The sequence below is a fragment of the Pongo pygmaeus genome, chromosome 1 (genome assembly GCF_028885625.2).
Source record: "Pongo pygmaeus isolate AG05252 chromosome 1, NHGRI_mPonPyg2-v2.0_pri, whole genome shotgun sequence".
NCBI lineage: Eukaryota > Metazoa > Chordata > Mammalia > Primates > Hominidae > Pongo > Pongo pygmaeus.
The window spans coordinates 132117382-133267160 of NC_072373.2; the positions used below are offsets into that span (position 1 = coordinate 132117382).

At 35.8% G+C, this 1149779-nt stretch overlaps 1 protein-coding gene, 1 long non-coding RNA gene and 1 pseudogene across 5 annotated transcripts in view; 2 read left to right on the top strand and 1 right to left on the bottom strand.

The window, feature by feature from the left end:
- Positions 1 to 4104, top strand: part of LOC134738290 (uncharacterized) — a 14313-nt gene extending 10209 nt beyond the window's left edge. Inside the window, exon 4 of the long non-coding RNA XR_010123970.1 lies at positions 246 to 4104. This is a non-coding gene — a long non-coding RNA (uncharacterized LOC134738290). The remainder of the gene's footprint in view (positions 1 to 245) is intronic.
- Positions 4105 to 12631: 8527 nt separating this feature from the next.
- DPYD (dihydropyrimidine dehydrogenase) lies at positions 12632 to 857105 on the top strand. Of its 4 annotated transcripts, none has more exons than XM_054437947.2 (23): positions 12632 to 13116; positions 56451 to 56561; positions 111028 to 111110; positions 199829 to 199916; positions 219225 to 219386; positions 241076 to 241272; positions 248807 to 248888; positions 261367 to 261454; positions 342702 to 342809; positions 344489 to 344658; positions 363782 to 363992; positions 387046 to 387230; positions 421190 to 421405; positions 486829 to 486993; positions 557920 to 557988; positions 566473 to 566556; positions 630430 to 630550; positions 631350 to 631469; positions 700176 to 700318; positions 744454 to 744633; positions 836203 to 836346; positions 852383 to 852523; positions 855702 to 857105. In XM_054437947.2, exons 1-23 carry the CDS (start codon positions 13078 to 13080, stop codon positions 855870 to 855872), a joined length of 3078 nt encoding a protein of 1025 aa, XP_054293922.1. In that variant the 5' UTR covers positions 12632 to 13077; the 3' UTR covers positions 855873 to 857105. The 4 variants fall into 4 exon arrangements, with proteins under 4 accessions (XP_054293922.1, XP_063508776.1, XP_063508774.1 ...); XM_063652706.1 differs by lacking the exon at positions 12632 to 13116 and adding an exon at positions 33801 to 33890; XM_063652704.1 differs by lacking the exons at positions 12632 to 13116; positions 56451 to 56561; positions 199829 to 199916 and having other exon boundaries at positions 111046 to 111110.
- LOC129012383 (translocation protein SEC63 homolog) lies at positions 389746 to 391196 on the bottom strand (annotated as a pseudogene).
- Positions 857106 to 1149779: the final 292674 nt, after the last annotated feature.

Genomic DNA, 1149779 nt, shown 5'->3' on the forward strand with positions numbered 1-1149779 from the left:
AGGAATGATAGAAATCTACCAGTAACAGGAATAACTGGGAGAAGTTTCATGGAGAGGGAAAAGGAATGCATTAGATAATTTAAAGGACTAGATTAAGTATAGAGAAAAAAAATGGAGAGAATCTAGGTGAGTGAGGGCAACAGCACGAGAAAATGAAGATTGGGGGAAAGGAGACTGGCCTGTGCTTGGGGTAACGAAGACACTACACTAACTTTGTTCTTATTAGTCCTTCTATTCTCCTCTAGGATTGTCAACACTCTGGCAATTGAAAAATAACAGGAATAACTGTTTTATGACAAATGGACCTGAACCCTATGAAATGAATTTGCAAGCACTGGCACAGTTCACATATGCTACAAACAACCATCTTCAGACAGTGTAGCCAACCAACTGTGCCAGACTTAAACTGATGACCCTGAGGTGAATCGTTCTATTGTCACAACATTTCTGGTCCTCAAGGCTCTCCATGCTCTTAAACTCTTTTCTTTAATATTCTACAGTGTGTTTATTTTCACGGCTATAAAGTCATACTCAGATTTGCAATGATATTTACTACCATATTTCAGAGTGTTTTAACTGATGTTAGTTCAAATCAATTCTGGAGAAACTTTCCAGCCAAGGGAATTGCAAGCTAGCTGGTTGACATTGGAGGTCAAATACTCCAGGGTATGGGTCTCAAATCACTTAATTCTTCACAGCAAATTAGAAACGGGACTCCAGCTGGTGCTAAAGAATAAGACAGACTTGCTGTATAAGGACAAGCTGCTGCTTGGATTTCGAGTCTTTATATTCCTAAAATAAAAAATGTGAGACCCAATTCCCACCCCCCAATCTCATTCTTTCAGAGTAAAAGATTTCTTAACAACAGCAAAAATCTGGCCACCTGATTTCAATACATAAATCTTGCCAAGGTATAAAAATAAAATATGATTTAAACAGCAACCTGTAATCTCCTGTTGACGACCAGCTGTGCCTCCTATTAGTATTAATGGAAGTTACACAGGCATAATAAGAAGGAGGGGAAAATGCCACCTTATGCTTTTTGCACACCTTAACATTTTTATAGCAAGTCTGATTACAAGGGTTTACTTGAGCGGCAATTAAACAATGATTGATTACTCAGTACAATTTGTATTCCAGGCGACATGCAAATGGCAATGAAATTCTCAGATAAGGAATGGAATAAATTCTTCTCACATCAGAGAATCACATCTTTTTAACAGAAAACGTTTTCTTATATGGAGATAAGAACTTCAGTATAAGTTTCTTAAATAATACATGTTTACCCAAAGACAATAAGCCTTGATTTGGATTTAGAAAGGAATGGTAATGATTTTTGCAAATTGTACTTCCCACTTCACCTTTAGACTACAGCTCTCTTTCCATGATGACAAACCATATGGATGGAAAGTATAATATTCACTCACAAATATATTGACTTTGACTATAGTCACAACTATAAACAATATTTTTCATCATATTTTGACATTGCAGAAATAATATCTACTTTTAAATTGAAAGTGAAGTGAAAGGTTTATTAAGTGTCTATCATGTGCCAGGCACCATTCTAGGTGTAGGCAACACAGCAAAGAACACACAATACTCATGTTAGAGAGGAAGAAGCTGACAATAAACAAGTATACAGATATAGATACAAAGTCAGTGTATATAAAATAAAGAAAATTATCAGAGAAACTGATGGGCATTGATGTGTATGTGTACCTATTCATATTCAGGGGAAAATGATGGAAAGGGAAGTCAATGACTTTACGCTTGCTTTTTCCTACTTAAGGAATATCTTGATCCAACATCATTGAATAGTTGTCTGCTCTGTACCATTTTGATATTCATCCAAGTACAAAGAATAGAAAGAGCTTAGAATTAATATGCTGGATAAATGGTAAAGCCACAGTGGCTGATGTGGTATAAGCTGGAGTAAAATGGAGATGACATGAGATCACAGATACACAGAGGTATAGTCATTGTACGCCAATCTAAGTAATGTGTGCTTTACTTTAATTTTAATGAGAATCCATTGATAGGTTAACAGGGGAGTGTTATGATGTAAATATGTTTTTCAACCATCAATCTAATTGCTGTATGTATGTTATGGGATATAATAGAAATGTGACCTACCTTGAAATCTGCATTTTTCTTGAAGAACTGGCTAATATATTACCATTTTCACTTATTGAAAATTTAATGTAAAAGAGAAATTGCAGTTAATATCTTATAGTCAGGTATGTTTAAAAATAAAAATCAGAAATCGCTCCTGCTTTAAGGTACTATTATCATAAAAGGCAGGGATATGTAAAAGGAAAGAGAAGAAAAAGTTATGATGTCTATAAAAACAAAATATTAGAAAAGACTATTAAGGATCACATTGTCCATCAGCTTGCTTTTTGCAGCTGGGGTAAATGGCGGTTTATGTTCTTTGTTCAGATTTCCAGGATAAAGACTTCATATCATCCCTGGTAGTCCATGCTAATATTTTATCTTTGACATAAAGAAGTTATTTTTTATATCCAATTACATTGTCTCAATTTATTAAACCTATTTCATGACCTGATGTCAAAATAGAAAACAACTGCTCACTATTCTGATAAAAACTATTTCAATACAATAATTTATTCAAGCTTAGCCAGCTTTGTCTTCTCTAAGCTAAAGAATCTGAAACTCTTTAATCATTCCCTATTTTATCACTTTAGTCAAATTTTTCTTATGCCCAGAACAATCTACTTTAAAGTATGAATTGCTTCTTGTATCAAAGCACATACAAGTTGATTAGAAATTTATGTTCTATGTTTAGCAATTTTGCTTAGTTAAAATGATGAGAGGAAGATGACAAAGTATTTAACACATTATATTTCTGTCAAAATCTGTGATACAACTCATCACCTAGGCATGGATTTACTATGCGTAACAACTACAACTGTACATATTTAGGATGTGGATGATATATGTAACATATTTAGTCATATATAATAGGTATATACATATGTTTGTTTCTTACTGTAACAAGGAAAAACCATGAAATAGATATTATCATTCTTTAATCAGGATTCTCATAGGTCACAGATTAGACTAGAATAGAATAGCAAAATAGAAAAATTCTGTAAGGGAACATATTACTCTATTTCAAGGCAAACATGTAAAATAGAAGGTATTGAGTGAAGGAGTCCTGGGCAAGAATCCAAGATCTACCACCCATTAGTCTTGTGAAGATACAGCATTAACATTGTGAGGCCTCAATTTTCTTAACTATATGATAATTAATATACAAAGTCTAATAAATTGCTTAGCAAAATAGGAACTCTAAATGTTAGTTCCATGAATAAAACCAAAATAAAATCCATTTGGACGTTTATAAAACCCAAAAATGCTCTTTGTAAGTATACTGCATTCAAAATAAATAAATAAAATTCACGATATTGTGGTGGTGTTTCAATAACTCCTACCTACCACCCCCAAGAAAGAAATTAGGTATCAGAAACTCCAATAAAATACATAAGTGTCAGTTTCTATATTTTTAAATTCAGATTATTGTGGTAATTAAATCAAAGATTATGTGTAATGTCCTGGGCATACAGTAGATGATCAATAAAGTCAGCTATTTTTATTAGCTCTAAGTAAAATTAATGATTAAGCATGCGTGGTTCAACAGAGGATGCAACACAGCAATCAATGGTAGTTAAAGCTAATACAGATGGGAAGGTGGCTCTGTCCATATACTCTAGTCATTCATTATCCAGGAACAACAAGTGTGGGCCAGGAAAATCTTTCCCTAGAACAATAGTGGATGCCAAGATCCTAACCACTCAATACAATCTCTCAGAAAGAAACATTTGGTGGCCTTTAAATAGAAAGTATCATGCCAAAAGAATGTTTTTGGTTCTACACTTTTTAATCTCCAAATTGAAAATAGTTAAGTTGAAAAATGTTTCTCAATGGAAAGATGTATTATATTCTTCAGGGGGTCAAAGTCAATCTTGAAATATGTTAATGCTGTTATATCCTAATGTGCTGCTGGTTTGGAAGATGGGCAAAAAAAAATAAAAAAATTTATAAAGCCTTTAAGAAACAAACGTGTGTGTGTGACACAGATGGCTGGAATAAATTATGGGACTCAAAAAGCGGTTCAATTTGCTTAGTTTTAAAATCCATTTGGACATTTATCAAAGTTCACATTGTGAAATGTATTTGTGCTGCTACTTGGAAGAGTGATAGTAACCAGCACCCCGCAACACCAACCCCCAGAAAAGAAAAATAAATAAAAAAAGGAAAAATCTATAAGCTCTTTTCATTGAAGCCTAAAACAAGATAGTTGAATTAATGAATCTAGTGATGACTCATTTTAAGCAACAATTGGAAAAAGTACGATGGATGATTTAAAATATACATACACACATACATGTATATATCTATACATACACAACACATACAATGGCATAAACACATAATATATCTGTTCTTCCAAAAGACTGTCAAAATACTTTCAGAATGGTTATTCTGTTTAAGATACAAAGTACCAAATAATCTTTCCCTTAAATTCTGCAAATAAGATGTGAATATTCTTTAAAATTTAATAAAATTTTTAATAAATGGAGAAGAAACTGCTCAGAATATTTGAAACAACAAAACAAATTAAACTATTTGAATGTGTTGAAGGAAAGATACAAGGAAATGGGAAGTATTTTCAAATTTATTGGAAATACCAAGGTCCTTTGCACGAATGACTGTATTTATCAAATACTGTCAAGTGAGTTGTTAAGACAAGAAGAATGAGAAATGTGTTTCAGAGCAAGCTCTTAACTTAGAGTTTCTCTGATTGACATACATGATAAATTTCAATTTTTGAAGACCTAAGATGCACTGAGGTGGGTGCTTTTGGGAAAGTACACAAACATGTTGATTTTTATTCCATTTGCTTGTTCAATCAACATATATTTAGAGCACATCTACTTAAATCCAGACACTGTCTAAACTGAGTGATTCAAAGATTAATAAGATGTAGTCCTTGCCCTTGAACAGTTCTGTCTGGTGGATGAGACAAACACATAAATGTAGAATATTAAATGCTAATACATAAGTATGAAAAGAGACTATAACCTACAATCTGTTTCATGAGTTTTTTCAAAAACATTTATTGAGCATCTACAATATGCTAGGCACTGGTTCAGACACTGATGATATAGCAGTGAACAAAACAGCCTCGGGGAACTTACATTCTATTAGGAGAAGGCAGGCAATGAGCGCACACATCATTAAAACAAATAGAATGTCATTTGTATTCTATTGCTAGGGAGAAAAATAAAATAGGAAAAGGGGGATAGTGAATGTGAGAAACGTGAGCTGCAATTTTAAATATGGTATTCGAGAAGACCTTACTGAGAAGGTGGTCATTATGCAAGTGCTTGAAGCTGATGAAGGGCTATCTGTTGAAATACCTAGTATGTAATATCAGTGCAGACAGAGGGAAGAGCAAGTGGAAAAATCTCTGTGGGTGGAGTGGGAGTAAACAAGAATAGCAGGAATGAGAAGGAGAGAAGAAACAAAAAGCTAGATATATACATACATGCCTTGCAGGTCATTGTACAATTTTCCTACTGAGTGAAATGGGAAGACATGATGGGTTTGGAGTGAGAGACTGACAGGATTGCTGTTTCATAGATTAAATAAATCAAAACATTCAAACAACTATCTCATAATAGGACATTCTCCACCTATTTAGATTATTTTGCCTAGTTAGATAAAGCTTAAGGAGTTTGTGCTACTTGCCTCTCGCTCTGTTGCCAGGCTGGAGTGTAGTGGTGCAATCTTGGCTCACTGTAACCTCCGCCTCCAGGGTTCAATCAATTCTCCTGCCTCAGCCTCCCGAGTAGCTGAGACTACAGGCACGCAGCACCACGCTCAGCTAATTTTTGTATTTTTAGTAGAGACAGGGTTTTACCATGTTGGCCAGGATGGTCTTGATCTCTTGACCTCATGATCTGCCTGCCTTGGCCTCCCAAAGTGCGGGAATTACAGGTATGAGCCACCTTGCCCAGCCAATGTCAGTTATTAATAATCAGTTATCAATCAGTCACCTGTTATAGGGCATATATGTTGTTTTATTTTTGTATGAACAACTTCAGAATGAACATATTTTTGGATACATCTTGCAAAAAGAATATTGTTTTCTTAAAAAAATCAGAAATAAAGTTGATGACTCAGAGAATGCACATATTTACTGTTTGGCTATTGCTGTGGTTTGAATGTTTGTGTCCTCCCAAAATTTACATGTTAAAACCTAATCACCAATGTGAGGATATTATGAGGTGGGCCCTTTGAGGGGTGATTAGATCATGAGGGCAGAACTTTCATAAATGGGATTAGTGCCCTTATTAAAGCAACCTGGAGAGCTGCATTGTCCCTTCTGCCATCTGAGGACACAGCGAGAAAGCATCATCCATGAACCGGAGGGTGGGTGCTCACCAGACACCAAATTTGCCAATGTTTTAATCTTGGACTTCCCAACCTCCAGAATTGGGAGCAGTAAATGTCTGTTGTTTATAAGCTAACCACTTCATGGTATTTTGTTATAGCAGCCAAATAGACTAAGAAAGCTATGTATTGCTCAACTGCCCTGCCTATATACTATACTAAGTTTTTACTCATTATGGAATCTTATGAACCTGTTAATTTTATTACACCCTCATTTCCTTAAAAAATCTTTGCCAGTTTGATGTGTGAAAAACTCTATGTCATTATAATTTTTTGACATTGCTTTGATTACTGATTGGGTTGACTCAATTTTCACATTTTCATTAACTGCTTGTATTCCCTTTTTTGTGAGTTGGCCATTGATTCCCTTTATCTATTTGTATAGCCACTAGAAATCTTTTCCTCTTAGGCTTTCTATACTCTCTGCCACGTTGAAAAAGAGTAATGCTAAATAATGATCTGCAATGAAGTTTTAAGATAAAAATATGATAGTTATTCATAATATTTATTTACCGGCTATGTACTAGGTACCATGTTAGGCATGGAGGATAAAAAGATAAGACCCACTAAAAATTATCAAGGATCTTACAGTGTAGGGGTAGTGTAGGGGTAGGGGTAGCAAAAATCATGAAAACAAACTGCAGAACAAGAACAGCACATCGTTCATTATTCAGATGATTAAAAATTGATGATTATAATTTTATGTTGGAAAACAGAACGAGAGCCATTGACTGAGAGACGGAAATCCTTCCGGAGTGTAGGTTTTTCTTTCTGGCCTCTGATTAAAAATAGAGATCTGCCTTTTAAGTGCCACAACATGCTAAATAGCAATGGTGTTAATATATGGTAGAAATGCACTATTTTGGTTTCTAATGGCACTTATGATTACCACCCAGGCTAGCATGCACAGGAAATGACTGAGCCCATCTCCAGAAATCACTTGCCTTGGTTGATTTTCACACATTCAACCAAGTGAGTACATGAATATGCAATTACACATACATTGCAATCAGAGTAATACTTCAAAATACACATTTGATCATACCATTCTTCTGCTTTAAAAAACTTTCATGGCTTCCCATTTCTTATAGAACAAAGTTCAAAACCCTAAACAAAGACTAAATAAAACATGGCATGCTTATCTTGCAGCTTCACCCTGGGTCGCTCTCCCACTAGTTGCTTAAACTCCAGCCATCAGGGCCTTCTTTCCCTGTTGAATATCTCTGACCCTGGAGCTTTTACACTTTGCTCTCCTTTCCCGCAAGTCTTTTAATAACCTCCTTTTGCCTTTTTAACTCTTACATTGTCTTTTAGGTCTCAGCAGTGAGGCCATTACCTCAAGGACTCCACCGATTTCTCAGGGTCCTCTACTATAACAGCCTTTTGTTTTTCATCGATGTTGCTATTTGCAGTAAATATATTTTTGTGTGATTATTTTGCAAATGTCCATCTCCCTAACTCATCTGCAAAGCACAGGAGAATAAGAGATCACTTTTATTTTGCTCATCACGGTACCTCTAGTGTTTTCCACTGAACCTAGCATGTGTTCGGCACATAATTATCAGTGATAAGAATGAATTAACAAATACAGAAATATCTCAGAACAATGAAATAAATGATGAGATTTAAAAATATGAGTTAATTTTTATGTCCAGGCATGATGATAATTAAGCATGTGCATTTTACATGCAGTATAGACTATTTGTTAATTAATATACAGACGTAACAATGCAGCTTAGGTTCACTAGGAAGCAGACTTTGCAATAGAAATGTGTGTGCAGGAAGTATATTCATTATTCAGTGCTGTCTGGATGACGCCCAGTGAGAGCAAGGAAATGAAGCAGGATGGGCAAAGGGAGAAGCTGAACTCTACAGACATCCCAACATATGTCCCAGCTAATCCCTTGAGGGACCTCTGAAGGTGGGATGGCCCCTAAAAGGTGTCTTGAATTGAGGCAAGGGCCCAGCCTTTAAATTCCCACATCTACTGTCATTGGATATCTTCTACCCCAGGAAAGGGCTTGAACTTTGAGTGAGATGGCTCTCTTAGCCAGAGGCAATTTCCAGAGAGGGACTCAGCAGACAGCTGTCAACCACTAACACTCCCAGGAGCTGAGAGAATGAGTGCCTCAGTTTTGAATGGGTTGGGGGATGGGTGGTGATCTGTGAAGCACATCATAACATCTGCTACAGATGATCAAAAGGGAAAATACATACTTTAAGCAAGGATATGAAGAACTTGCTCAAATGTAAATGAACTAGAAATTATAAAACAATAAAATTCCAGCAATAAAACAAGAAACCACTTTAAATGCCAGTTCTTGGAATTACGACAATATTTGATGGTGAGAGGAAACCAACAAGGCCAAGGAAAAGACCCCTAAGTAGTGAGGCAAATTATTTCAGGGGACATTCATTCTAAAGGATGTTTTCCCCCCACTTTAAGTCAGATAAGTCTATAAACTTTCCCCTTACACTGCATTTTACCCAAAATCTTTCATAGGCAGTCATGCATTAATGGCATTTTTCTAGAACGTGGGAACATGGGCATTGAAAGATTATATCTTTAAATTTGTAATATTTAGTTTATATGACACTGTTCAATTTACAAAAAAAAAACAAAAAAAAACCAAAATACTATTGCATGCATTTTGACATCTGACTCTCATAGTAATCCATTCAGTTAAACCACTCATTTAAAATCACTAAGCGGCAATTTTTGTTTTTCAGTTAGTGCCTGAAGGTTTGTGGTAACAGAGACAATGTCTCTATTGTCCACTGAGACGTCACTAATGCTTATCACAGCATCTGAAACAATTGCACCCAATAAATAATTGCTAAATAAATTTATGGGAGAGGTTTGTAGTTTCTCTGTGTTATCTGTGCTTTTTATGGCATTTACATAATACATGCTGATATACTGCATATCTATATATATACAATATGATAGACATGTAGTTGAGCACATTATACTGTTTGTTCCATGAAATATGAACCAACGTATTCCTTATGGTCTTTTTAACAGGAATGCTGGAAATATTTGGGCCTAACTGATCTTTAGTCATTATCCTACTGGTCAATATGGGTAGGAATTAATTTGGCCCTTGAAAATCAGAAAAAAATGCATCTCATGATCATTCAGCCTCTGACTTTTTGGGAGGAAATCATTTTCAAAGAAGTGTCCCCCACCAAAAAAAATTTCTTAATGCTAGACTGCAAAGGGAAAATAAAGGCATATGGAAATCTGAATTTTTATTGTGTTTCTAAATTTGTAATATTGAATAACTTTTTAGATGTGAAATTGAAGATGACTCATAAGCCCTACTTCTGACTTTGGTAGTAATAATATTCATTTATGTACTGTAAACTATTAGGTTCAAACATAAGCTGTCTCTCCAAAGCCTACAAAAAATTAATGTGGAACACCTGATATTTCACTGTGCTTCCAGATGGAGGGACAGCTTGACAAACGCCATCATAATTTACAACTTTTAAAAAGTGTGGTGCAAATGCGTTTGCAGTAAAAGCTTTAAACAGCTTGCATTATTTACAGGTACAACTGTGTTTAATGTGCAATTTCAATGAATTTAAAATATTATTAGATTCAATCACGGATTACAGAGCATAGGTGTGGCATGTCAGCAATGTGATTAGATGCCTTAATTAATATGTCAGAACAGGATACATCTGTTTGAGGAAGTTGGGGGGGATGGTAAATGCATTTAAATTTTATATTTGATTATTGACTATCACCGATGAAACACTTATCTTTGGAAAACCAGCATATTTTGGACTTATCCTCTATAGTTGTTTAGGAGAATTATAACAGAAAAGGAATATGAAAATACACTGTATAACTCTTAAAGATAACTTGGATTCTTGTACACATAAATTAACTATCAATTGCTAACTGATAAGATTTATGTTAAAGTGTAACCTGAAAGAGCAATAAGCCTGTATCCCTGTAGGTTAGGAAATTGAACATTGAACCTGACTGATTAAATTGGAGAAGAAATCATATGTATTATAATTATATATATTATATTTGTAAATTTATATATGCTTATGTGTGTATATCTTTTCTCAATATATACATGTGTGTATATGTATGTATGTATTTGGGTGTTTATATGTGTGTTTATATATATAGACTGATAGATAAATAGATATAGATAGATTTATCTATCTATCTGTATCTCCAAGAGGATCTAGAGTAAGTGGGTAAGGTGTGGTTGTAGGGAGATGCAGGAACATCTGACTTTGGAACATTACACCATGAAAAGATAAGTAGTTATTTTGACCCATTTTAACTACAAATTCATTGATAGATATTGTGAGCTATTTCTCAGCAGTAAGTAGGACAATGAGAATATGTGATGCAGAGAAACTAAAGTTTCTAAAATGAACTGCTCAGTGTATAAACGAATGTACTCTGTTCACTCAATCACCAAGTGTTCTTGGTCTCTTATGTTTCAGTCCTGAGCTAGGAACTGAGTATCCAGTAAACAACAAAGGTACACATGGACCCCCTCCTGGAGCTTCCTCTCTAAATAGAAGACATATATTAAATAAGTCACATTCAAATAAATATTTAAACAACATTTGAGAAGTCTATGAAGACGAAATAGAATGAAAAAGACGGAGTGGGTGTAATTTTGTTGGTGATGGGGATAGATCATAAAGGCTTCAGTGAGACCTAAATGATGAGTAGAAGGGGAAGAAGAGCTCCAAGTGGAGGGCAATGTGCAAAGGTAGAGACGTGGATGGAGGATGAGAAGATTACCTTTTGGTTGGAACATAATGAGTCAGGGCAAGAGTAGCGGACGAGCGGAGTAGAGCAGGTTATTCAGTGGTTACTAGGGAGTTTGTATTATATTCTGACTGCAATGGACCATTGAAGGATTTATACCATGGGTACCTGGGTGTGTGGATGTATCTTTGTATGGCATGAGCCAGTTAACACTTTTTAAAGCTCAATCTGGTGTGGAGATGAGGTAAGAATAGAAGCTAGAATACCAGTTAGCTTGGACCACGGTGGATGCAGCAAAATGGAGAAATGAATGATTCAAAATCTATTTAGGAGGTTGACTCCTGAGAGTTTGGGCATAGATTAAATGAGGCAATAAGGATAAAGGAGTCAAAGATGATTCTAAGATTTCCATTTAACTTTCTAGTGTCTCTTAATATTTGATTCAAGAAAAATGTATCTGTCTCTTAGTAAGTTCCAGGTTCTGGAAGGTAATCTGATGGTTTGTTCAGAGAAGCCTTCTCAACCACTCAAGGTACCCATACCCTAGTTATTCTGTCCTATTCTTCTTTTATCTTACAAGCAGGCATCACATTTTGCTTACTTGCTTATTTTGAGTATAATCTCCATGAGAGTGATGTGTATTCTTGAAGACCATATCCAGAGAACCTAGCACAGTGTCTGTGTCTGGCATATTGAAAACGCTCAATAAACATTTGTTGAATAAAACGATGAACGGACTAATGAAAAAATAATGATAAGGGAGAAATACTTAACTCCAAGGTGTCACTATCTAGCCAAGTGCATGAAGGAGTGCCGCAAATGTCCTAACGGAAGTAGAAAGTGTTATGGTAGAAGAGAGGTGGGATGCATCTAACAGGGGTGGGGGTGGGGGTGGGGGGTGAGGGGGGTGAGGGGGGTGAGGGGGGTGGAGCGGGGAGAAAAGGAGAGAGATCTGGAGTACACATATCCTCAAAAAACGAGGTGAATGTTTTCTGGATTGGGACCAACTCTACAGGAAATCTCTCCCTTCTCCTCAGCAAGCTCTAGAGCAAAAACGAAGAGCAACTTTTCAAAAGAGTTTCACATTTTAGAATAAAAAATATTTAAAAAATAACCATTAAAATGAGACTTTCCTGCAAAAAGACAACCTTGATTATGCACCACCTGCAGCACTTCCTGTATGCTGCTGCGGGCTGTGGATGATTTTGCTCGTCTCCCTCCCCTCCCCGCAGGGGCTGTGAACTCTCAGAAGACCGGTGCTCTGGTATCCTCCACTGCAGCTCAAACCCCGCCCACCTACTTGGTGGATGGATGGAGGAACATCTACTATTTCATCCTTGAGGAGTTCCTGAAAATGCAGTTGCCCCTCAAACAATGTATCTACATCTCGCGGGGTTTGTGTGGAAGAAAAGAAAAAGTGCAAGTTGTTGCTTGGAGCGCGGACTGCTTTTACCTTTGCCCGGGGATCCCTCCTATCTGGCCCCGCCTGCCTAACTCAGCTTTTAGCAGTTTAGAGAGTAAAGGTAGTCCCCAGAGCGGGTGCTCTACTCCTACCCTCCCTTCTGCTTGCAGAAGGAAAACAAGCTTGCAGGCTGGGGCGCGGAGAGGGCTGAACGGGGAAGGCCAAGCTGCTGCTGCGGTGCCTGGCGCGGGAGCCGCAGGACCGAGAGAGCAGCCCCGCCCCGGGGGCGTTGCCGCCCCGCGCCCGCTCCGCCCCCGCGCCGCCGGCCCTCGTCTGCCTGTTTTCCACTCGCGCTCCGGCTGCTGTCACTTGGCTCTCTGGCTGGAGCTTGAGGACGCAAGGAGGGTCTGTCACTGGCAGACTCGAAACTGTAGGCACTGCCATGGCCCCTGTGCTCAGTAAGGACTCGGCGGACATCGAGGTACGGACTTCGCGCCGGCTCGTCGGTGGTGGCGGGGTGGTAGGGAGTGCTCTGAGGGTAGGTGCCGGGGAGGCCCCCGCGGCCCCCGCGCCCCGGAGAGTGAGAGACGCGGGAAAGTTTCCCCCGTGGGAGATCTGCGGGGGAGGCGGAGGAGCGCGGAGCCAGAGGCCTGCGTGGGTAGGCGGGGAGCGGAGGGGAGGACTTTCCGCAACTGGAGGGGTTGCTCTTTGCGTCGGGACCTGTTTACTTCGGAAGAGATTTCAGGAAGCCTGTCTTGTCCTGCTCTGAATGTCAGTGACTGAAGAAGCACTGGAGTTCTAGAGAGGTGGACTCTAGGAGGTAGGAGCGCCCATTTTCCGTACGTTCTACCCCTTCACCTCTTGTATGTCGTTTCTGGACACCTCTCCACTGCCCCCATCTCCAATAGCTGAATCCTGCTATTTGCAAAGGTGAAGTATAGAAATAAAACATCTGTGTGTCAGCTGTAGCAGTAGCCTCTAGCCATAGTATTGTTTATGAAATAATTTAACATGGAGAGAATGGAACCAAGTATTCAGAACATGAAAAATGCAGTGCCCTCAGAAAAACAAACTGTATTTTTCTCTCCTCTCAACGGTTTTTGATTCCCTCTTGCACTCCGTTTCTGTTAAAAAAAATCATCTTTTTTTTTTTTCTGTAAATAAGGTCCTACCTGAAACGACATGGCATTTCCTTTCTCTCTAGTATCTTAATATATGCGATGAAAAGGATTTAATTATAAACAGTGATTTTACACATACTAAACCTAGGTCAGCACTTTTGAGCTAAGACAAACTGCTTTTTAGTTTTCTGTTTTGTTTGGGGCTTTTCTTTGAGCCTTCTACCCTGGTAGAAAATTATGTGTGTGTGTGTTTTCTTTAGAAATAACAAAATTTTCCTTTCGTCAGTCCTTTTGGCGGCTTAAGTAAAAGTTTTGCAAACCACCTGTTTGCAAAATAGCTGCTTTTGCCACATTTTGCCTCTGTAATTGAAGAAACTTTATATTCTGGGAGGAAATAGTCCTGTTTTCTCCAGGCTCCATAACTTGGTTTGAAAAATCATTTTAGTAACAAGAGCCAAAGTGTATTATGTGGACATCTCTGGTTAGTTTACTTTTGGTTTCTGTTATGGAGAGTTGACTTTTTGATATTGAGCAATATGATATATTTAACAAATATTTGTTCATCTGTGTGCAGGATAAGAGATACTTGTCTTTTTCTATATTTCATTTAGGGTAGTCTATTCCTTTTTGGTCCTTGTGACTTTGACTTAACTTTTTAAAAAATTTTATTTACTAAGTCAAAAAACAAGCTTCTGACAGTATTAAGGCAGTATTGATTTCAGATATCAGAGTTGTCTTAGGATGGGTGGCTTTTGGCTCTTTAATTTCAGAATGGTGTGTTATCTGCTTAACTGATTTCTTTCTCTGCAGTTGTCTTTGAAATCAGTTCTTACATTCTACTGAGGAGAAAGATGCCAGTGAAACATTGAATGCCAAGCTTGATTTCATATATTGTTTCAACTAAGAACATTTAAGAAGCCCATCCTTCCCACTCCCTCCACTCAATTCAACCTTAGTCTATATGGCCAGTTTGCCTAATATTACTTTTAATCTAGATTGCTGGTGTTCAAACACCTTCAGCTCTTATGTAGTTCATATGTGCAACACTTTAATCAGTAACATCTTTCATCACTCACAGCACCTTACTTTTCCCTCAAAATAATGCCCGTGATTCATGAGCTAAAATACCATGAAAGGGCATGAAATTAATCATTAAAATATAATGCAGTGAGGAAAAATACATTAAGCCTAGGGGAGCACATTCAAGCATAAATGCCTCAGTTGATCCTGTTGATTTACCAAAGTTCATTTTTGTGTTGAAGAATTAGAATGAATTATAAAGGCTCAGTTTTCCATCTAATTTGAATGCTTTTCTTGAACAAATTCATAACAACCATTGTCTAGAGATTGATCTGATTGTGATCATTGTTTTAGCTTCAAATACATGGATAAGCAAGTAATATTTTTAAAATATTGGTATGAAGCAGTTAATGAATGTGATAAGAACACATTGATAAATGTGAAAAGTATTTGACAATTGTTAAAAGAACAGAAGGTGATGATAACAACCTACTCTAATAGTAACTGACTTTTCCCTATGAGCTAACTACAGAACCTCAGGTTTCAGTGAAACAGCCAAGAAATATCTTTGTTTCTGGGGGAAAAGTTATTGAGGTATATATAAAGGTGCTTTGTGTGCCTGCTTCATAATTTCCAGTCTGAATCCAATATCACATCAGGATTTGAGGGTTGGGAACATGGAAAACAGTCAGATCACCAAACTCCATAGCTGGAATATCCCTGGGCTGGGAGATAGGCAAGGAAAGGATGTGTTACTTGGTAATAGGACCTAGCTCATCTACTCAGAATTGTTGTTGTTGTTGTTGTTGTAGTCATAGAAGTTGCATGAGAAATCAAGTTTTTTTTCAGATATATTAATGTGGTTCAGAGCCTGGCTTCTGAAACCAACTGCCTCTGATTGAGGTCTAACTTTAAGCTGTGTGTTTGGGCAAGTTAGCCTCTCTGAATTGCACATGGAAAATCTGCTAAGGATAATAAACAAATGTCACAAGTTGACAGCATCTTGTTGGGAAAAAGGACAAAAATGTTAAAAAATAAAGATAACAGAAAAATATATCTTATTCTCAGGAAAATCACTTCCAATGAAATGATTAGCATTTTAAAGTCCATTAATAGTAGTTATATGCTTTTAGAAGTTATTTTGCTTTGTGAGTGTACTGTTTGGATACAGTCTGAATTTTGTCAACGATGACTTTAATACAAACACTCCTGGGATGGTTTCAAAGAAAGTTAGTATTGGACATTGGTCACTTTCCCAGGCCTCAGCAGTAATTTAACAGCACTTCTTCATTTAGATTGAATTTACAGCCAGTTATATTGTGAATATCTGCATACTTGAAAGGAAATGAGAATTATTTTGAAACAGTACTCTTTTGTTCAAGACCTTGTTCCCCTCCACTGGCAAGGATAATGAGAATAGACTTTGAAAGTATATATATCTAAACGAAAATGTATGCAGCTGCAGCAGGCTTTTAACTATTTGAATACTAGTACTTTTGATAAATATTTGTAGCCAAACCAAGTTGCTATCTGTTACTGTACTGCTACCACAGTCACAATCACAAGGCCCATTCCTTGAATTATCAGTTAGCGAATGTTAAAGGGTTATAAACTCAATTCACATTTACCCTGAATGAAAAAGGGATTTTAGTCCATTGTCCACAAAATCAAATGCATTTTGAGTCAAACAGAAATGGTTTCTGAATTACTGATACTATGACTTCTATTCATTTGAAAAGGTAATCGGGAATTTTCTGTATGATTAACTAGGAAAATGAGATTAAAAATAGCGATTTTGGAAAATAGAAGCATAATCGGAAAGACTTGGAGAAAGTGGACTTTACAAATTTTGAAACAAGGAAAGTCATGGGTTATAAATTGGCAGAGATGGCAAAAAAATTTTCAGAACATCTTTTATCATAATTGCCTTTGCTGCTGGGGAGGAAGGAGAATCATGGATCCAAAAAAGATAATAAAGATTCCACTTTATAGAAAGCCATGAGTTGTTTATTTATTTAAATGGATATATTTTTACTGAATGTGTAAGTAACAGTCATTTCTTTTCTCCTTCCTTTTATTGATTGGGCACTGCAGATCTTTTGGACATGTATTCTTAAATAAATTAAGACTTTTAAAACTTTAACTTTTTAAACCTATTTTGTGAGTTAGAGTTGTTGAAAACATGCTTGTACTTCCTACTTTAAGCTGTTTTGTGGGCCATAGTTTTACTTTAAAGTGTTTCTCCTTTCTAAGGAGTTTACCTGAATAGTAGAAATGTGTCTGATTATCTGATTTGAGGAGTCACTGATTCTGATGGTAGCTTCCTGCAGTTTTAAGGTACTGCATATTTCTGTAGTTGAGTGTGATGATATGTGTTTCAGTGCAGTTTTTAAAAATAGAGATGGGGGTCTCAGTATATTGCCTGGGCTGGCCTTGTACTCTTGGGCTCAAGCGAACCTTTCAGCTTGGCCCACCAAAGTTCTGGGCAGTTTAAAGAAAAATTCTATCCTTTGCATATGAATTCAGATGAATAGTTTTGGTAGTTTAATTAAAATCTGGGAGATTAATGACTAATGATGGATCTTGATGGAGGGTGATTTTTAGATTGGATCTGCTTAATCTTAATGATAGCAAATGGTGTTGACTGATTGCTTAATTGTAAAGTGTGCTGGAATTTAGTAGCCTCCTTTGTTACATTCTAGAAGAAAAATTCACTTATAAAAAGATGATGAGTTCATATCCTTTGTAGGGACATGGATGAAGCTGGAAACCATCATTCTCAGCAAACTATCGCAAGGACAAAAAACCAAACACCGCATGTTCTCACTCATAGGTGGGAATTGAACAATAAGAACACATGGACGCAGGAAGGGGAACATCACACACCGAGGCCTGTTGTGGGGTGGGGGGGAGGGATAGCATTTGGAGTTATACCTAATGTTAAATGATGAGTTACTGGGTGCTGCACACCAATATGGCAAACGTATATATATGTAACTAACCTGCACGTTGTACACATGTACCCTAAAAGTTAAAGTATAATAATAAAAAAAGATGAATATTAACAGTAAGGAATTGATAAGGACACTAAGAAGATCTAGAATCAAAATACTGATTCAGTTATGGAAGATCTTGAAGCAATCATACCTTTCTTTAACTATTTGAATACAGCATCTTACCAAACTCTGTATAAACTGGCAACAACACAAGGGCTGAAAGCTGGAACCCCTAGTAAAATAAAGATGTCTGATCACTGTGGGAGAATTCTAATAAGTAGCATAAATGTAAGTAATAGTTTGGAACACTAAAACTAAAAGACAATGAGACTGAAAAAAGATTCTCGTAAAATATCATGACAAAGAAAATCTGATGAGGTTTGATATAATCCAGGCTTCAATACAGCTAAAGAGGTGATCAAAACGGAGGATTGGCCAATTTATTTTTCTGCCTCTCAGCTGTATGAATGATGACAAATACGTTGCAGAGCCCTTCAGTCCTTAAAACTGTGAAGAAAATTTTATTTTGTTTATATTCCACCTTCATTAAAAATATTTAGTAAGGCATTGTAAGATTACACCTTTATCTATAATTGGGACTTCGATTTTAAAATGTGACATATTTACCTTCTGGACTTCATTTGCTCATAATCCTCCATATCAAGACAGGAGGTGTTTTTGGCCTCAAATATCAATCATGTGGGTGTTCACTGATATCCTGGAGCCAATTGAACTACTGAGATAACTCTTAATAGGATTATGTCCTTCCTGTGATTTATAATTATTACTGCTTCCATTGCTTTTAATTAAAATGTTACACTAGTACATATGAAACATCTGCATTCAAACTCAACATATAGCTTTTAGCCAGTTCACCATGAATACATGTATATTTATATGTATTGAGGAATTAAGTACTTTTATATGAAGTTATTTATTTTGTATCTCCCCAAATCAAGCTTCCTTTCATGGTTAGTACAAAAAGAAAACATTGTATTTAAACAGACCTGGGTTAAAATCCTGGCACTATTTTATTTTATTTGTGTGACTGTGGTCAGCTTCTTTCTTGGACTGCCATTTCTTCTTCTGTGAACTGAATTTAATCCTATGTATTTCATGCAATAGCTATAAGGATTAATTGGAGTCACATACACAAAATGCTTCAGACAGCATTTGTCACATAAATATATGCTTTTTAAATTGGTTACACTTATTTTAAATGTTATTACTGCGTTTACCATGTATATTATATAAACATCAATTGGCAAGAATTTGTTTTTACTGTAGTAATCAACTAGTGGTATTGAAGTCTGTTAGAGTCTGTGAGAAAGGGAGGAGTTAATGAAGTTAAAAGAATTATGAAAGAGGTGCATTATAGATTCATAAATGTTGCATATATCTATTATGAAAAAGTTACTGAATTAACATTTGTCAATATTATGAGGGAGATTGGGGAGTTTCTGAAATTCAGATCAATTTACAGAGACCCATTTCATTTCATTTCTGTTTAAAAATATGTTTTTAGTACCTGTTGTACTGCCAGCCCACTGGTGTAAGTTTCAGATGATACAAAGGAAGTATATGGCCTAGGTTTTGTTTATACATGACTATTCACATCTATTACGTAGGTTAATAAGATTCAAATCCAGGCTAGCCCCATCCTTTTTTTACTGCAGCATACATATAGATTGATTCTTCTGTGTTTTTCTGAGTGTTTTTGAGACTAGATCAGGGCTAATGCGTAGGTGAAAATTATTTTTTGGCATTCTCATAGAAATGTAGAAGGCATTTGACATTAATTTTTTTCTGAAAAGAAATTCCTGCATAATTAAAACAAACCCTTGTATTTCCATGTGCTAACTGGAATAAACTTATCTTCTCTCTAAGCAAACATATTAGCTTCAAAAACAATTTTTTTCTAAACTTTTAAGCATCCCTAAACACACTGCTTTTGCTTATGAATAACTCTTTTAGCTCCTAGGAAACGGTTGGTTGGAGATAACCTATTTTGCACCAGGAAAAGGTAAAGTGTGATCTTACTGAAAGATGACTCATATATTACACTTTTTATACTAGCTATAATAATTTCATTTCTTTGGGAATTTTACCTTGGCTGTGTAACAGCATTTTTGCTAGACTTTACCTGAATCATCATAATTAAAGAGACAATCTGTGTCCCTACCTCCCAGGTGCTTGGAAATTGATATTATAAGCACTTATGAATGTCCCCTTGAGGCACTCTTGACTGGGCCACTTTGAAGAAAAATCTCTTCATCAATAATTAATCCCTGAGGGCCACTTCTCAGGGGACCCACACAAAATTACATGTCAACTCCAGGCCTGATTTATAGAGGAGGGATCATGGATGGAGCCCTGACTGCACTTCCTCCTCCCCCCATGTTTTATTCCTCACCTCTCTCTGCTGGTTCTCCTCCACCTCAACCCCTAAAAGCCCCCAGCACTTTTACTTCTCTCCCAAAACTTTATCCTCCAATTTAGAACTCAGTGTACCTACACAGAATTGACTCACCAGGTAGATCTTAATCTTTATGAAATTCTTTAAGACTGACATGAAAAATTGTAGCATGTTAAAATTTATGGAAACATTACCATGCCTAATGAAAAGGTCGTGTGAAAATTGCCCGCAAAATAGTAGAATGTATATTTACTATTTGTTAATTAAAATAAGTACATTTCCCAAGATACAGGATAAGCCTGGGGATAATTTTGCTCTATGCCATAGATCCCTTGCTCTCTGACCTTGTGGGAATCATTCAGCCACTGTGAAGAGTTTTCTGATCTTCAGTGAGTTTGCTATTGATTAGTCTTTTAAGGATGGTTTGAGATAAAATATGGCAACGGTGAAATTGTTTGGAAATGTGACCTGGTGTGTGATCGTATTAAGGAAATGCAGAGATCTTGGCTCCTCGATTTACATACTTGGTAGGATTGAGTGTACTATTTATACCAGCTATATGAATTTGATGTACTTATTCACCTGATTTTAAACTTTTCTAACATCTGCTTGCTGCCTTTTCTTTGTTAATCTGATGGACGAGCTAAATCTAAATTTCGCCTGAGAATACAAGAAAAGTTCAGTCCTACTATATATGGCTGGAGTTCTGTGTAAGGGTGATCTGGAATTAACACATTTACATTTTGTATGTTTTGGATTATGCTGTCTTTAACTAGAAATTAAGACCAGAGAGTCAAAAAAAGGAGACGGGACTCTTTATGCCAATTTCTTCAGTGTGTTTGTTGATTGATGATTGTAGGTGAAAACCATGGCATAAGCAATGGGGTCCCCAGAATTCAAGTTATACTAATCTGACTCCTTGTGTCACAGTGACCTGAGAGCTTTGCGGGACTTCTTTCAGATATTTCTCTATGCCAAATATTGAGGAGTGCTGGGGTAAAAATTTAAACTTCTCCACAGTTCAAAGAAGAAAGGCATTCAGTTGCGCTCACAGATCCCTAGGGGTAACGCGTGTTACTGTTCACCATAAAATGTTCATTCCTGTCAACTTTTAGTGTAACCTTAGTGTAATAAAAGTGTTAACTTTTATTACGCTTTATTTCCACGATTTGATTTTTAAATTATTTTTAATGATTATTACAGAAGATTTAAAACATACAAAAAACTAAAATCAAAAGGTGACCCCAAAGGTACATAGCCATCCCACTCAAGTCATCCATGTAATATTGATGTAGTACATTTCTTTCCTGTGCACGAGGCAATCTTTCCCTAAATACTTTTAGTCATATATAATTTGATATTTGTTTTCTTGTCCTATCAAAAGCATTTCTTCACATTCTTATTAACTTCAGTTTTAAGTCACGGCATAACATTCCTTGTGAGTGGAGATATCAAAATGTATTCAAGGCTGTCTCTTATTATCATACATTTACCTTGTTTTTTAGTAGTCAGTTATTAAGAACAATGTTTCAGCACAATTTTTTTTATTTGCTTAAAGCATTGTGCTGGAAATACACTTGAGAGTGTTGGCTCAATGATATATAGTGCATTTTGGTTCTGCCCTTCTCGCTTGCATGCTTCAACTGAATTGTCTTTAAAAATATGTTTTAAAAAAGGAAAATGGGACCATTTTGGGGTGCAAAGACAGAAGGGGCAAAATGGAAATGGAACCAGTTTAACCGTTTGCCGCATCTTCCTAACACTGATTCTAGGTAACAGAACAGGCAGGCATCTGGATGTAGTTCCATTTGATGTGGATGTGACTTCCTTTTAAGTCAGTGCTGATAATAGCATTTCTTTCTGGAGAATGGCTTGACAACCTGCATGGTTCCTTATTTTTTCTGCCCTGGGAGAAAAGGAAGAGTAAGGTTGGGCTTGAGGTTGTTATCTTGGATGGAACATTCATAAATTTCAGATTGTTGTCGTGAATGGATAAATCTCAGGTTGTTATCTAGAATGAATAAATGTAATACTAACTGCAGCTGTCTCATCATGTGATGGAAACTTTTATATTATCCCAGCCTTCCCACCCTCACCCCAAGAACAAACCACTCTGGCAGACCAGATTCTCAAAGAATTATTTTATCCTAGCCTGCCTTTACTTTGAAGTATGGATTGTCATGTGTGTGCATGTGCATATGCACTAGCACGTGTGTGTACATTTTCTTTTTTTTTCCTTCTTGGTACTCAGAGAAGAAAGGGTCCATGAGTGTAACTACTTTTGACTCAACACATTTTTCTCCTACATACAAATTAAATGAAGCAAAACATACTTCTTCCTTGGGTGTGCTAACCAAAATGACTCTTGATTTTTGCTGCATTTTAAAGCTAAAGTTTACTTGCAACCCAAACTCCAGACATTGGTATGCGTAAGGCTCTGTCTTTTCTGAAAGAGATAAAAACATTTGCAGAGAAAAATTTGTATGTAGCTCATGAAAATTACTGCCCATCACCCCTTTCATTCCAAGACTGGACAGTAAGAAACAAAACTTAAACATTCTTTATGCTTAAGATCACAATATTATAGGATCCTAGAAGGGAATCATCAATGGAAGGTATGACTAAGGATTTGAAATATTTTCAAGTTGATGTCTACATGGTGCTACTAATTCATATAGCTGCTAGCAGCTGTGTGAGTATGTGTAAAATGATACCTTTTCAAGTGTTAATAAAAATTATTTTTTAAATAAACAATTAGGTGAAACTTTTGTGTGATTGCTTTAATTTGTATTTGTTTGAATATTGGTAAATTTTAAACATTTTTCCACATTTTAAAATATTTTGGGTTTATTTTAAACATTATTTTAACAACATTTTAATGTAAGAGTAAAATAAAAAATGTAAATAAGAATACAAATAAGAAAAGTAGAAGTATAACAAATTTTAAGAAAACTAGATGCTTATGTATCATAAAATCACAACAAAATGAATGTTATTTTGGAAACATAAAATCTCCCCAAACCTCAGATAAATTCAGAAACAGCAGTAGACTGATAACCTCAGTCCTTTATAATATTTATTGATAATGAGTAACAGATAATTAATATTTATTCTGATTATAGTGAAAGAACCACATAGATTTGTGGTTAAGAGTATAGGCTCTGGAATTAGAGTGCTAATGTTCACATCCTAGCTCTGCCACTTACTAGTTTTGACCTTGGCAAATAACTTAAACATTTTATGTTTCAGTTTCCTCATTGTAAAAGTGGGGATAGAAATCATACTTACATTACAGGATTGTTGTGTGATTGAAGAAAATACTACAGATTCATCCTTTTTAATAGTTCTAGCATGTGGCAAGTATGCAATTAATATTAGGTATTAAATTATTAATAATGGCTACCACCTATTGTTTTGACTTCAGTGACTTATCTCTTTGACAATATGTTATTTTAGTCTTCTTTAAAACACAGGAATTTACTCTCTTTTTAAAAATCTAAAATATTAATTTTTTCCTAATGTGCTAAGCACTGGTCTAGATGTTGGAAACACATTTTCAAACAAGACAGAAAAGAATTCTGCAGTCATTAAAATTGCATTCTAATGGAGGAACAATAGTCAGTAAAAAAATTTTCTTTAATATACAGTAATTTCAGATAATATCATGAGCTTTTGTAAACATAAACCAAGAAAATGTGATGCAGAATGGCTAGTAGGGTCTTTTTTTACATGATAGTCAGAGAAGGCCTCCCTGTAGAGGTGGCATTTGAACTGAAATCTAGAAGATCATAAGAAGTCTGCGAGGGGCTGTTGAGGAAAAATGAAAGCAAATCAAAGAGGTGGGACTGACTTTAGTTTGGTAAACAAAAAGAAGTAACAGGTGTGGGGGACACAAATGTAGTATGTAATGGCATTCAGTTTGAAATCACTGTTAGATAGCACAGTAAAGATATCACATAGGCAGCTGAAAGTAAGCTTTTGGACGTCTGTAAAGAAGCTGTAGCTGGAGATAGAAATTGAGGAATTATTGACATAAAGATGTTATTTAAAGTCTTGGGACTGAGTAAGATTACTTAAAGACAGCGTAGCTCAACAAGGGACTGAAGACTTTAGGCATTGAGAAGAGGAGAAGATAGCCAGGAAACCAAGGAAGGAGGAAGGGTGTGTATGTAGTCAACTTTCTTGTCTGCTGTTGGGAGGGTAAGTTGAGGGCATAAAGATTTCTTTTAACTTGGTAACATTGAAAAAGTGTGAGCTTGACAATAGCCATTGGGGAAAGAAGCCTAACAAAAATGGTTTTAGAATAAAATAGAATGTGAGGAAGTAAGACAATGGCATTGGGAAATGCTGGAGAAAAGTTTTCCTGTAAAGGGGAACAGAAAATAGGGAAGTAGCTGGAGAGGGATAACAGAGCACGTACATATGTTAAGGGAAGAGTTGCAGTAGGGAAACTAGAGTTGAAAGACATAGAGGGGATAATTACTTGTATAAAGGGATTCTTTTGGTGAGAGGAAATAGGATTGATAATATAAGGTTTAGAATAGGTGGTGAGACAGGGAGGTAGCACATTGGGTGGCGGAACAAAAAATAAGTTCCCTCTTCTGATGGATGGTTTTAATTTTCTCAATAAGAGTATGAGGCAGGATTACCAACTGAGGGTGAGAGGAAAACAGACTGTAAAAGTTTGAAGAACAGGTGAAAGTATGAATAGATTTTCTGGAAAGTAGGATAATGAAAATAATAAGTATAGTAGGATTGTTAGGCAGTATTTGTTTTCTACTTGATACTTGCAGTCAAGAATTGAACATGAGAGCAGTGAACATAATTGTGGATTGTTCTCCATCCACTTTTAACTGCTTGGGTTCAGGCAAAGAAGATGTAAAGAGATAAGTTTAAGTGGATTAGTTTTGCTTGGGCAATAAAGTTGGAGTGAGAGAAGAGTAGGGAATTAAGGATGTTGTGAAGAAGTCATAATAGTGTATCATGGAAGCTGGTCTGAGGGACGTCAGCATAGGAGAATGAGATGACTACTGAAAACACCAGTGATACGCTCCATGGATTGATGGTTTCAGTAAGGTCAGATAATTCTTGGAAAGTGGAATGTTGTCAGAGGTAAAGATTGGAGTGGTATGTTTGAAATAAAGCTTTTAGAGATAGTGCGATAATCATGGTAAAGTCAAGACTATAACCAAGGGTGATGGTGGCTGCAATGGGGTGGAAGAACAAGAATTATTGGTGGTGAGATGGTGAGTAAAAAGAGACAGGTGCTAAATGAGCCAAGAGTCTGTTGAAGTCACTAAGACTGGTGTAAAAAATAGAGTGGAGTTGAAGGCATAGAGAATTAGATGTTAAATTCTCATTGAATCTGGGTAGAGGGTGTGGCGGCAACCCCCTGGGGTTGGTAGATGACAGAAGCACTGAGTTATAGAGAGTAGAACACAGAGGAAATATGATGGGAAGATACATAAGAAAGGACAGCCAGGCCAGCTACGATGACTTACGCCTGTAATCTCAGCACTTTGGGAGGCCAAGTGGTGTGGATTGTTTGAGCTCAGGAGTTCAAGACCAGCCCGGGCATAGGGCAAAACCCCATCTGTACAACACATACCAAAATTAGATTGGTGTGCTGGTGCGTGCCTGTAATCCTAGCTACTTGGGAGGCTGAGGTGGGAGGATTGCTTGAGCCTGAGAGATAGAAGCTGCAGTAAGCCATGACTGCACCACTGCACTCCAGCTTGGGCAACAGAGTGACGCCTTGTCTCCAAAAAGAAAGGGGGAAAAAATGAAAAGATAGCCATATGACTATGGAGACAGTGATTGGAGTGATGCATCAACCAGCCAGAGGAAAACAAGGATTGCCAGAACCTAGAAGAGGCAACAAAGAATTCTCCCATACAGATTTCAGAGGGAATATGACAAGGTTGACACCTTTACTTTAGACTTCTAGACTTGAGAATGGGTGAGGCAATAAATTTCTGCTTTAAGCCACTAAGTTTGTGTAATTTTTTTAATGGCAGCCCAAGAAAATGAATACAAATTTTGATGTGAACTGCAAAGGAGCTGGGATATTTGTGGAAGGAAGAGAGGAAGGAAGGAAAGAGGAAGGACAAAGAACGTAAGGAAGGGAGGGAGGAGGAAGCAGGGGAGGACCTCAGATACTTTGATAGTAGGAATAAATGAGACTGGGGATAACTAACATTTGTAAGAGACAGTATTTATTAAATTCAAATTCGTAGTTGAAGGAAGTAGTTGGGGTTGACTATTCCTAAGTATGAGGAGTCCTAAATATACTATTAAAGTCCTAGTTCTGGCACTTTTGAGGTTTGTGAACTTAAGCTAATTTCCCCATCTATAAAATCGAGATCGTGATCCTTGTTCTGTTTATCTTATAATGTTGTTGTTTGGAAGAAATAAATTAAGAACAAATGCAAATGTAAGCTGTTATTATCATGAAGTTACTTAATTTACAGATATGCACAGTCCTTATATGAAGGGAAAAGATGTTTGTTATCAAATATGGAAAAGAACCAGGTAGATAATTTTTAAAAACCCACACTAAAAATTAAACACAGCAGTTCCCCTTCATCCAATTTTTACTTTTTGTAGTTTTAGGTCTGAAAATATTAAATGTGAAATTCCAGAAATAAATAATTCATAAGTTTTAAATTGCACGATTTTGGGTAATGTGATGAAATCTTGCATTGTCCTTCTCCTTCCTGCGCAGCCCATGACTCATCGCTTTGTCCAGCCAGGGTCTCCACACTTTCTAAGCTCCCTGCCTGCTAGTCACTTAGTAACCATCCTAGTTCTCAGATGACTGTGGCAATATTGGAGTCCTTTGTATTCAAGAAACACACATTTTACTTAATAATGGCTCTAGAGTGCAACAGTAGTGATGGAGACAATTCATATATGCCAAAGAGAAGCAGTAAAGTGCTTCCTCAAGTGAAAAGGTGAAAATTCTTGACTTAAGGAAAGATTCTGAGATTGCCAAGATCTATGGTAAGAATGAATCTTCTGTCCCTGAAGTTGTGAAAAAGGAAAAAGAAATTCTTGCAAGTTTTGCAGTTGCACCACAGGCTGTAAAAGTTATAGCTACAGTTCATGAGAAGTGCTCAGTTACAACGGAAAAAGCATTGAAAACAAATATATATGTAGGGTTCAATACTATCTGCAGTTTCAGACATCCACTGGGGGAGTCTTGGAACATATCCCCGTGGATTAGGGTGGACTCATGTATATATTTTTCAAAAGCTTAAGTTACCAACAAAACATATTGTTCCATAGTTCAATTTTATAAGTAATTTTTAAGTACTTGCTGTATCTTGGGAACTATATTAAGTACCATTTAGTACATTATTAAGATAAATGCGTCTCCTCTAAATGTGCTTTTGATACAGAACAGAAGATGAGGCAAATTCACCAGTAATTATATATCAAGACAGAAAGTCATAAGTACTTGGGGATGGTGGTTCAGAATTATGGTGTAAGAGTTAAAATGTGCATGTTATAAATTCACATTCATGCAACTTAATAATTTAGTTTTACAGCATTATTTAGATTATATTTAATAAATGATAAAGAAATTCATATAAGTTTTGTTACAGTTTCCCTTCACCTTCACCTCAATATCCAGTAATTTAGGGACCAGAAAATGAATTAGTTGATCATTTTCCAAGGACAGGTGAAGGAAGGCTGTCCTGGCTGAAATGGGTCAGGTGTGAGGCAGGTGTAAGTATAGGAGCTGGCAGAGTTAGAGTTAATAGGGATCATTGTGGATCTATGCACTCAGAGCATTTTTTTTTCTTGTTCCCTATTTAAGAACATGTTTCCAGTCTTAAGAAGATGTATCCGTTTCAGAAATGGTGAAACCAAGGACATAGAAAGGTTAAATGGTTTGATTACAGTCAGTAGTGAACTGGAAACTAAAATCTATGAATATGAGCTCAGTTTTACATTGCTGTTTATTCAGACATTAAAATACATGACATGAAAATTAGGAATCATAGAAGTATAGAAGTGGGAAGTCCTTCAAAAGTTACCTCATTTTTCCTGACCGTATGTATTCACTGAGTTTCTCAATAAGATGTTTAATATTCGGTTCTTCAAGGAGTCCTTCACATGTGTAAATGAAGCAAGGTATGAATGGCATCTAATCCAGAGGCCAGATGGTTGCAGTGGAGGGAGCTGAAGAGATATCATCAATCACTTCTCTACATCATGTCAAATGACCAGTTTTGTCCTTTGCCGGCCACTTCGGCGGCTGACGGGACAGAATCTTTATTTGTTGGGGAAATTTGGAAAAAGAAATAGGCAAACCGGATTACCGGACTGGAATTGGTTTTGGGATTCTATATCGTGTTTTCTTTTCTTTATAGTCTGTATACATTTAGATGTGTTATAAAACTGATTCACTGGAGCCCTTGACTGAAGGACATTTTTCTTTTTAGTTCTACTTTATAATGATAATGATGTCACTGTCAAGAAAACCAGTTCATATTGAGGACTGAAAAAATATAATGACAAGGATATGATCTAAGGTTAATTTTATATTAGCCTAACCCTTGCTCCCTTTGCATCTTTAGTCCTGTATAATTTTGAATTAATTATGCTACAGGAGCAAATAGTTAGAGGTGCATATTGGGTAATTATAATTTGCACTACAGTGTTCAAAACAAAGCAATTCTAGTCTAGTTCTCAGTTAATCTGAAAGTAAAATAAATCCAGAATCTATGAAATTCTTTATTTTATCAATTCTAAAATAGTATACTTCCATAAAAACATATATTGGGCTTAAAAATAAATATAAATTTAGGTTTGGTAACTTTAATTGTGTAAGTCAACTTTCCTGGAGAAATTAGATTACATTGACTATGCAGGTGCCCTTGCTATTACTCAAGATCAGTAGTGCCTTTTAATACCCATGGCAACTGATTTAGATTGATATGGAATTTTGAGTACAAACTGTAAGAGAATAGTAACTTTCAATAGGTTCTTAGTTGGAACATACCCCTATTATGAAAGATGGATTAAGAAGAGAAAAGTAAACAAGTTGATTAACATATATATTTCACAAGTACATGGGAGATACCCAGAGAATGAGTAGTTTTCCCAGAAGTGGTTTTGAAATAGCCCCTTCAACAAAGAACAGTACATTTTTAGAGAACTGAAAAGACAAAGGATGGCAACTTGAGGAGAAGGCAAATGCATGGCAGACAAAAGCTAGTAAACTTGTTAATATAAATTCCTCTGGTACTGTTGCTAGGCTGATAAGGGTCTAAAGCTGTCTTTGGTGGTTAACCTTTTTTCTTTTTGGTAGAGAGGGGGGCAGGATACCATTTTCTTTGTAAATCTATCTACTGCTTTTAGGCAAATAAAGGGAGGGCAGAGAGCTCTCTTGTGTTTCTTAACTGCCTTCAGTGCAATAGCCCTTCATATTTTGGGAAGGTATATTCTGGTCTCCCACACTTCCATTATGATTAAGATATTGTCACTGAAATGTTATGATTACCTTGCCACCCAGTGGGATCCTGTGTAATCATTTCTGAATTAGTCCATTGTTTTAATAATGACGTCTTTAAATGTGTTTGATTTCCATCATGAGAGTACATGCATATCATAAACATTTAAAAATAAATAAACAACTTTATGGCATAGTAGTTCTATTCCTCCCAGTGATATGATGGTAAACTAGTAAATGGGAGTTGGGGGAGGGATGGTGCAGAGAAGGGACATCCTGATGTGTAGCCCTTCCTGATTACCCTGGGGTAAATGCAGCCTCTGTTGCTGATTTTAAGCCCTCCCTAAGAATATGGAGTTGGAAATAGATGTTAGCTATCCTCTCTCCAGTGCCCACTGGGTTTAGCTTTCGCCTCACCCCTCTCCATCTTCTCCCATTTCCCTTTCTAGAAGCAACACTTTAGCTATTTCTCTTTTAATTCATTTGCTAGTAAAATTCAAATTTTTATTCAGCCGTCAGATTTTTGGACAGTTAAAATGTTGTTGTTGGCCATTTGCCTAGCAGTCTTGGAAAGGCAGCTTTTTAAAAGGCTGCCTAAAGTTTGAATTAACATTTTAAAACTCTAGATATTTAGATTTCTTAGTTCCTCTAGTATAGTTTGAAGTAATTTAAAATTACCAAATAATGGGCCTGAACGTGAAAAAAGATGAATTGTAAGACAGTATCAAGAAAAATTTTCTAACGAATAGTTTTAAAAAGATACTGTTGATACTAAACATACTTATATGTTAATATATAATTAACTTAATAACCAAGGACATTTACTCAGCGTTGTCCATGTTAGATATTGATTTGCTAGACCAACATGTTTTGATCATTTCAAGATTCTGGTTATGGCAAAAACTCAGATTTGGAATTGATAGAACTGATCCATAAATTGTGAGAAACACAATTTACACAGATTTCTAAAAATTTTCACGTGCTTCATCCAGCTCTATAACCTGCATTTTAGGGGGTTATCATTCATTTGGATTAAAACTTTTAAAAATAAAAATGTATTATGTTCAGTAAAACAAATTTTAAAGCAAAATAAATTGGAGCTATTTCATTCTTTGTGATATTGTTAAATATAGATTGTTTCTAGTTTTCAAGTTTTAATTTTGCTTCGTAGTAAATACTATAAGAGATGTATTAATTATCAAGCCTTTTCTTACTTAAATCTAAAACAAGTGTGTGAATAGTATGAATGTTGCTCACAACCCACACTGTTTGTAATTAATTGGCAAACTTGTTAATTTCCATCACAGAAGTCTCCCATTAAGTCAAATTCTCTTCTGTGCCAGCCCAATAACCTTAATTACGGTGTAATATTGATCATCCTTTGGAATAATGTTTATATTTTTGAGTAAGTCTAAGTGTTAGGAAGGTTTAAAGAAAGCGTGGAACCATGTAGTGATGGGAGGTACCTCTTTCTAAACACCTGGAAGTTATTGCAGTTATTTAGATTGAAATGAAAAATAATAGCTGTTTGTTTCCTAGTGGTATGCTCCATTTAAGAAAAGTCTTAAAAGGTAGATTGTTTTGTTTAGTATGCTCCTTTAGCAAAATATTCTATGTATAAAATAATAAAGAAATCTCATTAGAATCTGAATGTTACTAATTTGATGAAATTACCACTTATTATGCCGCAACATACCCCTGCTTTTAATTTATTTTCAGTCTTAATCTTTAAAATGACAAAGTGTAGGAAGCATTGTATTAAAGTGATGGTGATAATTTACATATCTTTGAGATGAATAATATTTCAATGGAAACAGCACACTTAATGATTAAAGAATTACTTGACATATGGGGATCCTGTAATCTTTCCTATGGAAGTTAAAGAAATCCAGTTTTACCCAGTAAATCTGAAACACTGAACTTCTGACCTCTTATGCCTCTCACTGGTCTATATTATTTATACATCTTCTAATTCTTGCTCTTATGCTACTTTCAAATATGGTTTCTTATCAGAAGTAGGCTCATAGGCAATGTAAAGTCATGGATAATTCAAAATATTCGGGAGCCTCGTTGTAGTGATATTTTTGTATGAGTGTGGTGATGTGATAGAGTTAGGAGACTTGGTTCTAATCTTGACTCAGTCTTTAATATGGGTTGTTCTTTTACTTCACTAGGTGCATCTGTAAATAGAGGTCCCTTGTGGCTCTTACACTCTAAGGAGATACAATTCAATTTATTGCAAGTCTCTATATTTATGCCTTATATAAGTTCCTGGAGATACTGAGAAGGGTAATAGCCAGTCATCATACTCAGTAAGCTGAAAGGCTAGTGGGGCAGACAGGCATATAAGCAGAGAATTTTAGACTATGTGGATTTCAATTGGAATACAAGAATTTGAGGGTTTAATAATATATGTAAACTATTTTATAAATTGATAAATATTAAACCCAGAATTTCTATTTTAATGGAAGTAGCATTACCTGACATTTCTGAATGTTAAATGTATTTTTGATACCAGAGCATCTGTGATTTTTTTACAATTAAAGAAAAATCTTAGCTTTTTAGACAAGATGTCTGAACTTAATTCAAATCCAACAATTAATTGAAAGGCACTGGAGACATGCTGTATTTCATTGTCAGTTTTTTGTTATTGTTGCTGCTTATATGTCATTTGTAAGATGACACCATTATTCAAGTGATGAGCCAAACAGTACTGAATATTTTTTTCCTAAGCCAGTTTTCTATCCCAACTTTTATTTTCTGTGGATACTATTCCCCTTATAATCACAAATTGTTAATATGGGAGATGTATTTACTTTTCTGTCTCTTTACAACCTATACTCATTGTTATCAAGTCCTGCTAGAGCTTCCTTAACAATATTTCTGAGGTTTGTCTCTTTCTTTTCATTTGAAATAACACTATATAAGCAATGTGTACCAGGAAGTTTGGTATATATTGTGGCTTAATCAGCAGATAATAGACTTTTCTTTAAGTCTGACTTATTTCATATCTTGTTTCTGTAGCTGTACCAGCACAAAATTGATTTCAGTATTTACAGTGAATATGCAGCAATCCTTGAGTTACTACATTAAAAGTAAAATGAAACTAATATTAGCTGCCCATAGAAGAAGTACAGAGTAGTGAATAACAGTCCATAATCTGAAGCCAAAATATGTGGGTTAAGAATCTCTGTTACTTCCTGGGGAAGTTACTCAATCTCCTTGTGATTTTAGTTTTCTCATCTGTACTTGAAAAACACTTGAAGGGGTGCCTGGCATACTGTAAGCTCTCATTCAACATCAGGTATTACCAAACAGTCATCTGATAAAAGAACCTTAAAAAATGTTCTTATATCATTTTTTAATATAACTTTTTTTCACATAAAAGACATTATAAAATTTTGATAAAAAGTAGCTAAACTGTCTTATTGTTGAAGTGTATATTAGACTGAGAACACATCCAGAAATCAAGTTAGAATATTGATAGAGATAGGGTGTTTTGCATGGTGTATCTTGGGAGCACAGAAATGTGTTATTTACTACGGCTTGATAGGAGGGATTTAACAGACTGGTTGAAAGTGTGGATTTTGGGGAGGGAGTTGTGTGCATGGGAGATTTTCAAAAAACAGTTTGCAAATGAGCATTGGATATATTTTATTCACATCATTATGCTATATTGTAAAAAATTTATGTCAGTTAAAATGGAGAAACCTATTAGCAGTCAATGAATGGAGATGAAAATGAATTACTTTTTTTGTGCTGGCACAATAAAATTTCCATTGATCATTCTTTGAAATGAGTAAGTTTTGGTTTAGGATTTTTGACATTTGATGGATTTCAAGAAAAATACTTAAGCTGATGTGATTTCCCACTTGTCTTTTAAGTACATAAGCCAAATGCTTTCATTTTGAAGTTTCCATGCACCCTTGTTTTGAATATTTTGCCTTGTTGATTGGACTATCAGTGCTTCCCATACCTAGTTGGCCACCAGAATCACCTTGGGCACTGTAGAAACCAGGTGTTGGGGTATAACATGGGAAAAATTGCTAAAAGCGGCTTAAAGAAGACAGAACTTTATTTATTCCTCATGTAAAAGAAGTCCAGAGATACATACTAGAGTGCGTATAGCACCTTTTTGTTGTCAACAGGTTGCTGTCTTTCCATTCTGATATCCTCAAGTTCACCTCTTTGTTGAAGTTAAAAGCTAGAGCTCCAAAAGCAGAGAAGAACAGGAAAAACAAGGTATACCTCTCCCTTTAATGAGACTCCCTAAAAGATACACACTTCTAAATACATATTATTTCCTGGTACTTAGCTGAATGGCTTGTCAAAGCCTGGGAATTATAGTCTGTAGCTGAGAACTGTGGCTCCCAAAATGTAATACGGGTTTGCTACTAAGAAGGAAGGATGGAGTGCATACTGAGGCAGGAGAGCTGCAAAGTCTGCCACAGACATTTGTTAAACTGATTGATTCCCAAGGCCTATCCGTGTATAATTGATAGATGTGCAGGGAAATCGGAGATATTCTGATGCAGCTGATTTATTCAGGAGTATCTGTGATAAGTTAACTTTTTCTACTTTAAAGCCCATGGTCTCATGACCACGTATCAATCTCTAATATATTTACCTAAGATTCCTATATAAAAGTGAGTAAAGAAATTACTTATTGCCATTTTGAAAATTTTTCTGTATTGTTTGTCCAGGTGCTCTATAAAATTAAGCCATGTGAAGGAGTGGCCACTAAAGTATGATACTCTTACGGGAATTCTGCATACACTCAAGGTGGGACACTAGGGAATAGATGTACATTTTGTATTGGGGGTTCCAAGACCACCTCCAGGCACAATTGATTTACTGTAAATACCCTCAGGATATAGAAGTTGTTGTGTTCATGGTTATAGTTTATTATGGTGAAAGAATAAATTAAAAGAAACAAAGGGAAAAGGCACATTTGTCAAAGTTCAGAGGAAGTCACCCACAAGCTTTCAGCTGTCCTCTCCCAATGGAGTTACATGGCACACATTTAATTCTTACAGCAAATGATGTGTGACAACATGTGAAGTATTGCCAATCAGGGAAGCTCACCCAAACCTTAGTATCCAGGGTTTTTAATTGCGTGTTAGTCATGTATACATATAGTGCTGTGTGACTGACTTCAGTTATTCAAGGTTCAGACCACCAGAGAAAAAGCAGATACTCATCATTAATCACACTGTTAATGTAAACTAGCCAACTGTTACAACGTAGCCCAAGGCCTTTGGCATTAAAAAAAAAACACACACTCTTGTCTGACAGAATAGTCACAGCTTGGTTCCTAGGAGTGAGCTGAGGGTCACTTCTTCTGAAAACAAGCCTTTCTTGGGAATGCTTAGTGTATTAGTCTGTTCTCACGCTGCTGATTAAGACATACCTGAAACTGGATAATTTATAAAGGAAAGAGGTTTGATGGATTCAGAGTTCCACATGGCTGGGGTGGCTTCACAATCATGGTGGAAGGCAAAGGAGGAGCAAAGGCACGTCTTACATGGTGGCAGGCAAGAAAGCTTATGCAGAGGAACCACCATGTAGAAAACCATCAAATCTCATGAGACTCGTTCACTACCATGAAAACAGTATGGGGAAACCTCCCTGATGATTCGGTTATCTTCACCTAGCCCCACCCTTATGACATGGGGATTATTACAATTCAAGGTGGGTTTGGTTGGGGACACAGTCAAATCATGTCGCTCAGGATTTGAGCAACTCAGGCCTATCAGGTTCTTTCCTGTACACGTTTCCACCTGAAACAATAAAAAAGAAACAAAATATATGAAACAATTATTTTTAAGATACTGGCTATCGGTCAATGAAATACAGTGTTCTCTGAGAAACATAAATAAATGAAGGGAACCCTAATATTTTTCTAGTTTATCCTGTTGAGAGAGTTTATAGGCTGCAGCTCAGAAGGGGGAAATCACACAAAGCCTGGTGGAATCCCTCAATTGGAGAGACAGAGCTGAAAGTCTAGGGAGACCAAGGAAGCTAGAGTTTGTAGAACAGAACAACAGAGAGGCTGGAGCTGCTCAGAGAGAAACCTGCAGATCAGCAGAGAGTTCCCCTTGAGTACTCCACAGAGTAATGATTAGCATACGCATGTGGGAAAATGACCCATGGCTGTGTAAAGAACAATCTGACAGAACTAGCACTCACATGGGTCTGGGAATAATGCCTCCTCCCACCAGCCAGACTGGAAAACTTCATGATTCATAGGACATTGGGTATTCAGAAGTTTTTTGCCTCAGTAGTGGGAAATAATTAGCCCCAGAGCAAATGCTGCTTGATTCCCACTTCACAAAGCTTAAAACCAACACCTGAGAGGATCAAGTTGTTTTCAAATAATTCAACTATGTCCTAGAACAAAACTCAAAAACATTTATAGGAATGCAAAAATATTGTGTACCCAATATGGTAAAATTCACAATGTCTATCATCCAATTAAAAATAACTAGGCATGAAAGGATGCAGGAAAATACCACCCATAATGAGGATAAAAATTAATGTATCGAGACAAATCCAAAGCTGACACAGATGTTAAATTAGCAGAGAAGAACATTAAAACTGTCATTATAACTGTATTCTATATGTTCAAAAAATGAAGTAGAGGTGCGTAAGATAGATAGGAGACCCAAATTGAACTTCTAAAGATGGCAACTGTAAGGAGATGAAAAACACACTGGATAATATTGAAGACAGATTAGACATTGCAGAAGAAAAGATAGTTAACTTGAGGACATAGCAATAAAAACTCTGAAATGAAACACAGAGAGAGAAAAAAAATGAAAAGACTATCAGTGATCTGTGGAACAACTTCGAGTGGCCTCATATACATGTAAATGGAATTTCCCCAAAGAGATGAGAGTGAAGCAGTGGGAGGACAGAAGAAGAAAATATTTGTAAAAATGAATTTGTAAATCCAAGAAGCCCAGTGAAACCTAAGCAGAAGAAATATGATGAAAACAACACCGAGGCACATCATAATCAAATTGGTCAAAACTAGTGATAAAGAGTTTATCTTCAGAGCAGCCAGAGGAAAAAAACAGGTGTACTGGATACAGAAGAACAAAGATAAAGCAATAGCAGATTTATTGTTGGAAATAATGCAAGTGAGAAGACATTTAAAGTATCAGGGAACAAAAACTTTTAGTGTAGAATTCTATTACCCAGTGAAATTAGAGTTCAAAAACCAGGGCAAAGTAGAGACTTTTTCAGGCATACAAAAGTTGCAAATATTTATAAGCAGCAGACCCGCATTACAAGAAATGCTAAAGGAAATCATATCCTTCAGGCAAAAGGAAACGATAGTAGGTAAAAATAGGGGTTTGCACCAAGGATTACATAATTGCAAAAATTGTAACTACATAGGTAGATATATGATTTTTACTTACTATTTAAATCTCATTAAGAGAATTGGTCATTTAAATTAAACAAAGTATGGAGTTTATAACACATATACAAGTAAAATGCTATATGGATAATCTTTGAAGACATTATGCTAAGTGAAAGAAACCATTTACAAAAAAACCACATATTGTATGATTCCATTTATATGACATGTCCAAAATAGACAAATCCAAAGAGTTAGAAAGTAGATTAATGGTGCTTAAATCTGGGGGTGTGGGGAAAACTGGAAGTGACTGCTAATGGGTACATGTTTTTGGCAGGGATATGTTTGATGAAATGTTTTAAAATTTGACTGTGGTGATGGTTGCACAGCTCTGTAGATATACTAAAATTCATGAATTATATACTTAAAATAGGTGAATCATGTGTAAGTGAATTATATCTCAATAAAGCTATTGTAAAAAAGTAATACTTTCCCTATAATGAAAAAAATGAAGTCACTTAAATATGGGACGGAGAGAAGTAAAACATAACAATGCACAAAGAGTGTTGGGTAACATGCACATCATCAGTGAGACTTGACAAGAGCATTTGCAGTAGTGGTAGGAAAGTGAAGACTCAGTGGGTAGCTGAATGTTTCTCTTTTTCACTTTAAATTGGAGATATGTATGCATTCTTCTGTGATCTGTTCATGTCCTTTTCCTGCTTATCTGATAACATTTTCCTGTTTTCTTATCAATTTGTGTGAGCTTTATATAAGAGACTAACACTATGTCATTTTTGATGAATTTGATTGATATATAGTTCAATGAGTGTTTGGAACAGGATTTCTAAATAGGACGTGAAATCCAATGTTAATCTCTAAGAGTCCATTCCAACTCTAATATACTAATTCCTAGGGACCCAAAAAAGATGCCGAGTTAATTTTATTAATCCCTGGAAAGAAGCTAGATTAGGTCAAATAGTATGTAATTACAGTGTAAGATTGGGCATTATATTTTTATATCTTGCTTTAGGTATAAACTTAAATTATTTTAAGTGAGATATTTGTTCTCTTAAATTGAAATTCCTAGGTTGTTTTTGGCAAAAAATTGGGATATCTTGATGTGATTCCATACGGCATATACTAGCTAATACTACTGTTTAAATGGAAAGCATTCTCTCTAGGCATTGAAACAAAGTGTATTAATTAAGAATACAAAATATTACTTATTAAGAAAATAAAAGTAGCTTCAATAGTAATTGTATGCATGAATTTTAAATTATTTAAAAATTTATTTCTAGATCCCTGAGGAATCACCACACTGACTTCCACAAAGGTTGAACTAGTTTACAGTCCCACCAACAGTGTAAAAGTGTTCCTATTTCTCCACATCCTCTCCAGCACCTGTTGTTTCCTGACTTTTTAATGATTGCCATTCTAACTGGTGTGAGATGGTATCTCATTGTGGTTGTGATTTGCACCGAAATCATCATTCTCAGTAAACTATCATAAGAACAAAAAACCAAACACCGCATATTCTCACTCATAGGTGGGAATTGAACAATGAGAACACATGGACACAGGAAGGGGAACATCACACTTCGGGGACTGTTGTGGGGTGGGGGGAGAGGGGAGGGATAGCATTGGGAGATATACCTAATGCTAGATGACGAGTTAGTGGGTGCAGTGCACCAGCATGGCACATGTATACATATGTAACTTACCTGCACGTTGCGCACATGTACCATAAAACCTAAAGTATAATAATAATAAAAAAAATTTAATACATTAAATTATGTTTCTAATAGAACTGATCTTATTTTAGATATAAATTTGATTTCTCCTCGTTCTAAAGATTACAATAGAAGTCCTTGTAAAAATACACATCCTTTAAATCTGTCCTTTCCAAACTTCCCTTCTGGGCTCATGTAGCACCTGTGTATTACTCTATGAACATACTTAAGCCACTTTGTTTTTATTGTTATGACTGCCTCCTGCAGCTTCTTTTGTTGCAGGGACCATGTCTTTCATAAGTTGAAGGTATGTGTGTTGTACAATAAAGTCCAATTTTTTTTTTTTTTTTGAGACAGTCTCACTCTGACACCTAGGCTGGGGTGCAGTGGCGCGATCTAGGCTCACTGCAGCCTTTGCTGCCTCCTGGGTTGGAGTGATTCTCCCATCTCAGCCTCCCAAGTAGCTAGGATTACAGGCACGTGCCACCGCACCCGGCTGATTTTTGTATTTTTAGTAGAGACGGGGTTTTGCTCTGTTGGCCAGGCTGGTCTCGAACTCCTGGCATAATCTGCCCGCCTTACCCTCCCAAAATGCTGGGATTACAGGCGTGAGGTACCACGCCCGGCCTAAAGTTTGAAATTTTGATCCTGTAACACTTTAAGAGTGGATAATAAGTGACTTATTTGTGTTCTTGTCAGAACTTGTTGCTGATGTTATATTATCACAGATTACAAGGTTCAGTTTGAAGTGTTTCACTGCTGCTTCAGCAAGTCAGTTGCATGATTAAACCTCCAAATGAAAGTGAGGAGAAAACTGACCTCATATTTTTGAGTAGTTAATGGTTATATGGCTTGAAATCTTTGTAACTACTGACAAGTACTGCATGGTGTGCCCTTTGTCCTCTGATATAGAAAGAACACCAAGAAGAAAACAGAATTCTATTTGTACTGCTGTCATGACAGTCCTTTTACTCTCCAACAGAGGTTTCTTGCTGTTTTTTGAATGTTTTGCTAAGGAATTTTTCTCATTAACAACCTTAAAAAAATATGTATACATTTGTAACTTACTGCACATTGGGCACATGTACCATAAAACCTAAAGTATAATAATAATAATAATAATAATAATAATTACAATAAAAAAAAAAATTTTCTCTAGGAAAGTATTTTGCTTGGTTTTGAGGATAGGAGCATATATAAAATACATTCTTGCTTTTGAGAATTTTACTGACCAGTTTGGTGGGAAAGGACATATATATTAATAATTATTTGATATCATATCCTATATGTCAAATGAATGACAGTGGCAAGAACTTCCTGGGTACAATCTAACATAGAGGAAGTTCCTGGGTACAATCTAACATAGAGGAAGAGCCACTTCTTAACTTCTGGATGAAATCGTTTTTATTTACAGCTTAAGGAAAACTAGCATTTAGACTAACATAGAGTGATTGGATCCTGGACATAGGGCATGAGGCAAACAAAGGTATAGAAATAGAAGTGTACACAGATTTAACAAACAACAAATAGATTAGGGTAGAGGTAGGTTGGAGTGGCAAGTGGGTACCAGATTGCACTACAAGATGATGGTTTTTATTAGTATGATGTATTTAATGGGGAGCCATTTCAACTTTGTGTACGTGTGTGTGTGTGTATGCACATGTGTGCATTTATGAAGGATATCTGTCAAATAAGAAAGAGAAAGCACAGACTTGAAGTGAGTAGTCTAATTAGGAGAGTACTATTGTATTATGATCCTGGCATACTGCAAGAAGGATCTTCCGTAGGTTAGAGAAGTAGGGAATACAAAGGACCAGCCAGATGTGACTAACATGGACTATTATGTGGGTTTACGGAACAAAGGAGAAGTAATAGCTATAGATTGACCACAATATGAGACCCAGTTTGTCAGAGAAGTGGTGGTATCATTGACATAAATCAAGAAGAATTAAAAGTTTGGGGTGTGGGGAAGGGGAATATATTGTTTTTTGATGTGAACAAATTGAGATCGTGACGGAACACACTGAAGTAGGTTATGTATTTGGCCTTCAATGACGTGGATGACAATAGATCAAGGAAAGTATCTTGAGGTTTGGGATATAGGTATAAAAGTTAACTGCAGAAAGGTAATCATGAATGCCAAGCACTGACTGTTTCCAAGGAAGAAGAGCAGAGGGTCATGCAGTAAAGATTCAAGAACCCGGAAATGTGATTGAGAGGGTTAGTGGAAGTCACAACAGTAAAGCCAGTGAAGAGAAAGAGGAGTCTTAATGCCATGATGATAGGGAAACCAAAGCTGGTGAGTTTCTGGATAGAAGGAAAAATCAGCAGTATTGAATACTGCATAAAAATCATGGAGAGTTGTTAATTAAACTAAGATTTAATAGCATAATAATAGCACCTGTTTTAAAATATGGCATTTTCATGATTTTAAATAGTCCAACTCCTCAACTCACCCAATTCCCCAACTCCTCAGCTCCTTGCTCTACTCTGATCCTTCTCAAGAAATAGATATCTTATGATAATCCTTCAATTAATAAAATCCAGAAATGAACACTCATTTTTATCATATCAGTTCTTGTTTTTAACATAAGTCACTTGCCAGCCCATGTATATATATATTTCCTTTTAGCTGTTAACCATATAGATGAAGGGCAACTAGTCACACTATGATTTATTACAGTTTTTTGAACCTGAAAATCATGCTACTTCTTCTATTTACTTAATTTGTAAAACATTTAAATTCAATTAGCCCAGGTCCTGCTTTCATCTTTCCCTTGAAGTCCTGTTTTCCAGCATCTCTATTTGTTGACTGGTATTAAATACTTTTAGCATGCTGGTGAACACTTAGCCTCTTTTGAACTAAAATAACCCTTGGTCTTGTGAGCAGTGTCTTTTGTAAATGAGAGTATTTTATACACAAAAGGTATTAGATTAAAGGTAAATCATAATACTTTTCATACTACTTGAAAAGGCCCTCTAAGGCCAATTTTTCATAGGAGCCAGGCAATTTCTGTTAAGCAAGTTTTGAGGTAAATTGACTAATTTGTTTTGAATGAAAAAAAGTATAAATGCTAAAATATAGATTTTCTTACCCAATGAACTGGTGAATTTTTTTGGTAACGTAATAATCCCTATCAACTTTCTTTTCACAGAATTTTGTCTTGGGATTTTGTATATATTTATACATATGTTCAACTTTTGCAAACGCAAGATATTCCAACATGTATTTTCATAGTTACACATTTTCTACATATTGGTTTTAATTTAAATATGTAATACACGGATGCGTTGCCACATTATATTAAATTGAAAATAGTTTATAATTAAAGTAATGAAATTTTAAAATAAAATACAGTATAGGTTATCCCATTTTATATATATTTTTGGTATCTCTTTATAAGTTTTTGCATTTGACACTTTATTTCTCAATTCCTATAACAAAAATATACAGTGTATATAAAGTATATATGTTACTAATGTTTTGCTATTTAAATTGTTTAAAGAATAAAGATATATAATTAATAGCTAGTGTTAAATTATTTGGTAACATTGTTTTTCTTTTCTTAAATTAAGCAATACTTTAAAATATCTCCTTTGGTTATTCTGAAGTTTCTTCTTGATAAAATAAAATGGTACAGTCAACATGGTACCATTTGAACTCTTAGGCTAAAGGTGTCTTTAAGTTGATGCCCGATATTAATAGTATTTGCATACTTCCACAGGTGGTAGAATCCTTTCCTTGTCTGTTATGAACTGTTTATATCCCCTCAAAATTCATATGTTGAAGACTTAACTTCCAATGTGTGGTATTTGAAGATGGAGCCTTTAGAAGGTAACTAGGGGTAGATGAGGTCATAAGGGTGGGACCCTTATAATGGGATTAGTGCTTCTTATAAGAAGAGACTACAGAGAGCTTTCTCTCATTCTCATTCTCTCTCTCTGCAACATGATCACACTGCAAAAAGGTGGCTGTCAGTGAGTCAGAAGAGGGAAAAGGATTCTTACCTGGAACCAAATTGTCAGGCACCTTAATCTTAGACTTTCCAGCCTCTCTAACTGTGAGAAATAAAGATCTGTTGTTTAAGCCACCCAGCTTATGGTATTCTGTTATAAAAGCCTGAACAGACTAAATTGTCTACGTCAGAATTAGTCACTACATTTGGCATGCTCTGTTCTGTATTAAGAATTGTGAGGTTAATATCAGATGTTATTATTCTTGTGTTTGAATTGTCAATCTTTTCTGAAAGACAATAAAAATACTTTTTTTTTTCACTTAGAGATCATTTAGGCACCTTTTGTGTGGTGTGTATTTTAGAAGTGAAGGAGAGTCACACACTGGGCCTTGCAAAGACAGACAAAGAGCTTCCTCTGGCTGACCTTACCTTGTTGAGTGTGAGAGTGACATAATAGACATGATATTTTAAAATGTGTAAACTATTTGTATTAACTATATGCTCAGTAGAAATGAATCAAATATTCCAGGCGATATGATGAGCATTCTGAAGGGATTCATTTATTTTCAGTTGATAACATTTTTTGATGTTTTACAAATTCATCATTTTTCAACTGACATGCCCTTCCTGGGAAGGAAATGTAATGTAAATTTACCTAAACATGTTGGGACCAAAGACCCATGAGTTATATACGGTTCTATGGATTATAAAATGATATCTCCATTGCTATATATATATGCGATGGATATTAAAATCTGTTTTTGAATTTCATGACCCTTCCACACTGCCATATTAATTTGTAAAAAGCATATTGTATTTTCAGGCAGTCTGCCTTTGAAATTGCAGGGCTTAGGGCAATGATAAGTTCAGAGACCCATGACTCAGTCAGTGATTTGGTTTCCTCTGAGATACATCTCTATTTTTTGTACTACCTTATTTATAGATATTTTCTCACCTGTTGTCTTCATCCTTTTTCTATATTCCTGTACTTAAAAACATGATTCCCATGTATACATTCAGAATTGACAATATAGGAATATGAATATACATTGGGTTAATAGTGGCTAAAACCTAGTTCTATTGCATACATAGATAACATGTTGTAAGCACTTACTGCATGCACCACTCTAAACATCTTTTGCATTATCTTATTTAATCGTCAAAACAACCCTGTGGGGTAAGTACTATTACTAATCACCATTTTACAGTTGAAGGAGTGGAGAGCTTGAGAGTTTAAATAACCAACAAGAATAGTAGAGCTAAGATAGAAACCCAAATTTAATCTCGAACACTATGCATTTTGCTTAGTGAATACTTAACAGAATGGAAGTTGTAAGATTTAGGACTATCAGAGATTCTTTCCTTCATAAATTTTTAATCAACTGCAGTGAGTTACCCACTGTGCATAAAGGGAAAATTGGCCTTTTTACAGAGCTAGTAAAATGGGAAAAAAAGTAAAATAAGTTACTTGGAAAAGTAGAACAGCCTAGGGGCTTAGAAACCTGTGTCTGGGCAAAGAATGGAAGTACATTAAAAAAATTATTAGGTAAATGCAAGTATTTGACCAGGACTGATTACCATGGGTTTCTGAAATTTTCAGACTCTAAGCTTGATTGTATCTCAAGTGTGAACCTAGGATGCAAAATAAAGCTGCATTCTCTCCTCTTTGGTTCCCTACCTAGCAGGAGATGGGCCGTATCAGTTCTGAGCTTATTCAAGAACCAAAGGTACCTTTGTGAATTTCTAAGATATTAATTAAATCACTCTACACTATGACTAATGAGAGACATGGAGAAGGGTGGGATAACTGGCTGAGACTGGGGCTTTTAAACAAGAGACTGTTAAGCAAATAAACTGAAAAATTTAGTTCTCCACTGACCAGCCTTAGTTAGATTGTTACCTGGATAAGGCAACAAATACTCGTCAAAAGCATTAATCAATAGATATTTCTGTTTTTCTGTTAGCTGAGAATGTTTATTGATAAAAAATTGGCACCACAGTACAATGTTATATTGAAATCAAAGTATTTATGCCCAATTATGAAAGAAATGGGAAAAATTTGTTTATTATTATTATTTGTTTACTTGATGCATTGGAAAGTAGGAGATAACTTATAGAGAACTCAGAATAAGCCATTAAAGAAAAATGTAAGCATAATTTAAATAAGACAAAACTTAGTTTATCATCTTAAGCATGTAAGTACAAAATGTCAGCAACATGTGTATCATTTTAATGGCTCAGAATTATAGTAAGTAATTACCAGCATTGAATAGGAAAAATTTGTTTATAACTTCAAATGCAAAGGGTAAAGGAAGCTTAGTGGTACACTATGTTTGGATAATTGCTATTGTGATGTAAAACAATACCACATGTTAAGAAAGAGGACATGTTGGTCAAGTAGCTTCCTGCAATTGGAATTCAAGCTCTTGAATAATACTGAAGCTCCAATGTTTTAGGCCTAAGATTTAGTGATTTTATTTGTGACATGAGGGCCTGTGATTGTAATCAATACAGGCTTCTCTTTTTTGCCCTCAGTGGTAATATAGAAAAACTCTCTTTAGATGTATAATTCTAGTTTGTATGTTTCTGCATTCCACTGCTTCGCAGAATAGTGTTAACAGACCAAACAGTGACAATATATAACTCTTATTTGATTTCATTTATACTTGGCCCTGGATAATAGTCTATCATTTCTTAAACTAGGTAAAATTAATACAATTAAATTTTTTCTAATTTTGTTTTTCTGCGTCTGGAATAACCAGTATATCTTTATTGTGTTACTGAAAATGTTTGGTAAAGCCAAACAAGTCAAATTATTTGATGAGAGAAAATCTCCCTGTATAAGTAATGTACCCTGTATCTGAAAGGGTTAATGGGCTTCTTAAAGTGCTCAATTCATCCAGAGAGGGGACCCTGTGACCTGTTGGAATCTGGCTTTGGCCATTTCTTAGGAAAAATGCAATTTAGAACTCTCCTGTATTGTCTGCCAGCTGCTTAGTTATTGATGATATTGACTTTTAGTTTTTTAAAGTCTTGCTTTGGAAAATTATTTTTAACAGCTCTGAACCACTCATGTCTTGTATTTTTATTTTATATCACATTTCATTTGGGATATTATTAAGCCAAATCCTTGGTAACCATTTTCCACAATCCAATTTATTTTTACCCAAGATCCATTGAATTCAACTCACTGCCTTTTTGCAAAAGGTTAACCCAATATTTCATGTTATGTTATGCTTTCTACTATGCTATGTGAAAGAAAAGTAGCTGTGATAAGTAGCCAATAAATTACATTCAGAATGTTTATTCTCAAAAGTTATATTACTATGCTGACATAGATAAACATGATCATTTATCACAATATGGATTATGGAAATAAAAACTAAAATAAATGCAGCCATCTTTCTTGCATGTTACCTGGTTGGTTTGCCTTAAGTGTTAGAGTAACTACTTGTAAAAAATGTGTCTTTTTATTTCTCAATTTGAATTAATGGATGAGATTAGTAATGGTTGAAAGCTGAATAGATAAGCAAACATTATATTCTGGAATAAGAAAATGTTTTCACTTTTTTTCTATAAGCATGAGATTACTTGAATCTTCTAATGCTGGCTTTGTAAAATAGGTTGTGTTAGTATTATTTCATCATAAGGAATATACCACTTAAAATTAAAGCTTTATTGTATATTTTTCTTCAAAAAGACACAGATGTCTAACTTGAGAGACTGAAGAAATGTGATTTCTGTAATATTTAGGAGTTACTAAAAATAATCTTGTTACATTTATATTGAGCTAATAAAGGAAGTTTTAGTGGTACTTATTAGAGTGAATAAAGTATATGGCTAAATCAACTGAATGTAGAATTTAATAGGGTTTTATTTTTGGTAACAGCTTTATTGATATACAGTTCACAAATCAACAATTAAACAATGTAAATTATAGAATTCAAAGTATTTTTTAGTGTATTCAGAGTTATGCCAATATAACCATAATCAGGTTTCTTCACTCCAAAAAGAAATCACATATCCTTTTTATAGTAGCCATCTCATTTCTCCCTAATCCGCCAGCCTGAGCAACCACTAATATACTTTTTATCTCTATAGATTTGCTTATTCTGGACATTTTATATAAATGGTATCAACAATATGTCATATTTGTAGCTGACATCTTTCGCTTAGCATAATGTTTACAGTATGCATCATATTGTTTTTGAATTTTCCAAATTTCTTTCTGTTATTGATATCTAATTCCATTCCATTGAAGAGGGAGAACTGTTTTGTATGATTTAATATTTTTCAGTTAGTAGAGGCTTTTTTTCCATCTAGCATACAATATATCCTAGAGAAGATTCCATATAGAGTTGAGAAGAATGTGTATTTTGCTCTTTTAGAGTGTTATATGGATGTCTGGTAGGTCTTGTTGATTTATAGTTGTTGTTCAAGTCTTCTGTTTCCTTTTTGGTCTTCTGCCTAGTTGTTCTATCCACTGTTTAATGTGGAGTATTGAAGTCTTTAATTAGTATTGTTTAAAGGTTTGTTTCCTTTCAAATTTGTTTGTATTTTGGGCCTTGCTGTTAGGCACGTATATGTTTATAATTGTTATATTTTCCTGGTAGATTGAGCCTTTATGATGATAAAATGTTCCTCTTTATTTCTAGTAATTTTTTTTGTTTCTTTAAAAGTTTGTTGTTCTGATATTAGTATGGGCACTGCAGCTTTCATGCTGCTGCTATTTGCATGATATGTCATTTTCCATCTTTTACTTTCAACATATTTGTGTCATTGAATTTAAAGTGTGTCTCCTAAAGACAGCACATTGTTGCATCTTGCTTTTTATCTAGTCTGACAGTATACATTTATAATTACCTATGTGAATAGGAAATTATGGTTACTTACTTTCTGCCTGAAGAACTTCCTTTAATTTTATTTTTTTCACTTTTTATTTTTATTTTTATTTATCTATTTATTTTGAGACAGAGTTTCACTCTTGTTGCCTAGGCTGGAGTGCAGTGGTGCGATCTCGGCTCATTGTAACCTCCACCTCTGGAGTTCAAGTGATTCTCCTGCCTCAGCCTCCTGAGTAGCTGGGATTGCAGGCACCCACGACCATGCCTGGCTAATTTTTGTATTTTTAGTAGAGACAGGGTTTCACCATGTTGGCCAGGCTGGTCTTGAACTCCTGACCTTGGTGATCCACCTGCCCTGGACTCCCAAAGTGTTGGGATTACAGGCGTGAGCCATCATGTCTGGCCAAGAACTTCCTTTAGTAATTCTTATAAGTCACATCTGCTAATAACAAATTCTCTTGTTTGTTTTTCTGGGAATGTCTTTATTTTAGCTTTATTTTTTGAAAGATAGTTTTGTTGGGTATAGGAATCATGGTTCACATTTTTTTTTTTTCTATTAGTACTTTGTATGTCTTATCCCACTTCTTTCTGGTCTCTCTGGTTGTTAATGAGAAATTCACTGTTAAACTTATTGAAATTATTTGTACATGATGAATTATTTTTCTTTTGCTACATTCAAGATTTTCTTTTTGGTATTGACTTTCAGCCCTTTTACTGATGTTCTTTATATGGATCTCTTTACATTTAGCATACTTCACATTCATTGAGCTTCCTGAAGGTATAGTTTAATATACCTTGTTCTACTTTATAAAAAAAATTAAATTGGACAAATTTTAAGCCAGTGTAACTTCTATATTTTCTCCTGCCTTGTCTTTTATTTTTTTTTCTTTCTTTTTTTCATTATTATTATTATACTTTAAGTTTTAGGGTACATGTGTACAATGTGCAGATTAGTTACATGTGTATACATGTGCCATGCTGGTGTGCTGCACCCATTAACTCGCCATTTAGCATTAGGTATATCTCCTAATGCTATCCCTCCCCGCTCTCCCCACCCCACAACAGTCCCCAGAGTGTGATGTTCCCCTTCCTGTGTCCATGTGTTCTCATTGTTCAATTCCCATCTATGAGTGAGAACATGCAGTGTTTGGTTTTTTGTTCTTGCGATAGTTTACTGAGAATGATGATTTCCAATTTCATCCATGTCCCTACAAAGGACATGAACTCATCATTTTTTATGGCTGCATAGTATTCCATGGTGTACATGTGCCACATTTTCTTAATCCAGTCTATCATTGTTGGACATTTGGGTTGGTTCCAAGTCTTTGCTATTGTGAATAGTGCCACAATAAACATATGTGTGCATGTGTCTTTATAGCAGCATGATTTATAATCCTTTGGGTATATACCCAGTAATGGGATGGCTGGGTCAAATGGTATTTCTAGTTCTAGATCCCTGAGGAATCGCCACACTGACTTCCACAAGGGTTGAACTAGTTCACAGTCCCACCAACAGTGTAAAAGTGTTCCTATTTCTCCACATCCTCTTCAGCACCTGTTGTTTCCTGACTTTTTAATGATTGCCATTCTAACTGGTGTGAGATGGTATCTCATTGTGGTTTTGATTTGCATTTCTCTGATGGCCAGTGATGATGAGCATTTTTTCATGTGTTTTTTGGCTGCATAAATGTCTTCTTTTGAGAAGTGTCTGTTCGTATCCTTCGCCCAGTTTTTGATGGGGTTGTTTGTTTTTTTCTTGTAAATTTGTTGGAGTTCATTGTAGATTCTGGATATTAGCCCTTTGTCAGATGAGTAGGTTGTGAAAATTTTCTCCCATTTTGTAGGTTGCCTGTTCACTCTGATGGTAGTTTCTTTTGCTGTGCAGAAGCTCTTTAGTTTAATTAGATCCCATTTGTCAATTTTGGCTTTTGTTGCCATTGCTTTTGGTGTTTTAGACATGAAGTCCTTGCCCATGCCTATGTCCTGAATGGTAATGCCTAGCTTTTCTTCTAGGGTTTTTATGGTTTTAGGTCTAACGTTTAAGTCTTTAATCCATCTTGAATTAATTTTTGTATAAGGTATAAGGAAGGGATCCAGTTTCAGCTTTCTACATATGGCTAGCCAGTTTTCCCAGCACCATTTATTAAATAGGGAATCCTTTCCCCATTGCTTTTCTCAGGTTTGTCAAAGATCAGATAGTTGTAGATATGCGGCGTTATTTCTGAGGGCTCTGTTCTGTTCCATTGATCTATATCTCTGTTTTGGTACCAGTACCATGCTGTTTTGGTTACTGTAGCCTTGTAGTATAGTTTGAAGTCAGGTAGCATTATGCCTCCAGCTTTGTTCTTTTGGCTTAGGATTGACTTGGCAATGCAGGCTCTTTTTTGGTTCCATGTGAACTTTAAAGTAGTTTTTTCCAATTCTGTGAAGAAAGTCATTGGTAGCTTGATGGGGATGGCATTGAATCTATAAATTACCTTGGGCAGTATGGCCATTTTCATGATATTGATTCTTCCTACCCATGAGCATGGAATGTTCTTCCATTTGTTTGTATCCTCTTTTATTTCATTGAGCAGTGGTTTGTAGTTCTCCTTGAAGAGGTCCTTCACGTCCCTTGTAAGTTGGATTCCTAAGTATTTTATTCTCTTTGAAGCAATTGTGAATGGGAGTTCACTCATGATTTGGCTCTCTGTTTGTCTGTTATTGGTGTATAAGAATGCTTGTGATTTTTGTACATTGATTTTGTATCCTGAGACTTTGCTGAAGTTGCTTATCAGCTTAAGGAGATTTTGGGCTGAGACAATGGGGTTTTCTAGATATACAGTCATGTCGTCTGCAAACAGGGACAATTTGATTTCCTCTTTTCCTAATTGAATACCCTTTATTTCCTTCTCCTGCCTAATTGCCCTGGCCAGAACTTCCAACACTATGTTGAATAGAAGTGGTGAGAGAGGGCATCCCTGGCTTGTGCCAGTTTTCAAAGGGAATGCTTCCAGTTTTTGCCCATTCACTATGATATTGGCTGTGGGTTTGTCATAGATAGCTCTTATTATTTTGAGATACATCCCATCAATACCTAATTTATTGAGAGTTTTTAGCATGAAGCGTTGTTGAATTTTGTCAAAGGCCTTTTCTGCATCTATTGAGATAATCATGTGGTTTTTGTCTTTGGTTCTGTTTATATGCTGGATTACATTTATTGATTTGCGTATATTGAACCAGCCTTGCATCCCAGGGATGAAGCCCACTTGATCATGGTGGATAACCTTTTTGATGTGCTGCTGGATTTGGTTTGCCAGTATTTTATTGAGGATTTTTGCATCAGTGTTCATCAAGGATATTAGCTGGTTTTTTGAAAGGATCAACAAAATTAACAGACCGCTAGCAAGACTAATAAAGAAAAAAAGAGAGAAGAATCAAATAGATGCAATAAAAAATGATAAAGGGGATATCACCACCGATCCCACAGAAATACAAACTACCATCAGAGAATACTACAAACACCTCTACGCAAATAAACTAGAAAATCTAGAAGAAATGGATAAATTCCTCGATACATACACTTTCCCAAGACTAAACCAGGAAGAAGTTGAATGTCTGAATAGACCAATAACAGGAGCTGAAATTGTGGCAATAATCAATAGCTTACCAACCAAAAAGAGTCCAGGACCAGATGGATTCACAGCCGAATTCTACCAGAGGTACAAGGAGGAACTGGTACCATTCCTTCTGAAACTATTCCAATCAATAGAAAAAGAGGGAATCCTCCCTAACTCATTTTATGAGGCCAGCATCATCCTGATACCAAAGCTGGGCAGAGACATAACCAAAAAAGAATTTTAGACCAATATCCTTGTCTTTTCTTTTTCAGGTAATCCCATTACAGTATTTTGGTTTGCTCAGTGGTGTATCACATATCATTGAGATTCTGTTAATTTTTCTTTATTCTTTTTCTCTTTGGTCTTCTGATTGTGTAATCTCTCTTGATCTGTCTTTAAGTTTGCTGATTCTTTCTTCTGCTAGTTCAAATCTACTATTGAACTCTAGTGAATGTTTCATATCAGCTATTGTATTTTTCAAGACCAGAATGCCTTCTTGTTGTTTTTGTTAAAATAATTTAAATGGTTTATATCTGTATATGGATATTCTGTACTCTCTAAGACATTGTCATCATACTTTCCTTGTAATGGCTGCTTTGAGGTGTGTATTAGTCAGTTCTCATGCTGCTGTAAAGAAATGCCCGAGACTGGGTAATTTATAAAGGAAAGTGGTTTAACTGACTCACAGTTGTGCATGTCTGGGGAGGCCTGAGGAAACTTACAATCATGGCAGAAGGGGAAGCAAACACGTCCTTCTTCACATGACAGCAGGAAGAAGTGCTTAGCAAAGACAGAAAAGTCGCTTATAAAACCATCACATATCATGAGAACTCACTCACTATCAGGAGAACAGCAGCATGGGGGTAACTGGCCCCATGATTCAATTATCTCCCACCGGGTCCCTCCCATGACCACGTGGGGATTATGGGAACTACAATTCAAGATGAGATTTGGGTGAGGATGCAGCTAAACCATATCAAAGTGTTAAATTTGACACATGGGCCCTCTTAATGGGAGTTTCTGTTGTCTGCTTTTTTGTGTGTGTCTATATGGATCACACAATTCTGTTTCTTTGCATGGCTCATATTTTTTAAATTGAAGACTGAACATCTTACATAATGTAACTATTCTTGCCGGACACTAACCCCCCTCTAGAGGAGGGCGACTTGTTATTGGCGACTGGATATACTTTTTTTTTTTTTTTATGCAGAGTCTCACTTTGTCACCCAGGCTGGAGTAAAGTGGCATGGTCACAGCTCACTGCATCTTTGACCTCCCAGGCTCAAGCGATCCTCCTGCTTCAGCCTTCTGAGTAGCTGAGACCACGGGCATATGCCACCATGCCCGGCTAATTTTTGTATTTTTTGTGGAGATGGGGATTCACTGTGTTGCTCAGGCTGGTCTTGAATTCCTCAAGCAATACACTTGCCTCAGCCTCCCAAAGTGCTGGCATTACAGACATGACCCATTATGCCTGGCCTGGATATACTATTTAGGGAGTACATTTTCCTCCATGTGAACCGCTGATGTCATTCTCACAGGCTGCAGCCTTGGATATATGCAGTCATTCTTGGGTGTCCATGGTTTTATCAGGTGTCTCTTTGCCTTTTTCTCTGATCTCTCTCTTAAGTTGTCTGCCTGTAGTAATGTCATACCCAGATCTTAGTTCCAATGGCTTCTGGTTGATTTCTTTATTACTTTTGCTGTGGAATATGAATTGTTCCACAGTGTGATTCAGTTAAATTTGGGCCTTTTTTCAGTGGTAGTTTTTGAGGTGAGTCCTTGAGGTTTTTTGTAACTCCAGGAGAACTCATCTTATGTTTCCTTCCCTGGGTTTCCCTTATGAACTATCTGCCTTATGGTTTAGTTTTTTGTTTTCAGGAAGCTACCTCCCTCTTCTTAATTGTTTTACATGAACATTTTTATTGTTTATAAGAGTACTCTTAGATTTGAACTTTCCTGCATACAGGTTCAAATAAAGTCAGCTTCTTTGGGGGGACCTCTCTGTTCTTATGGCTTGTGTCTTCTGGGAAAAATCTCTGGGCCACCGCTCCAGAGCTGAGGGTAGTGACAATGGCCCACTTCTCTCAGAGTTAAATTTCTGCTTTATGAGCAAGGTACTAGGTATAGGCAATAGCCTCTAGTCCTCTCAGCTTCCTCTTCTTTGTGTGCAAACTCGACCCAGTAAGTGAGATGAGACAAGGATAATCAGGGCCCTGGTGTTATTGGCATGATATTCCTGAGGTAGAACCTTGGCTCTCTGAGTGGGGGCTGGATGGAGTAACAGAACTCCTGACCTGTCAGCTGCACTTTAGTCTCAGCTGCACTCAGTTGTAGTTTTGTCTCTGTGTAGCATGGGGGAGAGAGAAAATGAGAAATGCTGGCATCTTACCCCTCTCTGGGAGATACCATAGCCCTCAACTGGTGGCTGGGGTAGAGCGAGCTCTATGTTTTGAGCTATACCCATCTGAGGTGGAATGACTGTCACACTGGACTGAAGCGGTGTGGGTTATACTTCAAATGCCATAGACCTTCACTCCTCTTACCAGTTTTAGTAGATTTTCATGTATTATTGTTTCTTCATTTGCTGTTTGCCTTAAGGTAAATTTCCAGAGACTTCAAAGAGTTTTCATTTTTACTATTTTTGCAGTTATATGTTTATTTTTATGGGAGTCAGTCTGCAGAGGTCGTTACTCTACCATTCCAGAGGTGACCTCTTAATGGTCATGTTTACTGGCTTGCTCAAGACAGGGTTTGAAATTAATTTTTCTTTGAGCTACTCAGGTGCAAATTGATATTATTTAAACGTGGTTAAAAATGTTTCCTACCTTGTATCTCAAAAAGTGACTTTTAAATATAGCCCTCATCTTTGGATCAGGTTCAATATGAGTCCCATACTCAGAAAAACAGAGTTCCAATTCAATTCTTTTTGCATATTAACTGTGAGATCTTAAGAAGGTTACTTAACCACCCTCAATTTATTTGCTCATCCTAAGTATTGAGATAGTAGTAGCTGTTTGTAAGTTAAATTACATAATGGATGTGAAAGCTTTTGAACTTTTAAACTCTAAAAACTTAAAACACAAAGGATTGTTATTACCACTTTAAATCAAACGCAGAATGAAATGAAGTGACTTTTTCTGATTTTATTCTTGTCTAAGAATACTAAGTATAACATTTATTTTAGAAAGTCATTTATGATTTTTAAATTCTTCATATTAGCATGTGATACTCTTATAAAATCAGCTAAGATATCACCTAGAAAATGATTACTTTAGATATGTTGATTGTGGAATTACATTAGTAGAGGTGGAAAATAACATTTTTAGCTTGTGTCTGTTATTAATAGTATAATAATTCTTTTATCTGTTCATTTATTGTGGTCTTTTTGATAGTTCTCTGTGGATCCCAATAAGAGTTTATTTTTATATGTGAAAATGATGAACATGACCCAATAATTTTTAAAGAATCATGGAATCTAGATTTGGAAGGTGATCTTGGATTTGGTTAAATCTAGTAGGAATTGCATTCTCAGGTCCCCTGTCAAATTCTTACTTGGCCACTACATGAACAAATCATGGACAGAGGATTACTGTTGCACATAGCCTCTGGATTCCATTTTCACTACACTTCAATTTTTAGGGTGTTTGTAGTTTAGAAAACATGTTGTATCATGCATTTCATTTATTCTTTACTTCTGATTCAGGTGTTGCCCTATTTTGCGTGTGAGGAAATCAAAGATCAAAAAGATCAATGGTTTACTCAAAGTTATAAGAGTACTAGGAATTAAAAATTAGATTTATGATTTTTGAATCACTATTTTACAGGAATAAGCATATGCTACCGACCTGGTACTGTATATCATAAACTGAAAGATTTTTAAAAAGTCAGGAATCCCGCAATTCAAAACATTCACAGTTTAGAAGGGAAGAAAATTCTTAAAGCAGCAGTTACTGTTTAGAGTGGAATACTGTGGTAGAGATGTTTCAGTGATCTGGAACAGAAAAATGGATGTAGATTAGTTAGGGGTAACTTCATGGAAGAAGAAGACTTTTGAAATGAACATCATTTAAAATGACTGCAGTAATGTCAGCTGGAATGATTTCTAAGGCAATCTCAGCTGCCACTTTTTAATTTATATCTGAATCCAAATCTTCCTCCATTAATTTCCACAGCCTTGGTTCTATGTTAATACAAAACAAATTAAATCTCTCTTCCGTGTGAAAGTTCTTCACCTACTGAAATACACTGTGTCTCTCCCAGATCTTTTCTCCAGGCTTTTCTTCAGCTGTTGCATCTAACTTTTCAACGCATAATCATTGTTGAAAGATGGTAGGTAATAATGTTAATTTGGTTAAACAGAAGCATTTGCTGCTACCATGTTTCCTCCTCTCTGGTGAAATAATAGTATGTTGTTCATTATTGATTATATTTATTTGTTTTTCGTGAAGTTTTTTTTCTGGTCAAGAATTGCTTCTGGCTAATTAGTAGAAAATACAATAGCAATTACTCGATTCATATTTTGCCCAGTATTAGTCTATTAATGTAAGCTGTTTGAGAGCCATGCAACATTTTAAACATATATTTTAGCTTTTTGTCAATGTATAATGATATACATTGATATAATTATGTCATTATATCAATGATAACATTATTAGATTTTTTTCTAAGACAAGTATATCTTCTCACTTTTTCCATATAAATTTTCATTGTATTAGGATTTTCCCATACTGAACTTTTTTTTGGAAAACCAAATATAGGATTCCTCACTTGATTTTATTAAGCACAGTCTTGCAAATTTGGGGTCATTCTTCTGATTTACATGTAATCTTTTTTTTTTTTTTTTTGTGATTCCTAAGTTTTCTTTCCTAGCTAACCCTTTCTTTAGGGGCCTGTAAGAGCAAATCCTAGATAAAGTTTGATTCCTAAAAATGCCACCAGACGTAGTGGCTCACGCTTGTAACCCCAGCACTTTGGGAGGTTGAGCCAGGTGGATCGCTTGAGCCCAGGAGTTCAAGACCAGCCTGGGCAACATGGCGAAACCTCATCTCTACTAAAAATATAAAAATTAGCCAGGCGTGGTAGCGTACGCCTGTAGTCTGAGCTACTCAGGAGACTAAGGTGGGAGGATCGCCTGAGCCTGGAAGGCAGAGGTTGCAGTGAGCTGAGATTGTACCACTGCACTCCAGCCTGGGTGACAAAGTGAGAGAGACCCTGTCTCAAAATAAATAAAAATAAAATAAAAATAAGTTTAAACAAATGCCAACATATTTCCATATATTTACACATTGTTTATGCTGTCTTTAGAGTATCCTGGCTTTAAATCCTCGAACACAAACTCATGCAACTCTGCGTTCCTCTTCGGCCAAGAAATTAGACAAGAAACATTGGAAAAGAAATCCTGATAAGAACTGCTTTGTAAGTACCACTGATACACTATTTCATGCTGAAAATTATCTCACTCCACACATTGTAAGACAAGATTTTACATGCACTTAGAAATACAATTAGGTATTAAAGTACAGCTGTGATTTTTAAAATATTTTAAATATTTAATATTTGAATAAGTTTGAAAGTGTATTTTTAATTACACTGCTTTAAAAAATCTCCTGAAATACAAATTATATACAGGTTGAGTAACCCAAGTCTGAAAATTCAAAATACCCAAATTGGAAACAAATCTGGTGTCAAGCATTTTTGATAAGGGATATGCAACCTGTAAATTTAGTTTGGTGCCAAAATTTCTTTTTTCAGAATCTTTAAAATTTGTTTAAAATTGTTTTGCCTAATGACAGAATGATACAGAAGAGTTTTCATATTAAAGATATAGTCTAAATGAAGAAAGTTATAGATACACTGGTATCTGTGGACTTTAAAAGTACACCCTCACAGAATATATGAACATTAGATGTTCTATGAACACCTAATATTTCCAGGTGAGGTGTAGGAGCAAAATAGCATTTCTCTGAGATTATTGCTAGAACTTTGTTTAACTGTATATAGGAGGTGATTATAGAGCTGGAACTGTAAGACCATAGATGGGATATGAGTACAACCTTAAAGGCGATGTTAGAAATTCCATCTTAAGGTTATATACATTTTTAAATTTTGAAAGAAATGTCTTTTTACCTGATTTCCCCAAATTACCCCAAATTAATATTCCCAAATTAATGAGTGAGACAGTAGTATTAGCTTAACATTAGCTCTATTGGAACTTTGTATATACTTTCTTATAGAATGTATGATTTTAGTTTATGTACTTCTTTCCTCCTTCTTATATTATGAACTCTTTGAGGATGGCAATTGAGGGTGTGTGCTCATGTGTGCTTGTATTTATCTAATTTTTAGTTTTTTTATCACCAGCCACTGGGCAAATTTTTTTGAATGAAAAAAGAAATAGAAACAGAGAAACAATGTTACATGAAAAGATCCCATAGTCACTTAATTACAGACATGGATTTTGAATTCAGTTTTTCTTGTTCCAGTTTTGGGAGCTTTGTTTTCTATCATGATGCTTCTAGTAGAGGTCTCTAAAAGGAAACCAGTGTGATTCAGATTGTTCAAGGAATAGGCCATTTACAAGCCGTGACCCAGCTTAATGATAAGAACAATTGAATAACACTGAAAAAAGAATCATATAATTTTTAAACTTAGCCCTTAAAGACTATCGAGCCTAAATCTCTAATTTTTAAAGGTCTGAGAACTATGATCAAGAGACACTACGTGACTTTCCTAATGTCTCGCATTTATAAGTTTTCAAAGTATTTATGGTCAGGACTTTCTTTTGAAATGGACACTTTCTTTATTTCGATTTCTGTTGTTGTTATTTTATGGAAATTAGCATTTGTATCTCATAATGTGATCCTATAAATTGAGTTTATTTTATCATTTTAAAAATAATGACCAAGGTGCAGTGAGGTCCGCTTTCTCTGTCAAATATATATTGACCCAAATATTTATAAAAGCAGTTTGACAATATCTTTGACAATATTCATTTGGACCTGTGATGCTATACCTAGGGATGCTATTTATACCTACGGATGCTATAAGAAGATACCACAGACTAGGTGGCTTAAACAACAGAGACTTATTTTCTCACAGTTCTGGAGGTTAGGAGTCCCAGATCAAGGTGATTTCTTCCAAGACCTCTCTCCTTGGCTTGTAGATGGTGTCTTCTCCCTGAGTTTTTCACTTTGGGTGTGCTTGTGTCCAAATAAGGACATTGGCTATATTGGATTAGGACATACCGTAATAACCTCATTTTAACTTAATTTCCTCTTTAAAGACTCTCTCTCCAAATATAGCTACATTTTGAGGTAGTGGGGGTTAGGACTTCAACATAAGATTTTTGTGGAGATATAGTTCAGTTCATAACAATACTTTTAAATTATCAAACACTTGCACCAGTAATTTATTTTCTAATAACATATCTGAAGGAAAGAATTAGGAATATAGGTAAAGAATTAAGCACAAAGAGGATTATCTTAGGCATTATTTACTCAATGGAGACAAATGTAGGGGAAATCCCACTGAATTCCAACCAGTGGGTCATGGTTAAGCAAATTAGAGTAAATTAATTCAGTGGTATATTGTGCAGTCATTAAGATGTTTTTCAAATAATAATCTGGATAAATTTTATCTGCATTACATGGAAAAAGGATTTAACATCACTGTATTCAATAGTGATTGTGTACACTTACACATAACCATACCTTTATATATATATATGCACAAAAGAACAAAAAAATGAAATATTAATATTGATTATATTTTTTGGCACTTTTGTATATTTCAGGTCTTCTGTAATGAGTATTAGTAGAAAAATAAAATGAAAGCTTTAGATCTATGTTAAAATGGTAATCTCAATTTATAAGATCAGATTTATTGCATTGATGTCTATTAGTCTGAAGACTCTCTGTGACATTCATGAATTTCTCAGAGCAGTGAGGTTTATTCCCAAAAGTGAAATATGAAGCTAGGGTTGAAAGTTATTCTCAGTGTGGTTAAATAATGCTGCTCCTTACCTATTTGTTATTATCCTCTTCATGCTGGCATAAATAATTGAATGAACGTGTCACCAAAACATATGGTTTGTTTTTCAATTCATAAAGACCCAAGTAGGATGCTGGAACTTTTATCCCCAGTAGCTAGCCAGTAACCAGTAACTGATGAGATATGAAAAAGTTTTCTTCTTACCTCACTGACATTTCCTTCTTGTTTTTCTTCACTTCTTTGTTATTTCTCCTCTCATCCCTAGATATTTCAGTGCCCAGAGCTCAAACTCTCTTTCTTTCTTTTAAAATAGTCACTACATTGGTTATCTCGTTATCTCCTTACTTTTAATACTATCTTTAGATTGAAGATTCCTATATATTTCTAGCCTGCATTGTCTCTCAATCTATATATTGATATATATACGTATATCTCTCTCTATATATAGATATCTATCTATATATAGGCTATATGTTTCTTATGTTCACTTACCCAAAACAGAGTTATAATTGGACTCAACAATTAGAGAATTTTTTCTTGAGGCATTATATAGTCCTCTCTTACTATCTGCCTTCTTCTTCCTCTTTTCTATTTCTTTGGTGCTCGAAGCATCTTATTTCAGGCACTGTATTGAATGCTACTCAGAGGTGAATAAAATCTAGCAAAATAAGTAGTCTAAAATCGTTTATTAAAATAGATACAAATTTTGTTTAATAAGTAAATCATAGGCTTCTTAGAAAATAAGCATCTGTTTGACCTGTAAAAATGCCTTAAGAATGGAAGTTCTGAAATTATTGCCCAGGAATATCTTCACTTGGTAGTTTAATACTCTTCTAGTACTAATTGGAAATTCTGACTTCAGTAGGGGATTTAAACTGGAAAACATGTTTATACTGGTTAATGAAGCATGAAGCAGTTATTTCCAGTATATTTTAAGCAGGTGTTCCGTAACTGCTGTTTATTTTTGCCATTTTTGAAAATGTTGAACTATTCTAATTACATAAATATTTTGCACTCATTTTTCCTGAGCAATTTTTGAAGACCAAAAAAATATTACAAATCAGAAAACTTATGCTAGGTGAAAATTAAAAGGAAAGGCAGTTAAAGACAGCCAATTAGCCAATTATGAGACTTGTTTTTAAGAATTGTGGCAAATTTGTTCTAAATGCATTACACATACAAGGTGCTCACCATAAAAAAATACAATGAGAATAAACTATAATGTATATTAATAATTTGCAATGCTTTTTGTGAAGTAATTTATTTAAGCTTCAGAAGCACCCTGTCAGGTATATATTTTATTTTATCATTCATTCATAGATGAGGGAACTGAGGCACATGGAAGCATAAGAAACCTATTCACAGTTCCACAACTGAATGGTGGAACTAGAGACTGAACCTATGCAATTGCCAGAGAGCTCTTTTAGTAGAATTTTTTTTGAATAAGGAAATAAAAGAAAATCATTGACTTATTTTCGTTGTAGACAATGAAAATAACTAAATAATATATGGGTTTTGATAATTTTTTTTTCTTGCATGAGGTTCACAATCTCAGTCACTCATTTGTTTCACATTTATTATCTATGCCACTTGACACATTGAAATTTATGTGACATAGACCTTGCCAAGAAGTTCTCACATTGTTTTGAAGAAGACCGAAATACCAATAAATAATAATAATACTCTTTCGAAGGAAGAACAGTTAAGGAGTTTTAATGATCAGTGTGAGTTGATCATATTTACCTTTAGGTGAATCAGTCCAGCTTTCAGTGTGGATGATGGATTTAATGAAAAGATGGGAGGTAAGGTCTCTGGGACTGGGTTTAGAAAGTTGGAAGACAGATGATGAAGACTAGGAGGGAGGATGAGCTTGAATTGATTTAGGAGATAAAACACATATGATTGGGGAGTTGACTTTATGTGTATGTTTACTTTTATAGCATAAGTTGAGGGAAAATACTAAACTCACTTTTGGATTATTTTAGGTCTTGTGCCTGTGGATCACTGCAAAAGTTGAAGATTAGTAAAGGGTCCGGGATGGAGATAAAGAATTTTTGAATCATCAGTATATATGTAAATAACTAAAAGCCTAGGGGGAGAGTTACCCAGGAAGAGTGTGTAAAGTGGGAAGAGGGTGCAGGTTAGACCTTTGGGATTAGGGCAGAAATTAGAGTGAGGCAAGTGAGGCACTGGCCTGAGGTTCAAAATATAAGGGGCTAACAAAGACTCAGTAATCTAGAAAAACAATAATAATAATAAATATATATAGGCACACACCTTTTTCCTTTTGCCTCAGGCTCCAGTGTGGCTCAGCATGGCACTGAACATAGGACGGAAAAGGCAGGCAGAGATGAGAATTTAGCTATAAGCACTATGAGAGGTGAGATGAGAACCACAAGAGCATAGTGGGGGCTTCCATGGAGGAAGGATAAGTTAATATGTTTTTCTAATAATATATTATTTCTTATGTTCCAAATACGTTTAATTTTTATACTTTTGGAAATTATACTTAAGGTTTGTCTTGTCTGCTGGCACCATTTTTCCTTCTCAAGTTTACATGGCTATTAAGAGATGAAATCCACTTAGTTACTACAACTAGCAGTCAATCTCATTCACGCTTTCATGGATAGCCAGCTACTGGGATCTGTTAAATTTGGTGGAGAATATATGTCCCTCCACTGACATATCAAATTCACAATATGAATTTTTATTTTTAAGCTCCAAAGTAAATAAACTTTTCACCAGATACCAAGTAAGAAAGCGATACCTGTTCTACCCTTGCCTCTTGTTATATGATATTTGAAAATACTTTCTCAAACATGAGCTTGCTTTTTTGATTGTTGACAATTATTTTCTTCCAAAAATAGACAATAGTTGAGTTTCTGAAATAAAAAAATAAAAACAAATTATTTGCAACTAAATACCTCTTTCAGTATGTGAAAAATGCAGTGTTTGTGTAGAGCATACAGATATCTAACTAGAAACTCAGGCATGCAGGTCACGTGACCTCTTTTATTTTCTTGTAACTGAACTTAATTCTGTTGTAAGTATCTGTGAGAGTGGAAACCTGTGTGTCACTTGTAGTATTCATTTTTCCCTGCTTGTCCCCCTCACCCCTTAGTTCTGTGAGCTGATACCTAAGTTTTATGAGGGTTGGTGGCAAGTGTGGGCTGTGAGGTAAGCCCAGCTGATTTTTCATGCCATCTTCCCACTGGTCACCATCATGGGGACTTTGGAGTCATCTTTCATTTTCATTCATTAGAACCCTTTCTATCCCTCGCTTCTCTACTACTTTGAAGCCATTCTTGAAAAGATGACAGTCATTCTGATGTTCCAGTCAACACTGGGGCTCAGAGAAGTTCATGGTTCAATCTATTCTCCCAGGGCTTCATTTGTCGATGAGTCACAGATTCTCCATCTTTCATTTTCCCACACCTGGTATTTGTCAGCCCTCTGAGAATAGCCTAAGGAGCTGGGCATTGATCCTCTTTCTCCAAGATCTGCCAATATCTCTGGGCCCTTCACTTTGCTTTTGGTCCTCATTTTGTCTCTTTGTCCATTAAATATTTATATAGACTGGGTGGGAAGGATGGGAGTGGAGGAAAAAAGTTACTTTTAACGTATCACCCATTTCCTCCTAAATCCACTGTCAATCACTGAAGTCCTCTCAATTTTTCTGAAAACGTGACTTCTAAAATTCTAAGCTCAAAAGAAACATCCTTTGTCTCTCTGCTTTCTGTAGTTATATTATTTCCTTCAAGAAATGAAAACCCAGTGGCCTCTCTGCCAAATAGGTATAAATTTCTAGGTGGAATGGGAAGGGATGGTAGCAAAACTACAACCACCCCATAAAGACTGATTTTGAATTGGAATTTATCACGAATGATGATCATCTCCTGCCCTCTATCCAGCAAGTTCTCAAGTGAAGGCTGTTGGAGTGGGGAGAGATGGCAGAGTAAGTTCCTATTTGGGATGGGAAAGATTATAGAAAGGTAGGCGAGGGCAGGCAATGCCCGAGGAACCCCATGTTAGGAAGCTGGGACATTACTTGCGTGATCCTAAAACTGAGTGCCAACTTAAATGTAGTGCCACAGTGCCTCACTTACTTCACCCTGTTACTGGCCCAAAGGGCTTCCACTGTCCTGGAGGTACCAGCCAGCCTCAGAACCCAGTAGTGTCTTCACAGGTGTTTAAACTTCAGTAGCAACTGCATAACCTCAGTAGCGACCCAGATGGATTTGGATGTCCGGGTTGAGTCAGAAGTACTTGCTGGCTCACTCTGTGGGATTTCCTGGTCATTACATTAACTTTTGAATTGCACTACCAGTCATGATGCATTATTGAGTGTTCTGGAACACTTGATAATGGTATGATTTTACTGTTAATAATATATTACTAAATATATTATTATTTTCCTATCCCCAAATTAATTTAACTTAAAATTGGTAGACATTTTAATAAAGAGATCAGTTTGCCTATGACATCTTGATTTGAGAAAAACCCTGTATTCAACTAATTCTGCAAGTAAATTATGTAAACATAAATGGCATACATACATTTTAAAAACAATTTTCCTGTGGCATTTGTTGAGAACATTGCAATGAATTAGAAAAATAAAAGTTTACTTTGAAGTAAGTATATTTTAAGTGATCATTACTGGGCAATAGCTTTCTTCTTTCTAACAAATGTTAGATATTATTAATGTGTAAATTTAATAATTTTGCATGTGTGTGTTAGGAAAATTAAAGAAAATAACACTTTAAAGAAAATGTGAGCTTAAAGTTTCAGCAGAGGGAAAAAAATTAGAGAGGGAAAAATATACTGTGAAATGTGACTACCTAGAAATCCCTTCAGAGTATAAAGCTCCTTTACACATATTGTAGACCTTGTAATTTTGAAGTTGAGGTGGAGTCTTTCATTGTATGAATTCTGACATACAACAAGTATTTATTTTAAAATAATAACTGGCTGCTTATGCAAAGGCATTTTGGGTAGAAAGTTTAGAGTCCAGTTGTAGATTTCCAGATGGGAACAGTGGAAAATCTCATTTATGCCTCTCTTGATAGCTACATTCACTCCATAGTTTTAATGCCCATCTATGTGTTTATTAACAGCCAAATGAATATCTCCATCCAAAATCCTGTCTGTATCCAGATGCTTCTTAAGATAGTTCCACCTAGATACTGTATTGGTTTCTGATTATTACTATGTCAAAAACCGAATTGTTCATGCCTATTCCTGCCCGGCTTTTCTTTTGCTATGTTGGTAGCAAAAATAATCACTTTGTCATCTAGGCAAGAAAACTTGGGGCAGTTCTTGACACTAAAAATGCTATTATCAACAACACTGTATTATAACTAACATAGAATAAAAGAAGACTCAAATGTATAACATACATTCATTTAATATTTTTATGCCATTTGATTTTCATTTCTGCATGGAACAATGAATCAGTATGACATTGTGGAACTTGCCGTGTTTGCCATGTTTGATCAATTCTCTGATGCATATTTTATCACACTTTCACATCTCTGGAATTAAGATTCATTTTGTAGTTAATCTGATAAGAAAGTTTGTGTCAGTTTAATTAGCAGTTTTTTGTTGTTGTTAGTATATAAAAATAACATATCTTAAAAATCTCTGTTGTCTTTGGCACTATAAAATAAAGCATGTATGGAGAGAAGGCAGAAAATATTTTGACTGAAGCAAATGTTCTCCAGTTTTTATTAATGTTGTTGGTAGATGTGATAGCTTTCCATAGCACTGTAAATTCATGAAAAGGAAACCCTTTGAAAATAAAAACATAAGTACATGGACAATGGTCCTAGTAACTGCAAGATTGCAGTTCAACTTAGTTTAGGATAATTTTGTCTTGTATTTCCAGAATAAAAAGCAATTCCTCTGAGTGTATGAATCACATCATTTTTAAGGATTCTCAAATATATTATTTTCCTTTCCCAAATTAATTTAACTGAAAATTCGCAGACATTTGTATAGAGAGATCAATTTGCTTATGGCATCTTGATTTGAGAAAAACCCTGTATGCACCTAGTTCTGCAAGTAAATTATGTAAACATAAGTGGCATAAATGTTCATGATCTGTAAAATATTTGTAATTCTTCTTGCTTATGAATTTATGATATATTTAATGTACACAAAGAATTTTTGAGTATCTGATACAAATGCCTAATTTAGATTATATGATTCAGTTTCTCATATATTCTTTCCATCTCTGTGCTGAGAAGCAAATACATTTCACTTATTTTTCCTGAAGTTCTATGATTTAGGGAGTGCATCTAACAAAGGATTTAGCTGTGTGACACAGTGCCATACTCTGTAATAGTATCTCAAATAATAATGGTGATAATGGTGATGATGAAGACAATGAGGATGGTGGATAGTGAACCAGGCTGTTCATAATAACTAAATTAGTTGATGAAAAACTCTGTGAAACAAATATTACTTCATGCATTTACTTCTTATACTCCCTTTCCTGCTTTATTTTTCTTCATAGAGCATATTGCCATCTAACATACTATTTTTCATATTTTACTTGTTTGGTTGTTTAGTTATTTTCTCCCCATGAGAATGTAAGGTCTATGAAGACCTATTTTGTTCACAACTGTATCTTCAGCTCCTGAAATAGTGCCAGACATGTAGTAAGTATGCAATAAATAACAATTAATTGAATATTTACTGAAATCTCAGTGTGTGTTAAACACTGCTTTTGGTGCTGAGAATACAACTGTGTACTTTACTCTTCCAGAACTTATATTCTGGTGGATGAGAACTATTACTGTTATTTTGTTAATTATTATGATTATAATCCTCTTTTTATTAATGGGGAATATGAAGCTCGGTGAAGATAAGTGAATTGCTCAATCTACACGTATATAAAAATGTATTTTGATATTCTTTTGAAGAATTTTTATATAATAAGTTTTATCTACTAACATACACCTAGATTTCTATAAGAATACAAAGTATACCCTGAAACAGCAAGTAAAATATGAAGCTATTGATTGGTTTCCATTGTTTGTATACATATATGAAGTATGAACTCTGAGTATCATCTCCTGAATATTTTTGGGCATTAACTCAATTGCTGGAAATAAGTTACCTTCCGGAGTAATGAACCCACTTGAAGAATTAATTTATTGCATCACACTTTTCAGTATTTCTGTAACACCACTACATATAAATTATTTCACTTTGAGAGTCATATAGTATAAATATTTGAATCTAAATTGTACATATTTATTAATTACTAAATATTAATGGAGGATCTAACATGTTCCAGCCACTGTGATAAGTCACGGGAAAGGGACAAAACAGCTTTTGCCCAGACAGCTAAGTGGGCATTTGCACAGGTGTTAACCTCATTTCACAATCAAGTTTTGTCAGTACAGCCTTCCATGGGAGTTACAGCTGAAGTACTGTAGCCTGGTCTCAGAATTCAAGGTTGGCCTCCCTGAGGAACCAGAATTTAAACTGAAAATAAAGATGAAGGAGGGAAGCAAGGAAGGAAAAAGAGGAATTTCACGAGAGTAGAAAACTTGTATCTGAAAGTCCGAAGATGGGGGAGCATACTGATTGAAGTTAAGGGATTGAAACAGTTTCAGTACTGCATGGCTGAAGTCGTAGACTGGAGCATGAAGAAAAGTACCGAGATGATGCTGAGGACCTCTCCACAGAGTAGTGACAGTGATGATGATGATAAATATTTTTTTCTCGAAAAGTTCTATAGTCTGGTTATTTCATTGAGAAGTGCATGTTATATGTTAAAAAGGCACATTCTTTGTTTGTGATATGCTGTAATTTAGAGTTTTGATATATATTAGTATCCCTCTTTAAAAGTATGTTTTTTCCTAGTGCTTCATTCCACACATGGACTAGTATTGTCAGAGATTTATTCTCCAGGCAGAACTATGTAATAAGATGGTAATTGACTAAAAAGAAGAAAAGTGTTTAACTCTTAATTTCCTGAGGCTGTTACAAAAATGCTTTGCTTTAATTATTTATTTCAGACTGATTGCAACTTTCTCCACATCCATGTGACACACAAATTAAACTCGTTTGTAATTGTCAGCCATCAGCCTTGTTACTTTTATTTTGTTCTTCACTGGTTTGAAATTTTAATAATGGTTAGGCAGGTTGCTCTTTATTTTTTTTTTAACCAACTTTATGGTTAATGGAATATAGTTATCTACTCAGGGTTTAAACTGAACTGGAAAAAACTTTCCCCTAAGTAAGGTATGTTTCAATTAGCTTTATTTGCAAAAGAAGGAAATTTTTCCCTTCACAGCTTCCTCATCTTTGAGGTTGGGTTTTTATGAGAGAAGACAGTGGAACCTAAAGAGCTCAGTTGTCAGTAGAGAGTTTGGTTAAGAGAGTAAGCTCTAGAGATAATCTGCTTAGCTCCAATTATTGGTTTTGCCTTTTACTAGAGTATGACCTTGAGTAAATTTCTAATTCCATTACTGTCTCCATTTCCTCATCTCTAAATGAAGAGAATAATATCTACCTGATAGAGTAAATGAGTCAATGTGCATAGTATTCTTAAAATCGTGGTTGGCATATATATAACCTTAGGTAAGTATTATTGCTTATCATTATCAGCATTTATAAGGGGGATGCTCCGAGGTTTCTGTTACTACATATGGAAGCCCATCATGATAGTGGATAGAGAACAATGTATATGGAAAAACCATGGAGAAGTACTGAGCAGAAAGATACTGAGGATGGTAATGGAAGACAGACTATTTCCTCTATTGCCCAGAAATTTCCTAGTAGCATATTTCTACAGAAACAGAAAGAAGAGAGAGAGAAACAGCCACAAAATTTTTTTGAGCACTGTCTTATATGTGCATATGGATGGATTCTTTTTCTGTGATTTTTTTTTTTTTTTTTTTTTTTTTGCCTGTGTATCTCCCTTCTCCAAAAAGCCTCAACATGATGCCTTGGTCTTGGAGAGTTTTTATCATAGGATAGAGGTTTGTATTGTCGTGGGGAATTCCACTCTGGCCGAAGCTCTCTTGTGTGAGCTCCTGCAGGGCTACTAACTGCTAACCTGAAATGTGTTCCCTCTCTTAGAATGGCTCAAGAGTGAAATATTTATTCTCCATGTCTGACAAGGAAATTTCTCTTGGGAGAAGAAGTTGTTCTTATAGACTACGTATTAGTCCAAGAATATTGAGAAGGGATCCAAAAGATCTGGAACCAAATAGATTGAATTTGTTTACACAGAAATTCTTTGCATAATCATAAATATTAAACTGGAATTGTATGATGTATTATAGGTCAATAAGTAGTATATAATAAAGCAGATGTGTGTTAAGACTATTTCTATAAAAACAAAATATGTATATTTTAAAAGATATTAATGAAGCATATTACTGTATTTGCAAATAAGAAATATCTTTGCATATGGGAAAATACAGTGCTCTGAACAAAAGAAATCAGCAAAATTGTTTTTAGAGTCTAATGGTATATTTTACCTTTGCAAAACATTTATTTGGTGCTCATAGCAAATAAATATGTGAGTTTTGCTGTGTTCCCGAATGGGCATACAATGGCAGCTGTCTTTCTAATCGTTCCCCTATTCAAACACTAATCGGTGGAACCCACGTAGAATGCTAGACGCCTGAATAGGTAGACAATGGCAGCAGCGTTTTTAATCACAGTCCTATTCATGCACTAATCGGAGTGATGATTAAAGGACATTAGAGGGAGCACTTTGACATCTGATCCTTTGAACTGACGTCTGTGCAGGCTGCACTCCATAGAGCTCACTTGGCCAAACTGATTTCCTTAAATAAAGTGCTGTGATTTCTAATGTAGGAAATATTACATTAGAGCCTGTTGAAATGATTAGGAATTGAGGAGCTTTTCTTTAGGTGGGAATGTGGTGTATGCTGTATACTCACAAAAGTGAGATCATTAATATTGCATGTACTACTTTGAATATCAGGGACCACAGAGAAATAGCATGAGAAACGCCTTCCTGCAGTCATGCACTTAAAATGAATATGAACAAAAATGTGGAACTCTGCTGTCATAGCTCTCCATTATTGAAGTTTATGAATTTTGAAATATTTGTCTTTTTATATAACACGATAAAGATCCACACATCTTAACTGCATTTCATATTTTTGTTTTCATTAAGCCAGGATATTTTTAATGTTACCTATCTTGAAGTTGCTTTAATTACAAAAAAAAAAATGTGTTATACCCTATTTGCATGGTCATGCTTTGATTCAGTAGTCATTAGTGAGACAGAATGGAATATTTTATTTTCTCTTTTCTTTCAAATTTCTAATATCTATTTAGATTTTACTAACCTGTTCCCCAGAATATTTCATGTGATTTATCCTAAAAATGTTAATATCTATTCAGCATTTGCAAATTGAATCAGTAGTTAAAATTCCAACATCAATATTTGAATATGGAGCTCCAAATATCAATAACTGTATATACTACATTTATGTGTAATGTATGTAGGGGAAGAAAAACCTTTTCCTTTAACCTCTTATGTTCAGTGGCTGGGGTATGTGAATTAATCTGACAAAAGACAGATTAACAGGAAAACAAGCATACACATTTTATTTGATGTTCATATTTTAATTTATATGTGCACAAGACCTTCACATGAAAGAAATGAAGACAGAAAGAAGCAGTTAAACCCAGGGGCTTACATACCATTTTAATAAAGGGAGATAAATCGTGCAGAAGTGATAACACAAAAGGGGTTTGGGATTCTAGGGGTGATAAATTGTGGGAAGATAAATATATGAGGGATACTAATGGAAGATAAGGGCTATTTTAGCAAGGTTTGTTTGTGCAAATCCATCTTGGTGCCAACTTTCTGTATCCAGTGATAAGGATTGTTCTCCTCCTGGTATGGAAGAAGGGAGGGGAACACCTTCACAAAAGGAAATTTATGTCTGCTTTTAGGCAGATAGGGAGAGAGCAAAGAGCTCTTTCTGCATTTTGTTGTTTCTTAAGTGCTTTCAGCTCAAAATGGTCCTTATGCCAAGGTGGCATATTTTGGGGTGACATTCTGACCCCCTCACATACAGCCTCTTTGGATTGTTTCCTTTGTTTATTATATTTCTTATTTATAGGATTCTTTCCTAGAAGATAGGAATATTTATCACAAATCCTGGATAAATTTGACTGTGATGTATACTTCTGAAGGTACCTGCCACAGAAATCCACAAGTTTATTAGCATAGACCCTTGAAGCTTTCTTTGTACCACCTAACTCTGGCCCTCATTCTGGCCACTTGAATCTGATGGAGAGAACTGACTGAGGCTGGGGAAATCAGGTTCTCTCCTAGATACCTACGACAAGAGATTCTTTTTCATTCTGGGCTGTTTGAGCAGGAAGAAAATGAAAGCTTGGTGCTGCAGGGTGGCAATTTTCCACTTGCAACATGTACTGAAAATCAGAAAAGGCCAGGCTGAGGAGAGAGAAGATAGAGGCAGTCATAGAAAAAGAAGCTGCGCAGGCTTCTCATGGCTTTGTGTAGGGAGAGTTTTGCAACTTCGTGTTTTGTGAGATATTCTTGGATAGACTCTTTTTATTGGCTTAAACTATGTAAATCATGTTTGAGATATAGACAACCAAAAAATCCTAAGGAGCACAGTGCTATATGTCAAGTTTTAATGACCTAGATAGAGGTGTTTTATTTTTATGGAATACGTTAAAATTACAATTAAGTTGTGTGAGGCAGTAGAGTATAATATAATCAGCTCTGACTCAGAGACACATGCCCAAACTGAAATCGTCTCTACATTTACTAACTTGATCTTGGGTGTGATTCTTCACCTTAACTAGCTAGCTCTAGTTTCTTTGACTGTTAAATAGAAATCTTGATAATTATGGTAATCTAACTACATTATTTTGAGAGTTAAATGAACTGAGGAATTTTAAAAGGGTGTAATACAAAGTTTAGCACATGGTAAATGCTCACTAAGTAGTACTTTTTATTATTAATATTTTAGTTTTACCTAAATATTGGTAATGACTTCCAGTTCAGATGATTAATCATTTAGCTTGGATTTCTTCGAATAATATTTTATCTTTTAGTAATAAATTACAGATATTATTTGAAGTCTTTTGTGATAGTTCTTGTTATCAAGATAGTATGTGATCAAGAGTGTGTGTGAGAACCCTTCCTTTATGGCCTACTCTGGCCCCATTTGTCAAGATATTTAATGCCGTTGACTCCATTTAGATTCTGACAACTTTTACACTTTTTGTTTGTCTTCTTCAATTGTTTTCTTCGAAGATTTATAGTTTTCATGATATAAATAGTTTAACTCCTTGGATACATTTGTTCTTAATTATATATTTTTTAGCTACTTGTAAATGGGATTGTTTTCTTGATTTCTTTTTTTTGGATGGTTTATTGTTAATGTATATATATGTTACTGAATTTAGTATGCTGATTTTGTATTTTGTAAATTTACAGAATTTGTTTATTAGTTTGAACTGATTTTTGGTGTTGGCTTTTGGGTTTTCTATACATAAGACCATGTCACCTGCAAACACACAATTTAACCTTTTCCTTTACGTTTTGGATGCCTTTTATTTCTTCCTCTTGCCTAATTGCTCTGGCTAAGACTTTCAGTACTATGTAAAATAGAAATGGTAAAAGTGGGTTCCTGATCTTAGAGGAAAAGCTTTCAGCTCTTCACCATAGAATATGATGTTAGTTGTGAGCTTGTGATACATGGCTTTTATTGTGTTGACGTACATTTTTTCTACACCTAATGTTTACAGTATTTTTATAATGAAAGTATATTCAGTTTTGTCCAATGTTTTTTTCTGCATCAATTGAGATGATCCTATGGTTTTTGTCCTTTATTCTGTTAATGTGGTGTATCACACTTATTGATTTGTGTATGTTGAACCATCCTTGCATCCTGGGGGTAAATAATGCTTGATTATGGTGAATGATCCTTTTAATGTGCTGTTGAGTTTGGTTTGTTAGTGTTTTGTTGAGTAGTTAATTTTGCTTTTTCATTTACCTAAAGGCTTCTACAACTCAAATCTTTCCTTCATTTCAAAGCAGTTTTCTTCTCGTGTCAACAGTGGCATAACCCACAATTATTCATATGGTTCTTCCTTTTTTGAGTACATAAGACAGAAGATGTAGAGGAGTGTTCGCTGCAGACTGAACGGTTGGTTATGAGAACTGAGGTCCAGAGTTAGGACAGAGTTTAGAACTACGTGAGCTCTTAACACCAATATCAGACTGACAGAAGCAGGCACTTGTTTAATACATTTATTGTGTTTATGTTTGAGATACGGAGGTTCTCCAAAGTGACCCTCTGTTATCCATGTCTAATGACAGTATTGAACTCTAATATTCTCCTATCTGGTGTCTCTGCCTCTCCCCTTGTCCTCAGACATTAAAAAAATATGCAACTGTACTGTTATTTTGAAACCTAAAATAGATTATGTTTTCCATTGTCTTCCTATGTCACTCAGAATAAAACCTGGTCCTAATATAGCCTACAAGCCCCTATCCTCATCTCCTGCTGCTTGTTTTCCCAGGCTCCTAGTCACTGTCCTCTGGCTTCCTTAATTTTTCATGAACACTTCCTGCAGCCTTCTGCCTCAAGGCATTTGCACTACCTTTTCCTTATGCTTGTTTTATATACATACTGCACTTCCTTACTTTCATCATATGCTAGCTAATCAGTGTGAATTTTCCTAACACACAACATCATATGTAACATTCGTCATCCAGCATTCCTTATTACTCCTAACCACATTTTATTTATTACTCCTGACTACATTTTATTTTCTCTACAGAATTTATTATCATCTCTATCTTTACTGTTTTGCCTAATGCCTCTTTCCATCTCTAGGGTTCAAGTTTCCTGAGAGCAGTAGTAGCTTAGTCAGTTTTGTTCACAACTGTAACTTCAGGGTCTACAACAATACCTGGCACCTCACGGCTACTTAAATGAATGAAACAAAGATTCCAGAGACTAAACTATGCTACTATCTCAAATCTAATCAATGATATAAAAAATATAGTCACACAATTTAAAAATTGAAGTTCACATTTAAAGTTTGGTTTTTCAAATTGATTTGCTTCTTTAAACATATCCATCAGTATCTGTTGTCGTACCTCTACTCATTAACAGAAGGCCAGTAAAGAAGCTCTCTTGTGGAAGCCATGCTTAGTCACCACATAAGTAATTGCTTTGCACGAGCCCTCCTGTGGCATCTCTCAGCTGAACCGAAAGTCTTCCACTTCAAAGTCTATGGCAAGGTGGTTAGGAGAATGAATGGAAAATAAAGGTTTCTTTTAGATATACTTTTGGAATTAGTTTTTGAGGATTTATCCCAATGCTAAGTAAGGAAGTTATCTGTCTGTGGCCATGTAACTGCATGCATTTCCATCTCTTCTATTATCAAATTAGAGAAAACCCCACAATGTAGTAAACTCTTCTTAATTCAAAGATAATTTGAGTTACTAGAGGGTAGGGACTTGTGTCTTAGTCTTCTTTGTTTCACCTATGTGTATATAACCACTTATAGCTCAATAGTTCCATGAATAATGAAAAAATAGAAGTTGTATTGTATATATTAATTTCAAATATATGCCAGTGTTGATATTTTCAGTTCATTTAGGTACTTGTTTGTATTAGGCTTCTTTTAAAAACCTGGGGTTTTAGGCAGAGACATTTAGGGCATGGTTCAATCAGAATCGCTGTTGCTCAAAGTCTTCATGGTCTGCCCATACAGTTCTGCCAATTACATATTCATAGTATAATTGGCACATAATTGTTATTGATCTTTATGCTCATTTGAGATCTACCTCTTATACTGTTAAACACACACATTTACTGTTATTTTTAGAAAAAAATTTACTGCCTATATATTGTGAGAAGAATGGAACTATGTGGTTAATCAGAGGGTGAAGGAGGATGGCTTGAAGGAACAGAACAAGATGCAATAAGGAAATGTAGATGGAAAGTCTATGGTAACTTTTCCATCACATAAATGAATGAATACCCAGTATTGAATAAATCATGGATTTTAGGTCTTAACATTCCATATTCTTTGAAATAAATTATTTTCAAATATCCCCAGAGATATTTCCATATTTTCAGAAATATTATCTTAGAACAACCACAAGCAGAGTATATAGAAACACCTGTGGTGAGAAAAATTAAATGCATCTCATATGGTTCAGTCAACAAGCTTACTCTGCTTGTTAGAGTTGTTTATTTTAAATTTCGTATAAAATCCAAATAATAGGCAGACAAGTCTTTACCTGACCAACTTGTTGTGTAAGTTGTCTTATACTGTTTGATTCTCAAACCCCCTGGTGAAAATGTCCCAAAGCCTATGGAAGAAGCAGACACATACAAGGCAGTAGACATTTTTTCCCTCTACTTCTGCAGCAATATTTCCTCCTCCACAAACACATAGCCTAGGTTTGCTACTTCAAAAAAAAAATCAGTGAAAGCATGTTATTACAACTAGAGCATTCACAGATATAACCAGCTAAATAAATCTCTTGCCCTCACCTAGAATCAGGCTTCAGAAACACTATCCATTCTCTAGAAATGCCAGACTCTCATATCTTACTCTTAAAGCCACCATAATGTGGCTTTCACCTCTTCTACTCCGGTGAAACTGCTGTTGTGAAGGTTTCAAATGACCTCTTTGTTACTATTAATAAATCTGGTGAACATATTTCCAGGTATTTCCTTACCAGAACTTCGTATAATTTGGCACTGTGGATACCCTCCTTCTCGAAGTATTTTTCTTCTTAGGACAGGTTCTCGAGTCACCATCCTCACTATTCAGTATTCCTTCTGCCCATCTCTTCCTTGGCCTCAGTTTTTATCTAACATCTGTCTTAAGCTTTCTCTTATCAAGATTTATCTACAGAGGTGGGGTGGGAAAGTGGGGAGAGAGAGAAAAAAGAGAGAGATGCCTACTGGACTTCTTTCAGATGTAACTTCATTTCTTCCAAATCAATTCCACTCCTTAGTGGCCTAGAGTCATCTCTTTGACTCAGGCCTGAAAACAATCACCATTCAAAAATGTTTACTGAATCCAGTCTTGACCTTCAGGCTTCAACTAAGATTTCATACCTTCTGGAAAATGAACCTTTCCCAGGCCCCCAGCCCCCTGAGCCTCCCTCTAATATAGCCCACTCTGCCCCCTTCTGCTTTTCTTTCTCCTTTTTTCTTTCAATTAAGCAATCTCTGTTGAGGGCTTATTAAGTGCCTAGCACTGCCTTAACATTTGGAAAACAACAAAACAGACCAAAAGTTTTGCTTCATGGGACTCTCATTCTAGTCACGGAAAGACAGACAATAGACACTTATAAATAATTACATTATACAGTTTTAAAACTTACTTACATTGTATTAGTATTGCTCGTTTACTTGTCTTTCTTCCCAAGGATATAAGTTTCTTTACCTACTAAGTGCCTGGCATTTTATTGTATGCTTAAAAATATTTATTGACTCTGGAATCTCCCTTTCACACGAATCAGTGAGTGCTCTTGCCAAATTAGGCTGGTCTGTATTCCAGGGTTTTATATAAATTAGCTTTAGCCCAATGTCACCTTCATGCTTTATTAAGACTCTAGAGATAAGTTGCCTCTGGACAGATCTATATTACTGTGTTACATGCATTAATTATTTTATTTTTATTCTAGTTTTCAGGATTTTTTTAATTGGTTGCTCTCCAATATTATATATAATTATACGTCACATTGTAACTTAGTATTATAATGAGTTGTTCATCATATAAAGACTTCTAGAAAATTCTTCTGCTAGTTGTTACATACAACGCAGAATTCAACTGATTTCTGGGCAGTACATATTGATCTATTCCATTAATTTTAATGACTGCATAATATTCTATAATATACATATTTAATTATATATTTAATCATCTTTTTATAAGGACATTTAATACTTCCGAGTCTTTACCATTGCAAATCATGTGACCATAAACCTCTCTGTATGTATCTTCTTATGTATATATCTGCATGGTTCTGTAATATAGCTTCCTAGAAGTGGAATTGCTGGTTTAAACAGTGAATGCTGACAAATTATTCTCTAGAAAGGCATTACCAATTTATAATCTCCCAAATAGTAACTGCTGTTTCCCTTCCCTTTTTCAGACTTTTACTTTATACATATAAGTGCTGTTATGTGTGTGTAATTTTCTCATATTCTGATGATCATATGGCATTTCTTTATCAAAGAAAGGGGAGGGTAACCTCTGAATCTGTGGCCTAGGTCATGTTCCTCTGCTGGATGCCCTCAATGCATACCATATCACATTTTATCCTAATTATTAATATCATTATTATTATATTTCACTATGATCATTTCTTGCTTTAACAGTCATAACTTCTTGAGTAAAATATCAATAAGATTAAAAAATAATGATTACAGCTTGGATAGGTCTTGGGTATAAACATTTTCTCATTTTATTTTTTGAAAAGTATTTTTCTTATTGCAGTTTTGCCTAGTAGATATTCGAGAGTGATGCGATGATTTTGTCCAAATGGGCATATTTTTCCTGTTGCTATATTTGTTATCATTTTCTCATTCACTTACATGGTAGTGAGAAAGTATAGAATAATTGCCTTTTTTGAATTGACTATAAAATGTTTTTAATTTGATATAATATTAGGTCATTATTTTTTAATGTTCTAATGTTTATTGAGAGTAAAGTATATCCCCTAGCTGTGGGATATTATGTTTGACATATACCAATTAATTTGAATTTTTGAGTTATATTGTTTAAAAAATACTGTCAGGTCTCTGTTTGAACAAGTCATATCACACAGTGTGCACAGTCTAGATAAGGAAGATGAACAATAAAGAAATAAACAAATAGACAAAATTTTAGATACTGGTGAATATAAAGTAGGGAGAAGTAAGAGTTGTTGACTGGTCAGGGAATTTAGGTTGGATGGTCTCCAAAGAGGTATCTTTTGTCATACTTAGGTAGTATATTATTGTGGCTTTTGTTTTTGCTTATTTAATATATTTTTTCTCTATGCTTTTCTCTTTAATTCGATTTCTCAGCTTGTGTCTGGCTTGTTTCTCCTTAGTGTGTGTTTGAATTTAAATATAATTCCAGGTGAAAAATGTAGTCTATTATTGATAACTGGAAACCATTTAAACTCATAGTAATAAATGATAAATTTGTTTTCTATCAAGTGTTAAATGCTTTTATGAGTTTGTTTTTAAATCTTTTTACTGTTTTCTATTTTATCGTACATATACTCTGGTATATTTTATTGTCTTCTGTAGTGATTTAGGAGGAAAATTCCCCTTTAAAAAATAATAGTGGTTATCTTTAAGACCTTATTAACTATGTTTAAACTGAGATTGTTCTAATTTTCTATGTCAGTGATTAAACAATAGTAAGGATTTTAGTATCTACACTTCTGTTCGTGAATATTTTCATTGTTTTGCATTTCTTACTTTATGACATCTTTGTTTTATTTACGTTTATACATTTCTCCTGGTACATATGTGGAAATGAGTCTTTAGAGTGTAGGGGGTCATAGAGGCTGCAAATGTAGAACATTGTAGCAGAATGTCAAATTGTTTATGCTATTTATACTTCCACAGCAACATTTTAGAAATAATCTTAATCCCTTTCCGCCTTGTCTCCAACAATTAGTATTGTCAACCTCTAAATTTTGGTTCACATTGGGGTGTAAAATTATATCTCAATACATTCATAATTTGACTTTTCCCAAATTAGTAGTAAGGGATGAATCTAATGAGTTTGAACATCGTTTAATGCTTAGGGCTTTGCATGTTTCTCTTGTGTGCCATAACTCCATGTCTTATGTCCATTTTTTTGTTGTTATACTGTCTTTTTTATTATTGATATTGAAGAGCACTTTATATAACATAAATTATATAATTTTTACCTTTATGTGTTGCAAATATCTTCCCTCAGTTTGTGGCATATCTTTTCACTCTTTTTAAATTTTGATGAATAAATGTTCTTATTTTTAATTTGGTTGAATTTATCACCCTTTTATTTTACAGTTATTATTTTTTGTTTAAAATTCATTGAAGTTATATCTCAAAATGATATGTTCCCACTAATTTTGTGTAAAACTTGGTAAGTCTTTACAATGATACAAAGTCTTTTTTCCTCCTGAGTTAAGGAGCATCTTCTTTTGCTATACTCACCTTACTGTTTCTGCATCATTTGTTATGTTTTATTCTTTTAAGATATCCACTATCCATGTATTGAATTTATTTTAGTAGTATAAAATAGTTATCATTTTCTCTTAATTTATTTTGTGTCTATTTTTTCAGTGTATTTTGAGAAATGATCTCAAATTGATCTGTGATGCTAGTAAATTGTCTGTCTGTAACGTCAGTTCTATTTTCTAATGCTTACAAAGGATTTGTGTTTCTATTATTGCATTTTAGTTTTCTATAAGTGCCTTTCTCTCATCCCATCCCCATCTTCTTTAGCTAGATTTTATCTCAAAAGATATATAAACCTTAAAAAATGTTATCCTTATCTCTTTTTTAAGTCCCTCCTTTTTTTTTTACCCTGTAGCTTTTTATCATTTGAGAAGACAAAACATTTTCTTTGTGTATTAAATATCTTTAGAGTAATGCTTTCCAATGATTCATATAATGTGATTTTTTTAATTACTAGAGTTGTTTTTATATGGCTTTTGTTTTCAGTATTTTAGGTTAGAAATAGTTTTACCCATTTTTTGTTAACAGACTTTGTATCTATTATTTCAGTTGCAAATTTCAGTTTCTGGTTTGTCATTTGTGTGGAATGTCATTGTGCACTGAGAATGTCACTGGTTATATTTTATTTTTAACTTAAAGATTTGTCCAGTACTTAGGTGCCTCATATTTACTGGAATTTATGTATTTAATTTTTTACTTTGTGCATAATTCTCTGCTATGTGTTGATTTCCACTATAGATACGTTTTATTTCATTTGTTTTAGAAAATTTCGTAATACCTTAATACCTTATGTCCCACAGTAAGCTAATTTTATGTTTTTCTCTTTTATACTTTTTAGTACAAATATGGTTTACATCTCTTTGTAATTGTTTTCCCTTAGTAAGTAAGATATGTTTAAATGTGATCTCAAAAAATGTTTAGAATTTTATTTATTTGTGTAGAGACAGGGTCTTGTTCTTGGGCTCAAGTGATCCTCCCATCTCAGCCTCTGGAGTAGCTGGGATTATAGGAGTGCATCACCACACCCAGCTAATTTTTGTATTTTTAGTAGAGACAGGGTTTTGTTATGCTGCCCAGACCGTTCTCAAACTCTTGGACTCAAGTGATCGGCCTGCCTTGGTCTCCCAAAGTGCTGGGATTATAGCCATGAGCCACCGCACCCAGCCTAATATTTAGAACTTTTATCTCCCATACTTATGAAAATCTGAGGTATCTCGTTTGATCTATCAGAGAAAAATATGGAAAAATATCAAATGGTTACAAATATTTATATTCATAATGAGCCACCGCACCCAGCCTAATATTTAGAATTTCTATCTCCCATACTTATGAAAATATGAGGAAAAATTATTAAATTGTTGCAAATATTTATATTCATAGTGGAACATATCTTTGTCATTTATATCTTTGTTTACATTTATAATGAGTGAATACACAGTAAAAGAAAGGTTTTGCATACTAGTATACTGAAGAGACTTAGAGAAAGGAATCCTTCTTGCTGCTTGTCTTGCTGGAGCCTGTTGACTTCAGTAGTGATAGAACCATGTTCAAGAGACCAAAGAAGAGACCTGGAGCCAGTGAAGGACACATAGGGTTTACCAAGAGAACTTACATATCGGGTGGTCCAGTGGTGGCGGGCTGGACAGGAGAACTGCTACTGCTGGTAAAAAACATGCAGCTTATATAGCATTTTCACTTAGCATTCTCCCCTTAGCATCCTCCATCTGACAACCTTTAACTCGAAACAAAGGGCCTTGATCCCCTGTATAGCCCATGTTCCCCGTGAGGGGCCAGGTTCAGATGTTCTTTATAGATAAGGAATGAATCTCCGGGTTGATCATTCCTGGATTCCTTAGCTCGGAACTCCAAATAAACATTAGTTATTGCTTTCAGATGCATCTGCCATACGCTGCTCTTTATTGAAAAGGGTGGTGAATGGTGTTGCTAGACAACACAGTCCTACCATAGAGATTCTTTTTTTTAAGCTTACATATTTTATATTTAAAAAGAGTATTGCTTAGAGTTATTTGTGTAATAGGCAAATGGAAATCTTAAAGCTGAAGAATAAAACATAACACAAAAAAATCACTTATTTTTAAGAACAAAGAAGGAAATGGTTCAAAAAGGAGGGAAATTATCAAAAATTACCACTAGAAATAACAGAGGAGAAAAAGTTGAGTAAAAATTTGAAAACCAAGTGAAATTAAGTAGTAGATGTAAAACATTGTAAATTCATAGAACTGTAACATAACATGTTATGTTGAATCAAAATTAAGTACTACTGCTACATAATATTTGTCAAACACATTCTGCATTTGGGATTAAAGATTTCATGTATATATTCATTAAGCATATATTATGACTACTATTAAAATTGTTTTGACAGTAGCAAAGATTTGATAATACTTAATTGAATGAAGTACTAGATAGTAATGCCTATTTTTTCCCCAAAGGCTTGTATGTTTACGTAGTTTCATTTTTTTTAAACCAGTTTATTTTGGTAAATATATTAGTATCATAACTTGATTAAATTTAGTCTTTGGTATATAGAAATAAAGTTTGAGTTTCAAGCATCTTAACTGAAGATTTCCCTGACAAAATTCTTATTATAGCCAATGTTAATGGGACTAGTCAAACAGGAAAAACAGATGTACTATCTGTATAATATCTGGAAGTAGAAGAAAGGAAGCAATTTATTCTTGAAATTCACTTTTAAATAAGCTGCATTTATTAAAACACTATCCTGGAATTGTAATCCTATCAAGTTTTCATAATCACTTAAATAGCCATAACACACACACAAAAAATCATAATGAATTTTGAAGACACTTGTTGTGTTTCTGGATTATTTTAGCAGACTTAACAAAAACACTTGAATTTGTGGCCTACAAATCAAATAAGATTGAAGCAATTTAGTTATGCACTTCATATATAAATAATCATCTAAAGTTATAAAATATTATCTTACAGATTCCAGTCCTATCAAGCTTCCATTTGAGCCACTGTGTAATCACTTAATAGCAGAAGAAATAAAAGGGAAGAAGTTAAAATTCCTTAAGTAAAGAGAGGAGAAAAGCATTTTGCTATAATTCTGAATCTTTAGAAACAGACTTATTGGAAGAGGATCAACTTATGTTTCAGAAAAACTCCCAAACCAACATTTGTTTTTCCTCTGCTCTCATACAACACAGCAATCATCCACACAGAAGACTTGTTTGACCAAGAAGCCCCATACACCAAGCAGTAGACACCAGCTGAGTCTCTTCCTAGTCAGACTGACATTATTTACCTGGAGACAGTGTTAGAGTCCACAAGCTGAAGGCTCAGGCCTGGAGACTGCACCCCTTTCAGACACTAGTATCAAGTTGGGTCTCCAGAACTTCAGACCAGCTAGCTTCAAATTGGGATTCCCATGACCACCTCTTTGGGTTTGACTAATTTGTTGAAGCAAATTAGTCACAGGACTCAGAGAAACACTTGTTTACATTTGCCTGTTTCTTGTAAATGATATTACAAAGGATACAGATGAAGAGATGCATAGGGTGAGCTACGGAAGAAGGGGTGTGGAGCTTCCATGCCCTCCCTGGGAACACCACCCTCCATGAAACTGCATGTGGTCAGCTATGTAGAAGCTCTCTGAATCCTCTCGTTTTGGGTTTTTGTGGAGGCTTCATTACATAGGTGTGACTGATTAAACCATGGCCATTGGTAATCATCTTGTCCTTCAGCTCCTTTTCCCATCCTTGGAAGTTGGGGGGTGGGGCTGAAAGTTCCAATCCTTTAATCATGGCTTGGTCTTTTTGGTAACCAGCCTTATCCTGATGCTATCAGTCAACATTAGTATACAAAAAGAAAGCACTTTGGAGATTCGAAGGATTTTAGGAGTTGTATGCAAGGAAACATGGAGGAAGATATATACTCCATGATAGCTAGGAAATTGACTGACTTCTATTTTCAGTGTATGTCTTTTAAGACATACTCCATGATAGCTAGGAAATTGACTCACTTCTATTTTTCAGGCTATGGGGTCTGAAGACAAAATCCAGTGCTGGTATTGAGACCCTTCTTGTTGTCAGGGGAAGATGTACTGGGCAAGGCAAGTTTCTGGGAAATAGAGTTCTTGGAGAGGTTCATCTTTATAGAATAGGAGGTTGGGGAGAGGATACTCTTCTCAGTACCTGCCACTGGGGATCCCTTTGTAATAGCTGCCGTTTAACAGAATGAACGATAGGATAGATTCAGAGCACCAGAACCTGAACCAGAAACTCCACATCAGTGGGAGAGTTGAGCCCAAAGGAGGTCTGCAGCATCTGCCAATGCCAGAGATACCAGGAGAAACTCAGTTTTGCGCTTATGGAGGACCTCCTATGTCAGGAGGGAGTGGTCTGTTGGAAGGACCTGAGCCTGGGCTGGGTAGTGGGTGGCATCCGGTCCATATCACGCATGAGGCCTTGCATTTGCACATCTTCACAACTTGATACTCCTCCTTTGTCAGAGATCTGGTTAGCCAGAGTGTGCCCTGGTGGTCCTCAGAAGTCTCTGCTAAATGTTTCACTTGGAATATCAAGAGTATTAGGTTATTTTTTGAAACATGTAAATTGTTAATAATTTGTCTTATGTGCAGGCATTTTGTTTTCTTACATGATTGAAGTTTCACTCAGACAACAGAACTGTCAACCTGTTATTTGAGTATTTTGCTCATTGAAAATAATCTGGCTTTGATAATAAGCCAATGACCTTTTTTTTTCTAAAAACTTTTAGGCTTATATTTTATAGGTGTCCATCTCTTCACATGCATGACTGATGTTTTCACCTCCCTTGGGAAGATTCTCCTCTATCTTTATGGGGTAAACACAGTCTAAATAGGATATTTTGTGAAAATACATTTCATTTCTTTGATTCAGTTCAAGAAGGACTTGAAATTTCCACCAGCAATTTTGCCTCTCCTTTCTGTGTGCGTTTTCCTGTTAGTTTGTTTCTGAGTGCGATGAAGCTTTCCCAGTTTGCAGACTTTTAATATGACCTTCCCTCTTTCAGTTAATTTAGTGAGAATTCATGTTTTTTGAATCAAGGTTTTCTAAATAACTCAGCTGCATTAGTAAGATTCTTCAAAATTTTGATTCATCTTCTAAGATGTCTCCGTTTTCTGTTGCATTTTTATATCCAAGTTCCTACCATCCATGTTGTCGTCTCCAAGAACAGTAGCCCAGTCTCTCACCTTTAACTAGTGTTCACACAGAAGCTTGATCAGACTTGTCATATTTTAGAACTTGTTTCCTACACTTTTTAGAATTTTCTAGCATTTTATTCTGCTTAATATGTTTGCTCCCTCTTCTCTTTTCCACTCTTCAGCTTCTTGTGAAAGCAGCTCTGTGTTTCCCTGAAGATTGGAATTTTTATCCGAAGTGTCTTTCAGTGCTGTCTGAAGTTGTTCTTCATTGTTCTGATGTATTTCGAAGGCTGTTTTGGTTGCAGCTACGTGAATTGTGTTTCGATGAATCTCCTAAGAACTGAAACATTCTATCTTTAAGCTACCAACCTAAGCTGTTCTAAACATTTAGATTTTTTTTTGGTCCTTTTCTGAGAGTCTTTAATATAAGCCCAAGTAAAGAGTTAGGGCTTTCTAGTGCTTTATTAAAGATTTCCAGTTTGTGAATTTCTAATAATTTGTTCTTATTGTCTTCTACCAAAGTTGATTTAAGGCCTTTTTTTTTTTTTTTTGAATGAGACAAATCTTCTCATAAATATGTTTTTTCTTCCCAAGTGACAAAAACTCCAGTAGTCTGTTCTTTGTCCCTACTTGCATCCAGCGATCTGCAGGGACCTGTGCCTGGGCTTAGGGCCCCTGGCCGCACTACCGTCACCTGTCATAGCAGTTCCAGGACCAGCTTGACACAGAGCACCATGGCCAACAACATGTTCTCTGTGACTCCTGAGGCCACTGCTGAGCTATCTCAGGTCACCAGAAGCCTGCCTACCACTGTGAACTTTCGAGAGCACATGTGTACAATTCTTCCCTGAACCAAACAAGTGCCTGGCAATGAGGACAGACCTCAGTGGAGGTGGGGAAGGGGAAGCAAACAGTAGAACACAGCTTTCCCACCTCCTTCACATCCTGACACTCAGAGACTATAATAGAATCACCTGGCCCCTGAGATATGCAGGAGGCTGAGGTGATGGGCTTAGCTGATGGGATCAAGGTCTTGTCATACCCATAAAGCATTCATGGGTTCTCTGTTGGGAAGCTTAAACTGCGCTGGATTTGCAGCTCCTGGGCTTGGCCAGTGCTCCTCCTTCTCTTAATAAACTTTTCATTCTGTGGCCATGGACATCTCACCCTGCTCATGATGGACACAAGAACCTCATGACCCTGTACCCTCTTTTGTCTGTATTTGGCTGGCCTTGAATGTACATAAGCAGGGGGTATGGGAGTGGTTTGGAAGACTGAACCAAGAGTTTCAACTTACTTCACTAATACCAGCTTTCAAAACTAAGGAAGAGAAGTATTCAGTAGAATTTTCAAACTTTTCACATATCAGCAATGTGCTATCTAAGTTGATTTTAAACTCTTCCTGAATGTGATAAAATGTTTTCTGACACAAAAGACTTTCTACATGCTAGTGTTCAGAATCTTAAACTGGGGGCATTTGGATACTGAATAGAACTCTCTCTGCTCCCATGGTAGGAGTGTTGGGGCACCTGAGCTTCTTCCCAGTGTAGTGGATGGCCCTTTGAACTATAACCACGTATTGCATAAATATATTATATGTTATTTTAGCTACTATTGAGTATCAGACAGATTGGAGAATATGCAAGAAGCTAAATAAACTTTTGAAAATTGATGTATGATATTAAAGATGCTGCTTATTAAAGTCTCAACATCTGTAAAAGAAATCTGCGAATACAGATATTTTCATGAATTCCTTTGTAGAAATCTCTTGTGTTTCTAAATTTATCAGAGAATCTTGTACATCTCTGTCTTTGCTCCAAAATTTATTTGCATAGAGGCTTGAAAAATCAAGAAAAAAAGGCAAACAATTAAATAACATGAATGTTTCCTTTTTATGTATATATTTTCTGGATAATAGAAATGGTGAATTGGTATTTCCTTTTTATTCTGAAGAGTTAACAATATAATTAGCAGTCAAATGTGTGAGCAACAGACAGGAAGATGAGACAAAGCAATATTTTAATTCTGTTCCTATAAGAAATGTCTTTTCATTTTTTTCTTATATGAGATTCTTTTTTGGCCATAAGTATTTTTTGCAAGGATGAGACAGATTTGCCTCCACATGGACTGGTTTATTATAACATTTTCTTTTAATTGTCTGAGTATAGTTTTGTAAAGCAAAACAATACTGGAAAGTGAGAGAACACTATTTATGTTAACTACGCAATCTTAGACAAGTCACTTGACTTCTGTGCATTATCTGATGATCTCTTGTTATCTGATCATGTCCTTCATGTCTACTTCCTAGTAAAAGTGTTAGTCTGAAGATAATTGAAGATGATGTGTAAAACATTTTGGAAAATACTAAATTTTAAATAAACCGTAGCTGTTAATTTATTCACATGGTTTAATAGATTTACTGAAAATCTTCATTTGGGTAATATTCTAGTTATAGACTCTAGGCCACATGTAGTGTAATATGTATCACACTTGGTTAGGAACAAAATCAGCCTTAAGGTTGTGCTCAGCAATATCATAAAGACTGATGCTTATCAAGTAAGCCCACATTTGGCAACACAAGCTTAATTGTTTTTATCAGAGCAGTTCACCTGCTTCAGAAACTTAGTATGACAATACCCAGAGAATTTATTGAAGATATGCTTAAGACTGTGCATAACTAAACTAACAGCATAGAAGTTTCTGAAGGATTGATTTAAATATAAATCAATCATTAATTCAGTACATTGATATTGAGCATTAATTCAGGAAACTGACATTACCATATAATAAACTATGATAGAACAAGCACTGGGTTATGCAACAGACATTTATACATAGAAGACCGTTCCTGCCCTCATAATGTTTAGTGCAGGAGGGAGACCTACAGAATGCTACAGTAAAACAAGAGAAACAACTTGACAGATGCCCAAGTGCTAGGGTGCCCTTCTGTGCAACTATTACTCAGAATGGGCTCCCTGGGTATAAGGGGAGACTTCTGCCTAGAAGTGATGTCATGATACAAAGGGGTTTGGATATTGACAGCCAACTGATTTTCAATAATAAATTGGTGAAGTATCCCTGAGAGAAATATATCTGAATAGGTCTTGCTAAAATAGCTTCCAGTGTGCCAGCTTACTAATTTATAATGAGGAAAATGTGTATGAGTATTTGAATTGCGACGAACATCATTTTTTGCCTGTGTTTCAGCTTCATGGGGTAACACATCATCATTATAAATATGTTGTTGATTTAACCTGAGAAATCATCATCCCTGAAGAAGAAAATCTATTGGGAGTCAAATTGTATTCAGAAAGTTGCTATACAAGCATCAGATCAGTTGAATTTGAGTAAGATGAAAAATAGTTGGCATTATACAAAGCAGTTTAACAATGGAAATCACTGATAAAAATGCAGTGTTCATTGCTCAGTGGCTACACTCCACTTGTACAATTTGGATAACATCATCATTAATACAATAAGAATTACTGTAATAGATTCCATGTTGTTATGTTTTATTCTTCAGTTTAAAGATGGGAAAACTGAATTTTGGAAAACTACCAGCTCTGTGATATTGGGGAGGTTACTTCAACTGTCTAGTCCTCAATTTCCTCATTTATAAAATGAGGATGAAAGTAATATATACTAATATTAGTAATAACAGTAAATAATAACTGTTATGTATGTGACTCCTTATGTCTGGCACATAGTAAGCACTATTAAGTTATAATAGCACTTATCAGGTATGATTATCCCACCTAAGAGAAAATAGAAAGTAAATTAAAACAGAGTTCAAATGATTAGTTTTTAATGTAAGGATTTCTGATTTTTTAAATCTAGGTAATAGCTACTTGAAATTTCCTAGTGCTGGTCCTTGAATGCTTGTGAAAACTGGCTTAATTTCCACATTCTTTCATTTGGTTTCCTTCAGGCATCATGTAGCTGCACTTTCTTTTTCTTTCTTTCTTTTTTTTTTGTAAATTGCCCAGTCTCTGGTATGTTTTTTTTTTTCCTATACTTTAAACTCTAGGGTACATGTGCACAGCATGCAGGTTTGATACATAGGTATACATGTGTCATGTTGGTTTGCTGCACCTTCTACCTGTTTCAAAGATGCAAGCTTTAAGCATTTTCTTTTTTACAGTCCTGGTTTTCCTGAATTAAACACAAACACAAACATGTAGACATAGGTAGACAGAAAATCCTCATGTATAGTGCATTATAATTGATAGAAAACTTTCACATATATTTGTTTAGAGCCTAGAGCCCAGTTTCTTTTTTTTTTTCTTTGCTACTGTCACCATTAGCCAAGGTAGAAATTTCAAAAGTTGTCCTGGTATTTGCTGATTTTGGAGGACTAGGGTTAAATATCATATTTGGACTTCGGGACAGAAACTTTCTGTAAAATGTTATGATTATGTAGAGATTTGAAAAGGCCACATAGGGGAGGTCCGAATGCCCCTGCATATTTAAATTATAACTATATTTTCTTGAATTTCCGTGATGTTGTATGCCATTCATGTGTTTTACCTTTATTTGACCTTGACCTTATATGCAGTATGTGCATCTAGGAGATTTGATACATATAGTTGGTTAAAGGAATAAAGAATGAAGTGACATATTACACTAACATAAAAATAAGAAGAATCCTAATCTGACCTCATCATAAGCAATACTTTCCACTTACTTATTTGAATAAGAGTATTAAATAAAGGGCAACAGAAGTGACATATATGGTAATTAGACAATGATAATTTATGTTTGAAAATTATAAATTGTTAGAGACTTATCATAGTGTCTAAAAGTCTAAATGAAAATGTCCTTCCATATATATTTTTGTATTAATAGAGATTATGGCTCTCTGTTCTTCAAATAGTATCTCCTTGAGCATCATTGCTTTGTGAAATGATGAAATATTATGACATATTTAACTTATGAAAGATGCTAAAGTTCTGTTTTACCCTCAGCTTTTCATAGTATATGTTACTATGTTTTATTACATAGACAATTTAAGAAACCAGAGGACAATTCATTTCTGTGAAGTAGCAAATTGGTAAGGAATCATGGGAGATAATATATCATATTCTTAAAAAGGACATGTGTTTTAAAAATCAGCATTGATTTGATTTTTAATATGTCATTTATAGAACAGATGGTGGAGTTATAGTTATAAGCAATGAAATACACAAATCACCTTGCTGGATGGTTTTTTGTAGGCAATTTGCTCGATCAAATTAAGTTGGAAAAAATAGGTGACCGAATTCTCTAGATGACACTATTGGTAGTTTTATTTTTACTGTGATCGCCTGTGTTTTTATCTGTCATTGCACAGCACCCTTTATATTCTTCTTCTTCTCATTTTTCCTCCTATTCAGTCACTCTGGTATTCTGAGGCTGATATTTTAGATATTTAAAACCAGATTCTGCTCCAGAAAATCCATTTGTTTTAAAGAATTCATATGAAATAAAAGGACTGTTGAATCAAAGGACCAAATAGTTCATTAAGAAGCATTGTAAAAGTGAATAATGTCCTAATAAAAAGTTTTATACTTCATTTTCATATCTAAGAATTTAGTTAAGCATATCTTAATTTACTTCTTTAATTAATACCTACTTTAGAAGTTGAGTAACAGAGAAAATTGGAGATTTAACCTACATTTTACCATTTGCAAGAAAGGTACAAAAATATTCTATACCAGCTGTAATCATGCATGACTTTAATCAGATATTTGGAGACCTATTTCAATTGCCTGCGGTGTTAGCTATTCAAACTCAAAATATTCTGTAAGATTCCCTTATAACTTGAGAAACAGATGACTCATTTCCCTTAGACAGTTCAGCTTGTGCAATTTTAGCTGTGGAGAATGAGCTGTCCATTACTTTTTATCACCATTCTCTGCTGAATGCATTTGCTCTTTCTTCCTTTCCATTGCTTGTGTTTGTTTATCTAATTTGGATTATTAGCATGCCATAATGGTCTATAATTTTTTCCCCTCAGTCATTTACTTCTCAGGCAGGAAATTTCTTAGTGCTCCTGAGGACAACAACAACATGTGATATTTTGTTTTTGTTAAAGTCACAAAATTAAAAGTTTAGAAGATACTCATGTCTTTAGGAAAAGCTCTATTCAAACACTGCTGAGGAATATTGGCCAGTATTGTTTCATGTAATTTTGTAGAAATAAAATTTGTAAACTTGTAGAAATAAAGATGGAACTGATCTTTGTGATGAATGGCAAGTGTGGCAAACTTAAAATTAATCAAATATCTTCCTTTATTTTTATCATTATTATTAAGGTTCTTTGAAAATTATGAAAGATAATACAGTTCTTATTTGTGGAGTGCTTGGAGTGTGCTGGTTCTGGTGCCAAACTTCTAAGATTCACATCTAGGCTCTGTCAGTTTCTACTCAGGAAACCTAGGCAAGTCATTTAAGCTCCGGGCTTCAGTTTTCTCAGCTGGTGAAAAAAAAAAATGAATGTAGAAATGGCTTTTTACAGGGTTGTTGAAGTGTTTACAAATTAAGACATATAAAGCACTTGCTTAGAACAATGCCATATATAAAGAACTCAGTAAGAGTTAACTACTAAAGGATTTTTAGTGTACAGAATTTAGGAAATACATATACATAGAACAAAAGCAAATAGAATCACTTGAAATCCTACCACCTAGAAATGAGTAAATAACATTTTGAAGTGTGTTCATTTAATCTTATTCTATATGTCTATATTTTAATTTAAAAATGAGATTGTAGTGTATATTCCTGGTTTGTAACTTTGTTCATTTAAAATAATATGCAAATGTTTTGCGTAATCTTGGATTATACTACACATTATTTAAGTGACTTCAGTATCACAATAATATGGTAGTTTGGTTATCTAATGCTCTAGAGCTGATCATTAAATTTTTATACAGGGTTTTTTTGTTTGTTTTGTTTTTTGCTATCATAACCAATGCCTCAATTGGTGTAATTGTAATCACTATCATTTCACGTATTTAAGAATATTTCCTTAAGATATATACAGATTTTCTGTCTAATATTTAGACTTCAGTTACTACTTACAACTCAGACAAGCTGAAATTGATCCAATTTCAAATGTTTGGAGACATATGACTCCTAATCTCCTTATAATACACAGAAAAAAATCCCTAAACCTTTATTCATTGTTTTCCTCTGAAAACCTTTGTTCTTTATTTGAGCTTCTCTAAAACAAGTGTAATACTGAAGATGCGGGTTAATGGTGCCATGCAGAGGGAGATTCTGCTTATACTTAATTATACAACATAGTCTTTCCTGTATAAGTGTGATGCAATAGCACTGATTCATATCAAATTAAGCATTATTGTATATAATAATTGTGCTTGATATTTACATGCTAGATACACATAAAAGAAAACTTCTAATACATCTGTTGCCCTAATAACATAAAATATAATTGCATTTCACAGTCCAACTTCCTGAATCCTCTAAAGTAACACTTTCACATCCTCTTAAAAGATGAACTGAATTTAATTTACTTCATTCAATATGACATTTTTGGAAAATAGTCACTAAAAGTCTCTTAAATGTTTTTAAATAGAAGTGGTATTTGTGCAGCCTGTAATCCCAGCACTTTTGGAGGCCAAGGTGGGTGGATCATGAGGTCAGGAGATTGAGACCATCCTGGCTAACGTGGTGAAACCCCATCTCTACTAAAAATACAAAAAGTTAGCCAGGCGTGGTGGCGGGCGCCTATAGTCGGAGGTACTAGGGAGGCTGAGGCAGGAGAATGGTGTGAACCCGGGAGGCAGAGCTTGCAGTGAGCCAAGATCACGCCACTGCACTCCAGCCTGCGTGATAGAGTGAGACTCCGTCTCAAAAAAAGAAGAAGTGATATTTTCTCTTGTTTGTTGGAGGAGTATAACAATTTGCATTGACATTGAATATTTTAATATTTTAAATGCTATATTTTCACCTCAGTTTCCTATTATTGTATGTTCTTTGTGGGTTTCACCATTTATGAATCGTGTGCTTTGCATTCACATGGCCCATCCTTTTATTTTTTAATTCTGGCATTTGATGTAGAGATATAGCTTGTATATGACAGAGTAAGCTTTATTTGGTTATTTTTTATTCTGAGAATCTTTTCCTTTAATAGAAAAGTTTAACCTTATTTTTAATTTACATATTTGGACTTGCATTCAAATGCTGTATTAGCTCCCAGCCCACCTCTACCATGTATATAGTATTTCTTTCTTTTGTTGTTTTTGCTGAAATTTTAGGTTTTTCTCCTGATTAATGTCATACACTATATTTTGATTCTGTAAGTACTTAATATTAAATTTTAAACATAATTGAATTGTTTTTTATAATTGTCAATAAGTATCAGAGTCAATAAATAGAGTCAGGCTCCATTGAGTCCGTTCATTTAAACAGATAAATTTAGCATGCCTTTATTCCCTGCCTGACAATACCTTCTGTTATTTTGTTAGAATATGCCTGTGTTTGAAATCTGTTCTACTTTTTATTTTTTGGCACTAGGAATCCTTTTTCAAAGAATGATTTTAAATATTTTTATTAAGCTTCATAGGTATGTTGAAGACATAATACCATTTGCTTAAGTTTGTAACACTTTTATTTTTCATTTATTTTCAGTTTGTATATTACATATTCCTTCTATTTAAGAAATTATGTAAATGGAGAGAGTTTTTGTTTGAGTAATTATTTGAAGTGTTTTTGTAGAGATTATACTCTTATTTTTTAGCAGTCACTATATTCAAAATGTATTGTGTGGTTCCTGGGAGGAAAGACAATTATTTTGAGGAAAAATATAAAACTCCATGTCCAGTTATAAATTCACATAGTCCAGTTCTAAATTCACATAGTCCAGTTCTAAGTTCATGGCAATCCGTTGGAAACAAATGACTGATTCTTAGGTAAGAGTTCCAAAGTGTAAGTGGGATTTGAAGGTGAATAGCTAAAAATGATACCTGGGGCAGCCATCCCTCCCTCCACTTCATGGTTTTGAATTTCACAACTGAAAAGGGCTGTATTTTTGAAAATCTGTACTTCTTACTGAATGTTTCTGTTATGAAAACATATGATGAACTAATGTTTTATTAGTTCTATATTTTGAGAAGTTAAAAATAGGTGAACAAATAATAGTCATTAAAAAATAGAAAGTATGATGTGACTGTTTTCCTGTGATTTTAAGACAATGATGCTACATAACTATTTCCCTGTAAAGACTTCATATTGTAATTTGAATAAATGCAAACATTATCATTGTTGAACAAAATAAACAAATATTGTTTCTTCTTTATATTCATACCAATCTCAGTACTTCACTTCTAACACCAGATGTGTGGGGTTTTCCCACCCCAAGTAATTCTCCAGTTCTCTGAGGACACCAACTAGGTGTTCTGCAACTTAATTCTGACACTATCTACCTGGATTTAGCATCACATCCTGCGGGTTATGGGCTCAGTCCCACAAGACTTCCCCCAAGTCAGATGCCAAACACAAGTCCAGGCTGTCCCTTGTGTCTCTGAACAACTATCTATAAATCAGATGTTGCAACAGCACCCTCCTTGGGTTCAATCATTTGCTAGAATGGCTCAGAGAACTCAGGAAAACAGTTTATTTATTAGATTCCCAGTTTTTTTTTTTAAATAAAGGAATGCAACATAGGAACAACCAATTGGAGGAGATGCATAGAGCAAGGTATGGGGAAAAAAGACATGGAGCTTCCATGTCCTGTCTTGGTTGTGCCACCATCCCAGTGTCACGTGATCCTTGAGGTGTCACTTCACCAGCCGGAAACCTCTCTGTTCAACAACGCCTTCTGCCTGAGTATTGCCCATGCCACCTGGGCTCATTCTGCCCACTCTGCCCGGCAGGCTGTTCTTGGCTCGCACCACCAGTCTGGATCCCATACCTGCCAAGGGCAAGCCAGTTGCAGAGTGGCAAGAGGTGTGTGAGTGAGTGAGTGCGGAGTCAACCCATTGCACACAGCCAGGGATGCTGGCTGCTGTGGCAGGGTGGGCAGCTCCAGGCACTGGTACAGGTCCCGGCTCCATGTGAGGCTGTAGCTGGATCAGATGTACCACATGTGGCTTCTGCTGTATGCACCCACATGTGGATGCGGGGAATGTGATGGTACCTGGAAGCTTGGAGATGTCAGGAGCCACAGAGCCCCAAAGAGGATGTGACAGCCCTGGCTCAGGTAACCCCTAGGTCTGGCCTCCCTGAAGGGCCACAGCTCTCCTCTCCTTCATGTCTCCCACAACCTGGTGAGCAGTAGGAGGGTTCTGTTTCAGCCCTGTTTTTGTTACTGCTCTTTCAGTCCCACCATTTGGTGGGTCCTGAGTTCTTGTCCCATGTCCAGGAAGAATGAGGTATGTGGGCTACTGGAGGGAGAGCAAGGTAGAAAGGAGCTTCACTGTGTGACAGAACAGCACTCAAGAGACCCATAGTGGTTAGCTGCTTTCCACAGGCAGGTCGTTCTAATGAGTGTCCAGCTCTCAGCAGAAAGGAGACCTAGAGTGGGTAGCTTCTTTCTGTAGGCAGGTCGTCCCAACTAGTGGTGAAGACCCAAATTGGGTAGCTCCTTTCCACAGCTGGTTGTCCTATGTCTCTGAGTCTGACTGAGTCCAGAGTTTGTATGGGCTTCAGAAGGGAGTAAGTGTTTGCTGATTGGTCCATAGGTGGCTGTGGGCAGGTCCGGATAAAGCACCGTAAGTTCTAACTCCAGGGACTCCACCTGGAACTGACAGTCCAGCCCCCATGCTTCAGGAAGTTCCTGGCTTGAAGGTGGGGCTTCACTGGGGACCCGCCCCTTTCTATGCTTGAGGCTGTGTACTGCTGCCATTAATCATGTAATCTACAGTGCCCAGGCTATTTGTGCCAAGAGTGCCTGCAGGCCCATGCTGAACAGCCCTCAGCACCCCCTGCTTTCCACTCTTGCTCATCGGTACCCAAAGTCCAGAGGGGCACAAGGTGAGACACAGCTGGCCAGTCAGCACTGCTGCAAATGTGTGCACACCCAGCCAGGTTGCAACAGCACCTGGGCTCAGCCACAACTTTGCTCCAAAATCAGAGCAGGTGCCTGAGTGGGGAGAGACCAGGTAGTGGGAGCAGGTACTTCTGAGCCTGCAGGGGCAGTGGGGGGTTTCCCAGGCCCCTGAGAAGGCGGGGTTGCCCAGGTCTGGAGCCACAGCTGGGTGGCTGCAGCTGCACCCAAGAGGGTAAGGCTCCCACTCTGCCAACTCAGAGGGGAGCGGAGCTCCCATCTGTACCAGGCTCCTGCTGGCCCTATGGAGGGTGGCCACGCTTCCTCCAGCCATACCTCCCCAGCTGCAGCTGGTGTCTTCACAGCAGCCACTCCAGATAGACCACCGCTGTTATCACCAGCACCTCCACATGTTCACTGACCCAAAGCTCTGTGAGCCCCTTTCTTTTGTTTTTATAAGGGTTACATTATGTAGGCATGATTGATCAAATTATTGGTCATTTTTAACTCAAACTTCAGCACCTCTCCCTTCTCCTAGGATAGGGGATGGGGCTAAACGTTCCAACTCTCTAATCACATAGTTGATTGACTGGCAACCAGCCCCCATTCTGAAGCTGTATAGGAGCCTCCAGGCATCAGTCATCTCATCAGCATACAAAAAGACACTTATGACTTCTGAGATTACAAAGCTTATAGGAGCTGTGTGTCAGAAAACAGGGATGAAAACCAAAATATGTATTTTTTATTATATTGCGGTATCACCATGGTTTGGCAAGATTCTCTGTGATCTGAAACCTGTCTCCTATTTTTCCTTCTACCATTATGTACCTTATCATCATATTTTAGGCATACTGACTCTCTTTTAGGGTCTTTGCAGTTCCTTTCCCTTTGTTAAGATCTTGAAAATGTCTTCCCTGACCATTCTGTTTGTAATAGATCTTTATTTCCCTATCGCTTTATTCTCCTTTCTTTCCCTGTAGTGTTTAACACTATCTGATAAACTGATAGCATCTGAGGTTATCACATAGTGTTAAATGTAAGCATTTGAAGTATGTATATTTTTCATATTTTAAAAAGATATTTTAAGTATATATTTGTTTCATCTCTCCCCTATTCATTAAAATATAAGCTTATGAGGGCAGATGCCTAGAATATTTAGAATAAATATTTAGAATAAACTCTAAAAGTATTGTAAATTTTTTTCTAGGAAATTCATACGGATCAAATTCATACAAATGCTGTATGTATGAAAATAATTATGGAGTGTTTAGAGTATTGCTTACTAAATTAATGAACATTTGACTTCTTATGGAAAGAAACATGACTATCCTTTAATCTAGATATTCCATCAAACAAGGTCAGTCTGATTGTATGCTATAAATAAGTGTTAAGGAAAACCAAGTTCACATTTCTAACTTGTCTAGGAAAATAAAAGTTCTCACACAGTCAATATTGTAATGTCCACTGGGGATTGTTCAGAAGGCTCCATAGATGATGGCTTTGGGCCAGACAATCAGATTATGCTAAGGGAAATTAAGATAAAATCCTGTTGACTATACTGAAGAGAAACATATTATTTGCTATGAGGTAAAATAGCCTCTTCTACTAAATCTGAATGTTCTAGTGAGTTGAAGTGTTATTTATATTCAAAAGAACATATAGATAGAGAGGTATAGGGAGGAGTTATTGCCATAGTGAGAAACTGTAAAGCAATATTTTGTCGATTATGGTAAAAATTGGTTAAATGCATTGGGTAACTTTTCCAATTTTAAGCTCAATTAATAAGGAGGGAAATTGAGACCCTGAATAGGTTTTCTGAGATAGGCGTCTGTATAAATTGAGACTTAAGAGAAGTCAGAATGATGAAGGAAGGCTAAAGGATTGGATTGTTCAGGCTTGAGACTAGAAGAGTGGGGAGTTAATAACAGTCTTTAAGGATGAAGGGTTCTTATAAGAGAAAGAAGACTAGCTGTTTTCCATCTGCAGTGAGTACAGAACAAGAAGATGGGATTTAACAAATATTTATTGAACATCTCCACCAAGTGCAGAACAAGAGGATGGGAAGTATAAGTGCTTTAGATGAGAACTAAAAAATGTACTAAGATGAAGATTTTAATTCCTTGAGAGGTTATGAATTTTGTTTTTTTAGAGATCTTTTAAACAATATAGATTTTCTCTTCATAACTTTATAAATAGGCACTAGTGTCAATTCACTTTAACAAACGTTTATTGCATTCTTAAAGCCCCTTCCAGTTTAATGATTTCAGCAATGTGTCAGTGAACAGAAGGCTGATAACTTTGTAGAACTAGTCAATATTTAAGCTGTTTAAAATAATAATCGTGATGTTAGTTATAATAATTAATGAAATCAGTAGAAGAGTAAAAGGTATTAATAGTTGCATTTAGTAGAATCATTATGCAACATAAGTTCCTGTATGAATTGTAGAAAGCATTAAAATATTTGGATTACTCAATTGTATTAAAATGTCTTCTGATAGAAATAAATATATATTAGTGAGAGAGGAAATCAACTTGAATGCCACCTAGTATGATCTTCCTTTGAAAGGCCATTTGAAAATTAAGCTCTAGAAGAATATTTTCCTCTTTGCAATTAACATATGCACTGACAATTTAATTTTATTATACTTGTTATTCTATTGATGATTGTAGCCAATATTTATTCTAACAAGGATAACAATATAGCTATTCAGTTCAAGTTGAAATATTTAATATGTTTAATAAAAATATTACTTTATATATCACCAAAGTTGATTAAAAATAAAGTTAAAATACACTTAACATCTTTCCCCGTGTAGCAAGTCAGTTTTTAAGAATTTTATCAACAAGGGACTACATATCAAATTTTCCAGTTAAATTCCACTAATGGTAAAAAAAGAAGCCTCTGACTACTAGAGAAGATCCAGGCCCTTAGCCCACAAAAGGCAATATCTATGAAGTCTTTGTTTAATTTTAATAATAATGCAAATTTTTATTCTACATATAATATATTTTTTATTTATTCTTTGAACCTTTAGAATGGGTCAGACTCTGTTTAAGCCCTTCAGATACAGTAGTGAACAAAATACAGGAAAATTTCTTGTCTCCTAGAGATTGCATTCTATTTTAATAAAATTAATAATAAAAACAAACAAAAAATAAGCATAATGTTCAGTATGTTAGATTCCTATAAGATTTGTTCATTTTGACATTAAAATGATATATGAATTGTCCATATCTGGGAACAAACATTTTTTTTTCCCCTGCTACTCCGTTTAGGTAAATTGGTGGGACACTGTTTCTATGATCCCGTCAGGTTCAGGAAACTGGTTTAAATTAAATACTTATGTCAGATATTCATTTCAGCAATGAGGCGATTATCATTCTTGAGCTGTCATAGCATTGAAGATTGCAGACAGTCGTGTGGGGAGAGATGCCATCAGTTTCCTTTTTCACTGCTCGTAAAATATATCAACATAATCACTAGTAAGAGATACTCAGAATTGAGTCAAAGAAGCAGTAGTGCAATATTTCCAGGCTGTGTTGATAGAAATTTTGATAAGTATATTTTTTGATGACAAGTTAAGCCACTTGTGGATTATGATGAGATGAAAGGGTCACTAATCTTTTGGTCAGTCTTCTCTTGTCTCTGTGATAATCTCATAAAAGGATCAGTTCAGGGAATAATGATGAGTGATAATGCCATTAATTTTAAAACTGATACTGTAATTTTCATCACATGTAAATTATCTGAGCCTTGCAATCTGCATAATCAACTCTCTTCATTCAATTTTCAAATTTCATTTTCATTGCAGCATTTTGGTCATGTACCATAAATATACTGTTTCTTTACATTTTTTAAAAAATGAATCATGCCCAAAGTTGTAAGAATACTTTAATGGGCCAAATGTGCAAATGTCTGTGTTAGGGTGAACAATGAACTTAAGCTGTTTTACTTGTAGTTTTTAACCTCTGATACAGCATCATTTTTTCTTCATGGAGAAAAATTCTTACACCTACACTTTCTTCCAGTGAAGATCAGAAGAGCAAACTATCCACATTCATGCCCATTTGATTAAAATGGACTAAAAGTTATCATTTTGGAAACTTCATATATATATATAATTCAACTGTTTTATCACTGAAATAAACCTATTGAGAAAAAATAAACTCTTGGAAACAAAGTATAATTTGAGAGTGAGGCTATTGCTCCTTGAATTTGGAAAGTGGCCAGGCCTAGATGCAATGAAATCCCCTTATACTTCTGCCTTTCATGGATTTCACATCATTTGTGCACATAACTCCATTCATTTTTCCAATTAATGTCGTATTTGTTTAATAATTAAAAAGAAATAAGACAAAAAACTTACCCTACTGACATTTTCTTCACATATTTTAACTTTAAATATTTGGGAAATGAAGACATCATAAAAAATAATGGGATGAAATGGTGAATGTGGCAAAGAATAAGGAAAATTGTTGATATTCATGCTTTAATCCCAGAAAAATACAGTATCGGGTTAACCTCCATTTTCAACCAGTTATTCAGAAATTATTTCTATGTATTAAATTTTATGGTTTAGACTTAGATGAATAACAACCCCATTTTCTGCTTGGATGCTTCACTTTGGCCCAAAGCAGATTCAACCAAAATATTACAGCACTGGGCTTAAAAAATTACTCCTATTTCATTGATCAAGGGAGAGGGTGTTCTGGGTTTTTTTTTTTTTTTTGTCGTGCATTTAAAAAAACACTTTATAATTTTCAATACTTTATTGTTGTCTCCCAATTTATATTTTGATGCTATACATTTTCCTCTAAAAATCCCCTATAGCTTTATCTCAAACATTATGTCATTTTTTGGTTATTCTTAATATCCTTTAAAGCGAAACAACAAACTATTGTGTGACCAAAGTTACTCTACACAAGTGAAGGGGAAATTATTGAGAATATATTTATAACATAAATGACAAAAATGGCAAAGGATATTAATAGGCAATATCTAAAAATAAAACGTAAATAGCCGATAAGCAGATGAAAAGATGCTCCACCTCATTAGTATCCAGGGAATTATAAAATGCTTTTCAGTCTCCAATTGGCATGTGTAGGAGATTAATAATATCTAGCACTGGCAAAGTTTCAGGCAACTAAGCACTTCCATACATTGCTAGTGGATTGTGAATTACTACAAACTTGTGGTGAATTGTCTAGTAATGTATATCAAAATGGTTAAAAAAAGATCCTGTCATTTTCACCATAAAGAATGTATCCCCTAGTAAGAGAAGTCACCATCACACATGTACAAGGATATATTATAGCATTATTCATAACAGCAAAATTCTAGAGAAAGAAAACTGTGTTTCTATCATTAAGAACATTGTTAAGTAAAATATGTAATATTGAGAAGTTTTTGGAATTTTATAGTCATCTTTATTGACCTGGTGGTAGATCCACCTATTTGTGGTACACACACACACACACACACACATAAAGAATTGCTGACTGATGTTTTTAAGTAAGTAGACCCCACTGAGAAACAACAAGTACACACACATACCCCACGCAAAAAACTGCAACATAAAACGTGTTGTGTGAGCATGGAAAACTATAGAAAGGTAGTAATCTAGCTCACTGGAGTAGGATTAGATGTTAGGTTGGAGACAGAAAATTATTGTTACATAACTTTGTATTCAGTTCTTATAAAAGGGCATATATTACTTTTGTAATTGAATATATTAAGATTTGAAGTTAAAAAATTAAACCATTTACAATATGCATAATTTTCAACATGCTTTATATATTGGGGAGTATACTGTGAAAGGAAGGAAGATTAATAGTATGTTTGTTACTAAAACATTTTTTAAAGGGAGTGGTTTTGGAAAGAACTGGATGTATTTTGTAGGAGAAAGTTTTGTTTGCTGGTTGGTTTAACCAAGGTGTAAGGAAGTCTGATTTAAGGCTATAAACTTATTTTTCAGAAAATTGATTCATGAGGATCTGCGGAAATCACTGATTCTAGTTCCTACAGTCCCTGTTGTTCTAGCATTGGCCCTGTTCATTTGATGTGATTGAAAAGTTTATAATATTAACTTTAGTAGTAATACTCAAGTTCTTTTATTTTCGAGTTACATAACTGTTTCTACTCCGAGGAAACACACAATTGGAAAGAACACAATATTGAGTAACTTGAAAAATCTGACTCTGTTGATTACAGTTGATGAGCAAAATTTTAAAACCTTTTCCAAAATAGTTTTCGTGAACCTAATGTTCTAGGAAAATATATTCTGTTTTTCATTTGTCTTTGAATACCCACAACTCTGATCCACATACCGTTACTATTATATCTGGATTTATATGGTTTATATAATAAACCTGAGTTTGATATGCTACAGCATTAAAGTATTTAGAGAACTGGATTTTTTTTATCTTTGCGAATTCTGAAATGCTTGATAGTATTAGAAACATACTAAACAAAATGCTTAGCTAATTCATTATAAAGACTGCTGTCTGAGACTTGTTTTTAACATGATTACTGAGCTTATATAAAAATTATATTTCTGGTCTAATCTGTTTAACCGGAGAAAATCAAAGCATACTTATAATTTTTGATATTTGGATGAAAGTCAACAAATTATTTTTTATTTTGTATCTTCTAAAATGAGGGTCAAAATTTTATATACTTAATAAGAAATATAGAAAATTGGATAGTATCAGATGATAAGCAACTTGATATGTATTTCAGACACCTGTGTTTCAAGTGTCTGTGCTGTTGAAATAAAAAATAATTGGTGCCTTAGAATTCTATTCAAATCTCTGCTTCTATTTGCCTACTATCTGCTATGTTGGATTTTTACCTAATTAATATTTTTAAAAAGTCATTATCACATTCAAGCATTTGGTTTTTTAGGATGGAGAGTTTATGAAAACAGAGTTTATCTTTTCCATATTGATCTATTTATTGCTAATACTTACAATTTTAGAATTGATAATCACTTATTATTCTGGGAAATATGAATTATTTATTCAGTTCCAAACTTTTGAAATAACTGTCTGGTGTTTTAGAAACCAGAAACAAAAATTATAATAGGAGTTTAGACTATAATATATTGCTGCAAGGATAATTATTAAGGGAAAACACAGCTGACATTTTCTGATTTATGCACACAATCAGAGATGGAGTCCAAGGACTGTGACATAATTATCTTCATGCTAACAATTTTTGTAAATCTCTTGACAGAATTTTAGCTAATTTTAAAATGCCTTCTGAAGATTAGCACTTAAAATTGTTGGGGAAAATAGCACAATTTATTAGCAAGGGTATAATTGTAAACCTTCTAAATACTCATTGTGAATATCATTTAGACAGTAACTCCTGCTTTAGCAGCTGGTACATAAGACACCCGTTTATGGAGTCTTGAAACAACAGAGAGTAGAATCTAATTAAAGAGGATTACATGCCAAAGAAAAATTATTAAAAACAGACTAATAGACAATTGTTATGAATTTAGAAGTCTCTGCCAAATTCTCTTTTTGATACAAATTCATGTAAGTAACTGTCAAGTAAAAGCCTTTATTCCTCCAAAACCAGAAGGATATTAGAAGGCTTTATCTTTTGTGACTTAAAAATGATTGCTTCTCTGAATTTTAACTTAACACAAAAACTTAAATGGTTCTATTAATCTTTCCTCATGTATTAAAATGCACACATGTGCTTTTAAAGATAAATGATCACAAATACTATTTTAGGTTTTTTATTTGATATCTATCTAGTACCAACCATTCCATAACTGTGTACAGTATACAGAAATCTTAGGCATATTTTTTCTTTGTAAACAAAAATCAGTTTATCAATTTAGGCACTATTTATTGAGACTTATGTTAAATTGGCTTGCATATTTTTCTGTGTAATGTGCATTTAAAATTCATGATACACCAAAGATTGTTAATTTTTAAAGCCCTAATCTAGTAAATTCCTTGTTTCTGTTTGAACTGACCCACTCCATTGTGCTCTCAAGGTTTTTTTTCCAAACAGAGAATTGAGTAGCTTAAGGTAATACATATTCAGATGTTAATTGTTTTTTAAACAACATATTTTTAAAATAAGTGATCCTTCTAAGTATGTTCTAGAGAAAAGACTGTTTACATCTGTGAGTCTAACTTTACATCTTACACACACTGGGTGGTGGTATTACAGTACGTCATGCATTGCATTATACAACCATACCATCTGAATAGACTTTTGTATATTTTAACTAAATTAAGCGGACATTAAAACTTGATTTCCAAAGACTAAGAATAACATGTTTTCTATGTTACTAATAAATGCATGAACAAACTCATTGGATTGAGTAAATGAGACATTTAACATTCTTAAGTGAGTGATAGTCCTATAAACATAGATGAAAAACTGAACCATCCAAAATTGAGACATAGAGGAACACCACTGATGCTCAAGTAGTAACAGTGGATTTATCTGACTTTGCCACCCCCGCCCCATCCCTGATACCAAAGTTTTCCTCATTTGCTTAGACGCCACTTAGTCTAGCAGGGATTGCCAGATGCTTCAGCAAAAAATCCATTAAGGACAAGGGATTGTTTTAAGTTTAAAGCCTCTAGATTACATCAAATTTTTTATCCTTATAGGGATAATATCCTAGAGAGCAGTTGTGTAGCTGTGGTTTCCCTGTGGTGGTAATTAATTTAGTGGAGATGGGTCAGATTGTTCAGAGCTTAAAGGTGAGCAGGCTTCCCTGGTTGAAATAGTAGATTTTCATTTTTAAATTGCTCTTGGAGAGCCTTCCCTCTTGTCAAGATAAAATGAGTAAGTAAATTATAGTGGCTTCCAAAATAGTAAATATCAATATTTGTATAATAGTTTGTGGTTGGCAGTACATGGGACATAGAACTCCACAATATATGTTGAAATAATGATACTGTGTTTTGTTTGATTATCATGTAAACCATGTGAGACTCAATCAAAATATAACCATACATTATGCAAACAAATGCATTGTAATTTTAAATATGAAATTATGATTAAAAAGCAAATACTTTATCCTGAATTTTGTTGACCTCTCATAGATATAGGAATGAATTATCAGCAGGTAGGATACTGTAGCTAAACTTTTTATTTTAATTTATCTCAAAAAAGTACTAAAATATTACTTAATTCTTACTGTGTATGAGAGATGAAATCTTAAAATATTTCAAATAAAATTAACATACTTTCAGACTATGAAGGCAGAAATGAGATTCATTCTATCTTTTAAAAAATATGTAATAATGTTTGAACAATGTGTATATTTTCACATACATATTTTTATTTACTTTAATCTTTACAATAACACTTTTAGTGGGTAATATTACTTTCATCATCTTCATTGATACCTTCATTTTATGAAGGACTATTTGAAGATTGAGATGTTAAGCATTTTTGTAAGAACACATAAGCTGTTTAGTTGTAGAGATGAAACTCAAAAACAAATTTTCTCTCTGCATAGCTCCTACCTCTCCTACTGCATTATATTGTATTTCACTGTGACTCATATAAGATTCTCCTAGACAGGGCCTGATTGTAAGCTGGCCACAATTAGTGAAATGACATTAGCTAAATATGATTACCTCTTAATGTTCCCTGAAAGGATTAGACTAGTTAAGACACACCAAAGGGAAAAGCAATTATCTATTGAAATATGAATCTTTTGATTAGAACTGGAAATTATATATTGATAGTAGAATGTTCATCTAGAATTAAAAAAATATGGATATAGTAATTATTTGTTACTTGTAAAGTACTTCAGCAGGGCTAGTTTTGAGACTTCTTGTTGAGTGCAAAAATTAAGATACAACATTTTCCAGGAAGAGTAAGTTCACCTAATTTACTCATTTTTTTTTTTAGAGGAACCTAGACCTTAGGAAATTCTAACTACAAGAGAAATGCATGTACTTGTATTACCTTTTCCCAATTTACTTTATGTCCTAAAGAAAAGCTTTGTATTAACCAACACTGAACTGCCTCAGAATTGTAGCAGTACATGTTGGAGTGTGCCATTTTACTTAAATATTCCTCATATTTTAAAATATGAAATTTATCATTGCCTTCATAAGAGTGGTGGTTTCCCTTGTGATAATTCTCTGAGGTTCCTTCAAAATTTAGTATCCTGCAGGTTTTCAACCAGCTGAGATTTGTAATTATTGCTGATATATCACTAATACATGGTAATGGATGTGAGGCATATTTACCTTATAGCAGTTACCCTATTGAATTGGCTTTTTTTTTTTTTTCAAAATAAGGAGTTAAAAAAAGGTTTTAAACCTTGGTGTCTCAATGATTAGCATACTATCTAGCACCCATTATGTTCTAAATAAATATTGAATGAATGAATGAGTGAATGACTGGTTTTCATTTCTAGCTTGGCGACAGGATTGACTTTTGTGTCTTTTTTTAAATTAGCAATTTGATGTTTGAACTTAAGATGCTTTATTGTCAAACAGCAATAGAAATTTGCCAACTTTCGGACCCCTTGTTTCACAAGGTTCTTGGACTACTGATTATATTTGTAACTTCCGTTTCTAAGCTGTCTAGGTCCATTGTGAAATCATCCTCCCTGATACTAAAATTTGGTGCACATAGATGTTGGGCCATAGATGGGCTTCAGGAGCTGTATTGGCCCACTGAAATTGTATATAGCATAGCATATTGTGTACTTGTGCAAATGTACTTTTGTGAAAATGTAATTTTTTAAGGAAAAGGATCATGGTTTTTGTTATACTCTCATAGGAGTCTTATGACCAAAAAGTTTAAAAAATTCCATAACGACTTTCTTTTACTTTATTATTCATAAAAATCACCTGGTAAACATGAAAAATGCATGTTTTTTTCTATTTCACCATATAAAATCTGATCCATTAGGATTGAGTTGGGGTTCATGGATACTCTTCTTCTGTTTATTCTTTCCTCTTTTTCCACCTTTATTGAAAACGTCGTTGCTGAATGTACTAATGGATTTACATATATTACCTCATTTAATCTTGTTGATTGCTCTAGAAAGTAAGTATATTTCACAATGAGGAAACTGAGTTAATTAACTTGCCTGAGGACTTAGCTTGTAGACAGTAATGGTAAGGTCTGAGGCTAGAGCCAATTTTATTACCTTAGCCCTCCCCCTTTTTTTCTTTTAATCTGGAAAATTGTAAATCATTTCAAAGACACATTTGGAAGTAACAAACTCATAGTCATCTCTTGTTGCAAGAGAATTATTTCCTTTCTCTCCTCTGTATTCTTACTACATGTGAGCAAGTTGAGGTCTTATTTACCTTCATATCCTTGTGCATAGTATTATCCCTGACATGTAATAGATTTTCAAGATTTTTTTTTCTGCACTGAAATTTAATTCATTAATTCAAGCCTTTGTTACTTAGTAATTCTGAGACTTAAACTCCAATAGCTATGCCATTAACTCTTTGTAACTTTTCATTTATTAAAATTGGTTTCCTAATTTATTCGATTTAGGTTTGTGCATAAATTTTAGATCTGATTTAGTTTTAGTTATCATAATTATAACATAAAAATTCAGTCCCATGGAAATAAAGTCCTGTGGAATTATCAGTGATTTGTTTTATTTAATAATGCAATTTGCTAGCTGTTCTTTTTTTTTGTTTTGTTTTGTCTTTTTTTGTTTTGTTTTGCCTCTTTCTACCTCCATCTAGAATCAGTAGATGTTTGGTTGAATTTTGTGATTTTTTTGGTATAATTTGAGCAAAGATAACTCAGTGAATTTTATTTAAAATTCTCAGTGTTCTGAAATCTCCTTGTATATTATTTTCTTTCATGTGACTGTTGGTGTTCTACTTGTTTCATTATACTTTTATAGAATCCTTAACACAGATGAGATATAAAACACTATGAAATCTATCACAGTTGAAACTCTAGACCTTCCCTCAACCCATGGGGATTCATTTGGCAGGAGGCCACCAAAACCAGTTCTTTTTGATGCTTAGTTTCCAGTTTCTACTTTAATTGCTGCCAAAATCTGAACACTTGGGAATTTAATTGCTCATTATATTTGTCACGGTGGTGTCACAGACCCAAATAAAGACTGTTGCATGCAAAATATTTATGGGTATTAATTTGGCCTAAGTGTATATTGGATTCCATATTTTTCTACATTATAAAGTATAGCACTTCCAGACAGATGTAAGACAGAATCCTGCAAGAGCTTCTGCTCCATTTGACTCTACTAGTAAACTATTTTCCATCCAGCTCAGTATTTAAATTTGATGACACCTAGAGGAAGGCCTATTCAGAACTTTATTTTATTCACTTATGCAGTTTACTCTTTAGAAGCGGACTCGTGAGGAGTTTGAGTCTGGCTCTGAGGCTAGACTGCTTGGGTTCAAATCCCTGCTTTATCCCTTGCTAACTATATAACCCTGGGCAAGCTTTATCTTAATCTCCCCTGTGGTTGTTTCCTCATTTGTAAAATAGGAATACATATGGTTGTCATGCAGATTAAATGGTTAGACTTCCTAGAAAAAGTACCTAACCCAGAGTCACTACTCAATGTTAACTGGTTTACTATAATTAATACACACACACACACACACACACACACACACAATACATTATATATTAAAGCTATAATGTGTACCATGGTTGCTGATACAAATGTTTCTGAATTTTCAGTTTTCTTCTAATTAATTAGAGCTAACCTGTGCCTGTTATATTACATGGCATGTCTGGTCAGCATTAAATTTAATACCTTTGTGACCTTCCATTTTTCCTTTGTATTCCCACTTTCTTGCTCCACGTTGTCTAGGCTAGCAGGCCTGCTTTTTGTTCCAGTATTTTATTACTAATAACTGATTATTTTTGTTCTTCTGCTTGCTGTTCTTAGGAGTTGTTTATTCATTCATTCTCTCTGTCCCCTTTTCTCTTTTTATCTGTTGCCTTTTCCTTTCTTCTGCTGTGATGGTTGTAGGTTTCTCATGGGATTATATTGGTCAAAGGAAATTAGGAGGCGCTTGGAGGGTGGAAATCAGAAGCCACTACCACAGATAATTTTTTTGAATTTCTGTGAACTTTCCTATTCTGTAAAGTAAGTCCCCTATGTCATACTTACCACTGAAATCGTATTCTGGGACAGTCCTATACTAACTTACAGAATCCCCAAGAATGAATAACTTGTTGATTACAAATAATTTACAGTTTTTCTCAGATCCATGCTCATATAAACTGGGCTGAGAACAGATTTTGATTGGAGGCCGCTGGCTCAATTTTACCTACAGTTGTCTCTAATGTTAGAGAAGTGTTATTGGTGGTAAACGTGACAGTGAATCTGTTTGCCCTTTACTTAGTGGATATTTGATGCTTACTTTTATTTATGGAGAAGTTTGAGCAGATAAAGATGTTAGTTGCTTGAAATACTTATTCTATATGGCAAGAGCCTAATATTGTCTGAAATATAATTCAAATCATGTGTCTGTTACTTAATGATTCTATATATGGTTCTTGAAACATAAAAAATAGATTTGATTTCAATTTCTGTATACAGAAGTATTTTTAGTCAAGATAATAGTTAACTGTTTAAATGCTACAGTGCTTACTTATTTCCTGTATTGTTCTGTTGGGCATAATAAACTTTATGCAGACACAAAGTGTAAAACATGGAGCATTCATTCTTCTGTTAGTTAGCCTAATACTCATTTTGGGTTTCCCATTCCACTTCAAGGCAGAATATGCCATTTTAACCACTTCCTGATAAAATTATTATTAAGGTTGCAGCTTCTACTCATTATAGTGAAGGTACTCTGAAACACGATATTTCAGCTAAATCAGAAATTTGGCTGTCTTCAATTCCTGGCATCACTGAGCACTCAGTGTGGCTACTCAGTGTGGCTACTACAGTCTCTCAGTGTCCACAGGTCCACTTTCTCTCTCTCTCTCTCTTTTTTTTTTTTTTTTTGAGTTGGGGTCTCACTCTGTCCCCAGCTGGAGTGCAGTGGCGCGACCTCAGCTCACTGCAGCCTCCACCTCCCAGGTTCAAGGAATTCTCCTGCCTCAGCCTCCTGAGTAGCTGGGACTACAGGTGCGCCCACCATGCCCAGCTGATTTTTGTATTTTTAGTAAAGACAGGGTTCACCATGTTGGCCAGGATGGTCTCCATCTCTTGACCTCATGATCCGCCCATCTTGGCCTCCCAAAGTGCTGGGATTACAGGCATGAGCCACTCTGCCCAGCCTTCTCTCTCTTATTTTAATCCAAGAATGTGTTTATCTCCTGTCTCTGTGGCTAGAAAAACTAGATAGTCAAGTAATCTTCCAACCCTGCTGTTTATGCTAGGAATGGACCTTAAAACATTTATGTCCAATAATTTTGTTATTTCTTTAATTCTTTTATGAACTTGTTCCTCTACAGTGGTGGAGGCCCAAGTAAAGTTAAAAATTGCAGTAGGATACACACATATGTTTATTGAGGCACTATTCACAATGGCAAAGACTTGGAACCAGCCCAAATGTCCATCAGTGATAAACTGGATTAAGACAATGTGGCCCATATACACCATGGAATGCTTTGCAGTCATAAAAAAGGATGAGTTCACATCCTTTGCAGGGACAGGGATGAAGCTGGAAACCATCATTCTCAGCAAACTATCACAAGGAGAGAAAACCAAACACCGCATGTTCTCACTCATAGGTGGGAATTGACCAATGAGAACACATGGACACAGGGTGGGGAACATCACACGCTGGAGCCTGTCTGGGGGTGGGGGGCTGAGGGAGGGATAGCATTAGGAGAAATAACTAATGTAAATGATGAGTTGATGGGTGCAGCAAGCCAACATGGCACATGTATACCTATATAACAAAACTGCACGTTCCTGTACCCTAGAACTTGAAGTATAATTTAAAAAAAATGAAATAAAAAAAAGATTACAGTAGGATTGGCAGAGGAGGAAGTTGATGAGGAATTTCAGGGCCAAAAAGAAACAAACAAAAAAGTATATATTTTTTTCTTAATGGTCTCAATCAACAACATTTATAACTTTGAGAAAGTTTTTAAATTTCTTAAACAGGACACAAAAACACTGTACTTAAATTAGAAAACTAACAAATTCGATCTCAGCTAAGCAATTCTCTTCATTGAAAGACACTTCTAAAAATGTGGGAAGACAAGACAGAAGAGGATATTTTTAATGTATATACCCAAAAAGGACTTTTTGAAAAATATGTAATTTTAATTATTTTAGATTCATTTTGGTAATTTCAAAGATTTTAATTATAACAGCATACAACTGTGTGTGTTTGTTAAAAGGATCTTTGCCTTAATTTGACTTAGTTTTAAAAAAGATCAAGGTTAAAAATAGTGGTTTATATACCAATATATTTCAAATCAATTAATTCTTATACATTGGAAATTATTGATATAATTTCTGTAATTTTGTAAAATTCAGGATACTTATTCAAGAATAGAAAGAACATATTAATACTAAAATTTTGTCATTTAGTTTTTCTTTCTGTAAAATTAACTAATACACTAAATCGAGTTATTTTATCACCTAAATACTAGTAAATTCCATAAGAAATCTAGGGTGCCAAAAGATTCATATATATATATATATATATATATATATATATATATATATATATAAATTTAAAATTTCTACAATTTATGCCCTCAAATCCTATTCGGGTTCTCTCAGATTAAGTGAGTTTTAAGTATACATAATTATATTTAGAATTGTAGTAAAATCTTTTTAAAGTACTTTTAGAAAATTCAGTCTAGTATTGCTATTTTACCAAAAAGTAGAAACACTTATGAAATTTAAACTGCTTATGTCATATTTACTCAATCTTAAAATTCTTCTAAGAACCTGATCTAATCTAATTTTCACCCAATTTTAAGATTTGAACTTTAGTTTCAAGTGTATAAATATATATGTACAGTTGTAAATATTACACGTAAAATTGTTATTTAAAGATCTGATTATAAAATTTTGATTCAAAAATTTTGAAACTTTTATTATTATATATGTGCTCTATCCCTTCATCTTAGTCAATGCTAACTTATTTAGAACTTGGTATTTTTTGTATACTGTTTATGGTGATTAAAAACTTAATGGTTTTCTCTTTTGAGTTTAAATTGGATTTTCTATACTTAAGATTATTTTAGAGAACTAATTTTTATTCCTCCAAACTTAAGAAGTTTTCCTACTTTTGTAAATGCATTTCTTCTGTTTATCCACTTTGAAAAATTGTTAACAAAACTCCACTTTGAAAAACTGATAATGAGACTTCTGTGACAGCTGTATCATAAAATGTTTTTATTTTGTTACTGTTGGATTTAACTGTCAATTTTAATGAATGCTACCCAATTAAAGTGGTATGCATATTTTTCATGAGTCCATGATCAATATAATCAATTACATTTTTGCATAACTGAATAGAAACAATTTTTCTCAGGATCTTAGAGAATTAATGCAATTTTTAAATATGTTGCAGAATTGTGAGAAGCTGGAGAATAATTTTGATGACATCAAGCACACGACTCTTGGTGAGCGAGGAGCTCTCCGAGAAGCAATGAGGTAAGTCTGGGTCACCATAGCAACAGTCACAGATGTGGTAAAGAAAAAGTCATTCTTCATTATTTGGGGAACAAATGAGTTCATTGCCACCATTCAGCTCTGTTCTCTAAGGTATTAATTTGTCAGTGGAGAGACTTCCCTTGAGGCTGTACTTTGGTTTTGAAGCTGCATAAATGTTAAGCCTCAGTGCACAGTAAAAAATGTAAATGTTTAATTTGTTACTTAAAATGCTTAAGGGGTGTCTTGTTTTATATTTATACTAAATGTGTGATTGAATGAAAATATTGTTCATCTAAATTCTGCCTGTATATAAAGAAATAATGTACAATGGTGCTTTAATTGAGTAGTATTTCCTCCTAATTAATATTTAATTTAAAGAGAGGTACTTACATTTTCATCTTCTATAACATTTTATACGATTATATTATATTATAGTATTTTTAGTGATTTACATTTTTACACTATTACAAAGCATATAATTAACTTCCTTTCAACTATAGTGGTCTATAATGAGCCTGACTTTTTTTCTTTTTTCATTTCTTAACATCAGTAATTCTGAATATTTATATGAAATTGCCCCAAATTTGATGCCTTTTAAATAACTTTTAGTGAAGAATTTTTCAAATCTATTTGATCAGAATCAAGAAAGTCTTTTTATTAGACATGGAAAATGTGTGAGAAGTAAAACTCATCATCCTTAGAGTGAGAAAACAGCAAATGATAGTAGGCTTAAAAGTTCTGAGCTTGAATATTTGAGTAGCATAATTTCCAATATCTTTGTAAAGAAACAGTGTATTTATATTTATTTAGCCTATAAAATTAAAATATGTTTTTAAAATATGACTTCTTCTATCTTAATGCTCATTTTTCAAGGATATTAAGGCTAAAGAGATTAAAATGAGAGAAAGGATAAACCTAAGAGCTTCCTAGAAAGGTAGTTTAGATACAATTTTGTTATTGCTAGCACACAGTTACCATATACTTTAGTTTAGAAGCTGCTTTCATTTAGTAACCTTCCTTTTACCATGCAAGCAGCAGGAGAAAGTAATTAAATTTAATAGAAGCTGCCCTCATTTTGAAGCCACTTCTATTTAAAACCACAGGGGGAGGTAATTAAATTTAATGGAAACAGTAGCTTCTACACAAAGATACATGGTACTTCTCTGTATAGTTGATTATGATGTCACAAAAAGAGGAATAATATATTACTAGTATGAGAAATTACCAGCTGGAGCAAGTGAGCCTATTTTATTGTTAATGTCTTTACTAATAAAAAAAGAGGGAAAAATAAAGCTGAGTACACAATAGAGAATTTGTATCTATATAAAATGCAATCAGTCTCAGAAAGTTTAAGTTATTGAAAATTTTAGCAAATTAAAAATAAGGTGTAAAATATTTATTTTGGAAAAGGCTAATGCAGAAATTATGAATGAATTTCTAATTCTTACCATACATAGTGGTTTATCCTAAAATTACCACTGCTATAAATTTAACATTTTTTGTAAATGCTTATTATGATAAGTTTAAATACAGTAAACATGCATGCCAATATTTACTTGGAAAACTGCAGTTATTCTCTATATTTTTATATCTATTTATTTTGAAGTAAATACATAGACAAACAGGAAGACAAAGAGGGTGCCAACTCTTATGCTTTGAATAAAAGAACTGAAGACCAAAAGAAAGAACTGAAAAGAGGCAATGTGAATGAAAAATGACGTGAATGAGGAAAATACAACGAACAAGGAAAGGATGTGTAATCAGTGTAGGAAATTTGTCCTCAAGAAAAAACCAAATTGAATTATAAGAATTAACTTCATATGAAGAGATTATTAAATTCTGCCAAATTTTGTTATACATAACATTTTAGAACATACCAGGATGTCCTGTTTTTTAAAAAACTAGAGATGAACTGATGATAAAAACAAGTATTACCTGACTGGAATAACTTGCCAACCACCCATTCTATGAGACAAAGCAGTAGTCTGGATAATTTAAATGAGAATTTAATTTTATGGCATGAAATGTGCTTGTTTGCTTAAGTTATACATTTTACTTACACACACACACACACACATTATTGGTAATGTCTGGATTCATTAAACAGTGGAATAATTTAGTAATTAATAGCATACAACAATTTAGTATGTGGTGGGTCAGGTGCTTTTTAAAATGTGTTTGGAATATGCTTGAGGTGAAGACCCAGAGACTGAGTATTTCAGTCTTTTCCCTGGCCCAGAACATTTCATGGTAGCTTCTCTGTTAGTCCATTGGCCTGGCATAGCTTGGCTATGGGACCATCCCTTTTTCTTTCTTTTTTTTTTTTTTAATTATACTTTTAAGTTCTAGGGTACATGTGCACAATGTGCAGGTTTGTTACATATGTATACATGTGCCATGTTGGTGTGCTGCACCCATCAACTCGTCATTTACATTAGGTATATCTCCTAATGCTATCCCTCCCCCCTCCCCCCACCCCACAACAGGCCCCGGTGTGTGATGTTCCCCTTCCTGTGTCCAAGTGTTCTCATTGTTCAATTCCCACCTATGGGTGAGAACATGGAGCATCCCTTTTTCTTATTAGCTTGATCTCTTTAGCAGCCCCTAAGTGGCTCCAGGTCCCCACAGTGGTGTTCTTGTCCTGAGTGTGTCTAGCCAGGAGTAACTGGAACAGAGCTGGACCCACATCTGAAGATTGTCCTATTGTGGCTGCAGTGTTGGGGGGCCTTTCACCATCTTGGGTACCTCCTTATTTATTTAGGTTTTACTATTTCTATGAGCTTATCACAGAAAAGAGAGGATTCTTAGCCACCTCATCCAGTCTCTCTTTCTGGACAGTCTTTGCTGTGCAGTCTTGAATCTGGTCTCTTGTCAGTATCTGAGTTTACAAATCACTTTAGATCCCTCCCATGCTTCCTCCTGATCCCAGTCTTAAGGATGCCCTGAGCCTGTAGCCCTGGTGTGTAAAAAGGACGAGGGGTTACAACCTTCTCTGGAATATGCTAGCTAAATGAAACGTTAAATAAATACATTAATTGACGTAGAGAGAGAGAGAGAAAAAAAGAGGATTAGTGAAGATTTGGGTTTTCAGGTGACTGTGAGATAGCTAAGGTTAACTCATGTGTAAATGTGCAATAGGCAGAGGGAAAATATAATGCAACAACTCAAGGAAAAGACTGAGAGTTGATGTGCACATTTGAGACTTGTTAGTATTTTGATACTTCTTGTAGCCAAGGGAAGGCATATGATTTCCAAGAATAGTGCATTGGGATAAGAAAGAAGGAGAGTCCAGCCAGATGTCTAAGAAAATACAGGGCTTAGGAAAATACGTGCCAGAAAAAACATATTTTGGGATTTAAAATTCTGAATAACCTTCTCTAACAGAGTAAGACTAGACTGAAATATAATGTGCCTAAGAAGAAAAGGACAGGGGAATGGAATTCCTGGCCGTTGTTCTATGGCTCTTAGAGACATCTAGACCAATGCTGCCCAGACCTTTCTGTGATGAGAGAAATGTTCTCCATCTGTGCCATTTAGTGTGAGAGCCATCAGCCATATATGGCCACAGAGTACCTGAAATGCGATGAGTGTAACCGAAGAACCGAATGTTTAATATACTTAATTTTTATTAATTTAAATTTAAATACTTATATGTGGTTAGTGGCTGTGGTTTGTTCTGTGCTGCCCTAAAGGGAAGTTTTTGTGTTGCTAATGTGACACTTGACTGCCTCTCACTTAACAGAGTTCTCAACAATGGAGAGGCCAGGGTGAAGCTAAACCATGTTCACACACATCACACATAGACACACTTAGTTTCTTAGAAAACTAATAGTAAAAGGTAGATCCATAACCTGGTAATAGATGTAAAACCAAAACTAAAAAGTATGATTTGATATAGAGGAGACAAGGTAGCTCTTATTTTATAAAGACATAATTTATACCTAGAAGGCCCAACAGAATTAACAACAAAACCTCCCTAAGAATTTGACATCTTTTAATGTGATCATATTCAAAATGAAGATGGAAATTCTTAAGTTCTTCTACGTGTTATTTAAAACAAATAGTGTCTGTAATTGATAATAGATACTATAAAGATCTTATGAAGTTATTATATGATGAAGTACCCCAAGTAGTCCAGGACATGTTCAATCACCCAGTAAATGGTATAAAAGATTTTTTGTTTTTTTGTTTACTTGTTTGTTTTTGCTGTTTGGACAAAAAAAAAAAAAAAAAGACTTTATAGTCTCACTTCACATGGCCCAAAGGAAATTTCATGCATTTTTAAAGAGCTAAGGGAAATAAATGAAACAGCCAAAGTCCAGTAGAATATAGAAGTGACTCTTTGAGATTGAGACGGGGAAGAGATGATACACTAACAAGTAGGTGAAGAAATCACTAAGCTTTGATTCCATTAAAAAAAAAAAAAAGCTTCTGTCATTTGCAACAAAATGGATCAACCTAGAAAATGTTAAGTGAAATAAGCTAATCACAGAAGGGCAAACACTGCATGATCTCATTTATATGTGGAATTTAAAGACGTTCATCTCATAGAAGTAGAGAGTAGAATAGTGGTTACCAGAGGCTTGGGAGAGTAGTGTGGAGTGGAAATGAGGAGAGGTTGGTGTTCTATAGCACAGTAAGGTGACTATAGTCAACAGTAATATATTGTATACTTTAAAATAACCTCAGAAAATTTGGAGTGTTGTCACAGGAGATGGAGACCATCCTGGCTAACACGGTGAAACCCCGTCTCTACTAAATATACAAAAAATCAGCTGAGTATGGTGGCGGGGGCCTGTAGTCCCAGCTATTTTGGAGGCTGAGGCAGGAGAATGGCATGAACCAGGGAGGTGGAGCTTGCAGTGAGCAGAGATCATGCCACTGCCCTTCAGCCTGGGTGACAGAGTGAGATTCTGTCTCAAAAAAAAAACCAAAAAACAAAATAAAAAAAGACAAGTGTTTGAGGTGATAGATATGCTAATTACCTTGATTTGATCATTACACAATCTAATATGTATTGAAACACTGTATCCAATAAATATGTGCAACTATTATGTGCCAATTAAAAACAAACTTATTTTAAAAAGATTATGCAAATGGGGACAATCACAAAATTAAAAGACATCAATGTACTATATTGCCATATGTATGACAGATTTTAAAAGTTGGGAACTCAGTAGATAATTGGCAAAGTATGATTAAGTAACCCTTGGAAATATTCAACTCTAATGGCAAACAAAAAGTGTAAATTTCATAAAAAAATACACCAATCTCTTGCTTATTGCTGCTAATGCAGTTTGGTGGGAAGTTTTTGAGTGCTAGAGATGGAATAGCGAGACAGCCATTCTCACAGATGGCTAGAGATGGAATGGTGAGACAGCCATTCTCACATTCTCAGAGGATTGAAAATTACTGCTGCATTTAAGGAAAGGATTGTGTCACTAAGTATTAAGAGACTTAAAACAAACATACTTTTCTTGTATTAATTTACCTTCTAGGAATATATTATGCAGAAGCCGTAGAAATTATGCATAATGTAAATGTGATACTCAAATTATGGAATATAACCATGAACAAATTTTACAGAAACTAATTGTCTACCATTAAGACAATAGACAAGGCAATTGTATGTATATAACATAAATATATATAAATGTATATATTACATATAAATATATATTATTTATATATTCATATTTATCATTTTAAAATATTTATAAATTTATAAAGTATATAAAATCTGTGTATATATACAGATATATAATATATTTATATTTACAGCTATATACACAGATTTACATATATTTATAATAAATCTGTGTGTGTGTATATATATATATATAGAGAGAGAGAGAGAAACAAAATTGCTTGTAGAATATTATCTCAACTGAATATAAAAAATGCAGAGAAAAAATAGGAATGAAATGTGGCTACTACATCTGGCTGGTTGGCGTAAAGATAATTTTTTGAGGCTTATGCTTTTCCATTCTATATTTTCTGTAATGGGAATATATTATGAATAATTAGAAAAACAGTGAAGGAAAAAATGGAGAAAACTAAAAATATGAAATAAATACTGGAATCAATAGTAAGAATCAAATTTGAGACTCCAACTGTAATTTTAGGTAAATTGATTATTTTACTCTTACTTTTTTGTGACATAGGATTTAAAATCTCCTAGGATTTATATGAGGAACTAGGATATAGAGGAGAGAATGCTTTGTAATTTATGAAAATTAATAAAAAGATATAAAATATAATGTTTGTATACATTTTTCCTTTTAATGATGTATGTGCTTACAAGAATTACATGTGTAATGTATAAATAAAGGAATTCAATGGAGAAGTTCACTGCAGTCTTAACATATAGAATACTAGAAGCAGTATATCTTGTCCAACTTCTACATAGTCTATTTTAGTGCCATGGGTGTAGAAATCTTATACAGAATTTATGAAAATGATAATCAAAGAAAAAGCATTTTAAGGACAGGAAAAAAGTGCGTCATCTCTAGGTCAAATCTCTGGTTTATAGTATGATAATGAATTTAGAGGTAAATTTCTCAACTTCTTTTCATCATATTTTTTCTTTATCTTGGTTGATTCAACTCTCTAATCATGCCACAGTGATTTGATTTCTTTACTATCATATTCTGTACCTGTTTTAGCCCCTGTGATAAATCCTGAACAGTAAGGGGAAGGATGGGGCCACTTTTAACTTTGTGTTGTATTTTTTTTTTTTTGAGATGGAGTTTCAGTCTTGTTGTCCAGGCTGGAGTGCATTGTTGCGGTCTTGGCTCACTGCAACTTCCGCCTCCCAGGTTGAAGCGATTCTCCTGCCTCAGCCTCCCAAGTAGCTGGGATTACAGGCATGTGCCACCATGCCTGGCTGATTTGTGTATTTTTATTAGAGATGGGGCTTCACCATGTTGGTAAGGCTGGTCTCGAACTCCTGACCTCAGGTGATCTGCCCTCCTCGGCCTCCCATGTGTTGTCTTTTTGTTCCTTTTCAGTCTCACAGGCAGTAGAGGGCTATGGGTAATAGATGTATGCAATTGGAAGGTATTTGAATTGAATAGCTTGAGAAAAGGCGACGTCAGATTCTGAAAAAGAAGAGGTACATATAGAATATACTCATTAATAAAAAAATAAAAATACTATTGGGAGTTTTTTACAGTGTCTTTCTTAATACACATAAAATATAGACTGTTAATAGATTTATGCGTATACCTCTATGGCAAGAATACAGATTGTTTTTGGAGTGCCAACATTGCCAATTAGGCGTTATTTTATTTGCAGAGCCAAGTCTATTCAGTGAGATCTGTTATATTTACATTAGTACTATAAAGATGAACTACCAGTACATAATGTCTCTGAAATGTATTCTTTTTCGCTTGGCTTCATCACGTGTTAAGAATTTTGTCACTAGATGGTGATGTTGAGTTGCACAGTTTATCTGTGCTGGCTTTTTTACTGGTGTGTGTATACTATTTGTAGGTGCATCATAAACAGCCATTTATACAGAGTTAAATATAAAAGTATAACCGTGTAAACTTGGAAAGTAGCTTTTAAGAGGTCTAATATTTCTAAATATTATTTGAGTCAAAAGGTTAGAATTGCTTTAATGTTGTTGTTTCTTTACCTTCAACTCAAGGACTTTTAGAGGTGGAAGCAATATAAATAGCAATCTAACTTTTTATTGAAAGGCTGAGGTCCGAAAAGAGATCCCAAGACATTTAAAAGAGGTAGTTTTTCAGCTTTTCAGGTATGTCCCATCTGTGTGTATTAGCCTAATGTATGTCTTTAATTTCACTCCTCTGTTAGTATTCAGTAGTACTGGTGTTGACTACCATCTGACCTAAGGGTTGTGTTACTACTGGAACCTAGGTATTATTTTAGCTGTTTATGATTTGGGTTATGTTAATATTGCATCTGTTGCTAAATATAATGGTTGAATTACACTGATACTTTAACTGATACTTCTACATGAACCGTGACTCCGAGTAAGCCGTGATTAGTAAACCATGAACCGAGTAATTTTGTTCATCTGAATAAGATTTAAAGATAATAATATGATCATTATTCTACTTTATCTTATTCTTAGAGATTTGTGTGTTTGCATGTGTATGCATATTTCTATATGTGGTATGTATTATATAGATTTTACATGTGTGTATATGTATGTATATGTTTCTCTATAAAATCTCCCCTTTGCAGTCAAGGAAAACTTGCACTGTGACAGCATTTGGAGTTTGGAGTTCCCTTGCCTTTCAGGTGTATTCATTAGGATTACAAAGATATAAGGAAGTTCTATGAAATTCTTTTAAAATAGTTAAAAATGGAAGAGGGGAAGGACAAGGCACGCTAAGTGTTTGAGATTAGCAAATTGATTAAGTAGTTTACAAAGTAAATATAAAGCTATGAGGGAAAAATCAAAGTGGTATTGAAGAAGAATATAAAATAAATAAAATGAGAAAGTATTAACAAAATACTTCCAGTGAAATTAGCAGGTTGTTTAATAGTATGGAAAGTAAATAATTTTTTAAACATTCTGAAAATGTTATGCAATGATGGAAGTAATAATAGATGATTTGACATTTGTAACTTTTTTTTAATTTTTAAAGTGTTGAAAAACAAATTCCTTTATAATCAGAAATGCCCGTGTATAAGGGTATATTTTAACTACTTGAAAAGTTTGAGCAGTGAGATTGGATTCAGAAGCAGTGTTTCAACTCTTTTCTATTTTAATCATTTCTAAAATTCTATCTTAATTATGTTTTTCCAAGTTTTCTATCACTAAATAGATCAGCAGGAACCTTCTGAAAGCCCTACTCCCCAAATCAGCAGAGAAGAGTATTCTCTTGTCTTCTATGCACAGAGAACATGTTATCTTTATCATTTCTATTACAGAAAAACACATATTTCACCATGTCCAGAGCAGGTTCCTTGATTTGGTTTATGCCACCTAACACATGAAGAAGTCAATCAGGATGAGTACTTTCAGATTTTTTTGAAATCAAAAGACAAAAGTGCATCATTACTTTAGATAATCATGCACCTGCCCTAATAAATATCATTGAAATACAGGTCAGAAAATATATGTAATTAATTTTATGTAATTTTTGTAATGCATGTAATTAATTTCATGTACCTTGAGTAATATGAATGTATGTATATGTCTTTATACACCTATATACACATGCACACACATGGATACACACATTTGGTAATTTATATAATTAGTTTCATGTACATTTTGTAATATGAATGTATATGTCTTTATACACATATATACACATGCACACACATGGATACACACATTTGGTATTATCTGTTTGCCATGTAAATTAGGAATATTACTTCCATTCATTCACTTCAGGAGTGAGTGAAAGCAAGATTTGACACTCAGTTTCAGATGGCCCAAATATAATTTAATTGGGGAAATAGAAGAAAACTATTATATTAGCTGTTACCAGTGTTTAGTAAAATCAACGATATGGTCGGCAACAATGCTTCTGGATTATTTATGGATTTGTTATTAACTGGCATTTATAAATACAGAATTCTGTCAATTTAGAATCTTTTCCTTCACTTTAAACTTGAATTAGAATTCGAAAGTGAGAAATATTGATTACATAATTATCAAGTACAAATCTAGTGAAACAGTAGAACAAATGAAATCAGTTAATAGGTTAACACGATTAATTAAGTTATTAATTATTTATTTATGAAATACATTATGATACTCATTAATCTAAGCATTGGTTTGTTCCACCTGGTGCCTAGTAGGTACTAGGTGACATTTGTTCAAACACAGTGTTTGCAGAAAATATCAAATTAATATTGCAAGTGATAGTTCGATATTTTTGGGAAGATAAAACCAGAAAAGAAATATGTACCATTGATATACAGAATGTATCTATTTGAAACAACAGCATTGGCAACAGCAACATGAGTAAGAAGCTCTGAGCCAAGCAAGGTCAGGAAAAAACTGCATTTTCCCCTTAGTATCAAAAGATTGTATATTAAAGACTAGGAAAGAAGGGATGCAGCTTTTGTTTTGCTACCAAAGAAAAGTGCAGAGCTAAGTCGTTACTCTAGAATGCTTATCATTTTAGATACAGACTTTGAATGAGCAGCTAATAGCTAAAATTATTTAGGAGATAAAAATTGGTACTGTGAGGATTAGCTTTAATTTTAAGTATCCATAATTGAAGTGCCACATTATGATTTTAATGTTATGATAATCTTGTTAACAAGCTGTTGTGTATATACTATCATATTTTAATGTAGTTGCAAAGCTTAAGTAAACCATAAAGTAAATTGCTTTTTGAATCAGGCTTTTACAAGTGGAAAATTAGTGGTTTACATGTTTTGAATAAGTATTTTGTAATTATATTTGTCATTTTCTACAACTAAAGAAGACTAATAAATTTACAGATAATAGATTATTGTTTAAAAGCACATTGGCATTTTTTTATTGCTCATTCTAATTATTTGGTATATATGTCACAATATACTATAATAAAATAGCTGGCCCTAGTTTTTTTGTAAGTCATCTCTTCTGGAAGATAGACATTGACATTTAGTTATAATATTTCTCATTTCTCATATATCAGCTTGTTACATTTAGAAGAAAATTAATACAATTTCTTATCCAGCATTTCTACAGGTTATTATGATGTGTACTAAATACCTTCCATTGAAGTTATTTGTGTTTATTTTATTTTGGGGAAAAAAGTCTCCCATTCTGACAAGTTATTTTTAAAAAATATGTTGCCTCTTTTGAAAATCAAGTAGAAGTAAGGAAACATTTTATTGTAAAAGGCCAGATAGCATATATTTTTAGCTTTCTGGGCTACATAATTTCTGTCACAACTATTCAATTGTGCTGATGTTGTACAAAGGCATCTGTAGACCATATGTGAATTCATGGGTGTGGCTGTGTTGATGTGGCTGTGTTCCAATAAAATTTTATTTGTAAAGACAGGCAGCCATCTGGATTTAGCCCTTGTGTTGTAGTTTGCAGACCCGTGGTTGAGAGCAAACATGACTTAAGTCCATTAGAATAAATTTCAAATAATGTTTGGAGAAATATATTAAGAATTTGTGATTTTCTCTGATAGGTTAATACAAATACTATGAAGTCCTTCCAGTTTTATCAATGAACATGACTATACAACATTACTGAGGTGCCCTTTCTACTGATTTCTAGGCTGTTCTTTGAAATTGAATAAGTTACATTTCCTGGATTACTCTTTCAAGTAATTAGTGTGATTAAGAATTAAACAGACGATCTAGCTTGTGAAATCACCAATATGCAACAAACATGAGACATCGGTACCAGTGCCACTGAATTAACTAGCATTGATTATTCATGTTTATGTTTTATAGTTAAAATGTGGAATAACCACCAATGAACCGTTTACATTATGAGACAGTATAATGTTGCTCTTAGTTGGACAATTAGCTTTCTATAGTATGGTACTTATAAAAGGACAACATTGTGTTATTTTAGTTTATTTATGATTCTTTTAAGCAGATGAATCATGGTATCTATACTAAGGCACATCTATGATATCTGCTACCGACTGAAAAAATGTTGATTGTGATCTATTATTTTAATGCCTTTGTAAGTTTTATACCCATGGAATTATCTAAAGAATTACTTTTATTAAAAATTTAGTCAATGCATATTTAATAAATTAGTGAATCTTGAATACTTTTCTGGTAGTCTACAAAGAGGGTTTTTTGTTTTTGTATTTTCTTTTTTTTTTTTTTTTGTCTTTTTTTGAGTGAAAGGAGATGGCATATAGGATATTCTAAGCTCCATTTAAAAAATGTGTTTGGCACCTGTAGTCCCAGCTACTCAGGAGGCTAAGGTGTGAGTACCACTTGAGTCACAAGGAGTATGAGGCTATAGTGTGCGCTGTCCACACCTGTGAATAGCCATTGCACTCTAGCCTAGGCTATGTAGTGAGAATCCATCTCCTAAAAAAAAAAAAATTAAAAATTAAAAATGTAAATGTTCTTGGTGTTTTCTTGATGTGCAAGATGTTATTTGGTGACAGCTGTTCTGATATGTTCAGATATGCAGTGAACTGGGAATAAACCCTAATTTCAATGGCTTCATATGATGGCTGGAAAGGCCTTGCTCCTGTCAAAGGCCAACACCTTCACTTGTGAGCTGGATCCCATTTCCTCTAGTCTTTTAAAAAGTTTCCCTTGTGTAATTACCCTCTCTCTCCTGAAACACTAATTTTTGCTTTTACATGATTATTTACATCTGCATACTTGCATATTGTGCATCTTAAAGACAAACAGATAAATGAAACCTGTCTACATTTTCCTCTCCAGGTGCCACTCCATTTTGCTCCTCACCCTCAAAGCCTAATGAAAGAGTTGTCAATAAAGGTTTTTCATTTTCTAATCTCCTGGTCTCACCTTAATCCACTCCACCTGGACATCTCTTGCTGTCAGTTCAGTGAGAATGCTCTGTGTTGCCAAATCTGTAATTTGTGCTTGACTGGTCTGCAGCATTTGCTTCAATTGACTATCCTTTCTTGAAACATTTTTCCTCCCAGGCTTAAGTTACTCTACATCATTTTATTCTTTCCCTGCTTCATTGACCACTCCTTTTAACTCTCCTAGGCAGCTATGTCCTCCTCTTTTCAATGTCTAAATATTGACATATTATAGGACATAATATTGGAATGCCTTGTTTCTACTATTTTCCCCTCTGTTTCTAGGTAGTTATCATTTCTTTCCTTAGATAACCATCTATTTGATGATAACTGCCATACTTCCATCTCTGCTTTTGATGTCTCCCCTAAAAAAACTTCAGCTTTACACTTCAGTCAGACACTTGACTTAGCCACTTCAGTATGTAAATAACAACTCAAATTTAACATATCCAAAGGTGATATCTGGATCTGGACTTCTTTTCTTTTCTTTTTTCTCTTCTCTTCTCTTCGCTTTTCTTTCTTCTCTTCTTCTTTCTTTCTTTCTCTTTCTTTCTTTCTTTCTTTCTTTCTTTCCTTTCTTTCTTTCTTTCTTTCTTTCTTTTTCTTTCTTTCTTTCTTTTTCTTTCTTTCTTTCTTTCTTTCTTTTTCTTTCTCTTTCTCTCTCTCTCCTTCCTTCCTCCTTTCCTTTTCCTTTTCCTTTCCTTTCCTTTCTTTCTTTCTTTCCTCTTTCTTTTTTTTTTTGAGATAGGGTCTCACTGTGTCGCGTAGGCTGTAGTGCAGTGGCACGATCTCAGCTCACTGCATCCTCCCCATCCCAGATTCAAGCGATTCTCATGCCTCAGCCTACTGAGTAGCTGAGACTACAGGCATGTACCACAACACCTGGCTAGTTTTTGAATTTTTAGTGGATACGGAGTTTCACCATGTTGGCCAGGCTGGAGATTCCTGGATTTCTCACCACAACCCTCCACTGAACCAATTCATCCATGGGTCTTTCTATCTGAGTAAATGGCAGTAGCATCATCTTTAGTTATTTGAACTACAAATCTGGAATTCATGGAAAAATTTTTCTCTCTCACATGTGCATCTAATCAGTAGGAAAGTTGTATAAAAATTCCTGTTACAGCTATATCCTTGGAATCTGTCCAATTTTGTTTCTCCCCTGCCACCCTCCTTACCTCTCATGTGAACTACTGATTTCCCTTTTTACACTCTTTCTTTAAAAATCAATTTTCCACAGATCACCAAGATAAACCAAATTGTGACCTCTCTCTCCAAAGGCTTGCTGTTTTACTTAGAATAAATGACAAATTCCTTACTCCTAGCTTGTCTTGCAAAAACCTTTGTGATCTTCCTCTGACTCGTTAACCGTATGTCTGACCTCTTTCAGCCTTGCTCACAAAGCTTCTGACCAACTGTCTTTCCATCCCTAAAACTTTCCAGGCTTGGACCTGATGCTTACCTGGGCTCCTTCTTAAATGGGCTCTTCCGTGCCTTGCTGCTTCTTGCTATTCAGCTCTCAGCTTCAGTTTCATCTTTTCCAAAAGGGATCAATAAAGGTTAGGTGAATAAAAATTGAATGAAAGAGGTAAAGTAATTTGGGCATATGGCACAAAATTGAAGGAGCCAGAATTTGAACCCAGACTCATTCCTCTTGCAGAACTCATTACCTCTCAGAAAATTTTAGGGGTGTGTGTGTGTGTGTGTGTGTGTGTGTGTGTGTGTTTCCTATCTAGGCCATGGGATATAAGTACTTTGTCAGTACACTTTATGCACATATTAGAGAAAGCTTCATTAAAGGAATACAGGAGTAAAATGATAGATGTCATGAAATTATATACAGATATTTAAAGATCAGTCTTCCTAATGTTTCCCAAGGGGTCTAGGAAATTTAGTTTAATTTAGTACATTTTCTAACTTCAGGCTTATAGCTCTGTCCCATTTTAAGGGCCATTATTTTGGCTGGGGAATAGAAGGAGTAATAGTAGTAATTTTATTTAGAGATCTTCCATAACATCAACTTTTAGTGGAAATGAGTGTTTGTCATTGGACCACAGAGGTAATACTTTTAGTCGATATCTGTGTTATGTTTACAAACCAATTATCTTGCTAGCATCTTTCTCTATCTTTCAGGAGAGTTTAGAGTAATTCTTTTTTTTCTTTTAGATGGGGAAAGAAAAATGATTTACAATAAGGTTAAATTACTTACTGGCATTATATTTGTCATTGTCATATTTTTTCTTCATATTTCATTTCTTCCTTCATCCTCTTAGATGATGTTTATAATTTCATATTCTGGGAGGGAATATTGCTTGAGACATTTCTCACCCAGAGGTAAGAATTGGGTTGAAATTTAAACAGCTTGGATGAAAAAGCTGTTTGGGGAATCAGATTTTTTTTCTTTTTAGTAGTGAAAAAATGATAAGAATTTTCTTCCTGTGAATTAAAATAATTACTAGTTTTGACACATAATTAAAGGTAAATGATTGCATATGAGGAAGCTATATTAAATAATTTAAATACATTGGGTAGCCAGTTTGAGCCAGTCACTACCATTAACTGCAGTCTGAAAGTTGTTCCTTGTATGGGGCATTCCACCAAAATGAAAGTCTATTGTTCTTTGGCATTAATACAAGACTTGTGCTGCATTTCATATTTACTCAGGATTATAATCTGTTCATCTGAAATTTTTTGAGAATTGATTGTTCTTTCAGTACTTCCACCAAAGTACCTGTCTGTTTTTAAAGAGCATGATAAATATTTTTGTCACACATAGTTCCATAGATGACATAGTTATTGCAGAAGGGTTTCTTGACTATATCAATACTAACGTATACTCTTTGAAACCTATAATTATATGAGCAAACTAATAATTTCTAGACATACCTGAATCATTGTATGCCTGTGATTATTTTTCTGCTTGTTTATAAAAACAAATACATTTTAAATATGATGATGCCTAGAAATAGAGTATTTTTTAAAATGCCAAATAATTTAGGACCATGAATACCTCTCCATAAGCCAAGTTTTATATTTTATATCCTCATAAATATATAGCATTGTAGATTAATTTGACTTGACTAAATCTAGATTATTGTGTTACTGTTAGGGTACTCAGTCTTAAAAATGCACTTTGGAAAAAAATCCTTAGTGTTTGAAGACATATATAAATATTATACACACACATTCCTTGTACCATGATTCAAATTGAGTATTTTTGAATGGCTTATCACATTTCAGGTTTATCTCTAATTATACAGAAAGTGATTGTAGTTACGATACATGTTTACTAAAAACAATATGAGGCAAATCTTTTTCTGTTCTTGATCGTTAAATTCAGTTCATTTATGAGGCCTGTCAAATACCAGGCACAAGGTTGGGTGCTAGAGTATAAGAGTGAACAGCCCTCAATTCCTGCTTTCAAAGCTTAGTGCCTAGGGGTAGATTTACTGTCAAAAGAGGTGGTTTTTTGAAAGTATTTAGATGGAAGCCAGTGATGTGCATAAAATGTTTTAAGTCATCAGCATGCATTTATTAATTCTAAAATCATGAGAGAAGATTAAAGCAAAACCAGTGGGGAAGAAGCAGTGGGTAAAGGAAAATCTGAAAATAGTCACAGCTATATAGTAACTGATAAGGAAAGAAAGAAGTTATCACCAGAAAGAGATGTCTGTTGTATTGTTTTCTAAAATTTTCACTTATAGTGATTTTCTATTCTTAATGATACCTTCAAATGTGTATGTATCACATTTTTATTTATAGTTTTAAATTAATTTCTTTAATGACCTCAGACTCTTTGTCTGTGATTGATAATTAAAGGGTATTAGGCTTTATAAGAACTATCTGTAGCTAAGAGTTACAGTGCACCATCATATACCCTTTGAATTTCAACCTACAATTTGGAGATTATAATAGAGGAAAAGTCATATATGTTTGCAACATGATTATGTATTTTAATATAATTTTAAATTTTAGTATGTGTATTAAGATGGAATAAAGAATACTGATTGATTGTAAAACTGAAGTTTAGAAACAAAGTAATTTTTTATATGCAAGGGGCTGAGATCTAATCTATGACATTTTAGAGGTTTTCTTTAAGAAAGAAGGGTTATTACATTGAAATATTTATTGTTTTGAGCAATGTTTGTATTTTTGAATACTACTAGCATTTATATCGAAGGGATGACTCTAGTTTAAGAATTATAGTGTAACGCCATTGAAGGCACAGTGGCATTGAAGATTTGTGGAGATCTTACACCTGGTTTAGTCTTTCAAATATTTATTGAGTTCTTACATATGCAAAGTACAAGTAGAAACTGGAGATGCAGTTATGAGCAAATTTTCATGAGCTTTATCCTCATGAAAATTGGATAATGGGCAGGCAGGTGGCACTGATCAAATAACCACACAAATGTATATAAAATTGTAACTAAGATAATTCTACAAAGAGCAAGAAGTGTTGCTAAGAGTGTAAATTATAGGAAGATTTGACAGGGGAGTCTTCAACAAAGAGTAAATCAAGCTGAAGTCTGAAAGAAGGGTAAGTGGATATAGGCTAAGAAAATAGGTCAGTGTATAAATGAGAGTTTTCTGATGTAAAGTATTTGTGGGCATGGGGTAGGTGAAAGTAACTGAAGACCAATATGACTAAAACGCAGAGGGCATGGATTACATTGTGGGAGATGAGGTTGAAGCTATAGGTAGGGGCCAACCTTGGGAAACCCCATTGAGAAATTTTGCCTTTGTACTAGGAGTATTTCGTATTACTAAATACTCTTTATACTAGGAGTATTTCGTATACTAGGTAAGTATGTAAAATAATTAAGCTTTTGAGATATATCACCATAATTGTAGAATTTTTAAAAATATCACTCTGGCTGAAATAAAAAGGTTCAGAAGGATCTGAAATGAATACAGAGAGTCTGCATGGGAAACTGTCATATTGGTTTTGGTAAGAGATGGATATGAGAGCTCTAATATGGATATTAGAGCTCAAGTAATATGCAGGGGTTGGAGGGTTTAGGATGTAAAATGTGAAGGATGGGAGAAGAGAATTAACAGTCAGGTCTCTGTTTGGTGTAACTGGATGGATAGGGAACTGTATTGGTAAGAATGTACATTAGTAGAATGTTTCTTTGCAGGTTTATTTGACAATATCAAATTTAAATATTCACTCCCTTTAATCTGTAATTAAAGGGAAAATAGGATGATATGCTATATAATTATTTAATACATGATGCTGTTTTCTCTTCACATCTGTTGTACTAAGTGAGGTGGGTAAGTGCCCTTTTTATTTCCCGTTGATGCTTTTTTTTTTTTTTTTGAGACGGAGTCTTGCTCTGTTGCCCAGGCTGGAGTGCAGTGGCACGATCTCAGCTCATTGCAAGCTCTGCCTCCCGGGTTCCCACCATTCTCCTGCCTCAGCCTCCCAAGTAGCTGGGACTACAGGTGCCCGCCACCACACCGGCTAATTTTTTTTGTATTTTTAGTAGAGACGGGGTTTCACCGTGTTAGCCAGGATGGTCTGGATCTCCTGACCTCGTGCTCCGCCTGCCTCGGCCTCCCAAAGTGCTGGGATTACAGGCATGAGCCACCGCGCCCGGCTGATGCTTCTTTATTTTACCTTTCTCTTCTGGAAATCTGTAAAATGTGATTCCCATTACATCGTACTGCCTGTTACCCATCCTTCCTGTAGACACCTATGGAACCTTTGGTCACACTCCTCATTCTTTATAAAGTTTGTCTCTGGGCTCGCTTTGTCCAACTTTTGTCCTGATTCTTTGTTAGTTCAATAACCTACATAGATGAGGTGTTCAGTACCTGGCCTCTATTCCTTGAATTCTTCTCCTCCAGTATTTTTGGTTCTCCACCTTAATCCAGTCACCTACTCTCACAGTTACCTCAGACACTTAATTCTGTGATATTGTGTATACTACACTGTACCTCAGCCATCCTACATCTCCTTGTGACCACTGGTTTGTCTTGTAGTTCAACAGAAGTTAGCTTACTCCCAAATTTTAGGTAGTCCTTGACTCTTCTAGTCTTTTTTAAATCATCCCTCATCTTTCACACTCAGCCAATCAGAAACTGTTGTTGACTCTCCTTTAAAAATATATCCAAAATATTAAAAGACTGACAGCCTCTAAGACTACCACTTCAGTCCAAGCCACCATAATTGCTGGCTATTGTAACAGCTGACATCTTGGGCTGGGGATGTGGTGAGGGTGGTTAACAGAATCCCAATACCTAACCCAAACTTTAGATCAAGTAAATGAGAATCACAGGCATGCATGAATCATGTGTCTGTGTGTGTATGTGTATGTGTTGGAGAGGCAGCAGTTAGCATCAGTGTTTTTGAAGCATCCCATTGCAGATAATTTCAGAATGCAGTCAAGGTTGAAGATTACTCTTGTAACTGGTATCCATAAAGACTGTTCTTCACACAGGAGCTTGAGTGATCTTTTAATTTGGTCAAATCATATTTCTCTTCTGTTCAAAACCCGCTAGTGATTTCAAACTGAACTTAAAGTCAAAATTCCGACAATGCCCTATGTGATCCTGATCCCCTCTACTGCCTCCATGACTATATTTTAGAACTCAATTTATCTCTCATATTTAGCCATACTGGTCTAAACATTGAGAAATTAACACTTTTCAAAATAACGATAGGTCAGAAAATAAATAACAGGAAATTAAAAAAAAATTTTGAACTGAACAATGAAATTAAACATGAAAACTTTTCAAATGCAGTGAAAGAGTCACTTAAAGTTTATGGCCTCTTTGGAAGACAGTTTGGCAGTATTTTTACAAAATAAAATTACTCCATATATTTATTATATTTTTAAAGATTATGGATATATAAATAAATATTTTAAATAATAGAAAGATATAAACCCCAATTTAAGACCTGGTAAGATTGGGAACAAGGCAAGGATGTTCATTCTGACCACTGCTTTTTGGCATCATACTGGCAGCACTAGCTAATGTGATGAGAAAGAAAAGAAAATAAAGGTGTACAGTTTGGGAAGAAATAAATGAAACTACATTTGTCCACAGATGACATGATTGTCCATGTATAAAATCCTAAAAATTGACCAAAAAATTTCCTAGAACTAATCAGCAATTATTAGTTTCTTACTAATAAGCAAGGTTGCCAGATACAAGATTAATATACGAAAGTTAATTGTTTTCATATATGTCAGCGATGCACAATAAGAATTTGAAATTTAAAAGATAATATCATTTAAATTAGTACCAAAAAAGGAAATAATAAATCTCATAACATAGGTACAAGATCTATATGAGGAAATCTATAAAAATATGGTGAAAGAAATTGAAGAGAAACAAAATAAATGGAAACATCTTTTGTGTTTCTGGACAGGATACTCACAATTCTCAAGATGTTGGTTCTTTCCAAATTGTTCCACAGATTCAATGTAATTACAATCAAAATATCAGGAGGTTATATCTTGCTTATGGACAAAATGATTCCAAACCTTATATAGAAAAGCAGAAGACTCAGAATAACTAACATAATATTGAAGGAGAACGAAGTCTGAGAATTGACAATACCCAAATTTAAGACTTACTGTAAAGCTGCAGTAGTCAAGGCAATGTGGTGTTATTGAAAGGATAGACACGGTCAATGAGCTAGAATACAGAGTCCAGAAATAGGCCTACATAATCAACTTGTCTTTGACAAAGATGCAAAGGCATTTTGATCGATAAATGATACTGGAACCACTGGACATACACATGCTAAAAAAAATCTAGACACACTAGACACAGATCTAACACCTTTCACAAACATTAACTCAAAATGAAGTATAGAACTAAATAGAAAACACATGCCTACTATATTCTGAGAAGATAACATAGAAAATACAGATGTTATTGGATTTGGTGATAACCTTTTAGATACAACTCCAAAGGCATGATCCGTGAAATAAACAATTGATAAGTTAGACTTTATTACAATTAAATACTTCTGCTCTGCAAAAGACACTGTCAAGGAAATGAAAAGATAAGCTACAGACTGGTTAAAAAATTTTATGAAAGAAACATACCAGATAAATAAATGACATAAAAATATAAAAAGAACCACTAATATACAACAATAAGAAAATAACCTGATTTTAAAATGGGCAAGAGATCTGAACATACACCTCATCAAGAAAGATATACAGATGGCAAATAACCATGTGAAAATATGTCATTAGGGAATTGCAAATTAAAACAACAGATACCACTACACAATTAGAATGGCCAAAATCCAGAACACTGACACCACCAAATGTTGATGAGAATGTGGAGCAAAAGGGACTGTCATTCATTTTTGCTGGGAATGCAAAAATAGTAAAGCCACTTTGGAAGGCAGTTTGGCACTTTCTTACACAATTAAACATACTCTTACTATCCAGTCCAGCAATTGCATTTTTGGCATTTACCCAAAGTAATTGAAAACTTATGTCCACACAAAAACCTGCACACGGATGTTTACTGCAGTTTTATTCATAATTGTTAGACTTTGAACTAACCAATATGTTCTTTAGAAGATGAAGGCCTAAATAAATTGTACATCCAGACAAAGGAATATTATTTAGAGTTAAAAATAAATGAGCTATCAGGTCACAGAAGACATGGAGTACGGTTAAATGCGTATTACTAAATGAAAGAAATCGATCTGAAATGATTACACACTGTATTATTCCAAATGTATGACATCCTGGAAAAGGTAAAACTAAAAGACAGTGAAAATATGAGGAGTTGCCAGGGTTTTAAGATGAAGAGATGAATAGGTGAGGCACAGAGGATTTTTAGGAGAATGAGAACACTTTGTATGATACTATCATGATAGATCCATATTATTATACATTTGTCAAAGGCCTTGGGATATACCACACTAAGATTGATTTCTAATGTAAACTATGAACTTTGTGTGATAATGATGTGTAAATGTTAGTTCATCATTGTAATAAGTGTAGTACTCTGATTCAGAATGTTGATGGTGAGGGAGTTTTTGCTTCTGTGGAGGTAGGAGAAATATGGGAACTCTGCATTCCTTTGAATTTTACTGTGAACCTAAAACTATTCTAAAAAAGGAAGTATATACAATTTTTAAAAATAGTCAAAATATTTGAGTAAAAAATGTCCCAAAAGATGATATACACACATCTAGTAGAAACATGAGAGTGTGCTCAACATCATTAGTCATCAGGAAAACACAAATTAAAACAACAGTAACATACTATTTTATACCCACTTGTATGATGAATATGAAGAACACTGGCAAAACCCAAATTTTGGTAAAGATGTGAAACAACTGCATTTTCTTCTAGATTTTACTGTTATTGACTTTAATTTTCTTCCATTATGGCAAGAAAATAAAATCTGTAAGATTATATTTTGAAACTTGATTTTTGTCCCTGCGTGTGGTCTATTCTTGGTGAATGTTTTGTGTGAACTTGACAAGAATGTTTATTCTGCAATTGTTGGATTTAATGTTCTATAAATATCAGTTAGATTGAGGCGAAAGATAGATTTATCTAACTCTTCAGTATCATTACTGTTATTTATTTATGATTCTGATAGAGGGTTGCTAAAATCTCCAACTATGATTTGAGTTTGGTCAGTTTTTTTCTTTCAGGTCTGACAGTTTACATTTTATGCTTCTCCTGAACCCTCATTCATTTTGTTTATTTCTGTATTTTGGAAGCTTCTAGCCTCTCTTTTTTAGCCTCCCACAAACCTCTTGAATTCAGTATGTGTCCAGTGGGGAAACAGATGTGTTTGTTCTCTTAATTTTCCAATTATAACACCCCTCCACCTGTGCCCGTGATCGTTAAACGTTTTGCTGATTTCTCCTTAGCCCATCTTAAGAAAGTTCTTGTCTCTTAGGAACTTTCGTTTGTCTACTTCTCCTTGCTTTCTCAGATTTCTTATGCCTCTAAAAAATATGGTGTTGTGGTTTATCCAGCTTTTTCTAGATTTTAGCAGAGAGAACATTGACTGGCCTCCTGCGACTTACTACATTATGCCTAGAAGGCGAAATTCCTTTCTGTGTCTACCTCAGCACATTGTTTTGGTAATCAAAGTCATGGACTGATGGAATATAAGCAACTACATATCATTATGTTTAAAGGAAGACAAAACTGTGCTTTTTTAAATAATTTACTTTCTGTTTTGTTTATTTCAAGCAAAATATTTAACCCACTGTCTTTTTCCCCTATATTTTCTTTAAAATCTGGACATGTAAGAAAGTTTCATGCCTGGTCCTATTCTCACTCTAAGTTCATGTTCTATTCTTTGGCTCTTATCCACTGTGTGTATCAGTGTCTCACAAGTCCGTATTCTCTGCCCTAGTCACCCTCTTGAATCTCAAACTTACAGTTTTAAATGTTTGTTTGACATTTGATTGTTCTTCAAAAACTTCAGACTCAACATTTCAATCCCCAAATTCATTTGCTTTGCCTTTCAGTTGGTCTCCTACATTCCCAGGGTTCTACATCTGGCTCTGTCAGTGGGACTGACTGTAATTTTTAGTAAGCCCCTTAATCTCTGTGATCCTTACTTTTCAATTTATATTTCATTTAAACGAATCAAAATGTAGCTAGATTGCTTGTTTTAACAAAATATTTTATCAAGTGCCAAATTAGTATTTATCTTTTTTATAAAACCATAATAGAATTGCAGCTACCTCATATGTAAATGAAATAATTTATTACTTTGGTAAGAATTAGTTATTAATTGGTCTAGTTAAATAAAGAATAATTAAGGATAACTTTGTCCTGTCAACTCAGTTCAATGCTCAAAAGAATAGGTTTACAGATCCTAAGAGATGAAGTTAAATTGGTTTTAATTGAGCTTTTTATATGACCACTTAAATACTTACCTATCCTAAAGTGTCTGTTTTTACAGCTGGAATATGCAACCTGTTATCTTCTAATTTCTTTAATTCCCTCTTTTCTCTGGAGAGAGTTCTGTATCATTGAGTATGCTATATCTGGATGAACACAATCAAATGACTTTGACTTTGGTGTAGGAAGATAAATATCAATGAAATACTGTAGGGATAGATAAACTCAAAATACATTGTAGAATTTGTCTAATTAATGTTTTATGAAATAAATGTTTTCATTTATTTTTCTTAATGAAATTGTATAGCATCTTAACATCTTGAGACCTCACAAATAGTTTTAGGACTTTATATTATAGGAAGTAATTTGCATGATTATGTTTAATTCCTTTCAATTTTTTTACTACTCACAAGCGTGTCTATTTCTGAGAAAATTCTATATGTGTCTTTATGTAAAATAAAATCTTTTAGTGTTCTTGTAGTTTGATCCTTAGTAAGTGCTGATAATACATAAATAACAGGCATTATTTATATAAAATTCTAAATTGAATATTCTATCCCACTACATAGGCTCTTGTTTTTCCCTCAGAGATATTCATAACAAATGAGAATAAGGGTCAAGAAAAATAACATTTAATATAACAACACATTTTGTTTTTTTAATGGACTGTGATGAGACTTTTCATTATTCACTAGAAATGAAATTTCATTGCTATTTAGCACAATTGTTCATAAAACTACTTCGATTTAAAATCATTTAAATGAATTGCACTGCTTCAGTGACAAAATATTTTCAAAGTTATTTTCACTTTAAAAATGGTCTTGATATTTTAAGTCCAGGTAGGTATGAGGTGGAGTTGCCTAGTATTTTCTGAATTAACACTTTAAATTCATCAATAAAGTTATCAGCACTTTTCATAAAAGTTATTTGCTTTGGCAAAACTAACCATGTAACGCATGGTAATATATAAGCATAATGAAATATAACCCTAAGTCATAGTTTATAGGAGTGAATTTCAAGACTCCTTTATATACAAGGAAATTTTGACTTTTCAGCCATATTTCATTTAATAATCAGAAGGGGAACTTTGTAGTTTTTTAATAATGAAATATATGCTGTTAATCTTTTTCTTAAAAAATTGGAGAAGTCACGTTTTTCAAAATATTTCTCATCTCTCTGTTTTTTGTATAGTCCCATTTCATAGATACTTGGATAGAAGTATGTGTGTCCATATTTTCATTCTCTGAATATACATTCAATCATGTAATTAAGAGCAATCACCATTATCAGTAGTTTTAAAACACCTTTTTGATTAATGTCTCGATTTTTTTCTGTCATACTATTTTTACCCATGACAAATGATAATTCAGAAATATATATAAAGGAAGAGCATGAAACAAGATTATTATAGTAACTTAGTGATATATTATAAAGAAGAGTATTTCCTGTAGGGTAGTCCAATTACAAAATAGTAAAACAGGAACAAAACACAATAAAGTGTTTTTTCTATTTGTTTCAGTAAGTTTAGCACAGCAGGAGTCATGGCATTCCTCCTGACTGGTGCGTCAAATCGGCAGTTTGAAATGTAACTGCAAATGGGAATTATTTTAAAGACACCATATATAAGCTAATAACCTTAGCCATATAAATGAGATAATTATACAGCATTTCATATATTTAGTTTGTTTTTATTGTAATAATTTCATACCTTCAGTTTGAGAGAATATGTTCATTTTGAAAGATTAATAAACTTTTATGTTGAAGGCATGTAAGAAGTAAACTTTGAATCATTTAAAGGCTGTTTGCCTGTATCAGTTTTTTTGCAGGTATCTGTTTCTTGCCAGTTCAGTTTAGTTTGAGGAAAAGATGTTGTGAATTAAACAAACAACAAACATCACAAAAAAATTGACATAGGATCCAATAGAACTTTTGAAAAATAATCTGAAATTACTTCAGGACAACATCTTGGACTATAGCATAGGAGAAAAATGATTGATTTTGTGGATTTGTGGAAATTTGACACTTTTTTTTTAACGGCAAGAGATCTAGGTTTTAGAAAGGTCAACCAAGGCAAGAAGGATAAGTCGGAGAACTGGGACTTCTATACTAAGGGAGGATAAGATCTCAAAAGTCAGGTGTCTCTTGACAGTGAATCTTGAAAAGATATATTTGGGAGTCTTGGTAAAAGAAATATCTGAGGGACAGATCTGAGGCCCCAAAAGGAAAATTGTGCTTTGAGTAGTACAAGCTGCTTCTGACTCTGTGGTTCCTTATGTATTTCTTATTGTGTAAGTCCAAAGTTCCTACTGCAGAAGAGGTGACCCTAAAACAGTGTGAGAATGTGCTGAGTGATTGCTGGTAGTGTGGAGCATTATACAGTCTGCAAATGTAGAGACTGTAAAATGAGTTCAGACAGGAACTTTTAGTCTTGCCCTCTGACATTTTGGCAGTTCTTATTCAGGCAGAAGAAAGATTTGTCTTAATTAAGGCTTATGTTCATATGTTCATAATTAAATAGTTTTAAAAACCTGAAAGAATTTGCTAGAGCCAACTGTCAGAATTGTGCTGTATCCAACTACAAATTTATCTGGAAGGCATTTCACTGCCAAGCTTTTTGAATATGTAGTCTGAACAGCGTGACTCCACGTCTTTACCTCCCAGTCATACCTCAACCCACTACAATCTGGCTTCTTTACATCATTTTTTCTGTTAGACATAGTGCCCTTTACAAAGTAAAAGCTCAGTTGACATACTGATGTATTTTAATTTTAATTTGTTATTTATATTTTATATCCTACTCCTAAAATATTAAAAGGAGATATATTAAGTTTGTATGAAAATTAGACACTACTAGTCAAATAATAAAATAAATAATCTTTATCACATATTTTCAATTAAACAATTGAGACAAGAACTACACAAATTGGGGAAAAAAAAGCATGCTAAGCAGTGAATAGTTACTGTGCATGGTTGAAATTTCAATAAGGGAGAGGAGGCAAACCATAAAACAGTTTCACAGAATACGGGAAAAAAGAAACATGAGAGAGAAAAATAATGGGCCTTTCCATTTGCTCTTCCCTCTGCCCCCAGATATTTGCATGCCCCCAGATACTTCCTCTCATCCTTCAGTTCTTTCCTCAAATGTTACCTTCTCAGGTTCGCCTTTTTTGGCTACCATATAAAATTGAAACTCAACTTATAGCATTAACACTTCTTATCCATTTTTCTAATTTATTTTTCTTCTGAGAACTTACAACTATCTAATATGCTATATATCTTACATTTTAAAAATCTTTAATGCATCTCTCTCAGTAAAATATAAGCTCGTGGCAGGGCCATAATTAGTGACATAAGCTGTATCCATTTGAGGAGTAGGAACAGAAGCTAAATTGGTGTTTTGGTCAGTTTTGGCTGCTATAGCAAAACGCCATCAATGGGTCGCTTAAACAACAAACATTTGCTTCTCACAGTTCTGGAGGTTAGGAGTTTCAGATCAAGGAGCCAGTAGAGGTTCTTGGTGAAGGCCCTCTTTCTGACTTTCAGAGTATTGTCTTCTTGCTGTGTCCTTATATGGTGGAACGAGACCTAACTAGCTTTCTGTCCTCTTTTTAGAAGGACACTAATCCTATTCATGTTGGCTCTACCATCATGACCTCATTACCCCCCAAAGGCTTCACACTGGGATTAGGGCTTCAACATGTGAATTTTGGTAGGCACAGACATTCAGTCCATAACAATTGGAAAAGGTTGTAGAATGAATGGATGGATGAAGGCAAAGAAAGGAAATGGAGATTGTCACTATAGATGACAAACTTTTTTCCTACTTTTTGGCTGTGCAGAGGAGGAAGGAGATGTGAGACTCAGGGAGAAATGTTATAAGATTGGAACAATCAAAAATAATTAAATGATATTAAGGAGGCTCCAAGAAACAACAGAAGAGATGAAAGTTAAAAGCATTTGACTCTACAGAAGGTGGAAGGAGATGGAATCTAGTTACACTTGTGGGGATTCCTGTTTACTGGGAGGAGGGTCAGAAACAGCATCATGATAACAGGCAGAAAAAAAGACAGTGGCAGTTACAAATAGGTCCACAGAGATGGTGGCAGCACTATTTGGGAGTGCCACTTGAAAGCTTTGTTTTGTCACAGAAGTAGAAAGAAAGCTTATCTGGTGAGGTTGAAGGAATGGAATAGGACTGGCTTGGAAATTGGAAGAGAAAGAAGAAAGTTTTAAAGAGTTATTCTGGGGAATGCGAGAGTGGGAGTTTGACCAAAGAAGTTAAGTTCCATTGCTGTGCAGTGTTGAGAGCTCAATCTATGACAGAGCTTAGACCATGAGGCTAGTTTTCTGCATGGGTTTTCACCGTGGGCATTGATATTTTCATCTAGAATTAGGATATTCTAAGAAAGGCACGATGGAAGAACTGCAAGGGGGCTCTTTATAAAAAGTTATTTGAAGTGATGAAAAATAGAATTTGAACAGTAAAAACTTGAAGTAAATAGATAAGAAAAAATAAGTCAATAATAATAATAGCTATAATTTGTTGCTCACCTACTATGTGCAAACAACTTTTCTAAATATTTTACATATATTTACTCAATTCTTGTGACACTCCTATGAAGTAGGTATTATTACTTAAATTTAAACTATTATTATTACTTTAATTTTACAGTTAATATCATGAAGACATCTACATTTATACAAAAAATAAATGGCAAATATGGGATTTGAATGTTTCTATAGTCTAGTTCTGGTGCCTTCACTAAATGACTTTGCTACACAGAGATCCTGAGGAGCATAAATATCACTACTAATGGGGGAATTGAACAAGCGAAATGGGAGGTTTGGAGATGTGCATTGGAAGAGAGGATGATTGAATTAGAAAATTCAGAAAGAACACGCTTTAAGGTAACAACAAGGTTCTGTTCTAGGCAACGTGAACTTTTTTCCCCCTGCTACCCTCCAGTGGAACAATTCAACGCTACAGGTATAAAATACTTCACCTGCACTTATTGAAGATTATCTTTTTCATGTATCATTTTTGAGACAAAAAAAAAGTTTTGATAAGACATTGAGATCCTAGTAATTTTGTTATGGATTTTTAAGAAAATGGATTAAAGTATTCTCAGTGAAAGCTCCATGGGAGAGCATCTTGAGGTAACAGTCTCAAGAAATGGGTCAGACTGGGATAAAGACCAAAATCACAGAGTAGCAACATATGTTTATTTCAGGTTATGATAGATCACATAATTTGTACTTCACCTTTGTTATTTCAGATAACTAGCATGGAGTTTCAGAAGGTGATTTTTTTTTTTCAGGATGAAAGCTTATTCATGAGGGTATAACTTTGGCTCTAGAAATTACTGTCATATACTCAGTAACCTTTTTGAAAATTTGCTGATTGATCATACAAATCAGGGTCATTATTTCTGTTTCTCAAGAAATACTGAAGACACTCCAATAAATAAACTTCATGGGAACTTGTTTTTACTTGATGTAATGTGACTGGCTAACCATTGTATAATGTCTCTGTGCTTCCATTTTGCATTCTATAGGGCTAGAGGAGGTGTACCACTGTGGAACAGTGTACAGGCTTCCAGACCCACCTTGATATAGGAGCAAGCTTGGCCTAAAGAAGGCAGTGTGGATGAAGTTTGGTGGAGGGAGATGAGTTACAAGACTATATAGGACTCGTTTCCTTGCCATAGAAAGGAATATGAATTTTAATTTAATGATAAGCAGCAAGTAGAGACATAATGTCTACCCCTTTTTATAGATAGAAAATGGAGATTCAGAAAGGTTCCATAATTTGAAGATGGGACTCTCATAAGTGGCAAGGCTGGACTTTATACTCCTGTCTGCCTGTTACAATGCCTATTCTTTTTTCAATACCACCTTTATTATCTGGTACATAGATACTTAACAAATGTTTCTGAACATATATGTGCTGTGTGATACGGCAGATGAAACTTTAAATAACTGAAGTGAATACATTTAAAAATACTTTAGATGCATTTATTAAATAAAGTATAACAATAACATCAAGCTTTATTTTGATCGTTTAATTTTTCGATAATGTGTTAAATACTTTGTATGGATTATCTTATTTATTCTTAATAACAATCCTGTGATGTAGGTACTATTATTATGCCCATTTTGTATGAACATGGACAAATATCATCACCTCAATACTGTGAGGTAAGTACTATTAGTATACTCATTTTATAATAACAAATATTGAATATTTAACAAATATTGCAAATCTATACTTAAAATGGCTATAGTAATAGTACCCGTCTCACAAGATTGAGGTGAAGATATTTGCCCATGGTCATACACTGAGTAAGTGATAAATTCATAATAGCAGAAACTATTTCACTATTTACTTGATTGTCACGGGGAATTCTTTGAAACCATGTTTATTAGCCCAGCTTGTGGTTATTCTGTGTATGATTAGATGGTTATAAAAATTTAAAAATTAATTTCATAATTCACATTCTTAATTTTCTATAACAATTCAGAGAGACTCTCCAGACATATGAATTAGGAGAATAATTCTGAAGAAATAGATGTCACAGCAAAGGACTCTAGATGTAGGTTAGGACCATGTTCTTGTTGGGAAGATGGCCAAAAAAAGAATTTTGAGGATATTTTTTCAATTATTTAACAAATATTGAAAATCTATTATGTTCCACTTGGAAAAGAAAGAATTGGTGGGTAGGAGCCAACTAAGATCCAATAAACTTTTGTCTGTGACTTAACTCTTCTGAAGTTGTCAGAATGTTGTGTTCCCCAGAGTTAGTTGTTTTGGTTGACAGAAATCTATGATATGCCAAATAAAGACTTTCTGGTTACTATTAACTTTGCCTTGCATGTAGAAAGAAAATATTACTCATCAGAACTTATCATAAATCTTAGGATGCAGTCATCTCCCTACATATATTTTGATTATTTCAAAATCAAATATATACTTTAAAAAAGGCTTACTATGTTTTGAAGGGTTCATATTTTCTTTCTGAAAAATGGCAAAATAGTGCTGGCCTCATGATGCTTGGTTTAGTACAGGAACATACAAACTAATATAAATAGCATGCCCAGCCAATTTATTATCATCCTGGAACTATTTTCAGCCTGGCTACTATCATGAAAGATGAGTAGAAGCAGTGAGCTGGCAAAGCTGGCCTCCGCCTCTGGTTGTTAAGCCTTTGGCAGCTCAGGATGCATGACCTTTCAAATATATGCTTCTAATTCAGAACTTCTTATGATGTCATGTAGTTATGTTCTTCCCTTTTAGTGTATTCTCTCTTCAAAATTCTGTGCTGAAAAAAAGGAAAAAAAAAAAAAAAGAAATGTAAGCTACTATCCTTTTGGCCAAATGTTGAACTTTTCCTTCTGTAACTTTATAGGTAGGAGACAGCAGAGTAACTGATCTTCCTACTGAAATGAATTTCCTTGAGCAAAATTATTTCAAAAAATATGTCTGGTATCTTTGTTTATACCTCAGGGTTGCCGAGCTGTCAGCTGCATGCCTGCTTTTCATTGAAGCATATGTATATTTGTGTATATATGTGTTTGTATGGCTTCTAATAGCATAGTAATAATTTCAGGGGAGGAAATAGAAAAGAAAGCAAGATAAATGTATTACATTTTTGTATTTCCTCTTTGCATTTTTTTTTAAAGATAAGACTGTTGTAAAATATAAACTGGTAATTTGATCACTACTTGTTATTCATTTGAACTAGTTCAGTCAACAGATAATGGACAGTGAACAGAGAGACCTCTTTTGGTAAGCTATGTAGTTTTTCCAGGGGTGATTCTTATGCTATGTGTATTTAGATAGAAGCTTTTCCCTGTGTAATCAGCTTGCTGCTGCCCATTTTACTGCCAAACATTCCTTCTCTATGGTAGCATAATGCTGTTACCAAGGGAACAGCTTATGGCCGACACATACAGTAGTGCCACAAATTAATTTCACAGTTATCAGGATATAAGGTGATAACAGTAACGTGAGCTACTGTGAAATTACCATTGTTCCCACAGAGTTACAGTGTAATTATTACTTTTGTGGTAACTAAGCAAATAATTCGCATCACTACTCCTGGATGTTTGTTCTTTCTTCTCTGTCTCACCCTCCTCTTTGTCTTTCCCTTTCCTTCCTATATTTTCCTCTTTTGTTGATTCAGACTCTCTCCCTGAGTCTCTTTTCACAATTACCAATTAATATAGAGCATTTTTTATATTGGCATTAAGAAAGAGTTTTATTGAAGTGGGGTGAAGGCATTTCATATATGTAACTCATGGGCATAATTAGGATGTTCACTTCTATCAAAGATATAAAGGACTAAAACAGTGTATTGAGAGGATACATTCAATTTGTGATCAATGTAGACTGAGAGATTCCAGTTTTATTTTCATAGAACGTTAACTTCATATGTTGAATAGAAGGATCAGTTTAATGTGATTAAAAGCAGTGGAGAAAAATTAACTTCCCTAATTAGCTGTGTTGCTTAGGACAAGGAAAACAACTTAAGCTTTAGTACTTACATCTATAAAATTGGGATAATAATAATGCCCACCTAACAGAATTAGTATGTGGATTAAAAGACATATGTGTGAAAGTGAATTTTAAAGTGTACAATAAAAGTTTTAAGCTATTATGATCATTGTCATATAAATGGGGATACATCTGTAAAATGGGGTAAAGTATATTCACCTAACAGAATTGGTATGTAGATGAAAAGAGATATGTGTAAAAGTGAATTTTGAACTGTACAATACAAGTTTTAAGCTATTACCATCATGGTCATATTGTAATGGAGGCATCTCTTGATGACAGCCTACCCTCATTATGAGAAAATTTATAAGGAGAATTCAAAATAACGGCAGTAACACAGGGAAGAACAGTGTTTATTGCATTTTATTCTAATAAAAATAGTGTTTCATTATACCTAGGGCACAACAAAATGAGATGTTATAATTATAAAATAACAGTAATTTTAATAATGAAATTTTCCAGAGAATGAAACTCATATTTTTTATTGTTTTTATTGAGTATATGTATATGTTAATTAAAATTTCAGCATTGAAATATAGAATAATATTATAGGAGTGTGTATAGTATGTCCACCAAAGCTACAATGGTGAGTACATGTGAAATATGAATTGTTCACTATGTCAAAAAGTGAAGTTGCTAAGACAAAGGTAAAATTATAGAAATGAGTTGAATTTGTGTAGGAATGTTTGTTTTTAATTGCGTCAATGTGCATTATGATCTTTAGTCTCCATTCTATGTTATTTTGCTTTTAAAAAGTATTTTATGAATTCTTTAGTAAGATCAGCATATAGCTAATAGTTAGTATCTGTTACTAAATGTTGAGTAGTTGATTATGTATTTATTTATCATTCTAACGCTATAAATTATACACTTTTAGCAGTTAGAAAATTGGTACATGATAGAATAAAATAATTTGATGAAATTTGTAGGTAGGCGTATTTGTTGAATGAATGAATTAAATATGGTGAATATGTAGTAAACTGTCTCCCATTGCTAAATGTCTTTTTAGAGAGGGTAGGAAATTAAAAATAATTATTTTCTCATGTAAATTTTTCTGCCACCCATTTTGAAGTTACCCAACACTGGTAACTTTACATAAAGAAGTATGACTTTAACTGGGCTCTCTGCTCATCCCATTAGTTAAGACTGCTTTCTCACATTATTATTATTATTTTGGAAATAAGTAAAATTATTTTTATTTGCTACTCTTATTTGTTCTCTACAAAGAAAATCTAATGTGATCTACAAAAAGATACTAGAACGAACAAGACTAGGTATATTGCAAGATTGATATACAAAAATCATATATATTCTAATCACTAACAACAAACAATTGAAAATTAAAACTTAAAGCAATACCATTTAAAATAGCATAAAAATTATACAATACTAGGGATAAATCTGACTTGTGAAAGATGTGAAAGATATGTGTACTAAAAATCTATGTACCCTGCCCTGAAGTAAGTGAAGCATGGCTTCCCACTTTTTAAGTGTGAAATAGGTGTAGTGACTTTTTTCCGAAAAGTATCATATGTAAAGAGTTGGAAAAGAGTAACTTTACAGAAGAGAAGCCTGAAAAATACTACCTAGCTAGGCAATCAAGATTGAGACATCAATTACATAATTATATATAGGTTATTATATATATTATACATATATAAAATATACATGAATAAATACAGTCAGTCGACCTCCTAAAAAAAAAAAAAAAAAGATTGACATCAATGGTAGTAAGTCATGTTGATAATATGTACCCTTAGGTGAATGAAATATAGGTCAAACAAGCTTTTTAAAATAGAGATTTAAAAACAAAAGTAATATATGTTAACTGTAAACGTGTATGATCAGTCTTTAACATTTTTAATTTGCTTTTCTATAATGGTGAATGATGTTGAGTATCTTTTCATGTGTTTTATGCCATCTGTATGTCTTATTTGGTAATGTGTCTATTTAGGACATTTGTTAATTTTTTTTTGGTCGGCTTGTTTCTGTTATTGATTTTTGAGAGTTTAAAAAATATTATGGATTCAAGTTCTTATCAGATATGTGCCTTGAAAATATTTCTTCCTAGTAGGTGGGTTGTCTTTTCATTCTCTTAAGAGTGTGTTTTGGCCTGGCCTGGTGACTTATGCCTGTAATCCCAAAATTTGGGGAGGCTAAGGTTGGTGGATTGCTTGAGCCCAGGAGTTTGATGCTAGCCTGGGTAACATGGTGAAAATCTATCCTTACTAAATATACAAAAATTAGCCAGGCACAGTGGCACATGCCTGTAGTCCCAGCTACTTGGGAGGCCGAAGTAGGAAAATCACCTGAGCCCAGGAAGTTGAGGCTGCAGTGAGCCATGACTGCACCACAGCACTCTAGCCTGGGCGACTGTAGTGACACCCTGTCTCATACAAACAAACAAACAAACAAACAAAATACAACAACCAGGTGTTTTAAAGAACGGAAATTATTTTTTATGAAGTTAAATTTATCAACTTCTTGTGTTATGATGTGTATTTTGGTGTCATATCTAAAAAAATCTTTGTCTACCCTAGGGTTGCAAAGATTTTCTGCCATGTTTTCCTCTAGAAGTTTTGTAGTTTTGTGTTTTACATTTGGCTCTAGGTTACATTTCACATTAAATTTTATATATGGTATGAGTTATGGATCAAAGTTTTTGTTTTGTTTTGTTTTTTTCATCTGGGCATCCAATTGTTTTAACACCATTGTAGAAAAGACTCATTTCTCCACAGAATTGCCTTTGCACTTTTTTTATTTTATATTTTTTATTATTTTATTTTATTATTATTATACTTTAAGTTTTAGGGTACATGTGCACAATGTGCAGGTTAGTTACATATGTATACATGTGCCGTGCTGGTGTGCTGCACCCATTAACTCATCATTTAGCATTAGGTATATCTCCTAAAGCTATCCCTCCCCCCTCCCCCCACCCCACAACAGTCCTCAGAGTGTGATGTTCCCCTTCCTGTGTCCATGTGTTCTCATGGTTCAATTCCCACCTATGAGTGAGAACATGTGGTGTTTGGTTTTTTGTCCTTGTGATAGTTTACTGAGAATGATGATTTCCAATTTCATCCATGTCCCTACAAAGGACATGAACTCATCAATTTTTATGGCTGCATAGTATTCCATGGTGTATATATGCCACATTTTCTTAATCCAGTCTATCATTGTTGGACATTTGGGTTGGTTCCAAGTCTTTGCTGTTGTGAATAATGCCGCAGTAAACATACGTGTGCATGTGTCTTTATAGCAGCATGATTTATAGTCCTTTGGGTATATACCCAGTAATGGGATGGCTGGGTCAAATGGTATTTCTAGTTCTAGATCCCTGAGGAATCGCCACACTGACTTCCACAATGGTTGAACTAGTTTACAGTCCCACCAACAGTGTAAAAGTGTTCCTATTTCTCCACATCTTCTTCAGCACCTGTTGTTTCCTGACTTTTTAATGATCACCATTCTAACTGGTGTGAGATGGTATCTCATTGTGGTTTTGATTTGCATTTCTCTGATGGCCAATGATGGTGAGCATTTTTTCATGTGTTTTTTGCCTTTGCACTTTTATGAAAACCAGTTGTCAGTATATTTGTGGGTCTCTTTCTGGACTTTGTATTCTGTGGCATTGATCTTTTTTTCTATATTAACACTGGTATCATATTGTCTTCACAGTTAGTCTTGAAAGGAGTTAGTTATAGTTCTCAAAGTTAGTTTTCCTTTTTATAAGTTGTTTGGCTATTCTAGGTCACCTGAAATTCCATATGAATTTTAGAATAAGTTTGTCTATTTTTACTAAAAGCATCTGCTAGGATTTTGATGGGGACTGTGTTGACTTGACACATCAATTTGAGGTGAATCACCATCTTAACAAAATTGAGTCTTCTGACCCATGAACATAGTATGTCTTTCCATTTTGTAAGGACTTTTAACTTTTTTTCTCAGCATGGTAGTTTTTAAAAATATATTTTAAAACTTAGGAATAGTTTTAGGGTTACAGAAAAATAGTAGAAACAGTACACTATATAGAGATTTCCCACCTACACCAAGTCAGTTTCCTTTATCTTTAACATCTTATATAAATGTGCTTTGTCACAATTAATGAACCAGTATTGATACATTATTATTAACTGAAGTTCATACTTTATTCATATTTCCTTAGTTTTTACATAATGTTATTTTTCTGATTTAGAGTTCCATCCAGGATACCAAATTAGATTTACGTATTATATCTCCTGAGGCTTCTCTTGGCTGTGGCAGTTTGTCCAACTTACCCTGTTTTTGATGACCTTGCCAGTTTTGAGGAGTATTGGTCAAGTATTTTGTAGAATGTGCCTCACTTAGGATTTGTCTGATGTTTTCCTCATGATTAGACTGAGATTACTGGTTTTGGGAGGACAAGAACTGTGATGAAGTGTCATTCTCTTATTTTCATGAAATCTTATGGGTGTTTTGATGTGATTGAGGCTTAGTTTCATCATCTGTAGAGTGGAGATAATGATAATGGCATGCAGTGAACACTAAGTGAGAAAACTATGTGTGTAAAGTATTTAGCATTAAGAAGACCTAATGCAGACTAAAGAGCTCAGTAGCGGCCAAGTGTGGTGGCTCACGCCTGTAATCCCAGCACTTTGGGAGGCCGAGGTGGACAGATCACCTGAGGTCGATAGTTCAAGATCAGCCTGGCCAACATGGTGAAACCCCATCTCTACTAAAAAATATAAAAATTAGCTGGGTGTGGTGGCTGCCTGGAAGCAGGGAGAATTGCTTGAACCTGGGGGGCGGAGTTTGCAGTGAGCCAAGCTTGCACCACTGCACTCCAGCCTGGGCAACAGAGCAAGACTCCGTCTCAAAAAAAAAAGAAAAAAAAAGAGCTTAGTAGCTGTATTTTTCTCTTTGGGAGATGGGCAAGGCCATATGACTAGTTTGGTATCAGAAGTATCTATGATTAAGGTCTTCTTACTGCTCTGTCCTTCCTTGTGTCTAATGGGCATACCAAAAATAGTTGTTAATGGAAATATCCTCACTCTGTACTGCATTATGACTATGCATAATATAAGTTAGCAGGTGAAAGGTTCTCTTAGACTTAGAACAATTAAGAAGCATGAATCCATTCCATCAGCTAAAGCGTTTAAAAATATAGTTTTTTTTTGTAATTGGTTTCTCAAACTCAAAATATTATGACTATTGTGCTTCATAGAGCAGTAGGATATTGACAATATTTGGGGTTTTTTCTTTTTTACCTATTACTAACTTCCTTTCTATATTTCTACTTCTTTGTCTTCTCCTACAACGTAACATAAAAAAGATCCATTACAATATTGGTGTAGCTAAATATTTGAGTGCACAAATTTTAGTGATCAGAATAGCTTTAGACAGGTGTATAAAATGCTTGTTTTTTCTCTGTCCTCAGTGTGGGAAACTGAATAGGATAAATTAGGTTAGTCAATACACTAGCATTTAATTATTCTTTTTCTCAAAAGAAAGAAGTTTTTAAAGTAGTAAAAAGAACTGTATCTGAGGCCAACTCATTCACAACCAGACCATCACATTTAGTTACTAGACTTAAGCATCGCTTCCCTGGAGACATTCTGTGTTATCAAAAATGCAAATTACTCCTTCAAAAAATTTACACATAGTACAAATTTAGCACACCTGTGGTATGAATCTACAGTAGACCACAAAACTTGTTCCAGTATTCTAATGCTACAGTTGCAAAAGCACAGCATTATGGTTTCCAAATTAAGCAGAGGTTTCAGTGGTTTTAATTTTGTGAAGATGTTTTCCTTCCTGAATCATATTGTGAGTCTAGTAGTTCTTAACTGGGGGACTGGGTGTTCCTGTCTTTTGGGAGACATTTGGAAATGTATGGAGACATTTTTGATTGTCACAATGATTGGTAGGTTCTCTGACATTTGATAGGAAGGGGTCGGAAATACAATACATCCCACAATGTTGTGGATAATAAAAGGGAAGCATTAAATATTCCTTAAAAATGTGAATCATGCCACTTAAGAACTGTGGGTAATCCTGATGTCTTATGAGAAAAATCTGTGTTTATGTACATTGTGCATTAAACTCTTATTTAGACATAACTTTGGATGAACCAACTGCCTTTTTTCTTACTGAATATGTAAAAATTAATAAAGAAGCTATAAGCTCAACAGAATAACTTATCTATTCATAAAATGTCTTTCAATAGTTTAATAGATAACTGGAAGTTTATTTTTGATAGCAGCTTATACTAAAGCAAATAAGGACATGTGAAAATTGTAGATAATCTTTAATTATGCCTACAAATTTGATTAAAATCACCTGTTGATTTTTTTCTAATTGAATCTTTTGAACTCAACAGAATATCTTTCTAGTAATTCTACTTTTTCCAATATGTGACCTAATATGAGCCTAGTCTTTTGAAGAATTCTAAAGATGAGTAAAAAAGAGATGTGAAGAGAGTAAGAAATAATATCCAAATGGTGAGAACACAGAAAATAACCACACTGTTTTTACTTTTTCAACATATGGTATTATCCACATTTTGCAGAAAAGTAGAATGTATTCAAGCACGTTTTCTGAAACAAATGTCAGAAAAGTAAGAGAACCATATAAATCACATTGTTGCAGACTATTCTGTGCCCTCCATGAAAACATTGTATTTTTGTTTGAAATGTGTAAATTCTGTAGAAAATCAGTTCTCTCTAGGGTCGTCTGGTGTAGAATCCTTCTGGGCTTTGTATCATCCTTTTCAATATGTTTAAGAAAGAACTATTAGAGACTAAAATATTAGTATCGTTGCTCTCTTTCTTATGCAAGAAAAGTGACCTCTTTCAGCGGCAACTTTTCTGTGTAAAAAGCATGTGATCTTGAAGTCAGCTGGGTCCATGAAGAGTATTCGTTTTGAACCTAGGTCAACTTTAAGACAGAAGTGATCATTTTTCTCCAATACCAGAAAGAGTTTGCTCTTAGAAAATGGTAAGCAGTGTGGGGATTCCAGATGATTTCTTGAGGGAGGTAGATGAAAAGTTTACAACGTAGGTCTCAGGCTTCTGTTAATGTGGCTCCTCATTAGACTTGTTCCTTCCCCATAGCTGCCCCACCTCCCACAAATACCTCAAGTGATGCTATTGCGGTTTTTCTCTGTTCTTTAACTTGATATTTCTCCCTTGCAATCTTGAAGGGCTTCCTTTTTTGTTTTTCAAAACCATCAATCTCTAAGTCTATGAAAGACTTAAAGCAGTATATAAATTAATCATATTGTGTTAAAGCTGCATGCTAATAACTAGCTGAGATCAGCTGTACTCAGAGGTTGAGCATTTTGATATGAGGAAGGGAGCTGAGTGATTTGTGGACACGGAGTCTTTCAGGAGGTATATCTAAGAAGACATATTTATTTTATTCCTAATTTTGTTATTCAAATACTGCTTTTGAGAAAATTATGAAATAGCAAAGGAACTTAGGCCAGCATGAGGTCATATGGGCTTGGAAGGAAGTGTGGGAGGTGAGAAAAAAACCACAGAAAAAACAAGGCTATTTAAAATTTTCCTTATCATCTACAATAAATAATGTGATTTATTTTCTGAGGGTGAAAGCCTAAAATTCATTTTTGTAAACTATTTCCCAGAATTTAAACTACTAGAATTTACCATGCAGGGTTTTGTATCTTACTGATCAATAGTAAGCATGCAAATAATAGCTTGTGATTCAATTTTGCAAAAGAAATGCTGTTAAATGATTGATGCTCCCAGTATAGTCAGAAGCCATATCGTTAAACTGTGTCTCATATAAAGCATTTCTGAGGGAGGGTCAGCTCATGTGATCAGTTATATTTGCTTTTGAAGTATGTAATATATGGATAGTGCTTTCAAATTTTAATACTGGGTAATTAGTAGATTAATTTTATACTCAAATTAGGGCTGTTATGTGGACATTAGCCAGATTCTGGGTCACTATGAATTTATTATTGAATGAAGGTACTAATGTGTACCCCAGTGCAGGTTATTTCTTGGGTTAAGGTTTTATTCAGCTACAGGTGTTTGCATTAAACAGCTTGTTCCCAGCACTTTGGGAAGCCTAGGTGGGCGGTAGATCGCATGAGCTCACCAGTTTGAGACCAGCCTGGGTAACATGGTGAAACCCCATCTCTACAAAAAATACAAAAATTAGCCAGGCATGGTGGTGCATGCCTGTAGTCCTAGCTACTCAGGAGGCTTAGGTAGGAGGATGACTTGAACCTGGGAGGCGGAGGTTGCAGTGAACCGAGATAGTACCTGGGCCATAGAGCCAGAGTTTGCCTGGAAACAAACAACAACAACAACAACAACAACAATAAGAAAAAGAATATAGCTTGTATTTTTGCCTTGCAATATTCAATCCTGGATGAGAATTCAGGGGAATTGCCTTTCTGTCCTTTATTAGCTGATTAGCCTTGGGAAAATCAGGTTAGATTGTATAGGCCTATGTACTCCTTGATCACTTTTTCCTCACTTCATGTTAGTTATCAATTGCTACATAGTCAACCATTCCAAACCTCAGTGGCCTAATGCAATAACAACTTATAATTTTTTGCAGTTGTGTCAACTGGCTGGACTCAGTGGGTAGTTAGTTGGTCTTGCTTGAGCTCATTCAAACTATTTCAGTGATGTGGGAGCACCGCTGATGCTGGCAGGACCAAGATGGTCTCTCATGTAGTTGACAGTTGGTACTGATTGTCAGCTAAGGTATCTTTCTTCTCTCTCATATGGCTTCTCCTCCTTTGGTAGGCTAAACTAATATCTTACAGCCTAGAGGTCTGGATTCTAAAGGAGCAAAAGTGGAAGTTACCAAGCTTCTTTAAAACCAGGTTCAAAACTGGTACAGCATCACTTCTGCCATCATTTTATAGGTCATTGGAACTCACAAAGTAGTCCAGATTCAAGGGAAGGGAATGCAGGTCCCAAGTCTCTGTTAATGTGGCTCCTCTGTAGCTTCGTTTCTTCCCCAAAGCTGCCCCACCTCCTGCACATACCTCATGGGTTGCTGTTGCAGCTCTCTGTATATCTTCATGGGATGAACATCACGGACATACAGGGATGGGAGGGTTTGTTAGCACCATCTTTGAAGTAAAGCTGCCACTTATTACAAATAAAGTAGTTTTCACATTGTGTTGCAATGATGATTTAACCTGTCTACCTCTCTACTACAGTGTGATTTTTCTAGAGGAAGCTTTATTACTAAATCTTGTCTCTTACATGTATGCAGCAGGTGACCAATAAAGGTCAATGGTAGAGTGATCTCTATGTTGAAGCTGTTGATTACGATAATATCAATGTTTATATATGCTTATATTTTAGCACTTACATGTAAATATCTTCACCTCTTTTCAGAAAAGAGGATTTTGAGATTAACTTGGTTTTTAAAAGTGCTCTATTATTGTTATAGCCTTGTTCAACAGAACTTCTGTTTGTTCAGAATTTCCCTTAAGATTTAGCTTTTTTTTTCTTTTTTATGAACAAATGGAGGACATCATAAAAATTGCAGAAGGATCATTATTTTAAATGGTGTGCCTTAGACTTGCAGTCTTTGCCAAGAATTGTTCTTTAAAGTGTTTGCTACTTCCCTGCCTAAGGGTAAGTTGAATCTTGTAAATAGACCTCTTTCTTCTTCTTCATGTATTACAGACTAGCAGGGGAACTTTGCCACGGATGACTGCCATTATTCTAAATGCAGGCTAGAAATGCACGTTGACAATTTAAGCCAGCAGTTGTGATATAGCATCTTGAAACTTCTTTATTTCCAAAGTGTTTTCATTATGATCTACTTCACTGTTTAGGATAAAAGTCTCACTTATTTCATTTTACTTTAGATGTTGATGCAATTATGGCTTATTAAGTTATGCTTTCAAATATTTTCACTGCCAATATCAAGTATCCTACTGGGAAATCTGTGAAACAAGATGAGAGGCTTTATTTTCTTTCTGAATTTAGGTATTATTTGTGTGCATATATAACTTGAAAATTGTAGTAGTATTTTCTGTAATTGACCAAATGTTCAATTTTTTTCATTACTATTGTATGGAAAATAGGAGAATGCATGAATATTTTAAGGACTGTTCTTAGTTCACAGTGACCTGTGTTTTTTTTTTTTCTCAAAGCCAGAGAAATAAAGCGTAAAATATGAAGCAATGGTTAACTAGTCTAGAAGTTAGGAACTTCCATGCAAAAGGAGAACAATTTACACAGTTTTCTCCCTCACTAGTTATGTAATAATTAGCTTTTTATTTCCACCCAGATTCTTTCAGGTGTATGCTATATTTTAACAAACTTTCCCTTTGCAAATTTTTGCTATTTTTAGGTCAAACAAAATAAGTAATAACTCCTTGTTGCCAAGATAACATAAGTTAACTGATTGGCTTCAGAATGTGTAATTTAATATTGGCCTTCAGAAATCACACTCTTCAGCCTAAAAATAGTGCTGCCCTTTAGGTGTAAACTTCAGGTGTTCATTCTGTTTTATTCAGAGACAAGCTAATAAAATGACTTATACAAATGTCTCCTCAGGTAGGGCCCTCATCTTGTGTGTGAGCACATTTCCAGGATGAGAAGGATAAATATTTAATGGATGGTCCTTTGGTATAAAATAAGATAATCTTTGATAGATGGTGGTTTTAAATGAGAACATTACAGTAATTCAGAGTGGACTAAGCACATTTTATCTTTGTGCTTTAAAAAAAATCATTTGTAAGGGTGAAGTCTTTTGCGTAAAAGTGAAGGCCAATTACATGTCACAAATGTCCACATTTTTACATATCACACTTTTTTCCATCTGTACATTAAAAGAATCCATGAATTTCATCAGAAATATAAATTTTCTAAGGCACCAATCATCAAGTTCGTTAGAATTGGTAAAGTGTTGGTTAATAATAAACACGTAAAAGAGAAAGGAATGCTTTTCTAAAATTTGCCCTTGTTCTTTTTAGAGTAATATGATTTAATTGCCATTCATCTCTGATTGTCTTAAATTGTGTATTTTGGGAGATAAATTGAATCCGTTTTCTTTTTTTTTTTAAATTTGGCTGAGGCATATCGTTGACCCAAGATTTAAAGGCCAAATTGGGAAGATACAATTGCAGTCAAGAGTCAGTGGCCCGGCCGGGCGTGGTGGCTCAATCCTGTAATCCCAGCACTTTGGGAGGCCGAGGCAGGCAGATCATGAGGTCCGGAGATCGAGACCGTCCTGGCTAACACGGTGAAACCCCATCTCTACTAAAAAATACAAAAAATTAGACGGGCGTGGTGGCCGGCGCCTCTAGTCCCAGCTACTAGGGAGGCTGAGGCAGGAGAATGGCATGAACCCGGGAGGCGGAGCTTGCAGTGAGCAGAGAACGCGCGGCGCACTCCAGCCTGGGCGACAGAGCGAGACTCCGTCTCCAAAAAAAAAAAAAAAAAAGAGTCAGTGGCCCAAAAGAAAAGATAATCTCTCTTGTGGCCAGCATAAAGATCTATTAATAAACACGGGGTGTGTGATGTGCTTGAAACTCACTGCATATTTAGGTTCTATTCATGTTTGGAGAACTGCTATAAAAACATATGGCATTGAAGACTGTTGATGGATGAGTGTCATTGCCTGTTGAAAGCTTCAAATCACAAATATGTGTGTAAGTAATTATTTTCTTCCATTTGTAAAATACCACTTTAAATATATAATCAAATTGAATAATATGCATAACATAAAACAGTGATCCAAACTGATTCGTATGACAGCATGAAGAACACACAGATAGAGGAAATCTGTGTGGTGCATGTTGTATCTCAGGGAGATAGATTTTTACCTTTCTCATATTCAGTAAGGTACTTTTATATGTTATACATTATCAAAATAACAAATGAAATATGCATAATTATTAAATTAAATGTTCAATGGACTTTGTAGTGTTTGAAGCTTATACAAAATGCAAGTATATTTTGCTATGCTGCTGTGTTTTTCTCTTTCTACAAATAAAAGTTTGTATTAGCTATATTCTCATTTAATGATTTTACTAAACAACAGGATGTGAATAATTTTCATTAGACAGCAAAAATTAATAAATGTATTTGTTTATTAAAATCAGAATACCATGAAATTATAAAAAATTATATTTTACAAATAGCTTATTGTCTTTCTTACTTTTAAGCACGTCACAAAAGTAACCAATGCAGGAATTGTTTTCCTAGCTTCTGTTTGTCATTAAAATTCTTCTGGACATACAATTTTGTGTATTGGCTACCTTTGTTAGTGTCTATTTAACTCTATAAAAAATGGAGGCCTTAAGAAGTTGATATAGATGACAGTCAAAATCACAGTCTCATAACAATGTCACATTGGATAACTCAGGTTAATCTGGTAATATGCATCCCTCACATGTTTTTCACAGTAGTTAGAAGAGACTGTCTGAAAAGGAAGTAGGAGAGAGGTAGGTAGATTAGAACACAGATCATTTATGAGAGAGAGTGCTTCCATAGTGCCTGTGTGAGTAATAGGAAATATAAACTGGATTTCCTTTCTCAGTAAAGTAATCGCCTATTTTGTTAAATGAGAACCACCCAGAACATTTTGTACTATACTTCTTTAGAAATATAGTTTAGTCTTATAAAACTACATATATTTACATTTGTTTAAAACACTTAGAGACTTAAGTGTGTTCTCTTGTTCTTTATGTCCTCTTCATCTAGAGATCTACTTCATATATCCCCTAGAGCTTCTTGCCAGGGAAGCTTGGTTACTAAGTAGATATCTACACTCTCAACTGTTGGTATAAAGCTAAAGCACTGAGAAACTGGTTTTATTTACACTGTCAAGAGTAATTTTTTTTTTTTGAAGGAAAAGCATGGCTTATATCTAAGGAAACGCTGTTGTTTGGAGAGGAAATGAATGGCAATTAGCAGGAATCGTTATGTCCCCCATTTTGCTTTTTAGTATTCCTCCTATGTTGAACGCTGATAGTCTCTTTGGAATAGAAAATCAAATGAAGTCGAGTATTGCATATTAGATGGCTGATAATGTGATTCATATCTCTTATAACCTATTACTTCTATTACTAACAGCAAAAAGAAAGTGAGAGGATAATACTGCCAGTGTAGTTTCCTCCCTGCTTATTAAGCCAAGATATGTTTACTGCCTCTACTCTGAACTTGCCTCTGCTGAGGTAGCATCTATTGTCATGGGAACCATTTTTTTAGATGAGGTAGCATCTATTGTCATGGGAACCATGTCATGGGAACCATTATTTTATTGGAAGCATGAGAGATTGCAGGGAAAAGCTGATGCTTTCTGTTGCCATGATATTGGGTTAGACTTGGGATTTAGAATAAATTACCGACCATAAGAAAGGTGCAGCCTTTCTCTGAATGAGTTGTCTTCTGAATCTGCAACTTATTTTGTCTTTTCCAGTTTTATGACCTCTAGTAAATGTTGCCTCCTTATCTTTGATTAAAAATAAAATAACAAGGCCAGGTGTGGTGGCTCACACCTTGTAATCTCAGCACTTTGGGAGGCCAAGGCAGGTGGATCACCTGAAGTCAGAAGTTCAAGACCAGCTTGGCCAACATGGTGAAACACCATCTCTAAAACACAATAATTAGCTGGGTGTGGTGGCGGGTGCCTGTAATCCCAGCTACTCAGAAGGCTGAGGCGAGAGAATCACTTGAATCCAGGAGGTGGAGGTTGCAGTAAGCCGAGATCACACCACTGCACTCCATCGTGAGTGACAGAGCAAGACTCCGTCTCAAAAAAATAAATAAGTAAATAAATAAATAAACAATAAGGTAAAATAACAAAGCTGTATTCTTTCCTTATTTGGAAACATCTCCCCTGGGATAGCAGTCCCTACTTGCCAAACTCGATAAAGCACATCTGATTTTCTGTGCTGTAAGTCATCTTGTATAAAAGTATTACTTTAAGTAGGATGATCAATACCTATTCCTGTACAACTAGGGCATGGAGTTCTTTTTCATTTTGGAAGAGGCCAGTTATTTATAGTCATGATCATTTGAATAATAGTTTTTTCAAAAATCCGTTTTTTATCTTTTTCTGTTCAACAGCGTTGGCTCTGTAAGAAATAGAAAGGGGACATTTGAGAGATGAGTAACACAGGGATTATAACAGCTAGCATTTGGTGCTTCTCTCCAACACACTCCTACCCCATGCTTTCAGAATTCTCCAGTGCCTACCACAGTATTGCACATTCCCCTAGGACTGTGCCTTCACTGTGTCGGCTCACATGGCTCACATTAGGGTGAACCATGGTATCACCCTGATGATACTGCCACCTGATATCCAGGGAATACTTTCTCAGTCCTGACTCCTGCAGACAAAAGTAACAAAGGACTTTGACCATTTATTCTGCCAAAGGTATCAAAGGAAAATAATTTACTCTTTATAAATGATTTAAGACGTTTGATGAATACTATTAAAGATAGAAGGGATTGTCATATAAAGTAGCACTGAATTTGTGGTCAATTTCTGGGTTGTTTTTCATTCACTGGTCTTGGCTTTATACTACTTTTACTTTCTGTGCTTTTACTGAACATTTTAAATCTAAACAGGGAAATGAATAAAATTAGAATACAGTTTGGTAAGATGGGAAGTAAAGTGAGTATGCATGGCAGTGCCCCCAGCAAATGTATAATTCTCAGTCCTCTACCTGCAGATAGGGAAGAGCTCACTGTGATGGGGTCACATGATCCAGGAAAGGCAGCTGCAAGGGATGTGGACTTCGTAGAACATGCTCCAAGCAAGGCTGCAGTGACTGCTGTCCATTGTGCTGCAAAGACAGCTGTCTGGGGCCACAGAAGAAAATGGGATAGTGGGTTTGAAAGAAAGGCAAATCTGTAGAGAAATGAAGATAACAGAGGTGGTATAGGCTGGTAGCTCTGCCCCGTGATTTATGTAATGCGCAGGGAACCAGGCAGTATGGGCAAAGCATCCTCCACAGACCTTTGTTTGCAGTGGTTTAATCATGTATCTATTAGTGTGAGAGGATGAGGAAGAGAGAGAGCAGAAAAAGGTGTTTGAGTTTACTTCCTTAACAACTTAACATTTATCTTTCTGTCCCTACATGGTTACCTTGTACTAATACCTTCCAGTGTTGCACTTTTTGGTCTAAGAGATTTACCAAAGAGTAAAGGATTGGAATGAGACACAGGCCTGATGCTAAAGTGAATCAGTCAGAACCACCATATCCTGTTTCTGTGTGATCTTAAGCAGCTTTCTCAACCTTTGCTAAGACTCAGTCTTCTCCTCTGTGGACATGCATGGTGTGGTTATTGAGCTAAGCTGTATCTAAATTTATAAGCATTTGAAATATTATTTAGTGCTGATTAACCATATTAAAATGCATTATTGGTATAGAAAAAATGTGAGTTGACTTGTTAAAATCATTTGTATAATTTTTAGGGTTTATTTAGAAGATAGGTAAATGTCTATCATTTAAAGCTGCTAAGAAATTATTTGTACCACAGTTTTGGGAGATGTGTTAATGGATACTCTCAGGAACTCAGTGATCTTTATCACATCATTAGGATCACATATACATTTAGGATGTGATTCAGGTTGATATAAATCATTTTGTTTCAGAACTTGCAGGGCATTTTTTCTACCCTAAACAAGACTCTAGTTGTTAAAGAAGGGTTTAATGATGTTGAAAGGATGTCTTTATGTAACTAAACATTCATGGAACATGTTATACAGTAGGTGCTCAATGGATGCTTATATGTAGACATACAAGAATGAATGAGCAAATCAAAACATTCCCTGGGGCATCTCAGAAATAGTAATGCTTACACTCTAGATATGAAATAACTACATATGTCTAATTTTATGAAACAAATGGTGGTCTTAAAACCATAGGTAATTTTTGTACCAAAAGTATAAAGCAAATTTATTAGTTTTTCCTTTTTATACATTTACAATGAATATTTCCTCAAAATGTTTAAACATTTATGGTAATCACATACAATGGATGGAAATAGAAGTCTATAATGGAGATACAGGTGGAGGTTTAGCCAACCATAGCAGTGTAGCTAAGACTGCTATATCGTGAGTAATACAGCTTGTTTTCTTGGTTTTCTGTGGCTGTGTGCTCCAAGCAGATTGCCCCATTAACTGTCGTGAGAGCTGCAGTTGTAGTCATTCTGGACATTATGAAGCTTCTAGAATAATGCCTGTTAGTTATTTGTTCTGCTGTTATGATAAAGATATGTTCATATTTTCATTGTCTTTACCTTGGTGTATTCTCTTAAAAGTATGATAGTGTCTTTATCTGAAATAGTATCAAGCATTTTAGTTTTCTTTAAATGTCAGTGAAATTACTCTGCAAATTGAGCGACCAAATTTTTAATGGTGAACACCCAGAGATCCATGCAATACAGTTTATAGTAATTCTTCATTTGCAATTTGACAAGTTGCATGTTTCCATCTGGCTTCTTTTCAGTTAAAAGAAGGGACAGAATGAGGTTTTGTGGAGTACTACTTGCTTGGTAGAACTTAGAATATACCTCCTTCTGAGTTGACAGCTGTTACAGTATGTTCAAGAAGTATCCATGATTTCTTCCCTGTGGCGTCACCAGGTGCTGTAGTGCCTGGAGGAGTTAAACGTGGCACTAGCTTTTACAGATGTCATCATTGTTATCCACATGTAAGAACTCTCTTGATTAAAACTTTGGGCAAACAGCAAATCAGTAATTAAACTAAGCATTATGTTATTGTGCATGACTTTTTAAAAAAATTTATTGTTCCTTTGTCCATGAAGTTTAAACAAGTTTTAGTGAATTTTCAGTGTTCATGACATATGGAAAAGTTTAGTGAATTGTCAACTTTTTTCTCAAAACAACGTCAGAGTCTTAATCATAGCCTTTATTTGTTCAGCAGTTTCTAATTTTTCCCCATTTGTGATTTAACTGCAACTGAGCATTTTATTGAAATGTTTTTGTTAGTAATTCTGCTTAGTTCGAAAAGAACACGAAGGTGATTACAAAAATACAGTACAATAAGTTAATACTCTTTTTCCTCAATTCCAAGGCATCATTGATTTAAAAATTGCTTTTGTGGGAGAACACAACTGCATTAAATGTAATTATAAAACATAACTTGATTTTAGAAGCTTCACTGAAATCAAACGATGTAGAAATTAAGTTATGTAAGTAGCCATTATATATTAGGCACCCAATAAATATTAGATATCTCTAAAGGTATTTTTTGTCACAACTTATGAATAGACAATCTATAGTTTATCCTAGAGACGAAGTAACTGATCATGACCCTACAGCTAGTAAAAGTTAGAGTTGGTTCCAGTTGTTCAACTTCTAAATTCTTATCTTTCCATAGAACCAAGTTGTTACATAAAAGTAAATGGTACTACCAGGCCAAAGTGAAAATAAGGCCGAAAAAAAAGATGCAACCAGGAGTAATAATACTGTACAAAATGCATGCCATGATTTCTTATATACTTGATAAAGATGAAAAATAAATTATTCTATAAGTACTTTAGCAACTAATGCAAAAAGGGAAACAGAGAACCCATTACAAACATGAATCACTGGATCCATAGAGAAAAATAAATCAGCTCCTGTATAAAAACTTCATGTTTCATGGCACAATGGAAATTTCTACTGTGGATACTCAAAAAGAGCGTTATATGTAGGCAGGTACTTTATTTTGTAGTAGTAGTAATTTTGTAGTACTGTTTTATTTTGTCTTCTTGTAAATTTCACGCACTAATGTATTTATTTATGTTTACAGTCTTTTTTCAATTTTAGTCTTTATTTTCCCTGTACTTTCTTCAAATCTAAGCTATTGCAGCTTCTAAGTCTTAGTGTGTGTGTGTGTGTGTGTTTGCAAAATTGTAGAGACAATAAGGGCAAATACTTGAATATAACTTCTTAAACTGTTATTGGAAAAATAGATTCTAAATTTTAGGTCAGTTGCCAGCATGTAATCAGTTATATGCCTGATTCTTGGATTTAAAAATTCTTGTGAAACCATGTCAAAATTATTATTTTGTTCAAAATCTAAAAATACTCTTTTAAATGTAATGTTTTTCTCTCAGGTTGGTTTCAGTAGAGCTAATAACTTAAAAATCTCAAATAAATTCCAGATAATTTCTAGACATTATGGCCATATTCCTGGTGAAGGTTTATTTTTATAACAGAATATTCTGAAAATTAAGATATAAAAAGAATTGTCATAAGGTGGCAGTATGTTTCAATGCTAACCATCAGTATAGAAAGAGAGCTTGTTGAACCAAAGTGGTTCCTTAGCTAGTTTGAGCTCTGTATGAAAATTCCCTGTAGATTTTTTTGAGGAAAATTGAGCAGCTATTTCTTAGGTAATATGTGTGAAATGATCAAAGATACTACTCTTTTGATTTTCACTATTACTTACTGCTGCATGAAATAAAACCTTTTCCTTCACCGTATCTATGCAATGATATAGCAATGAAAATAAATGTCTTTTGTTATGGTCATTGGTACATTTAAGTGGTAAGTGAGTTTACATGTTTTAAGATACAACATTTTAGGTTATAGTACTGTTGAATATTGTGTAATAGTTATAACTTTGACTTTGGTAGCATTGAATGCAGAAGTATTTTGGCAGGGTTTAATAAATAGCATTAGTCTATGGAGAAGTAATAGAATTTAAGCTTTTTAATGAAATAGAGTAAGTTTAATTTCTTGCCTTCTCACTCATTAGCTTTGCAAACTTGAGCTAGTTACTTGGGCTCTGGATTTTTTTTCTTGTTAATAATTTAGAGATAATATAATGTTTACCACGCAAGACTGTTGAAGAATTTAATGAGATGATGTTTATGGGTATGCTTTCTAAATTTTGAGATGTTTTCTAATTATTATTATAACCAAATAATATATTCACTCTTCCTTCCCTCCCTCCCTCCCTCCCTTTCTGCCTGCCTGCCTGCCTGCCTGCCTTCCTTCCTTCCTTTCTTTTTTTTTTTTTTTTTTTGACAGGGTCTTACTGTGTTGCCCAGACTAGAGTTCAGTGGCGGAGCCTTGGCTCACTGCAGTCTCTGTCTCCTGGGTTCAAGCTGTCCTGGTGCCTCAGCTTCCCTAGTAGCTGGGACTACAGATGTGTGCTGCCATGCCTGGTTAATTTTTGTATTTTTAGTAGAGATGGGGTTGCACCATTTGGCCAGGCTGGTCTCAAACTCCTGACCTCAGGTGATCTGCCTGCCTAGGCCTCCCAAAGTGCTTGGATTACAGGTGTGAGCCACTACACCTGGCTCCTATTTCTATTTTCTGATGTAATCTTAAGAGAAAAACTTGAGGGCTGTCCCATTTATTTGCCACATGACAGGTTAGTACATAATGGCTACTTCACCACACAGTCAAGCTAGAACAAAAAACCAAAAAGCATGTCTTGTTCATCATCCATCATATATCAACATTAAAGCATTTTTAAATTTCCTACCAATATTATGTGCGTGGAGGAGGTTACTAGGGCCCAGAGGACATGATATCTGTCCTTAAATACCTTTCTGTTTGGCTGAAAAAACAAAACTAGATAAGAAATGGGAAGACCTGTGTTCTAGGGTTAGCTGGCTTTGAAATCTTGAATAGATTTCAAGGTTCTGTGGTTCCAGTCTCTCATTTGTACATTGAACTTGATCATCTGTAAGGTCCCTTCTGGCACTTTTATCCACAGAATATTTTGTGTTATGAATTTGCTAATAAGTAAGAACCATACAGTAGATTTTCAAAGGGAAGAGAAATTAGTGTGGCCTTGAGTATTTGCAGTCTCTTTGGCTTTATTTGCAAGAAACAACTTTGCAGTTGCTCATAAGTGAATGGATAGTCATTTTCATGACTAAATAATCTTGTCTCTATGGTAAGTGAAAAAATATACATACGTAACATTTAAAAGCCTGGAGTATATTAATTTTTTAAAAGTTTTAATGTTATAAATGATCTGGGTGAAAAAGTGAAACATTTAAAATTTTTACAACTAGGTGTTAGGTAGTAAATAATGAATACTCAGAGAAGAAATGATATACAGATAAATAATTGTTGCAGTTATTAGTAGTTCCATCATGGTAAATGATATCCACACTTCCTGTAGTATTTTTAGATAATTTCACTTAGAGTATATAACTTTTGTCAAAAAGTTTGAATACTACTTTAATTAAAACTCACATTTGTAGCTTTGCACCTTTATGAATTCTCAAATACACTAGAAAATGTCTAAACTTGTAATAATAGTAACAACTAATATTGACAATTAATAAAGTCCTAAAGAAAAATATACTAAGTATACATCAAAAAGAATTTCCATAACCTTAAGCAGGTTTCCTATTTTTGTTGTGCTCCAAATTTTGTTGTGCTCCAGATTGTTGTGCTCCAAAACATAGACTGCCTAAGACCAAGGAAGGAAAATGCTTCAATACTCTGCCTCTGCCTGGAGAATTTACACTTGTGTTAATGAGGAAGCTGAGTATCAGTTTCTCTGTCTTTTTCTAGATTGTCTGTGCAAAACAGAGGACTTTTTCCTGGGTCTCCACTACTTCTTCTTCTACATGCAGGCAGATGTTGAAAAGCGTAGAAAAACTAGAGAGAACGTCTTGGGAAAATAATCCAATCATAAGACCTTTTTAAGAGGATCACCTCAAAAAATAAAGACTTGCAGCTTGTATGATACAGATGAACCCTGGTAGCAGTGCCTGCGACTACTACGCACTATGTAACATGCTGGAGCATACTGAAAAATATTAACCTTTGTGATAACTTCAGAGATATGGACACACCTTGGTGTAATTTTAGGACTTCAGCACAGTTCATGAAAGCATGACTTCTTTGGAAAAGGAGCAAAATATAGACTGAGATAAAACAAAGGAAAGAGATAAGACAGAATTAAGAATCTAAACACATTAAATAAACTCCACTTTGCAGGCATTCATGAGTAGAATTATAGCTAAAGAAAAATACAATCAGTGGTAAAAAGAAAAAGAAGAAATTTGATCAGCTCTTGACAAAGCAGATGAAAATGATAAAGCTTAAAATTATGCGAGACACTCTTGTGCTATCAAATGCTAGATCTTATTCATTCTGTGTTTTTGTAACCATTAACTGTCCCCACCTTTCCCCACCTGCTTTCCCTCCCAACCTTATCAAACATCACATGTAGCCTATAAATATGTACTCCTAATATGCACCCACCATAAGTAAAAATGAAAAAATTAAATTAACAGAAAATGAAACACATTATAGAAAATTATCTTTAAAATTCTAAATGTAAAGTAAGATACAATAATGTGAGACAAACCCAGTAATATTCAGGATAAATGATGACCCAATGTGGGATTTCTTGAATTCACTAAAAAACTATTTGCATTCTAGCTATGGTATCATTCAATTTTCTGGAAATACAGCAATAAACAAAGCAAACATTGCACCTGCTTTCACAAAGATGACATCCGGAGGAGGGAGACAGATTATAAACATTAGGACACAAGAGTATATATAATATGTTGGGAGATGATAACATGTTGAGTAAAAACAGAGCAGAATTAAGAATCGAGAGTAGGGAGGCAGAAATAGGTATACCCCAAACAGAAAGTTAAATAAGTATAACCAATAATCAGAGATGTCATAGAAGAGTTTTTTCTTTACCTGAATGTATAACTCCAAATGATTTATTTTCCTAGTTTACTATTATCTAGTCAAGTTATTATACTACAACAATTAAGAAAAGTCCTGCCAATAAATATGTAGGTGAAAGGGACAGATAGATTACCAAGAGCAGGGGGAGAAATTTAGGTGGCTTCACCTATTCACTTCCATATATCAGAAGATAATAGAAAAATTTTGTCTGCAGAATTTTAAAAGAAATTATGTTGTGGGCTAACAGTTTTATGTAGAGGCAAGATAGTTATATGTATGCTGGTGTATAAATATATTCTTAGACATTCAGGGGTTCAGAAAATATACAATTTATCTAACCTATTAGGAAAAAAACCTGGAAAATATGTTACACTTGAATGGAAAACAATTTAGAAATCGAGAGTACAAGTACAAGTGAATATAAAAGACAAATATTTTTTAAATAGTAGATAGTAATATGAGTTTGGCAATATAATGATGATAATCTACATATAAACCCCAGACACTGTCACAGACCTGGCATTCATAGAGCTTCTTTCTTTTTTTTGCCCCTACTGCAGTTTGGCATGCAGTGAGGTGACATTTGAGGATGCTATTTCTAGCAAATCATTGATGATGATTTGGACATTCAAAAGGTTTTTCACTTGTATGTTTTCAAAGATGTTCTTTAAAATGTTCAAAATCGTCAAACTGTTTCTCACAGTACTGACATACATGAACTTTTTTCCTAGTTCTTTCTCACTTACCAACTTCTTCAAGGTAGTACAATTTAGGTGCTGTTTCCATGTGCTCTCCAGAAGATACTTTTTATTGTGTATTTCACACTTGAAACTCTCAGTAGAATGTGATTTTGTGTGTTCCTTAAAATGGCAAAGCAATTTAAAGCTGGCTTTTGGGCATGGCCTTTGCATGCTGTGGACATGCCCAGGCACCCGAGATGGGAGGGGAAAGAGTAAGGGTAGATACCCGGAGCCATACTTGCCTGTGGTTTTTCAGGTAGAGGCTGAGTCAGTGTACCTCTACAGGTGGTCTGATTTGCACCTTTGGCAGCTGAGTGAAATGCTCATTTTACTTAGTAACATTGCCACAGCCTCTAGCAAAACTCTTAATATCATAAACGAAGAGATAAGAGCCTTTCAAACAGTGAGAGAGAGACAAGAGATGAAGTCTGGGGTGTTTAACCAGCCTGGTTAGGGTGGTTAAAACTCCATGAGGGCAAACAGAGCCTTTTACTCACAGGAAAGAGAGAGAGGTGGCAGTGTTTTGGAAGAGTGGCAGATCCTACAGTTTTGCACTCACACTCGCCTTCCAGATCCTGGACGAGCCCCCAGGTGAAACAGGAAACATTCTCTTATCCCCCTCACAGGGCGTGCAACGGTGGTGTAGCTTGCTTCTTCATTGTCCCAAAGCTCAAACCCCTAGGGGGACCATGCATATGGGCAGGTAGTGGGGAATGTGGACCCCATGGCAGCATCTAGGGTTGGGTGTTTACAGCTCCCAAAGCCCCAGTGAATGTGTGTTACAGTGTGCTTTCAGCTTAGGTGTCCACAGGCGGCTTGTGTTAATCAGCCCAATTAGACCTTCTGCCTTATCACAAGGACAGAGGGGCTTCTTTCTGTATCCTGGGTTCTTGCCTTAGTGTACTGAAAAAATCAGATCACATGTGGGCTTGGAAGATGGGTGCAAAGTTTTTTATTGAGTGGTGGAAGTAGCTGTCAGCAGATGGATGGGGAGCTGGAAGGGGATGGAGTAGGAAGGTGGTCTTCCCCTGGAATCGGGCAGCTCAGTGGCCGGGCTCTTCTCCGACCACCCTCAGCCAAATTCCATGTAATCTGCGTCATTCTGCCATCAATGGCTGTGTCATTCTGCCATCGATGGCAAACACAGTGTCTGTCAGTGTGTTTTTCTGCTGGTGTGTTCCTCTCAATGTCCAGCTGCCTGTGTCTGTGTGCCTCCCGTGTCTCGGGGTTTTTATAGGCACAGGATGTGGGGCATGGTGGGCCAGAGTGGTCTTGGAAAATGGAACATTCGGATGTGAAAATAGGAGTGCTATTCTCACTTAGGTCCGTGGGCCACAGGCCCGAGGGTGGAACCCTCACTGGGGACAATGCCCTTCTCTACCCAGCACTTCCCTGCCCTTCTTCTGTATCATTAGTAAATATGAATTAAGCTTATTTACTAATATCCTAATATGTCTTGTGGAAATAAGCTCAGAGGAAATATATATTCATGATTAAGAGTGTTGGAATTAAATTTCCTGGATTCAAATTTTACTTGAACCACTTTCTGGCTCAGTTGTCTCATTTGTGCAGTCAGTTGATAAATGGCATTAGCCTCCCAGGATTGATGTAAGAATATATTTACCCTATTGAAAATTAGCGGAGTATAGGCATTGTAAGAACTCAATGTTTATTTCAGAGCCATTGTTAGAGATAGAATAAAACTTCTCACATTTCTTCCATAGGGCTCTGAAAAAGTTAGTTCAAAACAAATTTTAAATTTCTTAGCTGGTTAATTATTTAGGTTCCAGATTTTCTACTCTCCAAGTGAATCTCCTGCAGAGGCCATGAAAAATCATAGAGACCATGGAAAATCATCTGCATAGAGCTCTATCAGAGACCATTCATCCTCTTCAGAAACCTGGCCTCTCAGCTTTTCAACTTTATTAGAAGAAATATTTCTATTCTTTGTAAGTTTACTTTTAAGTTATGCCTTCAATCAAACTAGTTTACCTCCTTCAGCACCTTGTTCCCTCTCATATATGTTTGTATGTTGTTGTTGTTATGCTAGATTCTCCATTCTCCTCTACTTACCAGTTTCCTCCGTTCGTAAGCATGTATGAGATTCTTCTATATTGAATATACTTTGGCTCAACTTTGCTGTTCCCCCTAGTTATCATTCTACTTAAATTCTTTCTTTCACAAGTCAGCCTATTTTGAGCAAATCTGCACATGAAAACAATGCATCTGTTTCCTCATCAAATGCTTACTTCCAACCTGTGAAATTACACTTCTGCCTTCAATGTGATCTATTGAAATTATACTTTTATAGATGACTGTGGAGTTCTCCAAATTCAAGTGGCTTCTCTACAGTTTTCTGTGGAGAGTAGATAGGATGAGACGTGGAATACTGCTGTTGTTAACTGAGCAGGCTGGATAGCTAACTTTTCCTTTAATAAAAGAAAGAAAGAAGTACAATTTCTGAGTTCTTTAAGGTCAAACATGGATTTGACTTGTCCCCTGCTGTATCCTCATGACCTTGTGCAGTGCCTAAGACTATGGAGGACACTCAAGAAGTAGTTATTGAATACAGAAGATGCTGAATGGCAAAATTGAGGAAGTCTTGTCTTATTTTCTCCATTTTCATTGTATTCTCTGATGAGAATGAGGAAGTAAGAGAGTAGTTTAAAGAGATAAAAAAAATTTAAGACAACATCATTGGGCAGAAAAAGTGAGAGGACTTTAATAAATATTTATCTTTTATTTTTGTATAATATGATAAAGAATACAAGAAAGAATATTAAAAATAATACCTTTCACTTATTTTTCTACTTACTAAATTTTATAGCCTTTTCCTTTTATTAAGAAATGGAAATAAGTTGAGCATAAGAAAAGACCATGTAGCAGATAATATTTTATAATATAAAATGTTTTGTAAGATAAAACAAAAGGTGCTTAAAATTATTAGATTATGTAATCAAGCACACAAGTTATTCATTTTGAAACAGCAGTGGCTTTTTTCCTTATCCATTAAATATGAATGTTTTCATAATTATTTAGAAAATCTGTGGAGCTAATGTACTGTCTATCATATTGACAGATGAAGTCAGAAACATTCCTAATCCCCAAATATGGGTTATATAATTAAAGAAGATTAATGCATTCATCTAACTGTTTTGAATCAGATGTAAGGGAATATGATGTCATATACTATTATTATTCAGAATCATACTATGATTTAATTTTCTTTCTTTAGAATGTGTGCTTTTAAATAAGATATACTGCTTTACAGTAAAAATATGCTTTTTTCTTAATTTCATCTCCTTCATTTATTTGAACTAAATCTGTATGCATGTCTTTTTGTGCACATATATGCATGTCTCTATAGGGTATATTACTAGAGATCAATTTCTGGTTAAAAAGGCAGAAGTGTTTTTTACTAGAAATGTGAAATAGCCCATTGAAGTTGATGCAGCCACTAACAGCATATTAAAGTACTTATTTCTCATTTACTTTCCAAAATTAATATTTTTCTTTTTTCTTTGTAATTGAGACAAAGTCTTGTTCTGTCTAGACTGGAGTGCGGCTCACTGCAACCTCTACCCCCTGGCTCATGCCACCACGCCTGGCTAATTTTTTTTTGTATTTTTAGTAGAGGCAGGGTTTCACCATGATGGCCAGGCTGACCGCGAACTCCTGAGCTCAGGTGATCCACCCGCCTCAGCTCCGCAAAGTACTGGGATTACAGGCATGAGCCACTGCGTCCAGCCTATTTTTCTTTTTAGTGTTAGCAAATTTCATGCGAGAAAACGTACATTTTGATTTAATTTCCTTAATAACTAGATTACACATTTTTTCATATGTTGGATAAACATTTGAATTTTTTCACAATGACTAGTTTATAATACTTATGATATTATTGTCTGTTTTAGCTACATATGCATAAATACATCCTGTGTATATGTGTGCACATATCATTTTAAGATTATAATAAGATATATTAAAGAACTAGTAAATGTTAAAAAATGAAATATTTGAAAGAGACTTGTGCAGCAAATAAATTGTTACAATGAAATTTTTTATTTGCAAGAGGATTCTGAAGTTTCCCAGTTTAATGAAATAAAAGTAATTGTTATATTATCTAGTCAGCCTGCATGGAATCTATATCAGAAAACACGCAAACTTAGTATGTTTTCTAGCTACTCAAAACAGTTTGAAAACAGTTTGTTCTCATGTACAGTGTTAGTCACTACAATTATTAGTATCTTTATACTCCAAACAGTTTTTCTCATTTACATGCAGAGCATTCACTATTCAAATTTTTTTCCCCTTTTCTTATTTGGAAAATCTTGATACTCATAGAAAAGAAAATATGGAAAGTTTTTTTAAAAGGCTTTGAGTTTTGTTATTGAATTAATTTATTGAAAAACATTGGGCATTTCTTTGTTTACATAACCTAAATCATAACATCTTATTTGTTTCTAACAGCTAAAATCAGTATGTGCTGTCATATATCATACCCCTATAAAGTGGCCAAATTTGTGCTTTAATTAAATAATAGACTTTTATGAATTAATTGTTGAGATGGTAAAGTCATACTGATAATAATCTTTACACCAAACAACTAGGACATGCGAGCTTCAAACTTAGGCAGGTTGCAGTTTAGTTGTGGACGCACGGCATGAACATATTAATGAGCACTGGCCCTTTGCATTTGCAGTTCCTTCTGCCAAAATGCTGTTCCTCTTAGATCTTTCATTGAATGGCTTTTTAATATCATTCAGGCTTAGTGTAAATACTGGCTTCCTATGCAAAAGCCTCACTACCTAATCTAAAGGATCTCTGCTTCTGTAAATCAATCACCAAGTTTTTTGTTCATTTCACAGCACAATCACAGGTGAAATCATCTTGATTATTCATTTGTTCACTGATTTGTTCCCATATCCTCACCACCTTGTATTCCCACCCTAAATAGTACTTCCGAAGTGGAAAGATAACTTATTTTAAATGTTTCGTATAATTTTCTATTTTATTTCTTTGGACAGTGATTTTTAAAATAATTTATGGAGATAATGTTTGCAAATTTTTAAGCTTTTTTCACAGGTAGAATAAACAGCTAATATGTTCAAGTTTGATAATACATGTATTTATATTTTAACAGAAATATTTCTAAATCAACTTCACATTTTACTTTGAAATATTTTCCACCAAATATTTTGAGGGCTAGTTCTGAGATCTTGTCCTACTCTTTGAAAATGTTTAGAGTGAAACAAAACTGTTTTTCTAATCTAAAAAATGGAGTGTTTTAACCACCACAAATCATCTTATAATTATTTAAAATGAAATCATCATTATATAATGGCAAATGTTTTCCAGCATGATATGTTAAATGGTGTTATACAACTCAAATACATGATAGAGATTATTCTCTGGTTGAAAAATGTTAAAAATAGTGTTTTTTCAAGGTAAAGAAGAAGCCTGTTACCACCTTGTTGACTATTACTTTTCCATTGCCTTAGAAAAAATTGTATAATTGTAACCAGCTCTTGTATTCTTTGGGAATGAAAATCATTATGCCAAAGGATACTTTATTCCTTCCAAAATGTCCTTTTCTTTCCTGCGGAATACTGCTACTTAATGGAAATCTAGGCAAAACCAGCAATTTCTAAATAGTTTGTAAAGAATCTGGGATATTCTGTCAATAGAAAGATGAATAGCTATAGAAAGGCCTCTTATAAGTTATATCTTAGTAAATGCCTTTCTTTTTGTAATCTCATATGAAAAACCAAATGAAATTTTTCACTTTTAACATTTAATACTCTTGAGTTTTTTTTTGTGTTTTTTCTTTATTTTGTGGAGATTTTGTGATTATATCGTGGTTAATATTGTAAATCTAATTTTATTTCCCACTTATTTTATTGCCAAAATATGACAAATATTTATTGTATCTTAAAGTTGTGTTTTGTGAAATTTGTTTTGCTATATTTAAGAGCTCTCTCATTTAGCCTTTTCATTTAACCTGGTAGACTAACGTGGGTTTTTTCTTATTTGGAAAAGATGCATTTTGAAATAATATTTTTGGGTTTAGAAGCCCTACATGCATGAAAATCAGTTTTTAGCCACAGCAAAAAATGTGGAGCATTTATGCATCTTGTAGCAGGAATTTAGCTTTTATAATTGAATTATTCCAATTTTCACATCACAATAACTGTTCACCTATCTAAATTACAAAGAAAATGACTAAGCTTGGAATGTGAAAGAATACTTAAAGTTCTTACATTATCATCACAGATCTTAATGTATCTTCTAAAATGACAATAAAAGAGATGAGTGAATTTCTTTTTCTGTCAATCAGTGATTTGTGTGAAATTCTTGCCTATATAATGATGTTGGGCAATGCTTGCAAAAAAGTGTATTTAGAATCAATTCACATTGAAATAAACTATGAACGTGCAAGGGCACATTCAGGACACGAGTTCGTTTTTCCTGGGTCCCAGGTCTATGGCCTCATTATAAGGAAAATTTTTAATTTTTTTATTTAATACACACAAAGATATACATACAGACATATAGCAACTTTCAGAAATCTGCATATTGTATGGCTCCAAGTATTTAAAAAAATCAAAAATTATTTGAATATTTGAGGCTGCTTGCTAAAGATATTTCATAATTAGGAAGAGATACATGTACATATTTGTGAGACTACTATTCAGATTCCCAAAACTTTTGAGGACCTGATTGCTGTCTCTCCGGGTTATGTCCTTCTTTACTTGAGCATTGTAAACTTATTCATGGAAACATTTAAATAAAAATCAGATACTCTTCTATTGCAGTAGTGGATTTTCTATTAACTTTGACAAATCTCATCATTTTCTTGGTATGTTGGCAGGAAGAACACAGTCAAGTTGAAAGAACCTAAAATGATTATCTAGTTTTGGCCCTATTTAAAGAGAGGATTGCCGAAATTAATTCTAGATATTTAAAAAATTTGGATGTTAGTTAATCTGCATTTGATATTTGCAGGGAATCATTGCACTGCTGGAAAAAAAAAAGCCAGCCCCAAACTCAGTGGCTTAAAATAATAAACATGTATTATTACTTGAATACACTTATGCATCCTGTCAGGGCTGAATTGTGTAGGTAGTTCTGCTTATCTTGACTGAACTGTTTCACACATTTGGGATTTGCTGCCTGTAGAGTAGTGGTAGATTTGGCTCCATCACATGGGCTCTTCTCCCTGTCGTCTCTCATCCTCCGTCAGACAAATTAGGAGCCACTCACATAGGAATGGCAGAGTTCCAGAGAGGAAACAGAACATGAAGAGTTTCTTGAGGCTGAGGTTCAGAATGAGCATACCATTATTTCTGCCACATTCTCTTGGTCAAAGCAGTTTGTCTCAGTTTAAATTCAGAGTAGAGAAAAAGCCTACCCTTTGATAAGAAGAGCTGCAAAGTCCCATTGCAAAGGTTATGAATACAGGGAAGGGTAAAAAAATGGACTCATTTTGTCTCAAGTCTATCAAAGATTACCATCCCTGGTCTCAGTTATACATGTCTCTCCTAAAGGAAAAAATAAGCCCAATCCAAACCCAGAAACTGAATCCAGTTCTGACATCATGTTAATTCCAGGGTCTCCTATACTACATGAAGTTCTGATGTGGCTTCTCAGATGTAACTCCAAAAAGGGGAAAAACAGGAGCTACCTAGCAACCACCGATCAGTAGTAATTCTGAAATCATGCTAGAAAAATGTTACCAAGTCCCTCATCTACAGAATAGGAAATGTTTCTTAAATCCTGCCTTGCTCCCCGGTAGTAACTTCCCTGTTTATTTTTTCACATGGTACCCTTTTGCTCTACCCATTATGATGAACTTCATAGTCTATCACTTTCCTGGGCTACTTCTGAAGAAATGGTCTATTTGGCACCTGATTAGTTTTCTTAGACTTATTCTTTCCTATAGAAAGTTGTAGACAATTTAGTTGATGGCTATTTTACCTATGAAACTTACTGTAAAACTTTGTGGGTTTTTTCTAAGTCTGGTTATACTCTACTCTCTGCTGCAAAATCCATACTACAATTATTTTCAAGAATGCTTCTTTGTACACACTTGACTACTGCTATTTAGGGATTTGACATTTGTGGGACCACTCTTTAAGACTTCTAGAAGCACCCTTCCCCTTTCCTTTCCCCTGTCGAGTACCACTTAATTCTTTCAGAGGTGTTAACAAAGGGTTTTATGGCCACAGCCTTAATTTGATCATAGTCTTTAAGCCTCATTTTACATGGATGATCTTTTGCCAACTGGGAAGACTATAAGGAAAAACAATTTTATTTTCCAACTCAGCAATGCTTGACCTCTCTATATTCCCTCTAAAATCTGCTTGCAAGTGGGTGAGTGCTGTTTTGATTCTCTGCTTATCAATATACCTTATCACATGCAATAAAACCGACTGACATTCTGAATATAATATCTAAAAAATTATCTTACCATACTTTATAAATCCATTAGGTATATTATCTTACTTTAAATTTACCACAGGCAACAGTTATTTATTTATTTTTTTTGAGACTGAGTTTGTCTCTTTTTGCCTAGGCTGGAGTGCAATGGCGCAATCTTGGCTCACCGTAACCTCCATCTCCTGGGTTCAAGCAATTGTCCTGCCTCAGTTTCCTGAGTAGCTGGGATTACAGGCATGTGTCACCATGCATGGCTAATTTTTTGTGTTTTTTTAGTAGAGTTTCTCCATGTTGGTCAGGCTGGTCTTGAACTCCCGACCTCAGGTGATCCGCCTGCCCTGGCCTCCTAAAGTGCTGGGATTATAGGCGTGAGCCACTGCTCCTGGCCCCAAAAGTTTTACTTTTGCTGCTGTATAACACAGGTCACCATTCTTCCAGCACACATAATCATTTCATTATTCAGCCTTTGATAATAGTTCACTTATCATCTTTTTAGCTTTTGCATCAATTATCAGCCTCTGCTTACTACTTGATCCTAGAGCCAGTGCCACATATTTTAGGTTTGTGTTACGTATTATTGTACTTGTAGGCACAGTCTTTCATCAACTAGCTATTGTTGTAGATCAAACCACTCCCAACCCAGTGTCCTAGAACAACGTGCATGTATTACTGCTCACAAGTCTAAGGGTGAGGTGGACAGTCCTGCAGGTCTACACTGGGCTCAACTGATCTCAGCCAATTTTCTGATGAGTTGCCAGTGCCTCCTAAGGAGTAAGGCTGTCAAACTATTCTGTTCGTTTCCTAAACCCACCTGGGAGGTGTGAGCTGTTAAGTAAAAACAGAATATGGAATTCCTGGGGTAGACTCTCTGTGTTGACTGTCCTAGCTGCTGTCTTACACAGCTGGTTCTGTGTCCTGTGAGCTTATACCTGAATAGCTCCAGTGATCTGCCTCAGAGTAATGGCTGATGGGCACAGTGCTCTAGTAGCCTCTGTATATAGCCTTAGACCAAAGAAATGTATTAAACACAAATTTCTGGAAACAGTTTGTTGATAAATAGATTAGATATCCAAGCAATGAAACATAAAATAGAAAAGCATTTCCTTCCCCAAAACTCTATAAACAACTCCCACAATGAGTTTATGACAATGCTTGAAACTAAAAGTAAAACTCAAGAGTGAAGGCGTTGTATAGAATGTTAAAATCTGTAACTGAAAAAGGTCAAGGCATTTATATTTTTAAGCTTTAGAAAGAGTTGGTCCTCTTAATGTTTAGGAAAGGGGCAATACCATTATGAAATAAATATTTAAAGAAGATTGGCCTGGTAGTGATAGGTAGATTTGAATGGAAGAAATACATACAAATATGTCAAACATATGAGAATATTAGTTCACATAGAACTTAATCAAAGTATACTTAAACTATAACATCTCATTGATTTATTCCTTAATTCATTCAACAAATATTCATTGAATGTGTAAATTGTTGGGCACTGTTCACAGGATGAGAGATATAATATAAATTAAAATTAATATCACTTTCAAATAATTTTCAGTCTACAAGGAGAAGTACATAATAAATCTCTAAAACAAATATGGTACGTAAAATATGGTGAAGCTATTTATAAATCAGCATTGCAGATCATAATAAAGTGTTGTTAAAGTTTATTCTTAGGAAAAAGATATTTTCCCTAGAGTTTAAAAATTCTTTAAAGTGTAAGTTAATTATAAATAGAACTAGTTTACTTCTTTTCACATAAAATATGGGAACTGAAAATTGGACAATTAACTTTGTGTGAAGTGATAAAGTTAAAAGTTTATTTTTTTGCTTAGAACTGAACGACAAATGCTAAAAAGTATTCATTATTATGAAGTTGAACATGTAGTGCAGATGTAATGTCACCTTTGTACTAAACCAAAATAGATAGTTATAATCTAAATACAGATCTCCTTTTAAGTGTTTTGGAATTATGCAAGAATTTCTGAGTAGGGAATGGGAAAATATTAAAAAGCTCTGTGTTGGGAAGACTGAGTCATTTTACCTTATACTGTATTTTAATTTCCTGGTGCTAGAATTTTATGGATCTAACTGTGCATTTAAAATTTGTTTCCTTCTTTATTCTCTAATTTTCTCTTTTCTTGTTTTTCTCTCTTTACTTTATGTAATCTTCCCTCCTTTTTTCACTTTTTGTTTTATGTTTACCTCTTCATCAGTTTCATTTCCTATTCAGTTTGCTTTGACCCTTGTTTCCTCTTCATCAACTTTGTCTTTCCTCCCCTGTCTCATGCCATCCTTCTTACCACAAAAGTTTCTGTCAGCAGTGTTGTTACTATTTTTTGAATACAGTGATGACATCCTACTTTATGTTCATTCTGAATTAATAAAATATGTAGTAACTATTAGTGCAAACAATTGTGACCTGACTGGAAGGAAACAAAAATCCTTGAGGATGTTTTCACACACAATAAATGCATACTAATTAAGCTAGTATGAAGCTTTACATTCAGAGAAAAATAAGATTCATAATAAATGTTTGGATGAATATTGAGAATTTTGATGCCTTTCTTATTTTAAAATATTCTTTTCAAATACCCTAACATAAATAAAAAATAATCAAATTAATAAACACAATAATTTAAAAGATGCATTACCTTTTTATATGATGCATTTTACTGCTATGCAAGAACTATTTTAATCAATAGGCAAGATTATTCAGATGAGTTCAACAAATTTGAATTCCTACTGTGTATGACAAACTAGACTAGGAAACAAGAGTATGTTGTTGGATATAATAGTTAAAATCCTTTCATTTTCCTTTCTTGATGGAGGAGTTCAGAGAAGGGATAGGTCAGCCTTGAGGGACACAATGAAGGTAGATTAGGTATGCTTTTGCCAGAAGAAGAAAACTGAAGGGAATGAGAGAAACAGAAAAAAGAGGAAGAGAAGGTAACAATAATTTAAGAAGTTTGTATTGTGCAATTAAAAAAAAAAAACATTGGTTGCATGTATAGGCACTGAGTGGAAGATAAATTAGACTTTACAATAATTTGTTAATCTAAAATTTATTAAGCCCCTCCTATTAACTGGACACTGTGCTAGAAATATAATGATACAGAAAGGAATACAATATGGGCACTGCTCTGAAATGATTTGACAATTTAGTAGGGGGAGATAGATGTGTACATAAATTAGTTTAATCAAATATATAAACAGAGAAAGGTAAGGCACAATGGAAGTGTTGGTCTTTTCTTTCTCAGTCAAGAATATTAGGAAATGCCTTTCCTGCTGGGTGTTAATGAGGATAGCAAAATATTTATTGGACATTTACTACTTTACAAACACTTTGCTAGACTCTGTAGAGACTTAATCTCCTTTGTTCCTCATAATAACTCTAGGAAGAAGGAGCTTTTTATGCCACTTAATACAGATTAAGAAAGTGAGGCTCACAGCAGTTGCGACGACGCATATTTAATATGTAGAATAATCAGGATTTGAATCTAAGTCCATTTTACTTTTAAGAGACTGCTATTTCTACTACCCTATTGCGGGAGTGTGAGCTTGATTTGACAGTTCTTTGAAAATGTTATGGCTGCTATGCTTAAAACAAATTGGAGGTGTACATCTTTTTGGGAAAAAAAAGACAATTCTAGTCAAGAAATACTGAAGTTCTCTGCTAAGTAGATTGGAAAGAAAGGATGAAGAGAGGAATAAATGTGGAGAGAGAATCTAAGGCTAAGAAGGAGAGGATTTAGAGAATGGCTGATCAAGTTTTAACAAAAGCTAAGCAGTTTTAAAATATAAAGGCTGACTTAATGAAGTTACACAGAAAAGCAGGGGGAAGTAATGGGTCTCTTTCCATTCCTTCTATCAGCTATTTGTTCATGACTTTATCATTCCTTGGCAGGACTATGACAGTAACCTGCTACTCATTCCTTATACTGACACCAGAATTGAGTTTCTACAGCGTCCTCTGAATAATAACCATAATGGCTCTCCTTTATCTGTACAATAATATCTAAAATTCTTATCCTCGGATATAAAGGTGTTAATCTTGTCACTCTGTGGTACATTTTATATGAGTTCTCCAGTAACATACTACAATTCACTAAATTTTTCTCTATGTCCTCTCTGGAATGTACATCATCTTTTACTTTTTCATTTCAATCACAGAATTTTCTTTTTTTTAACTTCTATTTTAGGTTCAGGAGTCCATGTGCAGGTTTGTTGTTTAGGTAAATTGTGTGAAACTGGGGTTTTGTGTACAGATTATTTTGTCACCCAAGTAGTAAGCATAGTACACGATAGGTAGTTTTTTGATCCTCACCCTCCTCTCACTGTCCATCCTCAAGTAGGCCCTAGTGTCCTTGTGTTCCTTCCTTGTGCTCATATGTACTCAGTGTTGAACTCACATGTATAAGTGATAGCATGTAGTATTGGGTTTTCTTTTCCTGTGTGTGTTTGCCTAGGATAATGGCCTTCAGCTCCATCCATGTTTTTGCAAAGGACATGATTTCATTCTTTTTCATGGCTGCATAGTATTCCATGGTGTGTATATATAACACTGTTTAAAAAATCCAGTGTACTGTTGATGGTTAGGCTGATTAAATGTCTCTGCTGTTGTGAATAGTGCTGCAGTGAACATATGCATGCTTGTGTCTTTATGGTAGAATGATTTATATACCCAGTAATAAGATTGCTTGATTGAACAGTAGTTTGGTTTTCAGTTAAGGAATTGCCACACTGCTTTCCACAATGATTGGAACAATTTACACTCTCACCAACAGTGTGTAAGAGTTCCCTTTTCTCAGTGACCTTGCCAGCATCTGTTACTTTTTGGCTTTTTAGTAATAGCTGTAATGTCAGAATTTTCTATCTTTAGAATTTCTGCTTGGCTTTTTTAGTACCCTCCATTTCTCTTTAATTTCTGCTCATTTTGTTTCATATTTTCTCGTTTTGTCATTAAGGGATAGTAGTACCTCCTTTATTTTCTTATGAGAATTTTAAACAGTAATTTTAAAGACGTTTTCAGATTGCTCCTTTTTCACTTTGTAATAAATTTGTTTCTTATAATTGGCAGTCTTTTTTTGGTGTTAGTTTTTCCTTGTATCATTTTAGAAATTTTGTGAATTTGTGCATCTATGGTGATTGTTGTGTTTATTTGTTTTTATCTTGATGAACTAACAACTCTGTGATTGCCTCAACATGGACTTTAAGCCACCTGATGTAGAATCATGTGTTAAACTGGTGGCTCTGGGAGTAGTCCCATTGATAATTGTGTTGATGTTTTATCTATGGAAACCACATGAGGGGTGGCTGGACCTACACCTTAGATTCAAGCTACATCTGTGTTGGATTCCTCCTTTCTCTTTGGCATACGGCTTTATATTATCCTAATTAGCACGACTTTCAGTGTTGTTCTAACCCCTTGCATGGGAAGATCAGTCCTATCCACCTGGCCCACAATTTGAAGCAAGGAGCTTAACTACAGTCCCCCACCTGAGGCAGGAGACGTTTGGTCTCAATTACACTAGCGCAGTTGATTCTAGGCTATCTCTGCTTGCTTCAGAACCTGGAGTACTTCAGACCTGTAGCTTCAGTTATGCTTGCTACCCTGTGTCTTTGTTTCTTCTCTGATCCCTGAAGTATCTCAGTTGTTCTTTAGGTGCCCTCTGTACTTTGACATTACAGTCATCCACCAAGGTTCTATGATCCCCAGTGATACTGAAATCAGTTGATGTTCAAGTCCCTGAGATAAAATGGTTTAATAGTTGTGTGTAACTTACACACATCCTTCCACATCCTCTTGTATACTTTAAATCATCTCTAGATTACTCATATACCTAAAAAAGTAAATACAAATATAAATAGCTATACTATATCTTAAAATTCACTTTATTTTTATTGTTGTATTGTTATTTTTTATTTTTTGAAATTTATTTTTGAATATTTTGCTTTACAGTTTGTTGGATCTGCAGATGTGAAACCCACTGATACGTGAGGATCAACTGTATATATGTGGGGTGTGTTTGTGTATGTGTGAGAAAGAGATTCAAATATGGCTGTATATTTGGAATGAAGATGGGCTTCCAATAAAAATTTTACAACAAAATTCTTAGAGGACTAGTAAAACTGAGTTCCAATACAGACTAGAATTTCATTCCAGCTACCCTCTCTCAGGTATGTTATCCTAACTCTTCTGAGGAACAGAGGTTTTCCCTGAGTGCTTTACGTACTTGTATATTCTATGCCTCTGCCCATTCTGCTGCTTCCACCAAAACACCGCCTTCCTTCTCTGTCGAAGACATCGTTCTTTAAGATTCATCCCAAAAGCCACTTTCCATGAGACATTTCTCTTGTTTCTTCCCATTCCTTTCTTTGTGTTTTTAGAGTCTTTTGCACATGCTTTTAGTTTATCACATCTCATATATCCATAATTGGATATTTAAGTATTTGCTGTCCAATAATATGGTTATTGTGTAAGTTATGGATCACATTCTGATCATCTTTGAAACTCTGGTGCCTAGTATAGTGTTTATCCCATTGTAAGTATCTAGGAAACGTTCGATAAATAAATATGTAATTATTAAGTGAATTAAATCAGAATTATGTCTTTAGTAACAGTATATCAATTTAGGACAACAAAAAATACATAAAAGATTGTAGAAGGTGGCAATACAATGTAATATTTATTTGTTTTACAAATATTCATCTAAAAGCACAGTTTAGAAAATACTGGTATTGAATGGTTTCTACACAATAATAAACAAAAATATGCTTGTCTTCTAAGAGAAGTATTTCAGTGTTACTTTGGATAAGTGCTGTTTTCCACTGTTATGTGTAACTTGATGGCTAGCGGGAAAAAGAAATATCAAAGATAGTTGTGAGGTCAGAAGCAGCCATATGGATAAATTTGTTGGATTGTCTAAGAGTCTTTGAGCATAATATTAAAAGCTAAATGGGCAGTAAAGACTCAAAAGCCAAGGTTTTAGCAATTTTAAGAAGCATTAACCAGAAACATGAAGGGAAGTAGGACAAGAGGAATAAGAAATCTGACCTAATGATTAGTCAACAAATGCCTTGGGCTTTTAGAACTTTAAGATATTTAGTGAAATATTTCTGAACACCAATGCAGCAAAGCTTTGTTTTGTTAGGATGCAGTAACACTGGTATACAGACTGGGCAGCAAGTAAGCAAAACACAAGCCAAAAAATTTAGTCCCACAGAAGTACACTGCAGGTAAGGTGTTGGTGGAATGGGCATGAACACCAGCAAACCATGTATAAGTGAATAAATAACTGTGTCTTGAATAGCTGCTTGCCCCAACACTTTGTGTACTTTATTGGATTCTCATGATTCTAAGGTAAATATTGTCTCATTTCCCAAATGGAGAATGTTAGAAAGATTAAGTGGCTTAGCCAAGCCCTGCAGCCTCCAAGTAGCAGGGACAGGATATAAACTCTTATTTTCTGGCTCCAGACCAGATCTTTTGGTTATTCTGTCTTATACTTTCTAGAAAGAAGCTTGATGTTTCCTGTGCAGGAGGCTAAAATGACATGATAGGGATAGAAATAAATGGGAAATTGCTGACTGTAGTGAAGGTCAGTGCCTGATTCTCAAAATTGAACTTAAATAACTCTCTTAAGGACTTATTCCAAAATTTTACTAGTCGGACTGCCAAGAAATACAGGGTGGAGAAACTGGAAACATTCTATATCCTAATCACTTAATGTAGCCAAATATTTTGGACCAGATTAGAGTTGTCAAATATATTACCATTTTTACTGCTGTGGATTGGATTTCATTCAAGTTATTCACATTCTTTTTAAAATAAGGGTTTCACTGCTAATGAAATTTTAGGAGAGGCCTAAACTATGTTCTTATTGAAAGATTAATGTCTCTCATGTAAAGAAACATTCAGAGTTTAAAATTTTGGAGATTATCAATTTCCCCCTAAAATGACACTGTGGTTTTTTTTTTTTTTTTTTTTTTGCTCTCATAATCTGATAACACTTTTGACATATGTGAAGAGGACATGGGGTCATGGCCCTTGTGTGTTGGAAGGCACTTTAAAGACCACCTAATCATACACCCATTGCTCTTAGCTAAAAATGAGGTTTCACTTAGTAGAGGTTAAGTAGTTTGTTCAGGGTTAAATAATTTGTTGATAACAGAATGGCAGCCAGATTGCATTATTTGTCCAGTGTTTTTTCAATGCAGAGGGACAATTATGGGTTAGATTTTCTTATTTGTCTTCCCTCAAGAGTTTATTTTTAGGTATCTTTGATTGCCCTATGACTGAAGTATTTTGTGATGGGAGATGTCTATAAATGAGATAATCAAAAAGGGGCAGGCGCTCCATTTCTCAGGCAATGCGTATTATGGGAATTCAGTAGTGCAGACAAAAGAAATGGTTAGCGCCAAGCTGCCTTATTGGGTATTCATTTGGTTACACTATGTGGAAAATGATGATCATTTTTTTCCTAAAGAGATTGTACCATTTACATCCCCTTGGATCCACAGTGAAACTTCCTACATATTATGAATACTTGTCCTGGGAGCTGATGTATGTAAGATGTGTTTTTCTAGTTACTTGCGTCATAAATGCTTTATATTCTGTATTTAATACTGAATTATAGCTGTCTACATTATTTTGAAGCATATGAAAAGGGGAAAGTCTTAACAAGGCAAAAATATTCCTATGTATAGTAATGGGAGGTAAATTACCTTCTAACAATTTCAGTTTTTTCAAGATAGGAATGCATATCCTCAAAAGCCAAACAAAGGCATAGTTATCTTTGTTAGTATTAGTATTTATTTATTCAAAAAGCATTTGTTGAACACCTGGTGTGGCTGCTGCTGAAAATGCAAGACTAACCTGGCATTTTCCTTGCCCTCATCAGCCTCCCTGGACTCACCTCCTGCTTCAGTCACCAGGGCCTTCTTTCAAAGCCTCCAAATGCTGGGCCTCCTGCCATCTGATGGTATTTGCACGTCTCTTCTGCCTCTTCCACTTTTCTCCTCACCCTGGCTAACTCCTGCTTCTTCTTGACTTAGCAGGAAGACTTTCCTGATCCCCTGATCTCACTGTGCTGTGCTATCATGATTTAAACTTAGTCTACAATGCAATGTTTGTTCATTCACTTGTTTAATTCTGAGTTACAGAAAGAATCTGTCTCTGTATTACTTGCCATCATTTTCCCTTGACCCTGGACCTAACAGGTACTCAACCAATATTTGTTAAATGAATGAATGTCCTCCTGAGACCTGTCAGGCTATTTGGGGATACAGTTAGCTTACAAATCAATTATATTATAGTTTGAAAAATATGGGGATATGAATAAGAAAAAAATAACATTTAGGAGGAGTTGGGGGTAGTTGAGGAAAGCTTCTCAACAGGAGATGACACCTAATGCTGTGTCTTGAAGGATGCCCAGGAACCTGCCAGATAGGGAGTGGGAATGAGCAGCACGCATTTCTATTGAGGGAAAAGCAAGAGTAAAGGCAGGAAAATTGAAAGAATATAGCATATTTAACTGAAAATACTGCTTTTGTACTAGCATTACCAAAATCAATACTGTACTGTCGTCTTATATATAGAACTTTAACAACACCTCTTCAATATGAAAGGATTTATGCACCCATGATGCTGGGAGAACAGATTAATATCTTTCTAGCTTGCAAAGCAATTTCCTCTCCGTGGGGTTGTTCTGAAAAGTTCACCTTAAAAAAATACCAAGTAGGGAGCAGGTGAGAAATTTCACAGCTTAATGAAAAGGTGGCACGTAGGAAAAATTTCTGTAATATTATTTTAAAATAAGTTTCTCTTCTTCTTCTTTCTGTTTAATTAAAACAGAAATTTTAGTGTTGTTTCATCATATGGAAGGCATTCATGTTTTGGAAAAATATCCATTTTAGATGTGAGGAATAAACGAGGCAAAAATCAAACTTCCATCAGAGATCTTCCCTTGACAAAGGGAGACTCATTGGCCTCCCTGCCTGCTCCCACCACCCTGGGCTATAAGATAATGATTGCCAAGTCATTGTGTAATGTAACTCATCGTGCAAATGGGATACCTATGGAGATCAATTTATGTTTGGCTTTGTGGTATGGCTGCTGCTTTCATTATAATCCTAATAGATGCACGTGGTATTTACGATTTTATTCTTATGATCTCTTTGGTTACACAGTTTATTTTTATTCAACATGATACTACTTCCCTTCTGTGTTCCCTCTTGGTTGGCTTGGGAGATTAAGACATTTTTCATCATGTTTTCTAGTTAACATTTATTGAGCAGCTACTATAAATACGACGTTGGTGTTTGTCATAATTACCTCATTTATTTTCACAGTAACTGATGTGGTAGTCACTGTTTTACAGTTTTCACCATAGCTCTATACTTCCCAGTAGCTATTAAAAAACAGTGCTCATTTCCCACATTGTGTTCTTCATTGTTCCTAGATTATAATACAAATGATTTACATTATTGAGCACTCATTAATGGCAGGAACTGTTCCAAATGTTCCGCATGTATTATTTATTTAATCCTCCCTATAATGATATGATGTCTAGACTATAATTAGCAATTTAGATGAGGAAACTGGGGCACAAAGGATTTAAATAACTTTCTCAAGATCACAAAGCTAATAATAGAGCTGGATTTAAATCCAGAATCCATTAAACCGTACTGCCTTTTATGATATTGTGTTGTGGTGGGTATCAAATGTATGGTGTGTGGATAAAAGAAGAGAGATCAGTTGAAAGAAGGGATGATTTGTTTACTGTGGGGGTGAATTAAATGTAGTTGGGCAGAGAGCTCTGTGAAGCAGATTCATTGTGCACTGTTACCAGCTTGTCTGAGTCTGGTGAGACAAAACATGCTTACATGCAATAAGTTGCATGAAGCAGGTTTATTACTTACAGATAGACAGTAGGGAAAACAGGAGCCTCAGACCCATTGTGGGCCAGTCTTCCAAGGCTTAGGAAAGTTGCCCAGGCATGGATGATATCACTAATGGGGGCATCCCACTGGCATCACAGCTGGGGGACTCAGGGAAGCAGCCTGCCCTGGATTTTATACCCCAGGGTCATAGGACATATTGGGCTAATGTGTTGAAGGACTCTCTGTTTCTAGGGTAGACTAGAGCAGAGCTTGATCTGTTCTACCTTGTCCTTTCTTAGCTCAGGATGCTGCATTTACAGCACATGCTATAGTTGTTCCTGAGACCTACAAGCAGGAAAGAGGGGAGAACCGGGTTGGTGCAAGGCCATCCATAGAATTGTCCTGCAGCCTCTATGCTACTTTCAGTAGGATAGTAACAAGTGCTTTCAATTCCTCACATTCCGTGTCTTCTTAAGGCCATGTGTTACTTGGCCTGTCCACAAGACTCTCTCTCTCTCTCATCCTTCCCCAAGAAACAAATAAATACCTCATTCATTTAGTCAACAAATGGACATTGAATGGTCATTGTGTCCTTAGCATGATGCTAGGCTTTGAAGATAGAGGAGTGAACAAATGAGTGTACCTCTGAAGTAGGGTTTTTATTGAAGAAAAAGATACACACCCTGTATCTCTTATCTTTCTATTACCCCTCCTCTACATAATCTGAGGATGGGCATTTATTTATCTGACTCCACCGCTGTGAAGATTCTTGAGGGCAGAACCTATAACTTATTCATCCTGTTATCTCCAGCACCTAGCAAAATCTCAGAAAATAGTTAAGTGCTCTATAGACATTTGTTGATTGAAGGAAAGAAGAAAACAAAGAATGAAGGAACAACGCAAATAACATGTTAAGATTCCGCAGAACACAAACACATTTAAGTACTATTACCTTGACTCAAATTTTTCATTCAGCTTTCTTAATGGAGCATGTCACGTACTGTGACAGCATTGTCAGTGCTCTTATGCATTTCATTAGGAGCATAGTGGAGGGAATTTTCCATTTTTACAAAACTATATATTATTTGCCCTTAGCTTTTTTATTTTCCTGTTTTTCGAGTTTAAATCATATTAAGCTGTAGACGGCTAATTTTATTGATATTATTTAAGATATTATTTCTGAACATTGTGTCCTTTAGCTTCTAGGCTAATTTTCTCAAAAAATCTTCTCTTAATGAATAGATCATCTTCATATTAGTTCACTTTCTAAGCAGTGCCATTGCCTGAAAACGTGGTCTACCTTATGATATGAATTAAATTGAGAAGATTAAACATTTATATTCTTATCTGTTTTTCACCCATATTCATTAATTTCCTGAAATTTCCACATATTCTTTATGTGCAACATCAGCATTGATTCTTAGGCATTAAATGCCTAAGAACAAAAGTCATGTCTTAAGCCATTTCATACAAAAGCTTGCATGAGGTTATAGTGGTCCCACACAATAGTTTTAATGGGGACAATTTTGTTCTGAGCTGCTTTTATGTCATTTTATATAATATTCCAGATGCTGGATAGGGACATAATTAATTTAGAGTCATGGTTATACAAGTTGGATATGTAATTTTATTTTATCTATTATATATGTATTTTTATTGTATGTATTATGCGTCATATTTCTGATAGTTATAAATGTTGTTTCTAATTGCTTTTATTTTGTCTAGTATTTCTACTGGAAAGATTGGTCTTACTGATTTCTATAGGTAATTTACATACGAGAAAATGCTTTGTAAATGATTACATGATCTGCAAGTATTATTGCTGGGTTCCTAGTAAATAAATGAGGAATTTTTGTTTGCTTGTTTCTAAATTCAGTCATATATAAAATATATAGTAATGACTATGTTATGCTTGGTTTTAATGTGTTATTTCAGGAAACTTTCTCAAGTTCTCTGGGATTACTGGCTATCATTATGAGAACTATTGCAGAAATGAAATGATGATCCCCACAGGCTGGTCTGTAGAGCAAGTCAAACCTGGATAAGAGTCCTGAATCTGCCTTTCACAAACTGTGAGACAAGCCTTGATGTCACCATACTCTGTTCTGAGGAAGTGGCAGAGATAACCAGAATTATAGATTTTTAGGAGATCTTTATTAACTTCTTGATGATTATCAGGATCATACAAATAAGCAGTAACATATTTCAAACCTAAATCAGAGGAGCAAATTTTGTGCCTTAATATCTTTTTCTTTAGAATGAGAATAACAACAGTATCTACCTCATCGGGTTTTTATAAACATAGGAGTTAATATTTATATCTACCTCATTGAGTGATTATGAAAATTAAATGAGTTAACATTTATAAAACACACAGAACAGTGCTAGTATATAGTAACCCCTTGCATAAATACCTACTAAATAAATATAATGTTTAAGTTATAAAGATTTGTTATTTACATAAATTTGAAGAACATTTATTAAAAATAATTTTTACCAAACATTAACTGTACAAAAACTGGATTATTGCCAAAATTCTGGCTTTTTCATCTGAATTCAAATTAATCTATTTCCAAGTAGACTAAACTCAAAGACAAAGGAACCCAACCATTTTCTCACTGGAGGAGGAAATAGAAGATAGACTAGAAAAGTGAATCAGCTGTTACAGTTCAATGTGATAATTGCTTTGATAAGGGAACCCGCCGGGTGCTATTAGAGATCAGAATGGCTCCAAGCATTATAGCCAGGGGGTTTCACAGGAGACATCTGAGCTGAGTTCTGATGAAAACTTGAAGTGTGGCTCTTCAGGAAAGGGAAGAGCATGTGGACTGCACAGTTTGAAAATGACCTACACATGGAACTATGAGCAGAGTTCTAGCATCGGGCGGGAGTTGCAGCTCTAGCTGTGGAAATGCAATAGAAGCCGAGGCTTAGAGATGATATAGTACCAAGATTCTCCCCTTTAAGGAGAATGTCATGATCAGACAGGGATTTTAAAAAGATCACCAGGATTGCATTAAAACTTTAGAAAAAAATTTGTGCTGAATAAATTATCCTTTCACTTGGCGTAATCAGCATAGATTTAGCTAAGTAAAATGAATGAATATTTAAATTTAAATTGAATTTAAATTTAATGTGTGTGTGTGTGTGTGTGTGTGTGTGTGTGTGTGTGTGTGAAGTAGGTTTACTTTTTATTTTTGTAAAAGGGAGAATGGCACCATTTTTATGGAATAAAACTACCAAATAAACTTGTATGGATGTCACACATGAAACTCAACAGTTCTAAGAGGAAGACAATTCATATATGGACATTGCTTTCCAAATGTGCTATTTCATCCTCTATAATAATGGCAATCACTGTTGCACTTTTAAAGAAAAAAAATACACACACACAAAAATATTTTTTTAGGCCAGGCGCAGTGGCTCACAGCTGTAATCCCAGCACTTTGGGAGGCCGAGGAGGGCTGACTGCCTGAGGTGAGGAGTTCGACACCAGCCCGGCCAACATGGTGAAAGTCTCCAATAAAAATACAAAAATTAGCTGGACGTGGTGGCGCAGGCCTGTGATCTCAGCTACTCGGGAGGCTGAGGCATGAGAATCGCTTGAACCCAGGAGGCAGAGGTTGCAGTGAGCTGAGATGGCACCACTGCACTCCAGTCAGGGCGACAGAAACTCCATCTCAAAAAAAAAAAAAAATCGTTTTTAGAGACAGCGTTCTGTCACTGAGGCTGGAATGCAGTGGTACGATCATAGCTCACTGCAGCCTTGACCTTCTGGGCTCAAGCAGTCTTCCTGCCTCAGCCTACAGCTGTGACTAAAGTAGAGACCACCATACTTGGCTAATTTCTTTCATTTTTGTTGTTTTTTGGTAGAGACAAGGTCTTCCTATGTTGCCCAGGCTGATATGGAACCCTGGCCTGAAGTAATTCTCCCAAAGCATTGAGGTTACAGGCGTGAGCCACTGTCCCCTGCCATATATATATGTATCTGTGTGTGTGTATATATATATATGTATATATGTGTGTATATATATGTGTGTGTATATATATATATATTTTGAAAGCCCTCTTTATGAAGTATGTGTCCAATATATTAAGTCATTATCTTCTAAGTAGGTTCCAGTAGCTCCTCCCTTTTGCCAGCACAGAACTTAGAACACAGAATCTTTTAATAATTTTGAGTTGAATTATTTCTGTTGTTCAATTATACCTACACAGCTAATATGTGGAGACATTTATTTACCTCAAGATTCTATTATTGATGAATGCTATCTTTTAATTTTAAGGCCAAACTTTTTTTCCACTATTGTTTCAGCTTAATTAATGAGGGCCTCCAGTGCTTGCATTGTCAGTCAGTATTCTTTTCATCCACCTCAGCCCTTTTTTATGGTAGCTTTATGAGCCACCAAATACTCAGAAATATAGTCATCCTTTGGTATATGCTAGAGAGTTGCCAGGACCCTTGCATATACCAAAATTTGCACATACTCAAGTCCCTCAGTTGGCCCTCCATATAGGCAAATTTTGTATCCCACAAATACTACATTTTCAGTCCTTGTTTGGTTGAAAACAAAAGCCCATGTATACTTGAGCCCAGCAGTTCAAACCTGTGTAAGTTGCATATCCATTATGGTCACTCTATTAAAACTCTTAAGTGAATTCTTTGTAAGGCTTTGGAGGGATTTTGAGAAAGGAATTTCATATATGGGAGTATCATTGGTTTGTTTTTGCCTGGTCAATTCATATGACCAGTGCAAAAAGTAAAAATTACTTATGATAATGTGATTTTAGTCAACATCTATGTCTTGTTTTTAATAATGTAAGTTATACTTACTTATTGCAAAAAATGCAAACAATATAGCATTGTGAAAAGTAAAATCTATCCCAAATCTTAGTCCACATGCCCTAAGGTGGGTTTACATATTTGTCTACATACTGTTTTTTTCATAACAAACATATTCCGTACATCTAGGAATTGTATAGGAACAAATAACCTATTTTATTTATGGATTTAACAATTTGACCTCCTTTTTCACATCTTTTTAAAAAATTTTTATTTTTATCTTAAGTTCTGGGGTACATGCACTCTAAATCTATATGTCAGATTAGTGTTACTAATATATTATTTCTGAAATTGCCCACAAATATGTCATAAAATATAGAGCTTTCTCAGTTTTGAAGTTTGCTGAGAAGCTTACTTCTAGGGCATCTATGAAAAATATATATGTTAGTTTTTTAAACTTTTCTAAAGGGGCTTCATTGAAATTAAGATAAACATACAACAGGTGTTTCAAAACTTAAGAAGATAATTTGCATAGCATGTGAATATGCAACACAAAATAATTTCTTTTTTTTCTATGAAGCCTGGAATAATTATTTGATATAAATCAAAGAGTTTATGATGCTAGTGGGGAAATGGTCCAGGTGAAATAAGATTACAGTGTAGTAGGAAAGCTGTAATAAAAACTGTTAGTACTGTCATCAAGGTCTGTGAAGGATCAAAAGTGTATTGAGCATCATGTAACAGCTGTCTAGAATATGAAGGAAACCATAGTTGTGGTGAGCATGGAACAATAACTTGGTTTGCAAAAAAAAAATTACATATGGCTTGTTATTGTTAAATTAAAAATGGTAACTATAAAGTGATTGGACTGTAAAAAATACTCTGAACCTTGGGCTTCAGAATATGGCTATGTGTTAACTAAATGCATAGCTATTCTCTATTATGGATATATGTGATTGCATTTATGTAAACTTATTCAAATTAATGTGGTATATAAGATATAGGTATTTCTCTATTAAAGCTGTTAACTGAACTCTTTAAAACTCTTCTCTATTAAAACTCTTAACTGAATTCTTTGTAAGGCTTTGGAAGGATTTTGAGAAAGGAAATTCATATATGGGAGTATCATTGGTTTGCTTTTGCCTGGTCAATTCATATGACCAGTGCAAAATGTAAAAATGGTTGGACTGAACACTTAAAGCATATGTATATGTTTGTCAGATGTCTACTATGCTTATTGTGCATAAATAATTGTAAAACATTACTCTTTGACTCTTCACTAATTCCTTCCACATTAAAAAAGAGAAAGCAATGTGTAAGTTTCAGAACTTACAGAAAGACAGACCATATTTGTACATGGATAGCCTATTTTGTCAGGGAAATTTGCTACCCTACCCTGGAACATGAGAAGTATTTTGTTGCCATCTCATTAGATGATAACAATTGAAAAAGGGAAGGGAGATAGGCTGTACAGAATAGCTAGAGATAATGTGTGGAGCAGGAATAAAGGAAAGCGTCTTTTGTCACATATATTCTCATACTTACCAGTTGCATCCTTCAGATACTTTTCAAACATATGCAACCATAATAAAGATCAGTCACATTTTTAGCTAGAAAGTAGCCATTTTCAAAAATACAAGCTTCACAGTACATTGTGTTGTCCAACCTGTCATTTTTAATTTAATTATTTTAGAAGAATATTTTTTACATCATACCATTACTATGGGGAAACAACCAAAAGCCTCAAGAAGAAAGGATTCCATATACAGTACACTGTAAATAATATTGGACCACTGATGAGATTGACATGTATTTTTGTTGTTTGATTTCCTGAAGTACAGTGACTGAGAAATGTTTCTTAAACACATATGAGCACTTACATATGTGCCAGCTAATAGGATACGCACTGAGAACCAAAGATGAATTATAGTCTTTCATTTTATTTATTTATTTGAGATGGAGTGTTGCTCTGTCGCCCAGGCTGGAGTGCAGTGGCGCAATCTCAGCTCATTGCCACCTCCGCCTCCTGGGTTCAAGTGATTCTCCTGCCTCAGCCTCCCAAGTAGCTGGTATTACAGGTGCGTGCCACCACGCCTGGCTAATTTTTTTGAATTTTTAGTGGAGATGGGGTTTCACCGTGTTAGCCAGGGTGGTCTCTATCTCCTGACCACGTGATCTGCCTGCCGTGGCCTCCCACAGTGCTAGGATTACAGGTGTGAGCCACCGTGCCCAGCCAAATTATACTGTTTGTCCTGGATGAACCCATAATCTGTCTTCATGGATTGCATTAGGCAATAGTTTCTTTTCACTGTATTTTTTTTCATTAATTAATTCATTCTTTTCACATTATTGAGTAGTTAAATGTACATGGTGCAGTGGCAGTGGCATATCTATTTTAATGGATTACATTAGGCAATAGTTTCTTTTCCCTGTATTTTTTTCATTCATTTGTTCATTCATTTCACATTATTAAGCAGTTAAAATGTACATGGTGTGGTGGCAGCTGCTGTGTAGAATAAAAAGAAGAATCATATAGCGTTGGTAACTTGCTCTCAGTATTAAGTTCTATTGTACTAATCTCTACATGGTCAAATCCTACCTGTTCCTCAACTTTCAGCATAAGTTTCTCTATCTAAGAAGGCTTCTCTGGTTCTCCTGAGAGGAAAATAACTTTTCCTTCTTCTGAAATCCAGTATGGAGAAAATGAACACTTAAAGCATATGTATATGTTTGTCAGATGTCTACTATGTTTAATGTACATAAATAATTATAAAACATTATACTTTGACTCTTTACTAATTCCTTCCACATTAAAGAAGAGAAAGCAATATATAACTTTCAGAATACATTGAAGATTGTAGAGAATACCTGTTAAGTTACTAAAGAAATGCATATAAGGGTATAATCTTTAAAAATTATCGCAACAATTTGATGTACAAGTTATCCCCATTTGCAAATGAGAAAAGTCATGTCAGAGAGTTTAAGTCCTTTGCCTACTGTCTTAAAACCAGTGAAGTGAAGTCAACAATTAAATATGGGCAATCAAGCACCAGCACTTGTACTCTTAACCCCAATGCTACGCTTTCTGAGTTAATACACTTAAAGGCTTTGGATGAGCAAGCACATTTGAGCACTTAATATTAGTATACATGAAAGTCTGTGTGCATGCACACACACACACTGTGTGTGTGTGTGCACTAAATACATATATGCTATGTATTATCTGACTGACTTATGCTAAATATGGACAGATTCTATAGAGCATCCTCTCCTAGGTACATGGCTTATCACTATTTTCCTCATTACTACAAGACAGAGGAAACTCTGATCTTCTTGAATCTTGCCATCTTCCTCAATCCCTTTAAGTACATAGTCTCAATCCCCGCCATCTTTAAGGTGAATAAAGAATGGCTTCCTAGGAGAGTGTTGCCAACAAGCCCGTCCCTCCAGGACATAAAGCAGAGCTTTTATCTATGGTATTCTCTGATTTTCTTGATTAAAGTGTACCTCACTTGTAGCTGCAGGTGACAGGGATCAAATTATATCAGCTGTTTTAGTGCCCAGATATCTACTGGGCAGGAAAACATTTAATGAATGCTTTTACGTATTTTTTCCTGGTATTCATTGAGTTTACTGTTACTGTTTCTGTATTATTGATATGTAAAAACTGGTGAATAGCTAATATTTAATTACTTCTAATAGTTGTAATTAATAACTTATTTTTTGTTCAGTTTTAACAATTCAGTTTATAAACCACGATCTTATGCTCCATAAATAAATTTCTAACAGAGAGTAGTCAGAATTGGGACACTTTTCCTTCATGCTGCAACCTACAGTAATTTCATTCAATCCCATAATTTTCAGCATAATTATCAGTACATTTGTTTAGCAACAAAAAAACAAACAAACACCACCACCAACAACAACAAAAAACCCAAAAAACAAAAAACATTTTCTTTTGGCCTTTTGGTCATTGTTGTTTAGTGTTACTATTTAAATCTTTTCATTTATATATCGTTTATATTTCCAATAAGTGAGAGCCCCAGTAGATTCAGAAATTGTTAAGTACTGACGCTACTTTCTTTATATGGGCTCTGTTCTCTTTTCATTCCTGGTTATAACTGTCTGTACCTGTATTCATGATGTGTGTATTTTCTTCCAATGACTCCTTTGCAGTTATTAATGTATACAATTTCCATCACATCTTTCGTGTTCCACCACTGTATACCAAAAGCCTATTTTTGAATCTTTTTCTTCTTTATCCAAATATCTTTCAGAGTAAGAAAGTGAAACAAATACGTTTAAGAGCAACAGTCTTTAATAATCATAAATATATTTTTTCCTGTATAGTAAAATAGAACAAGCTTTGTTTAAAATTTTATAAAAGGTGATATGTACTAAGTTTTTATGGAGACATTTTATTTGCTTGTAAGACAGCACAAAGTACTTGATTGAGGTTGTGGTTTCTTATGCTATTGAGGATTTTGTAGCATATTTAATTTTTAATAAGAATATGCTAATAAAAGTATATCTCCAGCACAAACGGCTAAATCACAGTTGCTTAAAATTGTAATAAAACTAGCTTCCTAATAATAGCATATGAATTAGAAGAAAATATATGTTACAGACTAGAACAGGCAATGGACTGAGTTAGAAAAGCTTGCCATAAACTCTGAGGAAGATTTAGGACAAGTCACTTTCCTTCTCTGAGTCATAGTGCCTCAGTGACTACTAAGGTTGGGTAAGCCTTCAAAACTGCATGATACTGTAAAACCCCAACCTTTTCATCTGGACTTGAGAAGCCTCTTGAGGAGACAGTCAAGACTACCTTTTACTTTTTTTTTCCTAAACTAAAATTGGACTCCAGGAGAGATAATACTGTAGTCTTTCTCTAGCTGTGACTTCTTAACTGCTTTTTTCTCAGTCTTCAAATTACTCTGGCAAGGAGGCACTGATGTCATCAAGAGATGGGGTCACTAGAACACCACCTTTTAAAATTCTAACCTGTTTTTGTACGTAGATGGGATAGTCCTGGGTGTAAGATACTAAATGTGTTTTAGTTATTTCCTCTACTGCCTTGGCCACTGGTCTTTTATGCTTATGGGAGATGACTGGAGCCTCATCTATGAGGTGGAGATAGAAGTAGTCATAAATTTTTAGGAATCTGTTATGGAGGAAGATAAATAATGAGTATAGAATTTAATGGAAGTCCCTTCATTTAAGTCAAAATATGCAAAAAGTATAAACTATACATTTTACAGCTGTTATATGGTAAAACCAATAATCCCCTGACATAGACTTCAGAAAATACTTACAGGAAAGTTCTCAACTGTGTTTTATTCCCAGCTTCCTGGTTATTATCATTCAACAAATAATTTTGAGCATCAGTTGTGTGAATTGTGTTCTGTTCTAAATTTGCTTCTCTTGAATTGTTTTGAAGCACCCATGTGCAAAAGGAAATTTCTAGTAGATAAATAGCTATTTAAAATTATGTTTGGTATTAACTTGTAAATACAAATAAATATCAAAAGCCTCAAAACATGAACATCACAGGTGTGGTTAAAAGGCGAATGGTGCACAGCATTAAAAATTCAGTTATTTTCATTGATGTTATCATAGCTTCCAGCTCAGTATAATAGAGGCTGAGCCAAGATGCATATTTAAGAATATTCAAAGTTAGTTCCAGATAGCCCTAAGCTATTAAGAACCTGTGGTGTAATCAGAGAAGCAGAGTCAGAAGTACATAGGAAGGGCTGTTAATGGATTATTAAGAGAAGCACAGAGGTATAAATAGGCAGATAATTATTGGAAGCTGAGGATGGCTTTTGGCTGTTTTGACTGCTTAATGGATCAGAACATGGAGTTAGTCCTATCATGTTTTAAAGATACCAGCCATCTTTCTTGTCTCCTTTTATTATGATAGGGTCTGGAAGCAAAGGATAAAAGTTGTGGAACTCATACATGTATGACACTTCCAACTTCCATTTCTTTATTCACATTTCTTTTCAACCTGATAGTTGATTCTGCCCAGTTTTCAGTAGACATATTGCACCATTGAGGAAGATATTAAATTATGTATTTTCCTACACTGGTGCTTGTAGGGTAGGGAAACAAGGTTTTGAATCCATCCGATACATCTAAATTAGGTAGACTTCCCAAATGATGATATAGAACATTAAATATCTAAGGAAATGCAATATTAATATTAGGAAAATATTTTAATTTTTAATGTAAATACTTTCTTGCTTAATGCCATTATATATAGATTAATGTAGATATACATAGCCTGATGAAACAATGCTGACTGAATTAAACCAAACTCTAGCAAAGCTAAGACAATGCAATGTGAGTTTTAAGGGTTTCAGATAGATTTGTGTGTATGTGTTTTATTATTATTATTTTTTATCTGAGAAAGAAATTAATTCAGCCATTTAAACTCATTGAGTAGAAAATTCTTTAACGAGCATAGGTTACAATTCCAAATGCCGTGGATGGTTACCAATAAAAGAAGCAGGCATCTGTTCTCAGATGTGTGAAGAATGAAATGCCGCTTGTTTCATTACTCACTATAATATTTTTGGTGTCATACTATGGAGTCAAACTGTCTAGCTTCACGGATATTTGGGAAGAGGAATCATGTTTCTCTTTCTCTAGAGAAATATCATGGATAAATATATCTTTAATAGTTTTTGGCCTCTAAGTAACAGTACTTAAGTTTTCATACATTTTTTATGGTCATGTCGAATCATAAAAAATTAACATTGATTAAGTATTCTATATTTTTCTCTTCGAGAAATTCATTGTTACGCTTTGTATTAAATATGAAAATTTAAAAAGTGTATGCCTGGTGAAAACTCTAAGTTGTTTCCTTGTAATTTAAAAACATCAAATACACTTCTTTAACTTTATGTATAACAACTATTTGGGGGAAAAAGTATGACATAATTGTTTCTCTGAATTAATTTTTGCTGCTTATGCATTTAAAAATAAACTGCATTATAACAGAGTAACTTTGAAAGGTAAAAGGGGAATTAAATGACTAAAGATGAAAACAAGTGTAATTTAAATGTTACTTTTAAGGAGAAATTTATGTGGAACTGTGGTTTACAATAATTGTTGACATATTCCCCTAAGTAATGTGTCTGTGATTTTTCATGGTATCAATCATTTAAAGCAATTTAAGTAATAACATTCTGACATGCATTTCTGCTATTTTATTTACACCATTTGCCTATATCATTGTAATGCAGTACCTTTCTGATTTGGTGCAGTAAATGCACTCTGTAATATCTATTATGGCATGGTCAAAGGATAATTTATTGTCAAATAGAAAAATAGGTCAACACTAATATCACTTGATGATCAACCCCCACCCCTCAAAGTTTAATAAAACGTCTCACCAGTATGCATTCCAGTGCAGTGGTTGATATTTTATTAGGACTACCTGGCTATAGCAGTAGTGTAATTACTGAGCTGTCAGAGTGATAAGTGGGATTAATGGCAGCCTGATGCACTTTAGTCTGCAGAGCGCTTAGAGAATTGCAAGATGGTATTATTATCAGAGTCTGCCCATTCTGGCATATTCATGACACCAAAGGAAAAAAGAATGCTACAATTCAGGTTTGCGTGGCCCTGCCTCATTAACATCTGACATTTTCAACAGCTGTTATTTGTGAACTAGCTCAATAATAAAAGGAGAATTATTTGGTAAAGAGGCTTAATAACCACAACTAAAAATCCTTACATTGTCAATGCTGTTAAGTGAATCTGTTTATATTGAATATAAGATTTCTCTGAAAGAACAGAAAAATACACTGCACATTAATTTGGTTCCCTTATATCTGCTGACATTATAACTTTATTTTTTAATTGTGTTATTATTCAAGTTGGGTGTTAGAAAAAAGAAAAGCAGGAAACTTGTGACTTCATAGAGATAACCAGAATCCATATGATGTGCCAGTATATGTGTGTGTGTGTATGCTTACTCTTGTGTAATGGATATTTTTACAACTGTTTAAAAGACTTTTTTTCAACAATAAGATGATATTTAAGTTGGCATATTATTTACTTTTTAGCTATTTTATATTGCGACATAAAAGAAGATCCTTTCAAACCACTATTAATGCTCAGTATATTTATCCACATGACAGTTACACATATAAATATCACCTCATTTTAACATCAAGGACCAAATAGGCCATACATTATGGAGTTTTTTGTATTGTTTGCAATGTATGCTGCAGATTATACTTTGAAGAAATTATTTTTGAACTCAGCAATAGTGTTTCGGGGAAAAAACGTTAAGTATGAGCAGACAGGAATTCAACTAAATGATAGATGTGAATCTAACAATGGTATTTAGAGAAATGATAGGGGAGAAGTTTAATGACTACATTTCAGAGAGGACAATTGATTATGAAAAGCCTTTGGTACTCATTGTGTAAAATTTAATTTAGAGAGAAGGCTAAGGGCACAAACCAGAGAAAAGAGATCAGATTTAAAAACAAGATATTAATTAGGTACTGAGAAATTGGTTCAGACAATGAAGAGGGCTCTCTTACTTACAAAAGAATGACAAGGAGACTGGTATTGTTTTCATGAAGGAAATGAACCAAGGTCTTTACACATGGAAGTGTATAGAAAATGAGCTAGCTAGTCACCTTTGTCACTGAGCAATGTAGGATTCATTCTCAGTGAAATTCTTGGAGAATGATGTTTTTCTGACACATGTGGCAGTAGTATATTTTCTTTAGTTGTCTGCCTCCACACTCATTTCTTTCTACTCCCACTCTCACTTTATGCTAGACCAAATTCATTAGTTCACCTACCCTGTCACGTTCTTTTCTTTCCAGGCACTGGTGCATACTCTTTCTATTCTTGGGTAATTATCCTGGGTGACCCTGCACTCAGAATCCCACTGTCATTTGCTTTCCTAATGTCCACTCATTCTTCAAGCTTCTATTTCAGTATTATTCCTCCCAAGAAGCCTGTCCTGACAACCTCCCTCCAGGACTACTGTCTTCAATCTGTGTTCCCTTAGCATGCTATATTTCACCCAGATTCTCACTGACCACATTGACCGGTGTGTGGCTTTTTCTGTGTCTGTACTTCATTCAAACTGCATGTTCTATGATGGCAGGACCATGGTGATCTTTTTCCAACACTTTTATATTCTCATATCCCAGGATCTGCTGTGTAATGGAGGCTTATTAAATATGTATTAAATGAATGAATAAATGAAGAAAAACACACATAAGTTAATGTGCAAATAAAGAATGAGTCTGGCCATTGGTTTTAGTTGTCCTGAATGAATAATTATAGAATGTTGTTCTAACAATGTGGTTCCAACTATGAACACTGGAATCACTTCAGAGGCCCTTTTCAAAATGCAGATTCTCAGGCCAGTAACTTGGACTCGGTAGGGGCTCCTCTGTGAAGTCTGTGCCATTTATCGAGCTTCCCAGGTGGTTCTTAGGTGCAACAAAGTTCGAATATATCTCTGGCCAGTCCCCCGGAGAGGAGAGAAGAGTCAGATGAGATTAATATGCAGGAAGTTTATATGCAGGTTAACATCTGTAGAAGAGTGAAGGAAGTGGGACTGAGCAAATAGTCACAATAAATGCTTCAATGGCTCCTTGCAGACTAGTTCCCCAAATATGGGAATGGGTAGAGAGGCTCTAACCCCACTCACAGACCTTGAATTGGGTGTGTGCTGCTACTGGAAAGGAGGCTTACCTTGTTGGAGCCCATTCTCTTCAGCAGCAGAGGGAAGGCAGCTGTGGGAATAAAGCTTTGGTCTTGAAGGGGGTGGATCTGGGCTATGCTTTGAAGCATCTATTACAGAACTCAGTTGTCCTGTGAATGGGATGGAGGCTGAAAGACTTCCGAAAATTGGAAAGAGAGAGAGAGGTAGAGAGGGAAGCTGGAAGGAAGGAAGAGTGGAAGAAAGGATATTTCAAGTGGTAAAATAAGACTTTACCTTTGATCTTTGCATTTGTATAATAATTTTGGTCTAAAAGAATTACAAACCTTATTAAAAAACTGCGTGCAAGTATTGTCAGCATAGTGAAGGATTAAACAAAACTGATAGAGTGAGGGAATGGTATGTCCTAAATAAGTATGATTCTCTTAAAATCAAGAAGGAACTCTGAGAGGAGGGGCAGTTACTAGCCAGCATGATTCTCATTTATGCATCCCAAGAGGAGTGCCAAAGATGAAACACAGAAACTTTGTATTTATTGCTTAAAAATGTTTTGTACCTAAAAATGATATAATTTTATTTATACTTACTAGACACGGACTCTGAATGAGTATAAGGTAGAAAATAGATTATCTCACTTATCTTGTAGTTTCTTAACATAGTTATTTTATTTCCTAGATGCTTGAAATGTGCAGATGCCCCGTGTCAGAAGAGCTGTCCAACTAATCTTGATATTAAATCATTCATCACAAGTATTGCAAACAAGGTAAATTCAGATTTAACTCTGCAAATGAAAATAATAACAGTATTTGATCTTGTTCTCTATTATCTGTGGGTACAACATACAGCTTGTCTTAGCAAATCCAGTTAAAGCATTAAATATGACTTCTGTAGGCATTTAAAAATGTGGCACATTTATTAACTAAGCACTTCCAAGTTGTGATTTATCATGAAAATCCAGGTTCATTGTTTTTTGTTTTGAAAATTAGTTTGTGTTAAAATGAATGATATTTAAAATTCAAGACACTGAAAAGATTGATTTTAGTTTACGCTTGCTAAATACTAATAGACAGGAACTGTCATTGATCACCAAAACACATTTGTGATTTGTGAAATATCGATGAAAGTGTGCTTTGATAGTAAGTCTAGCGCGTAGATATATCAAGGTAATAGACTTTTTTTTTAACTAAAATTCAGTTAATTTGTTTAAGACTTGAAATAATTCATAATGACTCATAGAGTTATAGCAAAAAAAATACACAACAAAAATTAGAATAAAAGGCTTATATGGGCATGAGTAGAACAAAAGGAATTTTGATCTTTAATTTTTTAAAAAATCAATGTAAGTCTAAGCCCAGTTTTCATTCACTAAGTGAATGGTTGATTGATTGAATAATTAATAGTACCTATTGTTTTTGTGAAGAGAGCATTGAGAGCTCTTGCCCAAGTGTCTAATCCTTTAAGGATGAGCAAAGGTTGAACAAAGTCTCCCATAAAGATACAGAGAATCATTTCACAATATTTAACACTAATTTTCTAAAATGCTGTAAAGATACCTTAACTCCTTGTTCTTCAACAACCAGGTATCTTTTTACATATAAAGATTATTTCTTAATATTTCAAGTACTTAAAATAGATAATTTAGGAGAAAAATGATAAATACTTTTATATCAATTTAGGGTTTTGAAAGAATTTAAAAATTATTCCTGTATGGTCAGATTTAAATCTGCATTGTCAGATTTATTAGGATTTGAAGTCTGGTTTGAATTTTTAGATAAACCACTTATTGTGAAACTGGGGATAATTACCTCCTTACTTTCACTTATGAAGGAAAGGTACAATCTATCTTACAGAGTTGTAGTATAAACTGAATAATATTTTTATATGAAAATGTCTAATATAGTGATTACTCAACAATTTTTATGTGGAATTATTAGTTTCCCTATTCATTCAATATGGTAAATACTATAGAAGTGATTGCTGTTTTTGAAATAAATTGCTATTTATAAAATCAAAATTTTTAATAAAGATCTCATCAGAAAAGGAGCATCCAAAGTTTGAAGTCTAAAGTATTTTCGCTAAAAATATATCTAAGTTAACACTCTTCATATCAAGCATGAGGAAATATGAGAATTATGATGGACTATCTTAGAAGATCCATGCTACCCCAATTTTTTTGTAGATATTTCAGAATCAGTAGTTATTTTATGAGTACACACTTCATTTATTCAAGGTCTACACAAGTGTATAGAAAAAAATACAAAAAGGATTCTTAGAGAAGTTTACAAAATGTCTAAGCAAGATCACAGTCATCTCTATTTTTGGAAATCCACTTTCTGTTTCATTAATTTGTTCATATTCTTTACCTGATGGAACATTGTGCTTAGCTACCTATTTAAAAGATTTTTATATGAATATGAGATATTTGAAGATGATTAATTGAGAAGATAATATGTTGTCAAACCTCAAAAAAAAAAACTCTCGTAATTTTTTGTTGAAGGATCACTGTAGCAATCATAAAAGGTCAAAGATTGTTGTTCTTTAAAGCCTGCAGCTTTTTAGATATTTACCAGCTACGTACAATGTAGGCTGTCCCACATTGCTTTGCCAGTGGACCTCAACGCAGGAGGGGGTTCTTTCCAGGTTGAGAGGGTAATTGAATCCCCAGACTCAATGAGCCTTGCGCCTCTTTGAGAAAAGGATGTCACTTGTTTTGTATTGTGTTAGGCTTCTGTGATTCAGTGGAGTTTAGGCCAATACTTCCATTCTTTATTTTCTTACAAACTGGATTACAGCTCTAGTTTTGAAAGGTACACTCAATTCTATTGTCCCCCCTCAGTCAGTTTTTCTCTGTTTGGTTTGTGCAGGCTGTTGTTTGCAATTGTATCTCTCAATTGGAAGTACACGTTTCAGATTCACCAAACTGTGAATACTGGGTTATATTTCTTAATAGGTTTTCTTTTAAAAAACACTACTTTATATGAGAATGCATGAGATCAGTCTATAAATATAGTGAAATAAATGGCTGTTTTAAACAGTGTTTCTTGATTTCATGATCCTGTATTTAAAACAATAGAGATATGTTCTCCTTAAAACTTTTACATTAAAGTGTAAGCCATCGATTTTTCCATGATTTTGCATGTGTTTATAAAATCTGTGTACTCAGATTAGTGTGGCTTTTGTGTATAGATAAATAAATGTATAATATATGTTACAGAAAAGCTGACTAAATTACACGATGTAAAAGAAGTTTTTTCTTTGTGATAGATCCTTATTAAAAATAACTGGAAGTTAAAGAAACAACAAAATCGAAGTAGCAGAAATTATTGATAATAATGTTTGCATTTATAAGAAAGTTACATTGATATGTGTGTGTGTTTGTATGTGTGTATGCATGTATGTGTGTGTGTATATATATATGGTTGAGAGGGATATATATTGTATATATATTGTACACACACACGCACACACACACATATTACAGCTGTTACAAAGCAGAAAAGCAGAAATGTAACCAATAGATTTGGTGCTTTCTGCTTTCCAGTTTGCCTTTCAGTTTCAATGGCTGAATGGTTTACACTCTTAACAAACAAAATATTGATCATTTCCAGAATAACTTTCTAAAGCTTTGCTCAAATTCTGACTTCCTTGCTCAGTAACTGTAGTTGCTCCCCAATGCCTAGAAACTAATGTCCAAATACATAATCTATTATGTAAGTTGATTGGGGTTTCTCCCACTATTATATTAAAGAAGTAAGTGGAAGAAAAAATGTTAGAAAGTCCATAATTTATAACCCAGTAATTTTTTAAAATGTGAAGATTTAGATATATGCAACAAAAAGTAGTGATAAGATTTCAGGTTTCTCTTGGTACACGAGGTCAGTTCCTTCATCTTTATTGTTGGATAACAAGTATTTACCCCTCTATCCATTTAAAGAGTATTGACTTGTCTATCTGCCATAAGATGGTGCTCAAGAGAACAAAGCTTTAAAACAAAACAAAACAAAACCAAACCTCTATCTCCTTTAACCAGCATGTCTCCAAAGTTATAGAATTACAGTTAGGAGAAATATTTTAGAAAATGTCCATAATAGACAAATATATAGAAACAGAAAGTAGATAAGTGATTTCCTGGGATTCGGTTTGGAGAGTTGGGCAAAAATATGTGAGGAGTATTTATAAAAGTGGGTAATGACTACTAGTGGTGATGGAGTATCTTTTTTGAGTGATTCAAAAATCCGTGTTCTAAATTAATTGGTGTATATATGCTATGTGGATTATATCTTAATAAAGCTCTACACACACACACACACACACACACACACACACGCACGCACACACCCACCTCTATCTCTGTTATATTCCTAGAGGGTACACAAGCCATAATCCTGCAGAGTTGCTGAGTTGGGTTGCCATGTGATTTAAATAAGTAATTCTGAACTCATGTGCCAGTTTTCATTACAGATGACCTGCCAGTTTTGGCGTATGTATTATGCGTTGGTTTGTGTCATGTAGAATATCAATGTGAGTGGGTTTTGTGTCATAGAATAAGGTTTAATTCTAATTACCTCTTTCCGTGTTACAAGATGTTCTGTGGATATTAATTCTCTCTTTTAAAATTTGATGAGAGTATTATAATTGCTTTATTTAGTCAATATTGGATTAGCTTTATTCATATTTTTGTCAGTTTTTTCAGTGTTGCAATTTCCATGTGGAAGCAGTTCTACTTGCAATAAATAAAATTTTATTCAGAAAGGGTTTTTTTTGTTGTTGTTGCCAGACTATCTTAATTTTTGTTTCTGAACTATTTTTATTTCCATTTTTTTTACTTTTGAAAAGTTTTTTCACTAATTGTAGAATTCAGGGTTGACAATGATTATTGTTATTATTTTTCCACCTCATAGAACTCACCATTTTGGGGCCTTTTATCATACAATGCTACTATTGAAAAATGAATGGAAGTCTAATTATTGTTCATTTGAGGTTAATATGCCTTTGGGGTGCTGTTTTAAAGATCTTTTAGTTTTTGATGTTCAACAATTTTACCATGATTTATCTAAGTCCATATTTCTTTTTATTTGTCCTACTTATTTTTCTTTGGAATTATTAAAAGTGGATTGATTTCTTTCATCATGTTGGGAAATATCTCACTGTCTCTCTTTCTTTATGAAGCTCTTATTAGATACATGTTAAATCTTTTTGCTTTGTTCTCAATGACTCTTACGTTTCATAAATTTGTCTTTATATTTACAGTGTGGGGGTTTCATTATAGATAATTTCCTTCAATTCTATTTTGAAGTTTACTAATAATTTCTACACCAGTTTCAAATATGCTGTTAAAATGGTCCATTTTTGAGCTACAATCACATCTTTCATTTCGAAGAGTTTTTTGTGCTTTTTTTCCTAATCTGCCAGCTTTTTATTAATCTTTTCAAGACTTTTATTATTATTTTTATTTATTTATTTGTTTATTTATTTATTTAAGACACAGTCTCGCTCTGTCGCCCAGGCTGAAGTACAGTGGCGCGATCTCCGCTCACTGCAAGCTCCGCCTCCCGGGTTCACGCCATTCTCCTGCCTCAGCCTGCAGAGTAGCTGGGACTACAAGCACGCGCCACCATGCCCGGCTAATTTTTTTTTTGTATTTTTATTAGAGACAGGGTTTCACCGTGTTAGCTAGGATGCTTTCCAACTCCTGACCTCGTGTTCTGCCCGTCTTGGCCTCCCAAAGTGCTGGGATTACCGGCATGAGCCACCGCACCTGGCCGCCTTTTATTTCTTAAAACTTAAAATATTCGTTTTCATATTCTGTCAATTTTACTATTAAAAGTCTCTGCTAGTCTGATGATACTGTCTGTGCTATCCGTTGCCTCCACTGAGTGCTTTGTGTTCCCTTGTACGTTCATTGAATTTTTATTATTTTTTTACTCTGCTCATTTGTGTTGATGCCTTATTGGAGGAAATTCTCTGAGAACCATGAAGCATGCATGTTTCTTTACAAGGGATTTATATTTGCTTCCCTCAGGCAGTGGCTTTACCGCCAGTCCTCTGGGACCACCTTAAACTAAATTCCTCACTTAAATTTTTTTTCGAGTCACCAAGATTGTGTGAATCAGACCAAAAATACAAATATAAATTTAATTTGCTAAGGACATTATTTTCCCTCTTTTTCTTGTGTACCAAGTTTAAGACTGAAAAGTTTCTGTGCAATTCCAGGTGCGACCTAGGTAGGATTAATTTTAATTTATCTTTCTGGCGATGTGGACTTACACAATCCTAGCTTTATGATTGAGTCTTATGTTAGACTCAGACTTTAGGTGGGCCTTGAACTTTTTTTTCTAAAACTTATATCCTCAGAGACCCTTAAAACAGAAGCCTTTGTTTACATGGTTTGGCAAATGCCTTTAAGATGATTCCCACTGATTTCTCTGGTCTACTTACTGCCTTGTTATTTTCAGTCCTTGGACATGCCTGTTCATGACTTAAAAGCTATTTTCCTATAATTTTATTTTCTAATTAGAAGAGTCATAGCAGATTAACTAGTTTTCAATATGCCCTGGAAAAGTGCAGTAGATATTTAAGAATGAGTAGATAGTCTAAACTGATAAAAAAAAACCCAGAGATTTTGTAGGAAAATATAGGAGTAGTAATTGGGGAGATATATGGAAGAAAGAAACTTTAAAAAATGAGAACAAAAAAGATTTATTATATCAGATACTGATACTATAAAGCTATGGTAATCAAAACGATGTAGTAGTGGTGCAGGAATATACATTTCTCAAACAGATGAGAGTCTATAAGTAGAACCAAGTAAATATGAGTATGTAATATATAAGAAGGAGGACATTTCAATTCAGTGGAAAATTAATTCTTCAATAAGTAGATCTGGAATAATTTTGACTTTACTTTTAGAATCTTTCATAGGTTATCTCCTAGAATACTTTTCAGGTGGACTAACCTTCTACGTATTAAAAGTACATATTTAAGGATAATTTTAATTACAAGCAGCTATAAAATATAAGAGAGGAAATTTTAATATCTGCATTTTAAAATATATTTTAAAATAAAAACTAACCACACTTGAAACCGAGTGAAAAATTATTTGCCATACATGTTTCAGTCCAAGTGTTAACATCTTTGTTAATCAAAGAGCTCCTGAAAATTTATATGAGAAGGATAACTCAGTGCAGGCATAGGCAAAAATTTTACTATTATAGAAGTCATATAAGTGACTATTAATCATATTAAAATTAGCCTACTTGCATATTAGTGAGTCAGATGTAAATGAAAAGATGAGATACCAGTTTTCTCTCATCAAATTGTTGAAGTTGAAAAGTAAACCCCTATGTTACTCAGCAGGAAGGAAAGAACTTTGATATGATGAGTATATATTTGAGAATTAAAAATATATGTACTCTTTCACCAGCATGCTTTATTAATTTGTTCTACCTAGAGAAATAAAGTAATTACAATGTAAAGGGACACATATACAAGTATATTATTTAAAGCAATTACAGCATTGTTTGAAGTAATAAAAAACTGGTGAAGACTTTAGTATCAGCTCAATCTATTAGGCTATATTTATATTATGGAAGGTTAAGAAGCAATTCTTAACATTGCATTTTATATTTATTGGTCTAAAAGGATATTTGTAGTAAGTGAAAGAGGACAACTTGCATAGTAATGTGAATAGTATGACACTACTTTTAGAAAAAAATTTAATCTGTATATAAACAAAAAAGGGGAGGATGTAATTTAACTTTAGTTTCTTCATTTGATTGAGGTTAGTGTAGGTGAAGTTAGGTTTCTAACATTTTCCTTATAAATCTCTTAATTACTTTGCTTCTTATAATGAACATATGTTTTATAATAAAAACAATATATTAAAATTCAGTAGTAAAATTAAATAAAATAAAGCTGAGAGGTTTCACAATAGCACATGACAGACCCTATTCTAAGTTTTCATTGTGGTATAAGGAGTGAGAGAAATATCAAGATTTTCCCCCCAAATTGCTAAAATAGTTCCAAATATGTTTTTTGAATAATTACTGTAGTATACTAATGCCACCTTTATTGCCTATTTGATTCCATATTTATTTAGATCTATTTTCAAGTCTTCTTTGTCCTCCCTATCTATATGTAACAGGACCAAGCTGTTTTAATTTCTATGCTGTGTAGTATATTTTGTTATTAACTAAAAGCATCTCCTTGACATTACAGTTATTTTCAAAGTATCCTAGCTTTTTTCTGCGTGTAAAACTAGCTTTGTAAACTGAAAGAGTTCTACAGAATAAATATTGAGCACCATGTTCAGACTATAATAAAATATTAATTTCTAATTATTAATGTAAATGTATGCCCACCTTGACTCATTCATTTATTACTAATGTTACTGTAGTTAATGTAACTATTAACTAAATTTTCCAGAATCCAGACTTTAATTTTAATAAATAACTTCCTAGTCTTGAATCTGGCAAATTGTGGAATACTGAATTTACTAGAGTTAAAGACAAAGGACTGGGGTATTATTGTTAAAATATCACATCTTAATTAATGTATGGTGTGAAAAGGATAGATGGATATAACATTATGTTTTGAGTCATTAATGCTTATATAAAATGTATCTTGCTTCTGTTTTGATATATATATAACTTCACAAGGTTACATTTTTACTTTTTTTTTTTTTTTTTTTTTTTTTTTTTTGAGATGGAGTCTCACTCTGTCACCAGACTGGAGTGCAGTGGCGCAATCTCGGCTCACTGCAACCTCCTCCTCCTGGGTTCAAGCCATTCTACTGCCTCAGCCTCCCGAGTAGCTGAGACTACAGGCGTGTGCCACCACGCCTGGCTAATTTTTTGTATTTTAGTAGAGACGAGGTTTCACCATGTTAGCTAGGATGGTCTCCATCTCCTGACCCCATGATCCACCTGCCTCAGCCTCCCAAAGTGCTGAGATTACAGCTCCCAGCTCATTTTTACTTTTAATCACAGCTGATACAATATGTAATGGTCACTGTTTTTATTCACTTTTGCTTTAATAGAGGAAGTTCAGATTTGAAAAGCCTGTAGCTCAAAGCAAATGTTAGTCAATTATAAGTTATAAAATGTAAACTACTGTAAGTCCAAGAGTCATGTTAGTATAAATGAGAAAGGATTTTTATTATACATCTTAAGCCAATTTTATGTGAAACAAGTAACATCATATTGTTTGTGGTTGTGTGCAGTATAGACAAATTTAAACATATGCTTTTGTAAATATTTGATAAAATTTAAATTATTTTTAAAAAACACTGATGATATAAAAACTAAATAAATATATATAAATTAAATTGGAATCACAACTATTTTCTTTTACAATATTAAGACAAGGAAAATCTGTATAAGAAACACATAGGATACTAGTTTGGGTATTTTTTAATATTAATAAGCAAAAGTCAATGTAACAGAATACAGACCAAAAGAAAATGTAATTGAACTAGGCATCTCATTGTATAGAAAAGAAATTTGAAACCCAGCAAAGCTAATGACACAGCTGCTTGATAGTATAATTGAATTTTCTAGATTTCTTGTTCAGTGTGCCTTTGTATTACACTATACTATCGATATTAACAAAGTATGCAGATTATGAAATATTATTAAAATATAAAAGGCTGGAACATTTGCTATCAGGACCAAATTTTATAAGTGCTATTAACGTCTTGAATGTTGAGTAAAATGTATAATGTAATAGACTTCATGTTAAAGAAATTTGGGTTTAGTTTTTTTGAAAGCTACTTTGAAAAATTAAAATTTTTAAAGTAAATTATTAGAATCGATACTAATTATATTTTGAAGCTATTAATGGCTTTAAATTATGTACTTAGAATGGAGGCTTTTTTGAAAAACCTTTTTATGTCCACTGTAGAATATAATAACACACTGTACTATGCATCACAACAGTCTGTCAATTAAGGAATTGCTCATATTCTTGTCAATAAAGAGCAAACTCTCGCAAAATAGTCTGACTTTTTTTGTATAGAACCAATGGTGTGATATTACAGTCTAGATTTAATGGCACAAATAATCATGTGTCTTTTGGCATGGCATAAATAATCATTAAAGAAAAAGTTTTCAGCATTTTATATGTAAGTTATATATGTTTGAATATATATATATTTCACATTAATATGAGAGTCTTTGATTAATAATCTTCACCTTTCAATAATTTCTCAAACTTAAAGATTCTCATTTGCTTGCAAGCTGTGTAATATTCATAAATGAAATTGTAGAATTCTTTCAATGCCCAATGCTTTTTTTTTCAACTCTGATGATGACTAGCTTTGACATCTTTGTTTTTGTATTTGTATTAGTGTTTCGATGTAGAAGAGTATCCTATCTCTTTGAAGCAAATTATACAAACTCTACTACACACTGAATAAAATAGTTTTTCATCTTTTTCTTTCTCTCTTCAAATTTAATAACTTACTGGAAATGAAAAACTTAAGCCTCTAAATTTCTTATAAAATTTATTGCATTTATAATTATTTTCCCTGGATAAAGTGGGGCTTTTATAATTTTAGAACATATATTCATGTTATTTAATTTTAATTGATAATTCAAAAACTATAAAGCAGTTTCTTATTTTTGCCTTTTATAGAGATGTTCATTTTCAATATTAAAAGATAAGTAGGCCAGGCGCAGAGACTAACATGCGTAATCCCCTCACTTTGGGAGGCCGAGGCAGCTGGATTACTTGTAGTCAGGAGTTCAAGACCAGCCTGGCCAACATGGAAAAATCCTGTCTCTACTAAAAAAATACAAAAATTAGCCGGGCGTGATGGTGCATGCCTATAGTCCCAGCTACTCGTGAGGCTGAGGCAGCAGAATTGCTTAAACCTGGGAGGTGGAGGTTGCAGTGAGCCAAGATCTTGCCACTGCACTCCAGCCTGGGTGACAGAGCCAGACTCTGTCTAAAAAGAAGACGATAAGTAGTAATCAGTAGTTCAGCTTCTAGTATTATACATGTAGTTGACTACATGCTTACAGCCAAAAGGGGTTGATTAGACATGATCTCTGACCTTAATAAAACAAAAAATAAGACACGTCATAAAAATATAAGACTACGGCAAATATATATTAACAAACACAATCATCAAAAGGCTATTGTACAAAATGCTTTCTGGCATTATGCTTCCAATTGGAAAAAAGCTGAAGTATTGATAAAAGTCTTTAAAAAAAATGTTATCTGAAAAGAATGGGTTTTGATACAGATGAAAGTTTTATTTCATTTAGCTAGAACAATATAGAGGCAACAATATTGATTCTTCATTCATATCTAGTGCTTACCAAAAGCACTCTCACATATTTGATGAATAATGAATTGAATACATGGGCACACATAGACTAAGTTATTTTGACTAACTCATGGGGAAGATTGTAAGTTCTCAAGTTCATTAAATAGAGCAGGGAGGATAGGATGCAGAAAATAGGAGTAGTAGAAGTGACTTAAAATTTATATAGGTTCTATATAAAAAATTATACCACCATTTATATGCCCCCATGTCATTGATTTTTTTATGGTTTGGTAGATTGGTGATTTTCTGTGCATACATTTTGCTTCTTTCTTTCTGTATTTCTTATTCTACTTCCTGACATGGAATATTTATTTAATATTTATTTAGTAAATATTAAAAACTTAAACTCACAGTATTAACATTTAACAAAATCTTTTTAGGGACAAAAAACCTAAAGGGGTAGAGTGGGAACCTAAGTTCTCTGAATCTGCTGTATAGTACATAATGGAATAGGCATCTTATCCATGCAAAGTTAAAAAATACATAATATAAATATGCCTGACGAAGAAAGAATTTTGATCTTCATGTCTCAAGTGATGAAACCAAGGCTGAGAGATATGACATTTCCCCAGTCATATTGCTTGCGCATAGTATAAGCAGAATTCAAATTCAGTTGATAACTTCAAAGCTCATGTACGTGTGTGTGTGTGTGTGCGCGTGCTTGTATGTGCCTGTGTTTTTGTTCCAGCTAAATGTCTCAGGATCAATAAAAACTTTATCTTCTATGAGAATGATTATTAATTTCCTTACATGTATAGGCTTAAATGAGGCTTACTGAACTAAATGTATAGTTCTAAAAACGAATCATATTGTATAAAACTAATCTAAAATGTGGTATATCTAAGATATGAAAAGAGAATTTTTCAGAATAAAACTAGTCAAACCTATTCTTCTATCTCCATTTTTTTTTTCTACGAGAGTATGAGTACGATGAGGGCAGGAATTTTCATATGTTCTGTTCACAATATATCTACATTCTTCTTTGCCAAATATCTGAGGACCCACAGGTTGTTCATTGAGGGATGGTGACAGCTTGACAGAAAGAGTGTTCTCTGTACATGTACTTTCTGTGTGTGGTGCTAGAGACATTTTCTATTCAATTAATGTACATCAGTACATTCACCATTACAGCTTGAGCCAGAAATAAAAGTAATGTTAATTCACCCTTCTCACACATGCAAACTTCTTGAAGTTTAGCCCAAGTATTTTTTTAAATGCAGCAGATTGGAGTTTATCTTGGAAGGGTGCTTCCATCTGTGAAAACTGTCATTGGAAGAAGGAAGAACACTTTAAAATAAATCCACCAGCTGTATTGATAATCTTGTAGTGATATGAAGACTTGAATATGATAGGACTATTTGTTAAATTAGTTATACCATATGACAGGGTAGCGGCTTGTGAGTTTTCCATTTCTTGATAATGACTTTGGAAATCATTAAATTGTGGAGGAATGACACTAATGCAGTTTCATGCTGTAATTTTAAAATAAAAAGCAAAGTATAGAAGTTAAATTATTTTAAAATTAACTCACCTAAATGGCACATGTTGTGCCTATGGACATGCTTTAAATACCCCAAGGACTAATAGAAAATTCAGCACCTGCAAATTGTGGGTAAATTAGTGGGCCAAAGAACATTCAATGCCTAATGTGTTGATTTGAGAACAACAAACATTTCAAATATTATTTTTGTCTTTGGATTTTTGTTAGAAGAAGGATTGAAAGTTCTAATGTTTTGTACTAAAATATCTGTATGCACAAAAAAATCAGATATGTATTTTGTATCCCTCCTGACATAGCCCTGTACATTTTTTCCACACATGATGGAACACTGAAATGCTTGTGACTGATTGAATAACATGAACCAGTTGAAGTAGTGTGTATTTTCTAGAAGGAGACTGCTGGGGTGTCTATAAAGTACCCTTCTAAATTTAAATTTTCTAGCCTTTACTTTTAAAAAGAATGAAGAGCTCACAGAATAGAAATCAAACCTCTTATGTAGATGGAGGACTCAAGAAATCTTCCCACTTGCTATGAGAGAAAAAATTGATACTGATCTTGACATTCTCTGTGGGAAGAATTGAGGAGGTGTTCCCCTCCTAATAGGTTTCTGAGTGTCTTTGGCTCTGAGTACTAAGATCCCTAAACAATGGAGTTATCTACCATTTCTTCAAAGTTATTTGTAATAGATAGATTGCAAAGGTGACTTCTGAATCATTGCTTAATATTGGTTCAACCCATTTTCAAAATCATGCTTCTTTATTCTATGAAACATGCCTCTTTCTAGGCATCATTGTGTAACCTCTCTCAGGCTCCCTACCTTTCCCCTTCCTTTCTGAGAATTTCCACATCATCTATTCAATATTTTTATTAGTTAGTTTCTTAATACTGGAACCCTTCTATTAAAAAGCTTTAATTAAATACTAATCCCTCAGCTTGCCAGTCAGAATCCTCCATAATTTGGTTCATGCATATTTTTCAAATGTATCTTCTAATAATCTTTCCCAAGTGAATGAATTACCTCAGCCAAATTGCCAAGTCATTACACCAAACCCTATTGTGAACTTTCTTGAATATTTACTCCTATCAATCAAGAATGATGTGGCTATGATTCTCTCTTATCTTAGACAAGTCACAACCAGAGTCATTTTGACTGTTACCCATTTAAAGCTATTGCTGGACACCTTAACCTGACATGACTTCTTACTCTGATGCTAAAGCATCTTGATATCAGGAAGCATATACTTGTTTTTTCAAAAAAATAAACATACACATAATGCTTTATATTTAGAAGACATTCAATAAATCCTTACTAACTTAAAACAATTTTTTAACCTCCTACAAATTTTATTTTGGTGAAAGGGTTACACTTACAGTCATGAGAGTGTTAAGAATTATTAGACAATTTCATGGCAGTAGTAGATCAGGCACTCGTAGTTTGACAGCTATAGAAAAATCATGAGCCAGAGGTATAACTTTAAATGTTTTATTTGTTGCAATTTTTCAAACATGTGTCTCTTTTTCTTCTTGTGATATCATTTTATGTGCAATCTTGAAGCCAATTTTGGGCCTATGAAACAATCAAAATTATTGTGGAAAGATACTTAAGTATTTAATTGGATTATGTTTTTTTTCTGTGCTTCTTTACCCCAAGTATCCTTAAAAGTGGTCTACCAATTGCAGATCACATTTTTTTGCATGATACTGTTTTTATATTACAAGGACACTTCTAATTATACAATGGGAATGTAGAGTCATGGAGTCAGTCAACAAATATTTGTTAATGAATCACGTCAAGTGTTTCTGTGATGTCATGTAAGAGGAGGAAAGAATACTGACAGTGACTTTGAGATTATTTCTTTTTTTTTTTTCAGGTACATTTGTTTATTTATTTACTTATATATAACTTTTATACAGTAACATGCAAAATATTAAGAGTGTAGCTCAATGAATTTTTAATAACAGCTTTATTGAGATCTAATTCACCAATCATAAAATTCACAGTTTTAAAGTTTCAGTAGTTTTTGGTATATTCACAGTTGTGCAATCTTTATCACAGACAACCCAAATGTTCATCAACTGAAGAATGGATAAACAAAAGTGGTATATCCATACAATGGAATATTACTGAGCAGTAAAAAGAAATGAAGTACTTATGCATGCCACAACATAGGTGAACCTTGAAAACATTATACTAAGTAAAAGAAGCCAGAAACGAAAGGTCATATATGATTCTACTTATATGAAATATCCAACATCCACAGAGGCAGAGGCAAATCCATAAGACAGTAAGTAGACTAATGGGTGCAGGGGTGAGGAGCAGGGAAGAACAGGAAGTGACTGTTAATGGGTACAGGATTTATTCTGGGGGTGATGAAGATATTCTGCATTAGACTTTGAGATTATTTCTAACAGTGATGACCTGCTCAGTTGCTTTTACTAAGTGAAGAGATCAGTGGGCTTCAGCAGGAACTAAGTATGTTTGCTTAGGAATAGACTGATTAATTCTGAGTTAGTAATTGCTCATTTTCATTATTATTAAGTAAAATTATCCAAAACCATAAAGTAAGGTCAAGGAGATGACTGTATCTTTTTATTATCATACTAAAGTATTGTTTAAATACAAGGGAACAACTAAGTACTATTTAGTTTTCTAGGAGAAAGAACCATTGGCTCACTTCTCTATTTATTCTTAAAAATTCAACCTATGAATGTACATGTTAACTAGTAGCTTTGTGTCAAGTAGAGATGCAATTTCTATTCAGAAGAAAAATGACTCCAAAAGTTATGTTTTATTGCCCTACAGGTCATTGCCCGGTTTTGTGTATAATCTAGCTATTTTATGCAATTATTCCTTTATTAAATTGAGTATATAATTCCCACTCCTTTAAATGCATGCTTTAAAACATAACAGCTTTTATGAGATATATTCACTTCCCATATATTTGTTCATGTAAGTGAAGTTGACAATTCCCTGATGTCTAGTACATTTGCAGTTTCAACCATCACCACAGTCAATTTGAGAACAATTTTATCACCCCTAAAAAAAACCTCCATACTTATTAGCAGTTATTGTCCATTCCCTCTCAGACCCCCCAGATCTATGATTTACTTTTAGTTCATTTTTTTGTTTGGTGTGAGATAGGGTCAAACTTCATTCTTTTGCATGTGGATATTCAGATATTCCAGCACCATTCATTGAAATGAATATTCTTTCCAATTGAATTGTCTTAGAAACCTTTTCAAAAATTAATTGAACATAAATGTGAAGGCTTTTGTCTGGACTCATATTTATATCACATTGATCTTCATGTTTATCCTCATGTCAGTACCATACTATCTTGGTTATGTTAGCTTTGCAGTAATTTTTGAAATCAGGAAGTGTTAGTCCTCTAGCTTCATTCTTATTTTTCATTTTAGCTATTCTGGATCCTTTGGATTTTCCTATGAATTTTAGGATCAGCTTGTCAATTTTTGCAAAATCAGCTGGGATTGTAGTAGAGATTGTATTGAAATTTTAGATGAATTTGGATAGTATCACCATCCCAATAATTAGTCTTTTGGCCCATGATCATGGGATGTATGTTCATTTATTTAGGTATTATTTAGTTCCTTTCAACAATTTTCTATAGATTTCAGAGTATAAATTTGAACTTTTTACAGTTTTTAATACATATAGTTCTGAATAATTTGTTTGTTGCTATTGTAAATGGAATTACTGTCTTGATTTTATTTTTCGTTTGTTCATTACTAACATATTGAAATACAATTAATTTGCATTTTAATCTTCTATCCTGTAAGTTTGCTGTACTTTTATTACTTCTCATAGTATTTTAGTGGATTAGTTAGGGTTTGTATATACAAGATCATTTTACATGGAAATAGAAATAATTTTTCCCTTTCCAATCTGGATAACTTTCTCTCTCTCTCTCTCAATCAATCTCTCTCTCTTTCCCTCCCTTCCTCCCTCTCTCCCTCTCTCTCTCTTCTTCTCTATCTCTATCCCTCCCTACTCTGTCACTTCCTCCTTCCTTTTATGCCTGATTATCTAGCAAAAATTTCAAGTGCTATGGTGAATAGAAGTTGTAAAAGTTAGTGTGATGGCTGATTTTATGTGTCCGATTGATTGAACCTTTGTGTGCCCAAGTATTTGGTTAAATTTTATCCTAGATGTTTCTGTGAGAGTGTTTTTGAATTAGATTGGCATTTAAATCAGTAAGGTTAGTAAAGCAGATAGCCCTCTCAAGTGTAGGTGAGCCTCATCTAATCAGTTAAAGGACTGAATAAAACAAAAGGCTAGCTCTACCCTGAAAAATACATAATTCTTCCTGTCTGACTACCTTTGAAATGAAACATTGGCTTTCTCCCCTACTCTTGGACCAGAACTAAAACTAAAACTTAACTGGTTCTCAGGCCTTCCAACTGAGACTTGAACTAAAACATTGGCTCTTCTGTGTCTCCAGCTGGCAGACTCAAATTGCAGATCTTGGAAATTTGCAGGTTCCTAATTGTGTACCAGTTTCCTATAATAAATCTCATATATATATATATATACACACACACACGCACATATACACACATATATATGTATACACACAGACACACAGACACACACACACCCACATACATCCTATTCGTTCTGTGTCTCTGGAGAACTTTTGACTCCTTGACGAATGCAGTGAACATTCTTTTCTTGATATTGGAGGAAAGCATTCAGTTTTCACCATAAAGTGTGATGTTAACTGTGGGTTTTTGTAAAGGTCTTTTATTAAGGTGTTGAAGTTTCTTTCTATTTGTAGTTTGTTGAGAGCTTTTGTCATGAGGGATGTTGAATTTGTCAAGTGCCTTTTCTGCATCTTTTAATATGATTGTGTGATTTTTTTGTCTTTTATTCTACTGATATGGTATATTTTGATATAAACCAACCTTGCATTCCTGAGATAAATCCCTCTTGTATGTTCTAGAAGTATTTGTCAGAAATTAGCATAAATTGTTATTATATGTTTTATACAATTCACCAATTGAGCCATGGCAGCCTCAAATGCCCTTGACTCAGATTTTACTATCTTTATTCTGTATTTGTTAATGAGGTAAATATAATCTTTCACACATTTTTCTTCTCTGTGTGTAAGATATTTCTGTGTTGACTTTTGGATATTATACTTTGACAGCTTAATGATTTATAATTAACCTCTTTTAGAGGCACTACCGAAGACTCTGACAAACACAGTGGTAAATCTGATGCAATTTGGGGGAAGAAACAGATCCTAATCTCTTGATTAAAAGAAATAGACTTTTAACTTATTAAGCTTTTCATTGAACTGATGGAAAGACCACAACTAAAAGAACGATGTAACAAAAACTACTTAATATAAAGTGTAATGAATCTAATGGACTAGCTGTATGTCCTCCAGGTTATATTGAAAAGAACTTTTGTGTGTGTGTGTGTATGCATGTGTGTGTGTGTGTTTACATCAAGATATGGACCATAGCTGAATAATATCACTGTAACTAGATTCTGTAATCTACTGAGCCGTGAACAGTATGCTTTAGTATGAATCCTGCCTCTGCCACTTATCTGCTTTATGATCCTTTGCTAATTATTTACTCTTAATATTTCAGTTTTATTGCTTGTTAATTTAATTTCATACCACATTCTTACTATATATTCAGAAAATATATGTAGAAGAACCATTCTTATATGGCAGACATAACTGTTCATTGCTGAAGGGACACTGAACAAGACAAATACTGTTAAACCACCATGAATGCTGTGAAAGCTGTGCATTAGCTTTTATTTTAAAATGTTCATTTACTTCTAAAATATCAGTTTGATTCTTTTTAAACAGATTCCAGTATTCTGGTGCTATTATTAATTGTTTCTTTTTTTTGTCTTTTCTTTTCCTGAATTTTCGTCAAGGTTATTTTTAAAAGTCTTTTTTTCTGACTTAAATTTCTGGATTACCTAGGAGTTTGCTTATTTTATTTATTGTTTTCTTATTATTATCAGGCATTTGGTCCTGTCTCTTCTTGCATCTAGGAATTTTTGATCGAGCAATGGACATCCTATATAGTGAGAGATGATAACAGTAAATAAAATAATTGGTGCTAAGAGTAAATAAAAGTCTTTTAAAGTGCTGGGGATATATTAAAGAGTCAATAAATAGTAAATGTCATTGTTACTTTTTGTTATCGTCAGTATTCTGTAATCACCAGGAATTTGTACTTATGTCTGAGGCTTTTCATGGAAGCAACGTCTGTGCTTTCAAAGACCTTCAAAATTATTATAAATAAAAGCCAAAGGAAAAATAAATGCAATATGTTTATATTGTTAAGTGCATTCTATCAGCTCTATTCTTAAAATGTATTTTAGAGCAGTTTTAGATTTATGGAAAAATTGTGACAGTAGTACAGTGAGTTTCCATATGCACTCATAATTACCCCTATTATTAACACCCTACATTAGTATGGTACATTTGTTGCAGTTAGTGAAATAATATTGATACAGATTATTAGCTAAAGTCCCTAGTTTATTCAGATTTTCTTAATTTTTACAATTTTTCTGTTTCAGGATATCATAAAAATCACCACAATATATTTATTTGTCATGTGTCCTTAGGCTTCTCTTGTCTGTTAAAATTTGCCAGACTTTTCTCGTTTTTGATGTACTTGATAGTTTTCAGGAGTACTGGTCAGATGCAATTCTGCCTTTTGATTAGAGGAAAACATTCTCCCAAATATTCAGCTTACTATTCATTCTTTTTAAGGAGATAATATGTTCCAAAAATAATGAAAGCTCTGGCTGCTTTTAATTTACTTAAATGGAGGATAACCTGAGTACAACCATTTTTTGTTGTTGTTTTAAAGTTTAGGTTTTGAGTTTGTTCAGACAATGCCATCTAATTTTCATTTGTTAAAAAGTGAAATGAATAATTTTTGACAAGATATAGTTTGATGACTTGTAAATGAAAACTATTTACAGAACATTTATTATATTTTAAAATTCAGTTTTCCAAAATTGATTATTCATTTATCAACATACTGTGCATTGAATATTCCTATGTGTCAAATACTCTGCTAAGTTTTAATTGGTGGTTCCTGATAGTAGTATTGAAACCTATGCATCTTATACACATCATTATCTTCAATCTGATTACCTAGTAGAAGAAATAATGTTTGTCATAATTTGGCTGTTTAAAGTATATTTTTAAGCAGTAAAATTTTATTTTGTATTAATTTTGCAGAACTATTATGGAGCTGCTAAGATGATATTTTCTGACAACCCACTTGGTCTGACTTGTGGAATGGTATGTCCAACCTCTGATCTTTGTGTAGGTGGATGCAATTTATATGCCACTGAAGAGGGACCCATTAATATTGGTGGATTGCAGCAATTTGCTACTGAGGTATGTATGATATACACATGACATCCCCCCACTACCATCACCATGCACAAATATCTTAAAATAACTTTAATCCTTGGTGCTCTGTTGATACCCAACATTTTTAGCGTGACACACAGCTCAAGTATGTTTTGTACAGCAAACTTTATTATTATTCAGCAGCTTAGCTACAAAAAGGAAGTGTGTAAAACCATATGTCAAATTAGTTGCAATCCCAACAGGCTATTAAAATACTTTGACTGAAATTATATAAATTAGATGATCCGAAAATAGAACTTATTCATTAACTTTATGTGGAAGTATGGCAAGGAGACCCTCTCATGAAAAGACTATCTTCCTTAACGGATTATTTTCCCTGAAACTCTCCTTAATCTTTAAAGCTTGAAATTCAGCATATTTCATTGTATTCTTTGAGTAATAAAGGGTAGAGAATTTTCAAAAACCCTGAAACTGAGTAATGTTATTTAACCACATTAATAATGTCATTAGATTTTGTGAACTTATAGATTGGAAGCAGGTCTTTTATTTGGGTAAAGAATGTATAATGAAATAAAATGAAAGCACTTTTTTTCTATTCACCCCATAGACTTTGATCCTGGCTTTCTCTTTAATGAATCATTTGTAAAGACTGATTCTCCGGACACTCTTGGGCTCTCTGACGTCTCCTATTTGGAGGCAACTAGCAGGTTAATTCCCATGTATCATTTAAATGATCAGCTTATATGAAGGGTAGAGTAAGACTTTATAATCTTTGGGGACTAGTTGGCTAGAAGGTCAAATTGAGTGCCTGTCAACACTAGATTTTTAGTTAATGACTTACTGATCTGGTTTTGTCAACGTAAACACAATGTGTTCTTTCATTTTAGGACCCTTCCCATAATATTCCTCAAGCTTAAGTCTCACTTTGCTTTTAGTAATAAATCAGGGTTATTCCCTTCCTGCTTTCTGACAGGTTAATTCTAAAGAAGAGCTCCTGGGAATAAGAAAATAGAAACAATTCGAGGTTGTGGATTGTTGCAATAAATTCTGGGATTTAATTTCTTTTCTTACCAAATTCAAAATTGCATTAGGCTTACCTGACCAGTACGAAGTATGATCTTTACTACCTGTGAAAATCCTTAGTTGATGGAGAAGATTCACTTGAATTCCTCCTCACCTTTCTTTGGGGACCCTTTGCCTCTTCATTAAACCAGGGCAAGCTTTCACAGATGCAGTAAGAGAAAGGTCACATACTATGTATATCAACTAACACAGCATTTTAAAACAAAATGAATTAAAATAATATCATTAGTAATTGATCTGGTCATGAGAGGTGTGTGTGTGTGTGGGTGTGTTTGTATGTGTGTGTGTGAGAGAGAGAGAGCATGAGAAAGAAAGAGAGAGAGAGATACATTATTCCTCTGGAAACTCTCACATGGTTTTAATTCTTTTTCTCTGGGAACACTATCCCTCTGGGAACTCTTACTTGGTTCTACCACTCATTCCCAGAGCAGAGTCTATGTAAGACAGAGACATGTGCCTTCAGAATAGAATTTATTAGAAACTCACTAAAATTTGAAAGTGGTCACACTTAGGTCTTGCCATAAGTATCACCTAATGAAAAGTTATGCATAGATTAGGACTGCAATAGATGCATTTTAAGTGAATCAAGGAATTTAGAATAGGAATGTATCTGCCTATTTCATTCCAATTATAGTTTGTATAACTGTGATTTCAATATCAAATTATAAATTAAAAATGTCCTCGTGGGAACTACTGAGAAAAGCTTTTTGTCATTTTTTTTTGGGTTGGCCGATTAGGGTGCCTGATTTTAGAAAGTCCTGTATTCCCTAGGTCAGTGTGTGGTTTACTTAAATTTACCCAACTGTCAAAGTTGTTAGGAAGTTAAAAAAACAACAAAACGAGTAACTCCTTTTTCACCGATATTCATGGAAAAAAGTACAAAGTGCAAAATGTTATTCTTTCAGACTACTGTTGACATGAGTATTAAGTTGAAGTGCAATATGATGCAAATAATTTTGTTTTGATTGTTTGATAAAACAATGATTGTTTTTTGACCTTTAAAGAAATACAAATCTATTTTTTCAACCAAATTAAGCAAAGGTTAGGAAAGCAGATTACAATAGTATGGTATTTTTCAAAATTGTTTTTCCTGTGACTTATAAGTGATTTTTAAAATACCAACTCAGTAGTCTGCCATTATTGGTTAGGTACATACCTTATTCTTCTCCAGTTTAACATGAGCATGTGATTTGGAGGGACCGTAGTGGAAAAGGAATAAATCACATGATGCATAGCCTTACATAGAATCAGGAGGCCACCTGCTTTTTTTTTTTTTTTTTTTTTCGGGGTTGGGGGTGGATCTTGTGTTGTCATTCCTATTCAACCTTTTGCTGTTTCCACATTTGCAGTGTGAAAAAGCGACCTTCCTTCACACACTGGTGTGTTCATGTAGTAAACAGGCTACTGGGGTGATTGTGACTCACTCTAGGAGGCACTTTTTTTCCCTAGTAATATTTTAATCCTATCATAACATTGTTTCAATAAAATAACTGGGAAGTAATAGTTTGGTATAGATTTTATCAGTCACATGATGGTTTTTTAATTTCTCTGCACAAATATAACCCTTGAAAATTTTATTTTGAAAATTATTTGTGTATTTATTGGAGTTTTGAAAGAATTATATATTATTTACATTTAATAGACCACCTAGACTCTCATTGCCTCTGAAAATTAATGAATTGTTGAAAAAGCAGAAGGAAATGAGAATGCATCTTTCTACCCATTGCCTAAAGTTTGAAAAAAAATGATTTTATATAGAAAATTAGCTGCATGCCAAATCAGTTCTCTTCTACTGATTAAAAAGTTATGGAGGCAATTTAGAAATATTAAAATTAAAAACTCCCAGTCTTCCAGGATTTGTGTGTCAAAATGAATGAGAGCTGGAAAATTTATACTTAAAATTACCACCTCAATTCTGAATTTTTAGGAATATACTGGATTATGGTATTGACATCTAAATATAAAATTTATTTCACGAAAACATTTTATAAGATTTTTCTAATATCTATGAAATATACCATTTTATGGTATATACCTCTTAGCACTTTACTTGTATTTAGATTTTATACTTTTGTTGTACTAATACCCAGAATCTACAAGAAACTCAAACAAATCTGCAAGAAAAAAAAAATCCCGTCAAAAAGTAGGCTAAGGACACAAATAGACAATTCTCAAAATAAGATATACAAACGGCCACCAAAAATGTGGAAAAATACTCAGCATCACCAGTCATCAGGGAAATGCAAATTAAAACCAGAATGCAATACCACCTTACTCCTGCAAGAACAATCATAATTTAAAAATCAAAAAATAATAGATGTTGGCATGGATATGTTGAAAAGGGAATACTTTCACACTGCTGGTGGGAATGTAAACTAGTACAACCACTATGGAAAACTGTGGAAATTTCTTAAAGCACTAAAAGTTGATCTAACATTGGATCCAGCAATCCTACTACTGTGTATCTACCCAGAGGAAAAGAAGTCATTATATGAAAAAGATACTTGATCACACATGTTTATAGCAACACAATTCACAATTGCAAAAATGTGAAACCAGCCCAAATACACATCAGTCAATCGTTGGATAATGAAAATGTGATACACACACACACACACACACACACACACACACCATGGAATACTACTTAGCCATAAAAAGGAACAAAATAATGGCGTTCGCTGCAACGTAGATGGAGTTGCAGACCATTTTTCTAAATGAAGTAACTCAGGAATGGAAGCCAAACATCATATGTTCTCACTCATAAGTGGGAGCTAACTTGTGAGGGCACAAAAGCATAAGAATGATACAATAGACTTTGTGGACTTAGGGGGAAGAGAAATGGTGGGTGGGAGGATGAGGGATGAGACAACCCATTGGGTACAGTGTACACTACTTGGGTGATGGGTGCACCAAAGTCTCAGAAATCACTACTAAAGAACTTATCAATGTAACAAAAAGTCACCTGTTACCCAAAAACTATTGAAATATTTAAAAATGTAAGAAATTTCTGTTGTTTTAAGCCAAAAAAGAGAATGGAACTGACATGCAATTGTAGATGAAATCAGGTGACTCGTTCAGAAAAGAGTTATCTTTAGATTTTCCTTTTTATGTTTTTTATATTTTTTTTATTTTACTTTTTGTCTCTCAGCAGGTTTCTAAACTATCACCTCTCATTTGACTTTACTCAATCCTTGTTGTATCAGCATATGCTATTTGCAGTAATGCAGTAAATACTTTGAAATATACAATAAATGATTAACTACAGATACACTATTGTGCTACTGAACAGTAGATCTTATTCCATGTAAGTGTATTTTTGTACCCATTAACTATCTGGAATTGAATTGGATTTTTCATTAACACAAATAAATGACAAATGCTTGAAATGTTGGATATCTCAAGTTACCCTGACTTGGTCATTACACATTGTATGCATCTATCAAAATATCACGTGTACACCATACACATTTGCCACCAATATGTGTTCATAATAATTAAAAATTAAAAATTGAATTTTTTTCATGTAATTGATAACATGTATTTTGTTTTATTTGCTTTAGATTGAACATATATTATAGATAAAATGCTAAAGGCCATGATATTCCCTTCCCAAGTCAAGCACTCTGATTAATTGATGAATCTGGTCTATGTTTTATGTTTCCTAAGAAATAATTGTACAAATAATGTGGAATTCTCAAATGAATGTTGAAGTTTAGAAACTTTCTCATCTGTTTATTGACCATTCATTTTCCTCATCTTTTTAAAAAAAGTTTATTCTTTGTACATTGTGTGGTATGTGTGGTGATGGAGGGATCTAGTGATATAACACACCCACCCTGGATTCTCTACAGAAAGCCAGTTAACTCAATTCCATTTATTGTGTAGTTTGTTGTTTCCACACTGATTTGTAATAACTCTAATTTTATATAGTAAGATCATATGTATGAATTTGTCTGCTTTTGTTTTTTTTGGCAGGGTTCGGAGCTCTTTATTTTTTTTACATTGGTCTATTTATGCATCCATTTACTGATACAAAATGTATTAATTGCTACAGTTTTATATTTTTATATATGATGGGGTGTTTTATTCTTGATTTACCATTTTCAGAATTTTGTTAACTATTCTTATGCCTTAATAACGTGAAGATGGGATATTTCTTAAGGGTTAAAGAAATAATATACTATATATTCCAAGGGACTGTAAACATTTATTTCTATATTTTATCAAGGGTAGACACAGTTCGAGTTAAATTAGTCCAGTAAATATACACTAATACAATTAAAAATGTCAAGTGTTATGAGACTACATTAAAGAACATTGAACAATTATTTAAATTACATCAACGTTTATGTTTTGCTTAAAAACGATAATAAATAGTTTTGAAGAATTGGGAATGGAGAAGGAACTTGTTCACTCGAATTAGTATATGATTGTTTTAATAGAGCAAATATTACTTTTACCATATCTTCATCTTGGATATGGCAGTCACTGAAATTCTTAAACTTTTGTATTCTACAACTCTATTTTAGGAGAATATAGAAATATGTATTCTAATGAACAATAGAGTATTGCAGGTGTGCTCTGAAATAATGTATTTCTGTGATAAATTTAATCTATCAAATAGAAGAGTGGAGACAGAAATATTAAGTGCAAGCCCTATATTAAAAACAGTCATCAAAAAGATGAGTTATTTGTGCATAAACTGAAAAGTGAGGTTGGAAATACTCTAGCTGTGTATTATGTTGATTGCTTTATAAGTAAGATGATCAAATGACCGAGATAGGTTAGAGAATGATCAGGACATTATTAATAATCAGTCCAGTACAGCAGGAGTAAACTAAGTTCACCCCAGGCAAACTGGCTTATGTGAATACCCAGTGTAATAAGAGCCCACTAGGTAAGGATTCAGTTAATCAGACTAACATTGATTGGGCATCGATCAGCACTATGTGTTGTTGTAGACTGTTTCTTTACTACAAGTCCTAGGAAACATTGTAGTTTCTCAGGAAACAATCAAAGCCAACAATTGAAATAATGTAGTAAATGTAATAAGACATACAGGTTTACATTCGCATCCTTGAACTTATTGTCCAATCTTCATTAATTTTTGTCACATGGTTTTGGAGGTGATTAGACCTTAGTGCAAAGGAAAGTATCAGGCAGGGAGAAAATGCAGTTATATTGTACTTGCGTAGTGCTTCAGTGCATTTTTGTAGTATCTCACTCTAAAATGCTGATAAACAACGCTTGAGGGCATGCAAACCCGGTAATGTTTTTTCCATTTTGGACATAAGGAAACTAAGAATCAAAGTGATTACAAAATCACAGCTAATGTTAAGTAAACTCCCAGTGTCCTGCACAATGTTGAGTACTTTATTTAGAGCTTGATTAATCCTCAAAATAACTCTCCAAGTAATGTTATTATTTCCATTTTACATATGAGTAACTGGAAGCTCCAGGAAATTAACTTCCACAACCTCACATCTAGTGAGAGGCAAATCTGGAATACAAAGCTAGTGGTTTAATTTTCATTATTTCACAAACTCTTACTTGCCCCAAATAATGTTACTAGTCAAAGACAGAGGCGCTCAATGTAAACCCTGGTTTTCTGGCTGTAAGGCCACAGCAGTATCTGTTGCATCTTCTAGGCTAGCCAAATATACTTAGTCACCATACCTCACAAGTCCTTGTTTTTCTGTTAGATATGAAGCTACTACATTGAAATAGATTGGGTAAGACCAACACATATGGCTTAGTTGTTTTTGTTTTTGTTTTTTTTTCTTTTTTAACTTCTGTAGCCAGGAGTGAATCTTAAGTTTTATGCAGCTTCAGATAACAAAATGTTGGGTTCCTTCTTTAGAAATTACATTACAGCACTACTGAAAAATTTAAATACAAGGCGTTAGAAGGGGTCTACGCGGGCCAGGCATGGTGAGTCATGCCTTTAATCCTAGCACTTTGGGAGGCCGAGGCAGGCGGATCACAAGGTCAAATCAAGACCATCTTGGCCAACATGGTAAAACCCTATCTCTACTAAAAATAAAAAAAATTACCCAGCCATGGTGGTGTGCATCTGTAGTCCCAGCTACTCATGAGGCTGAGGCAGGAGAATCACTTGAACCCGGAGGTAGAGGTTGCAATGAGCCGAGATCGCGCCACTACACACCAACCTGGCGACAGAGCGAGACTCCATCTCAAAAAAAATAAATAAATAAAAAGAGGGGGTCTATGTGACGAGGAACCTTGAAGCGTTAAGTGTTTATCTGCAGTTTTATTTTATTTTGGAATGCCTAAGTATGATTTTGTGAAAGCTGGTATACAAATAAATTTAGGAATAAACCTAGCACATTTATGATACAGTTTGACAAACTGATCAATAAAATCTATCGGTTCATTTTGTAATCTATAACTAAGATAAATTATCATGATAATGAAAAATTGCTAATATATATAGCTAATAACTTTTTGCAGTTCATTTATAAATAGGATATAGATTAAACTATATTTGTTAGATTAATGATATATCACACTTGCCCGATTATCCCAAAGTTCTAACACTTTAAATGAGATTTCTCTATACTACTTCTATTTAAAATAGTAGTATTCAATTATTTGTGAATGTCTTTTACCAATAGCCAACCCTCAAACACAAAGGTGAATTATTTCTGAGGGAAGTAAGATATAGATGAAAAATATGCATTAAGCACTAATAAAATAAATATTTTTTACCCTGGTAAAATGTGTCTGTCTGGAATGCAAATACAACTAACATCTTTGAAGATTTTATTTGTGTCTCTCCTTTTACTCGTAATGCAATGATTAATAGAAAAGAATGTCTTGATAGAATTCACTAAATATCTGACATTCTTCCCCAAAAATCTTTAGGAATCTATTAAAATATTCCTTACTGGCACAATGATTTATAATAGAACTGTGGGGCCAGATGAATTGCTAGATGATTTTTATCACAATATTTTAGTTTGTTTTAAAACTTATCTTAATATCTAGAACTTAAAAATAAGCTACCGTAATTTGGGGGAAATAACTTTGAAATTTACCAAAATTGCATGGTTAAAATTATTTGCGGTTACTTTTTTCTACATTAGTTTTTAAAAATAAATGTAAATTTATACAATTTCGTGGGCAATTTACAGTTTTAAAAGATTCATTGGTTTAAGCTTTAACAACTTAAAATATATATACTTTCGTAAAAATATTTGATGACTAATAATATAGAGTAGTACAAAGCAATATTATCGTATCAACATGAATCACTTGTAAAAGGCATGATGCTGTAAGTTAACATTTAAGCCACCCATTTATCTTCAAATAGTAATGATAAATAAAATTTAATGAAAGTAGAAAAAAAATTAAGAGGTGTACTGAAAAAGAAATATAAATACTTTTTGGGCCAGAAATAGTATAGAAACATGGGGACTAGGTTATTCTCTGCTAACTTCTGCTGGGGAGTGGTCTAGGGTAAACTTAAGCGCGAAAAACATCTTGCATGGTAGAGGACTGGACTCAGCTCCACCTCATAGAAAGTTTAATAAAAAAATAGGTGCAACTGCTGTACAGAGCTGAGGCTTATAGAAAGCTGCAGAAAGAAGCAGAGAAAGCTGTACAGCAGGTATTGTGGGCATGTGTCTATGGTACAGTGGTGTGGTTCTGTGATATCTCTAATCACCTTGGACTGGAGCCCTGGACTTTAAGAAACTTGGTTCTGCAGTGGGAGAGAGGGGTAGAAGTATTGTTGATTGAAGGCCACCACATACCTGATACGAAGCTGCAGGGGGAGTGCACTGAAAGAGAAAAAATTCACTCAACGTAAATGAGAAACAAAAAGGTAGAAACTACATTAGGAAAGATAATCTATTAGTGATAATTTAAAGACTTACCTGATGGTACCTGACTTTATCCTAATGAAACACAAATAATATTATAATCAGGCCTTTAAAATTAGTATGTATAAAATAATATCCTAAAATGAGATAAAATAAAAAAATCAACAGTGAGTTTAATATAAAAAATAGTTGACTATAAATTTACACTATAATGACAATCTCAATAGAAAAGGTTAGTTTTGGGCTGGATAGAGGCACCAATTGCAGAACTAAAGAAATAAAAAGTAAAAATATGATCTGAGTATTCAACCAGAGCACAATAAAGAGATACGAATAAATGAAAAGTTTAATAGAGAAGTTCAGAAGCTTCTAAGACTCCAATACACATGTAAGGGGGGGAGCTCCTAAAGTAGAGAGAGATTGGCACAGGAGGAGCCTTAAAGCAGTTATGGTGGAAAATTTTCCAGAAGAAAGGAAAGATGAAAGGTCTTCACCTAGACACAGGGTTGTGGTAATATTGTGCAATACTAAGGATAATGAGAATCAGAACTTCAAGATAAAGGGAAAACAAATTACTGGAAAACCAAATGACAATTACTCTGACCTTAGATTTCTCATCAGTATCTACTAAGAGTTATTCTTTAGAAGGAAGGAAACAAATGTGGAAAGAAAGATAAAAGAAACGATGTGTAAAAATATGGTTGTGAATATAATTAAATATTGATCCTAGAGTAATTATAACTTATTTCGAGGTTTTAAAAATAAAGACGTTAAAAAAATTTTTATAATATTGACAAGGAAGTGTTTTGGAAGATAATAAAAAGAAAAAATATCTTAAAAGATGTAATATTCATAAACATTTATACACATGACAACATTACTCAAAATTTGTAAGGTTTATTTGTATAAAGTTTATTAGATTGATTTAAGAAATCTGTACTTTTCTGAGCCTAACATAAAACGAGTGCATCATTTTCATGCACTTGCAGAACATTTATCAAAACTGACCATGTACTAAAAAACAGTGACTTATAGTCCCCGACTTACAGTGATTCAACTTAGGATTTTTTTGACTTTAAAGTGGTGTAAAAGTGATACACGTTTAGTAGAAAACTTACTTCAAATACTCATTCAGCTACTTTATTTTTAACTTTCAGTACTGTATTTGATAAATTACATGAAATAGTCAGTACTTTATAACAGGCTTTGTGGTAGATTATTTTGCCTATCTGTGGGCTAATGTAAGTGTCCTGAGCATATGATTTGGGATAAGTTTCTTATAACCAAACTATAATAAACACTTATGTTTTCATATATATTTGGTCAGTTTTAACCACTCTATTCAATTGGTTTATCAAATATCCAATATAACCTTTGTATAGTCATAATAACATGGACTATAATCTTATGAGTCAGTTCCTTTGTATAGAAAATGAACAATCATACCTAAAGTCGAAGATTTTTAGGATTGGAGATATAAATATTAGGTTACCCAGAGAGTGCCTTGTAAGGAAAAGGCATTCATCACAAGAAGTTATCACCATTGACTCTAATCTTCACAATAAGTTGCTGAAGTAATCATTACTCTTTTAATTTTCAGAGTTGGTATTTAAAAAGGTGAAGTACTCTCTAATATAACATATATATGTTTTTTATTGTTGTTTTTAAGGTTTGGCTTAGATGTCAATTTCTCTTCCAGGTGGGTTTACCTTCTCAAATACTCTGAGAGCACCATTTGTGAAAATTAACCCTGTACCAGACAGGCTGCATAGTCATATAGTTTATTAAAAATATTTAGGACATGTGGGTGCTCTATTATCCAGGGAGCTAGTTACTGGAGAGTTTATGTTTTTTTCATACTGGTGTCTAGGACATAGGAGGTACATAAACAATACTTACCAAATTGAAAAGGAAATTGAATGAAAGAATATTCTGATTTCAGCTAACACAGTATTTTTAACCTGCCAGGTGTATCTCTCAATGTCTATTTTAATAATATGAAAATTATGGAAAAAATCTTTGAGAATTACTAATACAGTAATAATTTTGATAAATAAAAATTTGACATTACATGAAGTTTTTATCATTTTTAATACATTTGAAACACAGTTCTCACTTTTGGTGTTCCTGGTCTAATTGTTGTGAAGAAAACTATTTGTCAAGAAGCCCAAGTATATTTCTTTTCAAAGAATGAATGCAGTGATTAGTATGTACTCAGTATTTCCTTTGACTTGTTTTACAAAAGGAAACAAATAACAAAGAAAATTACATAGAAGCATCTCCTAGAAGGTATGTAATTTCAGGTAACTTACTTTTGGATGCACAAATAGCAATTTCTTCATTCAGGCATTCAAAAGGTAACGAGACATTCATCCCACTAATTAAGTAACTCAAGAAACTGAAACGAGCAAAAGAAAAACTGATGTATTATTTTTATTAAGATTTATCTTAGACCTACACTTAGACCTACATTCCTTTAGAAATTACCAGAAATTATTTTTATTTTATAATGAAATCAAGCTAAACACTTGCAAGAGTATAGTCCTCTTGTGAGGTATGCAGAATACAATCATACTGTTACAATTCATCCTTCAACTAGTAGAGATGTTCTAAAATTTCCAAGAGTATTTTACTTCTCATGACTTCCTTATGGTGTATATTTGCTATTGTTTGGTTAATTAGAACAAACAGAGTAATTGAGGAATAATTGCAGCTATCAAACATTTATGTTTATTTTCATTATATACTCTTTTAGAAAGCAAGAAAGGTTAAAACAAGCAAGAGTTACCCTCAAATTTGAATTGGTAAATATACTTTTATTTACAATGCTTTGTCTTTTTTCATTTATAGAACACTATATAATGATTAGAAAATTATACTATTTCTGTCTTCAGAAGGTGAGGAGACTTGGGGGAAAATCCTGTGGCTCCTCTCTGCATTGCAATCTTTCCATTTTAAATATCAGTATAATCTCTCCCTTTCTTCAAAGTAATGTGAAAATTATGGAGAAAATGCTGGTAAAGTCAATTTGGAGTGGTGAAATACATGCACTTTCTAGATGAATGAAAGATGAGAAATCACAGGATGAATATACAAGAAAATTAATATGAAAAATGTTCCTCAAGAATGTACTGTGTACCCACAATATTAAAAAACTTAAAAAGTAAAATTAAAAAATATATACCATGTACTTACAAAGTAAAAAAATTAAAAAGTAAAATTTTAAAAATGATATTCACTTGTAGATAATTCTTCTTCATTATCACTAAGGTAGAACTGTTTTCCTTGGTGGCTTTTACTACTTTAAGCATATCACTGGAGTCCAGGAATTTTGAAATTCATCAAAATCTTGTTGAGTGCCTATTAAAATAATCTTAAAATAGTCCAAGTGATACAATATTTGTAGGGAAGGGAACACCTTAAAAAGAATACAAATGCAATGTTACAAGACAAGAAAAGGAAAGGAAATATATACAGAGAAGGAAGAAATAAAACTGTCTTTGTTAGCAGATGACAGAATTGTCTATGTAGAAAATTCCAAAGACTCAACAGAAAAACTCCTGGAACTAATACACAATTTTGGCAAAAAGGGATATAAGATTAATATACAAAAGTCAGCCACTTTCCTTTACAATAGCAATAAATGATTAGAATTTGAAATTAAAAGTATACCATTTACATTTGCATCCTTAAAAATGAAATACTTAGATATAAATCTAATGAAATAGGTATAAGATGTATATGAGAAAAACTATGAAACTGTGATGAAATAAATAAAAAAAGCTAAATAAATGGAGACATATTCCAGGTTTCCAAATAGAAGACTTAGTATTTTCAAGATGTCAGGTCTTCCCAATTTGATCTATAGATTCAGTACAATCCCCAATCAAAATCTCAGGAAACTATTTTATAGATATTGACAAACTGATTCTAAAGTTTATATAGAGAGGCAAAAGATTAACCAACATAATATAGAACAACAATTGAGTTGGAGGACTCAGACTACCTGATTTTAAGACTTACTGTAAAGCTGCAGTAATCAAGACAGTGTGGTATTGTTAAAATAATAGACAGTAGATCACTGAAACAGAATAGAGAGCCCAGAAATAGACACACATAAATATAGCCAACTTACCTTTGACAAAAGAGCAAAGGCAATATAATGGAGAAAGGATAGTCCTTTCAACAAATGATATTTGTACCACCCTACTTCCATATGTAAAAAAGTGAATCTAGAAACAGACCTTACACCCATTAAAAATTAATTAAAGATGGATCATAAACCTCAATGTAAAATGCAAAACTACAGAACTCTTTGAAGATAACATGGGAGAAAATGTAGATGACCTTGGGTTACACAATGACTTTTTAGGTACAAAATCAAAGGCAAGATTTATAAAATAAATTATTGATAAGATAGACTTCATCAAATATAAAAAATTCTGAGCTGGGTGTGGTGGCGTGTACCTGTAGTCCTGGCTACTCAGAAGGCTGAGGGAGGTTTGCTTGAGTGCAGGAGTTTGAGACCACCCTGGGGAGCATAGTGAGTCTCTCATCTCAAAACAAACACAGAAACAAAATTAAAACTTCTACTCTGCAGGAAACTGTCTTGAAAGAAAATGAAAAGACAAGCCACAGACTGGGAGAAAATATTTGCAAAAGACATACTTGATTAAGAACTGTTATGCAAAATGTCCAAAAGTCTCTTACAACCCAACAATATGAGAACAACCCATTTAAAAAATGGTACAAAGACCTTAGCAGATATCTCACCAAGAAAGATATACAGATGGAAAATAAGCATCTGAATAGATGCTTCATATATATCATCAGGGAAATGTAACATGAAACAACGAGATACCACTATACTATTAGAATGCTTAGTCTGCTCAGTTTGCTACAACAAAATACCATAAACTGGATAGCTTATAAACAACAAAAATTATTTCTCTTGTTTCTGGATGCTGAGAATTCCCAAAGTGTTTGTAGATTTATAATATGCTCATAAGCTGCTTTCTGGTCATAGGTAAAGGCTTTTTACTGTGCCTGTCTCACATGTGACAGGGGCAAGGTATTTCCCCTGGGGTTGTTTTTAAGGGAACTAATCTAATTGAGGAGGGCTCCTCATGACCTAATCACCTCCTAAGTCTCTCATGACCTAATTGCTTTTTTAAAACCCCACCTTTCTAACATTTGTGGTTAGTTTTCAACATATGAATTGAATGCAGTGGGGGCGTGGACACAAACATTCAGAGGAGACCAAACAGCCAAAATGCAGAGCACTGACATCACCAAATGCTGACAGGATGAGGAGAAATAGGAACTTTATTCTTTCCTGGTGGAAATGCAAAATGGTACAGCCAATTTGGAAGACAGTTTGACAGTATCTTGCAAAATTAAACATACTCTTATCATATGATCTGGCAATTTACCCCAAGGAGTTGAAAACTTACGTTAACATGGAAACCTGCACATGGATATTTATAGCAGCTTTATTCATCACCAAAAGTTTTGAGATATACTTCAGTAAGTGGATGCATAAATAAACTATGGTACATACAGATATTGCAATATTATTCAGGATTTAAAAGAGAGGAGCTATCAAGCCATGGAGAGACATAGAGAAAACTTAAATGTATGTTACTGAATGAAAGAAGCCAATCTGAAAAGGCTGTATATTGTATGATTTCAACTGTATGGCATTCTAGAAAAGGCAAAACTATGGAGACACTAAAAAGACCAGTGTTTGCTGGGGAGAAGGTGAGAAAGGAATGCGTATGGAGATTAAGAAGATTTTTAGGACAGTGAAAGAAACTGCTGTGTATGGTGCTGTAGTCCTATGATGCTATTTTCATAATAAATTTGTGCAAACCCATTGAAGGTTCACCGGTTGTAATGAATGTACTCAAATGTACCACTATGGAGAGGATGTTGATAATAGGGAGGCAGTTCTCTTAATGCACCAACTACCTTAGTTCTCGGGTGGCAGGATAGCATGGTAGGAAACCAGATGATGTAGTTCAGTGTTTTTTAAATGCTTCATGAACAATTCTTGGTTTGTAAAGTTAATTTATTAATTATAATAACCAGCTATTTTTGTTAGTAAATTGACTAGAATATATTATATCAAAATATATTTTATCAGAATGTATGAATTTAATATATTAAAATATAACATTCTAAGTGGGTTAGGAATGACAAATTCATATAATTTTTTTCAGTTATACATTTCTTATTGAAAAATTAGAGATACATAGTGAATTTTTTAACGATTACTGTGAAAATGTGATAATAACAGAGTTTTTTCTCAAACAAATTTACAAGAAAAAAACGACCCCATCAAAAAGTGGGTGAAGGATATGAACAGACATTTCTCAAAAGAAGACATTTATGCAGCCAAAAAGCACATGAAAAAATGCTCATCATCACTGGCCATCAGAGAAATGCAAATCAAAACCACAGTGAGATACTATCTCACACCGGTTAGAATGGTGATCATTAAAAAGTCAGGAAACAACAGGTGCTGGAGAGGATGTGGAGAAATAGGAACACTTTCACACTGTTGGTGGGACCGTAAACTAGTTCAACCATTGTGGAAGCCAGTGTGGCGATTCCTCAGGGATCTAGAACTAGAAATACCATTTGACCCAGCCATCCCATTACTGGGTATATACCCAAAGGATTTTAATCATGCTGCTATAAAGACGCATGCACACATATGTTTATTGCGGCACTGTTCACAATAGCAAAGACTTGGAACCAACCCAAATGTCCAACAATGATAGACTGGATTAAGAAAATGTGGCACATATACACCATGGAATACTATGCAGCCATAAAAAAGGATGAGTTCATGTCCTTTGTAGGGACATGGATGAAGCTGAAAACCATCATTCTCAGCAAACTATCACAAGGACGAAAAACCAAACACCACATGTTCTCACTCATAGGTGGGAACTGAGCAATGAGAACACATGGACACAGGAAGGGGAACATCACACTCTGGGGACTGTTGTGGGGTGGGGGGAGGGGGGAAGGATAGCATTAGAAGAAATACCTAATGCTAAATGATGAGTTAATGGATACAGCACACCAGCATGGCACGTGTATACATATGTAACAAACCTGCACGTTGTGCACATGTACCTTAAAACTTAAAGTATAATAATAATAATAAAAAAAAAAAAAGAGTTCAGGCTTTGGAGTCAAGTAGCCTTAAGATAAAATCTTTTGTATGTGAACCTGACCACAGTTTTCTTACCTAGGAAATGGATCTGATAATTGTACCTCCATAAAAGGAGGGTTGAAGACTAAATGATAGAGATTAAACATAAAGCCTGGCACATAGGATATATTTCAATAAATATTGGCCTTCTTATTATTGTGGGGAAATAGATATTAGGTATACTTTTCATTCATCTTTAAATACTTCAGTCACTCTCTTCTGATATTAACAAGTTTACTTCATTTATTACGTTGTTTCGGCAGTTGACCCTTCAACTTAAAAATTAAATCATAGAATATTAGTCAGTTGATGGACAGCTGACATTTGCTTTAACGAAAAAGAGAGGGGTCTTTCTCACGGAAAGAGCCAAATTATTTTATAATATTTTTGTTACATTATGAAACAATAGGGAACTATATTCTAAGAAAAATCTTTTAGGAATTTGATACTGTAAATAACTGGAACTAATATATCTTTTATGTATAATTTGTTTGTAATTTTATGTTACACTTCTCTGAAGACTGATGTAGTTTAATAAAAGGAATGAAAAATATTATTTTTGAAAAATATTCTTCATATTTATGGACATTTTGAATTGTATAATTTGTTTTAACTAACTTTTGTAAACTTTTATTTTTAAATTTAACAAAATTAAGTTAACCCTCTTTTTTTTTAACTTAGACAATCTATTCATTGGCAGTTTAAAGTGTTACATTATTAGTTATTTCAATTTACATTTTTCATATAATGTCAACTCTAGATTTATAATTGATTTCAATTTTCATAGTTTCATAATATACTTAAATACAAATCACTACCCCCCATTCACCCACAAAATATTTTTGGAGCTATTTATTTGGCTTTTTATCCATTTGCCCTCATTTTGTCATAATCAGGCTACATTCATGGAAGTATATTGTGTATATATGAAATAATCCATTATTTGTATTTCAGTTAAAAAAGAGTTAGTTGCTGAAGTTTTAAAGGGATAGAGGGCCACTTATGCCTTCAGGTCTCTATTAAGTTGGAAAATGTAACTTATGTATTTCAGAATTTAGGGTTGATGGTAGAATATTAGTGGCTAAAAAAACATTGAATGAGCCCTCATATATTGCCGAGGTGCAATGGTGTGCTGAAGCCAGCTAGGACAAGCTCTAGTGCTGATTAAATTTTTAGGAATTTTGTAAACAGGTTGTGAAACACAGTAATTTTGAAAAAGTATATGAACATGTAGTCATAAAAATCATTAAAAATAACTATAACAAATACTACAAACTCACTGCCTCTAAATTATTTATTTCCCATTAACTATGCTCATGAGATTATTTATATCTATTGCATTATATGTTTGAAATTTTAATTTTTGCAGTGATGGATGTGTTCGATGTATTATCCACTAGCCACATGTAGTTATTGGGCACTTAAAATACGATTAGTGCTACTGAGGTCTTTGCATTTTTAATTTTATTTAATTTTAATTTTAATTTGAACTTAATCAAATGTGGCTAGTGGATTCCATCTTGGACATCATGAGTTTAGATACATTCTGTCTCATGGAATTTGAACACTAGGTGAAATGAGCAGTAAATAACATTTGCTATATGGGCAGGCAGTTTCCTAAAGCACGTTCCACATATAATTAGCTCATTAAATCCTCAAAGCATCTCTATGAAATATATTTTATTAATCCCACCTTATTAAGGAGACTGAGGCATAGAAATGTTAAAGGACTTGTTCAATTCCATACATCATGAGAATGATGGAAGTCAAGACTCAACCCCAAGAGTCTAGTTTCAATGCCATACTTCTAAAAATATACCATCTGTTGTGCTGAAATTGACAAAAAGGTGGTTCAATTATTTATTTCCTTAAAAATTGCATCAAGATTAATCCAAACTCCTGTTAAACTCAGGGGGAAAACCAAGTACAATAAAAGGTTGTAAATAAAAAATCCCAGAACAGAGCAGGCAAAAGGATACCAATTGATAGATTAGTGTATTGAGCCAAGCAATGTAATGAGTATGTATTGAACAACTCTTAAGCTGCAGTGCGCGGGGTTGAGCAAATCGGGCTAACAATTTACATTCTAGTATGTGCACATATGCTATGTGTACTGAGGAGTGTGCTTGCTTTCATTTCTTCAAACACTTTAAGAGTCTTTAACTCTGTGTTGGGTACTTAGTAGGGATTCTGTAAACATTTTTTAAAATAATTCAATGTTTGCATTTGATAATTTTTTCAAAAGAAGGCTTAAATTTTTATTCAAAAATATTAAAATATTTTAGGTGAAAATACATACATATTGTGTATTATTTGCATGCCATTAGCTAGAATTTGTGTCAGATATGCTAGGCATTTCAGAACTTACCTATTTCTTGCTTATGAGTGAATGCTGAGCACTTGGTTATCACACTGTAACTTCATGTTATAATGAATGCTGTAGCCTTAGTACATTTAAATCTGCTTCCATTGTAAAATATGTCAGCAATAAAAGATACTTTTAAATACATCATAAATGTCTTCATTTAAGATTTGTTAAAACACAATGTTATTTGTAAATGTTAGCAGATTTTAACATGGGAAAGTTAAATATTTAATTATTTAGTTCACAAAGCTAAAATTTTTGACTAAATATGAAAGAAATTAGCATTTATTTAATCCCTAAATAAAATTAGCTGTATCTCTGTTCCCTGGTCAGAGATACTTGATCATGTTAAATGCATGTTTTAAATATCTCTTTATGAAAAGTATGTGAAATCTTTCTTTGGGGAAATATAAAAAACATTTTAACTATATTTTAATTAAGGATCTAATAAAATATATATTTATGAAAAGTATGTGAAACCTTTCTTTGGGGAAATATAAAATATATTTTAACTACATTTTAATTAATGATCATATAAAACTATTTATTAATTTGGAACTAGAATTTAGTTCCCTGTTCACATTGCTTAGAAAGGAATAAAAGATAGCAGTATGTGTTGATTCAAAAATAATATTTAAGAAAATCTGTACTGTTTGGAGAGCACAGGGAAGAGCAGGAACACATATTAATAATTTGTAAATTATACAAATTGTAGCTGGGAATAAGAAATTATTGTATTACCAATTTAAACTCATTAGTTAACATATATTCTCCCTTATATATAAAAACACTGAATATTAAAAGATGAATTCAAAGATGTTGTTTTCCCTTAAATATTTTATGGTCTAAGAGAGGAAACAAATAAGTAAACCAGTAAAAGTGACAAAGTATTAGAATGAAAATGACAAAATATTATGAGACCATTCATGAGAGCCTTTCATCTCATGCTGAGAAATTGACCCTATAATACTTGTTGATAATACCCTCTTCAATTTTTTAAAATAAGATTGTTTGTATGTTCCTTATGTGTTTTGACTTCATTTACAGTAGTTTGTGGTATATATGGGATGAGGTTAAGAAAATGTAAGGTCCTGTCACCTTTATTCCTCATTCTTAAGAAAACTTACGTTTATATCTATTGATCTCTGTCTGGGTTTCCAGGAGAGAAAGTTACTGCTTTGACCTATTAAATGCAAACAACTGTGTGAGCCAATCCATTGGATAGCATAAATAACTTACCTATAATATGGATTTATTCATTGGCCACTTCTATTGGTAGTCAAGTTTTCATGAGAGTAGAATAATGAGATTATAGTGATTTATTTCTTTTACTTTTAGTTCTATCAATTTTGCTTTATATATTTAAAATTGTACTTTAAAATCTTGTTGAAAGATTGACCATTTCCTTGCTATGAAATGTTCTTTAAGTTTAGTAATGCATCTTGCCTTAAAGTGTAATATTTCTAATATTGGTATATTTTATATATATATAATATTTCTAATATTGGTATATTTTTTATATATATATATATAAAATATATATATGTACCAGCTTTCTTTTGGTTAGTGTTTGCATTGTATAACTTTTTCTAGTCTTTAACTTTACACTTATCTATCTGTGCTCTTATATTTAAGGCATTTATCTTCCATAACTTTTGTCTTTTAATTGGAATTTTAGTCCATTTACATTTAATATAATTTCTCATGTTTACGTTTATATTTAACATCTTACCATTTGTTTTTTTGTTTCCTACCCTCTACCACCTATTTATAATATTTTAATTAATATACTTTAATAATGTATTTTTAAAATCCTACTCCCTCCTTCCACATTAGCTAGTTATTTTTTTTGCTAAATGTTTTACTAAATGTACTTAGTAAATTTAATTTTTTTATTTTTAACAAATTCCAGTTTTTAATGAAGTTTACGTTCTTCTTACATATTTTTGAACATATTAATCATAGTTATTCTAAAATTTATTTTTGATAACCACACTTACTAGATTATGTATGTATCTCTTTCAATTTTTTTAGGTTTATTTTTCTTGCAGGCTTGGACTTTTTAAAATAAAAACCCAGGAATTTTATAAAAAATTTGTAGAAACTGTGGTTGACTTATTATTCACAGAAAGTGCATTCTATCATTTGGTAGATAGATAAGAGTGAGGACTGATCACTGTCATTTAAATCCAGGGCTGAGTTGACTCAAGGCTGGGTTGGCTATTTACCCCTCATTTGCCCTACTTATAGAGTGTAGCCCTTCAGAAACTTCAGCTGTACACTGAAGTGTTTACTAGGGCTCTTTCTTATTTAGTCACTCCAGTTTTTGTTTTTCCTGGACCATAGGGTTTTCTGTTTAGATCCTTAGGTTTTTGTCATATGCACTTTAAGAATTAATCTCACTTTTCTGTACTTTATTTTGCTCCAGGTTAATGGCCTCCTACATTTCCAAAACTCTGTGTCTCTCTGGTTTCAAAAGACTGCCAACATCTCTTTTCTGAGCTGTGGTTCTCTTCAAGATGCTTAGTCTTCCTCTCTTTGGTAAGAAGTCACAAATCCCTCAGGGGAAAAGTGACTTCTGGTCACTTAACTTTGTTCTTACTTTCTCTCTGAGATGTTAGACCTTCCAAGATGCCTTCTCAGTAGTTCTTGAATGTTTCAACTATTTTTTTAAATCATTATTCTCCCAAAGTTAATCTATCATAATCAAAAGCAGAATTCAAGAAATTATTTATTAAATGTCTACTGTGTGCCATCGCAATGCTAACTCCTATAATGCAAGGGTAATGTGTTTACATGTGACATGTTTTCTGATTCAGGGAACTAACATTCTACTGACTGACATCATAACACATGCCACAGATAGGTTGGTTAAGTGGTTATGTTAGAGACATGCAGATTATGCTGTAGGAGTTTAGGGGAGAGGCACTTAACGTACCCTGTAGGTGGGAGTAGGGAATGTGCCCCAGGAGTGTTTCCTAGAGGAGGCATGAACTCTAGAAAGGAAAGGTTGAAAGTTAGCCATAATTCCTCTTCTACTTGACACAATAAAAGTTGTAAGTATACCATATTAATACTGAAAATGTACTGCTCATTGCTATTTAAAACAAGAATTCATTTGAAACATTAAAAATATGTTTGAGGATGTAAGCTAGTTTCAAAATTTTAACCATGGCAATTGATTTCTCCATAGGTATTCAAAGCAATGAGTATCCCACAGATCAGAAATCCTTTCCTGCCTCCCCCAGAAAAAATGTCTGAAGCCTATTCTGCAAAGATTGCTCTTTTTGGTGCTGGGCCTGCAAGTATAAGTTGTGCTTCCTTTTTGGCTCGATTGGGGTACTCTGACATCACTATATTTGAAAAACAAGAATATGTTGGTGGTTTAAGGTAATGCCTACATTTATTTCATGTTTATAGTGTCAGAAATGATGGTGCAAAACAATTATGAATATTGTTGGTTCATAATCATATAGAAACTTCAGGCTCACAGATGGTATTTTAAATGTTCTTTTTCCAAATGTTCAAATTTTGATTACATTATTCACTTTAAAATTTGCAGTTGGCTTGAAGCAATATTTATTTAAGAAATTTTCTCTCTAATTCTGTGAATTTAAGAGAAATCTCTGCAAATTATTTTTTGATTATAAGAACCAATCATATGAAAAATGGTTTTAGCCCTGTGAATATTTCCTTTAATGGAGATATAACTGAAAATCATGGATATTAGTGATGGGGAAAACCGAGATCCATGGAATATTGGACTATTCATTGTGTTGTCTACATAGATATGTTGTCTTACATATTTTCAATTTAAAATTTCTTAAGTCTTTTGATTAAAATTTTGTCAGCATGTACTAGAAATGTATTTAAATATACATTTTTAAAATCACATGATCATATTATTCCCATGAAAATTTATACATGGAAATGGGAATATATATTGAAAATAAAACTCTATACTGGACGCATATTTCATTATCATAAAGAAATAAAATTTATTATGATTAGGGAATAGATATTGCTTAAAACATTTTATACAAAATAAAGAATTTGGTTGGTAACTGAATAATATTACTCAATTGATTTTTATTTTCTCTATGTATATTATCAAAAAAATCATGGATTACAAAATGTATCCATTTGGAATATCTGTTTCTATGCTTAACATTTAAATTTGTTGTGGCTACTGCCCTATGTGTAACAAATAAATTAATCATACCCAGTAATCACAGAGGATAAATTTAATCAAAGTTGTCACTAAAATTTGTGAAGTTTCTTATGTTTTTTGGCACCTGTGAATATATGTTAATAAATGTATAAATTTCAATATTACTCAAACAACAATATGCTAAGCCCAAGATAATATAAAATTATCAATTATCAATTATTTGTAGCATTGCTATAAATATGTTGATATATTTATTAACATAAATATTGATGTATAAGCTATCATTAATATAATCTTACTTGACTGAATCGTCAAGCAAAAATATCACATTTTAGGAAGACCCTTTAGTGTGGATATGAAACATAAATAACCTGATTGTTAAGAAATAATTAATCTTCTGTACTGATGTTCCACTACTATGAATTCCAAGACATTACATATATTTTATGAATTTATTTTTCTGGAAAGTAAAATGTCCTATATATTGTTTCGCTGGAAAGATTTAGAATATCATTTTAATGGCATTTACCACAGCTTTATTAATTAGAAAAAACATGATCTATTGACAATATATCTATCTATAAGCATTGTATGTTGTTTTCAGTTATGCACATCAGTGAATATCTCAGTTAATTTTTAAAATATGAACTTAATTGTGTACCCTGGTAAACTAGGAAAAATCTGTTTGCCACTTGATTGCATTTTCACAAAAAGCCTAAAATGGAACCTACCCTGTTTATAACTTACTATGTATTGCCAATTTTGGTAGATTACTGTTGTTAGCCTATCTCTTTTTTAACTCAAATGCAGGATAGATGTTTGTAATTCATATGAATTAGTACTAAACTTGGTTTTTTAAATTTATTTGCTGAACATTTTTTAGTGAGACAGAGTTCTCTGGATCCAGACCAAACATGGTGGTTTTTCTTTTAAAGTTGTTAAATTCTTTCTTTTGCCTTTGAATCTTTTCAGTATGTAGAGACAATATGAAATATTTAATCAATCTCATTTGTACTGTCCCATGGTAGACGCATTCTGTGTCACTGTTACAGGATTATAAAAACCGATGCTGGAATTTAGCCGGAATTATAACCACAAAACTTTCCTGTTACTTTGTTTTCTACTTATGGCTGCCTCTCATTCTCTTGTATCTTGAAAGTGGCTAAAAAGGATTAAATTAGCTTTGTATTTGAAATCAATTGCTTAAAGAGGTAATGTCAAGTTTTATCTTTCCTTCTCCTTTGCATCCAAACAGATTCTTTTATCTCTGGTGAATTAGTATCACAACCACTTTTTAAGAAATCACTGGAGTCAGTGAAAAATATCTAGGATTTAATCTCTATTGCATTGAACACATCAATTATTTTTAACGTTGCAACAAATTTATAAAATAATCAGTAGTTTTGCTTTCCTCTAACAGTGGCTTCTTTTTTTAGGACACGAGTTTAACAGGGTTAAAAGGGCTTGATATTATAAGAAAGGTAAACAAAATAGTGTTAATAGATTTTCAAGAATGTTTGCACATATATACGTTCTGATTTTTCTCTTATAAATTAATATATAAGGATTATGATGTTATTGTTAGGATAGTGAGGCCAATGCTGCCCTTTGCTTTACCTCTTTCAAATTTTATATTGTTTTCATTAGGCCTATTGTTTTTCTTGTTGATTGACAATAAAGAGAAATGGGGTCTAGGTGAACTAGTTATAGCAATAGGAAATATTTTGAGAATGTGTGATGTATTACAAATTTAAGTCTATTATCTCTATAGTAATAAACTGCAGCATACCTCTGTCAGAGTATGAGAATTGTGCTTTAAAAAGAATGGAAAGTTGTTATAGATATATTTCATCACATGAAAGAAACATGAAAATAGAAGAAAGATTTTTTTCATGTTGTCTGACATTCCACTGACTGTACTAAAGGACTTAGGATTACAAGAAATTTTTTTTCAAAGCCTTAGATTGTTACAGGAGCACAGATAGAAGAAAAGTTTGTTTCCTAAGCACAGCAGACTTGGAAAACAATCATTCCTATTAAATTCTGTCTTCTGTCCTTTTATCTCCTTTCTCACCATGCAGTCTTCAGAGTAATCTCATTTACTCTCATGGTTTCAATTACCACCTACATGCAAATTACTTAAAAATCCATATCTTCCCTGACCTCTTTCTCCATTCTGAGCAACAGATTTATACATTCAAATCCTGGTCATCTCTGTATAAACTTCATATCAATGATCAATGTTGCTTCTCTTCCTGAGTTTGCCATCTCAGAGGATGGCATCACCAAAATGGGGATTATCTGGGCTACTCTTTAATATCCTGGCAATTCCACTTTATGAACACTCTAAAAAAATGTCCTCTGATATCCTTTATCTCTCGGTTTCCTTTTTTTTTCTTTCTTTCTTTATTTTTTTTTGAAAGAGTCTGGCTCTGTCACCCAGGCTGGAGTACAGTGGTGAGATCTCAGCTCACTGCAACCTCCACCTCCTGGATTCAAGTGATTCTCTGCCTCCGCCTCCCAAGTAGCTGGGACTACAGGCATGTACCACCACACCTGGCTAATTTTTGTATTTTTAATAAAGACAGGATTTCATCATGTTGGCCAGGCTGGTTTTGAACTCCTGACCTCAAGCGATCTACCCACCTTGGCCTCCCAAAGGGCTGGGATTACAGGCGTGAGCCACTGCGCCTGGCCACCTCTCACTTTCTTTACCACTGCAGTAGCCTCCAAGCAGTTATCTTGGCCTCCTGATTTGTCTTTTCAAATTCATTCTTCCTTTAGTTTCAAATGTGATTCTGTCACTCTTCCACTTGAAATCTTTCAACAACTCCTCCTAACCTCAGAGATAAAGGATCTGTCCTGGCATAAAAACCCTTCCACGACCTGATACCTACCTGTATTTTCCCCTTTCTCCTTCCCTCCCTTCCTTCCTTCAGTATATATATATCAGTCACTTGACTATGTGCTGGTCATTATTTCTGGCTCTATTTAGAGCATAAAAGTAAACAAGGCAAAGTGCCTTCTCATGGGGCCTATATTTTAGTCGTGGGGAGACAGACAATAAACGAACAATAAACCAAATATAGAATATGTTAAGTGATGATAAATGCAAGGAAGAAGTTTTAAAAAAATGATGGATTAGTGGTATACCTAGCATACTAGATACTCAGAATAGATTTTTTTAACATGCTATCCTCTGGTCTATACAATAAGATTCAATAAGAATCACACAATAACCAGTAATAATTATTTTTAAATTTATTCCTGTAAAACAAAAAATGATTAAAACAAATTATTTTAATATGAAGGATATAGCTATTTTCAATTTTAAACACAAAAATTTCATGTGATCATACAAAATGACAGAATTGAAGTAATTCATATTGCTTCATGTGCTATCATTTTGTCTATTCCAAATCAACTTTTCACATATTGGAATCTGTAGTATCACAAGAGTGGATGCATATGTCGCCTACGGGGAATTGGAATGAGGAATGCCTGTAGCTGAATCAGCAGTTGCTGATGGCCTCTATTTAACTGTAGTTCTGCAAGTTAACTTTCCTGTAGAACACAATGTTTATTAAAGAGTTGGTAATAAAAATGGGATCATTGAAAGCTTACATATATATTACTAAAACTCAATAGCAACTATGGCTATTGTTTAGAATTTAGACTCACCAGAGAATTTTTTTATTTTGGCAGAGGACATTGTTTAGGATATTAGTGATATTATTTAGAATTACTAGCTCATGAAAATAAGACAAAACAGGCTCATTTTAGTAAGTTTTATAATGGTTTTTAAATTGTCTAAAAAGAACACACCCTTTTACTTTACTGCCTGCATCTGGGCTTGGTGTGGGGCTGGAAAGGAAATAGTGTGTGATGATGGAGTTTAGGTCCTGAGCAACTCATAAAATGGGATTGTCTGAGGACCAGTGTTGGGATGCAAGAACCAAAGCTTACTGTTAGGCATGATAAATATGAGATACCTGTTAGACACCCAAGTGAACATAAAAGTCTGGAATTTAAGAAGAAAAATGTGGAAGCCATCATACACTGATGATATTTTAAAGTCCTAAGACATTTCCCCTACCCACTTATCTCATCCTGCAATAAGCCTTCCCTCTTTTGAAACACTTGTTCACATTTAGTGTTTTACATTTGTCATGTTGTTCTGCTTATGTGTGTGTGTATGTGTTTTGTCTATTTGCTGACTTCATGCATTAGTGAATATAAAAACGTCACATTTTTCACAATCAGTAATTTCCACCTACCCCCTACCTACTTGACTGTAACCAAATCTAACATTTCTCAGTATTTCACATTTCTCTGATTTGCTTGAGGAGATGCTGGGAAATGGATTCTCTCACACTTATTCATTTAACACTGTGCTAAGTGTTGGTGACAATGGTTCCAGAGCAGCATGGGGTTTTAAGCAGAGCTGCTGAACCCCAGCAGCCTGGCTTCCATTTTCTCTGGTGCCTACATCTGCATTCAAAGTTATACTGACAAGGGTGGTGGCTGCCCCTTCCTCCTTTCTCAGATTTCTTCCTGCTAGGTTAGGTGTTCCTTCCTTTATTTTTTTCTGACCAACAGAAAAGTTGTCCCTGCTTTTTATAACATGCTCTTTCAGAGTTTTTTTCTTAAGTCAGAACCACTGACTTGCACTCCCACCATTTTTTTTTTTCCTTTTATTCCATGTGCTTCTACTTACATCCCATAAAAATCCAAGAGTAGGCCTGACTCATTGGAAGGTTCTCGGCTTCACAATGTGGATGTATTTAAGATTCTCATCTTGTTGTAGTTGGTTTATTTGGCTGGAATTCTTTGTTCATAGTCCATTGCTTTTGCTTTCCTGTTCAACCTTTTGAGGATCTGCATCAGTGCCCAATTTTAGTCCATATTTAATCTCTCTCTCATGCAGCCCCAAGTCTATCAAGTCTGTGTGTCTGTTTGTGTCCACATACAGTCCATAGCTGTTAAGTTTCTTTCTACTTAGACTTTGAAGGGAAAACCTTCTTGGTGCCCAGAGCATTCTGGCATATTCTTGTTACCTTGAGGTAATGTGGCTGGAGTTCACAAGTCGGCTTAAGAGATTTTTATCCCTGCCCTATGCCTGAATTCATTCTTAAACATAATCTTGTGTTTCTAACTAGAGGGAAGCTCCTTTAGTGTACAGCTTTGATTTTATGGTGTTTGATACCTTGTATTTTCTTTTTTTTGTTTGGTTGTTTTTTTTTTTTTTTTTTTTGAGACGGAGTCTGGCTCTGTCGCCCAGGCTGGAGTGCAGTGGCGCAATCTCGGCTCACTGCAAGCTCCGCCTCCCGGGTTCACGCTATTCTCCTGCCTCAGCCTCCCGAGTAGCTGGGACTACAGGCGCCCGCCACTACACCCGGCTAATTTTTTTGTATTTTTAGTAGAGATGGGGTTTCACCGTGTTAGCCAGGATGGTCTTGATCTCCTGACCTCGTGATCTGCCGGCCTTGGCCTCCCAAAGTGCTGGAATTACAAGCGTGAGCCACCACGGGTACCTTGCATTTTCTATAGTATTGAGCATGATGTCTTGCTGATTGATATATAAAAATTAATTGCATAATCAAGTTCTTAAGTCATCAAAGAATGAAAAGGCTGCACTTTGGAAAATTTTTCAATTGATGGTCCAGAAGATTCATCTTCAACAATTATTTATTTTACAAATTAATCTCTATAATATATAAAATATAATTGCTATTTTATATATATACACACATTAAAGATATGATGGATATACTTCTCTTATTGTGCGTACCACATTCTAAATGTAATTATCTTTTGTGTTTCCTTCCCTGATCAGAAAAAGAACTTATTAACAGTGAGAATTTGGTAAAATTCACCATCAAATCACTGCAGCTTACACTTACCTGGCACTTTGTAAACACTGTGCCTGGCACTATTCACTTTTAATGAGTAGGTGAATGAATGATTCAGCAAATGAATGAATGAATGGATTGCTGTGTATTCATGGACATACATAGCTTTTTTAATTGTTAAAAAAACATTGGAAAGTGTTTTTAGCTTACTTTTAATACTCTATTATACTACTAAAATAATAGTGCTGTAGGCCTCATTTTTTTTTAAATGCAGGCAATAGGCATTAATATACAATATGATTGTTTTTTAAAGACTGAACTTTTGGGATACTCATTGCTTTCACAGAAGACTAATTTATTGTAAAAATGTTCTATAGATCACATGGAACTGATTTTGTAATATTCTAAACAGTATGGTAATACAGTTACACATTTGCATATCAACAAGCTAGAAGTACATTTATAGAATATGTATATGAATGTTAGTGTATATATATATGTGTACATCTATATTAAAATCTAGATCTCCATCTAGCTTTATTAATAGATTTTAAGATTTATCTTAGGAATTTATAGAATTATTATTAAATAAATCAACCAAATACTTTATTGAACTTAAAAGTATCGAAATTGCTTTTGGCCAGTTTTACATTTATCATTTTCTATTGCTGTAATTTAGTTATTTTTATATCAGTTTCTACTGTATCTTCACTCCACATAACATGTTTATATCAATAAGAATGTAGATGTCCTCATGCATATCTTATGTGATATATAAATATCCTTAGAAGAGATATTTATTTACTACTAATCCATAAAGACATGTTACATTTTTTTAAGATTGGTCAAAGATTGGTCATTTTTCTACTGATGCCTGTTTTTCTTTCTCCTTTTTTTTCAGTACTTCTGAAATTCCTCAGTTCCGGCTGCCATATGATGTAGTGAATTTTGAGATTGAGCTAATGAAGGACCTTGGTGTAAAGGTAAATGAAAAAAACACCTATCTGTGTACTGCTCAAAAAAAAGGGAGTAAGCGCTACACTAAAGATTAACAGCAAATGTCACGCATTTTAGGAAAGAACAATTAAAAGCTACACCAGGCGGAAGCAGAAAGATGCTTCCCCTTGCTTAGGGCATTTGTCTGTCTACTGTCTGAATGCCACTAGCCTGGAAAAGGGCAATCAATAGTTCTCATCTGGCATGCCTGCATGTGATTAATTGTCTGTAAGAAACAAATTCCTAAATTGCTTTAGGGGTTCAGTGCAGCTAATAGAAGGATTTGGTTTCTTTAATCACATTTTTTCATGCAAGTTGTGTGCACTCTGAAACATTAGTATTTCGCAATTTGGAACATTATTTCTTACGGAGATTTATTTTATTTACTATATTCATCATGTCAGTAGTGTGAATGTGATAATCCTTTCTCAACACAAGCAGTAAATCAGTGGGATAGAAAGCAACAGCTTCGTATTTTTTATTATTTTGTTAAATAAATATTGTGTTATTCTTTTCGAGATGGTTGAAAATTTGACACATCGTTATTTTCAGCATACAGCTTTAAATATTCCTCTTCTTTTCTGTTAAGAGCATTATACTCTAGTTCTTCACTTGAACATATTGCTATTTTTGTTTCAAAAATGTTAATTTTTCATAATAGATATAACACAATAGATTAGTAATGTACTGTGATTTACATAATACATGCTGAAAGTATATGCAGAAGATACTTTGAAAAGTGATTAACAAACTACTCATACCTTTTGCATTTACCAGTAAAACTTAAAATGAATCAATAAAAGAGAAAACACTCAAAACAATATTTTGTGGTTTATATTTATAATTACATTTTAATTGACAGTGGTCGGGTGATGAAACATTCACACGTAATGACTAAACAAAATGTCTGGGAATAAAAACACATAGTATAGATTTTGGCAACTTTATAAAAACTTAATGTTCAAAATTACAATGTTCAAAATAGATAATTTAGAGGTTATTATTTTACAAAAGTATATTCTGAAAAGTTTTAAAATGTCTTTCATTTTGAATACAAGTTCTTGTCTAAATCTCATTAAATATGGAAATGATTATTGAAATTTCCAACTATTAGATTTGGTATTCTGAATTGAAGATGAATGTTCCCAACACAAAGACATGGGAAATCTTGATGAATATCCTAATTATCCTGATTTGATCATTACACATTCTATGCATGTATCAAAATATCCCACATACCCCATAAATATGTAAAATTATTGTGTATTAATAAAAAATGAAAAAAGAAATTAGGCTTTATTTCTCCATTTATCTTACATAAAATTGCAAAATTGCATTCAATTTTCACAGGACCAGATATATTGCATAAATTAGAGCATACCCATTACTCTTATTTGAAAACTCATCAAGGTGCAGTAGTAGGCAATATACTGAGTGCCAAGAAATATATCTTAGCTATAGTCATGCCACTTTTTATTTTTTTGTCAGATATCTTTGGCAAAGTCTATTAATATCTAGAACATTGGTCAAAATCTGCTCAAATAAAAAGTATGCTACTAATATTTGAACAAAATATAAAAATATTTGTTTATGTATGCAAAGAATATCGCGGAAAGATATAAGAATCTGATAGAACAGATTGCTTTTGAGAAGGTGTGGGACAATTTTTTCAACATTTTGTACATTTAAATTTTAAACTGTGAATCTGTTACATTATTGAGGAAAAAAATTGAAACTAAATTAAAGAGAAAGCTAACAGTACTGTCTTGTCCATCTCTCAAGCTGTTTTAAAATGTGAAGGAAATGATGTTTTCAAATTTGCTTTGTAAACAATAAACTGTATATACAATTCTGAGGAAAGATAGCAGTGAGACTCTTTTTCACTTTGAGGATTTGTATCCTTTGATGAGATACTCTTGCAGCTTTTATGATTTACGAACTTTAGCCATAAGTGGGTACATTTTGACAGAGTGGTCTGTGCTTATTACCTCCTTTTGAAAAGTCATCACGGAGGTTCTTTTTATAATTTGCCTTCTGTTTGTCTCTCTCAACTAATATATATTTTAAAGTCAAAAATAATTTCCTGGCAATGAAATGAACTATTTTTATGGGTTCGTACTGTTTGACTCCCGTGTAGCATATGATGTAAAAGTTCTCTTATATATGTATGTATGTATTTTGACTTTCATGACCTAGCATTATCTTGTTTATTCTTCTACTTTTTCTTTTACTTCCCAAATAGGTTTGTTTCATTTACTCAACAAATAATTGTTCAGAACTTATTTTTGCCAAGTAGTATGCCAGGACTAGAACCATGTAGAACCATCCTTCTTTTGAACTCCAGTCCTGTATACTTAGTAGTTTAATAAGCATATTATCATCCAAATAACATGACCTGATTATATGCAGAACCCAGTTCAGTTTCTTTATCTTCACTCCCAACTATCTTTTTTTAGCTGCATTTCCTATTGAATATTTTAATTTCAATTTATCTTATACTTATTAGCCAATCAGTCCTTGTTAGTTCTAAGATTAATTTTTTCGAGTCAAATATCATGTTACAATAGAATAAAGATAATTTTGTTTGTTATTTGTACATTATTTATATTTTTCTTCCACAATTTCAATATCTAGTATGTTAAAAAATAAAGAGGTATAATACATGGAATTCTTTTTCTTGTCTCTGAAATGGGATTTTTAATCATATTGAATAAATATTTTTCTAGTCTTACGTGAATACATTTTATTAATTTAGAAAGTTAATAAAAAGTGTGTTAAATTTTTCAATTCCGCTTTGTAAATACTTACATTGAGTTTATATGTTGGATTATACTAATCATTGAATTTCTAAAATTTATCAATTTTGGCATCATGTTTATTTCTGTACATGTAATTCAGATTCAATTGGTTAGTATTTTTAAAATTTTTCTTGTGCATTCATTTATTTATGTAATGGATATTAAAACCAGAAATATAGCAGGGAACAGTCAAATAATATTGTTACCATTACAAGTTTTAAATGTACAAAGACTTTTTGTTTTGTTTTGCTTTGTTTTTATTTGTTGTTTTGTGAATTTTTTTCTTCTTATTATACTTTAAGTTTTAGGGTACATGTGCACAATGTGCAGGTTAGTTACATATGTATACATGTGCCATGCTGGTGTGCTGCACCCATTAACTCGTCATTTAGCATTAGGTATATCTCCTAATGCTATACTTCCCCCCTCCCCCCACCCCACAGCAGTCTCCAGAGTGTGATGTTCCCCTTCCTTTGTCCATGTGTTCTCATTGTTCAATTCCTTGATAATAGAGTTATGTTAGCCTTATAAAATTAAACTTCTAAGCATTTTATTATTTTCTCATTGGTAAGAATATTATCTTGAGACATCTTTTTTACTAAATTTGGAAGTTGTCATCTACTCCAAGCCCTCTTATGAAATAGAACTATGACCATTTTTCTTCTTATCTTCTATTAATTTTTTCCACTGATTTTATTCTCATGTCAATTTTGCCAATATATTTCTAGAAAAATTTCTGCTTCATTGAGGTTTTTGAATTTATTAGCAAAAATTTAAGTCTATTATTTCAGTATACAATAAAAATATCTCATCTGTGCCTGTGATTATATTTGCTCTTGCATCTCTAAATTTCCTTTGTGTTTTCCTATCTAGTTAATATTTTCTTTAAAATAAAGTTATCAAAGTTTTGTTTTCTTATTCATTAATTGCTGACTATGTATTAATGCTTTCCCCTGCTATTCTTATTTGTTAGTCTCTTTTTTAAATTTAGTTTTATTTTATTTTATTTTACGTTCCAGGATGCATGTGCAGGACGTGTAGGTTTGTTACATAGGTAAACGTGTGATATGGTGGTTTGCTGCACCTATCAGCCCGTCACCTAGGTATCAAGCCTCACATGCATTAGCTAATTATCCTGATTCTCTCCCTGTCCCTGCCCCACTCAACTGGCCCCAGTGTGTGTTGTTCCCCTCCCTGTGTCCATGTATTCTCATTGTTCAGCTTCCACTTGTGAGATCATGCAGTGTTTGGTTTTCCGTTTCTGTGTTAGTTTTCTGAGGATAATGACTTCCAGCTCTGTCCATGTCCCTGCAAAGGACATGATCTAATTTTTTTAATGGCTGCATAGTATTCCATGGTGTATATGTACCACATTTTCTTTATCCACTGTATTATTGATGGGCATTTTGGTTGATTCCATGTCTTTGCTATTGTGAATAGTGCTGCAGTGAACATACACATGCATGTATCTTTATAACAGAATGATTTATATTCCTTTGGGCATATACCCAAAAATGGGATTACTGGGTATTTCTGGTTCTGTGTCTTTGAGAAATCGCCACACTGTCTTCCACATGGTTGAACTAATTTACATTCCACTAACAGTGTAAAAGCATTTCTGTTTCTCCACAGCCTTGCCAGCATCTGTTGTTTCTTGACTTTTTAATAATCACCATTCTGACTGGTGTGAAATGGTGTCTCATTGTGGGTTTGATTTGCATTTCTCCAATGATTGAATGATTTTGAGCTTTTTTTCATAAGTTTGTTTGTTGGCTGCATAAATGTCTTATTTTGAGAAATGTCTGTTCATGTCCTTTACCTAAGTTTTTTGTTTGTTTGTTTGTTTGAGATGGAGGATGGAGTCTAGCTCTGTTACCCAGGCTGGAGTGCAATGGCACTATCTTGGCTCACTTCAACCTCTACCTCCTGGGTTCAAGCTGTTCTCCTGCCCGAGTGTCCCAAGTAGCTGGGATTACAGGTGGCCGCCACCACACATGGCTAATTTTTTTATTTGTATTACAGATGAGATTTTACCATGTTGGCCATGCTGGTTTTGAACTCCTGATCTCAAATGATCCGCTTGCCTTAGCCTCCCAAAGTGCTGGGATTACAGACATGAGCCACCGTGCCTGGCCTCCTTTGTTCACTTTTTAATGGGGTTGGTTTTTTTCTTGTAAATTTGTTTAAGTTCCTTGTAGATTCTGGATATTAGACTTTGTCAGATGGATAGATTGCAAACATTTTCTCCCATTCTGTAGGTTGCCTGTTCACTCTGATGATAGTTTCTTTTGCTGTGCAGAAGCTCTTTTGTTTAATTAAATCTCATCTGTCAATTTTTTCTTTTGTGCAGGTGCTTTTGATGTTTTCATGATGAAATCTTTGCCTGTGCCTATATCCTGAATGGTATTGCCTAGATTTTCTTCTCGAGTTTTATAGTTTTGGGTTTTATATGTAAGTCTTTAATCTATCTTGAGTTAATTTTTGTATAAGGTGTAAGGAAGGGGTCCAGTTTCAATTTTCTGCATATGGCTAGCCAGCTTTCCCAGCACCATTTATTAAATAGGGAATCCTTTCCCCATTGCTTGTTTTTGTCAGGTTTGTCAAAGACCAGATGGTTGTATTGTGTGGTCTTATTTCTGAGATCTCTGTTCTGTTCCATTGGTCTATGTGTTTATTTTTTTTCCAGTACCATGCTGTTTTGGTTACTGCAGCCTTATAGTATAGTTTGAAGTCAGATAGCATGATGCCTCCAGCTTTGTTCTTTTGGCTTAGGATTGTCTTGGCTATATGGGCTCTTTTTTGGTTCCATATGAATTTTAAAGTAGTTTTTTCTAACTCTGTGAAGAATGTCAATGGTAGTTTAATGGGAATAGCATTGAATCTATAAATTGCTTTGGGCAGGATGCCTATTGTCATATGAATTATTCTTATTCATGAGCATGGAGTATTTTTCCATTTGTTTGTGCCCTCTCTGTTTTCTTTGAGCAGTGGTTTGTAGTTCTTCTTGAAGAGGTTTTTCACTTTCCTTGTTAGCTGTATTCCTAGGTATTTTATTCTCTTTGTAGCAGTTGTGAATGGGAGTTCATTCATGATTTGGTTCTCTGCTTATTGTTGATGTATAGGAATGCTAGCAGTTTTTGCACACTGACTTTGTATCCTGAGACTTTGCCGAAGTTGCTTATCAACTTAATCTATTGGGCTGATCAATGGGGCTTTCTAGATGTGGGATCATGTCATCTGCAAACAGGCAGTTTGACTTCCTCTCTTCCTATTTGAATACTCTTTATTTCTGTCTTTTGCCTGACTGCCCTGGCCAGAACTTCCAATACTGTGTTGAAATGGAGTGGTGAGAGAGGATATCCTTGTCTTGTGCCAGTTTTCAAGGGGAATGCTTCCAGCTTTTGCCCATTTGGTATGATATTGGCTGTGGGTTTATTGTAAATGGCTTTTATTATTTTGAGGTATGTTCATCGAGACCTAATTTATTGAGAATTTTTTAACGGGAAAGGATATTGAATTTTATCAAAGGGCTTTTCTGCATCTATTGAGATAATCATGTGTTTTTTTCTTTATTTCTCTTTATGTGATGAGTTACATTTATTGATTTGCATATGTTGAACCAGCCTTGCACCTAGGGATGAAGCCAACTTGATTGTGATGGATAAGCTTTTTATATGCTGCTGAATTTCATTTGCCAGTATTTTATAGAGGATTTTTGCATCAATGTTCATCAGGGATATTGGCCTGAAGTTTTCTCTTTTTGTTGTATCTCTGCCAGGTTTTGGTATCAGGATGATGCTGGCCTGATAAAATGAGTTAGGGAGAAGTCCCTTGTTTTCAATTGTTTGAAATAGTTTCAGAAGAAATGGTACCAGCTTCTATTTGTAATTCTGGTAGAATTCAGCTGTAAATCCATCTGGCCCTGAGCTTTTTTTGGTTGGTAGGCTATTTATTACTGCTTCAATTTCAGAACTTGTTATTGGTCTATTCAGGGATTCAACTTCTTCCTTGTTCAGCCTTGGGAGGGTGTATGTGTCCAGGAATTTATCCATTTCTTCTATACTTTCTAGTTTATTTGCATAGAAATGTTTATAATATTCTCCAATGCTTGTTTGTATTTCCGTGGGTTCAGTGGTAATATCCCCGTTATCATTTTTTATTGTTTCTATTTGATTCTTCTCTCTTTTCTTCATTAGTCTACCTATTGGTGTGTGTGTATATATATATATATATTTTTTTTTTCTTTTTCTTTTTTTTTCAAAAAAAGAGCTCCCGGATTCATTCATTTTTTTTGAAGGGTTTTTCGTGTCTCTATCTCCTTCAGTTCCGCTCTTGAAGTTACATGGCACTTACTCTCAAGTTACATGGCACTTACTCTCAAATCAATCACATAATTGGAAGTAAAACACTCCTCAGCAAATGGAAAATAACTGAAATAATAACTAACAGTCTCTTAGGCCACAGCACAATCAAATTAGAACTCAAGATTAAGAAACTCACTCAGAACCACGCAATTGGAAATTGAACAACTTGCTCCTATATGACTCCTGGTTAAACAATGAAATTAAGGCAGAACTCAGGAAGTTCTTTGAAACCAGTGAGAACAAAGAGACAATGTACCAGAATCTCTGGGATGCTGCTAAAGCAGTGTTAAGAGGGAAATTTACAGCGCTAAATGCCACTTCAGAAAGCTAGAAAGGTCTCAAATTGACACCCTACCATAACAACTAAAAGAACTAGACAAGCAAGAGCAAAATAGCCACAAATCTAGCAGAAGGCAAGAAATAAGCAAGATCAGAGTGGGACTTATTTGTTATTTGCTTTAAAATCTTGAGTTGTAAACTTACTTCATTTTCATTTTATAGATTGAATAATGAAAACATTTAAAGTTATTAGTTTCAGAAAAATCTTTGTCAGCATCCGTGTGTTTTCATTATTTTGTTATTTTTATTTTTCTTCAGAAAGTAGGTTTTTTTTCCCCGTGTAGACAACAGTTATGTAGGATAGTATTTTCATTTGCTTCTGTATTCTTGTGATAGAATTCATTATTTTTTCACTTTATTAGCCATATTTGCATTTTTTTTATCAAGCATACTCTCAATTGATTTTACACCAAAGGATCATTTATAGTGTAATAACATTGTGTATTCCCTTTAGGAGAAATGGCTTCTTAGCTGATGTTTATTTATACTTTTTTTTGTAATGCAACTCAGAATTTAAATAGAAATACGTATTTTTGTTTCATGGTCTTTATATCCTAATTTTTCAAAGTTAAAAGTATAAAATATGAATGAAGATATTGCATTTTTGCATATTTAAAATATGTATATTTGTCATTTCCCAAAGTATTCTGATAGAATTCTAATTGATTACCTTAATTTGTAATTTTTATACATTTCTTCTGCTTCATAGTTTGAGATGAAATATCTAATAGAGGTATTATCTTTTTCTTAATAAACTCTTATAACATCTTCTTTTTCACTATGGTTATTTGAACCAAGAATATCTGTGATTATGAGGTAGTATTAGAAAATAAATATAAAATCGTATTATTTCTCTCCCACAAGGATAGAAACTTGTACACTAATAGCTAATAAATAATTTTCATTTCTAAAGATAGCTAAATACTTTCAAAATTTCTTCATTTTATTTTCTATCTTAGAGCATCTGGAAATATTTCGTCTATTTAACCAAATTTTCTATTAGAAAACTGTGAAGAGTATGTATGTTTTTATTTGATTTTTAAAAATAATGGGCATCACCTATTTTATTTGAAGATTTATACTCCACAAAAAAAGTTGTAAGCCTTTATCCTGCATAATAAATGTTACTATGTGTATGAATATGTATTATAGTATATAAAGAAAGTTTTCATCAAATCCCTAAGAGACTATTAGATGGAACTTTGGCTCAGGGTATATGACATTCAGAACTGCTGGAATAAAGTAGTGACTGTTACACTGAACTTGAAATAGATTGAATTTGTATTCCGAATTTAGGTAGGAAATATCTAATAATATGTTACTAAAGTCATTAGAGGAAGGTAGAATATATACTGTTAACCATATTTAAGAAAATCAAGATGGAAAATATTACATATGTAAAAATACAAGGAATAAAGAAACAAAAACACCAAACAAAATGCCCATAATGTGATTTTGCTAGCATCATATCTATTTAACAAATAACATTGAGATTTCGTAGCTTATCAGCCAACGTGATGTTCCTGATAGCTGTAGTTGTCTTGCAATTCTAGTTTTAATTAACACACATTTCATTTCAATTTCCCAAGGCATAATGTAAGCAAAGCTTTACCTTTGTTGTCAAGGAATCTTTCTTCTAATTCTTTCTAAGAATAGATTATTTCTTGCATGGCAAATATTTGGGGCCTCAGGCTTTTAGGAAAGGGAAATTTGAATAGGTTCCCATTCACAAAAAGGAAGGAAGCCTTGTGCCTGTCACTGCATGGAATGTTCTTGTTATGGCTTTGTCCTCATTTCTACCAGGGATCTGCTGCCCAGTGATGACCATCCTCCATCTTTCCCACAATGTCTGTCCATGGTAAAGTCAAGTCGTGCTGGTATCCATCCCAGTAGATTCACACCAAGATCAAGATACTCGTCTTTGCAGCTTTCCATACACGAAAGGAAAACTCAACTGTTTCCATCCCCATTTGCACACTATTGTGTATTAGAGTAGAATCAGACTGTATAAATACAGAATGAGCATCTTTCTTACATATTACAAAATCAAAGACATTTTCACTCTGCTGTGGTGGAAGAATTGGGATGTCTTTATTCCTCTTTGATAAATCACAAAAAGCCACTATTAAACTAAACTATTGTGCCTTCTCCCACAAATACCCACCTCAAAAAGGTTGGGAGGTCTTCTTGAATCTTCCTGCAGAGGCACTGAATAAAGTAAACCTAAGATTAAGTATTTTGAGAATCACCTCCGCCAATTAATTCATTGGCATGGCATTCCACTGCTCAACTTTGAAAATGGCATACTTACTCAGTTTGCTAATATTCTATTAGAATGTTTGGACCTGGTGTTTTCTTTTATGTCTAACCTTCATTATATATTGGTATGAAGGGTATTTGATTCATAAAACAAACAGTGAAATTATTTTTCTTTTTCAATTTAATATGTATTATTTAAAAGTTAGAATAAATTAAAGTTCTAAAGCCTCACTATTAGATAATTTTAATAGCATCGAATTCTACTAATTCTAATAGTAACACTATTACTTACTATAAAATGCTTTGAATAATACATATTTAATTAATGTTCCAGTTTAATGTTTTTGATACATTCCGGAGTTCTGAATATTCGTTATTAATCTCACCTTGGTTGTCCCCTTATTATAAATTTTCTGACAGTTACCATATCTGCCAATATAAAAACAGAATTACTATTTTAGGAAGACAAAACATGGCCCTCTATGATCCAGTTCCAGTCATCTTCTCCTCTCCAACTTCTTGCTCCATTGCTTGCTTTGCACTTTATATTCCTGAAACACAACCTTTTTAGTAGGTCTTCACATACAATATGCTGTTCTTTGCCCTTGAGGATGGTGCCAGCTCTGCCCTCTGACTTCAAGAGGCACAAGAGCACAGCAATTATGCATGTTGGCTCTGAAATTAGACTATGTATGTGACTGCAATAAAGGTTATGTAAGCTCTCTTGTCCTTTAGTATCATTATCTGTAAAATGAAAATACTGATAACACTTCATGGGGCTGCTGTGGGGATTAAATGAGTCAGTATATGCAGTACTTAGAAGAGAGCTTTACACTTAGGTGCACTATTCAGTGTAGCTGTAATGACCAGTTCATGGGTATACATTGCTCTTCTTCTATGACTCAGCTTAAGAGACTGCTTTTAGGAACATTTTGCCTTCAGAACACAAAGAAACCTACCAGGCATTGTGCTTCCTTCCATATGGCAGGAAATGTGAGATGCAGCTATTTGTCTTTTACTTTCAAGGAGACTTACTGGCACATACTTGATAACTGGATCTCTAAACTTCAATCAAGAGGCCAGTCCCTGATCATAGAGTTCATCTTCCACCCACTGGAGTGCAGATATTTTAACAGTTTCCATCATACTCACCACCTCTTGTTCATGCTGTCTGATCTGCCTGATGTCATCAATGTAATGAATCACTGTGACGTTCTGTGGGATGTCCAAATCGCTTCATATTACATATATTATTACTTAAAAGAGTTGACATATCCCTGAGGCAAAACTGTAAATGAATATTCTTATCTATACTCTGTAACTCTGAACTATTTCTGATCTCCTTCTCTAATTGGAGTGGAAGAAGTATGCATTTGCCAAATCAATGGCCCCATGCAGTCTATGTGTGGCCTTATAAAACTTCTCTAGCTATAATACCACATCTGTAACAGAAACTGCAATCAGGACTACTCTTTAGTTAAGCCTGCAGACATTTATAGTCATCCTCCAGAAATTCTCTGGTGTTGGCAGGGGACAGGCTGGTGGATTAAATGGGGATATGACAGGGACCACTACCATCTCTCCCCATCCCATTGCACCCAGGATAGGATATTATCTTTGATTTATTCTCTTGGCTGGATTTTCAGATATTTTCATGTGGCCTTCCCAACTATGATAGCTTTTATAGCTCTTACTTCACAGACCAAAGACCCAATGTAGGGATTACTTCAATTGACAAGTGTAACAATTTGAATTATGCTCTTAGAGACTAGGAGAACGATCACTGACTGAGTTGTGGTTTCAGTGGACCCACTGTGAACTAGACTTCAGTCAGGCTCCATTTTTTACCTCACCCTGTAAGTACCCACTCTTATGCTTCCAAGTATCAGTGTTACTGAAGAACCAGTGCTTAATAGTCCTTGAAATGTCTGATCATTCCCCTTTTTCCAGGGCTTAGTTGCTTGGATAAATGACCATAGTTTCTTTTGGGAAAGGACTAGGGGAATCACAGTATTTACTTGTAGGGATGTTTCAGGGTCTTTCTTCTTAGGGACACTGACACCTCCATGGTCAGCAGGTTCCAGAAGTGAAAATTGTCCCATGTCTGGTAACTGACCAAGTATTGTGACTTTTACTAGGGATGACTACCCTCTGCTTCCTGACTTTATTCATTTTCCCTTGACAATGTCCCTTATCAAAATCCTGTCTTTTCCTTTTAAAGGCCCTATTGAAATCCCACTTCTCTGTATTCTCAACCTTCTAAGTTTAGCTAAAATGACTTTCCCCAGCCTCTGAACTCTCATACACATGCAGTGATCATAGCCTGTTTTATGTTATATGTATTTGTGTATATCTTTTGCCCCTACTTGACTGTACGTTGATGTTGGAAATGTGTCTTATTTATCATCTTATTATTTAAATGCCCCACATCGTGCTTTGAACATATTATGCAAGCTATGGAAGTTTACTGATGGTTTTAATGACACTGGCTTTTCTTCTGCATTTAGCCCTTAATAGAAACATGTTCCTGTTCTATTTGTATACTATTTTGTGTATGTAAACCTATATACTAAAAGACAAAAATGTTGTCACATTTTTTATCTCATAGAATTTTTGGCTGACTTTTCATTCTTTTTGATGTTAAATATTAAGATTTTAATTAATCATATGCCAAATTTCCTTATGCAAAATATTGTTTCTTATAGATAATTTGTGGTAAAAGCCTTTCAGTGAATGAAATGACTCTTAGCACTTTGAAAGAAAAAGGCTACAAAGCTGCTTTCATTGGAATAGGTGAGTAGTTTACTCTTAAATATATTTATTTATAATGTATTTTTTATTTCCTAGCAATATCCAGAAGAATGACTGCCTTCAGACATTTTCATGATGAAAGTTATATTTGTTCAGGGAATAACAGATAGAAATGGTTGGCCAAGTAACTAAATTTCTATTTTATAAGTAGGAGTGCTGTTTCACCTTAATTATGGAGAGATTTTGGGAAGATGTTTATCTTCCCATTCTTTCACCACACCATCATCACCAGTGAGAATCTCTAGGAAGAAAATATTTTCAAGTCATACCACCAGAAACTCAGAATCTGTCTAGAGGCTGTAGCTTTCTTTTTATGATAAAAACAATTGATTAAAGTGATAATAAAGGATGGAGTTGGCTCGTTCCCTTTGCTGTTCATTTTTCAAAATTTTCTAAAGACTTTTCTTATTTGGTTGAATTTTTTAAATGTTCCATCAGTGTTCTGAAAGTCCCATAGACAGTGTATTACTCCTGAGGCACTCAATGTATACTGTTTTCTCATATTTTGCCTAAATATGTTACGGAGAATGAGTTTTCTAACATTTTTCTTCCACTTAGTATTTACTGAGAGAGCAGAGAGAACAAGTAAGTTGGCTTGACTTAGTCTTTGCCTCATGAATGTCATATTCATTATCTGATATGATTTGTACTATGGGCAATTACGGCATATAAACTGAGTATGTTAAATCGGGGTCCCCAAACTCGGGGCCACAAACTAGTACTGTACTGTTAGGAACCTGGCCACACAGCAGGAGGTGAATAGTGGGCAAGCAAGCATTACTGCCTGAGCTCTGCATCCTGTCAGATCAGCATTAGATTAGATTAGAATCTAATGGCATTAGATTCTCATAGGAGTGCAAACTCTATTGTGAAGTGGGCATGCGAAGGATCTAAGTTGCATGCTCCTTATGAGAATCTAAAACTAATGCCTGATGATCTGAGGTGGAACAGTTTCATCCTGATACCATCCTCTTTCTCCAGCCCGGTCCATGGAAAAATTTTCTTCCATGAAACTGGTCCTTGGTGCCAAAAAGGTTGGGGACCACTGCGTTAAATTCTTACTCATTTTTAATATAAACTCATCGTCTTGTATTTTACTTTCTCTGTCTCTTCGGCAGTTCACACTCAGAATATGAAGTTCTAAATAATATCATCTCTTTAAGTGATCACACACTGAGTAATGTTTGTTTTGCCGCTGTCCTTTTTCTTTGCCTTTCTGGAGTGCAGTCATCATTAATGCTTTGTCTACTAAACTTTTCTTATCAAAATGCCATTTCTAAGGCAATGCCTGTCAGCCCCTTTATTTAGGTGAAAAATTATGGAAAGCAATATAAATTTGCACTGTCTTCTAGCTCCTAAATGTCTCAACTGAACCTCCTTCCTTTCAGAAAATTTTGGGTGCCATTGTCGTTAGTATCTGTCTATATGATCTTAATTACAATGTTATATTTATTGTGTATATCAAAAGTAGGAAGGAGGCAAGATCTGATATTTTCCCTAGGTTCTATTTTTAGGCATACTATATTTGACTTCAGCTTTACTTTTCAACATTACATTTGTATTGAGAATTTAATGTAAAGAAATTGGGCAGGTGTCTGTAAGTTCCAATTACTGTCAGTATACACATGATCAAAAATGCTTGGTCAGTAGTAAGTGGAAAATCTCATCAGGCTTTAGGTCTGCAATACTGATAATGTTATCAAATAACTATTTGAGATTCACCAATATACTAAAAGATACATTTTCCATTATTTGAGTATATACTAACACAATTATTAATACATGTATCTGTAGGAACTTCGTCCACAAAGAATCTTTGTACTGAAGAAATATGGACCAATAACATAACCAATACATTGAAATATCCAAATTAATTACATAAGAAGCAAATTATTCCAAAAATTTGGAATAATTAAATTGTTCATCACTCTGAGTAGTTATAACCATGAAACACCTTCCAACTGAAATAATCAATAGTGTTTCAGCTTTTTAATTTAATTTTATTATATTAAGTCCCCTTAAGTATATTATTTGATAATGCTGTACTGGTTCACAATACAGTTGTCTCCATTTGACTCTGCACTGAGGTGTGAATACAGCATTTAGAATGTAGAGTCCTTTCATATTTATGTGCTGTGCATTTTCATGCTGAGAAATGAATCTTTGACATTTTGGTGTAGTGATGTGAGGAATGCAGTTATGCTCTATTTCAGTATTTTGTATGAAACATATACAAGAAAAATTTCATCATGTCAAAAAGAAAAGCTCCAGTCTGTGGAAGACAAGTAGCCGTATTCTCTAGGAAATGTTTATTTGACACTCATGAGTGTCGATTTGGGAATTTATGACCTTTGTATTACCATATAACTGTCAGTTACTTGGACAGCCACACAACATTACATGTTTTTGTTCATTAACCTTGCTTCCATATTGTAATTAAACTTTACTCACTTATTTTATCTACCGTTTCTCACTGATTTTGTAGGAGGAAATGTAGAATAGGAATTCCATATTATTTAGGATATATGTTTGGGCACTTTCAGAAAACAATAGAGGGTAAAACAATATAAATGTTTAGTTCTTTCTCATGTAACAATGTAAGCCATTTTCAAACCTGAATTCCGTCTTTGGTCTATGGGTAGTTACCACGTTCACATTCATGCTAATAGAAGTGGGAAAGAGGGAAGCAGCTCCTTCAGTCTTATATTTATGAGCCAGAAGTTACACAAATCAATTCTTCTTTCATCTCATTGTCTGTAACCTGAACATATAAGCATGGCAACAGCAGAGGGTGCTGGGAAGTATTGCCTTTTGCTGGGTGGACATAATCCCCATCAAACATCTAGAATCATAGGGAAAGGGAATGACAGATATTGAGAGAGGATAGAAATGAAAGTCTCTGTTACAGGTGTGCATCATCATTAGTATTTGACACAGGAGATCAGTAAAGTACTTAGTAGCAAAGAAAACACTCTTAGTACCTGGTGCATACATGTTGGTTACATAGGTAGTTTTTAAAAATGGAGATGCTAGGCCAGGTGTGGTAGCTCACACCTGTAATCCCAGTACTTTGGGAGGCCGAGGCGGGTGGATCACGAGGTCAAGAGATCAAGACCATCCTGGCCAACATGGTGAAACCCCGTCTCTACTAAAAATACAAAAATTAGCTGGGTGTGGTGGTGTGTGCATCTGTAATCCCAGCTACTTGGGAGGCTGAGGCAGGAGAATTGCTTGAACCTGGGAGGCGGAGGTTGCAGTGAGCCGAGATCTCACCACTGCACTCTAGCCTCCCGACAGAGCGAGACTCCATCTAAAAAAAAAAAAGAAAAAGAAAAAAGAGATACTTTATCTTTCTGTAGTTGGAAATGCCATAGTTATTAATCTTGTGTATTTATAACTACCATCTTATTCTATGTTAGATTATGTAAAATTAAAAATATTTTTAATTAACTATGACATAATGAAAATAGTTCATTAAGCCTGTTGTATTAAGATAAGTCTGTTCACATGTTTCCTGATTTTAACTATAGTGTGTGATATTGCTCGTGAAAAGTCTCTCACTTTTAGAGTTTTCTCTAACTAATACTACCAGAGTCCAAGGAAATTATCTCATTGAATGTACATCATTGTTACTTCTAAAGACTTATGTCTCTTGAACCATGAGAAGTTTAGCTTCTTCTAAGTACTGAGATAAAGCCCTATGTGTTATTCAAAATTAGTCTGTTATGGTCACAATAATTGAGTCTTTGTTAAAGACTCTAAAATTTTGGTAGTTTTACTGAAATCAAAGCACCTGGACAGCATGTTACTGAAAATATTGAGAAGTAGAATTGGAACATCTACTGTACAAGGCTTTTAAAAAATATTGGATGGCTCTCTTTGTTTGGTATTGAAATTGACATAATAGGTTACAACCATTGTTTCTTCCTTTTTATTTTATAAAAATAACCAGAAAATAATAGAATAAAACATATCAAAGTGTGTTGGCTATGGTTAGGGCAAGTGTTATTTTGCGAAAAATGTTTTTCAGCTGTGTGTTTGTGTGTTTGATGTGTGTGCTTGCACATTCACACTGCATTAAAATAAAATGTAGTTTTTAAATGTGGCTCTAGTTAAAGTTTGATAGCCAATGCTATACAATGTAAGGACTCTGATGGACTAAACACCTTTTTCCCATAGTATACTCAACACCTATCAATAAGTAGCTATTAGTGAGTTAAATAAGTATTGAATTACTACAATCACTGTCCCAAACACTGTGCTAAGAATTTAAAAAACAATAAAGAAATCTGAATTCATTGTTTAGGTTGGTATTAAATTGAGTCAGAAATATCGTAAGACATTCAAAAAGAACAACCATATTGCACAATTTCAGGAGTGGGACGTAGTGAGGTAGACGGGCTGGACATGGGTATAGTTCCTTTTTTTTTTTTTTTTTTTAAAGTTCTGTGGGTAATTTTATTCTAGAGCCAGGTTTAAGAATCACTGTTACAGATAACTGAAGAGACAGACCCTTGGTCTTTGTTTTAAAGAAGCCCATTTCTTTTTCTCTTTCTGATTGTCCAACTTCTGATAATTTTCATCTCATAGCCTCATAAAACATGATAGTGCCAAAAAGGTTAAACAAGCATGCAAAGGAAAGAACATCCAGTAAGACACATTTAGGTAACTGATCAAACTTTATATATTCTTCTGCCAAGTTTTTCTTTCTTTGAATTTTTGTTTTTAGAATGCATGAGAAAGAAGGGGTTAAAGGGAAAATGCAGTGAAATCCATTATAATAGTCACAGTAGACACTATGAAACAGGAACTACAGGAAGGTGTTGTAGAGATGAATAGTCACCTTTTCAACACCAAGTGCTTTACTTGTGTCCACCCAAAAGATTTTCCTTAGACTTACTTCTTGCTACCACCACTCCCCTCACTTAATGCCACTGGAATACTGCTGTGGCCTCGACCAGTCTCTTTGGCCACCACTGTTCACACAACAAAAGTAGTAATCATGCTGAAATCAGATCTGATCATTATTCCTCACTAAAACTCTTCCATAGCTCCATATTTCCTTCCGGATAAAGAAAAGTCCCCACAAAGGTTTTCAAGGCTCTTCTTGATTTGGTCACAGCTATGTCTGTAATCACTTCTCCTATTAAATTATGTGATTCAGCCATTCTGAACTGTTTTTAGTTTTACCTTATCTGAAGTTTTTTAACCTCAAGTTTTGGACATGGGCCTAGAGCTATCTTTATTTTCGTATTTGTGTTCTTGACTTCGATGCTTTTTTTCTATTTGATACAATTATTTTACTTGTGATGATCTACTCCCTACCTTCATACTTTAGCCTAGATTAATGAATCATCTTCCTCACCCCCTGCCCCACACAAACTGTATGTTCCTGCTCTCTTTCTACATGTTCAGATTGGACTTTTTACTGTAGTATAGCACTTCTTCACCTTCTTTATTATAATTGACTAGTTACATGTTTGTTTCCACCACTAGAAGTTAAGCTTCTTAAAGACTGTCTAGAAGTTAAGCTTCTTAAAGACTGTAGATTCTGTCTACCTTCTTCTTTGACAGATGTTTGGTGCCTAGCAAAGTGGCTGGTACATAGTAGGAACTTTATACATATTTTTAGTTATTGATTTTAAAATGCAACTCTTTTGACTGTTTTCCAAAATAAAGTAAATTTATAGGTTGCTTAACAAAGTTGGCAATTTTGGTGTATTATAACATTGCCCAAACCCAGGGGGAATACATTTTACATTATTATAATTTTGGTATTACATTATTAATGAAATAAACAAGTAGGAATTAGTGATATTAGCAGTGGTGATATTGGTAATAATAGCAGTAATAGTGAATAATATTCCAGGCTCAATTCTTAACATGATCTATCCTTTTAACTCTTAAAATGGTCCTTGAGGTCGATATTGTGAACACTCTTTAATGGATAAGAAAATTAAGACTATAAAAGGTAACAGAAAAGAAGTAAATGGCAACTGAAGCATGGAAAATGAGTTTTATAAAGAAAGTAAAAAAAAAAAAAAAAACAAAAAAAAAAACAAGTGCAAATATCCATACTTCAATTGTGACTCAAAGCCAACATGACTCTCTCTACATTTCAGCATCTCACTTAAGATTCTTGAAGAGGGTAAGCTCATACTCAAGAAGAATTAGTCTTTATATTTAGCCTCATTTTTCTTATTGTTATCACAAATTGGTTTTCTTTTAGTTACCATCAGAAATTAATATTTTTTTAAATGTGAAGATTCCCAAATATTATAACAGACAACAGATAATTATAATTTAAAAAATCCATTGAGAGATTGTGGTATTAAATTTGCTAGAGTGGCCTTTAGTTAAATCTCTCATGCCTTCACAAAGCCAGAATTCTTCTCTATAAAAGTTATTCTTAATTGGCTTCTTAATCAGGAATTTCTAAATTGTACATAGTTGTGTGTACTTTCTATTTATTCAGAGGAAAATGCAATAAAGTTTTTAGACCATTTGCTTTACTTCTGTCCCCAGATAAAAATGTAAATTGTTTAGTCACTATCCACAACTATGAATAGATTATTTTAAAAAATAAACCTGACTTAATTTTAAGCAAAAAGCAAGTCTTGAGTATTTTGCCAATCCACTTTTTTTATTTGTAATATTGTTTAATCTAGTGTCACTTGTAAGTACTTAGGTATAATTGTAAAATGGCTCCCAAGAATTTGGAAATGAGGGAAATAGAATTCCAGCTGAGAGTTCATTAAATCATTACTTAATGAGTTCATGCAAAGCCCCAGAAAGAGATAAAATAGATGTAGGGCAATTATTCTTTGATCATATTAATATATCTATAGAAAGCACGTATTAATCTGCAGAAGCAGGCAATGGGGGCTGGTCATCTTTAGAAGTATTGAGGAAGAAAAGGAACCTGCAGAAATATCAGCAATATTGACAGTGTCTCTTTTAAGGCACCTGAATCAATGAACGGGGAGTTCTTTGAGCCCAGGTCGTAAGATAGACAGAGAAGTCTATTTTAGAGACCTCTGAATCTTCTTGTTCTGATTCCAAGCTCACCAAACTGCCACTGATTCCTAAATAGTTTGATTATGGGAGATGAGCATGGGAAGGGGAGGTTGCAGTGAGGTGAGATGGTTCCACTGCACTCCAGCTTGGATGACAGAGTGAGGCACCATCTCAAAAAAAAAAAAAAAATACATACATAAAAATAAATAAATTAAATAAAAAGAAGAGAAGACAAAAAGGCAAAAGAAAAGAAAAGTTTATTCTGTGTTCATATATAATGAAATATATGTCATTTATAGTAAAGAATATAGTTTTCCTTTTGTCATTTTTGGTTGTGTGCATATATCCCTCCCCTGTCACCCACACAAACACAGTATATTAAACATTTATGAGAGTTGGTGTTGGTTTTTATCCTTGAATTGCATAATTTCAGCACATTTCTTAACTCATAATACATCAATAAAGTTTTTTGAAGTTAAGTAATTGGAAAAAGAAAAAAAGGAAACAATGGAAGAAATGAAAAGCAATGTAATAACTTGTTGAGAAATTTTGAGTTTATACTTGATTACTTCACTGCTTAAAATTCATGGATCTTTCCAAGCATCCTCTTTTATCTTTTTTTGTTTTTGACAAAATGCAAAGACATATTCGTTAGTTCTGATTAATGACTCAAAGGCACTCTTAAGTCATTCCTACTTTGATGCCTTATAATTATGTCAAGTATTACATTACTGTGCTGAATATCAGATATTTTCTTTAAGTATTTTTGGTTAATTTTTAATGGTAGTACTCGCTAGGGTATTTAATGAGCGTTTTGTGATGAAGATGATGATATAAGGAAGTATTTTTTAAAATCATGGCTTTTTCTACTGGTAGAAGTCTTTACATGTTGTAGATGATCAATAAATATCTGTTGAAATATTGATTAATTAATTATTAACTCTAATTAACCCTATTAACTCACTATGTCTTCCATATTATTGTAAAAAAGGAGATAATTTATTAATCACTAGGGTTATTTTAACATTATATAGCTTATATTCTTTTTATTTTAAAAAAACCTTTTATAAAACACATTATATTTTAAAATATTTTATCTTCTTTGCATTTACCTTCTTTGTGTTTATCTTCTTTGTATTTCTTTGGATGGAGACATGGAGGAATTTTTATTATATTTTTCTATATATGTTTCATGGAATAAAGACATATTTTACTTATGGTAGTTACCTAAATTAGAGAAGTAAAACAGTTCTTTTTGGTCTTTTCATTGTTTAAGCATTAATTTTCTTTTAGTAGAAAATTAATGGTTTAATTAACTCTTAAAGTGAAGTTCATAAGAGAATTGGAAAATTACTGAACTAAGCAAAATGTTGTCTTTCAACTGCTATTTATGGCTGCCAGTTACATTTTTTGCGGGAGATAATTATCATTTGAACCTGGAAGGGGTTATTATTGAACGTATACTATGGGTATTATCTTAGTCTTGTTGGGCTGCTATGCCAAAATAGCATAGACTGGGTGGCTTCAATAACAAACATTTATTTTCTCACAATTCTGGAAGCTAGAAGTCTGAGATAAGAATGCCAACATGGCTGGGTTCTGGTGAAGGCCCTCTTCCTGGCTTGAAGATGTCTGCCTTCTCCCTGTGTGTTTCTATGGCCTTTCCTTGGTTTATCCGCATGGAAAGAGAAAGACCTCGGATGTTTCTTCTTTCTATAAGGGCACTAATCCCATGATGGGGCCCCACCTTCATGAATTTAACTAAAACTAATTACATCCCAAAGGTGCCATCTCCAAATACCATCATGTTTGAGATTAGGGCTTCAGCATATGACATTTGTCCTTAGGATCATCATGATGTTTTGTTTTGTTTTCTTTTCTGTTTGGTAATCATACTATAGGTCTGCATTGTCCTCTAGAGGTAGAATATTGATGTTGAAGGATAAATTTTAGGATACCTAACAAAATTAGAAGTTACTGAGATAGTGGATATTGTCAAGAAGACTTTTGGAACATCACAGTACACAACCCTTCCCCTCTGCCCTCTGTAATTCAATGAAGCTGAATGTGGAGAATTCAAGACTACATTGGATTCATGTGCACAGTACACAGTGGCTTTCAAATAGAGCTAGGAGATGTACTATTGGATAGCTATTTTCATGCTACAAACCACACAGCTCTTATCTTACAGATCGCTGCTATGTAAAGTTTGGTGAATTGAAGAAGGCATACACAGAAGAAGAGAGGGGTTAGTAAGAGAAAAGGAAAATGGCGTGGAAATGGCAGGGATTGATGCAAGTTGGAGGAAACTAGGCATATTTCCATATATGATATATATTTCTTTCTAGAACAGTCTTACCAAAGTACAGAAATGTGAAATTTTGGAGGATAATTTTGGAGGATAATGTTTTATCCATTCCTTATTTCCTGTTTATTCCAGTTAAGCTATGCCATCTTTCGTTAGCAGGATTAAAGTGATCTAGTAATCTCTTTCTTTGTCATTTAAACAGCTTTTTTGACTTTAAATGCTTAACACCTGTATACTCTAAAGCAAGACCAAAGCTTTTAAGGGACTGCATTAAATATTTTAAGTAACAAATCTATTTTAGGAGCAATACAATTGAAATTTATATCAAATAAGTTTTTCTTCACATCTTGACTTTGAATGATTTAAGGGGTGTCCAAAACAGTCATATTGTTCCCAACTTCCCAAATACAATCTAGTTTGGTTATATTACTTTTTCTGTTTCTTAAACTCATATTACTTAGTACTATTATAAGTTATGTCAGGAATTAATGTATGGGAAAAACAATACTGCAAGAATGATTACGATATGAAGTCAGAAACATAAACTCTTAAAATGCATTATTAAGCATTAATACTGTGGACATCTAAGAAAGTTTTATTTTTAAAACAACGTTTTGATTTATTTACTTTCCTATCTCAAAATATGTAAGGAATCTTGATGTGTGTTGTCATCTTCTGATTAACCATGCAGTGCCACCTGGTGTGCAGATGGAAAGAACATTACACATCAGAGGCTCTGTTCACACCCACCCCCACCATACACAAGCTTACATGGCAGAAAGTTAACAGATGTTCATTTTGCTTGTGTTACTGAGATACATTGTGCATCCAACTCTTAATTCATAAGTTAAATTTGGAGATTAAGATATTGATATGTGGGTTAATCAGTCAAAGATTATATTAATACATCCATTATGAGAATAAAGTAATATTTAATTGGAAAATTGCTTCTTTGGATCTTTAAGGTCTTATTTTGTGTTTCTATTCTTTCTTTTTAAAAAAAAATTACTTGGTAGTTTTGTCTATTGAGCCTTATCATCTATATTTTACTGATAAATTTATCATTCCTAGAATACTGTAGTTTAAAACTGATTGCTATTTAATTTCTCCCTGGTTAAGTTTCCATCTTACAGGAAAAAATAGCCCTCTTTTGTCTTTTATGGAGATTGTATCATAGTCAGGTATTTTTCCACTTCTCTTACTCTTTTAATGCCACTGTTGGTTGATCACATTTTAAAGTGTATTTTTAAGCTTCTGCAATATACCTAGCAGTGTGCTAGCAATTATATGTTACAGAAAAATTAAAGAGGTTATTATATATTTAGAAAAGTAATTAATGCATTTTAAAAATAAGAACTTTGTGCATATAAATATAATAAATAAATAGAATAGCTACATTTATTGAAGTTCTGTGCAAAGTCATGTTTAATTCTCACGAAGTAATTTTGGATTAGTATTATTCATATCTCTATTTTACATTTATGTAAATGGTATCTAACAGATAGTAAGTAACCTTCTCAAGTACTAGAATCTAGATTTAACTGAGGTCCCTCTGAAACCAAAGCCCTACTCTTGGCTAATACATTAAGTTGGCAGAATTTAAATAATCATTTTTTAAAATTTATGTATGCATTCTTAAAAAATATTTTAAATTAATTCTTTTTAAAAAATTGTGGTAAAGTACACATAGCATAAAATATACCACCTTCATCATCTTTAAGTGAATAGTGGGATTAAGTACATTCACATTGTTGTGCAACCATCAGCACTATTCATCCACAGAACTCCTTTCCTCTTGCAAAACTGAAACTATACCTATTAAGCAACAAATCTATGAATTTGACTATTCTATGTACCTCGTATGGGTGGAATCATACATTATATATTTTGTGTGTGAATGGCTTATTTCACTTAGCATAATGTCTCAACCTTCATTCATGTGTAGCATGTGTCACAATTTTATTCCTTTTTAAGACTAAATAATTTTTTATGTATATATCACATTTTATTTAATATTAATCAATCAATGGACATTGTATGGTTTCTGACTTTTGGATATTGGGAATAATGCTCCCACAAACATAGGTTATACAAATATTTCTTTGAGTCCTTGATTTCATCTCTTTTGGCCACACATCCATATGTGGAATTGCCAGAAAATTTGGCAACTCTGTTTAATTTTTTGAGGAGCCAACATACTGTTTCCAAAGTAGCTACACCATTTTATATTTCATCAACAGTGAAAAAAAGTTCCAGTTTCTTCACATCATTGCCAACATTTGCTAGTTTGTTTTTGTGTGTTTTTTGATAGTAGCTATCCTAATGGATGTAAGTAGTATATAATGATTTTTCATTTACTTTTCATTTGCAGCCTGCTTGTTACCAACAGAAGCTTGCAGTGATAATATATAGATAAAAAAAATTTGTTAAGTATATAAACATATGATTAATCAACAAGATGAATTAGAAAATAAGAACCTCTCCTATAAAAATTAAATGGCATTCACTTTTTTTGATATTTTGAGGGCCTCAATTAGATTATATGCCAAAGGGATGAAGAGAGAGGGCCAAATTCAGCAGGAAGACCAGTTTTGAATTGGCAAATTATAGAGAGGACTATTAAAAGATAGCAAAATATCTTATATTTAAATTTCTAACTAATAAAAAAGTTAAGTGAGTTGTCTACAAAATTTGTCTATAAATGAACAGATATCAAATATTTTGTATGTTGTGGGATGTGTGGTCTCTTTTGTAGATATTCAGCTCTTTACCTTTGTAGTATGAAAGCAGTCTTAGGGTATATGTAAACAAATGAATATGGCTATGTGCCAATAAAACTTTATTTAAAAAATGAGTAGAGGGGCAGATTTGCTCAGCAGATGATGCACCAGAAAAATTACTTAAGAACATTAGTTGCTTATATTTTCTTCTTGTTTTAAGAAAAAACATTTTAAGTGGAAGTCTAGTTGAAATATAAATCAAGTGAACTTTTGTCTAGTAGAACCTAACTTGTTTTGCGTGCATGCATCTGTTTGTGGAATTTAAGAACGCCAACATAGGTAGCAGAAGAGATATCTATCACTGATTATTTTGTACTAGCACTTTAAAATAGCTGAATTTTTGTGAAACCCCCCATGGTGAGAAACCAACCTTGTTTCTCACTCCTTAATTACTATTTTAGCAAATAGCTTATTTGAAAGGTGTATCCAAAAATATATTTTCCTGATACCGTGCTTGTGTTATTTTTTTTAAATATTACTAACACAAGCTGCTGTTTTTATTTCTAAAGTGTAGTGTTTTATCCTTTTAAAGTACATCTTCGATAAATAAATTTATACTTGATTTTGTAATCAAAGAAAAAACACACACACACAACCAAGAATTAAAACACAGAAGGGACCAGGTAGGGTAGTTCATGCCTGTAATCCCAGCATTTTGGGAGGGTGAGGCAGGAGGATTGCCTGAGGTCAAGAGTTCCAGACCAGCCTGGGCAACATAGCAAGACCTTATCTCTACAAAAAGAAAAAATTCGCCATGCACTGTGGGATGTACCTATTCAATAGGCTGAAGTGGGAGAATCACTTGAGCCCAGGAGGTCAAGGCTGCAATGAGCCGTGATTGTGCCACTGAACTCCAGCCTGGGTGACAGAGCGAGATTCTGGTTCTGAAAATAAAATAAAATAAAATAAATCACAGAAGGAATAAATGAGAACTGAAATTAGTCAGTTTCTATGAAGTGACTGATGGTTCTGAAAGTATATCTTAGACACTATTAATGAATGGTTTTATTTTTCTTATCAATTTTTGATAACTTAAGAAAAGAGAAAATATACATATACAAAAAAAATTTGTCTTAGCCTCTAGGCTAGGACTTCTTCTATAAAACCTCTTTAATTTTTCCTTTTCACTTTATTGTTCTGTCTCTTCATGATGAATTCTAACAATCAGCACCTATTGACTTCAGCCAGGAAATAACAAAAAGCCATCCAGAGCATAGTTCCTTTTATTCAAGGTGCTCGGGGCAGTACACTGGAATTATTTTAGAAGATGTCCTTAACTTTTTATGCAAGCATATTCATCATCTTGCTATAAATGACAAGTAAATATGCATTTGTTATGTAGCAAAATTTGTTAAAAACCATAGGAAAAGTATTACTGATAAATTAATTAAAGATAGACTCATCTGAATACTGAATAAGAAAAATACCTGGATATTGAATAGAATTTGTGATTTTTCTTCATTTGGAAGATAATGTGATTAGGTAGAAATGCATTCTTTTGTGGTGGATCGAAACATGTTAGTTCAAAATCTGTTTGATCTATTGTAAAAATATATTAAATTCAAGCCTGACTAATTCAATTTTTTATTCCTTTTGCCTTAAACTGGATTCAGGTTGGCCTTTGTGATACTTAGAAAAATGCAAAAAGAAAAAGCAAAAATAAAAACAACAATGTGAAAAAAGATTGATAATGAAAAATACTATTGTTATTTTATGGGAGGCATGATCACTTATATTAATGTCTATTTGTAATTACTAAAATATAAACATTTTAAGTATATGGACTCAAATTATTTTCTAAAGCAAACCACTCTGGCGCAGTCAAGTAAATACATTATTGGGATTTTGTGTGTATGTTTGTTTTCCTCTCCTGTTGACTGTAGAAATATTTGGTTAGTGGAGTACTCTAGGGCAAGTTGAATCAATGTTATGTTTGTGCCTTTTTTCCCATTCTAATGTGGTTTTGGTAGCTATATTACTAGAATTTCTGACAGAAACATTCTGGGTGATAATAGGAGATCATATGGGGCTTCGAAAAGACAGAGTATTAATCTCTAGTGATTGATCTGTGAGGTTTTCTGTTACAGTGGTAGAGACTGAAATGTGTTAGACTTTTAGTGGTAAAGCAATCTTATGTTTTTCTGCAACTGCTTTCCACTATATTTAAGTATGCTCTTTTTTTCCCTGTGTATGTGTGTGTGTGTGCATGTGTTTTAGCTTCCAGTCTTTTACAACTTATAGTCATTTTTTCTGAAAACTGGAAGCTTGAGGTGGCAGAGTAAGGAAAATCTAAAATTCATAAAGGCAGCATTATCTTAAAGTTATTTTCACTCGAAGACCCTTGTTTTTGTAGGATCAGAAAGGAGCCTAAAATCAACAAGTTATATGAGAAGCAAAATTCCCTGAAGAGGTTAAAGGTTTTGGATTACTAAGACCTCTAATAAGAGGAAGCAAAATAAGGCAGTGATTAAGAAAACTTTTGACTTACAGTTTTTATACCCAAGGTATAAAACTAATGTATAGTTATATACATATTATGTAGATATACGATATATATGTATATTTGTGTGTGTGTTTTACTTAATTATGCCCTCACAACCTTAAAATACTATTTGAAATAATACTTTAAGCCATAGTTTAAAATACTAAACTCATAGCTATACATATATATATGTACACACACACATATATATGTTTTGAATAGTTTTGTACCTATAGCTATATATATATACACACACACATACACACATGTATATGCACATACACACACATATATATGCCCTCATGACCTTAAAATCCTATTTGAAAAATCTAATGTTTATAAGTTTCCCCAGAATCCAACTTTATCATTGATAAAATATCAACAGTCATGTGCTTAAAGTAGTAATAAAATAAATTATCTTCATTCCCATAATTTTAATAATGCTAAGGATTTCACCCACATTATTGCTTATATAACTTCATTTACTCAGTAAATACCAAGTTCCTGATCTGCGATTAATATGCCCTTGTTATCAAGAGGCTTACAGTTTTGGGGGGGGACAGACATGTAAATATTTTCTAATCTGTGACTTTGACTATTCCTTTTTTCCCACAATATATAACACAATATGAGAGCATCCAAAAAATTTTGTTCACTTACGTGTATATATTTCTATTCATTCATCCTAGACTATAAGCCTCTGTAAGAAAAGGATAATTCAGGAGACATGCTGGGGCAGGGATTAGGAGTGCACCCAGATACAGGGAATGTCATATGTAACAGCTCTATATTCTTGCTAGAGTTTTCACTTCTAGAGACGTGTGCTGACAAATAGGGACAAACAGATAAACCAGGGCCAGATTCAGGAGACTTCACATGGTAATGCAAATGTGTTTAGTTATCTGTAGTTATTGAGTGTTTACTTTGTGCTGTGGAAAATGAAGGATTTTGATGTGAGAGGTAAGAGATTAGAGAGAGAGGTTTGGTTGCACTGTGAAAATGGTTTGGAGAAGAGCAAGACCAGCACTGGGTGATTTTTACATTGTGGCTATTGGAATAATTCAAGCAAGAGAAAATCGAGGACCTAAGGTAGGGTTGCAAGAGCTGAGAGCAGGAAACAAACATAAGGAAATACAATGAATGAGTCTTGGTTACTGATTAGATACTGTTAGTGAAGGACAGGAGTCAGAATAGTCAGGGGATGTTTTCAACACTTCTTTTGACCAAATAAATGGATGGTGGTGACAATTACCCAATAAAATAAAATAAGGGGAGATTATGAGATCTTTCTGGCTTCTTATGTTTGAGATTCCTTGTGACAACCTGGTGGAGATATCCAGGAAGCTCTTAGGTGTACCTGATTGGTTCTGGGGAAATCATATGAGAAGTGTGGGCAGGAGAGGTAGATTTGGTATCCTCGGCTGTGGCAAATGATGCTAGTGGCAGTATCTCCTTGCTATGTGCTAGTATGAATCTTGAAGCTAGTTAAATTCAATCAGTATGTTATAGTTCATGGTTGTTGGGAGTAACAGAAATAATATAAACTACCTTTTCACTGAAATTGGCACACAGTAAGATGCCATGGCATTGACGAGATTACATATTTAGTTTTCATAACCACCCTATGCAGAATGAGAAAAAATTATAGCCCAGTGAAACTGTGTGACTACCAATTCCACAGAGTGTGATATTCACACACACTGAAATGAATAGGCTCTAATTCCGTATCTAAGAATATTATTTCAACATGATTTATTCATAGTGTGTTTTGGTGTTGCTATTGCCCCATCCTTATTTTCACCAAATTATATATTAGATAAGTCTGTGTGGCTAGAGGGATTTTCATGATACTAAGGCAAAAAAGGTTAGTCCACATGATGATTAACTTTTGTTGGCACGTTTTTTGTTTTTGTTTTTGTTTTGAGACAGAGTCTTGCTCTGTCGCCCAGGCTGGAGTGCAGTGGTGCGATCTCGGCTCATTGCAACCTCTGCCTCCTGGATTCAGGCCATTCTCCTGCCTCAGCTTCCCAAGTAGCTGGGATTACAGGCACATGCCACCATGCCTGGCTAATTTTTTTGTATTTTTAGTAGAGATGGAATTTCTCCATGTTGGCCAGGATGGTCTTGATCTCTGGACCTCGTCATTCACCCGCTTCAGCCTCCTAAAGTGAGCGCTGTGTTTTAATATCAGCTGTTTGATGTACACAGCTGGTATTCGTGAATACTGTTGAGCCTGCTGAAGAGTTGACTTGGGGCCGGGTGCGGTGGCTCACACCTGTAATGCCAGCATTTTGGGAGGCCGAGGCAGGTGGGTCACGAGGTCAGGAGATGGAGAGACCATCCTGGCTAACATGGTGAAACCCCATCTCTACTAAAAATACAAAAAATTAGCCGGATTGGTGGCTGGTGCCTATAGTCCCAGCTACTAGGGAGGTTGAGACAGGAGAATGGTGTGAACCTGGGAGGTGGAGGTTGCAGTGGGCTGGAGCCAGGATCACGCCACTGCACTCCAGCCTGGGTGACAGAGCGAGACTCCCGTCAAAAAAAAAAAAAAAAAAAAGAAAAATTGACTTGGAAATACTAAATATTTCCTATGTGTGAAAATATATACCTTCTAAAATCAAACTTGATATTGTATGTGTATATATATATATATATATATATATATATATACACATGTGTATGTATGTATATACATATTTAAAAGGAGATGAATGGGAGAAGAAAATCTTTTACTTAAAAATAGTAGATTGGGGTGTATTAAAAAGCAAATTTCCTTAACATTAATTAACATATAGCATGTTTTATAAAAGTTGATGAAGATTTATTTCATAGAGACATGTGTTCATCATAAAAGTGAGATGCAAATTCATTCCTTTTTTCTTACTAACCAATAAAGTTATTCTGCAAGAGAAATTTCAATATTTATTGTAATTTGATTGACTTTAAGTTTGCTTCTTCCATAGAGCTTTGTTCCTGGATTTCTATATATTTTTTTATTTTATCAAAGCATAGTATATGTCTTAACACATTTAAAAATTATCTTATTTTGGCAAGTATCAACTAGACGGGTCTCTAAAATTAACTTTTTCCCATAGTCACAGTTAAATATTGTATTCTCCTAAAGTAGGGGAGGAAAATATGCATTATGCATTATGGAAACATAACATCAGTCCTCCTCGATTCTATATGTTTCCATAATGCCGAATAATTGAACATATGGTCTCTACCATTGTAGGCTAATTGGTATACACACAAGAAAATGAGGGGGAAGGGGGTGGAGAGAACATTGTAGGCAAGTCTTTGATCTTGGGATTTATGTTTACCCTCTTCAAATGAATTTGTAATAATGAGTTCATTACAACTCTAATATGTATACCTACATATATGGTATATGCTAAATCAAATGAGCAGATATTTTTAAACATAACTGGCATTATGCTAAATTATTCCTCCTCTAATATGTAATAGGACAGAACCAGAAACCCAAACCTGTGGTTTTCTCAAACTTCCATGGTACCTCATACAATGATTTTATGGAGAGGTAAATCATGACACAGTGGCTTAAGGGAGAAGAAGAGGTGAGAGTTTGTCGGTTGGGTTTTGTTTTTCTAATAGAGAAATATGAACACATTTTATGGCGAGATAAAGAAGTGAGTAGAAAACAGATATTTGAGATGATAATTAAATTTAAGCGGGGAGTGAGCAAAACAGGAAGAGACCAGAAAAGAAGAAAATAGGCAGAAATGTTCGCTTTTGAAAGTTGAAAGGATATTTTTTTCCCATTGACACATAAATAGTGAAGACAGAAAAAGTTCTAAGGTGGAACATGTCAGCCAAGTGAGTTCACATTGCTTTAGCCTCTTCTTAGTGAAGTAGTAAGGTTTTATTTACTCCTTTGAGTAGGAAGGCTTTACTAGAAGCTAAAGGTTGGTGGGGAGGGATGAAGAGAGAGAGAAAAAGAACCTTGAGTCATCTCCAGGAACACACAGAACAGAAAGTGATAAGTAGTGTGAAGAAACTGTATGACATAGTAGAGAAGTATAGACAAGGGACATTACATTGTTACTTAATTAATTTTACATTTATGATGGGTCTTAATACTAGTTTACATTTATGGGGTGGAAGGAAGCAAAGAATAAATAAAGCATTTTATTATAACAGAGGGAACAACTAGGGATGATACCTTTATTGAACATTAGTTTTATTGTTTATAATTAAGGTAAAAGTAATATATTTTGTACTTTTTACAATGAAATTAGTGATTATTTATCAAATGGATATTCTAGGAAACCTACAAAATTATCACCCCTTCAAACATATAAAAATAAAATCAACAAACACACAAAGCTGGTTTGAGCCAGTTTTATCCAGCTATAAATAATACTCAGGTTGTAATTAATTGCTTTGAAAAGAAGTTAATCCTATCAGGTCATTAAATAACCCCATTAGTAAATTATTGTGACAAGCATATTAGTTGTTAAAATACAGGAACAGTAGCATTTTAGCAAATTGTTAGTCCTTAGCAGCTACTTTTATTTTGCTTAAATATAGTGATAGAACCAACCACCATGCCATTACAGAGTATTACTATTGGAAAGAATATAGGGCATTTTCTGAGTTGAAAGTTGAAGGTGAATTCACCTGTAAGCATATTATGCTGTATGCACTGGGTTTATTTCAAAATCAGATGACCATATGAATATACAATACTCATATATAGTGAGGTGGAAATTGAAGAAATGAAGGTGAATGTGAAGAAACAAAAGAAAGCAAGAAAATGTATATATGATTCAGTGAAGGGCAATGTAATTTAGCATTCATTCAAAAACTTTTGAGTTCTTATACTATGTGCACTTTTAAAAATTTCAAGTAAACTTCATAGCATTACATGAATAAAATAGCAATTTGAAAAATTTAACTTGCTGTTTTGAGGAATGAAGTAATTCATTTTAAGCTAAGCTTTCAAATTTAGTTGAAGGAAGAAGTGAGTACCGATTTCTGTCAAAGACTTAATTAGCCATATAGTAAAGAACAATAGTTCAATATACATGGCATGGAAAATACTCCCCATTATGGATTGATATTTTTAAACTATAACTGTTCAGAGCAATACAGATAACCAAATAATATCCATCACTGAATATGTTGAGCTGATACCACTTTTATACAAATGTGTAGACTGTATTTGTAATCTAAAAATTACCATTGAAAGCTTTCCCTTGAATTTCCAGACTGCCAATTTATAAGCAGCCTGGTTGGACATATGTAATTATATCAAGTTTATATATTCATTCTACCAGCATTTACCATGGTCTGTCCTAGGTACCTGTTATTAAGCATTCAATGAAGGGGAAAACATTTTCTTTGACTTCACAAAGATCAAAGATTCATTGGGTGTAAAGTAACATAATTACAACAAAATATGGTAATATCATAAGTAGTGATAGAGAGATTCCCAGAGATCTGTGGGTGCACAATGGGTAGGTCCCACATTCCTGGGATGACTTTTAAGTGTGAGGATGTGTATTGGGGTCAGGGAGGGAGCCGTAGAAAACTTCCTAGAAGAAGTGGTGTCTTTACTGAGTTGCAAAGATGATTAGGAGTTAGCAGGAAAAGAGAAGTTAGAGGGAGAAGGTTTTTCTCTGAAAGATGGTTCCAGAGAGCCAGGTGTTCAGTGAACTAGCATTATAAACCTCTAGTGTTTCTGGATCTGTGACACTCCAATTTTTGAGTCTTTAGGCTGAAGTGTAAGGCAAGAAGCAAGTCATACAGTCATAGAGGGCTTGTTAGTAGGTTAGAGAAGTTGGGCATTTATTCTACTGGATATGAAAAGTGATGAAAAGGTTTTATGCAGTGTAGGCTTTCTGGGTAAATGATGAATTTAAAAGTGATGAGACTAGACGTGGAGATGGGCTGGGCAGAGGTTATACAGTGCAGGAGAGAGATGATTAGAGATTGAACTTGGGCAAATGCTGAAGTAATTAATTAATATTTAAGTCTAAATTCTTAGGTCTTTTCTCCTTATAATTTAATATCAGGAACTTTAATGAGAACATTAAAAAATAAACCACAAATTAAGAAGCTGTTTGAATTACACGATGTTTTAAATTTATGTAGCTTAGTGTTTTCAATGTTGTATTTATCACTATGTACATATAATCAAATCTAACCATTATCATAAAAGTCAAAATAATTATTTTCAACCTAATAAAACTATATTTTCCCAGTATTGACATTGTAGAAATGATGTATTTTGATCAGCATTTGCAGATTATGTAAGATTATTCCTATAATTGGTTTCAAAGCATTTTCTCATATTTATCTCCTTGAATATTAAACCTCATTAGGAAATATATATTTAGATATGTAGAGAAGACTAATTTATAAAACTAAAACATAAAACTAATTGAAGTGTGTAATAGAGCATTAACAACCATTGAATTCTAGTATAACCGAACAAGATGTTTTCTTGTTGTTTTGGCTTATTTGCTGCAAACTGTAGGTACTATCTATAGAATAAAACTAGTACTCATGAATAAAAACAAGCAACTGAATACCTTTTAATTTCTGTAGTTGTGTTCCTATAGGTCTATTTCAACTATCTATTGGTCTCAAAAATGTTTGAATTTTCATGTGAAATTCAAAAGCAAAAGCCGCTGTTTGCTTTAATGATTATTCGGGAATAATTCTAATTAGCAAATCTGTGGTTCCATTGTTTCTAGGGCATGGTCTCTGAGAAGAATTTCAGAAACCACCAATCTTCAACATTTTCTGCTAGTTGTATAATAAATATATTTCTAATCGGAACACGTTATTGATGTTGAATTATCAGTTTTCAGATACCATTATTAAGATAAAAATTGCAGCATAAACTGTTATTTCTAGACGCCCATGGTTCCTTTGTTAGGGAATCATCTTTTATCAGATATATTTATGACTACAAGAAGATGGATGGTAGTTCATTTACACACAATGTATTAAAAATAAAACCAGTTGCTTAGTCAGTAATGGCAAAAGAATGTGTTCTCACTGATTGAGAGGAGATCATTCAACACTGTCAAAAAATAATTTGCTTTATATTACATTTGCCCATAAAAAATATTGACAACTTTATAAGTCATAAGAGTGAGGCAACTGATGGGCAAGACTGCATGTTTGAGAATTTGGAAATTTAATTTAAAAATACAAATTTTAATATTCTTTAGAATTTTTAGTGAATAAATATCTACAGAAAGTCATAACTCATTTTGTTTTCCCTAAGCCTTGCTTATTGGCAGGCTAATTGAACAGTGAAGGTCCTAAAGAATCCAGGCTGGGCACAGTGGCTCATGCCTGTAATCCTAGCACTTTAGGAGGCCGAGGTGGGTGGATTACCTGAGGTCGAGAGTTCAAGGCCAGCCTGCCAACATGGTGAAACCCCGTCTCTACTAAAAATACAAAAAATTAGCTGGGTGCAGTGGCTTGCACCTGTAATCCCAGCTACTGTGGAGGCTAAGGCAGGAGAATCGCATGAACCTGGTAGGTGGAGGTTGTGGTGAGCTGAGATCACGCTGCTGCATTCCAGCCTGGGCTACAGAGTGAAACTTTGTCCAAAAAAAAATACAATCGTGCAGCAGAGTTAAGAAATTTCAGTTGAGTTTTGAATCAAGCCCAAGTTCATTCTTGGAATATTGACCATTCATAGTAAGCAAAGTCACACCTGGAAATAAATCTCATCGATCCAGTCAGTCTTTTGAAAAAAGAAAATTAAAAAATTACTAAGTATTGAGACAAAGTATGATACAATTTATCGATGGAAATTCTTCTTTATAAAATTAGTTTAATGAGGATTTCATTTAAAAATGGCAGACCAAATGCAAGTGTATCTCTATATCCTGTCCTGGATTGTCACAAAAATGAAAGCAACAGGATTTGTCAAATCATAAGCCCAGAAGGAAAAAAAGAATAGAAAGGAGCAGAAATGACAACATTTTGGAAGTTGAAAAGCAGATGGCTACATGAGGTTGGACTTAACAGACCCAAGAAAGCTAAATCCTTAACCAGACTGGAGAAGTATCATAATGTGTGCTACTGAACCTACTTAAAGTTTCAAGATTGGTAGTACCAGGTAGCTGTGGAAATAAGAGTGAAGACAAGGCCAAAACATAGGGGATTTATGAAGAGTCTATTAAAAAAAGTAGCTAGACCCCTTGATTCCCTCATTCATCTTGAGTAGCTTGAGAATTCTGTTCAGTAAAGAAGATAAACCCAATGTCTAGACCAGAGGACACAAGACAGAAAGATCTTCCATGAAAAGGAGGGGATTAGTGAATTTCTGCATGCTACAAGTGGAGAACATTATTCTCCTTCTTCTTGCTGGGCTGCCAGAACAACTGCTCCGTAGGTAGAATATGACAGTTTGGCTTGGTTATTTGTTGCATAAGATGTGTTGTTGTGAATTATAAGATTGCTAGTTACTGGAAAATGGTACATTTAGATTTACAAATAAAAATGGAAATATGACAAAATTAGAGCTCAGGAAATGTAGGTATTTTGAAAAGTCTCTCTTGTCTTCTAAGCCTTTATTTTTACATAATAAATAATGATGTTTTTTAGCAGTTATATTATTAAAAAGTAAAAAGTAAAATGTGTCCTTCTTTTTAGTTTCCTAGGCATGCTAACCCCTTTTCATCCTGATTTCTCCCAAAACAGTGAAAGCTAAATGACTCAAAAAGAACCTTTAAAGTCAATATTTCTGTTAACTGGCTCACAACACAAGCTAACATGAGTTCATTCAAATTTATACCAAATGTGTACAGTTTTTAAAGTTTTTGTTTCCCTTGGTTGGGGCGGGGTGGAGGCAGAGTCTTCTGCACCAGTGCTTTGTGTATTCCTATGCTTGTTATTCTAATTTGATTGCTTCTGCTATAAAAAGACTGTTTTTAAGTATTTTAACTTTTATTGTTGTCATGAAAATTTTACTTTCCTTGTCCAAGCTGAATTTTAGAAATCAACTTGTTTAAGTAAAAGCAAAGCAAAACAAAACAAATTTAACTCCATAAGAAATTACTTCTATTACTTTGGATCTGGGAAGCTGGATGTATTTCAGCAGGCAACAGTGGAAGGAACTTGCAAAAAGCATCTTCTGAGAGCTGAAACAGCAGTCACAAATGTGTCTCGCTCTATTTGAGGCTTAACAGAGTAGGAGAGCTAAGCTTCAAGAGACCATGTCTTAGCCTCTAAGGAAAAAGATGTACATACTTTTGTGTGAGCTGTGCAGTAATTTTAAAAATCAGATCCATGACACTTCATTGTGGGATCACAGAGGATTTTGTTCATTTTCAGAATTCCTCTTCACTAAATTAATTGCCAAAGTTTTTTTCTTAGAAAATGCATGGGTCAAGTATGCTTGCGTATATTCAAGTAGGTCACAACAGTTAGAAAACTATTTCTGTTATGGTAGCTGATATGGTTTGGCTGTGTCCCCACCCAAACTTCATCTTGAATTGTAGTTCCCATAATTCCCACATGTGTGAGAGGGACAGGGTGGGAGATAATTGACTCATGGAGGCGGTTTCCCCATACTGTTCTTGTGGTTATGAATAAGTCTCACAAGATCTGATGGTTTTATAAGGGAAACCCTTTTCTCTTTGTTCTCATTCTCTCTTGCCACCACCATGTAAGACGTACATTTCATCTCTTGCTGATGGTGAGGCCTCCCCAGCCACATGGAACTGTGAGCTCAGTCCACATGGAACTGCGATTCCATTTTTCTTTATAAATTACCCAGTCTTGGGTATATGTTTATCAGCAGCATGAAAGCAGACTAATACCATAGCCCATATTTGATTTTTATTGACTATTTTCACGTTATTTTTTATTATTATTTACCATTTAATAGTATGTCTTTATTTTTATAAAGGACATTTCTGATAAATAGAACAATGTAGTGATCAAATTATTCTTTCTAATGGTATGCTTTTGCTGCTCATGTCAAATAATACATATTGGAGATTCTATACAGAAAGATTATATATAATAAAATACCTCACGTAATTGTGAAAATATATGGAAATATATATTACTTTATTATAACTCCCTGAACTTTTATGAATATTAAAGGGTCATATAATGAAATCTTGTATCTTTTGTGAAATCACTATAAAAATTATATTAGATTGGTCAGTAAATCTTTATATATTAGCTGATGTCATAGAATTCCTTAAAGAATTTTGTGATAGGAAAATAGTTTGGCTCCTAATGAGTCAGTAAGCTTTCTTTCATCAGATATTGATATCTATGTAATTTCTAACAATTTCATTTTACTTCAGTGCAAAAAATCTCAGGGTTAATTTCAGTGCTCAATCATTGTAATTATCTATCCATCATATTAGATTATTTTAAATGCGTTATGGAAGCAGGAAAGTGTATATTATAGCTACATGTTCTGTAATCTATTTGGCCCTGTGCAATTCTGTGAATGGCATCCTTACTTAACTCATTAATTTTTGAGATTGTTGGGTTAGCTAAGATAAGGTGGGGGTTGTAAACTGTAGAGACACCTTGATAAGTTATTGTGCACATGTATGGAGAGCACATGCACAATATTGATCACTGCTAGATACAAAGTTCAGACTTCAATAGAGATCTGATTCTGATTTTTCTCCATCACTCTTCAGTCTGTACTCACAGTTTCATAATTAAAGGCTTATTATTTAGTATAAGGACCATACCATATGTTTATCCTTTGTTAAATGTGTGTATGTGTGTGTGTGTGTGAGTGTCTGGAAGGATAGAATTTTAGCATTATTAATCTCATTTAACACTTAGTACAAAAATATCGCAGACCCTTTCCTGTAAAAAGGTGAGAGGAGAAGGTAGGGAGAATAGAAGAGAAGGAAAAGGGGGACACTGGTCTCATGAAAATATGAAAAGACAAGAAGAGTTATCATGAGAATACAAAGACAACAGAATATAAGACAACTAAGAAATTGAAATTTTGGCTGGGCGTGGTGTCTCACACCTGTAATCCCAGCACTTTGGGAGGCCGAGGCGGGCAGATCACGAGGTCGGGAGACAGAGACCATCCTGGCCAATATGGTGAAACCCCGTCTCTACTAAAAATACAAAAATTAGCTGGATGTGTTGGCACGTGCCTGTAATCCCAGCTACCCAGGAGGCTGAGGCAGGAGAATCGCTTGAACCCAGGAGTCGGAGGTTGCAGTGAGCCGTGATGGCACCACTGCACTCCAGCCTGGCAACAGAGGAAGACTGTTTCAAAAGAAAAAAGAAAAAAAGAAAGAAAGAAACAAACTGAAATTCTGACTGCGAAAAGCCACTTTTACCTGATTCCATTCTTTCATTTAATGATTTGTCATATTTTTGAAAGGTATTATTTGTCCATGCACTATACTTGTCCTTCAGTAAAAAATTTAGGCATACTCTCTTCCCAGAGATGCTCATCAGTGTTTAAGGGGAAAAATATTATTGTAGTGAAGTACAAAGGGAGGACAGAGAAGGTAGATAAATGACCATCTAGGGGGCTGAGTCTTTAATCTGGAGGGGTGGAAGTATGTTAGATAGAAAAATTGAAGCAGGAACATGACTGGCAGGTAAAGTGGTGTCCACCATAACATGGAGACTTGAAAGAAGAGGGCGATTTTGAAAACTGTGATACTTATGGGATGGCATATGCCTAGGAAGCATGCTGAGGGAGGCAGAGAGTAAATAACAGTAGATAGGACATGAGGGTAGGAGACAAATAAACAATTATGGGTCATATAACTGAGGTTAAGAAGTTTACAGAGTTTAGATTTATCCTAGAGACAGTGAAAAAGCATCTGAGTTTCTTGATTGATATCATAGGAAATTGCCTTAGGCCTACCATGCTCAGGATCTTCACCATATAAAATACTGCAATAGCAATGTCCCTCACCCTTCCGCCCTCAAATTAAAGTTATGTGGGTTTTGTTGAGACCTGAATGAAATCGTCATAATATGCTTTGCTTTTAGCTTTTCTTATTTACTCTGAATTCTTCAGATCTTTTTCTGGAAAATTCTCCTGCACAAATTCACATAATGTTTATTATAAATTTACTGGGAAGGGGGCCATATCCATGTGTAAAGTTATTAGCACTATACCTTAATGGGAGACAGTTTGTGAATAATCAGTAATGATACCAATTCATAATGATGAAACAAAATATTTATAAACTATTTCCTTTTTATTCAATTGCGTGGCCATTTCTAGTTTATGAATTCTTTATCAGGTCAGATTTTAAGTGAATGTTAGCTTTATGTTCTTATAGGTTAGGAGATGTTAGTCAAAGAGGATGAATAACATGAGAATTTTTTAAGAGAAAGTGAAAGTGATTTCTGAAATTCCCTTTTTCAGCATCTGTACGCTTGAGCTGTTTTTAAGGCAGTAAAGCAATCTAGATTAAATCAGTTGTCCTTTTTTTAGGTTATATGACTATTTATAGAATGAATATAGTGACTCGTGATCTGTAAGATCATCTTGATTTCTTGTATTATAAATTGATCATTCTCTATTATTTATTTACTTAGAGAATAAAAAAATTGAGAAAGATTTTACAGTTGTCTCTCACTTTGTTCCATTTTCTTCTTGTGGGCTTAAAAATTATAGTAGGTAGATAAATTGCCTTTCTTTGGCTTCTGAAATGATTTTAATAGCTTAAGCTAAATTAAAAAATGTATTTCTGAATCTTTGTTCTAGCAATTTGATGTGTTAGATATTAAATATAGTCATAGAAAAAGAGCTTATGTTATAAATTTATTATTATTGTGTACCTAATTTTAAATGCCTATTATGACTGCATTTATTTGGCATTTTTAAAATCTGGTTTGATTTAGCTCCTGATAAAGCATATTGAATTCAGAAAATATAATACCATTTAGGATTTTTTGCTGCAAAATCTATTAAGCTGTAGGAGGTTTCACATTTCCAGAATGCAAGCAGTAAGTATTGTGGGGTCAGGGTGTAACCAGTGAATGAAAGTCAGAACTCAAAATGAAGTGCCTTTTCTGTTTAACACTGGGCACTGATAGAAAATGATAATGTTTGATTAATGAACGGCAGCCTTGCAGCGGGTGAAAACATCTGCAAGAAGTGATTTATTATTTCCAAGGTATTGGAAGCTTGCGGTATCTTGCCGATTTAAGTATGTGTGCCTGAATAAAATAAATGAGATGCAACATGTGAAAAATGAAAACACATTACTTGTAAAGGATGTGTCACAAGCAGGGTATTTTTGTTCAAGTACACTTTGTCATGGGGATTTTTAATGCTGTTCTGAATACAAATCATTTAGCTGGTTCATAAAATCGCCTCAGTTGGAATTCTTGCATCTATCATCCAAGACATAAATGAGGGTTAAACTTAATGTGGTGTAACATTCCTTAAATGTTCAAATTTTGTATCATATACAACTATTAAAATTGTACATATTTTATGTATAAAGATGAATAAATTGTAGCTACTTAAAATAACGGTGCCCAAAGAGAAACAAGGTTTGAGGTCTTAATTGAACACTCATAAAATACTCAGAGCTAAGGCTTTTCACTGCAACTATTGTGGCTAGACATTTGAATAATCTATCATTTTATGACTGAACAATTTTTAGTTAGGTGACATGTTATATGACAAATAATAGAATATAATGAAGGGAATGGTACTATCTGAAGTACTGCTATTTAAGCTCTCGTGTGTGTGTGTGTGTGTGTGTGTATACACACCTTGAATTATTCACTGTGGAAACTGAGATAAGATTTAAATTTTTTTCAAGGAGCAAGTAAACTGATAATATTTATAATAGGAATGATAAAGAATGTGAAAATAAACTTGGAATAATCTATATTAGAGTTATGCCCCAGGGACTACTAATTCCTTCTTTTGTGGTTTATGAGATGTATCCATCTGTTTAACTTGCCTCTAAAATGCACTTTTGTGAAGTTAGGTGTTGTAATTATGAGCAAGCTCCTCTCCAGATCAACAGAATTTAGGAAAATATAATCACCATCATAAACTAAAATCTATGGGAAAAACATGTGTTTTTTAAAATTATGAAACTTTCAAATTGCGTGTGTAATTGTTAGTAACTTAGAAACTGAATTGGAGCAAGGTTTATGTATCTCTTTTGACCATTGTAGCCTTAGGTCTTAGCATAAAACTAAATCTTCGCTAAATGTTTTGTTGAATGATTGAATACATTACAAGATTAGAAGAGGAAACATTATTCTTAGCAGTTTTGCTCCTTTTTCCACTGGAGTAATGGAGAACCAGTTCTATGCCAGGCAATGAGCTGCACTTGAAATATAACAGTAAAGAGGATAGATAGAGTCCTTGTTCTAGAGGAGCTCCTAGCCTGTGGGAGACAGACATTCAGTACACCACATCACATAATGAAACATTTTGAAAAGCAGAAATGTAAGGGGCTATGAGGGCACATTCCAAGGGAACCTGCCCTAAGTGGAGGGACGAGGGATCCTGCAAGCTGAGTTTTGAGAGAACAAAGAAAGGAAGCAGTGGCAGGAGATGGTAGATAGCTAGGTTGGGAAGTGAAATGATCAGATTTGCATTTGGAAAAAGAATTACTCTGTCGGCCTCGGTGGATGGCAGAGTAGAGGTGGGAAACCTTTTAAGAGGCTATAGCAAGGGGGCTGTTAATAAGAACAGGAGGTAATGCATTGATTCTAATCTATCCAGGCATACAAATCTTTGCCAACTATGGAACCTCAGTGTTTCGCCTGTGTCCTAGTTTCTGTTTTCTTCCAGGAATGGTCATGGCTTAAAAATGAGTGTCTTTCATCATTACCTTTTGGAACTTCCTACTTCCCTTTCTTATATTAAACTTTCAAATATGTGAGTCTTAATTATCATTTAAGTTAAACACAGTGGTATTCTTCTGACAGTAACACAGTTCCAATAAGATTTTATGTTTTCCAAGTTTTGACTTCACTAAAATGTGAAAAAAATAATACTTTTTTATTATCAAAGAGAAATACATGATTAATTGTAGTATGAGCAGATTTAAGCACATTAATTGTTATTTCCAACCACAAAATCATTCAAAATAGAAAAAGAAACATATTTTAAGTAACTTATTCATGTGCAGATAGTATCATAAGTAGGATGATAAATATGAACAAGATTTAAAAATGCATTTATAAAAAGAATTTCTACAACCTTTCTATTTTCTAAAATTTGCTAACCCTCACTGTCAGGAATATTTCACTCATCTTTTGTGCTATCAGATAAATCCAGTTTTTAAATGGAAATAGTCATGATCACCTCGAGAGCTCCTTAGGTAGCTGAAAATCTTTATTAAATTGATTTTTAGTATTTACTTCTCTAGGCTGAATAATTACAGTTCCAATTAATTAAAGACTAAAAATTGCTTCCTCAATTACATTGCAATATGTAGGCAAACATAGGAAAACATAAACCTTCTTGATTTAGGAGTTTTTTAGAGCTCCTTGCTTAGATGTTAAATATTAATGTAGCCTAACATGCTTAACATCAAAGGACATATAGAGATTTGTTCTTCTTACTAATTATGTAGATATAACATATGTAAAACAAAATTAAGATCTGGGTGTACTTACTACAAATATAATACGAATTTAGATTCAATATAGGACACTGAGGGTCTATAGAGGATCTTCTAAGGGGAATCTTCTCTGACTGAAATGAGGTAACAGTAGCCATATGCTTATATATAGTTTCAAAGAGTCTTACATTCCAAGTGATTATGATTAAAAAGTTACTTAACAATTCTTTGTTCTATTTTTTTAAAGTTAATTATGAATAATCATATAATTTGCCTCACAGGATCATTGAGAGGATTAAATGATTTCACACAGCGAAAATGCTTAGAATAATGCCTGGCATAAAACAAATGCTTAACATGTGTTAGCTATTATTATAATGTATTCTCACCTTTCAATAGTGAATAAAACTGCGTGTCTTTATAGGAGAAATCAGTGTCTTTCCTAGTTCTGATTCCACTTTTACTTGATTTCTCTTATTTTTTTAATGAAGTGTTTTCTTTTAGTAACTATTTCTAAACCTCATTGTCAAAATACTAATTTTAACCATAATCATATAACAGGAAATCCAAGTTTATTCCCCGAGTATTTAGCTTCCTATGAAACACATGACATAGTATCTATTGAGATGATCCACAAACACCAAATTGCCTGTAAGTAACACGGTCTACCTGACTGGGTCCACTTTTACCTTAGTTTTAAGTCAGTTTGCTTATAATGCCTTAGACATTTACCCTAAGCCCCAGAGTGATTTCCATAGTCATACTTTCTAAGGTTAGATGTTCTAGATGATGACTGCTTGATTGAATCCATCTCACTATCTAGATTCCTTACCATGATTATAGTGAGGCTATCAGTATAGTTTTCTGATTGCCAGACCAAAACTATGACGATTGACTCAAACTATCACCTAATAATGCTTGCACTTAAATCCAGACTTGACATTCAGTAGGCTTATTATGACTACAAGGTTCCTTTCAATAATAACTTTCTGCATTTCTGTAAGGCTGTAGCCAAGGTGAAAGTTAATGAAAATCTGATTTGGTAGTAGCAGCAGGAATGAATTTAAGAAGATGGATGAGAGAGAAAGGGCAGAGTTGAGTCATCAGTAATTGGCAAAATATCAGATGTATGAGTTGGGAAAAACTAGAAGAGACTCTGCAGTTAGTAACTTTTTATTTTAGTAGCTCCTTTTTGGACATAATTTTGGTTATCATACAGCCTTGACAGCTTGGTGATCTTAATATTTTATTAGGAAAAACTTCAAATATGAAGTAATTTTATATATCTGTTTTCTCAGAAGAAGTTATACAATTATACTATGCGATATAATATGGTTTGATAACAAGTCAGTAGTTACTATTCTTAGCTCATTCAGAGAAATTATAAAGATAAATTATTTTTGAATGAAATTATGCTCAATATTATTTTATTATACATTGTATATATATTTCCCTTCAAAAACATACGTGATTTTGGATTTAAAGTTGTCTGCTTTTAGTAAAACACTCATGCTGGATAAATATTTATTACATTAGAATAAAAACTGTATATTATTCTGATTTTGTTATTGTTCTTAATATTGTTGTTTTCTTCATGATCTCCTACATGTTATTTCAACCCAAGAGAATTTATCTTTCATTTCTAATCAGATAGACATTTGGCTCTGTACTCATTTCCCCATCACTTTGGGCCACCAAATGTAAGATTACTTATAAGAAAATGTATAAATGTTAAAATTTAAGAATATATGTATATTTAAATTTTTATTTGTGGAAAGGACACCAAAATATTTAAACCTATATTTTCTAGTAAGCTAGTTCCCATTTCTCCTTAAAGTCAACAGCATATCAAAAAATGCATTTTTTAAGGAAATCGGAAAACAAATACAAGTAGTATATTCTGACGTAATTTAGGAGATTCCAGAGCTGATGAAATCAGGCAATAACTACAGGTGAGAAAGTGAAAATAAGTATTTTAGAGTCTTGGGAAAGTCAGGAATGGTATATCTCAGATAGAAGGGCACTTTGTTCTTCTTTAAATGGATGGGTATGGGAACTGAGATGAGCAATGCTGGTGGGCAGATCATGAGGTCAGGAGTTTGAGACCAGCCTGGCCAATGTGGTGAAACCCTGTTTCTACTAAAAATACAAAAACAACAACAACAACAACAACAACAACAACAAAACAAGCTAGCTGTGTGTGGTGGTGGTCGCCTGGAGTCCCAGCTACTTGGGAGACTGAGGCAGGAGAAACTCTGGAATCCAGGAGGCGGAGGTTGCAGTGAGCCAAGATTGTGACACTGCACTTCAGACTGGGCAATAGATGGAGACTCTGTCTCAAAACAAACAAACAAACAAACAAAAAAGGAAAATTGACTTTATAATGTATTACCATCTGATGTATATACTCAAATTATTTGCAACATATAGTTACCTGAAACCAAGGGTCAGAAAGCTATGGCAAGAATTTTTAACATGATCTTTTGGTAGATATATAAAATTACAGTTTTATTTTTATTGCTTATTGGAGATAGAAAAGCTTGAAATTTTCTATTCCAAGTTCCTCCATATACAGACATAGCATTCAATACAGATGTTTTCTGTGGTTCTCAGTAGAAGGCTTCTGTGCAGGAAACCGTTGCAGTTAGCTCAAATAAAGGATGATTCTTTTTTTTTCAGATTTTAAAAATACATTTTTCTTTTTCTTTTTATATTATACTTTAAGTTCTAGGTTACATGTGCAGAACGTGCAGGTTTGTTACATAGGTATACACGTGCCATGGTGGTTTGCTGAACCCATCAATCCCTCATCTACATTAGGTATTTCTTCTAATGCTATCCCTCCCCTAGCCCCCCAACCCCTGACAGGCCCTGGTGTGTGATATTCCCCTCCCTGCGTCCATGTATTCTCATTGTTCAGCTCCTACTTATGAGTGAGAACATGTGGTGTTTGGTTGTCTGTTACTGTGTTAGTTTGCTGAGAATGATCGTTTCCAGCTTCATCCATGTCTCTGCAAAGGACATGAACTCATCCTTTTTTATGGCTGCATAGTATTCCATGGTGTATATGTGCCACATTTTCTTTATCCAGTCTATCATTGATGGCCATTTGGGTTGGTTCCAAGTCTTTGCTATTGTAAACACTGCTGCAATAAATATACATGTGCATGTGTCTTTATAGTAGAACGATTTATCATCCTTTGGGTATATACCCAGTAATGGGATTGCTGGGTCAAATGGTATTTCCAGTTCTTGATACTTGAGGAATCGTCACACTGTCTTCCACAATGGTTGAACTAATTTACATTCCCACCAACAGTGTAAAAGTGTTCCTATTTCTCCACATCCTCTCCAGAATCTGTTGTTCCTTGACTTTCTAATGATCGCCATTCTAACTGGCATGAGATGGTATGTCATTGTGGTTTTGATTTATATTTCTGTAATGACCAGGGATGATGAACTTTTTTTCATATGTTTGTTGGCCACCTAAATGTCTTCTTTTGAGAAGTGTCTGTTCATATCCTTTGCCCACTTTTTGATGGGGTTGTTTGCTTATTTCTTATAAATTTGTTTAAGTTCCTTATAGATTCTGGATATTAGCCATTTGTCAGATGGATAGATTACAAAAAATTTCTATTCTGTAAGTCGCCTGTTCATTCTGGTGATAGTTTCTTTTGCTGTGCAGAAGTTCTTTAGTTTAATTAGATCCCATTTGTCAATTTTGGGTTTTGTTGCCATTGCTTTTGGTGTTTTAGTCATGAAGTCTTTGTCCATGCCTATGTCCTGAATGGTATTGCCTAGGTTTTCTTCTAGGGTTTTTATGGTTTTAGATCTTATATTTCAGTCTTTAATCCATCTTGATCTAATTTTTGTAAAAGGTGTAAGGAAGGAATCCAGTTTCAGTTTTCTGCATATGGCTAGACAGTTTTCCCAGCACCATTTATTAAATAGGGAATCCTTTCCCCATTTCTTGTTTTTGTCAGGTTTGTCAAAGATCAGATGGTTATAAATGTGTGGCATTATTTCTGAGGCCTCTGTTCTGTTCCATTGGTCTATATATCTGTGTTCGTACCAGTACCATGCTGTTTGGGTTACTGTAGCACTGTAGGATAGTTTGAAGTTAGGTAGCATGATGCCTCCAGCTTTGTTCTTCATGCTTAATGTTTTCTTAGCTATATGGACTCTTTTTTGGTTCCATATGAAATTTAACTAGTTTTTTCCATGAAGAAAGTCAATGGTAGCTTGATGAGGATCACACTGAATCTGTAAATTACTTTGGGCTGTATGGCCATTTTCACGATATTGATTCTTCCTCTCCATGAGCATGGAATGTTTTTCCATTTGATTGTGTCCTCTCTTATTTCCTTGAGCAGTGGTTTATAGTTCTCCTTGAGGAGGTCCTTCACACCCCTTGTAATTTATATTCCTAGGTATTTTATTCTCATTGTAGCAGTTGTGAATGGGAGTTCACTCATGATTTGTCTCTTGGTTTGTCTGTTATTGGTGTATAAGAATGCTTGTGATTTTTGCACATTGATTTTGTATTCTGAGACTTTGCTGAAGCTACTTATCAGCTTAAGGAGATTTTGGGCTGAGACGATGGGGTTTTCTAAATATACAGTCATGTCATCTGCAAACAGGGACAATTTGACTTCCTCTTTTCCTAATTGAATACTCTTTATTTCTTTCTCTTGCCTGATTGCCCTGGCCGGAACTTCTAATACTGTGTTGAATAGGAGTAGTGAGAGAGGGCATCCTTGTCTTCTGCTGGTTTTCAAAGGGAATGGTTCCAGCTTTTGCCCATTCCATGTGATATTGACTATAGGTTTATCATAAACTGCTCTTGTTATTTTGAGATATGTTCCATCAACACCTAGGTTATTGAGAGATTTTAGCATGAAGTGGTGTTGAATTTTATCGAAAGTCCTTTCTGCATCTATTGTGATAATCATGTGGCTTTTTGTCATTGGTTCTGTTTATGTGATGGATTACATGGGAAATGAAAGTGGAACTGGAAAATATCAGGAGTAGAAGTAAAATCCTTCTTTATTTGGTGGTCAGAAAGTCTTTTATATCTGATCTGTCACTTTTTGTTTCTTCTGTCTCCATCCCCTTCCTTTCCTCTGTACCTTTACATGTGCTCATTATATATGTCTCCAAAAGAAGTTCTCAGTCCTGTACTTTGCACCAGATTTCAACCAAATTCCCCACTACTCACTGTGTAGAGTATCTGGGTGGATTTGTCAGAAATCAGGAACTAGACTAGGCGTTCATCCCCCATCTAATCAGCTGTGTCTAAAGAAATGATCATTTGGTATGTTCCCCCATGCCAGCCTGAGGACAGTCTCAGCAGTGCCATATAGCTTTTACACTCCATCCATGTGCCAGACAGGTAGTCATATCCTTTATGTAAGAAAAACCGGGAGCCTATGGCTCCCTTTTCAAATTGAAGAGGAAAAGTTTATACTAGAAGCATTTTATGCTAGAAGGCCCACCCATTAAAGTCATAGCAGGCAAGAATAAACAAATTACTTATACTAAATGTCATATCTTGGTGCCTCAAGCAACAGGGCCAAGTATGAGTCATGCTTTTCTTCTATCACTGTTTTGGCCTCTGTGACTTTTCTATTGAAGTGACCATTTTTTTTCACCCAGGGGAAATTTTCATGATGGACCGCTTGTGTAAAGGGGCAGGAACTTCATGGCAGTAGCAGTTGTGGAAAACTCAGGCTCTGTCCTACCTTTTGCCCATCTTTCAGGGAAAGCCCTCAAGCTGGTTAATCCATGGTGTGGTTACGTAACTGTTACAATTACAGACTCTAATAATCTAACAGAAAGTAAATAAATTGCCGGGCACAGTGGCTCACACCTGTAATCCCAGTACTTTGGGAGGCTTAGGTGGGAGGATCACCTCAAGTCAGAAGTTTGAGAGCAGCCTGACCAACATGGTGAAACCCCACCTCTACTAAAAATACAAAAATTAGCTGGTCATGGTAGCAAGTGCCTCTAATCCCAGCTACTCAGAAGGCTGATGCAGGAGAACTGCTTGAACCTGGGAGGCGGAGTTTGCAGTGAGCCGAGATGGCGCCATTGCACTCCAGCCTGAGAGAAAGACTCCGTCAAAAATAAAAATAAATAAAAATAAAAGAAATCTCTGTAAGTAAAAATGCTTCTACAAGAAGCTGGAAGCAATACTAAAAAAAATCTTAAATGCAACAATTGGATTTGGAAAATGCCATTTTCTTAGAAGTTTTTTCTTAAAAACAAATCGAAGAATTTGTACCCTTTAAATCTGTAAGTCACTATGTAACTTGACTTCATTAGTATGTATTTAAACATTTTAATGAGTTGTCAGTTATATATGAAGACTAGATAGATTTTCTGATGTCTGATTAACTTTAGGTTGCTTTTGTTTTGAAAATTAACTTCATATTTGTGATGCGGCAAAAACACCATTTCTGCCCCATTGTTTCAGTTAAGTTGAGTAGAATAAAGGCCAGCTTTCACAAGACTGTTAATCAGTGTCACTCAGAAACCATGTTGTCTTGAATAGGAATGTGCTGCGTCATCTGTTGATACACATGTGTTTGAGGATCTAATTTGACCATGTATTTTAAAAAAATTGGTATTAAAGCCTCCGTAGTTTCTTGAATTAACAGTGAGATAATTGGAATCAATGTTTTATTTGAAAATCTTATTTCTTTGTTTACCTACCAATTATATGAAATTAAGTTCACATACACACACCCTTCTAACGCTGAAGGACCCAGCTTCATAGACTATTTATAAGACTGGGGTCTTGTTTTTAATGAGACTATTGATTATTTGATATAGCACATCACCTTAATGATCACTAGGAAGGAGATTTTTAAAAACCTCTAGTAAATTAAACTCTTATTTATACTTTTAAAAATGCATAGTGCTTACAATTTTTTTTCCAAAATTTATGTAAGTAAGAAAAATATAAGATGAGGGAAAGCAACTGAAAATACACACACAAAATAACAGTTAATAGTGAATAGAGTACAATAATTTTTTTCAGTGTCTGAGCCATGGAGCAGTAGAAAGCAAAAGATAATAGAATATTATTTTTAATTTAGTACACACAAATATTTTGTAATAATGGCATTATCAATGAGTAAGCAATAGAATTTATTAAATGTTTACATATATATACTAATCATCTATAATGTATTTTAAGTCATTATTGCAATCCTGAGAATAGTCTTATTTCTGTTTTGTATATGGAGACACCAAGATTATTTAAAACTGTGTGTCTTACAGTTAGTAAATGGGTAGAGCTGGTTCAATGCAACCCAATGTCTGTATATCTTCTGCCTCATCAACTGCCTACAAAGAAGATTTGCCTTACTACACTGGTGATGGATAACATAATGCAGGACTGTTCTGTGGCTAAAAATATGTGTTTAAAGCTTCAAAAGTATATATTGAAACCATTATGATACCATCTCCAAATGATATGGTTTGGATGTTTATCCCATCCAAATCTCATGTTGAAATGTGGTCCTCATTGTTGGAGGTGGGGCTTAGTGGGAGGTGTTTGAATCATGGGACTAGATCCCTCATGAATAGCTTGGCGTTGTCCTTGCATTAATGAGTGAGTTCTCACCCTGTAAGTTCACATGAGACCTGGTTTTTAAGAAGAGTCCGACACTTCCTCCTTTCTCTCTTGCTCCCTCTCTCACCACGTGACATACCAGCTCCCCCTCCCTTCTGCCATGATTGTAAGCTTACTGAGGCCTCACTAGAAGCCAAACAGATATGAGTGCCATGTTAGCACAGCCTGCGTGGGCAAATAAACTTCTTTTCTTTATAAATTACACAGTCTCAGGTACTCCTTTGTAGCAATGCAAAATGGAGTAAGTCATCCAATATGAAGATTTTCTCTCACTCAATACCAGGAGCTTTAAACTTAATTCTTGAATTTTCATAATGGCTTAGTCTATATGATCAAAAATAAAGAGTTGGTAAGCTTATTGATGGCCATTAATTTAGAAAGTAGCTTCTCCTAGGTGACATAATGATTTGCTGCAAGTACCCACGTGTGCAAAAACATCCCTGTCTTATTCTGTCAGTCATGGGCTTCCCAGGGCATAATTCTCTGTGGAAATAAATGAGAGCATAACTTCAGGGGATGTGCCAATGTACATATGTCTGTGTGCCTCTCTTGAGCAAATCCTGGTATGCTAAGCTGACAGTGAGGGTTTTTACCCTCACCGTACGTACATTTTGAAAATGTTATCCATGTGATTCTCATCTGTAAAACCCTCTGCCTTCCAGATGAAAACTTGTTCTCTTTGTTGGTCTCAACAAATTGGAAACAAGTTCTAGACTTGTTGAGGCCAAGGAAGAGAGCAAGCTTTCATGAGAACACCATTAATATTTAATGTTACATGAGATACAGTACATGTGCTTAGAGTGAACACCAAGGGCTCATCAGGCAAATTCAAAGAAACGATGCTGGGCGCAACGTATTGCATTTAGTGCACCCTTCAAACAAAAGAGACCTTGTCAACAAAAGTCTTGGTTTATCTTTTCTCTATTCCATCCTTTCAGAATGATCCTTAGTATAGATTTTCACAAAATCCATCAGTAAGGTTAGTATTTTCCTGAAATATTTTAAAAGAATTGGGAAAGAGATATATAGTAAAGTAATAAAAATATTAATTAGAAAGCATAATAGGCATCACTGTTCTTAAAATATTCGTTGGCCATCACACTTGTTCCCTTCGTGGAATTACATCTCACCTATTTCCTTTGTTGGCTTCTTTCTGCCCCTTCTCTTTTCTCACTTCTTTCTTGTTTGTCTTGGAACAAAAAAATATATATATGTCTCCTGGTCTCAGGCAAAGCTCTTTAGTCCTTTGCCTGGTTTTCTGGGCGCTTGCCAACCTTAGGGTATTTTGTGTTGTTGGGGAGGGAAAACTTTTCCTGTACTCTCTTATGTTCAGTGTCTGGGGTATCTATAAAATAAACCGCCAAAAAATATTATCAGGAGGAAAAAAGGTTTATTCATATGCATAAAGGAGCTAACAAAAGAATAAATGGTTAAAGTTAAAGCCTAATATACCCAACTTAGTAGGGGAGTGGGGCAAGGCTTCTGTGGGAATAACAAGTAGGTTTCTTTAGGAAAGACAAATTGGTTTTGAGGAGAACAAATGGGAGATAAAGTTTGTGATAATGTTCATTTATGAGGTGTGTGTAGTCTTGCCTTCTTCTTCACGGCCATGAAACTCTCCTGAAGAGAGGATTTATGGTAGTTTTACTCTTAGTCTTCTTCCTGGGAGTAGAAGCCACCCAGAAGACAGAATTTATGGCAGCCTCATTTCCCAGAAGTTTCTGCTTTTAGTCAAATTGGGAAAGCTCCAACAATGTTTTTTTCTGCATTGGTTGAATCTCAATTGCCTTCAATTTAATTTCTTATACCAACTCTGGGGACCTGAGTGGGTTCCCACACAGTGAATCAAGGTCCTTGGCATTTTGCAACATGATATGTCTGCCATCCATGCTCACAGGATTTCTTACTGACCCTGGGTAGGTTTGTCAAGGCATTTCATGGGAGAGACAATGCCCTCATTCACTGAGTGAACTTCTCATTTCTAGTGTTAAGATAATATGAATAAGAACTTTTCACTTGTTACAGAAATTAAAGAATTCAGACATTTCTGGGGAAGCATTCAAGACTCTTCAGTAGAAAATAACATTGTAAAGCTGTGTTGATCTCAGAGAAGTGGGGAAGCAAAAGTTTGTTATTAATGATGATTTTAAATAATAATTATAAAAATGATAATTCACATATTATATGTGTTCATTTGCCCATGTCCTCTTTCATATAAAAATGATGAATGCAAGTAATCCTAAAAGTGTTCTTGTCAGGCACTAAAAAACATAAATAAATCATACTTAATTTTACACAATTCTATTTGGTGGATTTTTATCCATATTTTATTTATAAAGATCATGAAATTAGAAAGGGCAGGTGACTTGTCCAGGGTAACACAGCTGTAAGCGGTAGGACCCAGATGTGATGACTCTAATCTAGGAGTAAGAAATAGAGACCTAGAGAAAGGTGGGGCCAGTTGAAATGGAAATGAAAATGGAAAAAAAGGGATGAAATGGGATCAATAGTATGATTTGATTAATTGGTATTATTACTTTGATATTATTACTTTGATGATTGACTTAGTAACTACTATATGCTTGGAGTGAGAGTTGGGAATGAAGCCAAAAATGATGCTAAGTGAGCCTGGCTTAGTGATTTTTTTTTAATAGAAATTATGAGGGACTATGGCTGGGTGCAGTGGCTCATGCCTGTAATCCCAGCACTTTGGGAGGCCAAGGTGGGTGGATAGCTTGAGACCAGGAGGTCGAGACCAGCCTGAGCAATATGGCGAAACCCCATCTCTACAAAAAAATACAAAACTTAGCTGGGCATGGTGGTGCCTGCCTATAGTCCCAGGTACTGGGCAGGCTGAGGTGGGAAGATTGCTTGGGCCTAGGAACTCAAGGCTGCAGTGAGCCGTGATCATACCACTGCACTCCAGCCAGGGCAACAGAGTAAGATCCTGTCTCAAAAACAAAGAAGCAAACAAATAAAAACAATTATGAGGGACAGAAGAATATCTAGTTTTGGGAAAGGATGACAATTTCTTCTACTTTAGACATGATGAGTTGAGTTAATGACAATGTCAGTATCTTTCCTTTTAAATTGTTTGACATTAATTTTTGAATACACTCTATGTGTACAATATAGACACTGAGGATAGTTGAATAATTTTAGCAGACGTATTCCCTGCCCTTAAAGAATTCCATGCTAGTTGATTAAGAAATGCATCCTTGTATTTAATAGCTAGAGAATAATTTCAGTGCAATTTGTAAGTAAATTCATTATTTAGGCAAGAACCACACTGGTGGTCTTAAACTGTGGGTGCCAATTACATCGTTAACACATAATCCCATGGTGGAGCCACTGAGGGAGAAGTAGGCAGTACATTCATCTCCCATCCCAAGAGCTGCACCCTGGCCACCCCTAGCTCTTGGTATGTAGACATGCCACTCTAGGGATGGAACACTAAGGAATAGGCTGTGCCTCACAAAGGCCCTGGAAACAGGTTCAGCCTTTTGGGAATGGAATTCCCATGATTAAATGGGAGGAAGGAAGGTGTGGGCTTGAGGTGGGCATATATATCGGTCCCTACAGAATTCCTTATCCTAAGGTACAGCCAAAGAAGAGCAGTGTCCTCTATGGTCAGTGCCTTTTAAACTCTGGAGCCAAGGATCAAGCTAGTCTGGGCCTGAGGCAGTGCCACTCCAGCCTTTCTCTTCAGAGGTATCACTCTCAATGGCACCTCTGTGTCTCCTCACTGTTTTCAACATGCCATTTAAGTAAACAGAACATGGACTGAACACATTTTTTCTCCCTGGTTATTTGCATTTTAAGCCCTTTATCTCTAGCTATAGATTGAAAGGCTTTGTCTCTAGTTAAAGGAATTTCAAGCAATTGCAACTAGATGGATAAGATTAGATTTGGTCCTGAGGGGCTTCTCTTTGTCCCTAAAACTGCTGGTATTGTCAGTTTTACTATATCCAGACAGTGAATAGGCTTTGTTCTGATGCTATTCTATATGCCTTGCAGAAACTTGTATGCCTACTGTGGCCACCAGTGTCAAATACTGCACAATGCTCACCTACAATTTTTTCAAATAGTGTTCCTCTTTCTATTTTATTCTTTGGTGCTGATAAGACATCTGTTGATATATTTTGTATCTTCCACCTACTTATTCATGGCTTTTGGCTTTTTCCTCTACCTTGTGGATGAATTTCTCGGTATCATCACTAGTTACTACTTTGATATCTTCAGAGTAAGAATTATCTTTTTAGTTATTTTTATTTTGATGATTATATATTTTTTCTATTGTTATGTATTAGTTATTTTCTTCAAATCTGTTGTTTTATATTTAATTATTTTTCTTTTTGTGTCATAAATTGATGCTTCATTTTGATAAAAGCCAGTGTGTCAGTTTCCATTTTAAGCATTGACATACTTATTTCAAAGTTTTTGTTGGTGTTCCTTAAAATTAATTTAAATTCTGTGAATTCATGATTCACTTATTGACTTACTTGGTTTTTGTTCTTAGCATTAGAATCTTTTACAGGATTTGAGTTTGACTTTTCAGGCTTATTTTTAATAGGAATTTGTAAATTCATGTTGGCTTTACTTTCTTCTCTCTCCTCATCTATAAACTGTCCTTCCTATCTAGTGGTTTAGCAGTTTCTTCACCTGTTCCTTCAGGACTCTAGTTCTTATCAGGTCTTCAACGAGAATCTACTGCAAAATATTCTACTTTGGCATAAGGATGATTTTTGAGCTGAAGCCCAGTTGAGAAGCAGAAGATGCAGGAAAAGTTATCTGCTTTCCCCTTATCTGTCTAAAAGCAGGGCATAAATTTTCCTTTGTGAAGGCTCTCCCTCCCTAGCCTGGCACCAAGAAGGGAAGAACAACTCTTACCACTGCGAATGGGGAGTCAACGCAGAAACGAGTTTGCACGAATAAACGTTACTAATATAACTTGTGTATTCCATTAATTCCCCCATATATTGTCTAGCCACTTCCCCATGAGTTATCATCCCTTGAAGCCTAATGCCCCCTTTTAAAAGGCATATAAACCCCTGAATCTAACCACTTGAATTTCACTTCTTTTCTGTGAATTCCTATCCATGTAAATATTAATAAAAATTTTAGACCTTTTCTTTTACCTAGCTTTTGTTAGTTTAATTTGCAGGCCCCCTTGACAGAACCTATGAGGATACAAGAAAAGTTTCTTTTTTTTTCCCCCGACATCTTAATAATGTGTTGGGGGGCTTCTTCCCACAGTGATGTCTAAAATGGTTAATGATTTGGTTTGATTAATAGTGAAGAGGCTGTGTCTATGCCCTCCCACTCTCTCTAGATTCCCATTTTAAAATAAAGTCAAAGTTCCAGTCAGTGTGTTGGCAACAGTTTTGGCCACTTATCTTTGGCAGCTTAATACTATCCTAGGCCCAGGCTTTCAGGGAAAACCTGGTTCCAGATCTCCCCATGACGCTTTTAGTCCCCTTTACATTATAGGGGCCTTAAGATTGCTTGCTACTTTACATTTTTATCTCATTTCATGGTCCAAAATAATCTTTACCTCATATTTGACCCTAAGTCTTTTTCTTTCTTATTGAATATAATTTATTGTTGTCATATCCTATCTTGACCCAAAATTCTCATAAACATGGTTTACTTCACATTTTAGGTTCACCTTTCAGGTCTCTCAAATATTATTTTTTGGAGGCTTTTAATCCATAGCATGTGATTAGCAGGAAAACTAAAGAAAGCCATGTGGCCTGGGCAAATTTGATACAGTTTGAAAAGTATGCCCCATTTTTCTGGGCTAAGATTACGTGTGTTTCTGAAACTTGGAGAGAAGCCAGGGACATTTTATTTAGTAATGTGAATGTTGGCCCTATCTTTAGACTCTGAAGACCAGTCTAAGATTGACCAGCAATTGTAAAAATGTTGAGTGATCTAAAACAATTTTGTCTAATTTTCATCTTTTATAAAACCCATCTTTTAGCCTTTTTATCTGAGGATACAGTTTATACAAATGAAGGTAGTGACACCTGTAAATATATTAAAAATCCTGAGACCATTGTTTTAACTGAGGTTCTTGTTGACCATTTCAATAAGGAAATGGTTGCTTATTTGCACAACAACATCTCAATCAGTTGAACTTGGGGAAATCAGAAGTAAGATTGGGGTCATTATTTGGCTTAAAACTTTTCCAGTGAGAGTCAAAATATCATTGATGAATAGCAATGTACATGTATGATTAATATTCCAAGACAGATTTTGTAAATGTATTGTGTGTCTTAAAATATTTGTTACTCTCATTCGTGTCCAGGTTTTAGCAAGTTTAGAAGTACATTTGTATATCAGTAGTAGTATGACTAATTATCTCTACATGTATTTATCATTAAATAAACCTCACAGGAGACAGAAAGATTGTTTACTTAAGCAGTAGAATACTGGGGATGGTAGATAGCTCTAGAACACAGGATTACATCGCTGGAATGGCACTATTTATTAAGCTATGATAACGCTAATGTTCCTCTTTGATGTATAGCATGTGCGACTTCAGCTGAACTTGTAGAGAGCCTTAAGGATGTTTCATTGAACATTTAGTATGGCAGCCAGCCAGAATACATTTAGCCTAAGCCCAGATGACGGGCTGGTAATGAGGTAGTGATTGATGACCACAGCTTCCTTATGAAAACCTGCTTGATATGCTGGGGGGGAAATGCATTGCCAGCTCTTTTCATTTCAGTCCCTGTTATATTAGTAATTTTTACTGTGAAGAAGTTACATGGGCTTCTGCTTATGCACTTTTGGCATCCCTTTTAGATTACAATCGAACGGTGGTATAGAATTTTAGAAGTCCAGCCCTGTGGCTATATTTATGTATAATTCAAATCTCAATTTCAAAGGGGTCTTTAAAAATCATTTTTAAAAACTATAACTGTGTCATCCATAAAATACTCTAATATTATTTTTATGCATCTGTTTAATGTTATGGTTTCTCTGACTCCTCTATCCCCCATATCCCCACACAGTGTCATAAAGCTCTACCCACTCCCGTAACTTTAAAGAACAGACATTTGTTCAAATTCCTAAATATGTTTCAAGAAGACTCTATTTTCGATTATTCTTACATTTTTGTGGTATGTATGTGTGTCTTTTCCTGAGTAAAGCATACAAAATTAATTCATATATATTTTTATATATGAAATTCCTCTGGCTTAGTTCCTTTGAAGCACTTTTTGTCTTTTGTCCATCTCTTTTTTGCTTTATGCATTTGCTCTCTTACTCTTTTGTCAACATAAATCATTTCTCAGATTGGGTTCACATAAGCACTTATGATTGCAAAATGCTACTTGCTAGAATGACCACTTTTGTTGCCTACTGACCTGGGACAAGGTAGAGCAAGGCCCAAGATTGACATTTCACCCTTAATAAGTCTTGCTCGTTGAAATGCCAACAACAAATAGGGTTTGCTGAGATTGACAAGAGAAAATAAACTATGCTTTAAGCCGGCTTGATTGTGGCTGACTGGGCTTTCAATTTTGCTAGTCAGAGAGAGTCTGTACCCTTTTATGCCTTGCAGCCATCACTCCTTTTGGCTTGGAGTGGCCAAACAGAATGCCTGAAACTCCTGATCTCAATCCAGTCACTGGGGCAGCTCAGACAATGACAGTTTGAAGTGACTGGGAAATCCTGTTGAGACGCCATAGCCCACATTTGGCATGGTTCCAGCAAATGAAAATCAGTAAGGTTGCTCTCAGAAGCCTGTTAACGTGCTTATGTTTTTGTTGTTTCAACTACTTCCATTTCTTCAATTATTTAAGTTATTAGAGGACCTGGAATGAAACAAATCAAGACAAAGGAGTATTAGTATCCTTTTGAGGTTTGGCTTATCTCTCGAAGCTTTTGATAATACTTCCTATTGATGGGCTTTGTAAAGGGCAGGAAGTTGTATTACCACTATAATTCTTTACTTTGCTCCCTATCAAAAAATAGTAGCAAAATAAGAGTTGTACCAAAGTGGAAGGCTTATCCCTTCCTATTATAGAACTTATCTTTTATTAATAAGTTGCTCACCACTATTACCACAAAACCATACTTTCTTACTGGAGATACAGAAACTTTTTATTTACTGGGAAAAGTTTCTGGTAGCAAAACTTGACCTGAAATGAATTATTTACAGGTTTAGAAGAAAGACTTGCTAAGTCAATGCTACAGCTGAGAAATAAGCCAACACTTTCTCCAAAACAGCTTGAAGCTGACAAAACACTAAGCTCTGAGGTCCTAGAGAAGCAGCAGTTCAGGGTCTTGTTAGTTTCGAGCTGCAGGAAAGACAACACTGGCAGAGTGCTCAGAGGAAGGAGCGGGCCCCCTAAGAGGGAGATGTGCAGGGAGCTAGAAACAGCATTAGAGAGAAGACATGGAGAAATAGAGCAACACCAAATTAAACACTGAGAGATGATGAGGCACATAAAGTACTTAAAGGAGTTTTGGAGGTAAAAACAAAACAAAAGTAACTGGTTAGGAAAATGGGAAATGAAATAAAACAAATTGCACAGAAAACTTCAGGGCAAAACATAAAAAATGTCCAATGTAAGAATAATACATTTGTATTATATTTATATAGTGCTTTATATTTGTATTATTTTATTCAATTCTCACAGCCCCCAGTATAAATTTCGTTACCCCCATTACATAGGTGAATAAAATTAAAATGATTGCATAGATCATAGCATTGTCTAAATCCTAATTTCTAAAATCCACTCGTAGGATTTGCTGAATATATTGATATATGGCAAAGATTTCTAGCGTTTTATGTATTTTTTGTTTGTTTGTTTGTTTTGTTTTGTTTTTGGAGAGACACTATTTTAAATAGGATTATCAGAAATGGCCTGTCTGTGGAGGCACCTTTGAGTAACTGAAAGAAGTGAGAGTGTCAGTTATGTTGGCTGTATTCTGATAAAATATGGCTATATCTAACTAAGTAAGGGGGCAAAAGAGATGACAGCATTGGAGGAGGATGTGTTAAAAGAACTAGTGCCTCTGTGAGCAGCCTTCAAACAATGAATGATGCCCCCTTCATGCACCAACTGCCTGACCACTGGGGTAGGATAGTTTTGAGGTGTGTGTCCTACATTGACTCCTAGAATTTTTAGCATGACTTTTAAACACATGCTTTATTTTGTTTCCTGTCTCACTTGCCCACTCTCCTATTGGTGTTTCCTGGGATTATCTCCCAAATAAATACTTGCACTTGATTTCTTGACTCAGGCTCTGCTTCTGGAAGAACCCAAGCTAAGAGAGTGGTAGCAATGTAAGTGGTAAGAATTCATCAGAATGCGCATGCCATTTAGAAGTGAGACCAATAGGATTTACTGATAGATTAGATATGGGGTAGGAGGAAAACAGAAAATCAAAGAAATAAATGACTTATTTTTAATGGTAATCATTAAAAGGAGCCATAAAAACATCCAACTTGTGTGATTGTTTACTAATTGCCAGGCACTCACCTAGTCCTGCTGCACATGTTAAATCATATGAGTTATCCCTAAAGCCCCATCATTATGAGTCTGGGTTCTTTTATTTAGCATGTAGAGGCTGAGATTTGAACTCAAGGTATCTAGTTTTAAAGTCTGAGCACATAACCACTGTCCCCTTTTGCACAGATAGTACATAGGCTATAAAACAACATGGTCATACATTCATATTTACATACATATATACATGCATATTACTAGTACATATTACATTCATATTTACTAATTCTATTTGCATATAATGAAGAGGTGGTGCTGAATTTTTCTTCTAGCCACTTTTTTTTTGCACATATGCATATATAAAGTATTTTGTAAGTCTAAGTTGGACTTGGCTATCATTTCAAAAATCATGACTCTTCTCATAAAAATTAAGAGGTAATATTACTATCATTATTATTATTGGCAAGATTTCTAAGTTGTACTGAATTTTCTATAATTAACTGTTATTTGATAGAATTGTTTGAAAATATTACTACGTGCTTGATGGCAGGACCTAAAACAGCAGGCAAAATATATATGATGCCAAAGGCATCTTCTCTTATCACTAGCTGATTTACAAATGATAATTTAACTGTTAATGTCTGAGAAGATTTTCTCTTTCCCATACACAATAAGAAAAATCACTGTGTACACTGAGTGGTGTCTAGGAATGTGATATGTATTATTCAAAGTTGGAGTTGCCTTGAAATCAAGGTATAGGGAGGAATGATGAGGACACATGGGAAAAATTTAGAAATAGGTCCTCACAGCAAAAAGTCCACCTGGTCCCTAGAATATAGATGGAGGGTATTGGAGAGCCTGGGCAATGGAGTGAATAGAGCTAGGAAACAAGTACTTATTAGAGGAGGATTTGGTCCATGAAAGTGGTCAAGATTTGGAAGACCCTTTCCCTTTCCCCCAACATCCAGGCAGTTTTCATATCATGAAGAGTGTGTGCCTCAATGTCTCTGAAATAGGAACATGCCCTTTCATTCCTACTATCATTATCTTTGTCCATGCAATTGTCTTTTTGCTAGATAGTTACAACTCACTTTCAAACTGGTCAAAAGTGAGTTACAACTCACTTTCAAACTGGTCTTTTTAAGGATAGCATCTAAAGTCTTTAGCATGGCTCAAAAGGCCCTTTATAATTTTGCCTTCCGGAACCTAATAGTATTATAATGTTATTTTTTTGTACATGTATAATATATGTGTTTTATATAATATTAATATATAATACTATTAGTAATGTTATATCAGATGATAATCTACTAATGATGTTCAACTCCTCTAGGTCATCTAGGCTGGAGAAATGTTTCAAGATAGAATACTTGGAGAGAAGAGAGTCGGTGTTATTTAGAGCAGTATTTTCTATTAAAAGCAAGGTGGAAATTGAGGAATTTTACAAGTTGCTAGCCCTATGGCAGATGATAGCATAAGTGGGTAAGATAAAGGCATCCTAATACAGTGTCTTGTTCTTTGTTAACAAGAAATGAAAAAGAAACATACATTTTTTGGTTCTTAGAAAACCTGGGGAATTGCAGAGCAGGAGGGTGATATAGGGAAAATATCTGAAATAGAATGGGTTGCCACAGGCTGGCTTCCTTGTGCTCTCAGTGCACAATGGAACACTGGGGATTAGGCGGTAGCATCAGTTCTTACTTGGAAGAGATAATTGAAAACTTTTCTGTTTCTAGAAATAATGTTTCTTAAATTATTGTTGGTAATATTTACATATAAAATGTCATTAATCCTGGAGGCAATATGTTGTAAATTAGATTATGTAGGATTTGAATCCAAATCCTGGATCTGCATCTCAGCAGATGTTTTACCTTGTGTTATGGACTGTTTATGTCTCCCTAAATGTGTATGTTGAAATCCCAACCCTTGATGTAATGGTATTAGGAGGTGGGGTCTTTGGGAGGTGATGAGGACCTGAGAGTGGAGCCCTCGTGAACTAGATTAGTGCCCTCATAAAAGGAGCCTCAAAGAACTGGGCCTGAAGAGGCCCTGCACCAGATCCAGACATGCTGACACACTGATCTGAGATTTCCAGCTTCTAGAACTATGAGACATGAGTTTCTGCTGTTTATAAGTCATGCAGTCTGTGGCACTTTGACATAGAAGCCAGAACTAAGAAACCATGGAAAGGTATTTCAGTCTATTTAAGCTCTAGTTAGTTCCCTTGTGGAAAAAAGAAAGAAAGAAAGAAAGAAAGAAAGACTACTAATATATTTTACTGAGATGCTTTGGGAATTTAGTTTAAGTCACTGAGAAAATACTTCGCATGTAATATGTATTTCAGAAATTAAAGTTCCCCTCCATTCTCTTTCCTTACTATGTCGTTTATTTTTATAATGGTCAGGCTAATGCAGAAGGAAGACATGCTAAGACTTTATCTTTCCCACCTATGATAATCAGGCAAGTAATAACTGGTATTGATTTAACATTGTTTTAGAAGACCAATGTTTATTTGTGAAATGTATATATCACATTCAGAAACTATAGGTGGGAGTAGAAACTTGAGGCAAAATGTGAACCAATTTTCAGTTAGGCAGAGGAGCTTGCCTCCTTTTGGAGGAAATGGGAAGTCATTGTGTGTTTTTTTATGTTATTGTTTGTTTGTTTTTTTCTTGTCTTTGGAGTAACCAGTTGTAGTCATTGGAAATATTTATTTCCAATTTAAATTGAGAATAAAATCTTCTAAAAAAGAAATAGTTGAAGTAACTGAATATTTATATGAATTTTCTGTTTCTATTAATGATTTTCTCATTTATGTTAATATCATTGACATTTCAGAATAGTTTCAACTTAGAGCTTAAGACATTTTTTCCCATTGATTTAACAAACATTAATGAAACGCTGACAAAATGCAAGAGACTCTGGACTTGGCATCGTGGGAAATACGAGTTTATTCATTTAACAAATAGTTAAGTATTTAATGCTGTATTTCAGGCATCACGGATAGAGTGAACAATTAAGAATGAAGTGGTCACTGACCTCACTTTGCCCGTAGCCTAGTAGGTACAAGAGGACAAGCTTTCCTACCCTTGATATTTGAAATGACCCGAAAAGAACAATGATTTATTTGTATTGACAGATTCATCATCTGCCAAAGCCCACGTGACCTTTTCTTTCATTTGTCCAGTCTATGTTAGTGATGTCACAATTATTGTATAAGGTTGCAAAGCTTCAAAAAATAAAACTGAGTGATTTATCATCCTATTAGATTGCCAGGGCTGCCATAACAAAGTATCACAGACAGGGTGGCTTAAAACAGAAATTTATTTTCTCACGGTTCTGGAGGCGGAAGTCTGAGTTCACGGTGGCAGCAGAGTTGGTTTTTCCTCTGAGGTGTCTCTCCTTGGCATTGCAGATGACCATCTCCTCCCTGTGTGTTTACATGCTGTCACCTCTGTATATGCCTATGTCCTGATTTCCTCCTGTTTTTAGGGCACCAGTCATATTGAATTACGGCCCACTCTAACTAATGACCATAATTTTAATTACTTCTTTGAAGATCTTATCTCCAAATACAGATGCATTGTCAGGTATTCGAAGTTAGGACTTCAGCATATCAATTTGAGGGGACACTACTCAGTTCACAACAGTTACCCATTGATATATCATCTATAATCATTCTGTCATCATTTTACATCCAGTTATTCTATTGCCTCTGATACTACTCTAATCCAGATGCTTATAAACAAGTGTTTTCTTTCAAAGGCAGACTCTTGTTCAGAAATTCTTCTTACATGTAATCCTTCCAATTAGAATTATTTCTCAATAGTTCTTTTCTTGATTTATAAAAGTTTATTATAAATTGACAGTTTATAATTGTACATTTATGAAGCATAAGATGATGTTATAATATTGTAAATAGTATGTGGTACAATTAAATCAAGCTAGTTAACATCCCCATCACCTCAAATCTTAACTTTTTTTGTGGTAAGAACATATGAACTTAATATCTTAGGAATTTTGAAATGTACAGTATTCTGTTATTAACTGTAGTCACTGTGCTGTGCAGTGTAACTCAAAAAAAGAAAAAAGCATACACTTATGGTCTGAGATTTTATACCCTTTGACCATCATCACCCCATTCCTCAACACACAAGCTCTGTAACCACCATTCTCCTCTTTGCATCTATGAGTTTAATTGTTTCAGATTCCACATACAAGCGAGACCATGCAGTACTTGTATTTCTATGCTTAACTTGTTTCATTTGGTGTAATGTTCTCCAATTCCACCCATGTTGTTACAAATAATAAAATTTCCCTTTTTTAAGTCCGAATAGTATTTCATACTGTATATATACCACATTTTCTTTATCCATTTATCTGTTGATAGATACTTAGTTTGATTCTAAAGTTTAGCTATTGTGAATAGTGCTGTAATAAACATGGGGGTGCAGACACGTCTTCAACAAACTGATTTCAAATCTTTTGGGTAAATACCCAGAAGTGGGATTTCTGGATCACATGGTAATTCTATTTTCAGTTTTTTGAGGAACTGCCTTTCTGCTTTCTATAGTGGCTCTGCTAATTTACATTCTCACCAACAAGAGTGTTTTCTTTTCTCCACATCCTTGCTAACACTTGCTATCTTTCATCTTTTTGATAAAAGTTATTCTGACAGGTGTGAGATGATATTTCATTGTTTTAGTTTGTATTTCCCTAGTGATTAGTGATATTGAGGATAATTTCATATATTCTAGGCCATTTGTATGTCATCTTTTGAGAAATGTCTATTTGGATCCCTTGCCCATTTTTAATTGGGATTTTTGTTTTACTGCTATTGAGTTGAGTTTCTTAAGTATTTTGGATATTAACTCCTTATCTGAGGTACGGCTTTCAAATATTTTCTCTCGATCTGGAAGTTGTCTCTACACACTGTTAATTGCTTCCTTGGTAATGCAGAAGTCTTTTAGTTTGATGAAATCCCATTTCTCCATTTTTGCTTTTGTCGACTGTGCTTTTGGGACCAAATTCAAAAAATCATTGCCCAGACCAATGTCATGTAGCTTTTCTCCTATCCTTTCTTCTGGCAATTTTAGAGTTTCTGGTTTTATGTTTAAGTATTTAGTCCATTTTGAGTTGGTTTTTTATATGGTGCAAGGTCAAATTTTGTTCTTCTACATGTGGAAATCCAGTTTTCCCAATAGTACTTTTCAATGAGACTATCCTTTACCCATTGCTTATTCTTGGCACCTTTGTCAAAAATCAATTGACCATATATGCATGGGTTTATTTCTGAATGCTCTACTCTGTTCCCTTGGTTGATGTGTCTGCCTTTTTTGGCGAATAACTTTCTGTTTTAATTACTCTAGCTTTGTTGTATAGTTTGAAATCAGGGAATGTGATACCTCCAGTTTTGTTCTTTTTGCTCATGATTGCATTGGCTATTCAGGGATTTTCAATGGTTCCATATGTGTTTTGGTAATGTTTTCTCTATTTCTATGAAAATTAAAGTTGGAATTTTCATGGGGATTGCATTGAATCTGTAGATTCCTTTTGTCAGTAGTTATTTTCATTATATTATGACTTTGATCAAAACCCCCTCATTAAAATGTTTCTATCGCTATGCCTGACTCCCTGAGGCCTTGGTAACAATTGAACACTGTGTTCCCAAATTTATTTCCTGTTATTCTGCAGTGAATTATCTTTGCTGAAGACTGAACATCCTTTTTACTTTCCATAAAAGAACATTTAACAGCCTGCTCTAGCTTTATGAGTAAGATGATGTGTTTTCTCCTTTGTGGGGAAATTCATGAGGAATCTTTACTGGTTTGCCTTTGTTATTCAGACTGCTTTCTTCATCTTGCTTTTTTGTGGGGGACACCTCTCAGTTTGCACCTAATTCTTACCTCTCTGCTTCACAGTCTTTGGTCATGATTCTTGAGAGCATTCCATTGCTTCTTGAGTCACTGGTCATTGCCGATATCCTTGGACTAACTCCATTCACTTTCAACATTGCCCAGCTTGATGGAAACTAGAATAACCAGAGTCCTATCTCATACCCACTTTCTTGAGAAGTGGTTTTAAATAATTTTTGCCTGAAGTCTTTGCATCTGTTTTGCCCTTCAGTATCATGATACTCCCTTCTCAACTTCACATATGCAAATCTTAGCTCTCCTTATTCTGTGTAAACGCCATTCTTTTCATGAAACTATTTCCTGATTCCTTCAGATCTTGTTTGCCTGCCTTTCTTCTTCACTTTCACCACACTGGAAACTGCATAAAATAACATCTAATTATATACAGTCTTGTATAGAAACTCATACTTCATGCAACTTAGTCTTTTCTTCCTCAGTATCTCTTTAAATAAACTTTTTTATTTTAGAACAGTTTTAGATTTACAGAGTTACTTTAGAGACACTACTGAATCGCTGGAGTCCACATTCAGTTTCCTCTATTGTTAGCACCTTACATTAGTATAGTATGTTTTTGTTACAATTAATGAACCAAAATTAATACATTATTATTAACTAAGGTCCATATGTTTGCTAGATTACCTTAGTTTTTATCCAGGGTCGGTTTTACCTAGAGTCTGTCCAAGATCCCAAGTTATATTTAGTGGCCATGTCTTCTTATGCTTTTTTTGGTTGCAATGGTTTTTTCAGACTTTCCTTATTTTTGATGACCTTGACAGCTGTGAGAATTACTAGTCAAGTATTTTTTTAGAATGTTCCTCAAATGACATTTATATGTGTTTTTTCTCATGATTAAACTGGGGTTATGGGTTTTTGGGCAGAAGACCACAGAGGTAAAGGGTTATTTAAATCACCTTATTTTATATACTATCAATAAGCTTTGTCATGATTAATGTTAACCTTGATTTCATGACTAACATAGTGTATGTCAGGTTTCTCCACTAAAAAATTACTCTTTTATGACTCTTTGCATATTATGTTCTTTGGAAGAAAGCCACTATGAGCAGGCCACACCTAATGAGTGGGGAATTATGCTCCACTTCCTTGAGAATAGAGTATCTACATAAATCATTTGGGATTCATCTGCATGGGAATTTGTCTATTCTGCCCATTTATTTATTCAGTCATTTATTTATATAAGTATGTTGGACTTGTGGATATTTATTTTTTACTTTTTGCTGTAAACTAATATCACTTTGTTTTGTAGCTCAAATTGTTCTGGCTGTGTCCATTGGGAGTTCTTTTAGTTTACTCCTGTGTCCCTTTAATATATCTACATCTGTGCATGTGTGTGTGTGTGTGTGCATGCATTAGTGTGTGTTTGTGTTTTAGCACTTAATTTCTGGCCCTACAAGATGCTCTAGGCTTATCTTGTATATTTCCTTCCTAAGTCCTAGAATCAGGTGTTTCTCCAAGGGGCCCTGATTTCTTTTATTGGATAATGGTATTAGAAATCAAGATCTGGGAGCTAAGTGTGCTCATTGCTACTGTGATGTTATTGCTTGTTAGGCCCTCCCAGCTGATGGGTAAGGGAATATATATGTGTATACTAACCTATGCATATACATGTATCTGGACATCAGTACAAAATTAGACTTATATTATTTATGTACAAATATGTTAATTATTAGATAGCTGATTTTGAATAAAATGCTAATAGATATATATTTCTTTAACCATATGTATCTATATTAAACTAAACATGCGTATATACTGATGTCTTCCACTCTAATTCATCACCACATAGACCATTGTAGCCTCTCTCTACCCTTTTCTTCTTATTTATATTTAACCTCCCAATACAGCAGTGAAAACACCTGACTCCCATAATCTACTATCAGTTTATTTAATTATTCAATTCTTATTTACATGTATTAAAATTATTAATTCATACCACCGTTCCAATTCATTATGCTTAAAATGATATAAAAGGGCCAGATACTTAGCATGTTTCTGTACTACTGAAAGGACCTAGAATAATGATGAATTTATAGTAGGTCCTATATGCTATTAATGAGTCTCCAAAATAGTTAATATACTCAATCAAATCTAAATTTCTTTTGATATTCAAAAGGCATTACAGCCTCTTGCAGTGCTGACATGGCCATCATTATAAAATTAGACAGACTTGTACAGTATATGTACAAATATACTGATTGTTAGATAGCTGAGTTTGAATGAAATGCTAAACTTTTTTATTTCATGATAAATCTCTTAAGAGGATGAAAGCATTATCTAATTATCAAATTGTTAAATAAAGCTGTAATCCATTTACAAGTAGGAAGCTGATTTTTTAAATTAAAAAATGATTATCAAAATGGAACCAGAAGTTGCTAAAAGAATGATTAGATAGGGGCAGGAGTATGAAGGAAGGCTAAGAAGATTAGACTTTTACATTTTGGGACAGTGAAGAATGAAAGAGCATATACTAATAGAATTTATAAAATTATGAACAATATAAAAGGTAAATGTGGATTCCTGGCCAGATATCAGAAATTGTAAGCTATCTGAAACTTCACTGAAATAAATTTTGGCCAATTATGTTTAAAAAGTTAATTTTAAGAGGGCAGATGATTAATAACCTATGAGATGTTGCCAGTAAGAAATCTAAATGTGAGAGTGGGTGCCTTGGCTCACGCTTGTAATCCTAACACTTTGGGAAGCCAAGCGGGGAGGATCATTTGAGGCCAGAAGTTTGAGACCAGCCTGAGAAACACAGGGAGACCTTTATCTCTACAAATAAATAAATATATAGTGGAGTGTGGTGGCATGTGCCGATAGTCCCAGTTAGGAGGGAGGCTGATGCTGGAGGATTGCTTAAGCTCAGGAATTTGAGGTTATAGTGTGTGCTACGATCATGCCACTCCACTCTTACCTGGTCAACAAAGTGATATTGTCTCAAAAAATTTTTTTTAAAAAGGACAAAAAGAAAATGTAAATGCCTTCAAAATGGGTATGGGAACACCAGTAAATGGCAGAACATTAAGATGAATGCCCTGTGTGTCAATTGGAATAGTGATTGCAGCCAAATCTTGCTGGAATCTGAGTGTAACCCAGGCTAATAATTCCAAAGTGCCTATGTTTTTTTTTTCACTTATACTAGGAGATTTTGCCGAACTTTAAAATTAAATAAAAAAGAATGGCTAAAAACGGTTCTTACAGCTTTCAGCTTTTTTGTATTTAGAATCAGTCATGGCAATCACAGATGTTTGAATTTGATTTAACTTCCTCAAATCTATTTTTCAACATGAGAAAAAGCTGTCAAACAGTATAGGCACAAATGCCACTGGCAATACTTTAAGTCCTTAAGCCCAGAAAATAATGTTTTCATATTAAATATATCCATTTTAAAAAGTTACCTTCAAATTTCCTAGAAACAAAGTGAAATTAGATAGTTTGCATAATGGTAAAATCACAAAAGATACCAAGAGCAAGGAAAAAACTAACATTTTTCAAAGTTATAAGAAGCATGATTGCTTGATTTTTTATGCTAGTCAGTATTATAAAAATAGAAGCAATGGTCGTTAACATTAACATTGTAACTGGTGTTTCCCTTGTGTTGATAAAAGGGTGGATGGGGATTTAATATAGGCAATACATTTGCAAGCAAAGCAGATTATTCCTTCAGGATTCTCATATGACATTCTGAACAATTAAGTACAAACATATGCTTAAGTCCAATTTCATGGAAAGTTGCTAATTTGTTATCTCTATATATTACTACATGCTAAAGACAAGTGAATCAAACAGAACATGGTATTTTGTCCTGTCAACCAGCATTCAATTTTGATCATAAGCTAGTAGTTGTCAGGTTGATATAAATAAGATGCTTAAATATAATTTGGTACAAATTGTTTAAAGTAGAAATAATGTTATTAGACATCTCTAGCAATCCTAAAAGAAAGGAAAATATTTTATGATTACCTAATTGATTTGAAACTAAACAATTGACTACATTTTTCTAGAATGTAAGATTTTGTAAATTTTACCAATCTGTATGAAATAAAACAACTAAATTTTACCAAAGTATATAATCCTTATAACAACCTGGTTATGTGATCTATTATCCCCATTTACAGTCTGGTGGATATCCACATCAAATAGAAACAAAAATCATAAAAAAAGAATGAAGATAAATAAAAACATCTTCACCAAGATTACTTACTGTTACTGCAGAAATGAGACACAAGATTGCATCCTGGATGTTTCTGGTGCATTATTATTTCTTCTATCTATATTGCCTTCGATTTTATGTGGTGAGCTCACCAAAACTCCATATTAAGCTATGAGCAAGGAACCCCGTGCCCTTCATTAGTCTATGATGGTGCCTTGGTTGAAACTGTTGGTTTTGAAGCCTGATTGCCTGGATTAAAATCCTACGTTTATTTCTGAAGTGTGGCTACCTGAATTCAAATTCTGTATCATCTACCTAAATTCAAATTCTGTGTCATCTATAGCAATGCTGCTGGTTGTGTAGCCATAGATTGGCGCCAGACTCTGAACTGGTTATTACTGGTCTGTAATGAGATAAGCCCACACACTGTATTTAGAAACTTTTATAGAAACTTGACAGAGTATACAAAAAAATTAACCGGGCATGGTGGCGCATGCCTGTAATCCCAGTTGCTCGAGAGGCTAAGGCAGGAGACTTGCTTGAACCCGGGAGGCGGAGGTTGCAGTGAACCGAGATCATGCCACTGCACTCCAGCATGTGTGACAGAGCCAGACTCCATCTAAAAAGAAAAAAGAAAAAAAAATCATTGACAGAGTAATTACATGTCTAATGAATCAAGTAATAAAATGTCAGGGCATGCTATGCCTGTGATTTTTTTTGTCAATTTCTGTTTCTAGTAATTTATTTGTGTTTTCTTAAAAAATAATTGAAAAGGATTGGAATGAAAGAAGACTAGTCCCTTGCCATGGAGAGTCTGAGAAACACTGATCTAGAACAGTACTAAGGCAAAGCTTTAATGTCCTTATCATTAAAATTGGACAAAAAGCAAGGCAGGGCAATGATTTTTATACCTTTCAGGTGACAACACTTAAAGGGGTCTACTGTACCATATAAAAATTATTTCTCTACATACTTGCCCATTTGGTTTCTTATGTAGTTATCAGACCTACAGCAGATCTGACCCTGGTATGACTTACATTTTGGGGACCCAAGTGGCAAACTGAGAGAGTTTTAAAAGAGAAGGCAGCTTGAGACTTTTTCCTTCTTTTCATAAAAGTTTCTCCTTATTTCGAGGTGATAACTCATAGTTTAATAGTTCTTAAACTTTAATGCGTATAGGAATCACCTGGAGATGTGTATCCATCTCTGACTCAGAGGGGTGGAGTCTGAGTTTCTGCATTTCTCACATGGTGCTGATGCTGCAAATTTGCAGACCTTGCTTGGTAGCGATGATTTGACAAGTCTTGTTTCCCAGGTATGCACTCCACCTAGTGCCTGTCAGCAGACACCCCCAACCCCTGCACAGCACCTCTCTCAGAGATAGAATCTCCCTGCAAATATTTTGTAGGTATCCCTAGTTCGTAGGAGATGTTTTATCCTCACCCTGGACTTACTCTCAATGTTGGTGTTTTTCACTGGACCTAGAGACCACCAGAAGCCAAAGATCCAGCAAAGCTAAAGTTCTAAGAATTCCCATGTAAATATAATTTTATTTAAGCCAAATAGCTTTTTAAATTACTAACTTACAAATATGAGTAGGACAGGCTGACTGGTCTGACACAGCCACCGTTGCTTAGTGTTTTGTAATTCTTGTAAAACTATATTTGCCTGAAATCAGTAGTCCCTAGCCAATTACCTTTATTTGGGCATGGATAGTTGAGTGTTTTTGTATAGACATTTTAGAACAGTCTTGTGGTTCTGATGAAGAACGTTTGGAGGTTGTAGACACGAACTGTGTGTTTGTGTGTGTATATGTGTAGGTGTTTGTATGTGTGTTTTCTTCATACTTATGCCCCATCTGAATATGTGGGAATTAGATCCTTGGATCATTTACAAAAGAAAGAAAGAAAATTTTCCTAGTAGCTTGGACTACATGTGTGCACTGCCATGCCCAGCTAATTTTTATATTTTTAGTAGGGATAGGTTTTCACCATGTTGGCCGGAGTGGTCTTGCAGTAGAATCACTTGAACCCGGGAGGCGGAGGCTGCAGTGAGCTGAGATCCCACCACTGCACTCCAGCCCGGCAACAGAGTGAGACTCCATCTCAAAAAAAAAAAAAGAAATAAATAAAACTTTCATAGCCTTAATTTTAGGACAAATCACTACTCTAATAATCTTAGGAATTTTAATGCAATAGTGGAATATTCATTCTTCAAGTTTTCTTTTTGTACATAACAAACACTTGAAATTAAAAATTATAATTGCTGTGTTTCATATTGTACAAGTCATTCACCTAGGATATATATTTCTTCTTTTTTGTATGAACTAGGTCTCTATTTTTTGTGTTATCACAGTTATCTAAGCACTTAAGTAATTTGAGCTACATGGTTAGAGACGGTTTTTAATATTTGTGATTCTTTGATTTATAATATTAATATGCCTGCAAATCTTGGTTTTAGTAAAACATCCAAGTAGTTTGCATGAATAATTAAGTGAACAATAGGTAAGTATCCAGCATCTCTGTATGGTCCCTCTGGTCTTTGAATGTAATCCTATCTGTCTCAAAAAGATAATATTTTGAATAAGAATTTTATTCTTGACTTAGAATAATTTTCAATCTCATTATCCTAAATTACATTTGGATCCTTGGATATTTAAAAAGAAAAGGATGATTTATTCACATATGTGTGGAACCTTTCTTTTATGATGCTGAGAAAAGTGTGACAATAAATAAAAAATGAACAAATGAAAACTGAATTTACCATTCCTTCATTAGACTAACATTAATTGAATACCTAGTATGTCCTAGGCAGAAAGCATGCCGAGAAGAACAAAGCAGAAACTCTGTAAAGAGTTCCAAGACAAAAAAATAAGAAATCATTTATTACAGTGCAGTGTAAATACCAATAAAATAGACTCAAACCCTGGGTGTAAGGATAATGAAGAGGAGGAACACATGGTAGGAATCTGCTATTTCTGTTTGGGGTAGGGAGTGACAGTGGTCTGTCAGTCTTCTCAGAGGAGTTAATGTATCATGTGCTTCATAAGGATCAAGGTAAATGGAAGCCAGGCAAAGGAGGGAAGGAGGGACATGCCAATCAGAGGGAATCTTAACTCAGGGGTAATGAAAGGGAATGTTGTATTCAGTGCACTATAGGACAGAATTCAAATTGGTTTATCAGAAATGAAGTGTAATTGCTGAAGGGGTGGGGGAGATGAGACTAAGGTTCAAATAATGAAGGGCCTTATATTCCTTGCTAAGGAGTGAAACACTGGGGAGTCCCTCAAATTTTTCATTTTAGAAAAACTTATCTGCCAGCATGATGGGGAATGATACCAACAGAGAGGAAAGAAGCAGGAAGATCAGTTTGGGAGGTTATTTTTTTGTCAGCCAGGATAGAAAAGATAAGGGCCTAAGCAATATTAGTGAGACTGAGGAGATTAATTTGGAAGATTATTAAGTGAAAAGAATAGGATTTGCTGATTGTAGAAATGAAGTTTGTTGGAGAGGGAGATGTGTAGGATGGTTCTGTTTGTTACTTGGTAATCTGCATAGCTGGTATGTAGTTTGTACTTACCAATTATTTTGTCATGTTTTACATGAAGGTCAGAATCACCCCACTGTTGGTCAGCATAGATTCCGGACACTCAGCATAGTGTCTAGCTCATAGTAAGTGCTCTATGAATATATTTTGAATCAATGATCATTTCATAGTTCAAAAAGAGAGAAAGTGGAAATAGAACATTTGGAGAAGAAAATGAAGAATTGCATTTTGGACATCTTGAATTTGTTGTGTTACTACCCTAACCAGTGGAAGATGTTCAGTAAGAGTTGGACAATTGGATATATGGATTTATGAATTTTTATTTTTGTAAACAAGAATTATGCCTTACTCATGGTTAGAGACCTTAGCAGTGTTATGTAAGTTTCCAAGTGTGTGCTAACTTAATCATAGTTAGCACTAGTATTCAAATAGTATTGCATAGTTTAAGAGTAAGCTAGATCTCTTAGGCATATATGAAAAACTAGATATTGCCCTGGATTTTAAAAGCCTACAGTCTTAAGGAATAAATAAGGCAGAGAAAAGAGGCGGCTTTGATTGTGGAAAGAGCACTGATTTTTGAATTAGAAGATCTGTAAGCCTTAACTTTGCTGTTAACTAGATTTTACTCACTAAGAATTGTAAAATTTTCTAGACTACAGTTTCCTCAGTGCTAAAATGAGACAATGATATTTCATGGTATCCAATGTCTCTTCAACCTGTAACATTAAATAATCCTGTACATTCATACTTAAACATGATTTTAAAATACATATTGAAAAGTGTGCATCTTGATGGGTGGGGAGGATGCATAGCTGATTTATATTGGTGAGTAGTCGTGATGCTTCCCTCCATTGCTAATGAAAATGAAGTGGAACTTAGAATTAACTAACTGGATTTAGGCCTCATCTCTGTCAATAATTAGCTGTAAAATTTTGGACTTGTTAAGCCCCTTCTAGGGGCTAACTGTCCTTGACATGTCTTTTATCTCTAGTCTACTATGGTTTTATTAAAAGTATTTATGTGTGATTTTATCCTGTCAAACTTATGGGGGAAATCAACTCAGTCTTATAAATATCATTCACATAATATCTATTAAGGCAACACTTGATCTACTGAAAACACAGAGTAAAAGTATTTCAATTATTCATCAGAAACATTGATGTTAAACTAATTCTTCTAGCTCAAGTCTCTAACTCTTGTAGTACCTTAACACCTTACCTATATCTTTATAATTATTCTTTAGTAAATAAAATCTGGAGTTATCCTAATTTAAGTGTGACATTTATTTTTTGTAGGGATTCTGTTTGATACACCCTGTCATAAAACTTTAAAAGGAAATTTTAAGAAACTTTGAAGATTTGCCTCATTTAAAAATATTAATTAAGTTTTAAATCACCATATCCCAATACCATGTGTGGAACTACGGTAGCTGCTATATAAAATTTTTCAGTTACTTGAATATCAACTCAATGAGAGAAATTGTTGAGATTACAAGTAAGATCCATCCCTCCCCCTGGCTCTTCATGAGCCAGATAATTAGATAAAAGGATGAGCTAGTAAAGGAAATTCAAAGACTGTTATAATATTGTATGTATGCACAAAGGAAAATCACATGGTAGAACTGCCACTTTTATGGTCTCTGTAGCTACTACCACTATGACATTATCCTTTCTACTTGTGCCTTTACTGATTGTCGATGTTTGCTGATACATAGTCATACCCATTGTTGTCTATTTATCTTATTTTTGTCATGTCCTTTGTGCCTAAAAATCTATACATTAGGATTCATTTTATTACCTAAATGCTATATTCATGCTCTAGCTCTTTCCATTTATAATTTTAATTAGTAAATATATATTGAACAAATGAACAGATTTAAACACATATTGGCAGATCATGCGTTGAAAACAGGTGTTTCGGAAAGTCTCTCCAGCACACTCAGTATGCCCCAGATTTCTAGATGTCGCATCTAAGGACTTTTTGTGAGTAAAAACCACCCAATAGTTTATGTAAAACAGATGACAAATATGAGGATGCAGAAGAGTAAAAAATTTATTAAAGATTTTAGTGACATGTCCACTCTTTTTTTCTAATCATTTTCAGAGAGGTATGATTGATTTTTATGAACACACTGAACAAAGAGTGTGCTAAAGGAAATATTTTCCTTAGGAAAGAGGGTTCCCAGACTTAAACTCAATTGACTATTAGCAACTGAAATTATCTTTTGACTGTACAAATAGACTTTACATTCAATTAGTATATGATTTAAACAAATTTAGGTAACTTGCCTAGAGAACAATGCCTGTTACAGGAAGGTTGCTTAATAAATATTTATTGAAGGAAGGAAGGAATCAAGGGAAGGGCAGAAAAAAGGAAAGAGGGAAAGAGAAAGAGAGAGAAAAGACATGTCTGCCCAACTTGGTTTCAATATTTTTATGCTACTATTTAGCGTTTTAGGGTAGTAATAAAAATCTGATGGATAACATTCATTCTAGATTATTCAAAACTCTATAATAATCAATAAGAAAATGTCGAAATTAGATACAAACTCTTAATGGAAAAACATCCATGTAGTGTTGCCCTGGCCTTGATTATCTCAGTATTTCAGGGAAGCACAGGCTCATAGAAAGGAAGCCTCAGGTAAATGACAAGTCTTGCTCAGCACTGGGGGCAGCATAGAGGATGAGGGATTGAAGAAACAAGCCCAACTGCTATGGTATAATTTGTCCTGAGGTTTTGGAAGACATTTTGCATATAATCATTAAAGCTAAAATTAAAGATATATTAAAGCCAAAATTAAAGATATAATTTGCTGCTTAATAAATGATATATGTCATAACTTCATTAAGGATGGTGCCTTCCTTAATTGTTGCATCCATGAGATTTTCAGTGAGGTGCATATTAACTGAAGAGATAATAATGTTTCTATATGTTAATAATTTTAGATGGCAAACACTTGAGCTATTTTGCAGCCACATGGGAGGAATCATTTACATCTTTAAAGGCTTATTTTACCATTAACCCCTTCATTTGAGTACAGTGGATAGCCATATGTAAAGTATTAATTTTTTTTAAATTAGTGCTAATAGCAAATATTTTAGATCCACTTGTGTGGAAAGATTAAAAGCCACAGCATTAGGCATGCACCAACATTTCTGAGATTAATCCTTGTTAGACCACCCTAACGGGAACATATAACTTGATTTTCTATTTATTGATCAGATGCCTGCTGGTTCTTTTATCATGTGAAATGAAACTCCACAGAGACAACAGTATATTGCATTAATATGCTGAATTTAAAAATGCAACACCATATTAAGTTGGTCTATTTTGCCCTTTCTACTTTTAATACCACTTAATATCAATACAGGGCATAAGGGGATCTGTGGAAATAGGATACATCTAAATATTTGTCATTATGGCCCAGATTACACATGAGCCATTCATGCATCTTCTAGTCGTAAACTAATGCTTGAAGGTTATGTTAACAATAAAGTTATGAGAATATTTCCTAACGCAGTCCTTGCAACATGGGCAGTGATGAATGTTTATGAAGGAATGAATGAATGAATCAGAATACGTTTTACTACAATTAACACCTGTGTAGTAACTATTAAGTACCACGAGCACTACTTCTAGGTTTGCTTATATTATCTCATTTAATCATTACAAAAAATCCTAATCTCAGTGCTATTAAGGATCTTATTCTTGTTTTGCAGATGAAAAAATCTGTAGTAAAAGGTGGTAAGCTAACTTGCTGGAAAGTAGCAGAGTCAGGACTCAAACTTAGGTTCTGGCTTGGATTTGTTTAGCACAGTACATGATGCATTGTGAATGTTTGAAAACTGCTGTGATGATGGTGGTGATGATGTGGAATTGGAAATGTTATCTGATGTATAGAAAAAGTTATTTAATACTAATTATAGAATTTTCAAATTACAGTTGCATGGATTGCCCCGTAACCTCCTAGAACACCTTATATTTACTTGATTTTCAACAATAAGACATTTTATTTTTTATCTCTATAGAAAAATAAGATTCGTGCATTTTTGTATAAACTCATTGATATGGTTTATCACCCAAATGAAATTCTCTGTCCCCACCCAACTCTCATCTTATAGCTCCCATAATTTCCACGTGTTGTGGGAGGAACCTGGTGGGAAATGATTGAATCATGGGGGCAGGTCTGTCCTGTGTTGTTCTCGTGATAGTAAATGGGTCTCACCAAATCTGATGGTTTTAAAAGCAAGAGTTTCTCTGCACAGGCTCTCTTTTTGCCTGCTGCCTTCCATGTAAGATGTGACTTGCTCCTCCTTGCCTTCTGGCATGATTGTGAGGCCTTCCCAGCCACATGGTACTATAAGTCCAATAAATCTCTTTCTTTTTATAAGTTGCCCTGTCTCTGGTATGTCTTTATCAGCAGTGTGAAAATGGATGAATACATCTATTATCATATGTATGTTTGTACATACATACACAGACACACACACACACATATATATATACACACACAAACACACCGATATATAGTTACAAATAGAGATATGAAACTAAAACTGGTAATGTCTTTTCTCTTTCTGACATCACGGTTACTTTGCATTTTAAAGCTCCCCAGATGTATCAATGTACTTGGATATATGTTATTTTGTAAGCAGCTAATCGTAATTTGAGCAAACAATGAATTCTTTAATTGCTCAAAAATAGGATTTTCACATGAAGAAGTTGGGCAAAAAATTGTAATCTTTATAGAGAAATCTGAAATCTGAGATACAAAAATCTGATTCCATCTGAAATCATGTACTGAAACCACTATGGAGTCTGTTTCTGTAGTTAGTTGATCATTTGTGCACGAAGACAGCTTTGCTTTTTAACCCATTGTGTACGCATTTTTCAGTATTTAGTTCTGTCAATAGAGGACCTGGAAGCAGTGAGGGTAATGAGGAGGAATGATAGTTTAGATGTGTTCTTTCCTGAAATGCCAGTTGAATTAAATCTTTCATTCCCACTGCAAACATGCAAATCTATAATCTTCTTTCAAGATGAATCCAGAATCAGGAGTCTGCACTCTTTTATTCTTGGTCAGGAGATTAAAATTGATCACAGGCCGCACAAGGGAGTCGGCTGTAGTATCACAGCTCAATCTGGTTAACGAGGACAGCACTTGCCTTCTGTTCTCCTTAATCGTGCACTTACAAGTTACAAATATTATTGATTCCAGGGGTTATCTGAGGGTATAGGGAGGTGGTGTGACTTGACAATATTTTGCTGTTTTTAAGGGATAAGAACTGTGAGGCCTGATAACATCTGGGACAGGTATAGTTTAAATTTGACAAATGAAGATTTATACTTTTTTGAGCTGGCAAAATCCTTCATGTAGAAATAATGAATGAAAATTTGATAGTTGATTTAACATAGGTCAAATGACTTGCAGTGAAAGAAGAAAAATAACACTTTAATGATTACCTCTTTCTCAAAATGAATTGATTTTTGTCATTGTAGATCTGTGCTTTAAACAAATGAATAGTGCTTAGAAGATACTTTTACAAGACGCCATTTAAATTTAAGTGGGTGTGGTTTACCTAAAATCATTCCAAAATGTAGTGTAGGTGGGATGATAGGTAAGTAATTACCTACTAATCTTTAAAGCATATTTTTTCTTATGAATAAAATAGCTATATTAACATTCAAGCACCGCAAAGCATTGTATGCCAAATTTTCAGACTAGGTTAAGCCTCCTTTTTTTTCTAACAATAAAGATTAAATGCTGCCCTAAAGTATATTTTATGAAATGATGGAAGAAACAATGTATTTAACAGTTTTCGCTATTTTAAATCTGTCTTTGCCACTTGTCTGTGAGATTATAGAAAGCTTTTTTTTACTGCCTTGAACCTCAGTTTGTCATCTGTAAATGAGCATAAGGTTACCTAGTCCATAGTGTTTTTGTGGGACTCAAGTATATAAGAAATATTTTTAAGTAATTTATCACTTTACAAATGCAAAGTTTTAAAATATTTATTATTACTGAGCTTGTATAATGTTGAGCCTATATTTAAGACAGTGGTGAAAGACCATCTGAACTAGATTCTCTCTCTTTTTCTTTATCTTCTGTAGAATACATTGACAAAACAGCAAGGTAGGGTTTCAAAAGAGTCTAGATTGTGGCTGGAATATAAACTGATTGGACTAGACTTCATTGCCGGTAGTGGCCCTTTATACAGCATGGTCTAAGAGGGTGAATCACATAACTTAGCATTAGAATATGCGTTCTTTAAAAAATATAAACGTATTTACAAATGATTAAAAATGGCCCTAAAACCATATGTCATCATAGAAATTACCTATTCAGAAACTGAAAAGAAAGTATCAAAGCAGACTGCTCAGTTTATTAAACCAAAGGCATTTGGAATGTAATTTATTATTTTACATTGACTATAAAACTGTGAGATTTTTATTGATTCTGTCAAAATGTATGCTCTCTATACTATCATTAGAGTGGTTCAGATGTTAGTATAATTCGTGAATTGGTATATATTATATAGTTTACAGTGAACTTAAATAGTTTCTAAACAGCAACTGAGAATTTCTATTTGATCTCCCTAATTAATCCACCATGAACTGTTGCTATAGATTCTTTACCTACTAGTGGGATAAATGAAAACATGACTGTTTGCCAATTGCACAATATGCATTTATATGTGTATTATTAAATTTATATTAAATGCATGTTAATGTACATTTTAATGTGCTCCAATTAAAATGAAAATAATTTTCATTATTATTAAATTTCTCATATCTGTCTACATGCTTCATAATTCAAGAGCACTTAAAACAGGTCAGGTGAGGAAGCACTAAACATTTCATTTCACAAGTGAGGAAACTAAGGCACAGGGAAGTAAGCTAATTTGCCATACATCACAAAGCTAGTAGGTAGGGAAACCGAGTGCAAACCTAGGTGTCGCTACCTTACCCATATATTTCTACTGTCTAGGAGTCTTTATTTGGTTTTCGTTTCAGAGGTCAGAAAATCTGTGGTAGGGTGAACCAGACGTGAATGTACCCTTCTGTGGGATTTCCAAACCCACTAGTAGAAAAACAACACCTCCATTGTTCAGGGCTTTAGTTTTGATGTGTTTATTTAAGATTGTAAGAGAAGATTTTCTAAATGTGGTTTTTAATCAAACAAATATTATACAAATTATGTCCCTTTTATATTATTTACTCAGAATGTAATTGATGTGGAGTTGCCATTACTGACTTAATTTTTACTTCTTGAGACAGCACTCCAGTGCGAATATATTCTCCATTATACTGATTCCTGGGAATTCATATGAGGTGTTCTCCCTCTGGCCAATTCATTCTTTTCATACTTTGTCCGACATTACCACTAGAATACTTCCCCATGTGGCTATTGTAGAGTTTTCCCCTTTCTTCTTCTGAGTTGGCTCATTTAAATAGATTCTAATAGTTACAATATATGTATTTGTGTTTTGTTGCTTTTGTTCTGTTTAATATCCTCTTTCAAGAAATCTTTTTTGTTTATATTATTTCTAAAATTAATTGTAGGCTAGTGGCCTTGTATTGTACTGAAAAATCAAGAAAGATGACTCCTAAAATCAAGTGTTCTTTTGAACACTGTTTGTGCTTTACAGTGTACATAGTGTTATATACTGTATAATGTTTTAAATTTTTGCATCTGTTTTTCTTCTGTGATAACAAGAAAGTTTGAGCTGATACCTCTCTTTTTTTGACTTCCAGCATACCGCTTTTTCCTACCCCTCCTCCTAACTGATTGGTCCTTCTTCAATATCTACTTTAGCTTCCTTTTCTCTTTCCTTCCTTAAGGTGTGTGTGTTATCTTGTGCTCACCTCTTGGCCTTCTCTTCTGATTACTGTATACACTCTCCCTGGATTAATGCTCATTAGCATCTCTGACTCCCAGCACCATTTTTTTGCTAATAATTTTCAAATCTGTTTATCTGGACTGGATTTCCCTCCTGAGCTTCAGACATTTGTTCCATACTCTATTAAATATGTCCAAAAAGGAACAACACTTTTCCCTTAGAATCTGCCCCTCTTCCACTATATTGAATCACAGTGTAGTAGGAAGGACATGTAATAAATTTAGAATGGAGCAAGACATGTGCTATGAGAGAAGGATGTATAGGCTATTGAGATACAACAGAAAGCTGAGACTCAGCTTTGACCTTGCCATTTATAACCACAAGGAACCAAATCCTATGAAGTTAATGCCTAAATATATTGAGATTATATTTTTATTCTTCTGCATCCCCACTGTCAGTATCTTAGTATAAGTGCTATTTTTTCCCATTTAAGTTACTGTAATAGGAGAAGTGAATGAAAGCATACCTCTAGGGAATCTGGAGGCACAGTTTTGAATGCCATATATAGAATTTCTTTGAAGTATTAAAATTTCATTCAAAATTTGCATTTCATTTCTCAGTCTCTCTACATTTGTCTTAATATGAACACTATAATTTAAATTACTTATCTTTGAGTGAAATTGTTGACCCAGGAGGGTAAGCTGTGTTTATACTAAGCTGTGGATACCCCCTGCAATGCCATGTTAGTGGAGGTTATGAGTAATCCTGATTAAGAAGAAGAAGAGAAGTTTTCCTTTCTTATCTGGATTTATGCAGTATTCCGTTATATCCACCTTCTTCCATTCTTATTTTCTGCAAATTATTTCTATATACTACTACCAATTTGTCCTTGCTAATATACAAAGCTGATTATATCATTTCCTAAAATGTTTCCTCAGTGTAAAATCCAAACATCCTGGTGTGACTTGAATGACCCCTCATAGTTTGGACCCTGCCTATTTGTCAAATTTCGCATTTTGCTTCTTCCTGTCTCCTCCTATCTACTCCCCTCATCATACCCCAGTCCTTGTCAGATTGAACTCATACCCCACCATGCCCTTGTATATGAAGCTTATACTCCCCCTTTTTCTATGACTGGAAACATTAATCTTTTAAGACTCAGCTTTAGAATGTTGTCTGCGGTCCAGGTGAAGTATCTTTGTAACTGCTCCTGTTGTAACCTATGCATCCTTCTCTCATAGTAGGTGTCTTGCTCTATTCTAAATTTTTTTATTACATGTCCTTCTTCCTACTACCCCAGAAGCTATTTATCTATATATTCCCAGCACCTAATATGGTGTTCAGCACATAGTAGGTACTCATCTATGTATCCTCATCACCTAATATGGTGTTTAGCACATAGTAGGCATTCAGTAAATATTAATGAATCAGTGGTTAAATAAATTAAATACCTGGGATTTGTATTTCCAACTGATTGTACTCATGATTCTTAAAAAATCAAGCTGGTTTCCAAATCCAAAAGTTGAATATGATAGGCTATTTTAAAATAATTTTATGTAACAAAAATTTCAGAACTAGATATATAATGATTATACATTGAAACTGCCAAGTTTTGTGTGCTTAATCACCAGTACTCAAGGAAATTTCAATTGGAGCTAAATGTTTTAAAGTGTCCATAGTTTTCATTGTTGTTAAAGTTGTTGTTATGGTGCTTTATATAATAATTGTGTTAAATATCAAGGAAGAAAAAATATCAAGAGAGGTATGCATATGAAAATAATAGGTTTTTTAAGTTTTAAGTACATCAAGATCAGTTCATCTATTAACATTTTCCATATGCCAGTCAGTATGCTAAGCAATTATCATATTATTGAGATATATGATCTCATTTAATATCCCAGCAAAGCAGGTTTTATAGTTAAGGAGACTGAGACTTAAAATTTAAATAACTGTGATTATGCAAGGTTAAACAGCTAGTATTTATAGTGAAGTAGTATATTAGTTGGTTCTCACACTGCTATGAAGAAATACCCAAGACTGGATAATTTATAAAGGATAGAGGTTTAATTGACCCACAGTTCCACATTGCTGGGGAGGCCTCAGGAAACTTACAGTATGGCAGAAGGCAAAGGAGAAGCAAGCATCTTACTCACAAGGTAGCAGGACGGAGTGAGTGCCAGCAGGGGACATCACAGATGCTTATAAAACCATCAGATGTCATGAGAACTCACTCACTATCATGAGAACAGCATGGGGGAAATCACCCCCATGATTCAGTTACCTCCCACCAGGTCCCTCCCACAACACATGAGAATTATGGGGATTACAGAGATTACAATTCAAGATGAGATTTGGGTGGGGATACAGTCAAACAATATCACATATCGATATGAACATAAGGATGTCTGATGTTAAAAACTATTGCTTCCCCTTACACTGGACCCAATATTCTTACAAATTCTTTTATAAACAGGTATTCTTTATTTTATGAAGAGATATGTAGTGATTGTTAGATGTGGAAAATTGCAGTGCATTTGGCATTTTCAACCATAGTCTGTACACTTGAAAAGACATTTGGATATGGTATAGTGTAATTGATTTAATATTAGAGTGGGGAAATGTGATTCTTTAATTATTTTTGAGCCGCAGGATCCTAGAAGAATGTCATGAAAAGTGTGAGCCCTCTGTACACAATAAAATGCATGCTTATAAAAGGTACTCTGTTTTAATATAGTCTTGGAGTCTCTAAAAAACACAGACAAGGCCCAGAACTCCATTTCTAGATGATTTACCTATTTTATGGATGAAGAAACTGAGGTGCAAAAAGGTCAAACGTGTTTCTGGAATTGTTGACCAAGCGCATCCATCAAGAATGCCCTTTAGAAAGTGATTTTCTTGTGGAATTTTCTGAATTCCTAGAAAAGTACTGTGATTTTAAGTCTCAGCAACATGACAATAATACTAAATAGATTCCAAGTATATTTATGCATGAAAATAATTTAATATTTTCTAATATCTAACATATTTCTTGTAAAAATCTATTGAGAACAGTAATTTTTTGGAAAACTTATAAAATTACAGTAATGACTTAGAGTAAAATAAAATAAATTTGCACAGAAGTTTATCATTTAAAGAGGAAGATGCAGAATTAAAATGAAATAACACTGATCGGTGAATATTATCACAAGATAAAGTAATTATATGGTATCATGACAAATTTCTATGTTTGTGAATTACATTTTCTACCTATAAAATTAAGTTATTTCAGTATGACAGAGCTATTTTATGCTTACTTGTCCACATAACAGTTCTGTAAGGAAATACGGTTTTATAGCTTCTCATTTTAAAGATGAGGAAACTGAGGCTTAAAGTTTAATTATTTATGCTTGGATTTATAGCTATATAAGTAACAGGGCCAAGAGCTCATTAGAGAGATCATATCCTTCTGAACTGAGCAGCTCTCCATCATTTCACATATATGCCCGGAGAAAATCACATAGATGTAGAAAACAAGTTCCAGCAGCTAAGAGAGTCACAAGTGCATTTGCTACATGTTCTTTATTTTAAAGCCTGCCACTTGCTTCCTCAGTCTTGTATTGTTTCACTTTGCAGAGCTCTGAAGGCCAGAGCATACATGAGTAATTCAGAACGATTCTTAGCTTTCATTTCCATTTTAATCCATGACCCTAACTCATACATTGTGTTTCACCTCATTTTATTCCAGTACTATAGCAAAGGCTAGTTTACTTCAAAGGAAACTGTTTAAATGCCATTATCAAAATGCATGGTATGTTAACAATTATTACGTAAAGTTTTTCAAATACAGAATATTTCAGTCTCACAATATGATTGTATAATTTGCTACAACAATTACTGATAAAGGGGTTATCAGTGCCTGTGTTTAAGAATTTACTTGAGTAAAAAATGTAAAAGTACAATTTTTAAAAACGCCTTCCAGAAAATAACTAATACAATACAATGAATGTGAGGTACATTTACTGGTGATTAACACATTAGTAATACTTTTGAGATTACATTTTTAAAGGGGTCTTCTTCCTTCTACGGAATGTGTGTTTATGGTGGCAGCTTTAATGCTGTCTCCTACTGTGCAGTTCAATAGAGTATGTTTTTAGGTGGTTGGTTGAGGGTTTTCTCCGTTATGTATGTCGATGGAGATAAGTGTTTTAATTACTTTTTTAATGTCTGTGCTTTTGTATTTTTCTCCTCTCTTCCCTTTTATTTCCTGCTGTTGAGATTACTGCTTCATCTCCACAGCAGGTGGCTGTTGCAAATTTGTTTTCTTTGTAAGCCTGGAAGATTTATTTTGTAATATAACTGTTCCTTTTTAGTATTTTATTATTAATGATTTCTTCACTTTGGGATATAGTATACTTACACAGTCCTAAACGGTAATTTCCTAACACTATCTAAGAACTCCAATCATTAAGAAAAAAAATCTTTGCCTGAGGCGTATTGTTTGAGATTTTTGCTTACCCTTACTTCACAATGTGGGGATTAAAATTTAAGGAAATTGTTTTATAGCAAAAGCCAAATGAGAAAAAGAAACAGAGAAAATAGAAGGGAGGGAAATAAAGAAAAGGAGAAGAGAAAAGGCTCAAGAGACAAAGTATACTCTAATAAATAATACCATAAAGCAGAGTAATGAGGATAATTTTATGGCTGAAATATGAAATTACATTAACATCTTTTCTAGAAACGTTTTAACTAAACCAAATGCTTATATTAAAGTATAATTTCAATTATTACAATAACTTCTACTAATTATAAGCAAATTGCAATATTATAAAATAATAATGAAGAAAAAAGTACTTCTTTTTTTTGTCCAAAGGGTTTGTTGTTCTCATTGTGTCATAATGTACTATAGATAGAAGAAAAGATGCAACAGATCATAATATAGACATGATCTGTTATGAAAGTACAATATACTCAAGGATATTTTATCCATGTCTGTAAAGAAAGCCATAATTTTGTTAAACAAAATAAAATCTATGTATTTTTTCCAAATGTATAAAGGAAGTAAAAAGTATGAGACCAAAAGTGCATGGTGAACCCATATTCTCATTATGTTTGTATTAAATCACTGGACATTTATTACAGATAAAAAAATCCTCTATAAGAATTTCAGCCACTCAAATTCATTCATTTCATATGTGTACTTGTACTTCTTAATACATTCATTGCTTTGTTATAAAGAATATGTTCACATCCTTTCTCACCTGTAGATATTCTAAATTGAAATCTGATACTAAGTTCTAACATGAAGTTACATGAAGTAATTACATTGGCATGATAGAATTTGTGTGTTTTCTACATGAGGTATAGAAGCCAATCGAAATACTTTATAACTTCATAAAAATTCTTTGGTTATTTTATTCTTTTTTCTAGTGCTTTTTAAAATTGTACTGTTTTACACATTAAATGCATAGAGAAATTCAGCATGTATCAGATTTTCAAAATTATATAATACTCAGTAATCTACTTGGTTCTGGACTTATTGTGATGTGCTGCTGTACAAAAAAAAATCTTGTGTAATGGGAAAAAATATTATTTAAATGGTGTCTCCATTCATAACATTTTTAAAAATCTTCTTGTTATTCTCTAACCAATTGTGTGATACACACAATTAATGTGTGTGGTCACATTTAGAGAAAGAGTATAGACAGCAGTTATATGAAACAGATGTTTAATGGGGATTTCAAAAATCAATGAAATGAATATTATTGTGATGCATGGTGATCTAATTTCATATGTGTTATATTGAATCACTCCATTTTTTTCTGAATTCAGTCTGAACACTCAGTACTAAACGCATTTACAGCAGCACATCAGGAAGAAAATGGGGAGTGTTATTGAGAAAAGAACCACAATAGGCCATCATTGATCTATTCTCTTTCTCATCAATATATAGATCCTAGAATGATAACCCATATGGCACTATTGTCCCTTAGAAGTAAGACATAAATCCTTTGAGTGATCTTTAAGTGACAGATGAAACACTTTATAATCCATTGTGGAATTGCGACATGCTTAGTTGGACACTTGAAAGGAATATTTTACTTCCATATTGTAATCTCAACTGTTTGGGCTTGAATCAGGAATAGCTTATCGTCTCTAATACATATATAAACATATATATACATAGATGCATATATTTATGATTTTCTACCTACTTTTACACATCCTGTATACAGCCACCCAAATGGCTTATGATTAATTGCAATATCTTTTTTATTTGAAAGTGTTTATTATGAATCTCTTTATCATGTAAGCCTTTTTCCCCCATAGTTTTTATATTTTACCCAAGACAGTAATAATGACTTGCATTTTAAAGTTATTTTAGATTTACCAGCGTGCTTTATGTGCACTTTTCTACCTAATTTTCAGAAGAACCCTGTATAGTAAGCAGGGTTGTCTGCATTCTAAAATCAAGGAGTTTGAAAGCCACAGGATTAAGCAATTTTATTCAATTACAGTTAGAAAATGGAAATAATGAGATTAGAACCCAGTTCTTTAGACCCTAGGTCAATGCTGTCTGAGACATGATTTTGTTCTTAATGCTCCAATTTGAATGACACTTTGAATAGGAGTGGACTTTATCTTGCTATTAATACTTTCCTTGTTTTGATGCACATATAACTGGAGTTCATTGTAGTCTATAGAATGAATGAAGTTAGAATACTACTCTTATGTGGCTACATCCTTTCATTTTAGCCAAAGATGCTAAGTTTCATGGACTGTGATACTACCTATCCAATACTGACCACTTAAATGTGTAATCATATTAACTGTGTATATCATGGATTAGATGATCATTAAACTTATATCTACTCAAACATATCTTTTCATTAAATCAAACAAAGTCTTTAAGGAAGCAAATGAAAAGTAAAGGAAACATTTATTTCACATCTATGCAAAGAGCTTTATATACCTGTTTTTCATGTTAATTCTCCCAACAGTCCTATGATGAGGCTGCTGTTGCCCAGAAAGTGTAATTTATTTGGCCAAGGTCATAATAGCTAGTAAGTGCTAGAACTAGAATTTTAATGCAGGAAGTCTGACTTCAGAGTTTTCAGTCCTATCTAGTATACTGTTTACAAATAATTGTACAAATAGGTCAGTCGGCCTTAAGATATTTTATAAGATTTAATAAAAATAAAGACAAAAGTTGTTACATGGATTTTTCTTTTACTAAGACAGAGGAGGAAGTTAGCCTGGTTTATTCCATAAATACATGTTTAATCTGTATATTTTAATACTGTCCCTAATGCAGCACCATTTCCCAAGCCAGCATTAGAAAATAAGGACTGAGTAACATAACATGTGAGATCTCACGTACAAAAGTACTTTGGAAGGTGAAAAACTTACGGTATTTGCCATCAGCTACATTTTGCTGATCTCATCCAGAAAACTTGAGAGTAGTGACATAATCAGTGTTGTTTTATTTGTCTACCGAAGTCTTATTGAAAAAGCACCTGTGTGAAATAATAAGGATTGGTGTTCCTATAGAGTTCAGTATACTAGAGCATTGTCCATTTGTTTTAGTTTTAGTTTTTGTTTTTTTTGAGACAGAGTCTCACTCTGTCACCCAGGCTGGAGTGCAGTGGTGCGGTCTCAGCTTACTGCAACCTCTGCCTCCCAGGTGCAGCGATTCTTGTGCCTCAGCCTCTGGAATAGCTGGGATTACAGGCATGAGCCACCATGCCCGGCTGATTTTTTTTTTTTTTTTTTTTTTTTTTGTAGAGACGGGTTTTCGTCATGTTGGTCAGGCTGATCTCAAATTCCTGACCTCAAGTGGTCCACCCAACTTGGCCTCCCAAAGTGCTGGGATTACAGGCGTGAGCCACTGTGACTGGCCAGCATCACCCATTTCTGTGAGCCACAGCCTTTGGCCAGGGACCTGAGGTAGTTTCTTGGTGTTCTGTGCTATCTTCTTCACGCCTGGGATTTGTGAGTCTATCTCCAAAGATGACTGTCTTTCTCATGATGGCTTAGCTGTCATTCAGGTGAATCCTTTCAAGAACAAGAAGCATCACACAAATGCTTGCATCATTCAGTTAACACCAAACAAGTGGCTTGGTGAAGTAACACAAGCAAACATTATAGAATCTGAGTAATTCTTAAACATGCCCTACCATAGCTATGAAAGCAAAGCCTTAAAAGCTTTTTTCTTTTATTACTTCCTAGATTTTAATATGTTACAGAACATCTAATATCTTGTTCATGTTAACTGAAGTTGTGCATAACTTTATGTGAGCACAAGGAAAGAATTTACTATATATACTGCTGTTATTTATTCTGTAGTTCTTCCAGAGGGAGGTGCTTTGGCAACAAAGCAAGCATACACATTTCAAAGAATATCAAATAGTGAAAAATAACCAGGATACACGCAGGAGGAATTCACTTAAGAAGGAAAACATTTCAGAAAGGAATTGTACTGGAGAAAATAATCACAAAACAAAAATGCCAACAAGAGAAGCAGCCAGTCCTTTCTCTGTCACTAGATTGGAACCTGGCTGCAGACACATCCTGTGAGGTATGCATATCTGCAGCCTTGTAGAGAAACTTAATACATACATGTTGAATGATTACTTTAGATAGGACTGGTTATGTAGCTTCACATTATAACCTGGCCTAGTTATAACCTTACACATGAAAAAGGCAGCCATTTTGAACTCATAACATAGGCTCTACAACCAGTGTCCACGTTAGAAATTGGCACTGCTGCTTACAAGTCCTGTGATCCTTCAGCGAGTTACTTAATCCCTATATGCCTCAATTTCCTCATATTTAAAATGTGGATAATAACATCAGTTGTCTCATACAATTGTTTTGGGAATTAAAATGAGTTATATAATAATCACCTGGGGGCCAGGCATTTAGAGTAGTGTCTGTAGTCAATAAAAGTTAATTTAAATTTTCTGTAACATAAGCAGGATCCTTCCTTCCTTCCTTCCTTCCTTCCTTCCTTCCTTCCTTCCTTCCTTCCTTCCTTCCTTCCTTCCTCCCTCCCTCCCTCCCTTCCTCCCTCCCTCCCTCCGTTCTTTTTCAGAGAACATGAAAATCACTATTTAAAAATAATTCTTAAGGAGGTGTTCCATTGTAAAAATGCATGCTAAAGCACCAAAAACTTCAATAACTATTCTAAAGAAACAAACTATCTGGCCTCCTTGAAAGACAAAGACTATACATATCTACTACGCTGAACTGTTTTGTTTGTCAAACCTTTGTCAATTCATCTTTATTCATAAACTCTCTTTTTCACACTGAAAGGTGAATTAAAAAGTCATTTCAGTGTCATTTTGAAATCATCCTGGTATAGACACATACCTTATTTATTAATATGCCACCTACTCTCAGAGAAGTCTTCCTTTGATAGATGACTATTTGCAAGTTTCATTTTCTTTCATATTTCACTTAAGGTTGCCTCATTTTTCTTTCTTTGTAGAACTTTATTTACATTTGCTAAGGTTTAATACTTTATTTAAGCTTTTATTCTTTCTTTGCCATGCAATATGAAGTATGAAATAATTGATAAATTACAGAATAAACCTATCTTAATATTAATAGCTAATGTTTAATGAGTATTCATGATGTGCCAGCTCTCAATTATATATATGGTTTATCCATAAATATATATATTTTAAATATTTTTATTATTTTATAATATTTTTTAACATTTTAAAAAAATCTCACATCCATGAGAGAAGTATAATTATTATCTCTGTTTTTAGAAATGAAGTAGTGGAAAATCAGATCAGATTAAGAAACTCAATTTCAGCGTTCTCCAGAAAAACATAATTAGTAGGATGGACAGATGGGTGGATAGAGATGACTTATTTTAGGGAATTGGGCTATTTAATTGTGGGAGCTGGTAAGTCCAACTCCTTAGGGCAAGACGGCAGACTGGAACTCCCAAGTAGGAGCTGATTGTGCAGACTTAAGAGAGAATTTCTCCTTCCTCAGGGAAACCACAATTTTGTTCTTAAGGCCTTTTGATTAATTGATTGGATAGGGCCCACCCACATTATTGAGGCAATCTCCTTAAAGTCAAGTGGTTGTAGATATTACTCACATCAACAAAAGGCTTTCCCAGCAACACCTACCTTAGTGTTTGATTGACTAACGGGTGTTATAGCCTAGCCAAGTTGATACCTAAACCTAACCTTCACAGGATTCACAGGAACTTATACAATGTCACAGAACTGGTAAATGAGAGAGGAAGGACTCATACCAAAGTCTGTCTAGTGACAAAATCCCTGCTTCTGATCATCCCACAGCACTGTGATTAGCATAGACTATCAAAGTATCCACATGGAGACCTTCAGATGCACTGTCCCTGGCCAGAAGGGATGACCTGTCACCCAGGTAGAGGAGAAGGGCTCCATGGACCTTGAGGCCCTATGTGTGACCTGGGGTGTGGCTAAATAACCTGCAAAGAAAAGCTAATTATATGTAGCATATGTATATGTTGGTTTGAATAGTCAAATGTAGACCTAACTTCAGTCTTCTTTTAACAGGTTTCAGAAGGAATCATTTTGTCATTAAAGAGCCTTCAAGAACATATTCAGCTATTTTTACCAACCCCATCCCTCCACCCCAGGTTTTCTAAAAGAATCACATAAACAGCCACCCATTTATATAATTGTTTCTGTTACTAATATACCTTTTTATGTTATAAAAGGGAGAAACAGTCTTATCCCCATTTCCTTTACAGAGAAGCTGAGGCAAAGGCAGGTGAGGTGGCTCCCCTAATTATGCTACTACATAATGGAAATCATTTTGAAAGCAAAAGGTCTTTTAAAATCATTTATGAGCAAATGTTATGGAAAAGGAGATTCAGGAGGTGCTGGATGGGGAAGAAAAATGTTTGGTTTAATCTGAAGAGACAATGGTGGTTTATTGCTGATTACAGGGAACCCACAGAAACCTTCAGCTTTCAGATCAGATATGGCATCCACCTTATCTCATATGACAAAAGTCATCCTTGGGCTATGCTTATTACTCTGTATCTACCAGCAAATGTCCATTGTCCTTCATTTCATTGTAAAATAAACTCCTGCCTCTCTAGAATGACCCATTGGTAGAATGAGTCTTAGTAATAAAATAAAACTACATGTTTTCCCCTGCATTTATGGAATTGAGATGAATTATTTCTCTACTTGCCTTGGATGGGATGACTGCTGTAAGATTTGCTTCATTTACACTTTGGAAAAAATTTAGTCTGCTACTCATTTTCCTTTCAAAGTTTTAGTAAGAATTTACTATTTTATAGTTGATATATGCACAATGTAGAAAATTTGGAAAATAAGGAAATAATAAAAATTGGAATATCCTTAATACCACCACCCTAAATGATCTCTGTTTAGATTACATGGTTTATATTAATACATTTTTTTACAAAATTTGAATTATACCATACAGAGTTTTGAATCCTGCAGGTTTGTTTAAGACTGTATTTTGATTACAATCTTACACCATATTTCTCGAATATTCATTCTGTGTCTTTTTCTTTTATATGGTAAAACTAATTTCTTCATTCACCTGACAGTCTGACACTCTCTCATCTTATTTTCCTCCTTCTGTATTAATAATTTTTGCGCATTAAACCTTTATTTGCATGTGTCAGTATTTTCTTAAGATAGATTTAAAACTATTTTCTAGATATTGAACACCAATGTATATTTCCACCAAAAGAGTATGACAAGTTCCATGTCTACCCTTGCTGTATAGTTTAATTTTCTTAAATATTTTTCTTTCTATAGAGAAGTTACAATTTTATTCTTTTAATTTGCAGTTTAATGACTTAATGGAGTTAATATTTTTAGTGCTTATAGGTGATTTATATTTTTTCTTCTCCCAATTTTTATTATTCTTTATGTTTCCATTGAAAAGCTAATGTGTTCCTTACTGATTTTGAGAATTTATACAGTAAAGACATTTAATTATTAAAACATTTTCTTGGTTAAACAATTTTCATTTTAATTCATTTATATTTTTGAAATTTAGCAGTGGTTGAATTATTGTGGCAAAATACATTGTTTTTTCCTTTAATCTTTTCCCTTCATTAAAAAAGAAATGATTTCACTTATTCAGGAATTAGATAAATATGTACCCATTTTTAACATATTTTTATATTTAGTACTTTAATATAGCTGAAACTGACTTATTTATGACATGAGGAAAGAATATAACCTGATTTTCCCTGTAATGTTATGTATGTTTATGTGTGTATATACATGATATGTTTCCATATATTTATAGGTATACATTAATGTGTGATTTACGATGTGTACTTGGTTATATATTAAAGATATACATGATATACTCTGATATCTGTTAGACTGTATTATGTACATTTTATATTGATTTGCTTACAGATGTTTTCCTCTAAGAATGACATTATTTCAAAGATTAAAGTTTTCTTTTTTGTTTTAATATCTAGTAGGAAAAGCCCCTCCTCCTGCTAATGATATTTTATAAATTTGATTAATTAGGTTTGCCAGAACCCAATAAAGATGCCATCTTCCAAGGCCTGACGCAGGACCAGGGGTTTTACACATCCAAAGACTTTTTGCCACTTGTAGCCAAAGGCAGTAAAGCAGGTATAACATATTGTCTTTTATGCTTAATAGTGAGTATGCTATTTTATATTTGATATTATAAATTAATATCAAAATCAAGCTCAACAGCACGTTGTTCAGACCTCACACCCAACCTTGCCTAAGACCCAAATGTAAAGTTTAAAAAAAAAAAAGGCCGGGTATAACAGTTTTCCAGAATTGTCTGTTTGTTCATTCTTCCAATAAAGTATCATCATAAGGAATTTTCTCTGTAATATATATATGTTTAAACTACATCATGAAAAATTGCTTCAAGGTAAGCAAGTCCTTAACAAACATTGGAAGATGTTTTTCAAAGAAATGGCATGAATCATCACATATCTTACATGATTTGTATCTACACAGGCAGAAAGATTGATTGTCTTGTCTTAAACAGTAATTTTATGAAGTTAAAATAAAATACTTTGATAGACACTGTATCACTTTATACACCCCAAGAAGAACCACCTGAATGAAGGTTGTACCTTGCTTTGGCCTGACCAGAGTCATTGTCTTTGGGAAAAATTGTAATATTTTATCCAAAACCAGATAATCTAAATCCTTCAAATGTATATTTTTAAAGAGGTCTGAGCCACAGCTATTCCTACACTGATTACATGTAGAAATGATACAAACTTTTATGCTTCTCCCAGAACTTAAAACAGTAAGAAACTTTCTATATTAAATTATTCTTCAGAAGTTTACAGCTAAAGATGCATACCCTCTCCACCTTCTTCCTCTCAGTAGAACTGGATATTTGTACGTCTGAAACCCTTTCTGAGGAAGGTCATAGTGCACCTAGCTTATATTTGCAATTACGGAGTGTCCCAAATACAAAATCGTCCAAGCAAAATTATTACACTTATTGAAATTATAGGTTTATTCTATTCTTGGTACAATTTTAAAAATTATAGTAATTTATCTTATGAACAGTTTTATTTAATCTGATTATACAGTGCTACCTAACACAAAAAGAATACTTGCATTTTACTTTTTTTGCAAGGATCTTCATATGGACAGCAAATCTTAACAGAGATGACCTTGAGAAATGGATGCTTAGAAAGTCATATTTCTTTTACTGCCCAATTTCACAAACAAAACCAGAGGAAAGCAGTGAAAGGGAGAGAAGTTTATTTGAACTATTTCAAGAAAATAGTTCTCAGAAATTCTTCAGTTACATAAAGGACACTTATTCAGCACGTTAATATTCAAAGTTAACAAAATATATAACAGAGGTATGTGTTAGAAATTATATAAGGTAATATATAAAAAAGTATTATAATGAAATATTGCAAACCGTTAACACAGATCATAAGGATCACTTTTTTCTTCTAGCAAAAAGAAAATTATGCTAAGTTAAAGATAGATATCACAATTTTGACGAAGAGAGTTTTAATTGATTGATTCCAGTCTGTTATGACCTAAACTTCTCAAAATGTGTTGTAGGAATCCTAGAAGAAAAAGGAAACTAAAGATACTGACTATGAAATTACATATATGAGCATATTTTTAAAATGGGAATAAAACTGTCTTTCAATGAAGCAGAATAATTTGATAGTGACACTTCATCCTGGAAAACTGCAAGATGCAATTTTACACTGCTTTGAGTACAAGTATCTTTTGAGCTGTCATGCAGAAATGGTTTCTCTACTTGAAAATGGGGTTTTCCTTTCATCATTCAGGAATGTGCGCCTGTCACTCTCCATTGCCATCGATACGGGGAGTCGTGATTGTACTTGGAGCTGGAGACACTGCCTTTGACTGTGCAACATCCGCTCTACGTTGTGGAGCTCGTCGTGTGTTCATCGTCTTCAGAAAAGGCTTTGTTAATATAAGAGCTGTCCCTGAGGAGGTAAAATGGAACCATCAGAAAATATGGAGTTGTACTCCAACAGATTTTAGGAGATGAAACCGTTAATGTTTAAATCGCTAGAATGTTGAAATTGTCAAATTCAAGTTTAAAAATTTCAGGGCTACACATAATTGTTTCTTTTCTAATTCAGACATTCCAAGTAAAAGAAAATTTGTAATAATGATTTGGGTAAAATGAGAAATTTAATCTTTGTCAGTACTCAAGTGCTTCTTGTTAGTGTTAATATGCTTGAAATGTATTCTATTTAACCAGTAACACTGGAAAGTGCTAAGTCTTCCATATCCTGAATAGTAGGTACTCTTCACAAAATGTATGCATATTAGAAAAATGTGGTAATAAGACACATTCGGAATTTTCCGTAAGCCAATTTACAAACTGCATTCTAAGATGTATATACCTTGGTCATACTTTCAGTCAGTTCATTATTTGTGAAGCAAATAGAAAAGGGTGTCATGTATATTTTTAAAGTGCTCTAATATAAGCAGTACTCAAAATTAGTAGTTAGTTAGCACACTAAAAATAACATGTTTGGCCGTGCGCGGTGGCTCATGCCTGTAAACCCAGCACTTTGGGAGGCCAAGGCCAGTGGCTCACAAGATCAAGAGATCGAGACCATCCTGGCTAACATGGTGAAACCCCGTCTCTACTAAAAATACAAAAAAATGAGCTGGGCGTGGTGGTGGGCACCTGTAGTCCCAGCTACTCAGGAGGCTGAGGCAGGAGAATGGTGTGAACTTGGGAGGTGGAGCTTGCAGTGAGCCGAGATCGTGCCACTGCACTCCAGCCTGGGTGACAGAGAGAGACTCCATCTCAAAAAAAATAATAATAATAATAACATGTTTAAAATCATTTCATTCTTACCAGTGACTGGTGAGTAGTCTTGGGTGAGGTATCAGCTATTTACATGTACTACACACTTCTCAAATTTTAATGCTATTAGAGAAATATAATACCTTATAAAGAATATTAGTTCTGAGAACAAGAACCAAATGTATTTATAGAAAGATAAATTACTCATTTTAATCAAATCAGTATTATGAACTTGACTTGCTTCGGAATGCCTGAATATGTTTGCAGTCTCTATACTAGGCAAGAATTATAGCTGTAGTCAATAGGTAATTTGTCATATGTAGATTACCCACATTACAAATTAATCTTACCAAAATATCAGGGTCACCATTGGTTCATGGCTGAGTTTCAAATTCCACGTTTATTATCTGGACTTTTCTCCATCCAATCTACCCTTTTTAGACTTTTTAATAAAATCCAAGATAGTTTTATGATCATAGGTTGTTTTTTTTTTTTCCTGGAATGCAGTCTTAGGTAATAATTAGTGTAATCATGTTTTTTTTTTACACATAGAAAGAAACATTTTGTTCTTTGTATTCCTGTGCATAGCACAGGACCTGGCACATAGTTTGTACTTGAGAAATAGGTTTTGAACTAAACATTTTAAATATTAAGTCTTATCCTTCTGATTCCAATGTTAGAAAAGTTTCATTACCAAAGGTGACTTCTTGAGGGTTGGAAGGGGAAGATGACACTGATTGGCAATATCAATTTACTTCACATTTTATATCATAGTCATCTTCCATTTGCAAGGGTCACTGGAAATGAATGGTGATTATTTCTTCTGTCTTAGGTAGAACTAAGACGCAAACAAACTGAGACCAGATAAGAAGAGGGTAGTGGTATGAATTTATTTATTCATTCATTAAAACTACATTTATTGAGCATCTATTATGTACCAGGTATTTTTCTGGGCAACTTAGATACAACAGTCAGCAAACCAGTTAGAATTTCATGCCCTCGTGGAATTTGTACCTAGTGAGAGAAGATACCCAATAATTAAACAAATAAACTGTCACATAAATAGTATATTGAAAAGTAATTAGAACTGTGGAGAAAAATTAATATAGGAGTATAATGAGTGTGTGAGAGAGGAGGAGAATGGTAGAAGAGAAGGCAGGGTTTGCCATTTTAAGCAGGGTGGCCCTGGAAGACCTCTCTGATGAGATGATTTCTGAACAAAGAGATGAAGAAATTGAGGGAAAGTAGACATCCAGGAGATAAACATTCCATGGCAAGCTAAATGCCTTCACCCTTTATTGAGGAAGTCTTTATTGAGGAAGTCTTCTGGATTTGTGGAATAGAAAAAACACCAGTATCATCAGAATAGAGTAAGAGAGGACAGAATGTGGCCGACCAGATTATGTATTGTAGGCATTCATAAGACCTTTAGCTTTTACTCTCGTTGAAAGAGAAAAATCACTGGGCTGCTTTGAACAGAGAAGTGCCAAGCTCTGATTTAAATTTTAGAATGGCTTCTCTGCTGAGAATTGACTATAGTGGAGTGGCATCAGAAGCAGAGAGGCTAGTCAGGGGCTAAGTAAAAGAGTGAGCTATTGGTTAATGTGAGTAGATTACAAGAAGTACAGGATCAGAGTAGAGGCATAGCACCTTGGAAGGCCAGAGCTCAGCTGCCTGAACCTTGATTACCAAAGTGTTGAGAAGCAACAGATCCTTGAGATGATAGGTAACCTGCCTGCAGTAGAGCTTAGTAGAACTCAAATGGGTCTGGTCTTAATTAAAACTAGAAGAACAAATGTTTGAATGTTTGAATTATTTTATTATTAGCTCACAATTAACCAAATTTTTATATGATATTAAAACTAATTGACCTTGAGCTTCACGAGAGAAAGGGCCATGATCATCTCTCTGGGTCACTTTTATCTTCTGCCTGTTTAGCACGTTGGGTGCTACCTATAAAAGATTCAACAAATAATTGTGGAATGAATGTTTACTGGAGGGAATCAGCACCAAAGGCTTTCTAGCATTACAGGGGCTAATACCTTCCAAGTTAGATAAATGTTATAACAGTAGGCCTTTGAAGGTTCATCTCATAATTTTAGGCAAAATTTCTCGGAGAGATGGAATAATAAGTAATATATGATTAGATTATGCAGAGTTTTCAGGATTGATTACCCGGGGTAATACCATGTAAGGATTGGGAACTTTTGGCATTCATGGAAGTTTCAGTGTTAATCCTTTATGGCCACTGCTTGGTTTTGTATACATCAAAAGAGGAGCCAAAATATTGCAGTGCTAACACTAATGAAACTGGAAAGTCAGGAGAGTACAGGTCCAATATCATGTATCTACTTTAAGATACAGATTTTGAAAGGTTAGGTCTAGGACATAATTTTTAGCCAATATGAAGAATTTAATATTGGCCCTAATTTCTTGGGTAATTGTCTTCTTTCTCCTACGCTGTCTCCCCTAGTAAAAACTTCAGCCACATTTGGTTTCTTTAGAGCCAGTGAAGATTGAGGAACAGGGACATTTAGAGATGTTGTCAAATATGTGTGTTATTTAATGGTCATGGACTCTTGGGTGTAATTTGGAAATAACATGGTTTGTCAGTAAAATGCCTCACCATTAGGCATGTCAGCATGTATATGTCTGATGGTGCAGTCTAATTCTCATTCTTTGAGTGAGGGAAATAGAGAACAATATAAAGTTTTCTTATCCTTTATTGACAAATATGAATTATGACAGAAGCCAGTTACATTTAACATGGTGTATTAGTCCATTTTCATACTGCTATGAAGAACTGCCCGAGACTGGGTAATTTATAAAGGCAAGAGGTTTAACTGACTCACAGTTCAGCGTGACTGGGGAGGCCTCAGGAAACTTACGATCAAGGTGGAAAACAAGGCACCTTCTTCACAAGGTGGCAGGAAGGAGAAGTGCTGAGCAATAAGATCAGAGCCACTTATACAATCATCAGATCTGTGAGAACTCACGCACCATCATGAGAACAGCATGGGGGAACCACCCCCATGATTCTCCCTTTACAGGTGGGGATTATGGGGATTACAATTCAAAATGAGAGTTGAGCGGGGGCACAAAGCTTAACCATACACATGGAATTGTTTGAGACCATGTATATTATGTGGTTAGTAACCAAGAACTATATGATTAGATTCAGGAATGTTTTAATCCACAAAAGTAGGAGACATCATCCAATAGACTCTGTAGTGACAAACACATCCCATTTCTCTAATGTAGAGGTTTTCAAACTTTAGGGTGCATTAAGTCACCTAGAGGGCTTGTTAAACACAGATTGCTGGGCCCTGTCCCTAGAGTTGCTGATGCAGTAAGTCTAGGGTGGGTCTGAGAATTTGCATTTTTAACAAGTTTCCTTGTGATGCTGAGGTTGCCGGTCCACTACTCTGATGTATCATCAACATGCTTTCCAGCTGTCTAATTAGAGTCACAAACAGTGTGCTGTGTGGAGGTACTTTCCATCTTGGCTAAGAAAGCATTAATACTAAAGGATATAGGTTTGATGAAATGAAGATATGCAGGCATCATCAGCATATTGATGTAATTCTGATTCCAAGTGTCTTTCCAGCTCCCTTGTGGCCTCACACACATGCTAAATAGGATGCTACTGACAAACTAGCGCTTCTCAGCCATGGATCCTTAGGGAAACCAGCCAGTCACTCGGCACTATCCTCTAAGAAGATGAGGGAAAATCTGTTAATAATTCCCTCCAGTACTTTCTGCAAGCTTAAATAGGTGAGATTAAATTTCACAGGATAACAGAATCCCCCAAAATGCTGGTATTAAAAGCTGTTGACAGATCAGATAGAACTGCAAGGACGCTTTAGGCAGTTGGGAATCCCTAAAAGGAGGCATGAAGGTCAGAACTCAACAGACCTGCTAGAGTTGATAAATTTAAAGGATAAGGTTAGAGAAGGACTTTTTAGTTCTTATTAATTATTACTGAGAAGAGGATGGTTTCAAAATTACTTTTAATAGCACAATCTCACACACAAAGTATATTTCAAATATCTGTTGTTCACATATTCAATTTTCCAATAGCAGCAAAATATGATTGATCTTTAATTCTGCTACATTTTTACGGGGCCTGCATGCTACCCCTGGGACGCCTTAGCTTTCCTTTATTTGTTTGTCAAAATGGTAACTGATTTAACTTTCGTATGTGAGTTTTTACATATTTTAGCTATTGAGAGGGTTAACTGTTTTGATAATTAATGCTGCTTTATTATTTTAATTAGAAAAATAACAATACCAGATTGTTCAGTCTGTTTGTCAAATTTTTCTTCATCTGGTACTACAACTTTGAAATAGCACAACGTTTAAAAGAATGTGCCTTTTAACTGATTTTTCCATCACCACACAGCATACCACCCCATAATAGATCATCTTTGTGGCATGACGTATAGGCCTCTTCTCAGATATTTTTAATGTCAAAGGACCATGTTAAAGCTACTTCTATGGATAGTTTTGTCATCAATTTCTTGTGGCTAAACATGCATTTTTTTTTTTTTTTTTTTTTTGGAGATGGAGTCTTGCTCTGTTGCCCAGGCCCAGGCTGGAGTGCAGTGGCGTGATCTCGACTCACTGCAAGCTCCGCCTCCCAGGTTCACGCCATTCTCCTGCCTCAGCCTCCTGAGTAGCTGGGACTACAGGTGCCCACCACCATGCCCGTCTAATTTTTTGTATTTTTTAGTTCAAAACGGGGTTTCACCGTGTTAGCCAGGATGGTCTTCATTTCCTGACCTCGTGATCTGCCCTCCTCGGCCTCCCAAAGTGCAGGGATTACCGGTGTGAGCCACCGCACGTGGTCTAAACATGTATTTTCTACAGGTAACTGATGCTTTCTAGTTTTAATTTAATTACAACAAATATGAACCTGGGACCATTTTTAGAAAATAGCCCCCATAAGCTGACAAATTTAATTTTATTTACTAAGGGTGATGCTTACAGCAGTTCTTTAACATTTGGCACCTGCACGTCATTTGAGTTGGTGTTCTTCATGGAAAGTAATCAGAGACATGTTGACATGATTTGCTATCTGAAGGTAGCTGAAAACAAACACTCACACAAAATCTTCTCTAGGCACAAAAAGCTAATTAGTAGTAGTTAGGGGCTCCCCTGGTACTAAGATATTAAAGTACACCTTTAAGACTTTATGATGACAGGGGGATGACACATTCCAAGGATCTGTATATATTTATCTTTTGGAAAGTTGTGAAACTTCAGTATAGTATGAAAAGGTAGAATGGAATAGTCAAAAAGGAATTACAGTTGGAGCACTTGGTTCTTGATTTACATTCTAGTCTGAGTATGCCCATCTATAAAATTAGTGTTGTAATTATATGCTTCTTAAAGTTTTTTCCATTCCTCATTTTATATTTTTAACATTCAGAGAAATATATATGAATGATGTGGAATCTGGACAGGAAGGTTCTATTTCTTCACAGAGTGACAACTCTATACTGAAAATTTTAGCAATATGTATAAATATTACACTTAAAACAAATTGCAATTAATGTATCCCCAGCCAATTGGTGAGGTAAAATCTACAATATTCAAGACATGAGTATAAAGAGACTGACAGGTGAAATTGTCAGAATTCTACAGTACATGTGATAATTCAGATGGTGAGTGGAAAAAAAAGAAGACTGCAAATAGGCCAGGAGCCAACAAAAGCTTGTGCCCATTTAAGATTACATATTTTAAAAGCATAACTATTTTCAAAATTCTGAAGGAGGTTGTTGCATTATGTTGACCAGGAATATCTGAGGAGCTGAAAATTACATGCTTTTAAAAAATCTTTACTAATCTTCTATATATATATATATATATATATATATATATATATATTCACAGATAAGCCCACAGATTCATTAAAAGTGAACATTTTTTACCTGGTGTGTCACTGTCAGGCCTTATTTAATAACAACAAATTGTTATTACTCTATTAATTTTTTTTCATTTTAGTAGTTTGTAATGAAAGTTGTATATAAGATTACTTTATTCCTGCACCATCCCTGTCGTTTCTATCTTATGTTTGTCCTTTTCCTTTCCCACTTGGTGAGATTTGGCTTTCCATTCAAGGATCTTTTGTGGGTTTTTTTCACTTCCAGCCTAATAACCACCTTGCTGGGGCAATGTCCACACGAATAGTTGTCCTATTAGCCCAGTCTTTTTCTGCTGCACCCGTTCAATGTAAATGACATAATTCTTCCTGTAACCTTAGACCACTTTGCCAACTTGCTGAACTTTTTAGTGTCCTCACACAACCTGAACTTCATCATCCTTTCAGATGGACATGGATCAAACATTGTACTTCTATCTCAGCTCTTTGGAAAGAGGGGAAGACATAATTGTTCTGTGAATGTGGGAAGATGCATTGAAATACCTTTTATGGCTCTTTCTTGCAGTCAGAAGTCACAAAGGAGTTGAACTTCCCTTTGGCCACTGCCTGGCAATAGTTGAAAGTGGGAAGAGATCTGTATGCTCTACTTCATTCATTTTTAGGTGAACATTAGAAGCCCCTCTTCATTTAAAAATATTCACCTCTGTTTTTCAATATCTTTTCTTGTCCTATAAAATGAAAATATTAAAAAGTATTTTGTATAATAATCTATTAAACACACATTAGTCAATGTATATGCTATTCGAAAGACATAAATGAAAAATACACATGAATTAACATAAAAACAAAGAATTATCATTCTTTTAAAAGTGATTTTTAAAAAAAATTTTAATTTTTTTTCTAAAATTCTAAATTCTAAAATTCCATTCTACCTTTTCATACTATACTGAATTTTCACAACTTTCAAAAAGATAAACATATACAGATCCTTGGAATGTGTCATCCCCCTGTCATCATAAAGTCTTAGAGGTGTACTTAATATCTTAGTACCAGGGGAGCCCCTAACTACTACACATGAACTCATCCTTCAAGGTCTGCTCCAAATGTCATTTTCTCTTGAAGGCTTCCTTAGTTCCCTGTCAATTTAATTTCTCTTTTCTGTGGGCTTTTTATGCTTCCTGCTGTTAATAGAATTTATTACGTAGGGTACTTATTACTTTATACTTATTCCATAAACTGAAATACAAGCTTCTTTATTGGATTGATGAATTCAACTTGGTATGTGACTCAGCATATAGTGCAGTCCTTGATTCAAGGTGGTAGACCAGTGAGGCATGTTGAATTAACCAATATATTAAAGGCATTGAAAACTTCATAGGAAGAATTTAAGTTAATATGAAATTTTCAAAATATATAATTTTACATATATACATATAACTCAAAATTATTTCTGATAGCTTTTAAATAAGTACACATTGTATTTTATTTTATTTTATTTCTTTATTATTATTATTATTATACTTTAAGTTTTAGGGTACATGTGCACAACGTGCAGGTTTGTTACATATGTATACATGTGCCATGTTGGTGTGCTGCACCCATTAACTCATCATTTAGCATTAGGTATATGACCTAATGCTATCCTTCCCCCCTCCCCCCACCCCACAAAAGTCCCCAGTGTGTGATGTTCCCCTTCCTGTGTCCATGTGTTCTCATTGTTCAATTCCCACCTATGAGTGAGAACATGCTGTGTTTAGTTTTTTGTCCTTGCGATAGTTTGCTGAGAATGATGGTTTCCAGCTTCATCCATGTCCCTACAAAGGAAATGAACTCATCACTTTTTATGGCTGCATAGTATTCCATGGTGTATATGTGCCACAAAAATTAATTCAACATGGATTAAAGACTTACATGTTAGACCTAAAACCATAAAAACCCTAGAAGAAAACCTAGGAAATACCATTCAGGACATAGGCATGGGCAAGGACTTCATGTCTAAAACACTAAAAACAATGGCAACAAAAGCCAAAATTGACAAATGGGATCTAATTAAACTAAAGAGCTTCTGCACAGCAAAAGAAACCACCATCAGAGTGAACAGGCAACCTACAGAATGGGAGAAAATTTTTGCAACCTACTCATCTGACAAAGGGCTAATATCCAGAATCTACAATGAACTCAAACAAATTTACAAGAAAAAAACGACCCCGTCAAAAAGTGGGCAAAGGATATGAACAGACACTTCTCAAAAGAAGACATTTATGCAGCCAAAAAACACATGAAAAAATGCTCACCATCCCTGGCCATCAGAGAAATGCAAATCAAAATCACAATGAGATACCATCTCACACCAGTTAGAATGGTGATCATTAAAAAGTCAGGAAACAACAGGTGCTGGAGAGGATGTGGAGAAATAGGAACACTTCTACACTGTTGGTGGGAGTGTAAACTAGTTCAACCATTGTGGAAAGTCGGTGTGGCGATTCCTCAGGGATCTAGAACTAGAAATACCATTTGACCCAGCCATCCCATTACTGGGTATATACCCAAAGGATTATAAATCATGCTGCTATAAAGACACATGCACACATATGTTTACTGCGGCACTATTCACAATAGCAAAGACTTGGAACCAACCCAAATGTCCAACAATGATAGACTGGAATAAGTACACATTTTATTTTAAACTGTTAAAAAAATTATTGCGTCACATTTTTATGTCAATCTAACATTAAAAGTAGACTGAAAAAAGTATATTATCCCTAGTTTTCAGTCTCTTAAAAGATAGTTGAGAACTAAAAAAAAAAAAAGAAATACGAGCAAGTAATACATAAAAAAGCAAAAATTAATAAAAATTACTAGAATCCGAGAGTATTAGCAGTGGCAGAAAACAGATGATCCTAATTTGTAAAGAATTTGTACATGGAGGCATTTTAAGATTAAAGGAGAAACTACAAAGGCACCAAGTTACACAGAACGTAGTTTTGTGAGATACTCCAACAGCTGCCAGGAAGGCTTGAATCCATCAAAACCTAAGATGAAGAAAATAGGTGTTAGGTTTAAGAAAATGTCATCAATAGTAAATGAATAGTGTTTAAAAATGCTCTTTTTGGCCGGGCGCGGTGGTTCACGCCTGTAATCCCAGCACTTTGGGAAGCCGGAGTGGGCGGATCACGAGGTCAGGAGCTCGAGACCATCCTAGCTAACACAGTGAAACCCCGTCTCTACTAAAAATACAAAAAAATTAGCCGGTTGTGGTGGCGGGCTCCTGTAGTCCCAGCTACTCGGGAGGCTGAGACAGGAGAATGGCGTGAACCCAGGAGGCAGAGCTTGCAGTGAGTGGAGATCGCGCCCCTGCACTCCAGCCTGGGTGACAGAGACAGGGTCCATCTAAAGCAAACAACAACAACAACAACAAAAAATCAACCCTTTACTTGTTAAAGAGATGTATTTAATGATAGTTGTGTCAAGGCATTTTAAGCCTCTAAATTATTCCTTACATTGCATATCTGGGTTTTGCAGCACAATAGTGACACAATAAAATTAGTAAGGACTCAGTTAAGGGACGACTATATTTATCCAATGTGTAGTACAACTCTCATTTGGAGAAATGTTTCTTTATGTTCAAGATTCTTCAACTTTAAAAAACTTAAAAGGAAAACATTCTATATGTGAATGAAGCCTGTAATACCATACCAGGTACTAAAAGAAGGAATGTCAATTTGTGGTCTCAGCAAACTTTTTTTTGCCTAATTAAAAGAATAATTGCAGAATTTGCTTGTACAGGCCAGAGATTAATTAACATATAAAAATTGTTCTGCATTTCACCACTCAAAATAAAATAAGTCAAAAATTACTAAATATTAAAAAACTGTTTAGTAAATTAAAGAATATGAGATCAAGTGTGAATGGGCCGAGTTTGATGCCTCTTCTTTTACCCTCCTTCATTCATGTCCTTGGTAACCAAGATAACTAGAAGATTGGATGGTGAAATCAAAGTCATATGAATTAAATATCACTCTGTATCAAACTTTATTATTAACTTCAAGGATACAATTAAAAACAAACTGTCAGATAAACAAGAAGTGCAGGACCACTGCCCACAGAGTTCCTCAGATTCTATCTTGCTGCATTAGGATTTGCTCTAAACCAGATTAACGTGTGGTCTCTAAGTCATGTAAGTAGCTCCATCACTTAGATCGAAGAAAGCTGTTTCACTTATGAGACATCTAATTTATACTCAGATAGTTATGTAACTTGCATTACTCTTTATAGTGATCTATGCCCCTTAAATTCACGTTTCCAGCTTTGTTTACTATAGCAATCGTAAACTAACAGGTATGCCATGCCAAAAGCATTCCATTGGTAAGGACTCTTCCACTTATAAATGACAATAGTTTGTTTCCCAGTAGGATGTTTACATATTACATAGAGCTTTAACCAAGCTGCTTTCCTGCTTTTCTTCTTGAGATAAACTCCTTTACCTTCCACACCCACTTCTTCAAAGAGAGAGAATGGATTCCATGCAAGAACTTCCTAGTAAGTAATTCCTTTCCAGTGATTAATTCCTACTTTTCTTTCAAGATTAGCTTATATAGCATCTTTTCCATGCTGTCCTTTCTTTTTTTTTTTTTTTTTTTTTTTTTTTTTTGAGACAGGATCTTGCTCTGTCACCAAGGCTGGAATGCTGTGGCGTGATCACAGCTCATTGCAATCTCAAACACCTGGGCTCTAGAGATCCTCCCACCTCAGCCTTCCAAGTAGCTGGGACTACAGGCAGATGCCACCATATCTGGCTAATTTTTTAAAAAAAATTTAGTAGAGATGAGGTTTCTCTATTTTACCCAGGCTAGTCTTGAACTCATAGCCTTAAACAGTTCTCCCACCTCGACCTTCCAAAGCACTGAGATTATAGGCCTGAGCTACCGTGCCCAGCAATTCTGCCCTTCCTTGATCTGCACTACTGCTAGGTGAAATGCCCATTTATGTGCCATTCAAGTACCCTGCCTTTACACATGACGAAGATTCCTAACTTGGCCAATTTTTTTTTCTTTTTTTTTTTGAGACCGTGTCTCGCTCTGTCGCCCAGGCTGGAGTGCAGTGGTGTGATCTCAGCTCACTGCAAGCTCCGCTTCCCGGGTTCACGCCATTCTCCTGCCTCAGCCTCCTGAGTAGCTGGGACTACAGGTGCCCGCCACCACCCTGGCTAATTTTTTGTTGTTGTTGTTGTTGCATTTTTAGTAGAGACAGGGTTTCACCGTGTTAGCCAAGATGGTCTGGATCTCCAGACCTCGTGATCCGCCTGCCTCGGCCTCCCAAAGGCCAAATTTTAATCAGGCTCCTAAACCTTCTCCAAGGCCCACTTGTGTACTTCCCCTTAAAGTGCAGTTTTAGCAAGAACCCTCCATTATCAATATCTGATGACACTTTTTATCCCCCAAATAAGAGTTAAACTCCAAATACAGAATGCGGAGGTAGGAAGTAATAGCCAAGAAGTAGGTTGTGGGTGAGTAGATAAAATATTACTGAAAGGAAACATCAAGGTAAGGCTTAATCCTGTTGGCTAAATCAATCTAACAGGATTCTTGCAGAAGACAGGCAAGGGTCAGACATCACCTGGGTCATAGTGGAGGATGAGGTACCTGATGAGATATTGAAGATGATTAGATATCAAGGGTGAGGGATTTTGCTAAACTGACTTAGCAGGGTTATTGCTAAATCTGGATTTTACAAAAAAGCACACAAGTGGGTTTAGGAAAAGGTTCAGAAACCTGACTAAAGTTGGGTCAAGCAAATAATGTTTGTCATACATTATTACCTACAAATGCTGATTTTCTGCTTCTATGAGGTTTTTAAGGCAGAGTTTATTTTAACTGTAGCTCACAGCACTATTTTTGTACATAATATTTAACAAATGTTTGGTTAGATTTATGCATGGAGGGTGCTCTTACCACATAGCTCTGAATGTTTCTGGTACATCCAATAATTTAACAGTGATGAAATGAGATAATATTTTCTAGGTTTATCACTGGCCAAAGTGGACTACTAAACAATTTTGCTTCTAAATAATATTTTTAGGTTTTTGTGTTCATATAAAATGGATAAATGGTCAATTAGTATTAGAGGGTAATCTTTATAAAGAATGTTGTTTCTTCATATTGCTTCTCAAACTTTGGCTTATTAGAAGTTATTCCAGAATTTAATATATGCTGGTGTTGAGCTCTGCTCATTATAGTTTATAACCTATTCTTGCTTTGCCTATGTGCAATCTAAAAGTGAGTTGACATCATGCTTTTAATTATAGAAAATTAAGTTGTTTCATAATTTCTAGAGTATGATGCCTGTAATATTAATCAGACCAAATCGTCGCATTACATAAAGTTAATCATTAAAATGATGATCATTATTGCATGCTTATAGCATGCTATTTTTATTTCACTCAGCATCAGCCACATATCTTTCCTGAATATGAAGGTGAAAATCAAAGCTGAGAATTTTTTTTAACTTTCCCGCTACTGTGTAAAAAGAAAGTGACAACCTGCTCTGTCAAATATAAAAACTGGATCCTTATAGCTGCTTACTACTTTATTGGTGGAGATTAGGAAAAGAGAGGTTGGCATGTTTGCTTGATATACCAGTTGTCCCTCACAAAGACATGCTCCATCAAACAAATAAATATATACGGGTGCCATGAGGAGAAGCATTCATATCCAGATTCAGAGTTACTGATTATTAATGATTATTGACAAACATTAGTTGTTAAAAGGCACTAACACTGACATCTGTGAATTACTTGTCACAGAAGGCTGGTTAATTTAAACAGTAACGCTGCATGTGGTTAGACCACCAGTAAATTTGGTCCATGTTTTCTGATAGCAGCATAACTTGACAACTGAGGAGGAACACCATTTGCTTTTTTATTTCAACCTTGCAACATAGGATGATCTGGGCAGGTAGCATGTCTTCTGCTGTGTCCTGTTACTTACATTGGGATGGATGTTTAATAGCCGTTCACTCAGTATACTACTAGTTGGTTGTACTTTGCTTAATTTGAATGTCCCTCAGATTTTCATAATAATTTGTCCTTCATTCTACTAAACAAAACTGTATTCAAGGTCTACTGTGTGCCAGTTATTTTGATAGACACAGATAGGGCTGTGACCAATCTTGATGCCCTGTCCTTCCATGTGACATTCACCTGATGCCTCTTCATTGGCTTGACTGGCATATATTCTGGTTTGCTGGCTGTCTATCTTAATGTTCATGGGCTTATACTTATCAATTGTTGACTATTTTAATATCACTCTTGGATATAAAGTATAGAATGTTAAATAAGGTATTCTTCCTCTAAAGAGTGTTGAAAACGAGTTTACTATCGAACAAACTTATTTAAATTCTATGTTAGTTTTTTAATTTTATATCTTAATATGTTCTGTGTATCTAATATCCACTTTGTGAAGTAGTACTTTTTTTGTTCTAAATTTACTCTTCACCTGGATTCAAGGTGTCTCTATTAACTCATTTACAATATTGGGTTCATAAATCCATCATGTGGTTCCTATATTTCATGATTTTTTGGTACCTGTAAATGTGCTTAGACTGGGAAGCTTGAGTCTCCTCTTCCCACAAAGGGACCTATGTCTAGCCAAGCCCTTCACCTTTAACTTTAGCTTTTCCTTTTCCACATTGCTTTGTTTGAGGTTCAGCAACTAGAATCATACAGTCTCATTATTTCAAATATACTACAGTTGCTATTCTTGGACATAATGAAGACCACATAGGATTTAGTTTCAGCCAGATCCTAATTTCAGATAAGTTTTTTCATCCCTTAGTGTATTTTTGGCTTCTCTGAGCCTCAGTTTCTCCTCTGTAGGAAGAAAATAATGCTTGTCCACAGATTTTTTTTTTTTCTTTGTGAGGCCAGCAAGCAGCAGTGTGCCTAAGGCTGTATGCTAAATCTGTAAAATCATGATGATGCCCAGTGCGGTTTTGGCTTTTTGCACCACAGCAGGGAGACAAAGTTGGTTTGAAGCTAAATACTTTTTTTTTGTAACAAATATACGGGTGTCGTAACATTTTCTCTCTGAAGATTGAGTTATATGTAAAGCATTATATGTATTTTCTGTGTGAAAATTAAATGAATTACATGTAAAGCACTTAAAAGAATACTTTTAAGTGTTGTAAATACTTATTACCATTATTATTTATCTTCTTATAAAACAAGATTTATGGCTGGGCGTGGTGTCTTATGCCTGTATTCCCAGTACTTTGGGAGGCTGAGGTGGGCGGATCACTTGAGGTCAGGAGTTTGAGACCAGCCTGGCCAACAGGGCGAAACCCCGTCTCTACTAAAAATACAAAAATTAGCCAGGCATGGTGGTGGGTGCCTGTAATCTCAGCTACTTGGAAGGCTGAGGCAGGAGAATCACTTGAACTGGGGAGGCAGAGACTGCAGTGAGCTGAGATCTTGCCACTACCCTCCAGCCTGGGTAACTGGCAACAGAGCGAAACTCCGTCTCAAATTAATTAATTAATTAATTAAAATAAAATAAAAAATAACAAAAATAATAAGACAAGATTTATAACAAGACAAATAATAGATTTGTTAAATAGTGAAAGCAAGTCCTTATGCTGTCCAAAAATATTTCAAAGTATATTTCACTTCACATGTAATGTCACAATTTTAATTTAGGATCTTTAAGATGAGAGCACTCCTTCAATGATTGGGACAGGCTCAAGATGGAAATAAAGATTTTATTACTTACAGTTCCTGAAAGGGTACACATCATGCACAGAGGCCACACACACGGAGGTCAGGAGTGCATGGAGAGAGAGAGAGAGAAAGAGAGAAAATGGGACCTGCGGGCCAGTGCCTTTATTTATGGGTCCAGGGCGTTATCCAAAGAGGTTTCTCGTGGGGAATTTTAACTTGTTGGTTTAAAGCAAGCAGGCGCAAGTTCCAGGACGTCAAGCATTGACTGAGAGGCAGTCACTGTGGTGTGTCTGCACGGTCCATGCAGGGTGGAGGGTCAGCAGGACCAGTCCAGAACGCTGCATCTACTCGTTTCATAGGGATGTGGTGATCAGGGAGCAGGTGTATAAGGCAAATATCTTGATCCACCACACTGAGAAACGGGGGTGCTGCAGGGAGGTAGAGTATAGAATTGGAAACTATGTGTGTCAAGGGTGACTGAATCTTTCTTCTGCTATAACGAAGTCCAACTTATATTTAAAATAGATGCCAAGGCAGCATAAAATGATAAGCATTCACTATACAAGTTTACCCTGTATTTTCATTGTCCTAGTATTTCCCTATTTCCCAAGATAAATCTTAACATGATCTCACTCTCCCAATATTAATACTTTCCGAACAAATATATATATGCAAATGATATGACTATTTTTTCTTTAAACAATTTTCCCTTTCTTATGTAAAATGGAAAATCTAGCTATCAAGGATCAAAATAACAGGAAGTGGTGTGATTTATTCTGATGCTTAATAGTCTAATTCTACATATATTAGTGAGTGAAGAAAATCTCTAAAGTTTCAAAAGCAAAAATGCAGACGAATCTCTGTGGGGTCCAGTGTTCATGCCATCCCTGTCAGATAATTGGTAAGAATGCTAGATATTTGAATACATGTAATCAAACCTGGTGCACATAGATGAGCATATGCTAAATCCAGTTTTTTTATGTTTGTAACTATATATGGTTATACAAGGTCCTCAAAAATCAAAACCATGGTGAGAACATTACTAAACATTACTAAAACATGCTTAGGCCTTCAGTGATTAATAATCTTTATTTTAAATTCATAGAAGTTTTTGATTTGTTAGTTATGTCCAATTTTTGTTTCCAAATTTAATGCCAAATTTGCCAAAATGTATAAGAGATTATCTATATGTAATAACAGATACTGTAGAGGTATTAATAGATAGCACAGATAGAGTGGGATCAAACAGATCCTAAATCAGTCTGTGAGACAGACATATTCCCAATAGGTACAGCATAGTTCAGTGTTTCATTTCTGCCCTCCACAGAAAACAGTACTGTTATAGATACACATTGTATATTGATTTATTCAAACCATAAACATTTGGAGTTGTTATTCAATCAAGTGTGGCATTATCATTAAAATGTAGCACCACTTGACATTTTGAAACACAATAAACTGGTTTATATTGATGAGTTATAAGGTGATATGTGGCACAAATGTGACAAAAGCGATACAGAAAACATATTTTACATATTGGAATCATATTTATTTTGTAATTTGAATTATTCAAGGAATAGTTTGACTTCCAGAAATCATACGTTTTTATTTTGTAGAAAACTAAAGAGGAGTCTAAGGTTTGTCTTTGTCCTGCCTTTTACTAACCTTTGTTATTGGGCCACCTTTCTCTTGAAATCACAATCTTATTTCTAAGTGATATTGAATAGCTGAAGAATGATTCAGAGAAAAAAAAATGAATTCAGAAAATAGCAACTATGAGTACATAGCCTTCTATATGCTGAATTCTGCTTTAGGCATTTTACATTTTGGAGTTGTTTTAAGTAACACAACACATACCGATTAATGAGATGGTGTTCTCCCCATTTTATATATAAGGAAACTATCCCAAATCAGCAGCAGAGCAGTTTTCAAACTTGATTCAATTCCGCTTACCTCTAATCTTCCTGTCTGAGGAGTGAGCAGTTTTGTATCAACTGTTTGGTATATTTACCAGCATAACATCCCACATGTTATTTTTTATATTGCTAATTTCTTGATTTTCATAATAAAAAGGGAAAGACTGTTTAATAATTTTTATGTGGTTCCAATTTTTAAGCCTTTAATGACAATATTAAAAATATCCTAAATAAGACATAGATTGAATAGCTTCATAATAATGTATAGTATAGATCAGTGTTTCCCAACCATTTTCTTCTTATCCTTTTTGGGAGTATCTTTAGATTTTTTTCTTAATCCTCCCTGCTATAATTTTAATACCATAGATATACTGTATAACTGTTTACATACTTTAGCTCTTTGAAGGGACCAGACCATTATGATACCTAAGGATTTTTTTCTTTCCCCCAAGAATTAATTTTTGCTCCCTAGGGGCAATATTCCTGTCTTTGAAAATGCATCATAGAGACCAAGTGCTGAGCCAGTCAGCTATAATCTAATAAAGACAGTGGTTAACAAAGTATCATCTGTGCACTAGAAGCATAGCATCACCTTAGGCATTTGTTAGACATGCAAATCCTCAGGCCCTACTTAAACCTCCACAGTTAGAAACTCTGAAAATGGGCCTGCGCAGTCTGGTTTAATGAGCCTTCCAGGTGATTGTGATGCATGGCAGTAGCTCTGGATAGGTTGTTGAAAGATGGGCCCATGACTTGATTATAGCATTGAGTTAATTATTTTATGTCTCAGTTTTTCCATCTTGACAAAGCCCAGATAACTCTTAGTTTGAAGCCTCATACTCACAACCTCAGTGGAAACATTACCCAGGGATCCTATGGAGAATCTGCCTGGCTTTCAGAGTGAAGGAAAATAATAAGACTGAACATCCCAAAACACTTCAGTAGGACATTTTTGCATTTTTTAAAAAAAGAACATTCAGCATAGTACTTCTGATTGCATTGACAAAGGCCTGGATTTCTCCAAAAACAATTAATGGAAAAATAAGCAAATGAGTAAACATTAATATTCTGTCTCAATGAACATCCATTATGCGTATGAAAACAAACAGAAACCGAGGTATCCAGATTTTACGGCAGAATGAATTATGTAGGAAATGGGGAAGAACTGGGGATTCATCAGGAGGACATGCTTGTTTCGCTGTCCTCAGTTTTTCATTTATAGTATTTGCTTCTGTGGTTTTATAAAAGGAAGAAAAAAATGTTTTTTATTTCTTAGTTCTACAGAGTTTCTCTAGTCTTTTTCTCCTACCTACCATTCTAATCATGTACTTGCACAGATTGGCTCACCCACTTTATTGACTTTTTTCCAGCTTGGATGTATGCAACCTGGTAATAAATTGAAGTATTTATTTTAATATGCAGCATGATTTAAAAAAAGAGAGCTTAATCTACTGAATTGAAAACATAAAAATAATAGGCTACTATGGTCAGAAACCTCACAAACTACCAAATGTAGAGCATGAAGTACTTAAAACTTGAGAAATACCTTATGATGCCGTGATCTATAAACATCCACATTACAACTCCAATTCAAGACTCCCTGAGTCAGTGATTTACAAAATGCAAATAACTGGTAACTGAAACTCAGGTTTGGTGAAAGAAAAAGCTGCATATTGACTTAATATCATAAGCTTTAGCATGTGTAATTCAATTAGAAATCAAATACTGTGTGGAATAAGAAACATTTTCAAGTTTCTTCTCTGTTCTGTTTTGTTTTAGATGGAACTTGCTAAGGAAGAAAAGTGCGAATTTCTGCCATTCCTGTCCCCACGGAAGGTTATAGTAAAAGGTGGGAGAATTGTTGCTATGCAATTTGTTCGGACAGAGCAAGATGAAACTGGAAAATGGAATGAAGATGAAGATCAGATGGTCCATCTGAAAGCTGATGTGGTCATCAGTGCCTTTGGTTCAGTTCTGAGTGATCCTAAAGGTACAGTGCTGGGAGCTGAAATGTGTGATGCAATTGTCTGTTATTTTAGTGCTATAATAGTTTCTAGCTTTCAGGGAATTGTTTTTCACTTTAACATTTATTTTCCTCTTCTAGTTAAGAAGTAAATGCAATCTTGATTCAAAAGGCTTAGAAATGTTATTTAATGCTTATACAGAATTATTTTTAAAGTGGCAAGAATTGAAAAGAACATTAATCTTTCTTTTAAGCTTATAACCAAAACACATATTCTACTCTATAATGATATTTGCCTTGTTTCTTATAGAAGAATGGCTTTTTCTTCAGTTAGACTAGAGTAAGAAAATGAGGCAGAGTAGTTGGAACAGCCAGTCTTCAATGATTCAGACAAATTAAAATCTAATGAATGGCCAAAAATAGAATTTGTGTTTATTACCATCCTTGTGCCAGATCATCACTTCAGACGTCAGAATTATCAAATTAGAAAGTTTAAATGTCTGTCATTTTCACCTGGATGGCATAAATGAACATGCTAAGAAAAACAAAATGTTTTTTAAAAAGATAATGAGAGAAAGAAATGTTTTATATAACATTTCAATTGAATAATGATTCAGTCAAGTAAGACTACTTTATGTTATACTTTTCCCACATACAGTGTTTTTGTGGGTCATTGTAGATGAAAGCTTATGTATCTAGGTACCTTCATTTTACAAATCCTTTTACCTTTTCATTCACATTGTTGAAATGACAATTAACTCTTTTGTTTTCTGAAGGGAAAATAAAATATGTTTTTCTAGGTCAGAGATTCATTAAGAACAACCATACCAAAAATCTCTCTAAACCTGATGATTCCTATGACTTCCTACTATATCCATGCTAAAATTACATTTTTTGTCTGAAGTTGGAAGAGATATATAAATGAAAATGTATATTTTTATGCCACAGATAAGTAAAGGATTCAACTAGTCATCAGATATTTTGTCTGCAGGGCATCAAACATCTTGGTATTTGGAAACATCCAGATGTTTAATGTCATCAAGATAAATGTTTTCAAATAGCTGGATGATGGCCTAAATTTGTCACTTTTTATCTAGACATTTATGTGGTATGTAGACACAGTCAGAGTATAGTTTATTTATTTAACTGAATTCAGGAAGGAAAAAAGAACAATATGTAAAGTGCTTATATTATCTTAAAAATCCCATTCTTCTTACTATTAAATACTATGTACATCACCAAAAATTGAGTAAAATGTTGAATCATGTTTAACTAGCAACTCTGTTGATTATTTGCCTAACCAAAAAGGTTGGCTTAACTATTTAAATTTATGTTCCATAATTGGCAATCCTACTATTAATAAAAATTATCTTTTCCTAAACAAACCTAAACAGATTTGACTCAGAAAACAGCTTTTGCAATCTCAGATACGATTTTATAAGCTCGTGCTTGTGTGTGTGTGCGCGCAGGCATGTGTATTTGTGTATATATGTATGAAGAATAAAAGATTTAAGTTAGCATATAAAATATGAAGAAGGAGAAAATTTATCTATTCAAGTTTGACTAGGTCATTTCAGAATTTATGCATTTTATTCCAGAATTTACTGTGTGTATTTCTTCTAGTACTTCACATATGCCACCTCTTATACATTTAGAGAAGTCAAGGAAAAAAAGTTTCTTCACTTTTTTTTTTCCTCTTCTGATTTGAAATAATAAACTGCCTGTAGAAATTATCCTTAAGTAGAATTACTAACTTTACCAGGAGCCTTCCATGTTTACTTTAATAAGAAGTTATTCTCCAAGTGAGAGGGGAGCTGGCAGAGCTGCAGTGTGAGATAGCATTCATTCCTGGACTCCCATCTAAATGTTTTCAGTACTGTTCTTTTGGATGGAAAACATTAAAGAAAGGAGTCACAGAAGCAGTATTTGTTAGAATTTGATCAAGAAGATCTTACTCAATAGGATTTAAAATCTTAATAGTTTCAAAGTCAGAAAACTGTCATGTGCACACATATATGTAAAATAAAATGAAAAGCATTTTATTGGAAGCAAGTTGTCCATTTGGGTAAGAAGAGAAGATATTCATATTAATCCTCTTCTACCATAAATTCTGCCCCATCCTGACACTATGTGATGTCATTTCTGCATGGTTCCTAGTGATTATCACATATGTGATACCTGTTTTAGTGCATTCATCTTTTAAAATGTTTACTTCTCTTTCCACCCCTCCACTTTTCTCCTTTTCAACCTCACTTTGCCCAGACTTCAATGAACTGCATGTCAAATGCAGTGACATCCTTTCAGTCCTTATTATATTTTCTGCATTTTATGATTGATAATGTTAAGAATTCTGTTTAAAATGCTCTCCTCCAAGTCACTTAAACTTTCTGAGGCTCAATTTCTTTATCTACTAAAAAAAAGCATAATAATACATTATCTTTCTACCTCTCAGATCTATTGTCAGAATTAAAATGAAATAATGTAAAAGACCTGGAAACAAAACTAGAACATATTCTTGTTTGTGACACTTTATTACCTTGCTGCTTCTTTTAGCTATTCCTTTCCAAGCCTGTCACTGACTGCTTTTCTTCCTCTAGCTTTACTTTGCAAAGTTCAGAATTTGTTCTTTTTCTCTCCTTAACGTATTTATTTCTTCAGTGAACTGAATGTCTTGTTCATTCTTTCATTTATCCATTCATATGTGCATTCATTCCTCAAGATATATAAATGAACTTCTATGTGCCAGACAGTGGCTAGACTTACAGTAGGCACTATTTCCTTTTTGTGTAAAAATGACTCTGAAATCTAGTTTTCCACTCCCCATTTCTCAGAAGACCTCCTTTCATCCTAAATTTTTGTTCATGCATGTGACAAACGTTTACTGAGTACCTAATGAATGCCAGGTGCCAAATTGTATTCTAGAGAGTATGAAAATGAGCAAAAAATTAAAGTATAATAATAATTTTTAAAAAATGGAAAAAAAAAAGAAAATGAGCTAGTCATTGCATGGGCTTTAAAATTCCATAGACTAGGGGTGGAGGCAGATCTGTAATCAATTAATTTTATTACAAAGTGAGGAATGTGTACATTAAGAGAGATTTGCACAAAGTAAAAAAAAGTTCACCTTATCAGATTTACCTAAAACAGATCTTTTCTCGAATTCACTATTATTGCAAATGGTACCATTAGTATTCCCCATAGCCAAAGTTCAAAATTTTACCCCAGTTCAAATTTCTAATTACAATATTTATTAAATGTACCAATGTTATCTTATACTATGGTATAAAGCTTCCACTTCTCAACACTTGAGAACATCAGCAAATGGCCTTATATACATTCTGTGTATCCACCTATATTTTCTTCTGTTCCCTGTTGAATTATTCCTGCCAGCATCCAGCACAGGGAACATTCCATAGTGGCAACACAGAAAATCTTTGGTAAATGCATTACATAAAGACATACTGAAAAATTCAGGTAATGAAGTAAACTTGACAGAGTACATATAAAGTACAGTGATAAATTACACTCTCAGCAGTCTCTGATTACAATAATATTGTAAATGAAAATACTTTTAAAATCTCAAATATATCAATAATAAGAACTTGAAAAGGTAAGCTAATTGGAAAATTGAAAGGAGATTACATTTTTAATGTCAGTTTTTTCTGAAATATTACACAATATTTGTAAGTTTCTAAATTTGTTTCACGATGGAGAATGTAAAATAACTTTTTTAGTGTTATACACCTAATATATCTATAGTAAATATTCCCTATCATAAAATGATAAGTGCCTCAACAGCTTATAGAAAAGATAAGTATATCATTTATAAAATAAACTTGGATAAGATTTTGGGATTATCCAAAATAATTTTGCTAATTATTTCATTGCCACTAAGGATAAGAGTGATAAGTAATCATCATTACTTTACATAATTCTATTTCTTCCATCACTTTTTGGATTGTACCCGGGAGTGGGAAGTAGGAACAAAAGACTACGTATTCCATATCCATGTGCATGGAATATGTATGTGCTGATCAGCATAATTTAATTGAATACTTTGTTAAACACTAGCTCAAATTTTAAAGGCAATGGTGTCCAATTTCTGACTCAATTAATATAACCTCAGCCTTAAATATCTTTCTTGTGAAAAACTCAAAATGGTTCTACTTTTAAAAAGTCTCCTCTATTCCCTCTAAGAATGTACGACTCCAGATCACATCACATTAACTTGGGATTTTATTGTTCTAGATAGACTGTAAAGGCTATCAGGAGATTAAGCACAAACTTTCTGTAACTGCATTTCTACTTTACAAATATTGTCCATTCACTGGAAAGTTCTAAACATTTATTTAAAATATGTATATGTATATTTTATTATACATATATGTATAATAAAATATAATATAAAGATATGAATATATATTTCTATATAAGATATATATATTTCCTAATATAGGACGTTTCCTCTTCTACTAAACACTATTTTCAATATTTATTGAATTGAATTTTGTTTCTTCTTGTTTGTTGGTACAATGTCAGGTTTAATCGATTTATTGTTTGTTTTATAGTGTATCTCTCCTTCTCTTTCTTGTTGGAACCAAACTGCCAGTTGTTAAGTGGGCCCAAATTTCTGTTAGTTTTGAATTAGTAAGAATTCTTTCACCCTTTCACTGATCTCATGGCTTCATTTTTACAACCAAGGCAATAAGTTTGCCTGTGTCCTCACATTCCTAGGAGATCTGGATGACATAATTTTATGGTTTGTTGAATATGCTTTCAGACAACTGAATGAATGTACTTCAGCTCATTCTGTGATTCTGTGCCTCCTCCATACCCTGTATCACAACCACTCTTTCATTATATGAAATTTTGACTTTGTAAAGATTTATGTTCTGTGATCTTCCAGAATCTATTTTATTTTCAAATTATCCTATAAACCCCAAGGAGGGCAAGGAGTGCACCTTTATACTAAATTGTAGTTCCAATAGCAACTGACATATTAGTGTGCCCACAATAGATCCACAAAAATATTTGTGCATTTGACTTGACTTGCTTCATGTTAAGGTATTAATTTTATTATGAGTTACTATTTTCTCCTATGATGGGATCTGCTTGGTTTATTTTTCTTCGAAAATGTAAAAGTTAGAAAAATAATTCTGTTATTCTATTGCTCTGAATTTTTCCTTTGTTGTGGCATTAATTGTTGCATTCTTCATAATACAATAAATATTACACTAATTAGAGTCTATCTGGTATATTGGCTGAGAGTAGGGTCTCTGGAGCCAGGCTGCCCAGCTGGAAACCTGGCTCTCCTCCTTCTAACTTCATCCTCTTAATGAGTTACTTAGTCTACCTGTTCTTCATGGTCCTCATGGTATAAGGGGGATGACTATAGTATCAACATCCTAGAGTTATTTAGAAGAAATGAATTAATAATATATGTAAGTCATTTACATATAGGCGTAGCATATAGTAAGCTTAAGTTACAGATGTTATTATTAATCTGTAACAAAACCATATTTTAGTAATTAAATTGATTTATATTAACTTTTATGTAGCTATTCATGTTGTTTGGGAATAAAATCATTTGAATATCAATACTTCATCAGGAACCTTGGAGGCTCTGTCAACATGACTTTGTAAATAAGTGAAGCAGATGCTCATACATTCATGATTTTTTTAATGAGAAAATGTTCAATATATTTGGTTAGTTTTTTTCCTGAAAAAAACATTGAACAGTCTGTAACTGTATTATATATTTTTAAACTATTATCAATTCTAATGTTTTTCATGCCATCGAAAACAATTTTTCAACTATTTTTAGTTGTTAGAAATCTCAATTTTGCCAAATTTTCTTGATCCAGGTGCAGCACGCCAACATGGCACATGTATACATATGTAACAAACCTACACGTTGTGCATATGTATCCTAAAACTTAAAGTGTAATAAAAAAAAGAAATCTCCATTTTGAATTTCTGCAAATGAGGTATGTAAAAAGCACGTATTTTTAAATGACTTTGGTTCTTCCTCTTAGAAATGGTGAAAATTGGACCACATTTTTTTTGTTTAGTATAAGGATCATTCATTTGTATTTTAAGAAAAGAAAGGCACTTTTGAATTGTCAACTAAGTTTGAGATTTTAAATGCTTGAAAATTATGGGATTATATAACTAAGATTAAAAACCCATGTTCTGGGAAGGAAGATGTTAGGACGAACGGTGATGGACTCAGCATCATGTTGCACCACACTGCTCAGTAGAGCGGAGACAAGGTGACTGAGCTCAGGGCACAGCCAGGGAAGATACGACCCTTCTCTTAGGAAAGGAATTTATATACTTCACCCACTGCTTACATTTTCTTTCTGCTCACTCACTGGGAACTAGAGATAACAAGGAAACACAAAACCTAGATAGTTCTGAATCTTAAATGCAACTCTCAGAAATCAGCTCCCTTGATAACATTGATTGCAATTAGTTCCATAAGGGAGTGTTTTCAGGAAAAAAAAAAAAAAGGTTTTTAAATCACTCATCAGTTCCTCTTATTAGAAGGCCCTCAGAAAAGTTTTTGAAAGCCTCATGGGGTAAATCAAACATTCTGTCAATAGCAGCTTTGAGTGTAGCTTTGATTCACTTGCCCCCATACTGAGAAAAGGTGCAGGCCATGGGTTAATTTGCCTTGTTCTGGCCTAACTCAGAACTAGAAATTGCCAGTTAGTCAAGAAATGGCCTGCTAAGATTCTGACGATGAAAAAAATTCAAGAATTTTTCGAATGTGTCCATTTTTCTTTTCTCAATTTTTTAAGTGTTGGGAAAAGCCTACGAAAAATGTTTTAATGTTGGCACTAGATTAGTTAGGTATTCAAAAATGGTAGTTACCTATGTTTTAAAAGACCTGGAATCAATATGTTTGATTTGATTTACTCCTTATTAAAATGTAACTTATTTGGTAATTTATCATGAAATTGAGAATGCTAGGACATTTTAATAAACCCCAGTTTTTGGTTAACATCATGTTCTATTTTTCAAACAAAACTTCTCTTATAGAAGCTACTGGTGGCAAAATTTTCTTTGAACAACTATCCAGTCTTTATGACCTTCAGCTTACGTAATTTCTCGTATCAAAAATAAAGGGGAACGGGGAAAAATGGAATACTAATTGGAAACTATCATAATTCGTCAAATTTTCACTGTTGCATGCATTTTAATAAACAAATATTTACAATGAAGTTTTAAAGAACAGATTAAAGAATACTGCACTATATTGCTAATTAGGATACCTTTTTGACTAATGGCAAAACAGAGGAAGGGACTTATTAAGAATTAATATAAATAAGAATGAATGACATTCTTATTTAACGTTAAGAACTAATGTAATCAGTCCGGTATAATACACTGGATACAATACAATAACTTGCATTAGGATTTTCCTTATTTATATTTCTGAATGTGCTGGAAGAGACCTAAGAGATCACATAATCTAATCCCCTCACTTCACAGGTTTTTAAATAACATATGGTGGCTAGTGCAGGCTCTTTTTTAAGATAGGTTTCAGGGATAAAGTAGTGAAAACAGAAATGCAAACTTTGCCTCCAAGAATGCACATTTTAACAGGGGAGACTCACAATTACAATAAATTGTACTTTGAGAAGTTTAGGTTCCCGAGGAAGCAGAGAACAGAGTCTAAGCATTCAGGGAAGCTTCCTAGAGGAAGTGGGTTGTAAATTGAAGTCTGAGTGATGTGTAGGAGTTTCCAGGTGGAACGGGGGTGGAAGGGAGGGAAGCCACAGGGAGATTATGCAATTTGCTCAACACCACACTGTTAGATTAAATAGTCATTTTACAGTCATTTTAAAAAGCTGTAAAAAAAATATGTCTTTAGAAAGTTGTCATCAGCCTACTTACTTCATGCATGTTCTCATCTTCATAAATGAAGGTCTGAATTTTTCATTTGTATTTCTAAATAGAACTTTTCATTTTATGATTTCTACTATTCATCCTCTCATTATTCACCATGCAATGAACATTTCTTGATGCACAACTGTGTTCCGGGCACTGCTCAGGCACTAGGAATACAGACACAAGTAAAAGAGTCATTGCCCTTCAGGGACCTATAGGCTAATGAGAGAAATAGACATGTAAATACATATATAGCAACACAGTGTGCTAATTTGAGATCACATTTGGAATGGGTTTTAGAGCTTGAGTAGGAGTTTCCCTGTTGCAGAGAACATCATATACAAAAGTATGGGCCGACAAAATGACCTCATATGCCCAGACAACGGGGAGGCATTCTGTTTTGCTGGACCAGATGGTGTGTGGTTACATAAGGGTAGGGAGCAGGTAGGGATAAGATGGCAGGAAATATGGCTAAAATATATGTGGAGTCAAAGGATTATATGCTAAAGTAGGGATTTTGAATTTTATGCTGTAGACATGCAGGTGACAAATGAGGAGGTTTAAATAAGGAAGAGCTCTTTGTCTTGAATGAGGTAATTCTAGCAGGTGTTAGAGCTTCCTTCTCTCTGCTTGGATTTTGCACCACTTGTAATAATCTTCAAATAGTTGGGGGTTAGAAAATAAGCAACCACATTTTGAGATGGTTCATGTTAGTAGGCAAATGCATTTTCTAACATTTGGTGCCTGAATTAGGTAGAGTTATTCAGTCACAGGGTATGATCCCACACAGTAAATGCCATTATGAGAAGCTGACCCAGTAACATTTTCAGTATAAGAGGAGACTGAGAACCTATGCTCAGATGGGCAGCTCTCAAGTTATAGGTTTGACTAGGGTGGATTATATATGCCTCATTTCTTCTTCTAGATTTACTAATTTGAATTCTATTTTAGTGTTTTGGAGAGAGGCGAGAAAGGTGCAGTGTGACACCCTGAATTTTATACAAATGATTCTTTACATGGAAGGCAACATCAGGAGTGTGGAACTACACAGTGTCAGTAATTTTGGGAAAGATGGCCTGGAATTAAGAAAGACTAGTTAAAGGATTAAAATAATTTTTTCAGTAGTTACCAAGACTAAGTTAGAGGAAGTGGAAATACAGGAGAAAATGAGGAATCAAGATATATTTCTTAAGTAGAATAGTCAGGATTTGGTTATCTGCTTGATAAAGAGATTGGGTGTGGGGTAGCTAGCTGGGAGGTAAACAGGTGTTTATAGTGCTGACAGAACTCACAGATAGAAGAGATCTGAGTAAAATGGTGGTGTGTTGAATTTGGATTTGCTATTGAACAACTGAAGCAGGGGACTAGAACTAAGGAAATAGAGAATGACTGAAAACAGACATTGAGAATTATTACACATCATCTTCCTGTCTTTTCACTACTATACCTTAATGCCTACAGCAGGAGCTATTCATTGATTTAATTAATTAATGAAAGGTTTTATAGCCTATCATTTAAATAACAGCTTCTTAAGAGTGTGATTAAAGAGTATATGTGGCATTGATTCTGGAAATCCAGAAGCCTGTCATATTCCATAATATGAAGAGAAAAAAAGTCAGCTTTTGTTACTGTTGATTTTCTGATGGTAAATATTTTAAGGAGGTTATGACATCAAGGGACAGTTTTATTCCATGGTACTCTGTCTACCACCCGTTCGCTTTTTAATAATACACATGATTCCTCATGTGCTGCCATGTTGTTTTAAAATGCCTGAATAATAACATTGATAGATCCTGTGTACCGATTGCCAAATGATGAAAATGAACTATTTTTGTCTTCTTTGTACAGTGCTTTGCTTTTAATTATATTTTGGGCAAGAAGAATTTTCAGGAACCTAACTGAAACACCATACATGTTTCAAAAATTGTTCTGATTATCAGAAATATTTTTGCTTGGTTGAAAGATTTATCATTTTTCTATTACGAAATACGTTGTGCAGGGTGAGGATGAAGTGGTGGAATCTAGTGTAAGTACTGGCATTTCTGCAGAATAACTATCCAAACTAATGGAATCCTCGCACAGTTTTTCTTTGGAATTATTTTGAAAGGGTGGAGGTGATGAGGAGGGAGGTCAAGCTGATAACAGTGTTGAAAGTGATTGGGAATCAACACCACATCACTTACAACTGCCTTAGATATCCATTTAAAGTACACCATGATATTTCTGTAATTATTTTACTTCCCTCTAATAACTGCATAGGAATAGGTTTGTTTCCCCAGTGAATAGCTCTGCTCAGAGCCTTTCCTTATCTTTATTTTCCAGATTTCACTAGTGGTTGATATCATATGCATTCTTACAGGGAGACAGTGGATAAATCAGTAGTTTTCCATCAAATTAAAGATTACATACAAGAAGTAGAGCAGTGGCATGTAACAAGTTTTGTTAGGGAAAGAAGGTAGAAAATAGAAAAAAAATAATTGTTTCAGAGAACAGAAATCATAAAACATAGCCAATGGTTTTGAACACACAGTGAGTGTAATAGATGTATTTAATGTAATAGATACAGTGAGTGTAATAGATAAACTGAGCTTTATTGACCACAGCCTATAATAGTTTTCTTTTAAAAACTAGTTAGCTTATAGTATAGTAAAAGGCTATTCTGAAACCTAACATGCTGGTGAAATGTTAAACTAAACTAAGCCGTTATGAGATGTAAAATCAAGATGTAAGATTTAATTAAATTATAAAATGATAATATAGAGCATAGTAAGGTTCTTAATGATATGTATTTTGTATTGCAGAGTGAGATTATTATTGTTAATTACTTTGTGTTTGTGTTCTTGACTCAAAGCACAATATAAATAGGACAACATCCCTATCTAAAATACTCTGGTTAAATTAGACATTTGGCCGGGTGTGGTGGCTCACGCCTGTAATCCCAGCACTTTGGGCGGCTGAGGCAGGTGGATCACTTGAGGTCAGGAGTTTGAGACCAGCTGGCCAACATGGTGAAACCCTGTCTCTACTGAAAAAACAAAAATTAGCCAGGTGTAGTGGTGTGTGCCTGTAATCCCAGCTACTTGGGGGGGCTGAGGTAGGAGAATCACTTGAACCCAGGAGGCAGAGGTTGCAGCGAGCCAAGATCATGCCGCTGCACTCTGGCCTGGGCAACAGAGTGAGACTCCATCTCAAAAAAATAAGACATTGACCTGCATATATGCTATTGTATAAATTAGAAAATTACATTGAATCTTATTCAGTATCTACTCCCAAAATATGGAAGCTACTCAATTCAAATGTAATATACTGCCATTGTTAGAGAAGGAAACCAGTATTAATGTTAACATCCATTTGGGGATCCTGCCTAACAGTATGTGGATTAATGCTAACCAGTGCTAATCTTTTTTTCCTCTTTAACAACCACACTTGTTATATTTTATAATTCTAAAGCTCTTTAAAGTGTTTTCAAGACTTACCTGACCATTTTTTCCATACAAGTATGTGAAAGAATGGCAAGCATGTTGCATAGTGTTTGCCAAATATCCAGTGATTTTCCAAGCCCTCCTCAAGGTGTATTTACAATTCGTTTGGTTTAACATGACCCAGTGTTTCTCCCTATATTTGCATACTGTTGCCAAATGAACTTTACATCACCAGTCTCATCACATTACTCTCATACTTTGGAATCTAAAACTATTCTTCCCTGATGGTGGGATTAAAACCAAATGCTTCAATTTAATTTTGACATCCTACTAATCTGCCCTCCTACATACTTGTGGGATGTTACTTCCCATTCTTTCATTCTGTATTTATTATACGTGTTTTGTATTAATTATACAAGATTCTTTTGGGTTCTCTAAAGTTCACAAAAATGAATACGTTGTCCCCATCTGCAGGAGCTTGCAGTCTAATAAAGGAGGAAAGATGCATGCAAATAAAGTTACCTTTAGGTAGAAAGTGACTCAGGAGAAACAGATAAATTGCTGGTGTAACATGCAGGGTAGAGAGATGACTTGCAGCAGCAAGAATTAAAAGGTTTGTGGAGGCAGTGACATTTATAATAGTTGAGGATTGGGTAGGAATTAGGAGAACAGAGACAGGGATTGAAAGCGCATTCCAGTTATAGTAAACAGGCTGGATAAATACATGGGGGAGTTTCTTTGTCTAGATTATAAGGTATATGAGAAATAATAGAGTAAGGGTGGAAAAACATCATTGCTAATTCATGAAATGTTTTTAGTGTTTAGCTATGTGAATTTTATTCCAGAATTGTGGTACTGGAAATCTAAAGAGGCATGTAGATTAAATATGTTTGCTACACACACATAGGGACCATGTAGTTAAATATGCTTCTTTTTGATTCTTGCTCTTCTATTTCACTCTGTATATCTTATATATTCTGAAATATATTGACAGTACCACTGCAGGGTACTTTATTTATATTTTAACCCAAAGATCCAGCACAGTCCTTAACTCAATAAATATTCACCAAATGGATGAATGAGTGAAGAGATGAATAAATGGTTGAATGAAAAGAATGAAGTGACTTATTCTAAATATCCGTACTGAAAATTAACAGTAAAGGCAAAATCATGTGAAAGTGTTGTATTTGTGAGGTGTCATGAAGGCCAGCCAGCCCTCCTTCTGTTCAGGGAATGGTCAGACGCTGGACGCTTTCTCTTTGCATTGAGAATGGTTTCCTAAGACTGGTCATCCTGCTTCTACTCTCACTTGCATATAATCCTACCAGAATGAGCTTCTAAACAGAGATTATTTAATTTCTTTTTTTTTTTTTGTTCTAAACCTACCAATGCTGTCCTATTTTATTGTAATAAACTTCTTACCACAGTTTATAACACACTCCTTGGTTTGGCCCCTGCCTATTTCTCAGACTTCCTCTCTTGTCTCACTTGCTTTCCTTCACCCACTTAAAACCTTCCTTCTACTCCTCACGTGCTATAACTGCATCTCATCCTTAACACCCTTGCCACCGTTCCTGCTTCTTGGAATAATCTGCCTCAAAGTCATCACGTGACTGGTTCATTCTTATCCTTTATGTTTTAGCTCTGATGCCATCTCATCAAAGAGGCACTCTGACCCTCCATAATTGCTGTGATCTAAAGCACCCCTTCTGCTTCTCACATCCCTCATCTTATACTAGTCTCTTTTATGTAACCCTATTCATAACCATTTTCACTATCATATAGTTCACTTACTTATTTACTTTTCATTTTGTATCTTCTGCCAGATGAAATTTACAACACACAGGGATGGGTCTCTTATCTGTGGTTTACTACGGTGCCTACAGCAGGATTTAATACATGAGAGACCAAAAAAAAAATTTTTTTTTTTGCTAATTGAATGAATGAAGGCAAGGTAATGCCTTGCTTTTTGTCTTATTAAAAATTATCAAACACCTAGGAAAAATAGCTTGTATACACTGTCTTATGTCTTTGCCAGATACTTTGTCCATAACTTCAGAATTCTGTTTTTTGCCTTTACTGTTTAACTGCAAGTGTCACCTTTTTATGGTTCATTGACTTCCACGTCATCAATCTATTTACCTACATTATATTTCTTTTGTATTCGATACTTGTTGAATTTACCTCTTTACTTGGCTTGTGTGGCTCAGAAATATTTTGATTCTCATGTAACTCTGAGGAATTATTCTCTAGCTTTAGTTCAGGTTATGCTTGCTGACATTTTAAAAATAAGTGGGTGATTCTGTTGTCACCTGTTTTTGCATTCTTTCTTTGGCAAGTGTACCCAGCCTTGTGATTTATTTGATCCCAAGTTGCAGTGCCCTTATCTGAGGTCTGGGTGTGTATCTCCAAATGCTTCTGTGGATTTTTCAGGCCTTTTCCAAGTACATATGTAGTTGATTTCTAGTGAGATTTAAATCCTAAGGGTTTGACCTTGGTAACTTATCTCAGTCTCACATTCTTCAACTATAAAATTGAGATATACCTATATTGAGAGGATCCAAAGAGATAGTATATACAATGCCTAGCCCAGAACCAGCTACATGCTGATGAAAGAAAGCGCTCAATAAATGTTTTCCATTATTATCAATTTTATCCCCATTAGATATAGCCTTTGCCAATGTTGATATTTCTTGAGTGCATGGTAATACAGCTAGTTCTCTATATAAAGAAACTATACTTTTGAATTGCACATTTACTTATGTACTAAAATTTTTAAACAAAATTCTACTGTGTGTTTTAAGTTTGCATTGAAGTGTGCCTACTGACGATTGACAAGGAAAAAAAAAGCCATAAGATGGATATCAAAAAATAACATTAATGAGCTGCTAAAGCTAAAATTACAGGAACTTATGAAATTGGTTAAACATAAAAACCATTAAACTGTTTACTGAAGCTTCACAGATATACTGCAGCTAATGAGCATTTCTGCTATTTAAATAAGCCCAAATTGAACACACATTACATGGATACATAATTAGTCATGGCAGTCAGACACACATAGACTTACTTTTAAAGCTCTATTTAGGGAATCTTTTCCATTTGATTTATTTTGTTAATTAAAATATTTTTCAGTGTTCACTTATATTTTAATAATATTGTTTTCACAAGTAGTATAATTTACTACTGGTTTCCTATTCGTTTTTATTTTTCTGTTAAATGCAGCAAATGGGAATTTTATATGAAACATTTTTCTTAACCCCTTTCAGTAATTGTTTATATCATTTGATGACATAATTCAGCATTTAAAAAATTTTGTTTGCTGAGAAGTATACAAAAAATATTTCAATACCCTATTTTTTCACTGTCTCATAATTATCAAGAAATATTAAGCACCCAAATGTGCGTAGAATTATAATGATTATAGTCCAAACCAGATTAAAGGATGATCTATTCCTTCAAGCAGTTTGCAGTCTTAAAGAGATGGTATCATTGAATATAAATAAGCAAATCAAAGTACAGCATTTGGGAATCCAACAGAGAATTTGAAAACAATTCCCATATATTTACTTCAAGGACACTGACCTCCTGGAGGAGATCTCTTCCAGGTAAAATGAAATCCAATGTTCAAGGAGTTCAGCATCTTAAATAGATAGAATTATTTCAGAGACATAAGCAGATCAAGGTGAAGTGCTTGGACTATTTTATTTCTGAATTGGTTTGTTGGTCAGTTTAGGAAGTGGAAATGAAACTTCGAATAGAATACAAATAACACAAAAGGAGTTGCTATAGGCTATTATTGACATCCATCTTTTCCATTCAACTTGGGGAGCCTAAGTTTATCCTGAACAGGGTGAGGGAGAAGATCACAACTGTACTTTACCCTGACTGAATTCTACTAGCATATTCAAACTGAAAATTATCTAACCATAGCAGTAGGAAAATCAAACAGTTAAATTGATCAAAAGAAATTCACTATGTGCCCATTCTTCCCTAGTCAGTATGTTTGTTAGTGTAGAAACAGTTTTCCTCCACACGATGAATACTTTTCCTCCACCCTCTAATTGTGAAAATAAGACCTACAAGAAAAATAACTAAGACAGAATAATATGAATGCTAAATAAATGGAATGGACAAATACTACATTTTTTGACCAAAAAACATATATTAGATCCCGCTTATATGCCAATTATATGCTAGATGCTGGGGGGAAGTTGCTGACTTAAATAAGTTATCTGAACTTAGGAGCAGTAGAGGTCAAACAAATAATTGAAATAAAGTCACATAGTGCCTAGTGTAACAGAAAGTCGTTAGTGGTTAATTCACCAGAAAGGGGGGAAAAAAAGGTTTCGTTGGAAAGGATGCTCTCAAGGCTGAATCTGTGAAGCTAGCCAAGACTAGAATTCTTTGCTGTTCCTGTCTTCATTTTAGTTATTCCCATGATCCCCAATGCTGAATTTTAAGAGACTGTGGTGAGTCTATTTATTCTGGCTTTCTCTTGCCCCCACACCCAAAGTCAGAAGCAGCAGGACTTTGGAGACAGAAATAATTGGATTCAAATACTGCCTCTGCCACCTCTTGGCTTTATTGAGGATGATAATATCCACCTTCAAGGGTTCTTTTGTGATCTAATAAGATATTCTATGGAAATATCCAGCAGTATGCCTGCCATGTACTAGAGATCTGTAAGTGCTGATTGATTATTTTTTCTAACATTCGTCTTTAGTTGACAGTGATGTTAATGGAATGTAAGAAGTAACCAGGATAAAATTTTCATTGGATGGACTGGCACAACATGTTAACTGACTGGATGTTGAGATATTTGGAAACAAGATTCAAGGATTATACTGAGATTTGTAAGCTCTATTTTTAGTTTTGAAGAAAGGAATGGGGCCAGATGCGATGGCTCATGCCTGTAATTCCAGCACTTTGGGAGGCCAAGACTGTGAATCACTTGAGGTCAGGAGTTTGAGACCAGCCTGGCCAATCTGCTGAAACCCCATCTCTACTAAAAATAGAAAAATTAGCTGAGCGTGGTGATAAGCACCTGTAATCCCAGCTACTTGGGAGGCTGAAGCACGAGAATCACTTGAACCTGGTAGGTGGAGGTTACAGTGAGTGGAGGTCACGCCACTGCATTCCAGACTGGGCGACAGAGTGAGACTCCTCAAAAAAAAAAAAAAGAAAAGAAAAGAAAAGAAAAAGGGAATAGAAAAAAGCAGCAACGACGATTAAAAACGCATCATGAGGACAGGTGGAAAGCAGAAAGTATGATGTCACGAAAGCCAGGCAAAAAGACTTTCATGAGGAGGAAGTTGTTATCTGTTGAATTTTGCTGAGAAATCAAGGAGCACAACAAGGGGGAGGCACACTAGGTGCCTGTCCAAAACGTTGCCTTTGCATGACCCTGAAAGTAAGGACCTCCTTAAATTTTGTTCTTTGTCTGCCTCACTCACCTCACCCTATTTCAGGCTCTGAAGCAAGATGATCACTGAGAAGAATCACTGGACTTGGCAACCTGGGACCAATTAATCATATCAGTGAAAAGAGTTTTAGTGAAGCTTTGGAGGCAAATGCAGATGTGGAATGGTTTTAAATTGGGAGGTACTACTGTACATGTATGTACCTACATATGGGAAACCTCTAATTTGTAGAGAGTGGCTGGTAATAGAGAAGAGAGTGGATATAGTGTAAGGGGCAAAATTCCTACCAGGTCAGAGGAGAGGATTCTTGGGCCCATGTGGAGAGACTGGCTTCTGATAGGAGGGAGAGTTCCTTAGTGGTATTAAAAAGGAAGAGAGAGAGTGAAGATATAGATCCAGTAGGTTTGTAGCTTTGCTGATGGGAAGACAAGAGAGTTCCCATGTGATAGCTTTTATATTCTCTGTGAATTGTGGGACAAGGCATTCTCCTGACAGTGGGGGGCAAGAGAAAGAGTCGAGTCTGTAGAAGGTTTGAGGAGTGAAGCAAAGGTAAGACATGTTCACAATGAGTGGAGGAGGTGAAAGAGTAAGGTCACCAATAATAAATCATGAGATGGGAAGGCCCAGAGGAAGCTTGTGAACTGAGTTTTGGATGTGATGATTTGGAAGGGACATTAGAGCATACAGGTTATAATCTTAAACAGGCATCCAGAAGTCCCAGAATAAAAGGAAGAACTCAAGGGAGAGTTTGAGGCCATCTTTATAGAGATGAAATTGAAGGCCCTAAATGACTATGATTTCTGACAGAGAAAGTGCAGTGGACTGAATATTTGAGAGCTGAGAAGAGGAAAATGAAGAGGTGAGGAGGGGCTAGAGCCCAAGAAGGACAGTTTAAAGATAAGCAGAGCCAGGGTAGAGGAGCATTCTGCAAATCAAAGAAGATCAAAATTAATGCCATTCAACTGTTGGATGCTACAGAAAGGCAAAAGAGCTGAAGACTAAGGTCACAGAATTTGGTGACCATAGAGACCATACTTTCATTCGAGGAATAATTTGGTGGTGAGACAAGTAAGCAGTCCAAGTATATGACTGAGAAATTGGGTAAAGGAAGATATAAGAATGGCAGTGAGAAAAGATAACCATGTCAAAAAGTTTTTTTCAAATTGGAGAGGAGAGGAGAAAATAGCACATGCAATATACTAAAAAAATAGGAGACAGTATTTGAGGACCTGGAGGAGCAGGAAGGTGCAGAATCAAGGTTACCTGCTGAGAGACTGGCAGAAGGAAAACGATGAATCTTCATTGTGGAGAGCATACTGATTAAAGTACTGAGAAGTGGAAGGGAGATGTGAAGACAAAGCTCAAGCCATCCAGACTTGATATTCTTAGTTGGAGGCATTCTCTGGTTCTGGCCCTTCCTTACCCCAGGTTATTCTATTTAAACAGAACTCTGATATCCTGGCCTTGTAATTAGAATTTATTTTGATCTTGCTGAGATTTTGCTTTCAGCGCTGAATTACTGAGATTACTGCCTCAGCTCACCTTTTAGTTTCATTGTGATTTGGTTCTAGTGGGTAATAGGTTATGTAAAATTAAACAACAAGGACATAGACGAATTCATCTATGTTTTTGAGGTATCATTTTATTGTAAATGTTGAAAGTTTTTATTCCCCCCATTGTTTTATAACACATCAAACTCTCCAAAGAATACTAATAATCCTTCTTCATTATGATATCTGTTGTATTGTTTTATTGTTTATGGAGAATTAATTTATATTTGTGTACTAAAATATAACATTCCTGACATCTTTTTATAAAAACTGAGAAATATACTTGTCATATGCTTGTGGGTTTCTCTTTTACATATATGACAGCACAGCTACATCAGTTTAATTGACCTTGGCAATCTGCATCTGCTAGTGATGTGTCCCTGAGGGACGGTTTCTGCAATTTTAAGCTGTGGCTTATTGAAGAACTTGTGTGTCATAATACCATTAAGTCTGTATAAAAAATCATTTCATGCATAGCATTAAATTGACTAAAAGTTCCAATTTAAAATTGTTTCTTGTTATAAAGCTACCTCAGAGTGTCTTTGTTTTTTAAATAAGCTCATTTGAACATAGTAGTAATTAAAGCAGAAAATTAACATAAATCTTGAATGTTTGGTATGAATTAAGGACGTTTTCATTCTTTATAAAGACTGCATAAAATTCCAGGCACCATATCATTTAACAAATTTCTCTTCCAATTGCAGAATAATATAGACTGTGAATAAGCATGTTTTGGGATTCTTTTTCAAGTTCTTTTTCTGTTCAACTATGGAGCTCCTGGGACATATGCCACAGTCTCCATCAAGATGCAATCTCATGGAAATCTGAGAAAACTGTGCATGAACATAACAGAAAATCCCCCCCATTTTATAAACAAGAAAGGAATAATACAATCCTTCTATTAATATTCATTTAACACTTCAGAGGAAATGGCAAGCAGTTATTTGGTTTGCAAATGTAAATATACATTTTTCATCCACTTATGCTTTCACTCCTTTCAAGCTGGGTAAAGACAGAACAGAAGATTTGCTTCTGAGTTTTATTTTTATTGTATTCCAAGTTAAATGTATCAGCAGAGATGTAAAAGAGCTCTGAGGAGTTCATAGAAGAACAGTTACAACGATGAGGATGATAGTCTTCCTCATAAGGAGCAACTAAATAAATGAATTCCTTTCTGAGAAATTATGAATAACATGCCCGTGGATTTTTTCACTGAATCCTTGATTTGAGTTCTAAGCTTAAAAAAAGATTAAATAATTAAAATAATGGCTATATTTTAAAAGAATTGTTGAAATTAGGAAGGTGTTTAGCTCCATAATCAGATTTAACAAAGTTTCAGTAAATTCATATATAATATGAATCAAAAAATTCATATTATATATGAATATTACGTGTGCTTAAATAGAGTCTACTGTATGTATAAGGAAATGATCCTAACCATTTGATGTTCCAGTTGTGATATAGTCATTCTTGGTGCTTAGGGCTACTGAAAGAAAACATTTCTGACCCACTGTAGCATTGCTTATGTTTATAAATGTTGTCCATGTTCTACTTTCTTAGTGATCTTTTTGTAGATATTTGATGAGCCAAATATTGGGTATTAAAATATATACAGATGGTCTCTATTTTGATTGATGTTAGTAACCTCATAACCAGCTGTGTGATCTCTCAGCTTTTTCTTTTTATTTCTGGAATGAAATTAGGAACATGTTAAACTTGAAGGTCTCCAAAATGAGCAGGAGGAAATTTGGTAGTTAATTTTCAAAAGGATACTGAGATGATTTTTAATATAAAAGACAATCCTTTTTCTATCTTAGAATAGAGTATCAAAGAATTGTTTGATTTTTAATGAGGTTAGCTGGATATTACAAATGGTAAAATTATTAAAACAGTTGATATTCAGATTTAAGACTTCACAGGATAAATAAATCAAATATTAAGGAAAGAAAGCTTATTTTTAAAAGTATACGTAAGTATTGTGAATGTTTAGGGATACATAATAACACAATTCATATACAATAGAAATGCCCATGAGCAGAAGAGTGCTTTTGAATTCACAAATAAATGCCCCTAGGGTGGCTTATGATGTTGGTGCTAAATATTTTAAGAAATGTAAAGTTACTTATTAAACTCAGAGTAACATTTCCTGACTACTTATTGACTGAGTTTGTGACAGGTGGAGTGTTAAAGTGAATTGTTCTATGTACATTTTTTGCATCCTAAAATATGGTAAAGCACATTCTTCAAGAACTTCAATTTAATTTGTGAAGCATTTATTCAGCACCTCCTGTGTACAATTCACTGTGCTCAAGTGAAGATTCAAATTTTATGAGGCCTGAAGCATATACAATTTGAGAGCTCTTCTTTAAGAAAAGAAAAATTCATAGATTTGAAATTAGGCAAGGGCTTTGAAACAGTCCCATGCAAGTGAGGGACCCTACTTAAGCTTCAGTAACTTCGCGATATAGTTATCTCTTCACATCTAGGGGGGCTTGGTTCCAGGATCCCCCATGGATACCAAAATCCATCTATGCTCTTAAGTCTGTTATAGAAAATAGTATATTATTTGCATATAATCTACACATATCCTCCCATATACTTTAAATCATCTTTGGATTACTTATGGTATATCTAATACAATGTAAATGCTGTATATATAGTTGATATACTATATTGTTTAGGGAATAATGGAAAGAAAAAAGTATGTACATGTTCAGTACAGACATAAACATTCTGTTTTTTTCCCAAATATTTTCAATGCACAGTTGATTGAATCCTCAGATGTGGAACCCACAGATATGGAGGGCCGACTGTAAACATGTCTTTGACTCTAATTGATGTTGTGGGACTCAGAGATAACTAAGGAATTATTCCTACCCTGCTCAAGCATAGAATGAGATCTGTACTTAAATTTCAAGGATATTCCTGTGAAACATGAGATAAATGTAAAAAAAAAAATGCTTTGAACTCCTAGTGATAAAATTTTGAATTTTTATCTTTTTATTAATTGTCTTTATTTCAGATCTCTTGTAGGCCAAAGTTTTGGAAACATAAGGTCATTTCTGATAGAACAGAATTCATTTTTACCCCTTGCTGGTATTTATAAAGCTCATTACATATATCATTCAATGATGATGTGTTACAGTTGCCATTATTAAAATAGGTTGAATTGATGAGCCATACTCACTATTGACTTTCTTGCAACTCAAGTAACTGTCAACAGATGGTAGTGATGATCCGTTATGCAATGGGGAACAAATGATAAAGGTCTCTTTTCATGTGACCTTTAAAAACATTAGAAAAATTTCCTTAAAATGCCATTCTGCTTTGAAAATAATTACATGAATATTTAATTTTCCTCTCAATGAAAGATGAAAAAACAAATAGAAACAGTAGAAGATTTTAAAATAAAAACCTGAGTATGATAGCATTGACCCATCTACTCATTCATTCATTCATCCATCAATCCAATTGAGTGTCCTCTGCTTCAAGAACTGTAGTGTGCTCTGTAGAACACAGGCAAGCAGTGTGGACAAATTCCTGTTCTCATGGAAACTACGATCTTGTGGGAAAAACACAACAGTAACCCCTCAATAATTTTCTACAACTCTAACATTCTTTAAGTAGAAAGCTACAAATATATACCAATGTTTATTTTATTTCTATGTTTTTTTCCTCTATTTTACTCAGAAGAAACTGGTTTTAGGTGTCAAAAATAACGTTTTTTATATTTGGCTATTTTGTGTTATACTTGATTCATAAATCAATTCAACAACTAACTTTTCTGTTCCAAAATCTCCCAAGTTCTCTTCCTTTAGTTTAAGTTGTTACTAATATTTTCTCTTTGAAGTTGGAGTAAAGAATAAGGCCCTTAGTCTGTCTGAGATGCTGTGCTTAAAAATTATGACATTACCTGGAGAGAACATTTTATCCTAAACACTGGCTTACTCAGTTTACTCCGTCAAATAGGGTGTTGTCCACCTTTCTTCATTTCTTCTCTTGCTCAACCCTTTCTCTAAATTGCATCCATTGATCTCTTCCAAATGTCAGGATTTTTTTCTTAAAGAAACAAAACCTCATTCCTCTTCCATGACTCTTTTAGATTCATTAGAATGCAGCATATTTAGCAAATAATTGCAAAACTACTTTACAGAGCAATTTCCACAAGGAATTTATGGTACTGCTTGCATTTGTTGCTTTTAACAAAACAAAGCAGAAATTGCTGGCTAAATGTAACTGTATACTAGATCCATTAAATTGCTTAATAGTAAGTGCAAATAATTTAATGAAAATGTTATATATGTTGTCTCATTTTGCTTTATAAAATGTTTTGTTGTAAAAGGGAGATTAGCCATTGACCTGAATTCATGATGTAACTTTCAAAAGTGACACACATGAACAAGTTGGGGATAATATAAGTAGTAAAAGATGTGGAAAAATAATGGCTATGAATAAAGTTTTAGAAAAATGTATTTTGTATGTATTTAAAAGGTTGTACTTTCCTTCTTTATAGATCCGTACTTCATAGACATAAATGTCTGCTCTGAAACATTGACCAAATCTGTGGTCTTTAATTCCTGTATGTGAGGTGTAAAGTTAAGTCAGTGCACTTCAAATGTGTTGTTAACTCCAATATTTCATTAGCTTTTCATCTTTATAGTTTACTAAAAACAGTTGTTTGAATCCCTGGAACAATAATTAAACCATAATTTTTCTTAATTTTAAAATTATTGTTATGGAATTGTCTGTTGATTAGTCATTGTCTATTGTTTTTCACTTGTTTTTTCAGTAAAAGAAGCCTTGAGCCCTATAAAATTTAACAGATGGGGTCTCCCAGAAGTAGATCCAGAAACTATGCAAACTAGTGAAGCATGGGTATTTGCAGGTGGCGATGTCGTTGGTTTGGCTAACACTACAGTGGAATCAGTGAATGATGGAAAGCAAGCATCTTGGTACATTCACAAATATATACAGGTAGGCATTTGCCATCATTTCCACTTAATTCTTTTCCAATGGATAAGTGTTTCATTTATTTTTGATACTCATCTATAAGAGCATTTCTATTTGGTATATAATAAGCATATATACAATATGTCACATACATACTTGGATAAAAATTTTAAAATGTAGACTAGGTAGTAGAACTGTTTAGTTGATTAAAAATTGGGCCAGGCGGGTGTGCCACCTAATGCCTATAATCCCAGCAATTTTGGAGGCTGAAGCAGGAGGATGCTTGAGCCCGGGTGTTCAAGATCAGCCTGGGCAACATAGTAAGATCCCATCTCTACAAAAAATAAAAAATTAGATGGGCATGGTGGCACACGCCTGTGGTCCGAGCTTCTTGGGAGGCTGAGGTGGGAGGATCTCTTGAGCCCAGGAGGTCAAGGCTGCAGTAAGCCATGATCGTGCCACTTGCAATTCAACCTGGACAACAGAGAGAGACCTTGTCTCAAAAAAAAAAAAAAGAAAGAAAATTTATCATGCATTCCTACCATTTGAGTACTGTGAAGTCATTAGTCCTGATGTGTTCAAAATATTTATTATTGGCTTAAATACATAGATCATACACTTATCAAATCTGGTGGTATACAATATTATAGGACATATACTAAAATCTACATTAATTATAATCTTACATAGTCAAAAAAATGGTTTGATCTGTTCATTTGGACCAGATGAGGTCCTATCTATTTTCCAAATTCTATGCACCTAAGTGGAAAGGAGACAAACATTTGATGAATTTCAGTTGTAATTTTTATTTTTTTAATTTAATTTAATTTTTTTAATATATTTTTTGAGACAAAGTCTCGCTCTAATGCCCAGGCTGGAGTTCAGTGGCATGATGATGGCTCACTGCAGCCTCTGCCTCCTGGGTTGAAGCAATTCTCATGCCTCAGCCCCCGAGTGGCTGGGACTATAGGTGCTTGCCACCACACCTGGCTAATTTTTGTATTTTTAGTAGAGATGGGGTTTCACTATGTTGGCCAAGCTGGTCTCAAACTCCTGGCCTCAAGTGATCCGCCCACCTCAGCCTCTCAAAGTGCTGGGATTACAGACATGAGCCACTGTGCCCAGCCTTCAGCTGTAATTTTTAAAAACAATTTAGTTTTTAACAATTTAGGATACAGAATGTGAAATGATGAGATGTGAAGCTGAGCATACTTTGCCACAGCGACTGTGGTCTTGAGGAAGAAAGATGTAACTACCAGATCTCAGTAGCTTACTTTCCAACTAAATGCTTTGTTTTCTTTTTGTTCTATGATTTAATTAAATGTAGATACAGTTACCTCATTTATGTAAAATGTTCCTGGAAAATTTGCTCTTGTTAATAAAATTTTTATTCTTTCTTTCTTATTCAAGGAAGACTGCTCACACTATGCCTTTTTACCACTCTTGTTTTGGTTCTCTTGTTTCCCACATGCTAACAAAATTCACTTTATCTTTAATGCTTCCTTTAATTTATTGCTCTTTTCCATGACCATTTTGTCTATTCTAGTTGTCTTTCTCATGTTTGTGTAACTAATGCAGGACCTACTTATTTGCTAGGTAGGGCCTGGACTTGACACTGATTATATCATCTTTTAAAAGTTTGATTCACCTGCCTACTTCCACCTCCTCCTTGGCATCTTTGAGTAGTGAGGCTTGAGTTGTTGGGCCAAACCGTGGTGTCCCAGAAATGTAGGAATCTCAAAATGAATGAGGTAATTGGGAGACTGAGGTGGGAGGATCACTTAAGCCCAGAAGTTGGAGGCTATAGTGAGCTGTGATCACACCACTGCACTCCAGTTTGGGTGACAGAGTGAGACCTCATCTTTAAACAACAACAACAACAAAACAACGAGAGAGAGAGAGAGAGAAAGGAGCCTGTGGATTTTGCAAAGAGACAAAGCTTTGATTTAGGAAATAACATCTAGAGAGATGCCAAATCTAAAATTTTAAAACTTTAAAAAGTTATACATCAAAAGGGACTAGGCTAGGCAAAGAAAGAAAAAAAAAAGAAAACAATTTAAACAGAGATAGCATTAGGAGATATACCTCATGCTAAATGGCGAGTTAATGGGTGCAGCACACCAGCATGGCACATGTATACATATGTAACTAACCTGCACATTGTGCACATGTACCCTAAAACTTAAAGTATAACAATAAAAAAATAAAAAAATAAAAAAATGTATAAACAGAGACAGACACTGGGAAACCCAAAGGAGACAAGTTGGTGAGTGGTTCAGGCTCCAGTCTCTGCGGTGACTGAAGAATGGATAGCAGCACTATGTTTTACCAAGTGTTTATTGCCTCAGACAGAGGAAGCAGCAAAGGACAGCTATCCACTCAGGGAGTGGATGGTTCCCTACTTTGCCTCCTTCTGCATCTCCTGTCCCCCAAACTATCTTCCTGTTTTTATTTTCTCATTCTACTCTTATTTTCAGAGTAATTTCACAGTTTTTTTTATAATAACAAAGGATTTATTGCAGATGAAATAAATGCACCATCCCATACTTGAAAGGTTTCAATAAACCTTAACATTTTTCAGGTTGTACCAAGGCACTGCCACTGCCTAGTTATATTATGCACCCATTTTTAGAGTAAAAAAACTACACCTCCCTCAACCTCAGTTCTATACTGTTTCTGGTTTATGATACACTTCGAAAACAGCCAAAAATTGCAAATATGTGCAAACACTGTGGTCCATTCAGAGTACTGCTTAGTCATCATCTTCCTCTTCCTCCTCTTCTTCCTCAAAGCTATCTTCAAAGCCCTCACTGTCCTGGTCTTCATCCCCCTCTATTGCTGTATCCCACTGTGGGTGATTTTCTGGCACAGGCTTGGCCTCATGAACTTCCAACTTCAATGGTTTAATCTGATCCAAACCCATATAAGAGTCTGATCTCAGAAACACAGTATACTGATAATTTCCAGGCTTGTCTGGTGCAGGAAACTTCAGCTCTACCTCCTCTGTATCTTTCAGTGTACACACATGATATGGCATGGATATTAATGTCTGCTCCTTCCTGTGTGCAATGTAAAGCCACCACCATTCTTGTTTTTCCTCAGGAAAGTAAAGGCTATACACAGGATGTGTTATTTTTAATTTGGTTTCCAATAGAGCGCTCTCTTTTCGCTGTATGCTTTGTTGTAATTCTTGCCACTCTGCTTCATCATCTTTGTTTTGTTTTTCATCTTGCTCTCTATCAGAGTCTCTGTCACTACCATCATCTTTCTCACTCTGGCAATCTCTATTGGTTTCTTCTTCTTCAGAATCACTGCCCTTATCTGAAACTTCTTCATCTTCCTTTACTGCAGCTTCATTTCCAACAACTCCATTTGCCTGCTTTTGTTTCTGTTGCTTTGACTGTGGTAATAGCACAGGTGTAGGGTTTTTTTTAAAGGTTTCTTTTTTTTTGATTTAGCAGTTTTCTTGGGTCCTTTACTCTTCTGTTGCCATCCTTCTTTTGTGCTGTTCTTGTTAGTTTCACCCTGCCCATCTTCTGCTGGCTGTTCCTCTGCAGCACAGATGGACTGCTCCTTTTCAAATACTTCAGCCATTGTTTGCCTTGTCAACTTAAGGATCCTACTGTGATGTTGTTGCTATCTTCATCATCTAACACCTGTGATTTTATATTCATGGTCACATATGGAAAACTCCCAAGGACAGCCATAACCTCTTCATATTTTTCATCTTCAAGGAAGTGCAGTAGAGTATGACGATCTGATTCTTTTAAACTCACCAAATCCTGGATAGTTTTAATTTTATGCTTCTTATGATTAGAAACCCATCTAAGATTGTCCTCTTCAATGTGAGGGAGCTGCAGAAGGGGAGACTTAAATTGTTGAAGTCCCTGAATGGCCATCTGAGAAAGCTTCATGCAGTTTTCTGGGGATGCCAAAGTTGGAGCACGAAACTCCCTTTCTTCACGGTTCGGGGCCATTACTATTAGTTGGCAGTTTTTAGTTTCACAGTTTTTAATCTTACCTCCTGCTGTATAACTCTCTAATCTGTACCTCCAACAGGGCACTCTCTTGCATAATCCAGCAGTCCACTGAATATCTTCCCTTGTGTTTCTAATCTGCTTTTCATATTCACCAAACATCTCCATGTAAATGTCTTTCCTACATTTCAGATTCACTGCTTTTAAGTCAAGCATTCCTTCCCAACTTGCTCCAACTCCAGTATTTAACATTTTTTATTTCCGGGTTCAAACCTACTAAGTTAATGGTCCTTATAAATTACTCAGAATAATTAAAATTTCAACATCGATTTGGAAATCAATACAATGCTGATGGCTTCTTATTTTACAGAGTAACAATATTAGAACAAAGGAAACTGACATTTATTTACATAAATTAATAGGACATTTTATGAAAAAGGAAAGGCTAGAGTCTCGGAATAAGAGATATGCTCAAGAAAGTACAGTTAAAAGATTTACATTGGTGCACATACACAACTCACACATAATTTTTTTCATTATAAGACAAAACTGTACATAGCTGTTATTTACCAACTACTTATCTAATTTTTATTCTTCTTTCTTTTGTATATAACTGGTCAATTCTTATTCTCTCTTAAAAACTGTTTTATACCCTTATTTTATTTTGTTTATCTTTTGTGTGTAGTTATAATTTTGATTGACCAGAAATCTTACTGAGCAGCCTGCTAGCTCCTTTAAGAAATGAAAGTGGAATCAAGGGATAAGAGATGAGGTTCTTGTGTTAGGCCAGATGAAGCCCAGTGAATGTGTGAATTCGTAGTGAAAATGGTATGTGGGCAGAGAAGCTAAAAAGATTTGAAAAAGTAAAATTGAACACAGGTCAGTGGAGGATTTTGTTTTGTTTTGTTCTTATCCTAAATATTTAAATCCATTTATGGATTTTAAATTAAAATGAATAAGCAATACTTAAGTATATTTATGATTGTAGTTTGGTAGTGTTTCACAATATCATTCTAAAGGACTCTTAATGTTATTTTTTTCTGTTCATTTCACTATTATCTTGTAACATCCCTGAATCTAATAAATGTGTACTGGAAAAAAAAGAAATTATTTTACTTCCATGTAATGGCAAATAGGAAATTTGAATAGAAGCCTGATGTATAGAGAAAGGAGAGAAACAGACCTTTAGGTATAATGAAGAAAACGTGCATGTGCTTTAAAAACACATATTGCTGGAAATGATAGTGTTTGAAATATAAAATAAAGGTTGTGCCATGTAAGAATTTTGGATTTGGTTGAAGGATTCAGACTTGTCAAACTAAGTGTTGAATTACATGTTAAAATGGAGCAGAGATGGAAGGTAGGTAAAAATCTCTGTCAAGTAAAATCAACATTTCCACCTTCCTGCCAGGGTGTTGGATGCAAAGTGCTAAGCAGCGATAAGGCTAACAAGGTACATATAGACAAAGTGGGATTTTTTCTCTCTCCACATTGTCATTAACTTAGTTCTGGCCTCTATCACCTCTCTTGAAATTGCCTCCACTTTCTCTCCCGTCAAATCCAATGCCCCTACACTGCAGCCAGAGTCATCTTTCTAGATTATCAGTTGAATCCCAATTTGCTCATTTAAAACCCTTCAATGTCTTTTCCTCACACTCAAGGTAAAGGCCAAACTTCTTAGCTTTGAGATGCCGATTTGAATGTCCCCAAGCGTACCAAGATTTCTCCTGAATCTGGGCCTTTCCCCCACTTCACCCATTTCCCTCTGGTTGAGTCCCACTTGTCCTTCAGGGTTGGCTTCCTCCTCCTCGTCCAGGGAGTTTGTGACATGAACTTCCTGTGTGCTCCTTGTTTGAAGCCTGCTTACTGGTCTGTCTCTGCACAAGCCAGGAACCATGTTTATGTATTGCTGTACCCTCAAGATAAAGTATTCATCTATTACACAGGAAAAATATGCAGAAATCATTTATCTTAAATACATTTAAGGAGGAGTTAAGAAAACTAATGAGTTTGTTATATGAAAAGTTCGTTAGCATATAATACTGTTTTCTCACAAATGCAGCATTTGTTTAAAAAAAAGTCTGTAATGTCTATAGTATGTTTCACAACTAAGGCTTCTGACATTTTGTCTTATATTTTACATTAGTTTGTTTTGGGGGAAAAGGTAACATTGGATAGCTTATTTTAAAATATGATTTTATAAACAGATTATAGTATTAATTAATGCATGCAGTTGGGTGTTTAGAAATTCTTTGTAATATGCATTTTCAGATAAATGTGATTATTTGAAGACATCCATGTTGGGAGAAAGTGGAGGCAATTTCTCTGAGGAGATCTTCACTTAAATTTCATTAGTTAATTTGCTCAATTACCACTTATTAAGTAATAGCCTTTGGGCCCACGCTTGACTTTGGGAGGGTACCAAAATGCATAAATAAGAGCAGTATAATATAGTGGTTATAAATTTGGGCTCTGAGCTAAAGAGAAGACATCAGATCCAGTTCCAACACTTTCAAATCATGTTACCTTGGACAGGTTACTTCAGCACTCCAGGGTATGGAAGTGAATAAGCAATTATAAATTATTATTATTACTTAAAATAATAATTAGAGCTGCTATCCTCTTGGGTCTTGCAGAAGATTATGAAAGAAAGTATGGAAAGCTCTTGGTACAGACCAAGCTTTGTGAATATTTGTTGTGTATACCATTGTTGTGGGTTATTAGAAATCATTCACCTTGGATTGTTAAAATGAGATCAGGAAAAAAAAATGGCAAATAGGAAATTTGAATAGAAATTTGGTGTATAGAGTCTTAACAGATGAATATTGAAATAGGATATTTTAGGTAGTTACAAAAGCATTTTATTTAGTCATTAATTTATTCATCCACATACATCCATCACTCCAAGTCATTTATGCGTTAATTCATTCATTCATTCATTCATTCAAAAAATGCATTTTAAAAAGTAGTGGATATAATAGATAGCACCAATTATTAGATTTAAATTTGCAAGTAAGAATCCTATTGTCTAGTAAAGAAGTGAGTTGTGTAAATGTAAGCCTAATATAGCATACTTAACACAATAATAAAAAGCATAAAGTTACAAAGGTAACCTGGAAGAGACAATGACTGATTCCATCTGGATGTGGGTATTAGGATGTGGAATCAGCAAGGACATCACAAACAACAAGATACAAAATTTAAAAATAATAAGAAAAATTAGAATAATACTGGGTAATTAGACTTACTGGGATTTAAAGAAGGCTACTGGATAAGATTTTATATGTTGCTCACTCCATGAGGGGTACCCAGACCAGGGTACAAGCTGGCTGAAATCCAGACCAAGCTCCACTAATCAAACAATAAAACCTTTTGTTGTGCTGTTTCTATACAGAGGAGGGAGTACCTTCCTCAAATTTTCATAAAGATGTTCTCTGCTTGCTCCATGAGTTTTGCACTGTGCAGCAGCTCCTTTTTATTTCACCAAAAAGCATAGGGTGGACTAATGGAAGCTCTGAATATAGAGATTATATAGGAAAAATGAGAGAAAGTTCAGTAATTATACCAGGGCTAGAACATGATGAGATTGCCTGGCTAGGATTTCAATTTGGAGTAGGTAATGTGGTAGGAATTGTTTACGTATAGAAGTGATATGATAGTGTCAGATCTGGTATTAATGTGAAGAAAAGCATTTTCCAGTTTGTCAGAATTTCCTTTCTTAAGTGTCATTCTGTTACAATATTAAATTTACTCTTTTTTAGTTACTTCTACTAATAAATAATTCAATATGACTTCACCTTAATTGTTTATAATGTGATATTAGTGGAGTCCAGGCATATTTATTTTCTTCTACCAAATGAATAAGAATTACTGAATATGAAGGATAATTTTGACAGTGTACCTAAAGAAAGAATTTGTAACTGAAAGAATGACTATAGCTAAATGAATTCCTTAATTAGTTTAATTCCTTAATTTCTCTTTTCCTAGGAAACCAAAATTAATAATTTGTAGGCTAATCAGAAAAAGTTAAAATGGGAAATTGTAAAAAGGATATATACATATATTAACCTCATCATTTTATTTTATTATTTATTACATGAGCAGCACATGACCAAAGCTTATAATTTTAATTAAAGCATATAGATATTTTCTCATTTTCCTTTTTCTTTTAAAAAAATCCAGGGCCAAGATGTTTTTAAATAAAATAGCCAGAGGTGTATTATATATCTTGCCTAAATCTATCTATAACATATTGTCTACCATTTTCATTTTTAAAAGTGGTACAAGACCTTCAAGAATCATACAATGCAATTTTCCAGATTTTTATGTTTGTCCTGCAGTCATTTCAGTTGTTTGACCAACACCTAATTTGACAGCAGTATTTTTTAAGTAACTCATTTTTATCATATCCTTTAAGAACATTCAACTTAGTTTTCATAGAATCAACCTTCTTTCTTTTTGCATCCGTATAACTAATTAATGTTTATTTATTTACATTTATATCCAACAGAAACAGGGCGAGAAACATACAACTGACTCTTGATAAGTAGACAACTCAACTAATAAAAGCAGAAAGTTTGTAGGTATACAGGGGTACCCTACTGGTTATAAAGAATCAGTATTACTTGGCCGTCTTTTGTGTCTCTTAGGGAGGAAAACAAGGGAAGGAAATAGTCCAGTAAATCTGTCAGATGCAACCAACTTGGTGAAGAGAGCATGTAGAGGACCTCAGTTTCTTCATTACAAAAGCACCATATAGAGACTGAATTAATATCCAGTGTTATTAATTTATAAAAACACATGGTGATATTGTGAAATTTTGGTCTTTACCCTGTTTGCTGGCATACAACTCCTAAAATCTTTGGAATCTCCAAAGTGATGAGTGTGTGTGTGTGTGTGTGTGTGTGTGTGTATGCTAATGAGTTGACTGATGGCTGACAGCCCATAGGTAACTACAGGATAGGGGTTGGTCACCGGAAGGACTGAGGCAGGATTAGGATTGGGACTTTCAGCCCTGCTCCCCAACCTCCGGGGAGAGGCGAGGGGCTGAAGGTTAAGTTGGTTGACAGTGGCCACTGATCTAATCAATCATGCGTATGTAATGAACTTTCCATAAAAACTCAAATGGACTAGGTTCTGAGAACTTGCCAGTAGACAAATATGGGTGACAGGGGTGCTTCCAGGAAAGTAAACTAGAATGCTTCCATGTGCCAAGAAGGTGGCACACCCCAGCTCCACAGGGACAGAAGCTTCTGCTCTGGGGGCCCTTTCAGACCTTGTCCTATGTGTCTCTTCATCTGACTGTTGTGTTTGTATCCTTTAAAATACTCTTTGTAATAAACTAGTAAAAGTTTGGTTTTTGTTTTGTTTTGTTCCCTGCCCCACCCCCAACCCCAATCCTGGGTTCTGTAAACTGCTCTAACCAGTTAATCTAACCCGAAGAAGGGGTTGTGGGAATCCCAGTTTATAGCTGGTTGGTCAGCAGCACAGGCAAAATAACCTGGGACTTGTTGTTGGCATTTGAAGTGGTAGGGGGCAATTTTGGGGAATGAGCTCTCAACCTGTAGGAACTGGTGCTATCATCAGGTAGATAGTGTCAGAATTGAGCCAAATTAGATGACATTCAGCTTGTGTCCACTACAGAATTGATTGCTTGCTTGCTGGTGGGGAGCAATTCGCACACACCTGGTGTCAGAAGCGTGTTGTGAGATTTTAGTAGAGAAACTGAGTTTGTTCTATCCACTCACACAGCATTCAGAAGGCGGAGCACTTCGTTCTAGTATTAGCATATAAACAGATTTGGTTGCAAAAAGTGGAGAGAAGAAGGCTATATGGATATCTCATCATGTTATGTCCTGCCACTGAGAAAAAAACTTGTAGATAAAACACAAACTAAATTATTCTAAATTATAATCCCAGATCAGAAGCTCATTGTCTCTTCAGTAGTCATGGTATTCCTGAGAAGGAGCTCTTATAAACATGGAACATTTTGTCAAATAATGTTGATCTATATAGAAATTATAATCACAAAACTAACTGGTTTGTTATATCATTAGAGTTATTTTTGCCATGTCATTATTCTTTTATTAAGAATTGTTTTCAATTCTCTATATTTTAGATGCAACGTTTAAAAACCCACAGTATTTATTACCAGTAGTGGAAGGGAACAACTAAATGTACATGTTGCTGCTACAAAAGCAGTTGTGGTAGAAATATATATATTGAGAGACAAAAAATAAGAGTTATTAATAGAAGGATAAACATGGAGTCAACAGGTAGAGGTAGAAATCCAAATAAAATAATTTGTATAGAGCACCATTTTAAATATAAGGAAGAAATGAAATGAAAAGATCTATTTTCTTCCAAATGGGATTCATTCCATGAAAATCAAACATCTAGGGGAAAATGCAGAGTGTAAGGAAGAAGGTATCAGGGCATTAAATTTAAAAAAAAATTTGAGTACATATTTCTAAGTGACTTCAGGAGTCACTGCCTACTTAGTTACGTACAGAATAATTGCAGTTGAATAGTTATAGAATGTTGTTTATTGGCAGCCAGCATTTGAAGTCAACCTTCAACAACAATAAAAACAACAACAAAAAGTTAATTTTTTCATTGTTGGCTTAGGTTCAATATTTTGACTACTGTATATGTATATACGTATATATATATATGTTTGCCTAAATATATGTTCCTAAATACTATTCTTCTGTTTTCTTCAGCAAACTTTATCCTTATTAAAATATGCTGTATTCCTATAGTAAGTATCCACGTTAAGGTGTTTGATAATGTTTTGATTATTTCAGTTATGAATCTATATTATTTCTCCCAATTTGTCAACCCCCCTCTGAGACTAACTTGTGAGGCAGAATTATTTTAGAATAGATACACAAGACACACACACAAATATTCTGGAATGATACTGAATCTAAAATACATTCCTTAACCCTGTAAGCTCATGAAGCACAAGTATCTTCAGTTTCTCTGCAGTGTTTTTCAGCTTAATGGTAGCTTATGTGAAATACTATTGAAAGTTATAATGAAGTTCTTTAACAGTTACTGTGATTCCACTCAGGTGCATGTAGTATATGGGTATATTTTGAAATAGGTGTTTATTAGGTTCATCAGAACTATCATAGATGTCTTGCGTTGGTGACCTACTTTTCTACTGCTTATGATTTTTTCTGTGTGTATTTTCTTCTGGCTTGACTGAGGCACAAAAAAAATCACTAGTGGTTGAGGGAACTAAGTATCTCAGGGGATTGGTAGTGAGATACAGAGCCTTTAACCTCTTGGTCACTAGTTCAAATCTGCCCCAGGTCAAGAGTGACAGAAAGTCATTACCATCTGATGGCAGTTCAATAGGCTATGTGAAACGAATTTGTGATTTCAAGACCTAGTGAAGACAAATTCATGCCATAGACCTGCAGTAGAGTGAGTACAAATGGTAGCTGTGGTTTTGGTTTGAAGAGAAATGAGAAGTCCAGTCATTGCTAGATATTCCATCTTCTTTCTGTGAGCTGAGCTTCCTTTTTTTGGTGGATTTGTTAATGGAATGGCATGAGAAAACTAGGTTTATGCCATGATTTGGGGCCAAGAGGTGCACATCCGTAGGCATCTTTGTCTGTCATTGTTGCTACTGAGGTACAATTCAGCATCATTAAATTGATTTTTTTTTTTTTTGAGACAGAGTTTCACTCTTGTTGCCCAGGCTGGAGTGCAATGGCGCGATCTTGGCTCACTGCAACCTCTGCCTCCCGGGTTCAAGCGATTCTCCAGCCTCAGCCTCCCAAGTAGCTGGGATTACAGGCATGTGCCACCATGCCCAGTTAGTTTTGTTGGTCAGGCTGGTCTTGAACTTTTAAAAAGTGATTTTAGTCTCAGACGATGATGAATTCAAGATTGAAAGTTACATCATTCATGTCTTCCATTTCTTCAATGCCCTCAACGTGTATTTTTTAAAGGTTTCAGTTTCCTTTTTAATCATGACATTAATTTCATCTAATTTGGACATATGACTGAGCATTTAGGGAAGCCTGTTCATTCTTGTTAATCTTTCACTTGAAAAATACTTAGTTAACAAACAAGAACAGACAATTATAAAGACAATTAAAGATATAGAATTCCAAATTGAGTATCATGGAAAAAGATCATTGCGATAAAATCTAATTGAATTGTGTGCATTCATATCAATAAATGAAATTTTTTACATTCTGTTGTTTTTTGGGTTGAGATTATGTGAGGAATTTTGTCTTTCTGCTATCTTTAATAAACTGTCATTTTATTAACAGTTTTTGATTTGGGGACATTTTAAAGGAATTATCTTTCTGAAGAGGAAAAAAGGCATGTTTGTACCTAAAAATTTTATAAGATGACAGCATTTTAATAATGGCATATTTACTATTTTATTTTATGTTGGGGTCAGTGATTTTTGAAATGAATCCACAATGCTGGATTGTAAGAATTTTAAAGCTACCTTCAATAATGCTTATGATGTGGGAAAAAACGTAAAGAATGGTAATAACTCTGCCTCATGTTAAAGATTTCTGCTCTGGACAAAGATGAACAGTTGTTGAAAATATGACAGTCAAGGATTTTAGAAAACAAACTTACAAGAACTTCTCTGTGTTGAAGTCGCTGTTACTTAGAAGACCTTCAGTCTCAACTTTAAATAAAAGACACTTGTTATCATTATCATTGCTTAAAATATCACTTTAATTCCACATCTTCAAAGGCATTCTTTTGCCCTGAAATATACCAGTGATTTCTACAATATCTGAAGAACTATGATTCGAGAATTAGAAATTTAAATTGCACAGGCTTAATATTAGAGTATTTCCGTTACCCTTTGCAGGTTTTGAGGCAGCTTATTCGACCTTACAGTCTCACCAGGAAGCTAATGGGAAAGCCTTGCAGCAATCTTCACAGGAAAGTTTCCAAATGTCAAGTGTCATCTTTCCAGCTGTTAGATGAATGGGTAGCCAAGAGGCATTTATTTGGGTGTGCAGCCCCTGTGAAATCTGGGTGAGGCGGGAGAAAAGGCTATAATTTGATGTTTAGTTTACCAGCATCAGTATAGTTGCAAATCTCCTAGCCAGGCAAAGGATTTCATTTTGTGGTTTAATGATTGACAGCCAGCTGCAGTGTTCTTGCACTTAAAGAATAAAAATGCCTGAAAAAAAGGCATCATCGATATGTCATACTAATTTTTGAATCCTCTACTGCTTCTGATAAAAACAGTCTTATCAACAGAGCTGCCTTCTTCTTCTCTAAACCCCTTTCCAACTGAGAAGAGGTAGGCTTTTGAAATGACAACTGTATTAAAATCTTGAGACTTATTGAAAAAGTGTCCTTCAGTTTAAGATATATTGCAAACTCTTTAATTCCTGTGTTAAGAGAAGATTGATATAAATCATTGGCCACTGTCAGGTTGAAAAACAATGAATATCAATAAAAAGACAGTTTTAAATCATAATGGGTTTAGTTTGAAATAGTGATAGCCTCCAAAAAATAATATTGAAGTTTGTCATGGCTAAATGCTTTTTCCATGCTAAGTTTTTCCACTGGGTCAGGATCATAGTGTTGAGATTACTTCAGGTCAGTCTCATTGGGAAACTGAGCCTTTAGACTTAACTAGTACCAGAAATGTATGTGATCTCATCTTTATCTCTCACAATGGCAAGTAGTAAAGTCAAATTTGCTTACAGTCATTGAAAAATGAAGTCTTCTTCAGCTGCTTATAAATAAACATACATTAAACCCTATAGTACTCTCCACATAATTTTCCTCTTTGATAGTACATTCAGGTTAAATTGTGATGTGTTCTTCAGCTAACATTTTACAATAATTATTGTGCATCAGAGACTTGACACTTTTTCTATTAAAAATTATATTCCTAATAATGTGAAGTTTTTTGTGTATAAAGGAGAATTTATTTTTTGTAACATCCATATGTTCTAAAAGGAAGTCAAGGAAAAAATGAGCAATGAGGGTGTACCTAATGGAGCTATCAAAACAAAACTGTCTAGTTGGTGATAGAGAAAGAAAATACCATGACTAATAAGTAATTTTAATGCCTTTTATTGACTTTGTATAGGTTCCAAACTTTTATTAAATGGCAGTGTTTGACTTGAAAAGTAATTTAAAATGAAATTGTCTCCATAAAGACAGAATATTTCCTTACCCACATAGCAGTAGACTGCTACTTCAGGCAGAGATAACTGAGGATTAGAATGGGCAGAAATAAAAAATAACTCTGAAAAATCTGATTCAATACATGGGGAATCTAACCTTAGTTCATGTTGATGGAGTATGAAAGAAATTAACCACTGCAGTATCAATTGGTCCAAATAGACTAGAAGTATTATGCATCCCATGCCACATTTTCAGCTCTCTAATGCGTGGGGCCCTCTGGGTCTAATGGCAATGTAGCACAATAAAACAAAACACCCAAAACCTTTAGTTTGCTGTGGAAAATTTAAATACAAAATAACCTAAAATTGGAAATTTTGACCAGAATTGTGTTCTTCTGAATTCAGTGATTTAGTGAAGTTGAATCTCAAACAAGCTGTAGAGGATCAGATCAAAAAATATCCAGGATGGTGTAATGGCATCCTGAAAGTCAAGCAGTCTGGGTTCAAGTCGTGAACTAATTTCTCAGTGATTCTGCCTTCAGACTTTTGGGAGCATCGTGCTGCCTTGTTGGTTTTCTCACTGACGTCTCTGAGACAGGACATTGTCATCATAGAAGTAGAATTCCCAGCTCAAGGACGTAACAGCTTTTAAAATCTCTAATATGTTGTCTTGAACCTCATCATTTTCATTCATGGAAGGGGCAGAATTATAATTTTATATGGTTCTAAAACTCAAATAATATATATAAAAAATTAAAAATCTAATTTATTGAATACCCATTATGGTTGATTGTTTTTAGAGGCTTAGCATTCACATTGTATGCAAAATTACCGCTGGATTAACCATTTTCCCATTTAAAAAAATGGAGAACTATACTGGATTTGGTTGAGATATAGTTGGCCATGAGTTAGGAAGCTGAGGAACAGGATTTAAAAGAGTAAATTCACATAGTAAGATAATTTACTCAGAAGAATACAACAATAATAGAATTATCTGAAAATGCTGTAAAAAATGTTAAATATTCTCAAAGAGATAAAGACAAGAATAACATCCATAAAAAATAAAGAAAAAAATGTAATGCCTTTCTTAAGGTGTTAAAACTAGTTAATGGCAATGCTGGGGCTAGAACCCAAGTTTTTCTGTTCTCGGTTCTACTGTTCTTTTCAATAACCAGCTTACTTTTTCCTCATTATGTTCTTTTCTCTTTCTCTGAGTTCCAGCTGAGCATGTGGAAGTCAGAACACATAAGTAAGTTCCTACCAGTTATCAGAGAACTCCGCTCCAGAGTGGGGACAAGTATTGGACTTTTTGTGATTCTTATAACCAATACTTGAAATTTTACCTTATTTCATTTTAGATCACTTCCCATATATTGAACAGTCACTATATACCAGACAACATCCTGTGAGAATGTAGCCTTCAAATAGATTTTTAATCAGTTTTGTTCTCTGTTGTATCCCTAGAACAGTGGTTACCTTATCGTTGATGGTTGGCCAATGAAATGCCTGCCATATGTAGGCACTTAAAAAATACAATTGAAACAATGGGTAGGTTTTGGAAATGTTTTAGATTATGAGGACACTGAGTTTAGGAAATGGATTTTATAAGTTCACATGGCTCAGTGGTGATAGATGCTACCTTAGACTACTAAAAGATCTGGTGCTTGATGGTGGGGTAGGGTTACCATGGAAACAGAAGGATACAGATGAGCATGCTTGGGGTTTGTAGTTTTTCTCATTTGATCTTCACAACCATCCTTCCCTATAGACATTGTTATTTCTATTTTGAAGTGACCTCTGGGCAACTACGCTGGTTTTCTCTTCACGCTCTATCCTCACCTTAGTCTATTTCAGAGAATTCTCCTTCTAGAAATATAAGGGTTAATAGGTTAACACAAGAGCAAGTATTGGCTGATATGTTGTTGACTTACAATTTTGAGCTTCTTATTCCAAGGCTTAAAATTTAACATCACTGCTGTCACCTTTCTTAAATGTCAGCTTCTTTTATTTACCTTCATCACTCTCACCTTGATCATACTGACTCCTTTATGTTACATGGATTTGCTGTCAGGCACCACCCTGAGCTGGTCACCATGTTTTTATTACTTTAGTCATTGACATCTTGTCAGCAGTATCATCACCTTTGCCCCTGGGCCTGTCAGCATGGCAGTTGTTACCTTTTTGATTGACACTTTTGAAAATTTGTCAACATGTTATTTATTATTTTAGGGGGATCTCTGTCTAACTTAAAGTCAGTTCTTAAAGTTAATTTACTGTTTTATTCTTTGAACAGACTCTTTGGTTTGTATGCAGTAGAGGCAATAATAGTGTACATGCTATTATATTAACAGATAATATAGCTAGTAGAATGTAAAAGAAACCAACATATTACTGTAGTTCAGTAATATGGTTTAGATCTGTGTCTCCACCAAATCTCATGTTGAATTGTAATCCCCAGTGTTGGAGGTGGGGCATGGCGGGGGGTGATTGAATCATGGGGGCAGAATTAGAGTATCTCTCAGGACAAACTAAAACAAAAACACAAAATACCAAAAGACTAATAAAAGAAAACTTATGCAAGAACAGTACTAAGAGATGTTTTATGGCAGTAAATGTCTACATTAAAAAAGAAAGATCTGAAATAAATAACCTAACTTTAAACATCAATGAACAACAACAACAAAACAAGAACAAGAACAACAACAACAACAAAAATTAAGCCCAAAGTTAGCAGAAGGATGGAAATAATAAAGATTAGAGCAGGAATAAATGATATAATGAATAAAAATACAATAGAACAAAATCAACAAAATTAAGAATTGTTTTTCAAAAGATAAAATTGACAATTTGTTATCTGAACGAAGAAAAAAAAGAGAGGATTCAAAAATAAAATTGGAAATGAAACAGGAGACATTACAACTAATGCCAGAGAAATAAAAAACAAGACCATAAGGGACTATTGTGAACAAATTTGGCAACCTAGAAGAAGTGGATAAGTTCCTAAAAACTTAAAACCTATAAAGACAGAATTAAGAAGAAATAGAAAACCTGAAAAGACCAATAACAAATAAGGAGATTGAGTCAGTAATCAAAAACCAAGCCAAACAGGAAAGCCTAGGACCAGGTAGCTTCACAGGTTAATTTTACTGTACATTTAAAGAAGAATTAATATCCTTTCTTTCTAAAGGCTTGTAAAAAATAGAAGAGTAAATAGTTCCATGCTCATTTTATGAGGCCAACATCACACTGTTACCAAATCCAGACAAAGACACCACAAACAAAGAAAACTACAGGCCAATATCCCTGATGAATATGGATACAAAAACTTTCAATGAAATATTAGCAAACCAAATTCAACAGCACATTAAAAAGATCATATTCTATGACCTATAAATCTCTATAAAGCAAGACTTATTCCTAGGATGCAAAGATGGTTCAACATACACAAATCAATAAATGTGATAACACTGCTTTAACAGAATGATGGGCAAAAACCATATGCCAAACCAAAGAAATAAAAGGCATCCATATCAGAAAACAAGAAGAAAAATTAACTATTTGCAGAGGACATGATCTTATACATACAAAACCCTGAAAACTGCACACACACACACAAAAACTGGAGATCTAATAAACAAATTCAGTAAAGTTGCAGGATTCAAATCAACATACAAAAAACAGTTGTGTTTCTGTATGCCAGCAATAAACTATCCAAAAAATTAAGAAAAAAATCCATTTACAATAAGACCAGAAACAATAAAGTACTTAGGAATACACTGAATCGAGGATATGAAATACTTTTAAAATAAAAACTCTAAAATACTGCCAGAAAGTAAAGCAGACAAAACTAAATGGAAAGACATCTTATATTCTTGGATTGGAAAAACTAATGTTAAAGTATCCATTTCACCTAAAGCAATGTACAGATTCAATGAAATCCTTATCAAAATTCCAAATACATTTTTACAGAAATAGAAAACATAAATCTAAAATATGTATGAATCCACAAAATACCCAAATAACAAAAACAATTTTGAATAAGAATAAAGCTAGAAACATTATACTTCCTGATTTCAAAATAATTACAAAGCAATAATAATCAGGGTAGCATGGTACTGGCATAAAAACAAACATGTAGAGCATTGGAACAATAGAGAGCTTATATCCTACAGCCATGTCATGTACAGTCAACTATGCAACATATACAATGACTTTAAATACGAAAGTCAAGAATTCATAGCGGGGAAAGGATTGTCTCTTCAATAAATGTTACATTGGGAAAAGTGGCTATCCACATGGAAAATAATTAAATTGGAATGTTATATTTCACCACAGACAAAAATTAACTCACAATTAATTAAAGACTAAAATGTAAGACCTGCAACTGTAAAACTCCTTAGAAGGAAGCATATGGGAAAAGCTTCATGACATTGGTTTTGGCAATAATTTCATGAATATGACACCAAAAGTGCAGTCAGCAAAAGCAAAACAAGATAAGTGAGATTACAACAAACTAAAAGAACTTCTGCATAGCTAAGGAAATAATCAACCGAGTAATAAAGCAGCCTTTAGAATGGGAAGAAATATTTACCATTAATTAACCAGCAGTTAATTTCCACAAAATATAAGAAACTTTTAAAATTCAATAGCAAAATATTTAAATAGTCCAATTTTAAAAATTAGCAAGGGACTTGAATAGGTATTTTTTCAAAGAAGCCATACAAATGGCCAACAGGTATATGAAAAAATGCTTATCACTGATCATCAGGAAAATGAAAATCAAAACCACATTGAGATATCACATCACACTTGATACAATGACTATTGTCAGAAAAACAAAAGTTTGACAAGTTTGTGGAGAAATTGAAACCCTTATACAACTGTTGGTGCAATGTAAAATGGTGAAACTGCTATAGAAAACAGTATAGATGTTTCTCAAAAAATTTAAAATAGAACTATCATGTGATCCAATTCCACTTCTGGGTATATATCTAAAATAACTGAAATCATTATCTCAAAGAGACATCCGCACCCCCATGTTCACTGCAACATTATTCACAATAGCCAAGATATAACCTAAATGTCCACTGATAGATATATGGATAATGGCCAGGCGCAGTGGCTCACGCCTGTAATCCCAGCACTTTGGGAGGCCGAGGCGGGTGGATCACGAGGTCAGGAGATCGAGACCATCCTGGCTAACACGGTGAAAACCCGTCTCTACTAAAAATACAAAAAATTAGCCTGGCGTGGTGGCGGGCGCCTGTAGTCCCAGCTACTTGGGAGGCTGAGGCAGGAGAATGGCGTGAACCTGGGAGGCGGAGTTTGCAGTGAGCTGAGATTGTGCCACTGCACTCCAGCCTGGGTGACAGAGCGAGACTCTGTCTCAAAAAAAAAAAAAAGAAATTCTGATTTATACATCCAAGAGAATATTAGTCAGACTTAAAAAGGAAGGAAATTGTACTGTTTGTGAAAGAATGGATAGACCGGGAAGGCATGCCAAATGAAGTGGCCATCACAGAAGGGCACATACTGCATGATTCCCTCTATATGAGGCATCTGAAGTAGTCAAATGTGTAGAAATAGACAATAGAATGATGGTTTCCAGGAGATGGGTGAGAGGGATGTTGGGTATATTGGAAAGAAAGAAAGAAGGAAAGAAAATAAGAAAATAAGAGGAAAAAAAAGCAAATAAAAGAAGGAAAGAAAGAGAAAGAAAAGAAAAGAAGGAAGGAAGGAGAAAGAAGGAAAGAGGAAAGAAGGAAAGGGAGAACAGGAGGGAAGGAAGAGAGAGAAGAAAGAGAAAAAGAAATGAAAGAAAAAGAGAAAAAAGAAAAAGAAAGAAAAAGAAAGAAGAAAGAGAAAAAGAGAAAGGAAGGAAGGGAGGGAAAGAAGGAAAGAAAAGAAAGGAAGAAAGAAAGGAAAGAAAAGAAAAGAAAAAGAGAAAGAAGAAAAAAGAAAGGAAGGGATAAAGCTAGTAACAATAACAAAGGGACACAAAGAAACTTTTGAACATGATGGATATGTTTGTGACATGGATTGTAGTGATAGTAACATGAGTGTATGCATATATCCAAAGCACTGAATTTTATACATTAATTATGTTTATTGTAGACTGATTATACCTCAATAAAGCTGTGGAAAAAAAGATGTGTAATAATACTGCTCTCAGCATATTAATATATAAATAACAAAACAATGTTTAGTGAAGCCATTTTTTAACCATTAATAAGTGAAATAGACTACTTTTTTTAAGAAAAGAAAGAAAAGGTACTCTTTTAACTGTTGTGTTCCCAGCACCTGGACAGAATGCCTGCCATGTAGAATGCACTTGATAGATATAGATAAATTTTATATGTTAGGGAAATATTTTAGATCATGGGACAAATGGGGTTTAGGAAGCATATTTTACAAGTTCACTTGGCTCATTGGTGATACTACCTTAGGTTGCTAAAAGAGCTGGTACGTGACAGTGGGAAAAGAGTTTACATGGAAATAGAAGCATGGAAAAAGAATATGTCAGAAAAAGAAAATAGCAAGTATAAATGTCCAGTTAAAGGCAGAGTTTGGTAGAAGGCACATGTGACTATGATATGTATATTTATAGAGATTGGCATAAGGTAAGTTTGGATAGGCATACAGGACCATATCATGAAAGAGCTTGTAGGCTATCATGAAAAGTTGAATATTAACAAAATCCAATGGAAAACTAATGAAAAGTTTAAGCAGGTGCATAACACAATCAAATTTCTGTTTTAAAAACCCTACTCTGGTACAGAGTAAAGAATAGATTTGAGTAGGAGGCAAGGAGAATGCAGAAGTCAGTAAGAAAAAGTCTCAGTAAGAGATAATAGTGGCAAAGAGAATGGAGTCAAAAATAATTAGATTTGCTGTAGAATAGAAATGGGAGTTGAGAGAGAAGAAATATCAAAAATAATACAATTAACAGGTTTTAACAAGCTTGATGAATGGTAGTGTCATAAAGTAAATGGGGGAAAACTGGGGAGGAATAGTTATTTTTTGTTGAAGGAAGAGGAGTTTTTGCATGATACTACATTAAGTTGTTAAAGAGTTGATAATTGGGGGTAGAGGTAGAGTTTAGATGGAGAAAGATGGGACATGGATTTGAATTAATATCATTTAATTTTCAGAGTCCAGATATGCTGACCATTATGCCATGGAGCCAATTAATGTTATTTAATTTTCTAGTCTTATTTTATGCTCAGATTGCAAGTATGGAGGAATGTGAACATCATCTTTTAAAGAAATGCATCAAATGGAATCATTATTTTGTAGAAACTTCTGAAACCTCAAATCAGAAAAGATTTTTATATCAGAAAGAAATTTTATGATGAATAATAATGTCTCAAAACGGAGAATGAAATCTGTTTTTATATTATAATTGTAATCACTGGAGCTAGACCTTTCCATCATGGAAACAGCTAATCCAAATTAATTTTTACCCTGTAAGATTTTTCCCTCAATAGGTATTTCTTTAAAGAGCAAAGGAACTGATCTTGAGTTAATTAATGCATTAATCCAGTCTGTGAATTAATCTAGCCACAAGCAGCTACGCAATGTTATTTATTCTTTTCCTTAAAATAATTTCAGAATGGATGTTTCTATAGCAGCTGTACTCCAAGATAGGGCACACTGTAGCATATCATAATGAAATATAAACAAAATGAGTAAGTGAAAGCTGTTTGATTATTTTGAATTGCATGGAACATAGTGATGGTGATTTCTTCTTCAATCAAATATAACAAACACTGCCACTAGTATTGCTTTTAGTAGTGCTTTTCTCTTCCTTTTTTTTTTTTCAAATTTCATTCTAGCAAAGCAAATTAGGAGAAAATGCAACTGGGATATATACTTATCCTGTGAGTTACTGTTTCCCAACAACATAATCATTACACATCCAAATGTCTCTGCTATAATTCCATGACCCAACCAGGTATACCAGAGGAAACCAGTGGTAAAGAGTAATAATTTAATAATAAAATAATGGGTTATTATAGTTTGACTGTATTTTTATTTCTATTCTTTAATTAATGGCATTATGATTGTCTTGATGATATTTGAATAGTGTATGGTTTTTCTTTTTGATAAGATTTTTCAATGTGTGTATATGTACTCTGTGTGTTCAATCAAACCATCATGAATAACTTTTAGGTTAGTTTCTTGTTTTGAGGACATTAATAATTTACAAAATTCATGTTTATGTAAGATGGGGGCAGCAGCTGGGCGTGGTGGCTCACACCTGTAATCCCAGCACTTTGGGAGGCCGAGGCGGGCGGATCACGAGGTCAGGAAATCAAGACCATCCTGGCCAACATGGTGAAACCCCGTCTCTACTAAAAATACAAAAATTAGCCGGGCGTGGTGGCAGGCGCCTGTGGTCCCAGCTACTCGGGAGGCTGAGGCAGGAGAATGGCGTGAACCCGGGAGGTGGATCTTGCAGTGAGCCAAGATCACGCCACTGCACTCCAGCCTGGGCGACAGAGCAAGACCCCATCTCAAAAAAAGGGGGAAAAAAAAAAAAAGATGGAGGCAGCTTGACATAATGTAGTTAGTGTAAACTTTCAATTCAGGTCTTGCTCTACCACTTATTAATCTTTGGACAAGCAGTTTACTTTCTTTGGGCCTCACTTTCCTCATCTTCAATAGGACAATAATGCATACCTTAAAAATCGTGATTAAAAAATACCTATCACTGGGTCTGGTATAAATATTACTTGCAAATGGACAATTGTCTTGTTGATTTTAAGAATAAAATAGAAAAAAATTTAAAGTGTCCTATTTTTACAGTAGAGCTTAACATTTGGACAATGTGTTGATGCTTGTCAGAGCTGACACTTTATTAGCAGATGAGAGGTCCACATGAGCACCTTTTAGACTACCTTCCGAACTTAAACAGTCTGTTCTCTTGAACAGACCCCTAGTAGCCACGTAGTTGAATAAAATAGACACCTAACACAACAATATTGGCCAAGCCTGAATCTCTTACTTGAGAATTAGGAACTAGGAAAAGAACTCGTGTTACTGGAGAGGTGACCTCATCCTTGAATACTCTGTGTGATTTCTTGGAGGGATTTTAAAAATATTTTTAAAAATACTATTATTTGCGTCCCCCTCCAGGGGATTCTGATATAATTAGTAGAAAGGTACCTGGCCTGGACATCATAATTTTTAAAACTCTCTACGTGTTTCTGGTAAGTAGAGTAAAAAATGACTGGGCTAGACCTACACAATATTAATCATTCTGGATAAAGAAGTAGAGGAAGCCAACTGGAAGAGGGAGAAGAATAAAGTAGCTGTATATAGAAAGAAAGAGGACAAAGCACGAAAAATCTTCTTACTTTCCTCAAGAATTCCCAGCTCTTCCTTGAGGTCTGGCTACATTTCTGCATGAGTTTCATGAGATCCTCCTGTAACTCATGATGAGTATCTGAGGCCAATTTGTTACTTCCCGCCAAAGGAGTTCATTCTAAATTGGAAGTCAGAATTCCAGTAGGGAGAAAAATGCTCTATTTTAGGCAAGACCTTGGCAAAAGTGTGATGTTGGTGAATCTTTGTGTCATTTAATGTGACTGAATTATAGAAACACACACACACACACACACAACACTCTTAATTACCCAGGGCAATTACTTACTCTTCCCTCTAGATGGCTCTTGGAGAGAGTGGCCTAAAACAAACACACACACACACACACACACACACGGAGAGAGTGGCCTAAAACACACACACACACACACACACACACACACACACACTCGGAGTGGCCTAAAACAAACACACACACACACACACACGGAGAGAGTGGCCTAAAACAAACACACACACACACACACACACACGGAGAGAGTGGCCTAAAACTCACACACACACACACACACACACACACACACACACACACTGTCTTAATTACCCGGGGCAATTACTTACTCTTTCCAGGAGAGACTGGCCTAAAATCAGCAATCTTCCAGAGCTTGAATGCCACTCTACTTTAGAATCATAGAATAATGGGCTTTTATAGATTTGGAATAAAGCTAATGATTATTTCATCTAAACTGATTATCACCTTACTGGGAACTAATTTGAAAAAGACACTAAGTACCCAAGGTCGCTAGTCTAATACATTCAGTAAATATGTTGAGTATCTGTCTGCCAAGTCTTATGCTAGGTGCTGAAATTAAATCAAGCGGGAGATAGCATATATGTAAGCAAACAAGTACAGAGTATGATTAGGAAGCAGCTTTGCTTGTGGGAAGCTGAGGAGGTTTTTTTTTCTTTCTTTCTTTCCTGTTTTCATCAGCTGTACTGCAATATAATTTGTTTATAATAACATTTGCCAATCTCCATTGTACCATTTGATGAGTTTCGACTGATGTATGGAGTCGTACAACCATCACCACAATCACTCACCATAAACATTGAGTAGGAATCATCAGCCTGCTGTGGTTCCTGTGCTGGGAAAGACTGAGACGTGAAGCAAAGGGACAAGTTAAAAGGTTATTGGGGTAAATTCAGTGACAGATAACCATGCTTAGACCAGGAGGTAGTAGTGGAGATGAGAAATGTAATATATTTGGAAAAAGGGACAATAGATTTTTCTGGCAGACTGGCTATAAGGTGTAAAAGAAAAGGCACAAATGATTGTAAGGTTTTTGGCCAAAGGTATTGGAAGGATACAGTTGCCATTCATTGAAGTGGGCAAGGCTGTAGAAGAAGCAAGTTTGGTGGCAGAAAATTTGCGTCAGGGGTTTTCAGTTTAAAATGTCTAATAAATATTCAAGTGTAATAAGTTTAAAGTACAAATCAGAAATATCCAACTGATTGCAACAATCTCATCAGAGGAGAGGTCTGAGTTAGGGATAGAAATTTGGGGGTGTAAACTATATCCCGAATAAACTGTAATGTGTCCATCAAGAAGGGATAACATCCTAGGGGTGTTTGATGATGGATACAGACTATTTTCAAAAAAACAAAGAAAGAAGAGATGGTCAGCACACAATGTCCAGAGGTGAGGCTTCCTGGATGCTCAGTAATTGAAACATCCAGAAATATTCTTGGGTTATATATTGGTAAGTTATCTTGGCCTCAGAACTTTGTGGGAATATATCTTAGGCCATGACTAGTTCTGATTTTTGAATAGGCCTTTTCTGAGTTCGTTGTTCTACACTTTACCACAAGCCCCTTGTTGAAAAGGTGCCCAGCCAAGACTTCAGAGTTTATGGTGATAATGATAACAAAGTCATGGAATTAGGGCTTGGAAAATATCCTAAAGGTTATCTAGCTCCAACTTCACACCCATGGCATGACTAATAGATAATCTGAGTCATAGCCAATGGAAATGAGCTCACATCTCCCAGGATAGACCCTCCCCCTAATGGACAACTCTATTTCAAAATTCTTTCTTATGTGAAACACAAACATACCTCACTGTAGTTAATTTTCTTTTCTGCATCTAAGGGACCCCAATGACTATATTCCAATGGCAGTTTGAGAGTTTCAACTTGACCATAAGTTTCTTGGGTTTCTCCCCTTTACAGAGCCTGTTACACAGTTTAGGTTTTTTTTTTTTTTTGATTTTGCATTTTTTTATTTTGATATATTTTTCCTCTTTTCTTTCTTTTTTTCCCTTTTTTATTATTATTAATATATAGTGGCATATATACACCATGGAATACTATGCAGCCACAGTTTAGGTTTTAAAACTTCAACCCTTGGCCTTCACGACACCTTTGCAATATCTTCTGTCATGAGGCTTCCTAGACTTTTTTTTTTAGTTTAACATAATTATTCATGGTTAAATTGTGATAAAACATACATAATATAAAAATTACTATCTTAGACATCTTTAAGTGTACAGTTCTAGTGGCATTAAGCACATACATCATGTTTCTCCAGAACTTTTTTACCTTGCAAAACTAAAACACTATATGCATTAAATGATAGTTTATCATTTCCACCTCTGTCTACCTTTTTCACATAGAAGGAGGATTTTTAGTGGAGAGGACAACAGGACTGACTTTTGAAGGCTTAGTTGGAATTTTCAAAGCATTAACACTGGCAGGAAAGAACATTCTAAGCAAAAACAAAAAACAAAAGGCAAAATGCAAAGATGCATTAATGATATTGTTTTATTTGAGAAATTATAACTAGTTCAATAGGTGGAAGCAAAAAATATTTTCAAGGAGGGGTAGGAGATGAGATTAGAAAGGTTGGGGAGGGAGAAGGGCCCACATCACAATTGGGATTATATAATGCTGAGGTTCTGCTTTATTCTGTATGTAGTAAAGAACCTTGAAGGAGTTTGTAGATGACAATGAAATGAAAAAAATTAAGTGTAATGCATATATATTTGGGACTCCTGATGGTCTATACTTGTCATGGAGTTAATTTTTAGAAATTTTATTGTAAGTGAATAAAACCTTTACTCAGTCTCCCCCCAAAAATTCTAAGGGTGAAAAAAGCAAACTTTAAAAAAATAGTCTTTAAACATCCTTGTTATTTTCAATTTCTCATGTCTAGGAAGGACTTCTAAAAAGGAAAGGTTACTCTTTATCTTTACACTCTAAAACTTGGACATTTAGCTTTTCCTTAATCTCCATTTTTACCATTCTCATCTCAGTTCTTTAGGACTTCAGCTTCTTTTGCTTTTGTAGTTTTCTTTAGTTTTCATTGAGTGTATTTTGAACAATCAAAGAGGTCATGGTGATGTCCATGTTATAAAATGATTCTTGCTTTACAATGGGAAGGGAAGGAGGGAAATGGCAAAAATTCAAGTTCTCATTTTTAACCTTTTCAACTATGTTAGCGGATTTCTCAATTTCATAGCATATAGGTAAATGAGATATCTAACAAAGGATAACTAGAATACTAAAAGCATTTTGTATTAAAAATAATTATTAAAGATAAAAATGTTTAGCCTAGAGGAAAAAAAGGAGATGTAGGAAGTATACATTAGTTCTGCAAAATATACTTGAGGAATGCCATGTGAAAAGGTGATTTTGTTTATCTATATCTCTACAGAGGAAAGAACTGCCTTCAAGAATAAGTATTTTATATAGATGCATTTTTTTTTTTTTTTTTGAGATGGAGTCTCACTTGTTGCCCAGGCTGGAGTGCAGTGGCATGATCTCAGCACAATGCAAGATCCACCTCCCAGGTTCATGTCATTCTCCTGCCTCAGCCTCCCAAGTAGCTGGGACTACAGGTGCCCACCACTATGCCCAGCTAATTTTTTGTATTTTTAGTAGAGATGGGGTTTCACCATAGCCAGGATGGTCTCGATCTCCTGACCTCATGATCCGCCCACCTCAGCCTCCCAAAGTGCTGGGGTTACAGGTGTGAGCCACTGCGCCCGACATACGTGCATATTTTTAATTGCAATGGAGGTAATAATTTGGTTAAGATATGTTTGGTCACTGTCCTCAAGGAGCTTATGTTGTTTTTGAAGAGAAAATTAACATGTTTGGCCGACTATGATGACAGCTGAGTAGCAGCATATTTTAAACTGTGGAATAGCCACATAAATGTCTTCTTTTGAGAAGTGTCTGTTCATACCCACCATCCACTTTTTGATGGGGTTGTTTGTTTGTTTTCTTGTAAGTTTGTTTAAGTTCTTTGTAGATTCTGGATATTAGCCCTTGTCGGATGGATAGATTACAAAAATCTTCTCCTGTTCTGTAGGTTGCCTGTTCACTCTGATGATAGTTTCTTTTGATGTGCAGAAGCTCTTTAGTTTAATTAGATCCCATTTGTCAATTTTGGCTTTTGTTGCCATTGCTCTTGGTGTTTTAGTCATGAAGTCTTTGCCCATGCCTATGTCCTGAGGTATTTGCCTAGGTTTTCTTCTAGGGTTTTTATGGTTTTAGGCCTTACATTTAAGTCTTTAATCCATCTTGAGTTATTTTTTGTATAAGGTGTAAGGAAGGGGTCCAGTTTCAGTTTTCTGCATATGGCTAGCCAGTTTTACCAACACCATTTATTAAATAGGGAATCCTTTCCCCATTTCTTGTTTTTGTCAGGTTTGTCAAAGATCAGATATTTGTAGATGTGTGATATTATTTCTGAGGGCTCTGTTCTGTTCCATTGGTCTATGTCTCTGTTTTGGTACCAGTACCATGCTGTTTTGGTTACTGTAGCCTTGTAGTATAGTTTGAAGTCAGATAGCATGATGCCTCCAGCTTTGTTCTTTTTGCTTAGGATTGTGTTGGCTATACAGGCTCTTTTTTGTTTCCATATGAAATTTAAAGTAGTTTTTTCTAATTCTCTGAAGAAAGTCACTGGTAGGTTGACGGGGATAGCATTGAATCTGTAAATTACTTTAGGCAGTATGGCCATTTTCATGATATTGATTCTTCCTATCCGTGGAAATGTTTTTCCATTTGTTTGTGTCCTCTCTTATTTCCTTGAGCAGTGGTTTGTAGTTCTCCTTGAAGAAGTCCTTCACGTTCCTTGTAAGTTGTATTTCTAGGTATTTTATTCTGTTTGTAGCAATTGTGAATAGGAGTTCACTCATGATTTGGCTCTCTGTTTGTCTGAAGACATTTGTGCAGCCAACAAACATATGAAAAAAAGATCATCATCACTGGTCATTAGAGAAATGCAAATCAAAACCACAATGAGATACCATCTCACGCCAGTTAGCATGGCGATAATCAAAAAGTCAGGAAACAACAGATGCTGGAGAGGATATGGAGAAATAACACTTTTACACTGTTGGTGGGAGTGTAAATTAGTTCAACCATTGTGGAAGACTGTGTGGTGATTCCTCAAGGATCTAGAACCAGAAATACCATTTGACCCAGCAGTCCCATTACTGAGTATATACCCAAAGGATTATAAATCATTCTACTATGAAGAGATATGCACACACGTTTATTGCAGCACTATTCACAGTTGCAAAGACTTGGAACCAACCCAAATGCCCATCAGTGATAGACTAGATAAAGAAAATGTGGCTCATATATACCATGGAATGCTATGCAGCCTCCAAAAGGGATTAGTTCATGTCCTTTGCAGGGACATGGATGAAGCTGGAAACCACCATTCTCAGCAAACTAACACAGGAACAGAGAACCAAACACCACATATTCTCACTTATAAGTGGAAGTTGAACAATGAGAACACATGGACACAGGGAGGGGAACATCACACACTGGGGCCTGTTGGGGAGTGGGGGGTTAGGGGAGGGATAGCATTAGGAGAAATACCTTATGTAGATGACAGGTTGATGGGTGTAGCAAACCACCATAGCATCCGTATACCTATGTAACAAACCTGCACATTGTTCACATGTATCCCAGAACTCCAAGAATAATACTAAAGTAAAATTGTGGAATAGTAAATAAAAAAGAGGTAACTACTTCAGAAAAGTGTATAGATGGTAGTAAGGAAATGTCCCAACAAGTATATGCTTGAATGAATCGGTTGAGTTTGGAAGGATTATGAGGAGTTTAACGAATGAGTAAAGTCTTAGATTTATTTGTATTTTAGGCAGGTAAAATACATGTAACAGTGTGATGAACTATTGGTAGTTTAAATTTTGTGTTTGTTTGGTGGTAGGTGGTAGATTTATTTGTATTTTTTTGCATATAAATGTCAGAGACCTTGTCTGTTTTGTTCATCTTTTTAACCCCAAGTTCTTAACAAATACCTGCTGAATAAATAAATGAATGAAAATAGTTCTATATGAACATTAATAACTGAGTCTGACAGGTATATTGGCACTATGTTATAAAAAAATCAGACTATGCCATGCAAAGAAGTTTTAAGTTGGTTTCCTGAAAAATGTGGGGAAGTTAATGCATTCTAGTACTTAAACATATAACCAAATATTTTCAGTGTAATTAATAAACTAAAATAATTATATTTTTTGTGATCTATAAGTGTCTCAGATAAAATAATTTCTCTATAACGACAAGGGAAGGACTTTAGAATGGGTAATTTTCAGCAGATGGAGAAGAAAGATGGAATGTGAAAAGTGCAGAGGTAGGGAGGCACAAAGTATTTTTGAGAAGGAATGATTGAAACATTTTATTTCTGAGGGGTGGCTTAAAAACATAAGCCAACAAGACAGCAAACTATATATTTTACTGTGGCTTTACCAGTAACTGAGCAACTTACAGATATTCATTTAGCCTCCTTTGGCTATAGTTTTCTCTTTGTAAAATAAAGCTTTTAAAGTAGATAGTATCTTCGATTGTTCTAGGTCTACATAATAATAAATAGAACTGAAAAAGTTGATTCAGGACACTCTATGGAGGAAACTAAAGGGCAGGCTCTTTACTTTGAGCTTCACTTAATGGGTTTTAGAGTATCATGATGATATGGTTTGACTGTGTCCCCACTCAAATCTCATCTTGTATTCCCATGTGTTGTGGGAGGGACCCGTTGGGAGGAAATTGAATCATGGGGGCAGGTCTTTCCTGTGCTATTCTCGTGATAGTGAATAAGTCTCACAAGATCTAATGGTTTTAAAAAGAGGAGTTCCACTGCATAAGCTCTCCCTCTTTGCCTACTGTCATCCATGTAAGCTGTGACTTGCCTCTCCTTGCCTTCCACCATGATTGTGAGGCTTCCCCAGCCACGTGGAACTGTAAGTCCAGTTAAACTTCTTTCCTTTGTAAAGTGCCCAGTTTCGAGCATGTCTTTAACAGCAGTGTAAAAATGAACTAACACACATGGCCTTTAAAAATTGTTTTAGTATACCTTCAATTCTATCTCATCAATTAACTTGTATTTATTATTGAAAATATGAAAATTATAATAAGCAAAAATTTAAAAATTAGACATAATTCTCCTAGCATGTTGATGTTTATCTTTTGTGATTGATGGATAAACAGAAACGTACAGCAAAATAGATATATATGTTTTTCCACCAAAAACTTGGAATTTACGTATAATATTATAATATTAACTCACAGTTTTACTTTGTACATAATAAACCCTCTTTCATGTCAATAAATTATTTTCTTCTGTATCATTTCTGATGCTAGCATAGCATTCCTTTTTACAATATAACCATTATGGAACCTATCCCCATTGTTCAACACCTAGGTTGTTTCCTTATATCTGTTATTTACTAACACTACTGGATGAATGGAAAAATAGTATTGTCTGAAATTTAAAATCTAGATAACATATTCATTAGGAGGGAATATGATGAGATAAAAGAGTTGAGGTTAAAGTGTAAGAGCAAAGCATCTACATCCAAAGGCCTTGAAGTCTCTTGGAAATCTGAGTTTGGAGATTGCAATTGAGGTTTGGGAGGAATTAACCTTGTGATGAGAGCTGAAAGTAGATATGCTTGAGTTCTCTGAGCAAGGGTACAGAGGGGGAACAGGCTTTTAAAATTCAGAAAAGGAGGTGTACATTAGGGCATGGATGTATGATGAAGCTGAACAGACTGAGTTGCTATAGCACGACAAAGACAAAGCTAAAAATAGCCCTGTGTTGCACAGTATGAAAAAAGACTGCCTATGACAAGTGAAGATTTTAGATTATATTATAAACACATATACATAGTAGCACTTTTGTGAATAAAAGAAAAAATATATAAGAAGCTGTATTTCTCATTTGAAAGAATTGTGTGTGTGTGTGTGTGTGTGTGTATTTTATTATTGTTTGCTTTGTTGTGTTTGGTTTTTGTTTTGTTTTGAAGCTTAAGGAAAATCTTGCAAAATTTGTTCAAATCATTTTCTTTCTAAGTATTAAGGCAGCAACGTTCATAAGAATTTCAAAGCAATTACTTATTTATTTAAAAGTACATAAATTAAGCAATGCAAGTTGAACTACACATACATATCTGCCTCCTTGGGCTGTTGCCTAATGCCATATATAGCTACAATTATGAACAAACCAAAATTCATCTGTAAGATTGAAAAAAATAGATATTTCAACACACAGCCATAAAAAGAGAAGAATACTTGTAAGGTCACTTATTTCACCTTGTAAAGTACAAACACGTAGGACCATGGGTAGTTATGCTATTGCCATCAAAGGCAAGTTGGCTCAACGTTTCTAAGACAGAGAAGTTGGTTCTATACTTTTACTGATATTAATCAACCTGTAGTGTCAGGAAATTCTTCTTTAGTCTAACTCTAAAACTTGCTTGATTCAGTTTATATTATGATTACACAAAGCTAAGAAAATACCATCAAGCAAGGTTTCATAAATTAAGTACAAAGAGGCTGGTGAGTGGGACCAGGAGAAAAATTCTGAAATGATTCCCTTTTGTGTTTGAATTTCAGTATGTTTTAAATAAAGTTGTTTGTTTGTTAATTTAATTGATAATACTCTCCATACTGCCTCTGAAATTTAAAAAGGATGATATCGTATGTATTTGGTTCACTGCTAACTGACTTTTTGCCAGTTTTTGTCATTGTAAACATCCATGTGTGGACACATATACATACACACACCTAAAATTAACCTCCAATTTCCTATATTTTACATTGTAGCTTTTGTATTTGCTAATAATCCTTTTAATAGTATAGCAATCCTATGTGAGGACAGAAAAATTATGTTCACACCCAGACTAATCAATATTCAGAAATGTGCCTTGAAGCCCAGAACATCCCTGGGAGAAGGTGCCTGCCATAGCTGAAGCCTGGATCCCATCAGGCATCTCTTTGCATGTCCCAGAGACACATTAGTGTTTCAATTGACAAGTTTGATGCCTTTTTACATATTAAGTGAACTTTGCTTTGCATTGTAAGTGGTGGAGGGCCAGAAATAATTTCTATGCAAGTCATGGCAATCTTTATCTACACAAGACACACTCCTATAAAATTAAAGTTCTGCTCAAATAACTTTTCTTTTGAGTGATGATTCACAAGAGAACGGATTTCTACTTTTAAATTAACTAGCCCTGTCCATTCAGTAACCGCTTTGGCTGAGAAAATTCATCCTTTTTATATTTTCCAGTGTTATTTGTCTTTTGGAGATAAACAGAGAGAGAGAAGGGGAGGGAGGAATGGAGAGAGAGAGACACTTTACAAACAAAGGCCTGATGCAATCTTTAATAACCTCCCCAGTCAGAAAAGGAGACAACATTTAGCAAGCACCTATGTATGATGTTTCAGTGTGCCATGTGCTAAGAGTAGGTGTCTTTATTAAATCATTCCAATAATCCTGCAAAGAAGCGTTATTACCGTGATCATTTAACAAAGGTAAATTTGCAGTTTTGAGTGCCAGTCGAAGATTTTGACGTAAACTATTTGGGACTTATTTGGTTTCAGAAAAAAGAACAAACCCCCGTAATGCACATGAGAACACTACCCACTTTCCAAATTAAATGTCTCCCTGCAGCTTATGATTTCCTGAATTTTCCAGTCTTCCTGTGAGGTAGAAATTAGGCAAGCAGCATTCCTGCTGCTATACTGAAAACTATAGAGAAGAAAAGACAGGGACTTATTAGTTGCCTTTCCTAAAATCGCCTAAACAGTAGTGAGATTACTGGAAATTGAATTTAGGCCTCCTGACTTGCTGTTGCCCGTATCTCTGAGCAGTAAAGGTATTTTCATAAATTAAGTACAAAGAGACTGGGTTGGACCAGGGAGAAAAATTCTAAAATTATTCCCTTTTGTATTTGAATCTCAGTATGTTTTAAAGACAGTTGTTTGTTGATTTAATTGATTTTATTTCTGCTAATACTCTTCATACTGCCTTTGAAATTAAAAGGGGATATTATATGAATTCAGTTCACTGCTAACTGACTTTTTGCCAGTTTTTTTCATTGTAAACAGACTGTTGTAATCTATATTAATTTGGATGCTGTGTTGAAGTGATTTTTTTTGTAAAATATGATATGGGCAATTAAGATGTAATATGAAACCAATTATTGGTTTGTATTTTGCAGTCACAATATGGAGCTTCAGTTTCTGCCAAGCCTGAACTACCCCTCTTTTACACTGCTATTGATCTGGTGGACATTAGTGTAGAAATGGCTGGATTGAAGTTTATAAATCCTTTTGGTCTTGCTAGCGCAACTCCAGCTACGAGCACATCAATGATTCGAAGAGCTTTTGAAGCTGGATGGGGTTTTGCCCTGACCAAAACTTTCTCTCTTGATAAGGTAAGAAAATATTATTGAAGTCATATAGAAATGTCTATCGTATATTTTAATTAAGGTATAAATATTATAATGGATTTTTTTACTAAGAAATACTACTTATTAAACTATTTGACAAGACCTATCATTACACATTAATCTTAAGTTTCTTTCCTTCCTTTCTGTCCCATGGAAGAAGGGGCAGGCATACATTGCTCATTTGGTATTGTCTAGGAAGCAACAAAGATACAAATATAACAAAAGTGACTTTTTCATTTAATAATCACAAACTGTTATTTTTGTATTATTAATTGTTTCATTATTTTTGGATGCCTCAGCTCAAAGATAGGGACACAATTGATTTGGTTTGCACAAAATTCTGGGATTTAATTTATGTTGAAAAGAATCTCAATGTAACTTATTGGTATTGGTAATAAGATTCTTTATAAATTTGGAATACAGAAATCTTTCTCAAAAACAAATACCCTGAGTTTCATTTAACATTATGACTTTGTACTTAACCAGAAGTGGACATCTTATACTTAGTAGGAAATAAGCTACGTATTAAAGTTGAGATTGAGTCTTTAAAGTACACAAAGCATACAAATGCCTGTTTTCAAAGTAAGATGCTTTATACAAGAGGGTTGCATCCTTATTTGGTTTTGAATTAGAAAAGAACAACAGACTTTAACATTTTTAGACCATTTATTGATAAATTACAAATGCTAAACCTTTCAATGTATTTAATACTAACTGGTAGTTAGTAATAATTAATGTATATGAATGTGTGAATTTAGTGACTAAGAAAAGAGTATCATTATTTGAATCAGCTTTATCCTTAGGCAAAGAAAATAATAGAGAACAAACATGCCCCATTAAGCACATTCTCTCTTTCTTTTTCCTCTTACTAGGATCAATAGATGGCATTATTATGGCTAAAACATTAAGGCTGTCTTACTGTGACAGCTTTACAAGATGCAATGTGTAAGTGTGGTCAGGAAAATCTAGAGAATTCTCAAAAGTTAGAAAAAAAAAACAGTGCAGGAAAAAAATCCTTCGTAAAGATTTTTTTATATTTAAAGAGAAGTTATTTTTTCAAATAAATCAACTGAATATTTTATTAAACAAAGTGTAAAATGTAACAGAATATGCTAGATTCAGCTTTAGAATATCTTGAATCAATTGTTTATAACCTTGTAGAATATTGATAGTATATTTTGTCTTTGTTTCAATTGATTCTTTAAGAATTACTGAGAAGCTATAATCAAATGTTTAATCTGTTGGAGAAAACTGAGTCTCAGATAGCATTTACTGACTATATTAGTTATGCTATTAAAAAATATATATGTAAACCAAAATAGGTGGCTAATTGGGCACAAGTGAAGAATTATAGCTGAAAAAAAAGGTGTTTGCTGCTTTGAATTTGATGTTTTCTTCGCTTGCAATAATTGAATTCTGATTAATCAGAGACATCAGTCTTCACACTGTTGGTAACATGCATTGATTTGTGATGCTGCGTCTTTCAGTAACCTAGGAGCACTTGCCTTTATTAGGATCACCAGCAGAAATAAATGTGGAAGCTAACTTCCTTCTAAACCTCCAATTTGAATTTAATCTATCAATTTAGAAGTCTGTGATGCTGGTTCAAAAGGGGAGTTATGAACAAATGGAAATTAAATTTGGCACATGAAATGTAACCATGCGGGGTTTTTTGGAAACCCTATTTTACTTACTTTGATGGTGGGTACAACAAAATATTGTGCAGACTATTTTAAACATATTTGTGCAAATTGCAATGACAAAAATAATGAAGCCACCTTGGGCTTATGTAATGCCATTTTCAAAAAAGATTATTTTCCATACGTGATTTTGCAGAGTAGTCCGTTTGCCTCATAGAGGTCTACTTTTTTTGTTTCCTTATCTGGTTCCTAATTAGTGATTAAATTTGTGAATATATAATTACATCTTATGTGCTTATTTCTATGCTTTCCTATTGATGAAACGTTGGAAGTATACAACTCAGTAGTATGAACATACTTTATTTCCCTACAGCCTTTTACTAAAGACGTCTATTAAAATATTACATGTACTATACATTTCTGTGACATTATAGTATACCAATTTAGATTAGCCTTATTATAATTTATTATGGCAATTGAAGAATCTATTTAAAATGTATTAAAATTCAGAATCTTGACATTTGAAATTTGGATGCTCTTAATATGACAAAGGTTATTCTATGGGGTTTTGTTATCATATGAAATATTAATATTTCACAATACAATTTTGATGAAGTACAATTTGCCAAGCTTGCATATGATAAAGAAATTAAATGCTTACCAAGGGAGTTCAGTAAAAATTAGAGCCCTGACTGAACATCTGCTAGAAATTTTATTATCCTGTCCTACTGACAGTGTGGCTCCCTCGTTGTTTTTCTGGATTGACAGCTGAATATTGCACTGATTTCTGCAGCAAATATGTTTGCGTGAACTTTGTTTCCCTTTTTTTATTTTTTTGGGAGTTTGGAACATGCTTTTGATTTTCATCCTCTATATATCTCTCTCTATATATATCTATCTCTCTCTATATATATATATTTTATACTCTTGACATTTGTAGATGCCAGATTGAGATCTAATACACTGTAGCACTGATAGACCATTGACTTACAGTGAAATGCCAGTTGATATCTCAGTAAACAGAAATATTATTATTCTTTACTGTGCAGTCTATATAAGAGCTGTATGTGCTTTCTTTAAAAAGGCAAATGATCAGATTTTTAATGTCAAATATAAAAAGATCTGTTTGCTTTTGTGTTAAATAACATCAAAAATGGCTTTTATTAACTATATTCTTCCTCTTCAAATCTGTTTTCAAGAATGTTTCAAAATAACAAGATTGCTTTTCTTGAGATTCTATTTATGTTTTATAAAGATAGTAAAGTCATATTTAAAATATAGTTATGAAATCATTTTTTCTATATAAATGTATATCGGCTCCAAGTTTAAATTTTGAAAGGTGGGAGAGAAATCGATCTGTCAAGCTTGATTAAAGCTAAATTATCATGACAAAACAGAAAAGTGATCTGTTTAAGAGGGAATATTAGAAATGGTTTGGACTTCACATAAAATAACCCCTTGACCTGTGTTCGCATTATATTGATAGGAAGTAGATAAAAACATTTTGTTTTCATTAATCTTGTCCATAAATTTTGTTCTCTTGGAGAGCTACATATTATGTACTGCAAATCTATAACATGAAACTGCAAGTTGCATAGCTTTATTACTACACAGATAAATAAACTAAGAAGTATTTATTTCTATCCTAAATCAAATCTAAACCCAAGCAACAGTTCACTTCACTTGTAAGCCCTCTCTATACATAGATTAACTTGTGATTAACTATAATTATGAAAATATCTCGAATGAATAGATTTTGTTTTAATAAGTATCAAATTAGGTAAATAAGTATCCATTGTAATAGGTCTCTCTTATAAAATGCTAAGAAGTAAAAACTGAAAATATTTAAGCCTCTTTTTTCGGCATCAAAGTATTTATGTAGCTGTTTCTGTAAAATACAGCCTTATACCCCATAGCACAAAGCTTAATGTATAGGAGAGGCTTGATAAATGTTTCATAAATATTCGCTGGATAAATGAATACATAGATTTTTTTGGCAAGAGCATATTGAGTTTATTTTTTTCCCAGTATATGAACAGACAGTTAACACATAAAAGAATTGACTGTTTTGAGTATTGATCTCAATCGAAGGAGAAAAGGCCAATTAAAAAATTTTCATATTCTATGTTGCTTTTCTATAGTGCATCTATACATGTCTAAAAATGAAAATGTCAGTGAAATTTCTAAATGTATAGATTGTGGTTTAAGACTTAGGTTGTTGTGTAAGCCTTTAAAATGCAGAGAATTTTTGAGAAAACAGGGCAAGTATCACACAATATTAAGAAGATACATAAAAATTGGCTGGCCTAACTTTCTAACTGCATGTATTGGTAGTCCTGAGAGAAGAAATGTAACCTGTTCTTGAATGCTTTTAGTGACAAGGAATATACTACATCTTTAAGGCAATACAACCTGTATGACTGTAGAAAGATCTGTTTTAGAAATATGTTCCTTTTATTGACCCCATATCAGCCTTCTCATAAATTTCATCCATGTTTTATATATAGTTCTGCCCTCTGATACATCGTGGAATAAATCAGAGTAACATTAATATAAATGAATTGTTTATTTAAAATAAAATGTTGTTGTTGTTGTCTTCCCCAAGTAAATAAATACCTTAGAGAAAGTCTAACAAATATGGAGAAGCAGTGTAGTGTGGGGAAAGGTACTTTGGCCTGGGAGGCCCTGGTCTTAATCCAAAGCTGCTTCTAAGTCGCTATCTTGGACATGTGTAATATTATAGGTCATTGTTATAGTTGTTATCATTATTCACATTATTAGCTACCCTATATTCAGTGCTTAGGATGTATAGACTAAATGTTTTTATAAGTTATTTCATTTAATCCTCACAATCTGTTTATAAGATAGATAGTATTGTTTTCAGATGAAATAATAGTCTGAGAAAGTTAAATAAATTGTCCAGGACTTAAGACAACAGTTATCTATTTGACTATAGTCATGTGGGTTGGCAATTTGGGCTCAGCACGTATGATCAGTTCTCCTACTTCACAGGGTGTCAGCTGGCCTCAATCATGCATTTACAGTTGGTTGTTGGGATCCCTGGGGATCAAGATGTTCCACTAATGTGTCTGGAGCCTCATGTGGGATTGCTATAAGTGCGGAGATGGCTGAGCTTTTCTCTCTATCTCTTCATAATCTCTCTTGCCTCACAATGTCTTATCAAGGTGGCTGGTTTAGGTTTGATAAGGCTACTTCACAAGGCTAGCAGTGTTCTAGGAGGACAAGAGTAGAAGCTGAAAGATCTCTTGACGCAAAGACTCCAAAGTCTACACAGTGTTACTTCCGTATTTTCTTCAAAGCATGTTACAAAGTCAATGTATGTTCATGAAGTAGGTAAATACCATCCGCGTATTGATAAAAAGAACTGCAAAACCACATTACAAAGGGACATGCATAGAAGTAGGGAAGGATTATTGCAGCCATCTTTGCAAACAGTCCTAACTTACCCTCTGGTTAGAGCAATTCACATCTCTCCCAAACGTAAACTACATCCACTCCTTTCCAAGACACCCAAAATATCATCTAATCATGGCATTAGGCTCAAGGTTCATTATCTTATGATCTTCATAAGTACAAATGCCTATGAGATTATTTGGGTTTAGTTTCTTTTTACTGAGGATTCTGTGATATAGAAAGACATGTTTTCTATCTTCCATACACCCAACACAAAACGATACAGTCAAGAGAACCACAGTGGATAAAATCTCCTTTAGAAGCAGGAGAAGTGGAAGGCATATAGCAATCACTTGTCCATAGCAATTTTGAAATTCAGTTTGGCACATGTTTTCAGGGCCTCTTGCTCCAGGGATGGAGAATCAGGGTCCATTTATGCTCCTTGGTAAGGATGTCCTAATCCATTGTTCCTATCTACTATTGGCTCTGCCTTCTGGGCTACTGATTATCTCTGGGCTACTGATTTTCTCCTCTGAGTTTTTTTGTTGTTGTTGTTTGTTTGTTTGTTTTGTAAATGGATAATGATGGCCCCTGTTGACAGCTGAGTAGCTTTGGCAGCCTGTTCCTGCCCAAATAAAGTTATAGCACCCTATTCCTCTCTTTGTTTTGAATTGTTTCTTTTAGTCCTAACTCATGGTGATATCATCATAAAACTCTCTTAACATAATTCTGAATCTATTAAGGACTAAACTGATGCCCAAAGTCACATCCATAATTCTTTTTAAACAGATTTCTTTTGTTTTTGGATATGCCTTGCTGTTGTGGTACAAGGTCTTTAGGAATGTTAGAAGCCCTGAGAGAATCTACTAGGACCTGCCGTAGGTCTTTCTAAAGTCTTAACAAACTGTCTTACTGCAATATTCTTGAGATGATCTTTAAGGTACTTTATTTTGAGAATCTTTTTTCCATCTAGGAGAGAACAAATTTAAAGAATAGTATATTTTCTGACCCAGTGTGTCCTAGGTCTCTTGGATTCTGTCTGTTTTGCATGGCAAATTTAAATATAGCCTTATTTAGCTCTTTTCTCTCTTATAGTACCTTATCACACTTGGGTAGAAACACTCAACTGAACACGTTCAGTGTTCTGTCTAGAGATGTATTATGTTTACTTTCTGTTTTCCAAATTATCACTGCTGACATTCTTGCCAATTGTTCTGTCAGCACATAATACAGGCCACTTTTCCAACCCTCCAATAACAATTTTCATACCATATTTTAAGCCTCTATTAACAGTTTGTTCACCATTCTTCCAGCCTTTACTAAGATCTTACTCTTGGTTTTTCAAGGCTCTGCCTGCCTCACAATGCCAAAGCCAGGGCCACATATTTTATATTTTGTTATGCTAGCAAACGTAACCTATTTCAGCATCATGTACCTATTGCTGCATATCAGACCACCTTACCAAAAGCAGCAACACGTTTTCTGCTCTTGTTTCTACAGTTTGGCAGTATGGCCAAGGCTCAGCTGGGTTGACTTGCCTTTGCTCCACATGATATTAGTTGTTCTCACTCGTGGATTTGCAATCAGTTGACAGACTGTTTGGTGGCTGGCTGGTGGCTGGTCCTGGATGATTTCATTCACATGCCTGGGTCCTCAGCTGACATGACTAGGCCTGTATCTCCATATGGTCTTATCTTCAAAGAGACTACACTGGACTTGTTCACAAGTTGTCAGTGCTACAAAAAAGGCAGGAGGAGAAGTTGCAAATCCTCTTGATGCCAAGGCTTGGAAGTTGTGCAATGTAATTTTCATTGTGTTCCATTCTTTAGGGCACATCACAAGACCAGATCAGGTTGTAACAGCATGGAAATGGCCCCTCCCATCAAAACAGTGAAATCTGCCACATCAGGATTTGAACCAAGGTCTATTTGATACAAATCCCTGCAATTTCCACTATATCATGCTTTTACATAATGTATCCTCTTTGGACCACATTACTTTATGTCTAAAATGAAGGCAGTTTGACTGCATTCATGTCTTCAGAGACTTAGAGTTCAGCCTGAGCATTTACACTGAGGACTTTCTACCCACTGCTTCAAATAGAGTGGCACCTATGCTTGTCTTTCTATTGAGAAATATAAGTTGCACAGAAATTTTATATTTCTATGTGCAATTTCAGAGAGAATACAAGAGAGCATTTTGATTTAACAGCTTATGTGAATCTGCTGTCATCAGATGCCAATTTTTAGCCAGCCACACTGGCCCCCTTTCTAGTTCTCCAGCATGGCAACTTCCTCCCTGTCTTAGGACCATTTTGCTTGGTGTTTGATCTGCCTGGAATGCTCTTCTCTCAGATATTTATATGACTGGCTCTTTCTTCTTAATCAGTTCTCAGATCAAAAGTTACCTCCTCAGAGAAGCTCTTGTTAACCATTCAAAACCCAGGCTCTCCATCCCACATTACGCTGCTTGTTTTTTTCTTCACTGCACTTATCACCATATGAAATTGCCATGCTCTTGGTCATCTATTTATTTGCTTATTTATGTTCTGTTTTAGCCACTCGAAGTAAGCTCTGTAAGTAGAGAGATATTGTCTTTCTTGCTCACTACAGCATGCCCAGTGCCAAGAACAATGTCTGGCAGATAGAAAGGACGCAATACATACTTGTTAGATGAATGAATAATTATAGTATTCTAATTTGAACCACAATTCCACATGACAGCTCTTCAGTTACTTGGAGACAGCTCTCATGTCCTATCCATAAGCCTTTTCTTTTTCCTTTCTAAATAGTTCTGTTTTTCTTTTCATAATAAGGTTTGCAGACTTTTTACCATGTAGGTTGTCTGTTCTCCCATGTGGATTCCAAGAAACTTGTTTCAATCCACATTATCTTAATTGAGAGGAAGTTGCTCCTGCATTTGCACAAATTGCACAAATTGCTAGCACCTATCAACGAGACGAGAACTGAGGAATAACATTGTCAGGACTGTAAATGCTAAAGATAATATTTAAAGTTGAAAATTTCACAAACATGTCATGTAATAATATTTAAGAGCCTGGATAATTCTCTATGGATTACAATACAGAACATCACAATTTATTTTTGTAACTCATTTTGGAAAGTCTCATTAGAAATAAAGATCTGGATTTTTTAAAAAGATTAAATAAAACTGATTTACTTAATTATTATTAAGAGTTTATATATTACCTCATCATGAAAGTCTATGAAACAATAAATTAACAATAGTCCAGTACATTATTTTTGCTGCTATAGTTCTAGCTTCCAATTTTGTATATGATTATTTTCTATTTATTGCATAATATTGTTTTCCTGATAATATACATTAACTAGGAGTTATAATTGTTAAAATAAATTCAATGTAAGCTTTTTATCTGGGAGACTTTTAACATGCTAAGAACTGAGATGACTTCTGTGTACTAATAGTTTATCACCTAGCTAGGTTCTTATAACTCAGATTTATTTTATTGAAATTCATAAAATCAACTCATCCTCAAATTATAAAGAATTAGTTTATTAAATGGCTACAGTTCACATATAGTAGTCGTATGGGAGACTTCATCCAAGTGTTCACTTCAAGACTATTTAGCAATCTCTTCTATGACGTAACCCTCATTTCTTCATCAACAAAAGAATGTGTATGTGTGCTTGCACACTCGTGTGTACACATTCAATATTGAAGCTAAATCTTGCAAGTTAGAATCTAATGAATACACGACTGTCTATCCTTAAAGTTTGAAATCAGTCTCTGTTCCAATCATACCATGTTTGCCAGACTTAGTCTGTTAAGTAAAAAATATGGATTAAGATGCTTTCAAACACAATTTAATGCATTTATTTCTAATATTAAGTAAAAATCTTTTAATTATAGCCAAAGTAATATTTTTAACCATGAAGCAGACTAATCAATTTTCCAATATAATTACATCTTCACCACTTTGCCATTTCAGGCTGTGATTTCACACCTGTTAATTAGTTAATCGTTTTGGTAGAGTGGACAAAGTGAAACTCAAATAGACTTTTTAATAATATAAATTGACGTGTACAATTTTGATCTGGGTTAGCTGGTAGATGAATCTAACTTGTAATGGAAAGTACCTCTTATTCAGTTTCCTTTTTTAAAAAAAGCAACTGGTGTCAAGGTTAATGGAAAATTCTCATAATTATGGCTAATGGAAATTTCCTTAAAGTACAGTCCTGCTGTTTGAGAAACTGATTTTACCCTTATTCTGTCTCACATAATTCTTTTGTGAATTTTAAATTTAACCAGTTAAAAATCTCCATATTCTGGGTATGTTTAGATGATACAATCTTTGGTTGAAATTAGTTGGATTGAATTTCATAATATTCTCCTTGCCTTTGTATTTTCTTTATTGCTTTTTAATAAGATTCTAGTCATTACTATGTAATGATATTCTTTATACTCATTTAAAATACTTTATACCATGATTACCTTACTGTCAGATTTTTATTAAAGGCATACCTACGTTTGCTATTTTGTTACAAGACTGACTCTGTTTTAGTAAAATTACAGTTCGCTGTATGCTCCTTTTTCCTAAAGGACTAGCAATGTGCTTAGTGTTCAAGTACCACTATTTCTGAAATGAGGTGTCGTAAGAAATAAAGTGTCCATTAACTCAAGGAAGTTACTGGTCTGTTAGGGAAATATTCACTCAAACTGCCCTATCACACACCAATTACCTTTTCTTACCCCACTGCCTCATCTGCTTCTTTCACTTCAGCTAAGCCCATTGCCCTTTTCATCCTGCCCTGCTTTCTTCATTTACGTGTTTTTCTACAATATCTCATGTGTCTGACACAGCTTCTCACTTCTATCCTGCCAAATTTACCCTCTATTTATGTGAAAAATTAGCTTAAAATGTCATTAAAGAAAGTACCATTTTTAGGTATCTGGGCAAGATTTGATGTCTTTTGAGAGCTCTTATAATGTCCTTTTATATATACTATTTTTCGAGAGAGTGTGTATGTGTGTGTGTGTGTGTGTGTGTGTTTGTGTATGTGTGTATGTATGGTATTTACTTTAGAAAACTTAAACTGTAGGTCAGAAAATATATACACCAAAAGATATAAGATGACTTAAGGCCACAGGAATTCTTAGACTAAAATGTTACTTAATACTAAAATGTTACTTAATATGCAATATTTTATTTTTTAAATTATTTTATAATTTTAATTTTTTTATTTTTTTATTTTCAATATTTTATTTTTTTATTTTCTTCACATTTGAACTGTCTTTATTCTAGGGAGAAGGGATAGCACATGGATAGTCATGGTCATGAGAGAACCGAGCATATGTAAGATGCAGCATAATGTCTCATGAAATGGTATAAGTAGCTGTAGAGACAGTGAGAAAGGCCTGTGGGGTTAGGAATTTAAATATTATTGTATAAACAGGGAACCTGTTGTTAAGAGGTTTAAGCAAAGAAATTACATAATTCAATTTGGAAGAGACTGTTAATCATAATACAACTGCTGTTTATCATTTCAACAATAACTTTCACTTCTCTCCTCATACAAACTCTCTTTTCTGACAAAACTGGTTTTATCACCAGGTTTATGTTTGCATCATCTTTACCTTAATTTTACCATTCTTTATCCATAAGAAGACATTTATTGTTATTCAAATATTAAAAGGCCAATGACCACCCAAGTCCCCTGGAGCTACATTAACCAATGGTTATCTTCTCTCCATTGTCTGAGCTCTTATAGAATTTTACTCAATGGACACAAGAGGGAATGGATTCCTTTTAAACTCCACCCCACCCCACCCCCAGCCCCTTTCCTGAATGGAAGTCTTTGGAAATCAGATCTTGTGACCACTAGGCCCTGCAAAGGGAACCTGCTGACTGACTACCTCTCTCCTCTTATCAACCAGTTTTATTTTGCAATGTAATACATTGTTCAGCAACATAATGAATTTTAAATTGATAAATATTATTACCTCTTGAAGAGTATTTTCACTTTCATGGCTAAATATAATTTTGTACAGCTATAATATTCCTCTTTAGGAGACATACTTTTGTTTAGACTAAAGTTTATCTAATGGGTACCTCCAAGCGTTCTTCAAAAATACTTCCCATCATTGGGAACTCTTCCCTATGGTGCTTTTGAATCTTTGGTCATAGCTTGCTCTCTAGGAAACTCCTAGGAAGCTATTCAGTTACTTAGCTTTTCTCTGCTGCAACACATTTGCCTTTCCAAGGGACCATATTGAACAGAGCTTAAGGTGACTTCACATTACTTATTTAAATATGGGTCCCTTAATTGGTCCACAGGAAAATCTTACGTTTCCTTTCCCCTGACAAATTCTAGGAATACAGGCTAGTTGCTGTACAGTTGCATCTCTTTTAGCTTATCTTTTAGCAACAGACAACTCAGACCTTTTCGATATATCAAGCAGAGTGGGACACTGTATACGGTGCACCAACCTCCAAAAAAGAAAATAAAACTGTGGGGAACACATATAAAGTGCTCTGAAGGGTACCCTTTAAAAGCTGTCTCTCGGGATTTGGGATGACAGTGGGACTCATATAATCCCAGAAGCATGCTCCAAAGAAACCACGTCATAGTCTCCAACATCCATCCCTAACTTTTTGTTAACATTTTGTTTCCATATTGGAGTGAAGGGTGTAAGTGTTCCCTAAGCAGATTTTTGTTATCTACTTGAACATTTCTGTAAGGGAAAAATTTATTTTTGTGATTTATCTCAATGCCCCTTAAGGTCTCTGCCAAAATGTATATTTTAATATTCTGTTGCATTAATAACATCCATATTGAATTTCACTTATGGACATTTAGTATATGAAAATGCATTATTTAAAAACCCTTAAATTTCATACAAATATTCGCATACAGAGATTTTTTTTTCTGGATTTTGTCAGTAACATGTAATTTTTTAATATGGCAGCAGGTTTTAGTCCAGATCTTCCAAGAAACAGTTGCCAAGATGTGATTAAACATGCATGGATTTGATTAGGTGAAATAATTGTGGGAGACAATATGGAGGAGGTTGAGGAGGACTGGGAGAGCCATAAGACAGCAATAGAAGTCAAGCCATACATTGAGGAGAGAAGAAAGAAGGGTTGAGTAGGAGCATCATAGAGTGCCTTGCAGACTAAGAAAGCTTCGACAAAGCCATCTGGAGTCTTCGTGTCTTTCAAGAAGGGGCCTGCTTAGTATCTCTGCCCTGCTCAGTCATTGGCTAAGCCACAGGAAGCATGGCTGCAGTGAAAATGCAGGTGTGGATTCATTCACAGCACAGCGGCTGGGGTCCTTGCTCAGTTATACTCCTGATAGTTGGAGTTACGTGAGATTGCCACAAAGATATTTGGATCTTTTACAATACTCAGCATAAGGTAGGCAGCCACTTAGTATATGGCTTTTAAATGGAGGGAATAAACAAACATTGGTGTGATTTTTGGACATCTCCTGTTGATCAATATAAAGAGACATATTATTGTATAGACAACAGAGATCCACAGGTAAATAAAATGTATACAAATATTATCTTATTAAGTATTATAATATGAAAAGAGAAAAACAAGCTTGCATGCAGAAGGCTAGAGAGGCACAATATACTCTTAAGTTTTAAATTATGGTTTTCACAGTGAATCATACTAGTTATTATTGAAATGTTACAGTTGTCTTCCTTTGTTTTGAGAAAAGTGTTGAGGGTTACCTCTTCTGTAAGTAATTTGACTGTTAATAAATTAGTTAACTTATCTAAACTTCCACATGTTCAATTACAAAAGAGACCATAATACCTGCTCTGCCTTTTTACAGTATTCTAGTGAGGCTTAGATTGAATTTTTTTTAAATAAAGATATTAAAATGATTCGTAACATGTAAAACACCCTGCCAATAAATTTATAATTCTTATTATCATAATCTGTATGCCAGACTAAAATATTAATAGTTATGTAATCAGTTATTAAAGGGTAGAAAGTCACTTCCCATCTCCACTGGTACCACCCACATCACAGACCCCATCATTTCTCACAGAATAGTATACCAGCTTCCTAAAAGAGTCTTGTTGCTTCTACTCTTATCCTAAATTCCAGCCTCCACACCACCGCCAGAGTGGTCTTTGACATCTTAAATCAGATCGTGGCTGTTTGCTTAAAACATTTCAATGGCTTCTTTTAGCCCTTAAAATAAAATCCAGAATCTTTGTACAAATCATGTCATCAAACAGCTCCTGCCTATCTCTCGGTCCTCATCTCATTCTACTTCACCTCGTACCAATAAGGCCACAATGGACTTCTCTAGATTCCTCCAACCTGTGGCCTTTCAATAACTGTTCGTGCTGGTAATTTTCAGGCCCTTACATTCAAAAAGAAGAAAGAGAAAATTGCTGCTAATGGCAAAGTTTAGATAATGCAGAAATAATTATGTTGTCATAGTGGTTTTATACTTCTGGAAGTTTATCAGGTGTTAGAAAATGTATATGGCAGTTAACCAATTAAACTATGAAGGAGTGGTCACAAATTCCTCCTGTTCTTTTTGTTTAACAGAAGATCTTATGACTTTTAAATCATTCAGTAAAATTTATCCTCTTCTGTAATATTTCTGAAAGAAAAGTGATAAAGGATCATTCTTTGTTACAGTTGTTGGGATCTCATTAGTTACAAGTCATGAAATCTCGAGATAATGGAAAATATTTTATATGGGTCAGAAATTGCATTACAAAGAGCAGTGGGTATTATATGACATGTACATGACCTCAGAGGAATACATTTGTAAACATGCTTTTCTATGTAAAATTAATGTGTTAATTTAAATGTTAAAATCATGTAACGCATGTAAAGTGTTAACGTAAACCTTAAAATGCTGAGGTGTGATTTCTTCGTAGCTGACTCAAAGAAAACTAAAAAACGCTTCCCTATCCCAGAGCACTTTTTAGCAGTGTTTATAGGATTTGTGTCTACAACTGCTATTAACATGAGTAAGATTTCTTTTTTTGAGACAGGGTCTCATACTGTCATCCAGGCTGGAGTGTAGATTCACTGTATCCTTGAACTCCTGAGCTCAAGTGATCCTCGTGTCTCAGCCTCCCAAGTAGCTAGGACTATAGGCGTGCACTACCACACCTGGCTAATGTGTTTCTGTTTGGTTTTGTTTTTAAAGACAGGGTGTTGTTCTGTTGCCCAGGCTGGTCTCAAATTTCTGGGCTCAAGTGATCCTCCTGCGTCGGCCTCCCAAAGTTCTGGGATTATAGTTGCGCGTCACTGCTTGAGTAGATCTCTGATACACTGATTGAAAATTTACTCAAGTTACTATAGGCAGAGCCAATCCGGGAGTATAATTCATAGTAAATTTAAAGTGTTTTACATTAAAACATGAAATAGAACATATTAAGAAGTTGGCTCTATAACCATTTTGAAGCAGATATTAAAGTAGTTTTAATGTTAGACTTCTGGTATTAAATAAAAGACAAATTTATAAACAGTTCAATAATTGGACAGGCTCCATATTGATTTTTTCCTTTGTTATATAATATTACCCACTTCTCCGTCCAGAACTATGTCGTACAGGGTTTGAGAGTGCTAGAAACATGGTCGCTGTTGTGTATTGGAATGTTGGAATGTGCAAAGACTGAAAGGCTGTCACAGCAGTCAATAAGATCTGAGAGGTGTTGACTAATTGCCTGCTAATTACACAGTAAATTGTCTAATTAAGCTGATGGTTAATTAGGGTACGCTTGCACAGCAGTCTTGTGGAATTTGTGTCTGATGTCTGGGAAGCAGCTTGTATAATTGGCAAACTGGTAAGGACTGGCAGAGAACATGACTGGAAAACTCCCTGCCAGTGGATGACAGAATACGGATTTAGTGGAAACAAAAGGGTTGTCATTTTTGTACTGAAGGTTTTGTTTAAGTTCTGCAGCTATTCTGCAGTGAGCAATTGAGAAATGCATCTGAAGCCTAAATTACGTGAGTAAAAGAAGGCTTAAAATGTGCATCGGAATGTAAAATATGCTGCTTGCATGGCATGTATCACCTCTGATACACTATCTCACATTATATTAATCTACGCATTGTATGATTCTACAGTTCCTCCTTTTAACATATATATTTGGCAAAAAATAAAAAAAGGATAATCCCATACATCTAAAACAATGCCTCTTTTATGAAAATATAAGATAACAAAATGACTGATTAGAAGACGTTTGAAATAAGAGCTTTGAATTCATTAATTATTAATTTATATATCACTGTGAGTCATAAAAATGTTAGACATGATACAAATATAAGTTTGGATGATATTTTAATTGAGTAAAAATTGTATTTGTAATGACAGCATTTTCGTTTTACTGTTTATGCAGTTTTGTCATGCAACTGGATTTTGCCTGTAGTTTAAGTTGTAAGAAAAAATATTTCAATACATGATGAAATGTATTTGATTTCTGTGTGGATGTGAATGGTGTTTGATGAATTACCTGTAAAATTTGAGTGCCTTTAAAAATAAAAGTTCTAGAAGTTTGCTTTGTTGTTTTTATTGTTCTTTGTAGCTGAGGAGGTTTAACTTTTCATTTCGATAAGTCACCTATAGCTGAAATACTAACATAAAAATTCACCCTGCAGATAAATTAAATGAATCCATTGGAGAATATAGGTCCTTTACAGATGATGTTAGGTACGTACACATTGCCTCTTCATAAGAGACCTGAATGTAAATGATTGCCTCTATTACCATTTGCCACCCAGATTCATCATATTTTGAGGATTTTGAAATAAGATTTTGAATAGAACATTATGTTGCAGTTGTAACAAAGGACTGCAAGTTCACAGTGACCCTTGGATTGACTTACACTTTTGTGTAAATAAAACATGAAAAACTTTTCAGTATTTCCAAACTAGATTACTAAATAAAAATTGTATTTGTAATGAGATAAGAAGGCCTAAATTAAATTATAGTATCAAAAATTGTTGTGACTTTCTTATTAAATAAAATAAATTTCCCTTTGTTTTGAGAAAAGTGTTAAGGGTCACCTCTTTTGTAAGTAATTTTTGTAAGTAAGTCTGTATGTGATTAGATAGATATGGATGTTTTTTTGTTCCCACTGTTCTCCAAGGAGAATTTGAAGTTGTATATATACTATATATGTTTTTAGATAGAGAGAAATACACATTATGCAGTCTCTGAAATGTCTTTGCCTTAGCATTAATCTTGGAGATATATGCATAGTAAATGAAAATATTGACTGTTTTAACACAAAAGGTGTTTTTCAATGTTTTAAAATACTAGTTCTCAGACGTAAAAATGGATGTAAAATAAAAATATTTATTTCAAGAATGTAGAAGAATTATATTCATTCCATTTGAAGTATAGTTACAGAGTCTTGGAAGACTTCATAAACAAAGTATTCAAGATAGCAGAAAAATGAATTTACCAAATTCACCAGAGGAATACAAGGCTAAACAAACAGAAATTTGTTTTATTTAAAGATATATTCTGTTTTAAATAAACAGAAATTGTTTATTTAAAGATATATCTCCTGAGGGAGAAAAATCAGATAGAGGTCAGTGCTGTAACTCCAACCCATCTATATTTTGAGCCACTCAACTTTTCATCTTAGTCCTCATGAAAATAAATTTTAAAGTTTTTTATTATAAGTTATGAAGGTTTACATAAAAGAAATATCAAGTAGATCTATCAGTGAAATTAAGGTCTTAGAGAAGAACTCTTTATAAATCATAACTTCCAAGAAAAAATATTTCTTTTTTTTTTTTTTTGCTGTTTTTTTTATTTTTATTGTGGTAGATGACGAGTTAGTGGGTGCAGCGCACCAGCATGGCACATGTATACATATGTAACTTACCTGCACGTTGCGCACATGTACCATAAAACCCAAAGTATAATAATAATAATAATAATAATAATAATAATAAAAGAAAAACAAACCAAAATAAAATTCATGCAAAGAAAAAAAAAATTTCTTTATGTTTACAAATAAATTTCAATGTTGTTTTCTATTAAATTGTAATCTATTTCAATACATTGTACATTCATTATCACTAAGAATAAATTTCAAATGTTCTAATCACAAAAAATGTTAAATATTTGAGGTGATGGGTATGTTTGAGGTGATATGTTAAATGGTTTAATTTAGTCTTTCCACATTGTATTCAAAAGTCATAACACCACTTTGTATACCATAAATATATGCAACTATAATTTGTCAATATATAAAACATGTAAAATACTTTTCAAAATGTAGCTGGCTTCTATTAATATATAGCCATCACAAGAGTGAATTCTGAAAATCATGATTTTATGCAATCATCTGTTGAGAACTTCATGTAATACTTTACTTTGGCTTTTAAATAAGTACACACACACACACACACACGCATACACAGAGAAAGAGAGAGAGAGGCAAAGTACTGTGTGTGTATATTTAGTGTAAAGACAGTTTCTCTTTTAACCGCTTGGAAAGATTTATCCCTGTAATTTAAAAAATTTGGAATAAGAAAATATAATATTTAGTGTTCTTAACCATCAACTTCGTCTTCAGAATTATTTGTTTTTATAATTTACGTATAAAATCCATTGTTTAAAGTGTACCCTTTCATGGTTTTTAGTATATTTACAAATGTGTATCCATCACCACTATCTAATTTCAAAACATTTCTATCACCCTAAGAAAGAAACTCCATACCCATTAGCAGTTACTCCCCATTCCCCATATCCCGCAGCCTCTGGAAGCCAGTAATGTATTTTCCATCTGTATGGATTTACCTATTGAGTACATTTGATATAAACAAAATCATATATGACTTTAGTGTCTGGTTTCTTTTATGTATTTCGTATAATATTTCAGGGTTTTCCTGTGTTGTAGCATTTATCAATCTAATGCTTCATTTCTTTCTGTGGATATACCACTTTTGTTTATCCATTCATTAGTTCATAACCCTTTGTGGGGTATTTTTCTACTTTTACCTATTATAAATATTTCTTCATTCATATGTAAGTTTTGAGGGGAGATACATATATATTCAATTCCCTTTGGAATATAGTTAGGAGTGGAGTTTCTGGGTAATATGGTAACTCTATTTTTAACTTTTTGGGAATTGCTAAACTGTTTTCCAAAGCAGCTACCCCAATTTACATTCTCACCAGCAATATATGGTATTTCCAGTTTCTTCACATACTCGCCAGCATTGTTGTTCATCTTTTTTGTTATAACCTTCATAGTGGGTATGAAGTTGTTTCCCGTTATGATATTGACTCCTAGTGTTATTAATAAGTAGAAAAAGTAAAAATATGAAGGCCTAATAATTTCCTTAATATTCTTATTAACAATCATTGTGACAACTGGTTAATATAATTGACAGTTAAAGTAGCTTCCACTTTCCATCTTTTTTTCCCCTTGTTCAGAAAGTGTGGTCATCAGGGGCAATTTGACCCTGTTCTATTGGAAGCGTGGTGTAATAGCAAATCTAAAAATAGAGTTTTGGAGTTACAGGCAACTTCCAAAGAATAGCTAGTTATATAGGTTCTTTGCCTTTGGAAGAAAGTGTTACAGGATCATCTATATTCAATGAGTAGTCTCTTACTGTTTATATATAGTTCAAAGAAATGAATAAATATTCCCAGCTAAATTTTGAGCAAAACATACAGAATTAGAAGCCAAAAGGAAAGCATTTAATATGCTGTAGATAGCAAGGAGAAGGATCATTACTCTAGGAGTCTGAATCAATTGTTCCCTGCTCACTTCTGCCCTGCCTGATAATTTTATCATTCTAGATATAATAGCACAGACTGTGAGTGTTAAAAAAAGACTTGCCTCAGATCTGGCTTGAGTCTAAGAGCTTTCATTTACAGATAATGAAAATTATTCTTTAATCAAAAGATTTGTTCAAATTTGTTTGGATGGCAATAGAGTACTCTTAAACCACATACTTGGCCCCCTTAGCATTGTATTTTTTATAGTATTTTATACTCTGTGTAGTTTGTTTTTTCATTTTTATAGATCATGTATTGTATAACAATAAGATACAATCCTGGTTCTCAGAGAACCTAAAATCTAGATGTGATATGTGTGAGAAAACATGCTATGAGAGAATTAGAAACGAAGATCTATAAAACTACAGAGGAAGCACCAAACCAAGCTAGAGCAAGGGATGCCATTGGAAAAAAGATGTTACCAAACAGTTGCCCTGCATAGTGCCTGTCCAAAGAATAGAGAATACATTATGGATGAATATCATGAGCAAAGTCAGGGAGAAAAAGAAAGCCCCGTAAAAATGGGTGTTTACTTTCACTGGAAGGATGATGTAGTGAGAGTAAGAATTAGAATGGAACCCACATAATAAAGGCCCTTGTTTGTTCACCAAAGAGAGTTTGAACTTTATCTTAAAGGATAATGAACTATATGCAAAGAAGAATAAGACAGGCTTGGATGTGCATTTTAGAGAGGATTCTGTGATAATAGTGTAGAAAATAGTCACAAGAGTGAGAGCAGATGAACATGTTCATTGCACAAGTAACTAATGACTATTTCTAGGCAGTGTGCTTGGATGTTGAGGATAGAGTGGAGAGGAATATAAGGCCCTAAATTCATGGAGCTTACAGTGTAATACAGTAAAGAAGAAAAGATATTGCCTCAAGGTTGTATCTAGAGCAAAGTGAATGTATTTGACATGTATAAAAGAGAGTAAAGTAGCAGTCCTGGTGACCGATTGCGTGAGGCTAGATATGGGAAGAGAGAAGTTAGGAAAAACTCTGGTGTCTCTGACTTGCCAGCTGTTTATCGTTGTTTTGCAAAGGAAGTGAACGTAAGATGAGAAAAACATGGTTACTATGTTCTGTGCAATCACTGAAGCAGGACCTTTCAATATCAAAAGAAAACTGTCAACAGGTACTTTTATTCTCCAACTATAATGATGTCAAATATTTGGAAAGAAAAGATCAACCTAATAAAGGACCTGCAGTTATTAAAATTGATCTGAAAATGTTAATAATTTTTCAGATGTGATATAGGTACTAATGCAGAGTTCTAAATTTAAAATTCAATTTAATTATTCTAAAATTAGATCTAAAACTAACATAGAAAGGGGAAAAGTTAAATAACAGAACAGGATGTTAAATCAATATGATTAATTAACTTGATATAAATAACTTGAGTATTGCTATGTTTATCTGTAAATCATTTATCATGGTACCAGCTGTAAAAGAAAATCTTAATAATAATGATAATGATGTGTGTCATCCTCCCACCCAGCAGAGGTGTCATGACAAATTGTTAACAAACTGTCTCACAGCACTTCACAGATTCAAATGCTAATGTAATAATAATATAATCAATAATAATAAAATTAACAATATAACAAATCATTTTGATGTGGCTTGGAAAGAGAAATTTATTAAAACATTGAGTTCACATGAATAAAGCTGAAAAACAGAATGATTTACCCTTTTAAGTCTATATTTACATTTTGACTTTTAACTTTCAATGAAGGGAAGAGAGAGCACAAAGAAAGGACACTGCCTGAAACTCTTAAAATCTGATTTCTGTAGTCCTTCTGGACATTACAGAAATTAATCTACATGTTTTCATCCAACTATATCTCCCCAAAGTATGTTTTGACATCTCTCTGTCCTGCTTATCTGCAGGAGAAAGGCCATAAATCTTAGCGTGCCTACAATGCCCTCTCCCATCTTAACTTTCTCTTAGTCTTAATTCCTCCCACCAACCTCTTCCCATAAAGGAGACACAATAACAGAAGCCTTAACATATTTAAAATATTTGTCCCTTTGGAAACTGATAAAATTTCTCAGACTTCACATGATGTTTTTATTATTCAGTCCACAAACTTTGCTTGTGCACATGGATGTGCAGACCACTCATTACTCAGGTAAAGCTGCCTGAGGGTGCCATGCACAGTCTCTGAAGATGGCTTGTGCTTTTCTGCCCCAGCACTTGTGCATGCAATGTGCTCGTATCTGAAGAGCTCTGCCCAGTATCTTGACTTTTGAGAATACAATTCATCCTCAGGAGCCAGCTTAGATGTGACCCATCCTGGAAGCTTTCTTTTATCTTAAAATCTTAAAACTGTGTGTGTGTGTGTGTGTGTGTGTGTGTGTGTGTTTTCTTTTTTGAGACAAACTTTCACTCTGTCGTCCAGGCTGGAGTGCAGTTGCATGATTACAGCTCACTGCAACCTGATCTCCTGGGCTCAAGAGATCCACCCGCCTCAGCCTCCTGAGCAGCTGGGACTACAGGAGTGTGACACTATGCCTGGCTAATTTTTGTATTTTTCATAGATTTGGGGTCTTGCCATGTTGCCCAGACTGAAAGTTGTGTTCGTATAAACTGCTGGAGTCCTAGAACCGCCTGTGTTAAGAGGAAAAAGACAGAAATTGCAATGAAATTGCAAATCTGCCACTAACACACTGTGAAGCCTTTTAAAATGAGATAGGTGAACCAGCTGTCAGTTAGCTCTTTTCAGTCTATCATGCTACATTTAAATTCATTTTTTTAAGCTGAGCATGGTGGCACATGCCTGTAGTCCCAGCTAATTGGGAGGCTAAGATGGAAAGATCACTTGAGCCCAGGAGTTTGAGGATGCGGTGAGCTATGCTCGCACCTCTGCACTCCAACTTGGGCAACAGCAAGACCTTATCTTTAAAACAAACAAACAAACAGAAAATTAAAACATTTTAAATTTTTTTAGAGTTATCTGTATACCAGGTCCATTTTCCTCCTTGAAACTAGCATTGGGTATTTATTGTGTATATATTATATGTCAAGCATTTCGAAAGCCATATAATTTACATTTTCTCTTTTACTACTAGCAACTCACTGTGGTAGATGTCAGAATCTCCACTGTGTGGATAAACTGAGCTTTAATAATTTCTAATTCCTCTGTTCTGTCTGTCCCTACAGTCATATCTCAGTTCCTTGAACACAGCAGATGCTCAACAAAGACTGAATTGCCCTCTTCTATCTTGTTCGAATTTTTTGCTTCCAGATCGAAACATGATGTGATTTATCACATGATAGAAATTGATCAATAATATTTGTGTGCTATCATTTTACTGTGGGTAGAATTTAGGTTTCTGTAGGTTTTTAAAAAAGAAATTAGAAACTTGTTAAAAGGTTTGCTATGGGCCTCTTTTTAATTCCATTATTTTAGGGGACCAGCTTTCTCCCTTATGAGTCCCATAGCTCATGGGACCATGTTTGGCTATTCATTGACAATCATTGTTTTGTTTTTTCCACCTCCCTAATCTTCCCTCCAGTAAGATGTTTTACATCCCGTGAATCATAATTCCCAGTTCTTGGATGAAAATTACTCCACCTGACATTAACCAAGTTTACTAGCAAGATCCTGTATTAGGTAGAGCAAATTCAAAGCCAGGAGCCCTACAGAGAAGGCAATGACCCTGATCTCACACCTTTACTTCTTAAATCTTTAAAGACAAAAATAAATTTCAAAGGCAATGAAAAAGTTTTTTCTGAGTTGAACTCCTCTGGGCTCTGGATTTCCATGGCTTCCTTCATGGCTTGTGTTTTAGTACAGTGGTATGAATATGAAAACCGTTAGTACTAGGGGATTATCCTCTCTCCAGTGCTCTCTGCAATATTTTAAAAGTGTCCCAACGTTATAGATTGCACTGAAATAATACAGCCTACTTGGTATTACATTCTGTATTCATATTTACTATAAAATGTCTTGCTACAGCATATTCCTTAACTTCCTATAGAGAAGGATGTAATGTACAACAGAGAAGTGCATTTTTTAGAAACACTGAAATGAAAGTTGTTGATTTTAAAAGACATCTTGTCACAGATGAGTGAGGGAGAAAGAGATCAAACCAGCAAGTCTAGCCAATCCAACGTTTCATTCATGCATCTCTTCGGCTTAGTGCTTTCCCCTTCGGTATCATTAGCATTTTCATTTCGAAAAATGACAGTCTGCAGTGGAAGCAGTAAAAATGTTCAACCTGTGGTTTAAATTATTGATTTTTTAGAATATTGAAGCAGTATTTCAAATGGATTTTGTTAGAGATACTTCTGGGTGGGGGGTTTCAAAGGTAATTTGATACCCAAAAGCCTGTATATTTCAAAGAGTTTCCATTTTTTTGAATTTCTTTAGACTCTGGATGATTGGATAAAAATGTTTATTATCTTCAGGATTGTAAGTAGCAGATCATTGCTGCTTGAACTTGAAACATATATTTTCAGACTGTGCTGTTCATGATTTATTGTGCGTGCTCATTTTGTGATCAACTGGCAAAATAAATCTTCATTTAGAAACAAAAGCATTTTAAAATAATGGAAAAGATACTATGATTTGCATACATAGAATGTCAATAGTCCACTTGATAGCTAGTTTACTGTAATAAAGCATGCAAGGCGTGGTTCTATAAGAATGGATTTTAATGAAGCTCCTCAAATTGTGTTATGCTAATAGGGAGTAGAGTGTGACCACAGAGATTTTCCTTAAAGTCATTTTAAGTCTCTCACCACAGTCAATACTTACATATGAACAGAAAATGTTTTGACAAGGACCAGGATTACTGACTGCTGTGTGTATGCTGTGCAGGTAGTTTGCTATTCGCAGCATGTTTCTCCTTATGGAAAAAAGCTACTTAAAAAATTACATTATATCAAAATGCCTTGATCTGCAATCATTCCACAAGTCCAAGCCCTATTGAAGTCAATGAGGGCTTGGAGTACAAATTTATGACTATGTTGAGCTTAATATGTGGAGAGTTGCATTATATTTTGTAATGTCAAATATCACATAGCAATGGGATGACACAAATTTGAAATAAAACCTGATATCCCCCTTTGACAAGTGGAAATGAATTAAAAATACAGTATCAGAAGAGATCTTTTTGAGGCATTGAAACATAAAAGGGAAACCTGCCACAGAATACATGAGATATATCCATAATAAGCCCTGTAACATTTAAACCAACTTGTAAATGCCTTTCCAAAGGTAGTGCTACCATGAAAGTTGGTTGGAGAATTGCTGAATTTGCTACTATTGGGGAAAAACATGTTTAATATGATGGTGCAAAACTGTAAGATCAAATCTTTTTGTATAGCAACCCCCTTTTCATCTAAAAACTTTATATAATAGACAATATGATTAAAATAGTTTTAACGGCCTTTAGAGATAGAAGTTTTAAATATTTTCGTATGGTTTATATTGTTATTTGTTGAAATTATAGTTAATAAAACTGAGGCCCAGAGAATTAAATGTACTATCCAGCATCATTCAGCTATTAAATAAGGAAGCCAGCATTCTTCCTTGGTTTGTATAATTCCAGAGCCAATGCTTTTCTACTACACAACTCTGTTTCATTAAAGATGTCACTTAAAATTGGCCTCAAAAGCAGCTTTAAAAAGGAAATGAAGACACAGAAAAGCAGTGAGCCCTCACGGTTACATAGTATATACAAAATTTAGTTGTTTTTCAGTTTCAAGGGTGAAGCCACTCCTATCTGCCCCCTTCCTCCATCCATTAGGTACTTCCCTCATTTAAAACTATTCCTGTGCACTTACGTCCCAGGCACCATGCAGGAATTAACTTACTGAACCTCTGCAACAAATCTATGCAATACATATTCTATTCATATTATCATTATATCTTATTATATTAGTGGTATATAATATACAAATATATAATAATATACTAATTATATTATATATAATATACTATGAATAATATATATTTTATTATATAGTATCTATATTATTAAATAATATAGCATTAGGTTAATATATTATATATTAACAAATTTTTACATATTTATATATTATATATATTTTTAAGTCGTTAGATCATTTTATAAGAGATAGAAGTACAATTGCAAATTTTAATCATAGAGGTATATGCAGAATTTTATATGCAATTTATATATTCATTATTTAGTTACATCTTTTAAATACTAAGAAAAATAGCAAATCACTTGCTTACTGCAGAAGAGGAAATGTAGTAAAATAAGTATTTAGTGAAAGGTGTAGCCATCTTCTAAGCTTGAAAATCAGGTTTGTTTTTTTTTAGCATTACATTTCAGGGCAATAGTATTACAAAGTCTGAATCTTAATCTATTCAGAGAAGAAATTAAGTTGAGGAATTCCACTTGATTGCAGATATTAACCAGTTGTTGGCAGTAGACTTTTCCACTCATATTATGCTTCTTGAAACTGTACACCTAAGTTCACCTTCTGGTGGGGGCCCAGATGTAGCAATTTGTGTTTCTATTTTTTCTTTTCTTTCTCTTTTATTCCAGAGATTAAACATCCAACATTCCCTGAGATGCATCCTCTTTTTGCCTTCTCTCTGCAGCCTCTAAATATGAATAATACATATATTATTAATATAAAATTATTAGTAATTATAATAACACAATATACTATTGTAGTATATAATTAGTATGTTATATAATACTTATACAATTATCAGTGTGTTATACTAATATAATATATAATTAATATATGTAATATATGTTATTTATATATGATAATATAATATACTATGTAATATATAATATATTATCAGTATATTCTATATTATATTATTAGTAATATAATAATAAAGGATGAAGGTATGAGACAGAATGGTTGTTCTTGATAAAACTGTTAGTAAGTGGTATAGCAGATGAGATTTCTACTATAAGGAATTGTCAATATTCAGTGAGTTGATGATGATAGTGACAGCTTATGGGGCATTTGTTATGTGGCAGGCAGTATTTTAAGCATTTTTCATATACCATTTCATGTAAGTTTTCACAATAGCACTATGGAGTAGAGGTAGTATAATTATTAACACTTTACAGGAAGGAAGCTGAGTCACAAAAGGGTTAGTGACTTGCACAACCAGGAACACATTGTTGTTTATTTGGTGTAATGATGAAAGTACTAAATACATTTCTTAGCCTCTAGTGAGTCCTCAAAAAATATTATAGGTATTAATGTTAAAGGCTATTTCTAGAGCAATAATAAAGTATTAATACTTGTTGAATGAATAACTAATGAATAAAGCCCACCTCTGCAATTTACTAGCTATGGGACTTTGTGCCAGTTTTATTTAAAATGCTAAGTTTGTTTTCTTATTTGTAAAATTATTATAATGAAATAGGAATATTGTAATTTACTGAGTTCATGCATGTGTCAAGTACTCTTGTAGCATGTAACAAAAGTAAAACTTTAGCAAGTACTCAGGGCATAGTAAGTACTCAACAAAGGCTATCATTGTTAATGTAGTTTTTCATCCTCATTTTAATAGGACAGGAGTAACCAGGACAATAACCACAGGTCAAGGCTGTGGTGTGTCCTAGTGTAAGTGTACCATGTGTATTGTCTACCACAAATATTGATGTTGATAAAATTTGCCAATCTTATGAAAATTTTCCAGTATTACTTTTATTCCTTTGTGTGTGTGTGAATTTAGGTCTAGACAGTTTTATCACATGTAGTAATAATAAGGATGGAACCCTCTGGGAGTTTTGTGTATAGGTGAGCATGGATGATCAACCTTTCCCTACCTTTGTTGTGCTAAATTCATCCATTCTTTAGATTTGAGCTTTTTGCCTTAACTTCAAGGCAGGAACATGAGCTCAGGTGTTAAACCTGGTGCGCTTGCTTAGTGTAGCACATACCAAAAATTCTGTGGTTCCCTGAAAATATATTTTTCCTCACAACAATTACTCCTAAAAACAGGATTACTGATGTCAGTGAGTGTAAATAGTTTAACAAAGCTATGGGTTGTCTCTTCAATTACATTTTTTGTACTCAAACAGTGGTGATGATGCAGGTCAGGCAAGCCCCCAAATTGGGGCTCAGCCCGGGAGGGTTCTTGGCTTTGCCTAGGAAAGAATTCAAGGGCAAGCCAGAGGTGTTAGCAACTTTTATTGAAGCGGCAGCATACACAGCAGCAGAGGTACAGCTCATTGTGGAGCAGGGCTACCCCATAGGCAGTGTGCCCAGAGCAGCAGCTGAGAGGCAGTTCTGCAGTCATATTTATACTCACTTTTGATTACATGCAAATTAAGTGGCAGATTATACCGATATTTCCAAGAAAAGGGTGGTAACTCCTGGATTGTCAGGTTGTTGCCATGGAAAGGGGTGGTAACCTTTGGCTGTTACTATGGCAATGGTAAACTGACATGGCATACTGGTGGACATGTCTTGTCTTGTGGAAAGCTGCTTCTGCCCTGGCCCTGTTTTAGCTAGGTCTCAATTTGGTCTGGTGTCTGAACCCTGCCTCCAGAGTTGAGTCCTGCCTCCTACCTCAGTGTTACCTAGTTATAGCCATGATTCTTCTGACTTAACACTTGTAGGTTCACAGTAATTTGAGGTTAGCTTATCAACTACAGATTAAACTTACAAGAGCACAAATATTGGATTAATATAATTTGCCAATCTTATGAAGATTTCCCTGTTTTATTCCTTTGTGTATGTGTGTGTATATATAATTATATGCAGTTTTATCACGTGTAGGTTCATGTATTTACGACCACAGCCAAGATAAAGAATAGTTCTATCATCACAAGCAACCCTCACATAACCTTTTGTAGTCAGACTTACTTCTGTCCCCTCACTCTCTGCATTCCTAACGCCTGGAAACCATAATCTGTTCTCTATCTCTAAAATTTTCTAATTTCAAAAATATTATATAAATGGATTTATACATGTGTAAACTTTTGAAATTGGCTTTAAAAAAAAATGAGCATCATACCCATGAGATGCATCCAAGTTTTTGCATATATCAATAGCTAGTTCCTTTTTCTTGCTGATTTGTATTCTACGCTATGTATATAACCACAATTTGCTTAGCCATTCACCTGTTGAAGGTTATCTGGGTTATTTTCAGATTTTTGTTACTAAAAATAAAGTTGCTATGAAAATTTGTGTACTCCTTTTGTTTGGACATAAGTTGTCATTTCTCTATGATGAATACAAGGGAGTGCAATTGATGGGTCATGTGGTAACTATATGTTTAATTTGATTAAAAAGTGCCAAACTGTTTTTCAGAATGGCTGTAACATTTTATATTCCCACAAGCAATGTATAAGTGATCTAGTTTTTCCACATTCTTGCCAGTACTTAATATTGTCACTTGTCACTATTTTTAAAAATTATTTTAGCAGTTCTCATATGCATGTTATGGTATCTCGTTGTTTTTTCTTGTTTGTTTGTTTTGTTTTTTGAGACAGAATCTCGCTCTGTCGCCTAGGCTGGAGTGCAGTGGTGCAATCTCAGCTCACTGCAAGCTCCGCTTCCCAGGTTCACGCCATTCTCCTGCCTCAGCCTCCCGAGTAGCTGGGACTACAAGCGCCTGCCACCACACCCGGCTAATTTTTTGTATTTTTAGTAGAGATGGGGTTTCACCGTGTTAGCCAGGATGGTCTCGATCTCCTGACCTCGTGATCCACCTGCCTTGGCCTCCCAAAGTGCTGGGATTACAGACGTGAGCCACCGCGCCTGGCCTCATTGTTGTTTTAATATGAATTTCTCTAATGTGCAATGACATTGAACATCTTTTCACATGCTTATTTGCCATTTATATATCCTCCTTAGTAAAATTCCTCTTTCTCTGTATATTTTTTAATTTAAATAAATATCCTAGAGGTCACTCATTAATAGAATATAAAGATATTTCTTTGTCTTTGTTTCCACTGATGTATAATTCTCCATTGTGTGGATATACCAAAATACTATAATCAATTATGTACGAAATTGGTCATCTTTAATTTCAAATTGGTCAATAAATAAATATCCATGTTTAAGAAAATTAATCAAGTTGTAGCTTTTTATTTCTTAGAAAGTATGTGAAATATGACCTAAGAGTGCAGATAAAATGATTCAAAGATGACTAATCTCCAAAACATCTTATTTTTAATATTTGCATGACTATCTCTGATTTATCTTTTTTTACTCATTAATTAATGCTTGCTATTTTAATAATGCTATTTAGTGACTTTGAAAAATAATCAAGTTGATAACTTATGGAGAGAAATTCTGTATTTATGTTTAGAAATAGCTTATATAAAAAAGAAAACTTTACTCAATTCTAGGATTTTTCAGTAGCCTAGTGTTTTAAATACTGAGTTATAAACCCATATAATAAATAAGAACAAAACTAAAGGTATAAATGAAAATATCCCAATGCCTTTGGAGTTTTAGAAATTCTGAATTAATCATAAATTTGTATAAAATTTGATTTGGATAGCACTAACAGTGATATACCTTCCCATTATTTACAGAAACATTAAAGTTAAAGGATTCTAAATTAAAGTGATCTATCTGGGTAATGGATGTGAAATGAGTAACAGTCTCTTAAAACACCAACATCTTATACTGATTTATGTGATATAAATTCTATACTCTCTACCCATAATCTCCATGACTTAAGTTCTGTATTATTTTTCCAGTCATTAGAACCACGAAACTTATGAACGATCTGTCATAAAGTTTTGGAGGCCCCAACTTTCAACAACAACCAAAATGTGCGTCTGTTATTTCATACGTAATGGAGTATAGTACAAATGAAAAATTGAGTGTTCTCTTCAGCCCTTAAAAACTGCAAAATGGAAGGCCAAAATAATTTATTAATGTACTCAAATAGAGTCTGTCCTTACATATTTTACAAGTAAATCACAACTGCACTGTTATATTATCCATGAACTTGATAAATTTCAAAAACAAGCATTTAAAAAAATTATACTTTAATTAGTCACTGGATAGACAATAACAATGTTATGATGTGCCTCTTTAAAATTATGAATTGTCACATAATCTGGGTATTTGGGGTTTTACATGAGTAGTAAAATCCTTTAACTAATACATTGTATTAACTTCCTGTTAAACATAGTAGTTTTATCATACTTCATATTTATTCTCCTAATCTCTATTCCATTTCAATATTGAAATATCATTCATTTAAATCAATTTTTTAAAACTATAGTATATATGCAAACTCACAATGACAAACGTATCAGGAGATTGAACATAGTAAAGGATACCAACAAAATATTAGAAGACAGAAAGTGAGTGTACTAATTGTAAGTTACTTAGCCGACTGAGGATATCTGAAACTATCTGGGGGCAGCCTTGTAGTTGCTTCAAGTCAATATTAGCTGAAGAATTTTGCTGAGGATCGGCAATTATATTCCTGAAAATGAAACTGAAAAATGACCACATGTATTTTAAAATGAACCAAATAAAACTAGAAATCAAAATTAATTAAAAAAAATTCAATGAACTAATTAAATAGCTGAAGAGAAAAATAGTGATCTGAAGAAAGGAGATAGAAAATATGAATAAAATATTAAATGACATGGAAAATACAATGAGAAGTTCTAAAAAAGAGTATGTCAGGCTGGGCACAGTGGCTCACACCTGTAATCCCAGCACTTTGGGAAGCTAAGATGGGTGGATCACCTGAGCTCAGGAGTTCGAGACCAGCCTGGCCAACATGGCAAAACCTCATCTCTACTAAAAATAGAAAAATTAACCGGGCATGGTGGTGCACTCCTGTAGTCCCAGCTACTCTGGAGGCTGAGGCATGAAAATTGCTTGAACCCAGGAGGTGGAGGTTGCAGTGAGCCAAGATTGATTGTTCCACTGCACTCCAGCCTGAGACACAGAGCGAGACTCTGTCTAAATAAATAAAAACAAACGAGAGTATGTCATAGTTCTAGTAAATAAACAAAACAGGGAAGATCCAATACAAAGAAGTTAGCTGATACTGTCCAGAAATGTTGAAAGACCTAATGTATACATTGAGGAAGTTCAATGAATCTCAAACAGAATAAATGAACAGAAACTCCTCATTAGACTCATCATAGTGAAATAACAGAAAATCGGAGACAAAGAAAAGCCCTTAAAAGTAGTCAGAAAGAAAAGAGATGGCTTAACGAAATTCCTTGACATAAAGACAGAGACCACAATAGTCTAGCATAAGAGATGAATTCGTAGTTACCTGAGTGAATACAGTGAGTGGAAAAATAATCAGTGCAGAGAAACAGTACAATATACTAACTCCATGAATAAAAATGTAATGCTATTACAATTGACAAATCAAAGAAGAAATATTGGAAGTTAAAACTGTGACAGTACAAAGTAAACATGTATTTTAAGAGTTGGAAGGGAAAGTTTGAACATCTTTCAGAAAGAAGAACAAAATGACAGAACTGAAAATAGGAAAGAAAAGACAGGAAAAATAGAGACTGTGACTAATAGCTCCATACCTTTAAAACAGTTGTGCTACGTGGAGAAGTCAGAGCGAATAAAGAGGAGGGAATTTCCAACAATATAAAATGAGGAGATGTCCCCAGAAATGAAGAACATGGTGGCCACAAAGGCACAATGAAATAAGAAAGACCCATACCAATATTTATCATCTTCAGATTTCTAAACATGGATTTAGGAAGATCCTAGAAAATTCTAGAGTGAAAATAAGCAAGCCATCTATACAGAAAGCAAAAACCCAAAAAAGCAACACTGGAAGTTAGAACACAATACTTCTGAAAACCTAAGGGAATTTTTTTGTTTTTGTTTTTGTTTTAGTTTTTGAGACGGAGTCTTGCTCTGTCACCCAGACTGGAATGCAGTGGTGCTATCTCCGCTCACTGCAACCTCCACCTCCCGGGTTCAAATGATTCTCCTACCTAGCCTCCTGAGTAGCTGGGATTACTGGCACAAGCCACCACACCGAGCTAATTTTTGTATTTTTAGTAGAGATGGGGTTTTGCCATGTTGACCAGACTGGTCTCAAACTCCTGACCTCAGGTGATCTGCCCGCCTCGTCCTCCCAAAGTGCTGTGATTACAGGCGTGAGCCACGGGGCCCGGTTGGAAATTATTTTTAGTATTGAATTCTATACCAACCAAAATATCAGTCAGATGTCATGTCTTAGTTCATTCACTTTGTGCTTCTGCAACAGAGTATCTGAGACTGGGTAATGTATAAAGAAGATATATATTTTTTTCACAGTTCTGGTAGCTAGGAATTCCAAAATCAAAGAATCACCATCTGCTCTGGTGAGGGCCTTCTTGCTGTGTCCTTATATGGCAGAAGAGAGAAGAGCAGGCAAGCTACTAGCCCAATGCTGCTTGAAGCCTCTTTCAGCCTTTTTTATAAGAGCCTTAATCCCATTCACGGGTAAGGAGCCCTCCTGGCCTAATCACCTCTCAAAAGCCACATCTCTTTTTTTAAATTTTTTTTAGGTCCAGAATATATGTGCAGGATGTCCAGGTTTGTTACATAGGTAAACGTGTGCCATGGTGGTTTGCTGCACCTAACAACCCATCACTTAGGCATTAAGCCCAGCATGCATTAACTATCTTCCCTAATGTTCTCCCCACCAACCCCGACTGGACCCAGTCAGTGTTGTTCGCCTCCCTGTGTCCATGTGTTCTCATTGTTCAGCTTCCACTTATAAGCAATACTATGACATTAGCAACACCTGAATTTTGGGAAGGACCCTTTCAAACCATAGCAAGGGAAGATAAATACATTTACCTTCCATGAGCCCTTTCTCAGGAAGCAACTGGAGAGCATGCTCATCTGAAATGAGCAAATAAATGAAGAAAGCCAACACTGAACTGCACCAAAAAGAAATTCTGATAGGACTGCAAAGGAAATTTGAGGCTAAGATACCTTGAGAGCAGTCTGGGATCAGGTAACCAAGAGCTAGAAGGAATTTCTCAGGAAACAGAGGAAACTGCTCAGTTGTCTGATAGCTTTGACTTTGTGGAAAGTCAGATTATGAGCCATTTTATGAAGTTACCATGGTATGTGGGAAGACAGCCTGTGATTTGGGAAAAGTCAAGTAAATGAAAGAACATTTAAGTTGGGGTGAGAGTGAAATGAGAGAGTGGTACAAGAAATGAGATTACAGACTGCTATTTGGTTCTGTTGTGACCAATATTTATATAGCTATAAATATAAAATATAATGAATTTAGATTTAACTGAAAATGTGTTAAATATTTTAGGAAGTTGGAGGAGAATAAATTTGCTTGAGAGGTTATATAAAAGAGCTGAAATCTTAGCTTCCACCATAGGAAGTTAGGGGCAAAGGCAGAGGTGGGGTGAGGTGGGGTGGAACTGCTTTCTCTGTACAAAAGTAACTGGCCTATTCTCAGTATCCACAATCAACACAGAAATGCTGACTGTTCCCTTTAATGGCTACTCATATTACAAAAACTAAATTTGCTGTCTTTGATTCCCAATATAATAATAAAAGTGCTTCCTTATTATCACTAATGAAACTGGCCTGGATGTATCATTTTATCAAACAAGTTCTTTAGCCATGTGTACCTGAATCTGATTCAGCCCTTACTTGAAGAAAAAAGGTAGAATTTAAGTATACATTTTCTATGTTAGCACTCACATGGAAACGGTATCTTTCCTTCAAGTTCTTCATTCTAAATAATCTAATGATGTCAGTCAATACTTATAGAATTGTAGCAATCTTAAACTCTAGTGGAGAAAGAAAAATACAGGTGTTTATGATGTGACATTGATTTTAGCAGTTCATCCTTAGTGGAAAATGTAATTGAATATGTGTTCAGATGGATAACACCACTTTAAAGAAGGAATACGACAGTTTAATGCAATGGGAAGAACTGGATACATCCACATATTAAATAACTGTATAGTTCACTGATTGACAGTAAGTCTTTATATCTAGGATTTGTTATATATACCCCTTAGACTCCTCTTTCAATACCAGCACTACGCTTGTTCAATTGTTGTCAAGTTGACATGTAATATACTTTGTTATAACTTTTAATGTGATAGACCTTTCTTCTCCACTCCCATAGGAGAAGATAATGCATCTACTTTAGTAAAAGTAATCTAAAAAAAGATACTTTCAATGCAACGATGGTTTATAATCTACTATCAGTGCATTATATCCTTCTCTAGAAATGTTTGTGTGTGTGTATCTAAATATACGTGTGTGTGAATGAACACACATATACAGAGAAAGAGATAGTAGAGATTATAATTTTCTGAAGAACTTGTAATTTGAAATGTTTATGTTAGGCAAAAGTCCATGCCAATGCAGCTATCAGTTATGAAACATTATAACCAAAGGAATCATGACTTTTTAAGGAATAGTTTGAATTTTGTCATTTTTAATATTCCAATTTAAAAGTTGTATTAATATATTTGGTTTTATTTTTCTGTTTATTATCTCTCAGACTGTAAAACAGATAAAGGAAAATCCTTTGGTATTATTAACTCACTTTTTCAATAGCTGTGTGATTCTCAGAGTATGGATTAGATACAGTATTATTTGCTTAACCATTACTTTTTTGATGAACATTTGGGTTTTACAATTTTTGTCACTACGAAATGTTCATATTTTGTTTCCTATACTATAATTTCTCCAGAATAGACTCCTGTAAGTGGAATTACTCATTTAAAAGTATATATATTTTCAATGTTGAGAGAAACTGAAGATAAATTTCCAAAAGTATCTCAACAGTTCACACACTAAATAATATAAGATAGCATCCCTCCCTGCCTCTACCTCCAATCTCTAGCACTGGATGTTATCAGTCTTTTAAAATTTTTGTCATATTGGCCAAATAATATGTGCAAAAAAATGGCATCTCATGGTTGGTTCACGTGTGCATTTTTCTATTAGTGAGGTTGAGCATCCTCTCAAATCATTACTTACATTTTTCTTCTTCTATCAAACTGTGCACATCCTTTGACTACATTTCTATTGAATTATTTGCCTCTATCATTTTAAGGAATACTTTTATACATAGAAGATAGTAATCTTTAACAAATCAGTTTTTCATATTACATTCTCTTTCAGCTTTTTATAATTTTTTTTCTTTTTATTTTTTGAGACGGAGTTTTACTCTTGTCGCCCCAGACTGGAGTGCAGTGGCATGATCTCGGCTCATTGCAACCTCTGCCTCCCGGGTTCAAGAAATTCTACCTCAGCCTCTCAAGTAGCTGGGATTACAGGCGCATGCCACCATGCTCGGCTAATTTTGTATTACTAGTAGAGATGGTGTTTCACCATGTTGGCCAGGCTGGTCTCTAACTCCTGACCTCAGCTGATCCACCTGCCTCGGCCTCCCAAAGTGCTGGGATTACAGGCATGAGCCACCATGCCCAGCCTTTTTATAATATTTTAAAACTAAAAAATCCACGTCTAGAAAAGTGAAATGTACACAAGATTAAACATTAAATAATGCCAAAAATATTTTGATGAAATTCAGCAATTCCCTGCCTCGTCTTTTCACATTCTTCTTCCTTGATTTTGTTAAGCTATACTTGCAATTCTTACTATGTTTAGATTTGTAAATTCATGCTTCCGAAGAGTATGACTACACTTCATTTTTTTCCAATTTAAACATTTTCTATTGACATCCTGTTGTACATAACTATCCTTAGTTTTTTCTATATTTTACCTGATTTGTTATGAGTGTATACGTTTTTTACACATAATTCCAAAGATTCTGTCAGTTTCCATCCGTCATCTGGAGACAAGTCTTTCGTATTCCAGAAGTGTGCTTCATTTCTGAGTACTCAAATTACTTTATGCCATTCTCCATGTGGCATATTTCTTTTTTTCTCAGTTTGATATTTTATTTTCCTAAAACCAGTCATCCAGAGGTTGTTCAAAAAGGGTGTATAGTAGGTATATTTTTAGTATCCTTATAGATTTAAAATTTCTAGAGTAAAAAAAATTATTTTTCTTAAAAAGTTTGAACACATTACACCTTGCTTTCTAGCATTTAATGCTGCTACTGAGAAATATATTTTTCAGGCAGAAAGAAATAGAAGAAAAGCAGGAAGATACAAGTTCTGTATTAGGGAAAAAAGTTTCCCAGAAATTCTCAGATTATTTCTCACTAACCAGATGTAAGTCAAATGGTCTCTCCCAGCTGCAAGGGAATTTAAGGCAAGTTTTAAGTTGGACACATTGCCCCCTAAATAATATCAGGGTCCCATTAGTAAGAACAAATATAGGAATGGATATTGGATAAGCAATGAAAAATAACTGTTGAATTTGGTTTTACCATAATTTATATGACTAATACCTTATTCCAAACATACCTCACAAACATACCTTGTTTCATTATGCTTTGCTTTGTTGCACTTCACATGTATTTTTTTTTCTTTTACAAATTGAAAGTTTGTGGCAACCTTGCTTCGAGCAAGTCTGTTGATGTCATTCTTTTTAATAGCATGTGCTCACTTTCTGTCTCTGTGCCACATTTTGATAATTCTTGCAATGTTTCAAACTTTTTTATTATTATTATGTCTGTTAGGGTCATCTGTTACACCAGTGATCTTTGATGTTATTGTAATTGCTTTGGAGCACCACAAACCATGCCCATATAAGACAGCAAACTTAACCAACACATGTTGTGTGTCTTCTGGTTGCTCTACCAACCGGCTGTTCCTCTGTCTGTCTCCCTCTCCAAGGGCCTCCCTATTCCCTGAGACATAACATAGAAATTAGACTAATTAATAATACAACAGGGTTCTCTAAGTGTTCAAGTGAGAGGGAGAGTAACTCATCTCACTTTAAATCAAAAGCTAGAAATGATTAAGCTTAGTGGAGATGGCATTTCGAAAACTGATATAGGCTGAAATCTAGGCCTCTTGCACCAAACAGTTAGCCAAGTTGTGAATACAAAGGAAATGTTCCTGAAGGAAATTAAAAGTGCCACTCCTCTGAACACATAAATGATAAGACATCAAAACAGCCTGATTGCTGCTATAGAGAAAGTTTTAGTTGTCTGGGTAGACCAAATCAGCACAAAACTCTCTTAAGTCAAAGCCTGATCCAGAACAAGGCCTTAACGTGCTCCAGTTCTGTAAAGGCTGAGAGGTAAGGAAGCTGCAGAAGAGAAGTTTGAAGCCAACAGAAGTTGGCTCATGAAATTTAAGGAAAGAAGAGATCTCCATAACATAAAAGTACAAGGTGAAGCAGCAAGTGCTGATGTAGAAGCTGCAGTGAGCTATCCCGATCCAGCTAAGAGAATTGATGAAGGTGACTACATTAGATAACAGATTTTCGATGTAGACAAAACAGCCTTATATTGGAAGAAGATGCCATCTAGGACTTTTACAGCTAAACAAGAGGAGTGAATGAATGACTTCAAAAGACATGCTAACTCTCGTGTGATGGGCTAATTGCAGCTGATGACTCTAAGTTGAAGCCAATGCTCATGTACCATTTGGAAGGTCCTGGGGCCCTTAAGAATTATGCTAAATTGGCTGAGCATGGTGGCTCACGCCTGTAATCTCATCACTTTGGGAGGCCAAGGCAGGTGGATCACAAGGTCAAGAGATCGAGACCATCCTGGCCAACATGGTGAAACCCCGTCTCTATTAAAAATACAAAAATTAGCTGGGCATGGTGATACATGGCTATAGTCCCAGCTGCTTGGGAGGCTGAGGCAGGATAATTGCTTGAATCCAGGAGGCGGAGGTTGCAGTGAGCTAAGGTCATGCCACTGCGCTCCAGCCTGGTAACAGAGTAAGACTCCATCTCGAAGAAAAAAAAAGAAAAGAAAAGAAAAGAATTATGCTAAATCTACTCTACCTGTACCCTTTAACTGGAACAATGAAGTTTGGATGACAGCACACCTATTTATAGCATGGTTTACTGAATATTTTAAGCCTAAGGTTGAGACCTACTGACTCCTTCTTGACAATCAACCTGGTTATTCAAGAACTCTGAAGGAGATGTACAAGGAGATTAATGTGTTGATGCCTTCTAACACACATCCATTCTGCACCCAATGGATCATGGAGTAATTTTGACTTTCAAGTCTTATTATTTAAGAAATGCATTAAGGCTGTAACTGCTATAGTGATACCTCTAATGAATCTGAGCATAGTCAGTTGAAAACATTTAGTGGTGAATGGGAAGTATTTACCATTCTAGATTTCATTAAGAACAGTGATGGAGGAAGGTCAGAATCTTCATATTAACAGGAGTTTCAAAAAATTTGATTCCAATAATCATTGATGACTTTGAAATTAGGCCAATTAATAACCCTACAGTAGCCTCTAAGTGTTCAAGAGAAAGGAAGAGTTGCATATCTCTCACTGAGTTCAAGTGAAGTTCAAGACTTTGTTGGAGGGAGTAACTGAAGATATGTTAGAAATAGCAAGATAACTAGAATTAGAAGTGAAGCCTAAAGATGTGACTTAATTCCTGCAATCTCATGATAAAACGTGGATGGATGAGGAATTGTTTCTTATGGATGAGCAAAGAAAGTGGTTTATTGAGATAGAATCAGCTCCTGGTGAAGATGCTGTGAACATTGTTGAAATGTTGACTCCAATATTGACTGAAGTTCTACTGTGGGTAAAATGCTATCCAAATAGCATTGCATGCTACACAGAAATCTTTTGTGAAATAAAGAGCCAAGTGATACAGCAAATTTCACTGTTGTCTTGTTTTCAGAAATTGCCAGACACTCTAACCTTCAGCAACCACCATCCTGATCAGTAAGCAGCCAGCAATATCAAAGCCAGACCTTCCACCAGCAGAAAGGTTTTGACTCTCAGAAGACTCAGATGATCATTAGCAGTTTTTAGCAATAAAGAATGTTTAAATTAAGGAATGTACATTTTTTAGACCTAATGCTATTACACATTTAATACACTACAGCATAGTGTATATATTGTATACACTGGGAAACAAAAAATAATTGTTTGATTCACTTTATTGCAATATTCACTTGATTGTGATGGTCTGGAACTGAACCTGCAGCATCTCCTAGGTGTGCCTGTAGTTGACATATAAGCTGTTTTTTTTTTAATATTTTTGTTGCAAGAATGCTAAACATGGTATCTGTGTGCACATATATTTATATGTTCTATGACTCATTTATGAAATAAATTCCTAGAACTGGGATTGTAGTTCAAAAAGTACATTTTGTGGTACTTCCTATTGCCTAATTACTTTCAAGTTTTCCAGTGTAAATTCCACTAACAGTTCACAAAGATTCTTATTTCCTTATGCTGCTACCAGTGCATAGTTTTATCATTAAATTCTGACTTGATAAGTATAAAATTGGATCATTTTATCTCAGATTACTAACAAGGTAAAAACATTTTTCATTGCTTTTTTTCATATAAATTTATATTTTGTGAATTGTTCATATTTTATCATTTTCATCTTTTTCTCATTGGTTTCGAACACATTTTATAATCACACATATATTTTACTCTTCCCAGCGGCAGTTATTTTTGGATTTTGATTGATAATCCAACCCAGAAATGTAGCATAAAGTTTATTTGTCTTTAAAAAGGATCTGAGATGAATCTGTTACAGCAGGTACAGTATTAGTAAAGTGGAAGTGATGTGGCTCTGGCACCGCTTTCAGTGTCCCCAAATGATTCTGCACCATAGACTTCCATGGTCACTAGGAAAGGGACTGATTGATGTAGTCTGTCAGTTTAGGGAAACCATCAGCTCTGGGATCTATTTACTCTTTGTTACCATGCTAGCCCATGACTCCCCTCAGGGGTAGGAATCTAGCTTTAATTCTCTGATGTAACTGTATCTCCTTAGTTATAGATTACTTAATAATCAAACAGCAATGTATAGGTATCCAGTGAGTAGAGTGTAACCTCAGCAGGACTCTGATTTATCTTGGATCAGGTATTCACGTTTTGAGTTATTGTTGCAAGGAGGATTAAGCCAAGGAGGATTAGGCCAAAGGTCAAGTCTTTCACATCTCTGAGGCTAGAGCAGGGGTCAGCAAACTAAGGTGCACAGGCCAAATTTGGCCGCCAGCCTAGTTTTGTATATAAAGCCTTACTGGAACATAGCCATACCCATTGGTTTATATTGTCTATGGTGGATTTCATGTTACAATTGCAGAGTAGATGTGACAGACAGATCCATAAAGAGTAAGTATTTGCTAAATGGCTCTTTACAAATAAAATTTGCCTACCCCAGGGCTAGAGGAAAGGCCACAACTCAGCTGTTAATCCTTTTCTCCCAATATATCAAGAACATTAATCCATGCTATCTCTATTTTGAATTTTTATTTAGTCTATTTTTCTTTTACTCATTAATTTGTTCCTTTACTTATTTATTGTCGTTTATTCATTTATTGTCACTGTTTTTATACTTAAAAGTTTTCCAACATTTAAAGTTGAGGCATGTGTTAACATATGTTTTCTTCTACTTCTTCTGTTTTATCTTTATGTTTTTAATATATCTAGAGTTTATTTTGGTGTATAGCAAATCATCATGATTTAACTTTGTTTTTCACTAAATTATCAATTATCCTATGTCAATCGATGAATAACTCATATTTCCCCATTAATTGAATATTATAGCCTAACTATATATCAGATTCAAACATGAATGAATGCCCACAAAAATGATGCCCGCAATCATTGCCCTGCTGTTTTGCTCCATTGGTCTTCCAGTTTCTTCTTGTAACATAACCATACGGTTTAAATTATTGATTTTTATTACGTATGCTAATATATATTATTAACCTTTATTACATTTTCTCATATATTATTGACCTGTATTCTTCTTTTTACGTTTTCTTAACTTTTCTAGCAACTTTTATAGATATAAGTATAAGATATAATTTTTATAGATAAAAGTTGGAATTATTTTTTCATAATTCCAAAAGTCAATGATAGGAATTTATGTTGGAATTGAATTTTATTAATTATAGAATTCTGTATAAAAGTTAGATCAAACATTTGTTGTAATTATAACATATATCTCATCCAGATTAAATAAAATTAGAAAGAATATTCAAAATGCCAAAATTAAATATCTATGTGCATTTTCTACATTATATGCCACCACAAGTTTGTTCTTAAATAGGAATAGCACATAGCTCCTGTGTCTATCATTTATTTTTTGTTTCTTTATTAATCTTAAACTGGTACAGAAAAACTGAACCTTCAGTTGTTATTAAATGAATTATTTAATTAATAAGTATATTCAGAATATCTAATATACAATTACTAGGAGTAATATTAATCTGTAAGTCTGTATTAAGTTGATTTAATACCTAAACTCTCTTTTCAAAGGATTTTAAATATTTAAACATTATTAGAGACATTCCCCAGAAATTTTAAATGTGAAATATGTCTGACAGAACACCTGATCTGTATCTAATTGTAAATATATCTTTGGTATGTTTTCATATGTTTAGTTAGACACTCAGAGTATGTATAATGGGCTGTATTGGCATTTACATTTCATTGTGTTAATATTTATATTTACATTTAGAATACAAATGAATTGCATTTCTGGGTAAACAACATTGTTCATCGTTAGAATATTTTATTGTAGACTTTGTGTCATTTTGATTACCTTGCATAAGTATTTAACTTCTTTTTTAAATTCAGTAAATGATTTCATTCTCTTTTGATATATACCCAGAAATAAAATTGCTGGATCATATGGTAACCTATTTTTTGAGAAACTTTTATACTGTGTGTTCTTTTTTATTTTCTTTCCTTTTTTTTTTTTTTTTTTTTTTTTTTTTTAAGACAGTTTCTCACTCTGTTGCCCAGATGGGAGTGCAGTGGCATGATCATGGCTCACTGAAGCCTCAACTTCCTGGGCTCAAGCGATCCTCCCACCTCAGCCTCCCAAGTAGCTAGGACTACAGGCATGTTCCACCATGCCCAGCTAAGTTTTTTTCTATATTTTTTGTAGAGATGAGGTTTAGCCATGTTGCCCAGGCTTGTCTCAAACTACTGGGCTCAAGCAATCCGCACACCTTGGCCTCTCAAATTGTTGGGATTACAAGTGTGAGCCACTGTGCCTGGCATATACTATTTTCAATAATAGCTATACCAGTTTATATTACTGCCAATAGTGTATGAGGATTCCCTTTTCTCCACACCTTCAACAATACTTGTTGTCTCTTGACTTTTTGATACTAGCCATCCAAATAGGTGTGGGGTGATATCTCATTGTGGCTTTGATTGCATTCTCCTGGTGACTGGAACTATTGAGCACCTCTTCATATACTTTTTGGCTCTTCGTGAATCTTCTTTGGAAGAATCTCTATTCGAGTCATTTGACCGTTTTTAAAGAGATACCTGCACTCCCATGTTGACTGCAGCATTATTCACAATAGCCAAGATAGAAAAACAACCTAAGTGTCCATTGATGAATGAATAAAAAAAGAAAATGTGGTATGTATGCCTACACATGGAATATTATTCCTCCATAAAAGAAGGAAATCCTGACATTTGGGGCAACATTGATGAACCTAGAAGACATTATGCTAAGTGAAATAAGCCAGACATAGAAAGACAAGTACTATATTGTATGATCTGACTTATTTGTGGAATTTAAAAGAGTTGAACTTGTAGAAGCAGAGAGTAAAATGGTAGTTGGCAGAAGATAGGGGGAAGTGGGTTGGGAATTGGAAGATGTTGATTAAATGTTACACACTTATAATTTTAACATGAGTATGTTCTGGGGATCTAATATGCAGGATGGTGACAATAATGGCATATATTGTATTTTTGAAATTTGTTGAGGGAGTAGATCATAAATATTCTCACCACAAAAAAACAAAGGCAACTATGTGAGGTGATGGCTGTGTCAATTAGGTTGATTATAGTAATCATTTCACAATGTTTGATATATGAAATCATCACATTGCATATCTTAAATATATACAAGTTTTGCCAATTAATCCTCAATAAAGCTGGAAAATCAATTAAAAATTCAGTAAATAATTAGGGGAACATTTTATCCTATATTTTTCTCTCATTATGGCTATTTAGGTTAATATAATTTGAGAAAAGGTTATGGTTTTATAATCAAATTCCCAAAGCTTGTCCTTAAAGATAGATGTTTACTAAAAGTGAGTAGTCACACAAATACAAAGTATCAGTTGGAAGTGAACTTACAGGCTTACTGGCCATCAACTGCTTACTCTATTCCCCAATTTGCTGTCAATTAGTGCCCTGGCTAATATGTATGTAAGTTTTATTTTGGTTGCACAACTGAAATCCAAGTGAAAAATATAAGGAGATGTCCCTCACATCCCAATAACAGTAAAGCAACTTGCCTAAGGAAGAAAGTGTACTAAAAATTGGAACCATATATGGACTCTTTCTCAGGTTGTTGCCTCTGAACCTATCAAAAGTGATGTGTATAGGGGAGATGAAGGTGTGGCAGAGGCTGCAACCAGGTGGGTGAAGGAGAGAAAAGGCAATTCTCAGAAAAGGAGTGCTGGGTAGTTAATCCAGTAGGTGTCTACTACACTATCCTCAAACACTTTAGTTAAGAGGGACTCTTCAGAGACTGGCAATTGCCTCTTTAAATAGCTTTGGATGTTTGAAAGTACAGTTGAAATGCTTTTGAGTAGTTTCTAATTATTGTGCACATTATCCCATCTTAAGGTGATTCAGAAAAATTTAAACTCCCTCTCTATGACTGTCCTTCAGATAGGTAAAAATAGTTTTTTGTATGTCTCTTCTTTTCCTTATCCAAGCTAAATATGCTTGTTTCTTTTAACTGTTTCTCATATGACCTGACTTTAAGTCTCTAAACCTGTCTCTTTTTTTACATTTTCCACTTAAAGTGTTCTAGTTTGCCAAAAACTGGAGGCACTACTTTGAGCATCTCTGAAAAAGAGGGGAATGGAATGGGGGTGGTGGCTCACGCCTGTAATCCCAGCGCTTTGGGAGGCCGAGGTGTGCAGATCACCTGAGCCCAGGAGTTTGAGACCAGGGTGGCCAACATGGTGAAACCCAGTCCCTACTAAAAATACAAAAATTAGCTGGGCATGGTGCTGGGCGCCTGTAATCCCAGCTACCTCGGGAGGCTGTGACAGGAGAATCGCTTGGACCCGGCAGGCTGAGGTTGCAGTGAGCCGAGATTGTGCCACTGCACTCCAGCCTGGGCGACAGAGCAAAACTGTCTCAAAAAAAAAAAAAAAAAAAAGGAAAGTGGGACGATCACATCCCATACTAATTTGCTACGAAAATACTCATTTCTCTCTTGACTATATTGAAATATAAGCTCCATGGTGTTTTATTAATGTTTTCAGCTGATAAACTGTACTGTCTCTATCTTGTAGTTGTGTGGTTGCAGTTTTAGAACCCAAGTTACATGTTAACTTGTTAAAGTAAGTCCATTGCTCTGGTCCATCACAACATCTCTTTGGATCTTGATTCTGTATCCAAGATACAGAAAGAGTCTTCCTCCCTGACTCTTTGTTTTTTTTTGGGGGGGGGAGTTTATTCCCTGTCCTGGGACCCCCATCTTTGTTTTTATAATTTCCCTGTTGACCCCTTTAAAACATATTGAAGATACAGACAATGAAATATGAAACTTACAGGGAAACTTGTTTGATCTCATTATACATACTGGCATCAGTGAAGTAGGCATATAAAGCTCTGTTCTTACGTTACATTTTCAGAAAAGATGTATGGCCTAGACCTGTTCTGCACTCACAATCTCCAGCTCAAATCCTTTCCCTTTACCAGATCAAGCAGTGTGGATAACTAATTCAGAAACCTTTTTTTTTTTTTTTTTTTTTTGGAGACGAAGTCTTGCTCTTTTCACCCAGGCTGGAATGCAGTGGTGTGATCTCAGCTCACTGCAGTCTCCACCTCCCGGGTTCTAGCTATTCTCCTGCCTCAGCCCCCTGAGTAGCTTGGATTACAGGTTCCCGCCACCATGCCCTGCTAATTTTTGTACTTGATGGGATTTCGCTATGTTGGCCAGGCTGGTCTTGAACTCCTGATCTCAGGTGATCTGCCTGTCTCGGCCTCCCAAAGTGTTGGGATTATAGGCATGAGCCACTGCGCCTGGCCCTAATTCAGAAACGTTATAATTCTTTTGTAGGTCTAACTGTATCACTAACATGGGCAGCTTCAGCAAGTTAGCATTTGGAAGCCCTCCTAAAGATCAAAGTTCTCCCAGTATCCTCGTGCAGTTATACTGCTTACAGCTATATACAACCTCTGAAACACCCAGCATCCATTCACCAAAGATAAAGTATACAACAGTATTATATTGCACGTATTACATCCATAGAGAAGATAAAAATGTTAATGTATGGAAGACCATGAAATCATAATAATCATTTGTATTGTGCAACACATTATTTTAAGCACTTTAAACATCCTTTATTTTACCTTATCCAAACTAAATACACTTTTTTCTTTTACCTTATTTAATGGCTGTGTCAATTAATTTTTGAGATGTTATCTCTGACTATCTTCATTTTACTAATGAGGAAAGTGAAATAGAAAGAGGCTGTTTACTTGTCTGGGTGGCACAGATAGTAAAATAAAAGAATCAGTATGTGAAACAGCTAATTTGACTTCATTCTCTTTTAAACAATACACCATACTGCCCCATCATATCAAAAAAATCATTCCAAAAATGCAGGGGGAATGGATGAAGTTTATGAGAATCAATATATACCTGTATCTCTTAATCTGGTCCCTCAGTCCATTGGAGCACCTCCTAATTCCTCTCAATAACATCAACACATTTAGTAAATATGATCTGCTTATGTCTATATTCAAGTCTATTTAGCTATCCATTTGTTATTTGCAAGAACGATGAAAATGACCTGGCTGAGGGCTTTTATATATTAGGAACACTTTTCCATGTGAATACACAATCATTTAAGTATTTTTCTCTAGCCCGTATCCTCCATGTTATCTAAGTAAACAATCAGATACTTTGCTTGCAATTGTTCAGATACCTGGAATCTTTCACATTTCTCTGTATATTAGATTTGTAGCAATTTAAAAAGATAAGATTACTTTGAAATTACTTCCATTACAAAATTGATCCAAGACATCGTAACCCAATTATAAGATCATAATATGGTGTTATGGTTAGTATCTACATTCTAAGTTGTGAACCTTTAGTATAGTTTAATTTTATCAGAGAAGCAGAAACTTATCAATATGCTAATGAATGAATTTCAATATACTCTTCTGTGTAGCTAATATGAAACAGTGATGCTTATACCTATTGTTTTATTTTCACTACCAGAAAATTCAGTAATATTAGAACTGTTTTTTAAAAAATCAACTACAACCAAAAAGGTTTCTGAGGAAATACTGGCATTTTATTTATCTGTCTTTTTTTTTTTTTTTTTTTTTTTTTTGCAATTTTAGCTTCCCTTAGAGCTATTTTAGCTAACAAGTTGGAATTCTGGAAGACTGCGGTGTATATAAATCACTCATTCTTTAGCCTTTGGTTATCAGAGCCATGAAGTTTTATTACACTTAGATTTATCAGATAAAAGGCTTCTGGAGACCTGTGATGTTTGTGTAACCCTTACCTAAATTTGAAAATAATTATATGTAGTGTTATCAAACATTGCAGATATTAGGACTATATTTTGTTCCTAATGAGCTTGATATATTAAATGGCTGTTCCTTTATACCATTTTTGCAGAAACAATTCCTGCGGATAAACATTAGTGGTGACTTATCTACCCAGGGCCATTAGGATCACAGAGCCAGCTCTGATAATTTTGGAGTTTCCTAAAAACTTGTCAAAAGTTCAATCATGTTTTAAATAATGTTTTGAACTCTTTCAAGAAACTTATTTTTTTGGAATCTGTTATTATGCATTGGCTAGCTGCTAATTTCTTACTGCTACTTATTATAAATAAAGTCAAGACTTATGCCCTCCTAACCTTAAGAAACTGAATCATTCATCCTTCATCCTTAAAACTTAGCAGGAAAATCAAAACAGTGTTTCAATTCACCCTCTGTAGTCATCTTTGGTCTTCCTCTTTAATCTACTCCTACATTCTTAGGACAAGGAGTCTGCAAATGATAGCCCTATGGATCAAATCCAGCCTCCCACCTGTTTCTCTACTGCCTATGAGTTAAGAATGATTTTTATATTTGTAAATTGCCTTAGTCCATTTGGGCTGCTATAACAAAATGTCATAGATGGGTTAGATTCTAAACAACAGATTTGTTTCTCACAGTTCTGGAGGTTGAGAAGTCTCAGTTTAATGCACTGGCAAATTTGGTGTCTGGTGAAGGCACACTTTCAGTTACATAGATGATGCCCTCTACCTGTGTCCTCACATGATGGAAAGGACAACGGGTCTCTCTAGGGGTCTCTTCTATAAGGGCACTAATCTGATCTGTGAGGACCACACCCTCATGACCTAATTACCTCTAAAATGCCCACCTTCTAAAACTATCACATTGATAATTAAATTTTAAAATATGAATTTTGAAGGAACAAAAACATTCAGACTCTAGTATAAATGGCTGGAAATAAATTAGAAGATTTGTTACATTTGAAAATAATATGAAATTAATATAAGTAGCAGTAAGAAAACAACAGCTGATTAATACATACATACATATGGAAGTCAAATTTTAGTGTCCATAAATAATTTTTTATTGGAACATAGACACACTCACTCATTAATCTTGTCTATGACTACCTTCCTGTGACAATAGCAGAGCTGAATAGTTGTGACAGAGATTATAGTGCCTGTATACTCTAAAATATTTATTATCTGACTCTTTACCATAGGAGTTTATCAACCCCTGGTCTGGACAGTCTTCTCTTGTCAGGGCAGATTTTTATGAGGTTGCACCAAACTAAATAGCTTCTTTTCTAGATCTGTTCCATTCTTTTGCACTCCAGAAAAATCTTGTTCAATGCCCATTGTGGGTTCAGATATCCCTAAAGCATTGGAATATGGCAAGAAAGTATGAAAATATTTATATTATTTGTCTCTTTTGTTCTGATTTCTATTTTTGTAAATGTTCTATTGGAGATGCAGGTCAAAAGTTTGCTTTGTTGATGGAGTACATGATCAAATAATTTTAGAGACCATTGACCTACGTAAATACATCAAAAGCCTGCTCACCTGGCTCAGCAAGGACAAACACTGACAACCCAATAGCAGCGAGAGAGAGTGAAGCATTTATTGCAGGGCACCAGGCAAGGAAGATCAGGCAACTCACACTTAAATCCTGACCTCCCTGATGGCTTACAGATGAGGATATTTTAAAGCAGGGGTAAATTTCAGGAAAGCAGAAGTTACAGGCAAAATTGTAAATCAATACATGGAGGTTTCACATTGGTTTTGGCCTAAAAGGGCAGGATATCATGAAGCAGGGGCTTACAGTTCATAGGTAGATTCAGATATTTTCTGATTTGCAATCAGTTAAGGAAGAGAAGCTTTGTTTTGAAATTTGCGGTCAGCAAAAAGAATGTTATCTCTGGCTCTTGGGTTTGACTTTCTCTAGGTACCTCAGAAAGAAATGTAGAACAAAGAACTTTTGTCAAAGTTCAGCCCTTAGTTCTCCCTTATCTGAGGCCTGCTTGCAGGCAGATCCGTTTGGTAGAGGTACAGATTTCTGAAAAACAACTTAGAGACATATTTTATCGTTAATTTCTATGAGAGAATCAAACATCCTGTGATTATAGCTTCCTTGGCTATTGTTTTAAGCTACTATTACCTTCTTGCTTATCAGTTTGCTTATTTACTTCTTAAGGCTAGCTAGGTGCCTAGAATTTTTCTTGAAGGATCTCAAGATTTTCCTTTATTTCCATGCTTGGGCTCCCACCCTCTGCCCCCACTGCAGGCCCCTAAAGGGGGTTCTTTCTCTATCTCAATAATCTGTTTTTTGTAAAATATTAGTGTTCTTTGGGATATTTATAGGTAATATATGAAAAAAACTTTTAGAATCCAAAAGGTTTGAAGGATAATGGATTATAGAAAACTATGCAGGTAGGTTTAGTACTGGATGCCTCATGGCCTTTAATATGCTTAGATGCCTTGTGAATCACTAGAAGGAGGTCTCTTTGGTGTTTACCCAAAATAGCGTGGTCACATAACTTCCCATTTAGCCCCAAATATCTCAAAGAACATTTTTGAAAAAGGTTCTCTCATTTCATAGGATGTTTCAGAATGTTAAATTGTATTGCATGTGTAAAAGCACAAATGATAATTATAGAGCACTATAAAAATATCAGCTATCATTTGGAGATGCTTTTATCAATCTTGACACCCAGACAGGCATCTAAGTGACTGACTCGATTGTTACTTAAAATGTATTTGTTGTCGTTGTTACTGTTGCTACTTAATTAATTTTGAATATATACTTGAAGTCAGACTGTGATTACAGCCCAAAAGAAAACTGCCACCATGATGATGTTCCTTATAACCATCTAATGATTTGCAAAGCTACTTCAGCAAGCTAGCGATAGGGTCTCAATCAGTATTTTAACCAAAGTGATAGGAAGATTTTGATTGTAGAACCTTCTGCAGGAATCAATTTATTTTTAGGTCAACCAATAAGAATATTTTGTGGATATATCCAGATTTTCTATTTGCCAACTTTTTTTGTTATTATAATTTTGATTACACTGTAAACCAGAGTGTATGTGAGACATGTATCAATCAATTTATGTATTTATTTAAAAACAGGATCTCTCCATGTCACCCAGGCTGGAGTGCAGTAGTGCAATCATAGCTTACTGCAGCCTCTTCCCCCCAGGCTCAAGCCATCCTGCCACCTCAGCCTCCCAAGCAGCTGGGACTGCAGGCATGTATCACCATGCTCAGCTAATTTTTGTAGAGATAAGGTTTCCCCACATTGCCCAGGCTGGTCTTGAACTCCTGAGCTCAATGAATTTAGAAGTTTATTTTGGTGAGGTTAAGAGCATGCCCATGACACAGCCTCAGTAGGGCTTGACGACTTGTGCCCCAGATAATCGAGCTACAGCTTGGTTTTACACATGTATTAGTCCATTTTTATGCTGCTAATAAAGACATACCCGGGACTAGGCAATTTACAAAAGAAAGAAGTTTAACGGACTTACAATTCCGCATATCTGGAGAGGCTTCACAATCATAGCAGAAGGCAAGGAGGAGCAAGTCATGTCTTACTTACGTGGATGACAGCAGGCAAAGAAAGAGAGAGCTTGTGCAGGAGAACTCCTTTTATAAAACCATCAGATCTCATGAGATTTATTCACTGTCATGAGAACACCACAGGAAAGACTTACCCCCGTGATTCATTTACCTCCCACAGGCTCCCTCCCACAACACATGGGAATTCAAGACAAGATCTGGGTGGAGACACAGCCAAACCATATCATTCCAACCCTGGCCCCTCCCAAATTTCATGTCCTCACATTTCAAAACCAATCATACCTTCCCAACATTCCCCCAGAATCTTAACTCATTTCACCATTAACTCAAACGTCCACAGTCCAAAGTCTCATCCAATACAAGGCAAGTCACTTCCACCTATGAGCCTGTAAAATCAAAAGAAACTTAGTTACTTCCTAGGTAAAATGAGGGTAGAGGCATTGGGTAAATACAGCCATTCCAAATGGAAGAAATTGACCAAAACAAAGGGACTACAGACTCCAAGCAAGTCTGAAATCCAGCAGGGCAGTCAAATCTTAAAAAGTTCCAAAATGATCTCCTTTGACTCCACGTCCCACATCCAGGTCATGCTGATGCAAGAGGTGGGCTTTCATGGCCTTCACCAGCTCCATCCTGTGGCTTTGCAGGTATAGCCCTCCTCCTGGCTGCATTCATGGTTTGGTGTTGAGTGTCTGCAGCTTTTCCAGGTGCATGGTGCAAGCTGTCGGAGGATCTACCATTCTAGGGTCTGGAGGACGGTGGCCCTCTTCTCACAGCTCCACTAGGCAGTGCCCTAGTAGGGATTCTAGGGCACTGATGCCACATTTCCCTTCTGCACTGCCCTAGTAGAGGTTCTCCATGAGGGTCCTGTCCCTGCAGCAAACTTTTGCTGCCCTGGGCATCCAAGCATTTCCATACATCCTCTGAAATCTAGGCAAAGTTTCCCAAGCCTCAATTTTTTATTTCTGTGCACCTGCAGGCTCAACATTATGTGGAAGTTGCCAAGGCCTGAGGCTTCCACCCTCTGAAGCAACAGTCTGAGCTGTTCCTTGGCCCCTTTTAGTCATGGCTGGGGTTGCTGGGACACAGGACACCAAGTCCCTAGACTGCACACAGCAGAGGGACCCTGGACCTGGCCCATGAAACCATTTTTTCCTACTAAACCTCTGAGCCTGTGATAGGAGAGGCTGCCACATATGTCTCTGACATACCCTGGAGACATTTTTTCAGTTGTCTTGGGGATTAGCATTTGGCTCCTCGTTACTTATGCAAATTTCTGCAGTCAGCTTGAATTTCTCCTCAGAAAATGGGATTTTCTTTTTTATCTCATTGCCAGGTTGAAAATTTTCTTTTCTTTATTTTATTTTATTTTATTTTTTTTTTGAGGCAGAGTCTTGCTCTGTTGCCCAGGCTGGAGTGCAGTGGTGCAATCTCAGCTCACTGCAACCTCCGCCTCCCAGGTTCAAGTGACTCTCCTGCCTCAGCCTCCTGAATAGCTGTGATTACAGGCACCTGCCACCACACCCAGCTAATTTTTGTATTTTTAGTAGAGACAGGGTGTCACCATGTTGGCCAGGCTAGTCTTGAACCCCTGACCTCAAATGATCTGCCCACCACAGCCTCCCAAAGTACTGGTGTTACAGGCATGAGCCACCATGCCCAGCTAGGTTGAAAATTTTCTAAGCTTTTATGCTCTGTTTTTCTTTTAAAACTGAATGCCTTTAACACCACCCAAGTCACCTCTTGAATGCTTTGCTACTTAGAAATTTCTTCTGCCAGATACCCTAAATCTTCTCTCTCAAGTTCAGAGTTCCACAGATCTTGTTCCCTAGGGCAGGGGCAAAAAAAGAGACTGCTGCCAGTCTCTTTGCTAAAACAACAAAAGTCACCTTTCCTCTAGTTCCCAACAAGTTCCTCATCTCCATCTGAGACCATCTCAGCCTGAATTTCATTGCCCATGTCATTATCAGCATTTTTGTCAAAGCTATTCAACAAGTCACTAGGGAGTTCCAAACTTTCCTACATTTTCCTTTTTCTGAGCTCTCCAAACTGTTCCAACCTCTGCCTGCTATCCTGTTTCATTGTCACTTCCACATTTTTAGGCGTCTTTTCAGCAGCACCCCACTCTACTGGTACCAATTTACTGTATTAGTCCATTTCATGCTGCTAATAAATACACACCCAAGACTGGGCAATTTACAAAATAATGAGGTTTAATGTGCTTACAGTTTCACATGGCTGGGGAGGCCTCACAATCATGGCAGAAGGCAAGGAGGACAAAGTCACATCTTACATGGATGGCAGCAGGCAAAGAGAGAGTGCAGGGAAACTCCTCTTTATAAAACCATCAGATCTCCTGAGACTTATTCACTATCACGAGAACATCACAGAAAAGACTTGCCCCATGATTCAGTTATCTCCCACCGGGTCCCTCCCACAACATGTGAGAATTCAAGATGAGATTTGGGTGGGGACACAGCCAAATTATATCAACACATTTTAGTGAGACATAAGACATCAATCATTACATGCAAGATATACATTGGTTTGGTCCAGAAAGGCAGGACAACTTGAAGCGGGGGAGGGTTCCAAGTCATAGATTCAGAGATTTTCCAATTGGAAGTTGGTTGAAAGAGTTTATCTGAAGACTTGGAATCAATAGAAGGGAGTTTCTGGGTTAAGATAAGGGATTATGGAGACCAAGATTCTTATTATGCAGATGAAGCCTCCAGGTAGCAGGCTACAGAGAGAATAGATTGTAAATGTTTCTTATCAGACTTAAAAATGTGCCAGACTCCTAGTTAATTCTCTCCTAGATCAGGGAAAAGACCTGGAAAAGGAAGGGGATTCTCCACAGAAAGTAGATTTTCCCCACAAGAGACAGCTTTGCAGGACCATTTCAAAATATATTAAAGAAATATAGTTTAGGGTAAAATACTTCAACTTCTTTCAGAGCCTGTTATGTGATGCTATACTAGAGTGAGGCTGGAATTTGGTGTCTTATTGCACAAAAAGTTCGTTTCATCAGTCTTAAGATCTCTATTTTAATGTTAATACTGGACAGTTATGCCTGAATTTCAAAAGGAGGAGGGTAGAATGAGGCATGCCCAGCCCCACCTTACCATCATGGCCTGAACTAGTTTTTCAGGTTAACTTTGTAATGCCCTTGACTGAGAGGAGGGGGCATATTCATATGATTGGGGGGCTTAGAATTTTATTTTTAGTTTACAACATCTTTTATAGAAAGAGAAGCTACTCTGATAAAAGTGATTTGTTAAGTAATTTAAATGATGAAATTCTACATATCATATTGTCTTCTGAAGGATGAACTGAGAAGTGTATTATCTCAGAATTCTGAGTTTGAACTAACTAACAACTCCATTTGCTTTCAGGTCCCTCCTCCATGAATCAAATTTAGTCATTTTTTTCTATAGTAATGCCTGAAAAGTAGTGCTGATAGTTAGAGTACTATTATGAATAACACATTGTGAAATCTAGAATTCTCAGGGTTTCTTTGTTTACTTGGTTAATTATTTTTGTTTGGTTTTAACTTCTGACACCTTACCCTGTGAGGGCCATACAGATCACCCTTCAGGTATAACATGATTGTCTCTTATCAAACTAAAAAAAACAAAACAAAACAAAAAAAACTCAAAAAAATTGAGAGGACACAGACAGGAAGTTTTTCAAATGTCCTTCAGTTTACTTGTTTTCAGTTCCTCAAAAGAGGCTGGTGCAAAGCAGTTTGGAGTTTAGAATCGCTCTGAAAGCATTTATTGTTCCAAGGCTAATTTTAACCTTGTGATAAAGATTGCTTTTTGTATTCAGTTGAATGTGAGATCCAGTAATTGTCAAGGCTAAGTGCTGTAGGACATAATACATTTTTTATTATTACAAAACATTATGGTGTTTTGTAATTATAATACAAGCATCTTTATGGCCTAATATATGAAAGAATGCTATTGAGTAGAATGATAAGAAAACAGACTTCAAATTTTATTATTTTAATTATTATATCTCATAGCTGCTTAACTTATATTTAGGGTAGTTTGACTTTGTATGTATGCTCAAATGAATGATTTTTCATTAGCTGAATAGTTTCATAGATTCTTGGCAGAAACAAACTTTTTATCCTCCTCATTTTTTTCTTTCCATTTTAGTCAGTAGGATATGGGTGAGGAAGGTTCCCTAAGGTAGCCAAAACAGAGGTGTGTGTTGCCCGAAATGACTTTAATATGAGTTTGAAATTACCTCTATAGGGAAGCTTCACGCTTTCCCTCTGTTTTCCAAAGTTTTTATGATTGGAATCTCTAGAATAAAGTTGAAAGTAGACAGATTTAACAGGAGAAAGGGCATACAAATTTATCACCTTCATATACACGGAAGCCCCACAAAATATGAGACTCCAAGGAGTGCCAAATTGTGGAAGCCTAAATAATGTTTTGAGCTACAAAATGAAGTAGGGGATTGGGGCTTCTGAGGGGAGGTGGCAGCACAAGCAATAGAAGGGTGAAAGGAGGAACTGAACTGAAAACAAAGGTTGTCTTATTATGCAGATAAAGTGTGCCAGGTAGTAGCCCTAAGAATAGGTGAAAAGTCTAAGTGTGATCTCTTCTTTTTTTTTTTTGAGATGGAGTTTCACTTTTGTTGCCCAGGCTGGAGTGCAATGGCGCGATCTTAGCTCACCGCAACCTCCACCTCCCGGGTTCAAGTGATTCTCCTGCCTCAGCCTCCTGAATAGCTGGGATTACTACAGGGGCCTGCCACCATGCCTGGCTGATTTTGTACTTTAGTAGAGACAGGGTTTCTCCATGTTGGTCAGGCTGGTCTCGAACTCCCGACCTCAGGTGATCCACCCACCTTGGTCTCCCAAAGTGCTGGGATTACAGGCATGAGCCACCGTGCCTGGCCGTGTCTCTTCTTTTGCAAGGAGTTAATCTTTACTGGTTAATGTAGATTCCAGGGAAGGAGTTCAGGACAATGACATTTCTTCAGGAGGAATTTCCTTTAGTCAGATAAAAGAAACTTCTGAGAAGGCCTCTCCCTGCACTTCAGGAGAGAAAGGAACAAGAGATGGGGGCTGGGAGAAGGCCAGAGAGACCTTGGTTCTGAGGCTATTCCTTTAGTTCAAAGTACTCAGCATATCAACGCACCATACTTCAGGGTATCATTTTTTTGAGGCCCAATGCCTCTAAATCATAAATTTGTGCCAAGGGTTTCAGATAGCAGTATCTCCAATCTGAAATGTTTCCATGTTGTATGTTTTGTAGTTGTATAGATAAATGACTTTCAAATTCTCATCAGTGGTGGATTAGGGATCCACCAAGGGATCTGTAACCCCAAAGGATCATGTCATACAAGCTCATCATTTTGTTAGTGGAATGACTAGAATCAATATTCTTTCTAAAACATCATTCAGAACCATATGACAACAGAGGCAGTAATACTGAGGCAAAACATACAATCTTAGAGTTATCAAACACTGTTATCTTCAGATTTGCACCTGCTTTTTTTTCTGCTTAATAAGTTTGTTTTCATGTTTTACTATAAAAATTGCATACCTACAAAAAGTATATAGTTTAAGATATAGTAAAAATGAATACCTTTTTCTCATTTCACAGAATAAGAGAACATAAGATATTCCTGTACCTTCAATTCTGTGTGTGCCTCCTCAATTATATTCCTTTCTCTTCCCTCGAAAGGTGACTATTTTAGATTTTATGATAATCATTTTCTTGCTTTTGCATGTTTTTCACATAATGTATTTCTAAACAGTGTACTATTTAGTTTTGTTTATTTTTTTGCTTCATATAAACATAATCACACCTTTATATTTTTACACAGCTTGCTTTTTTCTTGTTATTGTTCAATATTTTGTTTTTTCACATCAATCCTAGTTGCAGAATTAGCATTAGTTCATTAATTTTCTCTACCATATACTATTTGCTCACAATTCCTTTTGTTGGAAATGTCTTCATTTTATCTTTATCCTTGAGTTCTAAGTCTACAAGGTATGCAATTCTCAGTTAACATTTCTTATTCATATAAAATATTCCACTCTCTTCTGGCTTTCATTGGTACTGCCAAGAAGTGAGCTCTCAATCTGCTTTTTATTTTTGTGAGTAGTCTTTTTTTCCTCTGGTTATTTTTTAATTCTTCCCTTTCTTATCTACTACAATGTATCTAGATATCAATTCTTTTAAAAACGTATTTTCCTCAGTTTGTTGGTGTCCGGAATCTAAGAATTGGTGTCCTTCATCAATTCTATTAAACCCCTGACAATATCTTTGGAAATAGTGCCTCTCCTAGTTCTCTCCATTTGCTTATTGTGAACCGCAATTTGATTTTTCCTGTAGCTTGTTAAGCTGTTCTCCATGTCTCTTAACCTCTCGATCATGTTTTGCATCACATTTGTTTGTGCTTTCAGGTAGCTTTCCCAGATATATCATCATATCATCCCCAAACCATTAGGTTTTAATTTTCCATATTATTTTTTTATTTCTAGAAATTCTATTTGCTCATATGTTACATCTTCATGATAAACTTTAGTTTCTCATTATTTATACATTCACGTCTCTCATATTTTTAAGCATATTAAATTTTTTATATTTTACATCTGATAATCCCATTATATACATTTTTTGGTAGATCTGATTTTGTAGCTTTTACTTTGCACTGGTTCCCACCTATGATATCTTTTTTCTCATGTCATTAGTGGTTTTCTTCTCTTGTGGGCTCACATTCCTTGAAAACGTATTCATGGGAATTTATAAATATTTGAGGTAAAGTAAATTCTTTCAGAGAGGGTCTGAGATTGCTTTTACTAGTTATCTAAGGACACCATGACTAGGAACAACTTTCAAACCAAATTTTTAACCTCGCCGTTTAAATTTTGGGGCTCACACAGGTTAAGATTCTTAGAAGAGACTTATTTATCTCCTTGATTACTAAAGCTGAAACTGATACATGACCCACTGTTGCTCTCTAGTTATTTTCTAGTGAGAGCATCACTCTTTCTTGGTCCTATATTTATGTGGAGATTTCTACTCTACCTAACAGCGTGCTCAGTCCCAGACTTTGTCTGCTGTCTCAGGTGTTTATAACTCAGTTTCTAGGCTACCAGGGATGGGCAAAAATCTTGAGGGTAAACACCACCCAATAGTTAGTTTGCGCTTGTGAATCTCTGCTTTGTGCTTATTTCTCATCTCTCAGAAATTTCCTTATTTTGATACCATACAGCTATGCATCTTTTAGAAAAAAAAATCCTGTCCAGTAGGTTTATATGTGTTGTATTGCAAGGGATTTCTTTCAATATCTTGTTAACCATGTTGTAGAAATGGAAAACTCCTCTCATGACTCTTTTAGATACTCCTTTAAATAGTAGTCATTTCATTTGCAGTTGACTGTAGAGCCAGAGATTTACACAAGTTTTCTTAAAAGTAAAGATTTTAAAAAATATTTATCACTTCCAATGAAAATTCTGCTCTAATACTTGAAGATAATTAATAATTGTTAAAACTGACTCATGCTTACACCTTCACAGCTGCTATTCTGGGCCTTAAAAGATTTCTTCAAAGCATATCATATGATCATCTTATAAGCAGGCCAGCAGAAATTTCTAAGTTAATTACCGTTTGGCAGAGTGTATCCAAAACCTCTTATCTGAACAGTGAACCCAATAATTTAATCAGTCTGTCTGTTGATTAATCACATTCTAATCCATCTGATATCAGCACTAAAAAAGCCCTTCATCTGTTTCTTGTAAAACTTATCTCTGTGAATGCACAGCTGCTGTGAGCTATTGGTATTAATAACTTGAATAGGAGACAGAACACAATGGATTCTCAAAGCCTGCAGAAAAAGTTTGAACTCCTTAAAACAGTCATTCAAGACTCTGCAATCTGACCCACCTCTATTTAATCCTCCCATCCTCATTTCCAGTTTATTTCCCAGATTTAGCCATGAACAAGTTAAAGCCAGTTACCTGAACTCTCACAACTTTTGTTTTGACTGTTTCTGAAGCTAGTGAGTTGGTGAATGAATAAACATTTATTTATCAAATACCACATGCCAGTCATGTGCTGTATTGCTTCATTTAATTTCCTACAACTTCTCTGTGACAGAGTGATGGTTATCCGGATCGGCAGATGAGAAGGTCAAAAAACAAAACAAACCACTTTTAGTGTCTAGTTTACAAAATCATAAGCTCTTTGAAAAAGGGCAAGAGGAAAAACAAAAGGCTACATGATTATGTGAGCCAGTATTTTTATCAGTCAGACATAAATAAAATTCAGAAAATTAATCTCCATATTTCTGCAGTATAAGACACCACATGCATTATATATGTGACACACTATCCAAGAGGTGAGGAACATTTGGTGTTGGGTGAGCACTGGAGAATATGTGAGTAAAACTCCTTCCTTGACATATAGCAGACATTCAGTCTGGTCAGTTTTCATTTATTATTCCCCTCTTTTAAGCCTAATCAGGTCGTACATTTTTTCTTATTCATTTTAGAACAATGTGCTCTTCTTTGTTCTTCCTTTCCTACTTCTTCCACTGTCTTCTCTTCTTACGTAGAATATCTATCCATTCCATCAGTTCAGCCTAGGCCAAGACTGAGATTAAGTACACACCGTGCCATTTTGTGTGGACAGTCTTCAACACAGTAACACATGATAATGAGGGAGTCCTAGTGTAGTCTGAAACACTGGAGAATGTCAAAGCATTCTTAGAATTTTGATCTTGCAAGGTTTTGGGCCACAGGAAGAGGAAATGGACCATCATGTTTGATTCAAGACTATGGAGAGTTTTTATTTCACTAAATGATAATTATTTTGCCTGTCTTACCACCATTTTGCTAGATAATTATCCTTTATCAGTGTCTGTATATTTTCTTCTAAAGTTTCTAAGGTGAATTTAAATCTACTGGTCCTGGTGTCACAGATTCCTGTAATACTAGTTGCCCAGCTCTCAGTTACGCCATCATTGTTTACCTGAGCATCTGTGTGAATCCTAATTAATTTTATCCTGCCAGACATAGTTCATTAAACAAGGGATGACTAACTAATGCAGCTTAAGCCCATTAGGGCCTCTGTCACCAGGGGTTAAAATCTGGCCTAAGAGATTACAAGTTTGGCGGAGTGTCTTTCCCTACAACTTGTAAACTTGGAACTTGTCAGAGAGCTATATTCTGTCATATGAACTGAGACAGAGGAAGCCCTCTGTGGAGAGACAGAAAGAAAAATGAAGAGACAAGCCAACAGAAGCAGAGGAGACACAGAATGATTCCTAGCTGAGGTATAGTTGCATATTTGTGTGTGTTATGTGAAATACTCCTTTTCCTTAAAATCAATAGACAACACCTCATTTTTTAAAAATTTAACTTATTCAAGTTGATTTGTTTTTCTTGCAACTGAAATGAGTTCTAATTATTATTATGTATATTAAATGTTAAGAGGTCACTAACAACATTATTATTATCCATATCACATAAGCACACCTGAGTTCTAGTCTCATCTCTAATGCTTACTAGATATGCAGCCATGGATATAGGTCGTAATAATTTCAAAAGACTGATATGTGTGAAAGATTTGTGCTATACATATATAAAATATTATTATTTCTACAATGTCAGTGCTACAACTTCTCTGATAATTTATCTTTTATTTCTAGGATAATAGTGCTATTTTTGCTTATTGTGTTTTCCATGTAGATAGGTCTGAAGTTCCTGATGACAAAAGGGCAAATTCTGTCACTAATTCAGATATTGAGTACTGTCTTTATATAAGATACTACAAGAGAAATATATGATTTATTGAGAACAAATACTCATCTTGCCCACTTTGCACCTCCAAGAAAACCAAGTTAAGATTATTCTGACCATTATAAAGTTTATTTTGTGGAAGAATCAAATATTAATATACTTAGTTCATGAAGAAAATAAAATGTTAGCGAGTTCTTTCATAGTAGCGCAACTGGTCTAGAAACTGGGCCACTCTTGAATTTTATTTCACTTTTAGCTATTCCCAGGGTATCAGTATGTTAGATTTATAATGATGGAATCTGACTCTGTAGCAAGATATTTGTTGTTAGACTTGTTTGTAGAGTGATTTTCCTCTTTTGTGAAATAATGTATGGTTATGTTGTACTTATCTCAGTAGGATTTTATTAGGAAAGTGATATATTTTAGGAGACAGTTTGTCATGAAGTACATTTAATTTTTGAACTCCTGGTTTATAAAACCAAATAATTAAAACATTTTTGACAAAATATTTACAGCAGAATCTTGGAAGTTAAGAAAACAAAACAAATGTTTCTTCGATTTCAGTTACAGGTTTTCAAGTTACAGGTTTTCAAGTAAACTGACAAAACTTTATCAACAACTCATAGCAGTATACACTATACTACCACATAACCCATTGAACAGATTTCTCATTCTGCCACATTTCTGCAGTTCAAGAGTAAAGCTTCTTTATAATTATATATCACTAGTACTTTCAGAAAGCCCTCCTTGCTCTACCATTTCCAATTTCTCCTCCATCATCTACCTACTCCAAGAGGTAACTTCTATCTTGAATTATTTTTAGTTGTTACGTTACTTATATTTATAGTTTTATCCTATCAGTATGTTTCACTGAATAACATATTGCTTTGTGTTGTGTGTCATATTCTATATATTTTTCTAGAACTTGCCCTTTTCATTCAACAAGATGTTTATAAAATTCATCCACTGTGGTATATGTAGCTATGATTCACTTTGCAGATTTTATTTCTTGTTTTCATCCAACTTTGTTTGACCCCGTTCTTTTTCTAGCCTCTTACTCAGACATTTCTGCAAAGTTTTCTTTTTCTGTTCATTGTGGCCATTGTGACTGTGTTCACAATTCAGTAGTAACCATGGAAACATCATAAGTTTTTATAATAAGAGAGGTCAAGTAAATGACCCTAAACAAATATAATCAGTCCGCTTACCATTTAAATCTCTTTTCTGATAGAGAAAAAATCATTATCATCACTTCAAATGTTAAAAGGTCACTAATACTTGATGTTATAATGGTAGTTATAATATTACATAAAGCAAAGATATTACCTAACACTTCCTTTTCTTTAAACATCTGTTTTTAAAATATCTGAATATCGTCAATGCACTGAAGATGAGAGCTATGGCAGTTTGTCTTTTTTATTATGGAGAATGAACTCTTATCTACTCTAACTATTCTTGAATATGTTTATTTTGTTATATTAACTCCCTTAAGCAATGCTAATAAGACTTAGCCATTAAATATTAAAGCAAAATATTCTCTTATGAAATCATGCTCAAATTCTAGTCTTCCCAGGTCAAAAGCTTTAGTAAGTTATTGTCCAATTATTGAAACTCTAACTCTAGTTATATAACCAAAGATAATTGGTTATATATGTGTTTTCATTCATCTTTCACTTAATTTAAAAATTCTAAAAGTCTCAAGTCAGTGGAGAAGGTTTTTGGCAAAACAATAGCAAACATGACAATTTGGGAAAGAAAACCTAGAATGAAATTTATATTACCAATTTATTACTGGATGAATACATTGGAATTTTGCACTTTAGTTGAATTTGGAAAATGTTGAATTTCTATGATGCTAACAAATTCCTTACAGATAGTTAACCCGTTCTACAACAGTAGGCATCTGTAATTTGAGAAGTTATAAAGGGTCTTTTATCTTTGGTTGAATTAAGGAATGAGAAAATTGACCTGTTTAAATAGACATTCTCTATTATAAATCAACACAAAGGAATAAGCATTCTCTATCATAAAGCAAATAAATTTTCCTTTGATTTGGTTTGTACTTCCTGTTCATTATCTTGATTAAGGAGATCATTGATAACTCTCCTATGCTGTATTTACAGTTTAACACCACATCATAGAAGAGAAAAATAAACCAGCTCCAACATTAACAAGAAACTTAACTCATAATACACAAAGAAAAAATTCTTAAAGGTAGAATTGTAGGCTTTGAGGTATTACTGAGGGGGAAAATGCTTAAGAAAGAAACATTTTCTTGACAGTCTTCCAATTAAATATTGTCAGCTTATTGATCCTTTTGGCTAATGTGAGATGTTGGCCTTGTGGTTATTAGTAAGTTACTGTAAATAGCACATAGCATGCACTAGCATATAGCTTAGAATTCCTGAACCATGAAGATTTTTTCCTTACTAGTTATAGGTGAAATTTCCATTCTGTGTCTTTTATATTCTATGATATTTTAAAAATTCCTACCTATACTGTTAAGATGTGTTCTTAGCATACAGGACAAACATAAAAGACAACTGTAGTTGGACAGGCTCATTAGCTAGGAAATACCCTAGGTGGTCATGGATCAGGTTAAGAATACACATCCACATGAACCAAAAAAGTCTGGTAGTTGGATTGTATCTGAATGCGGGCATTCTATTTAAATCCTAGGGATCAGCGATACCCAGCAGTTAAGAACTAGCAACCAGGAAGGTCTCAGAAGCTGCAGTAAGATGAAGTTCAAGCATGCTTTCTGTCAGGGAGTGGTCACAGTAGGCTGCATGAGAGGGCCTATAGCAGTGGGTGCTTTGTATCACAGCATTTGGTTCAGGGATCTATCCATGGGAGGGGGTGTACTGAGTTGTAGAAAAAGGGGTCCCTGAAGGATCAGAAGAAGCAAGCAAGAACCCAATTCTAGACAAATGGACTAGCAGGAAAAGATCTAAGCATAGTAATAAATCCTGAACTTTGAATAAAAGCCTGTTTTTGCTATAAAGACACACCTGAGCCTGGGAAATTTATGAAGAAAAATAAGTTTAATTGGCTCATGGTTCTGCAGGCTCTAAAGGAAGCATAGCAGCATCTGCTAATGTGGAGGCCTCAGGAAGCTTCCAATCAAGGCAGAAGGTGAAGGGGGAGCAGTCACATCATATGACAAATCAGGAGCAAGAGAAAGAGGGGAGAGGTGCTACACACTTTTAAAGGGCCACATCTTACAAGAACTCACTCATTATCATGAGGACAGTACCAAGAGGATGATACTAAACCATTTATGAGAAATTCTCCCCCATGATGCAATCAATCATCTCCACCAGGCCCCACCTCCAACACTGAGGATTGCATTTCAACATGAGATTTGGGTGGGGTGCACATCCAAACTATATCAAAGCCCAAACCACCGGTCTGTTCAGCAGCAGAATGCGGCCAGCAATAAATGTCTTTGGTTCTCATATCTCAGGACAAGACTTATTCTAGTGCCTGTGATTTTAGTCTAGACTCATTCAAGATACAATACTTTATTTTAGCACCACTAAAGGGCAGGCTGGAAGCTGGGCATATAATAGTAAACAAAATATAGTTTCGTTCTTTACAAGTCTTATGCTGTAGTGGAAGGTACAGTCAGGAATATAGAGAATCACAATAAATGGTAGTAAGAAATGCCAATTGAGGAAGGTGTATATTGTTATGGTGGCATGAGTCAGAGCATGTTACTAAGACTCAATGGAGTTGGAAAGAAAAGAAAAACTTCTCAAAGAAACTGAAGTCTAAGTGAAGATATGGAGAATGGGCAGGAGTAGGGATGCTGCTAACATGAATCAGTTTTGTTGAATAAGCAGGAAGCACCTGTTTCCAGACCAATAAATTAAAAAATGGTCATCAAAACCAGATGCCCCATTATTTGCCCACCAACACAGTACCAGGGCACTTGACGTGGTGAACTAAATACAGACTTCACTCCTCCTTGGCTAAGAAATCCTGTGTAGAGAACAACTTGTGGCCTAGGTTGGACTTACTTAGGTGAAGAGCATTTAGAGTAGGGAGTAAAGCAGAGAAAAGGAGGATCTCAAGGTTTAAAGGGTATGGCTCTTGAAAATTGGAACACAGAAAAAAACCAGCCTCATCTGAGTGAAATATTTCAAGAATTGTCTTCTCAGACCATGAAAACACCGGAGTACCCACTGGATGAGCTTCACAGAGCCACCTGTAGGGACGCAGAACATACATTTAAGCATTTGCCAAGATGGAAATTGACCCACAAGGCTTGAGCTTCGTGGAGTAACTCTATTTGTCATTTTACCCATTAAGATTGTGAAACATGGTTTCACAATAGCAAATCAAAGCAAGGCTGGTGATGTTGCACACAATTACAATAGAAATGGAATGGCTTAATTAGTAAAAAATTAACTGGCATGATTCCTATAAGTTAAAATGTACATATTTAAGGAGGCTTATTGTAACATTTATACCATTTATTTTATAATATACTAATTCGCATGTAAAAGTGAATGTAAATTACCAGAAATTAACATGCAATGTGAAGAAAAGTCCTTTTATCCTCTGCAACTGTAGCATTTGGCAGATTCAGGAATAAATAATCTTTTGTGGCAAGGGTATGCCTTATCAAACATATGCAGATCAGCACTAATTAATGCTAATTAAGGTTTCCTGTCTATCTAGTTGGAAAAACGTCCAAATGTTATGAAATCCAGTTAGTATGCCTATTACGCTAATTGTTTTATATGGGGTGGTTCTTAATTAAAATATGTAAATTGACCTTAATTGCTATATACTAATGGGGGTTCATGTTATCTTACTAAAAGTGACAAGATGGTGAGGAGGGGTACTTAAATGACTAATTCTGATAAATCCTTAACTAAATGACCTTTACTCAAAATTAATTTTAATTGGAAGTTGGCAAAAGAAACATTTTCCTTCTTTGTTTCTTTTTAGTTTTAAGTAATGGAAGAATGTTATTCTTCTTTGTTAATACAGCTTTAGAAGGAGTTGTGGATTGTTAATTATACTTAACAAGCAAGTTAATTTTACTGTTTACTGTTTATAGGTATCAGGAAGTTACTGATATACTGATTTCAGTCTTGGAGAAAGTGACTTTCTTCTCACTGAATGTGAATATATAGTTATAATCCTATAAGTAATTTGACCTAGCCAGTTTGTTAGAATGTGTGTTAATGGTTGATGAGCCAGTAATACTAATATGTATTCCTTCAATGATTTACATCGGAGTTCCTTTTTTTGAAAAAAAATATAAACTTTTTACTAACGTTAATTCTTATTGGAGTTAAACTATGATTGGAGATACCTAGATTAAATAGACAGAAATGATAAACTTTTGCATTTTACCTATCATATTTTTATTATTTAATTGCAAACAAATTAAAATGAGTATGCCCTAAATGAGTGTTAATGAAATAAATATTTTTATTTTTGCACTATTCTAAACCTAGCATTACAAGAAGTAATTTAGCTAAAGCTAACAAATACTTTATTTTACCTTTTTATTTGCAAGTAGTTTATGTTCAATTCTAATTTAATGTATATTAAAAATTCCTCTGCAAAAATGTGAGAAGGGACCTCATAAAATACTGTCATATGGAAATGAGCAGATAATAAAGATTATAGCTTTTCTTTGTCAAAAGGAGACTCAATATCTTTACTCTTTCATCAGGACATTGTGACAAATGTTTCCCCCAGAATCGTCCGGGGAACCACCTCTGGCCCCATGTATGGCCCTGGACAAAGCTCCTTTCTGAATATTGAGCTCATCAGTGAGAAAACGGCTGCATATTGGTGTCAAAGTGTCACTGAACTAAAGGCTGACTTTCCAGACAACGTAAGTGTGATTTAACATCTAAAACAAGAGAATTGGCATAAGTTGGTGAATGTTTATTTAAACATCCAATTCATAGGCTTATAAATATTAATGTGTATATTTTATTAAAGAATCTGCCAGTTGCTTTGCTGATGCATAGAAAGATAAAAAAGAAAGAAAAGCTCAAGAACTCATAAAAATCCACACAATATGAAGCTTTGTTATAAATGGGTGCCATGTAAGATGGAAGAAGTATCTACATAAGCAGAAGGAAGAGATATGAAATACTCATTTTATTGAGTTGGTTTTCACTGTATGTGGCTGGTATTTATGAAGGTGATGACCTTAGGAAGAAATTGCAGACTATAAATCATTTTAAATATAAACCTGAGGCAGAAGTGGCATATCTTCCTATGAAGTCTATATTTTTTCAGTGGGAAATAATTTATTAAATAATTTTAACACTCCTATACTAAATGAGTCAACTATCTTTTATAAAATCTTTTTTTCTCTTAAAGAACCATGGCTAAATATTGCAGTAAAATCAGGCTTAAATATAATAGATAATATTTTCTCTTCAATAGTCTGGTTAGGGTGATCCTTAATGTCATTCATTTATTGTCCCTATCCCTCCCACCTCCCTCTCCCACTTCCTATTTTTTTCCTACTCCCTCTTCCTCTTTCTCTCTCTCTTCCTTCCTCCCTTTTCCCCTCCCTCCTCCTCAGTTCTCTGTCTCTTTCAAATACACACAACTTATTTATCTTTCTTTCATTCTTTCTTTCAATGAATTGTTAGTGAATGGAGGTTGAGGTTTGAGGCAATGTGTGTGTTTATGTCATCGAAAATATTTTTTTACCTACGTGTATCTTTCAAAGACAAAAGACAACACTTAAGTATACTAATGATAAATATTTTTAAATCTATTGAAATTGGTGGATGTTTGTCTACAAACGATAAATTGCAAATTCTTACAAAGGAATATAGAAATCACACGATTGCCTTGCCCATCAAGTTTTTTTTCTGTTTTAGACAGTTCTAATTATTTCAAAATTATCAAGAGATAATTTTGCATGAAAATACATGCACATAGAAATAAACTTGAAATAAAATACATGCACATAGAACTTGACATAAAATACATGCACTTGAAATAAAATACATGAAATAAAATAAAATACATTAACTTGAAATAAAATACATGCACATAGAACAAATATAATTTATCTTCCTCAAGATAGTCGTTTGGATGTGAAGGGAACTATCATGACCCGTCTAAAATCTATAGTTTCTGCTTATTAGGAATTTTTCCCTTCCTGAGCTTGATGTGAAAATTATCCCTGTTTTTACATTATATAATTAACTCTATATAAGAATTATGCTGAGCTATTTGTTTATTAAAGGACCCACATCTTTTGGGAAGCCTTTCTCAGAATGATAAGGACTAAAAAAGATAAAAAAAATAAAAAGATCAACTATAAAAGGAAATAATATGTTTGTAAACCTGATCTACAGTATTAAATACTCTGCCAGTTACTGAACATGCAACATAATAATAATGGTTATAATATATTATGAGCACTCATATAGCACTCACTCTGTGCTAGGCACAGTTACAAAAGTTTTATTTATTTTAAGCTCATTTGATCTTTTTGAACAACTTTATAAGATAGGTAGTATTATTTTCTCTATTTCACTGATGAGGAAACTGAGGCACACAGCGATTAAGTACCATATCAATCGTTACACACCTAAATATTGATGAAGCTAGAATTTGAACTTGAAATTTGCTTTTACCATCCATGCTTCTGTCTGATAACAGTGTTCTCTGATCCAGTGCATTTGCCTATGTTGTCCTTAAATATTCAGTATTACATTTTTTTTTAACTAGAGATGGGTCCCCCCCAACCCGACTCTGTAGCCCAGGCCAGAGTACATTGGCGTCATCATGGCTCACTGCAGCCTCCAGCTTCTAGGTTCAAGTGATCCTCCCGCCTCAGCCTCCCAAGGCCTACAGGTGCATGCCACCATGCCCGGCTAATTGTTTAATTTTTTGTAGAGACAACGTCTCGCTATGTTGCCCAGGCTGGTCTTGAACTCCTGAACTCAAGCAGTCCTCCTACCTCAGCCTCCCAAAGTGCTGGGATTATAGGTGTAAGCCACTGTTTCCGGTCTAGTATTACATTTTAATGCAACATGAGAATGGTATGAAATATAATTTCCCAAATACTGATTCAATAGTATCTAGGTAAGCTAATGTGTCTGAAAAAAGAATATTTTCCTGGAAAATAACTCCTACCAATGGATTGTCTTAACTTCATGTGACACTTTTTCTCTTTTTTGGGTAGGAGTAAGTTGTTGTAATAATGACCACCAAGAAATGACAGTAAGTGGACAAGAAAGCTGAGATGAAACCCTTGCTTTGTGATTCTACAGTCAAGTAGAAAGAAGAGACATAGTTAATATTCTTTTCAATTTCTCTGGTGAAAGTTTTCTTCTCTTAGAATGCTTTTTCTTGAGAAAACAATGCATACTTTTCTTGTTTCTGATTCTTTCCCTATTTAGATTACACACATTATTCTTTTTCTGTATTCCTAGAACTAATTTCTAATGTTTTTACCCTTCATATCGAAGATAACATTTTAAATACCATTAAAATGGCATTCCCATTTGAACCCGTAGAAATAATGTGTGTGCACCTCGATATTGCCATGCTGAGAGTAGACAGTCCCCCGCTGTTTTGGAATTATTCTGATGGGTTTGCCCAATGAGCTGAATGAAAGAAGGTGACCCTTCATTTTCCAAGTTTAATTATCACTCTTGCTGGAGTTTTTTCACATCATTCTCGAGTGCATGGCTGCCACCTTTAATGACAGGGACTGGACAATTCAACCCACTGTGGCAGCTTCTAAGCAAAAGCTAACTTTTCTGATAAAAAGAATTGTTCTGGGTGTGGATATAGGTCAGCTAATATCAGTAGTTAATGTCTGTGTTTCCAGAGAGGGTGAGCACCAGTTGACCATGAACCAGAGGAGACGGCTGATGAACTTCTTGAATGTAAAGGCAGAGAGACCTCTGAAATATATTGTGAGGGCTCATCTCTGAATTGTCACAGTTACACCAAAGCCTACATTCACACTAGACTTCTGCTTGGCTTTCAAGGTTTCCTTTTATTTATCTGTGAATTAAATTTGGCACATTGATCATTGTAGCGACAATTTATTACTGACTAAGAGCTTTTTGTTCCTAAGTTGAGATTTTGTAATGCTTATTATTAAATGTACAGAATAACTGCGGCTTGCAGAAGTCAATTTTAAGTGAATCCTTTTATTCTCAATGCAAAAGCCATATGAATCATATATTTCGGGCCAGGGAAAATTTTTTTTAACAAAAAATACATGCTGCACTTTGAATGCACTGAATTAGGAAGCAAAGACTGAAATTTTTTATCATTTGTGGCAGTTAAAGTAGGAAGCAGAAGGTAGGGCTTCAGCAGTGAATCGGCTAGTGAAGATAGAAAAGGAAATGATGGCTTTGTTAGAGAAATTAATAAGGAAGAACAATTGATATGTAAATATACATCTATTACAATACACCTCATTTCTGTAAAAAACACTTCCTCAGTTAATTACTGAGAGATCAGCATTGTACACATTAGGTTCAAAGTGACTCCAAAGAAGTTGATCTACATCAGCACTGCTGAAGGTGCTTTACTGACAAATAGCCTCTAAATATTGAGTTCTTAACATTTTATGTGTACCAGGGACTCCTTAGGCACTCTGGCGAAGCTTCAGAGCCTCTTTCCAGAATATTTTTGAAGACATAAAACAAAATTCATAGGGTTACACAGGATTCTCACTATCTCACTTAAAATATATGATATAGTAATGTATTTTTTTTTTTATTAAGGCACTAAGTAACAATCTAGTGGTGGGTCTAATAACTACTAAAATTTTGATGTCGTGGTGAGTATAAGTACTTGAGATTTCTGCAGCAACTCTACTGTGATTTTCTGTGATTTCTTTTGGTGCAAAGTGACAGATATCAATAGTGCCACTATGTTTTATTGCATTTGTCATCTTAAAAACAGCAGACAATTGGCTGGGTGTGATGGCTCATGCCTGTAATCCCAGCACTTTGGGAGGCCAAGGCAGGCAGATCACTTGAGGTCAGGAGTTTGTGACCAGCCTGACCAACATGGTGAAACCCCGTCTCTACTAAAAATACAAAAAATTAGTCAGGCATGGTGGCAGATGCCTGTAATCCCAGCTACTCAGGAGGTTGAGGCAGGAGAACTGCTTGAACCCAGGAGGCAGAGGTTGCAGTGAACCGAGATTATGCCACTGCACTCCAGCCTGGGCCACAGGATTGAAACTCAATCTCAAAAAAAAAAAAAATTAAGACAATTTATACATTTAGAAAGCAGTAATACTTAGAAAGTATTACTACCTGTGGGCTAGGAAGCAGGCTTCTGGCCAAAACCAGAGACAGAAACTTCAAGGGAAGAAAGGTGAGACAGGAATTTATGGTGAAGGGGTTGGCTAAGTATACATACTAGGTTATAGGAGAAGCTATGAATATTCATGAAGGGGCCTTAACGTTTAAGTTACATATTAGGTTATAGGAGAAGCTATGAATATGCATGAAGGGGTCTTAATGCATGTGTGCTGAACAAACATGCATGGTATATACATGCAATGTTCACTTTGCAGTGGAGACTTAACATTTGAATGTATTACAGTTGGGCTGTATACATCAAAAGGTGAAGCAGAGACATGAAGGCACTCAGTGCACAGCCTCTGTAAACTGGCCAGAACCATTCCATGGTTTGTAGACCCTTATCAGGAGAAAGTTGCTAAAATCCATCTCTTGTCCAATCAAACCTGTAGTTATGACTTGTGGAAGAGGGGAAGTCAGTCAGCGTCTGGTGATCAGTGAGCTGTAATTGTTTTTATATTGCTTATCTTGAGGCCAGTGCTTGTTTAACTGCCAGAGAAAAAGAAAAAAAGATCCTTGTGGCACTGAGAACAGTTTATTCTTTAAGTGCAGATGTGCTTGTCTTTACCTTTGCCTGGCATGGCCTTAGGTCTCCTTTATAATTTGGTGTCTTATTGACACAAAGAGTCCATTTTGTCTCACCTGGGGACCGAGGGGCCTTATTTTTAATTTATACATTCATGATTGAAAAATGCCAAAGTTTAGAAGATTGGTAAAAATAAAAGTCTAAATATTTTCTCACCCGAGTTTATGGATTTCTGTATTCTATAAAGAGTTTCTGGACCGCAGGTTAAGAACCTGTGTCCAGTAGCTCTTTATTCTGTTTGGATATTGGAATCTCCTGAGAAGCTTTTAAAAAGATATTTATGGTTAGGCCCTATTCTATTCAATCATTTCAGAAATCTCCTGTTGATACAATGAATATACATGTATGTTTGTGTGTGTGTATATGTATATATGTGTATATATGTATATGTGTATGTATATATGTGTGTGTGTTTTTTATAAAGTTCATCAGTTGATTCTACTACATACACAGCCAGCGTTATTGATGGCTCTTGACCTATATTATTAAATATTTTTAAAACTCCTGTATCAGAACAATTTATTAAGAGCATTTCATGTGTTTCAGGCACTGTGCAAAGGGCTTTATGTATCTGTGAAGCAGAGATTTTTTTTTCCCATTTTAACACATGATGAAACTGACACTTACAGATCTTGCATTGACTGTCTTGGGTAACACAGCTAGTGAGTGAAAGCACTAGGCCAGGAAGGCTTTCCATTACACCTTGAAGAAATATTTCATTTGGCCCTAAGTAGCCTGAGAAATTAAGAATATATGTTATTCCAACCCAGTTAACTGGGCAATCTTAAATATAAACTTTCAAAAAAGAAAACAAATGATCTGACAAAGAAAGAAGTGATGTTATCAGCCGAGCATTGTCTTGCTCTTAGTCCCAGCTAAGGACATTTTATGCCCAGCTCTTAATGCTTTGCAAGGATGTAGCTGTCTATTGAAAATAGTGTCAATGGGACTCCATTTGGACTTCGATTTGAGCTGTTACCTGGCCTCATCTGAAATTCTGTATTCCAGAATGGGGGAAGTCAGGGAACTGAGTCAAATTTAGGTGTCCTGCAAGCGAGGAGGATGCTTATTGCTTATTCGATGGGTGTACGTTAGCCCACAGCCCTTGTACCATCTTCTTGCCATCTCCAATGAAGACTACCTCCGCAAAAGTAGGCTTCTATTTCTTTGAAGTTTTTATAATTAAGTTTCACTTACTAGAAATAGGGGGCTTTTGTCACTCACACAACTTGTTTAAAAAAATAAAATTTAGTAACAGGTGAAACTATAATATGTCTGTTGTCAGGCCAGCAATGGCTAGTACAAGATAATTACTTTTGATGCTTATCAAAGAACTTCGAGAGCATGAACATCACCTTAGTTCTTTTGCCTTGTACCCCAAAGAGGATATTCACAAAGAGAAATGTAAGAGTCTCTGTACTGAAGGGACTCCTCCTTTGTTCCCTCTGAAATTTTTTGAGCTTGTCAAGTCCTTGTTTCTGTTGATTTCTACACAGTCCCATGCTGATTTATTTTAAATAAATTAGGAAACTGCTGAAGCAGCTATTGAAGGGAAGACTAGTATATCCCCAGGAAACATTTCAGTTTTTTTGTACTAGAGTTTACGTAGTGATTTTCTGATATTCATGAATTCTAGAGTCAATATATACTTACATCCCATCCTCCTTTCTTTGCCAAAATTCGGGGCAAATTTTAACTCAGATTATCTAGTGACGTTATTTTGTGGACATTTAAAAATATTATTCTAATTTACAAAAAAATAAGAATATATCATAATAGTAGTGGAAATTTAAAATATGAGTGGTTAAGAGTAAAAACATCCATGCCCACTTATCCTAACAAAATTCTGTTTTTCTAGAGTTGTAGTCTAGGAGCTAAAGGCAGAGGGCTTAGAGTCAGAACAGATTTGAATCTCAACATCTCCTCTGACTTGTTTTTTATGACACTCTCAGCCTCAATTCCTCATCTGTGTGACCCTCAGAGGTTGTTGTAAACATTGTGAAAGATTACGTATAACATTTTGACACACGGTAATTATTCACTACCATAAATTAGATTGCATAGAATATTTATGCATTTGGTTTTTATCCCTACTTTTAAAATAATATTTTTATATGTTGTGAAAGGGAGATTTGGCAAGTCAAAGGTAACAGCATGTGTATAGCTTTTAAAGTATATTGCCCAATTGATTTTCAAAACTTGGTGAACTAGTGGTTTTGTACAAAATACTTCATTTCAGAAATAGTTACCAATTTAAAAATTAAACACTAACTCGCTAAATATGTTTTTCAGTGATTCCTTCAATTTGAGTTCATTATATGTCCTATATCATGTAAGTTTTTGGACTCCTTGTTTAATGTTTTATTTATTATACTCCCCTGCTTTAATATCATTCATTCATTTTACTTCACAGCTTCTCATTAAAACACTTAAATAGTGAGCTCTTTTCTTGGTATCAGCATAGAAGCAAAGAAAAAAAAATAAAATATATTTAATTTCACAAAACAAGGGTAGCAAAAAATGAATCAGAATATGTAATATGGCTCAGAGTTCTGTGATTAGTTTACGTCTCCATGTAGCCAAGTATTTTCTTGACATAGGACATTCGTAGTTCTTTAAAATAAAATGTTAGTGCATCCTAGATGGAAATGGAGACTGGATTTACCCTCCCAATGGAAACAACAACAAAAATCTTAGAATATACATGAAACAACAGCTTTTAAGACCCGGAACATCAGGCAATAAAGGAGAGTGGTCACTGAGAGACAGAAAACAAAGGACTTGCACCAGGCCCTGAGTTGAGGAGGCAGAGCAAAGTGGCTAGAATTCAGAAGATAACGTACAGAAAGCAGAGAGCTGCATAAAGAGAATTCCAGAGATCTGCAGGTGTTCTCTTGAGTATGCAGCAGAGTACAGATCAGCTCATGCGAGTAAACAAAAAGACTGGAAAAAAGGAGGAATGACATGGACTACTCCTTGGTTCTTACATGTATCTGGGAATACTGACTGTTCTTGCCAACCAGACTGGAAAACCCTATGACCACAAGCATTGAATAGAATATAAATAAGACTCTTAATTAAGTATTGGGAAATAATTAGCCCCAGGCTGAGCACTGCTTTGGTCATGCCCAGCAAATGTTAAAGGTGAGATCTGAAAGGATCAACGTGTTTCCATATAACTTAACTGCAACCCAGAACAAAGCTGAAGAATATTTATAGGAATACAAAAATACCTAGCACCAAAAAAGGTAGGATTCACAATATCCAGCGTTCAATAAAAAATTATCTGTTATGTAAATAAGTAGAAAAACATAAGCCATTATAGGAGGAAAATTTATAGATTAAAACCATCCTAGAAGTGACAAGATTAGCATTAGCAGACAAGTACAATAAAGCTGTTATTACAATTATATTCCTTATATCCAAAAAGCTAAGACATGGAAGATAGATAAAAGATCTAAATAAAACTTCCAGAAATGAAAACTACAATGAATAAGATGAAAGGTACACTGGAAGCTATGAAAAGCACGTTAGGCATTGCATAAGAAATGATTAGTAACCTTAAAAATATAACAATAAAAGCTATCCAAAATGAAACGTGCACACACACAGAGAGAGAGAGAGAAAGAGAAAGAAGTAAACATACCATCAGGGAGCTGGTGACAATAAGTGGCCTAATATATGTGTAATTAGAGTTCCTGAAGGAAGTTGTGGAAATATAGAAAAAAATTTCAAGAAATAATAGTGCAAAGCTTCCAGTTTTGCCTAAAACTACAAACCTCCCAAAACACACCTCCACACAAAAAAAAAAAACCCAAGAAACTTCATCAACTCCAAGCATAAGAAACATTAAGAAAACTATACCAGGCAGTAATGTAATCAGATTAATCAAACCAGTGATAAAGAGAAAAATCTTAAAAGCAGCCAGAGAATAAAGACATATTCTCTGAAGCTACAAGACAGAGGGGCAATATCTTTAAAGTACTGAAAGAAGAAAAGGACGAATATTAACCTAGATTTCAAAATCCAGCCACATACCTTTTAAAAATATAAGTGAAATAAATAATTTTTCAAGCACAATAAAAGGAGGTCTACACTATGTAATGTTAAACTGTTTTAGGCAGATGGAATATGATGCCAGGTCAAACTGTGGTTCCACACAAAGGAATAAAGACCACCAGAATTGTAACTACATGGGTAAATATATGATGTTTTCCCATTAATTAACTCATTTTAGAAGAAAATAGGTCGTTTAAACAAAAAATAAGATAATATGAGGGTTATAGCATACATAAAGCTAAATGTACAACTATAGTACGAAAGTTGTGAGGGAAGAGATGGAAGTATACTACTCTAGGGTTCTAACACCTCTTATAAAGTTTTCTATTACTTGGAGGTAGGCTGTGATAATTCAAAGATGCTCTGAGAGTACCTTAAAGATACTCTAAAACAATCACTAAAATAAAGCCTCAAAGAGTTATAGCCAAAAAACCAACAATAGATATATAATGGAATCATAAAAAGTACTTAATCCAAAAGAAAGAAGAAGAGGAAAGAGGAGTAAAAAAGAGACAAGACAAATAGAAAAATAGAAACCATATAGTATATACATGATAGAGTTAAACCTAACCGTTAAATAATCTCATGAAAAATGTAAATAGTCTAAGCACCCCAATTAAAGGGCAGAGATTTTCACATTGGATTTTTTTTTTTTTTTTTTGAGAGGGAGTTTTGCTTTTGTTGCCCAGGCTGGATTGCAATGGTGTGATATTGGCTCACCACAACCTTTGCCTCCCGGTTCAAGGCCTCAGCCTCCTGAGTAGCTGGGATTACAGGCATGCGTCACCATGCCTGGCTAATTTTGTATTTTTAGTAGAGACAGGGTTTCTTCATGTTGGTCAGGCTGGTCTTGAACTCCTGACCTCAGGTAATTCCCCAACCTCGGCCTCCCAAAGTGCTGGGATTACAGGTGTGAGCCACTGTGCCCGGCCTTGAGATTGGATTTTTAAAAGGTAAGGTCAATTGTATGCTGCTTATAATAAATGAGTTTAAGTATAAAGACATAAATAGAAGAAAATTGAAACAATCAAAAAAGATATATTCCCTGCTAACTCTCATCCAATAAAACATGCTATATTAATGGCAGACAAAGTAGATATAAAAGCAAGGAATACTTCCGGGGGCAAAAAAAAGATTATTTTACAATGATGAAAGAGTCATTTCTCCCAGAGGTGATAACAATCCTACGTATTTATGCATTTAATAACAGGGCATCAAAATACATGAAGCAAAACTGATAGAACTGTACGGAAAAATGGAAAAACCCATAATTATAGTTGGGGATTTCCATACCTTCCTGTCAATAAGCAATAAAACTGCCAGACACAGTGTCTCACATCTGTAATCCCAACGCTTTAGGAGGCCAAGATAGGAGGACTGCTGAGCCCAGGAGTTTGAAACCAGCCTGGGCAATGTAGTGAGATTCCTTCTCTATTAAAAAAAAAAAAAAGAAGTAATAAGACAATAGTCAGGCTATCAAATATTTGAAAAATGCTATCAACCAACTTATCTAATTGGCATTTATAGAATATGCTGTTGAATGACAATAGAATACAGTCTTTTCAAATACATAGAAAATATTTAGTGAGATAGATAGACCATATTATTGGCCATAAAAGAAGTCTCAATAATTTTAGACCAGTTCAACTTATACAAAGTATATACTTTTACCACAGTAGAATTAGATTAGTCATCAACTACAGGAATTTATTTGGAAAAGTCTCAAATACTTAGAAAATAGACTTCTAAATAACCCTTGGATCAAAGAAAAAATCATAAAGAAATTAGAAAGTACCTTGAACTGAGTGGAAATGAAAATACAGCATGTCAAAATTTGTGGTGTGCCATAAAACATTACTCATGGGGAAATTTATAGTACCAAATGCGTGTATCAAAATGAAAAAAGTCTCAAGTTAATGACCTACATTTTACCTTTAAAAACTAGAAAAAGAGCAGATTAAACCCAAAGTAAATAAAATAAATGATATAATAAAGATCAGAGTGGAAAAGCAGTGAAATTGGAAAAAGAAAAATAACAGAGAAAATCAATGAAGGTAAAGGTGGTTCCTTGAGAGACCAAAAAAATTGACCAAACTTTAGCCAGACTGATCAGGAAACAAAAAAAGATTACCAATATAGAAAACACAGATTTCCAATATAGAAAATGAGAGAGATAACATCACTGCAGATTCTACAGATGTTAAAAGGAAAATAACATCATATTATGAACAACATTATGTAAATGAATTAATCAACTTGAGTGAACTGGACAATTTCCTTGAAGGACACAAACTATAAAAGCTTATTCAAGAAACAATAGATAAACATTAGAGGAAATAAAACTTCAGGCCTAGATTGCTTCACAAGTAGGTTCGCTAAACTATTTAGAAAAGAATAGTGCCAGTTCTATACATACCTTTCAGAAATGTAAAGTAGAGGGAATACTTCTCAACACATTCTATGGGGCCAACACCCTGATACCACAATTAGAGGAAGAGTACAAGAAAAGAAAACTGAGGACCTCATGAACACAGATGCAAAAATTCTAAACAAATGTTAACAAATCAAAATCAACAATATATTTTAAAAATGCATCATCACCAAATGAGGTATATCCTAGGAACTCCAGATAGGGTTAACATTTGAAAGTAACATAGTTCATATGTTATAAACTAAATAGTGATAATCACACAAAATATATTATCTCAATAAACTCAATAGAAAAAAAAATTTGAAGAAATTAAAAATCTATTTCTAGTTAAAATGGGAAAAATCTCAGCAAACTAATAGTAGGGAAATTCCTTAACTTGATGAAGAGTGTGTACAACAAAGCCTACAACTAATATCATACTAAATCGTGAAAGACTGTATGCTTTCCTCCTAAGTGAAATAAGGATATCTGCTTTCACCAACTTCCATTCCACATTATGCTAGAGATTCTGCCCTGTCCAATTTGAAGAAAAAAATAAAAGACTGCAAAGGAAGAAGTAAAACTGTCTTTATATACAATGTGATTATCTATGTAGAAAATCCATGGAATATACCAAAGAAACAACCAACCAAAAACATCACTTAATTTACAGATAGCCCACAGGCTGTTGTTTTTAGATTGTATTTTATTTTTTTTATTTTTATTTTATTTTATTTTTTAATTACAGTAAAACACCTTCTTCATTACTGAGACTTTTGCCATTCCCTTAATTTTTGCAGCTGAGATAAATACCTAACTTGCCTATCCTAGATTTGGCCCTGTCAAAATACTTCACATAATCAGTGAGTTTGGCAAGGTTGCAGGATATAAGATTAGCTAGTAAAAATTAATTGTATTTTTAGACATGAAGTCCTTGCCCATGTCTATGTCCGGAATGGTAATGCCTAGGTTTTCTTCTAGGGTTTTTATGGTTTTAGGTCTAACGTTTAAGTCTTTAATCTGTCTTGAATTGATTTTTGTATAAGGTGTAAGGAAGGGATCCAGTTTCAGCTTTCTCCATATGGCTAGCCAGTTTTCCCAGCACCATTTATTAAATAGGGAATCCTTTCCCCATTGCTTGTTTTTCTCAGGTTTGTCAAAGATCAGATAGTTGTAGATATGCGGCGTTATGTCTGAGGGCTCTGTTCTGTTCCATTGATCTATATCTCTGTTTTGGTACCAGTACCATGCTGTTTTGGTTACTGTAGCCTTGTAGTATAGTTTGAAGTCAGGTAGTGTGATGCCTCCAGCTTTGTTCTTTTGGCTTAGGATTGACTTGGTGATGCGGGCTCTTTTTTGGTTCCATATGAACTTTAAAGTAGTTTTTTTCAATTCTGCGAAGAAAGTCATTGGTAGCTTGATGGGGATGGCATTGAATCTGTAAATTACCTTGGGCAGTATGGCCATTTTCATGATATTGATTCTTCCTACCCATGAGCATGAAGACCAAAAGCAATGGCAACAAAAGCCAAAATTGACAAATGGGATCTAATTAAACTAAAGAGCTTCTGCACAGCAAAGGAAACTACCATCAGAGCGAACAGGCAACCTACAAAATGGGAGAAAATTTTCGCAACCTACTCATCTGACAAAGGGCTAATATCCAGAATCTACAATGAACTCCAACAAGTTTACAAGAAAAAAACAAACAACCCCATCAAAAAGTGGATGAAGGACATGAACAGACACTTCTCAAAAGAAGACATTTATGCAGCCAAAAACCACATGAAAAAATGCTCACCATCACTGGCCATCAGAGAAATGCAAATCAAAAGCACAATGAGATACCATCTCACACCAGTTAGAATGGCAATCATTAAAAAGTCAGGAAACAATAGGTGCTGGAGAGGATGTGGAGAAATAGGAATGCTTTTACACTGTTGGTGGGATTGTAGACTAGTTCAACCATTGTGGAAGTCAGTGTGGCGATTCCTCAGGGATCTAGAACTAGAAATACCATTTGACCCAGCCATGCCATTACTGGGTATATACCCAAAGGATTATAAATCATGCTGCTATAAAGACACATGCTCAAATATATTTATTGTGGCATTATTCACAATAGCAAAGACTTGGAACCAACCCATATGTCCAACAATGATAGACTGGATTAAGAAAATGTGGCACATATACACCATGGAATACTATGCAGCCATAAAAAATGATGAGTTCATGTCCTTTGCAGGGACATGGATGAAATTGGAAATCATCATTCTCAGTAAACTATCGCAAGAACAAAAAACCAAACACCACATATTCTCACTCATAGGTGGGAATTGAACAATGAGAACACATGGACACAGGAAGGGGAACATCACACTCTGGGGACTGTTGTGGGGTGGAGGGAGGGGGGAGGGATAGCATTGGGAGATATACCTAATGCTAGATGACGAGTTAGTGGGTGCAGCGCACCAGCATGGCACATGTATACATATGTAACTAACCTGCACATTGCGCACATGTACCCTAAAACCTAAAGTATAATAATAATAGATAAAAAAAAATTAATTTTATTTTTATATACCAGCAATAAACAACTGGAAATTGAAATAAATATATCATTTACAGTAGCAGCAAATCATGAAATACAGATAAACCTGACAAAAGATATGAAAGATAAGAACACTGAAAACAACAATCCATTTCTGAGAGAAATTAAAGACAACCTAATAAATGGAAGAATATACTGTATTCATAGATCAGAGGAGCCACTATTGTTAAGATGCCAAGTCTTCCCATTTTTATCTATGGATAAAGTGCAATCCCAATCAAAATATTAGCAAACCTTTTTTGTGGAATTTGACAAGCTGATCCTGAAATTCATATGGAAGTGCAAAGGATTTACGAAACAACTCATAAAGAACAAAGTTGGAAGTCTAAAACTTTCTGATATCAAGATATATTAAAATTACGGTAATCAGATAGTCTGGTGTTGGCATAAAGATAGGCAAATAGATTAGTGTGGCAGAATAGAAAGTCCTACAAACAACCCACAAATTATTTATATGAACAGCTGATTTTTGACAAAGATGCAAAAAGGCAATTCAGTGGACAAAATATAGTCTTTTCAGCAAATATGCTGGAAAAATTGGGTATTCTTATGCAACAAGAAAGTAAGCCTTGATTCAGATCTCACATGATATATAGAAGTTAACTTAAAATACTCATAGACCTAAATGAGAAACCTAAAACTATAAAATTTTTCGAAGAAAACTTTTGACCTTTGATAGGTAAATATTTGTCAGATACTTACCAAAATTACTGCCTTTGAAAGAGAAAAAAAGGATATATGTGATTTGATACAAATTAAAAACATTTCTTCAAACTCATTATAAAGAAATACGAAAATACAGATGACAGACTGAAAGAAAATAGTTGCAAATCATATATCTGATACAGTACTTTGGCGGGTTTATTTTAGAAAGTTAAACATATACCCATCGTATGACCCAGATATTTCACTTTTAGATATCTACCCAAGAGAAAACAAAACATATATCTATACAAAGACTTGTACGGGAATGTTCATAGAAGTTTTGTTTGTAACAACAACAACAACAACAACAAAAAAAACCCTGGGACCAACTCATATTTTCATCAACAACTGAGAAGATAAACAAATTGTGGTATATTCATACTACGAAATATCACTTAGCAATAAAAAGAATGAACTATTGTACATACAACAAAATGGATTAATCTCAAAATAATTATTTCAAGTGAAGGAATCGAGATTAAAAAAAAAAAACTCACAAAAGTACATATATTATTATGTCACCCTAAAACTCTAGAAAATGTGAACTGATCTATAGTGACACAAAGTAAATCAATGGTTGCCTCATGGACAGAGGGGTTATGAGTGGGAGAGAGGAGTTATAAAGAGTCACATGGAAACTTTTTGGCAAAATAGATATGTTCATTATCTTGATTGTGATAATGGTCTCAAAGTATTACATATGTCAAAATTTAGAAAATTGTATACTTGAAGTATGTATAATTTATTGTATACTTTAATAAATTATTATTTTATACTTTATATAACATATATAGAATTATACTTCCATAAATCTGTTTAAAAAATTGGTTTAACTTAAAATTATTATAGCCCTTTTCCTGGAATGCATCTTGGGAATTACTTTTAGGTTGAGTTGAATCGCTAACTCCCGGCTACCTAGCTCTTCAGTCCCTACCCGACTCTTAAAGATACCAGTCAATTAACAACCTCTAGCATTTTGATCATCCTCACTTTGATACTGAGTCATGGGAATTAACATGAAGTTAAAAATGACCTTATACAGTGTTAAGAAATAAAAGAAATATTTGTTGGATTTTTAAGCTTTGGCTTTACTGAAGATTAAAATGCTGGTGGTTCACGTCATTCAGTAAAAGAAGAATCTTGAGAAAATCCATCAAACCTTTTAAAAGAGTCATTTTACAAGCATTACTGGCTCCAACATACTCTTTCTCAAATTCCCCTTCATTTTGTAATTTGTCAGGCTGCCTTTTGGGTGAGAATATTGTCTTTCCACATTGGAAGTATAGCATCTAACACACTGACTGAACCATGTGAAGGAGACCCTGGGGATGGCAATGATGCAGTGAATGTGGAGTCTTTCTTGGTATAAACTAGCTCATGAGAGAGGCAATGGAAACAATTTATAAATTGCTTACGTTTGTCACATACCCAGTTCATGTCAAAAAATGAAAATAAAATTCATATTGAAAGAGCTGAAGAGCTTTGTTCAGTAGGCTCGCTTACATAATATCAATTTAGTAATATTTCATAACAATTGGTGTTGAGATCTCAACTCCAATGTAATCTTACATAGTATCAATTTGGTACTATTTCATAACAATCAGTGTTGAGAACTCAACTCTAATGCAATCTTCTCTTAAAGGGCTGCGGAAAGAAGGGGAAAGAAAGGATAATGTGAAAAGTGTAACAATTATTTTCCTCCTATTTATCCCCTCAAGCCTTTAAAATGTACCTTTTTTTTAATCTCAAAGGGCCCATTTAATCTGCTAATTTGTAAGCAATTTTAGAAAAATGCACAACTGTTTTATGAGAGGTTTAAATGTAGAAGGCAATATAAAGTTTTTGTTTAGCAGAATATGCTACAAGTATATGTGTTGCATTAGCTTTGTTACAAACTATTCATTTCATTTTACTCTTTTTTGGGCTTATTGATAACTATATATTTTTTTCTCCCCCAGCTTCCTTTTTTACCAGTAGCTAGTTTATTCTTTTACATTGTACCCTACAGGGAATACTCTTTAGATATTTATTTTTCACAAAGAACTAATTTCACATTTTCCCCCTGAGGTCTTCTAAGATATTTACTTGAAAGCATCCTCTTTATTGTTTAAAATAGCTTCTAAAAAACAAATACTTAACACATTATTGTTTTAAGGGTTTATATACTGTATTTTAATGACTGCTTTTCTTTTTTAACCGTTATTTTTGATTAGGTAATTGATTCAGTTTAAACTATATCTGTGATCCACAAATATGATCCAATTAATTATAAATCAATTAAAAAGAGACTGTTCATGGGAGACACAGGACTACTAGCTTAATCACCAGGCAAACCAGACATCCTTAAAATAAGACAAATGAAGTATACTTTGACATAACAGTTAAATGTGTATAATGAATTCTTTAATTTACTGAAAATTTTACTATGTGGTTATTTTAATAACCAAAATTTATAAAAGTACAAATTAGAATGAGGGCCATTTTGGTAAGAATATATACTAATACAGGTAACTAGTAGTTACCCATTTTAATAGGAGACAGGGAAGAATCAGTGAATGAAATTTGTTGGTAAAGATGTAACCATATTTCTACCAGTCTCTTCAACCTTTCTACCAGTGTATTTCATAACCATGTTAGAGAGAAAAGGTACGATTTTTTTACAAGGAGCAAGGAAGAAGAAGAAAAAAAGAGATATACTTTGGCAATGAGCCTTTTCCCCAAAGCAAACTGATTCTTAAGGAAAGTAGAAGAAACAAGAATTGACAAAGGGGTTTTACAAATTGAAAACATAACGATTTCTTAGTTTTGTATAGCCATTTATAGGATACAGATGTGTATTTCTCTGAATTGATCTCACAATAACCTCACAAAAAAGATACGAATATCATCCTGATTGCAGGGTAAGACTGATATCTGGATGAAGGTAAGGAATTTCCTATGGATAGTTTTTAAATAGTAAGTGATAGAATTTCAAATTGATAACAGAACATCTGACCACACAGTCCCCACTGTTCTGCTAAGAAACTGTATTTTCTTAAATAAAACTATGCATATATACTTACGCACAATAAAAAGATTGTTTTTTCAAGCCAAACATCAGATTATTTAGAATTATCTATGAATGATTTACTTTTCCTTTTCACCTGGATTTTCATTTCCTTTGGTGGAGGTGCTAATGAGCAGAGAAATGGGAAAGGTAATCAGCCAGAGGGAAGAGAAGAATCAAAGACCTAGATAATTCACAAACTGGAAAATGAGGTCCTAACTAATCAAGACTGGATTGTAAATAGGATAGAAAGAATTTATGCATCTCTGGTATTAGCCTGAATAGCATTTGTACCCAATCCAAGGAAAGTATTTGTGAATTTCACAGTTGGCTATTTTTTCTCCCTCTGAGATTCTTTTCCTGAACTAATTATCCATTGTGTACATGAAGCAAAGAAATAACTTATCATTAAAGTCATTTTTGAGGTAGATATTTCACTTTGCATGTTGTTAAAATGCCTAGAGCATTAATAAGGAATGAGTTAACTTTATTAATACATCTTCTTTGGGGAGTTTCTGATCTATATACTGATCAGCCAAAAGGAAATTTTCTGTAATATTTTATTCATGCAAAATTTAGGGAAGTAACCAGATTGACTAATCTTTCCATAATAAATAATTCAATTTAACTTTGTGCTGCTTTTTGCATTTTAATTTTTTCATAATGTGTCCTTTAAAACCTTCAATATTAAAATGATCAGTGACTGTTTTGTGCCTGATTTAGTTTAAATTGTAAATTTAGTTATGGCTCTTGGGTTACAAAGTATGGGTGGGGAGATGTCTTAATATAGGAAATGAACACAATTAAAGGCTGGAATGGCTATGTGTACAATAAGTTTTTAAATGAATTACTGGAAACTGTGTAGCAATCAATATGAGAAATGACATATAACACCATGTAACAGTAATTATTATTGTTACCTCGACTATAATTATTCCTCAAATGCTTTACATTTCATATATTTTCATACATACTATTCAACTGCAGAGTTGTATGAAATGTTTTATGACTCACAGTTGTTGCCTAATCTCTTGCTTAAAACCTTCCAAGGTCTTTCCAATTCAAACTCAGACTACTAGGATAATAGATACCATATGGTTAGCTTATGACTTTGAAATTCAGGCAGGACTTCTGCTTTTTATGTAGAAAGCTATAAGAGATTATTACTCCTACCCTAATAACCATAACAAAAGATATAAGCCACAAAATTAGACTTTTAAAAAACTTACCTGAAATCTGAAATTGCAAATAAACCTAAATAAACTAAATTTCAGAAAGTGACAAGGAGAGCAGAAACTCATGACTGCTTTGGTCCCCGGAGAAATGGTGAAAGGAAGATGTCACCATAGAGACACCAGTTAAAATTGTAAAGAACTTTTAATGCATGTGTTTGGAGTTGTGTGATGTGTGAGAACCCCAAGAAGCCCAGGCACGGACCATCTCTGCACTCACCAACCAACCGTCTCATGGGACTTCACTGAATTGTCAACCAAATGTAAAGCCAAGGCAGCCAAACTGAGAGAGATCCCCCTAAGGCTTGCAGGACCTCCTCCAGTTAAAAGAGGTCTGCTGAAGGCTAAGGCAGGGAAAAAGCCTTGAGAGAAGTCCCCCCAGTGCATTCTAGGCCTTCACTAGTTGTACTGCAGTGGCTCTTTGGAAGGCTAGAGGAAGGGAAGATCAGTAGAAAGATATCCTGAAGCACAAAAAGCCATGGTGAAACTAGAGAGCAGAGAGAGCTCCCGAGCAACTGAAAAACCTAGGAGCTGGCCTGTAAAGCATCAAGAGATATCCCTTGGTTCAGAAAGTTGGTTACTGGATTAACAATAAGTAAAGAGATTCTAGAGTCTTTCTGGGACTCAAGTCCCAAGTCCTGCTGAAGAGAAGGTTCTGCTCTCAACACATTTGAAGGCAATGAAGAACTGAATCTAACTAAAGCCACGGCACAACCCAGACTCTGCTTAACTATAGACTTAATCCACTCAGTCTCCTAATTAGCAGCCTAATAAGAGAAGTGGTGTCCCCTTTTCTGGGGATGACTATCATTTCTGTAAATTTCTATTGCTCTTTTACAGAAACCATCAGGCACTCAATAAAAAATTATAAGACATGAGGAAAAAAAAGTGTGGCCCAAGATCAACAGAATATTCTTGAGAGTGGTCCGTAGAAGCAGATCCACACATAGAATTGGAATTATCAGATAGAGACGTAAAATAACCATGATAAATGTGGGAAAAAAAATCTAGTGGGAGAGGTGGAAAAACAGTCATGAAAAGATGTGGAATTTTATTAAAGAGTTGTAAAATAAATATTTTAACAGATCCAAAGAGAAATAAAAGAAGTGAAGAGTACATTATGAGAAATGAAGAATTCATTGACCAGGCTTAAGGGAGACTAGACAAGATGGAGGAAGGAATCAGTGAAGTTGAAGACATAGTAATGTAAATTAGCATAGGCACTATGGAAAGCAGTATGGGTGTGGGAGAGGGCTCTAAAAAATCTAAAAATAGAACTACTGTATGACCCAGCAGTCCTGCTGCTGGGTATATATCTAAAAGAAAGGAAATCATTATATCAAAGAAATATCTGCACCCTCCTGTTTTTTGCAGCACTATTCACAATAGCCAATATATGGATTCAACCTAAGTGTCCATCAATGGATGAATGGACTAAAAAAAGTGGTATAGATACACAATGGAATATTTTTCAGCCGTAAAAAGAATGAAATTCTATCATTTGCAACAACATGGATGGAACTGGAGAACATCGTGTCAAGTGAAATAAGCTAGGCACAGAAAGACAAACATTTCATGTTCTCACTTACATATGAGAAATAAAAAACTGATCTCACGGAGATAGAGTGTAGAATGGAGATTACCAGAGGCTGGGAAGCGTAGTGGGGAGGGGAAGGGGAAGGATAAAGAGAGATTGATTAATGGTTACAAAAGTATAGTTAGATAGGAGGAATAAGAACTAGCATTCAGTAACATAATAGGGCTAATATACTTAACAATAATTAATTGCATATTTCAAAATAACTGAGGAGTGGAATTGGAATGTTTCTAATACAAAGAAATGATAAATGTTTGAGGTGATGGATATCCTAATTACTCTGATTTGATCATTACACATTGTATGCTTGTATCAAAATATCATAAGTACTCCATAAAAATGTACAATTATTATATAGCCATGAAAATTATTAAAAGAAATTACCCTAACTGACAAATCAAAGAGAAAAAAATATGCCACAGTGTCCAATACCTGAGGAACAACATCAGAAGTTCCAACATTCATATAATTGAATGTTATAAAGAGACAAGAAAGAGATTGGAGCAGAAATCATCAACTCACTTGGTACCATCTCTCAATGGCCTTCCTTGGCCATCATTTTAAAAGCAGGCCCCTATGCCAGACGCCAGTCATTCCCAATCACATTGCTAGGTTTTAGTGCCTCAATAATATTCATTTCTGTATAAATTGTTCCTTTTTTTCATTTTATTCTACCAATATTTATTGAATGTATGCGAAATGCCAGACATTATTTTAGAACCTAGCATTGAACAAGACAGATGGAGTCTGTTTTCTCACAAAACATTTTTTCTCTATGTGTAAGAATCTTTTTTCTTTGTTTTCTCATTTACCCCTGAATCTTTACCTCCTTGAAGAATGGCTGGTGCATAAGGGGAGCGCAATAAATATTTCTTAAGAAAAAATAAATAAATTAATTGTCTTGCAGGTCAATTCTAAAACCCTAGTTTTTAATTTCCTCCTCCAGGATTGTCTGGAAAAAACTGCTAAGCCTGTTCTGCTATCTGTTATTTTTTTTTCCTCTGAACTCAGGCTCCACTTCTACTAAATTCCCAGTAGGATTGGTTCACATATAGGCAATGTTTACAAATTGGTATATAGATAGATATAAAAAGTATATAGATGTAAATTTGTGTTTCAGTAAGAGGAATCAGATGTTGGGGAAGGATAATCATACTTCTATTAATGCATGAATCAATGCATCTTGTAATTATGTGCATATAAGACTCTGCTTCCTAATCAGACAGCAGTCTCACAGTGTTCCTAGGGCCAAGCCCCATACTTAGCACAGTTCAACTGCTTCTCTTTTATGTGCATCATAGTATTTTATTAAATTTCACGTGAAAGAGGACATTTTTTTTTTCCTGAGACTGAGTTTCACTCTGTCGCCCAGGCTGGAGTGCAGTGACGCGATTTCGGCTCACTGCCACCTCCACCTCCTGGGTTCAAGCATGCTAAATAATCTATAAAAATCCGTCTTATAAATAAAGGACACATGCCATAAAATGTTTCTGTTTTTTTAAAGGCAACTGTCAAAATATTTTTTAGAAATTATTCTTCTCATTTAGAATCCATGTCCCGTAGGCCTTGTTAGGCAGAATCTGAGAAACCAATGAGCAAATCTGTCAGACTTTCAGTGACTGGATTACTAAGTATATTTCAAGTCACACACTAGAATTCTCCAAGGGTACGACTTCATTCTCATAGTTCTAACTAAGGAACTACTACACATCTCCTGCGATTTTCTGATTTATGTTCAGATTTACTCCCAGCCATCACTGAAACAGGACAGTCTTAATGATAGTAGGAAAAATGTGAGTTGCCATTATTTAGCATTCTCAATAAACGTAACTGAATTATTAATCATAGAGACACTGAATGCCAGAGAAACTTTGAATAATTAATTATCAAGCATTATATGACTTAGTCTGTTTGTTTACCAAGGGAAAAACTAAGGGTTAAAGAGATTGGTTCCAAACTTGTGCAAACTAGTGTTCAGTTTGTCCACATTTATTAAGCACATCATACTTCTTTTCTTAAATATGATTTTGATTATTGATTACCCCCCCTTCTCCACAACCCTCTTCTCCACATCCCTATTCCTCTTAAATCCAGAGAAAACACAAGAGTATAGCATTAAATTTCAGATGCACATCTTTTAGAATTATATGTTGCCAATATCGATTAGTCAGGGTATCATAATTAATGATGACTAAATTTGTTAGTAGAAGCTACTTGTTTTTGTGCCAGTTACTAGGCTGAGTAATAGACATACTTTATCACTAATTCTCAGCACAATTTTAGACAGGAGTTATCATTATCCTTACTTTACAAATGTGGAAACTAATCCTAAAAAATAAGAAGTATCTTACTCAAGATAAAAAGATTAGAAAGTGGCAAACCCAAGAATTGAACCTCAGAGTTTTCAATCTCTCCTATATGCAAAACGGTTAAATGTAACATATACCTAATCATATCTCCTGACCTCCAAAAAAAGAATAAAGAGAAAATAAGATACTTCTTTCTGTTTATGATTAAGGCAGATGAATGTATATTGAAGTTATTTCTTAAGTAAAAATTTATTTACACATGCACTGTTGATTTAAATTTAAGAAGCATACCACTTTTTTAGGTAAAATAGAAAATCAAATTATGCAAAATAAAACAACTTAGAAAGCATACCAATATTTCTACTCCTACATATGGTACAATTATATTATCCTATTTAGTAAAACAAATGATAATTATTCTTTAACTCAGATTTACCAAGATGTATATCAGGTTACCCTGGTTAATAGTTTGAGATGAATGTTTAACATTATCTCTGTATGATTATTAAGACTACATAATAATTTGTGTTGTAATTTATAATACTCCCCAAATCCAAATTCATGTCTAATGTTCATTTCTAAAAATGCCCACACTATTTTACTACTTAAGCTCTTAAATTTTCCTGAACTGATATTTTGATTTTATTTGAATCCTTACAAAACTTTTTAAATGATTTAAAAAATTTAATACCCTATTTACCTAATAATCTATTAACAAAAAGCCCACTTTCTCAGGCTAAATTAACACTACAGTTTAATCATTATCATATTCACGTTTTGAAATCTTTCTTACTGTCACTCACATGAGCAAACATAAAAACACCTACACATGCTCAAAAAAAAAAAAAAAGAAAAGGACTTGCTGAATTTTGGACAACATGTTCATTTTCAATTTATCTGAATCACTTGTGTCTGTAAGAGATGTTATGAAGTTTAATTTTTAAAAATCTGAAGTAGATTTTGTTGTTATTGTTTTGCTTTTAGTGGTTGTTGTTTCTTGGCTGGCTGATTGAATTTCTTAGTCTTAACTGCCTACTAGCATAGGATCTCTCGGTTACTTCTAAATAATGAGATCAAACTCTGAAACTTCCCAGGAACAAAACCTACTGCTTTCCTGCCTCTGTTGCTTCCATCTTACTAATTTGTCCAATAGTATCTGATTCATTGTATTCATTTACGTAAGTACTCACTGGGTACTAAATTTTTTAAAAATTCTTTTTCATGTTCAGAATTTGAAGAACTGCCTTTCTTTCCAAAAATAGATTTAAAAAACTGACTTATGTATTAGGAAGTCTGTAATTTGTGGGATTGTTGATGTTATGGGGGAAAATCATGGAGCATATTAAAATAAATGGTTAAATACTGTACCATGATCTTGAAGAACTAGAGCCTTTCATGGCTGTGTCACCAACTATATGAACTTGGGCAAGTCATAATCTCATCTATAAACAAAGAGGTTGGGCAAGGTCACTCTCCTAGAGATACTACACTTCTGACAATGATTTGATTAAATGGACCTCTCACTGAGGCTCAGAAGTCACTTTCGTAATGTATAACTTTTATTGTATTGTTACAGTGTGTATTGAATAGTAGAAGAAAAAGCTTTCATATTTTAACTGAACCATAAATACTTAGCCATTTTTTAGGCATCTTTGAATTGCACATAAGAGAAACCAGTGGGATCTCATGCTTGGAAAATATATGAGATCATTCCAGAGGTGAATATATACTATTTTCTATTCCCTACTCCATTTTAGTCATATGTAATGAAATGGTTTGATGGGAGCAACATAGAAAATTACTGAGAATTTTTGTATTCTGAGGTTCTTTGACTGTTGGCTGAGTGGGCAAAGGGGCAGGATTAATATCTATTTCTGGAAAGAATGTTTGAGACGGAGGTGCATTTTCAGGGAGAGATTTTTTTTTTTTCTTGCTTCATTGGGCAAGAAAGCTTTATCTTGTTCTGTGAGGTTAACTATGGGAACAGACCACTGCTGGGAGCTGGGGGAACACAAGGCCGAAAGAGGAAGGGAGAGAATGCTCTGTTAGTTTCCTGGCTAGACAGGTCACATTGCACTTGGGGCATGAAGATTAGGGTAAGAGTTTTAAATCAGCTGTGAAATTATTTTGGTACCTAGTATAGAGTGAAGGATTGGGGTTATGTTTTCTTAGTAATTGCCTACAATAGATGCACAGGAGTTTTATAGTATCGCCTGTATGTGCTGAAGGTATAGATCTTTAGGTAAACAAAAATGTCAGTCATTTGGCCAGGCAGAAATAAGAGTAGATTTATGTTGGCTCTTGAGATAATAATCAGAAAAAAAAAAAGTGAAGGTCATTTTCGTCTGATCTTTAAGACTTCCAATATCAGAAAACTTACCTTTTGATGGATAATACCAACAAATATTTAACTTCATAAACAGATAATTAATCTCAAAAACAAACAATAAAAGATGAATCTTTGGATATATAGCCCTCCTTTTGGGTCATAGTATCCCGAGGTAGTAGTTGTAGATATGAATTTTCTTAAAGGACTTATTTGATTATTAACTAAGAAATACTATAGGTTCAAAACAACTTAATTCACATATTATATGCTGCATAAAAATAAAGTCCTTCTTCTACCAACTCTGAATCTTAAATGTCTTATGCTATAGAAATTTGCAGAGACATCAGATAAAATAAAATTCTAGTTTGGCCTAAAAAGTTAGTGACATTATAAAAATCATGCATCATTGCTTAAGGTTAATATTCTCTAATCAGTTACCACTCAACAAGAATTAACTCTCCTCTTTTCTAGAGCACCTCCCTTTTAACTCTGCTCTCTGAAACATATCCTCTTAACATCTCTTGATAACCTAAATTTTTTTTCTAGATCCTAGTATCTACCTCTTTGCCTTTACTAAAATATCTATTAGCCCTGAAAAAGAGGAGTATTCCTTAAAAATCTCTCAAATAGAGGTCACTATTTTCCATTTTCCCTGCCTACCCTTCATCCCACCGCACTATAGAGCCACTCCTCTATTTTTAAGCCAATAGTTGCATCCAGTACTCTTCCTGCTTCCCAGTGCCATTTGGAGAGAGGTTGAGTCAGCATTCTATGTCACCAAACCATATTCTATCAGACTAAGCCACACTCTTTCTATCCTTCAGCCTCGTGGGTCCTTGCTCTGCATTTCTTTCTCTTCTTCCTCCTTACCCCCAAATATTCATGAGACCTTTGGTATATTACTTTTAATCTCTGTCTGCTGTCAGCATTTATGGTCTTTGCTACCACATATCATCCTCTAGTTACTTTTGCCATCATGTCACTGACTTTCTTCCACAGACAGCTCCTGCCCTTCTTTTCCCAAAGAATTTTGCCACCTCTGCAGTTTTGAAAGCTGTGTTCCTGTCATCTGAACCAAAGTCCTTATCTCTGTATCTCCCACCACGTGTACTTTTGACAATTTCATGACCTCTTGCCTCGTACCTCCTTTCTGCTCTAATTCTCAGCCAATTTCTGATTCTGCTACCCTCCTTTTCCAGCCTATATTTAATGAACACTAATGTCAACTAATGCTTTTCTTTTAATTTTGAAAAAATGAAAAATAATGAAAATTATTTTTGTAAAATAATAATGTAATAACACCTTTACACAGAACCACTCAGAACTGACAAATGTTAAGTTTTTTTTTAATGTTTGTTTTACTTTCTTCTTTGATTATAGTTTTAAAGAGCTAAGATGCAGACATTTTTTTTGGTAAACCGAAGCTGAAATGTATAATATGTATGAAATTGTACAGCTAAAATGCAAACAAGTGAAATTTCTGAAAAAGGCATTAATGAAAAGAATGCTGTCAGGGTTCAAATGAGAACTTGTTTACAATCCTATGCAGGGGAATTGACCAGAGTTGGGGGATTTAGGTGAAGCCATAGCATGATTGGATAAAGTCTGTTTGCAAAATGTCAGATGTACTTTTCTAGCTATTGAAGTTCAACTATAGGTGTAGGATCCCAACCATATATGAATCATTGTAGATGCCTTCATAGACATCTGTTTCTATAAAAGACCTTTTCTAAATTTTCCTCTGGAGTAATGAAGTGCTGGGTCAGTAAAGGAGACTAACATTTTGAAAAGTTGTAGTCGTAAAAGGAAAGCAGAAATCTCTAAGTTTCCCTTCTTTCTTCATTTTTACAGTTTTAGTAACAATATTCTTGGTTAATATTTAATAGGATAATAATTGTTTGGCCTACTTTGATGGTTTTTACCTTTATAATGTTATGCTGAAATATCTCGATTTGCTTAATTGTGTTCTACCGAAAGATTCTAAATAGGCAAATCATCGGAGATCATTTTCATAATCTGTTATATGATATTGTTGTAAGAGGGAGACCTATGGCAGATATTTTTTATTTGTTTTTCTTTAGTTGAAATGTGGTAACATCTATTTATACTGCTGATTTTCTTATAGGCTTAAAAAACAGTATTGATGCCAGAAGCACACGTATTTATCATCTGGGGATTTCGAATTAATTAATCCTTTCTAAAAAAAAGTTTACCAATATTTTATAATGCGATACCCTAAGCATAGTCATCATATACCCTAGGTTTTCTAGGGCAGAGTCTGTGAAATTTATATGAAATTGATGTGATATTATTGTTATAACTTCATCTATTTTTAACACAAAAAAATTTTCAGATCTGAAAAACTGAATTAAGGCTGTGCTTAACTAATTCAGAACATACTAAAATAAAGGTAATGTGAGAAGCTGACAATGGTCAGTTTAGGAACTTTTAATTGCTTAGGTTTGTATGTTGTGGAAAACTGAGAAAAAATTAACCTTCAATAAAACAGCATTCAGAAAAGGATTTTTTTCAGTTCACTGTGGGCAGAAGAATCCAAAATATAGTATTCAAAGGATTCATACTAGCTCAGATGCTAGTATCGGTGTCTGGAGAAACATCGATCTTATGAAGGTGAGAAAAGGTATCCTCTAAGAATTAGTGAGCCCAAACTATATAATGAGTGTTATAGAGAAATTCACTATAAATATTTGCATAAGAAATGACAAATACACATAGCAACTATAATCAGTGTTCATTTTCTCCTTACTGTGATTCTAGTGACATTCTTTAACCTATGGGAGTAAAGGGTGCTTCTTTCATATTCTAGCAGGTCTTGTTTTCACACTGTGCTTCTGTGTCTTGCCTGAACAGTGTGTCTATGTTTCCTTTCCCAATAGTATTCTGACCACCACTCTCAGTTGTCTTTTCTACTCAGGAGGTGAAAGAAATTTCTACCCTGTTTCCATCCTGCAGCATTATGGTTATTTCTGCATAAACTATCCTATCAAAAGTTCTAGAGCCTCACCATGTAACCACGAAACACCCATTACTATAGGTGTAATAGGTTTTCACATATCCTTTCCACATATCCTTTGATCTGAAGAATATTAAGAGCTTTCAAGATATCATTTTTATTAAACTTATGAACAGCTTTTAATGTAGTTTTGTTTAATTGTCTGGCTTTAGGTGTTATTGGAATTGTCTCTTGTTATCATTAGTAAATAAAAATAATCATTATATACTAAGAAAGTTCAACATAAAAAGACAAACAGATGTGTCATAGTGTCGGTGTGTTAAAGAGGTGCAAATCTGAGAATCAGGAAGACTAGGTGTATTTTTGGTTGCATATTTGGTTTTATAGTGGGTTTATTGGCAAGATTTTGCACTCACAGGCTAGTGGAAAGATGAATGACAATATTAATTTCTTATTTTATAATCAGCGTCAAAGAAGCTTTTCAGTGCGAAATGTCCAAAGAGAGAAGAGGACTAGAAAGTAAAGGGTTACATTAAGCTGGGACCTGAAGTGACAGTGCTGTGTTACATTGCAGAGATTCTGCAGCATGTCAGGGGGTTGGTGATTCAATTGTGTGAATGCATGATTTGGTGGGCCAGTTTAGACGAGAGCAAACTGGTCCTGTCACTGAAATCACAATGGGTAAAAATGGACCTATTCAATCTGCCTCTCAATGCCCCAAATTCTTCCTGGTTGTAAATTAGAGCTTTAGGACAATGCATTAACTCATTCGGGTCACCAGGGTACTATGTCAGCTCAGTGCTCACAATTGCCCATGACCAATTCTGCACTCTCCCCAGCAGGAGGGATGCAATGTCATTTTGTACTCTCTTCTTTAGGATAATATCAGGTCTGAAAGGGAAGGAACAAAGGAAGTTGCTGCTTTCCTTCCACCTACCCCACTTAGCCATAATCACACCCCTCTTTCCACTTGGCCAGACTATGAACCAGACAGAAAATGAGCTTAGAGGTTGTGTGGTTGCTCAAAGACTTGAATAAAATCAAGAATTCAGTGCCTTTCAGCTCCATCTTCAAGTCAAAGAAAATGGGCATATGGGCAGCATAGGAGAGCTAGAGCATTTTCTACCTCATCCCTAGTAAAATCATTACAATATGATTTCTCTTGCTAGGACCAACATTTTTATGTGGCTACTGTCTGCTTCCATGACAGCATTTCACTCCATTCCCTGCTCAGTCATTAACATCCAGCAATACTGGCTTTTTCTGTGTGTTTAAACATGCCTAGTTCTCACTGCATGTGGACCTTGATGTATGATATTCCCCTTACTTGAATTGAGTCATTGTTCACCCAAAACAGATTCCAGCTCATCTGTGACATTTCCGTTTTCATGTCACTTCTACATGGAGACATTGCCTGAAAGGGTGAACTGTATTACAGGCCACTTATTTATTTACTCATTCATTTATTTTGGATAGCATCTTGTTTGTAGCACTTACCACATTTTGTAATGTATACCATTGTGTTAATGTTCCTTGAATGTTTCTCTTCTCCACTAGATCACAAACTTGAAGTATGCAAGTGTAACATATGTTTTCTTGAATACTATATTCTCAGAATCTAGTCCAATTCCTGGTCCATAGTAGGTGCTCAGGGAATGAACTCCCAGAATCCACCAACCTGTCATGTGCTGAAGGTCCTTGTTGTGACCTGTATAATATGAAGTAATACTAGTGACCCAATAGCCCGTGGAGGTAGGAAATGAGACATCTGAAATTCAGACCAGAAAAATACATTCTAAAAAAGGTTACTCTACTTTACCTCTCCTTTGTTTGGTACATTCTTGGTCTTCTCCTAGGTCAGTCTACTACAATCTCTAGTTAGCAGCAAACATGTTATCAGAGTAAGTCTGTAAATGTGACCTTAGCTCTCTAATTCAAAGTCATTTGTCCTCTGAAGGCTTCTCCAGTCATTTCCATGGTCCCTTGTTAAGGACTAAACAATTAAATTGTGCAAGCTCTCTTCCCTTTAATTGCAAACCTCTCTCTCATAAGTGCATTATTTTATTTGAAATGCACATTTTCTAAACCATAAACAATTCCATATTCAAATATTGCTACCTATATTAATATTTTAATATAATAATGTTAAAAATACTTCCCAAAACCAATGCTGATAACTAAAAGATTGTTAGGTCTTTGCTTTTTTAAAAAAGTTAATTCCTAATATCACTTTCAACTATTGGTGAGAACAATTCCATATCTCTTGCTTTCCTGAGGTAAAACACAAGGTGTAGGAATAAACAATTATTTCAGGGGTATTGTAATACAGAACTCCAATCTCCACTGCCCCTATTCTGTATTTCTCTGCTCCATCCTCAGGGGCTAGCGCTTTATATGCCTGACTATTTCACTCGTACCATTTCAGAAACTCACCTCTGCCAGAAATTCCCCCCATATCAGTTTTTGGAAACATTCTTCCTAATGCTCTTGCCATGGAGTCTTCGAAGCTGAGAATTTTCCACCAGAGATAATAGTCTTTAAGATGCTCAGAGTGTTGCTTTGCTCTTTTTTTTTTTTTTTTTTTTTTTTTTTTTTTTTTGAGACGGAGTCTCGCTCTGTCACCCAGGCTGGAGTGCAGTGGCGCGATCTCATCTCACTGAAAGCTCCGCCTCCCGGGTTCACACCATTCTCCTGCCTCAGCCTCCCGAGTGGCTGGGACTACAGGCGCCTGCCACCATGCCTGGATAATTTTTTGTATTTTTAGTAGAGACGGGGTTTCACCATGTTAGCCAGGATGGTCTCGATCTCCTGACCTCGTGATCCTCCCGCCTTGGCCTCCCAAAGTGCTGGGATTACAGGCGTGAGCCACCGTGCCCGGCCTGCTTTGCTCTTTGAATGGTGTGTTTCCACCTCCCTGAGGAGTTGCAGTAATATCCCCCTGACATGGAGACAGGGTGCCTGTATCTCATCTTGGGCCACAGTACTGGTCCATATTGATAAGCAGCTGTGTCCCAAACTAAAGCACATACAATACATTCTTCCAACAAATATTTATTGTCATCTGTTATGGGATAGGCACTCTTGTATACTCTGGATTAGGCAATAAATAAAAACTGACCAAAAACCTGTCCTTATGTTTCTCAAACACCCAAAGTTTCTGGGCACTTTTTTTTTTGTTTTTTTTTTTGCTCAGAAATTTTAAGCTTGATAACCTCATGAGTCTTAGTGTGAGGCCCAAAAACTTTTCACATTTCTCTAGGGAAATCTAATGGTTTTTCATGAAAATAGTTAATCTCTGGAAGTAAGATCCTTGGTGGTTTGATACAATACATAAAGATTTAACATTTCGTGACCACTTGTGTACCAGACATACTGCCAAGAGCTTAGCTAAAACTAACTCTTAAGGTTGTTGTGAGAGTTAAAAGAGTTAATATTTGCCAAACCCTTAGCACTAATATTGCATCCATTTTATAGCTAGGAAACTTGGGGAAATTAAGGGGCTTTACCAAGTACACATGGCAAGTTAGTGAAGATACTAAGATAATATATAGGCCATAAGACATCAGAGTATGTGCTAAATACTGAAGAGAGAAATGAATAAAGTGAATAAGGAACAAACCCCTGCTGTCACAGTGCTTACAATCTCAAGGGGGAAGGCAGCAACTAAATAGGTTCAGAAAACTATGTGCAGATGAGAAACACACAATGTCACATAGTAGTTCAGAGTATTAAGTACCTAACTCTACCACAAGAGCAAGTTGATTAGGACCTTCCAGAGGAAGTGACTCTTGATTGCCATCTTGAAGAATAACTAGAAGTTCAGCATGTGGGCAGAGAAGGCACTGGCATTACCAGCAGAGTGATGCAGTACCTTACTTTTTTTTTGTTTTTATTTTATTTTATTATACTTTAAGTTTTAGGGTACATGTGCACAATGTGCAGATTAGTTACATATGTATACATGTGCCATGCTGGTGTGCTGCACCCATTAACTCGTCATTTAGCATTAGGTGTATCTCCTAAAGCTATCCCTCCCCGCTCCCCCCAACCCCACAACAGTCCCCAGAGTGTGATGTTCCCCTTCCTGTGTCCATGTGTTCTCATTGTTCAATTCCCACCTCTGAGTGAGAATATGCAGTGTTTGGTTTTTTGTTCTTGCGATAGTTTTCTGAAAATGATGATTTCCAATTTCATCCATGTCCCTACAAAGGACATGAACTCATCATTTTTTATGGCTGCATAGTATTCCATGGTGTATATGTGCCACATTTTCCCCGCATCACCAAGGCAATCCTAAGCCAAAAGAACAAAGCTGGAGGCATCATGCTACCTGACTTCAAACTATACTACAAGGCTACAGTAACCAAAACAGCATGGTACTGGTACCAAAACAGAGATATAGATCAATGGAACAGAACAGAGCCCTAAAGGATTCCCTATTTAATAAATGGTGCTGGGAAAACTGGCTAGCCATATGGAGAAAGCTGAAACTGGATCCCTTCCTTACATCTTATACAAAAATTAATTCAAGATAGATTAAAGACTTAAACGTTAGACCTAAAACCATAAAAACCCTAGAAGAAAACCTAGGCATTACCATTCAGGACATAGGCATGGGCAAGGACTTCATGTCTAAAACACCAAAAGCAATGGCAACAAAAGCCAAAATTGACAAATGGGATCTAATTAAACTAACGAGCTTCAGCACAGCAAAAGAAACTACCATCAGAGTGAACAGGCAACCTACAAAATGGGAGAAAATTTTCACAACCTACTCATCTGACAAAGGGCTAATATCCAGAATCTACAATGAACTCCAACAAATTTACAAGAAAAAAACAAACAACCCCATCAAAAAGTGGGTGAAGGACATGAACAGACACTTCTCAAAAGAAGACATTTATGCAGCCAAAAGACACATGAAAAAATGCTCACCATCACTGGCCATCAGAGAAATGCAAATCAAAACCACAATGAGATACCATCTCACACCAGTTAGAATGGCAATCATTAAAAAGTCAGGAAACAGCAGGTGCTAGAGAGGATGTGGAGAAATAGGAACACTTTTACACCGTTGGTGGGACTGTAAACTAGTTCAACCATTGTGGAAGTCAGTGTGGCAATTCCTCAGGGATCTAGAACTAGAAATACCATTTGACCCAGCCATCCCATTACTGGGTATATACCCAAAGGACTATAAATCATGCTGCTATAAAGACACATGCACACGTATGTTTATTGCAGCACTATTCACAATAGCAAAGACTTGGAACCAACCCAAATGTCCAACAATGATAGTACCTTTCAAGTTTGAGAAAATATTTCACAACCGGGAACTACAAATGGCTCCGTACTGCCTGAGTGCTGAATACAGATGGGAGAATGGCAGACATGATGGTTGGAAAGAGATCCATAGACCGCAAGAGCCCAATTACGAAGGGCCATTTATGCCTGCCTAGGAGTTTCAGCTTTACCCTGGAGAGATGGAGAACTAGTGAGAGATTTTATGCAGAGAAATTATATGATCCTGCTTGCATTTTGGAAAGATCCCTGAGGGACTCTGCAGAAACTTGATGGAAGGGAAAGCAAGGATAGAGACAACAAAACCAGTTAGCCAAGGAACAAATAAGAGTTCAGAAATGAACATGGCAAGGTAAAAAAATCTACAAGTTTTCACATTAAACACAGACTCTTTCATCTTCAACCCCAGAAAATTACGAAGCGTTCTCAATGTCTTCAATTTGCTGCTCAGATCCACTCTCCTCCCTTCGACGCAGTATCTGCATCTGGAAGATGGACCTACTTCAGTTGGCCACCTTGCCCTCTAGGTTCCAGCTGGACTCAGTCAGGACAGATCAGAGAGATTGAGGAGGGGGAGGCCTCCTGCAGGGTCACTGTGAAGTACCTGTGGATGCCACTGAAATCTCAGCTCATCTCTGGTGGCCCTTTTTGCCAGCCTCTGGTCTTAAGATGGTCCTGGGTCCTTACTGCCACTCCCAGTGTCCTCTACTGTCCCTTGTGGTTTTCCTGCATAAGGCTATGTCTTTGTAAGTAGTTACATAACACTTTTTCATTTTATCCACAATTGACTGTCCTTTCTATTTCCTGCTAGGATTCTGAAGAATATGCAAGAATAAAGGAAAATGGGCATTGTCAGAATCTGTTAGTAGGATTATAAGTTTGTACATTCTTTCTACAGAACAATTTGAACATAGCAATAACATTTTTGAAGACGTGCACTCTTTGACCTAGAAATCTCTCAATTAAAATTTCACTCAGTGGATAAAATTGCCAACATAGGTATAAACCAATGTTTACTGTGGTATTTTTTTAATGTAGTCCAAGTTGCAGAACTGTATGCATAATATTATCTTTTTGGTATAAGAATATTTATTTATATTTTTATAAAGATAAACAACATTAATAGTGTTCACATATGTGGAAAAGTCCTGGAGGCAGAGGATGGGTTTATAGGTAGATTTTGTCTCATCATATTCAATTCTTCTAAACTGTTTCAATTAACTTTTAACAAAAATTATTTTTAATTTTCAAAGATATCATTAAAATTGGAATATTGGTGCCTATTTCACAGGGTTGTTGTGAACGACAAAAATTGTAATGTATTACAATAGTGATTATGTACCAGGTCTATAGGAGGACCTGGTAATAAGTGGGGATAACCGAAACTACAGCAGAGTAATGGAAGTGGAAGAGGTGATGAGTTTTTGAGTGGTATAGGAGTTGGAATTACCAGAGGTGGTGATTATTCAAGTAGCAAGAGTAGGGCATATATTACATATGAAGAAGAAAGTATTATACAGTGATTTTCAGTTATCATTTAAGCAACTGTATGTTGGATGGCTCCATTCACTAAAGGTAAAATGCACCAGGAGGTAGAGATTTGGGAAGGGAGATGAAGAGTTTGGTTTTGCATAATGGAGTTTCTGGTGCCTGTGGGATATCCATTGGGTTGTCTGAGAAGCCCTTAGATAAGAAAAAGTCAAATGATCTCACGGCAAGTAGGCCCTCTCTACCCCAAAACATCATTGTCTGGGAATAAGAGTACAAAATCAGTTAGAGGTTATAAGAGCCTTTTCTTAGAATCCCTGCTGCCACCTTGGATTTCTTTTCCTTTTTTCAATATACTTATTTTTCCTTTTTCAGTCTTTAGGGTAAATGTCATTGCTTCTAGGCTTTGGCTGAAACCTGTGTACATTAATGCAATTTAGTCTACTCTAGCAAACTAAGATATACCAACACATTTTGGTAACTAACAATGCAATTCAACTTGTTTCTTGGTTCTTGCTTGTTCTGTAATACAGTGTATTTTTGCACTGAGAAGATTTTCATTATGTTCTACTGTTGTATATTTCATTGATATATTTATGTTGATAATTTTTACTTTTTCTTGTCATATTTTCTCATGGGAAAATGTGTGATACTTTTAATATAAGAAATCATCTTAGGCTGGGTGCAGTGGCTCACACCTTTAATCCCAGCAGTTTGGGAGGCTGAGGAGGGTGGATCACCTGAGGTCAGGAGTTCAAGACCAGCCTGACTAACATGGTGAAACCCCGTCTCTACTAAAATACAAAAATTAGCTAAGCGTGGTGGCGGGCACCTGTAATCCCAGTTACTCGGGAGGCTGATGCAGGAGAATCACTTGAACCTGGGAGGCAGAGGTTGCAGTGAGCCGAGATCACGGCATTGCACTCCAGCATGGGTGACAAGACTCTATCTCAAAAAAAAAAATCATCTCATATTTATCTCAATTAGAACTAGAAGCAGTTTTAATGCAAAACAACAAAGGTAAACTGTGTTTTGAAGAAAGCTTACCAAAGCAAATAGTGGAAATAAATACATTTTTATCTATTTCTGACATCTCTATGTAGCTATTAATACTTTATTAATTTAAAACCTCAGGTAGATGTTTACATGTAACTTACGCTAAAGCACAAAAAGGAAGTAGATGAAAATTTGTTACATTATTTACTAAATCCTTCCACAAAATACTTTTTTAAAATAAAGGGATTATAGATCAGTAATGTCAAGATATTCTGCATAGCTTGTCTTTATCAAAATAAGGAATCTTTTTATTAAGGCAACCCAGAAAGGGTAGATTTATGGATTGAAGGGAGTATGTTTAATATGTCTGTATCCATCTAGATTGACAGTTCTCACAGACATGAATTTCCCCAGAGAGACAGTGTTGCTGGTGTCAGTGGATGGCATCATTTACTTCAATGTTCCATTATTAAACTGATAACAAGATAATTCCTCTGCTTCTCAGAGACATGACAGGGTTTACAATGGTTAACACTCTTATTGTATGGGACCCAGTGTTCTAGGTAGTTTTTAATAAGAAGCTTATTTGTATTTCAATATTGAAAAAAAAAAAGTGAAAACATCATAAAATAAATTCAGAATCAAATATATCAGGCAACACAATATGGCTATTTAAAGAATTTTTGCTTACTTATGTGTAGCTTTGTTGAAAAGAAATGTACATTTCCTTCAATCTTTCAGCTCAGACAATTTTACTTAACAGTAAAAAGCGTATATTAGAGTATGTTATTTGTTGAAATTGAAATTTACATATTTGGTTGATTATTTGAATGCAAGAAATATATAATAATTTTAGATAATTACAGGGGCAGAGGAAGTAGCTAATATTGGTTGAGTGTTTTTAAGTTTTCACTTTAAAAATAGAGATATAAAAGAAGCAATGGAGATAGAGATAGCGATAGAGACAGAGATATAAATAGACAAATAAACAAATAGAAATGCTTTAAAAACCAACTCAACAATTCACTAAGACAACTCTTATTAACCTCATGTTACAGCTGAAGAGACTGAGGCTCACAGAGGTTGGTTAACTTATCCAAGACATTATGAAGCTTACCCAAGATCCATAGCTAGTAAATGTGAAAGCCCATGCTCTTTTACTAGATTATATGGCCTCTCTTGTAGGGTTTAGGGAAATATGTTCATTTTTAAATAATTAATAATGTGCCTTAATTAGTAATAATTTTAAAAAGGAACATATTTCTCCAGCTAGCAAGCAGGGGAAATAGTAGTCAGACTTCCCTATATCTGGCTCCAGATCTTTCCAGACACTCTTTTGAAAATTGAAATTGTTTAATTAATATTTGTGTGGCTATATTTTATTTGAGGGTAAATGCTGACAACTAATCCTTAAGGCTGCACATGAAGCCAGGATCTACCTAAAAGGGGGTTCGATGAGCACCTCTGGGTTAAGGATATCTCAGGAGGATATTAATTAATCCTGTCATTCCAGTGATGAGTGGAGCAAGATTTTTGCATTTGTTTAAAATTGTGTTGTGTTTGCAAAGAGCTTTATAGGTCATGGATCCCTAATGATTTCCAGATAGAGTTCTTTTCTGTTTCACCAAGAATAATGTGAAGCTTTCTACCACAGGCAATGCCAACTGCTGACTACCACAGAAATACTTCAAGAGAAGTGATATATCAGTGGCTTCAAAGTATTCTAGGATCCATTTCTGATGGAAACATGTCACTGTATACCTTGGAGCTAAAACAGAATAGCCTTTTCAAAGTTAAAAATGAGAGAAGTCCAAACATTTGATATCTAATGGATAAAGAAAATCAGAGAGTAAAACATTTTCTCAGTCATTGATTCTGGAAGGATATAGCACCATACACAGTCACTGGATACATTTCCTTTACCTATCCCAAATTATAGCTCCACATGAACTATTGACAAGACTATAAGTTTCTGTACTACATTACATGAATGAGAGATAAATTTATGTGAATTTATTCCTTGTTGGCAAATGGAATGAAACAGTTTGAAGTCCTTTCCGGGCTATAAGGAATTAGATTGCCCTTTTTGTAAAGGATTCTATATTATGACATGTTTTTCCAGATTCTTGACAGAAAGCAATTTAATATCAAATTCTGACAAATGAGAACTGAAACATCAATGGTTCTTAAGCATTAATATTATTGGATTTCTCTTGCTAGACCTGTCATCTCCTTCATCTTTTTTATTGTATGACAGGTATTATTGAATAGTTACCCTATCTACTAATCAGGAGTACAACTCATAAATGTATAAGACATTATATACGAGAAAATAAAACTTATAAGAAAGAGACACCACCATCAAAGAAGTATAAACTTGTTGGGAAGACAGGACAAACACATAGAAATTAACAATTAATTTTAAAATGATACTACTTCCTAAAAGCCATACCCTATACAAGCTGCACATGCTATAGGAGTAAACATGCCTGTTAGTGTACCACAATCTTTATCACAAAGAATGGATGATGCAGCAGAAATGTCCAAAAAATTTATCAGTAATAAAGCATGGAAAATGCCACATTCCTCATAAGTATCTCATTCAAATATGGACAACTCAGGAAGCATAGTATTTTTTAATAGTTGTAAATAAAGGCCAGGCATGGTGGCTCACGCCTGTAGTCCCAGCACTTTGGGAGACCAAGGTGAGCGGATCACTTGGGGTCAGGAGTTTGAGACCAACCTGGCCAACATGTGAAACCCCACCTCTACCCCAAAGTACAAAAACTAGCTGGGCACGGTGGCCTGTGCCTGTAATCCCAGCTACTCGGGAGGCAGAGGCAGGAAAATCGCTTGAGCCCCAGTGGCGGAGGCTGCAGTGAGCTGAGACTGCATCACTGCACTCCAGCCTGGGTGACAGTGTAAGTCTCTAATAATAATAATAATATAATTGTAGATGAAGTGTTATTTCATTGAGACTGGAGATTGTGAAAAAGATCCTGATTCATTTAGATAAGATCAATGACTGTGCTCCAACACTTGCTTAAATTAAGAAAGTCTTTGAAAACTATGTACGTTGATAGTAATTTTCCCAGCTTTTCATTCTACCAGTGTCCTAGAGTTTTGTTTGCCTTTATTCTGGTTTTGTAGAGTTTTGTTTGCTTTTATTCTGGTTTTGTTTGTTTGTTTTTCCCATAAGGAAAGTTTTCTCCTTCTTCTTTTATAGCTTTAGGAAGGGTAGCTTCATAGGAAGTAAAAACAGCTATGCTACTTACACAGAAACTCATTTGATAAAGAAAATATTAGCTAAAAGTGAAATAAGTTAATGAGTTTTTTTAAAAAAGAATGAGATAGTCTCATAAAAATTATTTGCAGTTGCCTAAAAAAAAGATTTGCTGACAATGTTATTTAGGATGAATAGATGGAAGAAGCTGGCCCTGCCAGCCAAACTAAAAGCCAAACACAATGCCAGGCAATATTATTGCTTCAGTACTGCTTACTGCTAGGATGCCTAGTAAGATATAGGCTGTGACCCTATTTCGCACCTAGAAAGACCTAACTAAGACATTTTCTAGCTACAGCATATTCAGTGAAGAATACAATCTCTTCTACAAATAAATAAGAGTCCAGTAAGAAATGAAGTGGGACAGAGTAATTCTATATAAGAATAAACACTGTTAAGGCAAGAGTATATTTAGAAGGTGAGCTTCCTACATTTATAGTTAAAAACCCAAATGAATTTTCTATTCTGAGTCCCCTCTGATGCGCATCAGAAAAATGGCACCATGAAACCACTGCTCGACCGAAACTGTACAAGTCCTATAATACATGAAATGTAGCCACTAATTTATTTTGAATAATTTTTATGAGATTTCGTCAAGACCATAAGATAGGGATAATATCCCATATTACTGAGCTTCATAGCATCTACTGTATATTTGCCTTAAATGGTATTTTGATACAGTGAGTCCTTGAATGGAAATTGTCTACTCAACCAAGGCTGATAACCAACTGATAGAAAGACTAATTGTAATAAATTATAATTTGAAAAGAAGGCATTTTCCTAGACTGGACAAAAATTTACCATCAAATGTGTATATTGGTATGTCTCCTTCCAATTTGTAGAATTTTTAATGTGTGTGTGTGTGTGTGTGTTTGTTTTTTTTTTTTTTTGCTGTTCTTTTAGTTTTTTTGTTTTGTTTTATTTCTTTTTGTTGAGTAGTTTTGTCTCATAGGTGGCTATTTCTGAGTGGAGTCACTGGGGCAGTTGGTTGAAGGAAAGGTGCATATGTACTTGTACATATTATAATCTACATATAACTTCTATGTATACATATGTATGTATTATTTACATATAATTTGGTGTGAGTATGTTGTGCACTTAAGAAATGCATAAATCTCTCTGGCTTGGCTGATAGTTACCTAATGAGAAATAATACTCCAAGTCATGAAAATATGTTGAAAACAAAGAGGAAAAGAAATTGCTTAGCCTGATCTAGGGGCATAATTACAAGTAGCTTGAGGGAGAAATTGAAAGACAAAAACTAGCTTGTAATCCGAGCACTTTGGGAGGCTGAGGTGGGAGGATTGCTTGAGCTCGAGTTCAAGACCGGCCCAGGCAACATGGTGAAACCCCGTCTCTACAAAAACAATACAAAAAATTAGGCAGGTGTGGTGGCATGGGCCTGTAGTGTCTGTAGTCCCAGCTACTTGGGAGGCTGAAGTGGGAGGATCCCTTGAGCCAGGGAGGCAGAAGTTGCAGTGAGCCGAGATCGAGCCACTGCACTCCAGCCTGGGTGACAGAGCCAGAACCAGTCCACAAACAAACAAACAAAAAAACAACAAAAAATTCTTGACAGTAACTACCTCTACTATATTGTGAATTCCTTCTAAATAAATAGCAAAAATCCGCATTACTCTTAAAGTATACTGACGGAAACATTTAATGCTATACTGTAGTGAATAGTTCTTTACTAGGGAGAAGATGGATTGGGTGACACATGAGGTTGACTACATTTGTATCTCCTTTTTTTTCTATCTGTCCCTCACTGAGCAGAGAAAATGCAGCATGGTCTCAAGAAAGAACAGCATGGTGCCAAAAGAAGTTTCCACTCAGCCTTTACAGTCTGCATTCATTCTTTTATTTAGTAAAAATGTAAGAGGTTTTTGTTTTGCTTTCATACTTTTTGTTCCAAATATGGGGCCAGGGACCATTTACTCTTTGTTCTTGGTAGTTGAAAAGTGTAGCATATGGTAAACCCTTTCATTGAATAGGCATTCACGATCATGCATGTGAAAATGCATTAGAAGAATTTATGAGACATGTGGGGACATAGGTTGCATCTGAGACTAAAATTCTCATCACAGGCTTTTATGGCATTCTACTATGATGACTTGTTTAGGGTGATGTGGGGGAAGGACACCTTTCTGTTCTTTCATTCTCAAGTGGAGTTGGTTGTAAATAATTCAGAAGGTTCTGAACCAGAATTTGTCTTTTAAATCAAATGATTCTAGAGGCTGTTCTTGCTTTATTCTAATTAATGAAAACAATCAGTGCTATAGATTTTATAATGCTCTTTGAAAATACATAGCAACTCTCAAAACAGGATGCATTTAATGACCCAAAACTGCAGTCGTACACTTTTTTCCTGAAACTTAATTGTCCATACTTTCATATAATAATTTCTAAGACAAAGGTATGCTTGCTTATACATTTATATTTTAAACAAACTTCCAAATTGGCAAATTTTTGTGGTAGAAAAAAGGCATAATCTACTCTTAAATTAGAGGACTATAACCCCATAAAATTACTTCATTTTGAAAGGATACGTTTCTCCTATTCGTTTTGTAAGTTTCAAAGATTATGTAATTATGTGTGGGAGAAGGGAGAAAAAAGATTGCAAAACAAACCCCTTATTGTAGTTTCTTAGAAACAGCATTGATATCAACATTTGGGCATTTGTGAGCAAGCTGGAAAGTATCAACAATGAGAAAAAGGCACATTTAAGAGAGTAAATAGTTTTTTTCAAGCCTTCAGTGTATTATCTTCAAAATGCGTCAAGTTTTAGACTATGAGAAGGTCCTTCAGAGTTTGCTTTGGACCACAACTGCTAATGCATTGATTATAGTTAAATGTGACTTTAGTTCAGCACTTGAAATAGCTAACATTCACATTAGAAAAAAATTATGAAATGACTAGTTAAATTGAAGAAATTGGGGAATTTTCCTCCTGGTATGCTTAATGAGGTGTATACCCTTTGCATGCATTGTAAATATTACTGCATGTGTATTATCATAGAAGTATATAAATATGGCTTGAATACCATTTCTTGATTTTAATTAGATCACATTGCCTTTTGAATATCCTTATTTAAACAGGTAATGTGAATTTAACAGGAACTTGTTGTACACTCTGTTTTATTTTTATAGTATGCAAATAAGAAACAAATGCCAACACATTCATTATGCTGTTTAACATCTATGCCAGAAAGGTTCCAATCACTTTGAAAAAGGTCCTTTCACTACTTCTACTCTAAATCACTTTGTCATGCTTCTGAGAAGAAACATTTTGAACTGAAATTTGTAATGAAGATTAAACCCTATGATGTTTTAAAAATGTTGGAAACATTTTTGGTTGATCCCTAAGCATCAACAGCATATTAAGGCAAAGGAATGATTTATAAGTATTCAATGATAAATGAATGTTTTATTATTTTAGTATCATTAATCATTATTCTAAGTAGTGAGACGTGTTAGAGGTTGTTTTTACTTTTTTTTTTCTATTGCTGTTTGCTAGGGTGCTCATTGTTAGCAGGATTGACAGCTCAAAATGGAGGTGGAAGCTCGTGAATTCAAACATGGAAATACCTTCTTGTACAGAAAGATCTTATAGAGAAGAGGGAAATTGTAGTGAGGATGGAATATGATAAAGTGGGAGGAAGGAGAGCAGAAAAAAAAGTGAAGTTGACTTGATTTGTGCAGGAATAGTACACAGGATCATTATCTTATTCATTCACTATTTACACTGAGCTTCATTATTGTGCCAGCTCAGAGATGGGCATTGAAGATGCAGTGCTGAAGGAGATGATCTCATGGGGAAAAAGAGGATGAGTATTATTGAAGTGCATAGGAGACAGATAAGTGCAGTGAAAATCTTTATGTCTCATGTAGAGCCTGGATTGGAAAAGAATCATCCAGCTGTGTGATCAGAATGCATGCCCTTTAGACCATTCAGGTAAAGAACATGATTCCTAGTTTCGACCCCACCGTCCATTCTTTCCTCACCCAACATTGTAGCCATTCCCAGCTCACTATATTCTATCTTTGACGTAGTATCTGTTTGCAATAGTGGCCATCTATGGGTCCTTCAAATCAGAGAGGCACACATGTCTGGGGCTCACAGTTCTAGGAACTTTTTCTGTGTAAGTAGGACAAAAATTTTTAATATCAATTCTGCTCAAGCAATGTAAACTAGGAAACATAATTTACTAAAAAGTGGTGTTACATATTGGTGAATCTAATTTTGGCTACATCTAAAAATAATTTTAAAATATTTATAAAATATAAATCTATCTATAAACTTTGGTTCTATAGCTCTACTTCTTTTTTAAACTGTATTAATTTACAAATATAATATGCCCACAATGTGACACTACAGAAAGATCAAAGGAGCATATAAAGATGATGCTTTTTACCCTTTCCAATGACATATTTTTAAAAGTCTTATCTCTGGATGTTTAAAACCAAAGTATTCTGTCTGCTATTTCAAAATGTCATTGTTTGCACTCTAGCTAAATTGTGGAAAAAAGGCAAATCTGAATATGACATTATTCTTTCAGTTATAAAAATAATCATTGAATTTATTGAAAACTATTTAATGTCAAATATGTAATACAGTATAATTCTAAGAACAGTCCTATGAAATAAGTATGGCAGCCAAATTATTTTCATTTTATGTATCAGGTAGCTGATGCAAAAAGACTTTCCAATGATATGTTAGTGTCTAATTATTCATTCCACAAGTATTTACTGGGCATCTACTCTATGCCAGCAGTATTCTGTATCCAAAACAAAGATTCTCACTTTATTGGAGCTTACATTTCAGCTGCAGAGAGAAAGACAATAAATATATTAAATAAGAAAATGATGTAATAGAAAGTTCTATGGAAAATAAAATAGAGCTGGGAGGAGGTCGTTTGTAGTTTTTTTTTCTTCTTCTTCTTTCTTTTTCTTTTTCTTTTTTGAGACAGATGGTTGCTTTACCACCCAGGTTGGAGTGCAGTGGAGCCATCTCAGCTCACTGCAACCTTCACCTCCCAGGTTCAAGCAATTCTCCTGCCTTAGCTGGGATTACAGGTGAGCACCACCATACCCAGCTAATTTTTATATTTTTAGTAGAGATAGGGTTTCACCATTTTGGCCAGGCTGGTATCAAACTCCTGACCTCAGGTGATCCACTTGCCTCAGCAAAAAGGTGTGAGCCATTGCACCTGGCCCTGTAGTTTTAAAGAGTGCCACTAAGACAGTGACATTTGAGCAGAGACTTAAAGAAGATGTGGAAGAACACCATGTGTATGTCTGGGGAAGAATCTATAAGGTTGAGGAGGCAGCCAAGGTTGAGCCTCTCAAGTGGGAGGGTGTGCAACATGTTTCACAGTGAATGAATCTAAGCTTTCACTTAGAATTTCTGTGAGGTAATAGGGTAGACATAGTTGGAAAAGAGTAAGTTGTGTGTTTTTACAAGTCCTTGACTTTTTAAAGCATTGCATTTAACAAGCAATAATTGTATCTCAATGATTCTTTCATTTGTTCTCGATTCAACAAATATTATCTCAGTTCCTACTATGTATCAGGTACCTTGATAAAAAGGACCAGCAAATTACTGCCCACAGGGACATAATGAGATGGAAGACATAGCCCATGTTCTCTAGGAGCTTACCATACATTGCCTAAGACACAGTACCACTATCGTACCCACCAGGATTATCTAATTGAACATGCATTAAACTTTCAGACATAGTTAATGAGAGCAAAGAGCTACATCTCATAAAATAATTATAATAACATTATTTACATAAAATCTTATTTGGGGAATTTAAAATATTTACAGAAAATGTTTTAATAATCTTTACAAAACCCATGTGCTTACATGTATTGTATTAGTCAGGGTTCTCTAGAGGACAGAACTAATAGGATAGATGTCTCTCTGATGTAAACATGAAGGGGAATTTATAAAAGAGTATTGACTCACATGATCATAAGGTGAAGTCCCACGATAGGCCGTCTGCAAGCTGAGGAGCAAGAGAGCCAGTCCAAGTCCCAAAATGTCAAAAGTAGGGAAGCTGACAGTGCAGCCTTTAGTCTGTAGCCAAAGGCCCAAGAGCCCCTGACAAATGACTAGTGTAAGTCCAAGAGTACAAAAGCTGAAGAACTTGGAGTCTGATGTTGGATGGCAGGAAGTGTCCAGCTTGGGAGAAAGATGAAGGCTGGAAGACTCAGCAAGTCTGCTCTTTCCACCTTCTTCTGCCTGCTTTATTCTAGTCATGCTGGAAGTTGATTAGATGGTGCCCACCCAGACTGAGGGTGGCTCTGCCTCTACCAGTCCACTGAATCAAATGTTAGTCTCCTTTGGCAACATCCTCACAGACACAATTAGGAACAATACGTTGCAATCCAATCCAGTTGACACTCAATATTAACCATTACAAGTCCACCCCTTGTCAACATGAACCCATACATATCTCCTGAAATCATACATAATCTCCAAATAAAGACAATAATAAGGTCATAGTTACACAGCTATTCTTTGCACAATCAGAAGTGCATTAATCCTTACCCTAAATGCTATTACATAAAGTTAACAACACTTAAATTCTTATATGAAGTCAATAAATCTTATGTCACATGATAAAGGAAAAAAGGAAATAAAATGAAGATATTTTCCTAGTAAAAGTGTATACATGCACAAACATGTTCTTAACAAAATAAGGAGGAAATACTCATGACAATTACAGTCCTCGTTTCTGTAGCTGGTTACGTGGTCATAGCTGGTATTGATGACTACCTTCTTCTACTACCCATTCTTTATTCCCTTTGCCTTCAGCAAGCACTTCAGCAGGTCATGGTTTTTTACCTGGTTGAGTGACCCAAACCTTCATTCCTAAAGAGTCTGGGCCATTTATAGTCCAGCCTGGATTGGACTGTTGTAGTTTCCCATTGACGTTAATCATAGGGCATGGTAATACTAAGAGATGCCCTAAGGGATCTGCTGTATTCCATGCATAATCTTCCTTACCTCTGTTGTGGAGTAGTAGACTGATTTCATCTTGATAGTCTGGGTCAGTAACCCCAGCCAACACTGTAACTACTTTCTTAGACTGTTGACTTAGAGGTAGCCCAAAATGGCCAGGTGGCAATCTTAACTTCCAGTTTAATGGAATTGTTGTTGTGTCTCCTGGTTGCAGCATTATTTCCCCCAGAAGTAAGACCTCTAGACCAGCTGAACATAATGTTGTGGGAACAGGAAGGAAAACTTTTGCTAGTGGGTCACTAGGGGTGATGATGAGTGGTGCCACTTCTGCTTACACCCCTTGATTCCTGGACCCATGTATCTTGACTATGGGAGGAACAGTACCGTGTATTGGATGCTGATTCAGAGCATGCACAGCATTCCGGAGAACTTTGCCCCAGCCCTGTAAAGCTTTGTCACCTAGTGGGCATTGTAATTGTGACTTCAAAAGGTCATTCCACCATTCTATTAATCCAGCTGCTTCAGGCTGATGAGTTCTTGGCCACAGGGACATGATGAGCTAGAAGACATAGCCCATGTCCTCTAGGAGTTTGCCATCCATTGCCTAAGACACAGTACCACTAATGTACACGCCAGGATTATCTAATTGAACATGCATTAAACATGCAATCATAGTTAATGAGAGCAAAGAGCTAAATCTCATAAAATAATTATAATAACAGTATTTACATAGAATTTTATTTGGGGAATGTAAAATCTTTAAAGAAAATGTTATAATAATCTTTACAACACCCATGTGCTTAAATATATGGTTTTGGAAAATGTACCCAGACTATTTGATGTTGAGCATCATTCCATGTAATTATTTTAAGAGTTTTCATTATTTTATTATTAACCTCTTTTTTTATTCCTATGTTACATTTTAATACTACATTAATTATTAACCTTTTTAATTTAGAAAGGTAGTTTATTAAATGAATATTTGTTAAAGCCTCAGAAAGGAAGTTTATAATTGGAACATAAATGCATAATAACACATTTTAAATCAAGCTCTTTATGTGCCATTGAAAAGCTCTATTCCTGAATGAACCATAACCTTGCAGGTACTGTATCATGACCTTTTAAATAAAAGCAAAGAAAATATCATGCAAAGATTTTATGTGGAAAACACACCTTTTTGTTTGGGTATAGTACATTCAAATCTCATGACTTTAGTTCACTTATTATAGTCTCAATGAGAGCTCAGAAATGAAATGATCGAACAACTCAGATGGACATTGTAGATTAATGTCAATACCAGACGTGCTATGAAAACAGTCAGTGGCTTATAGGCATAAAAATATATGATAGCTTGTTTCCGGTTACACATGTAAGGTGCTTGGAAGTTGCCACTCCATCTTAACAAGTAAAAAGCTAAAGAGCTAATTTACACCCCCACCAACAGTGTAAAAGCATTACTATTGAGAACTCATGGACACAGGGAGGGGAACATCACACACTGGGGCCTGTCGGGGGATGGGGGGCTAAGGGAGGGATAGCATTAGGAGAAATACCTAATGTAGATGAAGGATTGATGGGTGCAGCAAACCATCATGGCATGTGTATACCTACGTAACAAACCTGCACGTTCTGCACATATACCCCAGAACTTAAAGTATAATAAAAATAAATTAATAAATAAAAATACCTGATGTCTGAAGAAAAAGAATATTTTAAAATGGGTTTTATTCTATAATAAAATAAATAAGATATACTTAAAAATAAAAAATAAATAAATGATTAAAAAAGAAAAGCTAAAGAGACTAAAAACCAACAGCTCTTCTTAGATTGTAAGAGATGGGAGGACTCAGGGCAAAACTGCTACCCCAAGGTTAGAGAGATAGACAGGCAAATATAGGGAACTATGGCTTACTGAAGCAGAGACTCACTAGCGGAAACCACATCGGGATCCAGGACCAGCATAGGAAAACCTGAACTATAATTGACAAATTTCTGGAGGATCAGTGAAGACAAGTCTGAGAGTTAAAAACTCCAGGAGGGCCCAGGCATAGGGGACACCAAGGATATTGTGGGATTTATCTAGAGAAGCTTGACAAACTTCTCAAAGTGAGTATTAGAGAAAATTCCCCCCGCTGCTTCTGGCAGGGGGAAGAGAAGAAGGACCATTTCAAAATATGGCAGAGCATTCTGTTTTTCTTAACAAGACCTAAAGAGCGAGAATAGACTGGAGTGAAATATTTAAAGTATTAAGAGGGCCAGGCACAGTGGCTCACGCCTGTAATCCCAAAGCTTTGGGAGGCCAAGATGGGTGGATCACTTGAGGTCAAGAGTTTAAGAGACCAGCCTGGCCAAATGGTGAAACCCTGTCTCTACTAAAAATACAAAAATTATCTGGGCATGGTGGTGCATGCCTGTAATCCCAGCTACTTGGGAGGCTGAGGCAGGAGAATTGTTTGAACATGGGAGGCAGAGGTTGCCATGAGCCAAGATCACGGAACTGAACTCCAGCCTAGGTAATAGAGTGAGACTCTGTCTCAAAAAAACAAACAAAAGAATAAATAAACAAATAAATAAATAAATAAATAAATAAATAAAGTATTCAGAGAAAAAAACCCACCAATGTAGAATTATATATTCTGCAAAATTATTCTTCAAAAGTGAAGGAGAAATAAACACTTTCTCAGACAAACAAACATTGAAAGAACGTGTTCAGAATAAACCTCCTTGCAAGAAATGTTAATGGAAGTTTTTCAAGAGAAGGAAAACTATATAGGCCAGAAACTTGGACCTACATAAAGAAAGGAAGAACACCAAAGAAGGAATAATTTAAGGTAAAATAAAAATGTTTTTCTTACTCCTAATTGATCTAATAAAAATTTCTTCAAAATAGTTGCAAATAGTTATAGCAACAATATATTTCATTGTGTACACTTATGTATAATATATGTGCTTATGTATACCTATATATAAGTCCAATGAATGACAGCAGTGACACAACGGACAGGAGGGAAGATATGATTTTTTTTTATTATAAGATGCTCATATCATCTGTGAAGTGGTACAGAGTTACTTGATGGACTTGGATTAGCTATAGATGTATGTTGTAAACTCTAGGGCAACCACTACAAAAAGTAAAAAAAAAAAAAAAAAAAAGTACAAGTGTTATGCTAAAAAAAAGTAGAAAAAAACTGAATCATATAAAATAATGAAATAAAATCACAAAAGACAGAAACGGTATAGAAGACAAAATAGGAACAGAGAAAAAAATAAAAAACATTAATAAATATAGTAGATATTAATCCAGGTATATCAATACTTATTTTGAATATCAATGATCTAAATATGCCAATTAAAAGACAAAGGTTGTCTAAGTGAATATAAAAACCCACCTATGTATTGCATATAAGAAATTCACTTTCAATACAAAAACACATAGATTATAAGTAAATGGATGAAGAAAATGTATCATGCTAACCCTAATCTAAAGATAGCAGGAGTAGCCATATTAATTTCAGGCAGAGCAGACTTCAAAGCAAGGAAAGTTATCAGGGACAAAAGAAGGGTATTACATAACGATAAAATGATCAATTATCCAGGAAGACATAAGAATCTTTAACGTGTATCCACCTAATAACAGAGCATCAAACTATGTCAAGGAAAAACCAATAGAACAGCAAAGAGAAGTAGTGCATCTATTAACATAGTTGGAGACTACAACGCTTCTCTGTCAGAAATGGACAGATCCAGCAGGCAGAAAATCAGTAAGCACATAGTTAAACTCAACAACACTATTAGTCAACTGGATATAATTTGACATCTATAGACAACACCATTCAATAACAGAATACACATTTTTCTCAAGTTTACATGAAACATTCACCAAGATAGACCACATTCTGGACCATAAAACATACCTTAAAATTTAAAAGAACAGAAATCATGAAGTCTCTGATCTGAGAACACAATGGAATTAAATTAGACACTGCTAACAAAATATATCTGGAAAGTCCCAAAATATACAGAGATTAAACAACATACCTCGAAATAACACATGGGCCAAAAACGAAATGTCAAAAAGCATTAAACATATTTTGAACTAAATGAAAATTAAAAGAAAACTTATCAAAATTTTTGAGGTGCTACAAAAGTAGTACCTAAAGGGCAATTTATATCATTGAATACATATATTAAAAATGGAGAAAGATTTAAAATTAATAACCTAAGTCTCTGCCTTAGGAAATAGAAAATGAAAAGCAAATTTAATCTAAAGTAAGCAGAAGAAAATGAATAATAAGAATTAGCAAAAATCAAGGAAATCAGAAAAAGAAAATCAATATAGAAAATCAACAAAATCTGATTATTTGAAAAAAGTCAACAAAATTGATAAGCCTCTAGCCAGGCTAATGAATAAAAAGAGAGGACATAAGTTAGTAATATCAGAAATGAAAGGGTAGACGTCACTACGGGTCCCAGGGACACTAAAAGGAAAATAAAGAATGCTATGAACAACTCTATGCCCACAGATTTGATGACCTAGATTAAATGAACCAATTCCTTGAAACTGCCAAAACTCACACAGAAAAAATAGACAATCTTAATCAGCTTATATCTGTTAAAGAAATCAAATAAATAATTAACAACCTTCCAAAACAAAGCAAAAGACCCAGATGGGTTCTCTATTTAATTCTACTGAACATTTAAGAAAAATTTCTACCAATTCTCTCAATGTCTTTCAGGAACAGAGGGAATACTGATAGTCTCAAATTTATCATGTTTGAACTTAGAATTTTTCAACTTCAAGGTGATGCAAAAGCAACATACATTCAGTACACTCCTCGACTTACAATGGGGTATGTCCAGATAACTCCACTCATTGTAAGTTGAAAATCTCAGAAGTTGAAGCACACACTTTTGACTTACAATATTTTCAGTTTATTACAGGCTTATCAGGACTTAACCCCATCGTAAGTCAAGGAGCATCTATACTTTTTAACTGATTATATGAGGCCCTAATACCTAATAATTGCACTGACAGCAAACCAGACAAAGGCATGCTATAAACTATAGACCAGTATCTCTTAAGATGCAAAAATGCTTAACAAAATATTAGCAAATTCAATGCAACAATGTATAAAAAGAATTATACACCACAGTGAAGTGGGATTTATCTCAGACATTCAAGGCTGGTTCAACATTCAAAAATCAATTAATGTAATTCATCACATCAACAGACTAAAAAAGAAAAATCACATGATTGTATCCACAGATGCAGATAAAGCATTTGACAAAATTCAACACCCATTCATGATCAAATCTCTCAGTAAACTAACAGTACAGAGAAACTTCCTGAGTTCGATAAAGAATATCTATAAAATACCTTCAGCTAATATCACATTTAATGGTGAGAAATTAGAAGTTTTCACACTAAGATCAAGAACAAGGCAAGGATTTCCCCTTTCACCATTTCTTTTCATAATTATACTGGAACTTCTAGCTAATGAAATAAGACAAAATAAAGGTGGGAAAAGGGTATACAAGTTATCAAGGAAAAAATAAAACTGTTTTTGCAGATGACATTATTGTGTACATAGAAAATCAGAAAGAATTGACCAAAAAATATCCTGTAACTAACAAGTGATTATAGCAATGTGGCAAGATTAAAAGTTAATATACAAAAGTCATTTGATTTCTTCTGTACCAACAATGAAAAATTAGAAGTTAAAAGAAACATAATATTATTTACATTAGAATCAAAACAAATGAAATACTTAGGTATAACTCTATCAAAATACGACAAGATCTGTGTGAGGAGAACTACAAAATTCTGATGGATAAAATCAAACAAGAACTAAATAAATGGAGAGATATTCCATGTTCACGTATAGGAAGACAGTACTGTCAAGATGTGAGTTCTTCCCAGCTTGATCTATAGATGCAATGTAATCACAGTTGAAATCCCTGCAAGTTGTTTTGTGGGCATTAACAAACTGATTCTAAAGTTTAAAGGCAGGCCAGAAGACCCAGAATAGCTAACACAATATTGAAGGAGAAGAACAAAGTTAGAGGACTGACACTACCTAACCTCAAGACTTACTATAAAGCTACAGTAATCTGACAGTGTAATATTGGGGAAAGAACAGACAAATAGATCAAGTGAACAAAAAAGACAGCCCAGAAATAGACCCACATAATTAAATCAACTGATTTTTGACAAAGCAGTAAGACAATTCAATGGAGAATACATAGTCCTTTACCAAGTGGTGCTGGAACAACTGCATGTCCACATGCAAGAAAAAATTAATCTAGACACGCCCTTCACCAAAATTAACTCTAAATGGATCATGCATGTAAATGTAAAGCACAAAAATATAAAATTCCTACAAGATAACATAGAAGAAAATCTAGATGATCTTGAATATGTTGATGACACACGTGTTTTTAAACACAGCTCCAAAGACAATATTCATGAAAGAAATTATTTATATGCTGGGTTTCATTAAAATAAAAAACCCTGGCTGGGCGCAGTGGCTCACACCTGTAATCCCAGCACTTTGGGAGGCCAAGGCAGACAGATCACCTGATGTCAGGAGTTTGAAACCAGCCTGGCCAACATGGCAAAACCCCATCTCTACTAAAAATACAAAAATTAGCTGGACATGGTGGTAGCCTCCCGGAATCCCAGCTACTCAGGAGGCTGAGACAGGAGAATCGCTTGAATCTGGGAGGCGGAGGTTGCAGTGAGCAGAGATCGTGCCACTGCACTCCAGCCTGGGAGACAGAGCAAGACTCCATCTCAAACAAATAAATATGAGTTCATGTCCTTTGTAGGGACATGGATGAAATTGGAAATCATCATTCTCAGTAAACTATCCCAAGAACAAAAAACCAAACACTGCATATTCTCACTCATAGGTGGGAATTGAACAATGAGAACACATGGACACAGGAAGGGGAACATCACACTCTGGGGACTGTTGTGGGGTGGGGGGAGGGGTGAGGGATAGCTTTAGGAGATATACCTAATGCTAAATGATGAGTTAATGGGTGCAGCACACCAGCATGGCACATGTATACATATGTAACTAACCTGCACATTGTGCACATGTACCCTAAAACTTAAAGTATAATAATAATAAATAAAATAAAATAAAAACAAACAAAAAAACTAATGCTCAGTGAAAGATAATGTCAAGAGAATGAGAAGACAAGCCACCGACTGGGAGAAAATATTTGTAAAAGATGCATTTGAGAAAGTACGGTTATCCAAAATATACAAAGAACACGTAAAACTCAACAACAAGAAAACAACGAACCAGATTTTAAAAAATGAGCCAAAGACTTTAACGGACACCTCATCAAAGAAGATAAACAGATGACAGATAAGCATATGAAAAGGTACTCTACATCGTGTCAGGAGGGAAATGCAAATTAAAACAACACTGAGGTACCACTACTCATCTATTAGAATAGACAAAATTCAAAACACTGACAACACCAAATTCTGATGAGGATCTGGAGCAAAGGAGCTCTCATTCATTGCTGGTGGGAATGCAAAATGATTTGATCACTTTAGAAGACAGCATGTGATCTCAACAAAATTGATAGACCGCTAGCAAGACTAATAAGAAAAGAGAGAAGAATCAAATAGACGCAATACAAAATGATAAAGGGGTATCACCACCGATCCCACAGAAATACAAACTACCATCAGAGAATATTATCAACACCTCTATGCAAATAAACTAGAAAATCTAGAAGAAATGGATAAATTCCTTGACACATACACCATCCCAAGACTAAACCAGGCAGAAGTTGAATCTCTGACTAGACCAATAACAGGCTCTGAAATTCAGGCAATAATTAATAGCTTACCAACCAAAGAAAGTCCAGGACCAGACGGATTCACAGCCGTATTCTACCAGAGGTACAAGGAGGAGCTGGTACCATTCCTTCTGAAACTATTCCAATCAATAGAAAAAGAGGGAATCCTCCCTAACTCATGTTATGAGGCCAGCATCATCCTGATACCAAAGCCTGGCAGAGACACAACAAAAAAAGAGAATTTTAGACCAATATCCCTGACGAGCATCGATGCAAAAATCCTCAATAAAATACTGGCAAACTGAATCCAGCAACACATCAAAAAGCTTATCCACCATGATCAAGTGGGCTTCATCCCTGGGATGCAAGGCTGGTTCAACATACGCAAATCAATAAATGTAATCCAGCATATAAACAGAACCAATGACAAAAACCACATGATTATCTCAATAGATGCATAGAAGGCCTTTGACAAAATTCAACAGCCCTTCATGCTAAAAACTCTCAATAAATTAGGTACTGATGGGACGTATCTCAAAATAATAAGAGCTATTTATGATAAACCCACAGCCGATATCATACTGAATGGGCAAAAACTGGAAGCATTCCCTTTGAAAACTGGCACAAGAGAGGGATGCCCTCTCTCACCACTCCTGTTCAACATAGTGTTGGAAGTTCTGGCCAGGACAATCAGGCAGGAGAAGGAAATAAAGGGTATTCAATTAGGAAAAGAGGAAGTAAATTGTCCCTGTTTGCAGATGACATGATTGTATATCTGGAAAACCCCATCATCTCAGCCCAAAATCTCCTTAAGCTGATAAGCAACTTCGGCAAAGTCTCAGGATACAAAATCCATGTTCAAAAATCACAAGCATTTTTATACACCAATAACAGACAAACAGAGAGCCAAATCATGAGTGAACTCCCATTCACAATTGCTTCAAAGAGAATAAAATACCTAGAATTCCAATTTACAAGGGATGTGAAGGACCTCTTCAAGGAGAACTACAAACCACTGCTCAATGAAATAAAAGAGGATACAAACAAATGGAAGAACATTCCATTCTCATGGATAGGAAGAATCAATATCGTGAAAATGGCCATACTGCCCAAAGTAATTTATAGATTCATTGCCATCCCCATCAAGCTACCAATGACTTCCTTCACAGAATTGGAAAAAACTACTTTAAAGTTCATATGGGACCAAAAAAGAGCCCACATCGCCAAGTCAATCCTAAGCCAAAAGAAGAGAGCTGGAGGCATCACACTACCTGACTTCAAACTATACTACAAGGCTACAGTAACCAAAACAGCATGGTACTGGTACCAAAACAGAGATATAGACCAATGGAACAGAACAGAGCCTTCAGAAATAATGCCACATGTCTACAACTATCTGATCTTTGACAAACCTGACAAAAACAAGCAATGGGGAAAGGATTCCCTATTTAATAAATGGTGCTGGGAAAACTGGCTAGCCATATGTAGAAAGCTGAAACTGGACCGCTTCCTTACACCTTACACAAAAGTTAATTCAAGATGGATTAAAGACTTACATGTTAGACCTAAAACCATAAAAACCCTAGGAGAAAACCTAGGTAATACCATTCAGGACATAGGCATGGGCAAGGACTTCATGTCTAAAACACCAAAAGCAATGGCAACAAAAGCCAAAATTGACAAATGGGATCTAATTAAACTAAAGAGCTTCTGCACAGCAAAAGAAGCTACCATCAGAGTGAACAGGCAACCTACAGAATGGGAGAAAAGTTTTGCAATTTACTCATCTGACAAAGGGCTAATATCCAGAATCTACAAAGAACTCAAACAAATTTACAAGAAAAATAAAAATAACCCCATCAAAAAGTGGGCAAAGGATATGAATAGACACTTCTCAAACGATGACATTTTTGCAGCCAACAGACACATGAAAAACTGCTCATCATCACTGGCCATCAGAGAAATGCAAATCAAAACCACAATGAGATACCATCTCACACCAGTTAGAATGGCGATCATTATAACATCAGAAAGCAACAGGTGCTGGAGAGGATGTGGAGAAACAGGAACACTTTTACACTGTTGGTGGGACTGTAAACAAGTTCGACCATTGTGGAAGTCAGTGTGGCGATTCCTCAGGGATCTAGAACTAGAAATACCATTTGACCCAGCCATCCCATTACTGGGTATATACCCAAAGGATTATAAATCATGCTGCTATAAAGACACATGCACACATATGTTTGTTGTGGCACTATTCACAATAGCAAAGACTTGGAACCAACCCATGTGTCCAACAATGATAGACTGGATTAAGAAAATGTGGCACATATACACTATGGAATACTATGCAGCCATAAAAACTGATGAGTTCATGTTGTTTGTAAGGACATGGGTGAAGCTGGAAACCATCATTCTCAGCAAACTGTTGCAAGGACAGAAAACCAAACACCGCATTTTCTCACTCATAGGTGAGAATTGAACAATGAGAACACTTGGACACAAGGTGGGGAACATCACACACCAGGGCCTGTTGTGGGATGGGGGGAGGGGGGAGAGATAGCATTAGGAGATATACCTAATGTAAATGACGATTTAATGGGTGCAGCACACCAACATGGCACATGTATACATATGTAACAAACGTGCACATTGTGCACATGTACCCTAAAACTTAAAGTATAATTATAAAAAAAAAAAATACAGCATGTGGCAGTTTCTTGTAAAACTACAAATACTCTTACCATATGATCCAACAACTCCACTCCTTGGTATTAAACCAAAGGAGTTGAAAACTTATATTTCCACAAAAACCTGCACATGGATGTTTACAGTAGCTTTATTCATAATTACCCAAACTGGGAAGTAACCAAAGTATCCTTCAGTAAGCGAATTATAAACTTTAGTACATACAGACAGTGATATATTATTTAATGCTAAAAACGTATAAATATCAAGCCATGAAAATACATGGAGGAACCTTCAATGCATATTATTAACTGAAAGAAGCCATAATGAAAAAGCTATATATTGTGTGATTCCAATTATATGCCATTCTGGAAAAGACAAAACTATGGTGACAGTAAAGAAATCAATGATAGCCAGGAGGGTTGGTGGGGTGAGGGAGAATGAATAGGTGGAGCACAGAAAATTTTTAGGAAAATGAAAATACTCTGTATGATACTAAAACAATAGATACATGTCATTATACATTGTCCAAACCCATAGAATGTGTAACAGCAAGAGTGAACTCTGTTGTAAACTGTGGATTTGTATGATGATGCTGTGCCAATATAGGTTCATATACATATGACATACCATATATATATCTGTCATACAAACATGACAGCTGCTGCTACTACTACATGACTACATAACTACTATAGTATACACAGTAGTAGTCATGGTCTTTTATACATACATATATATTAGTCATGGTAGTTTCATGCATGCACTTTTGCTTGTAGCAAATATTACAATCTTCATAGGGATGAAACGGAAGGTTTAAAAAATTTATTAATAATAAGCCATCTTTCTTTCCACCAACATTTACTAAATTACATTAGGTGCTAGGCAATCCTGCACCAAATGATAAGAAACTAAAGGTGAATAATAATTAGCATGTTCTCACATTGAGTGAGGTAAGAGAAGTGGGACAAGAGAAGAGAAGTATATAAATAAACATCTATCTGACACAGTCCAACAGGAACTGAGTAGTGGTTGGTGTAGCACACTTGAATATTAAGAGAAAGCAGTGATTCTGTCTCTGAGATCATTGAGGATGATATAGTTGAGGTTAGCTCTGAGTTAGACCTTGAGAAGTAGATAGGAGATGTACAGTCAGACCTCTAGGATGGCACTGCAAGAAGGACCAACATGAGGAAAAGAAGGGAAATCTAAAAATACCTGTGGTATGCGGTAGGCAGTATATATATGAGGTTCAGTTTGGTATGTCAAGATAAGGGGCAGCAAGGTGATTTGGAGCCAGAGTATAAAGGGCCAATACTACCCTATCATCAGCCCTTAACTTGCATTAATGGTCGGGAGGCTGTGAATCATCCCATTGGTTCCTGCTAACTTGTTCTTTCCTCTAATTTTATTATTTCTTAGGCAGTTCCATCTGCTGGTCTAGCTTAGATGGTATGCAGAGCTGTAGTGAAATAACTCATTGGCCAAGATCATATAAATAAGGTTAGCCTCTGAGAATGAATGTAATAAAAAACTGACACACATTGAATGAAATTCACCATCTATAAAAGTAAACCAACACATTTTCTATAAAGGTTGCGTAAGGAGCACAGAAAAATCATTTAAAGTATAAATATTATAGTCAAACAGATCAAGCTTTGTATCTACTCTTATTAGCCATGCAACTGTGAGTAGTTATTTAACTTCTTGAAGTAAGTTTTTCTTTTTTCTGTCTGTAAAGTGGTGCTAATAACTTCTGTGCTATGATGTTCTAAGGATTAGAGATAAGTCATGTGAAATTCTAAGCATAGTACTCAGCATATGCAAGTACACAGCATGTAATAGTTCTTATTGTGGTACTTAGTAAAAGTGGCATCAGTTAGCTTTTCCTATATAACAAAATACTCAAAATTGGGATTGAAACAATTATTAATTTAGTTCATAATCCTGGATGTTAGCAATTTGCTTAACTGGGCTATGCTGCATGGTTCTTCTGGTCTCACTTGGTCTTACTCCATCTGTGGTCAAGTTCCAGGTGGGCTAGGGACTGGCTAATCTAGGTCAGCCTCAGCTGGATGGCTTGTCTCTGTGTCATGTGGTCTGTCATCCTTCAGCAGCCTATGCTGTCTTGTCGACTTGGTAGGATTTCAAGAGAGTAAGCAGAAAAGCATCAGGCCCCTTCAAGCCTTGGTTTAACTCTGGCACAACATCACCTCTACCATGTTCTACTGATTAAAACAAGTCACAAAATCAGCCCACACCCAAAGGTTGGGTAGATAAACACCCCTACTTGATGGGAGTCCTTCCGAAGTGGCATGGAAACTGGGAGGGAACAATTTTTTCAAACAATCTACCACAAGAGGGGTGAAGACATAAAATCAACTAGAATCTTTAATGTAAATTGAAAGGATAGGAAATCAATATGGTATAGTATTGATGTAGTAGAGAGGAACTTGGAATCAAAAGACCTGAGCTTAATCCCTGCCTTTGCTATTGATTAACTTGACCCTGGTAAAGTAATTTAAATTATCCATGCCTCATTATTATCAGTATAAGATTCTCCAAATTCAAGATTGTTGTGGGGGATAAATGAGATAATGTATGTAAAAATCTGCACTAAACTGTAAATACAGAAAGAAATATAATGAATAATTATTTTTTGATATAAAATGTACTTTATAAATTATAAAAGGATCTAGAACCCCTTACCTTTACCATCTATGTGTCCTTATTCTGTCTCTAAAATGTAGAAAGTTACAATATATATTAAAATATATATTTTAAAAATATATAAAATAAATAAACAAATATAATAAATGTCATAGCAGAAAAATGCAAAGGATACTGAGGAATCTCAGAAGAGGGGTGCCAAAGGAAGTCGGGAGCAATAGGGCACAGGAGAGGCATCCCAGAAGGCAATGTCTACATGAGAAGCACGAATTTACTAGAGAAAATGATCGAAAATTCAAATCCAAATGCTAAGCTGATTAGAAACCATTGTTTTGTCCCTTGCCTGCATAAACCAGGTTCTTATTTAGATATCTTGCTTCATTTTCTATGAAATGTAACCAACTGTTTCTAAGTCAGCCAAATTGAACTACCTGAGATTTCTTAAACACAGCATATTCCTTAAATACACCATCCTTTGCTTTTGCTCTTGCTGCTCACTCTACCTGGAGTACTCTACCTCCTTGGATTTTTAAATCAATTTCCAATACAGACATACCTCATTTTATTGCAATATTGCTTTTTTTTTTTTTTTTACAAATTGAAGATTTGTGGCAATGCTGCTTCTAACAAGTCTATTGGTGCCACTTTTCCAACAGCACACACTCACTTCATGTTTCTGTGTTCATATTTTGGTAATTCTTGCAATATTTCAAACTGCTTCATTATTGCTACACCTGTTATAGTGATCTGTGATTAATGATCTTTGATATTATTGTAAGTGTTTTCAGGTGCCACGAACACCCATTGAAAATGGAAAACTTAACTGATAAATACTGTGTGTGTTCTGACTGCTACACTGATGGTCAAATCCCTCATTCTGTCAGTCTCTTCAGGCCTCCCTGTTCCCTGAGATGCAACAATATTGAAATTAGGCTATTTAAAATACTTCATGACTAAAACACGAAAAGCAATGGCAACAAAAACCAAAATTGACAAATGGGATCTAATTAAACTAAAGAGCTTCTGCACAGCAAAAGAAACTACCATCAGAGTGAACAGGCAACCTACATACAGAATGGGAGAAAAGTTTTACAATCTACCCATCTGACAAAGGGATAATATCCAGAATCTACAATGAACTCAGACAAATTTACAAGAAAAAATCAAACAACCCCATCAAAAAGTGGGCAAAGGATATGAATAGACACTTCTCAAAAGAAGACATTTATGCAGCCAACAGACACATGGAAAAATGCTCACCATCACTAGCCATCAGAGAAATGCAAATCAAAACCACAATGAGATACCATCTCACACCAGTTAGAATGGCAATCATTAAAAAGTCAGGAAACAACAGGTGCTGGAGAGGATGTGGAGAAATAGGAACACTTTTACACTGTTGGTGGGACTGTAAACTAGTTCAACCATTGTGGAAGACAGTATGGCAATTCCTTAAGGATCTAGAACTAGAAATACCATTTGACCCAGTGACCCCATTACTGGGTATATACTCAGAGGATTATAAATCATGCTGCTATAAAGACTCATGCACACATATGTTTATTGCGGCGCTGTTCACAATAGCAGACTTGGAACCAACCCAAATGTCCATCAATGATAGACTGGATTAAGAAAATGTGGAACATATACACCATGGAATACTATGCAGCCATAAAAAAGGATGAGTCCATGCTCTTTGTAGGGACATGGATGAAGCTGGAAACCATCATTCTGAGCAAACTGTCCCAAGGACAGAAAACCAAACACCGTATGTTGTCACTCATATGTGGGAATTGAACAATGAGAACACTTGGACACAGGAAGGAGAACATCACACTCTGGGGCCTGTTGTGGGGTGGGGGGAGGGGGGAGGGGGGAGGGGTAGCATTAGGAGATATACCTAATGTAAATGACGATTTAATGGGTGCAGCACACCAACATGGCACATGTATACCTATGTAACAAACCTGCACGTTGTGCACATGTACCCTAGAACTTAAAGTATTAAAAAAAAAAATAGGCTGTTTAACAACTCAACAATGGCCTCTAAGTGTTCAAGTGAAAGGAAGAGTAGCATGTCTCTCACTTTAATCCAGAGCTAGAAATGATTAAGATTAGTGAGAAAGACATGTTGAAAGCTGAGACAGGGCAAAAGCTAGACCTCTTGTTCCAAAAAGTTAGCTAAAGTGTGAATGCAAAGGAAAAGTTTTTGAAGGAAATTAGAAATGTTACTCCAGTGAACACGCAAATGATAAGAACACAAACAGCCTTAATGCTGGTATGGAGAACATTTTAGTGGTCTGGATAGAATATCAAACCTTTCTAGGTGCCATTAAGAAAGTTCATGAATCCTGAGAGGAAGTCAAATATCTGCATTAACAGGAGTTTGGAAGAAATTGATTGCAAGCCTCGTGAGGGATTCAAGACTTCAGTGGAGGAAGTCACTACAGATGAGAGAAATAGCAAGAGAACAATAATGAGAAGTGGAGCCTAAGGATGTGACTGGATTCTTGCAATCTCATGATAAAACTTGAAGAGATGAGGAGTTACTTCTTATGAATGAGCAAAGAAAGTGGTTGCTTGAGATGAAATCTACTCCTGGTGAAGATGCTGTGAACATTGTTGAAATAAAAACAAAGATTTAGAATATTCTATAAACCTATTTGATAAAGCAGTAACTGAGTTTTAGAGATTTGAGAGGATTGAAAGTTCTACTGTGGATAAAATGCTATGAAACAGCATCACAAACCCGTAACTAGTTCTCTTTACTCTCAGTAAGAGACCTTACATCCTAGTTAGTAAAGAAAATGTAGACACCAGGAAGAATGATTTTACTTTTTCCACATTGAATTTAGAAACCTAAAAGCATCCATACTTAGTTTTTTCTCTCTCTACTCATCTTCTATCCTGTTAAATAGAAATAATGCCTCTGCCTCTCTTAAAGCCCACTTTCTCCACTTGTACTCTCGATTCATCATCCCCTCTTCCCTTCTCAAGAGCTTCTTTCTCTTTCCCAAATCATTTTCACCAGTGTAAAAACATACTCAAATATAGTCCATTAAGAAAACATCATTAGTCCTCCCATGACCTTGTACAGGCTGCCTTCATTTGTCTTTTAGCTAGCCCAAGGAAACCTTTAGAGAGATTCATGTATTGCCTCTACTTCTTCATATTCTATTCAGTCAATTCATTCTAGCCTGACTTTTGTCCTGTCACTTCCGTGAAACCCCTATTATAAAGGTTACGAATGGTTTTTGTCTCTTCAAATCCAGTGGACACGTTTCTGCTCTTTGACGCAGACTTTCAGAAGCATTCATCACAGTTGATTGTTCCTTACTTTTTGGAACACTTCCTTCTCTTGGCACGACATCACACTCTCTTGTGCCCCCAGGTCAGTCCTAGGGCCTTTCTTTTTCTCTATATTATTTTCTTCCTTTTGTGAAGTCATCTAGCCTGGTGACTTCAAATACCATTTTATTTTGAAGTCTCTAAAACTTGCACCTTTATCCTTGACCTCTTTAGTGAATTCTCCACTCATATATCCAGTGGCACAATTGATGTCTTCACTAATGCTATGCTTACCAGACATATTAAATGTAAAATATTAAAATTGGACCTCTTCAATACTTTCTTCATTAGGCTTTATTCTATATCAGTAAATTGTCTACATTCCACAATTCAGTAGTTCAAGCCAAATATCTAGGATCATTCTTAATTTCTACTTTTCTCTATGTCTCTCTGAATCTAAGCATTCACCAACTAGAACCTCAGAACTATCCACTTCTCTGTATCTCCATGGATATTATGAAAGCCACATTATTTCATCATAATCAGACTCCTTGCTTTCACCCTTAACCCACTTATCCTATTCCCTATAGTCACAAGCATCTTTTGAAAATGTACATCAGATTATTTTATCACCCTCCTTTAAACCTTTCTGCGGCCTCCCATTACATCTACAATAAAACCCAATCTCCCACAGGGTTCAGAGCTCCCAGAGATCTGGCTATTGCCTGCTTCTCTCATTTTCTTTCATACTATTCCTGTCCTCTCATGAATCTACGACCACAAAAGCCTTCTTTTTTCCCTTGAACATACCATGCTTATTCCCACCTCAGTCTTTGCACCTGTAGTTACTTCTACATACCTGGCTGCTTTTACTCACTTCCACATTTTATTTAATGTGAGGTGCCGTCTCATCTCTCAGTTTTCAACTCAGGGAGCTTTTTACTGACCATGTGTCTGATATGCATTTATGTATTCTGGTGATTCTCTGTCATGCTCTCCTCCTCTATTACTACCTTCCTAACAATAATATCATAAATAGGTCTAACAATTGGAACTGGAAATGGTCCAATTAATGTATCTTTTTTTTTTTTAACTCATTATGACATTTTCCTCCCTAAAATGTAAGCTTCAGGAGGGCAGGGACTTTTTCTGTCTTGTTCACTTCTGAGTTAGAACAGCTATTGGCATATAGTGGGGGCTCAAGAAATATTGGTTAGAAGTTGAATGCATGAAGATGCTAAGTCAATGTCTCAAGCTCCTTTTTGTGTGCCATTTAATTCCTCTTATATTAGATGCTCAATTTGCTTATTAATCAATTAGGTGACATTGAATCTCCCACCAGACTGTGTAACATAAAATGTAGGATGGGGGAAGACAAAGTTCAAATACTGTGTAGCATCTGGGTTTCACTATCTCTTCATTCAATAATGTTTTAAAATATGAGCCATAAAAATTGAGCACTAGAAATGGCATAAATTAAGTGAAATATTGATATAGAAAAATGTTGCTTTTATTTAAAAATATATTTCATTGGGTATTTATTTCTAATAACATAGCATGATGTTTCACGATATAAAATATCCATCATTCTGGTTTTTTTCTTAGGAAAAAACTCTGTTCCCTCCTGCTTGATTAAAAATGGAGTGCAGCAAAACACTGAAGGGCTTTCTAATTATCAAATAAATATTAAATTATGTCAGTGTCCTTTTACTGTTAATGTCTTTTAGCCTGACTCTTTAAAAAATTGCTATCTCTTTTAATAAGGAGTAAAATTATTTTTTGGTCGTCTTTATTTCTCATAAATAGAATGCTACCACGTATTTTCACAAACCATCCTCTGGTTTTAGATAAGGATATTTAGAATCCTTAGATCATTTCACATTTTAAAAATAAATATAAAGTCATTTTTTCCTGAAATTTAATTGATTTAAAAAATTGCTTTGAAAATTTCTTCAAAAAATGACAACTTTAGTTTTGCATGTAGTAATTGTCAAGACTCTTAAATCATACAAACAAGAATGTAAAAATAGAATTTCCTTAAGCCAAAATGTGGTATTTATTAGTTTAAATATGCAGATACGTTAGTGAGGCACCCGGCCTTAAAAGTGGCTACAAAGGGGATCTCTCTCCATCTTGTGTGTTTGTCTGCTTTCTCCTGTCTCTGTTTTATTTTTTCCCAGTGTAGTAAGCTTTGGGATAGGAAAGTGGTTAAGTGAGGAATCAGTGATCACCAGCAGCTCTGAATAAACTTCATTCCAGTTTAGTGACCAAGGAGAAAAAAAAAAAGCTTTAACTTTCCCAGTTCCACTGAAGGATTTTGATAGAAGCAGAGTACCTAAGTCCTATGATTAGTGCAGGTGGGGATACTTTCTCATCTTTCTGGGCAAGAAGATAGAGTCTGCTTTCAATGGATAGGGAAAGGAGAACAGAGTAGTGCTTGGCTGCTCAGAGCATACAATGGAAACCTCTGCTTACCATAATATATCTCTCCCTTCTGTGGGCACCCCTCCCCAGTCAGAGGCTGCCCTACCAGCATTCGATGGCATGATTCTCGCAGTGTCCTGAACAACTCTCTGTAGGATATTTATTTCCCTTCATCAAGTCCAATTGTAGTGCCTCATGATTCTCAGCAACCTACAGGGCGAACAATTATCTTAACCAACCTGGCACAGTCTATATAAATTTGAAGCAAAAATAGCTCTGTTAAAATTAAAATTGCCATGTAAAAGAGAGAAACAGTGTTAGTCCCTACTTGAGAGCACATATCTTATCCTACTGTCAAGGCTGGTAAACCTTGATTCCCTGGTGTGGATTTCTTTGGTCAACCCATCTGCCTGGCTAGATTCAGCCCATAAGAAAGGTTTTTCTTGTCCTCCGTGGAACCCTGAGAGGGGAGCTGGAGAGGGAGGTGCACATGCTGTGACTGTGCTGATTGAGCAGCCACTTCATAGCTGCATGAGAATGTGAATTGGGGGATTATTTTGTTATGCTAGGAGGTGGGGGTTTTGTGGTGGTTGTTGTTATTGTTTTATTTTGTTTTTTTAAGAAAAAAATTTTCTAAAAATCTATGCCTATTGCCTATCAGTTTCCCCACAGGGTAAGTAGTATCTAATAGCTAATTTTTTTTTTTCTTCAGTCTGTATCTTCGTATCTGTCTCTGCCCTTGAAGTTCTAGCAATAAGCCTCAGGGTTCTGCCCATTCCCTAAATCCTTAGATTAACAGACTGTTTGTTTTTTACTTGACCTCTGCCTTGAGGCCACTGAAGACAATAGAATGCTGTCACCTGCCCCCAGGCATCATCCCAGTTGATTTTTTCCTTTCAAATAAGGCCCTTAATCTCTCTCTCTCTCTCTTTTTTTTTTTTTTTTTTTTTTTTTTTTTTTTTTTTTTGCAAGGAATGCCTACACCAAGAGGTATTAGGTCTAGTCCTGAAGATCTGGTGCCCTCTTTGATAGTTCTTCCTGATCTTTTTTCTAACTGGAGAATAGGGCATAGCATCCCTGAGCTCTTAGATCACTTGGAAAGGGCGGAAAGCATCTCTAACTGAAGCTGTGTAATTACATGGTGCCCCTTTTGTGCTTGCAAATGAAGCTTGGAGTATGACTTTTCACTTTTTTAGCCCCTGGAGAAAAGGCCATGGAACAAGCATTCTTACATTTTTCTCCCCCATTCTGAAAAGCTGTAGTTTCACTAGATGAAAAAAAATTGAATCCTAAACTCAATGAACAATAATTTGGCATGCTTAATTTTCCTTCTCTATCCATCATCTACTTTTACTTTCTTCTCTTTGTTCCTCTCTCTAAGGAATCTATTCAAAATTGCTGTTTCTCCTGGCTTCCGTATTTCGGAATGTTGTTCAACCTTTTTGTGACTAATGTTCTGCGAATTTCTCAGTGGTTTTGATTCAGACTCTCAGATCTTTTGCTTCCTTCTTTTTAATTGCTTCTCTAGTTGACTACTCCTATGTATTTTAATATCTGATTATTTTTTCATCACCAAGATAGATACCTTCATCAGCCCTAATCACTCTTCACTCTTACTCATATAATCCACCAGCAGTTTTCAATTGTTTATTTTTCCCTTCTCTAACTTATGGTATCCATTTCTACTTAATCTTCTTAAAAGGGTAAGCTGATAATGCAACCCCTTGCTCCAAAACCTCTGGTGACCTCATTCATTTATTCTTTCAGTCTTTGATACATGCCAAATACCATGCTAGTTACTGTAGATAAATGATGACTAATGCAGAGCAGCTCCAGCTTTCATGGTGTTTATAGTCTATCTGGAAAGAAAAAGAAAAAAAAAACTTTAAAGACATATTGTTTCCCTGGTTTTTAGAACTCTCTCCAATATGGTCACAACTTTCTTTTTTTATTTTATTTTATTATTATTATACTTTAAGTTTTAGGGTACATGGGCACAATGTGCAGATTAGTTACATATGTATACATGTGCTATGCTGGTGTGCTGCACCCATTAACTCGTCATTTAGCATTAGGTATATCTCCTAATGCTATCCCTCCCGCCTCCCCCCACTTCACAACAGTCCCCAGAGTGTGATGTTCCCCTTCCTGTGTCCATGTGTTCTCATTGTTCAATTCCCATCTATGAGTGAGAACATGCGGTGTTTGGTTTTTTGTCCTTGCGATAGTTTACTGAGAATGATGATTTCCAATTTTAACCATGTCCCTACAAAGGACATGAACTCATCATTTTTTATGGCTGCGTAGTATTCCATGGTGTACATGTGCCACATTTTCTTAATCCAGTCTATCATTGTTGGACATTTGGGTTGGTTCCAAGTCTTTGCTATTGTGAATAGTGCCACAATAAACATACGTGTGCATGTGTCTTTATAGCAGCATGATTTATAATCCTTTGGGTATATACCCAGTAATGGGATGGCTGGGTCAAATGGTATTTCTAGTTCTATATCCCTGAGGAATCGCCACACTGACTTCCACAATGGTTGAACTAGTTTACAGTCCCACCAACAGTGTAAAAGTGTTCCTATTTCTCCACATCCTCTCTAGCACCTGCTGTTTCCTGACTTTTTAATGACTGCCATTCTAACTGGTGTGAGATGGTATCTCATTGTGCTTTTGATTTGCATTTCTCTGATGGCCAGTGATGGTGAGCATTTTTTCATGTGTTTTTTGGCTGCATAAATGTCTTCTTTTGAGAAGTGTCTGTTCATGTCCTTTGTCCACTTTTTGATGGGGTTTTTTTTTCTTGTAAATTTGTTTGAGTTCATTGTAGATGCTGGATATTAGCCCTTTGTCAGATGAGTAGGTTGCGAAAATTTTCTCCCATTTTGTAGGTTGCCTGTTCACTCTGATGGTAGTTTCTTTTGCTGTGCAGAAGCTCTTTAGTTTAATTAGATCCCATTCGTCTCTTTTGGCTTTTGTTGCCATTGCTTTTGGTGTTTTAGACATGAAGTCCTTGCCCATGCCTATGTCCTGAATGGTAATGCCTAGGTTTTCTTCTAGGGTTTTTATGGTTTTAGGTCTAACGTTTAAGTCTTTAATCCATCTTGAATTAATTTTTGTATAAGGTGTAAGGAAGGGATCCAGTTTCAGCTTTCTACATATGGCTAGCCAGTTTTCCCAGCACCATTTATTAAATAGGGAATCTTTTCCCCATTTCTTGTTTTTGTCAGGTTTGTCAAAGATCAGATAGTTGTAGATATGTGGCACTATTTCTGAGGGCTCTGTTCTGTTCCATTGGTCTATATCTCTGTTTTGGTACCAGTACCATGCTGTTTTGGTTACTGTAGCCTTGTAGTATAGTTTGAAGTCAGGTAGCGTGATGCCTCCAGCTTTGTTCTTTTGGCTTAGGATTGACTTGGCTATGTGGGCTCCTTTTTGGTTCCATATGAACTTTAAAGTAGTTTTTTTCCAATTCTGTGAAGAAAGTCATTGGTAGCTTGATGGGGATGGTATTGAATCTATAAATTACCTTGGGCAGTATGGCCATTTTCACGATATTGATTCTTCCTATCCATGAGAATGGAATGTTCTTCCATTTCTTTGTATCCTCTTTTATTTCATTGAGCAGTGGTTTGTAGTTCTCCTTGAAGAGGTCCTTCACATCCCTTGTAAGTTGGATTCCTAGGTTGTTTTATGCTCTTTGAAGCAATTGTGAATGGGAGTTCACCCATGATTTGGCTCTCCGTTTGTCTATTATTGGTGTATAAGAATGCTTGTGATTTTTGTACATTGATTTTGCATCCTGAGACTTTGCTGAAATTGCTTATCAGCTTAAGGAGAACTTTCTATCCTCCTGATGAAAACGTTTATCTGACTTTTACAGCATATCTTTGTTTTTTTTCTCAAAGTAAATAAAAAAGCTGTATGTAGTGAGAGCACAGTGGCTTTTAGAGGACTCTTACCACTAGATTCTGCAACTTTAAGCTTGGCACAAACTCTTTGTGTCTCAATCTCTTAGTCTTTATTTTTTTATTTTGTGGAGATAGCATCTTGCTCTGTTGCCCAGGCCAGAGTGCAGTAACGAAATCATACCTTCCTGTAACCTTGAGCACCTGGATTCAAGTGATCCTCCCATCTCAGCTTCCTGAGTGGCTAGGACTACAGGGGCAGGGCACCACACCCAGCTAATTTTTCTATTTTTTTGTGGAGGCAAGGTATTGCTATGTTTCCCAGGCTGGTCATGAATTTCTGGGCTCAAGTGATCTTCCTGCTTCAGCCTCCCAAAGTGCTGGGATTACAGGTGTGAGCCACTGCACCCAGCCTCAATCTCATAGTCTTTAAATGATAATGATAGGAAATAATTACTTACATGTATCAAGTATTTGCTTTGGGCTAGCAAAACCTAGTGGTTAAAACCACAGACTCTCAGGCAGACCCAGTTGCCTGGCTCTGGGTCCTGGCACTGTTCCTTATCAGCTATATGACTGTCAGGTCTCATTGCCTTGGCGTCTTCATCTGTAAAGTGGGGAGAATAACATTGGGAATGATTAAATAAGTTAATAAAGTAAAAACCATTGAAACAGTGCCAAGCACACTGTAAGAGCTATGTAAGTCTTAGCAATTTCTGTTATTACTTTTCTTTTTTTTTGAGACAGAGTCTCACTCTGTTGCCCAGGCTGGAGTGCAGTGGTGTGATCTTGGCTCACTGCAACCTCCACCTCCTAGTTCGAGCAATTCTCCTGTCTCTGCCTCCCAAGTAGCTGGAATTACAGGCACATGCCACCACACCTGGCTAATTTTTGTGATTTTAGTAGAGATGGGGTTTTACAATGTTGGCCAGGTTGGTCTCGAACTCCTGACCTCAAGTGATCCACCCGTCTCTGCCTCCCAAAATATTGGGATTACAAGTGTGAGCCACCACGCCTGGCCAATTTCTGTTATTACTTTTCTTAATAAGTGGCACTATTATTCATATTTTACCAATCAGGAAACTAAATGCTTTGCTCAGGGCCACACGTAAGTGACAGAGTCAGGGTTCTAACCTGGACATCCTAGTTTCAGAGGAGGCATTGGTAATTACTACTCTATACAGTCTCCATTATTCGATTTCTGTAATAATGTAGTTAAATAATCAATATATAATAAAATTTAAAACTATAATGCACTATGAATATTTAAGATATTATTATGTATACTATAGTGAGTTATGTTTGAAAGAGACACTAATTTTTTTTCTTTTCCATCACTTAAAACCTTTTCACTATACCAGTAATTACAAACAACATTTTAATGGCATTGTATAATTAGACAATCCCTTCACATACATGCATGTATTTACATTGCTACTGTCAGAGGATGGCAAAGTCAGTAAAATCATCTCTATTTTGAAAAAGAGAATGCAGAGGATCAGAAAAGTTAAGTAACTTACCCAAGTGTTCACAGATAGTAAATGAGAAAATCTCATAATGTAATTCCAAAGCCCCAAATGTCATCCAGTGTTTTGCTATCTTACCCTGCTGTTTTCTAATGATTTATTTTTTAACAGTTTGAAAACTAATTTTATAATATAGTTTACCATTATAAATTTATGTAAATATTAATATATCTTTGTGTACAACTGCATAACTACTTGAACTTATATTCTTTTGTTTTTCTTTTTAAAGATTGTGATTGCTAGCATTATGTGCAGTTACAATAAAAATGACTGGACGGAACTTGCCAAGAAGTCTGAGGTAATGGTTACTTTAGTATATATTTATTTTATTTCTTCTCTGCTATTTTTATTAGTTTTAAATAAAGAGCTGCCATGAGAAATAATACAGTAGAAGTAAAATTGAATTGAAAATGTAACTTAAAACATTTCTATTATAATTTGTTTACCCTGTGTTTTCATTAAAATGATGGAAATGTAAATTTAAAAGGAATTTATTCTATAAAAGCAGTCCCTTGGATTTCACACACTACCTAAAAATCCTTTATTCTCTGAATCCATACACTCTTTATTTGCATGTTAAGCAAACTGTGTATTATGATGGATGCCATGATAAAATTTAATTCTACCTTTGAGAGTCTAACTTGATCTTACCTTGCCTTTAGGCAAACTAGTTTGACAGTAAGAGAAGAAATTTTGAATATAAAACTCTTGAATATTTAAAGTATAAAAGGTTCATTTAATACTATTCTAGTTTGAATACAGACATGCATAAAAGAGTGGGACAGAATGCTCCTGAATGAAACACTAGTCAGCAGGTTTTCCATAATATAAATTGAATCCTGCACAAATGCAAACAAGTAACCATGTGCCTTAAATTTTTATTTCAAATAGAAAAATACATACTTAAAATTATACACTTATGTCCATCATGCTGTCGTGGAAAATAGTCTGGAGAGTCTTAGCTGGGGTTCCTTGAAAACCTCTGAGTAATGTAGAAGACTAAATCTAACTATACCAATGAACTAATTGATGCTACATTATAAAATATTGCAAAGCTGTCTATAGTGTTCAGAAATGTTTATTATGCATTTTATTTGGATATTTTAAAATTGAGAAGGGAAAAATTACTACTGGGACTTAGAGGGGTGAAATTAAACATGATCAGTAATTGGCCTCGTGATCTTCCATGCTGGGTTCATTTGATACATGTATTTACCTAATTGACCATGAAATCTTCCACAGAGCCCGTGCTTGGCATGAGCTTTGCCAATTTTAAGCTGACTATGATGAATGGCTTTATCATACCGCTTGCTTCTCTGCCTTTCTGTAAGAACAAAATACTTTTCAAAATTATTTTTTCAATATTAGACATTAATTTTTAAATAGACAAGATTACTTTTTATAAGTCAAAAGCCTTTAATTATAAACAAACTAGCTAACCTAGATATTTTTCACATTTCATATTTTTCTTTAATTTCAGTTTTATTTAATATCACCTTCTAATTACTCTATAGCAAAAACATAAATAAAAAGAAAGGAAGAAAGATAAAAAAGAAAGAAGGGAGGAAAAGTTATGCCTTTTGTTCAATAAAACAGTCTGCAAAATCTCTCCATAGGAGAGCAGTCTACATAACAAGAGGGTATGATAATGTCAATTAAAAAATAAAAATCTTCACTATAATCTTAAATCTGGACTAGCCCAGGAGATATCATATGAAGGAAGTATCCCCCAGGCCTTCACAGCTTCTAGGAGGGTAGCATTAAGCAGCATGATTTCATCACAGCTCATATGGTAGGCACCCAATAACGTTTTGTAGAATCAGTATTTGGTTTTGGTTTTATGAATATGCTTCAAAGCAGGTTAAAACAGATTTCCTTACAATGGAAAAACCCACATTAAAACAAACCAACAAAAACATATTCAGGTCAAAATTACTGTACTACCTAACATGTACATTTCTTTTGGGGTGGTGATATAGGGGTGTAAGAAATCAGAGACACCACACCAGCACTCTAGCATGCCAACTGTTTTAAGTTTAGCTAATGATGTGATGTGATGATGTATCCTAAACCTTAAATTTATAAAACCTTCTTTATGGCAGATTAATTCTTGAATTACACAATAGAGAGCTGAGGAAACCTGTAATCAGCTTTTTACTACTTTATCTGAAACAGAAATGACACATAAGGAGCAGTAGAACCTTAGAATGCACATGCGTTTCATGTTGTCTTCTATATTCTTCAACCTGATTTGAATTTGTCATGTTTTTGAGCACCATAAAGAAGTTTCTACTACTTGTGTCAAATCAGTAGCATTGTTAGAATCTAGTTAGTTTTCTTGATCCAGGTACCTGATCACAGGCTGTCTTGCTTTTCTGGAACCTTGGTAGTCTACTCCAATTCTGTGCAAAAGAAGATTTATGAAACACCTACTATGTATAAAGTCCCTGGCTAGCCAAAACAAAGATGAATAATAGGGAGCAATCAGATATATGCCAAACTGAACCATTACTGAAGGTTCACAGTATTCACTTGTAAATGGATCTTTAATCCAGTGTAGTCGATCTTGAATCAATTTCTTTCTTAATTTGTAATCAGCCTTGAAAATAGAGCCCAAGTAAAAGTTAATGTGAAAAAGCTTTATTGAAGTATACAATCTCAGAGCAGTAAGACTGAGGAGAAAAGAAAAATGAGATGGGAAGAAGGGAAAACAAGTGCAATATGGTGCATTCCAGAGCTGGCCACAACTTCACAAGGAAATGGAGCCAATTGCTCAGTCATATGGGACAGGGAACAGCACATCATTTCACAAGATGATAGAATCACCCATTTTCTCATCACTTTCTAGGAAAGGAAGTGGAAGGAATGAGTCTACTGGCTCCTTCAGTCTCCTGTCTCTCACTGATCCCATTTCACTCCATAGGGCTCTACTTTCCTCTGAACTTTTGAGTTGCATGTCCTGCCCCTTCAGGGCAGCTGCTAGGGAAGCTAGATTTCCTAACATGGGGTGTGATGCTTCTTCTAAACCCAGAATTGTAGGGGAAGGCCAAAGCTTGCTGATGGGGCCTGGGCACTGGTGCTCCTGGAGCTCTCACTTTGACAGGCTCAGTGGAGGTTGTGACACAACCCACTCTCATCTGGAGGGAGTCTGTGAGAGCGGATAGTTACTATAGGAAATGTGAAGACAGCAACAGGGACTGGGGCTCCCCTTTAACTAGTGGCAAAATTCCTGGGTGACAAGTAGGGCCATCAAATTTGAGGAAGCATATAATTGGCTGTGGTCCAAAATGCATCATTACCAAGTTTAACTACAATAGCTCCACTAATCTTCTTGCTCTCAACCAATCCAAATTCTTTCCATCTTTCCTAATTTCAGAACCCTTAACTTGACCATTAAGTGCTACTTGGCCCCTCCCCTGCCTGCCTCTCCCCAGTGTCACTGTGGGTCTGTTTTCTTCATTCCAGATCCCGCTGCCATCTTTTCCTCCTCCAACACTTTCCCAACTCAGAGCGTTTGCTGTTCCCTTGGCCTGCAGTGTTCTCTCTTCCTCAATCCTGAGCCTCTGGCTACGTAGTTTAAACCTCCCTGTCCTATTCTCTAAGACCCTGTCTTCAGAGGCCAGTTGACCAGATAGTTAATGAAGCTTAAGCTTCAGGGCATTTACTTGCATGGGCCACTTCCAAGTCCCTATACGTAACTCTGTGTTTACAATGTTTGATTATTGTTTTTTCCTTAAAGAGGGTTTTCCAAATTATTTAAGCATTAGGCTCCCCAAAATCTGGATCTACCTCTGTCTGTGTTTTTCCTCTGTAGCATATAATGAAGTGGTGATTAACAGTTGTGTCATTGGCCATTACTCATAGTTCCTCTGTCTTGCTTGTTAGAAAGCAAGTTCCGTGGGGGTCGAGACCCTTGCATGGTTCACTGCTTAATCTTCAATTCCAAGCACAAGGCTTTCTCTACCAGCAGATATTTGTTGAATGAAGTAAAAAAGAAGTATACAGTTTGAGTATTGCCATGTGACAAACAAAAAGGAAGCCATTACAGAATAAATGGGAAGAATGGTATTTTATTTGGCACCCATGAACTTGAAGTGTTTAAAATCCAGTGATGATGATTTTAAGTCAGGTACCTGATGAGAGATTGCCAAGGTTCTGACCACCTTTGGTAGGAAGACACAAGGAAGGTCCAGCAGAAAGGCGCAGGCATTAAAACCAAGTGACCACACTATTCCTAGCGGGGCCAAAATAAAACACTAAAACACTAACAAGCCAGTTTCCTATCAGTTTTTTTACCTGAATCTGGACAGCAATATGTCATGAATTAAATAGCTGTGAGAGTTAGAAATCTCAAATAGTTTGAGGTAAAAATCAAACAGAGGCACATTACAGAGATATGTAGGACCAGTTGGATGTTAAGTCTCTGAAAAGGGACAGTAACAGGACAGAATGGAATCACAGGAGATAGACATGCAGCTGGAGATGAGAGATAGTAACTGACTTTATGTCCAGTGGGGCCCAAGCCAAGAGTGTTTTACCTGTCCCAGGTCTATCTCAGAGGGGTTTAAGATCCCAGAGAACTTTAACTCCAGTTTTGGATAGTTGAGACTAGAGGATAGCATTGCTACTTGGAAAGTCAACATCTGACCCCATGTATTCATTTAACAGAAGAAGTTAAGAGAGAATCCAATAATTGTGCCTTTCATGCCGCAGTACGGTACACTGTTCTCACCCTGCTTGAGCTCTGACGTCCTTTGCCAGCCCCTATCACCCATGGACATCTTCCCTTCCCACTTGGACTGTGATATACCGCACCATGCCACTGGCCATGTAGACATCCTTCTGGCTCTGCTCCGCTTAGGCTGTGACAGCCCACGCTGGGCCCTCATGGCTCCTCCTCAAATGCTCGTGCTCACCTGTCTTGCCCTGCCTGACCAATGACTTTAGAGCTGTATTGATCAGGAAGGTAAGGGAAAGAAAGGAAGAGGTAAGGAAAGAAGAAGAGAGGAGAAATGCTTTGTGCCTGATTTTGTTGTATATGTTGCACAAGAGTTTGTGGTTTTGCCACCTTAGTTTCTCTGGATGTTTTTATAAAGTGGATCAGAGAATTTTAAAAATTATACCACTGCCGTATTCCAAGAATTTCTCAGGATAGTTTTCCTTTCCCTCCTGAGGTACAGACAATGTAGGACTAGGTGAGTTATCTTAAATCATTTTCATATCAAGGCAGAGGAAGGACAAGTCAGAGGTCTAGTTGGATGGATAGATAAGTATTTAGATAGATATATGATTGATAGGTAGATAGATAAAGTATTTAGATAGATAGTATACACCTTTATAGTATTTACTACATTCCAGAAGTCATTTACTTTTATCAGATTTATTTTTTATCACTCCTCTTTAAACTTTTATGTATGTTAAAACTCTTATTTTTCTTTTCAGTTTACTTAAAACTGTAAAAAATCAACTTTCTTTTTTGGCACCTCTCATTTCCTGTATTAGCCTTGGAAACATTTAAAAATATATCTCCCTAGAACTCTTCTGTGCAAATATCAAATTTATTTACACCTTATAACAACAACTCTGTGACTTAGTTCCACTTTTTAAATATATTTTTATTTTTAATTTTTAAGTTTTTTTTTGGAGTTCTAACTTATCACTGACTTGATGTTTTCCTTTTTTTTTCTTTTTTTGGGGAAACTAAGGCCAAAAGTAGTGAAATAATGTGTTCAAGTTCACACAGCTAGGATGGAGTAAAAGTGGGATTCAAACCCATAGTTTGGCTCAGAGTCCACACCATATATATATATATACGTGTATATACACCTATATATATATACACACACACACACACACACACACACACACACACAAACTCTCTCTTTCTACTGTGTGTAGATGGATGATAAATAGATAATGTAGGAAATGAGTAACAGTGTATTTCCTATGTCACTGCCATCACTAGGATACATCATTTTATAACCATTTAGGTGAGGTAGAATAAACTCTGGGTAAGTGACTAAACTAAAAAGCTTGTGACTAACAAGAATCAGAATGCATGCCCAATTTCAGTTAATTTAACATTTCATGCTAATTCAGCAATTAAGGCTTTTTGAATGGTTAGAGTTGCTTGGAAATGGAATTAACTGCCTTTTAAGGTGGTGTGCATCCTGAGACAGGAATTTTCAAGCAGAGGCCACATGAATGTTCCTGTACTCATGGTGTCACCTTGAACAGCATTGTCTGTTTTTGAGGCTTGGATGCACATTTCAAAGGCCTTTCCAGGTGTGTTTGGTGAGTGGGCATTTGTATATGTGTATAATGTTGGGGAAATTATAATAATTAGTCACTGAAAAAATTTTATATTGGACAGGTGATTTTAAAATATTTTAATTTTTACTTCAAGCTTGGAAGCTGTAAGGATATCGAGCTGTTATGTTTTTCGTAACACACTATGACAACTCCAGCCATAAAATAAGTGATTTGTAGTAAATTATAATAGTGGGTATAAATGCAGGTCCTGGACTCAAAATGCTTGGGTTCAAGACCCTACTATCAGCTATAAGCTGTGGGATGTTGGATAAATCACTTGAACTCTTTATGTCTCAGTTTTATCAATTGTAAAGTAGAAATAATGATATATCCTACCTCTTAGAGTTGCTGTGAGGATAAAGTAAGATAAAACATACAAAGGACATAGTAAAGTATCTGGCATATTGTAAATGCTCAATTAATGTTAGCTATTATTATGTAATATGGTAGCTAGGTGTAAGTTTGAAATGAAATATGCATAATGTAAATATGTATACAATTATGATGCAAAGCTTTATTTAATCCAAAATGATGTTGAATTGATTTGCTGTTAATTGCTGCATTTCAGTTAAATAGAGAAGTCTAAAGGAAATATTTGAAGTAACCAGGAAATAATAAGAAACATGTTATAAGTGTATACTTGTACTATACAATCTTTTCACTAAGCTGGTAATTACCACATGGCATGATTTTGAGACAGGTCATATTATCCACAGTTGACACTTGAGCAGCTGGAGACAAAGAAGGTTGACTGACTTGTCCAAATCATCCCCAATTCCTTAGCTACAGGTGTAAGATTAGAACTCAGGGTTCAGCAGGCTGTGCTCATCCATGCTCACCACCAAACCATCAAGGAAAGAGCAGCATGGTTTTCAGCAATTCTCAAATAACATGAAGACTTTTAAAATCGGATTAGGAAAGCAAAACCATAATGAAACCATGTTAAAAACAGGCTCAGTGATCAAATGGACTTTAACAAATGTGCAGAAGAAAAAGCAGACTCACTAATGAATAAAGATAGGCAAGACTGTCAACCGATTAATGACTAGCTGGAGTTCTTAAGTTTGTTGAGGTCCTACTTAAAATTCATAAATCAGGAAAAAATAGGCTAAAATCTTAAACAATTAAGAAGGAAAGAGAAAGAAGAAACAACTGTTGCCCTAAAGAAAGGTCTGGTGTACTTAGAAAGTAGTGAACTGTTTTTTAAGCCTTTGCATGTGATAAACCTGTTAAAATACTCTTGTAACCAATTCAAGCTTCTAGTTGGCCTTACCGAAAAATAAACCACGGCACTGGAAAAATTATAGAAGTTAGGTAAAAGAATATAAAATTTGAATCACCTAGTTTATTCCTCCATCTCTAAAATTACTATAATAACTTTTTTTTTTTTTTTTTGGAAATGGAGTCTCGCTGTGTCACCCAGGCTGGAGTGCAGTGGCTTGGTCTCAGCTCACTGCCACCTCCGCCTCCCAGGTTCAAGCGATTCTCCTGCCTCAGCCTCCCGAGTAGCTGGGACTACAGGCGCCCACCACCATGCCCGGCTAATTTTTGTATTTTTAGCAGAGATGGAATTTCACTGTGTTAGCCAGGATGGTCTCAATCTCCTGACCTCATGATCCGCCTGCCTCAGCCTCCCAAAGTGCTGGGATTACAGGCGTGAGCCACTGTGCCCGGCCTATAATAACTTTTAAAAGTGTTTTGTTTATTCTTCAAGTTCTTTACAGAAGACTTCCCACGAATTCTAAGATTCTCAAGGTATTCCAAGAATACTTAGAATGAATTATGTTGTTCATTTATACAAGATCTATTTGTATACCAAGGAATTAATGATTTAAATAAGAAGGATTCCTATTAAGTAATTAAGACAAAACTATCAATACTTCCTGTTTCTTAGATAAACTGTTTTTAAGTATGATAATGTTGATTTTCGGTTAAAAACATTTTACATTTTGCTTATTCATTCTAGCTAGCCTACTACATTTTTGTTTGTATGCCTACTTCCAGCGTCAGTTATCCATAATTAGTAAGATTTGTGTCCATAAAAATAGAAGCTATTTAGGAAAGAATAAATGTGATGTCAAACAGATCTGAGTTACAATCTCTACTGTGTCACCTAATAACTAAGCTTGTCATTTAACCTCCCTATGCTTCAGTTCACGTGCCTGTAAAATTGGTAGCATAATAATATGAAGATTATGAGAATTAGAGGTAACAAATATAAAACATATAGAGCAGTGAGTGACCCCTTATGAGCACTCAGTAAATATTTGGTGTGTGATTGTTGTTGTGGTGGTGGTTGTTATATAGACCTTAATTTGAGAGAGTTAGACTATACCTCACAAGATAGCTGTGATGCAAAAAACAGAATAGTTAACACTTGACAAATGTGACTTTTGTTATCAATGGTGAAAGCCTGTTGGTATATAAATGAAGCTTTGCCTTTTCTTTCATTTTCCTTTCTTGTTTAAAGGATTCTGGAGCAGATGCCCTGGAGTTAAATTTATCATGTCCACATGGCATGGGAGAAAGAGGAATGGGCCTGGCTTGTGGGCAGGTAAGGACCTTGACAGCTGCCACTAAGTATGTCAATGTGACATAACAGGCCCCCGTATGGATAGTTACTATACCTTAGGCAAGGAGATGCATGGATCAGATGACTGGCTAGAGACTTCCAGGTCTGCATTGTTTAAATATTTAGTGTTTAAAAAGTGGAAAATGAGGGAAGCTGAAATTATGGCAACTGTTTAGTTTTATTGAGGAAAATATCACATTATGTGCTTGACAGGAAGTCATATCATAACAAATAGTTTTTAAAAGCGCTGAAGCAGAATTAGCTGATTTCAAATGCAGTGTTCTTTATTCATTCCTGATGCTGATCCAGTTTCCCTGGAGCAATATACTGTACAAAATGCATTGTTCATAGTGATTTTGTAGTAAATGGGGCACAGCACAAATTGCATTTTACATTTTTTAGCATATGATCATTATTCACTAACTGTGTTTGGGGAGTTGCAAAAAGACTTTGATGCTATTTTTATTTTTGGATACAATAAATGGAAACTTCATACTAAAATACTTTCAAAAGCCTAATGAACAAAATGTGAAATAATATGTTAATATATAGAAAACACTGCATCTTTATGTAACTAGTTCAATGTTGGATGTTAAGGAGCACTGTAAAAACTTAATGCTAAAAAGGTGAGTATTTTGCATCTCATAATTTACCTTTTAAGCCCAGAAGGAAATGGTGTGAATTAAATAATGTGAAATGTAGTAATTTCTGACAGATTGTCTAGTCCTGGAAAGTTTACTTTTGTCCCCATGTCTGGCACAGGGCCTTGTACTTAGTAGGTCCCCAGCTTTTTTTTTTTTTTTCTCTCAAGTCATCAAATTGATTTGAATTAGAGGCCCTTAATTTGGGAGGGCAAACATTTCTGCTTATTCAAATGAACATAGATTTCTATCTTTGTGTTAGCATTCAGGAAGAATTTTAAAGTACTTTGTAAATATTTAACATGCAGAATAGATTTGTGACTTAAGGAGAAACCATTTTTATGTAACAACAAGAAAGGAGGGTCTAGTCAAATATTCTTCAAGTATATTCTCTGTTCCACTCACAACAGGTTGCCGAGAAGATCAGTAACTATGATATATAATAACAGAACCAAGACTCAGAACTACCCAGTACAGGGAAAACATGACATCGAATTGTGACTTTTATGAGTCACATGATTAGATATTAGTATTTAAGTAACGTGATTAAAATGAGAAGGATTCCTTAAAGGATACCTGGAATGGGGGCTGAGTTAGTATTCTTTTCCCATCTCAAGTCAAGATTGTCCCTCCACTCGTTTCACAGTCTCTGAATCTCAGAACCGAAGTATTTTTTAGCTACATGGATAGAAACAACTATGGAGGTTTTAAATTTATTGATTGCTTTGTTCAGGGAGAATGCAATTCAATATTTCTCTCTTACCACAAATATGACAATCATTTTGAAAATGTTGCCCTAGTCCCACCTGAGTTTATTTTTTGGAGTAGGCTTTTGCTATATGAGCACATCTGAATTTACTCAGCCGTTAAGTGTCTTAGGTGTATCCTTTCTATAGAGTTATTTAGCCACATAAAGTTTTGTACAGCCTTTGGCTGAATGAGAATGCTAAATGCTAAAACTTTGCAGTCAGAGATATCATTAAGCTTTCTAAAAACTCTTGGAAAACGCATGTTCCAAAAACCATGATATCTTGGCTGAAAAAAATTTAGGAACATTTCCATTTCACTTATTAGTTATAATCTCTACAACTGAAACCAATTCTTCATATCAGCCAAGTTTAGAAATTTTCTTTTGAATGATATTCTCTTGTAAATTATATAATTGAAGAATAAGGCTAATTTAATCATTTTTGTTCCAACATATTTTAAATGATTTCTCTGCCTGAGGACACATGAATGTTCCATGTTTTAAATAAAGGGAAGGCAGAATATTAGTGCATTTTAAAAAATGCTTTTCTGTGACTCTGACTTTCTGAAGTGAGCATAAACACACTCTGGCTTATTTGCCTTTTCCTCTAGTTCCTTTTACCCCTTCTCTGCCTCCTGTTCCTATTGCTTCTCTCTTTACCTCCCTAAGTTCCAAAGTCTTGAACACTTGCCAATTGGTGGGATGGAGAATTTATACTCAGTGGTGGGGGACTGAAGAGTCATTCTAGTCCCTCTTCCCCATTGCTGTGTGATCTTGCATTTCATCTGTTGAAAACTTACTATGTGCTAAGCACAGAGCTGCATGCATGGTCAGAGCCTGATCAATATTTGCTTCACGAATTAGACATGCTATTGGTTCCATGGGTAAAATATTTATCTGCCAGAGACACTTTCTTGTTCAGTACACATTCCTCTCTAAATACTTGATTTTTTCTCCTTTATCTCAAATATTTTCTCACAAATGTTTAATGAGTGAAAAATGCTGCCTTTGTACCTAAGTAATTTGCCTGTGTGTAATCAACATTATATAGATGTAACACTGATATATATATACATATATATAAGCTTATATATACACATCTATATAAAATAAGTGATTAAAAATCATGAAATTTATGAAGAGGGAAGGCCGTAATCCATACTCTACAACATTATGGGTTCCATATTTATTTACGAAATTTATAGAAACAGAATCTCAAGCTGACCTTGGGAAATTGCATTGTGTATTCCTGCAAAACAAAGCTTCATATCAAATCTTAAAACACCTCAGCATTGCTAAGTGTTTAAAAGTAGTCTCATGTATTCATTCCATCAGCCATCTGTGTCACCTTTATCAAGCCACTTGCTCTCCTGAAGGATAAGTGTCCATCTCTAAAATATGGGATCTGAACTAAATGATCTTTAAATCTCCTTTAAGCTTTAATATTCTGTTAATGTTAACATTAAAAATAGCAGGCTACTGTTATTTTTAAACTACCTTTAAAAAGCATTGTTAAAACAAAAACAAAGAAATAAACAAGTGCATATTGTGTTGCTCTTTTTTAAAAAAAAATTACTCTAAGTTCTGGGATACATGAACTGAACGTGCAGGTTTATTACATAGGTATACATGTCCCATGGTGGTTTGCTGCGCCTATCAACCCATCATCTAGGTTTTAAGCCCTGCATGCATTAGGTATTTGTCCTAATGCTCTCAGGCCTCTGACTCCCCAACCCCCAACAGGCCCTGGTGTGTGATGTTTCCCTCCCTGTGTCCATGTGTTCTCATTGTTCAACTCCCATTTATGAGTGAGAACGTGGTGTTTTGTTTTCTGTTCCTGTGTTAGTTTGCTGAGAATGATGGCTTCCAGCTTCACCCATGTCCCTGAAAAGCACATAAACTCAATTTTTTATGGCTGCATAGTATTCCATGGTGTATATTGTGGAAGACAGTGTGGCGATTCCACAAGGATCTAGAACCAGAAATACCATTTGACCCAGCAATCCTATTACTGGGTATATACCCAAAGGATTATAAATCATTTTACTATAAAGACACATGCACACGTATGTTTATTGCAGCACTATCTACATAGCAAAGACTTGGAACCAACCCAAATGCCCATCAATGATAGACTGGATAAAGAAAATATGTTGCTGTTTTTAAAAACACTAACATTTCTTTAGCCTGCATTAAGGCAGTATTTTACTTAAGTGGTTCTTGTTTTTACTAATGCTTACCCTAACTAATGCTGCTCATTTTTTGATATATTTTACTTTGACGAATGAGAATCTAAGCAGCAGTTGCTCAAAAAGGCTGTAATTGGTTAAGTGGACATCTTGTACTTACAGTGGCTAGAATAGAACCCTTGGTCTTTTATACTAGAGGCTGCGCTTACATTTTAGTTAATGGTGTCAGTAACCCTGATGCTCAAGCAAAGGTGAAAATATCATTCGGTTTTAGTTGTGTTCATTCCAAAGAATCAAAGTTGTATTACAGCATGAAAAATAAAATATGACTCTTCTTCCATTTCCTCCCAACAACCCTCTGAAACCGGTTGAGTTTTTATTCCATTTTTCACAAAGCAGAGGCCCTCGAGTTTCCCAGGTCAAAGATTTGGTCAGTGGCTTCTAGACCTGCACTTTGATTTGATATTAGCCTGAATAAAGGGACGTTGTCTAGAATAGTTCCCAATAAGTAGGTATTCCAATATCAATGTTAAGTATCAGTATTATTAACTGAAAATTAAGTGCAGGATTACATAGGCTCTAAAGTTTTTTTATAATTCTATTTCCTTTCTCTAAATATATGAAACTACAAGCAAACCTGAATCCACTATTTAGGTTCTGTCCCCTGCCACTAAAGGTGCTTCTCTGGTGTATTAGCATCCAGATTTAAAGTTGTCTACATGCAATTTATATAATTCCATTTTCTGTAATAGCATATTACTTAATAGATGTAATTGTATTATAACCAATTCTATAAAATTCAGCCAAAATGACACCTTTTTGAGGTCTTCCCCTTTTCCTACATGCTACATGTTCTTACCACATTGAGTACTAACCCTCTTTCAGCCTACTAAAATTACATTACATTTTTTTACTTCCATCCTGCAGAACCTTCTTACCCAGTTCAGGCTAGTACTGAATAGACCTCGAGTAGGCCTTTGTATTGTTGTGGTTGTTGTGTTTTTAAAATTATTGCCAACAATAGGTGGCAAAAAATTCCTATTATTTCTGTTAAAATAATGACAAGATACGGCCTTCCCTGGCCTGCACTGTCATGCAACAATAAGAAGGTAGACCTTAATTAGGCTCCTCTCACACTGTTTCTGGTACATATGAATAGTAGCAAACATTTGACTAAGAATATGTGCTCATTCTCAAACATGAATTTGTCCAGTATATATCTTTCTGATTCACCTTTTAATATCAAGACCAACCTTCCCCAGGAGTTGTACTGAACCTCTGAGTTCCTGACATTGTTGTCTTTGGGCTGCCTTCTTTGGCCAGCAGTACCTTTGATTCTTAGACCTTTCATCAGCTATCTAAAGAAAAATAGTTGCCCAGGAGTTGTAAGTGGAGTGAGATATGTGGTAAGAGGCCTTGCCTTCCTGTTTTATCTTCCATGTGGCAATAAAGAAGAGCAAGACACAGTATGCTCCACAGGACTTCTCAATGCTAGTCATATAATCCTCTTGGAATAATTTTCTTTTTCCTGCCATCAGAAAACCTAAAGCTGCTTACTTCTTTTCCTTGAGTTGATGATGGGGCATAGTAAAGCACAGAATTTGTGACTGAGAAGAACCTTAAAGATTTTCCAATTCATCTCCCTTATATACAGGATAGGAATTAAGGACCAGAAAAGTGCCTAATCTGCCTTAGCCTAAGGTAACCAAGTAGCAAGTCCCACAGCTTTAGTGCCTTTGTTACTGACCCCTGTCTAGTGCTCTGTCTAGTATTCCCAACTGTGTTATTTTGGTGTATCAAAGTTTCTGGTCAAGCAGGAAAAGTCAGTGCACTGCCCTGGCTACTCCCTACTATACCTTTTTGCATACAATTATTATTCCTTCTGCTTGGAATTTATACCTTCTCAGCTGAAATTATCCAAATGGAAATCACCTCTCTAATTCTATTTCAAATGACATTCTAATTCATGAGCTGGGTGTATATTATCAGTCAACCAAACTTTCCATGAGGAAGGAAGAAGAATATATGTGAAAGTGTTTAAAGGTAGAAACCCAATGCATACTCACATTTGAATCTGTAGTGACCTAGAGCTTGACTCACTGTCAAAGAATTTGATTTCTTTACTAACAGTTCCAAGAGGCTACAAAGATGTTATTTCCCTAACCCTCGATGGATTCCAATTGTTCAGTGGTTTGAATGCCTTCATTGTAGTTGTGATTGCTAAAGAGTGAACAACTATTTAGTATACACTGATTTAGTAATGATTTCTTTGGATAGAAAGTTCAAAAATGATAGTATAATCAGAGAGAAGACTGCTGTAGCTTTACAGGCAGAGTAAGGACCTGAACAAAGATGGCAATACCACTGTTATCATCTGTTATATCTTGCCACCTCACAGTCCCCTTCCTGCATTTAATCATATGTTCAATTCTATGCATAGAATTTTTAAATATTAGAATATTCAACTCAAACAGTCTAAACATTAGTTTTGTCATCAGGGAGATGTATGAAGTCCTGCTTTCATGATGATTTAGCTAAGCAAGAATAAAAGGTTTAAAAGTGGTAAACCTTAAAATTGATTTTTAAAGATTATTACTCCAAATACCACCCAGAGCAATACTTTGATAATTCCTTCATGATCTGTTCTATGTTCAAACTTAATTTGCACAAAACTGTATGTTTTTTTAAAAAAAGAGAGAGGCTTTGTTTCTGTTTCAACATGCCAGCATTTTTTCATTAGACATTAACCACAGATTATTACTCTTACCCTTGCCAGAAAGCAGACGTCTGTCACCAGGAAAAGGATCCAAACCAAGTGTGAGGACCACAGTGTCCCAGATGTGCTAGAATTTCCCCTGGGAAATAAAGTCTTCCTTCAGCAGCTGGGTTAACAGACCCTCTATCTCATACACAATGCAGTGTCCAGGGAGCAATGACCACAGCCCTGCTTGGATCAGACCCCCATAGATGTCTGTGGAGGAGACAATATGAAGACACTCTTTTAAAACCAAAACAGCTGAAAAGTCATAGTATTTTCCATATTTCCCAGAGTTGAAACTCAGGAGTTCAGGAGTATAAGAAATCCCAAAGGTTAGAGAAAAGAATGTGGGGGCCCCAGCACTTGTAAAATACGGCAAACTTAAGCCACAGTAGCCTCCCTGGCATCTCATGGGGATATAAGGTGATGATCACTGCTAAGTTCCATTTGCTTTTTGATACTGATTAGGTGTGTGCTCCTGAGACATCTTCTGCAGGTTCTTGATTCCTCTCATTCCTTGTGACTTAAGCCTCTATGAGCTATGTATGTGGAGAATTATCCTGAATGTGATGTTTAGTTATGCCGGAATCAGCATGGACACGTGTAGGTTTGGGCTAGAGAGTTGGAACTCCAGGTCTATGATTTGACTGGATAAGTATGAGATAGACTAGGTTGGCCTCAGTGGGATGATCCCCTGAGACATCACTTTTATGAGTTTGAAAATCATTGCACTGTGAAATAACATAGTTCCGTGAAGAAACATGAGAAATGACTGTGTGGTATAAGCTTCTGCAAAAGTGACTAAAATCTGATATTAGCCGTATTCATTGAATTCATCCTATTTTATTTTCCTTATAGCATTATAATTTTTGAAGTTCTTTAAAATAAATTATCCACTTTTTTATGAGAAAAACTGTCTCTAATCAAAAAAATATTTGCTTTATACTTGCCCAACTTTTTATTTGATTTTAATTCTCAGCCATTTGAATAGATGTGGGTGCTTACATAAGTAGATAAACTACAGGAAATCTGTAAGAGACATTTATATAACTGCCAATATTTTGCCTACAGCTGGTTCTCTATGAGTTTTTCAATTATAGTTATTAATGTTGGTAACGATATAAAAATTTTTGCTTCTTTTAAAAATTGTAATTTTTTTGTCGAAAGCAACACCATTTAAATGTAACTGAATTATCAGTTCTAGGTCAGGAAATATTGTTGTTTTTGTGTAGCCCAACCATTATATGGCAGTAAAAAACATTATATATAGGCCAGGCGTGGTGGCTCATGACTGTATCCCAGTACTTTGGGACACTAAGGCAGGAAGATTGCTTGAGCTAAGGAGTTTGAGACGAGCCTGGGCAACATGGCGAAACCCAGTGTCTGCTAAAAACACACACACACAAAATAGCTGGATATGGTGGTGTGCACCTGTGTTTCCAGCTACTTGGGGGGCTGACGTGGGAGGATCACTTGAGCCTGAGAGGCGGAGGTTGCGGTGAACTGAGATCACACAACTGCACTCCAGCCTGGTGAATGTTACAGGAAAAACAGCTAACTATGTGTTTTTTAACTTATTTGGTTTTTATTGTTCTCATCATTTGTTTTATTCCAGAAATAAGCAGCAAAAGTATTTTTTTAAGTTTTTTAAAAATCACCCTCAATTATTTGTTCACATCACAGTGAGTTTGAGAGATATAGCAGAATTTGTTGACTATAGCATAAGGATAAACTAAAAATGTCATAAAGAGAGACAGAGACAGAGGTGAGATGGAGGAGAGGCTATGGTCTTAGTTCATGATTTCATGAAGAGTTCAGGTAATGTAATGTCACAGAAGAATAATAGACATCGTCAGGGCAGAGTAGAGACAAGGTAGGAAACCAAGATTGCTAAGAACTGAATATTGGCAGCAAAAGGGAGGGTCTAGTTATGTGATCCGACTAGCCTAGAATATTGGAAGAACTGGTGGACAAGAATGAGTCATGTATTAGAAGCCACGAACGACTCAAGAGTAAAGGAGACTGCATATCAGGCTAAAAAACAATATTGGACCAGAAAACGAGTAAGTACTCAGCGGCTGAGAGTAGAAGCAACAGAGTTCAAGATAAGGCAAGAGAGAAGATAAGGAATAAGACAAATTAAACGAAGGCATCAGAGGCACCACCTTCACAAAGACCTTAAAATTAAGGTACTTCTACCTCAGAGAGAAATTTGTACACACTTCCTGTTGAGGTAGAGTCAGTCTTTTACAGTGCAATCAGTTTAAGGTTTCCAGCTGGGATAGGTGAGCTGTCAGGAAGGAGGCGTGTGGATTTGCCTTACTAGAGAAGGAGATAAGGTAAGTCAAGGAAAATAAAGTTATTAAAATTATGGCATTTTACAACTTAGGAGTATTGGCTGAAGACTGAAGGCTCTGTGCCTTTCGTCATGATCGTTGGGGAAGCCATATTCTCTGAGAACTATTACAACCCCCCAGACAAACATGAGGTGGTGTTTATTGATAATCACAGATTTTATACCAACATGAAGTCTCTCTTGACATTGTTTATATTGCAGAGATCTTATTGAAAATTTTGTTTTATAGCTAACTTTGTTTTTGTTCTCTCACCAAAAGTACTTTAAGTATCAGTATGCTTAATGAATGTATGTACTCTACAAAAAAAGTTATGTTTAAGAGAAATCAATTTAAAGCATGAATTACAATTTTACTCTCTTTGAGATGTCTTAAACATCTTTGACTCTTTCCTCATGTTATTTGTTATTTATTTTTTTCTAGGATTGATTGCTTGAGTTTTTGCCCCTTTCTCCCTATTTGTTGCTACTGGGTCTATTCAGTTTTGAAAGTCCTCATAGACAGGTTGCAAATTCCATTAACCTTAGTATGTGTTCATGATTCATCAGAAAAGAACATGCAGCTTTCTCCTCTTATTTGTAAAATGTCTAACCCTCTATTAAGCGAATGGAAAACTTTGTTGCAATTTTCCTTTGCCAACTTTTTTTCTTTCCTTGACCACACCAAAACTGTAAACAACATGGCAGGCTTGCCACTCCTGTTTTTCCAGTAATTGTGTTTTGGGTAACATGGAAGAAATTTGTATATGAAGGGATAATAGTATCTCTTCTCTTCTAATATCTGTATAGATATAGATATAGATATCATGGAATACTACTCAGCCATAAAAAGAATGAAATAATGTCTTTTGTAGCAACATGGATGGAACTAGAGGTCATTATCTTTTATATATATATATATAATTTAAGTTCTAGGGTACATGTGCACAACGTGCAGGTTTATTACATAGGTATATGTGTGCCATGTTGGTTTGCTGCACCCGTCATCTCGTCATTTACATTAGGTATTTCTCTAATGCTATCCCTCCCCCTGCTCCCCACCCCATGACAGGCCCTGGGGTGTGATGTTCCCCATCCTGTGTCCAAGTGTTCTCATTGTTAAATTCCCACCTATGAGTGAGAACATGCGGTGTTTGGTTTTCTGTCCTTGTGCTAGTTTGCTCAGAATGATGGTTTCCAGCTGTATCCATGATCCTGCAAAGGACATGAACTCATCCTTTTTTATGGCTACATAGTATTCCATGGTGTATATGTGCCACATTTTCTTAATCCAGCCTATCATTGATGGACCTTTGAGCTGGTTCCAAGTTTTTGCTATTGTGAATAGTGCCACAATAAACATACGTGTGCATATGTCTTTATAGTAGCATGATTTATAATCCTTTGGGTATATACCTAGTAATGGGATCGCTGGGTCAATGGTATTTATAATTCTAGATCCTTGACCAATCGCCACACTGTCTTCCACAATGATTGAACTAGTTTACACTCCCACCAACAGTATAAAAGCATTCTTATTTCTCCACATCCTCTCCAGCATCTGTTGTTTCCTGACTTTTTAATGATGGGCATTCTAACTGGCATGAGATGGTATCTCATTGTGGTTTTGATTTGCATTTCTCTGATGACCAGTGATGATAAGCATTTTTTCATGTGTCTGTTGGCTGCATAAATGTCTTATTTTCAGAAATGTCTGTTCATATCCTTTGACCACTTTTTGATGGGGTTGTACGTTTTCTTCTTGTAAATTTGTTTAAGTTCTTGTAGATTCTGGTTATTAGCCCTTTGTCAGATGTGTAGATTGCAAAAATTTTCTCCTATTCTGTAGGTTGTCCGTTCACTCTGATGGTAGTTTCTTTTGCTGTGCAGAAGCTCTTTAGTTTAATTAGATCCCATTTGTCAATTTTGGCTTTTGTTGCCATTGCTTTTGGTGTTTTAGACATGAAGTCCTTGCCCATGCCTGTGTCCTGAATGGTATTGCCTATGTTTTCTTCTAGGGTTTTTATGGTTTTAGGTCTAACATGTGAGTCTTTAATCCATCTTGAATTAATTTTTGTGTAAGGTGTAAGGAAGGGATCCAGTTTCAGCTTGCTACATATGGCTAGCCAGTTTTCCCAGCACCATTTATTAAATAAGGAATCCTTTCCCCATTTCTTGTTTTTGTCAGGTTTGTCAAAGATCAGATGGTTGTAGATGTGTGATGTTATTTCTAAGGCCTCTGTTCTGTTCCATTGGTCTATATATCTCTTTTGGTACCAGTATCATGCTGTTTTGGTTACTGTAGCCTTGTAATATAGTTTGAAGTCAGGTAGCATGATGCCTCCAGCTTTGTTCTTTTTGCTTAGGACTGTCTTAGCTATGTAGGCTCTTTTTTGGTTCCATATGAACTTTAAAGTAGTTTTTTCCAATTCTGTGGAGAAAGTCATTGATAGCTTGGTGGGGATGGCATTGAATCTATAAATTACCTTGGGCAGTATGGCCATTTTCACGATATTGATTCTTCCTATCTTTGAGCATGGAATGTTCTTCCATTTGTTTGTATCCTCTTTTATTTCATTGAGCAGTGGTTTGTAGCTCTCCTTGAAGAGGTCCTTCACATCCCTCATAAATTGGATTCCTAGGTATTTTATTCTCTGTAGCAATCATGAATGGGAGTTCACTCATGATTTGGCTCTCTGTTTTTCTGTTATTGGTGTATAAAAATGCTTGTGATTTTTGCAGATTGATTTTATATCCTGAGACTTTGCTGAAGTTGCTTATCAGCTTAAGGAGATTTTGGGCTGAGATGATGGGGTTTTCTAAATATACAATCATGTCATCTGCAAACAGGGACAATATGACTTCCACTTTTCCTAATTGAGTACCCTTTATTTCTTTCTCTTCCCTGACTGCCCTGGCCAGAATTTCCAACACTATGTTGAATAGGAGTGGTGAGAGAGGGCATCCCTGTCTTGTGCCAGTTTTCAAAGGGAATGCTTCCAGTTTTTGCCCATTCAGCATGATATTAGCTGTGGATTTATCATAAATAGCTCTTATTATTTTGAGATATGTTCCATCAATACCTAATTTATTAAGAGTTTTTAGCATGAAGGCTGTTGAATTTTGTCAAAGGCCTTCTATGCATCTATTGAGATAATCATGTGGTTTTTGTCATTGGTTCTGTTTATATGCTGGATTACATTTATTCATTTGCGTATGTTGAACCAGCCTTGCATCCCAGGGATGAAACCCACTTGATCATGGTGGATAAGCTTTTTGATGTGTTGCTGGATTCAATTTGCCAGTATTTTATTGAGGATTTTTGCATCGATGCTCGTCAGGGATATTGGTCTAAAATTCTCTTTTTTTGTTGTGTCTCTGCCAGGCTTTGGTATCAGGATGATGCTGGCCTCACAAAATGAGTTAGGGAGGATTCCCTCTTTTTCTGTTGATTGAAATAGTTTCAGAAGGAATGGTACCAACTCATCTTTGTACCTCTGGTAGAATTTGGCTGTGAATCCATCTGATCCTGGACTTTTTTTGGTTGGTAGGTTATTAATTATTGCCTGAATTTCAGAGCCTGTTATTGATCTATTCAGAGATTCAACTTCTTCCTGGTTCAGTCTTGGGATGGTGTATGTGTCGAGGAATTTATCCATTTCTTCTAGATTTTCTAGTTTATTTGCGTAGAGACGTTTATAGTATTCTCTGATGGTAGTTTGTATTTCTGTGAGATCTGTGGTGATATCCCCTTTATCATTTATTATTGCGTCTATTTGATTCTTCTCTCTTTTCTTCTTTATTAGTCTTGCTAGTGTTCTATCAATTTTGTTGATCTTTTCAAAAAACCAGATCCTGGATTCATTGATTTTTTTTAAGGGTATTTTGTGTCTCTATCTCCTTCAGTTCTGCTCTCATCTTAGTTATTTCTTGCCTTCTGATAGGTTTTGAATTTGTTTGCTCTTGCTTCTCTAGTTCTTTTAATTGTGATGTTAGGGTGTCAATTTTAGATCTTTCCTGCTTTCTCTTGTGGGCATTTAGTGCTATAAATTTCCCTCTACACACTGCTTTAAATGTGTCCCAGAGATTCTGGTACATTGTATCTTTGTTCTCATTGGTTTCAAAGAACATCTTTATTTCTGTCTTCATTGCATTATGTACCCAGTAGTCATTCAGGAGCATGTTGTTCAGTTTCCATGTAGTTGTGCGATTTTGAGTGAGTTTCTTAATCCTGAGTTCTAATTTGATTGCACTGTGGTCTGAGACAGTTCGTTGTGATTTCTCTTCTTTTACATTTGCTGAGGAGTGCTTTACTTCCAACTATGTGGTCAATTTTGGAATTAGTGCAGTGTGGTGCTGAGAAGAATGTATATTCTGTTGATTTGGGGTGGAGAGTTCTGTAGATGTCTATTAGGTCTGCTTGGTGCAGAGCTGAGTTCAAGTCCTGGATATCCTTGTTAACCTTCTGTCTCATTGATCTGTCTAATATTGACAGTGGACAGCGGGGTGTTAAAATCTCCCATTATTATTGTGTGGGAGTCTAGGTTTCTTTGTAGGTCTCTAAGGACTTGCTTTATGAATCTGGGTGCTCCTGTATTGGGTGCATATATATTTAGGATAGTTAGCTCTTCTTGTTGAATTAATCCCTTTACCATTATGTAATGGCCTTCTTTGTCTCTTTTGATCTTTGTTGGTTTAAAGTCTGTTTTATCAGAGACTAGGATTGCAACCCCTGCCTTTTTTTGTTTTCCATTTGCTTGGTAGATCTTCCTCCATCCCTTTGTTTTGAGCCTATGTGTGTCTTTGCATGTGAGATGGGTCTCCTGAATAAAGCACACTGATGGGTCTTGAATCTTTATCCAATTTGCCAGTCTGTGTCTTTTAATTGGAGCATTTAGCCCATTTACATTTAAGGTTAATATTGTTATGTGTGAATTTGATCCTGTCATTATGATGTTAGCTGGTTATTTTGCTCATTAGTTGATGCAGTTTCTTCCTAGCATCGATGGTCTTTACAATTTGGCATATTTTTGCAGTGGCTGGTACCGGTTGTTCCTTTCCATGTTTAGTGCTTCCTTCAGGAGCTCTTGTAAGGCAGGCCTGCTGGTGACAAAATCTCTCAGCATTTGCTTGTCTGTAAAGGATTTTATTTCTCCTTCACTTATGAAGCTTAGTTTGGCTGGATATGAAATTCTGGTTTGAAAATTCTATTCTTTAAGAATGTTGAATATTGGCCCCACTCTCTTCTGGCTTGTAGAGTTTCTGCCGAGAGATCCGCTGTTAGTCTGATAGGCTTCCCTTTGTGGGTAACCCGACCTTTCTCTCTGACTGCCCTTAACATTTTTTCCTTCACTTCAACCTTGGTGAATCTGACAATTATGTGTCTTGGGGTTGCTCTTCTCAAGGAGTATCTTTGTAGTGTTCTCTCTATTTCCTGAATTTGAATGTTGGCCTGCCTTGCTATGTTGGGAAAGTTCTCCTGGAAAATATCTTGAAGAGTGTTTTCCAACTTGGTTCCATTCTCCCTGTCACTTTCAGGTACACCAGTCAAACGTAGATTTGATATTTTCACATAGTCCCGTATTTCTTGGAGGCTTTGTTTGTTTCTTTTCACTTTTTTTCTCTAAACTTCTCGCTTTATTTCATTAATTTGATCTTCAATCACTGATACCCTTTCTTCCACTTGATCAAATCGGCTATTGAAGCTTGTGTATGTGTCACGTAGTTCTCGCGTCATGGTTTTCAACTCCATCAGGTCATTTAAGTTTTTCTCCACACTGTTTATTCTAGTTAGCCATTCATCTAATCTTTTTTCAAGGTTTTAAGCTTCCTTGCGATGGATTCGAACATCCTCGTTTAGCTCGGAGAAGTTTGTTATTACCAACCTTCTGAAGCCTACTTCTGTCAACTTGTCAAAATCATTCTCCATCCAGCTTTTTTCCGTTGCTGCCGAGGAGCTGTGATCCTTTGTAGGAGAAGAGGCACTCTGGTTTTTAGAATTTTCAGCTTTTCTGTTCTGGTTTCTCCCCATCTTTGTGGTTTTATCTATCTTTGGTCTTTGATGTTGGTGACCTACAGATGGGGTTTTGGTGCAGATGTCCTTTTTGTTGATGTTGATGCTATTCCTTTCTTTTGGTTAGTTTTCCTTCTAACAGTCAGGTCGCTCAGCTACAGGTCTGTTGGAGTTTGCTGGAGCTCCACTCCAGACCCTGTTTGTCTGGGTGTCACCGGCAGAGGCTGTAGAACAGCAAATATTGCAGAACAGCAAATATTGCTACCTGATCCTTCCTCTGGAAGCTTCGTCCCAGAGGGGCAGCTGCCTATATGTGGTGTCTGTCGGCCACTACTGGGAGGTGTCTCCCAGTTAGGCTACACGGTCATCAGGGACCCACTTGAGGATGCAGCCTGTCCGTTCTCTGAGCTCAAACACCAAGCTGGGAGAATCGCTGCTCTCTTCAGAACTGTCAGACAGGGATGTTTAAGTCTGCAGAAGTTTCTGCTGCCTTTGGTTCAGCTATGCCCTGCCCCCAGAGGTGGAGACTACAGAGGCAGCCAGCCTTGCTGAGCTGCGGTGGGCTCCGCCCAGTTCTAGCTTCCCCAGCTGCTATGTTTACCTATTCAAGCCTCAGCAATGGCAGATGCCCCTCCACCTGCCCGGCTGCTGCCTTGTAGGTCAATCTCAGACTGCTGCGCTAGCAGTAAGCAAGGCTCCTTGGGCTTGGAATCCACTGAGCCAGGCGCAGAATATAGTCTCCTGGTGTGCCATTTGCTAAGACCATTGGAAAAGCACAGTATTTGGGTGGGAGTGTCCTGGTTTTCCAGGTGCCATCTCTCATGGCTTCCCTTGGCTAGGAAAGGGAAATCCCCCAACCCCTTGTGCTTCCCAGGTGAAGTGATGCCCCCCCCCCGCTTCAGCTCACCCTCAATGGGCTGCACCCGCTGTCCAACCAGTCCCAATGAGATGAACCAGGTACCTCAGTTGGAAATGCCGAAATCACCCGTCTTCTGCAATGATCATGCTGGAAGCTGCAGATCGGAGCTGTTCCTATTCGGCCATCTCAGAATGGAATCCTAGAGGTCATTATCTTAATTGAAATAACTCAGAAACAGAAACATATTCTCACTCATAAGCAGGAGCTAAATAATTTGTACACATGGACATAGACAGTGGAATAATAGTCACTGGAGACTCAGAAGGGTGGAAGGGTGGAAAAGGGTTAAGGTATGAGAAACTACTTAATGAGTACAATATGCAGTATTTGGGTGATGGCTATATAAAAAACTCAGATTTCACCAGTATGCAATATATCCATGTAACAAAACTGCATTTGTATCCTGTAGGTCTATTTTAAAAAGATAATACTGGAAGTCCTTACCAGACCAAGCAAGCAAGAGCCTTACCAGACCAATCAAGCAAGAGAAAGAAATTAAATGCATGCAAATAGGAAAAGAATAAGTCAAATTGTTGCTGTTTACTAACATGATCTTATATGTAGAAAATATTAAAGATTCCACCAAAAAAAAACACTGTTAGAACTAATAAATTAACACAGCGCAGTTGCAGCATACAAAATCAATAAATGAAAATCAATGATGTTTCTGTACATTAACAATGAACTATATGAAAAAGAAATCAAAAGGAATCCATTTAACCAAGGAGGTGAGAAACTTACCCATACATAATGAAAGAAATTGAAAAAGATACAAAAACAAATATATCTTGTGTTCATGGATTAGAAGAATTGGTTTGTTAAAATGTCCATATTATTGCCCAAAGCAATCTACACAATCGGTGTAATACCTATGAAAATTTAACATAGTTTTTCATAGAAATAGAAAAAAATATAATTCTAAAATGTGTATGGAACCACAAAAAAACCCTGGATAGCCAAGTCAGTCCGAGCAAAAAGAACAAAGCTGTGGACATCATACTAACTGATTCTGAACTCTACCACCAAGTGATATTAGTTAAACAGCATGATGTTGGCATAAAAATAGACTAATTGACCAGTGGAACAGAATGGAAAACTCAGCAGTGAACCCATTCATATATAGTCAATTGATGTTAAGCAAGGGTGCCAAGTATAACCATTGGAAAAAGGACATCTTTTCAATAAAGGGTGTTGTGAAAAATGTATATCCATGTGCAGAAGAATGAAATTAGATCATTGTCTCACAGCATTAACAGAAATCTTATCAAATGGATTAAAGACTTAAATGTAAGACCTTAAACTGTAAAACTACTAGAAGAAAATATACGAGAAAAAGTGCACAATATTGGTCCAGATAATGATTTTTTAGATTTGAACTCAAAATCACAGGCAACAAGTGCAAAAATAGACAAATTGGATTACATCAATATAAAAAGCTTCTGCACAGCAAAGAAAACAATTAACAGAGTGAAGAAACAACCCATGGATTGGAAGAAAATATTTTTGGGCCATAAATCTGATAAGGGGTTAATATCAAATATATATAAGGAGATTAAACAACTCTTTGGAAAGAAAACAATTAGTTTGAATAAAAAATGAGCAAGGGATCTGAATAGACATTTCTTAAAAGAAATAACACAAATGACCAATAGGCATATGAAAAAATGCTCAACATTGGTGATCACTAGGGAAATGCAAATTAAAACCACGGTGAGATATCACTCACACCTGTCAGAATGGCTGTTATCAAAAAGACAACAGATAATAAGTGTTGGAGAAGATGCGGAGAAAAGGGAACCCTGGCACGCTGTTGGTGGAAATGTAAATTAGTATACTTTTTATGAAAACATTATAAAAGTTCCCCAAAAAACTAAAAGTAGAATTACCATATGATCCAACAATCCTACTTCTGGGTATTTATGCAATAGATTTGAAATCAGTTTGTCAAAGAAATGTCTGCATGCCTATCTATGTTCCTTGCAGTATTGTTCACAATAGGCAGCTTATGGAATCAACCTAAGTGTCTATCAACAGATGAATGGATAAAGAAAATATGGTATATATACACAATGGACGACTATTAAGCCTTAAAAAAGAAATAAATTGTGTCACTTGCAACAATATGAGTGGAACTAGAGAACATGTTAAGTGAAGGAAGGCAGGCCTAGAGAGACAAATATTGCATATTCTCACTTATATGTGGACCCTAAAACAATGAAACAATCTAAAATAAAGAAACAGAAAGTAGAATGGTGGTGACCAGAGGCTCGGGGTCGGGAGAATAGGGAGAAGATGGTCAAAGAATAGGGAGGAGATGGTGAAACGATATAAAGCCTCAATTAGGAATAATAAGGGTTCTTTTTACTATGAGATATATTGTAAAACATGGTGAATATAGTAAATAATCATTTATTGTACATTTCAAAATTGCTAAGAGAGTAAATTTCAAATGTTCTCACCACAAAAAGTAAGTATTTTAAGTGATGGATACGTTAATTAACTTGATTTAATTTTAATGAATACGTTGTATTCATGAATTGTAACATCACTTGGTAACTCAAATATATACAACAATAATTTTTCAATTCTAATTAAAAAATAAAATTAAAAATGAAATATTTTGAATATTAAACATATACCTATTATTCCTATAGAGATGATAGATTTAGAATACATAAAGTGAAATATAGTTTCCCTTTAGGTAGTAAATAAGTACATTTTAAGGTGATTGCAATAAAAGTATAGTTATCATGATGTAAATATATCCCAAAATAATAAATTCATAAATGATTTTTATGGTGATTAGAAACTTAGTTCCCTTTGTATTCTAGGCATAGTGCCTATTTCTACACATGGGATCACATTCATTCCTCAATCAACTTTGAGGGGGAAGATAGAATATTCTCCACATGAAAAATAAAGAAACTGATGCTAGAATGACTTGTTCCCCATTGATTCTCCAGGGATTAATGTGATTCTGGCACATGGCAGGTATTCAGTAAATAATTTGGGGATAGATTAATGAATGAACAAATGAATGAGTGGGTAATTGAATGAATTCACCTTTGACACAAAATGTCTTTTCGTGTCATTGGCAGTGAAGATCCTGAGAAGGATTGTTCTTGAGTATGACCCAGGAAAGTAGTTCCTGATTTTTTTAAATTGAGAACTTACATTTCAAATTAATTTTCTTCCTTCTATGACCACTCTCCATAACTTGTTCTGATTTTTTGCTATCTTTTCACCTTCTACTATTTTAAGCTTCACATGTCTGATTTCTCCAACCTAAATATGTTTGTTCAGAATTACATACTACTTATATATGCATATTATTAACAATTTTCTGTGATCTGGACCATCTTTTTCAAAATATTTTATCTTTGGAACTCAAAAATCATTTTGTTTAAGAATGAGCATTGTTTGCATTTTGCATTTTACTATCGGAGTTTGGAGGATGAAAGATGTCAAAACAGCTGACTGTGACTTCCTTTTACACATCTGTTATCCTATATAAGCAAGCGTTGTATCCAAGGATGAGAGAAGAGAGAGAGAAAGTGCACTGCCTAGCCTGGTCTTCTGTGGAATTAAGGGATGCACTTTTTAGCTGTCTCTATGCCTATTACCAAACAGCAAACTGTTCTGGATTACAAATGCCCTAATATCCCATCATGCTTTGTGAGAGCAGGTACAACAGCTGACACCTGCCGTGCTTTTTGTTTACCAGGCTGTCACCCAAAGGCTAATTCATTTAATCCTCACAGCAACTCTATGATATATTTACTATTATTGTTCCCATTTTACAGATGAGGGAACTCAGAAAGTGTAAGTAATATGGCAGGATCACACAGCAAGTCAATGGCCTCATCTGGACCCAAACCTCAGCCATCTGGCTCAAGAGCCTGTGCTCCTGACCCTCAGACATGACTGCCTCTCAAAGAAGAATTTTAAAGAAGTAATCCCTGGCTTTATCAATCACAGAAATTATTGATAGATATCTTAATGATGCGTTTCCGTTTGAAGATAGTGCTATTTGTGGAAGTTATGAAAGTTCCTCTATATAAATACTACCGAAAAGTCCAGTTTCTGGAAAATGATTGCTGAAAATGATTTGTATAGTCTCTATTTTTTTTTGAGATTTTTAAGTTTTTCTGCACCCAAAATTCATTTCTAAAGAGAAACTGTAGCATAGAAAAAAAAATCTCCAGACATGGTGGAAACAGAATTCAGTTTTCCAGTTATTAATATTAATTGCCCAAGTCAGATTTTATGTTTAAAATCCATCTTTTGATGGTTGTTTACTTTGACATGCCCGCTGCCTTAAAGGAGGGTATATGTAGTATCAGTTTAAGAAACTGCTTTGGACAGAAGGTGATTATTTAGGAAAAGCTTTAAAAGGGGAAAAAAAAAACCCACCGAGGTGTCTTGAGAGTTAATACACCCCTTCTTCAAATGGTGGGAAGCACTAAATATGCAGAGCGCCATCCAGCACCGTAAGTGCTCCTCCTGCCCTTGCCTGCCATTCCGCAGCCCTACCCCTCTACAAAGGGTAGATCATTAAGCCATCCAGGCGGTGGGGAGTATTTTCATATAGCTATTGCCCTTTATAGCAGCCTGGCAGCGAGTGACCATAATAAATTATGCACTGCTCTGTGAGACTGTGACACAATGCACTGGAGGAACAGCGGGGGTGTTAGAAAATCCATTATTTGAAATTTTTGTTTCTTTTTCTTACTAGATTCCATGCTGCTCTTTTCCTGTCATCTTGTTCCTTTTTTTCCTATCTATTGTTTTGAGGGTTTTGTGTCTGACAGTTCCTTTCTACTGCTGGTTTTGTCCTTTTTGTTACCTTGTTTCTGCCTTCATGGGCTCCCCCACCCCCCTTGCTTGATCTTGTGTGTTCTGAGCCTTGTTCTCCTTTCTGTCATGCGTCGTTTGCCTTACTTTTCTTTCTCTTTCCTCCTTATTGTCTCATATAATACAGAAAAACAAATTCTCTTTTGGTCTGCATTCTTTTACATGGTGTTATGTAGTTGTCATTTTCCCTTCACGAAAGGTGCACTTTACTGTGTGTACTATTCATTTTGGTTCCAAGAATCCCGAACACATGTCCGGAGGAGTGCCAATGCTGATGGCAATAAAAAACAATCAAACATCATCCCACAAAGTAGGAAAGGGAAAAAAAATCAAACAACCAGAATAGTTTTTTTGAAAACAGTGTAGACCTATTTCTTCCCTGTAGATCAGTTCACATAGAATCTGTAAGTTTTTTTTGTTTTTTTTTTTTTTTACTATTTCAGATTGTTCAATATTTTCCTCTTTTCTCCAAGAGCAAGTCTTTTCCAAAGTGACAAATTTTTGACACTATTTCTTGTAAATCCAGCTATCTGGTCATTCTTTCATTGTTTCCCACTGATGAGTACAGCCTGAAAAGATAGTTCCACTAAGTGGAATTCAATTAATTCACTGATTCATTTAATTCATTAGTTATTAATTGAGCAACTATTAGGTGGCAGGCCTCATGCAGATGTTAGAGACACTGGGCATCATCAGTTTAGGTTTTGTTCAATCTTTTATATTCCTTAGTTGGTTATGTCCATCATTCCCAATTTTTCTTTCCTTTTTGTGTGGACACGCCACATTGGCACTTGCTGTCTGACCTCCTCCACTTTCACTTCCTTGATCCCTTTGGATCTGGGCTCCTTCTTTTTATTTGGAGTTATTTGAGAAGGAATTCCAATTTTTCTGCTTGAAAATCTCACTGCATCGTATTAGAAAGTTCAAACCCCCTTGGCAGTGAATACTAAAGAATGTGCCAGATTCTTTAACCCCATTTTTGTGTCACACTCAAAATGAAATAAAAACAGTAATCTCCAACTCTGGTATGGCTACAAATTTTTGTAATACTTGCAGTAGCTGAATTAAATTGAATTGATATGTAGAGTTATGAAATATAAGTGAGTTGCATCAAAATCTGCAATTCAATTCTTCTTTTACAGTATTGAGTTCCTTGTTCCTTTTAAATGTTTTTTCTGTTTGCTTTTATTTGCCTGACTGATTTCCTCTTTTATAAACAATCCCTTTTCTAATCCTGTTTCTCCTGAAACATGTTTGATTTTGTTTCTCTCCCTATCGTGTTTGCTAATTCTCCATTTTTTGCCTTATTGTATTCTAAGGTTAATGCTGTTTTTATTTTTGTTGTAGTTATTATTTTAAATAAGACTGGGGATAGTAGCTCAAAAAAGTTAGTGTACTGTCTTCTACCATAGACATGATTTCTTCTATCTCTGTATTCATGTCCTTTATAATTTTAACGTTTCCCCTTGACCTCATATCTCTAAATTTCCAGTTCAGTGTTTCTGTCATTCCATGATTTATTTTTTTCTTTCTTGCCACTTTGATTCTGCCCTTTACCTTTTTCCTGTATCAGGCTTATTTTTAAAAGAAACATTGGTTCTTTTAATATCATTTTGCAAACGCCGTGGGAACATCTTCTCTCATTTTATTTTTACTAATTGGGCTTTCAGAGTAAACTCTCCAACTTGTCATATAGTTCATTTTAAGCACCTGCAAGAATAAGTCAGTTGCCCTGTCAGCTTCCAGATGCAGTGGAATGTTCATGTTAGATCTTACATATTTCAAACTTCCAATTTTTAATTACTGTCTTCTCGGTTTGGGGAAGAGGGAGGAACAAATATAAAGAGCTATGAAGTTTTGAAAGAGAGATAATAAACTGAAAATAAATAAGCAAATGTGATAATGGGGACATCCTTAGAGGATGTCACAGGGAAATTATTTATAGTGGGTGAATAGGAGATACAAAGTTCAGAAAACCTCCCACAGACTCTTTCCTGAAGGCCACGACTTCCTGTAGCCAATTCCATCAAACATAGTGGCTTTTCTATAAGTTCACCATATAGAGTTTCATTCATTTCATTACTAAAAGACTCAGCCTTGGTAAGGCACTGCTCCCATTTTACAAGTCTTTGACACGGCACACTCATTTTTAAAAGCACACATTATTGATTGCTGTTGAATCTCACATTGCATTTCTGTTGACCAGATTCCAGTTATAACATAAACACTTGGGTAAATGATTACATTTTAAAGTCAGTATGTAAAACAACCCTGAACAACTATGTCAGATGTTTTTAAATTTTTTCTGATTTTGTAACTCACAGCATTATTAATAATTGAAACTCTGTTCTGGCTGTGCTTAACTAGTGCCAGTTTTAATACAAAACCTGTCATATTTAAACACAACTGCTCCAATAATAAGCTATTAATATATCAGTTAATTTATTTCACTGACCCCTGTATCCTAAACTTTTAGGTCACCTTGGATTTGTCAAATGGGATGGCTGCCTACAAAAGTTCAGTCTTATATATGGAGGAGTAAATATAAAAATGTTATGAGCAACCCACATTCCATTATAATTTGTAAGCATAGAAAGAATGTAAGTAAATTTGAATGACTAGATTATTTTTAAGTATCAATTGTATATAGTACTAAACTTCAGATTAGAAAACTGTTTAAATAAGGCATTTTGGACAAAAGCCTATGGTTTGAGTATTTAATATCTTCCTCCTGACCAGCTGTATCCCAGCCAGTATTACAATGAAGTTTAATTCTTTTTAGTTAAAAAGCAGATTTCAATTTTCCCATGGCTTCCTTTCTTTTTCTTTGGTCTCCTTCTTTGTCACTCCTACCTCTATCTGTTTCCCAGCCCACAGGAGGAGTGGTCTTCAGCTCTGAGACTGGTTTCTCTCACTGAATTTTGCTTAAAAATTAACTTTGTCTTTCTATTTCTTTAATTACATATTTCTTCTCTTTTTGCTTACTTAGCGTTTCTCTTGTTTGAATCTGCAGCATTTTTTTTTTTTTTTGGATTATCTTAGAATCATTGCCACTTTCCGATTCCTCAGGGACCTAGAACTAGAAATACCATTTGATGCAGCCATCCCATTACTGGGTATATACCCAAAGGATTATAAATCATGCTGCTATAAAGACACATGCACACGTATGTTTATTGCGGCACTATTCACAATAGCAAAGACTTAGAACCAACCCAAATGTCCAACAACGATAGACTGGATTAAGAAAATGTGGCACATATACACCATGGAATACTATGCAGCCATAAAAAATGATGAGTTCATGTCCTTTGTAGGGACATGGATGAACCTGGAAACCATCATTCTCAGCAAACTATCACAAGAACAAAAAACCAAACACCACATGTTCTCACTCATAAGTGGGAATTGAACAATGAGAACACATGGACACAGGAAGGGGAACGTCACACACCGGGGACTGTTGTGGGGTGGGGGGAGTGGGGAGGGATAGCATTAGGAGATATACCTAATGCTAAATGAGGAGTTAATGGGTGCAGCACATTAGCATGGCACATGTATACATATGTAACAAACCTGCACATTGTGCACGTGTACCCTAAAACTTAAAGTATAATAATAATAAAATTTTAAAAAAAGAAATAACTCCAAAAAAAAAAAGAATCATTGCCACTTTCTCCAGTAAGAACTTATAGGATTGGCTCACATTGATAATATTAAATGGTTCTCATTTTTGAGAGCTTATTTTATGCCAGGAAATGGTTAACATTTTAAGTAGATTATATTATTTAATCCTCAAACAACTCTCTGAGCTAGTACACTATTATTCTTACTTTCTAGACCAGGAAACTGCGGGATAGAAAAGTTAAGCAACTTGGCTGAAATTCTACAGCCAGAAATTGGCCACAGGTTTCTGTACTACAGGACTGTACGCTTAATCACTACTCCGTAGCTTTTCTGTAAAATGACACCAGGTTATATTACTTGCTTTTCTTCTTGATGTCAGAATAAGTGATTTCCTCACTGTGTCTTTCCTTATCGTGAATTCCGATGACAGCTCAGAGAACTGAAGCAAAATAGTGTCCATATTGGGGGAGGGGAAGTTGAAGCCTATGGCTTTAACATCTGGATCAATATTCCCCTTGCCATACCTTCTGGCTCCCTTCTGTCCACCAACTGCATGAGACTGTGTCACACATGACAGCTCTTATCTCTGTTACTAGAGTGGCCGCTTTCTAAGGGCAAGGTCTTTGTCACATTCTTTTTCATTTCCCTCACATTACCTTGTATATTAGTATTTTCCAGATAAAAGGACAGAAATTGTAGGCCCTTGTGGATGAGCCTTCCAGGCAATTCTGCTGTTCAGTATTCAAGCTGTGCCACTGTTTTTCCTCAAAATTCAGGAAAAAGGAATAGTTCTTCCTTCCACGTAAGCCAGGTGCAGACAAAGTGGTCTGTTTTGCAAGAACTTCATTGTTTTACACAACTGTGTTTTCCTTATTTACTGAAATTGGTTACAAGAAAGGAAGCAGGATAACTTAGCTAAGTAGTTAACTGTTTCTTTTGTAGAATGCAACAATCTCAGATACTTGAAAAGGTTTTGCAGAATTTTAAATAAGTGTTCCCAAAGAGCTTGTGTTTTTATTTCAAATTACAATTCGACAACATTCAATACCTTGTTATTGCTTTGTCAGACTTTTAATTGAATTATTCAGGACATGAAACAAAAGGAAAGAACTGTAGATATAGCACAGTAATATTAACAGAATTACCAGAGTGCTGAGAATTATTAAAGAGGACATTATGTTTGTTAATCGGGCATTTAATTTTTCTTCTGTTTGTTGATGGAAAACATCCTCTTGGAAAGGATTTTCTCAAAAACCTTAATTGTGACAATGCCTTCTTAACATCCATGAATATACTGTACAAGCAAAAGCTGTTTGAAACCTAATTAGTCAAAAAGATTCCTAATTTCCATTTTAACTGTAGAATGGCTGACCAGCATTCCGGTGAGATTGGTTTTCAGTACGCAAGAGAAAGCTGGCCTTCCAAACAGGCTTTAAAAAGTCAGAAATGCAGGAGGAAAGGTTTTAAGCTATTACAGACTATAGGAAAAAAAATGACATATTGTATTCTTGAGAATACTGAGAATGTTTATTGTGGTCTCACTACAAAAAATGAAGACTGTGAGATAGTGCATGTAAGTAGCTCAATTTAGCCATTCCACAATGTATATATACTTCAGAACATCATGTTGTACATGATAAATACATACAATTTTGTCTGTCAATTGAAAAAACAATCAGTCAATAAAAAAACACAATACTCCCTCAATTTATGAGCCCGGCACAACCTTGATATTGAAAGATTAGTGTAAGAAAAGAAATTATAGGTCAGTCTCACTCGTGAGCATCAATGCAAGATACGAAACAAAATGTTAACATGCTGAATCCAGCAACATATTAAAAGATTAAAAAGATGAATATGGCATGACAACATGGAGCTTATCTCAGTAAATCCAGGTTGGCTTAACCGAAAAAAAACATCATGTCATGTAACTCATCATATTAACAAGTTAAAGCAGAAAAATTATATGATCATCTCACTAGATACGGAAAATATGTTTGGTAGAAGTCAAGATCCATTCATAATTTTAAAAACATCTTAGAAAATTATGAATAGGAAGGAACTTCCTTAAAATGATCAAAGATGTTTGCAAAATATCTGCTGCAAACATCAAACTTAATAGTGAAATGTGGTAAGCATGTCTTTAAAATCAGAAATAAAACCAGGGTGCCTGCTGTTAGCATATTCATTCTACATTGTACTAGATATAAAATGCCAATACAGTAAGGCTTAAAAAATGAATTTAAAATAAAGAGATAAAAAATGAAAATATCAAGATTGGGAAAAATGACATTATTCACATATCTTCTGATAATCTATAAAAAATATCCAAAAGAATCCACTGATTTATATACTTATATGGATGTTTAAAAGGCCCCAAATCACCAAGGCATTCAATAATAATAATAAAAGAAAATATTTTATATAGCATTTATGCTAGACATTGTTCTAAGCACTTAACATATATTAACTTGACTATAACCACTTTCAACAATTCTTATAAAGCTATATCTCTTAAGATAGGGGTTTTGACACAGAGTTAGATAAATTGAGCAAACTCGCAGAACACAGAACTCATAAAGATACCCAGGCAGATATGGAAGCTTGATTTTTGTCTGAGCTATCACTACAAACCAGTGAGAAAATTTTGAACTATTAACTAAATACTAGTAAGACAATCATTATCTATACATAAAAATCAAGTTTAAGTAGATAGATCTTTATGTGATAGGCAGTACGGTAAATGTTTCAAAAACAATACTGAAAAATGCCTTGTGGACCTTATAATCTATGAGGATGCCTTAAACAAAGCAGAAAATACACAGATCATAAAAGTTTGTTAAAATTTCTTAATCAAAAAATACCATGAGGAAAATGAAAAGACAAGATATAAATTAGGGATAAACACTTGTTCTACAAACAAGTGACAGAAGAGTGATATTTAGAATATATGGATTTCTTCTAATTCAGAAGCGGAAGACAACTCAATATAAAAATTAAAAAAAGGATCAAGGAACCACTTAAGAGAAGACATAGTAATAATTTAAAAACCAGAAACAACCAAATGCCCATTTATGGTAGAAGAGATAAAAAGACTTGTAATTATACAGTGGAATACTTTGTAGCAATAAAAAATGAATGATATACGGCTATATGGAAAACATAAATAAATCTCTGTGATATAATGTCAAATTGACAAAGGAAGTTGCTGAAGAATAAGGAAGAATATTATTTCATGTATATGGAGGATAAAACATTTAATACTAAATTATATGTTCTTTGGAGACATAAATGTATATGGTAAAACTTTTAAAAGCAAAGGAATGAGAAATAAAAACTTATTTTACATAATATATGTATTATAAATATTCTTTTGCATTTACTGCATTAAACAAAATTTTAAACCTATTTTTACAATTCTTGCAACATGTTGGGAAAGTCTTGTAAAAAAATCATTAAAATAATATGACGCAAGTGTAAATATTGTTTTTGTACTTCTATTAGGCAGGTTTCATAGTGATTAAGAGCACATATTTCAGAACTGGATTGCTGAATTCAAATGCTATGCATACTATATGTTATCATATAAAGCAAGTGACTTTGCACTCATTTTGTCTTCTGTAAAATGGGTTAATAACAGCATTCATCTCATGGAGTTGTAATCAAGACTAGAAGCCTTTTTACACACATAATTGCAAGTGAGGTACCCATCACTTTTCTTCCTGCTGTTTTCTACCTGTCAATTAAAAAGCATTTTCTGGCATCCCGACAGTCACTATTATCCAGTCTAGGATATGAGTTGTGAGGGAAAGGTGATTGAGCCATTCCACTTGGATTCCATTTTTGTGTTTTCAGAATGAAATTTTGCTTGGTGAAAGGATTTCAATGTTTTCTTACTTTTGTTTCATTTTGATCACAAAGTTTAAAAAGCATAGTTGTGAATGAACATTTAAGGGTATACGAAAAATGTAGAGCCCATTTTGTTGAGTGAAGAAAAGCAGTGACAAATAGAATGGACAGCATGATTCCATCTCATCATTAACACTAATGTCAGAGTATACACCAACAATATTATGGACAGTTTTCATCTTCTTTTTGTCCATATGTATTTTCTAAAATGATAATGCACTCTTCATGTAAGCAGGGGAAAATGGGACATTAGGAAAAAATATTTTTAGCCAGTTACTAAGAAAATGACAATTCAGATTTTTAAAAATGGATAGACAATTTAAAGAAGCAAAATTACCAATGGCCAGTAAACATGCAAAGATATCCACCCAGCTGGTCAGAATGGAAATACAAATTAAACCAACACAGATATTACATTTTTCACCAACTAATTTGGCAAAGAGTGATTACCATTAGTGCTATAGAGAGTGTGGGGAAGCAGTCACTTTCATATTTTATTAGTGGAAAGTGAAACAGTACCACCCTTTGGGAAAGCATTTTGCAGCATCTAAGTAAATTTCATAGCATATAGTTTTAGTCCCAAAAGGCCAATTCTAAAAATCTCTCCTATAAAAATTACAGTACATGCATAAACATGTTTAATGTAGTTCAGGTTAGCACCATTTTTAATAACACAACTGGAGACAAATGTCCATCCTTAAAGAACGTTGAGTAACTTATGGCATGTACCAATGGGATACTCTGTCACTATAAAAAGCAATGAGATAGATCTCTATGTCTTAATGAAAGGGAAAAAGTAAAGCAATTTTCACATATATCAATGTAGTGTGTGTGTGTGTGTGTGTGTGTGTGTGGTGATATATATATAGATTATATATAATGTAAAGAGAAAAAAATTGAATGTTAAAATAACAATAATACATGTATTATATAAAGATGTACATATATAAACATAGGATTAAAAGAATGAAAAGAATAGACACCAACACTACTAGTGTTTAGAACCCTGGTACTGGGAAAGGAGAACTTTCATTTCTTTGTACAATTGTCTATATATGAACAATTCTCAACACTTGTGTGTTTTATTGTTATCTTCTGAGTTATGAAATGGTACTGCATAGCATTAACTCAAGCGTGAATGTTGGTCTGCCTATTCAAAGAATAAACCATATTTATTTGGAATCATACTGCCCTACTTCTAGAATTCCTTAGAATGGTTACTAACAAGTACTTTTGGCGAGATTCTCTCTCTCTCTCTTTTTTTTATTTTTAAGAAATAATGGCCAATAATAAATTATCCTCAACTCATTTACTTAATCTAGGGTTCCTTTTCATAAAATACTTTAAAATAGCTATTTTCCACTAATAAGTATAATTCTGCAGTTCTATGTAAATATTGAATGATGATGTATTAATTAATATAATTACAATTATTAGTGTAATTTTTTAAAAAAGAAGGTGCTTGTTTAAGAAGTTTTACCATGGAAACAGCACATGAAACTATTTACCATTTACCATTGGAGTAAATAGGTAGTAAATGATGATATAAATATAAACGAGTTAAAATTTTAAAGACTTACAGACTTTTTTAACTTGGCATTGCTTTTGTGAAGATTTATAATATCTCACTAGCTATTTTCTACATATTTATTGTAGTAAAGGGACTTTGTTCTTTCACACCTGACCACAAAAGTAAGCCATTTGTAGCTTTAGCACTCATATATTAAGGGAGTTGTATGCTTTTTACAAAAATTTCTCATGGATGACATAAACCTAATCAAACCTTTCTACCCTCTAGCTGGTAACCTCTGCATGAACTAAAGAGTTGAAATATTGTTTAATCATGCTACATACCACTTTTTACAGTTATGAGAAACATTATTTTGCTGCTATAGAAGCAACAAAACAAAATGTTTTTAGTCTGTGTAAGGACAAGTATATTTTTAAAATTATTTATTTTAAATAGCATGATTTCTTATACTCCACTTTCATTTTCTGTATTTTAAATATTACTTTTAGCAAAAGGCATACTTTTAAAATAATGATAATACACATGCAACCTGGGGACCAGAGACCCTCATACTGACTTGTGCCTCAGAGATAAACAACATGTAATTTCAGTTGGCAATCTTTACTTGATTCCTTCAGTCCAAACTCAACTATTATTAACCTTTGTTTGTGACAATTGAAGAGAATAATGGTTGAATTTGGGGCCTTTAATGTCACATTGAAATCAATAGCTGTAAATGGTAGTTGCCACAGTTCTAACTGATCTGTCACACTCAAACAAAAGAAGGCCTTTCTCAGTTCATAGAAGATAGCTGGGACAATTAAACACACACACACAAGAATCTCAAAAGACTTTTATAACATTAAGGAAATGTACTGATTCACAGTATATTTTTAAAGGCTTTTTTTGTTTGTTTGTTTCTTTCTTTGAGTGTTTTTTTTTTCTCTCCTGAAATTTTAAGTCAAATACAGGAGATGTAGCTGACTTCATCCAGAGATCAAAAATTGGACTCTATCATAAAAATAAATTGAATTGTTCTTCTCAAAGTGGTGGTGATGGTAAGTAGTAGGGGGAGTGATGATAAGCTCCTTCATGAGCTGGCAAGGCCAGTAATTGCAAAGGCCACTAAATAAAAACAATTCAAAATCCTTGAAGCCAGATCCCTGCATGCCACTGACAGCACCCTTACCACGAATTCAATGCCCAACACAAATGTTATCTTTTAGACTTCTGCACATTCATCAGTGCTAAACTTTCAGTGCTCAGTTTTGACTTTGTTTTTACTTTTCTTATTCTTCTGGACATTTGGGGAATGTAAATTAAGGGGTTTCATCTCAAGTTTCCATACATGACTTTGATATGCATATTTGTCAACTCTGAACCTAATACTAGTTATAATTGGCTGTACATTGATTAATTCCACTAAGAACATAAGTCGACTTTGCTTAGCACTGTGAAGCTGTATGAAGTAATAAGAATGTTTCAGTGATTTTCTAGAAAGAAAAAGCCTTAGTAATTTTTCTCCTTATAATAATAACAGGTTTCCAAGTTTTATTAAGGCACAATATGAAATATTCTTATTCACTGAAATACCATTCCAACCATCCTTTGAAAAATTAAATTAGTTATTCTTCGAAGTAGAAACTAGAAAGATTCAATACTACAAGAATATAGGAGATTAAAAGGAAGAAAGTAGACAAGGTCATGTATTTAACTCGCCTTAAGCAAAAGTAGTTTTTTCTCAGCTTACAATTTTATATGACAATTTTTCACACTTAACATTTTCCAAAATTATTAGTTTAAGGACTCCATTATTTTTCTAAAAAATTATACTTCTCTGAAATAAATTCATTTACTCAAGAGGAACATAATCAATTTTTAGTATGTCTTTTCCCTAGTTTATTTCTTCTCACTAGAGTATGAGATTCTAAACTTCGTCAGATCAGCTACCTGGAACAAAACAAGTACTATGCTGGTGAAGCAGTTCTCCTGAAAACAAATCTCCTATTTGTAGCATTTGTTGCTGGTTTCTGTGTTATGAATTCCCTCACTATAGCCAATTTCAGGCTACCAACCTGATGTCACTCAACATGGAATTGACTCCCGGACAACACTGAAACAGTTAGGCTTTCTCTAGGAAAGACTTGATTCTGCAGCCACTGTTAGCATGACTAGAACACTAACAATAGAAAAGGATGTGCTAATCTTCCTTAAGGAGCAAAACAGAGTAATAAAATGGCTGACCAGAAAGCCAGCTGTTCTTACCAGGTCTTCGTGATTATCTGCTTTGATATAAAGGAAATAAGGATCCTTAACTTGGTAAGGTAAAACTAAAAAGTTTTTAACGTAAATTTCACCCTTTTAAAATGCTAACCTAGAGAACTCAAAATGTTCCTCTTTAATGGTGTGGTCTCTGTTCAGTAAAAGAATTTAGAGAGATGAAAATTCCATGAGTTCCTGTGTATATCCTGTATTCAGGAGATCTGTTCCTTAAATTATATTATTTTAAGAGAGAGAAGGATTCATGAGAAAAAATTTTACTTGTCAAGTATTGTGCATAGAAATATCAATCTAAGCATATCTGCAGTAAATTAGGGGCTTTGCAATTCAAGTTGATATAATTGAAGGTGTTTGCATGAATTCAATATACATGTCTGCATGTATATGTAGTGAGAGACAGAGACAGAGGGAGAGAAAAAGAGAGAACCCTGTGTTAATCAGCTCCTTTTGCTATGAAACAGAAAGGAAGACAAACTAGCCTAAGCCCAGGAAGAGAAATTATTGACTCAGAGTCAAACCATAGGAATGGCAGTACTCCTGACATGGGGGAAGACCAGAGACAAGGACCTAATGTCATGGTACCCCTCCATCAATTTCTCTTGGTAACTAGCCTTTACTGTCACTTTCCTGCAAATATAAGCAGTTGATAAAGGGGTGAGGTAGGTCATCTCTTGGTTTACATTTAGATTTACTAAATTCTAGTCAAAGAACCCAATGTATAAAACAGCTATTTTGGGGGAAATTGCCAAGGTATTCTTACGGCCAACAGTATGTCAAGTAATTCACGTGAGTATATGAGAAAAATACATGTGCTATGTGTGTTGCTACATAATTTCACAATTATCTATTAAATCAAGCAAGTTAATTGTATCACTCAACTTACCTACGTATTTGCTGTTTTCAATCTGACTGATCAGTCAAAATCTAACAGATACCTATTAAAATTTCCCATTGTTGTGTTTTTATTTTATTTTATTTTTTGAGATAGGTTCTCACTCTGTTGCTCAAGCTGGAGTGCAGTGGCCTGATCACAGCTCACTGCAGCCTCAACTTCCTGGGCTGAAGGGGTCCTCCCACCTCAGACTCCCGAAAGTAGCTGGGACCACAGGCACACATCACAACACCTGGCTAATTTATTCTTACTTTTTTTGTGGAGACAGTCTCCCTATGTTGCCCAGGCTGGTCTTGAACTCCTGGGCTAAAGTGGTCCTCCTACTTTGGCCTCCCAAAGTGCAGAGCCACCATGCCAGGCCATCGTTGTGTTTTTGTATCATTTCCCACTTTTTTCCTATATGTCTTTTCTTGTTTGATATATAGTTTGTGCATATAGCTTTGAAAAGTATTCCTGTAATCATTAATCACTAATTATCTTTATTAGTGCTTTTGACCTGAGTTTTCATTGTTTTCTTAACATTAATATTGCCATTCCTGCATTCTTTTTTTCTTTTCTCTATTTTCATAATTCATCCCATTAACATATATAGTGGTAAATGACCTATTTACTTATTATTATAATATTTTGTGTTTACTGTTTATTTACTTTGTTGGGTGTTTTTTCCTTTTTTAAAAGTCTATTAATTTGGAAATTGCATTCTTCTGCTATTCACAATAATATGTGAAACAATATTTCTCGGTTAGTATATCCAGTTCAATAATGACAATGACCAAACTAAGACAGCCTACTTGCCCATTTTACTCCTGAATCTCTACTCCCTGTCCCTTTTTAGAGACTTTTAAACTCCTTTCTACCTTACTTCCTCTTCCTTCTTTTCTCCACAATTTTGGGATTTTGCTGAGTAGCTGAAAGCTCTTTGTTACGGGTTTTAATTAAACACACACACAAACATAAATTTTAAGAACACTGTCTTATAATTTCTATTCTAAGTCTTAGTTGTAGAATTATCATCACATAAACTAAAGTTAACACCGTTTATTCAGTGTATTAACACTGCATTGTGCTTTGCTCTTCTTGTAAAGAAGAGATTTGCTTCTGGTAGAATTTTTATGAGATTGGGATTACTTCCTTGAGTATTTTCTTCAGATAAGATATCAGTACATGGGTGGCATATTTTCTGAATTCTTGATTGTTGAAAACCATTGTGCCTTTTTTCTTAACATTTGATTATTATATTGGCTGGTGTAAAGATTCTTGGGCGACAGTCATTTTCTTTTAATAACAGTCGCATAATCTTGCTTTTGTAAGAAAACTATTTTTTGTTCTGAGTAGAAGAAAGAATTTTTTTCATTAGCATTGGAGGTCAGACATTTTCCCTGATTATGTCTAGGTGTGTGGCTTTTTGTAAAATTAATCCTGTCTGAGTCTTAGTGAGCCCATTCAGTCAAAAAGCACAAGCCTTTCTTCAACAGAATGTTTATTCTGTTATTTCCATGATTATGACTTCTGTTTGATAGAAGCTGAATTTTTCCCCATCTGGAACTACTTCTCTTTGCATGTTATGTCACCTAGATCTTCCTCTAAATCACTTATTTTATCACTAATTTCCTCCTTTGTCCCTTTATTTTGGCCATCCAGACAGTTAATTCAGTTCTCAGCAGTAGCTACTCTCTTTTTTTTTTTTTTACCTCCTCTGTTTGATTTTAGAACTGTGAAAATCATTATTGTTAGTTCAAGTAATTATTATTTTTATTTTCTAATTGTATCTCTTTGAGAATACTCATTACATTGAAAGTAACATTCTCCTCTATCTCATTCATTAGCTCTTCCTTAATAGTAGCTACCTGTTCAAGCTTGACCTCCCTCCCACAAGTTTAAGAGTACATGAAATAGGTAGCAATTTTTCTTTGACTTCCTTGTAATGTAGATTTTGTCACACAAGAACAGGCCAAGATTGAGGTTTTCTTGAGCACTGGTAAACTGGAGGTTTGTGGGTGCAATGGCAATTTTGTCTGGTGAGCTAGTGATTACACCCTAGCCTACCAGAACCTCTTCACTGGGACAAGTATAAGACCAGGACCTAAGACTCTCTAAGGCCAAGTGGGACAAAGTTCCTTCTAAAATATAAAAACTTGTAGCATTTTGTCCCACCTATTGCATCACCCCTACCCTCCCAGGACTGCCTACCAGCCGCATGAGGCAACCTTATGAAGGACTGTGTGAGACCTTGGCAGATGTGCTCTTCTTTGGATGATTGAAGCTCCACCGGCATATGTAGCTGGGCAGTCTCCAGTGGCCAAGGAATCTGCTATATATTAGCTTCAGACCTGTTGGGACCTCTGTTCTTCTCCCTTCCCCGAGATAAATGAATCCTCACACTTGCTCTCTTCTCCAGGAAACTCAATGCTTCAGTGGTACTACTTGGCTTATTTAAGTGTTGACTTACCCTGGCATCTTCCCATCTTCCTAGAATCCATTTTCACAGTTTTAAATATTGCCACCAGGTGTAAAGGCTTTACCGTATACAATTTTTTTTATTTTCACCTTTATTTTGCTTAGATTATTTCTAATGAATCTAATTTTCCCAGTGTCTCAGTAAAAATAGCTGTGGGGTTAAAGTGGCAGGTGAAAATAATGACACCATAATGTCTTGCCACTTCATATATAAAACTCTGTAACATATAGACTGTATAATAACAGACACATTTAATAAACAGTAATGGAGGAACCACTACATTTAGAAAAGGAGAAGGAGAGACTCAAGGTATAAGTTATCAATGGTACTAAGTGCAGAGCCCATTCTGCCTGGGAGATTTAGTAGCAACTCACTTCCCGTGAAATAAAGCAAGTTCTTTGTGTAGCCAGTCTGAGTGCCACAGCTTCAGGTCCTGTTGCTGGGGAATAACCCTTGCCCAGTATTGTCACAGTCATAAATGTTAACATAGTTAAATGGTACTCTCAACTGTTAAGCAATCCCATGCCATTCTGCCCGACTTAAAGTGTCTCTGGAAATACAGCTTTTTAAAAATTCCACTCAGATCTGTATTGATTTCATTTGAGACAATCTCGTAACTGGAAACCAATTCCAAAAAAAAAAAAAAATGTGTTAAGTCATGAGCCTTCAACTTAGCCCTGGTAGTTTCTTAGCAAAAGGCCTAGGAGGCCAGCCATCAGCTAAGATCTCATTTGAAGGTCTTCTGTCTTAGAACAGTGGAAATCAGAGGGCTGTCTTAGGAAGCCTAGGTGAATGAGATGTGTTACACTACAGAGGTGAGCCAGCATGTGGTGGTCAGGGCAGATGGATGGAGAGTGGGAAATTAGTAGCTTTCGTTTGGACAGGAAGCATGACAGGAGGTATTTGATAGAGTCCTGAGGAATTCTGCTTCCTCCCAGCTCTGACTCACCTGGGAATATTTATTTCTACTCGGCATTCTACTTTAAGCTCAGTATCAGATAGAAGAACTTCTCCTTTCCAAGACAAACTTCCCTACTTATGTGCTTAATCTGAGCCTCATCAACTTCTTAAAAATCTTACTCTCTGTTCAGCTTTTACATTTTTCATTTCTCCCTCTTCACGGTCCATTCCCATTCTCCTACATGCATGATAAAAATTACTTTGATTCTACCACCCTCTCAATATACTTGTCTATTTTTCATCATTCCTTCCTTTCCGGTCATCCAGAAAACTCTTTGCTTCCACTCTCCAGACTCTTTCTGTCTGTGCTTTCTCCTACTCTGCTCAAAACACTATCAGAAATGTCATCAGTCACATTTTCACAATCATCTCCCTTTTCATTTACTGCACAGAATTTGACCTGATTTATAACCTCTCCTTGAAACCTCTTTAACATTGTATTTTTCCATTCAATCCCATCTCTGTGGCCACTTCAGTTTCTGCCCTCTGCTGTTCCACTTTCGCCTTGTTCCTAAGTCAGAAGTAGAACTCAGCTTTCCTAGCTCCTGATTCACATCTCTTTCCTTGATATGATTTGTTTGTTTGGAGATGGAGTTTTTCTCTTGTCACCCAGGCTGGAGTACAGTGGTGCAATCTCAGCTCACTGTAAAGTCTGCTTCCCAGGTTCAAGCAATTCTCCTGCCTCAGTCTTCTGAGTACCTGGGACTACAGGTACACACCACTGTGCCAGGCTAATTTTTTGTATTTTTAGTAGAGACAGAGTTTTGCCTTGTTGGCCAGGCTGGTCTTGAACTCCTGACCTCAGGTGATCTGCCCACCTCGGCGTCCCAAAGTCCTGGGACCACAGGCATGAGCCATCACACCCAGCCGTCTTTCCTTGATATGATTTAAATATTTTAGCACATCCGTTCATTCTACAAACACTTATTGAGAACCTAGTAGGTATCAACACCTCAGGTTTGATGACTGGTGGTTTTACTAGACTTAGTTCTTTAAATCATCTTTGCAGTTATGTTTTAAAAACTGCTGTAAAACTTTCAGAATTGATTTGGGCTCATTGATACTGCATTTACCTGTTCTGGGTCAGGCTTTGAATAGCCTACCAGGTGTAATTCAAGAGGCACTCCATAAAGGCTTACTTGCTCAAATGTATCTCTTCTATTATTGTGCCATGGTGTCTGAATGATGCACTATTATTGAGTCATTCTGTGAGGTGGAGACACTGTCACATTGTTGCTTTTTTGGAGCTTTCTTTTAAAATATGAGTATTCTTTATAAGGAAAAACTATTAAGCTGTTTATAACTTCATGACTAAAATATGAAACCAGTCACCTCGAAGAGAGACTTGAAGAGAGAGAGAAAGACACAAAGGACAAGGATACGAAACACTGAGCAAAGGAAAATGCCCATAGAGTCAAAGGGAGAAGGAGGTCTGGGTAGCCTTGGAACACTGGGATGGAGGGGGAGGAACAGAAGGACAAAAAATATGAAAGAGTAAATTGAGTCTGTTGTCTTTGCTTTCAAAAGGCAGGTGGACTTCTTTGAAGTAATGCAGCAACTGTACTATTTTCTTTTCTCATATGTTATTTTAAAATGAAAGAAATTTAGAGTTATTTTGATACGTATCTGTTGAATTGGCTGAGTGGAAAAGGTAATGCAGAGGGCTATGGGGACCCAACTAAGTTAGAGAGAGCTGTGGTAAATGGAACTCTTTGAGTTTTGACATCTTTACAATTAATGCCTGATGATTATGTATTCAGCTGTTTTAAGGAAAAATATATAGTGATCCCATGGAGAAACACAGCACTATCATATCTAAATAGATTCCACCTTCACACCATGTTTTAAAGAATTTCTAAGAAAGGTGATATGAGCTCAAAGTTCCCCTGCAGTCATTTCTGAATATTGGAATCTGTGAAGCTCTTTTAAACAGATGCATGGACTGCCTTTTTCCTGAGATTCTTCAGGAATTCTGGATCCCAGGCATCCTGTGTGTGTGTGTGTGTGTGTGTGTGTGTGTACTTAATTCCATAAATGATTGTGATGCATAGCCAGTGTGAAGAACAACTAAGCCAGGAATTTGATGAGCTTAGTTTGATTAGAGAAACTGCAGCCATGGAAAGAAGAGGGGAGGCTCTGCTTCCCTGTTAGGAAACATCTTCTAATTAAATTTAGGAAGCAGCTTCTACAAAAGCTGACAGCAAAGTTTTCTATGCAGGCTGCAAAGGAAAGCATGATGAAAAACACAGGAAATATTTTCTCTAGAAGTTTGTCACAGTGAAAGGCATTCTGCCGTTTTTTAAACACCTACTCTTTGGGTCTGTTCCCCACTGCCCCAACACACACAGAACCTCCGTGGTAACACACTTACACACTGTGCTTTTCCCAATATGCACCGGGCTCTCTTGTTCCCTACGGCACCTTTGTTCATACTTAGGTGGCGGCACAAATTCCCCTCTAATGTCTGCCTCATCAAGTCTATTTGTTCTCCAAGGACAAATTTAAATAGTTCTGCTGAGCACTGATACCCAAAATGACTATTCTCTTCTCTAAGTTCTACTGTAGTTTGTGACACTGATCTTATAATTATAATTTATTGAGCTCCTACTATGTGGTCAGCACCTGTCATACAGCTGCTATTCAACAGAGCCAGGAAAACAGAGGCTTAGTTGATCCCAAGCCAACATTCTTTTCATTGCTTTGCAAGTTGCAGTCCCTACTCTATACCACCTTCTATTAATACTTTGATTACTTGGACTTTGTCTTTGCTCCTAGCCTGAAAGCTACTTATGGTCACAGACCATGCAATATGCATGTTACAAATCCTGTAATGTCTGCTATTGCTTTGTTTGTTTGTTTGTTTTTTAATGTAGACAGATGAGTTGAACAATGACCATGCAGCAGGAATTAGCAAGAGCAGGGGGTATAACTTCAACCATACCCCATGCTAGCACTTGTACATCTGGAGCAGTTGCAGTTCTTCTAGCATCTGAAGTCTTAAGTTTTTGGGCATTTTACTGTCAAATTTAAAATAACTTGCAAGAAAACTCTGCATCTTCAAAAAAGTAGAGTTCCATAATAAGCTAAGTAAGCCAAATTTTTGCAATTACTGAAAAATTAACAAGAAATTATTGGGGAAAAGTAAATCTACTAGTGCTGAGACTTAGATATTCATGAGGGATATGTCCCAAGACCTTCTCAAATCCCCAGGTATCACTATAATGTATAATTTTCCTCATAAAATGCAGTAAATTGTAACTGAAATATTTAAATGATCCCTGTAGACCCCTAATGAGTCTATAGAAACAGAACTAAAGTCGTTTATAATGCTATTAACATAAATTCTGAATTGAGCACTGGCTAAAACATTTTCAAACATCACTTTTTCTGTCCATATAGAGCATATGGTATGCTCATTTTTGTCTGAGTCACCATCAAATTTATCCAGAACTTCTCTTTTTTGGCTAAGACCCATCAACTTTTAAAAACTGTACTTAAAAAAAAAATTCAGCTGGGTGCAGTGGCTCTTGAGAGCCTGTAATCCCAGCACTTTGGGAGGCCGAGGCGGGTGGATCATGAGGTCAGGAGATCGAGACCATCCTGGCTAACATGGTGAAACCCCATCTCTACTAAAATACAAAAAAAAATTAGCCAGGTGTGGTGGCGGGCACCTGTAATCCCAGCTACTCGGGAGGCTGAGGCAGGAGAATGGCTTGAACCCGAGAGGTGGAGCTTGCAGTGAGCTGAGATCTTGCCATTGCACTCCAGCCTGGACGACAGTGCAAGACTCCATCTCAAAAGGAAAAAAAAAATCCTAAGACTTAGCAATTGGGGCTGGGCATGGTGGCTCACACCTGTAATCCCAGCACTTTGGGAGGCCGAGAAGGGCAGATCACAAGGTCAGGAGATCGAGACCATCCTGGCCAACATGGTGAAACTCCATCTCTAGAACTAGCTCAGAGAGTACAGGAATAGACAGAATGTGCATCATTGTAAAGAAGCAGCTCAGACTTCAGACCACCACTTGCAGAGCTGGGCAAGAAGGGTGTATTACTCTGGACAGTAGATCTAGGCCCAGAAATACCAAATATTAAAATACAAAAAATTAGCCAGGCATGGTGGTGCACGGCTATAGTCCCAGCTACATGGGAGCCTGAGACAGGGTAATTGCTTGAAAAGCAGGGAGGCGGAGGTTGCAGTGAGCAGATCATGCCACTGCACTCCAGCCTGGTGGCAGAGCAAGACTCTGTCTAAAAAAAAAAAAAAAAATAGCAGTTGGCTTTCTTTGGGGGTCTTTTAAATAAAACTTTACAAAATTAAACTACTAAGTTAAAAAAAGAATTAAGACTATACTTCAGTGTAGGGGCTAGCAGGAAAAGCTCTTGAAAGTTCAACTCATTCTTAGCCATGTGAGTCATTCACATACCCTCACTGCATGATTCAAGTTTCTTACAGAATTACATATTAATATGTTCTTTACAACCATTCACAAATAGTTGAAACAGCAAATGTTTAGTCTATGACTCTCAGAGATTTAGATTCTTTAATTTCAGCTCTTTTGTGTTTTTCAATGTATCCATCAACAATAATAAAGAATTTACTTACTTGACTATGCATTTTGTTGATTTTTCCAGAGTTTGTGATTTATATTACTATTCATACTATGTCAGGAATCAAAAAAGTGCGATATAGTTTCTATCACATGACAAGGCACCACTATCATTTTGTTGGTAACTATCTTGAATTGTATTCATGCCCAAGCATGAAGACAGAGTACTTGGCTTGGAGCAGATGAAGATGCTTCTAGGACACAGAACTCAACGAAATCATCAAGCCTTCAAACTCAGAATTCCTAGTTCAATAATTTGCCTATAGTAATGCTACTCCTAGTTCTACTTTGATATTACTACCATCCTTATTATATTGCTAAAAATACATATATGCGTGTGTGTTTAATAAAAATTGAATGCATGTGTGAGAAACTTGAAATAGCTCTGTTTTATACATGCACATTTTTATTTAGCTCTTTTAAATTTTCCAAAAGCAATCTGGCCCATTTAAAGTAGTTAAATTGTAAAACAGAAGCAGAACTAGCTCAGAGACTACAGGAATAGACAGGATGTGTGCCTCATTGTAGAGAAGCAGCCCAGACTTCAGGTTACCACTTGCAGAGCTGGACAAGAAGGGTGTATGACTCTGGACAGTAGATATAGGCTCAGAAATACCAATGGAATTCTGTGTTCCTAGGCACACAATTAGAAGATAACAATGATCAACTCAATAGCATCTCAGATGGAATTCATAGGACCTGGAAATATAAACCTCAAATACGAGAGAAATAAAGCATTCTTTCTTCTAAGGTAAAAGTTTCTGGATAATAGATAAAACAGTGATGAGAATATCCCATTAATACTCCCAATAGATCTGTATTTCTCTGAATTTTTCATCCTGACCTAAACATATATAGCTTCCAAGTGGAATTTTAAACAGTTATTTTCTTAATAAAAGCACAAGCATTCTTTATATTATCCTGTATCCATGTTTGAACAACAACGAAAACACTATTCTTTATTCTTAAGCTGCCCTACACAAATGGCATCATCATATAACTTGTAGCAAAAGCTAAATGTTATAATACTTCAGAGGAGTTATTAATAATTTAATTTATTAGCTCTAGTCTTCTTTAGTCCTTCTTTCCTCCTTCTTCCCTTTTCTCCTTTGTGAAGAAAATCTCACTACCTACCCATAACCCATATGAACATGAGTGCAAACATTTGCAGTTTCAACTATTGGTGAATGGACTCATATAAAATATACCAATACACAGTTTTGGCGGGGGTTGGTTTGTTTGTTTGAGACAGGGTCTTGCTCTGTCATCCAGGCTGTAGTACAGTCGCACAGCCATAGCTTACTGTAACCTCGAACTCTCCTGGGCTCAAGCGATCCTCCTGCCCCATCCTCCCAAGTAGCTAGGACTAGAGTCACACACCACCACACCTGACTAACTTTTTAATTTCCTCTTTTTCTGTAGAGAAGAGGTCTGTCTTTGTTATGTAGGCTGGCTCTGAACTCCTGGCCTCAAGCGATCCTACTGTCTTGACCTCCTAAAACACTAGAATTACAGGCATGAGCCACCACACCCATCCTCAATACACAGGTTTGCAAAAAATTTGAGTCATGAGGCTGGTGTGAGCCAGTGACTTGGCTAAGAGTTATCCTAACTCTTAGAAGCTTTCTCACACCTGTATCTCAGTTTCTTCTTACTGTGTTATATAGAACTGGATCATGTAGACAGGCAATGATCATATAAAATATGTCAGCATTACATTTGCTTTGCAGTTGCATTTTATTTTTAAAAAGTTTTATCTAAGTAATGAATATTTAGTCAAGAATTAATATTCAGAGTCAACAAAGATATCTACTGTGTCTTTCATGTACCAATATGATTGTCCCTGTGGATGATATTGCATGATGAAAAAATACATGATCTCTAACTTTGAGCAACTCAAAATCTGTGAGCAAAGACAAAATTTAAGTTTATGAAATTAAAATAATTTAAAGGCAACTATAAAAGCAAATGGATAATTTGTGTAGTTATAGAATATACAGAGTTAACTGTGACTTTCCCAAAAGGTTGTCCAAGGTAATTCATCCCCAGTGTACCACATCCTTACAACCACTCTCTACCCCCTCATCCCTTGCCCTGTTGTATATTTTTAAATCACCTACTTGAAATTATATTACGTATTTATTTTGTTCTTATCATATTTTCCACTAGAATGAAAACTTCATGAGAAAAGTAGCTTTGTCTTATTACTGTCAAGCTCTGGCAGATAGAGTAGCAGTTGAATACATATTTGTGGAGTGAATGAATTAATGCGTATCATCAAATAAGGATTATTACAGACTAGTTATATAACATGAAGCCCACTACTAGGCAAATAAGATAATTATGGCTGATGATACCCTACTGTTTACCATGCACATACTTTAGTTATTATGCAAGTTTGGATATTAATTAAACAACAGTTATAACAATGAACCACAACAAGGAGTGATATAAAAGAGAATGAACTGATCATCTTTCCAATTTTCGATTTTTTTAGGGCTGCTTCTGAGCTCATCGTGATTTCTTTTAAAGCCAGGAAAATCAGTATTTATTTTTATTGATTCACTTTATATTGTGTCAGGGCAAAATACAGGAAATTTAATGTCCAAACAGTTGTTCACTATCTAATTAGGAATTAAGGAATATAAGTAAAATGTTTCTTGTATATTAGGATTATATACATATATACATAATAACGGAAGTTGTAGTCAAGTTAGGACTTGACTTTTTTTTGAGATGGAAATACATTGCATATTTTGGTCTTGTAGAAGTGACCAGAAATATCATAGAAATAAGATATCAAAATATTTCTATTCTTTGTAAATTTTAACCTTGATCAAAAGTCACAAACATGGTAAAAATGACCTGATAGTCATTCTTTTGTGAATTTGACTTCAAACGTAGGGTAAGACATTTATCTAGTGTGCCATTCATGCACGGGGACTCAAAATTCTTTCTTTCTTTCTTTCTTTTTTTTTTTTTTAAGATGGAGTTTCACTCTGTCGCCCAGGCTGGAGTGCAGTGGCACAATCTCGGCTCACTGCAACCTCCACCTCCTGGGTTCAAGAGTTTCTCTTGCATCAGCCTCCCGAGTGCCTAGAATTAAAGGCACACACCACCATGCCCAGCTAATTTTGTTTTTTTAATTTTTAGTAGAGACCGGGTTTTGCCATGTTGCCCAGGCTGGTCTCGAACTCCTGACCTCAGGTGATCCACCCGCCTGGGCCTCCCAAAGTGCTGAGATTACAGGCGTAAACCACTGCGCCCAGCCTCAAAATTATTTCTTACCCTTACCCATTAGTAGCCAGAGTGCTCATCAAACATCACTTTAATACAGGATTAAATACTGGAAATAAAGAATGTTAGCAGTGTACGTTTGTAATGCTGATTACATCCCAAAGAGAAATATACTTTATTTTGAACATGCTTGTAATATAAATGGCTGTTCCCATTCTAATGTGGATAATTCAAAGTTAGTGACATCACCACAAAAATGAATTTATGCAGTATTCAAATTGGTCGCATTTCCACATCCTGAAATATCTTTTTGTAATGCTCATTTCTATTCATGAAATCTTAACAAAATTCAGATTTACTATTATTCTTCTTTTCCTTCTTCTTTAATAGGTGCTTTAGGCTTAAGTTCATCCTACCAAATTGCCCAAAAATCTAGGAAGTAATATTCAGAAGTTGTTTCTCACTCACGTTGGAAAATATTTTATCTAATCAAACTTTAAACAAATTATTAGCTTTAATTAAATGTGAAATAAAACAAAAGCATACAATAAAAAGCCCTTTGGTGTAAAGAGCTGATACAAATAATGCCAACTTGAATATTCACAACTTTTCTATAATAATTGATTGCAACATAATCACAGTAAAATTTCAGCATAGTTTAAGTACATTTAATTGTATAAAAGTAAATATATAACTCCGAAATGATTAACAAAATACTACTTAACTATACTTTGTAAAAGTAAACCTACATTTTATGTAATCTGAGCATTTTTCCCTTTTCTAGTAGTATATAGTTCTGTTATCTTTTCTAACTAATGTGTCTTTTGGATACCTATAACACTATTGATACTTTTCAAATAATTTTATCATAGTATCCAGTTATACAACAAGTAGTATTCATTTATTCATCTCTTAAGTACATTTCTATTAAGCAAAAATCTGAGTAATATCTGAAGGTAAAGTAAATGAGTAAATTAATTCACTCAAGGGCAGGAGCAAGTGTGTGTGATATAAATGGGATGGATATTGTGGATGGAGGAAACATTAATAAACTCTGGCCTGGCAGTTAAACATAAGTAGACTAATATGACTTTCCTAATGTGTCCGGAATTGGTGAGTTCTGTGTCTTACTGACTTCAAGAATGAAGCCGCGGACCCTCGCGTTGAGTGTTACAGTTCTTAAGCTGGCGCATCTGGAGTTTGTTCCTTCTGATGTTCAGATGTGTTCGGAGTTTCTTCCATCTGGTGGGTTCGTAGTCTCACTGGCTCAGGAGTGAAGCTGCAGACCTTCCCGGTGAGTATTACAGCTCTTAAGGCAGCGTGTCTGGAGTTGTTCGTTCCTCCCAGTGGGCTCGTGGTCTCACTGGCTTCAGGAGTGAAGCTGCAGATCTTCGCGGTGAGTGTTACAGCTCATAAAAGCAGTGTGGACCCAAAGAGTGAGCAGTAGCAAGATTTATTGCAAAGAGCAAAAGAACAAAGCTTCCACAGTGTGGAAGGGGACCCGAGTGCGTTGCCACTGCTGGCTCCAGCAGCCTGCTTTTATTCTTATCTGGCCCCACCCACATCTTGCTGATTGGTAGAGCCAAGTGGCCTGTTTTGACAGGGCACTGATTGGTGCGTTTACAATCCCTGAGCTAGATACAAAGGTTCTCCAAGTCCCCACCAGAGTAGCTAGATACAGAGTGTCGATTGGTGCATTCACAAACCCTGTGCTAGACACAGGGTGCTGATTGGTGTGTTTAGAAACCTTGAGCTAGATACAGAGTGCCGATTGGTGTATTTACAATCCCTGAGCTAGACATAAAGTTTCTCCAAGACCCACCAGAGCAGCTAGATACAGAGTGTTGATTGGTGCACTCACAAACCCTGAGCTAGACACAGGGTGCTGATTGGTGTGTTTACAATCCCTGAGCTAGACATAAAGACTCTCCACATTCCCACCAGACTCAGGAGCCCAGCTGGTTTCACCTAGTGGATCCTGCACCGGGGCTGCTGGTGGAGCTGCCTGCCAGTCCCGTGCCATGGGCTCGCACTCCTCAGCCCTTGGGTGGTCGATGGGACTGGGCACAGTGGAGCAGGGGGTGGTGCTCGTCGGGAAGGCTTGGCCGCACAGGAGCCCATGGAGTGGGTGGGAGTCTTAGGCATGGCGGGCTGCAGGTCCCGAGCCCTGCCCCACGGGAAGGCAGCTAAGGCTCGGTGAGAAATCGAGCGCAGCGCCGGTGGGCTGGCACTGCTGGCGGACCCAGTACACCCTCCGCAGCCGCTGGCCCGGGTGCGAAGTCCCTCATTGCCCCGGGGCCAGCAGGGCTGGCCGGCTGCTCCGAGTGCCGGCCCGCCAAGCCCACGCCCACCCGAAACTCCAGCTGGCCGGCAAGCGCCGCATGCAGCCCTGGTTCCCACTCGCACCTCTCCCTCCACACCTCCCTGCAAGCTGAGGGAGTGGGTTCCAGCCTCGGCCAGCCCAGAAAGGGGCTCCCACAGTGCAGTGGTGGGCTGAAGGGCTCCTCAGGTGCCGCCAAAGTGGGAGCCCAGGCAGAGGAGGTGCCCAGAGCAAGCGAGGGCTCTGAGGACTGCCAGCACACTGTCACCTCTCACTAACATACTATATAGTGACTGGTTTTCACTGCATGCCATGATTTAGATGTATTATATAGGCTATTGTCTCTTTCTTAATTATTTAGAAATAACCGTGGCTATAATATAGTAGCATTACTGTTTTATTTCTTAAGAGGCATCTCTATGTTGTATAAGGTTTAGGGAATTCTATTATGAATAACATAGGCTCAGATTATACATTGTGGATGAATCAAATTATGCATGTGCTATCTGAGGGGAGATCTGTATATGAGCAAGACATAGAAGCCCTGTATACTCTACTCTCTCTCAGAGGACAGAGGAGATTTGAAGACCAGTTGTGGACGGGTATCGTGCATCAACTGAAATACCCACTTATATCTCCTTCATCAGTTGCCCCTGTGTTAACATACAGCATCAAAGTTCCTACTTGTGCCAGGCCCAGAGCTATTGATTACCCAGTTCTTCTAAGAAGTTATATCTTCTAAATGCCTATTGTTATGTATTTGCTTTTCGTAATATAAGTTTTGCCTATGAACACAGCACTTAGCATCAAAAGCAAGGCAATTTATAGCACCACCCATTAGAAGAGATTTAGTGCCATGTTATTTATAACAAAACCTGGAAATAATCTCAACATCCAAAAATTGAGAAATAAATAATTAAGTAAAATAGGGTGTATCTATATGATTTATAAATTATTGTATTAAATATATGACTGTTAATATAGTATTTTTAAAGAAGCTTAGTGACATAGGGAATGCACCTTATATAAAAATGAAGGATATATAACTAAAAATGATAAGCATTAAATTTTGAGTACAGTGTATTTACTCAATAAAGTAGTAAAATTTTCTTACTCAAAGGAAATAGACCTTTTTAATTTTATTTCTATTTAGTTGTTTCATTATGAGTAATTTTAGTTTTTTCTTCTTTATTCAAGTTGGTATTTGCTTCCACGATAATTAAGAACTTTTTTTATAATCAGGAAAATACTTTAACATTTGAAAAATATAATGTAAGAATATTGAATGAATTATGGTAAATAGTTGTTTGTTTTCTCATTCAAGGTAAGACAAGTAGACATGATTTTAATCTGTAGCAGGATAAGAAAGATATTCATTGGAATTTGATGATTATAAATATTATGAGAAGCAGAGTCTACTGTGTCTCTTGCTAGGGATAATTTGAAAGAAAATAAGAAAGCTAGAATGATTTAAGCACCATAAAGCTAATAGGTGAGAGGACTTGGAAAATCATTAACTGTGGTATATATGTTAGTTTTAATATTGTTTGGGAACTTCTTCAGGTCCTATTTAGGCTTGCGATCTCAATTATGTGTTTAATTAGCAAAGTTCATTTTTGGTGTCTCAGACAGTTGCTGATTTCACATTGTAAGAATTCAGGGATGTTGTTTAAACCACAATTGATTTATTTTAAAATGTCTTATAATCTCTTTATCTTTACATACATTTATTGCCTTGTAACATAACAGATGATCTCTTTCATCATGTCATTAGTTCTAATTGTGGGAACTGTAAAATGATAATTAATTGATATATTTGTTTTATACATCTTTTATGTAAAGCACAGTTATAGGCTCTGACAGTTCAGATTAATTTTATTGTTAGTTTTCTTTGACTATATGTTTGCAAATATTAATTTCTTAACCCCTTGCAATCTACCTTCCATCTTATTAGGTGTCTATAACTACATTCCCATAAGTTGCCAATAACTGTGAGTGGTATATTCTATTACTTACATTTCAGTCTTCATTCTACCTAATTTCTCTGCAGTATTTTACCTCAATAATTTCATCCACATCTTTTTTAGGGGAAGTGGTCTTCTCATTTATATTTTTCCTGGTTGTTCTCCTCTCTCTCTGACCATTATAAGGGTTCTGCACCTTAGTATTAATGATCCCAAAGCTTAAGCCCTTTTCCTTCCATCTTCTCATCCATTCACAAGGCATCAACCACCGTCTACTAATTAGAGTTTAATTTGAGAGTTATGCCAATGACTCTCAAATCTATGTTTCCAAAACTCCTTTCTGAGATCCAGATTGCTATTAATTCTCAACCAGATTCTTTCAGGTAGATGTCCCATAGAGACCTCAAACTCAGTGTATCTAAAATTCATTCACCCTTCCCCAGCCCTTACCAAAACCTGCTTCTCTTGTGTTTCCTAACTTGGTTGATGACATTGCTATCCTCCAGCAATTGAGATCTGCACAATTTTAAATTTTCATTCCCCAACTCTGATTTGTCCCTATCTTGAAACTTTTTAACATTCATCTTTAAAATAACATCCTAGTCCACTTGAAATTATTGCTTTTCACTGACATTGCTTCACATTAGCCATACCTTCTCTTTCTGATTGGCCTCCTGCTTGGACTCTTACCTTATACTCTCACCCCATAGACATATATAAGAGTTATGTTTCCAAAACATGGATTAAACATATGGCCTTCCATGTTTTCTTATTGCCTAAAGGATAAGGCACAAAATCTTTCAAAAACTGACCCTAAATTCTAGCTGAACCATGTGGACATGTCTCCTCCCTGCTTCCTTCATATGCACTAGTTTCCTTCTTATTTCATGTGATACCATGCATTCCTATGCTTTTGAACCTTTTCTTAAGTATTTTTTAGTCATACATTGTTCCATAGGCTCTACTCCAGCCAGTGATTTTGTGAATCCCGCAAGATTCCAAACTACGATCACCTTCACTGTTGTCTCCTCACATCTGTCTCATACACACACACTCTAGAAGTTAATAAAAAGTAATCACTCCACTGCTAAGTTTCCAGTCACTTCATAAACACTTCAAGTAGAACAGATTGTTTTGGATCATTTTTATGTCTGTTTATTTTACCAAACCAAGAATGGCCTAAACCATGAAGACTGTAACGCTTTCATGGTTAGAGGCAGGATGCTTACAAGTGCTCATTTAAGGACATTGGTCCAGATTCAGAAGGTTTCAGTATTCCCACAAATTATTCACTTTCAAAAAAAGGAAAAAGCAGTAAGAAATCTGTGAGTTGCATTTGTGATTTTAGCAGTTTTATGTTAAGTTCTAGGAATAGTAGCAATTTGAAAGGTATGAGATAAAGACTTCTTTATAGTGCTGGATGCTGCCTTTGTCCAGATGATGTAAAAATCTAATTAGGTGCTGCTGCTTCTAGATGTTAATTACATAACCAGCAAAGTTCACCATAGTATGTTCCTTTTTAAGTGAAAAAAAGCAAAGTTTTAAACTATCTAAATTTAGCAGTCCTTTGGGTACTCTGTATTTGTTGAATATTGCAAAAGTAAATACCCATCTGTTTTAGTACTAATATGATTTTGTATATCAAGCACTTTAAAGATTTTTTTCCCCCATGAAAACTTCATCAACTGTTTTATCAACAATGTAGGCTTCAGGCACTTCTGTAAAGTTGAGTTGGGATAAATGAAAGATCCTTGTTGAATTGGTAATCATGCAGGTATTGAGAATGAAAGGGAGATCATATTTTAATTTAACTTCAGTGCCTCAAGATATTTTCCCTTATGGACTATATTACTGTTCTCTGTCTACATATCCATCTTGTAGAAATCATAGCCACTGTTAATACATTTCAAATAAAGCTTTCCTGGATCTGGGTGATATTTATCACTTCTTTCTGCAAGGGTCTCCTGAATTATATGAGGGCTTACTCATTATGACATATTAAAATGCTAAATGATTTATAGAGGAATAGAGATGTATTGTAATTCTAAAGGCCATTTTTATATTCTACGGAACCTGACATAGTTTAAGTGTCACAACTGAAACTATAACTTGATTGTAAGTTCTTTGAGGACAAAGTTGATGCCTTACTCTTGTAATTTCCACATAGTCCATGAAACTAAGGACCTGCTCGACCAGGCCAATAGCTCCCTTCTAAAGAAAAGTAACCAGAAGCAGTATTTGGCATACACCTGCCATAAAAGTGTGTGTCCTGGCTACCTTGACCACAATTTATTGGACCAGATATTGTATCCCTGAGCAAAAAGCAACCATTTGGAGACTAAATAAAAAGAGGTCAGCAACTTGTCAGGAAGTGTGATGCCATAACCCAGGCGATAATGTCACTCCACACTGGATAGTGGCCAACTGCCTGTATCAATTAACACTCTTAATTGCAAGCAACAGAAGCTGACTGGCTGTCAGAAGTGAAAAGAGATTTATTGACAGGATACAAGATGGCTTACGGAATCAAAGAAGGCAGGAACAGCAGGCTTAGAAAATGGGCAAAAAACAAAAAGGCTCAGAGAATGAACACCAAGAGTTGTCCAGCTAATACAGCCTCTACCAGGGTTGATAGCCACCACTACTGCCGTCATTGGATACTGTCAGGAGATGCTGCACCACACACTACCACAAATACACTTGAACCACTTTTCTGATGGTGAGGTTAAAACTTTGGGCAGGACCTTCAGTTGGCTAGGCCTAGATCATGTACTGGTGTTTTGGTTGCAAGACAGTAGAAAGAGTAAGATCCTCTTTTCAAAGACTTGCAAAATGGGGATAGTTCCTGTGTCCTACCAATGCTTCATATGATTTAAATTTCCTGCAAATAGGAAGGGAAGTCAAATTTCAGACAGCCAAAATATAAAGAATGCTATTTGTACTGAGTCTTGTTCTCTGTGGATTTGTTTTTAAATATATTATATACATATGTATATATGTGTGTGTATATATATATACATTGTATATATACACATATATGTATGTATATGATGTATATATGTATATAAATGCATATACATATACACATATGTATATATACACATATGTGGATATACATGTGTATATATATGATATGTATATATACATGTATTTACACACACATATATGCGTATACATATACACACACACATATATATATGCATGTATATATATATCTATAAAATAGTAAAAAAATTGAATTGGAAAACCAAATTCAACTCAATTTTGAAAAAAATTGAATTAGAGAACCGAAAAGGTAATATAGGAAAAAGGAGAAAGTGAGTAGAAGTAGAAATGGAATAAGAGATGCTGAGAAATAAGAGCAGATGTATTCGTATTGCAGAGTTTTTAATCCTTAAAACAATAGACATCCATTCCTAAAGGAACAACAGGAAAACAGGAGCTGCTCTTTAGAGCTGCTGTATGTCTTACAAAATGAGTGATGGTGTCCCAGTCCCCAGAGGCCTAGCTCTTCCTTTACCAAAAACATTCCACTTACTTTTTTATTTTTCCATGTATAGTTGTAATAAACTCCCCAAAATGGGGTAACCTCACTATGTTTCCTTTCCTTGACACCTGAAAGATTAAAATAGAGAACCCTCTTTTTACACAGACACACCCCTTAGGACATGTATGCTTATAAACCACCCTGTGAGTGTAATAAATATATTGATAAGGATTTTTAGGTTCAAGATTGCTAAAGATTTTAGATAAAATCCAGTATCCATGAATTTCATTTTGAATTTGTGAATACCACACTTATAAAAGGTCATGTTTAAAGCCTTCTCTATCCCACATTATCACCAAAGACTTCTACCAAAGTCACCCACTTTAGTATTTCCTTAGTAGTATTATTTCCTTTAGTACTTAGTTTTGAGTATTTAGCTCAAAAAGGGATATCAGTCCACAGAGATGGCAAAAACAAACAAACAAACAAAATGGCCTAGATATTTCTTTCCAGCTCCTACAGCAGCAGTGGGAAGAAATTCTTTAAAGACCTATACCAACTTGTTATGGATGAGTTCTCCTTAGTTGGAACCGTTCATTGCCAAGGGATTGCAGTTTTTCTCTGCTAGGTTATTTAAAATTGCCTCAATAGTAATTCTTTCTTGCTTGGATTTCATAACATTCCCAGGACAGAAGCGTGACTTCCCTAGACTCTCTTCATCCTGAATGTATCAGCAGGGTGGGTGCTCCAGGGCAGAATGCTGCCCCACAGTAGCTTCCTCCCTGTGTTGGTTAATCATTCACTTCAATATGGAATTATAAAAATACTGAGGTTTTATGCTTGTGGTTGTTTTCTAAGTCTAGCACTGAAATACATAAGCTAAGTGAATAGACCAACAGATGTATAAAATATCAATTGTTATACTGTTTACACTAATGCTTTGCATTAAGAAAACAAATGCCAAGCTGCTTGAAGTCTGCAAAGAATAAAAACTCCTTATTACACATTTACATACACACTTGCCCTTATCCAAAATGAATCCATACATAGTAGGGCAAGCAGCCGCCTATATTTCATAACCCACTGAGGTCTTTTTAATGTGTTCTAAGCCATGATTAGGAAACCTGCTGGGGTTCATTTTGGCTCAGCTGGTCCACAATTTTGAACACCTACTGGTGGTATCAGGAAAATATGTGCATGACCTGTTTCTCCATATATTAAGATCTTCCAAATTATGCTGCATACCCTCATTAATAAGCAAACTATGGATGACTCCCTTTTTGTATGGTAGATAAAACTAGCATTTTAATTTAAAGATAAATAATATCCCACACATAAAGAAAGTTCAAGCTCATTTTTTGGCTCAGTATAAAGGATTCAACAAAAGAATAAACTATTCTGAAATGCCTTAATGTAGAAGATTTGGAGGTGTCCTAATTACCGCGAAATATGGCCCATGTATGGCTCTCAAAGAGTTTTTTGTTTGTCTATGAAGATAGGCCTATGGAACCTGTGTCAATCTTGGTTTTAGAAAAAAACATGATAAAAGCTAAGACAAGAGAAATAGACCTGGCAATATACCCCATAGATTAAGAAAAACATAATAAGGCAGAAAGGAATAGTTGACCCTAAGTGACAGACAAGTCATGGATCAAGTATGGGTGCAAGGTGGGCAACTTCAGGTCAATTCAGGCAGGCATAGAGGCTCAGAGGGATCCAATCCAGAAAGAAGTGAACAACAGATAAAGTCTAGAAATGTAGAGTACAGATAATGGAAAGGGAGAACTAGACTTCAAACAAGCAGAATGGATTATGAAAGCTAAAGCAGACATTAGAATGGAGTACAGTTCAGAACAGAGGGCATTGGAGGCTCAACACACCTGGAAGAAGTTTCATCTGACCTCTCAATGAATGATATTTTATTTTATTTTATTTATTTTATTTTATTTTATTGAGACAGAGTCTTGCTCTGTCGCCCAGGCTGGAATGCAGTGATGCAATCTCGGCTCACTGCAGCCTCCACCTCCTGGGTTTAAAGGATTCTCATTCCTCAGCCTCCTGAGTAGCTGGGATTACAGGTATGTGTTACCATGCCTGGTTTTTTGGGTTTTTTTTGTTTGTTTGTTTGTTTTTTTCTTTTTTGTACTTTTAGTAGAGACAAGGATTCGCCATGTGGGCCAGGGTGGTCTTGAACGCCTGACCTCAAGTGATCCACCCTCCTCAGTCTTCCAAAGTGCTGGGATTACAGGCATGAGCCAATGTGCCCAGCCTCTCAGTGATGTTTTTAAGAGGTTTGTCATTGATTGCATCTGTAAGAGGCAAAGAATTGGAATGAGTATTAGCATATACACTGATTCCTCTGGCCATCGTCCCTTGATGGATAATTTTGTCTTGCGGACACAAAGGCATCATGTCCTTTATCCATGGGCTTCTGCACAATTGCTTCCAGAGTCCCACATCACAATAGTGAGTTTGAGCAAGTTCTGAATCAAAAGATCAAGTAAGTGTCCAAACTCTTTAAGGATGTCTCTGAGTTGTCTTTTTGCAGAGATCACTCAATCATTGTCTCCTACCATGTCCCTAAAAGCAGTCTTTTTCTAGGAAAAAAATTAGCCCTGCTTCCTGGTATTGGGCCTTTTCTTGCCCCTGAGCATATATTGGCTATTGCTGGGTAGGTCACCAACAAGGCTTAACTGTATTCAGGACATTCCAAGATACCTTGTTCTGTCAAGCCAAGGGTAGAACTAGAATTCAGAAGAAATTTGAGAGATTCGTTTGGATTCAGCGTAGCTTTCTTGAATTCCTCTCAGTGAGATATCCTGGGGTCACTTGGGCAAGTTTTTTTCTTCTTTGACTTTCCTAGAATATAGCCTAATCCTCTTACAGGGAGAATTCTTCATACAAGTAGAGAACTGTTGTGTCAGTTGAGTCCTCCAGGAATCAGACACAGAGAGGGAGTTAGGAGGGCAAAAGGTTTATTGGAGAGAAATGCTTGTGAAAGGAAAAAAGTGGAAGCAAAATTGGAAAAGGGGAGCCATTGGACCCTGATACAGACAGAAGAAAAATCTTTGCTAGCCCAGTAGGGAGCTTCAGGACAAAAAGTGCCTATTAGAGGAGTCCCACATACACCAGAAATAGCTAGACCCTTGTACTACAGTTTTGCTATCATTCACTGGGGTCTCCCTGAAAGGAGCATGACCCCAGTTTAAAAGCGAGGCACACCTAAAGGAGGAAGCAGTTAGAGGCAGTCAGCTCACCACACTCCTGCAGCTGGGCCAGAGTCTGTTCCTGAAGATAGATCTGAGTGGTTCATGTCTGTGTCTGTTGCAGTTGCCTGCTTCTGCATGTATTTTTCTAAGACCTTTTCAGAACTTAGTTACTTTAGCATATCTACTCATCAGTTCTCGTGAAAAGTTATGTGACTCCTCACTCCTCAACATTTCAGAAAGTTAACCCTTTAAATTGCAGAGCCCCCTCTACCATGCAGGGTCTGAGCCCTGCTTCCATTTCTTTGATGCAACATGGGATTCCTGGAATAGAGACAAGGTATTTACATATTAAAATAGCAATAGTGCTACAGTGCCCCTGAGAGGCTCAGTGTCTAGAATAGCAAATGAAACTGTGGGCAGAAGGTGTTCATTGATCTGTTTATTTGGGCAGGTACCTCTCAAACTTCATTACCATGAACAGGTGAGGCCGTGGATTTCCTGTTGGGATTAGCCAGCAGAAGCAAGATAATTCTATGAAATCTGAATCTGATTCCGTAGGGACAAATTGTGGCAGAGGAGATCTGAAATTTGAACAGCTTTCAGGGCTGATCTCTACAATTAACACTGCCATTTGAGAGTAAAGAAGTGAGCTGGTGGAGAGGATCTGAGAGTCCTCGCAGAGAATTAAAATAGTGCCTGAAAGAACGCTGGCAGTCAGGAATTAACTAAACAGTGAGTAGTGTATGGCAATTCTTGTCCATTTGTAAAAAAAAAAAAAAAAAAAAAGCTTTAGAGACTAAGTGGAATGGAGAGCATTGACACTAAGAATGTCAGAGGAATGGCACACTAGGGAAATTTTGTCTGAAAGGAAGAAAAAAAATCATTAGGTTATATTCACCAGAAATGATATTTAAAGGAACAAAACAGGAATGTAGTTCCCTTTAGCTTATAAAAATATGGACAGCATCTCCCTTCCCCTCAAGGTCCCAGGGACTAAAGACTGGGAGTTGAGGCAGGGTCAGGGTCAGAGGTACAAACTCTGGAAAAGCCCTCAATATATTAAAGGTTCAGACAGAAAGGATCATGGTCAGCCTGGGCCCTCAGGTGGGTTCTCGTGGACTTCTAGGCCACAGTAGGGGACAGTTCTCTCCAAGTATTTTAGCTCACTGCTGGAGAGCATCAAAAGACTGTTTTGAAACTCAGTTGACTGCTGGAGCAAGAGCTGCTAATATCCTGTATCTCCGGGCTCCATGGAAGAGGAGATGCAAATGTTTTGTGGTTCATGATGGAAAGCTGGTATGCAATTAAAAAGTCTTCATTATTTCATTCAACATGGTATTTATTGTCTTTCATGTACCAGGCTCTTTGCTAGGATAAAAGAGTAAAATACATCCCCTAAAAGACTAATAGTCTAGTAGAAAGAAATTGATTATTAAACAGAGAAGATGACTATAAAACACTGTGATAAATGCTGTAATAAAGAAACATTATAGGAACACTAAAGAGGCAGTCATTTACTAATCCATCCTGTGCTGAAGTGGGATGGAAGGATTTGTCATGGAGGGCTGCGTTGAAGGGTGTTATTCAAGGGACAAAAAATGAAGGTAGAAAGAGAAAAATAAGAAAAAACTTGAAATGAGAAACAGAATAGAGAAGGCTATGTGCCTGGGGAGGAGAGGACACACAAGTGGGTCTATGTCATCTTCTACTTAAGGCACAAGGAAGTGGCCACACACACACACACACACACACACACATGCACACAGGCACACATGTACACATTCCAGGTATATACAGTTACAACATTTTATAATCACATTATGTGTTTGTTGTATGCATTTGTCTCCCCTAGATTGTAAAGTATTTTGGTTTATGTTTTTAAAGAACAGGGATAACATATTACATGTCTCTAAATCTGTATTATCCAATATAGTACCTAAAACAGTTGTCTATTAGGTTATCCTGGACCCAGTATACTGTACTCTCAACTTTCCTCCAAGTACATAGAAATAAGAAAGTCAGTGTCAATTTGTATGGTGTAGGCTCTATCAATTCAACAATACTGTTGAATGCCTACTATGTGTCAGGTTCTGTGCTACACACTCTGAAATAAGCTGAAATGATAGAACACTTTCAGGATGTCTTGTCTTTTGTGACACTTAATACCAGATGTCCATTTTATTGTGTGCCTGCTTTGCATTTCCTTGCAGACTCTAGTTTCATTCATCTTAGTGTTCAACACGGAAAATTTGTAGTGCCTCATGGTCAATAAATATTTGCCAAAAGGGTAGAACCCACATTACCTACAATGCCACTTTCTTTCATTTTTCTATTTATATTTGAGTGCCTTTAGAATTATTTTTAGAATAATAGATGAAATTTATCTATATTAGAAATAATTTACCTATATTAGCATGAACACACTTAAGTGTAGAGTTTGATGTGTTTTGGCAAATGTCTATACCCGATTATACCACATTCAAAATATGGAACATTTCAGAGGTAATCACTGCTAACAGGTTACAGCATAAATGCATAGTCTGTTTTTCAGACCTCTATATAAATATATGTACATATTTATATTTTAAAAACAGGATTAGGCTATCTGTGTGTTATTCTGTGTCTTGCTTTTGTTCACTTAATATGTTTTAATATGTTTTGAATATCTTTCCATGTCAGTTTATAAAGATTTATTTTTAATGGCTGCATAGTATTTCATTGTATGGATTATAGTACTTTTCACAGATCTTCCCATATTGACATTTATTCTTTTTTCTCACTACTGCAAACAATGCTGTAGTGAATGGCAGACATCTTTGTACACATATCTTGAATGCATGTGAATTTCATTAGGATAGGTATTTGGAATTGGAATTTAAAACTTATAAGATGAGCTTTACATTTTTATACATATTGCCACATTGTTCTTCAAAAAGGAGTTATTAATTTACTTTCCTATTGAGATCCTATGAGAATGCCTGTTTCTTTGCAACCTCAGCAAAGAGGGATATTATCAGTCTTTACATTTTCAACAAATCATGATAGGTGATCATGTTTATTCTTTTGTTTTTCTAATTACTAGCGAGATTCGATGTCTTTTCATATTTGCTGGTCATTTGTATATTTTCTTATTGTGGAATATAGACAACGTACATGAAACATGTATGTATGCATTTATAAACAGATATCTACACACATACATATATATTTTTTAACAAATCATAATGTGCATACCATGTGACCACCAGGTCAAGAAATGGAATATCTCCCACACCTCAAAAGCTCCCTATATGTCTCTCCCTAACACAACCCTCTCTGTCCACTTTAACACCATCCCTACTCTTTGCTTTGCTTTTCTTCGTAGTTTTATCACCCATGTATATGTCTCCAAAGACCATATTTACTTTCTATTTAAGGAGTTTATATGAATCAAATTATATTGTATACTTTTGAGACTGGTTTCTTTTGCTAAGCATTATGAGATTCATCCTTATCATTGTATGTAGCTCTAGCGTGTTTATTCCATTGTATGACTATATTACCATTTATTTTTCATTTTACTCTTGATGGACAATTTGGATTTTTTCCACTTTGGGGCTATTTCAAACAGTGCTACTATGGATATTTTGAACATGTATTCTGGAGTTTGCATCTTTAAAAGGACATATACATAAGAATGGAACCTAGATCATGCGAAACTGTTTCCCAAAGACTCTTGTACTGATTTACATTCTCCCCAGGGTGTATTGACTTTCCCCCAACTCCCCAATCTGGTAGATATATAATGGCATCACATTGTGGTTTAAATGAGCATTGTCTTTATATGGAAAAAATGTGAAAGGTGTTCATAAGGCTGATCACATTTCATATATTTTTTGGCCATTTGGATTTCACCTTGAATGAAATCCAATGAAGTATGCTATGTTGAATGAAGTATGTTAAAGTTTTGCCCATTTTTCTCATTAATTTGCAGGTGGTCCTTTATATATTCTGGATACTACTCCTTTATGAGTTGTGCTTCAGAATCTTGTCCCACTTTGTGCCTTGTCTTTTCACAATGTTTTTAAATATATTAACATTTTAATTTTAATATCTTCAAATATATCAATAGTTTTCCTTTAAAGAAAATGGAACATTTCATTACCCTCAAAAATTTTCTTATACTTGTTTCCACTTAATTCCTCCTGCATGCCTAATTCTCAGTCTCAGCAACCACTGCTCTGCTTTCCATACTCATAGTTTTTCCTCTTACGTAATTTTAATAAATGTATGCATATAATGTCTACTTCTGTAACTCAGCATCATTTTGTTTTATTAATTCCAAATTGTGGCATGATTCATTAGTTTCTTTTTGTTGTTGAATCATATTTCATTGCGTGGATATGCAGCAATTTTGTTTATTCAACTCACATATTGATGAATATTGGCATTATGTCAAATTTGGGCCTATTTTGAAAAAGTTTCTATGAGTATTCATGTGCAAGTTTTAATGTAGAAATATGTTTCCATCTCACTTGTATATATAATTAAGAGTTGAATTTCTGGGTTGATTAGTAAGTCCATATTTACCTTTTTAGGAAACTGCACAATTAACTTCCAAAGTAGTTGGACCACTATTAGAATACTTAAGTCAGGAAAACAGATGCAAGAAGGACACATGCTAAAAAAAGTTAATAAAAACATCTCCATTTCAACACATAATCTTTGCATTCACTAATATTTTAATTGTACCTGGAATAGTTGACTGCCTGTCCTGTTTTATTGACATACAAGGATAATACATCACTTTTGCTCATTATTTTGCAGCCACTTCTAGTCTTACAGGAATAAGTGAAGTAGAAGCCTTTTATAGTTCTAGTTTACAATTGATGGCTGAATTTCACTTTAGGGAGCAATTTTGCTAAAGAAGATGAAGGTTTAGGACGTGATAATGGGAAAGAAAATTAAGAAGGTGAAATTGGTACTCAGATTGATCTTCTGGGCCCCAGTTCTTTCCATCAGAAACATGGATGTAATGAAAATTCTAGCTACCTCTTGGCATGTCATATGAATTAAGACTTAAGAGTTGCTTAGTGAAAAACATTTTATAACTGGTAAAATTTTTCAGTGGATTTATTGAAATGCCAGCTTCTAAGAAAGCCATTTTGAAATGAATTGTGCAGAGTGAAAATTACTAGGTAAATGGGAGAGAAATGTTTCTTCAAGTCAAAATTTCACTTGTAATTTAGCTTATCAGGAAATTCTCAGTCTTATTCTGTAGTGCTTATTCCTCTGCAGAGGACGTGAAACCAGTGAGATTTGATGCCCTAAGTAATTGGTGGAAATGCCTGCCCTACAGTGAAGAGGTCATCTTCAGGGTCTCAAAAGCAGCAGGATGGGTCATTTATAGAACTCCCTTAATGTGTAACTAAATACAGAGTAGTTACTAGAATTAAAAATTATTATCTTGTGTCCCAGATTAGAAATTAAGCTTTAAAAACAACCAGTTTTGCATAATGGACATTACTGCAGCAAGTAATCTGCATTCCTCAGCATTACATTTTCTAGTTGTGTTGTCACCGTTGTTTGATTTTCATAGGAATCTATTCCTGATAAGATTAGTTGCAGGCAGACACTGGGCTGTACCTCATCAAAATTTTCAAATAGGCCAAATTTGCCTCTAGCTTGCTTTTATCAAAACTCTTCTCAGCACTTCACAAGTCTGCTCTGATACCTTCACTTTGCGTAGTATCCTCAAGACCACCATTTGCTCCCTAGATCTGTCACTCATTCTCAGGGGCTTCAGGTGTCTTTCTGCTTATAATGCCATGCACCTCCATCACAGGAAACCATTTTGTTGCTTCAGAGCTTTCTTTGGTGATCACATTGAATAGCAAAAGGGTTGACAGGTATTGAAGAACATGCACACACATACACACACACACTCACAAAGACAAGCAACTACTGTGACAGAGATTGCAAATCATGTTCAGGGAGAAGCATTAATGCCTTTAGAAAGCACCAATAAAGCCTTTGTGATCTAGGTAGACGTTTTTGTGTATTAGACATTTTTAAAATTTTGTTAAGCTATTCTATTTTGCTTAATTATCCATCACTTTTTCACAGAATTACCAGTGATTTGTAAAGTAGTCTTCCTACATTTCATGCTTTTAGACATTGTCATAAAATATATCTGGGTTTTTCTTAAATCTAGACATAGTTTATATTTTGATGGATATATAAGGAAATAATGTGAAAATATGCCAAGTTGCCAAATTTTCACTCATTCCTCATTCATTGACACAACATATATTTTTTAGTGCCCAGAAATAGAGCAGTCAATAATTGTTTTTTGTTTTCCTTCTTCTTCTTCTTCTTTTTGTATGTATTGGTAATGGGAAACTCTCGATTTGTCTGAGAGATAAGAGTACTTTTGTATATTTCTGATCCTGAAGATTTTGGGAAGAATTAGAAATTGTCTAAAACTTATTTATTTCAATAAGATTCTAAAAACTGGCTTGTTACAAAAGGCAAAGCCATCTCATGCTATCACTAGAAAATGAGAAGGTCAAGATGTAGAAACACTATTAATTGCTTTTAGATCTTGAACATTCATATCAAAATTGTGAAGAAACTAGGAAAATATAACTAATTACAGTCTATTCGTGAATTCTCCGAAGTATATAGATTCATTTCATGATGTTATAGACCTCACCACATTTCTAGTTGTATTAGAATATTCTCTATTATACCTGTCAAACAAAACATTGCAATTTACAGAAGAATCATTAATTTTATGGTAATTTTGGTTAGAAGTTGTTTTTAAAATTTTCAGGTAGCCAAATTATACTTACTCTTGGCTATGATGATTAGTCAGCAGCTGGCTTGCCTAAGTATGAAGATGAGAAAAATACATGTGAACACCGTCAACTTTACTCATGGAGGGTCAAATTATGGTATCTCAAAATAGAGACAGATGATTCAAGTAAACAGTGCTAACCGAAAAAAAAACATGTATTTCTAAGAATTTGAAAAACTTTGAACAAATTCCAGATTGTTAAGCAATGGGTAAGAGGCAGTCATTTAAAGAAGTCACCTAGTGAAAATCAGAAAAAATGTCTGACAGATGTTCAAAGTAAATTATTATGGCATGGGGGTCAATAGTATTGAAAGCCACTTAGAAGCCTGTATCAGATTATTAGTGTTTACTCTATTGGAACCAAATAATATTTCAAATTTGTTTCAGTAATTCTTATCAGGATACATTCCATGTATTATGCCATTCAAGTGATCTTTAAATTATTGTCAAATTCTACCTTAAAGAGAGCTTCCACAAAGGACATGCAATTCATATCATCTAGAGTTACTGTCATTTCTAGGCTAAGTCCCATGGAAATTCATAACTTAGAAATGAAAGTCACAAAGATGCCTTCATAATACCAATGCAGTGGTTATAAATATTTCATGAGCATTGCATGGGCAGGGGCAGATCTCCATTTTCATGAGTTAGAATTTGTACAGCTAAGTCTCCACATTTTACTATTCATAATGCACACTATGCCCTGTAGAGCATTCCATATAGTACTTTTTTAATATTTATGTTTAATGAAGAAATTACTGTTCTAAAAAGTGAATAAGCCAAGCCAAAGACTTCTTTTTAAAAGTATTAAGTTTTGCTTAATAGAGATGATAACAATCAACAGAAATTACCTCATTGCAGTATCTTAGCACAAAAATGCTTTTTGAGTAATACAGGATGACGGATCAAGACACATTAAACCTAAGTGAAAAGGTTCTTTCTAAAGGTTATAACATTACAAATCTCATCTTAAAGGAATTTGAAAGGTTAAAATGCAAAGAGCAACTTTCTTACAAATAAAAATATTAATTACAAATGATATGCTTGCCTACTATTTTCATAGTTTAAATATATGACTGTATTTGTCTGGGTTTTTCTTTTATTCAAAAACATTTTAACTTGCTAAGATAATATTACCAAGTGCAATAATGAATTGCTATTGCATACTTTAAGGTAATTTATCAAAGCACATTATCAGTACCTGTCAGAATACATTTTACACTAAAAGTAATGAAAAAAAGGACTATTGTATGTATTGAAATCAAAGAACATTACTGTACTGTAGCTAAGTTATTCAATGGAAAGGATAGGTGTTTGCCCTCTAAATGATACTTGCCCCATGAGAAAATAAAAGCCTGGAAAATCACAGAAAATAGGCACAGGGAAATGTCTATTTCTTGCTTTTTAAAATGAGCATTTGATATTTTATTTCATTTTTGTCATTTTGATCAATTCTTTCATGTACGTGAGTGCTGAAAATGCTGCACAGATCTTGGTAACATTTACAAAACTAAATTAAAGTTACTGATCAGCTCATGTATAATACAAGGCTGAATTATTCCATATTTGCATGTACTATATATCACATGTAGATTGATGATGAAGTCACAGATAGATTTCTTTTTGAATACACGTCAAGACTAAGTCTAATAATGAAAACAACAAGCTTTAGATTTCATATCATTCACTTGAGAGTCAGCAGTTTAAATATTTTTTATTTTGCTTAAACCAATGAGATCACTAGAAATTTTGAAATGTTTCTTGTACTTAACATCAAAAGTTTGTGTTTCATTCCTGATAATATTTAACTGAAAGTGGGAAACACTGTCTTCCATTTTGTTCTTTGAAATTTTATTTTCTAAAGGCTCTCTTGAGGAATTTAACCTTTATGTGATGAATTTGCAGTTCACTTGAAGTGTGTTAACCTTAGTTCCCTAATGAGTCTAGGTGTAATACTGAGGAGGAATTTGAGAAATATATCATGTAGCTCATTGTCAAGTTGGATTTGTCTTGCACGTCTCCAGCTTTGCTGTTGTTCCAGTACACATTTTGATCACAATTCTTTAATTATGTTCTATATTTAACCGACCTATTTGAACAGGATCCAGAGCTGGTGCGGAACATCTGCCGCTGGGTTAGGCAAGCTGTTCAGATTCCTTTTTTTGCCAAGCTGACCCCAAATGTCACTGATATTGTGAGCATCGCAAGAGCTGCAAAGGAAGGTAAGAACTTGACTTGAATCAGTTGCCCACTGTTGTAAATATTGGCCCACATTATGTAGCCATACTAAAGTATGTCTTTTCCTACAAACATGTGTATACTTTTTGTCTCAATTTTAAAAGTTTCCAATTGAGCACTTGATCCCACAAACACAGGAGATTTACACCTGGACTCATGCTAGCAAATTGACCATGAACTTTGATCTGGAAACACAAGATCGTTTATAGTTTTCCTAATAAACACTTATTTCACACATTATAAGAACAAAAAACACAGTCACAGCAAACCTGTCCAAAATAAATGACCTCATAATGTAACAATTCAATATATTAAACTTTAATGAAGTAAAAAAGAAAAAAAAGAAATTTCAATTTGCACAATGTGAAATTTCTTATGAGTTCTCTTCATATTTTATAGGGCCTAGCTGACTTCCTTAAACACATGCTCAAGAAATATCTGTTGAATACAAAAATCATGCATGCTTGTGTTCCATCGCAGGGAAATTGCACCCTGACTTGCAAAGACATTGTAAATTACCTGGAAAATAACACCAAATACAAAACATTTGGTAACAACATGTCTGCATAATAATTGAGAAAGTAAAGTTGTGGTAATTAAAACTTCTTTAATGTTTAAAATTTTAAACATAAATGTAGGAGTTAAATTAGTGAAGAACTTTGAGGAGAAGACATGTTCTCAAGATAAAGTAGAATGCATTTTTCTGGGATGTGAGGGTTTGAATGGGTTTTAACTATCGTGTCTTCTAAGAGCTGCATGAAAATGTTGATGTGTCTCTCACAGGTGGTGCCAATGGCGTTACAGCCACCAACACTGTCTCAGGTCTGATGGGATTAAAATCTGATGGCACACCTTGGCCAGCAGTGGGGATTGCAAAGCGAACTACATATGGAGGAGTGTCTGGTAGGTGTTGCCCACTTCTTGCGTTGTGCTTTCTTGGAGGTTGCTGAAAAATCAGAAGGTCATGTTGCAAGAGTTTTGTGTCCTTTATGATCCCAAATTCTTATAACTCATAGCTGATCAATATTCCTAATAGTTATGACAGAACAGATTGAATATGAAAGCTCAAGTGACAGCACAGGATGAGAGAATATCGAGATAAGGTCTTGCACAAATTCTATTCTCTTGTGGTCCGTGCTTTCCTAAGAATTTCTCATCATCTCTCAGTTCTTTTGCCACTTACTAGTAAGGGTTAATGTGAGGGCCCTCTGAGAGAAAAATATAAGCACCCTCATTACAATGTCTTTTTCATGGTCTGGACTAGTTTTCATTCTTCCTAGAATTTAGACATCCACCTTCTTCAAAAACCTTGTCCCAACTGTCCCAAACATGCCATTAAAACACTGAATTAAGCATCAGCTGACAAGACATTTGCAGACCTCACACCTTTGCACTCTCTTTCTCATCACCATATGCTTGAATTTGAAAAAGAAAGAGAGGTTTTAATCTCAAGGTCCTGTTCAGTATCTTTGCCCTGTGCACTCTGTGACTGTGACAACATGAACTTGGTCTTGCAAAGACAATGCTGTAAGGTTCTTGACTGTACTGGTTTGGGATTAGTCTCCTTGGTGATAGAGAAAGTGGTAAATATACATAACATAACAGTGCCCCACTGTTCAAGAAAAGCATTGCTGAATCAGACCAAAATGTGCTTCTGGAAGAGGCTGGACAGACACAAATAAAGCTCTATCCATGCTGAGGTATTCTGTTTTGAGAGTATGAAGTATGCCTGTGAGCCATGAAGAACAAAAACGGTTATATTCTGCTTTTAATTGAATGCCATTCCCACAATGTCAGAAAGAAGGCTGACAAGGAGCACCTGCTCAGGCTCCAGACACAGCTCGCTTTTATCAGGAGCTATCAAACAGGGCCTTAAATATTATTGTAATGCAGAATAACGTGAACCGCGTTCGCATGTGCCACAGAAAGAGAGTCAAGAGACTCCAGAGTTGGGCTGTAACATGTACTATGTTTTCTGTCAGCCCATTTCAATTTTTCCAGCCTGCCATGTTGACAGCAAGAGAATAAACGAGGTCACAGAGGGTGCTGAACATTAAAAATTAATAAAAGAACTATTGCAGTAGTATTTTATATAAGTAACACCATTCACGTTTTCTCATTTAAGCTGCAATTTCTGAATATTCTCCCATACTATAACTCAGTCTAATAAAACTACAAAATTACAGCATTAGAAAAAGTCTTTTGTGTTGCAGTCTTTAAGCATACACACACTGGAAATTATAGCAGTACCTGAAAACAAGCTCAGCCATACCTCAGGGCCTGTTAGCATTTCCATAAAACTCTATTTCTAAGATTTATAAATTCATATATAAATATTCACTTGGGCTATAAGCTTAGGTAAGCCTGGGTAGAACTTTCATTTTAAACAACAAAAAATCCCTAACATTTTAAAGGGCTTGTACCTCATTTCTAATAGGTTCTATATTAAGTTTCTTCACATTAAACAATCTGTTTTGAAAATAGCCTTTCTCCACATTGACAGAATTAATATAGTTTCCCTCCTTTAAAGCAATGCTTGCTTAAGTTTAAAGGTAATAGAATCTGAAAAGCAGTTTAAATAGGCAATGATAATATATTTTAGGACAGAGCAAGTTCTATAACAGAGTACCTTCAGTATGAGTTATAGCAAAACTTAGCCTAGCAAAATTGTGTTGAATAATAATAGTTTCAAATTTTACGAGAGTTTTATCAAATATGGTTGTCAGGACTTCAAATGCTGCTTTAATACTGAAAGTTACACAAAATAAGCTAGATATTTTTATAAGATTTTTTAAAAATTTACCATAGCACAGTGCTAATATCTGCTCAAGTGTTCTCTCAGAGCATGGCAATGTCTGCTTTCAGAGGCGCTGCATGAATCACAGATTTTTAAAAAGTGAAAACTAAATAGAGTTTACTTTTGGATAGCCACCTGAACACAATACATACTTTTCATTGCCAGTGAAGGATATTTTCCCCTTTCAATATATTCTTTAGCTGTTTATTCAATTGTTATTATTTTTCTCAGAATAAGATTTCTGCTCTTTGAAATGAGGATTATGTTTTGTTTAAATACGGAAATAGTGAGGCACCTGGAGTAGTATACCTGCTGTAGAAAAATGGGCACATTTCAGGAGTGTTCTTCTAGAGAAAATGCATTAGCTAATAAGGGACAGTGACTTGCATTGGGAAAACAGGATCTCAGCTAAGGAATGTCAGTGGAATTATTTCAGATATAAGTAGCCTGGATTTGAGAGCAATGTCTTTCAAAGGTTGGTTCCAAACTCATGAGTATACTATGCAATCAAGTTTAGTGAACTGTAATCAACATTTTAAATAATGAAATAGAATAAGAAATGTCAGAATGCTTTGCATATAGTTGGGATAAGCATTGTTTGGCCAAACTTCTTTTTCAGTTATACACATAATATACACTTATATATGCCATAGTGTTAAACGCACTTTTTACTTAGTTAACTTCAAAATATTTTGAGAGTTACTGTTTCAGAGGGAGGTCTCTTTTGTTAAATAAAAGAAGTCAATAAGACTATAGAAAGATAACTTCTACCTGCTGTAGCTTAAAAGTTACATCAAGAGAGCAAGTTATGACCTCACTCCAAGGTCTTATCCTCAGCTTTGCTATTTTAGAAACAATTTTTCTAAATCATCTACAGATGATTAGACTCTGGCAGGGGGGTGCTTAAATATATGAAACAAACTCATAATAAAGTGATTTATAAACTTGAATTTCAATTATGGGAGAAATACGTCATAGTATTGCTCCATTAAAAAGTTGAATTATATACCAGATGATTTCATAGTGAGAACAGTATAAAAGGAAGTCTTGTTTGGTATCTAAAAGGAATATTTTTTATCAAACAAGCATGGCTCATTCAGCTCTCCACCATATAAGTACTCTGTCTAAACCGTTGATTCTAAAGAATTCTGTACCTTTCTTTGGACAGTATAGATGTAACACTAAGTTGTTACGACCTTTCCTTTTTCTAGAATCCATGCAGAAAACTTCCATTGCATCAAACAGCAGTTAATTCATGTATCATCACACAGCTGAATAGTTTATTGGGTTTGGAGAGAGGAAAGGAAGAAGAAATTCTTTGACTTATTTGATTGGAAAAAACCCTAATCTCAGTAACAATTATAAACTCCATCCTTGAGTGCGTGACTCATTATTTTTCCCGGTTTAATTTCTTTTTTTCTTGTTTTAGTTTCAAATTTTGACCTTTTTTTCTGATTTCATTCCCAAATAATGAGGGCATCTTAAGATAGCCCCCAAATCAGTGATTACTATCACCTATATAAATGGTGTTATCCAGCTGTGGTGTGACATTTTCACATGAAATCCTCCCTGTGGGTAAGTCTTTCAGAACTGGTTAAGAATCAGTCCTGCATGGCATAAACTAAAGATGTCTTTCTTGTAGCTGACTTCATGAGGATAACCTTTATTCATTTACAGGTGTTTCGGGAGAAAAAGTATTCAAGCATTTTTCAATGGGGTAAATTCATTTGAAGTTTTTGTTGTTGTTCCTTGTGTTTTTAATGTTTTTTTAATTAATGGGGAATGAATTTCATTGTCCTGTATATATTTTGTATGTTGCACTTACAAACACATGCACATTCACATACATAGAAAAGAGTGCAGAAGGCACTTAAATTGAAATAATGATAGACACTTTAGGTTCAATATAATTTACTTCCCACAAGCTTGAAAAACTAACTTATTATTTTAAATTATTTTATTTGCCAAATTTGTTCTATTTTCACCAAAGGAAAGGAAATTCTTGTTCTTAACTTCAAATTTTGAATGCCTGTTTGAAGTTATTCATTATGTATGAACTTATACAATTACAACAATAGAACACATTTTTTTCAGTATTAAGACTTATAAACTTTATTATTGATTTCTGAATAATTCATAAAAGATGAGTTTTAAGATTTTCTATTTCAGCCCAAAGTTACTTCTCTCATAGAGGTTATTACAGAATCCAGTAAATGACTGTGTATTTCTAAATAAATTATAATGGAATATTCCATGAATGTTCTTAGAGTCTACAAGTGAATAATGAATGATTTGAAATCTAGCTGTGTGAGATACTAGACACTGGCTTGTATGGTTACAAGCTTCCTAAAGGTGTTTTCATTGTAAATCCGACATAGGAAATACTAATAAAAGAAGGTACAAGTTAGAAATTTAGCTAGTAATTTGTAGATCTGCATCAGTGTAGGGCCAGAAGTGAGTACAAAGTGTATAATTTAGAAAACTTGCACAAATGTGAATCAATATAGTAGCTTAGAAAGGGATTTTAGGCATCGACTTCACATCGCATAGTTTATGTGTGTTTTTAAGATAGTTACTTAGGCGTGAATTGTTAGAATGCAATAATAACTTGGCAGCATACACTGTGCTACTGGGCATTACGTAAACACAAATCCAGTGTAACCCACTCTAATCATACACTTATTTTGTTGTATTTATTAGTGAATATTTGTGTAAAATCAGGGAGATGGCAAAACAAAACAGATTAGAAACTCAGAAGTTTTAGTTACATTTTTCTTTAAATAACTATTTTCACACATGCCAGCAACTGAAGATTTTGGCAGGATTGCTTTAAGTTCTTACACCACATATTACAATTCCATCATAAAATACAGTGTTAGTATTTTTTTAATTGGGAAGTTGTTTTTAATGTGCTGGATTTTTTTATGTGTCAATAACATGATTATTGATGCATAAATTGCTTTTAGAAAAACATGCCTACTATCTGTCATCAAATTTAAGCTATCAATTACAATCATCTTTATCGATAAGAGCTTAGGCTTTAACATTGAAGATCTAAAATAACCTGATAGATAAAGATAGAATTTAAATGAATAAAAATGTGGTAATTCATGCAAAAAGAATAATTAAAAGGAGAGCCTTCCATTTTATACTCACTTTTTTCCTTTTTTTGTATGTACAAAAGTAATGCAAAAAATCTGGCCTGTTATTCACCTATGTAAAAACATTCTTAGCTTATTACAAGTTTAACTGATCAAACTATTAAAGACCTTGTTATACAAATGTGTATGTACTATATTTGCAGAACAGTCAAAAGTAGGCATTTCAAATACAGATGCTAGATTACAATTTTATTATAAATTATCACTTTGGTTGAGAGAGGCTTACCATTAGAAATACTCTCATTTAAATAATGCTCATTTGAATATATTCATGTACAGATTGACAAAGAATCCCCTCTTTCATTATGTTGCCTTTCCCAGAGCCTCAGTATCTCACTGTTTAGCCATCGTTGGTCTGTGCAGGAGATCAGGGCCCTAATAATAGATTTTTGACAGTGAGCTCGCCTGCTACCTGCCCTACACAAATCCTCACTGTTCATGTTTGCTTCATGGCAACAAAGCAGACAGAAGGAAAATGCCAAGTGCTGAGTCTGAGGTACAGCCTTGCCTTGGCTTGACATTTCAGCAGAGTAGCAGTTTATGAGATGCATAATTTTTCATCTGGGACTCAGCTGCCATATTCATAGACGCTTACAGCTCATCCACAGACTGGAGCAAGGGCAAAGGTTTAAAGCATAGATCAAGGTCTACATCCTTTCCTTAGGTATTTTAAAATAACTATTGTCCTGCAGATAAATGGTAGAACCAGATAGTATTTAAGAGCCAACAAATTCATGGGTACCTGGATATTATATATATTTTCCTTTGGTTAAAAATTAGGAAAATAAATTAATGTCTGTTCCAGTTCCTAAGAAAATATTTGATAGACTTTGTAAACCAAAGAACTCTGACAAGCATATTAAGAAAACTTACCTTTGCAGCAGTGGTAATGAATTATTAAATTTCTTTCCTCTGTGTGTGTTTTTTCATAAAGAATGATTTCAAGCTTGAAATTAATCAAAAAATGTTCTATTATGAAAGTAAAACTAGAGAGTATTGTGTCACTGTTTGAGCTTGAATTTAAATATTCACAGATTCATGCATATCTACTGTACTAAAAAATCAGTGTAGGTACACGTCAGTGGCTGTTTAATTTAGAACTACACATCTCTGTAAGCTTCAGAAACAGTTCACCATGTCACAGTCTCATACAGAACAATGGTACAGTACATTGGATTAATTAAGGAAGCCTTGCAGAGAACTGAGTTCTCAGTATGTCAAGATTTCAGTTTTATGTTAAATATTTTCTAAAGGCCAGACCCTTAAATCTCAGGGGCTGTACCAAGCAGTGAGCTGTGAATTTAACCATAGGCTAACTGCTAATGATAAGGAAAAGAGTCCTAGTTGAGGCAGCTGTAATACAGTCATTGGATTAGGCTATCAATCACTCGACTCCCTAAGGAAAAGGGGAAGAAGACCAAACAGTGAAAAGGGAAATTAGGAAAGGAGGGCATGACTGGAATGAGATTCCTCACCATCTTTATCCATTTGTTGTCCTAAATCCCTAAGCATCAGACCAAACTCTCTAGCATTACTCTGACTATACAGCCAGCACATTTATTCCTTACATCTAGAGGACTATCAAAATGTCATTGCCTCTCAGTAGTTGAAGATCTTGAAACCTGCTGGAAGCAAATGTCTGATTACATAAGAAGAAATTAGATTAATTCTTAATTTATGGGATTTAAGATTTATATTTATGAGTCTTTTATGGATCAGATTCATCTATGTTAGTAAAGAAAAATATTTTTATTTAACTTGTAAACTGTAGCCAATTTTTACATATCAACATCCTCTTGGTGAGATGAGATTCCAGTAGATCAGTGGTTCTCAAACTTTAGCATGCATCAGAAACTGGAAGGCTTGTTGTGACACAGATTGCTGGACCTCTTCTCCAGAGTTTCTGATACATAAGGCTTGGAGGGCCTTATGTATCAGAATGTACACTGCTAACAAGTTCCAGATTATGCTTTTGCTACTGATCTGGGAACCACACTTTGAGAACAGTAGATGAAGAAAGATTAGTATCATTGAGCATTTTAGTTAGAATATCTTATTTCCAAAATAATGTCAAATGCTTTAAGCAATGGTAAAATTAGAGGGGTATAGTATTTGATAAATAAATAAGAATCTCCTCCCACAGTTAAGTATCTGAAATAAATTACGGTAAATGAAGTCAGAATTCTTAGAAAAAGTGGAACACAGTCTTTGAGGTCTCAGAGTAGAGAAGAACATGTCACTCTATTTAAGATTAAATGTTGAGTGGAAACCATTGTTTATGCAAAGAGAATTTATTATGAGTGCCATTGAAGACAATTTATGGATATCACTAGTCCTTTGAAAAGGAAACAGGTGTGAGTTAGGCAAAGATAAAATTAAGTTCTCGATTGTGAAATGTTATGTTTTTCTTCTTAACTTTGTATCGACACTAGCATATTGAGTAATAACAGCTCTCTTCTAGCACAGTGCTTACATGCAAATTTACCTAGTTATGTTCTCAAACCCTTAATGTGTGGGAAACAACAGTACTGGTAGCTTACTGCTCTTCTCTCTTAATTTACTGCTTTCTTGCCATCCCCAAACAATGCTATCCTTTTATTAGTGGAAGGGAGGAGATAACCAATGATGTGGAGATATGCTATTTCAATGCAGTGTCCCTACTGTTAGCACTGTTACACTATGCACTGAGCTCTTCCAAAGTCATCTTTATAGACTGTTCATGATATTATTCATCAATCCTGGAAGCTGCTTGAAACCTTCTTCTGACAGACAAATGTCCTGATGTGCATTCCCAACAATTTAGTACCATGTGAATGCCTAGTAGAAAACACCTCAAATTCCAAGAGGTCCTTAAGTGTGGGGCATAGTAAACCTTTGAGACACATACATGGTATCTGATACTTGAAGGTGGAGACTGCCAGGGTTATACAGGAGTGATGATAAGAGTTGGTATCGGAATAGAGAAGAGAAAGGAATTTGGTCAGGCCAGCTTAATTTTACTTGCTATGCTTTTGGAGAGTCCAATGTTTCAATCCAATTCAGTGAAGAAATGTTGGATTGGAAAGTGTACTGAAGATTTTATATACAGTACGTTATTTCTGTGGTTTTCAAATTGTTATGCTTACAAATACCCTACAATTAAAACGTTATAAACCATATACTCCTCACTCATTTTAATTGACCTGAGAATTTTAGCAGGAAGTTCAAGTGCTAGCAAAAGACATAATCCCCCATATTTTGCAAATATGAATTCTTTAAATGAAATTGTTTCAGCATTTTTTAAATAAACCTACTAGGAATAAATAGCACCACTGTGCTTTTTTATATTTATCATCACCCATTTAAAAATTCATAAACATGCTCTAACAAAGAGTGGGAAGTTTTGCCTCTTTTTTTTCTCCTTAAACTCATATTTTAAATCAATTTCTCCATCAAATTTTATCCTATTTTTATGTGTTTTTTAATGCTTGAAGATCTTAAGGATCCTCTTTGGAAGTACTCTTTAACAAAATATATGTCTATAAACGGACTTTTACATTTTAAAAATTCCTAGATTGAATCTTTAAATGATAAATTATTTCCTGTATTGTTAGAATGTATAATTTATACTTTATCAAAACAACATGAATATATCATAAATATTGATAATTATTCAAAATGAAAGTGAATTTTATTGAAGATTCATTTATTAATGAGAAACATATGGCTTTTTAAATAATTTGATCATGTATCTATCGAAACATATTATTCTTAAATAGAGTTTATCATCAGTTTTATTCTTGTATTTTTTTAGGTGTGGACACTGAAAATCCTTGTTTATCTAAATAAATAAACTGGAAGGAGTTTATTATAGTCATTTTACCTAAATATTTGAACACCTTCTCCATTGTAAGCCTAAAATTAGTTAGCGATCTTCACCAAAAGTGATTAAGCAACTTGATGACTTGCTCTTTCTATTTTATTGAAATCAGAAACCTGGGTTTTACCTGATTTGCAAGAATTTTTGTCACTCAATCGTTAGAATCAATCATTTTCTCAAAACCAACACCAATATTTTGAATTATTTTGTTTGGTACCCCCAAATTTTTATATTCTATGTATATGTTATTGTAATATTTGAGATCAATGAAAAATATGCTTTTTTTCGAAAGTAAGGGAAGGACTGTTGAAACAGAGGAGTTGAGACAGAAGAACCAGCGGGATGCCTTGATTGCATTGTTTCTCAGGCATACAAAATTTAAGAAATCATACATATGGAAATTGGGAAACTAGAAAATGATTCCCTTAAAAGCAGTTTACTTGTGGGATATATAAATTTCCATGTAAAGTGTAACTCTGTGTGTGTATACTCTGTGAGAAAACCACTAACATATTTCACTTAATCTTCACACAACTTTATGACAACTAAGCAATACCTTGGTTTTCCTTTTTATATAAACTTAACTATGTCTCTTACAGTAGCACTAGCAATTTTAAGAAAATTATCAGTCTGAGAACGATGGCTCACACATGGAATCCCAGCATTTCGGGAGGTTGCGGCAGGCAGATTGCTTGAGCCCAGGAGTTTGAGACTAGCCTGAGCAACATGGTGAAACCCTGTCTCTACCAAAAATACAAAACTTAGCCTGGCATGGTGACATGTGCCTGTAGTCCTGGCTACTCCTGAGGCTGAGGTGGGAGGAGCGATTGAGTCTGGGAGGTCGATGCTGCAGTGAGCCAAGATTGCGCCCATGCACTCCAGCCCGGGCAAAAGAGTGAGACCCTATCAAAAAAAAAAAGTTATTTATGGATTTATAAATCTCAGTATTTAAGTTAATATGTGCTCTTTTTGGTATTTGGAAATTTATGTTGACAGACTTTTGTATTGCTAGAAAATTGATCAGCATCTCTGCATTCCTCAGCAGCACTGGCTATTCAAGCAATGCATAGCAGCTGTGTGGGAATATCGAGGCCTTTGAATAATACAATCTTTATGTGCCCAGAACTTTATTGAACACTTTATATGCATTCTTATTTAAATAACCCTGGGAGGAGGTTACCATTGGGCCCATTCTGCAGACTTAGAGACTCAAGTCTAGATACTTAAGAAACTTGCCAGAGTTTACATAACCAGGACATGTCATAGTCTGGGTTCATACTCAGATCTTTCTCCAGAATGAACTTTTAGGCATTTTTATTAATGTCAGAGATTAACGTCTGTCATATCTGTCTAAATATAGTATACTCATTAAATTCTAATAGTCTACAAGTGTCACTTACTAATCTAACATTTATTCTCTCTGGTTTTGAAAAGCTGCCAGTGTACTCTTCTGTGACCCTTGTAAAAATTATGGGCCCATATTACCTGTTTCACTCAGTCTCTATCTTGGAAAATTGAGTCAGATAGGTAAATTAGGGAAACATTCTTGGATTCGTTTCAAGGAACAAAAATGAGAGGCATCATTCAGGCATTTTTCTTGAAGTGTAAGCATGCAGCTAGAAATGAAGCTGCCATCAATATAGTAATAAAAAAACCTTATTTCTTGCTGCCTTGGATAAACCGTCTGAGCACTCAGTCTAACTGTGATGCCGAGAGCAACTTCGGATGTCCTTCTTAATTTCTTCTTTGCAATCCTGAGTAAGTTACAAATACCTGTGTTCCTGCATATGTCTCACCTTCTTTTCGAACAGATTCATCTTTTTCCCTAAAGGAGCATCATCTCTTTTATAATTTCAACTGAGCTTGCAAAAGCCTAGTAAGTAATTCAGATATGCTACCTTTTCATTAGGTGAGGAAAAAGAGAAGGACATTTTGAAGATGGTGAGGTAGGGAAGAAATTGAGATTTAAAAAACCTATACTAAGTCCTTTCTGAAGTGAAAAAGGAGCTCACACTATTTCTCATTTCTCCTGGTTTACAACAAAACAATATATAATATAAATAAAAATAAACAAGAAGGTTAAACTGTCTTAGCACATACCTCTCATGATATGGTGTGAGAAATGTTAATTAGTGTGTGTTAATTTGAAAAGAAGTGTATGGAACAGAAACCATGAGTCCAAGGAATGTTCCTAATTAGTCTCAGTTCATTTAGCACATTCGGTTTATGACTGACCTGTTTGGATTATAAACATCTTGAAAGCAAGAGCTGTTGTTTCTTTCATATCAACTCCTCCAGAATTTATGAAAGCTTCAGGCACATAGTAGACATGTAAGAAACCCCATTTTATTCTTAATATTCAGTTGCATACAAGCAGGAGCATTTAGTGATTGGACTGTTTTTTTTGTTTGAGACAGAGTGTCACTCAGCCGCCCAGGCTGGAGTGCAGTGGTGTGATCTCTGCTCACTGCAACCTCCACCTCCCGGGTTCGAGTGATTCTCATACCTCAGCCTCCCGAGTAGCTGGGATTACAGACTCACACCACCATGCCGGCAAATTGCTAATTTTTGTATTTTTAGTAGAGATAGGGTTTTGCCATGTTGGCCAGTCTGGTCTCAAACTCCTGACCTCAGGTGATCCATCTGCCTCAGCCCCCCAAAGTGCTGAGATTACAGGCGTGAGCCACCACACCCGGCCTGGACTGACTTTTAATCTTTGCCAGCCGTCTTGATTTTGCTGTTGAGGTTTTGGAAACTTAGTAAGAAATTCTAACTAATAAAATATAGGCCATCTTACTATGTGTCAGATGCTGGGAGCTTTTCACATGTTGTGCTATTTAATCAGTACAACAAACCGATCAGGTGGGCACAATTAGGGGCCTGTTTTATTGAAAGATAAACTGAGACACAGGTCAAGTAAATTCAGTAACATCACACAGCTGGTATCCAGGTATAAGGGAATCTCTACTGTCTGACTCTTCATACTGTACACTTAACCGCTGTGCTTCAGCTGCCCCCTCTCCATTGCTCATTCTGTATTAATTTATTCTATTAAGCTTTTGTAATGTCTTAACATATTGTAGGATGAAAATATATAGTCACTTTTGTACTTAACAAAAAAATTGACTGAAAACAATCTATAAATATAACACTAAGATTAATCACTGTTTTAAAAAAATTCACAGTAATGACAGGTCACAATTACACTGTAAGTGGTCTAGTAAACCTCTCCATATTCCTATTAACCTCTGTGCTTCATGCATTTCTCATACTAATATACTGAGAAATAACACAAAGAAACATATGTACTTTTCAAGGCAGATGCCAAGGGTTTAATGGATCAAATTATTTCTATGTTGGATTTTTATTCAATAGTTCCAAACATTTGATCTTTTTCTTTAGTTTACTCCAATACTAAAATGAAATTATAAATTTCTCTATTAAGTAGTTAAAATGAAAACATAATAGAAATGAATTAGGCCAACAACGTCTTGTGTCGTTGAAATATCTTTTTACCCTAGTGTTCCCAGATCCCCAAACCCTTGTTTTAATAGCAAGTTTATACTAGATGAGGGTGTGGTAATATTTTGTAGAAATAGTGTGTGTGTGTGTGTGTGTGTGTGCGTGTGCACGCACGCACACGTGTGTTTGTGTCTGGGTGTTTGTGCCTTGTACATTATTTGAAATCACTCTCAAAGACCTTTCTTTAGTTTCACCCTTTTTATATAGGCTTGTGATATGGTTTGGCCGTGTCCCCACCCAAATCTCATCTTGAACTGTAGCTCCCATAATCCCCACATGTCATGGGAGGGACCCAATGGCAGGTAATTGAATCATGGGGGCTGTTACCTCTATGCTGTTCTCATGATAGTGAGTGAGTTCTCACAATATCTGATGGTTTTATAAGTGGCTTTTCCCCCTACTTCACTCTGCGCTTCTCCTTGCTGCCACCACGTGAAGAAGGACATGTTTGCTTCCCCTTCTGCCATGATTGTAAGTTTCCTGAGGCCTCCCCAGCCCTGCAGAACTGTGAGTGAATTAAACCTCTTTCTTTTATAAATTACCCAGTCTCAGGTATGCCTTTAATAGCAGTGTGAGAACAGACCAGTTTAGCTTATAATACAGCAGAGGTCACTGAAGTCTTTAGTGTGATAATAGTCACCTGAGGAGCTTTTCAAATACACTGATTCTTGGAATTAGAGCATCTAATTCAGTAGATGTTTGTTAAGGCCAAGCATATATATTTTCAATTAGCATCTCAGAGGATTCTGATACATGCGACTTTAGTCCCCAGTTTGAAAGGAAAAAAAATAAAACCTAATGTGGGGTATAACATATTATAATTTTGTGTAAAAAAAATTTAAGATGTTTGTTTTAAGGAAAATGAAATAAAAAATATATCTTTGGTAGGTTAAATTTAGTCATTGATCATTCTAGTACTAGTAATTCAAATATAGGAATTTAGGTTTTAAGTGATTGGACACTCGGGTGGACTCTCCAAAAGTCTCACTAAAATATATGAAGACATAGAGGATAAACAAAAATTTAACGAGATGGGAGAATTGCCTGAGCCTAGGAGGCAAAGGTTGTGGTGAGCTGAGATTATGCCACTGCACTCCAGCCTGGGTGACAGAAAGAGACCCTGTCTAAAAAAAAAAAAAAAAAAAAATTAAAGGAACAACAAAAAGTTGACTTTCAGCCAATTGTCAGAACGGCCAAGAAATTTTCACAAATATTCTATTTAGTGAACTTCACATATGGATTTAAACTTCGAGTGATGGGATTCAGCAGTAGTAGTCCTTCTTTACTACTCCTAATTTCTGACCAGGTATTTCTGAGAGTATGTATATATGATTGTATACATCAAAGAGCAATTATAAGGATACTGTAATAAGTGGTTCAGGTTTTTTGTGTTTGTTTTCTAAACTACGAATAGATAAAAATAGAGAAATGAAGCACTTGGCACTTTTATACCTACTTTAAGGCAAGCAGGATTGCTCTTGTTCTGATGCCATAGGATAGAACCTACAGTGAAGGAAGCCTCTTCATTTCTCTTCATTTCTGCGAGCAAGCAGTTGTTGGAAGCAATGCCTAATGTTTAAGAGGTGTAATTTTCAGAAGCCATGATCTTCGAGTAGAATCAGAGACTTCAAGATTCCTGTGTATTTACTGTGAATTTTGTAGTTTACATATATCCCTTCTATACAGAGTGTTAGAGGTCAAGGCAAGGAGGAAAAGTTAAAACCCTCCACCTTTAGTCTTATAGAGTCCCATAAAAATCTGCTAGATTCTGCCAGTTTGGCTGTGATCCAGACCCGTTAGCATCAATGTTGTGTGTGTCTCTAGTCCTGAAAAGGGGATTTACCCAAACAAGCAGACAGAAAAAGCAGGGCAATTCACACTGGGTTGAAATAAGAAGATACAGAATGGATAGGAAAATACGTGGGAAATGGAAAGACAATACAGAATCAAAAATACAGTAGCACAAATAAAATACACATTGCTGTTGTGACAGAGCAGAACTGAGATCATGGAAAACTGAATGTGTTGTGAAGGGTAGCCATAGGAATTTCTCCGGAAAATGTAGAAAAATATGACAGAGTAATCAAAATTATGAAAGAGAAGGTGATGATCAGACAACCCAAAATGAATTCATGATGAAGTAGCAGGATGGGAGTGGGGGAGCAGAATAATGAATATACATTTGTATTCATAAATGAAATTGATCTAAAACTTTTATTTGATGCTTTAAAAAATTGACCAGCTATTAATTTTATATTAATTGCTAGGAAATTAAATTCAACAGCACATTAAAAGATATAACCATCGTGACCAAAGAAAAATATTCCAGGAATGCAAAGATGGCTTAATATTATGAACATTATTAACATAGTATACTATATAACTGTATCCAATATGAAAAAACTTAATTCTTTTGAAATGATCTGGAAACTCATTCTAAAATTTCAGTATCACATTCTGTTTAAAATCTTAGAAAACTAAAAGTAGTTTATGATAAATATTAATATTGAGAATATACATCATAAACCAAAAGTCAAACACACTTAATGAGTGAGTTTACTATTAAAAACAGTTCCATTAAAATAAAAGTCAAGACAAAGATATATACCATGAACATTGTTATTTAATATTGTAGTGAAAGTTATGTGTGACACATGTAACATGAAAGAAGCGACATATCTTTCTAGAAAATACCATTATTGTTAATAGAGATGCTCTGTTCATATACCTAGGATATGTGAAGAGTTATTTTAAATTTCAGAATTAATTAAAGTATAAGATAGTGAGATGATAATGGTGATGCTTAAGGTATTATATCAGCTGCCTTTTATTAAGGAGATTTTGTGTACCAGGCTCTGAGTTAGGCAGCTTTCACAAAGAATCATTTTATAAATGAGATAAACGATACCAAGGCCTGAGGTCCATTGGTATTTGAGGTCAGATCTGACTGATTCCAAGGCTTATACTCTTGGACCCAGTGTTCCACTGTATAGTAGACATACAAACAATTGCTTTCCTATACACCGGCATTCAAACGAACAAAAATGAAGTATAAAACACTCATCCTTAAATAATATATGGGACTGAAAGAAACAACGTAACTACTTCAGCATAGAGAAGCAGCTTTGAATATATGACAAAACACAATATGTTCTTATAGTAAAAGACTCATAGTAAATATGGCATTTATTTCAAATTGAGTTATATTAAATTGAGTTATAACAAAAGACTCATAATATGGCATTTAGTTCAAGTTAGAAATAAATATGGCATTTATTTCAAATTAAGTCAATTACAAAATTGAAATGAGCTTTTTTCTAAGACATATAAAATTACTTTAAAATTTAGGAGCAAGAGGAAACAGGAAAAAATCACTAAGCAACTTTTTCAACTAGATGAAAGGTGAAAAAGGACATACATAACAGATTATTTAAACCAATTTCAAAATTATAATAACTAAGACAATGTTTTCTGGCACAGGAACCAGTAGATTAAACCAATGGAACAGAGAACTCTGAAATAGTCTTGGTATTTCCAAGAATATCACATATAAAAGAAGACACTCAAACCAATTGTCAGGGGAAAAAAAAGATGTTTTATTAAACAGATAATCAATGGATAAATTAGCTATTTATTTAGAAAAAAGTCTAAGTATTAACTTTTCTTCATACTATGTATCAAAATAAAGTATAGACTAAAATTTTAACAATTATACTAAATTAAACTACTAAAAAAGAAAGAAAAAAGATAGGTGTGTGTTTATCCTATTTGAAAATCATTTCACCATAAAGACACATGCATACATGTGTTCATCACAGCACTATTCACAATAGCAAAGGCATGGAACCAGCCTAGATGCCCATCAGCAGTGGACTGTATAAAGAAAATGCGATATATAAACACCATGGAATACTACACAGCTATATGAAAGTGAAATCATGGCCTTTGCAACAACATGGATGAAGCTGGAGGCCATTATCCTAAGCAAATTAACACAGAAACAGAAAACCAAATACCGCTCTCACTCAGTAGTGGGAACTAAACACTAAGTACACATGGACACAAAGAAGGGAACAATAGACACTGGGCCTATCTGAGAGAGGAGGTTAGGAGGAGGGTGAGGATAGAAACTACCTATGATGATTAACTAGGTGACAAAATTCTCTATACACCAAACCCATGCAACATGCAATTTATACATGTAACAAACATGCATATGTACCCCTTGAACCTAAAATAAATGTTGGCAAGAAAAAAAGTTGAATTTTATTTTAAAAATTTTATACTAGTAAATTAGCTTCTGTCTAGTCAAATAAACTAGTGTATCTAGAAAATATATGATTTTCTGCTTTTGTCTATTAGAGTCATAAAATAATATTAATGTATTTCCTAATATTAAACAACCTCTGCATCCATGAAAAAAAGAGAAAATGGTAAAGGAAAGCTTTGTAAAGATAAAATAAATGGAAAAATATCAGTGAAAATATTGCAAATATTTGCATATTATCTTTAAATTTTTATATATCAAAAAAAGAACAAAATTAGAAGATGAATATAAAACAGTGTTCATAAGACAACAATAATGCAATTCCTTCAGAATCGAGGTCTATGACTTCTCATTCAGAGAGTATGATGTCATAAAATAGCTGTGTCCTCAACAAAAGCTTTGTAGTCAACACAGTAACACCAGTGGGTTTTCTCTTACAACATCCCTCAGTGTAGGTTTAATATCAAGCATAATATCAAGTGGTAAGTCAATAAAAGCAACTCTGAGCTGCTCTGGCTTAAAATAGAGATAGATTTTTAAAGTTATTTGAGCAATAGATGGAAAAAAGCCAATAACTTATGTGCAAAAACTCTTAAAACTCAGTTTGCGAAGACATGCAAAGTGAAGCAATGGTGAGCTATTTTTGAGTATCAAATTGGTAAAATATTTAAAGGCCATATATAATTCAAAGATAATGATGAGGTAGATAATTTTATACCCTACTCATGATATTGCACTTTGTTATACATCATGGGGGAAAAAATTAAAATTATTCCCTGTGGGTCCTAATTGATGTCATTTAGGGATATTCCTTAGCTTGTCTGTGTTAAACCTTCTATTTCTGGATCCCATACATCTCACCGTTAGTATATTTACTTATTTTTCTGGGACTTAGTTTGATAACTTCCTTAGATATTCTAAGCATTCTGAGAAACTTTATATAAAATTTGCATATTTGAAAATGTTTTTATTCTATCCTCATACTTAATAATTTGATTGGGTATAAAATTTTATATTGTAAACAATTTTTAATTAAGTATTTATAGCCAGTATTCTAGTTTCTTCTATCGGTTATAGAGAGGGCTGATCTCATCTGTTATCCGCTCTTTGATTTAAATTATATATACACACATCCATATATATATTTATATATTTTGTCTCTTTCAAATTATTTTATCCTTTTGGTAGTATCTACTCTTTATCTCTTGTGATCTGGTTTTCACAACCTGGATTTTCCTTTTAATTTCTTGTTTTACTCTCAGCTCTTTTCTATGTGGAAAATTTTATTTTTGGGTCTGGAAATTCTCTGGTGTTAACTGTTTATCATTTTTTCTTCCCATTTTCTCCATTCTTTCTTTTAGTCATTCTCCCCTCTGATTTCTTTTGTTTTGTTTCTCCTATTTGAATTTTGCTTTCTCTTTTGGGAGATTTCTTTGATATCATGCCTGTAACTTATTTTTTATTGATCATTATATTTTAACTTTTGTACAACTCTTTCTGCCTTTTGATAGTTTTTAAAATAATTTTTTATTTATAATCGAACAATAATCGTATTTCTATGGGGTGTGTAGTGATGTTTCAGTGCACAAATACATTGTATAATGATCAAATCAGTGCATAAATACATTGTGTAATGATCAAATCAAATCAAATACCATATCCATCACTGTAAGCATTTATCATTTCTTTGTGGAGATGAGATTTAAAATCTTCTAGCTATCTTGAGATATACACTATATTGTTATTTGCTGTAATCTCCCTACTGTGTAATGAAACAACAGAAATGTTTCTTCCTAACCACAAGTTTGTATTCATTGACTAACCTATCCAGGCCCCTGCTCCCCCTACCCCTCCCCAGTCTCTAGTAACCACTTTTCTACTCTGTACTTCCATGAAATCAACTTTTTTAGATTCCACATGTGAGTGAGTTCATGCATTATTTGTCTTTCTCTGCCTGGCTTATTTCACTTAACATAATACCCTGCAGGTTCATCCATGTTGCCACAAATGAAAGGATTTCATTCTTTTTTATGGCTGAATAGTATTCCATTGTGTACATACCACATTTTCTTTATTTATCTATAGATGGCCATTTAGTTTGATTCCATATCTTGGCTGTTGTGAATAGTGCTACAATAAACATGGGAGCACAGATATCTCTTCAGCATATTGATATCGTTTTCTTTGTTGGTTTCTTTTTGATTGCATTATCTTTTGGATGCAGTGCATTCTGTACTGTCTCTGAAGATGTTAACTATGTTTGGTTTTTTTCCTACAGTTTCTCTTCAATGCATATATAAATCTCTACATCTTCTGCCTCATTATTCATTTATTTATCTTGATTATTTGTTTTGGTTTCTCTAGTTCATGTTAAAAAAAAAAAAACTTCTGAAATGTCTGGGGATTCAAGACATCCTCAATTTAGTTTTTAAGTGTGAGACATTAAAAAGTTGATTGGAAGCCTTGAGTATGTGAGTGAAGTTTAACAGCTAGGGAACTTTATTACAGAGGAGATTGAGTGGTAAGCTCTTCCTTTTACTGTGGCTAACAAATGTGAGTATCTTCAGGTCTTTTCTCTGGGGATAAACAATTTCTTAGAAGGATCCTCAGATCTCCATCATGAAAGCAATGTGCCTTTCTGTAAAAAAGGGATCAGTGGATGAATGGTAGTCCCAGCTTTCAATATGCAGACTTTCATTTCATTTCCTTGCTTTCAGTTTCCTGTCTCAGTTACAGCCTTCCACTAGTTTTGGTATCTGGAGTATCTCTAGTACACTTCTATAAAAATAAATTTCTGGCTCACGCCTGTAATCCTAACACCTTGGGAGGCTGAGGTGGGCGGATCACCTAAGGTCAGGAGTTTGAGACCAGCTTGGCCAACATGGTGAAACCCCATCTCTACTAAAAATACAAAAATTAGCCAGGCATGGTCATGCACAACTGTTGTCCTAGCTACTCGGAGGCTGAGGGAGGAGAATCGCTCGAACTCGGGAAGCGGAGGTTGCAGTGACCCAAGATTGCACCCCTGCACTCCAGCCTGGGTGACAGAGCCAGACTCCATCTCAAATAAATAAACAAACAAACAAACAAATCTCTGTCTCCAGTGGACCACTAGAAACCAGATTGCACAGGGTTGTGGTGGAAACTGGGGTCCAGTTGGCTCTGTATACCATCTTCAGACAATCTTCCCATTTCACCCACTGTGCCTCCCTGCTTGAACTGTACTCTCCATTACCCTGTCTTTAGCTGCCTTTTTGGGAGTTCTACATGTTGAATGTTCTTTTTTTCTACTAAGTCAGTTATCATTTTACAATCCGTTTTTCATCTTCCAAAACTTCTCATGTATGTGTGGGGAATCTGCCATGTTTAAACAAAGTATGGGTTATGCTTAATATAATTTCAAAAACAATCCCTTGGAAATTGTAATATCAGAATCTAATGTCTTACAGATTCACCACTATGCTCACTACCTGGGTGACAGGATCATTCATATCGCAAACTTCAGCATCATGCAATATACTCATGGAACAAATCTGCATGTCCGTCCCCTGAATCTAGAATCAAAGTTGAATTTTTTTAAGAAGTCATATATTTTAAAAGTCAGTTTCTGCCATTCAGAAGCTCGAGTTTAGTGTCTGCAAAGAGCTGTGGAAAAAAAATAATTTTTATGAAATACCATTGTCTTAGTGAGAGTGTAATATATATTTATGTGTATATGTGTTAGAGTGTGCATATATACCTACACACAGTTAAAATTGATACACTGATAGTAAATTTCATTGTGCAAGAAAAACAGATTATTCTCTGTACTGTCAGAATTCAGGGTTATAGATTTCTGTAGCCCTTTGCATCATTACTACGTAACAGAAAACTTTGTTTCCTCCTAAATGATGCTTTATTTTCAATTATACGCATCAGATTATCCTCATTTGGCTGTCTTCATTTTTCTCTGCACATTTTTGAAACTTTTAGAGGGGAGCAACTTTTATTTTGGGGGTTTAATAAAACCACCAGGTAATTTGGCATAATTGCAGCTCTGATCTGTGACTTTTTAAATCTAGGCATTGAGTTAAGAACATTAAGAAACATTGAACTATCACAGCTTAGTCACGTGCCGGCACATTATCAACAACAATGGCACATCTCTTTCCCTGACCATTTACTTTCTGTAGTTTCTGGTGGTTCTGCCCTGAACTGTAATGTGATAAGGGGCAGTCAGACAGTAAATGTAACTTTTAAAAATTAGATTATCAAAAACACAGATTTGTTATAGACTGGTGCATTACTTTTGGCTTTTCTGGTACTTTCTTATGAGATGAAGCCCCTGAGTAGGCCAACTTTCACTAACATTTCTGGTAGTTACTAGTAGTTAGGTATTGCTCGAGACAGAAAGAAACATTTTAGAATAAGGAAAATATTAAGCTGCAATCAAGAGAAATTCTTTTTAATCTTTGCATTTCCTGGAACAGACTGAGTCATGAGATGAATTGACAGTAAACACTTACATTGGCACATTAGTCAGAGTTAGTCACATAAGGTGAACTAGGCAATCACTAAATAAATAGATCAGAAATCCCAAAGACAAAGGGCTAAATATAGTAGAATGCTCAGAAACAGCAATGAGAATGCATGGTGTGAAGTAAGTTGAATAGGAGAGTGAACAATTGACAATGAGATTGGAGGACTCACCAGAGATCTTGTAGGGCCTGCATGGATTTTGGGATTTATTCTAATTTTTGAGGTAGTTATATGATCTAATTTCAATTTCTAAATAAATGGGCACCATGGCTGTTGTGTAGCAGGCAGACTATACAGCATAAGAATGGAGACAGGGTAATTATTTGTAAAGCTAATTCAGGAATCTAAGCAAGAGACAGTTGTGGTTTAGACCAGTGTGGTAGCAATGGAGGAATTGGAGGAGGGAGAATGTTGTGTTCAGAATATGTTTTAGAGAAGGTCAATGGGATTAACTGATGGGTTGAATGTGTGATACAAGAGGAAAGGGAATTATAAATAACTTCAAATAGTTAGGGCTGAGCATGTGAACAAACAGTAGTGCCATTTTAAGTAAACTCTGGAGAACAGCTTTATGGCAAAAGAGTAAGGGAGGGGGATCAATAGATCATTTCTGATTTGAGGGGCATTTTGTTTGTTTGTTTATTTGTTTTGTGTTTCTTGTGTTCTCTTTTTTTTTTTAATTTCAACTCTCATTTTCGATTCAAGGGTACATGTGCAGGTCTGTTACACGGGTAAATTGCGTGATGCTGGGGTTTGGGATATGAATGATCCTGTCACCCAGGTAGTGAGCTTCGTACCCAGTGAGTTGTTTTTCAATCCTTACCTCCTTTCCTTCCTCCCTTTCTCCTCTGGTAGTCCCAAGTGTCTGTTGTTCCCATCTACATGTCCATGTATACCCAGTGTTTAGCTCCCACTTATAAATGAGAATATACAATATTTGGTTTTCTGTTCCTGCGTTAATTCACTTAGGATAATGGCTTCCAGATGCATCCAGATTGCTTCAAAGGACATGATCTTATTCTTTTTTTATGGCTGCATAGTATTCCATGGTGTGTATGTACCAGATTTTCTTTATTCAATTCACTATTGATGGGCACCTGGGTTGTTTCCATGTCTTTGCTATGGTGAATAGTGCTGTGATGAACATACAAGCACATGTGTCTTTTTGGTAGAACAATTTATTTCACTTTGGATATATACCCAGTAATGAGATTGCTGCATCAAACGCTGGTTCTGTTTTAAGTTCTTTGAGAAATCTCCAAACTGCTTTCCACAGTGGCTGAACTAATTTACATTCTCACCAACAGTGTATAAGCATTCCCTTTTCTCCACAACCTCACCAGTATCTGTTGTTTGTTGACTTCTTTTTTTTTTTTTTTTTTTTTTTTTGAGACTGAGTCTTGCTCTGTCACATTTGTTGACTTCTTAATAGCCATTCTGACTGGTGTGAGGTGGTAACTCTTTGTGGTTTTGATTTTCATTTCTCTGATGATTAATGATGTTGAACATTTTTTCATTTTTTCATTGTTGCCCACTTGTAAGTCTTCTTTTGAGAAGTGTCTGTTCGTGTCTTTGGCTAGCTTTTTAATGGAGTTATTTATGTGTTGCTGGTTGACTTGTTTACGTTTCTTATAGATTCTGGATATTAGACTTTTGTTGGACGCATAGTTTGCAAATATTTCCTCCCATTCTGTAGGCTGTCTGTTTAAACTGTTGGTAATTTCTTTTGCTGTGCCGAAGCTCTTTAGTTTACTTAGGTCACACTTGTCAATTTTTGTTGTTGTTGCAATTGCTTTTCAGAACTTAGTCATAAGATTTAAATATAAGACCGTTAAGAGTCCTAGAAGAAAACCGAGGAAACACCATTCTGGACATCAGCCTTGGGAAAGAATAGTTCTTTTTGGATATGTTGAACTTAAGACATCTTATCAGACATCCAAATGAAGATATAGATTAACTAGTTGGATATTTGACCCTGAAGTTCAAGGAGAAGAAAGAACTGAATACATAAATTGAACCTTCATGCCATAAACATGATATAAAAAGTTGTGGAACCTGTTGAGATAAACTAAGAAATGCATACAGATAAAAAAAAGAGGTCCAATGACTATTTTAGCATTTTATGAACAGGAAGAGTAAGAAGATCCAGCAAAAGAAGCTGAGAGGAAGAAGATCAGGAGAAGGCATGATAAGGCATGTGCAGTGAGATAGCTATGCACATGTCTATGCCTCAAGGAGAGAGGAAGCTAACAGGAAGCTGACTTATCATGGAAAAGAACTGAAGGAAGATTTCCTGGAAAGACGAAGGGTTGAGATAAATTAATCTTCAAGGTTTTAGGCTTATAAATAATTGGCAAACTATTATCCACCTCTTCTAGAATCTAAATCTTACTGCCTTTAAGGTGTGTGCATTCTTATAGGAAATAGATGACATATACTCAAACAACTCAATTTTTAGAAATTTCAAAATTTCTAAAGCCACTTTCACATACTCATAATAACCCTGAGTGACAAATGTTTGTAACTACTATTACCCAGAGTTTAGAGGTAAAGGAAAATAAGGTGAACAGATCTGCCCAAAGGCAAATAGACCACTGCAAAGTGACAAAATTGGGAGTAGAACCTCTTGCCCTCTGAATCCTAGATTCTTAGAGTTTTCACTCCACTACCTATTGCAATAGAAAATTTGGTACCTGTCAAAGGAGCAATTCAAACAAAGATCTGTAGGAGCTCCATGGAGGGAGTGATCACTTCTTACTGGAAGGATCAGGGAAGACTTTGTGGAAGAGATAGCATTTTAACTAAAACTTGAAGAAGGAATATGATTCCAGGATAAAAGTTACCTCGTCATGGTATTCAATGCTCTGGATGATTTTGTCCCAGCTTACATCTCCAACCTTATCTGTTGCCATCCCCTGCCGCTGCCCCAGGCCATGATCAACCATACTGAGCTACTCACACTTTTACCTAATGTCAAGGTTGCTCTTGCTTCTATACCTATGGTACCTACAAGCATACTGCTACCTTAGACACAGAGGCATTTCTACCCTTAGAACCAGCTTCTCAGTCCCATATTTTCCTTACACTCCCCAAACTACTTTAGAAGCCCTTACCCCTGATTCCATGCATCTTATGCATCCTGTGCATCTCTCTCATGTTTTTATCATATTCTATATATAATTTCTTGTCTGTGAACTTCAGGGGATCAGGGACTTGCCTGGCATATAATTGATGCCTAGACCCACACACTAGGATACAATGGTTACCAACCAGCACTGATCACTTTTTGACAACCTGGAGCAACTTCCTGTGTAATAGAACACATTATGTTGGTGCAAAAGTAATTGCGCTTTTTGCCATTGAAAGTAATGGTAGAAACTGCAATTACTTTTGCACCAACCTAATAGTAAATGCTGGTTTCTGTTATTATCATCATGAATGAGTATTTGTACTTTGGTTCATATTATTTTGTATTAGTCCATTTCGCCTTGCTATAAAGGAATACCCAAGGCTGGGTAATTTATAAAGAAAAGAGGTTTAATTGTTTCCAGGTTCTGCAGACTCTCTACAAGAAGCATAGTGCTGGCATCTGCTTCTAGTGAGGACTTCAGGAAGCTTCTGATCATGGGGGAAAACAAAGGGAGAGCAGATGTGTCACATGGCAAGAGAGGGCACAAGACAGATGCCAGGCGCTTTTAAACAAGCGGCTCAGGTGTGAAATAATAGATTGCTAGAACTCGTGCATTACCCCAGGGATGGCACCACACCCTTCATGAGAGATCTGCCCCCATGGCCCAAATATAACCCACTGGGCCCCACCTCTAACAGCGGGGATGACATTTCAACCTGAGATTTGGAGGGGACAAATATGCAAACCATATCATGTTCTAGGTTCCTTGAATTTAGATGTTTATATCCAAATTAATATTTATTTTCTCATTTTTATTCTTTAAAATGTAAGCTGCTAAAGTAAATATTGCCTTAACTTTATGTTGTATAAAATCTCCTATTTAGCACAATAGGCATCAAAGAATAATTCACAGGCTGTGATGATAATAATTTAGAGTTTTGTTCTTTCTTCAAAAGTAAATGTTTCCTTCAACTTTACCCCGAAAATTCAAGAGGAAAATTTAAATGATGGCTTGTGAACTTTTTGTTGCATATACATTTCATTATTGCTTTATGCCTGGAAAATTATTACTAAATAATTTTGTTTCAGAATTGTACAGATATCAAGAAATAGTGGGGCTTCAGGGTTTCAAATAATGCAAATGACATATCAGACAAGCAAGACACTTGCATTTTAATATGTGTGAACTCATGCAAGAAAGAGAACAGGATTGAGAGAGCTGGATAAATGTCTTACAAAAAAGCAATAAACATACAAATCCTCCAGGAAAACTGGTGCAGTAATTTAATCACATATTGACAATGTCTATATTCCTAGATAAATGCAAAAAGACTTTCCAATTTATAAATAGCTTACCACCTTCCTTAGTCCTCTCTCCACACTGTTTAAAGTCCGTGGCAGGTAAACACACAAAAGCAAAGATTTACACTTTAAAGGTTTAACTGCCATTTTGCAGTCAGTATGGAGGTAATTGTGCTATATTAAAAAGTGGTATCTTGTGAGAGGGAGTAGTTTAGTTGGAGTACAGATAAATAGCTAGTCTGTGCCTCAAACATATTTTATATAATTCTGTATTGATTTTCCACATTCCTTTTTTGCAAAGATTTTAGGATCAGAAAATATTGCGTTTCACCCTTGGCCTTGTTGGGCCCATGACAAACTATATTTTGAAAGGCCTGAACAGTTAGAGAATTATGTTTCTAAAATTTATCTTTTTGCTGGATACTATTAGCAAATTTGACTTAAAACACATTTAATTTTGAAAATTGTATGTCATAACATTAAAATACAGTCATCTCCAAGTTGTTTGAAATAACTATTTGGCATTTAATGAAAGGAAACATCCCACATTTCTGTCTCTTCTTTAATTTTATAGTAACACCCGTAAAATGCCCTTATTTCTGATTCCCTTAGGCAACTTTAGGGTTGAAAGTTTTGTACATTGACTTCAGCTTAAATGTGATTTAACATTTAATATCCACTCTCCTCTGAAACTGATGGGAGAAAACACACTTGTTTTATTTTAGCACAACTGAAAATAAAGACCAGTGATAGGCCACATCCTACTTATCTGATCTCAGAGACACCTTATAATAGAAAGTTCAGGGTTCTGATTGTTCAATATTCTAAAGGAGTCATTCATGTAAGTTCCATCAGAAAGGAATGAAATAGCTTGTAGTAACGTATCTTTTCCTCAGTCAAAAAGAAAAAAAGCTTGAACTGAATGAACATCACTATGTCATTAATCTACTTAAAGATTAACCTTTTTAAACAGCCAAGATTTGTAACATACTTGTTCTTATTCAAAGTTCAATTGTGTTCAGCACCATGGAAAGTTTTATGATTGAATATATGTAATTATAGTATATAGAGATTTAAAAATAACTCAAGGGATTGAACAAAGTTTTCCAGTAGTTAATCATTAATGAAGATCTTAAATCTGTACTTTAAATACAGACAAGACTAGTTACAATGATCTCATTAGTGCCTTATTAAGGTTATCTATTTTAGTATTTGTCAGGAGAATTCAGATGGAAATGAACTTCTTTTTTTTTTTTTTTTTTTTTTCTTTTATTATTATTATTATACTTTAGGTTTTATGGTACATGTGCGCAATGTGCAGGTAAGTTACATATGTATACATGTGCCATGCTGGTGCGCTGCACCCACCAACTCGTCATCTAGCATTTGGTATATCTCCCAATGCTATCCCTCCCCCCTCCCCCCACCCCACAACAGTCCCCGAAGTGTGATGTTCCCCTTCCTGTGTCCATGTGTTCTCATTGTTCAATTCCCACCTATGAGTGAGAATATGTGGTGTTTGGTTTTTTGTTCTTGCGATAGTTTACTGAGAATGATGATTTCCAATTTCATCCATGTCCCTACAAAGGACATGAACTCATCATTTTTTGTGGCTGCATAGTATTCCATGGTGTATATGTGCCACATTTTCTTAATCCAGTCTATCATTGTTGGACATTTGGGTTGGTTCCAAGTCTTTGCTATTGTGAATAATGCGGCAATAAACATACGTGTGCATGTGTCTTTATAGCAGCATGATTTATAGTCCTTTGGGTATATACCCAGTAATGGGATGGCTGGGTCGAATGGAATTTCTAGTTCTAGATCCCTGAGGAATCGCCACACTGACTTCCACAAGGGTTGAACTAGTTTACAGTCCCACCAACAGTGTAAAAGTGTTCCTATTTCTCCACATCCTCTCCAGCACCTGTTGTTTCCTGACTTTTTAATGATTGCCATTCTAACTGGTGTGAGATGGTATCTCATTGTGGTTTTGATTTGCATTTCTCTGATGGCCAGTGATGGTGAGCATTTTTTCATGTGTTTTTTGGCTGCATAAATGTCTTCTTTTGAGAAGTGTCTGTTCATGTCCTTCGCCCACTTTTTGATGGGGTTGTTTGTTTTGGCATGGGCAAGGACTTCATGTCTAAAACACCAAAAGCAATGGCAACAAAAGCCAAAATTGACAAATGGGATCTAATTAAACTAAAGAGCTTCTGCACAGCAAAAGAAACTACCATCAGAGTGAACAGGCAACCTACCAAATGGGAGAAAATTTTCGCAACCTACTCATCTGACAAAGGGCTAATATCCAGAATCTACAATGAACTCCAACAAATTTACAAGGAAATGAACTTCTTAACATGTTTAGGAGAGGTTGTTGATCGTTTACTCAGTTAAAAGACATACCATAGCTGGTTAATTGCTGTGCAAATAAAGAGTCAGACTAGAAGCAACAGAATAGCTAAATGTAGCCCATTCTAAAATTTAACTTTCATGCTTGTGCTCTCTGCCATATTTTTGCTTGTTTTTATTCATGAGGCCAGAAAATATTTTTTAAAATATAGAGGAAGTTGGAGAAAAAGTAGAGAAAAAATAAACAAGACTGTGAGTTTTATTTTCCTAGGACTTGGCTGAGTGTCAAATTGAATCGAGACCTTTCACAGGTGTTCAAAACTTGAGTTTTTAAAAGAGAAAAATGTGCTGGTTTGCCTTTGACAAAGTCTGTTGCCCTAAGTTCAAATTGCAGAAAGAATAAAATTTTTCAGAAAGAGGCTAGCAATTACTTACGGTATCAGTTTGCTCTTAAAAAGGAACACTGTGATATAAGGGCAACTGAAGCTGCAGTTATTGATATAAATATACTTCAGGGAGAAGAACAGAGTGAATGTCAGATCATCAGGGAACATGCTTGAGATCAATTATTCGAAGTGTGGAAGTCCTTCCATTCGAATATTGTGATTCAATAGTTCACCAAGTGGGAGAGAGGAGAATGCAGCTATTTGAGGATGTGGTAAGGTAGAAAACAGTAGTGAATAGGGACTAAATTGAAAATGATCTATATATTTATGCCCTAGTAATTTCTTCTCTCTATTGTTTTAATCTGCATTAACAAAACATGCTTTTATGGGGTTTTGAAAATGTAGTATCTGGCAGAGTGTGGAGAATATGCAGATTTCTTGAAAAAGATTGAATTTAAAATAGCAATCTCTCTTCGATCTTTATTACAATTTTTCCTCCAGTGCACATTACCTCCTCTAAGAGGACAGGTGAGGCTTGGATAAGTATTGCCATATCTGATTGATCTCTAAAGCCCAAAGAACCTACTTGCTTAAAGTTTTTCTGAGCTGGTCCTTTTTGTCTAATTCCACAAGATTATCTCTGGGAATACTGCAATTAACTTCTTTCTGATTTTATTTTATTTCTCTCCCTTCTCCTGTCCATTCTCTACACTACATTTAATTTTCTTTTATTTTCAAAATCCTTGTTAATGATGTCCACAAGCTCATTTCTAAGAACCTTTCTATCCTTAGCTTTCCCTGCCTGCCCCCAGGCTCAGCTGTGCTCCAGTCAGAGGGAACTGTTCTACTCTCCAGTGCACCATACTCCCCACACTCCGTGCCTTATCTCTTGTCTGGGGAAATCCCAGCTTCCTTCAATGTGCAAACAAACCTTCTCTATGAATTCTTTAGCTGAATTTGATGCTTCCTTTGATGGGAAACATACTTTCAGTGTGTTTCTGTCAATGGACTTATCATTTTGTGTGGATATTGCATTTCTCTTTTAGCAGTTTGCAAGTTCTTTCAGCACAGAAATGTCCTCTTGGTCATTTTTTAAATCTTGCATTAGCAAAGTACCTGGTATGTAGTAGTAGGCACTCAGTAAACACTTGGGGAAAGAATAAAAGATGCAGATATTAAGAGCAGAAATCTTCCTGAATAAATTTGCTCGAAATATGTAAGAGTTTGTGAGAGAACTTACATAACTAACTTCTCCTTAAACTGTTTAAATAGGCAAGGATGGCTCTTGAAGAACATAGCCAGACAAAGTTTATCTTTGTCCCTCTCACTTTTACTTCCTCTTTTAGCAGACAAATTCCCAGTGTTCACAGCACCTTTCTTCATTTGAGACAAACATTTTTCTTCCGAACTCTACCCTTAGGTAGCAATTGTTTATATATGAAATATTTTCTGGCCCCACACTTGCAGCAGAGCTTACCAGCCCCATGTTTTACCCTCTCACAGCCTTTAGAGCACAGGTCCATATGAATGGAGAATGGTGTAAATGTTGTAGTTAATGATCTTTCACAGAAAATGTGTGTGTGTGTGTGTGTTTCTTAATTAGATTCTTCTAGATTTAACACAAAGGAATAGCTTGAATATGAGAAATATCAGCACTTGGTTGAGATATTGCAGGAACACAGATTGGGGTAGGGAAGAATAAAAAATTATAGTCTATACACATTCTGCTGGAATATTATGATGCCTCTCAACCGCAAGATGACCATATATCTTTCCTTTGGGAAGACTAAACCCATTCTCTGGTTGTTTATGAATTTAGACTCCTAACGGGAAATTGTTAGTCGTTCTATTGCTTTCTTTACTACTTTTCCTGCCTCCTCTCTTCCTTTAACAAATAGAGTGCTTTCTATATGCCACTCTGCTGGAATGGCATGAAGGAAACATACATGGCCCCAGGCCTTCGTGGTGCTTATAACCTATGTCCCTCCAAAAAGCACCTGAAATATGGAAGAGTTTACAGTTCTTCATTTGAGCCAAATGATGTGACATAATCTCATATGCTTTTCAGAGGGAATTTGGGCAATTAAATCTTATCATAAATTTGCTGATGAAGTGATTTACTTGGAAAGATAATGAGCGCTGTGGACTGAATTGTGCCCCTCCCTCCAAAGTTCATATGTTGAAGCCCTAACCTCCTAACCTCCAATGTGACTGTATTTGGAGATAAAGCCTGTGAAGAGGTGCTGAAAGTTAAATGAAGTCCTAAGGGCGGGTCCCTAATGCAATAGGGCTGGTGACTTTATAAGAAGAGGAAGAGATATCAGAGCTCTCTCTCTACCATGTGAGTGAGGACACAGTGAGAAAGCAGCCATCTCCAAGCTAGGAAGAGAGCCCTCACCAGGAACTGAATCACCCAGAACCTCAACCACAGACTTCCCAGCCTTTGGAACTGTAAGAAATAAATCTGTGTTCATTATAAATTACCCAGTCTTTGGTATTCTGTTAAAACACTATAAAGTGTACTAAGACAGGAAATTGGTACTGAGAAATGTGGCTGCTGCTATAACAAATTTCTGAAAATGTGGAAATGACTTTGGAACTGGGTAACGGGTAGAGGCTAGAACAGTTTGGAGGAGAAGGCTAGAAAAAGCCTAGGTTTCCATGAATAGAGCTTTCAGGAAAATTCTGATGAGGGCTCAGAAGAAGACAAGAACTACAGGGAGAGCTTAAATCTTCTTAGGGATTACTTAGGTGGTCATAATCAGAATGTTGTAGAAATGTGGATGGTAAGGGGCATTCTGATAAGATTTCAGATGGAAATAATGAATGTGGTATTGGATACTTGAGTAAAAAGCTACCCTTGTGCAGTTGCAAAAAAAATGTGGTAGAATTGTGTCTATGTTATAGGATTTCGTGGAAGACAGAACTTAAGAAGAAATATCTAAACAACATCTGGCAGAAGAAATATCTAAGTAAAAAAGCATTCAGGGTGCTATATGGTGGCAGCTTACAGTAAAATGAGAGAGAGAAATGTTTTAAAGATGGAACTTATAATTAAAAGGGAAACAGAACAGAAAAAATTGAAAAACTCTCAACCTAGCCACATAAAGAATAAAAGAATGTGTTCAGGAGGGAATACTAAGTGTGTGGCTAAGCGACTGTTTGCTAAAGAGATTAATATGGATAGAAGAAATCCAGGTTTTATTCATCAAGACTATGGGAGAATGACCATGGAGGCATTTCGGAGATCTTCAAGGCAAGTTAGGACCTTGAAGGCAGGGTTTCTAGACAGGGCTCACATCGGACCTCAGCATTAGGTGCCCTGCACTATCTTGAGACTTTGTTCCCTGAATTTTGGTCCATCACCCTCAGCTGCCCCAGCAGTGGCTCAAGCAGGCCTAGGTGCACCTTGATCCATCACTCCAGAAGGTATAAGCTGTAAACCTTCACAGTGTCCACATAGTGCTAATTCTTCAAGAATATAGAATACAGGAGCTCTGGGGCCGTGGCACCCTCCACCTAGATTTCAAAGGATCTCTCAGTTAGCCTGGGTCCCTAAGAAGATACTTGTCATAGGCACAGAGCCACTGCAAAGAACTATTACTAGGGCAATGCACAGCAGAGTGCTGGAGTGAGACTACTGCAGGGAATCCCCGCTTTGACATTACTTAGTAGAGCCATGGGAGTGAGGCAGTCCCTGGGACCCCAGAACTGTGGTGCCACCAGCATGCAACTGTAGCCTAGGAGAACTGCGGGCATAAGACAACAAACCATGAGAGCTGCTGAGTGTACTGAACCCATCAAAGCCGTAAGCAGGGCTGCCCAATCCCTAGGGGCCCAACCCCTGCCCCAGTGTGTCCAGGAGGTGGGACATAGAGTCAGAAAATATTATTCTCTAGCTTTAAAATTTAATGTTCCCTTGTTGTGGTTTGGACTCACATGAAACAAGTTACTCCTTTTTTCTTGCCTATTTCTTTCTTTTGGAATGGGAATGTCTATCCTATGCCTGTCTCACCATTGTGTTTTTGGAAGTAGATAACTTGTTTGATTTCCCAGGCTGATGGGAATTTGCCTCAAGATGAATTGTGCCTTGGGTTTCCCCCATATCTGACTTTGATGACACTCTGGACTTTGGACTTACGAGTTCGTGCTGGAATGGGTTAAAGCCATTGGGATGGAATGAACATATTTTGTATATGAGAAGGACATGATTTTGGGGGACCATGATGGAATGCTATGGTTTGAATGTTTCCCCCTAAAAGCATTTGTTGGAAGCTTAATCCCCAATGCAATAGCAATAAGAGGTGGGAGGTGATTAGGCCATAAGTCTCCACCCTCATGAATGGATTAATGCCCATTCATGAGGGTGATTCCTCAGAGGTGATAAGGCCATAAGGCTCCACCCTCATGAATGGATTAATACCCATTATAAAAGCGCTTCAGGCTGCCAGTTCAATCTCTTTCTCTCTTGTGTGCGCCTGTGCCATGCTGCCTTCCACCATGGGATGACACAGCAGGAAGGCTCTCACCAGATGCAGGCCCCTTGACCTTGGATTTCCAAGCTTCTGGAACTGTAAGAAATGAATCTGATCTTCAATCACTGATACCCTTTCTTCCACTTGATCAAAAAGTGGGCAAAGGATATGAACAGGCACTTCTCAAAAGAAGACATTTATGCAGCCAACAGACACATGAAAAAAATGCTCATCATCACTGGTCATCAGAGAAATGCAAATAAAAACCACAGTGAGATACCATCTCACACCAGTTAGAATGGCAGTCATTAAAAAGTCAGGAAACAAGCAACTTCAGCAAAGTCTCAGGATACAAAATCAATGTACAAAAATCACAAGCATTCTTATACACCAACAGCAGACAAACAGAGAGCCAAATCATTAGTGAACTCCCATTCAAAATTGCTTCAAAGAGAATAAAATACCTAGGAATCCAACTTACAAGGGACGTGAAGGACCCTTCAAGGAGAACTACAAACCACTGCTCAATGAAATAAAAGAGGATACAAAGAAATGGAAGAACATTCCATGCTCATGGGTAGGAAGAATCAATATCGTGAAAATGGCCATACTGCCCAAGGTAATTTACAGATTCAATGCCATCCCCATCAAGCTACCAATGACTTTCTTTGCAGAATTGGAAAAAACTACTTTAAAGTTCACATGGAACCAAAAAAGAGCCCGCATCGCCAAGTCAGTCCTAAGCCAAAAGAACAAAGCTGGAGGCATCACGCTATCTGACTTCAAACTATACTACAAGGCTACAGTAACCAAAACAGCATGGTACTGGTACCAAAACGGAGATATAGATCAATGGAACAGAACAGAGTCCTCAGAAATAACGTCGCATATCTACAACTATCTGATCTTTGACAAACCTGAGAAAAACAAGCAATGGGGAAAGGATTCCCTATTTAATAAATGGTGCTGGGAAAACTGGCTAGCCATATGTAGAAAGCTGAAACTGGATCCCTTCCTTACACCTTATACAAAAATTAATTCAAGATGGATTAAAGACTTAAACATTAGACCTAAAACCATAAAAACCATAGAAGAAAACCTAGGCATTACCATTCAGGACATAGGCATGGGCAAGGACTTCACATCTAAAACACCAAAAGCAATGGCAACAAAAGCCAAAATTGACAAATGGGATCTAATTAAACTAAAGAGCTTCTGCACAGCAAAAACTACCATCAGAGTGAACAGGCAACCTACAAAATGGGAGAAAGTTTTCGCAACCTACTCATCTGACAAAGGGCTAATATCCAGAATCTACAATGAACTCAAACAAATTTACAAGAAAAAAACAAACAACCCCATCAAAAAGTGGGCGAAGGACATAAACAGACACTTCTCAAAAGAAGACATTTATGCAGCCAAAAAACACATGAAAAAATGCTCACCATCACTGGCCATCAGAGAAATGCAAATCAAAACCACAATGAGATACCATCTCACACCAGTTAGAATGGCAGTCATTAAAAAGTCAGGAAACAGCAGGTGCTGGAGAGGATGTGGAGAAACAGTAACACTTTTACACTGTTGGTGGGACTGTAAACTAGTTCAACCATTGTGGAAGTCAGTGTGGCGATTCCTCAGGGATCTAGAACTAGAAATACCATTTGACCCAGCCATCCCATTACTGGGTATATACCCAAAGGACTATAAATCATGCTGCTATAAAGACACATGCACACGTATGTTTTATTGTGGCATTATTCACAATAGCAAAGACTTGGAACCAACCCAAATGTCCAACAATGATAGACTGGATTAAGAAAATGTGGCACATATACACCATGGAATACTATGCAGCCACAAAAAATGATGAGTTCATGTCCTTTGTAGGGACATGGATGAAATTGGAAATCATCATTCTCAGTAAACTATCGCAAGAACAAAAAACCAAACACCGCGTGTTCTCACTCATAGGTGGGAACTGAACAATGAGAACACATGGACACAGGAAGGGGAACATCACACTCTGGGGACTGTTGTGGGGTTGGGGGAGGGGGGAGGGAGAGCATTAGGAGATATACCTAATGCTAAATGACGAGTTAATGGGTGCAGCACACCAGCATGGCACACGTATACCTATGTAACTAACCTGCACATTGTGCACATGTACCCTAAAACTTAAAGTATAATTAAAAAAAAAAGTCAGGAAACAACAGATGCTGGAGAGGATGTGGAGAAATAGGAACGCTTTTACAATGTTGGTGAGAGTGTAAACTAGTTCAACCATTGTGGAAGACAGTGTGGCAATTCCTCAAGGATCCAGAACTAGAAATACCATTTGACCCAGTGATCCCATTATGGGGTATATACCCAAAGGATTAGAAATCATGCTACTGTAAAGATACATGCACCTGTGTGTTTATTACAGCACTGTTCACAATAGCAAAGACTTGGAACCAACCCAAATGTCTATCAATGATAGACTGGATTAAGAAAATATGGCACATATTCACCATGGAATACTATGCAGCCATAAAAAAGGATGAGTTCATGTCCTTTGCAGGGACATGAATGAAACTGGAAGTCATCATTCTGAGCAAACTGTCACAAGGACAGAAAACCAAACACCCCATGTTCTCACTCATAGGTGGGAACTGAACGATGAGAACACTTGGACACAGGGCAGAGAACATCACACACTGGGGCCTGTTGTGAGGTGAGGGGCAGGGGGAGGGATAGCATTAGGAGAAATACTTAATGTAAATGATGAGTTAATGGGTGCAGCAAACCAACATGGCACATATATACCTATGTAACAAACCTGCCCGTTGTGCACATGTACCCTAGAATTTAAAGTATAATAATAATAAAAGAAATGAATATCTGTTCATTACAAATTATCCAGTCTATAGTATTCCGTTATAGCAGCATAAAACAGATTAAGACACCAAAGATGCAGAACCCTGAACTGTAGGACACAGCAATGATTTGTTTAATTGATATTAGATAGCACTCCTAGATTTTGTCTTGATGTCCTTGTACACTCTCTCCATGGTGCAGACGTATCTTCTCCTAGTAGCCGAGCATTCTGAACACTAATGTGCTATTTTTCATTCTCTAGTTAGTATTCTCCCTTGATATGCTAAGACAATTGGATATTGCTGCCTAGGGGCATTTATTAATACCCTTCTGAACTCAAAGGAACAAATGACAGATTTTATAACACAGGATATCCCTGAAATTCATATTCTACTAAAAATATTATGAGCTAATTATTGTGAAACTTAGATTAAGTTTATTTATTTCTGGATGTCCCTGTTAGCTAAAAAACCTGGTGATCAGCAGTAACTTTATTGTGTAGTACTATTTGTCTAAATTCATGTGACTTTAAAAGTAATTTTTACCTTTACTTAAAGCACAATGTATTTCTCAATTAAAATGCTATAGAATGCATCTCATATAGAAAGTTTAATTTGTAAACTTCTGAGTAAAGGAATCAAATTTAGACCAAAATAGAGTGATGGGGTTTTCTTAGAAACTTATAAGTGGAGAGTATCAAAATTTTCTAACTTATGAGTAGATAGAGCACATGTTTGAAATTGAGCATGTTAGTCAGAGACCTGGAATGATTAAAGAAAAAATTGTATTTAAAAGTTTAATAAGAAGATTAAAAGGTCACATTTATCTCAAACAGTATTGATATAAAAACTATACACTACATAATAGAAAACAGATGATAAGATTTTTTGTACATCACAGTGACACAAATTCTACCACATTCAAACTCCCACAGGTGGGGCTGATAAAGACAAATGTTATTCTTAAAACAATTCTTGTAGGATATATTACATCTGTATGTTAAAATACTCTGATTCAATTATTTATCCATTAAACATATATTTGTAAAAAAGCCTACCCTACGCCAGGTGCTGTTCTAAATTCTGAGCATAGAGCATTGAGCAGGCAGGAAGCAGGTGTTGGTGTGGGGAGGAGAGAATAAAAAATACATAAGAATAATCTCAAATACCTCTAACAGTTATGAGAATAGCAAAACTAGGTGGTATAATTGTGATAGAAAAAGAGATGGGACTTTAGATTAGGGGTCAGAGAAGGTGTCTTTGAGAAATGACATTTGGGCTAAGACTTGTATGAAAAGTGCCAATCATGCAATAATATGGATTTAGAACACCAGGAAGAGGGAAAAGGTCATGCAAAGGACCTACTACCATGAGCTTGGGAATTTAAGAAACAACAAGTGTCAGTGAGGCAGGAGTAAGATAAACAAGGTGAAAGTGGTATGATGTAATTTATAATGAGGATTCCCAGTATCTAATAATGGCACTGTCCACGGATGAACGGGACAGTCTTGCTATTATTATCTCTTGGGGTAAAATTGAAAGGACAAGGCAAAATATAACTGAAAACATAAAGTTTTGTCTTTCTCATAACCATATCTTTGACATGTGCTGAGGAATAACATTTCTCTGAAAACAAAAACACCTTCAGGTCTCAAAGTCATAGTGGTTTTATATTTAAGCTTTGCCTTGATCAAGAAATATCTGATGTGTGGATAAAGACAGCAAAAAGGTTGTAGTCAGCAGACCCAGGTTCGAGTCCCGATTTACATATAAATTAGCTTTGCCTTGTGGTGTTGAATTGTGCTCTTTTGATCCATCTGAGCACAATTTATTATCTATAAAATATGGTAATAATTGTGAAGATCAGCTGACATTTAGGAAGCTTAAGTTAGGGACAATGATGGAAAAATTTATTACTGTATAAAAGTTAAAATAGGATTTAGGGATGTGGCTTATGCATTTGTCTTAGCTTAGTAAAACAAATATGATTAATGGAAACGGTATTGTTTTGACAAATCACTGGAATTTTCAATTCAGAAATGTATAAAGTGGGAAGATAAGGGTTGGCTCACTCCTGTAATTCCAACACTTTGGGAGGCCGAGCAGGGAGGATTGCTTGAGCTCAGGAGTTCAGCCTGGGCAACATGGCAAGACCTCATCTCTACTAAAAATTAGAAACAAAAAACATAAAACAAAAAAATACTAGCCAGGCATGGTGGCATGTGCCTATAATCCCAGCTATTTGAGAGGGTGAGGCAGGAAGATCGCTTGAGCCCAAGAATTTGAGGCTGCAATGAGTTCTGCACTTCAGCCTGGGCAACAGAGTAAGACCTTGTCCAAAAAAAAAAAAAAACCAGAATTTTGCTATTAAGATTCAGAATTGGCAATCATAGCTATCTGTAGGTAACCAAAAGTATCTAGATCATGATCTGGCTCTTCCATTTCAGCCTGATTCTCATTGTTGCAGCATTGATCTGATTTTATCTTTAGCCATTCTTTTAGAAAAAAAATAGATAAAAGAAAAAACATATATCAAGGGCTATTTTCAGCCATGTTATAAGTACTTGACATATATTAAAATTTTGATCATCAAATGAAGGGGATAATTTTTCAATTATCTGAGGTATTTGTTTAACATGTTTTTTGTTGTGGTGGTAGGGTTTATTTTGTTTGTTTTGGAAATATTTTGGTCAGAATCGCACCATACCCAATCTCATAGAATGTTTTGTCAGGTTCAATTAAAAGGAGAATGTAGATGTCTATTTAATTCATATCTAATGAGGAATAAAAGTTAGAAGGCAAACAGAAATGTATTAATTTGGAAAAATGCTATTTTTCACGTCATGTATTATACTTAATCACCATAGAGGGTACAGGTTTTCATCAGTGTACTACTGATTCCCACTGTATTTTCTTAAGTGAAATTGTTTTAATGGTTCAGCACTTAAACAATAAATAATAATGGCTATGTAAGCTTCAAAACCTCACAGCATCCTTGTAGCAGAAAATTCTAAGTGCAGAGTTATTAAAATTGTAAACTATTTGTTTTTAAGTTTATGGGAATCATTACCCGTCATCTCATCTGTATTACATTTGTTTTTGACTAAAGATTAACATTTTTTTCCAAGCCTTTTTCTGTATTGTAATCATAGTGGGGAAATGGTATTTCAGACCTCAGATAAAAACTTTATAGTGATTCATGTGACAGAATTTTATCTGGGTTTCAAGGAACTCTAATAATAGCATTTACAATTCTTCCTATGCAATTTCTTCTCTTCTTGTTACCATAGGAGTATGGAAAACACGTTCTTGGTTTAAAAAGCTAAAAGAAAGAAAATCAGCAGTTTAATCTGAGTATTAGGAAAAGGATCACAAATCCTGCTATAGTATTTTGTATTTAAGCTAGTTTCTGTAAAGGCCCCTGACATGCCCCCTGGGAGCTAAATATTGACAAGCATGCTTTGGCAATCAAGATCAAGCTTGTTGAATTAACACAGCTCAAGTCTTGCATTGACACTATAACCCAACACTGAGAACTGTTATCTTACCGCATTTATTTTGGCTTTATAGGTGATACTGTATACTTGAATTAGGGATTTGCACTGTATCTTAAATGCTACAATTGTGGATTAATTTGATTTGAGAATATACTAGCCCTTATCATGTTCACAGTGGAAATTATAAATGAAGTGTAACATTCATTGTTTTCTCTCCCAGCATGGATCCAGAATGAAACTGCTGTAGACCTAAGTCTGATATTATCTTCTCTATCAGAAAATGTCTTATAATTTTCACCTCCTAAAAAAAGAAAAAGAAATAAGAAGAATTATATTGTTCTTTATATAGCTTCTGGTAAATGAAAATGTATCCCAAACTGCTAATTCTTTAGAGGCTTTGTTCAGAAGTTAAGACAAAATTTAGATCATAAAAGAAATAAAGATTATTTTTCATTACTACTCTCAAAACTTTAGAATTTTAAAAAGTTAAAATTAATTGTCTTCAAGTTTTAGTGGAAAACGTAACCCATTTTTATTGTCCAGGAAGTTGAAGAATTAATTGTTAATTACTAGGAATAATAATGATAAAGGTGATGATGTTGGTAAGAACTAACATTTATTAAGGGCTGACAATGTGTTCAACTCTATGTGGAGCATTTTACATGCAATCGCTCATCTAACTCATATGAGATAGATACTTCCATTGGCCTCATTTCACATATGAGGAAACCAAGACTCAAAGAACTTAAGGAGCTTATCTGGTCATGCCCAGTGTTGCCTAAAGATTACCTTTATTTTCTTTCCAATGGATATACCTACAGTCAAAGTAGTAACTAGACATTTCTCCTGCCCTTACAGAGCTCACACGTTAAAAGATGAGGCAGGTGGGTATTGCTATTATTCAAGATGTTGTTCCCACTCATGCTAGAGAGAACAAAAAGAAAGGAATCTGGTGATTGAGGATGGTCTAGGAGTGCTCCCCAAAGGATGTAATATTTGGTATTAGCCTTAACAAACAAAGAGAAGAAGGCAAAAAAAAAAAATTCAGGCAGTAGGAATAGCAGGAGAAATCACACTGAGGTGTGAATAATTGTGATATTTTCAAGAAACAGCAAATAGTTCAGTGTTTAAGGAGTTATCAGGTAGAAGTCACATGAGTGATGAAAAAGACTTACGGAGTTTAAATGTCAGAAACACACTCACCAGCTGGGACCTCTGTAACTTCACTGTGAACTGAAGATAATGCCAAAAATCAGACTTCATAGAGCTATTATGAGGAATAAATTAGCTAATGTATGCCAATTGCCTGCCTAGCCTAAGTTCTCAATTCTAAAAACACAGTTTTATCTCTTAAGTAAATTTATACCCTTTGCTACCTTCAGAAGTAATTTTGGAACTGCCATCTCAAACTATTTTCTTTAAATAAAATAGCCATTTGGCACAATTTCCCTTTGAATTTTCCTGCTTGGCAAGTTAGGAGAGAGACACAAATTGTTCTTTTTAAAAGATGCATAGTCTTTTATCTTTTTCTCACAGAAAGTCATCATAACTTCATCCACACTAGCAAGTGTCACTTGATACTTAATTTTCTCATATTGGTGCAGTTGTATCTCTACATTAATTTTGAATAGATGTGATTGCAGAGACATATATTTACAATAAGGTAGCTGTCATAAAAATAATGTATTCTAAAGTTAAAGGTGTCCGTCACAGTGCCCAGCGCACAGAGGCATCCATTAGCTCCCCTTCCCTTTCTTTCCTTTCAAATTTATATTAAAAGCCTTTTCTGAATCTACTTCGAAAAACTACATGGAAAGAGAACTCCAACATTTTGCCAATGACTTGTTTGTCACTTGTTTGTCATACTTCTTCACAATTCTAGACTAAGTCTTCACAATCCAGCAACTATTTACACCCCTATCTACAATTCAGTGATCATTTACAAACTATTTACTTATGGTGAACGATTATCTCTTTGTTCTGTGAAGACAAAATATGTGTTCTCACTTGCATGCCTTCTTTGAAAGCATTTCTGAAGTTTGATATGCCTGTGCTCCATTTATCTGATTTTGTACTTTAAATGCTTACTGCCTTCATGTACTTTCTGGAACGTGCCTGCTCTCTGAACTCCTTCTGGACTGTCTGCTACACTCCCCTGGCATTTAGATTTCGTACATTATATAGTTATGTTCAGTCTGCAGATCCTCTCTCCAGCAAAATATAACTCCATTTAGGTTAGGAACCTGATTTTTCTATTTATTTGACACAGAGTGAAGTTTTGCTTTGGAAAATGAAAATCACCATGTGTCCTTTTGTTTTGTATTTGAGTGTTTTTTGTTTGTTTCTACTAAACCACACATTCAATAAAGTTTATCCATGTAACTATTTCATAAATCGCTGAAACATTCTAATTTTATGGTAATAAAAGACTTAAAAGTCTTGAAAGTCTTAAAAGTCTTAAAAGTCTTAAAAGACTTACACAAATATTTTTCAATTCTATACTTATACAACAAATTGATATCTTCTCAAGCAACACTTTTAATAATTATTTAAATTTGTTACTCTTCAGATTAAATGACCTACAGCCATCACACCTCTCCAGAATACTTTCGTTGTCATTTTTGGCTATATTTCTATATTTTATTTGTTATAAATATGATAGTACAGAATACTATCATATAAGTTTCATTACTAAAAGAGATACAGAAATCTTAAAAACTAAATATTTAGAAACTGATGTAACTAGTTATAAAACCATAATTATATAAGAGAGTGTTCTTTTATAACAAGAACTCTTCACATCTGTCATCCAGTGTTTTAATGCCTATAGTACTTATTAGCTGACTATTTCTATTATTACCATTTCACAAGCAAGTGCCATTCTTGAAACTGATTGATGTTTAGGAATAAAGCACATTTATTACATGTTGCCAACTTCAGAAGAGCAATCTTATAACCTACAGAGCTTTTTGAGAAGTGATGATACCTTATATTTCTGGAACTAATCACTGCTAAAGAAAGTAAAAAGGTGAAAACATAATTTTTTTCTTGTGAAGACCTTTCATTGCATTATATGCCATTCAACTATAAAGTGATTATAGTGTTTTATCTGCCAAGAATGACAGTGGTGAAAGGTAACTTTATATATATATGTAAAGAGATGTGTACATATCTATCTACCTATGTCAACCATTGCCCATATCATCTTCAATTTCAGTCTGGCTAGTCTGACTCGTACAGATATAGAAGAAGGATGAAAATTGAAAGCAAGAAATAAAATTCTTGTTGTATTTAAGCAAAATTTGTGATGTTAGTATAATTGTTTTATTACTTCACTGCTTCTTCCAAATCATTACTGTACAGTTTTCACTCACCATTCTTTGAAGTTCTTGCCTCCATTATACCATCTTGACCTTATACACTGACTTTGCCTCCCATTATGCCACCTGATCTCATCCACTAATACTAAGTCACTGCCCAACCTTGATTGAGTACTTTGGTCGTTGGCCACTGGTCTTTCAACTTCTGCCTGTGGTCCCAGCTACTTAGGAGGCTGAGGCAGGAGGGGCACTTGAGGAAGGGTTCGAGGCTGCAATGAGCTATGATCGCACCACTGTACTCCAGCCTGGGTGAAAGGGCAAGACTCTGACTCAAAAATAATAATATTTTTAATCGGTAAAATCCAGTTTGTGGTTGCTATTAGGAGAGGAAAGGAGAATGTGTACCAAGCTTTTTATGATCCTAAAGTTCATACACAGTTTTCAATTGAATAACATTTTAGCAAACTCTTTCTAGTAGTCAGCATTGTCATAATCTCTTTGAGCTCTAGGATCCTATTTATAAATAAGGCATTTATAGAATCCCAGTTTTACAGTACTGGAGATACCATGCATGGCAAACCAAAACATAAGTAATAGGTTATATTTCATGTTTTTAAGTAGCTCAGCTGTTTTCCATCCAGTTAGCCTCAGGCATTTACCCAAACTCAAATTTGTTATCCTCTAAATACTTTAAAAATTATCACAGTAAATGGCATTAACCTGAGTTCTCTTGACACTGTCAACCCTTTTACTCTGCATTTCTAATTAGTCACAAGGTTTTATATAGTCGATCTCTGAATGTGAATGAAATCTTTTATGTCATTTTCTATCTTATATAAGCTTGACTTAGTCCAAGCCCTTGTGTTTATAGACAATACTTAAATGACCATCTGCTAATCACTTTCATTTTCTTGTCCTTCTGGTCCTTATGCAACACCACCATCATATACAAAGTCCAAAATACAATCTTATCTGGTAACTACCTTGCTCAAGATTCTCAGAGGCCCTCTCACTTCTGTAAGAAAGTGTCCAGAATGCTGAATGCAGAGTATAGGACCCTTCACAAACAGGCCTCATTGTGTCTCTGCCTTAGTTTGAGTTCTTACAAAAGCAAAGCCTGAAGACAAGGACTTGGATGCAAGTGGCCTATTTGGGAGTTGATCTTGGGAAATAGACATCAGGGAGGAGGAAACATGAGACAAAGAAGGAGCAAAAGGCAACTTAAGCAGGTATTACTTTTAGATCACAATTATGAACTCCTAGGAAGTGTGCAGAGGCCTTACAGAATTGTCCCCCTGAAGGATGGAAGGCGGGAGCAGCCTAAGGGCTGTCCCTGAAAGTGTTTATTCACTTGCCTGTACTTTTGTGGCTTGGAAGCACAGGCTTAGCAGGCTCTTGTGGTGGCAGGAGAGGCCCTGGGACAGAGGGTACAAAGAAGTTTAGCAAAGCATGAGGTGGGGCTCTGTTTTCTTGGGGTCAGTCAGAGCTGACATGGAACTGACTAGAAGAGCTGCTGTTGAATTAGAGGTCGTCAAGGAGGCCATGGTGTGTGTCCCAGAAATATCTGCCCCACTCTCCATCTAGCCTTGTCTCCTCCCTCTCCCTCCTAATCCATCTTTACTCTAGGCCCTACTACACACCTAACATTCCAGCCAGATCTTTATCCTTTTGCTCATGCAGTTATCTGTGATTCCCTCCATTCCTTCTCTGCATTCTAAAATGCTAGTTATCCTTTAAGACATAGTTCATATTTCATCTTCAAGTAAAGATGACCCAACTAGACAAAGTACAATACACTTTTCTCTGATTTGTCATGATCATTTTCTAAGGTTTACCAGAGTCATTATACATTATAATAAGTTATTTATATATTCATTTAGCTAGAGTGTACATTTCTTAAAGACAGGGATAATGTCTAACTCCTATGTATGTTACCAGCTCCAAACATAATAGCTGCTTCATAGCTGGCATTCAATAAATGTCTACTTATTTAATGAATGAAAATATTTGGTTTTTAATGTCTAGTTTAAATTTGTATAAAAATTAATTTTAAATTTAGATTTTTTTCCAATTGATGGTATGAAACTTTTCTTAAATTGAAAAAATAGCTGGGAAGATATACTTGTACCATATATATACACATATACATGCACAAATATATATATATACGTATACATATATACACACATATACATATGCACACTATATAGAGATACGGTATATGTATATTTACATAACTCTCTCGTGCTCTCTCTCTCTCTATATATATATATACATATGTATATATACTTTTACTTTAGTACCAGTAGTAAATATCAAAATATGCTCTCAGAAAATACATTTCAGGTGTCACTTATAAAAATATAGGTCTCATTTTTGTAGTATAAATAAATCTGAATGTTTTACTAGTTGGAGTAGTTTGGATTCTAAATAACAAGATATCAAGTATAGAGATTTTATAAATAGGTGAGTATATAGTATATTTTCATATTATCCACCTATTATTTTTTAATTATGTCACTTTTTTGTTGAGTACATTCCGTAATTTTATAATAATTTAGTTTTCTCCTTTCAAATGCCAAATGTTCTAATAAAAAAAAACTCAGAACTTTTCTTTCCATTGTAGTATGTTAAAAGCACATTTTTTTTTGTATGTCACAGTGCACTGAGTCTTCTGATTTCTTTTTACCAATTTTTGGCTTTGTGATTTCCAAAGGAACTTGTTGGTAATCATTGTGTAGTGTGAAGTGCGAAGGTGGGTCGGCAGAGGAAGGGTGTATATATTTTAAAGTCTGGTTTGTGGCAAGGATATGTATTACAGATAGACTACTTGATTTTAGATCATATGTTCCAATTATTGACAGATTTATAAAATTATAAAGACTGAGGGACTTTAAGCAATCCACACTTAATTTTGTTCTTAGTGCTAAGGTGTCTGAGGAGAGGGGAGAGGTAAGGTAAAGATGGGAGATAAAGGAAAGAAGAGATGTTAGAGATATAAGAGGAGGTGTATTAGTCTGTTCTCACACTGCTAATAAAGATATACCTGAGACTGTATAATTTATACAGGAAAGAGGTTTAATGGACTCACAGTTCCACATGGCTGGGGAGGCCTCACAGTCATGGTGGAAGGCAAGGAGGAGCAAGTCACATCTTAACGTGGATAACAGCAGGCAAAGAGAGAGCTTAGGCAGGGAAACTCCTCCTTATGAAACCATCAGATCTCATGAGACTTATTCATTATCATGAGAACAGCATGAGAAAGACGCACCCCCATGATTCAGTTACCTCCCACCGGGTCCCTCCCACAACACATGGGAATTGTGGGAGCTACAATTCAAGATGAAATTTGAAGGGGGACACAGCCAAACCATATCAAGAGGGAAATATAAAAGAAAGAGAGAAGGAAGGATGAGGAAGGGAGGGAGAGAGAAGCTTGGGAGCTATACAGCATTGTTTCAGAATATAAAGACTGCTATTATTGGGTATGCTTAACAATGGAAATGTTTTACCAGTGCTTTTATTAGCGGACAATAAAAGACATCCTGGAGGGAAATAATTCAGTCACTGTCAGACGTTCCCGCTTCAACCATAGGCCTTCAACTTTTGGTAGGAACATAAAGTCTTAAAATAGGCAAAACTGAAAGGTGTCATAATCAACTATCATCAGTCATCAGTCAATACTAATTTCTTATAGAAATAGCATTAATTCTTTTCATCTAGGAGATCTGGTTTATAAAGGAGAGAAATTGTCACCCATTTGGGCTGCCCTGCCTGAAAATGAAATGATGAACTCGACTTCTCAAGCCCACATGACTTCTAGAGCATGAGATAGTCTGCTGTTCTGCTGCTGAAAGTCAGCAACCTAGCATAGGGATGAGGAACGTGGACTCTGGCGCTAACTGCTTGGGGTAAAATCCTGGTGCCACCACTTACCAGTTTCCCCAGATTAGATTACTCAGCCACTCTAGATTTGTTTTCCCATCTGAAAAAAAAAATGACGAAAATAAAAATACCTACCCCTCTGTATTAGTCCGTTTTCATACTGCTGATAAAGACATATCTGAGACTGGGCAATTTACAAAAGAAGGAGGTTTAATGGACTTACAGTTCCACATGGCTGGGGAAGCCTGACAATCATGACAGAAGGCAAAGAGGAGCAAGTCACAACTTACATGAATGTCAGCAGGCAAAGAGAGAGAACTTGTGCAGGGGAACTCCTCTTTATAAATCAGATCTCATGAGACTTACTATCATGAGAATAGCAGGGAAAGACCTGCCCACATGATTTAATTACCTCCCACTGGGTCCCTCCCACAACATGTGGGAATACAAGATGAAATTTCGGTGGGAACACAGCCAAACCATATCACCCTCCTAAACATTGTGAAGATTAAATTACTTAATATTTGTATAACACTTACACTAGAGCTTGTCATATAGGAAGCACTGTATAAGTGTATGCACTTATGCTTATGAAACTGGGCCTTTGTCCCTGAAGCTTTACTCCCTGAAGACTTTGGTTACATGAGCCTTCTCTAATAAGTGGAGACCTAAAATAAAACATATATTATCTTTGCAGAAACACCCCAAACAGTGCATTTCATTCATAATTTGATACTCAAGCATGCCCTAAACTCTCAGAAGGACTTAAGATAAACATGATGTCTAAATGAAGCCAATGTAGGTGGTGATGATGAACAGTTTACCACTTCCACAGAGCTTTTACCAGGTGTTAAGCATCAAACCTCCTCTTCCACCTTCTGATCTGAACTTCCACATACCAAAGCTCTAGCATCAAAACTTCGGTTTTATCTTCTGTGTCTTGGCCTCTTGACATACACTTAGCAAGTGAGACCTTTTCTTCTTGTCTGGGTAAGTCTTCTGAAGTAGAGAGTGTTGAAATAAATGGCTTATGACATGTATAGTGTTGAAATAAACGTTTATTTTAACACTTCATAAGTCATGAGCCATTTATTTTAACACTTTTCACTTGAAGTGTTTAAATAATAGGTTTTATACAGGGATGTGTCATCCACTCTGTTTAATGTAAAAGTGAATATGTAAATACATCCATCTATCTAATCTGGATTTTACACCCTTTGGCTGCCAAACAGCCTGGTTGCCATAGTTTCTGGAGTAACCTGAAATTAAATTTTCTTCTCTTTCTCTTTCTGTTGATAGGTAATTTGATGGTACATAAGGTGATTGGACATCACTCCATTAATGGACAAATGGTTAAATACAGTTTTTTTTTTTCAGAAATCCAAAAAAGTGTCAGCAAAGACCAGCGTTGACAGTTAAATGGTTTCGTAACTAGAAGAGCTTTTACTAGAAAATGTCAGGATTTTTCCTTCGTTTTTAGAATTAATAGCAACTTGTTGCAGGGTTATTTTTGAGCATTCGTACAAATAAGTATGTATATAAACAGCATATGTACAGTGCAATGCCTAGAGCCGATAGGTACATACAAATATCAACTTCTTGAAGGAAGGCAAAAAGTTTGTGAAAAATGGCACTAGTTTGGGAGTCAACATATTTGAGTAGAATCTGAGACCTTCCAGTTACTCTTATAAAGACAAGATATTTAACAATTTTTAGCATAAAAAGTGATAGCTCCTGGAGATTCTGTGAGATTTAGATAAAATAACTTAAGTAATATTAATAAAAGCCTTAATAGAGTGCTGTGTGCATATTTAGTTCATTCAACAAAGGATAGTTATTGTTATAGCTATTATTCCTTGCTAGGAAATGGCAATTAATTAAAATAGCTATGAATGTTATATTTTTAAGAATTATTTTCAATATTCACAAGTTTGTGTCCTTGTTTTTGCCAAATAATATAGGTAAACTGATATTTTTATAAGAGCAAGAAGAATCCAAGTGTTATATAGGGGAAACTTTTAAAAATAAAGGTTTATTTTTGAATGAATTTAGACTTACAGAAAAGTTGAAAAGATAGTGTAGAGAATCCCTATATACTTCTCATCTAATTTACCCTGTCTGTAATTACAAGGAGTATTTTAAGAATTTGCCAAAGTAATGCCTTGTGTTGGAAAGTTTTTGTGCCAAAACCTGAATTTAAATGCTAATAGTGATGGGAAATGAACGGAACAAAAACATTGTGAGATGGAGGATGAGAATGGCACAAGGGAGCGATGCCAAGAGAAGGGAAATTAAAGGGAAACACTTAGCAAAACCTTAGCTCTCACAAAGGCTTCTCATTTTTCCATACATAAAACAATACCTTCACATATCTAAGTTTATTGAAAGAGTTAGTTGAGACATGAAAGGGCAAATGTTTGCTTTTGCTTTCAGATACTAAAAAATCTTTTAAAGAATAATTAAAAGCTGAGACGTAAAAATGCTCCAGAAAGAATACAAATACTGGCATTCGTTTTCCATTTGACATTTCCCAATGTCTATAAATGCTATTGATTTCAAATTCTAAATTATTTCACTTCTGAACATGCCTTGTAGAATTATTACAGTGCTATTTGTGTGGGCTTGTAATCATTGATCGTGACATTATACTCTCCATAAATGTGCCATTGTGAATAATTAAACTTGTTAGTATTTTGTTTGCCTACAGCCTTTAGAGTGATAGCCCGTTTTTTGGCAATCATAATATGTTTCTCTAGTTCAGTTTGTGCTGGATATGGGAAATACATCATTTTTTTCTGAAACTTTTTCAATACATTTCCATTTTCAAATTTTAAATTTTAAGAACTGCTTTGTAATATGTTCAGCATTTAGTAAATTAGAATTCTGGGAGTCTTATGATTTGTATTTTGAAGTTTATAAATAAATAATCTGCTAGAATGAAAGCAGATCTTTTTCATACCAGTTACTGCCTGTGAAAACACTTGCCTAGAGTAAAACAAATATTAGTGTTCCAAAAAAAATACATTGTGACCATTGGCCCTATTTACACTGGATTGCAAATATACTTGAAAAAATTTGAAAGTGTTATAGTTTAATATGATTTCTGTTGACTTCTACACAATTACAATGAGTCTCTGAGCTCTGTTGAGAAAAACAGTATATAGCGGTTTTGGCAAAGGTGACTAAAAAATGTCTCTCCCCTCAAGGCATGGAAACCATGCTCTAGCTCTGCCTCTGTAAGTAGATTTAACATATCTGTGATGCCCAATGCCCAAATCTGAATGGTTGAATGCTGTTTGGAATTATTATACACAATTTAAGCATTTGGACAATGAGACACTTATGTCAACAATATAAATTGGAAAAAAACAAGACAGAGCATCTATGAATGTGGAAAAATATATGCATCACATTTTGCTTAGATATGTGCATCAGACACAGACATATATCCCTTCCCCACCAAGTTGGTCCTGACAATGGGCTGTCTCCTCTTCTTGCAAATGGAAGTTAGCTAACTGCCATTTGGCAATAAGTTGAGTCATCCAGGGTTGCACACTAGCCAATTTGCCTGCATATCCATGCCAGTAGACAAAGTAATGACCTCAATTTGACAAGAGCCTGAAATTTCATCAGAAAACATTAAAGATTGGAAAAGTAGCAAATAGAGAAAGGATATTTCATTACAAACCCACCGTAGACTTGACATAACTATGAGCCAAATATTCCTTAAAGATTTGTCTGGGAAGTTAAGTTTATGACTACAAGGTTTTAACAGGAATAACACCCTTGAGTGACTCCTCTCTTGTTTTGGAGAGGTAAAGATATACTCAAATACCAATTTGGGCACAAAGTGCAGAAACAGACATTCTTATTATATATTAACAATATTTGTGATCAGTTGATGGCAGTTTTTGAAATTTGGCTCTGGGGTCTCACTTAGTACTACAGTCAGCAAAGGGCCAAACTGCTTCTTTGGCTCACTGAAGCTGTGCCTTTCTAAATACAGTGATTTTTAGCATGCCTGGCTAATTCAAGAGTTATGATTTAGAGGTATAGTCTAGCCGTAGTCTAGCTGTAATACCTGTCTTTATATGTGCATCATTTTGTACTCCATGTGTCCTTATTCTTAGTAACTAGTGATTTATCACTGGCAATGTGTGTGTGTGTATGTGTATGTTTGTGTGTACGTGCTTATATGTGATATATGTGGCTTCTTTAAAAGCATTGCTCTCAAAATTTCATGAGATTACAAACATTAACAAGAGCAACACCACCATAAAAATTGCTCTCACTGGGTCATCTAAGTTGACATTGATTTACCTTACATGATGTACTGCAGATGATGATCTTCAGTCCCATTCACCTTTATAATATAAGCTCACAGATTCATTTTTTTCTTTTTTTCTTTCTTTTTTTTTTAGACAGAGTTTCGCTCTTGTTGGCCAGGCTGGAGTGCAATGCCGCGATCTTGGCTCACTGCAACCTCTGCCTCCCAGGTTCAAGCGATTCTCCTGCCTCAGCCTTCCAAGCAGCTGGAAAGGTGCCCGCCACCATGCCTAACTGATTTTTGTGTCTTTACTGGAGATGGGTTTTCACCATGTTGGCCAGGCTGGTCTCGAACTCCTAACCTCAGGTGACCCACCTGCCTTGGCCTCCCCAAGTGCTGGGATTACAGACATGAGCCACCATGCCCTGCCACAGACTAATTTTCTGTCTGCAAATGGGAAGATGTCGTCCTATTTCATAAAATGAAGTATTTGAAAGATTCTGACCATCAAAAGAATTTTTTAGAAGTGGATTCATATAGTAGATGCTCACTTTTGAGATGGACATTTTGCTACTTCTTATTTATGTATTCATATATTTTTATTTTTAATGGAGTATAATTAAATACAATATAATACACAGATATGATATATGTTCAGCTAAGCTAGCTTTCAAAATGATACACATCTGTAGTAGCACAATCTGAAACAAGATAGAGGATATTTCCTTCACACCAGAAAGTTCTCTTGGGTTACTTGCTAGTCAATTTCTCCATCTCCAGCTGAGACTTATACCACCATAGATTCTTTTTATCTGTACTAAAACTTCACTTAAACTAAATAATATTCATTCTATTCTCTCTTTCTCTTTCTTACCTTTCTTCCCTGCTACCTCCATGTGTGTTTGAGTAGGGGACATGTCTGGCCTCATTTGCACTCAATATAATTTTTAAAATAGTATTGTCACATATATCAGTAGAAATTTCATTTTTATTGCTAGTAGTTTACATTCTATTAATTGACCAAAATTTGTTTATTCATTCTCCAAGATATTTTGGTTGTTTCCAGTTTTGAGCTGTTATGGGTAAGGCTGTCATGAACATTTTTGTACATATACTTTTTTAGTTCTGTTTTCACTGTTGAATGAATATCTAGGAAAGAAATTGCTGGGTGATAGGATACATGTATGTCATTTTTTAAAGAAACTGTCAAACAATTATCCAAAGTGATTTATGTTTATTTATTTATTTATTTATTTTTATTTTTTACTTTTTTGAGACGGAGTCTTGCATTGTCGCCTGGGCTGGGGTGCAATGGCGTGATCTTGGCTCACTGCAACCTCCGTCTCCCGTGTTCATGTGATTCTCCTGCCTCAGCCTCCTGAGTAGCTGGGATTACAGGCACACACCACCACACTCGGCTTATTTTTTGTATTTTTATGGAGACAGGGTTTCACTGTGTTGGCCAGACTGGTCTCAGACTCCTGACCTCGTGATCCGCCTGCCTTGGCCTCCCAAAGTGCTGGGATTACAGGCGTGAGCCACTGTGCCTGGCCGTGATTTATCATTTTATACTCCTTCCAGCAGCATGGAAGAGTTTTTGTTCCACATTGTCGTCAACATTTGGTGTTATCAGTCTTTTGGATTTTTGGCCATTCCTGTGGGCCTAAAATGGTGTCTCATGGTGATTTTAATTTCGAGTTCCCTGATTTGGAACACTTTTTTATGTATTTATTGATCATTTGTATGTCTTTTTTAAAAGTATTGTTCAAGTATTTTGTCTATTGTAATCTTTTAACTGTTGGTTTCTAGTTCTTTATATATTTTAGATATGAGTTGGTTTTAAAATATATGTGTGTGAATATATTTTTTTCTAGACTTTGGCTTCTTTATTTTCTTAATGATGTATTTTGTTGAAGTCCAGTTTATCAATATTTTCTAAAATTAGTCATTGCTTTTAACATCCTTTCCATGAAATTTTTGCCTAATTCAGGGTTACAGAAATATTCTCCTTTTCTTCTCCCTGGGAACTTTATGGTTTCAAGTTTTACATTTTGATTTACAATTCATCTTGAATCTTTAAAAAAAACTGTGTGTGAAGTGAGGTAGAGGCCATGGTCTCATTTTTTTCTTTTCTTTTCTCCCTCTTTCCTCTTACAAATATCCTGCTTTTCTCACACCATTTGTTAGAATGACTTTTTTCCCCTCATTGAACTGACTTCCTGCCTTGGTCAAAAATTAATTGGCCTTATCTGTGGGACTATATCAGGACTCCGTTCTCTTTCACTTATTTGTCATATATTCTAATGCCATTGTCTTTATTACTATAAATTTAAAGCAAGTCCTAAAATGAAATCGTGTCCTTGAGTTATTTTCTTTCCTGATTGTTTTTGCTAATCTACATCCTTTGTATTTTTAAATAATGTTAAGAATCAGCTTATCAGTTTCTTCAAAGAAATCTTTTTGGATTTTTGTTTTGAGTTGTGTTGAATCTACAGATCAATTTGGTGAAGTTTAACATCTTAACAGTATTGAGTCAACAAGTCTATGAATATAGTATGTCTCTTTATTTTCTGAAGTATCATCAATTTTTCTCAGAAATATTTTACAAAATATTTTTAGTGTACAGATCTTACATATCTTTTCTAAATGTAATCCTATTTGTTGCTTTTTGGTGCTATTGTGAATATTATTTTTTAACTTTCTAATTGCTTCTTGTGAGTATATGGAATAGAGTATATAGAAGGTATAAGGAGTATATAGATAAAGAATTTTTTAACATTAAGTCTGATTTTAGCTATAGTTTTTTTTTATAGATGTTCTTTGTCAAATTGAGGATAGTCTCACCCTTGTTTTGCTTACAGTTCTCATCATGGATGGATTTCAAATTTTCCTGTGTACACTTTCTGTACCCTTTGGAGATACTCATATGTCTTTTTTCTTTTATTCAGTTGTGGTGAATTACATTAATTGATTTTCAAATGTTAAACCATGTATTAGTCAATTTTCACACTGCTGATAAAGACATACATGAGACTGGGCAATTTCCAAAGAAAGAGGTTTAATTGGACTCACAGTTCCATGTGGCTGGGGAGGCCTTGCAATCATGGTGGAAGGCAAGGAGGAGCAATCACATCTTACATGGATGGCAGCAGGCAAAAAGAGAGCTTGTGCAGCACAACTCCCGTTTTTAAAACCATCAGATCTCATTCACTATCACAAGAACAGCACAGGAAAGGCCCGCCCCCATAATCCAATCACCTCCCACTGGGTTCCTCCCACAACACGTGGGAAGTGTGGGAGTTACAATTCAAGACAACATTTGGGTGGGGACACAGCCAAACCATATCAAATTACCTTCATATTCCTGGGATAAACTTTATTTGATCATTATGCTTTACACCTTTTATATATTGCTGAATTTATTTAATACAGATATTTGGGTCTATGGATATTGGTCTATAATTTTATCTTCTTTTAATTTATTTGTCAGGTTTCAATATCAAGAGATTATACTGGCTTTATAAAATGAGTTGAGATTGGCTCATTCTTCCTGTATCTTCTACAAGAGTTTGTGTAAGATTGGTATTATTTCTTCCTTTAGTTTAATAGAATTTACCAGTGAAGCCATCTGGGCTTGCGGTTTGCCTTGTGAAAATGTTTTTTATTATGAATTCAACTTCTGCAATAGTTATGGATCTATTTTTAATTTTGACTTTCTGTTTTTTGTTGTCTCAGTTTTGGTTAGTTGTGTTTTGCATGGAATTTGTGCATTTCACTTCAACTGTTGAGTTCATTGTATGACATTGTTCATATTGTTCTATTATTATCCTTTTATATTTTTAGAAGCTGTAGTGATGGCATTTTTAAAGCATTTACTATGTGCTTGTCACTGTGCTGCCTGCTTTACATAGATTATTCTATTTTATTCTGTTTGGTTCTGTATTGGGTACATTAGAAATTCATGCCTACTCAGTGGCTGTACAAATCACTACTAGTTTTTATCATCCATTTGGTTGAGGCACATCCCCAGCTTGTAGTCCAAAGCCCTGAAACATCAGGGGTCTCAGGAGCCACACAGATATGCACAGCTTGAAACTAGCTTCCCATTTTTGGCGTGTAGCTGACTTGTGGTATGTTAAGAGAGGTTGCCAGACTGCTCCATATCCTCATGCTCTAGGGTAGTATTACAGTTCCTTTAGGTAATACTTTAGGAGATCTTGTCTGAAATAATGTAGTCTTAAGTTCTTTTTCCTTTCCTAGTTTTTTGATCATATGCTCTTTTTAATACATGCTACAGATTCCTGCAGTATTTATGATGTTTGTTAAAAGTATAGATGCATCTGTGAAAATGATAATTCACATTACTGGCAATAGTTACTGAATGGTTGAATGGAATGGAACACTTGTTCTCTTCCATTATATAAGCTCTCTATATTCTGAAAAAGTGGATCATATTATTCCAGTTGTAATTCTTATCTCTTCTGTTTGATAAAAATCCTAATATTACTTTTCATCAGACTAGAAAGATCTTTATGATCTCTAGAAAGGCTGCAGACAGGGACATGTATAAAGAGTACAGATTCTCCTTAGTCTCCCCTGAGAAATATTTTTATTGGCAGTAAATAGCAATATTTATTAATTTATTAATAATTAACAATTGCTATTAAAATAGCCATATTATTTTTATTAACAATAAATAGCTTTGAACTTCCCTCATTTGATCTTTTGTTTAAATTTAAACCTGTTTATTCTTATACTAGGTCAATATTTTTTAATGCATCTTAAAAAGTAAAATACCATATAGAAATTGATATTGGTAGCTGCGAGAGCTGAGGGTAGGCTGTTTTCCTGCCTACGAGGCAACATCCCTACACTATGTAATGCACTGTATACCATTTCCCAACCTGAGAGGCTGCTTTAGTTTTGCTGTTAACATGTTTTATAAATATGAGTTGTTCATTACTATATCTGCAATTTTTCTCACCTTGTTCCCAACCTCTGCCACAGTTTGAAATATCCCAATTTTTAGCCCCAGACCTACCCACTTATCTTTCAAGAGCCCAGCTGAAGTAAGTCCTGCATCTTCCTCAAAGCCTTCCTAGACCACCTCAGATTTCCTGGCTCTCCTTGTCTTCTAAGTTTCAGCAGTGTCTGTTGTCTGACCCACAAAATTGGGCATGTGAACATGGGTTGTCCATGTTTTTCATCTTATTGACCCAGCCTTATAAGCTTGCTGAGAAGAGACATCTCTTCTGCTGCCTTTGAGCAACAGCCATGGTGCTGGGTACAAGAAATAATTTTGACTGAAAATGATTTTTCATTTTTTACCCTATTGAAATTTAGGAAGAAATGTTATTGTCAGCTAATTGACAGAGCAACTAAACAGTAGGATCTCTCTTTTTCAAAGTGCCTGGTCAGTTTTAGAGTGAGCATTGATTCAGAGGGTTCAGATAAGGGCCCAGGTAGACATGTGCTTGTCCACACCACATCTTTGAGAGTTGTCCGGGCCAAAGAAGAGAACAAAACGCCATCAACTGCTGTACACCCTGTGTTTCAGTAGACTCTGAGGGACACAGCGTTATCACAGAGCATAGAGATTAACACATGTAATTCTTTGTAAAGTCAAAGAGAATGTGTTGCTGAGAGTGAAAGGAATGGTTTTACAGTACAGCAAGTGCTGCCATGGACACCCTGGCCATAGAACCACCCACAGAGTAAACAGAGCACAGGATTTCAGAGAGAAAAGAAACTGTGATTTTCCAAAGGAAGAAGTAATAGGATCCTAATGGATGTGGAACCTCTTTTTTGTTATTTTTCTGTATGTTCTCAGAGTAATGCCCACTTGTTATCCTGGATTCTCCCAAGAGTAAAATGAAACTCCAGTCATCGGCATTATCACTGTCATTATAATCTTCCTCCTTCTACTCAAATAATCATTTTTGAAAACACATAGAATGGTGAGATTTTTATGCTGTGTAACATTTTCTCTGGACATCCTTAAGCAAAATCACATGAGAAATGTTACTTCAAGTCCACTAAGTCTGTCATAGGTGAGAATAATTTCTTGGCTGGGGAAATATATCTTTTTCTAAAAGTTCTTCTGTTTATACTTATAGGTAAACCTTTAAAATTGTAGGCAAAAAGCATTGCCAGAAGCTCTTATTTGGAGAGATTGAGGCATGTGTTAATCTGGAAATAAAGAAAAGCCCTCATATTCAAACCCGGCAGTGAATTTTATGGTGATATTGCAGACTAATTGTCTTATTGTTGTAATGCATTATTTAACCACACAGCCCTGCCTTTCTTACATGCACATACTATTTAATTCCTTGAGCCTGAATTTCCTTGTCTGTAAAATGGAGATAATGTATATGTGACTTGTAATGATGTTGTGAGGATATAAATAACGATCGAGTAATTTAGCAGAGCAACTGGTACTTAATAGGTTCTCAAGTTATTTCAGTCTAACCATAAAAATAATATTGCCACTGGCTTTGAATTCTAATTTTATTTTTTCATACGAAGTGGACAACAGATTAAAAATTATAAAGGCTTCAAATAGTTTTACCACTCGCAACCAAGACACACTGTATAATCCCACATCAATGGATCTTAATAGTATAAGGAACTGAATAGCAAGGAAGAAACTGAGTTAGAACTCTGGTCTATTTTAAATGATAAATACTAGCTGTGATGCAAAACCATTTGTGCGTTTCCTCAATAACTCTACTTTGAAAGTGCACACCATTTTTAAAGTAAAAGCACATTTAAGATTGATAGTAAGAAAAATTTACTACTTGTTCCTGCATCAAGGTTATAGAGCAAATAATACAATGAAGGTATTATACATATTCGTAGATATATATGATTATAGTTTACACCAGCCTATCACATAAATCAACTTGTAAAACTCTCCTTTCTTGTTTCCAAAGAGAGTACATATGATATGGCATCTACCATGGAAACTAAACCAACTTGGAAACAGCAATAATGTCCTTAATTCAGTAATTCTTTTTCTTTTAGCTGTGTTTTTCCTCTGGGTAAAACGTCTCTGCACACTGGATTTCTTTCTAAATCTGAATGTCCTCTCTGGCCATATTGAAGAATGTGCTTACTGTACTGTTTCATTAAACTGCTGTGTTATCGGGTAATTGTTTAAACATAATGCCATAGCACTATCAAAAGGAAAGGTGAACTAATGGCATTTGCAAATGTCAGGGATTATCTTAACACTTTTATTATAGTTTATAAAAAGTAGGTTCAGGGCATTTCATGGCAATTATTTCTACAGAAATTGGTTATTTAAATAAATTGCTAATTATCTGAAGATGACAGTATTGAAAATGCTACTAATGAGTTGTTTAATAAGCGTAGCTTGTGGTGGCCACCTACAGGTTGAAAATAGAAAGAACATACATATACACTATGCCTAGTAAATGTGGTATATTTTTCTCTCTAGTGACAAATTTAAAGACATTTAGCTCTTCATGCCATCTTTTGAGTCTTGGACAGTATAGTGAGTTTCTAAGCTCCTCATAAATTTGGTTTTGGTTCTAAAACAAATTTCACTTTGCTTCTGTAATTGTCTTTGTCCTATTATTCTTGGACATAATTATCTTTAGTTATAGCTAGTATGATTTTCTAATTTATCATCTGAACTGGGATACTTTTAGACCAAAGGAAGATAGCTATTGTTACATCATGTAATTACAAATAAATGCAGGTATAATAAACTGGGACTCTCCTGGGCAAACTGGGCTGTATGGTTACTCTAGTTATACAATTACTAACTACTCTACTTCTAATTTAATTTTTATCCAACAATTAATATAATGTCTATTTTTCTATAATGTTGATTTTTATGGTTTTATCATACCTGGATAATATATCTTTATTAATTATAACAATTATTATTATTAACTCTTCTTTCTAAAGCTTGATTTATATCCAGACATTTAAAATCAGGAAGCAGCATAGCATTGTGGTTAAGAGCATGGTGTTGGGAGTCAGGTAGGCCTGGATGCAAATCCTGGACCCATACTTTCTAACAGAGTGATCTTGAGGATATGGCATTTATCCCTACTGAATCTCAGTTTACACATCTATAAAAATAGAGACAGAAATACCTATTTCATAGTAATGTTACCAGCACAATGTATGCAAAAATAAATAGGAAAATATCTGTCAATTAGAAAGCATTCAAAAGAGGAGCACTTATATTTAACATATTTAATCTTAAAAGTTAACTCATACTTGCTTCTTTTCTAAGTTAATCACTGGTATCTATTGGAAAACTATAAAGCATGTAAAATTGCTCTTAAACTACCAAGAAGAAGTTGTAGTATCCCCAGATTTTGAATTGGAAGAGAAAAACTAATCCAATATTTCCTGTAGTACAGAGAAGTCTTTCTGTTGCATCTTGCTGTCAAGTAGCCATCAAGATTCAAGGAATAGGGAAGTTCCATTGTAGCTGCTTTCATTGCTGAATTTACAATAAATTGATTATAAAAATAAGAATAATAAAATCGATCGTGTATGCTGAATTGCTCGTTCCAGTTTTCTACATAGGATAAGCCGTTTTGTTCATGGTTATCCTTCAAATATTTGGAGACCATTTATAGGATTTCTTTTAATCACTATATAGATATATATGATATGTGTGTGAGAAAGACAGATCAAGAGAGATCATCCTATTCACTCTGTTGTGTTGGTAGATCTTTATCTAAAATATTGGACACAGAACCAAACATGTTCTTTGTAATGTACAGAGGATAGAATCACTGTATGTATCACTCATATATAAAAATGTCACATCATATATTCTGATGATGCTTATTCTTGTAAGGTGAATTTTAGGAACATTATAAAAATAGATATTTTTACTACAGAAGTCAATTATAACACTGTTTTATCAAAAAGAATCCAACAATAAAAAGTATATATATATATATAAACTTGAAAGGTCTTCAACCCCTTTACTGCAGGACTCACCCCCTTTCCCAGAGATGATACCGGTGAACAGTATGAAATTCAACATTATATGCATTTACATGCACACATACTAAATGTAATCACATACGTTTTTTGCCAACAATGGGACCATACCATATATATTGCTCTGCCACTTGTGATTAACTCTTAGCATTATAAATTAGAGCTATTTGCGTGTCAATTTTTTTTTTTTTTTTTTTTTTTTTTTTTGAGACAGAGTCTGGCTGTGTCACCCAGGCTGGAGTGCAGTGGCGCAATCTCGGCACACTGCAAGCTCCCCCTCCTGGGTTCACACCATTCTCCTGCCTCAGCCTCCCAAGTAGCTGGGACTACAGGCGCCCGCCACCACGCCCGGCTAATTTTTTTGTATTTTTTGTAGAGATGGGGTTTCACAGTGTTAGCCAGGATGGTCTCGATCTCCTGACCTCGAGATCCACCTGCCTCGGCCTCCCGAAGTGCTGGGATTACAGGCGTGAGCCACCGCGGCCTGCCTATTTGCATGTCAATTTTAAAGGTTTTCTAGAATATCATATATTGATGAACTATAATTTATTTAATAGAGTAACTACTCGTGATCCTTTAGATTGTTTTCCACTATTTTGCTACAGAAAATAATACTTCCAGGAACATTGTTGTATATGTAACTTTGTGTCTAAGCACTAATGGAACAGATTCTTCAAAAAAGACTTAGAAGATATATATATATACACACACACACACACACACGTTGCAAATTACACTTAAAAATCTAATAAAGATTTATTCACACAGATACACACATTTACTACCATAGACTCAAGCTATGAATATTCATAATTTTGAAACCAATGAAATAACATGTGGATTACAAAAAGATCCCCAAATGTTATATCTAGGAATGAATATTAACAACCCTTAAAAATTAAGTGTTTATCTTTATATGTGTTATAGCTGAATGTTTATTTTTCTGATCAATTTTCTCTGGCTTTGACACTAATATTAGCTTATATACAGTATAAGCTAGGCACTGTGCCAAGTCTTTCCCATGAGTTGTATCATCGAATACATCCCAACTCCCTGGAATATTATTAGTATTAATGTCCTTGTTTTTCAATTAGGGAAAACCAATGTTTTAGGAAGTTGAGGAGCTTGCTCAAAGCTACAATTGTATAAAGCAAATGGTTTGAGACTTACACCTAATTGGTTGGACTTCCTCTGTGTTCTCATAGCATCAGTCTGTACTGATACTAGTTTTCTTAGGCAACAATAATCCAAAGATGGTCCTTTTTGTAATTGCTGCATTGTCACTTCTCAATAATAACTGAAAATGGGAACTTTCATGTTGCAGAGACTTTATTTTTAATCGTATTACATCCTTTTCAAACTACGTGACACTGGATAAGTTATTTATTCTGCTTGAGCTTCTCTTTCTTTATGTACAAAATAGAGAGGACAGCGCCTAGCTTCAGAGTTATAAGGGTTAAAGTACACAGTGTACATGAAGCCCCTGCCTCAGTGTCTGCACATGGAAATCACTCTATGAATGAGTGATCCTACTCATTCCACTAACAGTAGCTGACACTTTCAGAAAGGAGAATGGCCCTCTTTGGTGAATATTATTAATTCTCTTGGTAAAAATAAATGCCTGACACATGCTAGGTACTGAGTTATTTAATATGAATCCACTAGGAACATATTGAATGCCTTATGAAGCAGATAAACATAGCTATGAAGATATGAAGACTTGGAGAAAACATAAAAAATTCAACTAAAATTAAAACATTTTCAGAAGAAAATTTTTAGCTTTTCTGAAAAAACTAAAATAACATCAAATAATCAACTTCATTTTTTCCATTTCTTCTCTTTAAATTACACATCTCTACATATAACCCTAGATCCTTTTAGTACTTCAGTTTCTGGTTGAATTATGCAAATATTCTCAGAGGACCTTAATCCATGTGTAAAGATGTTATTTTTAAATAGCTGTGTCTCATGTATTTATTAGTATATTAACTTCATTAACATTTTACACTTATTTTAGTAAAGCATAAATTTGTTGGTGCTTCATTTATATGTAGTTTATAAAAATCAATCTCTCACCTCCTAAATCCTTGAAATTCTTGATTTACTAATTTTTTTTCTTCTGGATGATGTTAAAACTATTAACAATTAGACAGTCAAGGTTCAATTTCTAATGAATTTGTTATCCACTTAATTCATTATATTTTAATTAATGTAAGCAAATTAAAACTACATTTTCTTTTTGCATACACAGTGAGCACGAATGAGTATTATAACCCAATTTCTGTTTTATTGCCAGCTAGAGCTATTATCAGGGAGTTTATTGTGGACTTAGTTCTAACAATTAATTGTGTAACAGTCGCTGTCCTAGGAGTCAAATGATTACGGGGAAAAAGACAAACAGAATTAAACTCAATTATTCAAAATTCCAGTTATTTAGCATATGTTCCACACTCTCTTGCTCATTAAAAATTCCTTTTTTCTTCAAGGATTTAGTCATGCGAAGTACATCTCTGCCTCCTTTTCACCAATAAACTTAAGTTCAGATATTGTAATTAAAATCTGTGGACATTTTGTTTCTCAAAAAAAAATTCTTAAATATATTGATGTCAGCCTTTTGAGGCTTTTTTTCCTTTGGAGTCAAAGTAATCTTCATCAACATTATGACACTGCTAAATGACAGCTGTTAGGAAAAGAGAAAAAGGAGGGGACATGTATGGTCCTCTTAAGGTTTCAGAGGATAAAGTTCTGTCTTCATATGCATCATGCTTTTGTCTCCAATTTAAAAATTGGTTTTAATTGCATCACTAAACACACAAGAACACAGAAGGCAATGTCAAAGTAAACTACATAAATGCTCCCTCTGAAATCAATTGTCCTTGAGGGCAGTACAAATTATAACAACAAACACTTCTACAATTTTTATTATGTGCTAGCCTTTTATATATATTATGTAATTTATTCTTCAAAACAGCTCTATGAAGACGTTATTACAATTTTTATTAATTAATAGATGACAAAATTGAGATTCGGTGGGATTTAAAAATTTTCACAAAGTCACACAGCTTATAAATGGAACTAAGATTTGAACCTCAGCAGTTGGCCCAGTTGTCTCTCTGATGTTGGTAACTAGTTCATCCTCAAATTGCCTTCTTGATAGAATTCATATTAATAGTATTTATAAAATGTATAATGTTCTAACAAATGTGAATTGTTTCTAATGGAATACTGGTAGAAAATGAATAACTGGATTCAAATTATTACCTTGAAATAACCTACTACAATGATAAGACCTGGTGTTTTGTGAGTCAAGCATAGATATATAGTTAGGACACGAACTGATGAACCAGGAAATGAAAGCCATAGGTGCTTAAAAAATATTTTGTGGATAGACAAATGAATGGATAAATGAAGACTGAGTAAGGAACCTGATTGTCATAATACATTAATACACATATATCAATATATAATATTATAGCCAATGATAGCGTTTCTGAAATTGTATTTAAAATGATATCTGACAAATGAGAGTTCATTTTCTTAAGAAAAATACTTTTCATCAAAATCAGATTGATTAACTTAATTCAAAATCTCTGGCTTACTAAAATGTTTTTCTGAAACATGAATCAATTCAAAAATGTTCTGTGTAGTTTATCTAAGGTAATCTATGAATTCAACACACTAATTTATATTTTAAATTGTGACTACATGGAGGGCCTAGAATGATTAGAGACCAAAAGTTACAGTTCAGTCTAGTCCACCAGGAGAGCCACATAATGCAAAGCAAAGTTCTTGGTAGCAATGTTGCAACTCATAAGTCCAGTTCATTTTTTGTTTGTTTGTTCGAACCTGCAGCTTGTTTCAAAACGTAGGAACTCAAAATGGCTTGATTTTTTTTTCTTTTATTATTATTATTATTATTATTATTATTATACTTTAGGTTTTATGGTACATGTGCCCAATGTGCAGGTAAGTTACCTCTCCTCCTCCAAAGGAACGCAGTTCCTCACCAGCAACGGAACAAAGCTGGACGGAGAATGACTTTGACGAGCTGAGAGAAGAAGGCTTCAGACGATCAAATTACTGCGAGCTACGGGAGGATATTCAAACCAAAGGCAAAGAAGTTGAAAACTTTGAAAAAAATTTAGAAGAATGTATAACTAGAATAACCAATACAGAGAAGTGCTTAAAGGAGCTGATGGAGCTGAAAACCAAGGCTCGAGAACTACGTGAAGAATGCAGAAGCCTCAGGAGCCGATGCGATCAAATGGAAGAAAGGGTATCAGCCCTGGAAGATGAAATGAATGAAATGAAGAGAGAAGGGAAGTTTAGAGAAAAAAGAATAAAAAGAAATGAGCAAAGTCTCCAAGAAATGTGGGACTATGTGAAAAGACCAAATCTACGTCTGATTGGTGTACCTGAAAGCGATGGGGAGAATGGAAACAAGTTGGAAAACACTCTGCAGGATATTATCCAGGAGAACTTCCCCAATCTAGCAAGGCAGGCCAACATTCAGATTCAGGAAATACAGAGAACGCCACAAAGATACTCCTCGAGAAGAGCAACTCCAAGACACATAATTGTCAGATTCACCAAAGTTGAAATGAAGGAAAAAATGTTAAGGGCAGCCAGAGAGAAAGGACGGGTTACCATCAAAGGGAAGCCCATCAGACTAACAGCGGATCTCTCGGCAGAAACCCTACAAGCCAGAAGAGAGTGGGGGCCAATATTCAACATTCTTAAAGAAAAGAATTTTCAACCCAGAATTTCATATCCTGCCAAACTAAGCTTCATAAGTGAAGGAGAAATAAAATACTTTACAGACAAGCAAATGCTGAGAGATTTTGTCACCACCAGGCCTGCCCTAAAAGAGCTCTTGAAGGAAGCGCTAAACATGGAAAGGCACAACCGGTACCAGCCACTGCAAAATCATACCAAAATGTAAAGACCATTGAGACTAGGAAGAGACCGCATCAACTAACGAGCAAAATATCCAGCTAACATCATAATGACAGGATCAAATTCACACATAACAATATTAACTTTAAATGTAAATGGACTAAATGCTCCAATTAAAATGGCTTGATTTTTATTGGAGGATTCCACACAGTTGAAGCAGAATGGCTTGATGTAACTGAATTCCCCATTAGGATCATCTGGCCACCCCATGTAGATGAGGGCTTAATTTAAATTGCATGTTACCTGTTAGTTCACTTAAGTGTATAGGATTTCAATTTCTTGATTTAAACCTTGTTGTTTCCTTAAGGATAGAGCCCGCATACACATTCTTTGAACTTCTCACACTGGCTTCTTCCTCCCTAGTCTTTGGTCTAAAATCATTAATCACTGTAGCAGTGACAAAATTTTGAAAGACCTTTATCTCGATAATTGTAATTCAGGAAGTATTCATGATTTTAATTGGCATATGTACAATTTTGTATGGCATTGATATATGTATTTTCTTTAAACCAACAGTTTATTTTTATCTTGAACCTATTATTATTTCATTTCTGTCATTTTAAAACTAAAAATAAATTCTATATAGCAATTTAGAAAGATCTTTTTATATACCTTCATTTTCTTTCTAGAAACCGTTCTTAGTGGATGAAGTCATTCTTAAAACCTATTCTCCATAAAAATGCTGAGAACAGGTAGATTATATTTCATATTAAATCTGTTGAGTTATAAAAAATCAAATTGGGTTTATAATAGAAATAAAAACTGAATTTACGGTAGTCCAGCAACAGAGAGATCATTTCTTCATTTTTTGGATCTCATTTCCTCAGAGAACATAATTACTCTTAACTTGAAAAAATACTCTTATTTTTTGAAAAGTTTTTCTGTGTATTAGGTACATTATAAAAGCCTTAGAAAGGAAGAAAAGCATAAATTAGAAAATGTCTTATTGACCTAATTGAACATCTTCAAATGCCAGTAAGAATTTGCTGATTTTTTTAACACCTGTGTAATAATGTTGCCCTTTAAGTGTCACTGGTTAATTTTTCAAAGCTGTGTTGCCATTTTATGTCCATTAATATCAATAGAATATGTGGCCAAATCCCTGTATACCACTTTGAAATTTTACCCCTTACTGTTAATGATAGTCTTCTAACAGTGGAGGTAGAAATAAATTATTTATCTACTTAGCTCAAATTTACTCTCTTGGGTCAACTAAATAAGGGGGAAAAAAACTCAATATTTCTTTATTACTTCAAAGTAGTGTGTATGTAAAGAAGCCATTGGGTTAGTATGTATTGACTATGCCAGTTATATTATGCAGAGATAGCTGTGTGTCTATCAAAAAGTTTGTTATAGCTTTCTTTAAAAAATGCTTTCCTTTAACTTTTGTTATGTAGATTTCCTTTAGTATAACTAAATATATGTGTATATATATGTGTGTTTTTGTATTCTCACTATAAATTCTGTCCACTATTAGCCTTTTTATGGTTAAAACATAAAAACTGTGAGGAATCACTGATAAATAATATAGAAGTAGAATCTTAATGTCCAGTTTCTAATTTGCCCAACTTAATACTTTGTATTCAAAATGTCTATTATGAATTTTGAAATGTCAGCATTGAATATTCCTAACTAAGGAATACTATAGTAATATGTAGAGGAAGATGTTTTAGGTGTGGGAGCCACAAGTAGACATTTCCACAAACATTTTTGTGTTGAGTAGAAAAGCATTAGTCATGCAAACGTTCAATTTTATCTGAAACAGATATGAACAGGATAAAAAGAAAGCCATCGAATTTTTTTTGTTTGTTTTTTTTTGAGACGGAGTCTCGCTCTTGTTGCCCAGGCTAGAGGGCAATGGCACAATCTCGGCTCACTGCAGCCTCCACCTCCCGGATTCCAGCAATTCTCCTGCCTCAGCCTCCCGGGTAGCTGGGATTATAGGCGCCCGCCACCACGTCCAGATAATTTTTGTCTTTGTTTGTAGAGATGGGGTTTTACCGTGTTGGCCAGGCTGGTCTCAAACTGTTCGCCAGGCTGGTCTCAAACTCCTGACCTCAGGTGATCCATCTGCCTCGGCCTCGCAAAGTGCTAGGATTATAGGCGTGAGCCACCACTCCCAGCCTCTGTTTTACACTTTATTTTTTAGAGCAGTTTAGGTTCACAGCAAAATTGAGAGGAAGATACAGAGATACTCAATATATCCACTGCTGCAGCACATGCATGACCTCCCTCATTATCAACATTCCCCACTAGAGTGATACATTTGTTGTAATCCATGAAAGTGCATTGACACCTATAGCCTAACCACCCAAAGTCTGAACTTTACAATGGGTTTCACACTTGGTATTGTGCATTCTACGAGTGTAACAGATACATTCTCTAAGTGTGTTTTGTGTGTGTGTGTAAATGTATAACAACATGCATCCACCATTATAGTATATATAGTATTTTCACTGTCCTAAAAATCCTCTTTGCTCTGCCTATTTATCCCTCCCGTTCACTCCTTAAACCACTGATATTTTTACTGTCTCCACAGTTTTTCCTCTTCCAGAATGTCATATAGTTGGAATCATATGCTATCTAGCCTTTTCAGATTGAAAGCGCTTTCTTTTAACTTTTTGTTTCTTTTCTTATTTATTTTATTTTATTTTTTTAATTTAATTTAATTTAATTTTAAGTTCTGGCCATTTTTTAAAGGAAGGCTGTGTGTGCTACCTCAGAGTAGGCACTCCAGTAAATATATATTGATATTGCTGGTGACTAGTGGTGGTGGAGGTGATGACAAAGAACTCACCACATGAGGCTGAACCAGTTGTTTGTTTATGTTGTTTGTGAAGCCCTGGTTTAAGCCAATGTCAAATTCTTGTGTAAGTTGAACTGTCTTTAGTTCAGAAAATGCTTAAAGGACCCCTGACTTATAAGGGAACACTAGGAATATCAAATTATATTCCTTTATTATGAAAGCATTAATGTACTCTGGGATGTTTAACATTTGAGAATTCAAAGTAGCTTTAGTACAATATATTCATCTTAAAAATAGCCCCAAAGTATTCTTTCTATCCATACAATTTTTATTACTATTAGGGAATAGTATACTGGTAATGTCTGGCTAGTTAAATATTCAAAAACTAAATGCATACACTCTAATTACTGGATTCTAGTAAATTCTCTTTAACTTGATTAAAACTTTCTAATATGTGAAAAATTGGATTAGACTCCCTATTTTTTTTTTTCAAATTGTGGGAAGTACATATAAAAAGCAACATGGAATCTGTAAGTTCATCAGCACCTTGCCTTTTTTTACAGTCTATGTTCACAACATCTGCTTTGTACTCTAAAGAAACATAACATAGCTGTATCTCTATTGATGTACTATATGTGATTGTTTTTCTTTTCAAAATCTGCTGTTCCTTGTTTTTTGTTTGTTTGTTTTTGAGACAGAGTCTCACTCTGTCACCCAGGCTGGAGTGCAATGGTGTGATCTCAGCTCACTGCAACCTCCGCCTCCTGGATTCAAGCAGTTCTTCTGCCTCAGCCTCCCAAGTAGCTGGGATTACAGGCGCCTGCCACCACGCCTGGCTAATGTTTATTTTTGTATTTTTAGTAGCCATGGGATTTCACCATGTTGGTCAGGCTGGTCTCAAACTCCTGACCACAGGTGAGCCACCCACCTCGGCCTCCCAAAGTGCTAGGATTACAGGCGTGAGCCACTGATGCTCAAATATTCTATGCAATCTTTTACACATTACTGTATATCAAATTGTAATATGCATGTAATATGTGTGCATAGAGAATTCTGTGTTTGCTATACCTACTTGTATAACATGTCTAAATTCAATATTAGTATCAAAGTCCTTAAAATAAACATCTATTAACAAATTAACATGCTTTAAAACATAACATTTATACACTACATATGTATACATCTTAAACAGAGATAAAGTAATTTGAAATTTGTCCAGTGACACTGTCATCACATGATAGTAATAGAAGGAATATAAGACAGTATACTCAAGTGGTCAGTGTGCTAACCATTGATTATTCTGATTTTGTGTAGGGACAGCAATCAGACCTATTGCTTTGAGAGCTGTGACTTCCATTGCTCGTGCTCTGCCTGGATTTCCCATTTTGGCTACTGGTGGAATTGACTCTGCTGAAAGTGGTCTTCAGTTTCTCCATAGTGGTGCTTCGGTCCTCCAGGTAGTCATTGTGTTTGTCTGTCCCTTTTAAAAATCTCCATCTCACAAATACAATGTAAGTTATGTGACAAAAAAAAAAATAGATTCTTTTTTGGGCCTCTTGAAAAGGAGGCCATTTGGGATCAAAATGGCAGCATGTATTAAGTTCCTCTGACAAGTTATGAAGAGACCTGAGGTTTATTTCCTGTCCTGTTGAGGGCTTATGAACCCACTGTCTTTTCTTAATACATTTATTCACCCATGTGATCCTGAAATAAATTAGATCAGGTACCAAAATGCGTACTGTCCTCCTGGAAAAACAATACATGAGGAAATCTGGGTAAAAGTAAAATCTCAATTGAAAAACAAAATGAAATCAAGGGTATGAAAATCTGTCATTACCAAATTTCATCCTGAGATTCCTGGCAGCCAAAGAAGGAAATTATTGGCTTTATAACTTTTAAAATATTAAAATAAATTGATTGTTCAGCTTCTTGTGGTACAAAGCTGAGGGAACTTCTTTCTTCCCTTGTCCTCTTAAAGGGATGCTGTGAGATGTAGAGAATTGTACTCTTAATAATACCCCTAAAATAATAAAAATTAGGACTTTAAAAATTATTCATATACTTTTTAAAAATAATGTTGCTCAACATGGGCTTAGTACTGTCAGCACATTTTAGCATAAGAATTTCTCATTCAGGTTTTGTAGTCTGAATCGACCTAGAGACCAAGCTTTTTATATGACTAGACTGTGAACACTCTGGTAATACTCCCTTAATAATGACTTCTCACTACTTAGCATGGGTGGTAATCGGAAAGCAGAAAGTTTAGCATCACATATTCTCTGGCAAAAGGGTAGAGTGTAGATAGTTCATGTTGCTAATTTGACAATCAGAATTAACATTGTTCTATGAAATATCTACAATCTATGGTGGAAATACTATGTATTAGAAAGCTAATGGAGGCAGACTTCTGCTTCCAAGAAGATGGAATAGATGTACTTTTCTCTATGCCTCCCACTAAATACAACTAAAAACTCTTATATATAAAACTGATGATCTAAGAAGACTGAAAGGTGAAGAGAAGGCAGATTGGCTAGGGATCTCAAGACCCGAGAAACAATACAGTGGTGAGTTTCCTGGGATTTTTTTTCCTCACATATCTCATCTCACACTTGGAGCCAAAGAAGCTCAACAACCCAGAAACAACAATAGGCGCAGACGAAAAGCCTGCTCTCTCTAGCCAAAGAACCAGGAAAGGGGCAGCCTAGCAAGAGAGAGAGCTTTTAGACATAACTTCCCTGCTCCACCCAACACCACAGATAAATATTCCATCCCTACACCCATCCATGCAAGCAGAGGACAAGTAGGGATCTTAGACGTCCACCCTCACCAAGCAGTCTCACATCCCCACTGGGCAAAAATGAGCCCTCACCCCCATCCCATATCAGAAGCCTGGACTTCTACCCTCACCTGAGAGTACTACTACTCCCCCTTTCTGCAGTAGTAGTAGAGGAGGTCTAGTGCAGACTCAGGACCTTCATCATCACTGTGTGGTAATAAGGCCACTCTCCTTTCCTCCTTCTTACAGTGTCAGTGAAGGCCAAGTAGGGAGCAGCAACAAGGCGTGCCTGCATCTCTTAGCCAGGGGTGTGCCAGTGCAGGCTTACTGGAGAGCCAGAATTCTCACCTTCTCCCAGCAGTAACCAGGAGTCATGCCCCTCGGGTGTCCAAGAAAGCCAAGTAAAATACCTGGGCTTCTATCTGGCATTAAGGAGGTGGCATTCTCCACTTCCCCTGCCAGACTGACACCAAGGAAAGCTAGCAGAAGCAAAGTTTAAATGAAATCAAGAGTCTCTTAATATTATACCAAAATTGTCAAGATTTCAATTAAAAATTACTCATGATACCTAGACCCAGGAAAACCTCAGCTGGATCATAAAAAAGAATTGATAGATGCCCACGTTAACATGACAGAGATACTATAATTATCTGGCAGATATTTTAAGCCTCCATTATAAAATTGCATTAACAAGCAACTACAAGCATGATTGAAACAAATGAAACAACAGAAAGTCTCATGGAAAGAAATAGAAGATATAAAGATGAAAATTTGGGACTTAAAAATGCAGTCACTTAAATACAAAACTCAACTGATGTGCTCAATAGTAAAATGAGAGAACAGAAGAAAGAATCAGTGAACTAGAAGATAGAGCAATAGAAATTGGCCAATATGAAAAACAGAGAGAAAAAAAAAGACTGAAGAAAAGAATGAAAACAGCCCTCAGGGAACTGTGGGACTATAACAAAAGATGTAACACTAATGTCCTCAGAGTCCCAGAGGAGAGGTGAAAAAGGCAGAAATGGAAAAAAAATAATGGCTGAAAATATTCCAATTTTTGCAAAAGACATAAACCTGTAGATTCAAGAGGTCAAGGTAGACTTCCAAAGAGGGCAGCTTCAAAGAAATCCATACCAAAATCCATCATATTCAAATTTCTGAAAACTGAAGAAAAAGATAAAACCTCGGTAACAGCAAGAGAAAGATGACACCTTACTTATTGGTGACAAACAATTCTTTTTTTTATTATTATTGTTATTATTATTATTATACTTTAGGCTCTATGGTACATGTGCGCAATGTGCAGGTAAGTTACATATGTACACATGTGCCATGCTGGTGCGCTGCACCCACCAACTCGTCATCTAGCATTAGGTATATCTCCCAGTGCTATCCCTCCCCCCTCCCCCCACCCCACAACAGTCCCCGAAGTGTGATGTAACAGTGGATTTCTCATCACAAGCCATGGAGTCTGGAAGGAAGTGGGACATTTTTCAAATGCTAAAACAAGAACTGTCAGCTCAAAATCCTGTATCCTTCAGAAATGAGCCAGAAATCAAGACATTCTCAGCTGAAGAAAAACTAAGAGAATGTATTGCCAGGAATCCTTAACTAAAAGAATGGCCAAAGGAAGCTTTTTCAGAAGAAAAGAAATGATAAAAGAAGGCACCTTAGGATATCAAGAAGGAAGGAAGAATATGGAGCAGTGTCTTCAAAAAGAATCTGGAAGATAACAGTATCCAGCCTTGAGTATCACCTGAATTTATTTTCATCAACATGTAGAAACACCTGGGCTGAAGGATACAATGGAGTTATGAGTGGGTTTCAGAAGAGACTCTTGCTCATTGTCAGGTGTGACCATGGGCAAGTCACACATGGAAGTAAAGATTATTGACTGTCTACCATGTGCTGGTAGTAATTGCTGCTACATACAGTATTGCCACAACCTACTTGAAGTGAAATTTTTAAATATTTTTTTTTATTGACATCAACTAAGGCTTGGAGGATGAAAGTGGTTGATATGGCTTGGCTCTGTGTGAGATTACAATTCAAATCTCACCTTGAATTGTAATAATCCCCACATATTGTGGGAGGGACCTGGTGGGAGGTAGTTGAATCATGGGGGCAGGTCTTTCCTGTGCTTTCCTGACAGTGAATAAGTCTCACTAGATCTGGTGGCTTTATAAAGGGGAGTTCCCCTGCACATGCTCTCTTGCCTGCCGCCATGTAAGACAAGACTTTGCTCACCATTTGCCTTCCACGTGATTGTGAGGCTTCCTCAGCCATGTGGAACTGTGAGTCAATTAGACCTCTTTCCTTTATAAATTACCCAGTCTCAGGTATGTCTTTATTAGCAGTCATATGACTAGCAATGGAGCCAGAATTCCCATCTGGAGTTTCACAGCCACAAAGCAAATACTCTTCCAACTAGACATATTGCCTGTCTTCCATCACAGGACCTGTAAGACGGGAATATTAGTAATACGCAAGTCTTCCATGCCCACTCAAAGCTTACATGTTCAGGCTATAGCTTACCTCTTAGAGTCAAGATTCTATGAAGAGAAGAAAACTGAAATCTTAGAAAACTAAACGGGAGTTATGTGTCCTGCGTGTAGATGTGTGCTCAGGGTGCAGATTCTAGTATGTAAATATACATGGAGTGCTATGTGTCCTCATAGAAATGAATGGTGAAATAACTATTCAAATGTCAGTTTCTACTTGGGCTCCTCTTAGATGGAAAATCAGAAACTCACTGACTATGCACATGAAGCCTATTGTATTCTGGACATGAAAGGACCCTGGAACTGGAACGGCAAGAACCAGTAGGACAGTTCTGGGGCAAGACCTTTGCCATCTCTCTTTTGTGGGCCATGTGATTTCTTCTTCAGAAGAAACTAAATTTCTGTCCACTCTTGTTCTCTCCACGGCTTACTCTTGCCTCCTCTGAACTTCTATCACATGGCTGTCATGACCCTTAGACCCACTCCACATTGCAGCCTTTTAGCTCTCATTTCTCCTTGAAATGTCTCACTAGCTTACTATCTATTGGCTTGGATTTCTTTTTTATTAACTTTTATTTTAAGTTCAGGGTACGTGTGCAGGTTTGCTACATAGGTAAACTTGTTTCATGTGGTTTGTTATGGAGATTATTTTATCACCCAAATATTAAGCCTAGTACTCATTATTTTTCTTGATCCTCTCCCCCCTCCCTTCCTTCACCCTCTGATAGGCCCCAGTGTGTGTCATTCCCCTCTATGTGTTCATGTGTTCTCATAATTTAGCTTCTACTTCTAAGTGAGAACATGCAGTATTTGGTTGTCCGTTCCTGCATTACCTTGCTAAGGATAATGGCCTCCAGCTCCCTCCATGTCCCTGCAAATGACATGATCTCATTCTTTTTATGGCTGAATAGTATTCCATGGTGTACATGTACCACATTTTCTTTATCCAGTCTATCACTGATGGGCATTTAGGTTGATTCCATGTCTTTGCTATTGTGAATAGTGCTCCAGTGAACATACATATGCATGTGTCTTTATAATGGGATGATTTATATTCCTTTGAGTACAGCTCAGACTGCTAAGAGAGGAAATCTGTTGGCCTAAATTTATCTTTTTATGCCAGGCCCCATCATAAGCCATTGGTTACCCCATGTATTGACTGCTTGGTGTGTAGCAGAAACGTAGTAAATTTTGGTTGAATGAATTTGTTAAATGAATGTGCTTGGTTATGGGTTTTTTGTTTTGTTTTGTTTTTACCAGAATGTGAAGAGGGGATAAAAGGATTCACATGGTATAAAAAAATCATTACTTCTTTAGCTCTAGCTGGGAATAGCCCAGAGACTTTCCGGCTATTAAAATATTGGTTCCCAAATGATTTTGTTAAAAATGTAAAGTTTCACACATAGGTTTTTACTTCAGAAATGAAGAGGAAATCAAGACAATTTCAGCTAAAAAATACCTAAGAGAATTTATTGCCCAGAGAACTGGCAATCTAATCTGTAGAAATTTAAAGATTATTTATCAGCTCTGCCATTAGCTTGAGTCAGATTTTTAACTCAGCCAGAACATGTTTTTTTTTAACCAATATTAGCTAAAGTATGAACTAAAATCAGTATTAAGATATATATATACTTAGGATGGTCATAAGGTGGGAAATATTTGAATTTATAATTTTAGTTTGGTAGTTCAGTGGAGGGTAGAGAATATATATTTCCATCTTTCTTCCATTCTAACTGAATTTCACTTCATTTCACTCCCTAATCTTGGGTTAACCTAACCTTTCATTCAGTATACTTTTAAGCTGTTGAATATTATTAGAGAAATTAATGTAACTCTGCAATTGGGCTTACTCTAAATACATAGTGTTTAATGTCTGCTGGGGCTTGGGTACTAGTCAGTATTTCTTTTTATTTGTCTTTTTTTTTTTTCTTTTTTTTTTTTTTTGAGAAGGAGTCTCGCACTGTTGCCCAGGTTGGAGTGCAGTGGCGCAATCTCAGCTTACAGCAAGCTCTGCCTCCCGGGTTCACACCATTCTCCTGCCTCAGCCTCCCAAGTAGCTGGGACCACAGGCGCCCGCCACCATGCCCAGCTAATTTTTTTGTGTGTGTATTTTTAGTAGAGACAGAGTTTCACCATGTTAGCCAGGATGGTCTCGATCTCCTGACCTCGTGATCCGCCCGCTTCGGCCTCCCAAAGTGCTGGGATTATAGGTGTGAGCCACCGCGCCCAGCCTCAAATTCTTTCTTGAATCTTTTTCATACAGCTCAAAGCCCTTAGCCTCTCGATCATCATTCTCCCATTTCTCTCATATCATCCTTTCATTGGCTCTCATTGCCCAACCCAATTCTGTTCTCTGGTTTTACAATGTTTATTAAATCCACCTTTCTAATGATTTCTATTCACAAGTGAAATGTGTACCAACAAAATGAATTCTTTATAGCAGGTATGACCAGACAAATGAAATTCATTTAAATATCTAGGTTATGGTGCTGATACACTGGAGTATAGAAATAGAAGTCCTGTAATGGGTATAGAAATAGTAATATAAATAAATATTTTGATTCTGATTTTTCTCATACACTATTCATTGTGTATATAGACTATGTAGATAAGTGAGTGCCCTACTAAAATTAAGATTTACACTCAAATTAGTAATTTCAAAATCTTACGTAATTAAGTGAGTTCACTGCTAAAATATTTACACTCAAATTAGTAATTTCAAAATCTGTTCCAAATGAATCTATGTTTGTAAATTAAGCCATATAATTGACATTAAGAAGCGTAATGACATTTCAAGAATGGAAAGCTAATTTTTTTCATAAGTTGTATAAGTGTGATAGCGCATACCTTCTTTATTGCTTTATATGCATCACAGAGAATAATTCATTCATTCATTTTTTAATAAATATGTATTGAGACCCTACTATATATTCTTAGCACTGTTGTAGAAATTTGGAATATTTCTATGAATTAAAAAAAAAACAACTAAAGTCTGTTACCTTATTGGGCTTACATTTTTGTGAGCGGAGACAGAAAAATATACAATAAATGTTAAATGTAAGTGTATTATATTTAACATAAGATAAGTGCTGTGGGAAAAAAACAGACTTCATTGTAAAGATAATATTTTTATTAAAAATTGATGGTTGTAAATCCTAGAAAATTTTTATTGAAGAAAAAACCTAGGTTACAGCATCATTTGCTTAAATTTTTGCTAATTGAGGAATTAAACATAAGTTCACAAAATATTGTACATCACCTCACAGTTTATTTTTAATTTTATTTATTTATTTTCATATGTATAATCAAACTGAACCTTATTATCACTTGATATACCAAAGTACATTTTGCATGTCAACATACTTCGGTATATAGTGCTACCTTCAGTGGTCACATATTATCCCATATTATAAATGCACTGAAATTTATTTATAAAATCCATTATATGGGTTCTTCTTCACTACTAGTTTAAGCAGTGCTGAGAAAACCAAATTGCATTTATCTCTAATTATTTCATAATATCTTTTAGTATAATGTAATTGATCAGTAAAGGGCATATACTTTTTTAAACTTCTTAAAATTTTTGTGGGTACATAGTAGGTGTACATATTTATAGGTTACATGAGATATTTCAATATAAGCATGCAATGCATAGTAATCACATCAGCTAAATAGGGTCCACCTCACAGTTGATAAACTGAAATGTCTCTTAGGGTTTCAGATTACATTTTATTGGGCAATTATTGCTTTTCTTTCTTTCTTTCTTTCTTTTTTTTTTTTTTTTTTTGAGATGGAGTCTCACTCTGTTGCCAGGCTGGAGTGCAGTGGCAGTGGCGCGATCTCGGCTCACTGCAATCTCCACCTCCCAGATTCAAGCCATTCTCCTGCCTCAGCCTCCCGAGTAGAGCTGGGATTACAAGTGTGTGCCACCACACCCAGCTAATTTTTGTATTTTTTTGTAGAGACGGGGTTTCAACATGTTGGCTAGGATGGTCTCCATCTTCTGACCTTATGATCCACCCACTCAGCCTCCCAAAAGGCTGGGATTACAGGAGTAAGCCACCATGCCCAGCCCAATTATTGCTTTTCATAGCAAAATTTGCTTCAAAGTTTTTGAGTGAATTTTCTTGGAATGTATCATTTCTCCGTGGCACTGTTTATTTCTATGATCTTATTCCATAACGTGCTTTGACAAGATGTCAACATTTCAATGGTAAATCATCCAATCATCTTATCTAAAAAAATGCTTCAGTGATTTTTTTATGAAAAATGCCAGTGGAATGTTTGTAGGGATTCTATTGAATATTTAGATTGCTTTGGATAATATGGATATTTTAACACTATTGATTCTTCCAGTCCTTGAACATAGGATATCTTATCACTTACTTGTGCTTTCTTCAATTTCTTTAATTCATGTTTTATAATTTTCAGTGTACAGGTCTTTTACCTCCTTGGTTAAATTTATTGCTAAGTGTTTATTTTTATGCTACTATAAGTGAGATTAATTCTTTGACTTCTTTTTTGGATAATTTTTTGTTAATTTATAGAAATATCACTAATTTTTGCATGTGAATTTTGTATCCTGCAGCTTTATTGAATACATTTATTCTAAATGTTCTGTTTTTTGGTGGAGGCTTTAGAGTTTCCTACATATAATATGGTATCCACAGAGTCTATTTAACTTTTTCTTTCTGATTTGGGTACTTTTATTTCTTTTTCTTCCTAATTGATCTGGCTAGGACTTCCAGTACTATGTGGAGTAAAAATGAGGAGAGTGGGCATCCTTGTCTTGTTCTTGATATTAGAAGAAAAGCTTTCAACTTTTCACTATTGACTATGATGTTAGCTTCATGCTTGTGATATATGGCCTTTACTGTACTGAAGTACATTCACTGCATATCTAATTTTTTGAGAGTTTTTATTAAGAAAGATATTCAATTTTGTCAGTTGCTTTTTCTGCATCTATTAAGATTATCATATGGTTTTTGTGATTCATTCTGTTAATGTGGTGTTATATTTGTTGGTTTGCATAGGTTTAATCATTCTCACATCTCTAAGATGACTGCTATTTGATCATGGTGAATGATTCTTTTAATGTGCTGTTGAATTCAGTTTGTTATTACTTTGGTGAAGATTTTTGCACCCACGTTTATCAGAGATACGGCCTATACTTTTTTTCCTATAGTACCCTTTTCTGGGTTTGGCTTCAGCGTAATACTGGGCTCAGCTGAAACTCAAACTCAAAATGAAATAAAGACTTAAACATAAGACCTGAAATCATAAAACTCCTGGAAGAAAATACAGGGAAAAAGCTCCTAGACATTGGCCTTGGCTATGATTGTTTGAATAGCACATCAAAGGACATGCAACAAAAGAAAAATAAACAAGTAGGACTACATCAAACTGAAAACTTCTATAAAAAAAGGAAGCAATCAACAAGATGAAAAGACTTCCTATGGATTTGGAAAAATATTTTCAAACCATATGTCTTTTAAGGGGTTAATATTTAAAATATATAAGGAGCTCTCACAATTCAAAAGCAAAAAAAAACAAATAACCTGATTTCAAAATGCTTTACACAGGATCTTTGAAGAAAAAAATGTGAAATCATAGAAAAATGAATGAGAGTTATGTGTCCTGAGTGTAGACGTTAATATTCTTTGAGTAAAGAACCTGAGTAAATATCCTTGAGTAAGGAACCTGGGTGAATAATGGACCAAAGGAGACATAAATGACACAGATATTTGAATAGATGCTTAACATCACTGATCTTCAGGAAAATGCAAATCAAAACTACAATGAGATATTATCTTACACCTGTTAGAATAACTATTATCAAACAAGATAAAAATAGCAAGTGTTGATGAGGGTGTAAAGAAAGGGCAACTTTTGTTCATTGTTGGGGGAAATGTAAATTGGTGCAGCCGTTATGGAAAACAATATGGAGTCCCTCAAAAAATTAAAAACAGAACTACGATGTGACCTAGCGATCCTTCTTCTGGGTAAATCCCCAAAGGAAATGAAATCAGCACTACAGATAGATAGATAGATAGATAGATAGATAGATAGATAGATAGATAGATGGATAGATAGATCTGTACTCCCATATTCTGTACAGTATTATTCACAATAGCCAAGATATGGAAGCAACCTTAAGTGTCTATCAATAGATGAATGGATAAAGAAATTGTGGTATATATACACAATGGAGTTTTGTTCAGCTGTAAAAAAGATCCTGCCATTTGTGTCAAAATAAATGAACCTAGAGAATACTATGCCAAATGAAATAAGCCAAACACAGAAAGGAAAATGTTGTATGATCTCTCTTATATGTGGAATCTAAAAAAAAAAAATTGACTACTTAGAGAGTAGAACTGTAGTTATCATATGTGGGTGCATGAAGTAGGAAGGTTACAAAGAGATGCAGTTCAAGGATACAAAGTTGCAGTCATGTCAGATGAGTAAATCTGGAGATCTAAAGCACAGCATGAGGAATCTAGTTAATAATATTGTATTGTATACTGGATATATGCTAAGAGAGTAGATTTTAGACACCCTTACCATCAGAAAAAAATGTTACTGTGTAAAATGAGAGATGTGTTAATTGGCTTGACTGTAGTGATCATTTGACTGTGTATATGTATAACAAAATATCATGCAGTACACTTAAATCTCTATAATTTTAAAATGGATAAAATGCTTCAATGAATGCTGAGTATAAAAACTAAGGAATTAGCTAGAGAGTAATCTGGGTACTCCAGATCATTTTCCTAGTACAACTTTGGAGTGAAAATGACTATTACAACAGAACCAGATGTAACACTGTGGCCTAGAAATGAGATTCAAAACCGATTACAGGCTTGCCTTCCTGGGTAACTGCTCTTATAAGTTCTTCAGTCAACCCAACTGACTTCTAATTTATTTAAGTGAACTTCAATGTCTTTGAAATCCCTGATTTTTTAATCTTATTTGACAGGCTTTCATTAGTTAGAATATGCAAATTAGAAATATGAAAAGGACAGATGAAAATTATCAGTAAATTTCAGGTACTGATATTTATAAAAACCTTCCTGTTAAATTATATTCTCAAACTATTCATAAACTCTTGAGGTCTTGAAATCTTTTTGAGGGCTACTCTGAAAAAAAGAAGTTTGCTTCTGACTGCCAATTATTTATTCATGAAGAGAAAAATAAATAAATAACTAGTAATTCACCTTCAAAACAGTTTGAAGGGAGAACTTTAATAAATTAACACTGGCTTTTTTAAGTTTTGGTGTCATTGTTAGTCCCAGATCTTATCTTCCCAATGAGTCCTGTATCTTCTTTCTAGTATTTAAGTAGTAGACTACAATTTCTGTTGAAAAACTATTTAGGGATTTGTATTACAACCAAAGCTCAGACTGAGTCAGTTGCTTTCAGTGATAGGTTTCATTATAAAATGTTCACCTTCCTCTATAGATAAAAAATATACATACTATATGACTTTTTTTTCACTGAATGACTGTAGGTTTCTATAGTTTAATTTAATTTAATGATATTGCCATTACAATTCATTACCTTAAGGACTTTGATTCAGAACGTCAAAAATTATCCGTTAATTCACAAACAATTATGACCTGTGCCTTTATTGAGATTGTATGGGGGTGTGTGTGTGTGTGTGTGTGTGTGTGTGTGTGTGTGTGTGTGTGTGTAATTCTATCTTTTCTGCGTGGGTTTGTCACTAAAGTTAATAGAAAATCCTGAAATATAACAGAAAGATGAAGCATAGTGGGCATTTGCTGTGGAAAGTCATGGTCACATGACGGCCACTCGCTGGACTCAGATAACCAAATCAATTTTTAACAATAATCAAAGCTGCTCAGATGGAGCTAGCTCAAGCTAAATGGAATTTTTTAATGTGATCAGGAAATGTATTATTTTATTAAAATTAGAGAAAAAGAAGTAATTGAAGCAGCATGATGACACTGTTTCCACTTGAGTGCAGATGAATGCATTACCCCATATTATCTCTTGGTCATAATATACACAGAGACTTCACTGCTTCAACTTTACTGACGGGTGTCTTTAAGTGATAAAAATTTTGCATCCTATATTACAAATTTTCATTGGTTAGGTGGAAAATATTTATTCAATAACTTCTAATTTTTTATTTCATCATCGTTCAATTTCAGGCCATAGGATAATAAATGTAGTAAAAATACTTGACAGCATTCAACATTATTTTAAATGGAATCAGAACTATTTCACGTAACTGGTTAAAAGAGAAATATTTTTTCTTTCCATTATGCGATTTCTTGTGTCCTGGCTTTAGTGAATGTTTCACTTACAACTTTAAGAACAATATGTAAGTAGATATTTTTAAAAATAGAAACTCAATATTCTCACAATAATATATAAGAAAAAAATGCTTTTAGTTTATCCATTCAATGATGTTCTAATTGCTGTGTCAATTATCACATTATTTTAAATTACTTTAATGGAAGGTTATTTTCAAGAGGTTTTCATATTTAAAAAGCATCTTGATTCTAGTGCAACAAATGCTGTTTATAAGCAAAGAGAATAAATTAAATGGAAACTTATTACATCTTTGAGTGACTACACATTCTCCACTTGATAGAAAGATTAACATCTAGATTCAAGAGAAATTAATTGAAACTCAAGCTAATATTTTTGAAAGACAGTTTTACTATAGAAAAAAATAATAGCATTGCACTATGACTATTTCAAGTTAGAGAATAATCATGAGTTAGCTGTTTGCAGGCGTATAGCTACAGAAAATTCCTGACCTTACATAAATGTCCTTGCCTAAATTTTTTCTTGTCCCTGACCAATCCTTTATACTGTCTGTTCCTATTTGAATTGTATGCAGAGATGTGGCTAATTAACGGTCTGACTTCTTTTTCAAAGAGTCTTCATATGCTTGACCAAAGTCTTAAACTACTATTTTTATTCTTCATTTTGAAAGAAAATCTCAGTTGTTTAGATATTCTTATTTCACATATTATTTTCTAAACATTGTATATCTTTGTTGCTTTCCTCTATTTCTGGTTTATCAGTGTCACTTGCAATGAGTTGTGATTGGATGGGTAACTGATTTTTTAATAACTGTGTCTTGTTCATCCAAATGACTATTAGAGATAGTTGTTTGGGGAGGTAATGTAGTAACTACTCTTTATATATTGGGAATGGATTTCATTTCCCATTTTAAAAAGCTAAAGAGAGCCAAGATGAATGACCAAAGTTGGTTGTTGAGTGAATTAGCTATCCAAAGTCATGAGTCTTTTTTCTGTTAGTTCATAAATTGATTTTAATTACCAGTTTACAGAGAAATGTTCCAAAATTGTTCTGAGCAGTACCAACATCTTCCCAGGTGATTGCTTTGAAAAGACCACTTCGTTTTGATGTATATAATTTGATATTTGTTTTAAAATTTTTTCAATGTTTTATAGACTCTGGTACTAAGTTAGAGATCTAGAAAACCTAGACTGTACAGGGAATTTAGAGAGCTCTTAGACCATAGCAAAATATATTATAAAGAGTATTAATGATCTATTGAATATTACCTTCTAGTTTTTCAAAAAGCCTTTTCCATATGTTAATTTATATAATTCTTATAAAGCTATGGGTATATCAATAAGCATTTTAACCCCATTTATAGATTTGCATATTCACAGTTTGTAATTTCCTTGAGTATATTTTATCAGTTGACTTTCCAGTAGGACTAGGAACCATGTTACCTGATTTCTATTCTATAATTTGTCTCTGCATCCCCCACCCTCCCTGTTACTGTACTCAAGAAATGTGCTAGCAAAATGAAAGAGGAATTCAAAATAATAAACGTGAAAGCTTGCTCTTTCACTTATTAATTGCTGATTCTTCTCAGTTCTTGAGCTCTATCTGCGAGTAGTTTGTTTATACCCAATCATATAATTTTATAAGTGAGATATTTGTTTTTGTCTTTATTAAGTAATTTATCCCTGACTCCTTCAGTTTCCAAAATTATTTTGAATTCTGATCATTCTTTCCATGTGCTGAGTAAAGAAAACTTTGAGATTTCTAGAAGACTGGCTACTCTGGGGCTCCTGGGCTGTACTCGGGGGAAGCACAGAAATCCATTTGATCACATTTTTGGATAACATGAAATTTGGAGTAAACTTGCAGTAAATAATAATAATAATAATAATAATAATAAAAGAAATTGGATGGACATTAAAAGACACAGAGAAACAAATAAAAAAGATTTAAGACACATGTCAGCCAATCACCATATATGAATCTTATTTGAATCCTGATTCACACTTTACAAAAATATGTTTTTCTCAAGCCAATCATGAAAATATAAACACTGACCTTATATTTCTTTATTTTAAGAAATTACTTAAAATATTAGAAGCGATAATGGTAAGGTGGTTATGTTTTTCTAAAGTAGTATATATGTTTTTAAATTGAGTATATATATTTTACAGAAATATACTGACATACTCATGGGCAAAATTAAAAAAAAAAAGAGTAAATCACAAAGTAGATTCAGAAAAATCAGAAGATGCATGTGTGATTGATCTAATACGAGAAGATACAGTTAATTATTGACAAAAGTAAGGTCCTATTCTTGGGTACAAAAACTTAACTATACATCTGAAGTGGAGACAACCATGGCAAAGAGAAGATTTTGTGGAAAAACCATAGAGGGATATAATTGACAGTAAGATAAACAGTATAGCTTCCTTTAAAAAGTTGATCTTAGTTACATTTTAAATGTGGTATCTAGGAAAATGAAAATAAGTCCTCAATGAACTCTCATAAAATGGCATCTTTATCACCTAATGAGCCCCACTATATCGCAGGCAGAGCTCAAGCATCAAGGATACAAGGATATTCTCAGATACCTGAGACCTGCCCTCAGGAACCTTGCATGCTAGAAGCTCCCTCATAGGAGTGATGTCTTAGTCCATTTTCTGTTACTTATAACAGAATACTCAAAGCTGGGCAATTTTTAAAGAAAGGGAATGTATTTCTTACAGTTATGGATGCTGAGAAGTCCAAGGTCGAGGGGCTGCATCTGGTGTGAGTTTTCTCTCTGGCAGAGACTCTCTGGAGAGTCCTGAGGTGGGGCAGGACATCACATGATGAGGGGCCTATGCTTGCTAATGTGCTAGTTCAGGTCTTTCTTTCTCTTCATATAAAGCCATGAATCCCACTCCCATGATAGTGCATTAATCTATGAATGGAATAATCCATTCATGAGGGCAGAGCTGTCGTGATCCAATCACCTCTTAAAGACCCCACCTCTCAATACTGCCACATTGGAGATTGAGTTTCAACATGAATTTTGGAGGGGACATTCAAACCATAAGAATGATAAAATAATTGAGCCATTCAGAGACCTGAGAGAAGAGTATCCTCCTGGCCAGAGAAAGAGCAACAGCATAAACATCAAGGCGTAGTTATACAAGGGTGTGAGCAAATATGGCCTATTTCAGGCATGGCAAGACATACTGAACAGAGGTGAGAATGATAGGAAATGAAGTGAAAGACATGGGCAGAGATGAATCTTGTGGAGTACTTCAGATCATGATAACGATTTTAGATGTTATTCCGCACTTGAGGAGTGACGTGTCTCCAAAGAGTGGCAAGGTCTTTACATTTTCACAGGCCAACACCACACCGGCTGTCGCTTTCCTCAGATCCTGGAGTGAATGCTCAGTGGGCTTTTTCTACTTTGTACTTCCATGGCATCTTGTTCATTTTTAAATAATTGTTGTTATCGTTCATAATTTTAATTCTCCTCTCTTCTAGGGCTACTCATCGCCTCCTTCACCCTTGGTTAGCTGCTTATAAATATTTTTTACTACTCTCAAGGGTGGCAGACCCCAAAAATGTGCCTTTATCAACTCAAATTCATCACTTCTAGAGGAAACGTGTCTCCAAAGCACATATTCTGTTAATGGTAGGACATCATCATTAACTTTCTATACAAGGGAAAACATTATTAAATATTAATCCAAAAATCAGACTAACACAGATCTCTTTCCAGAATCATTCAGTTCTATCATGTGCGTAATATATTTAAAAATTTTCCCAAGGGTTCAGATGAGAATAGATTGTGCCACTCTAACTATTCCTCTTGCAACAAAAAATGAAAATAAAGACCACAAAAATACATTTCACAGTTGGTCTCTCATAAGCATCTACCTCTCTAAGAGTTTCTAATCATGACATTCAGTTTTGTACCCCACTGTTTTGCTTTGTGTGTACTGTCCCAATTCTTTATAACTTTTCTTCATTACGTTTTCTAAATAACACTGAATTATAAGCTTATTATAAAAATGAAGCTCATGGGTTATGGCCACTCTCCTTTTTAAAGGACTTCTCTCTCTACCTGATGATTACTATCTTTCTTCTAAAGGGTTCAAAACAAATTTAGATTTTTCTGGGCTATTTTCAGACTGGTACCTTTAATTTTTTATGCAAGTTGCCTTTTCAAAAGGGAATTTCTGTTTGCAGTACTAACAAACCACACTTTAAAATCTCTTATCCTCGTAACACCTACACTCATGTTTATATAGGCCTATTTACAATTAGTCTCATGTTTGGTCACCATCTTTTCAGTGTGTTCACAACAAACTAGACCCTCTGATGTTATCTTCTTCTCAGAAAGTCCACTCATCACTTTTGATTTGGCATATCATTATTTTATTCTTGTTTTCCTTTTTTCCTTGTGTTGGTATACTTCTGATTTCTTCTGAGTTTATCGCTTATGGAGTAGATTTGAAAAGGTCCCGTTCCTAACCATCTTCCAAGATTAGAAAATTTGAGGATTTATTTATTGACTTTTTGGGTTTGATCTAGGATGTCTAAAGGCTGAGGCAGAACAGAAAAGAGGAAAAGGGAGGAAGACAATGTTAGACAGTAGCTAGATGGGAATGACTCCAGCTCTAGACCAAAAATATAACCAAGCTCTGAGAACTTCTGTATAAAGGCAGGTGTGTAGCTCTTATTAGTGAGATAAAATTAAAGCTGAATTGTTCTACCTTATACCTCTATATACCTAATACCAAGTATGTTTTTGGTCATTTTTTGTTTTTTCTTCATAAATCAGTACATTCAGTTTCCTCATTCTTAATGCATTCTTTATTTGTGTAAATTTAAGGATTACAAGTGCAGTTTTGTTACATGGATTTATTTCATAGTGAAGTCTGGACTTTTAATGTATATTGTACCTATTAAGAAACCCTGTTGTTAGTTTTAACATTTTTCAAAAATCTCAGTTCATCTTAAGCTTAAAGATTCTTTACAGTATTTGTGTGCTATCATTATGTATATAGATGTGGTTCTATTGTCATGTATACTATGGTAGTTAAGAGAAGGAGCTTTCTTTTTACTAGCTGGATAAATTTGGGCTAATTATTTAACCTCTGTAAACCTTGGTTTATTTATCTATAAAATGGAAATTATAGTACCTATCTCATTGGATTGTAATAAGAAAGAAATGATATTTAATATGATAAAGCAAGTATCACAATTCAGAGTCTCAGTCCTCCGAGTATCTCCCTCCTGCTCCAGCCACCCTGGTGCTGCCTCGCTTTTCATTATCCAACAATGATTGGCACATCAGGGAGCCATCAGCACTCTGGTCCAGCCCTAAGACTGCTTGTAAAATGAATACCAACTGTAATTGTATCTGTCTCCAGTTATAAACTGATAAAAGAAAGAGTACCAGACTTATATAATTCTAGCCATGCAGTTGACATTTATTACTATTTTTTTTTGGTACAGATAATCATGACTTAGGAATAAAAAATAAGCAAACAATTTGGGCACACATTTATTTTGGTGGTATTTAATTGTGACTAGCTGCAAATAATGATTGTAAAAGAAATTACAGTAAAATATCAAAGTTCTTACAGGCCTGAAAACACTTTTGTAAATACTTTTATTAGAAATCACAACTATGTCTCTTATTTCGAAATATAGAAAATCAATGATAAGCTTAAAGTTTACAAATAGTAGTAAAGGAAATTACTGTCAGACTATCTCTCCATTTCAGGTAATTTCTAGATCACAGTTCAGACACCAGATTTAGGCTGAATGACCTCTGTCTAAACAGGGAGCGTGATCAAGTACAACACTGAAATACAAATGTGTGTTCATTTCCACCAGATAGAATAATTACTATCAATTAACGTATTTTTTGTTTTTGTTTGTTTGTTTTTTGAGACAGAGTCTTGCTCTGTCGCCCAGGCTGGAGTGCAATGGCACGATCTCAGCTCACTGCAACCTCTGCCTCCTGCATTCAAGCGATTCTCCTGCCTCAGCCTCCCAAGTACCTGGGATTACAGGCACCCACCACCATGTCCAGCTAATTTTTGTGTTTTTAGTAGAGATGGAGTTTCACCATCTTAGTCAGGCTGGTCTCGAACTCCTGACCTCAGGTGATCCACTCACCTCGGCCTCCCAAAGTGCTGGGATTACAGGCATGAGCCACGGTGCCAGGCCCTCAGTTAAGGTTTTGACATAAACGTGAGAAAATTTAACGTTATCAAAAGTATGCTGTGAAGATGTGTATAAATATTTACTCAATTGGAAATTTGCATCCTCTTCTCAAACACTTTTTTTTTTTTGAGACAAGTGTCACTCTGTCGCCCAGGCTGGAGTGCAGTGGCACGATCTCAGCTCACTGCAACCTCTGCCTCCCAGGTTCAAACAATTCTTCTGCCTCAGCCTCCCGAGTAGCTGGGACTACAGGTACCCACCACCACATCCAGCTATAATTTTTGTATTTTTAGTAGATACAGGTTTCACCATGTTGGCCAGGCTGGTCTCGAACTCCTGACCTCAGGTTTGCCTGCCTCGGCCTCCCAAAGTACTGGGATTACAGGTGTGAGCCACTGTGCCCCACTTCTCTCACACATTAAAAAAAAAAAATTATCTCTGGAATAAACTGTTTACTCATATTTTAAAAGTTTGCTTTTGGAAAGAAAACCACATCATCAATGTTCTCCAAGTAAAATGATTTTAGGGGAAACTTTTGAATGTTTTACTGCAGACTACTCAAAAAATTGCTGTTTTGGATAGAGGACCAAATGGATTTCTGTTTTATCTGAGTATTAATTTAAAAAAATCATTCAAAAGCTTGGCTGTCTCAAACTATGTATCTGTGCATCATATATGTGGTTTATGGCATCAAAGTGACAGTTCAGTAGATTTCAAAAAGGCTTTTGAGACAGAGACATGAATTTTTACAGATTCTAATTACAAGTTAGAAGTCATCTCACTGTGGGAAATTAAAAATGGAGACAATTAGAGAAAATTCCAGTTGAAAGAAAAATACATTATGGAAAAAGCAATAAAAGCACACACGAAAAAGCAGGAAAGTAAAAATGACTTATCAGTAGCCTCTATGATTCAATTGTAGATCAATAGTGTGTAGTTAATGCATTACCAGGAGAGCATTAATTTGCAATTACTGCAGGTGATCTGATCCTCTCTTCTGTCCATTGACACAAATGACCTTTTGTTGAAAGAGAGTCTGTAGTCATTATTTTAAATAGAGCAACAGAAAGGCAAAAAGAATGTATAGGTCACTTTCATTCACAAGTATCTTATACCACACAAAATGGGAACGTTTGTATTTTAGCGCCAGTCACATGATGGAGTGTCATGGGCCTAGGCATGGGCGTGCCTGTTTGTGCGCAGGAAGAATGTGCTATGCACTATGTGATAGTGGGTAAAAATGATTCAAGGATGAAACTACAAGTGCCTTCAATTAAATATAAAATAACGTAGACCTTTCATAAACCTCTACTACAAGGAAAGGTATGAGAGATTTTAGTTCAACTAAGTGTGTGTTTTTCATTGCCTCCTTTTGAACATACAATCTGAATAGCCTGGGAGGTAGAGAATCAGATGCCTCAACAACCATACATTCTTGAAAGAAAGTGGACTTCAGCTCTCTAGAGACCCTGTTGTAATCATAAATAATATGGCAAGGACTCAGATGACCTTTTCCAGAAGCTACTGGACAGGTAGTGATATCAGTCTCAGAATCACCAAATAAGAACAGGAAGTCACTGAGAACTCCACCTTATTCATGAATGCTTCAACCCAGATGAAAATGCATCAAATTGTTTGGGTTGAAATCCCAGCTCTGTTGCTCATTAGCTATATGACCTTGGGCTTACTGGACGTGTGAACATCTTATACTTCAATTTTGTTATCTGTAAAGTGGAGATAACACTACCTACCTCGTAATATGGTTGTGATGATTCACAACCATATGCAAAGCACCTCATACAGTATCTGGAACAAAGTATGTGTACCACAGATGCAAGATATTAATTATCATCATCAGCCATCATCATTATCCAGTCTGCTAGTAGTTTTATGCATTTATGCCAAATTTTAAAATAAAATGTACAGCCCTCTATTCTAGCTTTTGACTAGTATGTATCTTAGCTCAGGGTGGTAGAAAACAGAACCCAAGGAAAGGGTCAAGTGTTAATATTTTGTTGGGAGATAAAATTCTAGGGTAGCAAGAGTAAAAGAAGATGGAAATGAGATAGAGGAAGATGAGACTTGAATACAAGGTAATGCATTACTGAGTTAGCCTCTGCTTCACAAGCTTCAGTGAGACAGAGACAGCCAACTGGCCACATGGAACAACTCCAGATAGACTAGCTAGAAAGCAATGCCTTGGGGTAATCCATCACAGGAGAAAATGGAGAGGAAATGTATCTTCTATTACCTTCTGCCTTCTGTCATGCATTGGTTGAAGTTCGTCCTTCTGGAGAGTCCACTCCCCAATCCTTCTGGATTTTATCACCTGGTGAAAGCCTCTCCTATACCCTGTGGTTTGGCCTAGTATGGCACTTAATCCACTATATTACTCCCTTCTACACTTGTGATTATCCAACGTGGTTGAATATTCATAAAGTTATACACAATTTCTGCCTTATTTTGGAGGATGTGCCTTCATATATCTTTTATTTGTTGGTCTACTTCTTTTTAAAACTAGATAGAATCCATCCATGCTATTTTCATAGTAACAGAGACTTTCAGAAATGGAGAAAACCTTGACAGTCCATAAATAGTTGAATGTTGTATTCATATGACTATGAGTGGTATACAGGTGAGTGAAAATAGCGTGCAATTTTATAATAGTTTTACTATATCATAACCTAAATCAAGTCACTCCCAGGATGTGATACAGAAGGCTAAGTTGGGTGTCTAAAATGGGCATTTTAGTAACTCGAGAGGGGGAATATCACCCTTTTGCCCTTTCTCCATTTATTCCTTGGTCAAAGCAGCAGTGATCCATTAATCATCCACGTAGTCAAGCGAAGGAGAAAGAAGACAAGGAAACAAATAAATGGGATAAAGAAAACAGAGGGCGAAGGTCCTTATGGTCAAACAATTGACAATTTTATAAAGGAAAACAGCTTACCTACAGCAGTTTCCTTTTTTATCCCCATGGACAGGTACATTTTATGAGTAAAATAAACCACTGGTTCAATCATTCATTCAAAGCCCCATATTTGACTGAAGTAGTCTAGCAGGTCAATCTGGCCATTTAGAAGTTTTAACCATTCTAAGTGTTATTTAAAATCTGTGATTTGATTTTCACAGTACCTATCATTCTAGTGCCTGGACATTGTGATAACCATCTTAACTGTCTTAAGCTAACATCATATAAGGACCAATCATTAAGACAACATAAACAGTTTCCCAAAGCCTAACTATAATCCACAACCAGGTTAAGTATGTTGTAACTTTGCAAATTAGGATAATAAAAAAATTATCATGGTTAAATTATATATAAAATTTACTATGAGACACATCTTTTGTAAGCTAAAAGTTATAATAATTTATTTATAACTCCAGTAATCCTGTGAGATAGTTATTGTTATAGATTGAATGTTTGTGTCCCCCCAAAATGTATATGTTGGAATACTAACTCCAGTCTGGTAGTATTAAGAGGTAGGCCTTTGATAAGTCAAAGGTTTGATAGGTCAGAGGGTGGTGCCCTTATAAATGAGATTGGTGCTTTTATTCAAGAGTCTCCAGAGTGCCCCTAATTCTTTCTGCCACTTGAAAACAGCAAAAAGATGGCTATCTATTAACCTGGAAGCAAGTCTTCACCAGACACCTTGATCTCGGTCTTCCTAGCCTCCAAAACTGTGAGAAATGAATGTTTGTTATTGAAGCTACCCAGTCTATGGCATTTTTATTATAGCAGTTCAAACAGGCTAAGACATGTGTTATTACTGCCCTCATTCTATAGACAGGAATGTTAAGTTACAGGATGGCAAGTTGTGATATGAATTTACACAATTTGGCCCACAATCTGTTATTTTAACCAGTATACTATGTTGACATTTCTGCCCACTAAAATGGCTAGTATCAAAAGACAGACAATAATTAATGAAGGTGAGGATGTGGAGAAACTGGAATCCTCATGCATTGCTTGTTGGAATATAAAATGGTGCAACTGCTTTGGAAAACAGTTTGGCAGTTTCTTATAATGTTACAAAAATGTACCATACAATCCGGAAATTCCACTCTACGTCATCTATCTAGGACAAATAAATATATATATCCAGAAAAAAAGACTTGCATACAGATGGTCATAGCAGCATTGCTTCTAATACCCCAAAACTGGACACAATCTAAATCCCTAGCAGGTTGGTGAATGGTAAACAAAATGTGGTGGTACATCCATACAGTGAGATATTATTCAGCAATAAAATAGACTGACACTATAATAGCACAGAATATTTTAACGTGTATAAAAACATGCTAAATGAAGATAAAAAGACACAAAATACTAATATTTGTTATTATAAAATTCCATTTATATGAAATGATTGGATGTGACAAAATTGTGAGGACAACAAATCAGTAGTTTCTTGAAGCTTGGGGAGGTGGCGAAGAGTGGCTGCTGAAGGATGCAAGGAAACTTTTGGGTAATTGGAATATCCTAAAACCAGGTTGTGGTGATGCTGCACAACTATAAATTTACAAAAATATCATTGCCTGCACACTTATAGTGGGCGAGTTTTATGCTATGTAAATTATACCATAATAATGTTTTCAAAAACCCACATACTTAAAGATAGCTTAAATAATATGTGTAATGAAGTTATTAAATACTGAATTTTGAAATCTGAATTGGGAGCGATTCATAGTGGAGAAAAATCTGCAGGCAAGTAAGGGGGATTTCACTCATGCTTAGGAGTTCTATTTCTTCAAAGTCTTACGGGAAAATGACATAATACCTTTATTTAAGATATGTATACTATTATTAGTATCAGCAATGTAACAAAATTAATGTTTGTGAACCTTGCCAAATTTAAAAATAAGCACGTTTAAATAAGTCTGCCTAATTAAGGCATCCTGGGTAGGAAGCATTTCTATATTTCTCAAGTGTGTTCCATGTATTAAAGTATTAAAATTAGAGTATTTCCTTACAAATAAGCACTAATCATACTTTGTATAAATGTTTATGAATGTTGCAAGTTATTTAAATTTTAAAACTGTATATTATTTAAGAAAAGTTAAATATATCAAGGAGAAATTGGCTTTGAAGCTGTCACTAACTAATATCTGCTGAAAAGCTCAGTCATAAGGTTCATGTTATCAAACAGTGTATTATGTAGCGGTCGTAATTTCTATTCATTCAGCAAATAGTTATTGAGTGTCTGATGGGTACCAGGCACATTAGTAAGAAACAGATATATAAGAAAAATGTCGGGCCGGGCGCGGTGGCTCACGCCTGTAATCCCAGCACTTTGGGAGGCCGAGGCGGGCGGATCACGAGGTCAGGAGATCGAGACCATCCTGGCTAACATGGTGAAACCCCGTCTCTACTAAAAATAAAAAAAAAAATTAGCCGGGCGAGGTGGCGGGCGCCTGTAGTCCCAGCTACTCCGGAGGCTGAGACAGGAGAATGGCGTGAACCCGGGGGGCGGAGTCTGCAGTGAGCCGAGATCGCACCACTGCACTCCAGCCTGGGCGACAGAGCGAGACTCCGTCTCAAAAAAAAAAAAAGAAAAGAAAAATATCAGATAGTGGTAAGTACTTTACATTAACTTAGAATTTAAATTACACTGTGTGATAGTGACTGGGAGGATACCTTGTGTGGTGTGGTTGGGGAGTCGTCTCTAGAGCAGTGATATTTAAGCTGAGAACTGAATGAGAAGATTCATCCAGCTATGGGAAAGTATGGAGAAAGGCAATGCAGAAGGACAGAGCAAAGCTCCTAAGGAAGAAATAAGCTTGACATACTCAAGGAAGGCCAACGAGGCAGGACCACATCATGCACTACTTTGTAGAAAATGTTCCCATCTTTGCAAAGTGAGGCAAGACATTGTTGGTCTTATGCAGTGGTAAATTATGATCTAATTAATATTTTTAAATAATCATCCTAGCTGTTGTGTAGATAATTAATTTAGGAGGGTCAAGAGTGAATAAAGAAAGTATTGCAGTAGGGCAAGTGAGAGACCATGATTGATTCCAGTTGCAAGAAGCCATGGTTATGGCAACAAATAGACTCACAATATATACTTGAAGTAGTGCTACAAGATTTGCTGAGAGATTGAATGGTTGTGGACATGAAAAGAAAGGAACAGAGATGATTTCTAGACTTTGGACTGGTGGAGTGGTAGGCTGCAGTGAGTCGAAAAACTAAGAATGGTATTCTGGCTATAGTTAAGATGCCTAGGAAACACCTCGGTGAAAATGTCAGATAGGCACTAGTATCTCTTTTTTTCTGTCCTACTTTCTAGACATGTCTCAAGCCTGAAAATGCATGTACAAGCCAATGCAGATAAATGAATGTATGTCTTATCTCCTAGCTAGGATGTATGTGCATTTTCACTTCTTAAGAATGTCTTATAGTAATTGAAATAATATTAGGCACAAAGCAGATATGTGCATACTTGCTTGTGGACAGATGCTAAGGGGAGAGAGGAATGCCTTACCCTAAGTCTCGATCAATGAATGTTTAAAAATGGACAATAAACTACTGTGTTTTGAATAGTTCAGAGGTCAGTTTCGGTAATCTCTTGTCATTCTCAGAAATACGTTCCTGAAGCTAAATTTTAGAAGATTATGAATCTTTGAGGAAAAGAGTAAAAGAAATGAAATTCACATCAAATGTACATTTTAAAATAAAATAAGTAAATGGTCTATAAAACATTTCCCTCCGAGGGAAAGGAAAAAAAAAACGCTCTACATTTATTAGCCTTCAACACGTGCTCATCCAATTCTATAATTTGCCTTCTTTGAATATTCAGGAAACTTTCCTTCTTCATTTTGTTTAACTGGTCAGATTTCCCACACGTTTAATATTTTTGTGGCTCATCAGTCTTTTGAAAACTTTTAAACCAGATTCTCCTGGCCTGAAATATAAATGCTCCAAGTTAAACATCTCTCTTCCCCTATTCTATGGTCATGCCCCACATAATCAGAAGAAAGAACAATGTTTGTCCTTAGCTTCTTTTGACAGATATGAACCAGGAGGACCTTAACAGTTTGTGGGATTGAAGATGTAGGCATGCAAATATAAACTGCCATTATCTCCAAATCAATAATTCTGTGTTTGTAAGACAAGAGAAGATAATATGTCTAAAGATCAAAATATCAAACCTTTGTTTCAGATAGCTGGCTTAATCCCACAGTGATAGACCTGTCAGATATTATAATATTTAGCATATTTTCTCATGTGGAAAATGATAGGATTTCAGTTGTCATGCTTTAAGGGCATGAGCAATAATCTCATTATCATCTTCCTAAATCAATCAGTACATCGTGGATATTAACTCTGTCTGGATGGCACCAGATGTAGCAATGAATATGAGGTGAGAGGAAAGTTTCGTGACTCATCATTAAGCCTAAAAACAATGACACAAGCAAAAAATCAGTTGAATCACTGGTGAATTTGTATGGCCAAATACATCACACATTACACATGCCTGGTCTTACACAGGTACAGTAAGAATACTGTTGCACATTTATAAGGCCTGATGTCTCTAAAACACATAAAATCAATGTGAGTAATCTGGAGGGAGTTTAAAAAAAGCCAATTCTATTGCATATCTGAGCATTATTTAATTAGGTAAGTTGATTATAAGCAGAATCAGAATATAAGCAATGGTTTAAAGTGTGACATTTTCACTGATGCAAAAATCCTCAATAAAATACTGGCAAACAGAATCCAGCAGCACATCAAAAAGCTTATCCACCATGATCAAGTGGGCTTCATCCCAGGGATGCAAGGCTGGTTCAACATACGCAAATCAATAAATGTAATCCAGCATATAAACAGAACCAAAGACAAAAACCACATGATTATCTCAATAGATGCAGAAAAGGCCTTTGACAAAATTCAACAACCTTCATGCCAAAAACTCTCAATAAATTAGGTATTGATGGGACGTATCTCAAAATAATAAGAGCTATCTATGACAAACCCACAGCCAATATCATACTGAATGGGCAAAAACTGGAAGCATTCCCTTTGAAAACTGGCACAAGACAGGGATGCCCTCTCTCACCACTCCTGTTCAACATAGTGTTGGAAGTTCTGGCCAGGGCAATCAGGCAGGAGAAGGAAATCAAGGGTATTCAATTAGGAAAAGAGGAAATCAAATTGTCCCTGTTTGCAGACGACATGATTGTATATCTAGAAAACCCCATCATCTCAGCCCAAAATCTCCTTAAGCTGATAAGCAACTTCAGCAAAGTTTCAGGATACAAAATCAATGTACAAAAATCACAAGCATTCTTATACACCAACAACAGACAAACAGAGAGCCAAATCATGAGTGAACTCCCATTCACAATTGCTTCAAAGAGAATAAAATACCTAGGAATCCAACTTACAAGGGATGAGAAGGACTTCTTCAAGGAGAACTACAAACCACTGCTCAAGGAAATAAAAGAGGATACAAACAAATGGAAGAACATTCCATGCTCATGGGTAGGAAGAATCAATATCGTGAAAATGGCCATACTGCCCAAGGTAATTTACAGATTCAATGCCATCCCCATCAAGCTACCAATGACTTTCTACACAGAATTGGAAAAAACTGCTTCAAAGTTCATATGGAACCAAAAAAGAGCCTGCATCGCCAAGTCAATCCTAAGCCAAAAGAACAAAGCTGGAGGCATCACACTACCTGACTTCAAACTATACTACAAGGCTACAGTAACCAAAACAGCATGGTACTGGTACCAAAACAGAGATATAGATCAATGGAACAGAACAGAGCCCTCAGAAATAATGCCACATATCTACAACTATCTGATCTTTGACAAACCTGAGAAAAACAAGCAATGGGGAAAGGATTCCCTATTTAATAAATGGTGCTGGGAAAACTGGCTGGCCATATGTAGAAAGCTGAAACTGGATCCCTTCCTTACACCTTATACAAAAATCAATTCAAGATGGATTAAAGACTTAAACGTTAGACCTAAAACCATAAAAACCCTAGAAGAAAAGCTAGGCATTACCATTCAGGACATAGGCATGGGCAAGGACTTCATGTCTAAAACACCAAAAGCAATGGCAACAAAAGCCAAAATTGACAAATGGGATCTAATTAAACTAAAGAGCTTCTGCACAGCAAAAGAAACTACCATCAGAGTGAACAGGCAACCTACAAAATGGGAGAAAATTTTCACAACCTACTCATCTGACAAAGGGCTAATATCGAGAAACTACAATGAACTCCAACAAATTTACAAGAAAAAAACAAACAACCCCATCACAAAGTGGGCGAAGGACATGAACAGACACTTCTCAAAAGAAGACATTTATGCAGCCAAAAAACACATGAAAAAATGCTCACCATCACTGGCCATCAGAGAAATGTAAATCAAAACCACAATGAGATACCATCTCACACCAGTTAGAATGGCAATCATTAAAAAGTCAGGAAACAACAGGTGCTGGAGAGGATGTGGAGAAATAGGAACACTTTTACACTGTTGGTGGGACTGTAAACTAGTTCAACCCTTGTGGAAGTCAGTGTGGCGATTCCTCAGGGATCTAGAACTAGAAATTCCATTTGACCCAGCCATCCCATTACTGGGTATAGACCCAAAGGACTATAAATCATGCTGCTATAAAGACACATGCACACGTATGTTTATTGCGGCATTATTCACAATAGCAAAGACTTGGAACCAACCCAAATGTCCAACACTGATAGACTGGATTAAGAAAATGTGGCACATATACACCATGGAATACTATGCAGCCATAAAAAATGATGAGTTCATGTCCTTTGTAGGGACATGGATGAAATTGGAAATCATCATTCTCAGTAAACTATCGCAAGGACAAAAAACCAAACACCGCATATTCTCACTCATAGGTGGGAATTGAACAGTGAGAACACATGGACACAGGAAGGGGATCATCACACTCTGGGGACTGTTGTGGGGTGGAGGGAGGGCGGAGGGATAGCATTGGGAGATATACCTAATGCTAGATGACAAGTTAGTGGGTGCAGTGCACCAGCATGGCACATGTATACATATGTAACTTACCTGCACATTGCGCACATGTACCCTAAAACCTGAAGTATAATAATAATAAGTAAAAAATAAATAAATAAAAAATAAATAAAAAAAAAAGTGTGACATTTTATAGACAAAACTGAAATATAAAACACATAACTTCCAACTTACCTATATTTACCTTATTTACCTTTTCTTTGACCTTATTCATATTCAATAATTGATTTAAAACCTGTAGTATATTGGTTTATGGATAGGCAGTGGTAATACGATTCTGGTTTATACTCTCAAAGCATAACAATTGAAAGTCAGTCATTTCCTTGTCTCAAAATTCGATCTTATGTGTTTATCTATGTGTGATTAAGTTAGTTGTTTACAACAAAGATGTGATCATTTTGGCCCTGGAGCTCAATGGAGCAACTCATCTTAGAAATTAGTCAATATAGAACACACACACACACACACACACACACACACCTCAAAAGACACCAGTTGCACATTCAGATACAAAATTCAGAACTTGAATAGTTATTCTTACCTCTGAATCAAACTCATTGTGTAACACCTATACCAACAAGGAAGGCCTTCCTGGTAAACAGTACTTAATAATTCTTATCTCATTTGGTTCTCACAACAGCTCTCCATGGAAAGTTCATTCTGACAGAAAACAAACAGCATAACCTCAGGCTGCTTCAGTCAACAATTTTGTTTGATAATATAATGTGAAAAGAAACCAGAAGATTAGTCCATAAATTAACATGTGCTGAATGAAAGAATAAATTAATTAATAGGTAATTTTTGAGTAAAAGAGAAAGTTTTTGAAGAAATGATGAGTTTGAATATAGCTCCCTTGGCGAGGTGCAGTGTCTCACACCTATAGTCCCAATCCTTGGGAGGCTGAGGCAGGAGGATCGCTTAAGCCCCGGAGTTCAAGATCAGCCTGGGCAACATAGCAAGACCCTGTCTCTACAAAAAAAATTAAGAAATTAGCCAAGCATAGTGGCATGCGCCTGTAGTCCCAGCTACCCAGGAGGCTGAAGGAGGAGGATTGCATGTGCCCAGGAGTTTGAGACTGCAGTGAGCTATGATCATGCCACTGCATTCAGCCTAGGCAACAGAGTGAGACCCTGCCAAAAAAAAAGAAAGAGAGAGAAAGAAGAAAGAAAAAGAAAGAAGAGGAAAGAAAGAAAGAAAGAGAGAGAGAGAGGGAGGGAGGGAGGGAGGGAGGGGGAGAGAGAGAGAGAGAGAGACAGAGAGAGAGAGAGAGAGAGAGAGAAAGAGAAGAAAAGAAAGAGAGGAAAAAACCAAAAACAATTGCTGTCTTCTGGTAAAAATTCAGCATAATCTATTAAACACTCCTGGCTACATTCCCAGCAGAGAGAAGGCCTTTACTGGGCATGTGCAGTGGTTTTGCAGGACCTGTATTAGAGGAAGCAAATCATTTACAATGGCAATAATATTTGTACAAATTTGCTCAATAATACATTTTATCATTTACTTTGAACTATTTCAAAGTAATTTGATGAAGTGTTGAACTTTATGAACTTGAAATAATTAAAGATAGAGAGGGAATTCTTTAAAATAAAAATATTGGTCCTGACCCAAGAATACTGGACTGACCTCTATTGGTGTGTGATGCAGAAACCCAAAAAAATTAGATAAGAGAGTCTAGACACAAAACAAGATAGAAGACCTTTTCCTTAGCGTCTCTGGGCTCTGTTTTATCTGTCCTTTATTAGAGTTAGAATCCACATTGCTTTAATATATATGTGTGAAAATTAGAACATTGTATATGTTGGATTTGATAGTATGAATTCAGTCATTGTTAAATGAGATCTTCATAGGGTTCTTAATTACACGTTCCTTCAGTTAGTGTTAAAGGGGACTATCATAAGAGAAAACATAATCAAATGACAATTGCTGATAAGACTCAGGCATCCAGACTGGGAACACCAGAGATGCAAAAATCTATACACAGGCTTTGTCCAGTTTGTCTGTGACAAATAGTACTTTGAATATGAAGAAGAATGCTGAAGAAGTAGAGTTACTTCCTTCCATCCTTGAAATACATTGGCATATCCAAAGAAGAGTTAAGTAATAATGCAAAGATATTAATGTATAAATGATGCAATGAATGATAGAAAATGCAGCAGAAGTTGAGAGAAAAGTATTCTCTTGTAGATTGGTGTGAGTTCTTAATTATGATATATTTGTATAATTGAAGAGAAAAGTGTATTCTTGACAGGGAATGAAAGGGAATTGTGTTTGTCACTGACTGATATTATCACAATATTTTTATTTTGCTTCATTTATTCATTCATTGAATAAGTCATATGCCAGGCAAAGATCTTCATGTGGTAAGTACTGGGTGTACAATGGTAACCAAAAGAAATAATAGTCTCTGCCCTTTTTGCTGTGTCTCTGAAATCTGGCGAATGAGATCCAAATGATGATACCTATTGTGCACTTATTTAGGCACTGAAGTAGATAATTATGTATGTTTTATTTGATATAATACTTACAAGAAATCTATGCTATGTATACATAGGTATATATGTGTATATATGTGTCTATGTATAAATATATGTACATATATTGTATATTATATATACAATATTGTGTCTATATATATGCTTGTGTGTATACGTATGTGTATACATAAACATAAAACATATACACATGTACATATAAACATATACATTAACATAAACATATAAACATGTATACACACATATACATATTTTCACATGAAAGCCCTGTTTTCACATGAAAGCCCTGTTTTCACATGAAAAGCCAGATGCCTTTGTAGTAGTGGTCAAAACAGAAAGCAGGATTGCACTGTGGTTACGAGAAAGGATCCTGTGGGCAAACTAAGCCAGAATTTTAATCTTTGTTCTGCCATTTAGTAGCTGTGTGATCTTAATCAAGGCCTTTAATTTCTGACCCCATATTTACCCATCTGCTAACTGAAGAAAATAATAATACTTACCCAAGGTGCTCTTGTGAGTTTCAATGTGGTGCTACATGTAGACACATTTTGAACAGGGTTTAGAACATAGTAAGTAACCTAAGTAAATCTCAAAATGCTGTAATCATAAAGGAATTTGGGCAAAGCATAAAGAAATAAGTTACAAAAGGACAGAGTATTAAGTTTGTTAAAATACACCAAACTTTTCCACCCTTAAAGGATATGGATTTGGAGTAGCTCCTTGACTCTCCTGTCCCCTTTGAGTGTTTTTTTTTAGGCTGAAAGGCCCTTGGAGGAGTGTCTGGAGAAGACATGGAAGCTCCGTACGCCTCCCTCATACCTTGCCCTATGCATCTTTTCTGTTTGGCTGTTTCTGAGTTGTATCTTTTATCATAAACAGTTAAACTGAAGTCCAGTGGGAAAGCAGAGCAAGCCCATGATCACAGGCAATGTCCACCATTCATTCCCTGCCACCCCATTCCCATTAAGCATTGGAGATGCCCTGTGAAGACCCAATTCCAGTGAACCACATTGTGTGAGAGTTCAGCAAGATTCAAGACAAGTACAAATTTCCAGGAGATGCAAGGGATAGAGGAAAGAAACGTAAAGAACACTGTGGCAAAGCAGCCAGACTCCAGCAGTAGGGTTTCTACAACAGGCTGGTGCAATGAAAAAGAGGCTGTGCCAGATAAAACGAACCTTGAGGGACAGAGCAACTGGATGCAACATGCAGTCCTGGATTGAACCCAGGCTTGGGTAAACTAGCTATAAAAATATTATGGAAATTGTAGTATGGATATCAGATTACACTAAGGAATTATTTATTTTATTAACTGTGAAAATATTATTTGGCTATATAGAAAAATGACTTTATGTTTTAAAATATATGAAGTTCTTACTAAAGTTGAAAAAAACTGTGATAATTTTTCAATAGGTGAATGGATTCTGTTGCTACAGAACAACCTGGAGCAACCTTAAATGCATATTGCTAAGTGAAATAAGTCAATCTGAAAAAGCTACATATATATGATTTCAATTATATGGCATATTGGAAAAGGCAAAACTATGGAGACAGTAAAAAAGATCAGTGGTTGCCAGGGGATGGGGGAGGTGAGGGTGAGAGGGATGAATATGTACAGCATAGTAGAGTTTTAGGGCAGTGAAGCTATTCTGTATAAAACTCTAATGACGGATACATGTCATTATACATTTGTCAAAAACCATAGAAAGGTACAATGCAAAGAGTGAATCTTAATATAAACTATGAATTTTAATAATAACATATCAATATTGGTGCTTTAACTGTAACAGATGTACCATCTAATGCAAGATATTAATAACGGGGAGGCTGCCGAGTTTGGGGGGTGGTGTGGGCGTATGAAACTATGTACTATCTGCCCAATTATTCTGTAAATCTAGAAGTGTACTAAAAAGCAAAGTCTATTAATTATTTTTTTTTAAGTTGGAGGCCAAAAGGGACCCTTTAAATTTAGGATTATCTGGATCAATAACAGGATCAAGTCGGGTCCTCTTATTGGATCAAGTCAGATCTCCAAGATTCCAAATCCCCACTTAAGTAATAAAAGCCTTGTGAATTAGATCCAGTGTTAATGTTCTGAGGCCTGCATAAGTATCTGAAAGACCAGAATGTTAAACTAAACCAAAAGTGACAGAGCATTTTGGAATGCATTCCAGAGGGACAAGTGAAAGTCTCCCTCCAATATAAAGACAGGAATGAAAAAAACCCTCTAAGTAAGAGAATCACAGATCCTAGTGGTACAGGACAATCCCAGTTTATACTGCTGGTCCTGGTGTTTTCTTTAATAGTTCCCTGTTTACTCTCAGCTGTCACAGTTTGGATGGTAAATTATATGGTCATCTCTAAGCATCCTCCTAAAACCCTCAGCCTAGAACTTTTACTGGTGTTTGTAATCTTTCTTCAGGTTGTCATAGTCACAAATCATAAAATATGTGCCCTTTTAGTGAGAAGGCATAAATAAAACTACTTCTTTGGACATTGCATTTGTTCGTCTGTCACCATGTTCCAGTAGATCCATCTTTTGTAGCTGAAGACCAGGTATTTTACTTTTAGGTTCTTGGCCTTCATTAAAACAAAAAGCCAAAAAAATACTAGCATACAATTTATTTTCCTGGTCTTTCCGCAAAACCACAAACTTTGTGAGCTTTTATTTTTCCATATACACAGTAAAGGGATTAAAAATGAGTTTAATATTTTTAAAAGTTCCTTTTAACAAATGCAAACCTTATTGCTTTGCTTCTGTAGCCCTCCCATAAATATGCACCGTGTTTACCATATATTAACTCCAACATTGGTAAGGTTGTTTTGTTTTTCCTATAGCACTTAACTCTTACGTAGTTTATTCACTCTTAATCAACTGAACTTTAACTTTTGTGTCCCAGAATATATTGGCAACTCAGTCAAAATTGTTGACTCATTGATAACAGCCAAGTTGTACTCTCTCACAAATTTGCGTTTTTATCAATTATAGAATAACCATCACACCAACTACTGAATTATGAATGCTTTAAGAGGTAGTCAGGACTATTTGAGATGTTATTTTCATGTTAACAAATGTTTCTCATTGTAGCCGAATTGTTCTTTTTTTCTTTTTTTGGAATGTGAATGTCTGCTTAGTTATTGAGTGACCACATAACCTTCATCCATCTTCAGGGTTCAGAAAAAAATTCCATGCGTTAATTTTCCCTATAGACTTTTTCTCTCTAGGCATTATGATTTCTCCTCTGTGATCAAACTCTATGTGGTATTTTAGTGAATGATGTGATAAATCAAGTTTTCCCAGCTGTGTTGACTCTGTTGAAAAAGAAAGATTGCCTAAAATTAAGGATTTGAGTCATCTGACAGCTATTGTTTGGATGTTTAGTTTCCTTTTCTTACCCCACTTTTATCATGAGAGGTGCTGAGCATGCACAATGCTACATGCAAACCCTTACACCACCACCTGTGTTACTGCAGAGTAATTGAAAATTGCTGTGGTAACTGATGCAGCACCAAAGCCTGTTGGTGAGAAACGATGTTAGTAGAAAAATCCTACTGCCTCTGAAGCGCAGTGGCCACGCTTTCTCAAACTTCAGCCACAGTTCCTAACCAAAGAATGGGCTGCATAGGATCCTGGTGTGTAGAAGACTCCAGTTGTTACCTCAGTCTTTTGAGTCTTGTATTTATGCCCGTTGGGAAGCAGAGGCATCAACAGCAATATCTTTGAAGAGACAGAACAGTAATCACCATTCTCTGGCCCTACATGTTGTACCTGGCTCACCCATTTTATCTCTAGTGTCGCATAAAAGGCAGACAAAGGTGCTGTGTCTCTGTATGGTTATTATTACTTCTTGGTTGCAGTCATTATTGAGATCTGAGTCCAGTTAGAGCTCACTTTGTAAAGGACAGACACAAGGAAGGGGGCAGGGCAGTCTCGCCTGCAGGGCACAGCCCTTTGACTAATCAGCCCAGGTCATCTCCAGTGAAGCTGTGTCATCAACAAAGTGCAACAGAGAAGATCAGTCTCACAAATGCTCTTCTGAAGAGTAGTCGAGTGGGTGGCCCATCACCTATGCTGCCTTTGAGAAAATACTTGGAGAATTGATGATTATATTCTGGCTGGCAAAATGTGGTTTGGATCTCAGTATAATATACCTTGAAAACATTTTATTCTCTTCAGTCTGTCTTTAAGCTGATCTTGGGTTAAGAAATTAATTAAAGAATGACCACAGAGTGACACTGAAAAATAGACTTTCAGGCTCCATAAAGTTCCTTCTTAATTGGAGGAAAAGGGGGAAATTTATATACTTAAAATTTATCAGAGAATTTATTATTTAAGAGGATAAGTAATGTACTGAGAAGAAATATATGATTTACAAAATAAATGACTCCTATACCATTTGGACTGATCAATGAGTGGCAATTAAAAACAACTTTGAAAATATTTAATAAGCAGAACTACTTACCCATTTAGGCAATTTTTCTGAACTGAACTTTTGAAAAACAACATCTCCAGGGCTATTTGTTTGTTGTTCTTTTTTTCCCAATCCGATTTGCTGTGGTTAGAACATAGACAACTGAACTCAAAGCCAGATTTCTTAATAGAATGACATTTGGACAGCTATTTTACTTAGTGATCCTGTGCAGTTTAGTAGCAAAGCTGAAATAAGCCCTCTGCTTTTGGGGGAAACAAGATGGTATTCTGCTGAATGCTGGAATTTTATCACTTTGGGAAAAAAAAAAAAAAGCTGCTTGAGAGACCTAAGAATATAAAAGCATTTGAGATCTCAGAAGGAGTTTAAATCAATGCACTGCCACAGTTACAGAGCAGATGAAAGAGCCTGCTGTCTCAATTGCCAGGAAACTACTTAGAAACTCTCACTTTGATTTCTTCACGTAGTCCGTTACATTACTGCTAAATGCAATATATAGGGACATCATGACTTTGATGTTGTACAGCTCCAACAAATGGAAACTAATATGATAGAACAACTAAGATTTGTGGTTTTGTGTGAATATACAAATACATCCCCATCTAGTTCCCTATTTACTATGTATCTCCAGGGACTGTCTTTTAACCTATATTTTTATAAAATTATAATTTTGGTGTTTTATTCATGAATTCCAGTAAGCAATGCCATGTTTATGTAGTACCAAAAGCTCATAGGTGGATGTTGTTGTTCTGAATTCTTACCTTATCTATATGTATTGTACATCAATTTTTAAAGTACAGTGTAGTTTTATACATCTGTTTGTCAGTACTGGTCAGAACTCAATTCCGTGAGTAATTATTGATTCCATGCCTTCAGAAAATCTGAATTTTTTAATCAGTAGGTGTAGACAGATAGAATTAGAAACTGCATAACATCCAAAAACAGCAGAAATTTAGTTTCCATTTAAAGTAAGAAATTTTAAGTGGGCCATCCAAACATTAAAACCTTAAATGTTAAAAATCTGCGGATTTCTGTCATAATAATTAACTAATAAATGTGAAATCACTTTTCTTCTTTTTATGAAAATTATAAATATATGCTTGTTTATATATGTAAGACTTTCATCTCATTTAAGGCTTTTAAATTTATGGAAATAATAATAAAAAGAAAAGATAAAAAGCTCTGCAGAAGTCAGAAATTCTGAGTCTTACTGTTGGCCCTCCCAGTTACTAATCTTGATTTTGGGCACTGCATTCAATGTTTGGTTTCAATTTCCTCACTTACTAAACCATTGATAGCACCTTCTCTGTCTTTCTCTTAGAACTGATGTACGATGATATTGACAGGCAGTGTTGTAGCAGAAAGAGCTTCAAACCAGGCGGGTCTGCCAGCACTGCCTCCAGCTAGCTGTGTACCATGGACAGATCATTTAGCCATTCTGGACTCCTAATCTCTGAAATGAGGAAGCTGGTCTGAAAAAAAGTCTAAATTCCCTTTAATCTTGTTTGTCACCATGCTTTGAAAACTGTAAATTATTGTATAGATATTTCTTTTTGACAGCATGCTTTGAAAACTATAAAGTACTATGTAAAATATTGCAGATGTTTTGCATAGTTTAAACAAAATATGTGCTTATCAAAATAGGTTAGTAAGAAGAGATAATATAATCCTCTTTTTCCTGAGAAAGCTTTAAGAATTGGATGAACAACCTTCTTATTCAATGTTTCATATATGAACCACATTCATGGAGGCTTCTTGAACCTCTTCCAGATACATAACTCAGTTATTAATGCAATTTGTAATGTGATAACCATTGCAGAAGAATTTCCATTTTTGCTTAAATGTAGTAATTCTCCAATAGAACTTTTACTAATGAATTTAAAGTAAATTTGAGACAACTTTAGACTTAAATTGTAAGCAATATTTTACTTGCATATAACCTGGAGGCACATATTTCTAAGTCCTGAAATGCAGTTTATCCACCTGTATGATAAGAAATGAAAAGGGATAATTATGGTCATAGATTTATCTGAGTTGTGTTTAATAGATCAAGATCTCTATTTTTAAACTTTGTTATATTTTAAAATAGCATTTGAAAAATGTGCTGTTTGATTACACAAAAGCACGTGCCAGTCTCAGGGTGTTCCTGCTTTTGTAGAACTCTTCTCTGCGCAATTATTTACCTGGGATAAATATTTTTAATCTAATTTAGATTTTATTTGATAGCTTCCTTGTAAATTTCTTTTACTTTTCAGATGAAGTGAGCTTTTTTTAATAGGCAAAACTTTCCATTTTGGCCTCTGCCAGCCACTTGAAATTCTAGATTACCTGAAATTCTACAATACCTATGAGGTTTAGTACCATTCTGTCTGAGCTTTATAATTTCCACAGTACTTCCACCTTCATGATATAATTTAATCTTCACAACAATAAGATGTTATCATCCTCCTTTTTCAGATTTAAAGGAGGGAGAAGGGAATCAACAAGCTAAATGACTAGCCCTAGTTACACAGCTGCCAGATGACAGAGTTGAGTCTCAGACCTGAGTCTTCTGACAACAAAACCAAAGCTTTTTTTTTTTTTTTGAGATCATTATTTAATGCAAATAAAAATAAGGTCCATGGCTTTCCTCTGCAGTATTTGACCAAAAATGTATTACATTAAAAAAATTATATCCTGCCTAATTCATGCCCTAATGATTTATTCATATTATGAAATTTAATTTTGGTGCCAATGTAGCTGAGTATAAGCTACTATTTTAAGCACTTAAGTATGTTGCCTTTTAGTTTCCTATGTGCTAAGTATTTAATCTCCATTTTTAAGTGAAAAAAAATGCTCATGATTACACTGCTAAGATGTAATTGGAACTCGATTCTGCTTGACTTCTGTGTGCATGCTCTCAGCCTCTTAATATGGCATAGAAACCACAAGATTTGACTTTAAGAAACAAGACTTCAAGTCCAAGCTCTTTCTATTTTTCAAGTAAGAATATTACTCCCTCTCCTGCCTAAGTCAGGTTTGAGTACTGAAAGAAATAATGTATGTAAAGAAGATTTTGAAGACATAAATCTCCATAAATAGGTAATTTACTGATAATCTACTTAATCTCATTTTATGAGAAATAATGAGAAAAGAATAGCTCCCCACAACCCTTTGTTACCATCCAGGTATTTGTACAGTTGCTCTGCACAGGTAGGCCTCTATTAAATGCGCCTGCACCTAGAGTAAAAATTCAGGGCACTGTGTCAGACCCCTGGAGGAGACTATTTGGCGCTTTATGGCACACGTCAAATCACGCTGCACAGGGGGCCACCACCTACTCAGCTCCTGTGTAGGGCTGGTCCTGCGGAGAATCTAGGGGCCTCTCTTTAAAATAGCTCACTATAGGGATATTCACATTTATAGAAATAATTAATGGTGGCAACGATCCTTATAATGGCACCTGATGCCCTGCTGTGAAGAAAGATAAACCAGCCTTCACCATAAAGAATTTACAAATTATACTAAGCAAACATGTTAACAGCTATTAAGAGTCCTAATCAGAGCTGTTAAACAAACAATTAAGAGATGTCATATAAAATGCACCCATTTAGGCATAGCAGCTACATGTTTGGAGTTTTAACAGGAACCATTTACCTTGGAGATAGAGATAAGGCCCTCAATGGAGTATATAAGTTAGGCAAGGACAAGGCATCTTTCTAAGCAATTCCATTTCCTGAGATCAAATCCATGGGCAAAGCTGTTCTCAATTGTGCACTTGCATCCTAAGATTTATTTTTAGCCTTATTAGTATTTAATCAGCAAATTATTCTTGTTTCTTCAAACATGACTTCTTATTATAAGTAGTGCATTCTTTGAAAGGCTAGGAAAATGTTGATGTAATCTAATAGTAAAAATTAAGAAGAAACCTATTTGTTTAGAAGAAATTTTTTTTTGCAGTCAGCATTTCAGTTGAGATGAGATTCACTCCTGCCAGTGCTTAAGACTTTGCTGTTCTAAGTGTGGTCCAGCAGCAGCAGCAGCATCCCCTGAAAATTTGGCCAATGCAGGATCTCACTCCAGGATCCCACTCTAAAGCTACAAAATCAGAATCTGCATTTTAAAAAGATCCCCACCTGATTTGTATGTGCAATAAAATTTTAAAAGAAAATATCAATGTGCAAAGTTCCTACTATCAAAAATTCTATCAGGAAAATTAGTAGGTTTAATCTTATTGGAAGTAAAAATTAAACTACTCACTCCGAAAAGGTACGTAAATGGTGTGACATTTGCCATATGATTAAGTATATCTGAAGTGGTCCCCTCCAGCACTCGTGTCTCATGGTGGATTCCAGGGCTTCCAGCATTGCACACTATCCCAGTCTTGCTCAGTAAGTATCTTGTAGTCTCTCCTCCCTCTTCAGGTTTTGTGTTCAGTTCACATTCTCAGTACAGCTCCCAATTATGTGGAACACTAACACTGTATGATAAAGAGCCTAGAAGTGGGTGGGAAAGAGGAAGTTTTCTTAGCCTTGGGTCCTACCATGTTCTTCTACAGTTAAAAGATACCAAGTCTACATTTTGATCACTCCACTCCTTGGCTGAGTCTACTATATACAAATTGTGCCATATTTGAGGATTGAGAGAATTCATAGCTTTTGTATCTTCTTCCTGGAAACATCAGGGATGATTTAGATTATACTTTACTGTTCATCCCTTGCAGAGTATTTCTAGATTCCTTTTAGCAGCAGGATTTTACAATAATCATGAAAATCCCATAAAGTACATGACATTATGTGATTTTCAAAATCTGATTTCTTATGTTCACATGGTGAATTATTTTAAGACTATAGTAAAGTATACCCATAAGCATATACTACAAAAAAATAGGATCTCAGAGTGAGCAAAGAGGATTAAGTAAAGCATCAGTTGACTTTTATAGTCAAAAGAAAAAAAATACCCCTGTGGAGGAAATGATAATGATGTTCCTTATAATTATTGTGAGAAAAAAACACCACCAACTCTAAGAAAGTTATAACGGGCCTAATTAATGTTCAAATTGTTCCTCCTGAGAAACAGATTTTTTTAATCTAATGTAAATGGGCTTCCTAGAAAATGTTCTTGTTCATATTTAGTAGTTATTCTATACTCTTTTCTACATTGTACTAACATGCAGCACTTCAGAATAGAAAATGAAGGGGTTTTTGTTTCTGCTTTTTGGTTTTGGCTTGTTATTATTCTTACTCATACTGTACAAGTAAGAAGGTAAATTGAAAACATTGACAATTTTTGTCTAAAAGCGTGGATTTTTTCAAAACCAGAGCTATATTTCAGTTGAAGATAACTTGATTAACTTTTTAAAAATGTATGTGTTTGGTCCATGCAATAGTTGTAGAAACATATTTGTAGTTATATTAAAAGTTTTTCCTCTGTTAATGTCTATATCTAGGTCATATTCTATTGTATGGCCAGGAATTCTGGTGCCACCACTGTCTAACCATGGGGCCTGGAGCAAGTCATTTAACTTTCCTAGGACTCAGTTTCCTCACCTGTAAAATGGGGCTGAAAATTAAACCTACCTTTTAGGGTTATATTGAGGACTAAAGAAGATAATATATTTAAAAGTGCTAACAAAGTGCCTGGCCCATAAGCAGAGCCCACATCATGTTAGATATTGCATTGTTTTATTCTCATCACATAATCATTCAGCCAATTTTGACAGAAATCTCATACACAGAAATCAGTCTGTCCTATTCTGAAATGTAAAGTAACTGTATCTCCTTAAAACATAATTATTTTCATTCTTTAAAAAAATAAAATGCAGGCCAAGCATTGTGGTTCACGCCTGTAATCCCAGCATTTGGGGGGAGGCCAGGTGGGCGGATTGCTTGAGCTCAGGAGTTTGAGCAATATGGCAAAACCTCATCTCTGTAAGAATAAATAAATAAATACCAAAAACAATTACCCAAGCATGGTGGTGTGTGCCTGTAGTCCTAGCTACTCGGGAAGCTGAGGTGGGAGGATTGCTTGAGCTCAGAAGGTTGAGGCTACACTGAGTTATGATTGTGCCACTGCACTCCAGCCTGGGTGACAGAGCAAGACTCTGTCTCAAAAATAAAAGTAAAAAGCAAAATGCAAAACCCTATAACCTATAACCCCAGCTCGCCTCTTCCTCTTACAGGAGCCAAACTTCTTATAAATGTGACCTGACTGCATATCTTTAGTTCATCATCCCTCATCCATTCCTCAACCTACCAAAAAAAACCAGCATCTACTCCATTGCAGATCTCTCCTATAAAGGCAAATGTTATCCGGTATATTGCCAAGTGTTACATCCAGTCATCACTTTCAGCTCTGATATTCCTGACCTTTCTGCAGCACCTGACTTAACTCTCTTGGATCTCTTCTGCTTGGTGTCCCTCACAATCATCTTCCTTAGCCTTCCTTTTAAGTGCTAGCATTCCCAGAATTTCACACCTGGCCTTTTTTTAGGTACACGTCATGGAATCACTACCACTCCTTGCTGAGAACTCCTAGGCGTGTGTATATATATATATATATATATGTGTATATATATATATATATGTATATATGAGAGTTCTGTCTCTCTCTCTCTCTCTCTCTCTCTCTCTCTCTCTCTCCTTATCCCATTCCCCATTCTGGAACCTCCTAGTATGTTTTCAATAAATTATCTCAACCAACCTAGCAACAATGAGGTATCAGGTAGCATGCTAGGCACAAGGCTTACAATAAAATGTATTTAATCAAAGACCCAAAAGGCTTTAAGAGTCTTTGAAATAGAATCTTATTATTCTGTTTTCAGGCATTTCCTTCATTTTCATTCATGCATGACATGATTTTTCTTTGTTGGCTGCCATTGCCAGATACCCTGGTATATACTAGGTATTCAACATCTGGGAAAATAGGATAGAAATGAGTTTTTCTTTGCTCAGTTTTCTTTTAATGGTTGCCTCATTGGTTGAATTTGAAATATAAATTAGGAAGTATGTTGAATCCACGTTGTAAATTTTGAATTTGATGTAATGTTGGGCCATGTTGGTGAAGAGATTCTACAGGAAGTTGTAAATGACTCTCTGGAGTCTACATGTGATATCAAAATTGGAGGGATATCTTTGGAAATAATCAACCTAGAAGCAGTATCTAAATCCACATTCTTCAAGTTTTAACTCAAATCCCAGCCACACTCACAGAATCCCCAGGGTTTTTTTAGTGGAAGAACTTTAATTTCTCTGATTCAAACTTCCTTAACTCCAGAATTTTTGATTTTAGTTTTCTTTTCTTTTTAATCTTTTGTAATAGTCCATTCTCATGCTGCTAATAAAGATATACCCTAGGCTGGGCACAGTGGGTCACGCCTGTAATCCCAGCACTTTGGGAGGCTGAGGCGGGTGGATCACAAAGTCAAGAGATTGAGACCATCCTAGCCAGCATGGTGAAACCCCGTTCCTACTAAAAATACAAAAATTAGCTGGACATGGTGGTGTGTGCCTGTAGTCCCAGCTACTCAAGAGGCAGAGGCAGGAGAATTGCTTGAAACCGGGAGGTGGAGGTCACAGTGAGCTGAGATCACACTGCTGCACTCCAGCCTGGTGACAGGGTGAGACTCCAAAAAAAAAAAAAAAAAAAAGATATACCTGCGACTGGGTAATTTATAAAGGAAAGAGGTTTGATTGACTCACAGTTCGATATTTCTGGGGGGAGGCCTCGGGAAACTTACAATCATGGCGGAAGGGGAATCAAGGATATCCTTCATCACATGGTGGTAGGAAGAAGAAGTGCCAAGGAAAAGGGGAAAAGCCCCTTATAAAACCATCAGATTGTGTGAGAGCTCACTCATCATCATGAGAACAGCATGGAGATAACCATCCCCATGATTCAGTTACCCCCACCAGGTCCCTCCTACTGCACATGGGGATTATGGGAACTACAATTCAAGATGAGATTTGGGTGGGGACACAGCCAAACCATATCATCATTATTCATTCATTATATTTGTGGGGAGCAGACTAACCGACAAACACTGTCCTAGTCACTGCAGATAATATAGTGACCAAAATAAATGCAGTTCTTCCCTTCTGAAATTTTGGTCTAATTGGGAAGTAAGTTGTCAACTAAATAATCATGCAATAATTAGAAGTTAAAAATGTCTGATTAAAAGAAGGCCATAACCTATTCTGGGCTCCTGGAAGCCTCCTTGAAGAAGGGACATTTACCATGAGCCTGAGGAATGGTTGGTAGTTAGCCATGTGTGGAAAAGAATGGCCTTCTAGCCAGTGAGAAGGTCTTGTGAAAAGATCCTAAGGCAAAGAAAGACTATGGCATTTTTTTTGAGGAAGAAAGGAAAGACCTGGGTAACTGGATCATAGTTGACTACAAGGAGAACAATAGCAGATGAGGAGGGAGACAGAGGCAGGGGTAAGTGATGGTTGAGTTAACTGAATGAACAGCACTCCAACCTCAGTTTGACCACCTTCAGACATGAGAACTGCCTGCAGGGAGCACATGCCAATAGAGGGACAATGAGAATTTAAATGTCCTTTATTATGTTGTGCCAAATTTGACTCCTTAAGCCTAACATATAATAAACTGTACCTATTTAAAGTATACAACTTAATAAGTTTTGGAACATGTATATACCTGTGACACCATTACCATTGCAAGTTTATGAAAATGTTCATTGTCCCTGGAAATTTCCTTGTGTTCTTTGCAGTCCATTCCTCCCCACCACCCCCATCTCCAGATGGCTACTGATCCATCATGCCTCAAACAGTGCCTGGTACATAAAATAAATATTTGTTGACTCAAAGAAAAGTGAATTTGTTTGGAGAATTATCTGTTGGTTTGACACTTGGTTGACTGCTCTGTCTTTTCTAGGTATGCAGTGCCATTCAGAATCAGGATTTCACTGTGATCGAAGACTACTGCACTGGCCTCAAAGCCTTGCTTTATCTGAAAAGCATTGAAGAACTACAAGACTGGGATGGACAGAGTCCAGCTACTGTGAGTCACCAGAAAGGGAAACCAGTTCCACGTATAGCTGAACTCATGGACAAGGTATGTGCTTAAATCTCCTGTGTTATTCTTGAGAACTCAGCCTTGGTCAGTTTCTATTTCAGATCTTATTTCAGATCTTATTTCAGATCTTATTTTATAATAGATAAGATAAGATCTATTTCAGATCTTATCTTATCTCACATTCTCACTAACAAAGGAAACACAGTGCCTGGTGGATGTGATTTCTTCAGTGGACTCTTTCTGAAGGAGACTTGATTATAGCCATATGATGGGTCTGTGAGTTACCTTTTTATAAAACCAGTACAACACAAGGTTATATAAAAGGAAAAGACCAACGTTTGCAGTGTAAAGTGCCTCCAAATTCTTGCTTACTGTGGTGATGACTGGCATTCTTTCCAGTGGGAGTCTGGAGATTTCTTTATGCTTTCTGGAAATTATAACATTACTTTTCTATTTTCAAGACCATCAAATCACTGTAGTCTTGAATAATATAAGGAAGTTTTTAAAATTAAAATCTAATCAGTATCTTTTGTAACTCCTTCTGCTGTGTGGTTAAACCGGGGCTCAAAAGGTTATGTCCCAACTTTCTCACTAACTGCTATTTTCCAAGAAATATACACTACATTTACATTTTCTATAATACAGTGATTTTAGCAACACTGCTAAAACAACATTCAGCATTTTGCCTTTGTATTTCCTTTGTATTATTCTAAATAGATAACCATTGTCAGAAGACATTTCTCGAGCCCTCAATGAGGGGAGGAAAAAATTATAATTCTTAGTCTTTTCAGCTTGTCACTACATCAATAATTAACTTTAAAAAAAAGAGAGGCAGTATAAAAAGATTCTTTAAGGAAGCATTTAATAATTCAAATGATTCTTAACTTGAAGCAGGTCACATGAAAAAGAATGGAAAACAAAAGCCCTGGGTACTCTGCCTTGGATGACTGGGTTAGGGACTCAGAAAGAATAAGAGAAACATCATATAATTGACTTATATTTGGCTAGTTTTAGTAGAAAATATTACTGTCCCTCTCCTAACAGATAGCCAAAAGAAAACCCTTCTTCAAGAGTAATGTGTATGATTGCAAGTCCAGTAATGAAAAAAGAAAAGGAGGAAAGAAATAAAATCTTACAATGTGGGTTCCAGGAAAATGTCATGATGAATGACTCCATGAGTGGCAATCAAACAGAAAGACTGTGACATTAATATTTATAATATTGTAATTAGCAAGATAGTGCCTAAGCAGCATTATTAGTGTAACTAATCATATTATCATAAACTGACTCTGCAGTATTTAGACAGTGTTCTTGCCTTTATCAATGACTATCAATATCCTAAGGTTGTTTATAACTAAAAAAATTCACAAATGACTTTACATTCATTCAATGTAAATATCTCAAGGAAATTGTCTCTGACATGATAGGTTATGACCATCTATAAAATCATTGTCTCAAATTTGGGTGATTGCCATGTGAGCTGAAATGGAAGTAGCTGCATTGCACTGTCATGTTTTGTCTTTAAAGGATTTTCACACTCATTTCAAAACTTACATATTCAAATAAAAGATGGGTAATGATGAAGACAACTTGTGTCAATGACATAAATGGAAACTGATTTGGTAATAGTTTGAATCGAGATTCAGACTTTATTTTGTTAAGCTCAGCTTTCATCAAAATCGTAAGTGTAATTTTCGGCATTATCATTCGTTTAAAAAAAGGAAGATTTTTCTATGTGATTATATTAGTGATTCATTTCTCAACACTAACTTGAGGAATAAGCAGATGGTCTGGTAATAGATTTGTGCTTCTGGATTCTCCAGTGCAGGCTGACATGACTAAAACAATAGGTGATTATCCCTTTAGATTTATATCCCCAGTAGTGAATCAAAGTACTCTGGATCTAGGGTACAGGTGGTTTCCTAATCGTTCTTTCTTTTTTTTTTTTTTTGTCCTATAATTTTTTTATTTTTCTTTTTATTTTTTTATATTTTTTATTATACTTTAAGTTCTAGGGTACGTGTGCATCATTCTCAGCAAACTAATCGTTCTTTCTTAATGCTGCTGCTTTTGTGTGTGTGTGTTTGTATGTACGTGTGTGTGTGTATGTATGTGTGTGTGTGTCTTTGCAAATAACTCACATTGTCCTATCATTAGCCAAAGAATAGTATGCTGGTCCCCACAGTGTCCGCATACTATAGGGAGATGAGAGAAAATGTAGACCCTTTGTAGAAAGACACTCTAGAAGTATCTGGCTTCTTTACACAGGAAAATTTTGTTTGGAAAGTACAATTGCTACTCTGATATTCACTCATAGGTCAGGCTAGAATAAACCAGAATAGATATTTAGAAGAAACCCATTACAGTGCAGTGTTTGACAATGGAGAGAAAATGAGACTTGGGCTATGGAAACAAGGATTTGGCCAAGTATGTCATGTTATCTTTCAAATAATTAGCATATTAATATACTCTCCTTATGCTTACCTTACTTATTAACTGATCAAACTGCCTAAGCAGCGTTTCTTCAGGTGGCTGTTGAAGGGCAGGTAGTTGGGTGCTAGTACACTTACGGTGCAAGCCATTTAAATCTGTGTCTGCAAGAAGAGCAAATTCCTGAGAAGAACAGTCATCAGCTTTGGCACAACACAGAGCTATTGATGTCAAACTCTTGGTGCTTAAAAACCATGCAGCATGCTTGTGAGAAATGTAGGTTCTCAGGCCCCACCAGCATTGATCCTGAGTTAGCGGGTAAGAGGTGTGTTGAGAATCTGCATTTTAACATCATAATTCTCGTGGAGGGATCCAAGAATCTGCATTGCCAAAAGGGATGAAAAAGAGAATAGCAATAGAACAGCGAGAGACTGAGAAGTCAGCAATGAGCAGAACACAAGCTTCTCTTGATGGAGAAAGTAAACACTAAATAATTTTGAGCTGAAAAAGAAGTGAAATAAAAGAGGCAGGAGAGGAATGCCAGAGAAGGATCACACTAGGTTCCAAATGGGCAGAGGCTGGAAATACCCAATGAAGAAACTGCATGTAGGACAGCAGTTATTAGCAAATAGTAAGACTGCTGGATTTATGTGAAGCTTCCTTATTAGCTAGACAACTTGGGCAAGTTACTCAATCTCTCTAAACCTTTTTATAAAACTGTACAATGAAAATAATTACAATACAGTTCCATAATCCCTCATTAACAATTCTGAAATCCAAAACATACTGAAACCAAACGGTTTTACATAATTCATTCAGCAGAAAACCTGGCCTAATGTGAGACTTGCTATAATTTTTATTCCTCTCAGAGAACATCAGATTAACGTGTTTGATTCCAGGTTGCTACCCCACACCTTGCTGGGGCTGGAGAGGGAGTGTTTATTAAAAGTAGGTGTATGTACGATTTTACATTTCTAAAATCCAAAAGATATTTCTAAATCCATACATCTGGCTCCAAAGGTTTTAACTATGGGCTTGTGAGGATTACCAAAATGAAAATATAATTGCAAATATAACTTTATCCAGAAATTCATCTATACAGTTGGAGGCAATGTATATATTTTAGTGATTTTAGAAAATAAAATATTACTATTTGGCACTTTTAATTATGGGAAATAAGAGTTATGTTGACATTCTTGGTTAAGAAACATGAGAGAAATTGGACAGTCCAATATTTGAACAGCAAATTTTGCAACTGGAAAAGCATGAAAGAAAATGTCTTCACTTTTTGGGGCTTGGGATGAGAACAGAACTCCTAAATACCAGTCATGAAAGAAAAACAGCAGAGGCCAAAAACTAATGATCACTTGGGATCTGCATGCATTTCCACATGCTGTTCCCGACATCTGGAATGGCCTTCCAGTTCTCAAGCGTCACTTTCTCTTTGAGCTATTCCCTGACCTTTGCAATAGAATTAATGTCTCCTTCCTTTTTGAACCTTAGTTGTAACCAGTATCACATCGCAGTTGTATTTTTGTAAGTCTGCTTCCTTTACTAGAAAATAACCTCACTTTTCTTATCCATCTTTGTATCTCAGTTCTCTAGACATGCACTGAACATGGTAATGCCTTAATAAATGTTGATTGAAGAAGTGAACTAATGACTGAATGAATGTTGAAAGAAAAAAAGCTTATTGGTAACATTAAGAATTAGTAGTCACTTGACTTACCAAGCCATTACTTTTTCCATTACATCAGAAAAGAAAAGAATGTGTAAAGAAATAACCTTTGAACTTAAAGTTCCTTTTTATTTGTGAATCTAGTTTGATAAAAATAACATGGAAAAAGCCAGAATAGAAGGAGTGAGATAGACAGGTGAGCAACCTTTATGCCTTCTTGACTTGGCAAAATATGCCTAGATTATAAGCTTCTTGATGGCCTAGAACACAGACTGTATGCCAGTGCCTAATGCAATGTCTACCATGCAGGAGTAATGGCATGGTAGCTGAATTGAACATACTGATCAATCATTAATATATTTTTAGGATCTACCTTAAATGTCACTTCTTTTGTGAGTCTGTCTGTGACCCTCTTCCTTGGCCTCCAAGAAAGTCAAATCACTCCTTTTTGTTTTCTTACAGCCCATGGTTCCTATAACTAATATTGCAAGTACTGCATTTTCTTTTAATTGTATATCTTCTTGTCCAGTGCTGCAGGTCATTACAAGCATTTTGAAGGAAAGATAATATCTAATTCATACTGGAGTTTGCCAGCACCTAGCACAATGCTACATGTTTATAGAATTAAATTGCATGAATTATCTGTTGTGTCCTTATTTAGGAGGAAAAAAGAAAGCCAATGTACAATTAAAATTCCAGCTAGATCCTTTTAAGAACAGCACAGTCATTTTAGAAGAAAACAATAAACCTGCCAAATTACTGTACTTTCAGTAGGTTTTAAAAAGTGATGAAATACATATTGGTGATATTAATAAATGAACATAATCTGTGCTCATTAAAAGGCTCTCATTAGGATAAAATCAGAAATGCTGTCATGGTGGTTGTACAGCAACTCTGAAAACAGGGATTTGTTTTGATAATAGAAACCAAAATTGTATCCATATGACCAGGTACATCATTCTCAGTTATTGATAAAACAATTCTAAAATTCATATGGAGCCAAAAAAGAGTCCAAATAGCCAAAGCAAATTTGACAAAAAGAACAAAGCTGGAGTCATCACATTACCTGACCTCAAATTATACAATTAGGCTGTAGTAACAAAAACAGCATGGTACTGGTACAAAAATAGACACATGGATCAATGGAACAGAATAAAGAACCCAGAAAGAAAGCCACATATCTACAGTCAACTGACCTTTGACAAATTTGACAAAAAGCATACACTAGGACAAGGACACTGTTTTCAATAAATAGTGCTGGGATGATTGGATTGCCATATGCATAAAAATTGAATTATACTTCTACCTCTAACCATATTTAAAAATCCCCTCAAAATGCATCAAAGACTTAAATGTAAGATCTAAAACTATAAAAATACTAGAAAAAAATCTAAGGAAAACTCTTCTGGACATTAATGTAGGCAAAAATATTTATGACAAAGACCTCAAAAGCAAATGCAACAAAACCAAAAATAGACAAATGGGACTTAAAATAAAAAACCTCTGCACAGCAAATGAAATAATCGAGATAACAGAAGGCCTACAGAATAGGAGAAAATATATTCAAACTGCATATCCAACCGGGACTGTCACCCAGAATATACAAAGAACTCAAACAACTCAACAACAACAACAAACAAGTAACCCCTATTAAAAAGTACGCCAAGGACTTGAACAGACATTTTTCAAAAGAAGACAAACCCCATCAAGCATATAAAAAACTGTTCAACATCACTAATCATCAGAGAAATGTAAATTAAAACCACAATGAGATATTATCTTATACCAGTCAGAATGGCTCTTATTAAAAAGTCAAAAAATAACAGATGTAGGTGAGGATGTGGGGAAAAAAAGGGAATATTTATACATTTTTGGTGGGAATATAAATTAGTTCAAACCCTGTGGAAAAGAGTATAGAGATTTCTCAGAGAACTGAAAATAAAACTACCATTCACCTCAGCAATCCTACTACTGGGTTTATATCCAAAGGAAAAGACATCATTACATCAAAAAGATACTTACATTCATATGTTTATGGCAGCACTATTCATGATAGCAAAGATATGGAATAAAGCTAAATGTACTTTGACAGATAATAAAGAAAATGTAGAATACTATTCAGCCATAAAAAAAGAATGAAATGTATTTTATAGCAACATGGATGGATCTGGAAGTCATTTTCTTCTTTTTTTATTTTTTTAATTTATTTTTGTTTATTTATTTGAGACACAGTCTTGCTCTGTCACCCAGGCTGGAGTGCAGTGGCATGTTCTCGGCTCACTGCAACCCTGCCTCTCAGGTTCAAGCGATTCTCATGCCTCAGCCTCCCCAGTAGCTGGGATTACAGGCGTCTGCCACCACGCCCAGCTAATTTTTGTATTTTTAGTACAGACAGCGTTCCTCCAGGTTGGCCAAGCTGGTCTCGAACTCCTGACCTCAAGTGATCCACTCACCTCAGCCTCCCAAAGTTCTGGGCTTACCAGCATGAGCCACTGCGCCCTCTGGAGGCCATTATTTTAAGTGAAACAACTCAGAAAAAGAAAGTCTGCATGTTCCCACTTGTGAGTGGAAGTTAATTAATGTGTACACATGCACATAGAGTGTGGAATAATAATCATTGGAGTCTCAAAATGGTGGGAGGGTAGAAGCAGGCTGTAGGATGAGGAATTGTGTAGAAGCAGGATATGGGATGAGGAATTGCTTAATGGGTACAATGTACATTACTCGTGTGATGGTGACACTAAAAGCTCAAACTTCACCGCTATGCAATATATCCATGTAACAAAACTGCACTTGTACCCCTTAAATTTATACTAATGAAAAAAACTGAAATAACACAATTTCATAAAACTATTGCTATTTGGTTGTGGTAATATTATATGTAGATGTCTAATTATCTATTTTTTTCTTTTCTGGCAAGTTATTCAACACAGAGAATAAAGCAGTGTCCAAAGAAATGTATAAATGTCAACAGCAAGACCCTTACCAAATGCATAATGACAGTTTCACCAAGAGGATACTATAATTTCCTATTTACAACTTTAAAAGTTTTGTATCTTCTATGCCACTTATTTTTCCTTATTGAAATATAAATTACTTAGAGGAAAAATACAGAGGTCTTAAATGAACCATTTGACAAGTTGTGACAAACACATATATCCATGAAATCCTCACCTCTGCCAAAGCATGCAACATTGCCAACACCTTAGAAGATGCCTTGTGCACTTTTCCAGCCATTACCTCTTCCTTTACCACCACCAGAAGCAAACACCATCTAGCACCTGTCACCATAGATTAGTTTGTTCATGTTTTTTAGCATTCACATAAATGGAATTCTACAGAATATGTATTTTTGTGTGTGTTGCAACTTTCACTCACTGCAATATTGCAGAGATTTTTTCATATTATTGTAGGTATTAGTTCATTTTTGTTGGTAAATAATACTATATTTTATTAAAATACCACAATTTATTTACTCTAAATTATATTTAGGCTGTTTTCACTTTTTTGGTGTTATAAATATTTTTGCTATAAACATACTTGCATAACTCTTTATGTGAACATGTTTTCATTTCTCTTGGCTAGTACATAGGAGTATAATTTCTCAGTCATAAGGTGGATGCATAAGTTTTACAAGAAACTTCCAAACAGAGTTCCAAAGTGGCTTTACTATTTCACAGTCCTACCAGCTGTGGGTGAGTGTTTGGTTCTTCTATGTTCCAGCCACCTTTTGATATTCTCAGTCTTTTTAGTTTCAGCTATTCTAGTACATGTGTTGATATCTCATTGTGATTTTAATTTTCTTCTCCCTAATAAGATGATGTTAACACTTCTTTATGTTCTTATTGGCCATCCATGTATCTTCCTCTGTGAACTGTCTATTCAAATATTTTGTCCATTTTTTAGTTTTTTAATTGAGTTTTTGGAGTTCTTAATCATTCTAGTTATAAGTCGTTAGATCAGCAAAAGCATTTGACAAAATCCAACATCCAATCATAATAATGGCCTTCAGCAATTCATTAACAGAAGGAAACGTCTACAAAAATTCTATAGCTAGTATCATACTTAATGTTGAAAGGATAAATTATTTTCTCTTAAGATCAAGAGCTGGGCAAGAATGTCCATTCTTTCTACTTCTATTCAATATTGTACTGGAAGTCCTAACCAGTGCAATAAGGTCATAAAAATAAATAAATGATATTTAGATTGGAAAAAAATGGGCTTACACTGTCTTTATTTGCAGATGGTAAGATTATGTGCATAGAAAATCCTAAAGAACCTATAAATACACTATTAAAATAATAAGTGAATTTAACAAAGTTTCATAATACAAAAACAATATACAAAAATTGTTCTGTTTCTACATGAACAATTGGAACAATGAACTGGAAATTAAAATTTTAAAATGTCATTTACAATGGCATGTAAAAACTATAAAATACTTAAGAACAAATTAAAATATATGTAGTATCTGCACTGAAAGAAGAATTGCTTTCACAGCCGCGTGGATACATGCAGCCAACAAGCGTATGAAAAAAAGCTCAGTGTCACTGATCATTAGAGAAATGCAAATAAAAGCACACTGAACTACCATCTCTCACCAATCAGAATGGGTATTAATAAAAACTCAAAAAATAATAGATGCTGGTGAGGTTGCAGAGAAAACAGAATGCCTATACACTGTCAATGGAAGTGCAAATTAGTTCAACCATTGTAGAAAGCAGTGTGTTGATTTCTCAAAGAGCAAAAAAAAAAAAAAGAACTGCTATTCTACCCAGCAATCCCATTGCTGAATATATACCCAAAGGAACATAAATCATTCTATCATAAAGACACATGAACACATATGTTTATTGCAGCACTATTCACAATAGCAAAGACATTAAATCAACCTAAATGGCCATCAGTGACAGATTGGATAAAGAAAATGTGGTACATATACACCATGGAATACTATGCAGCCATAAAAAGGAATGAGACTGTGTCTTTTATGGGAACATGGATGGAGCTGGAGGCCATTATCTTTAGCAAACTAATGCGGGAACAGAAAACTAAACACTCCATTTTCTCACTCATAAGTGGGAGCTAAATAATGAGAATACATGGACACAAAATAGGGAACAACAAACACTGGGGCCTACTTGAGGACGGAAGGTGCAAGGAGGGGGAGGATCAGGAAAAAAATAACTACTGGGTACTAGGCTTAATACCTGAGTGACAAAGTAACCTGTATAATGAACCCCCATGACACAAGTTTACCTTTATTACAAACCTGCATATGTACCCTTGCATCTAAAATAAAAGTTAAGAAGAACTGCTGAAGAAAAATGAGAGAAGACTTAAAACAATGGTAAGGTATATTAAGATGTTATATCTCCCTGGATTGACCTGTATATACATCATAATCCCAATCAAACTCCCAACATGTGTTTTTTAGAAGTTGACAAGCTATGCTAAAATTTACACTGGAATTCAGACAAACTAGACTAGCCAAAACAATCTTGAAAAAGGAGAACAAAGTGGGAAGAGGGAGAATTTGTACTATCTGCCTTCAAGATTTTCTATAAATCTACAGTAATCAAGCCAGTGTGTTTGAGTGTCAGGGTAGACAAATAGATCAATGGAATGGAAAGTCCAGAAATAGACCCACACATATACACTCAATTGATTTTTGACAGAGGTGCAAAAGCAATCCAATGGAGAAAAGAAAGCCCTTTCAACAAATAGTACTGGAATTATTGGATACCTATATTAAAAAATGAACCTCATGTCTACCTCACACAGGACAGAAAAGTAATTTTAAATATATGATATAAAAAAGTAAACGGTAAGGTAAGACTATAAGATTTTCTTTTTAGAGTTTTAGATTCACAGCAAAATTGAACAGAAGGCATATACTCCTTGCCTTCAAACTGTACATTTTTAAAAGAAAACATTAAGTAAATATCTTTATAACCTTGGGGAAAGGAAAAATGTCTTGGACAGGATACCAAAAAAACACTAACCATACAAGAAAAAATAGATGAATTATGCTTCATCGCAATTAACTTATACTCATCAAAAGATACAATTAAGAAAATGGAAATGCAAGTCACAGATTGGGAGAAAATATTCCTATACTTGTATCTCATGAAGAACTTGTGCCCAGAATAAATGTATATAATATTTTCAAAATGTAAACTGTAATAATTAGAAAATTTAATTTTATTGATGAGTATATAGAATCTTAAAATGGAAAATCTATAATAAGGACCTGCTGGTAGGCTCTTGCAGCTTACTCCTGTCCATCTATGATAACATTTTTGGGGGACTTTTTTATACTGTAATGACCATTCTTGGAGCTAACCCAGAAAAGAGGAGAAGGGAAGGGAATGAAAGCCATTTTTCTTCAAGTTCATTGTATGGCCCTGTACTTCTTGTCCATGTTATCTTCTCCCATTGCAGCTTTGTCCCCACAGTTATTCTCCCTGGGACTGCCAGACAGTTACATTATGTTGTTAGAAAAGTTCCAGATGATATTTACATTTCTGTCAGTTACTTGGGTAATGATTGATATAAAATATATTATAGAGGTCACTTTCTATGATTGTAGTCAGATCACATGAGGCTAAATATTTTTTATTGTTTTAGTTCATTTCATAGGGCATGAGGAAGGAAAATAAAAAACAAAACACCAGTCCCTGAAAGTTCAAACGTTCAAAATTATCAGATCAGAATGTACTGCATAAATGTTATGAAGACTTAATCTACATCTCAATATCGTCAGATGGTTTGAGTGATATCTTAAGTAGAATGCTGGAGTGTCAAGTATCCTGTAAAAATAAGACACCTGTTTTATAAATGGTGATTATTCCTCCTTAGAAGCAAAAAATGTTGGATAAAAATTTGATAGCCCCATCTTGTTCTGAGCTTCTGATCATCTCATCAGTGTGTGATGATCCCACAAATAAGTCAATGTGCTGTAGTCAAAAGCTTACCACAGAAGAGAGAGTGCTTGAAACCCAGCAGGTCTGAGTTTAAATCCAGGCATGATGCCTTACTACTGGGTGAGCTTGGAACAGCTACATGGATCCCACAATCCTCCATTTATGTAAAGGCAAACTGAGATGATGATAGCTATTTTGCAGTACTTTGTAAAGATTAGAAATCATATATGTACACAGAAGTCTTCTGTGATAAAAAAGAGAAATCCTCTATCTAAAGTGTATAGCATGTAGTTGTAAGCAATCAATACATGGTGGTTGTTATTATAACTATTCGTAACATGGAGAGGCATAGATAGATAGGCAATTTGGGGTAATACTGAATATGTGATATATCCATTTCCAAAATATATGGGTAATATTGGGGTAGATAGAAACATTTGAGCAATACTTTATGAGTTGATTTCTTCTCTCCTTTGTGTAGATTTTTCAGATGGTACTTACAAATTGTTTTTAGAAGTTACCTTAACCTATTGACACCATGATTTTACTAGCTTAGTTTTGTTTGATCTGGTCAAAAGCTAGCATCTTTGTCTTTTGAAGCACCTCCTATCCCAAAAAGCTTCTAAATAATTCAGAAGTGTTCACTTTCCAGGTAAAATGGAGATAAATTAACTAACTTCAAGTTTGGGCAGTAAATTGTCATGAGTAGTCCGTCATTCTTCCTAAAATAGGCAGAAGGGAGGTGTCTACTGCTGTTGCCAAAAGTTAACATCTGAATTTAACGTGAACCATTAGGAGAGGGGCTGATAAGAGTCCCTCAAGTTAAGGGAAGAGGTAGTTTTGCATTGCTTATAACCAGAATAGTTTGTGAAGTCCTGTAAGCCTCCCCAACTTCGTTTCTCTCATCCCAGAGGTAAGTTGGTTCATTTTACAAGGCAACTCTAATCATTTGGTAGTAACTGCTGGGAGCCCTGTATAGAGGAAGCTCGTGATTCAAAGCCTAGCCCAGCAGAGGTGTGTGATCAATTGTCAGTGCCTGCGTGGAAATTGAGATATAGGATGAGATAGTACAGAACATGGATTTCCACTTCCATGTCTGAGTGTGGAGTACCAACAGGTCACCAGTTCTAGAATGTGGGCAGCAATGTGCTTTTTGAATCTGTAGCCACTACATCTGCCTTATCACAATCCACCATTGCATGCCTGAAGTAAAATGTAAACTATACTACATTTTCATTGTGTTGTCATTCTCCCATAAGTTCCTTTCTTTTGTCCATCGTGCTTATACAAATTATGATTCTCCATTTCTCCTTACTACATCAAATTGCCAAACACAAGTGCAGTTACTTCTTTTGTCACATTCATGGGTGTGGTTAGGTATAATTCCTCATACTTCATTGAATATAACTAATCAGAATGTACCTTATTTAATTGTATACTTAAAACTTGTATGAAAATGCTTTTCATATTCAACATAAGTTGTCCACATTAATTCTGATGTTGCTTTTAAACCATGAAAAAAAATGAGGATTGTTCTTGTTCTGGGTGGAGATTGAGGTTTTAAAAAGAAATCATTACTATGTCCATGTAAGTTATAACTTGAATTCAAATTCTAGCCTTGAATTCATGCCATACTTCTATGATCTCTACAAAATCAGTGGACATTTATAGCAAACCAGTTAACTTTGTTCCAAATCCTCATTTTATGGAGTAAGGAAAATACCTCTCTGCAATTTTGAGCTATGCCCCTGATACTCTTCCTGAGAAAAACATGTATTTGTTATATCTCCCGTTAAGCCCATCTGCTCACTTGAATAAAGGGAATATTAGTTTGAAGATATAATTTTCTGGTAATTATAGGAGACAAAGGAGTCATTTTCATAATGTAAAGAGTCAACAGAAATTATAATTATATTGAGCTTTATGCCAATTTGTCCTCATCTAAGATTTCAGGGGAAAAAATTGAAATGTCTGCTGTTTGGAATAATAAAAGGGGATTTAATTTACCAAAAAAAAAAGTCAAACAAAACAAACCATAATTAAATTTATTTTTAGCTTCAAGATGATATGGATATTGAACAGCGTTACCAAAACCCTGGGAGCTTAGGAAGGATAGGTGAGGATATCTTCAGTTGCCCTGAATAATTGGCAGTCTCACACTTAACCAAATCAGTTTAGACAGTCAGATGAAATATCCATCTCCTTTCCTTTTCTTCTTAGAAACCTGGTTACTGTGTTTGGTTACCCATATTGATCTAGTTAACCACCTAATTATCAAATATCCACTCTATTTTATGCTGTATAATCTTAAAAAGCAATGTTTTTGTAGCTCAAATCCATGCCCTATAATAGTTCTGTGCTTCATAGTCACAGGTGACCCCTCGAAATGTGTCTGAGAAGACGTGACTACAACGTGCACAGAAAATGTGACTAATGCTGCACTGAGAAGCCTTTGATTTGCAGCTTCAGGCACTGTTTGTGAAGTGCCTCATAGACTGGAAGTGCCCTGAAACCTTCACTCCCAGCCCCTTACACCATGCTGGCCAGTCTGCTGTGGATTGTTTTCACTGTCAAGACCATACCTTTTGAGGATTTGTTGCCATACATCTTTAAAGCATTTCGCTTGTCTTCCCTACTTATCAATTTTATCCCATTTCATCTCAAACCGTAGAGCCTTTTCTAGGTCCTGTGCTGTCTGTTAGTCTCTTCATTTGCTCAGCCCAGCCCAGCTGAGCTGAAGAATGTCACCCACCCATCATCAGGCTATCAATCTGAGCATCTTTCAAACCCTAAATATTACCAAGTCTTTATTTCCACTTAATGTAGGTCCCAAGTGAAACAAAAAAGGCAAACACATAGCATTTGTGGTAATCCAGTCCTCCTAGGAAAATAAAATTATTCCTGTGCTACTGTATATAATCTTTATTGAGATATAGAGTAAGGCTGGAATGGCATCTGACTTTGCATGCTTTTGGCCTTTGTGGTAGATATTGCTAGTGCTCACTAATATTTTTTATTCTTTGTCCCCTCTGGTTTTATAAGAGAGGCAAACCTCCCTGCCCCTTGGATGTTCCATATGAGTGAGTGACTTACTTTAGTCAATGAAATGTGAGCAAAGTGTGATGTATGACTCTTTTGGCTGGAAGCATTTAAGCACTAGCACTCAATTCTCCCTACTCCCTTCCTCTGCCACGATGAACACTGAAGTCTCATGCTGAGATGGTGGCAACATAAAATGGATGGCCTAGATGGTCAGATACCACGTATTAGCACAGCTAGAGACACAGCAGACTTTTTCTGAGTAAGAAAGGAACTTTAATTTTGTTAAGCCACTGAGATTTAAGGGTCTATTATTACCACAGTGCAACCAGCCTATGAGGATTAATATAGAATTCCAGATAACTTGTAACTGTTTCCAAAGGGGTAGCTGGCTCTTTAGCCCTGTGAAAAATTATGAAATGGAAAAGTTCATTTATATGGTTAGATTTTGTGTCCCCACCCAAATCTCATCTTGAATTGTAATCCCCATAATCCCCATGTATCAAGGGTGGAACCTGGTGAGAGGTGATTGGATCATGGGGGCAGTTTCCTCCATGCTGTCCTCGTGAGAGTGAGTGAGTTCTCACGAGATCTGATAGTTTTATAAGGGGCTCTTCCCTCTTCACTCATCTCTTGCCTGCCACCATGTAAGATAAGTCTTTGCTTCCCTCTCGCCTTTTGCCACGATTCTAAGTTTCCTGAGACCTCCCCAGCAGTGCAGAATTGTGAGTCAACTAAACTTCTTTTATAAATTACCCAGTCTCTGTTATGTCTTTATAGCAGTGTGAGAATGGACTAATACACTCATTTTTTTGTGTTCTTCACTTCCTTTTCTGCACTCCTTCCCATCTGCAAGTAGCTAGTGCTGTAGTGCAGTTTCCCATTATATCACTCCACTAGTAGTCTGACCTCTCCTGTCAGAGTGCTCCAGGCTACCACATAGCCTTTCTTTCCGTAACATATAGCTAAGATGTTTATTCCCCCATTGTGCCTATGCTATGGTCTGAATGTTTGTGTCCCCTCAAAATTCATGTTAAAATCTTAACTACCAAGGTGATGCTATTAGAAGGTGGGGCCTTTGGAAGGCAATAAAATTAGCGTCCTTATAAAAGGGACCCCAGAGAGATCCCTTGCCCCTTCCACCATGTGAAGATACAGTGAGAAGGTGCCATCTGTATGGAAGCAGGCCATCCCCAGATACCAAATCTCCCAGCATCTCAATCTTGAACTTCCCAGTGTCCAGAATGGTGAGAAATAAATGTTTGTTGTTTATAAGCCACCAAGTTTATGGTATTTTATTATAGCAGCCTGAACAGTCTAAGACAGCCTGACTTTAAATAAGTTAGGAGGATATCCAGCAATTGGCTTCATCCAACTGTGGAACCAAGAAGAGTGTGCACCTTACTCATGGTTTCTGTCTTGTAAGCAGTAAGCCTTGGACAGTACGCATACTTTCTCTTAGCCCCTATTTCCTGATCCAAAAAGTTAGGATATATGTATCTCATAGGAATGTCAAAAAAAAAAAAAAAAGAAAGAAAGAATGGTCCAAATTTCTTTTTCCGTTCACAGTTCAGGTTCTAGAAAATGTCATCTCTACTCACTGCCCTTCATTTCTTACTTGCTTTTCTGTCTTCAGCTAGTCAAGGTTAGATTTCTACCCACTAGCAACCCCCAAAATCACCAAACATGCTCTCGCTAAAGTTGAGTTATTTACTACTGATCACCCAATCCAGTAGATACTTCCGAGTATTTATTTTGCAAAATCTGTGTTATATTCAACAACTGACTACTCCTTCATACTTGAAATGTATTCTTTGACTTTTAAACACATTTTTCTCATATGTCTCTATTACTTTTTTCAAGGAAACAACCATTAGTACCTACTATATGCTGGTCATTATAGATGCAAACATTAACAATAATTGTGCCCTTAAAAGGATCACAGACTGTGTGGAAATTGAACACTTAAATAGTTATTAATAATACAGTGTGATAATTGCAATTACAGAGATATACACAGACAACAGGGGAGGAGTTTCAGAATGTTTTCCTAGATAACCTGAAACAAAGTCTAGTAGGAGTGGGAAAAATACTCTAGGATAAGGCATAAAGCATGGCAAAGGCCTGGAGATAAACAATATTTCTGTGTGTGAAGAGAAACTTCTTAGAGTTAATCTTTTAGGACACCCCCCCTACACACACACACACACACACACACACACACACACACACACACATTTTTTGTCCCTTGAATACCGGTATTCCCTTGTTCCATCTGTGGCTCTCATATTGTTGTATGGTCATTTGACCCCTGAAGCCAATTTTCCTCTCTTTATTGTTGTCTTCCAAATCTGTACTCTCACCAAAGACCTCCCTGTGGACCCTACACATTCCTATATTCAGCTTTCTGGTGGACTTTGATACCCAACATCCCAGTTCAGTGCTCTTTCTGCAACCTCAGAATAAAACAACAGTAGTGATTATCCCTGACAATTATATAAGCACTTTATAATTTACAAAGCACTTTGGCATACATTATCTCACCAGCTGCTTCCTTAATGTAATAGCAGCAGTGGGCAAAAAACCTTGTCACTCCCGACAGCTCTTTTCTGACCTTGGTCTCCCAGCCCCACCTACTAAAAACATGAGAGCATCTGGATGAGAGCTGATTAGAGCCTGGAAGCAGACCTTATGTGGGGACCAGGGGAGCATGACAGCAGTAGTTGCCACCTCCACACCTTCTCCATCTCCATAGGGACAATAGAGCAAGCCAGAGGTTTCATGGCAGAATGCAGGAGGCTACACAGAGCAGCAAGGCTTCTCATGGCCTGCCTAAGCGGAGGCTGACGATGGCAGGCATCAGCTTGTGGGAGGTTAAGCACTTATCCACTCTCCCCCCACTTTTCTGATTTCTCATTTCTTCCATGCATTAACTATCATTTTGAAAGTTTCAGTGGGTTAATTAAATTCTTCTAGTGTTGATGCTAAGAAAGCTGAAACATTTTCAACTGAGATTGACACTACTCAAGACATAGGCTTCAGTGATGTTTGTTCAGTAACACTCCAATATGTCACAGGATTGCCGAGAGAACATCTGAGAGCTATAATGAGCTAAAAGTCAAGTACAGGGGAAATTGTGTTCCAGACTGCTGCAGATGTTCTCAAATCAAATCATATTTCTGTGAAATGCCATATAGAATATTCAGCTGTTGAAAGATGCAACACGAAAGGACAGTTCAATTGATTTGCACAGTATTTAAAAATTTTATGTAGCCTAAATTATATGAAATGGTTTTTCCCACTTTTGAATCAATTAATAAGAGATGCACTTGATTCTAATGAGCTTCAAGGATGATTTTTTGGGCTAAGAGGTATGCATTAGTTGGTTCAGGTAGGAGCTAAGGCTTATAGAAGGTGGCAGTTGAATAAGGGAAAAAAGGTATAGTTGAGAAACAGACATTCTCTAGACCCACTCCCTTGCCTTTATTCTTCCTTTATCGCTTTGGCACCAAAATGGAGAAGACTTCTGTTGAATGAATTCACCAAGATTCTGATAAGTCTATCTGTGATACTATGTTGATAGTGATTCATTCTGCCCCTCCTGAGAAACCCAAAGGAAGTTTACAGGAGATCAAGGAAATGTTTTGGTAGATGCATCTGTTGTCATAATCAACTATATTTCATCACACAGATGACCTTGCACATCACCATAATTTTGGTAGTCTCCTTTGATTGGGAATAGTATTCTCTTACATAAAGGAAAGCACCGAACAAGAACTGACAACCTAGGTAAAAGAGAGAAAAATGCTTAGGTGAGATTAGAAAGTACAGTAGAACACTACAATGAGATATTACTTCACACCCCCTAGAATAGCTAATGTTCAAAATACTGAAAACATTAAATGTTGGCAAAGATATTGAGCAGCTTGAAAATTCATACATTGCTAATGAGTATATAAAATGGTACAACTACTTTGGAAAACTCTCCAGCAATTTCTTGTAAGACCCAACAATTCTACTCCTAGGTATCTTTCCAGGAGAAATGAAAGCACATATCCATAAGGTTTTGAGGTAATTGAATCTCACAAACATGTAAGGAAAAGAAAACAGACACAAAAGAGCAGTTACCAAATAATTTCATTTATGTGGAGTTTAAAATGGGAGTAACAAATCTGTATTATTTGAAATCAAGACAGAAATTTTCTCCAGTAATATTTTTATCCTATATCTCAACTGGGGTGGTAGTTTTGTGAATGTGTATATTTGTCTAAAGTGTAACTGTATACTTAAACTGTGTGCATATTATAAATACTACATATTATAAATACATATTATAAATCCTACATATTATAAATACATTGTTAATTTTTTTAAGAAACGCAAACTCACTCTGAAAGAAACTATAGGATAAGCATTTGGTAATATTTCTACGACAAAATAAGATATATCGGAAATACTAAAGACATTTTTTATTCCCAAGTTACTTTTAATCAGGCAGCCTTTGGGAACTAAAAACCTTATGAAGTTAACCACTGGAAAAGAATAGCTGGTACCTAGATAAAAATCTTGGCTGGAAACCAGCTTAAAGAAAATGAATGGCTAGGGGCATAAACAAATGTATTTCACTCTGCCAACTTGCCAGCAGCTGGGTGTGGAGTTGGAAGACTTTCGGCCTTTCGCATCAGGGAGGCTGGCTAGGACTTAGAAATAGAGAAGGGGCACATCTGCTCCTTGAGGAGTGGAGTAGGTAGTGGATGTGGTGTCACAACTCAAAGGAGAAGCTGCTTCTTAAAGATGGAAAATTTGATTAGGTCTTTTGGTAGGCCTTCCATGTGCTTTGCTTTGTAGGATCAGCCAGTGCCTGCAGCCTCCGTTAACAAAAGCTGGCCTTACCTGAGGCCAAAGCTTCCAGAACAGAACCTTAAATTGATTGCTGATAGGATATTACATGCAGGGCTGGACTCTTTTGCCCTAACGTCCTACCTATCCTTATACAAACAAACCCAGTGGGAAATGTGTCTGGAAACTTTAAATCAAATACATTTCTAATGCTTTAATATATGCATTGACATTTTGTCTTGTAATAGCATTATTATTAATGGATAATAAAATTATAACATTTATAGAACTAAAGACAAAACACTTGAGGTTGAATTTCCATTCACTCTGGGTACACTTTGTGCATTTTGTAGGGCATTAGTATTGCAAATTGGTAAAGAGTCAAAACTATGCTTTCATTCTGCTATTTTTGTATTCAGGTTTCTGCCTTTGTACTTCCTATTATCTAGGATGCCTCTCCTAGAAAATTGTGACTGGAAACAAATAGCGCACATCTTTTCTGAACTCACATAATTCTGACAGATTTTGATTTTTGGTACTAATTAGAATTTATTTTACGTATCCCTGCCTCAGAAACTTTAGTGTTTGGATTTTAATCATTTAAATAAACATCTATGCATTCAACATATATTGAGTATTCCATGCCAGGCACTGCAGTAGATAATTGAGATTGAGTGATGAATAAGATAAACTCTTTATCATTGATGATCAATTGTAAAAAAAAAAAAAGTAATAAACTCTAAATACTTTACATAATTGTATATGCCTTTTGTATATGTGTATATATATGTGTGTATGTATATACACACACACACACATATATATGTATATATACTCATTTTACAAAGGTGAAAACTGAGGTTAAAGAGGTTTAGCTGTTTATTAGTGGAAGCCGGATGCAAACCCAATTCTGTTTATTGCAAACACTGTGCCCGTAACCATTCAATTACCACTCCTCAACATAACTGCTATTATGCTATCGAAGTTATGGAATTAGAAGGAAACAAGTGTCCATCTTAACCTAGGGCATCAGGAGCAGTTGGGAGGCAACAGATGAACTGAGTCTTGAGGGATGAAAACACTATAAGGTTTATGTAAATGTCCTCATTAATTCTATTCTATAGGCAATGGCTGGCTCTGGCTAAATGATCATTTGTGAAAATTGCTACATTTTTATTTATAGTAGAGAAAGAGTTACAAATCTGTTGGATAATTAATTCCTTCTCCCGATAGGGCACAGGCTTCATTCTTAGTTTGTGCTTTTGGGTGTCGTTGTCATTTAGCATAAATCCTATCAAATCTTTGTAAGTTTTGCTTTTACATTTCCTTCATCTGTGACGAGAAGATTCTATTAGCAACCCTGGCACCTTCCATTAAAGTCTACAACTTCCAACTGCCAGGAAGGGATAATGAAGTGATAAATTTAATTTGATACCAAAATATGGAAGGCAGAGATATCTAAGTGAATTTATAGCATTAGCTATGTCTTTCCTCTTAGCATTAACAAAAGTTTTATGGCAGGTTATCAAAATCAGTGCAATAAAAACAAATTCATATGAATTCCCTTACATAGAAATCAGATCTATACTTTGTATCAAATCATGTCTTTCCCTCCTGTTGGCATTTTTGGGCTCGTCAGAACCTAATATGAGTTTTAAGTAGTTTATTACTTGAAGGATGACGAAAAATACTGTTGACCAGCTTATGAAGCATTTTTTACTCATTAATGTATGTGTCCTGGAGTTTATAAAATCGAAATCTCCTTCTCCCCACTGGCTAGAGACCAGAGAGCCTATGAAGAAAGATAACACCATCACCGATGCCTACAGTTGTGACAATGAGGGCGGTTCAAATTCTGTGGGATGGAAAATCCACTTTCACCTGGATTTATTAACTGTTTGTATCATGGTCGTAAACACAAAAATTCTTTTTGCTCATTTGCATCCTTATACTTTGTCTAAATACTAACATTCCACATCAAGATCCCTTTGTTTTAGTGAGCTTTATCTTACACCTTTATCTTTGTCTTTCCATATCTTAGCATTACAATTAATATTGCTATTCTAGTCGCAGGTGATGCCTATAAACTGCACCCACGGAATGCACAGCCAGGCTAAGTTCTGCTTTTTCCATGAAATGATGTATGTGTTCATCCTATAAAACAGACAAAACTGTTAGAATCAGTTTATGAGTACAAGGTTATTTGCCCAAGGAAAAGTAGAATTGATAATCATGATAATGACAACACAAATTAAAAACCTTCAATGGTTGTTATTTAACATTTTGGGGGCTTTTTATGTTATCTACTTTAATCTTATAATGATTTAAGTAAGGTATGAATTATTATTCTCTATCCTGTTGAGAAAAGGAAGGCTTGGAGGGATTAGGAAGTTGTCCTAGGTCCCATGCTGAAAAGAGCAGAGGCAGCATTCTGGTCCTGGTCTGTGTGCTCACAAAACCTCCACACTTGCCTACTACATCCTACCACCTCTACTTGTTATCCTGCCCAGAGAGAATCATTGTTTTTGATGCTTGGGATTTGCTTCTGAGTTGGCAGAGAGCAGATTAAGATTTTGCTAATCTGTGGGCAAGATTGTTGAACGTTTTACCTCTTTCCCAGTGACCTATGGCAGTCAGTTGTAGTAGAAATAATACAATACTTACTCACCTGTATTCAGTGAACTTAGGATAAATTATTGCTTTTGCAGGCATGCCACCTTCTTTCCTCAACCTTTCATCATTGGCATCAAGCCACATTGCCATCGTGGGCTGATCCTTACCATGGACCTTCTGTTTATTGGCAAAGATCACAGGTCCAACTCTTCCTCCTTCTATTCTGCGCGTATATGTTATATTACTTGACTTTTAGCTTTTCTACAACAAATCCAACTTGGGTTATGACTTCATGTATTTATTTACATGCAAATATTTTCCCTACCAATGCCTTAATTAAACTAGTTTTTCTGGTCTGTTGATTATGTCTTTGAAAGTATTTAAGATAGGCCATGCATGGTGGCTCATGCCTGTAATCCCAGCACTCTGGGAGGCTGAGGTGGGTGGATCATGAGGTCAGGAGCTCAAACTAGCCTGACCAACATGGTGAAACCCCATCTCTACTAAAAATACAAAAATTAACTGGGTGTGGTGGCGCGAGCCTGTAATCCCAGCTACTCAGGAGGCTGAGGCAGGAGAATAGCTTGAACCTGAGAGGCGGAGGTTGCAGTGAGCCAAGATCACGCCGCTGCACTCCAGCCTGGGTGACAGAGTGAGACTCTCTCAAAAAAAAAAAAAAAAAAAAAAAGGAAAGAAGAAAGTATTTAAGATAAAGAGAGCCAGAGAATAATGAAGAAGAGAAGACCTTCAGGGAATGGGGAGAAACCTGATCCTGAGGTCTGCATAGATCCTTGCGAATTGCCTTGTTCTCCCCAGCTTTGGGCCTTCCCTTCGTCAGCTGCATTGCCTATGTAGATGTGTATGGTTGCCTGGCTGCATGCCCAGCAAACTCTTGATGTGAACATTGCCTTCTGTGTCTCTTCAGTCATCTCAATTTCATATAAAATCAGCTAGCTGGGCAGTAACTGAGTACTCGAGTGGGCTTCAGATTCCCCTATGGTAAGCAACCTTCAATTGGCTTATAATTTGTATTACTGTCCAGGGTACCAGACAATGACTGATTTACACTTAATAGCAAGGAAAACCCTAGATATACCTGCCAAGGACCTTAGAGTGTCCTCATCACAACTGCAGGTGAAGTTTCCATTCACACAGTCCTTACTCAAGCATTGTAATGTATGCAGTTCTGCAAAGGACCAAGAGAAAACATATGAGGGGCATCTGAAAGTATTCTAGATCTGTATGTGGGTTCTTTCCCCTGCCTTTGTGATGCTGATATCTTTTCTGTATGTATGCCTGCATATTTCTTCCTGGAAGTTCCCTAGAGGATACCTGGCCTCATACTTTTGCACCAAAGAAGAATTCCCAGAATAATGATCTAAATATTTATCTACTCCTTAGTTATTTATTGAGTGTCACAAGGTATAAATACCATGGTTGGGGTGAAGTGAGATAAGGCAGTAGAAGGGATGCAGGTGGAGATGGAGAGCTCCAAGGATGTTTCTGAGTGATTCCAGTGTCATGAGCATAGAATGTCAACAATCCAAGGCAGAGCATAATTGTGCATACAACAAGAGTTACACTACCAGTCATCAAGAGGGAGGATTTTTGAAGTTTTCATTTATTATGCTAAATATGTATAGAATGCAGATTAAAACAACATGACTAGTTCAGTAGTGACTAAATGTGACAGGCTGCTAGTAGAGTCTATTAAAAGAGGAAAGTGTGGAAGTATTTTTGTGGTGAGCCAAGATCGCACCATTGCACTCCACCCTGGGCAACAAGAGCAAAACTCCATTCCAAAAAAAAAAAATAAAATAAAATAAAAATTAACCCAATATATCAAAAAAAATCTAATCAATTATCATAGGCATCTGTAAGCACATCTTCATACTAAGGGCATTTTCTCTCAAGTATTTCGCCTTGGAAAGAAATGCTCCTTCCAAGACAAAATATAAAGAGAATGCCAATTTGTAAACATTTGGAGTTGGAAAGAAAAGAATACATTATGGATGACTGACATCTTTGGTAAATATTGACTTTTTAGAACCCTCTGATGAAAATGCTAATGATTAGACCATTCCATAGAGAAGTAAATGTAAAACTGTAAAATGTTTATAGGTAACACAAAGTAGGTAGAACTATTAATATTTCACCAAGAAGAATCATCAGTTTGATTATTCTTCTTGAGCTAAACTGAATCACCGCTGGGTGTAGTGGCTCATGCCTGTGATCCCAACACTTTGAGAGGCTGAGGTGGGTGGATCACTTGAGGTCAGGAGTTCAAGACTAGCCTGGCCAGCATGGTGAAACCCCATCTCTACAAAAAATACAAAAATTAACTGGGCATAGTGGTGGGTGCCTGTAATCCCAGCTACCCAAGAGACTGAGGCAGGAGAATTGCTTGAACCTGTGAAGTGGAGGTTGCAGTGAGCTGCGATCATGCCAATGCACTGCAGCCTGGGTGACAGAGTGAGACTCTGTCTCAAAAAAAAAAAAAAAAAATTACTAAGTGGGAATTGAAGCCTTATCTCTATATGAGCAAGTGTAGTCAGGTGTAGTGCCTAATCACGTTAAATTCATTTTTATCAAAGGGTGAAAATGTGAATTCTGAAAATTTCTGTTAAAGTTCAGTTTGGTCATCTAGAATATATCTAAACTCATAGGTTAAAAAAAATCTAAATAAGGAAAAGTAAGCAGTGTTCCTTTGGAAGCAAGATTTGTCTAAAGCAATGTATGTGAATAGGGATAGGGAGAATGAAAATTCAATGAGAATAACTCGTACCAGATGAACATACTGTCCTCTTTTAATATGTTTCTAGGCAGTGGATAACAATTTTCACCCAACTCGTACTAAATATTAATACCTTGCAGTGTGCTTTACTTCAGTTACCTCATTTAACCCTCAGAGCAATCTGTGAAGTAGGTCTTCCTGATACCTGTTCTTTAACTGATGATAAAACAAGTGGTTCAGCTGAGATTTGAACCCAGACAACAGGAAATGAAAGCCCAAATTCCAAACCATTCTACATCCCTCAATAGAGTGAAGAGCTGCTGCCAGCAAGGCATATCTTGCTTTCTGGAAGGCATTTGACAGCTGAGTATGATAGCCTGTTACACACTGTGGAGAAGATTGTTACTTGGATCACAGAGCTAAAAAGCCTCATAATATTCTGATTTCCCTAAGAAAAGCTTAACTTGTTTGGAGAATATCATGCTTAAAAAAAGATTTTATGTTCTTAGAGTTCCTCAGATTTATAATTAGAATCTGTGAATATATGACTGGAATAAAAACTTCAGGTTTATCATCCACTATAGAAATCCGTCATCCAAACTAGAAAACATTACTCTATCAGGATGTGTTATTTTATTAAAAATAATATACTTATGACTATTAAATGAGAGTAGTCGACCTCCAAAAGAAAGGTCTAGAAGTTTTCCCAAGATTGGTAATAAAGAGCTACAAACTTGTGAATTTTATAAATAACTACTTTAAAATGCAGGCTGTTTACTCTTTCTAGGCTATAATATACCTTTATGCTATCAGACAAAAAGCCCTACTTTACTAAGTGAATTATTAATATAAACACATTTCAAGAAATTGTTTAACCTACTTAAGATAATTAACAGCTTTCAAGTACGCTATCAAAATTCATATGAAAATCAACAATGAATGTGCTGTTTTAAATGAATGTTTGTTAGCAATTCTTCCCATTGGATGTACCTGAAAAAAACGCATTTCTTTCCCAATAATCTGTAATTCAGTCTTTTCACCAATTCAAAAGGACTCTTCACACAATTCATCCACATTAGTGCATTTTTACTGTAGACTTTTGTAGAATATAGAAAGCATCCTACTCCCTGTGGATATAATTTGATCTCAGTTATATAGTCATTTTCTCATTCTATCTGCCTCTACCAGGAATTTTTCATTAGTTGCTTACTGATCTTACTCTAGAGACTCAAAGTAATTATGTCCAAGAATTGTACAGTGTCAAGAAGTGGTAACTTTCAGGAAATGGAGTGGTATGTGCTTTCATTTTTAAATCTAATGCCAGCACACTAAATAAAATCGAGAGAGTATATGAATATGAGGTAGATATTCCATAGAAGTATATATTGTGCTCTTCCTATGTCCAACATAATTTTAAACTACACTAAAACTTTTGAAAAATATACACTTTTAATGGGATATCTTCTGAAAGGCTTTGAAAGAACAAGATTTCCCACCAGGAAAACTGAAATATAAATCTATTCATGAAGAATCTCATCTAAAGCAGAATCTCATATTTTTTATAAATCTAAACTTTGGCTATAAAAAAACATTTCTATTTCTGAATTTAGCATTAATATACTCTCTGAAGTGATTAACAACATTAGTGGTAATACAAACTATTGAAAATAAAATAAAAATATTTTCCAAAATGCTCAAATAATATGGTACTTTGATAATATTCCTGTATCTGCATTAAATTCTGCTTTTTTAAACTTTGAAATATATGTATAGGGCCATCTGGCAAGTTTGGCAATTCTTGCTTATGTCTGGAGAGCTCATAACATAAAATATAATTTCTGACACATAAAAGCATTTATACCTCTGAATTAAGAGAAGGGGAAGTTTGGAAGGAATAGGTAGCTATGTCGGTCAGCTGCCAAGGGCTGAAGGGAAGGTAAAGATAAACCGTTAGTTGTCTTAAGGAAATCTTAAAAGAAAAGTGAATTTTTCCCATTTGTATGACACCTAAGCTTTACTGTACAATGTTACTTTTCTTCATGTTAATGTTTTTAAAACTTTTATTTTAGTACATGTGCAGGTTTGTCATATAGTTAAACTCATGTCATGGGGGTTCCTTTTACAGATTATTTTGTCACACAGGTACTAGTCCTAGTACCCAATAGTTATTTTTTCTGATTATCTGTTTTCTCCCACCCCTCACCCTCAGTAGGCCCCAGTGTGTCTGTTTCCTTCTTTGTGTTCCTGTGTTCTCATCCTTTAGCTCCCACTTATGAGTGAGAACATGCAGTGTTTAGTTTTCTGTCCGTGCATTAGTGTGCTAAGGATAACGGCCTCCAGCTCCATCCACGTTCCTGCACAGGACATGATCTCATTCTTTTTTGTGGCTGCATAGTATTCCATGGTGTATATGTACCATATTTTCTTTATCTAATCTGCCACTGATGGGCATTTAGGTTGATTTCATGGCTTTGCTATTGTAAATAGTGTTGTAATGAACATACCTTATGTGTACACGTATCTTTATGGTAGGTAGAATAATTTATATTCTTTTGGGTATAAACCCAGTAATGGGATTGCTGGGTTGAATGGTAGTTCTTTTTTAAGCTCTTTGAAGAATTTCCACATTGCTTTCCACAATGGTTGAACTAATTGACACTCACACCAACAGTGTGTAAGTGTTCTCTTTTCTCTGCAACTTTGCCAGTGTCTGTTATTTTTTTTAACTTTTTAATAGTAGTCATTCTGACGGATGTGAGATGGTTTCTCAATGTGATTTTGATTTGCATTTATCTAATGATCAGAAATATTGAGCTTTGTTTTCATATCCTTGTTGGCCACATGTGTGTCTTCTTTTGTGAAGTGTTTGTTCATGTATTTTGCCCACTTATTAAGCGGTTGTTACTTCTTTCTTGTAATTTGTTTAAGTTCCTTATTGATTCTGGATATTAGATCTTTGTTCGATACATAGTTTGCAAATATTTTCTCCCATTCTGTAGGTTTTCTGTTTACTCTGTTCACATTCTCTTTTTCTGCGCAGAAGCTCTTAAGTTTAATTAGTTCCCATTTGTCAGTTCTTGCTTTTGTTGCAATTGCTTTTAGAAGCTTCGTCATGAAATCTTTGTCCATTCCTGTGTCTAGAATGGTGTTGTCTAGGTTGTCGCCCAGCGTTTTTATAGTTTAGAGTTTTACATTTAAGTCTTTAATCCATCTTAAGTTGATTTTTGTGTATGGTAAGGAAGGGGTCCAATTTTAATCTTCTGCATATGGCTAGCCATTTATCTCAGCATCATTTATCGAACAGGGAGTCTTTTCCCCCATTGCTTGTTTTTGTCAGCTTTGTTGATGATTAGACGGTTGTAGGTGTGCAGGCTTATTTCTGGGCTTATATTCCATTTCATTGGTCTGTGTGTCTGTTTTTGTACCAGTATCATGCTGTTTTGGTTACTGTAGCCCCTGTAGTATAGTTTAGAGTCAGGTAACATAATGCTTCTGGCTTTGTTCTTTTTGCTTAGGATTGCCTTGGCTAATTGGGCTCTTTTTCAGTTCCACATGAACTTCGAAATAGTTTTCTCTAGTTCTGTGAAGAATATCATTGGTAATTTAATAGGAATAGCATTGAATCTGTACATTGTGGCCAGGCGCAGTGGCTCACGCCTGTAATCCCAGCACTTTGGGAGGCCGAGGCAGGTGAATCACTAGGTCAGGAGATCGAGACCATCCTGGCTAACACGGTGGAACCACGTCTCTACTAAAAATACAAAAAAAAAAAAAAAAAAAAAGAATCTGTACGTTGTTTTGGGCACTTGGTCATTTTAATAATATTGATTCCTCCTATCCATAAGCATGGAATGTTTTCCCATTTGTTTGTGTCATCTCTGATTTATTTGAGCAGTGTTTTATAATCCTCATTGTAGAGATCTTTCACCTCCTTGGTTAGCTATTCCTAGGTATTTTATTCTTTTTGTGACAATTGTGAATGGGATTGCCTTCCTGATATGGCTCTCGGCTTGGCTGTTGTTGGTGTGTAGGAATGCTCATGATTTTTGTGCATGAATTTTGTATTCCAAAACTTTGCAGAAGATGTTTATCAGCTGAAGGAACTTTTGGGGCAAGACTATGGGGTTTTCTAGATATAGAATCATGTCATCTGCAAACAGTGATAGTTTCACTTCCTCTCTTCCTATCTGGATGCGCTGTATTTCTTTCTCTTGCCTAATTGCTCTGACCAGGTATTCCAGTACCATGTTGAATAGGAGTGGTGAGAGAGGGCATCCTTGACTTGTGCTCGTTTTCAAGGTGAATGCTGTCAGCTTTTGCCCTTTCAGTATGATATTGGCTGTGGGTTTGTCATCTATGGCTCTTATTATTTTGAGCTATGTTCCTTTAATACCCAGTTTAGTGAGAGTTTTAAACATAAAGGGAAGTAGAATTTTATCAAAGACCTTTTCTGCATCTATTGAGATAATCATGTGGTTTTTTATCTTTAGTTCTGTTTATGTGATGAATCACATTTATTGATTTACATATGTTGAACCAACCTTGCACCCCAGGGATAAAGCCTACTTGGTCATGGTGAATTAACTTCTTGATGCACTTCTGAATTTGGTTTGCCAGTATTTTGTTGAAGAATTTAGCATCAGTGTTCATCAAGGATATTGGCCTGAAGTTTTCTTTATTTGTTACTGCACAACTTTTCAACTTGCCATTTTTCCTTAATGATTGAATTCTATGAACCAAATATAAGTGAATACCAGAAAGTTGTCTCTCAATCTTGTTTTTAAAAGAGGGTGCTGTGGTTTGAATGACCACATCCCCTGTAAAATTGATGTCAAAACTTAATCCCCAGAGCATCAGTAGTAAGAGATGTGGTTTTGGAAGGTGATTAAGTCATGAGGGCTCCAACCTCATGAATGAGATTAGCACCCTTATGAAAGGGCTTGAGGGTGAAGGGAACACTTTCTTGCCCTTCTGACCCTTCCACAAAGCAAGGACTGAGCCTTCATTTCTCTGGAGGATGCAGTAACAAGGTGCTATCTGGGAAGCAGAAACCAAACTCCCGACACCAAACCTGCCAGCACATTGATCTTGGACTTCACAGCCTCCAGAGCTGAGACAAAAACATTCTGTTGTTTAGAAATTACCCAGTCTGTGCCATTTTTTATAGCAGTACAAATGGACTAAGACAGAGGATCATCCTATTAGTTTCTGATATTGTTCACAGGAAACTATGTGTTGATTTGGGTAGTATATTGTTTTCTTTCCATTTGGAAAAGCACTTTAACTACATATGGTTTAAACTTCATGTTGAATTAAAAGTTAAATAGCATAATGTCTCTGTATATTCCAAGTATATTTATGGCTGTTTGTTGATTGGCTTAGAAATACCCACAGCTCCGTTACGATTGCTGATGCTTTTAGAAGGTAAGAACTCTTTATAAAGGGTCCTAATGTATTAGAACATTGATATTGTTGTTTTACTTGTATCAATATGGTAGAATGATGGGTTTCATTGCCCCACAGAGTTTCCAGGCTGTTTTCTGTGGCAGAGCTTTTAACATTAAAAATGAAAACATTCAACAATAGTGGTATATATAGTCAGGCTGTTTGAGACATTCCCTGTAGCTGTGTAAGATGCTTTATTTAAGGGAAAAATCCTTGAAGAAATTAATTGATATGAGCCAGAAGTTGTTCATCCGATTTAATCGCTAATCTGCTGTTGTTTCTAAATTGAATGAGATCCAGAAGGAAGTCTGCCTCCTTCCAAATCAGCCAATTCAAGATATGTGCACAGGATGGAGTTATACCACTGTATGCTAAAACGCCGGCTCAAAATTAAGCAGGCTTTGCTATGGATGGGGATGAGGGAGTGATTAGCCAAGTTTTAAACATGCTAATTCACTTTTCAGGGCATTTTGCCAAGTTAACCAAGGCTATCCTGAAACTATTTGAAAAATTCACTCAAGAATAAATAGTGACCAGGCCTGAATTTCTGTTTTCAAAATTTGTTAAGAACTGAACTTTGAAAAATAAATCAGGAAGTAAAGTAAGGCTTTTATTCAGATATCATATTATAGAATCCCAGTCATAGTACAGTCTCTTGTGGATGAAGTAAACAATTTAGGTTGTACACTTTCTGCTCCCCACTGACTAGTTCTATGTGTAAGGCTGTCCTGTTCTCTTTGAAATTCAATCTATGTGACAACAAGAGAAATTTTAAGTATCAATGAAACTGTGATTGATTTTAAACCCTGGGAACTAGAGGGGGCTAATAGCAGAGGGTAAATCTCTTACAATACTTCTATTCAAAGAGTTGCTTATCTCTCATCATCAAACACCCCCTTACTTGGCCTTTAAAATTCTGCTGGACTCTAATCTCACATTTTTCAGGTAGTATATTTAAAGAGTTGTTCATTTTCAATTTTCTTATCAGTACTACAGAAAAGATACAGTGTTAGTTTAGTTAAGGATGTATAACCAACATTCTGTTATGGAGAGCTTAGGGAAAATATTCCATCTTGCATTTCAAGTGTAGCTTCCCATTCTACTGAAATATTCTGAAAGGATAAGAAAGAAAAGTTGTCTTTGTCGTTATTTTTCTTTTTCACCTATTTTTATAAAATAATTTTCTGCTTTAATTCCATGCCCTTTAAATAGGAATTGTTCTAAAATTATCTTGGAAAGTCCAGCACAACACTATATAGAAATTGTTGATGAATTAGTTGAATATATAACACTGTAAATATAAAACTATTGGTTATTACGATGACTCTTGACCCAAACGGTAAAACACTATGTCTTCCTAATGATGATGGTATCCTAATGATGATAGTATCAGTAAGAAAGATTTTATCCTTCATCTTTCTCTAGGATAAAAGAAAAGAGGGACAGGAGAGAGGGAAGGAGGGAGTGAAGAAGACAAGGAAGGAGGGATATAAGGGAGGAAGATGAAATCATAGGATTTATTTAGTGGCATAGTAACTGAATAATCATATGTCTGTTTTGTTATTTAATGGATAAATTTATTCCTTTAATATTCCTATTTAACATTCTAATAATAAGATTAAAAGGAACAGAATGTATTTCTAATTAATTTTTGTTATTTTCACATTTTTTCATAGCTCCTTAGCTACAGTTTTCTACAAACATACCACAAATTCAGTCTCAAAATTGCCCCCTGAATAGTTTCTGCAACTTACTTCCTACATATTATTAAAATGTTAGAAACCTTTATTTATCTACCTTAAGCTTCTGTGGGCTTCTTAAACTGGTAAATATATGGTTTGTGGGTTTATTTTTTTACCAAGTTTAGGAAATATTTAGTCATTATTTCTCTAAATAGTTTTTCTGTTTCATTCTTTCTTCCTCTTTTCTGAGACCCCAAATGAATATATATTAGAACTTCAAAGATTGTTCCACAAGTCCCAGATGTTCTTTTAATTTTTTTAATGGTTTCTCTGTTTTTCAGATTGGACTATTTCTATTGATCCGTCTTCAAGTTCACTGAGTCTCTCCTCTTATACCATCTCCATTATGCTCTTAAGCCTACCTAGTGAACTTTTTATTTTAGTATCACATCTTTTAAATCTAGAATTTCTTTTTGCTTCATTTTTCTCATTTATTACTTTGCCATATTTATTATCTCATCATTCATTATCAGAGTATTTTTCTTTATATCCTGAGCATAGTTATAATAACTGACTTAAAATCCTTGACCTCTAATTCTAATATCTGGATCATCTCAGGACTGATCCCTGTTGATTGCCCTTCATTTTGAGAGCAGTCAAAATGCTCTTTCCTATGTCTGACAATTTTATATTGTATCTGGACTGTGTAAATGATACATTATAGAGAGACTCTGGACTCTCCACACCTAAGAGTCCCAATTTTTGTTTGTTTTAGCAGACAATTAACTTATCTTAATGCAAACCCCAAAACTCTGCCCCTTCTGCAGTTAGCAACTGACTGAAATATCTGTACAGTTATTTCAATCTTAGCTGGGCTGCTTGGCATCTGCCAAGCACATGCATAGCTCAGATGTCAGCCAGTGATTTGGGTAGAATACATATGCAGAATCTGGTGCTCCCTCTCTGTAGCTTTCTTTCTTGGATATCTCCCCAGTTTCTAGATGTTTTGATGGCCCCAACTCTGATTTCTCAGCCAGTTAGAAGACGAATTTCTCTCTGAATTTTAACCTCCCTGCTTGGTACCACCCCCTGAGCCTGTTCTCAGGCAAAAAGGATAGTGTCATTCCCTTCTTCCAGGTGCCAATTCCCCTTTAGTTTCTGCCCTCTTTTGGACATTCTTCAGTGCATTTGGATAGAGTGTGTGTGTGTGTGTGTGTGTGTGTGTGTGTGTGTATGTGTGTCTGGTGAGTTATCTGCAGGAGAAGCCCAAAGGAGGTATTCTGCCATTACCAGAAGTTGAAATCTTCAAAAATCATCTATCATAAATAAAAATATGAAGAATCCTTATAGAAAGAGCATTCACCTAGATATAAAACTTTTTCAGGTTGTAAACTTGTGAAATTTGAAGACTTAAATGTTTTTTGCTGTTGTTTTTAAAGTCCCATCCTGTGTACTGCCATCGCTAAATCAGAGTAATGAATTCACTGGTTGTGAGCAACTTGACATGATTTGTAGAAGCACAAAAAGCCCTGGGGAATTGGACTTGGTATTGCTCACTTTTAAGCTCATAAAAAGAAAACCCTACAATCAAATGCAGTGAAGGGTATAATTGGTGCAATACTACTTGCTATCAGTGTACTTTTCAGGGTCATTTTTGTTAACTGAGGAATGAAGTAAAACATTTTTAAGCACCCAGTACTTCAATAAGAATATATATGGTTACCCTGAGCAGTCAAGTCCAAATATGTGATGCCTGATTATTATAGAAGCACCTATTCAGCATTGCTCATTGTAAAGAATCTTATTCTTTAGTTGCAGATATATATCACCTGAAATCAAGCCATGTCTGGAAAATATATCACTTTTAGCTCCATGTACCATTAAGGGTGAATAAAAGTGTCAAAAGTAAAGGAGAGCTTATACATATATTACAGGTATGGGAATGTCTGTACAACTTGAAAATATATCCATCAAGAGTTGTATTTCACAGAAATTGAAATATTTCAGAAGCAATACTCTATTGTGTGCCATGGAATACGTATTTCCTGAGTCTGGAGAAATTTCAAGCCTCCTTTTTTCTGTCGCATATGTTCTGGCTGATGCCTTGTAATCATTGCTTCCCCATTCAGTCACCATGGAAATCAGAAGGACTTTGTTGTCTTGGGTAGAGAACTGACTTAATAATAGGAAACTCCATATAGGGATAACTGGGCATTTGTGTTCCTCAGGGGTCAGTAATAAAACCCATCTTATTTGAGGAATAAAATCCCACATAAGTAGATAAGTCTTCCCAATAAGAAAAAGGCAAGATGATGGTAATACACTGAAAAGGGATCTCTAAAACTGTGTGCATGGGCAGAAAAGGTGACGTGTGTTTGAATGTGGGCAAACACTAGGTGATATAACTTATTACCAAGAAGGGGTTTTTAAAGAATGCAGTTTGTATTTTTCTACCAGAATAGAACCCTGGAGCCTGAAGAAGGGAAAATCAAGTTTCTGTCTCCTTCTTAGGTAATATTAAAGTGAGATTCTCTAATCCAAGGTCAAAAAAATTTATTCATTTCAAATAACTACTGATTTAAAAAAATTTCCATGACCAAAAATATAAACATTTTATTTAAAACATTATTTGAAATCAATCAAGTTATTTATTTGTATCAACTGGAATTATCTAGGTCAATGCTACTCAAAACGTGGTACCCAAACCAGCAACATCAGCGTCACCAGAGCTTGTTGAAAATGCAGAATCTCAGGCCCAACTCCAGACCTATGGAATCACAATCTGCATTTTAAAAAGATCCCCAGGTGATTGATATGTAGGTTTAAGTTTGAGAAGTACTAGAATAGATAATACAATAAAATAAAATCTCAATGTAAGAAGCATCTCATCTGTCTTATTTAGTGAGACCATTGGAAAGTGAGGTCAAAAGAACACTAAGGAAATTTGTAGATGGCTATAATTTGGGAACCACTTTCAATTCTCAGAAAAAAGATAACCAGCACAAAAGAATCTAAAGAGGTTACAAAGAAGAAAGAAGAAATGAAATGAAACTTGGGTAAATGCAAGATATGAATATGTGAAATAATAATACCAAATAAGGCATTTAATAGACACAATTTAGAAAGCAGTGTTATCAGGAGACCTAGAGCTGGGATGAAAGTGAAGAACAAATTATAGTAAAATCAGGCTTTCAGTGTATTAGGATAATAAAAACAACTAATGCAATTTGGGGCCTCCTATCCAGAGACAAATCATGGAAGAGGCAGATAATAATTCTTTTTTAATGACTCGAGTGAAAATTCAGAGAGAATATTTGGACACAAAAGCAGAAGAGCTCTGGCTTCATACAGAATCCAGGGAACAACAGGTTATAACATTTGATAGATGAAAAGAACTATGAATAGTATAAATGATGATTCCACAGTCAGACTTATGACAACACTTGGAAATATGAAATGTGAAAAGCCTTTGATTTTAGGAGGCATGAAATTTGAAGTATAGTAGTGAAATCAAACAGAAAAAATATGTCCTGAATATTAACACACATTCCACATATTTAACAGCACCAAGCCCAAGTCTGTCTGCTGAACTATTCAGGCCACATATACGTTCCCCGCAAAGAGAAAATAACCAGTTGTAGCTGACTCCTCACCCCACCACCAGGTCTTGAGAAAAGTTCAGACAGCCTTTATAGCTCTACCTTGCTTCATTTTTGCAATGACACAAGTAAAACACATTAACTTACTTAGGGTGAGTACACCTATCATGTACGCTACCTAGACATGTGTTTTTGTTTTTATTTTTAATTTATTTTTTATTTCAATAGGTTTTGGGAGGACAGGTGGTGTTTGGTTACAAGAATAAGTTCTTTAGTGGTGATTTCTGAGATGTTGGTGTGTCCATCACCCAAGCAGTGTACACTGTACCCAATGTGTACCCAGTGTGTAATCATTTATCCCTCACCCGCCTCTCACCCCTTCCCCTAAGCCCACATTGTATCAATCTTTTTTTTTTTTTTTTTTTTTTTTGAGATGGAGTCTCACTTTGTCGCCCAGGAGGGCAGTGGCGCAATCTTCGCTGACTGCAACATCAACCCCTGAGTAGCTGGGACTACAGGAGTGCGCTACCATGCCTGGCTAATAACATGGCTAATGGTTTTGCCATGTTGACCAGGCTGGTCTTGAACCCTGGCCTCCAGTGATCTGCCCACCTCAACCTCCCAAAGTGCTGGGATTACAGTCGTGAGCCACTGCGCCTGGCCCCACTGTATCATTTTTATTCCTTTGCATCATCATAGCTTAGCCCCCAATTATCAGTGAGAACATAAGACGTTTGGTTTTCCATTCCTGAATTATTTCACTTAGAATAATAGTCATTTCCATCTGGCTTGCTACGACTGCCATTATTTCATTCCTTTTTATGGCTGAGTAGTATTCCATGGTGTATATGTACCACGTTTTCTTTATCCACTCATTGATTGATGGGCATTTGGGCTGGCTCTGTATTTTTGCAATTGCAAATTCTGCTGCTATAAACATGGTTGTGCAAGTATCTTTTTCGTATGATGACTTCTTTTCTTCTGGGTAGATACCCATTAGTGGGATTGCTGGATCAAATGGTAGATCTATTTTCAGTTCTTTAAGGAATCTACACACTGTTTTCCATAGTGGTTGTACTAGTTTACATTCCTACCAACAGTGCAAAAGTGTTCCCCTTTCATCACATCACCATATCCATGCCAACATCTTTTCTTTTTTTTTTTTTTGATCATGGCCATTCTTGCAGGAGTGAGGTGGTTTTGCATTGTGGTTTTGATTTGCATTTCCCTGATAATTAGTGATGCTGAGCATTTTTCCATATGCTTGTTGGCCATTTGTTTTCAGAATTGTCTTTTCATGTCCTTAGCCCACTTTTGGATGGGATTGTTTGTTTTTTTCTTGATGATTTGTGTCAGTTCTTTGTAGCTTCTGGACATTAGTCCTTTGTTGGATGTATAGATTGTGAAGATTTTCTCCCATTCTGTGGGTTGTCTGTTAACTCTGCTGATTATTTCTTTTGCTATACAGGAAGTTTTTAGTCTAATTAAATCTCATCTATTATCTTTGTTTTTGTTGCATTTGCTTTTGGGTGCTTTGTCATGAAGTCTTTGCCTAAGCCGATGTCTAGAAGGTTTTTTTTAATGTCACCTTCTAGAACTTATATGGCTTCAGGTCTTAGATTTAAGTCTTTGATCCATCTTGAGTTGATTTTTGTATAAGGTGAGAGATGAGGATCCAGTTTCCTTCTTCTACACGTGGCTTGCCAATTATCCCAGCACCATTTGTTGAATAGGATAGACACGTTTTTAATACTATCCTCGCCATGTTCTCCTGGGGCTATAGAGCCAGACCTAAAGTTGCACATCATGCCAGGTCATCATATTGCTCATGAACACGATCATGTGGAAGGGAGTGTGGATACAGCTGTTATTCTCTTTTTCCCCATCTGAACCTAAATCCTGTCCCTTTGGATAGCAATTCAGCTCATTGGGTTCCAGACTAGTTTCCGTATAGTAGTAATGGAAAAAAATATGATGTTATCAGCTATACTCATATTAAGCTACAGAGAATACTGCAGTTTTGCCTTGACCAAAGAATGCCTCTACTAGATGAAAATCAGAACTTAAAGTACAAGTAAATAAATAGCTGACTACAAAAGATTCTTACATTTCAGAAGGCTTCTCCATAGAGCTCCTTTTAAAAAATGAACTCCTCTAGTGTTTTTAAGTGTTTTACAGACCATTAACTACATGGCAGAGGGGCAATGAGAAGGGATTTCTAAATGTAATGAACTAGGACACACTCAAATTGAGGACAGATAAAAATAAGACAAGTTATATGTAAAATTCTACTTTATCAATGGGAAAACGCAACCATGAAAACCATCTAAACATAAACTTGAAAAGTATTCAGTTCTCAGGTATGCTATACCTGAGAGAGTGACAACTTGATAAAAACATTGATGATGATAATTTGCATAAATATGATAATTATATATATTAATATATTAGTCTATAGAATATATACAGCAATATCTACATGTGTGCCTTGCATATATATGTTATATACAATAGATATGAGTACTATATATAGTATATTTTAAAAATTATTAAATATGGGTATCTGTGTATTTTTATGTGACATTAATATTATAATTTAATAGATATATTTATAGAAATTAACTCTCTATATCTGCATGTATTTGTGTATATATTCAATGTGTTTATGTAAGTGTGTGTGTGTGTATGTGATTCAGCCATCACCTAACAAAGTGGAGGCATCATTCAAACTTCCCACCTTTGCATTTTACACCTAGATTTAATACTGACATTGACTTTGCAAATCTCACTCTACAGAATATGAAATAACCCAATTGTCCATTCATTCCCAGCTCTTGAACTCTTAAATCTCATTTAGATAGGGTTTAAACCAGGAAATGAATTAGCCACATCCCTAGAAACTTTGGCTATAATTGCCTAGTGTATTTTTCCACTAGTAATGTTTGAAATGCTTCCTATGAAGTAAATGCTTTACAAAGGTAGCAGAAGGAGATTCCTGGAAATAGCAGTGTAAATGGCCTTGACTGCATTTTGATAGGAAACTTCAAGCCATGTTGATTAATACATTATCCATAAAATTAAACCAGCCTAGAAAAGGTTAATTTTTAAATAACTATAATGTTAATGTAATACTTATTTTTGATGAAGACAGGCTGAAGAGAGCTTAATAAAATATACTAGACAAATTCAGAGAATATACTACTTCAAAACTGTTCCATGAACAACTTTCCATTTTTAAATTCTTCTATGGAATAGTACAGTATGACCATTAGTATGTTTTTAATTTAAAATGCATTTTGGAACATATTAACAGTAAAATTGAAAGAACAGGGATTTGAAGATTTGGATTCTGTCTGTATTAATAGCTGATTGCATAGTACCAGATAATCCTTCTTTTTCGTTTCTTTTCTTTCATTTTTTTTTTATTTTTTTATTTTTGAGACAGACTTTCACTCTTGTAGCCCAGGCTGGAGTGCAATGGCATGATCTTGGCTCACTGCAAATTCCGCCTCCCAGGTTCAATCGATTGTCCTGCTTCAGCCTGCCGAGTAGCTGGGATTACAGGCACCCACCATGCCTGGCTAATTTTTGTATTTTTAGTAGAGATGGGGATTTCACCATGTTGGCCAGGTTGGTCTCGAACTCCTGACCTCAGGTGATCTGCCTGCCTTGGCCTCCCAAAGTGCTGGGATTACAGGCATGAGCCGCTGCACCCAGCCCCACTGCACCCAGCCCCAGATAATCTTTCTGATTCTTGGTTTTCTCATCTAGAGACTGGAGATAATTCAGTCTTCCCAGTTGACTTCACAGCACTGTTGTAAAGAATCAAAAGAGCTCATATATATATATGATTATATCTGTATAATCTCTATATATGTTCTCAAATACAGTAGGGTATATGTAAATATACGTAAAGTATTTTAATGTTTCTACAGTTTTAATGATTTAAGAGGACACATTTCATAGAAGAATGTTATGAGAAGGTAATGATTTTTCATTTTGAACATAAGATACCTGGATTTGATATCAGTATTAATTTTTATTGGATACTGACTTAGCTTTGCTTATCTTGTAACAAGAGGCCATAATCCAAGCATAGTTTATTCCATTGACTTTATTACTTTATCAAAGCTAGTAATTATACTTCTGGTGTTTCCAGACCAACAACAAAAACAATTGAACATAATGCAATGAATTTTGCAATGAAAAACATTTGTCATTATAATGTGCTAGAATTCCAGGAAGATGCAATCTACTCTACTTGCGTGTAGTTTCTTATAAACAGTCTTAGTTCTATTTGAAGCTAAAGAAGAACAGGGTGGTTAGTTTCAATATGTTAACAGCTCATTCTCTTTAAGTAAAATAGAAAATGGAAAAGAGAAGGACCTAGAAAGAAGCATGTCTCACTCCATCCAGAAGTCATGAAAGCAGATGATGCAGTGATGTACCTAGCTCTGAGGTCCTCTTTTGTATAAGAGAAATAAATATTCATATATACAGTATATCTGAGAAAAGGGCTTCTTCAGAGGAGAACCCAGAGAGAGCCCGGTGCCCATAAGAAAATGCCTGGGTGAGCTTATTATAGTTCTGGTTGCCCAAGCAAATTATATTTTACCTACATGAAAATAATAGTAATAGTGAGAAAAATGTTCTTGAACATTTGAATGGTGCTTTCATTCATTCATTTATTCATCCATCCAGCAAATGTTTATTAAGCACCTACTGTGAAGTAGGCAATGTGCTAAACATTGTCATACTGTAGCGAAGAAGAGAAAGACTGGTCCTTGTTCTGTTGGAGATTACAATCTAATCATGGACAGAAACTATTTTAGTTTTTTTTTTTTAAGATACAGTGTGTACTAAACATTTGCCGGAGGAAAAGGCATGCGTAGAAGAAAAATAGGGAATGTGGAGCTACTTTAATTTGGGTATCAGGGAAGGGTTCTGTGAGAAAGAGATATTTGGAATGAGATGTGAAGGATGAGGAGCCAGGGAACAGCGTTCCACTGGTGAGAGTAGCATTTGTGAAGGTGTGCAAAAACCTGAAAGACGGCCTTTGTGGCACAAGTTAGAGAAAAAAAGAGGAAGTAACACCACATGGTATTAGAAAGGTTGACAATGGCCACATTGTGTGGAGGCTCGTTGACCATGACAAAGAATTTGGATTTTATTAAATGTGCAAAGGGAAAGTGCCAAATGGTTTTACACAGAAATGGTGAAAATATACAAATACATTGTCATGCTACTATGTGAAAATATATAGGAAATGTGATGTAATGAAGTTACAGACATCATTATGAGGTGGTTAGCAGAATTGGCTTCGTGGGTATGTAATCTGTGCCATAGCACAAAGCTTCCCTCTCAGAAGGTCCTGCTCTTGGATTAATGCTCTAACAACTCCATCTTGAAATTCATAATAATTTTTAAACTGGGAGGCTTGGATTTTTACTTTTCATTGGGTCCCCAAATTATGTAGCTAATACTGTCTACTATAGAAATCGAGTTGCAAGATGATGTTATAAACTAGGATAATGACACTGGAGAAAGACAAAAGTTATCAGCTGGACGCAGTGAGTCAGGCTTGTAATCCTAGCCCTTTGGGAGGCTGAGGTGGGCAGATCATCTGAGGTCAGGAGTTTGAGACCAGCCTGGCCAACATAGTGAAACCCCGTCTCTACCAAAAATACAAAAATTAGCTGGGCATGGCAGCGCATGCCTGTAATCCCAGCTACTTGGGATGTTGAGGCAGGAGAATCCACTTGAACCCAGGAGGCGGAGTTTGCAGTGAGCCAAGATCATGCCACTGCACTCCAGCCTGGGTGACAGAGCGAGACTCTGTTTCAAAAAAAGAAAAAAGTTATCTCTATTTCACAAGTGAAACACAGCTATAATTCTGTATCAGACTGCCAGTAATATGGGCTTTCAATTTGGTCCATGTAGAACATTTTAATTGTTTACTCAATCCTAACTTACGGTAATCAACACATATTACATCCATTTAGTAAATACTAGTTTTCAAAAGATTGCTAATTTTTGTCATCTTCTGTTAGTGCATCTGCATGTTATATATATACAATAGAGATGAATTCCAAAGGGCGTGAAACATTTACCTTTACCTTTCCATTTCATTAATATCTATCAAGCCCAAAGCATACAAAAGACTCTGTTGTAAACTTAGAGTGATGCAGGTATTTTCTATTAAGAGCTTATAATTGAGTTGAAAGTTAAGATCTTAATAGCTATAATACAAGAAAGGATATACTTGTAAAGGAGATACAAACAATGAACTGTAAGATTTTTCGTTTCTTTAGAAGAATCATTAGAAGTTTTTCAAGTGTTTCTGCTTATTTAATCACAGGAGTTCAAAGATGTTTGTCATGACACCAGAATGTGGGATGACATTATTATGACATTTCATTTTAATTAAAACTAGATATTGCCAGGGATTCCATAGTAGATATCTCCCAATATGTAGTAATCCATAAGATTGTCATGGTATATATGAAAATCCCATTTAGAAGATAAATATTATTGAGGTCTTTAAAGAAAAAACTTCAAAATGCCTCTCCTTATTTCCTGCAGAATGAAATAGATCTGTAATTAAAATAATTCTTAGTATTCATCATCAGAGTTGAAAAATAAAATCAGACTTTTGATTCCTAGATGGAAATCTATTAAGAGATAAATGAAAATATCGTGGTTGCTGCACAACACATCTGTCTTCAGTTTAAGTTGCACAAACTGCAAGCAAATGTGGATGTTTTCTCTATAGTATGGAACTTTCATCAGGGAAAAGCCTAGTTTGATGATGAAATTTCAAAGCGGATATCCCAAAAGAACACACACACGCACGCGCACACACACACACACACACACACACACACACCCTACACATACACCAAACAGAAGAACACATGGGCAATGGAGGGATGTACCAGTGCCCCAGAGACAGAGACCTCTGGCACTAAAGAGCTGTTCTTGTCATGCATGACAGCTTAAGGCTCCAGACATTTCATCCCAGGACATTTGTTACAGTTGCAGGCTTCCGTGATTCAGGCTATGGGCATAGTTTCTAGCTTATATCTCCCGAGACCTACTCAGGGCTCTGGTTTGCCTTGCGCTTATCTCTCTTCTCAAACCTGTGCCTATACAATAAAGTAGTCATGTATCTATCCAAAGTGCACACACTTTGTAACTTAGGGTAAAAGAAAATGCCTACCAACTTAGGCTATACCAAGTTGTATAAACCAACATTGCACTCACCCTCTTGATTCTACCCATTCTCAAAGTACAGTAAAAGAGAGCTATTACTCCCTCCACAATCACTGAGCCTGACATGATGCACAGAAGAGTTTAACATGAAAATAAGATGGACTGATGGGCTAAGGACGTAGAAGACATTGAGAAGATTTGATACAACTTGAGAAATATGTGTAAGTCTTACAGTTGGAATATTTAGGAAAAGGAAGGAGCATTTTGGATAGTCTTATCTTTATCTCAAATATCAATATCCTAGTTTAGGCTTTTAGGACCACTCTTCTGCGCTATAACTGTAGGCTTTCTCCTCCCAGCTTCTCCTTCTCCAGACCCTTTACATATCACTGCCAGTTTGTTTTTTCCAAAGCTCATTTTCTGATTCATAGCATTCAGTGATACTTCTTGACCAACAAATGTAAGGGATTCTTTCATCTGGCATTCAAGGCTCTTTGTGATCTCCCTGCAACCTATTTTGCCACTTTTTTTTTTTTTTTTTTTTTTTGAGACAGAGTCTTACTCTGTCACCAGGCTGGAGTCAGTGGTGAAATCTCAGCTCACTGCAATCTCTGCCTCCTGGGTTCAAGCAATTCTTCTCCTGCCTCAGCCTCCTGAGTGGCTAGGACTACAGGAGCATGCCCCCACGCCCAGCTAATTTTTGTAGTTTCAGAAGAGACAGGGTTTCACCATGTTGGCCAGGATGGTCTCCATCTCTTGACCTCGTAATCCACTGGCCTCGGCCTCCCAAAGTGCTGGGATTACAGGCGTGAGCCACTGCACCTGGCCTATTTTGCCAGTCTTACTTTTGTTACTTCCTTCCATGTAAATTATCTTTGAGTAAAGTGGTTTTCAAACATGCTTTCCTCCGTCCTGTAACAGCCTCAATACATTGGCTCATGGCACGCAGTTCTTCTGACTCTTTATTTTCCTCGCCTATTGAAATTCTACTAATTCTTACCTACCCCAGGAAGCTTTGTTTATTTTTCCCACTGGATATATTTATCTCCTCCAAACTAAGAAAGCATCTATTTTATACATATATTCATATTTACCATCCGTATCCACATTTATTTGAGTAATTGTACTCGGTTTTACCCATCTTTCTACTGCAGCCCCAATTATAAATACCATATGGACCATACTTTTATATGTCTCTGTCTCACATCATGCCTCCTGATCATAAAAAAAAAGGTTCAGTAAGGTTTAAAAAATGGCTGGAAAGGAATGGAAGAGTATTCTCCATATTCTTAGATTTAACAATCATTTTATTTCCATCCAGACCTTATGGAAAGTCCATTGGCTGAAAACAGAACAGACAAACAAACAAACAAATAACCCTGAATGTTTAATAGAGACTGCCCAGAATAACAGGATGTATTGTATTGCCTTTGGACATGGTGTGCTTCCTTTACATTTGCCAATTCAAGAGCTTATAGTTGGGATGATCATATAGGCCAGTTTGTCTCTGACAGTCTTGCTTTTTGTGCCTGTAATTATTGATAATATTTTCCCTTCACTCTCAAAAGAGTTCTGGATTAGATGAGAAAGTATATGGTCACTCTCCCTAAGGACCATTTTTATGGGCAAGTGAAAAGACTCTCTCTACTTGTCAACATTGTATTAGTTTTCTTATACAAACTATTAATATTATAGAACTGGGATAAATTAGCATCTCACCCATTTCTTCCCAAAGCTTTAGGTTCATCTAAAAAGCAAATAAATCAACAGACAGACAAAAAAGCAAAAATAAACAAACAGAAAAACAAACAACAAAACAAGTCCCAAAGGCTAAGCCATTTGAAGTAGAAAAGGATAAAACATAAGGCTTAGGATCATTGGGAGAGATATTTTTTTCTCCTCCTTTTTCCCTTTTCTCTCCCAGGAATTCTTCAATAGACTCAATTGTAGCCTTGAGTTTGAGGTTTTGTATTTTCAGATGGTAAGCACACCTATTAAAAAAGCAATGTATTCATGTTAACTCCCTGGCACCAGCAGGGCCTGTGTATTCACTGCTAGCAGTGGACACCATGCCAGGAGAACCTGACTCCTGGTGCAAAAGGATTAGGAAAAAAAAAAAAGTCAAACAATGCTAAAAAAATAAAAACCCACATAATTCTTTTCTGTACTCTGTGGTTTGTTTTACTTAGGAAAACGGCCTGGTTATACCCTGCAGCACGCATTCATTACAGTGATCTTTGACTGGCAGATGCAGAGTAATAGGATGCATATTTTAGTGCTTATTATAATACCCTGTCCAAAAACAACTTGACAAATTTGTGATTTCGACAATATCTCATTTTGCTGGCTGCAGTGCTCTGTGATTGTCTGGCCCACGTGGCTTCCAGATTATGCATACCACCAATACTTCTCATTAAAATGGCCACAGTTCACCAGTTTCGGTAGCTTGGAACGAACTTGGAATGAATTATTATACAACAAAGAGGCTGCTGTCATGCAGAACAAAAGACAAGCAAAAGAGAGCTTTGGCTTAATGAGGCTAAGTGAGTGTCTCCCCTGCATCACAGCTACTTGACGGCCTTTGAGCATGGATTTTTTTTCTCCACAGGCCAAAACCTTTGGTCTATTATTTTGTGTTTATGCACCTTGAGGCTAATATACATTTTAATATGCTGCACATGGAGAAAAAAAATCAACCATTAGATTAGAACATGTGCACTCCCTGTTAAATTAATGACAACCGAACATAGAGATAAATTTAGGTTTTCATATTTAATTATAGCGCACTGCAGTACGTTTAGCAAGGATAAATTGCACTATTATTATGCTTCATTTTTTTTGACATCTTCTCCTATTAGTAGTGCACACTTGCCCCAGCACCACCACAACCATCACCCTGTGGCCATGCTAACATCTCTGCATATCTTCCTTTTCTCCACATCACACAATCTCAGCCACCACGTTGAAAGGTAATACTGTTTTATTTGCAAGATTTAGTGAGAGAACTAATGCCATTTTGGCAGTTCTGTGTGCGTAAGAAAGTGATTTGTAAGAAAAAAATAAATCAGCTAAGAATAATTGTTATCACTCCTCCTTGCTGCATCAGATTATAGTGATGGGCTCAAGTTCACTGCTTTTCTGATCAACCAAAGACACAAAGCACAGCATGTGACTCTGAATAGTTGATGTTTCACTATGACTCAGATGACCTGTGTATAAAGAAGTAGTCATAACAATCCCAAGAAAAATTCCAACAACCCTGTCACTTTTTGAAGCTTTTCTCTGTTGATTTTAATCTATTTATTGTAGAAATGGGAACGCTTCAAGTAGTGAAAGTTACAGGGTAATAAAGATGGTCTTTGGGGAAAAAATTTAGCAAAGTTGATAGTAGAGATTATGAATATTGCTGTTCATTCTTTCAAGACCACCAAAGCAGGAACAGATTGTTAATATAACTGAAATGTCAAAATGAACTTTTCATGTAGAATGACCACAGAACTTGTAGTTCTTTCCATTTGGGGACTGTAATTTTACCTTCCATTAGTTGAGTGTATTTGTTCCATGTTACATCTGAGCTTATAGTTTAACTTGCTTCATATACCAATTAATAGAGTTCCAGATGGTTGCCCAGAATGTAAGAGATTCTTCTTCTATCTTTGCGTAAAGCTGAAAGAAAGGCATTTGCCTATGTCTCTGCATTAAGGAAGCGTACCCATTTGTTGTCTTTTTGCTTTAAAAAGTCACTTGAATCAGCAAATGTCTTAAAATCAGAGAATACTTTTTCAGGATCTGAGCATTGAAATCCGGTTCTGGGGTTATCCTGAGACTTATCCTTTATTTGATATTTGTTTCATGGTGATGCATAGCAGGGTTTGATGACCAGAGGATCACGGCAAGAATAATAATTTCCTTGTTGGGAAGGTCTGTAACTGGAGATAAAGAGTCAGAAGAGTCAGTTACCATTGGCTGGTGAGCAACTCTTCTTGATGACACATAAAAGCAGCCGTTACACATGTATTAAGAATAATTCCCTTTGCCCAAATTCTGGTCAAATGAAATTTGAAAGATGAGATATAAGAAATGGCCTTACGAAGATGGGCTGTAAAATCCATTTTTAAAATGCTTTTTTGTTTAAAGTTGACTCACCTCAGACACTAAAAGTGTGAGGTAATAAATAGCTAAGTAGCCTGGCAATATGGCAATTTCTTATGACTTAGAGCTATTTTTTATAGTGTTTGCCAAGTTTCTTAAATTCTAAGAAACTCCTGTGTGAAAAGAGGTGAGGATTATATTTACTATTTTATAGAGGTTGACACTGAGTCTGTAGGTGTAAGGGTCTATCTAATTGGTACAGTCACTGGGTAATACTAAATTTCCTTACTCAGGAATCTAGATTCACTTATCTTGGAGGCTCTTTCCACCTGTGGACAAGTGGTTTCGATATCTCAATCAGCATTAGATAGTGGTTATCAAGTCATTTTTATGGGTTAATTCACTTTGAAGTTCAAATAATTTGCTCTGAGTGGTCAGATGTTCTCAGCCCTAAATACTCTTGCCATTGAACATTTCAGTGTGCTTAAAGCAGATGTCAGGACGCCCTACAGAATTCCAATATAGCCATTCTAGCAAGAAGGAATTCCAAAACATACCTTGTTCCAAACATCCCTGGTAGAATGAAAGTGACTTATTTTCAAAATAATCATAATAATTTTAAAAATAGTATATGGCCATTAGAAATGCTCATGTTATTAAGTTAAAAAAACAAGAAACCTAGCTATATCTAAATATAATTTCTGTTTTGTTATTTTTAAAAAAGCATGCATTTGTGGACAGGAAAAAAAAGCTATGATAATACCCATATATTACCAGACATTTCTGAAAGTGGAAATTCTTGGTAATTTTTCTTTCTTTTTCTTTTCCATATTTCCTCAGTTTTCTTTAAGGAACATGTATTTTATACCGAGAAAAACTAAAAGTGAAAGCAATAGCTTTCGAAAGTTTTGTATAAGTCTCTAAAGAATTATTGATCGAATATTTCATCAAAATAGACTTAGAAGAGCCAAATTTAAAAGAATCAAGACTATTCAAGTGCCAAGCAGGAAAGTCAGGAAGAACATAAAGAGCTGGCATTATTTAGCTTACAGAATAAATTAAATTAGCTTAGCCAACAAAGAATGGCTGAGGAGGAATTGCTATTTTTCTGTAAAAAAAAAAACACATTATTATGTAAAGTTTTATAAAGAGAGTAACAGTGTTTTAAGTCTACTACTGATGAAAGTGAAACAATTATGAAGAATGAAATCTGATGGAGATATGCTTTACAAAGAATGAGCTGTTTGAAAGAGACTGACAACATCTCTGGAATCTTTTGTTTCTTTTTTCTTGTTTTTCTTTTCTCTTCATTTCTCTTCTTTGGTCCTTGAGAAAAAGAGAGATTCGCATGTATTTATAATTCTATATGTGTAGTAGAACCATACGAATGAAACTAGTTTCTTTTTCTTTTCTAATGTTACATGAAGTTTTCTATAAAATATATTTATCAGAATTTTCAAGTTGACTTTTCACATTTAACAGCAGAAGTGCTTGCCAAAGTCTAACTGAAGATAGATTTACTTATCCCTATTGTACAATATGATTATCTGCACCAAGAAAGGCCCAATACTCTTTGAGTGCAAATTGACTTGAAGAACTGTCTAGATTGATTCTGTTAATTTATTTTAATTTTTACTAGGGTTTACATTTCTATTCTCTCTGCATTCTATGGGGATAAAGCTCAAAGTATAAACCTTGAGTGCCTCCAAATCTAATTAGTACATCCTACTCCAAACAGCCTAACAAAGAGTAAATCAAAGGAGCTCTTTGACCTGCTACTTGATTTGAGAGTTCCTAAGCAGTTCTCGCGTGTGGTTCTAGAATACCCAGAATGCTGATTTTGGTAGGAGGTTGTGGATATGTACTGTGGCTACTTGGCAAAGGAGTCAGTAACTCCTCCCCTGACCCCGGAGGGTTCTGTGATGCCTTAAATGGAATCCAGTTAACATGACACAGAGGCCTCTGGGCATCTATTGCCATCCGTTCATTCAGCTAACATGACTGAAATTCCTACCATATGTCAGACACTGTTCTAGACACTTGGGATTTATCCATTTAAAAAAGGAGTCTACCCTTGTAGAACTTATATTTAAGTAAAAGAGATAAAAATGAACAAACAGTAAAGATAATAAATGATAGTATATTCGGTGATAAGGGCTATGTAAACAGGAAAAGTGGAGAAGGCAAGGGAGTTCAAAAGTATGGGAGTCAGGAGACAGGTTTCATTTTAAAGGTTAGAGAGCAGTGAGTATGGACCTTTTAGAGAAAGTCTCATATGAGCAAGATGTGAAGGAAATGAGAAATAAGCCTTGTGGATGTCTGTGAGAAGAGATTTCCAGGCAGAAGGAATAGCCAGTAAAAAAGCCTTAAGGATCAGCCAAGAGTAGGGTGTCTGGAGTAGAGTAGATAGGGGGAGTAATAAGAGACAAAGTCAGGAAGGTAAGTAAGGTAGAGTAGAGGAATAGTGGCCATGCTCATGCTCTAACTTAGTTCCCTTCTAATTCAAGAACCTGTTAGTCACCTTCTATGCACCTCGTGCCTCGCTTTGTCTTCCCAGCTTCCCGATTCGGTCTGGCATACACTTATTAAGCTTCCATTATGTGCCAGGGACTGTGCTAGAAAATGCAAGTACAATCCTACATGAAGCGAGATCACTATACATCTTCAGTACTTCCCATTCCATTTTGAATCACTATGACAAGGTTTGCAGATGTAATATGTACTCAGAAGTGAACTTTCCCTACTTCCACATGTTTACAGCTCTATTAGACGTATGATCCACTCAGCTCACACTTACATTTGGCTTCATGTCATCACACAAAAACTAATTACTTGATTATTGGGGAAAAAAAAAACAGTATTATAGTGTACCGAATGAGCTGCACTTTCAAAACAAGCCAGAAACATCTTTATTCTCTTAAAACCCACTAAGCTCCTCTTCTTGGCTATGGATAAAATACCAGAGTTTTTCTGATCACTTCCAGACATTAGAACACCCTCAGATAGTAGAGTCCAGCCAGGAAACTTGTAGCTCTCCTCTTATTTAAAGAATCTCTACTTTAACCTGCACTAGGCCCTATGGCAGCAGTAGAGAAAAGGCTGGATGCTTAGGTCGTCTGTGATTATCTTCTGCCTCCCTCTCCCATCCTTCTTCTCCACTTCTCCATGTCACCTCTGATTCCTCCAGTGTGCTGGGAAAGGAGGAAGCATATGAGGCTAAAAGATGATTGTGTAGTGCTCTTATGGCATGGTACTGATATTGACACAATCAGGGCAGGTGCCAACTCTTTTTCTTAAAGGATACCTCTGTGGGATCTTCAGAGCCTCCCATTCTCTCTCCCTGGTGATACCTTCTGCCCTGCCCATTATGATTTCCTATGCTTCAGCATTTCACCCCTGAAGTCTCTTTCTACTGGGATTACCTCTCCTTGGCAGGGCTTTCAATATAATTATATTGCAGCAGCTTTCCAGAGTGTCCCCAAAACAAACTCCTGTCTCTGTCATCATAAGCAAACACCTCTACTGGCTCTACTATCAGGGAACCCTGACAACCAACCTCTGACATACAGGCTTTTCTCAGCAGTAGTCAGACACCAGCCTCCTTACTTTAACCCTCCACAGCTACCCACCCAAACACCCAGGGGCATGTCCATGTTCAGGTTGCTAAGACTGGTAGCACTACAGTCAGCAAGTGTCCCATAAAGGCAGATTTTTCCAAGTAGCAAATAGGTAGCCCAGAGTAAAAAAAAAAAAAAAAAAAAAAAAAGTCAGTTGCCTCTTTGGGCAAGTACCCCACTCTTGATTGTATTTAGAGTGTCTTCTGTCACTTGGCTTGAGGTAGCGGAAACAGAACATTCTGCAGGAGAGAGCAGAGAACATTACAGCACTTTTTCTGGGCTATCAATACATAATCTTTTCTCCAGTGTCTTCTCTGCCTCTCCTTAGAGCTATGGGTGACAGGGCAAGATCCCAGACCTACAGAATAAATTTGAATCACATCTCACCAAGTCCTGCCTGATCCACCTATAGAAAGAAGAAGATTTGCCAACATTCCTTTCATAGTTGGGGCCTCATCTAAGACTGAGAAACATCTTATGACATCTTATTATAATAATTCTGCCTTTGCCTTTAATCTGTTGTTTGTAAACATAAAAAATCTTTTCAGTCTAGAAATATCTGGTAGTGTGGTAATGACGTTTAAAACCAAAGATGTAATGATACTTCAGTTGGTTAAACTCAAGTTTTATAAAGATAGAGGTTTTAAATATTACAGGTCCAAGATTTTTAAAATCCATGAATAGAACCCGGTCTTGGGGTTTAATACTGTTTCATTTTCTTTTGCATATCTAAACTTATGAGTGTTATTAGGTTTTTCATAATGTTTTGATTTTTCTTTAAAAGATTCATCTTGTGAAGCCATTTTCAGAATACATAATTTTTTTATTTTTATAACTTGTTTCTCAGAAGAACAAAAAACACTTTGCAGTTTTCTAAAAATCCCACTGGCGTGATCCAATTATAATTAGAGAAATCCAGCTACAGCATCAGAAATGAGATGGAAGGAATCTGAGGCACCATGACTGACTTGTTCATCACCGATGAACTGAATCTGGCATCGATCAGAATAGGATCAACAGAATTGCAGAATTCTTAATTTGGAGCTATTATAGGAAATTAATCTACATTTTGGATAAGATTTACTAATCCAAAAACTTAAAAAAGAAATATCCAATTCTGGCAGACTTCTTTTTCGAAAGGACCAAACTCAATGACAAAATTTTAGAATTCCTGAAAAGAGTTAACTGGAATTACCTTGGTGTTTTATTTGATAGGTAATATTTACTACCCACAGGCCTTTGTTATGAGAGTGGAATGCATCTACCCAAGTCAGTCATGTGACTGGAATCAGTGAAAGCTCGTCACTGGTGCCGCACAGTAACTCACAAGCAGACAGAAAGCCAGAGGAGAGCTCTTGCTTCTCCAAATCCCTGGAAAATGCATTGCCTTAATTAGCAAACACTATCTTGAGTGACTCCTCTAGAGACTCCCAATTAACTAAGCTTCTAGACTAACATGAATTCTTCTCTCTTATTACTTCATATTTATGTTTTTTAAATCAACAAAATTTCCCAACATTTTGTCACCCTAGAACCCAACCTTTATGAACATTTTTTTGCGAGTAAAATGCAAAAGAATGAAACTAATGCAGTTTATTAAGCAAATAATCTTAAAAGCAGCCCACAACACAACTGCTCACCAGTTCTCAAGCTCACTGGATTATATTTCCTGCTGTTTTCGGTTACTTCTATTTATACTCCTAACCGGATGAACTCACCATGCCCCCTACTGCTTAAGAGCAATACTACCACAGTGTAGCACAACACAGCACATCCTGGTATTCTCCAGAGATTTCCTTCTGGCCATATGCTAGCTTTCAGAATGCTTGTTGAACAACATTGTTTGTCTCCCCTTGGTCACCAATGCCAGGATAAATCTGTGGAGTCATGCTGGCAGAAGAAATGGCCTCCAATCAGCAACAACAAACAAGTTCTTTATTACTGACCCCACCATCTGTCCCCGTTTCCACATGCCACTCTCATATAGAAACAGGTTTCTGCCAGGCCAGGTTCAGTGTGCATCCAGCATCTACCATTAGGTCAGCTTGAATATCCAGATTGCAACTGTGCTTAGCCTCTTACTTAGCTAACATCCTTTATCCAGAATGGAAAGTGGTTGGTGGACACTGAAAAAAGCCTGTGAAAGCCGTACTGCTGATAAGAGATATGTTTGCTAACATCTTGGATTAGGGATGTGTACTTAGTGGAGATATCAGCCTCAGTGTGACAAAGGCAAGATGTAAGTATTACTTCCTTTATGTTAAGGTGTGCACCCACCAAGACCACTCTGCTTATACGCAGTGAATATGAAAGGAGTGTTCTCTGGTACTTTAATTATCAGCCCATTTTTACAATTGTGTAGCCAGAGATGTTCCCAAGATGGAGTTGTTTCCTAAAGGCTCATTTCAGAGAGGTAGATGATCCTACACGCTTTGCCATTGTAGTTTCAGTATAAATACTTTAGGACTGCTTGCAGCGCATCTTGAGTGCTCAAAATATCACATTTAGTGACAAGGATAAAAAAGACAGTGCTCTCAAAACAGCAATATTAAAGTAAGTGTGCCAAGAGCACATTATGAAAAAACCGATGGAGATACAGAGCCGACAGAATGTCTACAGAGAAGCGCAATGAGAGAAATTGTCTTTTCCTGTTAATACCATTATGAGAAAGCTCATGGAAAGTTATTTTATTAAGTGTTTGTGTTATTAAAACCTATTCCCCTGTCTGAAATTTAATGCTACACAATGTACTAAATAGTCAAGTTTCAAGAGAGATGATAAACCTGGAAGAATTACATTACTACCCAAAGTATTGGTCATTGTACAGGGATTTAAAATTTAACAACCACATTAAACACCAAGCCAAATCAATAGTAATATTTTCAGTCTCTCCGAGGCAGATGACTGAATATGCTGAAAGCATTGTGGGGTTGTGTGGCACTGTGTTAGCTGGTCCATGCATCATTGAGGCCAATGTCTGGTATAATCAGCTCTGGGAAGACACTGTAATCTTAGCATTCCCGGAAGGCCTGCTATTCCACAGCAACAAAAGACACAAGCACAGCACAGCACCACAGCACCAGCAGCTGAACAATAAACCTGGTTCAGATTGAACTATTTACTTGGCATTTGCTACATCCTTAGGCTCCACTGGAAAAATTAATAGGTGGTCAGCTTTAGCAAATATCACAGTGATGGAATAAGGAGATTTGTTAGCCAACAATTTCTGATTTGTCTCACTTGTAAATATGATAGTTTTAGTTGTCCATTTTGATTATTCTTTCTAGTCGACAAATACCTAGCTGGCTACTCTTTACCAGTGTCAAGGATGGCATTAAAAAAAAAAGATCTAGCTGGTTTTGGCTCAGAAGTTCTTTCTTCTTGTCATAAATTTGTGTTCTTGCATTCTTTAAAGTGTCATTTAATGGCAGCACCTTATTTTTACTGACAGTGTTTTTGGGGAGGTTCAGACTATTCCTTTGTGATTCATCCAAATACGTGATTCTCCCTTGGATTCCAGCACAATTTGTGACCTTCTAATACTGAAGCACTAAATATCATTCCTGCTTTGATGGCGGGAAGTTTCCAGGGAAAAACCTAGCTGGGTAGGAATTGAGAATTCCATGAGAGAGATACTAAGATACCCCAGTCTGGCATGGGAAAAAAAAATCTCATTACATGTCCAAAAGGAAAAACACACACATGTGTATACATGACTGGATTCGCAAGGCAGTCCACACAGTGTAGGAGAGTGCCACTGAATCCCAGTGCTAAACATGAGACATGCCTCTCATTTTCTCATCTTTAAAACAGGAATAATAATAGTACTGACCTCACAGGGTGATTGTGAAGACTATACGGAAAAAAGAAACACGTTTAGCACAAGGCATAGCACAATGAGTGCTCAGGATTTTATTTGTGTAATGATTCCTAGCATTTTTAAAGCTTAGAGTTTTATGAATGGAGACTCTGATTTAGGATCATGCTGGATTTCCAACCTTTAAAATTATGCAAGTCCTTCTTGTGTGGAAGCAGAAAGTGAATAAATGGATTGGCATCAAACAACATCAGACTGGCAACAGGGAGGCCTAAATTTCAGTCTTAACGTTATATTGACTCAGCTCGCTACTTCCGGGAATGATAGTAACTCCTTGGGCCTTGGTTTCCTCATTTCAACTGAGGGAACTGGACTCTATTAAAGTCCTTTCTGATTTAAAGAACGGTAATCCTTGTTGTGTTCTTCCTTTCATGCAGAAAATAGCCATAGTCCATTGTAGAGGAATTTTGAAAAATAACAGAAACACTCTCTTGGCCTAGTATTTCCACTCTTAGTCCATCATTTTTTAACGAGGTCCATCATTAAAAATCCTGTCTAGACTTCCGCTTTTAAAAAACAGCTATCAATCAATCAATTTAGCTATTGAGTACCTATGTGGGGTGCTTTTAAAAAACAGCTATCAATCAATCAATTTAGCTATTGAGTACCTATGTGGGGTGAGTATAGAAGATAGAAAACAAGAAATCCTGTTCTACCATAAGACCTTGAAATCTACTTGGAAAGAAAAAAAACCACTATTTTTTAAAAATTAATATTTAGTAAGGGTCAAATGAGGAACACAGGCAACAACTATTCCACTCATGTTCCTACATGTCTTTTAAAGTAGTTTACCAATTTAAAACATTAAAGATAATAAAATTTTTAAAATTTAAGACAGAGCAGAAATTATTTAGAAAGCAAGAAGTGCTTGTATGGGAAACAAAAGATAAGCTGTATTATTAAAACAGGACATCATGTTTAGCTGTAAACTTATTGGTAGCCAAGAAACTAAAGAAATTGATGAGTTTTATAGCTCTCGTGGTCTGATAAAAGAGAATATCTAGGTTTGTCTTAAGAGACAACAGTTTGCTCCTGGCAGTAAATATTGGGAAAATTTTGTTACATGGATCCATATTTAATGAACACTTAATAATTTACTGTACAATGCCTATAGCTGGGGTTTTGTGAAAAATACAAAAATGTCTTTCAAATACCTATACCATATCAATTTTTAGTGAAAGCCAAGGATTAGCTAAATCAACTCAAAAGAAGTATGCTCGAGTGAAGCTAAGCTAATAAAATCTAAGAAGGTTGCTTCTTGGTGACCAAACTTAATGCTTAGAGAAACTCAGAAAAATGGTGGATTAAGCTGTCTTTTAAGCTGATTTTTAAAAATATCAATTATCTCCAAAACCCTTTTTAAATAAAAAATATATATATAAGACCCCGCCTGGAAAGAGTAACCCACTGGGTACTGTTCACCTTTGTGTAAATTATTTTATCAGATCTTTTTCTATTTAATCTCCTGACACTGAGGTACTCTCAAATCCATACCTTGATTTCACTGAGAGGAGGTAAGTGTCAAAGGCAACGTTAACTTACTTCATCATTATGCCGAGGGCTACTAATAAGAAGCAACATCTCACGTGGCCCTGCAGAGCTGGGCTGAACCTCTAAAAGTATGTAGTAAAAATTCTCTGCTAACTGGGCCACCACCAACTTCAGGAAGTCGTGTCAAAATAGAACATTCAAATAGTGAACATCTACTGATATTTTAAGATTTAACCAAATGGTCACCCTCTTTAAGGAAGCCTTTGTTGACACGTTTCCTCCTCTTCCTCCCCAAACTTGGTAAAATGGCATAAATATTAATTCAATTCATTTAATTCTTATCACAACTGCAAGAAATCATGACTATTATTACCATCCTGTCACCTATGAGGAAAGTAGCATACAAAGGTGGTATATAATTTGCCAAACTATCCAGCCTGTCAGTAGCAGACCAGAGAGCTAGACTCAGGCAATCTGTTTCAGAGCTCATGCTCATACATATGACGTGAGAATACTAAATTCTGGCTTATTTTAAACTGATCATTTTTCAAAGGGAAGCAAATATTTATACTCAGGTTTAATAGAGTTATTTTCATTATGGAAATACATTAATAACTCAATTTAAATGTTGAAAGTGATGTTCTTCCCATTTTTTGAAAACTTAGGGTCCGCCTAGAGCCAGCTATATAAAAGCCTAGCTTGGCCATAAGTCTTTACCTAAAAGATAAAGAAATTATTATCAGCTTATTATTGCTGCCCACACTTACACCATAACAGTCTCTACCTAATATAATTAGAATACATATATATATACATATATATACACACATATATATACATATATATACATATACATATATATATATACACATATATACATACGTTGTTTTTGTTGTTTTTTTTTTTTGAAACAGAGTCTGGCTCTGTCACCCAGGATGGAGTACAGTGGCATGATCTCAGCTCACTGCAACCTCCACCTCCCGGGTTTCAGCGATTCCCCCACCTCAGCCTCCCTAGTAGCTGGGACTACAGGTGCATGCCATCACACCTGGCTAATTTTTTGTATTTTTAGTAGAGACGGGATTTCACCATGTTGGCCAGGCTGGTCTCGAACTCTTGACTTCAAGTGATCTGCCCACCTCAGCTTCCCAAAGTGCTGAGATTACAGGCGTGAACCACCGCACCAGGCCTAGAATATAATTTTAAACAAAAAATGTAACCTAATAGGTCAATGTGTATCATAGAAGGTTTCATACAACAATGGGAAAGGATTTTTTAAATTGCAATGTGCTCTGTGATATTGTATAAAATTACAGAGGAAAAAGATCAAAAATGTCTCATACCATATACCAAAACAAATTTCAAAGGATTAGATAGTTAGATATAAAAACAAACCAAAATATATGTAGAAGAAAATAAAACTGAATATTTATCAAGCTTCTGTAGGTAATCAATTTTTAAAAGCAACAAAAAGGAAAAAGACACTAACAAGCAGATTCCCCTGCATAAGTTAGAGAAAAAAAGTTATTTTTTCAAACAAAAAAAGTAGGATAAAATAAAGCTATGATACCATTGTATGTTATCACTATCAAAAAGCAATTAAAAAAGAAAGAGAAGACCAAAAATATATTTATCTGCATAAATTGTAAAATTCATGTATGTAATATATAACCCAAATCCAAAAAGGCTAGCAACAGATTTAGGGAAAAATATAATAAGTGTGGCAGAATTAATGCTTTTATTTTATAAAAGGCTAAGCTAAATTTTTTTTAAAAATATCTTAGTACTCTATAGTCAGTTTACAAAACAAGAAATACATCTAATAAAGAACATAGAAAATGTTCAAGCTAACTAGTTTTTTAGAAAATTGAAAGGAAAACTAAGGCCTTACTTTTTCATCACATACCAACGGAGCAAAAAAAAATGATATTCATTTTATGTTAAGAAATACCAAGTATTGGTTTGAAACTGTTGATGTCATAAATATTGATGACTTTAGAAATAGGTTCAGGTCTTTGGAAAAGAAATTCTATAATCTAAAGTATTTGAATTAACTCTAAGTAAATAATCCAAAATATATTTTAATGTGCATATAGAAGTTCTCTTCATCATTGCTTACTAATGAAATAGTAGTCATTATAAAAACTTGGGAGCAATATAGAAAATAATTGATTAAATTACAGTAAATTTATTGGATCAGGTGTTTTAATGATAAAATGCAAAATGAGCAAACATACGCAAGTCATTTTTCATCTTGATGATTTGCACATGAAAAAGATGGAAGGACCTATAAGAATGATAGAATTTATGATAGAATTTTTAGAGTGCTAAATTTATGTAGTAGTTGTTGTTTACGTTTCTCCATTTGTCAAATGTTCTATAGTTATTACTGTTATATTTGAAAAATAGAAAGACAAAATGTTTATGCACAATTCCTATTTTATATCAGAAATATGGAACTGTGAAGATTTCCTCCATCTCATTCATTTCCTAACCCAGTACACTATACCGTAGCTATGTTAACGAATGTGGGGTAGAATAGATTAGTGATTAGATACAACATTGTATTTATCTGTAGAGGCATTTGTATATCACTTAAGGAAAAAATTCTTAGTATATAAAATTTTATTATTAGTAACAGTTCTTACACTGAAGTATTAATGCCAGGAATGATGTTCCTGTTGGTGAAAGCTTTAGCGATGATTTGACTGACTGACCTAAAGAATGCTGAGATGTAGGAAGGTCTGATGAGGATCATAAAGGAATTACATTGTGTATGTGTGCTTTTAAAAATATGTTTGTGGTTTGTTTTTGTTTTTTCAAAATCAACATTTTCCTAGGCTTCTTTCCCCATGTTCTTCAAATTTTTAGTTGTGTTTACTTTTAATAGCTCAGTAATTGGGACTGCCACAGAAATCTTTTCAGACATATTTTAAATTGTAGGCACCCTGGCAACCATTTATCTTCATTTTAAAATCATTTAAGTAAAGGAAAATAAGTGACAAAAAAGTTTTTGTTATGTAAAAAATACAAAAAAAGGTAACCCTAGAAACTAAAATTATTCCATTTTGAATGATCTTTTCTTCATTGCTGGTTTTGTTCATAGATTTTCTTCCTGTTAGGACCTGGATGCCTTGGCGTATTGCACTCTCATTCTTCAGGAGTCTCTACTTTGAACTCCTCAGTAGGAGCACCTTGATTTCACCTCTGTATTGAGTCATATGTGATCAGGTCATGAAGACTGACGTCTGTGCTCAGGTTTCTTCAGATCCTATAAACATTCACACACAGACACAAATAGTTGTCTCTTCAGCTTCCACTGCTCTTGACCTTCTCAGTGTATTTCAGTTGTCTTGCTCTGACATATAGCAGGGACCAGCAATGCATACTCTTTGATCTTCTTCTTGTGCACATCCCATAGCACTAACCTTTCTCAGGTGGAGGTAAGAGAGATATTAATGGCCTTTTTGTGACTGCTATCTGGCAAAGTTAGCTGATATAGTGGTGCCTGGGTATTATTACATGCATGAAAAGTACCATTCTCTTTCAGATATTCTGTATAAGGATTATAGCAGGGAAAAATACTGCACATGTTACCTCAGTCTTTTTATCTCAAGTTAGGAAATATAACTCACTAAGAACAGAAGAAAGCCAATAAGGATGAGTACCATATTATTGTGCTCAACTTTGACCAAAAGCCAATTTAGGTTATTTCAAATGACTAATTACATCTGACCTGTAGCCTTCCTTTTTTTTTTCTTTTTGGTATATTTTAGTGCTTTGAAATTTTGGGAATCCAATCAGGAAATTCTTGAGCATCTTCTATGTGTAAAGTGCTGCCTTAGGTACTTTACAGGAAATAGAACTTACTAGCATATTCATTTATTCCCAAACACTGTTCATATTTAAAACTTGTCATAATGATTTTCAGTAATTAAGTAATAATTGGGCATGTAGAAGTTAGATAGATAGATGATAGAGAGAAAGAGGGAGTGAGGGAGGAAGGAAGGAAGGAAGGAAAAGAGAAAGAAGAAAGGAAGGAAGGAAGGAAGAAAGAAAGAGAGAAAGAGAGAGGGAGAGAGGGAGAGAGGTAAGGAGGGAAGGAAAGGAAGGAAGGAAGGAAAGGAAAGAAGAAAGGGGAGGAAAGGAAAGGAAAAGATCAGATGGTAGGAACTGGAGTGAAAAAGATAAAATGGGAATGGAATGGAGTTAGTATCTATGTGTATGTAAGTCATAAGATAAATATTATCAGTAGTAGGGATGATATCCCTAATAAAGGGAGGTTAAAAATAAGACTCTGAGCAGCCTAGCAACTAATGCAAAAAGTGGATCAATCACAAATAGATCACATGCAGACCACAGGACCTACAGGTATAAACCAATAGAAGAGGCAAAGAGCATCTCCTTCTGGTAGGATTCCCTCAAGAAATGTCTGATGTATCCATACAAACAAGATACTTTGTTCTAGAACCACATCTCTGACACAAATGCAACAACAGGTTCCATAATGTAGCATTTTATACTTTCTTTTTTCACGGGTAACCATGGAAAGAATTTTGCAAAGGACTCTCCAGCTAACCAGATCTCTAAAGATCTAGCTTAAATTTAGAACACCTAGAAGTAAAATTTAGAGAATTCAGAAAAGTGAATCCTTCAAAGTATTCTCCTTAAATATTTTATTTTAACATCTATGTTTGATCAAGACTCGGTGGTGGACAGCATGAGAGTAGCAGTGAAATTTTCCTATATCGCTATTTAAAGGCAGTGCAGTGCCTTTTTACTTTACCTTCTGATAGAATATCTATAGGAAAGGCTGGACATTTAGAAATGTCAGGATATGGACCAGGAGAATCCTCATGAGCAGAACCAACATTCTGTGTAAAGATAATCCTGAGTCTATTTAAAACACACTGTGAAATGGGTAACGGAGATGTTGAAGATGACATGAAGATGCAGTTTACAGTCACTGGGTGCAAACAGGAGTTAAAACTGCAAAGTACAATAAAAAGCAGAATAAAAATGCTACAATAGGATGCAATGACAGTAGACTTTCTGAAAGAAATAACCATCTTGTGGTGGCATGTTAGAGGGTAATTTGAGTGAGGAAGGCTAGCATTAAAAGAGACTGACTAAGAGACTATTGGAATAGGCGATGTGAGATCAGTTCAAGGGCCTGAAACCTGGGGAAGAGCCACGGAAATGAAGGGGAAGAGTGAGTGAGAGAGATGGGAGGGAAATGACTGTGCTTGGTGACCAAATAGGGGCAACAGCAAAGAAGTCAGAGGTCACACGAAGCTTTCTAGTCTCTGCAGCTGTGTTACTATAGATCAATGATCGTGACAAGGAAGACCAAGATGGGATATATGAGGCAACTTAAAATTTGAATCTAGCACTCAACAAATGACCATTTTAAGAAAACAGCAGGACTGGGTGTGGTGGCTGACACCTGTAATCCCAGCACTTTGGGAGGCCGAGGCAGGAGGATCACCTGAGGTTAGGAGTTTGAGACCAGCCTGGCCAACATGGTGAAACCCTGTCTATAATAAAAAACACAAAAAATTAGCCAGGCTTGGTGGCACGTGCCTGTAGTCCCACCTACTTGCAAGGCTGAGGCAGGAGAATCTCTTGAACCGGGAGGTGGAGGTTGCAGTGATCCGAAATCATGCCATTGCACTCCATCCTGGGTGACAGAGCAAGACTCCATAAAAAAAAAAAAAAAGAATACAGCAGGACCTTTTAGAATAAGTATTTGCATGTTTCCAAGAATAACTACAGATAAGCTCTGTAAGGAACAATGTTGCAAGCTCCGGCTTGGACAAAGTTTGGGTGGGCTTCAGTGGGAGAGGACAGAAAAATGGTATTTTTTGTCACTCCTCCATCCACACTCTACTTTTCTCTCCTTCCCTCCATCTCAATTGATATTATCCTACAACATACAGTATTCAAATATTGTTTCAGGAACTATTTACTTTTAATCTTTAGGAGAGAAAAAAGCAAAAAACAAAAAATACCCTAGTAGCATCAAAGTTAGCATAGCACAATTCCAGACTTCTGCTCATTGTTGAAATAGAAGGGTTTCTGTTCAGTCTGCAAGAGTCTGATATACTGCAGTGTTCCTGCCACGCAGGCAGGCAGCAATCCCTCCCCGAGTCCCGTAAGAGCACTTTACATTTTCTTCCCATCTTTCAGCTCATAAACATGTTTCTCTTCAGAACACACACCATATGCCATTGGAAAAGGGCTGTAAAGTTTTATAGATATATTTGAGAGTATTATAAGGGTATAATAAAGCAAAGCTAATGCAACGAAATGGGAATTATTGAACAATGGAATTAAAATATTAGGCACGGATAACTCTAACCACACTCAGCTTGTTTGTTTGTATAAGTCATAAAAACCCAGAACTCTTGTTTAGCTCAAAGACATGAAGCCTTTGAATCAGGCTTAAAAAAAAATCAACAATGGCTATACTTTATTGAAAGCATATATGCCAGGCATCAGTAAATGAGAACTCAAGAATATGTATGTTTCTGTAATAGCCTAAATAATATATGTGATGCTCTACATATTTTGAGGTGAGAAAACTTATTGCATTGCATCTTGTTTGCATTTCCTTGGGATTTTTCTACAGGCATCCTTTTTCTGAAGGGATTAATGCATTCATTTAATCAGAATTATTTAGTGCTTGTTTCAGTGAGAGTGTTGTTCAAGGATACAGAATAGAAATACTAATCCTTGATACTGAGGAACCTGCACTCCAGCATGAACCAACCCTTATTCATTCACACATTTATTAAGCACTCAACAAATTTATTGAGTGTCGACTGCTATGTACTTGGTCCGTGCAAGATTAGCAATACATACATGGTTTGTTATTGCAGTACGTAGAACATGTGTGGAAGATAATGGCCTCTGTTTAATATACTCTTCCCATAATCCAAGAAGATGCTCAAAGGAGTTTAGCCATGAGTTGGTGTTTCAAAAAAGAAACAATACAGGAGCTGTAAGACAAGGAAATGGCTCCAGAAATGGAAATGTTGATGTCAAAGGTCTCAAAATAACTAAATATATATATATAATCTGTAGCAAGTAAATTAGTACTGGAAAGATGCCAGTAGGGGACTACTGCAGAAACTAATTGTTGGGATTTTGAGCCTGATGTAAGTAATAGAGCTTAATGAGGATGGGGGAAAATGGGTTGATGACTACCTTTCTAGCAACCTTCAAGTTGGAATTTCTAGAATTATTCAGAATGTCATGAAATAATAGGAAAAGGAGGTGGAATGGGATACGAGGGGTTTCTGTAGCTTCATAGAAAAAGGAGTTAGGTACAGAAATCCTGCGTAGGAAGATGAAGCAAGAGTCAGCCAATGAGAGATGTACAACTCTGCACAGAAGCTTTTACTAGTCTCCTTTGCCTACAAAAATGTAACTTCCAAGACCCTCCCCTACCTGGACCAACCCAGGCTCACTTTTCAACATACCATCAGCATTGTTACCCTTCTTCATAAACACTGAGGTCCAATCAGGCTTTGATCTGTAGTTGCCATATTCTGTTTTCCTCTTTGTCACACACAACATCTCATGGCTTGGAATGTCTTTTCTCTTTATGCTGTGATGTTCAGACTTTGCATATGCTGTCAGGCCTTGTTCATGTCCAAGAAGGCCTGCCTAATTCTCCAATTGAATGTGTCACTTCCCTTGTATGAAACTTGCCATTTTCTACGTTTATACTTGTCTTTCCTTTTCAATTAGACTGTAAGCCTTTTGTGAGCAACATCCAAGTACTATTTATCTTTGGGTTCCTTGGAAAACCTTGTAAAGTACTTTGTACATAAACACAACTCAAAAATATTTGTTGAATGAATAAAAGACTGTCCAGGCAGAGCAAGGTACAAAAGTCCTAAAGAAAATATAAAATTTGAGAAAATTTCAAGATGCTGTTCCCAGGGAATTTTAAGAAAAACTGAAATGCGGAAATCATGTGCAAAAAACACACTAAAGAGAAAATGAAGTTTTAGCTACCATTCACCCATTCATTTACTCAACTAATGTATTTGAACAATTGTCTGTGATAGACAGCATGCTACTAATATTACAAGATTCTATCTTACGCCTGAGGGAAAGTCAGGTACTCAGTATAGTGTAGTAAATCCTAAGAACAAGTTAATCTCAGATGTGATAGAAGTGAGTGTCAGCAGGGAGTGCTTCCTGGAGAAGGCCATATCAAGGTGGGACCTAGGACATAGTAAGGATTCACCTATTAGATTATGTAATCTAATCACCGATTAGATTACATTATTACATTAGATTACACTGATTAGATTATGAGACCCAGTATGCACGTGCATAGACTGAGGGGCATGATATGTAATGGAACATTAGGGGCCTGCAAGGAATTTGATTTGGTAGGAGCTTGAGTGTGAACAGTGGAGAAAGGGACCAGGGAGGCAAATCCAAGCAAGCGCTTGCTTTGTTAAGATCCAGAGCTTTCAATACAACATGTATATAACATCTTTCATGGATCGTGAAAGATCCAGAGCTTTCAATACAACATGTATATAAAAATGCCTTGTAATCTATAGGTAATTAAAAAACAATTAGGATGGGAACAAGTGTCAGAAACATCTAGAAGTTCTACTTAAGCAAATTTATCAAATGCTCATGTAGAGGTTGGATTCACCACTTAATACCACATCCATAAGAATGAGGGCCAAAAGAGCAGTTCTGGAAAGAGCCTCACATGCACAGTAAAACTCACTTGTTTTTAAAAATTGGGAATCTCTGACAAGTCAGACAAGAGCATGGCTGAAGTTTATCATTGTACTATTAATCTCATTGTACTATTAATTTCAAAAGTTTTACTTTTGAAATTACTTTTTGTACTTAGCCAGTAATCATCTCAAAAGAAAGAAATGATATAAATTATTTCTAAACTAAACCGAGTTAACCATTTTAAACTATCTTAAAAGTACCTATTCATATAAAAATAATTTATTGCTTTCTTAGTAGCTTAGACTGCTATGTCAAAATATTATAAATCAGGCTTATAAACCACAGAAATTTATTCCAAAATATAGGTGCTAGCAGGTTTGGTGTCTGGTGAGGGCCCATTTTCTGGTTCCGAAACAGCCATCTTTTCACTATAACTTCACATGGTACAAAGAGGAAGGGGTCTTTCTAAGATCTTTTTAATGAAGGCATTAATTTCAGTTTTTAGGATTTCTCCCTCATGACCTAATCACTTCCCAAAGTCCCTACCATCACTTTGGAGGTTGGGATTTCAATATACGAATTGGGGGAGGACACAGTCAGACCATAGCAATTGCTTCTCTGGCTTGTTCTGTCCTGTTGAGTAAACTGAGTCTCATTCTCCAGGCCTTTACAAGTATTCAGCATAGTTACAATAATTATAAGTACTAGAAAGTCATAAAACTGGAATTTCTTTTTTATATCTTTTTACTCAAATCTACTTAATTTTCTGTAACAAATGAGATGTTGGATATGAGTGAGAAAAAATGCATCAGAATATCTATAGTGTAATACTTTTTCTGTTTTTTTGTTGAGAAAAATGATCTCATGTGATCAAGATAGTCTTTTGAAAACAAGATTCATCCACATAAATAGGAGACATAGTTATACATGTTGAGTTTCCATTCACAAGCAAACAGTCCTTATCTTAGTCAAAAATGGGGGATTATTTTAAAATATTTCCCCTTTTCTGAAAATCCAGTTGCCACTGCAAGGTCCTGAAACCACTGATAACTTCCCAAAAGAAATGGCTTATTTCTTCCTCACTTGTTAGTTTATTTAAAAAGAATCCTTTAAGCCTTTTAAAAAGGTTTCAAAATTAAATTAACATTCTAAAAAAAAAGTTTTGAAGTTGCAGTTTTACTCTATTAATTCAGTCCCTCCAGATGCTATTCAGGGTGAACCTAGAGTTTTTCTTTCATACCCACTAGGAAAAGTACATACTCTCTAACTTCCCATGTTAGAGCCCACAGGTTTTTAGAGAATATTTACGAACCTCTTGGTTAGCAGATAAAAAGAAGTAAGTGACTTTCTTAAATTCATAAAGCAAAGGTAATCCAGAAAATCACTATGAGGAGATCAGATAAACTATTCACTGTGTGGATGCACAAATATTCGCTGATAGATCATCCGGGGTGTGCAAAGATGCAGGAAAATTTTAGTAGCATCTAACTTTCCTCAGTGGACTTATATCCACTGAACCCAAACATTTTGTGCCTAATAGCTGGCCAAATAGGAAGGTTAAATTCCAAGTGGACAATGGAGGCTATATTCTTTCATCCTTGGTAGACACTAAAGCATGTTAAAAGAAATAATGGAAAATACAAAGCACAGATTGTTATGTGGACACTGACCTACTGAACCTGTGTTTGGAATAAATCTAGTCCTTTTGTTTCCTTGAACTGTTTTTTTGGGTAACTGTAGCTCTCCATGTTTTTAAAATTACTCAGAAAAGTTACTAAAGTCATAATGTTGAAGCATTGCAACCCAGTTAGCATGTTTTTCTGCCTTATCTCACAACAAAGTATTAAGAAACAAATAACCTAAGAGTTAGAAGAATTATTTTATTAGGGACTAAAATCTGTCTGGTCAAACTAATGACACATTAAAATACCAGAAATCTGTGCTATTTAGAGCAGGGCAGGGGTGGAGGGCATTTGCTTTGGTAAAGTGATCAGGAAGAAGTCCATTAGGAAATTTTCCTCTGGTTCCTACAGATCAGGCCTTGCATCATTTCAAACCATAAATTCACCAGTTAATCAGTGACTTTCACGCAGAAATTGAGAGTGCAAGATACTCCTTCCAAAGTTGTTTAATGAAGCAAAATCCATGGAAAAGTGAAATGCAAAAAACCATCACAATTTAAAATGCAGAGAGACAGAACTTCACAATGGCAGACCATATTTGGCAGGGACCCAGATTCATTATTGCACATTGACCTGAATCACCCAGGCTACTCTGTATGCTGCAAGGCTCAGAACCTTCACAGTCCTCTGATAACTCAATAAAGGTGTCTGCCTAAACACAGCGGCAACTATAGAGGAAATTGGATATTTCAGATGTTGTAATGAAGCTAACAACAACAACAAAAAATGTGTTAAAGATTAGATAGACTATAAAATAAATTTGGGAAAGATAAATGAGAGAATTAAAACCAAAAGTAAATGTTGATATGCATTCATATATATGTGTCCATGTATATTTTCTTACTTAATAAATGTTCTCATCCATTTTTTAAGCATCTAGATTGTGGATTTTCTTACATTCAAAGGACCAATAAAGAAAAATGTTGTAAATAAGCTAGTATATAAGTGTGATGCCAAGGAGAATATATATTTTTCTTCATATATTTACTTTGTTTATCAGATTCAAAAGTAAGTGAGTCCTCTGGGCTATTGAAGGTACTATATTTCAAACCCTACTCAGATGAATTTTTACTGTTTTTCTTATATTTATTTGATAGCATAATACCAATTTCAGAGGACAATAAAGAACCAAGTCTCAATGAACTAGTTAAATTCAACCTTAATGTTAGAAGCAGAGTTTATTAGAAAAAAATTAATTTTGTCTAGAGGAAGTGTGATAAACTGTGTGTATATCTTAGTACTGACCAACATATAGAGTAAATATGTTTCTTCTATGTAAAATTACCCAATTTTTGGAATTCAAATGAGAACCTACAATGTTATGGTTAGCATTAGGATTTTCAGCCTATGTTTCATCAGCTGAAAACTGAGGTTTTTCCTTTAAAACTGAAATAAATCTGTCAGCATCATGTTTTACTATTCCCTGGCCACATGGTAGTTAACCTTTACTTTAAAGATAATAGAGGATGGTCTGATCTAACGAGATCCAAGTATAGAAGAAAAATATCTGAGCGTATAGGCAACCTTATATTTAATTTGACTAATCAGAGCAGTGCAATTGAGGACTAAAAAGTCAATTGCATAAAAGAGTCATGAAATGATCATCCACTAGTCTCTCCAGTAGTCACATTCTTCTCAGGTCCACATACAGTTTTATTGTCAATATTCAGGAAAAAAAAATAAAGATAGCAAGGAGTAAAGAGGAGAGTTTCTTTTTTTAACTGAAGGGATAAATTAAGTGATATAAGGAAAGATTAAAGCAACATTTTTTTTTAAAGAACAGTAGACTTGCTTAGTATCATCAGGCATGTAACAGGCTGACTTTTGGCAATGCCATATGGTAATTATCTGCGTACATATATGAGGAAATAAGATAAAATTGGTTATAATTAAGTTAAAGAGGTTTCATTTGAAGAATTCTTAACCATTCAGATTAAGAATACTAGAAAAAATAAGGAGCAAAACTGCAAAGTCTCTGATGGGAAGTTTTTGAAATATAAGTGTATGACTATTCTAGGATATTCTACATTTACTGCTTTACAGTTATAAGTTGGATAGATTCCATAGTTCTTAAGCTTTATAGCCTAGTACTTCTAAATACTTATTTACTTGACTGAGCATATTTATCCCCAGCCCCATGACTGCCACAAAAAACAAAATAAAGCATCCTTCCTACAGCACAGGCTTCTGAATGAAGTCTGTCTCCTCTTTAAGAGCTATTGGTGGTTACCCAATAAAATAGTACAACATGTAAAACCCAGCCTCTAATATGATAGTCACCTATCTTTCTAGAATTATCTCTCTTTTCATCCATACTCCAGCAAACATCTACAAAGGAAGTAGGCTACATGAGGCTAATTGCTACTCCTCAAATGCATTCTGCTTCCCTTAACAGCGTTCTCATTGCCTTGAATGCCATTTATCTCATCTCTGGTACTGAAAACATTTCCATCCTTCAAGATTCAAGAATCTTGGACAAACCCTCCTTGATTTCCCATGATAGTACATTCCATGCCCTGCTCTAGACTTGAAACATGTATGTAAACTTCCCTAGATCATAATCTACTTGCAGACCCAGGCCAGGATGTTGTCTCTCTTACAGTGCCAAGCATGGTACCTATGCTATAATGGCCCTCATTGAATTACTTTGCTTACAGCATGCTGGACTAATAGCTGAAGCCTTTTTTCAAGCCCAAACCAACTAGGTTTATTTTTTATTTCAGCCACACACAAGTCCCAGGATCTGACTCTGTTTATAAGCCCACCTTTGGGCTAATTCCTTACCCTAGATTTGGAGTTTGGCTCCTTCTCCTGTACCAAGTTCAGCTCTTGTAGAGTTCACAAGAACCCTGAAAGCAAGAGGTGGTTTTCTTTCCAACAGAGTTGTTACATGCATCAACCTATATAATGCAGCCATTCCTGCACCCAAGAAACAACTGGCCAGAAGTGACCTCATGATAATTCTTTGGGAAACATGTTTTTGAGCATCTGCAGTATGTTAAAAACTGTCCCATACCCTGAGGATTATTTAGTGAACAACAGTATACTTACATATCATTGGAATGGGGATAGATAATAAACAAAATAAGTAAATTATAAAGTGATATTGAAAGTCAGAAGTGCCAAGAGGGGAAAAAGTCATAGAAGGGATATAGTGAAGGCCAAAGAGTGGCAGGAGGCAGGGAAGAATTTTAATGTCAATGGGATAATTAGGAAAGGTCCCACTGAGAATGTGATATTTGAATAAAGGCTTGAAGAAACAATTTCTTGACACAAGATTCCTACTGGAAAGGTAGCAGGTCCTCACCTGCTCAGGGGCTCCACCCCTCTGCATCTCCACCATGGCACTAGTGCAGTGTGGTGTGGAGTTGACCTCATTCCCCTATGGCAGCATCATTCCCAGAGTAAATTAAGTTTCTATCCCTGGCTTATTCTCGAGTTGTGAAATACAGAGAGAAAGGAGTAAAACCAGAGTTATTTTATGATCCCCTGACAGAAAACACGGTGTTATTTATTACTTAGAACTCTCCCCAGAGATTAATCATGATTTAATATCCCTAGTTGACTAATATGCTCAGGCATCACCATTAATACATACGTAGACACTTGGCATTCCATTTTAGTAGTTTCACAAACATCTTTAGCAAAGCTAACAAACAATGTGGTCCCAGATTCTTTTCTCCCTAAAGATCCTCCATATTTCTTCAACTTGCTGAGCTCACACTGTTTGCAAAAGAAGCTTTGCACTTACAGGAAAACATGGAGGGCTTAATATGTGCCCCATGGTTTGTATAGCCATACTACTAAAAACGTGGTTGGGGGTGCAGAGGAGAGACTCAGAGCATTTTCACATTTTCCTATTGACACAAATTGGCTGTTTTGACAAGGGAAAGTCATGGCATAGGATTTTTTAGATAAATTAACAGAATGAAAGTGCTAAATTAAAATTGCAACATTGATTTCCTTTTTAGCTCAGCTGTGCATTATATAAAAGGGTCAGGAGAAGGATTTATTATGGGCGATGAGTCTCTGTCGTCCGCTAAGAGACCGGTATGTAAAATAAAGTTGTCCATTTCAGACACCCTTTGTCTTCAAGGAAAGCTGTCTAGGTGGCCCACGGGTGGCAAAGGCACTGAAAGGAAATGGAAATTGATAATCGGTCCTGTTAGGCTGATTCTCTGCATGTTCAATTCATATCCTTTTGAAAAGAAGAGATTAAGATGAAACCTCATTGAGGAATACACATTTTGAAGAAAATAGAAACAAAGGTTCTGCAAGGCTATTTCAGTTGGTGTCAAATGTGAGAACAAGGCGACACAAACTTATATGAAGAAAGGGCATTAACAAAATCCCCAGACAAAGAAGGAGCTAATAGCAAATATATGCAGCCGTCTTTGTGGATGCTCACAGGAGAAGTGGTACAACTTGATTTACAAAGGGCCTGGATAATTATTTGTTACTTGGAGCCAACCCTGCCTCTCCCTCTGCAGAGGGCAGGCACTGACCATCTGCGGGTCTTCGTTTAGCTTTTGTGTGGATGAGAATTAGCCACATTTCTGCATCTGGTAAGCTTTGCATGAAGAGATGTTTGAAGCACTGGCTTTGTTTTGTTTTAAATCTTTAAACTGCTCCCTCAGCTTCAGTCAGAGGATTACTGCACATCTAACCACGAATAAATTGAAATATCAGCTGAAGAGAGCGCATGTTGCTTGCTGGTGGAATAATGGACGGCAGGTGGTAGAGGGTTTTGTTTTCAGAAAAGCACAGGAGGCTAGAAGTGACGCGTGATTTTGTGAGAGGGCTGAAACTGTCAGGATGAAGTCAGAGGGGTCAGTAGTTCCTGAGCTGACCTTTTTAAACAAACCCTGAGAAGACCTTTTACTGGATCCTCACAGCAGTTGCACATTCATGCCAGAAAGGTTGCCCCTCCTTCTAGATATTGAGAATCCTAACAAAAAGCATATTTTCTATGATAGGGCCCATGTTCACCTACGTGGTAGCCTGACACTCCCTCTCCTGTCAGCCCATGACACACAATCCTAACTGCTCACCTGCTCCACCACACACACACACCAGCATTTGAGCTGTCCCTTAACACTTTTCTGCAGTCTTTGATATCATCTTCCTGTCAAATCACAGAAATCAAGGGACTGGGCTGCAAAGCGGGACACTCGTGTGCTAATTTCCATGTCATTGCTTTGAATGGTTTTCTAGCATGGAGAGCTGTTACCTGACTTCTGGAGACATACTAAAGTGCTATGACCCATTGTAGATGGCCTAAAAATTCACTTCTTAATGTTCATAAGCCAGAATTATAGAATGCACTACCGTATGGCTTTCTTTTCAAATAAATATTGTTCTATTTGAGCTCTGTTATGTCACTGGAAGTCACAATAAATCACACACCTAGTATGCTTTCTAATGAATGCTTGTTTTTCAAAATTCCCAATACCTGAAGGAAAGAACCTTTTGTCCCCAAAGTCTGTGGAAAAAAAATGAGGGATTTTCTCCCGTTGTCACTAAATATTATTATATTATCGTATCCTCTTCCATTATTTTTTCCTGTTTGCAACTGGCACAGTAATTTACTCATTCAACATCTATCCTCAGATGATATGCACTAAACCACCAAAATGTGAGTTATTAAAGACAAACAAACAAGTTTTTTGAAAGTTTTGAAGCAAATAAATGTGATTATAAAACTTAGAATATTTTTCTTCCATTTGGTTCTATGTAGTTCTCTAAACTTCTGAGTCGACAGTAAAAGGGAAATTTGGTGACTGATCCCTTAGATAAGAGTTAATTTTTGAATCTGGCAGAAAAAAATAATTTAAACAAAGCCCTAGAACCCGAATCTCCTTATTAAGTATTGATTCCACGTTCAGTACTCTTCAATGGGCACTGCTGTTTCCAGGCACTTAAACAGCAATGCGGCTTATATTGTTGAACCATGTTTTTTTGATGCCCTCCTCAGTTCCTGCCCCATGCAGAAGCCAGGAAGCATGGAATCTACTTTATAGTTATCTCTTGCTTTCTACCTGTGTATTTTTAAATGGCTCTGTATGTTGGAAAAGTTTCTGGCTTAGAAAAAATAAAATGTTAAAAAGAAAGAGAAATGGAAAGAACGTTTAAGCAGAAGGTTAATGACAGGGTGGGAAACAAAAGGGGGAAAAAGAAGGTGTTATCACAATAAAATCTGAAAATTATAAAGAGAGCTCAGGGTGCCCAGAGTCCAGGTGGAAGACCCGCCTGGACTGGGAGGAGACGTGCTGGCTTCTAAGGGATGTCACTTCCCCCTTGCATCAGCAAGGTCAGTCTTAGGAAGAACCAAAAGAACAGGAAAAATCAAACAAAAGGTGACATTTGAAAAGAAAAGATCAATAGATATATACAATTACAATAAAATCTCAAGCAAAAAGGAAGCAAAAATGTATTCTATAAGAATGAAAACAGAATTCTTTAATTCTCTACTGTTACCTCAAACACAGGAGAGAATTAAAGAGTTAAAAAGGGTTATATATAATTATTTGGTCAGAAAATCTAGAGGGAGGAGTAATTTCTTGTCAAATAAAAACTACTCAAATTGATTATGTAATCAATAATCATCCATAGAACTGGAAGCAAATTTTAAAATTTATTATTAAAAAGATATCAGGCACAAGTGATTTCATGTCGGAATAGCTAATTGTTTTATCAGAGTTTCTATGTTATTTCAACAATTACAACTTATAGAAAGGTACAGAAAACTCCCTAATAAATGTATGAACCTTGACCAACTTTAATACTAAATCCTGACAATAGTACAACCCAGAAAATTGTAGATCAAAATTATAGACCATTTTCACTTATGAATAAAGATGCAAAAGTTCTAAACAATGTATGATAAATTGCATCTTCAACATTCTAGTGACACTAAAAGTTTCTTGCAATATGTATACAATGGATTGTCTTTCTCCTAATTGTCTCTGTATTAACTTTATAGAATGAATGTGAGTAAACCTTAGGAAATAGGTTGAATTAGTACATAAGAAACATGATAAGAGTGCTTGACCCAGCTTCCTGTAAATGTCCTCTGCAGTTATACAGCAATAAAAAAGCTTTGCTTTAGCATATGGTTCTGAAATGATCTTGTAGTGAAGATTGTTCAGGAAGTCTTTCTTCATCCATACGTTCACATGTAGTTGAAAGCAGCAGATAAATGAGCGACACTTGATAATTACAAGGCATTCAGTCAATCAATCAATAAAGATTTTATTTTGGAAACTTTGTAGTGTTAGCACATTCAACCTGTCATATGCTTTTATTCCCGGGGTCTGGAGTTGCATTTTTTTTTTTATAGAGTCCTGCTCTGTTGTCCAGGCTGGAATGCAGTGGTGTGATGTCTGCTCACTGCAACCTCTGCCTCCAGGGTTCAAGCGATTCTCTTACCTCAGCCTCCCGAGTAGCTGGGATTACAGATACACACCACTATGCCTGGCTAATTTTTTTTGTATTTTTAGTAGACATGGGGTTTCGCCATGTTGGCTAGGCTGGTCTCGAATTCCTGACCTCAGGTGATCCACCCACCTCGGCCTCCCGAAGTGCTAGAATTACAGGTGTGAGTCACTGGCCTGGAGTTGCATTTTTAAGCATTTTCTGAGGTAGATATCTGAAGACAACTCAAATTTATCTGTATATAAAACACTGCAGAAAGGAGATTGTGTACAAAAATTAATCCTGTGAGAAAAGCTACCCATTTCCATAGTAAATCCATGATTTGTCATTTTATTTATATATTTATATATTTTTATCTTTTATTTATTTATTTATTTTGAGACAGGGTCTTGCTCTGCTGCCCAAGCTGGGGTGCAGTGACACAATCCTGGCTCCCTGCAGCCTTGACCTCCTGGGCTCAAGCAATCCTCCCACCTCAGCCTACCGAGTAACTGGAACTACAGGTGCATGCCACCACACCCAGCTAAGTTTTGTATTTTTTGTAGAGACGGGTTTCACCATGTTGCCCAGGCTGATTCTGTTATAACAACTCCTGCGCTCAAGTAATCTGCCTTCCTTGGCCCCCTGAAGTGCTGGGACTATAGGTGTGTGCCACTGTGCATGACCAATTTGTCATTTTACATCAGCTATAGTTTATATCTGGACCTCCTAAGCTTGTGTCTTGGTAAGTGCACTGTAGCCCCCCGTTAAAAGGCAGTCGTGGTGCAGGCAGTTTGGGTGTGCTCATTGAATAGGGAGCCAGCTAGAGGGATCAACACCTAAAAAATTGTAGGTGCTCAGCAAACATTGGTTTAAGTTAAATGTTTAACTTAATTTATTTGGAAAGACAAACTTTTAATCTGTGTTTTTGTATATAAATATTTTCATATGTATATCTGCCTAAATGTATTTCTTCTTTAAGAGCTACAAATAGAAAAGAACCCACTCTAATAAAAGCTAGCATTATAGTTTTAATTCTTGGAAAGTTAGCATCACAGTTTAATTCTTGGAGGATATTAATTTGCCAACACCCCATATAGGCCTAAAATGTAGGAGTTTCATATTCTCAGGAATAAAAAAATCTATATCCTCAAACATATGCAGTGCTTTGCTGAACTGAATGAGCATTTCTTACTTATTATGTATTTTACCATATTTTAGAAGTGGGCCTGAGGTCTACTTATCATATTTCTGTCTGTGTAGTCATTACATATGCATCCTCCCACAGCATACATTTATTTGGTATCTACCATTCTAAATTATGATTTGAGATTCATATTTTAAAAACATATAAGGTAACAATTGTGACCATAATAATGATTGTAATTTTCTTCCTGCATAGGTTTTTATAACAATTTCTGTTAGTGTGCCTTTTAAGACAATACTTTTAAGAACATTTTCCTCATTATAAAAGTAGTGTGTGCTCACTGTAGAAAATTAGGAAAATACATAAGTATAATAAAAACTATATTAGGATCATACTGTATGTGCTGCTCTAATCCTGCTTTCTCTTTCACTTAAAAATATATTATGGAAGCATTTTACATGCACCTTTTAATTCTTCTAAACGTGATTCTCTTTGAAATGGCCATGTAGGATTTTTCAGGAGTAAATACCAATTTTGTCAATTTGCTATTTTAGAACTTTTAAACAATAAAATCAGAATCCATGTTGATGACAAACTGAAGAACTCATGGGGGCCAATGCTGGTACTCAAGGACTTTTCTCTCAAACACAAAATGCTGCAATACCATAAGAAACAAGTCAAAGCAAGGGAAGACCCCAAATTCAGCACCCACCCTTTATTCTGTGTGTTGACACAAAACTTGATGAAAGCAAGTGAAGAGTGAGCCTCCCCATATTGTCCTCTGTGTAATAGAACCCACACCATTGTATAAACAGTAATGACTTCTTTGGCCATAACTTAAAGACATCCTATTTACACTAGGGTCCTTTTTTCAGTTGTGAATAGATTGCATTTAAATTACAACCTTGGAAGGAAGAGGTAAAAGGATTACCAAGTGTGAGAGATGAATGACGAAAAGCAGTAAAGCCTATGCGATCAGAAGGGTAAGTCTCGCAGTTCATCTGACATAAGAGATGGATTACAATGGCTCTGAAGTGGAAGACAGTTTACTTAGGAATTTAGCAGTAATTTGCATTTAAGGAATGCATTAGTGTATTCACATATACAGTTTCATCATTGGATGACTAACAGGAATGTATGGTATTTGTTTATGATTTTATTGAATATGATGGGTTTTTTTTTTCATCATTCAGGAAAAACCTGCTTTCCTCAGACTATTGGCTTCCATAACCACCGTCAGCCATTAAATGATGTAATGATGCTGTAATGACACTGTCCTGTGTATCTTTCTCTTTGTGGCTCATTCTGCCCTAGAAAAATATCTCTAAGGGGCAGTGCCAGAATTAACCCCTGCACACTGATCAACCGAAACTTCTTCTAGAAATAGCTAAGTCTGTCAACCTTTCAAATATTTAACTCATGCAAAGACATTCATGGAGAAATACAAGAGGGAAATCATTCTCTTATAAAATGGTTAGGACATCCTGAGTTTCTTTGAAGGAACAAATATTGCTTATGCTATTTTCTCCTTGAATTCACATTAGAAGACACAAATACAAATATATAATGTAGATAGTCTTTAACCTAAAAAATTCTGTAGCACCACATACCTCTAGAAGAGTAGAAGAGATATGGATAGGAAAATGGAGTCAGGAAACAATAAAGACACCTATCTCAGAAGTTTTCAGGTATGGACTTAACCCGACTCAGTAACATACGGTAATGTCCACCCTCACCTCTCTTTCTTTGTGATAGTCACTCATTGTTTTCTGGGATAATGCTGGAAATAGAACAAGGTTTATTCTTTGCTTTTCTATGATGGCAAATTTTGAAGTTTTATACATCCAAAATTTGGACTTTCATTTATAAATAGGGTTTTAGGAATGATGATGTAATTTCCATGTAGTATCGCCCTAGGAGTAATGAGATGCCATTACTGTATTATGGCTACTAACAGTGATGAGAAGGAGACTTAGAACTGAGCCAGTAAGTATTTAGAAAACACAATGCATTTTACCAAATCTCAGACATGCATTTTTTCATTTTAATTCCTCTGAATCAGTTTTACCAAATCTAAGACATGCATTTTTTCATTTTTAATACCTCTGAATCAGTTTGTCTTACAATTGATTATATCTTCAAGTTACCAGATGCTGAATGTGAAAAAGTTTTAGTAATATTTTAAACAATGTATTTTCCTTATATTTTCTTCTTTATTGTATTAATAAGCAATGTATGATAGCATCTTAAATGTGATGAAATATAGAGCTGTGCTTTTAATTTGTAATAAATGAAGGTAAAATTATTCACTGTTTTGGTAGTACTTATAACTGATATTCAAATATATCAATATATACCATCTCCAAAACTCCCTTAGACAGAGAAAACACGTTGTCTTGGAAAAACCTTCCGCAAAAGGAAATTGAAAATCTCATCCTGATTCTGTTTAGAAACTTACTTTCTCAAATCTAACTAATGGGATATTGGGCCAGGTAGATTAGTGAATTCCACACATAATCCCCCCAAACTTAATTTATTCATTAAATTCACTTCTTCTTCCTCTACGAAATGGATTCCTAAGGCTAGAGGACTAACCAGCTAGATCAATTTGTTACCTTTTCTTACCTTTCCTTTCTGATAGTCAATAATGAAAGAAATGCACAAGTCAGAAAGAAGCAGTAACACAAGGGCCCAGATTATCCCTAAATGGAAAAACCATCCCTAGATAACAGAGAGCCTGCTGTGCTTTAAATCTTTCTATAGGATTCAATTCAAAATATTGGAGTAGAATATAGATACCACATATGTATTATGTATATGCATTGTATGTATATGTGTGTATACGCACAGTAGGCACACATGTATTTACACAGTTACATGTGTTAAAAAGGCTTTGACCACAATGTTCTGAAAACCACTCTTAAGAAGCAAGAATGTGCATGTTAAAGTTACTTTCTGGGTTAATAGAGATGAGGAGAAAAGTTATTGGGGTTTGAGAATTTATTTTAAATAGATTCCTTAAAAATACCCACTGACCTACATTTATTGAAAGAAAAACAGTCAACTACAAATGTAATTGTTATCCTGTCAGGAATTTATTAATAGACAAGCTGCTGTCATCTTTGTTTAAATGCTCTAAGTTGACAGAATTTCATTTACATTAATGGGTGGGAAGTCCTTTTCTTACTTGTCCAACAAACTGGAGACAAAGTGCCTGCCAATGTTTTAATTTCTTTTTCATGTTCTAGTTAGAGAGTGAGAAGAATGCTTCCACTCCACAGTGTCATGAATATGATAATCTATGGAAATCACGGGGAAGCAGGTACTTAAGTTAAGCATATACTGTACTACAGGAATCCCTGATGAATTCAAGTCTCTTCTGTTTAGAGAAGATGTTGTTGCCTGTGAAGTGACAGACTGCCAGATGTTCGTGAAGTAGCATGGTAGCAGGCTCAGATCTTAGCATCTTCCCTAACCCCCACAGATGACAGCATCTAGTTTAGGCTACAGAATGGTCTTGCTTTCATTCTTTAAGCACTAGTGTTTACATTTACTCGTCAACTATCAAATCTTCATTTTCTTAATTTTACTTATTTAAACATGTGGAGCACAAAATTACATAACTGTATGAGCAATCCTGAATTTATACAGTGTATGCAGTCTAAATGTGAAATAAGCAGTTCTCCATCATGAACAACATGCTTAATCCATTGACTTCCCTTATAAATGCTGGAGAAATGGTTTGCTGAAGGGATGGGAAATGTTTGCTATATCATAATATTAAGCACAAGGCAAAATATTTTAAAAGTACATTTTAAAAAAATAAATACATTAAAATAGTGTCATTGTGTACATAAGTAATTCACAAAGTTAATAGAAAGCTATGAGACATAGCTAGAATTTCTATAATAAAAATAATGTTGATGATAAGAATTTCTATAATGATGGTAAAGAGGCCTATTAAGTGCCTATTGTGTATTAAGCTCTGGCTTCACTCTATACAATTTATATAAATTATATAATCTTTACAACCTTATAAAATATTATTCCCATTTTATGAGTGAGGAAACTGAGATCTTACAAAAGTTAAGCAAAACACAACTAAGTCAAAAACCTAGTAAAAATGGAGCTAGAATTGGAAGCCAAGCTCAGTTCAAGACTGTACTGTGTATAAATGTACAATTACCCAGTACCTTCATTCATTCAAGAGTGTACAATGAGCCAGGCATTGCTCAAGGTTCTGGAAATTAGTAAATAAGATTAGTGAACATTTTATTCTAGTAGCTCATACTTTTTAGAGGGGTTGGAGATTTTTAAAAATAAGCAAATAAATGATGTGAATATTTTTAAAAAGGAGATGTGAAGAGTGTGATTTGAAAGGCCTACTCTAGATTGGGTGGTCTGAGAGTGCCTCTGTGAGGAGGTGACATTTTATCTGAGTCCTAAAACATGCGAAGGATCCAACCATGCAAAGATCCGGATGCAGACCAAAAAAAAACCCCAGTAAATGTAAAGGCCCTAAGGTCGTATGGTCTTATAAGACTTGTCAAGAATAGCAAGAACAATATGGCTGGAGTGTAGTGAGTAAAGGGGACAGTGGTTAAAATATATTGAAGAGGTGGGCAGGGGCCAGATAAACCTACAGTCATGGTGATGTTTTCCGATTTTATTCTAAAAGCAATGAAATCATTGAAGGATTTTAAGCAGAGGAATGATCTGTCATAGTTTCTATTTAAGACAACTTCTCAGGCTACTATAAGGAGGATACATTATACCAAGTCAAAAGAGAAAGCAGGTAGATTGGTTAGGAGGCTATTGCAGTAGCCCAAGGATGAGGCAATTGAGCCTTGGACTAGAGCCATATCAATGGAAATGGTGAAAAGTAGAGAGATTTGGGGTGTATGTACTACCCAGCAAAGGAGACACTTAGAAGTGATGTAGGATGAAAAACAGAATAGTGGGGGTTTTGTTTATTTCTTTAAAACAGAGATGGAGTCTCTCTATATTGCCCAGGCTGGTCTCAAACCCCTAGGCTCAAGTTATCCTCCCGCCTCAGCCTACGAAGTGCTGGGATTACAGGAATAAGTCACCGTGCCCAGCCATAGGATAGTGTTTTAAGAAGGAAAGAAGAGTCAACTAGGTTTAATGATGCTGAGAGATAAAGTTAGATGAGCACAAACAAAAATGTGGCCACAGGATTTGCACAATAAAGATTGTTGTTAGCTTCATTATGGAAGCATTTCAATTGTTTGGAATGGAGGACAAATTCTTGAAAAGGGTATGTTGAGGAGTGAATAGGAGGTGAAGGTGTGAGGACAGACACTATTAAAAATGCTTAAAAGAAGTCTGAAGGGAAGTAAATTAATGATGCCTGAAAGTGGCTGTAGGGTCACAGAAATTGTTTTGTTATGCTTAGTATATTTGTTTTTAGGATGAGAGACGCTGAAGTATATCTGTGCGCTAATGAAAATAATGTAAAAATGAGGGTGAATTTTTGAATAGTCAAAGATAAAAATGACAGAAGCAAATTCCTTCAGATGATCAGAGGGTACATGAGATGGAACCCATGAGTGGAGTCTTTTAAAGGACATAGGATATACTTCTCTTAGTAGTGGATGAGAAGACAGAGGGTGAAAGTGCAGGTGAGTGGGATTGTTTATGTTTAATTCTATTGCACTAAAAGTTATTACATATTCCCTGAGGAAGGAGATCATTTCTGTTTTATTATCCATTATGTCTTCAATGGTCAGCCCACAGCATGTGCTAGACAAATTGTAAATACTCAACAAATACATCTGAAAGAAGGAGCCTTTCCCAAGGATGTAGTTTATTAGGTCCTTCCCTCAGTATCTTTTCCTAAAACACCAAAAACTTTAAGTACTGTCGGGCAAAACAGTAGCCCAAAAACTTCAGGAAGTTCATGGCCAATGTAAAGGGAGCGGCACTAGGCTTGGAGTTGGGAGACCTAGATTTGAGATGAATTCTGATTTATAGATGTTTGTTACTATATTCTGTAGCTGCATGGAGAAGCTATTATTTGTGGAGCACTTTGCCAAATGTGTAAAATACATTTTCCCATGTTTAATATTTCATACATGTATGGTAATTAATTATATTAGATATTTTTTATATTAAAAAACTTACACTTGCTTTTATTTTCTTTCCAACATAAATCTGCTGCTTAGCATAGAACTACTAAAAATTGACTTTCAAAATGATGATCATTTTATTCCAGTATACTCTGAACTGTAACTCTAAATAGGGTTTTAGATGGATCAAAATGTAATATTTTATGTCCTGTGCTGTAAAAGGGATTAAAACAGTCATCCAGGTGTTTCTTCCTAGGAGGATATTAGGTATCATATTGCATAAATATGGAAGAAAATTGATTAACCTATTCTTGCTCCAAATATAGCCTGAATCCTGTATGCTTTTTACTCCATATTTATAGCAGTCCCATTTTCCTCATCACCTCATTTTTCTGTTTTCCTTTGCTTCCATTCCATTGTGCAAGGCAATTTTTATTCCATTTTACCTCATTGGTTTTTGCCCTTGACATTCTATGCAACATTTAGCCATGAAAGCAGTAGCATTTTGAAGGTGGATTTCAAAAGCAAATTATTTCATCCAAGTACTCCTAAGGCACTGGAAGGACTGTTGCTGAGAAAATCTTTCTTTATGTGTTGTTAATACTCTGTGACATTTTTATAATTCAGAGCACTCACATCATCTTTACATTATTTATTATATTGTGCATAAATGAAATTTATGTGCAATGTAATAATACTTTGGTTCTATAATGCTTTAGAGTTTTCAAAATAGTAACAGCTGTATTTTAATCATCTATTAATGCTTTTCCTGTTTTAAATAGTTGTGGTGAAGATCAAATGGGCAAGGTGATCGTTGTTATTTCTGTTTTATACGGATGAAAATTGAGGCTCACAGAGGGCAAGTGGCTTGCCCCAGGTCATTCAGCTAGTTTCTGCATTCTAAGATCAATGATCATTCTGCATATTGCATTGCTTTAGTAGAAGGTTCTATTTTTCTCCCAAATCCTAAAACTCTAATATGTACCGAATGCAACCACATGTGTATCTATATTTTATTCTTACCTCTTTAGTAATTTCATGCCTGTTATCATTTATATTCACTTCCAATATTTGTGATTGATTTTCTATACAGTGTGTCTCAGATGAGTTTGTAACTAGACATCAAACTTTGTCAAGATAATTACAGTGTAATGTTAGTTATGAACTGTATGAATTTCCCAATTCATACAGATTTATAATAGCTTTCATTAAAAAAATATTTTTAGTTCTATTAATTTTCTATACAGATTTCATTATTTAATAATGAGGTAAAACAGCTATAATATCTTTAGTTTTACCTTTTACTAATGAAGCCTAAAACAGTTGATGAACCCATCCAACCTGGGAAGTTTGATAAACATGATCCATGATATCCATATGTTATAGCCTAATAGACTCAAAATGTTCTATAGTTAAGTAGGATGGAAAGAGTTATAATTTATGACTCAATCTGATGTTTCATTCACAGACAATGTGATGCCACCTAGGCATAAACCCTAAGGAATTCTAATTGTGAATTTGAAAACAAAACAGATCATATCACTGGGAGGGACCTCATAGATCATGTAGTCAAACCCCCTCATGTTACCGGTGAGAAAACTGAGACACAGAGGGAGTCACCAGGTTGCCATAGGTCACAAAACCAGCTGACAGCAAAGCAAAGGTCAGAGCCCCATCTCCTAATTCCCAAGTGAGTACTGTTTCCAATATGCCACATTACCTCCCCCAGCAAGATGCCTCCCATGGGGCATTGCTTCTTGAAGATGAAGTATATTAAATTCACATTTGGCTGCTAATCATTTTCTCAGCAGCTCTATGGTATTTCATTAACTTCTGCATGTAACACCCTGGCCTTTCACCTGTATTAACTTGAGCTCATTAAAGTTGAGGCCAGTAATAAACAAGACCAAACTAATTCAGATATTTTGCTTAGTATGTGTTCAGCATTTTTTTTAATGGTTTCTGCTGTGCAAAACATTTCCCCTTCACAATTTGTGGAATAAGTAAAACAGGAAGCATAGATTTCAAGGAATGGAGTATGTAGGTAGTATGCTTCTTTAAATAAATAAAAAGCATATTAAACACCTACCTTATACAAAACTTTGTGAGGACTACAAAGAAATATGAGTGGCAGCATAGCACAGAGTCTCACATCAGGCAGACTTGGATTTGAATTAATTGTAGCAAGTTACTTAGTCTTTATGCCCCTCAGTGTTGTTGTGTATAAATGGACACTAGAATACCCAACTCATGGATATTCTTTATCTTCTTTGCAATAAGGAAGAGATAATGTACTCATGTGCTTTGCAAAGTGTCTAGTATATAGCCATGATCAGTTAATAAGCTGATATATTCGTGAAGGTGATGATGATGGTGCAGTTCCTTCCCTCTCCCTTGTTAAATTTATAATCCCCTCTCACTCAGCCATTTTTGAGGAAATTGATTTTCCCCACGTCTCCTCCCCTACCTCATCATCTCTACAAAATATAAGCAAAGGTCCTTTAGAATGCAAGGAAAGTAAAACTAAGTCATTTTACCCTTCCCAGGTTGTCCACCAACACTGCTTTATGTTCCTTTTGACTAAGAAGTAAGTCTTTGGCAGCTCATAGACTATGCAGGCCCCAGTTAACAAAGTTCCTATGTAATTTTAAAAGTCAAGAATCTGATTGAGCAGGGGATGGTGATAAATGAGGGGTCATCTGCAGAAAGATGACCAACAAAGAGGTGGAAATAGAAGTCTGTCAGGAAGAATGACAGTATGCAGGAGTTTCAAGGCAGAAGCCATTGTGGGTCAGGGTGAGGCAGTCAGCAGGCAGTGTGGGAGTGAAGATCAATATTGGAGCCTTGGTGTGGGGACAAGTAGTCAGTGTTGGTTCTCTGTTTCCCAAATACTACGTGTATTAGAGTTCTCCAGAGAAACAGCCAATTCCCATATTAGATTCCCTCTTATATGTCCATACATTACCAATAGGTTATATATTCAATTCCCTCATATATCTATATGCAGCCTATTGGTTATATTATTATAGCCAACAGGTTATAGGTTATATCTGTATGTAACCCATTGGTTCTATATAGGTATGTAAAAGGGAATTTAATATGGGAATTGGCTCACATGATTATGGAGGCCAAGAAGTCCCATGACATGCCATCTGCAAGCTGGAGAACAAGGAAAGCTTGTAGTGTAATTCAGCCTGACTCTGAAGGCCTAAAAACTGGGGGAGCCAATGGCATACTTAACTCTATGCCTGAATCTGCAGGCCTCAGGACTGGGAGATGAGGGGGGCAGCAGATGGTGGCGGACATGGCTGGGCGAGTGCTATAAGGCCTACAGTCCAAAGGCCCAAGAACCTAGAGCTCTGATATCCAAGAGCATGCAAAGATGGATGTCCTAGCTCTCACTCCAGAAGAAAGAAATAATTTGCCTTTCCTCCACCTTTCTGTTCTATGCAGGCCATCAACCAATTGGGGGATGCCCGCCCACATTTTCTTTACTCAGGGCATATTTTCTTTACTTGGTCTACTGATCCAAATGCTAATTGCTTCTGGAAACACTCTGACAAACACACCCACAAATAATGTTTTACCAGCTCTCTGGGCATCATCTCTTAACCCAGTCAAGATGATACATAAAATTAACCATTACACCATAGAACCCTTTTTTAATTTTCTACTATAACAGCTTTGAAAATAATGATAACCTTAGAACTCATCTAGTTCACTTTCCTACCACTACCAGAATCCCATCTCCAACATTCTGGATCACTCTCCCTTTCTGCTACCGCCATCATCCTACAGTCCACCCTTCCTTCTGCCACTATGAGGATCTGGTCACACATTTTCAAATATCTGGTGTTCCCATACACCCTAAAGAATAAAATCCAAACACTTTGCCCAGAATTCAGAGCCCTATCTATAGATATTCCAGCTTCATCCCCCACTATCTCCCTGACATTTAGTATATTTTAGCCATATAAGGATAAGCTCACCCTGTAGTTCCTTCACTTCATTCCCTTACTTCTCTTCTCCTCCTACAGCTAGGCACTGTTTTCCCCTTTCAGAATTTTTCAGCATAGTTTAAATTCCTCCTTCACTGTAAAGATTGTATTAACCTCTGAGTTGGAATTAATTACTCATTGCATCTGGGTTACATCAGATTGTTTGTGCATGTTGTCCTCTACTTATCTTATTTCTCCTTACAGTGACGTATGTAAGCTAGATGTCAGCTGACTTTACCCAGTCCTGTCCTTCTGGAGAGTGCTACAAAATCCCCAGAGATTCTGTTCTCTAGGTTGCTTCTGGCTATAAATTCCAGCTGTCATTGAATTCTGAATCTCCCTCAAATCTCCCTCCTGTTGGTTTCTATTCCTTTCAGCTATATGCCAACCCAACCATGAAACTCAACCCTGTTTCCCCGATTTTCCTCCAAATTTCTCACCAAGACATGTAAGTGTGTAGCAGATATTCCTAGATAAAGGCTATGGAGGAGTATTTAGATTGGAGCAATGCAAACATCTTAAAATTAAATAGTGGCTCTCCCTGTTTATAAAAGTCCTTCAGCCTCATACCAACAGGCTTTGCTCCTTCTCTCTTGCCCTCTCTTTTCACACTTCCTTTTACTCTCTCCTCTCTTTTCTATTCCCCCTCTCCTTCAAAATTCTGCATTTCTCCATGCATAATGATTGGACCATCTCTTTGTTCTGGTTTCTCCTAAAACATGCCATCAATACCACATTTCCTAAATCCCAACCTAGAGGTATTTCTTCAAAAATACTTACTTTAAAAAATGACAGTTTTTAAAGAGAGACCTGATATGAGTTATTTAAATTGTTTCAATATGAAAATAATAATTTTCTTATCTGAGTTCCTTTGAATGTGACTCAGTCATCTTCATAAGGCTATAAACTGCTTTTGGAAGGAACAGCCTTCTGGTCCTCTTTGTGGCCTGGGCCCCAGCACCTGCACAGCACTTAGCAGAAAGCAAGTCTTATTTCCATCATCCTTTGCTGGCATTCCATGAATATTAGACTTTCTTCTCTTGATTGACATTATTCCTAATTCACGATCTGACTTCATCACTTCACAACAAAATGCATTCTGCCTGCTTTTCACAGGGGAAGTGCCTCACCCTCTTGTAGCTTATGAACGATGGAACAGAGGGTTAGCAGTCCATTGGCTCCCCGGTGCCTTTTCCAAATTGTCACCCTTCTCCCTCCGCTGTTTATTCCACCTGGAGGATTCTCTTCCCCTTTCCCGACCTCACGCCTCCATCTGCACCACTTGCCATCCAACCTTCACCGTATCCTTCAGAGTTTAGCTCAGATGACACCTCTTCTAGAAAATCTCTGACCCCTCAGCCTGGGTTAGATACACATTGTCACTGCTCATATAACACTTTGTGTCACTTCTGCCACAGCCCTTGTCACAGGGTATTGCAATTGTTATTAATATAGTCTCTTTAAGGTCACACACTATCCTTTCTGTATAAATTTCAAGTGTCTGGCTCCTTATTAATGTTTTCTGAATGTATGAATCACAGCTTTTCTGTAAGTACGATTTTTTTACTTCATGTCATATTTAAAAACCTATTTATATACTTTAATTTGTTTCTGAAAGTAATTGTTTGGGATTGTTTGACAATTCAAACAACCAGAAAGATTTTGTAAATATATTCAAGATATTCATTCATTCATTCATTTATTCATTCATTCATTAAGCTTTAAAAAATTATATTCAGCACCTATTATGTGCTGGATCAAAGTTACCTGTCTAGGATCTCAAGCTGGGCAGATGGACACATAAGCTAATGATGATAAGGCAGTGCAGTAGGCGCAGAGATTAAAATATGCCCAGGATATTCTAAACCACTGGGCAGGGCGGGTAATCGGTAAAGGAGATTACTTAGGTGTTATGAAGACTGAGCTGAAACTAAATAGCCTAATTGGCATGTACCAGGTGAAAAAGACAAGATGGGGTATTCTGGCAGAGGGGATGCATGAGCAAACATGGAAACACAGAGCACAGTACACAATGCAATAGAAGCAGTTAAGGCTTATGGGAATAAATTGGCAGGCATGCATTTTGCAAATATTATTCCATTTAATGCTTATACTAACATCGTGAGTTTGATACTGTCATTCTCATTTCATTGATAAGGAAAATTAGTAGCAGAATAGTTAAGTAATTGGCTCACAGTCACACAGCTAATGAGTGCAAAACTGATTTTAATGCAAATTTGACTTCTAAATTATTTTCCTCATCACTATGTGAATGTTGACTTTCTACTTTCACTGTGAAACATGAACTATCTCTGCTTTTGACTAATTTAGATATCACACATTTGATCAAAAATTGTATGCTTACATTTATCAGGTTAAACTAATACTCATATTTTATATATTTTACATGTGCAGTGCCAGTGTACTGATTTGCATCATTGGCCGTCACATAACACTATGGTAACATGTAATATGTAGATGGACTTTCTGTCTCTGTCTTTTTATTGTGTTCCACTGTCCAAATTTGATAATATCATGAAACGTTGCTTACTGTTATATCAGTGCTTAAGCATTACATGCCAGTTACATATGGGAAAATCTGAGCTTCTGATTCTAAACCCTGCTAAAACTGATTTTGAAATAAAAATCAGCATCAAATGTAAGTAACTGATTACTTTCATAATTGAAAAGAGGAAAGAAGAAAAATAATTGAATTCAGAAAGTACAGAACAGAAAAGAGACTTCTCATCTCTATCTCCTGTGCTACCTTGAATCATGTTGAGCACACAGAGATTGAAATTAGGGTGAGTTAGGAACTTTACCTGGATTACTTTATTTAAACCTCACAATGGCCATTTTATAGATAATGAAACAGACTCAGAGAACCCATGCTCTCAACCATTATTATACCACACTGCTCCCATATTTTTTATTTTAGGTATCCAAGAACTACTTCAATTAGCTTTTTGAGTTTTTTAAAGATCAACTCTTTGAACATTTATTTTCTTCATTTTTCTCTGCAATTATTGGTCATTTTATTGAGTTCAAACAGTTTTCCAAGGAGTCTGGCATATTATTCCTTGAGATAACTGCAATAACCAGGTATATTTGACATATAATTCAATCTGACACTAGCCCTTAATAAATAGCAAAAGAAACTTACAAAATTAATAACAATGATAGTTTGTACTACACTGTCTGGAAATTGTTTAGCCTTTAATATAGCACAGGACAGTTCCCGGCCCAGAGTGGATATTCAATATTGTATTTGTTGAATAAATGTCAAAAGACTGATAAAGAATAGAGCTATGTCATATTCAAACATGTCTTTGGGAAAAAAAAGTCAACTTTTAGATATCCTTTACATGTAACTTATCCTTTAGTCTGTCAGTTGTATACACACACACACACACACACACATACACGAAATAGGTATAAAGGAGTTAGATAGATAGATAATAGATAGATTTCAGGTTTATACTGAATAAGATACATATATACATATATATATATATCTGATACTGAGTGATATATTCTGATATAAGCCTGAAATATGTTCATCTTTCACATATTACAATTTAGATATCAAAGTAATTACTTGTCTTTCTGTTACTGTTTCCAATTAGATAAGAGAGTGTGATTAAGAAAATAGAGTTGATCCATTACAGTACTATAGACTAGTGCTATTAGGCAACTTGCTGCCATTCTCATAAAAATTATGCAATTTAAACTGGAAGATACAAGTGCTTGCTTCTGTTACAAACAAGAACCCTTTTCTACTTCATAATATGCTCAATTACCTTTAGATTGATCCATGAATAAATTATAATCCAAATAGATTTCTTTACCTTAAAGCTTTGCTGGCTTAAGGTATCATTGTTGATTCATTATGTTGTCACTTTTCTATTGGCAATGTAGTGCTTTTTATATCTGGATAGAGACAGTTTTAGTGTAAGATACTGTTATCTTTAAATGAGTAGGATTTAGCCTTTCTGGTGAGAACAAATTCATCAATGATGAATCCCTGGAGAAACTATTGAAACAAAAATCACACCATTTCTGAGCTTTGTTCAGTTCATCAGTTACAAAGCAGCTTTTGATAGTCCTGAAGAACTTTTTCCTTTGTTTAAGAAATATAGCATGACGCTCAAAACCTCTCACTTTGAGTTACCGCAGGCTACAACTTTTCTGTAAGAAAATAATGAATGAAGAGGAAAAGCTCCTGCTGCTGGCACTGTCAGGTCCTGCTGCTTCTCCTCCTGCAATAGGAAATCAATTAACTATATGTTCAGGCAGAGATTTAAACTAAATGCTTTATTAATCATCACTGATTGCACACACACACAGTGGCCAACTATGCATTCATCTTCACTCTTTCTTAGCTTTGTTTTGCTTGCTTGCTTGCTTTTTCCTTCTTCCTTTTCTTTTTTTTGCAAGATCAGAAAACAAATGTATGCCTAAATGTAGTATGTGTAAAGGTGATCGGGTGATCCTTTGGTGCAGGAGAGAATTGATGTGTTTTGTTTTCAGAAAACTTTATTTACTTTTAAAGTGTTCAGTACTTAAATAGCCTTAGGACCACTTTAATATATACAACATATTTTTTAAAGCACTTAAAATTTCAAACTAATAAGGAAAGCAAAATGTCTACAGCAGCCTTGAAGTTTTGGAAGCTGGTACTATACCTTAGTCTCTGAGAGCTCCATGTTGCAGTGAGGAATTAAACAAAAATGAACCCAATTTGATGTGGAGATGCTTGGTGGAAGGTTGAAGGAGCAGTCACTGATATTTGGTATTTTTTTTTTTTTTGCTTTCAATTAAAAAAATTGGCAAGTTTTCCTTTTAGTCCATTAATTCTTCTAACCAATGCACAAAGAAAATCCTGTAGGAATCTTTATGTTAAATTGAGATTCTCTCTTTAGGACTAATTATAAAACCAATTAGCACATTAGAAACTTAGCATGTTAGCCAGGGGAAGGCTGTGTAACATAATTTATGTATGGCAAATGTGGTCAATCATTGCAAAAAATGACAGAAAATATCAGGCTGTTGGATATTTACACAGGCTGTATTATATTCAGCATCAAAAGATGTTCAAAAATTTATTGTTATTATTACCATTGTTGACATAATTTGAAATCATTATGGTTTAAATTTAACTACATTCATTGTCTGCATTTGGATAAATAATAATCTAAATGAAAAAATATACTATCCTCTGATGTACGTTTAAAGGAAGATAGATTAAAAGGTTCCAAGAATGATTTCTTTTGAATGGTCTTTACAAAACTCTTAGGTGAAATTAGATGATGTTGAGTAAGGTAAAGTCCAAACAGAGAACCATGTAAACCCCAACAGGGAAAATAATGGTTCTGATTTTCATGGAGCCTGCTAACCTGAGGCATCTGCTAGAACCACAGGTCATATGTTTCAACACTTAACCATTCTTGATAGTCTTTGAGTATATTAGATTAGGATTGAGATGTCCCTGAGGTATAAGAGAAGCATGCAGGGGGTGACATTGTGAAGATTTATATCATGTGGACATGTGCTCGCCACCTTATGTGGTGTTATCTGACCCCAAAGGCATTTCTTTGGCACCAAGTGTAATCCCTAACACCTCATATACCTCATAGGCCCCAAGAAAAAGCCATTTCATAAAAGGACATTTCACAAAAGCATTTGCCTTTTAAGGAAGCTTATATATGTGATAAGGACTTGTTTTATACTCTTATTTATTTTATGCTTTTAGCAAGTCAGTATCACTTGTTTTATAGCAAAATGGATACAAAATACTGTCTCCCTCCATCATATGATTTCATATTACTGCAACAATTAAATATTACAATTTAAGAAAGCATTAAGGTGTAGAGATGAAGTACTCAGTTCTAGTCTCATTGTATATAAATTAATTTGGCATTCATAACATTGTTTCCATTTACTTGACTTGTTGACATAATTATAATGAATTGATAATGGAAGTAACAATCTTAGATATTTCCACATAAGTATGTTCTTTGCTAACATAAATTACAGTTGCAGTTTGCAGTTTGGCTTAATTGGAACATGGTTTAAGTTTAGCTTACCTACTCTACTGAGGTCTCTAGAGGACCAGAGAACTCATTTTCCTGGGGCGTTATGCAAGCTGAAATGTAGAGGCCAGTGTTTTGAAACAAGTGTGATTTTTCACCAAAATACTTGCTAGGTCAGAGATCAGGATGACCTTTGAGTGCTGTAGTTTTCCAAACCTCCATCAGCTAGATAAATGGGCTTTATTCTGCAGGAGAGAGAGGGTATTTTTGCAGTCTTATGAAAGAGACCTAGCAATTCCACGTTACAGGCCGACACAAAACATTTGGAATTCAGTGATGTCTATCACCAGCAGTATGTGTCAGTAAAAGTGAAGATCAAAGGTTCTAGAAGAGGGGAAGGACAAAGTGAAGAGAAAATAATTGTGGGATAATGAATGGTATGAGGGCATTTTCGTGTTAACTTGAAACCACTTAGCATTTTTCCATGACGCCCAGGTATCTTTCTAAATGAACTTTGTAAAGTACAATTGGATAACCTTGAAATTTAAAGCTCCGTGATGAGATTTTGAATACTGATGGAGTTTGTTTAAGCACTGTGATATTTCCTCTCCTTTTCATTTCTATTTTTTCCTCCATGCAAAATAAAATTTATTTTCTGTACAGAGAAATCAATATTTTTACCATTTTTGTTTTTCAGCTATTCCAGTAAATTGCAATCAACATTAGTTACAGTCTTTAAAGAGATGTAGTAATAATTTGAACACAATAAAATAGAGATACAGATGAGAACTTTGGCAAAGTACCTTTGCTATTGACTAAAGCATTTGTCAGGGACTACAACTGTGTCTATATCATGCTAAAAACCTGATGAAGGGGGAAAAAGCATCAATAGGTTTCACCTTCTGTCTATACAAACCAAACAAATGGTTTAACTAATAGCTGTTGTTTTACGTGAATGGGTTTGGTTTGCCATTGTGAACTTTTTTCCATTTAGAAATGTATTTTAATTAACATTTGTATATGTAATACATACATATTTGGTAAAAGTATTGTACTGTTGTGTTCTTTTTAATAATTAATGGAACCTGACACCGAGAAGACTAGTGGTCCAAAACAATGAGTGAAGACCTAGTTACAGTATACATGAAACAATCCCTAGACACACATTTGTTTGTTGATAATATTTATATGTTTATATCTTCCCATTTTTCTCTTCTCTGAGCTAACATGCTTTCTTATTTGTGTGTTTTCCTTTTAGAAACTGCCAAGTTTTGGACCTTATCTGGAACAGCGCAAGAAAATCATAGCAGAAAACAAGATTAGACTGAAAGAACAAAATATAGCTTCTTCACCACATAAGAGAAACTGTTTTATCCCCAAAAGGCCTGTTCCTACCATCAAGGTAAAAATTATGCCAACTATATAAGTATGCCTACTTTACTGGTTAAATATACAAATATAGTTAAAATGTTTATTTACTGCTTAAATGTATCACTAATTTGGTGTTAGAAATATAATGAAAGTTTTAAAAACATCTGTCCATGGTGAAAACTGCATTTAAATTATAAAATAACCTTTTTTATTTGCATATTTTATACTTTTTAGAACACTGTCAAGCATGCATGTCATGGAAATTTTTATATACATTAAATGTGTCAGGAAATATTAAGATGAAATTCCTAGTTTTCTTATAGTCATTTAAAAATTATTTTAATCCATAATTAACTCCAAGATATCTTGTATTAGTCATGTAGTACAACTCAATTATCAATAAGCACATCAATATCAACGTGATCACTTGAAAGTTTTGGAAATCTTTCTCTGGTTTGGCCTCTGGAAAGCCTGGACATTTATTTGGGTCTCAGGAGATTATTTGCTGGTAATAACAAAAATTACACTAAGATGGAATTATGAGTATGTGTTACCTTTCTTGATTTTTTCCTTAAACTTTTCATTTTGACAGAAATGTAGATTCACATGTAGTTGTAAGAAATAATACAGAGAGGTCTTGTGTACCCTTTATCCAGTTTCACCTGTTTTGCATGTTGCAAAACTATAGTATGATATCACAACCAGCATATTGACACAGACGCAATCTACCAATCCTATTCAAGTTTTTCCGGTTTTACTTCTACATGTGTGTTGTATTTAGTTCTGTACAAGTTTGTCATGTATGTAGGTTCATGTATCCACCACCACAGTCAAGATACAAAACAGTCCCATCACCACCAGGATTCCTCAGGTACCCCTTTTGTAACCACGCCTTCTTTTTTTCTGTCCCCCTCAAGACAGTATTGTTTCCAAGCAGTCATAATGAGAAAAAAAGGGGGTGTTATTGGATGGCATTCTGTCTGAAATCATCATCACTAAAATGTAGTTTGCAGTTGCTGAAATTCATTCTTCTGTATTTGATGACACTCTACTCCTACATCTCCCTTTTCTGTTTGAAATATCAGCTGAAAAGCTTGCTTTTATGTACTCTCAAGTAGACCTCACTGAAATTCATCTTTAGTAGTCAACTGGAGATTGGAACCCTTAAAAATTCCTTCTACCTATGAAGAAAAAAAAAAAGTGTCTCATGCTAAAAACAGTGGTCCAGACTCAATGGTCCAAAATTTCAGCAATATGTGTAGTGGCTGACCACAAAGCGTGGCAGCGCTTCAATACCATCTTTCTAAATAAAATGAACATTTGGTACTTTTAACAGCATAAAAGCCCCAAATCATCTCTTGAGTTGTTCATGTTAAATTATTTTTGTGCCACTAAAAGTATGAACTGAACAAACTGAACAAACTGAACACGAATGGAATGCGAAGGCCAGAACCCTACAGCCCTTCATGAGCCTTTTTCGCCAATGTGTGGCTATGACTACTATGTGATTTGGAGATACAGTGTGTCAGGAATTGGTTCCTGCCCCTGGGTTCATGGTCTCGCAGACTTCGAGAATGAAGCCGCCGACCTTTGCCGTGAGCATTACAGCTCTTAAAGGTGGCAACGACCCAAAGAGTGAGCAGCAGCAAGATTTATTCTGAAGAGCGAAAGAACAAAGCTTCCGCAGCATGGGAGCGGACCCCAGCAGGTTGCCACTGCTAGCTGGGGTGACCAGCTTTTATTCCCTTACTGTCCCCTCCCATGTTCCGTTTTTGTCCTATCAGAGTGCCCTTTTTTCAATCCTCCCTGTGATTGGCTACTTTTAAGATCCTGCTGATTGGTGCGTTTTACAGAGCGCTGATTGGTGCATTTTACAGAGTGCTGATTGGTGCATTTTTACAGAGCACTGATTGGTGCATTTTACAGTCCTAGCTACAGAGTGCTGATTGGTGCATTTTACAATCCTCTTGTAAGAAAAGTTCTCCAAGTCCCCACTGGACCCAGGAAGTCCAGCTGGCTTCACCTCTCAATAGGAATTCTCCCAGCTTTCTCTCTCTTCTTAATCAATTTGAATTAAATGTAAGATCTCCATCTCTAGGCATCTTTTCCTTAGGTGTAAAAATTTCTAAAGGAAGATATTATTTATATTTGAAATAAAAGAAGTGCAATATGATTATGAAAGCATTTTTACCTTTTCTAGCCCTCAAATCTTTCAGAGATTATATATTAAATATTGATAACCTAGACAAAAAACAAAACAGAGCAAACAAAAAATCTACTGTGGTTGCATGAAAGCCTGTAGATCATTAATCAAAAAAAAATCAAAGTCAGAATTAAATAAACCAAAGAATTGTGAAGTCTTGGATGTAGATAAAGATTTCTGAAGTATCAGAGATAAGGCAGAGATAAGGCATCTTATTAAAAATAGTGCAAGTTTATGTTCCTCTCCTAAGTTGTCTTACTTTAGAGGTTATCCAGAGTGAAATGTCCTTGGTGTTACATGTTACATAAGCCTCAAGACATTGTAGATACCATCTTACCAGCATCTTAGACCTTGTCAGTGTCAACATCTTAATGGGCAGCTGTGGTAGATTTTCTCAATGTCTGGTGGGTTTTCCACTACCTTGGCCTTCTCCCCAGAATGTCCATACTCATTCCACCTGTTGTCATTTCTAGGCAGATGCTGTGCCCTGTCAAAAAACAAAATAGTAGCTGATAGTGGTGAGGTTTTGGGGGAAGCGAGCATTTTCAGTTTTTATAAATGCAGTTATCTCTTTAGAAAATTAGAGATTAAATTTGTTATAACAAATAACTGTATTATAAATATAAAACTTTGTGTATTTATATTTATATTATAAAACTGTGTGTGTATATGTATATATACACATATACATACACACACAGAAATTTTAATTTGTATAATCATCTCTAGCAAAGGCTCATTTTGTGATTTTTGCCCTTTGTTTGCTTAGGTGAGCCTTTTCTACCATAAGATTATATCAGTATTTACCCCATCTAGTTGTTTTAAAATTTTAATGTTTGTATTTTACTTCGATTTCTCTAAAATTTGTTTTGCTCTAAAATGTCATGTACAGTTATAACTTTATTTTTTTTCAAATAGACAGTTGTTCCAAGACCTCAATATTTGCATTTTAAAGGGATCCCTTTCATCTCTCAAATTATGATTCAGTGACAAAAATGTACCATAAATTGCATCATTTACTTTATATTCAAATTTTCAACCTCTCAAAATGTTCTAAAACTTTTCAAGGGCAAATCAAAAATGAATTAGACAAGGTTCTAATAAGGATGGTCAATATCTAGAAAAAAGTTTTATGCCGTAAGTAATTATTTGTCCAATAATAAACAATTTTTAAATCTTTATAAATGAAAACTTCTAATTAAATTCAAAATTCTGGGTTCTAAACTCCTTATTTAATTAATACCAAAACTTAAGATACCCCTTTTACACTTCTACAAAACAAAATTATTTCTTGTCCTGTAGCTTTGATCCTTTACTTTGAAATATGTTTAATATGATTTCTTTTCCTTCTGATATTAAACTCATGGAAGAGGTAGGGGAAGGTGGGCCTTGAGAAAATCGTTGAGTTCAGAGAGCAGCGTGTAGTCTCATATGATGGAAGCTGAAGAACAGGTTGGGGAAAGTAGAAAAGGATTGAAAGAACATGATGTTGGTGTCTGTATTCACCTCTCTGCTTCCTTCTCTCTGTATAATCTTCCTCTATGATAAATCTAAATGTTTCCTACACAATAGACTCAACTATTCTTCATCCCAGACATCTTTTCTATGCTTCAGACTTGTGTCACCGTATCTTGGGGTCACCTCCACCTGCATCGTCTGAACAAGGAACCCAATAGCCATCATACTTAGAACTAAACTGATTCCCATTCCTTCCAAACCTGCTCTTCCTCCTGAGTCCTCTGTCTCAATGAACCCCATCTTACCTAACTCAAAAAGCTGCAGTTCAGCCTGGATGTCATCTTATTACTCATCCTATTCACAAGCTAGTCAGCAATGACTATTGTTCTTATCTCTTACATCTCCCTCCTCTTACATTCTTTACATAACGCTGAGGCCTCAGTGTGTTGCTTACATATTCTTTCCTGGAATTCTAAAACATTCTATTAACTGTCCTGCTTTCTTTTGTCCTCCTTATCTAATCCATTCTCCAACTATTATGAAGGGTCTTTTAAAAATGTAGGACTGTTTGTTTTAGCCCTTGCTTAAAATTCCCCCATCGTAACTGTAGTCCTAATGTAAGCTCCTTAGCATAACCTTCAGACCCATCACATTTTAACTTTTCCTGGCCCAAGAAGCAGCTTCAATGGAATGATGAAAAGTAGAATCCAGGAGGTGATAATTTGAGGAATGAATTAAGACTGAGAAAGTAACAACAAAGTGTGCAGAATACACTTTCAGTAACTTGAGAAAGGTCAGTAGGAAAGGGATAAGAAGAGGAATGGAGTAGAGGAAAAGATTGTTTTGTTTATATGAGAATGATCCAGGCTTGCATATGCTTGCATATGTTTGGGAGAAAATAGCTGAAGCTGCCAGAAAGGGCATGATTAAGGAAACTACATCTTTGGCAAGCAGAGACGGAAAGGAGTCTAAACAATGTATTAAGATATCTTGCATAAGAGAAGAGACGTGTCATGAAGCTGAATTTGGACTTCCCAGTGTCATTTTAACAAGCAGACATATTTAAAGAAAGTGACCATAAAAATGTCTTCAGAAACTATTGCCCTCATTGAAATACAAAGCAAAGTTTGTAAAATTTTAGCAGATTATATTTATGGCGAAAGAATTTCCTGAATTAGGCATGGGACTACTCTGTCACACTGCCTAGGTTCAAACTACGGCATTGCCGTTTCATAGCTGCATGAACTTGCCTCAGCTAACTAATCTGTGAAATGGAAATAATAAAAGTATCTGCCTCATAGAGTTATAAATTAGATGATGTGTGAAGTACTTTTAGCATGGTGCCTGCACCAAATATGTCCTAAATAAATGTTACTATTAGCTATAATATTTGAAATGAACAGTTTGAAAGAAATCCACGTTAAGATGACTATTCATTTCCATTTTGTCCAATAAAATGAACTGAAGAATGAAAATAGAAATACATAAAGCTCTGGAGGCCAACAAAGTTGGAAGTTTTAAAGAAGCCTATGTATTTTTCAGGAAATCTTTATTGCATACCTACAATGAGATAAGCAATGCACTAGGAATTGAGCATCTGCAGGGCAATAAATAAAACATACACAGCTTCTGTCCTCATAAAGCATACAGAATATAGAAAGAGACAGATATTAAAGAATCACACTAACAAGATAAAATTATTTTTTGATATGAGCTACATAGAAAAAATACAAGATATATAGAATCTGTTTCATAGTGAGACCTAATTTAGATTGAAGGGGCCAATGAAAGCCTCCTTGAGGAAGTGACATTTAAGGAGCCCTGTAGACTAAGTAGAGATTAGAAGGGAGTGGGAACTGAGAATATTTCAGGTATGCCATAATGTGGTCCGGGATTTGGTAATTGGCTATGGTAATGGAAACAGAGATGAAACTAATAAAGTCTTGTTAATTCTTCCTCCAAGAGTCAGTGATTCTCATTATATTAGGCATAGGTATAGTAAAGAGCTGATAATAAGAAGACTAAGATGTCCAGCTTTTTTATGGTTCCACAGAGATAAAGAAAAATAAAACATAATGAGTTAAGGTTTTGATGTTAGTGTTTTAGGTTTGAGGGGGGTTTGGGGTGTAACATGAAAAACTTAGATTTGAGTGTATTGAAATTGATAAAGGAATTATGGGCCTATGCTGGAGGATATAAAGGAGAAAGAGCTGACATTTCCAACGCCCACTGTGTTCCAGACCCAAGATAGAAGCTGCACATGTATTTTCTTATTTCTTACTTAACCTAATACTCTATGAAGGAGTAGGGAGTTCTGGAGGAACAAATGTGAAGAAGTGATCAAAGAAACAGAAGGATAACCAAAATAAAATGATAGTGTGGAAGAAATCCAAAAAGGAAGTCTTAAGAATAGGAAAGTGGTCCACAAGGTCAGAAAGCACCGATTGTTTTACCAATACTTTGTATTGTTTCATTTGTCTTGCATATGCAATCAATGAAATTCCACCTCTAGTTGGCAACAGTTGTCAAATTCATCCATGTATGTTTCTTCATTTATCCAATAATCTTTAATGTACAACCACTATGTTCCAGTACTATAGCAGTCATTGGCACAATCCAGTAGTGAAAATCCCAGCTCTCATGGAGCTCACAGTTTAGTAGGGATAAACAGACAATGACAAATAAACAAATGAATACATAATATGTCAGATGGTGACAAGTGTAATGGAGAAAATAGAACAAGCTTAGGAGAATAAAAATTACTAGAGAGACTGGCCAGGGAACACCTGCCTGTTTAATGGCATATGGGCAAACACCTAAAAAAGTGAGGGAATGAATGATGTGGGTATCCAGGGGAAGAACACTCCATTCAGAATGAACAGAAAGTGCAAAGACCCGGAAATAGCAAAGTCCTTGGCAGGAAACCAGTAAGAATTTTAGAAAAGAAAACTGATATGATCTGGCTTGTGTTTGCAAAGGATCTTTCTGGCTGCAGTGTTGATACAGTTTGCTAGAGGGGCAAGGGCAGAAACGAGGAGACCGGTTAGAGGCTATTGTAACAATCCAGGCAAGGGATTGGCAGGAGGGAAAATATATACTGGATAATGTCAGAAGGCCTCAACTCCATTGTTTTAAATGAAAAGATATGTGTGAAAGTATTATACACAGCACAGCTCTATTCAAATTCTAGGAGCCACAGTTATTGTCATTTTTATACAAGTCCCTGCCCTTTTGCCCATTATTTCAGACCACATCTGGATGATGTGGCTGCATGATTTTTCAGTCCACGTTGATATTAACGGCACATTCCCTTTAAGAGTCATTTTCTCTCTGCACATGCATCAGACATTGCTTCTTGTCCTTCTATCGTGGTTGTTGTTGCTGTTTTTTAGCACACACCCAGGCATGCCATGTATTTGCTGCTACATGATTACTTCAGTGTTTTCCCTGGAGTGTTTCTTCTTCCTTGACATACCATTTTTCCTACTTCCCTTTTTCCTGGAGGACCTGGGTTATCTGTTTTCATGCTTAATATTTTCTCTGTCCACGCATCTGTTTATTTTAGCTTGTTCCTTCCCACCTCTCTGCTGGCCTCTTTATAGATTCCTCTGTTCGATAGTTTAAACTCCATGACACTGCTTTGTTTATCCTCTCAGCTTCCACAGTACATTATTCCCCATCTGCTGTAGAAAGAACCCCAGTGTCCCACAAAGTTAACTAAGCCCCTCTTGTCTGAACAAGTTTTTCAGTCATGCATTCAAGTTTCTGATCTACCCCATCTTCCCTGGTTAGGAATGCAACAATAATATTTCTAAGCACGCTATGCTCAGTAGAACTCATCTTTTGTTCTTTCTTCCTTTCAAATGCCTTAATGACTTAATGGTCTATTTCTTCAGAGGTAGGCAGTTTCAATATCAGTCAATCAGCAAGTATGTATTTAGTATTTGCTATGTGACCAGCAGTGTGCTAAGGACTGCAGGAGATTCAAAAAAACAGACACGGCATGGTCCAAGGCTCAGGGATGTTTGCAATCTCGATGGAGATGTAGTGCTAACATATATTTATTATGCACTTGCTGCAATCCAGAAATTGTGCTGGAAACTAGGAATACAACGTGAATTTTAAAAAGAAAGACGTCTATCCTTATGGAGCTCATAGTCTAGCAAGGGAGAAAGACACATGTTAAAAATTATTTACAGTTCAATCAAATATGTACAAAATGCTCTGGGAAAACAGAGGAGTGAAAGGGATTAGTTCTGCCTCGGGTAATTGTGGAAAGCTTCACAGAGATGGTGATATTTAAAATGGAGTTTAATAAATTAGTGTTAATTAAGCAGAGAATTAATAATAAAAGCTAATATTTATTGAGTACTTATGAGGTTTCAAGCATCGCTACGTGCTTGCGAATTAGCTCATTTAATCCTCACAATAACCCTCTGTGCTATTATGGAGTAAGCAGTTGATAAACAGAGAGGTTAAATAACTTTCCTAAGGTCACACAGCTGGGAAGATATCAAAGCCAAGATTTGATTCCAAAGGGTAGCTCTAAAACTTGGGCCCTTAAGCACTGTCCTCTGCTGTCTCTCATAAAACATAGAAATAAGAAAGAAAAGGAAGGTGGCATTTCAAGCAAATCAGTATGTTTGCAAAGCACAGTATTCAAACATACTTGTAATAACATGCAGCCATGGGACCTTAAATCCAATACACAATCCCTGGATCAAGCAGATAGTGACATCAAAATGGTAAACTCATTCTTTTGTTAAATTGGAATTCATAGAAAGCACAGAACTGAGAAGCAATAATGAGGAAAATAAGTGGGTTTTATAAATCAGTATTAATAACAGAATATAAAAAAACAGTGGGGTCAACTGATTAAACTGCTATGAATTTCATCTGAACATCAAGCATGGTTATGCCCAGTGTTATCCAGGGACTAGAGAGTCCTTGAGAACCAGAAATCTTTTCTAGACAACGTACATCCTGATTCTCCTAGCCCCTTGAAAGTAAAAAAACAAAAACAAAAACAAACAAAAAAATGGCCTCAGAGGCCCTCCGTCCTACCCCTGGGAATAATCTGGGGCCCTGGGGACAGCCTGGCATCTGCATGATTTCCTTTGTATCAACACCACATCTCCATTTCCAATGCATAATAGCATAGCATTTACCATGCATATGGCCCATATTATGAAGCTACCAATTCCATAAGGGAAACAGAAAGAAAAAGATTCTGAGGAAGAAGAGGGTATCAAAAGAAGTACTGGAAGGCTGATGGGAAAGAATGAGATAGAAGAAGAAAAAGAAACCTGGCCTCCTGCAACGAGTATAAAGATTTCCTTCTAAAAGATGAACAAGGACCTTCTGAAGAAGCTCCTGACATATTCTACAGGTTCACCTGTGCTAGAGAAAAGAAACCAGACAATGCCTCCTACAGGAGGCAGTTTCGTTTCCTCGCTGAGAGAACTGAAGTGACAGTGTGCACATTTGGCCCAGTTAAATGAGAAACGTGCTTTATTCCCAGGCAGCATATAACAGAGACTTGAGAGTCTGCCAAGACTTATAAGTCCCCCGAATGCTTTCCACTTCTGTTGATATATATGAGAATGAATTCTCATTCTCTTTATGAAGCCGGGAATGTATCTCTAACGTCTTTGAATTTCTGGGTAGGAAAATGAATGGTTTAGGGGCATTAGTGATGTTTTCATCTCTTCTTCCTGCTGCTTCTAGTAAGAGATGGACTGCATCTCATAAGACTGGCAAGACAGTGTTGGCAGGACACCAGTCAGCCTGATCGAGTGCTTTATTATTTCAATTGAATTGTGAAAGGAGAGAGAAGAGTACTCAGATAAAACTGCAAGACCATATTAGATACCATGGAGCATAAACAGGAGGGAACAGAAAGAAAAATAGTGGAGGCCTTGCCCAGCAATTTCCAAAAGATACCAGAGAAATGGGCTTGGAACAAGGTTAATATTCTCACTTGTCCCTGTACCAACAAATAGAAGATGAAAATTATCAAACTGAACTTTAAAAACTGAAGAGAATTTGGTAAAATAATCCCTTAAGTCTTATGGGGATTTGTAGAAATGTGATTCCTGACCAGATTTTGGCATGGAAAGGTGTATCTTGTTTGGAATACATAGGTCCGATGGAAGGGCTACCGGAGAAGCAGTATCTATCAAAAAATTATACACATGCATGGAAATCTACAAACCTGAGAGTGGAGTATGGAGGAAGCAGCTGCAGGAGAGTGAAATGAAAGAAAAACAAATGTTACCCTGGGACTGCATCAGAGACCTTGTAACCAGATGGTTAATAGGGACAGGCAAGACAGAGGAGCGATGAAAACCTTTGCAAACTTTAGATGGAAATCCCACTCCACTAAAGGCAAAACATCGGAAAAATTATTGAATTGCCTTGTTGGAAATTTAATCTCACAAAAGAGAGAGAAGTAATGAGAGGACTTGCTGCTTTGGCTTATTTCTGGCTAAAAAAGCCTGTTTGAAGAAAATGGCAGCTAAAGGAATGTTGAAGGAAAGTAACCATTCCAGGTTAACTTAGAGTTTATTAGGCCAACGAAAGGAAGTCTGAGCTTAGAAATGCAAGTATCCCACCTTTAGTAAACCTAATTTCAGGAAGTTCAGAGAAAACAATAGATATTATCTTATAGTCAGCAACTCTAACCTGAAGATGGATCAGGAAAAATGAGAAGCCGACAGGTACAAATTTGATTATATAATCGCTAAGTTTCCTAAGAAGTAAGAAAAAGGTTATGCATTTAGATAACTCAGTGTTTGGTGCTCATATGAGAAAAGACAGATCCATTACCAGTGATGAAATAAAAGGGTGGCATCAAGATTTAAGGACAGGTCAGAAGTGCTAAAGCTTCAAATGATCTGAGTTTGGAGAAAATATTAGGAAAAACAGAAACATATTTTGTCTATTAATACTCACTACTTAGAGCAGGTGGTACACTGTTAAATTATAATTAGAGAGAACTGTTTCACTCCTATTATCTTTCTAAAATCCCATAAAGAATGTTATCAGAACTGAAAAGAGTAGAGAAAATATATTTAAGAGTTAAAAGCTAAGATACCTAAGGATATTGTAAAAACACACTTACCTTCATTAAATGAATTTAAATCCAAAGTGTCTTGCAAGACATTACCACTTTAAAGCCTGAGCTCATCCCAGATAGAAAAAATACAGTGATCAGGGCCACAGATAGGTACTGAACCAACTTTGCTCCCAGCCAATCCTTACTCATCTGACTCTCTCACTAATAATCTCCCTCTCACCCAACCCTCTCTCACTACTTTGGTTCCAAGAGTCTCACTTGCCTCTATTCCATCTCTTGATTTACTTGCTTCTCTCACCCTCGCTGGCCAATCTAATACTTCATTTTCTGGATCATACTTTGTCTCTGCCCTCTGCTCTCAGCATATTCAAGCTGAGTCCTTAGTTATTAGAGTTCTACCAAATTTAAACTTAAGATGTCCTTTTCTTACTGTACAGTACCCCTGTCTGCCTTCTGCTCAGAGAGCATATGTAGAATATCCAGAATAAAGAGCCTGCTATATTTTTAAGTACTTTTGTAAGAGATCACTATACCACACTGCTGAAAAATAAATGTTGCTCCAGGTTCTTTACCAAAGAAAAAGGTGGATGTTGTAGGGGAAGTAGGGAAAAGATGGAAACAAATCAGAAAGATTGAGATATAACCCCAAAGGAATCCTACAAAGGTCATTCAGCTTTTGACTTGGGAGCATTACTAAAGGAAGAAGTTAAAAATCAGCATAAATTCAGTAAGAGCAAACCAAATTATCTCATTTTCTGTTTTGAAAGATGTATTAGGCAAGAAGTGAATATACCATAAAAAGATAGGACATTGGTAATGGTACAGATAAGGAAATAGTTACATGATTAAATAGCTACATCCAAATAATTTAAATATTGAATGTTTTTAGGTTAGAAGTCATAGTGACTGCCCACAGCATGCTCTCCTGGGTCCTGGTTTTTGAAGGACACTTACTTGCAGAAATTGTACAAAGTGCAGACAGTCCTGACCTACAATGGTTTATCTTATGATTTTTTTTTTACTTTACAATGGTTCATCTTATGAACTCACAATGGTTCATCTTATGATTTTTCTTTTTACTTTACAATAGTGTGACTTACAATGGTTCATCTTATGACTTTTTTTTTTACTTTAAGATAGGGCGAGAGCCACAGGCATGCAGTAGAAGTGATATGATACATGCTAATCAAATGTGAAGACTTGAAGCTAGAAAGAACAGCTAACATGCTAGATAATCACAGTTTGAAAATACTTCCATCAGCTATTAAAAATAGGCCAAAACTAATAAATTAATATTAGTCATAATAAATTCAGAATGAAACATCAGGGATGGAATCAGGGCTGTCTAGTTCCTCACTCTTTGGCCTTAAACTTTATATCAAACAGAAACATTGACTGGTCTATTAAAAAAAAAAAAAAAAAAAACTTGGCCAGGCACTGTGGCTCACGCCTGTAATGCCAGCACTTTGGAAGGCCAAGGTGGGTGGACACAAGGTCAAGAGTTTGAGACCTGCCTGGCCAATATGGTGAAACCCGGCTCTACTAAAAATACAAAAATTAGCCAGGCATGGTGGCGGGCTCCTGTAGCCCCAGCTGGTTGGGAGGCTGAGGGAGGAGAATCGCTTGAACCCAGGAGGCAGAGCTTGCAGTGAGCTGAGATCGCACCACTGCACTCCAGCCTGGGCAACAGAGCGAGACTCTGTCTCAAACAAAACAAAACAAAACAACAACAACTTTTAATTATCTCGAACAAGTAATAAATTGATAATAATGGGATCTTCGAATTCTGTAGTACTTTGCAACATCAATTCCTTGAACACCTACATTAAAATTAAATGTTATCATCTATAATTTAAAAGATTTAACATTGCTTCCTCCACATACATATCTACATATAAACATTCCACTAACCAGGGATGGCTACACCATACTGCTGAATCTTTGTACATCCAAATGGGTGTAATAATGAATTGAAATAATGAATATGGGTTCCCTGATCTCCACAGATGTGTGTACAAGAGGGACTGGAGACTAGCCGTATGTGACTTACTGATTTTATGCATCTTTCAGCCAACTCCACATTCCAGGACATCTACTTAAGGGTATTCATAAGCTGGTAGTAGTACCTGGAGGCTTTGGGATTAAAACAAATGTCCACATTCTTAGCCACATGGAATATTTTTTTTTGCTACTCTTTCCCAGAATGATTTAAAATAGTTGTCATTCTTTTATCCTCTTCCAGATGAAGAAATACATATAATTTTCTTAAAAAATTGTAATTAATAAGGGATGAATTGTTAACACCATGTGCTAATAACTTCTAGAGGCTCCACATTGGTTTCACATTAAACAATGATATTTTAATAAATGACAAAAGCAAATCTCCAGTATAGAGGAAAAGGCATATTTAATGTACACAGAATGTGGACTTGCTCCACATAAAATTTCTAAGGCATATACAACGTTTCTTTTGAATAAGGCTTATACACTTGCTGACTGCCTAGAGAGTTTCCTGTGTTATCATCATTTGAATATTTATTGATGATTTTAGTCATCATGATCTGATTCAGTGAAACAACTCTTTGGGTTGATTTATTTACTAGGTTTAATTATTTTCTATCACTTATAAATGGCCTTTTACAGCCAGATAGTGACCTCTTGAATTTATTCTTTTAAAATAGTACTGGGAAATATTACACATATCCAGATACTTTGACTATGATTATCTTGTATTTAAAATACTCGTATCAATAAAAATGTTCAGTAAAATAGCTATTACTTCATCCCACTATGTGCCTACTACCATATTATATGTTTAGTGTATAGATATATAAAATTTATATTTATTTTAACAAATATTTGAGTACCCATGTGTTTCAATGATCTCCAGAAACAGGATACACCACATGAGATACACAGATGAATTAAAGCTTACTAAGAGACAACAACATAGGAAGCTAAATGTAGAAAATATCCATAACATGAATTAGAATGTGCTAAATAGAGACTAACAAATGAGTCAGTATAGCAGAGTGCTGATGATCGTGGTATTTAAAGTCAGGCAACACTGGTTCTCAATCCCTGCTTCATCATTTACTTAGTTGTATACTTTAAATCTCAGTCACATCATCAACTATTAAATGCATGAGGTTTAAGTGAGAAAATGTGTAAAACATATGGCACTGGCCTGAAATATATTAAGGACTCAAAAGATATCTGTTGTCATTAGTTCAACATAATAGATATAATACCATAGGCCATCAAAAAAATTTTTAAGAAAGTGGATATGAAGGAGAGAGGGCAAGGAAGGGAGGAAAAGGGGAAAAGGTGAGAAAGAAGAGAGAGAAAGAGGAAGAAAGAGAGATCACATCCTCACATTTGGTTAGGAAAGAAGAAGAAAGAATTAAGGAAATCTTCATGAAGTAGTGGCATTCGAGATGTCTTTGAAGGATGCTTGAGATTTTGCAAAGTGGAGTTAGGAATGAAAGGTATTTTAGACAGAGGATTTAACCTAATGTTAGACCTCAGATGGGTCAGTTGAAAAGTGTGTCCTCCAGTGTAGCTGAAGTGCATGGTGTTTGAAACTGAGAAATAAGATTAAAAAAAGACATGTTTGCAGAAAGCCTTAAATGCCAGCATGGTAAGCCTGTGCCTAATTCAACAGATTTTTGAATAAGGTAGTGAGAAATTTAGTCTGTGTCTTACATCCTAGATTAAGATGGCAGCATTGCACAGGGTAGAGTGGGAAAGGAAGAATGTGAGGATGAAACTTATCAAGTAGTCTCTTACAATTGCATTAAAAATAATGAGAAATTCATTAATAACGTTTAAAGATGGCAGTAAACATGGAAAGGATTCAAAAGATATTGCACATCCGGAACCCAGACTTGGCAACAGATAGGAGATATTGGAGCAAGTTATGTAGTGAAATATAACTATGAAATTCAAAGACTCCATGATTGGAAAAATCCTAATTCTATTCACAAAACTAAAGAAATACAAAAGAAGACCCACTTCGTGTTGTTGATGATAAGTTCAGTGAGTAGCGAATTTGAAGTACCAATCTCTAATGACAGTGCTCATTATGCAGCTGATAAATGTAGATCTTGAGTTTATGGGAGCATTTCAAAATGGAAATATTGATTTGGATGTCAAGTGCCCACCTACAAACAGACTGCAGTGTAGTTGAAATTATAACTTCAACGCATTATAAAGAAAATAGGGAAGATAATATTGGAAGTTTTCTAGCATCTTATCACTTGAGAGATACACAAAGGAACTGTATAAAAATGTAAACTTTGTCTCAGTTTGAAATTCCATGATATTGAGTATATTATAATTTAGAGGTCAAATAGAAAAAAAAAAGTAGAGTAAGCAAGATTATAAAAAGAGCAGAAAATGCAATACCAAAGAGAATATGGAAAGATGCTTTTAAGTAAGAGTCAAACCTCCTTGAACATGGACCTTGAATTCAAACAAGATTCTCATGTTAATAGTTAAAAACAAAAGCAAAAATCTTGACAGCATGCTAATTTGACATTGCTACATTCTTTTGTTTTGTTTTATGAAGCAAAATGTTTCTTATTGTTGATGAAACATAGTCTGTGCTTCACATATTAAGCACACTCCCAATTAGTATGAAGAACAAAGCAATGTGTAATCACATGAAAGATCTTCAATGGTGAATGAAGAAAATTCTAGTTCTTTAAAAGTAAAAGAGCATCTGACTTAATTATTGGATCAACCTAATCAATTAACATAAATTAGAATTTTTAAATAATGTTACATACTCCTCAAGACATGACAGGTGAGTATTCTATCACAGCACTTTTTAAATTAAAATCTAAAATCCTCATACAGTGAAATAAATGCATAACATTCACACTCGTATTCTCTTCATTATGAGCAATCTAAACTTTTCTAGCATAGTGTATTACCCTTTGTCACTTTGCATTACTTTTGGTCCTTCAAGGTCCAAAAATGAGAAAAAGTAAGCCATAACAACTCAAACAGGTGTCATTTATTCTTTCTGTCCACAGAAATGCTGTTTTCCATTATCCAGTCAAAAACCTATTGAATGCAGTTAATTAGGTCTCATATTTCTAAGCTAGGCATGCATATTGCCCATCTTTCAGAAGACAAACATCTAAGCTAAAAAAAAAAAAAAAAAAAAAAAAAAAGCTTATCTGTGAGAATTATGCTATCCAAAGTCTCCCAAGTTAATATAATGCAACATTGTATAAAAACAGGAAAATGCTGAGTGATATTAATTATTACATGAAAATGTTTCAAAATGAGCTTTCTAAGTAATTCAGTGGCTATTTTTAGGATGTAATAGGAAAAGCACTGCAGTACCTTGGAACATTTGGTGAACTGAGCAACGTAGAGCAAGTTGTGGCTATGATCGATGAAGAAATGTGTATCAACTGTGGTAAATGCTACATGACCTGTAATGATTCCGGCTACCAGGTAAGACTCCTGCTGGAATTAGAATGCTATGAGACATGTTTCTTCTGGTTTTTGTAGCAGAAAGCATTTTCTGTTGCTAAGTGTGAAATTTAAACCGGTGATGCCAAATATTGCTCTTCTGCAACAGTACATCTTTCTGTCCTGTCACCCTTGTAATATGGTCTTTTTTTAAAAGGAAACTTGTAACTTTTACTAACTATGCCAGCATTTAATGCACATAATTATTTTTATACCATTTCATCATCCACAACATTAGAGAGAAAAATCCAACTGAAAAGAGAAATGCACACAAAATTAGGAATACTAGGAAAACATTATGTTTTAATACAGAGGAAAGGGAAAAGAACTACCATTTATGGCCATTACTCTGAAAGGCTATGATTCCTTCTGCCAAAAGAGAGTTCTCTTCCATTCAGTATTGATTAGGCTTTTACTACAGTCAGAAAGAAGCACTTTCCCACCAATGAGTTGTATAGGTTGGTCCCAGGAATTCCTCTGAAGCTGGAAAAGCCTAAGAGATGTATTCTTCCCTCATGAAGTGAGTCATAGCTACTTTCCAGCTCCTCAGTCCTCAGCAGAGCGTCTACCATGCAGGAAAAAAAAAAAAAAAAAAGAAAGAAAGAAAAGAAAAAGAAAAAGAAAGAAAAATTGGGGATTTGACTCCTTCTAGTGGGCTATTCTGTTGAAAACACATTCTGTGAATTTCTCTTTGGCTTATAATTTGCTTCTTCATTTACTTCCTATATATTTATAACCTGCTATTTTTTAAAGAGTTTGGCACAACTATGACTTTTAACTGGTTGAATTTTAGAAATGAATGAAAAATGATCATAACAATACTTTTAAACATAAGTTTCTTCTCAAAAGCCTGATTTATTGTGAAAGTGAAAGAATTTCTTAAGATATGGAGTTTGGAGAAAGCAAATTTTAAAGTTTTGGAAAACGACTAAACTATTAAAAATTACTAAAAACTGTACAATATTATTTTCATTATATTTTTCAAGCTATAAGTAAAAAAAGATCTTTTTAAGAAATGACCAATGGAATGTTCTAAATTCATAATAAAATATCCCCATTTTTAAAAAGAGAAGTTTATGTACCTTATTCAACCTAGGGGCAGATCCCATACTGCTCATGGTGGGATTTTGCATATTCTTACGACAGACATATTTTAATTTAAAAAAAACTATTAATTTTTCTTCCTAGTTTCACAGTTCTACACCAAATTTTTACTCATCACTTTTTTTCTAGCTAAAAGCTGTCTTAACAGTTATTTTTATAAAGTGCTAGCCATATCACGTTTACTTTCATGTCATCTTTCCAATTAACCAATCAGAGATCAATCAGGAAGTCCTGTAAGTATCAGAGCATCAGCTCTCTAATATCTTAAATCTTAGAACTTATGGCTCCCACCGTGGAATTCTAGACTTGGAACAACTTTAGAAAAATCTTCTTAGTAATGAGAAAGAAAATCACAAGTATGCATTTTAAAAGACTTAGAAAGTTCTTTGATTCTTTTGTCTCAGAAGATAAAAATAGAAAACCAAAATTTTTAATTGAACATAAAGTTTTATATCTTTGCAGATTTTCAAAGTGTATTTCTAAGCATTAGTCTTAAATTTTATCAGTTACTGCATTGAGTTTCCATTTATATAAAAGGGTACATAAGGAAGATAAATTGTTTTTACTCATCCAAACAGCACCTTAAAATGTTGTTTTACAAAACATAGCACCAATTTGTGTGGACAAATATTCTCATGACTTGCTATAGCTATAGTTCTTGTTCAAATATATGTTTATTTCCTTAAAGATCAGACTTTTAAAAAATATTAAGCAACTATCATGATTTACTCTGAAAATATTATTTTCATTTATATGTGCATAAAAGAGGAAAAAATATAGTTGCATGTGGCTTCATTTGGAGGAGGGAATTTTTTAAACAACTATATATATACACACACATATATAATTGAATAATAACATTGGTATGAGACAGGAAAAAAATCAAAATAATGCAATTCCTTGAAAATGTAAGATTTGTAGACCTGGCCTCAAGGGGTACTGTCGGGGTAGAGAGACACTTAATGTCCCTTATAATTTCCTCAGCCCCGACTTAGTCACTTCAAAGTAGTACACAGTCTGAGTAAAAGTCTTGTATTTTTTTTTGCAAGTGAGACTGCCAGGCAAGTTTCCTAAATCCCCTCTGACACCATGATCCACCCCTACATAGCTGCCCTGAAATCCCTCCTAGATAGAAATCCTGTAACTTCCGCTGAGGTCTTACATGTCATTTTTCATTATTGAAATGTTTCTCTTTAATGGGAAAATAATCATCATATCTTTTTTTAAAAAAAAAAACTCAATCCTGAATTTCACACTAGGTATTTTTAATTGCTTATTCTACATTGCTTCATGGAAAGAAAAAGAGAGGAAGGGAGGGAGGAAGGGAGGGAGGGAATAGAGGAAGACGGGGGAAGGAAAATTGTAAAATTTCTCAAAATCCTAAGCCATTTCAGAGCTGGAGGCCTGGCTGTGGTAATCTGGGCTCAGTAGTGTCAGGGCCAAGACTGGACACCAGTTTTCCTGGCTCTCCATTCAGTGTTTTTTCCCCTTCATAGTGGACAATGACTAGAATCAGCTTGGAAATCTTCAAAACTCAAAGCTGACTGTTAAGCTAATTTTTTTCTTCTGCTTTCTTCTAAAAACTACATGCATTATTTGAAATCCAAACAAATGTATTCATTGCCTCAGAATCTGACAGTAACACTTTTCCACTGTCAAGAACAAAGAGTGTGAAGAGGAAAAGGAGGACGAGTAAAAGTCCCCCAAAATCCACAGGTAGAAGACACCCCATCCTGGTAGAACTGGAAAGACCCGAACTCTGCTCAGAACAAAGAAAACTAGAGAGTGTCTATGTTATGACATATTTTCCTCACACAATGAAGAAAAATACCCCTAAGGAATTTTAAACATTGTGTTTTTAATTTAAAAGGATTTCTTTTCTTGCTCTTTTTTTCCTCCTCTGTCAGCTCAACTGTTGCTATAGTTGCACCATAGAGCTGGACGTAGTTGTCTCATAGTGCGGCTCTTCTGCAGCAGAGAAAAATGTTGAGCTAAAATGGGGACATTCTTGACCTTTGTGGTCAGTGCCATCAATACCCTCTATTTCTGTTTGCAGGCTATACAGTTTGATCCAGAAACCCACCTGCCCACCATAACCGACACTTGTACAGGCTGTACTCTGTGTCTCAGTGTCTGCCCTATTGTCGACTGCATCAAAATGGTTTCCAGGACAACACCTTATGAACCAAAGAGAGGCGTACCCTTATCTGTGAATCCAGTGTGTTAAGGTGATTTGTGTAACAGTTGCTGTGAACTTTCATGTCACCTACATATGCTGATCTTTTAAAATCATGATCCTTGTGTTCAGCTCTTTCCAAATTAAAACAAATATATATTTTCTAAATAAAAATATGTAATTTCAGAATACATTTGTAATTGTAAAAAATGTCTCATGTCAATGACCATTCAGTTAATGGTCATAAAATAGAATAATTCTTTTCTGAGGACAGTAGTTAAATAACTGTGTGGCAGTTAATTGGATGTTCACCGCCAGTTGTCTTATGTGAAAAATTAACTTTTTTGTGGCAATTAGTGTGACAATTTCCAAATTGCCCTATGCTGTGCTCCATATTTGATTTATAATTGTAAGTGAAATTAAGCATTCTGAAACGAAGTACTCTTTAACATACAAGAAAATGTATCCAAGGAAACATTTTGTCATTAAAAATTACCTTTAATTTTAATGCTGTTTCTAAGAAAATGTAATTAGCTGCATAAAGTACAAATGAAGAAAGTCAAAAAATTATTTGCTATGACAGGAAAAGAAAGCCTAAAATTGACTTTGTAGAACTTTATTAAGTAAAATCCCCTTCGCTGAAATTGCTACTTTTTGGTGTTGGATAGAGGATAGTGAGAATATTTACTAACTAAATACCATTCACTACTCATGAGTGAGATGGGTGTCCAAACTCATCCCCTTTTAATGGCATTTCTCTTTAAAATATGTTCCTAACAAAATGAGATGATAGGATAGAGCCTGGTTACCACTCTTTTGCTGTGCACATACCTGCTCTGACTGGTTTTAATAGTCACCTTCATGATTATAGCAACTAATGTTTGAACAAAGCCCAAAGTATGCAATGCTTCATTATTCAAGAATGAAAAATATAATGTTGATAATATATATTAAATGTGCCAAATCAGTTTGACTACTCTCTGTTTTAGTGTTTATTTTTAAAAGAAATATATTTTTTGTTATTATTAGATAATATTTTTGTATTTCTCTATTTTCATAATCAGTAAATAGTGTCATATAAATTCATTTATCTCCTCTTCATGGCATCTTCAATATGAATCTATAAGTAGTAAATCAGAAAGTAGCAATCTATGGCTTATTTCTATAACAAATTCAAGAGCTAGAAAAATAAACTGTTTGATTATGCACTTTTAGAAATGCATATTTGCCACAAAACCTGTATGACTGAATAATATCAAATAAAATATCATAAATCATTTTAAATATGGCCTTTTGCTGACTCATTTGCAAATATAATTTCATATAAACCATTTAGATTTTGAAATAGAGCAGTTTTTGGTTAGTCCTATAGAGCATTCCATCCAGATATAAAACTCATGTTAGTTTAAGTAAAATGAGAGTGATGATAGTGCAGTTACTCAAATGTTTCACTTCCTGTCCTTCTTACCCATCTTTACCTACTGAATTAGATTCTATTCTGCCAAAAGGCATCTTTTACTGGGAACAGGCCAGGATTCTTGCAATGGCCCATGGGCAGGGACAAATGGAAAGTGGCAGCCTGCCTGCCTGCCTGAAAGTGCCAGTCTCACTGTAGGAAGTACACATCTCACTTAATATTACTGCTTAGATAGTTATGTGATATTATTGACTCGTATAAATTGACTCTTTGCATTCTTGTCATGGTGAGGGATTTTAACTTTTGGAGTTGGTAACACTTAGAAAACAGTTCCAGTAATCTAGAAAAGAGATTTACCAGGGCTACATGGATGCCATCATAATGTCTTGCCCCCTACCTGAATCTGATGAGAGTTTTTCACTCTGGGAGTTCTGGGAGTTTAGTAGCCTTCTGGGAATATTATAAAAAATATTCCATGTATGTACACACCTGAGTCCTCTTCAAGATACTGAATGCCAAATGCCAGGCAGAAATTTCCTTGATCGAGATTAAAGAAATAATCATGACCTTTGCATTTTTTTCTGAGAAAGAGAGGGCAAAATACTTTAGCTGTTTCTGTTAACTACTTTGGGGAACTACAAGTGACCAGGGTTAGGCCATGGCAATCCATGATTTTATACTAGTTTCTTCCTTACACACATTTCTTTCTGTTGTATTCACTTTCTACTTCATACCAAGAAGTCTTTCTTATCCATGTTGTGTGTAGAAAACATAACTCAATTTTACATATGTTATTTACAGAGAGACTCAGAATAAGGAAGAATGAAAACCACATTATCCCCATCTAGCAAGACACCAGGAGCCATTGACCCTAACACACACATTCTCATGGCACCTTACCTCCAGACATGATTGGGGACATAAGACCAGACCAGAGAGTGTGGTTAGTGAGCACTTCCTAATGAATGTCTGAGAAGCTGTACTAAATGTTCTACATATATAATAGTTAATTTTATGTGTCAGCTTGGCTGGGCTGCAGTACCCAGACACTTAGTCAAGCATTATTCTCCATTTTCTATGAGGGTGTGTGTTTTGGGGTTAGATTTACATTAAAATTAGTGGACTCTGAGTAAAGCAAATTGCCCTCCCTAATGTGGGTGGGCCTCATCCAACCAGTTGAAGGCCTGACTAGAACAAAGGCTGACCTCCCTCGAGCAGGAAGGAATTCTCCAGCAGACTGCCTTCAGCCTTCATCTACATCATTGGCTCTTTCTGGTTGTATATCAGACTGCCTTTGGACTTGAACTATAGTTCTTTTCTGAGAGGTCAGCTTGCAGGCCTCCCCTGTCAAAGTTGGGACTCATCAAGCTTCCACAGTTATGTATGTTCATTCCTTAAAATAATAAATGAATTTTTTAACTAAATAAATGAAGTGTATCAGTTATGTTTCTCTGGACAATCGTGACTAAGACAACATATACTATTACATTTGGATGTTACAAGGATCACAGGTAAATGCTATATTTTTTTCCATTTAAAAATGAAGACATAGGTGCTTAAAGAGTCTAACTAACTTGTTCCAGGTCATATAACTGTTTAGATATGTTTGTAGGTGCCCTTGGTTATGTCTAATATGCTACATGCCTTCATCCTTTTGTTCAACCAACCATTTATTCATTCAACAAATATTTATGAAGCAGCTATTATACAATGAACCAAGCACTGGACTAAGGGCTGAGGGTATGAACTCGAATGATGAATGCTCCTTGTCTTTATCTGTTAGGACTGCTATAACAAATTACCATAAATTATGTAGCTTATAAACAGCAAAAACAAACAAACAAACAACAACAACAAAAAACATTTCTCACAGTTCCAGAGGCTGGGAATTCCAAGATCAAGGGACAGTAGATTCGAGGTCTGGCGAGGGCCTGTTTTATGGTACAGAGATTGCACCTTATGGCTGTGTCCTCACATGGTGGAGTGGTGAACAGGCTCCCTTGTGCCTATTTATGAGGGCCCTAATCTCATTAAGGAGGGTTCCACCTTCATGATTTAATCACCTCTCAAAAGCTCCACCTCTTAATACTATCACCTTGGATATGGAAATTTCAACATATGAATTTTGAGGAGACATAGACATTCAGACCACGGTACTCCCTAACTTCAAGGTGCTTACAATGTACAGGGGAAATAGTAGGTAACATGTGGTGAATGCTAAGAAAGCAATCTTGAGAGCAGGGACATCAAAGGCATACTCTCTTAACAATTAAGCCAAGTGTTTTTTTTTTAAACTTTGGCTCTTTTATTTAGAAGCTTTTTCATGTATTCAACAACTTGATTAAAACGTATCTCTTTAATTTGGGATACATTGATTTTTCATAAAATATAATATTTTTAACATGTGATTATCAATATTGCACGGTGATTAAAAGTTTGGGCTTTGGAATAAACAGAACTGGATAGAATATGACACCTGGCACTCATTATCTGTATCATCTTGGACAGATTATTTAATCTTTCTGAATTTGAGCTCTTAAAGGAATTTCCTAAATAGGTAACAAGAGAAGATACCTCAAGCAGTGAAAACAAGAGAGAGCACAGAGGTTTGAAAAGTCTGGAATGTTTGGAAAACCACAAAAGCTTGAATTAGCTAGGACAAAAGGAACATGTGGTTGGAAGTAAGGCAGAGACAGAGAGACAGGTTTTGATCACACTAGAATCCCTCAAGGAATCAGAATCCGCACTTTGTTCACTCATTCAAAAATATTAAGTATCTTCTTTATGCCAAGCACTTCCTAGCTGATACTGATTCAGCTATGAGCAAGACAAACATGGCTCCTGCCTTACTGGGTGTGGATCTTAGTGGATGATACAAAAATCAAGCAAATAAATTAACTGCAAACTATGATAAGTGCTCTGGCAGTAACAACAAGGCGTAAGATGGAGCTGAGGAAGGTACTTATTCCTCCTAGTGTGGGCAGGTAAGTCCTGATGGATGGGAAGAAACCAATCGCATGAAGAATAGAGAGTGTGTTCCAGAGGTGAAACAGCAATTGCAAAGGTCAAGAGATTGGAGAGCCTGAGTTACTTAAATGACTACAAAGGTAAGCTGAGGTAGGATAGTAAAAGACAACAGCTAAAATCTATAGGAACCGTGAACCAGAAGCAATCTGCAAGATGCCCCTTGGGATGTCTTCCCCCTCTCCCACTCTGGCTGGTGTTATCACTTTTTCTGTACAGTTGATGCCAACATCTATACCTGTAAGTTGGACTTCTGAGTACCTGAGCACTTGCTGTATTTAAATATTTTTAACTTAATTCCAATATCAAAATAGTTATTTCCCTACTTTTTCTGTTCCATACCCACATCCAGTCAGTTACCATGTCTAACAATTTTACCTCTAAAACGTCTCCTAGGGCTTTCTCCAGTTTTCCATCTTACACACTGCCATGATTCATTCTTCCATGATGTATTATCCAGCTCTTGTAGGAATATCTCACTTCCACTCATGCAAGCACTCTCCTAGATCGCTTGCCAACCTGCATATCCTATCATATTTCTCCATTGTTATAAAACCCTCAAGATTTCTCCATGTTTTAACAAATTAAAATGGAATTCACGACCCTCCTAGGAAGGCCTCCCACTACTATTCCAACTGTATGTGACCTTCCTTACCCCCAAAGTTTGAGGATTAGTATGTATTTGAAGTTTGATACCCTGCTGCCACTTAATTGCTTGTCACCTCAGACATCCAAACCTCAACTTCCTAATCTGTAAAGTTGGTATTAAAATAGTTTGTACCACCCAAGGTTAAGGTTAATGTGAGGATAAAATGAAATAGTGACTCTCAATGAATAAGTTTTCAATTACTGTTTTTCTTATTTAAAAACATCCTATCGTGAAACACTAAAAAACAAATGTTTTGAATATATTTCATATTTTGTCTCATGTATTTTTAAGATTAAAATGTTCATTAAGATTTGTAAATCTTAACCATTCCCTCATTAATAATGAGGTAAATACAATGTTTAATATGTATTCAGTTAAAAATGTTTATATCAGAACTCATCTAATCAAATTATAACAAATAGATAATTTCAGTAATAAGAAAACAGTAACTAAGATGTTACATTGTCCTATGACACCATCACGTTTATCTTATATTATAAAATACTTATGGTAGAGCTTTGTCAATACATTGAAATGGCTTAAAATTTTATGCTGACTTTGTATAATGTCAAGAAATAAGTTACTTGTAGATACTTGGGAATTTTTATATAAATCTTATGTTTTTAATGCTGAAAAAAAAGCTAGCTTTGTTTTAAAACTTCATTGACCAAAAAAAAAAAAAAAAAAAAATGCCGAAATTGAACTGTAATGAAACATCTCATTTAACTGCACAGAAATGTAGTTAGGTAGAGGTTATTAGCTCCAATTCACAGATGAAAAAACAAGGCTTAGGAGTTTCTGTGATTTTCCCAAGACCATACATTGCCAAGGGCAGACTTTATATTTAAACCTGTTACTCCAGTCACTCACTATACAGTCCACAGTGCCTGATCTCCATCTTCACTGGAGTCTCTTAAAACTTCCTACTAATATGAAAATATTCACCTTACACACAGGATAGTAGAATCTATATCTGCCACTTGCTGAACTTGGATACATTAACTAGACTGCTCAGCCTCAATTTCCTCATCTATAAAATGGAGAAGATAATAGTCATACACTTAATAAGTTAGATATAATTACTGTTGTTCATGAGTGTAGAAATTTCAAATACAGTTTTAAAAGATATAAGGCCACTAACTAAAATCTACATTTGCTAGACTCAAAGTCAGATGGTCATAGTAGTAACTGATAGTATGACTTCCTAGACTAATATTTGTCATGGCAATCTGGAAAAAAATGTACTCCATGCAATGGAAAGATCAAGATTTTTTTTAAGAGTAAGTTAACCGACCGGGTACGGTGGCTCACGCCTGCAATCCCAGTACTTTGGGAGGCCGAGGCGGGTGAATCACGCGGTCTGGTGTTCTAGACCAGCCTGGCCAACATAGTGAAACCCTGCCTCTACTACAAATACAAAAATTAGCTGGGCGTGGTGGCACATGCCTGTAATCCCAGCTACCTGGGAGGCTGAGGCAGGAGAATTGCTTCAACCTAGGAGACAGAGGTTGCAGTGAGCCGAGATTGTGCCACTGCACTCCAGCTAGAGCAACAGTGTGAGACTCTGTCACAAAAAAAAAAAAAAGAGTAAGTTAACCAATTCTGTCAAAAAATCTTAGTAATAAAATATAACATATATAATTGAAAAGGTGAATGTGATTAAAATGAACATATTTATTTATATATTAGTATATAAATATGAAAATATATAAATATTAAATGATTTCATTTTACCTCCCTAATTCTATAAGCTGGTTATTTCTATATTTTTTAAAAAGGAAATTAAAAGACAAAGCAAATAAATGACTTACATGAATTGACATATTTAATCGGAACTGTATTTGGAAATGAAGTTAAGTTGACTTGATATTCAGGCAATGCCCTTTGTCAGATAATTTTTCTGAGCATTAGATATTTTGCTGTAATATGGATATTTGAAGATACATTTTTCCCTTTTGCATGGTCTTAGGTTACCCGCAAATGGGCTGGCAAAATCATGTAATAATATTGTCTGAAAGGTACTGCCCTTAGGAATGAGTATGTTACCTGGCAGGATCTGGTCTGCTTCTATCCCATGAAGTTAATCCAATTAACAGGAAAGCCATTAAACACACTAGTATCTACCCAGAGCTGTAACATTTTCCATTTACTCACATATGCACACAATTCAGCAAACTGCCTGCCGGGTGCAAATTTGGACCAGACCCTTAATGGTTCTGGGAAGTTCCTGTAGTCTATAGTGCTCTCCTTTGTTAATTAATATGGTAGCATTAATTAATATGGCACATCTTTTATTAATTAATATGGATTTTCTGCTTAAATTTTTAAAATTACAGATGACATCTTTAAATTGGATAGTGCTATTTGCATTGGAAACAAGCATGGCTGACTGTCTTGTTGAGTGTGTTAACTTTTCATTAGCTGATCTAGAGCATTTATAAACTTTGATACTGTCTTGCATTTACTATTCTTCTAGTATGCACTATAAACTTCTACATTATAAAAGAATCCAAGTTATTTTGTCACTGGCAAATAGTCTATAGTAGTGAGTCATATTGATTTATGAATCTGTGCAGTTACTTGTTTACAGAATTTATATCGTGCTTTTTCATATGCTGTATTCTGCAAGCACTAAGAGCCTTCTGTCTGTTTCTGTCTTTCTGTGGCCCTGCCTTCCTTATTCCACTACCATTGATGCATTCAAGTTTATACGCTGCTGGCAGTTTTCAAAGATTTGCATTAATCAACATATGGGTCAAGACCTCCTCTCTCACCAGTAATTTTCCTTTATGTGTTTCTACTGAAAACGAGATCTACCTGCCTATTAATAGTGTTGGCTTATTCATCTTTCCTGCCTTCTATGGTATCCATCTCTATGAAACCTAGGTATTTGGTCAATAATAAAGCACCAAATATATTAATATATATGCATATACACATCCATGAATGTGCATACATACATGTATGTTAAAATTTAAGATGAATGAAAAGGTTAAGTCTGCATATTTTTTCTTGGAAGCATAAGAACCTGAGTGGAAGATAAGAGCCTTTCAATTTGATTTATGTCTTCAGGCAAGAAACTCAAAGATGCTTATTTCCTCAATTTTAGAAGAGCAACTTTTGAGTAAAATAGGTAGAAAGGGGTTAGGGATTTGGGATAGGACTGTAGAAAACAAATCATGAATATATTTACACTCCATTTCAGTTTTGCAACATTTGGGAGACCACATCTTGCTCTTCTTTCTTATTGGCTAGGATGTTTCAATGAGACTTCAACCAGCATATGTGGCTGGGGTGGGGGGAAACAGTAACACCTCATTTTCTCTTTCTCTTTTGAGACTACGAGCATGAGTCATTTTTATCACACTACAAAGTCTTGCCAACAATTATGGCCAATAACATTGCTTTCCATCACAATATAAACATGAGCTAACCCTTAAAACTTTGAAAGTTTCTTAAAGACAAGAACGTGATGTCTTTATGCTCTCCTCTGCTGAACATGGAAGTATAGGAATCCAAGGATCTAGAAAACCAAGAACATCATAGATAAAAACATACATATTAAAGATAAAGGGAAAAATATTAGACATTCCCAAATCTTTCTTTCATCCTGACTTCTCTAAAACCCAAACCTATATGTATATATTTGAATACAAATGTATATTTTATTCAAATACAATGTATATTAATATACAAACCCTAAACTCAATATGTCTAAAGTTTACTCTATCTCTTCCTAAGTTCATATCTTCTCTGCCTTCTACATGTATAACCGCTTCAGCCTTCTCACATTTGCTTAGGATTGATCATTAAATTTGCAATGAACTCTTTCTTCTCTTTCCCCCCTACCTCTTCCTTTTCTTTCCTGCCCCATATCAGTAAGGATGTTTGATTTCAAGTGACAGAAAACCAACTCAAACTGGTTTAGGAAAAGAAAAAAGAATTTTATTGCCTCACATAACTTAAAAGCCCAGGAATAGAGTTCACTGAAGTTTTTACTGAATTCAGAATTTCAAACAGTGGCATCATCAGAACTGTTTCCCTTCATCTCTCTGTTCTTCTTTATGTGGCTTTATTTTCAGGCCACATGTAACCCCTGTAGCTGAAAGTTCATATTATCTTTATTGTTCTGCATGGTAGACAGAATAATGCTCCCCGCCCCACTGCCCCCAAAGTTACCTATATCCTAATCCCTGAAACCTGTGAATATATTAAATACCATGGCAAGGGGGAATTTGCATGGTGAAATCCTAACCAACAAGGTGATGGTATTAGGAAGTGGGGCCTTTTAAGGGATGCTTAGGTCATAAGAGCAGAGCCCTCGTGAATGGGATTAGTGCCCTTATAAAAGAGGGCCTAGGGAGCTTACTCTCCCCTTACAAGGTGTGAGAACACGGCAAGAAGTTGCTATCTACGAACCAGGAAATAGGCCCTCACCAGACACAGAATCTACAGATAACTTGACCTTGGACCTCTCAGCCTCCAGAACTGTGAGAAATACCTTTCTGTTGTTTATAAGCCATCCAGTCTATGCTGCTTTGTTATAGTAGCTTGAATGGACCAAGACACCTTCCTTAAAGAGGATGTTCGTGATCATGAACAGACCTACATGGACCTTGTCATATAGTTAAAATTTTAAGATGACTTGTTTGGTACAGCAACAGTAAAAAACAAACAAACCATATTTTGCATATGACTATCAGGTCAACTATTTTTACATTGGTGTTTACAAATCAACACTCTTCATCACCATGCTTTAAATAACAGAGATAGTTCTACACTCAACAAATAGCAATTATTAAGGACTTTCAGGTGGCAAGGCTGCCCAAATTATCATGAAATTATTGGGCTGTATGTATAAACATTTAGCTTTTGGATCAATTTTATCAGCTGGAAAACTGTAGATTCTTTTGGTTGCACAGAAAAAAGACTCACTAATATTATCTCATATCACAGGGTATGGTGCAGGGTATGGCAGCACAAAGTCTAATTAGGATGCTGTTACATCTGCTAAAGCAAGAAATTTTGAGTGCCTGGACTAATAAGGCAGCAGTAATAGGGTTAGGGAGGAGGGAATGGATTGAAGAAATATTTAGCAATAGGGTTTAGACTAACAACATATATTTATTAAGAGCCCACTAGATACCAGCCACTGTGTAAAGGGAAAATACAGCAATACGGTGTTCTACATTTCTAATAAAATGTTGAACATTTTATTTTATTGCTATTATGCAAGTATAGATAAAGCCATCCTTATATTCGTCTGGGAAGACAAAGGATGCTTCACAGAGGTTATATACCATGGGAACTGAATCTTCTGGAGTTGGTTCAGAATGCAGATTCTGGAATCAAATTCCCTGTGTTTGAATCCTGGCTCTGGCTCTCAGCTGTGTCTTTGTGTGGAAGGTACTTAATAATGTATACCTCACTTTCTCAATTGTAAACAGATGTAGAAAGAAAATTACTGATAACAGCTAACACTTAGCAGTCACCATGTCAGGTACTATTCCAAATACTCAATAGCCAATAATTTATTTAGCCATCACAACAATCTTATGAAGTAGGTACTATTATTAGATGGGGAAACTGAGGTACTGATATATTAAACAGATTTCACACACCACACTGCTGGTAAATGGCAGAGCTAAGATCTGAACCCATGCAGTTCAGCTCCCAAATCCATGCTGTTGATCAATATGCCAATTTCCCAAGGATCAGCTGCTCAGCATTATCAAGAGATCTAAAGGTGATAATGCATGTAAAGTGCTTAGCACAGTGCCTGCATGTAGAACTTGCTTGATAAGTATTAGCTTAATTTTATACTCATAAAATTAAATATTAATAAATATTGGCTCTTCAGATAGGTGTCACTGGGTGGTTGGATCTGCTGGTTAGGCACTATAAAGAGTACGAAGGAGGGAAAAAGGAAGCTGTCTTGAAGCAGAAGGCCAGGACCTCCATTTCCAGCTTCTCTAGTTGTAGGCAGTGGGATTGCCTATGCTCATGCCTGTGCTTCATGCTTCACAGCATGGAATCTTTGAAATAAACAGATAGGAGAGCATGGATTTATTGAAACAATAATCATTTTCCAAGGTCCAGCAATGGGCCAGGCCTTGGGCAAGGTTTCATGGGGAATACAAAATTGGAATAACACCTTCAAAATAAGATTAGTGGCTGAGAGCTCAGGTTCTGGAGACAGATTTTCCAGGTTGAATACTAACTCTGCCAATTGGCCACTTGAGACTTTGGGCAAGTCACCTTACCTCTCTGTGCCTCACTTCTCTTGTCAATAAAATGAAGAAGAGTAAGCAGATCTTATAGGGTTGTGTGCAGACAAAGAGAGGCAAGACCTGTAGGAACAGGGCAGGGGCTCTATAAATGTGCCCTTTGCTTATTCCCAACTCTCCACACCATCCCACATGTGTGACCTCAACTTGCGTCCTTGCCACCTTTCATCAATACTTAAAGCAATTGCCCAACAAAGTGCTTTTTAAACTTCTTTTTTTCCTTTTTGTAGCACAGAGTTTTTCAAAAATAAATTATATCAAAATAAATGTGTAAAATACCTCCACGTCTTAGCATGTGCTACTTCCTCATTTTGTATTGCTCTTAATCATGCCACACTTGGAGGAAATTTTTTTTCTTCAAATACTATCTCAAGCAGCTGGGACCTCCTCTCTGAGGATATCCCCAACTGCAAGAATTAATCATTCACTCCCAGTAATATCTCTACTCCTTATGCATATGCCTATTAGTGCATCAGATTAAAAGCAGTTGTCATATTCATCTTTGCATTCCCAGAGCCAGGTGCAGAGCCTGGCATGTAGTAGCCTGGGTACATAATAAATTATCCTTTATAACAGCTTTATTGAGCTGTAATTCATGTAACAGCCATCTAAGGTGTACAATTCAATAGGTTATAGTGCATTTACAGTTATGCAACCATCACCAGAATCCATTTTTATGACACCAAAAAAAGAAACTCAGTCAATTAGCAGTCACTCCGCATTCCTCTCTGCCCAACCCTAGGGAAACAGTAATCTGCTTCTGATCTCTATGGATTTGCCTATTCTGGACATTTCAAAAATACAATCATGCAATATAGTGTGGATATTACCACTGTACTTTGTGACTGGCTTCTTTTGCTTAGCATGCTATTTTCAAGGTTAATTCATATATTAGCATGTATCAATAGTTCATTTTTTCTATGGCCATATAATATTCCATTTGGTGGATATGACATATTTTATTTACCCATTCATCAGTTGATGGATATTTGGGTTGTTTTTACTTTTTGGCTATTATGAATAAAGCTTCTGTGAACATTCATGTAGAAATTTTGTTATGGACATAAATTTTCATTTCTGTTGAATATATACCTAAAAGTGACATTGCTGGGTCATGTGGTAACTCTTTTTAACCTTTTATGGAAGTCCCAGACTGTCTTCTAAAGCAGCTACACCAGCTTACATTTCCACCAACAGGGAATGAGTGTTCTAATTTATCCACGTCCTTGCCAACACTTATTATTATCTGTACTTTGGATCATAGCTATCCTAATGACATGAGAAGGTATCTCATTGTAGCTTTGGTTTGCATTTTACCGACAGCTTATGATGCTGAACATCTTTTCATGTGTTCACTGGCTTTTTCTGTCCCTTCTTAAGACAAATGTCTACTCATATTGTCTGCTTATTTTTAATTGGATTGTCTTATTCTTGAGTTGCAGGAGTTCTTTGTACATTCTAGACTCAAGTCCCTTATCAACTATATGATTTGCAAAAATGTTTCACATTCAGTGGGTTGTCTTTTCACTTTCTTGATAGTGTCCTTTGAAGCACAAAAGTTTTTAATTTGGTGATGCCCAATTTATCTATTTTTTAAAATTGTGTTACTTTATTTTTGGTATAATTTATCTAAATAACTATTAGCTAATGAGAGTTCGCAAAATTTACACCAAGGCTTTCTTCTATTTATGTTTTTACCTTTACATTTAGGTTTTTGATCCATTTGAGTAAATTTTTTTTAGATGGCGAGTAGGAATCCAGCTTCATTCATTTGCATGTAGATTTCCAGATGTACCAGCCCATTTGATGAAAAGACCAATCTTTCCCTCATAAGAAAATTTAGAATTAAACTCCATACTACCCCACCTCTGCCTTCAGGGAATGCATAGTACTGTGATGGAGACTGGTAGATACATGAGAAAGTGGCAATGCAACATGGCAATGCAACATAGCAATGTGTGAGCCCAAAAGAGTTCAAGAGCTGGCTAGGAATGTCTTTTCAAGTTTCCAAACTGAGCCCCAATATTGAACATAGAGTTACCTACAAACAATGATTCTCTCTTCCTATGATATATAATTAAAATGATACCTGCATAATGCCTCTATTGTCTCTACTCATACTCAATTCTCAAGAATTAATAGACACCAAGAATAAAAGCACAGAGGAAGATGGAGATGCCTCCATTTAAAAAGAAGAAAATCTTAAGTGTTATTAAAAATAAAAAAATAGTTAGGAAACTGAGGTAGGTCACTCTTGAAACACAAGTCCCGTTATCTTTTATGATATCATCCTGGTCATAGATAAATTAATTTTTTTAGCTTTAAATAAAAAGCCACCACATTGCCCTTTTTTACTCTTCTATCTTGTTTTCCATTCTGAATCTGAGTGCCTGGCTTCTCTGCAGATATTGCGGAAATCACCATACTCAATTAGCAAGAAAGGCCTACACTACCTACCCTCAGATGCCTGGCAGAAGGTGTCCCAAAGGCTATAAGGAAGGCTTAAGAATCAGCAGAGCTTTTCAATCACAGCATCTTATTTCAGCATCTGAGCCGAGCTTTGAGTTTGGTACTTCTACGATGATAAAGAAAATATTGACATGAAATGACATTATTCATCAAAATTTTGACATTTGTCTGTAAACTACAATGTATTAACAAGATACCCCAGAATCATTTTCTTTCTTTATTCTGATAATATGTATATGTACATGCACAAAAACATATGTGGTATTCTGTAATTGTGTTTTTCCAGCAACAAAAAAAATCAGCATAATTCTTATTCATTGAATAATATGGAGGTTTATAAGTTCTCTAAAATTTTTCTCATAAAGATCTGAAATCTTCTTTTGTTGCATAAAGGAAAGTACTGGGGTTATCGTTTGCTTTAATGTGGAGCACCACTTTGTTGATGACCTGTGGAAGGCGTTTTCCCTGCCAGCATCTGGCTACCTGGCAGACTCCATAGGCAGCTGGGAAAGAAACTTCAGAGCTGCTTCTGGGTCTTCCACATAATTAGCCTGTTTATAGGCCATCTGGGTTGCTTTGATTTCACCATCGCCATTTCTCTTTTCTGAAGATTTTCTGTGTGTCTCTTCCTTTGGGACTAAAATCATTAATAAGTCCTTCCTTAGTTAGGGACACCAGCTTCTTTCATGTGTCTGGCAACTTTCTGCCCCTCTGGATCCATCTCATTATGAAGCACCCTACAGACCAAGGGAGGGTGGTGTTTATATTTGATTTTGCTATCATCAAATTAACAGGCCTCATTAGAAGGAAATTACAGATTTGGGGCTCCCTAATACAATAGATTCTTAGAAAACCTCATCCAAAGAATAACAAAGCATAGTTAAAAAGAACTATTGTAAGAAGGGCAGGATTTTAGTGACGGCTGCTCAGATGGATAGAGAAGCTGAACTATTGGTGCTGTGCTAATCAAACAATGTCAGTATTAATTTAAGCTAATTTGAATACCATGCTATTCCCCCTTCTCAGAAACCCTCCTTTCTCCTCTTCAGTTATCAAATCCTACTTACCTTTAAAATCCATATCAAATCTTACCCAAAGTATGCAAATTAGCTGCAAATGAGGTCATAGAAAGGATTTTGCTTGTATCAGATGACGTTAAACGTATTTTGATTCAACATGTTAAAATCAAGATATTTCACATCACAATCTTGACTTCTAAATCCCTTTGAAAACTCAGATCCAACAGCCATCAGCTCTAGAGCAGAGGTTGGAAAACTATGGTGACCACACCATGGCCTCTAGTTTTTGTAAATAAAATTTTACTGGAACACAGTCACACCCATCCAGTAATCATGTGGTCAATGGCTGCTTCCATGGGTAACAAAGTTGCAGAGCTGAGTTGCAACAGAGACAGGAGGGCCTTGAAAAGAATAAATATTTGCTGTCTGTCACATTACAAGGAAACATTTGCCAACCCCTGAGCTAGGCCTGAAGCAACTGCCCCTTTAAGTAGGATGTGAGTTTTCCAGGTCAACAGACCATCCCACCACCTATACAAAGCCTGTCATATCTCCAGTTGCCTGCCTGTTCCCTGTAGACCTGGAAGTTTCTTCTCTGTTTACAGTTTTTAGAATCTCTTAACATGTTAGCTCATGCTTTTCTTTCTCTCTCCTTTAACCAAGTTAGACCCAGATTCTCCCCACTGTCAATCAAAACAGCCACATTTATCTGCCCTGGTTTTGCTGCAGAAATGTTTTCTTCCTGTGCAAAGTTTGTTAGTTTTGTCTCTCCAGGGCAGGAACATTTCTTTGCTTCTTTTGCATTTCCCCAAGGCCTAGTGCAATGTGAATAAAATATTAGATACTTAGTAAATATTTTTTATTTGACTTATTGTTGCCAACCTGATGTACTCTAACCTCAGAAACAAATAAAGAGTACTAAAATACATGTTTTTGCTTCAGAAAGAAAAACTCTAGGGGAAGATGCACAACAAGAGGAGTCACCTGTTGTCTGCTTCACCTGACCACCTGTCTACCCTCTGGAAGCAAGGGCAGGGTGCCTCAGGAGAAGCCATGTCTGCCTGCAAGAAGTCCTCTCTGGGTGGCAGCCTCAGCCTCTCAGTTATGAGGGCTTGTTAGCACACACACCATGACTAGCTCCCTGCGTTGGGGCGAACTCTGACTACCTCAATTCACAAACGTAGTTATATAAAATAGAACGTGCAATAAGAGCTAGAACAACTGAGGAACCTGGGCTTTTGTGTCTTCTGACCAGTGTATTTTTTTCCTCTAGGCAGGGAAAACATAGGAATAAAGCAAGGGAAGTTGGTTAGATGGTTGGAATGTTTGCTGACATCAGTTTCAAAGAGTCCAGAGCACTGAGGCTGGCAAGTCACCTCCCATGACCAGGGTTCCCTTCCTCCATGGTACTTTAACAATTTCTGTCTTTTGAAATCATTTCTGGGATTTCATTACTAAACAAATGCCCTTCCAGTGTAATTTTTTTTTTGTAAAACATGTCATTGTTAGCATCCATTCCTTAATTAGGCCTATGAAACTGCTATCTCTTTACCGTGGCCTTATATCTCTGGTTTGATTAGTAAATACTGATCTTCCAACCTAAATCTCAGAGGTATTTTATTTTCAAGATGAACAGAAAGAAATGTCAGAGAGTCACCCTAGAGTTGTTCCAAGAGCTAGCTGCATAACTGAAGTAGGACAAGGTAGAGTCAGCATACTAGGGCAGCTAAACTGAACACCAAACTGAAAACCACAGAGAGAGAAGAAACCAAATCTCCAACATGCAAAGGCCTGCTGGAATCAGAAATGCTAAGTCCATGGGCTCATAGTCTAATTTCACTGGGGAGATTATCCTTCAGTTTGAATTATAATCATCCAAACAGTCTCTAAATTTTGACCCCTGGCTTCAAAAGAGTAGGAAGGGACTGCTTTCTCTAGTGCAAAAAAAAAAAACAAAAACAAAAAACCATCACAGTCTGTCATGGCTGTTGACCTTGGTTCAATGGCCTTCCTTTGCTCTGGGAGCCCATCAGGCCTCTGTGTAGAGGTGAAAGATGATGCAGGAATTTCTGCTCTTTAGCTCAGTTAAATCCAGTATCTTGTCTCATGACCAAGAAGAATTAGGCACATGGACACATTGAAGGGTGAGGAGGGTGGAGTTTATTAAGTAAAAGGGGATCTCTCAACAAAGAGAGGGGTCTGGTCAGCAGCCTCCCATCTCATGGTGGAGTGCTAGGACTTTCACATACGAGCAGAAGAGGCTAGGCTCCTCCCCAGCATAAAGCATGAATTCCTGGTGGCTCTACCCTATTCTCCCAGTGTGCATGCAGGCACGCCCAGGCAAGCCATAGGTTGTATAGAAAAAGGGAACATTCAGTTGCTTAAAAGGGACTATTCAGAAAGAATCATTTGGGAAAGAGCAGGCAAACAGGGGTAGTTCTTCCTCTGGGTCACAGGTTTCATCTGGTCTTTCAGCCTTCAGGCTGTTTTAGGCTTGAAGGTGGGGTTTTGCCGGGGACCCTTACCTATCTGCCTAGGCATCTGTCTGCCTTCTGCCTCTATCAGGGACAGCCTCTCAAGGAGCAGGCATTCAGAGTTGGAGGCTGGAGGAGGAAATGATGGTGACACTGGGTCTGTTCACATTGCTAAAACAAAGTAAATCTGTGAGTAGGTGTAGTTCTTAATTCCTACCCACAAAGCCTGGGGCCACATGTGTTTCCAACTTCAGAATTTTTCACATTTTAGGAAAAAAAAATGTATATGCTTTATGTTATACATACCCCCAGTGGGATCTAGGGCAACACTCCACATGCAAGATCATTAATGCTTCTGAATCATTGCATATAATATTCACTCTAAGGTTAATGAAGACTCTACAGTAAACTCACATCAGTTCAGATTTTGCCCCCAGATGAGTGCTGATCAAGTTAGTTTTACTAACAAATGACTGCCCCTACCCCCAAAAACCCTCTTTATATTTGGAGTTCTTTAGATTTCAGAATTGTGGAAAAGAGATCATGGACCTGTACTGCCAAATAAATCTATAAATTGATTAGCATCAACTTTAGCTCATCTTTAGTGTTATCTCAGCCCAGTGGGAAACATTGTTGTGCCTCAGGACCTTGGCTCAGGCACAGAGAGGTTCCCATGGCACTTGTTGCCTCCAACCTGCTGGCCCAGAAGGCTTAGACTGTTTTCCTCTACTCATTAAGTAAGATTCAACATTCTCTAATGTTTGAGGATGCTTTGTCCCAGAAGGGAAATACTACCTTTTGATTTTCTTCAATAATGAAGAGTGAGCATTATTGATTTTACAAATTTTACTGCCAAACATTATGGGGACCCAGAGGTGAATTGGTGAGATATCAGTAATAGTAATAATAATAAAAGTGGGAAATAATAGCAGTAACAATGGTACTAACAATAATAATTATTATTAATACTTATTCTGCCATTATGTGTCATCCATTGCCCTGACAGCTTTATTTACATGATTTCATGGAACTGCAAAATAAGTCAGTGACATAGATACTAGGATTATCTCAGTTTTAAAAATAAGGATATTGAGGTACTGATAGGTTAATTTACAAATTTACAAACTTAGAAACTTTAACAAACCCTGACTTTATTGGTGAGATGGTAATGTTACAGTTGGATTAGAATGTGGTCTCAGCTTATTGGTTTTTAATTGTTGAAGATAGAAATCTACATCACTCCTTCTTCCCTCCAAAAACTCTCTTCAATCATTAAGTTTTAAAGGAAGCTATAGCAGAACAATAGAAGCCACCTTTCCCCAAGAGGTTGATTGACTTATTCCAGCAATTTCTAACCATATGAAAAACATTTGTCTCCCTTTCAGAGTTCTCTTTTATAGATCTAAAACAGACAAAGTTCCCTGGTGTCTCCACAGACTTTCCACGACTGTTCCCATCAACTACTGGATGAAATTAGAAAGTGTAAGAAAAGTCCTCTTGCTTTAAGGAACTTTATAATCAGTTGCCCTGTAAAAGGACTAAAGCAGTGATCATGAGCTAGCCAGCAAGGTTTAGTAAATGTAATAGGGCAATTTATTGATCAGATTAAAGGATGACCCTAGTTCAATTTAACATAAGTTGACAAGCAGTTCGGAACTCACAAATAGTTAGACAACTCTCTTCTGTTTCCTAGAAACATGTTTCTGTCTAGAAAAGCTAAACATTATGAGAATTTTTTATGTTTGTACTCAAAAAAGTATTTTTTTCCTGCTCCAAAGTCATTATCAAATGTGTTAAGGTATATATTTCCATTACAGGTAATGATTTATCCTCAAAACAGAAGATAGAAGTAAAATTCAGAATGAAACTAACATTTGCAAAAATTCTCACCCTGTGTAATGCCACCATAAAATTAAAATAAATGTGCTTTAATCTCCAGTCATAACTGCTTAACACCCAAAAATCCTGCCCTTCAAATATTAGCTTATAAAAAAAGACATTCCACTACTAAAAAGGTAGTCAATGCTCAATTTATGCAGGAATATTTCCCTTCCCCCAGTTTATTCTATTTATACACAAATGGCTAGGTAACTAGAATGCATCCGCTGAAAGAACAATTATTTTCCTTATTCACAGGTCTTGAGACTTCTTGCAATCACCATTTCTATTTGCCCTTATTAGAAAAAGGTTCAAACACAGTAACCATAGTTGACAATATCATACACAGTTACCAAACATAGTAACCAACAAAAATATATCCAATATTTGGTAGTTGATGTTTCACAGGAAATTATTTAATAGCATCATGAGATTGGAGCCAGAGAATGAAATCATTCAATTTGATTATGTGGATGACACTGTTGTCCTGAGTCTAATGACCAAGTAATACATATGCAACATCTATGTAAAGAATGATTGTAGTCATGTTAATAAGTAAGATAATCTTAAGCGACTTGAGATCTGATCTGACCACTTCTAATAAAAAGGAAAATGTTACCATGCCAGGCAGATGACTCGAACTCTACTTTTATTTAAGATGAGCTCACCTAGAAAAACGTAATGAAAAAGTTTTCATCTTCCATACCCCTCCCTATACCTCTCTTTTTAGAATTCATCAGCTCTTCAGAGGCCTCAGAATTATAGCCCACTTGATTTGGCCATTTCAGGCAAAACCCTGTGTACAGACAATTTATTTGAATTGTTCATGCTGAACTCTAATAAATAAGCCAAAAAATCATTGTCAAATGAATAGATAATATAACTGGGAAAAAATATCATTCTAAGAAATACAAGACTCAATTACAATCTCTTCATTTCATTCATTGACACATTTTTCAAGTAGCTAGTAAGTGTTAGGAATTATAATAGGCATAGACAATAGAGAGATTATCCAACTATAAATTACTTATTCGCGAGATCTGTGTTTCATATACAATTTGCATTCCCAGTACCCAGTACATTCCTGGCACATAGTAGGTTCTCAATAAATATTTGCTAAATGAATTTGATCAAATTATATTGTGCACCAGCTTTATCAGATGCTGAGACAGTCACCAGGAATACAAAGATGAAAGAAAGACACATTCAGAAGACCAACAAGAGGAGGAGTGTCACTTAATGATATATATATAATTATTATAATGTTATTCACATATGTAATATTTTTTGAATTATAAAAGCAATTCATGTATATTATGGAAAGTTAGGGGAAAAAAAGAAAATTTTAAATGAACTATAATTATACCACCTAGAGGTAATCACTTTGATTACCCAGAGGTATGTACCATGTGTATATCTTTTCAGGTTCTTTTCTGTATTTCAAAGGGGTGTGTGCATGTCTATGTTTTACTTTTTACAAAAATATAATCATATAAAACCTTCTTATTTTTAAAAGAAACTATTAAGAAAGAGGAAGCCATAGACAGGGAGAAAATATTACATAATATTGAGTGACACAAACATAAGACAGAGAACTTATTTTCAGAAAAAAAAATTCTAAAACTTTACAACTCCAGAAAAAGGAAAATTAACAGTGGCCAAAGATTTAAACAGACATTCACCAAGAGAAGATATAAAATCACTCAATCACTTTTAAAAACAATTTGACAGTACCCTGTAAAGTAATCATATACTTACCAATTGTTATAGGTTGAATGTTTGTGTCTTCTCAAAATTTGTATGTTGAAATTATAACCCCCCAATGAGATGGTATTAGGAGATGAGGCTTCTGGGAGGTGATTTGGTGATGAGGGTAGAGCCTTTGTATTAGTCTGTTCTCATACTGCTATGAAGAAATACCTGAGACTGAGTAATTTATAAAGGAAAGGTTTAATTGACTCACACTTCTGCATGGCTGGGGAAGCTTCAGGAAGCTTACAATCGTGGTGGAAGGGGAAGCAAACACATTCTTCTTCACATGGTGGCAGCAAAAGGAATTGCTGAGCAAAAGGGGAAAAACTCCTTATAAGACCATCAGATCTTGTGCGAACTCACTCACTATCACGAGAATAGCATGGAGGTATCTGCCCCCATGATTCAGTTACCTCCCATCAGGTCCCTCCCATGACACATGGGGATTATGGGAACTAAAATTCAAGATGAGATTTGGGTGGGGACACAGCCAAACCATATCACTCCTTTCCTGGCACCTCTCAAATCTCATGTCCTCATATTTCAAAACACGAGCATGCCTTTCCCACAGTTCCCAAAGGCTTAACTCTTTCCAGAATTAACCCAAAAGTCTAAGTCCAAAGTCATATCTGAGACAAGGCAAGTCCCTTTCAACTATGAGCCTGTAAAATCAAAAGCAAGTTAGTTACTTCCTAGATACAATTGGGGTACAGGCATTGGGTAAATACACCCATTCCAAAAGGGAGAAATTGGCCAAAACAAAGGGGCTGCAGTGCCCAAGCAAGTCCAGATTCCAGTGGGACAGTCAAATCTTAAAGCTCTGAAATGGTCTCCTTTGACTCCATGTCTCACATCAAGGTTACGCTGATGCAAAAGGTGGGCTCCCATGGCCTTGGGCAGCTCTGCCCCTGTGGCCTTGCAGGGTACAGCCCCCTCCCAGCTGCCTTCATGGGCTGGCATTGAGTATCTGCAGCTTTTCCAAGTGCACAGTGCAAGCCATCAGTGGATCTACCATTCTGGAGTCTGGAAGGAAGTGACCCTCATCTCACAGCTCCACTAGGCAGTGCCCCAGTGGGAATTCTGTGTGGGGGCTCCTATCCCACATTTCCCTTCCACCCTGCCCTAGCAAAGGTTCTCCTTGAGGTCTCCACACATGCAGAAAACTTCTGCCTGGACATCCAGGTGTTTCCATGCATCCTCTGAAATCTAGACAGAGCTTCCCAAACCTCAATTATTGACTTTGGTGCATGCAAGCTCAACACCACGTGGAGGCTGTCAACGTCTGGGGCTTGCATCCTCTAAAACTATGGCTTGAGCTGTATTTTGGCTCCTCTTAGCCATGGCTAGAGCAGCTGTGATGCAGGGCACCAAGTCCCCAGGCTGCACACAGCAGGAGGGCCTTGGGCCTGGCCCACAAAACCATTTTTTCCTCCTGGGCTTCCAGGCCTGTGATGAGAGGGGCTGCCATGAAGACCTCTGACATGCTTCTGAATTTTCCCCACTGACTTTGTGATTACCATTTGACTCCCAGACACTTATGCAAATTTCTGCTGCTGGCTTGAATTTCTCTCCAGAAAATGGGTTTTTCTTTCCTACTGCATCATCAGGCTGCAAGTTTTCCAAATTTTTATATTCTGCTTCCTTTTGAACGCTTTGCCACTTAGAAATTTCTTCCACCAGATATCCTAAATTATCTCTCTCAAGTTCAAAGTTCCACAAATCCCTAGAGCAGGGGCAAAATGTTGCCAGTCTTTTTGCATGGCAAGACTGACCTTTACTCCTGTTTCCAACAAGTTCCTCATCTCCATCTGAGAGCACCACAGCCTGGAATTTGTTATCCATAATCACTATCAGAATTTTGGTCAAAGCCACTCAACAAGTGTCTAGGAAGTTCCAAACTTTCCCAGTCTTCCTGTCTTCTGAGACCTCCAAACTATTCCAACCTCTGCCCATTACCCAGTTCAAAAGTTGCTTGCAGATTTTGGGGTATGTTTACAGCAGCACTCCACACCCAAGTACCAATTTACTGTATTAGTTCATTCTCACTCTGCTATGAAAAAACACCCAAGACAGGGTAATTTAAAAGAAAAGAGGTTCAATTGACCCACAATTGCACAGGGCTAGGGGGACCTCAGGAAACTTACAATCATGGCAGAAGGGGAAGAAAACATGCCCCTCTTCACATTGCAGCAACAAGGAGCGTGCTGAGCAAAAGGGGAAAGTCCCATATAAAACCATCAGATCTCATGACAAGACACTCACTATCATGAGAACAGCGTGGAGGTAACCACCTCATGATTCAATTGCCTCACATCAGGTCCCTCCCACAACACATGGGGATTATGGGAACTACAATTCAAGATGAGATTTGGGTAGTACACAGCCAAACCACATCAGCCTTCATGAATGCGATTTATGCTCTGATAAAAGAGACCCCAGAGAGATCCCTTTGTCCCTTGCCACAGCAAGAAGATGGCCATCTACAAACTGAAAAGAGAGCCTCACCAGGTACCAAATCTATTGGTGTCTTGATCTAGGACTTCCCAGCTTCCAGGACTGTAAGAAATAAATGTTTGTTTTTTAAGCTATCCAGTGTATAGTATTTTTGTTATAGCAGCCCAAATGGACTAAGACACCAATCAACTGAGCAATTTCACTCTTACATATTTATCCAGGAGAAATGAAAACAAATGTCTATGTAAAGACTTGTACTTGAATGTTTATAGAAGTTTTATTCATGATAGGCCAAAACTGGAAATGACCCAAGCATCCACCAACATGTGAATAAATTACTGAATGTCCAAATCAAATGCAAATCACCAATAAAAGTAAAGGGACTACTGGTACACAGGACAACATGGGTGAATCTCAAAGTCATTATGCTAAAAGAAAAAATCCAGACACACACAAAAAAACATGCTCTAAGTTCCATTCATGTGAAACTCCAGAAAAAAAAATCTAGTCTATAGTGACAGAAGTCAAATCAGTGGTTGCCTGGGGCCAGGGATGAACATGAGGAATAACTAGAAGGGAATAGCAGAAAATATTCTATATATTGATTGTGATTGTGGTTACATGGTAGTATACACTTTTTTAAAAACCATCAAACTGTGCTTTTTAAATGTGAGTATTTTATACTATGTAAACTATACATCAATAAAGTTAATTTTGAAAAAATTGAATCACCTAGCATATACTGATTTTAACCCAATAATAACCTTAAAAGAGAGCAACAAATAGTTTTTTATATCACTACATGTGTATCTCTAGCATGGTGTGTAATGGCTTGATATTATGGCTGTGCTACAATTTATTTAACTGTGGAATATTTTAATTTTGACCTTTTCAAAAACTATTATATATAAAGCACTATATTGCTCACCCTTGAAAATATGAGTTAAATTTACAACTACAAATTGGAAATCATTACATGGAAAAGCAAAAAGGGACATTCAAAGTAAGGGACAGACAGCTATAAAATGATATAGAAATTGTAAACATAATGCCCATTCAGAAAACTTCAGAAGGTCTTTTTGACTACAGAGCAAGTGGGGCATCAGAGATGAGGGTGAAGTTGGTAAGTTTCACGTGAAGCCTCTTCTAAGCCATACTAAGAACTTTGGATTTTTCTCAGACAGAAAAGGGAGGAAATCTAAAAGATTTTAAGAGAAGGGACATGATTTCACTTATGTTTTAGAAAGATTACTTTGACATTTGGCTGGAGAATGGATTGGAGGCCTGTTTGATCACAGTAATCCAGGAGAGAAACTGTGAGTACCTGAGCTAAGAATATGGAATAGAGTAGGGAGGACGGTTCTCATAGAGACCTATGAAGAAGGGAGATGAGGAAGACAAGGAAATCTAGGTGACCTCCCAGGGCCAAAAAGAAGGTAAGGAAGAGATTTATCAATGAAGCTGAAATATCACATGAGTCTTTATCAGAGCCTGAAATTCATCTACAACCAGGATTGGATTACTGGTATAACATATTTGGCAAATTGCAGTGGACCTATAAACAACATTAAGAGGCCTATAGAACAAACTCTGCCACTTACATTACTATCTTCCAGTAAGTTTTTAAATTGAATTATTTTTGCTGTTGTGTTGCTGTTGGTAGTAGCAGTGATGTTGTTATCTCAAATATAATACATTCCTACTGACTAGCTGGATAATAGTGCATTTGATAATTACGTTGATATCCTATTCAAACATATTCTATTTTTTAGGGTTTCACTCAGAGTAGGTTTTTATTCTGAAGAAGCATATATTTACTTTTTAGATCCCCTCTTAACATTGGACATAGGTAAACTTCTTTTATAAGGTTTATAATGTGCAAACATATATTCCTTTTTATGCTACTGGTCTATTTATTGGATTAACTAGAAGGATTTGATGTGAAAGCTTAGAATTATATTGAAAACACATCACTTCTATTGTAGCTAAGAAAATCAGCTTTAGAATTAGAGACCTTGTATTGGGCATTATGTGTAGACCTTTAGCTTTTTATCACAGCTGTTCTTTGTTGCCATGACAACAGAATTAACCATTTCATTAATATCAGTGAGAAAAGACACATATTTATGCGTGTCTGACTTAGAATGTAGTCCCTGTTCAGATTTCAAGACCTTTGGCATGCTCATGGGCTTGTTTTTATTCCTTAATATTTTGCTTAATGTTTCTACAGGATTTTCAAAGCAAAGTCTTATGTTTTTAAAATTAAATTTCTATTGGCTGTGTTGGTTTGGCTGCTTTTTAGTGTCCCCTGAGTGGCAAAATGAGCTTCAGAATCTGAAGCTAGTGAAAGCAATAGGAAAGAAAATTTAGTGCAAAAGAAAACAGTTACCTGTTATAAGAAAAGTCAATTGTTTGTTTTTTCCTTCTTTTGAGCCCTACTTGGTGAAATGGGTGTTACTATAAATACTGAAGAGTAATCCCTCATCAAAATGGGTGATCCAGCTGTTTCTGTTGCTGCTGAAAGCAGGTAGTGTGCTGATTGCAATTGTGACGAAAAGGCAGAAAAATGTGTCCTACGACAAGTAAAATCCATTATTTTGAAAATAATACCTCAAGATAATAATTTTGACCATTCCCCAAAAGCTACAATGGTTCCCTACTTGTTTGTATCTGGCTTTTCTTTTGAAGGAAAAAAAATGATTCTTAATAACAAACTCTCTATAAATATTCATACTTTTAAAGACCAATGCAAAAATTCCCTAATTACCATTGAAATGGTTTGAGGAATCTGTTAACTCTGTTTTCTATTCATACACTTTAGCTAAGTAAGGATTATCTTTAAATAAATTGAATTATTTTCTTCAAAATTATTATTATTAATTTCTATATTTTTTGAACACCTATCATGTCTAAGCAAATTTGCAAAGTGCTTAAAATATGTTATCTCATTTAATACATGAAACAACAGCTATATGAAAAAGATACTGCTATCCTCATTTTATAGCGAAGGAAACTGACATTCAAAGAGAACTTGTACAAGATTTCACAATGAACAAGTAGGATTTGAATCTTAATAGATCTGATCCCAAAGCCAGTGCTGGCATTCATTAGGGAAAGTGCCACCCTCAACTCTTTTTTTCTGCTCATATAAATATTGTAACAACACTTAAAATATTTACATTCCCTCCAAGGCATTTTGTCCTGGGAGGGGGGAAAAAGTCTGAGAGAAGATTATTCATAATAATTAAACTCATAAAACAAGAAAGCAGGTTTGAATCAGACATAAAATCTTTAAACCAAGAATGGTTTGGTGAGGCTAACTGCACACATATGAATAATTTTCAGTACTGAATGAAGACTTTGTACCAACCATTGAAATAAGGAAAAGACTTTTTACAGAACACAGTAGGTTTTTATTTTTAATTTATTTACTTTTTTTACTTTTTTTAAAGAACAGCTTGACTGAGATATAATTCTAATACCATAAAATTCACCTAAAGAGTACAAGGTAATGGTTTTTAGTATACTCACAAAATTGTACAATCACTGCCACAATCAATTTTAGAACATTTTTTATCACCTCCTTCTCTAAAAAAACCCTTGTGCCCATTGTCACCATTTTCTTCTTTTCTCCTCTCCTCCCCTCCCCAATCACCCCAACTCTAGGAAATCATTAATCTACATATCTCTATAGAGTTGCCCATTTTGGACATTTCACAAAAATAGAACCATACATTATATAGCCATTAGTGTTTGGCTTTTTTTACTTAGTGTAATATTTTCAGGGTTCATCCATACTGTGGCATGTATCAGTACTTCATTTCTTTTTATGGCTGAATAAGAATCCATTGTATGTATAAATCACATTTTGTCCACTGACAGACATTTGGGTTGTTTCCATGTTTTGGTTATTATGGCTATTATGAACAATCCCACTATGAACTTTTGTGTACAAGTTTTTTCACATGTTTTCATTTTCCTTGAGGCTCTGTTTGTTTTTATGTCATCCTTATCTAATAAAAAGGTGGGGCTCAAACATACTCTGGTGACCAAAGACCTTGTGGAATTCTAAACTATAATCACATCAGAGCTTTACTTTTACATTCTGTGAGTTATACGTTAGAGACAGAGTGATTAATTCAGACACCATTGCTCAGGGTTCTTAGCCACTCTTACAACTTTCACGAAGATATTCAACTCATTCTTTTCTAAGTGACAATAATTATTGAAGCTCTTTAAAACCCTAAATGTAAAAAGTACAAGAAAGCATTTACATAAAATAAAACTTACTAAAGTCTCAGATAGAATAATCTATCTTGCCTACTTATCAAATGTACATTTTTAAAATACTACTTCTTCAATTCAATTAGCTGCTTAGATAAATAAGATCTAAAACAGTAGAAGTGAGTGACACTCTATTTTTCACTTCTCAGTGCTAACATTGTGAAGGATTCTTCAAGTTTCTTCTCTTCCAGCGGTGACAAAGCCAAGACCTAGACTTCAATAGACCCAAAGGAGTGGGTCTGGTTTCTTTTTCATTAAGTTATATGATTCAGTAATAGATGAGAATGTTTTGTAATTAGAAATAAACACATCATTTATTTGTTGAGAGCAAAACCCTATAGGCTGTTCCTAATGGGGAGCTGTTTCCTTTAATTGAAGGTGAGAGTTTATCTTCGGTCTGAGTCGTATGGAGGAACCATGAGAATCATAATCCCTGCTAAGGTACAAAGAATCCAGAGGAAGGTTAAGAGTAAATTCTTGATATTTTTAAATGATGACTTGTGGGTTCCAAGCATAGCATTAACTTCCATTTTAGAATCCAATAGAAATTGCATCAGCTAATAAGCTAAATGAGGCTTTTTAACAGTTGCTTCTCGTCTCTGCACAAGAGGGCAGCCTTTCACCAAAACCAAGGAAACACTTGGGGAGAACTGTGCTAATGTATATAGAGACCCCCTCCAATCATAGAACTTCCGTGAAGAGCTCCCTTGACATAAAGAATGAAGAAATTATGAGATAGTTGGTACCATGTGCCCGTGTGCTATCAATCCCAGAAAATGTCTGCACATTAATATTGCCACACAAATGTTTGCAGTTTCAGTGATATATTGCCTTTAATGTTATGTAAATATTGTTTGAATTTCTTAAACTACTGTGGACAATTATGGACTATTGAAATTAATGATAGGAATAATACATTTTCTAAATAAAAAAACCTATTCATGCAATTAAATCACTCAACCCTAAAATAAAAATTTTTTCTATATCTCATGAGAATGTTTTCTTAGTAGTTATCCATTATTAGATTTCAAGGTTTTAGAATCAAATTGCCAAAATCAATTCCAAATGAATAATAATTCATATTGGGACAATTATAAATTTAAATTATAAAATACATTCAAAAAGATTTACCGAGAAATTAAGAGAAACCAAAGAAGGTTGCTATGTGCATACACTTCCAAAATAATTAACCACATTTGCCAGGAAATACATAATTTAAATGTATCATGATGAAACTAAAATGTGATTAAAAAGGGGGCTAAAGTTAATTTGTCACACAGAAAGGTAAAGACAGTTACATTCAAAGCTTTGCAACAATATTTTCATGAAGTAAAAAGTAACCACAACCCTTTTTTTCTCTTCAAGTTTATGGAACTTGCAACTAAACATTTCACAGGAAATTACTGTCTCCAAGAATATAAAAGGTTTTATATAAAGGATGCTGATCAGTTGTTCTCCATGGACACAGAGGTGCAAACAAGCAGAAATTGGTTTAATAAAGAAGATATTTCAACTGGACACAAAGCAGAACTTCTTGACTATCATGGAGATAAAGAAAAATGGGGGAATCTTTCCAATAAATTTTTAAAGATAACTGTAAAAAAACTAGTGAAATGGATAAGAGATGTCTTTACTTTTATTACTTATATTTACAAAATTGAGTACTAGACAGAAAATAATGTGTACACAATATCATTTCAACCATTTCATTTTATTTTTCAATAAAGTAATACTTTCATACTAATAAGCTAATAGAGTAAACAAGGAATAGCATTTCAATTTCCTTCAGGTTTTTGTTTTGTAGATAGACACAAGTATATTTTGTCATATACACTGTAAGAACTGGGCTTCCTTTACACAACATTTACTGGTGGGGAAATACAAAAGACAGCCAATGTAGATAAAAATGTTTTTCAATTCTTACTTGCTCAACAAATTTTACTAAACTGAAAGCTCCTTAACTGTAGGGACATTAGGTGCCAAGGACTCTGTCTGGCACATAGTAGACTTTCAGTATAGGTTTACTGAATCATGTTTCCATAAAATTACAATTTTTTTCTGTATCATTATGAGAATCAAACTCGAAGTCTTAGTTTCGTTTTCATAGACTGCAAGCAGGATTGGAGACAGAGCTAAACTGGAGGTATGTATAATGGTTTATAAAGCCCTTTCACAATTTTCATGAACCTGTACTACTTTGCACTTGCCTTTAAGCAAACCATACTAACAAAATACTTACAGTCTTTACTGAGAGTAAATATTTATTCAACAACAAATATTTATCTGAAATTTACTATGTGCAAGACATCATGCCAGGTGCTAGGGATACAGCTATAAACAAGGTAGGCACTGTTTCTGCCTTCCTGGAGCTTGCATTCTAGAAAATGTAACCAAATTAAGTTGGCAATTAAGCATTTAATTACAGGTGCTATAAGTGATACAAGGAAGAAGTCCAGGGAGTTATGAAAGAATATTCACAGGACTTACTGATGGAAGGGAAAAAAATGCCATTACAGGATAGAAATCATTGACGTTGAGAACTGATTTTATAAACAGAGCTTCAAAGAGCAAGTAGGAGAAGTTAAGTGGGGAGTTCATGGAGAGTATGGTGGGATAATTACATTTTGGAGGAAACAACATAAGCAAAGACCTAAGTCAGGGAAAAGAATGGCACCATACAGGAAAGAAAATGAGGCAAAGTTGCCAAATGTGGAGAGGGAGAGGAAGTTTCTCAGCATGATCAAAGAGCAAAAAAGGCATAAAAAGATAAAGATGGAAGACCAAATGAAGACACTACCTGTTGGGGAGAGGCTCACTTCTTCTTGGTCTTTCCTTTATTCAATACCAAAACTACCTTTCATCGCTCTTCCGCAACTGATTTCTACAAGCCCCACTACTTTCCTAACCACATGTCAGTTCTCACTCTGCAGAAAAGATAATGTAAACTCTAGTGCAGTTGCTTTTGCCTATAGAAGCATCTCTTTGAGGATTTAATCATAATGTAGAATATTCTTTATCAGTGCCATGTTGAAATGGGAGACATAAATGATGCATAATTCTTGAAAACCTCATTGTAGACTTGGGTCTTTATAACAAAATAAAAGCTCCATATTAAACTATAAGGCATTATGCTTCCATAAAACAAATTAAATAAATGGCCAGCAGGGGTGTTTTATACAATTTATTGGTGCCCTCTACAGTCAATGCTACATCTCATTAGTGGCTCTGTCACTCATGAAAAATGTGGCACCCATCAGCATCCTTCATTAACTTAAAGCATGTGCACACACATCAAATATATATTTTTTAATTATGGGAACAAGCTATAAAGCAGATTGTGTGTGTGTGTGTGTGTGTGTGTGTGTCTGCCATGAACAGCAGAGAGCATTCAAAACCCTCCAAGGCTCTCTTTGTTTTTGTTTTGTTTTTTTTTTTCTTTTTAACCAAAATGGTGAATAAGATACTGTCTCATCCTTTTAAAGTTATTTCTCTCTACTGACTATTCCTGCTTGCATTCATTGCAATCATCCAGACTTTGCCAATTTTTTTCCTTCTTGACATTTCATTTTTAATTAAAAATGACATTTTAATTAAAAGGAAACATATGTACAATAAGCAGAATAACTCACCAACAGCGGAGAGCTGGGGCTGTCCTGTCAGCTCAGTTTTCACCTTTCTGGCTCACAAAAGCTGTGCTGGGCTTCTCCAATGGTTGCCAAGGCACTTTCTTAACAGAGAGGAAGAAAAAGATGGCCATCAAACCAAGAGCCACCCACATTCAGAAAACCCTGAGAAATGCAGAGGATGGAGAACAGAGAGGCTATACCCACTCCAAACTATATTATTTGGGACTTTCAGAACTAAAATATTAGTTTTTCTTCTGTTCAGAATATTAAAACTATCACTTTGGTGAAAGACCCCAGTTTTACAACTTTTCATGTTTACAGATGGCCTGATTTGGCAATCTTAAATGTTAAGGGAGTTAGAAATCTGGCAGGAGGTAAGCACAGCCAAAAGTAAAGAATTACGAATAAAACAAACTACCTTCTATGAACATCCATAACTTAGAATACTTTGCACCTCTCAGGGCTGTTTCCCCTCCTATGTCAGAGCTGGTGCTGGTGGGGTCCATGGGCAGCTGGATGTCTCTCCTCTCCCTGAAGTGAGCTGGCTCCTTGCACAAAAGCATATTGTGGTGTAGGAGGGAGTGCAGCAAGACTGTACAAAATGACAAAGAAAGAAACCAGCAGTGGCTACATACTGCATGAGGGGCAGACCGATGGTTCTCTAAGAAAAATCACCGAATAGCATTAAATAAGCCCAGGTCCTCAGAAACCACCTGCCAGTTGATGAGGATCAACAGGTAAATGGGTGACCCAATTTTCACCACATTGCGTGCACACCTTCTGACAAGCATAAAGGCACTGGGACAGACAGAAATCAGTCATGAATAGTCACTGTAATTATAACCCAGCATGAAGAAGGAAGGAAAAGAATATCATTTTGTGGCACCCACTAGGTGCCAATAATTTGTCATTCTAGTTCAAAAGTGAGTTATATAAGTCAGTGTTATAGGTTGAATTGGTTCTCAAAAATAGATACATGAAAGTACTTCAGAATACCAGTACCTCAGAACATGACCTTATTTGGAGCTAGGGTCATTGCAGATGTGATCAGTCAAGTTAAAACAAGGTCATAACTGGAGTAGAGTGGGCCTCTAATCCAATATGATTGGTGTCAATATAAGAAGACGGCCACGTGAAGACAGACACACACAAGGAGAATGCCATGGTGGCAAAGGCAGAGATTGGAGTTATGCAGCTGCAAGCTCATGAATGCCAAGGATTGCCAGCAATCTATCAAAAGCTAGGAGGAGGCAAACCTACAGGTTTCAGGAGCAGCATAGCCCTGTGAACAACTTGATTTTGGACTTCTAGCTTCCAGAACAGGAAGACAATAAATTTCTGTTATTTTGAACCACCCAGTTTGTGATACTTTGTTACAGTAGCCATGGGAAACTACAACTAATCTTAATGAAGCAGGTCACTACACATTTTTTTAACCAAAAAAAATTACCTCCTATTAAGAATAACCACAAAATCATCAAACTGGGTTCTTTCAACATGTATTTATTAAGCTCCTATTGTCTGTTCTGCAGCTAGTATGCTAAAAACTGCCTTCAAAGATTATTCAGCCAATCACGGAAAATGCCCATGCAAAATACAGGTAAAGCAGTGCCCTAGAGTGTCATGGATAGTTTTATACAGTTAGGTACCTGATGTAAACAGGTGATCAAAGAGTTATGCATGGAGAAGACCACAAATGGGGTTATATATAATTCACTGTTAGGTGTTCAAGCTAAGTGTCATCCAATTGAATATGGCTTAAAAGGAATTTTTATTAGCAATGATCATTTGTGAATGAATTCTTCTAAGAAATTACAAGAGAGTTCTAATGTTATCAAGGCTTAAACAGTGAATATATGAAGCAAGTGTATATTCACATAGCCATCAGCTGCCCAGTTGTTTAAAGCAAGTTTGTAGATAATGAGAACTCAAACCATGTACCTCCACACACAGATTGGACACTGTGTGCTCAATAAATACATGTTGAAAGAATACAGTTTGATGATTTTGTGGTTATTCTTAATAGGAGGTAATTTTTTTGTTGTTAAAAAAAATGTGTAGTCACCTGCTTCATTAACATTAGTTGTAGTTTCCTATGGCTGCTATAACAAAGTATTACAAACTGGGTGGTTCAAAATAACAGAAATTTATTGTCTTCCTGTTCTGGAAGCTAGAAGTCCAAAATCAATGTGGATGGAAACTAGCCACTTCCACCTCCAAACCTAACTTATGCTCAATATCAGCATGACTTTTCTATTGCCATCATTAATAAGACTTTACAATTGCAGGAGGATTTAGTTCAGACAAATGACTTGATTCTGCATGAGTAAACTTTCTGGAAACAGCTAAAGTCTTCAATTGAAAGCATCAACATTTTGTACCCTAGAATTCTTTAAATTCCTTCCCTCAAAAATCCTCACCTTGCGGTTTCCACCAATCCTAAACAGTTGTATGGTGACCCTTACCGAATCCTAATCAAGTCCCCACATTAAAACACCCATCTTAAACAAAAAGTCTCAACAAATACAAATTTTGCTTTCCCACTTCCCACACACTGCCAAAGTTCTATCAAGGTGGTGTTCTCTCTTACTTCGGTAAATAATGAACTGAACTTTATATTATCAACACATTGTGCTAGTGATATTTGGGGAGCAAGTATTCAATAATAATCATGAGCACAGGATAAGGGAAAAGTTAGGAGAGAAATAACAACGTTAGGGACACATTGGGATTCATCAGGGAAGCCAAGGGACCCATGTAGAGCAGAGAGGAACAAGGCAGTACAGCCACCCATCTGGGATTGGTGTGCAGGCAAGGGAGGCTGCCCACTGTAGGGAAAGGGTGAGTGAGCGAGAGAACCCAGGGACCTACACTTCTGCCATGGACCTTTGCAACCCTGGGCACAGGAGATACCCCCTTACTGCCTCTCCCTGGGATCTCCAGACTGAAACGAAGAGCTGGGTAGAGTCTGGGCAGAGCCGCAGCACAGGCCCACGTACAGCCCCAAGGAACTTGGATCCCTGAGCACCCTGGCACCCGTGGCCATAGCCCTGCCAACAAGGGAGGCCAGGCTCTCATGCACATCCTTAGGATAGAGGCCACACCCACAGTGCTGAGGAGTGGACAGACTGCAGGCCTTGCCACCACTGCACCTCCCCAGGCAAAGGCCACTGCCCTAGGACCCCAGCACAGCTACTCTATCCCCTCAGGGCACACTAACTGGTCGCAGCTTAGCATTTCTCTGGGTTGGTGCTCCCAGAGGTAACCAACAGGACTGCAGCCTTTGCTACTGCTGCTGCAGGCCCCATCCCTACTGCTGTCAGGCTGGGGAGGGAACAAAAAGCCTAAGAACTATTTACTGTAGGCCTCCAGCACAGTGCAGCTGCTTTATGGAAAAGTGGCCAGACCGTTTTCCTTGAGGGTTCCTGTCCCAGCTACTCTTCAATGGGCAGGGCCTCCTCACCTGAGCCCCCAGCCCAGCTGCCCTGCCCTCACCTGATAACTTCAGTTGGTGGCAACTCTGCATTTCTCTGGAGTGGAATACCCAGAGACAACCCACAGACTTTCTCTGCCATTGCTGCTGCAGTAGTACCATCCTTGCTGCCCTTGGGTTGAAGAACAAAGAACCTGCTTGCTTTGCTCACACCTTCAGCACATTGCAGCCACCATAGAGAGAGGAGCCCAGTTTCTCTTTCCTGTGAGCCCCTGGCCCCCTGCTCCAGCAGGCCCACCCCTGGCTGAACTTTCCCATTGGCAGCCCTTCTGTGTCTCTCTGCAGTGGAGTTCCCAGAGGCAACTGATAACTCCTCTGCCACTGCTGCTGCAGCAGTACTGGCTCTTGTTGCTCTTGGGCTGGGGAAGGAACAAAGAGCCGTGGTTCTTCACTCATACCTCCAGCACATTGCAGTCACCATACGGAGAAGAGGCCAGACTGTCTTCCCCATGAGACCCCCATCCATCCTGGTCTTCACCGGGCAGGGTCCCACAGCTTGGGTTCACAGCACAGCCGCCCCACCCACAGCTGGTCATTCTGATTGGCGGTGGCTCTGCATTTCTCTGGGGTGGAAATGGTGCCCCAGGAGACAAGTGAAAAGTCCTCTGCCATTGCCACTGCAAAGATCCCTAACTCTGGTGCCACCAAGTTGGAGAGGAAACATAAAACCTTAACTCACCCCAGGGATGTAGTGTGAAGCCTGGAGTGCCAAGCCTAGATCTATGGCCAGCACTTGAGTGGGAGAGGAGCCCACAATTTCAGAGCATTTAGAGGTAGCATGGCTGCAAACACGAAGAAATACAGAGGAGACAGGGGCTGAGTAAGAGTCTTTCTACCGATCATTATGCTGAAGCACCATCCACTGAACCACAATCCAAACTTCAACGCCAAAAATACTTTGCTAATATATGTATCCGTGAAACCAAGGACAAGAACTCAGCCCCAAGACCCTGCACAAAACTGTGGCCTTCTGAAAACATCCAGAAACTAAACCAACTGACTATACTCAAATTTCACCACAGTTAATGCAACATGAATCCACTCTGATGAGAAGTAACCAGTACAAGAACTCTGGCAACTCTAAAAGCCAGAATGTCTTCTTAATCCCAAATGATCACACTAGCTCCCTAGCAATGATTCTTGACCAGAATGAAATGGCTGAAATTACTCAGAATCTGGATGGCAACAAAGATCCTCAAGATTCAGGAGAAAGTTGAAACCCAATCCGAGGAATTTAAGGAATTAGTAAGATGATTCAAGAAACGAAAGATGAAATAGCCATTTTAAGAAAGAACCAAACTGACCTGATAGAGCTGAAAAACTCACCACAAGAATTTCACAGCATTATTGAAAGTATTAACAGCAGAATAGATCAAGCTGAGGAAAGAATCTCAGAGCTGAAAGACTGGTTCTTAGAAGTGACTCAGTTAGACTAAAATAAAGAAAAAAGAATTTTAAAAATTGAATAAAACCTCCAGGAAATATGGAATTATGTCAAGAGACCAAACCTATGACTCACTGACATTCCTAAAAGAGGAGAGAAAGCAAGCAACTTGGAAAACATATTTGAAAATACTGTCCATGAAAATTTCCCCAACCTCTTTAGAGAAATTGACATTCAAATTCAGAAATTTAGAGAACCCCTGCAAGATACTGTATAAGATGACCATCCCCCAGATGCATAGTCATCAGATTCTCCAAGGTAAACTTGAAAGAAAAAAATTCAAAGGCAGCTACAGAGAAGAGGCAGGTCACCTACAAATGGAACAGTGGACCTTTTAGCAGAAACCCCACAAGCCGAAAGAGATTGGGCCTATACTCAAAAACCTTAAAGAAAATAAACTCCAATCAAGGATTTCATGTCCAGCAAACTAAACTTCAAACAAAGGAGAAATAAAATCCTTTTCAGACAAGCAAATGCTGAGAGAATTTGTTACCACCAGACCTGCCTAAGAAGAGGTCCTTAAAAGAGTGCTAAACTTGGAAACAAAAGACCATTGTCCACCCACACAAAAACATACTTAAGTACATAGACCACTGACACTGTAAAGCAACTACACAATCAAGTATACATAGTGACCAGCTAAAAACATAATGACAGGATCAAATCTGCACATATCAATATTAATATTGAATGTAAATTGGCTAAGTGCCCCATCTAAAAGGTGCATAGTGGCAAGTTGTATAAAAAAGCAAGACCCAACTCTATGCTGTCTTCAAGAGACCCATCTTACATGCAAGGACACCCATAGGCTCAAAGTAAAGGGATGGAGAAAGATCTTTCAAGCAAATGGAAAACAAAAAAGAGCAGGAGTTGCTATTTTTATTTCAGACAAAACAGAGTTTAAAGCAACATGATTGAAAAGGACAAAGAAGGGTGTTACATAATGATAAAGGGTTCAATTCAACAAAAAGATTTAACAATGCTAAATATATATGCAGCCAACACTGAAGCTCCCATATTCATAAAACGAGTTCATAGAGACTTACAAAGAGGCTTAGATAACCATACAAATAATAGTGGGAGACTTCAATACTCCACTGATGGTAATAAACAGATCATCAAAGCCAAACATTAACAAAAATATTTGAGATTACACTCAACCCTTGACCAAATATACCCAGCAGACATCTACAGAGCTCTTCACCCCCACAAAAACACAGAACATAAATTCTTCTGATCTGAACATGGCACATACTTTAAAGTTGTCCACGCTTTCAGCCATAAAGCAATTCTCAACAAATTCAAAAAAACTGAAATCACACCAACCACACTCTCAGACCACAGCACAATAAAAATAGAAATCAATACAAAGAAGATCTCTCAAAACTATACAATTACATGGAAATTAAACATCTGCTTCCAAATGACTTTTGGGTAAACAATGAAACTAAGGCACATATCAAGAAATTCTTTGAAACTAACAAAAACAAAGATACAGGATACCAGAATCTCTGGGACACAGCTAAAGCAATGTTAAGAGGAATGTTTACATTGCTAACTGTCCACATCAAAAAGTTAGAAAGATCTCAAATTAACAATGTAATATCACACCTAGAGGAGCTAGAAAAATGAAAACAAAGCAACCCCAAACCTAGCAGAAGAAAAGGAATAACCAGTATCAGAAATGAAGTGAATGAAATGGAGGTAAGAAAAAAACGTATAAAAAATCAAGAAAACCACTAGTTGGGTTTTTTTTTGAAAGAATAAATAATATTGACAGACTTGCTAGCTAGACTAATAAAGAAAAAAGGTGAGAAGATCCAAATAAACACAATCAGAAATTACAAATGGGGCATTAAGACTAACCCCACAGAAATACAAAAAACAAAACAAACAAACAGAAAAACCCGGAGACTATTATGAATACCTCTATGCACACAAAATAGAAAATCTAGAAGAAATGGATAAATTCCCAGAAACATAAAACCTCCCAAGATTTAAACAGTAAGAAATTAAAACCTGACCAGACAAATAACTAGTTCCAAAATTGAATCAGTAATAATAACAACAACAAAAAAACCCTACTGACCATATAAAGGCATTGACCAGGCAGATTCACAGCTGAATTCTACCAGATATATAAAGAAGAATTGGTACCAATCCTACTGAAACAATTCCAAAATTCAAGGAGGAGGAGCTCCTCCCTAACTCATTCTACGGGCCAGCATCATTCTGATACCAAAACCTGGCAGAGACACAACAAAAAAGAAAACCTCAGGGCAATATCCCTGATGAACATAGAAGCAAAAATCTTCAACAAAATACAAGTAAACTTAATCCAGCAGCACATCAAAAAGCTAATCCATCACAATCAAGTAGGCTTTATCCTTGATATGCAAGGTTGGTTCAACATACACAAATCAATAAATGTGATTCATCATATAAACAATACTAAAAACAAAGACCACTTCATCATCTCAATAGATGCCGAAAAGGCTTTTAATATAATTCAACACCCTTTCATGTTAAAAACCCTCAACAAACTAGGCACAAAAGGAACATACCTCAAAATAAGAGTCATCTATGGCCAACCCACAGCCAACATCATACTGAATGGGCAAAAGCTGGTTGCATTCACGTTGAGAACCAGAACAAGACAAGAATGCCCATTCTCACCACTCCTGTTCAACATACTACTAGAAGTCCTAGCCAGAGCAGTCAGGCAAAAAAAAAGAAATAAAAGACATCCATATAGGAAGAGAGGAAGTCAAACTATCTGTCCTTGCAGACAGTATGAACCTATACATAGAAAACCCCACAGTCACTCTCCAAAAACTCCTAGATCTGATAAACAACATCAGCAAAGTTTTAGGATACAAAATCAATGTACAAAAATCAGTAGCATTTTTATACACCAATAATGTCCAAGCTGAGAGCCAAATCAAGAGTGCAATCCCATTCACAATAGCCACAAAAAGAATAAAATACCTAGGAATACAGCTAACTAGGGAGGTGAAAGATCTCTACAACAAGAATTACAAAACACTGGTGAAAGAAACCAGAGACAACACAAACAAATGGAAAAAATATCCCTTGCTCATGGATAGGAAGAATCAATGTTGTTAAAATGGCCATTTTGTCCAAAGCAATTTATATATTCAATACTATTCCTGTCAAACTATGAATGGCATTTTTTCACAGAATTGGAAAAGAAAATTCTAAAATTCATATGGAAAGAAAAAAATAGTCCAAATAGCCAAAGCAACCCTAAGCAAAAAGAACAGAGCAGGAGGCATCACATTACCCAAGTCCAAACTATATCACAAAGCTGCAGTAATAAAAACAGTAAGATATTGGTACAAAAACAGACATATACACCAATAGAAAAGGTTAGAGAACCCAGAAATAAAGACAGACACTTAGTATGTCTCTCTGATTTTCAACAAAGCAGACAATAACAAACAATAGAGAAAAGACTTCTTATTCAAAAATGGTGCTGGGATAACTGGCTAACCATATGCAGAAGATTGAAACTGGACCCCTCCCTTTCATCATATACAAAAATCAACTCAAAATAGATTAAAGCCTTAAAGATAAAACCTATAACTATAAAAACTCTAGAAGAAAACCTAGGATTCTGGACGTTGGCCCTGGCAGAGACTTCATGATGAAGACTCCAAAAGCAACTGCAACAAAAACAAAAATTGACAAGTAGGATCTAATTAAAGTAAAGAGTTTCTGCACACCAAAAGAAACTATCAACAAAGTAAACAGAAAACCTACAGAAAGGGAGAGAACAGTTGCAAACTATGCATCCAACAAAGGTCTAATATCCAGAATCTATAGGGAAATTAAATCAACAAGCAAAAACTAACAACCCCATTAAAAAAGTGGGCAAAGGACATGAACAGATAATTCTCAAAAGAACACATACACGTGGCTATTGAGCATTTGAAAAAAATGCTTAATATCACTAACGAAACCACATTTCACTAATGAAAACCATGATATCACTACTGAAACCAATATCACTAATGAAAACCACGATGAGATACCATCTTGTACCAGTCAGAATACCTAGGATTAAAAAGTCAAAAAATAACAGATGCTCGCAGGGTTGCAGAGAAAAGGGAACACTTATATACTGCTGGCAGGAATGTAAATTAGTTCAGTGACTGTAGAAAGCAGTCTAGAGATTTCTCAAAGAACTTAAAATAAAACTACCATTCAACCCAGCAATCACATTACTGGGTATATACCCAAAGGAATATAAATCTTTCCACCATAAAAACATATGGATGCATATGTTCATCACAGCATTATTCACAATAGCAAAGACATGGAATCAACCTAAATGCCCATCAATGGTGGACTAGATAAAGAAAACATGATACATATACACCATGGAATACTATGCAGCCATAAAAAATAATGAAATCGTATCCTTTGCAGCAACATGCATGGATCTGAAGGCCATTATCCTAAGCAAATTAATGCTGGAACAGAAAATCAAATATCACATGTTCTCACTTAGAAGTGGGAGTTAAACTTTGAGTTTCTTGACAAAGAAGGGAGCAATAGACATCAGGGCCTACTTGAGGGTGGAGGTTGGGAGGAGGGTGAGCACGGAAAACCTACCTATTGGGTACTATGCAGATTACCTGGGTAACAACATTATCTGCACACCAAACCCCCATGACATGCAATGTACCCATAACAAACCTGTACATGTAGCCAGTGAAACTAAAATAAAAGTTGGAAGAAAAGAAAAAAATATTTTCAACATATCTAGAAAAACAATTACCATTCTTTACCTCTTTAGATGGTTTCTGATAAGAGAAAAGGAAGAGGCAAAGAGTACTCAAATGTTCAATTCTGCTTTGCTGTGTTTTATTTTCTTAATAATATATGTATTTTATTTTTGAAGTACCACAATAAATAAAGAGACATCATTACGTTAAAAAAAACCCCACAACATTAGTTTTTAATATGCTGAACTTTAGATGTCTAAGAAACAACAAGGTAGAGAAGTCCAGTAAAGGCAGTTAAAGGGAGCTTAAGAGAAAGATTTAAGCAGAAGAGCTGGGTAACTTTGTAAACTGAACAGTGACTGAGGCAAATTTCAATCAATTAGAGATTAATTTTGCCAAGGTTGAAGACACTCCTGGGAAGAAGAAATGCAAGTCACAGTAGGATGTGTGACCAGTGCTTTTTCAAAAGATGGTTTTGGGAGCTTCAATATTTAAAGGGGAAAGAGCAAGCAGGAGGGGAAGAAAAAAAGGAGAGTGGGTAAGCAATGAGACAAGTGGTTACATTCTTGTGAGGGTCTGATTAGCTTTGTGAATCTACATTTTACATGTAAAAGAAAGGAGCAGAGGAAAAGTCAATTTTGCATTTGTCTAGCACTCAGTAAATCTACACTTTACGTAAGATGAAGTAAGCATGTGAAATTACAGCTATTTGTTTGAGAACAAAAGGAAAGCAGTTTATGCATGTATGCATGACTTAGTTCCCAGGCTTAATTTTCCCTTTGGCATAGTGACTTTGGGGTCCTGAGAGTCTATTTTCTTTTACATCTTCATGGAGCTCACTCAGGGAGCTTACCGGGAGGAATAAAAAAGGGACCTGGGGCAGAAACCTGAGAAGGAGTCACAGTAAAGAAATGGGGCAAAGGTGAGAACACAGACCCTCTCTCTCTCTCTTTCTCTCTCTCTCTGTCTCTCTCACTCACTCAAGATTATTTGTGAGATTCATCACAATGTGTCCTTCAAAAGAAGTGCCAATTAAAAATCAAATTAATCATGAAAGGACCTTAAACTCTTCAGGCCAATTTTGTTGTTTTGTAATGTACATAAACTTTGGGGGTAACATAATTCTGACTTCTCAGGAATGAGTAAGCCCTAACTGACACAAAATAAAGTAGTTTTCATCGAAATAAACAAAAAATGTCATCATCTAAACTGGATGATAATAGCTTAGTTATAATTTTTAAAAAGTAGACATCAGTTTTCCTAGAGCTGTTTAATTATCACACTTGTTCCACTCTATTACTTTACACCCTGATGAAAATGAGACAACAATATGATTTTCCTGGTCATTTCATAATCATCCATTAAAACAGGGGGATTGATTACGCAAGGCAAGTTCTCACCCCCAGTTTCCCACAAGACTGCATGTGGTACATACCTGTTTGCTAAACAAATGTTTTTCCCTTAAATTCACTTAACTTTCTTTGGTTTTGTTTTTAAGTAAAGGGATTCATCAGGTTCCGACTTTTGTTTTGATTTTGAAGTATCAGCCACATCATCAGCTTAGATACACTCAGTCTGATTTTAAGCCACAGCTTCCTAGAGAGGTAGGACATTATCTGCATAAATTGCCTTCTATGAGCAAGAAAGTTTTGGTTTCCTCAATTTTTTCTCTTTCCCTGGATTGGCAAACATAAAGCAATCATGTGAATTTAAATGTTAGATTGCTTAATGGTGGGTAGCATCATATACACATTGCCTGCCTTACTGAATTTAAGAAGTAATTTTGACATGAAGTCAAATCATCTTTAGTGACCCTGGAACATCAAGACTTGTTTAGATGTAAATTGAACTCAATGGCAACTACCTAAGATATCTAGTGTTCATTAGAGTTTGATGAAAGAATAAATCAATCTAACTGATCATTAAAAAATCATAATTGCCATGAGAAAAATGCCAAATATAAACCTTAAAAAAATGAAGATTTCCCGAAAGGCCAACCAAGTAATAATTTAACTAGTATTTGTGGCCACTGATTAAGTCCAACATATTGTACTGGTGGGAAGGGAGACGCGAGGATGGAAGAGAAGTGCTGTATACCGCAGTTCTTTCCAGAAAGGTTTAGAATTTGAATAATCTGTGACAACTATTAGTTTGGAGCATAATAATAAGTTATCAGAAATATGATTTCTTTTGTTATGCATTTTAAAGTTCTATGTGCAATATTTTGTACCTGTGAACATATGTTTAAATACCTAAGACACACATCCTAGAGAACAAGAGCCTTGAGGTAATGGATTCTGTACTCTACTTTTCTTTGTATCCAAAAATAATCCTAATGCCTAGCCACTAATAATTACTCAAAAAGAGTTTGTTGAATGAATAAATGATTGTATTAGTACATTCGTGCTGTTATTTTGACATTTATAGTAGAAATAGAAAAGATACTGAGAATAATTAAGCAATTGATTGTCAATTACCTCCAGGAGGGGAAGTAGAGACCAGTATCAATAAGGCCACATCATTGCATTTTCTTCGGGTACCATGACATGTACATGATGACTACAAGGATGATAATAGCATTTTTCTCCCAGGAAAACACATTTCTTCCCATTTAGACCATTTAGATTCTGTTCTTCTTCTTTTTTTTTTTAGATGGAGTCTTGCTCTGTCCCCAGATTGGAGTGCAGTGGCGTTATCTCTGCTCACTGTAACCTCCAGCTCCCTGGTTCAAGCGATTCTCCGGCCTCCGCCTCCTGAGTAGCTGGGATCACAGGCACCCGCCCCTACGCCCAGCTAATTTTGGTGTGTGTATGTATATATGTGTATATATATATTTTTTTAGTAGAGACGGGGTTTCACCATGTTGGCCAGGATGGTCTCAATATCCTGACCTCGTGATCTGCCTGCCTTGGCCTCCCAAAGTGCTGGAATTACAGACATGAGCCACTGCACCTGGACTACATTCTGTCTTACTTTACATTCAGGAGTTTGTCACTGGAGTTGCTACTAAGAAGCCTTATTGGAGAGCATTTTTAGGCTGTATAAAATAGTCCCACTTTGAAAGTGCTGAGAGCTATTTCTGCTGAGGTGTAAGCCATAGTAAAATACTTGTGAACAATTTTTAGACGTCATTACACTAAAAAATACAATTTTTAATAGCACCGTGAGGTTTATACTTGCCTTACACTTTCAATTTTAAGTACAAATGAAACAAATATAATGCATATGGAAATACTAGTAGGATATGTGGAATCCATTCAAGACCATGCTTTTCCTCTTACCTCTCTGTTATTTTAGGCATGCCACTTAACATGTTTCCTCAACTATAAGACAGGATAATAACATCTGCTTCACAGGATTCTTGTGAGTGTTAAATGAGATAATGCATGTCAAATCTCATTTAATTGTGTTTAATTCATTTAACATTTTACTAGGTGCTGTGTTAGAAGCTTTCTCATTCCTGAAATGTGTCATTATTAAGTTAGATAGGCTCTAATGCCATGTTTTCACAAAGTTAAGAATAATCAAAGGTACTTGAACCATAACACATATAATATATTTAAGTAATAGAGGAAATTGTTTGCAACTACAGCTCTTGTGTTTTATAATGATATTGATTGGAGGCGTGTGTGTGTGTGTGTGTGTATTTTATGACTCTCTTTGGTGAAAGTCCAGGAATCTTAAAGATCACCAACAACTTCTTCAGGAAATGTTGACACGATATTAAAATGGTCTACACATTGAAAAACTTTAAAAAACTCTTCTCTTAGATTCCCTGAAGGTTTTCCCTGGGTTCACTTCTTTCTCTATCTTGGTCATTATCTCTTTTCCTTTCCTCTGTGGATCATAATAAAAAATAAAGTTGATCCTTTGGCCACCTGAAGACTCTGAGCTGGGAAGATGACCCACAAACCATATGGACCATCACAAAATGATGATATCCAACCAATGTAATTAACCAAAGAGCTGTATTTTTTATCAATTTTCTCTGCTACCAGTAGCTTAGAAGGTATGCATATGATTTCATAGAGGATGATTTTATCTTCAATCTCTCTCCCTCCATTGACTCTTCTCTGATGATCACTCTTAAATCTACTTCATGCTTATTTTGTAAAGCTCTCCTTCTACTTTTTTAATACCCGAAAACTAATTTCATCCCTACTCCCTTGGCACTCAAGACCAAACTTCTTTTTAAAAAAAAAAAGGCTTCAAAAACTCTCTTTAATTTTTTATGCCCTAGTATTTCCTTAACTAGAAACAATCTGGAAATAACTTCCATGTCCTACTACTTCCATGTGCCACTTACTTAAAAACACCATGATGTTCTGATTATCAAACAAACAAAAAAAAAACCCCTTTTTTGGAAGATCCTTCTCTAGGCTCCATGATCTCCTTAATCTGCAAAAATTCTTTCTCATGGTATCATGAATCTTATGGCTCTCCCCTCGTCTACAATCTCATCATTCTCTACATGCAGCAGCTGATTCTCAGCAAAAACTCTACATCATGGAAGTAAAGCATGACAATGTTGTGGTCAGTTACCTACCTCTGAGTTACTTAACCATCTGCAGCTCAGTATCCTCTCATGTAAATCGGGGATAATAATAGTGCCCACGGCACAGGCTTATTGTGGGTACCAAATGAATAAATTTATGTACAGTGCTTACTTAGAACAGTTCCCAGCACACAGAAAGTGCTATGTATGTGTTTGCTATTATTTTGCTGCTATTATTCACACTGTGTATGTGTATATTGGTTCTAAGTCTTATTCCAGTTTAATGTATATCATGGTTAAATAGGTACATGATAGACTACATTAAAAATTTCTTGAAGACTAATACAGTGTCTTATTTGTGCATTCCCCATAATGCCTTGGGCATTGTAGGCCTGCAAGTAATGTTATCTGAACTGTTAAACTGCTTACATTAGTGAAGTTTTACTTTCTATTTCTACTGTTTATACTTCTTGCTAAATTTTAATTTCATAGGCTCAAATGTAATCCATAGATTAGGATTACTTATAAAACTGGTGATTCTTGAAAATTCAGCACAGCAAGTATTTTAATTTTACCATGAAACCAAGAAGTTGTAACATTTTTTTCCTAAGAAACTAATTCTGCATTTAAATGAGAGGTTATCATAGTTATAGTGTGGTTTCTAGACCACTGATGGCCTACGAGTGCCCTCTGACTGGTCTTCAGGCTCATCACTTGTAGTTTGCAGGTTTCTAAGATACCATCTGTGCTTTTGTTGCTGCCATGATTTTATAATCTATTTATGATGGTCAATAAAATACAAATATTACTTCAAGGGTACACCAATCATGCTGTTAATTCTAAAATATATTTTATTCTTATACTGAGAAAAAGTTGGCAGACGAGGGGGTTCACTGGATTTTATGTATAGCAACTGACCTGAGATTGATGAAGTGTGCTAACCATTTCTTTGGATAGTCTCTGAGCAGAAAATGTTGCAAACTCTTCAAGACTTTTTCACATAGTCTGTCTTATCACAGACCAAAGCTTTCCTGTTGACCAGCTGCATATAATTGTCTTTCTCTTTGAATCAAAGACAAAGCTAGACATCGGCCACCAGTAAAAAAGGACAGAAACAAATAATGGAGTCATCTGAGGCCACTGACATTTTATCAAGACATAAACTGTATTTTCAGTTCTAAAGAACCTATTAAAATAACTCCAAATAACCAATGTTGTGCCTCATATTATTTATTTCACCCATTTCAATATAAGCCCCAGTTACTCTACAAAGCAGCTTGACAATGCATAACTTCTCCATTAGGAATATTTTTATGGAGCCCATAGTTATGAGTTCGTTTGCTATTCACTGTAATAGCACATATCATAATGAATTCATTTAGTATTCATGTGGATAATGCAAACACCATTTAGTAACTGGTTAATGAACTGAGTGGATTTCTTTATCCTTCTGAATTTTATAAGAAACATGCTCATTTATTTAAATCATCAACTTCTTTTTAGCTTTATTTTACGCATGCTAGCTTTTTGTTGTTGTTCTCCAAAGTCCAAGTAAAAAGCAGGGGAGCAAGGGACAGCTCTCTCTGGATAATGGAAATTCAACAACAAAGAGCCATGAGGCAAGAAGATAGAGCAATTAAATGTAATTGTGTGCAAGTTTGTTACAGGCTAGTTTTGACTGTTTTATTCTGACAATTAAAAATCACAAAAGTAATAATACATATGCATCAATCTATGAGCTAAAAGTACTATTTTAACGCCCATTTTACAGATTACAAAACAAGATCAATAACTGAAACACAGAAGGATTAAGTAATTTGTTCAAACTCACATAGTACTTAAGTGAAAAAGATAGAGCTCAAACCCAAGTAGTCCTGTTTCAGAGTCCATGGCCTTCACTGTTACACTAAACCACATGCTAGTGTCTCAGCTCTTTTATAAAATAATGTTATATGTGTATCTTGCTTAATAAAGTTTTATTATAAAGTGATCAAAATCATCCTGAAGCATTTTGAAAAATTAAAATGCCAAACAGCTTCAATAACCTACAGTAAAGTACTAAACTAAAAATTAGCGTGATCCAGTTATATTGTGTTGGTAATTTGGGTTGCAATAATTAATTGCTTTTAGGTAGGGTACACACACAGTCATCCAGGAAGAATTTTGTTTGGAACTCATGCCCACAAGGTAAAATATGGCATATTCCAGAGTAAAGCAGGCAAAAGAAAAGAGAAATACAGAAAACATAAAATAGAGTTCTCACCAGCAAAGTTAAGATCATGAATAGAAAGAAGTAATGTATGATATGGGGTAGCAGTTATCACAGTAGATTTGCTCTTCTTAAATAACATCTACGAGCCAAACAAAACCTACATGCAAAAATTAGAAGTTGTGGTAGGAGGAAGAAGAAAAGACCTCCCTTTCCTTCTATACATGTGCGCAAATTATTAATCAATGATTTTACATCAGAGATAAACAGAGCCTAAGAAGGGATGTGAATAAAATGACATCTGAAAGAAATATCTGAGCGCTAAGAAGTTAGAGAAGCCAGAGGAAGAGATGAGAATTATTTATTAATGTACATTCTTAGTTTTTCTACAGAGGATTTAAGGTAAATATTATAAAATAGAATTATGAATAAATTTGGTTTTGGAGTTTTTGGTTCTATTTTTATTTATTTATTTTTTGCCTTAAAGGATTTTTTCAAGAACAATTTTAGGTACATAGCAAAATTGAAAGGAAGGTATAGAGATTTCCCATATGCCTCTGCCCCCACACATGCATAGATAGCCTCACCTGTGATCAACATCCCCCACAGGGTGGTATATTTGTTACAATTGATGAACCTACACGGACACATCATAATCACCCAAGGTCCATAGTTTACATTAGGGTTCACTCTTGGTATTGGACATTCCATGAGTTTGTGCAAATGTATAATGATATGCATCCTTCATTATAGTACCATAATGATTACTGCCTTAAAAATTCTCTGTGCTCCATCTATTCATCCCTTGCCCTACCCTCACTCCTAGAAACCACTGACATTATTACTGTCTCTATAGTGTTGCCTTTTCCAGAATGTCATATATAGTTAGAATCATTCTGTATGTAGCTTTTCCAGTTTGGCTTCTTTCACTGAATAACATGCTTTTAAGTTTCCTCCATATTATTTCAAGGCTTGATCGTTCACTTCTTTTTGTGCTCAATAATAGTCCATTGTCTGGATGAACCACAGTTTATCTATCTGCTGACCTATTGAAGGACATCTTTTGATTCCAAGTTTTGGCAATTATGAATAAAGCTGCTAAAAACATGTGCAGGATTTTGTGTAAAGGAGTGAAAACATAAGCTTTCAACTCCTTTGGGTAAAATACAAAGGGGTATTATTGCTGGATTGTATGGTAGGATTAGTTTTGTAAAACAATGCTAAAGTGTCTTCCAAATGTCTATACAATGTTGCATTCTTATAAGCAATGAATGAGAGTTCATGTTGTTCCATATCTTGTTCCATATATTTGCCTGCTTTTGGTGGTGTTCTGGATTTCAGCTATTCTTTTTTTGTTTATTTTTTGCATGTCTTTTTTATTTTTATTTTTAATCGAAAAATAACAATTGTACATATTCATGGGGTATGTAGTGATGTTTCAACACATATATAATGAAAAGATTAGAGTAATTATATCTTCCATCTCAAACATTTATCATTTATTTGTGTTAAGAACATTCAATATTCTCTTCTGAGCTATTTGAGTCTGTATAATATGTTATCATCATCCTGCAGTGTTATAGAACACTAGAACTTATTCCTCCTATCTAGCTGCAATTTTATTCCCTTTAACTAATCTCTCTCTATCTCTCCCTTCTTCTTGCTCTTCCCAGCCTTTAGTATCCCCTGTTCTGCTTTTTATTACTTTGAGATCAATATTTTTTCACTTCCACATATGAGTGAGAATATGCAGTGTTTACTTTTTATTCCTGGCTTATTTCACCTAACATAATATCCTCCAGTTCCACCCATGTTGCCATGAATAACAGGATTTCTTTCTTTTTTATGGTTGAATAGTATTCCATTGTGTCTACATATCACATTTTTGTTATCCATTTGTCTGTTGTTGGATACCTAGATTGATTCTTTGTTTGGATATTGTGAGTAGTGCTGCAATTTGGATATTGTGAGTAGTGCTGCAATTTGGATATTGTGAGTAGTGCTGCAATAAAGTTGTGGGCACAGGTATTTCTTTGATGTAATGCTTTCCTTTCCTTTAGATAAATGCCCAGTAGTGGGATTATTGGATCCTATGGTAATAATATTTGTAGTTCTTTGAGGCACCTCCATACTGTTCACCATAGTGACTATACTAGTTTACATTTCCATCAACAGTGTATAAGCGTTCCCTTTACTCTGCATCCTCAGCAGCATTTTTTTTTGTCTTGTTGATAATAGCCATCCTGCATGGGGTAAGATAACATCTCGTTATGGTTTTGATTTGCATTTCCCTGAAACATCAATGATGTTGAGGATTTTTTCATGTATTTTGATAATTTGTATGTCTTCTTTTGAGAAATGTCTGTTCAGATCATTTGCCTATTTTAAAATCAGATTGTTTGTTTTTTTGTTGTTGAGATGTTTGAGTTCCATGGCCAGGTGCAGTGGCTCACATCTGTAATCCCAGCACTTTGGGAGGCTGAAGCAGGCAGATAACCTGAGGTCAAGAGTTAAAGACCAGCCTGGCCAACATGGTGAAACCCCATCTCTACTAAAAATACAAAATTAGCCAGGCCAGGTGGTGCACGCCTGTAATCCCAGCTATCTGGGAGGCTGAGGCATGAGAATCATTTGAACCCAGAAGGCAGAGGTTGCAGTGTGCCAAGATTGTGCAACTGCTGCACTCCAGCCTGGGCGACAGAGAAAGACTCCCTCAAGAAAAAAAAAAAAGATGTTTGAGTTCCTTGCATATTCTGAGTATTAATCCCCTGTTGAATGAGTAGCTTGCAAATATTTTTCTCTCATTCAGTAGGCTGTCTTTTCACTCTGTTAATGATCGTTTTCTTTGCTGTGTGGAAGGTTGTTAGTTTGACATAATCCCATTTATTTATTTCAGCCCATGCTTTTGAGGTTGTATTCATAAAATCTTTTCCTAGACCAATGTCCTGAAGTGTTTCCGTATGTTTTCTTCTAGTATACAAATTGGAAAGGAGAAAGTCAAATTGTCTGTTTGCAGATGACATAATCTTATGTATAGCAAAACCAAAAGGCTCTAGCAGAAAACCTCTTAGAACTGATATTCAGTAAAGTTGCAGGATATAAAATTAATATACAAAAATCAGTAGTATTTTTATTCACTAACAATAAACTAGCTGAAAAAGAAATTAAAAAGGCAATCTCATTTACAATAGCTACAAAAAATAAAATAAAATAAAATACTTAGGAACAAATTTAACTAAAGAAGTGAAAGACCTCTACAAGGAAAACTACAAAATACTGATGAAAGAAATTGAAGAGAATACAAACAAACGTAAAGACATCCCATGCTAATGGGTCAGAAAAAATAATATTGTTAAAAAGACAATACTATCCAAAGCAATTTACAGATTTGATGCAATCCTTATCAAAGTACCAATGACATTCTTCACAGTAATAGAAAAAAATAATCCTAAAATTCAAATGGAACCACAAAAGACCCTGAAGAGCCAAATCAATCCTGAGCAAAAAGAATAAAGCTTGAGGCATCACACTACCAGACCTCAAAATATACTATAAAGCTGTAATAACCTAAACAGCATGGTACTGGCATAAAAACAGATGCAAAGACTAATGAAACAGAATAGAGAACCCAGAAATTAATCCACATATTTACAGCCAACAAATTTTTGACAAAACTGCAGAGAACAATTACTAGGGAAAAGAGAGTCTCTTCAATAAATGGTGCAGTGAAAACTGGGTATCCATATGCAGGAGAATGAAACTAGGCTTCCAACCCTATATAAAAATGAAATCCATTTCAATTTTCTGCCTATGGCTAGCCATTTCTCCTAGCACCATTTATTAAGTAGGAAATGCTTTCCCCATTGCTTGTTTTTGTCAGCTTTGTAGAAGATCAGATGGCTGTAGGTATGTGGTATCATTTTTTAGTTTTCTATACTGTTCCATTGGTCTATGTGTCCATTTTTGTACCCGTACCATGCTGTTTTGTTTACTGTAGCCTTGTAGCATAGTTTGAAGTCAGATAACATGATGCCTCCAGTTTTGTTCTTTTTGCTTAGGATTGACTTGTCTATTCTGGCTTTTCTTAAGTTCCATATGAATTTTAAAATAGTTGTTTCTAATTCTGTGAAGAATGTTAATGGTAACTTAATGGGAATACCATTGAATCTATAAATTGCTTTGGGCAGTATGGCTATTTTCATAATATTGATTCCTCCTGTCCATGAGCATGGAATGTTTCTCCATTTGTTGTATACTCTGATTTCTCTGAGCAGTGATTTGTAGTTCCCCTTGAAGAGGTCCTTCACTTCCCTTGTTAGGTGTATTCCTAAGTATTTTATTCTTTTTGTAGCAATTGTGAATGGGAGTTCATTTGTGATTTGGCTCTCTGCTTACTTGTTGGTGGTTTATAGGAATGCCTATGATTTTTACACATTGATTTTATATCCTGAGACTTTGCTGAAGTTATTTATCAGCTTAAGATGCTTTGGGGCTGAGACTATGGGGTTTTCTAGATATAGGATAATGTAATCTGCAAACAAATATAATTTGATTTCTCTTTCTATTCGAATACACTTTACTTCCTCCTCTTGCCTGATCGCCCTGGGCAGGACTTCCAATACCATGTTGAATAGGAGTGGTGAGAGAGGGCATCCTTGTCTTGGCCATTTTTCAAGAGCAATGCTGCCAGCTTTTGCCTGTTCAGTAAGTTATTGGCTGTGGGTTTGTCCTATATGGTTCTTATTATTTTGAGATATGTTCCTTCAATACCTAGTTTATTGAGAGTTTTTAACATACAGGGATACTGAATTTTATCAAAGGCCTTTTCTGCATCTATTGAGATAGTCATGTGGTTGTTGTCTTTACTTCTGTTTTTGAGACGAAACACATTTATTGATTTTTGTGTGTCAAACCAAACTTGCATCCCGGGGATCAAGCCAACTTGATCATGGTGGATAAGCTTTTTGATGTGCTGATGAAGTTTGCCCATATTTTCTTAAGGATTTTTGCATTATGTTCATCAGGGATATTGGCCTGAAGGTTTTCTTTTTTGTTGTATCTCTGTCAGGTTTTGGTATCAGGATGATGCTGGCCTCATAGAATGAATTAGGGAAGAGTCCCTCCTCTTCAATTTTTTTGAATTGTTCCAAAAAATTCCTTCTATTCATTTCTCTTTCAATTTTTTGGAATAGTTTCAGTAGAAATGGTACCACCTTCTCTTTGATTTCTACCTTTTGTAGAATTCAGCTGAGAATTTGTCTGGGTCTGAGGCTTTTTTTGGTTGGTAGGCTATTGCCTCAATTTCAGAACACATTATTGGTCTATTCAGGGATTCAGTTTCTTCCTGGTTCAGTCTTGCTAGGGTGTATTTGTCCAGGACATTGTTCATTTCTTTCAGATTTTCTAGTTTATGTGCATAGAGGTGTTTATAATATTCTTTGATGGTTGTTTGTATTTCTGTAGGGTCAGTGGTGATATCTCTGTTTTCATTTCTGATTGTGTTTTGTTTATTTGATTTTTCTCTCTTTTCTTCTTTATTAGCTTAGCTAATGGTCTATCTATTTTATTAATTTCTTCAAAACACTAGCTCCTGGATTTGTTGATTTTTTGAAGAGTTTTTCATGTCTCTATCTCCTTCAGTTTGGCTCTGATCTTTGTTATTTCTTGTCTTCTACTAGCTTTGGGATTTGTTTGCTCTTGGTTCTCTAGTTCTTTTATTTGAGATGTTAGGTTGTTAACTTGAGATCTTTCTAGATTTTCTATGTGGGTATCTTGTGTTATAAATTTCCCTCTTAACACTGCTTTAGCTGCATCCCAGAAACCCTGGTATGTTGTCTCTTTGTTTTCTTCAGTTTCAAAGAACTTTTGATTTCTGCCTTAATTTCATTATTTACCCAAGAGTCATTCAGGAGCAAATTGTTCAATTTCCATGTAGTTGTGTGGTTTTGAGTGGATTTCTTAATCCTGAATTCTAATTTGATTGCGCTGTGGTCTGAGAGACTGTTTGTTAGATTTCAGCTCTTTTGCATTTGCTAAGAAGTGTTTTACTTCGTATGATGTGATCAATTTTAGAGAAACTGTTGTGTGGCAATGAGAAGAATGTACATTCCATTGTTTTAGGGTGGAGAGTTCTATAGATATCTATCAGGTCCCCTTGATCCAGAGCTGAGCTCAGGTCTGGAATATCTTTGTTAATTTTTTGTCTCGATGATCTGTCTAATACTGTCAAAGGGCTATTAGAGCCTCCCACTCTTATTGTGTGGGAGTCTAAGTCTCTTTGCAGGTCTCCAAGAATTTGCTTTATGAATCTGGGTGCTCCTGTATTGGGTGCATAAATATTTAGGATAGTGAGCTGTTCCTGTTGAATTGAACCCTTTGAGGTAGTCTTCTTTGAGTTAAATCTGCTTGGTATTCTATATTTTTCTTATACTTTGATATTAATATCTTTCTCTAGGTTTTAGAAGTTCTCTGTTATTATCCCTTCAAGTAAACTTTCTACTGATATCTGTTTCTCTACCTCCCCTTTAAGGCTAGTAACTCTTAGATTTTCCCTTTTGATGCTATTTTCTAGATCGTGTAGGCATGCTTCATTGTTTTTTCTTTTTTTCTTTTGTCTCCTCTGAGTGTGTATTTTCAAATAGCATGTCATCAAGCTCACTAATTCTCTCTTCTGCTTGATCAGTTCTGCCATTAAAACACTCTGATGCATTATTCGTTACGCCAGTTGTATTTTTCAGCTCCAGAATTTCTGTGTAATTCTTTTTAATTATTTCAGTCTCTTTGTTAAATTTATCTAATGGAATTCTGAATTCTTTCTCTGTGTTATCTTGAATTTCTTTGAGTTTCCTCAAAACAGTGATTTTGAATTCTCTGTCTGAAAAGACACATATTTCTGTTTCTCCAAAATTGGTCCTTGGTGCCTTATTTAGTTCATTTGGTGAGGTCATTTTTTCCTGGATGATCTTGTTACTTGTAGATGTTTGGCTGTGTCTGTCTGGTCTTCACAATCTGTGCTTGTTTTAACCTAGCCTTGCTGTGAAGACTTTCCAGATATTCAAAAGGACTCAGGTGTTGTGATCTAAACTCTATCTGCTCTAGGGGGTGTCCCAAGGCCAGGAACACTGTGGTTCTTGTAGACTAATAGAGGTCCCAACTTGGTGGTCTTGGACAAGATGTGAATGAATTCTCTGGATTACTAGGCAGAGACTTTTGCTCTCTTCATTTTCTCCTTGAGAACCAAAATCTCTCTCTCTGTTCTGAGCCATTTGGAGCTGGGGATAAAGTGACACAAGTACTTCTAGGGTCACCACCACTAGGACTCTGCTGGATCAGACTTGAAGCCAGCACAGTACTGGGTCTCACCTAAGGCCTACTGTAACCACTCCCTGGCTACCACCTATGTTCCCTCAAGGCCTGGGGCTCTACAGTTAGCAGGTGGCAAACCCAGCCATGTCGGTGCCTTTTCCCTGGCATCAGTTTCCTCAGTGCCCAGGCAGGTTCAGAGGTGCCATCTGGGAGCTAAGAACTAAAGTAAAAAACCTTAGGAGTCGACCTGTCATTCTATTGCACTGTGGCTGAGCTGGCACTCAAATCACAAGACACAGTTCTTCCTACTACTCCTTCCCCTTTCCAAAGGCAGAGGAGCCTCACCCCATGGCCACTGCCACCACCAGAACACAGGGGAGCACTGCCAGACTACTGCTGATCTTCCCTTAAGGTCTAAGAGCTAAGTCAGCTTCAAGTCAGTGCTGCCTGGCCTGGGATTCACCCTTCAGGGAATCCCAGGGGAGTGGGCCCCACTCTGGCCCAGGGCAGGTCCAGAAATGCCATCCAAGAGCCAAGTTCTGTAATCGGGAACCTCAAGGGCCTGCTTGGTGCTCTACCCACTAGTGGCTGAGCTAGTATCTAAGGTGCAAGATGAAGTCCCCTTTACTTTTCCCTCTCCTTTTCTCAAGAAGGAATCTTGCCCCATAGCCACCACAGCTGGGAATGTGCTGAATCTCACTTGAAGCCAGCAAGTCTCAGAGTCTCATTCAAGGCCCTCAGTGCAGTCTGTTAGTATTACTGCTAGTTATTAAGGGCCCAAGGGCTCTTCAGTTAGCAGGTGATGAATCTTGCCATGACAGAGTCCTTCTCTTCAAGATAGTGTGTTTCTTTCTGGCCTAGGGGTCATCTAGAAATGTCATCTGGGAGCTGGCATCTGGAAAGGGGGCCTCATGACTCTTACCAGTGCCTTATCATACTGTGGCTGAGCTGGTATCCAAGATGCAAAACAAAGTTCTCCCCTCTCCTCTCCTCAAGCAGAAGGAAGAGGTCTCTTCTGGAGGCACAAGCTGTGCAGCCTGGGGTTTGGGAAGGGGTGATACTTGCACTCCCTTAGCTGCCCCAGCTGGTGTCTCAGTAGGTCATGTGTCCCCCCAGGTTCACTGGTTCTGGGACCAGTTCAGCACTAGGGTTCACATAGGAGTTGCAGTCCTTGTTGCCTAGACTGCCTTTCAAGTTTATTTAGGGGCCCAGGGCCCTTTAGCCCAAGGTGACAAGGTTTGTGGGAACTCAAGTTAAGACTGCTGGGATCAGCTAGAAGTGGTGGCTCATGCCTGTAATCCCAGCACTTTGGGAGGCCAAGGAGGGCAGATCACCTGAGGTCAGGAGTTCGAGACCAGCCTGCCCAACATGGAGAAACCCCATCTCTACTAAAAATACAAAAAATTAGCCGGGCATGGTGGCGAGCACCTGTAATCCCAGCTACTCAGGAGGCTGACGCAGGAGAATAGCTTGAACCTGGAAGGCAGAGTTGCAGTGAGCTGAGATCACGCCACTGCACACCAGCCTGGGCTACAGAGTGAGACTCCATCTCAAAAAAAAAAAAAAAAAAGTGACTGCTGGGATCAGTGACTCCCCTCTGGCTACAGCTGGTTTAAATTCTCCCTCTGAGTGAGCATCAGCTGAGTTGTTCTGATTTTGCTTTCTGCTATAATGGGGCAGCACTGAGTTCAGTGCTTCTCAATTGCTGCACACTCCCTCTCCTACTTCACCAAAATGCTCTCTTTACCATGTTGCCACTGCCAGGGGATGCGGGGAGGGGTGGCAATGGCGATTCAACACTGTTTTTCCAACCTCTTCAGTGTTTCTTTCAGTGATATGAAGTTAAAATCAGGTACTGTGAGTGCTCACCTGATTTTTTTGGTTCTTATGAAGGTGTTTATTTTTGTGTGTAGAAAGTTGTTAAATTGGTGCCCTTGCAGAGGAGACAACTGGTGGAACCTTATATTTCACCATCTTGATCTGCCTTTCTCTGTAGTTTTGTTTTTTTGGAATGTCTCTGCCGATTTTGGTATTGGGGTAATGCTGGCTTCATAAAATGAATTAGGAAAAAACATTCTTCTCTGAAAAAGGTTGTAGTAATTGACATGTTTTTTCATTGAATGTTTGGTAGAATTCACCAGTGGAGCCATGTGGGCCTGGTACTTCCTGTTTTGGAAGCATATGAATTGTTGACTCAATTTCTTTAATAGCTATAGGTCTATTAAGATTGTTCATTTGTGTGTGAGTTTTGGCAGATTGTATCTTTTGAGAAATTGGTCTATTGGATCTAAATTGTCACATCTGTAGGCATAGAGTTGCTCTTAGTATTTTTTTATCATCCATTTAATGGTCATAAGACCTGTTGTGACATCTACTCTTTCATTTCCGATATTACTAACGTGTATCCTTCTTCTTTTCTTAGTTTGCTTGGCTAGGGGCTTATAAATTTTATGCACTTTTTAAAAGTGTCAAGTTTTGGTTTTGTTGATTTTCTCTATTGATTTCCCATTTTCAATTTCATTGATTTCTTCTTCAATTCTTATTCTTTCTTTCTTCTGCTTAATTTGAACATAATATGCTCCTTTTTTCCTAGATTCTTAAGATGGAAACTTAGGTTATTGATTTTAGATCTTTTTTTCTTTTCTAATATATGCGCACAAGACTATACATTTCTGTCTAAGCACTTTCACTGAATCCCAAATTTTGATAAATTGCAATTTTATTTTATTTAATTCAAAATATTTTTTCTCTTGAGATTTCTTCTTTCACTCATGTGTTATTTAGAAGCATATTGCTTAACCGCCACATATTTTGGAAATTTTTAGTTATACTTGTACTATTGATTATTATTTAATTCTATTGTCGTCAGAAGCAGACATTAATTTTTATGCTTTTAAATTTGTTGAGGTGGATTTCTTTTTTTTTGTTTCTTTTTTTAAAAATTATTATTATACTTTAAGTTTTAGGTACATGTGCACAATGTGCAGGTTAGTTACATATGTATACATGTGCCATGCTGGTGTGCTGCACCCATTAACTCATAATTTGGCATTAGGCATATCACCTAATGCTATCCCTCCCCCCTCCTCCCACCCCACAACAGTCCCCAGAGTGTGGTATTCTCCTTCCTGTGTCCATGTGTTCTCATTGTTCAATTCCCATCTATGAGTGAGAACATGAGGTGTTTGGTTTTTTGTTTTTGCGATAGTTTACTGAGAATGATGATTTCCAATTTCATCCATGTCCCTAAAAAGGACATGAACTCATCATTTTTTATGGCTGCATAGTATTCCATAGTGTATATGTGCTACATTTTCTTAATCCAGTCTATCATTGTTGGACATTTGGGTTGGTTCCGAGTCTTTGCTATTGTGAATAGTGCCACAATAAACATACGTGTGCATGTGTCTTTATAGCAGCATGATTTATAGTCCTTTGGGTCTACACCCAGTAATGGGATGGCTGGGTCAAATGGTATTTCTAGTTCTAGATCCCTGAGGAATCACCACACTGACTTCCACAATGGTCGAACTAGTTTACAGTCCCACCAGCAGTGTAAAAGTGTTCCTATTTCTCCACATCCTCTCCAGCACCTGTTGTTTCCTGACTTTTTAATGATTGCCATTCTAACTGGTGTGAGATGGTATCTCATTGTGGTTTTGATTTGCATTTCTCTGATGGCCAGTGATGATGAGCATTTTTTCATGTGTCTTTTGGCCACATAAATGTCTTCATTTGAGAAGTGTCTGTTCATATCCTTTGCCCAATTTTCGATGGGGTTGTTTGTTTTTTTCTTGTAAATTTGTTTGAGTTCATTGTAGATTCTGGATATTAGCCCTTTGTCAGATGAGTAGGTTGCAAAAATTTTCTCCCATTTTGTAGGTTGCCTGTTCACTCTGATGGTAGTTTCTTTTGCTGTGCAGAAGCTCTTTAGTTTAATTAGATCCCATTTGTCAATTTTGGCTTATGTTGCCATTGCTTTTGGTGTTTTAGACATGAAGTCCTTGCCCATGCCTATGTCCTGAATAGTAATGCCTAGGTTTTCTTCTAGGGTTTTTATGGTTTTAGGTCTAACGTTTAAGTCTTTAATCCATCTTGAATTAATTTTTGTATAAGGTGTAAGGAAGGGATCCAGTTTCAGCTTTCTCCTTATGGCTAGCCAGTTTTCCCAGCACCATTTATTAAATAGGGAATCCTTTCCCCATTGCTTGTTTTTCTCAGGTTTGTCAAAGATCAGATAGTTGTAGATATGCGACGTTATTTCTGAGGACTCTGTTCTGTTCCATTGATCTATATCTCTGTTTTGGTACCAGTACCATGCTGTTTTGGTTACTGTAGCCTTGTAGTATAGTTTGAAGTCAGGTAGCGTGATGCCTCCGGCTTTGTTCTTTTGGCTTAGGATTGATTTGGCGATGTGGGCTCTGTTTTGGTTCCATATGAACTTTAAAGTAGTTTTTTCCAATTCTGTGAAGAAAGTCATTGGTAGCTTGATGGGGATGGCATTGAATCTATAAATCACCTTGGACAATATGGCCATTTTCATGATATTGATTCTTCCTGCCCATGAGCATGGAATGTTCTTCCTTTTGTTTATATCCTCTTTTATTTCATTGAGGAGTGGTTTGTAGTTCTCCTTGAAGAGGTCCTTCACGTCCCTTGTAAGTTGGATTCCTAGGTATTTTATTCTCTTTGAAGCAATTGTGAATGGGAGTTCACTCATGATTTGGCTCTCTGTTTGTCTGTTATTGATGTATAAGAATGCTTGTGATTTTTGTACATTGATTTTCTATCCTGAGACTTTGCTGAAGTTGCTTATCAGCTTAAGGAGATTTTGGGCTGAGACAATGGGGTTTTCTAGATATACTATCATGTCATTTGCAAACAGGGACAATTTGACTTCCTCTTTTCCTAATTGAATACCCTTTATTTTCTTCTCGTGCCTGATTGCCCTGGCCATAACTTCCAACACCATGTTGAATAGGAGTGGTGAGAGAGGGCATCCCTGTCTTGTGCCAGTTTTCAAAGGGAATGCTTCCAGTTTTTGCCCATTCAGTATGATATTGGCTGTGGGTTTGTCATAGATAGCTCTTATTATTTTGAGATACGTCCCATCAATACCTAATTTATTGAGAGTTTTTAGCATGAAGGGTTGTTGAATTTTCTCATAGGCCTTTTCTGCATCTATTGAGATAATCATGTGGTTTTTGTCTTTGGTTCTGTTTATATGCTGGATTACATTTATTGATTTGTGCATATTGAGCCAGCCTTGCATCCCAGGGATGAAGCCCACTTGATCATGTTGGATAAGCTTTTGGATGTGCTGCTGGATTCTGTTTGCCAGTATTTTACTGAGGATTTTCACATCAATGTTCATCAAGGATATTGGTCTAAAATTCTCTTTTTTGGTTGTGTCTCTGCCCGGCTTTGGTATCAGGATGACGCTGGCCTCATAAAATGAGTTAGGGAGGATTCCCTCTTTTTCTATTGATTGGAATAGTTTCAGAAGGAATGGTACCAGCTCCTCCTTGTACCTCTGGTAGAATTTGGCTGTGAATCCATCTGGTCCTGGACTCTTTTTGGTTGGTAAGCTATTGATTATTGCCACAATTTCAGCTCCTGTTATTGGTCTATTCAGAGATTCAACTTCTTCCTCGTTTAGTCTTGGGAGAGTGTATGTGTCGAGGAATTTATCCATTTCTTCTAGATTTTCTAGTTTATTTGCATAGAGGTGTTTGTAGTATTCTCTGATGGTAGTTTGTATTTCTGTGGGATCGGTGGTGATATCCCCTTTATCAGTTTTTATTGCATCTATTTGATTCTTCTGTCTTTTTTTCTTTATTAGTCTGCTAGCGGTCTATCAATTTTGTTGGTCCTTTCAAAAACCCAGCTCCTGGATTCATTTATTTTTTGAAGGGTTTTTTGTGTCTCTATTTCCTTCAGTTCTTCTCTGATTTTAGTTATTTCTTGCCTTCTGCTAGCTTTTGAATGTGTTTGCTCTTGCTTTTCTAGTTCTTTTAATTGTGATGTTAGGGTGTCAATTTTGGATCTTTCCTGCTTTCTCTTGTGGGCATTTAGTGCTATAAATTTCCCTCTACACACTGCTTTCAATGTGTCCCAGAGATTCTGGTATGTTGTGCCTTTGTTCTCCTTGGTTTCAAAGAACATCTTTATTTCTGCCTTCATTTCATTATGTACCCAGTAGTCATTCAGGAGCAGGTTGTTCAGTTTCCATGTAGTTGAGCAGTTTTGAGTGAGTTTCTTAATCCTGAGTTGTAGCTTGATTGCACTGTGATCTGAGAGACAGTTTGTTATAATTTCTGTTCTTTTACGTTTGCTGAGGAGAGCTTTACTTCCAACTATGTGGTCAATTTTGGAATAGGTGTGGTGTTGTGCTGAAAAAAATGTATATTCTGTTGATTTGGGGTGGAGAGTTCTGTAGATGTCTATTATGTCTGCTTGGTACAGAGCTGAGTTCAATTCCTGGATATCCTTGTTAACTTTCTGTCTCGTTGATCTGTCTAATGTTGACAGTGGGGTGTTAAAGTCTCCCATTCTTATTGTGTGGGAGTCTAAGTCTCTTTGTAGGTCACTCAGGACTTGCTTTATGAATCTGGGTGCTCCTGTATTGGGTGCATATGTATTTACAATAGTTAGCTCTTCTTGTTGAATTAATCCCTTTGCCATTATGTAATGGCCTTCTTTGTCTCTTTTGATCTTTGTTGGTTTAAAGTCTGTTTTATCAGAGACTAGGATTGCAACCCCTGCCTTTTTTATTTTCCATTTGCTTGGTAGATCTTCCTCCATCCTTTTATTTTGAGCCTATGTATGTCTCTGCACTTGAGATGGATTTCCTGAATACAGCACCCTGATGGGTCTTGACTCTTTATCCAATTTGCCAGTCTGTGTCTTTTAATTGGAGTATTTAGTCCATTTACACTTAAAGTTAATATTGTTATGTGTGAATTTGATCCTGTCATTATGATGTTAGCTGGTTATTTTGCTTGTTAGTTGATGCAGTTGCTTCCTAGTCTCGATGGTCTTTACATTTTGGCATGATTTTGCAGTGGCTGGTACCGGTTGTGCCTTTCCATGTTTAGTGCTTCCTTCAGGAGTTCTTTTAGGGCAGGCCTGCTGGTGACAAAATCTCTCAGCATTTGCTTGTCCGTGAAGTATTTTATTTCTCCTTCACTTATGAAGCTTAGTTTGGCTGGATATGAAATTCTGGGTTGAAAATTCTTTTCTTTAAGAATGTTGAATATTGGCCCCCACTCTCTTCTGTCTTGTAGAGTTTCTGCTGAGAGATCCGCTGTTCGTCTGATGGGCTTCCCTTTGTGGGTAACCCGACCTTTCTCTCTGGCTGCCCTTAACATTTTTTCCTTCATTTCAACTTTGGTGAATCTGACAATTATGTGTCTTGGAGTTGCTCTTCTCGAGGAGTATCTTTGTGGCGTTCTCTGTATTTCCTGAATCTGAATGTTGGCCTGTCTTGCTAGATTGGGGAAGTTCTCCTGGATGATATCCTGCAGAGTGTTTTCCAACTTGTTTCCTTTCTCCCCATCACTTTCAGGTACACCAATCAGACGCAGATTTGGTCTTTTCACATAGTCCCATATTTCTTGGAAGCTTTGTTCATTTCTTTTTATTCTTTTTTCTCTAAACTTCCCTTCTCACTTCATTTCATTCATTTCATCTTCCATCACTGATACGCTTTCTTCCAGTTGATCAGATCGGCTCCTGAGGCTTCTGCATTCTTCACGTAGTTCTCGAGCCTTGGCTTTCAGCTCCATCATCTCCTTTAAGCACTTCTCTGTATTGGTTATTCTAGTTATACATTTGTCTAAATTTTTTTCAAAGTTTTCAACTTCTTTGCCTTTGGTTTGAATTTCCTCCTGTATCTCGGAGTAGTTTGATCATCTGAAGCCTTCTTCTCTCAACTTGTCAAAGTCATTCTCCATCCAGCTTTGTTCCGTTGCTGGTGAGGAACTGCGTTCCTTTGGAGGAGGAGAGGCACTCTGCTTTTTAGAGTTTCCAGTTTTTCTGCTCTGTTTTTTCCCCATCTTTGTGGTTTTATCTACTTTTGGTCTTTGATGATGGTGATGTACAGATGGGTTTTTGGTGTGGGTGTCCTTTCTGTTCGTTAGTTTTCCTTCTAACAGACAGGACCCTCAGCTGCAGGTCTGTTGGAGTTTGCTAGAGGTCCACTCCAGACCCTGTTTTCCTGGGTATCAGCAGCAGTGTCTGCAGAACCGCAGGTTTTCGTGATCCGCAAATGCTGCTGTCTGATTGTTCCTCTGGAAGTTTTGTCTCATAGGAGTACCCGGCTGTGTGAGGTGTCAGTCTGCCCCTGCTGGGGGGTGCCTCCCAGTTAGGCTGCTAGGGGGTCAGGGGTCAGGGACCCACTTGAGGAGGCAGTCTGCCTGTTCTCAGATCTCCAGCTGCGTGCTGGGAGAACCACTGCTCTCTTCAAAGCTGTCAGACAGGGACATTTAAGTCTACAGAAGTTACTGCTGTCTTTTCGTTTGTCTGTGCCCTGCCCCCAGAGGTGGAGCCTACAGAGGCAGGGAGGCCTCCTTGAGCTGTGGTGGACTCCACCCAGTTCGAGCTTCCCGGCTGCTTTGTTTACCTAAGCGAGCCTGGGCAATGGCGGGCGCCCCTCCCCCAGCCTCGCTGCCACCTTGCAGTTTGATCTCAGACTGCCCTGCTAGCAATCAGCGAGACTCCATGCGCGTAGGAACCTCGGAGCCAGGTGTGGGATATAATCTCCTGGTGCACCGTTTCCTAAGCCCGTTGGAAAAGCGCAGTATTCGGGTGGGAGTGGCCTGATTTTCCAGGTGCCGTCTGTCACCCCTTTCCTTGACCAGGAAAGGGAACTCCCTGACCCCTTGCGCTTCCCAAGTGAGGTAATGCCTCGCCCTCCTTCAGCTGGCGCACAGTGCGCTGCACCATTTCATGGCCCAGAATATGTTCTACCTTGGTGAATTTTCCATGTGAGCTTGAGAAGAATATGTATCCTACAATTGTTGAAATAAATAGTCTATGGAAATCAAATTATATCCAGTTGATTGATGTTGTTATTGAATTAAACTTAGTTTTTACTTATTTTCTGCTTACTAGATTTGTCCATTTCTGATAGAGGGGTGTTGAGCTATCCAACTATGATAATGGATTCGTCTATTTCTCCTTGCACTTCTATCAATTTTTGCTTTATCTAGTTTGATGCTCTGTTGTTAGGTGCATACACACTAAGAATTGTTATGTTTCTTAGAGAGTTGACCAATTTTTCATTATGTAATGCCCTTCTTTATCCCTAATAACTTTTTTTGCTTTGAGAGCTGCTTTGTCTGAAATTAATGTCTTCTCTTATTTTATTTTTATTCATGTTAGCATGGTATATTTTTCTACACTCATTTACTTTTAATTAGTATGCGAGTTTATATTGAAAGTGTGTTTCTTACAGACAACATATAGCTGGGACTTGTTTTATAATCCACTCTGGCAATCCTTGTCTTTTAATTGCTGCATTTAGATCATTGCCACTCTAAATTATTATTGATATAGCTTGATTAATATCTATCATTTTTATTACTATGTTCTATTTCTTGATCTTGTTCTTTGTTCCTAGTTTTATCTTCCATTCTTTTTCTGCCTTTTGTGATTTGAGCATTTTTTCCATTTTCTATTTTTTCTTGCGTATTAGTTCCTCTTCCTCTTTTTCTTCTTCTTCTTCCTTGTCCTCGTCTTCCTCCTCCTCCTCTTCTTCTTCTTCATCTCTCTTCTTCTTCATATTTTACTTTTTATGGTTGTTGCCCTAAACCTTCTACTATACATTTACAACTAATTTAAATTTACCTTCAAATAACATACCAATTCACAGGTAGGGTAGTGTGAATACTTTATAATAATAAAATAATCCTAATTCCTCCCTCCCATCCCTTGCATCATTGCTGTCATTTATTTCACTTCTATGTGAGCACATATATATGTGTGTATATTGTATTAATATATACACACTCAAGATATATGAGTAATATGGAAGCATACATATTCAAATACATTGTTGCTATTATCATTTAGAACAGTCCTCTGTAAGATCAATTGAAAATAAGAAAAATAAAAGTTTTCATTTTACTCTCACTTATTCCTTCTTTGATATGATTCCTTTCTTTATGTAGACCTATTTCTGACCTATATTATTTTTCCTTCTCTCTAAAGAGCTTCTTTTAACATTTCCTTCAAGAAAGGTCTACTAGGTAAAAACTTTCTTCAGTTTGTGTTTGTCTGAGAAAGTCTTAATTTCCCTTCACTTTTGAAAGATAATTTTGCAGGACACAGAATTCTAGGTTGTTGAGATTATTTAAAATAGTTTGCTCTACTATCTTCTTCCTTGCATGATTTTGAAGAGATCCAAACGTAATTTCTGTTTTTGCTCCTCTAAAGGTAAGATCCTTTTTCCTCTGGCTTTTTGCAGTATTTTCCCTTATCTTTGATGTTCTATAGTTTGAAAGATATATGCCTAGGTACAGATTTTCTGGTATTTATCCTTTTGGCATTCTTTGGGCTTCTTGGATCTATGGGTAGGTGTCTGATATTCATTGAAAAAAATAACTGAGGATTTTAACAAATTAATGTCAGACCCCTACCCATAGATCCAGAAAGCTCATGTATTAGCATGAGCATTAGCATACATATTTACCCCATGTATTTATCATTTCTCTGGCAACCACTGTTCTGCTCTCTATGATATCAAGTTTTGGGTATTTTTGTTTTGTTTTGTTTTACATTCCACATATGAGTAAGACCATGCAGTATTTGTCTTTCTACATCTGGATTATTTTAATTAACTTGTTATCCTCTGGGTTCATCCATGTTGTTGCAAATAACAGAATTTCAATCATGTTATGACCGAATAGTATTCCATTGTGTATATATACACCACATTTTCTTTATCTGTTCATCCATTGTTGGATTGTTGGGCACTTGTAATGATTCCATATCTTGGATATTGTTAATAGTGCTGCAATAAACATGAGAGTGCAGATACCTCTTTGACATAGTAATTTCTTTTCCTTTGAATATATACCCAGTAGTGGGATGGTTGGGTCATATGGTATTTCTGTTTTTAATTTTTTGAGGAATCTCCATGCAGTCTTCCATAGCGGCTGTACTAATTTACAATTCCACCAACAATGTGTTTGTGTTCCCTTGTCTCCACATCCTCACCAACACTTGTTTCTGTTGTCATTTTGATTATAGCCATTCTCACTGAAGTGAAGTAGTATGTCATTATGGTTTGGATTTGCATTTTCCTGATGATTAGTGATAGCAAGCATTTTTCCATGTAGCTGTTGTCCATTTGAATATCTTCTTTTGATAAATATCTATTAGGGTATTTTAGCCATTTTTGAAATTTGGTTGTTTATTTTTCTACAGTTAAGTCTCCTAAATACTTTGGAATTTTGGGTATTAACCCCTTGTAAGGTATATAGTTTGCAAATATTTTCTACCATTCTGTAGGCTGCATCATCACTGTATGGTTTCCTTTGCTGTGCAAAAGTGTTTCAGTTTGATTTAATCCCATTTGTCTATTTTTGTTTTTGTTGCCAGTGCTCTTTAGATCTTATTCAAAAAATCTCTGCCCAATCCAAGTCATAAAGTGTTTTCCTATGTTTTCTTCTGGTAGTTTAATAATTTGGGGTTTTATATTTAAGTCTTCAATCCATTTTGAGTTGATGTTTGTATTTGGTGAGAGGTGGAGGTCTAGTCTTATTCTTCTGCATGTGGGTATTTAACTTTCTCAGCACCGTTTGTTTTAGGGACTGTCTTTCCCTCAATTTGTGTTCTTGGCACCTTTGTTGAAAATCAGTTGGCTGTAGGTACATACATTTATTTATGGGCTCTTTATTCTATTCCATTGAGTTACATGTTTGTTTTTATGCCAGGACCATGTTGTTTTAGCTACTATACCTTCATAGCATATTTTGAAATCAGGTTGTAGGATGTCTCAAGCTTTTTACTTTTTGCTCAGGTTTGCTTTGGCTATTCAGTATTTTTGTGGTTCCATTTGAATTTTAGGATTATTTTTTCCATTTTTGTGAATTGTTTTTTGTCTCTATTTTGTTTATTTCTGTGATGATCTATCCTGGAGAATGTTACATATACAATTGAGAAGATTGTGTATTCTGAAGCTTTTAGATAGAATGTTCTGTAAATGTCTGTTAAGTCTATTTTGTCTGTTTTGAAGCTTATGTCTGACGTCTCTTTGTTGATTTTCTGACTAAATGATCTCTCCATTGTTGAAAGTGGGGTGTTGAAGTTTCTTAATATTATGGTATTTCACTCTATTCTTCCTTTTAGATCTAATAATATTTGCTTTATGTATCTGGGTGCTCCAGTATTTGTGCATATATATTTATAATTGTTATATCCTCTTGTTGAGTTGAGCCCTTTATCATTATATAATAGTCTTCTTTGTCTCTTTTTATAGTTTTTAACTTAGAGTCTATTTTATCTAAGTATGAATACTCCTGTTCACTTCTGATTTCCATTTGCATGCAATATCTTTTTCCATCTCTTCACTTTCAGTCTATGTTTGTCTTTAATAGTGAGATGATTCCCTTGTAGGCACCATATAGTAGGGTCTTCTTAAAAAATCCATTCAGCCACTGTTTAACTTTTAATTGAAGAACTTGATTCATTTGCAAGAAAGGTTATTATTGAGGTTATAATTTTGTCAATCATTTTCTGGTTTTTAGAGGATCTGTCTTTAGATCCTCTGTTATTATTTACGCCTGTGGTTTGGTGATTTTTTTGTGGTGCTAAACTTTATTTCCTTTCTCTTGTAGTTTTTTCTTGATAGCTAAGCATGATGAACCAGGCAAAAGAAACTGTTGTAAATAGGCCTTCAGTAATGTGGTGATAAGGTGTGTGCAAGGGGAAGCATTCTATAGTTTTATAATCAGGTCTCAGTCTTTTATGAGCCTGTGACTCTGGTCTAGGCACTTCACTAGTGATTCTTCGTTTCCCATCTCCCTTAGGTGGGACAGGATGGCTAAAGTGAGCTAAATTTGGGTATTTTCCTTTCTCATGTGAAAAGTTAAAGCTGACTGGAGTTGAGTATGTGCCTTCCCCCAGGTCAGTTAAGCTCTGATAATAGCCCAGCAGGTCGGGCTCTGGTTAACTAGTTTCCCATGTGGGCCTTATTCAGAAGAATGGAGTGCTCTGGCATATTTCAAAATGTCTTCTTTTCCCCTTCCCTTTGAGAAACACAAGGACATTTTCCCTGACATTTACTGTGAAAACCTGGTTAAACTCCTAGAGATAAAACTCACAAAAATATGGGAGGTCTCCTAGAGTTTTTGACTCAAATTTGTCCACACTAAGCCTCTAGCAATTCACAAATTACAGTTCTGGTTTTCTTACTCTAGCTCTTGTTCCCATGTCTGTTTCCTCTCCCAGTCTCTTTTCTGAGAAGCCATGACTCCCTGCATTTGCCTGTCTCTCTAATCTTGGGTTGAGCAGTTTGCCTTGCATCCTCACCTCTCTGATGGACCTAAGGAAAGTTGATTTTTCAATCTGTTCAGTTTTTTACTTGTTTTTAGGATAGAGTGGCAACTCTAAGCTCTGTATGTATGAAACCAGAAACTGGAAATCAATGAATTGTTTTTTAAACTCCAGGACCAGAGATATTAGAGTACAGTTAGCCTAAAAAGACCTCTTCAATGCCTGTGATTAAGATTTGAATTTGACTCTGAGCTTTCTGGGTTACAATGTGAAATAGTGAAATGGGTTTCACACCAGAGCCACATTGAATAATGTGGTTAGAAAAGGTCCTCAATAATATTCCTAAATAACTAATACAATGATAGGATTTATAAACCTTTTCTTATAGTCTTACTATAGTGAAAGTTCTGAGGGCCTGAAACACCAAAGCATGTTTCAATTAAAGAATCACTCTGACATGGTCCTACCACTATTATTCAGAAAAGGTAAAAGTATCTAGTCTACCTCTTTAATTTTAGACAAAAGAAAAGAGAACTATAAGGATTTTAATTTGTTCATTTTCTTCTCCAGTACTCATGAACGTCACATGTTGAAAGATGGTACTCCCAGAAAAAGTATAAGTTGATCATTTCCTCCACTTTCTCTCTTTTTTAAAACCAAAGACATTTATAACTCCTCATCAGAGATTCTGATCAGCATGAACCAGACAGTTTCTCTATAGTGAGTTGACCTAATTGGAGCCAAAAGAAAAGAAACAATGAAGTGCTATTGCAGATCAATTTAAGGCTTCCCTCAGGCTCTTGAAATAATTAAAGATCCATAAGGATTCCCAATATAGTCCCTTATTTGAAACTCACTGGATTAGGTCACAAGAAATTACATATATATATGGAATTTTATGTCTTGCTTGCATTTTATAAATTTTTCTGGAGTGTTTCACATAAAATAAGGAAATAATTTCATATATTTTATTTAAAGTCAGGACATCTTCTGGGCCAAATACGTGACTTTTAGAAATGGAGTTAGGACATGATAATCTGATTACATATATATCTCTATATATGTAAGTGTGTATACTCTGTCATTGTCAGAGGAAGAAAGAAAAGACTGGAGACAATAATGAACCAAAAAGAAAATAAAGAAGAGTAGGAGATAGGGGAAGGGAAGGAAAGGAAGGAAGAGACTTAAAGAGAATAATAAGGAGAGGGAATAAGAAAGATTAAAATAGGTTTCATTCACACTATGCAGCCAAGACTACCTATATTATATAGCACTAGACTCAGTGCTTTGTAAGTACAGTCTCATTTATTTTTCACATTTGCACCAATTTAGAAATGAGGAAACTAAGGCAGAGAAAGGGCTAGTAACTTGTCCAAGTGTATGCAGCAAGTATAGAGCTGGGATTTCAATTTCTGGTTAGTCTGAGTCCAAGGTGCTTTGATATACAACACTATGCTTTTCCCAATAAAATAAATGAGAGAAAAAGCTTTAAGAGATGAAAAGGAAAATATATATATATATAGAGAGAGAGAAGCTTGAAAGAAGGGCACAGGAAAGGAGTCAGGGGTATACAGGGACAGGTAATATGAAAAGAGCTGAAGTGGCAGCCTTGCCAGCCGCCAGTTAGTTTTATTGTGTCTCTACGTTGTAAAAACATAGAAGTTTTCATTACTCTTGGGTAATTGATGGCAGATCATATGGGAATGAACACAAGATAAAATGTACATATAAAAATAAATATGGTAAGAGGTTTTTGAAACCTGTCTTGCTTCTTAGCTCAGCATACTTTAGATTTGTCTCTCATTTGGGGCAGACTATCGTATCCTAACTCCGTTTCTAAAAGTCACCTCTTTAGCCCAGAAGATGTCTTGGTTTTAAATAAAAGATATGAAAGTACTTCCTTATGTGAAATACCCCAGGCAAAATTTATAAAATGCAAGCAAGACACAAAATTCCATTCTTAAGGTAAACCTATAATGGAGATATATAGGATTTATGAACACTAAAGGGTGCAAATAAAATCTGTCTCCCAACTTTGTGGGGTGAAATAATTCTCTGGCTTGTTTTGTTCTTCACAAAAGCCAGAGTTTCAATAGGTTTATTGTAGCACCAGAGCTGAAAAGAGCTGTGAAAGATTGCCAAAAATAGAAATAATCTTTAAATAAAATAAAAACATAACCACTGTGCAATTTTTTATTTTGAACATATAAAAGATAGACAGCAGCATTGATATTTGGCTAGAAAGTTACGATAAAAAATGTAAAATCAAAGACAAGTTGACAGGATTGGAAATGCTCCACCATGGTGAGTAAACACAGCAATGAGAGGTATATGGTAGCAAAGCCTTTGTAGCAGGATTGGTAGCCTTTTTGGAAATCCATTCTCAGGCAAACAGATAATATTTTTTCCCTAAATACTTCAGTCTCCTATGAAAAGAGCTGATACAAAAGTCAGGCCACACCTGGGTCAAAGAGCCAGTTTACTCACTGTCTACCTTATGTCTCCAGAGTCTTGATAGCTGAAAGTAAATGATGACCACACTTTGCATTACCTTACCTTACAGAAATATTGCTCCAGTTAAACAACAACAACAAAAATTTCTGCTTATCTCTGTAACGATGCCTATTTATGAGGCTGACAGGCTGATGAGCTATCTTGCTGTTATGGGCAGAAATGTGTCCCCCTAACCCACACTAAATTGAAGCTTTAATCCCCAGTACTTCAGAGTGTGGCCGCATTTGGAGATGGGGACCTTAAAGAGAAGATTAAGTTAAAATGAGGCCATCGGGCTAGACCCTAATCCAATCTGACTTGCGACCTTATAAGAAGAGAAATTTGGACACATGGAGAGATACCAGGTATGTCGGCCAACAGAAGAAAGACCATGTGAGGACTCAGTGAGAAGGTGGCCATCTGTGAGCCAAGGAGAGAGGCCTCAGAATCAAACCAACCCTGCTACCACATTGGTTTTGGATTTCTAGCCCCTAGAACTGTGAGAAAATGATTTCTGGTGTTTAAGCTACCTAATATGATATTTTTTTATGGGAGCCCTGGAAAACTAATAGACCTGCCTTTTTCTCTGGAGTCTTTCACCTAGGATGGAGAAGAGAGTCCCCTCCCAATCTCTCCCTGCCCTAATGGGTTTGTAGGGGGTAGCCAGCTGGCAGTCTGGCCCTTCTGTGGTTCTCTTCTTTCTCTTCACACACCCTGTCCTTTGCATCTTCTTATCCCTTTGCCAATACTCTAATAACCATTTGTTATTTTGAAGACAAAGTGTTCCTTGTTTTTCTATTCCCTTCTGTCTACTATTGTTTCACTCTTTTGCTTATGGAGAGATGGTTTGCAAGTTTTCCAAAAGAAATAAATTATTCCACAATGGATGGAAAACCTTCAGTTTGGACATAAGTTTCTAGCTGAATCCCAAGTCATTATTTGCAGGAGGTGAAAAGGTATATTTTGGGGAATTTTTATCTCCATTATAAAGACAGTCTGGAGGCTCCACCTCATCTCATATGTTCTTGACATAATAAAAATTAGAACTGTACTTAAGGTTTTCCTAAAGTTGTTTTCTGTCCTGTTACTGAACGATTTGGTAAAAATGTGTTTTTCTTGGAGTTGGCTATGTATTTCTTTTTTTATTTTATTTATTTATTTTTTTTTTATTATTTTTGTTTTAGTTGTTTTATTATTATTATTATTATTATTATTATTATACTTTAGGTTTTATGGTACATGTGCGCAATGTGCAGGTAAGTTACATATGTATACATGTGCCATGCTGGTGTGCTGCACCCACTATCTCATCATCTAGCAGTAGGCATATCTCCCAATGCTATCCCTCCCCACTCCCCCCACCCCACAACAGTCCCTGAAGTGTGATGTTCCCCTTCCTGTCTCCATGTGTTCTCATTGTTCAATTCCCACTTATGAGTGAGAATATGCGGTGTTTGGTTTTTTGTTCTTGCGATAGTTTACTGAGAATGATGATTTCCAATTTCATCCATGTCCCTATAAAGGACATGAACTCATCCTTTTTTATGGCTGCATAGTATTCCATGGTGTATATGTGCCACATTCTCTTAATCCAGTCTATCATTGTTGGACATTTGGGTTGGTTCCAAGTCTTTGCTATTGTGAATAATGCCGCAATAAACACACGTGTGCATGTGTCTTTATAGCAGCATGATTTATAGTCCTTTGGGTATATACCCAGTAATGGGATGGCTGGGTTGAATGGAATTTCTAGTTCTAGATCCCTGAGGAATCACCACACTGACTTCCACAATGGTCGAACTAGTTTACAGTCCCACCAACAGTGTAAAAGTGTTCCTATTTCTCCACATCCTCTCCAGCACCTGTTGTTTCCTGACTTTTTAATGATTGCCATTCTAACTGGTGTGAGATGGTATCTCATTGTGGTTTTGATTTGCATTTCTCTGATGGCCAGTGATGGTGAGCATTTTTTCATGTGTTTTTTGGCTGCATAAATGTCTTCTTTTGAGAAGTGTCTGTTCATGTCCTTCGCCCACTTTTTGATGGGGTTGTTTGTTTTTTTCTTGTAAATTTGTTGGAGTTCATTGTAGATTCTGGATATTAGCCCTTTGTCAGATGAGTAGGTTGCGAAAATTTTCTCCCATTTTGTAGGTTGCCTGTTCACTCTGATGGTAGTTTCCTTTGCTGTGCAGAAGCTCTTGAGTTTAATTAGATCCCATTTGTCAATTTTGGCTTTTGTTGCCATTGCTTTTGGTGTTTTAGACATGAAGTCCTTGCCCATGCCTATGTCCTGAATGGTAATGCCTAGGTTTTCTTCTAGGGTTTTTATGGTTTTAGGTCTAACATTTAAGTCTTTAATCAATCTTGAATTGACTTTTGTATAAGGTGTAAGGAAGGGATCAGTTTCAGCTTTCTACATATGGCTAGCCAGTTTTCCCAGCACCATTTATTAAATAGGGAATCCTTTCCCCATTTCTTGTTTTTCTCAGGTTTGTCAAAGATCAGATAGTTGTAGATATGTGGCATTATTTCTGATGGCTCTGTTCTGTTCCATTGATCTATATCTCTGTTTTGGTACCAGTACCATGCTGTTTTGGTTACTGTAGCCTTGTAGTATAGTTTGAAGTCAGGTAGTGTGATGCCTCCAGCTTTATTCTTTTGGCTTAGGATTGACTTGGTGATGCGGGCTCTTTTTTGGTTCCATATGAACTTTAAAGTAGTTTTTTCCAATTCTGTGAAGAAAGTCATTGGTAGCTTGATGGGGATGGCATTGAATCTGTAAATTACCTTGGGAAGGATGGCCGTTTTCATGATATTGATTCTTCCTACCCATGAACATGGAATGTTCTTCCATTTGTTTGCATCCACTTTTATTTCCTTGAGCAGTGGTTTATAGTTCTCCTTGAAGAGGTCCTTCACATCCCTTGTAAGTTGGATTCCTAGGTATTTTATTCTCTTTGAAGCAATTGTGAATGGGAGTTCACTCATGATTTGGCTCTCTGTTTGTCTGTTATTGATGTATAAGAATGCTTGTGATTTTTGTACATTGATTTTGTATCCTGAGACTTTGCTGAAGTTGCTTATCAGCTTAAGGAGATTTTGGGCTGAGACAATGGGGTTTTCCAGATATACTATCATGTCATCTGCAAACAGGGACAATTTGACTTCCTCTTTTCCTAATTGAATACCCTTGATTTCCTTCTCCTGCCTAATTGCCCTGGCCAGAACTTCCAACACTATGTTGAATAGAAGTGGTGAGAGAGGGCATCCCTGTCTTGTGCCAGTTTTCAAAGGGAATACTTCCAGTTTTTGCCCATTCAGTATGATATTGGCTGTGGGTTTGTCATAAATAGCTCTTATTATTTTGAGATACGTCCCATCAATTCCTAATTTATTGAGAGTTTTTAGCATGAAGGGTTGTTGAATTTTGTCAAAGGCCTTTTCTGCATTTATTGAGATCATCATGTGGTTTTTGTCTTTGGTTCTGTTTATATGCTGGATTACATTTATTGATTTGCGTATATTGAACCAGCCTTGCATCCCAGGGATGAAGCCCACTTGATCATGGCGGATAAGCTTTTGGATGTGCTGCTGGATTCTGTTTGCCAGTATTTTATTGAGGATTTTTGCATCAATGTTCAAGGATATTGGTCTAAAATTCTCTTTTTTGGTTGTGTCTCTGCCAGGCTTTGGTATCAGGATGATGATGGACTCATAAAATGAGTTAGGGAGGATTCCCTCTTTTTCTATTGATTGGAATAGTTTCAGAAGGAATGGTACCAGCTCCTCCTTGTACCTCTGGTAGAATTCGGCTGTGAACCCATCTGGTCCTGGACTTTTTTTGGTTGGTAAGCTATTGATTATTGCCACAATTTCAGCTCCTGTTATTGGTCTATTCAGAGATTCAACTTCTTCCTGGTTTAGTCTTGGGAGGGTGTATATGTCCAGGAATTTATCCATTTCTTCTAGATTTTCTAGTTTATTTGCACAGAGGTGTTTGTAATATTCTCTGATGGTAGTTTGTATTTCTGTGGGATCGGTGGTGATATCCCCTTTATCATTTTTTATTGCATCTATTTGATTCTTCTCTCTGTTTTTCTTTATTAATCTTGCTAGCGGTCTGTCAATTTTGTTGATCTTTTCAAAAACCCAGCTCCTGGATTCATTTATTTTTTGAAGGGTTTTTTGTGTCTCTATTTCCTTCAGTTCTGCTCTGATTTTAGTTATTTCTTGCCTTCTGCTAGCTTTTGAATGTGTTTGCTCTTGCTTTTCTAGTTCTCTTAATTGTGATGTTAGGGTGTCAATTTTGGATCTTTCCTGCTTTCTCTTGTGGGCATTTAGTGCTATAAATTTCCCTCTACACACTGCTTTGAATGTATCCCAGAGATTCTGGTATGTTGTATCTTGGTTCTCGTTGGTTTCAAAGAACATCTTTATTTCTGCCTTCATTTCGTTATGTACCCAGTAGTCATTCAGGAGCAGGTTGTTCAGTTTCCATGTAGTTGAGCGGTTTTGAGTGAGATTCTTAATCCTGAGTTCTAGCTTGATTGCACTGTGATCTGAGAGATAGTTTGTTATAATTTCTGTTCTTTTACATTTATTGAGGAGAGCTTTACTTCCAAGTATGTAGTCAATTTTGGAATAGGTGTAGTGTGGTGCTGAAAAAAATGTATATTCTGTTGATTTGGGGTGGAGAGTTCTGTAGATGTCTATTAGGTCTGCTTGGTGCAGAGCTGAGTTCAATTCTTGGGTATCCTTGTTGACTTTGTGTCTCGTTGATCTGTCTAATGTTGACAGTGGGGTGTTAAAGTCTCCCATTATTAATGTGTGGGACTCTAAGTCTCTTTGTAGGTCACTCAGGACTTGCTTTATGAATCTGGGTGCTCCTGTATTGGGTGCATATATATTTAGGATAGTTAGCTCTTCTTGTTGAATTAATCCCTTTACCATTATGTAATGGCCTTCTTTGTCTCTTTTGATCTTTGTTGGTTTATAGTCTGTTTTATCAGCGACTAGGATTGCAACCCCTGCCTTTTTTTGTTTTCCATTTGCTTGGTAGATCTTCCTCCATCCTTTTATTTTGAGCCTATGTGTGTCTCTGCACGTGAGATGGGTTTCCTGAATACAGCACACTGATGGGTCTTGAGTCTTTATCTGATTTGCCAGTCTGTGTCTTTTAATTGGAGCATTTAGTCCATTTACATTTAAAGTTAATATTGTTATGTGTGAATTTGATCCTGTCATTATGATGTTAGCTGGTTATTTTGCTCGTTAGTTGATGCAGTCTCTTCCTAGTCTCGATGGTCTTTAGATTTTGGTATGACTTTGCAGTGGCTGGTACCAGTTGTGCCTTCCCATGTTTAGTGCTTCCTTCAGGAGCTCTTTTAGGGCAGGCCTGGTAGCGACAAAATCTCTCAGCATTTGCTTGTCTGTAAAGTATTTTATTTCTCCTTCACTTATGAAAATTAGTTTGGCTGGATATGAAATTCTGGGTTGAAAATTCTTTTCTTTAAGAATGTTGAATATTGGCCCCCACTCTCTTCTGGCTTGTAGGGTTTCTGCCGAGAGATCCGCTGTTAGTCTGATGGGCTTCCCTTTGATGGTAACCCGACCTTTCTCTCTGGCTGCCCTTAACATTTTTTCCTTCATTTCAACTTTGGTGAATCTGACAATTATGTGTCTTGGAGTTGCTCTTCTCGAGGAGTATCTTTGTGGCGTTCTCTGTATTTCCTGAATCTGAATGTTGGCCTGCCTTGCTAGATTGGGGAAGTTCTCCTGGATAATATCCTGCAGAGTGTTTTCCAACTTGTTTCCATTCTCCCCGTCACTTTCAGGTACACCAATCAGACGTAGATTTGGTCTTTTCACATAGTCCCACATTTCTTGGAGGCTTTGCTCATTTCTTTTTATTCTTTTTTCTCTAAACTTCCCTTCTCACTTCATTTCATTCATTTCATCTTCCAGGGCTGATACCCTTTCTTCCATTTGATCACATCGGCTCCTGAGGCTTCTGCATTCTTCACGTAGTTCTTGAGCCTTGGTTTTCAGCTCCATCAGCTCCTTTAAGCACTTCTCTGTATTGGTTATTCTAGTTATACATTTGTCTAAATTTTTTTCAAAGTTTTCAACTTCTTTGCCTTTGGTTTGAATATCCTCCCGTAGCTCAGAGTAATTTGATCATCTGAAGCCTTCTTCTCTCAGCTCGTCAAAGTCATTCTCCATCCAGCTTTGTTCCGTTGCTGGTGAGGAACTGTGTTCCTTTGGAGGAGGAGAGGTACTCTGCTTTTTAGAGTTTCCAGTTTTTCTGCTCTGTTTTTTCCCCATCTTTGTGGTTTTATCTACTTTTGGTCTTTGATGACGGTGATGTACAGATGGGTTTTTGGTGTGGATGTCCTTTCTGTTAGTTTTCCTTCTAACAGACAGGACCCTCAGTTGCAGGTCTGTTGGAGTACCTGGCCGGCCATGTGAGGTCTCAGTCTGCCCCTGCTGGGTGGTGCCTCCCAGTTAGGCTGCTCGAGGGGTCAGGGGTCAGGGACCCACGTGAGGAGGCAGTCAGCCTGTTCTCAGATCTTCAGCTGCGTGCTGGGAAAACCACTGCTCTCCTCAAAGCTGTCAGACAGGGACATTTAAGTCTGCAGAGGTTACTGCTGTCTTTTTGTTTGTCTGTGCCCTGCCCCCAGAGGTGGAGCCTACAGAGGCAGGCAGGCCTCCTTGAGCTGTGGTGGGCTACACCCAGTTCAAGCTTCCAGGCTGCTTTGTTTACCTAAGCGAGCCTGGGCAATGGCGGGCGCCCTTCGCCCGGCCTCGCTGCCGACTTGCTGTTTGATCTCAGACTGCTGTGCTAGCAATCAGCGAGACTCCGTGAGCGTAGGACCCTCTGAGCCAGGTGCAGGCTATACTCTCCTGGGGCACCGTTTCCTAAGCCCGTCGGAAAAGCACAGTATTCGGGTGGGAGTGGCCCGATTTTCCAGGTGCCGTCTGTCACCCCTGGAAAGGGAACTCCCTGACCCCTTGTGCTTTCCGAGTGAGGCAATGCCTTGCCCCTGCTTCGGCTGGTGCACGGTGCGCTCACCCACTGACCTGCGCCCACTGTCTGGCACTCCCTAGTGAGATGAACACGGTACCTCAGATGGAAATGCAGAAATCACCCGTCTTCTGCGTCGCTCACACTGGGAGCTGTAGACCGGAGCTGTTCCTATTCAGCCATCTTGGCTCCTCCCTCAGCTATGTATTTCTTGAAATATTTCCAAAAGATGCAAGGGTCAGACTCTAGGTTCAAATCAGTTCCAAATAACACATGAGTCATTGCTTCTAGATTTCCTGCCCCTGTCCTAGTGTCTAGAAAACAGAGGAAAGGGAGCCTGAAAGTTCTTCCTCAAGGACTTGGAAGGAAAGTGGGACAAGGATAAAACTAACCAAGGTACTTTTTTTCAAGGTGGCAACTTCAGGAAGGTGTCTATCAGCTAGGGCATATATTTAGATCAATTACAGTCTGTGCAAGCACACTTCATTTCTTGTCAGTTTTGCACCCTTCTTGCGTTTCTCCCACCCTGTCTCATCATTTTGCTCCTTGTTTTCCCCATATATACCAGCTTGTCCTTTCAAGCTGCTAGGACAGCCTACTATAACCATAAATTAGAGATTATATTTATTCAACATTAAATTGTTTTTTGAACTTTCTGTACAAATGCATATTTATTCCCAGGTGCAAAAAACATTACTACAAATTAGCTCTGGTATTATTATCATCATGTTCCCAGAGTTCATGCTAGACAAAAGAGATTTGTTAATATCAAACATAAATCTACATATAAAGCACCTTTAAGAAATGTATTTGATCTAAAATTGTTGATGTTCATTTTTCCAAATGATGGGGCTCATTGCTGCATGTACCTATCCACAGCACCCCACTATTTCTCACACTCACTGATGCTGGCCAAGAAGAAAATCTTCAACCTGACTTCCATATATTTTCAAATATGTGAAGTCCTAAATGTAAATATATTTTTCTTACTTAATGCAAATAAAAAAGAATGAGAAAGAAATTTCTTCTTCCCATCTTGGCTCTAGTTCAATGCTGAAAATGTGACCTCCACAAAATGCAAGCCTTTTTCAATGACATAATTCCTAAATAGACTCTTATCCAGAACCACCTTTTACTCAGCACAGCTATAGCAATGTAAGGCAGCTGTAGCTAGACCAGTGATATTTCCCAGTTGCAAATTTCAGAGTCCTCTAAGAGCTGACCCAGGTCTACATCTTAGAATTGTGTTACTCAATGTCCTGTGCATACTAATTCTATTTTTCTCCTTTCATTAAAAAGCACCAGGTGACAGGTACAGCATCAAAAAACTTTGACAATTTAGTCACTGAACTTTGCATGTACACTTTCATTCTCTGCTTAAAGCTATCTTAATCATAGTCCTGGATTCTTCCAGAAGTCATTCAGTAGAAGGTCCTAGCTATTCTTCTAAGATAGGTGCTTCTTATTCCCATTGGCTCCTCATTGCAAGTTTATCTCACTTTAAATGAACTCATCTAAAAATCCAAATTAAGGATAATATTATTTACTTCACAATAATGTTACTTTTGCTGAAAGACATAATAAAATTTTTCCATATAATTACCTATTTATTAAATTAACAAAATTCAATTTGCATACCATTTTCCCAGTATATTCATCGAATTGTATAAAGCAAGAAATATGTTTTCAAGCCCCCTAATACTTACCTCTATAATTTAATGCTAACTTCAAACAAATAAATTTAGTTGAGTTTTACTTTTCAGAAAACCAGTGTTGTCTATTCATCACCCTGTCCCTTCTCCTGGGAACTTCTCCATTTCTATTCCATTCACATATTTCTATGAGACTGACATGTTTTCACAAATGATCCTATTTCTCCATCTCAAGTCACATTTGATTTATTCTAGGGATGGGAAATTAACTCAAGTTAGGTCAATAAAATAAATTGCCTTGGATTTTTGAACTTGACATCAAGACAATGACAAAACTGTCACCCTCTTATGATAAGATGTAAAACATAAAACTTATAAGCTATGGTCATTCATGTTTCCTGCCGTTTGAAGAAAATGAGTTGGAAGTAAGAGAAAATGAACACAAAGAAAAGCAGATTAGAACCAGAGGGACCTATCAGTATTTGCTTCCCTGTGTGAGTTGTTCCTGTGGCCTCATGGCCTCCCTGCTCCTCCCACAACTTCGCTGTTCAGTAGTTCTTTGGACACCACAATTCAATAAATTTGTTTTCTTCCTTAAGTTACTGCAGGTTAGATTTCTGATATGTATGAAAAGTCACTACATGCTTGAAGCCTCAATAATATCTTTTTTAATTAAACATTCTCTGAAATTATAATATGAGATTAAGTTGTTCTGGAAAGTAGGTATTTTTTATATATATATATATATATATATATATATATATTTTTTTTTTAGATGGAGTCTCGCTCTGTCGCCCAGGCTGGAGTGCAGTGGCACGATCTCGGCTCAGTGCAAGCTCCACCTCCCGGGTTCACACCATTCTCCTGCCTCAGCTGGTATAATATTTTTAAGAATCAAAAATCAGGCTATAAAACTGCTGAAATGACTCAAGTGCTTACCAGGGGGACTGATTGTAAGACTGGATAGATGTAGTTGTAGGTCAACAGCAAACATCAACTACTAAGAGAAGGCACATCCTCTCTTTTAAGGAGGGACACTCTCCTGATTAGAAAGGATCAGTGTTAGAGAGTCACAATCTGATGGTAAAATATGGACATGCTCATCTTCTCTTTTCTTTTTTACCAAGCAAATGGGCTCAAATCATAACTCAGCTGCTCACTAATTCTGTGATCTTGAGCAAATTCCTTAGCTTCCCTATACCTCAGTTTTCTTTTTTTTTGCATTTATTTATTTATTTATTTATTTTATTATTATTATTATTTATTATTATTATTATTGTTATTATTATTATTATTATTATACTTTTGGTTTTATGGTACATGTGCGCAATGTGCAGGTAAGTTACATATGTATATATGTGCCATGCTGGTGCACTGCACCCACCAACTCGTCATCTAGCATTAGGTATATCTCTCAATGCTATCCCTCCCCCCTCCCCCCACCCCACAACAGTCCCCGAAGTGTGATGTTCCCCTTCCTGTGTCCATGTGTTCTCATTGTTCAATTCCCACTTATGAGTGAGAATATGCGGTGTTTGGTTTTTTGTTCTTGCGATAGTTTACTGAGAATGATGATTTCCAATTTCATCCATGTCCCTACAAAGGACGTGAACTCCTCATTTTTTATGGCTGCATAGTATTCCATGGTGTATATGTGCCACATTTTCTTAATCCAGTCTATCATTGTTGGACATTTGGGTTGGTTCCAAGTCTTTGCTATTGTGAATAATGCGGCAATAAACATACGTGTGCATGTGGCTTTATAGCAGCATGATTTATAGTCCTTTGGGTCTATACCCAGTAATGGGATGGCTGGGTCGAATGGAATTTCTAGTTCTAGATCCCTGAGGAATCGCCACACTGACTTCCACAATGGTTGAACTAGTTTACAGTCCCACCAACAGTGTAAAGGTGTTCCTATTTCTCCACATCCTCTCCAGCACCTGTTGTTTCCTGACTTTTTAATGATTGCCATTCTAACTGGTGTGAGATGGTATCTCATTGTGGTTTTGATTTGCATTTCTCTAATGGCCAGTGATGGTGAGCATTTTTTCATGTGCTTTTTGGCTGCATAAATGTCTTCTTTTGAGAAGTGTCTGTTCATGTCCTTCGCCCACTTTTTGATGGGGTTGTTTGTTTTTTTCTTGTAAACTTGTTGGAGTTCATTGTAGATTCTGGATATTAGCCCTTTGTCAGATGAGTAGGTTGCGAAAATTTTCTCCCATTTTGTAGGTTGCCTGTTCACTCTGATGGTAGTTTCTTTTGCTGTACAGAAGCTCTTGAGTTTAATTAGATCCCATTTGTCAATTTTGGCTTTTGTTGCCATTGCTTTTGGTGTTTTAGACATGAAGTCCTTGCCCATGCCTATGTCCTGAATGGTAATGCCTAGGTTTTCTTCTAGGGTTTTTATGGTTTTAGGTCTAACATGTAAGTCTTTAATCAATCTTGAATTGATTTTTGTATAAGGTGTAAGGAAGGGATCCAGTTTCAGCTTTCTACATATGGCTAGCCAGTTTTCCCAGCACCATTTATTAAATAGGGAATCCTTTCCCCATTTCTTATTTTTGTCAGGTTTGTCAAAGATCAGATACTTGTAGATATGTGGCATTATTTCTGACGGCTCTGTTCTGTTCCATTGATCTATATCTCTGTTTTGGTACCAGTACCATGCTGTTTTGGTTACTGTAGCCTTGTAGTATAGTTTGAAGTCAGGTAGTGTGATGCCTCCAGCTTTGTTCTTTTGGCTTAGGATTGACTTGGTGATGTGGGCTCTTTTTTGGTTCCATATGAACTTTAAAGTAGTTTTTTCCAATTCTGTGAAGAAAGTCATTGGTAGCTTGATGGGGATGGCATTGAATCTGTAAATTACCTTGGACAATATGGCCATTTTCATGATATTGATTCTTCCTACCCATGAGCATGGAATGTTCTTCCTTTTGTTTGTATCCTCTTTTATTTCCTTGAGCAGTGGTTTGTAGTTCTCCTTGAAGAGTTCTTTCATATCCCTTGTAAGTTGGATTCCTAGGTATTTTATTCTCTTTGAAGCAATTTTGAATGGGAGTTCACTCATGATTTGGCTCTCTGTCTGTCTGTTATTGATGTATAAGAATGCTTGTGATTTTTGCACATTGATTTTGTATCCTGAGACTTTGCTGAAGTTGCTTATCAGCTTAAGAAGATTTTGGGCTGAGACAATGGGGTTTTCTAGATATACTATCATGTCATCTGCAAACAGGGACAATTTGACTTCCTCTTTTCCTAATTGAATACCCTTGATTTCCTTCTCCTGCCTAATTGCCCTGGCCAGAACTTCCAACACCATGTTGAATAGAAGTGGTGAGAGAGGGCATCCCTGTCTTGTGCCAGTTTTCAAAGGGAATACTTCAAGTTTTTGCCCATTCAGTATGATATTGGCTGTGGGTTTGTCATAAATAGCTCTTATTATTTTGAGATACGTCCCATCAATTCCTAATTTATTGAGAGTTTTTAGCATGAAGGGTTGTTGAATTTTGTCAAAGGCCTTTTCTGCATTTATTGAGATCATCATGTGGTTTTTGTCTTTGGTTCTGTTTATATGCTGGATTACATTTATTGATTTGCGTATATTGAACCAGCCTTGCATCCCAGGGATGAAGCCCACTTGATCATGGCGGATAAGCTTTTGGATGTGCTGCTGGATTCTGTTTGCCAGTATTTTATTGAGGATTTTTGCATCAATGTTCAAGGATATTGGTCTAAAATTCTCTTTTTTGGTTGTGTCTCTGCCAGGCTTTGGTATCAGGATGATGATGGACTCATAAAATGAGTTAGGGAGGATTCCCTCTTTTTCTATTGATTGGAATAGTTTCAGAAGGAGTGGTACCAGCTCCTCCTTGTACCTCTGGTAGAATTCGGCTGTGAACCCATCTGGTCCTGGACTTTTTTTGGTTGGTAAGCTATTGATTATTGCCACAATTTCAGCTCCTGTTATTGGTCTATTCAGAGATTCAACTTCTTCCTGGTTTAGTCTTGGGAGGGTGTATGTGTTGAGGAATTTATCCATTTCTTCTAGATTTTCTAGTTTATTTGCATAGAGGTGTTTGTAATATTCTCTGATGGTAGTTTGTATTTCTGTGGGATCGGTGGTGATATCCCCTTTATCATTTTTTATTGCATCTATTTGATTCTTCTCTCTTTTTTTCTTTATTAATCTTGCTAGCGGTCTATCAATTTTGTTGATCCTTTCAAAAAACCAGCTCCTGGATTCATTTATTTTTTGAAGGGTTTTTTGTGTCTCTATTTCCTTCAGTTCTGCTCTGATTTTAGTTATTTCTTGCCTTCTGCTAGCTTTTGAATGTGTTTGCTCTTGCTTTTCTAGTTCTTTTAATTGTGATGTTAGGGTGTCAATTTTGGATCTTTCCTGCTTTCTCTTGTGGGCATTTAGTGCTATAAATTTCCCTCTACACCCTGCTTTGAATGCATCCCAGAGATTCTGGTATGTTGTATCTTGGTTCTCGTTGGTTTCAAAGAACATCTTTATTTCTGCCTTCATTTCGTTATGTACCCAGTAGTCATTCAGGAGCAGGTTGTTCAGTTTCCACGTAGTTGAGCAGTTTTGAGTGAGATTCTTAATCCTGAGTTCTAGCTTGATTGCACTGTGATCTGAGAAACAGTTTGTTACAATTTCTGTTCTTTTACACTTATTGAGGAGAGCTTTACTTCCAAGTATATGGTCAATTTTGGAATAGGTGTGGTGTGGTGCTGAAAAAAATGTATATTCTGTTGATTTGGGGTGGAGAGTTCTGTAGATGTCTATTAGGTCCGCTTGGTGCAGAGCTGAGTTCAATTCCTGGGTATCCTTGTTGACTTTCTGTCTCATTGATCTGTCTAATGTTGACAGTGGGGTGTTAAAGTCTCCCATTATTAATGTGTGGGACTCTAAGTCTCTTTGTAGGTCACTCAGGACTTGCTTTATGAATCTGGGTGCTCCTGTATTGGGTGCATATATATTTAGGATAGTTAGCTCTTCTTGTTGAATTAATCCCTTTACCATTATGTAATGGCCTTCTTTGTCTCTTTTGATCTTTGTTGGTTTAAAGTCTGTTTTATCAGAGACTAGGATTGCAACCCCTGCCTTTTTTTGTTTTCCATTTGCTTGGTAGATCTTCCTCCATCCTTTTATTTTGAGCCTATGTGTGTCTCTGCACATGAGATGGGTTTCCTGAATACAGCACACTGATGGGTCTTGAGTCTTTATCCAATTTGCCAGTCTGTGTCTTTTAATTGGAGCATTTAGTCCATTTACATTTAAAGTTAATATTGTTATGTGTGAATTTGATCCTGTCATTATGATGTTAGCTGGATATTTTGCTCGTTAGTTGATGCAGTCTCTTCCTAGTCTCGATGGTCTTTAGATTTTGGTATGATTTTTCAGTGGCTGGTACCGGTTGTGCCTTTCCATGTTTAGCGCTTCCTTCAGGAGCTCTTTTAGGGCAGGCCTGGTGGTGACAAAATCTCTCAGCATTTGCTTGTCTGTAAAGTATTTTATTTCTCCTTCACTTATGAAGCTTAGTTTGGCAGGATATGAAATTCTGGGTTGAAAATTCTTTTCTTTAAGAATGTTGAATATTGGCCCCCACTCTCTTCTGGCTTGTAGGGTTTCTGCCAAGAGATCTGCTGTTAGTCTGATGGGCTTCCCTTTGATGGTAACCTGTCCTTTCTCTCTGGCTGCCCTTAACATTTTTTCCTTCATTTCAACTTTGGTGAATCTGACAATTATGTGTCTTGGAGTTGCTCTTCTCGAGGAGTATCTTTGTGGCGTTCTCTGTATTTCCTGAATCTGAATGTTGGCCTGCCTTGCTAGATTGGGGAAGTTCTCCTGGATAATATCCTGCAGAGTGTTTTCCAACTTGTTTCCATTCTCCCCGTCACTTTCAGGTACACCAATCAGACGTAGATTTGGTCTTTTCACATAGTCCCACATTTCTTGGAGGCTTTACTCATTTCTTTTTATTCTTTTTTCTCTAAACTTCCCTTCTCGCTTCATTTCATTCATTTCATCTTCCAGGGCTGATACCCTTTCTTCCATTTGATCGCATCGGCTCCTGAGGCTTCTGCATTCTTCACGTAGTTCTCGAGCCTTGGTTTTCAGCTCCATCAGCTCCTTTAAGCACTTCTCTGTATTGGTTATTCTAGTTATACATTCTTCTAAATGGGGGGAGGAGCCAAGATGGCCGAATAGGAACAGCTCCGGTCTACAGCTCCCAGCGCGAGCGACGCAGAAGACAGGTGATTTCTGCATTTCCATCTGAGGTACCGTGTTCATCTCACTAGGGAATGCCAGACAGTGGGCACAGGTCAGTGGGTGAGCGCACCATGCGCCAGCCGAAGCAGGGGCGAGGCATTGCCTCACTCGGGAAGCGCAAGGGTTCAGGGAGTTCCCCTTCCAGGGGTGACAGATGGCACCTGGAAAATCGGGCCACTCCCACCCGAATACTGTGCTTTTCTGATGAGCTTAGGAAACGGTGCCCTAGGAGAGTATAGCCCGCACCTGGCTCAGAGGGTCCTACGCCCACGGAGTCTCGCTGATTGCTAGCACAGCAGTCTGAGATCAAACAGGAAGTCGGCAGCGAGGCTGGGGGAGTGGCGCCCGCCATTGCCCAGGCTCGCTTAGGTAAACAAAGCAGCCTGGAAGCTTGAACTGGGTGGAGCCCACCACAGCTCAAGGAGGCCTGCCTGCCTCTGTAGGCTCCACCTCTGGGGGCAGGACACAGACAAACCAAAAGACAGCAGTAACCTCTGCAGACTTAAATGTCCCTGTCTGACAGCTTTGAGGAGAGCAGTGGTTCTCCCAGCATGCAGCTGGAGATCTGAGAACGGGCTGACTGCCTCCTCAAGTGGGTCCCTGACCCCTGACCCCTCGAGCAGCCTAACTGGGAGGCACCCCCCAGCAGGGGCAGACTGACACCTCACATGGCCGGCCAGGTACTCCAACAGACCTGCAGCTGAGGGTTCTGTCTGTTAGAAGGAAAACTAACAGAAAGGACATCCACACCAAAAACCCATCTGTACATCACCATCATCAAAGACCAAAAGTAGATAAAACCACAAAGATGGGGAAAAAACAGAGCAGAAAAACTGGAAACTCTAAAAACCAGAGTACCTCTCCCCCTCCAAAGGAACGCAGTTCCTCACCAGCAACGGAACAAAGCTGGACGGAGAATGACTTTGATGAGCTGAGAGAAGAAGGCTTCAGACGATCAAATTACTCCGAGCTATGGGAGGACATTCAAACCAAAGGCAAAGAAGTTGAAAACTTTGAAAAAAATATTATTATTATTATACTTTAAGTTTTAGGTACATGTGCACAATGTGCAGGTTAGTTACATATGTATACATGTGCCATGCTGGTGTGCTGCACCCATTAACTCATCATTTAGCATTAGGTATATCTCCTAATGCTATCCCTCCCCCCTCCCCCCACCCCACAACAGTCCCCAGAGTGTGGTGTTCCCCTTCCTGTGTCCATGTGTTCTCATTGTTCAATTCCCATCTATGAGTGAGAACATGCGGTGTTTGGTTTTTTGTCTTTGCGATAGTTTACTGAGAATGATGATTTCCAATTTCATTCATGTCCCTACAAAGGACATGAACTCATCATTTTTTATGGCTGCATACTATTCCATGGTGTATATGTGCCACATTTTCTTAATCCAGTCTATCATTGTTGGACATTTGGGTTGGTTCCAAGTCTTTGCTATTGTGAATAGTGCCACAATAAACATACGTGTGCATGTGTCTTTATAGCAGCATGATTTATAGTCCTTTGGGTCTATACCCAGTAATGGGATGGCTGGGTCAAATGGTATTTCTAGTTCTAGATCCCTGAGGAATCACCACACTGACTTCCACAATGGTTGAACTAGTTTACAGTCCCACCAACAGTGTAAAAGTGTTCCTATTTCTCCACATCCTCTCCAGCACCTGTTGTTTCCTGACTTTTTAATGATTGCCATTCTAACTGGTGTGAGATGGTATCTCATTGTGGTTTTGATTTGCATTTCTCTGATGGCCAGTGATGATGACCATTTTTTCATGTGTCTTTTGGCCGCATAAATGTCTTCTTTTGAGAAGTGTCTGTTCATGTCCTTTGCCCACTTTTTGATGGGGTTGTTTGTTTTTTTCTTGTAAATTTGTTGGAGTTCATTGTAGATTCTGGATATTAGCCCTTTATCAGATGAGTAGGTTGCGAAAACTTTCTCCCATTTTGTAGGTTGCCTGTTCACTCTGATGGTAGTTTCTTTTGCTGTGCAGAAGCTCTTGAGTTTAATTAGATCCCATTTGTCAATTTTGGCTTTTGTTGCCATTGCCTTTGGTGTTTTAGACATGAAGTCCTTGCCCATGCCTATGTCCTGAATGGTAATGCCTAGGTTTTCTTCTAGGGTTTTTATGGTTTTAGGTCTAACATGTAAGTCTTTAATTCATCTTGAATTAATTTTTGTATAAGGTGTAAGGAAGGGATCCAGTTTCAGCTTTCTACATATGGCTAGCCAGTTTTCCCAGCACCATTTATTAAATAGGGAATCCTTTCCCCATTGCTTGTTTTTCTCAGGTTTGTCAAAGATCAGATAGTTGTAGATATGCGGCGTTATTTCTGAGGGCTCTGTTCTGTTCCATTGATCTATATCTCTGTTTTGGTACCAGTACCATGCTGTTTTGGTTGCTGTATACTTGTAGTATAATTTGAAGTCAGGTAGCGTGATGCCTCCAGCTTACCTCAGTTTTCTTAACAGTAAATAAGGACAACAACACATTCATCACTGGGTTTTGGTAAAGGGTAAATGAGTTAACTGGGCCTATTGCCTATACAGATTTAAGCTCTTAATGAAGGTTACCTATTTATTCCTAGTATAATCGTCATTATTATCATTACAGTCTCCCTCTAAAACATAGAATATTAGATTGCAAGAACATGGGACACTTGCTATTACAAAGAGAAACTTGTGGTGAAAGAGAAACTCTAGAGAATCTTAGTTAAAGATTATAGGACCATGAGTTCACCTTGATTTTTAAAAACTTGAGTTTGAATGCAAACAGCGTATTTCTCTGGGGAACGGCCCTTTGCTTTCATCAACTACTCAAAAATCCTGGCCTATAAAAAGTTAAGAAAATAAGACATACAGGTTTTAAACTAGAAATTGAAACTAGAAACCTTAGAGCTGAGAATAGACCATATATTCATTTTTGGGGTTTTTTAAGGCTTAATGTTTCTACCCCATCTCAAAGAGTTGGGGAAATATAAATAATGCTATCTGCTGAGAGTTCATAGGAGAGGGGAAGGAAGGAAGGGTCTGGGAGAGGAAGAGAACAACAAGAGGCAGTGCAAAGAGAGGAAGAGAGTGAAAGGGAAAAATTTTAGGAAAGCAATACGGACCGCAATCTTGTCCATTTCACTCAATGCATGTATGTCCCAGAGAGAATTGAAGGTGGAGTGTGAGAATATGAAAATTTGCTCCTCAAGCCAGCCCCAGTTCTCACGTGCCCCTCATCATGCAAGTATCTGTGTTATGTTGACTCAGATTCTAGTGCTTAAAAATATGTATTTCTCATACATTATGGCCCTAAATGAAAGGCATCTACTACGTCTGGTGCACAGAAATATGTACTGATTTATCAAACCTGGGAATAAAGCTGGCAGTGTAGAATTCACTGAGAGATTGTCTCAGTCTTCAATATGGCATCTTCTTGAGATTTTCAAGGGTAATTTTGATGGCATATGTCTTTCATCCTTCATGATTATTGTAGAACTTATCACTTAGAAAAAAAAACTCCTGTGTCCTGACTCTGCATTTAGCATCCACATTTGAGAATAACCAAGAATTGTTATGGCACATTCTCTATAAGTTTATGCGCAGCTTCTTTCAGACCTGAACCCCAAGGAACCCATTTAGGCCTCCCATTTCAGAGCTCCAGAATGTCACAGGTGTTGTTGTGTCATCTCCATCTCATAAATAGTTGCATCGTATGACTTTCATAGACTCAACAGTCCTAGAATTGATGGGACCCTTTGGGAGAGGATGCAATGATACCACATTATTCTGTTAAGGGTCTATTTGTCATTTTACATTTTTTTCTTGACATCTGGTTGTGGCAAGATCTCATAGTGACACTTTTCCACTATTTTCATTGTGGTATCCATTGACAACTTAACCTCTGGCTGAGAGGCTTCGAGCATGTAAGATTTTCAAAGCTTAAATCTGAGGAATCCAATGTTTCTCATCTGACTTTATCTCTCATCATATAATCGATCTTAGTTTTCTTTTCATTAGTCCATCCCAAAGACCAAATATAGTATGTAATCTGATAGACTACGTTGGAAAATGGAAAATGGAAAGTATTTCTCCACAGTATAGAGTCAACATGGAATCTGCCTGCATACACAGTTCCTTTAGTCAAAATGAATACTAGTCTCCTGAAGCATATGCTTATTGTTTTTGTCCTAACTTGCTTTAAGAATAGGGAAGGCACTTCATCAATACACAAATGAATTGGGGGTTCGTGTAGTCAACCAAGAAGTCACTGTTAAAGAGCTTCTCTTTTTAACAATGTCTTCTTGTATCCTCTAACATTTTAAAGAAAATGTCCTATCACTATGTATAAAGCTAAAAAAAAAAAATGTGACAAAAACTCAGTAAAATCAATATTAGTGTGAAGCAGAAGTGACTTTAGAAAAGTTACTCCTGGCCGGGTGTGGTGGCTCACGCCTGTAATCCCAGCACTTTGGGAGGCCAAGGTGGGTGGATCACGAAGTCAGGAGTTCAAGAACAGCCTGGCCAACATGGTGAAACATTGTCTCTACTGAAAATACAAAAAAATGAGCCGGGCCTGGTGGCACGCTCCTGTAATCCCAGCTACTCAGGAGGCTGAGGCAGGAGAATGGCTTAAACCCGGGAGGTGGAGGTTGCAGTGAGCTGAGGTCACGCCACTGCACTCCAGCCTGGGTGACAGAGCAAGACTCCATCTCAAAAAAAAAAAAAAAAAAAAAGAAAAAGAAAAGGAAAAAGAAGTTAGCCCTAAAAGCGTGTTCTTAAAAAAAACTATTACTCATTTTAATGTGATACATAAAATTTATGTATGACAAAAAATAGAAATGCTATGAACAAATTAATTTTTCAATGCTAACATCACTTAATCACTATGGTCCATCAGTAGTTCACACAATAATACTATGCAACATTTAGCCTGACCTCCTTCCTTTATGTGTAATTATTGCCAGAAATGAGATATACCTGTGTCAGTTCACAATTTCAAATTGCCTGTATGTGATAATTTATGTTAATAGCATAATAGCATAACAATGACGGATAATGTGTACCAACATTTACAAATCGGTTGCAATGCATTTCAATTACAATTCTCTTCCTATCTCTGATCAGCAGCGAAATCAAATTAACAGTGCAACCATTAGTTACTGAATTATCCTAACGTGTAGAGCCTTTACTTGGACACCTTTTCATTTGTAGAACTGCTCTAGGATTCTAAGTGCAGCCAAACAGGCAAGAGAATCAACCAAATCATGCACAAGTGCTGCTAATGATTTTATATGGAGCAACAGAGAATATAATCAGGAGATGACACTAAAGGACTCATGGTCTGGTTAAGACCAAGAAGAGAATGCAGTTGATATTACACCAGAGTGCAATGGCTTGTATTATATGGAATAATATGATATAGGTTGAAAACAAATGAACCAATGGCTCACCTCCCTCTTGTGTCCTAGCCACAGACCAAAGTAAAGTCTGTGCAAAGGTCCCCAAGGGTAGAATTTCAACTGGTCCTCATTTCATTAAGGCTCTTGAGAATCTCAGTGACTCAGTATTTCCTCAAATGTTTGCCACAGCTCAGAATTCAGGGGCATGCAAGGCTTGTTCCATTATTTATGAGGCAGGGCTAGGCCTGATAGGAGCAAATCAAAACACTCTACTCAAAGGAATCCCTTGAAAGTTCAGTCCTTAATCAAATGCACCACGCAGTGCATTTAAAGAAAATGTCTTATAACTTTGTATATAGCTTGAAAATGTGATGCTCACACTTTCTGTGATAGGAGGGCACACTAGTGCTCCTTATTCTAGATACATGGCCAGATACTTTAACCATTGGGAGCACTACATTCCTTTTGGGTGGAACCCTGTTTCTTTCTTAGGGAAAGCTTGGAACTGTGGATGGTACCCATTTTGGAAATGCCTATCCTATCACCACCACAGCCGCGTGTTGAGGAAATCTTTATGCTTATACCATTTACAACTTGCAATTCCTTCATGTGCTCTCAGTATGTTACCCATTCAGAATATTTTTGTTGCTAAGGAGAAATTGTGTAGCTACAGCAGACTTAGGATTTTCCCCAAATTAAGGAATCCTGCAAGCTGTTACTAATCAGGCAAAGAAACCTAACAAGCCAGGAAGTTTATGCATTAGAAATCAGAGAGTCCTTGCTTCTCTACTGGATTCACCTAATACTGAAAAATTCCGTTACTGCTACTTCTACAAAAAAGCTGTCTCTCAAACTCTACGGGCACAGAGGTTAAAAGCACTATGCCTGGAATAGGAGTGCCGGGGTCTGTTTTCCTCCCACCACTTACCGACTGTGTGACCGTAGGAAAATCACTTAACCTTGTTGTGTTTTAGTGTCCTTGTCTGAAAATTAGAAAAACAGTAATGTCATTTCATAGGATTGCTGTGATGATTAAATGGGACTAACACATGTAAAGCCCTTAGAATATGCCTAGTCATAGTGCTCAGTAAACACTAATTCATCTATTGTTCTACCAAAGAAAAGTACAATATTCACAGACCTAGAAGGACAACTGAAATATTCCAAACCATAGCTGCATTGTACATAATTACTGGACATCACTTGGTCAGAAATTGCAGATACAAGGAAACCTCATGTTTATGGTAGAAGTGGGTCATCAATCAGTCATTCTCTTCTATTGTTGTACTCAATCCAGAGTTACTTGAAATCCAGTTTGGCAATCTCTAGGAGACTTGGTAGGAGATTGTTCTCCACAAGAGATAACATGATATTCTGAACTATCATAGTACCTACTGTAAAACAGGAGTATCTTGAATTATAAGCCTATGAATCCTAGCTCCATCATTATCTAAAGAAACCTTGAGTTGGTGAACTGATCTCATTCCTGATGGACTAATATAAGCAGAGTAACATATAAAGTTATTAAAATGGTATGCACAAATCATACACTTGTTGAAGGCTCACCAATTTTCATTATGTGTATAATACATACAGTCTGAATCCTCTAGATTTTGCATGAGAGATTTCAGAAGCCCAAAAAAGTCCTTAAGTCAGTGAGGATCATTTTTTAAAGCATTATGCTTGTTGAGTAAAAGGTAATGTGTTTTTATACAGTCTAGGAAGTGCTGTGAGCTCTCCAAGCTTCCTTCATTTATCGCTCTAATCAGCAATCCATTGTGCATAAGACCAGATTCCAAATAAAGAATATTCCTTAGAGTGAGTCTATGATGCTACTTGAGAAGTTGTTATCAGGATAGAAGAAGGATCTTTGGTTTACAAATGCTTGTGATTGAATTTTGGTGATCATTTGTTCTCAAACAGGAAAATTTGGTATTTCTATTCATTTAAGAAAAAGGTTGTTATAATTGCCAAAAAATAGGCAGAAGTCAGATTTTGTGTTTTTATCGTGTTTCTCTCTAAATGTGGTGCATTGGACAGGCCTGGAGAAAACAAATCATATTTTTAAAAGTAAGCATGGAACTACAAGGAGGCACACCAGACTTGCCGGCAATGCTGCACGTGGATGCTGACAGCCTCACCCAATCTTCACATATTAGCTGGTACAGCCAAGTGAGTGATGCTGCATAAATATGAGAACTGGTGTTGTTAGGCATCACAGCTACCATGATATAATTAGTTACCCATTCTGAGTCCCATTTACCAGTGGGAAGAGAAACCAAAGGGACAGAAAAAGAAAAATATTTCAGATTCAGAAACAATGCTGGTCGTTGACAGGGTTTTGCTATGAGGAAGCTCTCAACAATCTCATCCCCCTGACACTGGCATGCAGCCAGCTGGCATTTCTGTGGGCTGCACTGAGAACCAGTGAATACCATGTGGGCGGTTGTCAACATTAGAAACAAGAAAAATAGAGGGAAAAAAATGCATTGAGAGTTATCACATCAACTTTCAGGGCCTTTTTATTTCTATCCAGATGGCACAAATATTCCTAGGTATTGGTACCCACACAATAGGCATCCCGGGATAATAATCATAAGAGCTTTAAAGTTTAGAAAATACTTTTACACATATAGGCCAAGAACTGATGTGGTAGTAGTCAGGTATATCCACACAACTGCTGTTTTTATTTTTATTTTTATTTTTTTAGTTTGCATATGGATCAGAGCTATCTGGACCGGTAAGAAAGTCCAGCAAAATGGAAGTACTGTGTTCTTCTCTTGTAGGTGATATAACAGGTACTCATGTGATGCTGCATGTGACATGTTTGCCACCAGTTCACATTAGAATGCAACGTTCATTAGTTATATACGAGTATCAGAAGTATCTTAGGGGGGCCTCTTGGCCCCTAGGTTACTGGATGATGTATCACCTTAAACAAACCTGGCTTTAAGTCTGAATATTCCACCTATCATGGTACAGTTTAAGATCGCTTATATTCAATTTATTTTTCTCATTTTTGACAGGAGAACATGTCATTCTGATACTTATAAAGCTGATATTGATGGATCTCTATGTGCCAAGTGTTTTCCTGAGTTTTTTTTGGATGTGTTACCAAATGTAGTCCATGAAACAACTCTGTGCAATAGGTATTCTTATTTTCCTCACTATTATTATTCCAATTTTTTATATTAAAAAATCAAGGCCAAAGGGGGTCCAGACGACACACTTATAAGTGATACTGTGAAAATCCCAACCCACACAGTTTGGCTTCAGATCCTGGGTCCTAACCACTATGTACATGGCCTCCCATGATATCTACCTTACCTATGTCTAAGATAGTGCATGTGAAAAAAATGAACCCAGTAACCCAGTATGTAAGAAAATATTTAACAAGTGTTAGCTATCAATATTATAATTGTTATTAATACCATGGTAATTATTAGCCTTTGTCTTATACTTTGGGATACTCAGAAAAGGAGACTTCATTTGTTTCAAGAAGAAGATAGATTCCACAGAATCAGCAACTCAAAACAAGTCAAGTATGACAACGGACCTGCTGACACCTCAACAGAGTGGGAGTTGTATATTATGTCAGTGATGGTGAGAAGATTGGTTCAAATGCATCTACTCGGAAAGATAGCATCCCTCTCCAGTGACGTGAAATACAGCACATACTCACACACTTAGAGAAGATGGATATGTGAAGTAGAGGTAAACATGGATAGTACAAATGGAAGGAAGGAAATCAGAGTTACACGCCTTAAATGGCGCCACATCATAAAGCTTGAACATGACACAAGGATGGTGAAAACCCCAATAAACAGGTGGGAGGATATTCAGGCCTAGATCATAAATAAGCTATTGGGAAAAACAGTAGAAGGTAAGTGGCTTTTGTTAGTGTTCAACCAGAGGCAAAGGACCTTTAATGTCATCCCTTCTCATGCGTTCATGTTAAACCATGAAGCCACAAAAGAATGGGACTTTCCTTTAAAAATATCAACCTGGATGATGTGCAAATAGTGTCCTCACTACTCCTTTCATGAAGTACGTGGGAGTGTAGGCAGGCTTGCCTTAGTCCCCTCCATATGGGCAACCCTGCATATGTCTAAGAATTTCATGCTCAGCAGCATTACACACTCTCCAGGCCAGTGTAGTCTATGGTCACTTTTCCATTTTCCTTAGGATTATGATGAAGAAGAAGGGAGAATAAATTAAGCTTCCATCCTCCCAGCCCCAGCTATTCATGCAGTGGTTTCCAAAAGAAGCAGATGGGAGGTATATGTTCTTCAAACACTTAAGTTGCCAAGGGCCAGCTATGACCTGGCACAAAAGCACCATCTATTTGCTGTAACTCCATCTTTATCTTCGCCACAGCCTTCTTTTCTGAATATCAGGCTCACATACCTAAAATCCTACTCATTCTCTCCATTTAGATATCTAACAGGCATCTCAAATTTAGTATGTTCAAAATGGAAACTTTGATCTCCCTGTCACCATAAGGGCTCTAAGAATCTTACCCATCTCATTAAAAGGAACTTCCCATCCTTTTTAACTCATGCAAACATATACACTCACACCTCCAGTTGATAGGGGAAAAAATAAATTTTAACCCAATCTGATAAACTTAGATCCAATAGTTTACTTATTCTCTTTAGATAGCTCAGTCTCTTCTGATCTAACAGTGTCTTTTCAGGATTTTGAACAATTATCCTTTCCCTGCTACTTGTCAAAATGTTGTCATGTAGAAGAATGTAGGTAATGTGACCTAATGCTGGCACTGGGGAGGCAGTCTGTGAATTCACCCAGTGTTCTCTGCTACAAATGGTGTGGTGAGCTTGTGCTGTAGAGATATAATGTTTCTATCTCACATTTTTCTGAAAGTGAGATTCTGGTGTTTATTGCTAAAGTCCATAATCCCAACCATTTAAATCCATTTCCTTGATTCCCATCTTGGGATCCTCTGGCCTCTGTAGCTCCTCACCAGGCCAATTCCTCCAAGATTTCCACAGGCCAAGGAAAGCCAGGAGTGCTCACTCAAGCTTATCCCCCAAAGCCACAGCACTATCACTCCTAAACCAATTTGGGCTATAGCAAAGATTGGAATTGTTAGAAGAGCCTACAGCCCGCACCCCCCATGTACCACAGCACTAGCACTCACATTCTCAGAATCCCAAAATTATGTGGATGAATCTAAAGTTCCCTCGTGCCAATGAGATGCTGACCAAACCAAGGGGCAGAAAGATCTCATTATTCTTGCTCTGTCTGCCTCTTCCCCACATCCTCCTGGAACAGAAGGGGCCAGCTTCTGGCTTTCCATTTCCTTTTCCTCATGGTCTCCTTCCATGCCAGGGCAGCAAGCCTCATGGCCTCGCTGATAGAGCTAGAAGAGCAATCCTCTTTAAGTAATAAACGAAACATCCTGCTTAAAATCCTCTACGTTTGATTCTTGAAAAGATAAATGAGAAGTAAGAGAATGGAGGCAAAACAAAGCAGTTTTATCTTGGAAAAAAAAAAGCCTGGATTTCAAAATGACTGCTGTGATACAAAGATCACATTTAGTTAACTATGGTATCTTGGACTGACTGTTATACAACCATTTATTGAACACTTTCTGTGGTCAATGTGTGTGAAGTATATTTTGTAATAGTACAAGCTTTACATACATTATCTTTTTTAAACCTCAAAACTACCCAGGAATAAAGGCATTTTTCTTGTTCTTATTTCACAAATCAGGAAACTGAGTCTCAAAGAAGGTAAGCTGCCCAAAAGGAATATATTTAGCAAACATAAGAGCCAGAATTCAAACCTAGATCTGTTTGTCTTGTGACCAGTACACGATGAATAGAATATTTAAAAATACATCAATGAGATTTTCATTTTCATTTTGAAAGTGCAGGATGGTTCATCCCTCAAATTGCGTCTATAACATAAAAAGACAATTTAGTTAAAATTATTGATCACATAATACAAAGTAAATGCAGAATATATAAGGAGGGAAGGAAGGAAGGAAGGAAGGAAGGGAGGGAGGGAGGGAGGCTTGGAGGAATTGGCCTGGTGAGGAGCTACAGAGGCCAGAGGGAGGGATGGAGGGAGAGAAGGAAGGAAGGAGGGAGGGAGGGAGGGAGGGAAGGAAGGAAGGAAGGAAGGAAGGAGGGAGGGAGGGAGGGAAGGAAGAAAGGCAGGAAGGCAGGAAGGCAGGAAAGCAGGAAGGAAGGGAGGGAGGGAAGGAAGGAGGGAGGGAAGGAGGGAGGGAGAGAGGGAGGGAGGGAGGGAAGGAGGGAGGAAAGTTCATAGTCCATAGTGTAACTTCCCAAAGACAATTACACATTTGGTAGAGTCATTATTGTGATTTTCTACTTCTCTGTATATATCCAGACTTTAAGAACTCAATATATATTACACTCAGATTAAAACAAACACACAAATTTTTTTGAAGACAGTGTAGGTTATTAGACAAGACAGAGCTCTGGAGTCATACTGCTGGGTTTGCACAATACTTGCGCTCAGGAAAAATTAGCTCTATCATTATCATCACCACTGATAGCTTTCTTAAACACATCTAACCACCTCCATGAGTTCACCATCTCCTTCCGTAATAAGAAATAAATAAATTTTATTCCTGCTAATGAATGCAGCTTAAATCATTTATTTAAAAATGCCTTAGGTAACTGCCTCTTTACAAATAGTCTTTCAGATTCTGCAGCAAATATCTAGCAATATAGAAGTTAAGTGACTGTACTTACACTATGATTATAATCACACAATGTTAATCAAATAAAAAACTCTAAAATAAATATTTTAAAAGACAGAAAAAGCTAATTGTGAAGATGACAGGATTACTGATATTATTTGTTTATTTATTTACTGAGACAGAGTCTCACTCTGTCACCAGGCTGGAGTGCAGTGTCGTGATCTCGGCTCACTGCAACCTCTGCCTCCAGGGTTCAAGCGATTCTCCTGCCTCAGCCTCCCAAGTAGCTGGGACTACAGGCATATGCTACCACGCCCAGCTAATTTTTGTATTTTTAGTAAAGATGGGGTTTCACCACCTTGGCCAGGATGATCTCGATCTCTTGACCTTGTGATCTGCCCACCTTGGCTTCCCAAAGTGCTGGGATTACAAGCATGACCCCCCGCGCCTGGCTAATATTCAATTTTTTAAACTGTTTTCATAACTCTTAAAGGTATTTGTTTTATAATTTTAAAAATTAATTAAATTGCCACAACAATTTCCATCCTCCACCCCATCACAGATACACAAACACAAGCACATATACACAGAAAACGCAGAATTCTTATTTAAATGCTATTTGTCTTTTACTAAATAGTAAACTCCTTAAGTGCTTTTTATGCATCTTTATACTTCTAGCACTCAGCCCAGTGTCTGGCAAATAGTAGGTACTCAATAAACATCTGTTGAGCCTTTCGAAAATATTAACCAGAGCCCTAATTGGTCTTTTCATATCACTTAACCCAAAGAAAGTGCACATATATTTGATCTATTGGTAGTGACATAGATGACCACTAGAAGCTAACATTTGATGTGTACCGACTCCAGGTAAGGTGCTGTGCTCACATTTAACGTGTGTTATCTCATTCAGTCCATCTGATTACCCATGAGTTGTTGCTATCTTCTTTATTTTCTATTTCCTTTTTTTTTTTTTTTTTTGACAGATGAAGAAAAGGAGGTCCAGAAAGTTTGAGTTACGTGTCAAGGTCACACAACCAATGATAAGTTGCAGAGCTGGAATTTCACTCTGCCTGGCTCCCAGGTTAGTGCTCCTAACAGCAAGCCATGTTGCCTCTCCCATCAGCGTTGCATACGCTCAAGTTCCCTACAGATAATTCACATGCGGAATAAGTAGATTGTTGATGACGGCTCTTCTCTGAGTTGTGACAGTAGGACTGTACTGTCCTATACAGTAGCCACCAACCACATGTGGTGATTGAGGGCTTGAAACGTGGCTGGCTAAACTGAGATGTGCTGTGAGAGTAAAACACACCAGAGTTTAAATGTTTGGTATAAGACAGGGAATGTAAAGTATCTTAATAATTTTTTGTATTGATCACATGTTGAAATGATAATATTTTGGATCTATTGAGTTAATTATTTCACTAGTTCAAATAAAGTCTGCAATTTAGTTAAGAATATTGGATCTATGATGATTTCTTAGCGTTGTTAACTTTGCCATGATTATGCAAAATGCTGACTTCAAAAGAAGCTGGGCGAAAGATATACTGGGACACCGTACTATTTTTGCAACTTTTTAATGTCTAAACATTTCAAAATATAAACTTAAAAAAAATACTTCCAACTTATTTCTTTCTACTTTTTAAAATAAGGCTTCTAGAATGTTTAGAAATGCTATGTGTGTGGCTCACATTATATTTCTATTGAATAGTGCAATACTAGACCATCAAACTGCAGTAAGAACCAAAGTAACATCCATCCGACTCTTCACTATCAATTGCAGCTCCAAGTTTAGAGATAGTTTAGTTTACCTAAAAAGCAGTTTTATTGTTGGAAATCTAATGGAACCATCAGTTAATGAAGCCTCATAACACCACTAAACCAAAGTGAGTAACTTTTGGATTTGTAGGTCCTCCAGTCAATCTATGACTCCAGGCAGAAATACACTAAAACTTTTCCTGGAAGACAGTCCTGGTCCTCAAAATCTCCTGTGGACCTTTCCACCATCTTCATTAGAAAACTACTCCAATTTTTCATAATGTGAAAGTCAGAACATTTTTCCTCTTGACAATAATATTAAATATGATGGTATTTATGGGTTTTTATTTCTTTTATATCCCCTGGGATTGTGAAGTAGACAAACTATACCCCCCACCTCAAAAAGAAAAAAAAAACAGTCTGAGGGCAGAGAATAGGTTATACATTATACACTTGCTCAGAAATGCTGTGAGTTAATGCTCATGCTTGAAAAATTATATTAAGCATGGTGAAGTTATACGGGAATGAGAAAAAATGTATTTAAAAAAACAACAATCCCTCATTTATACTTTTGTGAAGACCATAATGAGTAAGTATAGATTAAACAAAATTAGTAACTCACGTTAGATCACTGCTTACTCCGTATTTATAAATTCAGTATGGTGAACTGATAGGGCATTTAATCACCTCTGAGTCAGGAGACCTGCATACTAGTTCTGCCTCTAAAAAGTCACTCAACCTCATTAATCCTTAGCCACCTCATCTGTAAAATGAGTAGATAGGATTAGACTGGAATTTTTCAAATCACAATGTTATGCCATTGGTAGATAATGAAATCAGTGTCAAGGGTCAAGACAAACTTTCTTTAAAATGAAACAGAATAAAGGACTTCAGAATTCAATGCACAGATTAAGAGTCAACATTGTTACATAAAACTTCCAGTATGGATTACCACAAAATTGTTTGAGAATCCCTGTTTAAATGTCTAGAGTTCCTCATACCTCTGAAATAATATGCTTAAAACAAGAAACAAACCAGTTACAAGCAACAAATCCAATTCCAGTACTCCTCAGTCCCCACCAAGCAGTCCAGGACACATCTATGAGGCCTCTAAAAATGGCCACCATCAGTTCTTTCCTTCCCTGTACACACACACACTGCTCACTCATCCCCTTAACGGTGGGGATCTATCCCTACTGCTACCTATCTCCCCTCCCTTGAATCGGGGCTGGCCCCATCACTTGCTTTAATCAGTACAATATGTCAGAAGTGATGTACTCTGACAAGCCCTGGCCTTAAGACTACTGGAAACTTCTGCCTCCTCCTTCCTGCAAGCCACCATCATGTAACACATCAGAACTCTCTGAGACCATGCTGTCCACATGAAGAGGGCATGTGGAGAGGAATGCCTGCCCAGCCACCAGCTGTTCCCAACATCACAGCTGAAGCGGCAGACGTGTGAGTGAAGAAGCCACCTTACAGGTTCCAGCTCCAGCAGACACCACAGAGTGCAGAAGAACCGTATCACTAAGCCCATTCCAGGTTACAGAATAACAAGAAATAATCAATTGTTGTTTTAAGCCACTGAATTTGGGGGTAGTTTGTTATACAACATTAGATTACTAAAACAATGCCCATGGAATTGTCATAAAATTGCTGTGGATCATGGGAGGCTAAATGCTTGTTCATTTGTAACAAAACCTCAGTTTACTCTGAAGGGCTCATTTCACAGTGCCCAGCATCAGTATTTACTGAGTATTTCTTGGGAACACTGGCAAATCGTGGAAAATGCAATGCAAATTGCAACAGTGCACTAGCAACATAGGGAATTTACTGGATGCAGAGTAAGGTTGTAAGATCTGAGAAAGTATATTGGATTCATGTAAATAAAGGATTTCAAACATCTCGAGATTTGTCATGTTGTTAAATTTGCTGAAGTGTGGATAGAGAGAAATATTCTGGCAGGCAAATGGAGAAGGGAAAGCTATGCTCTTAGACTTTTCTTCTGACATCCTACTCTACGGACAAAAGTGAAAACTGAAACAGCAAATTATTTGCGACTGACAGCCCTTTCATTTGTACCCACAGCTGCTGTTGAGGACCACCGCTGCCTCAGCTTGATCCAATTACGGCACCGTGTACCTTATCACACAGCTTCGTTTTGTTCCTCTCCTGTCCTAGGATCTGTAGCTCATTAAGATAAGATCTGACAGGCTCGGTCAATGCTGAGTTAGAGCTAGTGGCTTCTTTCCATTTGGGCACCCCCATAAGTTTCATGGACTTATATTCAGTCACACAAACGGGAGGGTATCCTTTGCTAGTGCGATTTTCATTTACTCTGCTGTTATTTATCCCAACCCAAGCAATTAAACAAGTAAAACTTTCCAGGCTTTTCCATCAAAAATCTCTTTTCTGTCCCCCTCCCTGCCACTTCCTTTTTCATGAGGGTGATGTGCTGCCTCTTGATTAGAAAAATATCTCTAACAAGGAGGCTATAAATTCACATGGTGTTTTCTGACATGGGTCAAAACGTTCCTTATTTTAGTATTCTAGCTATTCTCCCAAAAAGCCATAAATAACAATAAATGGTAATACAGACTCTTGTCAAGAAAATTCATCTCCTTTACCTTTTGTGAGCTTGATTTCCTTTTATTCCGACAAGGACTCAGTTCCTGACTGTCTGCCTTCATTTATCCCTTATGCTTTAGAGCTGCCTTTTGCACTGGCTCACAGCATAGTCCATATGGAAATTAAATACACCCACATTTGAAATGAGCATGCCTTCCCTCACTGGTATTTGTTTCCATTATGATATATTTATTTCAGTGACAAGGTCCAGTGGGTAAAGACATAGTCAGACCAGAGTTACATGAGCAGAAAAAGGATTGAAGTGATTCCCTGGTTACTCAGGCAAAAGTAGCAGAAGGAGAAAGGGGTCCCAGAGGCCTGGTAAGTTCTGCCTGAATTATCCAGATAATTGCTTCAACCTTTAACCTGACAATGGAGACCTGGACTAAAATGACATAAGCCAAATGAAGTTTATGTAACTTATTTTTCCACATTCCACTAATAGTGACAGAAATGAAAGTGAGTGGAGAAGCCTGTCAGGATTTAGGCAGAGAGCTCTAATTCCACGGCTGTGATATTTGTGGGGAATTCGTGAAATGTTGTAGAGGTATATTCTAAAATGAATGAAAAGGAAAAAGAGGAAAAAATTCCAGTTCCAAAATGCTGAACTTTGGATGCTAAAGGGCTCCAGACGAGACCTTATCCTCCTTTTCATCTACTTTCTCTCCTTGAATAATCTCCCTCCAGCCCATCATTTTAAGTACTATTTATACTCCCAAATTTGTAGCTCCACCTAGGACCTCCCCAGAAGTACACACCATGTATACCACTGCAGAAATCACTGCTTATTTCAAATCCTATTACTGCTTCTTCTGCCACCAAGAGTTAACACTTCCTGAGTGCTTTCCATGCCAGACACTGTCCTTAAACATTTACAGGCATGATCCCCTTTAGTTCTTACAGGTTTAGGCAGTGAAATTTATGTATCTGTTTTTTATAGATAAAGAGATGAAGGCTTAGAGAGGTTATGCGAGTTTCCAGTGTTTCAGCTAAAAAGGAATGGAACCTGGACTCAAGGGCAGAGACGTTTGATTCTCAAACCTCTGTTTATGATGTGCTGCTTCTCTATTGTGTTTGCTCTTCCTACCACACATTTGTAATTTGGCGTATGCTACTTTGAATTACCATCATTATGACAATTATCATTTTATACTTAAGTCCTGCTTCTTCCCACCCCAATGCCAGCCCTGATGACAGGGGCCTGTCTGGTGTCTCTGCACACTGTCCCTAGCAAAGCTTTGCATGTCCCATGATTAAATATTGTGATTGAGCTTTCACAGAAAGCCAGCATCACAATTATTAACAATAACCAGGCTAGAAGCCCAAGTCAAGAGGTTTTAAAGAGCATCTTCAGTAATCAGGGTTTTAACTGGTTACCCAGGTCTTTAAAAAACTATAGAACATGTTGTCTGTGCTGTACCTGATTTGTAGAGGGATAATGAAATTCTATGGCTCCCTCTCCAGAATACACTTTGTGGAGATATATAGGAACTAAATATTAAATGCAGGTCAGATTCCTTTAACTCTGCAAATTATACTTTGGAGGTCACCAGGCCAAAATCTAGGAGACCAGCCTAGAAAGCCTTTTGAGGGTAGGGATTTATGATTCGTGGGGCAAAAGATGTAATCAAAAGACTTGTCCCTAACACTACTGGGGATCAGCCTCTTGTCTTAAGGACTGATTTTTTTCCTGTTTTTAGCTTTTGTCAAATTGTTCTGTCATTTAGTGTCAAGTGGGGCAAGTTCTCTTTCCCTTTGTAACTAATCATTGCTGACATGTAGTTAAAAATCTTTTACTCCAGAGAATCTGCCTGTGGTGTTTTGGGTCAACCTCACCCCGTGTGAAAATACCATACATGGAGTCTCTGAGTCTGGGATCTAAAAATACAACAAGCTTGTTGTATGCTGACACTTTATAGTGCATTAGGTGGGGTCATCTTTCACTGAGGCAAATGTGCTATCCAACAGGTCCACAGCAAGTGTATCACTGGCTTTGTTCAAAGTGTTCCTGGATGCTGCAAATGAAAGAGGACAATAACTCTCCACCTCTTGCCATCCTGTGGGAAAGACTTCGGCATGGTAACTCGCTTTCTCTTGACTTTTTGACGTAGTTAACTCAAAAAGTTCAGCACTAAAAGCCATGTGGCTTTTTGTTTGTTCTGATATTTTATTATATTTTTGTAGCTGTTTATTGTTTTATTTTTAAAATGCTATTTTTTTAAAATCAGCTTTATGGAGATTTTTTTTGTTGTTTTTTTGAGATGGAGTCTGGCTCTGTCTCCCAGGCTGGAGTGCAGTGGCTTGATCTCGGCTCACTGCAACCTCTGCCTCCTGGGTTCAAGAGATTCTCCTGCCTCAGCCTCCCAAGTAGCTGGGACTACAGGCGCAGGCCACCACGCCGGGCTAATTTTGTTTTGTATTTTTAGTAGAAACGAGGTTTTACCATATTGGCCAGGATGGTCTCAAACTCCTGAACTCAGGTGATGTGCCCGCCTTGGTCTCCCAAAGTGCTGGGATTACAAGTGTGAGCCACCACCATGCCCGGCCAAGATATAATTTATATATAGTAAAATTCACCCTTTTTGGCATATCATTCCATGAGTTTTGACAAAGGTATGCAATAATATAACTACTACAATCAAGGTGTAGAATGGTTTCCTTTCCTGCAAATATTCACTTGTGCCCTTTGTAATCAACCTCTCTCCACAACCTCAGTCCTCAACATCCACTTCTCTGTCTTTATAGATTATCCTTACAGAATTATACAATATGTAGCTGTTTAAGTCTGATTTTTTTCACTTACCTTAATGCATTTGAGTTCATCTACTTTGGTGTCTGTATCCGTAATTTGTTCTATTTCTTGTTAAATAGTCTTTCATCATAAGGATGTATCACAGTTTAACCATCCACCAGTTGAAGGACACTTGAGTAGTTTCCAGTTTTTGGCAAATATGAATAAAGCCACTATTAACATGTGTGTACAGGTTTTTGTATGACCATGATGATGTTTCTACCCCCACTTTGGGTAAATATGGATTGCTGTTTAAATATGGATTGCTGTTTAACTTTATAAAGTTAAACACATATGGTGAGTATGTGTTAAACTTTATAAAAAAAAACTGCCTGTGTCCCAAAATGGCTGTGCCTTTTGTCATTCCTAACCAACAATATATAAGTCTTGGTTGTTCTTTATCCACCCTGGCATTTGGTACTATCAATTTTTGCTGGCTTTTTTTGGCAGGGGAGGGGTATGTTTACTTTTTAACCATTTAGTTGATGATATCTCATTGTGATTTTATTTGCATTTCCATAAAAACTAATGATGTGCATCTTTTCATGTGCCCATTTGCCATCTTTATATCTTCTTTGGAAAAGTTTCAGTTCAAATCTTTGGCCCATCTTTTACTTAAGAGTTGGTTTTATCATTATCGAATTGTTATTGTTCTTTATATATTCCAGATACAAGTCCAAGACACTTAAGAGACATTCAGTTAAAGAGATTAAATTATATCTGGTGTTTACTATTGTAAAGGCCAAAAGGTTTAATACTTTTCCTCACCCATCATAAGGGTCATAGTTGAACCTCCCGTAGCAAAAAGCAAGTTAACAAGAGAAAAACATAACAGATGTATTTAATCAAAATTTTATGTGACATAAGATCTTTTAGATCTTCAGAAATGAAGATAGGGCTTTTAGATCTTCATTTCTGAAGGCAAAGCTGTCGATTTTTATGCTTAGATTCAATGAAGAATGAACAGCTGTGTAGAGATGTGATTGCACAACAAGGTATGATCTAGTGCTGATAGACTGAGGAGGGAAACCCAGCGAGGCCTGTCTGTTCAGATTCTCCTTGACCTCCTTGCATAGCATTCCTTCCTCTCAGGTGTGGGGCAGGGTGTCTCTGGAATCTTCAAGGGAAGAGGGAAAGAGTAACCTTTGCAGACTTTATGGTTTGGTTTGAGGGAGAGGAATCCTAATTTCTATGACCTACATTGGGGAAAAGGAATTCTGGTTTCTACGACTCCCTTTCGGGGGAGAAAAAGGGGCAGGAGACAGAAGGGCAACAGAAGGTCAGAGTGACCTGCTCATAAGGCCCTTCTAATGTCCTTAAGTTTAAAGTACTCAGCATATCAAAATGCCATACTTTGCGGTATTGTGTTCTGAGTCCCATTACAGCCTCTCTTTCAGCGGAACACTGGCAAAAGCAGGAGGACTTAAACCTTTTGCAATCACAAGGCAAGAAAGTGATCAAATGTAGATATGGCCTCTTTTGAATAATGCTGCTTTTCCTCTAATCTTCAGGAGACATCATTTAATGAAAGTAAACTCTTCCAGGGCTCAGCCCTTTGTGCTGTCTTCCTTACCACACATATTTCTCGGTGATCTCATCCAGTCTGTAGCTTTAAATGCCATCCGTATGCAAGATATTTCCACATTTATATCTCCAGCCTGACCTTGTTTTCAAACTGCAGTTTCACATCTCTGACTGCCTACTTGACATCTCTACCTCGAATTAAATAAACATTTTAAAATATAGTACGTACCAAACGAACACCTTATCTTCCATCCCGAATCTACTCTACTTCAGTTCCCCTCATCCCTACTGAGGGCAACTGTATTCTTCCAGTGGCGCAGGCTAAAAACTTTGAAGTGACTTTTGACTCATTTCTTTCTCTTGCACCCTACAGTAAGTCCATCTGCAATGCTATTGTCTCTACTTTGAACATATATATCAAGAATATGATTACTTCTCAAAAGTTCCACTGCAATCATACTGATCCTAGTCATAGTCAACTCTCACCTGGATTACTTACTGCACTATCTGCCCAAAAGGTCTTTCTGTTTCTCCCTTACTTTTCCCTTCCTACCTCCAGTCATAGGCTACTATCAACACAGCAACCAGAACAGTTCATTAAAAAAATAATTCAGGTCATTTTAAACCTTTACTTACAACCTTGAAGTGGTAAAAGTCAAAGCTAAAGTCTTCAGAATGGTCAACAAGGCTCTGTGTGATCTGTTCCCTCCCTCATTACCTCCAAATCCCTTTCTGAAAACACTTTAGGACCATGTTATCATCACCAAATTACAACATCAAATTTTCTATGTAACTTAAACGACTGCACTATTAACGCCAAGTATACGGTGAATCAATAGTAAGGTTAAAAACAAAATTTAGCAACTTGCCCACTTCTAATACCATATTCTAACTAGCAGATATTCTACCTTCCCAGAAGTGATCATACTCTTGTTAAAAATTAAAAATAGCCAAAAATTATTAATTACTTACTATTTGCTGAGTACTTTTCTTTAATTTTCACAACAACCCCACATGGCGTATAATTGTACCCAGTTTTGAGGGAATGAGCCTGCACTTGAATGAGAACTCCTTCAAGCCAGGCCACGTGGATGACAAGTAAAGGGCAGAGGAGAGTGCAGGTGGGCCAAGCTCCAAACCCACCTCATCACTGCCTTATCCTCTTTCTTTTGCCAAAAGTAGGTCAAAAATCAAAGAAAAAAATACAAAGATTATTTCTTCTAGGTTTCTTATAAAAAATATATCAAAGGTAAACATTTTTATGCTTTGTAAATGTTCTATACATGCCTCCCTCTTCCTTTATTTTTTTTTCTTCTTTTTTTCTTCTTCTTCGCCCATGCCCAAGTAGGTGGCAAAGGCCTTGTAGCCTTGGGAGAAATGCTGCCAGTGAAAATCCTGGGACTGTAAAGAGAATAGTAAATTTATGGGAGAGGAATCAAGTTCTCCTACCCTGGAAACCAGCCAGCCTGATCGATATATGGATCTACTTGGCTTTATGCACTAAATGTTCCTGAAAAGTTGTCTATAATATAAATATTTGTATACGAAAATCATGTAGGCTCACTGTCTTCCTTTGTGATTTTAGAAATGTGTTCCCACACACAAAGAAAAATATTTACCTCAATATTACAAAATGCTGCTGGTGAAGCCAAACATGTACTTTCAGGAATATTCTGACTTTGTCAACACCACTCATGCAAGTACATCAAACCGACAACCAATCCATACGATCATTGATACTCCTGTAAAAGCACAACTATGTCAAAACACACAATCAATCCTCTTTCAAATATTTAAACAGCCTTCTTAGGCCTTGATGCTGGATGTTTAATAAAACCCAGCAAAAAATATATAAAAATACTTTCAGAGAAGTGTTTAGGCGTCCCCTGCTTCGCAGTTAACAGTTAAGCTGCTACTATCCCTTTAACCAGCCACACACTCCTCCATTAATCAATAAAAGTTTGCTAACCTTAATGAGTATCTAATTGATAAAAAAGAGATTCTATGTCTCTTCCCTGAAAAGAACAATTGTAGTATCATCTGAGATAAGAGGAATCTTCTTGCTACTTCTATATAACCCTGAAAACTTTAAAGTGAGATGTCAGATCTCACTCAGTAACCCACTAAATAACACACTGAGGGCAAAATTAGAATGTGCCCCCAGTGTGTTAGCTACATAGGTGCCATTCTGTGCAAATTGGAGGACTCATATTTGGGAGAATCTTGATTGACTTCTCTGTAAAAATATGCATAGTAATATCAACCTTGTAGAGTCATTCATAGAATTAAGTATTAATTTACTCACATGTATTATCTAATTTAACCTTCATCAATCATGCAGCAAGGATTATCTATCACAATCTGACAGATGTAGAAACTGAGAGTTGAAGGGTTTAAGTCACTCACTCAATGTTAAGCAGCTAATGGGATTTGAATTAGGTCTTTCTTAAGACAAAGACTCTGTTTTCCTTTTTAACAGAGCAGTTATCTTGTTGTGGCCCTCAAATAAGTTTGTACATTTAATGACAAAAGCATTAATCAGCAATTAAGTAGTTGTTGAATAAACAAATGTAGTAAGTGTGTAAATGTGCACGCATATGAACTACGTAACATGTATACAAATTTACACCATGGAAACTCTGTTACCTATTACAGCCAGCGGAATAGAATGCATCCCGAATAGAAAGTTACCAACATAACCAATTATGAAAGAATTATAAGAAACAAAAGCACATAAACACCACTAGCTCTATGCTAAACATAGCCTCCCTTTTCTTGGAATGAATTCAGAAGTTTTCTAGACAAATTTTATTTATTTAAATAAGAGCTATTGGCTTTGGAAGATTTTCATCAAGCCAGGCTATTCAGTGCAGAAACAAACGCATTTGTGTTTAATAATCATACTATTTCTGAAAAGTAAAGCCATCACAATTATAAATATGGGCAAACATTGTCAAATTTTCTGATATAATGTGAGGAAATGCTTATATTGTTACTAAAACATTTGAATTATTAATAGATCTGTTATTAAGAGTGCTGACATTTTGGTTGATTTTTCAACAGCCCTTAATAGAGTGGGGTTTTTTGCATTCTGGTGAGGTTAGCAGGCCAATTTACAGGTCCTAGTTGTAGAGACACAAAATCCATTATCAGCCAAGGCTGTAAATTCCCAGTGAGGGACATTTCGTTGCCACCACTGGTGGCAACCACTGTTTCCAGTCTCCCTAGCTCAGGGATTCCCTAACAAGGTAAAGACTGAATGAAATGAAAAGAACACAACTCTTGGGATCAGGTGTCCTTGGCTTCAATACCAATTTCTTTATTTATTCTTCCATTTAATAAATATTTATTTTCATTAATCAGACACTAATCACTTTCTTAGGAGTTATCAAAACAAAGACCAGTGACTGTAGGTGATGTAAAACTCCAGCAGCCTTCCTCCCTCCTCACTGGACCCTTCTCTGTGGAGGGGGTGTGGGAAGGACTTTCATTTTGAAAATCACACCAGCAAACTGCATGGACTAGTTTCTGACCAAAGGGAAGGAGGGTTCTCTGCATTTCTGGGTCACTGACCAGTAAAGTATAAAAGTGTGTTTCTATTCATGTCTTTGAATAGGGCACAACAGATGGGGAAGTGAGTGTCCTGCCCATTCCCCTCCGCTGGGGCTGTGACTGTCCTAATATAAGCTATTGGCACCTAACCTCAAGTACCTAGGGCTCTGCCCCCAGGGTCTGGTTTCTAACAGAGGGCAGGGGCTGCCAGAAATGCTGAGGGAGTTAATCCCTCCTGGAGCAGCACTCAATAATGGAGGAGGAGAGAAATGGCCACCTTTCCCAGTCCTTGGGCAACACCTCTGTGGTAAATTCCTCAGCCTCCCAGGGTTTGGGAGGGGAGGGAGCCCTGCACACTTTGTGGCTTCCTTTCATCCTCTTCCAGACTCACTTCCTCATTCTCCTGTTAGTGTTTCCTAAGACCACCTTCCAGATGAATGAGTTATGCTCAGATCCTTGTCTCAGGGGCTGCTTCTGAGGGACTCAACCTAAGACAAAGGTTTAGTGTCTTCAGTAATTTTTTTCATAAGACGAAAGAACATGTATAAAACTTAATATGCACTCTCAAGGCACAGATCCCACCCCACCCTCCTTCGGTAGCACAGCCTTTACTGCTATCTGGTGAAAATTGACCTGTGAGTCCTCTTCCCTACTCCACCCACAGTCCTGTGTCAGAAATAAATTCGAGGACTAGGAAAAAGAGATTTGGATTTGGTGTTATTCACGTGAATTAATCCAAGGAAATTTAGAATTTCAGAATATAATCCAGGCAGGGAGGGATCAAGTGTGTCTTTAACAAATAAGGCCAGGAACATTCTCAAAAACAAAACAAAACACCAAGGTCAAAGGTATATGGAGGCTGGGCTCACACCTGTAATCCCAGCACTTTGGGAGGCCAAGGCAGGAGGATCACTTGAGGTCGGGAGTTTGAGACCAGCCTGGCCAACATGGTAAAACCCCATCTCTACTAAAAAGACAAAAATTAGTTGGGCATGGTGGTGTGCACCTGTAATCCCAGCTACATTAGGCTGAGGCAGTAGAATCGCTTAAACCCTGGAGGCAGAGGCTGTAGTGAGCTAAGATCCCGCCACTGCCCTCTAGTCTGAGCGACAGAGCAAGACTCTGTCTCCAAAAAAAAAATAAGTGTGTTGAGAAGGAGAAATATAAACCTGCCACAAAGATTAGGCACAGTGTCTTACAAAGGAAAGTATCTGAGAAGGGTAAGGAAGGCAGGCGGTGAGGGGAGGGGGAAGTGCTTTCAGCAGAACCAGCAGGCTTTACGTGAAAGTTTATTCTGTGTTCTGGGAAAGACTGGAGAGAAGGAAAAAGCCACAATAGGCAGGAAAGGCCTGAGAACCAGCATTTTAGAATTTGCTGGACACGTCAGGGATTCAATGGCTCCATCATTCTGGCCAGGGTGTTGAATTTCAAGGCCTATTGGAGGAAAATGGAAGGGGATAGGAATGATGCTGGGAACACAGATGGGGAAGGGCTTTAAAAGGATGGGCACAGAGAATGGGGTGAATTAGTGAACAATCAGGTGTCCACTTGGAATACCCTGAAGGCCTATGTGCAGTGCAGAAGGACCACAATTTCACTGCCCTCATCTCCTGACTCTGTGGTTAGAGAGCAATTACATGAATGCTTCAATAAAGAGCTGCTGAAAACGTTCATCAGCATATTTTTTCTGGAAGTCAGTGAAGCAGACATTGCAGTCAGCCACACTGTAGACTGGCCGATGAGGAAGAGGATTTACCCTCTGACAACCTGGGAAACAGCCTGGCCCATTGGATGGAGAGAACTGGACACCCTTACAGGAAGAGCCTAGCCAGCTGTCTCCAATATTTCATTTTCCTCTCCACTCAGCTCATGCACTTCAAGGTAAGAATGTTTCCATCCATCTGCCTCTCCATCCTACCCCAACACACGTATATACATTTCCATGAGTTAATGTTCAAGGAGGCTTGAATTTTTACTCAAAGAGGCATTTGGGGGATGGCAGTGTGGCTTTGGTTATTGTATATTTGAGGGGTGTTGAGACAGAAAAAGAGAAAGCAGAAGTGGTGGCATGGTAGCCTTTGGGTCACCCACTCATTTTCCTCTCACCACCAGTCAGGTGGACATCAGTCTGGAATACAAAGAGAGGGAGACTTTAGGACAAAAAGAGCTTTTTTCATAGATGATGTTATGCAATTCTGGGCCTGTATTAGTCAGGTTTCTCTAGAGGAACACAACTAGTAGGTTAGATGTATATATGAAAGGGAGTTTATTATGGAGAATTGACTCACACTATCACAAGGTAAAGTCCCACGATAAGCCGTCTGCAAGCTGCGGGGCAAGGAAGCCGGTGGTGGATCAGTCTGAGTCCCAAAACCTCAAAGGTAGAGAAGCCGACAGTGCAGCCTTCTGTGGCCAAAGGCCCGAGAGCCCCTGGCAAATCACTGGTGTAAGTCTAAGAGTCCAAAAGCCAAGTAACTTGGAGTCTGATTTTAGAGGGCAGGAAGCATCCAGCACAGGAGAAAGATGAAGGCCAGAAGACTCAGCAAGTCTGCTCTTCCATCTTCTCCTGCCTGCTTTATTCTAGCCTCCCAGCAGCTGATTAGATGGTGCCCACTCAGATTGAAGGTGGGTCTGCTTCTCCCAGTCCACTGACTCAACTGTTGATCTTCTTTGGCAACACCCCTACAGACACACCGAGGAACAACACTTTGCATCCTTCAATCCAATCAAGTTGACACTCAATATTAACCATCACAGGGCCCAAATTAAGTTACTCTGGAGCCCAGGTGCAAAGCACAACAGAGATTTGTGGAGAAGGCCTTTTCTTTCTCTCTCCACTAGTGGGTCTCCAGCCCCACTCCACCCCCATTATTGTGCAGCTCAAGCCCCCTAAAGGCTACCAAACTACAAGATTACTGCTGAGCTGAGCAGTCTTCCTCCTCAGGACACAGCCAAGGCTAGGGAAACACCTTGCAAAGAATTTGAAAGACTAAATCCTACGTGACTGTATTCCAGGGTGGGCCTGCACACATACTTAGAGAATCAAGTTGGCAGGGGGAGGGGAACTGGGATTCCCCAATGAGCAAGAGGTGCCTCTGAGTTGGTGACGTTCAGGTAGTAATCTTGTTTATGTGCCATCATGTGGAAGACCTAGGGCTTTCATGTGATATGAGTAGTTAGGCACCCAGAAATGTGGTGCATAAGTAGTTGTCACAGAGCTCACTGCTGGCCCTACATTAGTGAAGATAATTCTGCAGAGCCCATTTGGGGACAACTAAGATATATGAAATGGGTGCCATAGCCTTTGAAACATTTCCTAACTCTCAGAGACCAATGAGGATAAAACATGTCTATAAAAGAAAAGGAATGCCGGGATGAAATCAGAAATGGAAGTCAAATCCATCTTGTGCTTCTGAGTGTTGTGAAACTTACTATCAGAGAGGCAGCTTCACCTGTCTCAGTTCATTAGGAAAAATGCATGATTCTAGAAGCAAAGAGAAAGAGAAAAAATTAAAATCACCTTTTGTTGATTTCTCCTGTCATTCTGGCTGTCACTTAAATATCTGCTTAATTTCTGGAGAAGGGCCTTTGAACAGTTGTATTTAACTTTGCACTTGAGTTGATTGTCCATCTTTTGTTAGTAATATGGTTTGGCTGTGTCCCCATCCAAATCTCATCTTGAATTGTAACTCCCACAATTCCCATGTGTCATGGCATGAATCTGGTGGGAGGTGATTGAATTATGTGGTGGGTCTTTCCTGTGCTGTTCTCATGATAGTGAATGAGTCTCATGAGATCTGATGGTTTTAAAAATGGGAGTTTCCCTGCACAAGCTCTGTCTTTGCCCTGCAGCCATCCATGTAAGATGTGACTTGCTCCTCTTTGCCTTCCACCATGATTGTGAAGCCTCCCCAGCTATGTGGAAATGTAAGTCCATTAAACCTCTTTCGTAAATTGCCCAGTCTTAGGTATGTCTCTGTCAGCAGCATGAAAATGAACTAATGTAGTTAGGCCTTGTGAAAATGCATCACTTTAACCAATCATTAGAGAAATGCAAATCAAAATGAGTTACCATCTCACTTCAGTCAGAATGGCAATTATTAAAAAGTGAAGAAACAATGGGTACTGGTGTGGAGAAATAGGAAAGCTTTCACACTTTTGGTGGAAATTTAAATTAGTTCATCCATTGTGGAAGACAGTATGGTGATTCCTCAAGGATCTAGAACCAGAAATACCATTTGACCCAGCAATCCCATTACTGAATATATACCCAAAGGAATTTAAATCATTCTACTATAAAGACATATGCATACATATGTTTACTGCAGCACAATTTACAATAGCAAAGCCATGGAACCAACCCAAATGCCCATCAATCATAGACTGGATAAAGCAAATGTGGTACATATACACCATAGACTTCTACACAGCCATAAAAAGGAATAAGATCATGTCCTATGGAGGGACATGGATGAAACTGGAAGCCATCATCCTCAGCAAATTAACACAAGACAGAAAACCAAATACTGCACGTTCTCACTCATAAGTGGGAGTTGAACAATGAGAACACGTGGACACAGGGTGGGAAACAAGACCTTTTGGGGGTGGGGGGTGAAGGGAGGGAACTTAGAGGACAGGTCAATATGTGCAGCAAACTGCCATGGCGCACGTATACCTATGTAACAAACCTGCACGTTCTGCACATGTATCCTGGAACTTAAAGTTAAAAAAAAATTAGGAAAAAAAAGTGTCACTGAAGGAAAAATGAATGGAGGAGATAAATCACTGTGCAAGGGAAAGAATTGTGTGATGGCTCATCAAGAACTAACCTGCATTTGAATAAGACAAAATTAATGACTAGTCACAATTATGCATCCTGTAAATGCCAAAGAATGAAAACCATCTCAATCTATTAAATTGGATGGCCCACCACCATCACCACCACTGTCCATTCATTCAGCACAGCAGTGGAGACAAATCACCCCCTGATCTGTCTTGTATCTAAAAGGCTATTGAAATGACCTTTGGACTGATTTGAGGATGATTTCATCAAACAATTGGCCAAACAGCCAATTTAGCAGTCCTTTGCTTGTTAGCAACTTGCCCTCCTTTCACCTGCCAAGGAATTAATTGTTTAATTAACTTGATTGCCTAGATTAACTAGGTCAGTTTTATGAATAGACATTGCCTTCAAACTTGTATTCACAAATAATTTATTAAAGATTGTGCTTTATTCTGAGATACAAAAGGTACAACACTAGAGGTCAGTAGTTCAAGGCTCTTCTCCTTTTTGGTAACTGAAGAAATACAAGACCTTTTTATGTTTCAGTGTCTTCATCTGGAAAATGGGCTGAGCAGTGACTTTGGGGCTCCAAGTCACTGTTAATATTCTCTGATGCTTCAATTCTGGCAGCAAAGCAGCGAAATGCATTTGGAAGCTCCCATGATGCGTTTTACACTGTCACAGGCAGTTTTATGAGATGTGAGACCTTCTCGTGGCAAAATTCACTTCTCCATAGGAAGGAAATTAGTAATTGTCTTCCTCAGTAAGCTTGATCTAATTCAGCCTACACATTCTGGAGGGCAATTGGGCAGAAAAACCTCGGAAACTATATAGCCGAAGAAAACTTTCTGACTTTAGGAGTTAGGTAATATGTTTTCAAAATAAAGGTATACTTGGGAAAGTTCCTTTGTGAGATTCAACATGGAATAACAAAAAGTTAGGACTTGGGAACTTTGACTAAGAAAGTGTACAAAGGAAAGACCAGGCTGGAGAAAACACTGAGTCCAAGGCTAATATAGATCATGAAGATATAAGTTGCTTGGTTCAGGCTGGGTCTGTGATGAGAGCCTACTCTAATTACAGACATGTTTTACTTGCATTATCTCATTACTCTTTACTAAAATAAATAACCCTCTCAGGTGATTACTGATCTTATCTCCATTTTGCAGATGGTGAAGTGAGGACTCAGACCAAGCATCAGCCATTGCTTAAACCCAGGTATGTCTGACACCAAAAGCTGTGATAGTTCCCTTTACCCAATCCTTTAGGACACATTAAGCTGCCAAGTAGGTTGGTGCTTAGTTTTGGAAATACAGGTCCATTCTGAGTGGTCAGACCATACATTTCCTCATAAAATCTCTTGTGGTCACATTGGATGCCAGTCTGATGGCTTGGGGTTACTAGGTCATGTCGAGGTAGTCTGCAGAAGTTGAATTTAAGGAAAAGGGAAGATTAAAATCAAAGAGCATGTCTTTCAAATTGAGTTGAAATCCTGGGACTCCCCTCCCATCCACTTAGGCCAGATGGGAAACAGTGTGAAATTGAACACAGAAAAATGTTGAAAGGGATATATATTAGAAAAAAATAACTCAAAGGGGTTCAACCAGAAGCACCCAGTCTTGTCTTACTTCACATATTCTCAGCTCTGGTCTTCACATCTCTTCACTGCAGAGGGAGAAGTAAGATCTGCCTACTCTGCTTTTCCAGCATGCTGTAAAAGTAAATAAGGCCGGGCATGGAGGCTCAGGCCTGTAATCCTAGCACTTTGGGAGGCTGAGGTGGGTGGATCACCTGAGGTCAGGAGTTCAAGCCCAGCCTTGCCAAAGTGGTGAAACCCCATCTCTACTAAAAATACAAAATTAGCTGGGTGTGGTGGCACATGCCTGTAATCCCAGCAACTCAGCAGGCTGAGGTAGGAGAATCACTTGAACCCGGGAGGCAGAGGTTGCAGTGAGCCAAGGCTGCGCCATTGCACTCCAGCCTGGGTGACAAGAGTGAAACTCTGTCTCAAAAAAAAAAAAAAAAAAAAATAGTAAATGAAAATGTGTGAAAAGTGTTTCAATCTTATTGAAATTGGTTAAATGAATTCAGGGTGCTCTTTGTTATGCATTATTACAAATTATCATTGGTATCATAAGTAGCAGCCATTTAAGAGAGCTCTACCCTATCTCCATGCAGAGACTTATTTCTGCCACCCACTCAGAGGTTTTTGATAAAACAGATCTTTCTGCTGTAAAGAAAGTCAGCAGCTGGCTATAAAACTATTTGCTTGGGATTATCCTTTAAATGACACAACTCTAGCAAGTTCCTACTCCATAATATACTTTTGAGTTCTTCTTTTAACCCTCTGCATATTTTCATCTCTTTTCCATGTGTGTGTGTGCACGTGCGTTTATGTGTGTGTTAAAGCCAGACTTTTAGGACTGAGACAGAACAAATGAATGCATCCTCAGGGGAAATGCTAAATCAGTGACATGAAGGTGATTTAAAGGTCTTGAGGGTCATCCAATATCATTAAGCTTAAAGCATAGCCCTGACTTCCAAGGAAATAGAGCCAGCTGAAACTAGCATCCTCAAATTTAAAAACTAAAATAAAAAAGAATGTTGTATTACAACTCCCATGTTAAAATAACTCAAAAAGAGAAAGACATTTCCAGAGAGAAAATAATTTTTTCTCTAGATTCATTACATAGGCGAGTTCAGCGCTTTTCTGAAAAGCTCTGTGCAGGATGCTTTTTAACTCAATTTAGTCCCCACTTTAAATTCTGTTTCTTAGGGCAAGAAAGCTTTTTTTAGAGCAGAGCCAGGTAACAGTCAGCCTCCTGGATAGTCTGAAGCTTATGAAAGTCATACTCATGCCTTTCATCTCTCCATAAAACTGTACACTCTCCTGATTATCCCAAATTACAGTGTTTGCGGCTACTCTCTTTAATCATATTTGAGCAATTCTGTTTAGTTAAAAAAAATCAAATGGCATTTCCCTTTCATAAGGCTTTACACTTCATAAGAGGAGTGAATTCTGTTATTCTTCGTAGCTCCCAATGAGAGATTTTTCCATTAATGTTTTGAAGCCATGATTGTTGTATATCAAGATATTCAGTCTGGCCCCATGGTGGTGGATTGGATTACTTTGCTGATTTCTTACCTGCAGTGTAAGACTCCAATGTAGATTAGGACATGGTTTAAGAGGAATTATCTCCTTTTTTTAATAGATCACATGCTGAGTCTCAAGCTCCAAATTCAACAGAAAATCAAGCTAATTGTTCATTTCTTCCAGGATATCCCTGAAGGATAATTGACCTCTGCAGAGCAACTTCTTAGTAGGAAACTAAATAATTAAGTTGAAGGAAATACATTTCTTGTTCATGATTCCAGTTGTAAAGGGTTTTTTGTATGTGTGATGAGATCATAACCCTGCATGCATTTTATACAAAAGATAAGTGCACCTGTTTCCCCAGTCTGTATTGAACTAGCTATTTTAAGCAAGACACATATCCAAATGACTATTATAGATAAAATCTATACCTTTTAAGGTTATTGAAAGAAAATATTCTCACTCAAATCAGGCCTCTCCTCATCTAAATTGGGTTAATCCTTACACTAAAATAGCCCTACAAAATTATCTGGAAACATACAATATAGACAGTTTTATTAAATAATAGGTTTCATTGTTTTCCTCAATTGACACATTTATATTATTTTAATATACTGTGCTTAACTGCCTATCCTATACATTTTCAGCAGTGGCAGTGATTCATACTTCCCAAACAATAAGAAAAGAATGCTATCCACAAACTCCTAATTCAGTAAGTGCACAAATCAACAGCCCTGATGAGGCAGTTGTACCTTCGATGCTGTTTATAAGCTTCTCAATGAAAAACATTGTAATGTACGGTCTTCTCAAAATAAGAGCACACTGAAAGAGAACTAGTATTTGCTCCAAACTCATTAAAAATTACTCTTCAATTACACAGGCCTTGGCACTTCCTGGAATCAATTCCAATTTAAATCAATTCAGTCAACGTAATTTTTAACTTAACAGTTATAACCTCCAAAGAAAGTTTTGCCATTAAATATTTCAAGGTGCTAGAGAAAAAGGAAATGGTGTTCCCCAGCATAGCCTGAGGCACGGGAAGTCTGCCCTCAGAGAGGACAACTTTGCTAGCTCACTGCACATCCTAACCACCCCTAAAGTCTCTAATTTGTAAATTGCTGAATCAGTTTGTGCACATTTGGAAAATTACTGCTTTCCTGCAATTTTCTGTAAGCTATTGCTAAATTGTTCTGTTGAATGTTAGTGAAAAATTATATTTTTAAACCACCTCTGAATCCTAAAAGCCCATGGCACAGTATTCTGTTTGTGTGAGCAATTTAGCTTTATTAAGCAGCATGACATAGACTGAGCGAGCTAAGAAGCTTGGTACAGTATGTGCCCCAGAATGATTAGCCAGAGAAGCTAATCAGTCTCCATCCTGATTTTGAGAGTGGAATGGACACCTAGCAAGGAAGGAGGTTCTCTTTGGGCTGCTTTCCAGATAGACCTGACTCCCTATTTTCCTTGGATATTATTAGAGAAATTGTTCCAGACAGTGGAAGTTTGGAGAACAGCACTTTCCAGACAGCATTTATTTCTGAACTTCTCTGTATTCAACCTTTTACCAAACCACCAATCATAGAGTTTGCTTTGCTCATCTTGGGCAATAAGGTAATACGATGCCCAAAAAGAGTTCAAAGTACTCTATTCCAAAGGCAGAATTTGTCCATTCACTGGAAAAATGGATTAAGGTAACCCAGCTATAACTCCAAAGGCGAGAAAGACACATTTAAAGTTATCTGTTAGCATACAAAGTGATGGTAGCTCTGCAGACCAAGGCAACAGAAATGGTTACTGAAATCTGTTAGTCTGTTTGTGTCCTCCGACTCATCCCCTGACTGGAAGTTTTAGAGAGGACGTATTGAAAGGAAACTTGCAGAAATTCAGTGAATCGTCCTGTGATGTGCTCTCATGTTTCACTGTGAGAAGTAATATTCTTGCTGAGCAGTTTGTTCCACTATAAATCTTTAGATATGCAGCCTTCTTGAAGACTATTGTATGAATTTAGACACACCATTCTGGAAACTAAATTAGCCTGCATTTACTGGGAAGTTGAATGCAGCCAGACTAATGGTAGTGCAAGTGTAATTGGTTCCCACCATGTGTCACTGTGTATACTTCTCAAGCCCCAGAAAAGATGCATTATGGGACTAATTTTTAAATGTTAATGGATATTGGACACTTGCCAGACACCCAGCTGTGCACAAAACACTGTGATGGTAAATAGCTCATGATCTGTTTAGAAACAAATGATGATGGTTTTTAGGATTCCATGGGACTGACGGCATGGCTACTAGCTCAGACTTGGAGGCTGACCCCATTAATGGCATTGAAGGGGAGCGTTCTGATTTTTACCATCAAAATTAAAGAGCAAGGGCATTGTGTTAAAGCCTAAATTATTTTTGATTAATATTAAGGAAAGTCTAGTCTCTCACACCTATTAACCTTACCTGTGTTAGCATAGCTGTTTGATAAGTGTTTTTGGTTTGTTTGCCTGTTTTCCATGGGATTGGGTCAAAATGAGAATGTCTTTATCAATTAGCTTGGGTGTGAACGCTGCAGTCAGAATGACCTGCTCACTTGTGCTTGCAAAGACAGCCTTGCTCTCCCACCACACACCGGCTACAGGGCTGACAGAATGGCAACAGGTTTCCTTTCACTCGATCTGTTGCTCTTATCATTTTAATTGAAAGTCAACGAATGGAGCATTTTCTGTAAATTCTTTCTCTAAAAGATCTTACTAATTGTATACACTCTGTCAGCCAAGCCTACTAGAAATGGCTTCTTTTTGTAAAAAAAAAAAAAAAAAAAAAGTATTGGTGATGAGCTGTTTTTGATTAAAACACCATTAGGAAGAAGTATCATTCTTAGCATAAGCATAGGAGAGAAACAGAGGCAGGGTGCTGCAACCTACTGTTCCTCTGCAAAGAGGCACAACAGGCTGGTGTATTCTGCATCTAAAATGCCATCTGAGGCTATCAGCATGGCTTAAATATTTCATCAGCCAAGGAGAATATGAACATGAGCCGAGCTGGTCTGACATCATTTCTGGAGATGTGTGAGAAGCACTAGGGGAGCTCTAGTGTGTTGGCAGTTCAACCACTAGCAATTTGTGTAGGGAAAGCAAGAGAAAATGATAAGAGAGGGAAGGTGCTGCCATCTGAATTCAGCTAGCATAAAAGTAAGAAAGTTTGGATTGGGAAGACTTTTGGCGATGATGCTACCCTTTTAGAAATTAGTAAGGAGAACTCACTTCAGGAGGTGGCTTTAGGTTAGAAAAACTTTGTGGAGGGATCTTCTGAGTAGCCAGCTTTCCTATTTGCATCTTGTATTATTTTATTGTCCTTAGCAATAGGAGAGCTCAAGCCATGGTGTTGGTCCATTTTCTTCAAGGGCAGTTTAGACCAAAAGACTCTGATGACTGAAAGATACAGATTCAAGTCCTGGTTCTACCACTTAACAAAAACAGTGTAATTTGAGGCAAATTGCAGTCTCTCTAAACTCTGCTTCTGTAACCCTAAACGGGATTATGACTAAAGGTATGTAAAAGCATCTAGGGCACAAGAGTACTTAATAAATGCCAATAAGTAAAACTTTGGTCATGTCATGTAACAAGAGACAGTAACATTTTGAAGCTCTTTATATTTTTTCCTTATTTTAAATTGCAAGAATATGGTAATAAAAATAATATACCTCTTTTATAACATTTTTCTTTAAAAAATTTTCCTTTTTGATAGAAGCTTACTGGAGGGTGTACAGTAGCAACTGATTTTTGGGTATCTTCTAGATATTTCACTCTTCTGCATCTTATAATTGCATCTTTAGGAGGGAGAACCTAGGATAAATGACACAGAAAGCATTAAAAGGATAGGAATTATTTTTCCGCAAACCTAGTTTCCCCAAATTATCAGAGACTGAAGGTCTGAATTCCTCACTTACTAAAATACAGATTTTAAAGGTTTAAATGGAATCTGAAATGGACTCTCCTTATTTGAACTAAAGCTATAATTTGGGGTGTCCTACAACCTGGTTTGGGGAGTCAAGTATTTTATTAGAGACTATTTTAAAATATTACTTTTTAAAAAGAGCTTTATTGATATATAATTCAAATAACCGTAAATTCGTCTATTTAAATTGTACAATGCAATGGCTTTTTGCATATTTGCAGATATGTGCAACAATCAACACAGACAATTTTAGAACATACTTGTCACCTTAAAAAGAAACTCAGTATTCTTTTCACAATCACCCTGCTATCCCCTCCCCCAAACCCTAAGCAACCACTAATCTACTTTTTGTCTTATAAATGTCCCTATTCTGTATTATCATGTGAATAGAATCATACAACACGTAGTTTCTCTCACTTAGCATAATGTTTTCAAGGTTTACCCATTTTGCAGCAGGTGCCAATACTTCATTCCTTTTAATGGCCAAATAATATTCCGTTGTATGTTGTTTATCTGGTTGTCAGTTCATGGACATTTGGATTGTTTTCCTCTTTTGTCTATTATAAATAATGCTGCTGTAGGCATTCATGTACAAGTTTTTGCAGAAACATATATTTTCTTTCTTTTTTTTTTTTCTTTTTTGAGATGGAGTCTTGCTCTGTTACCCAGGCTGGAGTGCAGTGGTCTATCTCAGCTCACTGCAACCTTTGCCTCCTGGGTTTAAGTGATCCTCCCACCTCACCTTCCTGAGTAGCTGGGATTACAGGTGCACACCACCATGCCTATGCTAATTTTTTTGTGTTTTTAGTAGAGACGGGGTTTCACCATGTTGGCCAGGCTGGTCTCAAACTCCTGATCTCAAATGATCTGCCCATCTCGGCCCCCCAAAGTGTATACTTTGGAGCGGAATTTCTGACCATATGGTAATTGTTTAATCATGTGAGGAATTGCCATGCTATTTTCCAAAAGAGTTGCACCATTCACATTCCTACCAGCAAGAAAAAAGGCTCTGATTTCTCCCTGTCTTTGCCAATGCTTATTGTTATCTAACTTTTTGTTTCTAGCCATCCTGGTGAGTTTGAAGTGGCATCTTGTGGTTTTGATTTGCATTTCTCTGATGACTCGTGATGCTGAACATCTTTTCCTGTTCTTGTTGACCATATCTTAATCTTAACCATTATTATAAGGTAACATCTAAGTGAGTAGACTTTAGAATCAAATAACTAACTGCAATACCTTATTAGCAAATATACATAAAAGGAGAAGTTTATCAATACTGCCCAAAGTTCTGAACACTGAGCTGTGGATGAAAGTAAATGAATATGTGAGTAAACTTGTGTGAAAGCAGTAGTATAGGACACTTCCCTACTGAACTCACTATCAGCTTTGCCAGTCAAAAGACTTTTGTGGCAAGGAAAAGGGATGTATACTTCTCTTCCCATCTCAGAATATCGGATCTAGTTGAAGCCATCGATGCAAAATGTTCTCTTAGGCATAAGAAAACTGAGGACTAGGGAATTAAAGTGACCTGCTTCAACCATTTAATGACAGAACCCATGTCCCTGGCTCTGACCTGTTAACCCTTTGACACCATTTCTTTTCTCCCGTTCCATTCCCCATGGGCTCTAATTCTACTTTTCATCCATTCTTGTAAGCCCCCTGGAACCCTGTAGACCCCAGATTTTATAATAGTCCCCATGTGATGTCTTTGCATTAGCCTGCTGTCCAAAATACCTGTGATTACTTTGTGTGCTTAGATGTGTGTCTTAGTTTCAAAATATTTTGTTTTTCAAAATGCCATGAGCTCAGCATGATACATTTGAAAGTTAATTACCTGAGCAGAATCATAAGGATATAGATTTGAATGGTTCCACACAGACCATCTTCAAACTCTTCTCCAAAAGCAGGCAGCCCCCTGTGACTGCCTCTGACAGATGGCGACCCAGCCTTATCTGGAACACTTTCTCAAGAGCTTGTAACTTTCAGATGTAGTAGAACTCTAATTGTTACTAAGTCCTCTTCTATACTGAGCAAAGTCTGCCTCCCTAACCTTCCCCATTGGTCCTAGTTCTGTCTTACGGAGCAACATCCAATAGAAACGTAAGTTCCTTCCTCTTCTAAAGTTCAGACCTTCTACTATTTGCAATCCTCAAATAGCTTCCCTTCCCCAAGGTTTCTCTTCTTCTGATAGGTCTACTCTTGAAGGTCTTTAGAGATTCTTCATACTTGCCTATATTCCTCTTTCTTAGTTTGCTTGCCAGAATGCAAGCTCCCTCAAAGCAGAAACTTTATTTACCTTACTTAACACAACACTATTGCATCCCCAGCACCTAAAAAATGGGCAAGAACTTAGAGTGCAATAAATGGTTTTTGAATAAATATATGTTGAGTGATTGAATCCCAGTTCCCCTCCGAGAATGTGCAGTAATTTGTGATGTCTTGTAGCCAGAGTCATATCATATTCTCCAGAGAATGTTTCACTAGTGTTCAGTAGAAGGAGATTTCTCCCCTTTGTAGAAGCTTAGATAACTAATTTCATAACCTCATGCCTCTGTGCATATAACTCTATAAACTAGTAATGAGGAACTTCCTTGCTTTTCAGGGCTGTAAAGAACCACTGCCAGAGAATTTTATAAATATAAATGCACACTGATGACAATCGAACTGATAACCCTTTATAGTTCATGTTATCATTTCATGCACACTTTTTCAAGTGTACTGTGATGACTTAAATGAAAGTGAATGTCCATCTGGCTTAAAGAATTTTAAGACATTCTAATGATGTCAGGGTATCTAGCTGAACAATATGAAATCTAGGGCAATGGACATCTCCATTCTGTCTTGGAAAATGAATACCACGGTCCCTTGGTATTCATGGAGAATTGGTTCCAGGACCCATGAAGACACTGAAATCTGCAGATGCTCAATTTCTTTAGATGGCTCTTAATATTCACCAATTTTGATTAAGAACCTGAGGATACAGGGGGCCAACTGTATCCTGAAGAAGGCTTGTATGGGAAAGACAAAGCCTCTATATTTTATAATTCCATTCAAGTTTCACCCCTAAGAAAATCATAATGGACAATGAGTTTAATGTCCTTGAAATACCTGCTGAATTGTAATCTTCTACTGGTGAATTGGTTTCTCTCTTTAAATCTTAATGATGTCCAGAAGTACTAGGCTGTTCTTGCATTGTTATAAAGAAATACCTGAGACTGGGTAATTTATAAAGAAAAGAGATTTAATTGGCTCACAGTTCTGCAGGCTTGAAAGGAAACAGTGCTGGCATTAGTTCAGCTTCTGGCAAAGCCTCAGGGAGCTTGCCATCAAAGTGGAAGGTGAAGCAATAGCAGGTACTTTACATGGCAAAAGGAGGAACAAGTAAGAGAGAGAGAGTGTAGGGGGAGATGCCACACACTTTCAAATGACCAGATTATCAGAACTCACTATCTTCAAGATCCAGAGTTCTGGATCACAAAGACACCACCAGGCCATGAGGGATCTGCTCCCGTGATCCAAACATCTCCCACGAGGCCTCACCTCCAGCACTGAGGATTATAATTCAATGTGAGATATAAAGGGGACAAATATCCAAACAATATCGCTGGGAATGAGGTTATGATGCTGGGGTCTACAAGCAGAATGCAGGATATAGGAAAAGTCTCTATCAAATAGGACGAATAAGTAAAATAAAAGCCCAATCTTGCCAGCACTGAGGCATAGCAGGAAGAAAAGAAGCAAAGGTAGAGAGTGCAAGTGCATCTAGATATGCAGACAATTCTCCACCTCTGCCCCCTTCCTGTTATGGAGTCACATCTCAAGAGGGGATGACAACTTAAAACTTACAGTCATCGGGGAACTCAGGAGCACTGGGACAAGTGCCACATGCTATTTGAGACTCCAGGTCTCTAGGACATTCTCAGCCTTTGGAATCAAGCCTATTCCCCATGGTGCAGGATCAGTAGCACAGAGGCAGCCCTGGGAAGAGGCCAGATGGATGAACCAGAGGCTGAAGTGAGACTGGTTAAAGCAGAGGTGACTGATATCTTGTTAACTGGCAACTCAAAGTATTCAGGGGAGGGGGGGCTCATAAAGGAGACTCAGATCAATTACAGAACACAAAGACACACATTGTCCTAGCATGCTGGTGTGGTTTGAGTACATTCATGACCCCACTACTAATCTACAGGGAGTGGCACATGGGGAAACCCATGTCGGAAGAGATGGGAGAAATCAACCTGTCACTGCAACTCCTACCCTGCGCCAGGAGATCTGAGTTCTGAGAGTTCTCCCAACCTGTCTATGTGACTCTCCCACACTGTAATATTCTACTCTGTATCTCCATGCTTAGGTCTTTCTCCCATCTCAGCATGAATCCAATAAATTGTAACAATGCCCTGAACAAGAGAGGTTTTTTTTGTTTGTTTGTTTTTGTTTTTATTTGAGACAGAGCCTCACTCTGTTGCCCAGGCTGGAGTGCAGTGGTGTGATTAGCTCACTGCAACTTCTGCAGGGTTCAAGCAATTCTCCTGCCTCAGCATCCCAAGTAGTTGAGATTACAGGCGCCTGCCACCACACCTGGCTCTTTTTTTTTTTTTTTTTTTTTGAGATGGAGTTTTGCTTTTGTTGCCCCCACTGGAGTGCAGTGGCACGATCTCGGCTCACTGCAACCTCTGCCTCTTGAGTTAAAGCAATTCTCCTGCCTCAGCCTCCTGAGTAGCTGGGATTACAGGCATCCACTCCCATACCCAGCTAATTTTTGGTTTTTTTTTTTTTTTTTAGTAGAGACGGGGTTTCACCATGTAAGTCAGGCTGGTCTTGAACTCCTGACCTCAGGTAATCCACCCGTCTCAGCCTCCCAAAGTTCTGGGATTACAGGCGTGAACCACCACACCCAGCCAATTTTTTGTATTTTTAATAGAGACAGGGTTTCGCCATGTTGGTCAGGCTGGTCTCGAACTCCTGACCTGAGGTGATCTACCTGCCTCGGCCTCCCAAAGTGCTGGGATTACAGGCATGAGCCACAGCACTGGGTTAACAAGAGAGGTCTTAAATGTCACCTGGGTGGGAGGGAGGGAGGGAAGCATTCTGGGATCAAGGGGATACAGGGTTCTACCAGGGCAGCAGATAGAGAGATGCAGGGAAGAGGTTTGCGACAGCACTTGTTTACTCTAATGCCTCATCATTCCCTGCCTCTTAAATGAAAATCCCAGAACTGCTCTCTCAGTTCTCAGTGAAACCACACTACATGGTTTGGTGTTGAGTTTGTGGTTATAATTTTGGATGAGAAAGCACTAAGCTCTCTGACTAAATAGTTTTCGTCATTTTCTTCAGTATTTACAAGGTTGTGCGTGCAGATACTGAATAAACAGACACAGGAGTGAGTGTCTAAGAGAAAAGTACATATTGCAATTGTCTGTTTTGGAAAAGTAATTTCCTCTATCAGTTCATTTTCATCAATTTTATCAATTCACTTAAGTCGCCTAATCCAAATGATATGCCACATATTGAAGCAGAAATGGGAAGGGTTTGGTGTTTCGAATCTCTTTTAGTCCTATGTATTCCTGCACTAAAAATCCCAGGCATTGCCAGCTACAGACTTGACTCCATTTTCATAGCTCTCAGTTTGGGATTCACGAGCCTATTGTGTTACTGAGCTGCATAGAGAGGAAAAAGCCATGTTCATCCCTTCAAGCTGTCTGTAATCATTATGTGATGCGATGCCTCACCCAGGTTCTGTGACAATATGTTGCACGGGAGTTCCTAACAGGAAAACAAGTGAAGCTTTCCTGTATGCTGCTAGAATTGGTGAATATTCCCAATATTTTTTTAAAAAGCAAGGTATAATCAGAAAATATATGATTCCCTTTCTTGACAGATTGATACCCAAAGCAGATTTCACAGATATACTAATTTTAACAAATCCATCTTTGGAAATTTTTTATTTACAGAACTCATCGCAGCCTCCTCCTAATGTAATGAGATTTCATAATGAAGTCCAAATACAATCTGGTAGAGGAAAAGGGCATGTAACACTGATTCTAATAAGCCTGACGAAAATCAATAATGTTGTTAGTTTCCCTGAAACCAGCCTGCATTGGCTCACGGAACTATGTTCTGCCTAGAGCACAGTATTAGTGGTTTATGTTATATCGGGTAGATTTCTTCCATAGGGGGGAAAAAGATAGAAACTTAAAGAAATTAAGAAATGTTTAAAATGTATCTTTAGGCTTCAAATGACCACAAATTTGTTGGCTTCTCTCTTTTAATCCATGCTTGCTTTCTGTGGAAATTGCTTGATGACATCCTTGGTACCTGTTGGTTTCTCTGTGCCTATTTCTGTATCGTCCTTACTGCTGTCTCCTTTCCCACTTCCGAGGTCTCACGTGTAGGAGGCTGCTTACAAGTGTGTTTTGAGGAGGGTGTACAAAGAAAGCCCTGTATCTAGAAATCACTCTTAGAGACCGAAATCTCAGCAATACAGACATTCTTTCACATGAAGTCATTATCTGGTTAAAATGCAAACACCCATGGTAGAATTAGTGGAATTTAAAATGAAACAGTTAAATTTTGGTTGTGGAAAGTAAAGAAAAAGGCCTGGAGGTCCACCCGTCACTCAAGAAATGTTTGGCAGAGGGTTCTAAACATCTGGCGAGGGTTTACAGGCAGGAGGGCAGTTTCATGGGCACAGGAGAAATGTGCAGAGAGGAGAATGGGAGAGGGGGAGTGAGAATTTGATTCATCTTGATAACAGTATTGAGTGTTGTCTATCTATGAAGCAATTGTCCAGTGCTTTGCACTTATTAACTCACTAAACCTTCAAATAGCTCTATGGGATAGATACTATCATTGTCGTCACTCTACAAATGAAGCATCAAAGACCAGAGTCATGTCTGTGGTTAAGAGGAACTGCGGTTGGCGATCCTCTAGGTTCTATCTCTAGCCTTCCCCTCTGTATGGAATTTCTTGCCTTCATGCCTCATCTACTCTTCTGGTGTTAATAGCCACCTCTGTGTTGTTGACTTCCAAATCAGCACCTCTCTTTCTAATCCAAGCTTCAGAGGCTGTGCAGAAACAGTAACAAAACAGAAAATTCTTGCTGTCAAGTCCAATGACCCCCTACTCCTGATAAGATTTATAGGCAAGTAAAATCAGGTTTATTAATTAAGTCATAAAGAGGGCTGTGTTGCTTGGGGGGCTCTTACACATATTGGTTGATTCTTTGTTTGAAAATATCCCTCAAACTTTATGTCTTAGTTAAATCTACCTAAATAGAAATCCTCCTTTGCCCCTCAAGGCTGACTCTCTGAATCTCTCTCCCACTGCATAGAGTCCATAGCCCTAAGCAATTGCCCTAATTTTCCAGGCCCTAGGTTTGCCTCAATTCCAGTCTCACCAGGTGGTGCAGCAGGCAGGTATCTGAGAAACCCCATGTTCATAAAATTTGAATAGAGCTTCTTGTGACCGATTCATCTGCCAAGGGCCAGCACACATCTTATGTCTATTTGTGCGCTGGACTTCCCATAGAGCTTATTTATCGGATGCATATAATGAACCTTAAAAGTGTTAGTTAGCCAATTGTTCACATGTACTTGACATGTTTCTCCAAATACATTGTAAGTACATGGACAAAAAGCACTACATCTTGTATACTTTAAAGCAGCTAGAATGAAGTAGTACTGTGGAGGTGCTCAAAAAGGGTAGATTAATTGGCTGATTACAGAGGGGGTCCAGGATCCTGAAAAAATAGAATGAGTCCACTGATTCTGATTTTCTCCATCTGTGTGGATGTTAGCAGAGAGTTAAACAGATCAGAAAAAGCTATCTGGGTTCTGGACATTGTCCTGAACCAGAACAGCGGAGTCTGGTTCAAATGCAATTAAACTTAACACAGGAAAATGCCAGAGAGAGAACAAAGCCAAACAGCCCAAAGTAGCTCCATTTTAATTTCATTTTTAAGCCTAAAATCAAATCAGCGGATGCTGAGTGCCTACTGTGTACAAAGAAGGCGGTGCAAATCGACAGATACCTGAAAGAGCTGCCTTCTCTTAACCCAAACACCTTTCAGGGCAGAGCACCATACTTGGAGACAGAACAATGGGCACCATATTACATACATGCCTCAAAATCCAAGAACAAATGATTTAAAGTCTCTGAGCCTCATGCAATTTTTGATTTGTTTGTTTGTTTGTTTTATGATGTGCTTGCATCTGAGCGGCAGGAAAGACTAGAGCCATCTTGCTTCTATGTGGAGCCAGAGAATTAAACCAACCCTGGAACTCAGAGGTGGTGCAGTTCAATTCGACACACAAGACTTCTTTAGTCTTTGCTATCTTCAGGAGCCTGTGCTAGACCCTGTGTTGTGTGACAATGTGACTGCGACCCTCGAAGGGCAGCAGCCAACTTATGACTATGAAGACCCAAGCTGAGGATGAATCAGTGCCCTATGAGGACAGCAGAGCAGAAATATGACAGCTAGTGCTTAGTACTGAGGACATCATTGTGCCTCGGAGCTGCCTATGTTAAGCTTCTTGTTGCATGAGATAAATATTTTCCTCTGTGTTTAAGGCATTTTGATTTGCCCAACCCCTGGCTTAACACTGTCTGCAAAAGAGTGGAAAAAAAAATTCTCCTATCTAGAGTATTTCTTCTCTCCTGCCTTTACTTAAATTTTTTTTACAAATATGTACATAGAATTTAAAAATATGTACACAGAATACTAAAAATATGAGGTAATAATAATAACATGTTTCTCAGAGGGATGGTGTGAGGATCAGTAAGATAAATGTGCAAAAAATACTGTAGACGCATTAATAATTTCCTTTATTATCTTCATCGTCACACCACCAGACTCCCTTCCTTTGCTCTCTTCCCAACAACACTGCCTGCCGTCAGCGGCGCGGAGTCAGGCAGGCAGTGCTACAGAGTCCCTTCAGAGCTAAGACAGCAGGGATGGAGAGAGCTAAGTGCTGTCAGTTATGTTGGCTAGTGAGGAAGAAGGGGGTTAGCTGCTTCACTCACAATTTTGGAACCCTGTAGCTATTCACCCTGTTTATGTAACAGATGCTAAATAGAAAAGAGATGTCAGCTTGGAAAGCAGAAACCCATACTAACCAACTCTGAAGTGAGAACTCTAATGAAAGCCAAAAATAACAAAGTTCTCTTCTCTGTGACAAGAAAGGGGTATTAAAAATTCAGGCAACCTGAAACAATCCATTCAAAATGGCATAAATCTTCCTGTAACATTTTACCATATTCCTGAATGCAACTTTTTCTACACTCACTCAGGCATGATTGTGATGGAAAGCAAGATGGATGCTATTTATAAACCAATGATTGAAAAAAAAAAATTCAAAACTCTGACCGATTGACCAATGTATCCTATATTTTTAGTGGAAGCCATAGAAGGTATAGTTCTGTAGTAAAATATGTCATTTCAGTGATACACAGTTTACATTCATGTTTTTATTTTTTTAAATCATTATACATCTCCATAGGGTTTAGGTCCCCACTCCCTCCACAAGAAAAAGAGAGAGAAAAATCACAAACATCCAGAGTTAAAAATGTGTATATAAATTATATAAATTTAAATTTATAAATATAAATGTATATAAATTATATAAATATAATTTAAATGCCCTGTAAGTTTTCCTTTCAATAAAAACATTCTCACAATTTATATTTATGTAACCATCATTCAATAATGCTAATGTATAAAAATATTGCAAGGAACTCTTTCTTGTCAATGATCTGGAGATATTGCTATTGGCTTTTATTGGTAAGTTTACTCAGCAACAGTTAGGATATATACAGTCGATTGCATCTTTGTTTTGCACATTCTTGTTCAGGGTAATAAAAAGGGCCAAATTCCTTTAGGTAAACTTTTGCAATGATATTGTGGCAATATATTTGAAATATTTGTCACTCTCCAAGGAATTATACTGATCAACATACAGCAGACTTTCAAATAAATCTAATTATTTGAATATGTTTATGATGGTTACTTAAATAATATTTAAATATGTAAAGATATGGCTACTTAAAAACGTTGCAGTGTTCCTGTAAAATCGAGGTTTGTTTAACTTTGATCAGGTCTCCTCCGTAAGAAGTTTGTACGGCAGTAGCAAAGCCAAGGGTCTTAAACATTCTGAAGCACCTCTTCCGTTCACCCGAAGATCTCAAGCATTCCGGATGCTGTCTCTCTGCTTTGGAATCCTGCTGAAATGAGCAGAAGTGTTCATGTGAGGAAAGTCAGGAAAGTTCATTTTATTCAGAAGTATGGAAAGGGCTGTGCGGATTTGTTTTAATAGACCCATCCTGGACATTGAGAGAGTGCTTTGAATTGGATATTGATATTTTCATTGAAGCTAGAGGAATCTGGAATGTTCACTGGGGTAAAGGAAAGAGATTAAGTTGTGATAACAACAAAAATAAGAAGCGGTGTTTCTCAGCCGGGCACGGTGGCTCACGCCTATAATCCCAGCAATTTGGGAGGCTGAGGCAGGAGGATGACCTGAGGTCAGGAGTTCGAGACCAGCCTGACCAACATGGTGAAACCCCGTCTCTACGAAAAGTACAACTATTAGCCGGGCGTAGTGGCGGGTGCCTGTAATCCCAGCTACTCGGGAGTCTGAGGCAGGAGAATCGCTTGAACCCGGGAGGCGGAGGTTGCAGTGAGCCGTGATCGCGCCATTGCACTCCAGAAAGCAAGACTCTGTATCAAAAAAAAAAAAAAAAAAAGGTGTTTCTCACTACTGTGGCTTATGATGTAATGAAAACATGGTTATTCGCCACCATGGCACACGTTTACCTGTGTAAAAAACCTGCACGTCCTGTACATGAATCCTGGAACTTTAAATTAAATTAAGTTAAATTTTTAAAAAAGAAAATATGGTTATTTATCATACGGGAAAGACCATGATGTGTTGACTGGTGTGCACTAGTTGCTAGTGCCCTCTGCTGGACAGAATGAGCATTTCACCAGGAGGGCTGTGGCTGGGCTGTCTCCCTTGTTAGCAGCAGTAAGGATGGATACGTATTTTTCCAATTCAGATGCTTTTGTTGTAAGACACACAACACACAGCATCTCCCTAAGGAAAAAAAAAACATCCAAACTAAAGGCAAGATACAGAGACTCATTCTTACTATGTGATTCTGTTAGGAATAATGGTTTTCAATTTGCATAAACTCTGATAGCATTTTCTTTTTACTTACACTTCCTGCCTTCTTTTAAAGAAACTATATAAAACTCCTTACACTGAAATGTATTCCATAGGAACTCTTCCTATTCTTTTTCTTTCACTCTCTATCTTGGACATATTATTTAAAACATTTCTTTTTAAAAGAATATATCTTATACATATTCTCTCTATATATTTTTTAATATATGTTCCAGTTGTAAAATGCATCAATATAGTGTCATTTCAAATCTAGGCAGTAACCATGACATTGCTCACCTCAAAAGGCTCCAGTTTATCATAAATGATCAGTAGCTGAGAGTGTGAAATCAAAGCTAGAGAAACATGAAAGACCTCCTTCTGGTGTCAAGTCCTTTGAGGCCAGTTCGGACCAGCAGTCCAGCAGTAGGAAACACAGCAGTGGAGGTGTGCAGAGGCTTGTGTGAACAGTTCACCGTTGTTCACACCCCTTGAGTTTGGTTGTTGAATGGAAGGTTGAAACATATTTCCTCAACTCAAAGCAAAACTAACCTGAAAACATAAATTGGCCCATTTGGGCTTCAAACTTGACTCAAATGTACAAAAAGGGGTTCACAAACTTCAGGGAACCTGATTCAACCTTTTAGTTTGTTAAGAAACCCAGAAGAGAGGGCCTTTATAGTTATCAAAGGTCTGCACGTTACCTCGCCAATGGAAGTGTGCTGTTAATAAAAGCTGCTCCCCCACGTGTCGGGGGCACCAACCCACTGTGCCTCAGAAGTCCCCAAATGTCTGGCATGGTACTAACCTTTTTTTTAGGCTAAATTTATACTCTATCCAGTTAAACTGTGATGAGCAGAGTGTCAGTTACTTCAGTTAAACAAATAGCTAATTCTGAAAATAATATTAAAATTAACTTTGATAAGGTTATAGACATAAAAATTGAACATATTAAGGTTTATATCATTGTCCACTTTATAATAATAATTTCAAAAACTTATAGCAAGGACACTAATATATTTCATGTTTGCTTTGTACTTTTCTTCGATATATTTGAAAATGTTTGAAAAATGGCTTATACTCCTGTAGCATCTGCTAAATGGTCTCATAAGTGTCAGCACCTTCAATGTCACTTGCTTTCTATAAATAGCTAACATGCCTGAAGCTTTTCAAACATCATGTACTTTGTACCTGGAGGTTTGTTTCCCCTCTGTGTTGGATGCATAGGCAACCCTAATATCATTGTTCTATTTTTCATATTTGGAGCTCTTCTTACCTTTTGTCATATCTGATATTGTTTTAATACGTGGAAATCAGACAAAAATGTCAAAAGAAGAAAGCACCAGCAGAGATGTACTATAAATTGAAACATTTTATATCTACAGTAAAAAAAAAACCTTTAATTTTAAAAATGCCAGGAATGATTCCATCAGTATGAAAATAAAGATGTCATGACTAAATAGGAACTTTCAGTCTCTTAGCTGTCAATAATTAATAGATTATTTACACTGGCACACTCACATTTCCCAGCTTTCTGGATTCCATTTACACTTTGATCCTTTGCTCAGCAGCAAATTTAGCATCATTGTGAGCTTCCTCTGCCCAACACCAGCCGCCCATCAGACAGGGAGAGAGCATCATCTGATATGTGCATTTATTAAGGCAGCAAGCTCCAAATATTGGAAAAATGACAAATGCCAGTGTTTCCCGTAATAAACTGGAAAAGAAACAGATTGTTCTTAAGGAAAAATCAATTAGTGAACCCTCTCTACAATGCTTTTCTTAGGAGACAAGATGTTTGCATCCTATGGTGAAGTATAGCTCTTAAAAGATTGTTTCTGATTAAAATCCTGCAGAATTGATAGCACTTTTGCAATGGTTATATAATTTCTTCATATAGAGGAAATCTTAATGTTAAAGATTCACGATGTCTGCTTAATTGTATTGCAAACAGTAGTTTAAAATAATTGAAGTATCATTAACACCCTGATCTTAGAAAAGTCTAGATTATGATGAAAAAATGTACATTTAATGAAGTTTATATTTTAAAAAAGAAAATGAAAACTTATTTAAAAATTATGCCCAAGAAACATATTGTGAAAGTTCACACATCATATTAATGGTCAGAAAAAGCGTTATGAAACCATGGAATCTTAAAAACGTATAGTAATCAATGTGATAATATTTGGTGTAGATGCACAAGACTGTTAGTGTGGAAAATCATTTTGAAGCTGATTTGTCCTTTGATGTTGATTCAGGTTTGCATATTAAAAGATTTTGAACTAGGCCGAAATGATGTGGAGCTCCAATATGCGGTAAAGATATAAAGAAGAGTGAAAAATACACACTGTAGCTGCTATGTAAACAAGATGTCAAATATTATTTGTGGATTTCCTTACTAGAAAATGGTTGTGCAGATAATGTGTCAACATTTGCATTAATGATAGCACTATTAATAATGAAACTGTGCAGGATGAAGCTCTTGGTACCATGTTTCAGCTTGGAATATATTAGGGGAGGGAGAGGTGTATTTCACCTTTCTAAAAACAAAGGTTTCAATATTAAGAATATATTACAAGTACAGTCTTCACGGTGAGTATGCAAATATTATCCTTCTTTCCCATGGCCTCTTTTTGGGCCATATTCATTCAGAATCAAAAAGAGAACAAGGGATTTTTTTAAGGTTATATGAGATTGAAGTGACACCTATACTGCTTTTGTGTCAATTTGGAAATTCTAAGCTCTTTTCAACTGCTCCCCGTTAAGACCAGTCAGAAGGCCAGAGCTGCTTTCACCTCCCTTGAAAGGCTCCATAGACAGACAACCTTTTTTCAGCCAGTGTAGATCTGGTTTTATTGTTACTATCTCATTCTATGGCATCTAACCAACAGTTAAGATAACTAAAATCTCTAGAATTTATGGAGGGCTTTTATTTCAATGAAAGTACTTTTATATCTATTTTTATTAAAACATGAAAACTTAGGGCTCAAAAGAAATTCAAGTTCTCTGGCCCATTTTTCACCTAGACGTTCACTCTCATTTGATATGATTCTAAAATGCTGAAAATACACTTTGCCTAAGAAATGAAGGGTTAGAAATGAACCATTTCCAAGACCCCTTATCACTATGATGTTTTCTTTCTATGATTCTTCTTATGTAAGCTTCCAAATGAGATATTCCAAAAAGAACTTTGAGAAATCTCTGGGGTTTTCTTAGCAGACTACACTAATGGAAAGTTTTTCCATTAATCTATCTTCTATTCCTTGCCCAGAATTTTATAAATGTGTTCAATCACCATATTAATTACGAAGCCACATGTGGGTGTCTAGAACATTCCAGACTCGAAAAGTATTTTCTTCCAACTGAGTGTAATCATGACATAAGCACCTGATCTCGTTTACTTTTCTCTCCAGAGCTGTGTACTTGTCCGCTTTCCAGCCTGACTGTGACTCACAGAGGGAAGAAGAACAAGGCAGGTTTTTCTAGTCCAGGCTTTTTTTTTCTGCTGTGAGTACGTATTTTTATTCATTGTGGTAGGTATTCAGTACCCCAGCAAATTACATCCTTCATGCAATACCACAGCATAGCAATTTCCTTTGCAAAATTCCTTGGCAGGAAATACTACCAAATGCTAACTTTGTCCCAGAAATAACTGCATATTGGACCATATGAAAGATTCTACACAATATACTTTAACTGTGCTTAAAGAAATGGTGATGCCAGGAAAATCGCAAAGTATGAATGAAATTTGAAGCTTAGGATAACTTTCTACCACAAGTTTCCATCCATATGGCAATAATCTTGGGGGAGAAATTACCACTGCATTTAAAAAAGACATCAACGGCTATCTCTCTGGAAGATATGCTTTGCTGGAGGCAGAAAGATGAATGGCGAGTAATATTCTTTCTTGTTAACCTGTTTCACAACATGAAATTATCTTTTTATCAGTGATCTGTATATAATACAGGATTCTACCCAAATGCAAGAAACCCTAGTGTTTCAAGATGATTACAGATAAGTAGTAGAAAAATATTGCATAAAGTTGATTTATTACCAGGCAACCCTACAATATTTAGACAACTAAAATAAACCTAAGCAGGATTCCATTTGTGACACTGGCCAACAAAAAGGTATGGAGTTTTCACTAGAAGTGAATTTTCAGCTTGAGCTATGACCTCTGAAGAAATGAGATTTGTAATGTAAATGCTAATAGAGCCTCTTCCATGGCAGCTTGAACCCACTGCTATGAAAACACAGAATTACAAGCATTTTTCAGCTTCTTCAGTTTAGTTTTAATTACTGCGGAACAGCCTTCTTCTGCTTCTCTAGTCCTGTCTCTGTCAACACTCCACTCTGAACCTGGATTCTCTGAAGCTTCTGTGTTCATAATATAAGCTCGCTCTTTAAGAAGGCTTTGTTTTGCGAGATTCTTTTTAAATCTCTATTTTCAGCTGGATGACTGTAATTCCCTCCTACCATTTCCTATTCACTCTTTCTTTAAATTCTGCCCAGAGAAATAGATATCACTGTGTTCAAAATACTAAGTTCAAAAATTGCAGTTAGAAAAATGACTCCTGAAGGAAACGCACATCCTTATCCTAGGGAAATCCAACGTTAAAATTGGTGTATTGGGCATCCAAGGTGTCTGCAGCCTTTCCCTGCACTGAAACTACTTAAGGCACATTCTACGGCTTTGATTAGCCAGCTTCTCTCTCTGCAAAGTCTGTTTCCCAAACCTTTCAACCTCCCCTCACAGGTTCTTCTCTTTGTATCATCTACACCGGTGGTTCTCAAAGTGTGAAATGCAGAATCTTAAGGGTTCCTAAGAACACATAATGGTTTCAGGGGATCTGCAGGGTCAAAAATTTTTTCATAATAATACTAAGACGTTTACCTTTCTCATTTTGTTGACTGTTGCATGGATTGTGCAAAAGCAATGGTGGGTAAGACTTCCGGTGCCTTAGCAAAATCAAGGCAATGGCATCCACTGTATTAGATAGTTATTGTGCTTTTCAGTTGCCTCACACGGCTTTTGCAAAATCCCATTTCACTTAGAAATATCTTAATGAAAGAATAAAAATTATTAATTTTATTAAAACAATCCTTGAGTATGATATTTAATAATATTATTTATTTTTTATTAGAGACAGGATCTCACTATGTCACGTATGCTGGACTACAATGATGTGATCATAGCTTACTGCAGCCTAGAACTCTTGGACTTAAGGGATCCTCTTGCTTTAGATTCTTGAGTAGCTAGAACTATAGGCATATGCCACCATGCCAGGCTAAATTTTTTTTTCTGTTTTTGAGAGATGGGGGTCTCACCATGTTGCCCAGGCTGGTCTTGAACTCTCAGTATTTAATAATTTAGATGACAAAACAGGAAGAAGACATGCAGCACTTTTGCTGCATATAGAGATACAAGCTTTGTGTCGAGGAAAAGCATTTGTGTGATTGTTTGAGTTGCAAGCTCAACAAGACACTTTGTGGAACATTATTTTTACTTGAAAGAATAACCGACAAGCTATGATTACTCAATCTTGTGTATTTGGCGGACATTTTCCCAAAAAGAAATAAAATAAGCCTAGCACATCAAGAAAAGCAACTGACAATGTTTGCTGCCATTGATAAAAGTAAAAGTTTTGAAAGAAAATTGAAATTTTGGAAACTTGTGTCTAAATGATAAGCTTGCTGCTTCCCAATACTTGAAAATTGTTTAATGAGATTGATGGTGATATCAATGAATGCATTTTTTATATTATATAATGAAATATGTCAATATTTGGAAGATCTGCATAACTCCCTGAATTTATATTTTCAAATGACCATTGAAAAATGTTACAAAATTCATGCGAGGGCAAAATAGCTACTCAAAATTAAAAGCAGACCAAGGGATTTTAATTAACAAAGTATGAAAAGTTTGTTTAATGTGATTTCAGCTTTGGCATTGTAAGTAACCTTTAATAAACAACCACTTGCTAAGTTTTGGTGAAGTATCAAAGAGGAATATTCACAGATGATGATCTTAGCAGACGGTTAAAGTACTCCCCTTTTTCCACTACATAGCTGAGAACAGATTTTCTTCATATGCTTCAACAGGAGTAACATATCCAAACAGATTAACAGCTTGGAAGCAGACCCGACAATCCAGTTTTCTTCTATGGAGCCAGACATAAAAGATATTTACAAACAAACAATGTAATATAATAACACTAGTCATTAATTTTTCTTATCTTTGAAAATGTGGTGTTTTTTGTTTGTTTTGTTTTGTTTTTTTGAGACAAAGTCTCACTCTGTTGCCCAGGCTGGAGTGCAGTGCCGCAATCCCAGCTCGCTGCAACCTCCACCTCCCGGGTTCAAGAGATTCTCCTGTTCAGCCTCCTGAACAGCTGGGATTACAGGTGCCTGCCATCATGCCTGGCTAATTTTTGTAGTTTTAGTAGAGGCGGGATTTCACCATGTTGGCCAGGCTGGCCTCGAACTCCTGACCTCAGGTGATCTGCCTGCCGTGGCCTCCCAAAGTGCTGGAATTACAGGTGTGAGCCACCGTGCCTGGCCTGGTTGTGTTTTATAACAACATTTATGTTAGCATGTAATGGGGCTCGTTATTGTAATTTTTAAATTAATAAATATGTTTAGATTTATCAGTTCTAATTTCTAATATGATAAGTATAGATTGATATAATCCACATAAACAAAAAATCAGGAGAGTTCTCAATAATTTTAAAAAGTATACAGAAGTCCTGAGATTAAAAAGTTTGAGAACTGCTGCTGTACACCCATTTGTTGTCATTGTATTCTAGTAGGCTCATTATTCAGCTACCTTGTTTTCTTTTAGACACGGAGCCCTTAACGTGGGGTCCTAAGTGGATTTTAGAGAGTTCACAAAACCGTAATACGTCACAGAATTTCACTTAGGTATATTTTTTTCTAGGGCAAGAGTCATGAATTTTATAAGGTTCTCTAAGTCATGAGGAATCACTGCTAAAGTCAGGGATTGTATCTTCTCCAGACTCTGCCTAGACTCCATGGCACCTGAGGACAATCAGTATGGAAGTCACTGGGTTCTCTGGTGTCAAGAAAGAGTGACTTAATTTAACAAAATTAAATACTAAATTGATTTACTTGTTCATATTATGTGCAGTACTCTATCAAGGAGCCAGAGCGTAAGGAAGGGACGAGGTAGACAGAATGAAGCTCCAATCGTAGTAACTCTTCCTTTAGCTTTCCTCACTTTCCTACGGCCTTTCTTCCAGATGGATCAGATACCTTTCCTTTTGCTTCTCTAATGCCCTCTGCACATCCTATGATGCAGTGTAAGTTCATGATTATCTTCCCTGCTGGACTGTGAGCCCCTGGAGAACAGGAGCTATGCCTACTCATCTTTGCATGCACTGTGACTGCCACAGTGCCTGGGATATAAGAAATGCTCAACTATTATCTTTTTTAATGCTGTTAGTTTACAGTCGGAAAGAAAAAGCAGAACTCAAATAACTATCATAGTAATGTAAACAGTGTGTCATAGTGGCTTAGATTTGGATCGCCTGGATTCAAAGTCAGAGTTCTGCCACTTAATACTTTAGTGACCTTGGACAAACTATTCTTCCTCTCTGTGGATCAGTTTCCTCATCAGTAAAGTAGGAAAAATAATAGAGTCTACCTCATAGCATTGTTAGGAGGTAATTTTTATGAGAATAAAAGAGGCAATTCTTATAAAATTCTTAGAACAGTACCTACACATAGGTAGGCCTCTCTTGGTAAAGAAGATGAGGTCATTCATATCTGACTAAGTAGGCAACATTTGAGTAAAGTGCATTTTATTCCAATATCATTTTAATCATCATTCACACTTTAACACATGTTTGAGGATAAATTTGTAGAAGTCAATATCAGGTAGTAATCAGAGGTTCATCACCTTTTCATTTGATATCTGGCTAATCTCTGATAACTTTTCTCCTCAAGTGACATGGTGTAGCATCATAAGGCGTTGTGCAGTATCAAATGTTATGCACAAATAGGTACCTAATGGTGAGTTTAAGGATGTTGCAGCAGTCCAAGTTCTTTCATTTTCCTGATTATAACTGCATTTGCATAATGTATGAATTCAAACATTATTGCTGTTAAATAATGCATAAATATTCTCTCATGCTGAAATATGTCTATTTCCTCTCCATGAATTCTGTTGAGTATATCCTTCAGTTGTTGTTCTAGTTACAATGTAATTGGAGATCCGAATACATCAGAACCATGACTGAGGGAAATGTCATAGCCAGAAAAGTGCATATTCTCAGAACTGTAAATGAAGTATACATTATTAAATGTGCCAGGTTTTTCCCTCTTCGGGGTGCATTATATTTGGAATCTAATGTTTTCTATTTTAGAAATGGCAAATACTTCCTTGATCACCTGATAATCAGAAGAAATTTGCATGTCTAATAAAAATGTCCTGGAAGGTCTCAAAAAAAAAGAATTTTTTGTTTGTTTTCTTCTGTTTTTCCAAAGTTAAATATAAATATGAACATGATCATATACTTTAGAGATTTTCTTGCATACTAGGAAATACTATTTAAATTATTAGAGGCAATGATAATTGGTATGAACTCCCACTTCAACTTTACAGCTTTAAATTTTCCATTTAATGTACGCTGTATGATTCTCTTATGGAAACCACAGCTGCTTCTTTGTTTTATAAAATATATGTTTAAAACAAAATATGAGTGCTTATTTTTAAATATATTGTCTATTTTTCTTTCCCAAAAAAGATGACTTGCCTTTCCAATTCCCTTTCACTTATAAAAGAGATATAGCCTAGGACTTAATTTAGAATCGACTGTAGTAGATTCTCTTGTCTTAGTCTATTTTCTATTTGCTGCTAGTATGAAATAATCAAGTGATCAAAACAGACCACATTTTAAAAATTGTATCTTATTTTGTGATTCAACATTATGATGCCAAAAGATGTCTATCCCCATATTACGATTGCTGTAATGTTACTCACACACATGCAATCACATACACATATGAAGAGAGCCTATTTTCTCTGTCAGATGGATTTTCTGTCACTTCCCTATTCTCTCCTCTACTTACTACTGCTGATAAAATGGTGTGATGCATTCAAATGTCTAATAAAAAAAAGGATGTGCCTTTAAAAGAATGCATTTTAATTCTAAGTATTTCATTATAGAAAAAGATAGCTTTGAAATGCATCATAAGAACTTCAAACTTTTAAATGAGAAATTCAAATATATTTTATTTGAAAATTGAATATACCTGTATAATAAAAAAAATAAAATGGACTGTGACATTGCTTGTCAGTTTCACACATGGAACTCCCAAACAAATATTTGCTAAAGAAATCAATTTCATATACAACAAGGCTGTTCATTAAATATTTCCACTTTGCCGTAGATTGTATGCAATGGAGCTATCAAAGCATGAGATAAGAGCTGCAGAGCCCTAGCTCTGGGCACTTCAGATTTAGAGAGTGCAAATTTTCAGTACAAAAACTTGAACCAAATTTGTTTCTTTCTCAACCTCTTTAATGAGCAATTCTAAAGTCCGTGGAGCAATTGATTTAAAAACAACAACAACCATAGGAAGCAGACCACTGGGCATGGAGATCCAAGGACACCTTCAATTGGAGAGATTGTGGCTACAATTTGGAAGCTTTAAACTCCTGCTCATTTCTCTGCATAGTTTATGCCCGTAGGATATGTTACCTACCTAAATCTTAGTAAACAGAGGGACCGCCTTAAAGCTGCATGCTCAAACATTAGATTATCTTCAATGGAAAAGAGGTTTTATAAAAACTTCAACCCAAATTCCACTTGTAAACCCAGGAAAAGAGAAGACCCAACATCCACCACATCCTCAGATCCACCGGACAAACCTCCAGCCTTAAGTGGCCAAAAGAATTGGAACTTCAGCATTTCACTCTTTTTTTTTTTTTTTTAAGTATCCATGAACAGTTTTATCTGAGTATAATTCAACAATCTTTTTTTTTTTTCTTTTCTTTTTTTTTTCTTTTATTGTAATTATTATTATTATTATTATTATTATTATACTTTAGGTTTTATGGTACATGTGCCCAATGTGCAGTAAGTTACATATGTATACATGTGCCATGCTGGTGCACTGCACCCACCAACTCGTCATCTAGCATTAGGTATATCTCCCAATGTTATCCCTCCCCCATCCCCCCAACCCACAACAGTCCCTGAAGTGTGATGTTCCCCTTCCTGTGTCCATGTGTTCTCATTGTTCAATTCCCACCTATGAGTGAGAATATGCGGTGTTTGGTTTTTTGTTCTTGCGATAGTTTACTGAGAATGATGATTTCCAATTTCATCCATGTCCCTACAAAGGACATGAACTCATCATTTCTTATGGCTGCATAGTATTCCATGGTGTAGATGTGCCACATTTTCTTAATCCAGTCTATCATTGTTGGACATTTGGGTTGGTTCCAAGTCTTTGCTATTGTGAATAATGCCGCAATAAACATACGTGTGCATGTGTCTTTATAGCAGCATGATTTATAGTCCTTTGGGTATATACCCAGTAATGGGATGGCTGGGTCGAATGGAATTTCTAGTTCTAGATCCCTGAGGAATCGCCACACTGACTTCCACAAGGGTTGAACTAGTTTACAGTCCCACCAACAGTGTAAAAGTGTTCCTATTTCTCCACATCCTCTCCAGCACCTGTTGTTTCCTGACTTTTTAATGATCGCCATTCTAACTGGTGTGAGATGGTATCTCATTGTGGTTTTGATTTGCATTTCTCTGATGGCCAGTGATGGTGAGCATTTTTTCATGTGTCTTTTGGCTGCATAAATGTCTTCTTTTGAGAAGTGTCTGTTCATGTCCTTCGCCCACTTTTTGATGGGGTTGTTTGTTTTTTTCTTGTAAATTTGTTGGAGTTCACTGTAGATTCTGGATATTAGCCCTTTGTCAGATGAGTAGGTTGCGAAAATTTTCTCCCATTTTGTAGGTTGCCTGTTCACTCTGATGGTAGTTTCCTTTGCTGTGCAGAAGCTCTTTAGTTTAATTAGATCCCATTTGTCAATTTTGGCTTTTGTTGCCATTGCTTTTGGTGTTTTAGACATGAAGTCCTTGCCCATGCCTATGTCCTGAATGGTATTGCCTAGGTTTTCTTCTAGGGTTTTTATGGTTTTAGGTCTAACATTTAAGTCTTTAATCCATCTTGAATTGATTTTTGTATAAGGTGTAAGGAAGGGATCCAGTTTCAGCTTTCTACATATGGCTAGCCAGTTTTCCCAGCACCATTTATTAAATAGGGAATCCTTTCCCCATTTCTTGTTTTTCTCAGGTTTGTCAAAGATCAGATGGTTGTAGATATGTGGCATTATTTCTGACGGCTCTGTTCTGTTCCATTGATCTATATCTCTGTTTTGGTACCAGTACCATGCTGTTTTGGTTACTGTAGCCTTGTAGTATAGTTTGAAGTCAGGTAGTGTGATGCCTCCGGCTTTGTTCTTTTGGCTTAGGATTGACTTGGCGATGCGGGCTCTTTTTTGGTTCCATATGAACTTTAAAGTAGTTTTTTCCATTTCTGTGAAGAAAGTCATTGGTAGCTTGATGGGGATGGCATTGAATCTGTAAATTACCTTGGGAAGGATGGCCATTTTCATGATATTGATTCTTCCTACCCATGAGCATGGAATGTTCTTCCATTTGTTTGTATCCTCTTTTATTTCCTTGAGCAGTGGTTTGTAGTTCTCCTTGAAGAGGTCTTTGACATCCCTTGTAAGTTGGATTCCTAGGTATTTTATTCTCTTTGAAGCAATTGTGAATGGGAGTTCACTCATGATTTGGCTCTCTGTTTGTCTGTTATTGATGTATAAGAATGCTTGTGATTTTTGCACATTGATTTTGTATCCTGAGACTTTGCTGAAGTTGCTTATCAGCTTAAGGAGATTTTGGGCTGAGACAATGGGGTTTTCTAGATATACTATCATGTCATCTGCAAACAGGGACAATTTGACTTCCTCTTTTCCTAATTGAATACCCTTGATTTCCTTCTCCTGCCTAATTGCCCTGGCCAGAACTTCCAACACTATGTTGAATAGAAGTGGCGAGAGAGGGCATCCCTGTCTTGTGCCAGTTTTCAAAGGGAATGCTTTCAGTTTTTGCCTATTCAGTATGATATTGGCTGTGGGTTTGTCATAAATAGCTCTTATTATTTTGAGATACGTCCCATCAATTCCTAATTTATTGAGAGTTTTTAGCATGAAGGGTTGTTGAATTTTGTCAAAGGCCTTTTCTGCATCTATTGAGATAATCATGTGGTTTTTGTCTTTGGTTCTGTTTATATGCTGGATTACATTTATTGATTTGCGTATATTGAACCAGCCTTGCATCCCAGGGATGAAGCCCACTTGATCATGGTGGATAAGCTTTTTGATGTGCTGCTGGATTCTGTTTGCCAGTATTTTATTGAGGATTTTTGCATCAATGTTCATCAAGGATATTGGTCTAAAATTCTCTTTTTTTGTTGTGTCTCTGCCAGGCTTTGGTATCAGGATGATGCTGGCCTCATAAAATGAGTTAGGGAGGATTCCCTCTTTTTCTATTGATTGGAATAGTTTCAGAAGGAATGGTACCAGCTCCTCCTTGTACCTCTGGTAGAATTCGGCTGTGAACCCATCTGGTCCTGGACTTTTTTTGGTTGGTAAGCTATTGATTATTGCCATAATTTCAGCTCCTGTTATTGGTCTATTCAGAGACTGAACTTCTTCTTGGTTTAGTCTTGGGAGGGTGTATGTGTTGAGGAATTTATCCATTTCTTCTAGATTTTCTAGTTTATTTGCATAGAGGTGTTTGTAATATTCTCTGATGGTAGTTTGTATTTCTGTGGGATCGGTGGTGATATCCCCTTTATCATTTTTTATTGCATCTATTTGATTCTTCTCTCTTTTTTTCTTTATTAATCTTGCTAGTGGTCTATCAATTTTGTTGATCCTTTCAAAAAACCAGCTCCTGGATTCATTTATTTTTTGAAGGGTTTTTTGTGTCTCTCTTTCCTTCAGTTCTGCTCTGATTTTAGTTATTTCTTGCCTTCTGCTAGCTTTTGAATGTGTTTGCTCTTGCTTTTCTAGTTCTTTTAATTGTGATGTTAGGGTGTCAATTTTGGATCTTTCCTGCTTTCTCTTGTGGGCATTTAGTGCTATAAATTTCCCTCTACACACTGCTTTGAATGCATCCCAGAGATTCTGGTATGTTGTGTCTTGGTTCTCGTTGGTTTCAAAGAACATCTTTATTTCTGCCTTCATTTCGTTATGTACCCAGTAGTCATTCAGGAGCAGGTTGTTCAGTTTCCACGTAGTTGAGCGGTTTTGAGTGAGATTCTTAATCCTGAGTTCTAGCTTGATTGCACTGTGATCTGAGAGACAGTTTGTTACAATTTCTGTTCTTTTACATTTATTGAGGAGAGCTTTACTTCCAAGGATATGGTCAATTTTGGAATAGGTGTGGTGTGGTGCTGAAAAAAATGTATATTTTGTTGATTTGGGGTGGAGAGTTCTGTAGATGTCTATTAGGTCTGCTTGGTGCAGAGCTGAGTTCAATTCCTGGGTATCCTTGTTGACTTTCTGTCTCGTTGATCTGTCTAATGTTGACAGTGGGGTGTTAAAGTCTCCCATTATTAATGTGTGGGAGTCTAAGTCTCTTTGTAGGTCACTCAGGACTTGCTTTATGAATCTGGGTGCTCCTGTTTTGGGTGCATATATATTTAGGATAGTTAGCTCTTCTTGTTGAATTAATCCCTTTACCATTATGTAATGGCCTTCTTTGTCTCTTTTGATCTTTGTTGGTTTAAAGTCTGTTTTATCAGAGACTAGGATTGCAACCCCTGCCTTTTTTTGTTTTCCATTTGCTTGGTAGATCTTCCTCCATCCTTTTATTTTGAGCCTATGTGTGTCTCTGCACGTGAGATGGGTTTCCTGAATACAGCACACTGATGGGTCTTGAGTCTTTATCCAATTTGCCAGTCTGTGTCTTTTAATTGGACCATTTAGTCCATTTACATTTAAAGTTAATATTGTTATGTGTGAATTTGATCCTGTCATTATGATGTTAGCTCGATGTTTTGCTCGTTAGTTGATGCAGTCTCTTCCTAGTCTCAATGGTCTTTACATTTCGGTATGATTTTGCAGTGGCTGGTACCGGTTGTGCCTTTCCATGTTTAGCGCTTCCTTCAAGAGCTCTTTTAGGGCAGGCCTGGTGGTGACAAAATCTCTCAGCATTTGCTTGTCTGTAAAGTATTTTATTTCTCCTTCACTTATGAAGCTTAGTTTGGCAGGATATGAAATTCTGGGTTGAAAATTCTTTTCTTTAAGAATGTTGAATATTGGCCCCCACTCTCTTCTGGCTTGTAGGGTTTCTGCCGAGAGATCCGCTGTTAGTCTGATGGGCTTCCCTTTGATGGTAACCCGTCCTTTCTCTCTGGCTGCCCTTAACATTTTTTCCTTCATTTCAACTTTGGTGAATCTGACAATTATGTGTCTTGGAGCTGCTCTTCTCGAAGAGTATCTTTGTGGCGTTCTCTGTATTTCCTGAATCTGAATGTTGGCCTGCCTTGCTAGATTGGGGAAGTTCTCCTGGATAATATCCTGCAGAGTGTTTTCCAACTTGTTTCCATTCTCCCCATCACTTTCAGGTACACCAATCAGACGTAGATTTGGTCTTTTCACATAGTCCCACATTTCTTGGAGGCTTTGCTCGTTTCTTTTTATTCTTTTTTCTCTAAACTTCCCTTCTCGCTTCATTTCATTCATTTCATCTTCCAGGGCTGATACCCTTTCTTCCATTTGATCGCATCGGCTCCTGAGGCTTCTGCATTCTTCACGTAGTTCTCGAGCCTTGGTTTTCAGCTCCATCAGCTCCTTTAAGCACTTCTCTGTATTGGTTATTCTAGTTATACATTCTTCTAAATTTTTTTCAAAGTTTTCAACTTCTTTGCCTTTGGATTGAATATCCTCCCGTAGCTCGGAGTAATTTGATCGTCTGAAGCCTTCTTCTCTCAGCTCGTCAAAGTCATTCTCCGTCCAGCTTTGTTCCGTTGCTGGTGAGGAACTGCGTTCCTTTGGAGGAGGAGAGGTACTCTGGTTTTTAGAGTTTCCAGTTTTTCTGCTCTGTTTTTTCCCCATCTTTGTGGTTTTATCTACTTTTGGTCTTTGATGATGGTGATGTACAGATGGGTTTTTGGTGTGGATGTCCTTTCTGTTAGTTTTCCTTCTAACAGACAGAACCCTCAGCTGCAGGTCTGTTGGAGTACCTGGCCGGCCGTGTGAGGTGTCAGTCTGCCCCTGCTAGGGGGTGCCTCCCAGTTAGGCTGCTCGGGGGTCAGGGGTCAGGGACCCACTTGAGGAGGCAGTCAGCCCGTTCTCAGATCTCCAGCTGCGTGCTGGGAGAACCACTGCTCTCCTCAAAGCTGTCAGACAGGGACATTTAAGTCTGCAGAGGTTACTGCTGTCTTTTTGTTTGTCTGTGCCCTGCCCCCAGAGGTGGAGCCTACAGAGGCAGGCAGGCAGGCCTCCTTGAGCTGTGGTGGGCTCCACCCAGTTCAAGCTTCCAGGCTGCTTTGTTTACCTAAGCGAGCCTGGGCAATGGTGGGCGCCCCTCCCCCAGCCTCGCTGCCGACTTGCTGCTTGATCTCAGACTGCTGTGCTAGCAATCAGCGAGACTCCGTGGGCGTAGGACCCTCTGAGCCAGGTGCGGGCTATACTCTCCTGGGGCACCGTTTCCTAAGCCCGTCGGAAAAGCACAGTATTCGGGTGGGAGTGGCCCGATTTTCCAGGTGCCGTCTGTCACCTCTGGAAGGGGAACTCCCTGACCCCTTGCGCTTCCCGAGTGAGGCAATGCCTCGCCCCTGCTTCGGCTGGCGCACGGTGCGCTCACCCACTGACCTGCACCCACTGTCTGGCACTCCCTAGTGAGATGAACACGGTACCTCAGATGGAAATGCAGAAATCACCCGTCTTCTGCGTCGCTCGCGCTGGGAGCTGTAGACCGGAGCTGTTCCTATTCGGCCATCTTGGCTCCTCCCAGCATTTCACTCTTTACTCTTTTTTTTTTTGAGGCTGGATCTGGCTCCCAGCATCTCGACAGCCTGTATCTCGACACCCAGGCTGAAGTGCAGTAGCACAATCATGGCTCACTGCACCCACAAATGCCCATGCCCAAGCCATCCTCTCGCCTCAGCCTCCTGAGTAGCTGGGACCACAAGTGTGCATTTTACTTTTATCAACTATAAAAACTTGATTCAACCAACCAAATGGCATAAGATTTTCGGGGAGCATTGCTGTTTTTATTGAAGCATATTAAATAGTACATATAACTTTGAAACTCAAATTGCATCTGTGAGAATGCTATGGCAACATGGAGAAGTTCTGCAAGTCTTGTAAATCTTGTATCTTGGGAGTTCCCAGAACCTTTACACTGTTTTGTGAGTCTCTCCACATTCATTCAATTTGATGACATTTTCTCTACCTTGCAAAGTCCCTCAACCAAAAGAGCTTATTAGTAGAATAAACCTTTTGAAAGACATTAAATTTCCTCAAGGTGCTAGAAAACCACACAAAACGTGAGTCTATTGATTGCAAAATTACTCTGTGAGGTCTGAATATTGTGCTGGGCCCTAATGTCCCAATTGCCTGAACTGACAAGTATTCCTGACTCAAGGTCTTGGGAAGATCAAAGCCCTGGTGACTCTTGCACTCCCTATGCTGTCTCCTTTCTCGCCTTGACTATAGGTCTAATCTCCAGCTCTTACTCATTTAGGCAGTTTCTCTAAGGCTGAGATAAAGGAGTGTTTAATCAGAAAATGTATTAACTAATTGGTGAAGCCTATTATAAAAATCCCCCTAATTACTCTGTGGTGTCAAGAAAAAGGGCCTGTCAAGAGAGTATCAGTGCTACAACTGTGACAGCAAAAAGCAACATTTGGAAGTGCTCCTCCCTTGGGCCTTTTCTTTGATTTTTGCCTTTAATACTGATAAGAAGTGACAGTAGTTGGATAAAACAATCAAAACTTGAGTTGAAGAGCTTATAAACCTTCTGACACTTCAATAAACCAAAAGCTGATATGAAACTAGCAAAATGGTTTTATTTTAACTCTGGCTAGCCACATACCACAGACATGACATCCATTTGCAGAGCTCTGAGCTCTCTCCTTGATATAATATTTTACTAACTCTCATTTCACATCTTTTAAATAAGAAATAAATGCTAAATTCTACCAAGAGAAATAAAATATTTTATAATCTTTTAGACAGTTGTTGTCATCCCTCAGGAGAGCTTTATGCCTGCTGCTAAATGTCTACAAATCAATATTTAATATTTTGAAACATGAAGTCTTAATTATCTATCTCCCCTTTAAGCGTGAAACCCATACTGAGTGAAAATAAAACCATTTGTTGGCTGATAGATTGATTGCCACTTATTAGCACTCTTTTGATCTGCAGGTCAGATTACAGGGCTTCATTCCAGACACATACTATACCTTATCATTTATGCCTTGACGTATGAGTGAGTAGAACAGAATATGGTAACTCAGGGCTATGTGAAGATCTTTTTCACTTTGGTTTATTGGAGTAACACTGACAAATTAAGAAAAAAATAATCTTCAAGTCATAACCATTATTTATGTTCCAGACAGACTTTTTACTCTTAGGTACAATAACAACACAAATTCTAATGCCCTATGTACAAACTAGAACATAAAAGAGAATTGTGTATCTCTCTCCCTACCAAGGGGGAAGGGGGAAATTGTATGATCTTCATCAATTGCGTAATGTTACAAAAGCCCCAATTAAGAAAGGGGGAAAACCCATGGGCTTCTGTGCACCTTTCACCTGCCTATACTTGACCAGAAGCCTTAACTACAACAGAGCTGAACCCTGAGCATGTCTTCTGCCCCTAGAAGTAAAGAGGCCACAACTAGATTGGTAATAAGCTGAATTGTCTTGGTTGTATTTGTCCAAAACATAAGCAGGAGCTTCCTGAAATGAAACACATGGTTAAGTGGGGAAAGGCTTTGTCCACGTTCTAGAACCCGTGAATGTGACCTTATTTGGAAAAAAAGGTCTCTGCAGATATAATTAAGTTAAAGACCATGAGATGAGAGCATCCTGGACTATCCAGGTGGGCCCTAAATCCCATGATAAACGTCTGCATAGGAGTCACACAGGGTAGAGGCACCCAGGGAGAAAGAGGAGAAGGTCATGTGAAGACAAAGGCAGAGGCTGGAGTTATGCAGCCACAAACCAAGTCATGCCTGGAACCACCAGTGGAGGAGGCAAAGAAAGATTTCCCCCAGAGCCTTCAGAGGGAATGCAGCCCATTTGACACCTTGATTTTGGACTTCTGGCCTCCAGAACTGTGAGAGAATAAATTTCTATTGGTGTAAGCTCTAAAGTTTGTGGTTATTTGCTGTGGCAACCCTAGGAAATGGATACACATGGCATGAACACAAGAAGACTTAATGGGGAGCTGATGAGGTAGACAGGCACAGTGACAAATGAGCTGTACTGACTGGTCCTAAATTCAGCTGGGATGAGAGTTCCACAGGTGTTTAGAGGCTTTCCTCAAATTACATCTTTCTTGTTTACCTCGCTTTCTCTATCATTAACACTTTTTGGTCCTTTTTCCTTGTAAATGCACTACATGCCTATACTACAGAATAATGGGATTGTATAGCTTGGGTTTGCACATCAGCTCAGCCACTTAACCTTAATCATCACTTAATCACTCTGAGCCTGTATTCTATTATTTATAAGAAGAAGTTAATAATATCTCCTCACAGGTTTGTTGTAAGATTACAGATATATTTGTAAAGTATTTAATATGGTGCCTGGAATACCATCAATGCGCAATAAGTTATAGAAAAAGAAGCTGCTTTTTCCTCTACACAAGAACAGTAGTGTGTATTAAATTTGGACAGTATTAAATTTGGACGTCATTCTGGTTATAAACTCCAGAAGAATGGGAAGCCTGTCTTTTGGATGTACCTAGCACAAACTTGTGTTAACAAATGTTTTTTAAATGAATGGTGTCACCAAGCTTGTGGCAATTTCTATGTCAAATTACATCCCTTTCCACCCTTAAAACTCTACTTGTCTCCATTATGGCATTTTACACAATTTTTTGGTTCCCATCATTACAAATTAATTCCATTAAGCAAGTCCCTAGCCTTACAATACAGTGATGAAGGTGGATCTTATCTTCAATTCCAAATTCATCCAACCTCTAAATCTTATGCCATCTCCAATTTAGGACCCTATAATGGAAACCACATTAATTCCAACTCTGTCTGGCTCTCTCAGCCCAGGTGCTTAGTTTATTTTATCTCTTAAAATTTCAAATCAAGAAATATTAGCTTCTATTAAGCAAGTCCTTTTACTGCCTCCCTGACTCTAGCCTCCACCTTGGCATAAGCTCTTTGTCATACTCAACTGATTGCCTTGTTCCTCCCATCTACCCATCAATCTCCACACACCCGAATGCCCCGATCAAGTCATCCCTGATGCCTCCATTCATATTAATTTCCTTTTAAAAATTTATTTTACAATATCTGCATGGCATATTGCACAGATTATAGTTCTTTTCATGATAGAACCTCACAATTTAACATTTAGTTTTATCTGCATGTGATATACATATAATTCCAATATAAAATCTGCTGCTAATACAATTTTATAGATATATAGATGGATATACACGTATTTTTACATGTATACACACAACATATATACACATACACACATGTGAGTGTAACTTGTCCAGGTAATCATACATACTCTCTTCAGAAGCAGTCCACATCTTTAACACTCATTAATTATGGATTACATAGTTCATAATGTAGATATTAGGCCCTCAACAAATACTTTTTGATTGATCCTAGATCAGGAAAACTTTATTGTCTAAAAAAACCCAATAGAAACAAAAAATTGAATTGTATTTGCTTAATTTTTTAAATCAATTTTCCATCTTTAGTATTTTATGAGTTATTTTTATTTAAGCAAGTAGAATTTTCCAATGCCAACCCATCTGTTCCTCCTCTTGACTTTGAAGTGGTCGTCAGGCTAAATTGGTAACATCTTTCATCCTGTGGCAACACCCCCATGTTGTCGCAGGCATGCAATTCCGGTTTCATTGCCCTATTGAGCCAAAGGCAAAGAGAAGCAACAAGAGATAAATCCCTTCAAAAACTCAATAAGTTTTAATAATAGCTAACAGACACATAATACTACCCACCATAGAAATGCTTAATTGCTCTTTGTCATTAAGTTGGCTCCAATGATAGAGGCTCTTTGTGAAGGTCCCTTTCCCTTTGGTATTAAACTCTGAAGAATTGGACTGGAAGGGCTTTTGAATACCCACCCACCCCCAACACACACACACACACACACACACACACACACACACACACACACACACACACACCCTCTTTCAGCTACCACTGCACTGAAATAATATAAACAAGGAGGAAGCCAGTCTACTTATAAAGTTCTCAAGGGAAGGAATCTCAGTCATTCTAGATAATATACCACAGTGTTTCAAAATCTTCATCTGAGCCAGTTCTACCCTATGTCTTCCAAATCACTCCTGTTTCACTTTAAATGCAATTTATCTTAGGCTGCCCTCTATGGAGACCAAAAACAAATTAACAATATAAGAGTGGGCCTGAAAGTAATAGAATAGGAGACCGTTGCTTCTCTTGGGGATGTTAAATTTATTTCTACATTTCATTTACAATATTCAAGGAAAAAATACAAGTGAATTTACAGAGAGGATTCACTTGTGCTGTGGTCATTACAGTAGTTTTTTTAAAAGCTCTTTTTCTCCCAGAAGAAATCCACTAACTGAACATAAGGACAGCAAATGATTTTTATCAAGTTGAAATGTGGAGAAGAATTAGAGAATGTTAAAAAAGCATATATTGGAACATAAAATCATAGAACCACATTCATATTTAGCCACTAATCCATGTCCACTAACTTTCTCTTGCTTCTTTATTTTCCTCTGGAAATTTAAAGGGGGGTCACACATTTGACAGCAATTTTCCTATGAATTATGAGAAAACTGAGGCAAATATGTGGGACAGAGGCCAGATCTAGGAGAAGCTACAACACTATAAAAACATTGTTTCTGGTGCTTCTCTTTCCTCCCTCTCTACCACCTGTTAAAAGATAAACTAAGACACATTAAAATTTTAGAGAGTTTATTTGAGCAGACAGCGATTCATGAATCAGGCAGCTCCAGACTGTGGGCCATTTTGAGCTCCACTGAAGAAGGAGCATGAGGGGAAGGCTCTTATAAACTAAAGCAAGGCAAAGAAAATATTTGATTGGTTAAAGTGGAGCAGTTGCCTTATTGGGATCATTCCAGTGGAAAGTCCCTAGTCAGAGGTTAGTTGGCACCTTCTGATTGGTTAAGCCTAAATAGTGGAAAGTCGCTAGTTAGGGGTAATTGGTGATTTCTAATTGACCTAGAATATGAAAGTTTACACTGATTTGGATTTCACATTGCTTACTTAACACACGGCACTGGATCTGCCCCAGTCTAATGGTCTTCCAACTAATTATTTTAGCATACCTCAGTCTCTCTACTCAACATTCTCATTACTTTTTTGGAGAAATAAGTAAGATTAAGTGAGAGTTCAAAGCTCTTACAAAGTGCCTGGCTTTAGTACCACTCAATAAATACCATTTTTCAGATTATTTTCTTAAATCCTTAAGCCTACTCTATGAGATAGACGCTATTATTAGGCAAGTTTTACCAATGAGGAAAATGTGGCTCAGAGAGGGTAAGCAATTTATCTAACTCACTAAGCTAGTCAATGCTTTACCTACCACACTACATTGACTCTATAGGAAAAAGGTGCCAGAACACTCCAGCCTTGTTTCCTTCTCTTTTACCTAAGGAGAATGAAGTCCCATGAATAGCTATAGCCTTGCTTCAGAAACTCCACATTCATAATTGGTTTGCAAAGACTGAGGTACAGATGGAGATCAGCTCCAATGACAAAGAAATACATAGAAAGTCCTTCCTTTCCCTGCCTCACCTACATTGCTGCTTAGCATCATGGCCGCCAGAACCAACCAACAGAATCTGGTAAGCCAACTTCTTGGTCAGATTCATCAAACCACTGAAACTGTGGGCCTTCAGGCAATCCCATCAATTTGTAGAGTTAAAGAATATTAGAACTAGGAGACACCTCAGGGGACAAATAATTGGACTTCCTCATCTTATATTTGAGAAAACAGGACCAGAGCTTAAACAAACCTCCCACAATCGCAGAACCAATATGTGGGAGAACTGGTCTTGAACTCAAGTCTTTGGACAAGACTCAAAAGATGGACTCTTACTTTATCATATCTGTAGTAGCTGTGGCCTTGATTTGGCATCCCCCTGCCATCCCTGGATAGCAAAATGATCATAGCTTCTGCTTACAAAATTCCTTCCACTTCGAGCCAAACATTATGACATCATGATACTTTTCTAGAGTTGTAATTCATTGTAGACGCATTTGTGTTTCTGCTATATATGTTCATTACTTTTCAACATTTAAAAACCAACTAGGATATAAGTCCTTAAAGATAGACTCTGTCTATTTTTCTCTTTGTGTGTTTTACTCTTTTCCTCACCCTATAATATACTGCAGTTCTCAAATCCACCCAGCAGGCTATTCAAAGACACCTTGCATGGCAAGATTCTCCTTTTATAAATATGAGATCCGAGAATTGTGTAAAAAGTTACAGTTTTTCATGACTAGAGGAAATTTTTGCCTCCATGGACTTTTTTTTTACTAGTAAAATAATTTTTCAAATTCTATGAGCAAATTTAAAACCAGTGAAACAAAAACACACCAGTATTCCAAGCTGCTATAGATTGAATACCCCCCAAAATTCAAATGTTGAAGCCTAACCTGAATGTGATGGTATTTGAAGGTGGCGATTGTAGACATGGATTAGATTATGAGGGCAGAGCCTTTATGAATGGGATGAGTACCCTTATAAAAGTTACCCCATAGTTCTCTCTCCTTCCTTCTGTCACCTGAGGTGGCAGCAAGAAGACAGCTGTCTATGAATCAGGAAGTGGGTCCTCACCAGACAATAAATCTGCCCGTGCCTTGATCTTGAACTTCCCAGCCTCTGGAACTGTGAGAAATAAATTTCTGTTGTTTATTACCACCCAGTCTGTGGTAATTTATTATAGCAATCCAAACAAAGCAGCCCAAACAAAGACATGATCTATTATAGCAGCCCAAACAAAGACATGATCCAAATGTCCAAGACAGCTACTTTTCCCAAAGGCCATTCATATTAGTGAATCATAATGGTTGGAATCACCATCCATTAACAGTTTGGCCATTCACTGGGTGTGAGGCTCTGCATATTGCTTGCAACCACCACCACTATCAGCTCTACAGTATCTCAAGCCCCATAATCAGTCTCAGGACCTCTTAAATAGAACATGATTCTACTTTAATCATAATCAGCAGAGAAAGTTTGGGCTCCACAATTACTTTTAATGCCATTTTCTTGACAAATGTGCCTTAAAGATTTGTTTAAATTTTGTTGTGCAAACAGCTCACAAATGAACATGAACTTGCTTAAATATCAAGAGTTGGGGTTGAATTTCAAAAATGGGCAATGAATAGGGGAAAAAACAGTGATTCTGTAGAGTAATTCTGAGAGCAGAAAAGGCATGCCATAGCTAATTCTTTTGCCATAGGGCAAATAAATCATTAACTATTATCAGTACATGATCATTAAATATAAAATACCTCTCTCCATTAGGTCTGAGTCTTCAGAATATAATTTGATCCTTTTAAAAAATCACATGAAGCCCTTGACTAACGCAGACGTGTTTAATGCCTGTTTTGTTTCAGTTCTCATTACAAAGGCTACTATTGTCAGAGACATAATATAATTCCTACCAGAGGACTTAAGAAATAAGATTTAAAACAGGCCAGGGACTTAGTCATCCAGATCAGATTTTCCAAAATGTCCAAAAAATTAATCAGTTCATCCTACACTACAAGAAGAGCATCAGTACTAGCTCATGAATTATGGAGCAGTTAGTCCAACTCTCAAAACTGAAAGTTTCTGGGACAATTCATTAAGAAAAAGATCAATTTGTAAAATCCTGGAGGTTATTAAGTTGTTTAGAAGCAGCCCACAAAATTTGTCATGTCAAACCAATTCCATTTTCTTCTTCAGCCAGGAGTTGGTGAGAGGTGGCATGAAAGATGCAAAGGAGATGGCTAACTCTGTTCTTAATAAGGCTTTGGATAAATCAACATATTGACCATCAACTAATATGTTGTTTGGTTAAATTTAGGGACAACCAAACCACAGAGAGTGATGCAGTAACAAATAAGAGAATCAATCCTTCACCCAATATTTATTGAGTTTCTGGAATGTACAAGGCACCCTGCTAGGTAATGTGTGGGAGACAAAGAAAGTCAGACAGCTGCCCTACACTCAAGATGATTAGTGTGTAGCAGGAAAGGCAGTGTTCATCAACACTACTAGGCATAAAGCCCTGGAGAGAGTTAGGCATTATAGAATAAGGTTAAAAACCTGGACCCTTGAACCAGACCTTCTAGGTGTGAACCCTGGATCTGTTATTTACTAATAGCATGAACTTTGGAAAGTTATATGACTGTTGATATTTAATTTCCTCATCTGTCAAATAGTGGTGATGACAAGGTTATGTACATGATAGGGTATGGTTAGTATTAAATGAGTTATCACGTGTAAAGCACTTAGAATAGTGTGGGAAATTCAAGGAGAGACATTATTTGCCATGGTAGGTAGTTTTGAAAGGGAGGAGGAGGAGAAGGATGAAGTGAGCAAGAGGAATAAGAAAGACATACTGAAGATGCAGCATTTAAGCTGACTCAAACAGGACTTGGACATGCAGAGACTGAGATAGACAAAGGCTGTGGTTTATATAAACGCTATATTTGTTTAGTAATAACAAATACATTAACATGTGTAAAATAGATTTCTGTCATATCATTGGATAGTCCAATTTTACCACATCATAATGTCCATAAAAGAAATGACACACCGGGGCCTGTTGGGGGATGAAGGGCTGGGGGAGGGATAGCATTAGGAGAAATACCTAATGTAAATGATGAGTTCATGAGTGCAGCAAACCAACATGGCACATGTATACCTATGTATCAAACCTGCGCTTTGTGCACATGTACCCTAAAAAAAAGATAGAAATGAAAGATAAAAAATAAGGACTCATTTACATGGACATCATTATGAGGGCCAAGAAATCAAGAAAAATTAAAAAGAGAAAAAGGGTAAAGAAAAGAGAAGGGGTACCCTGAGCAGCTCAAACACACACACACACACACACACACACATACACACACACACACAAACATGCATGTATAGCAGGAAGGTGGAAATTAGAGTAGAAAGGATTTTTTCTATTTCAATTGTATACTTATTCATTTTTCCTTTGTTTAATAATAAGCATGTCTGGCTTCCATCAAAAGATAACAGATATCCAGGCTGAGCGCAGTGGCTCATGCCTGTAATCCCAGCACTTTGGGAGGCCGAGGCGGACGTTCAGGTCAGGAGCTTGAGACCAGCCTGGCCAACATGATGAAACACTGTCTCTACTAAAAATACAAAAATTAGCCGGGCATGGTGGCACATCCCTGTAATCCCAGCTGCTTGGGAGGCTGAGGCAGGAGAATTGCTTGAACCCAGGAGGCAGAGATCATGTCATTACGTTCCAGCTTGGGCAACAGAGCAAGACTCTGTCTCAAAAATAAATAAATAAATAAAGATAACATTCAAACTAGTATAAGCCAAAACGGAAAGTTGATTCTTAGAAAAGAATTGTAATCCAATGACTCCAATGGCAAGCAGTGCTGCCAGGCTGCAGAAGGTGAAGTGCTATCAGGGGCTAAGAGTGCTCACTTACTCTCTCAGTGATACTTCCCTTTCTTCCCTCTCTCTCTCATAGCCAGATGGCAGTCTCCAGAGAAGGTGTATGTGGATTGGTCAGTCACCCCCTCGAATTCTGTAAGGTCTACCCATCTGTTCTTCCCCACCCACATGGACCAGAGCCTTGTACGAAGCTGGACACCCAGTAGGAGACCAGGAGTTGTTGCTGGAGAAGATTGCTGCAGGATTTGACCCCTGCTTGTTTAGACCCCTTCCCTGCTTCCGCCATGTATCTAGAAATAAACTTGGCATAAATTGCCTACTCAATAAATGTTGAGAGACTTACAATTTATATGGAAGCCTTGGTTTACTCCAATTCTTGACATGTTATCTTTAAATGAGATGTTTTCCTTCTTCAATGTGAAAAATGTATATGTTTGAAGAGGTAGTTTTCTTGAGTTTAAGGGAAACCAACACCTGTGTTATAAGTCGGAGACAGGTAACTTCTTCAGGAAGTGTGCCCCTATGTCAGAGGCACACTGTAGGCTCTCTTTCCTGATTCCACTCCTCAGATATACAATGTTTCAACCACTTACTCTTTTTACATAGTCCACATTAGAGGCTGTGAGATCTTTTCTTTATCCCTATCACAGATTCTATGCTCAGATCTTAAAGAAAAGAAACCCTCTTCCCACTAGCAAGTCACCTCTACCACCACAGTAACACATTTCCCTCACACCACCTGAGGACGTGACTGAAGCAATATCGAGGTGGCCACCATGACAGCCAGATGTCAGCAGTCACTGTCGGCACATTCAGCCAAGTTACTACCAAAAGGTCCAGCTGAATGGGCTGATTCACCCGGGCTGTGCAACCACAAACAGTTAATATTTAAATGTACCTGATTTCCCTGCAGGTGGAGAGAGAAGCTAAATTATGAAGCCTCAAAAGCAACACGAATGGCAAACTCTTACAAAATGCAGGAGGTTTCACCATGCTAGTTGCGATGGTGAAATACTGAGTGTCAACTTGATTGGATTGAGGGATACAAAGTATTAATCCTAGGTATGTTTGTGTGGCTGTTGCCAAAAGAGATAAGCATTTGAATCAGTGGGGTGTGGAAGGCAGATCCACCCTTAATCTGGTGGGCACAATCTAATCAGTTTCCAGCGAATATAAAGCAGGCAGAAAAATATGAAAAGGAGAGATGGGCTTAGCCTCCCAGACTACATCTTTCTTCCATGCTGGGTGCTTCCTGCCCTCAAACATCAGACACCAAGTTCTTCAGTTTTGGGACTTGGACTGGCTCTCCTTGCTCCCCAGCTTGTAGACAGCCTATTGTAGGACCTTGTGATCATAAAGTCAATACTTAATAAACTCCCCTTTATATGTATATACTATCCTATTAGTTCTGTCCCTCTAAGAGAACCCTGACTAATTCGTTAGCTCTTTATACAACATTTAAGGTGTATTGTGCACCTGAGCCTGAACACTCTTCATTCCTGTGTATTTTGCCCTCTCAAGGTATCCCACAGACACATACTACCTTAAAATCCAAGCTAAGATTTCTGAAATCACACAGAGAGTTGTATCTTTGTTTGACTCCTTTTGCTCCAACTTTACATCTCATGGGAGAAATATGCTGATGTGAGGCACTACTTCAGCACATTGAAAACCGATCTGGAATTTTTCTGAGCTTTGTCCTGCCCTTTGCAATAATCAGGCTTTCTGTTGACAGCTCCTTCTTCACCAATACTCCGCAGCTATTGAGACTCCTTATTCTATGTACTTTGCTGTCTAGAGCCCTATTAACCTCAGATTTATTAGCTTTTTTTTGTCAACCACTTACACTGCCAGCCTCCCAAGAGGAGAACACATCACAAAGCAAAGAAACTCTGAGAGACACATACATAGAAAAATATCTCAAATAGCAAACATTTACTGAAAGCAGGAAAGTCAGATGATAGCACTTGAATAACCCTTCTCCCCCACAAGAACATTCTATAGATACACTCATGGAAGTTGTGCAAATAAATCTCATTATGCTGCCGAAGTACAGAATTATTGTCTCTCTGAGAGTACTGAGATGAAGCTGAGAATCTTCACAAATTTACTGGTCTGGCTCCAGACACATGCTAGATTATATTTATCAAAATGAATGGATTTTAAAGTGAGTCCAAAATAGATTCTTTCAAAAATCTAAGACTTTGCCTCAGAGGGGCTTCTTTTTTTAAATTCTGTCCTGTCTCTGGCTTCGAGAGAGGAGGCTATGAGGGAATAGTTATTAAAACAAAGAGAAAAAGGTAATTTGACTTAAGTTACTGAACCAGAGAGCTGCCAGATGTCAATAGCGGCAGCAGAGGTTACTAGCAGCTAGGGACCAGGAATAGAAATTAGAGCAAATGTATCCATAGAAAATGTCTGAAAAGTCCATTCAGCTCCAAATACAGAGTGATTTTGAGATCCCTAGATGGAACCTCTCCTGGCTGACCAGGGTAGGCAGCTGCTTCTTTGGTCAGTTCCACAGACACATTCTTCATAAGTGTCATGTTCCTAATTACTCCACTTTAATATATCAATATGATATATGCAGCTCAGTTTAACCATAAGACCAACCAAAAGGGACATAAGTGAACACATCTTTCCACTGGATTCATTTTTCACCCAGGTCATACACAAGGTGTTTACACACACATACACACACACACACAGACACACATACACACACTGTGAATACTCATTATAGCTAATATTTCTTGACTGCTTACTATGTGCCAGTGCAGACTGGCACTGTTTGATCTCTTTTAACTTCTCTAAGTTTTATCTTATTTAACTCTCAGAAGTTCTATGTGATAGGTAATATTATTGTCCCCATTTTAGAGATGAAGTAACATTTTCAAAATGAATGCAAAGAGGGAATGAGTAACTGGCCCAAGCTCAAATAGTAAGTAATGGAGGAAACATAGAAAAACAATTAGTCTAGCTTTAGAGCTTGGGCTCTTAATTACTGTAACTGTCTTCCTAAAATAGTACTTAACAATGAAAAGTGTCCGCGATATCACAACATGTGCCTTAAGAAAGTAAAATTTTAAAGCTTTTTTTAATCAGGTTCTGTGCATTTGTAGAAAGACAAAATACAGAGTCATGTAACTACAAGTTCTTTGTTTCTACATTTTTTTAACCTCTAGATCTATACTGTACAATAAGAAAGCCACCAGCTACATGTGGCTATTGAGTACCTGAAATGTGGCTAATCCAAATTTAGATATGTTGTAAGTATAAACTACATGCTGACTTTCAAAGACTGAGTACCAAAACTGAGACCATAAAATATCTCTTTAATAATTTTCATCTGGTTATATGTTGAAATGGTGATTGTGGATATGTTGAGTTAAATAAAATACAACGCCAATGTAAATTATATCCATTTCTGTTTACTTTTTAAAATGTAGCTACTAGAAAATTTTTAATGACATATATGGTTCATATTGTATTTTTTCTTCTTTTTTTAGAGACAGGACCTCACTGTCACTCAGGCTGGAGTGCAGTGCCATGATCATAGCTCATGGTAACCTTGAACTCCTGGGCTCAAACTATCCTCCTGCCTCAGTCTCCAAGTTGCAAGGACTGCAGGTGTATGTTGCCATGGCTAGCTAATTTTTTAATTTTTTGTACAGATGAGGTCTCATTATGTTGCCCAGGCTGATCTCAAACTCCTGGCCTCAAGCAATCCTCCCACCTTGGACTCTCAAACTGCTGGAAGTACAGATGTGAGCCACCACGCCTGGCCACACATTGTATTTTTAATGGCTAGCACTCAATTTATGTAGGTAAATAAGGATATAAATAAACTCTGTCTCAGATTCATCACATAATCTTGAAATGGTGAAGGCTTAGTGGCTCATTTTTATATTTACATCCTTAATTTTTTGTGCCTCAATAACATTATATTTCCTAATAAGATTTGAAAATTTAGTTATAACTGTCTTTATTTGCAGACAATATCATCCTTACATAGAAAATCCTAAGGGATTTATAAAACAAAGCTAATAAGTACATTTAGCAAGTTCAAAGGATACAAGGTTAATATGCAAAGTTAATTAAACTTTCATGTATCAACAGCAAATACTTGACAAGTGAAATTTAAACTGATTCATTCTATTTAAAATAGCACCAAGTAATAGAAAATAGGAATAAATTTACCAAAAGATATATAAAAGTATACATCATTTCTGACAGAAATAAAAGAAGATCTACATAAACCAAGAGATATACCATGTTTATGGGATGGAAGACTAAATATCATTACAATGTCAATTCTCCTTAAATTGATCAACACGATTTCGATAAAACTTCCAGTGAGCTTTTTAAAGTAGATACCACAAAGTTGATTCTTAAATCTATGTGAAAAGAGCCTATAATAGCCAAAACATATTAAAAAAAAAAAAAGAAGAAAAAATTTCAACTCACACTGCCTGATTTCAATGTTTACTATGAAAAGTATGGTACTGCATAAAATTTTTTAAAGGATCAGCGAAACAGAATAGAGAGTCTAGAAACATATGATCAAGTATGTGGATTTTTGACAAATACCCCACAGCAATTCAATGAGAAAAGAATAATCTCTTCCAAAAACGATGCAGTAATTAGATGAGGAAGAAATTAACTTTGACTTCCACCTCACAGAAATATTAACTTGAACTGGTTTATAGACCTAAAAGCAAAAGCTGAAACTCTAAATCTAGAGGAAAACAGAATGCCTTTGTGGTTCAAGGAGGCAAATCTTTCATAAAGATGAGACAAAAAGCACTGATCATAAAAGAAAAAATTGACAAATTGACTTCATCAGAATGAAAAACTTCTGCTCATCAAAAGACATGGTTAAGAAATGAAAATGCAAGCTACAGTCTGGGAGAAAAGATTCACAGTGCATATATCTGACAACAGACTTGTATGGAAAAAAAATTATACCAGATTGTTTATAGCAGCTTTATTCATAAGAACCAAAAACTGGAAACAACCCGAATGTCCATCAACATTTGAATGGATAAACAAATTGTGGTATATTCATACAATGAAATAACGCTAAGCAATAAAAAGGAATGAACTACTGATATAACATGAATGAATCTCAAAAACCTCATGCTGAGTGAAAGAAGCAAGACATGAAAGAGTGTGTACTCTATAATTTCATTTATATGAAGTGTAAGAACAAGCCAAAGCAATCTGTGGTGATAGAAATTAGGACGGTGATCTCTCCTGTGGGGTATAAACTCAGTGGTAAAGTGCACGAGGGAAAATTCTGGAAATGTGCTGTAGTCTGACAACAGTTGTGCTTAACACAGGTGTATATATTTATCAAAACTCATTGAATTGTTCACTTCCTGTCTGTACATTACACTATATATAAATTTCCCTTCAATAAAAAGTCCAGTTACATTGCTCAAACTTATATACACCTTTCACTAAATGTTTAGTTTATAATGCAATTAAAGACATCATGAAATGTGCACTACACAAAGGCAGGAATTTTTTTTAACTACTAAATTCTCAATGCCTGGACCTCAATATTTGTTAATAACAAATAAATATTTGTTAATGGATGAGTTATGGAACACATTACTAGTTTCAGCTAAGGATCTTAACCTCAAGTTATATATATTCTTGTGTTTCCAGTTATGTATTTATAGTTAGACAGATAGATAGATATAGATAGATAGATAGATAGATAGATAGATAGATAGATAGATGATAGATAGATGGATAGATAGATAGATTTTTTTTTTTTTTTTTTTTTCTCTGTCGCCCAGGAACAGTTCGCTCTGTCGCCCAGGCTGGAGTGCGGTGGCGCGATCTCGGCTCCCTGCAAGCTCCGCCTCCCGGTTTCCCACCATTCTCCTGCCTCAGCCTCCCGAGTAGCTGTGACTACAGGCGCCTGCTACCGCGCCCGGCTAGTGTTTTTTGTATTTTTTAGTAGAGACGGGGTTTCACCGTGTTAGCCAGGATGGTTCCGATCTCCTGACTTCGTGATCTGCCCGCCTCGGCCTCCCAAAGTGCTGGGATTACAGGCGTGAGTCACCGCGCCCGGCCTATTAAAACATATTTTTGAAGATACATGTCCCTGCGATCTCAAAGAAAAAAAAAAAACAAAACTCCACTTTTATACAGTGACATCAATTTTTTTTCCACTACATTAAAATCTGAGAGAAAAATTAGAAGAATCTTAAAGTAGATGCACAAACATTTATCATCATTGAAGAACATTATTTTCTTGTAGTTTACTATTTAATTCCATGAGTTAAACAAGTAAACTTAGACTTGACACCTCACAACGGCTGTACCTCATGAAATCATTCACCTCAGGGAAAACCAGTTACATTTTGTTTTACATCAAGTTGAGATTTTCTGATTAATTTTGAGCATCATTATCTCAGGAACCTATCACAGAAAGAAGTGTTCTAAAAGAAATACCACATGAGACGAGGTTGTGTTGGCCATATAGTTCTGTATATTTAAGTTCTGAGATGTTATACCTGGTTAGTCCTGAGAGAAGAGAGAGAGAAAAAAGAGAGTGTGTGTGCAATAGAAGAGAGGATGTAGAAAAGACAAGATGAAAAAAGGTCTGTCCCTGAGGAAAACATAAAAATTATCTAACCTATGCAAGTAATTTATACTTTTTCCATTTCCCAAGCACCTAATAGATCTTGTAATGCTTTTTCTTATTTTTATAAAACAATCTAGTTTTGAACAGGTTTGAAAAGTAATAGACCTGCATATAATAGAATATCCATGGCCATTTTTGAACATGCACACACACACACACACACACACACACACACATCGTACATATAATTTGACCTCCATAGTTCTATGAGAAAGATTATTTCTGATTGGGTGACTCTCTGCCTCAGTGGTTGCTAGGTAATGAGCTTTTGGAATAAATGCATTTCCTACCTCCAAATCAATAATCGTACAATGTTAATTTAGAACATGATCTCCATGGTCACCAACAATTACTATGAGAATTTGCTTTTCACGAAACAGCATTTGCACAAAACTTGTCCCTGCCAATGTATTCTTGAGTACTTACTATATTTGACATTGGCAGCTGTAAGTACCATGGCTTACTCTTTGCTGTTGGATCTATTGATTGAAATGCCATTCATTTTGTGCAGATAAAAGAAATATGGCTTAGCTGGCTTCTGTTTATTAAGACGTGGCCAAGTAGAAATTTCATTTAATTTTAAGAAGCCATGATATCATTTTCCTTCCATCTTTGCTTCTCACAAAAAGTATTTGAAATTCAGGAAAAAATTTGAAACCATTCACATGCTGTTCGGTTAAAAAAAAAAAGCCTTTAGCTTCTAGTAAGTCTTCTACTAACAGCCTTTATTTCCACCACAAAAATACTTTCACTATGAAAGCAAACTGTCAAATAGATGTACTTAAAAAAAAAAAAAAAAGCATCCACTCTGAATGAAGGCAAAAGTACTGATGAAGATGAGTGGAAAAAAGAGGATGGGTCTCCATAGAGCATTTCAAATCAACTTGTAACAAAGCACTTGTTTGCAAGTTTTTCTATTTAAATGGAAAGATTTCACAAAAGAAAAAGGGAAGGAAGAAGATATTTGGAGATCAGTGTAAATGTATCAAAATATAAGTATCTATATTAGTTTGCTAAGGCTGCCATAGCAAATGACCACAAATTACGTAGTTTAAAACAACAGAAATTACTGTCTTGAGGTTCTGGAGGCTGGAAATCTGAAATCAAGGTGTGGGAAGTGCCACTCTCTCTCTGAAGGCTCTAGAGGATTATGCTTCTTTGCCTCTGCCTAGCTAGTGGTGGTTGTCAGCAATCCTTGGCAAGAGGTCTGTGGAGCATAACTCCAATCTCTGCTTGGACGTCACATAACCACCTTCCTTCTGTGTGTATCTATGTCCAAATTTTCCTCTTCTTTTGAGGACACCAGCCATTGGATTAGGACCCACCCTGATGCAGTTTGACCTAACATTAACTTGATTATATCTGCAAACCTTTATTTCCAAATAAGGTCACACTTTGAGGTTCCGGGTTGTTGTGAACTTTGGCAGGGACATGATTCATCTCACTACTGTTGGCTACTTTGGAAGATTAGATTGTGTGCTACACGAGGGTAAGGAATATCGCTGACTAATCTCTGTATCCTCAGCATCTAGCATGAAGTCTAAGTACCATGCAGATACTTAATGAATGCTTGTTTAATAGGGTAGACGGTTAAATAAATAAGAAATGAGATAATGACTCAGTGATAAAAAACCAATAAATTATAAATGTTAAAAACAATGAATGTCGTATTTCTATTGCGTTATATTTTATGCTATTTACCTTTGGGTTTCTGTTTGGGAACAGTCCAGTCAGGATCCAAGACTCCCACTGTAGCCTGGATCAGAAAACACTAGCATGGCCCTCAACCTCTCTGGACTTCTATGTCCACATCATGAGCTCTAACATAGAATAACTGTGTTAAAGCACCAGTGAAGATCTTTCTAGTTTAATCAAACTATGCTTTTCTTCCTTGCAGTACATGAAAATAAAATAGAGCTTCTTATAAAACAGCATATCCAATTAAGGAAAAAGACAGAACAGTAAGCTGTCTTCATTTTATGTCAGCCTCTCTTGGTTCTTTATATACTATTTTTCCAGAAGTCTTGAAAAATGTGTCAGAAGATTTTTTCAGAATTTTCTTGCTTTAGCAAAGCTATGACAGATTATAAGGTTAGCTCTGCCATTTAAGAGAGAGAAAGACATCTCCTTGTCTTTATTAAATGGAAGCAGTGACCAGAATTAGTGTCTTGTGCTATGAGGATACCACTATACTCTCATTTTCCAAAGGTGTTAGAAGTTTGGCATCCTAATAATGGGCCAAAGGACTACAAAGAGAAAATATTGGGAATCATTGAGATGTTTATCATTTTCTTTGGTGAGAAACCCTGGGAAAGAAACACAGCTTTAAAAGAAAACCAGAAGACAGTAAAAAAGAAGATTTACAATCATCCTACCCCCTTAAACATTTCCTTGTTCCTATTATTTTGTTTCTAGAGCAGTTGAGTGGCATGCTCATGCTGCCATTAACTAATAGCCTCTATCAAGAATATCAGAAATTACAACTGTTTTTCTGTAAAGCTCCAAATTTGTGCATCATTTGATAACAATATACTGGTATTTGAGGAACAGGAACTGGACCCACTCCCCAAAAATATTTCCCCAACAACCTTATTTCCAAAGTCTGAAATTCCATTATTAAGTCACCAGGTATTGGGTAAGGCTTTCTCCTACTGTTGAAAATGCAAATACCCCTAGAAAGTGGACCACATTAAAGACTTCCCTCATAATATTTTATTATGATCCAGAAAGAGGGATTTTTGAAAATTTAAAAATGTTATAGCACCAATTATTATGATTGATTTTTAACCTCCGTTACCAGGGAAAGCTAAAGAAAACAGACCCAAGCTGAAATTTAACCAGAAACCCTAGCAGAAATCACATTTTCCTAGTGTACTCACTTTCTTACTCTCTTACACCATAGCTTTTTCTTTACTTTAAACACCCCACATCCCCTCTCCTCTTTTCATTGTCAGCTAATGACCTTAAATCTTATTTCACTGAGTTATTAGAAGTTCTCAGAAGTACCACATGCCCCTACCATATCCACCAATCTATCTGCCTCTGCTGGCATCCTATGCCTTCCGTCTAGTCACTTTCCATGGTCCTAGGGAAGGCCAATGCTTCCATGGGCTGCACCTCTATGCACTCTCACCTGCTCAAATGTCCTCCACCTGCATCATCAATTTCTCCTCTCTATTCATTCTTTACTATCAGTCTCCCATTTTTAGAAAAAAATTCCCTTGAAATATGATGCTGTCTATTACTGTACCATTTTATTGCCTCCCTTTATAGAAATCATTCCTAAAAGATGTCTATACTTGCTGTCTTTACTTCCTCCCCCATATCACTCTTGAGCTTACCCCAATCAGTTTCATCTTCGCCATGCCACAGGCTGCAAAAACTCTTGTCAAAGTTATAAAACCTCTATATTAAAAATCCAATCGTTCATTTTCAGCCCTATGTTTTTCCCTCTACCAGTTGCATTTTCATTCTCTTTTTCTGGAAGTACTTTCTGCACTTGACTTCCTGTCTCCACTGGCCCCTCCTCAGTCTCTTTTGCTGATCTTTTCCTCTGTTCTCCAATGTCTAAATACCAATGCACACCAAGAACCAATCTTTTGATGACTCCCAACTTGTATTTCCAGTTTTAAAGTCCAAACTTGCATATCCAACTCTCTTTTTTATATTGATACTCAAGTGCCCAATAGGCCACTCAGTCCTAACATGTTCAAAGACATAATCCTCATTCGCTTCTTTGAACTTACTCCGTCCCCAATCTTATTCATCTATGTAAATATCAACTCGTCTTTCAGCTGCTCAGGTTAAAAATCTTGATGTTATATTTGGGTCTTCCTTTTCTCTCATACCCCATTTCCCCTTCATCAGTCATCTTCACAGGTAGACCTTCAAAATATACTCACAATCTGACCGCTTCTCCACCTCTGCTGCTACCATCAGGTAGGATATTTTAATAGCCTCTTAACTGGTCTCTCTTCCCCATCCCTTGTTTTCTTCCCTATCCTCAACAGGCAGAGTGATCCTTTCAAAACTAAAGTCAGATCACATCATATCTCTGCTCCCAAATCCTCCAGTAGATCCTTATCACACTCAGATTAAAAACCAAATTCCTCAAATGTTTACTTATGGTTTGGTCCACATCACGTCTCTGAACTCATCTCCTATTTCTCTCCAGTTTGCTTCCTCTGCTCCATTTTATTTGTTCTTCTTCAAATACTGTAAACACATTCTCACCTAAGTGTCTTTGGGCTGGCTATTCCCCGTGTCTGAAACACTTTTCCCCACATAAACACATGGTTGTATCTTTTATTTTCTTCAGGTCTCTGTTCACGTGGTACTTTGCCAGGGAGGTCTTTTCTGGCCATTCCATATTAAATAACAATTCTGCCACCAGAATTCCCAACATCTATCATTGCTAAATATTATGTGTGTGTGTATATATATACATACATATATAGATATAGATATAGATATAGATATAGATGCTTGTTAATTTGTCCATTATCAATCTCTTCTTCTAGAAATTGATATCTATGCTCCCTAGACAGGGACTCTTGACTGTTTTATTCATTACTATATCCCTAGATCCCAGAAAAGTACCTGGCCTATAGCAAGTGCTCAATATGGTTTTCTTAAATGAATAAGTGCCCACTTTTTTAGCAACTTCATTCTTACTTCTCCCAACAATACCTTCTCATTTTCCTCTCATTGACGTGATTAAACTAGCTCAAGAAACTGCCATCTGCAAATGATACTTAGAATTCCTCCCACAGACAGAGTTCCTTGAAAACTAAACCAAAAAGTAATAGAAAGCTGTGGAAAATTTTAATATATTTATTTTAGGTTAAAATTATAATTTTTACTAGGCCTGCACAGTATGATTTATTTTAGGAAAAACATTTGTGAACCAAAGGAGGAAAAAAAAGAAAAAGAAAAAGAAAGCAAGAAAAGGAGGGCAGGAGGGGGTTAGTTAACTGTCAGATCTTTCCTAGTTACTGCAAAGGTTATCTACGAGGATCAGATGTGTGTGAAAACATTTTGTAAACTGCACAGTAGTGCAAACCCAGGTTGTTTAATTAAAATCATATTTTCTTGTTTCATTGTCAACCAAGTCATTTTTGTTTACAGATCTATTTTTTAAAGCCTTTCTAAAATATTCGGGTAACACTTTCTGCCTAAGTAGATACAGTACTGCATTCTAAATCTTGCCTTCTATAAAAAGAGAAAGAACAGTGTGGTAGGCAGAGCGATGCCCCCACCCTTCCTAACCACCAAAGATGTCCATGTCCTAATCTCTGTAACCTGTGAATATGTCAGGTTACCTGGCCAAGGGAAATTAAAGTTGCAGATGGAATTAACATTGCTAATTAGCAGACCTTAAAACAGGGAGATTAGCCTGGATCATCCAAGTGTGCTTGATATAACTACAAAGGTCATTATAAGGGGACATCAGAGAGACCCAACAGAGACAGCGGCATGAAACCTGGTAAACATTGCAGGCTTTGAAGATGGAAGGGGGCCAGGAGCCAAGGAATGTGACTGGCCTTAAAAAAAAACAGGAAAGGCAAAGAAGTGGATTCTTCCCTAGAGCCTGCAGAAGGAATGCAGCACTGCTTACACCTTGACCTTGATTTCATCCCAGTGATACTCGTGTTGGACTTTTGACCTCCAGAACTATAAGATAATACATTTGCATTGTTTTAAGCACTGAGTTTGTGGTAATTTTTTACAGGAGCAATAGATAATGGAGACAAACAACAATGTGGCAAAGCATAGGCTCCCGTGCCAAACAGACTTGAGTCTTAGTTCCAGACCCACCAACCCCTGCCAGCCTTTGTTTCTCATCAGTAAAATGAGAATCATGATAGTGCCTTCTCCCTAGGAATGGCGTCAGGATTAACTATGATGGTGTAAAGAAGTTAAAACAGGGCCTGGAACAGGGCAAGTTCTCAATAATCATTAGCTGTTAGCTTTTAACTGATCATTTTCTTTGAATTTTAAGTATGAATTTACCATAGAAGTCAAGAGCATAGTAAAGTAAACTGCATATGTATTGGAACAAGAATAAAATTTGGAGTTGGAAGAAAGCTATCATAGCAACGTGATCTTGGACAAATCATTTAACCTTCTTCATCTGCAAAATGAGATAATCGTAACTGCCCAGTCTATACCAAATTAGGTGCTCAAAATGAAAGCACTTCGGAACTCAAACTCACGCTGCTGGAATTTTTGCACATCTTGCAAATCCTTCCCGTCAGCTTCTTTTGTTGATATTTGGTTTTGTGAGTGTGGCATAATGAAGAAAGTTTCTCTAGCTACTGCAAGGTTATAGTTAGTTGGATTTTGGTTATGATCATTTTTTCACTAGATAACGAGGTAGGTAGTTGAGAGATAATATTAGCCAAACAAGATTTTTTTTCTTTAAATATAATGTGGGTCATAACTATGTCCCAGAGAAGAATCAGAGAAATTTTTCTAAAATCACCATAAAGAACGTGACATTTCTTTCTCTGTATTGACTCTTCTTGAAAAATGCTTATCTTAAGCTCAGCTCACCTTCATCACAATTCTTCTGAACAGGCTGAGTGTCTGAAGATTAGATCACATCTGTTTGTGCATAGAGTAGGAATCCTGTTATCACAAATGCAGTGACCCAGGCAGCCTGGTCCCTCATTTTCTCTTCCCTTCTCCCTAAATCAGATGTTACGTGTGAAAAGTCCTTGATTAGCTGTAACATACCTCGGTTGGGTTTCCACTTTAATACCATCGTTGTTCTAGATCTATCTCGGTCTTTTATTATTATTATTATTATTATTTATTCACCTTCCTCTTTTTCCCATTTGTTTTCCTAAATTCAACCTCTTTCCTCTCTTTCTTAGGTATTCTGTGACACAAATGAATAGAGGCCCACAATAATAAAACTAAGGTAATAGAATGGAAAAGGTGGCAGAATGGGTTAACAGTGTATCCCCAACATGTCTAATACAGACCTCTCGCTCCACAGCTGCTAGTGTTATATAACTCTAGGGTTCCTGCTTTCAGGGAGAATGCTACGTTACTATGCACCACATTTCTTTATTTCAGGCTTCTCTGGGCCTTTAATATGCTAGTATACATTGGGCTGTAGGACCTAGTGTTTCAGACTTGCCTGGCCATGAGTTTTTTTTTTTAATGTGGAACATTTGGGAGAACTAGAATTCTCTGGATCACTCATAGGTAAAATCCAGGTTAAATATCTGCTGGGGGCTGGAAGGAGGGGGTAGGAAGCACATTTACCAATGGCATGAGGTGCATGTCAGGACAGAAAGTTTCAAAATATTGTTTAGGTGTCTTTTAGGCTAACACAATATTGTGCTGCATTAAAGAAAAAAAAAAGCCCTACTCTAATCCCTTTCTCTAGAGGACAAAGCCCACTTAATTAATTTCCTCTTTTCCTCTGTCACTTATTTTTCTTTTCCCTTCCTTCCTAAAGGAGGAGACATATTTCCCTAATTTTTCTCCTTTATCTATTTTCTTCTTTCTATTACCCTTCCATCCAAGTCAAGATGGGAAGACATACTGATAACTTTACAAAGCATCCAGATGTAGTTTTTTTTTTCCTCACTGGAGAGATAAATAAGCTATATCAGATAAGTTTTTATTGATCTCTTATAACTAAAATATTTAAATAATCAGGAATCAATTACCATTCAAATTTCTCTGGCTTTGAGTTTTTGCCCCTTTTCTAAACCCTAAAGCTTACCATTATCACACCTTAATTATTCTCAACAGCAAATAATCATGTACTTGAATTTTACTATGATCCTATGTCCCCAGAGCTAAGACTGGAATGTCAGAAGAGATCTTCTTTACATTTAAGAAGTACATACTCTGCCTCCTTGATTCTTATGTACTGCTCAATAACTAGGCAGTTGTTATTTATTCAGTAAAGATGTATCTAGTGCCTGTTAGGCTCTGTGCAAGTACCAAGGATTCCAGTGTGTAGTTTATATTTATAGTTATTGGTGGTGGTGATGACGGTGTAGAAGATAATGTGGTCTCCTCTATAAGGTGTCTGCCATTATATGAAAGGTCCAGTAAAGTGAAAGCTCCCAGCATTCCAAAAAGATTAGCATGGGATCAGCTTACAAACAGAGTAATTATTATTGTTGGTGAGTGTCTTATTGGACCAATTCGTTGTTCTGGATCAGAGGTTCTGAACTTCAGCTGCAAAATAGAATTCTTCAAAAATATTGATGCCTGGGTCCCACCACAAATCAACTGAATTAGAATCTCTGAAGGTGGAGTCTTTGGACACTGTCATTTTATAGAAAGTCTGTTGGTGAGTATAACATCTAGCTAGTGTTGAGAGCCATTGTTGGAGATGAAAGCAAGAAAGAGATTGTGTGAGGCAAAAATATCTACATTAATAGTAACTAAATTGAGAAGAAGATCAAAAGAAGAATTATTAATTCTACACAAATTAACTAAGGATCTCAAAAATTGGGCATGACACAGAATTATGACCAAGGGTGATAGCACCTCAGAAAACACATTAGCCAGATCCTTTGTTTCCAAAGCAACTCCATTTCCTTAGAATATGCAGAGAAAGATTGTGCTATGGAAGAGATTCCAAATTTCCAGGGAACTCAGCTTATAGACTGGTTACATTCATCAAAGTTAAAGTTATAAATATTGCACATGGCCTCAATACTCAGAAATAAACATTTACATAGCAGATTTTATTAGCAGACAATTGTGAAACCAAATAATGATTTATCTGCAAGGTTACACACATAAGAACAAATACAATTTAAAATAAGAGACTCAATTATTCTTGTGGAAAATGGGAAACAAATTTCTCTCTCCCCTCCTTTTCCTTGGAACATTTAAAATGCTTCTCTTTGAAATGTAAACCTCAAGGGAAATAGCATCTATCTTTTAGTTTTTGTGGAAATGTAAGTGCCTAACTTCAGTGGATGCCTTGTTCCAAGTTTCAAATCTACCTCCTGTCATAAAAACAGAAGAAATGTGTTTTTCCTCTGGATAAAGCAAACTAACTAACACATATGGTCACCTCAGTTATCAGGTAAAATTAGGATAAACTATGTGCGACAGTTGGTGTTGTTGAGTCCTCTTACTTGAGGATAGTTATTGTTTATCTTGAAAACATGTATGTAATGAGTTGTATATACTTGGCTTAAAGGGATGAGATTTCTTTCTGTCTTTGCAGCCTCTTAGTGGATTGTCTGTGATGTGCATCACATTTTGGTTTTATGCTTATTTAATAATAAAACTGTTTTATTTTTAAACTGCCTTTGTGGAGAGGTTTCCTGGGCTGGGAGAAAATTTTGGTTTTAATTATATTTTCCCAGCTGATATGGTTTGGATCTGTGTCCCCACCCAAATCCCATGTTGAATTGTAACCCCCAGTGTTGGAGGTGGGGCCTGGTGGAAGGTGATTGGATCATGGGGATGGATTTCCCCTTCGGTGCTGCTCTCATGGTAGTAAGTGCTCGCAAGATCTGGTTGTTTAAAAGGGTGTAGCACCTTCCCCTGCCCTCATCCTGCTGTAGCTACATAGGACATGTCTGCTTCCCCTTCACCTTCCACCATGATTGAAAATTTCCCGAGGCCTCCCCAGTCATGCTTCCTATACAGCCTATGGAACTGTGAGTCAATTAAATCTTTACTTTATAAATTACCCAGTCTCAGGTATTTTTTAATAGCAGTTCAAGAACAGACTAATACACCAACACACAGGAGTTACTTACTTAGGAGTGGCTTAATACAGAGTAAAAGAATTTTCTATTTTTTCCTCTTTTCCTTCTTGTCTCAGACTCATATCAGATACAAATATTGATATATTATAGTTAGATTTTGAATTCCTTTTAATGATCACAGGTCAAAGTAAACACTTGAAAATTCATTGCTATAATCTTTTTAAAATCTAACCAAAAACCATAAAAATTTCTGAAAATCCTCAAAAAAATTTGCTGCTAAAAAGAAAAAAGTGTCCATTTTGGCAATGATGAGTGGCCATATTTCTCTGAGCACTGCCAAACAAATGGTAAAAAAAAAAATAGGATTAAGGAAAAAAAAAAATCTTAGAATTCTTTCCTGTTTAGTGTCCACTTATGCTTGGTACAGTCTAAGGCAAAGATGTTCACTGAAAAGCAAATTGCACCAAGGGAGGCATCGTCTCTCTTTCTCTAGGAAATTCCTTGAAGAAGTAAGCCTTTATTTCTATGGAAACTATGGAAATTCATTACATTTCCATAGTTTTCTGATACGAAAAGTATTGTTCAACAAATGCAAAGTGCTTGTTTCAGAAAAAAAATTTAACAAGTTAAATTTTTTTTAATTTAAAGTTTGTTTAACAAGTATTTATTTAACAAGTTAATTTGTTTAAAAAGTGTAGAGTGGCTGGGCGTGGTGGTTCATGCCTGTAATCCCTGCACTTTGGGAGGCCGAGGCGGGTGGATCGAGAGTTTGGGGGCCAGGAGTTCGAGACCAGCCTGGCCAACATGATGAAACCCCGTCTCTACTAAAAATAAAAAAAAAAATTAGCTGGACATGGTGGCACATGTCTATAATCCCAGCTACTCAGGACGCTGAGGCAGGAGAATTGCTTGAACCCGGGAGGTAGAGGTTGCAGTGAGCTGAGATTGTGCCACTGCACTGCAGCCTGGGCAACAAGAGCAAAACTCTGCCTAAAAAAAAAAAAAAAGTATCGCGTGCTAGAGGAAATCCGTTTTTAGTTGATTATGCTAAGAGTTCTGATGAATCACAGGTTCTATTATGTCCTGTGGAAGCAGAACAACCACACCCGGAAATGTACAATCCCACTCCCAAAAGAATTGGGACACAGCTATTATCAGAGCACCATTTAGACAAGTTACACTAGGGTCCCGGGCTGATCAGCTGGATAGCTAACTAGAAAAAAGAGCAGGAAGACCCAGCCAGCTAGTGCAAAAAACATCCCACAGATGGTCAAAACAAGGAAAACTGAATTAGTCCAAGAGACGTTTTCCAGAGCCTGGGACTTGGTCGTTGTAGATAAGCAGTAAGGAGGAAGGTGGAGTCATGCTAGATGATATCGGGTGCTTACCAAAATGAGCCAGAGCTCCTTCACCTAGCACAGTGTCTAGGATGTAGAAATTGTGTAAGAAATATTGAGGAACTATTACTTTTATTGAGGAACTATGTTAGTAAAAGTGCCTTTCTTTACCATTCTTTTTTTAGGTACCATTTGTTTAGTGCATGGTAACCTTGCTTAAATTCCTAAGGACAAGGTGAACACAAAACACCTACCTTAACTCAGTCTGTAGGTGGCTCTTATCTATGCCCTAATGCAGTGTTCCCCAACCTTTTTGCACCAGGGACTGGTTTCACGGAAGACAATTTTTTCACAGGTTGGGGGGCAGGGGGGCAGGTGGGAGATGGTTTCAGGATGATTCAAGCACATTACCTTTATTGCAAACTTTATTTCTATTATTATTACATAATCACCATAATGGAGAATCAGTGGGAGACTTGAGCTTGTTTTCTTGCAACCAGATGTTCCCATCTGGGGGTAATGGGAGACAGTGACCGATCATCAGGCATTAGATTCTCATAAGGTGCGTGCAACCTAGAACCATCGCATGCACAGTTCACGATAGGGTTCGCGTTCCTATGAGAATCTAATGCTGCAGCTGATCTGACCAGAGGTGGAGCTCAGCTTCACTCACTTGCCTGCTGCTCCCCTCCTGCTGTGCAGCCCAGTTCCTAACACGCTGGGGGTTGAGGACCCCTGTCCTAATGCCAGTGTAGATTTGAAACTTTCACTGAGTGCTTAAACTCACTTTCCCTGTGTTTTTACTGTAAGTGAAGAAATAATTATCCCTTTAGACGCAAGTTATTCTTTGGAAATTTGATCTAGTGTTTAAACAAACACACACACCTTATCATTCACCTAAAATCCACCGACGTGCCCACATTGTCCAATTTCAGCTCCAATTTGCTGCCTCCTCTCAGCAGAATTCAAACTCAGTCAAAAAGTTCTTTTCTTTTATAAACTAATAGTTCCCTTATCCCAAGCCTTAAATAAAAAGTGTAATAAATTAAATGCTTAATGCAGAAGATATGTGAGTGAGAAGTGCTACTTGATCTGTATTTAAAGTGAAAGCATAAAAACTACACTTTTGATGCAGATATTGATCATTAGAAACAGATTCTTAAATTAAGAATATAGATCATGTCACCTTTTCCTAGTTCTTATTCTGGCTCAGAGTCTGAAGAAATTCTCCTACCCTCAAATTAAAAAGATGATAGAACCATACACAGGAAAAACTGACAGCAGCACCAATTGGTTCCTCCAGTAAAATCATATCCTCCTTGATTAATATGAAATATTCAATTGATAACAGCTGAACATAAATGTATGGGAGTCATGATATCTCATGAGATTAAGTCAGTCATATCCTCTCAGAGTAAATTTATGCTTCTTCTGATATTTGTATTTTTACATAGTAATAAAGTCTAAGTGTAAAAATAAACTGAAAAAAAAGATTAGCTTTGAAAAACAGCAACTCTGAGGCAGCAGGCGTTCTGTTGGTTGCAGCCAGGGCCATTGCTTCATTGTTTCTCAGAAGAACCCCACTGACCACGTCAATGAGAAAGCTGTTGCCTGACTCATAATGGTCTCCAAACCCTTCACATAGAACGTGGGTGGCTTCAAGCTGGGGGGAGATGCAAACAGAATAGCATCCAAAGACCTCGCTGTCACCACAGAAGCCAACATCCCCGCACAGCCTCATGGTAGTTCTGAGGAAGCGCACTCAAGGAGCATTTGTTGATTGGTTAAATTTACAGGGACAGCTGAGCTTAGTGTGCACTTACTAAATTCACAAGTTGGAAAATTAGGAAATGGAGTATTAACTTGTGCCAGGATGAGAAACCTATGTATTTCATGGATGACAGTAGATATTTATATTTTTTTATATTTCTGACTCACTAGTGGTATGGATACACCAATGCTCCAGGAATGTTTTAATATTTAAAATCCATTTAACACCTACACCTCAAAAGCATTATGTACAATTCATGTGCTAAAAATAAATGTCTCAAAAACCTAGTCTTCACTGTTCTAGATGAGAGAATGGAAACACTGGGTGGAGGGGGGTTCTTCATGGGATCAGATGTATGGTGGAGTGAGTATGACAAAAGCAAAGACTAGGTATCATAATTCCTGCTTAATTATTTTTATGGTAAAAATTTCTTTCATATTAAAATATTACTCAAAAACACATTAATAAAATGACCAGAGTCAACCAACTCACCCAACTAGATAATTATGTTATTGCAGTGTTTCTTAATTTTTTTAGCCATAAACAATTATAGCATACATTCTACATGTAGATATTCTAACAGGTACCTTGTCATTTCAGCACCTTTCTGATGCACTGATATAACACCAAGCCCCAATCCCCCAGTACCCCTCATCCTTCAGTGTCTTATTACCTTAGGCAACCCAACAGAGGTGATATTATTTCAAGACACATCTGAAAATAACTTTCTTTTTTTATAACCAACCACCTTCATGGCAGGCAAATCACAGGAAGCAAATAACCATCCCTGCATGAGTCACTGTTGCCAGCAATCTCACAAGGTAATGAAACCAATTCCACACTTTGCTGGTAGTCTGCAACTGATGGGTAAAAACCAAAGAGTTTTGATCTTCCTGAAAGTGAAGCCCAGAAGAATGCCTGAATTTAAATAAAGAAGAAAGGCAGAGATCCCTGAGTTCATTGTTCTCAGCTATTTAATTGTCCTTCTGATTCAATGTTCATCCAGGTGCATGAAGCACTACTGGACATCTGGAGACGAAACTGAGCTCAAATGAAGAAAATCATGACCAAGCAGAGGAAAGCTATGATTAGATCTGCAGGAAGCTGCAACACAGAAATTTGAATTTTGAGTTCTGACAAACAAGTTCCTTCAAATTCACTAAAGAAATCTCCTGAAATTTTTTCATCCATGAGCAAGTCAAAAGGAGTTCAACTCAACTGCTGGGATCCTGGAAAATTCAAACCCCTGTCTACATAGGCGGTAATTAGTGTGCCACACCTTGAAATACTAAGCAGAATACGTAATTTGTGAGGTTCTGAATAGGATAAGAAACCTCTTCCCCTGGTGGGTTGGGCAGACTGGGATGCATCCAGAGATAAACCAGCAGCCTAGTATGCTTACACATTCTGTTTTCCCAAAGCCAAATCTAATGAGAGAATTGGGAGAATGAATTTTCTTTCTTGAAGTCTCCCTTCAAGTTTCAGCATTTCAGACAAGATTCAATAAAAAATTTTAATCTAATTTTTGTGCCCGTAAAGCCTGTATAAATCAGCACAAGCCATGAAAAATGAAGAAGCACTGTTTTTTATTGAATCCATAAATCTAAGAACTTAGCACTTAAAGAACTGTTTTAAATGTTTCCTTGTTTCTTTTTTTTTTTTTTTTTTAATAATTAGTGTTAGAACAGGCAGGGAAATAGAGCCCAAGAGTCTAAGAACCTTATTCAAATCTCAGAAGGAAGAAGTATTTGTGAAACAAACATTGTCTAAATAAAATTGACAAAAAAATACCTGAATCCAAACTCAACAATTCAATGCCTTTTGTTTCAGGGAATTATGGTTTGGATTTTGGTCACCTTCTATCTGTATTAAAGACCCAGTAATAGTCATGGCAAGAAGGAGGTGCTTTGAAATTCACTTAGTTTTCAATGGAAACACTTAAAGATCGATTTTAAAATTTGCCATAGAAGTTAGCAAAAAAGCACAAAGGGGGAACTCTGAAGTGACATTATTCAGATTTCTCTCCTCTAACAAGTGTTTTGATCAATTCAATTTTGATTTGTATAGATAGGGTTGCCACCTGATACCCAATAACAAACCAAGAATAGTATATATCTATATAAATTATATTCTTCCTGTACTATAAATCACTGCATTGTGTGCTTTTTTTTTTAATGTCAGAACAACCTCTTGTTTGCTTCCCTGAAAAATTTCCTAAAGTGTGACATAGTGTAAAGCATATGTGTCTCTAGTAGATTCAGATTCTAATATTTGTTCTGCCATCTGTACCTGTCCTTACAACTCAAGTGTGGCCCAGACAGCAGCAGCACCAATATTACCTGGGAGCTGGTGAAAAATGCATAAACTCAGGCTCCATCCAGACATAGTAAATCAGAATCTGCATTTTAAGAAGATACTAAGAAATTCATGTGTACATTATTAAAGTTTGAGAGGGATTGTTCTATGTAACTTCAGCACACTAATCTTTTGTGTTCCATTTTTCTTACTGGTAAAATGAAGGAGATACACTAAGTGTTCACTAAGATCCTGTCCACAATTTATGACTTACAGCAAATGCAAGCTGGAAAACCCCATTTCTTAGATATTGTTTCATCTTGAATTTCCTGAAGAGCTTCCAAGCACAACACCATCTATATTTGGAGACTGAGATTAAATGAGCCTTTGCTGCCTCTAAGTTTTCTTTATAGAAACAAATCAAGCCAAATGTTTTATTTCATCTGATTCAAAATTAAAGCACATTAAAGAGTACAAGGGAAAGAGAAAAAAGGGTACTAACATATACTGAACTGTAATAAACACTTTAAATCATCATCCACTTTAATTTTAACCACAAACCTGTGAGGTGGATTCAATAAAACATATTACAGATGAGAACACAGTCACAAAAATCTTAGATAATTATTCTGGGTCACAAAGCCAAGTGGTAAGAAAAGAATTTAAGTTTAAGCATCTCTCATTCCAAAACCCCTGAAAAGCAGAGTTGCTTTAATAATGTGCTGACAAATTCAGTGGTATTAACTTCTTTCATTATTTCTGGTTTTCTGTGTAAACTAAGTCACTTTGAAGTCATCTAAATTCCAACTAACACAAATGGCACCAAAATGCCTTACTTTGGCCTCTCTTTCTTTCAAACCACCCTTTGTAATGATACATCTATAATTCTAAGTTTTGCTTTTATTTTTCATATGCAATTGGATCATCTCTTTTTAATTGGTATATTTAATCCATTTATATTTATTGTGATTACTGATTTCTTTAGACTTATTTATGCTACTTTCTTTTATGTTTTCTGTATACCATATTTTTTCCACTGTTTCCTTTTACACATTTTCAGTCTGTTGTTTGATTGATAAATTTATTTGCTCTTTCTTTTTATGTTAATTTAGAAATTACCATTTGTATTTCTATTCTTTTAGTGGCAACATTAAAATTTTTTGCAATCCTACTTAATTTTGTATTTTTCTAACAAAACCTAAAGTTTTGCTATTTCTCTCTTACTCCTAAAATGTTTTAGCTTGTTTTATCCTCCAAACACTGCCCTTCCTTTTTTCTAGGATATTGTTATTCCCAATAATCTTAAGATAATTAGTGACTATTAATATTCCTTTTAAAGTCAGTAATTAGGCTGCATTCATATTCCAATGATATCTTCCTAGAGATTCACAAATTCACTAGTTCATTATTTCTTCTTTCAGTAATTACATATGGGCAATAAATTCATTTAATCCTAGTACCTGAAAATGGTATTTTGCCTTTACTATTGAATGATAGTTTAGCTAGTTATAGTTACATGTTGAGAGTTATTTTCCCTCTCTGACAACTTATAACATCTATTGTTGCTTCCTAGAAGGCTATTGTCAATTTAATTTTACTCTTTTTTAGGTAGTATGTCATTTATCCTATGTTGGCATTTAAAATTTTCTATTTCCTTTTCGTTGTTTACAGGGTTTTTTGGTTCTGAGTCTAATTGGATTTACTTTTATTTTTCCCTTTCAGCTTGCGGTGTATATTTTGTGACAATAAATTTCTTGTCTTCACTTCAGAAAAACACTAAGCTATTATTTCTTGAAATGCTACTTCTCTGCTATTCCCTCTTTTCCTGCTTCTGGAACTGTTATATGTAGTTTGGGGCTCCTCAGTCTATTCTCTGTGCTTCTTAATTTTACTTAGATATTTTCCATCTCTTTGTCTATCTCTCCTGAATAACAGATCAAGCTTTCAGATATTTCCTCCAGTTAACTCTTTCTTTTTTGGCTATGTTCAATCTACTGAGTTTATTACAGTGATTACATTTTTTTATTTCTCAAACCTATACATTTAAAAAATCATCTCCTGTAATTGACTCATAATCATCTATATTTATTCATATCTTGCTCTTGCTGTGTATTTTTCCTATATGATTTTGAGGATTTTAACCATGTACATTTTAATGTCCTGTTCAGAAGATTGTAATTTTCTGGGTAATGAATTTTATCATTTATGAAATTTGTTGGCTATTATGAGTTTAGTTTTCATTCATAGAATTTTAGTTGCAAGACCAAGTTAACAATTTCCTTGTGTTTTATTTTAACTTTTTTTTTTTTCTATTTCTCTCTCGGCACTCACTTCTATATGTCTGGTCTTTTTATAGTTGCCTCTATTTGGGTTACCCAAGTCTCCAGTCAGAAACAAGTCTTGTATTGGCAGCTCAGAATTACCATTCTGGGAGCTGTAACAAATTGAGGGTCCAAGTCAACATATGGCTTGAGCCATATTCAGCTGTCTCTGCTTCCTCCTGCCATGCCATCCAGCACTACAATATAGGCTATAGTCCCTGAGAATGATTTTGGCTTTTTTCCTACTCCAGCTTCTGACTGGAGTGTGGAAGACTTAGGTTCTACTTCCCCACAGAAATTGAAATCTTAACTGCCTCTTTGTACAGTAGATCTCTAGCTTCAGCCTCCCTGTAGTGCAGTAGATCTTCAGCTTTAGCCTAACTTACTGCAGTTTGGTTTTGTTTTTCTGTTTTTTTATAAGAAACATTTATATATTTTTTCCAGAGCAACAATGGTTCCATAAATATTATTTATAGCTATCATTGCTATACATTTATAGTTGCAGGGAAGTAGTTTTATACATAAACTTTCAGCCCCACCTCAATCAGATGACTGCCTCTCTAGTCTGAGTTTTAAATCCAAAGAATGGAGTGGCACCATAGTTAGAATCATTTGAAATATAATTATCTTTTCCTGTGGTCAGATGAATTGTTTAAACAGTTCCCATCCCCCTATACACCCCTCAAGAAATCTTGAAAAACAAAGTCATAGAGTCTTAAGAGCATGGCTGACCAAAAAAAATGCCTCCTACTCAGCATCTGTTTCTCTATGACTAGTTTAAAGCAAACTGGACCAAATTTCAATCAAATAATGAGGACAGCAAAGCTGATTTTCTTCCCCTCCAATTAATCTTTTCTGCCACTTTTATTCACCTACCACTTGCATGTCTACCACTTCCCTAACCTCAGATATATCAAGCTATCTATTTCTGCTTTGTTTCTTTTCTTTTGGAATACTAGAAAAGACTTAGTATCAGTCATTGGAATTTTTTGGTTTATTAATAGAGCATATTTTAGTGAGTGAATTTCAGACATTGTGTTATTTGAATAGTGAATAGTTTATAGCTAATTGGAAATTAAATATTTTGTTTTCTGTTAAGGAATTTAGTTAGTAAGCAAGCAAAATGTGATTTGTTCATTCCGTGAAGAAAGCTCTTAATTTCACATTAGACCAATTTGTTGGACAAATCATGAAAACACAACAGAGCAGAGGGAGAACCAGAAGGCACAGACTATGATCTCGCTATGCTAGATCGGGAGTCGACAGATGATGCCTGTGGGCCAAATCCAGCCCAATGCCTGAGTTTGTATATAAAGTTTAACCAAACCCCTTACACATGGCCTCAGTCTATGGTTGTTTTCACAGCAGCAGAGCTGAGAATTTTCTGCAGAGACAATATGTCCTGCAAAGCTGAAAATAATTGCTATAAGTCACTTTATAGAAAAAGTGTGCAGTCCCCTGCCCTAGATGGTCTTCCTACTTTGTTGAGAAGGAAAATTAGCAACTGGCACGGCAACCAAAGGGAAGTCTGAGAGTCTTTGATGAAAGAAACAACCTGTGTCCAAGTTATACCAGCTTCTCAAAGATATGGGTCTCTCATGCCCTGGTTCTGTTTTCTCAATCTTCCCTCTATACACATGCATACCCACTTTTCCATTAAACTCTTTCCTTCCTCCAACCTAGCCCTTCTTTTTCTCTATACTAAAACCCTAGTGCCTAGGAACATAGATTATATAGCATGCTTTCATTTTATTCACAGTTAACTATATTGTGCCATAATTTCTTTCATCTGACATATCACTTTGCATTATGTGTAACCAGCCTGTTACACATAAACACAGGGAAACAAAGGAGTTCATGGCCCAGAAAGAGAGGCAAACAGATCAACAAGCACATGCAATAAACTGTTACAATTGAGTTTAATTTGAGACCAAAATACAGGGGTGAGATCAATTCTACCTTGGAGGAAACGAGAAAATTTGTGAGGAGGCCTCTTGCGCTAATAAAAGTATTATTAGTGTGCATGTCCTAAAAGTCCCGAAGAAAGTAAGATTTTTATGAATTTGGTAAAGTAAAATCTATCAAAATATAAGAAAAATTATGCTAAGATAAGAATGTATCACAAATATGCTTTTCCCAAATGCCTTCAAGTTGTTATAAAAAACAAGTGAGGCAACACGAATTTAATTAAATATAAATAGCACATGATTGATCTCCTGCCCTTAGGAATTCATTAACTCTAGCTGATTGGATTTGAATAAATCAGAATATATAGAGCTACCTTTAGTGGAGGTTGTGCTAGAGTACAAGCTTCAGATAGAAAAATACCTAAGAGAAACGGTGGATAAAATAGGCAAATAGTTGGATGGAAACTTTATGTTGGTTTCTGATGATAACGAAGAGAAAATGGAGGAGGAGGTGAAGAAAAGGAGAGAAAGAAATACCCTCCCAATCAATTTGGAAATTCAGGTGGAAGATCAGAAATTTTAAATATCTGTTCTCTACATGAAAAAGGAGACACTGGCAGTCAAACTGTCTTGATTTGGAAATTGATCAAGGCAACTAGAATTGACCCTTCTAAACCCATTTCTCCACTTGATTGGGAGCCAAAGCAGTCTAGCAACTGTTTTCTCTGGAGACGAGCTTGCTCTTCCCCTGCAGGCAGCTCCAGAAGAGCACAGGGATAAAACCTAGTTACCACAGGCACGTAAAGAAAAGGATTAAGGCTGAAATTTGAAGAATGGGCTGTTACAAAAGAACTAAATTCCCGGCCGGGCGCGGTGGCTCACGCCTGTAATCCCAGCCCTTTGGGAGGCCGAGGCAGGTGGATCACGAGGTCAGGAGATCGAGACCATCCTGGCTAACACGGTGAAACCACATCTCTACTAAAAAAAAAAAAAAAAAAAATACAAAAGAAATTAGCTGGGCGTGGTCCGGGCGCCTGTAGTCCCTAGTCGGGAGGCTGAGGCAGGAGAATGGCGTGAACCTGGGAGGCGGAGCTTGCAGTGAGCAGAGATCCCGCCACTGCACTCCAGCCTGGGCGACAGAGAAAGACTCCATCTCAAAAAGAACTAAATTCCCAATCCCGGGAAGGTTTCAAGTGGAACTAGAACTGTTTGGAATGATGTAGCTTTTTTTTTTTTCCTGCATCTGGAGGGAAGTCTAACCACTTATATACCCTTTTAGGTTCATTATACCTCAGTGGTTTTATCCAGTGAATGCATTTGATAAGCCTATACATTTTATAAGCCAGAATCCGGGGCAGAAAATGTATTCAACATGGATCTATACAAGAATAAGAGAAATAACATGGATGGATGGACAGAAGGAAGGGAGGAATAAGGAGGGGAAGCAACAAGCCAGTTTGTCATTTCAACCAAGTGGGATCAATGCAGTCTAAATCAAACAGATCTGCTTTGAAAGGACTTGCCATTTACTAGCATGTAACTTTAAGGAAAATTACTTGGTCTTTCTCTAAGGCTTTATGTTTCATTTGTAAAATGCGGATAATAGTACCTACCTCATTGGGTTGTTTTGAGGAATAAGTGAATTGCATGTAAACATGTATCATACTTCATAGCAGATAGTAAACATTCAGTCTGGATAACTTTTTTGATATTGTTATCATTGCTGTCATCCATATCAAAATGTGGTATATTAAAATTGTGAACTGCATTCTGTCAACCAACATCAGAGCTTGAGGAAACCTCTAAGCAAGTCAAGGTAGAGGTGTGTACATTTAATAATTTTTTCTGTAGTTAACTTTTATAATAAGAGCCCAGATGGTATCCTTATCATATTTTCTTATTTTAGCCATTCAGAGTTACAGAATTTTGAGGTGACGGAGAGGCAGGGAAGCCTGTGTTTTCTTTCATTATTGTTGGCATCTCTTCAGTCTGCTGGCAACTAAGGAAAGCAGTAAGTCACCACTCAGTTATGTGTGGGAAGATTTAAACCACATCAATTTCAAAGTGTGTCTAGCACAAGAAAATATTGCTTCTTTTAAAAAGACTAATGCAAATCAGATTAAGGGAGTTAAATAGAAATAAACCTGTAAAGGTTACTAAGGTGCTGATAAGCTTTTATAGTTGTAAGACAAAGAAGGGTTATCTTTTATATTTAAAAGAAGACTTACAGAGTTAGCATTTATTAAGGTAAAAGAACAGTAATCCAATAAAAATCCAAACACCCTGGAAGATGTCTGATCATTTCAGAGCTCCAAAAGCATATAAATTCCATAACAAGGAGTGTGCTTTTCCTTTAATTGACAAGTAAAAACTATATGCATTTATTGTGTATAACATGATATTTTGATGTATGTATACATCATGGAATGGCTCAATCAAGCAAGTTAACATATGCATTACTTCATGCACTTTTTTGTGGTGAGAACACTTACCATCAATTTTCAAATATACAAAATATTATTAATTGTAGTCACCATTATTTATGATAGATCTCTTGTACTTATTCTTCCTGTCTAATTGAAATGTGTTTTTTGGACAACATTGCCCCAATTCCCCTTCCCCCACTGCCTTTGGTAACCACCATTTATTTTACTCTCTGCTTCTATGAGTCTGACATTTTTATACTACACATATAAGTGAGATTATGCAGTATTTGTATTCCTGTGCCTGAATTATTTCACTCAACATAATGTCCTCCAGATTCATCCATATTGTGTCAAATGACAGGATTTCCTTCTTTTTTAAGGCTGAATAGTATTCTATTGTGTACGTATACCACAATTTCTGTATCCATTAGTAAGAAGTTTCTTAATCTCCGATTCTGGAGAATGTTTCCTCCATTCCTGAAACACCTTCAATATTTCTTTCCCTTTGCCAGCAATCAATAGGAAAACTTATTTTTCTCAAAGAATTTTTTTCTATCACTTCACATACATATTATTTTTTTGTGATGAGAACATTTAAAATCTAATCTCTTAGCAATTTTCAAGTATAAAATACATTACTATTAAGTAAAGTCACCATGCTATACAATAGATCTCCAAAAGATTTTTATCCTGTCTAATTGAAACTTTGTAGCCTTTGACCAACATAACTCCATTTCACCAGCCTCCTTACCACCCATCTGCTACCACCACCATTCTACTTTCTGCTTCTAGTTCAACTTTTTCAGATTTCACATATAAGTACTGTAATGCAGTGCTTGTCTTTCTGTGCCTGGCTTATTTCACTTAACGTGATGTCCTCCAGGTTCATCATGTTGTTGTAAATGACAGAATTTCCTTTTTTTAAAAGGCTGAACAGTATTCCATTGCATATATATATAATAAATTTTCTTTATCTATTCATTTATCAATGAACATGATATTTATTTCGTATTTCGGCTATTGAAGGTTCTCTTTTTTTCATGATTGTCTAATTGTTTCAACATTATTAAGACTATCTTTTTTTCCTGTTGAATTGTCTTTGCACCTTTCCTGAATATCCATTGAGCATATATGTGTGGGTCTATTTTGGGAACACTTTATCCTGTTCCATGGATTCATATGTCTATCCTTTCCTAATACCATATAGTCTTGATGACTATTGCTTTATAGTAACTCATTTTTAATTTTTTTATTATACTTTAAGTTCTAGGGTACATGTGCACAACGTGCAGGTTTGATACATAGGTATACATGTGCCATGTTGGTTTGCTGCACCCATCAATTCTTCATTTACATTAGGTATTTCTCCTAATGCTATCCCTTCCCCAGCCCCGCACCCCCTGGCAGGCCTTGGTGTGTGATGTTCCCTGCCCTGTGTCCAAGTTTTCTCATTGTTCAATTCCCACCTATGAGTGAGAACATGCGGTGTTTTGTTTTCTGTCCTTGTGATAGTTTGCTGAAAATGATGGTTTCCAGTTTCATCCATGTCCCTGCAAAGGACATGAACTCACCCTTTTTTATGGCTGCATAGTATTCCATGGTGTATATGTGCCACATTTTCTTAATCCAGTTATAATAATTCTTTTTTTTTATTTTACTTTAAGTTCTGGGATACATGTGCTGAACGTGCCGTTTTGTTACACAGGTATACATGTGCCATTGTGGTTTGCTGCACCTATTAACTTGTCCTCCAAGTTCCCCCCCTTGCCCCCCACCCCCCAACAGGCCCTGGTGTGTGATGTTCCCCACCCTATGTCCATATGTTCTCACTGTTCAACTCCCACTTATGAGTAAAAACATGCAGTGTTTGGTTTTCTGTCCTGTGTTAATTTGCTGAGAATGATAGTTTCCAGCTTCATCCATGTCCCTGCAAAGGACATGATCTCATTCCTTTTTATGGCTGCATAGTATACCATGGAGTATATGTGCCACGTTTTCTTTATCCGGTCTGTGATTGATAGGCATTTGGGTTGGTTCCATGACTTTGCTATTGTAAATTGTGCTGCAATAAACATACATGTGCATGTGTCTTTATAGTAGAATGATTTAAATTCCTTTGGGTATATACCCAGTAATGGGATTGCGGGTCAAATGGCATTTCTGGTTCTAGATCCTTGAGGAATCGCCATACTGTCTTCCACAATGGTTGAACTATTTTACATTCCCACCAACAATGTAAAAGCATTCCTTTTTCTTTATAGCCTTGCCAGCATCTATTGCTTCTTGACTTTTTAATAATTGTCATTCTGACTGCATGAGATGGTATTTCATTGTGGTTTTCATTTGCATTCTAATGATCTGTGAAGTTGGGTTTTTTTTCATATGTTTGTTGGCCGTTTAAACGTCTTCTTTTGAAAAGTGTCTGTTCATATCATTTGCCCGCTTTTTTGATGGGGTTGTTTTTTTCTTGTAAATTTGTTTAAGTTCCTTTTAAATTCTGGATATTAGCCCTTTGTCAGATGGATAGATTGCAAAAATTTTCTTCGAAGAGTTTTTAAATATTTGAATTGAAATACATATGAGCATTTATCCACTGATTTCCGCCCCCCACCACCCCCATCACAGGTTGTGGGTTGCCCCAAAGCTGTTAACTTCTCCCTGACTTCAAAACCTACAGGTTTTGCAAGAAAGCTGCCAACACAATGAGAGTTTCAGTTCCCATGGAACTGTGCATCATGGCTGTAGCTGAAATCAGAGATGGTAAGAGGGGATAGACACTGGGTACAAAAGGAGTCCAGTGTGGTGCCCAATGTTATTTTTAAAAGTCTAATATGACTATGTATATATATATATACACATACACACACACATATATATGTGAACATGTATTATACATTATACATGTATCATACTATATTATACATATATATGATATACAAATGGAAAAGATAGTGAGTTCTTAACAGACTCACCCCTGGAGCATGACCCACCATATCTTATTTTTTGCTTGGGTGGTAGTGATGTGGACCAAGGAGGATATGTGCTCACACAGCTACTGAAATAACAGAACCAAAGGGGCAATATGGAGATTTTGCCTCTGAGCATTTACTTTTTGTATTCTTTCCTCCCTAAGCTTTACCTAACAAAATGTTCTCTGCTCCTCAAATCCCTCTCTCTAGATGGCTTCTATTCAGTAAGATGTGTTTCTGTCCTTTGACACCACTTCTTATTCCAAGAGAATCTCTAGAATCTTCTTAGAAGACTGCACCCTCATTCTCTTCCACAGTTTGAGTCTAAGATGATCCCTCTTCCTGGGATCCTTTCTGGTAATAACCATGCTCAAAGCCTTCTGTTAGTCTAGGTCTACACATCTCTCTTCCACAACCATTCCTTGATTTCTCCAGTTAGAGGCATCTTCTATTTTATGGTCCTTTTCACTTTCTGTCTTATATTATAATTATTTATTTGCCTATTTTATCTTAGATAATAAAAATCCAGCAGGATTCAAATCTCATTGAGCTCTGTACGCCTCACATCATGTAGCACATGGTATGGCTTGTAGGAGGTATTCGATGGATATTTATTGACTAAATAAGCATAGAGATTGAATTGTCTGCTCTTTGTAGGTAGGAGTTGTGATAACTTCTATGTGTGTTCTCAACATTGTCTTGTGCAGCACTGGACATGTGGCAGAAATTTTTATGCACTCACCAAACCCAGTTTCCTTTCCCTCCTGGCACATATCTGGATTCCATGTCATGTCTTTCTTGAAGTTAGGTTGGGCCAGGTGACTGAGTTTGGCTAGTGGAATGTGAAAGCAAGTGATGTGTACCACTTGTAGGACTGGTTGGTAAGCGTGCTGCAAAGTTGTCTGTGCTCTCACTTTCCCTTCATTTAGAAAATCTAGCAGAGGACATCCCACCCCAGAGGATGGGGGAGCCCCAGATGGAACAAGCATAGCTCCCTGAAAGGCTGCATGGCAACAGGCTCCCCTCATCCCTTCTCTGACCCACGTTAGACTGGAACATGAGTGATACCTAAACCACTGGTAAGCAGCCACTGAGACATTCTGGTTATTTATTGTGGTACTTAGAATACTCTGACTAATACAGACACTGAGATATTTTTTATTGATTTTATTAACTCTAGTAAGAAACAGAAGTACTATATTTCTTTGAATTTAAGATACCATCAAATGTAAGACACATCATTATTTTATGTTTCATAAAATAAAAAGAAAGAATGAGTGCTGCTAATCAAGCTGTGACAACCCATTCTAATTTCTGAGAAGGTAAAATGTGCAAAAAAGTGGATCTCGGAACTAATGAAATACAACAATTTACATGTAAAATAATTCTACAAAATATGAAATTCTTTAGTGAAATATTCAATGTATTTACGCAACATGCATTCATTAGTCACCTCTTGTATGCTTAATATTATGTTTGGTCCTGAAAGTAAAATGAGAATAGAACATAGTCCCTACCCTCAAGAAATTCACAGACTAGTAGGAGAGATTAATATGTTAAAATAATTAAAATTCAGTTTAGCAGCAATAAGAATATAGCTAATATGTACTGTATATACTATGTGCTAGATACTGTCAATTACACATATTCTCAAGCATATGTCAGTCCCATGGGAAGAGTATTATTTTATCTATTTTATGACCATGCTGTTCAGTAAGTATACTGATGGAGGTTAGTCTACCCAGTCCAGCAATGGCATTATAAAGGGAGTCACTACGTGCATGATTGAGGTGGGCTGGGGTAGGAGGTACAACATACACAGGGTCAAGGACCATTTTATAGAAATGATGAGGCTTTAACTGTGTCTTGAAACTAAAAAATGGTGTCCAGAGGGGCAAGAAAAACATTCCAGAATAAAGGAAAAGCATGTGCAGAACCAAAAGATAATGAATGATCGCAAAATGCTGATGTATAGTGTGTGAGGTTATGGGAGGTAAAGAAAGTTGAGTGCAGGGAGAATAATGGATAGTTCACAATGAGCTTCATGTATGATATTCAAGTGTTTGAACTGATTTATAGGATGATGAGAATTTTAGAGAGGTTTTAGGGAGGAGTGGAAGTAAGAGTGGACATTACCAAAATAAGGTCAAAAATGACCATTTAAAAAATACTTCTTAATACTGTCTACATTTGTAGAAATTGAGACCAAATTAGCAAAGAAATAGGATTATTTATGTCTCATTATCAGTCAATCAACAAGAATAAAAGATAGTGAGATCTATTAAGATGGCAAAAACATCAAGAACATGTATTACTGAAATTCACTTGAATTGATTTCATATTGCACATGCATAAAAAGATAATTTTCTATTCCTTTTGCAGTTTTGTGAGTTATTACCCTTAAAAGAAGACTTTATAGCAATCATTCACAAATCCATTCAGTTCACTTATTACCTCTGGAATATTTTCTTTTAAAAAATATTTCTAGAAGCAATTTTAACCAGCCCAAGTTTCAAGCTTTAAAGGGCCGCTATTTTGCATACACAGTAAGTACTTTTTCTGAAAATTTTATGTTATAGATTCATAATTCTCAGTGGGCTACCCCTGTTAATATGCACTCACAACTGCATGTAGCCCTAGGAACCATTATTATATTAAAAATAATGTAAAGATACTTAAACTTATTCTGAATCATCATGCATATTACCAAGTGTGTGCCATTATGAATAGCAGTCATAGCACACTGCATAATGGTATGTTAAAGACAACGTTGTGGTGTAAACTAAATGCATATTAAGAATACACAAAACTCTGCTGAATTTTAATTGTCCTTATTCATAGGACACAGAGCTCTAATGATCCTCAAAATGCATGTGATTTAAATAAGCCATCTTTATTCCATTCCATTTAAACCCTTGGTGAGAGTTAATCGGCTTTGGTGGGCTCATTCCTACTGATGAACATGAAAAAAACTTAGCTCACACATAGAGAAATGTACAGCAAGTGGTGAACAAATAAAGTGAATCATCTCTAATGTACCTCACCAAAAGCACCCTACTCACTTCCAAGCCTAATCCTAAAGTTATATGAATTTAGAAGGGACTCCCTAATTGATCTCCCTTTCTGAAAGCTGATTTCCAGAAGACTTGCTTATAAAGGCATTACACCTAAATAAGAATGTTGCCAAAGTTACTCTAGGAGTGCTAATGAGAGATGTTATTTTTGCTCTGATACTTTATTTAAGAAGTGGTATTAGCAATAGTTACAACTAACAAAACCCAGTCAGTGGAACTCATCTTAGTCACTTGGGTAGCTTTATTTCCTCTGACCTGGTGAGTGTATGGCTTTACAGAGGAAAATACCAGGTGTATTACCAGAAATTTCAGGATTCCTCCCAAATTTCTTCCAAATTTAGTTGCAAGAAGTAGATATGAGGTCTTGTGTTCTGATCAAGTGGAAATCATATGTGATCGTTCTCTTTTTCATTTTAAAAAACATTTGTGCCAGACATTTGTGATTGGTGATCGACTTTCAGAGGAGTGAGAAAACTCATGAATAAAGTTAATAGGGGCACTATATTAAAAATCCCTGAGGCAACTCAACAGCCATAGTGGACTGTGGCAGCTATGGGTTTGTCTGCTCATCTCTCTTCTTCTGATACATACCAATTTTCTTTCAGGAAGCTTTACTCTCTGATGCTGTGTGGGGTCATTAATCCCAGTGACATGGTCTCACCTGGTCAAACTGCATCCAAATATTGCCAAAGTCCCCATGTGTCTTGGGGCCCAGGAATTAATGTAGGAATAGGAAGCTGACCCAAAGAGAGCCAAAAAGTCTTCTCCAAGAATTCTGGAGCTCACAGTAAAGACAGTTTTTGTCCACTGAGATTACTCAAGTACTTGAACTTTTCTAGCTTTATAGCAAGCACAAGGTTTCCAGTTGCCATTTGCCCAGTTTGTGGAGAAACCTGATTACTAAAATAATACAAAGAGAAGTGACAGAGTGCAAGTGAAGCAGAGTCATGCCAACATTTGAGCCCCCTGCAGGCTTATATGAAGTTAGCTGCATCTCTGGACTTCCCATGCATGTGAATTAATGAATGTTTTATCTTTAAGTTATTTTGAGCTGGGCTCCTATAAGTTGAAAGAGGAAAAAAAAAAAAACCTAAATATAAATGACTTTTATAGCCATTCAGCATCTATTCACCATGTTTCCAGTAACAGTTGTTCAAATTCCCTCTCGAGGAAGCACCCTGTTCCCATTCTTAGTCATGTCACATGGGTGGTCTCAACCTTCAACTGTAAGCCTGGCCAACTAGAGCACCAAATTCCCTGGCCTCACGGTGATTGGCTCAAAAATTGAAATGTGCCCCAATTAGAGCCAATGAAGCAGAATGAAAATTTTGGAAGAAAGACATATTCCTTTCCCACTAGATTTAAATACTGGGAAAACTGAGCCTTGCATCTACAGGGGCTACCATGTTGGGCCTACCTAGTCAGTAAGTTAGTATAAGTCAAAAAGCAGAGCACAGAAATAAAGAGTAAGTAATGTATCATCTGAGGCCTTCAGACCCTAGATCAGCCTGTATCTGAGGCTATATTTTGCCTCTAGGTTTTTAGTCAATTATGTCCATTTTTTATTTAAATCAGCTAGAGATTTTGGTTTTGGTTTCTGTGGGGGGTGCTTTTTTGTCAAGTGAATGATCATTGATCATCCAAATACAGTAACAGTTATCTTCTAGACTAAAGTAGGTTAAACAGTTGGTATAATATGTATGTTTTATATTTCACTTGATTTTTGTTTCTTCATTACTGGAATGAAAGGCTTGAGAGGTGATTCTATGGCCTTTCCTCTATTCTCAGAGACACCTGGAATTTGATCCTGCAAATCCTCCTTTAACATTAATGGAAGGAATTATAGGAGTATACGTATACCAGGCCTGAGATAAATGATAATCCAGCCACGGACTATGTACTGGACCAAGAGCCTATACCTTATTAGCAAGACTATTCATCAAATAATGAATAACTTTCAGTGGTAAGAATCAGCTGCACGAGAGAATGAGAGTTAGAATTATAATCCTGAGGAGTCTAAGAGACTAGCTAGTCTATAAAAGCTAAAAGGACCCAGAATTTATGGCTTTCCTAAACTGAGGTTTTCTGCATCTACTCACTTTTATTGCATTCCAATTGTAGAATGATGGGGACCTCAGAAGCTGTGCCTACAAGGACTTCCATTCTACTGTTCCATTCATGCCATGATTGCATCCTGTAGCCTTTCTGAAAACCAAATAAACAATGCTGGATGAAGCCTACAGCGTTTTCTGAGTTTGTCTAAACTCAAGATCAATGCCGCTATCAAGCAGAGACGGCATGGCAATCACAGAACAGATTTGGTTCCTATGCTAGGAGGCTAGTAAACATAATTATGAAGAGTGCTCTTTCTTTGAAAATGTGTCATAGATTCCAAGGGAAAACTTCCCAGTAAAATCTGATCAGACTTCAGTTAATTTGGAAGAAGGAATTGAGGCTGCTTAGGTCTCCCATATTTCCATATCTGACTGTTTACCAAGAAGGCCTATTCTATTAAACTCTTGTTTGAACCTATTCTGTCCATTCTACCTTCACTTCCATTGTGTTGGTTCATAAGCTAATCGCTTCATTTCTAGATAAGTTCAATAAACGGAGAATTGAACTTACTGTCTTCCTTCTATCTCACCTCCCACCAAAGCATCCCTCACACACAACAAGAGTGATCTAAAATTGGATACAGGCTATATACCAAGGTGCTAAGTCTCTTTCAATTGTCCTTTCTAGTCACATATTCTATTGCTTCAAACACACACACACGCACACACACACACACAATTTACATACATACACCCATATCAGGAGGCTTGCCCCAGTTCATCACTGTCTATGACCATGAGGGTAAGTCTGTATAATTCTGGAGTTGGTCAGCAGGCCTATATTAAGCTACATTCTCCAATTTGGCATGTATGGGTTTAAAAAAATATGTTTTTTTCTCTATCTGCTACTCCATTGTCTTTTTAAATGATTTGTTCCAAATCCCAGGTAAAGAAGAATGATGCTATAATTGGCCACTTCCAAATACTCCAATACTCTTATGCCTGAAATACGTACCTGTCTTCCACCCTTGCCATTCTCTGTCTTACCTTCAAAACCTAGTCTAAAGATCTCTGCCTCTATAAAGCCTGTCCTGATAGTCAACGTATTAGAGTTTAAGGATGCCAATTACATTTTTGCTTCAAATTAATAGATATTAGACACATGACGGAAAACAGGGCTTGAAGCGTTCAGTTATTAGTGGTAAGGCTGAATTGGAGAATTGAGTAGAGCCTTGTAACCACCGGCTACCCAGACACACTCAAGCAAACACACAAGTGACAGATAAAAATATAGAAAAGTCATCTCCCTCACACTTTCCCATAGCTTGATCTATTGAGAGTCTGACCTCATGGAAATTATAAGGAAAGAATGTGGCTTCCAGAGAAACAGTCATAGAAATCAAGTGTCTCCATCATACATAAACAGTTTATCAATGCCAAGTGGAAAAGTGAGACCCAGAGAATGTCAGGTTCTTACCAATCTCAGTAATGAGTTAACTCAGTTGAGAGAATAGAGAAGGGAGAGGCTTCTGTAATGGTAATTTCTGGTGTCAACTTGACTAGCTGAGGAGTGGTAAAACATTATTTCTGGTGTATCTGTGAATGTGTTTCTGGAAGAGACTGGCATTTGAATCAGTGAAGATCTAAGCTCATCAATGCAGTTGGGCATCATCCAATCCATGGAAGGTCTCAATAGAACAAAAAGGCAAACAAAGGATGAATTTGGTCTCTGTCTGTTTGAGCTAGGACATTCTTCTTTTCCCACCATCAGACGTCAGTGCTCCTGGTTCTCGGGCCTTCATATTAGTACTGAATTGCACCATCTGCTTTTCTACTTCTACACATTGTTGCCAGTAGATCTTGAAAGCTCTTGTTCTGCATAATCACAATACAAATATATATATGTATATATATAAAACATAACATGTATGTGTATATATTAAACATAATATACATGTATATATATTAAACATAATATATGTATATATATTGAACATAATATATGTATATATAGTAAACATAATATGTGTATATATATAAAACATAATATATATGTGTATATATATAAAACATAATATATATGTGTATATATAAAACATAATATATATGTGTATATATATAAAACATAATATATGTGTATATATATTAAACATAATATATGTGTATATACATTAAACATAATATATGTGTATATACATTAAACATAATATATGTGTATATACATTAAACATAATATATATGTGTATATACATTAAACATAATATATATGTGTATATACATTAAACATAATATATATGTGTATATACATTAAACATAATATATATGTGTATATACATTAAACATAATATATATGTGTATATACATTAAACATAATGTATGTATATATATTAAACATAATGTATGTATATATATAAAACAATATATATGTATATATATAAAACATAATATATATGTATATATATAAAACATAATATATGTATATATTAAACATAATATATGTGTATATATTAAACATATGTGTATATATTAAACATAATATATGTATATATTAAACATAATATATGTATATATTAAACATAATATATGTGTATATATTAAACATAATATATGTGTATATATTAAACATAATATATGTATATATTAAACATAATATATGTATATATATTAAACATAATATATGTATATATATTAAACATAATATATGTATATATTAAACATAATATATATGTATATATTAAACATAATATATATGTATATATTAAACATAATATATATGTATATATTAAACATAATATATATGTATATATATTAAACATAATATATATGTATATATATTAAACATAATATATGTATATATTAAACATATGTATATATATTAAACATAATATATGTGTATATATTAAACATAATATATGTGTATATATATTAAACACAATATATGTATATCTATTAAACACAATATATGTATATCTATTAAACACAATATATGTATATCTATCAAACATAATATATATGTATATCTATCAAACATAATATATGTATATCTATCAAACATAATATATATGTATATCTATCAAACATAATATATATGTATATCTATCAAACATAATATATATGTATATCTATCAAACAATATATATGTATATCTATCAAACATAATATATGTATATCTATCAAACATAATATATATGTATATCTATCAAACATAATTATATGTATATCTATCAAACATAATATATGTATATCTATCAAACATAATATATACGTATATCTATCAAACATAATATATACGTATATCTATCAAACATAATATATGTATATCTATTAAACATAATATATACGTATATCTATTAAACATAATATATACGTATATCTATTAAACATAATATATACGTATATCTATTAAACATAATATATACGTATATCTATTAAACATAATATATACGTATATCTATTAAACATAATATATACGTATATCTATTAAACATAATATATACGTATATCTATTAAACATAATATATACGTATATCTATTAAACATAATATATACGTATATCTATTAAACATAATATATACGTATATCTATTAAACATAATATATACGTATATCTATTAAACATAATATATACGTATATCTATTAAACATAATATATACGTATATCTATTAAACATAATATATACGTATATCTATTAAACATAATATATACGTATATCTATTAAACATAATATATACGTATATCTATTAAACATAATATATACGTATATCTATTAAACATAATATATACGTATATCTATTAAACATAATATATACGTATATCTATTAAACATAATATATGTATATATATTAAACATAATATATATATATATATCTCCTATTGGTTCTTTTTCCCTGGAGAACCCTAACTTCTAATATATCTCCCTCCCCATAACTTCCTCAAGAGACCTTAATTGTTAGTGGAAGTTTATTTATGTATGGGTAAAGATGGGAAATAGGGAAAGAATTGTCTCCCCTTATACTCCCCAACTTAATTTGCTTAAACCCAAACTCTCCTGAGTGCCCCATTAAGTTTACACATTCCTCTGTTAATACACTAATTGTTTTTGCTCTATGTGTATCTGCATTTATATGTATGTATTTCTGGAATATTGGATTTGTTTAAAATGCAAGTATTTGTCTATGTTCCAGTGTTTAGCAAATACTTGTTTCTCAGTAAATATATAATGGCTGAATGAATAAGGCAGAATCATAGAATATGATAATAGAAAGGGATCCTAGAAATTATCTACTTTGATTTCACATCTAAAGCCAAGAATCTTATAGACAACATCGCTGAGCATCAACTAGTCACTGTTTGGACACTTCTGAAAACTTTACAGGTTTTATCTAGACATAGAAAAGATAAAAATATCACCTCTATGTATTCAGAAATATACAACATCATTTCTTTGGTATTCTTGCCAAAAAGACAAAAGTTTATTCCAAGAATGAGAAAATATTAGACAAATCCAAATGGAAGGACATTCTGCAGAATAACTTACTAGTATTTTCCAAAAGTGGAAAGATCATGAAACGACAAGAGAGACTGAGGAACTGTTGCAGACTGTAGAGACAGAAGACATAGCATCTAAATGCAATGTGGGATCCTGGATAGGAACCAGGAACAGAAAAAAAGACAAATATTGGAAAAATTGAAAGTTAAAATAAGGTATGAAGTTTAGATAAGAGCATTCAGTCAATAATTTCCTTGTTTTGACAATTGGATGATGGTTTTTTAACATGTTAACATTAGGGGAAGTGAGATAAGACATACATAGCTACTCTCTGTCCTATCTTTGCAAGTTTTCCATGAATCTAAAATAAGTTCAAAACAAAAAGTTTTTAAAAATCACCTCTATAACACATATATGAGTGTGGGTTTACAATAGTTTAAAATCTTACCAATCTTTTGGTCTACTCAGCACAGTAGTACAGCCATAAAATTGTATGTGGAGTACAATTACACTATCAGGCATCACAGCAAGTTAGAAATAGCTGAATGTCTGTGGTTAAGCAGCGTATGGTATACAAGCATTTCAATAGTTCATTTTTACTAAGTAATCTGTCTCTTTGCATGGGTCTGAACTCCAGAGCTAAAACAGCTTTCTTATCTTCAGGATTAATTTATGATTGAGAAAAGTCAGGGAGCAGGGTGATGCAAATATCTTAAATGGGCCCCCAGAAATTCCCACTCTTCTTGCCTTCCTTTCTCAAGAACGTAGTATTCTCAGTCCTTACCCCCAAGCCTTCTGCTTGAATTACACTAAAATTCCCTTGCATAAAGTCTCCATGTCACCTCTGTCCATTAACAGATTTCATGAAGACAGTATGTGTTTTACATAAAAGATAAGATGAAGGCCTCTACTCAGAGTGGTAGGAGATGTGGTAGGGCACATAGGCTCACACCAGAGGAGTTTAATAGATGTGGTATTGATTCCTTAATTCATACAATATCAGAAAATGAAAAATCTCAGAATATCAGCAAATGTCTGAACAATGTTCACGATTTCAATTTTATTCGAATACAAGGTAATGTTAAATCCGGTTGAAAATAACGATGCTCTATCCCAGATTATTACATCTGATACTTCTTCAAACCTTTACTGGGAACCTAATATGTCTCCAATAGTCCCCTCTTGTCTACTACTACACATCCTCTGAGCCTCAGCGGTATCTTTCTCAAGCCCCTGGTTAGTGAGTGGTTCTACATGGACCCTGATCCGCTTCAGGGAGGAGCATTTTGATAGCACCTAGCCCAGGCCTGTGCTGTATGCCCTGTCCTCTTACTTTGGGGTTCCTGGGTTGGTACTGTGGCATGTGACATTGCAGGAACCTAGTCAGAGTTCACACACGTACAACCAATGGGTTAATGTCCCATGGGTTAAACTTTTGACTAATGAGAGATGGGAACTAATTTACACTAGATGCTAAGACACATTTCATTTTGTTTCTCAGATATCAACAAGATTGACCAACTTGTCACCGCAGTTGAGACCAGCTCCGTAATCCCTCTTTGTAATGGCTCTCCCTCCTGTCTTGCTTTGGACCCTGCTATCTGAAGGCACCGTCTAAATAAAGTATAGGTTCCAGGATCTACTTTTTAGGGAACCCAATAGAAGACAGCATCTTTGCATATTGCAATTAAATTGTCCTATCAAAGAAAAAAAGTTAAAAACTGGCAAGAGAAGTATAAAACAAAGTTCCTAAAAGCATATATGTTAAATTCTGGGGAGATTTTCAATAAATCCATCACTGAGATTTACACATTCATAAACATATTCTTAGATTACACATATTCTGTGGTATTATTCTTGGGTCTGACCAAGAATAATACAGAATACAAAAAACAATAGAAAACCATAAGAACAAACTTGATTCAGTTGCAATATTAGTCCTTAGCCATGGTATACATGGCGGCCTTTACAAAATCTAGCTGACCAAAATAATGCTTCTCTCCCTGCTTCCATATGCTTGCCACTTTCTACATATTCAGGGGCTATGAAAGTCAACAAACAACACTACCAGAAAAAGATGAGAACACTCAATAGTGTACAGCATTTTTGGAGACGTAGGCACCTGGAAAAAATGTGTACTATGAGATGCTGGGACATGAAGGTTAATGGGACAAGTACACACTGGCAGGGATTAGTCTCCCCTATTCTAAACCTGTGCCAAGAATTGCTGTCTCATCAGCATAGGTAGAGAACCTAACCACAGAAAATATCTCACCTCACCCCAGTAGACCCACCCTGAATAAAATAAGTGCTAGAAACTAAATGTAGAGACTATTCACACTACTTTGCCTCTAAGACCTAAATCTGAGGAGGAATTTCCCAACAACCAGTAGACAAGGAGGGTTGCTAAAAACACATTCCCCATGTCATGTCTACAGACAAATGTGAGACAGAGAGAGTCTTCTCCCCAACCAAAGAAAAGTAAACAACAAAAAGCAACACATGAGAAAAGGAAAAGTATGTTGAAAACTCAGGAAATCATAAGACTATTTTAGAAGAGTGTCTATTTGGTGCTCTCAGAAACAGGTCCCAAAGCATGATGAAAAACACTGTTAAATCAAGGCACAGGCAAAAATAAGGCTGATGAAATAAGAAAGGATTTTAATGAGTCCTAAAATATAATTTAAAATTTTTAAAAATTAGGCAAAAAAAGCAAAGCTACACTATGTAAAATCAAATCTTTGAGGAAATGGTCCAACTTGAGATGCTCTCCTAGAATTTGAAAAGAATGATTTTGATATAGATATTAATATGAACATAATATGATATAGGATAAAGGGCTGAGAACTAAGCTAATACATAGATAGGCCCTGAAGAAAAACGTCAGAAACAGAATCCTTGAGGAGACAGTATAAACTAGTGAGCTAGTGCTTAGGATTTGGTGTGAGGCATTTGGGGTTGAAACTCTACTATTTACTAGCTTAGAGGCTTGGGAAAGTTAATTAACATCGCTTACTTTTGTCTGCTTCTCTTTAAGAGAAAAAGAATAGTAGCTATTCTTATGACTACATTAGATAATGCATATAAATTTTTTTACATAGGCATTTTAAGCACTCAGTGAATAACTGTTACCAATACCATTATCATTGTCATTGAACACAATAATCAAAGATGTGTTCAGAGAAACTTTTCCTGAGATCAAAACCTATGATGTGAAACTGAAAGAGCTCACCATATCCCATACATGGTTAATGAAAAAGGTACATAACATATCTCACCCCAGCCCAACTACTAAAACCAATTATACGATAACAACATTTCTGCAAATACCAAAGCTTCTTACTTAGAGCAAACATCAGGTCAGGCTCTAACATTTCCTGCAACACTAACACCTAAGAAAATGAAATAAAAAGATGTTCCCAAATTATGCCGCTTACAAATCTCCCTAGAAAAAATTATTCAAAGATCTTCTTGGTTACTAAGAGATAATCAAAATTAAAAAATCAAGAACGGCAAAGTTGCAAAATTAAAACCAACTAATATAACTTCTGCAGATACATTTACAATAATTACATTAAAAATTATACACAAACACACCCACAATAACTCTATATTCAGCCTTCAGAAATTACACTAGGGAGAAGAAGTAGAATGGCATAAATTCCTCAGTACATAAAGAGAGTGTCATTTCTTTTTGGTTCTTGATTTTAATAAATGGAGAAATTGGGATTATGCATTTATTTGATAAGTTAAAAGCAATCAAATGTAGAATTTAGAATAGAATATATTGTGGCTGCAACATTAAAGAAAATAAAAACAAATAAAATATTCTCATGAAAGAGAAAAAGAAACTAGAAAGCACAAAACACACTGAAAAAGTAAGATGTTGAAATTGACAATACACTCTGGGAGGCCGAGGTGGGCAGGTCACTTGAACCCAGGAGTTCGAGAGCAGCCTGAGCAACATGGTGAAACCTCGTCTCTACCAAAAATACAAAAATTAGCCAGGTGTGGTGGCACATGCCTATAATCCCAGCAACTCAGGAGGCTGAGGCAGAGGATCAGTTGAACCCAGGAGGTGGAGGTTGTAGTGAGCCAAGATCATGCTACTGGCACCAGACTCCAGCTTGGGTGACACAGTGAGACCCTGTCTCAAAAAAAAGACAATAAATAAAAATACATTATATGCTGTTTAAACAGCAAAGATAAAGCTAAAAAGAAATAAGAATGATTAAATATATATTGAGCAAATGGCAAAAACATAAAAGAGAAGGCAGGCCAAAACAAAGCATTAAATGGGGCAGATAATATAAAATTATAAAGGAAAGCTGTTTAAAATTTTCAGGAGAAATGGCCTGTGTATAACTGTAGAAGACTTTCATGAGCCACTGTCCATCTGTGGAAAACTCAGTTGCCAAAATTATGACATACATGTTTCAAATAATAGATTTCATAGGACTTATTAAGTAATAAGATTGACTAATTATTTTAAATATATATATATACTTTTTAAAACATCCATAGGACATTTAAAATCATCAAATATGTACTAAACTATTTTTTTAACTCAGCAAGATTCAAATATAGAAAAATTTTTGAGGGAGGTAAAGAACACATAACATGAAATCTATCCTATTGTATTTTTAAGTGTACAGTACAATATTAACTATATGCACTTTGTTGTATAGCAGAGTGTATACTTTGTTATATATTAGGTCGGTGCAACAGTAATTGCCACTTTTGCCATTGCTTTTAAGGACAAAAATCCGCAATTACTTTTTGCACCAACCTAACAGCACCTTTTCATCTTGCATAACTGAAACTTTATACCCACCGCATGGCAACTTGCATTCTCCCTCCCCACCGTCCCTGAAAATCAACATTCTATCTTCTGCTTCTACAAATTTGACTACTTTAGATGCCTTACATAAGTGGAATCATGCAGTATTTGTCTTTCTGTTACTGGCTTATTAGTGCTCTCAGATTTCATCCATGTTGTTGCAAATGACAGGATTTCCTTCTTTTTAAAGTCAGAATAATATTCCATCGTATGCATGTATCAAATTTCTGTTAGCCATTCATCCAACAATGGAAACAGATTATTGCCACCTCTTAGCTATTGTGAATAATGCTATAAAAAACATGAGTGTGCAAATATCTCTTCAAGATCCTCTTTTCAGTTCTTTTTGGTAAATACCCAGAGGTAGGATTGCTGGATCATATTGTAGTTCTATTTTTAATTTTTTGACGAATCATACCGTTGGAAACAAATGCTCGGTGCCACAAAGAAGAACCGGCACTGAGACAAAGAATCTCTCAGCAAGGCAAATCTACTTCTGCAGAAGGGTGCTTCTCATAGGTCGGGTCGTCAGGAGAGCACACGGAACAAAGGAGGGAAGTGGTTTTATTCCTGACGCAACTTGTCCCTGCTACTGTGTCCTGCCTCCATTGGCTGGAGTTGGACTGCATAATCTAAGCCGAACCCGGTTGACTAACTTGAAAAGTGCAGGAATGCAGTTACACTGGCAGGGGGACAATTTCGGTGGGAAGGGCCGTTGCGACAGGAGGGGCTGTTGCAACGGGAGGGGTAAGTCACAGAGTGGGTAGCAGATGTGGAACGTGGGCTCTATGGATAAGGACTAGTGGGAAGGTTGTTTACCAGGACAGGGGGACACAAAGAGTAAGGAAATCTGGCCTTGATAGCAGAGAACAAAGGACAAGGAAACTTAAACAAGCTAAACCTTTGAAGAAGAATTTCTTACCGTATTTAACACATATTATTTTCCATGGCAGCTACACCACTTTACATTTCCATCAGCAATGCACAAGGGTTCCATTTTCTCCACATCCTTGGCAAAATGTGTTATTTATTTATGTATTTATTTATTTATTTATTAATAATGGTCATCCTAACAAGCGTGAGGTGGGATCTTATTGTGATTTTGATTTGCATTTCTGTGATGATTAGTATGTTGAGCGTTTAAAAATACACTTGTTTGCCATTTATATGTCTCCTTTGGAGAAATGTCTACTAAAGTCCTTTGTCCAATTTTCACCTGGGTTATTTGTACATTTTTGTTATTGAGTTGTAGGAGATTCTGATGTATTTTGGTGATTAACTTTTTATTAGATATATAGTATTCTGTTATTATACTTTTCAGCTCCAAAATTTCTGTTTGGTTCTTTTAGATATTTTCTATTTCTTTGTTAATATTTTCATTTTGTTCATACATCATTTTCCTAAGCTTGTTGACTATCTTTATGATAATTATTTTCAATTATTTGTCAATTATTTTCAATTATTTGTATACTTCTGTTTTGTTAGGGTTGGCTTCTGGAGATTTAGTTTGTTCCTTCGTTTGGACCATGTTTCCCTGTTTCTTTATGTGCCTTATTACTTTGTGTTGGGATATAGACATTTGAAAAAACAGCCACCTCTCCCAGTGTTTACACACTGGCTTTATGTAAGGAAAGACTTTCATCAATAAGCCCCGTTAGAGATTCTGACAGCCTCTCAAATCTTTTCTGTGGATGATTCTTCTCTGACTTACATGTGTAAATTCCAAATTACAGTGGTATTGCAGAGTTCCTTTTTCAGCAGCTTGCAATCTCTTGCACCCCCTGGTATCTCTCTTGGGTTCCCTGTGGCTACTGTAAGATCTTTTTTTTTTCTCTGTCTCTCTCTTTCTCTCTCTTACTGGCCACCTGGCATCTAGAGTATGCTGGTTTTGTCATGCCACCAGTCAGGTAAGATACTATCCCTCAGGCAATGCCCTTCAGAAGCCAGAAAGTAAGGGAGAAGCTACCAAGCTGTATCAGCCTGTATACTATACTATAAGTCCTTTGAAGCAGCAGCAAGCTTTCCAGCTCTTTTTTTGTTCTTAGGGTGCCCCAGGCATGTAAAGTCCTATAAGCTCTCCTAGTCAGGAAAGATAGTAACCAGCCTCAGGCAGCCACTCTCCCACCTCAACAAAAAGTTGGAATGTTGGACACATGCTCCAACTTTTTCTCTAACCAGGAAGAAGCCACAAGTTGGAGGTATTCTCCTGCTGACTTTGCACTGAGCTAGGGGAAGGGGCAATGGCGAATGAATATGTGCTAGTTCACATCACCTTGTTCTCAGTGGCCCTCAACCTGATATTCATTTCTGTCACCACTTAGATTCAGGTAAGACAGAAAAGTTTCATATTAGATGTACACTCCAGTCTTTTCTTTCCATCCCCAGGAGAAGCTGAGAGATGGAAGTTTCCTCCTAGTCACCATATTATGCCAGAGACAGGTGCTCTGGAGAATGAGTGCTGTGAATTTTTCTACCAACTTGAATGCAACTGTTTTGGTGATCCCCTGGGTATACAAGAGCCTCTTAACTGGTGTCTGGATTTCTCAAAAAGGATATAGGCCCATGTATTGTTGTTGAATCAGTGCTTCCATGGGGGAAGCAGGGCCTGGGGCTTCCTAGTCTACCATCTTGCCGATGTCACCCCCTAGTATAGAAACACTAATGACTATTTTCTCCAATTAGAGTGAAGTTAAATAATTAATATAAAAGTTTTAATATAAATCCTAAACAATTGAATTTGAAACAGACTCCATAAACAGTGAATGGAACAAGCAGAAAATAAATTTACAGAATTAAAAATTCTTTTTTTTGAGACTGAGTCTTGCTCTGTCATCCAGGCTGGAGTGCAGTGGCGGGATCTCGGCTCACTGCAAGCTCCGACTCCCGGGTTCACACCATTCTCCTGCCTCAGCCTCCTGAGTAGCTGGGACTACAGGCGCCAGCCACCACGCCCAGCTAATTTTTTGTAATTTTAGTAGAGACAGGGTTTCACTGTGTTAGCCAGGATGGTCTCGATCTCCTGACCTCGTGATCCTCCCACCTTGGCCTCCCAAAGAATTAAATATTTTTAAAAATAAAAGTAAAAGCCTTATACATAAATACACAAAAGTATGAGAGGCAATTGAATCCCTACTAATTTCTAGCTAATTTCATATACCTAATGGTCATTAAATCCTGATTTGTTGGTTTTCAACTCAAGGAATAAGAATAAGCAACATTATCACAAACACCAAATAAGCCCCAAGGAAATAAAAAATATAAGGCAAAAAAAAATAATACCATAAATGAATGATTTTTAAAATAGAAAAATAGAATTAATATGTAAATCTAAAAACTCAAGCTTTAACTCAAAAAGTTAAAAAAAAAACACCAAGAAGTTAACACCATGGAAAGTAAAAACACAAATAAACACAAATAATTGTACAAATGAATTACTTTAGAAACATAAAAAATGAATTAATAAACCTTAAAAGTTTTTCTGCTGTATAATAAATGAATAAACCGGATCAATTTGTTAAAACGTCAATGTAGAACAAAAGAAGGAAAGAAATAAGAATGACAAATGAGAAACAAATATAGTGTTTATTATAATTATTATTATAAAAGAATGTGAATACATTGGAAAATGTCAATGTAATAAATAATTTCCTGGAAAAAGGTGTGACTAACATTATAAAGAAATCATTGTAGTATTATAACTGGGAGTACATATAAAAGGATTAAATTTTGCATATTTTAAAAATAAGTGATCTAGAACTAGAAATTCCATTCGACCCAGCCATCCCATTACTGGGTATATACCCAAAGGACTATAAATCATGCTGCTATAAAGACACATGCACACGTATGTTTATTGCGGCATTATTCACAATAGCAAAGACTTGGAACCAACCCAAATGTCCAACAATGATAGACTGGATTAAGAAAATGTGGCACATATACACCATGGAATACTATGCAGCCATAAAAAATGATGAGTTCATGTCCTTTGTAGGGACATGGATGAAATTGGAAATCATCATTCTCAGTAAACTATCGCAAGAACAAAAAACCAAACACCGCATATTCTCACTCATAGGTGGGAATTGAACAATGAGAACACATGGACACAAGAAGGGGAACATCACACTCTGGGGACTGTTGTGGGGTGGGGGGAGGGGGGAGGGATAGCATTGGGAGATATACCTAATGCTAGATGACGAGTTGGTGGGTGCAGCGCACCAGCATGGCACATGTACACATATGTAACTTACCTGCACATTGCGCACATGTACCATAAAACCTAAAGTATAATAATAATAATAATAATAATAATAATAATAAAAGAATAAAAAAAAAAAAACTATCAAGTCCTAAAAAAAAAAAAAAAGTGATTTCAACAATTCTGTAAACTTGTCATAAGAAAATAACTAAAAATCTGTCAAAGCTGTAACCACAAGAATCTTCATTGCTTCAGTATTTGCAACATATACAATTTGAAAAAACTTGAAACAACCTGAATATATTACAAAGGAGATTCATGAAAACATTCAGGTAAGAGAATATCATGTAGCTGTTACAAAATTAGATATAAAAAATATTAGATTTCAATCCAAAGGGTACTCTGTGTCTGTGTGTTTCGGAGGGTGGTGGCGATGTGGTTCTGTCCATGTGGGTGAGTAATAATTAAGTGAACTCATTCCATGGGCCAAGAAATTTTCAAAGCAACACAATAGTTAACTATCATTGACTCTCAAAAAGGTGTCTGGAATGACTACTGGGTAAATAACGAAATTAAGGCAGAAATAAATAAGTTCTTTGAAACCAATGAGAACAAAGACACAACATACCAGAATCTCTGGGAAACATGCAAGGCTGGTTCAACATATGCAAATCAATAAACGTAATACATGACGTAAAGAGAACCAGTGACAAAAACCACATGATTATCTCAATAGATGCAGAAAAGGCCTCAACAAAATTCAACACCCCTTCATCCTAAAAACTCTCAATAAACTAGGTATTGATGGAACGTATCTCAAAACATTAACAGCTATTTATAACAAACCCACAGCCAATATCATACTGAATGGGCAAAAACTGGAAGCATTCCCTTTGAAAACTGGCACAAGACAAGGATACCCTCTCTCACCACTCCTATTCAACATAGTGTTGGAAGTTGCGGCTGGGGCAATCAGGCAAGAGAAAGAAATAAAGGGTATTCAAATAGGAAGAGAGGAGGTCAAATTGTCTCTGTTTGCAGATGACATGATTGTATATTTAGAAAACCCCATCATCTCAGCCCAAAATCTCCTTAAGCTGATAAGCAACTTCAGCAAAGTCTCAGGATACAAAATCAATGTGCAAAAGTCACAAGCATTCCTATACACAAATAACAAACAGAGAGCCAAATCATGAGTGAATTCCCATTCACAATTGCTACAGAGATAATAAAATACCTAGGAATACAATTTACAAGAGATGTGAAGGACCTCTTCAAGGAGAATTACAAACCACTTCATAAGGAAATAAGAGACGACAAAGACAAATGGGAAAACATTCCATGCTCATGGATAGGAAGAATCAATATCGTGAAAATGGCCATAATGCCCAAAGTAATTTATAGATTCAATGCTATCCTCATCAAGCTACCATTGACTTTCCTCACAGAATTAGAAAAAAAAAAAACTACTTTAAATTTCATATTGAACCAAAAAGGAGCCTGTATATCCAAGACAATCCTAAGCAAAAGGAACAAAGCTGGAGGCATCACGCTACCTGACTTCAAACTATATTACAAGGCTACAGTAACCAAAACAGCATGATACTGGTACCAAAACAGATATATAGACAATGGAACAGAACAGAGGCCTCAGAAATAATACCACAAATCTATAACCATCTGATCTTTGACAAACCTGACAAAAACAAGCAATGGGGAAATGATTCCCTATTTAATAAATGGTGTTGAGAAAACTGGCTAGCCATATGCAGAAAACTGAAACTGGACCCCTTCCTTACACCTTACACAAAAATTAATTCAAGATGGATTAAAGACTCAAACATAAGACCTAAAAGCATAAAAACCCTAAGAGAAAACCTAAACAATACCCTTCAGGACATAGGCATGGGCAAAGACTTCATGACTAAAACACCAAAAGCAATAGCAACAAAAGCCAAAATTTAAAAATGGGACCTAATTAAACTAAAGACCTTCTGCACAGCAAAAGAAACTATCATCAGAGTGAACAGGCAACCTACAGAATGGGAGAAAAATTTTGCAGTCTATCCATCTGACAAAGGGCTAATATCCAGAATCTACAAAGAACTTAAACAAATTTACAAGAAAAAAAAAACATGAAAAAGTGGACGAAAGATATGAACAGACACTTCTCAAAACAGGACATTTATGCGGCCAACAAACATATAAAAAAAAAAGCTCATCATCACTGGTCATTAGGGAAATGCAAATCAAAACCACAATGAGATACCATCTCACGCCAGTTAGAATGGCAATCAATAAAAAGTCAGGAAACAATAGATGCTGGAGAGGATGTGGAGAAATAGGGACACTTTTACACAGTTGGTGGGAGTGTAAATTAGTTCAACCATTGTGGAAGATAGTGTGGCGATTCCTCAGGGATCTAGAACCAGAAATACCATTTGACCCAGCAATCCCATTACTGGCTATATATCCAAAGGATTATAAATCATTCTACTATAAAGACAGATGCACACGTATGTTTATTGCAGCACTGTTCACGATAGCAAAGACTTGGAACCAACTCAAATGCCCATCAATGATAGACTGGATAAAGAAAATGCGGCACATATACACCATGGAAAACTATGTAGCCATAAAAAAGGATGAGTTCATGTCCTTTGCAGGGATGTGGATGAAGCTGGAAACCATCATTCTCAGCAAACTAACTCAAGAACAGAAAACCAAACACCACATGTTCTCACTCATAAGTGGGAGTTGAACAATGAGAACACATGGACACAGGGAGGGGAGCATCACACACCAGGGCCTGTCAGAGGGTGGGAGGCTAGGGGAGGAATAGCATTAGGAGAAATACCTAATGTAGACGATGGGTTGATGGGTGCAGCAAACCACCATGGCACATGTATACCTATGTAACAAACCTGCATGTTCTGCACATGTATCTCAGAACTTAAAGTATAATAATAATAATAAAACTACATTCAAATAAACAATTTAAATTTGTTCAGTTTCTTAAAGTAAAAAAAAAGTGTCCCAATTTATATATGTCATTTAAACTTCACACAATAAGCAAATGGATGAAGCTGGAAACCAACATTCTCAGCAAACTAACACAAGAACAGAAAACCAAGCACCACATGTTCTCACTCATAAGTGGGAATTGAACAATGAAAAAACTTCTACTCAATGGTAACAAACAGAATTTATAATTTGAAAAGTAATGACACCAAATTTAGCAAGGTTTAAAATTGATATATTTGGATGCAAAAGTGCAAAAAGAGAGGTACTTGCATTACTAGCAAAAAAGTAAACTGGCACAAAGTTTCTGAAAGATTTGGCAACATTTATGTATCTGTGACATTTTATAAAGGTATCCACATAGAGCTTCAAAATATTTTCTATCTTTTGACCCAATAATTAATATACTAAATGGCTTTTATAATTTAAGGATGCTTAATATTAAAATTTAAATAATGTAGAAAAATTAGGGGAAAAACTAAAATAAAACAATACAAAAATAATGAAATATCAAACTAATAATATATAATCATTAAAATCATGTTTTTAGGGTATAATTATAAGAATTGGGGGAAATTCTTATTATAATAATGTGAAGTATAAAATGTAAGATACCAAATTAAATATACAATGTGATTCAGCATTTGTTTATATGTGTGTGTGCACAGATAAGTTTTATACATATGAAAAAATTTACCAAAATGTTAAAGTTGTTACAATTGTTATAGTTTCTCTGAAGCACATTTATTCTTTTATATGCAAAACAGAAATGATTATATAAATAAATCAAAAGTTATGTGTAAGCTTCTTTAATGGTTGGAAAGAAATGCAATCCTAAATACGATGACTAGCATCGGTGAGAAGGGCCACCTTATTGATCCCTAGAACACTTTTTCAAACATTACCACATATCTTTCCCCATCATCAACTTCTTACCAATATGCCCAGAAAGTCCTGTTTTTGACAGCTCATACCACCCTGATTCCGCTTCAGCTCATTTTAGGTTTCCACTGGAGCCTGCACCAAGGATGCTGATGATTAGAAGCAAGAGAACACAGTGCCATTGTTTCTAGTATAAATAACCAAAATTTTAAAAAGAAAAATTTTACACAATGTAAAAACTGACCTGCCCTCATGTCTAGTGACCAATGGTCATCCTCTCCAAGTGGCAAACATTTCCTCCCATGAAAGTTCAAGAACAAAAGTCACTTGAGAACTCTTTTCCTACTCCTATACTTTCAGACATAGCAGAAGCAAACTCTAATGCCTGGGAGGGGTAAATTGAGACACTCTTTCGAGAGTCGATGATAGTTGACTATTGTGTGTTGGAATGTTTAACACATAGAGCCTTTGTAACAGATGCTGCTAACTACCTGTCCATATCCATCCTCCAAACTAACAGAACCCCCAATGTTCTCTCAGTGGCAATGTTTTCAATGGCAATGTACCAGACTTTGTGTGTATATATATATATTATATATGTTATATATGTTATATATAATATACAAATATATAATAATATATGTGTTATATATAATATATAAATATATATTAATATATAAATATTTAGTAACATAATAACACTAATAATTAATATATATATATATGCCCATCTCCATTGCTGTTACAGTTTGTCTTGTGAGACTATTTTGGTCAATGAAGCATAAACAGAAATCCATGGGAGATTCTGTGAGTTTTGTTTTCCCGATATAGACAGAAATCCTTCTCTTTCCTCCTTGTCACTGCCTCCCACTACTTTCCTGTTTAAAATGAGAATGCAATGCTCAGAGGTGAGGCAGCCTTTTTGTAACTGCAAGAAAAAAGTTATATGTTAAAATGGTGGAACAAGAAGAGAAAAATGAACCTGGTTCTTCAGATACTTGCTCCAAGCCTGAACTTCATCTTCCAGACTTTGTTTTGAAAGACAAGCAAATAATGTACTCAGATAAACTACAGTTACTTATATTTTTCTCATACAGACAAACTGAATGTGATCCTAAAATACACCCTATGTACAACAATCCCCTTTGTAGAAATGTATTTTGTGGAGATGGTCACACATGTATGCAGAGATATCTATGCACAAATATGTCTGCAGCATTGTCTATAATAGGAGAAAATTGAAAAAATCTTAATCTTTCTCAGTTAAACAAATTATGGTACATCAGTACTCTTGAATACTAAGTGAACTCTAAAGCAATTATATGGAGTGACATTTATTGATAAAGAAAGATGTCTATAACATACTGTCAAGTGGAAAAAGCAAGTAACCCAATAACATAATCCCTTTTCTATAGATTTGTGTGTCTGCACATGCTTAGAGATATATATGTGCAGGCACACAGTCCTACAGAAAAGGGATTATGTTATTGGTTTACATGCTTTTTAAGGATTTTTATAAAAATGTTAACCGTACTTATCCTTGGGTAATTTACATTTTATTTTTTTCTATTTTTATTTGTATTGTATTTTGTTTTGCAAATTTTATTTTTTCTAATTTGCATTATGTGTTTTTCATGAGTATGTATTATTTTAATAATAAAAACAAAACATAAAGCTGTTTTCATTTTGAAAATAATTAAAGTGGCAGCCACATGAGAAATCCTTAAGAAGGTAAGTTGCATAAGTGGGAAACAAGGTCACCCTTGTGGCTCCCTTTCCCCTAAAGAAAGTTCTAGTAGAGACTTAGATCTAAAGTAGATACAAAAAGGGAAATGAGAAAGTAGAACCATTTGCACTAGTACTAACAAAGAACAGGGAGAGATCCAGCGAAGAGGAGGAAGTTGAGGGAAGGAACAAAGAGAGAGGAGAGAGGGGATAGTTCTCTGTGTATTTGTATTTCCAGAAGAGATTATGGAAGAACATTGTTTCTAGAAGTCTGCTACCCTGAATGAGACAAATGACTGGGGAGATTAGAGGATTCTATCAGGCTTCTAAGAACTAGTAATCTCTATTTAGTTGAAATGACTACAGTATTACAAACTAGAATGCAAATAGATTTTTCAGGTGCAAGCACCTAAGTTCCCTAGGGGTTGAATTTAATTCAAGTAGCATTGAATATGTGGCAGTTTCAATTATTCACTTTCAGAAGATAAAAAATGAGTAAACTGTATATTTTATACCTTATATCACCAAGTTTATTAAATTTTTTACTTTCTGAGAAATATGTAATATACCTACTAAGAGCCTTGGACTTTGAAAATTTTACAAATACATGGAAATTAAACAACATGCTCCTAAACAACCACTGGGTGAATAAAGAAATTAAAAGTAAAATTTAAAAATTTCTTGAGACAAATGAAAATGGAAATACAACTTGCCAAGCCTATGATACAGAAAAAGCAGTTTTAAAAGTGAAGTTTATGGCAATAAAGACTTACATCAAAAAAAAAGAAAAAAAAGAAAGAAAGATCTTAAACAACCTAACATTGCACCTCAAGGAACTAGACAAGAAAGAATAAACTAAACCTAAAAAATATAGAAAAAAGAAAATAATAAAGATCAAAACAGAAATAAATAAAATAGAGTATAAAAATACAAAAGATCAATAACACAAAGAGATGATTTTTTTAAAAGATAAGCAAAATTGACAAACCTTTAGTCAGAGTAAGAAAAAAAGACTCGACATTGTGGGGGTGGAGCCAAGAAGGCCAAATAGGAACAGCTCCAGTCTACAGCTCCCAGCATGAGTGATGCAGAAGACGAGTGATTTCTGCATTTCCAACTGAGGCACCAGGTTCATCTCACTGAGGAGTGCTGGACAGTGAGTGCAGGACAGTGGGTGCAGCGCACTGTGTGTGAGCCGAAGGAGGGCGAGGCATCACCTCCTCTGGGAAGCACAAGGGGCCAGGGAATTCCCATTCTTAGTCAAAGAAAGGGGTGACAGATGGCCTCTGGAAAATCGGGTCACTCCCACCCTAATACTGCCCTTTTCCAATGGGCTTATCAAACGGCACACCAGGAGATTATATCCCGCACCTGGCTCAGAGGGTCCTATGCCCACAGAGCCTTGCTCATTGCTAGCACAGCAGTCTGAGATCAAACTGCAAGGTGGCAGCCAGGCTGGGGGAGGGGCGCCCACTATTGCTCAGGCTTGAGTAGGTAAACAAAGTGGCCCAGAAGCTCAAACTGGGTGGAGCCCACCACAGCTCAAGGAGGGCTGCCTACCTCTGTAGGCTCCACCTCTGGGGGCAGGGCACAGACAAACAAAAGACAGCTATAACTTCTGCAGACTTAAATGTCCCTGTCTGATAGCTTTGAAGAGAGTAGTGGTTCTCCCAGCACGCAGCTTGAGATCTGAGAATGGGCAGACTGCCTCCTCAAGTGGGTCCCTGACCCCTGAGTAGCCTAACTGGGAGGCACCCCAAAGTAGGGGCGGACTGACACCTCACATGGCTGGGTACTCCTCTGAGACAAAACGTCCAGAGGAAAGATCAGGCAGCAGCATTTGCGGTTCACCAATACCTGCTGTTCTGCAGCCACCGCTGCTGATACCCAGGCAAACAGGGTCTGAAGTGGACCTCCAGTAAACTCCAACAGACCTGCAGCTGAGGGTCCTGACTGTTAGAAGGAAAACTAACAAACAGAAAGGACATCCACACCAAAAACCCATCTGTACGTCACCATCATCAAAGACCAAAGGTAGATAAAACGCAAAGATGGGGAAAAAACAGAGCAGAAAAACTGGAAACTCTAAAAATCAGAGTGCCTCTCTTCCTCCAAAGGAACGCAGCTCCTCACCAGCAATGGAACAAAGCTGGAAGGAGAATGACTTTGGCGAGTTGAGAGAGGAAGGCTTCAGAAGATCAAACTACTCTGAGCTAAAGGAGGAAGTTCGAACCAATGGCAAAGAAGTTAAAAACTTTGAAAAAAATTAGATGAATGGATAACTAGAATAACCAGTGCAGAGAAGTCCTTAAAGGACCTGATGGAGCTGAAAACTGTGGCACGAGAACTACGTGATGAATCCACAAGCCCCAGTAACCGATGTGATCAAGTGGAAGAAAGGGTATCAGTGATGGAAGATGAAATGAATGAAATGAAGTGTGAAGAGAAGTTTAGAGAAAAAAGAATAAAAAGAAATGAACAAAGCCTCCAAGAAATATGGGACTATGTGAAAAGACCAAATCTATGTCTGATTGGTGTACCTGAAAGTGATGGGGAGAATGGAACCAAGTTGGAATACACTCTGCAGGATATTATCCAGGAGAACTTCCCCAACCCAGCAAGGCAGGCCAACATTTAAATTCAGGAAATAGAGAGAACACTACAAAGATACTCCTCAAGAAGAGCAACTCCAAGACACATAATTGTCAGATTCACCAAAGTTGAAATGAAGGAAAAAATGTTAAGGGCAGCCAGAGAGAAAGGTGGGGTTACCCACAAAGGGAAGCCCATCAGACTAACTGCTGATCTCTCGGCAGAAACTCTACAAGCCAGAAGAGAGTGGAGGCCAATATTCAACATGCTTAAAGGAAAGAATTTTCAACCCAGAATTTCATATCCAGCCAAACTAAGCTTCATAAGTGAAAGAGAAATAAAATACTTCACAGACAAACAGTGATGAGAGATTTTGTCACCACCAGGCCTGCCGTAAAAGAGCTCCTGAATGAAGCTCTGGTACCAGGAACAACTGGTACCAGCCACTGCAAAAACATGCCAAATTGTAAAGACCATCAAGGCGAGGAAGAAACTGCATCAACTAACAAGCAAAATAACCAGCTAACATCATAATGACAGGATCAAATTCACACATAACAATAATAACTTTAAATGCAAATGGGCTAAATTCTCCAATTAAAAGGCACAGACTGGCAAACTGGATAAAGAGTCAAGACCCATCAGTGTGCTGTATTCAGGAAACCCATCTCACGTGCAGAGACACACATAGGCTCAAAATAAAGGGAGGGAGGAAGATCTACCAAGCAAATGGAAAACAAAAAAAGGCAGGGGTTGCAATCCTAGCCTCAGAAAAAAACAGACTTTAAACCAACAAAGATCAAAAGAGACAAAGAAGGCCATTACATAATGGTAAAGGGATCGATTCAACAAGAAGAGCTAAGTATCCTAAATATATATGCACCCAATACAGGGGCACCCAGATTCATAAAGCAAGTCCTTAGTGACCTACAAAGTGACTTAGACTCCCACACAACAATAACGGGAGACTTTAACACCCCACTGTCAACATTAGACAGATCAACGAGACAGAAAGTTAACAAGGATATCCAGGAACTGAACTCAGCTCCGCACCAAGCAGACCTAATAGACATCTACAGAACTCTCCACCCCAGATCAACAGAATATACATTCTTTTCAGCACCACACCACACCTATTCCAAAACTGACCACATACTTGGAAGTAAAGCACTCCTCAGCAAATGTAGAAGAACAGAAATTATAACAAACTGTCTCTCAGACCACAGTGCAATCAAACTAGAACTCAGGATTAAGAAACTCACTCAAAACCGCTCAACTACATGGAAACTGAACAACCTGCTCCTGAATGACTACTGGGTAAATAACGAAATGAAGGCAGAAATAAAGGTGTTCTTTGAAACCAATGAGAACAAAGACACAACATACCAGAATCTCTGGGACACATTTAAAGCAGTGTGTGGAGGGAAACTTAGAGCAGTAAATGCCCTCAAGAGAAAGCAGGAAAGATCTAAAATTGACCCCCTAACATCACAATTAAAAGAACTAGAAGAGCAAGAGCAAACACATTCAAAAGCTAGCAGAAGACAAGAAATAACTAAGATCAGAGCAGAACTGAAGGAAATAGAGACACAAAAAACCCTTCAAAAATCAATGAATCCAGGAGCTGGATTTTTGAAAAGATCAACAAAATTGATAGACTGCTAGCAAGACTAATAAAGAAGAAAAGAGAGAAGAATCAAACAGACGCAATAAAAAATGACAAAGGGGATATCACCACTGATCCCACAGACATACAAACTACCATCAGAGAATACTATAAACACCTCTCCGCAAATAAACTAGAAAATCTAGAAGAAATGGATAAACTAATCGACACATGCACTCTCCCAAGACTAAACCAGGAAGAATTTGAATCTCTGAATAGACCAATAACAGGCTCTGAAATTGAGGCAATAATTAATAGCTTACCAACCAAAAAAAGTCCAGGATCAGATGGATTCACAGCCGAGTTCTACCAGAGGTACAAAGAGGAGCTGGTACCATTCCTTCTGAAACTATTCCAATCAATAGAAAAAGAGGGAATCCTCCCTAACTCATGTTATGAGGCCAGCATCATCCTGATACCAAAGCCTGGCAGAGACACAACATAAAAAGAGAATTTTAGACCAATATCCTTGATGAACATTGATGCAAAAATCCTCAATAAAATACTGGCAAACCAAATCCAGCAACACATCAAAAAGCTTATCCACCATGATCAAGTGGGCTTCATCCCTGGGATGCAAGGCTGGTTCAACATACGCAAATCAATAAATGTAATCCAGCATATAAACAGAACCAAAGACAAAAACCACATGATTATCTCAATAGATGCAGAAAAGGCCTTTGAGAAAATTCAACAACCTTCATGCTAAAAACTCTCAATAAATTAAGTATTGATGGGACATATCTCAAAATAATAAGAGCTATCTATGACAAACCCACAGCCAATATCATACTGAATGGACAAAAACTGGAAGCATTCCCTTTGAAAACTGGCACAAGACAGGGATGTCCTCTTTCACCACTCCTATTCAACATAGTGTTGGAAGTTCTGACCAAGGCAATGAGGCAGGAGAAGTAAATAAAGGGCATTCAATTAGGAAAAGAGGAAGTCAAATTGTCCCTGTTTGCAGATGACATGATTGTATATCTAGAAAATCCCATTGTCTCAGCCCAAAATCTCCTTAAGCTGATAAGCAACTTTAGCAAAGTCTCAGGATACAAAATCAATGTGCAAAAATCACAAGCATTCTTATACACCAGTAACAGACAGAGACCCAAATCATGAGTGAACTCCCATTCTCAATTGCTTCAAAGAGAATAAAATACCAAGGAATCCAACTTACAAGAGATGTGAAGGACCTCTTCAAGGAGAACTACAAACCACTGCTCAATGAAATAAAAGAGGATACAAACAAATGGAAGAACATTCCATGCTCATGGGTAGGAAGAATCAATATCGTGAAAGTGGCCATACTGCCCAAGGTAATTTAAAGATTCAATGCCATCCCCATCAAGCTACCAATGACATTCTTCACAGAATTGGAAAAAACTACTTTAAAGTTCATATGGAACCAAAAAAGAGCCCACATTGCCAAGTCAATCCTAAGCCAAAAGAACAAAGCTGGAAGCATCACGCTACCTGACTTCAAACTATACTACAAGGCTACAGTAACCAAAACAGCATGGTACTGGTACCAAAACAGAGATATAGACCAAGGGAACAGAACAGAGCCCTCAGAAATAATGCCACATATCTATGACTCTCTGATCTTTGACAAACCTGAGAAAAACAAGAAATGGGGAAAGGATTTCCTATTTAATAAATGGTGCTGGGAAAACTGGCTAGCCATCTGTAGAAAGCTGAAACTGGATCCCTTCCTTACACCTTATACAAAAATTAATTCAAGATGGATTAAAGACTTACATGTTAGACCTAAAACCATAAAAACCTTAGAAGAAAACCTAGGCAATACCATTCAGGACATAGGCATGGGCAAGGACTTCATGTCTAAAACACCAAAAGTAATGGCAACAAAAGCCAAGATTGACAAATGGGATCTAATTAAACTAAAGAGCTTCTGCACAGCAAAAGAAATCACCATCAGAGTGAACAGGCAACCTACAGAATGGGAGAAAATTTTTGCAACCTACTCATCTGACAAAGGGCTAATATCCAGAATCTACAATGAACTCAAACAAATTTACAAGAAAAAAACAACCCCATCAAAAAGTGGGGGAAGGATATGAACAGACACTGACATTTATGTAGCCAAAAAACACATGAAAAAATGCTCATCGTCACTGGCCATCAGAGAAATGCAAATCAAAACCACAATGAGATACCATCTCACACCAGTTAGAATGGTGATCATTAAAAAGTCAGGAAACAACAGGTGCTGGAGAGGATGTGGAGAAATAGGAACACTTTTACACTGTTGGTGGGACTGTAAACTAGTTCAACCATTGTGGAAGTCAGTCAATGTGGCGATTCCTCAGGGATCTAGAACTAGAAATGCCATTTGATCCAGCCATCCCATTACTGGGTATATACCCAAAGGATTATAAATCATGCTGCTATAAAGACACATGCACACGTATGTTTATTGCGGCACTATTCACAATAGCAAAGACTTGGAACCAACCCAAATGTCCAACAATGATAGACTGGATTAAGAAAATGTGGCACATATACACCATGGAATACTATGCAGCCATAAAAAATGATGAGGTCATGTCGTTTGTAGGGACATGGATGAAGCTGGAAACCATCATTCTCAGCCAACTATTGCAAGGACAAAAAACCAAACACCACATGTTCTCACTCATAGGTGGGAATTGAACAATGAGAGCACATGGACACAGGAAGGGGAACATCACACACCAGGGCCTGTTGTGGGGTCGGGGGAGGTGGGAGGGATAGCATTAGGAGATATACCTAATGCTAAATGACGAGTTAATGGGTGCAGCACACCAACATGGCACATGTATACATATGTAACAAACCTGCACGTGGTGCACATGTACCCTAAAACTTAAAGTATAATAATAATAAAAAGAAAAAGAAAAAAAAGACTCAAGTAAAATCAGAGATGAAAAAGGAGACATTACAACTGGTAACACAGAAATACAAAGTAGTATAAGAGACAATTACATACCAACAAATTGGTTAATCTAGAAGGAATGGGTGAATTCATGGGCTCATACAACCTACAAAATTGATTCATGAAAAAAGAGAAAATCTGAACAGACTAATAACAAGCAACAGGATGGAATCAGTAATAAAAAGTCTCCAATCAAATAAAAGCCCTGGACCTGATGGCTTCACTGCTGAATTCTACCAAACATTAAAAGAAGAAAGAATATTAGGTTGGTACAAAAGTAATTGGGGTTTTTTGCATTACTTTTAATGGCAAAACAGCAATTACTTTTGCACCAACCCAATGATCAGTTCTACTCAAACTATTCCAGAAAATTAAAGAGGAGGAAATATTTCCAAATTTATTCAACAAATCCAGCATTACCCTGATACCAAAATCAGACAAGGACACAATAACAAAAGAAAACTACAAGCCAACATTCTGGCTGAACATAGATGCAAACATCCCCAAGAAAATATAAGCAAACCAAATTCAACAACATATTAAAAAGATCATTCACCAGGATCAAGTGGGATTCATCCCAGGGATGAATGGTTCAACATATGCAAATCAATAAACATGATACATCACATTAACAGAACCAAAAACAAAAACCATATAATCATTTCAATAGATGCACAAGAATTTGATAAAATTCAACATGACTTCATGATAAAAATTCTCAATAAATTATAGAAGTAATGTACCTCAACACAATAAAGACAATCCATGACAAACTCAAACCTAGTATCATATTGAATGGGAAAATGCTGAAACCTCTAATAACCTCCTCATTATTAAATTGTGAATAAGAGAAGGATGTCCACTTTCACCACTTCTATTCAGGATAGTACTGAAAGTCCTATTCAGAGCAATTAGGCAAATGAAAGAAATAAAAGACATCCAAATTGGAAAGGGAGAAGTTAAATTGTTTGCAAATGACATGATCTTATATATAGAAACCCTAGAGACTACACTAAAAACTTAGAACTAATACATTTAGAACATTGCAGAAAATAAAGTCAACATACAAAAATCAGTAGTGTTTCTATACACTAATAGTTAGCTATTTGAAAATGAAATTAAGAAAATAACCCCATTTACAATAACTACAAAAAATAAAATACTTAGGCATAAATTTAACCAATAAGTGAAATATTTCTGCACTGAAAACTGTAAAACATTGATTAAATAAGCTCAAGAAGATAAAAATAAATGGAAAAATATTCCATGCTCATATATAGGAAGAATTAATATGGTTAAAATGACCCTTCTACCCAAAGCACTCTGAAGATTCAAAGCAATTCTTATCACAATACCAATGACATTCTTCACAGAAATAGAAAAAACAATCCTAAAATGTGTATGGAATCACAAAAGACCTCAAAAAGCCAAAGCAATCTTGAGAAAAATGAACAAAGATGAAAGCATTACACTGATTTCAAAATATGCTACAAAGCTATAGTAACCAAAACAGCATGGTACCCACATAAAAATGGATACATAGAAAAATAACACAGAATAGAGAACACAGAAATAAATTCATTCATTTACAGCCTACTGATTTTTGACAAAGTTGCCAAGAATACACAACGGAGAAAGAACAGTCTCTTCAATAATTAGTGCTGGGAAAACTGGATATCCACATGCAGAAGAATGAAACTAGATCCTTATCTCTCACCAAATACAAAAATCAACTAGAAAAGCCTGAAATGTGAGACCCAAAACAATAAAACTACTAGAAGAAAACATAGGGGAAATGCTTCAAGACATTGATCTGGGCAAAAATGTTTTGGATAAGACCCCAAAAGCACAGGCAACAGAAAAAAAACAGAAAAATGTGATTGCATCAAACTAAAAATCTTATGCACAGCAAAGGAAATCATCAAAGAGTGAAAAGACAGCACACAGAATGGAAGAAAATATTTGCAAAGTATGCACCTGACAAGGGGTTAATATTCACAATATATAAGAAACTCAAACAAGTCAACAACAAAAACACTAAATTATCCAATTTTAAAATGAGCAAAAAACCTCAATATACATTTCTCCAAAGAAAACATATCTGCTTATAAGATGATCAGCAGATATATTGTAAAAATCCTCAGCATCATTAATCATCAGGAAAATGCAAATCGAAACCTCAATGAGATATCACTTCATTCCAAATAGAAGGGCTATTATAAAAAAAAATGCTAGTGTGGATGTGGAGAAAGGGAACTCATACACTTTGGTTGGGAATGTCAATTACTATAGCCATTATGGAAAACAGTATTCAGATTTCTCAAAAAAATTAAAAGTAGCACTATCCTGTGATCCAATAATCCCATTACTAGGCATATAGCCAAAGGAATTTAAATAAGTATGTTGAAGAAATATCTGCACTGCCATGTTTATTACACTGCTTGCTATTCACAATAACCAAGATATAGAATCAACCTAAGTGTCCATCAACAGATGGATGGACAAAAAAAGTGATATATAAACATAATGTAATACTATTCAGCCATAAAAAAGTAAGAAACCCTGTCATTTGCAGCAATATGAATGAACCTGGAGAAAATCATGTTAAATGAAATATGTCAGGCACAGAAAGACAAATATGGCATGATCTCATGAAAATGTGAAATCTAAAGAAATTGATCTCACTGAAGTAGAGAGTAGAATAGCAGTTAACAGAGGCTGGGAGGGAAGAAAGAAAAAGAGGATAGGGAAAAATTGGTCAACAGATACAAAGATTATAGTTAGGTAGGAGGAATAAGTTCTGGTGTTCTATTGCACAGTATGGTGACCATGGTTAACAATGTTGTATTGCATATTTCAAAATAGCTAGAAGAGGGAATTTGAATGTTCTCAGCACAAAGAAAGGATAAATGCATGAGGTGATGGATATGCTAAATACCTTTGATTTTTGCACAACATATATGTGTATAGAAACATCATACCTATGTGCAATTATGTACAAATATGTACTATTATGTGTTAAAAACAAAATAGATAATTTTTTTAAATTCACATTTATAGCTTTGTACATAGATATTTTTAAAGTTACCCTATACACACTCACATTCAGGATTATTTATCAGGTCCATGAATATGACAGCCATTTGATCAAGAAGCATTATGTTTTCCAATGCTATCTTTGAGAAATATAGGTCATAGTTCTATAAAATGAAAAATTACAGACAGATTTCCTCATGAAACTGTACAACAAAATATTTTTGAAACAGACTATGGCATTCTGTTAGCTATATTACTCCAGAATTATCTTACAGCCAGGTGAACTTCAATTTATTTTTTCAAACTAAATACTCTAGAAAAAAGAAGTGGTAGACACATAAAACACACAATCAAATGCTTTATAATAATTTGGCTTAAAACAAGTTTCAATATGATGTTTCAACCATGCAACAACCCAAAGCTAATGTAAAAAAAGGGTAGACATACATTATGTGACAAAAAAGAAAACTCCAGCCAACTTTTAAACTAGGAAATTAAGAAGAAAACGGCACACAATCTGGTATTTTCAATTAACACTCTACATGTTTCTTCAATCCATGACCTGTCCTGTCTTAAATTATTGAAACCTTTTCTACATACTGCCTCAATTTGTGTGAATCAATCCAGAGTGTGAGAAAGAATGGAGTGAACAAATTCTCTCTGGTCATTGGCACTGACGTAAATATCACAAATTTGTGAAGTAACAAACACGAGAGAATCACATAAACCACATGAAAATATCCCTTTGGTGCTTGCACAAAAGAAGACTGGATTCAGGTGGATTAAATAAGAAGTTTATTTTAGAAATTCCATTTGACCCAGCCATCCCATTACTGGGTATATACCCAAAGGACGATAAATCATGCTGCTATAAAGACACATGCACACGTATGTTTATTGCAGCATTATTCACAATAGCAAAGACTTGGAACCAACCCAAATGTCCAACAATGATAGAGTGGATTAAGAAAATGTGGCACATATACACCATGGAATACTATGCAGCCATAAAAAATGATGAGTTCATGTCCTTTGTAGGGACATGGATGAAATTGGAAATCATCATTCTCAGTAAACTATCGCAAGAACAAAAAACCAAACACCGCATATTCTCACTCATAGGTGGGAACTGAACAATGAAAACACATGGACACAGGAAGGGGAACATCAGACTTCAGGGACTGTTGTGGGGTGGGGGGAGGGGGGAGGGATAGCATTGGGAGATATACCTAATGCTAGATGACGAGTTGGTGGGTGCAGCGCACCAGCATGGCACATGTATACATATGTAACTTACCTGCACGTTGCGCACATGTACCATAGAGCCTAAAGTATAATAATAATAATAGTAATAATAATAAAAAAAAATAAATAAAATAAAAAATAAAAAAATAAAAAAAAAGAAACTTAAATTATAAAAAAAGAAAAAAAAAGTTTATTTTAAAGTTTTTCTTTCGCTCAGATCAAATCATCATAATGGCTATAATTAATTATTTTTTTCCTAAATAACCTCCTTGCACAGCTGTCCCAAAGTGTAATTCCTGTGCAGACTTCTTATAGCCCCAAGAAGAAAAAAAAAAATCTATTGACTGTTGTTTTTGTTCAGTTCTAATTATAATTGAAAAGGTACTTGCACCAACTTTAAATCCCGTATGTCCACACTGTATGCAAAAATCAGAAAGGGTTATGAAAATACACTCTCCTCTGATAAGTTCTGTAGATGATTCAATTGCATATCCATGTTTTTAAACCTAAATCTCAGCCTTTGCACATATTTTGGCACTAGGAAGTGAGTGAGGGAGGACAATAACAGAATTTGAAGTTGATTTTGTGAAGTCTATTGAACCTGAGCCAAAAAAAAAACCACATGCAAACAAAAAAAAATCACATGATAATGCAATACAGAAAAATAATCTTGTTTTTAAAACGCTTACATTAAAAAGAATAAAATATGTTTTTTCTTGTATCCACTCATAATTCTGAAGTAATTCATCATGAACACTTTCTGGATAGTTATGAAAAGAATTGTTGTTATATTTATATATTTGAGTATTGAGTAAGAGTAGTCATTCAATTCCTGCAAACACTTGCATTACTGGGCATGAAGTTCACAGTTGCTTCACCCTTCTTATGTGTCTACAACACAATTCTATGTGGTATAGCATAAGTAAGCCATACTGTGAGATGTGTAGGCAAATAGAATATAAATACAATGCCGAAGCATGCTGGAAAGTTTCAATTGATGTTGAAAGAAAACAAAATATATGAAATAGATAGAGAATATCCATCACCTAGTAAGAGTGGAAAGAGAACAAACTCTTGTGTGGTATGGCAGGATACACACCATCTCTGGCTGAGTTCAGATGAAGGCAATTCTTGAGAGAACCCCCACACTGCTTCCTATTTTCTTTGTAAGATTACCTCCCACCATCACTACCCTAGAACAGTTCAATCTTTTCCTCACTACAAGCTGCATCCCCCCTTCTCCCCCTGCCTTTCCATCCTGAAATATATTCATGTCTCCTGATTGATAATACTTTTTCACTTCATTTTAATGTCCTTTCTACTTACCAGTCCATAGCACCCTCTGTTTTTATGCCAACAATCTAAACAAATGCCCAATTGCTGGCCTTAATTCTCGTTATAATTTCATGTACTCTTACTCTTACCCCTAACATCATCACTGATGACTCTCTCGTTTACCAAATCTCATGAATTTCTGTCAGTCAGTGACACTGACCTTTCTGGCACTTTCAATACTAGAGACAGTATTGGAAGTCTCTAGTATCCTCCCTTGACTTTTAAACTTTCATTATTCTCCTCCTTCCCTATAAGTTATCCATTTCTGTATCCTCTTCCTCCTTTTAATAAGAATAGCTATTATCATAAAATCAAAACCAGTACTTCATTGCATTTTAGTATATACAATACATGCTAGCTTACTTACCCTATTTGATTCTCCAAAACTCTTTCTCACCATTGATTTACTTCCTTGCTGAAGTTAAGTGCACTTAGGATTTCAACTGTAAAACTGCTGAAAGTAGATTCCAAAACTTCTGCAATCCAAATCTCCTACATCTACTATAATTTCTTATTTCAAACTATCTTCAGAACATTTTCTCTTGGAAATTTGCTGACAGGCTCAAATTCAAACCAGCAAAATTAAACTTATCTTCCCCTTCTACCCAATTTGCCCTTCCTGCAGGAAGAGAAAATCGTGGATAGGCAATAATCTTCTACCACCTCATTCTACTTCCAGATTTGGAATTTTCAGTGCAGTGACTGGTGATATGATAAAACCAAATTAGGCAAAAAAAAGCTCCATCTGTTTCTTCCCAATCCATTTTCCTTCATCCCTGCCCTGAGACAAGGGCCATTAAGCACAGAACAACATGTAATGTGGATGAACAGATCCCAAATAGCAAAGATTAATCCCATGAAAGTGGACTTGATCCTCAAAATAAGCAAACAAATTAGCTTGGTAAACAGAATTTGGGAAGGATGGCTTGAGAGGCAGAGATCCCTAGAAGTGGCTTTTAATAAATTAAATGGAGTTTCTAAAGTGAATGGGGAAGTTTCAAGAGGGTTGAAACATCAGTAAAAAACCGAAGCTTAGAGAATAGTGGCTTATGACTGATTCATCTGACTGAAAGTGTCACCTAGGCTAAAACTAATGCAAAGTACAATGGATACTGCCACCACCAACAACCGAACTACTGTGGCAATTCAGACACATAAATACATGCTTAAAATTATTCCTAGTGCCCTATTAAGAAGGGAACTATAGAAAATAGTGTGCTACAGAAAAGCCTGGAGCAGGGAGTCACGATTTCCTGCCAAGGAATGTATTCTAATGCCAAGAAAGGGATCTGATAAACTATTTCCCATGGATGTCTCTTTTCCCATAATATACTTTATTATCCTATCCAGAGGATGCAGAAGATGACCAGCATATGGTGTTTACCTGAAGTTTCCTTACCTTTTCTCCCTTTAGTGAGATTTTTGTTTTAATTGTTTTGTTTTTCAACTACTATTGAATATTAGCTGGGGTACATTTGGGTGGGGGGTGTGTGTGTGTGTGTGTGTGCAAATGTGTTATTTCTATTGCCAAAATTTCCCCAAGTATATATTTTTTAACACGGCTGTCATCTCAGTTTTAATAATACTTTAGTACTTTACCCCCACTTAACATATATGACTACATTTTTCCATTTGCTAATCATCCTTTTAACTCCTCCATGGTTGTTCTTTTTTCTTTCCTGTTTTAGAGCAGTTTGGAGGAAGGTGTAGAGATTTCCCATATTCTCCCTTCTTCTAAACATGCATTGCCTCCCCCATTATCACCATTACCCCCAGAGTGGTACATTTATTATAATTGATGAACCTACATTTACACATGCATCATAATCACCCCAAATCCATTTTACATTACAGTTTGCTCTTGGTTTTGTAGATTCAGTGGGTTTGGGAAAATGTATAATGACATGTATCCACCATTACAGTATTTTGCAGACTATTTTCACTGCCCTGAGAATCCTCTGTGTTTTGCTACTCATTCCTTCCCCATCCCCTGGAAACCACTGATCTTTTCATTGTCACTATAGTTTTGTCTTTTCAGGAATGTCATTTAGTTGGAATCATACAGTATGTGGTCTTCTCAGTTTGGATTCTTTTACCTAGTATTATGCATTTAAGGTTCCTTCATGTCATTTTGTGGCTGGATAGTTGATTTCTTTTAGTGCTGAATAATATTCCACTGTTTAGATGAATCACAGTATATTTATCCATTCACCTACTAAAGGACATCTTGGTTGCTTCCAGGTTTGGGCAACTATAAATGAAGCCTCTGTAAACATGTATGTGCTGGGTTTTGTGAACATAAATTTGTGACTGCTTTGGGTAAATGTCAAGAAGCACAGTTACTGTTCATCAGAGAAATGCAAATCAAAACCACAATGAGATACCATCTCACACCAGTTAGAATGGTGATCATTAAAAAGTCAGTAAACAACAGATGCTGGAGAGGATGTGGAGAAATAGGAACACTTTTACACTGTTGGTGGGACTGTAAACTAGTTCAACCATTGTGGAAGTCAGTGTGGCAATTCCTCAGGGATCTAGAACTAGAAATGCCATTTGACCCAGCCATCCCATTGCTGGGTATATACCCAAAGGATTATAAATCATGCTGCTATAAAGACACATGCACACGTATGTTTACTGCAGCACTATTCACAATAGCAAAGACTTGGAACCAACCCAAATGTCCAACAATGATAGACTGGATTAAGAAAATGTGGTACATATATACCATGAAATACTAGGCAGCCATAAAAAATGATGAGTTCATGTCCTTTGCAGGGACATGGATGAAGCTGGAAACCATCATTCTCAGCAAACTATCGCAAGGACAAAAAACCAAACACCACATGTTCTCACTCATAGGTGGGAATTGAACAATGAGAACACATGGACACAGGAAGGGAAACATCACACATCAGGGCCTGTTGTGGGGTGGGGGGAGAGGGGAGGGATAGCATTTGGAGATATACCTAATGTTAAATGATGTCTTAATGGGTGCAGCACACCAACATGGCACATGTATACATATGTAACCAACCTGCATGTTGTGCACATGTACCCTAAAACATAAAGTATAATTAAAAAAAAAATAAAATGAGGTAGATTAAAAATTGAAAAAAAAAAAAAAAGAAATGCAGTTACTTGATCTTAGGTAAGAATATGTTTAGTTTTGTAAAAAACTGCCAAATTGTCTTCCAAGTGGCTGTACCAGTTTGCATTCCCACCGGCAAGAAATGAGAGTTCCTATTGCTCCACCTCCTTGCCAGCATTTGGTGCTGTCAGTGTTCCAGATTATGGCCTTTCTAATAGCCATGTAGTGGTGCCTCATTGTTGTTTTAATTTGTATTTTCCTGATGACATAAGATGTGGAGCATTTTTTCAGATGCTTATTTTCCATTTGTATATCTTCTTTGATGAAATGTCTGTTAAGGTCTTGGCCCATTTTTTAGGTTGGGTGGTTTTGTTTTCTTTTTGTTGAATTTTAAGGGTTCTTTGTATATTTTGGATAACAGTCTTTTATCAAGTGTGTCTTTGGCAAATATTTTCTCTCATTCTGTGACTTGTTCTCTCATTCACTTGATATTATACTTCACAGTGCAGAAGTTTTAAATTTTAATTAAATCCAACTTATCCACTGGAGTTTTTATTTGGTCTATAAATTATGAACTCATAAAGATTACAGTAAGTTATCAATTTTGGGAATTGGATATACAGAAAGAAGGGGATTGGGAAGCTTGGTGATGAAACGTAGTAAATATCTATTGAGTTATCTTCCAAGAACCCTTGTCAGTTATCATTTTATTTGCCTGTGTTTGCTTTCTCTTTTAAGTTGTATTACATGCTCTTTCAGAAGAGAGGTCATGTCTCATTACTCTTTCTTACTCCTTAGAATTTAGAATATTCCTTTGTAATACATAAATGCTTAATAAATACTTAGATGGTGGATTTTTATCTACATCTTTGGTAAAAATCCAGAAAAAGATTTTATTAGGGATCTGCTTATAAATAATTCTTCATAAAAAAAATCCTTGAACATCCAGGAATCCTAATATTTAAATATTCAGATCTGTAATATAATTAACTTTCACAAAACTAATAAAAACCTGTGTGTGTGTGTGTGTGTGTGTGTGTGTGTATTCTGAGATCGCTGAACAACTAGGAGCTGGCCACAGCTCCAGAAATCAGAGAAACAAACTTGAAATCTTATTTTCCTCTTGAATACTTCTTGTAAGTACTATTTGAATTAATTTTTATTCACTGAAAAATGGCAATATATTTTAGCAAAGTTTCTTCCATCATTGAAAGGTTAAAGAGGCCGGGTGCGGTGGTTCATGCCTGCAATCCCAGCACTTTGGGAGGCCAAGGCGGGTGGATCACCTGAGGTCAGGAGTTCAAGACCAGCCTGGCCAACATAGTGAAACCCCATCTCTACTAAAAATACAAAAAAGAATTAGCCGGGCATGGTGGTGTGTGCCTGTAGTCCCTGCTACTCGGGAGACTGAGGCACAGTGAGCCGAGATGGTTCCACTACACTCCAGCCTGGGCAACAGAGTGAGACTGTGTCTCAAAATCAATAAATAAATAGTAACAAGAGAAGACAATCATTTCATGGGAAATCAAGTGAAACAGAAAGATCTAAAGATCTGTTCGGCGCTATCCTAAGTCATTTTTTTGTCTTTCTGGAGTTGTTACAGGGCTGAGTATAAGACAGAGGTGGGGAGCAGCCCTGTATAATCCTTTTCCAGGGAGGACGTGAAAGTCTAAAGAGTCAGGAGACTCGGGGGTCTTAAGTTTTATTACCCTGTGAAGAGAAAAACCCAGAGCCGTAGAAGTTGTCCTTCTTACCTTTTTATGCATTTGTTCAAATCTTCATAACAAGCCTACAAATTACAGATATTAGGAAACGGAGGCTGAGAGTTAAATAACATGCCCACAGACATCATTGGTGAAGATCGTAACTCATATTGTCAGATTCCACAGTCCACTAATCTTTCCCCTAAACAATCACATTCTGCTTCCGAAAAATCATCATTGGCTTTTCTAATATCACTAGTAACATCTTCAAATTAGAAGCTTGAGTTATCAAAGGCTGGACATGCCCCCATCCACATTCTTGGGAAATGATATCTAAATTGAAGGTGATTATGATAATAATATTCTTACTGTATTCTTGGTATTCACATGCCTGACACTATTATTAGAAGTGTCTTCACACCTTAAGAATGTCATCTAATTAATCTTCATAATCCATGAGGAAAGTACATATTATCTCCATTTTACAGATGAGGAAGCTCAGGCTCACCACTAGTAAGATGGAAAGCTAGAAATTTCTGTGTAGTCCACTAGTCTCACTCTCTTTTCCCCCAGCTTTGTTTAGGCGCCATTGACAGATGAGAATTGTATATATTTATGATGCACAATGTGATGTTTTGATATGTGTATGCATTGTAAAATGATAACCACAATTAAGCTAATTAACATACCCCGTACCTCAAATGATTATTATTTGTGTGTGTGTGCTGAAAACATTCAAGATCTGCTTTCCCGGCAAATTTAAAGTGCAGTTACATAGCAGATTATTAACTATCATCACCGGGGGTACATTAGATCTTAAAACTTATTCATCCTGCCTAACTGAAATTTTGCACCCTTTGACCAACATCTCCTCATTTTCCCCACCCCCCAGCCCCTGGCAATCAGCATTCTACAGTCTGCTTCTGTGAATTTCACGTTTTTTAGATTCCATTTAAAAGTGAAACCACGCAGTATTTGTCTTTCTGTGCCTGGCTAATTTCACTCAGCGTAACATCTTGCAGGTACATTCATGTTGTCACAAACCTGTTAGTTTTGGGTTTGTTATATATGGCTTTATTGCACCGAAGTACTTTCCTTCTATTTTGTTGAGAATTGTTATTTTGAAAGGATGTTAAATTTTGTCAAATGCTTTTTCTGCATTTATTGAGATAATCATATAATTGTTATCCTTCATTCTGTTAATGTAATGTATTATATTCATTGATTTACATTTGTTGAATCATCCTTGCATCCCAGGGATAAATCCCATTTGATCATGGTGTATGATTCTTTTAATAATGTGCTGTTGAAATCAGTTTGCCAGTATTTTGTTGGAGATTTTTGCATCTATATTTATCAGAAATGTTAGCCTGTAATTTTCGTTTCTTGTAGTGTCTTTGTCTGGCTTTGGTATCAGGTGTTATGGTTTGGCTCTGTGTCCCCACCCAAATCTCACCTTACATTGTAATAATCCCCATGCATCAAGGGCAGGGCCAGGTGGAGGTAATTGGAGCATGGAGGTGGTTACCTCATGCTGTTCTCATGATAATGAGTGAGCCTCATGAGATATGATGGTTTTATAAGCATCTGGCAATACCTCTGCTTGCACTCATTCTCTCTCCTGCTGCTCTGTTAAGAGATAGATGCCTTCTACCATGACTATAAGTTTCCTGAGGCCTTCTCAGTTGATATAGTTTGGGTATGTCCCCACCCAAATCTCACTTTGAGATTTGAATTGTTAACTCCCTTAATTCCCACGTGTAGAGGGAGGGACCTGACAAGAGGTAATTGAATCAGGGGATGGGTCTTTCCCATACTGTTCTCATGATAGTGAATAAGTCTCACGAGAGCTGATGGTTTTATAAATGAGACTTCCCCTGCACAAGCCCTCTTGTCTGCTGCCATGTAAGACATGCTTTTGCTTCTCTTTTGCCTTCTGCCATGACTGTGAGGCCTCCCCAGCCATGTGGAAATGTGAGTCCATTAAACCTCTTTCCTTTATAAATTACCTGGTCTCAGGTATGTCTTTATTGGCAGCATGAGACTAATACACCATTCATGCAGAACTGTGAGTCAATTAAACCTCTTTTCCTTGTAAATTACCCAGTCTTAGGTACTTCTTCATAGCAGCCTGAGAACGGACTAATACACAGGGTAATGCTGGTAACCTGAAGTTCATCAGATCCTGCCAAATGTTTACAAAATTAACACCAATCCTTCTCAAACTTTTCCAAAAAATTGAAGAGGAGGACTTCCAAACTTATTTATGAGGTCAGCATTACCCTAACAATTCCTTGTTGGAAGGTTTTTGATTGCTGATTCAATCTCCGTAGTCATTATTGTCCTATTCAGATTGTCTATTTTTTTAATCTATGATTCAGTCTTGGTAGTCTGTATGTTTCTATGACTTATTCATTTCTTCTAGGTTATACAATTTGTTGGTGTATAATTGTTCTTAGTAGTATCTTATGATCCTTTGTATTTCTGTGGTGTCAGTTGTATGTCTACTTTCTCATTTATTATGTTTATTTGAGTTTTCTTTGTTTTTTCTTAGTCTAGCTAAATATTTATCCATTTTTTAATCTTTTCAAAGCATCAAGTGTTAGTTTCACCGATCCTTCCTATTGTTTTTCTAGTCTTTATTTCTGCTCTGATTTTTATTTTTATTATTTCCTTCATTTCACTAACCCTGGGCTTAGTTTGTTCTTTCTTTTCTATTTTGTTGGTATACAGCCATACATGCTGGACACATCCAATCTCATCCATTTTGTTGAGATATAAAATTAGGTTATTTGAGATATTTCTTCATTCTTAATGTAGGTGTTTATAACTATAAACTTACCTCTTAGAACTGCTTTTGCTGTATCTGATACGTTTTGCTAAGTTGTGTTTCCATTTTCATTTATCTGAAAAATATTTAAAATTTTCCTTTTGATTTCTTCTTGGTTGCTCAGGAGTGAGTTGTTTAATTTCCACATATTTGTGAATTTCCCAATTTTTCTCCTATTATTGGTTTCTAACTTTATATCATTGTGGTTGGAAAAGATACTTGATATGATTTCAATCTTAAATTTGTTAAGACTTGTTTTGTGAACTAACCTATGATCTGTACTGGAGAGTGTTCCACATGAGCTTGAATAGAATGCATATTCTGTTACTGATGGAATGTTCTGTGTTTGTCTTTTAGGTCCATTTGAGTCTATAGTGTTGTTCAAGCCCACTGTTCTGTTATTGATTTTCTGTTTGGATGATCTATCAATTGTTGAGAGTGGACTACTGAAGTCTCCTACTATTATTATATTGCTGTCTATTTCTCCCTTCACTTCTGCTAACATTTGCTTTATATATTTAAGTTTTCCTCACAAACTGTATTCTTAATCAAAGTCGTTCTGTAAACACAGTCAGGAAAATCTGACTACTGTATCTGGGAAAAAGAAAAATTTATATCAATCTTCCTCTTTGAAGTGAAATTTCCATCTGTGACAAAGCTAGTTTCTAGCTCTACAACATTCCACAAATGCTTCTAGTTCACTGGGTTATATGTATGATAGAAAATCTCAGAGAAGCATCTTTTTCCTACTAGTAAACAGACCTATTTTCCAAAAATGTTCAAAAAAAGGAAAAAATACTAATCCAAACTGAGTTCTGGATTAAAACAATCAGAGTATTTAGAGAAAAGTCTTGTGAGTGGGAAATGCTGCAGACCTTAGCTATTTCCTGGCTTGGGTCTGGAAATTCTGTGCAGATCACCACTTCAATTTAAATATGGAGGCAAAGAGCAGAGTCCAAAGTAAAGAAACAAGCTTCCAGGAAGGCTCACCTCTACTTGAGAGTCTGTTTACAGAGATAATTTTCATGGCATCACTCAGAACTTTCATACTCACATTAGTGTTTTCTGCTTTATTCAATCTCCTATCTGTTGAATTTATAAGCCTTACAGTAGTGTAATAAGTGGGTGCCAAACTCCTTAGAGAAAATAGCTGATGAGAAACATTCCCTATTTATCTCTGTTAAAGCAAGATAAGCAGGATGCTGTTAGCCTGGGGTTGTTTCTGTAAACGGAACTCTTCCACAAGCAAACAGAAACTTAATTTAGAGGCATTCCTTGTAACTGATTAATTTTGCATCGATCTTTAGTCAATCACAGACAGCTAATCAGCCAATTGGCTATATAACTAGGGACCTCCATCACACCATGCCCAAATAAGGCAAATATCTAGCTCCAGCCAAATCAAGTAATTTCATTTTACTTCCATATTCAACTTGTAAAATCTTGCTGGTCATGCTGCTAGAGCAGAGCTCTTGGTACCTCTTATGGTTTTGAGTGCTGCCCAATTCATGAGTTATTTTTTGCTCAAATAAAAATTGTCAAAATTATCTTATATAAGGTTTTTTCCCTAACACTTTCTAATATTGCTGAGAAATAATTTAAAACATATCCCTTTTGTATAGATAAGCCTCTAGAAGCTAGGAGACATTTGGCACAAGGACAGTACACCTATATTAAGGACAGTATGCAGGCCTCAAAATAAAATTACTAATAATCATTAACTAAATGATCAAACATAACACCACTGATAACAGGACAAACTGACATCAATGCTTCTTGATGTCATGCACTGAAAACACAACATCACCCACAAAGTACTATTGACCATAATGTAAAAAATGTAAACCTGACCCTAATTATGAAGAAACAGTCAAACTAATGCAAACTAAAGGACATTTTGCAAAATATCTAACCTAGACTAAAAAAATGACCATGCTATGAAAGACAAAAATAAATGGATATAGACGGATAGATATATAGATAAATAAATAAACAATGACTGGAGACTTTCTAAATTAAAGGAGACTAAAGGGAAATGACAACTAAATACAATATATGATCCTTTTATCAAATCATAGGTTTTAAAACAAAAGGTAAAATCTGAATATAGACAGTATGTTAAATAATAGTGCTATATCAAAGTTCAATTTCCTAAATTTGATAACTGAAATTTATTTATGTTGAAGAATATTCTATTCTTAGAAGATAAATGCAGCAAAATATTAGTAACTGTCCAATGGTGTATGTACGTGTATGTATATATATACATATACATGTGTATAGATTATATATATGTAAGTTGGAGGGAAAATGGCAAAAAAGTTTATTTACTTGAACTATGACATTTAAAGTTCTTTTTTCTGCCTTTCTCTGTTGCCCAGGCTGGAGGGCAGTGGCATGATCATAGCTCACTGCAGCCTCAAACTCCTGGGCTCAAGTACAACTCCTGCCTCAGCCTCCCAGTAGCTGAGATGACACCAGCTACTTGAGAGGCATGCCACCATGCCTGGCTAAATTCTTTTATTTTTCTAGAGATGGGGTCTCACTATGTTACACAGACTTGTCTCAAACTCCTGGCTTCAAACAATCCTCCTGTCTCAGTCTCCCAAAATGCTGAGATTAGAGATGTGAGCCATTGCACTTAGCCTGAGTAGTTGAAGTTCTAATGTTAATAAATAAATGAACAGCCTTGGTCAGCTGTGTTGGAGTAATGTATTTTATTCGACTTATTTATTCAATAAATTGTTATTGAATGTACATCTTACATCAAGTACTTTTTAATCAGATTAAAAATACAGAGATCAATAAGATAGTAACCCTGCCCCCAAGGAGCTCACACGCAGTTTAAGGGAGATATTACTTTGTAGTTCACTGTAGGACATCAGTCTCCAACACCATTATTCTTTGTATTATGTTCCATTTCAATATTAAAGCATCACATTTTTTCATAATGATATAAAATTCTAAAGATTAAGGGAGGTGTTGGCGATGGTCTAATAGGTCCTCAGGATTCATTTTTATCTGTTTTCTTTTTTATGCACTTTCCCCTAGGGGAAGGAAAACTACAATCTTCATTCCTCAGATATCATTGTAGCTAGAACTATAAATGCAAATTAATTTCTGCCAATTAGGTATCAATTAGGTGCACTCTCTGGGGTCTGGAAGGTGGAAGAGAATTAGAGAGCAACTTCCTGTTAATGGGTGCTGACAATCATGATTATGGAGCAGAGGCAGTTGTGGTGTCTGGACTCAGCTTCTCAGTGTCTGGTCTTTGGCTTTATGTGTGTCAGGTGGCAGCATTAGTTGCAGTGGTGGGGGTTGAGATAGCAGCATCCTTCTGACTCCTGGATTGAAGTTATGGTGATATATCCTTAAACTCATTAATTGAATAGTCATTTCCCAACTCCTACTTCTCCAACCTTTCCAATAATGTATGTAAGTTTCTAATACTCTATATTATACCCCTTACTGTTTGAAATACATAGTGTACTACTTCCTACACTGAACTTTGGTGAATATGATTTGTTTCTAGATATGGCCCTGATCAATGGTTTCTTGTCTTTCTGAGTTTTATCTTAAAACAGAGTTTTAAGCCTATTGTTTATTTGGGACATTAGATAAAATGGGCTTAATTTAACCTTCTTTTATTGGTCACTAAATTCTAAAATATTTGGGGAAAATATGAGGAAGGTAGTGCTTCAAAGCCCTTTAAACATGAACTTGATTTTTTTATGTATATATGTTATTTATAAATTATATTTCAATTTATAAGACTGCATTTTTTTCCATAAACTATCATTTTGAAATTGGCAAACTTTATTCTCAATGAAACGAAAAATGGAATCAGCTCATCCAACAATATAGAAAATTCTAAAATCACACATTGAAAGGAAAACTAGACATGTCGATAAAATATTAGCACGATTTAATATAAATTATAACAATTAACTACAACTTTAAACAACCTAGTAGAAGCTTTTACTAGAATTGGCAGATTTACACAAAGGAAAAATTGCCTACTGCGTTGGTCAGCATTGTGATTCCTGTCTGATTATCTCTGCATCCAGATAAGTAAGATAAAATTTCTATGAATTAGCCCCCTATCCTATAAAGCCCTCAAACAGATAGAATGCAATGACATCTATGATATGGTGTGTGTTTGCCTGTGCTGCTTCATCTCCCCCGGCTTTTACCCACAACCCTTTGATTTATACCACTACAACATGAAAACATCATGCTTCTCAAGCCTTGTTCCATTTGCACTTTAGCTTCCTTTACCTAAAATGGCCTCTGCCTGCTTGTCAACTAGGTGAATTCCTAGTCATTCTTCAACTCTGAACTTAAATATGAACTTCTGATACCTTCTCCAATACCTTAAGATTAAAATGGCCCTTCACGGAGCTTTCATTGCCCACATATATTCTTTCATCCTGACAATAACCAAAGTATTTCACAATTGTTTCTTTGCCTTTCTCTCGGAGCATAACCTTTTTAAAGGCAACGACTGTGCCCTTTTCTTTATGACTTATTAATTCTGCTACCTATTGACTCCGTAGTGCAGAACAACAGCAACAAAAGACTGAGGCACCCAACGTCGTGCAAGTAATAACTGGCCATGATTAGAACCCAAGTCTAATTGGCTGATTCCAAAGCCTAGGTTGTGCTGTCTTATTCAAACATTTAGAAAGTGAATGAATGAAGTTCGCATCAGTCAAAAGAAGGAAAATGTAATAATTACATTTATTTTGCAGCTTTGACTTAAATATTCCTTTATAAATCAGAAAATCATGTATCAAATGAGAAAATCAGAGGTATACAACCAGGTCAGAATATGAGTCATTTCAGACAAATCTATTAATGAAAAAGACAAGAATGCTGATGGAACACCAAGTTTCTCATTTAACCTAAATGTAAAGCTTCTATATCAACTACTTTATAACATTAACTTGTTCTAAAGAAAATCGTTCATTAAATAGAAATGTTTGACTTTTCTATTGCTGTCTATTAGTTTTTTAAAAATAAACTTCATTGGTTGTAATTTGCATGCCACAAAAAGAATTCATTTTCACTATACAGTTTGGTGATTTTTGACAAAAGTATATACCCATTTAACCACTACAACAGTCAAGATATACAGCATTTCCATTACCCCAAAAGTTCACCCATGACCCCTTTGTAGTTAATCTACAAACTTTGGCCTCATGTAACTCTAATCTACTTTCTGTCAATATTGATTTTTTTTTTCTCTTCCAAAATTTCACATAAATGGAAGTTACAGAATTTACTCTTTTGTCTCTAGCTTATTCCACTCAGCATAATATTTTGGAGATTTACCCAGGTCATTTATGAGTAGTTTATTCCTTTAGGCCTGAGTAGTATTTCATTGAATGAATATAATACAATATGTTTATCATTCACCAGTTGATATTTGGTTTGTTTCCATTGTATGGTTACTACTATGCACATTTGTTCTAAATGAAAAAGGCATCTATGAACATTTGTGTATTAAAGTCTTTGTGAAGCATATGTTTTCATTTCTTTCAGGTAAATAATGAGGAGCAAAATATATGTTTAACATCATAAGTTACTGCTAAACAAATTCCCAAAGTGGTTTTACCATTTTATATTCACACTCACAATGTACAAGTGTTCCAGTTCTTTGTGCTATTGTCATCCATTTTATTTTACATACGCTATAAACCCCAGAAAACATTAGTCTTGCTCTAACTCTTATTCTAAGTCAATTATGTTTTTTAATTAAGAAAAAACATGTCATTTTTATTTTCTTAAACATTTACTATTTCTAGGACTTTAATTCCTTTTTTATAGATTCATGTTGCCAGCTTTTATCATTTTTCTCCTACTTGAAAGACTTCACATTATAGTTCAGATCTGTTAATAATTAAATTCTCTCAGATTCTGTTTACCTGAGATATCATTATTTCACTTTATTTCTGATGAATATTTTTACTGTAAGTAGAACTTTAGGTTGCCAGATTTTTTTCAGAATTTTATATTGTTTCATTGTCTTCTGGTTTGCATTATTTCTGATGAAAATTCAAGAACTACTATTAGTTTTTTGTTTTGTTTTTGATCCTGTTTTTCAAGATGACTGACTAAAGACATCGAATGCCAGCTCTCCTCAGAAAGAAGATCAAAGTTACAGGTGTATGGTCATGGCCCACGTGGAAAGAGTACTGAAACCTATCAGGACTCTAAGGGAAGAGTGCTGAAACCTACCAGAGAACTCATGAGAAGAAGCTGGAGTGCAGAAAATGAAGGCAGCAAAAGTCTGGCAGAGATCGACCCCCAAGGAACTTGGAGTCCCATAAAAAGGGTAGGTGGGGGTATTTCTTTGCTCCCCTCACCCCTGCAACAAACGCTGACTGCTGGAATTGTTGGAGAGCCCCTCTGCCCTTGTCAGCCTGGGCAACCCTGTGGCAATTTAGGAACTTTCTGGGGACAGAGCACCGGGAAGCAAATTTGTGCAGGTGCACTCACACTCACCCCAAATCCAAACAGAGGCAGCAGGCAACAAAGTGGTTGTGCATCTATTGTGGACCATTACCCTGCCCAGGGATTCTCAGCCCTTGTATTGCTGCATCACCAAATACCCAGCAAACATACCCCAGAATCTGCTCTGATTTTGGCAGCCAGAGAGGATCGGTAGGTTCTTGGTGAACTATGGGATCCCTGGAGATCTAGCCCTCAGCATGAGCTGCCCCTAGGGGAAGGGGCACCAAAGTACCCCTTGAAACAAAGGAAATGCTGATCTCTGAATGTGGGGGACAGTGGCACCCCAGTTGATAGCACCAGTGGCTAGGAACAAATGTAGAGAGGGGGTCACCTCCTACTGCCCCCCTACCTCCCACACAACTGGGGGCTGTTGTACGTGCATTCAGAGACAGCCTTTCCAGTGCTATTCTCAGCATCTGCATTCCTGCCGAAAGTGTCCCTGCTGCACAGGCTCACACAAGGGTATGGCTCATCTTTCCTTCCCAACATATAGCTGCAATGTCCCTGGAACAGAGAGTGGACCAGCCACATAGCTATCTGTTTTGGGCTAGAGGAAGAGGTTCCGCCCAGAGATCATTTCTGCAGTAAGCTGCCAGATGGGAATTTCCTGTGAACCTCAGTCGTAATGCAGCCTGGAGATAAAGGACACTGTCTATGTGAACTGAAGGTCACAAACTCTGTGACAGGGAGGTGATAGGGAACTGGATCGCATCCCTGCCTGCCTAGGATGGGGAGCTGGTGCAGCCACCTGAGACCTCAGTAAATCCCACCACAAATTCCCCCTGCCACCTTCATCAGGGTAGGTGCTTCCACTCTTCATCAGGGTGCCGAAGAGTGAGCCAGCTTTCACTCTTAAGCACCACCTACTGGATTAGATACCAAGCTGCATCACCAAGTAAAAACCTGCCAGCATACAAGATAAGCTTTCTGAGACCTCTGCACTTCCGGCCCCACGGAAGATAGTGAGTCGGATCATATGATCTGCTACCATAAAAAAGCTATCTATAACCAGGGAATCCATACAGAGCTTGGCCCTCTGAAAGCATCCAAAACAATAGCCAAATGGTCATACACAACATACACTACAGTCACACCCCCAAGAGAGAAAAGAATAAAAAATTTACAAGTCTCATCCAAATGATAGAAATTTCAAAGAGAAAAAGTGACAGCTTTTACAGATGAGAAGGAATCAGCACAAGCTTTCTGGCAGTAGCAAAGGACAGAATGTTTCAACACCCCCAAAGGATCACACTAGCTCCATGGCAATGAATCCTAACCAAAAATAATAAAAATTCTGAAACGACAGAAAAAGAATTCAAAATATGGATTGTAAGAAAGCTCAATAAGTGCTAAGAGAAAGTTGAAAACAACGCAGGTCAGAAAAATAATTCAGGATATGAAAGACAAGATAGATGTGTGTTTTTTTGTTTTGTTTTGTTTTGCTTTTTTAAAAAAAGTAAAAAAAAAAAACTTCTGGAAATAAAAAATTCAATGAAGGAATTTCAAAATACAGTTGAAACCTTTGACAATAGACTACACAAAGCAGAAGAGAGAATTTCAAGGCTTAAAGACCAGTCTTTCAAATTAACTCAGTTAAATAAAAAGATTTTAAAAAGAATTCTAAAAACTGGATAAACCCTTTGAGAAATATACGATTATGTGAGGTGACTAACCCTACAATTGATAGGCATTCCTGAAGGAGAAAAGGAAGTAAAAAATTTGGAAAACATATTTGTATTTGAGGGAATAATTTAGGAAAATTTCCCTGATCTTGCTACACATGTAGACACCCAGATGCAAGAAATTCAAACAACACCTAGAAAATACTATATAAGATGAACATCACCAAGGCATATAGTTATCAGACTATCTAAGGTCAATTTGAAAGAAAAAAATCTTAAAGGCAGTTAGAGAGAGGTGTCAAATCACCTATAAAGAAAACCTCATCAGACTAAAAGCACACTTCTCAGCAGACACCTTACAACCTAGAAGAGATAGGAGCTGCTGTTTAGCTTTCTTAAAGAAAACAAAAAGAAAAAAAAGCCAGCCAAGAATTTTATATCCTCCCAAACTTGGCTTCATAAATGAAGAAGTGAAGTATTTCCTAGATAATTGAGTGCTATGGGCATTCATAACCACTAGACTGACCCTACAAGAAATGCTTAAAGGAGTTCTAAACATGGAAATGAAAGGATGATACTCATCATCATAGAGGCACATGTAAGTACAAAACTCACAGATCCAATAAAGTAATTACACAATTGAGAAGACAAAGCAACTGGCTAACAACACCATGACCAGAAAAAAACCTCACATACCAATATTAACTTTCAATGTAAATGGCCTAAATGCCCTACTTAAAAGAGACCCACTGGCAAATTGGATTTGAAAAAACCTAGATGAAACCCTCTGCTGACTACAGGAGACCTACCTAACAGGTAAGGTCTACTACTGACTCAGAGAAAAGGGATAGAAAAAAATAGATCACACAAATAGAAAACCAAAGTGAGCAGGAGTAGCTATTCTGATATCAGATAAAAGAGACTTTAAACCAACAACAATTTTAAAAAGACAAAGAAAGATATTATTAATAATAAGGAGTTCAATACAAGAAGATTTAACCGCCTAAATATATATATGACCCAACACTGGAGCACCTGTATTCTTAAAACAAATACTACAGACCGAAGAAATGAGATAGACAGCAAAACAATAATACTGGGGGGTGTTAGCACCCAACTGATAGCACTAGACAGATCATCAAGGCAGAAAATCAACAAAGAAACTCTAGACTTAAACAAAACTCCAAACCAAATGGAGCCGATAGACACCTACAGAATATTGTACCCTCAAACCACAGGGTATACATTTTTATTATATGTGCCTGGAATATTCTCCAAAATTGACTAGATGCTTGACCATAAAGTAAGTCTAATCAAATTCAAAAAAGTCAAAATCATATCAAGTCTCCATCTTAGACCATAGTGGAATACAATTAGAAATCAATACCAAGAAAAACTCTCAAAACTACACAAGTATATGGAAGCTAAACAACTTGCTCTTGACTTTTCAGTATAAACAACAAAATTAAAGAAAAAGCTAAAATTTTATGTTAAACAAATGAAAATAGAGACACAATACAACAAAACCCCTGGGATACAGCAAAAGCAATGCTAAAAGGAAAGTTTATAGCATTAAATGCCCACATAAAAAGAAAGATCTCAAATTAACTACCTAACATCAACCCTGAAGGAACTAGAAAAATAAGAACAAACCAAACCCCAAACTAGCAGAAGAAAAGAAATAATAAAGATCAGAGCAGAATTCAAAAGATTATCAGAGATTACTATGAAATTCTCTAGAAAACATAGAGGAAATGGATAAATTCCTGGAAACATATAACCTCCCAAGATAGGACGAGGAAGAAATACAAATCCTGAACAGACCAATAAGAAATAATGAGATAGAATCAATAATAAAAAAATCTTCCAATATAAAAAGCTCAGGACCAGGTGAATTTACAGTAGAATTTTATCAGATATTGCAAAGAAGAGCTGGTATCACTTTCTGAAACTATTCCAAAAAATAAAAGAAAAGGGATTCCTCTCTAACTCATTCTGCAAAACCAGAGTCACCCTGATACCAAAAATCGGGCAAGGGCAAACAAGAAAATATAACTACAGGCCAATATCCCTGATGAACATAGGAGCAAAAATTCTCAAAAACAATACTAGCGAACCAAATTCAATAGCACACCAAAAGAATAATACATCATGATCAAATGGGTTCTATTCCAGGGATGCAAGGATGGCTCAACATATGCAAACCAATAATTGTCATTTACCACTTAAACAGAATTAAAAACAAAAATATGATCATCTCAATAGATGCAGAAAAAGCATTCAATAAAATACAACCTCCCTTCATAATAAAAACTTCCAACAAACTAGGCATCGAAGGAACATAACTCAAAATAACAAGAGCAATATATGACAAGCCTAAAGAATTCCCCCTAAGAACTGAAATAAAACAAGATGTCCATTCTTACGACTCCTATTCAACATAGTACTGTAGCAGCATTTACTCTAGTTTTGGTTTAGTCCTACTATTAAAAAGTGATCCTTCTAGGTTCTCTACTGAATGTTTCAGTTGCTCAGAGATCTCTCTACCAAGCTAGTGAGAGCTTGAACATTTCCCAGCCCTGTTTCAGGTCTGAGAATTATCTGTCTTATAGTGCCTGTAGTCTCTGATTATTCCAGTATAATTCCATCATATGATCATGTAGCATAGTATTTTCTAAAAAAAGACACAGTGGATTCCTACGCAAATTTCTGCAGCTATTACTCTGGGCAACTCTTTCCTCTCCTGCAGTGACCCCCAAATTCCAACTGCTTCATCTTTCTTGAATTCTGATTTCTGACTGCATAATTCAGTGACATCTCTGTGTTCTGTTTGGGTCCATCTTACTTTTGCCACCATATGAAAAGTGACTCCAGTCAGAAATTTAGGGCAATTATAGAAATAATCTCATTTGTTTTCCTTTTCTTAGGGGGTCACAATCTTGCTCTGCCTGTTACTCAATGTCTGAAAAGAGTTGTTCAATATGTTTTGTCCAGTTTTCTAGTTTTTTTACTGTGGGGGTTGCGGAGCAGGGAGAAATTCAAGTATCAGTTATTTTGTCATAGCCAGATATAAAAGTAATTAAAACTTTTAAGGAGAAAATTTTAGACATTTTTAAAATTAAAATACCCTTTTGGAGTCAGCTTTATTAAGTCCGGTTTCCTTCACCTTATAAGAACTCAATGAGAATTCATATTCAGAATGATGATCCAAAAGCACTGTAATATTCTAAATTGTCAAATAATCTACATTAGGAGTATTATAGTTATTTTTAAGAATGAGGAAAATTACATTAAAAACTTTTGTGAGGGCTGAAATAATCACTTTTTAGTTGTTTCAGTTCACTAGAAAATTATATTCATATGCCTATTTCATTACCTGAGTATTCAGTAAATTAAGCATTTTATTATATTTTTATTAAAATTTTGATCACTTGTATTTTCCATGCATATTATGTATATATTTTATTTTACATTTACCCAGGGATGTGTGTAAATATTAAAGTACATTTTTCATGTCTTTGGTAATTTGTTTTTGGGATAAATTCTGATTTATCTTTCTGCATAGCAAGGCAAGAAGCACCATTAAAAAGAGTCTCATTTATTTCCCCAAGTAGATAATTGTCCATAGTGAATTTCCTGAAAAAGAGTTGTACCTGGACATGAGAAAGAAGAAAGCTCAAATCATGCCAAAATGAAAAATTGAATCGTGCCTGAGTAGGCTAAAATGGCCTTCTCAGACCTCAATACAGCACTTGGCCTACTTTTTTCTTAAGATTTTGTTCCCGGCTCCCAGTTTGTCATTTCTGTAATGGATTTTTAAATGACTCTTTTCTTCAGGAAGGTAGCATTTATCATGGTGTGGTAGAAAGAGCCATGGGATGGAACTTGGGAGAACTGGGTTATGGCCTTGCTGGTTCTATGTTGCTATGAGCTGTGTGATTTGGAGAAAATTATGTATCTGTCTGAAGTTTGGAAGACAACCAGAACTTTTTCATTCTGTTTTTCTTTTGCTTGTTTGCTTTAGCAGTAGCTTTTAAGCTGGAGACTCCAGCATCTAAAATAACATTCAGCAAAAGTTCAATGTGTAAAACAAATGAAAGTGCACCTCCGCTGGTTGATGGGAAAGCCTGAGGGCTCTCCAGCTCATCCTCTTCTCCTGGTTCCTGAGGATGCCTGAAGGCAGCCTGGAGTTCCCATGAGAAGACTGAAAAGGCCACAAGAGGGCATGAACCACCCTCCAGGCATAGCTTCCTTTGATTTCAAATTTCCATGACATTTGCTCCACTCCATACCTTTCAAACATAATAGCCCAGAGGACAATTCTCTTCTCTATTGAAGAATATGTTCTGATGCTGGAGTAAAGGCATTATCATAAAGTAGGAAAAAATAAAAGACTTGAGTACAGTCTTGTCTCTATCTCCTCCTTGCTGAAGGACCTTGGACCTCCTTGCTGAAGGATATTTACCTCTCTGAACATCAGCTTCTGTTCTGCAAAACGAGGACATAAATGAAATCCACTTCACAATTTAAATGTTAATATTACATGAACATGCTTGGTAAACCATCAAATGCTATTCAAGTGTTGGCTTTTATTAATAAGCAGGAAGAGCAGATTATTAGTGAAGGAAGAAAATATGAGAAGCTGATCAGGAGGATTAACTACTAAAGTAAGGATCATTGAGTGGAGAAAATCTTTGGGGTACTTCAAGACTTACAGACATACAACATAACATTATATAAAACTCTTTGTACTTCAGGTTACTAAAGTTCTTCCAGTGAAAGGGATTCTGAAGGAGAAAGCAATATGTTTTAATGAAAGTGTTAGAATAGAGTCAAACAAACTTGGAAGTTAGTCTTGACATGACCACCTACAAACTCTGTGACCTTGGGCAGATTACAAAACATCTGTCTCCTCATCTATAAGATATCCTCCTAGTCTACTTCAAACAAAGGTAAATGCTTTACCAAAAGTAAGAGATTCTTACTAAAAGAGACGTATAGAGTAATGTAGACGAAATTTTGTCTTTTGATGCTTTTCCTAGAAACAGTTATTCTTACCCTGATTTTTAATCACTATGCTCACAAATTTCTGTAAGATAAAAATCTGTATACCATGCACTAATGTAAATGCATTTCTAGCAGGACAAAAGTTTGTGAAGGAGCAAGATGACTTCGAATGGAGTGCTGAAGGCAAAATACGCTCTAAATTATATCGTATAAAAAAGTAAAAGATATTCCAAACAAAATAAATCATGTTGGTACATTTCAATTCCTCTCTATAATTAACATTCAAGGGGACTTCATTAGGTGATTATGTTATCCCTGTGAAATATTACTTGGTTAAAAATGTAATTCTGAAACTACAATACATATCCGAATGCTTTGGGCAGATGGAATTACTTTCCTCTAGAGCCCTGAGGTACTTGGCAAACATCTATTCACTTCTACTGTGCTTCTGTGAGTTAGGTCAGGATTTTTGTTTTATGGGTGAGAAAATTAAGACCCATGGAATATCTGGGAGACTCGCTCATGAAATCCCATCTTACTTCTAACACTGAAAGGGGAAAGATTATATAAAGCTACTTGCCATACATTTCTTCCCAATATACTCTCCTGTGCTCAGTGTGTAACAGAATTAGGTAGGCATAAGATACTTAAGTATTAGCGTTTGTATCCTGTTATGAACTGAATTATGTTCCCCTAAAATTCACATGTTGAAATCCTAACCCACATGACTTCAGAATGTGACTATTTGGAGATGTGGTAATTCAGCTAAAATGAGATCATTAAGATGGGCCCTAATCCAAAATGACTAGTGTACTTAGAGGTTAGGACACAAACATACACAGAGGGAAGATGGCTGTCTTCCAAGCAAAGAGGCCCAAAAGAAACCAATCCTGCTGACACCTTGATCTCTGACTTCTAGCCTCCAGAATTGTGAGGAAATAAATTTTTATTGTGTAAGCTATCTGGTCTGTGGTGGTTTGTTTAGACAGCCTTAGCAACCTAATACAGAACCTACGAGAGTTTGGATCCTAGAACAGAAAGAGTTACATATTGCAAATCCTGCCTTCCTGTAGGAGTAATTCCTAAACTCTCACAACTGCTATGACTCAGGCAGGAAGCCAGAATACTGGATCTCCTTTTAAGTGATCGCTAAGACCTAAATGTCTGAACTCACCAATTCTAACTCAGGTCAACTCCTGCCATGCTACCCCAAGCATCATCTCAGTCCTTTGGCTTGTAACTGTAGGAAGTCTCAGAAACTTGAGTTCCAATACAGGACCTGTCACTAATTAACTAAGTGATGAGGGAAAGTCAGTTCCTCATTGGGTCTCAGTTTTTTAATCTGTATAATGAATGAGATAGTTTTGACAGGGCAGGGATAGCTCAAGCTTCATTCTGGCTCTTACTTTTTTTTTTTTTTTTTTTTTTTTTTAACAAAGTCTAGCTCTGTTGCCCAGGCTAGGGTGCAGTGGCATGATCTCGGCCCATTGCAACCTCTCCTCCTCCCAGGCTCAAGCATTTCTACTGCCCAGCCTCCCAAGTAGCTGGGACTACAGGCATGTGCCACCATGCTGGCTAATTTTTTTATATTTTTAGTAGAGAGGGGGTTTCACCATGTTGGCCAGCTGGTCTTGAATTCCTGACCTCAGATGATCCACCCACCTTGCCCTCCCAAAGTGCTGGGATTACAGGCATGAACTACTGGGCCCGGACTGGCTTTTACATTTTGATTCCAATACAAAGATAATGGTAATTTAAGGGAAGATGAAAATTTCAGGAAAATATAGTTCATGATCCAAATCCAGCCACTGCCTCCTTTTGTACAACCCATGAGCTATGGATATTTTTACATTTTTACATAGTTCTTTTTTTAATCCAAGGAAAAATAACATTTTCCTTGGATTAAAAAAATGTAATTTGCACTCTTCTAAATCTTGGCATTTACCTATTAATTTAATCTTTACAACAACTGTGTGAAGTAGATACTCTTATTCATTTTATAAATAAGCAAATCGAAGTAAGTAGTCAAAGATCACATGGCTAATGAATTTCAGTTCTGCTAGAACTCATACCATGAAGTCTTACCCCAGAGCCTGTGCTCTTAACCTGTCTCCTCATATTGAAAAAAATCTAACACTATCAGGGTAGTGCATAAGTGCCAAAAGAGGGGCTCAGGCAATATATTCTGCTGTGTTTCCCCCAACCCCCGAAAAAATCACTCTGTTTCAGAGAAGTACAGGAAGGCTTTGTAGGGGAATGAGGCCACATTTCTACCATGATGACAGGGAACACTAACTGAACCACAATTAAGTGAAATGTTGTTCCCCCAAAAAGAATCTTATTCTTCTCAGTCATAGACCTTTATTCCAAAAAAAGTATTCAATTATTAATATATTAACTGAGTTATATTGGTTAATAATATTCAATTATTATTATTACAGTACTTCAAATATTTGTGTACATTTGTTTTTTCTCTTTTATATATATACCTGCATAATATTGAAGATTTTGCCTGTTGGCCCATGAAATCTAAAATACTAACTAACTCCTTCTTTATGGAAAAAGTTTGCTGACCCTTGCTCTAGAATATTATAGTGTAAGAATAAATGTGGGTAATTAGAAAGGTGATTGTAAACATTAATATTAACTTTCTCTTCTTTATTAGCAAGTTTTCATCGGTAAAATTAGATACTTTGCCCATTATGCTGTTACTTGCATTTTTAATTTTAATATATTATTTTAGGTTTAAAAGTAATTATTGTTTGAACGACAGAAATAAAAATACCTCTGAATGAAGACAAAACAGAATAGATATATGTGCAAAGAAGCATCATCAGTGACTCTTTTAATCAGATAATCATATTTTGTTTTGTGGCTATGGGCAATGGAATAACTAATAGCATTCTACTGACGTAAAAGGTAAAAACAAGATAAGCCCTAAAGCAAGGTGTCACAGACCCAAAGTAGATATGCTGGCCACATCCTCTTTTTAGATTATTTTTAATTTAGTGTTTTACTTATTTATTTATCTGGATACCCCCATATGAAAACTTCCCCATCACACATGCTCTTGATTTTCATAAAAAATATTACTGGGGCATAGCTTCAAGATGGCTGAACAGAGACATCAGACACGCGCCCACTCCAAAGAAGAACCAAAATTGTGAATAAATAATCACTCGTCAAATAGAACATCTCGGAGAGAACACTGGAGTTCAACAGAGAAGTCACAGTAAACATCTGAGTCACAGAAAGAGAAGGAAGTGAGCAGCCAGGTCAGCCGAGATCAATTGGGAGCCCAAGGGACTCCCTCTTGCAGGGAAAGGGTAAGTAAGAGACCCTAAGCAGTCCACATCTCCACAATGAACTACTGCAGTCCTAGCTATAGGAGAGCTCCTCTACCCACATGAGCCGTGAGACTAGTGTGGGCAGTGATCTGAACACTCTGGAGGGCACTGCACTAAACAGGGAACAGTGCTGGATCATACACAACCATGAGACCTAAGCAGCTACAGCACGGCATTGTTGTGAGAGCCCAGCCATCATGGGACATCATCCTTCCCTGGGAACCACAGCCTCCATATATCTACATCCCAGGAGCCCCCACTGACATTCCCCAGTGTTCATACCAACGCCCACGGTGGCACAGAGCTGGCTCGACCCAAAGGTGCTGGGGGCCCATAGTACTCTAGGCAACATGGGATACTACTCCCAAGTGAAAGGATGGTGCAACATACCAAGGAGGTGTCACCTGGTACAACAGAAACCAAGGCATGCACTTTCCAGAGCTTGAGAGCTCCATGTCTGGGGCTGTGAGAAGTGACCACACCCCCAAGCAGCAGCACAGACTCTATGCTCAGGCCAACTATCAGAGACTGGAAACCCTTCCATTATTCCACACATTGCACAGCAGTTGCTGCCACGAGGAGCTGAGGTAGGCAAGCCTGAGAGTAGACTGTCTGGTCTGGGAGTAGCAACCCTGTCCCCACTGGGGGAGTGACGTCTATGCTCAGGCTTGTCATAGAGCAAGATTTCTTCCCCATTCTGCACACTGCCACTGCCACTGTTGCTGCCACCAAGAGTAGGGGTGGGTGAGCCTGAGGGCAGTGTGTCTGGGGCTGTGTGTGGCAACCACATCCCCACTGGCTGCATGGTCTCTGTGCCTGGCCCATGCACAGAGGGCAAGATCCCTCCTTGTCTCTGCACACCACAGCTGCCAGGGGCCAAAGCAAGCACAACTCACAACCTGAGAGCTACCATCTGGGGCTGCGATAGCCAACCTCACCCACTCCAGGAGCATGGCCTCTGTGCTCCAGTGCCATCCCAAATATAGGCTCCCCAGGCATACCAAGGCAGCTGCTACTGCTGCCAGAGGCAAAGTGTGAACTCCCCAGATACTTGAGAGCTGCCTGCAGGGGACTGTTGATAGCAACCCCACCTACATCAACAGCAGGACTGCTATGCTTTAGCACAAGTCCTGAGGTCAGGTTCTCCACACCCACCACCACAGATTGCCCATTCTCTTTACTACAGCCTATGCCACTGCATATGACCAGGGGCCTGAGGTCAGACCCACCTGGACTGATACTACCCTTGAGAGCCTGAGAATGCTGCCGAAGGATCTGGGCATCACTCCACCCATTCTACCACCTCTGGCATCTGTGCATTCACCACTGGGAACCTGAAGATGAGTCCACCTAGCCTGCTACCAACACCACTTATACCCACCCACATGTACCACCTAGGAGTCTGGAGACTGGCTTCCCAGCCCATCACAGCCACCACTAACACCAGCACACACTGCTCAGGAACCAGAGGGTCCTGCCACTGCTACTGCCATTGCCCATGCCACACCAGATGCCCGGGAGCCTAAAAACCTACCTGCCCAGCCCACTGCTGCCACTAGTGCCATCTGAGAAAGCCACCTGGAGGCCCCAAGAAATGACCTATCTGAACCCACTAACACCAGTGCCAGCATATGCCACCCTGGGGCCCAAGGAGAGGCACAAGGAAAGTCAGCTTACCCCTGCCACCAGTGAGGCCTGAAGACTTATCTACCTGGCATCCCTGTCACCAGAAAAACTTCATTACAGCCTCTACTAATAACTGCATTCTAAGCCACTGAGGAAATTACAGATTCCACTGATGCTGTTTGTAGATGAAGAACCATACAGAAACTACACTACTGAATACATCCAGAATCAAAGCCGAAGTAGGCCCTTGCTCAACCAACATCATAGATACATCTTTAGGAAAAAATACTCTCCTACGAAAGTAAATTTTAAAAATTGGAAAAAGTGACTATCACACCTGATGTGCAGATGTCAATGTAAGGAAACAGGAAACTTGAACAAGCAAGGAAATATGACAACTCCAAAGGAATGCAATAATTCCCTAGGATCAGATCCTAATCCAAAAGAAATTCACAAAATCCCAGAAAAAAAAAATATTGATTTTAAAGAAGCTCAGTGAAATCCAACACAATTCTGAAAGAACAATACAAAGAAATCAGAAAAATAATTAATGACATGAATGAGAGACTTACCAAAGGAACAGATATTATGAAAACAAACCAAATAAAAATTCTGGAAGTGAGGAATTTATTGAATAAACTACAAAATATATTTGGAAACTTCAACAATAGACTAGATAAAACAGAAGAAAGAACCTCAGAACTTGAAGACAGTTCTCTCGAAATAATCTAGTCAGACAAAAACAGAGAAAAAAGAATGAACAAAGACTTTGTGATATATGAGATACCATAAAGTGATCAAATACATGAATTATCAGTATTTCAGAAGAGAAAGAGAGAACAAAAGAGTTTGAAAACCTATTTATCAAAATAATAGATGAAAACTTCGAAGTCTAGTAAAAGATTAAGTCATCCAGATATTGGAGGCCCAGTGATTCCCAAACAGATACAATGCAAAAAGGGTTTTCTCCATAGCATATTATAGTACTATGTATACACATCATACCGTCTAAAGTCAAAGATAAAGAGAGAATTCTAAAAACAGGAAGAGAAAACCATCTAGTCACCTATAAAGGAATCGCCATCAGACCAACAGTGGACTTCTCAAGAAGAATCTTATAGGCCAGGAGAGAATGGGATTATATATTTAAAGTGCTGAAAGAAAAAAGTTGTCACCACCAAGGATACTATATTACTATATCCAGCAAAATTAGCCTTATAAAGACTAATTTATAAAATGAAGGAAAAAATAAAGTCTTTCCCAGACAAGCAAATGCTATGGGAATTCATCACCACTAGACTGGTCCTACAAGAAATGTTCAAGGGACTCCTGAACCTGGAAGCAAAAGGACAATTGTTACCATCATGAAAGCACACAAAAGTATAAAACTCACTGGTAAGCAAACACATTAATGAAGAAGAGAAATGATTCAAATGGTACCACTACAGAAAACCACTAAACCACAAGGACAAATGGTAAGAGAAATGGAAAAGAACAAAGAATATACTTAACAACCAGAAAACAATGAACAATAATGAAATGACAAAACCTCACATATCAATAATAACTTTGAATGTAAACAGATTAAATTTATCACTAAAAATATGTAGACTGGCTGAAGGGATAAAAAAATCATTATCCAACTATATGCTGCCTACAAGAAACACACTTTACCCATAAAAACACATATTGATTGAAAGGGATGGAAAATAGATATTCCACAGAAATGGAAACCAAAATCAAGCAGGAATATCTATACTTATATCAGATAAGACAGAATTTAAGTCAAAAACAGGGGCAAAAAAGAAGGTTATTAAATAATGATAAAGGGATCAGTCCAGCAAGAGGATATAATGAGTTTAAATACATATGGACTCACCCAGATTAATAAAGCAGATATTATCAGATCTAAAGAGAGAGATAGACGCCATACAATAATAGTGGGGGACTTCAATACCTCACTTTCAGCATTAAAGAGATCAGCTAGACAGAAAATCAACAAAGAAACATTAGATTTAACGTTGGACTTTAGACCAAATGGACCTAACAGATATTTAAAGAACATTTTATCCAACAACTGCAGAACACACTTTTCTTATCAGCACATGGAACATTCTCCAGGATAGACTACAAGTTAGGCCACAAAACAAATCTCAACAAATTTTTAAAAATCAAAATCATATCAAGTATCTTCTTAGACTGCAATGGAATAAAACTAGAAATCAAAACCAAGAGGAACTTTGGAAACCATACAAATATATGGAAACCAAATAACATGCTCCTGAACAACCACTGGGTCAATGAAATTAAGACAGAAATAAAAAAAATTTCTTGAAAAAAATGAAAATGAAAACAACATAAGAAAACCTGTGGGATACAGCTAAAGCAGTGCTAAGATGGAATTTTATAACAATAAGCACCTACATCAAAAACACAGAAAGATTTCAAAGCTACAATTTCACAATGCACATAGAGGAACTAAAAAAGCAAGAACAAACAAAACCCAAAATTAGCAGAAGAAACAAAATAATACAGCAGAACTAAACAAAATATAGTCTAAAGTAAAAATACAAAGGACTAACAAAATGAAAAGTTGGTTCTTTAAAAAGATAAACATAATTGCTAAACTTCTAGCTAGACTAACCAAGAAAAGAGAAAAGAGAGAAGACCCAAATAAACAAAATAACAAATGGAAAAGGAAACATTACAACTGATACCACAGAAATACAAAAATCATCAGAGATTATTAGGAACAACTATATGCTAACACCACTCTCATGTTTGTCACAGCACTATACACAATAGTAAAGATAAGGAGTTAACCCAAGTGTCCATCAACAGATGAATGGAAAAAAGAAAATGTTGTGTGTGTGTGTGTATGCAATGGAATAATATATATATATATACACACACACACACACACACACACACACACATATATACATGCACATATATATACATATATATATAATATATAAAATGGAATACCATTCAGCCATAAAGAAGAATGAAATTATGTCATTTCCAGCAACATGGATAGAACTGGAGGTCATTATGTTAAGTAATGTAAGCCAGGAAAAGAAAGACAAATACTGCATATTCTCACTCATATATGGAAACTAAAACACTCAATCTCATGAATTGGACATAGAAAATAGATTGATAGATATCAGAGACTGAGAAGTGTGGGTGCGGGCAGGGGACAGATAAACAGAAGTTGATTAATGGGTACAAAACTACAATTAGATATAAGAAATAGGTTCTAATGTTTGATAGCAGATTAGGGTGACTATACTTAGCAACAATATTTTGTATATTTCAAAATAACTAGAAGACATAACTTGAAATGATACCAACACATAGAAATGATAAATACTCAAGGTGATGGATACCCAAATACCCTGACTTGATCATTACATATTCTATGCATGTAACAAACACTCACATGTACCCCATAATTATGTAAAATATTGTTTTAATAAAAGAAGAAAGATTTTTTAATTGCCAATTATTTGTCTGAATTAGAAACTGAGCACAAACAATTCCTATACTTTAGCTAGATACTTAGGTTTTTCCAAAATAATACATGTAATTGAATGATCTGAGCATTCTTAGCCCTGAGTTCTTTTTCAGTTTGACCTAGGCCCATCAAAATGTTCAAAAATCTGTTCCACAGAAATGTTAACCCATTTCTATTTCTCTCTCTAGGTGTTGAAAACTGGGTTCAGAATTTTTACAAAACTGTACAGCTTTAGAGACTGTGCTTTCACTGTATTCAGGAGTGTGCATAAAACACCTGAAGAGGCAATTTCTGGCAAAGTTAACAGCCAGGATGTTCTATCATCTCTTTAAATTCAACATAGGTAAAACCCAGTTCTAGCACTTTGCCAAGCAAATAACTCCTCCTCCTGTTTCATGCATTTCTAAAAATAGTACCAAAATCCTTTCCAGGAATAAAACCTCATGTTTTTTTTTTTTTTCCTATGCCCTCAGCAACTAATCAGTCACTAAAATTATAAACATTTTTCATGAACTTACTACAGATTTTAACTTCTAAGTGCTTCTGACATATTATTTCTAATTCATAGTAATCTTGCAAAGTAGTTCTTAAAATTCAATTGATAAAAAAATCTTAGGCTCAGAGAGATTAAATAAATTACATGTAAAGATCTACTAAGTACTAGAGTCCAGATTAAAATCCAATGCGTTTGATTCCAAAGCCATCTTCCCGAGTATTGCTATTTTTCCTTCATACAAATTCTCGTATCCTTCTGTTTTTTTCCATTCCCAATACTCCCGCCAGCCAGCTTAGGTGCCTATCATCTATCCCCTTCACCAGCCTCTTGGGCTCCAGTTCCTCCCTATTCAACCATCTGCCCACTCCCACATTACTGATCAAGAGTTTGAATGAGAGAGAGAGCTCTTTGAAAAATTCCCCAACTGGCTCGCAGGACAAGATCTCTCCTTTTGAAACTTTATAGCATATATTCTTTGTAAACTAATACTGTTCCTGCCATGTTTACTCTTGTATGATTATTTTGTCACCTCTTGTTAGAGTCAAAGATTTTAGCAGGCAGAAATTTAATCCCAATACATTTTGCTGAATATGTATTCTAATTTTATTCTATCTTAATTATATTCTGATTTTTCTGCTTCCTAAAATAATTGATATGGATGTTTCCTTACTTCTGTCTTTTTTCCTGCCTAAATTGTTATTTTCCCCTTCCTGAAAGTCAAAAAGGCATTAAAGAAAATACAATGACAGGAGGACCTTATCATGAGAAAACTTTTTTATAAATGTGTTTGCCTGGCATGAGAAGACAATTCTGCTTTTCCTAGTGAGACCCGTGCATCATGTTGAATAGCATTCAAACGACTATCTTTGCTAAATCTCCCATCTAACTGTGTCTTTGTTAAAGTCAGGGCACCAGGGAGTTCAAGGTGAGATTTTACACGGCATCCCCTCTTGTATTTTCAAAGATTACTTTATATTGTCCATACATCTCAAAATAGCACTGCCCTTCTTTGACATCGCATTGCACTATGAACTCCTATTCAATTTGTTATCCGCCATCCTTCCCAAGTCTCACTCAGCACGACAGCTTCCTGAGTAATACCCCCATAATTTGAATCTGTGCTGAGCATTATTTTCTCTCAGGTGCATATATTTTCTTGCATGGCTTTGTATTAAACCTCATTTCACATTTGTTCAACCAATGCCCTGTATTATCTATATCCTGCTGGGGTTGTAATATGTCATCTTCTTTATCTCCCCTCCTTGCAAGCTTTCTGCTATTTGCAAATTTAGTCAGTATTGCATTAACCTTTTCAAGCTGAGGAGGATTGCATGGAAGTGGTGGGCTCAGGCCATATCCTGATGGAGCACACAGGACCCATATCCCAGCCCTGTACTATCCTGAGAATAACCACTCTTTGTAAGCCATCCAAGTTTATCCACCAACTCTCATATTCTCCAGACAATGCTTTTCTAATCTCTCAGTGAGATGTGTGTTGTATTAGTCCATTTTCATGCTGCTGATAAAGACATACCCGAGACTGGGAAGGAAAAGAGGTGTAATTGGACTTACAGTTGCACATGGCTGGAGAGGCCTTAGAATCATGGCAGGAGGTGAAAGGCACTTCTTACATGGTGGCAGCAAGAAAAAATGAGAAAGATGCAAAAAGATCTGAAGATGAAGAAAGATCTGATAAAACCATCAGATCTCATGATATTTATTCACTACCATGAAAACAGTATGGAGGAAACCACTCCCATGATTCAAATTATCTCCCACTAGGTCCCTCCCACAACACTTGGGAATTATGGGAGTATAATTCAAGATGAGATTTGGGTGGGGACACAGAGCCAAACCATATCATTCCACCCCTGGAGACCCCAAATCTCATGTCCTCACATTTCAAAACCAATCATGCCTTCCCAACAGTCCCCCAAAGTTTTAACTCATTTCAACATTAACCCAAAAGTCCACAGTCCAAAGTCTTGTCTGAGACAAGGCAAGTCCCTTCCACCTATGAGCCTGGAAAATCAAAAGCAAGCTAGTTATTTCCTAGATACAATGGTGGGTACAGGTATTGGGTAAATACAGCTGTTCCAAATGGGAGAAATTGGCCAAAACTAAGGGGTTACAGGGCCCATGTAAATCCAAAATCTAGCATGGCAGTCAAATTCTAAAGCTCCAGAATGACCTCCTTTGACTCCATGTCTCACATCCAGGTCATGCTGATACAAGAGGTGGGTTCCCACAGCCTTGAACAGCTCCAACCCTGTGGCTTTGCAGGGTATAGCCCCACTCCTGACTGCTCTTACAGGCTGGTGTTGAGTGTCTGTGGCTTTTCCAGGCACATGGTACAAGCTGTCAGGGGATCTACCATTCTGGGGTCTGGAGAATGGTTGCCCTCTTCTCACAGCTCCACTAGGCAATGTCCCAGTAGAGACTCTGTGTGGGGGCTCTAACCCACATTTCCCTTTCACACTGCCCTAGCAGAGGTTCTCCGTGAGGGCCCCACTCTGCAGCAAACTTTTGCCTGGGCATCCAGGTGTTTCCATACATCTTCTGAAATCTAGGTGGAGGTTCCCAAACCTCAATTCTTGACTTCTTTGCACCCACAGACTCAACACCACATGGAAGCTGCCAAGGTTTGGGGCTTAGATCCTGTAAAACCATGGGCCAAGCTGTACCTTGGCCCCCTTTAGCAATGGCTGGAGCAGCTGGGATGCAGGGCACCAAGTCCCTAGGCTGCACAAAGCATGGGGACCCTGGGTCCAGCCAATGAAATAATTTCTTCCTCCTAGGCTTCCAGGTCTGTGATGGTGGGGCTTCCATGAAGACCTATGACATGTCCTGGAGACATTTTCCCCATTGTCTTGGTGATTAACATTTGGCTCCTTGTTGCTTATGCAAATTTCTGCAGCCAGCTTGAATTTCTCCACAAAAAGAATGGATTTTTCTTTTCTACTGTATTGTCAGGCTGCAAATTTTGTGAACTTTTATGCTCTGTTTCCCTTTTAAAATGGAATGCTTTTAACAGCACCCAAGTCACCTCTTGAATGCTTTGCTGCTTAGAAATTTCTTCCACCAGATACCCTAAATCATCTCTCTCAAGTTCAAAGTTCCAAGAATCTCTAGGGCAGGGGCAAAATGTCATCAGTCTTTTTGCTGAAACATAACAAGAGTCACCTTTGCTCCCTTCCCAACAAGTTCCTCATCTCCATCTGAGACCACCTCAGCCTGGACCTTATTGTTCATATCACTATCAGCATTTTTGTCAAAGCCATTAAACAAGTCTCTAGGAGGTTCCAAATTTTCCCACATTTTCCTCTCTTCTTCTGAGCCCTTCAAACTGTTCCAACCTCTGCCTGATACTCAGTTTCCAAGTCGCTTCCACATTTTCGGGTATCTTTTCAGCAACATCCCACTCTACGGGTACCAATTTACTGTATTAGTCCATTTTCACACTGCTGATAAAGACATACCTCAGACTGGGAAGAAAAGGAGGTTTAATTGGACTTACAGTTCCACATGACTTGGGAGGCCTCAGAATCATGGAGGGAGGCAAAAGGCACTTCTTACATGGCATTGGCAAGAGAAAATGAGGAAGAAGTAAAAGTGGAAACCCCTAATAAACCCATCAGATCTTGTGAGACTTACTGAATGCCATGAGAACAGTATGGAGGAAACCACCCCCATGATTCAAATTCTCTCTCACTGGGTCCCTCCCACTACACGTGGGAAATATGAGAGTACAATTCAAGATGAGATTTGGGTGGGGACACAGAGTCAAACCATATCATGTGTGATTGGATTCCAGTGTCCTAGAAAAAAATAGAAATGCATCAGGATTACCATAAGCACCAAGTGGAAAGGGGCAAAGTGTAATACAGTGTCCAAATATTTTTTAGCCTCTCAAATGCAGGTATTATAGGAACACATCTCATTTAGTTGTGATCTGAAGATTTCTTTATCTACCACTTCAGGGGTTGGGTGTTTTAACCCCACTCTTCTGCTTTTTTAACCCAAAGTCCATACTTACTTCTCCTAGAGCCCATCATGGGATTTACTTGCAGGTGAATGCTCATCTATGTCTTGCTCCTGAAACGTGTTCACCTGTCTGGTTTCACCACTTTATCGCAGGTTTATTTCAAATTGTTTATTAAGTTTTCAAATCCAGTTCAAATGCTCTTCCCCTTTGTGTTTGGACTCCAAAGAGGGTAGCAGCGAATGTACAATTCTGAGTTCCTTGTGTGGAAAGCAGAGCTCTCATCCTGGATGGAGGGCTGGATGGGTAAAAGATAATGGGCTGAGACTGGGTATTGCTGTGGCTGCGGTGCATTTCATCATTTTCATTCTTACTTTTCTGCCATGGAGTGCTTGGTGTAGTTTGCCATTAAGGTGGATTGTGTGTTGTTTTTAATCTCTGTGGACCGATTTAAAATTTTGGACAACAGGAACGAAACTGCTCTTATTTCTGTCATTATTTCCCCCTTAATATCCACATCTCTGGCATCTCCACAAACACTCTTTGTCTTTAGGTTTTTAAAATAATTATTTTAGACAGAAATGCATCTCCAAGTGAATGCTATTATCAGTGTCATGCCCAGATTTGTCAACAAACTTCTCAACACGTGTTCTAAATTTTCAGATCATTCCACCCTGAACTTGGAACAGCCTGGAATCATCATCAGTTCTCTATCAAGAACTTTTCTACTCTAATTTAGACCCCAGAATCACAGTGCTACCAGCATCAGCGAATGTCTCGCTGTTTTACTCTCTAATTTAGTAATACTCGCTGTTTTACTCTCAGCCAGGATTGATTGTGCCACCACGGGGACATTTGACAATGTCTGGGACATTTGGTTGTCAAAACATGGGAGAGTGCTTCCTGTGGTTAGCAGGTAGAGGCCAGGGATGCTCTGAATATCCTACAATACCTAGGGCAGATTTCCAGCCCGAAATATCTATAATGCCAGGGATAAGAAACTTTGGTCTAATGTCTTTTCAACATTACACTAGTCAAACAAAACAAAACAAAAAGAAAAACAAAGCAAAATGCCCCCATTAAACCAATTGAAGTGAGTCTGTATTTTGGCTCCACAGGTTTCAGTGCCTCACAATAAACTTAAGCCTCTTCCCCCATTACTTCTCTCCCCATCCCTATTCCAGTTTGTCTATTAATCCTCATTCTGACCTCATTGGAAGAAAGCAGAAGCCACCAGTCCACATATTCACAAGCTTTCCTAGCACTAACACCTTATTAAGAGCGCCTCCATTTCCATTTCTTTGAGAACAGGACCTTTGACACAAACAGTTTATTTCCCCTTTCTCCCTTCTGGATCCCATTAAAGGCCTGGGTGTTTCGTTGTTGTTTTTGTTTGTTTGTTTGTTTGAGATGGAGTTTCACTCTTGTCACCCAGGCTGAAGTCTAATGGCACAATCTCGGCTCACTGCAACTTCTGCCTCCCAGGTTCAAGCGATTCTCCTGCCTCAGCCTCCCGAGTAGCTGGGATTACGGGTGCCCACCACCACATCCGGCTAATTTTTGTATTTTTAGTAGAGACGGGGTTTCACCATGTTGGCCAGGCTGGTCTTGAACTCCTGACCTCAGGTGATCTGCTGGCCTCGGCCTCCCAAAGCGCTGGCATTACAGGCGTGAGCCATCACGCCCAACCTAGGTTTGGGATTTTTACGTCTTACTTGGAAAAAAGTTCTCAAACCTGTGGTTGTCCCAAGGCTGTTCAACTGATGAATGTCTAGTAAGGGGTGGAGGTGGGTGGAGAGAGAGAAAAGAAAGAGAGGGGGAGGGGAGGGAAGTAGGGTGTGGGGAGAAAGGAAAGGGAAGGACTGCTGTATCTGACAAAACATTTCATTTCATTCTTTGCTGGCAATTAATTTACAGAACTTCTTCTTTCCAGCCAAGCACAGCATATACCAAGTCACCCTCTTGGTTGTCTCACACCTTCACAATGGGTCTGTTCTCCAATTAATTTTCTACTTCATGCAGATAAAGACTTACCAGCTATCTGATTAGTGATGCTGGCGTTACCTTGCTTAATGCTGCCAAGCAGTCACAGCCACAGACCTCTCCAAGGAGTCAAACATCCTGCACTGTGCTTTGATGCTCCCACAGCATGCCAAGTAGGTGGGGAGGCCTGCAATTCAGAGCCAGTAGGGGTGCTGTTTCCTGCCCCACGCTGATTCCTTCGACCCACAGTCTTCCCTTACCTTTCTCCTATGGAAACGTTGCTTTCTGTCATCTGGTAACAGCCTCTCACATGTCCCACTGTGATGTAGCTTGCATTTCTCTGTGGCCTCTCTAAATATTACTTTCAAATTTAACCAAATGTTGTAAAGAAAAAGAATTTTGATGGATATTTAGATCCATGTGTGGACAGAGTCATACTGGAAGTTATTGTACATTCCTTAAGCTAGAATCAGAGCCTAAATTTGCAGTGGTCCAGTGGATGTTACATAATTTTTCTCATATTCCAGGTAGGGTGATTTGATTTATTTGTCAAGCAAACTTTCTTGTTTCTTTGTGGTGCAGATTTTAGGAAGTTAGACTACTAACAAAAATGATCTGTCTCTCCCTTCTGTACTGTTACTGCTCTGATAGAATATATACCACTCTATAAATATAGAGAGTGGTACATAATTTATAAACATTCATATTTTACATGTGCCAGTCTTTCCTATTAACTAGATTATAGATCATGGTTCAATTCAGTGAGCATATACGAGTGTCTGCTTTGTGCCAGGCACCATGCAAACAAAGGTGAGCAAGATATAACTGGAATCAAATCCACAAATTATTGAGGGTTTTCTACCAATTAGGAACTCTGTGGAGTCTTTTACAAACATGCTATCATTAATCCTTATATTAACCCTATAAGGAAGGAATTGTTTTCTTTTTTTAAAAAAAGAGAGAGCCCCTAACTTTCTCATGAAGGTTTATTAGAAGCTCTGTAAGGATGATCTCTGCATTGAATCTGCATTGATGATCTCTACATTGAGCCCTAATTTTGTATGGGTTTGAATCCCTGTCTAAAAATTCTGATGTGCAATTAGAATTGATTTTAATTGATTTTAATCAATTTCTATCTTGTGTGCCCATTCTGCCAGGCGGTAGAATTTTCACTTCAGTCAGTTTGGGGTTGTATCCACATTCTGGGGGTGATTATAGTGCCCAGGTGTTGTGTGTATGGTGGCATTTGAGCGCCTGGCATCTATAAGCACATCCATCATCCCACCTGCTTCTTGGGGTGGTCCATGCAGATCACACCCAAGTCATCCTTCACATCCAGCAAAAGGCCAATTCAAATCTAGCAATTCAAATTCAGCAATTTCCTCTCTGCTGCTGCAGTTGCACATTCAAAAACAAGGGTGCTAAAATCTTATGGCACTTGTCTTCATGAGATCCTTCTGAGACGCCACAGCTCCCTGAACCAGGGTCTCCTGGCTGGAGCTCTAGGCCTATCTGCTTGGATGGGCCACGAAACCATTCCCTCTCTGGGGCTGCTTCTCCTAGTGTTAACACAGCCTTCTGTGCTCTCCAATAACATGCACCTCTCTAAGAGATCTGCCTCTCCCTGTTCCAACCCCTATCCACTGCCCCTGCTTTCTCATTCCTCATGGCTCCTCCACCAACTCCTCCTTCCTTAAACCAGTAGAGAATTCATCTTTGGTGCTTTCATCTATGGTAGGGGAAAAGCTGCTTTTATGCCTCATTATTTTCTCAAATCCATGGTCTCCCGTTCCCTGAGGGCCTAAGGCTTTTAAAAACTCAAAAGTCAAGGATAGATGTCCTTGTCTTCTGCTTTCTGCTTTTCCTGAGCCAATAAGCAGAATAAATACCCCAGTCGACTGAGTGATGGAAAGCTACAGGCTAATATGGTGGAGAGGAGAGAGGCTATATTGGCTACTCTTAAAAGAATGAGAATTGCTCAGGTCAACAATGTTAAAGAAGAGATTCCAGGCCTGTAACGTAAGGTGTAAAAAGCCATCAGAAAGCACATGGCAAGTGGTTTGGAATAGACGTGGGTCAGCCTGTAAGGAGAGGATGAGAGATTCAGGGTGGGGAGAGACAGGCAGGGAGCAGTGTGTAAAAGGGTTTCTAATTCCAGGTGCGGGGTAGGGGACTTGAAGTAAGGAGGTTGTTCTGGACTGAATGTTTGTGTCCCCCACGAAAGTTCATATTTTGAACCCTAACCCCTAATGTAAATGGTATTACGAGGTGGGGCCTTTGGGAAGTGATTAGGTTTAGATAAAGTAGGGATGGTGGGGCTCTCATGATGGGATGAGTGCCCTCAGAAGAGGAAGAAGAGACAGCAGAGCTTTGTCTCTCTGCCGTGTGAGGATACAATGAAAAAGCAGCTGTCTGCAAGCCAGGAAGTGGGCGTCATCAGAGCCTGACCATGCTGACACCCTGATCTCAGACTTGCAGCCTTCAGAACCATGAGAAATGAATGCCTGTTGCATCAGCCACAGTCTATGGCTTTTTTTTTTTTTTTTTTTTTTTAGCTGCTCGAGTTTGTTAGAGGGTTTAACAGAAGCAGTGAATGAATTTGTATTTTGGGGAAGCTCGTACTGGCACCATATGAACAGAAACTATGGGGCTGCACTCTCTTCTGAGTTCCCCACAGCCTCAGTGCTGAAGTGTGAAGATATTTGGTCAATAAATTAAAGACAGAGTAGAGTTTCACAGGTTAGAAACCCTGCCAGTAAAACAATCCTGTTATTTACTTCAACTTGGTTCCCCGAAACTAACGCAGGCCTATGGGCCCGAGTAACACTCCAGAAGGGAAACTTTGCTACTGACTCCCTCAAACTCCATACTGTGTCTGTCTTCTTCAATGTCTGTGGTGTCTTTTAGACCTTTTATTTTAAATGGCTATTATCCCCAATGTGACTTTTAAAATTAAAGAAATTGAAATGTAGCAAATACCTAATCCGGGATGTGATTTGTTTCAAAAGAAATTTCAATGCCTGAGCACTTAAATTAGTCAATGGGAGATTCCCCCCCGCCCCCAGTATCGAGCCCTAATTTTTAATTAAAAAAACAAAACCCTGATTAGCTGCCCACCATGTGTACTTAACTAAATCAGAAAAGGTATACATGGAATTATAAAAGAATTACTGAGGAGGGATCCTATACTATGTATGGGTTATGGTTGATATAAAGCCTTGATTTTCTTTTTTTCCCCTTCTCTTTGGCATCTGGTTTTATTATCCAATTCAGAACACTCCTGTGTGAAAAAGTTAGTTTGTGAAAATGGGCTGAATCAAACTGTTTTTCCTGTAAAGAAGGATAATTTTTAAATTTCAGGGAAATGGGCCCTTTATAGAGGAATTATTACAGCAGTGGAGAGGAATCATTGATCTTAGCCAGCAAATTTTGCAAAGTACCAGCAGAGGAGGCTGTAAATCAACACTGCCTTTCTTTGCAATTTCCTTTTTTTTTTAATGATTTCAGAAAAGGGTAACTCATCTCCCCACTAGATTTCAGCATCAAGCTATCTGGTGTTAGAGCAGTTACTTAAAATTACCTCTACTGGATAGAAATGCTCTTAACTCTACTGCTGAAATAAGGCAAAAAAAAATGCAAGCAATACACTTTTTCTGGAAATACAATGTACATTGACTTGAATTTATACTATAGTGCTAATGACTGATGTCATTTTGATGAGGGCAGATTTTGATAGGAGGGGAAAAAGGAAAGCAAAGATATTGGTAGTAACTAATATCTTTGATATCTTTGCTTTCCTTTTTCACCTCCTGTTTCTTTGTGTTAATCTGAGAAATAATTAACTAAAGCATGAAAGACTGACCTTTTTCACCAATCTGCCTGACACAGGCTTAATTATTAGAAACACAAAGGTCTTCACAAACTGAATTTTCCCCCAACATAGTTAAGTAGTTTCTGTTGAAGTGTAAGCCATTGGCTGTGTATTATCTGATACAGTTCTTGGTACTGGAGTCACAACCCACTATCACTGAACAATCACTTATAAGATGTTGTAAGTAGCTTGTAACCTTTAATAATAATACTAAGGTATAGGAACAAACAGATTTTTCATAAACATGGACCAGAATCAAGATTGTCCCTGTGCTGGGCGTGGTGGCTCACGCTTGTAATCCCAGCACTTTAGGAGGCCGAGGCGGGCGGGTCACCTGAGGTCAGGAGTTTGAGACAAGCCTGACCAACATGGAGAAACCCCGTCTCTACTAAAAATACAAAATTCGCTGGGCATGGTGGCGCATGCCTGTAATCCTAGCTACTCGGGAGATTGAAGCAGGAGAATCACTGGAACCTGGGAGGCCGAGGTTGCAGTGAGCCGAGACCGAGCCATTGCACTCCAGCCTGGGCAACAAGAGCAAAACTCCGCCTAAAAAAAAAGAAAGAAAAAAGAAAAAGAAAAAAAAAAGATTGTCCCTGTAATAACATGAATTTCACTCATGTTCTCTTAAGTGATAAAGGAAAAGGTGGATTTAAAACTAAGCTGTCAGGAATTGCAGATAAACTGCCCCAATCTAATCCTTGCCACACCCTATAATCTGGCAATAACCATGAAAGTGTGGTGCAGATGTAAAGGCCATAAGTGATATGAATCGCAGCCAAAAAACTGGAAAGCCATTGATCTAGTGTCAGCAAAATAAAAAGCAATCCATACTCTGAGTTCATTTTGTTTTTCTTGAGGCAGCCTGGCCCAAATCAAGGTCAAACAGAGACCCTCAGGGGCTCATGTCCACTACTTGACCTAGTTAATAAATATGGAGGCAAAGCAAAAGGTTACATTATACTTGAAACTTGAAAGACTGCTTGGATTTTCCTTTGGCTTTGATGAATTGCATAGATATTTTCCTTAATCAAGTCCCAGGGCCTGAGAAAAGCAACTTAAAGCAAACAGAGTCTGAAGACAGGCTAACAGATTAATGGAAAGGTTGAAGAGTTGAAAGAGAATAGCGTGAGATAAAGTGAATAAATAACTAAAATGTAACCGCTGGGTGGTCTCTAATAGCCTCCTGGGCTGTACGATGGCTTTCAGTTGATTGGTCATGAGGACACTGCAAATACAGGGGAATTTAATTGCACCTAAAGTAGGAGCTAAAATGCTATGTTCTGAGAATTTTTAATGTTCTTGAAATATCTTTGGAATTGTGGCTCTAAAATCACATGTGGTGTCCCCAGATAAATTGGATACACAATGTTGACTGAGTTTTCATGATGCGTCAGTGTGGTGGCTGAATTGAAAGGCAAATAGGGTGAGTTTGGCACAATTTATTCTCAAAAATGTTGATTCATGTTCATTATGATTCCTTTTCTAAGTATTTGTGTTTTCTAAAAAACAAATTTAGTCTAGAATACTGTCCTGCATTGTCATAAAACTCATATGCTTGTGGTTTGAAAAGCATATGCTTCTCTTTTTTATTTGAAAAGCTGCACTATTGCCTTCAGTTTGGGGGTACCTCTCCAGGACTTCTCATTTCCTCAAAAATCACTAAGTAGCATTTGAAGGTTGCACCTGTAAATTCTTAGAGTAACCTGGCATGAAGAAGTTCATCCACACCAGGACACTTGAATGTCACCCTCTCTCCAGCCTTAATTCCCTCTTGCTAATGTCAAACCTAGTATTTCTGCTAATAATAATTTTCTTTGATAGGAAAATGAAATGTGAGTTTAATGCTTCTTCCCCGTATGTCTCTCACAGATAGACCCAATGCATTTGTTCCTCCAATTGCCTTCTTAACCTTCTGAGAGATAAAACTGTCAATAGAACAAGTCAAGAATTTATGTTGTGAAGTTTTCTTTAAATGTGTTATTTCTTCTTCTAGGCCATAAGCAATCTGAAGGTTGAGACCATAGCTTATAATTTTTCTTTCTGTCTCTGACTCGTGGTACTTAGTAGTACTTGGTACAGAAAACTCAGTAAGCATTGAATGTATCTATTTTATAGAATTGAGTGTGAGTGGCAATTGTCAAGGGAGATTGTTCTTGTTATTCAGATTCTGATTCCAGTTCTGCCAGACATTGTCCAGGAGGATTTTAAAAAACAGAGATGTCTTAGGCTACTGAGGATTTCCAACTCAGAGGACTGATGAGGAGAGGGTCTCTTTATCCCAGTGAAGTTTTCTAGTCTTGACATGGTTCAGTAAGTATATGTCTTCTGGATTCTTATTCATAAGTGAATAAAGTAGGCTTGTTCAGAGAAAGGCCTCATCATTCCTAGCCTTCTGTGTTAGAGGCAGCAGAAATGTTTCTTTGGCCTTTTTCATCCTTTCTATAGCAGCCAACTGTGGCACTTTTTTCCAGTGGTACCCAACACATGTTACTAAGGTTAGACAATCTTCAAAATAAGGTGAGTTGTTGTCTAAGGGTGTTTCCAGTTCTAACCATCTATGCATTCATAAAGAACATTGAATAGTTTTCTGCTCCTCAGGATATCCTAAGACTCCTTGCTAATTGGAAATGGCCCTGCTAGGGCCTGGCAATGTGTCTGTTGCTTTGTGTCTGCACATGGGTCTGTGAAACACACAGGCAAGTAGAATGTCATCTTCACTTGGGTGACCTACAAGCACATCAAAGGCAACCTGTCCAAAACCAATCACATTTCTTCCCTGACAAATACAATCTACTTCCTGCATTCCCATCTCAATGACTGGCACCTCCAAAAACCAAGACACTCAAAAGAGAAATCAGAGAGCTCTTCCTAATTTTTCCATTTCTCTCACTAGCAACCCTACTTCTTCTCAAGGCCAATGACTCACGAAGTCTTGTATATTCCCTGTACTTAGTTGCCAAAATCTGTCCACTTGGATTACCTGATAACTGTCACACCTCCTAAGTACAGTCTTATCTCCACTTACCCTTGATCCTCCACAACTAGAACTTTAGCATTACTTCCTCCATGCTGGCATCCTTAACCCAACAGTCTAATTTTGGTGCCCCTTATATAAGCTCCATATGAATAGGTTTATCAGAGTACTTCTCTCACTATTTTGAACACTAATTACCTTATGTCCCCTGTTATTTCATGAGTTCCTTTAGGGCAAAACCCGTAAGAATATTTTCAGACTGAATGAATGAGGTGTTTCTTGTTTTCAGATTCTTCTTACTATAAATTCTTGCTTGTAACTGAAATCTATTCTGTTAGAAAAGCTCCCGTTCCTTCAGTGACAGGTGTCTGTGGCTTCAGGGGGTACTACAAAGCCAGGCTGAAGTCAGCTCTGAGCATGTACACTAGGGGCCTCCAATCTGCCAAACACAGTCCTCGATTCTCTGTGGCAGTGTCAAGGCCACAAAGAAGGAACTCTAGTGAAAAAAGAAAATTAAGAGAGAGATAGAGAGAGAAAGAGAGACAGACAGAGAGATCGGAGTTGGGGAAAAATGTGGCCAATAAAGAGGGCCCTCATCCAGCCATGTTCACAAGAGTTGCATTAAAGAGAAAAGAAAGACTTCCCATGGCTGCTTTGCCAAGGAGTGTAGGAAAGAGAAGGACAGTAAAGAGGCCGATATGAATCTACTGGAATGCAAAGAAAAGGGCCAGGAAACTGAGTGTACCCAGCCTGCCTCTGTGCTTAGTGAAGGTGATGAAGCCAGTCCCCAGCTTTGGAGAAAGAACTTGCTGGATGAGAGGAAAAAGGTAAAGCTGACCCACCCCCACTCCTACACACAACCTCATGCTCACCTGGCATCTTGTGTCTGCAGGCTCTTGGGCTGGGTGAGGAATACAACACTGCTTGTAGCGATAGGGACCTCATCTATTGAAGCAGGAAGCAGAGATAACCCTTTGTTCAAGAAATAGTAGAAGCAAGTAATGGTGAGGACTGAGCAGCCCTTGTTCACATCCGACACCCAGAGAGTTACTGGTTTTGACTACAAATCCTTTCTGAGAGTCATGCTGCCATTTCTGGCTGTCCTCAGATAAGCAACAACTCCCTACCAGCCGAGTGATGAGTTATCTACCGACAAAGTTGATCCCCCATGAGACAAATCCCTTTGATCAGAAATTTTGTTTTGTTTCAGCTCATGGAGACAGATCACAGTGAGGCATCTGAGAGTCAGTAAGAAAATGTTAATAGATTTACTCTTGCTGGGGAGGCCAGTACCAGTGTTTTAATCATCTTGTGGCTGCTTAATTAACATTTGTCGGCATTATTTCTGCTACTGTTAGCAAAATGTAAATATTTAAATGGCATGTATTTTTCATGAAGCAGGAGAACTATGAGCGCAGAACTTGAGGCAAAGATCTGGCCTCATCTTAATCGCAGCTCTCATAAAACATACTCCGTAGCTTTTGGCAAGTGTCTTAACTTCCTGACTTTTCTACCTCAGTTTCTTCCCCCATAAAAGAGAGATAATGAAAACAGTTCTAAAGAGGGTTATAGAGATTAATCACCAACTGTCCCAAAAAATTCTTTGAAGATGAAAATGGGCAAATATAGTATTCTACCTGTGAGCAAAAGGACTCAGCAGAGACAGACCATGAAGAGACGTGGAACTATATACTGACGTTATTCTATATACTTTGCATTCACCCTGTTTTAGCTGCTCAGGGTGCTGCATATTAAGTATATGCAGACCACAGCGAGAAACAGAATATTCAAGAGAATAAACCAGAATGCTCTAAAAATAAAGTTGTTTGTGGAGAAGCTGTGTATTTCAAACTGCCCCTAATGCCCAGATGGATCCTATTAAATGATCCATCTTGTCTTTTTTGCTTTAACTTTTAGCTGCAAACTGTTTACAAGTCAGGAGAAGAGAAACTGTAGAAAATAAGAATCTTCAGTGTCAGAGAGCAAACATTCCTCAAGGGAAAACATTATTGTTCATGTTCCGTCTATGAGAATAGAGTTTTTAAATATTTTGACAAGATTGCATGGAAATTGGTCTTTCTTTAAGGAACTTCTGACCCTTACATTGAGCTCATATAATGCAGTAGTTTATATTACCACAGGCTATGGGAAGATGAAAGGGGGGTAGATTGTGAAGTCTGGAATTTCTTACACTGTCTTGAACAGTGAAAAACTATCTTCATGCTAAATCCATTTTTATCCACTCCTTCAGGTTAAACAAAGCTGCTTCTTATGGCTTCCATTTTGAGTTTAGCTAAAAACAGCTAGGTTTTAAAAGGGAGATTTTATGAGGTGGAAAGATGACAAAACTATGGGTTATACTTCTGGTTTCATCCTTGAACAGTGATGTTGAAACCTGTTTCCATACCTAAAAAAATAGAGATACTCTAGGGGTATACAATAGAGTAGTGAGTGTGCAGACTCCAGATCAGACCATTGGGATTAACTCCTGACTCAGTCACCTACAGCTAACATACTTGGGATGAGTTATTTAACTCAGTATTTTAACCAATAAGCAGGAATGGTAATCATAGGGGACTTTGTGAGAACAAAATGATAATATATGTAAACCACCTAGATCTGACAGGGGTCCATAGTTAATGATTGATTAAAATTTAGCTGCTATCATCATTGAAGTCATTGTCATCATCATCCTCCTCCTCCTCCTCATTGGCTGGACTACCTCTGAAAGGTTTGTATCAAGCCTAAATGAATATAGGAATGTATTGCAAACCGCAAAGTGCTACAGGAGTGTAAGTTATAACTATATTAAATTAAAAATTTAGACCTAAGAGTCTGAGATTAAAGCCTTACATTCCACACATGGCTTGAGACAGTCTTCTTGGCTCAACAGGTAAGAACTAGGTGTCAGGAAAGCTCAGCTGCGTCTTACAGCCCTAATGTTGTCTGCTAGGGACACTCTCACCCATCTGTGCCTCAGTATCAAGTGCCATGGCTTCTCCCCATCCCCTGGTGGTCTGCCCAGGCCAGGAGGCTATGTGTGCCCCGTGGGAGAGGAGGAAAGGAGTTTCCTGAGCAGCAAAGTGTGTGGGAAGTTCAGTAAGTGGAAGAGGGGAGTGAAGCATGATGAAACGTGGAAGAGAAACTTGGAGATATGAAAGGCCAAAGCTGCTTTTTCCTGCCGCAGACCTGGGGGAGGTGAGATATACTCAGAAAAATAGATGAACAGTTGAGACAGGATGGTGGGAGGCTAAAGCAGGAAGGCCAGGAAAAGAGGAAAAATGCGGATTGGTTGTTTTATTGGAAGAGCAGGTAAAAATTTCAGTCTCAGGTGAGAAAGAAATGTAACTGTATTTTTCTCTGATTGAACTAATTGTGGAGCCTTTGCTTCTAAAGTGGTGAAGATACCCTCAGGCAATTCCTAGCCCAGTCTTTGTGGCTCTCTCACATACCCTTCAGAATGCTGCTCAAATGTTCCTCTATCAATGAAGCCTCTCTTAATCACATGATACAGAATAGCACTCCCTAACTCTATTCCAATCTCTTTCCATTTTTTGTTTGCGTGTGTTTGTGTGTCCGTTGCATTTGCCACTATTTGAGATGATACAGCAGATAGACGATAGACAGATGTAGGTGTAATTTGTTCATTGCCTGACATCCCTTACTCAATGGAAGCTCCATGAGGACTTTGATGAGCATCGAGGGCATCTGTGGTAATATGATGTAGATGACAGCAGACCCACTATGTCAGTCAGCATGAACTGTTTGTTACAGAAAATTTTTTTGAGGAAAAGGCAAGGCTGTTAGCCAATAAATAACTTCATTGTTTTCTTTAGGAAATCCCGAGAACAATTTATCAGAGACAATGAACTGTTCACTCATCAACCACAGCTTACTTATCAAAGTTCACTTCAAAATTCTCAATTTCCCATGTTCACTAATCCTGAAAAATTTTATAATAATTTCAAAGTGGGCAATTTCAGGTGCCCACTTTGAAAGGCCTACTTGAGCTCAAACTCAAAGTCATACAACACTTAACTTTTGACTTCTCCTTTCTGAGCCACTCTTAAAACTGTCAAGGTGGTGTTCTCCTTTATTGCGGTAAGTTCTAAAGAATTTATCTTTGTTTTGTTAACAGGTTGTCTGGTGATATTTTGGGGAAGTTCAACATTGTTTAAATTTCTTACACCGTCTTTCATAGTGAAAACGATTAAGCAAAAGTGTGTGTTTTTTTTTTTAATGTTGTGCTTCCCATTTTTAGATCCATTTTGGAAAACAATATGGGTTCTATGAGTATTTGTTGAATGGCCAAATGAATGGATGAATGAATGAATGAATGAATGAATGAATGAAGCAATGGATATAAGGTCTTCACTCTCCCATCTCTGCCGTTCTTTAAAGGGACACTGTGCATTGGCATGGCAAGTCGAGAATACCTGGTCTGTGGTGTAGGTTCTTAGTCCAGACTAGCATCTGTTACAACATTAGTCATCCCTTTGGGTCCCTGGTCACTGGATCATGCGGGATACTGAGGGGCCATCCTTTGTTCATTTCTGTGCTGGCTCCCCCAAGCCCTGATGGTATTCTTAGTTATTTCTGTATAGTCATTGTTCTGCTGTATCCATGCCATACATAAGTTGTGAAAAACTCACCTGTCTGTCTTAGGCTTTCCTCCACTCTTCTGCCACTCTGAATGCATGGGAAATCATTTGCTTATTATGTGCTTAGTGGTTGTGTCCAGTCCCTCAACTTAAGCACAGCAACCATTTCTTCTACTCTCACACAAGACCAGCCAGGCTCAACTCCCTAGGCCAGGGGCTGACAAGTGTTTCTGTAAAGGACTAGATAGTAAATATTTTGGGCCATGCAAACCATAAGGTCTCTGTTGCAACATTCAGCTCTGCCATTGTGACATAAAAGAAGCCATAGACAGTACAGAAATAAATACGTATTTACAAAAAAAGGAAGGCTGGTCTGTGGACCAGCCAGTGTTTGATGACTCCTGTCCTAGGCAATACTAGGATAAGAATATACATGTAATAGGATGTTAGAGGACTACATGCATTGATACATGTAAACCACTTGCATAGTAAATTTGGCAATTAGAAGGTCATTAATAATTTAGTGAGAGCAGTTTCTGTGGAATGTTGGCAGCAGAAGTCAGACTGCAGTTGACTAAAAAAGGAATAAGGCATTGAAATGTTGAGTATAGATTATACCTATAAGCAGTTTGAATGAGAAGGGAAGGTGAAATTAAATTGTATTTAGAAGGAGAAATAAGACCAAAGAAGGTGTGTATGTGTGTGTGATTGTTCTAGGCAATTTGAACATGTTTATAGGCTGAGACAGAATACAAACAGACAATTTAGAGATTGATGAAAGAGGGTGATTCACAGAAAAGTTCTTAAAAGGGTAGGAAGAGGGCTTTCAGAGGAATTATCCTGGTATAGAATGGGCTCATTCTCTGAGACTGCAGAGAAGTGCACATGTGACAGTGATGTTGGCAGACAGAAGTTGGGAGTCTCATTTGGTGTTTCCTATTTAGATTACAAATTTGGGGTGGGGAAAGAGGAAGGGTGTCACAGGATCCTTTACCGAGTGGAACCACATGTGTACATACATATTGCGTGTGTGTGTGCATGTTTATTAGACAGTAGGCTTGAGTAAATGTGATGAGGAAAAGGAGGGGAGTAGGAGTTCATCAAGGTCAAGTAAAATGACTGATATGGAGCATTGAGGACGAAGTAAGTGATGGCCTCAATCTAATAGTTGTGAGCCTATCTTTATCTTTGGATCCATAGCCCAGATATGTAAGTGAGGAAGTCTGATTATGAGACTACATAGACCATAAAGACAAAACATGCTACCAAACAACTGTTATTTGCAGTGAGTTTTGGAGAAACTTGCCATTTGGATCCTGCCTGATGTACTTTTTAAAGGACTCCATCTCTCTGAAACAACTGTGGTAATATTCCAAGGAGCTCTCCTTTATCATTTTATATTAAACATATTCTCAGTTTGTGATGATCTTAACCAAAGACGTTAGATTTTTAAGTCCTGTAGAGATCTTCCAAGCAACCATGATTTTCAGGATACAGGCACTATTAAGAGTCCTTAAACTAGTTAAGATTAGATCCTATTTAGGAGCCTAGCTCTTTTCAACTACATCACAGTATGATTTTTTTCAACTATCCTGTGATTCTTTTCTTCCACTAGAGATAAAATTTCCACTTATTTTATAATTAAAAACATTATTTGTTGTCAGCATTCTTTAAAAAATGTGTAGCATTTCCTACAGAAATGGAAAGATAGATGAAAAGATTTTTTTTTAGCTGGGTGCGGTGGCTCATGCCTGTAATCCCAGCACTTGAGAATCGCTTGAACCTGGGAGGCGGAGGTTGCAGTGAGCCGAGATCGTGCCATTGCACTCCAGCCTGGGCAACAAGAGCAAAACTCTGTCTCAAAAAAAAAAAGAAAAAAGAAAGAAAGAAAGAAAAGAAAAGTTTTTTTTTTATGTACAAAGATATTTTAGTTTCTCTAAAACTATCAATTAAATATAGTAAATCTATTCATGAGAAAATTTATCCATTAAATAGTTAAATGATTTATTCAAGGTCAGATTTAAATCACTCTCAATACTGGCTCATTCTCCTAAACTACTTTTAAATGTGTTCCCTTATGTATTAAGTTTTGACTTTACAACAAAACATTTTTCATGATAAAATGGACATTTTCTAGATGAAAAAATACAATTGTACTAAATAAATATAATGGATCAGAGGTGACACAGACTGCAGGTTGTACAAATAGGCTTCCTTATCAACAAAATGAATAGATAAATACTTATTTTTATTTAAGAAGTGCTTATTTACTTTTAAGTTCCAGTGTAGCATTTTTGAACTATATCTTATGTAATCAACCGAAAGAAAAACAGTTTAATACAACATCTGGGGGGAAAAGATGCTTAATTTTTCACTCTAGCTAGGATGTTTTCAGTTTGTCATTTCTTCCCTACTGACTTCAGAAATGACATGTTCATGTTATACTCTAGTACTCCATTATTTCAAATAAGTAGTCTATTTAGGCCTCACAAAGTCTTGCTAAATAAAACTTAAATGGAATGAAACTAGCCTGCACTTCAGAAGAAAAGGTGTAGCATTGAACAAATAAACTTATACATGCTTCTAGGTACAAAAACAATTTTTAGATGAATACACAAAGAGAAATCATATTTTATCTGCAATACTGTGGTGTATATTATCTCCTGATTTTTGAAATATGTTACCTCAATTTAAGAATAAGATAAGTTACTTTTAAAGTAATAGATACTAGCACAAAAATTGTTTATATAACTACGCATTTTTAAAGAAAAGTAGTCACACTTTGAGAAATTGATGAAAATTAATGCCTTTTGTTTTCATGAAAGGATATTTTTGGGACAATCAATGCATAAGATTTTGAGCTACAAGTGAACATTTTAAAAGAGATATGCATTTGTTCTCATTTTAATAAATGATCTGTCCTAACATTTTCAGGAACATAGCAAGTATTAAACTTGGCATCAGTAAATCATGGTTCTTATGATAATCATAACTGCCAAAATAACATCAGTCATGTTAATTCCAAAGTGCAAAACATTCTTGTATAGCACGTAGTACATCTCTTAACCATTAAATAGATGACTACCAATCAGCCATAACCACAGATTTTTGAGTTAACATGTATTGTCCTTAAATCCTACTAGCACTAAATAACCAAAGTCTGTGACATGTAGAATACGGCAAACTTTGTGATGTATCTATAGTTAAATAAAAGAAGACACACACACGATAAAAGTAGCAACACACAGGGTACTTACCCTCAGAGAATGCTAAATTTAAATGTATATTAAAAAATAAATATAATAGGCAATAAAATTTCTGTGATTGACTGAAAGGCTTTTCTCAGGAGGTACATGAATAAGTTTGAACTATAGAATCAAAGCAGTGTTTTAGCACTGACTGATTTCCTATGATAAAATAGGTTTCCTGAGACTTAACTTGAGAATAAATGAACTTTCTAGTAGCTTAATTATAGGAATAAGGCAACTTTAAGACAGTGCTTCTTGAAATTATAATCATGTTTGTGAATTTCAGGCAAAGCTCAAGTTCAATATGCTCAAGGTCATGATTATACCTTTTAAAGTAATATTGAAGAATGAATGCAAGCCTGAAAGTTGGTTCCCTGAATGTTGTTTTGTTGCTATACTATATATTTTAAAATAGAATACCATGAGGAAAACAGTGCTGAGTTGGACCAATGCAAAGCTTTCAAATATTTATGAATCAGATCATTAATAATACCAACCAAGTACTAAGTGTGAGCAGTCAATCGATGTAAAAACTGTACAGTTATTGGCCCTCTCTGACTGGCTGGAAAAGTATGGGGTAACTAATGATGTAAAATGCTTATTACAAATTTGATAGTTATACAGGTATATATTAAGATCTGGGAATAAAATGATAAACTGAACCATAGAAAAGAGATTTTGAAGCAATTACTAATCAGGATAAGATTCTAATAAATCAGTCAGCATTAAAGTTGCTCTTCATCAGCTAGATTCATGGTATTGCAAATTATTTACATTCTTAAAGGCTCACCTGGCTTAGCAATGATATTCAAATAATTTCCATAATGTCGCCTGACAAGGACACCTTAGAAAATTGCTTATTTAACTCTTAGATTTTAATGGAACAAAAAGAGTGTGGGAAAAAAATGAAAAGAAGGGGGAAAAAAAACCCCACCTCACCTAAGCCAGTTAGATAAAAATATGAGGGAAAAAATGCCAAATATAAAGGAATAAAATTGTAACACGTATCTACAAGCATAGAGTCAGCCTATTGACATAGAGTATAGATGTATAGATGTAGAATTGTGCAATTTTTCTATGACAGCATATCTGTAAGTAATTTATATCATTATAAAATAAGCAGTGATAGTCTAAGCCCCTTTTCATACATTTGGTGAAAACCACACAGTACCCTATTTATATACTGTATCCATTCCATTTAGCATATATTTTAGCTTCAAAGCAGAACAATAGAAGTTACATCATCATCACTTTACAAAAAAAAAAACTGACATTTTTAATGTTCTTGAAAAATCTCTAATGTGAAAAGAAACTCTGCCCAGAGTAGGTTCAACAGAGCATTCAAATTTTTCCCTATGGTGGAATTTCATTATATTCTGCACCTTGCCAGAAATTACTTTCTAAATTACTCTCTGTGCTGAATTGAACAGAGAGTACATAAGCAAAGAAAGAAAAGTGCTTTAAACATAAAGGAGCAAAGAGGGAAAAAAACTTCTTAAGCAAATATTCATTCATATTGAAAGTATCATTTTCTGCTGCTGCACTTTTAGAGGCACACAAAATTTGACTCAGTCTCAGCCCTCAAGGTGCACACAGTCTACTTGGACAGAGATAACTGATAGAACATGAAATAGATAAAAATATAAATATCTACCCACTCTCTAGAGATAGTCTTACCTTATTCACTCCCACTGCTTAAAGTATTATCTACATGGTATGGCCAAAGACTCTCTAAATATTATCTTCACTCTCACCTATTCTCTGTGATTCATATTATGCTTTTACAATCCAATAGATGTTTCAATAGTTCTTTAAACTAATGTGAAAATCACTAGCTTTTGCACTCAGACTATACTACAAGAACTACTTTTTCTAATTTTTTTCCTTAAAAAATAATAGTTTAACCTTCTGGTCACCAGCTCTTCTTTCTCCTTCACATTTTCTCATTTAGTCAATCCTTCGACCCATCTATGAAGAATTTCTCAAATTCTCTCCATTCCCACTGCCCGAGCCGATAGCATTATCTTCGGCCTGCACTACTTCAAGAGTTTGTCAGACTGATCTGAATTACTGCAGGCTCTCTTCACTGTAATTCATCCTCATCATTCCTACCAGTTCCCTTTCTAATATAAATCTGATGAGATAAAGCCCTTGCTTAAATATTGACTATTTCTAGCTATAGAAACGAGACCTATCAGCTTTCCCACTTTTATTTCTTGCCACTTCCCACCTGCCATCAATATTGAACTATTCATATGAACTAAACATAATATGTCTTTCCACTACACTGCACATATTACTGTATCTAACCAAGATGTGCACGTTATCCTTTTCTCCTCTAGCAAATGCTTACCTAACGTTCAGTACCCTAATGGAATGTCACTTCCTCTGTAGCATTATCCTTCCCATGTGCTCTCATGGCACAATTTATATAAATATATATCTCTATATATTTATATACATACATATTATATATTTATAAACATAAATCATACTAACATGGTTATATATATTGGTATGGCTTATGTTTTCTTTGCTAGACTATAGGTCATTTTTGTAATTTTTACTTGAATGAATTTGGAAAGTACAGTGATAGAAATTAACAGTTTGTTAGTAGAGTACAAATTACCAAGGCTAGGCTGAGAAATCAGGAAGGACTCACATAAAATAATTCAGTCTTAGGAGTACATATACATCAGCAAGCTAGGAAAGGGGGAGGACATTCCAGCAGAAGGACAAACATGTACAAAATGTCATGTTCAGTAATCCATAAGTATTTGCTAGTGGTAAAGCTGGGAAAATGTATATATATAAGCTAAGGGGGATAGGAAAAGAGAATTGAACCTGATCCTTCAATGTTTAAATGATGTTGCTGAAGACTCAGATGAGGTGAGCTAATCTGCAAGGATGTAAGATTTTGTTCAACTGTATGTACCTAGCAATACAAAGAATATAGAGTTTGCTACTGATCTGGGTTGGGATTTGTGGGGCAGGTGTGGCATAAGCAGACAAGTATAAGGATAATGAAGATCTTAGTGAATGGTTCAGATAACCTGTCATTGGTTCCAGACTATGTAGAAGAACTGGGAGGAATCAAGGAACACAGACTATGTTTTCAAAAATCCGATATGCTGGAATTGAAAAACTGAAAGCTGTAATTCATGGATCCAATAGGTTATTTACTAAGCACTTCCTATGTCCCAAGTACCATTTTAGGCACTGGGGATACAACAATGAAAAGAAAGACAAAAATCCCCAAGATGTTTGTTAATCTTCAAGTTTTCAGAGGTAAACCAGTTCTGGAAAACATCATGATCACACACGACTCAAGTGTGGTGGAAGTCTGGGTCCCTGGAGTTTAGGAGAACAAGGAACTCTAAGAAAAACATATTCCATAAAAATATGTTTCAGTGATAAACAGGAAATCAGAATAATCAGGACATAAGGACTTGGATGATAATGGACAAAAGGCTAGCTGCAAAAGTTTTCAATGAATGTGGAGTGAACAGGAGGTTGCTGGATTGTAAACATGAAAATGGGTAGAAGAGAGCATGATCAGATGTAAATGTTTCATTGAAGTAAGAATTTTTACTTGAAAGTAGAATATGACGAGAAGCAGCCATTGAGAGCAAAGAACATGCACTACTTTCTGATCCTGTGGGATGCACACAAAATGGGCAGAACTAGGTTAGTATTGGTTAAGACAAGACCAAGGAAGACATATTTTATGAACATTAAGGATACGTTTTGTTTACCACGGCATGAGGAACAGCATTCCACAGGCCCATTAAAAAGGTCAAGGAGATAGTAGCAGTGGTGAAGTTGGTTCAGAAAAAAAAAAAAGCACAGAAAAGTATATAAGTGAGTGTGAGGTGGAAAATGAGAAATGATTTGAGGAACGGACATTGTGGGCAGTGATCTGAGTGCACTTAGCTGACTCAAGTGTTACAAAGAGCATAGTGCAGCAGATGAGTGCAGGTTCTAGAGAAAGAATTCCTGTTAGAATTACAGCTTTACCACGCATAGACTCTGTGACTTTGGAAACCGTATAAAGTACTTTATGCAGAGCTTGCCAAAAGCAATCTCTTTTTTTTTTTTGAGAAGGAGTCTCACTCTGTCGCCCAGACTGGAGTGCAGTGGCGCGATCTCGGCTCACTGCAAGCTCCACCTCCCGGGTTCACGCCATTCTCCTGCCTCAGCCTCCTACAGGTGCCCGCCACCACTCCCAGCTAATTTCTTTGTATTTTTTTAGTAAAGACGAGGTTTCACCTTGTTAGCCAGGATGGTCTGGATCTCCTGACCTCCTGATCCGCCCGCCTCGGCCTCCAAAAGTGCTGGGATTACAGGCGTGAGCCACCGCTCCTGGCTGCAATTCTTAAATAGTAGCTATTATTAATGTGCTAAAACCAAAGGAAGTGTTGAAAGTTGAAAGAAACTAGTCACTGAAGGCCTGTTTTATAAGCTAGTGTAGGCTGACGCCTTGAGAAATCAGAGGTCTGTAGATGTTGAAGTTAGTACAAATAGGTTCCGAGTGGAAATGGAGGTGAACATATTGCAAAACTCAGTGGACTGAGGCTTCACTACACTGGGGTAAGTAACAGACATACTAGGTGATCAGAGCCTCACAGCCAGCACAGGTGTTAAGTGTTGGAAAATCAGTGGCCTTGTTATATAAGCCAATGATTCTCAACCATTGGTGTCCATCAGAGTCATCTGCAAGGCTTGTTAAAAAAACAAATTGCTGAGCCCCACCCCTCCTAATTTGTATTTCAGTAGATCTAGGGTGAGTCTTGAGAATATGCATTTATACTAAGTTCTCAAGTAATGTTGATACTGTTCTAAGGGCCACAAATAAGAGAATCATAAATTCAGGCCCTAATTACAAATGCATTCCTGGTAATCAGAGGTCATTAATAAAGTCTGTTTTGAATGAATAAAGTGATCAGTTAAATAGTACAGAAAGCCATGTAGTCTCTAGACATCAGAGAGGGCTCTACAGAGGAGGGGAAATTTAATGACTCTGGAAAGATATGTGGAGATCACAGAGCTAGAAGCAAGCAAGCTGAGGGGAGAAACACAAAAACCTAACTCCAAAAACAAAAAATGTGTATATGTTGTTAGAAAGCAGCTAGTATGGCTGAAGCAGACTATAACTATTTTGTACACACACACACACACACACACACACACACACTCATATGAACACACATACATTCCTTTTAGGCAGAGTCGAGATTCTGGTGTACCTACCCAACTTGAAGAGTGAAAAGCAAAGAATGCTATCACCTGGTCTCTGCAACTGGCTCACCTCCACTGGAAAGTAAGCCCAGCTTTGTGTTTATTTGTCCCTACCTGAGGCTTAAGTAGGCAGGGCAATGAGACAGGGTAAATAAATGTGTCAAGTGAAAATTCTGCATATTTATGGAGGCTTATGATAAAGTGTTATCACTAAAAGCTTGTGGCCTGGGATGACAGTGGGAGAATCAGTGTTTAAAATACAGGTTCAGGCTTTACCATCTGCTATATGACCTTGGTAGTTAACACCTACTGAACCTGATTTCTCTAATATGGAAGTAATATTTGCCACAGGAATTAAATCAGCAAATGCATATAGAGTTCAGCATAGTGAATGTGTCTAGAAAATATTCTCTAAGCTCTAGCTATTACTTATTACAAGACCACACCTTTAAATCCAGACCTACTGGACATCAGATTTGTTTTCCTGCTGCCACTGCTCCAACAGGAGTGTCATTTCCTGAAGCTTTACTAAGCCCTAATCTGAAAAATGAAAACAGATGTTCCGATGCTGGTACTTCAGGACAAAGATGGGGGACAGCTGAAAGTTCTGGCTCTTTAGTGCAAAAATGCATTTACATCTTATGATAAAAATGTGTAAGACTTACATCTAAAAGACAGAAGAAATGTTAATATAAAATTGTGTCAGAAATAAGACAGCTAGATAAGGGGCCAGAACCAAGAAGGATAAAATTCAAAAAACATTCTTTGCTCCATCCTCTTTTTTCACTGAAGGACTACCAGATAGATGGTTTACTTTTAGTGTTGGTTGTATATACAAATTAAAGGCGTATGTCCTCTTCTTGCACTGCAAATCTAACAAAGCTAGATTAAGTCCATGGGTAGGAACACCATTCTGATTTTGTCATGTCTTCATCACAGCAAATGAAAACAGTATAAATTTAGTTTTTTATACTGAACCTCAAATTTTCAGCAAATTGTCAAATAGCTGTTATTTGCTTCTTAGGAAATACTTTTTATTTTGTTTAAGGAAGTGGAAAAGAAAAAAATTCACCATGATTCCAGATCCCAATGCATGAAGATGATTGTTGAGTAGCGCAGATGGAAAAGGACATATGTAACCATGTTTGCGTTCTTTCTTCTTACATAATCTTCTTACATGTTAAATAATGTTGCTCTGTTCTTGTCTTGTTTTATAATCTCAATTGCTTCCTATAGTTTGCCTCAACAATTCTACAAGGAATCACATACTTAAGCTTTCCAACCCCAGCAGAAAACAAAATCCTAGCTATTCTTAAAAAAAAAAAGGAAAACCTTGTTACTGGCAGATTAGTACTTGTGTATATTGTGTTTAGATACACAATTTAGTGAAAATAGATGACAAGTGAAAACAAAATTTGGACTAATTTTGCCACTTATTTTTCATTTAATAGGGCCATGTGCTGGACGAAGAGGGTCTGAGATTTATGCAGTAAATATATTAAATATAGATTGAATAAAATGAGAGTTCTTTTAACTGTTTGGATAGGTCAAACACTATTAAACTATTACAACTAAATTATATCTACTCAATAACAGTTCATTTAAAGTATGTGTCAAAATTTGACAGGCTTTTGGGAGTTTCTAAATTGGGATTTGACCTAAGATATCAACTCCATAAGTCATCCCAGTTATGAATGATTTTAGTAAAAAGAAAGACACAGGAAAAGAAAAAAACCTGAAAGAGACTATGTTATTGGTAACCTAGATTTCTAGGTTAAGTATAGTGATTCAGTGAAATGCTAACACAATTATTTTTGGGAAAACTTAGGTATCTATCATGAAGCTCAATATTCCCATAGACATTTTGTTTACTTGATTTAAACTAATTCTCATGACTGGGTGTGGTGGCTCACACATGTAATCCCAGCACTTTGGGAAGCCGAGGCAGGCGGATGCCTTGGGCCCAAGTTTGAGACCAGTCTGGGCAACATGGCAAAACCTTGTCTCTACAAAAAAACACAAAAACTAGTCAGGCAAGTGATGCATGCCTGTGGGGGACTGAGGTGGAAGGATCTATCGAACCTGGGAGGTTAAGGCTGCAGTAAGCTGTGATCATGCCATTTGCACTCCAGCCTGGGTGACAAGAGTGAGACCCTGTCTTAAGAAAAAAAAATAAACTCAATTACAAATGACTTTAATGACTTTTATATATAAAAAAAAAATTGAAGTAGATAGCAGGTGGAGAGACACACATAGTAATGTATGGTGAATTTTCAATCATTAATGTTTCTTTGTTGGTCACAAACTCAAGAATATATTGCATGTATAATTCTACTCAAATTATCTAAAAATATGTTATGGTTAACAGACACTTTTACAAGTAGTATTTAATCATACTGTGAGGATTCAACATTTTTTAAAGGGTAAGCATTTTTTATAAAGGGGTTTTTGCTTATCTACATTAATTCTTTCTACTCAACAAAATAATTCACATGTCAAAACTTAAAATTGTATCTTAGAGTAGTGATTCTCAAAATTCTCAAGCCAGAATAGCAGCAGCAATAGCATAGAGTGAACCAGTATTCCTGGGGAGACCTGAAAGCACAGCTTTAAGTAGTCTTAAAAGCACAGTGGCTAAAATGGCCTTGAAATTTCATCTTGGCCAGGTGCCATGGCTCATGCCTGTAATCCCTGTAATTCAGAAGGCTGAGGCAGGTAGATCATTGAGGTCAGGAGTTCGAGACCAGCCTGGCCAACATGGTGAAACCGTCTCTAGTAAAAACACAAAAAAATTAGCCGGGCATGGCAGCACACGCCTGTAGTCCCAGCTACTCAGGAGGCTGAGGCAGGAGAATTACTTGAACCTGGGAGGCGGAGGGTGCAGTGAGCAGAAACCACACTGTTGCACTCCAGCCTGGGCGACAGAGCAAGACTCTCCCTCACAGAAGAAAAAAAAAAAAAAGAGATAAATCTCAAGTCTTATAACTTACAAGCTTTATGTTTTGCAGTTTTCTAATGATCTATATCCACGTTTCATGAAAAAATGTTTTAAGTTACCATGGAAAGACAATTCAAAAACATGCATGTTTCTTCCATGGTTTTGCCTAATCCTCATCACACAGAGAGGCATGGCCATGGGTTCAAACTGCCGAAGTATAACGCAGCTTTACTGAGTAAGGTTCTTCCTTTTACTCTTATTCAACAAGATTCTTTGGAAGTCTTAATTTTGTAATTTTAAAAGAATCTAATATCAAGTTTTGTGTGCAGCTTTTAGATGGATAAGTTTAAGTAAACTTATTTGTATGATTTTTTGGAATTATAAAAAAGAAACATACAAAAACTAAATCAATTCAAAAGGGATATTTTAATGAACATAAATTCACTAGATTTGTCATGTCAACCCTGTCCCTTCTCCTAAGTCCATTTTACCAATAACTGCATTTAGAAACCCTAGTGGAGCCCAAACAACTTAGCACAGCCAATAATCTGACTTTTCTATCCAAACGTGTTTCTCTAATTGTTCCTTGTCTCCTAATTTATGACCTAGCCATGCTTAACTTTCTCCAGGGTGCCATAATCTTGATTCTGGTCCTTTGTTTGTCCCCCCCTTTTAAACAAACTGTTCTGTTTCTAACACTTGTGTCCCCAACACTTACCTCCAACCCAAGTAATACAACTACCTTCAAGAATCCTTTCCTAACTGCTAAAGATTGAGCACACTGTAATAACACCGAATAGTTCCTCCAGAAAACTTACCAACCCATATAATTCTTTACTCATCTCACACCAAACTGAAAGCCCCATGATAGGAAGAAATTGTGTTTTAGTTATTTAGGTTGGTGCAAAAGTAATTGTGGTTTTTGTAATTTTAACGGCAAAAATCCCAATTACTTTAGCACCAACCTATATTTCATCCACAGCATCTAAGCTGGCACATAGTTAGCAGGTAATGAACACTTGTAGAACAAAAGAATTAAAGACTCTCAAGAGGTTAAATGTTAGCAAATAGGCTGGGAGTGGTGGCTCACGCCTGTAATCCCAGCAGTTTGGGAGGCTGAGGCAGGTGGATCATTTGAGGTCAGGAGTTCGAAACCAGCCTGGTCACATGGTAAAACCTCGTCTATACTAAAAATACAAAAATCAGCTGGGTGTGGTGGTGGGTGCCTGTAATCCTAGCTACTCAGAAGGCTGAGGCAGGAGAATTGCTTGAACCCGAGAGGCGGAGGTTGCAGTGAGCCGAGATCATACCACCGCACTCCAGCCTGGGTGACAGAGCAAGACTCTGTCTAAAATAATAATAATAAAAGCAAATGTTAGCAACTTATGTGCCTAGTAATCCATATTCCTAAGGAGCTATTTTCCTTGAAAGTTGGTAGTAATCCATATTTTTAGGAGCTATTTTACTTGAAAGCATAATAATGGATGTTTTACACTGACATACAATCTTTAAAACTGAAACCAACCTCTTCTTAACTGTATAAAGTTAACTGCAGGTACACTCCTGTAGTTAACTTTATAAATAGATACAAAAAATTAAACTACTACTTTACAAAACAAAAATGGAAAGTTGAGGTAATAAATTAATCTCATATGTACACTGTGTTATTCACAATGGTGTAGAGAGAAAAGAACAAAGACTTTGAGGTCGAAAAATGTCTCATAATTATCTCACCTTAAAATTGGGCCAAAAGTTGATTTTTGTACCACTAGATATTCGCAATCCTATATTTCTACAGCATATTTCATAAGTTATCTTACTTGAAACTACAAATAACACAAGACAGAAAAGACATGTACTATCATCACCTCCATAGTACAGATAAGAAAATGGACTTAGATAAATGAAGTGCCTTGCTCAAGCTACCACTAATAAATGGTAATATGCTCAGCCTCCTGTTCCCTGATGTCCTTATTTTGCTATACTGTATACTGTCATAACGTGAATCAGACTAGAAGCTATTTGAAAGTAGTAAGTCAGTTATACTATAACACAACATAAGCATTTCCAAGAATTGCCACACTATGCAAAATCATACAATAAAAACCACAGGACTTAAGAGGAAAATGATAAGGTTAGGGCAAAACACTCAAAATCTTCAACTGTGACACTAAAAAGGATAGAATTAATTTCTTAAGAGGTAGCACAGTTTACATGTTAAATGGTTAATATATAAATACTACTATAAATGACTATCGTGAAAAAGACCTGAAGTTTGCTTGAAAAAAAGAGGGTGTCAGATGTGTTGAAAACAGCTATCTGAAATTGGATAGGAGGTTATTAGCACCAGATATGGATGAGCGTGGCTCTTAACTTGTGGAAAACTGAGAATGCTAATAGATGTCTGAGGTAGGTACACATGTGCACACCATATATATATTTCCTACACAGCTGGTTCAGCTGGTTGTAATTCCCTGCTTTCATTTGTTTCTCAGGATGAAATCTTAACTAAACATGAAATTCACATTATGCTTAAATTGTTCCCTAATATATTAAATATGCTAGAAGAAATATGCATTTTCAATGTCTTATAGAACCAGCTGTACTGTGGTTCTGTTTATCTTTGTATTCTCTACAATGTACATAGCAAATGTCCAACGTACATAGCAAATGTCTTTTGAGAGGTCAAAATGATTTTAGGGGAAAAAAAAACCTATCATAAATAGAATGCCAAAAACTGCCCCCACCCCCAATTAGAGGAAAACAAAAACTACTAACGGAATGGAACAGTATTTCACATAATCCTTATAAGTGAACATATGAAGTAATTCTCTCCATTTTACAGATGAGAAAATAATGGTTTTTAAATGTCTCATGTCAATGTCTATGCTTTTTCCAGAGTAAAAGTGTATTTATAATTAGAGCCATTATATATATTTTACGCTATAAAACTCCAAACTTAGGGCAAAGACAACTATAGCAATGTTACTATCTCTTCCTGTAGCTAATTTCTAAGAATCATGACTATATAAATTGGAATCACATTTTAGAATTCTACCAATCTCCTTTTTAAAGGAGCTCTTTAACCGTAATTCTTCGACCAATTTCCCTCCACTATAGTTCAATATACCAGGAATAAATACATGGATGCTTCATGTAAATCACTACTAGTGATTTCAACCATCTGGAACCACTGCAATCCCAGAAGTTAAAAAGCAAAACAAAACAAAATTGGAAAAAAAAATAATTAAAAAACCCCCCACAAAAAAAGGGAGTGGGGGCAGGGAGGTTTTAAGGTGAACCAGATAAAAATAGTATAACACCTGAATATTACATAAAATGCACTATCACTTATCAACTCATTAACCACAAATAAAAAGAATGTAACTGGTTGATTATGGTTATAAAAAGTCTAAGTCATTTAGTTGCAAAGAAGAGAATGATGGAAGAAAAACAGAGAAACAGTGTTAAGTGATGGACAGCTAATGCAGCAACAAGGTTTAGAGACAAATGGGGGTGGTAAGCAGGAAATAGTAAGACATGACAATAGATAAAATTGCTAGCCATAAGAATACTTTAAAATTTTGCTAAGGTTATGGGGAATAGCCCCTGAAGGCATACTTTGCACAGGTAAATGTATATTTATAGTACAGCTCTAACTCTCAGAGAGAATATCAGTCATCATTCAGTAAGGCTTAGGCATTTCAACTGTTAGACTGTGCTATGCAATAGCAGTAGAGAATGTGACTGAGGAAGCATTAAGTGAACAGAAAAGCTATTTACGAAAATGACCCAAGTATCATTTTATTAAACCACAAAATGTAATAAACAAATCAGGAATTAAGAGTATTAATTTGCATTCCATTAAAAAAAATCAATTCACATGGACATTCCTTCCCTGTCAGACTAAATTTGACTTTTAACACTAATCATACTGATTTCTATTATAAGCTATCAACTTGTACATAATAGTTTAAATTTATGAATAATAGCAGGCCTGTATTTCTTTTGATCAGTGTAATACATTGAAGACTGGATTGGAAAGCCAGGGACTTGGATTCTAACTACAGGTAAGTTACAATAAATATGTTGCTAAACTATTCATTTGATCTCTAGAACTGTTTATCTTTAAAACAGCTGGTTAAAACTAGATATCCGGGTTCCTTTTCAGTTCAATTATTTCTCGGTATTAACTATGTATCCGCATAACTTAAAATTACTAATGAAATAATTTCCACACTCAGGAAAAAACTTTGAAGCTGATTTTTATAGAACTGAAAAAATGCATTCTATTAAGAGTGCTTCTCCAACTTATGTCCAAATGCATCACCTTCCCATCTTATCAAAATGTAGATTCAGTAGGATCATAGATTGAGTTTCTAATAAACTCCTAGGTGATACTAATTTGCCACTGGTCTGGTGACTGCATTTTTAATAGCGAGGTTCTAGGATTTGAAGAAAAGTAGTATTGACAAGCTAGGCTAGTCTAGATATTAGAGAAAGCAACTATGACTAGGAATGAAAAAACACAAATACATACCACAAAATTTCTTGATAAAATATGTCTGGGATTTGCATTAATAAAGGAGATGAGAATTGGGTGGAGGAAACAAGGAAGATCTAAGTTGCTAACTGAAGCTGACAAGGGTTTGTTATATTCTTCTACTTTTTGTATGTTTGAAATATCTAAAAATGTTAAAATTTTCTTTGATTCAAAAACCTATACAACATACCAAGACAATAAACCAAGTGAATGAAAATAGAGATGCCACATAGTCTTTCTGTCCATTGAAATGGGAGCAAAGGAGGGAGGAAGAAAAGGGAGAGAAGTGCAAAAAGGGTGGCTCTGTGAAGCTACAAAGGGTATGTTTGTATTTAAGGATCTTACACATAATTCAGCTTCTAAAATACCAATGATATAGCTCCTTGTTTATATCTTTAAGAGAAACCTGAGGCCCAGATGACTTATTTCTTAAACACGATTTAAAATCCTTGTTAAAAATTGGTTAAATGTCATGAGATTTGATAAGGGAATTATCAATGTCCAAACAGTCTGTTAAAAATTATAAAGTGTGTTTTGAACAATATTGTACTATTTAAACACCCAATATTATATTATTTGCCATTTTTATAACTAGGCAGAACAAGAAATTTAGCCTACAGAATATAGGACAAATTCCTCTTGAAAAGCAACCACTGAATAACACTAAATTGAAGGTAATAATTACCTCTTGGGAAAGAATAAGGTTTGAACTAAGATCAGAAAGAGGTTCATACGGGATTTCAGCTCATTCTGTAATGTTTTCTTTCAACTAATATATAATTACATTTAAAATATGGAAAATGTTAGGTAGTGATATAGTTGAGTGAAGTGCATAGGTGTTCATTACAGTTTATTTTTCCGCGTATTTGAACAGTTCTTAATGTGAATAATCTAATACTCCATAACTTTAACATGTACACTTTTATTTGCAAAACCCGAAACTAAAAAATTTAAAGGGAAACTATTCAAATAACAAAGAATAACTATAAAATTAAGGTTTTGGATAATCAATGAATATTACGGTTTAAAATTAAGACTTTCTGCTGAATTCTTGCCATCAGATTTCCTAGTGTGCTCAATTTCACTGAATTCTGTACTTTCTTCTGAATGAACAAAACGTTTTCAGATTTAGGCTCCATTTTAATATATTAAGGCAGCCAGAAAATCCTGTTTGAAGTTCAGAGCTGCTCATGAGAATGTTTTTCTTCCTTAGCCTTGAAATTCCTGAGTGTTAGAATTACCTGTTTCACAGCAACTTTTTTATACATATGAAATCTTAAGTGCAGTCTATAATTAAATTAAATATGTGCATTTTATGGTTGGGCTATCATGTTCAAACAGAAAATATAACGCTAAATCCATGGTTTCATTTGGCTTGGGATGCTCTCTATAACTGCATTTTACATCTTTCTGCTTTATGAAACTAGTAAATAATTTTAAAACATTAGTATTTCTTTGTAGCAAAAAGACATATTAGGATAACATGTATTGTGGATAATGAAGTTTACTGTGGGCAAATCTGGCAGTCTGGGAACTCTGGCATTACAGTTTACTAATTGCATAGCATTCCTTCACTTATCCTATTTGAGCCTCTATAATAATCCTGTGAGGGGAGCAGAGCAGTACTGCCTCCATTTTACAAATAATATTGAGGCTTTGAAAAGTGATTTTGTCCTTTCCCTAGTAATTATATGGTGATACAAATAGATGTACATGAATGAATTAAGCTAATCACCACAATTTCACTATACTAACCTTAACTCTAGGGGCTAAAATGCTTCCCAAGTGTTAATTTAATCTCTAATATAATGATTCATTACACTTCCTGGTTAAGGAAAAATTTTCTTCGTTGCTTTCAAATGCTAACATTAAATATAAACTGTAGATATCTCTTCCTTAAGTAGGTACTTTAAAACTCATTTCCAAAATACATCTTATTTAATATCAAAAAATAATTTTTCTGATTATTTCTAAATACTCAAGTTAAGACCTCTATTAACAAAGCAGCTAAGTCCTAAGAATACTTCATTGTTAGCTAGTTCACTCTAAGAGTCATAGAATACTAATATACGACAAAGCTGTTATTATTTTTACCTAACTTTTAATAAGCAATTCACTATATGCCAAGGCCTGGGTTAATTTGATGTACTGAATTAAAAATATTCTAGAATGTCAAAATCCTCCTTTAGTGACTTGGTGCTTTGGAAGGAAGGCTGTATTAGGGCATACTGTAATAGAGTATAGAATCTGCTGTAGTCCTTAGGCAGGAAGAGCTAGTTTCTGGTTATCTCCCACTAGGGAGATTGGGAACTCTCACCAGCTTAGCAACTGGCACAAACTTAAGTTCACACACACAGCTCAGGACTTAGTTTCTCCTTCCCAAGGCAATCCCACCCACAATGAGCACCTGAAAAGGTGACAGAACCTACTTTCAAATATTATAACCACCACTAATTACTGAGAAAAACTTCACCTTGAAAAGCTTTGTTCAATTACTGTTCACTAACCCTGGTATTGGTTTTTTACTTTAGACTTATCTGATGCTGCTAGAGTTCCTCTGTGCTACAATGTTACTTTAAGAAAAAAACACAGATAACCTAGCTTCCAAATCATCCCAAACTGTTGACTCTAATGGTTCTTCTTCAGATGACAACAGTGACACTAGTGTAAACAGAATTATTTTACTTATTATATTCTTCTTTCTTGGAGGTAACTGAATTACTACATTAAGTATAGTAAAACATTTTATGTTCCTTCATTTACTTTTTATTATCCTATGTATAAGTTTTGCATAAGTGTGGGATATTTTATAACAGAACAAACCTAAGAAACCATGCGTTAACTCCAAAGTTATTTGATACCAATATATCTGTTTAGAAAAACTGACCAAAATATTTTGAATATAAATAGCACCCTAATTGTAACTGTTTAAAAAGTTAAAGTAGTAACATCTTCAGTTGTTAAATGCAAATTACTGTAAGTTTTTAAATACTTGAATGTATATCATCCTTCCCACCCAAGGCAAAAGCAGACGATATGCTGCTCTTTCTTCCCAGTAACATCA

What these genes read in the sequence shown, in the direction of transcription:
- DPYD (XM_054437947.2), top strand. Translation starts at nt 13,078, where the DNA reads ATGGCCCCTGTGCTCAGTAAGGACTCGGCGGACATCGAG. An exon ending in GCTCTCCGAGAAGCAATGAG is followed by an intron (nt 111,111 to 199,828) that starts GTAAGTCTGGGT and finishes TTTATTTCCTAG; the next exon opens with ATGCTTGAAATGTGCAGATG. An exon ending in TAAGAGCTGTCCCTGAGGAG is followed by an intron (nt 344,659 to 363,781) that starts GTAAAATGGAAC and finishes GTTTTGTTTTAG; the next exon opens with ATGGAACTTGCTAAGGAAGA.